This window comes from Taudactylus pleione, unplaced genomic scaffold, assembly GCF_031769625.1.
Source record: "Taudactylus pleione unplaced genomic scaffold, aTauple2 ptg000186l, whole genome shotgun sequence".
Taxonomy (NCBI): Eukaryota; Metazoa; Chordata; class Amphibia; order Anura; family Myobatrachidae; genus Taudactylus; species Taudactylus pleione.
Window position 1 is genome coordinate 4328923 of NW_028284588.1, and position 1153433 is coordinate 5482355.

Sequence of the window (1153433 nt, forward strand, 5' to 3'; positions counted from 1 at the left end):
TCTAGCTCCCTGGCTGGACTAGTATTTTTGTCACAATGAAGTTGGTATAAAGTCACAGTGGTGTGTGGCAGGATGCATGCCGTGTCTCAGTTGTATCTGTCCTTGGCCTTTTGACTTTTTTCCCAGGTTAGCGTCTAAGCTGCACACCACTGCTGTATGCCAGCTTTAGTGGTATTTGTGCATTGTACTTTTGTTGCATTAATGATGTGACTAAGATGCATATACAGTACTAACTGTGTGTCAGGATGCATGATATGGCTTAGTCGCATAACCTGTGGTGTGCCAAATGGGGCTATTTGAAACAATTTAAAGATACTGTACAGTGAGGAAACATCTGGGTGTATTCTTATCTATAACATAGGATTCCCAGCTGACACCCTGTTTCTTCTTTTTCTTCTGATTTGTCCCTTTTAGGGTCTGATAGATATGATATGGATCTGTATGAATAAACACAATTGTTCCCATTATTCCATGGTAAATATTTTGGGAAAAATTGTCCCTACAACACAAAGAGCATCCAAACTACTCCGTTTCTGGATGGTTCATGGTGTTCATAGATGTTTATTATAATCCTGAAAATCTAAATAGTGATTTTGTAAGAATTATTACCGTACATTCACTTCCATCACAGAAATGAAAACACACACTTGTAGCAAGAAGGTAGGTTTTTGAGAAAACCCCGATTTGTTTTTTCAGGTCTAGAAGAGGGTTTTTCAGTTCTAGAAGAGAAGAGTGAGAGACTTCAGAGCTGATGGATTAGTATAGTGGGCCACCCTCTAGGCCGGGCCCCCATGTACTGCTACAGTAGTTATGCTACTGATTGCAGTTATTATATGTAGCCCTCAATTGTGTGTATTGTGGCTTTTTGACCTACATGCTACAGAATACAGTTTCAGCTTTTGATCAGGTGGTGTAACTTCTGTGATTTTCATATTCAGCAATATTAAGTGCTCCAATGAACTCCAGCCAGGGGTCACAAGAGACTACCATATAATATAAATTAGCCTAAGGAAATTATACTGTAGTTCAACAAATAGTCACAAAATATGTGTATGCACACTGACAGATGTCTGATTTTGGAATCCCCAAATAAAAGCAAAAAATCATGTAAAATCAATGTAAAACATGCAGGTCTGACTTCCCTCTAAATGTGAACATCTCTCAGGGGAAAACAGCAAAGCTATGGTGATTTGTATTTGTTTACAGTGACTAGCATTTCTTAATTGGTGATACCCACTATAGCAACACAGGAAAGAATCCCCTAGGATCTTTGCTTTAGTAGAAACTGCACTAGAGATCAGGATACAGAGAATAATCTTAAATGATACATCCATGTTTCTAGACATATAATATTTCCTGAATCATATAAACGCTTGTTGCCATGACACATACCCATTTTATGTTTATAAAAGCAACTAATGCATAACTTCTGTAAAGTTAGTAAATAGAAGTAATGTCCACCCAATAGTCACTGTAGCATATAATAAAGGGTAAATTAAACATGCTTTGAAGTCTATCCTAATGGTGCATACACACGTGACAATCGTCAATGATAACGATATTGTTGAAGATCTCCCGGATGTGCTGGATGATCGATAGAGATCATCCAGCACACTAGCCCACCAACGACAGCTAGCTATAGTAACCTGGTCGATATCAGCCAGGTTGGTCTGTATGCACGATCGATGAACGATATCTTTATTGTCCATACGTGCCCGTGCATTGCAGGTCGTTGGTGGGTTGGAGGCACCGAACAATGGGCCTGATTCAGAGCTGGACGCTCTGACCAGAGCGCTCGCTCTGAATCAGGGCCCTCCTCCATGAAAATGGAGCGTCCTCACTGGACCACCCACAGCTATAGCGAGCGTCCATGATGATGGTCGCGATGGTCAAAGACCATCGCGACCATCGGGCTTGCGACGAGACCCTGCGGTAGGGTCTCGCTGCCGCAAGCCCAGGAGTGATTTTGGCTCTATCAGAGCCAAAGTCACTCCCACTGACATCATTACTGATGCTCCCTCAGGAGCTCCCTCCGTCGTGCGCATGCGCAGTATCACAACAGCAAAATTTGCTCGCGAGCGGGTCTGAATGATCCCCTATGCACGATATGAACGATAACAATATCATCGATATCGTTATCATTCATATCGTGCATTTTAATCGTACCGTGTGTACGCACCTTAAGTCTGTAAGAAACCTAATGATCAAATCGAGTCTGTGGTTTTTAGGAATAAAAATGTGACATGTGGTTACATAATGGTGATAACTTAACATAAATTAATATTTACAGCAGGGCCAAAACTAGAATTGTTGTCACCCGGGACAAGGCGGTAATTCGATGACCACCCCCCCCTTCCCATAAACTCTGTCCTTTCAGAAACCCCCCTGGTGTCTCTACAGCAGTCTGTGTCCCTTCCCCCTCCCGTATCATTGCAGCAGCTTGTGTCTCTCCCCCTTATATTTCTGCAGCAGCAGCCTGTGTTTGTGTTAACCCTCCCACCACCACTTAACTGCATCTTCTTCTTGCTCCTCCTTAAGGCAGCAATGACAGCAGGCTCCTCGCACACTGTTCTTCAGCATGCAAGACATCATGATATCATACGTGAAGTGCAGATAGAGGAAAAAACTTGTGCCAGGTGATCCCAATCCTTCTATGCTTGCGACCTGCTGATAAGTGCAGTGGTGCAGGCACGGTGCCTGGTCACAGTCACCGGACCAGACATCTCCCACCGTCTAGGCACCCCTTCAAATCCGGCACCCGGGGCATGTGCTCCTTTACCCCCGTAGTTGCGGTCCTCTTTACAGTGTCCATTAATTAAAGTGACACATGTGAAGTATAACCATATTTTCATTTAAAGAGGTCTTCTAAGTTAGTCATAAATGTCACAGTTTTCTCAAGACAATACAACATTTGAACTAGTATATGATACAGATTTTAGTTGAACTTTCCTAAATGTGTATGTTGACTAATGCCTGTAACTAAAGATGGGAGAAGTGGTGATTAGACTTCATACAAATAAAATCTCAGAGTGGTACAGTACATGACATTTTCGAGGTCCTGTGATACATTTTTCAAATGTCACCTTTGCTCGCTATTTCGTAGAATGACACTCTGCACTGTGCACCTGCTTCAGAATGGCACAGTAGTGCACAGCTTCAGGGAAGCACTGTGCAATACCATCCAACTATTATGCTAATGCAGTAGAAGGCATCTGGTGTATATAGATGCCTCCTGACTGCATTGTAGATCCCAGTGCTGCATCCTAAGATCTTCTGCAAGACAATCGGCAATCTGAGTAACCCTGAGGCTATTCAGATTGCCCCTTGCAGATCCAAAGCCGAGGCCTGGCCATGCCTAAAAAACAGAGGTGATATGTCCCCGTTTTGTAAAATGGTCCCAGTCACCACCCCCCAAATGTTGCAGCATGTCAATCATGATGCAACTTGGGGGAACTGAGAGCAATCTTACCAAGGGAGACCTGCATATGTGCAGTAAAGATCATGTGCATGTGCAGGGACTCTCACAATAAGAGTAATTCACAAACCATCCCACTAATTTACTAAGTTCAAAACCAGCTGAAAACTGCCAAGGATCCACACTTTACAATACAATTAAACATAAAAGCACAATCAATGTTTTGACAATAGAAGTATACAGTATAAATCCCAGATATAAAAAGCAGCGACTTAAAAACCATTGCAAATTCCCACCAAACCCACCTAAATGGCCTGCCTCATACAGACGTGTTTGTAGAAAGCATTCCACAGGTTTTTGTGGTAACAAACTTTGCATTGTTTAAATAAAAAAAGGCATGAAGGGCTCCCAATTGATAACCAGCTGGTAGTAAAATAATCAAGGAAAAAAAGTGTTGGGTCCCCCCAATGTTTGGCTAATCAGCAGTAAGCTTGACCAGCCAGTGTTGGTAAAACCATAGAGGGGAGCCCCACGGTGTGGGGTCAACCACCTTGACATCTCAAGTCCTAGGCCAGTTGGCACCAAGGCTGGCTTCCCCAGGAGAGTGGGAACCCCTGAAATAAAATGTGTGGGCCACCCTCCTGGATGCAACAAGTCCTAGTGCCAATAACATAAGGCCTCTTCGTCATATACCAGGGTATTGAGTACGGAGATATTTATTATTCACTAGTAATAATAATAATGTTCTTTAAATATGGACTACTGTTCTCAGCAAGCCCGCCAAGGCATGATGGCACTTGTAAAACAGCATACTCTGGATTTTTGAGAAAGTCTCTACATATTGGAGGGGCAAAACATGTCAAAGGACATCCAGCAGTTGTTCCCCACACTTGAGAACTTATCAGGTTACTGAACAGAAAGATTAGTGCACATCAGCACTTTGTTTGCAAGGACGTCACCTGTCTGCACGAACGGCACTCCATCTTGGGTGGTCTCCATGGATACTGACTGCTGTGCTTTGATTAATGTTCAACACTGCAATCTAAGGAGACCTCACTACAAAGGAGCTATAAGCTAGCCGGGTCCCGTCTGCAGCGAGATCGGCACTGGTAGCTGATTGTCAGCTCAAGACTTGGTAATTATCTGGAGATTTTATCCATAATACAAACAAAATTCTTTTATATACACATTAACAACCATGCTAACTGCTAGGGGCGGTTTAAGAGAGGAGGGGGCCCATGTGCAGCTTCTGTTTGGGCCCCCTCCTCTCTGTCAGCGCACTGAGCACAGTCGATTCTGGCATGACATGTGCGGGTCTCTGGGAAAATGGCGCCTGCGCCTACTTTCCCAGGGACATCTTATCTGCGCAGGTGCAGGTCACCAGGAAAATGGCTACCGCCATGTGCAGGTCACCAGGAAAATGGCTGCCACCATTTTCCTAGTGATTTTTCTGCTGTTCTGCAGCAATGGTCTGGCACTGTGGAGCAGCACATTGGAATCTAAAGAGAGGTAAGTATTATTAACTATGGGTGCAGGGTGTGCGGTGTGGGCCACTGTGTCCACCGCACACCTTGCACCCATTATAAAGACGCCTATGCTTACTACCATTCTGTGAGTGGACATAAATGCTGGTTTATGCCGATATCAATTGGACTTATAAATAACTGGCTTTTCCTTGATTAAAGTCACAGAAATGATTTTGTGTGCAGAATACTCAATTAGAGACCCTATGTGCCTGATGTAGCCATTCTGTCACAAGTGTTATTAAGATGTGATGCAGTTTTAATTTTCATATTGCATTGTGCATTTTTTTATAATGTTATGTGTATCTTAAAGATTAAATATTAATTTGAAGTGTTTTCCGACTGATATATTTCTGTCATTTCTAATTTTTATTAGTGCAGCTTCTTATTTATTTTTATTGGTGTTTCTGTTAGTTTAATTGAGCAGCCACTGGCTCATTATAAAGTTGCTGCAGCTGTGTTAATATATAATAAATTCAGGCATTCTTTAATACTAGTTTATGCTACTTTTAGCGCCAAAGTTTTCTCTATTTTTACTTTTACACTCATAAAAATAACTAGGGCCATGCTGATTGGTCAGCGTTGGATGTGTGTTGGCGACAAAATAGGGCGTTAGAAACCGATAAAGATTGACAGCAGGTTATATATAGAGGGTCAAAATGGTAAATGCTTTAGAACATACCATCAATCAATGGCGAGTTCCATCAGTTTCTAAACCCCGCTCAGTAAATTTGCCCCCTGAGCTCTTTTATCTTCATTCAGGCTGTTAGGGGAAAATGACGCGGCTACTAGATTTCCTCCTTTACTGACATGGACATAGCAAGATTACTGTACTTCATTCAAAATAGGGAATAATGGGCCTGATTCAGCAAAGCTTGCTATAGCGTTCGCAATAGCGATTACGCACACAGTCTGATTGCAAAGATATGCTAATGATTGCAATCACAATGCTATACGCAGCCTGACATAAGGACACCCACCTCATCTTACACACATCCGTAATACTTAGCAAAACTACGAAATCATCGGTAACATCGAGTACAATTGGAGGATGTAGTAGGTATTACCTCCCGCTGCAGCCCATCAAGAGTGAAGATCCCGATCGTCCTCAAGGTAAGTATCGCTAACCTAATTCTACCCCCTGACCCTCCCTTAGGGGTGCCTAACCCTAACCTCCCCCCCAAGTGCCTAACCCTAATCTTCCCTCTAAGTGCCTAAACCTAACCCCCCCTTCCCCGCTGACTAAACCTAAGTCCCCCGGGGGGGGTGCCTAACTCTGACCTCCCCCGGGGGTGCCTAACCCTAACCCCCTCTTCCCCTAGCCTAAACCTAACCCTCCCGGGGGGATGCCTAACCCTTAGTCCCCCAGGGAGCCCTAAACCTAACCCACCCCCACGGCTGTCTGCACCCGGCTTACCTTCGTACGGTATGCCAGGTGTCGGTCTTCCGGCATCTGGTTAATGACAGGCGTCAAGTTTTCGACGCCTGTCATTAGTACCATGCTGGGATTAGAGAGTCTGGAAGCCGGCGGTCGGTATTTAGACTGTCGGCTTCCAGACTACATCCCCAATTGGAGCCTCACACACACTTGCACAAGCTCTGTCCTTACTCAGAAATTGCTAACCTCATCGCACGCAGTGAAAGCCCAAGATGTGTATGGCATTGCAGTGGCTAATTCACCACCCTCAAATTGTACTTTCTGTCAATCACTCTGCAATGGGTCTGCATAGTCACTGTGATCGCAGTCCCGATCGCAGTGGAGTCTTTGTGGTTAGACTAAGATAAGAATTTACTGCTCAATTTTCTATTGCATGTGAATATTTCTGGTTTAAAAAACAATGCATTATAAGTAGAATAATGAATAAAGCCATTATGTGTGACATTCCACTATTATTTACACAAATTAAGTACATTTGAAATTTTGCTGAAATTTCACTTATGTATTACAATGCAAAGAGACAGGTGCACTATAGACATGATTCACTACGGATTACTATTGCAATCGCAGCTGCGATTAAGCAGGCAAATCTGCTGTGAAAATATGCTAATAAATGCAATCGCAAAGCCGTCGCACAGCCAGCATAGAGACACTCACTACCGCTATCTCACATTCGTAATACCTTTCAGTCCTGCGTATACATCAGGAACATCGAGTAACATCGACCCCTCACACACAATTACAACAGGTCTGTCCTTAGTCAGAAATTGCTAACCTCGTCGCAGGCAGTAAGTACTCAAGCTGCGTATGCTGTCGCAGTGGCTAATTTATGCACGCCCATGCAATGGCATTCAAACATACAGGCACACCTGCGTTTCTCCTACCACTCCCCCGTCACCACCCCCAAACACTGACATCCTGTCCCATGGTCTGCAATGATTTTGTATGTGCGTAGGTGATAGCAGTGCGATCGCAATACTACCTCATGCACGTGCAATGCGGTGCATACGCATGTGCAGTGTGCACCATCGCCACATCTGCGTACGCTGCTGCAGTTCGAATCAGTGATATATCAGGTCTTTCACATGTCCTAAAGGAGGAATAAATGGTGCGCTGTTTGCTCAAGTTCTGTCTGGTATAGACACTTACTGCTGACACCAGAGGGATTCCTGCAGAATACCCTCACGAAAACATATGAACAGAGAAAAGGTGTCTGCGCTAGTGTCAATACATAAATCCCAAGGCTGTAGAAAAATATATCATATAAATGTATTAAACATATGAGTAAATGAATTGCAGTTCACCATTAAAATATGTACATTCAAACCACACTGGATAATCTCTAGGCTGTAATCAGTACAAATTAAAGACTCATGAATCAATAGAATGAGCTCAGATACAATGTAGCGCTAATTGGTTCTCAATAAATTGTGCCTAAAGGATAGTAGTCATATTAGGAGGATAACAGTCTGTTGTGTATATTCACCATACAGAGCCTAATGTCCAGAAGCGGTTCCCCTGTGTGCTGGATATATGTGCACAGCACTGGCACAAGATGTAATGGGGCAGGGGGTCTCCCGATCAACCTTGCTCCTGTAGCTCCTCTGTCCCAGTGGGACCAAATAGTCCGGATACTCCCCACTTCACACCGCTCCGCCGGCTCCCGATTCGTGTGTAGGAATGAATGTGTATGTGGTGTGGTCGCTCCATTCCAGCAGCTCCTGACCAGGGCGCAAGAGGAATGAATGTAAGTATGGCTGCTGGGACTCACCACAAACAGAAGGCACCTGTGGGTGGATAATGCAAGCTCCGTGCAAGTTGCTGAAACCACCTCATATAGCACAAGCTCGTGCAATGGTGTGTGATGGTCGGAGGATACCGCTAGCAGCCAAATATGAAATCCAGCTCTGAGTGGCAATAAGTAGGATTGAAAGAAGTCCACTCTGTTACTTGACGCGTTTCTCCCCTACAAATATTGGCAGATTACAAAATGTAAACAATTTAAAAATCAAAACATGGTTTGGTTAAAGATGATGAAATGAATAGATTAGAGTGATTGGGAATCATGTGATCACTTTATATACAAAATGTAGAACAGAAAGTAAATCAGGAAATGACTTCAGCAGATCTGTATATTCCTTACGGTATGCAGTGGGGATGCCAACGGTCTAAATGCCGACCATCAGGCATCCCGGCTGTCTAATCCAGGCAAGGGTCTAATGACAGGCGTCGAAATCCCAACGCCTGTCATTTTACCTACGCCGGGAGCCTGGCGCCCGGCATCCCAATCGAAGTTAAGCCAGGCGCCGGGCACGGACAGCCGGTGGGGGGGGGAGGGTTAGGGGCTCCCGGGGGGGACTTAGGCTTAGGCACCCCCCCGGGAGGGTCAGGGTTAGGCTAGGGGAAGGGGGGGTTAGGGTCAGGCACCCCTGGTATGAGGTTATGTTTTGGCACCCCCCCCCGGGAGGGTTAGGTTTATGTATCGGGGAAGGGGGGGTTAGGTTTAGACACTTAGAGGGGGTTAGGGTTAGGCACATGGGGGGGTTAGGGTTGGGCACCCCTAATGGACGGTTAGGAGGGTGTTAGGTTAGTTTATCATTACCTTTAGCACAGTCGGGATCTTCACTGTTGCCAGTCTTAAGGCATCGGGATTTGAACCACCCAACATGAGTCCGACAACAAAATCATACAGATCCCATTCCTTACAAAGCAGTGTGGTTTGTGTATTTCATTAAGCAAACAACGTAGACAGGCTAATGAAAATAAAAAAAAAAGTTATATATAAATCAAATTTTAGTGGGTTCACTTTTCTTTAAGCAAGAAGATATATATAGATTGAAGGCAGAAAGACTGAAATGTAACAGAACATACAGTATAGGTTATGCCAACAGGTAAATGATCCATGAACTACTGTAGTTCCCCAATAGGTGTTGAGAAGATTTAGCTTTTAATTAAAAATACACAGAACAAATCTTAGGTAATTGTAACATCTTCAAATTATGAGACGCAAATATCAAACAGAATTAACAAATGATTTCCAAAAATGGAGACATTTGTAAATAAAAAAAACATATAAACTATAAAATAGGCATTGTTATGGACTGGACAATATGGGTCAGTCAGCACTTTTTGGTTATTAAATATTTATCTGTTTCTAAAAGAACATATTTATTTATTTATTCAACTAAAATCTTAGCTCAACAATAAAGTTTCACAGTATTTAAACAAATTATTCAATAGAAAAGTGGGGCAAAACAGTTCAACAAACATATAAATATTTGTTTGATTCAATTAAATTTTAAAATATCTATATGATTGAATCATATCCTAAACAAACTCCAACCTTGATTTCAATTCATGATTTGTGCTGATTTTACCCCCAACCACAAGGTCACTACAACCTCTCCCACCACACTAATGGAGCATACACACGGTCAGATTTGTTGTCAGATATGAACGATAAAGATTTTAAAAATCGTTTAATCGTTCATATCTGAAAGAAAATCTGACATGTGGGCCTGCAACGATGAACGATGTGTGTTCCCGTATGTTAGATAACGATATCTGACATCGTCTATTCTGTATTTGCAGTAAGATTTTGACAATTTAATTCGTTTTAATACTGTCTGAAATCGTTCAATCATTCATCTGACAGATCTGACCGTGTGTATGCACCATTAAGAGTATATTTACTAAAGTGAGAGTTTTTAGAAGTGGAGATGTTGCCCACAGCAACCAACCAGATTGTAATTAACATTTAACTAGCACCTTATAGTAGATAATAGCTAGCATCTGATTGGTTGCTACGGGCAACATCTCCACTTCTAAAAACTCTCACTTTAGTAAATATACCCTTAAAGTAAGGATATTTATGAGGTATTGCAGATTAAGGGTAACAGAAACATCGTTTCATGATCTTTGTGAAATAAAAAAAATCAACAATGTAAGTGAGACTTTGTTTTACTGCTTCTTAACTACGCCAATGATAAATTATTGACTTTAAACTATTCAGCATCAAGTGATATATTTTTTTGTATAATTAATCTGTATTATGCAGTCATCAATGTCTACATAACTAAATTACCATGTATATAAAAAATGTATTATGATTAATTCCAAGAAATACAATCATATTTCTATAAATATGCACTGCCTTTAAAATATTAAAATTTTTTGTGGGCTATGAAAGTAGTCATAGCTATTTAAATTGTTATAATATGTAATTGTATTAACTTTAATTTGGAGTATTCAACTTAAAAGTTGCAATGGTTTAATTTTATGTTTTTGTACATGACCTATATATTGTATTTTAGAAAATGTACAACATTTCCACATCTATGGAACTCTCAAAGAAAGCAACATTTATACAAAGTAAATATTACAAAGGCTAAAATAAAATATTTTCAAAAAATACTAAGAATCATAATGACAATTAAACTCTGTGCTGATACATAGTATGAGCTTACCATGATGCATGCAAACTCATTTGTGTACAAAGCTGAATTTGTACATTTCTGAAGGGAGCAACTTTCTCCCCACTACTGTAGTTTGGGCCCATTAAATGTTTTGTTTAAACTATTTCATGATATTTTATGTGGTGATGCTTTGAATCATTATTATCCAAACCACATCCTTACAGTTACCTTATAAAAAGGTCGGCAGAACAGGAGTAACCCAATAATTATGACTTAAGGATTCCTTTTAAGTTTTGCTGATTTCTACCCTACAATGGGTTTTGTATTGTTCTCCCGGGAGACTGCACATTGTGCGCATATGATTGTAATTGGCAAGTGCACAAAAGGCCTTTGTCATTGTCCTAATGATGTTCACTTAAAAATACACCTTTGTTAAATTCTTATACCTTCAAGCAAATATTTAGCATTTTATCTAAAGCAGCTCATTAACCAAAATCAGGTATATTTTCTGATTTTTTTTAATAAAAAAAATAATTGCATATATACATTTAGAATGAATAAAAATTAATACACAACAAACCATTAAAAATGTGTCTCTGAGTCTGGAATGCTGCCTAGAGACTGCTGTTTTAGTGCTGAATTAGATGACAGCACACAGGCATTAAGAGCAGATTCATGTGAGGACTGATCCAATGCTGACAATTAAAGTAATTGCAGCAATTCGGAAAATAGTGTGTGTTCTGTATTATACCTGGTCCTTATCATCTACAAGCTAGATACATTTTTTGAGGATCTACAAGGAGCTATTGCTTTGTTGTCAACCCTGTACAGTGCATGTGTAAAATAGCAGGCTATATATGTAGTTATACATGAAGGTGTTGCATTTGACTGCACTATTATTGCTATTATCCTCCCATCGAACCATCCTTCCAATAGCTCCAAGAGGAAAACCACAAATGTGCTTGTATCCTGTGTGCTGTGTGAGGACAGGTCCCCAACCAGCTGTTCCCCCTCCTAGTTGCCAGAGCACAAGGCAAGGCAGCAGAGCCTGCAGAACCTCTGCATGACAACCGTCCCCACCACAACAGCATCACCGGGAAGGAATCACTGATACTACATCCCTCAGGGACAGAAAACCCACAGCCCGCAGCGCCGGACACAGAGCATCCCTCTCCCTGCAGCACACACAGTACAGTCTGCTGTAGCATCTCCTCTTACGGCAGTCACTCTGCAGACTCCCCTTAGCAGATAATAGATTTCTTTAGGTGGAATCAGCCGGCATAGGACTTGAATGCACAGTACATGGGCTCCTCAGGTCTGTCATACTTAAGAACTGTACTCTTGGTGTGTGCTTGTAAACAGCAGTGTCTAGATTCCAACAGTGCCAGCAGCAGCCTTCGTGTAGCCTTCCCAACAGCATCAACAGCAGCAGCATTAGTAGCAGCACACCTCTCCCTGCCCATGCCTGTGATGCTTGCACTGGTGGTGGCGGTGTTACATTTGGGAGCTGTGAAGGAGGAGGAGGTGCCACTGACAGTAGGATTGTCAGGGGTGTGTGTATGAAGGGAGGAGGGAGACCCTGATCCTCGAAGGAAAACAAATAGGAAGCGGAGGAAGAGGTCTCTTGGAAGAGGAACCTTTGGGCACCTGCTATGTGTTACTTACGTTGTCTCCCCCGTGTCTTTATGTGCAGGCAGATGGCATGCAGGAGATCTAAATGATATCCAGCTACGCATCGCCCCTACATCCCTATCAGGTGGCGAGTCTACGGGGCGCCCTGCACATCAGTGTGCCGTGTGTGTGATCTCCCCTCCCCGGCCCGCCTATGCTTGGGGAGCCTCTGCCTTTCTCTCCCTGACATGAGAAGAGAGTGAGAGGGCGGATCTGCTCCATCTCCCCTGCAGTCAGACATAGGAATGGCTCCGTCCCCGAGGAGGCACTGGCGATCAGGCTGCGCTGTCCGTGGTGCTGATACCGCAAGAGCTGCTGGTGGTGCTGAGGCTGCTGGAGGCTCCGTCAGACCTGTCGTACAGATGCCAGTGCTGCCTCCGCAATGCTTCCTGCTGGTGCTAGGATTGGGATTGGGACCTGGTTTGGTTGGTGGATCAAGCGGGACAACGATCGAACAGCCCACAAACGGGACCTCGTTGTCTATCATGGGTTTGATGCCGATTAGCGAGACGGTGGCGAAAGGAAATATTGGCAGGGGCATCCTGCCCGCTGTGCGGCTGGCTATAGATCAGATCCACAATGACTCCCTGCTGCATCCCTACTTCCTGGACCTGAAGCTGTATGACACCGCGGTAAGGCTCACCTACTACCCCTTCATGTTCCTGCTCATGTGCCACTACCTGTACTAGATATGAGTATCATGCACGTCTGCCTATTGTGTAGGTCCTTTTTGGTGTGCACCTACAGTACTGATCGTGCAGGGCTATCTTACCTTACATTTCACTGTGCATTGGAGCTGCAAAGGTATGCTCCAGCTTTGCCTTAGCGCAGATAAGAGTTGCTTGGTAACACCTATAGGGTGATAGGAATAAGGTGTCAGATATTTATTTCTATACATTTAAACATTTGTCGGTAGCTGCCACTATGTTTAACATGATTGATGGAGCTGTGCGTAATTTTACCATAACATAGCAACAAGGCACAATTCCATGAGTGGGAGTCGGTGTAATGATGGAGAGAATGCAGAAATGCAGCACAGCCTTTCACTATGTGCTTCCAGCACCATGATGCTGCATAGGTGCATGCTCACCTTTCTTGCTTGGTTTTGGAGGCTTAGACCAATGTACTAATATGTTTTATATTTATTTGTTTTACCAATTGCATCTCTAAATCGTTCATATTGTGTAAACCACACTAAACAGTATAAATTAATGATTAATATTTTTAGTCCAGATGCCTCCTCCATTCCTTGAAATAGATTAAGTTCAGATGACTGAGCAACAGATACATTAAAATGTCTCTCATTTCAAGCTTTAATCATGTCATTTGCAGAAATTCATTTATAGAAATGATATTTCAAATTATGGTCAAATTATGGTTCTGTAGGTGTTTTGTTGGGGCCAAAATAAAAAAGCTAATGATAATTTGGATTGACCAATGCAGTCTCTATACTGCACATAAGGGAAAGACACTCTAGTACTATATAGCTGCTAGCTAGCGAATACTAATCAGCATTGCTGAGGCTGAGCCATAATTATCTAGTGTATCATAGAAGGTTTCTTTGAGAATTGATAGATTAGTTTAGTTAAGCCACATTAACTCAAAGATTAGAAAACTAAATATTGATCAGTTATTAGGTTTTAAAAAAGGGTATACAACTGTGTATGTAATTTAGACAGTCTGCTTAATTATGATCAGAACCAATACTTGCCATGCATACCACACTAAATATATATATTCTTCATTGTGTTCTTTGTTTTTGTGATATATCAATTATACATACTGTATATATGGAAGATAACATAGTTGATTGAACTAATACTTATTTTGTTTGGACAATACCATTATGTGACTGGATATGATTCAGTAAGTAAAGTTTACAGGCGTTGGAAGGATTGTGTTGGCTTTCCCGGCAAATAGTAGATTCTTGTCATTATTCTATTAAATATGTTTGGGATGACCCTGTTGATTGAGCTAGTGCCTGAAGATGGCAGTCATTTCGTGGAGCTTGATTCCATTTCCAAGGCAACCCCTTAAAAAATGTAGATTGTGTGCTGGAAAAACCTACACCCCTTTGACACAGGTGACTTGGCTGAAAAATAAATAAAGTCAAACAAAAAGTATTTCCTCCTTTCTTACCTTAACAAATTTATTGTACATTAATTGATAGAAATTAATTTCAATTTAAGTAGTAATATCTGTAATAAAACAAGCACTTAACAATGAATCATAAAGATAATTAATTATAATCATAAGATTCACATACAGCACATTTATACACCCAAGTGCACATACTAAGAATAGAATACATATACATATATGCACATATAAATGTAAATTCCTAATTAATAAATTTATCAAGATTTCATAGAAAATCTTGAGTTATTATTTTATATGCAATTCTATAAATACCTCTTCTGTGCTAAAATATATGAATCAATACACTTTTTATAGAAATTATGCAATAAGATAAATTTGTACATATTTGAATGACCCATTTTAAATGCTTTGTCATCTCTAGAATTATAGTTTATGTTGATAGATAAAACTAGCTGTTTATAAGAAAATAAATAGTTAAAATCTGCATCACTGTCACAGGAGCTGCCTTGTCTGAAATGGCCATGCTTTCAGTTATCCACTAGGTACTGTATACAGAGTATAACACCAACATGTGCTGAGGCTTAGTGCAACCTATAAGTGGACTATTTCACTTTGTTTTGGGCTCAGTAATGTATGTTATGACAGTGGCAGAACTAGCGAATGATAGGCCTAGGTGCAAAAATGTGCTTATTAATATTCAGTACCAGTATATATTTGAATTGAAACAGGTGAAAGCCTTGTGCATGCTGGAGAGATGACTGGGGGTGTCAGAGCATGGGGTGCTGGAGAGATGGCTGGGCATATCAGAGAATGGGGTGGTGGAGCGATTTCTGGGTGTGTCAGAATATGAGATGCTGGCACAGGGGGTTTGGCTGGGGGTCAGACAATGGGGTGCTAGAGCCGGGAGTGGGATGTAGTCTGGAACCCGACGGTCTAAATGCCGACCGCCGGCTTCCAGACTGCTTTATCCCGACTATGGACGAATGACAGGGATCTAAATCTAGATGCCTGTCATTTGCCCCAACGTCTGGAGACCAGCGCCCGGCATCCCGATCGAGTGGATGCCGGGCGACGCAGCGGACAGCCGCAGAAGGGGGAGGGTTAGGTTTAGGGCACCCGGGGGGGACTGAGGGTTAGGCACCCCCCCCAGTAGGTTAGGGTTAGGCTAGGGGGAGGAAGGGTTAGGGTTAGGCACCCCCGGGGGTAGGTTAGGGTTAAGCACCTCCCCGGGGGACTTAGGTTTAGGCAGCGTGGTAGGGGGGGTTAGGTTTAGGCACTTAGAGGGAGGGTTAGGGTTAGGCACAGGGGGGAGGTTAGGGTTAGGCACCCCTAAGGAGGGTTAGGGTTAGGGGGGTTAGGTTAGGTTAGTAAATACTTACCTTTAGGATGATCGGGATTTCCTCCTTTGTCGGGCAGCCACTGTTGGGAATTGAACCGCCGGCCATGCGGCCAGCGGTAATACATATCACACCCCAAGGAGTGTGTAATCACCTGTCTCCTGTCAGCCCTGCACTCCCCTATCTCCCTCATCAGCAGACACATCAGCCAAATCCACAGCATCTGGTCTGCCCACCAATTTTGTCACTGCATCAGTGAGCCAATCATCGCTCTGCTCTTGCCTCCTTGCCACTCACAGCCAGCCAATGACATGAATCAGCCCAACTCATTACGCAGTCTCACCTCCTGATTAGCTAGTGTGCAGCCACTGGATCCCAGGTCATCAGTGTCATGGTGCTGCCCAGTGTATCTGATGCTGGCTGTGATGCAGAGCTTTGTCTCATCTGACTCTGGATGACTGCTGCATGAAGCGTTCTCATCTGCTCAGTGCTCTATGCAGCTGCATAGCCAGAGTATCTATCGGGTTGGCCCTGTCCACACAGGTGAATAGCTTTCCCGGTGTTATGAATGCCAAAGTCTGCTCCATGTGAACCCCATAGAACCCAGTTAGCGAGGTCTTCCACCACTAACAACTGCCCATTGTTCCCTTAGAACTCAACATGTTCACCGGTACTTAGGTGGCCGCCTGGTTTTAATACTTGGGGTAATAGCGGTTCACATGAAGGTACAATGGGATCCAGTGGTGAGTGGGACAACAAGAATAGAAACAGTTAGAGGTATGGCTTGGGAACAAATGGAATGACTAGTGAGCTGATGGTGCGGCTTAGGTGCTGGTGGTGCAGCAAGAGCTGATAGCAGCAATTGGAGCACAAGTGGTGTGGCTTGTGTGCTGATGGTATGGCAAGAGCCGATGGTAGAAATTGGTAAACCAGTAGTGTGGCTTTGAGAGCTGATGGTGCAGCTTAGGTGCTGATGTGGTGGCTTGGGTGCTGATGGTGCGGCATTACCCGGTGGCAGAGGTTGGTACCCAAATGATGCAGCTTTGAGAGATGATGGTGTGGCTTTGAGAGCCAGTACAAAAAAGTTGTGTACAAATTAGTATACTGCGGCTTTGAGAGCCGGTACACAAGTCTGTGTACTGGTTTGTGTACCAATTAGTTTACTATGGCTTTGAGAGCCAGTACACAAGTCTATGTACTAGTTTGTGTACCAATTAGTGTACTGCGGCTTTGAGAGCCGGTACTCAAGTTTGTGTACTAATTAGTGTACTGCAGCTTTGAGAGACGGTAAACAAGTTTGTGTACTAATTAGTGTACTGCGGCTTTGAGAGACAGTGGCAGCACGGAAGCTGCTGGTGTGGCTAGGGAGCTGTTGGAAAGGCAGGTGAGCCGGTGGCAGCACGGAAGCTGCTGGTACAGCTAGGGAGCCATTGCAGAGGCTGATGAGCTGGAGGCAGCACGGAAGCTGCTGGTGTGGCTAGGGAGCCGTTTGTAGAGGCTTAGAGCTGGTGGCAGCACGGAAGATGCAGGTGCCACTAGGGAGGGGTTGGAGAGGCTGATGGCCGGTTGCTGCATGGAAGCTTCTGGTGCGGCTAGGGAGCCATTGCAGAGGCTGAGAGCTGGTGGCAGCACGGAAGCTGTTGGTATGGCTAGGGAGCCATTGGATAGGCTGAGAGCTGGTGGCAGCACGGAAGTTGCTGGTGAGGCTAGGGAGCCGTTTGAGAGGCTGAGAGCAGGTAGCAAGGTAATTCCACTGGGGGACCAGAATACACTATCACAAGATGATACAGAATGCTGACCATGCAGCTGAGCCAAGAGAACCTACAGGAACGCTATAGTCAGCTGAGGCAGCAACAGGCCAGCGTGTACAAATAGGAGGAAAAACCAATCACGCCGTGCTGTGGATAACAAGTGACCTCCTGAGGCATGCAGATCACCTTGCAACTGAGGTAACCGGAACAACAGCGTCATTAGAAGGTAAACTACCAGAGGGAGACAAATAGTGACCTCGACTTGTAACACCCGGGCAGCACAGCTGTCAGTGCCCTATACAGTATGTAGATGGAGATTTTGCTATCATTCTCACTGTTGTATAGCAGTACCTTTGGAGCAAATTATGATTGCTGTTTTATGGAATGGGACATTTATGTCCATGTTTGCACATTATTGGGAGGTAACATTATCATTCCATGGAAAAGCTTTTCTGTTGGATTTTAATTCACATGAGTTAATTGAAATCCAGATAAAAACACAAGTCCAAACCTACTATATATGCAAATGATTTTAAAAAAACAAGACAATTTTACATTATTAATATGACCTTTGTTATGTTATACAATATTCCCGTGGCTAATCAATAACCTTCCATTAGTATTTAACATATGTTCAACATTTGATTAATAATAGTTTAAGATACTATAATATTATTAATTATTAATAATTGCTTAATCCTGTGCATCTAAAGATGACTTTGAAGACTAGTGGACTAACCAGTTGTCACATTTAACTTTAACTACTATTGATGTATTAAACCTTAGATACTACATACAGAATGTGACAAAAGGCAAACTACATTTACAGATTATTACAAGAATTGTAAACTTGATAATACACCAGTCATTAAAAATGTATTCAGTCCAAGCAGTTTTGGTATAATGGAAATGATTTTCTGCATTCAGGTTACAAATACGTGATGCACTGCATATAGAATATTTTGTTATATCTTACTTTTAAATGCAGCACTATGGTATGTGAATGAGCCGTCCATTGCTTATACAAATAAAGTAGAAGTAAATAATATGTAAAGTTTCAATCCTGTTGCATTTGCAACTAATCATGACCTGACAATCGAGGAGGTAGCTACACGTTAAATCACAGGTAGAGAAATCTAACCCTCTGCACACATGCACTGGAGCTATTGTTATCTTAAAATTCATGCTTAGTTAGGACCACACCGATTATCTTGAGCCATTTGATCCATCTAATTTTTTAGGAACAATAAACAACAAAACAATTATACTGTAGGTAGAAGGTGAGATGACACATTATTATAACTATGGCTCCACCTATACACACTTACACACAGGAAGAAACAAAATTACACTTTATTGGCACTTAGGCCATGTATGCTGTGCTGCCTCTTTTTTCCAAGTTTGCCACTTGCTTCAATTCACACCCAACCCATTTGCACAGTTACGGGGCAAGCACAATGCACAGTGTATTGACACCCATTCTAAACATCTTTCTCTTTGAGTTTGCAATTTTGCTGCCTTTGAATAAATATCACACCCTACCTGCATACTGTTGCCTTTATGGCCACACTCTACGCAATTACTAGTGGTTATTTTCTGCAGAATAATGTGCTACTCCATAAAGCACAGATCAGTTACAGCTGGTTCCATGAACATGGCAAAGAGTTTAGATTACTGTTATTGTAAACACTTCAGTATACAAAGTATTTAGCTGATGTCAGAAGTTTACATAGTATTGTCCAATGTCAGTAGTATATTCAATACTACCCTCACTGCCTGCAGTACAAGCAGTATTGCCCCAAAGCCAATCTGTACATAGAAGATCATGAATGCAGCCTTCTAAATACTATGAGACTTATGCAGATCTGAATGGAAGTCCATTCTGATTTTGAGTTGAGAGTAAAGAAAAATAAAGCAAGTACAGTAACTGTGCACCTGGACAAACCATGTTGCAATGCAAGGGGTGCAAATACATTTACTTGTTTGCATGTAGGGTAAATACTGGCTGCTTTTTGTATGTAGCCTACAAATGTTTGACAGCATTATTTTTACACTGCAAGTTAGATTTGAGTTTGGACACACCCCTCCCATATCTAAATCTCACTGCACATTTTCCATCTTCTCCACCTGCAGTGTAACACAGATTTGCCAAGGTGCACAGTTACTTGCTTTTTTTTGCTTTACTCACAACTCAGAATCAGCACCAGTGTACTATATGTTCCAGGACCATAAATATGGAACTATGGTAAATGTAGAGTCATACGCATCTCAGGTGAATCTCCATTTGTGACAAATTGAGCATAACTAAGGCGTTCTCATGTAGTTAATGTTCAATTAGGTCATGTCAATGGAATTTCAAGCTATGCAGATCTCATCTTTTCACTAGGGATAGGGCTGATGCAAATGTGCACTGACAATGATGACTATAAATCCCATCATAGGGATTGGGGTGGCCTTGCCAAAGAGATACGTACAACTCTGCATAAGGGAGAAAATAAATATACTGTAGCCAACCAATGACAATGTACACATTGATGTCCCTATCCTAGATCAATATCAAACTCCAGCTATAGTCATAGGGGCATATTCAATTAAACCCGGCAGCTAATTGTCGCGCTGGACGGGATTCAATTAGCGGGGATTCCATGCGTGGGTGTCCCTGAGACCCCGTGCACGAGTCCCCACCGTTTGACTTTACCTTGCACCTCATGTAGGTGCGAGGTAAAATCAGCGTGAGGCCGCCCTATTCAGCCTTGCGCAAGAGGTTATTACACACTGATTCCGCAGTTCTCGCGGAATCAGTGTGTTTTCGCGCGAGAGTCCCGATCTAATGACACGGTGAAATAGCTATTTAATTGAATAGCTAAACCCTGCATCATGGGACTTTAGCCTGTCAATTACCCGGGGGTGAAATCCCGCAGCTAATTTAATATGCCCCATAGTATTGCCCAATGCTAGTATATTATACAAACAATTTCACTTCTTGCTTATAATTTTCCCATTTGCTTGCCACTCATCTGACCTCCCTGCCACCTACTGTACCATGAAAATAAATTAAATAAACAAAAGTAATTTTGACATTATTTTACATAGCAACCAATCAGCTTCTAGCTAATATATTATTTAGAATGGACTGTATTGTATAAATGAAAGCTAGAAGCTGATTGGTTGCTATGTACAACTTCTCCACCTGTCCTCTTTAATGGGTATGATACAGCTCCCCCTTAATCTTAGTAGGTACATACAGAATAGGGTTAGGATTGGGCTGCAATTAGGTTTAGGGTTAGGCTGCTACTAGGGTTAGGCTAAAATAGGACTGTTGGCATTCATAATGTCAACATAATGAACAGGTCGACACTATGTCAGTGCCAACATTGAGATGTCAACATTATGAATATCTAAACATCCTGAATGTCAACATTCAGACCATGTTGACATTATGGTGTTGACATAATGAATGTCTACATTTCATACCACACCTGACAGCAGAGTTATCAGCCTACAATGAAAAAGCTGTCATTGGTAATATTGAGTAGCTAATGGTGGTTTAATATGGTTGAAATGAGAACAGACAGTAAAAGGAAGAGACATGAAACTTTAATCTACCACTGTAGAAACTTTCAAACTGTTGGCATTTATAACTGACCTTCACCATTTATCATAATAGAGGTAATTGAGTGTTCTCCCTATGCTGGTTCTAGAGGAGATGACTGCTTTAATGCTGCACTGGCACTCTTGTAGTTATCTTTCAGTTTGGTGTAACTGGGTAGCTAAATGTTTTTCTTCACGCTTACTGGTTGAAATAGATCCAGGACAGTTGTTCCCCATGTTCAATGCAGCTGTCATCAAAGAGGCAGCAGATACAAACAAATGAGGAATAGAGATGGCAAATGCAATGATAGTTGTTAGCTGTGACTATTTAACTCTCTGGGACCAGCAACTGAGCTGAGATGGTATTATGTGGATCTTCTTGGTGTGATGACACTCCTTGGCACAATTGCCATAATTTTCCACTGCCATAACATATTTTTAGTTATTTTGTGGTTGTGGGAAGATGATTACTGCTTGTTTGCATGTCTTCCATGTCCTTAATAACTTATGAGAGAAAAAGTAAGGAGGTGTCGCAGCATAGCGGGTGTCATGTGGGCATGGCACAGGCAAGTGGGCAGTGCAGGGAGCATGGCACCGAGATTGCATTATCATGACCCCACCCCTGACAATACCATGACACAATTACTGATATTTAAATCAGGGGGTGGGGCCACAATGATGGAGTGCAGCACTCTTAGTGTCATTAAACTGCCCAAGTGAAGTGAGTGGCACTGGACGGGAAATTGCGTACTCTTCCCAAGATTCGTAAGTCTTCCTTGGTTCCGGGAGAATAGGAAGGTATGCAATGGAGCTGTTTTTAACTTGTGTATTACATTGTATAGCTTAATTTCTATTAATTTCTAAGTGTACTTTATCATATAAAATGAACCTTGAATATACAGGAAATGCTTGATAATAAGATGTTTTTCACAATGTATTCCTTGTAAAAAATACATAATAAATAAAATAAAAAAATCCATTGAACGTTTTTGCCAACTACCAATCACAGCCACTTGCCAACCTCAAACTTTTTGGGCATCCAAATAGAATCTGTGAGCAGAGACACTTGGTGCAAGTGAATGCCACAACACCCCCCTTCCCTTAGTACTGAACTGTAATAGGGGGTCCATGGCCAGCAAGTGGTTACACACTGAAGTGAAGAAAGACCAGCAACAGTGGCTGTGCTGGGGTCGGTAGTGTCCACTGGATGAAATGTAATGGTAGGGTCCCACAAAATAGTGTGTCTGCGTTACCACTCAACAAGCATATCCAATCATGGATGGGGGGGTGACCAGACCAAATAGGACATAAAAGATTACAAGGAGGGCAGCATATAGGCAACATTGTGTGGTTCTACCCTGGGGATAAGCACACAGCACTGGTCCATTGTTCATGATTAGAGGCCCATCTCTTAAGGTGACTTTAGGTGTACAGTATTATCTGGCTGGTTTCAGTGTAACCTGTTTCTTTGCAGTTATTACGGAACTAGAAGTTCCAGATTACCCTCTCTAACAGGGCAATCTGTGCATTGTGGTTCAACAACACTTAAGAGCCACAGGCACTAATAAAAGTACAGTGAAGTGATATACGGTCAGAGTTATCACATCTGGATTTTTTAAAGAATTGTTGCACTTCGGCCCATTTTTCTAAATTCATAAAAGACCTTTGATGTCTGCGAGCAGAATAAATCTAACTTTTTTTTACTGTAGTTTGCCCCTCCCCTCACTATTTTGTAGATTTAGAATAGATGTGTACAACTTGGCATTGTCAATTCTCTATCATTATCTACAAAATGTAGCACAGTGATTTACTCTTTGTAGTCTGCATTAAAGTCAAAATTGCTTTCACTATACTGTGTTCATTGTTTTGAAACTGTGATTGCAAATTTGTTATTGGTTCCCAAAATTACAAATCATGTTATATTTAGTATATACCTATCAGCACTTGTGTTTAATGGTGTTTCGGAAAGAGTAGAGGCAGGGGTGGCTTAAGAGAGGAAGGGTCCATGTTCAGTCTTTGTGTGGGCCTCCTCTTCTCTCTCAGGTGACATAAGCAAGTAGACTTTGGCACTGTGCCAGAGTTTCCTGCGCATGCGCTCATCTCCAGGATCATGGCACGAGAGTCATGTTGACAGTGATTTCTCTACTGCGAATGTGCAAATGTCCAAGTGATTTGTGCATTGCCGATATGGGACTCCAGAGGGAAATGTAGAATATATAGGTGCAGGGTGTGTGGTGTGGCCCCTTTGGATCCAGGGACACTCGTGCACCACACACCCTGCACCCATTATAGATATGCCAATGAGGAGTGGGCAGATGGGAATGGCTTAACACTTCAGAAGCGCTAAGCAGGCCAACTGGGGCATAGCCAGACTCAACAGACTCAAGACTCACCTATTCATCCAAGCATTTCACTAATGTCCCTTGTTAAGCTTGTTTTGTATTTTGTACTGTAAATGCAAATGTAAAGCACTTTGAGTCCTTTAGGAGAAAAGCGCTATATAGATAACACTATTATATTATTATTATTATTATTATTATTATTAGCCATACCCACTATGATACAGAAATCTCACAAGTGTGCTCTAGCCATGCACCTGTGTCCCCATTTACTATTTTTACATGTTGGGAGGTATGCGATGGTGACTAAGTGCTTTGTCATTGAAGTCAGCAGAAGTATTGATTGTTTCCTGTACTAATAGGTTGTATTCCTTATGCACATACTTAAAATATTCAATGTTTTAACAGACCATTTATTTTAAGGCCTATCTAAATTTTTATTTCTGTGTCAAGTAGTCATATTTTTATTTTATGTTGTTTTAGTTCCTAATTAGTTTTTTTTATCGTATGGGGTAAAAACAAGTATAAGTTAAAACTACTGAAAGAAATTGTCCTAAAGAGATAAGACCAGCAAAGGATGTTTTTCCTCTTTTCCCAAAAGGCATTTCCTGCAGAAGATTGTATTTTTTAAATGGGCAGATTAGGGTTCATCATGAGGTAATAACTAAAAGAGCTTTGTGCTTGTAAATGACCCACATTATATTTAAGTTATGTAGTGTCAGTCTGTTCCAAGGCACTGTAAAAAATGTTTGTTATAGAAAGACACACAGTGGTGCAGACAAGTACAATAGGCATACCACCCCACATTTGTGAGGGGGAGGTCGGGACAAATGCACGCATTGGCGTGGTTTAGTTACAAGGGGGCATGGCCCCATGGGAAATACAGTATCTATGAACCACACTGCTTTTTTTGTCATGCGCACGTCATCCATTCATCACTGCTCTGCTAAGCTGAGCAGCTGTGTCAGAGTGTGCCTCCAACCTCCCACCTGCCTATTGCTCGGGTGAGACAGTGCAGAAAAAGCAAGTCTTCTCCTGCTGAAATATGGACAGTAGGGAGGTATGAGCATACAAAGCCCTACATGCAATAGCATATAAAATGCAGGGGGATAGGCGTTTTAGACACAGTCAGCGCCGTATCAGGATGGCAGTGCGCCCTGTGCTGCACTGCCGCCCTCGCACTCCCCCCCTCTCCTCCTCCCCCTGAGCACTTACCTTTTTCCACCAAGGGGTAGGTGGAGGGTGGGGATCCTCTTCAGTGTTACTCTGTGAGCACCAAGCAGCACAGCAGGAGGTCTCTCTACAGACCTCCGGAGCCATACAGTTTGCGGCCGGTGACCTTAGAGGCTTCCGCCCTGTGCGGAGGCACCAGCCGCACCACCCTCCCCACGGCCCTGAACACAATGCTAGGGATGGGGCAAGGAAGATAATCCAGAGGCCAAACAATTTTTCAATCAGAAAATGCTAAATTACTAGTTTAAAATATTATATTATTAATGACCACAGCTAAAATATTCTACTGGTTTTTTTACACTCATTAACTAATCCTCTCCCAAGCACGCTATAGAACAAAAATGTGCAATGTCTTCCCAGGACCAATGCTTCCAGCTTGTCATTAAAGAAACAATATCCTGTGTTTTGACACTTATGTCGGGTACACACTAGACGATGTGTGTACCCGGCCAATGCACAATGCATTGAACGGCAAACAGTCATTTGATGCTGCACGATCTGGTGAACAACCACACTATATTTCGCTCACCAGCCACCTCCACATGCATGGAGTCGTTCTTCAAATTGACAGATTGAGCAGCATGTAGGCTTGATTTTTCGACGCGATGATTGACTCCTCAGGAGCACATTTGGTCGCTCATAGTGGGTTCACACTTTCTAATATGGACGATATATCGACCCAATCCGCCGGATCGAGCGACATATTGTCTAGTGTGTACCAATATTAAGTTACACTATAATGGAATTTTAAAGATATAAGTTCACTGTTTTATACAACCTATCAGGCAGCTTAAAATATCACATATATTTTCAAACCTACTCTAGGCAAAAAGCATTTGAGTCCTTTTGCAAAATTTGCTATATTTTTTTATATATACAGGAACTGTACTCTTAGTTCTAGCAACTTCATAAAATTGGTGAATTATGTTTGACATTGGAAAATATAGTCCTAGTGGTTGTGTGTAAATCATCACAGGTAATTAAGTCAAATCAGCTTACTTTAATAAATGTCACTTCAATATGTTTGACACTGCTTTGACAGCATTTCCATATACATGTACTGTTTGAATTACTACATACACCATTTACAGGTGTTTAAATTGTATGAGAAACATTACTTTGCATTTTTGGTAGAATTATGCATATTTGAGTTGTTGAAGGTCATGTACTCAGACAAAGAAAGATGCACAATTTTCTTTTTAATTCTATCCTCTAAGATTATTGTGAACTATTGTTTCTTACACATTGTGTACTATTATTTAATTGTTGGTCTTTAATTGTTTTTTTACATACTCCCAGCAGCAGATCATAAAATTAGGGTTCATAGCTATATCATGGGCTCAGTTGTCCAGGAGCACAGAGCTATCACATCGGAACCAAGTGATGCAAATATTAGTGTGACAAGTTACAACGAAGCCTATTCATTATACTTTATGAGCTTGTTACAAATGTGGAAACGCTAATTAATGTATGTTTTCTGTAACGGGCCCATTCATTATTAGGGGCCACCAGTTTTCTGCAAACTCCAAAAACTGAAAGTTTTCAGAATTTGCTTGCAGGAACCAATACCATATTCATATGGCGTTGCTTCCTGGAGCCCCGCTCCTTACAATGGCACTGTGTGCCCTGTGGTAGTGCACATGTGTAAACTTTTTTGAGCAGCTGTCCTCACACAGGAGCAATACTAAACTTGCAGTGATGATGATGAACAGCCCCACAGTTATCTTGGGGTAATGAAGTTACTGTGTATTTATTGCAATGATTGTAGAATGATTGTGAGCTGCTGTGCATGGCAACTAAAATTTAAAATTAGCAGTTTGATGTGGATATTTTTGTGACTATTTTGCTGCCTACCTCGGCTCCCACTGCACATGTCCGACTCGGGATAGGCCGTGCACAATTATTATATAGATATTAGGGGTCACCTCATGGTTCCATGACCTATATAAAAACACTTGTCACAGAACTATTAATTGACATCTGACATATAAAAAAAAACTTTAATAATGTTTGCATTACAAATAATTTGATTTATTTTATTTACTACTTCCAGACATATTATATAGTGTTATTTGACTAGTACTCTGGATAGTATATGAATAAAAGAACAATTTTAATAGGAGTCAGGATTTGAAATTGTTTTCTCTACAAAATGGGTTTCATATCAATACAGAACTCATAGGTGCAGGGGGTGCAGATGAAATGGGGTTCTGAGTTGAGGGGGCACAACTTCCCTGTCAATGATGCATGTGTTATAAACATTTTTTACCACTGGGTGGTACATGGGGTCCCTTACTAACTTTTGCTATGGGGCCTACAAATATCTATTGTAGATACGCCCCTTGTGTTCTTGTCCAAGTGATACAGAAAATATTAGTGACCTCTTTTTATTTTTGTGCAACGGAAAGGTTGGATAACTGTGTTTATGAGCAGATCCCAGAGAACCACAGGTGGCAGCTACACATGGCCCCACATCTGCTGGACCACTGAGTAGCTGCTACCTTAGTAACTTTAGGCCCTGAAAAAGAGTATTCCATGCCCTATACAGAAAAACTCAGCCTGCTTCTTTGTGGTTTTATGACCACGGATCTCCTATTATTTTAAACTAAATAAAGATTGTCTATATATCATTTTTCACTTGGCATGAAAACAAAAAAGCTGTGCCGACTGCATCTTGAGACATCGTGTTCAGATGTGTCCATATACGTCTATCCTCCTTGTGCTTTAAACAGCCCTTCTAGTCGCGCCATGCCGTGGTGTGACTTGGTAGCGCCGAGCATCTTTTTGTACGACTTTTTACCTTCATATGCATCTTATTTGCACAGTGATGTGAATAGTTAGCACAAGCAGCTTCTGCTGATTAAAATGATATGTAGCATGCCTATGCTCTGTGTGCAACTGCGGGTTTATCTGCATGCGAAATGCTATGTTACAGTGTCACAGCCACTGACACTGTAACATAGCATTTTTCATACAGATACACTCGCAGTTGCATACAGTATATAGGCATGCTGCATATCATTTTAATCAGCTGTAGCAGCTTGTGCTAACTATTCACATCACTGTGCAAATAAGATGCTCAGTGCCACCGAGTCACACTGTTCTCACGTGTTATGTGTAACAACTTGTAGCACACGGAGGATAGATGTATGTGGACACATCTGTACAGATTCAGACTCAGTCACACACAGATATAAAAATGTTGCATATTAAATGAATGAGTGCAGTCTGTGAAGCTTATTGATGCATCCATTTGCTACTAAGACAAATTTTTGGTTGAATAAGAAGCGAAAAAGATGCTCAGCGCAAGCTGAGTCACATGGGAGCTGGCAGAACACGAAGGGATGTTTTTTTACGCGACTGCAACAATAGTATATGAGAAATCATATGGAGATTGTAGAATACTAGAGATAAGCGGGTCCGGTTCTCCGAGAACCGGACCCACCCGAACATTGCAATTCTGAGTCGGATCCAAGACCGGCTCAGGTTTTCCCGCCTGATTCGGATCCGAAAACAAGGCAAAACGTCATTCTCCCACTGTAGGATTCTCACGCGTTTTGGATTCTATAAAGGTCCCGGTGATCGGCACCATTTTCACTCCGGCTGTAGAGAATGTGCGCTGTTGTTCAAGGGTGCAGTGTTGTTGAGCTCAGGGTCTGTGCTGCTGTTGTTCAAGAATGCAGTGTTTTTGGGCTGGGGTATGTGCTGCTGTTGTTCAAGGGTGCAGTGTTGTTGGGCTGGGGGGTCTGTGCTGCTGTTGTTCATTCAAGGGTTCAGTATTGTCGGGCTGGGGATGCAGTACATAAAGGAGTGCTGCTGTGTTGTCTTGTCCATCAAGGGGCTAGGGCTGCAGTACATAAAGGGATGCTGTGTTGTCCGGGGGTGCTCTGTCAATCTAGGGGTGCTCTTCCCCAGTGTTTAAAAATAAAAGTTAAAATTATCATTCCACAGAAGAAACTGTAGCTAGTAGCTATGCTATTATTGTTCGGTGTCACTGCCAGCCACATAACATATCATCCACATAATTTTGACTCTGCTGGTGGTCTGTCCGCACTCCCCTGCTCTGCAGGGGTGCTTTGTTGTCCATAAAGGGGTGCTGTGTTGTTCATCAAGGGGCTGTTTCCTCGTCCGGGGGGGCTCTTCCCCAGTGTTAACAAAATAAAATGAAAATAAAATCATTCCACAAAAAAAATGATGTGTTGATTTTTTTTGTGTGTGATACTGTAGCTAGTAGCTACGCTAGTATTGTTCGGTGACACTGCAGGCAAGACCGCAGTTTAACATCCATGTATTTGTGACTCTGCAGGTGGTCTGTCTGCACTCCGCAGGGGTGCTTTGTCCATAAACGGGTGCTGTGCTGTTCATCAAGGGGCTGCTGCCAGGTTGGGAATTGCTTTTCTAGTGAAGTGTAATCTAGATGGGATTTGGTAGCGGGGACACAGGACCTCAATTAATTGTCTAAAATCCACTGCATTATTGTCGGATATTGGGCGCACATCTAATACCAGCATAGATGTTATGGCGTCAGTGATCCGCTGTGCAACTAGGTGACTGCTGTCATACTTGCTCCCCCTTGCAAAGGATTGTTTAACAGTTAATTTTTTTTGAAGTACTACTAGTAGTCTTTACTGGCCCCCTTCTAGGATGAAAATCCACTGCCAGCAGCAGCAGGCATAGCGCTCAAGGATTCTTCTAGGGCAAGGACTGATGTGAATGATTTAAATATTTTTTGTAAATTCCTCCCCTCCTCCCTCATAAATTTGCTTCGGAATCCAAAAATTTAATTAAATTTACTACTAATCAAATCTCCCTCAGGCCTCTTGAATAATAAAAACATTTGTTTCCTGATGTGCCATATTGAAAGTTGAACAGCCACAGCTGCTGTAATCTTTGACATGCAGTTGCTGAATGCCAAAAATGTCCAGAAAACTTTATGGCCACAGACAGCATCTCCTGCATGCCCCTTTAATTTAAAAAAAATATTCTGAACCACCAAGTTGATTTTGTGGGCAAAACATGGGACATATTGTTCACCTCCTCGCTTATAAATTTGCTTGGGAATCAAAAAATTTTATTACATTTTCTACCAATCAACCCTTCATTTCCCTTCCTTCAACTACATACATACTCCATCTTCCTCAGGCCTGTTGATTAATGAAAACATGTTTCCTTATGTGCCATGTTGGAAGTTGAACTGCCACGTTTTTGTGCCGCCCACTGCTGCCATTTAGCTTAGTCAGCCAGCTAGCTTGGTGCAAACTGGATGAAAACAATATTGTGAGCTGTGAGGTGGTTAAAATTGACTGGAAACAAGTGGAATTTAATGTTATTGAGGTTTATAGTACTGTAGGAACAAAAAAAGCCCAAATTATGTGATTTTAGAAGTTTTTATACATTTTTTAAACAAAAGATCCAAAACAAAACTAAAACACGCAAGGGCGTTTTTGGCAAAACCAAATCCAGATCCAAAACACGAAGGAGATACAGATCCAAAACCAAAGCACTTCCCTATAGAATACATAACAATTACTATACTATATATGTTCCCCTAGTGGGTACAGTATAAGCTGACTCTAAAACCCAACTGCATTCTGACTTTATAGTGTCCTCACGGTAGAGATGGAAATTGTAGTAATGAAAGGTGTTATTACAATTTACAATGTGCACAGATCTGCTTTAACCCACTTTTTTTTCTGACATCAGCAAATTTTCAGCTCCTAGCAAAAGAAACTCGGATAAGTTCACAGAGGTGGGATTCTAGCTTAGACTCTATTAATTATTATACTTTATTATCACATATCACAGCAATATGGAATGAATTCTCATACTTACAGTATTTGTTAGAAATCTCTTTCCGGGACAACTATGCTTATCACTTCATTGCCTTTGCTAACATTATGTATTCGCCACCATTAGGCCATGAAGGGACATATAGAAGATGATATACTGTAGTTTATCCCTCTCTGGCACAAATGCCTCCATATTGACAAAGAGGCTTATGCCATCTGAATGTAACAACCCTATACCCATAGTTGCCGACATCTGGCTGCCTCCTCAAGGAAAAAGCAGCCAGGTCGGCACACGGTGGAGCATTATGCTCTTTTGGATGTGGAGCAAGGGGGCATGACTGTGTGATCACGTCATCGCGGCCCTGCCCTTGTTACACAATGCCGCAATTACCGCCATTGTGCAGCAGGGGCAAGGGCTACCATGACGCAATTTAGTGTGAATAGTCTCATCGGGTCCCTCGTACTGCCCACTTGTACTGTATAAGTGGGAGGCAGTGGGGGCAATGGGTATGCCGGTGTTGAGGTCCGAGGTGTGGCAGCTGGCGGGGAGACTTGTCCACCTTTCCGGGTGGCTGAGAGCGCCACTCGATTTTTAGGAGCCTCTCGGCCATTCCGGGAGGGTAGGCAAGTATGCATATACGTAGTGTTCACTCTAGCTCCGCGCGCGCACGCAAAAAGGGGGCGTGGCCATTGAAAAGGGGTCGCGTCTATATAAGACACGTCACCTTTTAGTCAATCTTGGAGGCGTGCCCGGCACTTATGGACATGCCGGCAGCCCCCAAGCACTGCTGACAGGGTGAATAGATGCCGGGCGCATGCACCCAGTGTCTATTCACCAGCGGAAAAAAAAACACTTTCCCGCACCAAGGGACCGGTGATCCGGTGAGCTTCTCCATGATCCGGCTCCTGCTCTGTGACCCCGGTCAGCTGCTCTTTGCTGTAAACTGAGATGCCAGCACCTCCTTCTCAGCATGAGCGCTCTCAGTGTGTCAGGAGAGACACAGTGTTTAAAACAGGTCAGACTTCACTCAGAAGCTGCATGGCTGTCTGATCTGCATCGATGTTTCCAATGTTTACACTGATGCACATCATCGGATGTATATAAGAAGGCAGCAATTTTTATCCCTATGCTCGGGTAAGCTTTGGAAGACATTAACATATTTTTGATAGTGCGATCCATAATAGATCGCAGTTGCGATTGCATTAGCATAAATCTCTGAATCAGTCCCACAGTCTTTCATACTAAAGACATGCACAGAATACTGTACACTATCTCTTCAGGGCTGTCCTCCAACTATCACTTGTTTTCACCCTAATAGTAATCTCATTCTTAATCAAGGAATCAAGTCACATGTATCCAAAGTGCGTCTCTCTGCAAACTATCCACTCTGTGGCTCCAAAATGAATTTTTGTGATACTTCATCGTTCTCTCTGCTCCCGAATCAATCAGACTGTATTTCTCATCTTTAGCTGGGCTCTAAAAATCTTGAACTTTCAGCACAGATGCTGTGATCCTTCTCACAGTATTATCCAGCCGATTGCTGCTGTCTCTCAGACAGGAGCGCCCAAAGGAGGAGGAGAGGGTACTAATTATCTGAGCTTGTTGGAGGGGCCCGGATCAGCATCTAAGGGGGACATTTTCCCTCTTTATAGCACTGCTGAGGTGGGCAAATGTACCCCTGTGTGGCTGCCGGTGTAAACCCCCACTCTCCTGTGCAGCCAGTGGCGCCCACTGTGTGGAAACTTTTTTTTTTCACCTGTGACAGTTCTCTGCATCCCTGCTTTATGGATCTTTTTCTTGGATCCTATTATCTCAATTCACTCTCACAATGGCTGTCTGTTATCTTTCCTTGGCTTTGTGCACACTGACCTCCAAAATCACCTGTACTCACCTCTACTTTTGTATACGGTCTTTCTGAACTCTGCCTCTTTCAACTCTGTCTCTGTCTGCGGAGTCTCTCCTAGGGCAATCCTTCCATCTCCCAAGTCTCTGGGGACAATTTGGGCAAGATATATCCTTTTTTGCATATTTGACAACTTTTTGGCTGCCTCCTCCGGGAGGAGACAGCCAGATTGGCAGTGCGGTGATGTATGGAGCAGCTAAGTGGGCAGTAGAGATTGCATTATCATGGCTCTGCCCCTGCCATTATGGCCCTATCCCAACTATAAAATGTTATTATTACCGGGATTGTAAAGTGAAGGTGGGGTCCTCGATGATGCAAATCAGTGCAAATCGTGTCATCAAGCCGGCCAGATTGCCAACTTCACTCAGGAAGGAAGTGGCCCCAGGCAACAGTAGATGGCTTCCAAGCAACTGGGAGAGCCACTCGAGATTTTTGAGTGTCCTAGACATTCCAGGAGAGTAGGTAAGTATGCCCTTCTGTCTTAGATGGTCATGATCTTCTACTCCTACTTTTTTGCACCAGTTTTTGGCTTCCCCTCATTTTCTCATATTCTGTTTTAAGCCCATTGCTTGCTATATTATCCTTTCCAGTGATATTTGTGGCACATTAAGATGGTTTCACCCTAGTTACTGAATATCAGTGAACTATCCGAACAATCTATCACTGCTATAAGCTGTGATGAAAAATCCTACTTATACCTATTATAACTATGACCCTTGAATCCATTATATGATACAATAACAACTACATAACATTTTCATCCTCCGTGAATGCTCCAGTTACTATAACTCACATTTTGCCAGACTTCTCCAATAATATTAGTTTACTCAGGAAACAGAATGCTTTCCTTCTACACTTTTTACCACTCCATAGACAACCTCAAGGGGGTTCCCAGTTGCCCAGAAACCAGCTTCCCGACCAGCGGCTCAAATCGTTATCAGAATAGCAGTAAAATATAATATACATTTTCTAGAGCTACTGCCACAACATGCAGTTTAAGGTATGTATAGTAACAGAGCTGCTGCCCATGCCCAATGGCAGAAGCTTTTGCTACCAACTCAGTGTGTGTGCATCTGAGTGCTCAATCATAACACTGGAGCAGAGAGACCAGAGAGCATCTGCCAACTAGAAGGGTCAGGCATAATAACATGAGGTGGGAGAATGTGTACTTAGAAAGCTTGCTGTAGTTGTGCCTCCTACTTGTTATATTATGTATTTATATTTATTATGAGCTGTTTAACTAATCACATAAGTTATTTAAATGAGATCAATATGCTTGATACATTAAGTTAGTTTTTTTAGACTATTTCCCCTACAGTCTATACTATAGACCAGTGTTTCCCATACTCATTCCTCAGGGAGCACTAACAGTGCCTGTTTTCCAGGTCTCCTCACCGAATCACAAGGGAAATAATTAGCTTCACATGTGGATCTTTTAAAATGTGCGCTGGTGTAATGAATACACCAGCGCACCAACTAGGTTAAAGGGAACCCATGCACTGGTAGTGCTCTATGAGCAGTGGCATGCCGCACCCTGGTGTCACCCGCTGTGGGGTGACACCAAAGTGCTGACTCCTCCTCAGTGACAGGAGCCAGGTGCTGCACTGTAGCATTACATGCAGTACTTGGCTCCTGTCACAGTGAGGTAGCTGGCACTGCACACAGAGTGGTCCCCAGGAGCAGTCTACTTCTCCGGGATCTCCAGAGTGACTAAAATTGGGGTTTGGGTCACGAGGCTATGTCCCACCCACGAGGCCATGCCTCCCTTTTTCTGTGCATGGTTTTGCCACATGCACTACAACTAGAGATGTGCCATGACCCCCGTGTTTTGGTTTTGGATCTGTATCTCCTCTAGTTTTGGATCTGGATTGGTTTTGCCAAAATCACCCTTCTGTTTTTTTGTTTTTGGATCTGGATTTTTTCTTAAAAAATCATAAGAACAGCTAAAATCACATAAAATGGGCCTGTTTTTGTTTCTACAGTATTATTAACCTCAATATAATTTATTTCTACTCATTTCCAGTCAATTTTGACCACCTCACAGCTCACAATATTGATTTTTTTCATCTAGTTAAGGGAGAAAAGGTTGCATCCAGCTAGCTGGCTGTCATGACTCCTAGGCAGAGTTAAAACTGAGTGATAAAAAGAGTTGAGGAATGTGCAAAGATGATGGTTGAGGTACCCCTTGAGGATTGAAGAATTGATAGTTGATAAGCGATACAGTCACTGACTGAAGGAGGATATTGATAGTTGATAATTGTTGCAGCCACTGGCTGAAGTAAGAATTGATAGGTGACAGTTGGTGCAGCCACTGGCTGAAGTAAGAATAGTTGACACGTGATAATTGGTGCAGCCACTGGCTAAAGTAAGAATTGATAGTTGATAGTTGGTGCAGCCACTGGCTAAAGTACTGTAAGAATAGTTGATACTTGATAATTGGTGCAGCCACTGGCTGAAGTAAGAATAGTTGTTACTTGATAATTGGTGCAGCCACAGGCAGCACCCCTGTGCAGCTACGTTGTTGATAAGTGCGGCTAATGCGCATGCACGCAGAAAAAAAAAACACTTTGATTATTTTTTTTACATTTTTTTACACTGGGGGGGAGAGCATTCCTGAACGAGGCAGCAGCCTCTTGATAAATGACACAGGTAGCACCCCTGTGCAGCTACGTTGTTAATAAATGCGGCTAATGCGCACACACACAGAAAGAAAACACTTTGATAAAATTTTTTGTTTTTTTTAACACTGGGGGGGATAGCACCCCTGATGGACAGAGCACCCCCTGGAAAACACAGCAGCACCCATTTATGGACTGCAGTGACACAGGAGCCACTGAAGCCACCCTCTTCTGTCTGCAGCACAGTTCCTATAGAGTATAGAGTGGACAACTTATGGACAACAGCACAGCCCTGGACAACATCCAGCCAGCCCCATGGAATACAGCCAGCCCCTATGGACAACAGCCAGCCCCTATGACAAGTGACAACAGCAGCCAGCACCTATGCACAGCAAGTCAGCAACAGCACAGCAAACCGCTATGGACAACAAGAGCACAGCCCCTCCCTTGCTTCCTCTTCACTCTCCCCAGCCAGAATGAAAATGGCAACGAGTGAGGAACCTTTTATACAATCCAATAAAACGCAAGAATCCGGGATGATGACGTTTTGCCTCGCTTTGAGATCCGAGTCAGGCGGGAAAACCCGAGCCGGCTTGGATCCGACTCAGAACTGCAAAATTCTTGTGGGTTCGGATCTCTGAGATCCGAACCCGCTCATCTCTAACTAAAACCCTGCCCGCACCAGGTGTCAACACGGGTAGGGACGCCACTGTCCCTGAGGAATGAGTTTTGAAAACACTGCTATTGCCAGCTATAGAGTGTTATGTTTTAAAACTGTATTATATACACTATCTAGTATATAAGGAGACCAATGTATAGATATATGTCCAGGGTCATTTTACAGGGGAGGCGTTCTTCTTTCTTTATCAAATGCAGGCATAAACAGAAATCTAATCAACTGTGGTTGAAGTTACTGAAATATGTCACCTTTTCATCTATTATATAAGATTATTTAAAAGAAATATATATTTTATTGCCTTTATGAAAACAATTGTTTAACACATATATACAGGATTTTATTTAATAGAATAAGGTATATTGAAATGGGCAGAAGAAACTGTATATTACTTTTTGAAGACCCATTCTTTAACATCTCTTCTGTTATGGGTTTCAACATTTAATATTTTACTGACACAGGGCCTGATTCAGCAGCGTACGCAGATGCAACTGCGTGTGCAGATCGGCCGATTGTTCACTAGTGCGCATGTGTAAAAGCTGCACTGCAAGTGTGCTGTGATCGCACTGCGATTATGGATGTATAGAGGAATCCATCGCAGAGTGAGTGACAGGCTGTGAGCATTTGGGGGTGGTGATGTGGGAGTGGTCATTAAAACTCAGGTGTTTCTGTCTGCTTGAACACTGTTTCATGGGCGTGCATAAATTAGCCACTGTGAACTGCATATGCCCCTTGAATACTCACTGCGTGCAACGATACTTGCAGTTTCTGTGGCTGGTCAGACCTGGTGTAAATTGTGCGTGAGGGGTGCATCGATGGTAACGATGTATACGCCGGAGTGAGACGTAGTGCGGATGTGAGAAAGCAGCAGTGGGCGTCTCTATGCCCACTGCGATGTGGCAGGCATTAGCATACATTCGCAGCTATGTTCCATACAGATTCGCAGGTACATATGCAATAGCAATACTTGCTGAAGCAGGCCCACTGTGTGGCTCACTTAAATAACATTGATGGTGGAATGTATAATTGTATATATTTTAGGATGTCGATTTTGACGTGATCACATTCATTATCACTCCTGCAGTTATGTCACTGGTAACTACATTAAATATCTGTAACTTTATATAATAAAGGTCTTTGGTAGAGGGTAAAAATGTTATTGGAAAATAACAAACATGATAAAGCACTACATTTGCTTTTGCAAATGTTTAGTTTTATGTTTTCTCAGCAGGAGCTTAGAAATTCCTAATTAGAGTCATTAGTAATGTCCACGGGAGGTATTTAGTCTTATGTAAAATGGAACTTAAGATTCAAACTGAGCCACAAGCCATATTTACTTTAAAAAAAATGTATGCACATACAGGAGAGTAGACATGGCACTTGTGCAGTGGTAATCAAAAAATGTATCAAAGATCACATAAAATAAAAAATTATCAAAACTCACATTAAAAAAAAAATTTAATGTTTAATATATTTTTAATTTCTGCCATTAGTTTTAGACATATATAGATCTAAATATCTACTCTTTGCTCTCACCCTACAGGGTAAATGTTTCAAAGGCTGTTTTTTCCTGACGGGTTTGTGTAGTCATACTCGAGGGGAACAGGCAGTTCAACCACTTTCTAATCTTGGTACTACAGGAGAATGAGAACAGGCATTGGAGTTTCTGGGTAACGAGAGAATTATGTATAACATATTTAAGGGCTAAAATACATTTGATACTCAGAACACCAATATTACAAATCCTCTTAATAATACTAAATGTCATTTGTTACAATATTCTAGTGTGCATGAGATTCTAGCCACTTTGTTTGTATGGGCTGTCAGTGGCAAACGCAGGATTTTTAGTGGGGGGTTTCTAATATATATATATATATATATATATATATATATATATATTCTACACACACATAAACACTATATATATATATATATACATATATATGTGTGTATGTATATATATATATATATATATACACCGTGTTTATGTGTGTAGATAAATATATATATATATACAAACACTGTATATATGCGAGACACACACACGTAGCATACATACACAGCATTCAGTACATACACACACACTGTAGATTCCACACACCATACATACACATGCTGAAGCATACACACACAGCATACTTACAAAGTACAAACACACACACATAGCATACTCACAGCAGCTTTTCCTTTGATGTGTGGGCTCTGTTGCTAGCTGCGGACGTCCTCCTAGGTGCCGGGCTGCTGGGCGGCAGCGATCCTCCCCCAGGCTCTCCAGACTCCCATGCTCACTCTGGAAGTCTGTGTGAAGGCGGCGTGCTGCCCGGACCTTGCCGGGTCAGCTGTCAGCGCTTCCGCATCAGGTGATATGAAAGCCACCTGACGTGGAAGCGCTGAAAGCTAACCCTAAGCGGTAGCTGAGGGGGACCTAGCCGCTACCAAACAGGCAGTGCAGTGGTCGAGCAGCTGAGCAGCTCCGATAGTGAGTGGCCCATGGCTGGTAGATGGAGACAAGGCTGTCTCAGTCTCTGAAATAAGAAAAAGTGGCCCGTCATGAGGGGGGTTTCTGGGTGCTTAGAAACCCCCCCTGTGTGCGCTACTGTGGGCTGTAACCCAAATATTGAGAGGTTAATACACAGGAATGGTTGTTATGCATAAATACGCCTCTCTCCTTTATGAACCTGCATTATTTAGTCTGATCAGATCAGACCTAATAATAAATCGCTATAGTCACACATCCGCATTATGGGGCTGATGCAGAGTTTACGCTAATTCTCCCATAGCTGTTATTTTTTCGCAGCTGTATATGTGCAAAAATATGCTAATGACACAGTGAGTCTATGGTCACTCAGAATGGCTGCCATAACTGAGACGCTGGTGCCATGTTTCCTGTGTACGGGATCACAAACATAGGATGAGACACATCCCTGAAACGGTCGAGATGCCTGTGTCTTTAGCCAACATTCCCCGTTGCCTGCCCCAAACACTCCCTGCATGTCAATCACACTGCAAATAAAGACTTGCAGTGTGCGACTACGGTAATGTACTTTGACGGTAATGTACAATTTTTTAATACATTTTTTGGGGGGGAGGGAATACTATCATGCACTCAACAAAATATTTTTTTTGGTTCTGGGACTTATATGAGGAGACCACATTTTAAAGTGTTCTTCCCTTATACAATTAACACCTATTTGAAGCTAGTCAAATGCAAAAAAAAAAAAATATATATATATATATATACTGTATATACATACTGTATATATATATATATATACTGTATATACATACTGTATATATATATATATATATAAATATCCATATACAGTGGCACTCGGCGGACACAAATTGTGTCCGACGAGTGCCGCTGTATATGGATGGATGTATTTATTGGTCTGGCAGGCACCACGGTCTTCTACTGCTTTTCAAAGGGAGTGCCAATCGTACTGGACAAATATATATATATATATATATCTTATGCTATAATTAATAGATGATTGCATTTAGAAATTATGCAGTGATATGCACCAGGGGCATTGCTGAAGATTATTGCATGTCTGCATTTCCTATTATCTAACCTTGATTTTTAGTGTTGATATTGGATTAATTTTCAATTAAGATGTTCTTTAGTCCAAAATGATCCACAGTTAGAGATCTGCAAATATTGTGTATAATATAACATAATATTAGTAGACTCTCTGAAGGTTATATAACAGCAAGGTACAGTATTCATTGACAGCATTTGAGTCACTGTGTTTATCTATAGCCACAGATTTGTTGAGCAGGTTTACTATCCAGTGTAGAGTTGCTAGCTATGGTGAGCTCTTTATCCCTTAATAACAGTCATCCCTTTCTCAGACACACACAGAAGACGATGTTGACAGATAGCTCCAAGGCTCTAGTAATGAACATCCCAGGAAAGGAGAGCGACAGACCGAGTTTAAAACATGGTGATTTGGAAGTGGAAGAGGGATATTTTTGGACTATATTTGTTATTCATGATACTGTTCTCCAGTGAATCAAATTCCATTGGATTATCAATTCTTGGGCTATTGCCTATTAGTCGCTTTATGGGCCCAAGAAATCTAACAGCAGGTGTCCTGCCTGCCATTCAGCTAGCCTTGGAGCACTTAGACAGCCATCCTGGCATCCTAAAGGATTATCAGCTGCAGTTATCATTTACAGATACACAGGTACAGTAAGTAAAACATACTAATAACCACAGGAATAGATAGTTTAATAAGATTAAATCCTAAATCCTGTTTGTATTTTTGCTTAATTGAGTATTTTCTACAGTGTTATAGGATTACCAAAGGGAAGTGTTTATTGCTAATTTAAAAACATAATTAAAACACCAAAATATGCAGATTCAGGTGAACATTTATGTATTTTATTTATTTACTAATATTACTAATTTATTGCTCATTTTTCTTTGTTTATGTTTCCCTTGATGTTTCTTTTAAATTGATTCTCAGAAGAGCATTAAGAATGAAAAACAAATTCAGAACCTAAAAGCAAGAAAAAATTAATTCAGAAAAAATATAAAATAGCATCAAAGCAAATACTGTACAAAATCCTTGTGACAAAGCCCCCAGTTTGGTTGAGGCTACCTTGGCTATAGAATACACAATGAGGTCATTACTAGTAATTAGTAATAATAAGGCTACACTACATCATATTTACAAATGGAAGCAAAGTGAAAAGTTCATTTTACCTTAGCCAGAACAACAGTTATAAACATTTAAGTAGATGTTATTAGTGCCTTGCTATTGGCAGTAATTGGATACTGACGACTGCTGTCAGTAGGATACGTTCAGTGAGATACATTTTGCATAAAACTAGTGTTGAACATTAGTTTGCACACATGAAGCAATATAATAACAAAATATTTTACGTGTCCAGCTGCTTCACCTAATATAAAAAATAAAGACAATACCTAATAATTTTCTGTTATATATCACAGAGGATGATGTAAAAGTGACAGAATGGAGTACTTTTAGTTTTGCTGTAATGCATATTTTTAGTCAAATACCAAAAATAAATAATCTGTTACGCAAAGCAAATAAATTGCAGAATGAGGACTATGCACAATACACACATGGCTTGTTTGCTGCTTATAAAAGAGCCCCTGAGAGTTATGCTCGCCACAAATCAGTACATGAGGCAGTTTAGTCACTTGGCCCATTTACTATGAGAATGGATCTGTGGCCTTGAGACAGACCAGGCTATTGAGGCCAGGCTGAATGACCAGCTCATATGTTCCTGTTGGCAGGAGATTGCACACATGTGCTAATGCAGTAATCTGCTTTCACAGATGTTCGATCAAAACAAAGCAACGTTTGGTTAGATAGATCCAATTGCTTTCATATTACATTACCTAATTGACTGACAAAATTATGTTTTTTATGCCAGTTTTATTTTCAAGCATCCCGATGTTCAGTGTGTCCCAGATCTCACTATGTAATCTGTTTCTGCTAGCACTATGGCAGTGTGGCTTGTTTAATGTGTTTCTGCAACATAGCACATTGCCTGCATCCAAGGATAGCTTCAGTAAATAGTGAGTTACAGAATAACACATTATCTAATATGTAGATTTGCATTTGTTAGTATACTTTTGCATTGTGACTTGGATATATAGTGAGTGATGGAATATACAGTATTTGGTAGAATCCTCTTCGTAACTAAATAAGATTGTTAGAGAACAACATGTGAGACTTGTCTTTTAAATAAAATATGTTGTTGATGATTGTACAGAATATTAACCAAAAAAATTACATGAATGACCTGATTTTGCATGCTTATTTATAAATGTATCAATTAATTCAATGTTATATTGTACTAAATGATCTACATCTTAGCTAGACTGAGAGAAATAGTAATGGTTATAAGATTTTATTCTATTTAAGTTTGTAATTATAGTTATTGTTCTAGAATCTAGATGGTACAGTACTTTCAGTTATCAGTGGAAAGGTCACTGTACAAAAAGTTGGTAATTTGCAGTCAGATTCTAAACACCGTATTTTAATTTATGTTACATATTATCATATTTATATATGGTCAGCTGTGTTTTACGTGAATTTAGGATATGCTTGCTTAATTAAGAGTAACTAAATGGTCATAAATTTAGGAAGCAGGTACAATTACATGCTGATGTGTGGATTTTGCATGCTTTTGCACTTAAAGGAACTGAATTACAAAGCCATAGACACTTAGATTGTGGACCATGTCGCACTTGTCAAGCGTTAATTATAGCTTTCTGAAACTCCCATATTACCTTCTCTATTATTAGAACAGCTGTCTCACTCAACTTACAAAAAAGTACTCAATGGAGCATTTTAAAGAACTACAGTCTAGTGTTTTCAAGTGAGGAATAAATGGCTTGATTCAGAGATAGGAGAGAACTCAGTTACTTGTTGCAGTATTTGTACCTGGAAATACCATTTTGTGCTGCAAGGGGGAAAATTTAAAAAGTACCACATGATGCTACATAGAAGTAGTGCGGGAGGCATGGAGTAAACCCAACTCTGAAATGCAGTGTAAAATTGAACTGATCAGTATGTGGTTAGCATGCAAGAGTCTGTTTTCATCTCTTACAGTGCACCATGTGGGCTGATACAAAGTTAATTTATGCCTGTTGGCGGAGCATATGTTGCATGTTATCTAACTGCTCAGTGACCATGCACATGCAAGTACATGCAACACAAGTAGGGGCGATGTACACATTTGAAGTGCATCTACACTTATGACTGAAAAAGCTTAACTGCGCTGAAATGGGCCTTTCTTACAGTGGGACCTATGTATCAAATAATATTTGCAGGATACCTGCAAACATTAAGAATCCCCTGAATGTATGAAGGAGAGACTTCAGCAGATATCTCTGATATCTGCTAGGGTCCATCCATTATTGACAACACCAGCAGCCCCTATAAGTTTCTATGGGGTTTGTGAAGTTGTCAGATTTAACAAGCTCCGGAATGCAAAGAATCCTGGAGCTTGTCCCTGATAGTATAACAGCATCTCTGGATGGTTTTACCCTTTAGTATCTTATGTACTACTAATCTGCAATTTTTTTCAGAGAGGGAGTCTCTGGCTCCCTCTCTATTGCCCCGCCCCCTGCGGTGATGCATGTGATGCCCTTGCATGCACAATGTTTGCTGGGGACACTATCACACTGCTTCCAGCACTTTGCCACGATGGGCTCATATCGGACCCTGTCTCCTGCAAGAGGATTTTAGTAAATTTGAACTAAAAATATCATATCCACACAAATAATGCGTATGGAATATATATACCCTAAAGACGGTTCAAGAAAGGCCTTGTTGATGCTTCTGCAGGCCATACTTTGTTGGATGTAATTATAGACTCCTGTTTCCAAGTACATGCTGGTACAAGTGTGTACTGATAGTGATGACTAGTATCAAGTCAAGCATGTACAAAAGTGAAAATATCAGAAACATCGGTCACACTTTCGAACCTCTGAGCAAGCTGATGCTGTCTCAAAATGAAAATCTCATCTAATATGCTGGGGCCTCTCTAGCTCAGGGACAAAACTAGGGTTTTTGTCACCCGGGGCAGGACAGTAATTTGGCATAATTAATTCCCCCACAGTAATGCCCCCTGCAGCAGTGTCCCCATAGTAATGCCCCCTTCAGCAGTGCACCTATAGTAGTGTCACTGTACTAGTGGCTATATGGTAATGTCCCCATAGTAATGCTCTTGTAGTGCCCATATGGTAATGCCCCTGTAGTGACCAAATAGTAGTGCCCCCTAGTAATGCCCCTGTAGAGCCCATGGTAATGCCACCTTGTAGTGCCCCCTGGTAATGCCCCTGTAGGTAATGCCACTGTAGTTCCCCTGTAGAGCCCACTGGTAATGCCACCTGTAGTGCCCCCTGGTAATGCTCCTGTAGAGCCCCCTGGTAATGCCCCTGTAGAGCCCCCTGGTAATGCCCCTGTAGAGCCCCCTGGTGATGTCCCTGTAGTGCCCCCTAGTAATGCCCCTGTAGAACCCCTTGGTGATGTCCCTGTAGTGCCCCCGGGTAATGCCCCTGTAGAGCACCCTGGTAATGCCCCTGTAGGTAATGCCACTGAAGTCCCCCTGTAGTGCCCCCTGTTAATGCCCCCGTAATGCCACATACACACACACACACAAAAAAAAAATACTTACCTTAAACCCTGCTCCTGTGACTGCCGCAGTCGGGTCTGCCCGGCTGTCCCTCGGAACTATGGGAGAGAACTCCAGCCTCCGGCTAGCACGGCGCTGCAGAGAAGGAGCCGGACACGCTGGTTATATCACCTCAGCGGGTGTCCGGCTTGGAGTCTCCCTGCGGACTGGGTTGTAGGACACTGGCGCCGGGTGCAGCGGCGCACCTGGTGCACGTGCACCTCCAGCCCCCCCCCCCCCCCCTAGTTGCGGCCTTGCTCTAGCTGCATACAACTTTGCAGAGGCTCACTGGGGCAAACACAGAAATTTATCTACACATTCCTGCATTTTTCTAGCCACCCCTCCTTACCTCCCCCAAATGTTGCCTACCTATTACTAACTTTGGGAATATATCCTCTCTGCTATCACTGCTGCTAACCAATCACTGCACATGCTCAGTGCTGCTTCAGAGCACAAGCAAAAAAATAAATCACTCCACTATCACCGCCCTTCACTCTCTCCTGTGCAGCTCTTACACTGGTGGAAGTGGTTAGAGGTCACACCAACTATTATTTAAACCTGATGACATCATTTTACCAGTAGACAATTTTATATATAGATTTAGAACAATTAAAGTTATCATAGAGTATGCTTACAATATGTTACATAACTGTTAATCAGTTTGAATTAATTTTGTTTCTTTTAATAAAAAAAATGTGTCAGAGTGGAGCCCTGTTTATTGCTCTGAAATGGGTGTGATTTATTATATTGACCCTCAGAATGTCAACATGGTCTGAATGTTGACATTAGTATACTGACATTGTCAGAATGTCGACATTGAATATTGACAGATTGTTTTCAATGGTAGTTTAAGCTAAATCTAACTCTAAGTTTAAAACTAACCCTAATTGCGGCATAACCCAAATCTAACCCTACCACTAATTGTAACCTAATCTTAATCCAAAAATCATCTGTTATTTTGACAATCTGACTGTTGAGATTCACATACATCATTGAAAAGTAATGCTTGTTAAAAGAGTAGCTGAAATTATTTGTGTCCAAAGCATGTTCTCAAGTCATCACTATAGCACAGTGTATTATGAACCTCATAGGCACTCAGATGGAATGTCACAGTATTTATATAATTAAGTTATAGACCAAGCTTAATAATGTTCCTGCCATTCATTTATATTTGTATATCTTCAGTTTTGCAACAAAAACTGCAGTTAAACCATACACAATGTAGAATTTAAACAATCTGCTTTGTATGAAGATAGCATTAGTAATGAGGAATGACTAAAAGTTGGTTTGATTTTTTTGTTTCAGGAACCTGAATTAAGGGCCTGATTCAGAGATGTAAACTAATGCCACCACAGCTGTGAATTTATAGGTGGCAGCTGTGCGAAAGTATGCAGATGTCACAGCCACCTGGATTTGTATTGAGATGTTCACCGATGGCTTCACAAATCCAAGTAACTGCATACAAAGATGCCGCATCTGTTGCAGATAAGCCGATTATCAGCTTTCTGGGTAACCCTATGGTTACACAGAATGGCCATGGGAACTGAGACGACGAAACCATTTTTACTGTATATGGGATCACAGTCAAAGACTGAAACACACCTCAAAAATGGTTGTGGCATACCTTCGTTTGAGTCGCTATCTCCCCATTGCTGACCACAAAGGTTCCTGTCTGTCAATCATTTGGCAAATAAGTCATCAGCAGTGCGACTCAGATGAATGAGCAAATTACTTATAATAACTAATCAGTGTAGCCTATGCTTAATGAGTTCATATCCACTACACAGAAAGTGAGAATGAGAATGCAGCCTACAGTAAGGACCCAGTGCTTCATGACTGGTCATGAAGTTTTAATTATATCAATCATGGGGTTTAACTAGAACTTTGTGGGCCCCATAACAACATTTTAAGGACTTTCAATGATTCTAGAGAGACACCTTGCTCTGCTCAGCTCTACAATAATGTTGTTAACTAGACTAAACCATTTTTATTCTATTTTCTATATAAACTAACCTATGCATTCAGTCTCCTTGCTTATTTTGCTTAGTTTATCACTCTACATATTTTAAGAAATCTGGCGGCACAAGCAGATGGACTGCATTCCCTCCAGAGCCTGAGGTAGGGGTGTAACACACCTGTGACAGATTCCTCACAGTTGCTGGCAGCCTGACACTCTATTGTAAGTGTAGGCAACCTTTTGCCATTAATGTGCCAGATATAATACAGAAAAAGCCAGTTATACAACATGATCAATCCTGAGTTATACATGTGCAGTAGGAGTTGGGATGTGCACCCCCCTTACCCCCGCTAATGACTCCCACAGTGAGTAACATCTACAAAATTTGCAGGACCCAAGGTTTCCCGGCAGAACATTGCTCAGAGCATCACACTCCCACTGCCGGCTTGCTTTTCCATAGGGCATCCTGGTGCCATCTCTCTTCCAGGTAAATTATACATACATTCTTGGCCATCCACATGATGTAAAATAAAATTTAAATTTTATACCAATCCACCCTTCCATTGCTCCATTGTCCAGTTCTACAGTTCTAATACTCACGTGGCCATTGTAGGTGCTTTTGGCAGTGGTCAGGGCAGGTGTAAGCATATGCAGCTAGCTGCAATGCACTGTGTGTTCTGTCTTTCTATCATAGCCAGCATTACATTGTTTAGCAATTTGGGCCACAGTAGCTCTTCTGTGTGATAGTACCAGGCAGGCTAGCCTTTGCTCCCCACATGCATCAATGAGCCTTGACCCTGTCGCTGGTTCACCATTTATTCTTCTGTCCTTCCTTGGACTTCTTCTGGAACCATTGCATACCGGGAACACCCCGCAAGACTTATCATTTTGGAGATGCTCTGACCCAGTCGTCTATTGCTCAGTTTGTCAAAGTTGTTCAGATCCTTATGCTTCCCCACTTTTCCTACTTCCAAGACATCAACTTCAAAACTTCAAGAACTGAGTATTAATTCTCTGCCTAATATATACATCCCTAATAATACATCCCAACCCTTGATGAGTGTCATTGTAATTCACTTATTCATCTCATCTACGGAAATGGGAGGCACAATCAGCTTATGCTGATTAAAATGATATGCAGCATGCCTATATTCTGTGTGTGTGAGTGGAGTTGTATCTGCATGTGAAATGCTACGTTACAGTGTCACGACCACTGACACTGTAATGTAGCATTTTGCATGCAGCTATAGCCGCAGCTACACAACTTGTAATGCCACAAGCCACATATTTTAATCAGCAGAAGCTGCTTGTGCGACTTATTTATATCGCTTTGCGAATAAGACGCATTTTAAAGGAAAAAGTTGCACAAAAAGATGCTCAGCGCTACTGAGTCAACGCAACTTTTTGTAACGCAACTTTTAGCACATGGTGGATAGATGTAAATATATGTATATATATATTTGGATGATGGACAGTCAGTTCGTCATCTCACACACAATGACATAGACACGCAAACAGACACACACACACTCTAACCTAGACAGACACTCACAAAGACTACACACAGACACTGACACACATACATACACACACACACATCTTTCACAAAAAAACATAAGCACAGGTAAAGAAGTACAGGGTCAGTTATTAAACACCTCACTGGCAACCCCCCTCCCCCCCATCCCTCCATGCTGACAGTAACCCCCCGCCGGCGGCTCCTCCCCCACTGGGCATCCCCCACATAACTTCACCTGGGCTCCAGGTCCAGGAGAAAGCGTCGGGAATGCAGACACCCGGCGGCAGCTCACAGCCTGGCCCTCTTGCAGTCAATGCCCTATGCTTCCTAGGAGGAGCTGCGCGCTGCCGCAACAGCTCCCCCTACAGTCAGCCAACCCAGCTCCAGCCGCAGCTACAGTTGCCTGAACTAGGGCATCTCCTCTTAATAAAAAAATTTCTAAAAATGTTGTTTAGCTGCGCGGCGATGGAGTGGCGGTCAGGGGGGTTTCTAGGTACTCAGAAACCCTCCCTGCGTGCGCGCATGTCTGCCATAGCATTGTCGGTCCCCCATAGCCATGTTCTGCATGAAGTGAGGCAGGCCCCAGAGGCAATCCAGTAAAGCTGTGTTCTGCTACATGCAGTGAAGTTAAGTGAGATAATTGCAGGGGGGGGAGCAGGCTCTGAAAGAAGTCTGGGCCCCATAGCAGCTTCACCCCCTTCACCCATGGTAGTTACACCCTGTGTTAGTCATTGCAAATTTTTAAATCACGAGATGTGTATTGGGAGAAACACTTGGATTTTTTTTTGCTCAGGGAGTAGCGACCCAAAACCAAAGCTGTTAATCATCATCATCATCATCATCAACATCATCATCATCATCCTTGTTTATTTATAAAGTGCCACAGAATCTCCTGTGACCTACAATCAGTAAAATATAAACAGTTAGTGTATATTGCTTTCAGCTTCTGTGCTATTTTTTTTTTAAATTAACTTTCTCTTTTATAGTCAAAATTTTAAGCTGTGACATAATTTATTAATGCTTTACTACAGTGGCGTATCTATAATGGGTGCAGTGTGTGGGGGGCGCACGGGCCCCCGGGTCCAGGGGGGCCGCGCACCACACACTGCACCCATATTAGGACTTACCTGTCCATGGTCCCACATCGGTGTCAGCACTGCTCAGAACACCGTAAAATGGCCGCCGTGGCCATTTTTCCAGTGTTCTGCTCAGGCGTAGTAGACTCCGGGCACACTCTAGTACCCGGAGTCTACTAAGGCTCCGGTGGCTGGCTAGCTGCATCAGTTGGCTGCCGGCCACCGGGGAGAGAGGAGGGGACCTTGCACGGGTAGTGCACACGGGCCTCCTCCTCTCTTAAGACGCCTCTGATTTACCAGTAGTATTTTAAAATACTGGTATGTGTTGCTAAGTCTTTAAATCATTAATAATATAAATTAAGGTGTTCTACATGATGGGACACACATCTAGTAAATAGGCTTTAATGTATATATATATCGGCAGTAGATTTCCTTATTCAGATTTTTAACCACATTAAGCCTTGATCGCACCAGTGAAGAGTTATGTGGCTGATAAAGTGCATTTAGGTTGGAAGTGAATACAAAATTAATGAAGTTTTAACTGGAGAGATATATTACAGCACTTTCCCATTTATAACCACTCACAAAGCTCCGGAGAGTATCTAAGATGAAGTGTCTCAGAAGGAAGAGTCTCTGCTCATCACGTCTACACTACAGTTACTGTACATACTAAAGTGGTTTCTTTCTTACATTTTCTAATAATGAAGTTTCCTATAACATTGTGCAAACTACACAACATACAAGAGTTTAAGTCCAATCCTATCTGTAGAATAAGCCAGAATTCAGAATATTTGATATAAAAAAGATCATTTACAAACCCACACCAATGTGGTCTGGGAATGTGAATACCATTATGTGGCACCATACGCCTATTCCATTTATGCGGCCAGGAGCATAGCTTAGAGCTTCTAGATGATGAAGACTTTAGAGAAGCAAAAAGTGCTGTAGCTTCGTAATATCCTGGCCGCTTCAGGCTTTCCTTGCTAGATGCAGACTAGGTACAGGAAAATCCCTTACTCTGAGCCATGATACTAAAAAAAGAAGGAATGTTGCAGTAACAATAGGGCCAACATTTCAAATTGGAGGCCCTGGCACTCGGGAGGTGTGGCCAAGCATGTTAGGGCATGGTAACTCCCTTGTTCTGTCAATCTAGATACCATGTTGGGGGTGTGGCTGCACCTCTGACATGTCCTGCACCACCCTTTTGGTAGCTCTGAGGACAAATATTTAAATGAGTTTAAAAAGATATATAGATGGCATATTAGTGGGGAGTGTACAATCCGATTGAGTGCTTTACTTCCTCTCCCTTTGTTACTCTTTCTTGCTACTACAAGTCATCGTGAGTCTCTCTACTGTAACATATGCAGCTTAATGTCTCAATATGCTATAAAATTAAAGCATATAAACAAATGAACAATTGGAGATAAATAAGAAATCATTTAATTATTTTGTCTAACAAAATTGCTACTAACATTTTTGACTAATCACACCACAGAAAACACTTGTGGCATTACAGATTTGTCCTCATACACCTAGCATCTATACACCATATGGTGGAGATGTCTGCTGCGACTGAACTGCTCTGAGAGGTGTAGCGTACCATATATTTCTTTAAATCTTGTTCGCATTGCAGGTGCAGCAAAACACAACTTAAAGTGTACTAGAGATATGGAGCTGCGACTTTAACCACACAGGAATTAGTAATAAATACGTATAAAGTCGCAGATAATACACTAAGGAATTTGGCATAAGAAAAAGCTGCGACGGCTGCATCGCGACACTTCGTACACAGATTCATAGTCATTCTCACACAGATGTACAAATTTCGCACATCAAATTGATCAGTGCAAGCTAGCAAAGTAGTTTTGTTGCTTCCAGTTATTTTACTTGAGCAAGAAGAACGTTTGTCGCGGCTGAGTCGCCGGGACCTGACGCAATGAGAGGGGCTATTTGTCGGCACTGAAACCACAGTGTATGAGGATAAATCTGTACTTCTCATTGTTCTGTTTATAGTTATCCTATATACTTATGTAAATTGCTGTGCTTATCACTGTACAGTGCTGCTTGTAGAACCCTTTAAATAAAACTTGACAATAACTAACCAGGTGGCATTTAAACATGCAAATGTATTTTTATGTGCACAGAAACCAGTGTAATGAAAACTTTAAAATGTGCATATGTGACACATTTAATAAAAAAAGTCCTAGTGCCCTCTTACTATCTATCATTACTTAAATGAGAAATAAATCCCTTGATCCCATTGAAGAAAAGTAGTGCACATAAGGTATTAAACAAATTTGTGTGCTGTGCATTATTGATTGTATTGCAAAAATGTATCAAAAACTTCTATTAATGATCTCACTCCATGGAATCATCTCTAAGACTACTACATCCTTTACTCTCCCTGCAGCTCATCCTTTTGTACATATTGCTGCCTCAGTACTTTCCTCTTCTCTTACAAACACATATGAGCTTTTAACTTATCTAAACACATTGACAATAACATCCACAACCTCTCGCCATAACAAACATTCTGTCAAATCCCACAAATATATTTATATCTCGCTCCTGTTGCTTCTATTAGCTGGTGACATATCTCCAAATCCAGGCCCAACTCACATGCCACACCCACAACAAACTATAAATCCAGCTAACCTCATAAATATTGCATGCCTCCCTTCACCATCCAAGTCACTAAAATGTGCATTATGGAATGCACGCTCTGTCTGCAACAAACTAACATCCATCCATGACCTCTTTATTTCAACCAACCTCAACCTTCTGGCAATAACAGAAACATGGCTAACACAATCAGACACTGTCTCCCCTGCTGCACTTTCACATGGTAACCTACACTTCTCACACACCTCCAGGCCTGGCAATTGTAAAGGAGGTGGGGTAGGAATATTACTCTCCCAATCTTTCACATTCACAGTTCTCCCACAGGTACCTTCACTCACATTTACATCATTTGAAGTACATTCTATCAGGACTTTCACCCCTTTCTCTCTGCGAGTTGCTGTTATCTATCGCCCGCCTGGGCCACCGCACCAATTTCTGGAACATTTTTCAGCCTGGCTCCCTCACTTCCTATCCTCAGACATCTCCACCATCATTATGGGTGATTTCAATATCCCCATTGACAGTCCACAATCTCCTCATGCCACCAAACTATTATCTCTAACCTCCTCTCTTGGCCTCTCCCAATGGACTGACTCCTCTACTCATAAGGAGGGCCACTGCCTTGATCTTGTATTTACCAGACTATGCTCAGTTTCTGATTTCACTAATGCTCCTTTCCCTCTCTCAGATCACAATCTTATCACCTGCACACTTTCCTCCATTACATCAACCTCAATGTCAGTGAAATCAACCAAACCTACTAAAACCCGCAGAAATATTAATGTGATTAACTTTCAACAACTATCTACCTCTCTACAACAACAACTCTCACCAATTTCAGCACTCACTTCTCCTGAGAATGCTGCATCACAGCTAAACCAGATTTTAGTAAAAGCCCTCGATGAAGTAGCTCCAGCTACCCATCACACTCCGCGTAGACTCAGACGTCAACCGTGGCATTCTAACTTAACAAGGCATCTACAAAAACTCTCACGTAAAGTAGAACGTCAGTGGCGAAAGTCTCGCACTCCAAGTGACTTCCTCACATATAAGTCTATCTACAACTCTTATCGTACTGCTCTGGACACTGCCAAGCAAATATATTTCCAATCTCTAATCTCTGCTCAAGCCTCTAACCCCAAGCGACTTTTTAATACATTTAAACTGCTTCTTACCCCTCCCTCACCCAAGCCACCTGCTACTATCTGTGCACAAGATCTTGCTTCCTATTTCAAGGACAAGATTGATAATATCCGAAATGAAATGTTATTCTCTTCCTCAGCTAGTGACCTACTCAATTCCCTACCTGAACCCTCTGGCACATTCTCTTCATTTGACCCCACAAATGAAGATGAAGTATCTACACTCTTCTCATCCTCCTACTCTATTACCTCTCCTCTAGATCCTATACCCTCACAAATTAGTAAAGCTCTGTCTCCTGTGCTCATCCCAACCCTAACTAAAATCTGTAATCTCTCTCTTTCTACTGGCATCTTTCCATCACTGTTCAAGCATGCAGTGATTACTCCCATTCTGAAAAAACAAAATTCTGACCCTAACACTCTCTCTAATTACCGTCCTATCTCCCAGCTCCCATGCCCCTCCAAGCTACTGGAGAGACTTGTCTACACCCGCCTCACACACTTTCTTAACACCCACAACTTATTGGACCCACTTCAGTCTGGCTTCCGTTCCCAGCACTCCACAGAGACAGCACTGACTAAGGTAGTAAATGATTTGGTCACTGCCAAGGCTAAAGGCCATTACTCACTTCTAATTCTTCTAGATCTCTCTGCTGCTTTTGACACTGTTGACCACTCTCTTCTCGTACAAACATTACAATCCCTAGGTCTTAAGGACACAGCCCTTTCTTGGTTCTCTTCCTACCTATCTGATCGCTCTTTTTCTGTTCGTTTTTCTGATTCTGCCTCCTCTTCGCTACCTCTATCAGTTGGAGTACCGCAAGGCTCTGTCTTAGGTCCTTTGCTATTCTCAATCTATACCACCTCTCTTGGCAAACTAATCCGCTCTTTTGGATTTCAGTACCATCTGTATGCGGATGATACTCAAATCTACCTATCCTCTCCAGATTTATCACCATCTGTATTGGTCCGTGTCACTGAATGTATTTCTGCCATTTCATCTTGGATGTCATCTCGCTACCTGAAACTTAATATTTCTAAAACAGAATTAATTATATTTCCACCGGCCAATAACAGTTACCAATCTGATCTCTTTATCACTGTTGATAACTCAACAATCCACCCCACCCCACAAGCTCGCTGCCTTGGTGTCATCCTTGATTCTGAATTGTCCTTTGTTCCCCACATTCAATCTGTCTCAAAATCATGTTACATACATCTAAAAAACATATACAAAATTCGACCATATCTCACACAAGACACTGCAAAAACTCTAATCCATGCACTCATTATTTCCCGCATTGACTATTGCAATAGTCTCCTTACTGGTCTTCCCAAAAACAGGCTATCGCCATTACAATCCATTATGAATGCAGCTGCGAGGCTTATCTTCCTTGCCAAACGTTCATCATCTGCTGCCCCGCTCTGTCAGTCCCTCCATTGGTTGCCAGTTTTCTACCGTATTCAATACAAAATACTGTTACTTACACATAAGGCCATTAACCGAATTACACCAACATACATCTCTTCACTCATCTCAAAATATCTCCCAACCCGACCTCTCCGCTCAGCACAAGAACTGCGTCTCTCATCCCCACGCATTACTTGCTCCCATTTACGGTTACAGGACTTTCTTCGGGCTGCACCTACTCTATGGAATGCCTTACCACACACAATAAGACTTACCTCTACTCTTCAATCCTTCAAGCGTTCCCTGAAAACTCACCTCTTCAGACAAGCTTATCAGACTCCAGAACCGACCACATAACCTTCATAGCTTCCATGTCTTATCACATCCCCTCTCACAGTCCATACATAACCTCACATATTGTCTTTCTTTCACATACTCCTGACATTTTGCCGACATTCCTATGTGACTGGATCAAGCAGCCCACCAAGAAACTCTGCATTCTGGCCAGACCAAATTGCAATATATATAGCACCTATCCTTGTGTATCAATGCCTGTTTCCCTATAGATTGTAAGCTTGCAAGCAGGGCCCTCTTACCTCTATGTCTGTCTGTTATTACCCTGTTTTGTTCTATCAATGTTTCCAATTGTAAAGCGCAACGGAATATGCTGCGCTATATAAGAAACTGTTAATAAATAATAAATAAATGATGAGTATGGGTGGAGGAGAGCAGCGCTTGCTATACTGTCCTATATCTATGTTAGTCAGCACTTTACATTTTTAAGCTTGTGTGAACACTACTGGGTCATTTATTAAAATGGTGATAGACCCTTTCTTAATTTTAACTTATTTAAATGTATTACTGCAAATACTAACATTGGTAACAATTGTAGTAACTCTGTCAGTGGTAAAAAAAAATAAAAAAAAGCCACGTGTATCTTGTGAATGTGAAATCCCGTATCTGGGCTTTCAGTTTCACTGCTAATACCCAAGCTGGCAAGTCAGCTCATGCATGAAGCACTCAAGGTCGGTATAGTGAGATAAAGCCTAATTCAGAGTCGTATGCAAACCTGATGGTTTACTGTACGTACATCTCCGATATTTTCCAATCTGTGCATGCACTGATCTGTACTGCACATGTGCAAATTTGTGTCTGCGATAACGGTCGCAGTGCCCCCTCATCTGCAGCACGATTGGCATACTGCAACCTTTGGGGCAGGGAAGAGGCAGCGATGGGCAGCGTTACAATAAACAGGAGCAGGTCGATCCTGTTTCTGGGCATGCCGAGGCCAGTAGCTGTGTCTTTGGGTTCAGCTTCACTTACCCTGGAAGTGTCAAATATTCAGATGACCAATATTCAAGTATATGATCTGATGCTCCATCTACAGATGCAGCAGCGAATTACAAATGCATGCAGTGGGCCTCTTTCTTCTACACACTCCTTCTGCTGCTTTTACATATTTTTGCACAGCCGCTGTATACAAAGACACAGTAGCAGCTAAATTAGCGTACATCTCTAAATCAGACCCTAAGTCCCATACATCTAGCCTCCTTGTGCGTTAGACAGTCCTAGTCACACCATGGCGTGTTGTGACTTGGTAGCAACGTGCATCTTTTCATACGACTTTTTACCTTCAAATGCATTTTATTCACATATGTAGCATTTTGCATGCAGATACAACCGCAGTTGCACACAGAATATAGGTATGCCGCATATCATTTTAATCAGCAGAAGTTGCTTGTGCATCCTATTTTCATTGCAGTGCAAATAAGATGATTTTGAAGCTAACAGTTGCACAAAAAGATGATCATCGCTTCCGAGTCCCATGGAGTTCTTGCATTATGTGTAGCATGACTTGTAGTGCATGGAGGATAGCTGTATGTGGACACTTCTGTACACAGTTTGAACTCCCTCAAAAAAATATATGTGTTTTAGAAATGTCAGACACCCTTTTTGTTGCTAGTGGCATAGAGAGGGAGGAATTGGGTAGTAATTACTAGGACCTGGATCTCTGTAAGGGCCTGGAGTTGCAGGGAGACATAGTCACTCCCCCCATTATGCCATAGCGCTGCCCACTTGGGCACAGCCCCAGTAGCCCACAATACCACTTCATTGCCGCTCTCAACATATACAGATATTGGGCCAGAGAGTGCAGGGAGTGTGACTGCATCCCCGCCACAACACCTGGACTTGCTAGGGCTCTCCGCCAGGGAAACTGAGAGGCGGTGGGAGCAGGTGCTACTTACCTGGGCCTAGGCAAACTGTTGGGGCTTGGAGGGAACCTGGGTAAGTAGTACAATGGGCGAGGAAGGAAACTGCTGCTGCTCAGCAGAAATAGTCTCCTCTCTCTCCCACAATTGCACTGATTGCTTTGCCCTGGGTCTGCTCCCAGTCGAGGGGTACAAATCCACCCCGCTTCCATCTTGCGGCTCTGCGAAGCATAGTACTTTTTAAATATTTGTTGGCCATGCCCCCTCTGTACCTTGGCCCATCACTGCTATTAGCAGCCCCTTTTGTTGCCACCAAATAACATTGTAAATCAACACAAAAAAAATCACATCTCCCAAGACAAAACACAATCACTTGTTACAACAATGAAGGCTTGAACATATCTCCCAACCATTCCGATTTCAGCTGGACAGTTCCACTTTTTGGGCACTGTCCCATTAGCGGGCTACAGTGTCCCACAGGCACTTGATCACTGCTGCTCTGCTGAGCGTGGGGTGAATACTGAATAGATGCCGTGCCCATATGCACAGCATCTAAACAAAGCAGTGGGTGAGTCTGGAGGCAGCCCAGCTGTTCAGAGGGCGTTAGCCCTCACAGTGATGGAAATGCGGTGTGCCATGTGGTCTTCCAGTGAGGTCATGCTCTCTTTACGGGCATGTGCGGCGAATCTTCAAGTTCCAAATGTTGGGAGATATGGCTTGAGTGACATTTAGAAGTGCAAAGCAATTGCTTTCTATAACAAAAAACACTTCATATTCTGGCATCTGTTATTTATAAGCTAAACAATAACTTTATTAGTAAGCAATAGTGGTCGAAGTGGTTCCCAGGCAAAGTAAGTATGGAATTGCCTACATTTCCTATGCAAAGTAGGTAATACATTTACCCTGTTGCCTAACATACATTAGGCATTATTAACAATTCCTGGGCAAAGTAGGTACTGAAAATATGTCCTACCTTGCCTAACATATTTCAGGCATTGTGCACAATGCCAGATTTCCCAATTTGCCTGTAATATATATATATATATATATATATATATATACATATATATATATATATTTATATATATATATATATATGTATATATATATATATATATGTATATATATATATATATATATATATATCCTATAACAGTTTCCCATTACAGTCCAGGTATTACGGAAATCCATGCTTGAGTCCATATGGTTAAATCACATTGACTGAGGTATTAATTTAATTACCTGTGCATGGATATCCTCAAAACCTGGACAGTAATGGTAGAGTTTGGTAACTTTCAAGTTGCCTCATTTTAACCTAACCTTACAATCACAGCTGAAAGAAACTAGAAAACCCCTCTTAAGTTAACTATTTATTGTATTCAAATTAATGTATTTAAAACCTTAGATAAGATTATTTCATAAGTATAGTAATAATAAATTCAACACACTGTCATGGTATGAATATAGTTAATGCTATATTTAGTGTTATTGCTGATAAGAGTTTATTTGTGTGCCTTTTAGAATTGATTATTTTATGTATGTATAGTGTGAATGAACAAAAAACTGCTACTTTCTAAAACTGCAATATTGATTACTTGCAAATGAAACATGAATAAGTCTCAACCTATTGAACACAAACATTTGTAAGATTGTAGATTGCATATCTTTTCCTTTACATCTACTGTATTGTAAACACTGCAATTCTAGTGCTTTCTTTTCCTTTTGCTAGGATTATTACAAAAAAGTAAATATATATTTACAGATCAAAAATGGTGCTGCAGAATTTAGCAAAAGTGGAATTTTGGAGCGGACAGGCTGAATAGAGTTGTGAAGTTCCAGTGATACAATGTTGAGTTCTCCATAGCAATGGCCATTCCTCAATGTATTTGTAAATTCTACATTCTGAATAATTCTATAATGTGACTGGTAGTGAGAGAGGGCCTGATTCAGACCCGGTCGCAAGCGCTGAGCGCTCGCAACCGGGTCGATGGTGGCCCACAGCGCATGCGCATGACGGACCCGGCTCCGTCGTGCGCATGCGCGAGACCAGGCTAGCGATGGGCAATCTGTCGCTCCGGGTCTCGCACCAAAGGGGGCGAGCTGTTGATGTTGAGTGACAGCTCACCCCCTTTGGTGGGCGGGCTGGGCGGGCCGGGGGGGGGTGGCTGCCCAAATGGAGGCATTCCCATGTGAATGCCTGCTGATTGGGTGCGGCCCCAAGTGATGTCACGTGTGATGTCAGTGGAGAGATTCTGGCTCTGTTAGCGCCGAAATCTCTCTGGGGCTTGCGACCACGAGACCCTACCACAAGGGTCTCATTGCAAGCCCGATGGTCGCGATGGTCTTGACACAGCTATGCAAGTGGCCAGGAGGCCGCACAAAAAAACACGCCCTGATGCAGAGCGAGCGCTCTTCAGAGTGAAGGTCAAAATGTGTAAGAAAAATGTGTGAAATTCATCACCAGTTTTTAAATTTTTTAAAATGTATGCCCTACTCTATGAGTTATTACAAGACTGAGGGCCTGATTCAGACCCGCTCGTGAGTGCTGAGCGCTCGCAAGCGGGTCGATGGTGCCCAAGTGCGCATGCGCACAACGGAGGCGGCTCCATAGTGCGCATGCGCGAGACCCGAATAGCAACGGCCAAGCCGTCGTTATGGGTCTCGCTACAAAGGGGGCGTGCTGTCAATGGTGATTGACAGCACGCCCCCTTTGGTGGGCGTGCGGGGGCGTGGCTGCCCAGAAGGAGGCGTTCCCATGGGAACGCCTACCGTCTGGGGCCGGCCCCACTGACATAACTAGTGATGTCAGTGGGAGTGCTTTTGGCTCTGATAGAGCCAAAAGCACTCCAGGGCTTGCAGCAGCGAGACCCTAACGCAGGGTCTCGTCGCAAGCCCGATGGTTGCGATGGTTTTGACCATCGCGACCATCATCATGGCCGCTCGCTATAGCTGTGGGTGGTCACCCACAGCTATGCGAGCGGCCAGGAGGCCGCTCCAAAAAGGAGAAGGGACGGCCCTGATTCAGAGCGAACGCTCTGTCAGAGCGTCCGGCTCTGAATCAGGGCCTAAAGCCACATTCTCTTTTTAAGTTTTTTATGGTTCTCTTAATTTTGTTGTAAATAATTATTGAATGTGTTGATTTGATATTTTTATTTATAAATGGTTACATTAAATTTAAAAGTATTAATTATATTTTGTCTTTTGTGCCTAGTTTATTGGATGGATGCAATATGCTAGAACTTGTGTTATCAAATTTTCTATACAGACCATGAACATTTGTGCTATTTGCCTGCTCTGAGTCATATTTTTTGAACTTTGGGCCTTGTTCCTGATTATGTCGAAACTGTCTTCGACCATATAAAACATTATACCTTACTCAAAATATTTTGGCAAAGTCCACCTGTAACCAAAAACAATAAAACAGTTAAACATAACAACATGTCAAATATATTCCAGTACACATTTTTTCATGAACACACTAAACAATTGTGATGTCAGTCCCTTTATCAACATATCAGCATTATCTTCACTTGCTATAAAGGTAACACAAGCAGACATCCTCTTCACTAATTCAAGGATGAAGTGGTATCTAATAGCAATGTGCTTAGACCGTCCATGGTGCTTTGTGTTATAGGATGTACCTCTGTTGTCACACTCAATGTTGATAGTCTCATCCTGACTCAGAAGACTTAATTCACACAAAGTCTCTTTTACACATAAGGCTTATTTGACACCATATATTCCACCTCAGTGGTGGATAGGGCAAAAGTGGGTTGCTTTTTGCTTGCCCACCTGATGGGTGCACCTGCCAGTAAAAACAGGTATCCCGTGTAAGAACGACGATCATTCTCATTTGATCCCCAGTTGGCATCACAGTAAGATTTCAATGCAAAATTACCATACTCTGTAACTATAATTTCAAGGAAGTTGAAGGATTTTATTAACTGCAGTTCAGTCTTGTTTGCAAGGGTTAATAACAAAATTGGCTCGCCCTGCTCACTGCGTGTGTGATGTCTGGAAGAGTCCCAATACTTGCATACATTAAACTTCCAACAACACACTAATATGGAACTGTTTTCATATCCTCTATTTCTGACTTGTTTGTTGGAGATATGGCCTTTGTAAGTTTAGTACCTTTGTCAATGGGAAAACTGACTGGTTTTGCATTTGACATTACATACTTTTGCTCTGTTTTCTTGTGGTATAGACAGTAATCCACTTTGCTTTAGACCATAAAATGCCTTCTTCAACAAACAGATTTTGCCTTCTTGGAACATGTCCCCATCATAATGCTCAGGATGTTCCATATAAATGTATTCAATTAACTTTATTTAAGAAAGCTGAGTCAAAGTCTAACAGATACAGCAGCAACTCATGCATGGCAGATATGGCAATAACTAAATGTAATGTACTGTACCTTGAAACAGGTGAGAAAATTTCCCAATTGTCAATCCTGGATTTATGTGTTATCCTTTAGTGACAAGAAAGGCTTTGTAATAGTTCCATTTGCATTTAACTTTTTACAAAAAATCAACAACTTGCTCTTGATTGTCTTGTGGTGACTTTTTGCAAAATTTACTAAGTGGCGGTTTGACGGCGGGTTCTATTCTGTTCTAAACCCTGGTGGTTTGGTGGCGGTTTTGCAGCAGTTTCTAAATGACAGCCCTGTTCTATTCTATTCTAAAATGTGGCTTGACAGCAGTTTTGCAGCGGTTTTGCAGTGGTTTTGGCCTTAGTAAATCTGAAGATAGCAAAACCGCCACCAAACCACAGTCAAAACACATTTTAGAATCGAATAGAACAGGGCTGCCATTTAGAAACCACTGCAAAACCACCACCAAACCCCCAGGGTTTAACACAGAATAGAACCCGCTGCCAAACCGCTGGGGTTTAGAACAGAATAGAACCCGCCGTCAAACCACTGCTTAGTAAATTTTGCCCTCTGCCTGTTAACAAAAGTCCATGTATCATTGTAATCCAATTATGCCATTTCTTTATCTTTCCATTCCTCCTAGTCACTGCTTTACTTTGCTTCTTGGACATTCTGTGGTTCACAAAAACAATATTTGCAAACTCTTCAACATTTCAACATTTAATTTATTATTTCTCACAGAACTCCTGCTCTGTGATTGGATATCCACATTGGCAGTCTCTAATTCAGACATGCTTACCACTGTAGGCTTTACATTAGGTGGCACTGTTTCTTTGAACACCACATCTCTATATTTTAAAAGCTTTTTGTCTGTAATGTCCCATAGTCTGTATTCTGTACTTTCTTAACACATATATATATATATATATATATATATATAAATTAGGGGTGAGCGGGTTCGGATTTCTGAAATCCGAACCCCCCCGAGCCCCCCCGATCCGAGTCCGATCCGAGTCAGGCTCGACTTTTCCCGCCTGACTCGGATCTGACATCGAGGCAAAACGTCATCATCCCGCCTTCCGAGTCTCGCGGGTTTTGGATCCTATATAAGGTACCCGCGTCGGCGCCATTTTCTCACTCGGCTGTGGACAGTGAAGAGGGAGGGTGGGAGTTAGTGCTGTGTAGTGTAGTGTAGTGTAGTGCTGCTGTTGTCCACTACTTCAAAGTCCATAGGGGCTGGCTGTGTTGTGCTGTGCTGCTGTTGTTAATAGGGGCTGTGTCCACTACTTCAAAGTCCATAGGGGCTGGCTGGACTGTGTTGTGCAGTCAGTTCTCCATAGGGGCTGTGTCCACTCCAAAGTCCTGTGCAGTGTCCCAGTCCTAAAGGGGTGCTGTAGTGTTGTCCAGGGGGTGCTCTGTCCATCAGGGGTGCTCCCCCCAAGTGCTAAAAAAATAATATATTTTCTGTGTTTGTGAATTGTGTGCGCAGTAGCCGCACGTGCATCAACAAAGTAGTGCCAAGCGTGCGCCTGTGTCATAAGTAAAGGGCCGGCTGGCTTGACCGTTAAAGGGTGCTGTAACCCCCGAAAGTACACTCCAGTCCAAACCAAAAAAAAATTATTTTCTGTGTTTGTGAATTGTGTGCGCAGTAGCCGCACGTGCATCAACAAAGTAGTGCCAAGCGTGCGCCTGTGTCATAAGTAAAGGGCCGGCTGGCTTGACCGTTAAGGGTGCTGTAACCCCCGAAAGTACACTCCAGTCCAAACCAAAAAAAAAATTATTTTCTGTGTTTGTGAATTGTGTGCGCAGTAGCCGCACGTGCATCAACAAAGTAGTGCCAAGCGTGCGCCTGTGTCATAAGTAAAGGGCCGGCTGGCTTGATCGTTAAGGGTGCTGTAACCCCCGAAAGTACACTCCAGTCCAAACCAAAAAAAAAATTATTTTCTGTGTTTGTGAATTGTGTGCGCAGTAGCCGCACGTGCATCAACAAAGTAGTGCCAAACGTGCGCCTGTGTCATAAGTAAAGGGCCGGTTGGCTTGACCGTTAAGGGTGCTGTAACCCCCGAAAGTACACTCCAGTCCAAACCAAAAAAAAAATTATTTTCTGTGTTTGTGAATTGTGTGCGCTGTAGCCGCACGTGCATCAACAAAGTAGTGCCAAACGTGCGCCTGTGTCATAAGTAAAGGGCCGGCTGGCTTGACCGTTAAGGGTGCTGTAACCCCCGAAAGTACACTCCAGTCCAAACCCAAAAAAAAATTATTTTCTGTGTTTGTGAATTGTGTGCGCAGTAGCCGCACGTGCATCAACAAAGTAGTGCCAAGCGTGCGCCTGTGTCATAAGTAAAGGGCCGGCTGGCTTGACCGTTAAGGGTGCTGTAACCCCCGAAAGTACACTCCAGTCCAAACCAAAAAAAAAATTATTTTCTGTGTTTGTGAATTGTGTGCGCAGTAGCCGCACGTGCATCAACAAAGTAGTGCCAAGCGTGCGCCTGTGTCATAAGTAAAGGGCCGGCTGGCTTGACCGTTAAGGGTGCTGTAACCCCAGAAAGTACACTCCAGTCCAAACCTAAAAAAAAATTATTTTCTGTGTTTGTGAATTGTGTGCGCAGTAGCCGCACGTGCATCAACAAAGTAGTGCCAAGCGTGCGCCTGTGTCATAAGTAAAGGGCCAGCTGGCTTGACCGTTAAAGGGTGCTGTAACCCCCGAAAGTACACTCCAGTCCAAACCAAAAAAAAATTATTTTCTGTGTTTGTGAATTGTGTGCGCAGTAGCCGCACGTGCATCAACAAAGTAGTGCCAAGCGTGCGCCTGTGTCATAAGTAAAGGGCCGGCTGGCTTGACCGTTAAGGGTGCTGTAACCCCTGAAAGTACACTCCAGTCCAAACCTAAAAAAAAATTATTTTCTGTGTTTGTGAATTGTGTGCGCAGTAGCCGCACGTGCATCAACAAAGTAGTGCCAAGCGTGCGCCTGTGTCATAAGTAAAGGGCCGGCTGGCTTGACCGTTAAGGGTGCTGTAACCCCCGAAAGTACACTCCAGTCCAAACCAAAAAAAAAATTATTTTCTGTGTTTGTGAATTGTGTGCGCAGTAGCCGCACGTGCATCAACAAAGTAGTGCCAAGCGTGCGCCTGTGTCATAAGTAAAGGGCCGGCTGGCTTGACCGTTAAGGGTGCTGTAACCCCCGAAAGTACACTCCAGTCCAAACCAAAAAAAAAATTATTTTCTGTGTTTGTGAATTGTGTGCGCAGTAGCCGCACGTGCATCAACAAAGTAGTGCCAAACGTGCGCCTGTGTCATAAGTAAAGGGCCGGCTGGCTTGACCGTTAAGGGTGCTGTAACCCCCAAAAGTACACTCCAGTCCAAACCAAAAAAAAAATTATTTTCTGTGTTTGTGAATTGTGTGCGCAGTAGCCGCACGTGCATCAACAAAGTAGTGCCAAACGTGCGCCTGTGTCATAAGTAAAGGGCCGGCTGGCTTGACCGTTAAGGGTGCTGTAACCCCCGAAAGTACACTCCAGTCCAAACCAAAAAAAAAATTATTTTCTGTGTTTGTGAATTGTGTGCGCAGTAGCCGCACGTGCATCAACAAAGTAGTGCCAAGCGTGCGCCTGTGTCATAAGTAAAGGGCCGGCTGGCTTGACCGTTAAGGGTGCTGTAACCCCCGAAAGTACACTCCAGTCCAAACCAAAAAAAAAATTATTTTCTGTGTTTGTGAATTGTGTGCGCAGTAGCCGCACGTGCATCAACAAAGTAGTGCCAAGCGTGCGCCTGTGTCATAAGTAAAGGGCTGGCTGGCTTGACCGTTAAAGGGTGCTGTAACCCCCGAAAGTACACTCCAGTCCAAACCAAAAAAAAATTATTTTCTGTGTTTGTGAATTGTGTGCGCAGTAGCCGCACGTGCATCAACAAAGTAGTGCCAAGCGTGCGCCTGTGTCATAAGTAAAGGGCCGGCTGGCTTGACCGTTAAAGGGTGCTGTAACCCCCAAAGTACACTCCAGTCCAAACCAAAAAAAAATTATTTTCTGTTTGTGAATTGTGTGCGCAGTAGCCGCACGTGCATCAACAAAGTAGTGCCAAGAGTGCGCCTGTGTCATAAGTAAAGGGCCGGCTGGCTTGACCGTTAAAGGGTGCTGTAACCCACAAAGTACACTCCAGTCCAAACCAAAAAAAAAATTATTTTCTGTGTTTAGCCGCACGTATATATCAAATCGATATAACATAAATGGAGGACCAAACTTTCTCCGATAAAAATAAAATAGAGAAAGATCAAGAACCACTTCCTCCTAGTGCTGAAGCTGCTGCCACTAGTCATGACATAGACGATAACATGCCATCAACGTCGTCTGCCAAGGCCGATGCCCAATGTCATAGTAGAGGGCACATACAATCCCAAATGGCAAAGTTCAGGAAAATGACCTTGAAAAAGACATTTAAATCAGCTGAAGAGAAACGTAAACTTGCCAATATGCCATTTACGACACGGAGTGGCAAGGAACGGCTAAGGTCGATCCCTAGTATGTTCATGACTAGTGGTTCAGCTTCACATGACGATGGAAGCACTCCTCCCACTAAAAAAATCAAAAGAGTTAAGCTGGCAAAAGCACAGCGAAGAACTGTGCTTTCTAAGAAGATATCACAAATCCCCAAGGAGAGTCCAAGTGTGGTGGTGGTTGCGATGCCTGACCTTCCCAGCACTGGACGGGAAGAGGTGGCTCTTTCCACCATTTGCACGCCCCCTGCAAGTGCTGAAAGGAGCACCCACAGTCCACTTGCTGATATGCAAATTGAAGATGTCACTGTTGAAGTACAACAGGATGAGGATACTGGTGTAGCTGGCGCTGAGGAGGAAGTTGGCGAGGAGGATTCTGATGGTGATGTGGTTTGTTTAAATCAGGCTCCGGGGGAGACAGTTGTTGTCCGTGGGATGAAAAAGCCCATCACGGTCATGCCTGGGCAGAAGACCAAACATTCCACCTCTTTGGTCTGGCAATATTTCTATCCAAATCCGGACAACAACTGTCTTGCCATATGTACCATATGTAAAGGTGAAATAAGTAGGGGTAGGGACGTCAACCACCTAGGAACATCCTCCCTTATACGGCACCTGCAGCGCGTTCATAAAAAGTTACTGTCAAGTTCAGAAACTTTGGCTCAGACCGTAAGCAGTCCAGGGACACCTAAATCCCATTGTCCTGTTGTATCCAAGCGCCTGCAAACCACACCGTCAACTCCCTCCTCGTCAATTTCCTCCTTAGTCAGGATCGGAAGTAGTCCTGCAGGCCATATCACTGGCATGACTGACTCTCCTATCCGGGATTCCTCCGGAGGATCCTGCATTGCTACGCCTACTGCTGCCGCTGCTGCTGTTGCTGCTGCTGCTGGGAGTCGTTCATCATCCCAGAGAGGAAGTAGGAACACCACTACTTTTACTAAACAATTGACCCTCCAACAGTCCTTAGCGAGGAGGATGAAGTATGACAGCAGTCATCCTGAAGCAAAACGTATAACTGAGGCCTTGACTGCTATGTTGGTGTTAGACGTGCGTCCGGTATCCGCCATTAGTGCAGTGGGATTTAGACAATTGATGGAGGTAGTGTGTCCCCGGTTCCAAATCACGTCTAGATTCCACTTCACTAGGCAGGCGATACCGAGACTGTACAGAAACGTCAGAAAAAGTGTCCTCAGTGTCCTGAAAAATGCCGTTGTACACAATGTCCACTTAACCACGGACATGTGGACAAGTGGAACAGGGCAGACTAAGGACTATATGACTGTGACAGCCCACTGGGTAGATGTATCACCTTACGCAGCAACAGCAGCAGCGTCACCAGTAGCAGCATCTCAGAAACGCCAGCTCATTACAAGGCAGGCTACGCTGTGTATCACCGGTTTCAGTAAGAGGCACACCGCCGACAACCTCTTAGAGAAACTGAGGGAAATCATCGCCCAGTGGCTTACCCCACTTAGACTCTCCTGGGGATTTGTGATATCTGACAACGCCACCAATATTGTGCGGGCATTACATCTGGGCAAATTCCAGCATGTCCCATGTTTTGCTCACACAATAAACTTGGTGGTGCAGAATTTTCTGAAAAGCGACAGGGGCGTGCAGGAGACGCTTTGGGTGGCCCGAAAAATTTCTGGCCACTTTCGCCATTCAGCGACTGCGTGCCGAAGACTGGAGCGCCAGCAAACACTCTTGAACCTGCCCCGCCATCACCTGAAGCAAGAGGTTGTGACGCGGTGGAACTCAACCCTCTATATGCTTCAGAGGATGGAGGAGCAGCAAAAGGCCATACAAGCCTATACATCCACCTATGACATAGGCAAAGGAGGGGGTATGCACCTGACTCAAGCGCAGTGGAGAATGATTTCCGTGTTGTGCAAGGTTCTTCAGCCCTTCGAACTTGCCACACGTGAAGTCAGTTCAGACACTGCCAGCTTGAGTCAGGTCATTCCCCTCATCAGGCTTTTGCAGAAGCAGCTGGAGAAAGTGAAGGAGGAGCTAAGACGGAGCGATTCCGCTCGGCATGTGGGACTTGTGGATGAAGCCCTTCATTCGCTTTGCCAGGATTCCAGGGTGGTCAATCTGTTGAAATCAGACCACTACATTTTGGCCACCGTGCTCGATCCTAGGTTTAAAGCCTATGTGGTGTCTCTCTTTCCGGCCGACACAAGCCTGCAGAGGTGCAAAGACCTGCTGGTGAACACACTGTCAGCTGAAGCGGAACGTGACACGTCAACGGCTCCTTCTTCATTTTCTCCCGCAACTGGGGCTGCCAGGAAAAAACTTAGGTATCCTAAGCAACCCGCTGGCGGTGATGCAGGGCAGGCAGGACCAAGTTTGGACATCTGGTCCGGACTGAAGGACCTGGCAACAATTTCTGACATGTCTACTGTCACTGCATATGATACTGTCACCATTGACAGAATGGTGGAGGATTACATCGGTGACAGCATCCAAGTAGGCATGTCAGACAGTCCATACCTGTACTGGCAGGAAAAAGAGGCAATTTGGAGGCCCCTGTACAAACTGGCTCTATTTTACCTGAGTTGCCCCCCCTCCAGTGTGTACTCCGAAAGAGTGTTTAGTGCAGCCGGGAACCTTGTCAGCGAAAGGCGTAGGAGGTTGCTTCCACAGAATGTGGAGAAGATGATGTTCATCAAAATGAAATATCAGCTCTTCCAGGGAGACCAGCCTCCAGAACGTACAGAGGGACCTGTGGTGGTGGATTCAAGTGGGGACGAGTTAATACTTTGTGAGGATGAGGATGTACACACTGAAGAGGGTGAGGAATCGGTGGATGAGGAGGATGAGGATGACATCTTGCCTCCGTAGAGCCAGTTTGTGCAGGGACACATTAATTGCCAGCTTGTTTTGTGGGGGCCCAAACGAACCAATCATTTCAGCCACAGTTGTGTGGCAGACCCTGGCGCTGAAATGATTGATTTGTTAAAGTGTGCATGTCCTGTTTATACAACATAAGGGTGGGTGGGAGGGCCCAAGGACAATTCCATCTTGCACCTCTTTTTTTCTTTGCATTATGTACAGTTTGGGGCCTAGTTTTTCTAACTGCCATCCTGTCTGCCACTGCAGTGTCACTCCTAGATGGGTCACGTGTTTGTGCCGCCCACTCGTGTCGCTTAGCATAGTCATCCAGCTACCTCGGTGCAACCTTTTGGACATAAAAACACTATTGTGAGGTGTGAGGTGTTCAGAATAGACTGGAAATGAGTGGAAATTAAGGTTATTGAGGTTAATAATAGCATAGGAGCAGAAAAACCTACAAATTCTGTGATTTTAGCTGTTTTTATGCTTTTTTTAAAAAAAATACAGATCCAAAACACAAAACCCAGAACCCAAAACACGGAAGGGTGGTTTTGGCAAAACCAATCCAGATCCAAAACACGAAGAAAGATCCAGATCCAAAACCAAAACACAAAACACGAAAAGTGGCCGGTGCACACCCCTAATATAAATAGTAACAGGGTCAGCATAATTCCACATGAAGTAAATGTGGAATATCCAGATCTCCCAGGTTTGGCAGAGCAAAGGCATTAGGAATTAGTTCAGGTGTTGCCTCAATCAGAGTCTGGAAAGGCAGCTCATTACAGACACCTGTGTGAGGCTGGTTAAAGAACTGAAAATACACTGGGGAAACTGATCCTGATAGTGAGACAGTAGCCCAGGTTATATGGCCAGGGGTGACTAGTGCTAGGGGTCCTGGACCTGCGTATCCACTGAAGAAAATGTTGCTGTTTGGAAGACTTTGTGTAACATCTTGCCTGTGAAACCGCCATATCCTGTATACCTGCCTCTGGTGAGCAATAAAGCTAGTGATGGATTTTACCCAGTGTATGTGATACTTGTCACAATATATAAATCTTTGATGAAGCCGCACTCTCATTCACTGTACTCCATTGAAACAACTGGGGAGTCTTCCCACCAATGGATCCAAACTGGGTCCAACTTATAGAAATAGGGTTTTAGAATATTAAAAAGAAGTTAAGTCCTTTATTTTATACATACTGACATTTCGGTCCATTAATAGACCTTTGTCAAGATGTACAACAGCAAAGCATAGCATCAAATAGGACAGCTTCCACCTGAAAAGCACAAAAAATAAATAAATAAATAAATATATGTGTGTATATATATATGTGTGTGTATGTATATATATATGTGTGTGTATTACAGCAGATAGACACTGCACCCTGTTGCTTTCCAAATGCTGATGCAAGTTAGTCAATTTCTATATGACTCTGGTAAAATCTCTACTCACATTTGTGTCTTGGTGTAACCTATTACATTTAATATTAGCACTGAGATAGTGCTGGTAACAGGAGTTGCATGAAGCGGCCATCCAGAGTGATTGAAAAAGACCCAAGCACCATTAGCTGTGTATTCCTTACACAGTTAAGGAACATAGAGAATAGAAACTGCAGTATTATGTTTCTATGGCAACAAAAGTTTTTTGGAAGACTGCAAGATTTGAAATATTAATTCACTGTAGTGCTCATTGCATCACAGACGGCACTGTTACTTACACTGACAGCATTGGGTGATTTCTGAAGTCAATGGGAATCCACAAAAACAGCAGCAAACCTTAGACTTTCATGTTAAGTAGGAACCATATTAATATAGTATGTAAATATGTGTGACGACGACCATGTTTTGGTGTGGTTTTGGATCTGTATCTCTGGTTTTGGATCTGGATTGGTTTTGCCAAAACTGCCCTTGCGTGTTTTGTTTTTTGGTTTTGGATCTGTATTGTTTCTAAAAAGAATCATAAAAACAACTAAAATCACAAAATTTGGGCCTGTTTTTGTTCCTACAGTATTATTAACCTCAATAACATTTATTTCCACTTGTTTCCAGTCAATTTTGATCACCTCACAGCTCACAATAATGTTTTTATCCAGTTTAAGCCCAAAATTTGCACCAAGCTAGCTGACTGACTAAGCTAAGCAGCAGCAGTGGGCAGCACAAACATGTGGCAGTTCAACTTCCAACATGGCACATCAGGAAACAAATGTTTTTATTATTCAACAGAGGCCTGAGGGAGTTGGAGTATGTATGTAGTTGAAGGCAGGGACAGGAAGGGTTGATTGGTAGTAAATTTAATAATATTTTTTGATTCCGAAGTAATTTTATGAGGGAAAAGGTGAGGAGGCATTTACATAAAATTATTTGACTCATTCACATCAGACCTTGCCCCAGAAGAATCTTTGAGCGCCATGTCTGCTGCTGCTGCTGGGAGTGGATTTTTTCATACCAGAAGGGGACCAGGAAGACTTTTATTAGTGCTTTCCAAAACAATTGACTGTTAAATAATCCTTTGTAAAGCTTCGACGTGAAAAGCATTTCCCAACCTGTACAGGGATATTAAAAAAAAAACATAGTTAGTTAATGGCATCCAAACTGCTGTTGTACCCACTGTCCACTTAAACAGCACAGATATGTGGACAAGCGGAACAGAACAAATGCAAGATTTCAGATTTAAGGTCTTACGTTGTGTCTTTCTTGAGAATCCTGTGCCTGCTTCTGCTGCTAGGAGTGGATTTTCATCCCAGAAGGGGACCAGGAAGAGTGCTCTCCAAAACAATTGACTGTTAAATAATCCTTTGCAAAGATTCCACCCAACATGTACAGGGACATAAAAAAAACATAGTGGCCTTCAAACTGCCATTGTACCCTCTGTCCACTTAACCAGCACAGAATCTGTGACAGATATGTGGACAAGTGGAACAGATCAAATGCAATATTTCAGATTTAAGGTTTAAGTCTTACATTGTGTCTTTATTGAGAATTCTTGAGCACCATGCCTGCTGCTGGGAGTAGATTTTCATACCAGAAGGGATGAAGACATTGTTTCATCTTCCCAATGGACACAGTTCTGAAGAGATGTAAAGAACTACTGGTAGGAAAAAGAGGCAATTTGGAGGACCTTACACAAACTTGTTTTGCTTACTGGAGCTGCCCACCCTCCAGTGTGTACTCATAAACAGTTTTCAGCACAGCCTGGAACCTTGTCAGTGATCGACCTGAGACTACTTCCCCAAAATGTGGAAAAGATGATGTCCATCAAAATTAACTACAAATTCTACGAGAACGACCTTTACTGTCAATTACGTGTAAAATTACAGAGGCACCTGTAATGGTGGATTTCAGTGGGGACAAATTAATATTGTGTGAAGAAGATGATGTATACATCACAACAGATTATAACATCATCCAAACCTATATCATCATCCCATCCTGTGTTGTGTATAAATTACAGCTGCGCTCCCTGTTGGAATGGGGATTCATTGTCCACTTTAGTGGATGTGAGCCCCATTTTAGTCCATATCACCACAACCCCTACACATCCTTTGAAGTGGGCTACAGGAGGAGCAGCTGCACTCTGGAATACGGTGCATGGAGTTGCCCCTCTGACTCGCTGATATTCAGGTAGAGGGGCCATGGGTAGGGAGCAGAGACACTATAATCAGAGAATGCAGTTTTAGCTGCTTTATTCTATTTTTTAAACCATATCCTCTATTTTCACATTTTGAAAATGTTTATGTGAATCTCAGCTGAGGCATTTGTGGTGTCATTATGTTTAATATATAATGCACGTTATTTAGCACTTTGTTGTGATCTTGTAGTCGGCGTGTAGAGTAGACTAATCATTTATTCATGATTGAAGAAAGAAGTGAAAAGTTGCATTTTTTTTACTGCTAACTGTGTTATTAAATTGTAAAATTGTGAAGTTTCCACTTACAGTGTAACAAGATTTTTTTTATGAATAAGAAAAGAATAACACACTTTTCTACCACTTACAGTATGGCAATATTTTTACGAATACACAGCCTTTTCCACTTACAGTGTGACAATATATTTACGAATACACAGCCTTTTCCACTTACAGTATGGCAATATTTTTACGAATACACAGCCTTTTCCACTTACAGTGTGACAATATATTTACGAATACACCCCTGCAGCCCCTGCCCCTGGATGGACACAGCAGCCCCTGCCCTGGATGGACACAACAACCCCTGGATGGACACAGCAGCAATTGCCCCTGGAAGGACACAGCAACCCCTGGATGGACACACCAGCTCCTTGATAAACGACACAGGCAGCACCCCTGCGCAACTACATTGCTGATAAGTGCTGCTAACGCGCACACACACAGAAAAAAAACACTTTTATCAATTTATGAATTTTTTTGGCACTTGGGGGGGGGGGAGCACCCCTGAACGAGGCAGCAGCCCCTAGATAAACAACACAGGCAGCACCCCTCTGCTGCTACATTGCTGATAAGTGTGGCTAATGCACACACACACACACACAGAAAAAAAATATATTTATTTTTTTGGCACTTGGGGGGAGAGCACCCCTAAACTAGGCAACAGACCCTTGATAAATGACACAGCAAACACCCCTGCACTAAGTGTGGCTAACACGCACACATACACAGAAAACAAAACACTTTTATTAATTTATTAAATTTTTTGGCACTTGGGGGGGGGGAGCATCCTTGAACGAGGCAACAGCCCCTTGATAAATGACACAGGCAGCACCCCTGCGCAGCTATGTTGTTAAGTGTGGCTAACACACATACACACAGAAAAAAAAACTTTATTTACATTTTTTTCACACCAGGGGTGAAGAGCACCCCTGATGGACAAAGCACCCCCTTCTGTCTGCAGCACAGCTCCAATAGAGTATAGACAACACAGACCTGATGGACAACAGCACAGCACAGTCAGCCCCTATGGACAACAGCAGCCAGCCCCTATGGACAACTGCCAACCAGCCCCTATGGACAACAGCCAGCCCCTATAAACAACAGCAGCCAGCCCGTATGCACAGCAACAGCACAGGCCCTCCCTTGCGTCCTCTTCACTCTCAACAGCCAGAATGAAAATAGCGGCGAGTGCAGGGAACCTTTATACAATCCAAAATTCGCGAGAATCCGTCAGCGAGATGATGACGTTTTGCATCGCTTTGAGATCCGAGTCAGGCGGGAAAACCCGAGCCGGTCTTGGATCCGACTCAGATCTGCAAAATTCAGGTGGACTCGGTTCTCTGAGAACCACACCCGCTCATCTCTAATGGTATGTAGGAATGTTGCCTAATTATATTGATCTTCCTTAGGATATAATATTAATGTATTATACATTTTGTATTTGGTTTGGGTATGCAAAAGAACTGTGTAACCATCTTTTATGATACCACTTATTCTTATGTAGTCAAGTAGGCATATACTGTCTTAGTGAATGTGGTTGGTCACATACAGTATGTGCTGTATTTACATACATCCTGGTTTGTTATTTTTAAATTATACATATTTATTTAATTTAATCGTTATTTGTTCATGTAGTTAGCAAGGATGTCTAGAATTGTTAGCGTTGACACCATTTTATTTTTAGATGTCAGTCTAACTGGTGTTGCCATGGGTCATTGCCAAGCCCACAGTATAATTACATCCATTTTGTTTGTCTGATTGCAGGCCATTTTCTTTCCACTTTAAAAAGACAGGAAAATAGATTTATGGGGCCAAATGTAATAGGGTGAGAGTTTAGAAAAGTGAGAGTTTCTGACACTTTTTAAATTTTGCCAATGTAATATAGTCCAAAAACAAAGTAATAGAGCGAACTTGCATGTTTTTTTAGACTTAAAAAACTCACGATTTAAATTCTCATTCAGATGTTTTCCTATTTTGAAGATAAAACTCAACCAATGTGAGACTTTACTGCTAAACTCTCACATTTTCTAAACTCTCACCCTATTACATTTGGCCCATGGAATCAGATTCACAAATATGCACCGTATATTCAGTCAGACATTCCCCATGTGCCATACGACTCCTCCATAAACCCTTTATATTCCATCAAGCCCCTACTCATGCCCATTTATATGCCATCAGAGCCCACTCCTGCACCTTTATATATCATTCAATCAGAGTTACCATTATGTCATACCCTTTTATATTAGAGATGAGCTGGTTCGCATCTCAGAAATCCAAACCCACATGAATTTCGGGGAGCCGGGGTCTCCCTGCCTGCCCTGGATCCCTCACCTGAGGCAAAACCTTGCGACCCTGCTGTTGGGTCCCGAGGTTTTGTATTGAGTGGGCTTAATGCTGATTGGCTGAGAGAGCCGTCTGTCACGGCTCTCAGCCAATCAGCGTTATGCCCACTGAAAATGCAGAAGAAAAAGAAGATTGTGCCCGCCATCCCTCGCCGCCTGACACCGCCGGCACCCCCCACTGCCAGCAGCACTGTACTGAGGACACCAACAGCGACCCTGACACTGCCGACACTCCTACACCGAGGACACCACCAGCACCCCTGCACTGCTGACATTGTCAGCACACATGCACTGAGGACACCACTGGCACCCCTGCTCTGCCGGCACCCTGCATTGAGAACACCCCTGCACTGCCGACACAGTCAGCAAACCTGCACTGAGGACACCGCTGGTACCCCTGCTCCGCTGACACCGCCGGTACCCTTCACTGAGAACACTGCCAGCACCACAGCACTGCCATTCCATGTACTGAAGACACCACCAGCAACCCACACAATGCCGACACAGCCAGCAAACCTGCACTAAAGACACCCCTGCACTGCTGACATCACCAGTACCCTTCACTGAGGACACTGCCAGCACTGCCATTCCATGTACTGGGGACACCGTCAGCAACCCCACTCTGCCGACAGTGCTGTCACAGTAAGTGCACTATTGGTGTATCCAACCCACACTGTATAACACACTGTATCCATGTTGAACTGCCACATGCTAGTGCCACCCACTGTGTCACTTAGCTTAGTCAACCAGCTAGCTGGATGCAAACTTTTGGCCTTAACTAGATGAAGCAAATAATATTGTGACGTGGTCAAAATTGATTGGAAATTACTGGAAGTAAATGTAATTGAGGTTAATTATACCGTAGTAACAAAAACAGGCCCATTTTACGTGATTTTAGTTGTTTTTATGATTTTTTTAAGAAAAAAATCCAGATCCAAAACCAAAAGAAATAAACAATATACGGAGGTGAGGTTTTGACAAAACCAATCCAGATCCAAAACCAGGGGGGATCCAGATCCAAAACTAAAAAAACACGAGGGTCGGCGCCCATCTCTTCTTTATAGTGCATAAGATTTCTTAAAGGTAAGAGTACCCTCTTGCGCCATAAGAGATTCTTCATGCCCCTATATATGCCAGCACCCCCTCATACCACTTGATGTGCCATAAAAGCACATCAAGCACATAAAAGCACACCATATGCCATTATAGCCCCTCATGCCCCTTTATATGCCAGAGACCTTTCATGAAGCTTTTTTTTTATCCCCTTCATGTCCCTTTAAATGCTATCAGATCAGTTTCCTCATGAATCATGCCCTTTATATGCCAGAGCCCCATCATGCTCTTTATATCTAAGTTATCAGATCAGAGCCCCCGCACAATAAGTCATGTTTCCCTTTATATGCCAACACTCAAGTCATGCCTCCTGTGTCATCAGAGCCCTGTCCCCCTCACCCATGGCTTACTTTGTGTCACCAGCAGCGAACCAACGATCAATCCGATCATACAAAACTGAATCCAATCTATCCAGAACTGACTGCATTGCAACTGCAATATAATTCATAAATGATTTTGCTCTTTTAATAAAAAATAAAATTAAATAGTATTTCCATCATAAGGAAATAATTTTGTGCCTTCCTTATTCAATACATAATGATTGTACTCATTATAAGTGTATTGTGATTCCACACCCTCTGATTCATCAGATAGATGTGGTGGGCAGTTGGTTATTTGTTGTCAGTTTTGTGGCAGGGTTTTAGTCAAAACCACAGGAAAAAAACACCACAAAACCAATATAAAACAGATGGACATTGACAGTGGATTACAGAACCCAAACAAGACTCCTGAATATAAATTCAGTGGTTTGGTTATTCAATTTGCTGGCAATGTGCACAGATTTCAAAAACCCCAGAAAAACCACCTCTTAGTAAATGTACCCTTTAATCTACAATTGTACTTTTGCCCAACCCTCTATTATAGGTCAGTAAGTCAGGACTATTGTACTAAGCATGAAAACTGATGTCAGCTGGCATGTATTTGAATGTGTTGGACATATTTAAAAAAATAAGCTTAGGTACATGATGCATATCACCAAACATTCTGATCTAATTAAAAGGGGAGCAAGCTATTATGATTCAGTGTGGTTTTTGGAGATTGGTGGCATAGGTACTCAGATTGTGGGCATAACTATAGGGTGTCTTGGGATGATTAGTGGGAGACATATTTTGTCTCACTTCTGATTGGGACATGTGGTGGTATTATATGTTTTACTATATTGCTAACTCTAATGATCTTTTATTTTACGTGAACATTTACGCAATATGTTTAAATATATAAAAATGCAAATGTGTAAAACATTAACATATATTTTTTTTGCCATGTACAGATGGATAGTAAAATACATGTAGATCTTTTGCTGAAAGATGTGGACAAGTACGTGATAACATATAACATGATGCAAAAAATAAAGTACACAATTAACATTCAAATGAAAGAAATGTGTCTGGCAGCTGCATCATTGTCCATGTGCATAACAAAGAAAGAGAGACAATGTAGAATTATGCATTAGTGCTATTATACACCGAGGCCAAAAGTAGTGCATAAATTATACCCAATTTGAATTTGGAGAGTGTGTGGACAAAAAAGATAGAATACATTTATTTGCATATGAAGGTATATGAAGCCTTTTTGTTTTTCTAACAATTTTTTAATTACTTTTTCAACACATTGGTAGATTTTTTTTTTTTTTTTCAATATATTTTCAAGCAAAAATTCTACGTCAGTTAAACTTCTTAACGGCAGATACCAGCTTCCTACAGGTTAGCCCCCTAAGAAACCTAACCAATAAAAACATGACACATTATAAATTTTGGCATTACTATCGTCTTTTTTTTTTTGATCATTACAGTTTAAAGAGGATTGAAATAAAATTGTGGGTGAATAGAGGGGGTTGACAGATCAAAATCCTGCAGACCTGTAGTGGCCTCAAAAATTAACCAAGAGTTGGAAGTACCCTACCCTTGTAGCATAGCTCCACTGTATCACTTACTCCTTTATATCATGCCAACAGGGGTGTAAATTCATCCCAGTTGCCCGGAGGCAAGTTAGAGTTTGGCACGCCCCCCCCAAAAAAAAAAAATAAATAGAAAAACAATTATAGTATAGATAGATAGATACCCGCGCAATCCACTTAAATAGAATATGTAAATATGATTCTTTGGTGCCTAGAGGTATATGATAATAATCAGGTATAATTGTAGTTGAGAGTCTGTGCCTGATTTGGTGCTACCAAGCCCTGGGGTCCTGCTTATCAAGATCAACGTATAGTTCTTCTAAAGTAAGTGCATAGGTACAAACATCTATATGTAGTACTCACAATTTGTACATGTGACATCTGACACACAGCAGGACACCGACGTGCATTTCATTGTGGTTTTTACAAGGTTAGCCTTGGCAGCGCCAAATCAGGCAGAGATGCTCATATACAATTATGCCTGATATGTAAATTTTACACTGTGTGACAACGCCTGGTGGGTCAGAGATAGACAGACTCACCAAGTTTCAGGAAACTCTGCAGCAGCATATGCTGGTGAGCCACCATTTGTTGTGATGCAGAACCAGTGGTTCCGACAGGTGGCTCTCTGTACCAGTGTCTCTGGGATAGGAGTACAGACAGGTGTCTCGGGTCCCAGCTCACAGTCTTGCTTGCCGCAGGCTGAGGGTTCCTATCCCCTACTGCAGGTGTTAGTAGGGCTCCCGGGACAGAGCTGATCAACACTGCAGCAGCAGCAGGTGGACCGCTGCAGTGGAAGATCAGTGGTCACACTCTTTTTCCCGTGTGAACCACACAAGTGCTGCTGTACATGCTATAGATGAAGAAGCCCCTTCAGGGCTTGGCGCCTCCATTGTCTCTGGGAGTAATGCCCCTGCATTCCAAACAAACAAGACCCATTGACTAGATGTGTCATTGACCCCCTGATAGGATATTTCATTAACCCTACAGAAACGGAAGGTATACCAGCTATGCACTTTTACTTTGCTCATCTGCTGCTCCCCCTGCAACAGAAACTACAATTTACAGCCTAATTAATTGGAGCCCACCAAATTAAAGGAGGACTTGCTATGTAAGTTAAAGATGCCTCAAATGGGTTGTAGTACCTTTTTAATAATGCTAAAGGCCTCAATTCCTACTCCTATAGTTGTATATGATTGGATTAGCAGACATTAGTCACTGATAATGCATAAAAGGTCTGATCTAGTCACAATATCTTTTTCTGCCTCAAAGTTTAAACTCCTTCAGCCCTATGGGGACTTAGGTCATCCGGATAATCAGTCGATGATGCCGAAAAAGCATATCAAATCCTTATTGCAACAGTATAAAGTGAATAGTGCATAGGATAAGAGGATAAATGGTATTGCATTTAAATTAGCCTTGTATTAAGCCACTACACCTGTAAAGAGACAAAGGGGCACATTTACAAAATCAGCTGCTTTTAAGTGGGTTTAACCCTGAAAATGAAAACAGCACTGATTTTTTTTCAATATACACCATATATTGAAGTTATGAAAGAGGGCAAATACCTAATAGTGTATTGATTAATCAGCATACAATAAATGTGAAGATGGGTGTGTGTATCAAAAAAAATTTTTTGAAGGCTTATGTTTGATGGTCTCTTCCTTCCATTTCCTTCTGTTTTTTTGGAATTAACCTTCTTCAATTATCCCAAGGTTTTTATTCTCCCAGATGTTTTGCTCCCAGTGGAGTATGATCCCAACCACTCCTTAAGATATTGGCTCTAAAGAAATTAGTATTAATGACACCTTTACAGAAGAGAGTTTTATATGGAGAGATTTGTATAGCTTTCGTACTTCATGTTAAATTATGCACTTATCAGAACAAACCCTGGAAAACCTCACTTTTATTTTCAATTGAGGTATAGGCTTATTCTATTTCATTCCACCGCTAAGTCTTATGACTAACATTTACCCATTTTATGTGCACTGTGTTTTTTAAATCCCATTCTCATGTTCTGCGATTCATGTTGTAGAGTATATATTCTTATAAAATCCTAGAAAAGCTGCATCTCGTTCTTCCCAATAAATTTGCCAGAGTAGTTTCTGCAGCACTTAAAAGGCCGTATTCAATTTGGAGCGAAAAGCCGTTCTCGGCTAAACTTTTTCACTGATGAATTTCACTTATGCCCGTATTCAATTTTAGCGTCTTTTCGCCGATGTGAAAACACAATTCAAAGTAATAGCGATAAAGTTTCGCCTATGAATGCCCGCCGGAAAAGAGTGCAGAGTTGAGGTTTTGGGGTGCAGAGGTGGGGAACTCACTCTACACCCTTTGTACACCCCCTTGACGCTAACTTCGTCAAATAAATCTTAAAAAAACACAAAGGACACCCCAAAAAAGCTCTTTGAAAATGTAGGCGAAAAAGTTCAAAGTGGGGGTACAAATTAAAAAACTAGCAAAATAGCCTTTGGGGGGGTTTGCAAGTATGGGGGAGGTGTTTTGTTGATTGTAGGTGTTTGCCAAAGGTGCGTTTTTTTGTGAATTTTAATGCATGATTTTATCAATTTTTAAATATGCTTGCACCCATTTTCATGTACCCCAAATTTGATGGGACTACTTATTTTAAAAAAAAAAACCAGTGGAAATACTATTCTTCACCACTTGCTCAAAGACGCTAAATAGCACCTATTGAGACCATTTAAAGACCCCAAAAGAGCTTCAGGAGGGCTATTTGGGGTACCCATAGTGAACCCCCATGTCAGAGCATCTTTAGGGGGTGTCAGGATGATTTCCCCAAAATGTCAGGACTTTTCGCCGATTTTGGTTTTGGTGGATCCTGTTTTCCTTGATTTGGAATTGAATACGGGGATACACGGGGACGCGCATGATAAGTTTTCAGCAAAACCTTTGATGATGATGAAAAGTACGGCAACGGAATTTTCACTCCAAATTGAATATGGCCCATAGTGTCAGTGTGTTTAGTGATGAGCAGGGGTGTTTGTGAATCTCCCCCTGGTGTTCATTACATGGACACCTCACCAAAGACCCAAGCAGATATTCAGGTGGAGGCATAGAAAGAAGCATATGCATTATCCTACATTTATACACCTTTACAAAGTTTACAGTGTACACCACAGAAGGAGGTACTGTAGAACAATAAAAAGAACAAATCACATACAATAAATAATAAAGTTATCTTATCTTTGTATATGGAAGGACTCTTAGTGTTGTTTGAATGTAAATATAGCACATAGAGCCTCCAATTATGTTGTAATAATACAATAAAAGTCCAAAACAGAATCCAAATAAAATCCAAAGTAAAGTCCAATGCTTTTCATCTATAGATAGACTACCCCTGAGGAAGTTGCTTACTATTTGGGCGGGACAGCTTGACACTTTATAATCATTTCTAAATTTACTTAATCATAATTTTGGTTTGAAATTCACATACACATATAGTTTGGATAGGATTACTTACATGAATACCTGAGTAAGGGACAATCATAGTAGTACTGAGTGTATAGGAATTCCCTTATTTATATAAATAAATAGAAAGAAAAAGGAAAGTTAAAAGCAATAGAGAAGTGACTTTTCTATGAAATACAACACATATGCTAAATACATCATAAACATCATAAAAAGAAACTCATCCGTGCTAGAAATATTTGATGTGTTAAATATAGAAAGCTATATAACCTTCAGAAAAGTACAAAATAAAAAAATTAGTCTGGCTCACAGATTTTTTCAAAATGATAAGTTACTTGTCCTGGTTCCCACCTAAACTGAATGAATTATTTTTATAGGTGTGGGAGGAATGGATGCTTGACTTGTAAATTCATGCCATAAAAGAACATATTTTTGTAAACATAAAAAACATGATATTGTGAGATTCATATTTGTAGTTATGTAATCGACAGTATTGAATATGGGTGCAGCCAGCAGTTCATTGGCTGCACAACGAGGACAGTAAATGTGCAAGTTTTAGAACATTGTTGAAATATTTTAAAGGGTTAAAAACCCGCAATTTGTCAAACATTTGTTTTCACTGTCAGAAGGGGTACGATAGTAACATTACTAATCTCAGCTACTGAGCATATAAAGAGCATCAACAGAGAGGAAGACAGATTAAATTTGCTATGGAAGCACAAAGCTTATTGGGTATTTATGTTACACTTAATAATACCTTTGAGTCTGAATGAGTGTGAAACCCATCAATGTATGATTAGTATTAGGTTTATCATAGAGGTCATTAATGTAATACATTATCTGGTGTAAATATGAAAATAAAAGTTTAAATGAGAGATAGCAGGCTCGGATTAGTTAGGATTGTCCCGCCAAATTCAGATTTTTCCTGCTAAAAATCAGGTCTCAGAAAGAGGCAAAATGTCATCTTTCATGGACAAAAATCATCTTTCATGGACAAAAGTCCATGAAACATGATATTTGTCCATGAAAGATGATGTTTTGCCTCTTTCTGAGACCTGATTTTTGGCAGGAAAAATCCGAATTTGGTGGAAAAATTCAAACTAATCTGAGCCTGCTATCTCTAATTTAAATACACTAAAACTGTCCATCCAAATCCTGGACTCCATTAATGTGGTTAAATTATCTGTGTGTAAATTGAAATGCCGTATGGAAGCATGGAACACTGTAGTTTGCATTGCAAAGCGTATTCCAACAAGGCTCTGGACACATGATACAAACACTGAACCACTATAGGTGAAATCTGTGAATAGAACAAAGCAATGGAATACACCTCTGATGAAACTTCCCATTTTGAAGGATGAGAAATGTGTCAGCTTGTCACATGCCATCCATCACAACTGTGCCATCTCTATGCTCAGTACTCGGGTTGTATATATGGAACATAAAAAGATTTTTGGCTCTCTGAAAGGCCACCCATGATGCTGCTTTACTGGTGTGCTCTGAGAACTTTGAGAATCAGGTTGGAGTTAACAAGGAAGATGACAGCTGCATTACATGCACTAAGATCTATGGGGTCAACTCAGCAAGCAAAATCGTACTTAGATCATGTGAAAACAAATGTTTCTGCATGATTTAAGTATCCCAGCTATACAGGAATGGGTTAACGGAGAAGGTGATGTAATTATCTTCTCCGTTATAGTCCGACTCCTATGACATTGCACTGGAGAGAGCAAGTCATTGATCTTTACAGCACTTTAACATTTCCTGCTACTGTATGTAGGTAGGAAAAAATACATAAAAACTTACTTTAGGAAGAAATGCGTAAAAGCTTACTTTATATAACGCCATCTCAGAATGGCTTATATGAAGCAAAATCTTTATTTCAGTTGAAAACTGCAGTAACCTCATCCAATCAGTCCCTATAGCGGGTTGAAACTCCATCCATACTCCGCCGTTGACTGGGTAATTATACTGCCAGTGTTGTATATAAATATATATATATATATATATATATATATATATAGTGTATATATTTATTTGTACACTATATATAGAGCCCTTCCCAGCAATCCTTCATACTGTTCCCCCCTCTCCATGCACGCTGCTCTGTGGAAACTCCTCTTGAGAGATGGAGGAGCATGTGGAGGAGGGAGCAGTATGTATTCAAGTCTGAGAAGTACAGGGAAGAGATTTATATATAGGGAGTATATTCCTTCCATGACGTATCTGACCACTAAGAAGTGATTTTTTTTAAATTCGATTCCTGAGGTGAAAAGGGCTAAATTGTTTCCTTCCCCTGTGCAATGTCCTGTCTGACTGTCTCATCGTGGCTGTAGCACAGTTCATATTCAAGCACCAACTGTCATCCCAAGTGCTGCCAAACATTACTGGGAGTTGGTGTGGCTCCCCTATTTGAATAGTGAGGGAAGGAAATGTGTTACTACAGAGGTAAGAGAGGAAAATGTGTTACTGCACAGGTGAGGGAGGGGAATGTCAAATGTGTTACTATGGGGTGAAGGAAGGGAATGTGTTACTTCAGAGGTAAGGGAGGGGAATGTGTTACTATAGGGGTGAGAGAGGATAATATTTTACAACAGAGGTGAGGGAGGGCGATAAGTACTACAGGGGCGAGTGGGGTAAAGTGTAACTGCAGAGGTGAGGGAGGGGAATAATTTACCACAGGTGTGAATGAGGGTAATGTGTTACTACAAGTGTTAGAGATTGTATTTCTACAGAGGTGAGGGAGGGGAATGTCAAATGTGTTACAACACAGGCATGGGAGGGAAAGGTGTTACTACGGAGGTGAGAGAGTGGCATGTATTAATACACAGGTAAAGGAAGGTAATATCCTACTATACCAGTGATGCTTTACAATAGAGGTGAAGGACTAATGTGTTATTGGAGTGATGAGATGCATACAGTAAATATCTAACGTCTACCTCGGTGAAACCAGGTACATCTGCTAGTTTATATATATATACTGTATGTGCTGTGCACGGATTGGTCATGCACAGAGAAGTCAGTCTTTCTGGACAACCAAAAAGACTGCCTGCAGGCAACTTCTCATGGACAGCTGTTAACACAACCGCTGTCCCTGAGAAGTTTTTTCCTGAATTGTAGGGAAAAAAAAAATAGTATAACGATGTTGTCCAAAAATATTCAGAACAATACCGGTACTGTTGCTGAATGTAGCCCCTTCTGTATATTGAACAATCCCACTCACTGTTATAATTAAAGTAACAAATACCTTCACAAGATTTACTAAACTCTATACAATAATGAGATCTGTAGCACTATATGGATCAAATATAAACTCACTAACCAGGACAGTTACTAACTACAACCCGGTTTGCATGCACTAGCATACAGACTTTGCAATCTGTGGCCACAGATAAGTACCTGGGAAGGTTTGATTATTTTCTTTATTACTTATTGCACATACAGTATGAATTGTACTGGACAGGACATGTTTATACTGTATGTTGTGAAGTTTACATTTTTATAGATTAAATATTACTGTTTGGTACCACTAATCGTTAGACACTTATACAATTTACAAAATACAGCTCCTCTATTTACTCTTTTGTTGGTTGTACTAATTTTCTGGGGAGTAGCAGGCTATCCTTTTAGAGGCAGCAGTCTAGTAGTATTGCCATTATTTAACAGTGCACAATGTGAAGGACCTTTACGCGTTTCTTCCCCTCACCAAGATTTCCACAGAGGAGTATGAATGGTATGTGTTCAGCATTCCTAAGACTGATTTCTCATTAATTTCTACCACTTTTACCTCTCCTGCTGCATTGATACATTTATACATACCAGCAGGACATTTATTGCAAGGACTGAACTAGTAAGAAAATTACGTTGTTCTCCTATCTTTTGGTCTAATCTTTATATTATATTTTTGATTAGCTGGCAGGTGTGTGTTTTCTTGTAATAAGCATGTGATTATATAAATATATGTGCAATAATCACATTAACATAATGATATATGTGTAGTATGTTTTTAGAAGTAGATATTCATGCTTGCATACATATGGCTGAAAAATCTTTTTGTTTTAAACCACAGCTTGTTTTTATATAATAACTCTTTTATTTATTGAGTGATGAATGCAGTGCTGTTTGTTTTTGTCTTTTTGGTGTGATCCTATTCATTTTTGTTACATTCTCAGAATTGTAGACGTGTTTATATGACTATTGGGCTTATGTGGACATACAGTAGATTACATTATATCTGCTGTTATTCAGTATATTACTGACTTTATCAGCTTTTCCACACGCTGCTATTTAATTTAAGACTGATATTATTAACTGCATTTCAATACTTTATCGGGGATGTAGTCACCATCCCGTGGTCGGCATGCCGGTGCTCAGAATACCAACGGCAGTCAGAATCCCGGCACCAGATTGTGACCGCCGGCATCCTGACGTTAGATATTATGGTTAGGGGGAGGGTTCTGTTTAGGGTTAGGAGTTAGGGTTAGGCACTAGGGAGAGGGTTAGATTTAGGCTGCATGGGGGAGGGGAAGGGTTGGGCTGCAGGGGGGTTAGGGTTAGGCTGCAGGCAGAGAAGTTTAGGCTGTGGGAAAGGTGGGTTAGAGAAAGGTGGAGGGGTAGGGTTAGACTACTTACCTTCAGGCTTTGGGATTCTGACTGTTGGGATGCTGTATTCTGACCGCTGGCATCCTGACCCATACCCAAACCACTTTATCGTTTGTAAAAATATTTATTTTGTATTATTCATCTGATTGCTATTTATTTTTATTAATTTCAAACATTAAGTGAGACAGTGCTGTCTGTTTTTTTTCTAATACTCTGCATATTTGTAAATCACACACAATTTAGTCAGCTAGAGTGGCAGCAAACTCCTCAATCATTGTTTTTTTATATATATATATATATTAGGGGTGAGCGGGTTTGGATTTCTGAAATCCGAGCCCCCCCGATCCGAGTCCGATCTGAAATCGAGGCAAAACGTCATCATCCCGCCTTCCGAGTCTCGCGGGTTTTGGAACCTATATAAGGTATCCGCGTCGGCGCCATTTTCTCACTCGGCTGTGGACAGTGAAGAGGGAGGGTGAGAGTTAGGGCTGGCTGGGCTGTGTAGTGTAGTGTAGTGCTGCTGTTGTCCACTACTTCAAAGTCCATAGGGGCTGGCTGTGTTGTGCTGTGCTGCTGTTGTTAATAGGGGCTGTGTCCACTACTTCAAAGTCCATAGGGGCTGGCTGGACTGTGTTGTGCAGTCAGTTCTCCATAGGGGCTGTGTCCACTCCAAAGTCCTGTGCAGTGTCCCAGTCCTAAAGGGGTGCTGTAGTGTGGTCCAGGGGGTGCTCTGTCCATCAGGGGTGCTCCCCCCAAGTGCTAAAAAAATAATATATTTTCTGTGTTTGTGAATTGTGTGCGCAGTAGCCGCACGTGCATCAACAAAGTAGTGCCAAGCGTGCGCCTGTGTCATAAGTAAAGGGCCGGCTGGCTTGACCGTTAAGGGTGCTGTAACCCCCAAAGTACACTCCAGTCCAAACCAAAAAAAAAAATATTTTCTGTGTTTGTGACTTGTGTGCACTGTGGCTGCACGTGCATCAACAAAGGAGCAGCGCCAAGCGTGCGCCTGTGTCCCATAAGTAAAGAGCCGGATGGCTCATTTCTTAAAGGGTGGTATAACCCACAAAGTGCACTACTCTCCAGCAAAAATAAAAAAATATTTTCTGTGTTTGTGTGCGCTTTAGCCGCACGTATATATCAGTATAACATAAATGGAGGACCAAACTTTCTCCGATAAAAATAAAATGGGGAAAGATCAAGAACCACTTCCTCCTAGTGCTATTGCTGCTGCTGGGAGTTGTTCATCATCCCAGAGAGGAAGTAGGAATATCACTACTTTTACTAAACAATTGACCCTCCAACAGTCCCTAGCGATGAGGATGAAGTACGACAGCAGTCATCCTGAAGCAAAACGTATAACTGAGGCCTTGACTGCTATGTTGGTGTTAGACGTGCGTCCGGTATCCGCCATTAGTGCAGTGGGATTTAGACAATTGATGGAGGTAGTGTGTCCCTGGTTCCAAATCCCGTCTAGATTCCACATGCATCCTCAAAGCAGCAGCGACAAGCGTGCGTCTGTCTGTGTAGCACACTTTGAGGGTGTCACCACCCTTTAACAAACAATAAAAATATTCTTCTTCTTTTTTCTGTCTTTGTGAATTGTGTGGGCTGTAGCCGCACCTGCTTCCTCAAAGCAGCAGCGACAAGCGTGCGTCTGTCTGTTAAAGGGTGGTGTAACCCTCAAAGTGTGCTCCACAAACAATAAAAATATTCTTCTTCTTTTTTCGGTCTTTGTGAAATGTGTGGGCTGTAGCCGCACCTGCTTCCTCAAAGCAGCAGCGACAAGCATGCATCTGTCTGTTAAAGGATTACATCGGTGACAGCATCCAAGTAGGCATGTCAGACAGTCCGTACCGGTACTGGCAGGAAAAAGAAGCAATTTGGAGGTCCCTGTACAAACTGGCTCTATTTTACCTGAGTTGCCCCCCCTCCAGTGTGTACTCCGAAAGAGTGTTTAGTGCAGCCGGGAACCTTGTCAGCGAAAGGCGTAGGAGGTTGCTTCCACAAAATGTGGAGAAGATGATGTTCATAAAATGAATTATCAACTCTTCCAGGGAGACCAGCCTCCAGAACGTACAGAGGGACCTGTGGTTCCAGCCGGGACGAATTAATACTCTGTGAGGATGAGGATGTACACAACACTGAAGAGGGTGAGGAATCGGAGGATGAGGATGACATCTTGCCTCCGTAGAGCCAGTTTGTACAGGGACAGAGTAATTGCCAGCTTGTTTTGTGGGGGCCCAAACGAACCAATCATTTCAGCCACAGTTGTGTGGCAGACCCTGGCGCTGAAATGATTGGTTTGTTAAAGTGTGCATGTCCTGTTTATACAACATAAGGGTGGGTGGGAGGGCCCAAGGACAATTCCATCTTGCACCTCTTTTTTTTCTTTGAAAAACTAGGCCCCAAACTGTACATAATGCAAACTGCCATCCTGTCTGCCACTGCAGTTTCACGCCTAGATGGGTCATGTGTTTGTGCCGCCCACTCGTGTCGCTTAGCATAGTCATCCAGCTACCTCGGTGCAACCTTTTGGACATAAAAACACTATTGTGAGGTGTGAGGTGTTCAGAATAGACTGGAAATGAGTGGAAATTAAGGTTATTGAGGTTAATAATAGCATAGGAGCAGAAAAACCTACAAATTCTGTGATTTTAGTTGTTTTTATGCTTTTTTTCAAAAAATACAGATCCAAAACACAAAACCCAGAACCCAAAACATGGAAGGGTGGTTTTGGCAAAACCAATCCAGATCCAAAATACGAAGAAAGATCCAGATCCAAAACCAAAACACGAAAAGTGGCCGGTGCACACCCCTAAAATATATATATATATATATATATATATATATATATAATAAAACAATGCCCTTGTCTTGCACTACAATGATGCAGCACCTCAATTAGCTCCCCTGTTAGTGGGAAATAGAAATAACAATAACAGAAATACATTTAGAGGGCGCACTAAGCACGTTAAAGTCTTTGACTGAGCTTGAACACTTGATGTAACCAATCCTGATAGTAAGTTGGTTAGGATAATGGAGCTTATTCAGACCCTGACGCTAGGCTGCGCACTCGCGCAGCTAAAAGGGACCGGGTATGCAAATGCCGCGATCACACTGTCTGGTGGAAGGACGCCCTCTATGCCTTAGAGAATGGCAGCAAAGCGAACTCACGCCGGAGAATAAAGCTGCCCACCTTTCTTTCGTAGCACATGTCATCTCGAGGAAGTGTGTGATTAATCTGTAGCATCGAGAGCCATCAGAGCTGCACGCAGCGCTTGAGGTAGACCCTACCCCACCGCAAACACTGCGATCAGTGCTGGCTAAAAAACAACCAAGTGACATGTACAATGATGCTTCTTTGCTAATAATGCACACCCCTAAAACGCTGTTTAGACGCCTAGACATGCCTGCGTTCGCACATCCACTCCCCCGTTCACAAGCACCTTCCCCTGTTACCACCCACAAACGGCGCTATCTGTCACTCAAATTAGCATCCAGTCTGTGTACTACGAGCGCACGATTCCCGAGCACAATGAGTGACTCGCGCATGCGCATATTGATGCACACGCATGCGCAAACCTACGATTATCGGCTATGGCATGTGTTCGCAGCTTAGCGACCTGGTCTGAATCAGGCCCAATATCCTTATGCCAATTAGGACTTATAAAGTGATCCAAATTCACTCCTGTGATTAGCTCTAACCTGTTGCCAGGGTAAGGCTGCAAGCTGCTTAAGGATATTTCTTAACCAACTTGTTATCAGGATTGGTTACAGCATTTATTCTGAAATGTTTACCCCTGATGAAGCCCTCATGGACGAAACGCATATGGTATTAATCTTTAGAATCCGATTGCCTAAGGGAGGAACCTGCTATAAAAGATCTAACCCATGCGTGGGTAGTAGCAGGATATATATTTCGCCACACTGTGGCATTAGATCATTATTGATGTAAGCAATTTTTTAGTAATGAAGTAAATATTTTATAAATTACATGTCAAGTGACAAGTGAATTTTAATAACATTTTGGATTGAATCTAATGTGAGGCCTTATTGGCTGATTCTCTGGGTGTTCTTTGGTGAGAGGGTCTTTTTTAGAACCTTTGTTGAGAAACTGTCTGAAAAATCCACAGAAGATTGTTTTAAAGAAAGGAACACTTTCATCAATATCCAGCATTGACATTTCCGATTGGATCCTTCTCCTATCGCTACAATATAGTGTTCAAGCTCAGTCACAAACTTTTACGTGCTTAGTGCACCCTCTAATTGTTTATTTGTCATTTTGACCATGATACCTGCGATAACATAATCAGAGGGGACATAGGAGTGATAATAATTATATTACACTAGCACATCATTTACATAAAAACTATGTTTCCATAATTATGTGTTTTTGGGGGAGATGTACTAAGCCTTGGAGAGTGATAAAGGGAAGAGAGATAAAGTACCAACCAATCAACTTCTAACTACCATGTTACAGGCTGAGTTTGAAATATTGACCATACTTGCCAACTCTCCCTGATTGCCAGGGAGACTCCCTGAAATAGCAATCTCCCTGACTCCCTGAATCTCCCTGATTGCACCTTTCCCCTATCCCTATTATGTAGCTGTTTTATATATATATATATATATATATATATATATACATATATACATTCAAATTGGATCATTAGTATAATTTCCTTGCATTGGCTTTAAGGCACGATGATCCCTATGGCTAGATGCGTTTTCTGAAAAGTATCAGTGTGTTTTTATCAACATGTAGATCTTACTGACTAATTTACATTTGGATGTAAATCAATTTTATGACACGCCTCTAAGATGTAGTAGTACACGTCCACTTTGGCTCTAGATGTTTCTGTCACAATTTCCCTGAAATGCTTTTTCAAAAGTAGGCAAGTACTGTATGGAGCTGATTGGTTGGTACTTTATCTCTCTCCACTTTATCACTCTGTAAAGGCTTAGTACATCTCCCCATTGTCACTTAACACAATTATAGGATGATGCCAAATTTTAAATGCTGCAATTTTCTACCTCCAAAAAGTAAAAAGGTAGCTTTCTGAGAATGAATATTACACCAGTGTTGCTAACATGAACCACAGTTTCCATGTGACATACTGAAATGGCAGGTTACCTGTTACAAAAAAAACCTTCAAAAGTTAAAAAGAAGCATTCTGTTCCACTCTCCTGTCATTGACCTAAGAATAGAGATAGAATAAAAGACTGATGTGAATATAGAAAATTGTGTACAATTAAATATTTTTATACAAAAATAAACTCAGGTTTTGAATGTGATTCTAATTTGGAGAGTGATGGCGAAGCTGGAATTCCTTCTTTGTATGTAATATTTCAACTACTGTATTATGAGAGACTAGCAGCAAGCCTTAGACTGCTCTCACAGGTTCTGTAGCACTGGTCGCTATGGCAACAGCCATAATGAGCTTCTATACAGCTAAAATGAATTTAATAGTTTATATTATTTAACCACTTCACAGCCCCATTAATGTCCATTTGAAACTGCATGTTTGGTTGACATAGTTTTTCTGTTTCATCTGGAGTATGCAATGATGTAGCAACATAATTTACTCTGAAGTGAAGAAAAATACTATTGTGTGATTTTGGGAAACAGGCTTGTATTGTTTATTTCTATGTATTCCTCATATAAATCATCATATTCTAGTGCACCAGTATCCATGATTAACTCACAATGTCACCACCACCTAGTGATTACTATATTACACTGGAGACAGAATGGTTGTTACCAGTGGTGTCTCCAGGGGTGGGGCTGCAGTGCAGTCCAAAATTCAAATAGGGGAGCCTCACCAACTGCCAGTGAGTCCCAGTCATCTATGTTTGGCAGCGTTTGAAATGGAAATTGGTGTGATTCCCCTATTTGAAATTTGGACTGCGCTGCAGCCCCACCTCTGGAGCCGCTACTGGTTGTTACTAAAACCGATGATAAAGCTAAAGGATAAAGAAACTGCTCTGGGTTCAGCTTTCTGTTCTGCTGTATGTTTTCTCCCAGCTGGCATCAAGGTCTGTCTGGTTTATCGTCCTCATCATAAATAAAATGCTAGATTCATAAAAGCAGGGAAATAATGCAATGGTTTACAACACCTTTTTGCATGAACGTGTCTTATTTAATCCATTGTATTATTGTTAAACAGTATAAGTGTCACCTATCCTACTATAACTAGCCTAATGGCCTGCATGGAGAAAATTAGAGGGTTTTTTATTTAGCTATGGTTGACTTTAAATGACATAGTCGGTTCCATCCATTACTATATTCTCTTTCATCTCATGCTGTTTGCAATGTTTTCTTTCACTGTTGTAATTAAACAAAATAAGGTGTTTGTTGAGCAGTGGGGAAAAGTGTAATTATTATGCTTTTTACTTCATTGTAAGCAGCATATCAAAGCAAATGTTCAATCAAAGCATCTAAGAAAGAGGGGTTTAGAATATTTCCCATAGTGTGGTGCATATCAGATGCAATTAAAGAAGCTATTCATGTTTAACAGTCGTTGAATTTGTTAATAATGATATATTCATTTAATGCCCCTCATTTGCTTTTAGGATTATTAAATATATCCGGATCTGTACTAGGTTCGAATCACAATGATCGCAAAGTCTAGATGAGACGAGTGAACTACAATATTTCCTCATGTCTCCAAAATTTTCTGTTTAGAGTTTGGCAATCACATGAAACTTTTTCTTTAAATGCCAAAATTAAAAGAGTGACCTATATATTTAAAAGAAAATGAAAAACGTTTTCAGCACTTTATCAAAGAAGCAAAGGAATATTAGAACAGTTTACTAAAGTTGAAACTGTTACTCTACCTTAGCGGATCTAAGCCCTAAGGGAAAAATTTAAATTAGACAATTTCTAATAAATGGATGCCCCAGTTTCATTTCTATTTCTACAATAGTAATAGTATTGATACTTGCAAATTAGGAATCCTTATAGATTTGTTTGCATTGATGTGTCTAATCAGGAAGTAAAAAAGTATACATATTTTTAGGACACTCCAAATACATGTGTCCAGAAATAGAATCAATATTAACAGCAGCAATAAATAGAACAATCATATGAAACGTACTCAATAAAAAAAAGTGTTGTAATGACCTTCCCTCCCCCACCTGTCAGTACAGCAAGAAACCCATGCTGATTGGACAAGCATCATCAATCTGTAGAAGCTTGCATGCCAACTACAGGCTTTGAGCCTTGGAGAGTCACTGGTCTGTAGATGCTACATGGACCTCATGCAATCCAACTAGAGGGTGAGTTATATGTAGAGATGTGCGCCGAGCCCCGTGTTTTGGTTTTGGATCTATATTTCCTTTGTGTTTTGGATCTGGATTTGGTTTTGCCAAAACCGCCCTTGTGTGTTTTGGTTTTGGATCTGTATTTTTTTTTTTAAATTGATAAAAACTGCTAAAATCACATAATTAGTGTAAATTCATGTTATTGAGGTTAAAAATAAAAAAAAAAACAAATTTCCAGTCAATTTTGACCACCCTACAGCTCATAATATTGTTTTTTGTCCAGTTTAGGCCCAAAATTTGCATCAAGCTAGCTGGCTGACTAAGCTAAACGGCAGCAGTGGGCGGCACAAACACGTGGCAATTCAACTTCCAACATGGCACATAAGGAAACATATGTATGTATGTAGTTGAAGGGATAGGAAGGGTTGATTGGTAGTAAATTTAATAAAAAAATTTGATTCAGAAGCAAATTTATGAGGAAGGAGGGGAGAGGATGAGTGAAGAATAGCCAGCAGTGTTATGGAACAATAATAGCGCAGCTAAGTTGCTAACACACACACACACACAAAAACCCATCAAAAAATATATATTTTTTATATCTTTTGAGTAATGATCATTTTATTTCACTTTTATTTTTTACACTGGGGAAAGCACCCCTGGATGAGGCAGCAGCCCCTTGATGAACAACACAGCACCCCTTTATGAACAACAAAGCACCCCTGTGGAGTGCAGACGGACCACAGGGGTGGTCACAAATAAATGGATCATAAACTAAGGTCTGGCTGGCAGTGTCACCGAAAAATAATAGCGTAGTTACTAGCTAGCGCACACACAAAAAATCTAAATTAAAAAAAGTTGTTTTTTTTTATTTTTGAGGAATGATTATTATTAATTTTAACTTTTATTTTTTTTACACTGGGAAGAGCACCCCTGGATTGACAGAGCATCCCCTGGACAACACAGCACCCCTTTATGAACTGCAGCTTTAGCCCCTTGATGGACAGGACAACACAGCAGCACTCATTTATGGACAACACAACAGCAGCCCTTTATGTACTGCAGCACAAGCCCTTGATTAACAGGACAACAGTGACACAGCAGCATCCCTTTATATACTGATTACTGAAGCCCCCCTTTATGTACTGCAGCCCCAGCCACTTTATGGACAACACAGCAGCATCCTGCAGCCCCAGCCCCCGACAGGACAACACAGTGACACAGCAGCACATGCACAGATAGAGCAGCATGTCTGTTCTGTATACTCTCCGCAGCTTGAGTGAAAACGGCGCCGATCACCGGGACCATTATACAATCTAAAACCCGCGAGAATTCAACAGTGGGAGGATGCCGCGTTTTGCCTTGTTGTCGGATCCAAGTCAGGCGGGAAAACCCGAGCCAGGCTTGGATCTCGGCTCAGATACACAAAGTTCGGGTGGGTCTGGTTCCCGGAGAACCGGACCCGCTCATCCCTAATTATATGTCACTCAAATAACATTTATTAATGGAGTTAGACAGTGAAGGTTTATATTGCACATATCCACACCCACATAAGGCTCCATGCCCCTGGTTAACAGGTAAGACTGCAGAGACCATAAACATTTAAATAAAGCTTTGAGCTTCCTGCTCATATTTACAAGCATCAGCACAAGTAGCCTAAAGCTATTACGAGGCTATTTAAGACACTTGTATGATCTGGACTGTATAAAGGCACATGCTATTTTTCTATAGGTCAGGTCATGCAACCTTTAAAATGAATCAGTTGGTGTTGTGGTTGATGTACAAGTATAACTGCCTGCACTCAACTACAAAGGATTCTACATGATAGTAGCAGTTAAATATAACCCATCAGCATTATTACTAAGTTTTTTCCTAGGACATTACTTCCTTTGTTAAAGAATACACTTTTGCAGATGGCTAAGAGTAATGTACTGATTTACAGTATTTATCTAATGTGACATTAGTCTAATAAATAAATGTATGATAAGAACAACTGTGTTTTCAATTAGGTCACATTTCTTATCTTCAACTAAGTAAATCCTAACTATAAAGTAAATAATTTAATCTGTTTTCCATTTATTGGGTTGCTGGACTGGTCAGGTTCTTTTAAAAATTACTTTGGGCCTAAATCTTAAATTGGGTACAAACTAAGCGATGTGTGTACCCAGCTATGTCACCGATGATCCCAGCGCCGATGGGCCGGCATATCGGCCAGTTCGTACACACTGGGCCATCCAGTGCCCGACCGCCCGACATGCCAGCCCCCTGCATAGCGCTGCATGGGATCATCAGCCACATCGCCTGATCTTACATGCTGCACATAAGATCAGGCAATGAGTCTGACGACCCCACAGGAGCACGCACTACACAATGTAGTGCAACACACTGCACATTTTTATTGATTTGTCATTCTGTGTCGGAATCTGCCAAATTGTTTAAGATATTGTATAGTGTGTACTCAACTTTAGTCTGATTAATAACAAGACCAATAGACTTAAAATGAGAATGATTTCGATTGCATAATTGGGGCTTATGTACAAATGTAAATGAATAGTCCATCTCCCTAAAATTTTTAATTTATACAATCCCTCCATCACAATTAATGATTTTCTGAAACATCATTAGTGAGACTTTCTAACATATGAAATTACCTTAACTGTTGTTTATTGGGGGTCTATGTACTAAGCCTCAGAGAGTGATAAAGTGGATGGAGATAAAGTACCAACCGATCAGCTCCTGTCATTTTTCAACACAGACCGTACAGTGATGATTAGGAGCTGATTGGTTGGTAGTTTATCTCCATCCACTTTATCTCTCTCAAAGGTTTAGTACATAGGCCCCATAGTCACAAAAGTTTTAAAGCATTTCCGTACTTTGTGCACACAGAATGTGTCTGTGTATAAATATTTGTGATACAGGCATGCGGGCATAACTGAGTAAAGTCCAGGTAAATTAGATGTGGATGCTTTCCTCTTGCTGGTACAAAGATATGCAATTATGTTGATATTAACCATTCACAACACTATCTAACAGCTTCTGATTGGCTGATTGTAAATTGACATTTCCAGCTGATAGTACTTAATTCTTCAACATTATGGCTATATCAGTTGCAGCTGTCTATTCACATTCATTTACTGTATTTGTTATTTCAATTTGGACTACTGCAAAAAAGGAGATTGCCATTCAGTTTTTAAAGGGTTAAACAACAGCTGTAGTGGTATATGTACTATGTTGCATTTTATATGCTAAGTGTCACTTTTATATATTTTTTTGTAACAGTAAAGACACTATTCACTCTTGTGTATGTGACACTTCATCACCATATCATATTGTATTGAAAATAAATAGGGTAATGTGACTTCAGCATTTCCTACTAACACGTAAATGTTACTGTTGTGCAGTCTATACAATAAATAGGAGTATGTATACATACAACCACCATGCAGTCTATACAACAAATAGGTGTATGTATACATACAGTACAAGCACCATGCAGTATATACAATAAATAGATGTATGTATGCATACAGTACAACCACCATGCAGTCTATACAATAAATAGATGTATGTATACATACAACCACCATGCAGTCTATACAATAAATAGGTATATGTATGCACAGTACAACCACCATGCAGTCTATACAATAAATAGGTATATGTATGCATACAGTACAACCACCATGCAGTCTATACAATAAATAGGTGTATGTATACATACTAACACCATGCAGTCTAGACAATAAATAGGTGTATGTATACATACTAACACCATGCAGTCTAGACAATAAATAGGTGTATGTATACATACAACCACCATGCAGTCTATACAACAAATAGGTGTATACAGTCAGGAGCGGCTCTAGGCCCGGGCAAGCCGGTCCGTCGCCCAGAGCGCCACTGTATACTGCGGGCGCAAGAAACGCCCACCCTCCCTCCCGGTGCTATAGCGAATATGTAAGCTCAAGGGGAGGGAGCGGAGGAGGGAAGGGGCAGTAACACAGGACGGGGCGCAGCAAATCCTAGCACCAGCTCTTTATACAGTATATACATACAACCACCATGCAGTCTATACAATAGATAGGTGTATGTATACATACAACCACCATGAAGTCTATGCAATAGATAGATGTATGTATACATACAACCACCCAGTCCAATTCTGATGTCTTTTTTGCCCATGAATCATCAGCAAATAGAGCTGCCATTGTCAATGATGCTCTCACATTTATTAACACCCACTTTTAAATAACCATAATCTCATTTTACAGTACAGTTGCAGACTGTTATCCTTCAACATTAGCGGTAGCTATAGTGCCTTAAATGTACATTGTCCTAAAGTTAATTGTATGGGGGCCTAAAGTCAGACATGTACATCAGCGACGGTTCGCTGTGATGTTGCGATCATGCACCCCGGCATTGCATGATCGGTGAAATCCAACATGTTGGATTTCACAGATTTGCCAATCACGATCAAAATATGATCATGATTGGCAAATGTGTGAAATTTAGCATGGTGGATTTCAACGATCCTGCGACGGATCGCTGAACATCGATGGCCCCCTGTCGGCATTTCTGCCCGCAGATCGGTGTTTCCGATCCGATCGCAGGATCGGTCAGTCCATCGCCAGATGTATGGGGGCCTTTACTTCAGCATATCCATCTTTCTTGCTTCACTTAAACATTTTGCAATACAGTAGAATGTTCATTATCTGAATTTATTGGGAAGGTGGTTAATTTGGATAATAAATTTGATTGGATAAATGGACATATATAAAACTATGTATGTACTGTATATATTTTTTAAAAATTTATGATACAATTTAGTTTTTATTTTTAGGTATACAAATTAAAAATATATATTTTATTTACATTAGAAACAATTCTATTGCAAATTTTAAGTCCCACAAAACAGATTAATCCTCAAAATTCTGTAGGTAAGAAAGGATTTAGAAATATTATTTTGCCTTGCTGTGCACTAATAGTTAAAATTTCTATACAACTGAACTTAGGGCCTGATTCAGACCCGCTTGCAAGCGCTATGTGCTCGCAAGTGGGTCGATGTTGGCCCAGTGCGCATGCGCACGACGGAGCCAGCAAGACCCGAATATCGACGAGCTATCCGTCGCTCCGGGTCTCGTACCACAGGAGGCGTGCTGTCGATGTTGAGTGACAGCATGCCCCCTTTGGTGGGTGGGCCGGGGGCGTGGCTGCCCAGATGGAGGCGTTCTCATGGGCTTGCGGCAACGAGACCCTACCACAAGGGTCTCATCACAAGCCCGATGGTCGCGATGGTCTTGACCATCGCGACCATCATCATGGCCGCTCGCTATAGCTGTGATTGGTCACCCACAGCTATGCAAGTGGCCAGGAGGCCGTTCTGAAAAAAAAAATGCCCGGCCCTGATTCAGAGCGAGCGCTCTGTCAGAGCGTCTGGCTCTGAATCAGGCCCTTAGATCTTTTGTGAACTTTGCCATCTAGGCTGGGTGGTTTTTGCTCTCATTTGCTAGTGTTATTTAAAATAAAGTTTAGCCTTAATAATAATAATAATAACATTACATAGTACAATGTAGACACTTAGGTATATATTTACTAAAGTGTGGTTTTTAGAAGTGGAGATGTTGCCCATAGCAACCAATCAGATTCTAGCTTTTATCATTTAGAAGGTGCTAGACACATTTTAAGTAGAATCTGGTTGGTTGCTATGGGCAACAACTCCACTTCTAAAAACCTGCACTTTAGGAAATATACCCTTTAGAGGTTTATTTACTAAGCATTGGGTTCTAAAACCCGGCACTTCCGGTTATGTCTATGGGCGTTATTTAAAAGGGCAATGATTTTACTATCAAAGCATATTTTGGATATAAACCAGGCCCTGAGTGTACAGGTGTTAAATGAGTTGCACAGCTGAGGTGATGGTGGCAATTAGTCCATACATGGAATAGTTTAAACAGGTTTATTAACCATGTAGAATAACAATTGGTATATAGACACAGGGTTAAACAGGTGAAACAAGGTATTGGATGCAGCGTGGAGTGTAAGATAGTGTTGTAGTGCATCAGGTGGTAAGATGGTATACACCCTGGTGGTTAGTGGTGCTATGTCTTCTACACAATTGGTGGGTACTTGCGGTACTCGTAGGGCTCTATATGACTGGATAACGCTGGGAGTATCAGAGGCCACATCCATAAGCATGACACACTAGGGAGGAAAGACACGTGAACAAGGAGCACATGTGCAGTAGCGCATGTTGGAGGTCATGCCTCCAGCTGAGCCGCTGCAGGTCCTAGAGACAGCCAGCTCTGTTACTTTGTGGATTGATGCAGCTCTTCATCCAACAGTTTTATCCTTTTAAATAACATGAATTATTTCATGCAAATAAACGGACATTAGACACAAATGAAAATGATATTGTGTATGTGTAATAACTAATAATCAAGAACAACAAGTACATTTTGACAAAGACTGTAGAAAGGCAACCTTTGTTTTTGGTGACTGGACAGGTGTCTGTTTTATGCAGCTCAGCCGGTAAACATATGTTATTTCTTTTGTGATACTATTTGTTATTGGCAAATTATGAGTTTCAAAATTTGCATAAACTGTTTTGCAGCATTCGTGCTCTATCATCTGCACACTGACTATTGTTTTCATGTATCTAGTTATTATACAGAAACTACTCCACAGAGCACACAGTTCTACCCACAGATTTATTATAAAACAATTGTAGCTAAACCAAGTCACATGACTGCTGTCAGTTAAACAGGTCACAAAGCTGTGTAGCAATGTGACTAGTTATTAAACAGTGTTTTGAATAACAGCAAGCTATACAAAATACAATCATACACTGCTACTTTAGTGTTTTGATATATTTGTCCTTATTTGTAGATACAGTAAAATAAGCTTATAGTATAATAATCAACAGCTACTACATTTGTATAGACCAAATGGTTCCAAATCTAAAATACAAGTGGCCTTAAGGATATACTCATTCTTCCCGAAAGTCATGTATGAGACAAAATGTATAATTATGATCACTATTATCATATATATATATATATATATATATATATATATATATACATACATACACAGTCAGGTGCATAAATATTGGAAATATTGGGACATTGACAGAATTTTCATATTTTGGCCTCAATTCACCACCACAATGGCTTTGAAATGAAACAAACAAGGTGTGTGTGCTTTAACTGCAGACTTTCAGATTTAATTTGAGGGTAATTACATCCAAATCAGGTGAGCGGTGTAAGAATTACAATGGTTTCTATATGTGCCTCCTATAGCAAGATATAGCAAAAACATTAGGTGTGGCTAAATCAACTGTAATTATTTCCCTGGTGAAGAAAAACCCCTTCACAACAGTTGGCCAAATCAAGAACACTCTCCAGGAGGTAGGTGTATATGTGTCAAAGTCAACAATCAAGAGAAGACTTCACAAGAGTGAATATAGAGGGTTCACCACAAGATGTAAATCATTGGTGAGCCACAAAAACAGGAAGACCAGATTAGAGTTTGCCAAACAACATCTAAAAAAGCCTTTACAATTCTGGAACAACATCCTATGGACAGATGAGACAAAGATCAACTTGTACCAGAGTGATGGGAAGAGAAGAGTATGGAGAAGGAAAGGAACTGCTCATGATCCAAAACATACCACCTTATCATTGAAGCATGATGGTGGTAGTGTCATGGCGTGGGCATGTATGGCTGCCAATGGAACTGGTTCCCTTGTATTTATTGATGATGTGACTGCTGACAAAAGCAGCAGAATGAATTCTGAAGTGTTTTGGGCAATATTATATGCTCATAGTCAGTCAAATGCTTCAGAACTCATTGGACGGTGCTTCACAGTGCAGATGGACAATAACCGAAGCATACTGCAAAACCAACCAAAGAGTTTTTTAAGGCTAAAAAGTGGAATGTTATGAAATGGCCAAGTCAATCCCCTGACCTGAATCCGATTGAGCATGCATTTCACTTGATGAAGACAAAACTGAAGGGAAAGTGCCCCAAGAACAAGCAGAAACTGAAGACATTTGCAGTAGAGGCCTGGCAGAGCATCACCAGGCATGAAACCCAGCGTCTGGTGATGTCTATGCATTCCAGACTTCAGGCTGTAATTGACTGCAAAGGATTTGCAACAAAGTATTAAAAAGTGAAAGATAGATTTAGGATTGTTTAGTTTGTCCCATTTCTTTTGGCCCCTTAAAAAGTGGGAGGCACATATAGAAACCGTTGTAATTCCTACACCGTTCACCTGATTTGGATGTAATTACCCTCAAATTAAATCTGAAAGTCTGCAGTTAAAGCACATCTTGTTTGTTTCATTTCAAAGCCGTTGTGGTGGTGAATAGAGGCCAAAATATGAAAATTCTGTCAATGTCCCAATATTTATGCACCTGACTGTGTGTGTGTGTGTGTGTGTGTGTGTGTGTGTGTGTGTGTGTGTGTATATATATACATATATATATATATATATATATATATATATATATATATATATATATTAGGGATGAGCGGGTTCGGTTCCCTGAGAACCGAACCCACCCGAACTTCGGGGATCCGGGGCGATCCGAGCCCAAGCTCGGATCTCCCTGTCTGCCCCGGATCCCTCTCCCGAGCAAAACCTCGAGATCTGCTGTCGGATCTCGAGGTTTTGCCTCGAGCGGCCATTTTAAAAAAAATGCCTTTGCCTTTAATGGGCAAAGTGCTGATTGGCTGACAGAGCCGTCTGTCACGGCTCTCAGCCAATCAGCATTATGGTGCTCATTTGCATGTAGCACGGACTCGTGAGATCCGTGCTACATGCATCTGTGTGATTGACAGTGACACAGAGCACAGATGGGTCAGTGAGACCCGTCTGTGCTGCTGTGTATTTCAATGACACAGATGCACGCACGGACCAGGAGATCCGTGCTACTTGCATCTGTGTCATTGACACAGAGCACTAACGGGTCCGTGAGACCCGTCTGTGCTGCTGTGGTAAAAAAAAAAAAAAAAAACCTGTGTAAAAAGAGAAAAAAATGGCGTGCCCCCCCCAAAAAAAGAGCAACCAGCCCCGGGCATTAGTGACCCAGTGCTGGGTGTGCTTAAATACAGGGGACAAACGACATAGGGGTCCCCTGTACTTAAACACAACCAGCACCGGGCTAGTCAGAACCAGAGCTGGTTGCCAAAATACGGGGGACAAACGACGTAGGGGTCCCCCGTATTCTGCGCAACCAGCTCTGGGCTCTGATCCGGTTCTGGAAATACAGGGGAAAAAAATGAGTAGGGTTCCCCTGTATGTTCCAGAACCAGCACTGGACTTTTTCTAGCGGGGGGCTGATGCCACAGCCAGGGGAGCCCTTTCACCGGGCCCCCCAGCCGCAGCATCAGCCCTGACCGCTAGTCAGCCCAGGCCGGGGATCCCTGGAGAGCTGGGGACCCCCCCAATAAAGGGGTCACCCTCTCCAGGGCTCCCCAGGCCCATGCTGATAGCCCGGGGCTTTCCCCGCCACCCCTGGTGGCGGTGGGTGGCGGGTTGATTGTGTGGTGTGGTGTAAATAAAGAATATCAAACATTGTCTTTACAAGTAGAACTGCAAGTCCCAGCAAGCCTGCCCCGCATGCTGGTACTTGGAGAACCACAAGTACCAGCATGCAGGGCATTAAGGGCCCACTAGTACCTGTAGTTCACCTGTAAAAAAATGTTTAAAAAAAACACAGGACACACACACCGTGACAGTATAAGTTTATTAAACATACATACACACACACACACACACACACATGTACACATACTCATCTATGTAACCCTGTAGCATCGGTCCACTTGTCCGGTAAAGTATCCATAGGGGACCTGTGAAAAAAAACATACTCACCATCTCCTATGCGAGGTTCTGTCCTCTTCGTTCCAAAGTAGGCATCCCCGGACTTGGCAAAAAAAAAAAACGAAAACGCGATCCACGAACTTAGTACCGTTCTATAGAACGGTACTTCCCGAATGAGAGCTTAGCGGCGGGGTATCACCATGGAAACCCCGCTGCTAAGCGTTCATTGGCTGAGAGAGGCCATCTCCCGTCTCTCTCAGCCAATGAACGGCTCCCTCCATTGTAGTCAATGCTGGGAGCCGCAAGGTTATTAAAGTTTACCCTGCGGTTCCCACCATTGACTACAATGGAGGGAGCCGTTCATTGGCTGAGAGACGGGAGATGACCTCTCTCAGCCAATGAACGCTTAGCAGCGGGGTTTCCATGGTGATACCCCGCCGCTAAGCTCTCATTCGGGAAGTACCGTTCTATAGAACGGTACTAAGTTCGTGGATCGCGTTTTCGTTTTTTTTTTTTTGCCAAGTCCGGGGATGCCTACTTTGGAACGAAGAGGACAGAACCTCGCATAGGAGATGGTGAGTATGTATTTTTTCACAGGTCCCCTAGGGATACTTTACCGGACAAGTGGACCGATGCTACAGGTTACATAGGTGAGTATGTGTACGTGTGTGTGTGTGTGTGTATGTATGTTTAATAAACTTATACTGTCACGGTGTGTGTGTCCTGTGTTTTTTTAAACATTTTTTTTACAGGTGAACTACAGGTACTAGTGGGCCCTTAATGCCCTGCATGCTGGTACTTGTGGTTCTCCAAGTACCAGCATGCGGGGCAGGCTAGCTGGGACTTGCAGTTCTACTTGTAAAGACAATGTTTGATATTCTTTATTTACACCACACCACACAATCAACCCGCCACCCACCGCCACCAGGGGTGGCGGGGATAGCCCCGGGCTATCAGCCTGGGCCTGGGGTGCCCTGGAGAGGGTGACCCCTTTATTGGGGGGGTCCCCAGCTCTCCAGGGATCCCCGGCCTGGGCTGACTAGCGGTCAGGGTTGATGCTGCGGCTGGGGGGCCCGGTGAAAGGGCTCCCCTGGCTGTGGCATCAGCCCCCCGCTAGAAAAAGTCCAGTGCTGGTTCTGGAACATACAGGGGAACCCTACTCATTTTTTGTCCCCTATATTTCCAGAACCAGGACCGGATCAGAGCCCAGAGCTGGTTGCGCAGAATACAGGGGACCCCTACGTCGTTTGTCCCCCGTATTTTGGCAACCAGCGCTGGTTCTGACTAGCCCGGTGCTGGTTGTGCTTAAGTACAGGGGACCCCTACATCGTTTGTCCCCTGTATTTAAGCACACCCAGCACTGGGTTACTAATGCCCGGGGCTGGTTGCTCTTTTTTGGGGGGGTGCACGCCATTTTTTTCTTTTTTTACACAGGTTTTTTTTTTTTTTTTTACCACAGCAGCACAGACGGGTCTCACGGACCTGTCATTGCTCTGTGCCAATCACACAGATGCATGTAGCACGGATCTCCCGGGTTCGTGCTACATGCAAATGGGCACCATAACGCTGATTGGCTTCCTGTCTGCCACTGCAGTGCCACTCCTAGATGGGCCACGTGTTTGTGCCGCCCCCTTGTGTCGCTTAGCATAGTCATCCAGCTTCCTCGGTACAACCTTTTGGCCTAAAAACAATATTGTGAGGTGTGAGGTGTTCAGAATAGAGTGGAAATGAGTGGAAATTAATGTTATTGGGGTTATTAATAGCGTAGGAACAAAAAAAGGCCCATTTATGTGATTTTAGCGTTTTTTTTTTATTTTTTAAGAAAAAATCCAGATCCAAAACACAAAACCCAGAACCCAAAACACGGAAGGGTGGTTTTGGCAAAACCAATCCAGATCCAAAACACGAAGAAAGATCCAGATCCAAAACCAAAACACAAAACACGAAAAGTGTCCGGTGCACACCCCTAATATATATATATATAAATATAATATACATGCGCATGGGGTGTGCATGCTTCTTAGGCATAGCCGCACACTGACGCTCCAGCCATGGATCCTGGCCCAACAGCGTGGGAGCTACTCACTGCAGTGCCCATATCAGTGATGTGAGATGATCATCATCTCCTAAGATGAAACAGTCATCAAATGGTAAATTTACTAAGCATCGATTTGGGCTTCAATTACAAACTGAAGGGCATTGCTGGCAATTTAGCACTGAAATATACAACATTTACTAAGCATCAGTTTTGACTGTGGTTTGAAGGGCGGCGACGATGGTTTGGAAACCCCTGTTCCAGTGCAAATTAGATACTTCTCATTCATCAGTCTGTGTTGAATTGTGAAGCACTGTACAGATCATAGTGATCTGTGCAGGCTTTGTTGTTTTAAAAGTTGTTAAAAAATGTAAAATTAAAAAACATATAGTGTGGGGTCTCCACCATATTATTAATTAGCACCAGACCTTTGACCCTAGGCTGGTATTGAAAAATAGGTGAGGAAAATGACATGGGATTCCACCCTATTTATCAATAAAAAGCACTAGGTTGTACCAGCCAGGGCTGCTGACACTATAGCAGGCGGACACACAGAGTGGGGTCACAGCTGTAATGGCAATCAGCCCAATAGTGGCATGCACAAGGGGTGTTCACACTTCATAGGCATAGCGCACACTGATGCTCCAGCCGTGGATCCTGGCCCAGCAGCGCAGGAACTAATCACTGCAGTGCCCATGTCAGTGATGTGAGGTGATCATCAACTCGTGAGATGAAAGAGTCACCAAAGGGTAAATTTACTAAGCATCAGTTTGGGCTTAAATTGGAAACTGAAGGGCATTGCTGGCAGTTTAGCATTGAAAAATGCAGCATTTACTAAGCATCAGTTTTGACTGTCATTTGAATAGCGGCAGAGATGCCCATCGGTTTGGAAGCCCCTGTTTCCGGCGCAAATTAGATACTATTCCACCATCATTCTGTGTCGAATTGTGAAGCACTGCACAGAAACCAGCCCTTAACTGGTCTCCTGAATACTAGAATCCCTAGGGAAGTGGAGACCCCCCCCAAAAAAAATTATTGGGGATCCTCCCTTCCCAAGGACAACTATTTCCACATAAGCAGGGCTTTGAGTGAGGTAATAGTATAGATAATTGATTAAATAATATTATTCTGTACAGGAGGACTACAGATCCCTGCAAAGCTTCCCAGGCACACACCACAAGTGTCAGCATGCCCTGACATCAAGGGCTGCTGGCACCTGTGCTACACCTGTAAACCAATATTAAGCAAAAAACACGGAGTATTGAAGTATTTTAATAATAAAAACCACCACACAACCTTCCTTTTCAAAATTATTATTTAGAGAATGAAGAGGTTCACATCCTCTTCAGTCTATGTAGCATCCCCGAATTTTGGCAAAACAAAAAAAGCAGCTACTGCTCTGGCGGGAGAACCATCACGTATGAGAAGTCATTGGGGGGCGCTCTCCGTAGGAATGAATGGGGATGCACTGTTTTGTCAGAGAGTTGGATCTGCTGTATTAACCAATCAGCATGTTCTCTTTCATTCCTATGGAGAATGCTTCACACAAGCTCATCTGCCAGAAGCAGGTCTATTATTTGGGCAAGTTTGCCGTCATATTCTCGTTGGCTTCAAAACTGAAGCTTTATAAATCTGGGGTTTGTATACTTGTCTATTTAAAGTATTTGATAGTTATTCCAATGTTGTATTATGTTTTAAAGTTGGTCTTTCTTTTGGTTTTCATTGGTTTGGCCTTTAGTAAATGAGAGGATTGCAAAACTGATGGAAAAATTCCCAAAAAAGCAAAACTGATTCTTAGTAAATAAACCCATTAGTCTTTATGCTTCTCTGGTGGTGCTGGAGGCACCTGCATGGCTGATAAGTGGAGGGAGGCAAATGGGAGGAGAGAGGAGGGGGAGGTGGGGTAATGCAGGTGATATCTGTGAATCCTCTGGCAGTGCTGATGGTGTATATCTGTGTGTCCTCTGTGCGACGTTGGAAGAGAGTCTGGACTGGAGAATGATGCAGTAAAGTGAGGTTTGTTAGACTTTATGTATATTTTACATTGTTTTCATTATTTATTTCATTATCTATTATCTATTTCTTATTTTATATTTTATCTAGTTGTTGTGCGATGGAGAGCATTCCACAGATTGGTTCTTGTAGCCATAAATAGGAGCAGGTAATGAGTGTGGATATGCAGATCTTGCACAGGGTGGATGGGCAGTGTTAAGAGAAATTTTGTGATAAGCAAAGAGATGTATTGTATGTTGGTGTAGTTTTGATGATTGGCTTATACACAGGTTCTTATTTATAATGGGTGCAGTGTGTGCGGTGCACATGGGCCCCTGAGTCCAGGGGGGACCCAGACCGCACACCTTGCACCCATATTATACTTGCCTCTCTGAAGTCCCAAATCTGCTGTAAAAATGCCTGGAAAATGGCCACCGCGGCCATTTCCCCATCGTTTTGCGCATGCGCAGTACAGAGAAAATGGTTGGCATGGCCATTTTTCCAGTGACCTGCATGTGTGCTATAGTCTCTGGGCACGCTCTAGTGCCCAAAGTCTATCAGTGCAGTGCAGTCCTCAGTGCGCTGCTGGCCGCCGGACTGAGAGGAGGGGGCTGGTGATGGAGACTGCACATGGGCCCCCTCCTCTCATGAAACGCCCCTGATTGTACAGTATTTAAACTGAAGTATTTTATATTTTTTTTGGTAAATAAACAGCCAACCACTGAAAGGTCTGACAAAGAGGAGCAGCAGCAGAAGAACATTTTGCAAGGAAAAACAGTTAACTCACTGCATTCAAAATAGATTGTAAGGGCAGAAGTCTGTGTAGGAGAAGACAGTAAGAATGCTATTGCAATAATGAATGAGAGAGTTAATTAATGTATATATTAAATTTAACTATTATCATGCGTCGGTATTTAATATCTATTTCATAAATCCGAGTAGGTTATTGCTGTTTACAGTCTTATAGCGGCCTATTCATTAACAATGAATTGCTTTGGTGGATAATTAACTACTGGAGCAACTCAGCATTGCTTCGGTGTGGTGACAGATAATCCAAAAATTAGCTGTCCTAGTGATCCCTAACATTGCTATCAAAGTAGCAGTGATACTTAGTACTGCTGATCCTGTGCATGTTCTGAGTTCATGCAGGTGCATAGCTTCAGGGGAAGCAGGACCGGAGGGGGTAAAGCACACTTGCCTACCCTCCCGATTCGGCTGGGAGCCTCTCGAAAATCGGGTACAGCTCCCAGCCCTCCGGAAAGGCAGGCAAGCCTCCCGGTGGCTGCCGATCCCCCCCAATCCCCCGCGTTTAACAGTTAAACCCCCGCAGCAGAGGGGGCCGGTGACGCGATTCACGCTGAATCGCTTCATCTTGGCCCTGCCCCCTGCTTCACAATGCCTGTATTATCGGCATTGTGTAGTGGGGACGGGGCCAAAATGACGCGATCATGTGGCCCCGCCCCGTCACGCCCACAAAATGCCAGTCACCACCCAGCCATGCCCCCTTGTAAAGGCCACGCTTCCAACCCTTCCGATCTGGCTGCTCCCTCTCTGAAGGAGCAACCAGAAAGACGACAAGTATGTGGTAAAGGGATCTGATTGTATCCCTTTTAGTAACCCAGACCTCTTTCCCATAGAAAGGGGCAAGGCTCCGAGCTGATGGAGCTGATGCCATCTAAAAATGGCATATGTTCCCACAGGTAAACTCTAGAAATGGGCCCCTTACTAATTACTGTACATGTGGAAATTAGCATTTCTGCATTTGTAACAAACCCATTAGTGATAATTAATATTATTTTTTAAAAGACAGGTATGATGCAGCAATGCGAACTATTTGGAACAAAACATAAAGAAACCCTTGCTACTTATAAATATAACCACATAAAGGGAAAGTACACTTTAAGACAATTGGGGGAGTTGTTAATGTCACTTTTAAAGGCACACTACATTTTTTATTTTCCTTTTGTATTTGTCTAATGACTCACACAAGAGATTTCTTCATTTTCTTATGTTGCGTTCCCAATTGACCATTAATCACAAGAAAAGTACCACAAGCCTAGGGATCGTCAGTCCCTGTGCAACACATGTGTGTCATTCACATAAACACAAAGGGAAAACTGAGGTAAGACCAAAATAGACAAAATGTGAGTATAGTCTGTGCACTGTATTCTAGTTATTAAAAGGGTTACCCTTGGAGACATTCCCTTTAAGTTTCAGGAGTTACCTGCTCAAATGATTATCTTCTCTACCTGGTCCAGAGGTGCGAATGAAACACATCAGCTTTCTCTAGGAGGTATTTAAATTGATGCCTAAATCCAAACAAAATGTAAAATTATCCTAATAAATTATTGGTGGAGAAAGACTATGCACACATTTTAACAGCATTCATATCACAAATTTAATCCATTCCAAGTCAAAAGGGACCATCAGCTAAATGTATAAATCATGTCATGTATTTCTATGCATGAAATATCACATCAGGCACTAAAATAGATGTACATATTTACAGTGATGCTGACTTTAATGTCTACTGTGTGAAACACAAAATAAAACATTTTAGTAAATATGAAAAATGTAAAATAGAAAAAAAAAGTAAATCAGTCTCCAAAGTTATTCTGCACATTTTCTTTGCAGTTACCTGCGAGTGAAGTATTGAAAAGTGACCCTGGGTAAATGTTACTGCAGGTCCTGTATTTTTCCTCCTCATGTCAGATGATAATGTAGAACCATCTATTACATACTGTAGATTAGACCAGATGAGGTGTGTAAATTTAAATGTATGCTGCATTGCTATTATCATTACAACCGTCCCCCCCCCCCCCCTGTTGAATAATGTTGCGAATCTTGGGGGAAGGACCATAATGATGAACATTTCATCATCAATTCCCACCTGCCCCGTTTATTTCCCTGCACTCCCAGGAGTCAGGAAGAGCCCACTAAAATGTAGGAGAATACTGAACATCCCTGGACAGTCGGCCAGTATGATCCTGACATAGCAGGCCTGATTTAGAGGTGCACGTAATATCGATCCCACATGCAAGCAAGTGTTTTCAGTCTGCGTATGTGTCAGAGTCGCACCGCAAATGTGTCTTAATAGTTACCACAAAAGACACAGACCAAAATTGCAAGCAGATCCATGCATTTCTGAGGGCATTACTGGGATACCGGAGGGTGGCTTGCCAGACATAGGCATGTTGCGGGCGTGTTGTTGTCAGTGACTGCATCCAAAGAGGCACTTGCACCGACCCCGGCGGCCACAAATGATATTGTTTATTGACAATTTTAAGAAGGATCCTTCTTTGCAATACATATTCATCTGGACAGTCCCTATTATGTCCAATTTTCTAACAACATTTCTGTGTTTTCTACATTGTCATTGTGTGTCTAGTACCTTCGTTTTATTAAAGTGTATTACTTATTCAACCAAGCCGTACTATTAAGATTTTTAAATTAAAACTGGTTATTTAATGTCATCACCACACTAGCACTGCTCTCTAGTTTCATCAGGGCTGCAATAGCGTCTGCCTCTGAATTAACCTCAGTATGTGCATGCTGCATTGTATGTATACAAGCATATAACTTAAGTGTAGTGCATTAATGCAATGTGTATATTTTATATGTTAAGATTTAAATAGCTGACCTCAAAATACTAAAAAAAAAATTCCAACATCCTCTTATAAACAGAACTGTGGTTTAAAGTGATTTTCTGGAAGAATTATACCACTCTGAACTACAGATTCTCTTTAGTTTTTAATCTATTTTATACAGAAAGTACACAAATTCAGCAGAGAGATGTCATTTCCAGAGACTGGAGGAGCATGCGAGTGACAGATTTCAGAAAGCAATAGAAAACTAAAGTAGGACACGAGGCAAAACACTTCAGTAGCACACTCAAGGTTTTTCAGGTACACTGCCAGAAATGTAACTCATTGGTATCCTGACCCCAAACCCATCTCTCGAGTTGGTGGAGCTAGATGTGAGAGTGAGCCACATAATAAGGTGGTGTGCTTACATGCCAGCCACTCACATCTGTTGGCTCCTCTGTGGTGCAGGTCCTGTATCCCACAGGTCACCATGTGACAGTGCATGTGGTGTGTTGCTCTATGCTGCCCCTGTGCTGCTGCTGTCTTCCTTGGTGATGAGGAAAAGAAAATGGTGGCAGGAAAGGCATGTGAGAGCAAGGAGTACTTCCATAACCTTACAGCTTACCAGCGATAAACTCCTCACCGAGCTCAAAGGTTGGGTGCTTCTCTCTTACTTTCTTGTCCTGCCCCATCCCTCTTTCTAATGCTGACCCTTGCCTTGCTCTCCCTCAGCTTGTGTGTGCTACGTGCAGTACAGTAGGGGGGTTTGCTGTGTTTGTGCTGATTGGTGCCTAAGTCAAGTTTATTCGTGAGTTTTTATTTCTGTAGCTTTTTCTCCCCTTTACTCCCTACCCTGTATTTGGTGTCCTGTGGTGTGTGACCTGCCAAATTATCAGTGGATTGTTGATAGTCTGATGCTGATGGCTTGAAGCTTTGTGAACAGAAAGATAATCAGTGCTACAAAATACAGTAAAGAAGAGATCTACCCACAAAATTTATTGGGCATTATATTTGGGGGCGTATTTACATATGGTTTAATATATGCTATGACTATAACTGATGTAATATGTGTTAAATAATATTCACCATATTAAAAAGGAAACTACCTCTCCAAATTCTGAGTTTGCCCCTGCACTTTCTACATGGCAACTATTTTTTCTTACTATGTCATATGCAGTTTTTTTAACATTAAAGTTATTCTGTAACCAAATCCATTAGGCAAACCTTCATTATGATTTCAAGTACAAAAATGGTTAAAATTAGAGATGAGCAGTTTAGTTTTTGATAAAACCAAACACACCTGAACTTTGGGTTTTTAGAGTCGTACCGAGTCCCAGATCGGAATCCCTTCCCAAGTGAACCAAGTCCCAACTCTGGTCTTCTCACAAGTTCAGAACTCTGATCTAAAAATCAGAACTTGCGTCTTATGGATTGCCCTTTAGTTCCTCCCTTGTGATTTCAGGTGCTGTGAGCTGATCAAAATTGACTGGAAATTATTGGAAATTAAAGTTATTGATGTTAATAATACTATAGGGACAAAATCAGATTCAAGTTACATGATATTTGTTGGTTTTATCAATTTCTAAAGTAATCTAAAACCGAATCAAAAATCAGAATCAAAACATCTGAGGGTTGTTTTGGCAAAACTATAGTTAAAAATCTATAGTTAAAATGTGATAATGTGTGGCAGATATTAATGAATCATGTTGTATACTGTCAAACTGTTTTTCTTGTTGTTTAAACCTAGGGTTCCCCAACCCTCAAATAACACCAATAGGTTTTGTGGATTTCTATAATCATGCACAGGTGGAGTAATCTATTTTGCTGGGTCAGTAATTATCCGACCTGCTTCCACATGCAGAAATCCTCAAAACATGGTTGAGAACCACTGCTTTAGAAATGTTGTAGTATCAATTTCACATCTGTTTTAGTCACTAACAACTGATTTTATGTTATATTTTTTATTCTTGTATTAGTACATTAGTTTGGGAAAAAAAAAATCCATTATTTAACTAATCTTATTTACAAATGGATTAGGCATGCCATTATATAAAAAGATACATTGGACTAAGGGGCCTATGTATTAATAATCATGGTACTGGCGCGATTATTAACCATCCAACTCGTTGGGAATAATTACATTTTTAATGAAAATATCCCAGCTATGTACTACCGGGAACTCGCAGGGACTGCTGTCCCCGCGAGTTATATCCCCAGCATTTTGGAGAAGTCTTTCACTGTAGTGAAAGACTTCCCCAGGGGAAACTGACACTGTGCATGCGCACAGTGTCAGCTTCCAGGGCTGGACAGGGGCTGCAGGGGGAGAGATCGAAAGATCTCTCTCCTGCCCTTGGAGACCCCATAGACAAACAGCAGTTTACACCATCAGAAGATGGTGTAAACTACCGGTGCTAAACGCCAAAAAGCTTCACTTTTTGGAGTTTAGTACATAGGGGTCAGATTGTTGACACTATTGATAATAATTTGGACTGCAACCTCTAGTGCTAATTAGCACTTTGCTGGAGATTTCTATGAAATCCCCTGTATTGTGCTATTAGTACATAGGTTCAATAACAGTTTTTGCATAATTTTATGTAAAAAATAGCTTAATACATAGGCCCCTAAGTGAGAGAAAATTGAATGAAAATTAATTTATCCACACTTTTCATGTTTGTGTTAAAAAAAAAGTTGTGTGGTGAGTTGAAATTTAAATGTGTTTGAGAGGAAATGCAAATCCAAACAAACAAAGACTGGATTTTATAGTATTTCAGTACTTAAAAACATTACCAGAACAATCTGCTTCTATGGCAACTACTGTTGTCAATACATATTGAATATGACATTGTATCACCTTAAGAGCACAAACAGTATTTAGCAAATGGCTGATTATAACATGGTAAAAACAACCACTAATTAGTAATTAGTGTATAGACATATGTAATTGAAATGGTTGCTACAAGTAATTCCTATGCAATACAATTACACTAACACTACTGCAGTGACTGTAACAGGTTGGTTTCCTTTCGAAAACAGTCCGTACATTTATTATTGGTGTGTTAAATTTGCTAGTTAACACATGTTTTTTTTATATGAACAATCTGATGAAAACCCTCATGCTCATCAGAATTCTTATTTCTTATGCACAATTAGAAATAGGTTGGAGTATTTCAGCAATCTCTGCTTTCGCCTTGTTGCTAGGAAACATGTTATCTCACTCGTACTGCTATACCATAAACAAAGCCAGGTTGCTTTGGTAACGAAGTCTTGCAAAGCAATGAACGAAGATGGAAAAAAAATGGCTCACAGTATAGCATATATTTTTAAAGTCTAAAGAATATATATAGTTGTTAGATAATACATTGTGTTATTTACAATATTGTGCATTAAATGCAATTTAAATTGTAAAATCACTAATTTAGGGACAGTTATTCTTTTTGTCTATATTATTAGTGGTTTTTAAACCTTCATATTCTGTAAATGTCTATGACCTGTCACCCAGCTATAAACTGCTTTATCCAGATGCAGACAAATTCTCTCTGAATTTTACTGTGTATCCAGTCTTGCAGGGGAACAGACCTTCCTGCAGAAGTGCACATTTCCAGTGATAGAGTCTTTGAGATCTGCTTTTTCTTAACAATTTTGTAGAATGCTATTTCACACCGTATTTGTAAATACTCATGGAATTAACGTTTTTTAATAGAGTTGGTACAACTAAAGTCAATTCATTCTATTCTGTGGAGTGTTTGCAGTAGAACTGGGGACATTTATTTACTATACAAAATGCTGTGATTATTTTGTCATGTAGTTTTGAAAATATAGGGTCAAGCAGGAAGAATTCACAAATGGACCAAGATTATTTTTATTTTATTGTGAAGCAGGTAAAATACAGACAATCCAATAATTACATGGGAATACGTTAGTATAGATAATACGTCAGAAGCAGAGGTGGTTCTGAAGCTGGTACTGTAGCACAGCCCAAAACTAAAAGAGGGAGAGCCACACCAACTGCATCACTAAACGCTGCCAGGCCACCCCTACATTGCCGGCCAGGATTCAGCCGGAAGCCACCATGGACCAGACAGGTACAACAACAATGGATTCTTTTGATCTTTAACGGTCATCCCTGGGGGTATATTTACTAAATTGCGGGTTTAGGTTTATAGAGGTGGAGGTGTTGCCCATAATAACCAATCAGATTCTAGCTATTATCTTCTAGAAGTTGATAGATAAATGATAAGCATTGGATTGGAAGTATAAGGATTGTAGAGGATTTCAAAACTATTGTATGAAATATTCACCTTATTCCATATTTAGCTGCATCATTTTGTATGTGTATCCTTATGGGCTCTATTTTTCATATCATGTTTTTTTCAAGTGGAACACAGAATAAAAGCTGTCCTACTACAGTAACTACGAGTCCATAGAATCGGAGAAAGACACACGGAGAGTAAAAAGAAGAGCAAACAAGAGAGAAAACTTAGTTAACAAAAAAAGAGAGAGAAGAAATCAAACATGTGAAAATCAGAGAGAATAACAGAAATGGAGAACAAAAAAGTGTGAAAATAAAAAAAGAGCTAGTGACAGAAAATGAGAACTAAGAGAAGAAAGAGAGCTAGATAGATTAACAGGAGTTAAAGAGTAAAAAGGTTAAAGATAGTGAAAATCCACTTACTGTCTCTTGTCTTCTCCAGTGCCGCATCGCGACCCCCTACCCTCCATCATGACCCCTTCCACCAGGTACAATTTGCTCTGCTCTTGGACTTCCCACCTAATGTATGATTGCGGTCACCTGTGTTAAACTAGGTAATTGATGAGACAGGCCTACCCTCCAACATAACCCATTCCATTAGGTACACAATGCTCTGCTCCTGGACTTCCCATCTAATTTATGATTGCTGTCACCTGTGTTGAACTAGGTAATTGATAAGACAGGTGTTTCACCACAGGTGACTGCAATCATAAATTAAGAGGGAAGTACAGGAGCAGAGCATTTTGTACCTAATGGAATGGGTCATGTTGGAAAGGTCTTTCAACACAGGTGGCTGCAATCATAAATTAAGACAGAAGTACAGGAGCAGAGCATTTTGTACCTAGTGAAAGGGGTCTTGTTGGATGGTCTGCGACCCCAGGCTGCCAGTAACTGCTTTCTTCTAACTTGTCTTTTGCAATCAGGAAGTCCATGCTGTTAATTTTTTACTGTGTTAATAAAGTTGTTCTTGAATCTTAAAAAAACGTAGCCCAGCTTGAGTCAGAATACTAAAATTAACCAAGGGGAGAAGCCATGGAGGAGATCCTGACTATAAGCGAAGTCCTGCCGCTGACGTCTCTGTGCTACCAGGATGCTCTGCGCCAGAGAGGTGATGTCAGCTAACGGTAACAAGGAAGAAAGAAACTTCTGAGGGGTGAACTTAATGTTCACCCTTTTTGGCAGCAGGTTTTTTAGTTAAAAGCTCTGTAGCCACCTCCTGCTTCGCAGCACTAGCAAGTGGAGGTAGCGGCATTAACTCCACGGTACGTGGAGTGTTAGTAAACAGACCCCTTTTCAAAGTTATGTAATTAAGCTTGTTGAATCTGGTTTAGTGCAACAGGCTGTGGCAGAGTTCAGGTTGGGGGAGATTTTACATTTTGTAAACCTCATTGACAGTTGTTATTGTCCAAAGATGAACATTTCTTTATGTACTACCTTGCCAAACTCCTCAAATTGCATTCACAGGTGGCCACCCACAAGCCACTACAGGCTCTATAGGCCTCTTCACCTCGCATGACATTAGTTTCTACCTTCATTGAAATTATTTGTCCCCTCCTTGATCCTGTTGTCATTGAGGCACCAACATGTATTCATCATGGGTGAATATGTTGATAAGAATATGCTTCAAGTATTAAGTGTTTGGCACATGCGACCACAGGTCTTTCTTTTTTATTTTAGATTGTGCATTCTTATATATAATGTGTTAGATGTTACGTAATCCATTGATTTAATTTCATATTTTACCATTTCTTCATTATTCCCGGTTTAGGTAAAGATTACTTTTTCCCAGTCTTAATGTGCTCGGCACACAATTAAATGGTCTAGTGCCGCCACTTCCTCACTATTTTTACATAATTAGGTGTAAGACAAATTATCCAAATATGCCCACTGCTTTTGGCATGTACTGGTTGAATTCACACATGATGCGCTACATCACCTGGCATACACTCACTCAGCATCAAGACCACATTGTAAAGCCCCATACACACTGGACGATGTGTGTATTGAACGATATATCAGCAGTGGCGGGCCAGGCGGGGATGTTGGCATCGGTAAGTGCATACATACTTGCCGATGGCGGCAATGACAAATGACGGCAGGGGGGGCGGGGCTATGCTGCATTCGAGAGGATGGCATGGTTAACGATCTCCCCAGATTGAGCTGCATGTACAGACGACTGAGTATATCATTAACGACCCGCGGAAGCGCGCATCGTTCATCACTTAGTGTATACACACTGGACGATTTGAACGATATATCAATCAAAGTTGACGTTATCAATCATATTGTTCACAAATATCATCCAGTGAATATGGGGCTTTAGACTATGGCAGCAATGAAGAGTCTGACCAGCAAGTTGCAAGTGTTACTAACTTCAGAGCCCCTTCATAAGCTTATAAAAGAAAATTACTAAATGCAAAATTAAATGTATACATTTTAGTTGTTATACAGCTGTTTTGTAACTTTTTCTTGTCTATGATGCTGTGAATGGACAATATTGAATTGCAGTAGGCTGTGCACACAATCAAAGGCAGTCTGACCACCAGCAACTTACAAGTGAGAATGACTACAAACTTTGTAAGTACAGTGTAAGTCAAAGACAACTACCAAATTTAATAGGCTATAACAATTCTCAATAATCAATAGGTTTGTTAGCCAATACCTGCATAACAAAATGAGTGATCAGTGCTAGTAATACTAATTCTAGTACAACAAATCAAGATCATTTGTATGAATATAAGTTGCTGCATTTATTACTCGTTCAATGCTTTGCTGTCCTATTTCTGTCCCTAATCATACTGCAATCACATGAACAGAATCATCCCAGCTCAGCAAGATATGGATTTACAAATAATTATTACACTACTTTTAGCAAAGTTGTGTTAAAATGAAGACAGTTAAATTTACAGCTGGCTAACAACCTAATACCCTCCCCACTGTTGATTACTCTATATTTCCTTTATATTTACAGCTGGACCCACCCCCCCATTTCCCTCTAAGGTCTTATGTTTGGCTTGGTTCCAGATTTTATTTATAATATGTTTGATTTAATGAGATGAGCTTGTATCCCAAATTTTTTAAATATGTATATACTCCTATGTATATATATTTATCTTTATAATATATTGTATGCATATTGTTTATTTTATCTCATTTTGATGCTTCAATAAATAAAGATATATTTTTTAAAAATACAGCTGGCTAACAACCTGTAGTTTGGTGCCTGTGGATAAATGTACAGAAGATGTCAATTCTTTATTGACCTTTTTTATTTTTAATTTACCGCTGGCCAACCACGAGGAAACCAGTAAATAGTTTTAGATAATGTAATTAGTATAACAGTTGAAAACTGGAACATCAGCACATGTTCTGAAAGGCAAATTTTAGTAAGATAAAAAGTTTGGCTGTGCTTCTACTATCCTGAACACACAACAAGATGAAGAGAAATTAGACAAATATAGTAATATCTACCTATATAACATGACAAATGTTACGTATTCCTCCAGTTGTTTGCTATACTGCTACTGTACATGTCTCTGCATAATTTGTGCTTGCTCTGCCAGCAACTAGACATTGTCCCAGGCTGTCCAAGTTGTTTCCAGCAGTGTATTCATAGTTCAGTAGAGTAATATGAATTATTGCAACAAAAATAGCTTGTGAGATAACATTATACTGTAGAGTGAGGAATATTCTAGTATGCAGTATTAAAAATTTAGATTTTCTTACCTGACACAAGTTAATCTTGTATATCCACATATAACACGTTTAGCATTCCTGCACAAGTAACTTTATTCTGGGCTTTTCAGGATCATGAATTCTGGGATAATAAACATTCCACATGTAATTTAATGGGTTACTATAGGAGCATACTGAAGGAAAATGTATGTATAATAATGTTCTGCGGAGCTGCATTATGATAACTTGAATGCTGAATTCTATATGTGAAAGAGTTTTTATAATGACCTAGGGGCCTATTCATCATCGATAAATGGCCTGGTAACCATGTGGAAACACTAATTTCCACATATTTTGCTTATCGGGCCATTCATCATCAAGGGTCCGATAGGACCCCCTGATATTCAGCAAACTCAGAAAACTGAAAGTGTTCGGAGTTTGCTGCCGAGAACAAGCGCCATCTTCAGATGGCTCTTGCTCTCGTAGCCCCACTCCTTCCTATGGGAAGGAGTTCTGGGGATGCGAAGAGGGATCCTAGTTGATACCTCCACCACCTTCTCAAGGACTCCCTGGCTACTGTGCGCATGCGTGACCTCGCGTCACGTATGCGTAGTCAGGCCGACGGGGAGGAAGTAAGTAATGCAGCAACTTATGTAGCTGCGATACTAACCGAGGGGCTAGCTGCTTTTCGCAGCAGCTGTCCCCTCATCGGAGCAATGATGAATTGTTCCGGTGTAATCTATCCCCCACTGTGAGTTGGATACTTAAGTAACCCTCGCAGCGAGATCAATGCTAAATCATCAGAGGCCATATGGCCTTCGATGATGAATAGGCCCCACAGTCTCCCGTGTAGCAACTAGTGAAGTTTTATTATTCCTCTTTGACTGTACAATCACTTTAACTTCTTGGTACAGTTTTAAAGCAGATCTTTAAGGTACTGTAAAGATGTGAACTCAGTAATGTTTTATATAAGATACGAAAATGACCCAGGCATTCATTATTATATATAAATTACATCAGGGGTGTGAAACATGTGGCCCTCCAGCTACTGTGGAATTACAGTACATTTCCCAGCATGCCCTGCCACAGTTTTAGCATGCCCTAAATGCAAAACTGTGGCAGTGCATGCTGGGATGTGTAGTTCCACTGCAGCATGAGGGCTGCATGTTTTACACCCCTGCTTTACGTTATTCCACTTTCTATTCTTTTATGGCTATTGACAGCAACAAGTGGTTCTGTAATGGAATCTTTTCCTGCACAAATTAATAACTGATCGGTTTACCAGGAAACTGCTGAGTTTCTTCTAAATTAAACCGATTATAATTTCATTGGATGGAAGCCACTCAGTGGTGCCACTCAATTGATTCTCAATATTAGCTTGGTGGTCTACTAACCATTATAATAAGTGGCCGGATGCTGGTGACAGTCATCACTGGAATCTGCTATTTACATCTGCCCCTGACCACCAACAAATAATAGTGCTCCCTCAGATGTAAAGATGTCTTGTTCCCAGCCTTACTCTACTGGTCCAGTCCTGTACCTTCCTGTCTATTTAAAGACAAACAATTAATTCTTCATATTAACAGGATGGTCTCATCTACAAAAATTTGTAATATTGACATACTGTAACTTTGAGTAATCAGCATTGGGGAGGGGATTAGAGAGAGAGACAGAGAATACTGCAAAGTGGAGTGAAAAGATTGAAGGGGAGATGTATCAAACCTTAAGGGGAGATGTATGAAACCTTAAGAGGAGATGTACTAAGGCTTGGAGAGATATACAGTGGAGAGAGATAAAGTACAAACCAATCAGCTCCTGTCATTTAAAGACTATGTTTGAAAAATTACTGTTAGGAGCTGCTTGGTTGGTACTTGGTATCTATCTCCAAGGTTTAGTACATCTACCCCTTAGATAAATGTTGTCCATAGCAACTAATCAGCTTCAGAACATTTATCTTGCCAATTTATGAAATGACCACTAGAAGCTGGTTGGTTGCCATGACAATTTCTCCATTTTATCTCTCTCAAAGGATTGCTACATCTCTTCCTGAGGCATGGAGCTGTGCATGAGGTATGTGTTGTTTGGCATAGATTGCATGTTGTAGGCATGTGACTATAATAATGAACCTGGAAATGTGTGTGGTGAGTGAAAATCATTTACTTTCGGACAGAAAGTACATACAATAAACTTTTTGGACTTGCCACATTTATGTATTTATTTAGTATTTTGATAGTCTTGGTGTACTATGGTACATCCATTTATGACATACTGTACAGTGAACACTATTTTTCAAGAACACTGCCCTCCCAACAATATCTGGCCCTCCACAACATAGGTCTAAAAAAAATTTTTCTTTGTTATCTAATAGGACAACACTGGTTTATGGCATTACAGGTATACTTCAGGCTACTACAGGCTTTAATTGTGGAGCCAAATACTATTACTGTATCAGGAACATTCAGAGATGATAAATGTCCTGTAACAAAACCATAATAACATTCTCATAAAAAATATTTGTGATCACATTTCTGAAGCTTAGTTCTATGTAGAAAACCTAACAAATGACTAACTGTTTGAAGCAAATATAGCAATATATATTTGCATATATAGCAATCTGATCAGGTTCTGCCACACTGACTGACTCATACATGCGTTAATCCATTTACTGTGTAATGGAAGAATCCAGTTTATATTATATTGTATTACATTGTAAATCACATTAATGGCATATTATAAATTCATGGACGCTCAAGTTAAGCAAACAGCCTCTTGCCTGTTAGGATGTTGTCTTATAGATGAGAGAAGAGAGGGTCTAATACTTCACTTTTTAACAGAATTTGAGTGCATGTCAGGCTGACACTAAACAGTGTATATTACCTGAATATGTTAATTTGGGGACTTAGTGGTCTTTTAAGACCCATTTTAGAACTGAAAAACATTTTTCAACAATGTTGTAATTTCTTTTTATTTACTATTTTCTTTTATATTTATCAAGATCTTTAAAATCATTAATAGTGTACAATAACTGGTTGTTTTTATTATTATACAAATACAGTGTATGAGTCTTTATGTTTTTATTATTATACAAATACAGTGTATGAGTCTTTATGTTATTATTATACAAATACAGTGTATGAGTCTTTGTTTTTATTATTATACAAATACAGTGTATGAGTCTTTATGTTTTTATTATTATACAAATACAGTGTATGAGTCTTTATGTTATTATTATACAAATACAGTGTATGAGTCTTTGTTTTTATTATTATACAAATACAGTGTGAGTCTTTATGTTTTTATTATTATACAAATACAGTGTATGAGTCTTTATGTTTTTATTATTATACAAATACAGTGTATGAGTCTTTATGTTATTATTATACAAATACAGTGTATGAGTCTTTGTTTTTATTATTATACAAATAGTGTATGAGTCTTTGTTTTTATTATTATACAAATAGTGTATGAGTCTTTATGTTTTTATTATTATACAAATACAGTGTATGAGTCTTTGTTTTTATTATACAAATACAGTGTATGAGTCTTTATGTTATTATTATACAAATACAGTGTATGAGTCTTTGTTTTTATTATTATACAAATACAGTGTATGAGTCTTTATGTTTTTATTATTATACAAATACAGTGTATGAGTCTTTGTTTTTATTATTATACAAATACAGTGTATGAGTCTTTATGTTTGAGTAAAATGACAAGACCTAATCTTGCACTAAATCCAGGATGGTATTTTGTTACCTTCTCACTCTTACCAATGTACTGTATGCTGTGTTTGTGCAATGAAAATGTTGCGACACATCAGAGGTGAAAGGCTGTGCTTCGCTGCACATGCACCGCCAGCTCTGGCTGATTCCACTCAGATAAGTAATGAGAAACTACCATGGTGACACTTTTTCTCAGACCAAGTAGCACCAGAAGCATTTTTTTTGTGGATACTGCGCATTTACAGCTTTGTCATTAAAATATGTCCATTGTATTATCAGTAGAATTATCCTAAAATGCATGTTTACATGTAAAACATGTTTATGTAAATTTTAGCTGTAGAAAGAAATGCAAAAAAGTGTGTCTCTTTACAAAACCATGAAACATCACACAATGTTTTTGCAGATAAAAATATCTTTGGACCAGTCAGTAATATGTATGTAGAATTTCCAATACTTGAACAAAGTTTACGATGTTAAACATTGTGGGGTTTTTGAAGTGTTGAACATATGTATAGTAAGCAATTCCTATCACACGTATGTAGACTTACTGTACACCTATGTTTGCATGCAGATTTGCAGGGAATATAAGTGTTTTCTGTGGGTTTTTTTTAAATAAAACTTGGTGGGAGGCGAGTTTCATGCACAATAGTTTCAACGTGCATATGCTAACGCCAATGTGGTGACATAATTTTTTTTATCACCATTTAGTTTTATTAAATAGATTTCCATGCATCTCAAGATGTGCATGGGACTGCATATTAACAAAAATATACAATTTTTGCATGCATATTTTCTGGAGTAATTTTTGTACATTTTGCGACCAAATCTGGATCAGCCTCATATTATATAAATTTTTAATGTGGGTGTTACATTATATAAAGTTATTTCACTATTTGTATTACTTAGTTGCATTCAGAATACAGCACTTAAAATTATTGAAATTTTATTTTTAAAGGGGAAGGAGGCAATTGTTTGTATTTAATATAATTTAATTTGTACTTTATTTTGTGTTTTTGTCTATTTAATTGTATTTTACATAGTAAGTTTGACTCTTTCATTTCTGAATTACATTTATTTATTAAGTTATTTATATAGCACATACAGTACATATTCTGCAGTGGATATGCTACTTTTTCTCCTGGCATAAACCAGCTACTACTGCAGCACTTTACGCATCTAGAGATGTGTCCAACTCATCATACACATGTAATGGTGTCTTCCATCCAGCCACATTTATCACCTGCATGTTTTTATGTCAAATGCATTCAACTCTACATGAGGCCCTGTAATTAGAATCGCTTTACAGCTTAGTGCAGACAACTGCTTCTAGATATCAGCTATTTCACAATCTAATAAGATAGCTGCATTACTCTTACGTCGAAAAAAAAAAAAGAAAATTACAGTACTGATGCTAAGTTGGATGCATTTACATCTAAAATGCTCACAGAAGATCCAGATTGCAAAAAATGTTGCATTTACATGTTTATTCTTAATTGCACATATCTAAAGAAATGTGCTACTCAGTAAAGTGTGCTAAATTGTCTGCTGTATGAAAATGTATTTAATGTATACTGTATGGTAAACTTTGTGTATCATGATGTGGCGACCATTCCTCATCATTAAGAGGCAACTTAATGATGAGGAATGGTGTTTTAGTTTTGTAAAAATTTATGAATTCAATAATTCTCATAGCCCAGACTATGAGCAAAGGTGCACAGAACACTTTTAGGGAGCAACATATTTTTTATTATTTATTTAAACCTTCTTTTTAACTCTGCAAACGTCCTTGCTCATAATCACCATTATCAGCACAGATCTTTGCACCAAGGTTCAAGTATCAATAACAGATGCACTTCCTAAAAGGCATATTTGTAGCTACATCCACCTCTGATTAATTTCCAATTCCATTCACACATACATTACACACACACTTATTGTACTCAGCAGAGCTGGATTAAGGGGGAGGCACAGTGCCTCTGAAGGCCCCCTCCTTGGCCGGAGCACATTGCAGCACTATGCAGGGGAGGCATGCTTGCCTGCCCCCTTTGTTCAGTAACTTTTTTTTTTGACAATCAATAGAAAAAAATACTTTGCAGATTGCAACTTTAGGATCTTTAGACACATAGTGCCCCATTTATCAATTAATCTAAATATCAGTGCCATATTTTGTTTAGTATCGCAGTACCTCCTCAGTGGTTTCTTCTCTTCCAGTGCTGGTAGTCTATTGCTGCCAGCGATGAGTTTCTGTGTCATGCGCATGACACATTCACCCGGCGTAGACCCGGCAGTGCCTGGAAGGCTCAGTGAAGCTGGAAAGGTTGCTGTCGGGTCCCCGTTGCCAACAACCATCTAAAGATGATGAGAGCGATGTAGTAACAAGCAGCAGTAATCTTAGATTACTGCTGTTTGTTAAATATTGATAGGATGACATAACCCCTTTAGCGAGGCTAAAGGGGTTATGTATTGTTGATAAGTGAAGCCCCTAATACCAGTACCTGAAGTGACGTAACACAACACCATGTGAGATTGAATTAAAGCAGTGACAATTAAAGCTGACTTAGACTCATTCACAAATATACTTTAAAGCTTAGACAAACTATTTATGTTTATGTAAGCCTATTGAAGGTAGGATTACCAGTTCTGCTATCATATTAATAGCTAAAAATAGAATTTAAGATAAATGCATGTAATCTCTAGATAGTGTTTGTTTTGTGGCTCTTTTTGCTTTTATTTTTCTAAGTATTTGACTTTTTTTCCTGTTATTAACTGTGAACAGATTGATTTTATCATATTGATTTTCAATTCACTAGATATAACCTATACTGGTCAGTAATACATTATTATAGTGTTTGCTGGTAGTATTTCAGAGAAAAACAGTAGGCAGATATTTAAACTGCAATTACATTACTATTTGAAAATATAAACAATTGTTACAAATATAAAATCAGTAGATAACTGCTAGATAGAAAATACAGAGATAATAAAGGGAGACCTGTACTAAACAATGAAAATCCAGTCAAGTAAATTGGATGGAAAAGGAAATGCAATAGGTATAGATGTGTCTTCTTAAACTGTGGCTTCAGTTGTGCTGAATTGCCCCTCTCGGTACTCCAGTTGCCAGGAAACTCGGACGAACAATTTTTTTGCTCAAAATATTCATCTTATTTGCATAAATAAAACATCAGGAAGCGACAAAACTGCACAGACCACTTGAGCTTGTGACATTTCTACATCTGTGTTTGACTGAGTCTGAATGAGTATATAAAGGGCTCAGCTGTAATGTTTACAGAATTCCGTTCAGCTTCATCTGCAACTTCGTACTTATGTAAAACCCATAGGCAAATGCAGGGGGGGTTTCCGTGTGCCTGGAAGCCCCCCTCCCCAGCCCACACCATGACCATAATAGAAATAGTAATATACTATAATAATTATTATACTATTATAATTAATATAATAAACATAATAGAATGTTACTAGTGCTGCATGTTCTTCTCAGTATCACAAATGAAATGATTAGCACCACCTGTGGATCTTTTAAAATGTGTCAGCCAGTAATAAATACACCTGTGCACCAACTAGGATGTGTGGAAAACATGCACTGTTAGGGGTTCACTGCTATAGACCATTAATAGGGTTAATTATTAATACTGTATAATAATACACTATCCAGTACTTAAGGAGACCAATATGTACATATATTTCCAGGGCAGTGCTAGGTTCTTCTGCTGCTCCCTCAGACTCCCAGACTTGCTCCGGAATGGTGCCCACATCTGAAAAAAAAACATTCAGGTCAGACTGGAAGGATCTACTGCATCATCTAATGGCTTACTGTGATCGCTGGTCCTGTATATGCTGGAATTATGCAACACAATATACTTTGTATGTAACATATTAAAGCTGGATAAGCGCTAATTCTGCCCTCTTCATGGACTGGTCACACTCGTTCTAAAATCAAGCATTTGGAACCCCCCCCCCTCTAGAAATCCTGCCTTTGCCACTGAAACCAATTCCTGTGTGGTTAAAGTTGCAGCCTGGCATCTCTGGTACACTGTGAGCAGCTTTTCACTGTGTCTGCGATGTGACTAACATGCAAAAAGTAAAAACGTATAAGGTATGCGATTCATCTAGAAACGTCTCAATCACTCCGGGCATCTCACGCTATGTGGCTTACGGACGCTCATATAAAACTCCAAACTACAGTGTCACATGAATGTGTGAATAGATTTGTCTAAATTTACGATTACAGAATAATTAGCTGAACTCTATCATCTGCAGATGAGTCATCAATCCACACTGTCCGGGTACAGTGATGTGGCCAATATGTATGCTTGTAGGCAACAGGCAGCACACAGCCCAGATTCAGCCTGCAGAGATTTCAGCTCAAATAATTGGTCCAGTCCACCCTGCCCCCATACTGTATGACATAATGGGAAACCATCAGTGTATGGGGAAAATTCCCAGTAAGGTCTATTACCAATATACCTCAATATCAACCACTCAAATGTTGTATATTTCTAGTGTATTTTAGAATCAACTGAATATGATCATAGTACATTTTCCCTCTGCACCAGTTTTCATATATATGAAGTGAATTGATGTATACTAACATTGGTCAAATATGTTTTCCTTTTGTTTTTAATATAACATGGTTTCTTACTGATGAAATTTTAATCCATGTTAACTGGATGAATATTGCCCATCCATGCAAATACATGCACTGCTTCAAAAACTAATTATACCAAATCATTTTGATGCTAATTAAGGTGAATAGAGAAATGAATTATTTACTTTATGCAATTTTAAAGAGTCTAACATTTAAACATATTTTATGGATAAATGAATGCACAAATCAGTGTCCAATTAACCCCATAAATAAACAACCCAACACAAATTCAAACCAATTGCCAGCATATCCCTCTACCATGTACAATGTTATCTAAAAGAAAACTTTTTTCCTGTACAGCAGGATAACCGAAGAAACTCTTATGTGGGGGCACTCTTATTAGTTAATCTTTGTAATGAATCATAAAATATAACTTTTATTAAATATACTTCTAAAACAAAGAAAAAACCTTATACTACATTTATACACAGTAATATCAAAAACAAAATGCATGTGGTGGTATTCCTGAACAAATATTTGAACCACACACGATTAAGAAATATTTGGGATATGGCCTAATCAGACCACTGTGTGTTTATGATAATTATCCCATTACTGTAGTACCCTTTGATAATTAGGTTGAATAAGAAAAGGCGAAATATATACAGTGCTTGTTACATCAGATAATTACAATATTAATATGTTATAACGCATTGGTTTATTCATAGTAATCATACAAGCATAATGTAAACCCAGCGTCTGAATGGTTAAACAGCAAGTGCTCTTTACGTAACTGGATCTTATCTGTATCCTTAAATATCCTTTAATAGATTCCAGTAGAGAGCACCCAAAAGTGTTTTTTGGTAAAATATTTTAACAAATCATAATATTATTAATAAGCTGTAAACCATTGATCTTACTACACAGAAATGTATATAGGTACCCTTTCTTTAATAATATTGGCATAAGCATTTAACCTAAATTGTATATACACACCACCTTGTGTCAGATTTCATTGCTGTATTAAATCACTAGTCTATATATAACACACTGTACCTACACAGACTCTGTAACTAATATACAGTACACTGTTCAGCACCCATTAAATGAAATACAGTACTGTATGCTAGTGAGATATGAAATAGCTCAGCACCGTTGTATAAGTGTAGCCTAATTAGATATTATATAATTAGACATGTGTAATATATACAAAGTTGCTCTATCAGAAATAACCATAGGTGAGTATAGAAAGAGGCTCTTTCAAGATGGCCGACAGCACTGGACATTCTGCCCCACTTCCTGTTACACTATTAGCCCCACTTCCTGCTGTGCCATGCTGCTTTAGATTTGTATTCCTGCAGCTGTATATTAGTTCATATACAAGTCCAGCCAGCTTCTTAGAACTGAGCAAACACCACTATTGGACATACAGGCACTTATAATACGGTGCACTATATCGCACATGCACGCTTCCGGTTTTCCGGCAGTGCTGACGCACTTCCGGTCGCGGGGTATATAAACCCTGGTGTCTGACACAGCGTTTGCTCCAGCTGATCCCTTGACAGACCAGTGCACAGGTAGGACACAATTATGGCTTGCCTTTAGACCTTTGTTATTTTTTACATAGACTCACCACGCTGTCACTCACCTATGGTTATTTCAGCATGATCTGATATGTGGCGTGTGTTAGTTTTTCATTATTTTTCAATATTTTTTATTTTTTTATTACTTATCATATCTATTATCATGTTTCATGCACTCTTTGGTGTGTTTTTTTCTATAATGGCAGTCACGGTGTATTGTGCAGGTATATGCATAATACACAGTCACTGTATATTATGCAGCTATATGATGTATACATATCAGGATTCACCCAAGATTAGCATATGTGTGTGGTTTACGAGTAGACATATGCTTTATGGTTATATTTGCCTGCACGGACAGCTTTCGTGCTAGGTCATCTTCATTATTCCATTATATGTCTGAACACTGCTTTCATGATCCATTTATAAACACAGAGATTATGGCATTTATACACATGTATGATTGAAGGGCCTGTTAGACTTTGCATGCTGACGTTGTTTATATGTACTCCCATGCAGTTACTATGATGTCTAGAAACTCAATGCCTTGACAAAGGTCCATGTTGGACCGAAACGTTGGCTGCCAAATGACATTGGTATATTATTAAAAGCTGATTAATGTTGCTGAAAATCTGGAGAGTGCTTTTTTTCTTTTCATTAAGAAATACAATTGATGTTTATGGAAATTTCTCCGCAAGTTTCCTTAAAAGGCACCCCAGTACTATGAACCCTTTTATATTGAGAGTGCCGGACCTGTTTAATATATATATATATATATATATATATATATATATATATATAATGGCATATCATATTATATTTAAAATGAAACTGTCTCACTTACAGTATTTATAACTCTGTGAATTAACTGTACACTATTGTGTTTAGTTACACATTGCTACATCTAACTGGATCTTTATAAGTTTGCATTTGGATGCAAATTAATTCAAACCCTGCATCAGCTCTATTAAAATGAATAGTGCCAGATACACATTGTACCCATTAGTGACCACTAGTTCCACACACACTTGGGCTGATACAATGTTGCATGCAGAGCAGCTGCATGTGTAATTTCTCGCACTGCGCTTACTCACAGGAGTGAATAAGACATATTTGTGCATTTCTCTCGATCTGTGGAGCAATACAGAGTAGAACAGAAGTCAGCTGGATCTCCACTTGGGACTAATTGAATGTAACTAGTTAGTAACTAAACATTTGCTCTTAGCATATGCTTGCTGTCTGTGTGAAGATGGAATTGCATCCTATTCAGAGATACAGTAAGTAAGTAAGATCTGGCAATTTCAGTTCTTGCACCTAATATAGGACTGATACAAATGTATGCTGATAATGATTTTGGTGCTATCACAAGTGGATGTATAGTGACAGTGCAGCCATATAGTCACAGTCTGACTCCGAATTCAGGTGGAAAGCTGCAGCTATTTTGAAGCACGCACATGGCCACAGGTCAATTTTTAGGATTTATGTATCCTACCCTGAGTATGGCCATTTCCCACCACAGCCACAGTAATGGTGTGAACATACAGGATGATCGACAGCGATAATGATATCGTTGTTTGATCTCCTGGGTGTGCTGGATGATTGATATCGATCATCCAGCAACTATGTACCCACCAACGACTATAACGAGTGGGTCCCTATAGTAACCAGGTCGATATCAATCAGGTTGGCCTGCATTCACAGGCGATGGTCGATATCGTTATCGACCATGCGTGCCCGCGCATCGCAGGTAGTTGGTGGGTGAAAAATGCACGATATATAATCGATATCGTTATCATTCATACTGTATCATCCAATTTAATCGTACCATGTGTACGCACCTTAAGGCCTCTTCTATACCAGTCTGTATGGCCTCTCTACATATACCCCTGAGATCCTGTACCCAACCCCTCTTTAGGTACATTCTATTTTTTTCTTTAACTGCAATCTGTTTCTGCAGTTTTCATACTCGCCAACTCTCTTTACTTCAAACTAACTTATTACTGATAGCACTAAATTTATTCTCACACCCCAAAACAGTGAGTATGAGTTAATAATGAGTAGGTTTTAAAAAAAAAAATGACAATATGATAAATTTTGGTGGTGCACTGCGTTTCAGTGTAAGCTGAGGCCACAGTTAAGAGGTTTGGCATGCTGGCTCTTGTAGAACTACAATCTCCAGCATACCTATGGCCTTTAAGATATGCTGGCACTTGAGGCACTTGAGGAACTGCACAAAAGTAAATTTTTTAACAATTTTTTGCCAACCTATTTTTTGGGGTCTGGAAAGTGGATCCTCTTTGGTCTATGTAAGCATTCTTGAAATAAATAAAAAAATACTAATTGTACAATTTGGGGCTCCATGAAGAGCAAATCACAATGTGAATGAGCCAGATGTGGAGTATCACTCCAATGTATAAAGTGGGTATTTCCCGTGTTCTGTGGTCAGTTTATAACAATAAAGATAATAGTATTAATTACCAAAATATACACATTTAACATAATATGCTTAGATGAAGGCATTTTTAGTCACCTGTGCCTCAATGTTTCTCTCTTCTCTTCCTCCATTACATTTACCTCAGATTTTACTCCAAAACATTCACCAGGCACCACCCCTGAACCTCCACAAGCACCTGTGTGAAAATGATAAACAAAAATGTATTTATATTTGAAACTGACACATAATTGAATCAAATTACACTGTACAGACTATAAAGTTTGATATATTTTTCAAAAACTTCTACAGTACTTACAGTATGTGTTAGAAGACATTGCACACTCTGGCCCCCATTTACTATCAAGTTTTATCACCAAAACATGTGATAAATTTCACTGTGTATGATAAATGGTGCTCCAGCCAATAAGCTTCCAACTGTCATTTTTCTAACAGTTGACAGTTAGGAGCTAAATGGCTGGAGCACCATTTATCATACACAGTGAAATTTATCACTCATTTTGGTGATAAAACTCGTTAGTAAATGAGCCCCTCTGTACTGTAAATATATGGATAGGGAGTTGTTTAGCCAATGCTTATGCTTTTGTAAAACACAGAATTTCTCTGTAACTTCTAACATCCTTATACTTCACAACTGGTTTTATATTATCACTAGCTGTTGTCCGCGACTTCGCCCATGATGAAATCACTTCTGAAAACTTCTTTGTATTTGAGATGTTCTAGTTGTATTGCTTTGCATAGGGCCCTGTCATGGGATTGGCCCACATGACTAGCAGTGGTGTAACTAGGGTATTTAGAGCCCAGGGCAAGATGAAAAATGGAGCCCCCCCACCTATGTGCGCGCACTTTTTGGCAAAAAATGGGTGTGGTCACATGCCACAAGGGGCATGGCCACTGAAAAATGGGGCCTGTCAACATGACACACACCCCTTTCTCGTCACTCTGGGAACATTCCTTTCCATTCCATATGCACCTTAATGCCCCGAGTAGTAGTGCCCCTCTTGCAATGCCCACTGTAGTAGTGCCCCTTATGCAATGTCTCCAGTAGCAGTGCCCCATGTAGTAGTGCCCAGCGAAAGGAACCGGACAGGGGTGGAGGGATCCATAAGGGTGAGCGCAGCATGGTGAGCTCAGTGTGCAAGAGAAAATGCCTTATGAAGATGGCAAAAGGTCCCTCAATCAAGCTCCGAAAATATTGTAGCTTGATGAATTTAGGTCCCCATACTAGTGTATGAGGGCAGTGGCCACATCAGGAGAGAAAGGTAATCTGGAGATAGTAGTGATATACCTTTTTGATGAATGGCCCAGAAACTTAATTTTCACAAAATCAGGTGAAAATGTAAATTTTCATCTGCTTTTGTAGAAATTAACTGATAATGAATAGACCCCTATATCACTTCTCTGCAAACATAGATACTAGCAATGGAATTGGAATCCTATATAAATGTTGGGGGATTTGGATATTTTCCAGATTTAAATGTGAAATGACTTTAGCACTCTAATAAACAGTAATTAAGCCTATGTACACAGAGAAAATAATATAGTTTTGATATAGCTTATCTTCTAACAAAATGAGTTCTATAATGCAGTAAATGCTTCCAAACTACAAATTAGCAGTTTCTCATTTGGCATTTCTTTTATCTAATAGAATTGTAGAATCAGATTTTCTTTAACTGGTTCCTGCCCAGTCATTGTATGTACTGTATACAGCTTGACTGGCGACACCTATCTCTGTACTGACAGGTAGGCACTGCAGCTGGTAATGGTGGTAAAGTGCTGCCTTGATATCTTTTGGTTCAACATACTGTAGCATGCAAAAAAAACATACTGTAGTGCATAGGTTTAAATATTTGTAAGTGAAAATTAAAAAATTGCACACTTGTTTAGATCCTTCCCATAGCATAGGTATACGTAAATTATATGAAGAATATATAATTGTGACATATAACAGGGGTAAATGAACTCCCAGTCAGAAATGACACTAAAACATTTTCCTCAAAAACCCGACCATAATATAATAACCCTGAGCTCCCAGGGTGTTAGCTAGGTCAGACAAAGATTTAGCAAACAGCGCTTGTGTGCGTATATGTCCCTCCTTTCTGAGTCTGATAAAACATGACTGGATCTGTCTTTCCATGAAATAGCGCTTTCAGGTTACAAACTGAGTGGTGACAACATGATCGCACGTAACTACCCTGACTTGTGGGATTGTCATGGGAATGTTATGGGCATGTATCAAAAGCACTATCTATAAAATGATCTGTGTGCCCCTGACATGTGCAGTGACAGTACATTAGGATGGCACACACCCATGCACACGCTGACATTTCTTTGCTGCCACTAATCACAGACAATAATGAACAACAAGCCCGATCCCACCTCCTCTCACAGTTAACCTCAATTCCATGTACCTTCACAGCTCAACATGATCCCTCCTCTCCTCACAGCTCACTCCAATCCCAAATCCCCTCAAAGCTGAAAGTTCTCCTTTCCTGCACCAGAGCCTGCAGAGGGAGCTCTGAGCTGGCATTTAGGTAACAGCAAAGTCCCTTGCACAGTGTACACCACACAAGCCTCTACATCCAACACATACTTAGCAGCAGCTGCAGCCAGTATGCTAGACCAGCTCCAAACACAGTGAACAGAAAGAAGCAGCTGCTAGGAAGGCAGCTAAGCACTCCAGGGTGCAAAGTGGGAAGCAGAATGTGACCTTAGCAGTGGTTGGGGTGCACAGGGCAGTTAACAAGATCAGCTGCATCCCAAACCGCTGCATTCTAGTGACTCATAACTGAGATCAGCAAGATGGTTACACAACTTATTTCAGTGCTCTGAGCTCAGGATTAGATCTATTGACCCTATTCACCCACACACCTTGAGTTTAAGGGGTCTATTTACTAAGCAGTGTTTGGAGACAAAGTGAAATGAGATAAGGTACCAGCCAATCAGCACCTAACTGCCATGTCACAGGCTGTGTTTGAAAAATGACAGTTGGGAGCTGATTGGCTGGCACCTTTTCACGTTTCAGTCTGTCTCCTAACACTGCTTAGTAAATAGACCCCTAAATCTCCTATCCTAGCCTTATTTTTCTTGCACCTTAATTTTATTTCCACTGGAATTTATTACCACTCTCATTCCCTCTCCCTTGGCTTGGATCTAACCTTCCTTGCCATTTTGGGTCTATTGCTACTTAACTTCCCTATTCCTGACACCTATTGACCCATTGATTTATTCCTCCTTTCTCTCCCTGTGATTCACCACAGCTGGAGGAGAACATAGCAGAGGTTTTAAAAGAGGGGAGAGAGAGAGGCCTATTCATCTACATTTAATTTTTACAACAGTGGGTGAAAATGAACATTTTCACCTGCAATTGTAAAAATTAAGTTATCGGGCCATTCATCAAAAAGGTAAAGCAGGATATATCACAGATATCTCCTACTTACCTTCCTCTGGCGGAATGACCCGCTGTCCCCATACACTAGTATGGGGACAGAATTTATCAAGCTCCAAAAATACAATATTTTTGGAGCTTGAGTGATGGCAAGTGCTCCTGATACCCGCACCTTCTCTATGGGAAGGAGTCCCGGGTCATGAGGAGGGATCCTTTCAGATCCTTCCGCTCCTGTCAGGCTCCATCCACCGGACGTCAGGGCACTTGTGCGCATGTGTGACCTGTATGTCCCGCATGCACACTTGTATCACTGCTACAAAAGGGCAGTGAAAAGAATCACTGCTCCAAAAGGATCAGCTGTCTCTGCGCCGGAGCAATAATGAATTGCTCTGGCGCTCACACCAAGATGGATTGTTAATTATCAGTGTCCATTCGGCCCCCGATAAATAACATAATGAATAGATGCCAGAGAGAGAGAGAGCAGTGGACATAGTGGGAGAAAAAAAAATAAAAGAGAGAGACAAGAGGGGAGAGAAAAAGGAGAGGACTTCTTGATGAAGTCCAGATAAGGACGAAATGCGTTGGGACCCTGACCTTGTGCCTTATGAACTCTTCCTAAATACCAGTTGAAAAAGATAAGCTAACATCCGATTTTTAAAAAATATATTTATATTTTTTAACTAAAAATCGCTATTCACTGTCTTTTAGTACCAGCTTTTATCTACCCTTTTGAGTATCTATGTATTATATATTTTTGTGTATTGTTTTATGAAATGTTTTATTTAATAAAAAAAAAATGTAAATGCACAATATTTAGGAAATTTATGACGTTTTAAAGTATGATTTTATTGCACTAAGTCACTTTTTTCATCACTGTCCTAAATAGGGATAAGCATATTTTGCACAGGTTGCACAATTTTGCACAAAGTACATTGGTACACTTTATATATGCACTAATAGGCACTTGTGGTCAACTATATTGTTTGATTGATTCCTGTACCAAGGTGGCTGAGCCACTGCCACCATTCTGTTGACCAAGCAGACACCTTATATTTAAAAAGGGAGTGATACATATACAATAGTTTATGTACATATACACATATTATTATATAATTAATTATATAACATACACCGGTGAAAGATATTTTACGTTGAACAGAGTGGATATATTTGGCGCTGTTTTCTTCTATTGATCTATATATATATATATATATATATATATATATATATATATATATATATACACACACATACGTACACACACTCAGCAGGAAGGAATGGTGGCACTCAGCGTCTTCAGAAATACTCTAATTTATTCTGACGCCGCCATTCTTTCTTGCTGTGTGTGTGTGTGCATGTATGTATGTGAATGTATATATTTGTGTACATATATATATATATATATATATATATATATATATATATACACATATATATACACTGTATTTTTTATTTTCCTACACTAACCCATACATGAGCTAGATAGAGAGGATACAGTCAGTTTGCCAGCAATCGGGATGCCAGCTGATAAATCCCATAGTCGAAATCCCAACCTGGAACTAAACAATGGCGTCTAAATTCCGACGCCAGTTTAGATACCGACGCTGGAATCCTGAAGGTATAGCAGGTCGCCTTAGCTGTAGTCGCAGGCAGGGAGGGTTAGTTTTAGAAACCACGGTGGGGGGTTAGGCACCACTTTGGGGGTTAGGGTTAGGCATAAGGGGGACTGTAAGTTTTAGGCATCAGGGAGTGAGGAGTAGAGAGAAGGGGGAGGGTTAGGATACCGACAGTCAGGTGTCGATATACCAACCCTGTCAGGATGCCGGCGATGGGATTCTGACCGCCGGGATCCCGAGGAAGTGGGGGCCCCAGAGATATCAGTGTACCGGGCCCCAAGGTTTCTGTTGCCAACCCTGTGCATACTGTATGTATTATAAATACTGCTGGGGTCCTATGTGTTTACTAATTATATAAAATATCATGCATTTATGTTGCACTTTCACATGTATTTATTTAGGTGACATGTACATGTGAATGTCACCTAAACAATTACTACACACGCAAGTCCAACGTAAGTGCCACTGCCAGCATATTTTATATTAGTAAGAAACACATAGGACACTTTACTATTATATTTTGCAGGGGTCCTCCTATACTATATGTAATTATTTAGGCGATGGAATGATATATAGTGTAGGTGTCTTATGTTTTTGTTACTTATGTATCATGCACATTGATATTTATGTAGGTTGTACTTGCACATGTGCATGTCACCTAAATAATTTGTACATTTGCCCCCTACATAAATGTGCATGATACATAAGTAACAAACACATGGGACAGCTGCAATATATTTCATCCCATCCCATAAATAGCTATCACATATAGGATAGGATCCCTGCAAAAATAAATACAATATTTTCTGCTCTGCAGCACCACATTACGCAAACCACACCCCCAACATTATTGTCACGCCCATTTTAAAATTGCATTCGCTGGTAGAAAAGCTGGGCCACTTGCCCTTGTTTGCCCCCCAGGCTGAAAGTTGCCAGCCAGCCCCTGCTGCTACCCATATACAATACTAGCTGGTGACTTGTATGTTCCACTCAAGCTCTGCTATGTCAAGATACCAAGTGTATGTAACTGTGAGCAGGGCGTTGCCAAGAGAAATCCTGGGCCCCGGTACAGCAAATTCTGGAGCCCCCCTAGCCATATGTAGCGCTTGACATTACTGTTGTCTATTGGAGGAGACGGCAAGATCTTATTGGCCGCAATGTATAGCAGCTGGATTAGAGTTTCCACTAGACTGCGTGCAAGACAGGGAGTCTCTGCATGCACATTCCGAAAAGTGGGCGTGGTCAACTGGAAAGGGCATTTCCTTGTGACATGCCACCAATTCTTCACACATGGGGCGTGCCCAGCACTTACGGAGGTGCTGGGCTTCCTCCAAGCTCTCCCATCATGGTATAAAAATGCTGTGCGTCGTGCATGGCTTCTATTAACACGGTGGTGATTGGTCTTCCCACCAGCGGGACACTGCGGCCCGCTGATGGGAAAAGCAAAGGGAAGGCTGTTTTAGCGGGGCATCGCTAAAAGGGGAGGGCACATTTTGCCCTTTTAAAATCAGGCAGGGCGCAGCGCCGCACTAAAACAGCCTAGCGGGAACACTACCTGATGCTATATTCTGCTGTGCATCCCCCAGGACCTATAAAAAATATATATTTATCTATAATTGGAAGAGCCGGCACTCCTTTGCTGTGTACCAGCACACCTGCATACAGCGCCTTCCTCCTGGGTACTCGGCAGGGTACCAACCATAGAAATCCAACAATAGAGGCGGCACTCCCCATTTACCAAGTCGTCTGAGTGCCGCCTCTATTGTTGGATTTCTACACACATTATATATATATATATATATATATATATATATATACATATAGACACACAGTATATACAGTGTGTGTGTGTGTATATATATATATATATATATATATTAGGGGTGTGCACCGGACACTTTTCGTGTTTTGTGTTTTGGTTTTGGATCTGGATCTTTCTTCGTGTTTTGGATCTGGATTGGTTTTGCCAAAACCACCCTTCCGTGTTTTGGGTTCTGGGTTTTGTGTTTTGGATCTGGATTTTTTCTTAAAAAATAAAAAAAAAACGCTAAAATCACATAAATGGGCCTTTTTTTGTTCCTACGCTATTAATAACCCCAATAACATTAATTTCCACTCATTTCCACTCTATTCTGAACACCTCACACCTCACAATATTGTTTTTAGGCCAAAAGGTTGTACCGAGGAAGCTGGATGACTATGCTAAGCGACACAAGGGGGCGGCACAAACACGTGGCCCATCTAGGAGTGGCACTGCAGTGGCAGACAGGAAGCCAATCAGCGTTATGGTGCCCATTTGCATGTAGCACGAACCCGGGAGATCCGTGCTACATGCATCTGTGTGATTGGCACAGAGCTATGACAGGTCCGTGAGACCCGTCTGTGCTGCTGTGGTAAAAAAAAAAAAAAAAAACCTGTGTAAAAAAAGAAAAAAATGGCGTGCACCCCCCCAAAAAAGAGCAACCAGCCCCGGGCATTAGTAACCCAGTGCTGGGTGTGCTTAAATACAGGGGACAAACGACGTAGGGGTCCCCTGTACTTAAGCACAACCAGCACCGGGCTAGTCAGAACCAGCGCTGGTTGCCAAAATACGGGGGACAAACGACGTAGGGGTCCCCTGTATTCTGCGCAACCAGCTCTGGGCTCTGATCCGGTCCTGGTTCTGGAAATATAGGGGACAAAAAATGAGTAGGGTTCCCCTGTATGTTCCAGAACCAGCACTGGACTTTTTCTAGCGGGGGGCTGATGCCACAGCCAGGGGAGCCCTTTCACCGGGCCCCCCAGCCGCAGCATCAACCCTGACCGCTAGTCAGCCCAGGCCGGGGATCCTTGGAGAGCTGGGGACCCCCCCAATAAAGGGGTCACCCTCTCCAGGGCACCCCAGGCCCAGGCTGATAGCCCGGGGCTATCCCCGCCACCCCTGGTGGCGGTGGGTGGCGGGTTGATTGTGTGGTGTGGTGTAAATAAAGAATATCAAACATTGTCTTTACAAGTAGAACTGCAAGTCCCAGCTAGCCTGCCCCGCATGCTGGTACTTGGAGAACCACAAGTACCAGCATGCAGGGCATTAAGGGCCCACTAGTACCTGTAGTTCACCTGTAAAAAAAATGTTTAAAAAAACACAGGACACACACACCGTGACAGTATAAGTTTATTAAACATACATACACACACACACACACACATGTACACATACTCACCTATGTAACCTGTAGCATCGGTCCACTTGTCCACGAACTTAGTACCGTTCTATAGAACCCCGCTGCTAAGCGTTCATTGGCTGAGAGAGGTCATCTCCCGTCTCTCAGCCAATGAACGGCTCCCTCCATTGTAGTCAATGGTGGGAACCGCAGGGTAAACTTTAATAACCTTGCGGCTCCCAGCATTGACTACAATGGAGGGAGCCGTTCATTGGCTGAGAGAGACGGGAGATGGCCTCTCTCAGCCAATGAACGCTTAGCAGCGGGGTTTCCATGGTGATACCCCGCCGCTAAGCTCTCATTCGGGAAGTACCGTTCTATAGAACGGTACTAAGTTCGTGGATCGCGTTTTCGTTTTTTTTTTTTTGCCAAGTCCGGGGATGCCTACTTTGGAACGAAGAGGACAGAACTTCGCATAGGAGATGGTGAGTATGTTTTTTTTCACAGGTCCCCTATGGATACTTTACCGGACAAGTGGACCGATGCTACAGGGTTACATAGGTGAGTATGTGTACATGTGTGTGTGTGTGTGTGTGTATGTATGTTTAATAAACTTATACTGTCACGGTGTGTGTGTCCTGTGTTTTTTTTAAACATTTTTTTACAGGTGAACTACAGGTACTAGTGGGCCCTTAATGCCCTGCATGCTGGTACTTGTGGTTCTCCAAGTACCAGCATGCGGGGCAGGCTTGCTGGGACTTGCAGTTCTACTTGTAAAGACAATGTTTGATATTCTTTATTTACACCACACCACACAATCAACCCGCCACCCACCGCCACCAGGGGTGGCGGGGATAGCCCCGGGCTATCAGCATGGGCCTGGGGAGCCCTGGAGAGGGTGACCCCTTTATTGGGGGGGTCCCCAGCTCTCCAGGGATCCCCGGCCTGGGCTGACTAGCGGTCAGGGCTGATGCTGCGGCTGGGGGGCCCGGTGAAAGGGCTCCCCTGGCTGTGGCATCAGCCCCCCGCTAGAAAAAGTCCAGTGCTGGTTCTGGAACATACAGGGGAACCCTACTCATTTTTTTCCCCTGTATTTCCAGAACCAGGACCGGATCAGAGCCCAGAGCTGGTTGCGCAGAATACGGGGGACCCCTACGTCGTTTGTCCCCCGTATTTTGGCAACCAGCTCTGGTTCTGACTAGCCCGGTGCTGGTTGTGTTTAAGTACAGGGGACCCCTATGTCGTTTGTCCCCTGTATTTAAGCACACCCAGCACTGGGTCACTAATGCCCGGGGCTGGTTGCTCTTTTTTTGGGGGGGGGGGCACGCCATTTTTTTCTCTTTTTACACAGGTTTTTTTTTTTTTTTTTACCACAGCAGCACAGACGGGTCTCACGGACCCGTTAGTGCTCTGTGTCAATGACACAGATGCAAGTAGCACGGATCTCCTGGTCCGTGCGTGCATCTGTGTCATTGAAATACACAGCAGCACAGACGGGTCTCACTGACCCATCTGTGCTCTGTGTCACTGTCAATCACACAGATGCATGTAGCACGGATCTCACGAGTCCGTGCTACATGCAAATGAGCACCATAATGCTGATTGGCTGAGAGCCGTGACAGACGGCTCTGTCAGCCAATCAGCACTTTGCCCATTAAAGGCAAAGGCATTTTTTTTAAAATGGCCGCTCGAGGCAAAACCTCGAGATCCGACAGCAGATCTCGAGGTTTTGCCTCGGGAGAGGGATCCGGGGCAGACAGGGAGATCCGAGCTTGGGCTCGGATCGCCCCGGATCCCCGAAGTTCGGGTGGGTTCGGTTCTCAGGGAACCGAACCCGCTCATCCCTAATATATATATATATATATATATATATATATAGGTGTATTGTGATATGGATCAATACAAATATCTTTATATAAGACCTGGAGTGTTGCCTCATTCTTGTATAGCTTTTACTTTATCACTTTGGAGGGCACCCAGGCAAAACAAACCAGTCTGGAGACTGAGTGCCGGTCCGCTTGTACAAATATATATATATATATATATATATATATATATTCGCAAATGACAGCGACACTCCAGGACTTTTAGAGCAGACGAATACTATACGTAGAGGAGGGCACCAATGTAGTTTTGCCATTTGCTACACTGTAGTGCCAGTTCATCTTTACTATGTATATACACATCCAGTACATATTTAAATATATACTCACACAAGCATATCTAGAGTTACCTAACTATAATATATATAATGCATATTATATATTGTGATAGGATCACTGGTAAAGTGGTCTGTGGCAGTTACATTGGTCCCAGATTCCTGTCTTTAGTGTTCTAAACCCCCAGGAGAAAGTCTGCACTGTAGCAGGCTTGAGTTTTGGCTTTTTGAAAAGCCGGTTTGGGACCAGGGGGTTGTGGGTGAGAGGAGAGGGAGGGCTCCACCCACGGCCACTCCAGGTTTTGGTTCTCGCAGCCTGGTAACAGGCTTGATTGGGTTCCCACCTGAGAGTGGCCAATATAAGTCTAGTGTGTTGAGGGCTGATTGTCTCACCTGGGAGAGCAGACAGGGAGTTTGCTCAGAGACACTTGGAAAACCTATCTGTGAGTACTGTGCTGTGCTTTGTTGCTGGCGAGGGCATTAGGCCCTGCCAGTTTCTGGTAGTGAGGGAACTACCTGTGAAGTTAGTGCCCCGACAGGGCTAGGATTTACGTTTATGTTTTCTTTGTGTTATTTCTGACATTGTACAATAAAGACTGGCGCCGACCAGCTTGTACTTGCATCCAGACTGGTGTGCTGCTTCCCTGCTGCTGTGTGTGTGTGTGTGTAAGGAAGGAGTCCTCTATCCAGGAGAGGGACCCCCTAACCTAACTGTGTCACAATATATATATATATATATATATATATATAAAATATGCTAATACACTAAAGGATGGATGCATTTATACATTTAAAATATAGAAATTGCAGGAACCACAGTGCCAGTCACTCACAGTAATCAGCGTGGCACTCCTCAGCTCTTCCCTTCCCCTCAGTTGCATCACTCCGTCTCTGAGCCCAGGGGCCATCCAGATTGATGCCTGCCTCCCTGTTCTTTCTCCCAATCCCCGCCCGTCTCCTGGAGCCTGGTGTAGTAGAGTGAGAGCCTCGCAAGATGATGAAGTCATCATCTCGTGAGACCGTTAGCTCCGCAGCGGCGCGGCTGCTGGGAGCGAATGAGTGATGCAGCAACATAGTCTGGTAGCCCGGTGACCCACTATCCCCCACCCTCCCACCAACACCATCATATGAACGAACTGCCGCCCCTGGCGGTGGAGATTGAATAAAGGTGATTTGTCGTTTTTTATTAAAAAATTAAAAAAAACAGTTGCTGGGCCTGGGTAATCAGTACCCGCTTTCCCCCCCTCTCGGCGCCCCTGACTGTGAGTATGGCTGTACAAACACATTGCTGCATAAATAAACCAATATACAGGTTAAGTCTTGGGCTACCTAGTGTATCTGGTGATTCTGCTGGCAATTTACTCTGCTTATAACCACCATCAAATAATACACACATATCAACATGAGCCTCATAGAAGTTGCACCAACTGAACTCCTTGCTTCTACCACAAGAACATACACACATACTATGTTTAATTTTTTCAGGAGCCAATTAACCTAATGGTGCATATTTGTAGTGTTGGGAAAAACCTACACAACTACAGGAACAATATACTATCTTCGCACAGGATATAATTAAAATATTGTAGGGTATCAGGTTTCTACCAAAATCCTTTTTTGCATGAGGAATCAGGTCACCTGAGGATTCTTATTAGTCGAGAAAAAGAACATTAACAATACTGTTTCATTCAAGATCTGACAGAGGAAGCCTGGCTGCAACACTGGTCCTATTCTGTATACATTTCCAAAGTGGGACTATGCTTAAAACTAAGAATAGATCAATATACTTTACTTAGTTTTAGGTATGTCATCACCAGAGTGACTCCCTGCAAAGGTTGTTGTGCATCTACCTCTGAAAATGCAAATATGTATTTTGGGAAGAGTTTAGGACAGATCCAAATACATTTTGAATCAAAAGAAATATCTATGAACAGTTTGGTTAAAAGAAAAGTAGATTTTTTTCCTAATCAATACAGAAATCCTTATATTTAGATAAACTAATAGTACAGTATATGAAGAAAGTGAACAATATTAAAACATATGCATGTTGTTGCACATTGTAATACATCTTAAAGTAATATGTGCTATGTAAAGACCGAATTTACATAATAGCAAGGAAAATTATGCATATTTTTTTTCAGTGTTTGATGAGGGATTAGCATTACAAGTTAATTCCATTTGCCTTCAATTGCCTCATCACATCACAACACTCCCACTGTAACATAATCACAAGTGTGTAGGTCACTGCTGTTGACAAGATCAGAACACTGATATCCTGAAATACTCTGTGCTTTGGTAAATATTTACAACACTGACCTGGTTACAAAATGCTTTATCCCCACCAAATGTAAAACCAAACAAGCAGGAGTTTAATATTGAATACATTATTGAATTACGTATAACCCTTATCAAATGCACCTTAACAATTATTGCATGAAAGATAACTTCTGGGCAATTTACAGATTTCCACTTGCATTCTAACTCTTCTATAAAAAAAACTTTGATTTTTGTGCTGTTTCCATTCCCTTATTTTTCATATTGAAGTTTATTAAAAACATAGATTTTGTCTGCACTGTGTTGACATTGTTAGATAAATTGTGCTAGGATGTTAGAATATTAGGTTACGCAGATGACCTGTCAATTTATCACAAGTGGTTACAAACTATAGAGTTAGGTTCCGCACCAATCAAAGGTATTTTAAGGTTAGTAATGAAAACATAGCTAACAGTGTAAGAGCGATTATGAGGTATATAACCTCAATATGTTAGTTTGGCGGTGCACCTCAGTAGGTAATGTATGTCACATAGAAGAAAAAAGAAAAAAATACTTTTTTTGGTGCACTCTTAATGAAAATGAACATATGATCAGTTGAAAACATACATTTAATTCCATATGGTATAAAATAAAACATTTTTCCTTACATTCCCCTCTTCCCATCACATTTTTTCTCAAATGCCCCTCCGCCGCCCATCAGATTTTTCATCACATGCCCCGAACCAATCACCTCTTTTCTCACATGCCCTCTGCCATCACATTTTTCATCCCATGTTCACCCACCCATCACATTTTTCATCACAAGCCCCCTTCTCATCACACTTTTCAACCCATGCCCCCTGCCCATCACATTTTTAATCACATGTCCCCCTACTCATCATAATTTTCATCATATGCACCTTGCGCATCAAATTTTTTATTCCATGCACCCCATGCCCATCACATTTCTCATCCCATGCCCAACCCGACCATCACACTATTCATCCCATGCCCCCAGCCCATGATGCTTATCACATTTTCCTCACATGTCCATCACATTTTTTCCTCATTTGACATGCCCTCTGCCCACAAGTCCCCCCACTGCCCCATCTACTTACCTGATTCTCTATCCCTGAGTGTCATGTCTGCAGCTACAACCACAATTCAGGCACTGTCTGAGATGGTGGTGTGAATGTTTTTAGGGGAGAGGGGGCACCGACACCCAGGTACCAGCACCCTGCACACACAGATGAGTGGTGCAGAAGCAAAGGGTAGGAGCTGTCCCAGACACCTAATTATCTATATCATCTGGAGGGGGCTCCTGCAAAGTTTGTTTCTCCTAGGTTTTAAAACCACTGTTCTAACTCATCCCAAAAATGACAGGGGGGCACATGCCCTTGTGCCCCTCCCCCCCCACACACACACTGAATCTACCACTAGTATGCATGTATATTGTTCCAAGTATGAAGTTGATTGCAATCATCTATAAACCAGATTTTGATATTGGAAATGTTATTCTCTATTGAGTGCAACATGAAGGTGAATGGTCATATCAAAGTATGCATGGTATGGAATCCCCACAAGAATGTTTCTTCTCTATAACTTTATTTCATTACAATAATCAAGTTCTATAAAATTATACTCTATCTTGTTTCTGCAATGATTCACAACATGAGGCACGAGGATGTGACTGTACTACTGTATGTCCCTGTAAAATACTGTTGCACTTCTCCAAATTAGGGAGCACAGTGGGTCTAAAGCTAAATGTGATGTTCAGAGCAGCAGTTTTATCCTTCATAAATTACCTCCACTATTGTTATTACTGTTGATATGTCCTATTGATGTAGAACCTACTGTAGGAGGTTAACAATAGGCCCCAACGGAATTGTGAAATGGAGTTTAGGCCACACAGTGATCCTTAGCAAGGCTTGCAATGGGTACTTACACTCTTAGGGGTCTATTTACTAAGATGTGTTAAGAGATAAAGTGAACAGAGATAAGGTAGCAGCCAATCACATCCTAACTGCCATTTTTCAAACACAGCTTGTGACATGGCAGTTAGGAGCTGTTTGGCTGGTACCTTATCACCGTTCACTTTATCTCCTAACACTGCATATCCATGCAGTACTGCTACTCTTATTACACTAAGATGGTGTGGCCGGGCATGTGCAGTAAAACACCTGGCGGCCATATTGGTAAAGGTGTCTGGCTAGCTTCACTACAAGGAGAAAGGAGATAGCATAGATGCACACTCCTCTCCAACAATTACTTTATAGCTATTAGGCATATTTGTTTTTTTTACATATAATGAAAGAAGCAGCTTTTTGACAAATGCTTTCTATAGATAGCAATTGCAGCACTGTCATCAGTAGACATACTGTATATTAAAAATATATAATTATGTGTAAAGCATTTACTGAATATACTGCAATATTTGCTAATGGAATACATTGCAAAGGGGAGTTATAGTTATTCTTTAAAACATAGTTACAATTATATTCTATTCAAAATTCTAAAAATAATGAGTTTTCCTATTTCGAAATATCATGTACAGTAAAAAATAAAATAAAATTGTATAAATAATACTTTAAAAAAATCTGTGCACAGTTATGCATAGTAATGTCCCAGACTGAGATATTAGATGACGCGTTTCGCTTCCGTATTGGAGGATTTGTCAAAGATGCTCTTTGATAAAGCCTCCAATAAGGAAGTGAAATGCATCAGAGATTTGGTTCTGCCACTGGATAACCATTTTGAAGTGAGTGCTAACATCAAAATACATTCTTCTCTATCCATTATCAACTGGAGATCTGCAGACTGGAGGGACTACTCACCCTTCTCTTTTGCTGCTTGGGGCTGTCACAAGCTGACTTTGCAAGGTGACGCTCTTTACTGCAGGTCTGGAGACCTGGGAGTGGACTTTGTTTTCTCCTTATGGATGATGTGGTGAGGTCCCCATGCGGTCACTTATGCATGTGCATAAACCTATTCAGCATGGATAGAGGAGGATTTCTTATGTCACGCAATATGCAGGAACTATATCCAAGTGGTTTGCTATTATTAAATATGCTGCTTACAATAGGAGATTAATCTATATGAAGTTTTGTTTTAATGTTATTGCTGCTATTGTTAAATTTATATATATATATTATTAAGTGATTTATTAACTAAATTGAGTGCTGTCTTTATCGTTCATTTTACCATTTCCAATAGAGATAGTGATACTTAGGGGCAGTTTCAATCAGCCGCGGGGTTGTCCCCACGACTGATTGCTGTCCAAAATCCCCGCTGCGCGGGGAAAACCTATTCAAATAAGTACACTGTTCCCCGCACTGTAAAATCAAGACTTGCGCATGTAAACACATTGATTCCGTGTAAACTGTGGAATCAATGTGTTTTTTCCCCGCGCACGAGGCCTATTTGGTTGTTTAAATGTGGATTTTACCTCACACCTCCAGGAGCTGCGAGGTGAAGTCCGACTGCGGGGACTCCCACGCGGGGTCTCGGGGACTCCTGCACGAGGAATTCCCGGCAATCAAATTGGTCTGGCGCAGCCATTAGCCATGGGGAAAACCCCACGGCTAATTGAATGTGCCCCTTAATATAACATTAGCGCAAAACTCTTTGTTTGGATTTTGGGGTTTCCAACTAGGTTGGTCATGGGTTTGAGCTTACACAGGCTCATAATTTGTTTTGCTGCTTTTTAAACTCATCATCTATACATTTCTGATTCGCGCCTGCTAAGTGTGTTCTTGTCAATACAGACATTTTTGGAGCCCATATCAAAATTTTGTAGAGATTCCATGTACTGTTCAGTGGTGAAAAATTCACATAAACACATGGGATTATGACAGTGAAGGTGTGGGCCTCAAAGAAGCTGCATCTTATTCACATAACTCATATGCATTTTTAACTTACATGTGGTCCTGCACTACTGTACTTGTACATACTGTATAGTGCAGATACAACCTCATTTTCTATCCAAAGTCCATATAATATAAGACCAGTCAGCACAGAAGTCAGAAACGTGCTGCTGCTCTAACAGAGTTCAGGATTAAATTAACACACCCTGTCCTAGTCTCCTGTTTAGATTTTCTAGAGTGTAATCTGGCCAAATGTTTTGATACAGGTAATAGCAAATATCCTGATTACTATAAATCATTAAATAAATCAAAGGTATCTTCTTACTTAAAAGCAATACAGTGGATCCACTACATCACAGCAAAAAAATCAATAACCCTCTGATACCTAAATAAAATGTAATCATGACACTCCTTATTCCCTCTCTACTAATTTGTGATACAGTTAAATCCCTGTATCCCAGCAACGATCAATAGAACCACTAACATACAGGGTGGGGTATACTAAGAATCGCATCTGCGGTACATCCCCCCGGACTTCGGGTACATACCACGGTTCATTACCGTGGTATGTACCAAGAATATCGCAAAGGACAGCTCTCCCAATAAGAGCTGTCCTTTGCAATGGCTCTAGACAGAGTGACTTCCGGGTTTAACACCCAGAAGTCTCTCTGGCGTCCTTCTGCGCATGTGCAGATGGACGCTGGCCGTGGGTGGTGATGGGAGGGATCCGATCGGATCCCTCCCAGCCTGGAGTGTCCTGATAAGAAGCCCATTGGCTTCTATTGCGTAATGCCACCTTCCATCGGGACGAAGCACCCAAATGAATCGAATTCCAGTGCTTAGTACATTTGGAGAATGCAGTAAAACCCATGAAAACTGCATTTTTCAGGGGTTTTACAGCATTTTTCCCTTTAGTACATCCAGGCCACAGTATGATTTCACTGTGATACCCCTTAATCTACCATTTTCTGTATTTTAGTACCTAGTAATGATGTCCATCATTTGGCCACACACGGCATCAATGCTAGAAAAATCCACATAATAGATCAAAATAGCCAAAATATTATTTATTTATTGAGCTTGATATTAAAGCTAATTTAGCAATGCAATTGTACCGCTACTTACCTCTACTTACCCTTTCTGTTACTGCAGACATAAACATCTGCAGTTCTTTCAGTATAAGGGATTATTGAAGTGAAATATTTGAATTCCTTATTGATCACTAAATTCGATCAAGTTTTTATTTATCACTTTGAACTACCTTTTCTAGTAAGATATAATTTGTTATTGAGGAGTCTATTTATGAAAGGGAGAAAAGTTCTCCCTACATACCAAATACCCTATCTATAAAGGGCTATGGTTGTGCCTTCACCGGCGGTAGCACCTGCTAGTGAAGAGGTTTGTTGAGCTTCTAGTGGCAAAAGCTTCCCTGGCATAGCATTGCAATGCCTATTCATGCAAGATGATGGTAGTACATGTATGGCTGCTATCACCAAACCATTATTACCATAAACCTTATCTGTCTGGAAATTAGAGATGTGTGCAGACCCCACATATTTTGGTTTTGGTTCTAAATAGTTGTAGTATTTTGTTTTTGTCAAAACCACCCTCGAGTGTTTTGGTTCAGTTTCAGTTTTGGATTTCTTTAAAAGTTAATAAAAACAGCTAGAATCATGTAACTTGGACCTGTTTTTGTTCCTATAGTATTATTAATATACATAACATTAATTTCCTGTAATTTTCAGTCAATTTTGACCACCTCATAGCACCTGAAATTTCGAGGGAGGAACTTAAATGCAATCCAAAATATACAAGATCTGGTTTTTATGTCCGAGTTGCAAACTTGTGAGAAGAACCACTGTGGAACTCGGTTCTTCTCAGAGCCCTCAAATTGATCCAAACTGGGAATCTGTTACACTTGGAACCTCAACGTTTGGGTGTGTTCGGTTTTCAGCAAAACCGAACCACTCATCTCTACTGGAAATATTTTCTTGTTCTGTTGTGATGGTACTGTAATAGATTTTCTATTAGTATGATAAGTGGCGATAGAAAATTTACGTTGAGTGATAACTAGAATAAAAGCCTTAAAATGTACCCTGCTGCATTGAAATTAAACACTATATCCTTTTTTTCTCAGAATTTGCTGTCATATGCAATCAGAAAATCCATTGTTTCAAAAAAGGGGATATGTTCTAAGTACCCAAGCTAAATTAAACTCATCTAAAATTCAACCAAATAGTTTTTTATTATAAACCTAACATAGGGCTAAAATTAACAGATAATATGAGTGGATTTATAAAGATTTAAATAATAGTAAAAGCCTGTTGGCTATGTATTCCTTAGTGCCCTATTTATTGCCCCATCAACTTGTGACACCTCTTGCTCAGAGCACAAGAAAGTGTAATTGTGTTCTCTTTAAATATAGGTGATGTTTGCTATTGCTGAAATCCATAAAATCATTTAACAAAACTAGGGGTGAGCGGGTTCGGATTTCTGAAATCCGAACCCCCCCGAGCCCCCCCGATCCGAGTCCGATCCGAGTCAGGCTCGACTTTTCCCGCCTGACTCGGATCTGACATCGAGGCAAAACGTCATCATCCCGCCTTCCGAGTCTCGCGGGTTTTGGATCCTATATAAGGTACCCGCGTCGGCGCCATTTTCTCACTCGGCTGTGGACAGTGAAGAGGGAGGGTGGGAGTTAGTGCTGTGTAGTGTAGTGTAGTGTAGTGCTGCTGTTGTCCACTACTTCAAAGTCCATAGGGGCTGGCTGTGTTGTGCTGTGCTGCTGTTGTTAATAGGGGCTGTGTCCACTACTTCAAAGTCCATAGGGGCTGGCTGGACTGTGTTGTGCAGTCAGTTCTCCATAGGGGCTGTGTCCACTCCAAAGTCCTGTGCAGTGTCCCAGTCCTAAAGGGGTGCTGTAGTGTTGTCCAGGGGGTGCTCTGTCCATCAGGGGTGCTCCCCCCAAGTGCTAAAAAAATAATATATTTTCTGTGTTTGTGAATTGTGTGCGCAGTAGCCGCACGTGCATCAACAAAGTAGTGCCAAGCGTGCGCCTGTGTCATAAGTAAAGGGCCGGCTGGCTTGACCGTTAAAGGGTGCTGTAACCCCCGAAAGTACACTCCAGTCCAAACCAAAAAAAAATTATTTTCTGTGTTTGTGAATTGTGTGCGCAGTAGCCGCACGTGCATCAACAAAGTAGTGCCAAGCGTGCGCCTGTGTCATAAGTAAAGGGCCGGCTGGCTTGACCGTTAAGGGTGCTGTAACCCCCGAAAGTACACTCCAGTCCAAACCAAAAAAAAAATTATTTTCTGTGTTTGTGAATTGTGTGCGCAGTAGCCGCACGTGCATCAACAAAGTAGTGCCAAGCGTGCGCCTGTGTCATAAGTAAAGGGCCGGCTGGCTTGACCGTTAAGGGTGCTGTAACCCCCGAAAGTACACTCCAGTCCAAACCAAAAAAAAAATTATTTTCTGTGTTTGTGAATTGTGTGCGCAGTAGCCGCACGTGCATCAACAAAGTAGTGCCAAACGTGCGCCTGTGTCATAAGTAAAGGGCCGGCTGGCTTGACCGTTAAGGGTGCTGTAACCCCCGAAAGTACACTCCAGTCCAAACCAAAAAAAAAATTATTTTCTGTGTTTGTGAATTGTGTGCGCAGTAGCCGCACGTGCATCAACAAAGTAGTGCCAAACGTGCGCCTGTGTCATAAGTAAAGGGCCGGCTGGCTTGACCGTTAAGGGTGCTGTAACCCCCGAAAGTACACTCCAGTCCAAACCAAAAAAAAAATTATTTTCTGTGTTTGTGAATTGTGTGCGCAGTAGCCGCACGTGCATCAACAAAGTAGTGCCAAGCGTGCGCCTGTGTCATAAGTAAAGGGCCGGCTGGCTTGACCGTTAAGGGTGCTGTAACCCCCGAAAGTACACTCCAGTCCAAACCAAAAAAAAAATTATTTTCTGTGTTTGTGAATTGTGTGCGCAGTAGCCGCACGTGCATCAACAAAGTAGTGCCAAGCGTGCGCCTGTGTCATAAGTAAAGGGCCGGCTGGCTTGACCGTTAAGGGTGCTGTAACCCCCGAAAGTACACTCCAGTCCAAACCTAAAAAAAAATTATTTTCTGTGTTTGTGAATTGTGTGCGCAGTAGCCGCACGTGCATCAACAAAGTAGTGCCAAGCGTGCGCCTGTGTCATAAGTAAAGGGCCGGCTGGCTTGACCGTTAAAGGGTGCTGTAACCTCCGAAAGTACACTCCAGTCCAAACCAAAAAAAAATTATTTTCTGTGTTTGTGAATTGTGTGCGCAGTAGCCGCACGTGCATCAACAAAGTAGTGCCAAGCGTGCGCCTGTGTCATAAGTAAAGGGCCGGCTGGCTTGACCGTTAAGGGTGCTGTAACCCCCGAAAGTACACTCCAGTCCAAACCTAAAAAAAAATTATTTTCTGTGTTTGTGAATTGTGTGCGCAGTAGCCGCACGTGCATCAACAAAGTAGTGCCAAGAGTGCGCCTGTGTCATAAGTAAAGGGCCGGCTGGCTTGACCGTTAAAGGGTGCTGTAACCCCCGAAAGTACACTCCAGTCCAAACCAAAAAAAAATTATTTTCTGTGTTTAGCCGCACGTATATATCAAATCGATATAACATAAATGGAGGACCAAACTTTCTCCGATAAAAATAAAATAGAGAAAGATCAAGAACCACTTCCTCCTAGTGCTGAAGCTGCTGCCACTAGTCATGACATAGACGATAACATGCCATCAACGTCGTCTGCCAAGGCCGATGCCCAATGTCATAGTAGAGGGCACATACAATCCCAAATGGCAAAGTTCAGGAAAATGACCTTGAAAAAGACATTTAAATCAGCTGAAGAGAAACGTAAACTTGCCAATATGCCATTTACGACACGGAGTGGCAAGGAACGGCTAAGGTCGATCCCTAGTATGTTCATGACTAGTGGTTCAGCTTCACATGACGATGGAAGCACTCCTCCCACTAAAAAAATCAAAAGAGTTAAGCTGGCAAAAGCACAGCGAAGAACTGTGCTTTCTAAGAAGATATCACAAATCCCCAAGGAGAGTCCAAGTGTGGTGGTGGTTGCGATGCCTGACCTTCCCAGCACTGGACGGGAAGAGGTGGCTCTTTCCACCATTTGCACGCCCCCTGCAAGTGCTGAAAGGAGCACCCACAGTCCACTTGCTGATATGCAAATTGAAGATGTCACTGTTGAAGTACAACAGGATGAGGATACTGGTGTAGCTGGCGCTGAGGAGGAAGTTGGCGAGGAGGATTCTGATGGTGATGTGGTTTGTTTAAATCAGGCTCCGGGGGAGACAGTTGTTGTCCGTGGGATGAAAAAGCCCATCACGGTCATGCCTGGGCAGAAGACCAAACATTCCACCTCTTTGGTCTGGCAATATTTCTATCCAAATCCGGACAACAACTGTCTTGCCATATGTACCATATGTAAAGGTGAAATAAGTAGGGGTAGGGACGTCAACCACCTAGGAACATCCTCCCTTATACGGCACCTGCAGCGCGTTCATAAAAAGTTACTGTCAAGTTCAGAAACTTTGGCTCAGACCGTAAGCAGTCCAGGGACACCTAAATCCCGTTGTCCTGTTGTATCCAAGCGCCTGCAAACCACACCGTCAACTCCCTCCTCGTCAATTTCCTCCTTAGTCAGGATCGGAAGTAGTCCTGCAGGCCATGTCACTGGCATGACTGACTCTCCTATCCGGGATTCCTCCGGAGGATCCTGCATTGCTACGCCTACTGCTGCCGCTGCTGCTGTTGCTGCTGCTGCTGGGAGTCGTTCATCATCCCAGAGAGGAAGTAGGAACACCACTACTTTTACTAAACAATTGACCCTCCAACAGTCCTTAGCGAGGAGGATGAAGTACGACAGCAGTCATCCTGAAGCAAAACGTATAACTGAGGCCTTGACTGCTATGTTGGTGTTAGACGTGCGTCCGGTATCCGCCATTAGTGCAGTGGGATTTAGACAATTGATGGAGGTAGTGTGTCCCCGGTTCCAAATCCCGTCTAGATTCCACTTCACTAGGCAGGCGATACCGAGACTGTACAGAAACGTCAGAAAAAGTGTCCTCAGTGTCCTGAAAAATGCCGTTGTACACAATGTCCACTTAACCACGGACATGTGGACAAGTGGAACAGGGCAGACTAAGGACTATATGACTGTGACAGCCCACTGGGTAGATGTATCACCTTACGCAGCAACAGCAGCAGCGTCACCAGTAGCAGCATCTCAGAAACGCCAGCTCGTTACAAGGCAGGCTACGCTGTGTATCACCGGTTTCAGTAAGAGGCACACCGCCGACAACCTCTTAGAGAAACTGAGGGAAATCATCGCCCAGTGGCTTACCCCACTTAGACTCTCCTGGGGATTTGTGATATCTGACAACGCCACCAATATTGTGCGGGCATTACATCTGGGCAAATTCCAGCACGTCCCATGTTTTGCTCACACAATAAACTTGGTGGTGCAGAATTTTCTGAAAAGCGACAGGGGCGTGCAGGAGACGCTTTGGGTGGCCCGAAAAATTTCTGGCCACTTTCGCCATTCAGCGACTGCGTGCCGAAGACTGGAGCGCCAGCAAACACTCTTGAACCTGCCCCGCCATCACCTGAAGCAAGAGGTTGTGACGCGGTGGAACTCAACCCTCTATATGCTTCAGAGGATGGAGGAGCAGCAAAAGGCCATACAAGCCTATACATCCACCTATGACATAGGCAAAGGAGGGGGTATGCACCTGACTCAAGCGCAGTGGAGAATGATTTCCGTGTTGTGCAAGGTTCTTCAGCCCTTCGAACTTGCCACACGTGAAGTCAGTTCAGACACTGCCAGCTTGAGTCAGGTCATTCCCCTCATCAGGCTTTTGCAGAAGCAGCTGGAGAAAGTGAAGGAGGAGCTAAGACGGAGCGATTCCGCTCGGCATGTGGGACTTGTGGATGAAGCCCTTCATTCGCTTTGCCAGGATTCCAGGGTGGTCAATCTGTTGAAATCAGACCACTACATTTTGGCCACCGTGCTCGATCCTAGGTTTAAAGCCTATGTGGTGTCTCTCTTTCCGGCCGACACAAGCCTGCAGAGGTGCAAAGACCTGCTGGTGAACACACTGTCAGCTGAAGCGGAACGTGACACGTCAACGGCTCCTTCTTCATTTTCTCCCGCAACTGGGGCTGCCAGGAAAAAACTTAGGTATCCTAAGCAACCCGCTGGCGGTGATGCAGGGCAGGCAGGACCAAGTTTGGACATCTGGTCCGGACTGAAGGACCTGGCAACAATTTCTGACATGTCTACTGTCACTGCATATGATACTGTCACCATTGACAGAATGGTGGAGGATTACATCGGTGACAGCATCCAAGTAGGCATGTCAGACAGTCCATACCTGTACTGGCAGGAAAAAGAGGCAATTTGGAGGCCCCTGTACAAACTGGCTCTATTTTACCTGAGTTGCCCCCCCTCCAGTGTGTACTCCGAAAGAGTGTTTAGTGCAGCCGGGAACCTTGTCAGCGAAAGGCGTAGGAGGTTGCTTCCACAGAATGTGGAGAAGATGATGTTCATCAAAATGAATTATCAGCTCTTCCAGGGAGACCAGCCTCCAGAACGTACAGAGGGACCTGTGGTGGTGGATTCAAGTGGGGACGAGTTAATACTTTGTGAGGATGAGGATGTACACACTGAAGAGGGTGAGGAATCGGTGGATGAGGAGGATGAGGATGACATCTTGCCTCCGTAGAGCCAGTTTGTGCAGGGACACATTAATTGCCAGCTTGTTTTGTGGGGGCCCAAACGAACCAATCATTTCAGCCACAGTTGTGTGGCAGACCCTGGCGCTGAAATGATTGATTTGTTAAAGTGTGCATGTCCTGTTTATACAACATAAGGGTGGGAGGGAGGGCCCAAGGACAATTCCATCTTGCACCTCTTTTTTTCTTTGCATTATGTACAGTTTGGGGCCTAGTTTTTCTAACTGCCATCCTGTCTGCCACTGCAGTGTCACTCCTAGATGGGTCACGTGTTTGTGCCGCCCACTCGTGTCGCTTAGCATAGTCATCCAGCTACCTCGGTGCAACCTTTTGGACATAAAAACACTATTGTGAGGTGTGAGGTGTTCAGAATAGACTGGAAATGAGTGGAAATTAAGGTTATTGAGGTTAATAATAGCATAGGAGCAGAAAAACCTACAAATTCTGTGATTTTAGCTGTTTTTATGCTTTTTTTCAAAAAAATACAGATCCAAAACACAAAACCCAGAACCCAAAACACGGAAGGGTGGTTTTGGCAAAACCAATCCAGATCCAAAACACGAAGAAAGATCCAGATCCAAAACCAAAACACAAAACACGAAAAGTGGCCGGTGCACACCCCTAAACAAAACGTATGTGTGGAACATATTTCCTGTTAAGAATAGGACAGAGTCAATATTAAATGTCAGAAACAACTGTTGTATGGTTGAAACAGCTCTTCATGTGGCCTCCCTTGGACCATACCCATGGTCAGGCTTGTATTTCTTGGTATACTCCAGAGCTGTAACTAGACTTTTTGGTGCCCTGTGCCAGAAAGAGCATTGGCGCCCCCCTCATTTTTCAAAGGGACATAATGCACCCATGGCTTCATGGAGAAGGGCCAGGGAAGAGATAGGAGAGGCCAGGAGATGCCGGGGATGAAATAAGAGGAAGCTACAAGCAAGAATGATAATAAACAGAAATTTCACAGGCCCAAACAGCGCCCCCTGACCTGTGGTGCCCTGTGCAATAGCACCGGCCGCACTACCCTAGCTACGGCCCTGGTATACTCAAGTTATAGAATTCATAAATGTGTTGTCAGGCACCCACCAATGTAAACTAGTGAACTTGTATGTATAGTACAAAGTGTTTTACAGCTAAACATTACCATGTACAGCAGAAAACAAAGCAACATCTCCAGTCTATAAAAAATATACTGCACAACATAAAATTTACATTTAAAAGATTTTTTTATTATAGACTTAAAATGGATAGGACACAATGCATCTGAGTGACTGGCAGCAGTGCATCATACCTGGCCAAAGAGGTTGTCCAAGAATCATAAGATGTTAATATCACATTCTACCTTTTTATTTATTGTTATATGTCTTTCCAGTAGAGATTTGTGGTTCAGTTCTCCAGAAATCCGAATTCATCCGAATTATATGAATCCGTACAGATCTGAGTCACGGGTGTGTTCATCCCTTGGTTTGGAATTTTAATTTTAGATCCGAATTTGGGGTTTTGGTTTGCAAAAATTACATGATTTTAGCTGTTTTTTTTAGTTTTTAAATAAACAGGTTCAAAACCAAAACACTTGAGGGTAGTTTTGCAAAATCAAAACCTGTGGATGAATCCAGATCCAAAACCAAAATACGGTGGTCAGTGCACATCTCAAATTTCTTAGTATTATATATTTATTTTTTTAGAAAGAACCGTGTTATTTTTCTTGTTCACATAATAAGATAAGAAATATGGTATTGTGCAATATAGTTTGTAGAAAGTTATAGAGGTTAAAAATATGTCTATAGTGTCTACTTCCATTGGTCACTCTGCACATAATACAGATCTAGGTCAATTTGCTGCTAGTTCAGATGTATACTTTTATACTATAGCCTCTCTTGGTGCACCAGGTCCCGGGTGACTCGACCTCACTGAGAGTCTTTTTTCAATCAACATGTAATCTTATCCACATAAATAAAAAGCTGGAAGCTAAAAAACTGCATTGCTAGTATACGTAGACCATTAGGGCTTGCAATATTTGTACATCTGTGTGCGACAGTGTAAAAAGGGTCGTACCTCATGCTAAGTTCCATTGAGCTTTACCTAGGACTTTGTACGTATGTAAAACCAATTATTGTTTGGTTAAAGTCGCAGCCTATTGTCTCTGGTATACTGTAAGTGACTTTTCACTGAATCTGCAATGCGACTAAGGCCTGTATTCAGTTTGAGCTGAGCCACGATACTTTTTCGCCTCCAGGACTTTTCGCCTACATCGCGTGTTTTGCAGGCGGAAAAGTATCACGTGCGTGCCTGCGTGTCGCCGTATTCAATTTGAAAGTAGGTGAAAACGGGACCCAGCGAAACATAAACAAACGGAAAGTACTGTCAGTTTGGGTGAAATCAGCCTGATACCCCCCAAAAGATGCTCTAACATGGGGGTTCCCTTTGGTACCCCCCGATTTGGCTTGCTGAAGGTATTTGGTGTTTTTAAACGGGCTCAATAGCTGCTAAATAGCGTTTTTGTATAAGTGGTGCAGAATAATATTCAGGAGATTTTTTTGCAGAAAATAATTGGGGTACTTGAAAATGGGGGTATCAGCATATTTAAAAGTTGCTAAAGTTAAGTTGAAAAAATCGTGAAAAATCCACCTGCTGCAAGCCCCTGTAATGAAAAAATCACCTGGGGCATACTTGGGGACCCCCCTGGAATCTGCTAGTTTTTAACTTTGTCCCCCAACATTTTTTTTTTTCGACCCCAAATTCCAAGTGATTTTTTTGGGGTGTTCTTAAGTCTTTTTATAAAAAAATTTGACACAGTTTACCTTTGGGGGACTGTCTGAAGGCTGCACGGGGTTTCCCACAACGTTGCACCCCAAAACCCCAATTCTGCACTTTTTCCCGCCTGCCATTCATAGGCGAAACTTTTCCGCCTATTACATTGCATTGACTTTCCACCTAGGCGAAAAGTCTTCCAAATTGAATTCGGAGTAAAATCAAAATGGCGATATGACGTCATCGGCGAAAAGTTTTTGCCCAAAACACGCGAAAATGGCCTTTCGCCTTAAACTGAATACGGGCCTAAGACGCAAACTGTAAAGAAAACTAAGTAGGACACTACCTGCTTTAGAGCATCTCAGTTGTGCTGTGCATCTTGTGCCATATGACAAATGCTCAGCATTTAAGAACACATCTGTAGAGATGGGTGAAGTTGTGGCGGATTTTGGTGCACATTGAAATCTGACAGAACAGGCAACTTTGCAAAATCCCAGTGTTACAAACTTCGTGGTCTGATTTGGTTAGATATGTGAAATACTTTGGGCTGATTCAGTGACACAAAACATGGTCATAAATGACATTGCATAAATGTGAATCTCTGCCTATATTCACAGTTGGTTGCACCTGTTGCCCCTGGTTTGGGTATGGGATCCCGGCAGTCAGGATGTTGATGGTCAGAATACAGACAGCGGCATCCTGACAGTCAGAATCCTGACTTAATTTGCTAAGTATCCTAGTCTTTACCCTAACCCTCCCACTAACCCTAACCTACCTTTCCTGCAGCCTAACCCTAACCCTCCCCTCCTGCAGCCTGTCCCTCCCCTAGTGCCTAACCCCTATTCCTAACCCTCCCCTCCTGTAGCCTACTGTATCACTTCCCCTATTCTTTAACTCTAGCCCCTAACCCTATCCCTCTAATACTCATCATCAGATTCCTGGAGCCAGGATTCAGACTGCTGTCAGGATTCATTCACCGGGATTATGATCGCCAGAATCCTGACTGCTAGGATGCTGACGCCAAGTTTCACCCAATCAGCTGCAAGTGGGATGCCGCTAAAATGTGTGTGACTCTAAATTGCCCATAGATGCTGAAAGTTGGGAATGCTCGGCTAAGGAGCATGTGCTGTTTAAAAAATTAAATTGTGTGCAACTGTGAATCAGCCCTTTATTTATAATTTCCTCATTTCACCCAGCTCATGTACAGTGTGAGTAGAAACATGTCATGATGGTCAATTTATTTTGCAGTGTGAAATGGTTGAGGTATAATATGGCAGAATTCTTCATCAATCAAAACTCACTGGTTGAAACCACATAAAGCATTAAAGCCAAATTCCATTGGGGAGAAATATAAAATTCTGCATGCAAAATTAAACAAATATTCTGCAGTTCAACACTTTTGAAAATGTTATCAATGTTTGAATCTTGTTTAAAATTTGACAAAGTAGACCATTAATATTTTTAACATTAGCTATATTTTAATTTAGTTTAATAAATTGGGTATAAGGTTTATCTAGATACAAGAAAACAGACTACAGGCATACTTCAGGAGAATTGTGTGGTCAAAATGTCACATGCTGTAGGGACTGATTCAGAATTAGGAGCAAAGCAAAAAAGAGCAAGTCATTTTGCACCTGGGCAAAACCATATTGCACTGAAGGTGGGGAATTTGTAAGATGTGCAGAGATATTTAAATTTGGGTGGGGCCTGCCCAAACAAATCTAAAGTGCAGTATAAAATAGAGATGAGCAGTTTGTTTTGTTGAAAACCGAACACAACCGAATTGTGAGGTTCTGAGTCAAACCAAGACCCAGCTCAGATCACATTTAGTGTTCCATGTAGAACTAAGACCCAGCTAAGGTCTGCTGTAAGTTTGGGACTCTAAAAAAACTAATCTCAGGTTTTGGATTGCATGTAAACAGGTCAAAATTACTACATGATTTTAGCTGTTTTTATCAAACCAAAACCGAACCAAAACACTTGAGTTTGGTTTTACCAAAGTCATAACATTTGAGGGTGGTTTTGCCAAAACCATAACCAAAACAAAGGGATCTGTGCACATCTCTAGTGTAAAATAAAGCAGTCCAGTATTTGTTTACTATATGCAAAAGCAGCCAGTATTTACTCTGCATTCCAAAAAATTTTGCATTCCTTGCATTGCAACATGGTTTATACCAATTTTTTTTTATTTGCTCCCAATGCAGACTCAGCCTATTATGTTAAGGATCTACAGTATTGCCTCAATTGAATATGTACATTATTGGTGAGCTCTCTCCTCCGGTCAGCTGGTGTCCGGGCTCCTGGTCTGTGACACCGGTCAGCTGTGCTGTAAACTGAGATGCTGTTTTTCAGCATAGCTGACTGGGTTACAGTGCAAGAGCCCCAGCAAACAGTTGACCGGATGAGAGAGATCACCGATCAGCAGATCCCCGGCTGCAGGTAAGAGTTTGAAGGTTTTTTTGTTTTCAACCTTTTTTTTTTACTGTATCTATTTAGACCACAAAGCTGATCACAGGGGGCCAGCTCCCGGCTCTGCTGTATAGGGAACTGGGGGGGAACCCTGCTTAATGCCATCTCCAGATGGCATTGTTATAGCAGGGCTCCCATTCTGTATTTTTTCACAATTCCCCCCTAGTAAATTTCAAGCAGATCACATTTCCCATTACAATTATGGGAATTGCGATCTGCTTACTAAAGAAATACGAATTAAAGGTCTTGGAGTAGTTTTTCATGAGAACTGCTCCAAAAGTCCTTTAATATATTTCAGTGAAATTAAAATAATGTAAAAAGCATGTGAAAACACCCTTTTTTACATTAATTTAGTAAAAAAGATTGATAATTAGAGCCATATGTGCAATGTTATATTAATGTTATATTAAAGATTAGTGTTTAGAAATAAAGTAAGGCATGTGTGATTATTTTAATGAGCTACAATTTGTCAAAATTTTACATTTTTAGCGAAGTTTGATGCAAGATTTAATTTGCCAATTTCAGAAAAACCAAAACCCAGCATGTTTTCTTTTTTTTTTTACGATATTTGCTTTTTTAATGTAATAACAGGACAAACAGAACCTGCAAAAAAGATTTACACAATGAAATAACTGCTCTATGTTTTAATAGTCTTAAACATAGCATTAACAAATACTATTATATGTAAATTAAAGCATTTTATTTACTTATGTTCAATTTTGCATCTTCAAAAATTTAATGCTTTATTGCCTGCAATCTCTGAGCAGTTTTCGGGATGGTTTGCTTGACATGGTGTATAGAAAAATGTTTACCCTGTAAAGGGCACAATAATATTTTATACTAAAGTGATGACATTTCATTATGAATACAAATGAAATAGTGACAATGACAAATTGACATGTTTTTAGAACAGGAGATTTTTTACTTAAATCTTCTGACTAAAAGAGAAACATTGTTATGAATTTGCTCCAGATCAAAGGAAATGAACTATGGCAGGCTTATAAATGAATGATGAGTGAATAAATGAATTATGCTTTCCTTATAATTATGTAACAAAAGATTTCAGTTTTGACTTTTTGATATATATAATTTCCCTTGATAAGTAGAGATGTGCAATTTACTGTGATACAATTTGATTCTGTCCTATATTTGTCCACAATCATTAAAATTTGTTTTTTTTATCTTGTATTGGTAAATTGAAAATTGAAATATAAGATGGTCCATTCATTTTCAAACAAATATCCACAAAATAGTTTGAGCTGGATCTATGCTGAAAAAAAAAGAGAATAGAAACCCTTTCCAACCCAATAAAAAGGGGTAGACATCATACCCCTCTTCTCTGCACAGAGGCTCGCAAGTGGGTCGATGGTGGCCCAGTGCGCATGCACACGACAGAGCCGGCTCCGTCGTGCACATGCGCGAGACCCGGATAGCGACGGGCAAACCGTCGCTCCGGGACTCGTACCAAAGAGGGCGTGCTGTTGATGTTGAGTGACAGCACGGCCCCTTTGGTGGGCGGGCCGGGGGCGTGACTGCCCAGACGGAGGCGTTCTCAGGGGAACACCTACCATCTGGGGCCAGCCCCACTGACATCACAAGTGATGTCAGTGGGAGTGCTTTCGGCTCTGTTAGAGCCGAAAGCACTCTAGGGCTTGCGGCAACGAGACCCTACCACAAGGGTCTCGACACAAGCCCGATCGTCGCAATGGTCTTGACCATCGCAACCATCTTCCTGGCCGCCTGGCTGTCACCCGCAGCTATGCGAGCGGCCAGGAGTCCGCTCTAAAAAAACAGAAGGCCGGTCCTGATTCAGAGCGAGCGCTCTGTCAGAGCGTCCGGCTCTGAATCAGGCCCAGAGTCAGGTAGAGGCTTACACAGGGAACAGTTGCAACCTACCCACCTTGTTCCATATGTCTTTATGCAATTATGACTATGGGTGAATGTTAAACTAATTTATTAACAGTCATTTATATAGCACCAACATATTCCACAGCTATTTATATTTAATCATCAATCAATTACTTCAGTCCCTACATATACACACATGCAAACCAGGGATATTTTTATCAGAAGCCAATTAAACTGTCAATGTTTTATTGGAGTGTGGAAGTAAACTGGAGAACCCCGAAGAAACTAAATCAAGGGAAGAACATTCAAACTCCGAACATATAGGGCACATGTTGGAATCGAACCCATGAACCCAACCATGCTAACCATTATGACACTGTACTTCATCTTATTTTCCCCACATCTAACGAATTGGAAGTTACAAACCATCAGGTACATAGAAACTGGTGGAAATGTGTCTATATTTGGAATAGTAAAGTCATATTAAAGGTAGAGATGCGCACCGGACCATTATTGCTGGATTTGGATTTGGCTCTGATTCGTCGTTCAGCTTTGGATTTGCCAAACCGCTGTGACTGGTTTTGGATTTGGATTTGGATTTTTTGCAACTATTGACAAAAAAAGATAAAATCCCATAATTTGGGCTTTTTTTGCTGAAGGATAACAGTGCTTATATACACAGTGGGGTATGGCCAGCAGAGTCACAGTACTTGTTTAAACAGTGGGCTACGGCTCAATGAGTCACAGTGCTTGTACACACAGTGGGCTACTGCCTAAGAAGTCACAGTGCTTGTATACACAGTGGAGTATGGCCAAAAGAATCACAGTAATTGTATACACAGTGAGCTACGGACCAAGGAGTTATGGTGCTTGTATACACAGTGGGGTACTACTCCACAAAAAAACTATTTTTTGTTTTTACTTTTTAAACTTCTTTAAAAAATATTATTTTACTTTTTTTTACACTGGAGCAGATGGGCATGAGTACAGCGCAGCATACACCAGCATGCCTTGTACACACAGCCACTTGTGAGTCTGGACACAGCCAATTTAATCAGCAGAGTATAGCGCAGCAAACATCAGCGTGCAGTGTGCCCCCTACAGTCACTTTACCAGCCAGCCACTTGTGAGTCTGGACACAGCCACTTTAATGAGCATAACAGTGCAAAAGCGTGTGAGTGAAATGGCGCCAAGTCCCGGTCACGGCGCTCTATACAGAAACAAACTCTCATGAGTATCCAACGTCGGGAGGATGAGGTTTGGCCTCGAAGTGGGATCCGAGTCAGGTGGGAACACCCGTGCCACGGCTTCAGTGGACTCTGATCCCCGGGGTTCGGAACAGTTCGGGTCCCACAGAATCCGAACCATTCAACTCTAATTAAAGGCTGTCCAATAGTTCCGTCCATCTTGGATCTCAGGGTTCTTTGATTACAGGGTCATTGAAATTTCACATTGTTTATGATTTCTCTTTGTTTTGATTTTGATGTATTTGATCTGGTGGGCTCTCTGTTCTTCTGTTATAAAAATTTAAAATATTTACAATTACCTCTTTTTAAATCAGAGTCTATGTACTATTGATGGTGTTATAGCTATGCCTAATGAATAGATCAGGCTATCTCAGATAGTAATCTTTACAGTTAAAATGTATTAATTATTATGATTATTATTATTAAAATTATTAGTACTAGTATTATTATTGATAATTGTTTATATAGCACCTATATGCAAACCAATTTAATCATCCATGGCAGTGGCCCCTATAGATATCCCTGTTTTACTCAGACTATGGCAAGTGCAATAACCATATCAGACAAATTGGCACTATACTAATGTCAGGACTGCAATTACACAGATCCCCAAGTCCTAATGTAGTGAGGACAGAGCCTAATATAATACTCAAAATTAATATATTATCACTCTGCCCAGTATACCATATAACTTTCATTCTTGCAGGGACGGACTGGGGTTGCTTAGCAGCCCTGGCAATCCCCCAATATGCGCATCTGGAAAAGGGGTGTGACCTCACTGCAAAATGGGCGTGACCATGCCTACAGGGGCGTGCCACGATTCATGAGGGCATGGCCTCACTTTACCCCCTCGTCTTTCAGTGTCCTGAGCAGAGCGCTGGGAGCAGAGCGCTGGAGCTGCTCGGCAGGGGTTTGCAGCCGAACCAGCCCATCTGTCCACCGCCCCTTCTGGCATTTGCCAGAAGTGCCAGATGGGCAGTCCGGCCCTGCTGTCTCCACTCATGGAAATAAAAAAGGCCACAGGTGCCCAAACACTCTATCACAAATGTACATTTAAATTTTCCTGCCCAGTTGTGATGTCAGTGTCGGCAGTGTCTGCAGCCAGTGTTCAGGCAATCAGCGGATCGCCCGTACACACATGCAGATGCACTGACACCGGTACACACATGCAGATGCACTGATATACTGTATTTGCTTGATATATCAGCATCGGCTGTGCTGCACAGCTGCCGTGATATATCTGTGAGTGACCTCATTCACAGACATATTGGGTATACACAACGACCAAAGTGTGTACCCGGCTTCAGTCTCTATTGACTGCTAAAGGAAGATGCTTACATCCATATTCTTTTATTTCAGAAGAAACGTGATTGGAATGTTTAAAGTTGCACATATCCTTGTGCGACTTTTGTTTATGAATATTATTTATTTTACTTTTGAGTAAGAGTATAATTAAATATCTTAAGTTATTGTGATACTGTGATGTTTACCTTGTAAATTCCATGAGGTATTTCATTTAAAGCCATATTTCTTGGGGATTGAGTGAATTAAGGTATTAACTACGCTTCACCTATTTTAATCTATTTTATGCTAAGTGATTGAAAATTATTGCAATCAGTCCAGTTTTCACTGACTTTGATGAAATATGATAACACCCTCTTCCTTATACTTTATGTAATATAAATCTTTAAATTCATTTGAATGTGTTTAAACAGATCATAGTATTTAGGATACGTATTGGTTTAATATTGATATATGGATATTACTTTGGAAAATACATTCAATCAGTGTTATTGCTGTAGACTGCATTTAATCTATTGGGCTTCTGGTGAACAGTGCTGGTTCCACAGTGTGTTGGTTCATAAAACAACCGTTATAAAGCTCAATAATTTTTCATGAAAAATTGATCATATCATAATATTTATTGGTAAAGTACTTGAAAGATACCAGCAGGTACCGGCCACTAGAAAACATCTGTGGTCATCTTCTTACCATATGTCACATCATTTGTTTCAAATATTGGTGAGGCTCACATCTCTTCCTAATCAGCCATGTACAGTGCAGTATCTATGTAGTCTAATTTGACTTTGATCCTGTCAGGGTTGTATTGTATGTGGCTGGAATGCAGCAGCAAAATCTATAAAGTACAACAACAGTACTGCATCTAGAATCATCAACTGCTCAGTGTAAGTACCTGCATGACCACATCCAGAAATTAGCACTGTGTCTCTAATCATCAACTGCTCAGTGTCAGTACCTGCATGACCACATCCAGAAATTAGCACTGTGTCTCTAATCATCAACTGCCCAGAGCACTAGCACTGTAACTGTAAGTACTAATTGCTTGAGATAAGAATGATCAAACTGCCTGTATCAATGGAAATGTTTCCCAATAGACAGCAACATTTTTATTCTGCTACTTTGTCTAATATCATTATTAGTATTAGAGATGTGTCGTTCAGTTTCCACAAATCCGAAAACACACAAACTTAGGGTTCCCAATCAAAACTGAGCAGGGGTTTAGGTGTTCCCGCAATGTTTTGATCTCAAAACAAGGCAAAATGTAATCTTTCTGGCATTGAATCACGCGTGTTTTGGATTACATATTAAAGTTCCTCCCGCATGATCGGACACAATTTCAAAATGGAGATTGGAGGATGTGTGTTGAGTTAAAGGCAGGGGCACTGTGTACTGTGGGCTGGCTGCAACTCTCTGTGATGCACAAAAAAATTACATACAGGCACTGTTAAACATTTTTAATAGAAAACTTGTATTCAAAAATATAAAGTAATTATTAGGGTGCAACCTTAGTTATACTAGGGGTGCTGTGAGGCAGTTTGTTATGTGTTCAGGGTCTTCAGGAACTTAAAAAAAAATGTAATAGAAAACTTGTGTGTTAAAAAGTATAACGTCATTAGGGTGCCACCATTACTAGGAGTACTGTGAGACATGGTCTTGTGTGTGCAAGCACTGTTATAAAAAAATTAAATATTAAACTTGTGTTAAAAAAATATAATATTATTAGGGTGCCACCCTTAGAGGAGGAGCACTGTGAGTTTAAACGGATGGAAATGGAATAAACAAAAACTAGTTCTTGCTCTAGAAAATGCCATTGTACCCATTATCCATTTAACCACATATATGTTGACAATTGGTACTGGTCAAAAGTCTTAAGCAGCAACAGCAGAAGCAGCATCAAACACACAATGCCAGCTACTCTCAATATCACCAGCCTCACTAAGAGGCATCTTGGTGTCAACCTGCTTGAAAAACTCAGAGATGACATAGCAAAATTGATTACCCTGCTAGTACTCTAAGGATTTGTCACTTCCAATAATGCATTTAACATTGGGAGAGTACTACAACTGGGTGAATTTGAACACATCCCATGTTTTGCCCACACCATAAACATGGTGGTTCAATTTTTTTTTTAAATTTAAAGAAGCGTGCTTTCTGTGGCCAAAAAAAATTCTGGAAATTTTAATCATTCAGCAACTGCATGTAAAAGATTGCAGTGGCTGCAAGAACAGTTCAATTTTCCATGCCAGAAACTGAAGCAAGAGGTAGTGATCAGGTGAAATTCCACCCTTTATATGCTTCAGCGAATGGAGGAACAGCAATAAGCCATCCAAACCTACACAACAAGCCATGACATAGGGCAAGGATTGGGAATGTACCTTAGTGCAGCACACTGGAGAATTGTTTTATGCAATCTACTGAAACCATTTAAAGTAGTAACTAATGAAATGAGTTCAGACATTGCCAGCTTGAGTCAGGCGATTCCTTTAATCAAACTACTGGAAAAGCAGGTAGAGAATATGAAGGAGAGGAAACAGTGATTCTGCTAAGTATTAGTTTCAGAAGTAGAGAACTGTCCGGATACAATAGAGTGCAACAGCTGCCTGAATCTAAACTAGGGTACACTTAATCCCACGTAATCACAATATGTATAGGAATGTGTTTAGATATTTGGCACTGGTTCTAATGTTTAACCTAGCTTACTCCTTACACATATATTAACAAACAGGTGAACATACAGCACAATTGTGTAATTTAATGAGGTATATACTTAATCCTTACCTTAAGATGGCAATTCTCCTCTTGTCGCCTTATAACAGTATGATCAATATTATAATATGAAAGATAAAAGAATAGAAATTCTCATAGTGTATCATATAAAAAACAAATATTTATTATGTTCATCCATGAACCTAGTTAATAGCATATAAATATATGCTTCCTTGTAAGTTGCAGATAAAATGACAAATATAATAAACTTCAATCACAATGGTACAGATGGGGAGTTAAGCTCGATATGCATTGGCCTATGACAGGAGACATTGTGGTTGTCTTGTTGGCGGAGGAGTGACGTTGTTGTTGTATGTGACGGGAGCAAGTGAGGTTTGGAGGTTCCGGAGCTGCCAACTTAGAAAATGTTCTATCCATTTGCGATACCAATTACATTCATCTGGTAACGTCCCCATCTGTACCATTGTGATTGAAGTTTATTATATTTGTCATTTTATCTGCAACTTATAAGGAAGCATTTATTTATATGCTATTAACTAGGTTCATGGATGAACATATTAAATATTTGTTTTTAATATGATACACTATGAGAATTTGCCTTTAATATTTATGACACAATATTGATCATACTGTTATAAGGTGACAAGAGGAGAATCGCCATCTTAAGGAAAGGATTAAGTATATACCTCATTAGGTTACATGATTGTGCTGTATGTTCACCTGTTTGCTAATATATGTGTAAGGAGTAAGCTAGGTTAAACATTAGAACCAGCGCCAAGTATCTAAACAGCTTTCCTATACATTATGCTATATTGGACTTGTAGATTAGCTTCTTTATTTGCTACATCATGACCAAATGGTTGTCATGGTCTTGCAATTGGATCACTACAATTTGGCAACCATGCTTGATACTAGATTTAAGTTGTATGTAATGTCTTTCTTTCCAACTGACACAGATCTTAAGAGATGCTAAGAGCTCCTTGCCAGCAAGTTGTCAGCTCAAATGGCACATGACATGAAAATGGCTCCTGCTTCAGTTTCTCTTACAAATGCTGCTGCCAGGAAAAAAAATGACCTTTTTCTAGAGACACCTTGGGGGTGTGGATAATGAGTCAACTCAGAGCACCAAAGTGAAACACCATTTTGACATCTGGTCGGGCTTAAAATTGACACTTCTATTGTGTTTCAATCTGATACACTAAGCATCAATAGGATGGTGGAGGATTATTTTAATGACAATGTACAAATTAACATATCACACTGTCCTTTTGGTTACTGGGAGGAAAAAAAGGCAGTTTGGAGCTCCTTGTACAAAATACTGTAGCTTTGGTGTACTTAAGATGCCCACCCTCCAGTGTGTACTTGGAAAGAGCATTTAGCACTGTCGCTAACCTTGTGAGCAATTAATGTTGGAGGCTACTTCCTCAAAATGTGGAAAAACGAATGTTCATAAATATGAACTACAAATTCTATGAGTAAGACCTTTGCTGCCAACTGCAGCAAAGTACAGAGACTTTTCTAACAGTGGATTCCAATGGGGATGAGCTAATATTATTAGTATGATGATGATGTTGTTAAAATTGATGAGGGTTAGGAGGATGAAAATTACATCTTCCCAGTGTAGAGAGGATTAACAATGCTGTTAACTACCATAAGCTAATTTATAGCTTGTTTTGTGGGGGTCCAAACAAACCAAGCGCTTCAGCCACAAAAGTGACAGTCATTGTCACTGAACTGCTTGGTTTGTTAAACTGTGCATGTCCTTTTTAATATACAACATTAAGGTGGGTGGGAGCCCAATGACACTTCCATCATGGACTGCTATTTATTTTATAGGCTGTTTGGGGGCATTGGTGATGGTCTTTTTTGCATAGACAATCATTTTTATTGGTTATTGCTCTAACACATATCTAATTTGCAAAACATTTTTAACCAGAAATAATGTGGTGCCTCACAAAATATGAAGAAAAAAATAGCAACAGAATTATGGATCATATTTAGTATTATTTGGTAATTTGTACAAGAAGAAACAAGGCCAAGTCTCAGTTTTACATTTTTTAATCTATCAATCGATTATTCTTTTTTTACCTGTCTTCCACTACATACTCCACCTTCTTTTCCCTGTACTGCCCTCAGGCCTCTGAGCTATTTCTCCTCATACTTAGGCCCACATTCAATTCCAGGCAAAAACCTGTTATCGGCGATAATTTTATGCCAATGTAATTTTTGCCTATTGTAATTATCCCCATATTCATTTACAAAGACTTTTCGCTGGTGCGAAAAGTCAATGTAAAAAAATGGGCATAAGTGTTCTCCATCCTTTAGCTGGTGAAAAAAAGGGCAGAATTGGGGTTTAGGGTTGCAGGCCTAAAAATAGCCTGCACCCCTGGAAATGGCCCCTAAAAACAATGTGTGTAAAAAAAAGTTTAAAAAAAAAATTGGGACACCCAAAAAAATAACATTTTGGAGTCAAAAAAATAAATAGGGAAGACACTTGTAAAATAGCTAAATTCAATCCAGAGGGGTTTCCATATATGCGGTAGGTGTTTTCTTCATTGTGGGTAGTAGCGGCAGGTGCATTTTTGATAATTTTTTAAAATAATTTTAGGGACTTAAAAATATGCTTGCACCCATTTTCATGTATCCCAAATTTGATGGGCATAGTTATTTTTCTCCAAAAAAATTGCTAAATGCTCTTCTGCATCACTTTCTTTAAAGCCGCATTTATGCACCTGCTGCAGCTATTTAAAAACCCAACTTCCCTTCAGCAGGTAAAAACGGGGATACCCATAGTGATCCCCCATGTCTGGACATCTTTAGGGGGGTGATAGGATGTTTTCCCAATAATTCCCATTTTTTTTTCCCGCTCCCAGTTACGCCGGGTCCCGTTTTCGCGTCCTTTGAAATTGAATACGTTGATTATCGGGCACACGCGATACTTTTCCACCTGGAAAACAGGCAAAGGAGGCGAAAAGTCCAGCAGGCAAAAAGTCTGGACTTTTTGCCTCAAATTGAATATGGACCTTAAACTCTCTGGTGCACCTTATAAATTTATTACAGTGGTGTGTTTCCCAAGTAGCAAGGGAAATAGTCTGGCCAGCTTCTCTTGCAACCCTTGTCAGGAATCCTTGGCTATTAACATTGTAGTTTTTATGGCCTTTTCTCTTCTCAGTTGCTGCAAAACTGCTCTTGCAAGGCCATGTCTCAAGTTAAATTTTTTTAATTAATCAATCATTCTTTTTTACCTGCCTTCCACTACTCTACCTCCATTTTTCTGTACTGCTCTCAGGCCTCTGAGCTAATTCCCCTCATACTCAAACTGTCTGGTGCTCCTCATAAATGTACTACAGGGCTGACTAACCCATTTAGGAAGGAGACAGGCAGCAGGGGGAGAGGAGTATGGCCAGCTTCTCTTGCAAACACTTGTCAGGAATCCTTGGCTATTAGAATTGTATGTTTTATGGCCTTTTCTCTTCCTATTTGCTGCAAAACATGATTCGTAAGGCCATGTCTAAAATGTTATTTTCATAATAAAGCAATCAGTCAGTCAATCAATCAATAATTGACCTGCCTTCCAGAACATACTCCACCTCCATTCCCCTATACTGCCCTTGTGCCTCAGTCTGATTTAGTTCTTGATTAATGAAAACATTATTTCTGTGGGGTTGTATAGTTTATTAAAATGCAATCCTGTCTGCCACAGCTGTGCCTCAATGTTTCATAGATGTGCTATATTCTTTTAAACTGCCGTATGTTTGTGCCACTGCTCTGTTGTTTAGGTTAGCCAGCCAACCTTTGGCCAATTTTGGTAAACAGTTTTGTGACCTGTGAGGAAATGAATGGAAATGAATGTTATTGAGGTTAATAATACTGTAGGAACAAAACAGGGCCACATGACATGATTTTAGCTGTTTCTTTAAAAAAAATCCAGTTTCAAAACTAAAACACATGAGGGTGGTTTTGGCAAAACCCCCCCAAAAAAACGCGACAATGAATTAGATCCAAAACCAATACATGGGGGTCCGCACACATATCGTATTATTATTATTATTATTCTGTATTTAAAAAGTGATGACATAATATGTAGCACTGCACATTGAAGGGATCATAATACAACATTTCTGATATATATGGATCAAGTTTACCCTACACTGTCAGACTGTAAACTCCTTTGGGCAGGTACTTCTGTTACTTTCTGTTTTATGTGAATGCATGAAATTTAATTTTATCATAATCCCCTGAATCTACAATGCTGTTTAAAATACCTGTGCTATATAATGTAGATAAGAAATAATAAACATAACAATAGTAAAGGACATAGCAAGAATATTTCAGTAGGAGTAATCTCAAAAATGTGCAAAAATAAAAGAAACATCCAGATTAATCATTGTGTAACAAATCATAAAATATTGGTAACACATCCAAACAAATTATATTTCATATAATTGTATTTTGATATATTTGACCATTTGATACATGTGATGATAAACTATAATAATTTAACAGGCTGTCAACACTAAAAGGAGCAGCAAAAAAGGAGGAGGGACAATAAGACCGTTCTTTATCAGTTACCAGTAGTGCCTCACGCAAATCAGTAGCCAGGCCACAGTACAGATAGGTAATTCAGGGTAATGTCAGATAGCAGATAAGTTAAGGCTGAAAAGCAAAATAAATATACAATATAAAGCATCATGCAGGAAAATATTGCAATGTATCTGCATCATTGATGAGGGTGATAATGATGATGATGGTGATAATGAGGACAACTTGTACTATATGCATGGGATTTGATACTTCCTTCAATTTCTGACATCTACTGTATTTGCTTATTAAATGAATGACCTACATGATGATACATTCAACTGCATACCTGTATGTAGAGATTAGTGAAATATTAAAAATGTTACAACCACTATATTTACCTCACTATTCTCTTGGATATAACATTTGTCATGTTTTGCTGGAGGAATTTGGCTTTAATAATTCAACTGCACCATACAACAGAATTAATTGATTGCTGTCACCCAAGCTCATTTAATTCTGTGAAATATGAATTTGCATATATGGTGCAGCATGGCATGAACAGGATGCAGCCAATATCCTAACCTCTGGAATACCGTCAGTCATAATGCAGATGGAGGAATTCTGACACTAGTCAGAATACCAGCGCTGTGATCCCGACCGCCGATATCCCAAAGGTAAGTACTGGGGTTAGGGGGATGGTTATGGTTAGGGGTTAGGCACTAGGGGGAGGATTAGGGTTAGGCACTGAGGGGGGAGGGTTCGGTTTGGGGTGCGGGGAGGTTAGGTTGAGGCATTAGGGGGGGAGGTTAGGTTCAAGCAGTGCCGGCCCTCCCTACATGGAGGGCTGTAGTGCATACGGTGAACCACGTGCTGGCAAAAAAAATAGGCCATGGCTTCGCAGGTAGGGGACATGGCCTCATGACAGGGGGAATGGTCTCGAACTCCCATTGTAATCACTCTGGGGGAGTCCCGGAGATGCATACCGGAGACCACTCTGTGTGCAGTGCCGGTTCATTCACTGTGTCAGGAGCAGAGTGCTGCACATTATGCTTCAGTGCTGCACCCGGCTTCTCTCTCTGAGGAGGAGTCAGCACTTTGGTGTCACCCGTCGGCGGATGACAGCCGGATACAGCCTGCATCCCCGCACCTCCCTTGTGACGCCACTGGGTTCAGGCACCAGGGTGGGAGGGTTACGGTAGGGGGAGGGGAGGGTTAGAATACCAACTTACAAAGTGTTGGCATTCTTACCCTGTTGGGATGCCGGTGTCAGGATTCCCGTATGTATGCTGGCATGAACAGCAAAGCATAAGCTGAACTGAAAGAGTGCTTTGCTAGTTTCCTCACCAATGTCACAATTTAAGGGAATGAGACAGATGTTGTATGGTTGAAGTATACATGGCTTGTCCTTTAATTTTACCACCAACAGTAGTCATAATCAGATATAAGAAACTCAACCAGTGACCAGAACAATCACAATTTGCCACTGTCAGTTTTCCTACACATAATCTATTCAATTATCTTAATGTCTTTTAACTCCTTTGCCATCAAGCAAACGTGGCAATGGTTCTTATGGGAGTGAAAATTTTCTCAGATCTGGGCGAAGTAAGGGTTTCATTATATCATCATTCTAGGAATGAGATAATGTCATTAAGCTCCCCTCCCCCCTTTCATGTAAAACTCATACAGTATCTTACATTTTGCATGCCAGGAAATTGAGGAGATAACTTTAAAGTACTATATCTACACCATTCTAGCACACATAGGCTCAGTTAAAGTTAATCTCTGTTGTTCATGTGTGTTCACAAGTGCACACCCCTGCACTGTAGAAAGCATTACAAAATGTAGGGATGAGGGATTACAGTCAGGTGCATAAATATTGGGACATTGACAGAATTTTCATATTTTGGCCTCTATCCACCACCACAATGGCTTTGAAATGAAACAAACAAATGTGCTTTAACTGCAGACTTTCAGATTTAATTTGAGGATAATTACATCCAAATCAGGTGAACGGTGTAGGAATTACAAAGGTTTCTATATGTGCCTCCCACTTTTTAACGGGCCAAAAGTAATGGGACAAACTAAACAATCCTAAATCTAACTTTCACTTTTTAATACTTTGTTGCAAATCCTGTGCAGGCAATAACAGCCTGAAGTCTGGAACACATAGACATCACCAGATGCTGGGTTTCATCCCTGGTGATGCTCTGCCAGGCCTCTACTGCAAATGTCTTCAGTTCCTGCTTGTTCTTGAGGCATTTTCTCTTCAGTTTTGTCTTCATCAAGTGAAATGCTTGCTCAATCGGATTCAAGTCAGGGGATTGACTTGGCCATTGCATAACATTCCAATTTTTAGCCTTACAAAACTCTTTGGATGCTCTTGCAGTATGCTTCAGGTCATTGTCCATCTGCACTGTGAAGCACCGTCCAATGAGTTCTGAAGCATTTGACTGAATATGAGCATATAATATTGCCTGAAACACTTCAGAATTCATTCTGCTGCTTTTGTCAGTAGTCACATCATCAATAAATACAAGGGAACCAGTTCCATTGGTAGCCATACATGCCCACGCCATGACACTACCACTACCATGCTTCACTGATGAGGTGGTATGTTTTGGATCATGAGCAGTTCCTTTCCTTCTCCATACTCTTATCTTCCCATCATGCTGGTACAAGTTGATCTTTGTCTCATCTGTCCATAGGATGTTGTTCCAGAACTGTAATGGCTTTTTTAAATGTTGTTTGGCAAACTCTAATCTGGTCTTCCTGTTTTTGTGGCTCACCAATGGTTTACATCTTGTGGTGAACCCTCTATATTCACTCTTGTGAAGATTTATCTTGATTGTTGACTTTGACACATATACACCTTCCTCCCGGAGAGTGTTCTTGATTTGGCCAACTGTTGCGAAGGGGCTTTTTTCACCAAGGAAACAATTCTTCTGTCATCCACCACAGTTGTTTTCCGTGGTCTTCCAGGTCTTTTGGTTTTGCTGAGCTCTCCGGTGCGTTCTTTCTTTTTAAGAATGTTCCAAACAGTTGATTTGGCCACACCTAATGTTTTTGCTATCTCTCTGATGGGTTTGTTTTGATTTTTCAGCCTAATGATGGCTTGCTTCACTGATAGTGACAGCTCTTTTGGATCTCATATTGAGAGTCGACAGCAACTGATTCCAAATGCAAATGTCACACCTAGAATCAACTCCAGACCTTTTACCTGCTTAATTGATAATGAAATAATGAGGGAATAGCCCACACCTGTCCATGAAATAGCTTTTGAGTTGATAGTCCCATTACTTTTGGCCCCTTAAAAAGTGGGAGGCACATATAAAAACTGTTGTAATTCCTACACCGTTCACCTGAATTGGATGTAATTATCCTCAAATTAAATCTGAAAGTCTGCAGTTAAAGCACATCTTGTTTGTTTCATTTCAAAGCCAATGTGGAGGTGAATAGAGGCCAAAATATGAAAATTCTGTCAATGTCCCAATATTTATGCACCTGACTGTATGTCCTCACCCTGACTTCATTAATCTCAAGCACACCCTTATTTGAAAGAAGAGATGACCTTATTCAGAGGCAGCCGTATGGTCTACGACCGCACGGCCGCCTCGATGTTTTGCCAGAGCGCATGCGCACGAGGGAGCCGGCTCCCTCGTGCGCATGCGTGAGACCCGCTACGACCGTCAGCGCCGGTCGTAGCGGGTCTCTTTCCAAAGGGGGCGAGCTGTCGATGTTGATTGACAGCTCGCCCCCTTTGGAAGGCGGGCCGGGGGGGTGGCAGCCCAAATGGAGGCATTCCCATGGGAATGCCTGCCGTTTGGGGGAGGCCCCACTGACATCACTAGTGATGTCAGTGGATAGCTTCCGGCTCTGACAGAGTCAGAAGCTTTCCGGGGCCTTACGACAAGTGAGACCCTACCCTAAGGTCTCGTCGTAAGCCCCGATGGTCGCGATGGTCAATGACCATCGCGACCATCACCCGAGCGGTCGTTAGAGCTGTGGGTGTTAGGCTGTGGGTTAACGACCGCAACAGAGGCGGGTGGTCAGGATGTAAGTGGCCACCCAGTTTCTGAGCGACCGCTTGCATCCTCCGACCGCCTCTGAATGAGGCCCAGAGTCCCCTCAAATGATGTGGCCTCTTAGTGGTCATTGTTTGACAATCACCAGACAATATCAAGCTACACTACTGAAATACTAGTAGATAGTAGAGTCAGTGGATGAGGTAATACACTTAACATGCACATTTTCACCCATCTTAGAATGTACACACTTTGAAAGGGGTGCACTCTCATTTGAAAGTGGTGAATCCCCTCTTTCAAGCAATATTTTAAAAACTCCAAAGATGGGGTTGATGGACAAATCTACACCATCCTGCATCAATAAATACAAAAGCTCCTTTATTTGAATGTCTTTTTTTTTATTGAAATGCCTTGTTAGGATACTACACAATTTATACATGTAATTCATTATAAACAGATTACAACAATGTACTGTATCATCATTTTTATGTGCAGATTTTGTGAAAAAATATAACTTTTTGCTGTTTTGGAAAGGTGTATTATTGCCAAAGCAAGAACCACAAATGTTTTCCATGATGGTTAGAAAGAAAAAATACAGACATTTGCTTTAAGTTTACTATCTTGCAATATCAATTAAAAAACTCTCTTTTCGGGCCATTTTGGGTGCATTAGAAGGGTTGGACTGGCCACAAGGGAATTCTACCAGTGGGTTCCACTTTCTGAGGATCCCACCCCATCCTCTAGGGGTCAGTAACTTGGTGGAGCAGGATAATATACACTACATTGGGTGCAGGGCCGGTGCTAGACTTCTAGGCACCCTAAGCAATAGTTCTGCATGCTTAAAATAAACATATAAAAATGACACTTATACTCATACAGAATACGCAATAGTATATATATGAAACCTGTTCAATGAGATTAGCATACATGTACTAAATTATACAAAAACGCCTATATGTAATACATTTTCAGCTATAGATATATGTACTAACCCTACTATCATTAAACAACACATTATAACAAATGGCTCACAAGTTAATAATGGGTCACAGGTTTCCATGATTATTCATCCAACAACAAGTATTATAGTGTATATTGTTAAAGAATTCCTTAGAAACAAAAACGGTTGAACTACAATGAAATGATATATAGTAATGTACCTTATATTTATAAGAAGCATTGTAAGCCTAGCGTTTCATTGAGACCTTTGGGGAATATAGTATTTAGCGTAAATATCCATTTACTTTCTAATTGTAACAAGATTTTAGCTCTGTTTCCCCCTCGCCTTAATGGTGGAACATGATCAATTAGGATAGCTTTGATCATTGCCACCCCATGCTTAGCTGCTATCCAATGTCTGGCCACAGGTTGGTCTGCCTGACCAGTCTCTATAGCCTGTCTTATAGCGCTACGATGAAGGGCCATGCGCTCTTTAAATTTTCTCTCCGTTTTGCCCACGTAGCGCAAGCCACATGGGCAAAACAGCATATAAACAACGAAGGTTGATGTACAAGTTAATGCATAATTAATTTTGTATCTTTTCCCTGTATGAGGGTGCGAGAATGTATCACCCACTAATAATGACCTACATGTTACACAGCCAAGACATCTATAGCAACCCATACGATGGCTTAAAAAGAGAGTGGGTCTAGTTGCCGACATGCCAGTAATATCTAATTTAACTACTTTGTCTCCTATGTTACGACTTCTAGTATAGCAGGGCATAAGTCGGGTTCCAACCAAAGCTGGTAATTGTTGGTCAGTATTCACAATGGGCCACCACTGTTTAGCTTTCTTTGCTATAAAGTTGCTATTGGTAGAATATCTATTCACCCAAGGCAAACATTTCTCTCGGTTATTTGTATTCCTCATTGAATTTGATGTCAATACTTGTTCTCTCGTCATATTAAGCACTTTATGTTTAATTTTATCCAATTCATGTCTATGATATCCACGATGGACAAATTTTTCCAGCATGTCATTTAGTGCTGGTTCCACTTGGGTTTCATCGGAGGTGATACATTTAACGCTAATGAATTGGGAAAAAGGTAGACCTTTACGCAAAGGTAGAGGGTGAAAGCTATTATGTTGCAACAAAGTGTTGCGATTTGTGTCCTTTGTGTATAGTGAAGTGACCAATTTGCTACCTAACAATTTGATGTCCACATCCAAAAACTGTATATTTTTCTTATCTATTTTGTAAGTAAGTTTTACAACACTGTCAGTTTGGTTGTGCGCATTTAGTAATTCCTCCAACTGTGTTGTAGTGCCTGACCAGACCAAAAATAAGTCGTCTATATAACGAAGGTATGTCACAATAGGAGCATGTAAGTGACCATCGTCATAAAAGAGTTTACGTTCCACATCATACATAAAGGCGTTGGCGTACGATGGGGCCACATTCGACCCCATCGCACACCCCGCCTGTTGTAAGTAATACTTTCCATTATATAAACAGTAATTTCTCGTAAGTATTAGTGTTAAGAGTTGTATAAAGAATTCTACCGGAGAACCAATGTAGTGTGGATTGTCAGTAATCAATTTACGTAATGCCTCTACACCTGAAGCATGTGGTATACAGGTGTAGAGGCTAGTAACATCCGCACTACATAGGAAGATCTGGTCCGATAGAGTACATTGAGCGTTCAAAGATTCAATAACATGTAGTAACAAAGTTGTGTCCTTTAGGTAAGAAGGTATCTGTTGTACACATGGGTTGAGCAGCGAGTCTAGGTATATAGATATGGGCTGATACAGCGATCCTCTGGCCGATATTATGGGATGTCCCGGCGGATTATTCATATCCTTGTGTATTTTTGGCACTGTATAGAAGAGGGGTGTGATGGGATATGTTGTAATGAGGGCCCTGGATAATTCTGAGGTAATTATGCCTTCATTAGAAGCCCGTATAATAATGGCATCTAGTTCCTCTTTATATTTGGCAGTTGGGTCTCCTCCTAATAATGTATAAGTGCCTGGATCTTGCAATTGCCGGAGACATTCTTTGTCATATGCTGTAAGGTCTTGAATGACTACTGACCCTCCCTTATCCGCTGCGTGGATAATTATATCCTTCCGAGTTGATAACCCTTTAAGCGCTGCTGTTTCTTCTTTAGTGAGATTGTTATGTATCCCATGTGGAACTTTACACGGTTTCCCTTCATCCTCCAATAGCCGAGTATATGTTTTAATGGAGGTATTCTGTGTATGAGGATCAAATTTAGACCTGTCCTGTATTTTACAGAGTTGTGGGGGAATAGTTCCTTGTTCTCTAATAGGTAAAGGTGACGTGCCAAAGTGCTCCTTCAGTCTAAGAGATCTACCAAAACGGTAAGTGTCAATTTTCCACTGAAATGGATCGGGATAATTGGTAGGCACAAAAGATAGGCCTTTCGACAGAATTCTATGTTCCACATCAGTTAAAAGATGTGAGGACAAGTTGAAAACTGCATCACTTATTTGCGTGGCAGTTTTTTGTTTAAATTGCCTTTTGTTTTGCCCCGACCTCCTCGTGTGATGATGGTAGGACTGTATGTGGTTGTGCGTGTTTTTAAGCCTAAAGGGTAAGCACCTTCAGTAGATGTTGTAGGTATAGATTCATTATCACTAGCTGAAGTGCTGGTATAGGTAATTTCACGCCCAAAATGTCATTGCCCTCTATATCTCTGTTGCGGGGGTTGGTAGATATTATAATTAGTATTGTTCCCTAACCAGGGATAATCTCTTCTTTGTTCATAGTCCAATATCACTTTTTGTTGTTTCATTTTTTTAAAATTAACCAATTCCCTTCTATATTGGTCCATCTGTGTTTGGAGTTTTTCTGCCCAGTTGTTATTGGTATAATGTGCAAAGGTTGATGTATACTTTAATTCAAAGTCTTGCAATTTCACCTTTGTAGTGTTCAGCTCTTTCGTGGACTCCTCTATAACCAAAAGTATGAGGTCCATAGAACACTTATTAAGTATGGCAATCCATTTTTGGCAGAAAGCCACATTGTACCGTCCTATAGTCGGCATATTTTTTATGCGAAAGCCCCTGGGTAATTGTTTATTTTTATAGTATTCAGATAGGCTTATCCCATGATATAGGAAATCGCACTCTTTTTGTTTAAGTTTCAGCCATTTTTAAAATAAATTATCAATCGATGGTAGTATCAAATCATCATCTAATTTTTGTGTATACAGAATCCCCTCTGCTTCCATATCAGAGTAACTAAACATTTCTTTGGGGTCTATATGAGCAAAATCCAATGCATTATCACTGTCTGTATAAAATGCAGCCATCATGCTGTTCTTAGATCAATTAAGTGCAATGATATAGTAAAAGTGCAGACTGTATTAAGAAAGTGCAATATATAAAAACAAAGTCTTGGAAATCACTAAGAGAACCATAGAATTGAGTCCTGATGCATATATGTAGATGACAACATTATAAGTTTAAGTGCTGGGTGCCCTGATATAAGCAGAGCTTTGTAACCTTACGGTTCTGTAGATCCACTTCATAGAAAGATTCAACTGTATCCGGAACTCCTGTCGATATAAGCAAATGCTCCGGTGCCCTCCTAGGGCTGCAGACCCATCCACATGATACCAATGTAGGCGGCACTCTGGAGACTGTCGTTATGATGTATATAAAAGTCCTTTAATATGCCGACGTTTCGGGAGTCACCCCGTCATCAGGGACAAGATACAGACATATGACAAACAACATATATATATACATACACCAATCAATAACATGGACACATAATCACACTCACCTGGAGGACGCCAGTGCCGACCGCCCTCCGGAGCACGCTGAGACCGTGCTGCGCATCCGTATGACGTCAACACCATGCGCCTGCAGTGTGAGTGGACCACTGACGGCTATACATGGTTGCCTGGCAACCAGCCGTTTCAAATACGAATACTTTAAAATAAACATATAAAAATGACACTTATACTCATACAGAATACGCATATGGTGTTACAATAGTATATATATGAAACCTGTTCAATGAGATTAGCATACATGTACTAAATTATACAAAAACGCCTATATGTAATACATTTTCAGCTATAGATATATGTACTAACCCTACTATCATTATACAACACATTATAACAAATGGCTCACAATGAAATGCTAGGCTTACAATGCTTCTTATAAATATAAGGTACATTACTATATATCATTTCATTGTAGTTCAACCGTTTTTGTTTCTAAGGAATTCTTTAACAATATACACTATAATACTTGTTGTTGGATGAATAATCATGGAAACCTGTGACCCATTATTAACTTGTGAGCCATTTGTTATAATGTGTTGTATAATGATAGTAGGGTTAGTACATATATCTATAGCTGAAAATGTATTACATATAGGCGTTTTTGTATAATTTAGTACATGTATGCTAATCTCATTGAACAGGTTTCATATATATACTATTGTAACACCATATGCGTATTCTGTATGAGTATAAGTGTCATTTTTATATGTTTATTTTAAAGTATTCGTATTTGAAATGGCTGGTTGCCAGGCAACCATGTATAGCCGTCAGTGGTCCACTCACACTGCAGGCGCATGGTGTTGACGTCATACGGATGCGCAGCACGGTCTCAGCGTGCTCCGGAGGGCGGTCGGCACTGGCGTCCTCCAGGTGAGTGTGATTATGTGTCCATGTTATTGATTGGTGTATGTATATATATATATATGTTGTTTGTCATATGTCTGTATCTTGTCCCTGATGACGGGGTGACTCCCGAAACGTCGGCATATTAAAGGACTTTTATATACATCATAACGACAGTCTCCAGAGTGCCGCCTACATTGGTATCACATATATATATATATATATATATATATAAATCCAAGAAAAGTTCGGCACTCAGAGTTGTCAAAAATGCATATAAAATGTATAGTACGAGGACCTCATACAATACATTTTTTCTATGCATTTTTGACAACTCTGAGTGCCGATCTTTTCTTGGATTTATGTTGATGTCTTGGATTGTGCATCGGAGGTAGCTGTGGTGTTGTTGGGAGTGCCAGCAGATCGTGGATTGTATATATGTATATATATATATATATATCACTAAACTTATCCGCCACTCCACCTGTGCTAAGTCATTTTCACCTGAGGGGCTAAATGAGTACAAAGAGGGGGGCACAGGAAGAAGTATGTATGAATATATATATATATAATATATATATATATATATATATATTAGGGGTGAGCGGGTTCGGATTTCTGAAATCCGAGCCCCCCGATCCGAGGCCGATCCGAGTCAGGCTCGACTTTTCTCGCCTGACTCGGATCTGAAATCGAGGCAAAACGTCATCATCCTGCCTTCCGGGTCTCGCGGGTTTTGGATCCTATATAAGGTACCCGCGACGGCGCCATTTTCTCACTCGGCTGTGGACAGTGAAGAGGGAGGGTGGGAGTTAGGGCTGGCTGGGCTGTGTAGTGTAGTGTAGTGCTGCGCTGTGCTGCTATTGTCCATAGGGGCTGTGTCCACTACTTCAAAGTCCATAGGGGCTGGCTGGACTGTGTTGTGCAGTCAGTTCTCCATAGGGGCTGTGTCCACTCCAAAGTCCTGTGCAGTGTCCCAGTCCTAAAGGGGTGCTGTAGTGTTGTCCAGGGGGTGCTCTGTCCATCAGGGGTGCTCCCCCCAAGTGCAAAAAAAAATAATATTTTTTCTGTGTTTGTGAATTGTGTGCACAGTAGCCGCACGTGCATCAAGAAAGTAGTGCCAAGCGTGCGTCTGTGTCCCATAAATAAAGGGCCAGCTGGATTGACCGCTAAAGGGTGCTGTAACCCCCAAAGGGCACTCCAAACAAAATAAAAAAATATATTTTTTTGTGTTTGTGAATTGTGTGCGCAGTAGCCGCACGTGCATCAAGAAAGTAGTGCCAAGCGTGCGTCTGTGTCCCATAAATAAAGGGCCAGCTGGATTGACCGCTAAAGGGTGCTGTAACCCCCAAAGGGCACTCCAAACAAAATAAAAAAATATTTTCTGTGTTTGTGAATTGTGTGCACTGTGGCTGCACGTGCATCAACAAAGGAGCAGCGCCAAACATGCGCCTGTGTCCCATAAGTAAAGGGCCGGCTGGCTCATTTCTTAAAGGGTGGTGTAACCCACAAAGTGCACTACTCTCCAGCAAAAATAAAAAAATATTTTCTGTGTTTGTGTGCGCCTTAGCCGCACGTATATATAAATATAACATAAATGGAGGACCAAACTTTCTCTGATAAAAATAAAATAGGGAAAGATCAAGAACCACTTCCTCCTAGTGCTGTTGCTGCTGCTGGGAGTTGTTCATCATCCCAGAGAGGAAGTAGGAACACCACTACTTTTACTAAACAATTGACCCTCCAACAGTCCCTAGCGAGGAGGATGAAGTACGACAGCAGTCATCCTGAAGCAAAACGTATAACTGAGGCCTTGACTGCTATGTTGGTGTTAGACGTGCGTCCGGTATCCGCCATTAGTGCAGTGGGATTTAGACAATTGATGGAGGTAGTGTGTCCCCGGTTCCAAATCCCATCTAGATTCCACCTGCATCCTTAAAGCAGCAGCGACAAGCATGCGTCTGTCTGTTAAAGTGTGGTGTAACCCTCAAAGTGCGCTACACAAACAATAAAAAAATTCTTTTTTTTTCTGTCTTTGTGAAATGTGTGGGCTGTAGCCGCACCTGCATCCTCAAAGCAGCAGCGACAAGCGTGCATCTGTCTGTTTAAGGATTACATCGGTGACAGCATCCAAGTAGGCATGTCAGACAGTCCGTACATGTACTGGCAGGATAAAGAGGCAATTTGGAGGCCCCTGTTCAAACTGGCTTTATTTTACCTGAGTTGCCCCCCCCTCCAGTGTGCACTCCGAAAAAGTGTTTAGTGCAGCCGGGAACCTTGTCAGCAAAAGGCGTAGGAGGTTGCTTCCACAAAATGTGGAGAAGATGATGTTCATAAAAATGAATTATCAACTCTTCCAGGGAGACCAGCCTCCAGAACGTACAGAGGGACCTGTGGTGGTGGATTCAAGCGGGGACGAGTTAATACTCTATGAGGATGAGGATGTACACAACACTGAAGAGGGTGAGGAATCGGTGGATGAGGAGGATGAGGACGACATCTTGCCTCCGTAGAGCCAGTTTGTGCAGGGACAGATTAATTGCCAGCTTGTTTTGTGGGGGCCCAAACGAAAGAATCATTTCAGCCACAGTCGTGTGGCAGACCCTGGCACTGAAATGATTTCTTTTGTTAAAGTGTGCATGTCCTGTTTATACAACATAAGGGTGGGTGGGAGGGCCCAAGGACAATTCCATCTTGCACCTCTTTTTTTTCTTTGTATTATGTTCTGTTTGGGGCCTAGTTTTTCAAACTGCCATCCTGTCTACCACTGCAGTGTCACTCCTAGATGGGCCACGTGTTTGTGCCGCCCACTCGTATCTCTTAGCATAGTCATCCAGCTACCTCGGTGCAACCTTTTGGACATAAAAACACTATTGTGAGGTGTGAGGTGTTCAGAATAGACTGGAAATGAGTGGAAATTAAGGTTAATAATAGCATAGGAGCAGAAAAACCCACAAATTCTGTGATTTTAGCTGTTTTTATGCTTTTTTTAAAAAAAAATAGAGATCCAAAACACAAAACCCAGAACCCAAAACACGGAAGGGTGGTTTTGGCAAAACCAATCCAGATCCAAAACACGAAGAAAGATCCAGATCCAAAACCAAAACACAAAACACGAAAAGTGGCCGGTGCACACCCCTAATATATATATATATATATATATATATATATATATATACACACACATGCACACAGTATCAGGGGTGTAACTAGAACTTTCTGGGCCCCATAGCAACCTTTTTAAGGGGACCCCTAACTTTGGTCTTACACAATGCCCACAGTAGTAGTCACCCTAAAACACTAAATGCCCACTTGTAATGGTGCCCCTTATGCAATGCCCACTGTAATGGTGCCCCTTACGCAGTGCCCCCAGCAGTAATAATGCCCCCTGTAGTAGTGCCCCCAGTAGTAATGCCCCCTGCAGTGCCCCCAGTAGTAAAGGCCCCTGTAGTGCCCCCAGTTTTAATGCCCTCAGTAGTAATGCTCCCTGCAGCGCCCCAGTAGTAATGCCCCTTGAAGTGCCCCCTGTAGTAAGGGCCCCTGTAGTGCCCCCAGTTGTAGTTCTCCCAATAGTGCCCCCAGTAGTAAGGCCCCTGTAGTGCCCCCAGTAGTAAGCCCCCTGTAGTGCCCCCAGTAGTAAGGCCCCTGTAGAACCCCCACATGATGCCCCCAGTAGTAAAGCCCCTGTAGTGCACCCAGTAGTAAGTAAAGCCCCTGTAGTGCCCCCAGTAGTAAGGCCCCTGTAGTGCCCCTATATGATGCCCCAGTAGTAAGGCCCCAGTAGTGCCCCCAGTAGTAAGGCCCCTGTAGTGCCCCCAATAGTAAGGCCCCTGTAGTACCCCCAATAGTAAGGCCCCTGTAGTGTCCCCAGTAGTGCGGCCCCTGTAATGCCCCCTGTAGTGCGGCCCCTGTAATGCCCCCAGTAGTGCGGCCCCGCGCACACACATACACACATAAAAAAAAAAACACTTACCTTAAACCCCGCTCCAGTGCCTGCTGCTGTCCGTCTCTGGTGCCCACTCCTCCACCCATAGTGCAGTGTGGGACCCGGAAGATGGAGCTTGGGTTGGTCAGGAGCCGAGTGCCACCGGGGGGGGAGTAGAGAAGGAGCCAGGTGCCCGCTGGTAAGACAATCTCAGCGGGCACACGGCAAATGGGAGGGTGATCGGAGGGCCGGGTGCCCTGTAGTGGCCGGCGCCCCTAGGAAGCTGCCTAAGCTTACCTAGTGGAAGCGCCAGCCCTGATTGGGTGCTTGGTTTGTTTCCATGGAAACTACACCAAGATTAGCCCTTTTGCCAATCAAAGTGGATGGTCCTGACACAACCCTTGTCCCCTCCTTCATAAGGAGGCCCTGTTCTTTGCATGTCCTATCTTATGGTTGGCCAAGTCCCTCTGGTGGCTGATCACACACCCTCTGGTGGTTGGTCACATCCTTAAGCTTTGGGCCCTACCACTGCATTCTCTGGTGGGTCTTTCATGCTCCAGTTCCACACTGTGTATTCGTTTTGCTGTGTTTGGAAAAATATGCAAACTAATGCTATTCTGAAGACATTCATATTCCTCTAAGGTATAATTTGTGTTGCTACTGCATCAATAATGAGACTGATGTTGGATGGTGAGTAGTCCAAAAAGTGCCAAAATAGGCTCAGCAGTGAAGGAGTTAAATGCTCTGGGATATACATGCCAAATTTCCATGCTGCGGGACATAGCAGTCCCAATGGGGACAGTAGGAAGCAGCCCCCAACTCGGGAATGTCCCACCTAATAGAGACATTTAGAAGGTATGGTTTAGTGGAAAACATATCAGTGGTAATATAAAAACAAAATTCACATTAATGAATTACAGCACTCCAACTGCAATAATTCTCAGCACTTTATAACACTTGTGTACATACCAAGTTATCTTGAATATGCAGTACTGTATATGAATTTGAGGATATAAGTGTTCTAATTCTCAGGTGATGAACAAAGATATCATGGATAATGGAAAATGCTCAGGTGCCACATTACATTCTGTCATAAATGAAAAACCTTGTTTAATCTGTAAGTGAATGAGACCCCGTCAAAGAGGAACTTAAATAGTTTTCATTAGTTAAACATCTCAGAGTAGTTGCACTGTGAGAAGGTCAGAATAATACATAGCCTGAGCTATGAGACCAGAATATTACAGAGGAAATGCTGCATTGAAAAGCAACACTAATAGAAATAGACTCATGTATCAGATAAGAAAGTCTGCCTTTGTCCATTTTTCTTATTTCATAGTAATTGGAGTCATTTTGCATCATGCAATATATGCTGTGTATATATCATCACATTCACTTCATATTCAGCTCAAGGGCAGCAGTTTGTTTGTTTTCTTCAACTCTAATAACAGTTTCAACCTGATAAAACAGCAGTCAGATTATGTCCTTTATTATTTTTAGCTGGCTGTATTTTTTATAGCTTTCTTTTATGCCCTTTCTGGGATTTCTTTTAACTGTTACGGAAGTACTACCACGTGATCCGTGACCCGGTACCCCATTGTTCACTTTATCTCCTAACACAACTTAGTAAATACACCCCATATTTCGGCTGGATACAAAAATAGAACAAAATCATTACAAGGTAGATATAAGCACAATACAAAATCTATATTCAAAGCTGAAACATTGGTCCATGTATATAAAGGGATATATAAACCTAATAGACTCCGCTTTATGTATATTTTTTTAGTACACTTGTGATGTTATAATTATCATGGGGTTTGTGAGGTTGATATATCGCTTTATATACATGGATCAATGGTTCAACTCAGTGGCGTCACAAGGGGGGTGTGGGCCGCACCTGGGTGTCACCTGCCGAGGGGTGGCACCAAAGTGCCAACTCCTCCTCAGTGACAGGAGTCGGGTGCTGCACTGTAGCTTTATGTGCAGCACTCTGCTCCTGACACAGTGAGGGAGCTGTCACTGTACAAAGAGTGGTCCCCGGGGGCAGTCCGCACATCCAGGGACCACCCGAAGTGATTACAACTGGGGTTCGGGCCGCGAGGCCATAACCCCTACCCGCACGGCCACACTCACTTTTACCACCATGCAGCTTTGCCACATGCACTACAGCCCTCCCCGCACCAGGTGTCACCACAAGGAGGGACGCCACTGGTTCAACTTAGAATATGCACCATACAGCCTGTCTGTCTCATCAGGGCTGGTGATGGCAATGTGATGGCGGGGTTTTTGCTTTTCATGATAAACTTTGCCACTTGATCTAAATAAAGCAATACCAGATTGCTTGAAGAAATTAAAGGTTTTTGCAAGGTACATCATTCATGGCAGCAGTGCACCACTTTTTTCAGCAAGATAATGCATTAATCCAGATGATAAAGGCAGGCCTCAGAGCCGTAAGTAGACTTTTTGGTGCCCTGTGCCAGAAAGAGCATTGGCGCCCCCCCCCCATTTATTAAATAGGGACATAAGATTGTGCACCTGAAAAAGGGCCATGGCCTCATGGGAAGGGCCAGGGAAGAGATAGGGGAGACCAGGAGATGCTGGGGATAAACGGAGAGGAAGCTACAAGTGAGAATGATAATAAACAGGAAAATTGACAGGCCCAAACAGCGCCCCCTGCCCTGCGGTGCCCTGTGCCATGGCACTGGTCGCACTACCCTAGTTACGGCCTTGGCAGGCCTTGAATAGTTCCAACGACATAATAGTGAATCCATTTGAGTATTTGATAGTACATGCTATTTGAAATAGAAATCCACTGCCATTAATTTACACCAATTACTGTATGGGACACATTGGAGGCAACACAGGTCAGCATTCCTTTCTGTACTGATCATCCAGGCACCTCATGAAACTAAATTCTTAAAAAAAAAAAAACACAAAAGTAATTATTTTAAATTCCAAAACATTGAAGAGTTAGAGGCCCCAAATTAAAGGAATTTAAACATCTATTTGCTGTCATAAATAGAATAACATTACATTTTTAAATTATACATTTTTCATTTGAAGAATCAAAGAACTAATGTAGACATTTTATTGATTCATCCATATTCATTTCTGCAGCACAAATGAAAAGAAATACGTGTGTCAGTGCTAATATGGAATTATATCCAATATAAGAACATCATTTTGATTTAATAATTTGGCTGACTTTAATGATTCACCATCTCTCATCGTAGCGAAGGAAGTGACATGCAGTTCACATTGAATCATCACCTGAGATTTGTTCCTCCATATGTCACTCTATTGTACAGTGTTAAATCAGTGACTCATCCCCTGTCCCTTCTTAACCATATTTTCACCATAACATTATTTAACATTACAGTGATTCACATAATTATGTCACATCTGCTGTATATGTGCCTCCTGCCATGAAGCATGTTGACTCATAGAGCATTACATTTATTGAAACAGATTTTCACTAAGTTTGCAGTCTGTAGTGAGCACTTTTTCTTGTTTGTTGCAGTGAAGCAAATTTTCTTCAAGTTTTATTATTTTATAGGGAGGGAGCTACAGAAAGCAAGAAGGTATGGGTGGGTGGGACATGTTCTTATATAGACACACAAACGTAAGTTCAAAATTCTAAATGAATACAAGGACACCCAGTACAAAAATAATCATGCAAATAATGATAAAAATATGCAAAATAATGAAATAATACAAATATTTTAAATAATGAAAGCAAAACAAGAACTGTATGCAAAAAAAGTATGCTATAATGTATAGTATTAGCCAAGTTTCCCAAAAGAAAATTGTATTTATCCAGAGATTACTTACCAAAACAAAATCTGTTTTTGGTGATAGAAATGTAAATGTCGTGCTACTGTTACTAAGGTGACCATTTAGGAAGTGTGTTCTTAACAAGAAACATTTTTTGCTGTCAACAAACTTGCTGCCTGAGGTTATTACATGATATGCACACACTTCAAGTTAGTGAATATTAAGGAAATGGCCTATAAAGTTTTACACAATCATACCTTAATTTCCATACTCCCCAACTCTCTTGATATCAGTGGACAATCCTGATTTCAATACATAAAATGAGGTAAATCTCTCATGAATGGTAACATTGTCTCTGTTAATTAGGGATTAAACTAAACTAGTCTTAATATAAGGGGTTATTTTTACACTTTTTTACACTTTTTGATTTCTGTTCATTTTATTGCATGATTTTCCATTATTTGTTACAATGTGGTCCTAGTTTATTTTGAGTTGCATCAATATTCTGAGTTTTTATAGTATGCACAGTCATCCAATAGCTGTATTGTACTGTAAAAACAAGGAAGGTCTGCGCGTCACAGAATGTCACAACTCTCGGGTAAATAATGGATGCAACCCGTATTTGGGGATTGGCGTGACCTATTTCTGAGGTGCGGAGTCCAATGTGCGGGCGGTGTTCACCAGGGACCCTCGCAAGAAGGTATGGACTTGGCTGCATCCGACTCACAGGTTGCAGCCCTCAGAATAGGTTCCCCTATACAGGTGCTGGTGAACTCTGGATTGGGTGGAGTAGACTTTCTGCATAGTTGACAGGCCGGGTCAGAACCAAACGGACAAGACGGTACCAGGGAGCAGATGTATGCAGGTCACGGAGGATAGCCAAGGTCAGAACCAGATTACCACACGCAGTACCAGGGGTCAGACAAAATCAGAGTTATGAACAAAGCCAAGGTCAGGAACGAGTAACTAAGTATACACAGGAATGCTGGAGTAAGGTAATGGAGCCTATACTCTGGCACAGGAGTGCTCCCAGGGACTTCCTTTTATAGGCAGGGCTTGAATGAGGCGCTTCCTATGACATCACTGAAGAAGTGTTTCTGGCCCTTTAGATTAGTTAGAGGAAGGCGCGCGCGCGCCCGTAGGGAGCCTCAGCCGCCTGCACCATGCTGCCATAGGGAAGGAGCATCGTCCAGCAGCAGGTGCCCGGGTCTCCCCGCCCGCTGCCCCGCTGCAGACCAAAGCTGCCAAATAATGTACTATGCAATAAGTTTTTGAATGAAATAATACTGTCTTTTTCAAATAATAAAGTATTATCCACATTAAACAAAAAAGTATTTACCAAATTTATGCCGTATATTTTTTAATTTATTTTCACAATTTTGTCAATTATAAGTGAAAAGATAATTGCTATTAGTTGCTAATAGTTACAAAAAATTTATATTTTCACTTTGATAGTGAATGTATTCATACCCTTATGTATTCATTATGCTGTAAATATAATTCAAATACTTGGCAATACATATCTCATAGCTTGCATTTCCTAGTAGGCAATTTATGTGGTTATCTTTCTCAGTGTGATTTGATTAAGATACTTTTCTTGCCATTGCAGCCTCCAGTTTTTTTGATTTATTATTCCTTCAATATTATGTAAAACAGGATATGTTCCAATCTTTTATCTGGTTTTGCATAAAATGAAAGCATTCATGAGCATATTTCACCACAGTCTTTAACACTTTGATTTTGAAGAGGTTCACATCATTTGCAAATTAAGCACTGGCAGAAAATAAATTTAAGTAAAAATAATATGTAATAAATGTAAAAAACAATTTAGTAGAAAAAGTCTTAAAAGTAATTAAAATGTACTCTAGCAATTTGCAGTTCACAAGCAATAAAAATTAATTTCTGTGACTTTCTGTAATATTTTAACACATATAGTAGACATTCAGGGCAGGATACACTACCATCAAAGCTGTCAAATGGCTTTTTCGGGGGTTTGACCACATTTCTCATATGCACCAAGCTTCAGAAACCGAAGCTGTCCTTTGTGATTTTCTTCATGCATACCGGTGTTATTAATGCCGGGAAGCATGCGATGAGTGGTGGGATACATCGCATGCAAAATGCGATTTTTTTTGATGCATTCCGCCCACAGTACAGTGGATGCCAACTTTTCATTTGATTTTCAAAGAAATTTTGCTGATTATAGTGAAATGTAGTGTTCTTCATTCATTCCAAAAAAATCCTTTCCCAGTGAAACTTTAAAAATATTTTCTCCAGCACAGACAGAGGAACACGCAAATCAGGGCCACTTTAGTCAAACACCAATAATTCTACCATTTTTGAACTACAGTATAAAAGTAAACTCATGTAAAAACTAGGAGAAAATGCAATATTGACTAACACTCCCAGCACTGAAACTTGACAATTCTAACTACTGTGCAAACTGTGCCACCAATTTTTAATTTATAACATCACTTCAAATTATGAGCAGGACAGCAGGTCAGAGTCACTATATCTGCATGAGATGCTTTGGGCAGAAGCTGAGATGGGGGTGTCTTGTCTAACTTGTCCTATCGATCATTTGAAGGTAAATCTACAGGGCCAGAGAAAGGAGGCTGTGTTCTATTGATTTCCTAATCCAGCACTGTTTACCTGCACACTAATGACAGCATCCTGCATTGTAAATATTGAAACTATTGTTGATGACTGGGAGCTCAGTGGTATTCCCATGCACCTCAGCTTTGTAGTTAAAGACACATATAAAAAAGAAAAATCACAACCAAATATGCTTTTACTCTATGCCCCAAGAAGAAGCTGAGCATTTTTAGTTAACAACCACTAGTTTATTTGGCTGACACAAAAGTGATTTCATTAGGCAGAACCCCCACAAGTCATATGTATCAATTTGTGGCAGTTCATCGTCTATCTGCTTATCCCAGGCAGTAAAGGAAACCCTGAACCATACTGCCTACTTTTTTACATGTCCACTCCAGGACAGATCCCAGGGAGTATGTACAGGTGAGAGGTGTGGGTGGTTTGTTATGTGTAGCCTGTCATATTAGTCCTAACTTCTTCTGTATAATGCACAAATTGCAGCAAATTCCATAATAAATCCAGCAACATCCATTTCACTGGGGAAGTGGGCAGAATCAGGGAGTTTCTTCTACTCTCCAAATGCAAAAAATATAAATTACAACTGTCTATGAATACATGCCTAAGATGTTAAGACAATGCAAAAATACAGTAGTTATTCTACTTAACACAACAGAAAAAGGGCTGTAGACATTTAAAAACCACACTAATCATCTCTTCAATAAATGTTTGGTTGAAACACAATATTTAGTCATAGAAACATTTGCACGTCTTTAATTATATTGTACACTTCTTATATTTTATAGACAACTCTGTATGTTGGTGTTATAGTGCCTCCCTCTTTATAACACCAGCTTAAACACAGGTCAAAAATTGGATCATTGTAAATGTAATAAAAGAGGGGCATAAATATCTTCTGTTAAGCAATGGTGGAGTTATATAAGGCATTAGTATATAGAGTTCATCGAAGGCTTGCCCCCTAGCAACAGTTGGAACGTGATGAACAAGCCTTGTGGTTATAGCATTTTAAAGTGAAAATATTTTGTACCAAATTTCATAGGGAAGGACAAGGCTTGTTACAAGGTGTGTAGGTCAGTCTCAGACAGGTGGCTCCTAAAAATGATTTGCTAGGTTGCAAGCCTCCCAATGAACAAGCAGTAGTTTGCAGGAATCTATTACCTTAAAACTTTCTTTGTTCTAGGAAATAGGATTTCCACCTACAAAAGCAAACACCCTGCACATAGATTTCTACAAACTGCTGTATGGTAATGGTTGTTGTCACAGGATACAGTATAAATAGTAGTAGATGATGGGTCTAATTACCACAGCTATCCTTAACAGCAGAGTCTGCCCTAACCAATTTGATGCCCTAGGCAAGATTTTTGCCTGGTGCCCCCAGGCATCTTCATTAGTTCTGCCTTTGACCCAGAAACCCTCTCCCAGCACAGCATTCATCACTCAGCAGCACAGATCACAGCAGCAGCCAGCAACACCCATCACCCCTCACCCATAGCAATCCTCACAGAGCTGTAATTTGACATTTTGGTTTCCTGTGCCAGCAAAAGCAATGGCGCCCCCACCCCCATATTTTAAATAGGGACAGTGAGTGCTGAAGGGGTGTGATCTTGCTGGCAAGGAGTGTGGCGACACAGTAGTGCCCTCAATTCAAATTACACCACACAGTAGTGCAAGCTAATTCACATTACATCACAGGATAGTGTCCCTTATTTATGTTACGTCACACAGTAGTGTCCCTTATTCACATTACATTACACATAGTGTCCCTAATTCACGTTACACCACACAGTAGTACCCCTTTACATTACACATGTTATGCCTCACAGAAGTTTATTCATGTTACGTAACACAGTAGTGTCCATTATTCACATTACACCACACCACATTGCTCCTTATTCACATTACACCACACCATAATGCTCTTTATTCACATTACACCACACAGTAATGCCCTTTGTACACATTGCGACAAACAATAGTGCACATTGTACACATAATGCCACAAAATAGTAGCACTCCTTATACACATAATGCAGAAATGCCACACAGTAATACCCCTTACACATGCCTCTCATTAGTAATACCATCATACAGATAATGACACACAGTAATGCCCCTTACACATTATGCCATACATTAGTAATGCCCTTATACACATATCGCCACACAGTAATGCCCTTGCACAATATGCCATACATTATTCCACCCCAACCTCCCCACATCTGCAGCACAGCACTCACCTGGGGAATAAAACTGTGACCTCATCACCTCAGGTAAAAAACAAAAATAGGTGCGCCTATCAATCAATTAATATAAGTATAATAAAACTAACTGCTCCAACAGCAGGTTCTGCAACCTGCTAAAAAAGTGTGATGAGGAAAGTGTGGAATGCTTATTTGAATAAGTCACAAGAAATATATTATATACAACACAAAAATAATACATAAAACAAATTATAAAAATGGGTGCAGTATTCTGCTGAGGCTAAATCCACATTTGGTATGCAAAAATGTATAAAACCCTAATAGGGGGTACAAAATGTAGCAGGAATAAAATAGGACATACTGGGTTTGAATACAAGACACCTTTACAGTCCCTCTCCTTTAATGTGTCCACAGTATATGTTGAACTCATATTAAAAAGGAAATCCCTGAATGGGCAATATTACTCACTGTCCTTTCCAGCCAAATGGTCCCACTGCTGCTTGCTTCTCACTTCAAGCTGAGTCGGCCCTAGGCATGGAATACATTCCCCTCGGCAGTGGCGAAACTAGGGTATTTGGAGCCCAGGGCAAATTTGAAAAGGGAGCCCCCCCCCAAGATCCCGAGATGTGCGCACACCGAAGGCGCGTGCGGGAAAAAATGGGCGTGGTCACTTACAAATGGGGCGTGTCAACATGACACACCCCTTTATTTTCACGCTGAACATTCCTATCCATATGCACCTTAACCCCAGTAGTACCCCTTATACAGTACCCCCAGTATGCAGTTGTGGTCCCTCTTATGCAGGCCCATAGTAGTGCCCCTTATACAGTATCCCCAGTAGTGGTCCCCCTTATACAGCCCCCAATTAGTTCCCATTACTCAGTAACCCCAGGAGTGGCCCCCCCAAATGCAGTGCCCCACGTAGTGTTCCCCCTTATGCAGTGCCCCCAGTAGCAGTCCCCACAATGCAGTGTGCCCAGTAGCGGTATCCCCTTATGCAGTGCCCTTTATATGGTGCCCCCAGTAGTAGTCCCCCCCATGCAGTTTTCCCAGTAGTGGTCCCCTTATGCAGGCACCCTGTAGTGATCCCCCCTATCCAGTGCCCCCTGTAGTGGCCCTTCCTATTATTGCCCCCAGTAGTGGTCCCCCGAGTGCAGTACCTCTAGTAGTAGGCCCCTTTTATAATGCCCCCAGTGGTAGTTCCCCCCCAAGTAGTAGTCCCCAGTAGAGTAGGTCCTCCCAATGGTGCCCCCAGTAGTAGCCACCCCTCCCCCAGTAGAAGTCCCCCCAGTAGTAGACACCCCTCCCCCAGTAGAAGTCCCCCCAGTAGTAGCCACCCCTCCCCCAGTAGAGGTCCCCCCAGTAGTAGCCACCCCCCTCCCCCGTTGTGCAGATAGGTTAAAGAAAAAATAATATATATATATAATAATATACTTACCTGAATCTCTGCTCCTGGTCCTGGTCCTGCTCGCGATGCCACTCCCGCCCGGGCTGGCGCGCTCAGCATTATGGGACAGACATCATGACGTCAGTCCCATTACCCACTGCAGGAGCCGGACGGAAGTCCGGCTCTTGCAGTGGGTACTGTAGCAGTCAATGAGAGTCTATCTGACTCTCATTGGCTGCTGTTTAACACACGCATCGCCGCCAGCGCTGACGGCGATGCGTGTGTTATGCACAGCCTGAGCCCGCCTCCTGGCGCTATTGTGCAAGCGCTCAGGGGGAGGGAACGGGCTCAGGCGTGCAGCACAGGACCAGCGCTGGAAGCCTAGCGCCGGTCCTGTGTAAATGTGTAGCGCTGACCGCACTCATTGCGGTCAGCGCTACACTAGCTAACTAGGGCGAGCGGGCCGGTACCGTCCAACGGCGCCCAGGGCACGCACCCCGCTCGCCCTGCCCTAGTTACGCCACTGACCCTCTGCATTTGCCTAGTTTGCCTATGCCTAGGGCCGGCTCTGCTTAACACTTATCTTTTGGCATTTTTATCAGCAGTATTTTACAAGTTCTGTGCAGCAACTTTCTTCCTGCAAAGGAAGTACCTATTTGCCTTGCAGTGACAAGAGGAAGTTTTATTAAATAGCCAATAAATAGAGCTAAATGTCTTAAAAACTATAGTTTTCTAGAAAACAAATAAGTAGCATTGTGCTGGGGATGTTAGTCGCTGAAATACAAAATATTTCTTAACATTAAAAGTTTTAGCAGTCTTGCCCAAATTCCAATCCTTCATGTGTACATTTCCGAAAGTCTTCCTTATAAAACCTAATCTAATTGACCCCTACTAAATTGCTTACTGAAAATACATAAATCTCTGATTAATTCTCCTGGCAGGCCAATAATCTCAGCAAAAGGTTATTTGTATTCATTCATATTGCAGCTGATTGATTTCTATACACAAAGGCAAAAAGGACACAATGGATTTTGAAAGGAGAATATAAAGAATGATGTATTTAAAGAAAAATCAGTTTGTTACTGTATTTATTTAATGTGTATATTCCTTTATTATGTAATGTACATTACAATAGCAGATGTGGCATACTCACACATTTGTTCTGTCCATTTTAACTTATTTTTTATGAATTATTTATATAAGTTCTATATAACTTTACATTACATAAATTCATCACTAACTCCCTTGAGAGTTTATTGGAGTTAAGGTGCGTACACACTGGGCGATAAAGTGGACGACTGAACGATAACGATATCGTTATCGTTCAGTCGTCCACTTTATCGTCCGTTTTTAACCCCAAAAAGATCAACGATAACGACGACGCGCGTTCCCGCGGGTCGTTCGTCATTATCGTTCATCGGGCTGACATGCAGGCCAACCTGACGATCTCGTCAGGTTGCTGCATGTCAGGGAATGGGGGAGAGAGCCCGGCGCTGAACGATATCGTTAATGATATTGTTCAGCGGCTGTCGTTCATGACATTGAGCACAGCCTGCCGGGGACAACACTACACGATATCGCTCAGGGAGCATATCGTGTAGTGTGTACCCACCATAACTTTGTTTCCTTTTGTTGGGATTTATCCAGTCATCACCTATAGCCAATCATCACCTATAGCTGGTTCCATTACAATATTTGAGGTTATTAAAATAAACAATATAACAAATACCACAGATTTTTTTTTATAATTCTTCTTTATTAGTTAGATGGTTTGACACAAAATTAAATGCAATTGGTGGATAATGTTTCATAGATGCAGAAATATATCTTCAGTTATTCTATCAATACAACTTGTCTGTTCTTAAACATTTATGCACCAACACCGAAATACTTTTAGCAGAAGCAGAAAAGTGCTTTATAGGGCTTACTTGAGTAATAAAACTGCAATATTCATGTAATAAGCAGCAGACAGTAATCCCCTCTCATTTTTTGAAACTCACTTCTGAAAATTAGTAGCACACAACCTGATCTGGCAGCATTGGATTTTTGTTTATATAGGGCTGGCTTCATGAGCTGGTTGGCTGATGGTTGCAGCCTTTTCTGATAGATGTTATAAGAATAAAGTTAATTTTTTTTTTTAGCCTGAAGACATATAAGCTCCCAGGTCATGGGACGAATACAGCATATTCGGTCATCATGGGGGTTTAATAGATAATGTGTTGGGAATGCTGTGGTGTTTAGAGTCTGCATCTAATTGTTAATTTTATGGAGGTGTAAAGAAGTTAAATGTAGATTATGGGAGAGCTCTTCTTCTAAAGTGGCTGTGTGCATTACATGTTGCCCACCCATTTGGTTGGTTGGGTTTTATTTGTTGACTGCAGTTTTCATGTTCTTGTTTAATCTGAATTATGGTGAGGCAGTAAAGCATTGCTCTGAGTAGTCTGAGGAAGTAATTGTGGAGCTCTTACCCAGGGAGCATGACCAGGGATCCACAAACTGCCTGGGCACAACCTAATGGGATGGTCCAATCCAAAGGAAATAGAGCCAAGTTAGGAATTTCCAGAATAACATTTCCTAAGGTCTATCTACTTTTTCATTTCATTTATGTTGTTTAACATGTCCTTCACATACTGGAGGTAAGAGTGACTATATTTACAGTTCTTTTGGAACTTTTATCCATATCCAGTGTGTAATAACATATTTTTCAAATATATCCATAGTTTTTATTTATTTATACCTGTTTTATATATTTGTACCTGTTTTATATGTGCTTATTTTTGTATTTGATGTGTTTATGTTTCTGTGAGCTGTGTTTTATATTAATTGTTTGATAAACAAATTGTATTCATATTTATTTTATTTAACTTTACTAGTTACATTTATAATTTTGGCCAGCACCACAGCCTTTCTTAATTTCTTCTTCTATGCACTGAAGGGAGATTACAATCCCTTTAGGCTGAAAGGCTTTTCTTTATGCACCTTTAATTTAAACTTTTATTGTATATACTTATACAGTATCTAACAAAGCGGAACAAAAGGGGTGGAATTCAACACATTCAATTCAAGAACTGAGTTGCTTGACTGGATTGCTAAGAGCCACACTAAAGAAACTGAGTGCAAGTCTGTTGAAACAAGGGGATGTGAGCCCACTCATTCAGTAACTCTTACCCTAATCCAGTGGCGGCTCCATAGGCGGGGCAGCAGCGCAGTCCAAAATTCAAATATTGGAGCCACAACAACTGTCAGTTAGTTCCAGCCAGAGATGTTTGGCAGCTATTGAAATGGCAGTTGGTGTGGTTCCCCTGTTTGAATTTTGAACTGCGCTGCAGCCCCACTTCTGGAGTCTCCACTACTCTAATCCCACAGACTCAATTATTGCTGATACTAGCAAGTCCACTTACTTGAAGTGGGTAGGCCAGTGCCTATGACGCTTCAAAACTGCTCTGATACAAAAAGAGTTTATCCTCAACTGACAAAACTCAACACTCTGTTTGGGGGAAGGCTTTACAGACTAAAAGGTGCACTCATTCCCATTAAAACTACTTCCCTTTCTATGGAATTTTGGTTTACAAAATAACCTATTCTTCCTGGGTATTTCTACTAGGATTTCATAGCTTCCAGACATACAGTATTTTACTGGTTACAGGAGCTCAAATTGTCCTCCATTAAAACCTCTGTCTCAATTCAGCATTGGAGAGATGTAAAGTGGCTCTTCCTGAACATCTTTCGATTGTTATTTGAGAATTGTGTAACAGACAGACTCCTACTCTACTGACATGCTCCTCCCTTCCAAATGTTAGTAGCTGCCATTGGACAGATGTGTGCCTGTCAATCTTTCCTTATTTGACAGCTGATTCTGTGAGTTCAGTGGAGTCCCTATGAGATTGTACTCGAATCTTAAGAGTTTCTTTAATCCAACTGTCATAGAGCTGTTGATTCCTGCTAATCATCTCTGGTTATTAAGCTGGAGAGAAACTGTATTGAAAGTTTTGTTCCTGATGTAGAGCTCCCACCCTCCCAATTGTGTTCTGCTTTTTGATAATGAGGAAATTTATTTCATTTCAATAACAATTGAGTTTCATCCGAGGCTTTCTACTGCACTTACAGTTGTAATTCTTGTGTGTTGTGTGGTCTGAGCACCTTGCTGCAATGTTTCATCTGGGATGTCCTGAGTTTTTATGTGCTTGGGCTCAGAACATTCTGTAGCCATTCAGCTCTTTAGAAGGATTACAGCAGCAATGGTGTCTTCCTAGCTGCACAAGGCATTATATGGTCAGTCTAATGATCAGGGCCGGATTAATCTCTGTGTGGGCCACTGGGCAACAAATATGGACAAAATGGGGGTATGCACAATGGAGGCCATATCGCTCATAAGTTGTACATTGACAAACTGCGATAAGCTAAGCTTAGCACTGTTTGTTAAATACTGAAAGGAGGCTATAACCCCTTTAGTGAGTGCTAAAGGGGTTATGTCTCATTTTGAAATGGGGCCCATGGGCTCCACATGAAAAGAAAAACACAGACACACGCACACAAAAAAACACAATAAACACCCACAGGGGAAAAAAAGCATATAGGCACCCACATTAAATATTACTCACCAGTTGCACAATCTTATCAACATTACACCGGATATACAGCCCCTAATTCACATTACACCACATAGTAGCGTCCCTTATTCATGTTATGACACACAGTAGTGCCCCTTTTACACAATGCCCACAGTAGTAGTGCTCCTTATACACAATGCCCACAGTAGTAGTGCCCCTAATACACAACATGCCAACAGTAGTAGTGCCTCTTATACAATGCCCACAGCAGTAGCGCCCCTTATGCAATGCCTCCAGTAGTGGTAGTACCCCTTATGTAGTTCCCTCAGTAATGGTGCCCCTTATGCAGTGCCTCTAGTAATAGCAGTGCCCACAGTGGTAGTGCCCCTTATGCTGAGCCCACAGTAATGGTGCCCTTTATGCAGTCCCCCAGTAGTAGTGCCCCCAGGAGTGGTGCCCCTTATGCAATGCCCCCATTAGTAGTGTTCCTATTAGTCATACCACCAGTAGTAGTGCCCCTGTGGTAGTGCACACAATAGTAATGACCCAGTAGTGATGCCCCCTGTTGTAATGCCCCTTGTAGACATGCCCCCAGTAGTAATGCCACCTCTAGCAGTGCCCCCAATAGTAGTGCTCCCTTTAGTAGTGCCCCCAATAGTAATGCCCCCTGTAGTAGTGCCCCCAGTAGTAGTGCCCCCAATAGTAATGCCCTCTGTAGTAGTGCCCCCAGTAGTAGTGCCCCAATAGTAATGCCCCCTGTAGTAGTGCCCCCTGTAGTAGTGCCCCCAGTAGTAGTGCCCCCAATAGTAATGCCCCCTGTAGTAGTGCCACAGTAGTAGTGTACCCAATAGTAATGCCCCCTGTAGTAGTGCACCAGCAGTAATGCCCCCAGAAGTCATGCCCCCTGTAGTAGTGTCCCCAGTAGTAATGTCCCCTGTAGTAGTGCCCACAGTAGTATTGCCCCCTGTAGTAGTGCCCCCTGTAGTAAAGCTGCTTACACAAAAAAAACAGTACTTACCTTAAGCCCCACTCCTGCATCCACGTCCTTCTGGCTGGCCCCTCCTCAGAACTATGGGAGAGATGTCATGACATCATGATGTCTCTCCCATAGTGCATTGCACACTGTGGGAGCCGAAGCTCAAGTGTGAGCTCCAGCTGCCGATGGCGCTGCAGGGAAGGAGCAGGGTGCCCGCTAGTAACAAAAACTCAGCAGGCGCCCGGCAAATGGAGCCTCCTTGCTGTTCCAGGGTTAGGTGGGCAAGAGGAGGCGAAACTGGTTCCGTCACCCGTTCCGACACACTTTAACCTCTACATTAATCTGGCCCTGTTAATGACATCTTCACCCTCCATTTTAACATTATCATTTATCAGTCTACAGTTCCTGGTAGAGTAAATACACTAGTCTGTCCATTTGTGATAATGTTGGTGAAGACACAACTGCAAGTGACGTCACCAGGTGGTAACATAGGCAAACAGAAAGCCACCAATAGAGAGGGTTTTTTTTAAACAAACAATATAAATAAATGGAATTATATTTTGGCAAAAACATCTAATCTATTTTTACCTTAAAAAATATCATTAATGAAATCCACAGCTGAAATTAACAATGTACTGTAGAAAGACCAATTGTCATTAACGTCTTTAGTACTTAGTGTACATTCCCTGAATTGAAAGAACTACAAAAATAAGATTTCAGAATACTAAATATTCTTGATATGCTTGATATTTAGCAGAATTTCTTTAGTAACCTGCAAAGGAAATAAATTTAGTTGTTACATTCTTATCACAATATCTAAATATATAAAAGGCAAACGCTTCTCATCTCTATGGGGGGAATTCAAGTGTGTAACTTGTGCATCCATTAGATGGCACCCAATGGAGCAAATCAAACATAACATTTCTGCTCGTAGCCCCCCGAGCTGGCAGCCACTAGATGGCACCTGATGCAGTAGCAGTTCAATTGCTCTGCACAGACGTGCATGGCCAGGTCTATTAGGTGGATAACACGATACAGGAGATGGCATTATACAAAGGACAGGTCTATTAGGTGAACTGACTGTATAGGGGACAGCACCATATAGAGGTAAGCACTATGCAAGGAGGCAATACTATATAATACTATACAGGGTGGTAAAACTATACATGGAACAGCACTATACAGAGGACAGGTCTGTTAGGTGGACAGAATCATAGAGGGGCAGTAATATATATATATATATATATATATATATAGTTCCAAAATAATCCGGCACTCTCCTACAGCTAGTACATCTCACTGGGTGCTCGTGCTGTATAAAATAGATATCCTGATAGGCGCATGTAAATCAAACACACCATGCTCGGCACTGCAGTATATTCCAAAGAGTATATTAAATTTGAATGATTTAATTGTGAAGGCTTACACAAACCATATTTTTTTTAAATATCATAAAAAGTCACCTGGCGCAATTCGACCTGGACCCCAACCACTCCTTTAGGCATGCCAGACCAATTGCCCCTCTGTGAAGTTTTCATGAAAATACATCCAGTGGAGGGACCAGAACAGGCTACCTGGGACAAATTTCTGCCCAGCGTACACCAACAGGAGGTCCAACCGGGACCTCAACCCCCTAATATGTCTCATGGGATCCAGTGTTATCACTCTGAAGTTTTCATCCAAATCCATCCAGTGGAAGGCCCAGAACAGGCTCCCCAGGTCAAAGTTCTGCCCAGTGTACACCAACAGGAGGTCCGTCCAGAACCCTAACACCCCTAAAACCTGTCCAGGATCCAACTGGACCAGCTCACATTGATTTCATCCCATTCAGTGCAGTGGTGTCCAAATGCATACCTGGACAGAAAAACAAACAGACCAATTAATTTTTATATATAACACAATTTCTGGTTTATTAAAAAATTTTTAAGATTCGACATTGAGATCTGTGGCTTAGTATAGGTCATTAGCACGTTGGCAGTATAAAGCTGTTTTAATGTGTAGCTCTGGCATACTGTGCTACATTTCAAATCTTCTTAGACATTAAACATGGGTTCCATGTACAATAACAAAACTGAGGCTACTGTTTGTCAGTCCTGTCAGGTCTCCCTAATTATTAGTAATTTATGTGGATAGCTTCTATAGGGTCATCCTAATGCCATTGATGTGTATTGGTGACTGGTAAAATGTTGTAAAAATACACTTAAGAGCAGAGCCGTAACTAGACTTTTTGATGCTCTGTGCCAGAGAGAGCATTGGCGCTCCCCCCCCGCATTTTTAAATAGGGACATAAGATAGTGCACCTGAAAAAGGGCTATGGCCTCATGGGGAAGGGCCAGGGAAGGGATAGGGGAGGCTAGGAGATGCTGGGGATACAAGAGGAAGCTACAAGTTAGAATGATAATAAACAGGAAAATTGACAGGCCCAAACAGCGCTCCCTGTCCTGCGGTGCCCTGTGCCATGCTCTAGTTACAGCCCTGCTTAAGAGTCATATGGAGTACAAGCTACTTTGTGCAATACAATTTACATTAATTACACACTTCCTACATACAGTATAAAAATCAAGGAAATATATATATTAGTTTTTACATCCAAATTATATAAAAGATTATGAATACTAGTATTTAGCCTATAATATTGCAAATATAGCAAATATTGATTTAAATAAATATGTATTGCATTACTCAGTATCTCGAGATCTGCATTTATCAAATCTATAGTTTAAATTATTTTCATAGTTTGGAATATATACAAAACAAATATATTACATAATATAGTTGCTTAAAGAGAATTTCACTTTAGCTTCTTTCATATAATTATGAGACCTATAATACTCTCCTTGAAATTTGATGAAATTTCAAGTTGTCTGTTTCCATGATGAGGGCAATCTCACAGATTTCATTTGGTGTGTTACTTGACAAATGGACACTAGTATCTACAGTGCTTGTGCGTCGTCTAAATATTCTAATGTCATTTAATTAAATGTATAGAATTTACATTAGCTTTTTCTATGCTCAGCAGTTCATATCATCACAAAAGGGCTTATCAGGCACTGGACATTGAACTTTGCTTAATAGTTGACAGCTTGAAACATTTTATATCTAGAAATTGAAAATTGCACTGCCTTTGCATATCCTGGAAAAAGCAGCAGTTTAGCAAATTAATTTATTTTAACACTATCTACTAAAAGATAATGTGCAGATTGATATGCCTCTAACCTTGTTGCTTAATTTTAATTGGATTAATTTGAGTTGCAGACTGAAAGTTAAAACTCTGATCAGCAGAGAGATACTAGTTCACTGGTTTCGGATAGAGATTTTTTTTTTAAATGCTCTGTGAAACATCAGCATCATTCCACATTTGGTAATAAAATTCAGATTTTTTTTCAATCAGAAATTGGTCCAAACCAATCCCATTTCTGCTCCAAATGTGTCATACAGCATAATTAACTACCATCATCCTAGCTCTGTTAAAAAAAAAAATATAACATCTGTAAATTTAATAATACAGTGCATAATGGCATTCTGCATTCTGACTGCGCAAAAGTATACTGTAACTCAGATATTGCATCAATATAATTTCACAACTTCTAAAACTGCTTCAAATTGCATCAAGTTTTGCCATAACTTTTGTAATATGTCAAAAGCCTGGAACTTACTTTGTAAAAATATAGCACAAATAATAGATGGTGTTATATTTCCCAATGATGTTATTATTTGATTAATATAATATGCCCGTTATTGTCTACTTAAATGCTGTAGAATCAATTTCCTGCAATGGTATTTTTCTACATATCTTCAAAAGAAGTACAGTACTGTTAATCCAAGAGTATGTGCATTATAACTTTACCATGAGAGGGTTGTTAATGGAAAAGTCAGTCCAATTCTTAACACTTATTATGATTATTATTTTTATGTAGACAAATACCTTATACTGGGTACACACTGGCAGATATATTGGATGCCCGTCGACCACTGTGTACCAGCGATACGTTTGTGAACGATGTCTTTCACAGACATATCACATCGGCTGTGCTGCACGGCCAATGCCCAATATATATGCAGATAGATTGGGGCATTGTGCTGTGTGTAAGGGCGGTCTGGCGAGGCCGAGCAGGTGGGACCCGTGGCCAGAAGGCAGATGATGGTTGTTCAGTGTGTATGAACGACCATCATCTGCAGATAAATCTGTCAGGTGTGTACCCAGCATTAGAGCTTCAAATACAAGGGAGCTTTTGTCCCAACATTAATGGTAGCATCAGGGGTATAAATTAGGTACATTTGACCTCATTGATTCAATTGCAGTTGCTTTATACATTGTTGCTTCGACCATTTGGTTATTAAGTTACATTTATTGTATTTATAAATATTTGATATTCTTATAATTTCTTTAACATTGAACATTCTGATGGTAATGGAGTTTTCCACTTCTGCCATGTCCCTTGTTGCAAATAGTTTTCAGTTCCAGGGGAAACCCTGTGTGGACTGATACCAGGAGCTGATGTAAGATAATGGTTCCTGAAAGGGGAAGAGAGTTGCCCTAAAGTCAAAATCCCCTCTAATTTTACACCTGTAAATAGTAGAGATGAGCGGGTTCGGATTTCAGAGATCCGAGCCCACCCAAATGTAGCAGATCCGAGTCCGATCCATGCCGGCTCGGATGTTCCCATCTTACTCGGATCTCTCAAATCGAGGCAAAACATAGAGACGAAATCTCGCGGTTCACAAGCTTTCGTCTCTATGATCAATGTAGTATATAAGGGACCACGCGACAGACGCCATTTCCACTCTGGCTGTGTAAGGTGAACAGGGAGGGTGGGTAGTGTTGGGCTGGGAGAGGTACTAGTGCTGTCCGCTGTGTCCCGGGCTGGTGACTGAAGATCCATTCTAGGCTGGTGCTGTCACTGTGCTGTCTGCTGTGTCCATCTGGGCTGTTGCTGATCCATCTGGGCTGTCTGTGCTGTCTGCTGTGTCCTGGGCTGGTGCTGCTGATCCATTCTGGGCTGGTGCTTTGCTGTCTGCTGTGTCCATCTGGGCTGGTGCAGAACTGCAGATACAGCTGGGCTGGTGCTGTGTCCATCTGGGCCCAAGTTCTGGACTAAAAAAAAAAAAATATAGTAAAAAAAAAAATCAATCATAGTGTCTTTTATAGTTTTCTGTGTGTGTTTGCGTGCATGTTAGGCTTAACCACAGTACCGCACAAGATCCAGCCAGCAATGCAAGTTGCAGCCTACTGCTGCCCGACTCCAGTCGTGCTAAAAAAAAAAAAAAATCAGTCTTTTATATTTTTCTGTGTGTGTGTATGTGCGTGCATGTTAGGCTTAACCGCAGTACCGCACAAGATCCAGCCAGCAACGCAAGTTGCAACATAGTGCTGCCTGACTCCAGTCGTGCTAAAAAATAAAAATTAATCAAAGTGTCTTTTATATTTTTCTGTGTGTGTTTGTGTGCGTGTGTGTTAGACTTAACCACAGTACCGCACAAGATCCAGCCAGCAACGCAAGTTGCAACCTATTGCTGCCCGACTCCGGTCGTGATCAATCTGTGTTCTGGGCCCAAGTTCTGGAGCTGAAAAAATATAAAAATCAATTGCTTTTTTTTCTAATATTTGTCTGTGTGGCTGTGCGTGTTAGGCTTAGCTGCACAAGATCTAGCAAGTCGGCAATGCAATCTAGTGCTGCCCGACACCAGTCATCATCAATTTGTTCTCTTTGCCCAAGTTCTGGACCCGAAACCAACCCCCCAAAAAATAGTGTTTTCTGTCTATTTATTTTTTGTGTGTGCGTGTTAGGCTTAGCCACACAAGATACAGCAACACAACCTAGTGCTGCCCGACTCTGTGCTCTGGGCCCAAGTTCTGGACCCGAAAAAAAAAAATAGTGTATTTTGTATATATTTTTTTCTGTGTGCGCATGACTGCACGTGTGTGAATTTTGTAACCGCACCTTGGCTACACTATTGGTGCTTGTGACACTGCTTCAAGACCACAGAAAATATGGAGGGCTGTCACATGACAGGAGAGCAAGGCCAAGAACCACATGTTGTAGCTGCCGCCAGTAGTCATCATGATAATGCAAGGCCCTCAACTTCCTTGTCCTCTATGAAGGCCCATGCCTTCAATCCTGAAGGGTATCCCAAAAATCATCTTTGCACAGTCCTCAACTCTATTAATAATTATATCAATCAGATTTGAGCCAGCAAGCTTGATGCAACCTTTTGGCCCTTTAACTAGATGAAAAAAATCAATATTGTGAGCTGTGAGGTAACCAAATTTGACTGGAAACTAGTGGAAACAAATGTCATTGAGGTTATTAATACTGTAGGAACAAAAAAAGGCACATTTTATGTGATTTTAGCTGTTTTTTTATTTTTTAAGAAAAAAATCCAGATCCAAAACCAAAACACAAAAACAAAACACCAAGGAAAAAAATCCAAAACCAGATTCATATCCAAAACCAGGGGAGATCCAGATCCAAAACCAAAACCAAAAAACGAGGGTCGGCGCACATCTCTAGTAAATACTACCTGTATCTCCCCTTACTTGGAAAGTGCAGAGAATGGAGCAAACAGCCAAGTAAACAGGGTAGTATCCATTAAAGTATCACCTCAGCTGCGACCATGAAGTGTCTAAGTTCAAACACTTCAGTGACACGTCTGCAACACTCCCATAACACTTTGGATCCACATAGTGACCTCCCTCTCACCTCCCAGTTAATGCCTAGGAATGCCCAGTACATGTTCAAGACATATCTGAGACTGTGCGTCTCAATCACTCTGGGCCTATTTCATCATGGATCTCAACTGCAACAGTGTACACAGATCGGTCGATAGTGCGTACTGCACATGCATATGCACCGCAGTTCATGTGCATGAGTAGCATTGCGATCACTCACACAGAAATAAAGCCATCACAGAGTGAGTGACAGGTAGTCAGTGTTTGGGGGTGGTGACATGAGAGTGGTTGGAGGGGTGCCTGTCCATTTGAACTCCGTTGCATGGGCGTACATAAATTAGCCACTGCGACGGCATACAAAGCTTTAGTAGTCTATGCATACAACGAGGTTAGCAATGTCTGTGTAAGGTCAGACCTGTTGTAATTCTACATAGGGCCAATGTTACTCGATGTTCCCGATGTACACGCAGGACTGCAAGGTATTACGGATGTGAGATAGGGGTAGTGGGCAGTAGTTTGCGATTGCATTCAGAAGCATATTTTCGCAGCAGACCCCCGTGTGTAATTGCAGCTGCGATCGCAATAGCGATCCATAGTGAATCAGGCCGTCTGGGCACAGGTGTTGTGTGACCTAGATGAATGCACAGTATGCCTGCATAGGATCATGCCTATTGTGTTTGCTACTACGGGCAATAGCAAACGTTATTAGTCTGGTCCTTACTGGGGCTAGAGGCCCAGCCACAAAGGATCTCATATCAAATTGCTCACAGGGAAACTCTTTGTATAACAAAAATGTTTTATTATTACTAACACTGTTTTCTCCACATTTGCAATAATCATGGACACCTGGGGAGTATCTATTGGGTTTAGGATGTTCCTAAGGGGCTCATATACAAAAAAGACTGCTCTGATACACTGAAGTACCTATCATACCTTCCTGTGCACTACAGAATATACAGTATCTTTAACCCATTGATCCTTGATATATATGTTACAGGCAAGTGGGAAATCCAGGAATTCTGCACAATGCCTGAAGCTTTTAGGCAAATTAGGAAAAGAAGAAACTATTGCCTGCTTTGCCTAGGTGTTGTGCACAATGCATTCAGGCAATGTGGTAGATACTTTCTGCTTCTTCACTTTCTACAATTCAAAATAATACGAGTATGTTATAGTTTTAAACAACCCCTCAAAATGCTAAATAACAAGAGTTTTAGATCTAACAGATCAAAGTTTATTACAGATTGAAGCAATATTGCATTTTCAAACACTGCAGCAAAACAAAATAACACTATTTTTAACCCCTCAAAAACAAAATAACACAAGTTTTAGAAATGTCAAACACCCCTTTTTGTTGTCAGTGGAGCCGAGAGGGGAGAAGTGGGTAGTAATTACCCCGGCCATGGTCTCTATAATGTTACTCCCTTGTTACTCTGTAGTCATGCCTCCTTATGATGTGCCCATGCTCCCAGGTGCTGCTTCATTGCCGTGCACAACATATAGAGATATTGGGCTAGAGAGTGCAGGGGATGTGCTGCACCCCCTCCCCATTACCCAACACTCTCAATGGCCCTGTCTGATGACACAAAATAACACTGTAAGTCATCAAAAAATAAAATCACACCTCACAAGACAAAACAATCACTGCCGCATGGCCGACGGTTCAAATCCCGACAGCGGAAGCCCGGCAGGGGTGAAGATCCCGACAGCTAAAAAGGTAAGTATAACTAACCCTATTCTACCCCCTAATCCTAACCCTCCTTTAGGGGTGCCTAACCCTAACCTCCCCCCCTAGTGCCTAACCCTAACCCCACTCTAAGTGCCTAAACCTAAATCCCTCCCGTCCCCACAGCCTAAACCTAAGTCTCCCGGGGGGCTGCCAAACCCTAACCGCCCCCTGGTGGTACCTAACCCTAACCCTCCCAGGGGGGTGCCTAACCCTAAGCCCCCCTCCCCGGGAACCCTAAAACCAAACCCTCCCCCCTGCGGCTGTCCACGTCCGGTGCAGACAGCAGCAGGGGGGGGGGGTTAGGTTTTAGGGCTGTTGAGAGCTGGGGTGTCGGGCTCCCGGCGTAGGTCCAATGACAGGTGTCGAGATTTCGACGCCTGTCATTAGTACCTTGCCGGGATTTGACAGTCGGGAAGGTACTGACTGCATCCCGTTACAACAAGTTAGGCTTGAATGACATTATTTCCCATATTGCTTAACATACAGTACATTAGGCATTGATGACAAATCCTGTGCAAAGTAGGCAATGATCATCATTTCCTACCTAGCCTAACACATTTTAGGCATTGTGCACAATCACAAAATTGTCAATGTGTCTCCTATTCTCCATTAACTTGCACCTCACTCTTGACCAAGGCATGTTAGGAGCATAGCTGAGCTGGGCTATTCCACACTTTATCTGGACTATTCAGCACTATGCTGTGCAACTATAAAATCTGTACATAAAACATTGCATGATGTCTTTACAAGCAGCTGTCAGTGGTGGTAGTCACTCTACACGTTAACTATAAAATAATCAATGTGAACTTGAATAATCAAAACACTGTTAACCCTAGGATCATGTTATATTGTCATGTTTATTGCAAAAAAAATCTCTCCTTTACAGCTTTGTGACTAAATCTATTGCATGTGCCAAATTTTATTATTGTTTAGGCTTGATTAATATTTCCCATAATTTTTTGGTCCACTGAGTTCCAATATATTTTACATTGTTCAACCGTGTAATACTAATTGATATTCCAATTAATTGCTATATTCTTTTTCCACAATATTTTCTCTCAGTGTCTAATCTAGTTATATGCATGGCAAAATAAAAGTCAGCAGGTAACCTAAATGGAATAAAGGGAATTTAGAGCTGTCTGTCTTCATCTTTGTCTGTGTCCTATGGGTATTAATTGTCTTGACATGAAATGAGCAGAATCTTTCACTCAGATTTCAATGGAACCTCAGCAATACAGTACATAGAGTACCACTGTAAACGTCCCATTCATACAATATCCCAAGTGACCGTGATCTATTACAAATAGAACTAGTTAAATAATAGATAGGAAACTTAAGGATACATTAACTTTTGTCAGTTGTATTGATATACATGGATAGGGTTTCTAGGAAATGTTTATTTAAAGCTACCCCATAGTCCAACAGCAATCATATATTGGTGTTGGCGACAGATTTATTTGCTGCTGCTGTAGGTCTCACTTCATAGAATCTATCGCAATGACTGATAAACATAAGGGGGCTTATGTAACAGGGTGCAGGCTTGTGCTGCTTTGGGAATTCATGTAAGTGTTCCCGTATTTTTAAAGCGGCAATCATTTTAAAAGCAAAACCAAGCTGGTTTTGCCTTCAAAATGATTGCTGCTTTAAAAATATAGGAACACTCGTATGAATTCCCACAGCAGCATAAGCTTGCACCCTTTTACATAAGCCCCATTGTGTAGGATGTAAATTATTTTAAATGTGTTGTAGGCATCACAGTCTACTGGCAGGATTTGTAGTCATTATAATGACTATACGTTCATACCTCTCTGACATAAGTGCATGCTGCTTTTGACATCACACAACAGCCAGCAGCTTCAAGACTATCCACTTACTGCTTTTGTGCTCCTTATCATAAATCACAGCTGACTAGGATTCCCTCTAGATAGTTAATCTCCAACTTCAAATATCTGTAACTAGCATATCTTATATAGATTCGTGTGCAGACAGCACATTTCTTTAGGGTGTGCACCTCGAAAAACTATCTGGATCAAGGGGCATGTCAATCCCCCCACTCATCATCATGTCCCACCCAATCGTCCCCACATCGCCATATCAAGCATCTCCTACCTTACCGATGTCCGTATTATGGGACACAGTAGTGCCCCCAATTAATATTATTCCAAACTGGATGGTGTATTTTACATGGATCATGTACAACTCACTGCACTGCTCCATCATTAACTCCTCTGAGAATGGAGATAATTAGGGTATGAAGTGAATTGCAGGAGGACTGCTGCACTGTTACCTCTCTGGCACTGATAATTTTGCTGTCAACCACACAGACGATGCCTGACATTAAGGTGTACCTGGCACGCCCCCGACACTATGTGTGCGTCCGCATGCTCATAGTTATATATTTATGATGATTATATATGATTATTAGAGCTTTAAATTATTTAAAGCATAACAATATTATAAATGCCAAACTAAAGCTTGAATAGACAACTGACTTTCAGTATCCATGATTTGAGCTTCTTCAGCTACTATTTCTCAGTTTGATAAATACATATGCTTAGAATATGTGATGTGTTATGATGTGATCTTAGTCATTAAGTAATTTGGCAGTTTGAGATAGAATACATTTGATAGCCATCACTAAAATATTTAGTACTAGTATATTGGACATGGAACATCTCTGTCTACCCCCCCAGCTCTGTTTGTCTCCATCCCTGCTCCTCCCCAGCCTCATTCCCACATTCACTCCATCCTGCCCTGTCCAGCAACCCCCTGCCCCATTCCCAGTGGTCAGTCCACCACTCTTAGGTCATGTTTGAGTCGGAAATGGTTGAATAAACTGTGGGATTCTAGGCCTCTGCGAATGTTACGCACATGTTCTGCAGTTCTGATTTTAAGTGGTCTTTTTGTTCTCCCTACATATTGAAGGCCAAAGGGGCATTCCGGGCATGAACATGACAAAAACCCATCAGGACTAAGCATCATAGGCATAAAACATGTACTCAGGAACTGGAAGGGGGCAACTTTGACCCAGTTTTAGATAAGGAGGAATTGAAGTGGATCTTCACCCTCAAAACACAGACCCCAGATGGACTAAATATAGATTATTAGCCACTGACATTTCATAAACAAAATTTCTCATTTAATAAAAAAAAATAAAAAATTGGGAGCTGCCATATTGATGTTTTACAAACACAACAAAACACCATTAAATACACGAGTAAACCATCAAATCACCATAGTCATCATTAAACATACCACATAATGAAGCCAAGGAGAAGGAGGTACAGATAGATAGCCCCACTAGTGTGCCACATAAAATGTGTGATGTGCAACTGCCACCCATCACATACTTAGTACCATAATTATGTGACAACAAACATACACTTACACTTACAAGAATACAAGCACTTACAAGAATAACTGTTCCCTGAGATCCTGCAAGATCTCTCAAGGATTCGCTCAAATTCAGGAAGCCAAAGGCCAACCGGAGTATCCAGGAAGTGTGCACACGGCACACACCATAACTGCCTCCGTACGGACCCAGTCTCCCCACCACCCGGTGGGTAGAGCGGCCGGCTGCAGCGATCGATAGCTGGCGACCACGTGATCAACTGTGATCATTGTCCCGGTGGTCACACCGCGTCTGGTGAATCAACGGGACCTATAGAGAGTGTGTAACTTGGCACACACTCCAACGAAGGCGGAGAGGCTGTGTACCTGAAAGAACCTTTCACACAAAGATTAATTCCGTCTGCAATATATATTATTTAAATTTTTTCCTATATTTAAAGGACACTGTTTATTATTCCCCCCCCATTTTTTCTATGTTCATTTGAGCACATTCTTATATACTACCCATTCCCTGTACTTATTATCCCTGTGTGCCTAGTATTATTAGATCTACATACACATATTGATTGTCACATTAGGCACTTATAGAATTACGCAAACTAGCGCAGGCACTATAACTGATATATTATTATTGTCATGTCGGAGATCTGGAATTATCTCCATAGTGCCTGCAGCTACCATTATCCTATACCAACCAACAAGCACAGGTTTTGCATCAATGTCATACAATTTTTGGGCTGTGCGTCCAAGCTTCCAATGCACGCACATTTAGGAGACAGGACAAACCTCCTGAAATTATATAGATCCTTATACATATTATGATGCCCAGTAGATAAAGTGCTGTGTTTGTGTCAAATTAGATGAGATATGAATGGTCAAATTGGACAAGACCCAACTTTGAGTATTGTCGGTCTATATTCACATATACATTTTATTATTACTATTAGTAGTAGTAGCAGTGTAATACCTAGCTACATGAGTAATGTGCATGTCATTACACAGGAAGACCATAGACTGCAATTCCCAGCAGCCTCTGCAGCTGTTCAAGAAGGTAGGATGACGTCACATGAGCAGTGTCAGGTGGTAAGGAAAGTGACAGTTGGAAGCAGATAGCAGCTGGTGGGGGAGAAGTGTGATGAGGAGGTGAGACAGGAAACGCTGCTGTCAGGTAGGAGAGACAGAGAGAGGAAGCATTAGAAGCTGGCAGCACTGACAGAGAGATTGATGTGAGAGAAAGAAAAGAGAAAGAAAAGATGGGGACAGCAGCAGCAGTCATAGATGAGCAGTAAGAGACTATTGGGTAGATGTACTAAGTCTTGGAGAGAGATAAAGTGGAGAGAGATAAAGTACCAACCAATCAGCTCATAACTGTCATTTTTAAAACACAGCCTGTAAAGGTAGGACAGTTAGGAGCTGATTGGTTGGTCCTTTGGGCCTCATTTATGAATGAGTTTTATCATACGCAACAAGTTGTAAAACTCGTTGCGTATGATAAATGGTGATCAAGCCAATCAGCTCCCAACTGTCATTTTTCAAACAGATGACAGTTAGGAGCTGATTGGCTGGAGCACCATTATCATATGCAATGAGTTTTCAAATTTATTGGGTATGATAAAACTCGTTGATAAATGGGCCCCTTTATCTCTCACTATTTATTCTCTCTGCAAGATTTGATACATCTCCCCTTATAGCACTGAAAGAGACTTTTATTTATCTGCTTATAAGGGGAGACTCCTTCTGAGAGGCAGTCCCCTCAATACAGCTCTGCCTGTAAAAGAGGGAGTGGTACTAAGCCTTGTAGAGATAAAGTACCAACTAATCAGCTGCTGTCAATTTACATTCTGTGTTTGAAAACTGACAGTTAGGAGCTGATTGGTTGGTACTTGGTACTTTATCTCTTTCCAAAGGGGAAATTCAATAAGCCACGATAATGTGGTACATTTTCGCACACTAAATTTTTTTGTACCTTTTGCATACAAATTTCGCTTATTTTAAGAAACCTTCAAAATATGCCTCTAACACTCACCTGCGATAAGTGTAAATTTGCACATTAAGCCATTTTTTGTGAAATATAGCTTATTGTGGCTAATTGAATCCCCCCCCCCCAAAGGCTTGGTACGTATATCCCAAGGAGTGGTACCAGGAATCTCGGCCAAATGGCAGACACAAGGCTGTGAGTAACATCAGTGGCGTAACTACTGCCCCCGCAGCCCCCGCGGTGGCTTGGAGGCGCCGGGTGGCGTGGGGGCACCGAGGGCAGTAGCCTCGCCACTGCAACTGTGAGCACTGGCCTCTGAAGTGATCGGAGGCCTCTGATCACTTCAGAGGCCATCGTTCCCAGTAATGCAGTGCGCGGGTGACGTCATGACGTCACCTGCGCGCTGAGGAACCTAAGCAGCCGCGTCTGCTGGATCAATTTAGATCCAGTCAGCGTGGCAGTTGAAGAGACAGCCCGGATGATAGCCATGTGGAGTCAGGTAAGTAGGGGTGGGGGGAGGGCAGGACTACAGGAGAGGCCACAACTACAGGGGGCACAACTTGAAGGGGCACACCTTCAGGGGGAACTACTTGAAGGGGCACTACTTGAAGGGGCACAACTACAGGGGGCACAACTACAGGGTGCACTAGTTGAAGGAGCACAACTGCAGGGGGCACAACTACAGGGGGCTCTACTTGAAGGGGCACAACTGCAGGGGCACACTGCATATGGACACAGCTACAGGGGCACTGCATATGGGCACAACTACAGGGGACACTACTTTAATGGGCAGAACTACAGGGGGCCCTGCATAATGGGCACTACTACAGAGGGCATTGCATATAGGGCACCATTACAGGGGGCATTGCATAAGGGGCACTAGTACAGGGGCATTGCATATGGGGCACAACTACAGGGGGCACTGTATAAGGGGCAATAACTTGATACAAGCAATTTACAGGTTATAAACTATGTTCTCAATAATCTGGATCTACACAGACATAGAAACTGTGCAACCTGTCTTGAGCTGAGGTGACAGACTGGCAGGAGCAGAGAGGAGGGTTGGTGAAGTAGATCTGTCAGGGTGGGATGTAATGGGCATTACTGTTTGGCATAATGTGTATTTGGCATTACTGTGTGCACAATGTGCTATTAGGGGCATTACTGGGTGGCATAATGCGTTGTATGTGGCATTATGGTGTGGTATAATGTGAAATAGGGGAATTACGGCATGGCATAATTTGTTATAAGGGATTACTGTATGAAATGTGTTACATGTGGCATTATTGTGTGGCATGTGTAAGGGGCATTGCTGTGTGGCATAATGTTGTAAGGGGTATTATGGTGTGGCATAATGTGTTAAAGGAACACTCTGGTGTGGCATATTGTGTTATAAGTGTCATTACTTAGTGTAGGGCACATTACTGTATCATGCAATCACACACATTGAACGTCGTCTTTGGGTGTGTTTGATTTATTTATTTTTTGCGGGGGGGGGGGCGCCTGAAACTTTTTTAACATGGGGGAGCAAAATTTATAGTTACGCCACTGAGTAACATTGTGTTTTGGTGGAAATTGAATGAATTTGAATACAATCAGTGCTATTCCAGAGAGTGTAAAGAGTTGTTACTCAACATACAACATACGGATGTGAGAGTAAATGTGATTAAAATGTACCTTTAAAGTGAACAAGCTAAGCTTGAGCTTAGTGAATTCTGCTTGCAAGGGAGAGAGCATGTTAACTAACATTTTACCTGCTAACTATTGTCACACGCCAGGCAGTAGCCGCTGTATGAGTGAATGCATGTTAGTGCTGTCAACATCAGCTGCCCTGAATAAAATCCTTTTTTTTTTAACCTGCATTGCAATTAGCACTTTCAACATTGAAGATTGCAACATCTCTATGGCAGGTGAAATTTTGCTGACTGAACATGGCCCCCTGTGTCAGTGCACAAGAGCAGACTGAAAAGATTTTCTGCTTACATTATATATTTTTTGAACCCAGTGTTAGGAAAAGGTTCTTAACTTCTTTCTGTACACTAATAAATGGAGAAAGGCAAACCGATGGCCGCACCAGGGGTCTTGACTGAGCAGCCTAAAATACCCTGGGGTCCTATCACCAAGCGGGACTCAAATGAACAATAGACACAATAAAAACAGTGGGTATTATTTGGCGCTTCAACATCCAACTTCCAAAATAATATATGGATAAAAATGGTATAAAATCACAATTCAATACACGGGAATATTGGTCACATCAAACCAATTTATTTATAAACAATTTAGGATTTTACTCTTTCAAAAGGGAATAAAAACAATCCAAACAATAAATAGTGGTGGTGTACAATGGAATTCACTTATAAAATGGTTAAAAGAAGTTCACACCATAGGTATAAACAGAGGGGCCCCTTGACACCCGGACCTTGAAAACTTCCAGACGTATATCAAGGGGATGAAGGTAAAAGGGCCTCAATGCTTACAATGTGATGTCCTTCACTCCAATGCATTTCGATCTTCTATATGGGTCTTTTTCAAGGCCTTGAAAATGCCTTTGAAAAAGTGTATTTCATTGTTTTCCAATTTGAAAGGGTAAGATCTGAATTGTTTATAAATAAATTGGTTTGATGTGACCAATATTACCGTGTATTGAATTGTGATTTTATACCATTTTTATCCATATATTATTTTGTAAGTTGGAGGATGAAGCGCCAAAAAATACCCACTGTTTTTATTGTGTTTTCTGTACATGTTGACAGTCTATCAATATTGCGGCTGTGCTCTACCTAGGAATTAAAATAACATATATGTAAAGAAAACCTGACAGAACCTTTTAGGTTCCTATTAGAAGAAGAACAATGATCAGGAGTTGATTAACAAAAAAACTATTTAATATTAAATAGTGCCCCCAATTTCTGTCTGTACACTGTTCACGGGGTATTTTTGTCTCTCTGCCTGGGGTGTGTCCCTACAGGAACTTTGGGTCAAGAGGATTTCATAGAAGATTGAGGCTGTTCAAGTGAGTTTCTGTGGGCAGCATCTCAAGGATACACACATCCATTTCATTACTCCACTATCTGTGTGTTGCAGCAGTAAAAGTTGTACTATACTTTATTTACTGTACAAACTGCTGGCACATTACGTTGCTAGATATGGAGGGGATCAAAAGCAAATGACACACAATGACATGGAAAAAAAAGGGCAATGATGGCGCTGCACAAATGAGCTTACTATTTAAGAAGTGTGAGTAACACTTGATGCATAAGATAACAAATGTAGCTGCTAGAAAGGTAAGAGCCTGACAGCAGCATTATCTGCAATTAATAATAAAGCAATAAAAAGCATTAGAAAAATAAAGCAGTTGTAAAATGAAGCTGTGTTACAGTTGGAATGACGGAGAGAAAATGGTACAGTAGGTAGATAAGTGAAACATGAATTGGTCACTGTAGAAGTCAAAGAGTTAGCTGCTGACAGCCATATCTGTAATTCACCTCTTATCTTAATGGAACCACTTTCCTGTTCTGGTTCTACATACAGCTGGCACAGTTGTGCTGAATGGTCGCTCTTGTGAGTTGTCTACCAACTTGTTGTAGTTCTGTCTAGCCTGCTTCAGTTTTTTTTAGCATCATGATTCAGAGTTGTACACTTTTAACGTTGCTGCTGCGTACTCAGGATGGCTGGTGTTTTCACACAGCTGAAGCCAGTGAAGCTGCGTAAAGGGATGCAGCCAATGACATGCCCCCATTTCCTGGGACACTGCCTGATGTCACCTCCATACTGCCCCCTAACGGCCAAAGCAGTCAATCAGGCTGTGACATCTGGGCACTGTGAGCAAGCTTGCAGACATGTGCACTACAGATCCTGTGCATCAGAACATGTGCACTACAGATCCTGTGCATGCGATGATTGGCCACCATTGGCATTGTGTGGAACTCTGAGACAGGGCCCAAAGACAGTGCACTTGCTCACTATGTTTGGCAGCAACTACAGTTATCAAGGAAGCAGCAAAGGAACAGAGATACCAACTAAATAGAGATAGGGACTACACTCAACAGAACATTCTTAATATCAAGATGGATTTTTATAATTCTCAGATATTTTTGAGACAGTGGGCCTGATTCAGACCCACTCGCGAGCACTGAGCACTCGCAAGCAGGTCGATGTTGGCCCAGTGCGCATGCACAAAAACCCGGATAGCGACGGGCAAACCGTCGCTCCAGGTCTCGCACCAAAGGGGGCATGCTGTCAATGGTGAGTGACAGCACACCCCCTTTGGTGGGCGTGCCAGGGGCATGGCTGCCCAGACGGAGGCGTTCCCATGGGAACACCTACCGTCTGGGGCCGGCCCCACTGACATCACAAATGATGTCAGTGGGAGTGCCTTCGGCTCTGATAGAGCCGAAAGCACTCCAGGGCTTGCGGCAACGAGACCCTACAACAAGGGTCTTGTCAGAAGCCCGATGGTCACGATGGTCTTGACCATCGCGACCATCTTCCTGGCCGCTCGCTATAGCTGTGGGTGATCACCCACAGCTATATGAGCGGCCAGGAGGCCACTCTAAAAATTAGGAAGGACGGCCCTGATTCAGAGCGAGCGCTCTGTCAGAGCGTCCGGCTCTGAATCAGGGCCTGTGTGAGGTGATTTTAGGCCATTGTTGCCTAAAACTGTAAAATAAGGAAGACTAAATTACCGAAGCTATGACAAGTAAATTGTGGTTATCAAATGAAATTAATAATCAGAGACACCTAAAAAATTTGTTACACTGTTGTTTATGTTTTAAAGGGATGTCAATTGTACAGATAATCTGGTTGTATGTATGGGTTGGGTACGGGAATGCCGGAACTCAAGATCCCTGCAGTCAAAATCCCAATGCCGGCATCCCGACAGGGTTAGGATACCAACACCTGACGGTCAGTATCCTAACCCCACCCTCTCCCTACCCCTAACTCTCCCTCCCCGCTGCCCAAACCAAACCTCCCCCCTAGTGCCTAAACAAATGATGGTGAACCTCAGACCCGGGGCCGTATAAGGCCCCTGGAATCAATTGGTCTGGTCTCTGACCTTTTTTCTGCTAGCCCCATCTGGCCAGCAGGGTGTCTAGAATTGCACCCTGCAGCCTGAGTCTAGCAGCAATGCTGCCTGGGGCGTCTTTAAGATGCTTCAGATGGTCACACTGCTGCCTCCGGAGCATACTGAGGATGCTCCGGGCATTGGGCATTGCTGTAATCACCTGCGATTGTGGCCCCGCCCCTGTGTGACATCACATGGAAGGGGCATGGCCTGCACCGGGCCCATGAATAATGTTATATCAAAATGGACCTCGGCAGAAAAAAGGTTCCCCAAACCTGGCCTAAACCTACCCCCCCTGCACCCTAAACCTAACCCACCCCTCTTAGTGCCTAACCTTAACCCTCTCCCTAGTGCATAACCCACCATCAAGATGCTGGCGCCGGGATGCTGACAGGTGTCAGGATTCCAGAGCTGGCATTCTAGGCGCCGGCATCCTGGCTGTCGGTATTATGACTGCATCCCGTACGTATTAAAGTAAGATTTTTATTAGTACTTTGTAGTCTCTAGAAATATCTACAGTTCATTATATATTAAATCGCACAGCATATGTCCCCTGTTGACTTTAAATCTGAATGTTGCTTCTATATGTAAAAACTAGGTTTCATTTTCTGTTTCAGCCATCATCAGTTTACATTACTTATATTATTATGAATTACCTAATGAAACAAATGCAATGTAAGTGGCAGGCAAGAGAAAGTATGCACATTTAATTATTTTCCAACTTTAATTTGTTTGTGTTTCCAGCAGAATACAATAAATTAATGTTTTGTCTTCATTACTTCCAGACTGGCCACTAACCAAACTTTGGGGTCATTCAGCATAGGACGGAAGTGCAGAGCTGCACAAAAGCAGCTTTGCAATTCCATCCTTGCTAATATGTTAATGCAGCAGAAGGCATCCTTTGATGCAGCATTGCATCATCTGCATGATCCTCGGCTAAATGACCATGCAGGCCGGCAGTCGCAGAGCCAGTACACTTGCTCCCTATGTTTGGCAGCAACTGCAGTTATCAAGAAATCAGCAGAGGAGCAGAGATGCCAACTAAATAGAGATAGGGAAAGAGGAAAAGTTGAGGGAAATTATGAGGGGAAGAAGGCAGTAAATCTCCGTCAGCCGAAGGAGATCCTGGCCTCTTCCCTCCCCCGCAATGATGGCGACCCGTTTCCGTTTTAGGAAAAGGAGGCCGTCGCCGCCCCCTCCCCGCCCAGAAACAGCAGCAGATTGTCAATAACTGACAGTCTGCTACCAGACTGCATGCATTCACACGGTATGCAGTCGGGAAGCCGGTGGACGTAATCCCGACAGCGGGCTTCCCGACTGCTTTATCCCGGCAAGGGTTAAATGACAGGAGCCTAAATCTAGACACCTGTCATTTTACCGATTCCGGGAGACCGGCGCCCGGCATCCCATTCGAAGGGATGCCAGGCGACGCTGTGGACAGCCGCGGAGGGGGGGTAGGTTTGGGGCTCCCAGGGGGACTTAGGGTTAGGCACCCCCCTGGGAGGTTAGGGTTAGGCTAGGGGAAGGGAGGGTTAGGGTTAGGCACCCCCCGGGGGACTTAGGTTTCGGCGGCAGGGAAGGGGGGTTAGGTTTAGGCACTTAGAGGGGGGATTAGGGTTAGGCACTGGGGGGAAGGTTAGGGTTAGGCACCCCTAAGGAGGGTTAGGGTTAGGGGGAGGTTAGGTTAGTCAGTACTTACCTTGGGACGATCGGGATTTTCAGCCATGTTGGCCAGCCGCTGTCAGGGTAATTCATACCGATTCCGTTCACACAGACCCGTACTGCACATGTGCATTACAGGTCCGGCACCTGCGCAAGCAATGCTGAATCAGGCCCTTTGTATACAGTAAATTGTGAACTTCTTTCTGCTCCTGCTAATATATAAAAGTAGACTGTGTTACACTTTTAATAGAAGTTATGATCAATTAAATCATAATAAGTTTAGAAATGTAGCTTTACTAACACTACAGCCATTTGTTGGAAAAATAAAGAATATGCAATAAAAAAAGCTTAATTAACTTTATAGTTGAAATAAATTAGTTTCTGTTTGTTGCTTTGAAATTCTACATGAACAAAGTTTAATAATCACAGCACTGGGTACTGCAAAATCTCCTATGTTAAAATATATCCATTGTAAAAAGTCAATGAGGCTTGACAATGGCTTGAATGATTACAGAATGAAATATGACATATTTGTAGTGTGAAACATGAGTACGGTCCTCAGTATAGCCCTGAACATCTGAGAGTCCCGAGTAAAAAGGAATTAAAACAGATCATTCATTATATGAATTCGTTTTTTTTTTCTATTGTCTCTGTTTTTCAGGTTTCCTTATGCTAATGTGCATGAACCTGCATATTGTGAATAGGGATTAATTATTCCTATTCTGTGTTCTCTTGTAGATCTATTTATCATAGACCCTCATATTTCTGTGGTACTTAACATTCTGTGGGGTCTATTCATCATGACTTAATTTTTACAAAAGCAGGTAAAAATGTACATTTCACATACTTTTGTATAAATTAAATGTCAGGGCCATTCATCAAGTTCCAAAAAGCATGACAGGTGAGAGGATGCGGGGAAAGAGAGGACACGGAGGACAGTGGGGAGAGGATCTGGGGGGATGGGAAACAGCAGTACCACAGGGGAACGGATGCAGTAGGAAAAGAAACTAGGGTTGGCGGCACAGCAGAAGGGGGGGTTACACACAATTGTGGAGTTAGCAGGGGGTACAAATGGCGGGTGGGGGCTGCAACTGTGGGCGGTGGGGGCATAGACACTAGTGGGGAAATACATAGGGACAGGGCAAGTGTATGGGATAAAAGCAGGCTTGCCGACTTTCTGGCTGTCCTTTCCGGGAGGGAGCAGCCAGATCGGCATGACACTGTGGGCGTGGCTAACACAAGGAGGCGGGGATGGCCAGACGACGGTTATTGTGTAGCGGGGGAGGCGCCATGAATGCACAATACTTCTCCATGAAGTACTGTGTTAAAGACAAAGTAAGTACCCATAATAAGATTCTGAGATGGTGCTATGTTTTCAGCTCAAACTGTTTAGCATAGCTTTTAACAGTTTGTTAAATTAAACACATTTAACAGTCCTCAAAGCAGACTATAATGTACATTGTGAAAATAAAGGGACCTAATGTGAAGCCTGCAGTTTATCTGTGGTATTCCTCTTTGCGCCCATATAAATGTTTTGAAAAAACCCTGTCTCAATGCTTCTAGAGTGACACCTCTCATCACAATGGTTGTTCATTTTATTTCCCATAGTAGTGCCCTAGTTAATGTAAGTCAAACAAAAAAACTAACAAACATAGTCGATTCTAAAAAATTCACTTTGCTGGCAGATAGTTATACTGTAGGTCTACTCGGTTGTGTAAAAATATTCTGACAAGTGACTGAATCCTGTACGTACGGTATGGATACGGTAGTCAATTATCCGTTATCAATTATTCATATAGCCTCACAGAGAATGCAGGATAACTTAAGCTACATAGGGTGCTTTGATGTTGCTTGCTTTGAATTTGTGGCACTCTGGCCACTCACCATAAGTGTTGAGTCAGTTGAGTGGATAGAGTCATTAGTTTGGTATTTGCAGTGCTCCTGCTGCACACCAAAGGTTTATGGGAAGTGTTTTGAAGTTTAAGTCCTGGGTGCTGTTCTGTGTATGGAGATTACCACTGTCTGGGCAAGCTTTGTGAAGCATATTTGCAGGGACAAAACCAGTGTCAGCTACAATGCTGAATGTATGTATTCCGTTCCTTGTCAGGGTTTATGTGCATGGCACAGAGTTCTTGTAATAATCTGACTGCAGTGGAATGTGTGGTAGACTCTGCATGGGTCATCTTATACCTGGAAAGCCGGGCCCCAGTATTATATTCCCTCCCTCCCTCTCTCCCTCCCTCGTTTAGCCATTGTTAGATGGTGTGACAGAGGCTGCATAGGAGGCAGTTGTTACTCTCCATGTTAAAAAGCATTGATAACTACATTTTCCAGCACAAATGCTATAAAAAGGTATATCACAGCTTGATAAAAAAAGACCCCTGAGTTCTCTTGTAAAGTGTGCTTTTCTCCTCCACACAATGAAGACAGACATTTTATGTGTGTATAGATCCCACAGCAGAAATGTACTGTAGGTCCTGTTATAATACCTGTCTAGGGTTCAACCACTATGATATGTATTCATAATTACTAGGTGTTAACCTGAATTTGAAGTTCAAACTCAAAGTTCAAACTTCAGTTTCACAGCTCACAGTAAAACAATATAAAAAGAATCTATAAAATGTATGAGTTCAACTATGTTAAAGCTGGTTCATACATGTTCTAGATTAGGGGCGGGCAATAAGCACCCCCCAGCTGTTGTAGAGCCACACATCTCAGTATGAACAGCCACAATTTTGCTATTTGGCCATGCTAAAACTGTTGCAAGGCATACTGGGATGTATAGTTCAACAACAGCTGGAGGGCCACTAATTGCCTACCCTGTTCTAGATTGTTAATGCTTAAATGGTTATGTTTTGTTACTGTTGTTCAAGTTGGAAGTAGAAACATGACTAAAATACTGTGCAATGTGGTACTTTAACCTCAAACAAGCTCTATCATGTTTGATCTACCTCAATGATATGTATAACCACTTAACTGACAATTATGTTACAAAATGGGTCTCAAAAATTGTTGATTATATTAAATTCAGTAAAAAAAAACAATTTTCAAATTAATTAAAATATTGTATTGAAAGAAAATATGATTAGAGGGTCTCACATTGCTTTCCATTAATATTACCCTTACCCCCGTAGTGGTAGTATTTCACCTTTTGTATGACCCCCCTCCACCCCAGTGACCAGTGTTATTTTTTAACCATTTTAAAAACCCTCCATGACTGAGTTTTTTTATGGGGCATTACACACCTACCTCCAACCTCCAATGCCAATAAACCATCCCCCTGTTTGTATTACACCCCACCTCCATGGGGCATTACCCTTCCCACACATGCAAAGTGCAGCGGAGTCAGTCCTTTATGCTACAGCTGATATCTGCACTAAGTTCCCCTACTTGCACTTTTTTCCCCGATGCCATCCCACCAGATTGCCAGTCGCACAACATTCCAGGGAACGATATCGGCAGTAATGCCGGTTATCCCGGACCACCGCATTGCTGCAGGAGGAATGGACGAAGTGGAATTCTGTTTTGCACATGTGCAGAATGGTTTTCCTCTTTAAAAGCCAGTGGCCGTAGCAGGATGGCACAGTCGCATGGGGTGCGACCATGTTAGCTAAACTGGCTGTGGTCGCATCCATTGTGACCGCACCAGGTAAGTGGTTAAACCTGGTCAAACATAAATGATTCTATGTGGTGAATCTAGATAGAATCTTTTAGTCTAAATAAAATAATTTATTGCAATTTTTTAAACTATAGAACCTGTTTTTTATATCTCTAATATTCACAGCTGTTAAGCAACAGTTTATTTATACCAGTTTATATTTTTTTTATCTCTGCATGGCAAGACTGAAACGTGCCAAAAAACCCTCACTCAATAAATAGATTATAGAATAGCAAATTTCAACTGTATATTTCCTGCTTTGAAAAAAAAATTTGCTCCTGAATTGTTATTTCACAGATGAGAAATCACCAGTGTAGCGCAAGCGACAGAATGCCGGGAATAGGTTATAGGTGCTACAAACGCTTACTCTTGTTACAATTCACTCTGAAAGTAAAAACCTTTAGCAAAGTGTAAAAGCTACTAATAGTGAATAATAATTAATTTCATTATTTAATAAACAGGTAATATTTACATTATACAAATTATATTGTACAAATGACGCACCTCTGGCAGAAAAAAACAAGCAAAGGGACTGTACATTACTACCTAATTCCTTTATCCCTTACACCTGTTTATCCTAATACTGTAGCTATACCCACTGGAATTTTAATTGAGAACAAAGACAACTGATGCATTTCTAATCTACTGGAACAGAATATCTCAAGATTACCAAAGAAAATCAGTTTGTGAATGTAGCAAATCCAGTTCAAGTTATCAATCCAATAGCTTCTTGTGTTTAGTTTTTGGTTATTAGAAGATGTTATAGATGCAGTTGGTTGCAATACTGTATGTGACTGGCTCTATTTATTAACATTATTTTTACTAAAATAAAGTGAAAAGGGGTGTTTTCACACCATTTTCACATTAAAAGGCTTGGCAACGGGGCGGGGCTTAGCGCCGGTGGGGGTGTAGCAGCGGCGGCCAGTCAGCGCATGCGCGGGGCACTAGTTATGGTAATTTTTTGCGAAAATACCGTGACTAGTGTGCTGAGGGGATTTGCAGGGACAGAGCTTTCTCGCAAGCTCTATCCCTGCAAGAGATTTGTAGTAAATCCCTGTGATATTGCCTGAATTCACAATGCGAATTCACTCGATAATATCACACTACAATCTGCATTACAAATGCGGATTGTAGTAAATAGAGCCCTTAGGAAATTGGAAATGACAGATTTCTAAAGATGTTGTTCACTACACGCCTCAGAGCGACCATTCTCTGCATAAACTGTGCCAATGCTATTATTAACAGATGTTTGATTTATCATATATTTCTTCTTTTTATGTTTTCCTTAGTGTGACAATGCAAGAGGACTAAAGTCGTTTTATGATGCAATTAAATATGGACCTAATCACTTGATGGTTTTTGGTGGAGTATGTCCTTCAGTGACTTCGATTATTGCAGAGTCTCTAAAAGGATGGAATTTAGTTCAGGTAAGAGCTTGTTCATTTACTTCATAGAGTGACCAGAAAATTACATGGTAAAAAAACAAGAAAAAAGCATGTCAATGTATTTAACATATAAACACAATTTAGTTATGTGTTTTCTTATAATCTTAAAATACTATATAAATAACACATTTCTAATTATTAATTTGTCCTTGTTTGATATGCTTTCTCAACCTTCCACCTATAGACAAGATGTAAGAGCACACCGCCATGTTTTAAAGGTATTAAATAATCCCATAGTAAAAAAAATACATTGAATAGGAAACCCTATTTTATTGTGCTGGTTGCCACAATTTCACAGCTGAATCCCTCCAGTGTGAGAGGGATATCATATATACTCTAAAAATTGCCATAGAAATAGTTATTGTTTAATGAAGCTAAGTTTATGATACCAGAACATGGATTGCTGAGGGGTACATTTGTCACCCTTAGCAGTGCTGCAGCTGGCGGCGAGGCCTCTCTGCTTCATGCGTAGGATCATTATTATTATTATTATTATCCTTTATTTATATGGCACCACAAGTGTTCCGCAGCGCCTTACATAGTACATAGAACTAATAGGTGAACAAGAAACAAGTAACTTACAGTGCAGGACAAGGACACGATTTATATACATTGCTGCAATAGCGATTAAAGCACTCACAATAAGCAGCCGGGAGTTGGCAGTCATGTGTTAGGTGCCCTAATGGGGAGTAAAGAGTAGAAGAAAATGTAAAGAGAAACACATGAAGGTAGAGGTCCCTGCTCATGAGAGCTTACATTCTAAAGGGGTGAGTAGATGAGTGATGTGGTGAGTGATGTGTTCCGGGTGAGCTGCTGAGGGGGATATTCCCATTATTCACCTTTTCAGCACAGCTCGGCCCCTCTCCTAGGGACCTGATTGGCCAGGATCCCGTCACGCTGGAAGTAGGGGATGTAAGTCACATGTCACACCATTATGTGACAGTGACATGTGAGTGAGAGACCCCAGAGAGAGGATACGCGCTGGGAGCACACCTTTGCAGCACATATTACTTTTCATTATTTTGGGGGGGGGGGGGCATGGAATACCCCAGATTTGGACACGCCTCCAGTATTTGCGCCCATCCCTGCCCTTGACCGCCTTGCCTTTAATAAATAGGCCCTTAGGTGTCGATAAGTATCATGACATTGGTAATGGTCTGCACTTATGATTTATTACATTGATCCTAATGGAAATCCTAGAGCAATCATTGAACTGCAGAAGGTTTCAATACAGTAGCGCATATTAGAAACACTTTTATGGATCTACAGATGTGCCCACATACACCTATTCTTCAATCCTCCCAAATAGCCCTGTTTGACTTTCCATGTACTTTACGATTTGCACATGTGCCACATAACTGTTTCTTAATATATGCATCTTAAGCTGCTATCCTAAGTACTTAGGGCCTGATTCAGCGTTGCATGTTATTGCACTACCGCTGTGACCTTGTACGCAGAAACAGAAGCCTACTGCCAGCTTCTGTGATCCGCTGCTGTGACCGAAGATGCAGCATCGGATCACTCTGTGCCAACATCGGTCATCTGGCTAACCTTCAAGTTTTGCAGGATTGCAAGCCTTTTTATACAGCTGAAGCCAGTGAAGCTGCATACAAGGACACAGCCACTGGCTTCAGCATGCCCCCATTTTCTGGTATGCTGCCTTATGCCACCCTCCCTCCTTCCCATCCCCAAATGGTAACAGCCTGTTATTCAGGCTGGGCGTCCGGGCACTGCGAGCGAACTCACAGAATGAGATCTGCACATGCACAGTACAGATCCTGCGCATACACAATTCTTCAAACATCAGAGATGTACACAAACCACCAGGTTTGCCTACAACTTTGAATCAGGCCCTTGGTACACTATTTGTCAATTCAGACAAATTAAGGAAAAAGTATGCAATCTGGGAAATAAGTTTAAAGACTGAGGTCCTATACGACTGACTCGGACCATGTATTGTACTTAGGGTCTGATTCAGAGATTATTACCAGTTATTTATATAGCGCACACATATTCCGCAGCGCTTTACAGAGAATAGTTGGCCATTCACATCAGTCCCTGCCCCAGTGGAGCTTACAATCTAAGTTCCCTACCACATGCTCACACACATACACACTAGGGTTAATTTTTTGTTGGGAGCCAATTAACCTACCAGTATATTTTTGGAGTGTGGGAGGAAACCGGAGCACCCGGAGGAAACCCACGCAGCACAGGGAGAATATACAAACTCCACACAGTTAGGGCCATGGTGGGAATTGAACCCACGCCCTCAGTGCTGTGAGGCAGTAATGCTACCATTACACCATCTGAGATGTACGCTAATGCGACCGCAACTGCGTCTCTGTATGCAACGTAGTTGCAAAAATATGCTAATATAGCAAAGATCACCCGAGCATAAAGACGCCCACTACCTGCCTTCTCATCTGCATACAACTACGCATACCTACTTAAACATCGGTACCATCGAAGTACATCGGCAGCCATTTTACCCTAGCGGGCAGGTCTGACCACACGCAGCCTAGGTAGCTCTTCTGCCATGCAGAGCCACGTATGCAATTATAGTGGCTAATTTATGCACGCCCACGGAACGGCGTTCAAACGGCCACGCACGCCTGCGTTTCGCTAACCACCCCCAGTCTCCACCCCCAAACGATCACTTCCTGTCAATCAATCTGCAATGGGCCTCCCAGGGCTGCGTGAATGCACAGCGGATCCACTGCTGACTTCGCGCATGCGCACTGTGATGCATGCGCAATGGCAAATAATCGCTCGATCTGTGTGCAAATTGCAGTTGCATTTATCTCTGAATCAGGCCCTTAGTTCACTATTAGACTATTACATCTTTTGTCATCATGCATGGGGAAGCGTTCTTGGGGTGATGGTTTTACCTTATAGTGTTTGGCATGATTTGTGCTCAATGCATTCTTCTTTTTATTGTATCATATACAGTAAGTGAGGCACCATACGTAATGCATATCTCCTGGTAACACCAATATGACTGGCAGTAAGACCCCAGTGTTTGGTTTCAGCAAGGAATTTTCATCTACTTACATTTGGTCCTTTTTTATTGTAGATAATATCTTAACATAATTACAGACACAACTGTGCTTCTAAACTGCCACACAGATGGGATGAAAGAGATATTCATCATTGTGCAGGGAGTTCTACGTACATTCATAAAATGTCATCCAGAGTGAGCACAAAATGAATAGACATGTCTGACTGCCATGCCCATATTACACCAATACACACAGTATTTGTATACACTGTGTTGGACATTCATTTCATTTAGTTGATGTACAGTAGTGCAGCAAAGTTTGTTTCTGAACTTTGAATGGCCTATTAAGAGTTATTGTTTCAATGTTTGTTTTTACTTCAAAAGAACATGTACAAATTTTCTGTATATTTTTAGCCTACATAAATGTTCAACAAAACAATTGAGTATGCATGATCTTACATATATGTATATCAATTTAGTGGCATGAGTGAGTGGAAGTACTGTATTTTACACAGCAAGATGAGCTCTTCAACACATTTCTAATAATTACTAATACTTCAGTACAATATACAGTACAGTACCTTACAGGGATTCTTTAGCCAAGTGGTTCCCAAACGGTGCCCTGGAGTAATGTATCCATAGGGTCAGTTATGTAGTGGTGGACAGGCTTGCACTTCTGCTTATCCACATATTTTATACTTGGCAGTCTCAAGCACTGCTTTCACCTATCACATTGATCATAAATAATTTGATTTCTTTCTGGACCACCATCCCATAGCACCCCTGTATGTGTCCAGTGGCATCCAGTTTGGGAACCACTGCTTTAGACATTGGAAGGCCTGGATCAAACATATTGGGCCTGATGCTAAGTTGCACATAATGCACTGAATCCTATGCATCCATAAGTTTGCACTGCCAACAGCCCTTCTGCTGTCATTACTAGTAATGGTACCTATACCTACCCCATGCTTGGTGCAGAAGATCAACACACCAAATGCACAACATGTATGAAGAGGTCTCTACTCTGACTGCACACCCAAGATATGCCGATGGGACAACTTTCTTATGTGCAAAAGCTCAATTACCACCCAATAACACCCATTCAGGCATCGCTGAGAAGCAGCTGAGATGCCTATATATCATCATAATCACTCTTAAATGCTTTAGATTAGTTTTGGTGCAAATGCGGTTTGCTAAAAATCATAAGATGCGCAGATGGTTTCTGGATAGCAATCACAATACTGTCACCTGGAGTGTATGTTGAATGTTATAGATTGCATATTCTATCTAGCAACAGGTGTGATTTTGTCAGTGGAGAACTTCAGTTCAGGGGACTAGGATACAGGAAGTGGAAAGAGTTGTGTGATCAGAGAAGGTAAGATGCTATGCTGCACATTGCGAATGTAGTTCCCATTACTAACTCTGAAGGCCTCTCTGTTATGCTGTCAACCAGTCACAACCTTTGGGTTAGTAGCATATCAGAGTTCTGAGCACCTGCACACTATGGACCTCATTCAGACCCGGTCGCAAGAGCCGAGCACTCACAACCAGGTCGATGTTTAGGACCCGCACGGGCAGCGGCCGCACTGCGCGTGTGCAAGCCCCGGAGCAAGAGAGAAATTCTCTCGCTCCGGAGCTCACTACAAAGGGGGTGGCTGTCGATGTTGATCGACAGCTCGACCCGTTTTGTAGGCGTGGCGGGGGGGTGGTTTTACAAACGGAGGCATTCCTTAAGGAACGCCTGCCGTTTTGTGGGCGGCCGCACTGACATCAGCATTGATGTCAGTGGGGAGCTTCCTGCTTGATCACAGCAGTAAGCTCCCTGGGGCTTGTGGTTGCCGACATCCAACCTTAGTCTCTCGTCTCAAGCCCCGATGGTCGCGATGGTCTTGATCATCGCGACCATCAACCTGGTCGGTCGCTAAAGCTGTGGGTGGTAACCCACAGCTTAGCTAGTTACCAGGAGGCTGCACTTCAGAAGGCAAGCGGCCGCCCTCATTCAGAGCGAGCGCTCGCTTCTTGCGACCGCCTCTGAATGAGGGCCTATATCCCATGAAACCCCCACGTTACATTATATTCTCTTACATAGCCGGCAATGTAATGTAAGCAGTGTCTCGTTACACAAGGTGCTGTGTGTTCTATGAATTCATCTAGATACCCAACTTTAAAACTTAAAGGTGCTCAAAGCCTCCAGCTTTGAGCACCTTTATGTCCAGCAGTTCTTACTTCCAAACTTTTAGCTAACTTGGAATAATTACCATAAAGGGAAATGTCTCAAGGATCCATTAGATAGATGTCAACTGGATTAGAGTCAAATGCTGACTAATATTTTCATGTGTAATACTAGCATGCCAACACACCAAAATAAAAACTCTTTAGCCATGGCCAACTCCACCCAGTGATATTTTTATCTTTGGTACAACTATAGGCATAGGCAAATGCAGGGGTGGTTTCCGGTTTGCCCGGAAACCTCCCTCCTAAGCCCACACCATGACAACAATAGAAATAGTAATATAGAATTTTACTAGTGCTGCATGTTCTTCTCAGCATCACAAATGAAATAATTAGCACCACATGTGGATCTTTTAACATGTGTCAGCCAGTAATAAATACACCTGTGCACTAACTAGGAGATCTGGAAAACATACACTGTTAGGGGTGCTTTGCTATACACCATCAATATGGTTAATTATTAATACCATAATACACTATAAAGTGCTGCAATGCTCTGGAATGGTGCCCATATTTGAACTAAAAGCTTCAGCTCAGGCAGGATGGCCCTACTGCCGCATCTAATGGCTTACTGTGAATGCTGGTCCTGTATATGCTGGAATTATGACACACAATACACTTTCTATGATACATATTAAAGCTGGATAAGTGCCAATTATGCCCTCTGCATTGACTGGCCACACTCACTATAAGCATTTGAAACCCCTCCTCTAGAAATCCTATTAGTTACTAGATTGCATTTTCACTGCTCCTTTATAATTTTGCACATGCATAACTGACCCTTGTGTTTCTAATGAAAGAGTGCTTTAATGGTAATGTTGCTTTTATCAGGTTTTTTGTGAGGGCATTTTCTATACTAAGTAAATTCTACACTTTTCTATTCCCTGTAAATTCTACACTTCTTCTACTAGCAAGAGCTGTCTTTATTGTCCACATCCATTTGTTTTTATCTAACGGGCAGGATTGTCCTCCTGAATAAAATGCTTCTCTACAACCTACTGAATGGTGGCATCTAATATATAATGTATGCACTACTTAAAAGCCTTTCATAATGTATACTCAAACATTACATTACATTTTACTCTGCAAAGTTAGACGTTTGCCTTTAGCTATGCCAACAGGCTTTCAGCCTTCCAGGCTTAACTTCTAAACATATAAATGCCTTTTGACATTAAGTGAGAACAGGTACTTGCATCCAGGCAGAATATAAATTCATTAATGTATTTAGTTTAAAACTGTGATGTTTCCTAAAACAGTATATTAATTTAGGCTATTTAAAAGCAAGAATTTAAAATTGTTTAAAATATATACTAAGCATTCAAACAAAAAACTGTGACAGTTCACAAATCACTCTAAGGGGTATATTTACTAATGGTCGATTTTTATCAATTTCAACATCAAATTGTTGAAAAATGATCAAAATCGATCAACATCAGTGTTGTGTTTCTGGGGCTAAATCACTCAGTTACTAACAGATAATTTTTTATTCGTTTTTTTAAGTAGTAGTAAATGTGTGATTTAGCTCCAGAGACACAACATCGATGTTGATCGATTTGTGATCGATTTTATAATCGACCTTTAGTAAATATACCCCTAGGTGAGAAGAATAAATAGGAATTAATTGTTATGATTCCTGGAGACAATCGACGGTAGTAATGTAGAGCCAACTGATGACAGCCTTGTGGGCTGGAATGTATTGTACTAGTCGTGGCTTAGGGTTAAGGATTTGGTTGCAGCCATTGGACTGTTGATGCTGCCTTGGGGCCGGTTTGTTTTGACTAGTTGTGCCAAGGGCAAGAGGTGTGATGCAGCCTGTGGGCCGTAGGAGCAGCCTTGAGAGCTTTTTGTGGCTTTTATAGTCGTGGCCAAGGGACTGGTGATGTGAAGCAGCCTTGGGGCTGTTGGAGCAGACTTGGAGGCTGATTGTGGCCTTTATAGTCGTGGCCAAGGGAATGATGGTGTGAAGCAGCCTTTGGGCTGTTGTAGCAGCGTTGGGGGCTGATTGTGGCCTTTATAGTCGTGGCCAAGGGACTAATGGTATGAAGCAGCCTGGGGCTGTTGCAGCAGCCTTGTGGGCTGATAGTGACCTGGGGCCCCAGGACCATTGCAGCCTTTGGGCTGATGAGATTCAGATGAGGTATGCAACAAGAACATGGGGCTCCTGCCAGTGCCGCCAAGATGACACTGGCGATCGTGTGCTTAATAGTACTCCTGGAACGCAGAGTTGCTACCAGTGCTGCCGGGATGACACTGGCAATGGTGTGCTAATTTGCGCACCTGGAACACAGAGTGGCTACCAGTGTCGCCAGGATGACACTGGCGACAGTGTGCTAAGTTGCGCACCTGGAATGCAGAGTTGCTACCAATGCCGCCGGGATGACACTGGCGACGGTGTGCTAGATTGTGCATCTGGAACGATAAACTGTGACTGGTGCCGCCGGGTTGACACAAGCCACTGGATGGTGACAGACGCTTCTGGGGTAGGAAGCCCAGATGGTACAAGCAGCACGTGTGGACGAGATGCAGGTGGAGCCGCCTGGATGGAATACACATGAAACACACATGAAACACAGCTAGACTGACTCAGGAACTCGACTGACAAGCAGGAGACTAGAAAACCAGAAGTACGGAAAACTCTATCACCGGCATGGAGTGGAGGGCTGGCTGGAATTTAACAGGATCAAGGCCCAACCAGAGCAAATCTCCCTTAATGATAGACCAGTGTGCAGCTGTGCTGTGCACAGACAGGAGAATCAATTAACTTGCACCTGACACTGCACACAGACAGGCAGTATTTAATGCAGTGCCTCAGGCTGGAAGCTGCAGATCCTGATATTAATTTGAAACTCAAAACAGCAACAAGCTAATAAAATAATACAAGGACATCTAGGACTGAGGTTTATAAATGACCAGGTTGTGATTGTAACTCTGGCATATTGATACTTTGAGAAGAGAGAGAGGGTTACTTTTATTGCTTCTTGGCTAGTATCCAGGCTATATAGGGAGGTGTGCTTTTTCTCTTTCCCTCTTTAGTTCCTGCCAGCTTTGTTAATTCCCTCCCGCCCATGCCCATGTTTGGGTTTTTTGTTTTTCTTTGATGTTCAGGTAGGGGCTCTATTGTCCTTATATTTTTGAGTGTTGGATGTTTTGGTTATGTAATAAGACATTCTGTCAGCATACACATGTGCACATAATGTGGTTTCAGAGTACTGACATGAGTAATGGGCTAGTTGTTCCATCTTTTGCAGCGGAGAGCCTGACTATGTGTGAGATGTACTGGCGTAGCTCTGGCTGTGGCATGTGTTTCATATTCACACTTGTTGAATGCAGCTGGTAGATGTATCTGAGTACAATTTTGACCAGGTTATTTCCAATTTGTCAGAAAAACATTGCTGTCAGTGGACACATGGCACAGGAGGTTGTTGCTGGGTACTGTCTTTGGTTGTGAGCTGGTGCCACAACCCACAAGAGGGGGGTTAGCTTAGTTATAGATGAGCTGGAGCAAATCGGGCTGCAGCATGTGTCTAGTGGGCAGCTACAAGCAGTATGTTTTGTGGCCACCTAATTTCACATTTTTGATCTCCAATTTATTAATAAAAAAATGTGATCTTCTATTCTCTAAGTCAAATCTTCATGTGCTTATTATTAGCTTAAGAAGTTATACTTATATTTTTATTGTTAATTATGCGGAAGGGAAATCATCATTTGCTACTCAATTTATCATGTTTATATATTTATATTAATCATTACATATCAGCCAATTGCAGAAAAAAACATTAAAGTTTGGGAATAATATTTAATTTCATTTCTTAGGAAAAATAACCATAACTACTATGGTGGTTGTTCATGTAGAGACACAGAAGCAGCTGGAATCATGGAAGGTGTTTAGCCCATTCGTCCTTTAGATATTCCCCTTTTTTGACTACCTGTCTAGGTTGCCTCCATTCTGTTGCTTTGTTTTTGTGCCTTTGAACATTTGAGGTTTGACACCCCTCAACATAGCTGCTCATATTTATGTATGATTCTAGTATTCTGCACCTTTTGGGGTTCTTTCTCTGTTGTTATTTCTTTGCCAGATACTTGTCAAAATTGTTATAGAATTATTTCAGTCTGTATATATTTCACACTTTATATTCCATAGCGCTGTGTATCATCTCTGTGGCCGTTTTTGTGCCTTACCTTATCTATTCCTATTATCTGCTGCTTCATTGTTCTTCCCAATATTTAGTCTGCCCTCTTGTCTCTTTCTTAGGAGCATAGCAAATGGCGAGTGCCATCCTGGCCAATAGTTAGATACGCCCCTGGGTATCTATGGAATGAGACTTCAACTAGTGTCCTATAACCTATTTTTTGTCTAACCTTATTGTCAGTTAGCTAAAACATTTTAATGAGAGCTTCTTATTTTGTAGTCTAAAATAACTAAAGTCCAGCACCACTGTCTGAGCACCGCTGGTTTTCTTGACAGTGTGTCTTGTAACTTGTAAACACTTGCAGTAGTGTAAATACTCCCATAGAAAACAAACTGAATGTGCCAACACTCAAAAGATAATCTCTGAATTCCTTTACTTTTAAGCCCATGTATGTGAGGTATGCAGCCTATATAATGTGTTCATAATAGCAAGTCTCACAAGTTGTATTACTGCACAACTCTGTTAGCCAAAACCCCAACCATGATGTGGCCATTTTCCTAAAAACAGACATAATCTAAATTTTTGATTGTATACACTGAACCTGTTTCAACTATTAGCATATTTTCGCAGCTACGTTCCATGTAAAATGACAGCTGCGATCGCATTAGTGGCACCCATCTCTGAATCAGGCCCTATATCCAGAGCATGCTTAAATTCTAGGAAAGCATCATCTATTTCTAACAATGGAATGAGAATTAGCTGAAAATTGATGGACTTTATGTCTTTTTTATTTCACTCTATTATCTATGGGGCTGAATTTGAGTTGAGCGCAAAGAAAAAAAGAAAAGTAACTTTACACATGGACAAAATTTGTTGCAAAGTAAATGATGCAACTACAATTATCATTTTTACTTGCATGAATACTGGATGCGTTTGCATGTAGCCCACAAATGCTGAACAGCTTTATTTTTACACTGCAATTTAGATTTGAATTTGGACTCATCCCTCCCAAATCCAAATCTCTCTGCACATTTTATATCTCCTCTACCTGCAGGATGCAAAGTTACTTGCTCTTTTTTGCTTTTCTCCCCAAGCTGGAGCCAAATCTTCTAAGCAGTAACATCATAATAAATAGCTTATCTAAGTCCAGTAATAATTAAAAAAATGAAGACTCTTATGCTGCTAAAGATTTTAGCTGCTTTATGTATTGTGTTCATGGAAAATTCACAATATTACTATCATACTTGCTTACTTTCATGGAAGTTACGGGAGGGTCCCAATGTTTTGGGTAGCCCACACGCACCCCTGGAAGAGAAGGCAGATCTCCTGCATCCTGCCCACTTTCTAGTGAAGTGCGCAACATGGGGAGACTTTACGGGGAATTTGCAGGTCCCTAGGGAGGAGGCAGGGCTAAAATGATGCAACTCAAATAGTTTAGGCCTGCCCCCTATGCGCGAATAGTGGCCTTTCCTCATGAAGGAGCAGGGCCTAATGACATCTACAGTCAAGTCCCGCCCCCTGAAGCTGTCAGCAGCATCTCTTCTCTGGGCTGCTCTGGAGAGGAGATGCTGCATAAAGGCGCTATTCCAGAGAAGGCACAGTAGTACGGCCGGGGATGACAGTATGGAAACTAACTTATGGCATAACTTTTCAGCTCTGGTTTAATCTTCCGGGAGGGCCAGATGCTGCCAGTGACCTATAAACAATGATGCAGCAGCCGTGTTTCATTACAGATCACGCAGTCACACACCACCATGCTCAGTGCATTGCCGTGCCATTCACTGGCTCACACACAGAGTCACTGAGGTTGCTGACTGCTGTGTACTGGGGCTGAGGGCGAGGGATGGACAAGGAGCTCCTCTCCTGTAATCCGGTCAGGTCAGTCTTTTGTGTATTTTATTTTTTTCCTAAGGGCCAAAGTGTTTTTTTTTTCTGTTGGGGCCAATCTGTGTAAATTTCACCTGTGGGGGTCAATGTTTTTTTTTTTTCCTGTGAGGGCCAATGTGTGATGTTGTTTTTACCTGTCAGGACCTATGTGTATCTTTATTTCTTTGTGTGTGCGCATTTTTTTTTGTTCCTGTGGTGTACTTTGTTTCTCTTCTGTGGAACAATTTGTTTAATTAAAAATTAGAATTTTATTTTGGTTAATAAAAATAAAACTTATGGATATAGTAGGATTGGGAGGAGGGGGGGCTCCAAAATTTATCATACAGACTGCTAGTAGACCATACTTGCCTACTCTCCTGGAAGTTGTGGGAGGGTCCCAGTTTTTTGGGTAGCCCCCCACACTCCCAGAAGAGTAGGCAGATCTCCCAAAACCAGCCCACTTCCTAGTGAAGTGCACAGAATGGGGAGATTCTACTGGGAATTTGTGGGTACATAGGGATGAGGTGGGGCAAAACTGATGCAAATTGCATCATTTAGCCACACCCCCTCCTCACGGACCTGCAACTCGCTGCCTTTACCTGTGAGGGGTTTGCGCCTAATGACGTCCACCCCACCAAGCTGACAGCAGCATCTTCTAAGTATGTAGTAGACCTCGGGTCTGCCCTAATTAGCAACATAATATGTGTAGGATTACTATGCTATCCCTTAACCCGGGACACTCATAAATTACACAGGTTCTGTGGCTGCTTAAACCAGGTGAAATGCAGGCTTGAAGTCAACCAACCACAGAATCTGTGTAATTCATGAGTGTCCCGGTTTAAAGGGATAGTATGGTAAGCCTAATATGTGGGCATGTGAAGGAATCTGATAGTTTCCATAACTAGTAATTGTAGTGCAACTGGTTTAAATGCTATTTTAAAACACAAGTATACAATGGAAACAGATTTTAGGCATTAGTAATCTGTCCTGTTCCTGACTTTGATAAGGTAAGGGAAATTACAATAATGGTGGTTGGGTATACACTGGCCAATATATTGGCTGTTCAATTGAATGGCCGATATATCATGTGTGCGGTGGCCAGTGTGTACAGACGATATGGGCCAAATGTAATAGGGTGTCAGTTTTAGTAACAGTACAAACTCACACTTTCTTGCACTTTTAAAAAGTGCGAGTTTTTACTGAAACTCGCAAATTCAATAGCCTGCGAACTTTTCAGCTCGAGGCTACTGCATTTGCGAGTTTAGGCGAGTTTAGCACTATGTAAACTGACACCTTTTAATGCGAGTAGCATTAAAAGGTGCGAGTTTTAGAGAAGCCATCACAGATCAGTGAGATCCGTGATGGCTTCTGTGTGTGTTTTAAAAAACCCCCTCCCCAAAAGCATAACCCGCCCCAGGCTTTATAAAGACTGTTCTGGTTCTAAAAATACAGGGGACAAAATGCATAGGGGGCCCCTGTATATTAAGAACCAGCACAGGGCTTTGTTGAGCTGGTCCTGGTTCTGGAAAATCAGGGGACAAAACGAGTAGGGGTCCCCTGAAAATTCCAGAACCAGCACTGAACTCTTTCTAGCGGGGGGATAATGCCACAGCCAGGGAAAACCTTTCACCGGTTTCCCCGGCCAAAGCATTATCCCTGACCGCTAGTCAGTCCAGGCCATGGATCCCTGGGGAGTTGGGTACCCCCCCAATAAAGGGGTACCCCTCAACAGGGCACCCCAGGCCTAGACTGATAGCCCGGGGCTATCCCCGGCACCCTATGGCCGTGGGTGCCGGGTTGATAGTGTTAGTGTAAAGTGTAAAAATGAAATTTCCATATTGTCTTTAGTTGTAGAACCACAAGTACCAGCAAGCCTCCCCTGCATGCTGGTATTTGGAGAACCACAAATACCAGCATGCGGGCATTATGGGCCCGCTGGCCCTTGTAGTTCCACAACTAAAGAAATGCGTAAATAAACAAACATACACAGTGAAAGTAAAATTTTAATTAAACATACATGCACACTCACACTCACACATACTCACCTAGTATCCGAAGTAATCCATAGGGGTACCTGAAAAAAAAAAACATACTCACCTCTCCTATGCGTCTCCTATGTACACATACCTTTGCTCCGCGTAAATGACCGGGGCAGCTCCCTGATTAGCTGAATGCGGCCAGCCTGTGTCTCCCATAGACTTCTGTGGTGTGAAATCCCCATTGAAGTCTATGGTGGGAACCGCTACATCGTAGCCGCAAGATTAATAGAGGTTAATCTTGTGGTTACATCAATGATACAATGTATTTTTAGAACCAGAACAGGCTTTATAAAGCCCGGGGCTGGTTATGCTTTTGGGGAGGGGTTGCACGTCATTTTTTTTTATTTAAAAACATTTTACATAAGTACACACAGAAACATGTACATATCTCATGGATATTTGCATGTTTCTGTGTTAATCTGACCTGCTCAGGATGTACTCGCTAGCCTGAAGCAGGTCTATTAGTTGGGGATTTTTTTTTTGGTAATCTTTTTTTTGCGAGTCTGAAACAGACACTCTATTACATTGGGCGAGTCGATTGTTTTCAATGCGAAAACATCTGGATGCGAGTTTGAGAATGGGGAGTTTTAGTAACTCTGAAAAATGCGAGTTTTAGTGAACAGACACCCTATTACATTGGAGAGTTGTGAAAAATTGCGAGTTTAGCACCAAACTCGCAATTTACCAAAACAGACACACTATTACATTTGGCCCCATGTCTGTAAACAACGTCAATAACAGACATATTGCATCGCCTGTGCAGCACAGTAGATGCCCAGGATATCTGCAGATATATTGGCGCATTGTGCTGACCACCCATAAATTTGCTGCAGAGGCCACCTGTGACTGACAGCTCAACTGGGCAGGCACATGTAAATGCTCACCAAGCTGTGACTTCAGACACAAAACATCGGACTGACGATTGGTAAGTGTGTATGCACTTACCAATCTTCAGATAGGATGGAGGATCACCCTGGTGTGTACACACACACTTAAGGTGTAAGTGGCAGGGACACTGATCTCCAGGATGATGTGCAATTAATTTAAAAGTGATTTGTATACTCTGTAAACCATAGACAAAACAGAGACTACTGTACTGTGGGCCTGATTCAGCAAGGAACGCACAGATGCAGGCGCACGCAATTGGCCGATGTTTGCAGTCTGTGCATGCATCTAGGTTGCAGTGTGCGTGCGTGAACCGCTCACTGCATCCACAAAAGCGAGTGCAGTGAATAAACAGACCCAGGGAAAATTGATTGACAGGAAGTGCTGTTTGTGGGTGGATACGGGGAGAGGTCGGCCGAACACAGGCGTGCCAGTGTGTTCACACCCCATTCCAGGGGCGTGCATAAATTAGCCACTGAGATGCCGGATGCAGCCTGGCTTCCCTCTGTGTGCAGGAAGTCTCTCAATTCCTGCGGCAGGATCAGGTCTACCTTTATTCTGCGTGCGGATCCCATGTCACTCTATGTTCCCAATGTTTTCTCAGCTTTGAGCATCAGTACGGATGTTAGCAGAGGGTAAAGGGGGCGGCATTATGTAGTGCTGGGCGTCTGCATCTTTGCACTGCAGTTGCCGTGCTTATGCATTCATTAGCATATTCTTGCAGCGGCCGGGTGCGTGCGTCTGCATCCTTGAGTTCCTTGCTGAATCAGGCCCTGTATCTCATTGGATTTGCAATAGTGCCGTAGGTTTTCCTTCAGTACAAAGTATCATAGTACAGTACTTTTTGTGGTTCAGTAGCACAAACCAAGAAAAATTAAAATAGAACAGCAAAAATGTTGGTGACTTTCAAATAATATAGTGCAAATTTATGTCTAATTGACTATAGAATAATTAGGTTTGATTTATTTACGATTGATTTCTTTCTCGTAGAACATGATAAACTTTTAAAAGCCATTTATTTATAGATTTATGTACAGACCATGAACATTTACCAATGTATCCTATGTATGCGTCTGGGTCCGATGTTACTCTATTTTGGCCAAATGTACGGATGTGAATAAGTGGGCGTCCTTATGTCAGGCTGCGTTCACAATGCGAATACAAACATTTAAATATTACCGCTGATATTAGCAACGCAGTTGCATGCGTATAAAAAGAATAGCGATCCATGCTGAATCAGGCTCTCAGTTCCAAAATGGGTGAAACTTGGGACAGACCCTCTTTACACTGCTTTGCCAATCTGGGTTATTCCCAGATCGGCACCATTCACACTGCACATGGGAATGGTGTTCCACTGCACATGGGTGCAGTGGAACATTTCTCCCAGCACTTGGAGATGACATCATCTCCAAGCGACAAAGGAACACGAAAGTTCCCATGCTGTAAATGGGACCCGGATCGGACAACCCGGGTTACCCCTGTAAACTGCAGGTTTTCACGAGTCTTTCCCATTTTAAATCCTGCAAACTACCCGGGTTGGATTGCTGGGTCACTTAACCTGGGAATCCAACCCTTGCCCCTTTTACACCTAGCAGCAACCTGGGTTAACCCTGCAATAAACCGGGTTTTAGCTGTGGTGTAAAAGGGGTATTACGGTGCTCTGCTGGGTGGGGCCTTCTTGTTTTTCCAGTGCAGTCAGTGTCTTGCGCGACTGCACCTCCTTTTGGCTCCTCCCAATTCCAATGACGCAGTCGCCACATAATTCATCAGGACTTTCCTGCCCTGCAGTGTGGCTCAGTCCACTCTTCATCAATGGAGATGCCAGTGTAAGGTAGTGTTGATGGGCTGTGGGAGTTGTTAATCAATCGGGCCGCAAATGCAGTTACTCCCCCTCAGTAGTGGGTGGACCTATAATACAGAAGCACACCAGGGATAATACTGGCCCACAGCCTGGCCAGTCTGACACTGTAAAGTGATAACAGCATCTTTAAATAGTTTTGATGATATATATTGATCATAGATTCATAAACAGCCAATAATTATGTCTACATTACAAACCTGCGCTATTAAAAATATAGTTTGCATTGGATGTATACATATTGACTATAAGGGAGACATACGAGATACTTGCTGGGGCCTCTTGTGAGCCTCCCCATAGTTTTAATTATAAACACTGTGAAGAACATAAAATAATAATAATCACTAATGAGAGTACATTGTAATCGGTTAAACTAACAGAATGCAGGCAAGTATGTAAAGAAACCTCAGAAGAACAAGCCAATTCAGGTAATATTAGAGCAGAGCATGGCTGGACACATTGGGAAGATGGCACACCTTACCTTACAAGTTTAAAGTGGAGTTTTTAATGTTAATTAATAATCCATTGTTCTAGATTTCTTTGTCCACTAATAAAATTTAAGTGCAAAGATTGAATTGTTATCCAAATTTTACAAAATATAAAATCAAATAAAAGGATTTACTACTATAATAGTTGCTGAGTTAGTGATTAATTACATAACTAATGAGAACATTATTGATTAAAATCTGCCTGTGAACAGGCATTCAGTTTGAATAATGAAACACATTAAACCCCTTCACTGCTGAGGTTTTTTTCACCCTTGTGCTGAGGTTGGTTTTTCACATTTGTGCTGGTCACATTCCAACATCAGTATCCCTGATTTTTTATGTGGCAGCCACACAAATTTTCCCTTTTTTTTTAGAAGACTTTGTATTTTCAGAAAATACTGTAAGTTTTCTTACCATTAGTTTTCTTACTCATACTAACATGTCATTTTTTAAAACCAACTGGCCAAAAAAGTGTTGGTATTTCAATTTCAAGAAAGGGAACCAAAAGCAAACATTATTTTTCTTTGCTTATAAACACCACAAAGAAACATTTTGTGATCCTTATTTCACCAATAATCCACCTTTCCAAAAAAGTAAAAAGCAGGAGTCTATGTTTAAAGCTGTGACTCAGAGATGCGACAAGCGATGTAGCGGAGCACCACCCGTGCTGTACACACTGCATGACCCTGTGTATGATGGCGCAATGTATCATAACATGCTGCATATACCGTAACTGCACTGCATCATTCATTGCATCGTCCCATCTGATGTGCAGAACAGCAGATGGGACGATGTAAAGAACGACCATTGTGAACAACAGATCGGGTATACATACTATGTGTACACTATAGAATTCTGATGTGCGTCGAAACGATATATCGTACGATACATCATATAATATGTACCTATCTTGAGTTTTGACACAAAAAAAAAACCTGTACATGAAATCAATTTTCACATTTTCTCTGTCTGAATGTAAATGCCTACAATACTGTATGTAGGGAGAATATGGTGGCTGAACAAGGGCAACTATTGTATAGACTAGACAACCTACCACATTAAATGAGGCACCCATTTTTTTATTTGACACAAGATAGGGGAGAATTTGTGTACTGTTTCCGTTATTGTCTGATGATCAGACAGTAGCTACTGTCGTAAGGGGGCATACTGTTTAAAAGAGGAGACTCCCCTCTTTCAAGACAGGGTGTTCCCATGTGTGTGCAGGCTAGTATGGGGGAGATAGGGTACAATGTGCCCTTCCCCATCTATGGAAAAGTATTGTTTTCCGTAGCGCTGTGCGATATTGTCCAGTGATCATAAGTAATAGCTTTTAAGGGGGTCATAATTTAAAAATGGGAATCCCCTTACTCATATGTGGGTGGCTTCATATTTACAGATTTAAGTATGAGTTAAACAGGCCACATAGTGTAGTGCCCTCCCACCCATATACAGAAAACATATGTTATCTGTAGCGCACAGGTGATCACCAGACAATAGTTACTAGTGGGCAACATATTTGAAAAAGCGGACTACCTTCTTACAAATATGGGTGCCAACACAGTTGCTGGTGTTATTATGAGGGTGATAGGCATATAGGGTCCACTATATACAGTATGGAGAAGAGTATGTTTTCCGTAGTGCAGGATAACATTGTCTGGTGATCAAATGTGATCACCAGAAAATACCTAGTAGAAGGTTACATCAATTCAAATAGAGAAACTTTCCCTTTCAGATGTGGGTGCCCCTGTTGGGGGTCATGTTCCCCATCCCTGGACTCCAACATTTTTCTGAAGTCCAGGGATTAATGCTGTCACACTGATCACCAGGCATACATTTCAACAGATGCACACAGTGTGAAAGTGGGGACTCCCCTCTTTCAAACAAGGGTGCCCTCATATATGTATCTAATATGAAGGGGGACGATAGATGGAGTTAAAGTCCCTCCACTCACCATTTCAATTTCATTATTTGTTTTTTTACAGTTCAGTGCCGTCAGCGAGTATATTCGCCCCCAACAGCACTGGACCAACGGGGAAGGTGAGAATCATCTAGGGTTTTATGGTCCCCCTCGAAAGTGCATGACAAGTCCCACTCATCACCCGCAGTTTTAGTACACATGCGAATGACAAGTGGAACTCGTCATCTGCAGCGAGGAGTTTAAAGGATGAAAAAATGTACACTTCCATTAACAGCAGTACCATTCACTATAAACTTCTTCAGATGCACTACAAACCATGTCACTCATTATCCCAAAACTTTTTAGCTGAGATATCCTGAAAAAGTTAATTATTTTTATTATAGTCCCGTACCTGCATCTGAAATATTTGAGATAATCCTTCTTTTCCCTTGAGGCAATTTCCTTAATAAAAACTGCTAGAATAAGATTCATGTGCCCGTTAACTTTTGAATATGGAAATGAATTATTCGCTGTAGGAGTATATTTATCATAACAATAATTAAAAGGATAAAGTATACTATTTTAGATTTCTCTAATCCAAAAAAAAGTATTTGTGTTTAGGGGAATCGGTATGAAATACCGGCGGCTCAATAGCATCCTGACATCTGATAAGTATGCTCTCCCTACCCATCTCCACCCCCTAACCCTCCCTTAGTGGTGCCTAACCCTAACTTCCCCTCTTAGTGCCTAACCCTAACCCCCCTTCCCGCACCCTAAAACTAACCCTGCCAGGGGGTGCCTAACCCTATCCCCCCGCCCGGTGGTGCCTAACCCCTCTCCCCGTAGCCTAAACCTAACCCTCCCGGGGGGGGGTGCCTCACCTAACCCTCCCGTCTGCGTCTAAGACCTAAGAAGCCCTGTTTACCATCATTTGGGATGCTGGCTGTCGGGATTTCGGCATTGGGTTAAAGGTAGGCGTTGGGATTCCAACGGCTGGCATCCCGGCAGATGGTAATCTAACTACATCACTGTTTAGGGGGTAAATGATTGAAATACATCTAAGTGTTGTTTCAGCTTACAAATAGAGACAAATGAATTTCAATGATTCACAATTTGCAAAGAATTTGTATACTAAACAAACATGAGAATCATGAACCCTGTCCTTATTTACAAAACAGCCATGACAGGGACAGTTATTGATAGAATCCAACCGTTCTGTTATTTCCTATGGGAACTGGTCTCGTTATTGCTGATTATACAGAACCGAAGTCCTTAAAGTAAATTAAATAATTCAATAAATACAAAAAACGGACAGAGTGCCCTACACCCAAACCCTCCAGCAGCCACATTACTAAATTGTCTGAGCTGAGTTTCCATTATAACAGGGATACCAGAAGTACTGTATGCAGTCCCTGTGCCTTAGAGGAAATCAGCCAGTGATGCCAGTATAGTGTTTGGTACAAAAATCAGTGTGCCCCCTCCCCCTATCCCAGAATCTACCAGCACTGAGGCTTTGTATGACCACCTGTGCTGTTGGGATTACAGTAATGAACAAGGTCACGACCCTTGGTGTGACAACTTTGTTTTTAAGATCCTTTTAGCACTGGAACTGTTTAATGTTTTAGGGTGATTGGCATAATTTATCTATTTTCACTTTAAATAAGTGTTTTCCAGGTTTTTATTTTTATTTGTGTTACTAAATGTTAAACCAAAATGTCCAAATTTTGAGTAAATATTATGTCATACAGTATTGCTGCAAACCGGATTTCAGAGCTCTCACATACTTTTATTTACAAAGCTAGTGTGTGCCTTTTTTTCTTGTTTCATATCATAGTCTATTGTTGTTTTTTGTTATGGTCTCAAAAAACTTATACTAAAATGATGCCATTTATACTGGGTATTGGCCATCACTAGTTTAACAAATGCAAGTAGTCCACATTCAAATGACTTGTATAAGCCTCTGATACAACTAGTGCAACAAATGCAAGATGCTTGTTACAATGTCTACATGAAAGATCACACTGCCTTTGCTTGTAGCACCAAATTATGTACTGTATTTCATCTCTTACTGCTTTGGTGATTGACAGCAGGTCAAAGACTGTACCTTTTCATTGGCATGGCAAACAGGCTTACATACTGTAACAGTGATGATGGAGCTTGAAACAGATTCAAGGTATAGTTGAGCATAAGAAGCAATAGGCCTCATTTATAACAAGTTTTATCACTCACAATGAGTGATAAGACTCGTTGTGTATGATAATGATGCTCCAGCCAATCAGCTCTTAACTGTCATCTGTTTGAAAAATGACAGTTGGGAGCTGATTGCCTGGAGCACCATTTATTATACACAATGAGATTTTTCACTCGTTGTGAGTAATAAAACTCGTTGATAAATGAGGCCCCAAGTCTGAAAGTTCAAACTAGAGTTATACAAATCTAATAACATAGCTGTGAATGAAACTTAATTTGCATTGTGTTTTATAAAACTGTATGTCATGTATTTTGGTTTGCATTTAAGTCCCTTTCTCGTGATTTTAGGTGCTGTGATGTGGTCAAAATTGACTGGAAATTAATGTTATTGAGTTCATAATACTATAAGACAAAAATAGGTCCAAGCTACATGAATTTAGCTGTTTTTATAAATTTTAAAGAATTCCAAAACCAAATCAAAAAGTTTGGGATGGTTTTGCCAAAACAAAAACATTTGAGCATGGTTTTGCAATACCAAAACATACCAGGCATATCTATTGTGTGTCTCTGCAATTTCCTGTAGGTCCAGCCTATACTACAGAGTAATTACTGTACATTCACTAGGGTTTTGTGACACATATAATTTACAAGAATAGTTCTTCCCATTAACAGAATTGAAGTGCCAGTTGACAGTTCAGTGCTGATTAAATCAGTGTGTTCAAAATACCTCAAAGGTGGAAGCTGACAATACCAAACTATATTCTTTTTAAAATATACAATGTTTAAATAAAGTTTATATGAATAAAACACTATCCAAGTCCTTGTTTATCACTATTAAAATAAAATAAAGCTTTTGTTCTTGATCTGTCATGGGCAATTGAGAAATACAATTATCTTTCCTATGTTCTTCGCTCTTGATCTACCATAGTCCAATTGGAATAAAATTATTCTTATTTTTGTATCTGTCGTAGTCTAATAGAGGGTGGAGAAATAGTTATCATTGTCTCTATTGATGTGGAATAAAAGCAGACAGACCTCATGCCTTCCATACACTGTTAGCCAATCACAGCGGTTTCTTTGCTGGTTCTTATATTTGATTAAATTGCAAGAGTCCTGGGTACTATCTGCTGTGATTCCTGATCAGTAGAGAATAAATTAATTTCTACTAATAATGGAGAAAAAAACAACAATACAATGAAGTTATTTTCCTTTTAATTGGCCTATTTATTTGGTTTTGGTCATTGTATATTTTTGAGTATCAGTCTAGCAAAATAACATATAACAATAATAGATGTAGCTTCTTTGTAGTTTGCTGATGGTGATATATATATATACAGTCAACTATATAAGTATATTTATTTTAGTTTTGTTATATGTTGTATTCAATTAGCATGTCACCATCAACACCTAATTGGCTATGTAGTAATCAAGCTAGCAAAGCAATGTCACCCTCTTTTACCAATGCAAGTGCATTTGTGCAGTGCAGGTGAATACAAAGTCCCCACATATCTTAGTGCATGTGACCTTGGAATTCTTTCTTTTGATTGTGAAATTGAATATGTACTGTAGTCTTAAAAGTAAATAGAACAGTTGATACATTATCCTATATTGATGTTCACATAAAATGCACACAAAGCAATGTTCTTTGCTGAACAAGTCAATAAAATGTTTTTAAGGAACATATAATACAGAGAATATAGAACAGTTCTGCTGTTATGAGCAATTTAGACAGTTCTTTTCAGGTTAACTAGTTTATTAGACAGTATTTTCTTTGTCTGCCATGCAAGATTGTGGGCCAATGACTCCTGCACTATAATTACATTTACATTGCAATTGTTTTCTGTTCCAATGTTTTGAAACAGAATATACACAAAAGAAACGTCAGCAAGCACATTTCATATTTCACTAACTTACAGTATGTCCACTTACACCGTTTCTCGGCCTTTATCAGCTGGCCGTTTCCTCGGAGGACGTCGCTTGAGCAGAAGCGGCTTATGTACATCCAAGAGCCTCATCACTACAGACGACCTGCTTTTCCACTCTTCTTTCTTGGCCGTCCCCCACGAGAGTGTACACAACGGAGTTCATTTTGCCACATAAAACCCGGACTTTATCATTCATCTAGCGGGTAAACTACCAGAGCTATTTACATTCCTGTGGCACCATTCACTAATTTACCAGCAGTTACAGGAACTTCTTGTGAATACCTCTGCTCCCTGAAATACAGTTCATAGTATTTTTGAATACACAGTGACTTTACCCGTTCAAGAATATACCATCTGCTGAACATCTATACATCCTTATGGGTACTTTTTAATTGAGATATGACATTCTCACCAGTATTGGTTAGCAACTGAATCAATACTTACATTTCAATTTTCATATTGTCGGAGTATTACATATTTTTACATTCATGTTTTTATTGTCATGTATTTCATATGCTTTTTCTGATTATCTTTTATTTTTATCATAATTTATCCCATGTCAATTGTTATTAAATGTGAGGTTATTTTTCAATTTGCTATAACCATTTAAGTGTGTGATTTTTACCCATTACACAATCATTAGTGCTCCCACATTTGCATTTCTCATTTTAGCCTTCCCATATCCCTTAAAAAGAGTTTAGGGATGGGCCAGTGCTTTTGAAGTCTTAAATACGCCTCTTAGGAACATGGCATGACCCCTCATGAAAAGGTTCTGTCCCCAACATTACATAATCTCATGTTGTCATGCTGCCAGGCACACTTTGTCCCGATATTAATCAGAACCAATGTTGGGAAGTATGCAACTGTAAGGTGCACATCTAATATTTGAGACTATTGAGTACTTTGCTTATGAGCACTAGAGATTTTTGTATAAGCTGTTACAATACAGAGGACACTACTTTTTCTCTACCTAGCTTACTGCACTTCTATAAAATTAACTTCACAAAACTTATAACACAAATTACTATAAATAAACCCTTTTTGCATTTAGAGATTTTTGTATAAGCTGTTAAAATACAGAGGACACTACTTTTTCTCTACCTAGCTTACTGCACTTCTATAAAATTAACTTCACAAAACTTATAACGCAAATTACTATAAATAAACCCTTTTTGCATTGAATGCATGAGTTCTAAGGTGCAGAACCGCCTAGAGCCGGTGCATGAGTTCTCGGCATCCAAAGCCTGCGCTGACCACCCCTCCTCCCCTACCGACCTGCAGGCTCTACCCTTGGTGAAGCTGGGAGTGGCATCCTCTTCTATTTTTGAGGCTCTGGGTTTTGACATCAGAGCAAAAGTAGGATATTGTCTCAGTGTTTGCAGATTTCACTTGCCATGATTTCCACGATTCATTTATGAACCACAAAAAATTCAGACCGGCATTGCTTTTTTCTCTCGCAGGACAGATTTTGCTATAAAGCCCAGACCCAACGAACAGTTGGAACCAAAGTGATAGCAACCGCTGTCACTTTGCTTCCATGTTTAGAGCCAGAGAGTGTAATGTGTATGTGTAGCCATTTGGCTCTGCATGCATCAGTTCTGACCAGTAGGGAGGGTTCCATTTATGAAAACAGAATGTGCTACAGTAGCCCTTAGGCTACTGTGGGCTAATGCAAATTGAAGATATAAATGTAGCAGTTTATCATTCCCCATAGATACAGTAAAATTGATATCTGCTGCTGTAAGATGAATCTTTTACCTAGGTTCCTTAATCTTTTTCAAACACTTCTAGTTAGCCTTCTGAGAGACTTGCAGTGCAGCATTTCACATTTTAGTTGGTCTGAGAGAAGGCCACAAGTCCACCTTTGGATTATATGTAAAGAGAGAAGGGAACCTCGATTTACCAAACTTTCAAAATTATTACCTAGCTTCTCACCTAGCCAAGGCATCTTCAGTCATGTTCCGCCCATACGCTCTCCTCTTGCTTTTATCAATATTTACAATTTAGCCATTTCTACTGTATACCTCCACTTTCTCCTTTCAGTCTGTTCCCCACCTTACCACTCTCGAAAATCTGTGTATCCATAAGACTTACTCAAAGGCTATTATCTTTGTATCACACCATTTATACAACCAACCATACCAGACCCCAACAAACTGTAGTTGGAGGAGGCCATCGGGGAGCCTCTTAAGCCTTAGGAATGAGAAAATATCTGCAAACATCTGTCAAAATTGTCAATCTGCACTAAGACTAGAGAGGAAGCTAATATGCTACTTTTATCTATGCTATTACTATGACTGTAGTAGGTGGCAGCAGTGTGTGATGGAGGTTATTCCACACAGCAGATAAACGTAACCAGATAATGGTTTATTAACTAGTAGAAAGTGGATAACACGGGGTTGTCAGTATGTAGCAGGTAAAGGTTGCAAGGATATTCCAGTTGTAGCCAAGAATGTTTAAGGTTTGTGTTGGTTCCTGCGCCTAGTGCATCTGGTGATTATATGTGCAGTGGTGGCTGCGGGATATCTAATATGTACGGCAGAGGTGGTACAGTGTAGTTAGGGCTCCATTACCTAGTGACACTCAGGAGCAGGGACATTTCTAGAGAGGAGGGGACCCATGTGCAATCTCCGACATGGGCCCCCTCCTATCCGTACGGCGGCCGGCAGCGCACTGAGCTGTGTGCGCAGCACCGGAGTTATAGACTCTGGGCACTAGAGTGTGCCCAGAGTCTATAATGTATGCACAGGTCACCGGGAAAATGGCCACCGCGGCCATTTTCCAGTCATTTTACATTGCCGCCAGTGCCGACGTGGGATGCCGGAGAGGTAAGTAATATTATGGGTGCAGGGTGTGAGGTACGGGGCCCCCCTGGACCCAGGGGCCTGTGTTCCCCGCACACCCTGCACCCATTATAGATACACCCTTGCTCAGGGGCATGTTCATTACTTAGGACAGTGCAGGAGAGAAAGACATGCAGGGAGCCGTCATAGATCCCGCCTACGGCTGCTGCACTGGGTCCTAGTGCTTAGTGGCTAAGGGAATAGAGGTGCCCACATGCATACCGATGTCCTCACGATACGATTTTATGGCCAATTTCCTCAAGAACTTTCACGGGAGCTCCCTTGCCGTCGTGATCACGATTTGGAGTTAAAAATGTCCAATCTGACTAAAGATCTATCTTGCAGCCAATGCATTGTATCCCAGATTGGCTAATCTGCCCTACAGCACGGCAGATCAGAAGATGCGATATACGACTAGCGGGGACGCGCATCGGCATCATGCTCGTGAGTATAAACTCACGATTTGTACTTTTTTTACCGGATTCGTCGTCACGATTCGTCGAAATCGGCCAAATCGTGTAAAATGTCGCTATGTGTGTGGGCACCTTTACTCCTTAAATCCCCGCACACACCCCACTTGTAGATAAAACTAGCACATAAACTTCCTCTTTAATCTTAGTGTATATTGACCACTCTGCTCAGTTCATTAGTCATATCCTGCATGCAGCATGTGCCCTGATTGCAGCTATTTGCCTTCATCTATCTCATTTCTTATTAAGGTGTGCAAATTCATTGTTTGGAATCAGTCACCAGCATAATCTCATCACAAATTTCATACATTTTTGTAGTGTTTAGTGTTTAGTCTGGTAGACCACTTTACCTGATCTCAATAAAGGGCCTATTCATCAACACTAAAATAACGGTTTTAAGGAAATTTTTCCTTAATTACCGTTTTTTAGTATTCATTAACACACTTAACACAGGAGAAGTCTCTGATATCTCCTGGTTAAGTCCGTCTGCATTAATTTCCACACTCCCCATACATTAGTATTGGGATATGGAAATTAGGCTATTCATCAAATTCCGAAAATTGTGTATTTTCGGAATTTGATGGTGTTACTATACACCACTTTCAGGTGGCGTACAGCGGATTATACTTATTCAGCTGGGCAGGTCCTCCTTGGCTCCCTCCGTCGGTCCATCTGCTGCGCTGTGTGTTCTCCCCTCTGCAATGCTGCTGCTGGGTAGCGTCTCTCCTCTGTTTCCCGGTGACACTTGTAAGTGCCTCTTCAATTAACTGTACTTACAAGTGCAACCGGGGAACGGAGCGCAGACGCTACCCAGCAGCAGCATTGCAGCGGGGGAGAACATAGTAAAGTTTAAGAAGAAAATCAAAAAATCTTCAGCCCAACCTCTCTGCCTTGCCGGGCAGGTCTGGGTCCACGGTGGCAGCCTTTGACTGGCTGTGAGGTAAGGAGGGGTAGGGGGGCAGGCGAGATTTGGACCGACACAGAATTACCGCAGCTGTAGTCAGTGCTGCGCATGCGCCGCTTTTTGTGAACGTAACGGCGCATGTGCAGCACTGATTACAGCTGCGATAAGTTAGTGTAGAGAGGGAAAAGTATCTATTTTCTGAAAAGATGTCATCGCAAAATTGACAGCTTCTCGGAATAAATACTTATGGAGAGGAGGAATGATGAATTCCTCCGGTAATTAGGTAGAACGCCATGCGAGTTCTAAACCTAATTACCTCCATCAAGTTTTTAGTTATGATGAATAGGCCCCTCAATCTCCTTCAGCATGTGCTGTATGACACCAAGCTCTACCCTTTACCCCATCACTCGTGGCCCTTACTAACCTCCCTGACTTTTCTACCCAACCCGTTTCCTTAAAATTATATTGCCAATTACATTTTCAGACAGCATGTTATGTTAGAATGTTACTTACATGCTATATGTTTGATGCAGCTAATTTGGAATGTGTCATCACATCACTCAGTAGTTGCCTCAGCTCATATTGTTATACAATCTATGTGATATCCCCCCCCCTTTTTATGTAAAAAATTCAACAAATATAAAAACATATTATTTTAATATACCTTTAATCAGGAAATTGTACTTTATTTTCTTAATAAACATTTGTCTTCTTTCTTGCATCTACTATCAACGTCATTATTAAATATGCAGTAACCAGCTGTCTGTATCTTCAGATATATCAGGCACTATGGACAAACAATCATAGATACTGTACAGTAACACCAATTGTAAAGTGCAACATAATATACTGGTGCTATATAAGTCATTGTTAATAAATAAATAATAATAAACGCAGTAAGATACATTCCAGATAAGTAATCTGAATGTCATAACAAAATCAATCGCCAACCAATTAGCTTGTCTAGCTAACTATAGGCTAGAAAAGTAAATATCTGATTGGTTGCCATTGATTACTGCACTAAATAAGTGAATAATCCCCCAAAGGCATGGATATCCTTAGAACCTGGACTGTAATGGTGGAGTTTGGAAAACTCATAATATCGACACCATAACATCGAAATTGCACCTTAAACTTAACCCAAATTGTAGCCTATCTGTAACCCTAACCTTAATTTCATGTGTCAACATACTGACTGTTGAGATTCATAATTAACATTATGTTGGTGTCAACATCCTTAATGTCGATACCAACATAATGTCGATTCTGAATGGCAACATTGCAGTTAGGCTGCAATTCGGGTTAAGGTTAGGCTAAATGTCAACATTACATACCACGGGTTGGGTACGGGATGCCGGCGCTTGGGATCTCGGCAGTCAGAATCCTGACACCGGCATCCCGACCAGGTTAGAATTCCGATGCCCCCAGGACAGGTAAGTAAGCTTAACCCTCCCTCCCCGATGCCTAAACCTAACCTCCCCTCCAAGGGACTAAACCTAAACCTTCCCTGCAGCCTAAACCTTACCTTGCCCCCCACAGCCTAACCCTAACCCACCCCCTAGTGCCTAATGTAACCCGTTACCCTAACCCTCCCCCTAACTACAGTACTTACCTTCTGGATTCTGGCGATCGGGATGATGGCGCAGGTATTCTGACAAGTGTCAGGATTCCAGGATCGGCATTCTGACCAGCCGAATCCAAGCGGTCGGCATTCTGACCACATCACCACACCCTCTCCTAAACCCTGTTACTGTAACAATTGCAAAGACAATTACATTCAGTTTGAGTGTGAAACTGTACATTGAGTATGTTATTAGAGTTGCAGTAAAGTTACTGTATTATAGTACTGAATGAAAAAGTAAAAAAAGAAAATGCTTATGTGTGAGTGTATTTTGTATTTAACCAATTCTAAATTTAATTGAATTCACTTCCTTTACAAATGGACAAACATTTCTCAGTCTTCGTTTGTTCTTTAATGTTTGACAATGCATAAAGGTTAAGTGAATTGAAAGGTTTTCCATTAAAAGGGTAAGGACACCTTCCTTCATTTGCCCTACATTAATGTTATGTTGGGTTAAGAGAACATATGCTGCTATCTCCATGACATTAAGGAAGTAAAGTGTTGTATTTGTCACTGAGATGCTAAGTTATTGTTGACATTGCTATACAAAAAAATGTGCCTGGAACTGTGCATGTCATTAATTTTTATATAAAATAATATGGATAATATAAACATCAGTATAACTATCAATTTAATGGCCTCCCAAGCAAAAAAATGGATTGGGCCCTAGTCTGTCTATTTTTTTAGGGTTCAATACACTACCTTCCCCTCCTTTCTTCCTTACGTTTCCTATTCTTATCAAGTTAACTACTCCCTTCTTGCTGCTCAGTGTTGACATTTTCTCTGAGCCAAATTTAAGTTTTGGTTTTTGGCAGAGAGGAGCAGGACTTGGAGTAACATGGATAGCAGGCACATTGGACTTAGTAGCTGGGGCTCCATACCAGCTGCTACCTGTGTTACAGGTACATCAGTTTTTATTCTCATAATATAAATTAATATTATTATTTTGCTAAAGTCTATCTCTCTGCTCTCAAGTAAAACTTGCTGCAGATACTTGTACCAAGGCCCTGGACTGGTGTGCTACTAATTTGCTTCTGCATGCTAGATGCTGCCATTCACCCCAGGAGATGACAACCCTAACCTATCTAGTGACATTATAGGGCCTTGGTGGGAATCCGAACCAAGACCTCAATTCTGTGAGGTAGTAATGTTAACCATTATGTAATTTTTTTGATTGATTGATTTTGCAAAATACATTTGGAATTTCTATACTTGTCATTTTTGTAAGCCTTTTATCACTTTTATATAAGATACATATATATATATATATATATATATATAGTACATACATACAGTGTTGGACTGGTACACGATGGGCCCACCGGGGGAATGCAGAGCTAGGGGGGTTAGGTTTAGGGAACCCCCCGGGGAAGGTTAGGGTTAGGCTAGGGGAATAGGGGGTTACGGTTAGGCATTAGGGGGGGGGTTTGGGCTTCCCACACACACATATATACTGTGTGTATATATAAATATATATAAATACATACACACATGTAGATATACACACACATACATATGTCACACATACCTTACACACACACACACACTTACCTTCCAGCAGCTGTGGGTTGTAGACTTGAGGGACCTTTCAGGCTGGCACCATGTCATTAGGCCCCTCCACCTAGCAACAAATTGCAATGATTTGTGGGTCAATCGGGAGGGGGCAGAGCAAAATTATGCAATTCTAATGGAATCACATAAATTTGGCTCCACCTCCTCCCAATTGACCAGTGAATCGCGTAATTTTGCCACGAGGGGGTGGGGCTTAAGAAGATTGTGCCTGCTCTCCAGTCTGTCAGATGGGTTTCTGGGTACTCAGAAACCCCCCCTGTGTGCACTAGTGAGGTTTAGGGTAAGGGTAAGGGGGTTAGGTTTAGGCACCCATGGGGGGAGGTTAGGGTTAGGCAGTAGGGAGGAGGATAGGGTTAGGCACCCCTAAGGGAAGGTTATGGTTATGGGGGAGAGGGGTGGGTTAGCATGCTTACCTCCGAGAATCGGGATCTTCATCTGTCTGCCTGTTCCCGCCGTTATTTCAATCCCACTCCGACAAAAGACATAGGGGTCCCCTGTATTTAGCAAAACCAGCACTGGGCTCAGTGAGCTGGTCCTGGTTTTGGAAATACAGGGGACAAAATGAGTAGGGGTCACCTGTGTTTGTGTAACCAGCACCGGACTCTTTCTAGTGGGGGTGCCCTGGTCCCCTGGCCGCTAGTCAGCCCAGGCTGAGGATCCCTGGGAAGGTGGGGACCTCCCAATAAAGGAGTCCCCCTCTTCAGAGCACCCAAGGCCTGGGCTGATAGCCCGTGGCTGTCCCCGGCACCCCTGGGTGGTGGGTGCCAGGTTGATAGTGTAAAGTGTAGTGTAGTGTAAAAATAGATGTTAAAACGGACAAACACAGGGCAGACACGATTTTTAGTAAATTTACCCCTTAGGACTTATGGAAGAAATGCCGTTGAGTACATGCTGATCACATGTTAACATTAGTTTAGAATGAGTATGCAAGTATGTATGCTGTTGTAATTTTGGACATTTATTTTTTGCACTTATTCTACTTGTAATAAAAATATGCACTATATTGACCTGTGACTAAAGAAATGATTGAGCTCTACTGAGATGTATAACGGCGACCAATAACATTTATTTCTGCTTCATGTCGTGGTGTGCTGGTTTTTCATAGCTTATTTCATATATATGTGTATATATATATATATATATATATATATATATATATATAAAATAAAATATCTAAATGGACCTAGAAGTCCTCTGAAGATAACTATTGCTGTACCTGGATAACTGTGGAATGCTAGACTGCTGAATGTTTAACCCTTTGAGTACTAGTCAGAGAATTGTTTACCCTTTACTACTAGGAGGCATGAAGGGTACTGAGTGTGTGCACTTAGGTTAGGTCCTATCTTACAAAAGGTAGTGAAAGTGGCCCTGGAAAAAAAAAATATGAAAGTGGTCTCATGTGGGGGAGACCAAATCAGCTTTAAATTGGGACAACATAAGATTCAGTGGAGTTAAAATTTCCCCTAGCAATGTAAAAAAAACATATATATATATATATATATATATATATATCACATAGTGTCTGCCTATCTGTATCCAACACCTACAGTATTCTAGTGGCATACAATCCCAGTGATTGATATCCAACACAGAGAGCATATTAGTGACCACTATACAATACAGAAAGCTTCCCAGTGACCACAATACAACACAGAACATGTTACTGACTGCATAACAATACCCATCTGAGCTCTCCACTTTCCAAGCTGGCCCTCTTATTTGACTAATCTATTGATCTTTATAAATGTATATAAAGGCTAATAATAGACTCGTCTGTCTAATGCCCATAAACACAAACACATTGAATCCAATATATTGTCAAAAAATAATTATCTCTTTTCAAACAAACTATATAAAATCCACGTAGTTTGACTTAAAATTCATGTTTCCCTACTTAATTAATGCAATACAGAAATACAAAGATTTTGAGAATTAAGATGCAAACTACTTCTGGTTACAAGGAGGTTAAGCCAGCGAGAGGCAACCGAAACAATTCAGCAGGCACATTAGGTGGTCCTCTAACCTTAAAAAGGGCAGCGCATTACGCTTAATCTGAGCAATAAGAGAAATCAATATATTTAATCAATGAATGACACACCTTTCTGTAAAAGCCTAGCAGCAGGCATTGTAGTCAAGCATTAACAAACAAATATGACAACAAAGCAGTAAGGAGAAGGGGCCATAGGGCAGCTTGCTATCCATTGCTGGGTTAACAAGGGTGTCAGTCTACAAGCAATACAAGCAAGCTTTTTTTATTTTAATTACATGTATTAAGTTTCCTTCTTTAGACCTTTCAGTTTTTAATGTACTGTGGGCTCATACCCAGTGTAAGGAATGTAGGTGTACAATGAAGAGGTTGAATGATTCACTTTTTTAATTTGATTTTATATTAATTTTACATTAACAACTAAATATTAACTGTATGATTTAACCTTCTTTTTATGACATTTAGTTTCAGGTGCTTAATATTAACTTGGACAGTTTAATATTAATTTTCTAGTCTTGAAATGTGTGGGTAGATGGATGCTTGCAATCTCAACACTGTCCTTTAACCTGTGTGCTACCTTCATCACAGTTATTTTAGGTTAGCTGTACATGGTAATGTGAATGGTTATTAGTAAAGATTATGTGGGAAAATAGTGTTTTGTAATCTATAAATTCATTAACTTTTCACTTCTAGAAAACTTTCAACAACTAGAGGCAGCATACATGATGTATCACATCTACATTTGCATATTAGTAGGAAAATAAACTGAAAGTAAATAGCAGTGTTGTGTACTTACATTTTTAAGTAGTGTGTGGCAGTGACAAGTGAGGACTAGGATCTGGTCATCTAGTCCATGCCATGTCTTTATAGTCATCAAGGGGGTCTGTTCTTCAAGTAGACACCTGATGCATTATTTCCTTATTTTGCAGATTGTGTCTCGAGCTTAAGAGGTGAGCTTCACATACTGCTCTGCGATAACAATCAGCAGGTTGCACGACACACACCATGTCACTAAAGGGATGCCCGGGGCTAGTCCCTCATGAACCTGAACACTCTAGGCAGCCCCAGTCTCTCACTGTATCATAGTTACAACTAAATCCAACTTCCACTGGTTATAAAAAAATCTCAAATCCACCCCTGATTGTGTGCATCATATGGGAAATATAGAGAAATATAGAGAGATGTGCTAGAGTATAAGAGCATGAATTAAAATGTTTTATTTTGTTAATTTCTTGCTAATTTGTGTGTGTATGATTGAATATCTAACTACTAAATGAACCTTTTTATGGCACTTATTAAAGGTCCTTCATACTGTAGACTGAAAACAATCATTGGGTAGATAGTTCACTATGTGATAAGGTAATAAAGATTTGAAATACATTTGTTAGATTGAATGCTGCCTGTCTTTTGACTTTTTTTATTTGCCTATATGTACATTTACCTTGCACCAGAGCTACATCACAGTATGTGAGTGCTGACGCAGCCTAGCATGTTTATGTTATTGTGTGTTCATATATCCATTTTCTAACTATGTTGGAATTATATTTGTCAAGTAACTTTACCATGATTCTTCCTCAGGGCATCCGTGTCTCCAGAATCCAGTGGGTGGATGTGTCAGGTCATTGAGTAGAATGCTACAGCTAGCCTCCATGTTACTAAGGGCTCTATTTATTAACATTATTTTTACTAAAATAAAGTGAAAAAGGGTGTTTTCACTCCCTTTTCACGTTATTTTAGTATCACCTATAGTTATTACAGGACAATTGGAGTAGAATTCGTAAAATTCTACTCCAACCCCTAAGTATCACTTATTTTTAGTAAGCAGATCGCATTTCCCATCATTGTAATGGGAATTGTGATCCGACCAAAGTTACTAAAAATAAATTGTAAAAAAATACCGGGGAAAGCCCTGTTCTAATAATGCCACCTGGAGGTGGTGTTATCCAATGTCTTCCTCAGTTACCGGACTCCTACTCTGCTCTAAAAGGCAGAGCAGAGCCGGAAGGCGGTCCCAGTGACCAGCTGTGTGGTCTAAACAGACCACACGCTGATACACTGCAAAAAAAAAAAAATAGTCAAAAAAAAAATTCACTTACCTGACTCCAGGGACCAGTGATGGTGGTGATGACTCCCCTCTGGTCAACTGGTCTCCCATACTGCACTGCGGGCCGGTCATCAGGTGATCGGGTCCCAGTGCAGTATGGGATATCAGCTGACTGGAGGCATGGAAGACATCACCGGAGCACTGATGACTACAGGTAAGTGCTATTAATGGAGGGGGGGTTGCAGGGGGGTGGGGCTTAGTGTCAGGGGCGGGGCTTAGTGCCGGGGGGGGTAGCAGCTGTGGCCGGTCGGCGCATGCGCAGGGCACTAGTCATGGTATTTTTTTGCAAAAATATCGTGACTAGAGTGCGGAAGGGATGCGCAGGGCAGAGCTTTCTCGCAAGCTGTGTCCCTGCAAGGGATTTATAGTAAATCCCTGTGATGTTGCCTGAATTCGCAATGCGAATTCAGTCGATAATATAACACTACAATCTGCATTACAAATGCGGATTGTAGTAAATAGAGCCCCAAATCACAGGTTGTATTTACGCAGCATTGTCACAAATGCTGTACGCTATGGCAGGATCAGGTGCTATCAGATACTATGGCAAGATCAGCTGCCAGCACAATCATGCATGGGTGACTGAGCAACCAGAGACAAAGTCTGACAGTTGCTGAGAAGATGTGATTGTTGTGGGCATTAAAGGGAAATTATAGTAAAGCATTTTGCATACTATAATAAATGTCTTCCTATGTCGGGGAGAAGCTGTGTTACAAATTTACTACTTGGTAAATTCAAGCAGGTTTTCGATGAATTCTCTACAATTTATTTTTACCTCAAAAAAGACAACATATAGCTCCCGGACGCATTTTGAGACACTGCCTTATCTGTTGGGCCATGACTTGAGCTTAATAAGTGAGCTCTGCATGCTGTCTATAGGCTGCCTTTTATACACCATGTCACAGCTGGGGTTGTCCCCTTTAGGATGGGATTGGTCCCCTAGTTAATCCTGACAGCCTAGACAGTCCTAGACTCCCACCATGAGTAACAATCATCAGTCCCCCTTCCCTCCACCCCCACTTCTCCGAATGATTAAAAAAAACACAATCACCTCGTCAAGGCAGCAACCTACCTGGATAGTTCCTGGGAAGTTCTATGATCATATAGATAGGGGAAAGGGGAGGCATGGAAGGATTGATTGTACAGGAATATTGGTGGGTAACAAAAATCGTTATAAAGCAATAAAGATAGAAGGTGCACCCTAGGAGTAAATTGTGTATATCAGAGAGGAGAAAAAAAGGACTCCGTATGTGGGGCACACTCCTATAGTATCAACAAGCTATAAAAAAATACATTTTATTGATATTCATTAAAAAGGGAAAAGAGAAAAAAGTGGCCAAAAACACCTATCAGGTTTGAACAATACAAACAAACAAACAATCCTCCAATCGTAGGAGATACACTGCAATATTACTGCAATTTGTGTTATCAATACCTATGGAAAAAATATATCATGTTCATATCTTTCAAAAACCACAAGGCAGGACTTTAGCATATAGCAATGTAGGTATTCAGGATTGCTTCTAAGCAGATTCCTGCTATGCAATCATCTCAATTTGTGTTATATATTTAGTCAAAAACTATAGAATAAGTATATATATATATATATATATATATATATATATATATCATGTTATTATTATTAAAAACCACAGGATAGGACATTTAGTGTTGAAATATACAATTTTGAATGTAATTGGCAATCACAATTGTTTCCCGTGTATATTGAAATATATATAACAATTGGTGAACACAGTTGTTACATATATATACACTACCGTTCAAAAGTTTGGGGTCACCCAGACAATTTTGTGTTTTACATGAAAACTGACTTTTATTTATCAAATGAGTTGCAAAATGAATAGAACATATAGTCAAGACATTGGCAAGGTTAGAAATACTGATTTTTATTTTTTAAATAATAATTTTGTCCTTCAAACTTTACTTTCGTCAAAGAATGCTCCTTTTGCAGCAATTGCAGACCTTTGGCATTCTAGCTGTTAATTTGTTGAGGAAGAAATTTCACCCCACTCTTCCTGAAGCACCTCCCACAAGTTGGATTGGCGTGATGGGCACTTCTTGCTCCCACGACAGCTCAATGAGGTTGAGATCTGGTGACTGCGCTGGTCACTCCATTACAGACAGAATACCAGCTGCCTGCTTCTTCCCTAAATAGTTCTTCCATAATTTAGAGGTGTGCTTTGGGTCATTGTCCTGTTGCAGGTGGAAATTGGCTCCAATCAAGCGATGTCCACAGGGTATGGCATGGTGTTGCAAAATGAAGTGATAGCCTTACTTATTCAAAATCCCTTTTACCTTGTACAAATCTCCCACTTTACCAGCACCAAAGCAGTCCCAGATCATCATATTACCTCCACCATGCTTGACAGATGGCATCAGGCACTCTTCCAGCATCTTTTCACTTGTTCTGCGTCTCACAAATGTTCTGTGTGATCCAAACACCTCAAATTTCAATTCGTCTGTCCATAACACTTTTTTCCAATCTTCCTCTGTCCAATGTCTGTGTTCTTTTGCCCATATTAATCTTTTCCTTTTATTGGTCAGTCTCAGATATGGCATTTTCTTTGTTACTCTGCTATTAATTCCTACTTATCTATACACCCTAAATGTCGCTATTTAGCGTTATAAGTCGCACAAGAAATAATTGCTTTCCAGACTTTGATTGTGGCTCCAAAGCACAAAAAGATATCATTCACCAAAAAGCAGATAGTTACACGCTGTGATCTAAAATACAATTAGACCAAAAGATTATACATAAACAAGGTACAGTCAATACATTACGCAGGCACTCTGGATCCAGATATCCAGCATCAAAGGTGAAGCCTCCATCAACAGAAAGAATATGATGACTCCCTACTGAATATAGAGCACCTGAATATATACCCTTACATAGAGCAGGCAATACAATAGAAAGGAGTTGGCATAATCCTATTGGTTCTTCTTCTTGGTTCTTCTGTCATAGGTCAGTTGGTACAATGGTAGTTCAGCCCGTCAATGGCTCTTTGTGTGTGTTTAATCTAATCAAGAGACACTACACACAAAGTACATTCTAACACATAATTCTCTATAATCCATAACTTGCAGATGCATGTTACGATCTCCTTGCCGATGGAACCAGATATCTGCAATTAAAATGTGGTTTAGAATAGCACCAAACACGATGTGGCTACTACATACTAAACCTTAGATATCAAATACATGCGTTTTATAACATTATACAATAACAAAGAAACCTTCTAATATTAGCCTTTATACTAAGGAACCTTTTAGGAAATTTGTGTATGTGTAAGTGTAAGAGAATATGCGTAAAGTTGCTAATATGTGTGGTGCGTTTATGTGTAGAGTGCTTATGATAAACAGGGCAACTGTGCATAATGTTCGGTGTCTATGTATGTAAGTCTATGTGTGTGTGTTATGCAATTCAGTGTATTTATGATGGATTAATATACATATATTATCCCTTTCTAACATATTTCAAAACTACAGTGCAAGGTGCTACAAGCAGCGAGGTTCACTTTCAAGCAGTGTGGAGACTCCCAGCTGTCTGCTGTTGCCAATTCATCTGATAGCTAATTCAAAGGTTTTCCTCTGCCTATTTAGAATACACTTGTCAGTACTTCTTAAGCAAACCTCTGACCATTGTTTCTAACTCTTCATTCAGACAAATTCAATTGTGCATATCAGTGTCTGGGTTATATTTCAATTGCCACAGCCATACTTGTCTCAATTTATATGTAAAACACTCACAGTATCCTGGTGTATTTTTTTCTTAATTACTTTTCTCAGACATGTATACAGAAGCTGTTTCTCATTACTAACGAAACCCTGCATGAATATTGTGTTTGTCATTGTGAGAGTGTTGTATATTATTTGCTATTTAGTGTTGTGCAAATGTGTGGATACGTGCGCACACTGGGTACGTGCGCACGCAATGGTGCATCTTGGATTGTACCAACATAAATCGGACAGTTGAATTGCAGTCGCATGCAATTATTCGACTTCGACAGTCCACCCTTTGATAGCAAAGAAGAGGCTATCACAATTTTATCCTAGTTAGTCATGCATAATAAATTTTTATCTAATGTCCTATATTGAACCGTTAGTAATGCGTCTTGGGAAGGGTTAAAACAACCCTTATATGTGCTCAGCAGATCTATACAGGACCATGGGCAGGATGTGGGATCTCATCGAACCTATAATAGTGGAGCGGGGGAAATGGAGACTACATTACCTAGGATGTTTAAAGGAACATTTGTAATATTTTATCATATATGACCAATCCTAAGCAATCACCTGATTGTACACTCTAGTTCAGGATTGTAATACAGTGTGTCATTTACCTTGGTATCCATATTATTGCACCTAACCACCATCATGATGTCATTCTCCCTGTTAGTTTTAGATGTACCTTTTCCACACTTCATCACAGTAGGAACACACCTGACACATAAGCCAATTACTAAGATGACAACCACTATGAGAATCAGGAGTTTACCTACACTAACAACCAACTCCTGGACCCACTTTCCTAGACCGGAGAACCATTTTACGGGGTCCAACCAAGAGAACCACTCTTCTACCTTTTTCTGTACTTCAGCCACTGCAGAATCTCATCCATCTTCCAGTCTATCACCTCCTTGGGGTCATTAGTGTTATTGGTGATGTACGTACAACACTTGATACCAAACTGGGTGGCTAGAGTCACACAGTATCCACCAGTAACAGCTGTTAAATAATTTAACACTAACCTCTGTTGCACAAGTTCTTTCTTGTAGGCCTGTAACTTCTTACCCATGTACCTAAAAGTGTCGTCATACATCTCGGTGATATTATCTATCAATTTGGCAAGATCTTGTATATATCTGAAATTTAGAGTACCCCGAGCGATCCTGGTGGGATCCAATGCTACTAAAATTTGAAATCCAGTTGTTTCACTAATCATTTGTGTAGCTTTATGTACATCACCAGGTATCATGTTTCTTTTGTCTTGGTGTTCATACTATGAATGAAGATATGGAGATGGTGTATTCTTATGGATACCAAGCATTTTTCCATGTGTTAGTGTCATAACCTCTGGGAGTACACTTCCCAGGTAGCATAAACCTTCTGAACTCGGAGAGAGCCACTTATACGCTTTCCTTCCACATCATTGGAGAGAACATAAAGAATAGTATGCATCATGATCATCAAACACATTTCTTTAGCAAATGATCCCATCTCAGGTTCTCCCATCTGACTAACACACATTTCTGGTTGTATAACCCTAGCACAGTACCCTTCTGGTACCCAACCAACCATTTCTTTAGTGTCATTATGTGTGTACCGATACCGGAAGTGTCTCCCACTTAACCTTATTGTGAGTAAAAGTAAAAAATTTAATGGTTCATTATCAGCTCTTAGTGTAAAGGTCATCGTCTGGTTATTCCCAGTCACCTCCCAACTTCCTGGTTTGTTGAAGTTGGTGATGTTTAAACATAACAGTGATCTATCTACTAGGTACTGGTCGAGTTTAAAATGCGGTGGTTTGGACGTAAGAAATTTTCCATCCAGTGTCTTGCCTTTTTGCAATTCTAAAACCTCAGAGACATTTAATGGAAATGACACTAACCCTACATTATACTGTCCTTGAGGCACGTGAGAGCACACCCAACATTCAGTCTGGTTTAAGACTTTGCCCACCATGGTATGATAATCCTCTAAAGGATACCCACCCCAATACTGGTTATACTTAGGCTGGCACCGTTGGATGCATCTCTCATCGACTAGGGAACCACAAAACTCACAAATACAATATTCCTCAGACAATAAACCTTCACACTGTATCCGAGTTTCCAGGCTAACAGATCACTTAACAATTACTGTAATGGGTTTGGACAGATACCGCCCTTGTGTCTGTATTGCTCCTTCTCTCAACTCCACTCCATCGATGCCACCATCGACATCTCTCTCCATCCTCTGCTCATCATTACAGAAATGAGACATCCCAAGACAAACTAAAATGAGAAAAACCCAGGAAGAAGGACCCCCCATAATCACAGCCCGCCACTCCATTGCTGGAATAGTGGTCTTTATATTTCTCTAGCTCAGGTGTTCCACTGCAGTCACCAACTCTCCTGGAACAGGCTTGCAATCGATAGGTCCACATTATCTGCCTCGATTCCACCTTGTATCTCCTCTGGGTGATTAATCTTTCTGCAGTGGCTGGAATGGACCCAGGTCGGCTACTTTCACAGATGTCATACTTGTCAGCAGCATCTGATAGGTCCTTCCCACCAGTCAGTCAAACAACCTGAACGCAAGAATTTACGGATCATTACATATTTTCCAGGTTCAACATCATGCCAGTTTGTCTCAGGCATATCAGGTGACAATATTTTCAATTTCTGCTGTTGTTGTTTCAGTTGCTTACTCATTTTTATAAGATACCCCACAGTAACCTCGTTATTACCCTTTAAATCATCCTGTGGACTTACAATCAAATGAGGTTGCTTACCAAACAGTATCGTAAATGGGGACAGATTAAGAGGTGGCCTGGGGGTGGTCCTGATGCTATTATTACCCATCAACTTACACTTGTTCTGGAAGACATCACCTGTGAAATGAGTACCCCTATCAATTTCAATAATTCTAGGGATACCGTATCTGCATACAAACTCCTGTACAGCCCTTTTGTCAGTGAATATAGCAGTATTAGTGGCAGCTGGATATGCCTCTTATCCAATTAGAAAACACATTTGCACAAACTAATACATACTTAAGATTCCAGCAGGGTGGTAATTGGATGAAATCAATTTGTATTACCTGAAAAGGTCCGTCTGTCGGAGGGATGTGTGATGACTCAGACGGTATTGTTTTCCCAATGTTTTTCCTCAAGCAGGTCAGAGTCAGAGTCTGACCATGCCCTGCCTCAGCCAAGATTGGGTAATATGCCTTGGGAGCCACTGGCTTACCTTGTCCATCTCTCCAGAGTCCAGAGGACTCTGGCTCACATCCCTTTGATCTCCAGACTGCCTTTTCCTGAATGGAACATAAATTTTGCATCTCAATTAATTTCTGCATATCACCAGTTTGAAAAACCACCCTTTGATCAACCGTCATATTTATTCTTAAACCTGCTGCCCCTTTTTGCAGCTTCGTCTGCCCTGTTATTTGAACAGCTGTTAACAGTAATGTTGTAGCCCCTGGGTTTAGACAAAGTCCCAAGTATTTGACCCAGGTCTGGCATGGCCATAGTTTGTCCTTTGCAACCTTGTGCCCTTTTTATGAAAAATGAAGCAACACAGTTTAGTATCATTAAACATGACAAACAAAATCAGAGCACAGCAATAAATCATCTACATATCAGATCCATTGCTTTAAAAACATGCCCTGTATAGTTTCACTGCAGATATACTATAGTGTGCTTCAGTTCTTAATCTTAATGTTTACTGTAAACAAGGACACTTGATTTTACCAACATGTACAATGACTTGAGGCTTACACACACTTATTACATTTCCTTAGAGGTGCAATGTCCTAGAGGTCACTTAAAACACATTATTTTTTTTTTATTATTGCTGGACTTACTCTTTAAGTGCTGATAATATTCCCCCTCCTGCCACGCTCTCCACTACTCTCACCGGTTTCAACTGCTGCCCCTGGTGGTTGCAGATTAACAGCTTGGGCAATGGCTGAATTGACGGTGGATTCATCACCATCTATAATTACATTTTCCTGTAGGTGACCTAGATCTGGGTGTAAGTTATTTATTATGATTTTTTTATGATTTTTTTTTTAGATTGACTGTACCTTTACCCCATCCGCATAGGTCGGAGGTGGTGAACATGCGCTACTAACATTCCCTTCGGCAACGCTACCTTGCCGTGTGTGCATGCTCTTTTGTGGCATGAGTGTGATGCTAGTTTGTGTCACGTGCCCACCGCTAAGCCACATGTTCCCCTCGTGCTGCCACAACTTTAAACAGTCATTATATTCTTCAAAGATTTCACCATACAGATGTGATCTCTGACATTGTTCAATATCTCCTTATCAAAGCTGCCAACTTTGGGAAAAGGTTTCACACTCATTCTCGTCATCTTAACCCATACATCACAGTACATAGTTGCATATGCACCGTACTTAGTATGCATTATATGCCGTGCCGAACCGATCGGCGCTTCCATGAGCATCACATCATCTAACATCTCTACCGTTTGTTTGGCTCTCATCTTGGGAAAAAAAACACTAATCTTTTCAATAGAGATTTAAATCGGCGAAACAATGTCAAGGCTACTTTCACTTACCTGTGGACGATTTAACAGGTTGCGCACACACACTTATGGAAGAATAACCAGGTTGCTTCCATGCATTTAAGCCCTTCTTGAGTACTTTGCACTGCTAGAATTTAAGCATTCCAATAACACTTACTCTTTTCAGTGATTTCGTCCACCACAACTCAGTTCACAATCACTATATGCCACAACCGTGCAGTTCAATCACAATGCCCAGTAACCCTAACTGATCACTGGATACTGCGATCACACTGAGAGCCGATACCAACACAAACAACAACAACTACACCTGCTGTGTGTATAGACTCCAGTATCTACTACCGAACCACTAGGCCGACACCAGGTGCCTAGCCCTTAAGGGTCCTGCGATACCCCTAGCTGGGGAACATGTTACCCCGACAAACACACGTTCACTGTTACACACCTTTTTCTGCACAGAAAAATAAACATTTTCCCAGATATGGCAGCACTGACTAAGATATTTAAAACAATGCTATCGCGCTATCAATATCACAATGCAAACTCAACAGCTTTGTTTAAACACGTGGCAGCAATACAGGAAATATGTATACACTATTGTGCGACTTCCCCTTTTAACATGAAATTTTATCAACGAAGGAAAACAAACTTTTTCCTTCCTTGTCCCTGGATTCTAATCAGCGCTCATTGAACTCACACAATAATGGATAGCGGTCTCTCTGCAACAAAGTGGTAGCAGGTATTCAAAGGCACATTGCGTTCTTTCCTGCATATGGTGCCTCCACCCTTTGCTGAGAGATCGATAACCATGAGTTACCGTGTGAATGGTAGCGTAATTTCACTCTACGAGCCCCCAACTATTAATTCCTAGTTATCTTTACACCCTAAATGTTGCTATTTAGCGTTATAAGTCGCACAAGAAATAATTGCTTTCCAGACTTTGATTGTGGTTCCAAAGCTCAAAAAGATATTATTCACCAAAAAGCAGATAGTTACACGCTGTGATCTAAAATACAGTTAGCGCAAAAGATTATACATAAACAAGATACAGTCAATACATTACGCATGCGCTCTGAATCCAGATTTCCGGCATCAAAGGTGAAGCCTCCGGCAACAGAAAGAATATGATGACTCCCTACTGAATGTAGAGCGCCTGAATATATGCCATTACAGAGAGTAGGCAATACAATAGAAACGAGTTGGCATAATCCTATTGGTTCTTCTTCTTGGTTCTTCTGTGATAGGCCAGTTGGTATACAAAAAACAGAGTTGCAGATGCACTATGTGATCATTACTGTATATATTTAAATTTATTATATAGAATTTCAGAGGTAGTTTGCATAGCAATGGCCACTGATACGGGCCTGCCCACCAGCATCAAGGTCATCTCATTGAGCAGGTCCCTAACACTCTGGGGTTCACATCTGGGATGCAGGGCACCCCAAAAGTCAGCCCAGCCAAAGACCTCCCCAGGGCATCACACGAAAAAAAGGGTGACAGTGAAGTGTTAAGGTATCAGGTGTGTAAAGTAATTAACAAGTGTTATAATGATAAGGGTAGAATATGTGTGAAAAAATACATAAATAATAAACAAACATGAAAGTGATATACAAATCACAATGGTTGGTACAATGGTAGTTCAGCCCTCCAATGGCTCTTTGTGTGTGTTTAAACTAATCAATAGACACTACATACAAAGTTGCAGATGCATGTTGCGATCTCCTTGCCGATGGAACCAGATATCTGCAAATAAAATGTGGTTTAGAATAGCACCAAACACGATGTGGCTACTACATACTAAACCTTAGTTATCAAATACATGCATTTTATAACATTGTACAATAACAAAGAAACCTTCTAATATTAGCCTTTATACTAAGGAACCTTTTAGGAAACTTGTGTAAGTGTAAGAGAATATTGCGTAAAGTTGCTAATATGCGTGGTGCGTTTATGTGTAGAGTGCTTATGATAAACAGCGCAACTGTGCATAATGTGTGGTGTCTATGTATGTAAGTCTACGTGTGTGTGTTATGCAATTCAGTGTATTTATGATGGATTAATATATATTATCCCTTTCTAACAAATTTCAAAACTACAGTGCAAGGTGTTACAAGCAGCGAGGTTCACTTTCAAGCAGTGTGGAAACTCCCAGCTGTCTGCCGTTGCCAATTCGTCTGATAGCTAATTCAAAGGTTTTCCTCTGCCTATTTAAAATACACTTGTCAGTACTTCTTAAGCAAACCTCTGACCATTGTTTCTAACTCTTCATTCAGACAAATTCAATTGTGCATATCAGTGTCTGGGTTATATTTCAATTGCCACAGCCATACTTGTCTGTATGCGGGGCTTGTCAATTTATATGTAAAACACTCACAGTATCCTGGTGTATTTTTTTTTAATACTTTTCTCAGACATGTATACAGAAGCTGTTTCTCGTTACTAACGAAACCCTGCATGAATATTGTGTTTGTCAGTGTGAGTGTTGTATATTATTTGCTATTTAGTGTTGTGCGAATGTGTGAATATGTGCGCACACTGGGTGTGTGCACATGCAATGGTGCGTCATGGATTGAACCAACATAAATCGGACAGCGGACGGCCAAATCATCCGATAACAGTTGAATTGTGGTCGCATGCAATTATTCGACTTCGATGCTGCCTAGAAGGCCAGCATCCCGGAGTAGCCTCTTCACTGTAGATGTTGACACTGGTATTTTGCGGGTACCATTTAATGAAGCTGCCAGTCGAGGACTTGTGAGGTGTCTATTTCTCAAACTAGAGACTCTAATATACCTGTCTTCTTGCACAGTTGTGCACCAGGGCCTCCCACTTCTCTTTCTACTCTGGTTAGAGTCTGTTTGTGCTGTTCTCTGAAGGGAGTAGTACACACCGTTGTAGGAAATGTTCAGTTTCTTGGCAATTTTTCGCACGGAATAGCCTTCATTTCTAGGAACAAGAATAGACTGTTGAGTTTCACATGAAAGTTCTCTTTTTCTGGCCATTTGGAGAGTATAATCGAACCCACAAATGTGATGCTCCAGATACTCAACTAGCTCACAGGAAGGCCAGTTTCATAGCTTCTCTAACGAGCAAACCCATTTTCAGCTGTTATAACATAATTGCACAAGGGTTTGCAAGGGTTTTCTAATCATCCATTAGTCTTCTACCATGCTTAACAAACACATTATACCATTAGAACGTTGGAGTGATGGTTGCTGAAAATGGGCCTCTATACACCTATGTAAATATGCCTTTGAAAAACAGATGTTTGCAGATAGTATAGTCATTTACCACATTAACAATGTATAGAGTGTATTTCTGATTAATTTAATGTTACCTTCATTGAAAAAAAACAGTGCTTTTGTTTAAAAAATTAGGACATTTCTAAGTGACCCCAAACCTTTGAGCAGTAATGTATATAGCATTTAGCAATGCAGGTATTCAGAATTGCCTCTGAGCAGGTTTCTGCTATGCATCCATTCTCAATAGAGAAATAAGCAGGGAATCTTACTAAGGGTCTCATTCAGACCCGCTCGCGAGCACAGGACGCTCGCAAGCGGGTCGATGGTACCCAAATGCGCATGCGCACGATGGAGGGAGCTCCATCGTGCGCATGCGTGAGACTCGGCTAGCGACGGGGTACCATCGCTCTGGGTCTCGCACCAAAGGGGGCGTGCTGTCGATGTTTGACAGCACGCCCCCTTTGGTGGGCATGCCGGGGTGTGGCTGCCAGACGGAGGTGTTCCCATGGGAACGCCTACCGTCTGGGTCCGGCCCCACTGACATCAGTAGTGATGTCAGTGGGAGTGATTTTGGCTCTGATAGAGCCAAAATCACTCCAGGGCTTGCGGCAGCGAGACCCTACCACAGGGTCTCCGTCGCAAGTCCGATGCTCGCATAAGCTGTGGGTGGTAACCCACAGCTATGCGAGCGTCCATAAGGCCGCTCCAAGTTGAGGTAGGAGGGCCCTGATTCAGAGCGTCCGGCTATGAATCAGGCCCTAAGTGCGGTAGCAGCAATAAAATGCATGCATATTAAAGTGAAATAAGCACACATACATATCTATATATGCATATACACATAGCACTTAGCAACGCAAGTATTCAAGTATTGCCTCTAAACAGATTCTTGCTATGCAATCATCTCGATTTGTGTTGTATATTTAGTCAGAGCCTATGGAATAAATATATATATCTTGTTCATATCTTTCAAAAGCCACAAGGCAGGACATTTAGTATTGAAATATACAATTTTGAATGTAATCGGCAATCACAATTGTTTCCTGTGTATTTTGAAATATATATAACAATTGGTAATCACAGTTGTTTCTTATATATATATATATACATATATATAGCATTTTTCAATGCAGGTATTCAGGATTGCCTCCGGGCAGATTCCTGCTATGCAATCATCTGAATTTGTGTTGTATATTTAGTCCAAAACTATGGAATAAATATATATATATATATATATATATCTATATCATGTTCATATCTTTCATAAACCACAAGACAGGACATTTAGTATTGAAATATTGAAATATACAATTTTAAATGTAATAGGCAATCACAATTGTTTCCTGTGTATGCTGACAAAGCCCCGGTAAAACACGTGTCGGTCAGCCTGATGGGGGTTCGCACTCTGGACCCCGCACCATGGTTACCACTGTCGAAACTAGATTATTGGCTGAGACAAGATCAGTTTAAAATTGAATCGCAGCGACACCATCTTGCGACTGGCCGCAAGACGCCATTTTGCGAGATGGTCGCCTAAGCGGCATTTTAGATAAACTCACACTTTAGTACATGTGGCGATAATACTATTAGCAAGTTACGGCGATTCACCAGAAGCCTATTTCATGACTTTACGTATTATAAAGGATATATTTCAGAAATGACTTTACTGTATGCCAAAATTGATTGCATTAGCTGAATAAAGCAAATGACTACGTGACAACTAGCTTGTGTAGATAAGCTTCCTGGACAGTGTTTGCCCTTACAACAGGTGGTCTGGCTCGAATACACACCTACATTAGCAAGCTTCCTGCAATGACATGATTTCAAAGACTAGAGTGTCATCTTATGTCTGTCTCTTGTAGCTGGGTTATTTGCATTTCACACAAGTGACTGGAAGAATAAAAGAGTTTTTCTTTTGAAGTCTGGGACAGGTGGGGGGCACTGCTCACAGAGTGGGCATGTGGAACTACCTGGCTCAGCATGTCACACTGCTAAAATGTTCACTCAGTGAGAGTTAACTGCACCCCTTCCTCATACACACATTAATACGTCTTTATACCAAACCCCGAATACTCACACATTACATATTCACACATAAGGTTTAATAATTCTTTAAAGTATATGATTTAAGTTGGTTCAGTTAGTTTAAATGCTGTTAAATAAAGATATTTGATAACTAAGGTTCTATACATGTTAAGACAGCAGTGTCTGGGTTCGTACTGATGCATACTCTTTCAACAGAATTCCGGTGCTATCGGTGTGGAGATCGCATCATGCATTCTCAACTTATGGATCGCAGAGCCTACAAGCAACAAAATGTATATTTTAGGAACAACTGTTAGGATGCAGCATGGGGAGGCGGGAGGGAAAAGACCCTCAGTTATTAGAGGCTGGGCGAGTCTATTTGAACCAGCCTGTTAAATGCACTGTAACATATGCTTCTCCCCTGGGAACCAATGGCATAAGCAAGAAACTTCTCTATTGTCCTGTCTATTCTGGGGGGGTATAAACATGTGTGCTCAAGCACTGAGTCTTTAGTCTTCTTGCTGAATGCTGAATGACGACGGGGTCTCTTGCTGATGCCTATCACCGGGTCCGGAAGCGCGGCGTATGTATACTGTACTTGGGGGTCTGTATAATTCCTTTGCGTCTAATTGTGTCTGGATCAATAGCGTGTAACTGACTGTACTTTTTACTTGAATAATACTTTGTGCTTTGGAACCACATGTTCTAAGTCTGGAGTCTCTATTAACTGTATGACTGCGTACGTAAATTAAGCGTCATCCTTAGAGGTTTATAGGTAGGATTTTAGAAGGTACAGGCAGGGGTATATAGAGGTTCAATTTTAATATCAACACTACATATGAATGGAGACTATCAGGTACTTCCTTCTACTCCCTCTCTCATTTCCTGACCTCTGTATATTTAGTCAGGAAACAGCAGATCCCAGGTGTATAAGTACACAACTCTTTCTTCTATATCTATCATAATTTTGTTATACTTAGGGGGTCATTCAGACCCACTCGCGAGCGGCAGTACGCTCGCAAGTGGGTCGATGTTCCCCACTGCGCATGCGTGAGACCCGGGGAGCGACGTGCTTCCCATCGCTCCGGGACTCGCACCAAAGGGGGCGTGCTGTCGATGTTGATTGACAGCACGCCCCCTTTGGTGGGTGTGCCGGGGGCGTGCCTGCCAGATGGAGGCGTTCCCATGGGAACGCCTACCGTCTAAAGCCGGCCCCACTGACATCACTAGTGATGTCACTGGAAGTGATTTTGGCTCTGATAGAGCCAAAATCACTCCAGGGCTTGTGGCAGGGAGACCCTACTGCAGGGTCTCCGTCGCAAGTCCGATGGTCGCGATGGTCAAGACCATCGCGACCATCTTTTTGGCCGTTCGCATATGCTGTGGGTGGTCACCCACAGCTATGCGAGTGGCCAGGAGGCCGCTCCATTTTCATGGAGGAGGGCCCTGATTCAGAGCGAGCGCTCTGGTCAGAGCGTCCGGCTCTGAATCAGGCCCTTAGTCTCATAGGTAGAAACGAGGGACGCCTCTACTACCAATATTAATATATTACTGTGGTTATCCGTGGTGTAGAGCAATTTTAATTGTGTGTATTTTTTTCACTTTCATATGATTTATTATCTATTTATTACTTCGCCCTTTTTTTGCACTTTTGGGCCCGTATTCAAACTGAGAACTGGTCCCTGCAGCCTTGGGTTGGTTTCTAAAATATGGTGGAACCCTACCCTTTTTGTTCCCCATATTTTTAGAAACCACCACTGGCTGGCAAGCCTGGGGCTGGTTTGGCTTTTGGGAGGGGACCTTATGTCATTTTTTTGTAAATTTTTACCTCTTTTTTTTATAGGTACAACACAATGGGAATTTTTGGGAAATATTCTAGGGGCCCCCCTAAAGATGTGTAGACATGGGGGATCACTATGGGTACTCCCATTTTTAACTCATGAAGGAAGTCGGGGTTTCAAATAGCCGTGGCAGGTGCATTTTTGCAGAAATTTTAAAAAATGCGTTTTGGGACTTAAAAATATGCTAGTACCCATTTTCATGTACCCCAAATTTGATGGGACTATTTTTAAAAACGAAAAAAAAATAAGCTAAATGCTCTACTGCATCGGGAAAAAAAACACCTGCCAAGGCTATTTAAAAACCCGACTTACTTTTGCAGCCAAAAACGGGGGTACCCATAGTGATCCCCCATGTCTGGACATCTTTAGGGGAGTCCTAGGATTATTTCCCGAAAATTCCTGTTTTTTTAACGCCGATCCAAGTATTGCCGGGTCCCTCGCCTACTTTCAAATTGAATATGGGGATACGCGGGCACGCGCATGATACTTTAACGCCTACAAAACAGGCAAAGGCAGCGTTAAGTCCGGGCTGCGTTAAATTATCGCGGCTCGGCTCAAATTGAATACGGGCCTTAGAGTGCTTATTTCACTTTAATATGCATATGTTTTATTGCTGTTACCACACTAAAGAAGATTCCCTGTTTATTCCTCTATTGAGAATGGATGCATAGAAGAAATCTGCTCAGAGGCAATCCTGAATACCTGCATTGCTAAATGCGATATATATATGTATATATATATACAGTGATGACTAAAATTGCGGACACATATTGAAATTTTTATGTTTTTCAACTTTGAATGCTTAGAAAAACTGTTTCACTTCACGCAGTGCAATGATTCATATATCAAATGAAAGGAAATTTGATGCTGAATTCAACACAATAACCAGAGGTCAAATTTTTGCATTGCTAGGGAAGTTATGCTACTTTCAGTCAGATAAAGAAGCACAGATGCATGAGATTCAAGGAGCGGATTGTAGTAACAGCTACTAACAGCCAATCAGAATCGTCATTCTGAGGACCAATCAGCTGTCGTTTATGAGTAGGTGTAAGGTCATGTTCAAAGGTGGGAACGGTCAGTTTGGCTGTTTCATTTTGCAGAATAAAGTTGGTTACTGAAGTGCAATTATGGTTGGATGTTTGTGTGTATTGTTTAGTGCTATTGACAGTGTAAAAAATAAATACAACAATGTCGTCCAGGCAATGTGGTGACTGGTCACTTAGGAAGAAATCCAGGATTGTGGCGTTACGTGAAAATGGTCTTTCGTATGCAGCAATTGCAAGAGAAGTTGGTGGGAATGTGACAACATCAGGAGTATGAAAGTTTTGTTTACGCTATTAGGAAACACAATCCATTCAAAACATAGAAGGAAATGGTCGGAAAAAGTGCACAACAGCTGTTGATGATAGGAGAATAAAACAAATTTGCGTCAGGGACAGATGGATGTCATCTGCGGCCATTAGCAGTGAACTGAGTGCAACTAGTGTTTTTGTCAGTGCAAGAACGGCACGGAGAAGACTAATGGAGGTTGGCCTAAAAGGTAGGATTCCCCGAAAAAAGCCATTGCTGAATAAAAAGCTGTGGCAAAAACAAATACAGTGGGCAAAAGAACACATTGCATTGACAGATGGTCAGTGGAAACAAGTGATATGGAGTGACAAAACTAAGATATCGATATTAGGCAGTGATGGGAGAAAATATGTGAGACGTCGCATCGGGGAAGAGGTACATCCAGATTGCAATCAAGCGACAACAAAGAATCCTACAAGTGTTATTATCTGGGCATGTATGACAGCAGATGCTGTAGGCCGCCTTTATGTCATAGATCGCACACTGAAAAGCTGAAAGTACATTGACACCATCCTACAACCAAAATTTCTACATTCTATCAGGGATCTTTTTCCAGATAATGCCCCATTTTTTTTCCAGCAGGATTCAGCTCCCTGCCACACTGCACGGATATACAAAAAGGGGTTCACGGAGAATGACATACAGGTGCTGGGATGGCCAGGAAACAGCCCAGACCTGAACCCCATAGAAGATTTGTGGTTCTGTTTGAAAAAACTGGTACATCTGAGACGTCCATCCAATATAAGACAATTAATTGAGGCTATAATTGTCTCCATGGCACCACATAATAAAGAAGGAAGAGCCCCAAACATTGGTTGGCTCAATGCCATGTTCATGAATAAAAACAGGAATACAGTGTAATATATAGCAGATCACTCACCCAAGTGTCAATCACCTCCACCATCTCCCCAGCCGCGGCTCATGCTGATGACGTCACTGTCGGGGAACACCAGCGCGCGTGTAGGCCTGGGGGGCATGGTCAAAACACCAAGTGCCATCACCATGACTACCTAATGCGCAACACAGGGAATAAGCTCAATGAGACAGTGTAACAGAACTGCGGCAGCGCACGATGCTGTTGCACAGAAAACAAGGCTAATGTGTAAAATATAAAATAAAGAGAGTCACACCATGCCACAGCAATAATGCATGTGTGAAACAAACCTGTGTATATAAGCGCGCTGCACTGAAAGAGACGGAACCCTAAGCCTCTGAACCTGATTTATAAAAAGCACGATAAAGAGAGATATTCATTTAAGCCAAAAGGGTTTACTGTTTGCAGAGTGTGAATCCATTTGGCTTCCTTTTGAAGCAAAATTCGACCTCTATCACCACCTCTAGTGCAGGGAGGCACCCAATCAATCATTTTATATCTCATACTAGATAAATTATGTCGATGCTGCAAAAAATGATGTGCGACCGGCTGGTCACAACTTTTGCCCTCAAGAGCTGCCCTAATAGCCCATTGTAGCTACAGATAGACAGATCCCATCCTTAAGGGGTTGCTCAATTCTACCTTCATTAAAAAGAGGGAGAAATATTCGGGATACTGTAGTACATGATGACATTAGTCAGTTTGCAGTCCAGCGGCCGAGTCACGTTTTGACCCGCAAGCCAGGCAACTACAAATGTATGGGCTGCACGACGTGTAGTTTCTTAGAGACAGGAGATATATTTATCCATCCCAGATCAGGTAAGAAATTCTCCATCAAATACGCATTAACATGTTCCAGCAAATTTGTAGTGTATTACATCAAATGCCCATGTGGTTTATTTTACGTTGGGAAAACTACATGACAACTGAAGGAACGTATGGCATTACATTGCCCCAATATTAGGGCAGCTCTTGAGGGCAAAAGTTGTGACCAGCCGGTCGCACGTCATTTTTTGCAGCATCGACATAATTTATCTAGTATGAGATATAAAATGATTGATTGGGTGCCTCCCTGCACTAGAGGTGGTGATAGAGGTCGCATTTTGCTTCAAAAGGAAGCCAAATGGATTCACACTCTGCAAACAGTACACCCTTTTGGCTTAAATGAATATCTCTCTTTATCGTGCTTTTCATAAATAAGGTTCAGAGGCTTAGGGTTCCGTCTCTTTCAGTGCAGCGTGCTTATATACACTGGTTTGTTTCACACATGCATTATTGCTGTGGCATGGTGTGACTCTCTTTATTTTATATTTTACACATTAGCCTTGTTCTCTGTGCAACAGCATCGCGCGCTGCCGCAGTTCTGTTACACTGTCTCATTGAGCTTATTCCCTGTGTTGCGCATTAGGTAGTCATGGTGATGGCACTTGGTGTTTTGACCACGCCCCCCAGGCCTACACGCGCGCTGGTGTTCCCCGACAGTGACGTCATCAGCGTGAGCTGTGGCTGGGGAGATGGTGGAGGTGATTGACACTTGGGTGAGTGATCTGCTATATATTACACTGTATTCCTGTTTTTATTCATATATTGATAAAAGCACTAGAAACAACTGTGATCATCAATTGTTATATATATTTCAATATACACAGGAAACAATTGTGATTGCCGATTACATTCAGAATTGTATATCTCAATACAAAATATGCTGTCCTGTGGGTTTTCAAGATATTAACAGGATATATATATACTTATTCCATAGCTTTTGACTAAATATACAACACAAATTGAGATGACTGCATAGCAGGAATCTGCTTAGAGGCAATCCTGAATACCTACATTGCTGTATGCTATATGTATAATATATATATATATTAGGGGTGTGCACCGGACACTTTTCGTGTTTTGTGTTTTGGTTTTGGATCTGGATCTTTCTTCGTGTTTTGGATCTGGATTGGTTTTGCCAAAACCACCCTTCCGTGTTTTGGGTTCTGGGTTTTGTGTTTTGGATCTGGATTTTTTCTTAAAAAATAAAAAAAAAATGCTAAAATCACATAAATGGGCCTTTTTTTGTTCCTACGCTATTAATAACCCCAATAACATTAATTTCCACTCATTTCCACTCTATTCTGAACACCTCACACCTCACAATATTGTTTTTAGGCCAAAAGGTTGTACCGAGGAAGCTGGATGACTATGCTAAGCGACACAAGGGGGCGGCACAAACACGTGGCCCATCTAGGAGTGGCACTGCAGTGGCAGACAGGAAGCCAATCAGCGTTATGGTGCCCATTTGCATGTAGCACGAACCCGGGAGATCCGTGCTACATGCATCTGTGTGATTGGCACAGAGCAATGACAGGTCCGTGAGACCCGTCTGTGCTGCTGTGGTAAAAAAAAAAAAAAAAACCTGTGTAAAAAAAGAAAAAAATGGCGTGCACCCCCCCAAAAAAGAGCAACCAGCCCCGGGCATTAGTAACCCAGTGCTGGGTGTGCTTAAATACAGGGGACAAACGACGTAGGGGTCCCCTGTACTTAAGCACAACCAGCACCGGGCTAGTCAGAACCAGCGCTGGTTGCCAAAATACGGGGGACAAACGACGTAGGGGTCCCCTGTATTCTGCGCAACCAGCTCTGGGCTCTGATCCGGTCCTGGTTCTGGAAATATAGGGGACAAAAAATGAGTAGGGTTCCCCTGTATGTTCCAGAACCAGCACTGGACTTTTTCTAGCGGGGGGCTGATGCCACAGCCAGGGGAGCCCTTTCACCGGGCCCCCCAGCCGCAGCATCAACCCTGACCGCTAGTCAGCCCAGGCCGGGGATCCCTGGAGAGCTGGGGACCCCCCCAATAAAGGGGTCACCCTCTCCAGGGCACCCCAGGCCCAGGCTGATAGCCCGGGGCTATCCCCGCCACCCCTGGTGGCGGTGGGTGGCGGGTTGATTGTGTGGTGTGGTGTAAATAAAGAATATCAAACATTGTCTTTACAAGTAGAACTGCAAGTCCCAGCTAGCCTGCCCCGCATGCTGGTACTTGGAGAACCACAAGTACCAGCATGCAGGGCATTAAGGGCCCACTAGTACCTGTAGTTCACCTGTAAAAAAAATGTTTAAAAAAACACAGGACACACACACCGTGACAGTATAAGTTTATTAAACATACATACACACACACACATGTACACATACTCACCTATGTAACCTGTAGCATCGGTCCACTTGTCCGGTAAAGTATCCCTAGGGGACCTGTGAAAAAAAACATACTCACCATCTCCTATGCGAGGTTCTGTCCTCTTCGTTCCAAAGTAGGCATCCCCGGACTTGGCAAAAAAAAAAAACGAAAACGCGATCCACGAACTTAGTACCGTTCTATAGAACGGTACTTCCCGAATGAGAGCTTAGCGGCGGGGTATCACCATGGAAACCCCGCTGCTAAGCGTTCATTGGCTGAGAGGTGTCATCTCCCGTCTCTCAGCCAATGAACGGCTCCCTCCATTGTAGTCAATGGTGGGAACCGCAGGGTAAACTTTAATAACCTTGCGGCTCCCAGCATTGACTACAATGGAGGGAGCCGTTCATTGGCTGAGAGAGACGGGAGATGGCCTCTCTCAGCCAATGAACGCTTAGCAGCGGGGTTTCCATGGTGATACCCCGCCGCTAAGCTCTCATTCGGGAAGTACCGTTCTATAGAACGGTACTAAGTTCGTGGATCGCGTTTTCGTTTTTTTTTTTTGCCAAGTCCGGGGATGCCTACTTTGGAACGAAGAGGACAGAACCTCGCATAGGAGATGGTGAGTATGTTTTTTTTCACAGGTCCCCTATGGATACTTTACCGGACAAGTGGACCGATGCTACAGGGTTACATAGGTGAGTATGTGTACATGTGTGTGTGTGTGTGTGTATGTTTAATAAACTTATACTGTCACGGTGTGTGTGTCCTGTGTTTTTTTTAAACATTTTTTTACAGGTGAACTACAGGTACTAGTGGGCCCTTAATGCCCTGCATGCTGGTACTTGTGGTTCTCCAAGTACCAGCATGCGGGGCAGGCTTGCTGGGACTTGCAGTTCTACTTGTAAAGACAATGTTTGATATTCTTTATTTACACCACACCACACAATCAACCCGCCACCCACCGCCACCAGGGGTGGCGGGGATAGCCCCGGGCTATCAGCATGGGCCTGGGGAGCCCTGGAGAGGGTGACCCCTTTATTGGGGGGGTCCCCAGCTCTCCAGGGATCCCCGGCCTGGGCTGACTAGCGGTCAGGGCTGATGCTGCGGCTGGGGGGCCCGGTGAAAGGGCTCCCCTGGCTGTGGCATCAGCCCCCCGCTAGAAAAAGTCCAGTGCTGGTTCTGGAACATACAGGGGAACCCTACTCATTTTTTTCCCCTGTATTTCCAGAACCAGGACCGGATCAGAGCCCAGAGCTGGTTGCGCAGAATACGGGGGACCCCTACGTCGTTTGTCCCCCGTATTTTGGCAACCAGCTCTGGTTCTGACTAGCCCGGTGCTGGTTGTGTTTAAGTACAGGGGACCCCTATGTCGTTTGTCCCCTGTATTTAAGCACACCCAGCACTGGGTCACTAATGCCCGGGGCTGGTTGCTCTTTTTTTGGGGGGGGGCACGCCATTTTTTTCTCTTTTTACACAGGTTTTTTTTTTTTTATTTACCACAGCAGCACAGACGGGTCTCACGGACCCGTTAGTGCTCTGTGTCAATCACACAGATGCATGTAGCACGGATCTCACGAGTCCGTGCTACATGCAAATGAGCACCATAATGCTGATTGGCTGAGAGCCGTGACAGACGGCTCTGTCAGCCAATCAGCACTTTGCCCATTAAAGGCAAAGGCATTTTTTTAAAAATGGCCGCTCGAGGCAAAACCTCGAGATCCGACAGCAGATCTCGAGGTTTTGCCTCGGGAGAGGGATCCGGGGCAGACAGGGAGATCCGAGCTTGGGCTCGGATCGCCCCGGATCCCCGAAGTTCGGGTGGGTTCGGTTCTCAGGGAACCGAACCCGCTCATCCCTAATATATATATATATATATATATATATAAGAAACAACTGTGATTATCAACTGTTTTATATATTTCAATATATACAAAAAACAGTTGTGATTGCCGATTACATCCAAATTGTATATTTTAATACCAAAAGTCCTGCCTTGTGGTTTTTGAAAGATATGAACATGATATATTTTTTACATAGGTATTGACAAAACATATACAACACAAATTGCAGTAATATTGCAGTGTATCTCCTACAATTGGAGAATTGTTTGTTTGTATTGTTCAAACCTGATAGGTGTGTTTTCCATTTTTTTCTCTTTTCCTTTTTTAATGAATATCAATAAAATGTATTTTTTATAGCCTGTTAATTCTATAGGAGTGTGCCCCACATACGGAGTCCTTATTCTCTCCTCTCTGATAAATTCTATGGTCAGTCTGGGTGTAAGAATACTGTTTAGGCATAATTTTGCTAATCTGTACCTGAGTGACATGTGAATGTGAGATTGAGAATTGAAATATGAAAGTAACCTTACAGTAGCATCTATAGTGTGGCACGCTGTAAATGCTTGTGTGTATGACAATTGTCGTGACTCAGGTCGTGGCCTTGACAAAAGATTTTTGGATCCCTTAATGTGCATGGATTCAGGATAATGCGGAATGTGGTTTAGGATTATCTGGATGTGGGTTGGATGTATTTGGGCATGGTTTGAGTAGATCAAGGAAGGGGCTTATTTGTGCCTTTATACTGTCATTTTTATTTTTTGATTTACTGTATGCAGATCAAGTGCGAGGGATATTATTTAATAATTTGATAATAACAGGCCCAAGTTTCTTGCTGCAAAGTACAGCCTGGGAAGCTGGGTGCTGGGAGTGTAGAAATGGGGTGGACTTACTGCCTGGGGAAGTCAAATGCTTGCACATCTGCTGTATGATGTAAATAGTATGTGGACTTACAAAGTAATGAAAATATCCACAATCTACAAAACTTACACTTTTGCAAGTAGGTATATAACTGGGTGTATTCACGTACCTAGAATGACCTCAGGGTGGAACACACTAAGCTGTTCAACTCTTCCTATCAGACAACACAAAATGTATGCTGGTGGTTTGTGTCATAAGGGCTTGTGTATTGTGTAATTTGACTAGGAAGTAGGAGGGATGCTGGAAGGTGACCCACTATTCCAGGAGGGTGGACAGGTATGATTATTTGACATTAACCAACTTCTACTAAGAGCAGACCTAGTAATGCTGACAACCATTTGACTGGTGTGTAAAATTAGCCTTGTGTAATTGATTAATTTTAAAAGTGCTTGACTTAATTGTATAGCAGCAGAAAACTGGTGGGAGTACCATCAGTTTACATAAAAAGTCTGCTCAATAATTGTAACCCCTGATCTCTGTGGAATTCAAATGAAATATGATCAGCTTGCATGTATTTATAACCTATGTGCTGCCTACTGAAAGAGGTGGACAGCATTGCATTAAACCATAATTATCTATACAAAGCTACTTCCAGATTGGTATATAGTTGGAGTGTAATTTGACACTTCAGATATGATTTTGATATGCTCCTAAAATACCTCTCCATTGAATTGAATAGAATTATAAAACAACACATCCATACAGGGTATTGACTTTAGAAAACAGCAAATGCAGGTGTGTAAAATGATTCCTTCCTAATTTTCTTCATCCTGTGATATAAAAATAACCAGTCTATGGTGATTACGAACAGAGAAAAAATCTGCGACGGAGATGTACGAAATGTTGGTGAAAGTGTACACATCGTACACAATCGTACACACATTTTCTACTCACAGCATCCTGCTGATACACTTTCACTAACATTCCGTGCGTCTCCGTTGCCGATTTACCCAATTTGAATCAGAACTTAATGTTGTGTCATTGCTCCATTCTTGTTCAACGCACACTGCTCGGGACACTCTGTTGAAATGAATGCAATGGCAGTGCGCTGGTGGCCTTGAGCCAGAAATGTCAGCATGCATGAGCAACCTTATTGCAAGCGTTGCATACAGATATATCAGACCATACACCAAACTTTTTAGACAGACCACGTATTTATACATACATTACACATATATATATATATATATATATATATAGTGTTGAGGGGGTGGTCTCTCACCTGAATTACCCACATTCTGGTGGGATCAGCACCCTAAAGTGGAAAGGAAAACAAGCGTGGCACATTCCACAGTTACAATAGCAGTTTGGAATTTTCTGGGCTGCACAGCCCAAAGTGGAAATATGGAACTCCTTGTTTTCCAGGTCACTCAGAGCCAACAGGAAGTCAGCAGAACGGGGGGGGGGGTTAAAACTCTCACACACCTGTTGCTCATTGCTCCTGATACTGGACAAGCTGGTCAGGTGATAGACAGGAAGTGGTGGTTAGCATTAGGTTGCCCGGACCTGGATTTTGTAACTGCCAACTGTTAAGCACAAGGGGTGTTGGGACATTTACTTACTTATGTTTATTAGCTTATTTTCTGTTATGTGGCTGTGTATATCCAGGCCTATGCTCACGTATGCTAAGGTGCAGTGTTTGCTGCCATTAAAAAGACACTGCTTCACCGAGTACCTGCCTGTCTGGAGTCCTCATTCCAATACCACATGCTACAGTATATATATTTATTTATTTATCGTTTTTTGGCAGCACTGTACCAAACGTACTGTTTGTTTATTCTATATGTATATTAATGTAATATATTTGATACAATTGGTTTATAATTCAATTAATAATGCGATTATTTCGAAAATAGCTTATAATTAATGTAGTCTATGATGTCCTCCTTCCCTGTTTCAGATGTTATTTTACTTAATCTGTCGATATGAATTTTGAGGAAAATATGAAAATTCTCATGTTGAGCTCAGGCTTTCATGTTGGTTGCCAGGGAAACAAGAAAAATGTGGCAGATCCTTGCTGTTTATTCCATCTGAAGCAGATCTGCTAAGTGTACGCTGTGTACAACACATTAGCTTCTCCTAACTAAAATCCCAGGCTAATCATTTGATAAGCAAAACTTATACTATTCTGTAAAAAAAGATTAATGTGGTATTTTTGCCTTTATCCATATGGTACATTGCTCGAATGCATACAGTATTGCGATCCCTTATGTGCATTTCTAATATATAATGTCCTACTGCCCTTTATTCTTTGGTGGCAATTATTTTTTACGTGTCAATAAATATAAACAATATGGCTGCTATTGCTTTTGCATTCTTGCCCCACATTAAGTCAATTTAACAGTCTGATTGGGTGTAATTAAGATACTAAGGGGCATATTTATTATTGCGGCAATAAGAAATGATGTACTGTATAATAGGGATGTAATATTAAACACATCGAGGGCCCGGGGCTCCAATAGGAGTCCATCTATACAATGTGCTAAAGTAAAGTGATCACTAATGACAGTGTTAGATAGCGGGCCCAAGCTCCAGAATGCTTTGCATTTCACAGCTTAGTAAATCTCAAAATGGGGGTTTCCCTCTACATACAAACAGGATATCTTAAATTTGCAGATAGCATCCGAATTCGGGTATTTTCAGGTGGTATATCACAAATTTATTTTGTTAAATAGTCCCCTTAAAAACAGGTTCAATGTTTATAGGCCAGTCTATTTGATTGCAAAAAAATATGGTAGTTGCATAAATCAGCTTAATTGCATACCACAGGTGCTTGTAAAGGGCGGGGTTTTCACTGAACACAGAAAAAAGGGATTTGCCCCCCAATGACCCAGAGAGGGTGCTACCATTATGTAGCAATAATTATTTTGGGGTGAGGATGTGGGAGTGGGGCCCACGGGGGGTTCTGGCTGGACCTTTCTCATGGCATCACCACTTAATTCACATAGAATATTTTTAACACTTCTCTATTTGTTAGTATATTATTTATGTCATTTTAATTCTTTCTCATTTCATTAACACTTATTGATTTATCCTTACACATCTATTCTTTACACTTCACTATCACCTTTTTTGCCTTTTTCGTGTGATGCTCTGGGGATGGTTCTTGGCTGGAATTTTTTTTGGGTGCCTTGCTTCTCAAACGTGAACCCCTTAATGTTAGGGACGCCAGTATAGATGAGCCTTGATGATTGGCCTGGTGCTTATTCATATATTTGCAAATGTATGTAACTAATACCTCTGAATCTCTATTATCATGTAGGATTTAAGTATTGTTTTTGCTGCAGTGTGCTGGGGGGCAAATCCCTTTTTTCTGTGTCCAGTCTATTTGATTCCAAACTTGATGGTAACCTGCCTAAAATTTTACAGAATTGCTGATAGAATCAATGTCATCTTCAAGAAAAAGATATATTATATAATACACTCAGCAAAATGTATTGTCTATTGCTATCCCAGCTCTATGTACAGAAAAAAGTTCTGCAGAATGTGAATTTATAAACACAGCAGAGCTGTAACTAGACTTTTTGGTGCCCTATGCCAGAAAGAGCATTGGTGCAACCCTCATTTTTCAAAGGGAAATAATGCACCCAAAAAAGGGCCATGGCTTCATGGGGAAGGTCCAGGTAAGATATCGGAGAGGCCAGGAGATGCTGGGGATGAAATAAGAGGAAGCTACAAGCAAGAATGATAATAAACAGAAATTTGCAGGCCCAAACAGCGCCCCCTGACCTGTGGTGCCCTGTGCGATGGCACCGGCTGCACTACCCTAGCTACAGCCTTGAAACACAGTGATATGAATGACGAAGTAAAAGAAGTGCCACGAGCTGAATCTTGGCTTTCCCTTACTGGACTCGGTATAGTGCTGGGTTTTGTGTAGCTTGGATGCAGGGTGCTGCGCTGGTCTCCGGCAGCTTTGGCGTATGCGGACTGCATTCTTGAATGTAACGTGCAGCTGCTTTGGTTTGCCATCTTCTGAGCTCTGAACATGTGCTCGGGCTTGACCAATGTCTGAGCTCCATCATCTTCAGTGGGCTGTTTAAACCTGCTTACAGTAGTTCTGGTATTTACTAATTATTGTCAGAACTTCATCTCCTACATAGTGGATGCTAAATCCCTGGATCCCTCTTTGACCAGTCCTGCTGTTTGCAAACAGGGGTTGTGTCATCTCTGCGATTGGGTTACTCTGTACCTCTGGTGCCTCATGACTTAAACCTCTTGGGGTGGCTTAATCTCTGCCTCCTTCCCTGGTTCTCCAACCTGGTGCCTCCAGCATCCAGATACCCCTACCATTTTCATTGGAGCCATACATTTGTTTGCAGCTCTTGGATTCCCATTTCGTTCTCTATTAGTCTTCCCCAGTGCTAACTCAGAAGACCTTGACTGGCAGGGTACTTCAGTGGAGTACAAACTCCCTGGTGAAGACCACTGTCTCATTTAGCCAAAACACTATAAATCATTGTAAACAATTATTCTGCTGCAAACTCACATCATATAAACCTCAGCAGTTTCAATGGGGATGTAGTCATGTGACACAATCCCGACAGCGGAATGCCAGCTATTAATTTATGATAGGCATTGAAATACCGATGCCTATCACAATCCCAACGCCGGAACGCCGAGGATGACATCCTGTATTAAGTTAAATCCGGGCACCCTTGGCATTAGCCATAGGTGGGCAGGGTTAGAATTAGGGAGTATAGCGGGGTTAGGTTTTGGGAGGGAGATTAGTGTTAGGCACCTCTAGGGGGGAGGATTAGGGTTAGGCACCCCCAGGGAGAGGTTAGGGCTAGGTACCCCCCCGGGAGGGTTAGGTTCAGGGAGCGGTAAGGGGGGGTTAGGGTTAGTCACCCCCGGGGGTAGGTTAAGTTTAGGCACTAGGGGGAGGCTAGAGTTAGGCTAAAGATTTATTACGCATACATACAACAAGTATGACTGGGAAAGACCTGTGCCATTTGGGAACCCGGGCGGAGGCGGTGAGACATCATATGTTTAGTGTTCTTAATCCGGATTTTGGGACAACTTGTCATGTGTTTTCATCCTGCCTTGGTCTGAAGGCCATATTTGGTACGCAGGCAATTTGTTGTATGTATGTGTAATAAATCTTTTCAGAATTACACTATGGGATATTTTTTCTATTGCTTTTGAGGAACTTTTGGGTCGACGCAGAACCTCTATACAAGGGGATATATCTGATCAGAATTAAGATCGAGGGGAGACGGATATCTAAAACCTAGATGTAAGTAGGAAAAGCACATTTGTATTACATCTACTTACATCCATTGAACGGTCCCTTTCTTTCTTTTTTGAGAAAAAAAGTAAAGAGAAACCATCTCTAAAGGAGAATTTACTGGAATTCTCTTAGAATATACCTATGGGCTGACTTCCAGGAAATCCAGCTTTCACGGACATTTTAAATCTTTGGAACCTTAAAAAAGTTTGCACCTGGTATATTGTATTTTGTGTTTTATCTATTTATGTGTGGTGTGGACCACAACTTTACTGAGCAGCATTCTCATCATTGTGGAGCGCAGAATCTATTATCTTATTTTCATATATACCCGGCCGATAAGATGTTAATACGTCTCATCGTTAGTGCTTCCTGCTTTGCCTCGGTAAAAAGGCGAAGCAGGAAAAGTTATAGCGGCACAATCGATATGTGCTGCTATAATACATCTCCTCCACTAGGAGGTATTTTCAAACAGGTCCTTGCATAATCTGCGTTAACTGCAGAAGGTAGATACTGCTTGCAGCCTATGTAGCTGCAAACAGAATTTGCCTACCATAAAGCGTGGAAAAATGCACAATGAGAGCTGTTGATGGCAGCTCACGGCTAATTGATTCTGCCCTTAGGGTACCTAATTATTAAGCTGAATATTGAGTTCAATTCTGGATATTTTCAGAGGATTGTCGCATTTTATAGTATCAAGGTTATTTTAGAAGGAGGTAACACAGCAGATATAAGATCTATCTGTGACTGTCTCTTTGTTTCAAATCATTAGCAGTTCCTCCCGTACAGTAGCTTTCTATTGTCAATGGCCAGAAATGGCCAATTTTTCAAGCTGGATAAAACGTAGCTTTTTGGAGCGTAGACCGTTTACATAGCATAAGCCATTGTTGTATATACAGTAGGATACAGTTTGATTTTTTTATTTACAGAGAAGGATGCTTCAGTTTCCATCCCTGGCACCCTAAAGTTGCACATGCAAATGGCTGTGTGTCTGCAGTAGGCTTCCCGAACCCAACAGTAAAGTGGTAGAGAGTGAACTTTCACTTTAATATTTACTGAGCAAGAGAACCTTCATAAATGGGGCTGAATAATCATTATTTTATGTGGCATTAAGATAGGTGATGGGTGAAATCTGCAAAGCTACATATAGTAACTCATGCATGCACCTCAGCAGACATGACCACACAGCAGACATGACCACATCCTTCTATGTTCAAGGGGTTGTTCATGCAAACTCCAAATAGCTAAGATTTTAACAGTATTTTTTAAAATAATTTGGTTTAAAGACATTTAATTAAACTAACTCTGTCTTTCATTACTACTTCCATTGTAGTACAGATCTAAAGGGGGGGGGAATCACATTTTTGTTTTTGAAGGCTGGTATTTATTATTCAACAAGGTTAACCTATTAGCAGCTAATATTTCCTTATCTCCTGAGAAATGGAATGTAAAAAAGCAAAGCAGCAGTGTCTTCCCAGCAGGCACCGCTTCACAGAAACAGATTGGCTCAAACAATTAATAATCCATGACATTTGCTTTCTGTTACTGCATTAAAAAAATAAGTGTCAGACGCTGCCATCTCCACAGTGTATTCTGGGAATTATCGTAAAACGATACTGTAGAGCATTTGAGAGAGCACCACATAATCATCCAATATACATAAATGATACCATGAAACAAACTTCGTTTGCAATTAAATTATTAGCTATTTACAAATTATCGTTATATGTCATGAGTAAGTGATCATTAATAATAAGTTTCAAGACATTCATCTTTGCAATACTGATTATAAATATATGGATCAAAAAATACAAATCTAAAAAATTCTAGCACTAATTGATGACTAACTAGCTTCTCTCATGCTTGGAAAGAATGTTAGTCATTGTATAGGTTACTCCCATCGTAGTACCTGTAATACTATAAGTACACAGAAAAGCAAATTACCGGGTAAAGCACTTCGACCCTGGTTTTTACCAGGCTGCTTTCATCACAGATAAGACACATGATCTACCTGACTGACAATGTCCCCTCAAGTTCTGACCAATCTGAAGATAAATTGCAATCTAATGAATTGAAAATGCAATCTGTCAGGGTTATATTTCCTATCTAATGCTCCAAGTCCATTTCTAACACAACAATTTGCAGATCATTCAGCTCACTTACTGCTAGGACTCATCACATGGTCTTTACCACACTGAGCTTTTCTAGCTGGAAAAATTAGGCAATCATTCAGCAAAATGATTCAGCTGTGTAATTTTCTGTGACATAACACTGTGGATCAGCTACAATTATTCGCGAAAAACCGCGTATTGGCAAAAGGTTTGCACTTGTGCGAACCTTTCACCAACAATGCGTATCGTGCTATCCTATTAACTGCAGTGTTGGAAAATTGGTTTAAAGAAGTGTGGTAGATATTTTGGGGAGCTGAATGGATGGGACACAGTTATTTGGGAGTGTAGGTGGCTGCACCAGGTGTATTTTTAACTTTTTTTAAAAGTACTCTAAAATAACACAAAAATATAGTTGCACCCATTTTTATGTACCCCTAATTTAACTACAGCATTTATTTGGCCCAAAAAAATGTTTTCTAACATTTTTCTACTGTTTAAAGAAAAATGCATATAACAGCAATTTGACCCTTTGAATTTGCCTAATAATACACTTCTAAACAATTACCCATTGTTAGTTTACCTTTTTTGGGGGTACAGGCACTTACACACATTTTCATGCGCACTTTTTGCCCTATTTTTTTAGGGTGAATGCCGCATGACCATTGCTGCTACATACGATGCATTTACTTTTTAGTTGTTTTTTTGTGTGTGTGTGTAGTGGGGAGTAAAAGGAGTAAAATATGAGAAACAATTGATTATAGTATTGTGAGGGCATGCAATTATTTGGACTGGTATCTGGATCTGGTTCAATAAGGTTTCTTTAGTTGGAACTTTAAGTCGTCAACTGCCTCTTGGAACTAATGCAGAACATTTATTTACAAACTATTAGCTACACCTAGTTTATTTAAACAACCAATATCCTACTAAATATATGTACTAATGTTCTTCCATGGATAATAAATAATTGAACTTTATAACAGGTTACTGGTTACTTTACAAATATAATTTGAGAATCAGTTATCAGAGTCATTGATCAGGTCTGTGCTATTATGATTGTGTAAATAACTTTAAGAGAAAACATTGAACTGATTTAACCATTATTGTCAGGTTTTGCTTTAGCCATATTTTCCTTTTCAAAACTGTGGTAGAACCATAATTTCTACTTTTGGCAGTAGAATACTGGGATGCAAAGACCTAATTTTTTTATGCCTTTTGTATCATTTGTAGGTAAATTCTAAGCAATATAGACAGCAACATCATTTTATGTTCATTAACTTTAATGAATTTCTGCTGAATGCATACAAATGCATTTTGTATGGCATCAACACAGTTTTAAGTTTTATATGAAATGAAGCAGGGATGAAAACATTCATTGCTGGTTTCCTGAGCAAAATGTAGTGAGGGCCTGGTGATGTCACTCTAGACTCCCACCCCTGCTCTCATCTCAGAACCCCTAGGGATGGCTAATGACCATCGATGATTCATAATCATCGATGGTTTATGGCCAATGCCAAATGCTTTTGCCATTGATGGGGGAGAACCAGATGGTTTCCCTCCATCGATGTCTAAGCATAACCAAATGTTTTTTCGTTATTTTTCACAAGGTGCCTGGACACGGAGCATCAGGGGCGCCGAGAGGGGGGTTTGGGGCGCGGGTACAAATTGCCCTGAGGGGCCCAGCGGGGGCCCGGGTCCAACGCCGCCGCCCCCCTCCCTCACAGCAGCCCAGCACACAGCATGTGCTGAGCTGCAGTGGGAGACTGCTCGTGGCTGCTGAGCAGCAGCCACAGCAGTCTCCTATGCCTGTGATCACACTGATTGCGCCCCCCCCTGGCTTTGCGCCAGGCTGAGGGGGCTCCGAGAGCCCCCCTCACCAGCATGAAGCGGCGCTGAAAATATTTTTTTATCTGAAGGGGGCGTGGCCATGCCTCCCGCGATTAGGCCACGCCCCCTGTTACCCGGGCCAGCCGCGGCTCTTGGCGGGCCTGCAGAGCATAGCCCAACCCCCAGCACCCGTGAAGCCTTGCCCCCAGGTTCTGATTGACCCACGGGCCATTCAGTCAAAAAAAAGTAATGACTATCGGTTGGTGAAACCATCGATGGTCATCCATTACATATTTTGCCATCGCTGTTAACCACACTGATGGCCATCCGTAGCTGCATCCCCTGCTGATTGAGCTTTCAGCTGATCTGTATAAAATGCCACTACAAGTTCTGTTGAGTCAAGTGACAGTGGCAGTTCCAGCAACAGAGAGAGAAGAGTAAGAGACAAAGAGAAGCATAAAACTTGGAAAGTTACAGGACAAATAAATAGCATGATGATAATGTGTTTCATTTACTATTGAATGTTATTTTTCGGTAACACATAAATGTTTATCGCTCCTTAGTACTTAACTAATTATTCAACGTGAGTGTAAAGCATATTAACATAACACATATATGCACTCATGCAAGACACATTATGAAGATAGTGGTGTATTGTAGATAGACAACTTAATTATTGCTACTCACTGGTGTTATTGATGAACTTGGAGACAGTTTATGCAGGCTCCCCTGAGAAAATGCCATATCGTGCTGTGGTAACAGTTGTCTGTAAGAGATGTATTGAGATGCTGCTATGAAAAGCTTATTTTGCCTACCACGTTCAGTAATTTAACTAGCGGAGTAGGAGAATGCCTAAAATATTTGCATTATAAACCTGCTCTATTTTTCCCCATCAAAGCCACGGCAGGAATTATATATGAAAGTCTTCCTGCTGTAAATACATTAAGAGAGCACCAAATCCATCAAATGCAACAAATTAGATTTTTTTTTTATGAATTATTTAATCGTTATAATACTATTTCAGAACAATTAGCTTCAACCGCAACAGGAGATTGAGTGATATTGAGGCTGGCATTCATGTTTGCTTTTTATGAAAATGTATAAGCAGGAATAAAACAAAGGATACCCTATCTTTATAGTACTCTGTATTTTTTCCCCCAAATGTGAGACTTAACACCTTGCTTTAACCATTCCCTTGAGTGCTTTCCTGTGCACACTTCATTTTAATAAAATCCATGCTTTGACAAGTGCCCTCTTTATGATAACATGGCCTGGACATCTTTGGCTCCAAGTTGCAGGTATTGCAGTAATGAAAACTCCCTGAGCAACCAGTGTTTTCAAAGGTTGTACAGATTGGCTTGCTACAGTAAATTTTCACTCACTGTCTTAACTGAAAAAAAGTAGAGTTTGTTAACTGTACTGAGTCATACCTGATTTCTGTGCTCATCTCTGCTGTGCGGAGGTGTGACCAAGGCAGAAATTGGAAAGCATTGTTGCATGACATGTTTCAGTCAAGCCGAGAACTGAAAATCTCTGAAAATTAGAGAGGAAAGAATATAAATGACCACAAGGTATTAGTTTTGTACTGTGACCACCAAAACAAAAAAACAGCTGGCTGAGGAAATGGAGTGTTAAGCAAGAAAGTGGTTATAGTATGCTTTTTGTGGAAAATATACCTCTGCTCGTTATATACTGTAATTGGATACTAGCTACTGTAGTTACACTTTCCAGAACACTTGTATATTGTTACTTTTTGATGTTTTGAAAAATTCATAAAAAATATTGCCTGCTAAGGGGACTGCGATGTCTGCAAAAAATGTATCAAGTAGTGGAACACTTTTCTGCTATCCATATAGCCAGAGAGGAATGTAGTTGGCATCCGGGCGCACTGAATGCCGGTGCTCACAACCCCAGCACCAGCATCCCGACAGGGGTCACCATACCAGCTCGACAATCCCAGGGGCTCTGATCCCAAAGGTAGGTTTTAGGGTTCAGTTTAGGGTTAGGGGATAGGTTTAGTCACTAGGGGGAGGGCTAGGGTTTGGCTGTGCAAGGGGAGGGTTAGGGTTAGGCTGCTGGGTGGAGGGTTAGTTAGGCTGTGGGAGGGGAGGGTTAGTTTGCAGGAAAGGTGAGTTAGGGTTAGGGGAAGGGTTAGGGGAAGGGTTAAATTACCTGCAGGCGTTGGTATTTCAACCATCGGGATTCCGACCGATGGCATTCTGTTCGCCAGGATTGCATACCGAACACGCCAGAGAAATGATTTGTACTTTAGCTGTGCCTAGTGATCCTCATCTACTGAAATCTAAGATGGTCTTGTTTCCTACCTTAGAGCCGGATTCAATTAGCGGCGAAAAGCCGAGTTCGGCGATGAGCGCAATGTTTTCACCTTATTCGCCTGTTTTGAGGCGAAGTTTTCGCCTACTTACAAAATGCGCGCTACCGCTTTTCGCCCTATTCAATTGTAAAACAGGCGAAAACGTGTATGTGCAAATGCAGCGAATAGCGAAACTACTGAAAAGGACAGTTTTTTTTGGGGGGAGATCAGTCTGTACCCTCTAAAAAGCCTAACTGATCTGGCAAATCAATATAAAAGTGTATAAATAGACCTTCAGCTTCTTAAATTGACTCATAGGGCTGTTATTTGCATATTTGCATTAATGTGGAAATATTATTAAAAGCTATTTCTTATGGGAAAAATAATTGTTGTAGTTAAATTTGGGGTTCATTTAAATGGCTACTAGTATAGTTTTGTGTCTATAAAGTGCATTATAAAAATTTTTAAAAATACACCTGCTGCAGCCTCCTGCAACCCTAAAGACACCTGTCTCATCCATATAGCACCCAAAATACCAGACCCAGTACTTTATACCCATTTTACAACACTTTTTAAATTTTCAGCCCAAAATTGACATGTGTTTTTTAGGGTTTATTTAGATATTTTTTTTTTATTTTTTTTGCCTAATTAGTCATTAGGGTGGTGTCCAAAGGGTTCTGAACCAAGGGCCTGATTCAGACCCGGTCGCAAGCGCTGAGCGCTCGCAACTGGGTCAATGGTGGCCCACAGCGCATGCGCACGACAGAGCCGGCTCCGTCGTGCGCATGTGTGAGACCTGGCTAGCAACAGGCAATCCGTCGCTCCGGGTCTCGCACCAAAGGGGGCGAGCTGTCGATGTTGAGTGACAGCTCGCCCCGTTTGGTGGGCGGGCCGGGGGGGTGGCTGCCCAAACAGAGGCGTCCCCAAGGGAATGCTTGCCGTTTGGGGGCGGCCCCACTGACATCACGAGTGATGTCAGTGGAGAGCTTACGGCACTGTTAGTCCCGAAAGCTCTCTGGGGCTTGCGATGAACGAGACCCTAACACAAGGGTCTCGTCGCAAGCCCGATGGTCGCGATGGTCTTGATTATCGCGACCATCATCATGGCCGCTTGCTATAGCTGTGGGTGGTCAACCACAGCTATGCGAGCGGCCAGGAGGCCGCTCCAAAAAAAAAAAAAACGCCCTGATTCAGAGCGAAAATCGTTCTGGAATTGAATAGGGCGATAAGCAGGAATGTGACGAAAACATAGCTTCGCCAATCGCGGCTTTTCGCCTTTAACTGAATACGGACCATAGTAGGAAGTTGTGACCTAAATATTTACATTACATTTACATTTCATAGTGTTTCCAAATGCATCCAGGGACATCAGTAAATAAGTATTTGGGCTTATGCTGTTCTACAAAGTTCAGTGCCACAGCATCTTAATGTGTCCTCAAATGTACTGAGGCTGTAGAGTAGTACAATTTCCTCAAAGGAGTGTTTATTTTATTGCTTTACTGTTGAGAAAACTTGAAGTATAAACGTAAGTGTGCCAAATAAGAATACCCTGAATCGGAATTGGTATGAAATACCGCCGGCCGCATGGTTCGATTCCCGGCAGCGCCTGGCCGACAGATGAGCAGAGCCCGGCAGCGGAAGCCCAACAGCGCTGGAAATCCCGATCGTCGCTAAGGTAAGTATAAACTAACCTAAACCCCCTAACCCTAACCCTCCTTAGGGGTGCCTAACCCTAAACTCCCCCCCCAAGTGCCTAACCCTAATCCCCCCTCTAAGTGCCTAACCCTAACCCCCCCTTCACCGCTGCCTAAACCTAAGTCCCCCGTGGGGGTGTACGATTTTTCATATGATCATACGATCCGATGCTTCGTTTCACGATTACTTCAATCTCAACCATGGGCGTCGAGAGGGGGGGGGGAGTGGGTACAGTTTACCCGGGCCCGGGCTTGCTAGTGGGGCCTGGTAGAGCCCGGGTCCAGCGTCGCCCTCCCCTCTCTCACATCAGCCCAGCACACAGCTTGTGCTGGACTGCTGTGTGAGACTGTTCATGGCTGCTGCAGCAGCCAGAGCAGTCTCCTATGGCCGTGGGGAGAGCGATCACACTGATCGCACCCCCCCCCTGCTTAGCGATGGGCTGGGGGGCTTACAGCACCCCCTCCCCGGCGTGCAGCACCACTACGCAGCACTGCAAAGTGGTATTTTTTCCTTCTTTATTCAAGGGGGCATGGCCACGCCTCACACGATTAGGCCACACCCCATCCTTTACCTGGGCCTCTCTACGGCCCTGATCTCAACACACACACGCTGTGATGCGATGCTGCTGCTCGGAACGCCGTCTCTCATGACAAAATGGAGGAGTGAAGTGGCTAGGGATTTTTATACACCTCGTAATCAGACATCGGATCGTATTACCTGCCAAAAGTGATACGATGTGTGTCACATCATAGTAAGATAGGTACGGTTTTCTGGTACGAGAGTCGATCCAATTATATGACTGCATCGCCATTGTATGTACACCATAACAACATACGATGTTGCTCGTTACTATCGGTCAAACTTGTACACATCGTATAAAAAATCTTACCATGTATGGCTGGCCTTAGGAAACCCATGTTTTTTGTCTCACTTTAAGAGAGTTTTAGAAATACAGTTTGGCCCTCTCAAAGCTTCCGTTTAGCAAAGTATACTATGGGTGCGATTCAGACCCGGACGCTAAGCTGCGCTCTCTCGCAGCCAAAAGGGGTCGGGTATGCAAATTCCGCAATCGCACTGTCTAATGTAAGAACGCCCACTATGTCTTAGAGAGCGACGGCAGAGCGAACGCACGCCGGTCTAAAGACGCCCGCCTTTCTTTCTTAACACACGTCATCTCCAGGAAGTGTATGGTTAATCAGAACCATTGAGAGCCATAGGAGCAGCACGCAGCGCTTGAAGTAGACCAGGGCCGGTTCTAGTCATTGTGGAGCTCAGGGCGAAAGTTCATTTATGACACCCACCCACCCCCCCCGCAAAAGAAAACAACTTTTTTTTAGATGCGCATGCGCTTCTGGAAAGGGGGCATGTCCCTGCGGAACACCCCCAATTCATCACACTGTGGGGCGTGCCCAGCACTTATGAAGGTACTGGGCTTCCACCAAGCTCTCCCCTCATGGTGAACAATTGCCATGTGCAGTACACAGTAATGCCCTTTATAAACCCATTATGCCACATGCAGTAATGCCCTTCATAAACACATTATGCCACATGCAGTAATGGCTTTTATAATACATTATGCCACATGCAGTAATGCCCTGTATAACACATTATGCCATACGCAGTAAGAACCTGTATAACACATTATACCACACGCAGTAATGCCCTGTATAATACATTATGCCACACGCAGTAATGCCCTGTATAATACATTGTGCCACACACAGTAAAATGCCCTTTATAATACAGTATCCCCAAGTCAAATTACGCCACACATTAGTCCCTTATTCATGTTATGACACACAGTGGTGCCCCTTTTACACAATGCCCAAATCAGTGCCCCTTATACACAATGCCCACAGTGACCCCATTCGTAATGCCCCCTATAGTAGTGCCCACAGTAGGAATGTCCCCTATAGTAGTGCCCAAAGTAGTAATGCCCCCTATAGTAGTGCCCACAGTTGTAATGCCCCCATTAGTGCCCCCAGTAGTAATGCCCCTTTATAGACATTCCCCCAGTAGTAATGCCCCCTTATAGACATGCCCCAGTAGTAATGTCCCCTTATAGACATGCCAACAGTAATGTGTTCAAGCTGTGTTTGAAAAATGACAGTTAGGAGCTAATTGGTTGTCATTTTATCTCTTTCCAAGGCTTATTAAATCTACCCCACATAGTGTAAAGAGTAAAATGTTACTTTAAAGTCCAGCTTTGTTATTAGTATTACCATCATCCTTGATTACATGCCAACATATTGCAGAGCACGTATTTAAATCTTGTGTTTGTCTACAGTTTTAAGTGTGGGGCTATATTGAGCACGTCTCTAACAGCGACAGCTCCTACCCTCTTAGATGAGGGGGGCAGCCGCTGCCGAGATTGAGAGGGTACAGAAGCAACACTGACGGGTTCAGATGCCTGAGCAATGGATCTGAGAGGTGCCAGGACCGCCACAAGTGCACTAGCGGCAGGGAGCCGCGCATGCTCATATCACTGGCTTCCAAAGGGCTGCATCGTCTGCAGCCCCTTGGAACCAGGTAGGGCTGTCCGAAAGGTAGAGGAGCGGCTTCCTACTAGACGCCGCTCTCTGGTAATAGCAGCCTGGACTGGCAGTCCCTGGGGGAGGAGACTGGCAGGTAGTGCTTCCAATGGGAAGCCACTGCCAGTCACAGAGTGTAGCCAGTGCAGTCACGGATTGCAACTGGCTCACTGAGGTGGCGGATTTTACTGGGGGGGGGCTGTGGACTTGCAGCCCCTAGGTAAAATCTGCCACTGGTCACTACTATGTATTTTTTATATGCAGTCACAATGTCAGTGGTCACAATGTCGACATTCACAATGTGGACAGCGTAAGGGCGACATTGATGATGTCGTCATGGTTAAATGCGATATCTGCAAAATGTCGACATTGACAGAATGTTGGAATGGGAATTTGGACATTGTCATAATTTCAACATTTCCAGGAAGCTTAGGGTAAGGGTTAGGGTTAGTGATAGGGTTAGGGTTGCTGTTGGTATTAGTGTTACTGTTAAGGTAAGGGTTTTGGACCGAATTATATTAAAAAAACTACCATGTCGACATGCTAACAATGTCGACATAACATCTGTGTTTACATGCTGAATGGCGACATGACCGTCATGTGGACCCTATGAACATGTCTAAATGATGATCATGTCAACATTCACATGTCATGATGAATCCTGACATTCTGATCGTCAACTAGATATACCACAACCATATATTTGCATTGTCTGATTATGCTGCACAGATGAATTTTGTTATGTAAGGTTTGTCTGGAATAGTTTCAATGTGTCCCATTGAAGCTAAGCAATGTCAGATGTATGATTTCTATGACCTCTGCAGATGTGTAAAAGGCAAGGTATGACCCGTCAAATCTCTTTATGCCTGTCACTAAAAATCTCATCCTGAGTGCAGGCTTTTTAATGTGGGTGTAAAAAAAGGTGCACAAATATTCCTAGGTTACCTTTACATTCAGTTATTCAGAACAAGTACATTTTGCACAATACATAAAAAACACCCAAATATATACTCACTTTGGCACCAACATAAAGGTGACTCGTCTCCTGGCATCACCAGGCAAACAGCATAAACCATTCTTTTATTGGTTTCTGGAAAACCGGATGTGATGTGATAAACACAACCCTTACATCAAAAACAGAGGGACATGGCTGTGACTCTCTGTAATCAGGAACCAAAGCTTTAATATGCCTCAATATAATTTAGCATGTAATTTGGGCCTACTGGTGTCTGTATGTCCAAATTAGCTATAGCACCCCAGCATCAAGGATTGTTAATATTTATTTTACTCTCCCAAATCGTAATTATGTGCTCATGATGCTATAGTTAAGATTCCACCTAAATGAAATGCAACACCCTGGCCACTGGGGTAGTCTCGCAAATGTTGCCCGTTCCTTGCCACATCACATGTCACATTGCGCTACACTACATCCATTGTGAATATTTCTAATAGCATAGTACAGATAAAGTTTTTGTATTAGATTTATTGTGGGCTGTTGTATGCTGTGTAATTGTAAAACTGACTGTAGCAGCTATGTTTTTCTCTTTGCTATAACTTCAGTATGTTACAACGGGTCTCAGAATTAAATTCTTGGAAAAATCTATAGTTATATACTGCTTCCACTTAAGTTTAAATAATTGATTAAAATATATACTAGTCTAACCACAAGAGACATTTTCAAAGACATTGGCTTGAAACATCATGTTTTTTTCCAATATTTCATCCTACATGTTCAATATGAAGATTAATTTCGCATACTTAAGATTTTCTACATACTACCTTGGAAAAATATGAAATAAATCAATGTATTGCGCACAGTGTAAAGTAATTTATCATATAATGTATGGCTATTTTAAATCTCACTGACTCATCAACGTCCAGCCCAAACTATTAGACCTGGACACATGAAAATTGGGGGGAGTGTATTCCTTCCTTGATGTAGGTACCCACTAAGCAGGAGAAAAGGGCTAAAATATGTCTTCTCCCTGTGCAATGTCCTGACAGACTGAATCATCGTGGCTGCAGCACAGTTTAATATTCAAATAAGGGCGGCACACCAACTGCCATCCCAAATGCTGCCAAACATCACTGGCAGTTGGTGTAGCTCCCCTATTTGAACATTGGACTGTGCTGCAGCCACACGTCTGGAGCCGCCACTAGCTGCATGATCCTGACGTGGCTTATGAGGCTGACAGCACTGCAAAGGGGTAAAATGTATTTTCAAGGATTCCTCAATACCTTTTAGGCCATAGGTGAGGGAAGGAATGCGTTACTACAGAGGTGAAGGAGGAAAATGTGTTACAACAGCAGTGAGAGGGGAATGTGTTAATATAGAGGATAGGGAAGGGAATGTGTTACTACACAGCTATTGGAGGGGAATATGTTACATCACAGGTCAGGGAGGGGAATGTCAAATGTGTTACTATGGGGTGAGGGAAGGAAATGTGTTTCAGCATGAGCGAGGGAGGGGAATGTGTTGATACAGGGGTGAGCAGGGGTAATGTGTTACTACAGAGGTGATGGAGGGAATGTGTTACTACAGAGGTGAGTGAGGATAATGTCTTACTACAGGGGTGAGTGAGGGTAATATGTTACTACAGGTGTGATAGAGGGATTGTGTTTATACACAGGTGAGGGAGGGGAAAGCTGAATATTTTACAACACGGGTGTGGGAGGGAGATGTGTTAATACAGAGGTGAGTGAGTTTATAGCAAGGAAATAGGTATTCTGATTAGAAATGAAAATAGCAAAATGTATAAGACAACTATCACACAAATTAAGAATAAAACAATATGACCTGTTTATCCAATAAATGATGTCCTTAAAACATGCAGAAACTGCTATTTAAACATTTTTAACCACTTATCTGGCATGGTTGCGTAGGATGTGATCGCAGTTAGATGGTCTTTAGCTGACATGGCCGCATCCCATGCGACCTTGCCGTCTCGCTCCATTCCCTGGCTTTTAAAAAGGAAATCCATTCAAATGGATATCCCCTGACTCCCTGGTCCCCAAGGTGATGTAGCGACCTGAGATTGCTGACATCCCTGCCAGAATCTCGCCCTGGAATGTTGTGCAAATGGCATTCTGTAATGCATACACTGGGGACAAAAGTGCGAGGAGAAACTTGCTGTAGTTCAGAGTGCAGAGATCAGCTGTAGCAAGGGGTCTTGTCTGACACATGTTCCGCTCCTCCCTGCATATGGGGGAGTTGTAACTCCCATGGGGGGCTCTATTTGCTCTGGCAGTTGGGGGAGGGGGTGTAATGCCTCCATTAAAGAAATTTGGGGGATGGAGGGATTTTAAATCAGTTAAAAAATAACATGGTCAATGGAGGAGGGGGGTGGGGGAAAAAATAAAGACCCATTAGACTGGGGGTGGGAGGTTTACATAACTGGGGATCTATTACCACTAGGGGGTTAAAGCTAATGGTGAGCAATTGCAACTGGGGGAGTCTGTTACCAATGTGGGTGGAAGGTACTGTAATTTTATCATGGGAGCCTGGGGACACGTGGTGGTGCAGGGCACTCCCTAGGCACATAGGCATATTTTTCCAATAAAATATTTTAATTTAAAAAAAGGCTTTTAACTTAATTACATTTTTAAAAAATCAACAATTTTCCAGGGCCATTTGGTAAAAACAAATCATCAGTTACAGTAAGTGGTTAACGCAGAATTGGGTAAAAAAAAAAAAAACTATATAAAAAGTCTGTAAAGCAGGATATGTCAGAGATCTCTTTTTGGACAAAAGTGTTCACAGCAGCTGTCTTTATGCAGATGCCCCCCTTGCGGCAAGGGGGGCAGCAACTTTATAATTAGTTCTGAAATAACATTCCAAATCGCCACAATATCCGGTGATAACAAATGTTTTGGGGCTGCACCACAATTTGTGATAAACATATAGCATTGTACAACGAAACTAATGTTTACAATTGAAATTATTACAATATTTCACATTTTACATATGTAGCTTTCATTCCCCCTACATTCAGTCTGAGTTGACATTCCACTGTACTTCACTCTAGAAGCACCCAGAAAGGATATTAATAGTTAAGCAATACTCTTTTAAACTTTGCTGAATGTGAAGTTATGCCTTAAGTACAATTTTAAACTATTAAGCTTATTTTTTTTCAGAAATATTGTAACAATAATACATAAATACAGAGTTTATTAAAAGCAGACATTCAGTCTGATGTGTTACCTGGGTTATTTAAACTACTAACTTCTGCTTATGCTTAGTATCATGTATGTAATCATATAATCATATTGGATTGGCTTACAGATGTGTCCTCACACATCTTTGCTGCAGTCGCACAAACAGTTCCTTTCAGAGCACCAAATCTCCTGTCACATATCAATTTATTCAGCACGGTCTCCTGGTGCATCCTAGTTACATCACATTGTGACTTAGATGATTTTTTTGGTAAAAAAAAGACAACTGATGCTAGCAGAGTTGCATGGGACTTGGCAGCTCACTCATGCCAGGCATGTTGCGCTGCATGGCGTCTTGAGAATAGATGTAGGAGGACACATCTGTAGGTGCCCAGTATACTGCCTCTCACACAGGGCCAGCAAGCTTTGACTAGTGATGTTGTGGTAATGGAGGACTGTGCAAATATCTAGGAACTCTAACTAAATCAACACCTGCAACCACTATTAACAAAACATCAACTTTTGTGGAAAAATGGTGTCACATCTCTTCATTAGGGTTGCATGTATATACATCTATACAACTTATTCCTAGTGTAAATGTCTAACCTGGTCACAAAAACATTAAATAGATTTGGATATTAATGAACTAAATAGATGTCCTTACAGTAATACATAGTACTCTTGTACAGTTGTTATTCACTACTCATCCAGTCCAGGAAAACAACATTTAGGAGGCCTATATATCAAACCTCTGCTTCCCTTAAAGTCTGCAAAAATTTACATTTTCATAGGCATATAGTATTTGTAATCAGGAGGGTAACTAGGTATATGAAGGCCCCATAGCAAAAGTTTGTAAGGGCCCCTATGTACTACCCAATGGTGAAAAATGTATATAACATATGTTACATTGACAAGGAAAATGGGCCCCATAGCAGCTGCAACATTTGCACCTTTGGTAGTTACGCCCATGTTTGTAATTTCTGGATGCATTTATTACTGTATAATGACATTTCAAGTGCCTAATTAACAAAAGGGCAGAATGTAAACTGGGAGTTTCTGTGAGGCATAATGTGAACTGGGAGAACTACAAGTGAGTTCAACACATGTGTGAGTTTTTTCACATTATCCTTTTTAATAACATTGCCAGTATATCATTTTGACAATTTTATTGGTAAGGGCTCACACAAGTTATTTGCCCTGAGGCCCCCAAAAACCTTACTCCTTACCTTGACATGGCAGCAGATGTCGGAGATATCTGCAGCAATGCATTAAACACTGATGGCAGCAAGTGTCCCCATAGCTGTTTATAGGTTCTGTGAAACAGATTAGCTTTCTGGTACTTAGCCTCTGTTACAAATGCCATTTGATGATTGAAATCGGTGTTAGCAGCCCCAAAGGAGAGAGCATCTGTAGGGGAATCTTTCCAGATTTCTGTTACGCGTCATACCCCTCCTATCTTGGTAGGTTTGTGCTTAAGCAGAGGGATCAGTCCAGGAGTGAAGCCAACACTGGAATTTGAGTCATTGCTAGGACAGCCTCTTATCGGTAGTGCTGGTCTGACATGTCTGTGTTGATAATTAGCCACAATAAAGCATCTATTATTGTTGCAGAAAGTTAAGATAAGATTTACTTGTTTATGGGGGAACATTGCATTTATTCATAAATATAATAAATATTGATAGAAGTAAATTCCCTTTACTAAATGAGAATGTTTCAATCTGAGCTTCAAATTCACCATTAATTTAGTAAATGTTGGGTATGTTGAACATTTCCGTTAAATGGCTTCAATTTTAATTTTGTATATTTTTTTAATGTTTTGGAACAACACATACAGTAGTCTAAATAGGCCACAAAGAGACTGCTTGCCCCGAATGTTTTGGCACACTATATAAATATCATGATTATGTACAGATTTGAATGCCATCATTGTCAAACTTCATACAAAACAAAGGACTATCCATATTTGTTTATTTGATCTATGTAATATCCATATTATAAACTGGAGGAAAGTAATTTAATGGCAAACTGTCACACCTTTGAGTCATGCAGTTGCTAAATTCTATAGTCTATTATATATCTGTCAGTTATGTTAGTCTGTTATGTAACTCTATTTGTACACTTGTCTGAGACAGTATCAAAGTAATAATGTTTAGCTTTTTAAAGCTCCTATTCTTTTAAAATACATACAAAACTGACTACTTTTTTAGTTGGACAAAATTTGATTCTCAATGTCAGAATTTTTAAAATAAAATATAATCTACCAATGTGATTGAAATTAAACTTTTCTATAATAATAAAGAATAGGGTAATAGAGTGACCATAGGTGTCCAAACCACATTAAAATATGACTGAGAACTGTGTCCATAGGTGTCCAAACCACATTAAAATATGACTGAGAACCGTGTGTAAAAAATATATAACATCAAATTTATTAAAATCAATCCAGACAATAAAACAGCATATAGTAGCAGTTAAAAAAAAAATATATATATATATATTAGGGGTGAGCGGGTTCGGATTTCTGAAATCCGAACCCCCCCGAGCCCCCCCAATCCGAGTCAGATCCGAGTCAGGCTCGACTTTTCCCGCCTGACTCGGATCTGAAATCGAGGCAAAACGTCATCATCCCGCCTTCCGGGTCTCGCGGGTTTTGGATCCTATATAAGGTACCCGCGTCGGCGCCATTTTCTCACTCGGCAGTGGACAGTGAAGAGGGAGGGTGGGAGTTAGGGCTGGCTGGGCTGTGTAGTGTAATGTAGTGTAGTGCAGAGTAGTGTTGTGCTGTGCTGTGCTGCGCTGTGCTGCTGTTGTCCACTACTTCAAAGTCCATAGGGGCTGGCTGTGTTGTGCTGTGCTGCTGTTGTTAATAGGGGCTGTGTCCACTACTTCAAAGTCCATAGGGGCTGGCTGGACTGTGTTGTGCAGTCAGTTCTCCATAGGGGCTGTGTCCACTTCAAAGTCCTGTGCAGTGTCCCAGTCCTAAAGGGGTGCTGTAGTGTTGTCCAGGGGGTGCTCTGTCCATCAGGGGTGCTCCCAGCAAGTGCTAAAAAAATTATATTTTTTCTGTGTTTGTGAATTGTGTGCGCAGTAGCCGCACGTGCATCAACAAAGTAGTGCCAAGCGTGTGCCTGTGTCATAAGTAAAGGGCCAGCTGGCTTGACCGTTAAAGGGTGCTGTAACCCCCAAAGTACACTCCAGTCCAAACCCAAAAAATATTATTTTCTGTGTTTGTGAATTGTGTGCGCAGTAGCCGCACGTGCATCAACAAAGTAGTGCCAAGCGTGCGCCTGTGTCATAAGTAAAGGGCCGGCTGGCTTGACCGTTAAAGGGTGCTGTAACCCCCAAAGTACACTCCAAACCAAATAACAAAATATTTTTTCTGTGTTAGTGAATTGTGTGCGCAGTAGCCGCACGAGCATCAACAAAGTAGTGCCAAGCGTGCGCCTGTGTCATAAGTAAAGGGCCGGCTGGCTTGACCGTTAAAGGGTGCTGTAACCCCCAAAGTACACTCCAAACCAAAATAATATATATTTTCTGTGTTTGTAAATTGTGTGCGTAGTAGCAGCACGTGCATCAACAAAGTAGTGCCAAGCGTGCGCCTGTGTTATAATTAAAGGGCCGGCTGGCTTGACCGTTAAAGGGTGCTGTAACCCCCAAAGTACACTCCAGTCCAAACCCCAAAAAAAAATTATTTTCTGTGTTTGTGAATTGTGTGCGCAGTAGCCGCACGTGCATCAACAAAGTAGTGCCAAGCGTGCGCCTGTGTCATAAGTAAAGGGCCAGCTGGCTTGACCGTTAAAGGGTGCTGTAACCCCCAAAGTACACTCCAAACCAAATAACAAAATATTTTTTCTGTGTTAGTGAATTGTGTGCGCAGTAGCCGCACGAGCATCAACAAAGTAGTGCCAAGCGTGCGCCTGTGTCATAAGTAAAGGGCCGGCTGGCTTGACCGTTAAAGGGTGCTGTAACCCCCAAAGTACACTCCAAACCAAAAAAATATATATTTTCTGTGTTAGTGAATTGTGTGCGCAGTAGCCGCACGTGCATCAACAAAGTAGTGCCAAGCGTGCGCCTGTGTCATAAGTAAAGGGCCGGCTGGCTTGACCGTTAAAGGGTGCTGTAACCCCCAAAGTACAATCCAAACCAAATAACAAAATATTTTTTCTGTGTTAGTGAATTGTGTGCGCAGTAGCCGCACGTGCATCAACAAAGTAGTGCCAAGCGTGCGCCTGTGTCATAAGTAAAGGGCCGGCTGGCTTGACCATTAAAGGGTGCTGTAACCCCCAAAGTACACTCCAAACCAAAAAAATATATATTTTCTGTGTTTGTGAATTGTGTGTGCAGTAGCCGCACGTGCATCAACAAAGTAGTGCCAAGCGTGCGCCTGTGTCATAAGTAAAGGGCCGGCTGGCTTGACCGTTAAAGGGTGCTATAACCCCCAAAGTACACTCCAGTCCAAACCAAAAAAAAAAATTTTTTCTGTGTTTGTGAATTGTGTGCGCAGTAGCCGCACGTGCATCAACAAAGTAGTGCCAAGCGTGCGCCTGTGTCATAAGTAAAGGGCCGGCTGGCTTGACCGTTAAAGGGTGCTGTAACCCCCAAAGTACACTCCAAACCAAATAACAAAATATTTTTTCTGTGTTTGTGAATTGTGTGCACAGTAGCCGCACGTGCATCAACAAAGTAGTGCCAAGCGTGCGCCTGTGTCATAAGTAAAGGGCCGGCTGGCTTGACCGTTAAAGGGTGCTGTAACCCCAAAGTACACTCCAAACCAAAAAAATATATATTTTCTGTGTTTGTGACTTGTGTGCACTGTGGCTGCACGTGCATCAACAAAGGAGCAGCGCCAAGCATGCGCCTGTGTCCCATAAGTAAAGAGCCAGCTGGCTCATTTCTTAAAGGGTGGTGTAATCCACAAAGTGCACTACTCTCCAGCAAAAATAAAAAAATATTTTCTGTGTTTGTGTGCGCTTTAGCAGCACGTATATATCAATATAACATAAATGGAGGACCAAACTTTCTCCGATAAAAATAAAATAGGGAAAGATCAAGAGCCACTTCCTCCTAGTGCTGTTGCTGCTGCTGGGAGTTGTTCATCATCCCAGAGAGGAAGTAGGAACATCACTACTTTTACTAAACAATTGACCCTCCAACAGTCCCTAGCGATGAGGATGAAGTACGACAGCAGTCATCCTGAAGCAAAACGTATAACTGAGGCCTTGACTGCTATGTTGGTGTTAGACGTGCGTCCGGTATCCGCCATTAGTGCAGTGGGATTTAGACAATTGATGGAGGTAGTGTGTCCCCGGTTCCAAATCCCGTCTAGATTCCACCTGCATCCCCAAAGCAGCAGCGACAAGCGTGCGTCTGTCTGCTAAAGGGTGGTGTAACCCTCAAAGTGCGCTCCACAAACAATAAAAATATTCTTCTTTTTTCTGTCTTTGTGAATTGTGTGGGCTGTAGCCGCACTTGCATCCTAAAAGCAGCAGCGACAAGCGTGCGTCTGTCTGGTAAAGGGTGGTGACACCCTCAAAGTGTGCTACACAAACAATAAAAATCTTCTTCTTTTTTCTGTCTTTGTGAATTGTGGGGGCTGTAGCCGCACTTGCATCCTCAAAGCATCAGCGACAAGCGTGCGTCTGTCTGTTAAAGGGTGGTGACACCCTCAAAGTGTGCTACACAAACAATAAAAATATTCTTCTTTTTTTTTCTGTCTTTGTGAATTGTGTGGGCTGTAGCCGCACTTGCATCCTCAAAGCAGCAGCGACAAGCGTGCGTCTGTCTGTTAAAGGGTGGTGTAACCCTCAAAGTGCTCCAAAAAATAAAAAACTATTTTTTTAATGTGTTTGTGACTTGTGTGCGATGTAGCCGCACATGCATCAACATAGTAGCAGCACCAAGCGTGCGCCTGTGTTATAAGTCAAGGGCTGGTTTGGACATCTGGTCCGGACTGAAGGACGTGCCAACAATTTCTGACAAGTCTACTGTCACTGCATATTATACTGTCCTCAAAGCAGCAGCGACAAGCGTGCGTCTGTCTGTTAAAGGGTGGTGACACCCTCAAAGTGTGCTACACAAACAATAAAAATATTGTTCTTTTTTTTTCTGTCTTTGTGAATTGTGTGGGCTGTAGCCGCACTTGCATCCTCAAAGCAGCAGCGACAAGCGTGCGTCTGTCTGTTAAAGGGTGGTGACACCCTCAAAGTGTGCTACACAAACAATAAAAATATTCTTCTTTTTTTTCTGTCTTTGTGAATTGTGTGGGCTGCAGCTGCACTTGCATCCTCAAAGCAGCAGCGACAAGCGTGCGTCTGTCTGTTAAAGGGTGGTGACACCCTCAAAGTGTGCTACACAAACAATAAAAATATTCTTCTTCTTTTTTCTGTCTTTGTGAATTGTGTGGGCTGTAGCCGCACTTGCATCCTCAAAGCAGCAGCGACAAGCGTGCGTCTGTCTGTTAAAGGGTGGTGTAACCCTCAAAGTGCGCTCCACAAACAATAAAAATATTCTTCTTTTTTTTTCTGTCTTTGTGAATTGTGTGGGCTGTAGCCGCACTTGCATCCTCAAAGCAGCAGCGACAAGTGTGCGTCTGTCTGTTAAAGGATTACATCGGTGACAGCATCCAAGTAGGCATGTCAGACAGTCCGTACCTGTACTGGCAGGAAAAAGAAGCAATTTGGAGGTCCCTGTACAAACTGGCTCTATTTTACCTGAGTTGCCCCCCCTCCAGTGTGTACTCCGAAAGAGTGTTTAGTGCAGCCGGGAACCTTGTCAGCGAAAGGCGTAGGAGGTTGCTTCCACAAAATGTGGAGAAGATGATGTTCATAAAATGAATTATCAACTCTTCCAGGGAGACCAGCCTCCAGAACGTACAGAGGGACCTGTGGTTGTGGATTCCAGCAGGGACGAATTAATACTCTGTGAGGATGAGGATGTACACAACACTGAAGAGGGTGAGGAATCGGTGGATGAGGAGGCTGAGGACGACATCTTGCCTCCGTAGAGCCAGTTTGTGCAGGGACAGATTAATTGCCAGCTTATTTTGTGGGGGCCCAAACGAACAAATCATTTCAGCCACAGTCGTGTGGCAGACCCTGGCGCTGAAATGTTTGGTTTGTTAAAGTGTGCATGTCCTGTTTATACAACATAAGGGTGGGTGGGAGAGCCCAAGGACAATTCCATCTTGCACCTCTTTTTTTTCTTTGCATTATGTATAGTTTGGGGCCTAGTTTTTCAAACTGCCATCCTGTCTGCCACTGCAGTGCCACTCCTAGATGGACCACGTGTTTGTGCTGCCCACTCGTATCTCTTAGCATAGTCATCCAGCTACCTCGGTGCAACCTTTTGGACATAAAAACACTATTGTGAGGTGTGAGGTGTTCAGAATAGACTGGAAATGAGTGGAAATTAAGGTTATTGAGGTTAATAATAGCATAGGAGCAGAAAAACCCACAAATTCTGTGATTTCGCTGTTTTTATGCTATTTTAAAAAAAAATACAGATCCAAAACACAAAACCCAGAACCCAAAACACGGAAGGGTGGTTTTGGCAAAACCAATCCAGATCCAAAACATGAAGAAAGATCCAGATCCAAAACCAAAACACGAAAAGTGGCCGGTGCACACCCCTAATATATATATATATATATATATATATATATAGCATAGGAAAATATTAATTAAGAAAGTTGTAACTTTACACCTTGGAAAACCCATGGTGCAATGCAGGTTAGATAGATTTAAAATGAGCATAGAGATTTAGATTTGGGAAAGGACAGTCCAAACTGAAATCTAAATTGGAGCGAAAAAATTATGCTGTTGGACTACATACAAATAATGCATTTGCTTCCTTTGCAGTGCAACATGGTTTGTACTGGTACAAAGTTAAAGGTTTATTTTGCTTTTCTCCCAAATCAAATCAGAATGAGAGATGTTTCTGGCCTTCAGTATGTGAGGTTTTTCTTTTTCCTAAAACTTTCAGAAAGCTAATCATTGTGTAACTACTAGAGATGGTGCGGTTTGGTTTTCCTGAAAACCGAGCACACCCAATCTTCTGGGGTTCCGAATTTAATCGAGTCCCGGCTTGGATTATTATTGTGGTTCCGAGTAGAACCAAGTTCTGGCACGGGTCTGCTGTAAATTTAGAGCTTGGATTTATAAAACAGATCTTGGGTTTTGGATTGCATGTATAAATAAACAGGACCAAATTACATGATTTTAGCTGTGTTTTTTTATCAATTTTAGAGAAATCCAAATTCGAAAACGAATCCGAACCAAAACACTTGAGGGTGCTTTTGCCAAAATCAAAACCATAACATTTGAGGGTGGTTTTGCCAAACGCTTTAAGAACCCACTGGTTCGCAATAAAAGTATAGTCTGGCACAATCTGTGCAAATGTTAACTTTATTTGTGGTTGAAAACCTTTGCCAACCAAACCACTGTGTGTGTGTGTATATATATATATATATATATATATATATATATATATATATATATTTTATTTTATTTTTTAAATACATGCAAATGATCCAGCACGTGTGCAGTATGCGCTCACTTTCTACAGTGTATGCGTAATTTGCAGATAGCAGACTGGGTTGATGTGATGCGAGTATTGACACTTCTATCTACCTACACACACATTCACACTGGTACAGTTGTTAATCATATTGGCCATGTTTTATCTATAAATTATACTAATTTTTTCTGTTGGGCAACAAGAGCTTTTATAAACCTGTAAGAGATTTCTTCAGAGTTCAGCACAATCAATTAAATGACAAATTAAGCCCCAGTTCAATCTGTCAAGTGAGATTTTGGCATCAAGACTTATTAGAACCTTCAGTGCCACGTTCTTATTAACTTGATGTATTAAGTTTAATATCCTGCTGTCACAACCTGTATTTTTGGGATGCATCCAGCCTACTTTATGAAGATCAATTATGTAATGAATCATTCTAATTTAGTGTTTGAATAGAAAGTTTTATAACCATCCTAATCATTATATGCAATTGATACATACAGATTTCTATAGATTTTTTTTATTGAAGATAGGTATATTTCATACAGCCAATATAATTATACATTGCAATCATAACTCAATTCTTTATTATTTTATTTTACAAAGAATGAATGAAAACATATTGAAATCATATACTTTGACAAGTGGTCAGAAATATACTTTTTATAAACTAAAGGTGATTAAAAAAAAAGTTTAGCTTAAACCGCCTGTTTGTTTTTAGTGCTTGTGAGCTGTAAAGCCAATAAAAAATCCTGAAACCTCTCTGTAGGTGTGACATGCCATTAAGTACACCTATTACAATGTTCAAGTCATTTTTTTTTCCTAAAAATTCATCATACTGTTCAGTATGCGGGATGCAGTCATAATCTGGTCAGGATGCCAATGACAGGATTCTGACCACTGGGATCCCAAGCACCCATCCCCAGTATGAATATGGGATTATAGATCTAGTGCAATCAAATATAGTGGCTAAATCAATCGATAATTTCATCAGTTTCATTGCAAAATTTCAGTCATAGGAGATTGGATAGTGGATTGAAAGCGTGTGTATGGTAATTGTGCTATTACATTCAATGGGCGGGATGTACTAAAGGGTGAAATGCGGTCAAAACTTTGAAAACTCCCATTTTCTGAGTTTTGGCCACATTTCCATATGTACTAAGCTCTGGAATGCGATACATTCCAGAGCTTGGACCCATTGGGTAATGCCATCTTTAGATGGTGTTACCAAATAGAAGCACTGCACTTCCCCCTGAGAGGGATCCAATCAATTCTGGGATGGGATCCTTCTTAATAACCTCCGTGGCACTCACATCCTTCAGTGCATACGCAGAATATCGCCAGAGGGACTTCTGGGTCATAAACACGGAGGTCCCTTTATCGCAAAGAACAGCTCTTATCAGGAGAGCTGTCCTTTGCGATTTTCTAGATACATACCAGCGATATTATTGCCGGTATGTAACCGATAACTGGTAGAATGTACAGCATTGGGGATGCAAAGCTTAGTACATCCCGCTCTAAGCAATTTATATTTCACACACACATACTTCAAATTGATTTCTACTCTGCAATAACTTATATAAAAAATGCTAAGATTAAAACAATTGTATGGTGTCACATCTCTTCATTAGGGTTACAGGCAATTCTGATGTGCAACGCTAAACCCAAGTTTTATCTGAAAAAGTGCATGTATATACATCAACACAACTTATTCCTAGTGTAAATGTCTAACCTGGTCACAAAAACATTAAATAGATTTGGATATTAATGAACTAAATAGATGTCCTTACAGTAATAAATAGTACACTTGTACAGTTGTTTTTCACTACTCATCCAGTCCAGGAAAACAACATTTTGGAGGCCTATTTATCAAACCTCTGCTTCCCTTAAAGCCTGCAAAAATTGCCATTGTCATAAGCATATAGCATTTGTAATCAGGGGTGTAACTAGGTACATGAAGGCCCCATAGCAAAAGTTTGTAAGAGTCCCTGTGTACCACCCAATGGTGAAAAATGTATATAACACATGTAACATTGACAAGGAAGATGGGCCCCATAGCAGCTGCACCACTTGCACCTTTGGTAGTTACACCCATGTTTGTAATTTCCGGATGCATTTATTATAATGACATTTCAAGTGCCTAATTAACAAAAGGGCAGAATGGGTTGTCTGCATAATGTAACCAGTTACCTAATTTTCCCATTAAAATGTGGAGAAATATAGTAAATATTTAATTTTTGTCTTGTGATGTTACGTGAAGGGATTTCAAAGAAAGCATTCAGTAACCCCTTGCAGAGCTGGATTAAGACCTCATTGGGCCCTTGGCAAGATACTGGTTTGGGCCCCCCATCCTGATCCATTTAAACAATGAATATCTTTTCTAGACATACTGACTGGGGTGATCATTCATTCTTTCAACTTATGACTAAACTGAAATGAAAAAAAAAATTAACAAAAAATAAAAGAAGTTGTAACACATGTGCCTCATTTTTACATTGAGATGACTGTATTGACATGCAATGATAGGACAAAACAGAGCATACATGGAAAGCTCAGAAAAGATGGGAGCAATAAAGAGCAGATTGGAAAGGGTATCAAATACGGGACAAAACAGCAGACAGAGAAAGGAAAGCAGAGATTGGGAAAATTTAGCAGACAGGGAATGAAGAGCAGAGACAGGGGTAAGAATAGCAGACAGGGAAAGGGCAGCAGCTATGGTGCAATAGAGAGCATTAAGGGGAGCAGCAATGGGGGGATGAACATGGCAGACAGAAAAAGGGCAGCAGCAACAAGTGGCAAATAAAGCAAATGGTGAATGAGCAGCAGCAATGGGTGCCAACAGAGCAGACGGTACAGAGGAGCAGGGGCACGTGATCCCATTAGAAAAGGGATTCATGATCTCAGCATCTCAGCGGGGGTGGAGACTTTGCCATGTTGCAGAGGGCTTCCATCTCATGGCGAGCAGGAAAATGATAAGGATTGCTCTATAGGAGACAAGAAATTACCTACACACAACACTGCAGACTACTATGATTTCACTCCTGAAGTAAGGAATAAAAAAAAGTAGTAAGTAGTAGATAAGAAGTAATAGGAGCACTTTAACCCACTCTCATCTGGCTCCACCGCATGGTATTATAATAGCCCCCCCACAGCTACCTGGCAATATCACCATCTAGGTCACATCCCAGTTCACATCCCCACATCCCCAGAGGAAGTATTTTCAACACTGCAGCGCAGCCATGGACCCATCTCTCTTTTCCTCATAGGCAGCAGCCTCCTCCCCCAGTCTCTTTCCCTCTGATGGTCCAGGTGATGTTTGTAAGAAGGGGATTTACACCAAAACCCCCGCACAGAGTGTAGTGACACTGAGTATGACTCACAGGCAGTCTTGACTCCTGATACACACCTGTCCAGCCTGTAATCCCCCCAATAAGCATGTACTCTACATGAACCTCCTGGAGCGAATCCCCACACTCAGCCCCAGTAGCATTATGGCAGTGGCGGCCAGGTGGGGCCGGCTGGACCTGGGTGGCAGCCCCCCCTCTCCAATGCACTGCAGACTAGAGTACAGACACAGTGGGACTCTGGGTGTGCGGGACAGGTCCCTGTAGAGTCACAACATCATGCAGTGTTCCTCTGGGAACGTTATGCAGAGGCATACTAATGGAACCCAGTGCCAGTGTTAGTGATATTAATACTGGTCTGAGCCCAGTTACTTAGCTCTAGTAAAACATTTACAGCTACACTTGCAAGCTAATCAATTGATGGACAGGCCAGATTTCATGGGGCCCTGCCACAGGGCCTTTGGGACCCGACATGCCCTAGGTGACTGCTTAGGCTGCCTTATTGCAAATCCACCCCTGACCCTTTGTTACACTATGTTAAAGGGATTATAAGGATATAGGCATGTATGACCATGCATAACCAATATATGTATTTTTTATAATCTCATCAGATACCACATCAAATTGATAGTGCTTAGTTTGTTCCCTCTACCTACAATCCTAATGTCTTTAGTTATTACATTATGGTATCTGATCTGTGAATGCTTTTAGTTAATTATGCAAGCAAAACTTGTGTGTTATTAATGGCTAACTATAAGTAATCAGCATTTTTATAAATTATAAGTTAATGGTAAGTTAGGTTAAAGAGTTTGAAGATTATAGGACAAAACAAATAGGATCGGGGCTGGGCTGAGTCACAAGATTCTGACAGATTGAAGCTTAAAGATGTGGATACTTTGATAAGCACAACATAAGAGAATACAGTTTAGCACAAAACTTCAGCGCATACTATGACAGGTATTGTATTTTATTATTTAAATAGTAAAATCCACTTATGCATAGTCAATAAATATAATCACAACCTAATACCGGTATAAGTACAAAAACTTACAGACACCACACTTTACAACATATAACATATAGGGCTAACATATAGGGCTTTATAAAATCTCAAATGTCCTTCAACCAAATGGTTAAAAATCTGCTGTATTCCACAGTAGTTCTCTGTGAGTGTTGCAAACGTGGTATATGCATGTATGTTTTACTCGCCCCACTATTAGGAAACAGGCCTGTTAAAACAAACTAGGCAAGATATGAAAACTGTCCTCACTCCCAAGGAGTCGATTGGCAAAAAATATATTAGCCTTCTGTAGTAAAACGGTACCATTCTTATATGCAAACGTCCAGCTTATAGTGCACATCAGCAGTTAATACTGCAGCTATTGTATAGTTCCGTTTTTAAAGTAAGCTAATAGAATGCATGGCGGCAAACCTGAATTCTTTACATGAATTTGGTCTGGGGCACAGGGTGCAGCTTGAAGGTCTGCCAGCAGACTCCCATTGCGTTCATCCAAAGCTTCACGGCATGGCAGGATCGATGTATGCAACGCTCAATGCGTTTCACCTTGGCAGGCTTCCTCAGTATTGTAGAAGTATTTATAAATTTGCCATACCTGTATAGCAACATGTTTTTCATTTGTTTAAGTCAAGTTTTTCTAGTTCTATAACTTTTGAGCTGATTATTTGTTGGGAGCCAATCAAAATGAAAGCCCACAAATGCTGAACAGCTTTATTTTTATACTGCAATTTAGATAAGAGTCTGGACACCCCCCCCCCAAATCTAAGTCTCTATGTACATTTTACATTTGCAGTGCAACATGGTTTTTACAAGGTGCAAAGATCCATGCTCTTTTTTTTCTTTTTTGCTTTACTCCCTACTTAGGATCAGCCCCTATATATGTTTGTCTTAAGCTTAGTTGTTAAAGAAACACTGGAAATTAAACTAGATCGGCAGAAGAGGTCAAATTTACTTTATTTGAATATAATATATAGATTCAAGAAAATAATGTAAACTGTAATAAAGTTTTATTTAAGTTTAATCTGGAAGTATTTAATGCATTTCTTATGGGGGGGGGAAGGTCAAAATTACCTCTTCCCGCTGTTCTAGGAATATCAGATTCTCTGCATTTCTAGTTTTAAGTATAACAAGTGTCAGAAAATGTTTTTTCAAGGCTCGTATTATTTTGTATTTTTCACTTATAATTTATGCTGTTATTCTCAAATTATAAAAAGTTTTAATTACATTTTATAGCAAAATAATTGTTATAATGTTTCAATATTTTATGCATTTGAGTGAGCTTGTTAGACTGAAAATACACTGATTTGTTTAATTGTTTAATAAATAGCATTTCTGCAGTAATTGAATTTATTTTTAAACATTTTCCTCTATTGGGCGTTGCTGCAACATAATAAAATAGCAATATGTAATTAAAAGATGAAATTCATAATAAGAAAATACAATTTAAATATTTAAACAAATTTATTGGCCCCAGATGGACATTATTATAATGGTTTTTCATATTGACTGCAGGAATTTCATACTAGTTTATGGAGTTAATATACTTTGTTGCTCTCCTTAGGGCAGTATGGCATATGGTAGCAATTTATCTAACTGGTAATTCTAAAGGCTGACCATATAGAATATACAAATGCAGCATAAGTTGTACAGTATATATAATAAATTATATCTGTAGAAATTATTATAACTCCTATGTAGTTCAGATTTATAGGAAACTCTGAACTAATGTAAATATTCACTAGAATATAATAACCACTCTGACATTCAATTTCTTTTGTTCACTAGAATACATTATTTAATAAATATTTCCCATCCCACAACATATATACAGTCAGGTGCATAAATATTGGGACATTGACAGAATTTTCATATTTTGGCCTCTATTCACCACCACAATGGCTTTGAAATGAAACAAACAAGATGTGCTTTAACTGTAGACTTTCAGATTTAATTTGAGGGTAATTACATCCAAATCAGGTGAACGGTGTAGGAATTACAACGGTTTCTGTACGTGCCTCCCACTTTTTAAGGGGCAAAATGGGACAAACTAAACAATCCTAAATCTAACTTTAACTTTTTAATACTTTGTTGCAAATCCTTTGCAGGCAATTACAGCCTGAAGTCTGGAACTCATAGACATCACCAGACACTGGGTTTCATCCCTGGTGATGCTCTGCCAGGCCTCTACTGCAAATGTCTTCAGTCCCTGCTTGTTATTGGGGCATTTTCCCTTCAGTTTTGTCTTCATCAAGTGAAATGCATGCTCAATCGGATTCAGGTCAGGGGATTGACTTGGCCATTGCATAACATTCCACTTTTTAGCCTTAAAAAACTCTCTGGTTGCTTTTGCAGCTTGCTTCGGGTCATTGTCCATCTGCACTGTGAAGCACCGTCCAATGAGTTCTGAAGCATTTGACTGAATATGAGCATATAATATTGCCTGAAACACTTCAGAATTCATTCTGCTGCTTTGTCAGCAGTCATATCATCAATAAATACAAGGGAACCAGTTCCATTGGCAGCCATACATGTCCACGCCATTGCACTACCACCACCATGCTTCACTGATGAGGTGGTATGTTTTGGATCATGAGCAGTTTCTTTCCTTCTCCATACTCTTCTCTTCCTATCACTCTGGTACAAGTTGATCTTTGTCTCATCTGTCCATAGGATGCTGTTCCAGAACTGTAATGGCTTTTTAAGATGTTGTTTGGCAAACTCTAATCTGGTCTTCCTGTTTTTGTGGCTCACCAATGGTTTACATCTTGTGGTGAACCCTCTTTATTCACTCTTTTGAAGTCTTCTCTTGATTGTTGACTTTGACACATATACACCTACCTCCTGGAGAGTGTTCTTGATTTGGCCAACTGTTGTGAAGGGGTTTTTCTTCACCAGGGAAATAATTCTTCTGTCATCCACCACAGTTGTTTTCCGTGGTCTTCTGGGTCTTTTGGTGTTGCTGAGCTCTCCGGTGCGTTCTTTCTTTTTAAGAATGTTCCAGTTGATTTGGCCACACCTAATGTTTTTGCTATCTATCTGATGGGATTATTTTGATTTTTCAGCCTAATGATGGCTTGCTTCACTGATAGTGACAGCTCTTTGGATCTAATATTGAGAGTCGACAGCAACTGATTCCAAATTCATATGTCACACCTAGAATCAACTCCAGACTTTTTACCTGCTTAATTGATAATGAAATAATGAGGGAATAGCCCACACCTGTCCATGAAATAGCTTTTGAGTTGATAGTCCCATTACTTTTGGCCCCTTAAAAAGTGGGAGGCACATATAGAAACCGTTGTAATTCCTACACCGTTCACCTGATTTGGATGTAATTACCCTCAAATTAAATCTGAAAGTCTGCAGTTAAAGCACATCTTGTTTGTTTCATTCCAAAGCCGTTGTGGTGGTGAATAGAGGCCAAAATATGAAAATTCTGTCAATGTCCCAATATTTATGTACCTGACTGTAAACGTGCAACAATTGAGGTGGGTGATGGAATGCATCTAGAGTCACGATAAATTTATATTAATCTAAAATAATGGTACTGTATTTGGCTATATGTTGGCAGAATGTTAAAAATGAATATTATTTCTAAATGTTATTTTGATTTTTGTTTAACTAACTTTGTTTACTTCACTTCTACGAAAGTTCAGTGCTGCTCTAAATACATAGTTAATAACTTAAACTTTGTACAGATAACTTCACAAAATCCTTAGAAACTAAATAAACTGTATTAACTGTACTATGCATTTTGCTTGATTTATCACTCATTTCATTTATAACTATCTTTTATTTTTGTTTGAATAGCCCTTCCCATTTTATCTCCCACCACGGATTTGTTTGCAATACTTTACTCATTGTTCAAATTTGAATGTTGATTTGTAAATGTGGTCACCAGTGCAAGCAAAAAAGTACCATAGTCATCTACAAAATAGATTGTAACTATTTCAAATGTTATATAAAAGAAAAAAAAAGTATAATTGTCTTTATGGAAGTGATTTAAAATTTTGGCTTCTAAAAATATAATAGAATGTGTTCTGTATATTTGTAACTAACATATCTTTTCATCATTTATTTGCTTTTAGCTATCTTTTGCGGCAACAACTCCTGTTTTAGCAGATAAGAAAAAATACCCCTACTTTTTCCGGACCGTACCATCAGATAATGCAGTCAATCCAGCAATAGTAAAATTCCTCAAATATTTCAAATGGCAAAGAGTGGGGACATTAACTCAAGACATACAAAGGTTTTCAGAGGTAAAGTAAAAGCTCTTTTTACTGATGTAAGTTGTGTGACTATAAGACCTTATGAAGATTATTATCCATGGGGGTGACTTTAATTTGTGCCTGAATATGAGGAAAGTTTGGGAAATAAACTATGTGCTTAAATCAAAGTTTAATACATGTTTTATATAGAGGCATTTTGCTTAGTAATCATGTCAAAACATTAAGGAATGTATTGTTAGTATTGATGTAAACAACGCAATCAACCTTGATCTCTAACAACACTGTACAAATGTACAATAATACTTTACATGAGATATTTCATAATAAAATTATCTCATAAAATTGGGCAGCACAGATGGTGTTATGGTTATCATTACTGCCTCACAGCACTGAGGTCACTACGGCCCTAACTGTGTGGAGTTTGTATATTCTCGCTTGTGTGGGTTTCCTTCGGGTACTCCCACACTCCAAAAATATACTGGTAGGTTAATTGACTCCCCACAAAACTGACCATAGTGTGTATGTTTGTGAGCATGTGGTAGGGAATATAGATTGTAAGCTCCACTGGGGCAGGGACAGATGTGAATGGTAAGATATTCTCTGTTAAGCGCTGCGGAATATGTGTGCACTAATATAAATAACTGGTAATAAATAAATAAGTAATAATAATCTCCTAATGACAAAGCACTCTTGGACAGATGTACATGCCTAGGCTCCCTCTTAACCCTCTTTATATAAGAATTGGTAGAAAAACTAGGATATACAATATAATGGCGCCTTCACCTTACAAACTATTATGAATATAACAAATTACTATGATGACATATTGTCTTTAAAGAAAATGTTTTGATGGCTCTACAATTTATTTTTGTTGTAAGACTATGACATTTCTGGTTTTGTAGTATACATATCACACATGTTCTTAAATGATAATTGCATCAAAATTTTCAAGGGCGGATAAACGGATTGAAAATGTTGCAGGACAGTGGGCAAAAATCTAAATATATCACTTTTTTATGCCAAAAACTATTTTATTAAGTAACCCCACTGTATGTTTTCCATGTAGCGTCCGAATAAAATAAACTAATATATATATATATATATATATATATATATATATATATATATATATATATATATATGTATTTCACTATACACTTTACAGATCATTAAAAGGCTCACTTATTTTGATAAATTTTAAAAAAAAACCAATATAATTTAAAATAGTAAGGGGGAATTCAATTGCCCTTGATAAATGACGGCAGGTAGCAGGTATGGGAGGTAGCCTCGGGCTTTATCGCCCGGGGCGATTCAAACACATTTGCCCAATAGCCGTAATACGCTTTAAACAAGTGCGTTAATATTGGTGTATAAGCGTTATCGCACAGGATTATTATTATCCTGTGCATTAACTGGCATTTATCACCTTATAACTGCCCAGTTAACAGGGATTTCTTTTCGGGTCTCAGGAAACCCAAAAATAAATCCCAGACAAGCGGAGCTAAATTAATCCTGCCCTAAGGCTGTGTCTACACAAGTTACTACTCACTGGTTGTTTCAAACATACAGAAAATGCACCCAGTAACAGCCTTGCCCCAAACATGTATATTGTGACATTGGAACAAGGGGGTGGTGTAGCCAGGACCAAGGACAAGTTTCGTGCCACAGGGACAGCCTAAGATAAATCCAGGTAGTGACTTTCTAGGCTGCAGGATGCCATTCCAGGCGCACTGCATGCTAAATACAGGTGTCACTGGGACAGGGACAGTACCATCCCCTAGGCCCTGTGCCTGGGTGGCAGCTTCTCTGTACAGCATCCAACAGTCATCTCCAATCATGTTGATGTTCCATTTTCCCTGTTATCATCCTTTACATCTTGGTAGAATTTTTCTCCTTGCTCCTCACTAATGGCTCCAAGGATTTCATGAAAGTATTCTAAGGAGGGTATCCAATTAGCCACAAACGTTGAAAAAACGGGGATTTTGACAATGTTTTTTTTCTCCCTATCCTAGTATTTCAGGTGAAATAATAGGATATTTCAGCCGAAAACAAATAGGATCCGTGATAAATTCATGGACCTATGTGTTTTTTCCTTTGCGGCGGGGAAAGAACTGCACTTTTCGTGGATTTTTTCTTGGGACACATCAGGTCCCGGATAAAACCTCCCACAATAAGTGTCGGCGTCAGACAGCACTTCGGGGCTAATAGGATAGCCCTGGGGATCCATTAGCACCCAAACAATAGTCGGGGCTAATTGAATACTGCCGTAAATGATCATTTTAAAATGACACTTTAAAGCTCATCACACAACCCAATACTTTCTATTTTTCTAGCATGTTATCCAGTATTTGGTTGTATTTGGGATCTTTAAATATCCCCAAAAACTTCTACACAACTTCCTAAAAAATTAAAATGCTCTCTTTCAACAATTTCCTTTTTTTTAGGAGTTTTCAAATGTCTGGTACAAGAAAAATGTCGGCTCTCAATTTGGCATCTATAAAAATTATTATTTTGTTACAGTGTTTATTGGCTTCTTTGATGTTATGTGTTTTTAGACATATTTTATATGTGTATGTATATTTTTTACATTGGCCAATGATGTCTACTTTATATTATTAAATTTGCATATTTTGTACACACAAGTCACTTATACTTTATAAAAAAAATAAAAATTCTCATTTCTGGCACAATTTTTTATTCACTATTGATTCAGGTTTTAGGTCTTACACAGCGCTTTTTCTTTATGTGTTTCCTTTTGGCTTGCAACCATACACAGTTGAATGGAAACAGTTAACACAATTAAGATTTCTTAGTGTTTAATTGGCTATAGAATTCTGTTTTGTTTTTCTTAAAATCAGTTCTACTTGCCCATTGTTTTTCAATCCAGTGTTGGCCCTTTCCTTGGCAGTCCCACAATCATGGAAACTTTGTGTATCCCTGAGGAGCATAGATAATATCAGCACATACAGGGGGTCATTCAGACCCGGTCATTAATGCCAATGCGCTCGGACCGGGTCGATGGCCCCCCACAGAGCATGCGCACGCCGGCGCCGTCGTGCGCATGCGTGAGACCTGCTATGACCGACAGCGCCGGTCGTAGCGGGTCTCGATCCAAAGGGGGCGAGCTGTCAATGTTGATTGACAGCTCACCCCATTTGGAAGGCAGGCCGGGGGGGTGGCAGCCCAAATGGAGGCGTTCCCATGGGAACGCCTGCCGTTTGCGGGAGGCCCCACTGACATCACAGTGGAGAGCTTCCGGCTCTGACAGAGCCAGAGGCTCTCCGGGGCTTACGACAAGTGAGACTCTACCCTAGGGTCTTGTCATAAGCCCCGATGGTCGCGACCATCACCCGAGTGGTCGTTAGAGCTGTGGGTGTTAACCCACAGCCTAACGACCGCAACATTGGCGGGCGGTCAGGATGCAAGTGGCCGCCCAGTTTCTGAGCGACTGCTTGCATCCTCTGTCTGCCTCTGAATGAGGTCCACAATATCATCCATCCATTATCCTTAAGCTTGCCAAGAACTAAATGTTCATAAGTTTCTTTTAGGTGCATACAGTAGATTGACCCACTGTCACTTATGGACCCCAATATCTTCTTTATGTACCAAAAAATAATCCTTTTACAGTAGATTTGTCAAATGAAACATATCTGTAAACAAAAGAATAAGTTTTACATGTAAGAATATTCAAATTAATGAGTAGTGAAATAAAATTTTCATTTTGACAAAAATATGTACATGATGGAATTTTCAGTATTATTTTTACTGAAATCAAAACCCAAAAATCCATGGAAAAGTGTTAAAAATATTGCAAGCAATTTTTCCATTGCAGATCTGTGTAATCTATTTGTATTGGTGGTAAGTGAAAAATCTCGTCTCCCCATACATTCACAGATTATTGTTTGACTTCTGAATTTACTATCAATAAAATTAAAATAATGGGCTGAACAACATAAGCACATATGAAGAGAAATTAGGTAAGCTCCACTTCTGTTAAATATTAATAATATATTTTTTAAAGTGTTTGGATCCCCCTACATTGTAATCAGCACTAGTGCTTTCAGCCTGTTGCTTGTTACACCAAGATCCAGTTAAAATCCAATGTGGTTTCCTTAGGATTTTAGGGTAACCAGGACTAAGCTTTACCAGCCAAGCTTGTGGAACCATAGAGGGTGTGGGTTCCCTCCAGCCAGATTCCAACCAGTCCAAGACCAGTTGGCACCAGGTCTGGGTTTTCTAAATGGTTTGGGCCTGCAAAAATGCAGCCATCCATCTAAGGGTACTAAGGGCTAGTGCCAAAATCACTGGGGCTCTTTGGTGGTGGGTTGGGAATAATTGACACAAAATATAGAAATATTACTCTTTGTCCTTGGTTCACTACAGGTACCGGCATGGTCTTTTGCCCAAAATTGTTGCCAGGGCATGCTGGCCCTTAGATAATAACAATCAGGGGGAACCCCTTATAGGTGTTTCCCTTTATTTTGAGGTAACCAGCACTAATGTTGATTACAATGTAGGGACAATACTCATGAGTATAAAAATATAAAATATTTATTCAATTCATTTATTTTGTACTATAGCGCATATTTACATATGTCTACCAAAGAATGCAGGAACCTATTAGGAGAATTGTCAACAAAGAATCATTAATTTATATACGATTTGGAATATATCTGCTGAAAAACGGTCTGGCAGATCAAACCTGCTGGAAAATCAAATCAAAAGAGATCATGAGCGTATTTTGCAGTTTTTCAGCTAAGCCGATTATCGTTCATATCCTTACAGTACACTGGTAGATAATCGTTCAGTACGGTCATTAAGTGTCTTGATTTCAAAGATTATTTTTTAGTGTATTGCAGTTTTATTTTCTATTTTAAATGTCATCTCATAAACTTAGAGTAAGCATATCAAATACGATTAGGAATGGTTTATTTGTATTTTTCTACAAGGTTCTTAGATAGGTTTCCTACTACAGTAGTTGAAACCAACTTTTGAGAATGCACTTTGTGAATTTCTCTATACTAATTTGTTGATATACAAAATGTGCCCCATTGTTTCATATTTCCTACTTAGCTACTGATCACTGTTGCTAGCAGCAGTGTGCTCGTTAATGCTATTAAGGTTTAATAGTTCCTTTCATTAAATGATATCTGTATGAAAATAAATAAATAAATTAAATAAATAACTAAAAAGAATGCATTTTACTTACTAAATGTAAAAAGAAATACCTTTTTTTTACATTTTACATCTATCATATAACTAACCGTACTCCTTACCCTAACCATAGCTTTTGTGCTAATAGACACAATGAACACATGTTGACTCAAACCACAGCCTCTGAAACATTTATCTGTACAGTCTCAGGGAAGTGAATGTGGTTTTTCAAGTACAAATAGGCTTGGTGAACAACCCTGTTAGAGTGACTATATTACCGCAATGACCTTAGTCTTAAATCAGTGTTAGTTCTCTAATCCATAACAGTGATCCTTCTGGTGAATTTTATTTAAAAAAATTTAATCTGAGAAACGATCAGTCTCCCTCCTTTTCATCTCTAATTTATTTGCTTTAGTAAATATGTGTTTTTCTTTTGTGCTCATACTGTACAGTACAGATGCGCCCAAGTTCATTGTGGCTGCTCGCGCCACAAGTGTGCTAACGCATCGCCCCATGCACCACTATATGCTATGGAGTGTCCTTATGGGAGTACGTTTCCATTCAATCCAATAGAGACGTGAATGCACATCTCTGATCGTGGGAGCTCCTCTCCCATTCATTCTTATGGAGATTCAAATGCACATCTCTGATCACGGGAGTACATCTTGCGGCACACATGGCGCGATTCGTTGCGCTACTGACAAAGATGTAGCTGGGCATATCTGTATGTTACCTTTATTTTCCTGACACGTGTTGACTTCATACAGCCATATCCAATTAACCACAATAACTGCTTTTTCCCCGATAAGTTTTCATTTCGGAGAACTTTTTGGGAAAAATGGTTATCACAAAATCCTATAAGCTGCAGTTTTCGCATATGCAAAAACTGTATAGAAATTATCGCAAATTACTTTCACAATCTCTATAGAGGTGATAACTTGTGCAAACATTGCAGATAGCTGTGCCAGGTGTATTTTTATATTTTTTTGAAAGTGTCCTAAAATGACGCAAAAATATACTTGCAACCATTTTAATGTACCCCTAATTTAACTGCAGCATTTATTTTGATGAAAAAAAACCTTGCTTTTTTGTCACTTTTATAGAAAAATGCATATAACAGCCATTTTATGCAATTTAAGAACTCCAAACCCTCAGATTATGTCCACTAACACACTATTAAACTATGTTAGTTTACTTTTTTTGGGGGGTACAGGCTGATTTCCCCATGTTCACCTGCACTTTTCACCGGACTTCAGGCGAATGTGTTATCGAGCCTTTTGTAATAGGATTCATACGTGCACGCAGGGGGGGTTTCCGAGCACCTAGAACCCCCCCCTGTACGCCACTCCATCGCAGCACAGCTTAAAATTCTTTTTTTTTTTTTTTAAAGAACCTGAACTGCTGCTGGCTGAGCTGGCTGTAGGGGGAGCTGCAGCGGTAGCGCGCAGCTCCTCCCGGGCAGTTCCCATGGTACCCTTGTCATTGTGGGAGGCTGAGAGATCAGAGCCTGCTGGGTGAGTCACACAGTGACCGGCACTCTCTCCCAGAGCAGCACCGCAGGTGGGTTTAATGCATTACACGTGGGGGAAGCCGGTGGGGGCGGAGAGGTGATCTATAATTAGTCATGCCAGATCTGTATTTACAGTATATTGCTGAATTTGTGTTATTAAGTGAGAGGTGTGTTTGTGTCAGTGTGTATTTCAGTGTGTGTCAGCTTTTTCAGTGTGTGTGTTCGTGTGTCAGTCTGTGTGTGTGTGTATAGGCTTTGTCAGTGTGTGTGTGTGTATATACTTTGTCAGTGAAGTGTGTGTGTCTTTGTCAGTGTGTGTCTAGGCTTTTATCAGTGAGTGTGTGTGTGTCTGTGTGTATAGGCTTTGTCACTGCAGTTTGTGTGTCTGACAGTGTGTGTGTATGGGCTTTGCCAGTGCAGTGTGTGTGTCTCTGTCAATGTGTGTGTGTGTGTGTGTCTCGGCTTTCTCAGTGTGTGTGTGTCTCTGTGTCAGTGTGTCTAGGCTTTGTCAGTGTGTGTGTCTCTGTGTCAGTGTGTCTAGGGTTTGTTAGTGTGTGTGTCTAGGCTTTGTCAGTGTGTGTGTCGGCTTTCTCAGTGTGTGTGTGTGTCAGTGTGTGTGTGTTGGCTTTGTCAGTGTGTGTGTGTCTGTGTCAGTGTGCGTGTGTATGTTTGCAGTGCCGCCTTTTTATTTCTTGGAGAATCTGAAAAGCTCCACATAAATATAGTCAACTAGACCGGTACTCCAAATAAAAAATCTCAACGGCCGGGGTGCAGATCTTAAAAACCAAGCAGACCACTCTTGAACATATAATCAGATACTGGCAGCGCTCCTCGGGTACTCAATAATCCAAGCTTGTTAATACATTACGGTGCAACGTTTCAGATGCAATTATTACATATTTTGTCATTGACGAAATATGTAATAAATTAATCTGAAACGTTGTACATTAATGGATTGACAAGCTTGGATTATTGAGTACCTGAGGAGCGCTGCCTGTATCTACTGAGATTCTTTGCCATTGGTTTTGTACCCAAGTATTGGAAACCCCCCTTTCAAAATCCTGCGTTTGCCACTGGGATTGCTGATAAACTGGGTGTGCAAACAGGCAAAAAACTTTAAATTTGAGCGAATGATCTGAAAAGTTTTATCCAGAGAAAGGTTAAAGTTATCGCGGCTAATTGGATATGACCGATAGTCTGTTCTATATTACAAAAAACAGTATTACTTTGTTAGTATATTTTTTCATAATTGTAGTTTGCTATGTGGTGGGTATCAAAATTGTATCAAACAGTATCAAAGATCAGATGCCTTGAAAATAAAGAAAGCTGTATAGTTTATCTTAAAGATAGTATAAACCATTGCTGTCAAACAGGACTTTAAAGAGTGGGGAGTGACTGGTGCTGATGCCCAGGGTACAAGGCCAAGGGGGTGGCATTGTTGTTGCCTTGACAGTACCTGTTTTTATCTTGCGAGGCATTTCGCAGCACAGTAAGGTGCCAGACATGTCCTTTGGATGAATTTGATACCAATCTTCCTGGTCCTGGCACTTGTTCTGTGATGTATTGTGTGCTGGGGGTGGGGGGGGGGGTGAAGCACCTGCCAAGGTCACATAAGCATCCTGCTATTGCACAGGTGGTACATTTACTAAGTGGTGGGTTAGCTGTTAGTTCAAGCCTGCCAGAACCTACTACAGACTGATGGTCGGTTCTACTGCAAAAAGTCAGTATTTACTAATGGTCATTTTGATACTCTAAATTGACCCCGTCATCAATCCCTGATGGTTTTTTAAATCCCTATTCCGCTGGTATCTCACTACATACCTGCCACAATTATGCAGTGGTTTGCAAGCCTGCTCAAATCCCTAAAATCTGTGAAGGCCTATGTTGTGTTAAAATAAAAAAATATATATATTTTTTTAAATGTATGGGAATCCCACTTATTTCATAACCAGCCTTGGGTTATTTAGCCTATGCTATAGTGTTTCTAGCCCTGGCTGTTTTAGCCTAGTGATGGATAGTGAGGGGGGATGCTAAGCAATATTTTCCCCTATTTTACACTGTACAAGCTTGCACGGATTTTGGGGATCTGTGCATTGCTTGCAAACCTGACTGTTAGAAGCAAGTCATTTATTTCGGTGGGACAGCGGCAGGTTTGCAGTGGGTTCTATACTTAAACCTGTGATTTCTATTCTTCTAAAGGTAAAATCATTGATTGTCATTCAATGTTCCATTCTCTTTTAAAGTGTAGTTTCTCTGTGGTAATGCCAGGATTTCAAACCCGCTGCTTAGTAAATTTACATTCTGGTGTCAGAGTAAAGGTGCCCATACATGGGACGATTTTTCACACGATATGGCCAGTTACGACAGGTTGGACAGCCCAATATATGTGAAAATATGTGTATTTTGTGTGTTCTGCGACCCCGATGCGCGTCTCCGCCATTGTCTAGTAGGATCGCTGATCAGATGGTTTTGCAGAGAGATTTACGATCTTTTGAGTACAATGTGATACACTTCTATGCATCTTATCCTATGATCGTAACGATCAGTCGTACACCATTTCACCACATCTTATGAAAAATTTCAAGGGAAGAATTTAAAGGGCAATCGTACAACTCATCTTACCAACTTTGAATCGCACCGCGTATGGGGGCCTTTACATTACTGAGCATTAGCAGCAAACAGTATATCTGATCACAACTGACTATTAGCCGCTGTCATCTGAAATTACAGTATTAACTCTTCAGCGGTCAGATACAAGTCTGCTTAATTTGCTTATCGTCACAAAGCCACAGGGAGACAGATCCTGTAACAGATGTCAGGTAGTTTATCATTACCTGAACAGCAATATAATCCTGCAGATCAAACAAAGTATGCTAAAGGGCATCATGTTTACTAACTGTGTTTCCTAAATCCTAATCTATCATCATTGTTTTTGTGATTCACTATTTTTTGTTGTTGATGTTTTACTTTTTTGGTACATTTCTCGACATCTGTCGATTAGGCCCTTTGGACATACATTTTGATTGCCTAACTTTACTTCAAAATATTATTATGATTATTATATTTGCTGTGATGCATCGGTCTGTATAGATAAAGTTTATTTACTGCCCAAATATCTGCTTGTATTCTAATTTTCAGTTAAAACCTTCAAAATGAAAAAAGTGTTTGAATGTTTTGCTATGAAAATGAGCCTAACAGTGTGTAGATTTTAGTTCCGATGCAGACTTGGAACGTATGTACCCTTGCTTGCGTTGGGTTTCTATGTTTATTTGCACTGCGCTCTCTCAGAAAATGAATGCATGCAAATATGAGAATGCAGAGTGAAACAATTATTGTTTTCTAATTATGTGTTTTTATTGTTTTTTTAATCAAGTAAATACAATAAATCATACAATACAAAACAAATTGCACCTGTGAAACAGTTACATATAATTATAAATGCACATACATGTTCGAGAAATCAACAATCATTAGCGAAGGCACATAATAATATTAACCATACCAATCTTGATTGTATACTGTATATTACACACTATCCAAAAATAAAGATATATGACACTTAAACATAGACAGACATAAGAGTCTAAATGCATTTAAAAAGACCAAATTCATAAAAAACAAGCAGATGTGCAAAGGCTCAAATAACCATTGGTAATAAAGGTATTGGTTTAAGTATAGGACCCTTTGTCCAAAACAAACTGAGACAGACCCCTGCCATCTTGTCAACATTTTCTCATACTTACTACTTTACTGCAGTCATACATTAAGCTTTCATGGCCAACAATAGAGTTAGCTAAGACCACCCACTCTTTGAGAGCATAGGCTGTGTTCATGTATATGTGATCCTTGCAGATATAGCACTGAAAAAGATGTATTTTATTTGATTTATGTAAATGTGTTTTAGTAAGTTTTAGGCATGAATGGTGCACTAAATTAGAAGTAGGCATTGTGAGGCACTCCTGCTGCTGTGGAACTACACATTCTAGCAATCCATTCCACAGTGTTAGCATGCCCTAACAGCAAAACTGTGGCAGGGCATGCTGGGATGTGTTGTTCCAAAGCAACTGGAGTGCCACATGTTTATAACCCCTTCTCTACATAATGGAAATACACAAGCCTTTGGGAAACTAAATTCAATACCTGTATTAAGAAAAAGCCTAATGACTAGACTTAACTTTATGCCAATCACAGCACAATACCTCAAACTTCCTTAAGTCTTAGGAGAAAATTTTCTTGCCTCCCCAAATTCTAAAACTGTAAGTAAATTCTCACTGCACACTGTATGCTAGAGTAAATAAATATTTTAGTTTTTTTAAATTTGTAATTTACTTAAAAGTTCCCCAACAGAAGCACAGTACTGTGCACATAGAATCCAGGCACATCGTAATGTCGGAAACCGTCTCTGCACGTGTCACCAATATTACCAGAGCCACCAACATTTGATGAGGTGACAGTGTTAGTGAGTGAGTCACATGATGTGGTAGTGCAGTAGCACCTTCCCTTTCACTTTGCACATTAATTATCTCCATCTCCAGAGTAGCCGGGGATGGAGCAGTGCAGGGAGTTGTACATGTACTATATAAAACATACTCTTCAGTTCTGTTTGTCAAAACAAAATTGGGGGCACTGCAGTGTGGCATGATATGGTTATAGCATAGGTTAGTGGAGTTTCAGCATCCGTAGATATAGAAATACCGCTTGATGCATCTTTAGACTCATCATCGGTTGCACCATCGAAACTTTCACCAGCCCTGTGACAGGTGCAGTTTATCTGTCCAAGTATGAGCGTCTCTGTACATAACCACTTTCAGTGACATGCTTGTGACAAGCCTGCAATTAGTGCGTCTTTTAGCCTCTCCTTGTTACCTCCGTGCCAATGTCCAAATATGTCCCTTACATTTCTGTTACTGCAAACACAGAAAAATGTATTATAGGGTGCTGGTCTACCTGGTGACAATAATTACCAATAAAATTGCAGCTTTCTAAAGGGTATTGCTCCCTTTCAATTGATACAACCTAAATTTTATGAAATCTTAATAAAAAAAAGTGCTATTTAATTAGTAGGAAATATATTCAATTTATTAAAAATTATATTATAAATAAAATAGAAAAATACTTCACTCATAAAGACAATAAATGATAATATCCATTCACAAAATTGATAACTGAATTCAATTCATATATTATCTTTAAATTGAGTACTTCCAATGTATACAATTAAAAACTTTTCCTTAGATTGATGAATCAATAGATTTTTGTTCCAAGAATGGGATTATTCTTATATAGGCAATTGTTTTCCAACAGTCATTAAGGTGACCTGTATATTGATCCTTTTGACAACTTGTAAAAAAGGTGGCCTCTTTTACTTGTATACAGTCACTAAGCAACTATGTATTCACAGGATCCTTTTCCCGACTTGTTAGTTGAAATATTGTTACTTTGTAACTCTGCAATTTATACAGATACCATACAATCTCTGGTAGGTTCCTTATGATAGCTGCACAAGAGCAGTTGATCAAATAATCACTTTATATCTCCTGCTGCTGGTTATAATACTGGATTATACAGCCAATCTGTTGACAATTGTAAACAATGTACACTTCTCTCCTGGGTCTGGTCATCTGTTATCAAACCAATTGTGCAGCCTTCTGAGAGTGTTGGGGATAATATAATGTGCTTCTCCTGCTACTAAGTGCATCAGTGGCTTCCTCAGATATAAAAAACTAGTCCCCTCAGACTCGATATTTATAGTGGGGATCTGCCCACCGTTATTATCTGGTCACGCATGCGTCATCCTATGCCATGTGTTCCAAACCTCATTATGAATGCTGTCCTTAAATAGACTCCGGTGGCCATCTTTGGATGAGCTCCAAGCCTCATTTTAAGGTTGTGGCAACCATCTTTATTGGTCCTAAGGTCTATATTTCTCCGTCTTATATTCCTTAGGTAAGACATCTATTTGCGGTGGCCATCTTTGTTTACCCTGAATTATTGTATTCCTATCTCTTAACCTTCTGAATGAGACATCTATCTTTATATACCCAGAATTTGGTAGTGGCAGCTATCTTTCTCCACCTATGTTCAGTGATTAGCGAAAAAACTTTTTACTACTCAATATTTGTAAACTATATCCTTAAGACTTTAATATAGATTGAAAACCTACACAAAATAAATCCTGCCTTTATAAGTAATAAGGGATAAATAGACATCTTATCCCAAAAGACATATCATATTCCAATTCCCAATTACTTATCTTATTACATAATATAACAAAATACAACATTTATATATCTCTAAATTCCTCTATTGTCACCAGAATTAACTCATATCTATTATAATTTACTAAAAGCACACCTATACAATTAATTTTCTAAAATGACCAGACTCTAACAGATATGTATCCACACATATATCAATAGGGAAAAAAATTATATATACACAAGAAGCACCAGGTAGAGGGGAGAGAGACTATACTGCATTCAATTTGATGGTATCATTTAACCCATGGGGAACCAATGTTTGTAATCTAAATATCCAGTAATCCTCCCTCCTACAAAGCCTAGCATATCTAACACCTCCTCTTACAGTATTTCCCACTTGTTCTATGGCTGCAATACTAATTTTCTCAATTTCACCCTGTTTATATAATGCATTATTTCTTGTTTCTTCATGATGTTTTGTTTATGTTCCATAAATCTAGTATGCAACATTCTTGTGGCTTGGCCCACATATTGTATACCGCAACCACAAGTTAATACATATATTACAAAAGTGGATTTACAATTTATAAAGGTTTTTATCTGGAATTTTTCTAGAGATACACAAGATCTGATTTCAGTTATTTTCCTTTCTGTATGCTTACAGGTATTACAATTTACTTTCCCATAGTTATGAACACCTTTCGGTTTTTGTTGTATCCAAGTACTTTTTTATCCTAAAGTGTGGGACTTTTTACTGAAAAAACAAGGGGCTAATTGATGCTTAAGGTTATCTGACTTCCTAAAAATTACCTTATCACATAGGTATGGGATCTTATTCAGGGTCTCATCAAGTTTTAATAAAGAAATATTATTTTAGTAATTCTCTTAATCCTAAAAGCTTCACTATTATGTTTAGTTACAAACACCATGGACCTATCTTTTCCCCCTCACTTGTTCTGACTAGTATCACTTTATAATGTCTTTCGATCAATATCTTTAATCTCTTCTACTGCTTTATCCAAAACCTTTGTCGGATAACCTTGTTCTACAAAGGAATAATACAGACTGGATGCTTGTTCTAAATATAATTCAGATGTATAGCAGTTCCTTTTTAACCTAAGGAACTGGCCCTTAGGAACATTATTTTCCCACTGTTTCAAGTGGCTAGTTTTGTAATTTATATATTTATTTTGTCCACCTTTTTAATATGTCTTTGTTGTAATGGTATGATCCCTGACAGTAAGCACAATATCCAAGAAGTTAATCTCTACCGGGTGTGTATACCTCGTAAACTTAATTCCAAAATTTTTCTGATTCAATGTTTCCAAAATCAAATAACTAGGTGATAATGTCTCATCCTAAACAAAATTAAATCATCGATATATCGGCTGTAGAGGACCAGTCCCGCCCCCAGCCCAGTCCCCCATACATGGTGCTCCTCGAACCTTCCCATGCATAGGTTTGCAAAGCTGGGGGTGAAACTGGTCCCCATCGCCGTCCCCCGAATTTGTAATGAAAATTGGTGATCAAACAAAATGATTATGATATATTATAAATCTTATGACTTGTAAAATACATTTTCTCATGTATTCTGTAATGGAACTGTCACTTGATAAATAATAATCTACCACTTTTATACCCAATTCATGATTAATATTTGCATAAAGTGACTCTACGTCACATGTAATAAATGCATAGGTAGATTTCCATTGAATACCATCCATCAGTTTCAAAAACCTTTTGTATCCTTAATATAAGATTTCAATTCACTTACATATTTATGTAAAAAACTGTCAACAAAACAAGAAAGGTGACTAGTTAAAGAACCCACACCCAAAATAATAGGTCTCCCTTGTGGTGTATTTTTGGTAAATAATAAAATGTTGACTTGATCGGTAGTGATATAAACAAAAATTGAAAAACCTCCTTGGATATTACGCTAACTGCCAGGGCATCTTCCAATGTAAGTTTTAACTCTTTCTAGAACATAGCACCCAGAGAAGAATGAGATCTAACTCTTGGATTAGGCAACAATCTTATTGCTTCACTAGATCACAGGATAGGCAGAGATTCAAAGATAAGTAATTGTATTATTAAAATTATAGTATTAATAAGGATTATCATCACAAATCAGAAATGCCTAATAGAAATTGGAAAACCCAGTGGGGGAGGAAAACATCAAGAGAAAGATATCTACCTGTGAGTAATATATATGAGACTTTAGACAACATACCCCAGAGAAATTATACAACAGAATGGAAACAAGAGAGAACTAATAAAATTGTATGGAAGGGCTCAGATGACCTTCATGATTGGTCCCCAAGGATGGGTAATTATTTTTAGAGTAAACCCAGGAATTACAAAATCATCCAAATCGAAACCAAATGAGACTAAAGTGTTCAACAAAAAGATCAAGGGATTAAAAAAGAGAGGAACAAGAGGAGGTAGAGGTAAACCCCCCCAAAAAGTACATCTAAATTACTCTCTTCTAAAATACTACATTAAGATTAACTGAAATTATTAGGAAAAGGACTACATTTTGCCCCTACAAATAAGCCCAATTTGTTCAATGTTTTCAAGGATTTAAATTGATTTATAACAACTCTTAGCATAAAACATTTTTTTGCTTTAAAATCAATGAGGAAACAAGGAGAGACAGGGTCCCCTGTTGTCCTGGATGCCACTGATAATTTAGCATTAGAAATACTACACAGTTATAGAGTCTGTGGACCTTATTCAGAGTCGGTCACGAGCGCTGAGCACTCGCAACCGACTCGATGTTGGTCCACAGGGCATGCGCATGACGGAGACTGCTCCGTCGTGCGCATGCGCGAGCCCCCGCTAACGACGGATCACCCGTCGTTAGCGGGCTCGAAGCAGACGGAGCGAGCTGTCGATGTTGATTGACAGCTCGCTCCGTTTGCTGGGCGGGCAGGGGGCATGCCTGGCCAAATGGAGGCATTCCTTTCGGAATGCTTGCCGTTTTGTGGGCGTCCCCACTGACATCAGTGTTGTCAGTGGGGAGTTTCTTGCTCAAACAGAGCAGGAAGCTCCCTGGGGCTTAAGGTTAACGAGACCCTACCCTAGGGTCTCGTCGTAAGCCCCGATGGTCACGATGGTCAAGACCATCGCGACCATCTCCCTTAGCAGTCGTAAGAGCTGTGGGTGTTAACCCACAGCCTAATGACCGACATGGAGGCGGCCGTTCAGGATGCAAGTGGCTGCCCTGTTTCTGAGCGACTTCTTGCATCCTATGACCACCTCTGAATGAGGCCCTGAGAATCAAAACAAAACCAAATTACTTTATGATGTAAAACAAAATAGCATAAATAGATTTAAACCGAAGTTAGAATTTTACCCACTTCAATATAGAGGACCCTATATAGAGAGTTTCTATAAGAGTACTTTGGAAGAGTTCAGAAAATTATGTAGTGAAACTGAGATAAAACCTATAAGAAACAATCTTGATAAAAAAGAAACAAGGGCACTAAAAGCGTTATGTAGTGATCCAAATATTATTATTAAGCAGGCGGACAAGGGGGGGGAGTTCATCATCTTAATATATCTGACTATTTCATTGAATCATATAGACAATTGAATAATACCTTGTTCTTCAAAAAATTGTTGGGAAAGCCAGGTGCTATGTGCCAGAAAAAGTTAAAACTAATCTTGAATGACCCTGGCAGTTAGTGTAATATGCAAGGAGGTTTTTATTTTTTTTGTATATCACATCCAACCACATCAACATTTTATTATTTACCAAAAATACACAAAAGATGTCCACCGGGGATACCTGTTATTTCGGGTGTGGGTTCTTTAACTTGTCACCTTTCTTGTTTTGTTGACAGTTTTTAAAAAAAATATGTAAGGGAATTGAAGTCTTATATTAAGGATACAAAAGGTTATTTGAAACTGATGGATGGTATTCAATGGAAATCTACCTATGTACAATGTGACGTAGAGTCACTTTATTCAAATATTGACCATGAATTTGGTATAAAAACAGTAGATTGTTATTTATCAAGTGACAGTTCCATGACAGAAGACATGAGAAAACTTATTTTAGAAACCATCAGATTTATACTATATCATAATTATTTTGTGTTTGATCACCAATTTTCTTTACAAATTCGGGGGATGGCGATGAGGACCAGTTTCGTCCCTAGCTTTGCAAACCTATTCATGGGAAGGTTCAAGGAACACCATGTGTGGGGGAGTGGGCTGGGGGCCGGACTGGTCCTCTCCAGCCAATATATTGATGATTTCATTTTTGTTTGGGATCAGGCATTATCACCTAGTTATTTGTTTTTGGAAACATTGAATCAAAAAAATTTTGGAATTAAGTTTACGAGCAATACACACCCGGTAGAGATTAACTTCTTGGATATTGTGCTAACTGTCAGGGATAATACCATTACAAAGAAGACGTATATTAAAAAGGTGTGCCAAAATAAATATATAAATTACAAAAGTAGCTACTTGAAACAGTGGAAAAATAACATTCCTAAGGGCCAGTTCCTTAGGTTAAAAAGCAACTGCTCTATGTCTGAATTATTTTTAGAACAAGCATCCAGTCTGTATTATTCCTTTGTAGAACAAGGTTATCTGACAAAGATTTTGGATAAAGCACTAGAAGAGATTAAAGATATAGATAGAAAGACAGTATTAAGCAATACTAATCAGAACAAGCGAGGGGGAAAAGATAGGTCCATGGTGTTTGTAACTAAACATAATAGTGAAGCTTTTATATTTAAGAGAATTATTTAAAATATTTTTGCTTTATTGAGACTTGATGAGACCCTGAATAAGATCCCAGACGTATGTGATAAGGTAGTTTTTAGGAAGTCGGATAACCTTAAGTGTCAGTTAGCCCCTTGTTTTTTCAATAAAAAGTCCCGCACTTTAGAAAAAAAAGTACTTGGATACCACAAAAACCGAAAGGTTTTCATAAATGTGGTAAAGTAAATTGTAGTACCTGTAAGCATACGGAAAGAAAAATAACTCAAATCAGATCTTGTGTATCTCTAGAAAAAATCCTGATAAAAACCTTTATAAATTGTAAGTCCATTTTTGTAATATATGTATTAACTTGTGGTTGCGGTCTACAATATGTGGGCCAAGTCACAAGAATGTTGCATACTAGTTTTATGGAACATAAACGAAACATCATGAAGAAAACAAGAAATAATGCATTATATAAACATATTATGGAATGTTTGCAGGACGAAATTTGTAAAAATTAGTATTGCAGCCATAGAACAAGTGGGAAATATTGTAATAGGAGGTGATAGATACACTAGGCTTTATAGGAGGGAGGCTTACTAGTCTCTTTCCCCTCTACCTGGTGCTTCTTCTCTCTCTCTCTCTCTCTCTCTCTCTCTCTATATATATATATATATATATATATATTTTTTTTTTTTTTCCCTATTGATATATGTGAGGATACATATTATCTGTTAGAGTCTGGTCATTTTAGAAAATCAATTGTATAGGTGTACTTTTAGTAAGTTATAATAGATATGAGTTAATTATGGTTACAATAGAGGAATTTAAAGATGTATAAATATTGTATATTGTTATATTATGTAATAAGATTAGTAATTGGGAATTGGAATACAGGTTGAGTCTCCCATATCCAAAATGCTTGGGACCAGGGGTATTTTGGATATCGGAATATTCTGTTTTTTGGAATATTTGCATACCATAATGAGATATCTTAAGAATGGGACCCAAGTCTAAACACAGAATGTATTTATGTGTTATATATACCTTATACACACAGCCTGCAAGTCATTTTATGCAATATTTGTAATAATTTTGTGCATAAAAAAGTTTGTATACATATATGAAATTAATTTATGTTTCATATACACCTTATACACAGAGCCTGAAGGTTATTTTATACTGTATTTTAATAATTTTGTACTGTAAACAAAGTTTGTATACATTGAACCATCAGAAAGCAAAGGTTTCATTTTCTCAGTCATGCTAAAAATATTCCGTATTTCGGAATATTCCGTATTTTGGAATATTTGGATATGGGAGACTCAACCTGTATGATATATGTCTTTTGGGATAAGATATCTATTTATCCTTTATTACTTATAAAGGCAGGATTTATTTTGTGTAGGTTTTCAATGTATATTAAAGTTTTAAGGATATAGTTTACAAATATTGGACCTCATTCAGAGTCGGTCGCAAGTGCTGAGCACTCGCAACTGGCTTGATGTTTTGGTCCTGCGCACGCGCAGCGGCCGCCATGCGCATGCGCAAGCCCCGGAGCGAGAGAGAAACTCTCTCACTCCGGAGCTCACTACAAAAGGGCTGGTTGTCGATGTTGATCAACAACTCAGCCGATTTTGTAGGCGGGGCGAGGGGGTGGTTTCACAAATGGAGGCGTTCCTGCCGGAACGCTTGCCATTTTGTGGGCAGCCACACTGACATCAGCAGTGATGTCAGTGGGGAGTTTCCTGCTCGATCAGAGCAGGAAGCTCCCTGGGGCTTGCGGTTGCTGAAACCCAACCTTAGGGTCTCTTCGCAAGCCCTGATGGTCGTGATGGTCTTGACCATTGCGACCATTACCCTGGTCGGTCGCTAAGCTGTGGGTGGTAACCCACAGCTTAGCTAGCGACCAGGAGCCCGCACTAGAAAAAAGAAGCAGCCACCCTCATTCAGAGAGAGCGATCGCGTCTTGCGATCGCCTCTGAATGAGGGCCATTGAGTAGTAAAAAGTTTTTTCGATAATCACTGAACATAGGTGGGGAAACATGGCTGCTGCGAGCAAATCCTGGGTATATAAAGATAGACGTCTCATTCAGAAGGTTAAGAGATAGGAATACAATATTTCAGGGTAAGCAAACATGGCCACCTCAAATAGATGTCTTACCTAAGGAATATAAGACAGAGAAATATGGATCTTTGGACAAATAAAGACAGCCACCGAAACTTAAAACAAGGCCTGGAACACATCCAAAGATGGCCACCAGAGTCTATTTAAGGACAGCACTCATAATGAGGCTTGGAACGCATGACGAAGGATGGCGCATGCATGACCAGCTAATGACGGTGGGCAGATCCACCATTATAAATATCAGGTCTGAGGGGAGTAGTTTTTTATATCTGAGGAAGCCGCTGATGCACTAAGTAGTCGGAGAAATGCGTTATATTATCCCCACCACTCTTAGGAGGCTGCACAATTGGATTGATAACAGATGACCAGACCCAGTAGAGAAGTATACATTGTTTACAATTGTCTCTAAATTGGCTGTATGAACCGGTATGATAACCAGCAGCAGGAGATAAAAAGTGAGTATTTGATCCACTGGGAATCTGGACTGTGTTCTTGTGCAGCTACCATAAGGAACCTACCAGAGATTTTATGGTATCTGTATAATTTCACAAGAAAAGAAATTGCAGATGCACTATGCGATCATTACAGTTTAAATTTAAATATATTTTGTAATTAAATATAATTTCATAGTTAGTTAGCATATCAGTGGCCAATGATACGGGCCTGCCCACCAGCGTCCAGGTCACCTCGTTGAGCAGCTCCCTAACACTCTGGGGTTCACATCTGGCGTGCAGGGCACCCCAAAAGACAGCCTAGCGAAAGACCTCCCTAGGGCATCACACAAAAAAAAGAGTGACAGTGAAGTGTTATAAAGTATCAGGTGTGTGGATGTAGCTAATAAGTGTTGGAAATAATAATAAAGGCAAATAATATGTGTGAAAAAATACATGAAGAATAAACAAACAAAAAGTAATATAAAAAGTGACTATGGGCCAGATGTACTAAGCTCTGAAAAGTGATAAACTGGAGAGTGATAAATGACCAGCCTTATACACACAGCCTTAAGGTTATTTTATACAATATTTTACATTGAACCATCAAAAATCAACGGTTTCATTATCACAGTCATGCCAAAAAAAAATTCTGTATTTCGGAATATTCCATATTTCGGAATATTTGGATATGGGAGACTCAACCTGTATATGAATTGAATTCAGTTATCAATTTTGTGAATGGATATTATCAATTATTGTCTTTATGTGTGAAGTATTTTTAAATTTTATTTATAATATCATTTTTAACAAATGTAATATTTTCCTACTAATAAATAGCACTTTCTTTTATGAAGGTTTCATAAAATTTAGGTTGTATTTCTGTTACTGTTTGTCTAAATTTGTTCTGCAGCTCTGTATGAACAAAACTGGGGTGCATAAACAGTGCGACTCAGATGCCTGCACACGAAAAACATCACTACATTCTGTCCAACATGGCTGCTGCATCTGACTCAGAATCAGGCCCCATATGTCATGTGACTATTACTCCTATTGTAGTGATAGTATTTAATAGCAGCTTAAAAAAATAAGGAAATATGAAATTGCTCCTGTGCGAAGCTGGGGCGGGTCGCTAGTTAGTAAAATAAAGCAGAGTTAGTTATGTTAGAAAAACATTTTTCATGGATTGCAGCTTTAATATTTAAGTGTTTATTCATTGAACAATATATAGGTTTTCTTTCCATCTTTAAGGTTAATGTCCGTACACATGGTACTATTAAACTTGACGATTTGAACGATAATGATATCGTTTATATCGTTATCATTCAAATCTTTCATTTTTTGGCCGCTTCCAACGACCAAACAACCATCGATGCGCAGGCACAAATGGTCGATAACGATAATGACCATCGCCTGTGCATGTTGGTCTACTTGGTCGATATTGAACAAGTTAACCAGGTTACTATAAGGACCCACGATCGTTGATCGCGGGTCATTATAGTCATTTGGGGGTTGGTGCTGTGCAGGATGATCAGACAATGATATCTTTATCGTTGTCTGGTCTGAATGTGTGTATGCACCATTAGACTGATACTTTACTAACCTGACTTCTAAGATTAATACCCCATTATTGATATTACAGTATCTATGCATGGGGATAACATAAACTAGAAAGATTTTGAAGGGGCCCACAAATATTCTAGGGACACTATTTTGAACCTTCTGCTTGCATTCTGTTGCAGAATGTGCTTCTTTGTTTAAGCATCGAACATGCAGTGATAGATTGTAGAATAAACGGCACCGTGACCAAAACAGGTAAATATCATAATATGACATGATTATATAAGGGAATATAATTGCACAACAAACAGAGACTACATAGTGATAACTTATAGTACCTAATCTCTCACTAGAATAGTTTTCAAAGCAATACTCAGCCTGTAGCAGTTGTCATACTCCAACACCCCTTCTCAACATCTGAGACTAAGGGCCTGATTAAGGGCCATGTTGAGATTTTCACACTGTTTCCTGATTACTGGAAAACTGCGCATGTGCATTTCGGGTCCTGTGATCTCACTCGCAGATCCCCCAAGCTGCAGCATGATTACCATGCTACAGTGTTGGGAGGTGGAGCGGGGGCATGCCGTTGGTGTTTCCTGTTAGTGCCAGGGCCAGGGTCTGCATCTGTGGATTCAGATTTCCTGGCCATGCAAGCTGGCAGCCTGAGAAAGTTGAAGCTTACTCAGACTGGCTTATGCTGCCACCATTGCGACCGATGATCATGATGGTGATCTGATGCATTGTCTATGGACACTATACTTTGATCGCAATTGCTGTCAGGAGGAGTTTGCTTCCTATAGACACCTCCTGCAGGGATGCAGTCTGGAACCCGATGGTCTAAATGCCGGCTTCCAGACTGCTTTATCCCGACTAGGGATGAATGTCAGGCGTCTAAATCTATACGCCTGTCATTCCCCCGACGTCTGGAGACCGGCGCCCAGCATCCCGATCGAGGGGATGCCGGGCGCCGCAGCGGACAGCCGCGGGGAGGGAGGGTTAGGTTTAGGGCTCACGGGGTGGACATAGGGTTAGGCACCCCCCGGGAAGTTAGGGTTGGGTCGGGGGAGAGAGGGTTAGGGTTAGGCACCCCCGGGGGGAGGTTAGGGTTAGGTACCCCCCGGGGGACTTAGGTTTAGGGAGCGGGGAAGGGGGGTTAGGGTTAGGCACAGGGGGGAGGTTATGGTTAGGCACCCCTAAGGTGGGTTAGGTCTAGGGGGGTTAGGTTAGTAAATACTTACCTTTAGGACGATTGGGATTTCCTCCTTTGTCGGGCAGCTGCTGTCGGGAATTGAAACACCATGCGGCCGGCGGTAATACATATCACACTCCTCCTGCAGTATTTATATATTTGCTGGACAGCATCCTTGCAACCGTGCAGTACTGTCCACATCTGAATCAGACCCTCAGTCATTAAGAAGCATTGTTCTTAGTAACTTGTGTTGTCTTTCCCAAGATAAAGGCTTTGTGATGACAAACTTTGCCACCTTTGACACACAAACATCCATTTGCAAACTATGGCTTTTCTACCCACAGCAGTTCAGTGAGTTTCTAGGTTTGGTTGTCCCGTATGGACTTTGGAGCTCATTCAGACCCACTCGCAAGATGCGATCGCTCGCTGGCCAAAAGGGGCCTGATATTTAAATTAAGCACTCGCACTGCGTTGCGTGAGGACGTCCTCTATGTCTTAGCGATCTACGGCAATGAGCGCTCGCTAGTATATAAAGACGCCCCCTTGCCACTCGCAACACACGTCATCTCCGGGAAGTGTAGGATTAATTGGTAACATTGAGAACCAGCGGAGATGCTCGCAGCCCTTGGGGTTGCATTTCGTCGCCGCAAGCACTGCGATCAGTGCGAGCTGAAATACGTGCAGGTGACGCATACAATGATGCTACTTTGCTAATTATGCACGCCCTTTAAATGTCGTTTTGGCGGCCTGACATGCCTGCGTTTGCAGCACCACTCCCCCTTCACAAGTACCTTCCCCTGTTACCACCCGCAAACGGAACTATCTGTCACTCAAAGTAGCGACCTGATAGTGGCTTACGAGCAATCAAAATCAGATCGCAACGAATGGCTTGCGCACTGCAAATTATACGCATGCGCAGATGGGCGAAAATCGTTCACAGCGATCGCGCCTTAGCGAGCGGGTCTGAATCAGGTCCTTTATTTCCTCTTCAGTCGCTTTATTCCATCTGTTGGCTTTCATTTCTTAACAATGCGATATGTTTTCCCAGAATGTGGACTTATGGTTACAAATTGCACTTGCTTTGTATGACAGGTGTGCACTTGTTTTATTTTTATTTTTTTCTTGTTAAATGCCTTGCTTTCTACTTTGCTCTTGAGGGTGTGCTCTCATACCTGGTGCCTGACCCTACACTGAAAGCAATTGATTATTCAGAAATTTTGGTCTGTTTAGTATTGCATTTCTGCTCTATACCTAAATTATCCCCTAAGTCTGTCCTGAAGTCTAGCAAGGTCATAGATTTATCCAGTGGCGTAACTATAAATTTTGCTCCCCCATGGAAAAAAAAGTTTCAGATGCCCCCCCCCGCCCAAATTTCAAACACAGCCAAAGACGATGTTTAAGGTGTGTGGTTACATGATACAGCAACGTGCCTGACACATTATGACACACTAAGTAATGCCACTTATAACACAGTGTGCCCCCAGTAGTGAGCCCACAGTAGTTGCCCCAGTAGTGAGCCCCTGTAGTGCCCCCTGTAGTTGCCCCCAGTAGTTACCCCCTGTAGTGAGCCCCCTGTAGTTGCCCCCAGTAGTGAGCCCCCTGTATTTGCACCTAGTTGATCCCAATAGTGAGCCCCCTGTAGTTGCCCCCAGTAGTGAGCCCCCTGTAATTTCCCCCCAGTAGTTAGCCACCTGTAGTTGCTCCCCCCCTCGCGTGCACACAAACACAAAAAAAAATCCCCGCTCCAGTGCTGCTGCCGTCCATACCTCGGGATCCGCTCCTCAGCACTATGGGAGTGACGTCATGAAATCACTCTCATAGTGCTCTGCTGGACCCGGAAGACGGAGATCACTCCTGAGCTCCATCCCCGGCGTCCGCTCCTCGGCACTATGGGAGTGACGACATGACATCACTCCCATAGTGCCCTGCGGGACCCGGAAGACGGAGGGAGCTACATCCTCCAGCTGCCGCCGGGGTTTGAATAGGAGCCGGGCGCCCGCTGGTAACACACTCAGCGGGCGCCCGGCAGATGGAGGGTGCAGGGGGTGCGACCGCACCCCCTGCACCCTCCGTAGTTACGGGAGTTCTGCCACTGAGTGGCGTAACTACTGCCCCGTCGCCCCCAAGCTACCCAGTGCCAGCCACCATGGGGGCTGTGGGGGCAGTAGTTACGCCACTGGATTTATCCTTTAGGTATTCAACAAAGGTCATCCTGTTGCTAATAGTCACATTGTTCATTTGATTGTAGTTTTGTAGCTTTTCTCCTATACTTCAGTATTATAAATTATGACTCTTTGATCAAGCTTCAATACACAGGGAAAGTTTGTGTGATAATCTTTACTGTAACCAGAATATATAAACTTCATAATAAAAGATGGGAAATAAAAGAAGATATGACAAAGTATACTGTCACAACAAACAGAGAAACTGTACAATTATAACTTTCCTTCCTACTATATCTTCTAAAAGAGTATTCAGCCTATAGGTATTACCATACTCCTAGGAGTATATTTACTAATGTGTGAGTTTTTAGAAGTGGAGTTGTTGCCCATAGCAACCAATCAGATTCTACTTATCATTTATCTAACACCTTCTAGAAGATAATAGCTAGAATCTGATTGGTTTCTATGGGCAATATCTCCAGTTCCAAAAACCTGCACTTTAGTAAATATACCCCCAAGAGCGTCCAATCTGTAGTTCCTGCTGAGAGCAGACATTTCAACTCCTTTCTGCTCTAAGTGGAATCTAAATTTGCAAGTTCATTGGCGTTCTAGAGCTTTGAAATTGCAGTCAGACAGCAGAAAGTTTGTTCAGCTCCCTGCCAACTTTGGCAATGCTGTTCATGGCAGCACTAGTAGAAGCTACACATGAGCCAACTACTGATAGTTATATCAGGGGCTTATTATTGACAAGCCCTTAATGTATGTATTTGTGTAGCTTTACTAGTACAGTAAATATGTTCTTTACTTTTATGTTTGCTGCTTGAAGTTTTGTTTCTTCTAACTCTTTTTATCTTTCATTTCAATGCTGGAGTCACCTCTTTTTATGTTTATTCTATTTTTGAGAGCTTCCGTACTGTGGGCCTGATTCAGAGCCGGACGCTCTGACCAGAGCGCTCGCTCTGAATCAGGGCCCTCCTACATGAAAATGGAGCGGCCTCTTGGACGCTCGCATAGCTGTGGGTGACCACCCACAGCATATGCGAGTGGCCAAAAAGATGTACGCGATGGTCTTAACCATCGCGACCATCGGACTTGCGACGGAGACCCTGCGGTAGGGTCTCGCTGCCGCAAGCCCTGGACTGATTTTGGCTCTATCAAAGCCAAAATCACTCCCACTGACATCACTACTGATGTCAGTGGGGCCGGCTTCAGACGGTAGGCGTTCCCATGGGAACGCCTCATCTGGCAGCCACGCCCCCGGCACGCCCACCAAAGGGGGCGTGCTGTCAATCAACATCGACAGCACACCCCCTTTGGTGCGAGACCGGAGCGATGGCTACCCCGTCGCTAGCCGGGTCTCGCGCATGCGCACGACGGAGTTCCCTCCGTCGTGCGCATGCGCAGTAGGGCACCATCAACCCGCTTGCGGGCGTCCTGCGCTCACGAGCGGGTCTGAATCAGGCCCTGTATATCTCCCTTAGTGCTCTTTGTTGGGTTCAAAGTATATCGTACAAATTAATGAGCCATATAGATATTTGTGTGCACAGGTTGACAGTTTCTCGTCTAATATGGAATTTTTGTTTGTTTATGTTTTCTTTTTTGTTTTTTATGAACCAATTTAGGTTTTCAGGTTGCATTACTGCTAGATGCAGCAAACCACTAATAAGGCAACTATACTGGAGCTTAATGAATAAAGGTGACTAACTTAGTGAATATATGTAACTGGGAATATTTCATGAGTGAACACATGATAGAGGTTAAGTTTAACACAAGTCCTGTTTAAGTATATGTGCATTTTCACTACTATTAATACACAAAGGGGTACATTTATTGTTCCCAACAGATTTCAACATTCATATCAAATCATATCAAATTCATGAAAAAAAACTGTACTTAAAATTAAAATATAAATTATTAAGCTAGATATTTGAAATTAAATCGATATTTCAATTCTCTTCATAAATAGCCTCTACATCCTTTCAGACATATTCCTTTTCAGAACTTTATTTGTGTAATACTTCTGCAGTCTAGTATTATGGCACACATATCTGTCTAAAGGCCCCCACACACGGTGCAAAATAGCGGCCAGTCCAATGGATTGGAATGATATCGCCACTATATAATTCCGTGTGTGGGTCTGATATCATCCGCTGTGCACTCCCGTGTGGTCATCCATCGCTCCTCCAGATCTTCATGCTGCATAAGAGATCTGGAGATGCGCTGTATGATATCATGCAGCGCTATGCGGGGGGGAGGGGGGGCGGCATATCGGGCAGTTTGGCACTGCATCATTCCATGTGTAGGGACCGCCCAATATGTCGGCCATCGGATCGCCTGTCGCATCACCGGCTACACCTTGTACAGTATGTAGCCGGCTTTAGAGAAGACTTTGGTTGAGAATCATTGATGTACAAGTACCTTCAGCTGGCTCTGGGCTGTTCCCCTCCACTGCATTAATACAAATGTATTCATTAAATAACTATAGCAAGGTTTACTTGACACAATAGTTGATTAAAGCATTATTTCCTTCTGCTAGTTGTTATGTGCAGAATATTAGTTAAGAAAAAGTTGTTTTAATAGAGATGTCTTTTTACACTATGGGCCTGATTTAGAGCCGGACGCAATTAGCGCTCGCTCGTTCAGAAAAAGGGGGTGGCTATTCAAATGAACCGTTCGCTCTTTGTGGTCTGTTCACGCCTCTATGTCTGAACGAGCGAACAAAACTTGCGGTCGTTTTTTGGAAAACTACGCCCCCTGGCCGCTCGCATCCTACGTCATGTCCGCTATTTATTAGATTAATCGAGTACATCGACCAGCGTATGAACTGCTCGCTATTCTTGGGGTTGGTTTTTGCTACCACAATCTTGCGTGCAGTTCTGGCTATAAAATAACCCAGTGACGTGGTCAATGATGCTGCTGTATTAATTATGCACACCCATAAAACGCCCGTTTTGACCTTTAAGCACGCCTGCGTTCTGATCTACACTCCCCGTTTTCAAGCACCTTCCCCTGTTACCACCCACATACGCCTCATTCTGTCACTCAAAATAGCAGGCATTAGCTATTTAGCGAACAAACGATTTTCGGCCGCACTGACTGGGTCGCGCATGCGTATTACGATCCATACGCATGCGCAGTTGGGCAAACATCGCTCGGAGCGAACGAGCGGCCGCTTACGAGCGGCTCTGAATCAGGCCCTATGTTAGTTAGTCAGTCAGTTAGTGATCTAATTCAGTGATAGGAAATATTTCACATGCTGAATTGGACAGCCCTCTAACATTGAACAGGGTCACACATTACCCATAATCTCAGTAGTAAATTAAAATGTATTAACAAATCAGCAGGCATTTTAAATAGATGTTACAAGAAATAACAAACAAATCTGAAAACAAAGCAAGATGTAGAACTGTGGCTGCAAGTGAAGGTTCAGAGAGCTGCCCATAACCCATGACCAGGACTCTGCTTTTACCACATTCACTATTGAAAAAAAGCACTGTAAAACATTATATATATATATATATATATATATATATATATACAGTCAGGTCCATAAATATTGTGACATTGACAGAATTTACATATTTTGGCCTCTATTCACCACCACAATGGCTTTGAAATGAAACAAACAAGATGTGCTTTAACTGCAGACTTTCAGATTTAATTTGAGGGTAATTACATCCAAATCGGGTGAATGGTGTAGACCACGTCCAGACCACGTGGCGCACTTCAGTCGTTGCGCCACGCTGACACCCCATCCCTGGGTTGCACAGCATGACGCATACGCTGCATCACCCTGTAGCACGCCCACAGCCGCGTGGGTCACACAAGGCTGCTCGCGCACCTCAGACGCGTCACCATAGCAACGCAGCCAATCACCTCTATCCATAGTAGGTGAATGGCAGCAGATGATCAAAGTGGATTATGGGAAAAACGTATAGAAGGGGACCATGTGGTTCAACCCAGGGAACATAGTGGACGCAAGCAGTATGAAGGGGGATTTTCTGTCTGGTCAGTCTTGACAAAGGCTCTGTGGGAGCCGAAACGTCGACTATGTTTATGGATTAAAAATTGGAATTTTTTTGATACACTTCTGGTGGAAATTTGTGAAGTCTGGTGAGTGCTCTCCCATATATCTACAATATATTTGGGAGCCCCAGCAGTTGCTGAAGTTTGAGGCTCGGGAGTGCGTTTTTTTCCAGTGGATTATATATATATATATATATATATTTACGAATATATTTATATGTAGTTACTAGTTAGGCACTCAGGTAACAATAGTTAGATGCTGGGGTGCCCTCCTACAGAGCCGATATACTCCAATAAACTTTGGCAAGACAAAATAGAGGCAGCACTCCATGGTCTTAATGAAAAAAGTTATTGTATCGGATGCATCAAAATCTATAATCCATATGCCAATGTTTCAAGACCTCTGCATTCTTTTGATTAGGGTGCATCATGACATACACACCAAGCCATGAGATAGGGAGAGGGGGGACTTTTTACTACCTTACTGCAGTACACTGCAGAATGCTCTTGGTTTAATGTATGCTACTGGAACCATTTGAATTGTAACTTACAGTTTGAAGCTAGCTCAGACACTGCCTCCTGAGTATGGTTATACTCTTAATTAAACTACTGGAAAAGAAGCTAGAGAAGCTGAATGAAGAGATGAAACTAAGTGATTCTGCTAAATATGTTGGACTTGTAGATTGGTTCACAAGAACAAAAGGGTTTGCAACATCTTGCAATTGAATCACTACATTTTGGCAACCATGCTTGATCCTAAGTTTAAGTCCTATGTAATGCTTTTCTTTCTAACTGACACAGATATTAAAAGATGCAAAGAGCTCTTTGTTTAATAAGTTCTCAGCTTAAGTGGCACATGACAATGCATCCTGCTTCAGATTCTCCTGCAAATGTTGCTGACAGGAAAAAACTGACCTTTTTCATAAGACCCACTGATGATGAGTCAACTCAGTGCACTTGAGAGAAACATTATCACATTTGGTCAGGCTTAAAAGAAATGCCCTCATATATTGACACCTATACTGTGACTCAATCTGATACAGTAAGAATCAACAGAATGGTGGATTATTACTTTACTGATAATGTACAAATTAGCATCTCACACAGTCCTTTTGAATACTGGGAGAAAAAAAGGCATATTGGAGCACCTTGAATAAACTAGCTATGGTGTACTTAAGATGCCCACCCTCCAGGGTCTACTCTAAATGAGTATTTTCGCACCACCAGTAGCCTTGTTAGCAATCAGCATAGGAGCCTACTTCCTCAAAATGTGAAAAACTCATGGTTATAAAAAGGAACTACAACATTTATGAGGAAGACAATTGCTGCCATATGCAACAAAGTACAAAGATTCAGTGGGGTTGAACAAATATTGTTTGATGGCATCTTGAATTTTGAGGATGATTAACACTGTTAGCCTTAAGCCCATTGGTAGCTTGGTTTAACAAAACCACCAAGATGTTTTGTTTGATAGGGGCCAAAAGCAAACCAAGCACATCAGCTGCAAAAGTGGCAGTCCCTGTCACTGAAGTGCTTGATTTGTTAAAATGTGCATATTCTTTTTTTTTTTTAAACTCTTTATATCAGGAAACAAATATTCGTAAGACAATCACAGAAAATTGAATATAGATTGACAGTGCAATATGTTTCCTGAGGTATTTTTACAAGAATATAGAGGGGGGAAAAATATAGGCGAAAAGGTGGAGGTAGCAGGTACAAATCAAACATATATATACATAGGCTCTAAATAAAAAAAAGATATCGATATATATAGATTTGAACTTACTGCAGAGGAGGACCAGAGGACAGCAAAGCACTTAAGGATCATAGGAACCGTACGGTCAGTGGGGAAAAGCAATACCAGGGTTGCCCACACAAGATCAAATTTATGAAGGGCATCATGGAGGAAATAGGTACTCTTTTCCATTCTTGCAATATACTGGATATAATTTGTGAGGGCAGAAATAGCAGGGAGGTCTGGGGATTTCCAGTTCCTAGCAATTAAAAGATTTGGCTGCAGCAAAAATATGGGAGAACAATTTATTCAGTAATGAGTTCACATCTGGAATAGGGTGAGAAAGCAGGAAAGACCAGGGGTCTGGGATATTGAGTGGTCAGAGAGGGAATTAAATGTAGAAGGACCCCATTCCAAAAGGGGACAAGTCAAGGACATGTCCACCAGATGTGGACCAGTGTTACCCCACAGTTCTATCCACAGTTCCGCCTACAGCTTGGAGCAGAAGAAGGAAACTTTGAAAATCTAATCAGGTGTATAATACCACTGATAATAAAGTTTATATGCAGTTTCCTTAGTTTGTGTAAAAGCTCTTAGAAATCCCTTCCCTCATTTCTTCCAAGCAGGAATCATGGGGGGATGGGCCATATGAACCCTTGGTGGTCCAAAAGGACAGATGCAATATCAATTAGACCTTTGCGAAGTGGGGAGCTAAGGCAGAGGCTTTCTAAAAGGGTGGGGTATACAAAATATACACTTAGGGAAGGAACATGAGAAAGTGGTGAACCTGAAAGAATTTAAAAAAGGCAGAAATGGCTGAAGGAGAACTTTTGTTGGATGTCAGTCATAGATGCCCAGGTATCATGAACATTAGATCTTTAGCCAGTCTAATCCCTGAGCATCTCCAGAGCTAAAAAAATAGGGAGAGGAAACCCTGGGTGGGAAATCAGGATTGTCCCAAAGAAGGATAAGGGCTCTAACGGGGAGGGTTTGGAACATGTAGAGCAATTTTGGAAGCTGGTTCATTTTAATAGCTATAATCCTCCCCAGCTATGAGATAATATCGCCCCTCCAAATGACCGGATCACATTTAATTTTGGAGAGAATCCGTGGAAAATTCTCTTGGTAAAGATAGTTATAATGAGAAGTGATGTAGACCCCAAGTATACAGATTCTACGGTCCTGCCATTTGAGAGTATAAGTTGATTGTAGACAGATTTTCAATTGTGAGGGAACATGTAACAGCATGGCTTCAGGCTTGGATTTTTTTTTTATAGCCTGAAAGGTTACCATCCATCTGCTTGTAAAGCAGTGGAAGAGAGGACTGGGGATGAGTATGGGATCAAAGGACATTGGCCCTCATTCAGAGCCACTCGCTAGCGGCAGTACGCTCGTTCCGAGCGATGTTCGCACATCTGCGCATGCGTACGGTTTTTAGTACGCATGCGCGAACCAGTCAGTGCGGCCAAAAATCATTTGTACGCAATATAGCGAGTGCCTGCTATTTTGAGTGACAGAATGAGGCGTATGTGGGTGGTAACAGGGGAAGGTGCTTGAAAACGGGGAGTGGAGATCCGAATGCAGGTGTGCCAAAAGGTCAAAACGGGCGTTTTATGGGTGTGCATAATTAATACAGCAGCGTCAATGACCACGTTACTTGTTTTTTTTTAACTCAGAACTGCTCGCAAAATAGCGGTTGAAAAAACCAACCACAAGAATAGCGAGCAGTTCATATCCTGTTCGATGTACTCGATTAATCTAATAAATAGCGGACATGACGTATGGTGCGAGCGGCCAGGGGGCGTTTTTATCAAATAAACGAGCGTATGTTTCGCTCGCTCATTCAGACTTAGAGGTGTGAACAGACTGCAATGTGCAAACGGATCATTTGCATAGCCACCCCTTGTTTTTGAACGAACGAACGCAAATAGCGAACGGCTCTGAATGAGGGCCATTGTCTGCAAATAAGGATATCCAGGGATTAAAAGTCGTTCTCCTAGTTTTGTCCCTGGCCTGACACCCTGGAACAAACCCCATTTGTTCATAGTGTACTAGGTCAGGAAGGATCCTATTTAAGAAGGATATTTGTATAAAGTTTGACATCTGTACATATTCCGAGTGGTCCTTCCCTTCCTTAGGGATCACTACGATTTTGGCTTCCAACATAGACTTAGGGTAGGGAATGCCATGTAGCACAGCATTACAGACAGTGTGGCGGTATGGGACCAGAATGGCAGAGAATTTCTTATAGTAGGCTGCAGATACACCATCATGGCCAAAGGCCCTAGAAGACTTCTGAGCCTGAATAACTGCAACAATTTCCTCAGTAGATATATCTTCACTCAATTGTGGGTGGCTTTCTTTGAGATCTTGTAGCTTAATGGCTAGGGATAGGTACTGGGAAGCATCATTCTTTTTGTGCCTCAAGGCCATACTAACTAGTTGACCCCATATAACCACCTTATGGGATCCCCATAAGGGCATGGGTGAAATATCAGGGAGGAGGTATTCTTTGGAAAGATCTCAGATTTGCTGGACATAGGTTGGGTCATGGAGAAGAGATTAATTAAGATTCCAGGTATAAGGATGAGAGCGAAAGGCAATGCATGAAAGATCTACAGTAATTTGACAATGACCCGACCAGACCATTGGGTGAATATGGGCCAAATGAAGCTTCAAGGTCATATAGTGGCTGAGAAGGATCATATCTACTCTATAATAGGTGTTGCTGTGTGTCACGGCCAGGGTATTTCAGCATGGCGCTAGGCGGGTGTTACCTGTGAGGTCGTTGTGGCGCGGGCTGTCTGGTGGCGGAGCTGGTGTCTGGCGGGGGCTTTGGCTGCACGCGTTGTTGTGCGGCCCTGTTGTCACTCTGCGCTGGTGAGGCCTGGTGGCGTCTCCGTTCCGTTTGGCATGGGCGCCGCCATCTTACCTTCTGGCCATGTGATGCGGCTGGCCAATCCTGGTGAGTCACATGTTCCCTCCGGCCAGTATCAGCACGGCATGGGGTATTTAGGAAGGGTCAGTGCCTTCCTTCTTTGCCAGTGCAACGTGTATCTCAGCCTAGCTGAGAGGGAGTTCTCTGTGCTTATCCTGTTCCTGTGAATTCGCTGTCTGCCAGTCTGCCTGTCAGCTCCCATCTCCCACTGGACTACCCTGCTTCCTCCATCACCCTTGCCCATACCTGAGTGCCTGAGCCTGCTGACATCCTGCACTTCAGTTCACTACCTGCAAACCTGGCTTGATTATTTTCAGTTCACTACCTGCAAACCTAGCTTGATTATTTTCAGTTTCACTACCTGCACACCTGGACAGCTCTAATTGTTTCTACTTGGACATTAACCCTTTTGCTCCCACCACAGAACTCTTGTGCACATTTATATATTCCTGGACTTTTATTTACTGCCACATTATATGTCTACTCAAGCACTTATTAAAAATCCTAGTTTTATTTTCAAATCTGCTTCTGTGATCGCTCCTGCTACCACTCCGGGTCCACAAATAACCCAGAACATAACAGTTTGCACTGGCCCCATGGAGCCGGCCACGGATCAGGAGTCAGGAGTGGATTTGTTCAGGTGCATTTCTGGTCGTTTAGAAAATCTGGAAAACATGCAGCATCAGATGGCTCAATTTCTGCAAGAGATGTCCAAGCGACAGGATAGTTTGCAAACTTCCTTTTCTACCCCTGAAGTACCAGCATCTACATCCGCATCAGCGTCTGGGAATACAGGAGGCAGATCATCTCCCTGCTTACGTCTTCCTTTACCAAATAAATTTGACGTCAATCCTAAACTCTGCCGAGGATTCCTAAATCAGTGCGACATACATTTTACCCTGCAGCCTGACAACTTTCTAACTGCAAGAACTAAAGTGGCTTATATAGTCTCTCTGTTATCCGGCCAGGCCTTGGAATGGGCTTCCCCACTCTGGGAGCGCTCAGATCCGCTGCTGGATAATTACGCAGGCTTTGTGTCATCCTTCAGGAGGATTTTCGATGAACCTGGGCGTACTGTATCAGCATCGTCAAACATCATGACACTGAGACAAGGGGTCCGTCCTGTCAGTCAATATGCCGTGCAATTTCAAATTTTAGCATCAGAGCTCAAATGGAATGAGGGAGCCCTCACCTCGACCTTCTGGCATGGGTTGTCAGACCGACTAAAGGATGATCTAGTCACTCGAGAGCTTCCTACTAATCTGAACGACATGATTTCATTGTGTATCAAAGTTGACCTACGCTTCAGGGAACGTCAGGCTGAAAAAAACAGAACTGACAGGCAAAGGTCATTTACCCCCTCCATTTCTACCCGTCCCATTCCTTCCCCTACTGAAGAGGAGCCTATGCAGGTGAATCATACACACCTCTCTATAGAAGAACGTCAGAGAAGAATGCAAAAGAACCTCTGTCTGTACTGCGGAGAGTCCGGTCACCTGCTGATCTCCTGCCCCCGTAAACCGGGAAATTCCAAATCCTAACTCACCCTGGAGACATCAAGTTAGGAGTTATGAACCCGTCTCCAAAAATTAAAGATTTCACGATTACCCTAGCCTTGGATCTTAAACCCAAACCTGTCTTTGCTACTGCTCTACTCGACTCAGGAGCAGCCAGAAATTTCATAACGTCTAGTTTCATAGATAAATTTCAGATTCCTTGTTTGTCTCTCAACCATGCCATCTCTCTGACCTCTATAGATGGACGCCCTCTAACTAACGGGATAGTCACCAAAGAGACTCAACCAGTATTGGTCCGAATTGGGGCACTTCATTCTGAGTCCTTAAAATTCCTGGTGATATCAGAGGCCTCTCAAGAAATTGTTCTTGGTCTACCCTGGTTACGTCAACATAATCCCCAGATTCTGTCATGGGGTATGGACTGTCAGAAATCCTGTCTTCCAAAAATTCGACCTGTGAGAAAGACAGTTCCATTAGTTTCTTCTGCCATTCCCAAGGAATATCAGATGTTCGCCGACGTTTTCTCTGAACAGCAAGCAAATATCTTACCCCCTCATAGGGAATGGGACTGTCCAATTGAATTGATACCTGATAAGATACCACCTTGTGGTCGTACCTATCCGCTGTCCTTGCCTGAGACTCAAGCCATGACCGAATACATCCAGGACAACCTGGCAAAGGGGTTTATTCGCCCCTCTACTTCACCTGCCGGAGCTGGGTTTTTCTTCGTTGGCAAGAAGGACGGTGGTCTAAGACCATGTATCGATTATCGAGGCCTTAATGACATTACTGTAAAGAATCGATACCCTCTTCCCCTGATTACTGAGTTGTTTGATAGGGTCAAGGGCTCTGTCATTTTTTCGAAATTAGATCTAAGAGGGGCTTACAACCTCATTCGTATCCGACCTGGCGATGAATGGAAGACCGCTTTTAATACCAGAGATGGACATTTCGAGTATTTAGTAATGCCTTTTGGATTGTGTAACGCCCCTGCTGTCTTTCAAAGTTTCGTTAATGAGATTTTCCGGGATCTGTTATATGTTTCGGTTGTTGTCTATCTGGATGACATACTGATTTTTTCACCCTCTGTGGCTAAACATCAAGAACATGTTAAAGAAGTTTTGACCCGTTTGAGAGAAAACCACCTTTACTGCAAACTGGAGAAGTGCGTCTTTGGAGTGCCCAGTGTACCTTTTCTCGGCTATGTAATATCTGGCTCCAGTTTAGAAATGGACCCCAAGAAGGTACAGGCAATTCTGGATTGGACCCGACCTCAGACACTGAAGGCCATCCAGAGATTGTTGGGCTTCGCAAATTATTATAGACGCTTCATTAAGGGATTTTCTACACTGCTGGCCCCCATTACAGCCTTGACCCGCAAAGGTGCTAATCCTGCCCAATGGTCACCTGAGGCAGAGTCTGCCTTTCATCTTCTAAAATAGGCCTTTATCTCAGCACCAGTTCTTCGACAACCCGATCTGGACAGGCCTTTTTTGTTGGAAGTAGACGCATCATCTGAAGCTGTGGGAGCAGTCTTGTCTCAACGTTATGAGGACAACCGAGTCCATCCGTGTGGGTTGTTTTCTAAAAAATTCTCTCCTGCCGAAAGGAACTACGCCATAGGTGAGCAAGAACTACTAGCTGTAAAGTTGGCGTTGAAGGAATGGAGATATTTGCTAGAAGGCGCCAAGTTTCCATTTACTGTATTTACGGACCATAGAAATCTCCTATTTCTCAAAAACCTCCAATGTGTGAGTCCTCGTTTGGCCCGCTGGGCAATATTCTTTGCCAGGTTTCAGTTCACCCTGACCTTCCGGTCTGGAGCACTTAATCAGAAGGCTGATGCCCTATCGAGATCTCTCCTCTGTGACGATCAATCTGAAAATCAAAGCAATTACCCCTGTCTTGGAATCAAGAGTTTTCGCCGCATTACAACTTCAGCCTCCTACGGGAAAATCATTTGTGGCCCCGGAATTAAGGAAGCAGCTTCTCACTTGGGCACATTCCTCTCGCTTCGCAGGGCACTCAGGCACTCGAAAGACCTTGGAGTTCCTGAAAAGACACTATTGGTGGCCTTCTATGAAGGCAGATATAATGGAGTTTATCTCTTCCTGCTCCTCCTGTGCCCAGCATAAATCATCATGACAAGCTCCAGCTGGGGAATTGCTTCCATTACCTACTCCATCACGTCCATGGACGCATCTCTCCATGGATTTCGTCACAGACCTGCCAGTCTCTCAAGGTTTCAACACTATCTGGGTTGTAATAGACCGATTTTCTAAGATGGTCCACTATATACCGTTGAAGAAGTTACCTTCTGCCCCTGACCTGGCACAGTTGTTTGTCCAACACATATTTCGTCTACATGGCCTTCCTGCTGAAATTGTCTCTGACCGTGGTGTGCAGTTTACTGCAAAATTCTGGAGGGCTTTGTGTTCTGTGCTTCAAGTGAAGTTAAACTTTTCCACGGCCTACCATCCGCAAAGCAAAGGCTCCACCGAGAGAGTTAATCAAGATCTAGAGACTTTCTTAAGAATTTTTATGTCATCTTCCCAGGACAATTGGGCTGCCTTGCTGCCGTGGGCTGAGTTTGCACATAATGCTTCCTACCACTCGTCAACTAACCACACGCCATTTCAGGTTGTATATGGCCTTCATTCTCGTGTTCCCGAATTCCAAAGCCTGCCTGTTTTCGACGTTCCGGCCGTGGAGGACACGGTGTGGAATTTTGCTGCCATCCGGACTCAAGTACGGTCTGATTTGTTAAAGGCATCCTCTCGCTATAAGACCCAGGCCAATAAGAAGCGTAGAATAGTTCCACGCATGCAAGTAGGAAACCAGGTCTGGTTGTCTACTCGGAACCTTCGTCTAAGAGTTCCGTCTATGAAATTCACACCCCACTTCATTGGTCCCTTCACCATAACAGAAGTCATTAATCCAGTGGCCTACCGTTTACAGTTACCCCCATACCTAAAAATTCCCAATTCCTTCCATGTTTCCTTATTAAAGCCCCTAGTCCTGAATAAGTTCCATAATGCTCTACCTGCTTCTCCTCGAGTCCAGACGGAGAGAGGAGTTGAGTTTGAAGTCGCCCAGATCTTGGACTCTCGTCTGCGCAGAGGTCATCTTCAGTATTTATTGGACTGGAAAGGTTACGGTCCAGAGGAACGTTGCTGGACCGATGCTCGTGATGTCCACGCTCCCACGCTTATCGGGAGATTCCATTCTGCCCATCCGGAGAAGCCTGGTGAGTGTCCTGAGGCCACTCCAAAAGGGGGGGGTACTGTCACGGCCAGGGTATTTCAGCATGGCGCTAGGCGGGTGTTACCTGTGAGGTCGTTGTGGCACGGGCTGTCTGGTGGCAGAGCTGGTGTCTGGCGGGGGGCTTTGGCTGTGCGCGTTGTTGTGCAGCCCTGTTGTCACTCTGCGCTGGTGAGGCCTGGCTGCATCTCCATTCCATTTGGCATGGGCGCCGCCATCTTGTCTTCTGGCCATGTGATGTGGCTGGCCAATCCTGGTGAGTCACATGTTCCCTCCGGCCAGTAACAGCACGGCATGGGGTATTTAGGAAGGATCAGTGCCTTCCTTCTTTGCCAGTGCAACGTGTATCTCAGCCTAGCTGAGAGGGAGTTCTCTGTGCTTATCCTGTTCCTGTGAATTCGCTGTCTGCCAGTCTGCCTGTCAGCTCCTATCTCCCACTGGACTACCCCGCTTCCTCCATCACCCTTGCCCATACCTGAGTGCCTGAGCCTGCTGACATCCTGCACTTCAGTTCACTACCTGCAAACCTGGCTTGATTATTTTCAGTTCACTACCTGCAAACCTAGCTTGATTATTTTCAGTTTCACTACCTGCACACCTGGACAGCTCTAATTGTTTCTACTTGGACATTAACCCTTTTGCTCCCACCACCGAACTCTTGTGCACATTTATATATTCCTGGACTGTTATTTACTGCCACATTATATGTCTACTCAAGCACTTATTAAAAATCCTAGTTTTATTTTCAAATCTGCTTCTGTGATCGCTCCTGCTACCACCCCGGGTCCACAAATAACCCAGAACATAACACTGTGGAGTCAGAAATCACAAAAGTCAAATATGAGATGGTGCCTACAAAAGGTAAGCAAAGCTGCAGATTTATGGAGTTCGGGCTGGGCGATAGAGGAGGTAAGTGGGCAAGATCTATCTAAAGCACTAACAGCAACTACATTAAAGTCTAGGCATGTCCTTTTAAATATACAACATTCCCAAGGATAATGCCATTGTGCACCACTTTTTCTTATGAGCTTTTCCCACCTTGCTGTATAGGTGTAAATGCTACTAGCTTGTTAGTCCATCTCCATTTACCTGTACTAGCCTCAGTCCTTGGAGTAAGTTTGATAGTGATCTAGTTTTCTACTAAACTTTACTCCAGCAGTAATCACCTCTGCTGTCCTGAGTCCTGTTATTTGCTATTTGTTTACATTTGAAAACGCACAATTTGAAGCTTGGTTTTTAATAGTTTGACCCATGTTTCAGATTTACTTTTCCTTATAGTAAATAATCAATGCTTTACCTTCTACTAAATACTCCACTTCCAATTACATGTACTGGCTAAGGGCGTGTGATTTGCTATTTGGATTAAGTTTTATGGGGATTTAGATTTCTACAAGACTTTACTCCAGCATCAAACACCTATGAGGCCTGTGATTTGGAGAAATGTGTTGGTAATATATTATATTTTCTATCAGGCTTTTACTTTTAGGCTATTAGTTCTTGATTAATCAAAACATTCTCTTGGGTCATATTAAGCTACCATCCTGTCTGCCACAGCTGTACCACTATGTTTCTTAGATGTGCTTTTAGTTAGATTTGAGGAGAGTGGAGAGTATCCATAAAGAGGTAACACTGCTCCTTATACAGTGACAATCTTGAATATTACTGTATTAATACTTTCTGGGCATGCACAAGTTAATGCAGCCTTACGATGAGAGTTTATTAATAACTCAGAGGTTCTAAATGTAGCCTTTCTCCTGCTTATCTCCCATTAAGTTATCTGAAATTATGACATCCTTCACTTAGTTTCTAATGCATTATTGTTGCAGAAATGTATCAAGCACTTTGATGCTGATTCTGAGTCACACGCAATACCATTGTTCGTTCAAATGATCAATGTACTGTGTTTCAGCTGCTCATGCATCTAAGTTTCTAAAGTCTCTCAACGCATGCATCCCATGGTGTGTATACAGTTGTGATTGAGATGCATAAAATCTAGAGTGTATTGGATATAGGCTGGGCATTCCCAAGCAGTGACTGGGAGGTGGCTATTCAGACATATGAAAATGGTCCATCTTATGGATGTGTTATGGGAGTGTAGTGAGCATATCCCTATATTAGTTGTTAATTTAGATGCTTAATCATTCACATTGTAGACCATTGTTCTATAAATAGGGGTTTTTGATTCAGCTCAGGACCCCTTGTGAAGCAAATAAAGGTTTTCTGGATAGCACTGGAGAAGAATGCTGTGAAGCAATACTGGAGCAGGTACTGAAGCAGGAGCCAGGGTACTGATCCTCAGAGAGAGAAATGTTGTACTGGCAGTGTGGTGTCAGCAGTTCCTGTTTGAAATAGGGAACCCCAAGTGCTGATAGGCTGCATTATATATGTGACCAAGCTGGTTAGATAGAATAGATCATGTGATACAGTCTAAAATGACAGCAGCCCATGATATAGAACAGCAGGACCTGGTAATGGGGACTTTGACCCCGATATGTAACAGCCACACTCTGAATCTGCACCTAGCATGGGGATGATGCAAGTTTTGATGGGGCGACTGACGCACCAAGCATTATCTCAGCATTTAAAGATGCTCAAGGAGGGTATCTCAGGCCTTGCACAAGCAGACACATGGATGTACACCAGGGAATGGCTTGTAGATGTATAAGCATAAAGTCACATATGTGAGACCCACAAAAGATGCAGCATCATCAGACTCAGAATCATCCCCTTTGTGACAAAACAGTTGTAAAAAAAATGCGGCTAGGGCTGATTCTGAGTTGGAGGCAGTACAGTCTGTGTCTGCATTTTTTGCCACTGTAGTGTCTGCAACTTTATGCTAATGACACTACAAAGCCCTTCCCTGGTGTACAGCCCTGCGCGTGACTGTGCAAGGACTGAGACGCCCACCTTCAAATGCTGTCTTCTGCGTCTTTAGATACCACTATGGGTCAACTCATCAAAACCTGTACCAGCCCTATGCTATGTGCAGATTCTCCATCTGAGTATGTCCCCAGAGTGAGTGATTAAGCACCTGTGTAGGCAGAGGTGTAGCATGTGGCCAGGACACCCGGAGCACGAGAGTGGTACGATGCCCCCCCCCAAAAAAAGTGTGTACTAATTAATATAAAGGCTATATATTTATATATATATATATATATATACACACACCCACATATATGGCAGGGTCACACATACATATAGGGGCAGGCTAACACATACATACATACATACATGCATGCGTGCACAGACCCTCCTACATGCCCCATTCCATTTAGGTACAAAATGCTCTGCTCCTGGACTTCCCTCTTAATTTATGATTGCAGTCACCTGTGCTGAAACACCTGTCTCATCAATTACCTAGTTCAACACAGGTGACTGCAATCATAAATTAGGTTGGAAGTCCAGGAGCAGAGTGTTTTGTACCTAATGGAATGGGTCATGTTGGAGGGTAGGCATATATACATACATACAGGCAGGCAGGGTCACACATACATACTGTGACACAGTTAGGTTAGGGGGTCCCTCTCCTGGGTAGAGGACTCCTTCCTTACACACACACACAGCAGCAGGGAAGCAGCACACCAGTCTGGATGCAAGTACAAGCTGGCCGGCGCCAGTCTTTATTGTACAATGTCAGAAATATAAAGAAAACATAAATATAAATCCTAGCCCTGTCGGGGCACTAACTTCACAGGTAGTTCCCTCACTACCAGAACCTGGCAGGGCCTAATGCCCTTGCCAGCAACAAAGGCACAGCACAACACTCACAGTTAGGTTTCCAAGTGTCTCTGAGCAAACTCCCTGCCTGCTCTCCCAGGTGAGACACTCAGCCCTAAACACACTAGGCTTATATTGGCCACTCTCAGGTGGAAACCCTAACAAGCCTGTTACCAGGCTGTGAGAACCAAAACCTGGAGTGGCCGTGGGTGGAGCCCTCCCTCTCCTCTCACCCACAACCCCCAGGTCCCAAACCGGCTTTTCAAAGAGCCGAAACTCAAGCCTGCTACACTGCAGACTTTCTCCTGGGGGTTTAAAACACATAAGACAGGAATCTGGGACAAATGTACCTGCCACAGACCACTTTACCAATGATCCTATCACATATCCCCCCCCTTTGTTTTGACCTGTGGGGCGGAACAACTGAAGCCCCCAAACAATGAACGCGTGACAATGCATCAGCATTGGCCAGCTGGCTTCCTGTCCTGTGTTCCACTGAAAATTGAAAAGTTTGTAACGCCAAGAACCATCTCGTAATTCTCGCATTACTGTCCTTATTTTCGGACATCCACTTCAAAGGGGCATGGTCAGTGATCAATTTGAACTTTCTTCCAACCAAGTAGTACCTGAGAGCCTCTAATACCCACTTTATAGCCAACGCCTCCTTCTCCACTGTGGCATAGTTTCTCTCATGTACATTCAACTTTCTACTTAGATAGAAAATAGGGTGTTCCTCACCCTCCTTGTTCTGGGACAGGACCGCTCCTATACCCAATTCTGATGCATCGGCTTGTACTATGAATTCCCTTTCAAAATTAGGAGTCATCAGGACTGGTTGGGAACACAACGCTACTTTCAACTCCTGAAAAGCTTTCTCTGCCTCAGGACTCCATTCTACCATGACTTTTTGTTTGCCTTTGGTCAGGTCAGTCAGTGGGACTGCCATGGTGGCAAAGTTGGGTATAAACCTCCTGTAGTACCCCGTAATTCCCAAGAAGGCTCTCACCTGTTTCTTATTCAGAGGCCGTGGCCAGTTTTGTATGGCATCAACTTTATTGAGCTGAGGCTTTATCAGGCCTCTGCCAATGGTGTATCCCAGATATTTTACTTCCTCCATGCCTAGACAACACTTTTTTGGGTTGGCTGTCAAACCTGCCTTATAGATGGAGTCCAACACTGCTTGTACCCTGGGTAAGTGAGACTGCCAATCAGGACTATGAATGACCACGTCATCCAGATAAGCAGCCGCATACCGTCTATGGGGCCTTAGAATCCTGTCCATCATTCTTTGGAAGGTAGCAGGTGCCCCATGTAGCCCGAAGGGCAACATCTTGTACTGAAACAAGCCCTCTGGCGCTGAAAAAGCTGTCTTTTGTTTGGCACTCTCGGTTAACGGTACTTGCCAATACCCTTTGGTTAGGTCAGGAGTGGTTAAATACCTTGCCGTCCCTAGTCTCTCAATCAGTTCATCCACTCTTGGCATCGGGTAGGCATCGAATTTTGAAACACTGTTCAACTTTCGGAAGTCATTGCAGAAATGCACACTCCCGTCGGGCTTTGGAATCAACACAATGGGACTTGACCATTCACTATGTGATTCTTCAATCACCCCTAACTCTAGCATATTTTTAATTTCTTTCGACACCGATTCTCTTTGTGCTTCTGGTAACCTATAGGGCTTTAGACTAACTTTAACCCCTGGGTCAGTGATGATGTCATGTTTAATGACCGAGGTTTTCCCAGGTACGTCAGAGAACAGCACCCTATTTCTGATCAGAAACTCCTTGACCTCTTGTTGTTGAATTGCCGACAGGGTTTTTGCCACTGTCACTTCGGGAACTAAGGGCCCTGGATTTACTGGAGGGGCTCGGATGGCCGACAGTACCGTTCTATCTTTTCAGGGCTTTAACAGATTTATATGGTATATCTGTTCCGGCTTTCTTTTCCCCGGCTGGTAAACTTTGTAATTGACCTGCCCCACTCTTTCTAAGATTTCAAAGGGCCCTTGCCATTTAGCCAAAAGTTTATTTTCCACAGTGGGAACCAACACTAACACTCTGTCCCCAGGAGCAAAGTTGCGTAACCGAGCATTGCGGTTGTATACCCTCTGCTGTGCCTGTTGAGCCTGTTCCAGGTGCTCTCTCACTATCGGCACTACCGCAGCAATTCTCTCCTGCATTTGAGAAACATACTCGATCACCATTTTGTAAGGACTAGACTGCCCCTCCCATGTCTCTTTGGCAATGTCTAGTAACCCCCTTGGGTGTCTCCCATACAACAAGTCGAAGGGTGAAAACCCGGTGGAGGACTGGGGAACCTCTCTTATGGCCAACAATAAATACGGCAATAAGTAATCCCAATCCCTACCATCCTTGTCGACCACTTTCCTAAGCATGTGTTTTAACGTCTTGTTAAACCTCTCGACCAGCCCATCGGTTTGGGGGTGATAAACCGAAGTTCTTAACTGTTCAATTTTGAACAGGCGGCATAACTCTTTCATGACTTTTGACATAAACGGTGTACCCTGGTCAGTTAGTATCTCCTTGGGTATACCCAGCCTGCTAAAGACATGAACTAGCTCTCTGGCAATGGTCTTGGTTGACGTATTGCGCAACGGGATCGCCTTCGGGTACCTGGTAGCGTAATCCATTATGACCAGAATATATTGGTGTCCCCTGGCAGACTTCATTAAGGGTCCAACCAAATCCATCGCTATTCTTTCAAACGGCACCTCTATAATAGGCAATGGAACTAGTGGACCCTTAAAATGTGGCCTGGGAGCATGATACTGACACTCAGGGCAGGATGCGCAAAAGTCAGACACCTCTTTATGAAGCCCGGGCCAGAAAAACCTCTGCATTATTCGCTCAGTGGTTTTCTCTACCCCTAGATGGCCTGCCATTATATGACCATGGGCCAGATCCAACACTGTTCTTCTGTAGGCTTTGGGAACTATTAGTTGTTCCACAATATCTTGCCCCTTCTTAGTCACCCGATATAACAAATCCTGACACATTGCCATGTGGGGATAGGACAAAGGACTATCAGGGTCTACGGGTTTACCATCAACTACTTTACATTCTCCCTGGCTTTTACCAAAGTAGGGTCATTCAACTGCTCCATGGCAAAGACCTCTCTTCTGACCTCTAAATCAGGCAGACAATCACCTGGCCCAACAACACTTCCCACCTCAATGGGAGGCACATCAGTTGGCGGGCCACCGTCACGTTCCGCACTCTCTAGTTCGCCAACCATAGTAGAAAAAGGGAATAACTGACTCAGAAGAAACTCCCTCCTCCACTACATCGACAACCTTCTCAAATGGATCGGGGTTGTTCACCTCTGGAACAAAACGGCTTTCCCACAACTTCCAGAAGTGAGCAAAGTCTCTCCCCAATATTGCATCGTACACCAGACCATGCACCAAGCCCACAGAAACTATAGAAGAGCCACATGGTGTCTCGATGTTCACCTCGGCCGTAACATAATGTCGAGTATCCCCATGTATGCAGGTCACACCAACAGTTTTCCCTGTATGCCTCAAGGGGTTCACCAGCTCAGCTTTTATAAGTGTCACCAAGCTACCAGAGTCTAACAGTGCCTCTACTTGGTTGCCATCTACAGTGAGTACACACATGTGCTTATCAGTCTCAGCCTGCCGGTCAGCCGTACAGGCTGTCTGTGCAAAGAAAGACCCCCTGCGGTAGACATGAGCAGTATCACATTGCATAGGTTCAGTTGTAAGTGAACAATTAGCGGCAATATGGCCGAAGCCACCACATCGGAAACACTGAGTCATATTAATGTCTAGTCGTTTACGGGGCAAGAACCTTCCTGGTCTGGCAGGCCTGTCTCCAGGTTCTACACCCTCAGTCTTAGGTACATTCCACCGCCCAGCATCCTTCTCCCCTGGAACAGTCTTACCAGTGTCTGTGGGAGTTCGCTGGTGCGCCATCGGGGCTCGGTGGGGCATACTCATCAGCTCCTCAGCCGCCACGTACCTCTCCACCAGCTCAACCAACTGGTCCGCGGACTTAGGGTCTGCATGGCTCACCCACTTGCGCAGAGTCACAGGTAATGATCGCAGGTACCGGTCCATCACGACCCTTTCCACGATCTGTTGTCCCGTGAGCGTCTCGGGCTGTAGCCATTTTGAGGACAAATGGACGAGGTCATGCATCTGTGAACATGGAGGCTTGTCCCTATGGAACTCCCAGCGGTGGACCCGTTGGGCACAAACAAAGGTGGTGACTCCCAAGCGAGTTAGGATCTCCTGTTTTAGTTTTTTATAGTCCTTGGTATCAGCAAGGCATAAGTCGAAATATGCTTTTTGTGGCTCCCCAGACAAAAAAGGTGCCACCAGACTTGCCCACTGCTCCTTGGGCCAACTCTCCCTTTCGGCCGTTCTTTCAAATGCGGCGAGATAGGCCTCCACATCATTGCCAGAAGTCATCTTTTGGAGGAAGTGACTGGCTCGTACGGAGTGAGTGGTGGTGGGAGGACCAGTATTAACATCTCTGGGCCGGGCGACCAGGTGCTGTACCACCTCTCTTATGGCCTGGCTGTTTTCCGCTAAGGCCTGGCAGGTTTCCTCAATGGCAACCTGTTGAAGTCTGTTAGTCTCCTGCTGAGCTCTAGTAGATTCCTGCTGAGCTGCTGTAGCTTGGAGCAAGGCCTTAATAATTTCCTCCATTTTGTCCTGGGGTGTAGATTGGAAGCTGAACCTTGCCTCTCTGAGCATTGGCTGATGCCTCCTCTATGGGACTCCACGGACACAGTGTTATTTCCACACTCACAAATTGGGTGTCTGTCCCTTTAATTTTTAAATGGAAAGTTTTCCTCTTGCTGCAACTTCAGTGTGTGTGGTTGCCCGCATTCTCCACCATATTTTGACAGTTAGGTTAGGGGGTCCCTCTCCTGGGTAGAGGACTCCTTCCTTACACACACACACAGCAGCAGGGAAGCAGCACACCAGTCTGGATGCAAGTACAAGCTGGTCGGCGCCAGTCTTTATTGTACAATGTCAGAAATATAAAGAAAACATAAATATAAATCCTAGCCCTGTCAGGGAACTAACTTCACAGGTAGTTCCCTCACTACCAGAACCTGGCAGGGCCTAATGCCCTCGCCAGCAACAAAGGCACAGCACAACACTCACGGTTAGGTTTCCAAGTGTCTCTGAGCAAACTCCCTGCCTGCTCTCCCAGGTGAGACACTCAGCCCTAAACACACTAGGCTTATATTGGCCACTCTCAGGTGGAAACCCTAACAAGCCTGTTACCATTCTGCGAGAACCAAAACCTGGAGTGGCCGTGGGTGGAGCCCTCCCTATCCTCTCACCCACAACCCCCAGGTCCCAAACCGGCTTTTCAAAAAGCCGAAACTCAAGCCTGCTACACTGCAGACTTTCTCCTGGGGGTTTAAAACACATAAGACAGGAATCTGGGACAAATGTACCTGCCACAGACCACTTTACCAATGATCCTATCACAATACACATAGACATACATGATCACTCATACATACACATACAGGCAGGATCATATATACATACACATACAGGCAGGGTCACACATACATACATACAGTACATACATACATACATACATACACACACATACAGGTATGATCACATACATACAGTACATACAGACATGAAGGGTTACACATACACACATACAGGCAGGGAGGGTGATAGACATAACTGGGGTACCTATCTCACCTTAATGTGGATCCTGCAGCTTCTTCCTCGTCGACATGCTGCTGTAGCCCCGCCCTCTGCTGGGTTTAGATGAACATGTGCTGAACTCCACCAATCTGGGCTCAGCACAAGCTCCTCTGACTATGGAGTCTCTCACTAGAGCAGCAACAGGAACTGGAAGGCAGGACTGGACGCTGCTGCTCTGTATACACAGCACCTGGCAGGCTGGATATGGACCCAGCAGGCTGTCAGCTACTTGACAGCTGCTTCCGGAGTCTGGGTTCAGGGTGCCCTCTGGCAACTAAGGTGCCTGCAGCTCGCACTCAGGTGGAACCGCCCTCCGTACGCCCCTGTGTGTACATAACCACTATTAGTAACACTCCTGTAACACATAAGATGCAGCTTCTCCATGCACCATAATAGCCATCCCTTCTCACCTCCCAGTCACTGCCCAAGAACGCCCAATACATTTCTAATACATTTCAGAGACCATGCGCCTGACTCGGTACTACGGCTCTGTGTACAATGCAGAATCATGCCCTGTATGTATTTTGCACTGTGCAATGTCATACCAATAATACTATCCTGTATCCTTGTTAAAACTATTGAAAACAGCTTGAAATCTCAAGGAAGCAAGACAATGCTAAAGCTTAGTCCCATGACAATGTAACCATTCTATTCCATTTTCCATGATGACACACTACATGTATTCCATTTGCAATACTGTAGATACATTATTGTTATGCAGTGAACAAAAGAGATATTGATGTTTGTCTAGGACCACTATATAAATATAACTTTATTACAAAACTGCAAAAAAGTTTGTAAACTTGTCATGTTTTTCAGGAATACCCCATTCTAGAAATCTACAAGTGGTTCATTCTGAGTACCCTTCATTGATAAGGTTACAATACAATTCCCACAAATGGGTCAAACTTCATGTATATCTATGTACGCTATTGCACATTTTCCTTTTCAATGTATTGCTATCTGATAATTCCAACAGAAACCATATTTGGGAAAACTACTTTATACCACTTGAGAATATGCTAGATTGTCTCATGTGGACTGTTGGTGAAATTAAGACCATAATCTCAAACAGACATATTGGGCTAAATGTAATAGGGTGTGAGTTTAGTAAATATGACAGTTTAGCAGTAAACTCTCACACCTTTTAAACTCGGCCAATGTAATAGAGTCTGAGAACATGCAAACTTGTATATTTAGACTCAAAAAACTCTCACGATTTAAACTCTCATCAAGATGTTTTCCCATTTTGAAAATAAATCTCGACCAATGTGAGAGTTTACTGCTGAATTCTCACATCTTCTAACTCTCACCATATTACATTTGGACCATTAACTCTGGGATCCTCTGTAAAAACAGAAAATATTTTCATGACCTATAGGAAAGGGTATACATTAATTTCTTACCCAGTCCTATATCCCAGAAGGTCACTAGCTCTAAGATTGCCTTCACACGCTATCATGCTGCAAATGACTGCTTTAACTAATGTATGTATGAGTTTACAAACAGGATGGGTATGAAATACCGGCAGTTCAAATCCTGGTGCCGGAACCCCGCATAGTCAAGATCCCAACAGGGGTGGTAAGTATGCTATCCCTAACCCTCCCTTAGTTGTACCTAACCCTAACCTTTCCCCTAGTGCCTCGCCTTAACCTCCCCGTGGTGTTGTCTAACCCTAACCTCCCCTTCCTGCACCCTAAACCTAACCCTCTCTGGGGGGGTTGCCTAGCCCTAACCTCCCTCCTTGTGGTTCTTAACCCTAACCCCCCCTCCCGCAGCCTAACCCTAACCTGCCCGGGGGGTGCCTACCCTAATGTCCCCCCAGGGGTGCCTAAACCTAACCCCCCATCCCTGTGGACAGTGCACTACTTACCTCCATCCGGATGTTCAGCATTCCAGCATTTGGGATGCCGATGCCGGTATCCTGATGTCATTCGGGTTAGCGACGTCTGCATTTTGCTGGTTGCCGGGATTCCGGTGTCTGTGTATCGTCGGCCGGTATCCCATACTCCGGCATTTTAACTACATCCCTTTACAAACATAGGGGCTCATTTATCAAATCCTGCATTTTGAATGTGGTTTGGATATGATAATAGCATCTAAGGGCCTGTCCGCTCGCAAGTGGGTCAATGTTCTGGACTGAGCATGCGCACGATGGAGGGAGCTCCGTCGTGCGCATGCGCCAGACGCGACGAGCGAAGGAAAGTCCTTCGCTCATTGTGTCTGATCAAAGGGGGCGTGCTGTCGATGTTGATTGACAGCACGCCCCCTTTGGTAGGCGTGCCGGGGGCGTGCCTTCCTGACGGGGGCGTTCCCACGGGAACGCCTCCCGTCAGAAGCCGGCCCACTGACATCACTAGTGATGTCAGTGGGAGTGATTTTGGCTCTGATAGAGCCAAAACTCACTCCGGAGCTTGCGGTTGAAAACCTCAACCGCAGGCTCCGGCTCGCAGTTTCGATGGTCTCGATGGTCACGACCATCGCGGCCATCAAAATGCACGCTCGTATAGCCTGTGGGTGGTGACCCACAGCTATACGAGCGTCCAGGAGGACGCTCCATTTTCATGGAGGCCGGCCCTCATTCAGAGCATGCGCTCTGCTCAGAGCGTACGGCTCTGAATGAGGGCCTAAATTCACAAAGTGAAAATGAAATTATCATGCAAATTTAGTATAGTTCTCTTGCCATGTAGGCTCCGATAAGGGAATTGGTATTTAGCGGCAGCCCGACAGGAGCAGAGTGCGACGCAGCGGAAGCCCGACAGCGCTGGAAATCCCGATCGTGGATAGGTAAGTATTTACTAACCTAACCCCCCTAACCCTATCCCTCCTTAGGGGTGCCTAACCCTAACTTCCCCCCCAAGTGCCTAACCCTAATCCCCCCTCTAAGTGCCTAACCCTAACCACCCCCTTCCCCGCTGCCTAAACCTAAGTCCCCCGGGGGGGTGCCTAACCCTAAGTCCCCCCCGGGGGTGCCTAACCCTAACCCTCCCTCCGCCTAGCCTAACCCTAACCCTCCCAGGGGGTGCCTAACCCTAAGTCCCCCCTGGGAGCCCTAAACCTAACCCTCCCCCCGCGGCTGTCTGCTCGCGGCGCCCACCATCCCTACGATCGGGATGCCGGGCGCCGGTCTCCCGGCGTCGGGGAAATGTGGGCATCTACATCTAGATGCTCGGCATTTCACCCTTGCCGGGAAATGGCAGTCGGGAAGCCGGCTGCCGGTATTTAGGCAGTCGGCTTCCCGATTGCCTCCCCCGATAAGAGCCAGTCCAGACGAAGAGCTGGAAGCAGATGAAAAGCTGGAAGCAGAGTGACAGCTTATGCTATAGCTCTACTTCTGGGTTTGGCATCAGTGTACATGTTGGCGATTATAGCCCATATGTGACAAAGTAGCCCATAGTTTTCTATGGGCTAACACCATCTTCAGACTCTGGAATGCAAAGCATTCTGAAGTCTAATAACTCTGACAGCTTAGTAGCCCCATAAAAACCTATGGGGGCTGCTTTTGTTGTCAGAAATATTGGCAGATAAAGTATCAGTCCCTGGTTCTTAAATCCTGAAGATCCTTCTTACATCCTGGGATCCTTACTATGTGCAGGTGTTTCATGGGGATGTCCAGCAAATATTATTTAATAAATATGCCCCATATAAAGAAAATGAAGCCTGATTCAGAGCTGAACGCTCTGACCAGAGCGCTCGCTCTGAATCAGGGCCCTCCTCCATGAAAATGGAGCGGCCTCCTGGCCGCTCGCATAGCTGTGGGTGACCACCCACAGCATATGCGAGTGGCCAAAAAGATGGTCGCGATGGTCCTGCGGTAGGGTCTCCCTGCGACAAGCCCTGGAGTGATTTTGGCTCTATCAGAGCCAAAATCACTCCCACTGACATCACTAGTGATGTCAGTGGGGCCGGCTTCAGACGGTAGGCGTTCCCATGGGAACGCCTCCGTCTGGCAGGCACGCCCCCGGCACACCCACCAAAAGGGGCGTGCTGTCAATCAACCCCTTTGGTGCGAGACCCGGAGCGATGGAAAGCCCGTCGCTTCCCGGGTCTCGCGCATGCGCACGACGGAGCTCCCTCCGTCGTGCGCATGCGCAGTGGGGAACATCGACCCGCTTGCAAGCGTACTGCCGCTCGCGAGCGGGTCTGAATGACCCCCACAGTTCCACCACAATGCCATGTTTCTCAGCTATCATAATAACACTCATAGCTTTATAGAGTCTGCACTAGTGCCAAGCCACATTTGAATTTAACGTTAGGGACTTGGTCCGATTACATATAATATATTAGTTTCCTTATTGCACATAAGTTGTGAAAAAGAAAAGGAGAAAATAAATGTTTGTGTGTGAGAGGGGGAAAGCATGCTTTTGGTAGCTAATGCCATGAATACCACACAAGAGTTGATGTACTGGTAAATCACAATTTATTGTTTGGCCTCCTCTGATTGAGGAGACTAAACTCTAACTAACCCTCCAGTGAGAAACTGAATGACATTTGGCAATGTTGTAGCATGTTCTGCTACCAAAGCTTGTAGCATTTTGTTATATTTACAGTCATCTCCAACCTTAAATATTTCTAAATATCACAATATTTCACTGTTTCATTCTTGTACAAAACTGAGCATGTCTTTGGTAAAATAGATTTTTTCAACCACAACGTTTTTATCTACATCTAACAGGATTTTCTCCCATTCCCGGTCGCACTGCTTATATTTACTATAGCAACTAATTTATATAAATTTAGTGTCTTTTACTGTATTTTTTTCACAAAATGGAGGCAAATTTTCTCCAACATGGCTTATTACACATATTGGTTTCCCTATATTCATATCAACCAATGACCTGGAAAGTCCAACTGTGGTATCACTTAGCAGACATTTTAGTTAGTAACTTTATTATTCTTATTTATTTATCAAGAGCTATTTTACTTATTATGTAGCAATGCAAACTAAGTGGCGTGTGACATAAATTTATTACATACAAATAAATCAAACAGAATGTAAAAATGGCTCTGCCCATATAAACATGTAATCTAACTTTGTAAACTTAGTGACATTTTACTATGAAATTTTTTCACAAAACTGATAAAATGCCATATCAGCAATGTTTCACATTTATTGCATTCAGTCTGTTTTATTTTTAGTTTCTTTAAAGATTGCAATGTTTTGGAATCTTTAAATAGAGTCCATAAATAGGGCTTCTACTTTTACAGTGTCAATACATTTTGTTCTGTGGTGTACTTTTGTTGGTTTACAATAGGGAAAAAGTCTGAAAAGAACAAAAGCAAATTGTTTTCGGATTGAATACAAATTATAGTGGTACTTCCATATACAGGTTGAGTCTCCCATATCCAAAATGCTTGGGACCAGGGGTATTTTGGAAAACTAAATATTCTGTATTTTGGAATAATTGCATACCATAATGAAATATCTTGGGAATAGGACCCAACTATACACACAGAATGCATTTATGTGTTATATACACCTTATACACACAGCCTGCAGGTCATTTTATACAATATTTTCAATAATTTTGTGGCTCAAACAAAGTTTGTGTACATATATGAAATTCATTTATGTTTCATATACACCTTATACACACAGCCTGAAGGTAATTTTATACAATATTTTTAATAATTTGTGCCTTAGACAAAGTTTGTGTACATTGAACCATCAAAAATCATAGGTTTCATTATCACAGTCATGCCCCAAAAAAATCTGTATTTCGGAATATTCCGTATTTCGGAACATTTGGATATGGGAGACTGAACTTGTAGAACATAAGAAATAGTAATACATACATAACAAGCCTGAATTTACGTGTATCTCTATTGCTTCTTCAAAACCAATGTATTGTAAATATACAGTAACCTGCTGGTGAAGTGTGAGAATTTAAACAGCCAAATATGGAATGAGGTACATATTCTGTGAGACAGTTTTGAAATTGGAGAGTGTCCTATAAATCAGAGACCTGTCTGCAGCAGGTTATATTGGTAGGCTGCACTTACAGTATATTTACAGACTTAACCACAAAGCTTGAATGTCTTTTGGGAGTAGAATCCCTATGCCCATTTCACAGTATATGGATTTATATTTCAATGGACTGGTAATGCTATTAGTTGACATAGTTACATTGATTTACATTTCTAATCAAGGTGGATAATTGTCTGAATACATTTATAGTTGTCTAGAGACTTTTGTAAATGAGGAAATTGCTCTCTGCTGCACTATAAGGATTTCTAAGATTGGATCTGTCTGATTGAAACTTTATACTGTACTTTTATGACATAAGATTAGTTTTTATCAATCTTAAGTGTAGGCAAGTTTTGCTGGGATGAAATGTATTGCTATTTTATCCATTTCCATTCTAATTCTGATATTATTTAATTTTAAATGTACTTCAGTTAAAGGGAAGTTTAACTTTTGAATAATAAAGAATCTTTATTTGAATATCAAATATCTTAGATGTTTATACATTTAAATTGTTATTAATGCCAATTATTTAATTTTTTTATAATGAGGTGAAAACTTTAAATATTTTAATTGATTATTATTTAGTTATTTATCTATCTCAAACCAGGATCTATACTTTTCTCTTTGATTAGTCATAGGGCAAGAGGCAGGACTGGATTATGATTTGTGGGGGCCCCAGGGCAACTAACTTGTGCGGTCCCTACCAATTAAATTGTCAATATGATATGCTGGCAATGTTTTTAAAACATATAATGTGTAAACACAGTACTCCAAGCACCACAAACATGTAAAACACACTGTAATGCCCCAAGTTCACATTATGCTGCACAGAAACCCCAGGCCACATATACACAGTGCCCCCCACATTGGTGTTGTAGCTACGTGAAGAGCCCCCCACTCATGTGTGGAAGCCCCTGGGTGATTACCGCAATTGCCCTGTTGGCAAAACATCATTAACTTCCATCATCGCCTACTTACCTGCTGGTATGTCTGCTGGTATGCATAATCAAAACCTTGCCGGGACAGCTCCACGATAACCAGTTGTCCCAGCAATGTCTTCACTTCTGGGTTTATGTCCTGGCCAATATAATGTGAATTTAGATTGTAAGCTTGCGAGCATGCCCTCTTACCCTTATGTATGTCTTTTATGTATGTATGTATGTCTTTTACAACCCAGTATATTATTAATGTCGATTCAAATTGTAAAGCGCGACGGAATTTGCTGCACTATATAAGAAACTGTTAATAAATAAATAAATAATTTGCAGACATCGTGCCACACATGTGCTATTAACCACTATTGGAGAGGGTTCAATTTGTGATAATGTAGCCAATAGGCTACAATTATGTATTCAGCCAGATAGCAGTCCCATAGAAACCTATGGGGACTGCTGTGCTGTGAGACTACAGTAGTTCTTTCCAATATCTGATGCTGTCTCTGATAATAAATTTGGGGAACATAAAGTGATGCTGAATTCCTCAGAAAACAGAATTTTCTGGAAATTTTACTGCACAAAATAGTTTGATACATATTGCATATAGTCTTCGATTTAAGCAATTACCAAAGTCCCAACATACAGTAGCAGTATATTTTGTAGGTCATTGTCATACCAAGAATCCATAAACCAAGTAATAAAATTCAGCCTATCCCGAAAACTTTTTATGAGAAAATTGTTGCTACCATAACAGATAACTAATTATGAAAATGTAATACACTGCAATCATTTTCCTCTTTCTGTGCATTCCCAAACTTACTATTTCATAACCCCAAGGTATGCATTTGTGACCAGCAGACAAAAACAATTACATGGAAATTGACGTGAATGCATTCCTGGAGACTCAGTAATTCATTCCATCCAGTCCACTGTGACACCCAAGTATATTATAGATCATTATTAAAATGTGTTAGCAAGGGAAGTTGAGTCTGTGGAATAATTCCCATATGTGTGATGTCATCAAGTCTTTTAACAACACTAGTAGGCTAGACTCTTACCTCCTTGTGCAATGCATACTGTAGCTTCATTGTGAAAAGAAAGAGGATTTGTGCAGCTTATGACAAGTTAAGCTTTCTTTATCACAATTTATTATAGTAGGAATACAATATAAATAGACAAACATTAACAATAACCTGCTAGTGCATTTATGAACATACAAACGGTATAAAAATGTCTGAGTGTGCAAACCATCTGCCATGGCTAGTTCTCATTAGGACTCTCTTATGATCAACATCTGGTGGGATTATAGACTCCTCTGAATGACAAAAGGATTTACTATTCACTGCTTACATGTAGCTTTAGCTTCAGAAAAAGCAACTGAAAATATGGTTAAAAATACATTCTTTATTATTTAAATAGTATAACAGTTTTCTCAACTAAAATAACAACAGTCAAATTCTTGAATGTAAAAAGGCATTAAATAACTCAGTATTAGTCTTAAGTGAAAAAAACACATCCCATCCGTCCATATGGTTTAAATCAAAACTTTTGTTTTATTTCTGGTAGACTTTTCTATACATATCATACCTAAGTCATGGCTAATACTGATCATCACAGATTAATAACTATAAAATATCAATGTTGCGGAAAGAAAGTACAGAATCTGGCGGAGTCCAGAAGCTTTGTGCATGTCCTGGAAATACAGTTTGCCACACAATTAATGGAGGCAATAATTGGATGTGTCCATTACCATTCTATAGAAATGCCCTCTGAACAGCTTTTAACAAAATTATGCTAACATTTGTTTTATAAAATCAATTGGTATGAGTTACCTCCTATTGGTACTTATATATGTTTTGCTTTCCTTATCTAGAATTCAAGATCCAAGTCATTCTATTCATGAGCATATACAGTATGGTGCATCCTGCCCTAACTAATTTGGACATACTTCTGAAAATGTCAATTACCTCTTACTACACAGTTCCCAACATGTACTCATGTCACTCCAGACTTGGTGGAGTAACTGGATTCTAGTTTTCATGTGCCACTCTTAGCTTATTATCATGTGTTATATTTCATATTATGATAGAGAATTATAATGTGAGATATATTATAACAAGATTTCAGAATACAGTACATTGTAGTAGCATAGATACCAGGGATGAATGTGGAAGATGAAACCTCACCTTTGTCAGTGGAGAAGCTTTTTAGAGCCGCTAGATAAGAATATTACCATTCAAAAACAACTGTGTGCTAAATAGCATTGTTAATGCAGCTAAACAGCATTGACTTGCATACAGACAGCAGCTTAGGATGTATATTCAGTTCAATTTAGGTGGAAAAATATGTTAACATTTAAAAATGTTAAACTGTCGACATTACGGAAGCGAAACGTGTCAGCGGATACCTGTTGTACTGCCAGACACTTACCTGATGTGTGATTGATTGATTGATTGATTGATATTCTATCCTGTGGGAGCCATCTGTTAAGTTGGAGCAGAGTTCTGTCCATTACGCTGAATGCACACTGTGCAGAAACTTGTGAGGCTGTCATGGGCTGACAATTATTGCCCTCGGAATTGCTGTGTTTCTCGGTTGACGTGGATACTGAATTTAATGCTGGGTGCCCCACCAATTGTTGCCCCCTGGTTCACCATAAACAGATTTGGCTAATAACACTACATACCCTGAGGTCTGAAATTTGAGGATCAAACTATACTGACCATTTAGGAGCTGTCTGGTGAGAACGCTGTTGGACCAGTTGCTTCATTAAGTATGCTTTGGGGACATCTAAGACTTATTTTTTTTTAATATAGTGGTTTATGTCACTTTCTTTATATTAATTAGATATAACCCATGACGACATTGGGGATTATGTAGTGAATACTGTACAGAGTGCTTTTTACTATGTTTATTTATTCAATGTGATTTATATTTCATGCTTATATAAATGATACATTAACTAACTGAATTGGTGTATTGATCCTTTATTTCAACCTTTTCCAGTGAATATATAGTGTATAAGATATTAGCGCAACACCATCTGTAGGTAGTCTTTTGTGTGGGCTTACACAAGCTCATAGGTGTGTGTGGCTGTATATTATACAGGTTGAGTCTCCCATATTCAAAATGCTTGGGACCATAATTATTTTGTATATTGGATTTTTCCATATTTATAATTTTTGCATACCATAATGAAATATCCCTAGGGGATGGGACCCAAGTCTAAACACAGACTGCATTTATGTTTCATATACACCTTATACACACAGCCTGAAGGTTATTTTATACTATATTTTTTAATAATTTTGTTAATTAAAGAAAGTTTGTGTACATTGAGCAACGAGGAAGCAAATATTTCACTATCACAGTCATGCTCAAAAAAATCCTTATTTCAGAATATTCTGTATTTTGTAATATTTGGATATGGGAGACTCTACCTGTATTATATTTTTTTAGTGTATTAGCGCCTTGCTTAGTGTTTTTCTTCCAGAGAGTTTTCTGTAGAGAAAGAGAGTGCATGTACATTTTATGTGAACTGTGTAGAGGGATAATAATTGGATACAGTAGGCTAGGGAAGTTAAGGGGGTACTTAGGAAACTTGATAAGCTTATCTGAAAAGATAAGTTGTAAAGGAATACTTAAAGGTTTAAGGCTTGAGGAAAGTCTTGGTGTTAGACAGAGGGCATTTCCACAGTGCGTGCAGTCCAACAAATCATATAACCACAAATGGGAGCAGGTAATGAGTGTGGATAAGAAATTCAGATCTTGTGCTGGAATGGAAGAATTGAGTTTGGAGCTTTTTTTGAAACTAGTGAAGATATGCATGTTGGTGTAGTTTAGTTTATAGACATTTATGTTAGTATTTTATAAGTATTTTTTATTGGATTTGGTAATATACTGTAGAGGAAAGTAATGCAGGCAATGACAAAGGACAGCAGAAGCAGTTTTAAGAGAAAAAATAGTCTAGCTGCTGAAGGGGAGAAATCAGTTGGGCATGCTCATAAAGTCTTTGGCCAGTGGTCTACTGAAATCTAATCCTGATTGGTTGGCTTAGTGACGTCTAACTTTTCCACTAGGAGGAGTTTATTAGTTTTCCAAATTAACTGGTAAAAGAGGAAGAGAGAGATGTCCATCTTTAAGAGTATTTCTCAAATTGAGGAGTGCAATAAATACATCAGGACCATCTTTGTAACATTTATGTAACAGGTGCTTTGCAGAACTTACTGCCCTTTCTGCTAGTCTGATTGTGGATTTTAAACGCCATTGCATGTTTATTAGACTGCACATGCAGCATGCATCTGTGCATAGCAATGTCCATTATTAGTTTCTACTCACCTAATAAATGTGCAAGGTTACATCATTCTAAGTCCCACTATCCTGTTCTTGATTAGCCCACTTGCTAATTTACCATAATCACATTTATTTGCTAGTAGTTTCAATCTGGCAGCATAAAGGGTCGCATCCAGAAGAAAATGACAGGGGGGTACCACAATAGGGGAGGGGGGATAGCGGTGATAGGGACATTTGTTCACACCTTAGAAAAGGGCCATGGCCTCGTCACAAGGAATGTGTCCTCACAGGATATTGCCATACCCGTGGGTTTCATAACCCTGTTTTCATCATGCTGTTGGATGGGGAATATACAATAAACAAGGCCAAGACAAGATATGTCTGCACTTGCTGCGTGACAACTTTCCGCAGCTACCAGTTGGTGTTTATGCTCTATGCTCCAATGGTGCTTTTCTAAATCTTAGAAAGTTTTAGACCTGTCTGGAAAAGATATAGGGAATAAATACCTGCATTTTAAAGTGTATCAAATAAATTAGATCCCTCCCCCTAAATCTGCAACTACTGTACCAGCCAACATAAAGTATTAGAATGCATGGATCTCTCTCATTGCCCCCTCTGACTATCTGTAACTGCCCCTTAATACATCTCTCAGTGCTCAAATCTATTTTACTGTCCCCATCATAGCTGACTCATTGCTTCTCCCTCCATATCACTCTGATTGCCCCCTCTATTGTTGTCTCATTACCCTTGCGTAGCTTTCAGTTTGCCCACTCCATAACTGTCTCATCGAGCCCTCCATGCATGACACCCTGATTGTCCCCGGGGCCCCACTACATATTAGTCTCATTGCTTCCTCACTCCATATCACACTGACCCACTCAACGTTCTCGCTGCACCCTCACCCCTGCCAGCACACTGACCTCCCTCCAGGTCACTCATTGCCCTCCCGCAGCACTCTGACCCCTCACTGCCCACCTTACAGCACTTACTGACATCCTACTGCCCCCTCTCAGCACTGACACTCCCCCACATCTCAAACATTGACCCCACACACACAGCAAACACTGACCCTCCTCACAGAAACACATATTCCTCTTACACTGCTTACCTTAAATCACATACTGACTCCTTCACAGCAAATACTTCCTCCTTCACTGGCCATCTCGTAGCACATTCTTCCCACCAGAAAATGTACCTGCTTTCCATGCCTTGGGTCTTGTCTCCCATTTTGTGACAGCATCCTCTTTGTGGCAGTTTTGAGCGATGGCAGCCGGCTGGCTCCTGCAGAAAGGAGCACAGGGAGGCAAAAGGTCCACCAAAACTGTTGAAATACTTGTAGCCTATTGGGACGGTGCTCACAATAGGTGCACAGCGGATGTGAAAGGAACTGATACGCCACACATTAACTAGGGAACTGGGTTTTTTGGTTATGGAAGGTACATGATTAATGCAGGGGTTAAAGTAATGGTGGTATTACAGTGTGACAGCCTGGAGTACTCTGGGTTTTCTGAGCATTGTAGTGTGCTTGGGGCACCATCAGGCTGCACACTTACTGTGAAGACAGTGGGGTGCTAGTGCACTAAAGTGGTGGTGATATAGTAAAGAGTGACAGCCCTAGGAGCTGTAGCAGGGACTGGGAAGCCCAGGATGCATCCATATACATAGGACACCAGAGGAAAAGAGCACAATGGTGTTGTCAAAAACCAGTAGATCTAAGCATCAGAGACTTTGTGCCACTGCAGCCAGACTTCAAACACCATGTAACGTGGACTGTATGCAAATCACCACAGAATGCTGGAGAGCAGCAGAGTAGATGCTGAGCAATGACTGCAAAGGTACTTCCTAAAAAACAAATGCATTGCAGTGATCCACATACAGCATGGATCTACAGCTACGGCTATATGATTTTGAAGGTGGTGGAGCACAGATGATGTTTGAAAACCACTTTACTGTAAACCACTTTTCAAACAGAAATCATTTTGCCTCAGCTCAGTTTCTCCTCTTTCAGCCATTGTCAAATCAACAGATAGAGTTAGCCAAATATTGGCATACCAGTTTTAAGACCATAGAGTAAATACTATAAAAAGGGGGAGTAATGGAAATGTAACCTTCACTCACCCTTATGATTGTCCTTCTCTGTACTCCATATTATGTAACATAATTTTGCCATTTTTTTCTACTATTCCTTTTTCTTTTCATTCAAATGAGTAAAAAGTAAACTTGGTATAGTTGACTAAAATAAGATACTAAATATTAGAATAATGACATTTATAATTTCTAGTTGCTTTCAGACAAATAACATCTCTAACACAGCTACAATTATTGGTGCATAATTACAATTATTGGTGTATAATTCAACTAGAACTGTAGATAAATAGAATGTGAATCATTAGTGCAACTTCCAAAATTTCAAATAAAACCAGCCCAAAAAGACCTTCTCCTCAGTATCCCATGGGTATAATTATGTTCCCAGTATGTGCCAACTAAATTAAATAGAACAAATTACCATTGTGCAATACCATAAATATATAAATATATATATATATATATATATATATATATATATATAAAATAATTTTTATGCTGCCAGATAATTCAGACAAAAACATTTCCCTTTGCTGTGTCAGTAGTATCACACAAGTAATTTTGCCATTCTGGCTTCATCAAGGGCGCACCATGTAATGTCGGAGTCAATTCAATTTAAATATACCCTTAAACCTAATTGATTGAGGGACAGTTGGTGGTCGCATGCCCAAACGAACAGAAATGAGCATTTCAATCACCACATCTAATTTATTTCTACATCATATAATAGAATACATAGTCAGAAGAAGACCCTTTAAGACTATTTTTTGCAGCAATAATACATTGTGTATATTAATACATTGGCCCTCATTCAGACCCACTCGCAAGCGGGCGCACGTACGTTAGGCGTACGTACAAAAATATTTAAATTCAATGGCTCGCTCGTATTTTCGTTCGCATCTAAAATTCCTCCCAAAACTCTGACGACCCCTCCTCTAACTAACGAGCGTACAAAATAGCGAGCGTACATCCCCGAAATGGCTTGAAAGGAACGCACGCACAAGTATAAACAGGAAGTGGCCTTGTCAGATGTCGATTACCTGCTCCTTTATTCTGCCTACCTCCATCAATCGTATCATGCCAATCAATGTATCAATTAGCTTAATTGTTTTTTTTTTTCAACACAATGCAAGAAACTTTACTCTTGTCCGTGTTTGTGTTTACCCGCAGAATACGTACGGATGAAACATTCGTTTTTATTGTTCAAAAAACATGTGAACCACAATTAAACAATTGTACTATTGCTGTGGATCCCCGCATATTTCCCTGGGTTCATTTCTTTATTTAAATTTGCTTACGCATGTCACTGCATCAAGCCTATCCTAACTCTCCAGAGATTTCTGGCCCTGTCGAACACATGACTCATACACTAACCAATAAAATTGCTCCTGTTAATTTCCAAAATACATTAGCCAATCAGAAAATTTTTACACACTTTATCAAAAATGATTTTTAAGAAAAACACCATTGCCATCATGAGAGCCTCCGCATTCACCAGGCGCGAGCTGCTGGTGCTTACGGAGGTCATGGATCGCCGGATCACCAGCCAGCCTCAACCCATGACCAACCGGCAGAAGCGCTCCGCGTATGCGGAGGTACGGTCCCGCCTGCGGTCCTTCGGCTCACGCCGCAACATCGGGCAGCTGGAGCGCAGGTGGTCCGACCTGCAACGGCGAACGCCCCGCTTGCTGGCATGCTTTCGCATGCAGATCCTGGCAAGTAAGTGTTATGTATTGTGGTTTTAATGTTTGTGTTTGTGGGGCAAACTGCGTGTGCATGTTTTCCTGTCTGTTCTATTTATTATTTGTACTCATATCTGCGTGTGCATGTTTTCCTGTCTGTTCTATTTATTATTTGTACTCATATCTGCGTGTGCATGTTTTCCTGTCTGTTCTATTTATTATTTGTACTCATATCTGCGTGTGCATGTTTCCCCTCTATTTCTGATTTATTAATTCTACTGCTATTTGGTTTTTTTTTTTTTTTGTTTTTGTTTTTTTTTAGTTTGGTTGCCCGGATTTGTCCATAAACTAAACGCAATTTCTTTGACATATTTTAGGGGGACAGCCAAGACTCCGCCGTCACCGTCCGTCCAGACGGCGTTCCCGCCCACTATCCCCAACCCCCAGCCAACACTCCACCCCAAATCTTTCCCCTATTCCCCACTCCTCCCCATCCTTCCCAGACCCTCTCCCGGAAATGTCGGGCCTCCTTCCCCTCCGTCCCACTTCCCCCTCTCCTCCACCCACCCCTCTTCCAATTACCCCCTCCCCGGAGTCCATCATAACTCCGCCCCATTCTTTGGGTAATGACGGATCCTCCGAGGAGGATCATGGAGGTTTGCCCGGAGCTCCCGTTTTGTCTCCCGGTATGTTTTTTTTTTTTTTTTTTAAAGCACAAACTGTTTGTATGTAATCATGTGTCGTGCCTTTCTTCGTGTTTTTGTGGCTTGACTTTTGTTGATTGTGAAGGTTTGCCTTTACCTCTTCCTGGTGATTTAAACATACACATATCATACCTGTGGGAATTTGTACCTAGGCCTTGTATTTTTGCCAGGCCACCCTTTTTATTTTTGTTTTTGGGTTTAGGAGTGATTTGGTTGTTTTTTTTAATTTTTCTGGGGATTCCCTATTGTTGTATTAACCCACACACTTTTCTCACCCACAGAGGAACAGAGGCGTCGGCAAGAGGTGGCGGATGTTGTGGGGCAGATGCGCCAACATGTCATCGGCATTCTGGTGGCCCTCGACCGGCTGTCTGGCCTCCTTCGGCATTAGTTTTTTTATTTTTGTTCTATTTTCCAATTAAATTTATTAAGACAAATATACGTTGTGGCTCATTTTTAAAAACCAAAACCAAGATAGTTTAGCCTGACATAAGTAGACTGTTCCTGCAAGGATTTCCCTTTTTTAAAAGTTAGATTGTGTTTTGTCTTTGTATGTCAAACAGACACAAGAAACACATAACAGTAACAATGTAATTTCCCTTTTTGGGTGTAGTGTCAATTACATATTTCTACATTTTCCAGGTTCCTACTTGGTGCGCAAGCTGCTTAGGCCAATCTTACAAATCCCAAGGTTGGGCCAGGCTTCCTTTTGGTGTGGATTGGGAAGCTGAAAACATATTTCAGTTTAGCTCAACTGGCGTCAGTACTGGTTTACCCCTTAGTCAAATGTAACTTGTGTTAACCTGGTTACACTTGCTGTTAACGTTCCAAAAAAGGAAGACCATTTCACTCTTCAAACATTTATTCACAACATAACAGAGAAAACAAAGTGGTCACTCCCAAAAAAAATACACAGTGATAAATTCAAATACAACACATACCAAGAAATAATTAAATAAAAACACAAAATCAAGAACTGGTTGACGAAGGACCATGCCAACATGATTCCACAAACATGGCGTTGCGATATGGGTTCCAGAATATATGCCCAAAAGGACCAGATCCAGGTTTGGTAAGGGTAGCAGGAAGTAGTGAGCGTTGGAGTGCCAAAGATTATGTGAACAAACAGAAGATGGTGAGAAAAATATAAATAAATTAGATGTTCGCCACTAAACACAAACACATTAGGTATAAACACTGGAGTTTTGTTCAAACTTACCTAAAAAATCTGGCCACCACATCATCGCGTATGGCCCCCCCACATACTGACCTTCGACCAACCTCGGGGGGGCCATCCTCAGGTAAGGCATCCTCTGGCTGCATTGGGACACCACTCCTTATGGCAATGTTATGAAATATCCCACACAGGACCACAATTTTCGACACCATATCCAGCACATACATGAGCTCGCCACCAGAGCGGTGGAGGCATCTGAATCGGCCTTTTAAAAGGCCGATACAGCGCTCCACCACTTGCCTGGTGGCTGTAAGTGCGGAATTATACGCACTTTGTGGCCCTGGTGTGGGAGCCAAATAAGGAGTGAGCAGCCAGGACATGCAAGGGTATCCACTGTCTCCTGTGAACAAAAATAGACCACATCAGGAACACTGTGTATCAAGCTTAACATTGTTATGTACTAAAGGTCTCCACTTACCCAGAAGCCACGCATCACCAGCTTGTAGGTTGGTTAATTTCTGCCATATCCCTGATTGCCGGATGACGAAGGAGTCATGAGCACTTCCGGGTAATTTAGCATTCAGGGACAGGATCTGGAGGGAGGCATCACATACCACCATTACATTCAGGGAGTGATAGTGTTTCCTGTTTCTAAATATTGCCTCCAGCCGTGCTGTAGGCTGAAGTGGTATGTGAGTACCATCCACAACCCCTATGATGTGTGGGAAGCCATCTATTTGGTAAAAATTGGCCTTGGCCACACTAAGGGCACCCATATCCAAAGGCATTTTAATAAAATGATGGAGGTGCTTGAAAAGTGCCTCCATCACTGCCCTCAGGATCCTGGAAAAGGAGGATTGGGAGATGCCCGCCACTATTCCCACCGTTGTTTGAAATGATCCTGAGGCACAGAAATGTAACACCGCCATAAATTGCGTCAGTGGTGGTATTGTTGTTGGACTGTCAATTTGCCGCTCAAGATCACTTTCTATTAATGAGAGAGTGTCTATGATGATTTTGGGAGGTAGACGGTAGCGTCTTAAAACCTCATCATCGGGCATTCCAAAAAGGGTGACACGTGTTCGAAATATCTGGGGCCTTGCATGCCTACGATGCCTACGCCTGGGACGAGTTTGAGGTTGGTCGTCTTCCGGGAGCAGGGCCAGAACAATTCGCCCCAGATCTACCTGAAATTCAAAGTTTACAATGTAAGGCTTTTGACCCACCCCAAAAGTAACAAAAAACAACTTAGCCTTCTGATACCATCCATAGCTGCTTACATGCCGGGGTATTGTCATGATACGTATAAACTGTAAAAAAGCCAACAATGAGACTTCAAAAATTTAGAGGGTGATTTTTTTTAATTCAAATTGTTGCAAGCCAACACAGAAAATAGCGGAAACACACATTTGGCCATCGATGAAAACGACATTGCACACCGTACGTCAAATAGGGTTCAAATGGACCCAAAAAATGGAAAAGGGAAAAGCAAAACTGGATTACATGATGAATAAGCCGCCAAAAATGCGTTAATTAATTCGCAAATGCAAGTCACTACACCAACAGTCAAAAATGCGTTAATTAATTCGCAAATGCAAGTCACTACACCAACAGTCAAAAATGCGGTAATTAATTCGCAAATGCAAGTCACTACACCAACAGTTAAAAAATGCGGTAATTAATTCGCAAATGCAAGTCACTACACCAACAGTCAAAAATGCGGTAATTAATTTGCAAATGCAAGACAAAAAATGGACTTACCCAACTCGAATATATAAGATTTCCCAAAAAAACTTCTTTGGGTCCGAAAACCAAAAAAAACTAAAAAAGATGAAATGAGTGTTAAAAAAATTAACTAACCACAAAACAGAAGAAGACACCAATTGGCCACAAATTTGACTGCACAAAACTTACCAAATCAGGAAAGGATGTGGAAAAAAGGAAAAAAATGCGAACGGAAAAACAAAAGAACTGTAGCAAAAACAAACAAAAAACCAACTCTGCCAAATCCTCCAACCGCAAACAACCAAATCCAAACAACTTAACCGACAACACTCCAACAACCCCACCTCGACTCCACACACACCAAGCCATAAATAGTGTTTATTTTCCCGCACAAATTAAGGATGAATCATAGGGACGCACAATCAATGATGCGGCCGCAAACAAAGGACGCATGTATAAATACGTCACGAAATCACATTGAATTTCTGGTTGTTTTCATTCTGGAAGCAGAAACATGGCTTCAGACCAGGGCAACAATGGCCAAAAATCCGGCGGTAAGGCCTTCATGCATTTTGTCTCCATGATTATTTTCAAACAAATATATTGGTCAAGTTGTGAAGTGGCTAAATCTGAATATTTACCCAAATAGGTGAGGAGGATGACATGGAAGAGACTGCTGGCCCCAGTCAACCCGCCAAAGCTGCCAAAAAAAAAAGGCAGCCACATTTCACAAGCAAGGAGATGGAGGTTTTGATCCAGAAGTGCGTTGACATCCTGCCCCAGGCAGCCAGGAATATGAGCCAAAGCCAGAAGTGGAGAATGTGGGAGGAGGTCGCCGTTGCTGTCAATAGGGTGGGTGATTATGTCCGTCTAGCCCGGGATGTCAAACGGCGGTAAGTAAACACTTTCCCATCCTATAAACAAACCCCATTGTAAAAAAAAGGATAATGGTTCCAAATTCATTCCACAGATGGGCAGACTTCAAATATCGTCTCAAACAAAAACTTGCCGACAGGGCTAGGCATGCAAGGGGGACAGGTGGGGGTCCCACCCCTGTGTCATTGGAGTTGACAGACTTAGAAGAGATGGCACAGGGGTGTGTGCAGGCTGTGGAGGTGTTTGGCGTGTCCAACATGGATACAGACATGCCAGACTTTGCGGCTCCTCATGTTGGCCAAGGTAAGTCTTGTGATGTCACCAACTCTGAAATGCTATTGTGCCAATATGTAGATTCTAATGTGAGTCTTTTCTCCAATTTCCTAACAGAGACAGAGGCGGATGAGTCTGCTCCAGAGGGGAGCCTTGGCCGCAGAATTTCTGCTGGCTCTGCAGGGGAGGAACCAGTACATCCGGCTGAGGACCCTGCAGAAGCCAGTCCAGGGCGTGCCCCCTCGCAGGCAGTGGGCCTCCTCACAGAACTCAATTTTAAATCGGATTGCCATACGGAGATTCTGCAGAGGATGGACGCCAGTCTGATACGGGTGGCTGAGGCCCTGGAGCAAAATGCTGCGGCCAACGTGACCATTGCTCAGGCCCTGGCGGAAAATACAAGGGCCAACATCCGCATCGCCGATGCCCTGGAGCAGCTCGTTCGCCAGCACATGGTGGAGCCGACCTCCCTTCCTGCCGGAACATCCGGATCCTCCACCTCTGGCACAACATCAGGCAATCCTCCAAATGTGCCTAGCCCTGTGCCTAGTCCAGAGGCCACAACATCTGCCTCTGGACAGGCCAGCCCGATGGCATCCCGGACCCGGTCTGGCGCCCACCCTCACCCAGCCAAACGGGCGAGAAAACGGTGACAGCAGTGGCGACTTTTCCCACACTCCTTCTGTGCTTGGCTCATATTCCTTTCTGGTCAAAACTTCCCTCTCCTTTCTTGTGAAATGTTTTTAAATTTTGTATTTACGCTTATGTTAGCAGTTATGGTTATTTTTTTTTTGGATCAAATATCTTGGCCACAAAAAAAGGCAACAAAATATTAGGCCAATTTGTTTGTGTTTAAACAATAAATTAAAAACAAAAAACTGACATTGTATTGTGACATTATTGTACAAATGGGTTACATTTAATCCTGGCCCTAAAGGCAAAAACTGACCCTCTTAAAAAAAAAAAAAAAGGCCTCTTTAAGGAACGTTTCAAAAATCACATAGCGATGCAAATTCCACAGTAAACCAAAAAAAAGGGGAGCTAATTAAAAGATGATGACATTATTGTTACAATAGGCCATAACCAACAAATTGTGGCCAAAATAAAACCCCAAAAATGTACGCTAATTGATTGTGTAATCATGACATTAGCAGCTCTGATTTCCACCTGCGTACGCTTTTGTGCTATCCCAATAAACTGCTTTCCAAACACATACCAAGCCGGATTTCAATCCAACACTAATTACTTTACTGACCAGCCGCGATTAATCGCTGCACCATCGTGGAGTCCCGGGACGGAGGAGAAGGCCATCGCCAATGTGGTCGAGTAATCCTGACCCTAAGCTGTGCGAGCATTTTGAAGGGAAAGCGGATGTTTCAGTGACATATGAGACGGTCCGAACACATTTGACGTTCGCATCTGCTAATGTATGTACGCCCCAAAAACGCCTCGCCACGCCTGCGTTTTTTCATCTCCACCCCCGTCAACACCCAAAAACGCCCTGTTCTGTCAATCACATTTGACATGTCACTTCCTGTACGCTATTTTAGGAACGAGAGAAAAAAAGCTCGCAATCTGCCGTACGCACATGCGCAGTGTAACACCGACGCATGCGCGGTTAGTCAACATCGGAACGCAACGAGCGTACTGTTGTTAACGTGCGGCTCTGAATGAGGGCCATTGTGTAACTGTGTATCTACAGGTTCCTCTCACAGTATCTTTTGAGCCAGAGGCTAAAATGGCTAACCCAGGGTTAGCCAGGGTTTGATAGTTACATCATTCTATCTCCAATATCTGCTGTGATCCCCATACAATCATTCAGGGTATCCCTCATTTTCAGGATATATCCCACAAATATTTTTATAAATATTCCCCTTATTGTGTTATAAAGAAGAGAATAACATTGAATTTGATCTTATACTTTGAAGCAACTGACACCACAGTAATAATAATAATAATAATAATAATAATTTTATTTATATAGCGCTTTTCTCCTAAAGGACTCAAAGTGCTTTACATTTGCCTTTACAGTACAAAATACAAATTAAGCTTAAACAAGGGAAATTAGTGAAATTCTTGGGTGAAGAGGTAAGTCTTGAGTCTATTTTTGAAGGATTCTAGAGTGGAGGCCTCTCGAACTGTGCGGGGAAGTGAGTTCCATAAGGTTGGAGCCTCAAAACTGAAAGCTCGACCCCCAGATTAATTCTGGGAGATTCTAGGTACTGTTAATAGTCCTTCGTCAACGGATCGCAGTAATCGAGTGGGATGGTAAGGAATAAGAAGCTACTTTGGGTACCTTGGGCCATGGTCATGTGGGGCTTTGTAAGTTAGTAAGCCAATCTTGAAAATAAATTCGCCATCTGACAGGCAGCCAGTGAAGGGAGTAGAGAGTGGGTGTTATGTGGCTGAAACGGGGCTGGTTGTTCATAACCTGGCAGCTGCGTTTTGTACCATCTGCAAGCGGTGCAATTCTTTTGCTGGGAGTCCAAGGTAGAGGGCGTTGCTGTAGTCTATGCGTGATGATATAAATGCATGTGTGACTTTAGGCAGATCTTCTGAGGGAATTAAGTGCTTGATTCTGGCAATGTTCCTCAGATGAAAGAATGAGGATTTGATTGTGGCTGATACCTGATGTTTAAGTGTCAAGCCACTATCCAGGACAACATCAAGATTCTGCACATGTTCAGTGTTTTGTAATTCTGATCCCCCAAGTGTAAGTCCTGTTGGTTGGCTATGCTGTAGCCCTGACTTGTGACCTATCATAAGGACCTCTGTTTTATCAAGGTTCAGTCACAGCCAACTGGCACTCATCCACTCCTGAAGCTCAGCTAGGCAGTCATTTAGGGTTGTTATGGGGTCCTTTGTACCTGGAGCAAAGGACAGGTACAGTTGTGTATAATCTGCATAGCAGTGGTATACCAGGCCATGACGTCTGATTATTTCACCCAATGGTAGCATGTATACTGCAAAAAGCATGGGGGATAGTATAGAACCCTGTGGGACACCGCATGGAAGTGGCACTGGTGATGAAGAGTTTACTCCAGAAGAAACTCTTTGTGACCTGCCGGTCAGAAATGATTTGAACCAGCTAAGGACTGTGCCATCCAGTCCACAGAAATTTTTCAGGTGCTCAATTAGAATGCCATGGTCCACAGTATCAAAAGCTGCTGAGAGATCCAGAAGTATTAAGATTGAACAATCACCTCTGTCTCTTGCCATCAGAAGGTCATTGAGCACACATACTAGAGCTGTTTCAGAGCTATGTCTTCTCCTGAATCCTGACTGGAATGGATCATAAATATCATGGATAGACAGGCGGGTTTCCAGTTGCATTGCCACCACTTTCTCAATGACCTTTCCTAGAAAAGGAAGGTTTGATACTGGTCTATAGTTGATCATGTAGTCAGGGTCTAAATTAGGTATTTTAAGAAGTGGTCTAACAATTGCTTCCTTTAGTGGTTCTCTAAAAATGCCTGTTTGCAAAGAGCATTGAGCTATTTTTGCAATTACAGGGCCAATCATGTCCATGCACCCTATGAGAAACTTGGTTGAGGCAGGGTCCAGATCACAGGTGGTGGGTCGCAACATTCTGGTAATTTTGGCAATGTCTTTTACATCCATTATGTCAAAGCTGTTCCCAGGAGACAGGTGGCTTACCTTGGCAGGCTTGGTAGTTTGGCAATCCTTTGATGGCACTGTGGGGATTCCAGCCCGGATGGAGGATACTTTATCTGCATAGAATTTTGCAAACTCATTGCATCTTGACTGGGAGAGGGTTTCATCAAGCTGCAGGCATGCTGGTTTGCAAAGCATCTCCACTGTACGGAAAAACTGAGCTGGCCTATTGTTTGCACAGTAACTCATGTGCATTAGATGACTTCCTCCACACAGCACATGAAGTGCCAGCAACCCATCTGAGAAGAGAGATTTGCAGTCTACAACACTTTCTTCCATGGAATAGAGTGGAAAGAGGTGCATGAATCTTGCCTTTCTTAGTACACATTTACTAATAGACAATTTTTATTTGTTTTTTAAATGTGTGATTTAGCTCCAGAGACACAACATCAATGTTGATCAATTTAGATAAATTTTAATTTGATTAAAATCAACCTTTAGTAAATATACCAGCAATGTTAGGTAACGTTTAATATTGACCTTCAGTGAATATACCCCTTATGGGCCTATTCATCATGAGGGGATACTTATCATCAGAGCAGTTCAGCATTGCTCCAGTGTGGGGACAGCTACTCTGAACAGCATATGTCCCCACGATTAGTAGTACTTGTCACGACGTGTCGGATGCCGGCGTTCACTTACTGGGCCCAGCAGCGCTGGCCAGTATCTGGGCAGCGGGCTGAAGCCCCCAGCTTCCCCTCTGTCTATGGTTGCAGTGCATCCCCACGAACAGACACCATAGGGCAGCGTGTGCCGCTGAAAAGTAGGCGCAATCAAAGATGATGTCATTGTGGATGGCAGGATTGAAGTCCCAGTATATAAGGAGGCTCCGGGATACTTCCCTTTTACCAGAATATAGGCTCCCAAACCATACCTGCATGTTGGACGCAGCTAAGTTTAAATCTCTTTGTGGGGGTCCCTGGTGCATACCGCTGGCACGTTAGACTCCGCGCCTCAGATCTCAGTCTCGCTAATCCTAAAGTACGGGCTAGCGACCACTATCTTTCCGTGACTTGTGACAGTACTGCTACTTCAGTGGAAGCATTACTGACCTCCCGCATGGCCAGCTTCTGCGCATGTGTGACCTGAGATCATGCATGTGCAAAGCCACTGGGGAGGCAGTGAAGAGGCGGCAGAGGGATCCTTCTTTGTAACTTCAGACCTCTTTCCCATAGGAAGGAGCAGGGCTCCGAGAACCAGAGCCATCTGGAAACCCCTAAAAATGAATGGCCCGATACACTAAAAATGAATGGCCCGATACATAAAATATGTGGGAAACTAGTGTTTCTGCATGTGTAATGGAACATTTAAGTGTGAAAATTTCAATAATATATAATAAATTAAGTGTTTCAGCACTATTGTGATTTCCAATATTCTCACCTTTCTGCGTAGATCATTTATCACACTTGAACATTTGGAAAAACAAACCAAACAAAAACAATAATATAGATATTTGTTTGATTTGGATCTTCTATATTAAAAAGCTGATCCACTTACACGTTTAAAACTTGAAATAAATACATATAGGGACTCATTTATCAACAAAAGTTATCATACGCAACAAGTTTTAAAATTTGCTGGGTATGATAAATGGTGCTCAAGCCAATTAGCTCCCAGTTGTCATTTTTCAAACTGATGACAGCTAGAAGCTGATTGGCCAGAGCACCATTATCATATGCAACAAGTTTTAAAACTCGTTACTTATGATAAAACTTGTTGTTAAATTGACCCCATACTTAGAACTATGTTACATGGATGGGTTACTACCAAATATACAGTAGTAGGAACCCGAGCAGGAACCCATCCACAACTATGTGCGATGCGGAGTTGTATGCAAACCAAATACACCTCCACTTGTGAGTGAAGAGGCACAACTGTGCATGAGAGAATGTGTCAATTGAATTGCAAAGCTTCTCTCATCTTTATAAATATCTTTCATATGAAGCCCCTATTACTACCTATGTGGGCTGCAGAATTCTCACAGGAGAAAAGAAATCTGTGATTTCTCCCCACTTTTCACTAGACTTAATATGCAGAGCTGATATTTTAGGCAGCTAAAATGTTTTTAAAAAAGCCTTTCTTTAGTTCACTAAATAGACCCCTTAGGGCCAAATGTAATAGGGTGAGAGTTTAGAAAATGTGAGAGAAAACGCCAGTATAATGAAGTCACAGAACATGTTTTTCAGACTCAAAAAACTCCCAAGATTTAAACTCTCATCCAGGTGTTTCCTGTTTTGATCAATGTATTAGTGTGAGAGTTTTACTGCTAAATTCTCACATTTTCTAAACTTTCACCCTATTACATTTGGCCCTCAGTGTTTATTTTTTTTCAGTACAAAGCTATAAATACTGTAGAAATAAAGCAACCAAAGGATAAGTTGTCACTTGCCTTTCCATGTTTATTCAATAATTGCTCCAAAACTACGGGGTTATTTCATAGAGCTACTATAGCGACAAGATTTACTTGATGTATTATTTACTATTTCTATGTCTGGTCGAGAGTCATTATTCATCTTTCATGTCCACTCTCCTATGTGCTAACCTTTTAAATAGGTTAAACACTGAAGAAACACAGTAAGGTTGCAGAGCCTGACAGATGCATATCAGTCCATCACACTGCCAACAAACTGATTATCAGGCAATCCTCTTCAAATGTAATCACTTTAAGCCATCAATGTGAATTGCTAACTTTTTAATTCAGCTCACTGTCTTTCCACTAATCATGAGCAACATTAGTAATTATAATAAGGAGTTGCAGAATGTAAGGGAAAGTATATATATATATATATATATACATATATACACACATATATATATATATATATATATATATATATATATATACTGTATATATACACAATAGTGTGGCTAGTAAAATACAGAAGTACAGTAAATGGTAGGCTAAGCTTGCACTGCATATTATATTTAAATACTCTTTACATGCCCAGAGCATCAACAAAAATATACAGTATATTTCTGCATGGCATGATATTTTGCCTTGGTCTATCTTTAAGACCATATATAAACCACATAGATTCAGATGCTTTTTGTGTTTATACCTCCTTATGCTTAGGGAGGCAAAGTGGGGGAGGTAGGAGGTAAGCCTAGTACAATAATGGCATGTTGATGCAAATGTGGCTCATGCAGATCACAACAGAGACCACATATTCACATATCAAGAAGCTTATATCTTTCAGGTGCTCAACAATGCACCCAAAAAAGGGCCATGGCTTCATGGGGAAGATATAGGAGAGGCCAGGAGAGGAAGCTACAAGCAAGAATGATAATAAACGAAATTTGACAGTCCCAAACAGCGCCCCCTGACCTGTGGTGCCCTGTGCGATGGCCGCACTACCCTAGCTACAGCCCTGTCATCATTATCAGTGCACACTTGTACTGTACCACTTATTTCCCAGCCCTAAAAGTGATGAAAAAGATACATCTGAATATAGGCATCATTTTATGTATTCACATTCACAACTCTTCATAGCCCTCAATTCTGTCACATGTCATTTCTGAACTTTGATTATGTCTGAAGCCTCCCTATAACCCTAGTACCTCCCTAGTACCTAGTGGAGATGTAACTGAATATGTATCACCTGTACTTGCGTGCACACAGCTCCAGAGCATGATACAGTCTGACAGTGATGGTGTGCTAGAGAGTCGTATAGGTGGGAGTAGGGTGTCAACTAGTAAAGTAGTGGATTAACAAAGATAGTTTAAAGTGAATGCTGCTGTAGTACCTAGGGATGAGCGGGTCCGGTTCTCTGAGAACCAGACCCACCATAACATAGGGGTTCCGAGCAGGATCCAAGTCAGGCTCGGGTTTTCCCCACCTGACTCGGAATCCAAAATAAGGCAAAACGTCATCAATCCCGCATCGGATTCTCGCGGATTTTGGATGGCATACAGTATAAGTCCCTCCCTGCAGTGCTTGGTGCCATTTGCTGTTGAGTCTCCATGTAGGGAGAGCTGTGCTGTCTGAGCTGTGCATGCTGTGCTATCCATTCAGGGGTGTGCTGTCCATCCAGGGGTATGCTGTCGATTCAGGGGTGTGCTGTCCTGTCCATCCAGGGACACGCTGTCCATCCAGGGGTGTGCTGTCCATCCAGGGGTGTGCTGTCCATTCAGGGGTTTGCTGTCCTATCCATCCAGGGATATGCTGTCCATCCAGGGGTGTGCTGTCCATCCAGTGTTCTTGTCCATCCAGGGGTGTGCAGTGCTGTCCATCCAGGGGTGTGCTGTGCTGTCCATCCAGGGGTGTGCTGTCCATCCAGTTTGCTTGTCCATCAAGGGGTGTGCTGTCCATCCAGGGATTTGCTATCCATCCAGGGGTGTGCTGTCCATTCAGTGTGCTGTCCATTCAGTGTGCTGTCCATCCAGGAGTGTGCTGTGCTGTCCATCCAAGATTGTGCTGTCCATCCAGGGGTGTGCTGTCCATCCAGGGGTGTGCTGTGCTGTCCATCCAGGGGTGTGCTGTACATTCAGGGGTATTCTGTACATCCAAGAGTGCTCTGTCCATCCATGGGCTGTTCTGTCCGTCCATGGACTTTAACCACTTGCCTGGCATGGTCGTAATATTCTGGCCACACCAGACAGTTCTTTATCTGCTCTGGAGGTAAAATTCCAACCAGTCAGATAAACATGAGGGCGGCTGCAGGAAGAGAATCTTCCCTCAGCTGCTGCTCTCAGAAGGACCTTCTGGTCCTTCTGCTTGCCAGTACCCTCACCCTTTGTGTCTGTTGTGCTACCGATCACTGCTGATCTGTCAGCAAAGCAGGACCCCCCACCAGCGGCTGCAAAGATTAGCAGCCACTGGTAAAAAGTAAATTAATCTCCCCCCCTCACGCCCCTGACATACCTGGTACCTGTATCCGGTCTCAAATTGAACATCACGATGGTCACTATGTTTCCAATGTTTCCTGTGTTCCGATGGTGGTTCCGATTTTCCGATGTTTGAAAAAAACAATTTTTTAACAAATTTTAACAAAAAATTTTTTTTTATGAAACCATTTTGGATAAGTTAAAATGGATGTTCCTCACCTAATTCACTCATAAAACAACCCGACAATTTTGGATTGGTTTTTAGAAAAAAAAATCGTCAGTTAAGTGGTTAAAAAAAAATCAAGAAAAGTTTTACAAAATTTAAAAAGTAATAAGTAAAAAAGTAGATTTTTTTTGTGCTGTACCCCTGTGTATCCATATAAGCACTGTGACGCTGCAGTCCGTACCCTCCAGTGTATCCATTTAAGCACTGTGATGCTGCAGGCCATTCCGCAGTGTATGTTTCCATATCCAGTGGCGGATCTAGATTTCTTTTAGGGGGGACGGCTTATCGTTTAGTCCTGACCCCTCCCCTCTCCAGTCCCCCCCTCCCCCCCAATGTAATCAGCATGAGCAAGGATGAGCTTGGGAGAATAAGACAGCAACCCCCATTAGCTACAGCGATAGGCTCACTCCCCAGGGGTGGGAATGGCATTTGAGTGTATCTATAAGTTCCTGATATGAGATATCAGGGAGTGTGGAGCCCCTATAGCTGTGAGCCCAGTACAGGAGCCCCCACCCCAGAAGTCATTACTCCATGTATTTAATGTGCCACTTACCCCTCAGCCCCAGCAGCAGCCAGATGCCCCAGCAGCCAGCACTCCTCATCCACAGGGTGAAGTGAACCCACCACCTGACACCTGGGTGTGATAATATTGCACCAGCCTTGGTGTGGGAGATGGATGTCAGTGCCCTGTTTGGGTGACTGGTGAGATGGGTGTTAGAGGCCCGGGCACAGTCTGGGTGATCGGGTAATATGTGTTCAGAGCCCGAGGGCCCCCGCTGCCGTATGCCTGGTGTAGTCCGCACCCTGCCTGCCCATCACTGTCTCCAGTGTCCTTCCTACAGCATCACGTGTTCCTTCCTCTTCATAGTCAGAACAGTCTCTGGGTAACCTGAGGACGCTGCCTCCCCCTGTGCCTGGCCGCCAGCCAATAGGGTAAGTGGGGAGGAGGAGGGACATGTGAGATGCTGCAGCAGGGAGCTGAGCTTGGCACTGTGGTACACAGCTGACAGGACAAATGAGAGAGGGTCTGTGAGAAGAACTGTATGTGCATCCAGACACAGTCACACTGGAAGCAGCAGTGTTAGGGGTGGTGATCACCCCAATTGCCCCCTCTGGATCCGCCACTGTCCGCACCCCAGTGTATCCATATAAGCTCTGTGACGCTGCAGGCCATACCCCAGTGTATGCTTCCATACCCCAGTATATCCATATAAGCACTGTGATGCTGCAGGCCGTATGCCAGTGTATGCTTCCATACTCCAGTGTATCCACACAAGCACAGTAATGCTGCAGGCTGTACCCAATTGTATCCTTCTGTACCCCAGTGTATTTATATATACACTGTGACACTGCAGGCTGTACCCCAGTGTATGCTTCCATTCCCTAGTAAATCCATATAAGCACTGTGATGCTGCAGGCTGTATCCCAGTGTATGCTTCCTTACCCCAGTGTATCCATATAAGCACTGTGATGCTGCACTCTGCACCCCAGTGTATGCTTCCATAACCTAGTGTGTTCATATAAGCACTGATGATGCAGGCTGTACCCCAGTATATCCATCCATGTAAGTACTGTGATGCTGCAGGCTGTACCCCCCAGTATATCCGTTTAAGCACTGTGATGCTGCAGGCCATACCCCAGTGTATCCATCCATATAAGTACTGTGATGCTGCAGGCCGTACTCCAGTTTAGCTCTGCAGTGGCAGACAGATTGGCAGTTAATGAGAAACTATACAATGCTATAGAATGTTTTATTGATAAAGAACTAGATCAGAGGCCCAAGGTCAGCACAGGTAAATTGAGGTGGAGTATTGTTTAGTGGAAGCCAGACAAAGTATTGATTGATTGAGACTTCAGCCAGTCAACTGGCAGAGGAGAATGGTTATCAGACTAAAAGGACATCTGTACCATTCTTCAAGAAATCACATCCTTTTAAAAACATAATTTCAGAGCTTAGCCAAACTTGCACTCTAGTCTTACACAGTGTTGCAAGAGAATCTGCACATTAGCGAGACTAGTGATTATACTTTCTCCTCAACAACAAAGAGCTTAATGATAAATGATAGCCACACTCCCACAACAATTTAAATACTATATTTTTTGTCTTCTGGTATGCTTTGTAAATTAATATATGCAACACATCAAGCTATTACAAAATTAGATACAGCTGCTGCTGGTGAAGGCTATACACTCACCCAGTGGACTGTCACAGTCATGTAATCTTTAGTTTGACCAGTACCGGTTGTCCACAAGTTAAGTTAAGTGGATAGTGGGTACAGTTGCATTTTGTATGCCAATAATTAGTTTTTTTTAAATGTCCCAGTACAGATGAGGACTTGCTGTTCTTTCAAGATGGAATTTGGTAGCGGGGACACAGGACTTTAATTAACTGTCTAAAACCAGATGCATTGATGGCAAATATTGGATGCAGATCTAATGCTAGCACAGCCGTCATGGCTTCAGTGATCCGCTGTGCAAGTGGATGGCAGCTTTCCTACTTGCTTCCTCTTGCAAATGATTGTTTCAAAGTAATTTTTGTTTGTAACAACTTGTCTTCTTGATCCCCTTCTGGGAGGAGGATTCCCCAACAGCAGCAGCAGCCATAGCACTCAATGATTCAGCAGCCAGGTGGGATTGTGTAGACTGACTGGTTGTGTACTACTGGGAACAATTTATGTTGGCTGTGTTTAGTTTAATTTGGCAAGTCAATGTGGAGTTGCAAGGCTGTTGGTCTGATACAGTGTGTGGTCTGAGATTGTGCTCTGTCACGTTTGGCAGACACAGTGCAGGGGGGAAAACAACAACTACACAGCACTATAGAGAGCCAGCCACTGCCTCCAGTTGTCCCACATTAGCCTCACCTCTGCTTTCAAATTGGGCTCCAGGACTCCGCCTCCGCTATGCCTCCTCCCAAGGAAGTTTCCGCTTCCTGTTGTCTGTCTCCTTCAGCCACCGCGATGTCCCCAGAGTGAAATTGGAGGCATGCCTCAACTCCCAAGTCATCCTTTATCTGCCCTGGCTGCTTAAGCACCTGAAAATTCAACAGAAGGTTTCTATTAATAAAAGGACTTATCTGTGATATACAGAGACATTATTCATCTGAATAAGGAACTTTTCCTCTAAAAACATCATAAGAAGAACCGGGGAAAAAGATAGGACATTTTTCAAATTTGGTCGATTATACATACAGAAATTAATTGTGAATTTTTCAGCAACCATAGTGCCTGTATATGTTTTGTCTCTTTTTTTTACAATTCTTCTTATCATGGGTAGGAACTCCTGCCACTGGTGGCTTGCTAACTTTGACACAAATAACATCCTCATCATCAACATCCTCATTAGTGTCAGCTGCAGAACTGTCCCATTCATCTTGTTGCACTTCCACAGTAGCATCCTCAATTTCTAAGTCACCATCTTTACTTTTAGTGCTGCTCATTCCCACATTTGCAGAGGCTGTGAAAGCAGTGGAAAGAGGCTTCTCTAGGAGAACAGTTTTAGAAATGTCAGACTCACTCATAGCACTCGTTGACACACTCACAGGGATTTGTGAAGTTTGTGAACATCCAACTTTTCTTCACCCTTAGTTTTTTTTGGTGAACTGATTTGTCTGTTTTAAAGGTGACACATGTAGACTTAGAATAAGAAGGTGTTGCATGTGATGTTTCAGAAGATGCCTGACTGTATTTGGCCCCAGCTTCTGCAATAGACATGGCCTGTGCCTTTCCTTGCTAGTGTGTGGTGTTATGAATGTTGGAAATTTTATGTTTTTCAGCAGTAAATTTTCCCTTTATTATTAGAGGTGATTTCTTTTTAACATTGTGAAATATTGCTTAGATTTCAGATGTCCTTTCTTAAACTGTGTTTGCCCTGGACAATCTTTAGTAGATGTTAAAGTACTATGAAGTACTATCATGACTTGCAGCAGCCACAGCACTGGACTAGTACTGGGTTGCTGCTCCTGCTCTTCTATTGACTGACCCATGTTGACTCATAGTGCTCCTAGTAATGGCACCCTAATTACATTATTTTTTAATGGGATGTAGTCAGCTTACCTACAATCGGGATGCCGGCAGGCGTAATCCTGGTGCCGGAATCCCGACCTGCGGCCATAACACCGGTGCCGGAATCCCGACAGCCGGCATTCCGATCATAAGTACAGCGCTCCCGAGTTAGCTGTTAGCCGCACGGGGGGGTGAAGGTAAGGTTTAGGCACCACGGGGGTGGGTTAGATTTAGGCACCAGCAAGGGGGCATTAGGGTTAGGCACTGAGGGGGGAGGGTTAGGTTTAGGCACTAACTGGGAGGGTTGGGGAGGTGCGGGGTGGGGAGGGTTAGGGTTAGGATCTAGGAGGGGATTCTGAGCACCGGGATGCCTCTGTCGGTCTTTTGACAGCTGGCATCCCAACTGCTAGTCTCACATACCAAACCCTTTTTTTACACAGTGCCTGAACATACTACGTTGTTTTTTTGTTTTTTTTAACACAGTGCTTGAATACACAACACATTGCCTCACAGTTCTCCTAGTAATGGCACACTAATGGCATTATTTTTTAACACAGTGCCTGAACACACAACATGCTTCATTTTTTTTTTTTTTTAATGACACAGTGCCCCATTAATTTAAAAACAGTGCTCCTAAATGAGTTTTTTTTAAAAGGACACTGTGTCCCTTTACTCACTTTAACACAGTGCTCCAGTCTTAATGGTGGTTTTAGTGCCTCACAGTGCTGCAACCCACAGTCCACAGTGCCTCTATTGGTTTTTATATTTTTAATAACACAGTGCCTCTTTAAGTTAGGTTAAACACAGTTACAGTACTCCAATTGGTGTTTCTTACTTTAATGACACAGTGTAGTTTTACTGGCTTTAACACAGTGCTGCAGCCCACAGTACACAGTGCCTCTGTGGAATTTCTTTTTTAATGACAAGTGCCTTTTAAACTTTAATACAGTGCTCCTAATGGTGTTTTTTTATGTTGAACGGTCACCTGCACACAATGTAGCCACCTTTTCAAGCATTGTGAATATTAAACAGACAGTCTCTGATTTCACTTGTGATTCCTTGTGAATTAAGAGGCTGCATAGTGGTTCAGCACACAAAATTAATGTCTCTCTCTATTATCTGTAGGTAATAGGTCCATGTCCACTCTAAACAGTATTATTGCTATCTATGTTTCATAAGTTTTTCTGATCAACCTTTGCCATATTTGCTAATTAACCTTGGGAGGACTCTTAATTTACATATCAACTTTTTAATGATTGCAGTCACTTTAGACCATATTGAGTTAACACTGTCTCATCTGTCTTAAACGATTGGGCCTGCCTGGTCATAGGGTGGACTGGCCTGACTGTGTATAAATTATTTATTGCTTCCTTTAGACAAATGGAATGTGTAAATCCCATAATGGGACTATTTTTTGGTACCATATATTTTTGAAGCTACTTCTTTTAAAAAGTTAATTTGTCAATTATTATTGCAAAACATCTGTTGTATTACATTTATCAATTTTATCTTTCTTTTTGGGTACTAAAATACTCTTATTACTTAATACCATTATTACTATTTTTACAGCATATCTATCATGATTATATAATGATTGCTGCATGATCTCATTACACTTTAAATAGTACTTTAAAAGTCATTAAAATGGTAATGTCCTTATAAAGCCAGCTTTGCCCCCATATTCAGTATGACCTCTTTAGACTCCTGTTACAAAATGCTTGATTATTATGACCATGTGCCAGAAGATTAATTAAAGGCCACCTATGATTTTTTTAACGATTAGTGACACTGTGCATACATTTCATAATTACCATTAATAAATTGCTTTCATAAATTTTAACAGGTTGCTGGATGTAGATCATGCAAAATGTAAAAATCAATCATATGTGTTAGAGAGATCTAACATTTTTTCTCAGCAGCTTCATTTTATTATGCTAAATAATCTGCTTCCTGTGATGATCTCAATGAATTGTTTTAGAGTCCTGTAAAAAGAAAATGGAACCATTAATCATACTGTATCTATGTACTTTATCAAGATAATACTGTGCAGGCCATCTGCTCTCAACTAGCAGTAACCACTTTTTCCATTTAGCTTTTCTTTTTATTTCCTGGCAGGTGAGAAATGACTTAACCGGTGAACTGGAAGACTCCGATATCCAAATAGCCGACACTGAAAGTTTCTCCAATGATCCATGCATCAGTGTGAAAAAGCTCAAGGTATAGTATTCACACCTAATTTTAAGGTGGAAAATGTTTGAGAGGAAACTGGGCAAATGCCTAGCCACATTTTATTTCTACCAAGGTCATAAAATTACTTCTTATTAAAATGATCTAATTAAATGACCCTTATAGAGGTACAGAGATAATTTACATCTACTGTAAATTCCTAAATGTTAAACTTTATCCGTCCTTATGCACATTGCAGTTTAATGTTCATCAGTAAGCAGCCTATCAATTCACTAAAAGCTTCTGACATCACTAAGGGACTTAAGGCCTAGTTAAGTGATTGGCTTGTTTCTCATTAATGTAATCCAATGGTGCACTTTAGGCTGTAATCCAATGGTACACTTTAGGCTGTAATCCAATGGTGCACTTTAGGCTATTGAGTGAGCTGTATGGATTAGAAGTAGGCCCAATTTACTATAAAGCTAGACAAATGCATTCTATTGCACTTCTATTTACTTTATAGTTGTCTTGAATAATGGGGACATACAGTTTTAACAGTAATGACAATACTATTTAAAAATCTTTGATATAAAATTGTGATAAATCTGCTTATTAGAACAATTTACAAAATAAATTACAATATCCTCACAATTAGAAGTAAAGGCAGTTTTTCAAATTGTATACTGAGTTGTTGCAATAATATTTATGCTTTTTTATTGCTTAAATACATGATTTATAAAACTCTTTATACTGTACTTTCAATGTAACAATGTAATGTGTAATAAAGTATTAACTCTTGTATTATTGAATATTTTAGTGATGTAATAATGTAATTAAGGTCTGTTCCTTGGTAATTAACAATCTGAAAAAATAAGTAATAATATACTGAATATTAACTACATGCAGTGAATAAAATTAAATTCCTTCAGATTTAAATGTGTGGGAAATAATATAATGATAATAATAATAATAATAATAATAATAATAATAATAATAATAAATCAGTTGTCTTCAATACATAATTTATGTATTTGTTGTAGTCCTGTGTTAGGATTAAATTGTTTACATATATTTTTAAATAAATCTGTCTTTGAAAGGTCATACAAGGAATTGCCTTATTTACAAACATGAGCAAATCTGAGAAAAGGTTATGGAAAACAAACAATCAGGAGGAAGATATTTGACATTTTCAAAGACTTAATAATGTGTCTAGAAAATGTAATTCTGTAGTACTAATAATCAGTCAATAAGTGCCCTTGTTAGGGAGACTATCAAGAGGCCTATGGAAACAGAGCTACAGCATTATATGACGCAGGGGAAAAATATGATGCTCAGCACGTAATCCAGCAGAATATGATTCAAATTACACCACCAAATGCAGTTACAGACAGATATCATTAATAGGTGTAGACTATGGTCAAAGAACATGGATAACAGTGTGGTCTCAAACAGGACAGGCTAAAATGCAGGATGCCAGATAAGAGCTGGAAACACGGGTTCAGGAAGAAGAAGTAGAAGAGCAGGAACAGGAACTGCAGCCACCTACAGCATTGAATCTACAAATGATCTCGAATTGATAGCTGGAAGAGCCAGTGTTTTAAAATCCAAGCACAACTTGTAACTCGTTAGAAAAACACAGGCAGCTGGGGAGTGTATGCTACTTTCAGGTAATGGTGCAGGATGCCGGAACAGCTTTATGTAGGCACACACTGGGGTCTCTCACATGGAGATAAGTGGGAGACTTCTGTCTCCCCGCAGTGAATGAATTACAATTGAGCTTTCTATAAGGATTCACTCACAATTGATTGACAGGAAGGCACCGTTTTGCAGGCATCGTTTTTAAGGCGGTTACAGACAGTTCTGGCAAAATGCAGGCGTGTCGGGGCCGTTTCATGGGTGTGTACTAGCCAGCATCTGTGATCATGCATGCAGGGAACAAAGCTCCAGCGTCTCAGGTACCGCAGCCATTTTGAGTGACCATAGGCTCACTCGAGGAGTCGATGTTTTGAGGATCTGCGCCCAATACTGCGTTTGTGTATGCAGTTGCGGGCTGCGAGGATTCCAGTGAGCGCTTCAATACAAATTCTGCTAGCAGTAGCATATGATGAGATGAGAACTGATTAAGTTTAAATCTATATAAGAGTCCTTAGTTTTTTGTAATTGGTTGGAATTTGGTCTGCAGTTGCTAGGTAGAGTAGTTTGGGGGAGTTATCATGGTTGGTTGGTAGCTGACCATGTGGGAGCTCGTGGGAGTGACTTGGTGGACTTGGTGTACGCCCAGCAACTTCCTTTTCTGGACGGTGTTTGTCCCTCCCTCCCTTCCCTATCTTTTTACTGTGTATTTGGTCTCTATGTTTGTACTTACACTTGTTATTGTCGTGTTCGGCGAGAAGGTGCTACAAACCAGCGGCCACGTAAAGTGTAAGAATATTGTTGTGGAGCACATATCCTTTGAATGGTCGAAGTATGGCCTACCTCTGCAGGAGGACTTGGGGCATCTGTCTCTGTGGACACGCTCGTACTATGCAATATTATAGGGGTTGTGAGTCTTCACAGCTCAGCTTACAATGACCACAGGGGGGCGTTTCAGTCGCTCCCTAATATTGGTCACAATGGCCACAGGGGGGGCATATCAGTCGCTCTCTAATATTGGATAAGATCCTATGGCTGGAGCTGATTGTTTGTAGCATCCTTCTTTGCCTCCCAATAAATTAAATAAAATTATTAACGTAAAATTTAGGGTCATACTTTTAATAAAAGCAAGTTATGACCATTTAACCAAAGCAGTCCATGTCCATGTCTTTATTTTTAGTATAAGTTAGTGTAAGCTGTTATATATTGTATTTTAATTGCAATAAAGTTATGGATGCCTTATTGATCAATTGCTAAGTGGCAAAATTTGCAAATGCGTTTTCATTAGTATACAACTCTGAATCAGGCCCGTAGTCTATTATATGAATTGTAATTACTCAAGAAAAATAATTTACAGTTACCTATGCAGCTCTTTCAGCACTGATCGAGTTAGCTCTTTTGCTCATACCCTTCAGAGAAACTATATTATGCTGTATATGATAGCAAACTTCAGCGATACCTAGTTCTATAAGCTGCATGAGAGGTAGTCCACTAGCCTGTCAAATAGTTATTTGGGTGACAGAATGTTAACAGCTGCAATGTTAACACAGGATTTTATGGTTAAGGTTAGTGAGATTTACATGTAAAATCACATTGTTGACATGGTAACTGTCAACATCGCAATAATCATTGTAAAATCTTCCACATATCAAGGATACTTATGGATCATTAATCACAGTCCCAGAGTGCATTCCACTGTGGTACATATACTGCTGTAGATCTAGAGAGAAGCCTTGATTACACATTGCAGAGACCTAATCTGAAACAACTACAGCTAAGACTATGCATTGGCAAAAAGATGAATGTAAGAAATACATGGTTAAGTTAAGCCACACCTAGTTGCTACTGATGCCCCAATTGTATAACCTGCATAGGTATGAATGTGTGGATGTATTTCTCATATCCACACCAAGGAAATAGAATTAAGATGAAGTACCGGTTGATGTGTACATCAGACTTCTGCTATTTATAGACTGCTATTTAGATTTTGCCATGCCCCTGTGGGTTGATTTATTTCAAGAAAACTAAAACCAAATTTGTAGAAAGGACCGCAAACCACAGAACTGTTGGAAAAGATGTGTGTGCAGGTATTGATATTGCAGAGCTATATAGGCACACACCAGGGGATGACTCAAACTATGAACAGCCCAGTTACTTAACCAGTGGTGTTAGTTTATTGATAGCTAACAGGTACAGCTGTACTCACTGTTACATGTACACTGGTAATAGAGCATAGCTTGAGCGGAATAGGATCCTTTACAGCTCACCAGCTGGGGAGTGTATGCTACTTTCAGGTAGTGGTGCAGGATGCTGGAACAGCTTTATGCAGGCACACACTGGGGTCTCTCACATGGAGCTAAGCAGGAGACTTCTGTCTGCCACCATGTCATTCAACACAGTAATAAGATGGCTGCAGTCACATCTGCAGGAGCACATCAGGTTGGAAGACAGACTGCCCTGTATGCATATTAGGCAGGAAGTGCAAGACCACAAGAACATCAATCAAAGAGGCATAGGAAATTGAGAATTTGCATAAGCCACTGGCACATAATTTTTTGATGGCTAAACACCAATTGTCCAAATTGAGATGTATGGTAATTGACTGGATCTTGCCCCCATATAGAGGAGCCATAAACCGCACCATATTGCTATATATATATAAATATATATATATATATATATATATATATAAATATATATATATATATATAAATATATAAATATATATATATATATATATATATATATATAGCAATATGGTGCGGTCTATGGCTCCTCTATATGGGGGCAAGATCCAGTCGATTTAATTATATATATTAATCCATAGATAGTTTTTAAGTGTTTGTATGTGTTTGTATTTTTAAATTGATGATTGATATATTGCTGGAACCTGGTTCTAAGTGTTATTATAAAATATGTTTAGTAGGGCTGTGCACCGGCCACTTTTCGTGTTTTGCGTTTTGGTTTTGGATCTGGATCTTTCTTCATGTTTTGGATCTGGATTGGTTTTGCCAAAACCACCCTTCCGGGTTTTGTGTTTTGTGTTTTGGTTTTGGATCTGTATTTTTTTGGAAAAAAGCATAAAAACAGCTAAAATCACAGAATTTGGTTGTTTTTGTTCCTACGCTATTATTAACCTCAATAACATTAATTTTCACTCATTTCCAGTCTATTCTGAACACCTCACACCTCACAATATTGTTTTTAGGCCTAAAGGTTGCACCGAGGTAGCTGGATGACTATGCTAAGCGACACAAGTGGGCGGCACAAACATGTGGCCCATCTAGGAGTGGCACTGCAGTGGCAGACAGGAAGCCAATCAGCTTTATGGTGCCCATTTGCATGTGGCACAGACCCGGGAGATCCGTGCTACATGCATCTGTGTGATTGACAGAGAGCACGGATGGGGCACTGAGACCCGTCTGTGCTGCTGTGTATTGCAGTGACACAGATGCACGCATGGACCAGGAGATCCGTGCTACTTGCATCCATGTCATTGACACAGAGCACTGTGTAAAAAAATAAAAAATAAATGGCGTGTCCCTCCCCCAAAAGAGCAACAAGCCCTGGGCTTTATGACCCAGTGCTGGGTGTGCTTAAATACTGGGGTTAAACGACGTAGGGGTCCCCCATACTTAAACACATCCAGCACCGGGCTAGTAAGAACCAGCCCTGGTTGCCAAAATATGGGGGACAAACGACATAGGAGTCCCCCGTATTCTGCGCAACAAGCAGTGGGCTCTGATCCAGTCCTGGTTCTTGAAATACAGGGGAAAAAATTAGTAGGGTTCCCCTGTATCTTCCAGAACCAGCACCGTACTTTTTCTAGCGGGGGGCTGATGCCACAGCCAGGGGAGCCCTTTCACCAGGCCCCCCAGCCGCAGCATCAACCCTGACCACTAGTCAGCCCAGGCTGGGGATCCCCTTGGGATCTGGGGACCCCCCAATAAAGGGGTCCCCCCCTCCAGGGCACCCCAGGCCCAGGCTGATAACCCAAGGCTATCCCCGCCACCCGTGGCGGTGGGTGGTGGGTTGATAGTGTGATATGGTGTAAATAAAGAATAGCAAACATTGTCTTTACAAGTAGAACTGCAGGTCCCAGCAAGCCTGCTCCGCATGCTGATACTTGGACAACTAGAAGTAGCAGCATGCAGGGCATTAAGGGCCCACTGGTACCTGTAGTTCACCTGCAAAGAAATGTGTAAATAAACACAGGACACACACATACCATACACAGTATAAGTTTATTAAACATACATGCACTCACACATGTACACACACATACATACACACATGTACAGTAAAGTATCCATAGGTGACCTGTGAAATAAAAATATACTCACCGTCTCCTATGCAAGGTTCTGTCCTCTTTGGTCTGAAGTAGGCATCCCTGGACTTGGCAATAAAAAAAAGATCAGCGCGGAACAACAAACTGAAGTACCGTTCTATAGAACGGTACTTCCCGAATGACATCTTAGTGGTGGGATATCACCATGGAAACCCCACCGCTAAGCGTTCATTGGCTGAGAGAGGTCATCCCCTGTCTCTCAGCCAATGAACAGCTCCCTCTCACACTAACTTACAAAGCCCTTACCCATTCCTCTCCCATTTACATCTCTGACCTCATCTCCTGTCACACTGCGACCCACCCACCCACTTCACAAATTAATTCAGATTTTCCTCCCAAATGATTACGTCCTTCCACACCTGCCTCAACTGTTTCACCCCTGTCTGTCTGCCACTCCCCTTTAGATTTTAAGCTCTCACATGCAGGACCTTCTTACTCGGGGCCGTAATTAGGGTGGTGCGGCTAGTGCGCTCGCACAGAGCACACATGCTCCTTGAGTGGAACCGGCTGCCTCCACCCATGATTTCCCCCTCTAATTTAGCTACATTAGCCGTCCGTGGCAATGTATAATAGTAACTGTGTGCCCGGCTCCTTCTCTGCTGGGCGCACCGCTAATTTTAAGAGCTGAGAGACCTGGGAGGCTTTATACTGTGTGGCATAATGTGTAAGGGGAGAGGGGTGAAGTTGAACTGTGTGGAATCATGTGTAAGGGGGGAGGGGGTGAAGTTGTACTGTGTGGCATAATATGTAAGGGAGAAGGGTGGGGGGTTGTACTGTGTGGCATAATGTGTAAGGGAGAGGGGGAGAGTTGTACTGTTTGGCATAATGTGTAAGGGGGAGAGGGTGAAGTTGTACTGTGTGGCAAAATATGTAAAGGGGGAGGAGGGTGAAGTTGTACTGTGTGGCATAATATGTAAGGGAGAGGGGTGGGGGGTTGTACTGTGTGGCATAATGTGTAATGGGGCACTACTACAATTTAGCGTAATGTGTACAAGGGACACTACTAAAGGTATGTAGTGTAATGTAGTGTAATGTAAATAAGGGTCACTACTGTGTGGCGTAATGCGATCTAGGGGTACTATAGTGTGGCCGCACCCAATCCCTACGAGACTATGCCCTTTTTTTGCTCGCGCACCTGCGGCATGCACTGTCCCTATTTACAATTGGGGGGGGTACTTTCTGGCACCTGGCACCAAAATGTTATGGCTCTGCCCTTACCTAATGTGCTTTCCTTCCCTCACTTATACCACGATCTCCTCCACACTGCCAATAACAGTGCCAAACCTTTGGGGTCAGATGGTGCTGCTTATTTGGGTATTATTGTTAGAATAGGACACTATAGGGCTCCTCGGGGATGACACTTCATTCCCCTACCAAGATGGCCACTGTAAACTACTTCTGCACATGTACAATGCCATCTTGCAAACGTTTACGAGTGACTTAGTGGGAGATGGACGTCTTCCCCTTAGCTTCTGTGACCTGTGACCTATTACCCACAATACAACTGTTACAAGACCTGCACCACTACCACATCCAACAGAGTCACTCCGATTCATGCTTTTCAATCAGTGTAACAGTGAGTATGGCTCTACTATCATTTGCTCTATAAACCACTCTATAAGCTACTCTGGACTTTTCCTTGGGTCAATCACGCATTCTGCTGATGTGTACAACAACTCTGCCAAACCACTATTTGTGTACAAATTTCCAACAATTATGTCTGCTGATGCAGCAATGGTTATAAAACTTGTAGTCCATATTCTGCAATATTTGTAACCTAAGGAATTTATTTACTAAAGCGCAGGTTCTTAGAAGTGGAGATGTTGCCTATAGCAACCAGTCAGATTCTACTTAACAATTATCTAGCACCTTCTAGAAGAAGATTAATCTGATAGGTTGCTATTGGCAACTTCTCCTCTTTTAAAAACTCGCACTTTAGTAAATATACCCCAAAGTCTATTTTTTCTCATGTTTTGTTCATACTGTTTCTGTTTATGTACTTTGCAAGGCACTGTGGACCCCTTTTGGGTCCATATAAATAAAGGATAAAAATAATAATTATTGTGTCTTTAAAAAGGTCTATGATAAGATCGAAACATTTACATCTAGACAACCTGTATGCTATCTGGTAATTAAGTGTGATTTTACCTGCAAAACTGGTGAGGGTCCTTTATCAAAATGTATGAAAGTGGTGGAAGGATTAATGGCCCTAACTCTGTGCTTATGAAACAATGTATATTCTATACAAAGAGAATATTTATAAAGAATTTGATAATAACCTCTTAGAAATAAAAAAGTAAGTAGATTAGAAATCTATTTTGCTTTCCCTGTGCACTCCCTTTGTGTATAGGAGATGCCCTCTTTCTAATAGTAGTCTGATTGGTGGTCAAATGATAGTTCTTTGGATGGTATAAAAAGAAATGGGCCTAATAGTCTAGTATTATCAATATATAATGAGAATCATAAATAAAATGTCAAGTGCACGCAGACCAGATTGACAAATATAATAGGCTTATCTGCGGAAGTGTGGAAATACAGGAACATCAGAAGGGCCTCATGAGTTGGTCAGGTGCATATGCTTCCCAGTTCATATATAATATAACACAATAGTGTAATATTTTTTTAACCATATAGGAGATTACGAGAAATTGTGCAAAAATGAGATTATCTCTCTATCTTTCGCTCTTGAGTATCCTGGGTGTTTCTTTTCCACCAATTAATGGATCTTATAATGAAAGAAGTGATGGCCCTATGGTATGCTATCTCAACCAATGCTATTTTCAGTAAATACAAATAGAAACATACAACACAGAATTAATATACACATATAATAGTAACAAAATAAGGCTTATCTTTGTACTGTAATAGGATAGCTAATCTCCAGTTAGTGTGTAGCTGTATCCATTAGTATGGAGATTCCAAAGAATTTCTGCAAACTCTCCAATAGGATCAACCCCCAAAATAAGTCATATTCGCAGGTCAGATAAATAATTCCAACAAGGTTACAGGAATAAGCAAAATTACTACAGAATCAGATGCATCTGTCTGCAAATTCATTTTTAAAGTCAGATGTCATCAAAACAGGTTGGGTGCACAAAGCTAACTTAAATGCCTGAAAAGCCTTTACCACCTCAGTATTCCCCTTAACTTCTGACTGTTTACTCTAGGTAAGGTCAGTCAAATGGACAGCAATGGTTTCAAAATTGGGTATAAATCTTCTATAATACCCTGTGATTTCTAAGAAAGCAATCACCTGCTTCTTATTAAGAGATCGTGACCAATTTTGTATTGCTTCAATTTTATTAAGTTGGGTGTTTTGACAAATATCTGCTTATGGTGTATCCACCACTTCCATTCCTAAGCAACATTTTTTGGGGTTGGTTATCAAAAACCTACTTAACAGATGAAGTCCAACACTGCTTGTACACTGGGTAAGTGAGACTACCAATCAGGACTATAGATAACTACAGTACTTCAGCAATATGAGCTGCAGCATGCTGTCTATGAGGCCTTGGAATATTATCCATCATCCTCTGAAAGGTGGCAGGTGCCCAATGTAACCCAAATGGCAATATCTTATATTGGAACAGACCCTCCAGTGCAGAAAAAGCTGACTTTTCTTTTGCCTTGTCTGTCAATGGCACTCATCAGTACCCTTTGGTTAAGTACTGTGCTTTTCCCAGACTTTCAATAAGTTCATACACACAAAGCATTGGGTAGGAATCAAACTTGGACATGGAAATCATTGCAGAAGTGTAAGCTCCGATCATGGTTTGGAATGATTACAATGGGACTTGACCACTCACTACAGTATGTGACTCTTCCATTATATCTAATCCCAACATGTTTACACATTTGGACTTCTGGTATTCTATAGGGCTTTAGGCCTTAACACCTGGTTCAGTGATTACTGTATGTTGAGGTATATCAGAAAGCAAATCTCTATTTCTTACGAGAAATGCTTTAGCCTCATGCACTTGGCTGATAGGGTTTTGGCTATTGTTGCTTCTGAAACAAAAGGTAATGCAGTTACCAAAATGTTTGGGGTGACTAACAGAGCTACAGTACTCTATCTTTCAAAAGGTTTTAGAAGATTACATGGTAGATCTATTCTGGCTTTCATTCCCCAGGCTGGTCCATAATCTTTATAACTAACCTCAACCACTTTTTCTATGATTTCAAATGGTCCTTGCCATTTGGTCAAAAAATTGCTTTCTATCATTGGAACCAAAATAAGTACCAAAGGTGTGTAATTGGACATTGCAATTGAAGACCCTTTGTTGTGCCTGTTTTGCCTGTTCCAAGTGTTCTCTCACTATTGGCACCACTGCAACTATTCATTCCTGAATCTGAGAAACATGCTCAATAACCATCTTATAAGGAGTGGGCTGCCCCTCCAATGTCTCTTTTGCAATATCCAGCAAGCCCCTTGGGTGTCTCCCATACATCAAATCTAAAGATGAGTACTCCATGAAACATTGTGGCGCCTCTCTAATGGGCAGCAATAAATAGGGTAGCAATCACAATCTTTGCCATTTTTATCCACCACTTTCTTTATCATATTCTTTAAAGTTTTCTTAAACCTCTACACTAAACCATCAGTCTGAGGGTGAGACATGGAGGTCTTTAGCTGAGGTGGCACAACCCTTTTATGATTCTTGACATAAATGAAGCACCCTGATTAGTTAGGATTTCCTTAGGTATTCCAACTCTGCTAAAGAAATGTACTAAATCCCTAGCAATTGTCTGTGTTGATGTATTTCTTAATGGTATCGCTTCTAGGTATCTGGTAGCATAATCCATTACCACCAAAGTATACTGATAACCCAGATCACATTAATTAGAGATCCCACAAATCTATAGCTATTCTCTCAAATGGGAATTCAATAATGGGCAATGGGACATGCAGACTTCTATAATGTGGTACTGACTCTCAGGGAATCTAATGTAGATGCATCTTTATAGACACCTGGCCAGAAAAAAATCACTATCTACCCCTAGATGTTCTGCAGTTATGTGACCATGAGCCAGGTCCAACATCATTCTAAATGCCTTAGGAACTATCCATTGTACTACAATATCTTCTCTTTTTTAGGATGTACTGCCATTTGAGGGTATGACCAACTACTATCTGGCTCTGCTGGGTTTCCATCAACCATTTTTACATTCTCCCTACCCTTTACCAGAGTAGGGTATTTTAACTTTTCTGAGGCAAATATATATTTTCTCACTTCAAGATCCGCTGATGCTCCCTAAGGCTTTGGAGTCAAGGCGTCATGTGTTTAGAGGGTGTGGCCAGCACAGGGCATGTAGCAGTCCATAACAGCCCTATCCATGATCTGCTGCCATGTTAAAGTCTCTGTTTGTAGCCACTTCTTGGTGAGATGAGTAAGGTCATTTCAGAGAGGGGAGGCTTATCTATTTGGTATGCCTAGCGATTAACTTATCGTGCTCAAACAGACATTGTGACAATCAAAAGAGTTAGAATTTCAGTTTTTAGTTTATCTTGGTATCAGTAAAGCTTAAGTCATAATATGTATTTTGCAGTTTACCTGACAGGAAGGGTACCATGAGACCTTCCAACTGATTTGTAGGCTAACTTTCTCTCTCCAGTGGTCTTTCAAAAGTTGTTAGATAGGTTTCAATGGGATGTAATCTGCATTCCATCAATCAGGATGCCTGTGGTCAGAATCCCTGCGCTGGAATCCCAACAGCAGTCTGAATCACAGCTCCAGTATCCCATCAGCTGACATCCTGATGGTGATTATTTGGGTTAGGGTTAGGCACTATGGGGAGGATTAGGGTTAGACTGCAGGAGGGGAGGGTTAGGGTTAGGCTACAGGGAGGAGACGATTAGGTTTAGGCTGCGGGAAAGGTGGGTTAGGATTAGGGGGAGGGTTGGGGCAAGGGTTAGTATATTTACAAAATTCTGTTGAGATGCCGCTGTCTGTATTCTGGTCATCGGCGTCCTGACCACCAGGATCCCATACCCAACCTGCTTTAACATTATCACTCAGTGTCATCTTTTGCAAAAAATGTGTAGCATTTTGTGTAGGTTTTACAGTCTTGGTGCTGCTGCTTCCTGGTTTCTTTAGCATCCATTTGTTGTTGCCTCTGGAGTTCATTGATATCCAATTGTTGTTGCCTCCAGGCCTCCTCAATGGTCAGTTGCTGCATCCTGGCAGCTTCCTGCTGAGACAATGTAATGTAAAGCAGCCTCTTGACTTTGTTTTCCATGGTAGCTCAGGGTGTAGGTGGGCAGCAGAATCTGGCTCCCTTTAGCATATGGCAATGACAACATCAAGATTTTAACAATACTGTATAACATTCTTTTACCAACAGGAAAAAAATAGGTGCAATGCTTGCATTCTCCACCATGTCCAGCAAGATCAGGGTAAGGGTGCCATTCCTTGGGTTAATGCTTGCACTTGTCATGCAGCAACCAAGTAGTAGTACACCAGTACAGGACCTTGGTACAAGTAACTGCAGATAGTATTGTAAGCAGCACAAAATTAAAACATAAAAGTATGTCCAGGCCTGTTTGGCTATAATTATACTAAATTATTCCCTCTCTCAGGGGTAAATGTACTAAGATTCGAGTTGGGCCGAGATTGCAATCTCAGGTGAGTTTAGGTATTTTTTTTCAACTCACAAATGTACTAAAGATGAACTCGGATGATTTTGGGAGAGATTTCTCTCTTTTTACTGTAAAACTCGGGTGAGATTGCAAACTCGAATAAACTCACCATTGACCAAACTCGAAAGTACTTTCACTGAAAAATATACAACTCAGGAATTTACTAACAAACGAGATTACAGTCTCGGGTGTAATTGTAGCAAACTCGCAGCTAAATTAAAGTTTCAAATAGACCACCTCCTGAGCTGCAAGTTTGGCAGAAACATACACATATCAGTGTGATTTGTGTATGTTTCTGCATTGACTCAGTATTCTAATGGTTAATTTAAAGAAAGAAATAACATAGGGGCACCCCCCAAAAGCATAACCAGCCCGGGACTGCTCAGCCAGTCCTGGATCCTAAAATTATGAGGAAAAAAACATGCAGGGTTCCCACATAATTTAGGAACCAGCACCTAACTGCAGGGCCAGTCCTGGTTTTAAATATGTGTAGGGGTCCCCCTATATTTAAAACCTGCACCAGAATCAAACCGACCAGTGTGTAATGCCACAGCCAGGGGACCCTATCACCAGGTCTCCCCAGTCAAGCATTCACACCCCAATCTGGTCAGCCCAAGCCGGGGATCTTGGGGGAGGTGGGGATCCCCCCAAGAAGGGGTCTTCCCCCCTCCCAACATCCCAGGCTTAGTCTGAATCCCGGGGCTCTTCCCCACACCCCTGAAGTGGTGGGTACAGGGGTAATAATGTGGAAATACAGGTGCCAACATGCCTGGCCTTTGGCACTTGTGGAACTACAAGTGCTAGCAGGCAGCTGGCACCCATACTCTGACTATCAAATAAATAGTTAAATAACCACAACACTCAAACACCGTGTATAGTACAACTTTATTACATACCTACCTACTTCACTCACACATACTTACCTGTTGCCAGCTGATCTGTCCCCTTCTCCAAGTAGAAATCCACCGGGAGTACCTGGAAAAAGATTCCATACTCACTTCATCACCTCATTCCTGGCACTCCTCTCCGTAGCATCCCTGTACTTGGCAACTTAAAAACACAACTGACCCAATCCATGCTGGACATGTGTAAGTATATGATGTCACATATTCTTACACTACGCAAAATAATCAATGACCGCTGTCATCTGTATTTCCCACGGACCACTAGCCAATCAGCGGCCGCTTTACATTTAGCTGCCTCTCATTGGCTGGGACCCACATGTAACCAGGCAATGAGTGGCCGCTACATGCACATCAAAAAAAGGCCATAGGAGTATCTTATTTTGATGTTCATATTGTCTTGAAAAAGGTGCTTGTTAGCATCGAAATGTCAACATGATTTTTGTACTGTCTAAATCCAGTGGCTTTTTGCATCTAAAGGACCCAGAGAGCAGTCCCTCTTTGCATGATATACAGGATATAACTATATGGAGATATATATATATATATATATATATATATAATTAGGGGTGTGCACCGGCCACTTTTCGTGTTTTGTGTTTTGGTTTTGGATCTGGATCTTTCTTCGTGTTTTGGATCTGGATTGGTTTTGCCAAAACCACCCTTCCGTGTTTTGGGTTCTTGGTTTTGTGTTTTGGATCTGTATTTTGTTTAAAAAAAGCATAAAAACAGCTAAAATCACAGAATTTGTGGGTTTTTCTGCTCCTATGCTATTATTAACCTCAATAACCTTAATTTCCACTCATTTCCAGTCTATTCTGAACACCTCACACCTCACAATAGTGTTTTTATGTCCAAAAGGTTGCACTGAGGTAGCTGGATGACTATGCTAAGAGATACGAGTGGGCGGCACAAACACGTGGTCCATCTAGGAGTGGCACTGCAGTGGCAGACAGGATGGCAGTTTGAAAAACTAGGCCCCAAACTATACATAATGCAAAGAAAAAAAAGAGGTGCAAGATGGAATTGTCCTTGGGCCCTCCCACCCACCCTTATGTTGTATAAACAGGACATGCACACTTTAACAAACCAAACATTTCAGCGCCAGGGTCTGCCACACGACTGTGGCTGAAATGATTGGTTCGTTTGGGCCCCCACAAAACAAGCTGGCAATTAATCTGTCCCTGCACAAACTGGCTCTACGGAGGCAAGATGTCGTCCTCATCCTCCTCATCCACCGATTCCTCACCCTCTTCAGTGTTGTGTACATCCTCATCCTCACAGAGTATTAATTCGTCCACGCTGGAATCCACAACCACAGGTCCCTCTGTACGTTCTGGAGGCTGGTCTCCCTGGAAGAGTTGATAATTCATTTTATGAACATCATCTTCTCCACATTTTGTGGAAGCAACCTCCTACGCCTTTCGCTGACAAGGTTCCCGGCTGCACTAAACACTCTTTCGGAGTACACACTGGAGGGGGGGCAACTCAGGTAAAATAGAGCCAGTTTGTACAGGGACCTCCAAATTGCTTCTTTTTCCTGCCAGTACAGGTACGGACTGTCTGACATGCCTACTTGGATGCTGTCACCGATGTAATCCTTTAACAGACAGACGCACGCTTGTCACTGCTGCTTTGAGGATGCAAGTGCGGCTACAGCCCACACAATTCACAAAGACAGAAAAAAAAAGAACAATATTTTTATTGTTTGTGTAGCACACTTTGAGGGTGTCACCACCCTTTAACAGACAGACGCACGCTTGTCGCTGCTGCTTTGAGGACAGTATCATATGCAGTGACAGTAGACTTGTCAGAAATTGTTGGCACGTCCTTCAGTCCGGACCAGATGTCCAAACCAGCCCTTGACTTATGATACAGGCGCACGCTTGGCGCTGCTACTATGTTGATGCACGTGCGGCTACATCGCACACAAGTCACAAACACATTAAAAAAATAGTTTTTTATTTTTTGGAGCACTTTGAGGGTTCCACCACCCTTTAACAGACAGACGCACGCTTGTCGCTGCTGATTTGAGGATGCAAGTGCGGCTACAGCCCACACAATTCACAAAGACAGAAAAAGAAGAACAATATTTTTATTGTTTGTGTAGCACACTTTGAGGGTGTCACCACCCTTTAACAGACAGACGCACGCTTGTCGCTGCTGCTTTGAGGATGCAAGTGCGGCTACAGCCCACACAATTCACAAAGACAGAAAAAAAAAGAACAATATTTTTATTGTTTGTGTAGCACACTTTGAGGGTGTCACCACCCTTTAACAGACAGACGCACGCTTGTCGCTGCTGCTTTAAGGATGCAGGTGCGGCTACAGCCCACACATTTCACAAAGACAGAAAAAAAAAGAAGAATATTTTTATTGTTTGTGGAGCGCACTTTGAGGGTTACACCACCCTTTAACAGACAGACGCACGCTTGTCGCTGCTGCTTTGAGGATGCAAGTGCAGCTACCGCCCACACAATTCACAAAGACAGAAAAAAGAAGAAGAATATTTTTATTGTTTGTGGAGCGCACTTTGAGGGTTACACCATCCTTTAACAGACAGACGCACGCTTGTCGCTGCTGCTTTGAGGATGCAGGCGGAATCTAGATGGGATTTGGAACCGGGGACACACTACCTCCATCAATTGTCTAAATCCCACTGCACTAATGGCGGATACCGGACGCACGTCTAACACCAACATAGCAGTCAAGGCCTCAGTTATACGTTTTGCTTCAGGATGACTGCTGTCGTACTTCATCCTCATCGCTAGGGACTGTTGGAGGGTCAATTGTTTAGTAAAAGTAGTGATGTTCCTACTTCCTCTCTGGGATGATGAACAACTCCCAGCAGCAGCAATAGCACTAGGAGGAAGTGGTTCTTGATCTTTCCCTATTTTATTTTTATCGGAGAAAGTTTGGTCCTCCATTTATGTTATATTGATATATACGTGCGGCTAAAGCGCACACAAACACAAAAAATATTTTTTTATTTTTGCTGGAGAGTAGTGCACTTTGTGGGTTACACCACCCTTTAAGAAATGAGCCAGCCGGCTCTTTACTTATGGGACACAGGCGCACGCTTGGCGCTGCTCCTTTGTTGATGCACGTGCAGCCACAGTGCACACAAGTCACAAACACAGAAAATATTTTTTTTTTTGGTTTGGACTGGAGTGTACTTTGGGGGTTACAGCACCCTTTAATGGTCAAGCCAGTCGGCCCTTTACTTATGACACAGGCGCACGCTTGGCACTACTTTGTTGATGCACGTGCGGCTACTGCGCACACAATTCACAAACACAGAAAATAATTTTTTTTTTGGTTTGGACTGGAGAGTACTTTGGGGGTTACAGCACCCTTTAATGGTCAAGCCAGCTGGCCCTTTACTTATGACACAGGCGCACGCTTGGCACTACTTTGTTGATGCACGTGCAGCCACAGTGCACACAAGTCACAAACACAGAAAATATATTTTTTTTTGGTTTGGAGTGTACTTTGGGGGTTACAGCACCCTTTAACGGTCAAGCCAGCTGGCCCTTTACTTATGACACAGGCGCACGCTTGGCACTACTTTGTTGATGCACATACGGCTACTGCGCACACAATTCACAAACACAGAAAATAATTTTTTTTTTGGTTTGGACTGGAGTGTACTTTGGGGGTTACAGCACCCTTTAATGGTCAAGCCAGCCGGCCCTTTACTTATGACACAGGCGCACGCTTGGCACTACTTTGTTGATGCACGTGCAGCTACTGTGCACACAATTCACAAACACAGAAAATATATATTTTTTTGGTTTGGACTGGAGTGTACTTTGGGGGTTACAGCACCCTTTAACGGTCAAGCCAGCCGGCCCTTTACTTATGACACAGGCGCACGCTTGGCACTACTTTGTTGATGCACGTGCGGCTACTGCGCACACAATTCACAAACACAGAAAATATATATTTTTTTGGTTTGGACTGGAGTGTACTTTGGGGGTTACAGCACCCTTTAATGGTCAAGCCAGCCGGCCCTTTACTTATGACACAGGCGCACGCTTGGCACTACTTTGTTGATGCACGTGCGGCTACTGCGCACACAATTCACAAACACAGAAAATTATTTTTTTTTTGGTTTGGACTGGAGTGTACTTTGGGGGTTACAGCACCCTTTAACGGTCAAGCCAGCCGGCCCTTTACTTATGACACAGGCGCACGCTTGGCACTACTTTGTTGATGCACGTGCTGCTACTGCGCACACAATTCACAAACACAGAAAATAATTTTTTTTTTGGTTTGGACTGGAGTGTACTTTGGGGGTTACAGCACCCTTTAATGGTCAAGCCAGCCGGCCCTTTACTTATGACACAGGCGCACGCTTGGCACTACTTTGTTGATGCACGTACGGCTTCTGCGCACACAATTCACAAACACAGAAAATAATTTTTTTTTTGGTTTGGACTGGAGTGTACTTTGGGGGTTACAGCACCCTTTAATGGTCAAGCCAGCCGGCCCTTTACTTATGACACAGGCGCACGCTTGGCACTACTTTGTTGATGCACGTGCGGCTACTGCGCACACAATTCACAAACAGAAAATAATTTTTTTTTGGTTTGGACTGGAGAGTACTTTGGGGGTTACAGCACCCTTTAATGGTCAAGCCAGCTGGCCCTTTACTTATGACACAGGCGCACGCTTGGCACTACTTTGTTGATGCACGTGCAGCTACTGTGCACACAATTCACAAACACAGAAAATATATATTTTTTTGGTTTGGACTGGAGTGTACTTTGGGGGTCACAGCACCCTTTAACGGTCAAGCCAGCCGGCCCTTTACTTATGACACAGGCGCACGCTTGGCACTACTTTGTTGATGCACGTGCGGCTACTGCGCACACAATTCACAAACACAGAAAATATATTTTTTTTTGGTTTGGACTGGAGTGTACTTTGGGGGTTACAGCACCCTTTAACGGTCAAGCCAGCCGGACCTTTACTTATGACACAGGCGCACGCTTGGCACTACTTTGTTGATGCACGTGCGGCTACTGCGCACACAATTCACAAACACAGAAAATAATTTTTTTTTTGGTTTGGACTGGAGTGTACTTTGGGGGTTACAGCACCCTTTAACGGTCAAGCCAGCCAGCCCTTTACTTATGACACAGGCGCACACTTGGCACTACTTTGTTGATGCACGTGCGGCTACTGCGCACACAATTCACAAACACAGAAAATAATATTTTTTTTGGTTTGGACTGGAGTGTACTTTGGGGGTTACAGCACCCTTTAATGGTCAAGCCAGCCGGCCCTTTACTTATGACACAGGCGCACGCTTGGCACTACTTTGTTGATGCACGTGCGGCTACTGCGCACACAATTCACAAACACAGAAAAAATATTATTTTTTTAGCACTTGGGGGGAGCACCCCTGATGGACAGAGCACCCCCTGGACAACACTACAGCACCCCTTTAGGACTGGGACACTGCACAGGACTTTGGAGTGGACACAGCCCCTATGGAGAACTGACTGCACAACACAGTCCAGCCAGCCCCTATGGACTTTGAAGTAGTGGACACAGCCCCTATTAACAACAGCAGCACAGCACAACACAGCCAGCCCCTATGGACTTTGAAGTAGTGGACAACAGCAGCACAGCACAGCACAACACTACTCTGCACTACACTACACTACACTACACAGCCCAGCCAGCCCTAACTCCAACCCTCCCTCTTCACTGTCCATAGCTGAGTGAGAAAATGGCGCCGATGCGGGTACCTTATATAGGTTCCAAAACCCGCGAGACTCGGAAGGCGGGATGATGACGTTTTGCCTCGATTTCAGATCCGAGTCAGGCGGGAAAAGTCGAGCCTGACTCGGATCTGCCTCGGATCGGGGGGGCTCGGGGGGGTTCGGATTTCAGAAATCCGAACCCGCTCACCCCTAATATATATATACTGTATATGCACTGTACTTGTTATCCTCAGTAAGTGTAATCTAGCTTTATATCGCTGAGATTTCATGTACAGATTTGCAAATATTGCTGTGTTTACTTATGCATAAGTAATATTTATTTTAGAATGAGTTACCTTCCAGGATACAATGCTTACTGAGAGCTAAGATGTATGTCAGCTGAGGACAGTGGCACTGTATTGTAAAATGCTTTTAAATATTTAACTCTCTCCAAAAGTATTTTAATGATGGAACCTTGCCGTGTCTCCAAAGCTTTTTAGCTTCTGTCTTCGTTTTGCAAGGTAATTATAATGCCATCATTAGTCAAGACAATAAACATAAGGACATGATGTGCTTGTTTTCAAGGCTAAAATGTATAATTTGTAGGAAAAATGAATGTACAATGCACACAGCTTGCACACGTTTTAAAAATATTTTGTTTCCAGCAACTGTGAATGTATAGTACAACATATGATGTAGGCTGATTTATAACTTATTCTATTATATCTATATCTTCAAAAGTTCTACTTCAAGTTCAACGAACATTCTATTAATTTAGAAGATGAAAATTTTTTTTTCGATGTATGTAATTGTGAACCATCACTGTTTTTTTTAAATCAATATGATAAGCGAGAAAGCATGTCTACAGTGCCTTGCAAAAGTATTCATATCCCTTGGCTTTTTACCTTTTTTGTTACATTACAACCAGTTATTTTTTTTAATCTGAATTTTATGTGATGGATCTGCACAAAATAGTCTAATTTGGTGAAATGAGAAATAAATATATAAAAAAGATTCTTTATAAATAAAATTATGAAAATTGGTTTCTGCAAATGTAATCACCCCCTTTGCTATGAAGCCCCTCAAAAGTTCTGGTGCAACCAATTACCTTCAGAAGTCACATAATTAGTGAAATGAAGTCCACCTGTGTGAAATCTAAGTGTCACATGATCTGTCAGTATAAACACACCTTTTCTTAAAGGCCCCAGAGGCTGCAACACCACTAAGCAAGAGGCATCATACCATGAAGACCAAGGAGCTCTCCAAACAAATCAGGGACAAAGTTGTTGAGAAGTACAATTCTGTGTTGGGTTGGGTTATAAAAAAATATCCAAATCTTTGATGATCCCCCGGAGCACCATCAAATCCATCATCATCAAATGGAAAGAACATGGTACCACAACAAACCTGCCAAGAGGGGCCGCCCACCAAAACTCACAGACTGGGCAGGGAGGGCATTAATCAGAGAGGCAGCACAGAGATCAAAGGCAACTCTGATGGACCTGCAGAGTTCCACAGCAGAGACCGGTGTATCTGTGCATGTGACCACAATAAGCCGTACACTCCATAGAGCTGGGCTTTATGGAAGAGTGGACAGAAAAAAGCCATTACTTAGTGATAAAATTATGAAGACACGATTTGAGTTTGCCAAAAGGCATGTGGGCGACTCCCCAAATGTATGGAGGAAGGTGCTCTGGTCAGATGAGACTAAAATTTTACTTTTCGGCCACCAAGGAAAACACTTTGTCTGGCCCAAACCCAACACATCCCATCACCCCAAGAACACCATCCCCACAGTGAAACATGGTAGTGGCAGCAACATGCTGTGGGGATGTTTTTCAGCAGCAGGGACTGGGAAACTGAGTCGAGTCGAGGGAAAGATGGATGGTGCTAAATACAGGGATATTCTTGAGCAAAACCTGTTTCAGTCTGCCTGTGATTTGAGACTGGGATGGAGGTTCACCTTCCAGAAGGACAATGACCCGAAGCATACTACTAAAGCAATACTCGAGTGGTTTATGGGGAAACATTTAAATGTGTTGGAATGGCCTAGTCAAAGCCCAGATCTCAATCCAACTGAGAATCTGTGGTCAGACTTGAAGATTGCTGTTCACAAGTGGAAACCATCCAACATGAAGGAGCTGGAGCAGTTTTGCCTTGAGGAATGAGCAAAAATCCCAGGGGCAAGAGGTGGCAAGCTCACAGAGACTTATCCAAAGCGACTTGCAGCTGTAATTGCAGCAAAAGGTGGCTCGACAAAGTACTGACTTTAGGGGGGTGAATAGTGCATGCTGAAGTTTTTTGTTATGTTGTCCTAAATGTTGTTTGATTCACAATATAAAAAACACAATTTCACAGTTGTAGGCATGTTCTGTGAATGAAATGATGCACACCTTCAAACAATCCATTTAATTCCAGGTTGTGAGACAACAAAACATGAAAATTGCAAAGGGTGTGAATACGTTTGCAAGGCACTGTATCTGTCTGTCTGTTTGTCCTTTATGCAAGGTCAGAGTTTTTGTCCCAGCTCCACCAAAATTGGCACAAGATCCAGAGCTGGCTCAAGTGTAAATTGGCAGTCTTCCAAAAACCTGTGTGAAAGCCACAAAAGTATAATTTTAACCTCGAAGTCTGAGCAAGTGTCAAACTTTATGACCATATATATTAGTTAGCCCTATGTGTTTGCAGTAATGACCTTTACAGATTTTGCCATATTGTAGTAGTGCCCCATATAACACATTATTCCACACAGTAGTAGTGCCCATTACACATTATGTGACAAAGTAATGCCCCTTATAACATTATGCCACACAGTAATGCCCCTTACATAATATGCCCCCCCAGCAACTCACCTCCCTGTTCCCTCCAGCAGCCTCTCAACTCCACCTGTGTGCCATACGTTGAAATCTGGGCCCCCCTCGGTGGCCCTGACTGGATCAGCTCACCTTGCATGCATGACTGGGTGCAGGGGGAGCAGTGGACCACACAGGCACCATAGCAGCCGCACCCCTTGAACCCACGGTAGTTACACCACTGTTTGCCTGCATGTTAGCATACAAACGGTGGTTAACAGTGGGGTCCTTTTCAGGATCAATGGAATGGGGTTATAGGCGAGTACAAAGTAAACAAATAAAGGTTGCCAAGGTTCAGTCTTCAACCCTGGCAATGCCGGGGATCCCAGCTAGTTTAAAATAGTGAAAATAACAACCAGACAGATGCCACTCATTTAGTACAGACAACGCTAATGGGCCATTGTTAGAAACTATTTTGGTTGTGGCTGATAAAATTTGTATTTCATCTCCTCATGTGGTTAGAGTAAGGTATTACCTATTTACATGACCTATGGACAACACAGCTCTTTTCCCATTTCCACAAATTCATAACAGGCATTTCATAATTTTTTTTAAATGTCTTTAAATACACCACTGTTTATATTTTAAATCCAGACAAATTACATGTTTGCTCTACTACCTGCCTAGTTTTGTTTCTAATGGTGCATACACACGGTCAGATTTTTCTTCAGATCTGCACGATAACGATTTAAAAAATCGTTCAATTGTTCATATCTGAAGGAAAATCTGACATATCTGACATGGCTGAACGATGAATGATGCGTGTTCCCTATGGTCAGATAACGATATCTGACATCTGATGTGTTTGCAGTCAGATTTGGACGATTCCATTCTTTTTAATGCAGTCAAAAATCGTTCATTGGGCCTGATTCAGAGCCGTTTTTTGCGGTCGTTCGTTCAAAAACAAGGGGTGGCTATTCAAATGATCCGTTCGCAAATTGCAGTCTGTTCACGCCTCTAAGTCTGAACGAGCGAGCAAAACATACGCTCGTTTATTTGTTAAAAACGCCCCCTGGCCGCTCGCACCATACGTCATGTCCGCTATTTATTAGATTAATCGAGTACATCGACCAGCGTATGAACTGCTCGCTATTCTTGTGGTTGGTGTTTGCTACCACAAATTTGCGAGCAGTTCTGGCTATAAAATAACCCAGTGACGTGGTCAATGACGCTGCTGTATTAATTATGCACACCCATAATACGCCCGTTTTGACCTTTAAGCACGCCTGCGTTCGGATCTCCACTCCCCATTTTCAAGCACCTTCCCCTGTTACCACCCACATACGCCTCATTCTGTCACTCAAAATAGCAGGCACTCGCTATATAGCGTACAAACGATTTTTGGCCTGTACTGACTGGTTCGCGCATGCGTACTAAAAACCGTACGCATGCGCAGATGTGCAAACATCGCTCGGAACGAGCGTACTGCCGCTAACGAGCGGCTCTGAATGAGGGCCATAGTTCAAATCGTTCATCTGACACATCTGACAAATCTTACCGTGTATATGCTCCATTAGCTTGACTCACAAGCACATGCTGGGGAGTATCTTGTCCTGCTACAGATGTATTTTTTCCCTAAATAATTATTTATAATATATAATCATACAAATTCCTGATGCAGAGTCAATGGGAAGCTGACCTAAATTTTCAGACAAAGACTGGGAAAGTGTCTTTGCTTACAGTTGCATTTTTAAATGTTTAAATCATATTGAAAATTTAACCAAACTGAAGCACATATAAATTCCTGATTCCACTCCTTAGAAACAACTCCATGATATTTGTAAATCCAAGACTAAATACTTTTGGAGGATCTGAATTTTTTATTTTTAGAATCATATGTCTAAGTAACATTTTTAGGTACAATTACATAGCAATACCAAGATTTGACTGACACCTCAGAAATTAAATTACAGCCCCAATAGCCATGCGGGTCCTGGAAAAATGTCAGCCCTGCCCTGATTGTCCTGACTGCTGTTTGCCATCATTATAGTTAAAGATGTGCACAGACCCCAGTGTTTTGGTTTTGGTTCTAAGTCATTATCTTGTTTTGATTTTGACAAAACGACCCTCAAGTGTTTTGTTTTGGTTTTGGATTTCTTTAAAAAGAATACAACTAAAATCATGGACTGTAACTTTGACCTGTGTTTGTTCTATAGCATTATTAACATCAATAGCTTTCATTTCCAGTCACTTCCAGTCAATCTTTACCCCCTCACAGCACCTGAAATCACGAGGGAGGAACTTAAATGCAATCCAAATATGTGAGCTCTGGTTTTTAGATCCGAGTTCCGAACTTGGTGAGAAGACTTGAGTCGACACTCTGTTCTACTCGGACCCCAAAGTGATCGAGCCTGGACTTGGTTCGACACGGAACCCCAAATTCGGGTGTGTTCGGTTTTCATCTAAACCAAAGCACTCATCTCTAATTATAATTTAGTTTCATAATTAAACTGATAATTAGCATATAGTGACTTGTGTATGGGCCTATTGCATCTTTTATATTTTGCTATAACCAAAGACACTGTTGAGTAACATTAGGTCTGTATTTATCCATACTTCTTCCGAATGAGAATGTTAGTTGTTTAGCAGCATACAGTGACAAGAAACATCTTCAAGCTAAGACGGAATTATTTTAAGAGAAGCATTATGCTGTATGCAGGGTTAGACTGGCCCACAGGGGTACAGGGGAATCCCCCGGTGGGCCCCACTGCCTGTGGGCCCACCTCCTCCTCTAGGGATCAGGTTCAAAACTGTGCACTGGAACTATACATTATACATATGTTACACTATACTGCACAGGACTATGGTGTGTTTTCTACAATGCATTGCTGGTATTAGTCTGGTACATTATCATGCATGCACTAGCAGTATTTACTATACATATATTTTTAAAGAGCCCAGTCCATGCACTCTCTAATGGTTAGATAAGCCTCTGTGGAGGCTGACCACACACCCTCTAGAGGCTGGCCACACCCCTAAGTATGGGCCCTTATCGCTGCATTCCCCCCGGTGGGCCCTTCATGCCTCAGTCCGACACTGGCTGTATGTTAATAATTAGTTCAAACCTTAAATATGAGATACAGTTTTGTGTCCTGACAAAGGTATAACCTTGAAATAAGCAACCCAAATATTTATTTTGTTTACACTACACTGGAGCAAGACACCTTACAGATTCCCTAATTAATATGTGAAAATGTATTCCATTAATGACTACCACTGAGAAGAATACGCTAACTGCCCCATAATCATGGATAGGAGCTGTAAGGGAAGTGGGGTCATGTAACTTCTTCCATATTATATTGTAATGGTAGATTCCATTGTAGAATACAGAAATGAACTGAATGTCTTATCTGACAGAAATTAGATCTGCAGTTATGATGTACAGTATAGAGAATATTATGACCTGGGTTGATGGGCACTAATATCATAAGAACATTTTTCTATATGTGAGGTTACATTTTACCTTGGTCTGGATCAACATAGTCAGAATTTAGAGCATGATTGATTTGTGCTGCTTTTAAGTCTCTCTGACTATGCTACTGTGTTATTTATTATTTAGTTTCTTATATAGCGCAACATATTCCGTTGCGCTTCACAATTGGAAACATTAATAGAACACAACTGGGTAATAATAGACAGACATATAGGTAGGAAGGCCCTGCTCGCAAGCTTTCAATCTATAGGGAAATACGCATTGATATACAAGGATAGGTGTTATATATTGCATTTTGGTTCAGCCAGACTGCAGAGTTTATTGTTGGGCTGTATGATCCAGTCACGCAGGAATATCGGCCAAAGGTCAGGAGGATGTGAAAGAAAGACAGTGTATGAGGTTATGTGTGGACTGTGAAAGGGGATGTAATTAGATATGGAAGTTCTGAAGGTTATGTGGTCGGTTCTGGACTGTGAACTGTGGGCCTGATTCAGACCCGCTCGCAAGTGCATTGCGCTTGCAAGCGGGTCGATGGTGGCCCAGTGCACACGCGCTTTTTGCGCTTGCTCTGGGACTCACTACAAAATTTTGTAGGCGTGGAGGGGGGGTTCCTTCACAAACGGAGGCGTTCCCATGCGAACGTCTGCCGTTTGTGGGCGGTCCCACATACATCACCAGTGATGTCAGTGAGAGAGCTTCCGTCTCTATTTGAGCCAGAAGCTCTCTGGGGCTTGCAGCCACAAGACCCTACCACAAGGGTCTCGTCGCAAGCCCAATGGTCACGATGGTCTTGACCATCACGACTATCATCATGGCCGCTCGCTACCGCTGTGGGTGGTAACCCAGAGCTATGCGAGCGGCCAAGAGGCCGCAACTAAAAAAAACTGCGCCCGCCCTGATTCAGAGCGAGCTCTCGCTTTTTGCGAGCGCCTCTGAATCAGGCCCTGTGTTACATGTATTGCAAGATATGTGCAAATAATAGTATAAAATATAACACAAATTAGTCTAGTGTTTAGTAATTGTATGCATCTTAGACATTCTATAAAACCTATCACCAGCAACTGTCTATCCATTATGCTAAAACAGGAATTGTTTATGTATTTGTTTTCCCATTGCATAACAACCAAAGATATGTATTACAGTACATTGCTAATATTACCCTGTACAGTGTTCCATTTTGTGAGAGTTCATCCTTTATTTAGTATTGTGATTGCTACATATTTGAAGAGTCACCATTCAAATTATAATCTGAAGTTTTAAAATTTGTTTTAATAGGGCAATGATGTACGGATTATAATCGGCCAGTTTGATGAACATATGGCAGCAAAGGTCTTCTGTTGCGTAAGTAGACTCTAATTGTATTTTTCAGTTGTAAAAGGGTGATGTTCTTAAAGAGTTCTCAAATTAGTAATTGTATACCCACAAGTGATATTAACATAAACCCCTATAAATAATATCTGTATATGGCCTGTATCCATCTGTGAGTTGGTGTGGGTTCGTATTCTCTGGAGAACTTCATATTCACCACCCAAGTTTACGGCACTTTTATTCTCAAGATAGTGAAGTACAGGACACCCTGGATATAGAAGTTTTGTGATAAGGAACTTGCACACTGAGCTGCCACAGGCATAAACGTAAAGTAAAATTAGAGTTGAATGAATGGGTCTCAGATAAAACAAAGATTTTTTTTTTTACCTTTTTTTCCTTATGTGCAGCTCTTAGTTTCATGACACTGACCTGTATTGTTTCTCTGACTATTTCTTCCCATTAAGACTAACTTGAAGAGTGTTGACATGTTGGTTGGCTTTGGAAGGCGAGAAAACGATACTCCCCAGCACTGATAGTAAATATGAGTGTCTATCAGATCAGTTAGAATGAACTAACTAACCATATGATAATTGTAAGATATAAAATTATTACTCCTTACATTAATGTGGACTAATACAGGGTTTAGTGTATATGGCTAGGGTTAAATAACAAATCCATTACTCACATGTAGTGAGCTATGTAAACAAGAAATGTCCAAACAAAATCTTGAATTAAAAAAATATTTTTATTTAGAGAATCAAACGAGATGCAGTCAGGAAGTCGACAGTCAAAATGCCGTCCACCGGCTTTCCGACTGTCTAATCCTGGCAGGGATCTAATGATAGGCATCGAAATCCCGATGCCTATTGTTATCCCTATGCTGGGAGCCCGACGCCCGGCATACCGAACAAAGGTAAACCAGACGGCAGGGCGCGGACAGCCGTGTGGGGGAGGGTTAGGTTAAGGACTCCCGTGGGAGGCTTAGGGTTAGGCAACCCCTGGGATGGTTAGGGTTAGGCTAGGGTAAGGGGGGTTAGGGGGGGAGGTTAGGGTTAGGGGGGAAGTTAAGGTTAGGTACCCCCTGGGCACCCCCCTGGGAGGGTTAGGTTTAGGCTGCGGGGAAGGGGGTGTTAGGTTTAGGTACTTACAGGGGGGTTAGAGTTAGGCACTTGGGGGGGAGGTTAGGGTTAGGCACCCCTAAGGGAGGGTTAGGGTTAGGGGGGTAGGGTTAGTAATAGTAAAAATACTTATCTGTCGGGATCTTCTGTTGCTGGCCTTCCAGCGTCAGGATTTTAACTGTCCGGTGGTATTTCATACCGATCCCAATCAAACATACCCTTTTTCTAAAAATGGCAATATGGACAAATGTACTGTTTGTCGATATAAAAAAACACCTGAATCTTAATATTTCAATCAATATATTGCATAAAATTCCATAAAATCCATTTAAATGAAATCATGGTTTCAAATAGTAAAAACAAATGGCATAAAATGCACAAGAATAACCACAAAGCATAAAATAAAATCCAAGATTCACCTTATGACTGCCTGTACAAGCGCACTGGCACTGTGAAATGCCTAGCAGATTTTTAATGATTTGGGATTTTATTTTATGCTTTATGATAGTTTTGCTTAGGGAAAGCAGTGTCAAAGAGAATGCCATAAATTTGTAATATATTGTCTTTAGACATAGGGCAGTATCTTAATACAGTATACTTTAAAAAGGTGGTAAGGGAACAAAGAAGCTGGACTGGATGCAGTGAGTTTAGGAAAGAGTTCAAAACTAATTTTAGGGTTGGAAATAGTTTAGGGGTGAGGTGTGTACTTCTTATGCAAACAACTTAAAGAGGCTAGATCTGGCCAGAATAAAGAGCTAGATTTAATATCCAGATAGATTGTGTCTGGTGGGTAGTTTGAGGAGGTAATCTGGTAGAAATGATCAGCCAAGTAATTAGTTTATTATCAGGATGTCATCTTCCATCACTGGGAATAGGTTTCAAGGGTCTATCATTCTTTATAAAGTGGATAAGGGATTGTTGTACTTTGCTTAGATGTGATAGGGAGACTACAACCAGGAGGGTCTGGAAAAGGTACAGCAATTTGGGAACAATGTTAATTTTTACTGCTATTATCCTTCCCAACCTTAAGATAATGAGCCACTTCCAGGAAGTCAAAGCCTCCTGAAAATCTCAAAAAAAGTTGGGGAAAGTTGTCCTGTCAGGACAGATCATATTGTAATGTCAAGAAGATTTTATCTTTTTGTGTTACCATGTGAAGTTTTAATATGCTTTGAGGGATTTGACATCCCAAGGGAAGACGTTCTCTGGCTTAGAGTAATTTTATAGCCCAACAGTGGGAGGTTGTGTCCGGTGGGTAGTATGAGGAGGTAATCTGGTAGAAATGATCAGCCAAGTAATATAGTTTATTATCATGCAGTCATTTTCCACCACTGGGAATAGGTTTCTTAAAGATTTTAGAGTATAGTTTCAATGGTCTATCATTCCTTATGAAGTGGATAAGGGACTGTTGTACTTTGCTTAGATGGGAGAGGGGTACTGCAACCAGGAGGGTCTGGAAAAGGTACAGCAATTTGGGAATAATGTTAATTTTTACTGCTATAATCCTTCCCAACCTTAAGATAATGAGTCACTTCCAGAAGCCAAAGCCTACTGAAGATCTCAAAAAAAGTTGGAGAAGAGTTGTCCTGTCAGGCCAGGTCATATTGTAATGTCAAGAAGATCCCAATATATTTTATCTTTTTGTGTTACCATGTGAAGTTTTAATATGCTTTGAGGGATTTGACATCCCAAGTGAAGACATGTTCTCTGGCTTAGAGAAATTTTATAGCCCAACAGTTTTCTATAAATTGCAGAAATCTGTAAAGATTATGCTGGGTGATTCTTGTTTGAGAGAGTGTCAGTAACATGTCATCAGCAAAGAGCGTAACTTTGGAAGTGGTGTTCCCCACAAGCATTATCTAGATGTTGGTATCCAGTCTTATATGTTCTTGTGATATAGATAATTTATAGGAAGGGATACCATCTATGAAAATTTGAATGGAGGGATAAAGGACCATAAAACAATTCAGGAGATTCTATGTTACAGTATGTCAAAGAACTGAAAATTATGTGACAATAATCCCCAGGAGATTCTGTCAAACACTTTCTCAGTGTCTAGAGAGAGAAAAATAGCTGTGTATTTCTTGCAATTTATGATGTGCATTAAACCTATGGTCCACTACCTGTTTTCTCTCACCTGATGACCTCACATGAAGCCCACTTGGTCGTAGTGAATCATAAAGGAAGAACTTGGATTAGCCTGTTGGCCTTGATTTTAACATATATTTTGCGATAAATTGAGAAGTGATATAGACCTATATCTGGAAAAAATGTGTGAGTCCTTTTCCTACTGGTTAATCACCACAGTGATATTGTTTTGAGCTTTTCCCAATTTGAGTTTTGACGCCGATTTAGTCCACCTCATACCCTTTTCAATTTTCTAATAAAAGATCTGCTTCAGTAATTTGAGGCAATTTTGTATTTTGCTGAGAGAGAAGGGTGAGTGCATTCTTGGTCTTTGAATTCCTCTAAGTTTGTAGGAATCAGCTACTATTTATATTTTTCATTCTAAAGCCTCAAGCTTAATAGAACAGTCGTTAGTGTTGGTTATGAATTATTTATTTTACATAGAGACCATACTATCAGGTGTCCCGATCTTAAAGTATTCTTTGATAAGTATCTTGAGTTGGGCAACTGTCTCATGATTATGAAGCAGTGCATTATTTAGATGTCATTTCATTAGGTGGGAATGTTCAGTTAGACTATTAATACTGTATAAGAAGATATTTGAACATGATTAGACCAGTTCAGGGGGTGGACTTGAACCTCTCTAAGGCTTCAGGCCAACTGCTCAGGAAAAAAAATGTGTAGTCACAAGTAACAGGCTCACTGACTATCCAGAAATTATAGCGTGGAGATGTATAGGAGTGATTTGGATTTTTGAAGGTTTGATTTGTCATAACTATTGCCCCCTGGGTAGACCTGTCAAATGTGTTATTTAGTACTGTTTTAAAACCTTTAGTGTATGTAAGAGCTTCCTGTCTCTTCCAAGAATGAGGGTGTAAAGTTTGCTAAAGAAGATATGTTGGCCTTGATTAGAAGTGTATACTGTTCATTAACAATAGTACAAAGTGTATTGTTAGTATGCCTATTAGAATTTTAAAGCGACCATCCTCGTCTTGAAAGGAGTCAATCAATTTGAATATCAGATGAAGGTTGAAAGAATTGCTACTGCTCTTTTTTATGCTTTTGGGCACATTTATGGTAGGTGTCTGGGTTGGCTTTAGATCAGACCTCCAGATGGATGTCCTGTACAAAGTGGGTCTCCTGAAGGAAGATTAGGTATTCCTTATATATGGTAAGAGTGGTAAAGAGTCTTCCCCATTTTTTAGGGCTATTGAGTCTTTTCATTTTGGATGATAGTATTCTAAGACCCATTCATGATAGTCATAAGAGAGGCTGGAGCAGAAAGCAAGAGAAGAATGTGAGTTAGTCACTTACAGTAGAACAATGTCAAAATCTTGGTACTGATGTCCTATATCAGATTAAGTAAAGTCAGGTGCAGAGTAGGAGGGTGGAGAGACTAAATTAAGCCAATTGCCAGAAAGAGCCAATACCAAAATTGCTGTCAGTGGAGAGAGAGGCTACAAGCTGGGCTAGCACATCTGCAGGTCTGCAGGTGGGTACTTAGGGGGAGTGGTGATAACTGATGGTATCTTACCAAGTGAACCATGGACAGGAACAGTAGGATTTGTGGGCCCAAAATGTTAACTGAAACCAATATAAGCATGTTGGTGCTGGTGGAATAAAGAAGAAACATGGTGGGAAGGAGAGGATGCCGGCAGGGGTGAGGAGGGAAGGAGAGGATGCCGGCAGGGGTGAGGAGCAAATGATAGTGCACATGTGGACTAAAAAAGTGAAAAACACAAAAAGAGAAAATGTGACAAATCAGTAAACTTAAATGGCAAATACATGTGAGAAATGGATTAGATTGCTTTCAGGTTTCAATCTGTAGCCCTCAGTTTAAGATAATATAGAGGATAATGGAGAAATTGATGCACCAAGTAAATGCCAGGTCAAACAGGGCAAAATTCCACCAATGAACAGTAAGTTTGTGTGAGTTTACATTGAATAGGTAATGTTATAAGTAAGAGCTGAAGAACAATCTGAAAACAGATATGTTAAAATGCAGAAGTGCCTTCCCACATAGGTTATGCACCCCCTAAACTCAAGGATGTAAAGAAATAGGTAACCTTCATGGATGGTCATGGGTCAGAGGCAGGGTCAGTCATGACTGATAGGAGTATGTCTGTCAGTGCCAGTGGAGTAGAGGAGAAACATGATGGAAGGAGTGAAGTGCAGGTGCGGGGGCCAAATGGTGGCGCACACAGGTGAACAAGAGGCAAAAAGCACAAACACATAAAATTTAACAAATCAGAATGATTGCTCTCAAGTGTCCACCCATAGTCATCACTGAGATGATGCAGGGTATGTGAGGAGTTAATGTAAAGTGTGAATACATACAGTATGTAAAACCCATTAAATGCTTTTTAGAAAAATCATTTAAAAAATTAATGTCAAGTGGATGAAATCCAAAATAGGTGTAAAAATCTTAAAACCACCTATAAAGGTAAAAAGAAACCATAAACCATACAGCAACCAAAAAGAAGCCTGCAATAATTGTACAATTAGATACCATTGCATGTAATCTAAAAAATTTAATTCACTGTTAAAGCCGAGTGGGATGTGATTAACTAATGGAAATAATCAAAGTACTTCTCAGTATTAACTCTGAAGCTAAGGTTTATATGAAATTATTTAATTTGCTTGCTATATTGGGCATTAGTTAGATGTAGGAAAATTAGTGAGAATGTAGTGTGGGATGAAGAGAACATTGTGCTAAGCTATAAACATGCAGTCCATATACTAGGGCTTTTTTAACATTATCCTCATAAGCCCCCACAGTGCTGTGCTTGTTTTCCAAATCTCCTAAAAGCACCGATGTAATAATTAGTGAATGACTCATTTGAAAAGATCAAAGGCTCTTAGAAACCACAGTGCTGATACTATGTAAAAAAAACAGCATATTGTATGTGCCCTTTCTTACTCTCCTAACATTAGTAATAACCTCATCCAATAATATTCTATTTACTATAGCTACTGGATTGCTATTGTAATCACATTGCATTGCAAGATATTACATAGCACTACTTAGCAGGAGTAATGAAAATAAAATGCTAATATCCTAAAAGAGGAAATGTTTTATTGCATTAATGGACTCCTCCCGAATTATATGCACCCTCTTGCTGTAAAACAGTAATTAGGCCACACCACCAAATTCGGTCGCGCGCGAGAGGTTAGGGCACTCTCTCAAGAGCCGGCACAGGGTGCTCAGAACCCTGGAGCTGGCCCTGGTGCATGGGTTGGTACTACTGGAATCTAAACAACATGGGACAAATTACAAGCCATGTGGGGGTAGGGGGAAGTATTTAATATGATAACATACATAACTTGTATTGATCTTTTCTACTCCACCACAGCAGTTCTATGCTAATAACTCCTCCATTCAGTCACCTAATTATATGTACCTTTATGTATGAAAGCAAACAATTCCAAGTTACAGCAGATATTATTAAATTCTCACCTGCCAAAAAAGGCTTCTCGGTATAATCATTTAAAACATGGGCTTCTTTACAAAAACATCATAGGAAATATTAATTTACAAGCCATACATATAATACAATTTATCTTATATGGAAAGCCACCTTGTTTAATTCATAAATACTGTATATAAAGATGTGCCTTGAACATAAAGAATGCACAGATGTGTTCTGAGCATCATTATCAACAAGCTGATGGAATGGGAAAAAGTTGATAAAAATAAATGCTATATAATTTGTAATAAATAATTGTTTTATTTAATTAAATTATTTACTTTTTTTACATATTAGTATACTGTAGGAACGTTTTGTATAGTAGTTGCCCCATTCACACTATGCTAGGATGATATGTTACCCACAGTCAATATGTGCTAGAAAAAGTCTCAACACTACTCACTGCGGGGCTGGTAGTCTTTGGGAGGGAAGAGGTGCTCATTTTTTGTCGGCCTCTCACCCCGAATAAACTCCTGCCTTCAGCTGACAAGGCTGCTGCTGATTCACAATAAGACAGAAAGTTTCCCTATTGTATGTACTGTGATCAGCACAACCTGCTTGGTCTGGTTTTGGTTTCCACTACACTGAAGGGACTCCATGCCTACACAAAAATACTTGCAGTGCAAAAGATACACCTTAAAAAAAAAAAGACACATCTAAACATACTTGGAACTCTAAATTGTTGACATCACTTACAAGTGAAAACTCCGATCTGCCACCCCAGATGCAAGTGACCACAATTACCAGACACATGTAACTGCAAAGGTTTTGGAGCAATTTTATGTTGCAGATTCATTAACCCCCAAATGGACCCCTATATTTTAGCTTCATATATAAAAAGTAACATACATTCTATTTTATCAGCCATTTATGGAAGCAGTGTCTGCACTGTATTTCAGAAGACTTAACAGAGTTTTCCCTAATCTTCATCGTTATTTAAAATTAACTTTTATTTCTGAGAAGGAATAGTAGAAATTTATAAGGACTAAAGCGTGTGTTTATTATTAATGTTGCTATTACTGTGCACAAAGGAGAAAGCAGCCATTACTTTCCAGAAATTGATACTTGATAGTAGCTATTGTAAATCACTGCTCTACAGTGCAGTACTTCTACATCATACACATACTGTCAAATGACAGTTGATACAACAACATGACTTCCAGGGCAAATCATATTTCAATTGTAATTCAGCTGCTTGTCTTGCACCAAAGCAATAAAACAAATTGTACTCCCTAAATCTTTTTATATCTCATCACTCCTTTGTCCAATCCCTTATAATCAATCTGCTTCTACATTTGTTTATTTACAGATTCTCTGGAAAATGTGCAAAAAATTAAAAACACCCCAACATAGAGGGCCTTATTCAGACTTGGGATTAGAGAGAGATATCTCTCTCAACTGATCATGCAGAGAGATTTAGATTTGGGAGGAGTGTTTCCAAACTGACATCTAAATTGTAGAGTAATAATAAAGCTATGCAGTATTTGTGGGCTACATGCAAAAGCAGCCAGTATTTACCCTACATGTAAAAAAATGTATGTATTTACACTCCTTACATTGCAATATGGTTTGTTCAGGTTCACAGTTGAGAGAGATACCTCACTTTATTCCCAAGTGTGAATCAGGCCCAGAGTCCAACTTATTTTCTCTCTAGGTCCACAATCTTCATTAATCTAAACAATTATGTTTAGTTATTTTTTTTAAATCCTTGATTTACATTCAAACAGTGCTTTTTTCTAGTGGCAATTAGTGGTATGCAGTACCGGCATTTTTTGGCGTAATCTTTTATTCTGATAACTAATTTCAGAAATAGAAAGAAATCAGTGAAATCATTTCAGAAATTAAAATAAAAGTGGCTGAAGAATTATTCAGTGTGGAAGCTGCTATAAATGTTGTATCAACTTGTAACTTTAGATAATTTTCTGTGAGTATTGGCTGGACCCCTATTCATTGAAACAAAACACTGCCTTCATATATGTTATAAAATAATCATGAGAGTGAGGAACATTAGAAAGTAATTAATAATTAATCCGTCCCAATCATGAATTCTTATTTTACCACTTTAGTACAAAATTATTTAAAAAAAATTATTTCCTTCACCAATTAATAAGATATTCCCTTGCCAGACCTGACAAACACCCATAGAGATTACTTTGGGGGAATGATCTTCAGTGGCAAACTTTAAAGAGATATACAATAAACCACTAATAAAAACATACAGTACTTAAAACCAATTAAATGTGCTTTTTAAAATGAAGAATATCTAATGCTAAGTAGATGGAACCCAAAAATTGGTCTAAATGAGGACTAATCAAACCAAAAATATTATTCCCCACCACCTATAAAGGTAAAAGCAACTATAAAACTATAAACCTTACAATAACCAAAGTAATATCACAGTTAGTAACTGTACAAACATTATTTCTTGTAAAACATTTATTTTAATTCATTGCTAATGCCGAGTGGGATGCAATTACCTAATGGAAATGTTCACAATACCTGTCAGTTCTCGCTCTAAGGTTTATATGAAATTATTTAATTTGCTAGCTAAATAGGGCACTAGTTAGAGATAGGAAAATGAGTGAGTGCGGGTTGGAGGGAACATTGTGGTAAGCTGTAAGCATGCAGTCTATATAGCATTTTTAATATTGTCCTCACCTCATACTGTCATGTTTGTTTTACAAATCTCCTAAAAGAATTGGTGTAATAATTAGTGAATGATTATTTCTAGACTGTGGTCATTTAAACATCACAGCCATATACCTTCGTATTGTTTAAAAAGCAGCATATTGAGCTGTACTTAACCATTACTAATATGCATGTTCACTAAAATTCTAGTAGTATTCACATCCCATCTGTGACATACACGTCAATTATACTACTTAATCAGAGGAGATGAGGGTGAAGTAAAAAAACTGTATGAATATCCCAATGTCTTCCTCTTGAATCTAATATGATATTGGAAGTACAGTAACCACAGAAAGTGACAGATCATGTTTCCATATATAATTAAGGAGCAATCCAGTACCTGACCTGGAGGAATTTGTAAAAATCTCTGGTTGGAAGGCAAAAGTAGGCTCATAGTAGAGAAAGACAAAAAAATACTTAGCGCTGATCTAATTATTAAAACTGAAACTGCTGCTCTCTAAATAAGCAGTCTACTCAAACTGCATTTTTTAAGACATAAAAGATACAAAGAAGATAAAGAAAGCGCTGAATCAGCTCAGAAATTTCCAATATATTTATTATACCCTTATTGGTTCAATAAAAAAATATATATAAAATGTTTTTCAACCGTATAATATATATAACGGCCGACAATTAAATAAATATATCAACTACACACATAAAAAATGGGCCCACAGGTCACAGTCTCTCTATACCTTGACATATAACGTTATACATACAGCCTATCAATCTGCTTATACACAAATAATTTTCCTGCAACAGAGAAGCATCCACTATCTGTGGAATTTAAACAGATACAATTGTAAAAAAAAAGTTAATTGATACATAGAGGGGTATTCAATATGAAACGTTAACTTCACTGTCGAAGTTAACGTTTCATATCTGAGTTTTATCCTGCATTAAAGTATGGTGCGCGCTCCCGCTTATCCCCGTATTCAATATAAAATTAACGAAAATGGGAAACTCCGAAGTTGGATTTGCGTAAAGTTACGAATTTTTCCTTAAAATAATTGTAAGACCCCCCTAAAGTTGGAAAAACATGGGGGAACACTATGGGTACCCCCGTTTTAGCCTTTAATTGAAAGTCGGGGATTTAAATAGCCGCAGCAGGTGTTTTTTCCCGACATTGAAGAAGTGTTGCAGAAGAGCACTTAGGTTATTTTTTTTGTTTTTTTAAGTGGTCCCATCAAATTTGGGGTACATGAAAATGGGTACTAGCATATTTTGATGTCCCTAAAGTAAGTTTTTAAAAATTCTGCATTTGTGCACCTGCCACTATAATTCTATTCTTCAAAACACCTGCCGCATACTTGCAGAATAGCCCTGAACCTATTTCCCTATTGTTAAACAATTTTTTCCCTTTTTTTTTTTTTCACCCCAATTTTTAAATTCATTTTTTGGGGTGTCCCTATTTTTTTTTTAAACTTTTTTAAATTTCAGTCCCAGGGGTGCAGGCTATTTTTTTTAAGCCTGCACCACTAAACCCCAATTCTGCACTTTTTTTTGACACCTATTCAATTGTGAAAAGTTATCCCCGTTTTTTATCAAAGACTTTTCAAAACTGCGATAAGTCTTTGATATTGAATACAGTGTAAAACTAAAACCTGCGATAATGATGTCATAGCTCCGATATTAACGCAAAAACGATGTTATCGCACCCATATTGAATACCCCTGTAAGTGTCAGATCTATTTCTGCCTAAAAATCCCCCTGTGCAGTATGTTGTTTCAAACTGTCAACAGTCACAATTCCAATACATTTGTAACAATTAAAACACAATATTAAGCCTTTTTTACTGCCCAAGTATATTATAGGCAGTATGATATTTCAGACTATCAGCAGTTATGATTCAGACATAGGCCCTCATTCAGAGCCACTCGCTAGCGGCAGTACGCTCGTTCCGAGCGATGTTCGCACATCTGCGCATGCGTACGGTTTTTAGTACGCATGCGCGAACCAGTCAGTGCGGCCGAAAAACATTTGTATGCAATATAGCGAGTGCCTGCTATTTTGAGTGACAGAATGAGGCGTATGTGGGTGGTAACAGGGGAAGGTGCTTGAAAACGGGGAGTGGAGATCCGTTCGCAGGCGTGCTTAAAGGTCAAAACGGGCGTTTTATGGGTGTGCATAATTAATATAGCAGCGTCAATGACCACGTCACTTGGTTTTTTTAAACTCAGAACTGCTCGCAAAATAGCGGTTGAAAAAACCAACCACAAGAATAGCGAGCAGTTCATATCCTGTTCGATGTACTCGATTAATCTAAAAAATAGCGGACATGACGTATTGTGCGAGCGGCCAGGGGGCGTTTTTAAGAAATAAAAGAGCATATGTTTTGCTCGCTCGTTCAGACTTAGAGGTGTGAACAGACTGCAATGTGCGAACGGATCATTTGCATAGCCACCCCTTGTTTTTGAACGAACGAACGCAAATAGCGAACGGCTCTGAATGAGGGCCATAGTCCTTAATAAAAAATATGTTCTAGGCAGTATATTGTTTTCAGACTGTCAGCAGTTGGATTCATCCTTAATCTTTAATCGCAAATATATATATATATATATATATATATATATGCAAGCTGTTTCAGATCCTCAGCAGTCTTAATTGGTAGACAATCCTTTTATAACAATTTGCTAGCTGTAACTGCAACCAGGAGAGTCCTCTTATTTGTAATACATTTTACTTTCAATTATATGTCCCACATGGCCATGCAATATAAAAAAGGAGAGTTTTGCATAAACAGGAAAAAAAAAATATATATAAAGGTTGTATATATTCCTTTTTACCGGGATAAAACATCCGCCTTGTCTGGAGATTTTTCCGGCCTCAGATTTGCTGCTGCCACACACCTTGAGTTTTTGGTGCTGTTACACCTGTGTGGTATTCAGGTAGATTCTTCCAGACTCCAGAGAAAATCCTTTGGGCAGATAGCCCTTTGCGTCTTACCTCGGTAATGATTCTTGTTCTCTGTGGGTACCCTGCAGAGTATATGAAAATACGTGTGGAGCTGTACTTTGCCGGTGTCTCTGTAATATGAAAACACGTTTCTCCGCCTAGCTGTCAGCGGCTTCCTCAGTCAATATAATTAAGTAATGCCACACAATCCTTTTATCCGTCTCTCGGAGGTGTGCGCATGCGCTCCTAATTCTCATTTCTTTCTCCTTAATCACCGTCTCATTTATGTTACACCTGTGTAACACAGATCGGATATATCCAAACCTTTGTGCTCTTTTATAATCCAAAAATCTTTCTTCCTTATGTTACTCATAATGGTAAGATAAACATTCACTATATATATATATATATATATATATATATATATATATATATATATACATACAGTCAGGTGCATAAATATTGGGACATTGACAGAATTTTCATATTTTGGCCTCTATTCACCACCACAATGGTTTTGAAATGAAACAAACAAGATGTGCTTTAACTGCAGTCTTTCAGATTTAATTTGAAGGTAATTACATCCAAATCGGGTGAACGGTGTAGGAATTACAACAGTTTCAATATGTGCCTCCCACTTTTTAAGGGGCCAAAAGTAATGGGACTATCAACTCAGCTATTTCATGGACAGGTGTGGGGCTATTCTCTCATTATTTCATTATCAATTAAGCAGGTAAAAGGTCTGGAGTTGATTCTAGGTGTGACATTTGCATTTGGAATCAGTTGCTGTCAACTCTCAATATGAGATCCAAAGAGCTGTCACTATCAGTGAAGCAAGCCATCATTAGGCTGAAAAGTCAAAACAAACCCATCAGAGAGATAGCAAAAACATTAGGTGTGGCCAAATCAACTGTTTGGAACATTCTTAAATAGAAAGATCGAACCGGAGAGCTCAGCAACACCAAAAGACCCGGAAGACCCCGGAAAACAACTGTGGTGGATGACAGAAGAATTATTTCCCTGGTGAAGAAAAAACCCTTCACAACAGTTGGCCAAATCAAGAACATTCTCCAGGAGGTAGATGTATATGTGTCAAAGTCAACAATCAAGAGAAGACTTCACAAGAGTGAATATAGAGGGTTCACCACAAGATGCAAACCATTGGTGAGCCTCAAAAACAGGAAGATCAGATTAGAGTTTGCCAAACAACATCTAAAAAGGCCATTACAGTTCTGGAACAACATCCTATTGACAGATGAGACAAAGATCAACTTGTACCAGAGTGATGGGAAGAGAAGAGAAGGAAAGGAACTGCTCATGATCCAAAACATACCACCTCCTCAGTGAAGCATGGTGGTGGTAGTGTCATGGCATGGGCATGTATGGCTACCAATGGAACTGGTTCCCTTGTATTTATTGATGATGTGACTGCTGACAAAAGCAGCAGAATGAATTCTGAAGTGTTTCGGGCAATATTATATGCTCATATTCAGTCAAATGCTTCAGAACTCATTGGACGGCACTTCACAGTGCAGATGGACAATGACCCGAAGCATACTGCAAAAGCAACCAAAGAGTTATTTAAGGCTAAAAAGTGGAATGTTATGCAATGGCCAAGTCAATCCCCTGACCTGAATCCGATTGAGCATGCATTTCACTTGATGAAGACAAAACTGAAGGGAAAATGCCCCAAGAACAAGCAGGAACTGAAGAAATTTGCAGCAGAGGCCTGGCAGAGCATCACCAGGGATGAAACCCAGCGTCTGGTGATGTCTATGCGTTCCAGACTTCAGGCTGTAATTGCCTGCAAAGGATTTGCAACAAAGTATTAAAAAGTGAAAGTTAGATTTAGGATTGTTTAGTTTGTCCCATTACTTTTGGCCCCTTAAAAAGTGGGAGGCACATATAGAAACTGTTGTAATTCCTACACCGTTCACCTGATTTGGATGTAAGTACCCTCAAATTAAATCTGAAAGTCTGCAGTTAAATCACATCTTGTTTTTTTCATTTCAAAGCCATTGTGGTGGTGAATAGAGGACAAAATATGAAAATTCTGTCAATGTCCCAATATTTATGGACCGGACTGTATATATATATATATATATATATATATATATATATATATATATATATATATATTGCGATTAAGGATTAAGGCTGAATCCAACTGCTGACAGTCTGAAAACAATATTCTGCCTAGAACATATTTTTTATTAAGGACTACGTCTGAATCATAACTGCTGATAGTCTGAAATATCATACTGCCTATAATATACTTGGGCAGTAAAAAAGGCTTAATATTGTGTTTTAATTGTTACAAATGTATTGGAATTGTGACTGTTGACAGTTTGAAACAACATACTGCACAGGGGGATTTTTAGGCAGAAATAGATCTGACACTATGTATCAATTTAGTTTTTTTTACAATTGTATCTGTTTAAATTCCATAGATAGTGGATGCTTCTCTGCTGCAGGAAAATTATTTGTGTATAAGCAGATTGATAGGCTGTATGTATAACATTATGTGTCAAGGTATAGAGAGACTGTGAGTTGTGGGCCCATTTCTTATGTGTGTTATTGATGTATTTATTTAATTGTCGGCCATTATATATATTATATGGTTGAAAAACATTTTATATATTTTTTTTTATTGAACCAGTAGGGGTATAATAAATATATTGGACATTTCTGAGCTGATTCAGCGCTTTCTTTATCTTCTTTGTACCTTCATAGTTGAGAAGGGGCATGAGCGTGTTGTCACAAAATAAATATCAGAAATTAAGTATGCCATAGTAGACCCAACTAGAGAGATCAAGATTTGGAATCAGAAGATCCAAGCTCCATAATGGGAGGTTAGCCCAAGGAAGAAGAAAAGTTCCAAAAATGGCAAAGTTTCCACATGCTTTAAAAGTAGCAATTGTAATGCTAGCTATGCCTTCATGGATTACTTGGGATTGGGGCAGAAGTCATAGCAAAATTAAGGAAGGAACATAATTTTGACAGCTGCCATATTGCTCATCTATGAGTCTTTGTGGCTCACCCAGTCTTTTACAGTGGATTCCAATTCACACAATAATCGATGATAGTACCTTTTGTATATTTTTAACATGAAGGTAGATTTCATTTTTCCAGGGGGTTCTTTAATAACACAATGTTCACTGTTGCAAAAATCATTATGTACTGGAGTTAATTTGTCTACCACTATAATTAAAACTGTCTCTCTCTGGACATGATACTTGTGTAACAGCCTAGCAGGACCTTATTGGAGGTGACCTCTCCTCTCCTTTTTCCTATGAGATGGAAAGCCAACATTCCCAATGCAAAGAGAGGCATCTATCAGACAGTACAAGACCAAAGGAAGTATGACAAAGTTATGAAGTGAAAATGTTTATGAGGAAAGAAAGGTGTGGGCAGAAAAATATGAAAGTGTAGGGCAGGTTTGGATGGAGGGACAGTACAATAAATGAATTATTATTGTTAAGCATTATGATGAGCACCAACATTTCATACTTTGATAAACCCAGGAAATAAAGGTAATATTTAAATATGCAGAAACAGTTTTCTAATTATTTTAAATATATGCTTTTACAACAATTGAGAGATAAATTACTTATTTACAATAATATGATAAACCAATACATCAAATACCACTAATACGCAACTTTAATATCAACAGACTTACAATTCCACACTCAGGATAATTGAAGATTCAATGGCTTACTTTCTGCTGTAGAAGATAGCTATAAATAACTGTTAATATAGTCACTATATTGCAGCAGTGCATAAATTAGCAAAAAGCATTAATTAATAAATTATTTAAGCTATTTACAAAATATACTGCATACAGTATGTTTTTTGGTCATAATCTAGTTCCTTATACTTGCTGGAAAGATGGTTCTGGTTTTCACTATTATGAAGCACTTGGATGAATCCCATAGTATTTTGTTGCTCAAAATGAATAGTTGTCCCCATCTTATCTCTGACAATCAATGTGCAAGTATCACTCAGAATAATTGTGAATATCACCTTCGCTTGACTAGGGCTTATAATGAAATATCATTTGTTATTGGTAGCACTTATCTACAGTAGGTCCAATGATCTTAGATAGTTAGGTGATGGTGGTGTCCACTGTTATCTGGTCAAAGTCAAATCTTTCCTGCAGGACATTGCTAAGAACCTTAGATTTACATTATACCCACTTCCTTGATCTTCCTTGAGCTTCAGCAGCTCTTATGTTGTCTCTAACTTTCCATTAATTGTCTCTACATTCTATTTTACTCTCTAATTTAATGGCTCTATTTTTTATCTCTCACTTTTCTTCCATCAGTTGCTGTAACACTATTTTATTTTTACTACTAATGATTTCTACTTGTCTCTATATATCTATTATCTGTATATCTTCTATAAACATAATATTCCTCCCCTTATTTATGTTGTCTTCACTTGGATACTACTGTCTGTGTCTAACTTCAAGTGCACGATTTCTCCCTTGATTTACCACACTGACTCCTCTGTAACTGATTCAACTTACTAACTATACATTGTGTATTATTATCAATTTACTCTCTGTTACTGCTCTCTGACTGATTCTCCATTCCGACTATGATCTTTCATGTTAGTTCACTATTCGATACCCATCTTTACATGCTTTCTTCATTTACTTCAGTTTTTCTCTTGCACCCTTCACCCCTGTCACTTCTTTTAGACACCCCTTACTATAAATCCACTCTCAAGATCCTTCTGTTTTCTCTTGCATTTCCTCCAAACCACTCTCAGCAGTCTCCTTCAATTTCTGTCTGCCCTCAATCCCTCTTTTAGTCTATTGAGCATGAGAATGCAGATCCCAGCGCTGTTCTGCTTTGTTAGGTCAGTAGAGTGTATGTGTTGCTAGGACTTGCTTTGATCATGTGAGCGAATGTTAAAGGATGCTTGCACCACCTTGTATCTCCATTCCATACACTTCAGAAGTGGCTGTCTGACAGGAGGATAACAAGTGATTAGACACTAGCAAACACACCTTAAAAGAGCATTGTAAAAATTTGAGTTCTCAAAAGTGTACCAATGCTATTTGGGTACTGCTCTCCAAGAAAACCTCATCTACTTTATAATGTGGTCAGCGACATAAACTCAATGGGTCCTCAATACACTGTGGCTTCAGTCGCTCCAAACACCCCCCTCAGCCCAGCAGGTTCCAAACAGCTTGGCTGCGCAGAGCGTTTTTTTAACTCAAATTGTTCATCTTATTTGCACAAATAAAACAACTAAAACCAACAAAACTACTGACCTAAATTACACCAATAAATTTGATGTGCAAAATTTGTACATCTTGTGTGCAAATGAGTCTTAGGGGTAAATTCACTAAAGGTTGATTTGGCATTTTGAGTGACTTGGCATTTGATTTTCATTCGATTTGTATTCGATTTTGCATTTGGGTATTTACTAGAGGCCAAATCGAATGTAAAATCGAATTTCAAATCGAATTTTAGTCAAATCGACCTCATATCGAACATTGGGAAAACATTGGTACTTTTACATAGACCAACACACAAAACCCTTATTTACTATCATTCAATTTGAAATCGAACTCAAAATCGGACTTCAAATCAAACTTCAAATCCCCAAATGAATAGATCTGCTTCATGCTTTTGATTTGAGCAGGAGCAGGTCTAATTAACACAGAAACATGCAGACATCAGTGAGATGCCTGCATGTATCTGACTGTAAAAAGCAAATAAAGAATTAAATGTTAAAAAAAATGATGTGAGGTACCCCCCCAAAACACAACCAGCCCTGGACTTTGCAAAGCCAGTCCTGGTTGTTTAAGTACAGGGAAAAAAATACATAGGGTTCCACTGTACTTAATACAACCAGCACTGGGCTCTGGGAACCAGTCCTGGTTCTGGAATTACAGGGAAAAATTTGTGTAGGGTCTCCCTGTAATTTCTAGAACCAGCACTGGACCCTTTCTAGCGGGGGACTGATGCCACAGCCAGGGGAGCCCTATCACCGGGCCCCAAAGCTGCAGCATCAGCCCTGACCGCTAGTCAGCCCAGGTTAGGGATCCCTGGGGAGTTGGGGACCCCCAATAAAGGGGTCCCCCTTTCCAGGGCACCCCTAGCCTAGGCTGATAGCCCAGGGCTATCCCCGCCACCCCTGGGCGGTGGGTGGCGAGTTGATAGTGTAAATGTAGTGTAAAAATAGAATATGTAAAACATTGTCTTTAGAGTAGAACTGCAGGTCCCAGCAAGCTTCCCCCGCATGCTGGTACTTGGAGAACCACAAGTACCAGCATGCGGGGCATAAAGGGCCTGTATCTGTGATGTAAGGTGCAAAATTAAAAGAAAATGCACTTACTGAAGCTCGGTTACATTAGGCGTCTTGCGCTGTAAGGCGGATTGAGTCTTGGTGTGTGTGGACACATTTTTGACGTTGCTTTAAAGCAAATAAAAATAATGGAATTTTCACATTGTATTCTGTGCATTTAAATTCTTTTATTTTTTTGCAGGTTTTTGTTGAAGAGATGTTTGGCAGTAAGTATCAGTGGATCATCCCTGGATGGTATCAAGCACTATGGTGGCAGCAAGCCAATTCTTCTACATGTTCCACTAAAAATCTACTCACCGCTATGGAAGGATACATTGCAGTGGATTTTGAACCTCTTAGCACAAAACAAATCAAGACAATATCAGGAAGGGTGAGCATTTCACAGACAAATTATATTATTGCATGGATAATTTTTAGATTTGTTGGATTTAATAGTTAATTTTATATACATAACATTTAAAAACTTCTCACAAATTGACAAGAACAGCAACCAAAATATTTCTACTAAGGACCTGTTTTAGATACAATTGTATGTTGGGCAGCCTGTTATTTAGAGTGCCCTTATTTGTCAGTACATAAAACTATAATGACCTCTAGTAAATTCAATTAAACAAGGGGCACTGATTGATTGAATAGTGCTTATACCTGGCATCTGCAGTTTAGATATCTAAACAAAAAAATGGGCACTGATTGATATTAAACAGATACACTTGTGCTTATTTGAGGATATTTGTTCCTTGAAAAAATGATTCTAATATAGTTGACTATGTATCCACTTATCAAGAAATGAACAAATAGATATAATTAGCACTTAAATGTCTTTAAACTGTTGGTTACGGTGATAGACACTGATTTAATCTAATCTCAACACATTGATAATAATTGCAATGACCATTCAGCAGACTCTAACAATACAGGACACTCTTAAGGTGACTTAAAGCATTCGATACTAACAGTGCTGCCCGTATCAATAATTATGCAGATAATCAGTGTTCTAAGTCCTGAATAATTAAAACATTGTTAGATTAGAATTTGTTGGTAAAACTGTTTTTTGGGTTGTTTGGCATTGACATGGTTAACAAGTCATACTAATCCTGTCCGGCTAATCATGGCCATATTAATCTACTGTCATATGACATGCCCACTGTGTTGTTTAACTATCACACTCCACACACAGACAGCTTATCTAAATAAAATCAAAACTCAGGGAAAAGAGGTCAGCTTTTATTATGAAAGAAAAAGGTATGGTGGCAAAAATAAGAACACCCTAGCCTAAAGCAAAGCATAATCCTAGTGACAGGACATCTACTAAGAAAAATCCATCTACCTCGACCCAACTTATCAGTCTTGGAGCAGTGCACCTTGCACAAAACTGAATCCTCCCTGACCAAGACAACAACATAGGTGAATGGGCCCTTCTTGATGAAAGCATCATGGAAGGCCATGGCGACTGTCAGATGGAACAAAGGCATCTCATAAAGAGACACACAAATTCTGGGAACCACTCTGAGAATATGCTTGCCATCAATTGGACAACGGGTATCCGGAGAAGCAAGGGATACCCTAGACCACCCTTTCTAAACATGAGACAGAAAAAAATGATTTTATAATGTCTCAAGCCCCACACAAATGCAAAAAATAAGAAATGCTCACCGGGAGCAGCGGTAGCAAGAACACAGCTCGGATCAGTAATGCATTCAGGAGGCATGACACCTCCTGTTGCATTACCATATTTGTGTTATCTCAGCTGATACCATGTTTTGGCAGCTATGATAGCCTCTGTGTTCTCTGCTGAGTCAGGCCCCTAGTTGCTTGCTCTGTGTCCCCTGCAGAACCAGTTTCGCACCCCTGCATAACTAGAAAAAGACAGACTTATACCTCAATCAGAATCAGAAGTAGACTGACCAGCGGAGTGCCCAGATCCATGGGACACCACACTCCCATCAGATACCACTTCAGGTTCCATAACCGCATCTCCACCAGAAGATCCTGCAACTGGGTGAACAAGAAAGAGGACAACTTCTTGCACAATATTTAAAACAGACATACTGTACTACCAAAGCTAAAAACTCCAGGTCTGCCCGGAAAAAGCGGCAGTAACTGCCGATATAATAGCCTGCACTATGTCAGCCATAAGTGCTCTTGGGTTGGAGCACAATCCTGCCCCCTGCACCGTGCCACCAGGTTTGGTGGTCAAAATGGGAAACAGGCAGAGATTAGGGACCCAAATAAAACTGATACCACCAACACATCCATACTGTACCTCCAATAGCTAGTGTGATGGTGTGTTCAATGATGGTGGTTTCATTGGGTAATTTGGGTGGGAATTTGGTGAGTGCTTGTGATTAGTAGACAGTGTTTGTTGATATGTGACGTGCCTGAGTGATGGTGAGTGCTGGCAGTTGTTCGCATGGTTTCATTGATATCATCCTGTGTGGCACCTGCAATTTGGTGCCCTAGGCAAAATTTTGACTGGTGCCCCCTAGCAGATAATCCCACCAGCAATCTGTGTTTATACATGGATGTAGTTATATATCGGACGGGATGCCGCTGGCCGTCCATATACCAACGCTGGAATCCCACCACCCTCAATAATGCTGACACCGATATCTCAAAGGAGATCAGGATACTGGCATCGGAATCCCAAATGCCAGACTCCCGAAGGTCCAGAACCGGGTAAGTATGTTGGTTTCCCCGGGATGGGGGGGTTAAGTTTAGGCACTCCCGGTGGGAGATTAGGGATAGGCACCCCCCGGGGAGGATTAGGGATAGGCTACGGAGAGGGGGTTAGGGTTAGGCACTGCCGGGGGGAGGTTATGGTTAGGCACCACCGGGAAGAGATTAGGGTTAGGCACCACTAAGAGAGGGTTAGGGGGGGAGGGGGAGGGTTAGGGTACTTACCTCCCCCGTCGGGATCTTCAGTGATCGGGCTTCGGTTTATTCAGCCACCGGCCACCGGCATACCCCTTAAAAAGTGGGAGGCACATATAGAAACCGTTGTAATTCCTACACCGTTCACCTGATTTGGATGTAATTACCCTCAAATTAAATCTGAAAGTCTGCAGTTAAAGCACATCTTGTTTGTTTCATTTCAAAGCCATTGTGGTGGTGAATAGAGGCCAAAATATGAAAATTCTGTCAATGTCCCATTATCTATGCACCTGACTGTATATATATATATATATATATATATATACTATATACATTATACATATATACACATATATATATATATACACACATATGTATATATTTTGTACACATAACACATACATACTTATACATCCAATAAAAACACATATCAATATACACACATATATATTGTACACATAGGACTCAGTGCCTTTAAATTTAACTAGTAAAAAAATGTATAAACTGCCTGTCTTACCTTTCCTACTGTAGCTGACAGACTACATGTTCCTCTCTTCAGAGAATATCCACCTCCATGCTTAGGGGCCAGGCTGTGCCCTCCCTCCCTTCCGCCTTATCCTTCCCTGCAGCCTGCCAGTCACTGAGACGCAGGCTGCAGCATCACAACCATTGGACAGCTGAGCCGTCACTCAGCTGCCCAGCACTTCTCTGCAGCACCAGTGGCTGTCACTGCTGTCAATGCGCAAGGGCAGCGCCGGAGATTGGATCAGTATAGAGATCCGATCCGTGGCAGTTGGCTCCATCAGAGAGAGGGGCACGGGGATACTTACCTCCAGCGCTCCCCCTTAATCCTGCTCTGTGGGGCAGCATCGCGGAGGGAGGGGGGGCAGCGGCAGAGCCCTGGAATGCCCCCAAGCATTCCAGTTGAACTAGGCATTTGCTTAAAATGCGTATGCTTAGGGCCGGCTCTCAGTGGTGGTGAGGACTTGTGGCGCTCTTTTTTGCCATGGCAATGGGTAAGGCTTTAGTGATTCCCTTTGCAGTGAGAATGAATATGTTTAATCCACCTCAGTTCTATATATCAATACTTCAGTACTTCTAATGTGCATACAGTAGTACTTGCTTAAGGGAATAAGGTGTTTAGTGTTACCAATATGTTTCCAATCAGGACACTCTACTTTGTTCCCAAAACTCTAAGTTCATAAAGAAGGCAGGCATATTGTAAGCACCTTTATCAAAAAGTTCAGACCACAAAAATAAAGGTATTAGTTTATGGAGGAATATAAACCAAATAGGATTTTCTTGCAGCTTTTGAATGTTATAGGAAGTAACAGATTAAACCGCACGAGAGTACTAAAATTGTAAATGATCACAATTATTGCTTCTTTATAATATAATTTAAAATAAACCTTTTATAATATATATGTGTGACGTGCTCCATAGAATTATATTAATAGAGTTTAAGGTCACACTAAAGAAAAGCATTCTTTAATAGGGCACTCAATTTCAGCAGTGACTTATTCAATCAGAACATTTATTTATATACATACTGTATATCACTACAAATTATTCTATTCCTGCTTATAAATGCACATTTGCAAATGTATATTAGCTGTATAGAATGACTACTTTCAAATGCTGTTTTAGGAAATTATTAATATATATAATATTTTTACAAAGGTCTTATATGGCTATACCGAATAACTCATGTAACTTGTTTCTTTACTAATTTAGACGCCGCAACAATATGAAAAAGAATACAATGAAAAGAGATCAGGTGTGGAGCCCAGTAAATTTCATGGTTATGCCTATGATGGAATGTGGGTGATAGCAAAGACTCTGCACCGAGCAATGGAGTACCTTAATGCTACCAACCGGCATCAAAGCATTCAGGATTTTAACTATACAAACCACAAGCTTGGAAAAATATTCCTTGATGCAATGAATGAAACAAATTTCTTTGGTGTAACAGTAAGTACACCCCTCTATGTACTGTTTTCTGTAGCTGGGAATCATTTCACAATGTGTCAGAAATACAAAATGTATTGCAAAGTAGTAGGAATAGCATTAGTGAAAATTTCAAAAATGTATTAAATATAAATTAGATTACACAGTTACATGGGTAAATGGCATCACAAAATGGATTAGTTTTAGAAGAGTTGTGAGAGTATGTTTCTGTTATTTTTTTTATCATCTAGCCAAGCATTTTCAATGACAGGCTAATGTGTGGCTAAAATACATAGTAAAACAATATCATATGGCATTGGATTGAAAACTGTAATTAAAAAATATACATTTCTTTAAATTAATCTTGATGATTTTATAAATCATGAAACACTGGTCAGCAATGAATAATGAGAAATGCAAAAATACTAGCCTTATGGAAAAAAACTATTTTCTGATTATTCCAATGTTCTGGGCTGCCATCTGGGGGGTAAGGAGAGTACAGATGTAGGGGCCTCAGCTGTCAATGAAGCCCAGAAATGATTAACCTGTTTGACAGAGTTTTCTATTTCACTCAGTAATTACTGTAGTTTTACTATCAATTTGTCTCCAGCCATAGTTGCTGAGTTACTTACATATATGTTGTCATATAATGTATGTTGGTCTCCAGAAAAAATACTGATGCTTGTACAGTACAACTTCATCAGTAATAAAGACACACTGTAATTCACCTGAAACTGATGTTCTCAAGGCTTTATTTAGCTACTGACCCTGAGCAGAATGAACAAGCCTGAAGAACTACAGTATTTATATGCCACAAACAGGTGATTTACTTACCACTATATTCCTGCATACTGGATGCTATTCTCAGCCTCAATAATATGTGTCTGTCTGTGTTAATGTGTCTTTCTGTATCCCATTTTTGTTTTGTGACATGGGAGGGGCTGGGGACACAAAGGGTTATGGGGGCCCTGCAAGTTACACAATGTCTGATGGCATCCCTACTAATGCTGATATGCATGTAACATTGCATAGTCAGCTGTTACTCCATTGACCGTATGTTCATACTTTTCAGCTTTAATAAAAATGCCACAATGTATATATATATATATATATATATATATATATTTTCATCCTATTGTAAAATAATGAAAAAAATATATAAACCTATTTGTAAAGCTTTAGTCTGCTCCTTCTCTCCCCCTCTTTTTGCTGCACTGTCCCCCACTCTAACTGCAGCTTGTACCGTCCTGCTTCTGCTCTGCTCCATCCTGACACCCCCCTATCCCTGCTCTGCTCCGTCCTGTCATCCCCCCTTCCTCTGCTACCCCATTCCTGGTGGCCGGGTCCTCCACTCTAGGTCTGTCCTGTCTCCCTAGCAGTGGGAGTCATTGGAGGGGCAGCTCACACTCCTCATGCATGTCAGAGACAGGTCAGACCTTACACAATCATTATATAGACACACCTATGGGGTTTTTTTTGCCTAGATTTATATGTATACAGAATTTAATTAGTTGTTTGCCATTTGTGAACATCTTAATTATACTGCATGCTAGCTCACAAGAACATATTACTTGCTCTTAACTTCAACACTAATGTATTTATGTATCCTTTGTAAGCTTATTTTACTGCCCATTGATAGTATCAAGATGAATTATGCTCTTATAGCCAGCCAATTTATATATAGCATTGGAAATACAGTATGAAGTGAACCTAAGACTCCCTATATCATTGGATATTTAACTTTTAGTTACTTTCTAATGTCTGAATTTCCATTTTTACACTGCAATGCAATAGTGGGACAAAAATGAAATACCTGCAGATAACCACCAGGATTAAGTTGGTAATTACAATTACATTTGAAAAACAATTTTGTTGTCAAATGAAAACAGGCAAATTTATATAGATTAGTGACATTTACTTAAAAAATAATAAAACTAGGGTTTTTAACGTTTCTTTCGAATAGTTACAAAGAGACAGGTAAATATTGTGGAAGTAAAATACCAGCAGTATGGGCTGTGCACAAATAAGTATATCTTTATATTAGGGATGTGCAGGCTCGGATAGGTTAGAATTTGCACGCCGAGTTCGAATTTTTCCCTCCAAAAAAACGGAACTCAGAAAGCAGCAAAACGTCATCTTGCATGGACAAACATCATTATTCCTGGACAAAAGTCCAGGAATAATGATGTTTATCCATGCAAGATGACGTTTTGCCTCTTTCTGAGTCCTGTTTTTTGGAGGGAAAAATCCGAACTTGGCGTGCAAATTCGAACCTATCCGAGTCTGCACATCCCTACTTTATATGTGATTTCATTTTCTGTGTTGAAAATTAGTATCAAAATATTTTCAGTGATGTTGCATTACCTGCTCAGCTGCTGTAAATGATAAAATCTATTTCAGACCAGAGTATATTTGCCAATCTACAATGTTATCTTTGAAACAACAATATTGTATTCCAAATTATACATATTAGCCTGGATACTTTAGGACATCACCTTCCATTGCTCAGTTCTGTGTAACTAAACCATTGGAGCTGTATGACCATAGATATAATGGAATTAGACTGCCAAGAGAGTAGATTTAATGAGACAAATCTATAACATTCTTTTGGGAGATTTTCCTTTCGGAAAAGTTCCATGCACTTCATTTTTATATGTGCCTTGTGGCAGACCTGACTCTTGTATATAGAGACACTTTGCTAATTTTGACATTCATTTATTTGACAGCCATTTTGCAGCTTCTTGTCCTTCAAAAATGTTTTTCTTAACAGAATTCACTTTATTAGTCCTCATGTCAAGCTTTTCATAAAAGACTTTAGGAAAACAAATCAAAAATCAAGGGAAGTCCATACTGAACACTGCCTGGTGGATTTATTAATTATTTCCAAAGGCAACTACAGTACATAAAATACTCCCTTTTTGTGTTTCTCTCATTGTGTGCATAATGGATCTTGGATTCACATGGTTATCATCATAGTTTCTTGTAGATGAATTTGTGCCAATAGTTGTTGTTTTTTTTATTTTGTTTATTTGGATCATTATTTGTGTTTTCAAGTAATAATCCATCTGAGCTATTGTAGAAGATAAGATAACAGTTTATTTCTCTTGAGTCAGATTGGGATTTCACAGTGATGTACTGAATATTATCATAATAGTAAACATGCTCTCTGTTGAAAATATTTGTGCATCCACTGCGTTGTGATGAGTCCTACCTGGCTCACTGTATATGCTAAACATTGCCAGCATCACTGTTTTGAAAACGAGGAACAGCAGCATTGGAAGGACTTTTCATGAGGTGTATGTGTAGGGTTTCCCTATTTTGGTAGAGAAAAAAGGGTACACTGCAGCTCAGTTATGCAAATTTAGATACCCATTTCTCTGATGGGGTCACACTACTTTGTTCACCATGTCAATATGCATACCTCCCAACTGTCCCACTTTCATCATGCTTTCCTAGGACTGTCCTGCCATCCCTCTCACAGGTCAAAGTGTCCTGCAGGGTGAAAGTTTGGGGGGAGAACTCCAAGAGCTGCACGTGAATAGATGCACACACCTAGTAGCAGCCTCCTAAACTGCAATGTCCATTGGCTCCTATGGAGCCAGGTGTATCACAAATAATCACTGAAAGATGAAGAATGATTGCACCATCTCTCTAAATTGTAGTCACACAGATGTGTCCTCATACATTGTTCTCAGGTCGTGTCATACAGATGTCTAAGTCGTGGCATAAAAATATTGCAGGTAAGTGCAGTGAGGCGCAGTGAGATGTGACAGAATCCATGGCATGCAACACACAGCTTAATTGCTGGGTGGCCAGTGCTCCACTGATGGCAACTACTGATGTCAGCATTTAAGTACAAAGGGTATATTTACTAAAGTGCGGGTTTATCGAAGTGGAGTTGTGGTTCAGAGCACCCAATCAGATTCTGCTTATCATTTATCTAGCACCTACTAGAAGATAATAGCTACAATCTGGTTGCTATGTGCATTAGTTCCACTTCTATAAACCCGCACTCCCACACTCCCACATATAGTCCACACTCTCGTCTCAGTCCTGTATATCATGTAAAAGGTCCATATGTAGGTCCAAAATGTTAATGCTACATGCTATACTTTTGTTGTTATGCTGTTGAAGTGAATTGATAGCAACTTATGAAGACTGGGTCAATGCACCTCTCTATGAATATTTCAGCCAAATCCTTCCAGTGGAGGGCCCAGAACAGGCTCCATGGGGTCAAAGTTCTGCCCAGCATACACCAGCAGGAGGTCCAACCAGGACATAATGTTCAAGTTATTAAGTTAGATATCCCAGACCAATTGGCAGACATCCCAGACCAGTTGCATCCTCTGTGAAGTTTTAATACAAATCCATCCAGTGGAAGGCTCAGAAGAGGCTCCCAGGGTCAAAGTTCTGCCCAACATACACCAACAAGAGGTCTGACTGGGACCCTAACCCCCCTAAAACCTGGCCAGGATCCAATTGGACCACCTTGCATTGGTTTCATCCAAATCAGTGAAGGGGTGTCTAAATGCATAACCCGACAGACAATACAAAAAGACCAATGAATTTTATATTCCATAGACAAAAAAACCTTACGGTTTCACATGTCCCATTAAGGCTTCTTAGACGTGAATTTCTCAAAACCTACTGAAATTTTGCCACTCGAACTTAAAAAAGCAATGAAATTCCGATCATTAAGGCTGATGCCTTAATGGAGGTGTTCCTTGCGCAATACAGATATGGTATGCTATCACGCCCTGTGGTTAACTACAGATTCAGCACTCTCACAGAGTGAGATTGCTGTCACTCACAAAATGGTGGAGCTACTAATTCACACAATTGTGTGCTCATTGGAATACACACATGAATTCTATGCAACTGTGGTCTGAACAGTTATGTGGCACCCACATCCTACTCAGTGCCCACAATTTTCCCATTCGGTCACCACAACAATCCCACTGGGTTGCAACATCCTTCTCACTCCATACATCTATCTAATTTAGAATACACATTCAGCTCCCTATTTGCTAAAACTATTATACTCTGTCTATGCATGTACAATTTCTTCCCCTATACACCTCCATGCTGCTCTATCTTCCCCAATCTCTACTGCTGTTTGGTCTCCCAACTGTGCTAGTCTGTATTACCTCATCCGCACCAATCTGTCTTTCCACATCCGCGCTGTCCTGTCTTCCTGCATCCATGCCAATCTGTTTCCTTACTTGTATCTGTATCTGTTTCCTTTCCTTACATCTGCACCACCACCTTCTGCCCAGCCATGCCGCTCTGTCTTGCCATCATCTTTGCCACTCTTTCTTCATCCTTCTGCACCACTCTGTCCCCCCCACCCGCACCACTTTGTCTTCCCCCACATCCTCACCAATTTGTTTTCCCCAATCCCTACAGTTGTGTGTTCTCCCATTTGTGCTAGTCTGTATTCTGTATCCACAGCAATCTGTCTTTACCCATTTTTGCTGTTCTCTTCCCGGGTCCATGCCACTCTGTAGCACTCCATACATGTCACTCTGTACCTCAAAACCATGCCACTCGGTCTCTCCCCATCCACACTGCTGTCTTCCCCTATCCGCACTACTGTTTTCCACCCATCTACATCACTTTGTCGCCCTTATCCGCACCACTGTTTTCCACCAATCTGAATCACTTTGGTTTCCCCCCATCTCTACTGCTTAATCTTCCCCCTCTCCATGCCTTTCTGCTCAGACCTCAGTTGCATAAATTGCATGTGTGTATTCCAATGAGCACACAATTGTGTGAATTAGCAGCTCCACCATTTTGTGAGTGACAGCAATCTCACTCTGTGAGAGTGCTGTATCTGTAGTTAACGACAGAGTGTGATGGCATACCATATCTGTATTGCACAAGGAGTGGCAGAATTCAGTAGATGTTGTGAAAATATAGATAATATCTAAGAAGCCTTAAAGGGACATGTGAAACCGTAAGGTTTTTTTGTCTGTGGAATCTTATTGCTTTTTTAAATAGTATTAATTCTCATGGTTAGGAGGAGCAAACCAAGCCACCTGGAGGTGGGAAGGGCAACATAATTGTACACTAGTACAGGTGGAAGAGAGGCCGGCACACAGGAGGTGGTTTGACAAGTGCAGAGTGAGAGACAGCTGCATGGGTGGGCTGTAGGCGTGCGAGGCAGCGGCAGCAGAGGGGTCAGGAGCAGTGACAGCAGCAGGGCAGTGCACAGGGGCATCAGTGGGAGACAGATGGCTCACCGGTACTGGGCATGCACCTGAGAAGATAAAATAAATAAGTCACAGATGCATGGAAGCATCAGTGAGATCCATCTATGCATCTATGTTAAAAATTGAATGTGTAAAATAAAAAGAAGATATGCCACCACCAAAGCACAACCAGCCCCGAGTTTTTCAATGCCTGGCCTGGTTGTGAAAATACAGGGGACAAAAAGCATAGGGGTCCCCTGTGTTTAGCACAACCAGCACTGGGCTCTGAGCCGGTTCTGATTTAGGAAATACAGGGGAAAAAAATTAGTAGGGTTCCCCTGTATTTACCAATACCTGCACCGGACCCTTTCTAGCCACTGGCAGGTAGAGCCACTGGCAGGGGAGCCCTTTCACCGGGTACCCCAGCCAAAGAATTACCTCTGACCACTAGTCAGCCCAGACCAGGATCCCTGGGGAGCTGGGAACCCCCCCAATAAAGGTCTCCCTCTACCACCAGGGCTTTGACATCTTTGCCTGGGGGTCAGCAGCCTTTAAGCTCTTTTGCATGGTCGCCGCCACCCCAGGGCTTTGCCATCCTTGTCTGGCAGGCATCAAACCCACCAGGGCTTCGGTGTTTTCACCTAGGGGATAGTGGCCTTTAAGCTCTTTTGTGTGGCCGCCACCACCCCAGGGCTTTGACATCTTTGCCTGGCAGGCACCAACCCTCCAGATCTTCTGGCATCTTCACCTGGGGACTGGAAGAAAATTAGCTCTTTAGAATGGCTTCCACCTCCCCAGGGCTTCTGTTGTCCTCTTCACCTAGTGGGTGGCAGCCTGTGTCATCTCTTCTGCATTGCCTCCACCCATTTGGACTTCTGGCACCTTCCTTCTTTATATTTTAAATATGCCAGCTGAGGGGGCGAGGCGATGACGTCGCGAGGTGTGATTGGCTCGCAGCGGCCACCTTTGAATTTCAAAAATGGTGCACCATTATTGAAATGGGCTCCGCTGCCGAACAACGCAGAATGCCCTGGGAATCAATCCCCACCGCCAATGCCCGCACCGCTGCTGATTCCCCTGCCGCCACTGGGTCCCACTGCCGCCTGCATTGCCACTGCTGCTGTCTAATGCCGCCGACACCCACACCACCACTGACATCCACGCCGATGCTGACACCCACACCAGCACTGCTGATGGCTGCACCGCCGCCGGCGCTGAAGGCCGCACTGCCGCCAGGTCCCCGCCGCTGCTACCGCCTACTGCCATTGCCGGGTCCCAGTCCTGCTGATGCCTACAAACGACAGCCATCTTGGTGCACCCAAGTGAAGCCACATTGCGTACACCTTCTGAAGGCACCAACTGAGACTGCACAACAATAGTAATAGTTTAAAAACTGTAACTTTCTGATTTACCTGAACCCCAAAAGCACCTTTCCTGGAACAATAGCTACCTAATAAAACAAACCCCAAGTCTAAATTCGCCCCCTATCCTGAGTTATGCCTTCCCAAAAATCCCCCATAGAGAACAGCAGAAAAGTGGTCCTAATTGAGAATGTAAGAAAAAACTGACAGTTGGAACTTTAGATTACTCCCAAATCCCAATTTTTTATGTTTTTGCCCTGATATTCAGCATGCAGCACCTGACCGACAATTCTACCCAACCATGCCAATTTCAGCTTGGTACCTCAAATAGCTTTTGAGGTGTAGCCCCTTATACAACATGCCTCCCCCCCTCCGTAATTCTCTATGGGAGAATTCCATTTTTTTAGATTCAGCCTTAATATAAGATATATACTGTATATATATATATATATATATATATATATATATACACACATATATATATATATGTATATATATATAAAGTACAAAAAATAGAATAGAACTACGGTGCTGCCCCTTAAATTCTTCAATCACACGGGAAAGTGATACGGTTCAGGAAGTCTGGGCCTGATTCAGAGCCGAACACTCTGACCAGAGCGCTCACTCTGAATGAGTGCCCTCCTATCTGAAAATGGAGCAGCCTCCTGGCCGCTCGCATAGCTGTGGGTGACCACCTACAGCATATGCGAGCGGCCAAAAAGATGGTCTAGATGCGGTAGGGTCTCGCTGCCGCAAGCCCAGGAGTGATTTTGGCTCTATCAGAGCCAAAATCACTCCCACTGACATCATTACTGATGTCAGTGGGGCCGGCTTCAGACGGTAGACGTTCCCATGGGAACGCCTCCGTCTGGCAGCCACGCCCCCGGCACGCCCACCAAAGGGGGCGTGCTGTCACTCACCATCAACAGCACACCCCCTTTGGTGCGAGCCCCGGAGCGACGGAGAGCCCGTTGCTATCCGGGTCTCGCGCATGCGCACGACGGAGCTCCCTCCGTCGTGCGCATGCGCAGTGGGGCAACATCGACCCGCTTGCAAGCGTCCTGCGCTCGCAAACGGGTCTGAATGACCCCCTCTGTTTCCTCCTTAGATGTTATGTCACACCATGCTCCTTTCTTCAAATAAGTGGCTGCTTGTTCCTCGAGAGAACCGATTGGTAGTTCGTATAAATCTAAGCTTAACCATTTACTGCACTATCAGGCGCTGGTCTTTGCCCCTCCTTTTTTCATATATATATATATATATATATATATATATATATATACAGTGCTAGAAGTGGGAATTTAGAGGTGGGGGTATGGCGAATGAATCTCTCCCCCCCCCCTCTACATGGGCCCCTGCTTCCATATAACCCCATTGTAAATCTCACCCCCCCCACTCTCCCTGCCTGCTCCCCTCTCTCACACCCTGCCCTTCTCACTAATTCCCTCTCTGTCACCCCCTACAATACTAACTGCCTGCCTCCCTCTGTCTGCCCCTCTCTCTATTCCCTCTCACTACTTACCTCTGTCCTGCGCTCAGTGCGCTGCTGGAACGGAGCTGCCAGGACTCAGGAGCACCAGGTCCCACGTTGCTGGTGCAGTTGTGCGAGCCAATGAGAAGCTGCCACTTGGCAGCTTCTCATTGGCTGGCGGCCACGAGCCCTGTGATTGGCTGGCTGCCGCGAGCCCTGTGATTGGCTGGCGGCTGCGAGCCCCGTGATTGGCTTGCAGCCGCGAGCCTTGCGATTGGCTGGCGGCCAGCGTGTGCTGGCTGTAGCCGGGACCGGATGCTTTGCCCCAGCTACATGCCAGCGTGTCCGCTGCCGCCGATCGAGATGTGTCCCCTGCGGGGACACATCATTTCCGCCGCTGTTCCAGCGCTGGGATGCCATACTGCATCCCAGCGCTGGTGCATTCTTTTCTGCGGCTAAAATGAAGTGGGGTCGGGAAGTGGCGTTATGTCATACCGCCGTATACCGCCCCACTTCGACCACTGTATATATATATATATATATATATATATATGAACATTGGCATATTTATTCACATGTACAGTAAGCAATACAAGGCACTCTCAATTCATAAGTTCAAATCTTAAAATTTATTGTCACTGTTTACATAAGTTATTCTTTAAATGCATGATTTATCAATTGGATGATAGAACCAAGTACTATGCTATTTATATGTGTTTATTATAGCTTTGCATTATTGTTTTCATTTGGTGAAAAGTATTATCATACTGGGATTAACAGTATGTACAGTATACTCTGCAATGCATACTGTAGTTGGATAAAGACAAATCAGGCCCTGAGCAATGTACTAAGATCCTGATTCACTACGGATCGCAATTGTGACCGCGGCTGTGATTACGCACGCAGGTCTGCTACAAAAATATGCTAATGACTGCAATCGCAAAGCCATTGCACAGCCAGCATAGAGACGCCTATTACCTCTATCTCACATCCATAATACCTTGCAGTCCTATGAATACATTGGGAACATCGAGTAACATCGGCCCCTCACGCACAATTACAATAGGTCTGATCTTACTCAGAAATTGCTAACCTTATGCATGCAGTACACAAGCTGCTTATGCTGTCGCAGTGGCTAATTTATACACGCCCTAGTAACGGTGTTCGAACGGACAGACACGCCTGCGTTTCTCTGACCACTCCCCTGTCGCCACCCCCAAACGCTGACCAGACATCTCTCACTCTGCGATGGCTTTGTATAAGTGTAAGTAATCGCAGACGGATCGCAATGCTAACTCATGCATGCGCACTGTGATGCATACTCATGCGCAGTATGCACCATTGACCAACCTGCGTGCGCAGTTGCAATTGCGATCCATGATGAATCAGGCCCTAACTTTTTTTTTACTCTTGTTGCAGTAATGGCCATTTATTAGGACGTAGTAATAATTGCTTGTAAAAAAATAAGCAATATCAATTAAATTTAACAACAGCGCTGATAATCAAAAAAGAGGCTTTACTTTAGGATTATAGTTGCTACATTGAGTATTTGTATGTTTGTTTTTTTAGTTTGGTCATTTCATAGCATCATGCAGTTATCTGGGTTACACGGACAGAGAAATCATCTTTGTTCTATTTGGTGTTAAGTGTGCATGAGTATGTGAGTTGGAATTTTTTTTATTACAGTATGATTATCACCTAATAATATCATTTTGACTTGTGCCTAACGTAACAGATATTATATTGGCTTCCATCTGATTAATGTAATAACAAGCTAGGGAGCCTGTAGGCAGAACAATAACAATGATTTATTGAGTATCTTTTGTACATAACATAAGCCATTTGTGATCAGTTCTGGCAATTAGCATTATAAACAGTTGTAGCCAGTGCAATACTCACAAAAGTTCCCTATGTGTTTCTCCATCTTTCAGTTATTGGAAAATCTTATATTAATTTGTACCAAACCACACTCTCTTTCATTTAGGTATTAATAGAAACTCTCATTATGGTAGAATACTTAACACAGAGGTTCCCAAACTCAGTCCTCAAGGCACCAAGTTTTAAGGATATCCATGGTTGAGCACAGATGGTTAAATCAAAAGACTGAGGTACTAGTTAAGTCACCTGTGTCTAAAAATAGGTATCTTTAAAACCTGGGCGTTAAAGTGCTTTGTGAACTGAGTTTGGGAACCTCTGACTTAAAGTATAAACTTTAATTCACTGGCTCCACCCCATAGTATTTTCCCACAGATAACAGACATGTACTATAGATAGAGGGGTATGATTCTAAGTTGAGAGCAAAGCAGAAAAGAGCAAATAACTTTGCAGCTGGTTAAAACCATGCTGTACTGCAGATAGGGCAGATTTAACATGTGCAGAGAGTTTTAGATTTGGGAAGGGCGTGTCCAAACTCATATCTAGATTGCTGTGTAAAAATAAAACTGTCCAGCAGTTGTGGGCTAAATGCAAATACATTCAGTATTTTTCATGCATGCAAAAATAATACATGTATTTGCACTCCTTACATTGCAATATTTTCCAAATGCAAAGTTACTTACCTCTCCTCCACTGGACAAGCAGTGCCTTTGCTAGAGCAGCACCAGCAAATCGCATGTCAATTAAAGAACAAAGGGGGTCATTCAGACCCACTCGCGAGCGGCAGTACGCTCGCAAGTGGGTCGATGTTCCCCACTGCGCATGCGCACAATGGAGGGAGCTCCGTTGTGCGCATGCTCGAGACCCGGCAAGCGACGGGCTTTCCATCGCTCGGGGTCTTGCACCAAAGGGGGTGTGCTGTCGATGTTGATTGACAGCACGCCCCCTTTGGTGGGCATGCCGGGGGCGTGCCTGCCAGACGGAGGCGTTCCCATGGGAACGCCTACCGTCTGAAGCCGGCCCCACTGACATCACTAGTGATGTCAGTGGGAGTGATTTTGGCTCTGATAGAGCCAAAATCACTCCTGGGCTTGCGGCTGGGAAACCCGACCGCAGGGTTTCCCTCGCAAGTCCGATTGTCGCGATGGTCAAGACCATCGCGACCATCTTTTTGCACGCTCGTATATGCTGTGGGTGGTGACCCACAGCTATACGAGCGTCCAGGAGGACGCTCCATTTTAATGGAGGAGGGCCCTGATTCAGAGCGAGCATTCTGGTCAGAGCGTCCGGCTCTGAATCAGGGCCAATATACAAAAGTAGTGACATGAGATGTTTTTAAGAGGGGGAGCTTGTTATATTGTCTGCTGTCTTCAAAGCTTCAAATACTACAGGTTGAGTCTCCCACATCCAAATATTCCTAAATACGGAATATTCCGAAATACAGAATTTTTTTCACATGACTGATATAGTGAAAACTTTGCTTTTTGATGGTTTAAAGTACACAAACTTTGTTTAAGGCTCAAAATTATAAAAATATATTGTATGAAATTACCTTCAGGCTTTGTGTATAAGGTGTAAATGAAGCAAATTAATTTCCTGTATGTACACAAACTTTGTTTGAGATAAAAAAATTATTGAAAATAATGTATAAAATGACCAGCAGGCTGTGTGTATAAGGTGCATATAACACATAAATGCATTCTGTGTGTATATTTGGGTCTCATTCCCAAGATATTTCATTATGGTATGCAAATATTCCAAAATACGGTATATTCCGATATCCAAAATACCTGTACTACACATTCTAGAACTGTAGTAAAAAAGAAGTTTGTTTCAAAGTAGCCTTGGGGATCCAAGAAGACCTAGATGTATATGAAATCACACCTGTACTCTAGATTTGTCACTCAAAAAGCTAACAAATCCAGGTTTTACCAGATGGAAGATAACCCTATATATGTATCTTGAGATATATATTATTAAAGGGACAAATACTGTTTCCCATAGCTATAAAAAGAGACCTGTGGTCCCATGTTTGGTTATTAATAGATTATAATCTATTATATACATATATAGTATTTTGCACTAGTTGGAGATGAAATATTCCTTGCTTCTCATGTATTAACCTCCCACTTTTCTGCTGGAGTTCATTGTAGGATGAACAATTGTTTGTTGTATTTTGCTTTTATATTTAATGTTAAAGCAGCTGAATCAGCAGAATGTAGTGAATTTAGCGACGGGCAGGATGCCAGCCTTCGGAATCCCGGCATCGAAAACTCAACTCGGTATTAAAGATAACCATCAAAATATTTTACTTGATTGTACCCATCACAGGAGACGGAGCCTGACTCTCCTATCTCATGTATGGCACTCAGCTAATGGCTAGGGAGGTGTATGAGCTAATTGTGAGGCACGTGGTAGACAACTGGGAGGACTTATCCATCATGTCTCACAACAGCGAGGGGAAAAAATACAACCAGCTCCATTGAGTATCTCCTTAACATATCCAAACCCTTTACTTATGGTGGTTTATGTGAATTGGTGATGGATGTGCAACTGTGCAACTGAGGAGAGATCCACCAATGTAATTTACTAAGAAATCCTTAAGTAGATAAAAAAAGGTTTACGTACTGAACGTTTTATAACCCACCTTCAATTCATTCATATTAAAAAGAAGAGTTTATTTTAATGGAAATTACCACAATCCTTTACCCCAGAGGCATAAAATGAACTAAGCATGTAAGTTAAGCTAAAATTTGATAAAAGAAATGGAAATTGCAAATATCTTAGGTGTACCCAGGTGAAACCGGGCACATCAGCTAGTTTGACTAAACAGGTTGAGTCTCCCATATCAAAATATTCCGAAATACGGAATATTTTTAGCATGACTGAGAAAGTGAAACCTTTGCTTTCTGATGGTTCAATGTACACAAACTTTGTTTAAAGCACAAATTATTAAAAATATAGTATAAAATAACCTTCAGGCTGGATGTATAAGGTATATATGAAACATACATGAATTTCATGTATGTACACAAACTTTTTTTGATGCACAAAATTATTAAAAATATAGTATAAAATTACCTTCAGGCAATGTGTATAGGGCGTATATAAAACATAAAATCATTCTGTGTTTAAATTTGTGTTCCATTCCCAAGATATTTCATTATTTTATGCATATATTCCAAAATACGGAATATTCCGATATCCAAAACACCCCTGGTCCCAAGCATTTTGGATATGGGAGACTCAACCTGTATTATGAAAACATGTCATTGTATAGGTTGAAGGTTGAAGGTTTTCAAAATTAGCACTGTGGATGCTTGTGTGAAACAAAGGGGCATATTTTTTTTTAAAAACAATCCACCTAGCCCCCAAAAATTAAGAATATTATCAGGAATTTACAGTATTCAGTAGCCGAAAAACAGGCTCGGATAACAGCCCATCCTGTTGAGCTATTAGAAGTAAAGTGATCACATAGGCAAACACTTAACTTACAGATTCAGACCAGTTGGGCCACTGTGCATTCACAATGTGAAAATCTTGTGACTGGCATCAGGATCACTTTCAACTCACTCACTTTTAACTGAGGGTGATTGCAAAACCCTTTACGGCAGAGCTGTACCATTGAAGTTAATGGGAAATGCCATCTGAAGATCCAAAAAGCTACACTTTACCGATCTTATCACATACCGTCTACATTGAAAACTATAGAGATGGCTGATGTGATGTCTGGCAACTATTTTATTACATTTTAGGGATACTTAATTATGCCCTTAAACATGCAGAAGCAGCAAGTTCTGTATATTTTAAGGACAAAATTGTATGATAAATATGCCCATTTAAAAACAATTAGAATGTGTAGTAATTATTACTAAATATAATACATTAATCCTCATTTGTGAGGAGCCCTGTTAAAAGATTTGCTATTAGGCTGTTCATGGATCAGTGACTCCTCTGGCTTATGCTGTAGGTTAATGGCATTGCATTTTATGTGCTTATCACCATTTTCTGTTTACTAGACAGTAAGGATAAAATTATCAGAGATGTGTGCAGACTCCCATGGTTTAGTTTTGGCAAAAACCACCCTCAATGGTAATGATTTTGGGCAAAACCACCGTCAAGTGTTTTGTTTAGTTTTGATTTCTTAAAAAAATGTATAAAAACTGCTAAAATAATGTAACGTGGACCTGTTTCTGTTCTTATAGTTTTACTAACAACAATCACATTAATTTCCAGTCAGTTTCCGTGTATTTTGACCAATTTTGGCACCTGAAATCACAAGGGTGAGACTTAAGCTGGCCACACACTAGACCAACTTACATCCAACCAGCCAACTTGTTGATTGGTTGGAATGAAAATCTGGTAACGTATGGGAGTAAATGATGATCAGCAATTTGCTCCTAAATGCCAGAAAACAGATGAAAATGGTCGTTCAGACAAGTTTTTCAAATGTTTGATCTAAACAATTGTTCAAACAACAGTTTTTGTCCATTTTCCGGCATTTGGAAGCAAATTGCTGATTGTCATTTGCTGTCATACCTTACCAGATTTTCATTCCAACCAATTAACTAGTTGGCAGGTTGGACAGATAATCTGTAGATGTGTGGCCAGCTTTAGATGCAATCCAAAAGACCGGAGATCTGGTTTTTAGATCCAGGACCTGGGGGTCTATTTACTAAGCAGTGTTAGGAGACAGAGTGAAAAGTGATAAGAAAGTGATAAGGTGCCAGCCAATCAGCTCCCAACTGTCATTTTTCAAACACAGCCTGTGAGATGACAGTTGGCAGCTGATTGGCTGGCACTTTATCACTTTCTTATCACTTTTCACTCTGTCTCCTAACACTGCTTAGTAAATAGACTCCTTGGTTCTATTCGTTAACCCCAAAGTGACCTGAGCGGGGACTTGGTTCGACTTGGAACCACAAAGTTCAGGTGTGTTCGGTTTTCAGAAGAATCAAACCACTCATCTCTAAAAATTGGATGCAGAAATTTCAAGAGTGTAGTGTAATGGGCGTCATTTATCATAAACGTTGTGATGATTCTGATTCAGCCGCTTTACCATTAAATATAAATGCAAAATACAACAAACGGTTGCTCATCGTACAATGACCTCCAGCAGAAAAGTGGGAGGTTAATACATGAGTAGCAGGGGTTATTTTTATCTCTAACTAGTGCAATAAATATGATAGTTCTTGTAACCTTGTAAGCAGTGGTTTCTGAACTGTAACCTGAGTTTGACTCCTGAACTATAGTAGGGTCTGTTTTTAATACAAGTCTCCTAGGGATATATTTGTTAAGCAGTAGGTTTGAAGTCCCTGCAGGATTGCAGCAATTTCCCGGCTGGATGCAGTCTATCATGCAGTCTATCACTATTAAAGGAATGAATGGTAGCGCTTTGATAGGTCAGCTCATGGCACATTCCACACTTTAACTAAACAGAGCGCTCCCATTCATTTCTATGTTAGTAGCCAATTGTGATTTGTCATTTGTGACAGACTTCTAATTGAAACAGTACTGCAATGTTTAACAAGGTTTTTCTTTTTTGCAAAGTTCTGTACGTGGGATGTCTTTAAGGACCAAAGAAAACCTGTCACATGCCATGTGTACGAAATAAATTAATGAACAAGGGGTTATTTAAAAAAGTATTTCCCAATTCGGTGCGTGACCTTAAAATTGGGCATGACAGTGCCAGCTGGGACCTGTCGTGTGCCAGTAAAGAAGAATAATATAAAATTATTATACATTAATTATTAACGCCAGACCTACTGCTACAATATTGAATAACCATAGTGCTATTAGCACAGAGTTGGTTGCCCCTAGGCCCACATTTTATTTGCTGGCCTCTTTTCCATAGGGATACCAGCTCTGTGCTGACTGACCAAGAGCTGGTTGGTACAATTGCAGGGGGCCCTGCACCAAGTCCCTCCCTTGCTATTGTGCCACCAGCTATGTCTGGTAAAGCCTAGTGCTTGTTAGTAAAAAAGTGGGGGGGACACTTGACTTTTTTTATTTAAATGCCAATTTTTTTTTTAATTTTATAAAATAGAAGACTGAAGAATCTTTGGATCTGTGCAGCACTTTTAAACCACATCGGGTTAGGGGTTTAGAAACCAGTGAAGATCGAAGACTGCAGGCCAAATGTAGTAGGGTGAGAGTTTAGAAAAACCTTTTAAACCCATAATTTGGTACATTTATCAACTAGACTGGGATCTTCTGTTAGCCATCTGGAATAGTGTCTATTTTATGTTCAGTTTACATTAGACACAAGACTGATTTAAACAAGGTATTGTCAATTACAAGGTTGCATGCACATTAGGAGGGGGGAGCATGGAGGTGATATAAACCTTATACTTTGCATTTTCTTTTAAGTATGGGCATGTTCTCTCAATGATTCACTACAGCATAGTGTACTTTACTTAGTGTTAACATTTCTAAACATTAAAGGCAACATTAAAATTGATTCAAAGTGAACCGAGCACCTGCCAGAAAGTGTGTGTATATACACCCATTCTCTAATATATTTTTTGGACTGCAAGTGTCGAAACGTATCATATAGGCATTAAGAGTGTGCATTATATGGGTAAAATTAACATCCCTGTGTATGAGTCTTAAATAATTGACTAGTATGCTAGCAATATGACATACGGAATTGTGTTGGTCTTAAGCAGCAATTAAAGATAATACATGTTCTACATTTCATTTTGTACATACACGTTTAAACCTTAAAATGTATTACTTTTAGATTTTATGCAATATGTTTCCAGACAATAACATTATTATATAGCAGTGCTGGATCTTTCAGAGAGCAGGCTTTCTCAATCAGTACCTGTGTTGGTAGAACATCATATTAACTGGCTTTGCCTGGAGAGGCTCCAAAGTTGTCAGGTTTAATGTTGTTCATTGGATCAGTTTTTTCATACATGACTGCTCCTCTTCTCACGCAGACACAATTTCAGTCCTAAACTAGTTTACTTCCTTAGAGAGGTGCCCCAATTGCAGCCTCAATTTTGTGAGCACAGAACATGTGTAACTCTTTCATTTTCAATATATATTCAGCTGCATGAGACCACATTTAAACAGTCACTTGATTTAAATGTGCCTCTACTCCATGAATCTCCAGTAATAAATATTTTTTTAGCAATTATGTATAATTAAAATATAATATTTGTATTTAATTTAAGAGGCCTATTTATTAATGTACATTGATAGTGCTAATTTTCCATGTCCTCTTGCCAATAGTACTAATATATTGCAAGAGCAGCTGGCACAGCCCAAATCATACTTGCCAACTTTGGTGTTTCCACTCCAGAGAGGTCCAGAGGGGAGATGCAGCTGATCACTGATGGGGCAAAGCTGGGTGCTTCTCATTATTAGGCCACAAATATCATAGAAACAACTCATATTGTCCTCACCCTTATTCTTAGACCTACAAAACGTGGCATTATGCTGCCTGTCCCTCACATTTCAATAAGAAGTAAGCAGATTTCGGGAGGACCAACTGCTTTTCCATGGGTCCAGGGAATTCCCCAAACTTGTGAGAGTTTCCTCAGACGTTCCGGTCGAGTAGATAAGTATGATTTAAATGCTGTAAATAAAATCTGCATAAATTGGGATTTCCAAAGTCATTGCTTATAGTCAGTGAGGTCTAACGTTGTCAGATCAGTGTCAATAGGAAAACGTGTCTATTATAAGGAATAATTTGCCTCCTTCTGTTAGTTTCGTAATTATTATTCATATTAGAAGCTATAAAAATATTGTCACTAACGGCGCTTGGAATGATTATAAAAATAGTTTTTAGTTTGTGGTGCTACTGCCAAAAAGAAGAAAGTGTGCCCACTTCCATACAAAAATGCAAAGAAACAATATATTGGCTGCCTTCATGCAGACTAAAATAAAGGCTTTTACGTAGAATAACAATTTATTGTCAAATATTACATACATAATAATAAAAAACTATCCAGATATCGTATAAAAATGTGTACAGGGATTAAATCTGGTTTGATAGTGTTAGATAACGTTTCCTGTTGTAACTAATGCTGCGTACACACTATACGATATGCTCCATGAGCGAACTCGTCTAGTATTTCCCCTGCAGTGCCGAGATCAATGTTGTTAACAACATTGAGCACACACTGACCGATATTGTTAACGATATCGTTCAGTGCCGGCACCTTCCCTCACAACTTGACAATATCGTCAGGTTGGCCTGCATGTTCAGGCGATGAACGACATCTTCAACGACCCGCGGGAGCACGCATCGTTGGTCGTTCACCACGTACACACTGGATGATATTGGATGCGTTGAACGATAATGATATCGTTATCGTTTAAATTGTCCAACTTGTCATCTAGTGTGTACGTGGCTTAAGTAAACTCTGAATGTATGTCTCAAATGTGGCAATTAATCAACCACAAGAATACTCAAATAGCAGTCCTGTAAAGGAAGGTGTTTTGCAATCGCAATAAGTACAGGTATGAGTCTCCACAGGTATATTGGGATGATAGATTTGTAAAATCGGATCAAGTTGTAAAAATCCCGGCTGTAGGCTTAGAGATTAGTACATACACCAATAAAATAATAAGCTAACTCTTAAGCTGCATACACACACGATATCGTTTAACGATAATCATTTGAAAAAATCGGTCACTTTCCGAGTCAAACGATGAACGATTATCGTTCATGCGCGTTCACGTTTGTAGTTTGTAGTTCAGTCAGACTTGTCAACTCAACCATTTTCATTAAGTTAATATGCAAAAATCGTTTGTAGTTCAAAAAAATGTTCATTACACTTTAAAAAATCTGACAGATAATCTGACAGATAATCTGACAGAAAATCGTTAATAAAAACGTTGGTAACAAAATCGTTGTGTGTGTATGCAGCTTTACTCACCACTCGACCTGCTAATGTGCCGTGCAGGGAGGAAAAGGTGAAAGTGTTCGGGCAATAAAGATGCACCCATTATTGTTATTATTGTAAGGACTATTATTTGAGTATTCCTGTGGTTGATTAGTTGACACACTTGAGAGACATACTGTACATACATAGTTTAATTAGTCGCAACAGGGAACGCTATCTAATTCTATCAAGCCGGATTTCATTTATGTACCATTTTTATACACTATCTGGATAGTTTTGTTTTATTATTATGTATGTAATATTTGTCATTAAATTGTTATTTTATGAGCCTTGAGAAACATTTTAACTTAGTCTGTGTGAGCTCAGACAATGTACTGTATTGTTTCTTTACATATTAGAAGCTGCCTTGGATTTTTGTGTCCTGTATAAAAACACTTGACCTGTACCCTTATGTTTTTATATAGTCACAGAATTCTGTGACTTCTACAGTAATATCTATATAATATAGAGTAGGAAGTGCAGTTTCCTCTATATTAATCCAAAATAACCTAAAGAACTCACTGTGTTACAGTAGATTGCATTTCTTATACATGCAGTTGCATGTTTGCATAGCTGCAGTTGAAAAGCAAACATTTGGAATGCCTACACTTAGTTAGAACAGCATTCTATGGCATTCTCTGCTTTTAAAATGATTCAGTTACTGCTCATTAAACATTACATTCTCTGTCACATCAAGTAGATTCCAGGCTCTACTTTTGACTGGTAATCAGCTCTCAGATTAACTAATTGCTAGCAGATGGCAATGGGAAATTATGGCATTACTTCATCGATCCAATGCTGAAAACATTTTAAAAGGGTTTAAACTGTTGGTTTCTAAATGACATGAAAATGAACAGGCATACTGTATATGATGTTATTTCAACATTGTGAAAATCAACATTTAACATAACTTATCAAATCCTATTTGGTTTAAGTGTGATTATGGAACTGAAATAGCTGTATGAAACGTTAAATGTATATTTCTGATCCTCTGGCACCAAATTGTGCATTCAGTAATTCACACGTATAGCTGAAAGGAGGTACTTTTTTGTGTGTGCTTTAATTAGCGAAAAAATGAAGTGGTCAGTGAACTATGGCCCTCATTCAGACCCACTCGTGAGCGGCTGTCCGCTCGCAAGTGGGTCGATGGTCTGCACTGCGCATGCGCACGACGGAGGGAGCTCCGTCGTGCGCATGCGCGAGACGCGACGAGCGAAGGACTTTCCTTCGCTGGGAGTGTCTCATCAAAGGGGGCGTGCTGTCGATGTTGACTGACAGCACGCCCCCTTTGGTGGGCATGCCGGGGGCGTGCCTGCCAGACGGAGGCGTTCCCAAGGGAACGCCTACCGTCTGAAGCCGGCCCCACTGACATCACTAGTGATGCCAGTGGGAGTGATTTTGGCTCTGATAGAGCCAAAATCACTCCTGGCCTTGCGGTTGAAAAACTGAACCGCAGGCTTTTGCTCGCAGTTTCATTGGTCGCGATGGTCAAGACCATCGCGACCATCATCCTGCACGCTCGTATATGCTGTGGGTGGTGACCCACAGCTATACGAGCGTCCAGGAGGACGCTCCATATTAATGGAGGTGGGCCCTGATTCAGAGCGAGCGCTCTGGTCAGAGCGTCCGGCTCTGAATCAGGGCCAATATACCTTCCAAGTGTTCTGATTTAGTTGAGCAGTCCTGATTTTAGTGGTATGTTCTGCTGTGCCAACTATCTGCACATTTGTTCTGACAGTTGAAATATTGGGACGTATGACACTTTCACATTTGCCTTAATCACCAGTAATTTAAATAGCACACACATATTCTGCAGCACTTTACAGAGAATACTTGGCTATTCACCTATATTTTTGGAGTGTGAGGGGGAACCAGAGTACCTGGAGGAAAGCCATGCAAGCACGGGAGAATATACAAACTTCACTCAGTTAGGGTCATATTGGGAAACAAACCCAAGACCTCAGTGCTATGAGGCAGTAATGCTAACCATTACTCCATCCGGGCTGCCTATCAGCTTTGTCTTTTTATCACCTAAAAGAGAGTCCATCCTTTTAATCTGAGTACAATTGACATTGATCTCAAAGACCCAGACAAATGGACAAAGATACACTTTTGTCTAAAAGGCTGAAAAAATAACTAAGAAATAAGATTATTCTTTCATTTGGAAGGATCAAGAAAGAATAATTGATTTTTAATGAATTGAAGTTGAGGTTGAGGCTTCGGGACATCTTTTATTGTATTACACTATGTTTGCCTTTATTATTATCTTAAAGATTGATGCCATTTATAATGGAACAACTAGGGTGGCAAAGCTGCCACTCCCCAAGTCTCAAGCATGTTAAAGACCACTGCACTCATCTTTCCCCAGCTCTTTTAAATTCCGCACATCCACTACCCGATCCAGGGAAGACATTACAAATACGACATCGTAATCATACCATTGTTCCCCATTCCCTGCAGTGCCTACACTGAACGATCAGTCGTTCAGTGTAGGCACCCTCCATCATCCCCAAACATGGTCAATCTGTTGATATATCGGCAGATTGACCAGCATGTTCGGGCGATGATTGATGTCGGAAAGTGCCAGCGGGTCATTTCCGACATTTGCATGCCCGATTAACGAGCGATTGAACGATAATGATGTTATTATCATTCAGTCACACTGTTTAATCAGGTAGTGGATACCCGCCTTAAGAGTGGGATCAATAGTTTCCTAACTGGAGGACGTGTTGTTATTTGTATCCTCCCCCATTAAGGCACTAGCACTACGCTGAATTGGGGGAGGGTCCTGTTACAGTATTTCCATACATTCCATTTTAGATATATTCCTTATTTGTTATATTTCATACAGTATAGACTACTCACTCACTGCCCAGAAACCAGTTTGGTTGGTCCATTAGCATATGACCAGTCATGGCTCACACACAGAGCCTAGTCTGATCATTAGCCAAAAGGTTAGAGGCTCAATATACCAGCTCACACTCTTGCTCACTCTGGAACCACATAATGGAGCTAACCACACCTGGACCTAAAGTTGGTCATTTATCCCTCTTATGAAGTATTTCTTTTGTTTGTTTATCCACTTTACCCTATTTTGTTTATTTTCTTTTGTTTGTTTGCTCACATATGGCCAGATAAAGTAACATGGATAATGGCATAGTTAATGGTAATGGCTACTGTGTAATTATGTGGTAGTTAGTTCTGTGGTAGTTAGTGTAAAATAAACAGCATGCAGTATATTTTGTTTACTGTGTAATTACGGTACAGTATGTGAATTGGTTCTTTAGTGGTTTGTGTGGTATGTGCTGATAGAAACATATAATTTGATAGCAGATAATAACCACTTGGCCCATCTAGTCTGTTTGTTGTAGTTTTGGTTGGATTGATGCTTAACAGTAGATACATTTGATGGAGAATTAATAGTTAAATGGGATCAGCTTATGTATAATACAATGTTTTATAGCTTATACATTATGTAATACTATACAATGGAGTCTTTGCATAAAATATATCACAGGGTTGTAGTTGTTTGCAGTGTGTATGTTTCAGGTTAATATCATATGGTAATTGTTTTAGATCTTGCTGAACAATGGTGCCTCCTTTACCTAAGCATCCTTGTGGTGAACTGCGTTCCACGGTCTCACAGATGGGTTGCGGACCTGCCTTAAGTGCCTTGATGTTATCTTTACCTACAATGTTTCCTTAGCAATCGACATCTGACATCCGATTTGTGTATTTATAATATTATTGCAAATATGTCTGAATAAGTTTGTATACTATAATAAGTAATCATAGGCTGGGATGAATGTGACTGCATTTTGAAATAGGTCAGGCATCACATGTCTATGGTCTATGTCTCTGTAGTATCATGTGAGTAATGGCACACATTCAAAGAAAGAGTCTGCGTGTTTAGTTAATGTGGTTTTCCATCCCCCACACATTCCCATAACACACACTAATATGAACAACAGTTTGGGATGGCACACATTCCAAAACGGAGTCTGTGTGTGTTTACAGGCCATTTGGCTTAAACAAAATGGATGCTCTGTGCTCATGTGGTTTCTTTCCCACCCCTACACATTCCAATAGCTTCCTCATAAGAGACTTCCTAAACTTACTTTATATCACCTCTCTCTCTCTCTCTCTATATATATATATATATATATATATGTACTGAGAAAAAAACTAAATTGCGTTATTCAAATTAGACACAGCTGCACACTTCAGTAAGTCCTGTGTTAGTAGGACTGATCTAGACGTTAACCAAGTTGATTACTGATGGGGCGCTTCAACTCGACCCAATTTTAAGTTAAAAAAGAAACATATATACATTATGCGATGTAATATAGTCCCTCAGAGGCTTATAGGTTCCGATTATTTTCTTTTGAAGAGGCAATTTTGATGATACGTATATCCTGCTTGTTCTCAATATTGATCAATTAGTCCATAAATTTGAGCTTGTTCTAAATCCTCCTCGAGGCTCAACAAAAGATACCCTCGTACCAGAAAACACCCAAGAAATAGGCCCAAAGCCAACATTAATAGAAATTTCATAAAAATTAAAATATACTTTTATTAAAATATGACAAAGTATCAGATGGACAAATATCTGACACAGATTTGGTAGAATATAAACATCCACTTTAAAGATAAAAATGGATTTCTCTACACCTTCCAAACGAGGGAATGCTTAAGTGTAGTGTCTACCTTTCACATAAATCATACACATTTCATCTCATTCCGGACTTCTTCAGGGTTAAATCTCAAAATAAGTGTGTAAACATTTAGTCATGGTTTGACTGTAATCTAGATGATTCTCTAAATCAAGTAATATACAACCTCACAACTGATGTGTGTATTGCGATATTCGTAATTTATATCTGATCTTCTAATAGTCAATTCAATGATCAAAAAGTATAAAAACTGGTTATGTCCTTGTACCTCTCTGTGTAGCAGTTGGACAGAGAGGTACAAGGACATAACCAGTTTTTGTACTTTTTGATCATTGAAAGATGTCACCGGGAAAGTAGGCATGTGTGCCATTTTCCTGGAGACCCGCGCATGCACTGTAAATTCTGGCATGAAGCCAGAATCTTCAGCGCTCAGAGCCACTCAGCCGCCATCAGAGAGGAGGGGGCCCAAACAGAGGCTGCACACGGGCCCCCTCCTCTCTTAAAACGCCCCTGCACTTAGCAAAAATTATTAAATTCAAAAGATTATGCTTTCCTGCCATCCTCAGGTTCAGTTATGTGGTGCTGGACATGGTTAAGCCTATTTTTATCTACATTGCTTCTAAATGTCAACCACCAGAACTCTATTGTAAACTTCTGTAGAAAAGTATGACGATAACAGGATGTGAAGAGCTGAGAAGTAGAATAAGAAGGTGGAGGTGGGAGAAGGTGCAGGACAGTGGAAAAGTGAGTGGTGGGTAGAAAAGGAAGGGGATGTTGTATATATAGGATAAAGAGGAGTTAAGACAGAAAGAAAGAAATACTGGGGAAGAAAGGACAGACACCCACAATGCAGAGACAGAGACCCACAAAAGGTGGCAATAAAGAGAAACAGGTGGGGATACAGAGATGCACATGCAAAATTAGAGACCCCATCCCAAGTCTCATTTGCTGTGCATGTGCAGCATTTAAAAATTAACAAGCAGCTAAAACAATGGCACTGGCTATAACATTGTTATTTGACTTACCCATGATGCAGTGCAAGTAACACCTACAGTGACAGTCACTAATGTTCTAGGACTTTGGCACTGACTGGTCTGAGTTCCTTTAATATCTCTGAAAACAGTGCATGAAGCAAGATGCTAAAGCAAAAGATAAAAATGTTGTCCTGTTACATTAGTAATTTCAGTTCTCTTAACCTCATATTTAAAGTAAAACAAAGAATGTGTCCATTTGTATTGCAAATTAGCAATTTAGAGTACAGTAGATAGTTTAACAAACCTAAATGCCTTAACTTTTTAGTTTGTACTAATGTGTACAGGTAGTTGGTAATAAATCTAAAACAACAATGATGGATGGGCTAATCTGCTGTTCAAAGAGCTGCCACTTGCTTCCCTGGCCAAAGCTTGGTAGCTCTGTTTGTAGTTCTTGCTCGCTATGCCAATTCTCTATTACTACAGTATAATCTAAAATGACTTTGATAGATTGTGCTTACTATCACTGGCCTTCCAAACTTGCCATCCCTCCCCTGAAGCATTTGTCTGCTAAATTGAATTTTTGCTTGAAACGTGCCTGTCTTCCTTATTCACTGAAGTCACAAAGTCCGATGCAACCTGAATAGCAGGATACATATTATAGGTGGTATATGCATCCTTTCTTGTACTGCTATATTATAGAGGTACAGTGGTTATCATTGTTGCCTCACAGCCCTGGGGTCATGAGTTCAATGTTCAACCAGGGCCCTCTCTATGTGGAATGTTTATGTTCTCTCCATATATGTGAAGATTTCTTCCTACACTCCAAAAATATACTGGTAGGTTAATTGACTGCTAACTAAAATAGTGTGTGTTTGGGAATTTATTACTATTATTATTATTATTATTATTATTATTATTATTATTATTATTATTATTATCCTTATTAAGTATTTCCACTATCAACAGACAACAGAGAAAACAGCACACTTCCCAAAATTCCCCATTGACAAATTGGGACATATTGGGCCATCTGCCAAACTGCATTTGCCCAAACATGTTTCAAACCATCCAAACCATATGAATTTCTTAAGAGGTCTCATAACTTTTCTGGCGGTCCACTTCCTATTTGACTAGCAGAAATTAAAAGTGTCCTACGAACATTGTTACTATTGGAAGGTGTGCTACAGCCATACAGGCTCTGTAAACCAGCTCCAAAAAACATTTGTAATGAGCAGCTTTTTTCCCAATTAATCACCTAATTCATTTCCTTTCACTAAATATATTCACATTATTCTCCCATTAATGACATTTTATAATTAAAAAAAATCTGTTTTAATCCATTCTGTACTAATTGAAGAACATATTTAATGTTATTGGTTTGAAAGTGTTGTAATTAAATTCTGAGTTAGAGATCTACCTTTTATAATTACGACTCCTCCCTATTACAGGATTTGCCTTTATAGTACAAGCAAATATGGTAAGGAAATTGACAAAGTAATTAGCACAGATAATGAGCCTTGGTAGAAATTCCCATGTGTACAACATTGCTATAGGATGTGTAACATTTTCAGAGTTTAATTCCAATTAAAGTAATTTGCAGATTAGTGTTGGTAAAATTCTAAGTCATGTATGCAGTGTTTTCAGTTTTAATGGGTCAACAAACATTTCTAGTCTTTGAACTTCATGGCTGTTTACACAGTTTAAAATGCAAAGCTCATAGGAATTCTCGATTGCTTAGAGGATATAATTTGTCCTAATTTCACTCTTTTTATCCATATATCTAAACTTCATGTTAAACCTGTTCTACTAATACAAGTTGGCCACAAAATATAATGAAAATAGTGCCCATTTTTTGATCAGACAAGACTTTTTTATCGCTATCAAAATAACAGGGTTTCTATGTACTGGTACCATTATGTTATGTTGTGATCAGGGAAAACCCTTCTATAAACTGTAGTATATGAGTCATTGATAGTCAAAAACAACCGGAGGTACATTGATACTAGGATTGACAATTCAATTACACAAAATGTTGAGAAATTTGTTGAAGCATCATTTACAGTATTCAAATGTTCATACCTGTGACTAAATTTTAAAAAGGCACAACATACTAACTTAAATAATATAATAGAGAAAAAAAGGCCTAACATAAGCGCTACATCTTTGTGTAGATGAGAAGTGTTCTTTCAGACCAAAGGCCCTATTTACTACAATCTGCATTTAAAATGTGGTAGTAGTGTGATATTTTCTCCTAAATTCACATTGTCAATTTAGGAAATATCACAGGGATTTATAAAAAATCCCTTTCAGGGAAAGAGCTTGCAATAAAGCTCTGTCCCTGCGAATCCCTTCCGCAGTCTTTTCACTGTATTTTTCACAAAAAATACAGTGAGAAAGTGCCCGTGCATGCGCCACTGATGCATCATACCCCCCAGTGATCCCTCTTCCCCATGACCCCCTTCACTTTCACTTACCTCCGGTGATCGGTGCTCCAGTGATGTCCTCTGGGGCTACGGTCAGCTGCTCTCCAGGCCTGCACTGTGACCCCGGTCAGCTGTTCTATGCAACAGCTGACCAAGGTCACAGTGCAGGAGCTGGGAGGCCAGCTGACCGGAGCCCCAGAGGACATCACCGGAGCACCAATCACCGGTCCTTGGAATCAGGTGGGTTTTTTTAACTATTTTTTTTTTGCAGTGATCAGCTTGTGGTATATTTAGACAACACAGCTGATTACTGGGGCCTGGCTCCAGGCTCTGCTCTGCCTGATAGAGCAGAGCAGGAGTCAGGGAACCTGGGAAAACCCTGGATAACACCATCGGGATGTAGTTAGCAGACCGGTGGATGGCATAACGCTGGTCTGAATCCCGACAGTGGGAGCCAATCATGGGACTTAAGATAGGAGTTGAAATACGCCTATCTTAATCCTGATGCCGGAAGACAGACAGACCCCAGCCTGGATTGAGGTAAGTCGGGGGCGCCTTAGCTGTTAGACGTGGAGGGGGAGTGTTAGGTGTAGGCAGCATAGCGAGGTTAGCGTTAGGTTTTGGGGGAAGGTTAGGGTTAGGCACTAAGGGGGGAGGGTTAGGTTTAGGCACTAACGGGAAGGGTTATGGTGCGGTGCGGTGTGGGGAGGGTAAGGTTTAGGCTACAAGAAGGGATGGTTAGGGGGAGTAGGTATGTATACTTATCAGACCCCTCTCAGGATACTGACCATTGGGTTGCCACTGTCAGTATTTTGACAGAACCAGTATTGCATACCCATTCCACACCATCTCCAGGTGGTGTTATTATCACAGGGCTTCCACTGGTATTTTTTCACATTTTATTTTTAGTAACTCTGGGCAAATCACATTTCCCATTACAATTATGGGAAATGCGATCTGCTTACTAAAAATAGTTTGGAGTAAAATTTTACGAATTCTACTCCAATTGCCTTTTAGTATATTTATGTGAAACTAAAATAATGTGAAAAGGGTGTGAAAACACCCCTCTTTATTTTAGTAAAAATAATGTTAATAAATAAAGCTCCAAGTGAGGCCAAGGCTTATACCATATGCAAAAGAAGGAATGATAAAATGTGAAGATAAGAAGGACCTACATACTGTACAGATGTGTTTTTTGTGATGACTCATCTTTTTTCATACCAGCTTGCTGTTACCTGTTCCACAATAAATTAGACTGTATCTTGTTAATAACTATGACAGATTTAGACTAGTTCTAACCACAGTTATACAATTTGCTTAATATTCAGAATGGCATTTTTGTAATAATCTGACCTACAACATGATATAATCTTCTTCTGCAGACCATTAAAATGTAAGTGGAACTTTTTATCATAAATGCTCAGAACTGTAAGATTGTTCTCAAACATAGGAACCACAGTTATCCATACAATCTAGTCATGGCTGTGTCATTTTTTGGGGCTGTAATGATTCATAAATAATAGTGTAAATGGCCATGCTTTGTAATGAACCTAAATATGTAATGGTCAAGTCAATGTCCTGACTTTATATTAAATGAAGCATGAGAGGAAGCCACATATAAATATCTTAAGGAGAATCTGTTGTTGCTGCCTCCCCTTTGGTGCAAGATTCTTCCTGATACCTTTGCTAACTACCAGCACAAATATTGCATTATGTGTAACCCCCCCAAAAAATAAATAAATAAATAAATAAAAGGGAAAAAAGGAACAACCAGCACTAGTGCCAGAGCTGTAATTAGACATTTTGGTGCCCTGGGCAAGAAAGAGCATTGGAGCCCCCACCGTATGTGTCATATTTTTCAACACTGGAGGGACCATGGCCAATGCTACTGTGGCAGTGTGGTCTTGGGCTTCGGGCTGTTATTATATCTCAGTTCCACTCATCTCAACCTTTTCCTGGTTTTCTTCTCAACACAATGCCTACACCAGCTTGGGAATCTTTGCAGATTCCATCAAGAGTTGACTTTGTAAACTTCCAAAATGATTACCTAGAAAAAAAAAAACCTTAGCAAAACACAAACATTGACAAATAAAGGGGATAAGCTACAGCACCCTACAGAGTGCATACTGAATGCAGATATAATTAAAAGAACTAACAGTCCAATACACCAGAATAATCCACAGACAGCACCATATTCAAGTTTGAAATGCATATGGTCCAGCATATATAAATAAGCATCATAGTAACTATAAAGGCTGCAGTAACTGACCTAACAGATGGGCTAATTAACAACAGCAACAATTAAGTAATGCCACACATGAAGATCAGTGACATATAGAAATGGCTAAACTCTTTAAGGATCAGTAGGAAGTCACAAGACATATTCCAATTTCAATCTCTACCTAAACACCCACCACATACATAGATATTTAATACAAGACATGATATGATGCACATAAGGGGTTTGTGGAGTGGTCTAATGGCACATAAGGGCTGGGTGTGATAACATAGAGTCACCTGGAGGGGCATATAAACTGCAGATGGAGGGGTCTGGCAGCATAAAAGAGGCATGTGGGAGGTCTGAGGTCAATGGGAGAGGGGTTAAATTCTTATTAGACACAGAAAAAACTAACAAGAAGGTAGGAATACACTTTTTCCTGTATATTTTTTCATTGAATTGAATGATGCTGTAAGATTTTCCAGGGAGATGCACCATAAAATATGCCTAGTAAGGAGACATAAATAAATAACCACTTTATTTCCAATATACAGGAAGAAAAAAACAAAAATATTCTCATTGTGGTTGTATGCACCACAATTGTGTTTTCATCATTATTTATTTAAATTGTTTAATGTGTTTTTTAGAATTACTTTTTATTATGATTTTATTGTGCCATTTTTTGGAGTCAACTTTCCTTTAAACACCATTATAAATTATACACATAACATATTAGCATTTCAAGAGAGGAGGGGGCCCATGTGCAGTCTCTATCAGGGGCCCCCTCCTCTCTCTCCAGTTGCTGGCAGCACACTAAGCGCAGCGCAGCAGCGGCAGACTCTGGGCACTAGTCTGTGCTCAGAGTCAACAGCGCATGCGCAGGTCACTGGGAAAATGGTGCAGCAACCATTTTCCTGATATTTTCCATGCTGCGCATGCTCAAAGCGCTGGGTAAATGGCAGCAGTGGCCATTGTCCATGCAATTTTTAAAGCGCTGACAACAGAGCCAACGTGGGAATCTGGAATGGTAAGTATAATATGGATGCAAGGTGTACGGTGTGAGCCCCTCTGGACCCAGGGGCCCGTATGCACCGCACACCCTGCACTCATTATAAATACATCCCTGATTTTATACCATATCACTCTATATAGACTGCAATTTCACACACACATTATAGACACTTATATTATAGTGCTTAAGTAATGTTTTTTTCAATAAAAGCTAAATATGCCCATCACCCCCTCATATAACATATTGTATGCATATCACTCTCATTATATATACTATGACCATAACCTCCCTCATATATTCCATGGCCATTACCCCCTCTCCCTTTATATAATATATTTTATGCCCATAACTTCTTCATTCCCATATATTGTATGCCGTTCATCCCCTTATATATTTTATGCCCATCATCCCATTTATATTTTGCAGCCCATAACTCCCCTTGCCCATGAACCCCCTTATATTTTGCAGCCCATCACCCCCTCAACTTGGTGGCTGGTCAGTCCCTGCAGGGTGCTGGATGTGGGTGGTGCAGTCAGTGTTGCAGAAGGGCCACTTCTTCCCACATGTCACTGTCGGAGACTTCTCCACACAGCCAACTTTCTCCAATATATTGCTCACCTCTGACCAGGAGACCTTGGCTTTGTCATAAAAAAAAAAAAGAAACAATGTTAACTGCTCCTAACAGCTTGGCTGTGAATAACCCACAGGTGCCAATGCACTTCTATTTATACAGATTGGTTTTTCCATGGTCTGAGTCAGACCACTGGGAAACCCACATGTAGCTCATTTTAGAGCTACAGTATGCAATAGTGTATTTATTAGATATGCACTACAGTATATCTTACACTATTAGGGTAGCTTAAATAAATGGTGTACCTTATATAACATACATAGATCACAAGAAAATATGCATTTGTGCATTGTGCAGAATCCCAGCATTCTGTACTAATTTACTATCCTGCTCTGTGTGAATAAACATACACAGTATAGTATCATCAGAATATATGGACACTTTACTTTCTAGTCAATCTGCACAGTCATTAATACAATGAATGAAAAGAACACCACCCAATACTGAGTCATTTGGCACACCACTAGGAACTTTTGCCCAGTTTGAATATATTATGTTTATAATTACCCACTGTCTTCTATACTTCAGTCAGTTTCTTGCCATGTATCTGCTTTTTCTCCTAGACCTAGGCTGCTACATTTAACAATACTAAAGTTTTTATTACTTATGGAAAATCCAAAGTATTTCAAATGAATTGCACCACAAAAATCCAGCTTAAAGCTTCCCTCATTTTTAATAGTAGCAGAGATGGTGGTGACAGCAGATGATGTGCAAGCGGAAATTGCTGGCAGCAGTAGTTCTACAGATTATTTGATACACCTGAGTGATGTTGATTAGATGTATAATGCAGTAGTTGATGCTGGTGGCGGTTAGTCAACATGTGGTATGCTTAACCAGTTATAAGATTTATTATATATCAGGTAGGGGTTGAGTATGGGATGCCTGCGCTCGGGATCCCAGCGGTCAGAATCGTGATGCCGGCATCCCGACATGTTAGGATACCGACACCTGTCGGTCAGTATCCTAACCCTCCCCTTCTCCCAACCCCTCCCTCCCTCACCGGTGCCTAAAACCTAACCTCCCCCACTAGTGCCTAAACCTAACCTCTCCCTCTCCACACCCTAAACCTAATCCTTCCCCTTAGTGCCTAACCCTAACCCTCCCCTAGTGCCTAACCCTAACCCCTAATCCTACCCCTCCCCCTAACCTTGCTATTTACCTTTGGGATGCAGGCAGTCAGGATGCCAATGCTGGTATTCTAAGCTTTGGCATCCCATGTGTCGAGATATTGTCTGTATCCCATCAGGTAGACACAGCAAATTACACAGGAGTAACAGCAGTAGATGTAGTACACTGTTCGTGGCATTCTGAAGCTCAGGGTATTGCTGGCCATTTATAGTGCACCAGGCATGATTGCGGTTCTGACACCAGCGGATGGTAGTACTGGCATATTTGCCTACCCTCCCGATTTGGTCGGGAGCCTCCCGAAAATCGGGTGCCGCTCCCGACCTCCCGGAAAGGCAGGCAATCCTCCTGGCCCCCGGCGATGTGTCCGCACCCCCCCGCGCTTGTAATGAAAAACCCAGGCAGCAGGGGGGCCGGTGACTTGATTCACATTGAATTGCATCATCGTGGCTCTGCCCCCAGCTGCACAATGCCATTAATCATGGCATTGTGAAGCGGGGGCGGAGCCATGATGATGCATCACGTTACCACGCTCCCCATGCTCCGCCCCCAATGATGCATCAGCTACCAGGCCCCGCCCCTTTGACCATGTCACGCCCCCAGCCATGCAAGCCCAACAGCTCCCTCCCGTAAGGAGGGAGCTAAATGTCGGGAAGCCTGAGCACTGGTGGTCTACTGTACAACAGTGGTTGTAGTGTACTTGCAGGCATACTGTACATAAGGACACTGTAGGGCTCTTTGGTGGAGAAAGTCTCCTGGTCTAACCTGTCCTCATGGACACTGGATAGTAAGGGACGTGCAAAGACGCTGCGCATGTGCAGTAGTGCATGTCAGCAGTCAGACCTCTCTTAGCTTAGTCCCCAGCGGGTCCTGGTGACTGCCGGGTCTCTTCTAATAGTGCTGGAGGGAGGCAGTGCAGGAGTGCACTCATTACAACAGTTAAAAGTAATCATATTTGCTTGTCCTGACCAGTCTTTTATGAAACCAAACTAACATTTGGCCAATATAATTTTCTTTACGAGTGTACTTTCCTGGTCTGCATGCTTCAATGCTTCTGTGATCTGACTAAACTTTTCTTAAATATTTGGTGTTTGTAGCTCTCTCACTAAGGGGTCTAGTTACAGAGGGGCCTATTTACTATGCAGTGTTAGGAGGCAGAGTGAAAAGTGATAAGTTTGTGATAAGGTGCCAGCCAATCAGCTCCCAACTGTCATCTCACAGGCTGTGCTTGAAAAATGACAGTTGGGAGCTGATTGGCTGGCACCTTATCACAGACTTATCACTTTTCACTCTGTCTCCTAACACTGCTTAGTAACTAGACCCCTAAACTTTTTACTTTAAATCAATTCAAATGATAACTTGTTGTTATCACTGTTCCCTTAGTGGCCCATCACCTGTACAAATATATAATATCTGATCAGTTGGATAGAATTGCTTGTAGTTACCATCCCGGTGATCGGGATGCCGGCATTCAGAATACCAGGGCTGGAATTCCGACAACAGTAGGAATCCCGGCGCCAGAATCCCAACTGCATGCCGGTGGTAAGTATTAGGCTTAGGAGGAGGGTTAGGTTTAGAGTTAGGCACTAGGGGGAGGGTAAGGGTTAGGCAGCATGGACGGGGGGTTAGTGTTAGGCTGCTGGGGGAGGGTTAGGGTTAGACTGACGGTGGGGGAGGGATAGGGTTAGACTGCGGGAGGGGTGGGTTAGGGTGAGATTTAATGTTAGCATACTTTCCTTCAAGGTGTCTGGGTTCTGACTGTCGGGATGCTGCTGTTGCTATTCTGACCACCAGCATCCCGAGCGCCAGGATGCTGTACCCAACCCAATAGAACCAATACTATCACAGCCCATAATACTATAACAGTCCATACTACATAGTCGGTTCTTTAGCCAATTAAGATATCATTCTTTTAAAATAGATAGTGTCAACTTTCTTTGTCAGAATCAGTAGTTTTATTATCCCAAGTTTTATCTAGACAATTAAAATCTCTAACGAGAAGGATCATCATTTTCTTTGTTGCTTTTTTTTTAAGTTCAGTACACTTACCTATGCTAGGTGGTTGATTACAAATGCCAATCAGCACTTTACTGTTGTCTTTTATCCATGTTTAGCTAACTGTACATACTCTTAATATACAGTACGTAACACTCTTTACAGATATATTTTTATAGGATAACTGCTTTCTCGATAGAAGATCCCATACCTGTATTTTGTTGTGCATTGCAGTGAATTAAGTAACTCTTCCAGTCAATTTACAAAATGGAAAATAAAATGTGATTTAATTTGAGTTAGCAATTATTTGCATTAGCTGTTACATAATTATGAATTCCTGTGTAAGCAGCAGACTGGAAGGGAGGAATCAAATCTCAGTAACTGCTGATATTATAGCATCACTCAACATTCCTGCACACTACAGTACGCTATGCATATAATTTGACTGATTGGTATCAGGGGAGAAACCGTACTGCCACTCTAGGGGAAAGTGGGAACTGTAGCACATTGTAAAAAAATAATGATGCCTGGTTTTTAGTGTGCTTGACTGTATGGTAAATTGAACATGACAAATGGGTGATTTTAATCATGTGCATATCTTAATTAACTGTTCATTGTTATAGCAGAATTTAGATAGTGCATCCTACTAGTTAAAAATAAAGTTTAAAATAGATATGAAAGCATGTAGTCCTCAGAGTTAAGATGATTATTAAAACTGGCCAATGATTGTTTACAATGGAAAAAGTATCCTTCTGCTATAATGATAGAGTGAAGAAGTTATAAGGTATGTGCCCACTTTCACTAGCTTTATGGTAGTTCTTCACCTTCAATATCAAGGGGGAAGTTCCAGTGTTAAGATTTGCTGGGATTCACTTTTAGCTTTGCATGAGGAAGACTATTTAACAAGTACTGCCACAATCCTTCAATTACAGGTTGAATCTTCATTATCCAAAATGCTTGGGACCAGAGCTATTTTGGAAATCGGATTTTTCCGTATGTTGGAATATATGCATATGAGATATCTTGGGAATGGGACTCAAATCTAAACACATAATGCATTTATGTGTTATATACTGTACACCTTATACACACAGCCTGCAGATAATTTTATACAATATTTTCAAATAATTTTGTCCTTCAAACAAAGTTTGTTTACATATACAAAATAAATTTATGTTCCATATATACCTTATGCACCCAACATTAAGATGATGTTATACAATATTTTTAATAATTTTGTGCATTAAACAAAGTTTGTGTACATTGAATCATCAGAAAGCAAAGGTATCACTATCTTAGTCATGCTACAAAAATTCTGTATTTCGGAATATTTCGTATTTCAGTATATTTGAATATGGGAGACTCAACCTGTATTGCCATCTGAGGATCATTAGGCTATCATTATCAAAATAGGAATAAATATGTAGTTATCTATTTTCAACTCTTTTTATGTATTTTTTTACTAAGTGGAACTAAGAGATCATGTCTGGGATTTCAATACCACTGGGCATGCGTAAATTGGCTAGCCAGGCCAAGCATGCTCAGATCCCCTGAGACTAACCCAGCAGAGCTTTAAGTTAACCCTTACCATTCAAGATCAGTATCACTGAGGCACTTGATTAATTCTTAAAGTTATTGATAAATTCCATTGATAACAATTTTTTTATTGTTGAAATAACTCTTACATTAAGTTTACTTTGCCCTTTTCACTTATCTTATCACTGTTGAGCTACACCTTACTTCATTACTCTTTTTTTTTGCTACATTTAGTTAGTGCTTTTGTTGCCTATTGTCATCATAGAGTCTGTCATTTCACCTATTTCATCCTAGCCCATGCTAATTACCCAATTAGGTTTGTTTTTTTAAGAGACCCACACTTGATCCATGACTGTGGGCTTTATTCAGAGGCGGCCGTATGGTCTACGACCCCACGGCCGCCTCGATGTTTGTCTAGTGTGCATGCGCACGAGGGAGCCGGCTCCTTTGTGCGCATGCGTGAGACCCGCTATGACCGACAGCGCCGGTCGTAGCGGGTCTCTTTCCAAAGGGGATGAGCTGTCGATGTTGATTGACAGCTCGCCCCATTTGGAAGGTGGGCCGGGGGGGTGGCAGCCCAAATGGAGGCATTCCCATGGGAACGCCTGCTGTTTGGGGGAGGCCCCACTGACATCACTAGTGATGTCAGTGGAGAGCTTCCAGCTCTGACAGAGCCAGAAGCTCTCCGAGGCTTAAGACAAGTGAGACCCTACCCTAGGGTCTCGTCGTAAGCCCCGATGGTCGCGATGATCAATGACCATCGTGACCATCACCCTAGCGGTCATTAGAGCTGTGGGTGTTAACCCGCAGCCTAACGACCGAAACAGAGGCGGCCGGTCAGGATGCAAGCGGCTGCCCAGTTTCTGAGCGACCGCTTGCATCCTCCGACCGCCTCTGAATGAGGGCCTGTGTCCCATACCTGATCCCACAATCCAGCCTGTAATTAATTGTTTTTTTGCAAACCACTTACATTTTGTGAACTGGAATGTAGAGACAACCAAAGAATAATGTATCAATGTATCAATCTTGAAGATTCAGGACAGCCCCTCTAATAACCTTCTGTACTGATGAAGAAAAGAGAGGAGTGGTGTCAGGAGTGGTGTCATTTCTAGCCATTGCAAATGGTGTGATACCCTATCTGTCCATCTATTAATACTACAACTTGAATACATCTCATCAACAGTGATATCACTTATTTCTGTTTAATATGTCTTCATCATGCCTCCTGTAAAATCCACCCCATGGGACTTCCCCACGCATCCTGGTACATCTCACCTGTTGCATATACAAAACAACTGCATTGTTTACTTTTATAATTTATCCACTCTCATATCCCCCTATTTATTTCTACACTGATACTTATCCTCTTCACTCCATCCTCAATTCACACAGCATCACATTCCCCACTACACCACTTGTTCTAATACCAATATAACTATTAAGGTATTTGTGACCAAAAGAGCAAATGAGTGATAAAAATAATATATGGAAGTAGAAACATGTGGCTGTGGGGACTAGAGTAAATTCTTATTACTTTATTATCCTTTATGTTTAAAGATGCAACAAAGTTCCCACTGCACCATACAGGGTATATTCAAAGTAAAAGTAAAACATGACATATCAATGGTGCAGTGACTGTTAGTTGACATATCTTTGGAACAACACAGATCAATAAACCAACAAACTATGTTGGATGAAGGCAAGAGGAAAGGGTTGGGAAAATTGCTGATTTTTGAAAGGCAAGTAGGAGTGAGTCACTGGGAGGAGAAGGCAGCTCAGCACTCGGTGGTGAGCCTGTACACAATTAAAGATAAGCACACAGAACAATGGAAGCAATGACACTGCTAAGGATGAACATAAGGAAGGATGGCACTGCTGCTAAGGGGAGGTGAACAGTTTGAGGGTGAACTGGGGAGACGAGAAGGATAAAGGAGAAGACAAGAAAGGTGATTTAGCAAGAGGCATGATAGGCTTTTATGAAGAGGTGAATTTTGAGTAATTTTCAAAGGTGGGGAGAGCAGAAAGTCTGACTTGGAAACTAAGCAAGTTCCAGGGATGGGAGGGGGCATAATGGGAGAAATCCACCAGAGCGAAGTGGAGACTGCAATTGTGAAGCAGGTAGCAGAGGGGACAGGCCAACTCAGAGCTGTTAGAAGTAAACTGAAATTGGCAGCATTCCTGATTGAACCAGGGAAAGGTAGGTGAGGGAGAGGTCAGAAACAAAGAGATTACAGTAATATAGGTGGGTGATGATGAGTGTGTGAATTAGGATTTTGGTGGCATCTGGATTAAGAAAGGGATGTTGACAAGATAGAAATGTTGAGAATGAGATATTGATTGAATGTGTGCTGTTAAGGTTAGGGAGATGTCAAGGGTGACACATGTGGAACAGATGGGAGGGAGATGCTGTTGACAGAAAGAGAGAGAGAGGGTGTAGAGGATGAGGTCTTGGAAGATTATGAGTACTGTTTTGAACATGTTTCATTTGAGGGAACACTGTAACTTCCAGAATGTTATTGCAGAGAGGGAGGAAGAGAAATGAGCAAAGTTACAGGAAGATGGGGTGAAATAGGTCTAAAGAACATCCTTCAGTTGAACCAAGTCTCTCATATGCCAAGAGTAATAAATAAATAACCATAAACACAGACAAGTGGTATACCACCAATATTATTGACTATACATGATTGAACACCTTTTTGGCATACAGTTTTAAAGCTATTCTTTCCTTTGCATAAGGAATGATTTCAATTGCTTTACATATAGGTAAAATATAGGAATTACATCAATATTTGGTACTCACATTCTTAGATGAACTATAATAAAATGTGTGTCATTCACCTTTGTGTAATTTCCCTCTGTTTTTTTCTTTTTTTTTATCTAGACAAGTTCTTTATAATGTTATGTTTCCCATGAAATGATTCGGAGAAGCATGCAGACATGGCTGCATTTTTTGCCACAGTTGCCTCGTTATACTAAAACCGCAACCGATTCTGTTCCTACTGAAATGACCACAGGCAGTGGTGCTAATATGTCTTGGTGTGTCTTTAGATGCACCATTACTGCACCATCATTCACAACATCAAAGCTTGTACCAGCCCTATGACAGGTGCAATTTCTCTGTCTGAACTCTGAACATGGTGTCCTGAGCCTCTGCTACTGCATCTATAGATGCAGTCACTGTCAGCTACAAGCCCACAATATGCCTGTGTCTGGCTAGCAATCACCCTGTTACCTCCCAGGAATGCCCATTGAAATCCTTGGCTCTTGCATCCAAATTAATTCTGCATCTCCTTGCGTTAACCACCAAGCTTCAATGAAGGTGCACCAATGGTGAATCTAAAGATAACCCAAGACGTCTTAGCACAGCTGCCTGTGAGCATCTCAGGAGGAATAGAATCAATGATGGCAGTAGCATAAAGATGCATATGTGGTTACAGCAAAAGATGCAGCCTTGTCTGCGTCCACCTTTAAATCAGGCCCATAATATTTTGCTGCAATTGGCTTTATTATGAAACTAGGATGGGGACACAATTACATGATATATTGCAAGTTACATAATCACGACCTGCATCACTTCATTGAAGAAGTGAGTGGCATGACAAGACCTGCCTACCATTGTAGGAGCCAGGAGAGTGGGCAACTGTTCCATCACATACTTTGTTATCACGCTAACTTCTCTCTGCCCCTTTCTAGCTTTCACATCTTTATATGTGTCTTTAGGGCTCCATTTTATAAGATATTCTTATCACTCGTTGCTAATCTTAAATGCTACAATCAATCAGTTCCGGTCATGTGTTTGAGAAGTGACAGTTAGGAGCTGATTGGTTGGAGCACCATTTAAGATTCATAATGAGTTATAACAAGAATATCACTAATTATTAAATATGTCTATATGCAGACATTTGTCTGACATCACTAATTTTTATGGCAATTTCTATCCAAATGCTATCCCACCTCCTTTAAAAAATAATTTTGTTCTCCTAACTACTTACTCATTCCCCACCTATTTCCCCCTCCAAGCTTTTCCCTACTCACCTCATTTACATGTTCCTGAAACCTCGTTTACATGTTCCTGAACTTATTTCTGCCCCCATCCCTCATTCACAGTCCAGTACTGCTTTTTGTTTTCCTCCTGCATCTACTAGCTATTAAATGTGTGCTTTTAATTATTTCTGAGCATATGGGTTCAAATACTAATGCAACGTTAACAAATAACAATATGATTTAATATATGGTAAAATTAAAAATTAAGTTGTTTGTTATTTATCTGTCTTCTTTTTAAATTGTATTTTTATTTTTTCATTTTCAAATTATCATTACATAATACAAATAACAGAAATTAAATGCAAAAATATGGATGAAAAAATGCTAATGTAGATAAATGTCTACAATAAGTCATCATATAATTTTTTTATACCTACTGTAATAGAATTGTTATCTTCTGCATTGGACAAAATTTTACATCCTACATTATCGTTAAAGACTGATTATAGGAGGTAAGGCTTGCTACCATAACCAAGATGCTTTAGTGCCCTAGATCAATTTACTTATTTTACAGTGCACAACAACTGCTCTCAATACATGCCCAATTGAAGACCAATGATTTGGGGGGATCTGAAGCTATAAAAAAAATAAGAGAATACAGTAGCATGTTAAAATTATCTATCCAAAAATACAAACTACAGTAATTACATGTCTGTGTTGGAAGGGCCATTTAGAAAGGGGGAAGCAAGTCTACGCAAGCATGATGACTCCTTAATCATACACATTTGTGTGGTCACTAGACCATGTATAAGCTCTGTGATTGAAGTTAATCAAGTCAGGACTAGTTTTTATTTAGAAATAAAATAGTACACATCTTATTGTTATAATGTGAGATTTACAAAAGTTAGCAAAAAAGGTAAAAAAAAGTGGTTGAATAATACACTTATCTCACATATCCTACACCAGACCTGATGTAGAATAAACACTTAAAATTATTTAAAGACTACATTAACTAAAAATTGTCTAGTTTTGTATACAGTATTTGAACAGTTTTCAGCAGTACACTCCTATTGCAATTTTTGATCATGAAATGTTTTTAAGTAGCCAAGCAAATGACAAATGTTTAGTGTTGTAAAATCAATTTTAATAACCATGTTGTTCTGGACACACATAAAAATACACATGCATTCTGGTTTCCTTTCAGTTCATTCACAAAGCATACAGAAAAAACAAGTAAGCCTTGCAGCATGTGTTATTTTACATGGATCTTTATTTGTAAATACTCAAAACTACAATTGTTTTATGCTTAGATATTATTAATGAATGGGTCACTAACTAAAAGAAAAAGGTCTATTTGCAGATTTCACAACATATATAATATAATAAAAGGGCCAATTTATGCTCATCAACCAAGCAATTAAACTTTTGTTTGTGTTTACATTTCTGCTTTAAAGCACCTGAGGTAATACTGAACCTCTGTGTTTAAATGGAATTTTACACATGGAGGTTCAGAATTACCGTCCACTGTTCCGTTAGCTGCTAAGTTTCAAGGGTGACTTTTAATTGTGCAATCAAAAGAGATTCAATTCATAACAGAGATTGCTTGCCTTGTCATTCATTGTTAAGTGTGTGCACGGCTACACAAGCAATTTTTAATTGCTTTGTAATTTGATGCTGGAATTTAATCACCGTACATTAACTGCAGGTGATTTATCTCCACTGTATAGATTAAGGGTTAGTGATTAATCATATAGAACAACTTAGGCAATTTTGGATGGGAAATATCTATTTAAATAGAGAATACAAGAAGTTTCATTTTCCTTTTTGTGATAAATCTGGTAATATAAATTGCATAAAATTGCATTATGTGATGTATGTAACATTACTCATTAGAATTAATCTCTGAGACTTTCCCTTTTAGTCCTGTAAAAAGGCTTTTCAATTGGTAAAGATCTTATAGGAGGACATGGTCAGCTGAGAATGTGTGCAGAGATGTTTGATCATACCCTACAGTAGGTGATGTGTATAATTACATGACCATTCAAGGCAGAAGTGAGATAAATTCAGTACTAAGTGCAAGTGAATAAACATATAGAATAGACTTATACCAAAAATCAATAGCTATTATGCGTATCTTCTAACATCTATATCTAGAACTTCACGTAGGTATCTGTTAATTTATGAATCAATCCACCTCATCCAAATGGTGTAATATAAAACAAAAGAAGGACAGGTTTATTTATTTTAAAAAAGTGTAATATAAAAGGTGTATATTAGATAACAAATAAAACAGGTTATTTAGTACTGAACCAAGTAATGGATCAAACGGCAAATTCCAAGTATGTAAGATGCCAAAGATCCCAGCATGTTTCTTCTCAAATATAAGACCTCATCAGGGGGAAAAAAGACCTTTACACAAGAAAAGTCAATTAATAGACAGGGAGTGCTTTGCATAAAAAAATCTAAATGTGTTCAAATATAGTTTAATTTTCAATTTCATATTGCACATGCAAAGGGTATGTGTGGACATATCAGTGGCCATTTTGGAGGAGCTGATCTTACTAAAACAATATCCAAACTAATAATTTGTACTGGGTAGATAAGTTGTTGTATAGGATGATACTGGGTAGATAAGTTGTTGTATAGGATGACATTACCACAAAGTTGTGTGAAGAATATTTTATTTATTTATTTATTAACAGTTTCTTATATAGCGCAGTATATTCCGTTGCGCTTTACAATTGTAAACATTAATAGAACAAAACTGGGTAATAACAGACAGATATATAGGTAGGAAGGCCCTGCTCGCAAGCTTACAATCTATAGGGAAATAGGCATTGATACACAAGGATAGGTGCAATATATTGCATTTTGGTCCAGCCGGGATGCAGTGTTTCTTGGTGGGCTGCATGATCCATTTACACCGGAATGTTGGCCAAATGTCATGAGGATGTGAGAGAAAGACGATGTGTGAGGTTGTGTGTGGACTGTGAAAGGGGATGTAATTACATATGGAGGCTATGAAGGTTATGTGGGTGGTTCTGGGATCTGATAAGCTTGCCTGAAGAGGTGAGTTTTTAGGGAACACTTGAAGGATTGGAGACTAGAGGAAAGTCGTATTGTGCGTGGTAAGGCATTCCATAGAGTGGGTGCAGCCCGAAGAAAGTCCTGTAACCGTGAATGGGAGCAAGTAATGCGTGGGGATGAGAGACGCAGATCTTGTGCTGAGCGGAGAGGTCGGATAGGGAGATATTTTGAAATAAGTGAAGAGATATATGTTGGTGTGGTTTGGTTAATAGCCTTATGTGTAAGTAAGAGTATTTTGTATTCAATACGGTAGAAAACCGGCAACCAATGGAGGGACTGACAGAGCGGGGCAGCAGACGATGAACATTTGGCAAGGAAGATAAGCCTTGCAGCTGCATTCATAATTGATTGTAATGGAGATAGCCTGTTTTTGGGAAGACCAGTAAGGAGGCTATTGCAATAGTCCACAGGTTCTCAAACTCGGTCCTCAGAACCCCAAACAGTGCATGTTTTGCAGGTCTCCTCACATAATTACTAGTGAAACTGTTAGCAGCACCTGTGGATCTTTTAAAATGTGTCAGTGACTAATGAATACACCTGTGCACCTGCTGGGTGACCTGCAAAAAGTGAACTGTGTGGGGTCCTGAGGACCGAGTTTGAGAACCACTGCAATAGTCAATACGGGAAATAATAAGTGCATGGATTAGAGTTTTTGCAGTGTCTTGTGTGAGATATGGTCGAATTTTGGATATGTTTTTTAGATGTATGTAACATGATTTTGAGACATATTGAATGTGGGGAACAAAGGACAGTTCAGAGTCAAGGATGACACCAAGGCAGCGAGCTTGTGGGGCAGGGTGGATTGTCGAGTTATCAACAGTGATAGAGAGATCAGGTTGGTAATTGTTATTGGCTGGTGGAAATATAATTAATTCTGTTTTAGAAATATTAAGTTTCAGGTGGCGAGATGACATCCAAGATGAAATTGCAGAAAGACATTCAGTGACACGGACCAATACAGATGGTGATAAATCTGGGGAAGATAGGTAGATTTGAGTATCATCTGCATACAGATGGTACTGAAATCCAAAAGAGCTGATTAGTTTGCCAAGAGAGGAGGTATAGATTGAGAATAACAGAGGCCCTAAGACAGAGCCTTGCGGTACTCCAACTGATAGAGGTAGTGAAGAGGAGGCAGAATCAGAAAAATGAACAGTAAAAGAGCGATCAGATAGGTAGGAAGAGAACCAAGAAAGAGCTGTGTCCTTAAGACCTAGGGATTGTAGTGTTTGTATGAGAAGAGAATGGTCAACAGTATGAAAAGCAGCAGAGAGATCTAGAAGAATTAGGAGTGAGTAATGGCCTTTAGCCTTGGCAGTGACCAGATCATTTGCTACCTTAGTCAGTGCTGTCTCTGTGGAGTGTTGGGAACGGAAGCTGGACTGAAGTGGGTCCAATAAGTTATGTGAGTTAAGAAAGTGTGTGAGGCGGGTGTAGACAAGTCTCTCAAGTAGCTTGGAGGGCATGGGAGCTGGGAGATAGGACGGTAATTTGAGAGAGTGTTGGGGTCAGAGTTTTGTTTTTTCAGAATAGGAGTAATCACTGCATGCTTGAACAGTGATGGAAAGATGCCAGTAGAGAGAGAGAGATTACAGATTTTAGTTAGGGTTGGGATAAGCACAGGAGACAGAGCTTTACTGATTTGTGAGGGTAAAGGATCTAGAGTAGAGGTAATAGAGTAGGAGGATGAGAAGAGGGAAGATACTTCATCTTCATTTGTGAGATCAAATGAAGAGAATGTGCCAGAGGATTCAGGTAGGGAATTGAGCAATTCACTAGCTGAAGAAGAGCATATCATTTCATTTCGGATCTCATCAATCTTGTCCCTAAAATAGGAAGCAAAATGTTGCGCACAGATAGTAGCAGGTGGTTTGGGTGAAGGAGGGGTAAGAAGCAGTTTAAATGTATTAAAAAGTCGCTTGGGGTTAGAGGCTTGAGCAGAGATAAGAGATTGGAAATATGTTTGTTTGGCAGTGTCCAGAGCAGCACGATAAGAGTTGTAGATAGTCTTATATGTGAGGAAGTCAGTTGGAGTATGAGACTTTTGCCACTGACATTCAACTTTACGTGAGAGTTTTTGTAGATGCCTTGTTAGGTTAGAATGCCACGGTTGACGTTTAACTCTACGTGCTGTGTGATGGGTAGCTGGAGCTACTTCATCGAGAACTTTTTCTAGAATCTGGTTTAGGTGTGATGCCGCAGTCTCAGGAGAAGTGAATGTAGAGATTGGTGAGAGTCGTTGTTGTAGAGAGGTAGATAGTTGTTGAAAGTTAATAGCATCAATATTTCTGCGGGTTTTAGGTTTTGGTTTGGTTAATTTTAAGGATGTTGATGTAATGGAGGAGAGTGTGCAGGTGATAAGGTTGTGATCTGAGAGAGGGAAAGGAGCATTAGTGAAATCATAAACTGAGCATAGTCGAGTACAAGATCAAGGCAGTGGCCCTCCTGATGAGTAGTGGAGTCAGTCCATTGGGAAAGGCCAAGAGATGAGGTTAGAGAGAGTAGTCTGGAGGCAGGAGGAGATTGTGGACTGTCAGTGGGGATATTGAAATCACCCATAATGATGGTGGAGATGTCTGATGATAGGAAGTGAGGGAGCCAGGCAGAAAAATGTTCCAAAAATTGTTGAGGTGGCCCAGGTGGGTGATAGATAACAGCAACTCGCACAGAGAAAGGGGTGAAAGTCCTGATACAGTGTACTTCAAATGATGTAAATGTGAGTGAAGGTACCTGTGGGAGAACTGTGTATGTAACAGATTGGGAGAGTAATATTCCTACCCCACCTCCTTTACAATTACCAGGCCTGGAGGTGCGTGAGAAGTGTAGGTTACCATATGAAAGTGCAGCAGGAGAGACAGTGTCTGATTGTGTGAGCCATGTTTCTGTTATTGCCAGAAGGTTGAGGTTAGTTGAAATAAAGAGGTCATGGATGGATATTAGTTTGTTGCAGACAGAGCGTGCATTCCATAAGGCACATTTTAGTGACTTGGAGGGTGAAGGGAGACATGCAATGTTTATGAGGTTAGCTGGATTTATAGCTCATTGTGGGTGTGGCATGTGTGTTGGGCCTGGATTTGGTGATATGTCACCAGCTAATAGAAGCAGAAGGAGAGAGATATAAATATATTGGTGGGATCTGTATGATAGATTTTTATGGCGACAGGTTGTGGATGTTAATGTCATTGTGTATAGATAATTTAAAAGTCATGTGTGTTTGTAAGAGGAGAGAAAATTAATGAGGTAGCAATATGTACAGAAGGATGAGCTTCAGGGAGAGTAAATTATGTAGTAGCCTTAGAAGATGATTCCATGTAGTGAGATAAGAAATAGAAGTTTGTGATGCATTTTTTTCTTCTAATATAAAAAACACAATGTTAAGTAATGGTTTTGTAATTACCTGGTAATAGATGTTGTTCAATGTTGTTCAACTGTTTTTTTAACTGTTCAGAAATCACACTTGATTTTAACCACACTTAATGCATAACCACACCAAGCTGCCCTAAGACTGAATGTTAAAAAATATTATGGCTGATTAAGACACTGGCCTCATCTGAGCCAATTGGTCAGTTGATTGAAATGCAAATTGATCAGTGGACATACATTGCTCTAAGTTTAAGTAAACAGGCAGTATGACACTATAAACTGTGCTTCAGTGATCCCCATCCAAATACAGGTAATGACTATTGCTAGCAAGTCATAAAAGATTCCCATACATTTAAACAAAACCAATTACAAACATGTACAAAATTATACACATACTTTAAATACCCAGCTAATTTTGCATTAGTGCAAATATAGATCAGGAGTTGTGGTTTGCAGGATGGCAAGGAATATCACATACATTGCCTATACAGCTGCTGGTGCATGGGGATTAATGCATATTCTGGCACTTGTAGTACTCAGCAAGGTATATCACATACATTGCCTATACAGCTGCTGGTGCATGGGGGTTAATGCAGATTCTGGCACTTGTAAGGAAAATCACATACCTGGGATGAAAAGAGACAGATGATAAGTCCATATTCAGTGAGATTCATGCAGGATAACTAATTGGTTTTTTTTTTAACTGTTCAGAAATCACACTTGATTTTAACCACACTTAATGCATAACCACACCAAGCTGCCCTCATCAAGCTGCCATAAGACTGAATATTTATATGAATCCACATAGATCTATCATCAGAAGTACACAATCTAGGGTAAAAAGGCAAAGTACAGGTTCTATACGAGTGTCCAGTGCCATGCATCATTATGCTCAATCTGTGACTTCATATCAATTCCTTTGCTACAAAAATACTAATATAAGTACCTAGTACATGATGAGCAAGATGCAAAATTGAGGAATAAATATGCAGTCTACGTAAAAAGGCAAAAGTTTGGCCTGATATATATGTGACCTGCACCATGCAGGCTTATGCTTTATCTGCAACATTATACTAATTCCTTTGTGACAGAAAAACTAATCATAAGTACCTAGTGCACTATATGAGAACATAGATGCAAAATTGTGCTGGAGGTTAGTTGTAACACCTGAGAGAGGTATTATGTCATCTCTAGCCTGAGACTGAGCCCAGATAAGTTATGTAAAGATTGAAATTGTGAATACAAGTGTCCAGTGCCATGCATTATTATGCTCAATCTGTGACTTCATAACAATTCGTTTGCTACAAAAATACTAATATAAGTACCTAGTACACGATGAGCAAGATGCAAAATTGAGAAGTAAGTATGCAGTCTACGTAAAAAGGCAAAAGACAGGCCTGATATATAAATGACCTGCACCATGCATTCAAATGTTTTATCTGCAACATTATACTAATTCCTTTGCAACAGAAAAACTAATCATAAGTACCTACAGTAGTACACTATGGGGCATATGTATCAAAGCTTGATGCGAGATAAAATTGTGAAATATACAGTATATCACCAACCAATCAGCTCCAAACTATCATTTCTTAAACACAGCCTGCAAAATGTAAGTTAGAAGCTGATTGGTTGGTTATATATATCTCACAAGTTTATCTCACATCAAGCTTTGATACATATGCCCCTATATGCGATGATAGATGCAAAATTGTGCTGGAGGTTAGTGGTAACACCTGAGAGGTATTATGTCATCTCTAGCTGAAACTGAGTCCAGACAAGTTTTGTAAGGATTGAAATTGTGAAGGCCAGCAATCAGTGACCTGCTGAGTGTTGGAGATAGGCAGTGGTATCCATGACTGATGGTACTAGCACAGTTGATGTTCAAAGGACATTAGACACACTAACTGATATTACCTAATAAGAAATATGGAAAGATTTGATTTGCATTCTAACTTTACTAAATGGGTCTGCATATAGTACTTCAAGATCTAGGGCTAGGACCAATGTGATGATCTCTGCTTCCCATTAATTGACCAAGGAGTTAGGGAGAGTTGTCACCTTCCCCCTCTTTCTTGCATCCTGATGATTAAACTCATGTCCATACTAGTAACATCACCCACTTCTGTAACAAGCCACCATTGGATATGTAGAGCCAATGCATGCACCCTGCAGCCTGTATATCCATCTGGAGCATCCTTAGGACACGATAGATGTCACCAAACAACAGCTTCCCAGTGCAGCACTAAAAAATGGATTCCTCACTAAACTAGACTTTTAAACCAATTAATTCCTAAAACACTGTGCTTTGCTAACTCAATGGTTATCCGAGATGGGATTCAAATATAGGTAGCAAACAAAAAGTACAAATTTACTGTATTAGGTATCTCACAAAAGTAGTATTCACTCAAGTTAATAGTAAACGCTCTTTATTATAAAGAAAACGACTAACAGTGAGACAAAACGTTAAAGGATTTTTGCCTAGTAATGGAGAGAACGGAAATAAGCCTAGCTGACAATGATGGAAATTAACCAGATGTCGAGATAATTATCACATGTAGATTGTATGTATAAAAGCTAAATACAGATGTGCTCTAGTAACCAATCAGAAATTTGTATTCATTGTCTAACTACCGGATGTCCTTTTGGAGGACATTTGTTAAATAATGCCAATTTGTCAGGAAAGGAGAAAACTGTGTGCCAAATTTGTAACAAAGAATAACCCTTTTGAAGCCTCTTTTTCTTGAGACTCTTCCATCTGTTCTTAGAATATGATGGAAGCAAAGAAAAGTGCTTTGCTATGAAAACTGTTTTTTCACAGTTTATTTTATTGTGCAATTGAATAATTTTTAAGTACTGAAAAAGTGCAAAATAACCTGACATATAGAAGCAGGAATCATACTAACACAGGGAGTCAGAATTCAGATAATAAAAAATACTAGCCAGGTGCTCTGACTGGCAACCACAAACACTACAGCTTCAAAGTAATCACTAGCATCACTAGCCCCTATGGACATGAGTGCAGCATGGGTGGGAATAACTAAACCAGTCTCCTGCATGTTGCCATCATCCACCTATAGGGTAGCAGAGCCATAAGGTTAGGGAATAAATTAAAAAGCCTCTGGCATGCTGTAGAGCTTCTTGTATGCAGGTCAATAGGTCAGCAACTCTTTTGTTTAATATATTTTATTTAAAAAAAATACTCAATAAACATTTTTGAACAAAAAGCCAAATTAACAAGCCCTTCTATGAGTGACCATTTAATCTCTCCTTGTTTTATAAAAGAAAAAGGGACAGATATTGGTTTCGAAGTCCTGGATTAGTTCTTATGCAGAATAATAAAGCACATGAAAGAAAATGACAATAGATTTAGAACAGATGTAGTCAGCATCAATGCTGGGAGTCCGAATCCTGGCGACAGAATCATGACCACTTATATGCCAATGGTAAGTATCAGGGTTAGGGTGAGGCAATAGGGGAGGGTTAGGCTGTGGGGGGAAGATTAGGGTTAGGCTGTAGGGGGTTAGGGTTAGGCTGCGGGAGGGGAGTTTAGGCTGCAGAAAAGGTGGGTTAGGGGGGTAAGGGTTAGGAAATGTATGAAATTCTGTCGGAATTCTGACTGTTGGGATGCTGCTGTTGGTATTCTGACGCCAGCATCCTTAATACCGGAATTCTGCACCCAACCCATTTAGAATGAATATGGCTGATCTTGCAGCCTTGGTAAGATAGTACTTTGATTGAATGGTATGGCCCTACAGACTAACTAGTAACTCTTGGTCTGTGGAGTCATAATCTGGCTAGGACGTGAGCATGGATCCTGGAACTCCACTCCCATTTTATCACCACCACTGTGCCACCAAATGTAGCCTGAGTATACACTTCCACACCCTAATCCCTCTTAATATCAATATATATATAGACTCCTCTTTGAGTTTTAATTGTTTGTTTGAAAGGTCCAATAAATCAATGATATTGAGAAATGTTGGTGACATTTTTAAACCTGTGTTCATATTACATGTTGCATGAAATGTGGTACAGAAATATCTTCAGATAGTAAAGAAATAAATTAAAGGCGGAAGGCCCCAATAACATAACTACTACATGCTTTTTAGTAGATTTACACACAAGGGCCTGGGCAGTGATATCACTGCAAATTGTAGTACATATAAACATGGAAATTAATAGTGATGGTTATATCTAAAGCACATATGGTACTTCACAGTTCAAAGGGACCTATAGATATGTTTTGTGTCCCGATATGTACAAGTGTGCTCAGGTTTGCAGCATAGGTTACTATTGAAAATATGACTACATTTGAAGAGGAGCAGCAGGTTGCACAGGCAGGTGAGAGGATTAGGGTGAAGCGAAGACATTAAGTTCAGAACAGACACACCACTGCCAAATAGTGAAGAAACTAAGGGTCTGATTCAGACCCGGTCACTAAGCCGCGGACGCACACTATGAGTGATTGTCGACCGCCTGGGCATGCGTATGTGGCAAAATACGCATGCGCATACCAGTCATTGTGTCCGGGAATTGTGCGCTCATAGTACACAGACTGGACGTTACTTTGAGTGACAGCGCCGTTTGTGGGTGGTAACGGGAAGGTGTTTGTGAACGGGAGAGTGGTGATGCGAACGCAGGCGTGTCTGGGCGTCAAAACGGTGTTTTATGGGTGTGCATAATTAGCATGGAAGCGTCATTGTACACGTCACTTGGTTGTATTTCAGACTGCAGTGATCGCAGTGCTTGCTGCGGGTTAGGGTCTCCCTCAAGTGCTGCGTGCTGCTCCGATGGCTCTTGTTGGTTCTGATTAATCATACACTTCCTGGAGATGACGTGTGTTAAGAAAGAAGAGTGGGTGTCTTTAGACCGGCGTGCATTCGCTCTGCTGTCACTCTCTAAGACATAGAGGGCGTCCTTACACCAGACAGTGCGATTGCGGAATTTGCATACCCGGCCCCTTTTGGCTGCGAGAGAGCACAGCTTAGCGTCTGGGTCTGAATCGCCCCATAAGTCTCAGTTTGCTGGCGTTTATTGTAATGAGATAGTTGATGATATTTTCAGTTTTGCTCCTAGCTCTGGGCCTGATTCAGAGCTGCTCGTAAGCGGCCGCTCGTTCACTATGAACGATGTTCGCACAACTGTGCATGCGTATGGGTCGTAATGCGCATGCGCAAACCAGTCATTGAGGTTGGAAATCGTGTGCTCGCAAAACAGCGAGGGGCTGCTAATTTGATTGACAGAATGTACCGTTTGTGGGTGGTAACAGGGGAAGGTGCTTGAAAACCTGGGAGTGGAGATCCGAAAGCAGGCGTGCCTAACGGTCAAAAGGGCGTTTAATGGGAGTGCATAATTAGTAATGGAGCGTCATCGACCACGTCACTTGGTTGTCTTTTAGCCTGAACTGCTCGCAGTGATTGCGGTAGGATGAACTTACCACAAGCACTGCGAGCAGTTCAGATGCCTTTCGATGTACCCGATTAATCAAATAAATACCGGAGATGACGTGTGATGCGAACGGCAAAGGGGTGTCTTTACAAAATAGCGAGCGCATTTTTCGTTCGCTCGCTCAGACATAGAGGCGTCAACAAACCGCAATGAGCGAGCGATCAATTTAAATAGCCGGCCCCTTTTTAGGAACGACCGTCCGCAAATAGCGTCCGGCTCTGAATCAGGCCCTCTGTGCCAATTGCATTCCATACAGGACTTTGGCATCATCTCAGAATGGGATTCGTATTGTACCACCATAGGGAACCTTGGTGGAGAAGCACATTTGCAGGTGCACCTTCAAACAATAAATAGACTGAAGATCTTACCTTACGTGCCTATTATTTTCTTAAGAGTAAAATGTAGGTTGTCAAGTTAAAAATCTATTTCAGAAAACTTGTGAAGAGAGTAAGCCACTTTTATTGTACAGTGATTATCTGAAATGGATTTTTAACTTGACAGCCTACATTTTCTGCTTATAGAAAAAAAATAGGCAATTAATGCAAAATCGTCAGTCTAGTATTAACATGCTTCATACACACAACTTATAAAGACAGCCCCCATGTCCCAGACTCTCATGATAAATATAAGCCATGAGGCTAAACTGAGCATTTTTAGGAGATTAAAAGTAAAAAACTGAGATTTTTAGGAGAAAAAGTAAAAAATGTATTTGATTGAAAGGTAAGTGGTACTAAATTGGTAAAGTTTGCACATCCAAACATTATTCAGCCTTTCCTCTCATAGAGGTGTTGGGAGTAAATGTGCATTTTGTGGTGTGCATCGGGTACACTTCATAAATTACTGTATTTTGCATATTTACTTTTTTAAGTTAGTTTGCGCTAAATGGATTCTTATGAATTATTAGCATATATATCAGTTACAATGATAGAACTACTCAACGTGAAAAACCTCTACCAAATATCTTGTAGTTGAAGATCAGGATTTTTGCACATTTGATAGTATACTAATGGATTAATTTAAGATTTTTTTTGTCTGTGCATACATAATACCAGGCAGTAATAAAAGTCAGGGGCGTCTTTAGAGAGGAGAGGGACTGTGTGCATTCCCAGTCCAGGGCCCCCTCCTCTCTGCCCGGCGGCCGGCAGCCAACTGAGGTGGCTGGCCGGCCACCGGAGCATTAGTAGACTCTGGGCACTAATGTCCGGAGTGTGCCCCGGACTCTACTGCACATGTGCAAAACGCCAGAAAAATGGCCGCGGCGGCCATTTTTCCAGCTTTTTATGCAATGCTGACACCCGGCTCAGGACCTCGGAGAGGTAAGTTTTAAATAATATGGGTGCAGGGTGTGCGGTGTGGGCACCCAATGGTGAAAAATTTATATAACACATGTAACTTTGACAAGGAAGATGGACCCCCCTTAGCTCTGGGCCCCATAGCAACTGCACCCCTTGCATCTATGGTATTTACACCCATGGTGCTATACAAAACTGTTGCACATTGCATTATCATTTATGTTGAAATATGTGTGTACTATTGGTGATGGTATGGGAGATTAGTAGTATACACCAGCAGATCCCCTGAGTCACAAAACAGCCCAACACTTAACCAGAGGGGTGGTTTATTTAGCAGTAATGTGATTTGCATACTTACAGTTATGCATTCACAGACTTAGCATGGAGCGGAGCTTTTGCGGAGCACACAGGTCACCAGCCGGTGACTGTATGTGGGTAGTGGTGCTCAGGGCTGCCAAGAGAAATCCTGGGCCTCGCTACAGTAACTTCCCAGGGTCCCCCTGGAGGGGGTGTGGCCACAGCATATTAGGGGCAGGGCTGTACATCTTTGGGGGCGTGTCTAGCATGTGAGAAGCACTCACCTACAGGAGCATGACATAGTTACCAGCAACTGGGAGTAAAGTATTCACAATACCAGTACATCAAGGATATGTACTAAATATATAAATAAGATCTATATATATATATATATATATATATATATATATATTACACATGTTTAGATATATACTTATATAAATATATATAATATATTTATGTAATAAGTATATATCTAACGTGTAATACATATGTGTAATATATATATATATATATATATATATATGTGATATATATTATACATATAAACATATATCTCTAACATGCACTTGATGGACAGTTACTCACACAGTGACAGTAACTCTGTGACTCACACAGTAGAGTCAGTCAGTGGTGGGCTCGGGGTCTTCCCTTCAGCCAGTCTCCCCATTGCCTGCTGAGTAGTGCTGCGCCAAAGAAGCAACATGGAGGATGGATGCATGCGCAACGCTCACCTGCCTGCTTCTGTCTGTGTAGTCCCTCAGTAGCTACCCGGTAATGGTGCCGCACTTCCTGCTGGTGATGAGAGTCTCGCCAGATGATGATGTCTGCATCTCGCGAATGAATCAGCTCTGCAGCGGCGTGGCTGCAGCCTGCAACTGCAAGCAAGCAAGAGAAGTGACACTGTCTGTGTGACACACAGACAGTGTGATGTGATGACAGGTTTAAACCCTCCTTCCCCCCCAAACTTGCCGCTCTCCACTGCCGGCGATGGTTTGGTAAAGGTCGTTGATAAAAAAAAAATGTTTAAAAAAAAAAAACCCGGCAGTTTGCTTCCCGGTGGCCTGGGCCCCCTGCCATGCCCTGAGCCCGGATAATCTGTAGCTGCTCTCCCCCCTTCGGCACCCCTGCCAGCGGGTCAAAATCACGACAACTAAAGGTAGGTACCCTAACCCTCCCATCTCCCTTCCCTAACCCTGCCTTAGTGGTGCCTAACCCTAACCTCCCCCCTAGTGCCTAACCCTAACCTCCCCCCGTTAGTGCCTAAACCTAACCGCCCCTCTCCACACCTTACACCTTACCCTCTCGGGGGGGTGCCTAACCCCTCTAGTGGTACCTAACTGTAACCCCCCCTTTCCCTACCCTAACCCTCCAGAGGGGGTGCCTAACCCTGATTCCCATTGGGGGTCCCTACAGCTATCCCTCCCCCCGTGGCTACACACTAGGACACCCGGCTTACCTCCGTTCGGTAAGCCAGGTGTCGGGATTTAGTAGTGGTGCTAATGATAGGCGTTGAGATTTTGATGCCTATCTTTAGTCCCATGTCGGGTTGTGGCTGTCAGGATATTGGTGGGGGGGACAGCCCCCCCTGTCATGCCCGGGCCCGGGTAAGCTTTACCCACTCCCTCCCCACTCGGCGACCATGGCGGTGCTTGCATAAGCGGTAGTGGTATGCTGTGGGTGCAGGTATCTAGCAGAGTTAAGTGGAACACATCTGTGTCCCACTGTGGCACTCATACACAGTAACAAGATAGTGCCGTGCATGCGCAGAAATACAGAATCTTGCCATCTGGGTAAAGGTGATTGCTTCACCTTATGGGCAAAGATGGTGACAGCGCAGTAGCACTCTCCATATTCCAACTATTCATACCTCACGCTAGTCAATTTACTAAACAGTAATGGAAACAATATAGAATATGTGGTATCAGATGCATGTCAGTTTTTCAGTACAACAATTGCAACGTAGTACTGACTTTTACGACCATAAGACAGACACACTTCATTACGATTTACATTTATTTCCTTCTATTTATTCCTATCTATTTTTCAAACAACAGTTTGCCCCCAAAACCACCATTGCTGTGTGAATAGATCAACTAAACCTTATTTCATTGCAATCTGGGTGGACCAATATGTACTATATGGCACTTTGGGCCTCATTTATGAACAAGTTTTATCATCAACAGCAAGTATGATAAATGGTGCTCCAGTCAATCAGCTCCCAGCTGTAATTTTTCTAACAAGATGACAGTTGGGAGCTGATTGGCTGGAGCATCATTATCATATGCAGTGAGTTTTACTTTTAATACTCATTGTAAATGATAAAATTTGTTGATAAATGAGGCCCTTAAATCACATGCCTGAAACTCCTATTTTGCTGTAGACTTGTGAGCAAGGCCTTCTTATCTCTTTGTCAGTATGGTATTAGCCAGTCTGTTTTATAACTATATTTGTTCCCAATTGTAAAGTGATGCAGAGTATACCAGCTCTGTATAAATAAGTGTTAACAAATAATCAGTAAATACTGTATATTAATACATCTATGCTAAGTAAGAGACTACTTGTAGTAAATGCTTTGAAATTTTATGAATGTGTTTTTGGATGTTGGGATCTGTGCCATAATGCGCAGTTATGAATTTGTTATTTGTCAAAGTAATTATAAGGAGAGCTAATTCCCTTTGCATTTAGTTCAAACCCTGTAATAAAACCAAGCAATGAAAGAGAAAAATAATCACTTGAGTATTTCTGAAAATTGCTTAGTATTTCAGTTTTTCCTTCGTGTCAAATATTGTACAGCGATCTAAAAATGCAACATATCAGATCAAAGTTATGGGTTATAATTATGTTTAAATGTATTCATGTTTGTATTCACTTGTGATGCCTACATTAAATTACAATCTATTTGTATTAAATGGCATGCTGCCACAACCACAGATAAGACTAAGAACTAGTTCAAGCGTAATGACAATTTTAAAGGATATTTTTGCAAAAGAGAAGTTGCTCTTTTAATATAGGGTCATTTATTATTATGTCTCATGTGCCAAATGTAAGACCATTAAGAATTTATTTAGAACACTCCTTTCCCCTCCAGCTATAAACAATGCATTGCAGTCTAGGCACTATCCAACTAAACACTAATAATTTGGAGAGCTACCGTACATTAGGTATGCAGTCGGGAAGCCAGCGGACCTAATCCTGACAGCCGGCTTCCCAACTGTCATATCCCGGCAAGGGTCTAAAGACAGGTGTCGATATGCTGACGCCACCTGTCATTAGACATACGCCGGGAGCCCGATGCCCGGCATCTCGATCGAAGGGACGACGAGCACGGATAGCTGCGCGGAGGGGGATGGTTTGGTTTAGGGTTCCCGGAGGGGACTTAGGGAGGTTAGGTTTAGGCTAGGGGAAGGGGAGGTTAGCGTTAGGCACCCCTGGGGGGGACTTAGGGTTAGGCACCCCCCCGGGGGACTTAGGTTTAGATGGCGGGGCAGGGGGGTTAGGTTTAGGTACTTAGAGCGGGGATTAGGGTTAGGCACTGGGGGGGAATGTTAGGGTTAGGCACCCCTAAGGGAGGGTTAGGGGGTAGAAATAGGTAAGTATATGCTTACCTTTGACGATCGGGATTTCCTCCTCTGCCGGGATGCCGCTGTCGGGATTCCAACCGCCGGGCATGGGTCGGGCGGTAAATCATACCGATTCCGTCCATTATACAGAAAATAATTCCAACCCTAAATTCGGCGTTAAATTACGATATCTAGATTTTTTCTAAAGCTGGCCACACATAAAATACTGTCTTTCTAAACAGCTAACTAGTTGGCTGGTTGGAACAAATATCTGGTAATGTATGGGAGCAAAGGACAATCGCCATTTGATTTCAAATGCTGGAAAATGGTCAAATCAAACACATTTTACCAGCTTTCCAGAATGACTGTTTTTGATAATTTTCTGCTAATTGGCAACAAATGACCGATTGTCATTTGCCCCCATAAATTACCAGCCAACTGATATTTGAAGACAGGAATGGACAGATCTCTCATTATGTTGTATAGATTAGTGGAAAACTCTATACTCACTGAGGGGAACATCATAACAAACCAATACAATGCACCCACAAGTATAAATATGTTTTTTTAAATGAAATTTAAGTATATTTCACTTTACAATATATTAACACATCATTACTCAAGTGTAAATGCCTGAGATTTGTGGGGCATTAAGATACAAGTTAGATTTAAAATGGCCCATATAGGAAACGTTTAAAAATATCATACAATATTTATGTAATGTTACATATGCATTTTTTATAATCAAATTTGTACTCTTGTTTAAAACAAAACATTTCTTGCCCATCTGCCATCTGCATTGTTTTCATGTTTTACTGTATGTCAAGAGAAATAATACATGTGGAAAAAAAATCAGAAAAGAACATTAGTCATGACATAAACAAAGGGTAAATAACTTACAATATAAAACAACATATACAACATTATAACATACACTGAAAAGCTAAAAGTAATCAAGGTAACATACATACAATGACAGCAATAAAGAATCAAAGTTACTCAATTAACATGAAAAAATAGTGTAAGCAACGATTGCTCACATACATTGACACAGATACACACACACAACACACTGACACATACACTGACACATATACACACACACTGATACAGACAGACAGAAGACACACACACAAACACACTGACACAGATACCCCCCTCTCCCTCCCCCACCCGGCACCATCCCCCCCCCTCTACGGACCACACACTAGTACACACCTGCGGAGCGCGGGGGAAGGAAATATCACTAGCTGACATCCAGCACTGATGGCAGCTCTCAGCAGTCAGCATGCAGAATAGGAAGGCTGCAGTGTCTGAGAGGGGCTGCGCACTTCTGCTGCAGCTACCCCTGCAGTCAGCCCCAGCAGGCACAGTTGCCTGGCACTCTGCTGCTTGTCACAGCTCATCAGGCCAGGTGTTTTGGGCTGAGGGGGTGGGCGATGTGGGTATGATGCCCTGTGCTGGGCCTGACATGGCACCCAGGGCATGTGCCCCGCTTGATCCCCCCTAGTTACAGCATTGGTATTACAGAACAGACAAATAGTAACATAACCTTTTTAGAACAGGATACCCAGAAGCAGGTCCGCCAAGAGCTGGGCGAGGCCCCAGCAAAAAAGGAGGCATGGCCTAATCACGGGAGGTGTGGCCACACCCCTTTAGGTGGAAAAAATTTTTTGCAGCGCCGTGCACTGGCAAGGGGGTTGCAGTGAGCGCTTAACCAGTGGGGGGCCGATGATTAGCTTGATCGCTTCCCCCCACAGGCATAGGAGACTGCTGTGGCTGCTTATTTGCAGCCACGAGCAGTCTCCCAGTGCAGCCCAGCACACTGCAGCGTGTGCTGGGCTGCTATGATGTAAAAGAGGGGGGGAGTGGAGCCGGACCTGGGCCCCTGCCAGGCCCCTCCAGCAAGCCAGGGGTAATTAGCCCCCCCCTCTTGGCACCCCTGCCCAGAAGCAGTGGAATATAGCAAATGGTTAGCTGGATTGTGATTCTTGATTACAAATGGCTAATTGATTTCAGTGATTTGTGATTCATTAGCAAATCAATCAATTTTTTGTCAAAGTTTGCTGAATAATTTCCACTACCTGGAGAATTACATTAAGACATGTCATGTATTATGCTTTATATGAGAAGATTGCTACCTCTCTGGCAGTTGCCTATACCTCTGACAATTCTCATCTTTATCTGCACTTCTGTTCTATGTGTACTCCCTATATAACAGCATGACCTGCTTTGCCTTTTTTATTTTGCATCCTGCTTGATAAGCCCTAAAGCGAGTACTTTTTTCTGATGTCACTCAGCGGTACGCAGTTTCAGGACCTTTTTTTGAGTGGGGGGGAGGTGGGAGTGTAGAATTTGTAATTCTTAGAACTGGTTCTGGAAACAGGATAAAATCAGTGTAATAATTTAAAAAATTAATAAAATAAGGGCAACATTTACTAAGCGGTGGGTTCTAAATCCCGGCGGTTTGATGGCGGTTTGACGATGGGTTCTACTCTGTTCTAAACCCCTGGAGTTTGGTGGCAGCTTTACAGCGGTTTCTGAATGACAGCCCTGTTCTATTCTATTCTGAAATGTGTTTTGATGAGAGTTTTGCAGTGGTTTTGGCCTTAATCTGCAAACAGCAAAACCACTGCCAAACCGCCACCAAACCGCCGGGGGTTTAGAACCCGCTGCTTAGTAAATTTTTCCCTAAGTGTCTGAAAATCAGGGGCATAACTAGGTATTTGAAGGCCCCATAGCACCACCCAATGGTGAAAAATTTATATAACACATGTAACTTTGACAAGGAAGATGCCCCCCCCCACCCTCAACTCTGGGCTCCATAGCAGCTGCACCCCTTGCACCAATGGTAGTTACGCCCATGCTGAAGATTAATCAAGTGTGTGGAAGATACTGTAAATCTTGTATCAACTTGCAACTTAGAGTGAGTACCAGCAACTTTTTCTGAGTACCAGATCCTTTTTCATAAAAAAGCACTACTCACAATCTATTGGACTCCAATAGATTTAGTACTTTTCTCTTTCCTTTGTATACCTATATATCGATTGAAATATCCAGGCAACACTTTGTAATATCATCTGATGTTTACATTTTAGCAACACACTGATGCATAACAAAAAGGTCAACAGTGTTTTTGCTTGTCACTGTCACAAGTCAGTCTGTAAGTCTTTTTTAATGGAATGTCTTATTGCATTGGGATGCTACACTATGTAGACAAAAGTGATTGGACACTGACAGCAAATAGATCCACAAGAGTTTTTTTAAGTCAATACTTTGTAAGTCCGCCACGTGCAGTGATTACTACAGACCCCCTTCTTATTAAACTGTCCACAAGTTTCTGGACAACAGCAGGCCTAGAATTCATCCCAGATGGGGTTAAGATCTGGACTCTGAGCTGGACAGTCCATCTTATCAGGATGCGGCCTGGGATCGGCTGCTACTCACCTCTGCACTGGCCTCCTTGGGCTTAGTTGTCCAGATGCTGGGAGTGGAGGTGAGTAGTGACTGAGTATTCTCCCTGGGGTCTGCTAGGGCTTCTGTACGTGTGTCCTGGTTTCTGGGGTGCCGGCATCGGCGCAGCCATGTTGGTTCATATCACCTGACTAGTCTCTCCCAATGGCAGTCCTGTGGTCACTCAGCTGATCCTCTGATCCAATGGTCAGCTACCCAGGGGTATTTAAGTCTGACTCCAGGAACAGGAAACTGTTGTTCAACTTCACTGTTCCAGTGACTTGTGATTCTCACCAGTTTTGCTGTGTGTTTCCCATCAGAGTGTTGCTTTAGCCAATTTACAGTTCTCTAATATTCCTGCATTAGCGTCCATGCTATTTTCTGTCTGAGACTTCGTTCTCTCCCAGTACTCCTGTTTTGTATGTTTCTATGCCTGTGTGTCTTGTAATATTCTGCCAGTTCTTCTGCAATTTCCCTGTGTTACTGAGGTGTCAGACTACCTGCTATTTCTAATTAGCTCCCAGCTGCATCTCTTAGCATTCCCAGTATATGCCTGTGTCCACTCTGCTCTGTGTCTTGTCTGTGCAAATCAGCACCTGCATTTCTAGCAATTCCCAGTATTCTCTAGCAAGCCTGTAATTAGGATCTCTACAGTGTTCCAATATTCAAGTATTCGGTTCACCTCCTGTGTTATAGCATTTACTTAATTTTATAGTTTCTAGTCTTCTGCCATTCCCAGGTAACTGTCCAGGGGGCCATGACCTGCTCAAAACCAAATCCCAATTGGAGGGGTCATTGGAGATAACCACCAATTGAGTTAGACTCTGCGCCTTTGGGCAGGTCTAGCCAAACATGGGTTCAGCCGCAACTAGGAGACCTAGTTCAGTCACTTCCCTAGTCACCCAAACCCCCTGGCTCTCCATCCTCCACAGAGGAACACTTGCACAGGATCGTGACAGATTGAACAGCCTAATATGCAAGCCACCGGGTTCCAGGTGAAGAGAGCTTCCAGAATCTGCTCCTTTGTGTGACTGCACAAGAAACAGCTCTGCAACTCGTGAGACAGCAGCTGCTAGAACTTTCTGGTCAATTGATGGTTATTCATTCTGCTCTCGCTGCTTTGTCTCCAGACATATCACAAGTTCCGCCAGTGAATTCTCCTGTATCCTCTTCCCCAAAGTTTCATTCTGAAGTTCCATTTACTCCTACTGATAAAATAGTTTCTGTGTATACTAGTGAACCTCTCAAGTATCCTCTGGTCTCCCAATTATATGTGATACTCATGACCTTGAACCATTCAAGAGTTTCTACCGGCTTCTAGAACAACTACAAAATCTCCATCCCAAAATTTTTCAAGTGATTCCCAAGCTTCCTAGTCCTACTCATGACTTGACTAACCTCCCTTCCAAGCAAACTAAAGTAAAGCATCAAAGTTTCCTGCGGTGTAAACTTACTGAGGTTGAACGTCAGCGACGCCAGGAACTACATCTGTGTTTATATTGCGGTTATGATGATCACTTACTTAAAGACTGTACTCTGCACCTACTGAGAAGTGGTAGCAAGTGTGTGACTCCCAACATCTGCGCTTTTAGTTCTTCCCATCATCCATCAGTGATTTCCATTTCTTCAGTTACAGATAAGGAGGTGATGTCCACTAAGCAAAAGAAAGTTCAAGTTTTTGATTGGGGCCCTGTTACAAGATGCTTCAACCCTTGTCTAAGAAAATTTGGGAGGATATTTCAATCTTCTAAAGTCAGGGACACTACTCATTCTGTTTCTACTGGTCACAGCCCGGATTCCATTTCTACTGGTCACAGCCCGGATAATGCCTGTTCCGGTCCCAGCTCGGATTTTGCCTGTTCCGGTCCCAGCCTGGATTCTGCCTGTTCCGGTCCCAGCTTGGATTCTGCCTGTTCCGGTCCCAGCCTGGATTCTGCCTGTTCCGGTTCCAGTCCAGATTCTGCCTGTTCCAGTCCCAGCCCGGATTCTGCCTGTTCTAGTCCCAGCCTGGATTCTGCCTGTTCCAGTCCCAGCCCGGATTCTGCCTGTTCCGGTCCCAGCCCGGATTCTGCCTGTTCTGGTCCCAGACCGGAATCTGCCTGTTCTGGTCATTGCCCGGATTCTGACTGTTCCGGTCCCAGCCCAAATTCTGTTTTTCCCAGTATGGGACTCCAGTCAGTGGACCCAGGAGGGGTCTTGACTTCCTTACCCCAAGAGGGGGTTTCAAGTCTCGTTCCCCAGGAAGGGATCTCAAGTCTCGCACCCCAGGAGGGAGCCTCAATTTTCTCACACCCTCAGGGGGTTTCGAGTTTCATACCCCAGGAGAGGGTTTCAAGTTCTGTGCCCCAGAAGGGGAATTTCAGTTTTATTTCCCAGGTGGGAATTTTTAGTTCATTACCCCAGGAGGGGGAGTTAAGTTTGTTTTCAAGAGGAAAATCCTTGTTCCATACCACAAGGTGAAGAGTTAAGCTTCATACCCCAGAAGGGGTTCTCCGTCTCAAGTTTCGCACCCCAGACTGAGGTCTCTAGTTCCTCACTCAAGGTGGAGGAAAAAGAACATCAATCAAGTTTGGTTGAATCATCGTGTTAAAGAATCTCTAAGTGGTTTCTTCTCAGTTCCTGAAAAGAATGCTGTAACTCAGGGCCCATCAGATGCTTTAGTGTCCATGACCTTCGATGAAGACATGTCCCAGTATACCATATTGCTTAAGAATTATGATGCCCTAATGAGAGTCGATTCATCTTGTGGTATTACTTCCACCAACCTCGTCATGTTTCTTTTTATGCACTTTAGAGGTAAAGCCTTGGAGTGTGCTAACCCACTCATTGAGTCCAATAATCCAATTCTACAAGCTGTAATAGCCTTCAGTACAGCTCTGCTTAAAGAATTTGCTCCTATGTGTCTGTCTTCAGATACCTTTTCTGATAAAAATTCTACATTGATTTCAGCAGCTTCAGACATTAAACTTGGGACACCACCTTACTCCCTTCTCAAGATCATACGGTACAGGATCAATCAGTCTGGAAGAATAAGACACAAAGAAGTATACCCCAGGAGGAGTCATAAACTATTATACTTCAGGACAAGTCATCAGGTGTTTTACCCCATCAGAGGGTCTCCAGTGTTATGTCTGAGAAGGTAGCTTCAAGTGACTTGTCCCTTCCAGTCTGTTTGACTACTACATCTGAGTTACCTACATTGCAGAAAGGAAAAGGTTCCAAGGAATTTTCATGTTCAGATCTTCAGTTCTTTAGCTACAGCAAAAGATAAGAAATAAGTGATTAATAAATTGTCCCAATAGGAACAAAAATAACGGCGCCTCTACACTGTCATATAATACCATGTATACACTGATAGCGATTAATCTATATGTATATATACTGTAAGCAGGATTTTTGACTGAAGTGACACTATATAGAAATGTGGGGACACTATATATTTCTAATCTTTTGACACTACTTACCTGTATTTTAATTAATTTTCACTGTTGTAATTCAGGTATATATTTTATTTGATATATAACAATAAAAGTTATGTTTTAATATTTTTCAGTTAATGCGCCAATTTTGGACATTTCATTCCCTCCCTCTCTTTTCCTTTGTGGTTATTGAATCTGTATGTCCATGGTAGCACCCCCTTGATCGCACGATTATTTAAAGGGTTATTATTGTCTTAGAACTGAGAAGACATGTATATCTTGTGCGACTGACAAACCATAATTTCTAATGAAAAAAAAGTAAAAATGTGTCAAATTCTCTTTAAGCCAAAGTGATGGTTGATTGAGACAAACACATTATAATACCAGATCGCTTATGGTGGTAATTTAGATCATAATGAATTTCTGGATTTTGGAGTCTCCCAGACGTACCGGGAGAGTAGGTAAGAATGAGCTACTGTAGGCTCATGTCTAAACAGGTTACAACCTGCACAGTCTGCAGATTTGATCAAATTTATCTTGCCAGCATTATCAATTCTGCAAATATTTAATATTTAAAAAATATATTATTTTTATTTATTCAGTTATTATTCTGAATTAGAAAAATAGGCATGGTGCCACTAGAAAACCAAGCCTGATAGGAAAAATCTAATTTCTAATTTTGATTCAGCATAAAAAAGTGTACTTAGAACAAACATCAAAAGTCCTGGAACAAAATTGTTGTTGACCAGTGTAATCTAATGGTAAACATATGTCAGTTGCACTCATTGCAGAAGTCTCTGTTGACGAAACCTCACAAAACATTATTTTCAGAATTTTACAGTGCTTTTATATCAAGTAGTTATTATGAAGAAGTAACAGTAATGCAACTAGAAACAAATTGCCTGGCCAACTGACATCATTTGAAATGCACAACTACCTTCTCCCTTGAAAATACATAGGGCTGCATGTATCAAGCAACGCATTTTCAATCTGCCATTTACCGCATACATTGCAGTGTTTATTAACGCCATATGCATGTACAATTTGGTTAAAACCCACAAAGGACAGCTCTTGCAATAAGAGCTGTCCTTTGCGGTATGAGAATTTATGGACTTGTGACCCAGGAGTCCTACTGCACATGCGTGGCCAACGTCCAGCACATGTGCCAGCCGGGGCGCCCCTGGGAAGGGTCCTATTAGATCCCTCTCGGAGAATGCTGCAAAATTAAGCCTATAGCCTTCTATTAGGCAATGCCATCGATAAATGGCGTTGCCTATCGGGTACAAGCTGTGGAAGTTTCAATTTCCGGAGCTTGATACATATGGGAAATATAGTAATTCCTCCAAAAACAGTAATATTTTGAGGATTGATCACATCACAGAATATCCCATTTATTATAATGTGAAATAAACTGTAATTGAAATATGTTAAGGGCAGCCAATAATGCAGTAGCAGATATAACAATAGCTACTAGTTCTGTATCACTGATAAACAAGGAAACAGCCCTTTTTAACACAAATCTTCAGACACTGCCAGAGGTTGGTGCATTCAAGTTTTTCTTGTTTATTGCGACTCGCAATTAACAAAAATAAACTATTGAACCAGCTGCCACCACTGGTGCCTGAAGACAAGAGATAGTGGCTCCCCGGATCCCACAGATAGACTAATCTATAACCACCGACCCACCGCAGTGATCAGTGGGGCGCAGTGACCAAGCAGTGGTTATAGATGGACTCATCTGAGGCCAGCCTGCTTTCTTAGTTTTAATCATAGCCAAATTTTATACATCCTTAATATGTATAATGATCAGTTCAGTTGTTATCACATCGAGCAACTCTGTAATAAATCTGAGCTCCCAATAGGAGTCACTAAGAATACATATTAAGTCCTGTATGATATATATATAAAAAACAATAGCCACTTCTTGTCAGTTATTACTATTATTATTATTATTATTATTATTATTATTATACATGTGACTGTTATAACATCTGCCTTTTCATTGTCACTTTCTATTGTTTGATATAACCCTACACTTGTATAATGTGCATAATATTTAACTGTTATAATACACTGAAATCGAAGACACAAATGTATTTCTTAATAAAAAATGAAAGTGCACCCATTACCTTGGAGTCTTACATTTCTATACATTTTTAAAAAATCTGTCACAACTAAATGTGGGTGGCAGGCTCAACAACTGTGATTTGTCAAAACACCCCATAATTTAGCAAGGTTTCAAACTTCAACAACAATGCAAAGCATTAATCAAGAAGAGAAGAAACAAATGTATCTTCTTGGTACTGTAGATAACTGTCAGGGACCTCAGTAAGTGTCCCTGACGTGGTTGCACTCTGACTATAGCCAGAGCGCTGTAACTTGGATACCTAGATGTACAACACTTCCTATTACTGGCACCACCTGTGATAATTAAATGAGCCACAAGTCCGCTCACTCTATAACAAAATTGCACAGGCTTGGTGACACAATGCCCACACAGTTAATTGGCCACCCCCTGCTTCTAGCAATTCATAACAGTTATATCATAGATTCTATCACCAGTTGTGCAGGCTCGGTGACCCGACTATCATTCAGTTAGCCGTCAACATGTAGTGTAATATTAAATAAAAAGGACAAAACTTAGAATTAACAGGCAGCTAAATCTACCCAGGAAGAATGAAGGGAAATGCAGATTACAAATTTCAATGCAGACATTGATCTCCCAATCTGAGCCTAGAACAAAGACCTGCAATACTTTATATCCCCTGTGACCCCCCACAGCCCCCCCCTTCAGGTGTCATGACCCAGTCTCTGTGGCTGGTGGATTTAGTTAATTAGAACTTTGACCACCCACACCTGCTCATGTCACTTAGGTAAAGAGTACCTAGGATATGAGGTGTTTACAGTTTAATATCTGCTATTTTAGCTACAAGATGACTGTAAATATGATTTATTATAATGTGGTATTACTTCATTTTTCAGAAATGATATTCTGAATGACTTCCAGATCGCACTCCACCTGCAAATAGACTTGATATATTTTTATGGAAATGTAGACACTCCTAATGCTTATAGAAATTTTAAATTTATGTCATAAACTACATGAAAACTGATGAGACTGTGATCTCTGCTTATGTCTTAATATACTTACCGACTTTTAGCTCCCTCCTTCTGGGAAGGAGCTGTCGAGCTTCCACAGCAGAGGGGCGCGTCGCGACAAAAGGGGGCATGACACGACACTGACCCATCATTGGGGATGGAGCTTGGGATGTGACAGCGTAATCGCGTCATCGTGGCCCCTGTCCCCTCTTCACATTGCTGAGATTAATGGCATTGTGAAGCAGGGGGGCGGGGCCACAATGGCGCGATTCAGTGCGAATCGTGTCACCGGCCTCTGCTGCCGGGGTTTATATTGTAATCTCGGGGGGAGGGGGCGGGTGGCGGGGGGTCTCCCGGGGTTGGGAGACTTGCCTGCCTTCCTGGGGGGCTGGGAGCAGCACCCAATTTGTGGGAGGCTCCTGGCTGGATTGGGAGGGTAGGCAAGTATGGTCTCAATACCTTTTCAAGCAGACAGCTCTTTGTTTACCCCCAAGGTTTTGGCAGACAGAACTGCTTCATTCATATGCATACATAAAAGAAAGGGTTAGTTTCCCCTGTCCTGTCAAGTTAATTGGCATCGTCCTCCTGGCAGGTTTAGGATAATTCAACGTACATTTAGATTGCCAATCTGCTGAGGATCTCCTGAGGACTTAACATGCTAAGGAAAACGTTGTCCTGTGTCTTGAGTCTCGTTTGATAGTATGACAATATTTAACAAAAGGGCCTTCTTATGCCCTTACAGTTACAGATCAGTTATCCTGTGAGTCATTGGGATTAATATCCCAATGATATGTGAGGAAGATTTATAACTCGTATATCGACAAGAAACATAGGCCCTGATTCAGACCCACTCGCGAGCGGCTGTCCGCTCGCAAGTGGGTCGATGTTCTGCACTGAGCATGCGCACGATGGAGGGAGTCCTTCGCTCGTTGTGTCTGATCAAAGGGGGCGTGCTGTCGATGTTGATTGACAGCACGCCCCCTTTGGTGGGCGTGCCGGGGGCGTGCCTCCCTGACGGGGGCGTTCCCACGGGAACGCCTCCCATCAGAAGCCGGCCCACTGACATCACTAGTGATGTCAGTGGGAGTGATTTTGGCTCTGATAGAGCCAAAATCACTCCGGAGCTTGCGGTTGAAAACCTCAACCGCAGGCTTCGGCTCGCAGTTTCGATGGTCGCGATGGTCACGACCATCGCGGCCATCAAAATGCATGCTCGTATAGGCTGTGGGTGGTGACCCTCAGCTATACGAGCGTCCAGGAGGACGCTCCATTTTTATGGAGGGCGGCCCTCATTCAGAGCGTGCGCTCTGCTCAGAGCGTACGGCTCTGAATGAGGGCCATAATCCATTATATACTTACTAATATCTATTGTCTCTACACTAACTTTTAACATGCTTTAGGGACAAATTAGTACAAAAACAGAATAACACATAACCGAAGAAGTGACTGTCCAGCATTAGCTCACTATAGAGACCACCCCCATGGTAAAGTTATATTAGACTTCAATCAACATCCTCTTGGGATTTCTGTTGGCACTAGCAGTCTAGATACTTTACTAAAGAGTTCTACTGTATATGTCTTTAGTTGTGTATATATATATATATATATATATATATATATATATATATTTATACTGTGTATCTTTCTGTCCGCCTGGCTATCTGTCTCTCTATATATATTCAGATGAAGAGGTTACTCTTAGCACTTAAACACACATACAGCAATGGTTAAAAAAACTACAAACAATCTTCATAGTATGTTTTGTAATAAATAAATAAAAAAGTTTGGTTTCTGTTGCTATGTTATATTTTGGTACTTTTCCCAGTTATTCAAAGCAGATGAACAGTTGATTCCCTACAAGTTCAAAATGTTATCACACATTACTTTTATAAAACTAAAGACATATAGAGTACAAAGTATGAATATATATTACTACAGAGGTGAGGGAGGGTAATGTGCCACTACGGGGTGAGTGGGGGTACTGTGTTACTGCAGCGGTGTGGAAGTGAATGTGTTACTCCAAAGGCGAGGGAGGGGAATAAGTTACTCAAGGCATGAGTGAGGGTAATGTGATACTACAGGTGTGAGGGAGGGATTGTATTTCTACGCAGGTAATGGAGGGGATTGTTGAATGTGTTACAACACGGACGAGGGAGGGAAATGTGTTAGTACAGAGGTATAGAAACCTGATTTAAACCTCTATGCAATCCTACCTATACCTTCCAAAATCCTGCCTATACCTTCTAAAATTGTCGCAATTTAGCGTAATGAATCGCACAGTAAATAAATGCCTTCAGGCTTTGAATGTGGTTCCAAAGCACAAAAAGTTATTATTCAACATAAAAACAGATGGTTACACGCTGTGATCTAAAGACAATTAGCGCAAATAAATCATACAGTCCCAAGGTACAGTTGTTATATACGCACACGCTCTGGTCCAGATACCGGCATCAGCATTAGAAACCTCTGTCAACAGCACAGCAAGAAGACTCCTGACTGGGGTCAGAGAGCGCACATATATACCCTTGCAGGGATAGGCAATACAATAGACAAGTTTGGCATGATTCCATTGGGTCTTCTTAAAGGTGTTTCTGTTGCAGGATAGTTTATTGGACAATTTCAAATGGACACAAACAGCCTCCAACCGCCCTTTGTGTCCTTCTTCCCGCTGCATGCTAATCTAAGCTGTTAACATTACACAGTACATTTTAATGTTTTAACTCTCTATAGTCCATAGTTTGCAGACGCAGGTTCCGATCTTCTCACCGATGGTACCGGAAGTCTGTGGAGACACAGTGGATCAGTACAACACCAGACACTGTCTGCTTACCATGTACTAAACCTTAGATAACAAATAACCTTTATTACACAACATTAATAATCACTGACTAAACCTTGTATATTACACTTTAATACTAGGGAACCTTTCATGTAAGTGTGTAGTGTGTAAGTATTGGGGAATTGGGAAAAAATGCTAGTTTGCGTTGTGCGACTATGTGTTTTGTGTAGTATACTTTGGTGCGTGTCTTGCAGGGATAATTAGTTTATATGTTTTAGCGACTGTCTGTATTTATGTGGTGAGGACTTTTAACTTCTTTCTATTGCGTGGGAATCACACAACACTAAATAATAGCATTGCCATATGTACTTATAGTGGCGAGTTTCACTAAAAAGGTGCTGGGCGGCCAGTCGCAAAATGGCGTCTCATTGCCATTCGCAAAATGGCGTTGCGCAGATCTGATTTTTAAACCGATCCTGTCTCAGCCAATTATCCGGCTTCGACAGTCTACCCTTTGATAGCAAACAACATGCTATCATACTCTGATTTTAAAATTAATTTAGGCTTACATTATGACATATCATTTAATGTTATATTATGGGATGGCACAAGGTGATTCTTAATCCATCAATAATGTGTCTCTAGGAGGGGACATAAAACTACCATTATACGCACACGGTGGATCTTGGGAGATCATGGGAAAGATGTCGGGATGCACCAGTCCTATAAAGGAAGTCTTGAGGGGGGATAGGGACTTACATTACATTTTAATAATACATTTTAATACATTTTATGCATGTCTAAATACATTATACAATGGTATTTCCTAGTTCAGGGTTGTAATGCAGTTCTACATTTACCTCGGTATTCATATTGTCACTACTGACCACCATCATAATTTTGTTCTTCTGGTTTACCTTATTTTTACATTTTACACACTTCAACACAGTAGGAACACACCTGACACATATGCCAATTACTATGATGACAACAACCAGTATGAGGATCAGGAGTTTACATATGCTTGCAATCATTTCTTGGACCCATTCTCCTAGACTTGAGAACCATTTCACTGGGTTCAACCATGAAACCCATTCCTCTACCTTATTCTCTACTTCAGGCACTGAAGCATTATGGTTCTTTCGAAATTCCCATTTTAGCTGCAGAATTTCATCCATCTTGCGGTCTATCACCTCCTTGAGGTCGCTGGTATCATTTGTGACTTAAATGCAATACTTTACTCCAAATTGGGTGGCCAAAGTTACGCAATACCCTCCAGTGACAGCTGTTAAATAATTTAACACTAGTCTGTGTTGCACCAGTTCTTTCTTGTATGCTTGCAATTCCCTACCTGTATACCTGAATGTGTCATCATATATCTCGGTGATTTTATCTATTAATTTAGCAAGATCTTGGATATGTCTAAAATTTAGTGTACCCTGAGAGATCCTGGTGGGACTTAGTTTGTTAATAATAGTTCCGTTCATCCCCTCCACCTTGGCACTGGCTTGCAGTTGGTAGGGGGTGTGAAGTCGACTATTCATACCCATCAGCTTACACATATTTTGAAAGCATCACCTGTGAAATGAGTACCCCTATCACTCTCGATAATTATAGGGATACCGTATCTGCACACAAACTCCTGAACAATTTTCTTGGCAGTAAATGCAGCAGTATTAGTGGCCGCTGGGTATGCCTCAACCCATTTGGAAAACACATCAGTGCACACTAATACATACTTGAGATTCCTGCAGGGTGGTAATTGGATGAAATCAATTTGTATTACCTGGAAAGGTCCGTCAGTCGGAGGAATGTGCCATGGTTCGATAGGGATCGTTTTCCCAATGTTTTTCCTCAAGCAGGTCAGACAGGACATTGCTCTCTTTTCCGCTTGAGAAGAAAAACCCGGTGCGCACCAGGATGCTTTCACCAATTTGCACATACCTTGCTTTCCCAAATGAGTCAGACCATGCGCTGCCTCAGCCAGGCTGGGGTAGTATGCCTTGGGAGCCACTGGCTTACCTTGTCTGTCCCTCCAGAGTCCAGAGGACTCCTGCCCACAGCCCTTGGATCTCCAGACTGACTTTTCCTGGGTAGAACACAAATTTTGCATCTCAGTTAATTTCAGCATATTAATTGTTTGGAAAGTCATGATTTGTTCAGTTGGTACATTCATATTTAACCCTGCTGCCCATTTTGCAGCTTCGTCTGCCCTGTTGTTGCCCAGTGACACCGGATCATCTTCACATGTATGGGCTTTACACTTAATTACTGCCACTGCCTTTGGCAATTGGATTGCTGTTAGTAGTCCTTTTATATGTTTGGAATGTGCTATTGGTGTGCCTGCTGCTGTCATAAATTTTCTCAGACGCCATAAGGCACCGAAATCATGTACTACCCTGAAGGCGTACCTCAAGTCAGTGTAGATATTAGCAGATTTACCTTTCGCTAATTCACACGCTCTCTTTAGTGCCACCAGTTCCACCACTTGGGCCGAGTGTGGTGGTCCTAAAGGTTCGGCTTCTATGATGTCTTCGTCATTTACAACAGCATAACCTGTACATAACTCTCCAGTGTCAGTCTGTCTATGACAACTCCCATCTGTGTAAAATGTCACATCTACATTTTCTAAAGGTGTATTCCGTATGTCAGGTCTTGCAGTAAAGGTTTGATTCAGATATTCCATACAATCATGTGCATCAATATACCTGCAGAACTCACCTGCTGCCAGCGGCTCACCTTTCTCCACTCTTTGTGCATCATGTTGCACAAATGGTAAATACGTAGCTGGATTTAATGTACTGCACCTTTTGATGGTGATGTTTGCAGGTGCTATTAAGGCTAGTTCCCATTTTGTGAACCTAGCTGAGGAGACATGTCTGGTTTGGGCAGAGTTTAGCAAAGCAGATACAGCATGGGGAGTATAGACAATCATATCATGGCCTAGTACTACATCCTCACTCTTACTGACCAATAGAGCAGTTGCTGCTACACTTCTTAAACACGTTGGGAGTGATCTTGCCACAGTGTCCAATTGTGCACTGTAGTATGCTACGGGCTTACTGGCATCACCATGTTTTTGTGTGAGGACACCTGCTGCACAACCATCGGCTTCCGTACAAGACAAATCAAAAAGGTTTTTCATAATCAGGTATTCCCAATGCAGGTGTTCTTGTCAGACTATCCTTAAGATTAAGGAATTTTTGTAGCTTGCCTACTGCTTTTTAAATTTACCATTACGGGACTTACGTTTGCCATTAATCCAGTGTCCTGTCCATCCTTGGTCCAAAGTGAATCTGGAATTTGGGATAACATTTGATCTACCTGAGATGGATTTTCACTTAAACCAGTATGCAATGCCTGGTATGCAATGGCCCGATAGTGACCTCTGTGGATTTTGTTAAAGGATAATGTTGCACTTTACCTGTTACCCCCATTTGCTGGTACTGTCTCATTGGTTACCTGTAAGTTAATGGGAGATTTTATCACTGACCTGGTCGCCCCTGTGTCTACAAGAAAAGGATATTTAGTACCAGCTACATCAACCATCATTACTGGTTCTACCCTAGTACTTCCCATTAACCTGACTATCTGTAGACTACAGGTATGACCTGACCCCTAGTGTTGACTCACACTCTCCAATACAGCATTTATGGCCACAATTGGAGCTGGTGACTGTTATGGACTTGCTGTACTCTGTGTATATCCCGTATGTGGATATCCAGGTATTCCCTGGTTAGGGGGTCCTACCCTCTTCACCATACAGTTCCTACTTATATGTCCCAGTTGGTTGCAGTTGAAACACTTTCATGAGTGGGGTGGATGTAAGGATTGCTGTGTGGGTTGAGCGGCAGGGAAAGGTGGTGGGTATGGGTAAGGATATTGAGAGAAATATGGTGGTTGTGGATAGTATGGGTGTTGTGGTTGTGTGTGATAAATGGGGTAGGGCTGTGTTTGTGGTGGTGCAGGATTGATGAGGACGTGTAGCTGTGCAGGTGTGTCTGCTGGCTGTGATGTTACAGTCATTCCTTCTAGAGCTTGGATACTAACAGCCATTAGTTTCTCGCTCTGGGTCTCTCTCTTTTTAGAGATGTTCTTATCATGTTCAATAGCGGATTCTATGAGGGTGTCTACAGTGACTCCCCTCCAGCCAGGCTGTGAGGTCTGAACTCAGGTCTTTAGATTGTCTTTTACACCATCCATAAGTACAGTGACAATCATTCCCCTGTGATGAGTGCTATCTTTAATATCTTCTAACCCAGTGTACTGGGCGATAGCCTGCAGAGTTCGGTTACAATAATCCTCTGCAGATTCACTCTCTTTTTGTTTTAAGGTGAAAATTTTGCTCCAGTTAACTACTACTGGAAAATATACACCCAATTGAGTCCCAATGCGGGAAATGTTACCTTGGTTAACTTTGTTAAGGGAACATCTCCATCCAATACACAATCCGTGATAAATTTTGTCACGTCTGTATTGCATGGAAGACAAGCCCTTAACACCACTCGCCAATCTTTATTGGTTGGCTCATGAGAACTACCCAAATTTTTCAAAAATCTTTGACATTTGGCTAATTCCTTTTTAGGATCGGGGAAATCATTCATTATGGAGTTTAGCTTCACTCTTGTCCAAGGACAATGCATTGCTACCTCCCTGGTGGGAACTACACCATTCGAATCCGCATTCCCATTTGGAACAGTTATTGTCCAGATAGGATGCAGACCGGCCGCACTGCTACTTTTGACCTTATTACCTGGCTGGGAGTTTAGTCTATTACTGCTGCGTATAGGGTTAACAATTTCCTCTACGGGTGCAGTGGATGTCAACACTTCCTGTACCATTAGATGGAGATGGTGGCACCACTTGTGCTTGTCGTGGTGGAGCATCTAACGTGTACAGCATGGGAAATGGCAGACATAACAATAGGCTCATCATCCGCATCATACACATTTTCCTTATGATTACTTAAGAGAGGGTACAAATTACTTGTTACATTTTTATGTTTTTTTTTAACAACTGTACCTGCACCCCTTTCCGCATAGGTTGGCGGTGGTGCGTGCGAACCACTGGCAATACCTTCCATGATGCTACCTTGCTGCAAGTGCGCGCTATCTCATGGCGCGCACGCACTGCAGTTTAGCGCTGTGGGTGTACTTTCCGGTAACGTGCTCGCGACGCCAGTTTGCGTCGCTTGCGCACTTTTAAGCCACGCATCCCCTTCATGCTGCCATAATTTTAAACACTCGTTATATTTTACCTTTTTCACTCCAGAGCGCACCATACTGATGCTATCTCGGACATTATTCAATACATCCTTATCAAAGCTACCAATTCTGGGAAATGGTCTAACACTCTTCATCGTCATCTTAAACCATACATCACAGTAACTAATTGCATAAGTACCGTACTTAGTATGCATAATATGGCATGCCGACCCAAGCGGTGCTCCCATCTGGGAGAACCCTAAGCTTTTCAATAGAGATTTAGACTGGTGAAAGACAGTCTAGATACTTTCACTTACCTGTGGACGATATTAACAGGATATGCCCACACACCTATGGAAGAATAACCAGGCTGCTTCCACACCTAATCCCTTTTTGACTATCTTTCAACTGCTAGCATGTAAATATTCCACTAATACTTACCCTTTTTAGTGATTTCGTCCACCCTCTACCCAGTTCACAATCACAATTTAGCCAAAGCTGTGCGGTTCAATTACAATGCTCAAATAACCCTAACCGATCACTGAAAACTGTAATCACCCTGAAGGCCGAACCTACAACAAAGACAACAGATACACCTGCTTATGTGTTAGAACGGTATCTACTACCGATCTACTAGGCCAACCCTTGCGCCTAGTACTTAAGGGTCATACAATACCCTTAACCTTTTAGGATCCGTGTTACACCCTAAACCAACAAATGCTCACTGTTACACACTTTTTTCCTGCGCTGAAAAAGAATACACATTCACCCAGCTATTGGCAACACTGATAATGCAATCTCAACGGCTTTGATTAAAACACGTGGCAGCAATACAGGAAATAAGTATACGCTATAGTGCGATTTCGCCGCATACACAATAATGCGACTTCCCCTTTTTAATACACAAAACAAAATACAAAAAAAACCTATCGATGAAGGAAAACAAACTTTTTCCTCCCTTGTCCCTGGATTCTAAATCAGCGCTCCTAAAGTCACAATAACAGGTAGCGGACTCTCAGCAACAACAGTGGTAACAGATTTCGAAGGCACAATGCGTTCTCCTGTTAGGTGCCTCCACCCTTTTGCTGAGAGATCGCTACCAAGCATTACCGGTGGCGTGATTAACACTGCGAGCCCCCAACTATAGAAACCTGATTTAAACCTCTATGCAATCCTACCTATACCTTCTAAAATTCTGCCTATTCCTTCTAAAATTGTCGCAATTTAGCGTAATGAGTCGCATAGTAAATAAATGCCTTCAGACTTTGAATGTGGTTCCAAAGCACAAAAAGTTATTATTCAACATAAAAACAGATGGTTACACGCTGTGATCTAAAGACAATTAGTGCAAATAAATCATACAGTCCCAAGGTACAGTTGTTATATACGCACATGGTCTTGTCCAGATACCGGCATCAGCATTAGGAACCTCCATCAACAGCACAGCAAGAAGACTCCCGACTGGGATCAGAGAGCGCACATATATACCCTTGCAGGGATAGGCAATACAATAGACAAGTTTGGCATGATTCCATTGGGTCTTCTTAAAGGTGTTTCTGTTGCAGGATAGTTTATTGGACAATTTCAAATGGACACAAACCAGCCTCCAACCGCCCTTTGTGTCCTTCTTCCCGCTGCATCCTAATCTAAGCTGTTAACATTACACAGTACATTTTAATGTTTTAACTCTCTATAGTCCATAGTTTGCAGATGCAGGTTCCGATCTTCTCACCGATGGTACCGGAAGTCTGTGGAGACACAGTGGATCAGTACAACACCAGTCACGGTCTGCTTACCATGTACTAAACCTTAAATAAAAAATAACCTTTATTACACAACATTAATAATCACTGAATAAACCTTGAATATTACACTTTAATACTAGGGAACCTTTCATGTAAGTGTGCAGTGTGTAAGTATTGGGGAATTGGGAAAAGACGCTAGTTTGCGTTGTGCGACTATGTGTTTTGTGTAGTATGCTATGGTGCGTGTCTTGCAGGGATAATTAGTTTATATGTTTTAGCGACTGTCTGTATTTATGTGGTGAGGACTTTTAACTTCTTTCTATTGCATGGGAATCGCACAATGCTAAATAATAGCATCGCCGTATGTACTTATAGTGGCGAATTTCACTAAAATGGAGCTGGACGGCCAATCGCAAAATGGCGTCTCATTGCCATTCGCAAAATGGCGTCGCGCAGATCTGATTTTTAAACCGATCCTGTCTCAGCCAATTATCCAGCTTCGACAGAGGTGAGGGAGTGGAATGTGTTAGTACACAAGAGATGGAGGGTAATGTCTTACTATAGCAGTGAGGGAAGGTATGCATTACTATAGAGGTGAAGGATTAATGTGTTACTGGAGTGGTGAGATGGAAATTGAAACAGTAAATATGTAAGGACTACTCGAGTGAAACCAGGTATATCAGCTAGTGTATATACAATATGTATGTACACACATATACAAGCAGCAGATGGCAGCACTCACAGGACTCAACAGGGTTAAAAAATCAACAGGTGGTCATTTTCCTCAGGGACCAACATAGTATAAAACAGACAAGCTTTAAATAGTAAAGACTCACTTATGTGCCAAAAGATGTGAGGCCAGCACCGGGGTAGGTGGCATCATCGTACTGCGTCACCACTGTAGATGTCCCTCAAACTATGGAGAGCATCTGGTTATTATAGTGACAAAACCACCACCAGTTAAAACATGATACAATAAGTATCCATACGCTGATGGCAGATAGCAGATGGTGCTATACTGGGGGACACAGAACTAGGGGAAAGGTTAGATAGCAGCTGGGTCAGTACTGCAGGCAAAAAGGAGGTTAGGGACAGGCAGCTCTGGGTGTAGGAAGGAGGCAAGGGTAGATAGCATCTAGGGCAGTACTGGGGGGCAAGGAGGAGTTTAGGGGAAGTGCTGAGGTCAGGATAACAGCTGGGGCACCACTGAGGGTAGAGAGGACCAGGTGTAGATAGTAGCTGGGGTAGTGTTGGAGGCAGATAGCAGCTGGTGCTCTACTGGGGGGCAAGGAAGGGGTTAGGTGCAGGCAGTACTTGTGATAGGGAGAGGGAAAGGGTAGATTGTAGCTTGGGCAGTACTACAAGCAAAAAGGAGGTTACGGACAGGCAGTGCTGGGTGTAGGAAGGGGGCAAGTGTAGATAGTTGCTATGGCAGTACTGGGGGGCAATGAGGGGGTTAGGTGCAGGCAATACTGGGGGTAGGGAGGGGTCAGGATAGCTGCTGGGGCAGTACTGAGGGAAGGGAGGGGGTAAGGGTAGACAGCACTTGGGGTAGTGGTTACCTCCTTGCTCTCACTGGCAGCCCGGCTGGTTCAATGTTGCAGCTCCTGTGCAGTGTCCACCACCCTGCCTCCTACATGCAGGGAGCTCAGCTGGTTGAAGGAGTGCAGACTGCTAGTGGGGCCCACCACCACCACCGACAACACTGCTGCAACCAAGGAAGATATGCCTGATGCAGTGCAGACTATGACAAACTCGCTGCCAGGCACTGTTCAGTTGCTGCAGCTCACACAGCAGAGCATGTCCTGCGGGAACTGCTCTGTTTTAAAAACCGGATCCACAAATGCCTGTAGCACATAAAAACACGCTATAGCGTGTATTTTGTGAACCCTGATGTTGGTTCCAAAATATTGCAATAATTTGTCAAGCTGACCAACCATGTAAACGTCTCCCCTTTTGGTCAGTCCCTACACTGACACTCTGTTTTGGGGTCTGTTTGTGTATATTACAATTTTATGACTTGTATCTGGTGTGGGTGAGGTTATTGGGGGGTGGTGTGTAATCAGTGACTACACATGTATGCTTCACTATATACCCAGTAGGTTACAGGCTGCAGGCCTGTTATAAGGCTGCATAGGTTTTTATTTTAAAGTGTTTTTGCCTAAGTGGTATTATATGCACAGCATAATTTAAAGAGTTAGACAGGAGTTAAACAGAAGGAAGACAGGAGGACAAAATTTAAAAAAGAACTCTTTACAACTTGAAAACAACCCTACACTGTTTATATTATTTCTATACCTCTGTCAATTTATCTCTACACTACTGTAGTATCTACCATTTTTTGAGAACTTCTCATCTATAAGAATGCTTTATCCTTAATTTAAATTCCTGCAACTTTAACAGCTCTAAACTCATTTTGTTTATTATATACTCTTGTAGTTGTGCCTTTACATCTATTAACACTGTTCTTCCTTTTATCTGATTTTTACACATTTTAACTGTACTATTCCTGTATCTCACTCTCATCACTACTACTGCTGTTTTCTCCCCCCCTCAATCCCTCATCTACACAATGTCTCTCTTTTTATCTGCTCCCCCCTCACTAAGAAGCTACATAATACTTTTCTCTACCACCAGTTCCCATTTCTTTTCTCCCTCCATAGTCTCCTCCACTTTCTCCTCTCTCTCCTTACTCTCCTCTATCTCCCTTCATCCCACCTAGTACTCTCCACCACATCTCCCATAACTCCTAAGCCCTGCACCCTCCCTTTTCACCAAGTTATGCCTCTTTTTCTCAATCCACACCACACTAAACCTCCACATTGCCCACCACCTGCTGTCACCCTACCTCACTCTGAAGCCCACCACATACCCACATTATCCTTATCCCCCTGCTCTAAATCAATCTCAACCCCACACTACTGCAACCCTAACAATCTCCTTCTCTCTCCTCCCAACTCTGTCCCTCTCTCCTGTCTTTTCTGGAAAGCCAGTCCTGTCTATAATCAACTGGTCCCTGTCCATTACGGCTTCATATTCAACTCCTTCAATCTCCTAGCCATCACCAAATCCTGGACTTACCCATCTGACACAACTTCTCCTGCAGCTATCTCCTTTGGGGGCCTCACATTCTTTCACACTTCCTGGCCTGGAGGTTGCCACAGTGTTGGTGTTGGGGTACTTCTATCATCTGGTCACTCTCACCAACTCTTACCTTCTAAACTCTCCACTTCATTTTTTGCATTCAATGCTCATATCAGTTGACTTTTCCAATTCCTCAAGTAGCTGACTTTCCTCATCCCCCTTGCCTTAACTCAAAATTCCATGTTAACTTTGCTTCCTGGCTCCTAATATTCAAATGGGCTCTCAAGACCACTTTCTTCCTCAAAACTTTCCAGCTCTCATCCTAACCCACTACTTCATGTTCCTTCCTCACAATCCAGCCCATCTGTGTCACCACTGTTTGTCTGCCTCCTCCCCTTTAGAATGTGAGCTCTCACGAGCAGGGCCCTCTTCCCTCATGTGCTTCTCCTTCACTTACTATTACCTTAATTTACAACAGCACCTAAACCTTGGTTTCGGATGCCATGCTGCTTATTTAAGTGTTATGCAGCAATGTATAAATTGTGTATTTGTCCTGCATTGGTTGTACTGTTAATAACTGTTTTTCTTGTGTGCTCATTTGTCTATGTACTTGTCTTGTGTTCTCATTTGTTTATGTACTTTGTAAGGCGCTGCAGTACCCTTGTGGTGCCATATAAATAAAGGATAATATTAATAATAATGAGCATTGCTCTGTTTAATTTGGCTGTAGCTATAACACCAATTTGAAATACTTATTATACTTCTTCCATGAGACCGAACTACACACAAGCATGTCAGTTAATGAGCACCGGGGGAATAAGATGACACAGTATATGGGAAATTGTGGTGCCATAGAAAGTGTGTCTTTATATATATATATATATATATATATATATATATATATATATATGTATATATAATCAGTGAGATGCAGCACTCATAGGACTTGTGAGGGGTGTTTATTCCAAAAGTTAGACAATCAGCAATGTTTCAGTGCCTGTATTGTGACGACACTGTCTTTAGCCTGTGTCATGACCAGGGCTATGAGGGGTCAGGGTCAGTGGCACTTACCTGTCCGGACACTCTGGTGGGGTCCATCTGGCGGGGGTGCAGGTACATGGAGGTCCATGCTGCATGCTACAGGGGTCTGGAGGCATAGTGTCCTGGCTGCTGGTGTGAGTAATACACACCTTGGCAGTGCTGCAGCACAACATGGGCACTGCCATCTTGGATGGGGTCAGGTGACTCCTTTTGGCCAGTCCAGGCAGAGCAGTCCAGGAGTCCTAGCAACCAATCCTGCACTTCCTCTGGGTGTTTAAGGGCTGATCTGCAGTTCTTTCATTGCCAGTGCAACGTTATTCCCAGCCTAGCTGGGTGCTAGTTCTCTGAGCTCCTTGCCTTACCTTGCTCCTGCGAGAGTCTCACATATATGCTATTGCTCCAGGTTCTAGCCTCCTAGACACACTGCATACCAGTGGTGCTACTCCCTGCTACCAGCCCTAGAGGGAACCCAGCTTAAAAGCCATTTTGACAGTCTGTGCTCCTTCTGAACTTTCCAGTGACCTTTTGTGTATATCAACAGTCCATTCCAGGTGTATCTCTCCATCAGCATCACTTCTCTGTCAGTGGGCCATCCATGAGCAACACACATCTCAGACCTGCGTCCTTTCAATATCAGACATCTGCCCTTACAACCTCTCCTGGATCCACCCTGGGTTCATCCGCACAAGTACTTAATCCTCCTGTGACAGTTTGCACTGGCCTGATGGATTCGGCTGGTGGTCAGGATCCAAGGACAGACCTTTGCCAACTGCCTGGAGGGATTGGACACAACACAGCAGCAATTAGCCCAGTTTCTACAGGAGATGTCTCTTCACCAGGATAACCTTCAGGCTTCTCTGGTTATGGTGAATTTGTCGAATATTCCTAATCTACAGGCCATACCAGTCATCCCCATTCCAACCGCTCCATCTCATCTACATCTGCTGACACCCAATAAGTTTGACAGGAACCTTAAGTCATGCTGGGGTTTTCTCAACCAGTGTGACGTACATTTCACACTTCAGCCAGCGAACTTCCCTTCCCCCAAGGCTAAAGTGACTTACATTGTATCCCTTCTTTCAGGATCTGCCCTGGATTGGGTATCGCCACTGTGGGAAAGGTCCGATCTTTTGCTGGACAATTATCCGGAATTTCTGGCCTCCTTTAGGAGAATCTTTGATGAGCAAGGAAGAACGACGTCTGCTGTGGCAGAGATTCTGCGACTAAGCCAAGGCAACCGCCCCGTGAGTCAGTATGTAGTCCAGTTCCAGACGCTGGCTTCAGAGCTAAAGTGGGATGAGGAAGCCTTGATCGCGGCATTCTGGAGTGGTCTTTCAGATTGAGTAAAGGACGATCTTGCCACTAGGGATCTTCCTCCTTCTCTGAATGAGGTAATTTCACTCTGCAACAAAGTGGACCTCAGACACTGGGAATGCCAAGTCGAGAAGTCCAAGGGAGATCGTTATCGGTTCCGCCCAGTCAGTCTTCCTAATGCTCCAGTACCTAAGTCATCCAATGAAGAGCCTATGCAGATCAATAGAGCTCGCTTATCCACTGAAGAGCATCAAAGACGTTGCCGTGATGATCTTTTCCTTTAATGCGGAGGGACTGGTCACCTGGTGGCATCCTGCCCTATTCATCCAGGAAACTCCCGCTCCTAACTGGCATAGGGGACACCAGGTTAGGAGTTATGTTTCTGTCTCCCTCTAAGAAAGAATCTACCTTGCCTCTCTCTCTGGAATTTTAACAAAATTCTAAATTAGTGCTTTCTCTCCTTGATTCAGGAGCAGTGGAGAGCTTTATCACCACCATACTTGTCCGGGAGTTCTCAATACCCATCACAACACTCGACCACAACATCACCTTATCTGCAGTGGATGGCAGCCGTATCCTTAACGGAACTGTAACCTCAATGACTCAACCAGTACGAGTCCAGGTAGGGACTCTCCATACCGAGATTATTCAATTTCTAGTTATTCCCAAAGCCTCTCATGGGATTATCCTAGGCTATCCCTGGTTGAGTAAGCACAATCCCAAGATCGATTGGAACACTATGCAAGTTCTGTCCTGGAGGGAGGCGTGTCATGAGTCTTGCCTACCATTTATCAAACCTGTCAAAAAGATACAGTTGTCTGAATATTCACAGCTTCCATGTCAGTATCATTCTTTCCATGATGTATTTTGTAAAGCTTGGGCAGACTCCTTACCGCCACACCGAGACTGGGATTGCCCCATCGACTTGTTACCAGGGAATACCCTACCACGTGGCCGCACCTACCCTCTGTCCCTGCCTGAGACCAAGGCCATGTCTGAGTACATTCAGCAGAATCTGCAAAAAGGCTTCATCAGACCTTCCACCTCTCTAGCCGGTGCAGGTTTCTTCTTTGTATGCAATAAAGATTGGGTTCTCCATCCTTGTATCGACTATCGTGGACTAAACGATATTACAGTGAAAAATTGTTACCCTCTACCTTTCATTACTGAATTATTTGATAGGGTCAAGGGATCTACAGTCTTTTCTAAACTGGACTTACGAGGAGCAAACAACCTCATTCGAATACGACCTGGTGATGAGTGGAAGACCGCTTTTAATACTCGAGATGGACACTTTGAGTATTTGGTAATGCCTTTTGGTTTAAGCAATGCTCTAGCGGTTTTTCAAAGCTTCATTAATGAGATTTTCAGAGACTTGCTCTATTCTTCAGTTGTGGTGTATCTCGACAACATTTTGATTTTCTCTCCCTCATTAGAGGAGCATCGAAAACACATGAATGAAGTCCTGTCCCATCTCAAGAGAAACCATTTACTTTGCAAGATTGAAAAATATGTCTTTGAGGTTCCTTCCATTTTGTTTTTGGGATATATAATATCCAGATCTGGGCTAGACATGGGTCCTAAGAAGGTGCAAGCTCTTCTCTACTGGTCCTGTCCTACTTCTCTGAAGGCTGTCCAGAGGTTCCTAGGATTCGCCAATTATTGCAGATGATTCATTAAGGGGTTCTCTACCTTAGTAGCACCAATATCAGCTCTGACTCGGAATGGAGCGGTCCACTCTCGATGGTCCCCTGAAGCTGAGTCAGCATTTCAGTTGCTTAAACAAGCATTTATCTCCGCCTCCATCCTGAGACAACCTGATATTTAGGAACCATTCCTCTTAGAGGTTGATGATTCTTCTGAGGCTGTCGGAGCAGTACTTTCCCAGAGATTCGAGGACAGCTGAATCCATCCTTGTGGATACTTCTCCAAAAAGTTCCTACCAGCAGAAAGAAATTACCCCATTGGAGAACAAGAACTGCTAGCAGTCAAACTCGCTATTGAGGAGTGGCAACATTTACTTGTGGGTGCTAAACATCCCATCACAGTGTTCACAGACCATCGAAACCTACTCTTCTTAAAGAACATCCACTGCATCAGTCCTCGATTGGCTCGGTGGGCAATCTTTTTCTCCTGGTTCAATTTCTCTCTAATTTTCCGCCCGGGATCACAAAACCTGAAGGCCGATGCCCTATCACGATCTTGTTCCTCTGAGAACCCTATAGAAGATTCAACAGTGTCTCCAGTCCTAGAACCCAAAGTATTTGCTACCATCAATGTCCAACCCCCTCCGGGAAAAGTCATTGTGGCTCCTGAACTCCGGAAGCAGCTGTTAACATGGGCCCATAAATCTCGCTTTTCCAGTCACACAGGGGTTTGCAAAGCTCTAGAATTTCTCCAAAGGTCCTATTGGTGGCCTGCCATGAAAGCTGAAATATCCATATTTATTTCCTCTTGCACCCAATGCGCACAACACAAGACCTCCCGTCAAGCTCCTGGCAGAGAACTTCAACTGCTACCCATACCGACCCATCCCTCGACTCAACTATCCATGGATTTCATAACTGATCTCCCGATTTCTAATGGATACACTACCATTTGAGTAGTGATTGACCATTTTTCCAAGATTGTGCACTATATACCACTCAAGAAACTACCTTCCGCTCCTGATCTGGCTCAACTTTTCATTTCTCACATATTCCGTCTGCATGGGTTACTGACTGAAATTGTTTTGGACCAAGGGGTTCAGTTCATGGCCAGATTCTGGAGAGCCTTGTGCTCAGCACTACAGGTCAAGCTAAAGTTTTCCACGGCCTATCACCCCCAAACCAACGGGTGCACGGAGAGAGTCAACCAAGACCTAGAGACATTTCTAAGAATTTATATGTCCTCTTCCCAGGATAATTGGGTGGATTCTTTACCCAGGGCGGAATTCGCTAATAACAGTTCATGTCATTCCTCCACTGGACAAACCCTGTTTCTTGTGGTCTACGGCCATCATCCCAGAGTTCCTGGATTCCAGAGTCTTCCAGTCTTCAATGTACCAGCAGTCGATTCTTTGCTACAGCAATTCTCCCAAATCTGGTCCCACTCCTCTTTAATAAAGACATCCAGCTGCTACAAGTTAGGGACAGACAGGAAAAGAAGGTTCATTCCCAGCATGAAAATAGGAGATCAAATTTGGCTCTCTACTCGTAACCTATGACTTCAGGTACCCTCAATGAAATTTACCCCACGCTTTATCGGTCCTTTTGCCATTACGGAGATCAACCCAGTAGCCTATAAATTGAATCTACCCACTTATCTCAAGATCCCAAACTCCTTCCGTGTCTCCTTACTCAAACCCTTGATCCTTAACCGATTCCTTCAAGTTCTACCATCACCACCTAAGATCCATACCAAAAGAGGGGAGGAATTCGAGATAAAACAAATTCTGGATGCTCAAATCCACTATGGTCAACTCCAATATCTCCTAGACTGGAAGGGTTATGGCCCGGAAGAGAGATGTTGGGTGAAAAGTGAGGATGTCAATGCATCCCGTCTAGTGGATAAGTTTCACTCTGAAAATCCAGAAAGACCCAAAAAGTGCCCAGAGGTCACTCGTAAAGGAGGGGGTACTGTCACGACCAGGACTGTGAGGGTCGGGGTCAGTGGCACTTACCTGTCCGGACGCTCTGGTGGGGTCCTTCTGGTGGGGGTGCAGACACATGGGAGGTCCGCACTGCATGCTACAGGGGTCTGGGGGCATAGTGTCCTGGCTGCTGGTGTGAGTAATACACACCTTGGCAGTGCTGCAGCACAAAATGGGCACTGCCATCTTGGATGGATCAGGTGACTCCTTTCGGCCAATTCAGGCAGAGCATTCCAGGACTCCTAGCAACCAATCCTGCACTTCCTCTGGGTGTTTAAGGGCTGATCTGCAGTTCATTCATTGCCAGTGCAACGTTATTCCCAGCCTAGCTGGGTGCTAGTTCTCTGAGCTCCTTGCCTTACTTTGCTCCTGCTGAGTCTCACATATATGCTATTGCTCCAGGTTCCAGCCTCCTAGACACTCTGCATACCAGCGGTGTTACTCCCTACTACCATCCCTAGAGGGAGCCCTGCTTAAAAGCCATTCTGACAGTCTGTGCTCCTTCTGAACTTTCCAGTGACCTTTTGTGTATATCCACAGTCCATTCCGGGTGTAACTCTCTATCAGCATCACTTCTCTGTCAGTGGGCCATCCATGAGCAACACACATCTCAGACCTGCATCCTTTCAATATCAGACATCTGCCCTTACAACCTCTCCTGGATCCACCCCGGGTTCATCCGCACAAGTACTTAATCCTCCTATGACAGCCTGAAGACAGTGTTGCTACAATTTAGGCACTGAAATGTGCCTATATTGTCTAACTGTTGGAATAAACACTTCTCACAAGTTCTATGAGTGCTGCATCTTACCGATAAGTATCTAACTTTTACATACGGGCACTGAGGCATTATAATTGATACCTGGGAGAGCCGGACCCATTGTGTGTATATATATATATATATATATATATATATATATATAACACACACACACAGTTTGTATTCTCTGTATTACTATATTACGATATATAAATTCTCAACTAATTATCAATTAGCAAACAAAAAACATTAGTTATGGACAGTTTTCTGCACAAGAGGTGGGTACTCTGGTATATATATATATATATATATATATATATATATATTAGGGATGTGCAGGCTCGGATAGGTTCGAGTTTGCACGTGGAGTTCGGATTTTTCCCTCCAAAAAAACGGAACTCAGAAAGAGGCAAAACGTCATCTTACATAGACGAACATCATCATTCCTGGACAAAAGTCCAGGAATGATGATGTTCGTCCATGTAAGATGACGTTTTGCCTCTTTCTGAGTTCCGTTTTTTTGGAGGGAAAAATCCGAACTCCACGTGCAAACTCGAACCTATCCGAGCCTGCACATCCCTAATATATATATATATATATATATATATATATATAATGCTTGTGAATCAATATTAAATTATCTGTATATCTTTACTTATTGTTATTATATCTCGAAATATAAATGTGACAAAGTGTGAACAGTTTAATTTGCTTTCTATATCTATATAAGTTTCATAAATGTGTTTTCTTTTTAGGGACAAGTTGTATTTAGAAATGGAGAAAGAATGGGTACCATCAAATTTACCCAGTTTCAAGGTAAGGTATTCTTTCTTATGTTTGAGCAATAAATGTATACAACAAAATGTACACATGATATACTACATCACCCTATGATAGCAGAAGGCAGTTACAAGCTAATATGAACCCTGTTGCAAGGTGCATAAGAAATATGATTGTATGCTTCTGAATCAAGATATACTGTACAGTACTTTACATTGTGTAGCGCACTGTGCTAATTCATTAAGGGTCATATTCTCTTGCAGAAGAATGCCAGAGGGTTTTAAAACTCAGCATTATTGACACCTCTTGTGCAGATAGCATTTGGTAAAATGGTCTCCACACAATTCAGTCAGTGACTTGAAAAAAGAGGAGTATTCTCCTGAGGGAGTAGAATATTGAATAACTTTGTCTCTGTGAAATAGGAAGGGGGGAAGAGGGTTTGCGGGGGTACTGGACCTAAGGAACAATGGTTATGTTATACTGTCATTTTACCAGTTGCATTTTGCATTTTTTTAATATCTGTATTTAAATATTTCTTTTATAATACTACTGACAGTTAAAGTTTATATTTATGATTTTATTAGATAAATGTCATGTAAAAGCCATAGCATAGATTATTTGCTAGACACTTTTATTTATTTATTATTTATTTATTATCAGTTACTTATATAAAACAATCATATTCCGTTGTGCTTTACAATTGGGAACACACAGTAATAAAACAAGACTGAGTACTAACAGACAGACATGTAGGCAAGAGGGCCCTGCTCGCAAGCTTACATTCTTTAGGGAAATAGGGATTAATACCCAAGGATAGGGGCAGTCAGATTGCAGAGGTTCTTGGTGGCCTGTGTGATCCAGTCACACAGGCTTAGGGTTGGGAGGATGCGAAAGTGAAGAAAGAGAAATTCTGTAAACTTACAGTATGTGTGGACTGTGTATAGAGGAAGTAATTGGGTAGGATTTCTTATAGAGGTTAAGTGGGTGGTTATAAAATTTGGTACGCTTGTCTGAAGAGATGAATGTTCAGGGAGCCACAGGGAGCCAACAGATTATTTGCAGCCCCCAAATGGTCCTGTAATCGTGCATGGGAACAAGTGATGCATGAGTATGAGAGACGCAGATATTGTGCAGAGCGGAGAGGTCATGTTGGGAGATATTTTGAAATATGTATGTTGGTGTAGTATGTTTAATAGCCTTATGTGTAAGTAAGAGTATTTTATATTGAATTTGGTAGAATACAGGTAACTAATGGAGCAATTGACAGAGTGAAGAAGTAGACGATGAACATTTAGTAAGGAAGATCGGCCTTGCAGCTGCATTCAGAATGGATTGTAGTGGTGAGAGTCTGTTTTGGAGAAGACCAGTAAGGAAACTATTGCAGTAATCCATGTGGGAGATAACAAGTACATGAATTAGAGGTTTTGCAGTGTCTTGTGTAAGATATGATTATATTCTGGATATGTTTTTTAGATGTATGTAACATGATTTGGAAATAGATTGAAAGTGGGCAACAAAGGACAGTTCAAAGGCAAGGATAACACCTAGGTAATGAGCTTGTGAGGTAGAGTTGATTGTCGAGTAATCAACGGTGATAGAGATATTTTGCATATAGAGCTGATAATGAGACATTTGTGTTAGGTACTGTAGTAGAATTCATGGCGCAAATTTCAAAAGGATAATTTAATAAACTGTACATTTATTTTTTTATTATATTTTGTACATTGGCCATTAATTGAACTATTGAAAGACCTAATAATGAAAGTGATAATATTTGCAATTTAAAGAGCATCCTGTCATTATTCAAAATACCTATGCTATAAGTGATAAGAATGTAACCTTACTTTTCACTTAAGATAACAAAATGCTTATTTAGCCTAGCTTTTTTTACGTGTTATATCTATGTATATAAACTAATTGCAGTGGTAACTAACATTTTGTTCCACATCTTACAGCATCAGTTTCTCATGATTTCTCCTCTCCGGGTTTCTGCTGCCAATCACTGATAAGGGTGAGGCCAGAAGCTAGCCCCACCCTCTCATGGCATAATGCACTGAGTCATGGATCTATGAAAAAGGGACAGGGGCAAAAATACACTAAACTTGTAAAATTGTGTCATAATGGCCCATCCCCTTCCCATGGACCCATGAGTAATGCCATTATTCCCCCTGTTTCTACCCATTACAATTTAATAGTGATTGCCAGAGAGCACATTGAAGATATCTTGTCTCTTATTTTTTGCCCTGGTAGCCAATGTCATCTTCAGATGGTGATAGGCAATGTAGCCTTTGGACAACATTATGCAAAATCTTCTCATAGAGGAAGCCAAAGGATTCCTTTTGGGGACTCTGCCCTTGCATGTGCATGGTCTGTTGACCGTACATGCACAATAGTGCAACCAGGTACCGAACCCAGAAGTAAAGTTAGCAAATAAGCTACTGCTGTAATTCTAACTCATTGCAGGCATGGGCTTCCATTGGAGAACCTGTAAAGAAGTAAATGCTTTATGCTGCATTTTAACAGTGTCTGTATACTGGTATATATACTGGTGCTGATCTCCTGTATGTCCATATTCTGAATGTCAATTTGCAGACTGCATACCAATTAGAAAACTATCCTGATATTTTCACAAATGTATTTTTGTGCACACTTTGTAATATACTTTCCTACAAACAGAACTTCATTAGTCTGTATAGAAAAAAAATGCTGTACCACAGAAAAGTAATCTTGTAAATCAATGTGTTACACTGTGTTCCAGCCATAAGTTCTCTTTAAACGATTCCTTAAATGTTGTATTGCTTTGTAAAATTCTCTAGCGTTCGAGATCAATTCTTTTCACTCAATGCAGTCCCATACTAAATGTACCAAGAAGCTCCTGACTTTACCAATCACAAAAGTAATAAATACATGGGAATTTTATGTTATACTGTTTTACTGTATAAACTGATTTTTCTAGTTTATATAAAACAATGTGTCTATAATATGTATTTTTATATGCATTGTTTCTCCTGAATTTTGCAGATTGCATTGTATTACTGAATAAATGCACACAAAATGTAATTTCTGTTAGAATGACAGCTATCTGCACTAAATGTGTTTTGTAATTAAATAAATAAAGGCCATGGTAAGATTAGATCATGTCCTGTCCCATCTGTATTGTCATTTACACCATTGATTTTACAGATGGAAAATATGGTCACAAGATTATATTTGATTATTGTATTGTGGTTAAACTGTTATCCTTCATACATATATATATATATCATCGAGTCCAAAGCAATGGAGTAACTGACTGGGCCCCACTGTTCAGCACCCTGTGGAAAAGACCCACAGGGGTCTTGAAGCATTGATTTTTTTTTTGTACAATATATTTGAACTTTAAACAAATGCATGGAGTGCCGCCTGTTCTTTCAGTGGGTTCCGGTTTCTCCATTGTTTGGGACTTGATGAGCTACTGTGTTGATTTTGAGGCAGGCACCCTGGTCAATAATTCAGTACACAGAGTGCCAAACAATACAGATTTATATATAGAGAGAGACAATTCCCTCTCTTTTTTTGTACTACTGCAGAGTTTCTCAGGGGCTGAGATACTTGATTAGTTAGTACATTGGTATTTTTGGACCTGTGATTTGCTGAGTGGTTGGCTATTGTGACCACTACTGCAGGTTTGTTTCTTCCTCTACCATGCATCTCTGCTCCACCATGTTTCTCTCTCTCTCTCTCTCTCTCTCCACTCTCTCTCTTCTGTCCCCGTCTGTCTGTCTCTCTCACAAATTTGTCCCCCCATTAGTCTGTCTGTTTCTCTCATCTTTGTCAGTCTCTCTTTCTGTCTACTCATTTTTCTATTTCGCATCTGTCACCCAACCACCCCTCTCTCTCTCTCTCTCTCTCTCTCTCTCTCTCTCATCTCTATCTCTCCACTGCACAGTCGTGGGAGAGTGGTTGTGGGCATGAGGCTTTAGATGGCGCAGGGGTGCTGGGGATAAACTACTGGGGGCAGTCATGCTTAGGTAGGGGAAGTGCACATGGGGGGTGCTCAGGCGAGAATGACAGGCATGCTTTGTTACTGGAGGTGCAGGTGGGGGAATGCTGGCTCCAGGCACTGACAGGAGGGAGCAGTCTGTCTTGCCCATCTCTCTCTCCCTTCCCTCCATCTTCTCTTTCATATATGTTACCTTCCCATCTCGCACTCATCTGTCACCTCTCGGGGGAAGCACTGGGTGTGAGAGCTGGGAGGTGTAGGCACAAGTATGGCAGTGTGTGGACATGTTGGAGAAGGAGTCACACATGGGGGGATACTGGTTCCAGGCACTGACAAGAGGTAACGGTACACCTTTCATCTGTACAGCTGGTTAAAGAAGAGAGTAGAGAGTAGGGATGGGCCCCTCTGTCCAATATCTTGAAATTATCAATATTTCAGCCTCTTGTGATATTTTATTTGAGCCAAGTCACACAAAATATCATGCAAAAAAACAATATCTTTAATCTTTCTCAGCCACCCAGCTATTTTTTGCCATCCTACAGTAGCTGTCTCTAGTTGAGGCTGTCCTGAGATTCTCTGAGGTACTGAGAGAGAAGTTATTGATGTCTTTGAAATCTAATCTAAATATCAATATTTAAGACTATCGATATTATTCTCATTTTTTTTTTATGCATCGCTTCACATATGCTAATCTCATATTGATTCAAAGTATCAATGCGCGACCAGCCAGTGAGAGTTGTGAGTGGAGGGAGGGGGGCAAAGCCTCCTTCCAGCTGCCTACTTTGCCTGTGCTAGCCTGACACAGTAGGAGATTATATAATCTATTATACAGGGTGTTTCACTCGCTATTGGCTCGAAAGTTTTTCTTATAACTTTTAAAGTAATTGATTTACTGTAATTTACTGTAATTTAGTGAAATGTGACACAGACATATCTTGGTCTGTGAGAAACATGAGGAAGTCATAGCAAGTGTTGAGAGTGTTCACCATTAGCATCCCGGCCAGCTGTTCACACATGGGGAAAGTGAAGGCCAGCTGTTCATCATCCTAGTCAGCAGCAGATTCCAAAATTCAAATAGGGGAGCCAGTGAGGATGGCAGTTGGTGCGGTTCCCCTATTTGATGTATTCAAATATCGCATTGCGAATTAGTCCAAATTTATCACATCCCATTCGAATCCGAGATGCAGATTGTGATAAATATGCCACATCATTTTCAGTTATCTACAATTTATATTATGCTTTCTTGTTACGCATAACAGCCAACAGAATTCACCCCTAACCTTTTTAAACCAACTACATTCTCTCCCCTATCATCCATATTTATGTGCAACACCACTACAGGTACCCAAGTATCACTCCACCATTTCAGGTAATTGCATACGTGTGCATGCGGTGTGAAGCATGTGCACTCATATTTACACATAGAGGCATATTTATTAATCATCAGATCCTATGCCCGATTATTATAATTTCTTATCAATACTATTCACTACAGCAAAAAAATTATTGTTTACCAGAAAGTATTAAAATACACCCGCAGGGACAGGGGCTCTGAAACGACCCCATCCCTGCAGTGTGTTGCAAGTGAAGTGATCATTTTACTTCTTCAGGAGCTGGGTGCACTGCTGCGCATTCATGGTCTGCTGTAACTCTTGCAATCTGTAGCTCATAGGCTTCAGCAGCTAACCCCATCTGGAGAAGACTTTTGCCACTAGGGCCAAACTTGGTAAATATGGCAAAAAAAAACCTCAGCCCCAATAGAAACCTAGGGGTAAATTTACTAAAGTTCGATTTGGTATTGATTATTTGAATCTAAATCATCGAACTGCATATTCCCATAACAAATCCATTATTTACTAATATTTGATTTTGCATTCAAATTTCAATTCGAATTCGATTTTGGTTGATTTTAAAAAGGGATTTTGTGTTCAGTTTATGAAATCCCTTCTAAAATCGAACCTCAAATCCCCATTAAAATCGAACTCAACTTCCTCCTTACATACATATGTATCACATGCACACTTATGGTGCATACACACGGTCAGATTTTTCTTCAGATCTGAACGATAAAGATTTAAAAAATCATTCAATCGTTCATATCTGAAGGAAAATCTGACATGTTTGAACGATGAATGATGCGCATTCCCGATGGTCAGATAACGATATCTGACATCTGATGTGTTTGCAGTCAGTTTTGGACGATTTCAGTAATTTTAATGCAGTCAAAAATCGTTCATAGTTCAAATCGTTCAAATCCTTGGTCAAATCTTTCATCAAATCGATCAGATCGTTCAATCGTTCATCTGACACATCTGACCATGTGTATGCACCTTAAGTAACGGGAACAAATTGGAAAAACTTGTGCACACTCTAAAAAAGTTAAAGTGATTTATAATGTCCTCATAAATATAATATACTCATCGTCAATAAATTAATACATACACACACACACATATATATATATATATATATATATATAGATGAACAATCACAAATCTGGCACTCAAGTTTAGAAAAGTTAAATTATACTTGCTCACAGTGCCTTCCTTGGGGTGTGGAACCCGTTATGTATACAAGCAGCAAGATGTGGCACTCATAGACTTCCAAGCAATCTGAAATTTATTCCACCAACATCAACGTTTTGATACATATAATTTTTTAAAAAACATTTTTTTTGCTTGCCGTGTTATGTCAGCTGAACCCCACCATGGGGAGGGGCTGCGTGCACGCTTGCTATAGGGCCGCGAAAGAGCTAGTTATGCCCTGATACTGCAGGTAGGTGCACAGCATAGTATAGCCTTGAGCAGCCATTATTCCTACAGCCAGGCTGCCCCACATGCTTTTGTGAACTTTTAAAGGCATCACAATCAATTTCCAGGCAAAAGAATGGTGTTTAGAAGCTTAAATTGACGGTCTCTCCTTATTGTATTAATTTGGGGATTTTGAGTTCGATTTATGTTCGATTTGCAAATCGAATTCTAGTAAATGAAGGGATCCTGTATTTGACTATGGGAAAACACTGATGTTTTGCCGATATTCGATTTTGAGTGAAATTCAGTTTTCTGTTTGATTTGACATTAAATTTTGGCTTTAGTAAATCTCCAATATCAAAATCGAATGGAAATTGAACCAAAATCGAATGGCAAATCGAACAGAATCCAAAATTGATATTTAGTAAATATACCCCCTAGAAACAATTGTTTTTGGGGGATAACACACAAATATTCATTGATAAATAGGCCCTTTAGTCTAGTTTAGGTGATTATTGCTACCTTTTTTTCTTAGCAAGCTCCTTTTTTCCACAGGAAAAAGCACTAACATAATGTATTTGCCCTTGTCGTCTTTTTTTGTGAATATGTTTAACACTTTGTAGTTTAAAAAGCTTATAATATAAATATGCAAATATTTATTACAAATTTGACCTAATTTTGGGCAATGAAAGCCTCTATTGAGATTTACGTATGTGAGATTGGGGTATTTATCAAAGCTGGGAGAAAGATAAAATTGTGAGAGATAAAGTATTAACCAATCAGCTTCCAATTACATTTTGTAGGCTGTGTTTATAAAATGCTAGTTAGGAGCTGATTGGTTGGTAAATTTTATCTCTCTCCCAGCTTTGATAAATAACTGAATAACTCTTTTACTCCACTGCAGAAGGTTTTGTTTGTTAATACTTATGTGCGTCTTTAACACAACATACTGTAGCAGCTAACAGGCAGATTTGCTTTGCACAAGTGGATGGATTGATTAATACATACACAGCTGCAGATTTAGTGATGTCACAGTAACTCAAATAACTGCATTCACAGCTTTTTTACCTTCATCAGAATCCATAAGGACACTTTCCTAAAGACGTAGGAGGTGCTTCTGTAACAATGTAGGGAGATGATACTGTACATTCATTTATAACTGCAGTTGCAGTGTAATATGAGGTTAATTCTCATCAATTTATCAATGTCTCATATCTGAGAATGTCAATATAGGGGTTTAGTGTTCCTTTAAATCTGTTGCATTATAATAGTTAACAAACATTATTAAATGAATGAAAAATGAGTTTCCCTTTTCCCAGATGAATTATTTATGCTTAAATGACTGTGCTCTGAATTTTACAGTTCAGTGGCTGACTTATATAATACCAGTCAGAGTAACATCATTCTCAGTTAAACCTGACAGTGAAAGTCTGACATACTAACATAAACAATCAATCTGTTTTTATTTATATTTTCCTCTTATACAAGTTTTCTTTTTTTATGGGATTTTATAATAAAATTTGAAGGTTTTTTTTTTTTTTGTTAGGCAAAGTGGTTTGTAGAACTAGTGACAGCAGAAATGAGTTCAAAATAAATATTAACTTGGTATTCATGCATAATTCATCTTGAGAGTCTACATTACTTCAAACCAAATCACTCCTGTCATAATTCATGTATGGGTTACAGCTAAAATGTATGCAAATATTATGGCTTCTTTGAAGTCTAGGGCCCTTCTTTTTTTTTTTCTTAAGTCGATGTGGTTCATTTAATGGTAATATATAGGTGCAAATACCACACTAACCAATCAGCACTAAGCTTTTCTCTTTCTAGCAGTTAATATCTCTTATAAGGTAAATAACACAAACTATTGTGTTTCATTGTAATAGGTCAGTGCTAATGTCCCTAAGTGCACTGTTAATAAGTAACTATTTTTACTGTTCTCTAAGGGGTCTATTTATTAACATTACTATTACTATAATAAAGTGAAAAAGTGTGTTTTCTCACCCTTTTCACATTATTTTAGTATCACATACAGTAAATTGGAGTAGAATTCATAAAATTCTACTCCAATCCCTAATTATCACATATTTTTAGTAAGCAGATCACATTTCCCATAATTGTAATGGGAAATGTGATCTGGCCAGATTTACTAAAAAAATAGTGAAAAAATAGCAGGGGAAGCCCTGTGATAACAACACCACTTGGAGATGACGTTATCCAGGATTTCCCACAGTTCCTCGACTCCTGCTCTGCTCTAACAGGCAGAGCAGTGCTGGGAGCGGGGCCCCAGTGATTAGCTGTGTGGTACAAATAGACCACAAGCTGTTCACTGCAAAAAAAATCCAGTAACCAGAGATCAGTGCTCCGGTGATGTCTTCTGAGGCTCCAGGCAGCTGGTCTATGGGCTCTTGCACTGTGACCCTTGTGAGCTGCTGCATAGAACAGCTGACCAGGGTCAGAGTCCTGAAGCCGGGAGACCAGCTGTCCGGAGCACCAGAGGACATCACATTAGCACTGATAACCAGAGGTAAGTGTAATCTGAGCAGGGTGGCGGTGTTGCGGTAGCCAGTGGAGGCGCATGCGCAGATACCTTCTACCTGTATTTTTTCTGAAATATACAGGTAGAAGTGTGCAGATGGGATTCGCAGGGACAGAGCTTTAGCGCAAGCTCTGTTCCTGCAAGGGATTTCTTTATAAAGTCCTGTGATATTTCCTAAATTTGCAATGCAAATTTAGTTAGAAATATCACACTACAATTGCATTTTAAATGCGGATTGTGATAAACAGGGCCCTAAGAACTGTTAGAACATTGATCATTTGAAATGTGTTTTGCAGATACACTTGTATCTCTACTGGTATAAATGTTTTGTCTTCCTCAAATAGAGCAAATAATTCTAACACTGTATACTGTAGCATATGTCCAATCATAGAAAAACAAAGAATTATAGGTATTAAGATGCTGTACATGGCCATCAGTCATATTACTGTACATATGGCTCCACCCCACTGCTTAAAAAATGAAACACTGCTGCTGCCAGGTGGTGCGGCCAGTGCATCTGCACAGGGCGGAGTCCTTCAGGGTCACCGGCCACACACTTCCCAGCTCCAGAACGCCAGCGAAGGTTCCTGCCCACCCACCACCCCCTAGATGGAAAGGTAAGCGCTCAGGGGGAGGAGTGGGCGGGGGGTGAGAGAGAGTGGCGGCAGTGCTTCGCAGGGTGCACTGCCGTCCAGATACCGAGCTGGCTGCTGCTCCTGGCTCAGTACATTGATACATGCAGCCTAAAATGTACTGGTGGAAAAAGGCCTCATATTTCTAGTATGAATAGTGGTTTCTTCCTGTGCTTTGATTAAGTTGGCCGCACATGCAACAACCACTGACATTCATATTGGAAGAGATCATGCAAGTATTGGTATGTGTTTTTCACAAAAGAGATCTTAAACAATGCAATCTAATCAATCAAGCTAACATTGCCCATACCTATGTTCTACACCATGGCGCCACAAACTAGCGCATTTCCTGTATTTATATCTGCACGAAGCCAGTAGCTAGCATCTACCCTCTGTCATTAACTAACACAGTGCCTGTATCCAGCAGCTAGTCTGAGCCAGAAACTACAGTAGTACAGGTTGAGTCTCCCATATCCAAAATGCTTGGGACCAGGGGTATTTTGGATAACGGAATATTCCGTATTTTGGTATATTTGCACACCATAATGAAATATCTTGGGAATGGGACCCAAATCGAAACACAGAATGCATTTATGTTTTATATACACCTTATACACACAGCCTGAAGGTCATTTTATACTATATTTTCTATAATTTTGTGGCTCAAACAAAATTTGTGTGATCTGCTGGTGGCTCATCATGTTGCTTATATAGTAGAGAGATACATGGAAGAGCTGTGAGCAGACGTGACCTTTCCCAGTAGCAGCATTGAAGTCTGTGCTTTTTCATTATTGTATCAATGGCAAAAAAAGAAGTGACTGTAGCACTGTAATAATCGGGACACATGCACAGAAGAAGAGTCATTGGCCGTCTGCGTGAATATTGGCATAGCATGCAACTCTGAATCAGGCCCTATCTGACAAAGACTTACACAGTAAGTAAGGTTAAAAAAGCCTAATTCAGAGATGTACGCTAACCTGATGGTGGGAGGACTGTGCATACACAGGATGTGTACCGCGCATGTGCAGCCCTCCATCTGCGAGTTCACTCGCAGTGTCACCATTACGCAGCCTTCATAGTGGCCTTGCAATATCATCCATCTCTGAATCAGGCCCACAGTCCATTAGGTTTTATTGTTTGATAAATTATAATAGTGTTTGCCCCAAGGAAGGCTCAAACTATCCTTGTGTTTTATAGTCCTCTATTCTATTATTGTACTTTGGATGAATAGAGCACCCTTTGTACCCTTTTCCAGAGACAACCGCAATTCGCAGGCAACGCCGATGTTGATGTAGTTGAGCGATTATTTGTAACTGTGCATGCGTGAACAATTCTGAAATCTCATACGAGGCATGTTACACAGAGTGTATTCACAAAGGTGCTGTTCTGATCAATTCAGGCGATATCAGAAGTGTGCTGGAAAAGTGATGGATGTTCCTAGAAGTGCACACAAAATGGTCCATTTTGTGGGCACCTCTGAGGCACCCCTGCAAATGCCCTGAGGCACCCCAGGGTGCCACGGCACCCAGTTTGGGAACCACTGTCATACAGCATGTATTCTACACCACAAATAAAAGAAAAAGTTTATATTCTAAGTCACATTTTTTTATTTTCTGGTTTTCCTGCATGTACAAACACCACGATGACTGATTTCATACGTATGGAGAGGTGTTACTACAATATTGTTTTGGTGCGTGGGCTGTGGCTGTTTAAGTAGCATGACTTGTTTGTACACAATTGGTACTAAGTGTAAAGATTTTTAGTCATTATGCAAGATGAGATATTGTAAATACATCTAATACATTTTACACCAATGCACTGATGATGTCTGGTCCTCTAAAATGTTATATTGTGATAGGATAATCACACACCTTGGGGATTTGTTACTACATTTCATGTGAATAGAGTTTTGTGGCACACAAGTCATTTTGCAGAGGAGACTGCACACGGGGTCCCCTCCTCTCTTTATATGCCCCTGATTGTGGCATTTGGGGTGCAGAGTGTAAGTGTTTCTGGCCAGCGTTGCCAGAAATGGGGCCAATTCACACTTGTTTTCTGGAAGGGAAGAGGCCAGGGTCTATGTTGGTGGGCACAGCTTTCCTTGCCTTGCAAGCTGCCAGGAACCAGCCAGACTGAATAAGTCTCAGCTTACGCAGCCTGGCCAAAGAAGCAACGATGGTCACGATAATGATCCGAGGCAGATTCTACGGATGCTGCGCTTGGATCGCAGGTACAGCAAGGAGGTGTCTATTTCCTACAGGCTGCATTTACATTTAAGTTGGACGGAATTGCCCAGCCGCTTCCTTGTGGCAGTGCCAATAATGTCCATCTCTGATCAGGCTCTAATTTCAGACCTCAAACAAGAGCCTCTTTTTTAAGGTGGGAGAAATCCTACAGCTCAGCAGTGTCACTGAGAGATTGTCAAGACTACAATAAGCAATATACAGTAAAAGGATGTTTATTCAGATATAGTACACATGCAGTTTATCCATAAGACAGCAGAAATATGAATAATATTGTTTGTAACTTATTTTAGTATTAATAGGATATAGGAATAAAAATGATAATAAGTGGATATCACCTTTAAATGGAAAGGAAGAAAACCAAAAAAATGTTTTGCTTTTGTTTTCTGTTTGCTGTTTTATTTATATCTATTATCATTTTTAAGACAAGATGTGTTACAAAATACTAATGCATTTTCAGGGGTGTCACAATAATGACACAATAATTAACATAAAAAAACACTTTTCTTGCATGGGTTAATAACAAATGAAGCCTCACCATGAAGTATCTAAAAGAAGATATTTTTTCTGACAACACGCCGGTAACATAAAGTTCATAACATAAACTAACTGATTTTAATATTTCCAGCAAACTTCCATCGCCTCTACACTTACAGCCGAAGACACAGAACTGGGTGGTAGCAGGGCTAGGGTTGCTATTCTATCATTTTAATCTGTGGGTGATTAAAACCAGGTGAAATGCACACTGGGGTGTTTATTTACTAAAGTGCGGATTTATATAAGTGGAGGTGTTCCACATAGCAACATTATAGCATTCCTCAGCGAGGTGATCTCAAGTAGGCAAAGTACTGGTATGGTGGTTCCTGAGATATCCACCAGTCTGGCTCCGCTGGCTCCATTGCCAAGTAGCCAGCTTCTGATGCCTCCAGTTTTAGGAGTCCTGTTGCAGGCTCCAGGGTTAAAGTTCCAGACAATACTTTGTAACTTTGAGTGCTTCGTGTCAGGGTGCAAGCCCAAGTTCCTAATGTTGAGGCTGCTGTCCAGTTTCTTTTTCTCAAGGTTAATTCTGTTCTTGCCTCTGGTATGTGGATAACTCTACCCTTACCTCTGGGGATGTGAATGTATCTGCCCTTGCCAGACAGCATGAGGTCTCATCTGCCCTTGCCAGTTGCATGAGTTTTGTCTCTTCATAACGCCTTTCCTGCCATCCCAGTGGGGGAGACCTGTATTACTAGGTTCCCGTAGTGTTCAAGTACGAGGTGCCAAGTGTACCTCAGACTCCAACACTATGGGTGGTCTGTCAAGTCCAGCCGGTAGTGACTCCGGTCCTGTCGATGAGCCAAGTCTTGTTGGACAGTAAGAGGTACCTGAGATGACTTACCCATGAACCAATACTTTACTTTGCTACTGTAAGTAATGTATATAAAAAACCTTCTATTCCAGCCATTGAAAGGATCTTATCCTGTCTTGGATAACAAAGTTAGAGGGAAAGGTCACAGAGTGGGCATGTTCCTTAAATGATTTAGAGGACCCTGTATTGCAGGGTTTAAGAAAGTTCTATGATGTGGTATTGCTCGAGTTTGGCTCTCCTGATATCTGGGCGGCACAAAAGCTAATTCTAGGAACTTCGCATGTGGGATGTACATGCCAATTAACTCTTTAGTTTATCTGAAAGTTCCAAAAAACCTCACAGGTAGAAAAAATGATTTGGAACTTTGTGATATGTCTTGAATCTGCTCCTTAAGGGGAGGGGTGGGGGTAATGTTAGGTTATGTGGATATCTGGATCCTTGAACTTTAAAACTGTCCCTCACAGGGTTAATTCTGGGAGTTCAGGATTGCTAATTATCCAACTTGGGTCAATCCTATTGACACCAGTATCTGATTTCTCATTCCCAACCAACACCCCAGCAACACCAACACTTCACCAGCACCCAGACATCTATTCTCATTCACAAGCAGCACTCCAGCAGCACCAGTTACCGCCCTTATTAACAAACATCATGGCAGCATTTCCAGACACAACCCATGCACAATCAACAACCCAGCTGTGCTCAGATACCCTCACCCAAGATGAAGGCACTTAGAAGGTAAGTATACCCCTCCTGAGTCCACTCAGAGTAAACTCCACTATTACTGCCTACCGCTGTATAGAGACCACGTCTTATAGTGCTGTGTCCTGCTCTTTTGCTGCTCACTGCTTCCACAAGGCTGCGGACATAAATTACCTTTAGATACAGGTGGATAGGCAATCTGGCTAATGTGTGGTTCATAGTCTTCAGCCCGGCGACTCCCTGCAGTGCTTACCTTGTGGTCTGCATTGCGCCAGCCCTCATTACAGATGTGATAGTGCTATCTAAGTCAGATTAGTAAAGTGCAAACCGTTACTAAACAAGACATTGATGTTTAAACAAATATTCCAATTCACCCATAACTATCCCACTTCCCACAGATGAAATGGAAAACATTTCCCCAAGCCTTCCACCGACAGTACTGACTGACCCCGCCCTCCACTTCTGTTGTTATATGTATATGCTATCATTACTTTATTGTTCTATGACCTAATAAAATATATCTCAGAGCAAGATAGTTTTTATCTTTTTTGTTAGAATTTTATTTAATTTATGTAAAATTTATATACCTACACTTTTTTCATTACATTTTAAAAGTGTTGACTTTACAACTTCAAACAGGATCATAAAGCATCATGAATAAAGTTGTAAAATGCCGTGAATCACATTTTTAACAGGTTAGCATTACGGCTTCAACCTGACACTGTCCCTGTTCTGAGTGTTGACGTTGGCGTTTTGATAATTGAACTCAGAACTACATACCTTTTTAATATTGCTGATAGAATATTCTAAGCTATCAGCATAATTTTCAAACGTTAAGTACACCATAATAAATCACTGTGTACAGTATTTATTCAATCTTTAAGTTATATAAAGCAGAGTTTTATTGTATATCTCTGGCTCTCTCTGGACTGTTTAGATGTTGCTTTGCTCTACATGAGAGAGTTTCTGCCCAACCTTTCCCCCCCTGGGACTGTTCCACCAAACTCAAGACAGTTGGGGGTATGAGTATATATGCCTAGTTTATGCCAAGAGATGTAGTTTGACAGTGTTAATAGTGAACAATAAAGTGATATACAGTGCACAGTTCATGCACAATATAGTCTATCAGAGCATTTAATAATTACAGTGTAATTAATAATTAATACAGTTGCGTTTGTCATGTTAAAGGCAATTATATACAAACACAAATACAAAATTAAAGTTCTATTTAAGTACAAATAAATTCAAATATCCTTTGCTTTCCCTTTTAAAAGGTCAAAAAGGAATCTGCATTCTTGCTGTGGACCAATGGAAATATTAATGTCACAATGTAAAGAGATTGTAGCCGTACTACCAATGGTAAAAGTATTAGTGGGATGGATTCAGATAGACTTAACCAATCCAATCAGAAGCGACCACTAAACATCATCATCAACAGTTATTTTTTGCACCTGAGGTCAATCACCGGTAGATGATCTGCCTTATAACAGGTGCAAATACGTCTTTCTTCTGGTGAGCATAGGTCACATTTGGGTGAATGCACCCTTACAATTCTTTACCCATGCTGACATGCCTGCATGTAACATCTATTCTACCTCTGTAAGCGTAAGAGGTTGCAAGCACCAAATGTGCACCAGTCATCAGTAGCATCTATTTGCAGTCACCCATCTGCGACTGTATAAAAATGACCTACAAACTCCTTCCCTTGTGTGCATCATGCAGCTGAATGTGCAAGGTGTGAGATGCCCACTTTTAGCACCGTGCATGCTGTAATACTGATTGCTGCATCCTTATCTGCCACCATCGAAAATTGCACCAGCCGTATGGTAGGTGCAGTGTCTCCATCTGACCATGGCTTCCTATACCTGCGGCTGTGCATCTGTGAATGCAGACACTGGTATTGGCACACCCGCAACACTCCCTTAATACGCCCACTGAATGAACCATTTTTGCATGCACTAGTAGCCACCTCCCAGTCACTGCCCAGGAACGCAGATCACTTTGTACATACACTCTGTAATGCATGCACCGTAGGAGATTTCGGAATTTTTCATGCATGCACGGTTGCAAATAATCGCTCACACATGCACAGTTGCAAATAATCGCTCACACATGCACAGTTGCAAACTTCGACATTGCATGCGGCTATGAATCAGGCCCCATATACCTTCTACTTATGCTAAATTGATAGCTCATGGCCTATTGTAAAAAAAAATGTTGACTGTGCAAGCCAGTGACAGAGACATAGGGGGTATATTTACTAAAGTGAGAATATTTTGAAGTGGAGACGTTGCTCATAGCAACAAATCATATTCTACTTAACATTTAACTAGCAACTTCTAGAAGATAATAGCTAGAATCTGATTGGTTGCTATGGGCAACATCTCCACTTCTAAAAACTCTCACTTTAGTAAATATACCCCTTAGGGTTCCGTATGCACACCACAAAATCTGTATGAACAGGATGAGGAAAATAAAAGAGTATTAATGAAGCTGCATATACACCCGCCAAAAGGGGGAACTTATTGCTGTTACTGGAGAGTACTGTAGGTGTGAAATGCATTGATGATGAAGACTATCAGAAGAACTAATTGGATGTTTTCAGATTGACCTCTCCAGTTGATAGTAATTAATTAATTACTTTGGTGGTTACATGAAGTTGTCGCCTTCTGAATGCATTACTTAATTGCTATTTCCATTTGGACTGTGATCAGTAAGGATGTTTAAAGGGGAATAAACATATTTCTGTTTAATTTAATTGTGCTTAATTTAATTGAATATCATTTGTATTTGCATTTTGTATTTGAGTTTGCATTTAATTTTATTTGAAATGGTAAAAGTGAGTTTTGCATATAATGTTAATACTGTCCAGACATTTGCATACATCATTACAGTATTATATGGAGTTATCTGATTTGTGCATTTACTAGTAACACTGTTACGCCACGTCTCTAGGCTTTCTCTAAACGACACTGTTATACCCCTTTTACACCGGAGCTAAAACCCGGGTTTTTGAAGGGTTAACCCGGGCAGCTCCCTGGTGTAAAAGGGGAGAGAGTTGGATCGCTGGGTGGAGTGACCCGGCAATCCAACCCAGGTAACTAGCAGGGTTTAACACGGGCGTAGCCCGTGAAACCCTGCTGTGAGAACAGCGCACTCTGGGTCACGATGACCTGGAGTGCGCTGCTAGCCGGCCGATTGGTCCGGCTTCAGTGGCGCTTGGAGATGACGTCATCTCCAAGCGTCCACTTTCAATCCGCAAAAGCCGGGTCTATGCAGACCCGACTGCGGTGTGAGCGGCGCTGACTCGGGAATATCCCGAGTCGGCGCCGGCAAAATTCCGGGTCTGATCTGGATAGGAACTTTGTTCCAACTCCAGGTCAGACCCGGAATTTAGGTGGAAAAGGGTCATTAGTTACTGTCAATCTGTTCTATCGTTATCTCACTGTTTTATTTTTCACTGTGTATTGTTTTAGTGAAAAATTTGGGAGGTCCGAGCTAATATTGGATTAAAGAGATATGTTGCGGATAAATATACTCCACACTATTTGTGTGTTTAATCAATGTCTATTTTATTTACTTTATTAAATTCTTAGCTAATTGTCTTAGGAGTCACACTGCTCCAATCTTGAACATAAAACAAGGTTGTGATTAATGTCTTTAATTGCTTAAGATTATTGTTGGTACCCTAACTGGGATTTATCAGTTTGTGAGTTCAAACTCACTATCAAGCAATAGGGATGGGTTGCCCTATGTACGTCCAGCAGCTGGTGAAAACAAAACCCGTAACATTTAGAGAGTGCAGGCCAAAAGTGTGTAAGCTGTGTATTGTTTGTTGAACTTTCTTATATGATATTGTTTGTTCATAACCCTAAGCTGCTACCATACTGTGACAGTAGGACTCATGGTCGGATGACAACCACTAGGCAAACTCTAGAGCCAGGGCAAAACAGTTAATGGGATGTTTTAGCAAGGATCCCTCAACAGTCACCCACTGGTTTGCAGAACCTAGCCTGGACCAGTCTAAAATTCTGCTAAGCATAACTACATCAAAATAAGAACCAAAATGGGGAAGTTGAAGTCCACCCAGATGTCACCTCCTGAACAAAACATCATGCTTAAACCACGGGGTTCTCCCACCCCATACAAAAGTTCTCAACATGCAATGAAGATCTGTAAACCAAATGTGGGATAGGCACAAGTAAAGCTTGTAATTGTAATAGATAAAGTACACAGTGCAAAATATTAATTTTAAATACATTCATCCTCCCAATCCACAAGATACCCCTACTAGACCATGACTCAAGCTCCTGTCAGATTTTTGTAAGGATTGGAACAAATTTAAGTGAGTGCACTCTAGAAAGGCCTCTGGGGAGATGCACATTTAGATATTTTAAATGTGAGGGATTCCACTTATAGGTAAATGCCTGTTGGAAAAATGGTGAGCAACAGGAGGGATATTAAGATTCTTTGCCCCTATTTAAGTAACTGATTTTACAAAAAGGTTTGAAACTCCTTCATGAAATTAGGGAGGGATATGTAGTGTTTGTAATAATTACCGAAAGATCATTGGCGAAGAGAGCAAATATATATTCTGAATCTCCTACCCATGAATCAGAAATATTGGGATTGGCCCGTATGGCCCATTCTAGAGCTTCCATGCATACTACAAAGTTCAATGGATATAGTGGGCAACCCTTTCGCCGTCCATTCAATATTTGAACAGGATCCAAAAAATCCCCATTGACTTTAACCATGGCAGAGGGCCCCTTCTACAAAACCAAAATCCTATGCACGTTTCCTTACAGACCTCACATAAATACCCAACTAATGCGGTCAAATGCCTTTTTGGCATGAGTCGATAGGAGCATCATGGGCATAAGCTACTGGGCCATCAGATTAATAAAATTAATCACTTTGGAAGTGTTATAATGGACCTCAGGACCCAGTACAAATTCCACCTGGTCAGTGTGAATTATGGCTGGTAATAATAACTTAAACCTATCGCAATGAGTTTTGCATAGAGTTTTAGGTCCACATTTAGGAAAGAAAAGGGCCTATAACTAGGGCAAGGAAACAGCTCTTTCCCCTCCTTAGGGATGATGGCGCTGTGGGCTTCTAAAGACTGAGCAGAGAAATGGTCCTTATCAGTGACTGCATTAACTGCTCGGAGCATCAAGGCATCACTAAAAGCTATTTAGGGCTCTTACAATTCTATCAAAGCTTCAACCTTTAAAGTCTGCTAATAAAATAGTTTTGACAATTTTGCTCTACCTTACATTAAACGGCAGAGCCAAGGGATGTGTAGCAGCCCCTGTGGCTCCAGCTAGGATGAGTAAACACCTTAAGAAAATCTTTTCCTAGGTGGTAGAGTAGCTTTAATTACCTTATAAGATAATTTCAATTGATTATAGTGTAATTTAATTTTTACCATTAAAGTGGTGTTGTAGCTACTAGAGATCCAATTCAGGGCCTGATTCAGACCTGCTAGCGAGCGCTGAGCGCTCGCAAGTGGGTCGATGTTGGCCCAGTGCGCATGCGTACGACGGAGGTGGCTCCGTCGTGCGCATGCGTGAGACCCGGATAGCGACAGGCAAGCCGTCGCTCCGGGTCTCACTACAAAGGGGGCGTGCTGTCGATGTTGAGTGACAGCACGCCCCCTTTGGTGGGTATGTCAGGGGCGTGGCTGCCCAGACGGAGGCATTCCCATGGGAACGCCTACTGTCTAGAGCCGGCCCCACTGACATCACAAGTGATGTCAGTGGGTGGACTTCTTGCTCTGTAAGAGCAAGAAGTCCACTGGGACTTGCGGCAACGAGACCCTACCAAAAGGGTCTCGTCGCAAGTCCGATGGTCACGATGGTCTTGACCATCGCGACCATCATCCTGGCCGCTCGCACTAGCTGTGGGTGGTCACCCACAGCTATGCGAGCGGCCAGGAGGCCGCTCTAAAAATACAATAGGTGGGCACTGATTCAGAGCGAGCGCTCTGTCAGAGCTTCCGGCTCTGAATCAGGCCCACAGTCAGTACAGCAATACAATGAGAAACACAGCTTATCACTATTCTAATTGGCCTAATTTAGAATTGCACGCAAAGCTGCTGCATCTGTACCTACATTGTGAGCTTGAATATAGATGTAGATTTCCTCCTTACTCAAAGTCAGCAACATTTATGTGAACACATTTACCATTTAACACATACAGTACAACTGTATCTGCGAATGCCCTATGGCCCCCAGGTTATATCCATACAGCTGCAAGTGGAGATCCAGCTGATTTCTGCACAACGGAATAGCCCGCATATCCACAGACATATATAAGTACTCCTTGGGTGCAAAATCAGAGATTGGGCTCCTATACGAGTGATACTGAATCAGACACTATGGGGCTGATTTTGAGTTGGGAGCAAAGCGGAGAAAAAATAAGTATCTTTGCATCTAGGAAAACCATCTGGAAACCAAGGGGTGCAAGTACATTGATTGTTTTTGTTTATGCATGCTGCTGTTGCATGTAGTTTATTTTTGCACTGCAATTTAAATTGGAGATTGGACACCCCCCCAATAAATCTGAATTTATCAGGTTACATCAGTCCCACCCACTTGGCAATGTGGTTTTACCAAGGTGCAAAGTTTTTCATCTTTTCTGCTTTGCTCCCGAATTCCTGAGGCGTACCCAGACCTTTGTGGGCCCTATAGCAACATTTTGAAGGGGCCCCTACAACCTTCTAAACAGACACCTTCCTCCACAGCTGTTGTTCATTTTATGCACCATAGTACTGCCCTAGTTAGTACTGCAAGTCAACAATATGCTGTATTGTATTGCCTCCAGTACACATGCCACAGAGTTCCCCAGTTCACATTATGCCACACATTTCTGTGGCAATTCTGGGAATCTGGAAGACAACTCTATGACCTGGCTGTAGCTGAGGTTGGCACCCTAAGCCTCTGAGCTCCATAATAATAACACTCCCTGCACTTACTATAGCCATGCCCATGCTCCCAACTCTGAAACAGCCCCTATATCTAAAAATGTATTTATTATTTTATTAGGAGTTATTTATATAGCACACACATGTTCTGCAGCGCTTTATAGAGAATATTTGGTCATTCACACCAGTCCCTGCCCCAGTGGAGCTTACAATACATATTCCTTACCACATGCTCAAACACAAACACTGTGGCTATTTTTTTTGTCAATTGCCATTTAACCTATCTGTATATTTTTGGAGTGTGGGAGGAAACTGGAGCATGCACAGGGAGAATATTCAAAGTCCACACTATTAGGGCTGTAGTGGGAATTGAACCCACAACCTCAGTGGTGTGAGGCGGTAATGATAACTATTACACCATGCATTACTGTAAGGCAAACTGTTTCATCTGTACTGAGGCCACTACTTATACAAATAATTTCTCATTATCTATACACTCTCGAGCAAAGATCAAATTGGCTTCAAGGAACAAAACATCACCCTTCTCTCCATATTAGTTTTTTTTTCGTGGTGAAATTAGACCAGAACTGGACTGGAACATATAAAATATAAATATTTACTGTACAAATTAATAATAGATAAAATATGTTGTTTCTTTATTGTAAGCCACATTCTCTAACAGTTCAATAGAATGGGCTCATGTTGTACAAAAACTAATCTTAATGGGATTTTTAATTATTTTTAATTATATAATGAAGGGGTATATGTGTGTGTGCGTGTGTGTTCAGTATGCAATTAGTGGGAGAAAAATCTAAAAGCGCTGAGCTTTCTCTTTTGTTGATTTCCTCACTGTAGCCTCACAATCTACAGTACAGTAAGTTGTTTATCTGTTTACTACTAAAAGGTCATTAGCATTACATGGAAAGGTAGCAGTTTAACACTGTTGTCCATTTTAGGTGACATAATTGAAAGTTTACCACACACTATATTCATATTTTGTCTACTCTTTGGTGGGAATTCAATTAGCCCTGATCATTTATCGGGGGTGAAATAAAGGTGGTAGTCTTGAGCTTTAATGCTCAGAGCTATTCAATTACAGCCCTTAGTTGATCTTAAACTAGTTGCAGCACCTGTTTAATACAGAGTGTCAGTTTTTAAAAAACAGTTATCAATAAAGTTACATTTACATCAATTTGAAAAAAAATGGAGCTGGGATAAAAGGACTGTCCTTCCTACAATATGTCATCCTTGAAAAAAAACTGACATATCAAACGCGTTGAAAGACGCCGCTACAGCTGCAGATCACTCCTGGGCTCGACGCTGGTCGCTCCCTGTCCCCAGTGGGGCACACAGTAACCAACAAAGGAATAGAGTGCTCACTGCTGTGCAGCACTGCTCAGCACAGCCACTAGCAGAAAGACATCGGAGGGAGAATTAAGATAGTTGATATGGATAGTTTACCGATTGTATTCCCACATTCACCCGAGTCCTGCCAGTGCTCCACACCACCAATCCCATTAAAAAGGGCATAAACAATTCTACTTGGTGGAGGTGGAGTGTTTTAAAAATCTCTATAAAAAATGTTTTTGTATTTGTTTGATTAAATGTATAGTTGTTTGTGCAAATGCACCACATACACCGCATAGTGCTCATCTTTACTTATCAATCATAAGCCTTTATTTCTCGTCCGATAAATTATCTATTATCAGGCATTAACACAAAGAATCCAGGAAAAGTTCTCAGACCTATGTGTTCACACCCGATATCAGGCTAATTATCTGTTCAGACCCAAAAATTGGATAGCCCTGGGGAATCAATTAGCCCACAGTAAATTACCACAGCTAATTGATTTCCCACCTTAGTGTACATGGAATCAATCCTTCTCTTACGAATATATCAATAAGCATTATTCTAGAAAGTTTTACGTCATCAGTATCTTATGCTCTGTAGTCTGTGTTAAGATGGCCACACATCTAAAGATTATCTGTCCAACCAGCCAACTAGTTGATTGGTTGGAATGAAAATCTGTTAAGGTATAAAAGCAAATGACAATCTGCAAGTTGCTCCCAAATGCTGGAAAATGGACAAAGACTGTTGTTTGTACAAATTGTTTAGATCAAACATTTAACAAACTTGTCTGACGACCATTTTCATCTGTTTTCTGGAATTCAGGAGCAAATTGCTGATCATCAGTTACTCCCATACGTTACCAGATTTTCATTCCAACCAATCAATAAGTTGGATGGTTGGACAGATAATCTTTAGATGTGTGGCCAGCATAAATTAGAATTATGAAAGCTACAAGCAACCTGGTACCATTAAACTGGGACTTTTGCTTGCTTTAAATGACTGCTGGGACCTGTACAGACCACCTTTTTTAAGGAACTTTATCTCTCTCCACTTTATCGCTCTCCAAGGTCCGATACATCTAGCCCTCAATATGAGATCTTCAATGGTTCATCATTTATCTGCATGATTTATAAGTGCAGGGGCTAGATTTCCAACCCCATAGAGGAATTGCCTCTATGCTCAGCTCCTGCTAACCTGCAACTTCCTTATCTGCGGCTCCCAATTCACTTAATATGTATACCATTTCATTTCTCAGTCTCAGCCTAGTCCTTCGTGATTTTATTTATTCTATCTAAAAAAATAATTTGTATCCCCAACAGTGTAAAACCCACATGAGCGCTTCAGCGGAGGCTAAGAGCAGCGTAAGTTTATTTGTTAGTGATGATCTTACATTCTATTATCAGCAGTGGGCATTAACAGCCAGGGCTGGTGCCACAACAGCAAGAGGTCATACTTTATAAAAATATCTTTGTTACTGTCACACTACATGTATCTGCAAGACCTGTCATGCCCAAATGTAATGGCTGTAAGGGTATGTAGTGCACCTCTAGAAATATTATTAACGTAAAGACATGACACACACATACCTGTAGTGGGACACTTAAAAAATATATTAATCTATTATTAACTACTTTTTTACCTCATACCCACCACCCAGCCATGTAAGAAGAGCCCTAGTATTATCAGCATGGGGCTGGTTTCTACATTTGCAGGCCTGCTTCCCCTAAGGAAAAGAGCATCGTGCGACCAGCCTAGGGCTTTTTGTCACTATGGCAGTGGGACCTCCCTGCTATTGTTAATTTGATTTATTTGATCCTGGACCACCCATCCTGCACTTACTGTATATGTTTTCACCTAAATGCAATGTTAGTAAATGATCCACAATGAGTAATGAGGTGAGTCACAAAAAATAAACAAGTGCAAATGTCACCATAAACCATAAACACTGAGTATAAAAAAGAATTTAATATAACATGCCCAAGCATTTCTCTGTACAGGTATGAGCACACAATTTGGTATGTTTTAAGCGCTTGCCACCATAATATGATCTGTGTTGTAAAGTATATAGTCATTACCTTTGCTTTGAATATGCACAATAAACAATTCCTCTCCTTTAGTCACCACACTTCTAACACGGCTAACGCCAGGTGCTGCACGCTTGCCTTATTTTCATTAGAAGCAGGCATATTTACCAAGTGGTTTATACCGTAAGAGGGACTATATATATGCATGCTGGCATACTAATATTGGATATCCAAGTCCTTGGTACTGACTGTTGGGAATTTCCCTATTATACAACGATTCAGTTAAGTCCTGCTTGCATAATCCATTTTTTGGCATACACTGCATGTTTTCAGGATTACCTGGGCTACACTCTATGGGCCTGATTCAGATGCGCTCGCGAGCGCATTGCGCTCACAGGCGGGTCAATGTTGGCCCCGTGCGCACGCACGGCGTGCGCGAGCCCCGTAGCGAGTGAGACCTTCACTCGCTCCAGAGCTCACTGCAAAACGGGGCGGCTGTCAATGTTGATCGACAGCTTCCCCATTTTGTAGACAGGTAGGGGGGTGGCTGAACAAACGGAGGCATTCCCAATGGAATGCCTGCCGTTTGTGGGTGGCCCTACTGACATCACTCGTGATGTCAGTAGGGCCACCCACAAACGGCAGGCATTCCTTCGGGAACGCCTCCGTTTGTTCAGTGATGTCAGTAGTGGACTTTCGGCTCTATTAGAGCTGGAAGTCCACTTGACATTGCGAGTGCTGAGACCCTACCACAAGGGTCCCCTCGCAATGCCGATGGTCGCGATAATCACAACCATCGCCAGGCTGCTCGCACAAGCTGTGGGTGGTCACCCACAGCTGTGCGAGCGGCCTGGAGGCCGGAATAAAAAAAAAAATACTCCCCGCCCTGATTCACAGCGTGAGCTCGCAAATAGCGAGCGGCTCTGAATCAGACCCTATGACTTTATGTGCTGACTGCTATATTTCAACAGTGAATCCTTCATTGTGGGGATCACATTGTTACTTTTAAACAGAAAGGTTTTTTAATCAGAATTGACTGCTACCTATTTCAACATCTTGGATTGATTTCTTTTTCTTTTTTAGCTTTCAATTTGCTAAAATTTTTTACATTAGAGTGCCTTCTAAGTCTTTTTATTTTACTGTTCATATATATGTATCATTTATGGTTTTCTTCTAGCCTTCCTCCCTTTCATGCTATGTTTATTCTATAAGTTTTAGATTACGGATAACACTGTGTATTTCACTGTTTAGTAATTTTGGATATTAAATATGTGTGACCTCATAATATGGCTCTATAATATATGTTAGATATCATACAAGTTCTACATAGACACCCAGCGCGGATCATTATCATTTATTATTTATCCAAATCATGGAAGCTAATATTAATGTTGTATCAACTTGTAACTTTAAGTGAGTATTGCTACATTTTTCCATAGACGAAAACACTGACTATACATGTGATAAAAGAACACATTCTGGTAGCAGCGCCATGTCTGTTAACTGTAAAAACTTTGGGTCTGCCTCTGCCCCACAAAAAAAGCTGACAGAGGTGTTACAGTAGCTCATGGTGAAATGTCCTGAGTTATTGCAGAGCATCATAGAGATACTGCGTTTATAGAATACAATTCTGACTGTGTAGCAACACTATGGAAGCACAGGTATTTGTAATACAAGATGATGCTCACAATGTATCTCTGGAGAAACAAGCCTGCAATTTATTTTAAGGGGTTTATGTACAAAGCATCAGGTTGTAAAGCCCATTAATTCTGATCGTGTTTATGCCCGATATTTATAATGGCAAAATCATTTACCAGTAAGACACTAGTAAACCCCCAAGGATGTCAAACAACCTTTAAATACACATCCAATTTCCATTGGCAATCCTTATTGCAACTCTAACACGTGATAAATCCATTACGTTGCCACAATGTATATGTATGTGAGGTTGAGGATGGGCTGATATGACAAACTATCCAATCTGCAATATGTTTCTGGGTCTGTGCATTTCTAGTGCTTGATAGGTAGTTTCATACTGAATAGTAATATATGCAACTTGTATTGGTTCTGCTATTAAAAAATATTATTTTTTTCAATTAAAGGCCGGTAGGAGACAGTGATGTGGAATAAACACATAAGATACTGTAAGCATAACAGTCAGGTGGTTTTGATAGTTATATATGACATACACCTACATACATACGAAGCAAAATCTCACAACTGTCACTTTAGAAATAAATACAGCAGCTTGCATTGTCACATGAAAAACAATGCTTTGTGCTGTCACAACTTTAAAGGATTGTCAGACTACTTTCAGAACTTTGTCAAAAATAGTGTAATCATACAACTGCAGTAATCTTGTCATCATGTAACTACTGTAATCATGCTTCATAGAAACACTTTCACCAGTCACCCTAGTCCTTCATTCTTACTGTTTGTTATCACTTGAGCCTTGTTCTTTTCTAAAGGATTATGCCAGAATATATACATGCATTCAAGAAAGAAATTTGACGCTATTATGAAACATTAACTGTCTCTAAGGCACTTTTCATGGAAAACTTATTGTCACCAGATCTGGGAATGCTCAATGTCATTTTCTGGGCTTTTTATTGCATCTCCATATCACCCAGCTCAGAGTATTTAAGTTCTTGATTTTGAACTTCAAGCCATACCTTGATAAATATTATACCCACCTTGACAAATACTATACCTATATGGCAAAAGTGTAATGAGAGTTTTATAAGTAGATACATGTGAATGGAAACATTCCAGAGCATTGGTTCTCAAACTCGGTCCTCAGGACCCCACACAGTTCACATTTTCCAGGTTTACTGGCAGGTGCACAGGTGTAGTCATTACTCACTGACACATTTTAAAAAATCCACAGGTGGAGCTAATTATTTCATTTGTGATTCTGTGAGGAACCCTGGAAAACATTCACTGTTTGGTATCCTGAGTACCGCTTTTGAGAACCTGCGTTCCAGAGGAATGGTGAAATAAAAATTATGTCTTTTATTCTTATGACCATTGTCATTGTATACATTGTCCATCTGGCAGGGTCTAATATAGCTGTCAGACAAAAATGGGCAATATCTTTATAATATTGGCAGTCATTTTTTCTTGTCTTTGACATAGACATTTTTCATGTCTGTGAGCCTGGTTTCCAATGTCAGTGTTAGTTCTGTGCTGAAATCTTAATTTTACAGCTGCTATAGTAAGCTCTGTCTATGTGAGTGTATACTCTGCTCAGAGGTTTAGATGGAAACACCACACTAAAAGGGAGATGTATTAAACGGTCAGCTTTTAGCTACCATCCATCTAGTACATTCAATAAAATAATAGGTAGAAACTGATTGGTTGCTATAAATAACTTCTCCATTTGTCCTCTTAAGGTTTGATACATCTCCCAGTAAGTATCAATTGTACTGCAGCATTACATTACTCAATTACTAGCACTGCACCAGTAAGAAATTTCTGCAGTGCACTTGTTTCCATCTAGCAAAGTACACACTCACAAGGACCTTGTGATAGCAGCTGCAAAATTGTAGAGATGTGTGCAGACCATCATATTTTGGTTCTAAATCATCATGGTATTTTGGTTCTAAATCATTGCCATGTTTTGGTTCTAAATCAACGTTGTGTTTTGGTTCTAAATCATCGCCATGTTTTAGTTTTGGCAAAACCATCTTCAAGTGTTTTGGTTTGGTTTCTGTTTTGGATTTCTTTACAAATGTATAAAAACAGCTACATAATGTAACTTGGACTTATTTTTTGTTCCTATAGTATTATAAAAATCAATAATATTAATTTCAGTAAATTTTGACCACCTCCCAGCACCTGAAATCACGAGGATTTCAATGCACTCTCAAACACGTGAGATCTGGTTTTCAGATCTGAGTTCTGGACTGGGTGAGGAACCCAAGTTGGGACTCTGTTCTACTCGGAACCCCAAAGTAATCCGAGCCAGAACTCAGTTCAACTCAGAACCCCAAAGTTTGGGTGTGTTTGCTTTTCAGCAAATCAAACCTTCATCTCTAAATGTAAGTACTAGTTTTTATCTTGATTCTACCAATAAATGCACTTTGATGTGTAACTAATGATAGAACTTTATCTTTATTGCATATAGTAGACTTTTTCTTGAGTAGACTGTTGTTTTCTCAAAACAGAGGACACCAACACGTGGTTGTTTGCAACTAAATTAAAGTTTTATAGAAAATTATATAAGATGCAAGTTTCAACATTTTGCACAAGTTAAGAGACTCCATTCTAGTAACATATCAAAGTAACTGATGATAAATAATAAATTATATTATTTATTAATATTAATATATTTAGCATTTATTGTTATTTTCATTTTAGGGTATCCTTGGATTATCTTATATAGCTTTAAATTTAAAAGAAGCATATTAAAAAAATACAGCTTTTATGTTTGTCTCATTAAGGATCAAGAAAAATACTATGAGGCAAAAAAATATACTAAGGACCAGATTTACTAAAGACCATACTACAAAGAACCACTAGTCTTAAATTGCCATAGGTATCACATGACTTTTCCATGATAAGAATACACATTGGGAAAACTATTAAGCTGTAGTTTGAAAAGCTGCTGGAAATACAGACGAAAAATATGGTGCATCTGATCAAAGCCTTAACTGGGTAAAATTGCTCACATGACATCTTTAGGTCATGCAGAAGGGGGCGAGAGTGGCAGCTCCAATAAGTGCAGCACTGATCGACTGCATATACTATGCAGGGTGCCCATCTGGAGAGTCCACAGGACGCTTCGCGGGGGCAGTAGCAGCAATCTTGCTAGCCAGGAGTAAGGGCCATGGGGTGCCGATGGTGCTGCCCACAGCTCGCCCATAGCTAGTTACGACCCTACATCCGTTAGGGAGATAGCTGAAACCGCAAGGACATGTGGGCCACCCGGAATCTGAATATAAATATGGTGACAGGGTGAAGGATTGATTAACATCTGCAGACTCTCATGCTATTTGCTTCATTTTTTCAACTTCCTGAATCCAATTCAAGCATATGCATGTCAGCATTACTTGTTACATGAATGATTAATTAAAGATTTCTATTTTTTTTTTCTTAAATACTTGCTTTTGTGCACTAGATTATTTTTATATTATGTACATGTTGACATTTACTACTTTGATGGGAGAGATAAAGAAATGTAAGAATTATATTGAACGGCTTCTATTCCTTTTAGATCAAGAAAGGATATATAAACTAGTTGGTGTCCGGTAGATGTATTCATCTTTTTTGCTTGGGATTATATTAAAAGGCCTCTATCAGTTTCATATAACGTAATGGTATATATAAACCAATTGGTGTATGGCGTATTTCACAACTTTTTTAAAGTTATTTAAATGCTAAGATTATCAGCGTATGATCCCTCTATGAATTGTGGTTAACAGACACATGATTTAAATGTGACTCAGGATACTTCATACTTAATTCTCTTTTATACTGTATTGTCTTTGGGAGAACCCAGAGGGAAGGGATTGGGATAATACATGATGTGGGCGGGGCTGACTGCCTTGCGTCATATTGGCTCTACTCCCTCTGCATAGTTCCAAAATACACTGCATTATCCTCCCCCATTGTTCCCACTTCACTAGGGGCTCTGAGGGCCTACTTAAAAATTTGGGAGTCTCCCAGAGAATCCGGGAGTGTAGGTAAGTATCGAATATCTCATTTTATTCATGGATAAAAATCTGAGAAATAACCATATAAGCGTAAGAAGAGAAGCTGTTATTAAGCAATCACTGAAAATGTATAGTACTTAATTGTCTATTTTCCTTAGATAAACAATTGCAAATGTATGGACATGTGCTTTAGGAAACTAAATTGTCACAGTGCTGAACTTAACAGTCATAACATATAGGGCCTAATTTTTAGTTTAACATAGTTTTACTTCTAGAACATGCATGTTAAAACAATATACATGCTTAAACTACTGTGTACGAATGCAGCCTCATCAAGATACACTTAAAGTGCATCAAGACATAATGTAAGAATGCTGTACTGTATCTTGTGTTCATTGCACCCTTCTTGAGAATTACATAATCTTACCTAGAGAATTATTTGTACATTTTGCACCCAATAGCTAGTTTTCCTCTTAACTCTTTTCTTGACCATATTGAATACATTTTTTTAAACAATCATAGTATAGGTTGAAAAAAGTGAGCCCTCAGGCTAATGACCTCTATAAAAAGCTAATTGGTGTCAGGAGTTAGCAACCATGGACTCCAATCAATGAGACAAGATTGGAGATGGTGGTTATGGTTGCCATGCCCTATAACCAGGGGTGTAGGGAGGGTGGTTTCAGTGGAGTGCATGCTCCAGGCGCCGAAAATGTCAGAAGGTGCCGCACGCTGCTCCCGCTGGATGAACTCTGACTCCGGCAGCTGAGCTATCTAACTACCCTGTCTCATATAGCGCTTTCCAACCATGCTGTGTCACGCAGTTGTGCCATAATGTATGTATTTTCATAGGTACCATCGGATAATGTGCCTTGGCAACTTTATTAAGTTGTGTAGTGTGCCTCAAGTTAAATAAGGTTAAAAATCACTGGTCTATTAGCTAGTAGCCTACCGGGTGCCAGCTCCAGAGGTGCACACTCTTCTGCCGCATTGTGCGTGTGAAGTCATGACATCACACACACACTAGCTGGCTGCGACTGTTTGCTATTTATGCGGATTGACACTAACAGTATAAATGTTGTGCACAGGACACTTTATCAGGGGCATCAGAAATGATTTATGTTACGGGTGCCTGCTACAATCAGTGAGGGGGAGGGGACACATATAATAAGTCAGTGGCTGAGGAGTTTTATAGGGGATGGAGCCTGATACAATCAGTTAGGGAGTGTGAGTACAGGGCACAGATATATATTGTGGTCAGTGACTTATGGGTGTAAAAATGTGTATAAAATGTGATAGGGGGATATGGTGCTATCAGTGAGGGAGGGGGGACACTGATATATAATGCAGTCAATGAGTAAGGTGGGTGTAATGAGTATTATAACAATGGGGGCCTGCTACAATCAGTGAGTTTGGAGCACTGATATATGATGCAGTCAGTGAGGGTGTAATAAACTAATAATGAGTATTATAGTGAATGGGGACCTGCTAAAATCAGTTAGTTGGGGAGACCAATTAGAGGTTCCCCATTGCAGAGAAACCACCATTATTTTATTGTTATTATTTTTATTTTAATAATGGAATTACTTTAGTGGGTTGGAATATATAATTTCAATACCTCTCCTAATGTTTATTTTCACATCCCTTTAATTTAACCCCATATGTTGGACACACCTCCTCCCTGGAACACTTGGTGGGGTGGCGCCATAGCATGCACATTCTCCGGGCACCCTGGCAACACGCTATGCCTCTGCCTATAACAGCCACTCACAAATTTAAAATTTTCTATTCACAGAGAGCATTGCCTGATGTGAATCATGCCTCAAACAAATGAGTTCTCAGAAGGCTTGAGGTTTAGAATGTTTGACTTACATAAAGCTGGAAAGGGTTACAGTTACAAAAGTATCTGTAAAATACGTGATGTTCATTAGTCCATTGTGCGAAAAATTGTCTATAAATAGAGAAAGTTCAGAATTGTTCCCACTCTCCCTAGGACTGTCCGTCTTGAAAACATAACTGCAAGAGCACAGTGCAGAATACTCAAACACGGTAAGAATTATACTAGTGTGTCAGCTAAAGACTTACAGAAATCTCTGCAACATGCAAACATCTCTATAAAGGAGCCTTGAATATGTAAACTATTGAGAAAGACACCATAGAAGAAATCACTGTTGTCCATAAAAATATTGCTGCATGTCTGAAAAGTGATAAGGAGCATCTGAATGTTGCCCAGTGCTACTAGCAAAATATTTTGCAGACAGATGAAGTAAAAGATGAGTTGTTTGGAATGGACGTACAACACTATGTATAGAGAAGAAAAGGGACAGCACAACAGAAGCAAAACTCATCTCAAATGTAAATTGCAGTGAAGGACGCATCATGGTTTGAGGCTGCTTTGTTGTCTTGGGGCCTAGACAACTTGCTCTCAAAATTAATTGCAGAGGTTATCAATTTGCAGGAGAAAGTAAAACTGGCTGTCCACTAACTGAAGCTCAACAGACCAAAACACAGAAGTGAATCAACAACTGACCTCAACCCATCTGAGATCCTGTGGCAAGACCTGAAGAAAGTGGTTCACACCAGACATCCCAAGAATATTACTGAACTGAAACAGTTTAGTAAAGAGGAATGGTCCAAAATTCCTTTTGCCATTGTACAGGTCTGATCCACAGCTATAGGAAGCATTTGGCTGAGGTTATTGCTGCTTAATGAGGGTCAACCAATTAATAAGGATTCACATACTTTTCCCACCGTCACTTTGAATGTTTACACCATGTGGTCAATAAAGACGTATAATTGTGTGTTATCAATTTAAGCATACTGTGTTTGTTTATTCTTGTAACTTAGATGAAGATCAGATCACATTTTATGACCAATTTATACAGAAATCCAGGTAATTCCAAAGGGTCCACATACTTTTTCTTGCTACTGTCTAATATATCTAAGGTTGATTTTTAACTGATCGATTTGACCACCTTGTGGAACTCAGCTGACTTCTATCAGGTAAAAAATGCCAGTCTATAATGTATATTTATCATGGAAATACAAAAAACAACTTACTGCTGCAAGTTACTCAAAAACATTTGCCAACACTTACTGTAACTGTGATACTGACATTGAATGGTAACAATTACAGTAACTTACCAATTCACTGAGTCAGTCTCTGCCAATGTACAGTATGTGTCAGCCAGATTGCAAAATGTGGCATTCAATTCCAGTTGTAAAAAAATTAAAAAGTAGAAGAAATTTTAAAATGCAAAAAAAATTTAAAACTTTTATCCATTAAAATGTTTTTGTATCCTGAGGTATTAATAACACTGTAAAACAAATTAATACTTTTAATTTGTTTCCTTTCTACAAATAGTCATATATTACTAATATAAGGTCAAGAAAAACTAAAATGATTTCAGAATGTTTTTACTAGCTCTATTTTTTGAGCTACACTACTTGCACTATACTGTATGTACATTAGTAATATAGTCATAGTGAAAAGCTATTTTAAAATAATCTGATATTTTCTTGATTAAATTAAAACAACTGTTATTTATTTTCTATCAATCACAAATAAAAACACAAAACGAAACAAACATACAGCATACGAAACAAACATACGGCATACGAAACAAACATACAGCATACGAAACAAACATACAGCATACGAAAGTACTATCTAATATAGTGGCCTAGTCATGGGGTGCTTTCTCTTTGCTTGTCGCTTGTACTCCTCTTCTGGGGCATCTCTTGTCACTGTCCAACAGTAGTGATTCACCTACCCTGATATCTTTGTTCCATTGCTGAAATGTCTTGGTGGAATTGCTCACTATGCTTGTCACTCAGTGCACCACAGTTATCTTGTGTGGGTAATCCCGTGAATCGCATATATTTGAATAGGGGAGGGGACAAATAACTGATTCATTTAATTGGGTCATTAGGCCCCACCCCCTCTGCGCGGAACGCAGATTGCTGGTAACATTCTCTCCATTCTGCCCACTTCACTAGGAATACCCCTACATCATCATAAATGGGCTATATCTCGGAACTCAGAGCTAACTGAGAGTTTTAAATGTCATATTCATTCCATGCATGCTAAAATCAATTAGAAGTAACTATTTTCACATCGGAAACATTTTCATTGTTGTGCAGTGTAATAGAACATGGGGGATAAGAAGCAGCTGCGACAGAGTCCAGGAATCCTCTCGGAAGCCACGGAGAAGATCCAGTAATAGAAAAATACTTTATTTGCACTGACAATCTTTATAAAGGATCGGCTAATGTCTTGTATTGTGTACTTTCATAACTGCCACATTCTAACAAAAGGAGAACAACTGCCTTTACAGGAGTACATGTTTTGTTTTTAGAACTGTCCCATTACATTTTAAAGCATCTCCTGCCTGTGTATCTATTTTAAACCTTGTACAGTAAATTATATGTTAATCCATAGCAACCTCACAGAACAAATGTAAGGAGGTGAACAACTGATGTAACCTATTACTTCCTCCTTTTGTCTCTCTGCAGATGGGAAAGAAGTGAAGGTGGGCGAATACAATGCGGTAGCTGACTGCCTTGAACTGATTAATGACACCATCAGATTTCAAGGTATATACAGTGATGATCAGCAATGGACTTAGTGGTATTATTGTATATTAGGAGACATGGCACTAGACAGTTACACAGAATATCCACATATGTACAGTAGGAGAACTATAACCTGTGAATCTCAGAACACACCTTATATTTATATTTTAGGGGTGGAACCTCCAAAGGATCAAACTTTCATCCGAATGGAGCGACGCCAGATCTACCTGCCACTTTACAGCATTCTGTCAGCCATAACAATAATTGGAATGATCATGGCCGGCACTTTCTTATTCTTTAATATCAAAAATAGGAACCAAAAGTAAGTACTGTTTTATTTCAACAAAAACAAAATATGTTTGCTGATGTTTTACAGCACCTTTGGTTTTTGTGTCAGTGCTCTTAAAGCTACATCTATTTTATTTATCTCAACTCTGTTCTCTGAGCCTGATTTAGCTTTGGGAGTAGAGTACTACGTATATTGCTAATAACTGTGCATCTTGGAAGACCCTTGCTGCACTACACGTGGGGCAGATTTAAAATGTGCAGAGAAATTTAGGTTTGGGAGGGCTGTGTCCAAACTGAAATCTAAATTGCAATATAAATATAAAGCTATCCAACATTTATGGGCTACATCAGGGGCAGAACTATAGGAGACAATGGAGGTGCCTGCCGCCGGGCGCCAGCACTGAAGGGGCATCTCCTCCAATGCCCACAATATATTCACCCTATATCTATAGCCTATCCCCACTAATTGATGTCGCTGCTCCTCAGCAGCTTCTCGTGCCAGTGTGACTCTGACACCACCCCTCACCCACAACTTCCAGTCCCACTCCTTCCTTGTGGCAGCTCTAGCCGTGGACCTGAGCCAGCAGGAGAACTCTGAGTCATATGCTACTACAGGTTCCTATCTTATCTCTGACTAACGCATAGCTGTTTAAACCCGAAAAAGGGTGTTTTGCTGGATAACTTGCAAATTTACTTTAGTAAGTATGTCTAATAGAGACCTATTCACATATTCTATATTAGTGTTTTTGTGCGTATGGATGGATAGAGAGAAAGAGAGAGAGAGAGAGAGAAATAGATATGCACCATATTTGGTTTCCCTTTTTTTAGGGGTGGGGGGGCACCAAATTATAACTTGCCTCCAGGCATCTGGGATGAAGTTACGCCACTGGGCTACATGCAAAAACAGCCAGTGTTTACCCTGCATGCAAATAAAATGTGCATATTTGCTCCCCTTGCATTGCAACATGGTTCGCCCAGGTACATCGACCCGCTCACAAGCGGGTCGATGTTGCCCCACTGCGCATGCGCACGATGGAGGGAGGGTGCTGTCGATGGTGACTGACAGCACGCCCCCTTTGGTGGGCGTGGCTGCCAGACGGAGGCGTTCCCATGGGAATGCCTACCGTCTGAAGCCGGCCCCACTGACATCACTAGTGATATCAGTGGGAGTGATTTTGGCTCTGGTAGAGCCAAAATCACTCCAGGGCTTGCGGCAGGGAGACCCTACTGCAGGGTCTCCGTCGCAAGCCCGATGGTCGCGATGGTCTTGACCATTGCGACCATCATCCTTGACGCTCACATAAGCTGTGGGTGGTCACCCACAGCTATGCGAGCGTCCAGGAGGATGCTCCATTTTCATGGAGGAGGGCCCTGATTCAGAGCGAGCGCTCTGGTCAGAGCGTTCGGCTCTGAATCAGGCCCACAGGTACTTGCAATATTGTACTCTATTCCCAAAGTTAAATCAGGCCCTCATATAATGTCTATGATGGATAGTCTATAAATATCTATGATCTCATTAGACCATCCATCTGAGTCTCGTCTACCTATTAAAACACAGAACAGTAAGAGGACTGATTAAGAAATGCCCATGTCCATGTAATCTGCAATTTTCTAGAATTGTCTCCTCCAGGAATGTATTTCCTGCAATTTACATTGTCATATGCTGCCAACTTACAATAGGATTCTTACACTCGTTTAAAGCTTTCTATTCAGCATCAATTGTAGTAATATAATTATAGTAAACTGCAACTCCCATAACAAATTCAGCTTACAGGTTTTCAGTGATAGGGGCTCTAATGGAAAAACTGGGACAGGGCCCTCTCTCCTAATGGCTCCTCCATGTAATAGTGTAATTGGTGAGTTTGTATTAAGTTATTATGTTAATCTGTCAAACTGTAAACTGGTCTTTTTAATGTACCTTCGATTTGCATTGTCTGCTATGCTCTACATAGGGGGCTATGGTACATGCCTTTATGGTGCCATATAAATAAAAAAATAATAATACAATAATAAAAATAGTAAGACCATTGTATTTTTAAGTAGTTTACTCCTGTTTCATTCTGGTCATTTCCATTTTTTATGACCATGTGTTTAACTGGAGAATCAATTTAGATGTGTAATTAAGTTTTATTATGTTTTTGTTTAACAATCCAGCTTTTTCTATTTTTAAACATAAAATACAATTTACAAAGTGCTAGTAACCCAGTAATGGAACTAGCACACAGTATGTGGGATTGATTTTAGTACATTCAATATGAACTGACAATGCAAAATAATGCAGAATATTCATTTAACAGCACAGTTTAAAACAATGAATGTAACAGAATTTTCTGTTTATGTTATTCAAGTAGTATTTTGTATAACGATTGGTCTGTGTCTTCATTATGGCAGGTTAATAAAGATGTCTAGTCCTTATATGAATAACCTTATTATCCTTGGAGGAATGCTTTCCTACGCATCTATATTTCTGTTTGGCCTTGATGGATCATTTGTATCAGCAAAAACATTCGAATCATTATGCACTGTAAGTAATTCTCTGTCTGCTGTTTTTATACCTTTTTCACCTTTGTGAAATTGTATTGTCAGTAAGAGTTTTCCAGCTGTGTGTTGCATATAATGTGAAATGTACTGTATGCTTAGTATTCCTACTTTCAAGAATACAGTAGCTCAAACTCCTTTTTATGTGATAGCATTGTAATACAATTTAAAATTCAGAGATATGTTCTGGAGGTTACAGTCTGAAGTGTCAAGTCATATATGAAGTTGAGGGCACAAGCTTCAGCATAGTTAACCTTATAATCAATGTTACAGTTAGGTATAAGTAACATTTTGAAAACAGTTTTGTGGTGATTTTCGACATATTTCACATTTGGGTACCGAATTTGAAATGTTTCCCAGACATAACTAGGTCCGAACGTGTTGCCCCCCCCTCACATAAATTCCAGAGCAGGAAGATTATCAAAGCTTTCTTTATAGATGGTAAACTCCACATACAGTAGAGTTGTGCGCTGACCCCCCGTGTTTTGGTTTTGGATCCAGAATCATCTTTGAGTTTTGGTTTAGATTTTGCAAAATCACCCTCACCAGAGGCATATTAAGTGAGGAGGGGGCCCATGCTCATTCCTTATCCAGGGCACCATCCCCTCTCCCCGGTGGCCAGCAGCGCACTGACGAAGCAGTAGACTCTGGGCACTAGTCTGTGCCCAGAGTCTACTGTGCATGTCACCAGGAAAATGGCGCAGCAACCATTTGTCCGGCGATTTCTCTCTTCTTTTGCGCGAAACTCCAAAAATGGCCGCTGCCACCATTTTTCAGGGGTTTTGTGTAGCGCTGCTACAGCTTACACAGGACTTTGGAGCGGTAAGTATAATAAATGGGTGCATGGTGTGCAGTGTGTGGGCCCCCCAGGATCCAGGTGCCCATGTGCACCGCACACCCTGCACCCATTATAGATATGCCCCTGACCCTCAACTGTTTAGGTTTTGGATCTGTATTTTTTTTTAAAGAAAATTTAAAAAAAAGCTAAAATTACATCATTTTGACTAGTTACCATGCAATCCAAAACCCAAGTTCATTTTTTAAATCCGAGTTCCGAACCGGGACTCGGTTTGACTTGGTACCCAAAAGTGATTCCAAACTCGGACACGGGGCCTGATTCAGGTTGGATCGCAATGCTGCGTTCGCATGCTACCGGCCACTGCGAAAATATGCTAATGAATGCACTTGCACTGCCGTTGCAACACAAGATGGAGACGCCCCCTTTCCCTCTTCTCACATCCGTACTAATGTGCAAGTATGCTAAATCATCGGTAACATCGAGTAACATTGGAGCTGCACACACACTTGTGGTTGACATGACCCTGCCGCAGAAGTTGCTAAACTTCCTGCAAGCAGTGAGTACTCAGGCTGCGTATGGGTTCATTGTGAATAATTTATGCACGCCCCTGCAACGGCGTACGAACGCACTGACACACCTGCCTTCGCACGACCACCCCCTGTCACCGCCCACAAATGGCACTTCCTGTCAATCGCTGACTGGTGAGTCTGCGTACTGCCTGCGATCGCAGCGCCTGGTTCGCGCACATGCACTTCATCTTATACGCATGTGCAGATTGCAAACATTGTCCAGCTGTGTGCGAACGCAGTTGTGCGATCCAACCTGAATCAGGCCCTTGGTTCGACTCTGAAACCCTAAATTCGGTTGTTGTCGGTTCTCTAAGAACCGGACCCGCGCATCTAATTCCACACAATGCTGAATACATCTAAAAATGTAAAGAGCAGCAAAATTTAAATCTGAAGATTATATCGCATGAATTTCATACTTTTGCAAAACTGAAAGTTCTGCTGAAAAATTTTATTTTTGATAAGTCCTGTTACAAATCCTGGTACAAATCTACGTATTCCTCATTAGCATATAGTGATAAAACTAATTTTACTGTCAGTTTATTGATCATGCTAGCATTAGTGTTAAACAAGTAATGTGGGCCTGATTCAGAGCCGCACGCTATTTGCGCTCGCTCGGTCAGAAAAAGGGGCCGACTATTTAAATTGAGCGCTCGCTCTTTGCAGTCTGTTGAAACATGCGCTCGCTATTTTGTAAAGACGCCCCCTGGCCGCTCGCATCCTACGTCATCTACGCTATTTATTTGATTAATCGAGTACATCGAAAGGCATCTGAACTGCTCGCAGTGCTTGTGGTAGGTTTATCCTACCGCAATAATGCGAACAGTTCAGGCTAAGAGACAACCAAGTAACGTGGCCGATGACGCTGCTTTGTTAATTATGCACACCCTTAAAACGCCCGTTTTGACCGTTTGGCACGCCTGCGTTCAGATAACCATTCCCCGTTTTCAAGCACCTTCCCCTGTTACCACCCACAAACGCCTCATCCTGTCACTCAAATTAGCAGGCACTCGCTATTTTGCTAGCACTCGATTTCCGATTGCACTGACTGGTTGGCGCATGCGCATTACGACCCATACGCATGCGCAGTTGTGCGAACATCGCTCGGAGCGAACGAGCGGCCGCTTACGAGTGGCTCTGAATCAGGCCCTGAGTACGGAGAAAATCAGCCACACTAAATGTAACATATGTACTGCAAACTATGTGGCTATACAGTACATGGCTTTTCAAATGCACCTAACTGCCTATGGGCCTGATTCAAAGTTGCAAGCAAATCCAATGTTTTGTGTACAACTCCCATGGTGGAGGATTGGTGCATGCACAGGATCTGTACTGTGCATGTGCCTACTAGTGGGCCTGATTCACTACCGATCGCAACTGCGAATGCAATAGCGATTATGCATGCAGTTAAACTGCGATAATATGCTAATCTGTTGCGATCGCTATGCCGCCACAGCACAACATAAGGACGCCCACTTTACCTTACACACATCCATAATGTTTAGCAAGACTGTGAAACACGCACACTTGCACAAGCTCAGACCCTACTCAGAAATTGCTAACTTGAGCGCACGCTGAGTCCTCAGGCTGCGTATGGCATCGCAGAGGCTAATTTATGTACGCTCCTGCAATGGCGTTCAAACACACTGACACGCCTGCATTTCTCCAACTACCCGATGGTTGCGGGGCCAGATTAAGGGTCTATGCCGCGATTATTATAAGTCCAACTTGCAGGGGATATTTTCATTAAAAATTAAAATATCACCGTTATGTGCAAAGGGGACCTCACAGGGACAGTGGTTGCGGTAACCACTGTCCCCGTGAGTTATATCCCTGGCAAATTGTGAAAGTCTTTCACAGAAGTGAAAGACTTCCCCACAGTGTCAGCTTCCAGAGTTGGCCAAGGGCTGCGAGAGAGAGGTTGAACAATCTCTCTCCTGCCCCTATTGCATCCATAGACTCATCTGAAATTGGTGTAAACTACCCGGGCTAAAGTTTAGTGCATAGGGGTCAGATCATAGTCCCCTTTGATAATAATGGGGACTGCGATCTGCAGCGCTAATTACCACTTAGCTAGAGATTTCTGTGAAATCTCCTGCATTGTGCTCAAATGCAGCAGCAGATCACAGAAGCCAGGAAGAGGCCTCCTGCGGCATTAGCATAATTTTGCATCGCTGTTGCGTACAAAGAAACAGCAGTGTTGCAAATAGTGTACGACTCTGAATCAGGCCCAATGTGACAATGAACATACTGTAACCACATTTACCAACAGTGACGGCCAGAGGTCTGGGCTATATGTCAGAGCTCAACAAAACTAGTACGGGGATCAAAAACAAGTTCTTATTATAATGAAAAGGTACTTTGGTATAATTAGACATGTGCAGTTCAGTTTTGGCTCGAATCTTCCTACCAAGTTTGGATCTGGGAACAAAGCCATTTGTTAACTTTCTGGAAATTTCGACTCTCGTATGTTTTGAATTACCTATAATGCTTCGTTCTCAGTTCCGAACTGGAAGGAAGATCTGAGCCAAAACCGAACTGCTCATCTCTAGTTGAATCGAGTCTCGGCTCTGATCACTTTTGGGGGTTAGAGTAGAACTAAATCCCGGCTCGAGTCAGCTGTAAGTGCGAAAGTCAGATTAATGAAACTGAATAACGTGGTTTGGATTGCATGTAAACAGACCAGAATTACATGATTTTAGCTGTTTTTCTCAGTTTTAAAGAAATCCAAAATCGAATCCAAACCAAAATACTTGAGAGTTGTTTTGCCACATATTTCTAGTTATAACACCATTAAATGTTGAATCTCCATTTAATTATATAGCTGGGTTTTAATTTGTTGGGTGCAGCTCTCTTCTTCTCAGGAATCTATTGGCGGTTCCAGTTGTACGTCAGACCTCCCTGCCCTCCGAAGGTCAGAGATAATTACTTTACAGAGGCTAGTCTACATTAGTCTTCATTTATTACTCCACACTAATTTTAAGTTCCTGGACTTTGCTGGATTCATGGGGTAAATTTACCAAAGTGAGAGTTTTTAGAAGTGTAGATGTTGCCCATAGCAACCAATCAGATTCTGTTATGCATTTAATTAGCACCTTCTAGAAGATAATAACTAGAATCTAATTGCAGAACTATGGGAGACAATGGAGGCGCCTGCCGCCGGGCTCCAGCACTGAAGGGGGCACCTCCTCCATTGCCCACAATATTTCACCACACTTAGGGCTGTAACTATGTACTCGGAGTGTACCGTCATGGCTGCCCAATACATGGCTTCTCTTCCCAGCACCTGAGAAACCACCATACAGTAGTGGGGAGCTCCGTATCAGTCCATCAACTGCCACCGCCACCTGTCTATAGCCTGTCCCTACTCATTGGTTTTGCTTCTCCTCAGCAGCTTATTTTGTCAGTGTGACACGTCCAGCGCCCTCCTCACCCACAGCTCTGTCTCACTCCTCCATGATATGCCTATTCTGTGTACAGCTGCTTGCGAAATGCTACATTACAGTGTCAGCGACTGTGATGGGGGGGCACCAGATTATAACTTGCCTCCGGGCATCTGGGATGAATTTACGAAACTGTCCTACGACCTGTCATTGTGGATATATGCTGGAGCAAGTCATTGTTTAGTGTATATGTCTGTTTCTGACTGGTACAGAAGCTGTTATAAGTGCAGCGTCATACAATAATGAAGCATCTTTGGAACTTGGAATGTTTTCCAAAGGTTGCATCCGGTCTCCGTATTGTTTCCTGTTTATCTCACCAGATGTCAAAATAAATGTGTTTCAATGTGGAGAAGAAATGTAAATTTTCAATTTAAAATATGCTATTTTACCATTTCAAAACCCCTTTGACCATAAATACGTTTTTAAAATAAATACTGTACAAATATTGGAGAAAACACAGTGTTATAGTAGAGGCATGGCACTTACAGCAATGTTTTATAGTTTTTCTATGGCACAAAAAGCTTTTTTGTTCATAATCTTGTTTGTACTTTAATAGTACTTCCTTTAATAAACACGGGGAAAATAGGAATTAGATGCTGTGCCATTGTGACTTAGCCAGACGTTCGCAAGTGTATCTCTGCATAGGATGTTTTTGCCAAAACTCCTACCTCCATCTGTCAAATACCATATTTCACCTTCTACAAAACAGGTTTTCTCAATCTCAAAGTGACCTCCTCTAGATACGAAAAATATAATTTCCAAGAATAAACATGGATGTTTGCAAAATAAATTACACTTTTGCAAATTAATATCCAAGTATCATTCCTTTCTTATTATCTAGTCACCACAAAGAATATTAAATTAATCTGATATTTGGATTCAATCTACATTTGCTACGCCTGATTTTACAAAGTGAAAATGTGTGTAACACGATTATGCAGTTCATTATGCACACTATAGTGCTATAGTATGTGTTAGACCATTTAGTATACTTGTAACATTCTAAACCTTTTATTTATACGTAAAGTATTGATTTTGTTTTTTTCTCTGTATAATGTCTGTAAAGTATAAATATATATATACTTGATTATGATACCAAAAGAAGCCCAACCTTTGATGCATTTTTTTTTTGCAAGTCAAATATTTTCTTTCAAAGTTCTTAAAGGTAAAACTGATACAGTATAAAAAGGTGAAAAACTGAGGCATCTTTTGAGATGAAGATTTGTAAGGAAGGGGGTTAAACCCAGTATTACTACTGTAGTATTAACCAAACTTTATCATGTTCATACCTATCTGTGGAAAAGGACTTAGATATCTCTAACCATGGCCCTGCTAAGCACATGTCACATGTCAGATCAATATGAAAATGCTTGACTTACTGTGATAATAATAAAGGTCAATATCAGTGTCTTGAGCAACACTTAGTTGAACTTGATTGTTACATGAAATAAAAGAAAGGGAGCACAAATAGAATTCATGTACATTTAATAAAAATTGGAATTAAAAGTGGAATACAAGGAATGAATATAACATAAAAATAAACATAAATGACACATAGGATGCACAATAATGATAAAAATCACCTTGGCCTCAAACAATTATATTGATGAGAACAGTAACATATTGATACTTCTATGAAGAAATGTACCAGTGATTCAAAAATAGTATACACTGTAACTAATGTCCTTAAAAAGAATGTGATGTATCCAATCATACAGGAAAGAAGACGATTCGGTTTCCAAATGTCAGCAAAAATCAGAAAGTTCAGTTCATAAACAAGTGCTATCCTAACTAATGTCCCTGCACTTATGGTGTTGTAAAAATATCCCAAAGGGGGCTGGTTAATAGCAAGGGTTAACCCAGAAGAGCATGTTGACCTTAGTTGTAAATATTCAGTTGGTACAGTACTTAGCTGATTCGTGGTGTTTTAATGACCGGTCTGTGCACATCGGGTCAGTAAACCTCCTGGTCCCGTCCTCTTACATGCATCAGGCAGTGTCCGGAATGCCGTTCTGAGGTGGCCGTGTGGAGGGAAAACAGTGGTCAGAGGTTCTTCTCCATCTAAGCTTGTGCGTGGTGTGACGGGGTAGAAGGGTCAATCCTCTCGCTCTGTGGTCACGCTGTGACAGGGACCGGTAAAGCCGATGTATAACAGCTCGTGGTTAGTTCAGGAGTAATTGTGGCTGTAAGTGAACTGGTGATGGCCGGAAGGAGACAACTCGGGGGGGTCTGAGAAGTCTAATGCGGCAAATGTCCATGTGGAATAGGATAGCAGGATGTCCTAACGTGTTTCTCTGCCTTCGGTCATCTGGCAGATTCCTCAGAGGTAGTGTTTCCTACTTCTCACTCAGACTCAAATATACCAACACTAATTAGTAAAATTCGGGCACACCACGAATCAGCTGAGTACTGTACCAACTGAATATTTACAACTAAGGTCAACATGCTCTTCTGGGTTAACCCTTGCTATTAACCAGCCCCCTTAGGGATATTTTTACAGCACCATAAGTGCACGGACATCAGTTAGGATAGCACTTGTTTATGAAATGAACTTTCCGATTTTTGCTGATATTTGGAACTGAATCATCTTCTTTCCTGTATGATTGGATACATCACGTTATTTTTAAGGACATTAGTTACAGTGTATACTATTTTTGAATCACTGGTACATTTCTTCATAGAAGTATCAATAAGTTGCTGTCCTCATCCATATAATTTTTTGAGGCCAAGGTAATTTTTTATCATTATTGTGCATCCTATGTGTCATTTATGTTTATTTTTATATAATATTCATTCCTTGTATTCCACTTTTAATTCCAATTTTTATTAAATGTACATGAATTCTATTTGCGCTCCCTTTCTTTTATCTCACCTTTTCTTCTGATTAGGGGTTAGCCACCCCTTTAGGTGAGCTGCATATAGATTTCACTATATATATCATAGCACCTGGCAAATTTCCCTATATTCAACAGTTCTTGATTGTTACATGCATAGTAAATCCATACATTGTTGATTTATATTTCTTGTTTATAATATACTTATTACTTTATTATTTTAAAAACTATAAAATATTAGACTTTATATAGTAGATTTTAATTATATTATGTCAACATATACCACAGCACTGTACAGAGTAATGTCAGGAATATTACACTATTTAGTGAGATTCATTCCATTGAGAGAATTTCTAATTAGAAGGAAAATCGAAGAATAATATATAACGTGCAGGCATATCTAATGAATTTAGGAGGTGGTCATCAGTATTTTGCTGGTAGCAGCCACCTTTTACCCTTCAGTTACACTAATGTCTGATTAAGGTTCAAGAAAAATAATTCAGTTCCAGATACTGAATAGAGAAGAATTGAATGGCTCCATCCATACACCTTTTTACAGTAGTAATATGCTGTGCTGCATTCCGTACCCAACCTGTGTATGTAATTTCAAATAATATAATGGTGCATAAGTGAACTACATTATGACTATTTAATCATATGAGTGTCAATTGAATATGCAGGTATATATAGCATACTGTCAGAATGAAGAACCAGAGCAGCATAGCATATTACAACTTTAAAAAGGTGTATGTATGGAGCCATTCACATTCTAACTGGTGTCGGATTCCGGTGCCGGCATTCTAAGCGCCAGCATCCCGACAGCTGGGATCATGACTACATCCCCCATACACATACATCATGTCCACAGTAGTAGAGCCTGTTATTTACAGAAAAATCACCAGTGGCTATAGGTTTGGGAAAACATGAATATGTCAGCATAAGGAAGCTAAAACAAAATCATTATTGATTCTTCCCTAAAGGAAAAAGGTTGCATGGGAATGTAAGTTCTCTAAGTGAGGTGCAATGTCTTTCAGTTAAAACTGGAGGGTGCAAACCTTTGATTTATTTTCCTTAGAAGTGACAGAATAAGAAGATAGAAATGATCCCTTCTGTTGCACAGGAAAATAGCATCAGAATGTTAATTGACATGACGAGCTTTGTCATGAATTTGTAACAACAAATTGTTATTCATGATTAATACCAGATGGTCGGTTTACTTACTAGCTGGAGGATTCCAGCAGCCAAAGTGTTATTGATGTTGGCCATAAGAACATTTTTTGGCAATGCAAATGAGCTTGATGAGGTTGGCATATAATATTATAAACACAAAGTGTATTTTCTCTATTCAGTTCAAAATCATGATACACTCAGAATAACAGAAATTAGAACCAGGAAGGAAACTTAAAGGCTCATTTAATAATATTACAGAGACAGCCCATCTATACTGGTAGCCAAACTCTTTCACATCATGATACATATAGAACTGGAAGCAGATAACTATAAACCTGTTTTAATTTTGAAAGGAAATACACTTGACATATTTGTATCTTCAGAACAGAATATACAAACCTAGTGCCTTTAAGAATTATCAGCTGACTGCTCTTCCTTTAAGTCTAGAGAATTTACCTGGAGGCAGTGCTTTTCCCATTAGCCTTATCAAGAATTATATAGGCTTATGATGACACAGAAAAAAGCCCCTTTGCCACCTTCAGCTCACTTCTCTACCCACTTGCACCACATTACCCTTCCTCCCTCTCAGCACAGGACTTTGCCTCCTACTTCAAAGACAAAATCAACATTCAACAAGATATCTCCAGGCCCTAAACATCCCAAACACCTGCTCCCTATGCTCCCCAATCCACCCTCAGTTTATTCTTTCCCATGACTGAAGATGTAGTCTCTGCACTCATATCATCATCACAACCTAAAACATGCCCCCTCAAACATATTCCCCACAACTCCTCCCTTCTCTTTCATATGTCCTCCTCTGTAGCATCAGTTCAATTTAGCTATTTAGTTCTCCTTACCCATCCTCCAGAATCTATGTAATGCTTCCACAATATTAATCACCCTCTGCTCCTGTGCTTCCTACCTATCCAATTTCAGCATCTCTACCTCTGGCACATCCCCCCACCACCCTAACTGTGTCATAGCATCAGACTGTTGGTAGTCTGATTTTCTTTCTGCCTTCTTTTGAAGTACTAACTCTGTCATTCAAGCTTTAGTACAACTTCTGTGATGATGGCACCTAAATCTTTTCTCTCCTGACTTTTCCTTTTAATTATCTAGCGTGATCTACTGTCTCTCTGCAATCATCCACATGGATGTCCCAACACTACCAAAAGCTCAACTTGTCCAAAACCTACTTTATTTTTCTCCTTGAGTCACCGCCTCACCTCAAATTTCCCACAACATTAACAACACCACAATTTTGTCAGTCTCCCAAACCTGATATTTTGATGTCATCCTTGACCGTGCCCTCTGCTTTACTTCTTGCAAAAAAGTCTCTCTCTGAGTCCTGCAATCTACATCTTCAAAATAATGCTAGAATATGCCATGTTCTTATCCAAGATATAATCAAATGTCCTATCCTTACTCTTTCATCATTTTCTTTCATCATCTTCCTCCTTGAGTAGTGCAATCTTCTGCAACCTTATCATAACTGACATTTGTGTCTTTATCCATCTCGTTCTTCTTAAATACATCTTAAATGCACCAGCAATTTTTATCTTCCACTCTTGCTATCCCAAATCTTCTTCACCACTCTGCAAATCCCTACACTGGTCCCCATATCATCCAGAATCTAGTTTATATTACTCTTACCCTTACCTACAAAACCCTCTTAATGTATCTTAAATCTCAACTCAAAATAATATCCCTCATGCTCTCTTAGGTCTACCACATAGTCCTTTGTCTGATACCGGCTACCAGACACAGGGCCATATTTAGAGGTGTGTGGAATAGCAGTCTGCAGCCAGTATTGCTATGGCAGAGCATCGCAGAGTATCTGTACAGCCACTCAGAGCACCCTCAGGATGCTCAGGGGCAATGCTGCACTTCCAGGCCAGAACACGGTGCTCCGGAACCTTGTTACGGCACCAACCAGGCAATTCACATGCAACTGTGGAATTTCCTATAATACCTGATTAGTCTTTAAAAATTTAAATACTCTATGAGAATAATACCTTACCCTACATGAGGTGGGATGGCATGACCCCTATGTAATGGGGTGTTTTTTTCACTATGTTCTTAACTGTGCCACACCACTCTGCAGAATAAAATGACTGTCTTCATCCCCACCTTGTTTATTCCGCTACCTGGGAAATAACAAACAGCACTGAATGTCATTTCCCAAAGAAGCATATTATACTGTCTGAACATCACAGATCTATGAAATGGGCAGTCCTTCGCAAAACTTGTTTCATTTCTAATAATAATTCTGTTGGTAGAAGTTTGTGTAAATTATGATATGCATTATATTGTGTTTTATTTCATAATATTGTATAGAATATTATTAAACAGGTGAGTGTAAAGACACTTTTAACAGGCGGCATCTCAGTCACTGAACCCACTTTGCCCCACGCCCTTCTCTATAGAGTCAGTTTGCAAAGGTCTGAAATTTGCCACTTAACTTTTTACTGTTCTTCACTTATTTATTTAGTAGAATATTACAGCATTACAAAAAGTTAAACTAGCAGTAGCATAATATATTGTGCAGGAATTCAAATCAGTGTCTGAGGCAGACCAGCTGGCAAGAACTTGTCATTTGTAGACATAGGTCTTTACTTGCTTTGAGTCAACATTTATTTTTATTGTACATTTTATTATTCATTATACAAAATCTGATTTTAATATAACTTAAAACATTTGTATTTTATGACTAACAATAATTTAGTTACATCTTTGCTTTAGAAAACAAGCAACGGCAACAAAATTATTTATATAATTATTTTTCTTTAGAAATACATTCTAGCTTATTAATTAGTCAAGGTATATGGTCTGATATTTGAACAGGATATACTCTTACTAAAATAATAACATCAAAAGTAACACACATTATACATGAATTATTTCCATATTTTTTATTTAGAAATATTGATGCCAGAATTCATATTGTATTCAGTAAAAAAACAAATTGTACTAACTTCTGATTTCTATTTTTTATCTATTGAAAGGTGAGAACATGGATTTTAACTGTGGGCTACACAACAGCTTTTGGGGCAATGTTTGCAAAAACATGGAGAGTTCATGCCATTTTTAAGAATGTAAAAATGAAGAAAAAGGTGAGTTATTTCAAGTAAAATAAGACCTTCAATGCCAGGGTATTCAAAAAATACATTTCAAAGGCCTGTCTTGACAAGTACTGTATTGTGTCCTAGTTTAGTGTGTAAAGTTTTGCTTTAGAAGAGTTAGTAATATTGGGGCTCATGCAGGAAAGAGCACATTTACATGCTTAGTCCAAGACATCTCAAGGTGCATCCAGATGTATAACATTAACGTTTAGGCAGGGGGAACATCAGAAGTAAAAAGCACCACAAACGCATAATGATGACATAAAGATGTGGCAGTGGCAGTGTTAGCAATACATAGAAAAGTCACATTACTCTATTTGTACATAACATAATAATGTAATTGTTGATATGTATGTGCTATTTGTAGTTGGTATGAAGAGTTAAATAGCAACACCAGCGGAAGATACACCAAATAGTCCAGGTGCTTTACCAGGTGTCAGCTTTATTAAAGTGTAGTAGCAGAGCATATAGAGCACCAGCCGGTGATGTATGTTGGTAGCGGAGCTAGTATACGCAGGATACGAAGTATATATAAGCCAATATGCAGGATGTCTGGAGCTAAGTGTTACCTGTCCCACTGTGATGCTCATACACAAGATGGCACTGCGCATTCGCAGAAGACAACACGGTGGCCATCTTGGTTACGTAGAATGCTTCAACTATGGAGGATTCATGGAGGCAGCGTTGTAGCACACTCCATATTTCAATCAATAGTACTCACTTTTGTTATACACAAAAGAGAATATTGTCCGGGCACAAAGTTATTAATCAATGTGAAAATTGCATATTCAACATAAAATGTAATTCCATACAAACACAACTACAAACCATAAATACAAAACATATGTTGTTTCCCCCTTTAAAAATCCAGTAGGAATCTTTTTCCTACAGTAGTTAGTAGTAAGAAAAGTCAACTAATGCAAACAGACTACTGCAGCTTCATATAATATAGCTTTGAATAATTAGTTAGTATAAGAGAAGTAAATTTGCAATCAGTAGATCAGAAGCAGCAAGATAGTGCTGTCAGTAGTTATCATTATCACTGATTTTCCTACACAAGCCCTCCAAGCACCTGTTTTACACACGTCTCCTGACAGGTGTATCTGCTGCTTATCTGTCCAGGTTTATTTCAGTCACAACTACGTGAACACGCCTTACTCAGCCTACTCTTCTCTCCCCTCTCTTATCCCCTTTTGCTTCTCCAAGCACTAGGAATCATAAGTAAGAGTCACTCACATCTGAATATAAATGCTGGTATATGTTCTTTGAGTGTGTGAATTTTGACTCCAACACAGTTTCGGCTATAAAACTGTTTTACTGCTTCTTCACTGCTAGCTACACTTATCAGTTTATATAATGCACAGATTTATTTGATGAGAAGAGAGGGACTTATGCAAGAGCTAAATGTTTATATATAATAGATACCACTGTTATGATAGATGAGGACTCAGGTGTTCTATAAGTATGATAAGTGGTAGTACTTCCCAATGTGTAAATATAATATATTGGTATAGAGAGAAGACGACTCACCATAGGGGGCACTTTTATTAAACCAGTCTAAAACGTACAGTGACAATCCAAGCATTGGCTCCTGCGAGTGCCCCACATGTGCAGTCACAGTCAGCAATGGCTCAATGTAGAAAAACATATACAAATAACATAAAACAATAACAAATGGAAAAAAGTAACACTCCAACCATATTCACCATGCACACCATCCCCAACAACATATTTCTATACCATAAATACAAAGAAACTAAACCTATCCTATGAACTGCTAATGACATAACTAAATAAGGAGCAAGGTGGGGAAGCTACACTTTTGCACCTTAAGAGTGGGGCCCATCCAGCCAGGCCAACATAGGTGAGTAAACAGAATAGAAAGAGTATCATCCCCACCATTATGCCACAGTATAAATATGTTCAGAACACAGTCACAGTGGCCATAGGCAAAAAGCAGTAACGCAATTATAGAGACCAATTGTCAACATGTAAAGAGAGATATCAGAAATTAGTTAGTAAATCTATAGGCAGGTGAGAGTTACCCAGGAGGATCATCTCGTCTGGCAGCTTGTTCTGCATCTCGGTCTTTGTAACTAAGAATTTTTGCTATTAATGTTCTTGGGGGATCAAAACCAAACTCAGGGTTAAAAACTTTTGGCCTGAGCTGGTCAGTCAGTAAGGATTCCAGGAAAGTCTCTTGATTCTGGAATTTGTCTAACAGAAGCCATTTTTTTTCATCTGTGGTTGAATTTACTTTACTCCACTTGGATTATCATTTGAAACATTGTAAGAACCACTTGCAGCCGGAGTGTTTGAAATTATTTTTAAATACAATTTTTTTTACTCATGTGATTGGTCTTTTATAAATTTGATCTGTGAAGTATAAAAACAAAACAGGCTTCTGAAACATGGAGAACTATGAAGGCTGACAGCTTGGTGTGCATATATTAATATTACCACACCTTATTATCTCACCACAAAATAAGAAAGCTTTTTCTAGGAGTTGAGGAATCTAAGTGGGCAGGAACTTCCTGAAAATACTGCTTTAAGTGGCACCAAATTAGTACAAATGGTCTTAAATTGTAATTTAAAAGATTTGCTAAGATGTGTGGATTTTAGTGGTTTTCTTTCATATTCATGTTTTTATTATGTATCTGCTTAACATATGTCCTGCTCCAAATAAACTAATCAAACACTCACCAATACATTTTAACCCCTTAACTTATTTTATCTAGTATCTAGTGGCATATCTGCTATCACTAATAAAGGTGCTATCTGTGAGGAGTTGATGGGCCAAATGTAATAGGGTGAGAGTTTATAAAAGTGAGAGTTTCTGACACTTTTTAAACTTTGTAAATGTAATAGAGTCCAAAAACAAAGTAACAGAGCGAACGTGTATGTTTTTTTAGACTTAGAAAACTCTCACGCTTTAAAATCTCATTCAGATGTTTTCCCATTTTGAAGAGAAAACTCAACCAATGTGAGAGTTTACTGCTAAACTCTCACTTTTTCTAAACTCTCACCCTATTACATTTGGCCCGATAGGTTCTTCCTATGGTCCTGATCCGGGGTTGGATGCAATGCCGATGTTTATGCAGTTGAGTGATTATCGGTAATCTGCGCATATGTCTGAGTCACATTGTACATGTGTCAGATGTCATTACAATCGTTTCTCACAGTGAAGATTTATTTGCAATCTGATTGACAGACAGGGACCATTTTGGGTGGCAATGGGGGGACGGTGACCTAAATGCAGGTGTGTCGTAATCATCTTGTGGATGTGTCTCAGCCTGTGATAGCGATCCTGTATGCAGTAAAAATAGGTCCGGCTTCTCAGTTCCTGCAGCCATTCTACGTGACCCTAGAGTTACTTAGGAGTCTTTGGAGTTAGGTCCAAAACTCTGGCCCCACATAAAGGAAAAACAGACAGACAAACACAGTTTCTTGCATATATATATATATATATACACATACAGTGTATATATATATATAGATATATATATAGATATATATCCTCCTAACAAAGTCCAGATACTATTACATAGAGGATGAAACGCGTTGAGAACCTGGGTGTACCCCGTTATCTATGACCAGCTACTACCGGACAAGCTTATTTTGCACTTTCTAAATGTAATTCTCCATTTTTATGTGTGTGTTTTCCGTATTGTGAATACATTTTGTAAAACCCACTACACTATGAGAGCGCTCCTCTCTTTGTTTTGTATTCTATAACTTGGAGTGCTTTGCGGTACACTTTTGAGCTAGTGGAGGAACTATCTCTGTGGAATGAGGAAAAGGCAAATAATCCAATGCTGCTTACAGTTTTGGGTTAATGGTACACATATATTAAATGAGATTGTGCCATATGGAATTAATAACTACACTGTAAGGCACTTGTTCTCACCCTTCTGTTTTTCATACCTAAATATATATATATATATATATATATATATAATGTAGCAAAGGCAGTGGCACTCACAGGTCTTGTTGGAATATATATATAGTACACAGAGGCGGCACTCAGAGATCTTAGAACGCAGAATATAATGTATCAAATTTATTCCATCACCGACGTTTCGGGACCTCTCGTCCCTTCAACAGGATGCGACATATAACAAATAAACCATACAGTAATGTAAACAGCTTTAAATAGCTTACCATGCTGGATGCCAGCTGCTCCTCGCGTGCGGCGCGCCCGGGAACAGACCACGACATGGGCAACCAGATCCGCCAGAAGCACGGTGCGTGTCAAACACCGGAAACCCACAGCGTTCCAGTAGCCCATGTGATCCCCTCAGGCATAGCGTCAGCCGGAGGCAGCATGCAGCCCAATGGTTGCCATAACAACATACTTAAATCAAACACAAATACACATTTAAAAAAATATATACCAGGGTCAATATATTAATCAAAGTAAAAATCTACCATGACCAATATATATAATAAAATAAAATACAAAAAATCCCTACCAAAAGACTATATATAAACGATGGCCCCAAAATGAGCATAAAATGGTAGATCACCAAAAATGTGAACAATAAGTATAAAAATATATATATATATATCTGTTGAGTGTCATGGCTGTGACAAAATACAACAATGAATAAAATAAATATAAAAAAATATATATAAACAAAATTTTGTTTATATATATATATATATATATATATTTTTTTATATTTATTTTATTCATTGTTTAGATTTGACTTATGATCACCATTTTTCACATTTCAGTTTTATTCATTGGATCGCATTATATGACCAGACTTACGTAGGGTGTTTGTTATTCACATTTGTTCTGTCATTTAAAAAAATGTTTTTTCACGCACAATCATATTTTTGTCACATCGACAGTCTTCATTTTATTATGTAGGTCACATTTACATAAACTTTTTTCACTGTTGTTTGGTCATATTTGTAGTTTTTACATCAGGTGCATTAGATGCTCTGAGGATATTTTCTCACAGTCATGACACTCATCACATATATATATATTTTTTTATACTTATTGTTCACATTTTTGGTGATCTACCATTTTATGCTCATTTGGGGCCATCGTTTATATATAGTTTTTTGGTATGGATTTTTTGTATTTTATTTGATTATTTATATTGGTCATGGTAGATTTTTACTTTGATTAATATATTGACCCTGGTATATATTTTTTTTAAATGTTTATTTGTGTTTGTTTTAAGTATGTTGTTATGGCAACCATTGGGCTGCATGCTGCCTCCGGCTGACGCTATGCCTGAGGGGATCACATGGGCTACTGGAACGCTGTGGGTTTCCAGTGTTTGACATGCACCGTGCTTCCGGCGGATCTGGTTGCCCATGTCGTGGTCTTGTCCCAGGCACGCCGCACGCGAGGATCAGCTGGCATCCAGCATGGTAAGCTATTCAAAGCTGTTTACATTACTGTATGGTTTATATGTTATATGTCGCATCCTGATGAAGGGACAAGAGGTCCCGAAACGTCGATGATGGAATAAATTTGATACATTATATTCTGCGTTCTAAGATATCTGAGTGCCGCCTCTGTGTACTATATGATTCGGGGACATCACCCTCGGTAAGGAGGGCACCGGAGCAGGCAATCTTGCATTTGTGATGATGTGGAGTGCGGGATCATTTGTGTGTCTATATATATATATATATATATATAGCAGTACACATGAGACCAGCAGCACTCACTGAAAGAGCAGCGTCAAGGAGTGCAAACACATAATATATTACTGACAGGAGAAGAACGAGTCCGCACATCCATAATATTCCATAGAAAACATAATTGTGTTGTTCATAGAAAAAGGTGCATATTCAAGCAATGTCAAGGTAAGGGAGGGGCTTGTACATCAAATAGTAGCAGTAAAGCATCATGAAGCAGTACTCATCGCAAGCAGACCCTCCGGTGTATCCCGCCTGACGACAGCCGTTTCGGTGTCAATGTAACACCTTCATCATGGGCATATCACACAACAAGAGACCTTTAGTCCTATATACACACAACAATCAACGCAAGCATCCTCACCTGTACAATCACCTGTGGCGGCGAACCGCAAATCCACAGTATCAAACACATGTCAGACATACCAGAAGTGACGATCCGGGACCGGATCTAGTCACTCATAACTATGGCAACGCGGCTGCTCCACCAATAGTAGCCAGTAACCACAGCAACCAGTAAATAGAGCAACAATTGAACTCTAAATGCACATGAAACTGAACGCCCCGTATCAAATGGGACATCAGACAAGGTACATGATATGACAACAATTAACCTAAGTACCATATTAGTAATTAGGTTAATTATTGTCGGACGGGATACACCGGAGGGTATGCTTGCGATGAGTACTGCTTCATGATGCTTTACTGCTACTATTTGATGTACAAGCCCCTCCCTTACCTTGACATTGCTTGAATATGCACCTTTTTCTATGAACAATACAATTATGTTTTCTATGGAATATTATGGATGTGCGGACTCGTTCTTCTCCTGTCAGTAATATATTATGTGCTTGCACTCCTTGACGCTGCTCTTTCAGTGAGTGCTGCTGGTCTCATGTGTACTGCTATTAACCCTTTGTATGCTGGTTAGCACCACTATTTTGGATTTTGGATTTTTTTGAGTTTCTTTTTGATTTATTTTTTCATTAATACTTTTTGAAAAATTTCTTCTTTTACAATGGAGACTACAGTGAACTCTTTTGATGAACTGACCAAAGTTAAGAGATTTGACAATAAGGACATCACTCGAATTTTGTTTGCAGATACAGAATCTTTGGCATTTGATGTTGATTCTCCATCTGAGATTTATTCTGATTTATTGAAATTAAGGAAAGTAGAACTCAATCTACATGGTTTAACCCTTTCTCAGTATTATAAAGAAAAAAACATCCCTAAGGGATTTAGAATCAAGAATCAACCCACTTTAGGAAGATCTAATACAGTTTTTTGTAACCAGTGGTGTCAAATTCTCAATGAATGTTCTCTGCAATTAATGGTTTTAGTTATTGAACAGGTCAATTCTGATATTGTTTCACTGGATAAAGAAATTTCAATTTGTGAATCTACAGGTTTGGATATTTTGAGAGCAGATGTTGGTACTGATTGGTTAACTAAGATTGAGACGAGTGTTGATCAGTTTTATGCTGATTTTCTTGTTTTCAAAAAAAGTAAATATAAACAGGTGAAGGATGACTATAGGGAGTTGCGAGCTTATAACTGGATTCAGGGTGGTGAATTTAAACCCAGCTTTAGGGGTGGCAATAGATTTCGTAGAAGTAGAGCTGATAGGTCATTCTCTGATGTTGAGACTCATACCTCTGCTAGCGATTCTGACCACCAACATACACAAATGCCTTTTTTAAATGGAGATGCAATCCGTCCCAAATACAAAGGCCCAAAAGGAAAACACCCTGCAGAAGGGGAGGGGTCAGACATCGCAAACAGCAGAAACCCAAATCAAAGGGACAGGAGGAAGTAGTTATTTTTAATTTATCCTCCTATGACCCAACTCTCGCCGAATTGAGTGTCTTGTCTAGGCGTCTATCCTTTATGAGAACCTTTAGACAGGATTCTTTTAATTTCGGTGTTGAGCTATATCGTTTCCATCGCTTACTTAAATTGAAAGATTTTTTCTGTAAACACCCTCAATCTACTAATACCACTGGGAAGTTTAAACCCAGGAGCATGTTTGATCCTCCAGGGACCAATCCATCGATAGAGACATTTATTAATTTAGTTAAACGTGACACTCTCTCTTTTATGGATAAACAAAAAATTTCATATTGTAATCTTTCTAGAGATGAGAATTTGGCCATTAATGCTCTTAGGGATAATACTGACATCGTGATTTGCTCTTCTGATAAGGGGAATGGTATTGTATTGTTGAACAAAGATGACTATGTGTCAGAGATTATGCACCAGTTATCGGATACTGACTGTTTTAAGGCACTTACTTATGATCCTACATATGCTTATAAAAAAGAAATTGATGCAGTGATTACACTTGGTCTCTCCAATAATTGGACAGATGAACCTACAGCTCATTTCTCACGCAGACACACCCTAAAATACCTTTCATTTATGTATTGCCTAAGGTGCACAAGACCCTTGTTAGGCCTCCTGGTAGGCCTATAATTTCATCATGTGGATCTTTGTGCCAACCGCTGTCACAATATATTGATTTTTGGCTTCAACCAGTGGTTAAACACACCAAGTATTATATCAGGGATACCACTGATTTTATTGATAAACTTAGGGTGTTGGGTACACTCCCTGGTTCCAGTTTACTCATCACTCTCAATATCACCAGCTTATATACCAACATCGAGCATAGAGATGGTCTGGATGCTGTGAGGAGCCTCACTTCGTGTAATCCACACTATGAAGGTCCGAATATTGAATTTTTACTACTTCTTATGGAAATAGTTCTATGAAAGAACTATTTTCTATTCGAGAATTCGTTCTTTTTGCAATTAAAAGGTACTGCTATGGGGTCTAATATGGCCCCAGCATTCACTAATTTATAGATGCATATGTACAAGAACCAACATATTTTTGCTAACGATAAATTTTCTCGATATATAAATTTTTTTGAGCGATACATCGACGACCTATTTTTAGTGTGGACTGGTGGTGTGGGTCGCCTGACAGAGTTTATCAATCTCCTGAATGCACTTAATATGAGCATTAGATTTACTCTTTCTTACAGTGAGACCACCATTAATTTTCTTGATGTTTGTGTTTACAAATCTGGTAATCTATTGGCCACTAGATTGTATAGAAAGCCTACTGATAAGAACACATTGCTACAAGCACGTAGCTTTCATCCTCCACCGCTTAAACATGGCCTTCCTTTATCACAACTTTTGAGAGTCGTACGGATTACTTCCGATGTTAATGAAGTTCTTCCAGCATTACAACAAATGGGTAAAAGATTTATTGATAGGGACTATTCAGAGAACGAGATTCATGAAGCTATAACATATTGTTCAACTCTTATGCAGAATGAAGCACTGATCGGGGTGACCAGGCTTCACGTATGGTTTTTACATCTACATATTCTATTGGGTCTAATCACATCCGCAAAACAGTGTTACAGCATTGGCACATCATTCAACCAGATGATAAAATAGGCCACCTCTGTAAAGAAAAACCTCTATTTTGTTACAAGAGAAGTAACAATATCAAAGATGTGGTGGCTAAAACTGACATTGGGGCTAATAAGACCAACACTTGGTTGCAAAGCAAAAAAGGTACATATAAATGTCATGGTTTTGTGAATTGCCCGTTTCTCCAAATTGGAACACAGTTAATGGATCCAAGGACCAGTATCGTATATGAAATTGGACATTATTTGAACTGTGATAGCCGTTATGTAATTTACCTTATCAAGTGCCCATGTAAGCTGCTTTATGTTGGAAAGACTATAAGACTCTTGAAAGAAAGGATAGCATTACATTGATCTTTGATTAAAAAGGCCTTACGAATTGTCGATACTAATACGCCGCCAGTGGCGAGACATTTCGCAGCCTTTGGACATACTATGAGAGACTTTATATTTTTTCCTATCGATCATATTGCCCCATTAAGGAGGGGTGGAGACTGGAATAAGTTGTTATTACAACGAGAGTGCTTTTGGATTAATCGGCTCAATACACTTACCCCATATGGACTTTATGAGGGTCTGTCACTAAGTTGCTTTCTATAAATGTCCTATGGTGGTCTCACTGTATGTGTTTTTTGTTTTTTGTATTTCCTGTATTTTAGGTAGTTCACTATATTGTTTTTTCTTGCTTGGTTTCCATTGTTTTTCAGTCTATATACAGTCAGGTCCATAAATATTGGGACATTGACAGAATTTTCAGATTTTGGCCTCTATTCACCACCACAATGGTTTTGAAATGAAACAAACAAGATGTGCTTTAACTGCAGACTTTCAGATTTAATTTGAGGGTAATTACATCCAAATTGGGTGAACGGTGTAGGAATTACAATGGTTTCAATATGTGCCTCCCACTTTTTAAGGGGCCAAAAGTAATGGGACTATCAACTCAGAAGCTATTTCATGGACAGGTGTGGGCTATTCCCTCATTATTTCATTATCAATTAAGCAGGTAAAAGGTCTGGAGTTGATTTTAGGTGTGACATTTGCATTTGGAATCAGTTGATGTCGACTCTCAATATGAGATCCAAAGAGTTGTCACTATCAGTGAAGCAAGCCATCATTAGGCTGAAAAATCAAAACAAACCCATCAGAGAGATAGCAAAAACATTAGGTGTGGCCAAATCAACTGTTTGGAACATTCTTAAAAAGAAACAATGCATCGGAGAGCTCAGCAACACCAAAAGACCTGGAAGACCACGGAAAACAACTGTGGTGGATGACAGAAGAATTATTTCCCTGGTGAAGAAAAACCCCTTCACAACAGTTGGCCAAATCAAGAACAGTCTCCAGGAGGTAGATGTATATGTGTCAAAGTCAACAATCAAGAGAAGACTTCACAAGAGTGAATATAGAGGGTTCACCACAAGATGCAAACCATTGGTGAGCCACAGAAACAGGAAGACCAGATTAGAGTTTGCCAAACATCTAAAAAAGCCATTACAGTTCTGGAACAACATCCTATGGACAGATGAGACAAAGATCAACTTGTACCAGAGTGATGGGAAGAGAAGAGTACGGAGAAGGAAAGGAACTGCTCATGATTCAAAACATACCACCTCCTCAGTGAAGCATGGTGGTGGTAGTGTCATGGCGTGGGCATGTATGGCTGCCAATGGAACAGGTTCCCTTGTATTTATTGATGATGTGACTGCTGACAAAAGCAGCAGAATGAATTCTGAAGTGATTCGGGCAATATTATATGCTCATATTCAGTCAAATGCTTCAGAACTCATTGGACGGTGCTTCACAGTGCAGATGGACAATGACCCGAAGCATACTGCAAAAGCAACCAAAGAGTTTTTTAAGGCTAAAAAGTGGAATGTTATGCAATGGCTAAGTCAATCCCCTGACCTGAATCCGATTGAGCATGCATTTCACTTGATGAAGACAAAACTGAAGGGAAAAGCAGGAATTGAAGACATTTGCAGTAGAGGCCTGGCAGAGCATCACCAGGGATGAAACCCAGCATCTGGTGATGTCTATGCATTCCAGACTTCAGGCTGTAATTGCCTGCAAAGGATTTGCAACAAAGTATTAAAAAGTGAAAGTTAGATTTAGGATTGTTTAGTTTGTCCCATTACTTTTGGCCCCTTAAAAAGTGTGAGGCACATATTGAAACCGTTGTAATTCCTACACCGTTCACCCAATTTGGATGTAATTACCCTCAAATTAAATCTGCAAATTAAGTCTGCAGTTAAAGCACATCTTGTTTGTTTCATTTCAAAACCATTGTGGTGGTGAATAGAGGCCAAAATCTGAAAATTCTGTCAATGTCCCAATATTTATGGACCTGACTGTATATACATATATATATATATATATATATATATGCACTACAGTGTGATGGTGGGGGCTATTCTACCTACAGAGGGAAGGGGGCTTGTTGTGGCTGCAGGAGGAAGGTGGGTTTTGGTGTGCAACGAGGAAGGCGGCTGTTCTGGCTGTAGGGAGGAAGGTGGATTTTGGTCTGCAGGGAGGAGATTTGGGCTGCACTGCAGGGGGAAGGGGGTCTTATGGCTGCAGGGGGAAGGGGGGGTGTTCTTGCTGCAGGGGAGAAGGAGCTTAGAAGGGCTATGTGGAGGGTAGAAGGGAGAGAGCAGGTCATGCTAGCTGTGGGGAGGGAGAGAGCAGGTCACTTTGCTTGTGAGGCAAGTGGAGGCTGGCAGATAATGGGATGGTGGAGGACCTGGGCAGTGGGCTTACATGGGCTGTTGGGAGGGAGAAGGCGGGCTTAGCATGGCTATGGGGAGAGAGAAGGTGGGCTTAGCATGGCTATGGGGAGGGAGAAGGCGGGCTTAGCATGGCTATGGGGAGAGAGAATGTGGTCTTAGCATGGCTGTGGGAAAGGAAAAGGCGGGCTTAGCATGGCTATGGGGAGAGAGAAGGGAGGATTAGCATGGCTATGGGGAGAGAGAATGTGGTCTTAGCATGGCTGTGGGGAGAGAGAAGGCGGGCTTAGCATGGCTATGGGGAGAGAGAAGGAGGGCTTAGCATGGCTGTGGGGAGGGAGAAGGCGGGCTTAGCATGGCTATGGGGAGGGAGAAGGCGGGCTTAGCATGGCTGTGGGGAGGGAGAAGGCGGGCTTAGCATGGCTATGGGGAGAGAGAAGGAGGGCTTAGCATGGCTGTGGGGAGGAAGAAGGCGGGCTTAGCATGGCTGTGGGGAGGGAGAAGGCGGGCTTAGCATGGCTATGGGGAGAGAGAAGGCTGGCTTAGTATGGCTGTGGTAAAGGAGAAGGCGGGCTTAGCATGGCTATGGGGAGGGAGAAGGGCTTAGCATGGCTGTGGTAAAGGAGAAGGCGGGCTTAGCATGGCTATGGGGAGAGAGAATGTGGTCTTAGCATGGCTGTGGGAAAGGAGAAGGCAGGCTTAGCATGGCTATGGGGAGAGAGAATGTGGTCTTAGCATGGCTGTGGGGAGGGAGAAGGCGGGCTTAGCATGGCTATGGGGAGAGAGAAGGCGGGCTTAGCATGGCTGTGGGAAAGGAGAAGGCGGGCTTAGCATGGCTATGGGGAAAGAGAAGGCGGGCTTAGCATGGCTGTGGGAAAGGAGAAGGCGGGCTTAGCATGGCTATGGGGAGAGAGAATGTGGTCTTAGCATGGCTGTGGGGAGGGAGAAGGCGGGCTTAGCATGGCTATGGGGAGAGAGAATGTGGTCTTAGCATGGCTATGGGGAGAGAGAAGGCGGGCTTAGCATGGCTGTGGGGAGAGAGAAGGCGGGCTTAGCTTGGCTGTGGGGAGGGAGAAGGCGGGCTTAGCATGGCTATGGGGAGAGAGAAGGTGGGCTTAGCATGGCTGTGGGAAAGGAGAAGGCGGGCTTAGCATGGCTATGGGAGAGAGAATGTGGTCTTAGCATGGCTGTGGGGAGGGAGTAGGTTTTAGTGGTTTTCTTTCATATACATGCTTTTATTATGTATCTGCTGAACATATGCCCTGCTCCAAATAAACTAATCAAGCACTCACCAATACATTTTAACCCCTTAACCCCTTTTATCTAGTATCTAGTGGCATGTCTGCTATCACTAAGCTGCTATCACCATGGTACACGGTTAGCATTGCTGCTTCACAGCATTGGGCCATACTCGTCGAACAGACCTCGAGCCGGCACTGGATGTCACCCACACATGATGCTCCCAGATGATCGTTGATATCAATCATTAGGGCTCAAAATAAGTAACATTTTTCTGTTGATAATTGTTTTTTATCTATCAATACATTTTTTAGGTCTGTCGTTGTCGATTTGATATTATGAAACACAGAGCTGAACACATAGAAAAGTTTTTCGATGATCAGTTGTAAACGATCAGCGCTGGTCTATGTTTTTCCTGTCATCAATACTTTATCGATGATTGATGTTTTATTAATCATCAATGGTAGACTATTGATGTTTAGTGGTTGGACTGCTGACATGCCGGCATACTGATATATATCTGTTGACACTATGACCTGTTTATATTTTGGATGTCGACATTTTAACTCTTTACATTTTGTAATGTCTATATTATGAATGTCGACATTTTTTACCATGTTGTCCTTTTGACTGTCTACCTTTTGTCCATGTCGATATTTAAAAATGGCTGCTAAATATTGATTGTCTAACTTTTAACCATGTCTAAGTTATGTCCCTGTCAATATTTTGACTGATGATATATTTCATTTTGACATTTTGACCATGTCGATGTTCTGACTGTCTATGTTTTGATTGTAGATGTTATGTACCCAACCCCATTGAATGTAGACTACTGTATATGATCCTCTGTGGCAGGGACTGAAATAAATGGTTTAAGAGCTGCATAATATGTATGAATTATAAAAACTACTGTTAACAAATAAAAAATAGACCTGCCTCTGCACCTCATTTCAGAGTGGTGCTGGCAGTTGCAGATGTCACATGTCCAGGAAACCAGCACACATACAGAAATTCCAGGTGGAAGTAAAATATGCTTTTAGGTTCTGTTTTATGCATATGGGTGTTGCGCTTACTGTTATGCTACTGTCCAAAAATCAACTGGCAAATCCTCAATCATTCAACCTGACATATAAACGGTTATTCACTTAAAAACAATTTATGGTTAGAACATATTTGTGAACAGTAGACGTATTTTACAAATATGGAACATATGGCTGTTATTGTACAAAATGATTCATACATTTTAGGAGATTTGTTCTCTAGCATACAACAATGCCATCTGATCTAGGGACAGTGCCTCAGGCCAGAGAGAATTGCAGAAATGAACTTTGCTCTGTTTCAAATCTAGAACAAATTTCAGAGAACAGTGACATAGCCTCTGGAACACTGACCTTTAATTTAAATTTAAGACACAGCCAATCATTGTTGGGGCTGATGTAAAGTAATACTGACTTTCTGTTGTTGAAATTAGTATGTGTAAAGATAACTAAGTATTAATATTACGCTAAACTCCATTTGACATTTAGACATTGACAACAAAGAATACAAAATAGGGATGCAAATTAGTTATAGTATAATAGAGTAAGACAAAAACTAACATGTTGTTCGTAGTTCTAACCAATATCTGGAGATCTGAAAAAATGTGGCCCAAATTTGGTCTGATTTGAATCTTATTTATTCTACTACTTTTTATATTTATGTAATAGGACAATTAGTGATATTTGTAAACTGTGTAATGATTTGCACATTCAAAAAATAATGCAGAAAAAAGTATTGTGTTTGATGGAAATAATTTATAACTTGAACATAATGCATGTGATCAATGAGAAAATCTTTCTGTGGCCACTACTATGGCTACAGTCAATGTCTGTAAGAGGGATGGCAAGGTCACTGCCCTCACAGGACTTTGGATAGGCAGCCCACCATCCTCTTTCACCTTATGACGTGCCTCTCTAGGCTGCATAAAAAAAAAATCTTTCTGCTTTCAGTGCTCCCCAGGGCTTGTTGTGTGATGTCATGATGTCACATGCACCAGGGCGGGAGTCGAATCTGATGCCGCTGCACTGATTTCAATCACCATAATTTTTTCATCTACCATGATCTGTGCCTAATTTGGATCTAAATGCTGACAGACGCGCTTGTTATTGTGAAGTTATCTCTGAAAAATACAATGTTATCTGTATGGACCGATAATGTTTAAAATACAACACACTCAATGCATATACAAGGATACAAATTGTTTATAGCGCTTTCTGTGACACTTTTATGGTTTGTGTTAAAAAGGTACCCCGTCACTGATAGTGTAAAAAGTTCAATAGTAGCAGCGAAAAAAATGCTTGCCCTACCTTTACCTATAGGCGCTGTTCTCCTTTGGAAGTTTTCCATCCTGTAGAGTAGCTGTTGCTGGATCTGTCAGCTGAGATATAGCCAGCTGATAACAGATCTGTTAGCTGTGGGAGGCTTCCGTCCGTCCGACTGCTGCTTGTATTGTTACTGAGACAGTGTCCTTTCCTCGGCTGTTACCAGAGAGCCGCTGTGTGACTCACACTCCGGTGGTTACTGTCTCGCGCTTCTTCGAATAAGCACCAATGCGTTTCGTCACAACTGAAGTCAGTCACAGTGAAGGAGACGGAGACCAGCTGACCGGAGCCCCGAAGGACCTCACCGGAGCACCGATTACTGGTCCCTGGATGCAGGTAAGTGTTTTTTTTTTGTTTTTTATTTAAGTGATCAGCTTGTGGTATATTTAGACCACACAGCTGATCACAGGGGCTGGCTTCTAGCTCTGCTCTGCCTATCAGAGTAAAGCAGGAGTCGGGGAACCAGGGGAAAGACTGGATAATGCCATCTGAAGATGGCATTATTATCACAGGGCTTTCCCTGGCATTTTTTTTACTATTTATGTTTAGTAAATTTGAGGTACATCACATTTCCCATTACAAGTATTGGAAATGCATTTTGCTTGCTAAAAATATGTGAATTGGAGGGATTGGAGTAATTTTTCACAAAAACTACTCCGATTGCCCTTTAATACATGTTATGTGACCTAAAATAATGTGAAAATGGTGTGAAAACACCAATTTTCACATTATTTTAGAAAAAAATATTTTAATTAATATGCCGTTTTGTATTTACTGTACTTCTGGGCAAAGTATTTTTTATAATAAAATGAATAACATTCTTATATAACATGTTATAAATTAATTGATCACAAAGGGCTCGATTCTATTGTGCGCGATGTGAATAGCTCTGGGAATCAGCTCCCGGAACTGTTCAATGCACTGCGCAGCTAACCCCGACTCGTGCCTTAAACAGGGTGTTTAGTCGCGAGAACGGGCATTCTCCGACTAAACACTGCGCACAATTGAATAGCTACGGGAGCTATTTACATTTCGGGCAATTGAATCGAGCCCAAAGATGCAGAATGACTGGAAAGCCTTTCAGTGTTTCAATAGGTTACAGGCTAGTGCCACCTTTTCTTCAATCTCCTTACCTAAACTACTGAAATGATATTGTTTTGGGAGTTAAAGTTTTTCCTTCCCACAAGATGCCATTATTATAACACCAGCCTAGTGAGGACATTATTAAATGCTTATCCAATCATTCCAGTGAGATGCCAAGCACCACGCTCCTAGCGCAATAGTGACCTTGAGGAGTGCAGCCAACAGCTTCACAGGCTGATTCTTTTCCATGTTATCTGCCAGGATTTTCGGGTAATCGCCTAGGTGCCTAATGGTAGCACAGTCCCTCTACAGCATATAAAAATATTTCCTGAGGTTGAGGGCCTGGAGTTTACCTCGCTTCTTCATAAGTAATTTATGTATATGAATAAAGAAATATGTGTATTTTAATCGTTACCACTAATTAACCATTTAAGACCTCTCAATAATGAAGATTAATTTATTAATTCTTATGATTTATTAGTCACTAAATTAATCAATTCCCAAACAGATATTTTTATGTTTTACCTCTCAGGCAGGCTATAACATTTAATTATTAATTATGTTAGCAACAATGCATATTACATTTCAAAAATGTTGTTTTGCTGACTTCAGACGTGATTGGGTTTGTAGTAGCCCCATTCAGTGTAGGTGCATTATTTTTGTATATTTTTATTAAATCCGGATGCTACATCACAATGATTGCATATATAATTTTATTAGTAGTGTATAAGCACGGCCTCATGTAGAGTAAAATCCATATAAAGTTGGACAGAATTTCCTTCTAAATTGCAAGTGCTAAATGCACCCTGAAAAGGCACAGTTTGCTTAGCTGGCGAAGCTGGCCATATCGCAAGATATGTGCATTATAACTACGGGTGTGCACCGGCCCCTTTTCGTGTTTTGGTTTTGGATCTGGATCTTTCTTCGTGTTTTGGATCTGGATTGGCTTTGCCAAAACCACCCTTCCGTGTTTTGGGTTCTGGGTTTTGTGTTTTGGATCTGCATTTTTTTTTTAAAAAGCATAAAAACAGCTAAAATCACAGAATGTGTTGGTTTTTATGCTCCTATGCTATTATTAACCTCAATAACCTTAATTTCCACTAATTTCCAGTCTATTCTGAACACCTCACACCTCACAATAGTGTTTTTATGTCCAAAAGGTTGCACCGAGGTAGCTGGATGACTATGCTAAGCGACTCGAGTGGGCGGCACAAACACGTGACCCATCTAGGAGTGACACTGCAGTGGCAGACAGGATGGCAGTTTGAAAAACTAGGCCCCAAACTGTACATAATGCAAAGAAAAAAAAGAGGTGCAAGATGGAATTGTCCTTGGGCCCTCCCACCCACCCTTATGTTGTATAAACAGGACGTGCACACTTTAACAAAGCAATCATTTCAGCGCCAGGGTCTGCCACACGACTGTGGCTGAAATGATTGGTTCGTTTGGGCCCCCACAAAACAAGCTGGCAATTAATCTGTCCCTGCACCAACTGGCTCTACGGAGGCAAGATGTCGTCCTCATCCTCCTCATCCACCAATTCCTCACCCTCTTCAGTGTTGTGTACATCCTCATCCTCACAGAGTATTAACTCGTCCCCACTGGAATCCACCACCACGGGTCCCTCTGTACGTTCTGGAGGCTGGTCTCCCTGGAAGAGTTGATAATTCATTTTAATGAACATCATCTTCTCCACATTTTGTGGAAGCAACCTCCTACGCCTTTCGCTGACAAGGTTCCCGGCTGCACTAAACACTCTTTCGGAGTACACACTGGAGGGGGGGGCAACTCAGGTAAAATACAGCCAGTTTGTACAGGGGCCTCCAAATTGCCTCTTTTTCCTGCCAGTACAGGTATGGACTGTCTGACATGCCTACTTGGATGCTGTCACCGATGTAATCCTCCACCATTCTGTCAATGGTGACAGTATCATATGTAGTGACAGTAGACATGTCAGAAATTGTTGCCAGGTCCTTCAGTCCGGACCAGATGTCCAAACTTGGTCCTGCCTGCCCTGTATCACCACCAGCGGGTTGCTTAGGATAGCTAAGTTTTTTCCTGGCAGCCCTAGTTGCGGGAGAAAATGAAGAAGGAGCTGTTGACGTGTCATGTTCCGCTTCAGCTGACAGTGTGTTCACCAGCAGGTCTTTGCACCTCTGCAGGCTTGTGTCGGCCGGAAAGAGAGACACCACATATGTTTTAACCTAGGATCGAGCATGGTGGCCAAAATGTAGTGGTCTGATTTCAACAGATTGACCACCCTGGAATCCTGGCAAAGCGAATGAATCCACAAGTCCCACATGCCGAGCGGAATCGCTCCATCTTAGCTTCACCTTCACTTTCTCCAGCTGCTTCTGCAAAAGCCTGATGAGGGGAATGACTTGACTCAAGCTGGCAGTGTCTGAACTGACTTCACGTGTGGCAAGTTCGAAGGGCTAGAGAACCTTGCACAACACGGAAATCATTCTCCACTGCGCTTGAGTCAGGTGCATACCCCCTCCTTTGCCTATGTCATAGGTGGATGTATAGGCTTGTATGGCCTTTTGCTGCTCCTCCATCCTCTGAAGCATATAGAGGGTTGAGTTCCACCGCGTCACAACCTCTTGCTTCAGGTGATGGCGGGGCAGGTTCAAGAGTGTTTGCTGGCGCTCCAGTCTTCGGAACGCAGTCGCTGAATGACCAAAGTGGCCAGAAATTTTTTGGGCCACCCAAAGCGTCTCCTGCACACCCCTGTCGCTTTTCAGAAAATTCTGCACCACCAAGTTTATTGTGTGAGCAAAACATGGGACGTGCTGGAATTTGCCCAGATGTAATGCCCGCACAATATTGGTGGCATTGTCAGATATCACAAATCCCCAGGAGAGTCTAAGTGGGGTAAGCCACTGGGCGATGATTTCCCTCAGTTTCTCTAAGAGGTTGTCGGCGGTGTGCCTCTTACTGAAACCGGTGATACACAGCGTAGCCTGCCTTGGAACGAACTGGCGTTTCTGAGATGCTGCTACTGGTGACGCTGCTGCTGTTGCTGCATAAGGTGATACATCTACCCAGTGGGCTCTCACAGTCATATAGTCCTTAGTCTGCCCTGTTCCACTTGTCCACATGTCCATGGTTAAGTGGACATTGGGTACAACGGCATTTTTCAGGACACTGAGGACACTTTTTCTGACGTTTCTGTACAGTCTCGGTATCGCCTGCCTAGTGAAGTGGAATCTAGACGGGATTTGGAACCGGGGACACACTACCTCCATCAATTGTCTAAATCCCACTGCACTAATGGCGGATACCGGACGCACGTCTAACACCAACATAGCAGTCAAGGCCTCAGTTATACGTTTTGCTTCAGGATGACTGCTGTCGTACTTCATCCTCCTCGCTAAGGACTGTTGGAGGGTCAATTGTTTAGTAAAAGTAGTGGTGTTCCTACTTCCTCTCTGGGATGATGAACAACTCCCAGCAGCAGCAACAGCAGCAGCGGCAGCAGTAGGCGTAGCAATGCAGGATCCTCCGGAGGAATCCCGGATAGGAGAGTCAGTCATGCCAGTGACATGGCCAGCAGGACTACTTCTGATCCTGAATAAGGAGGAAATTGATGAGGAGGGAGTTGACGGTGTGGTTTGCAGGTGCTTGGATACAACAGGACAACGGGATTTAGGTGTCCCTGGACTGCTTACGGTCTTAGCCAAAGTTTCTGAACTTGACAGTAACTTTTAATGAACACGCTGCAGGTGCCGTATAAGGGAGGATGTTCCTAGGTGGTTAACATCCCTACCCCTACTTATTTCACCTTTACATATGGTACATATGGCAAGACAGTTGTTGTCTGGATTTGGATAGAAATATTGCCAGACCAAAGAGGTGGAATGTTTGGTCTTCTGCCCAGGCATGACCGTGATGCGCTTTTTCATCCCACGGACAACAACTGTCTCCCCCGGAGCCTGATTTAAACAAACCACATCACCATCAGAATCCTTCTCGCCAACTTCCTCCTCAGCGCCAGCTACACCAGTATCCTCATTCTGTTGTACTTCAACAGTAACATCTTCAATTTGCATATCAGCAAGTGGACTGTGGGTGCTCCTTTCAGCACTTGCAGGGGGCGTGCAAATGGTAGAAAGAGCCACCTCTTCCCGTCCAGTGCTGGGAAGGTCAGGCATCGCAACCACCACCACACTTGGACTCTCCTTGGGGATTTGTGATATCTTCTTAGAACGCACAGTTCTTCGCTGTGCTTTTGCCAGCTTAACTCTTTTGATTTTTTTAGTGGGAGGAGGGCTTCCATCGTCATGTGAAGCTGAACCACTAGTCATGAACATAGGGAAAGACCTTACTCATTCCTTGCCACTCCGTGTCGTAAATGGTATATTGGCAAGTTTACATTTCTCTTCAGATGATTTAAATGTTTTTTTCAAGGTCATTTTCCTGAACTTTGCCATTTGGGATTGTATGTGCCCTCTACTATGACATTGGGCATCGGCCTTGGCAGACGACGTTGATGGCATGTTATCGTCTATGTCATGACTAGTGGCAGCAGCTTCAGCACTAGGAGGAAGTGGTTCTTGATCTTTCTCTATTTTATTTTTATCGGAGAAAGTTTGGTCCTCCATTTATGTTATATCGATGTGATATATACGTGCGGCTAAGGCGCACACAACCACAGAAAATATTTTTTTATTTTTGCTGGAGAGTAGTGCACTTTGTGGGTTACACCACCCTTTAAGAAATGAGCCAGCCGGCTCTTTATGTATGGGACACAGGCGCACGCTTGGCGCTGCTCCTTTGTTGATGCACGTGTGGCTACTGCGCACACAATTCACAAACACAGAAAAACATTTTTTATTTGGTTTGGAGTGTACTTTGGGGGTTACAGCACCCTTTAACGGTCAAGCCAGCCGGCCCTTTACTTATGACACAGGCGCACGCTTGGCACTACTTTGTTGATGCACGTGCGGCTACTGCGCACACAATTCACAGACACAGAAAATATTTTTTTATTTGGTTTGGAGTGTACTTTGGGGGTTACAGCACCCTTTAACGGTCAAGCCAGCCGGCCCTTTACTTATGACACAGGCGCACGCTTGGCACTACTTTGTTGATGCACGTGCGGCTACTGCGCACACAATTCACAAACACAGAAAATATTTTTTTATTTGGTTTGAACTGGAGTGTACTTTGGGGGTTACAGCACCCTTTAACGGTCAAGCCAGCCGGCCCTTTACTTATGACACAGGTGCACGCTTGGCACTACTTTGTTGATTCACGTGCGGCTACTGCGCACACAATTCACAAACACAGAAAATATTTTTTTATTTGGTTTGGACTGGAGTGTACTTTGGGGGTTACCACACCCTTTAACGGTCAAGCCAGCCGGCCCTTTACTTATGACACAGGCGCACGCTTGGCGCTGCTCCTTTGTTGATGCACGTGTGGCTACTGCGCACACAATTCACAAACACAGAAAAACATTTTTTATTTGGTTTGGAGTGTACTTTGGGGGTTACAGCACCCTTTAACGGTCAAGCCAGCCGGCCCTTTACTTATGACACAGGCGCACGCTTGGCACTACTTTGTTGATGCACGTGCGGCTACTGCGCACACAATTCACAAACACAGAAAATATTTTTTTATTTGGTTTGGAGTGTACTTTGGGGGTTACAGCACCCTTTAACGGTCAAGCCAGCCGGCCCTTTACTTATGACACAGGCGCACGCTTGGCACAACTTTGTTGATGCACGTGCGGCTACTGCGCACACAATTCACAAACACAGAAAATATTTTTTTATTTGGTTTGGACTGGAGTGTACTTTGGGGGTTACAGCACTCTTTAACGGTCAAGCCAGCCGGCCCTTTACTTATGACACAGGCGCACGCTTGGCACTACTTTGTTGATGCACTTGCGGCTACTGCGCACACAATTCACAAACACAGAAAATATTTTTTTATTTGGTTTGGACTGGAGTGTACTTTGGGGGTTACAGCACTCTTTAACGGTCAAGCCAGCCGGCCCTTTACTTATGACACAGGCGCACGCTTGGCACTACTTTGTTGATGCACTTGCGGCTACTGCGCACACAATTCACAAACACAGAAAATATTTTTTTATTTGGTTTGGACTGGAGTGTACTTTGGGGGTTACAGCACTCTTTAACGGTCAAGCCAGCCGGCCCTTTACTTATGACACAGGCGCACGCTTGGCACTAATTTGTTGATGCACGTGCGGCTACTGCACACACAATTCACAAACGCAGAAAATATTTTTTTATTTGGTTTGGAGTGTACTTTGGGGGTTACAGCACCCTTTAACGGTCAAGCCAGACGGCCCTTTACTTATGACACAGGCGCACGCTTGGCACTACTTTGTTGATGCACGTGCGGCTACTGCGCACACAATTCACAAACACAGAAAATATTTTTTTATTTAGTTTGGAGTGTACTTTGGGGGTTACAGCACCCTTTAACGGTCAAGCCAGCCGGCCCTTTACTTATGACACAGGCGCATGCTTGACGCTACTTTGTTGATGCACGTGCGGCTACTGCGCACACAATTCACAAACACAGAAAAAAATATTTTTTTTTTTAGCACTTGGGGGGAGCACCCCTGATGGACAGAGCACCCCCTGGACATCACTACAGCACCCCTTTAGGACTGGGACACTGCACAGGACTTTGGAGTGGACACAGTCCCTATGGACAACTGACTGCACAACACAGTCCAGCCAGCCCCTATGGACTTTGAAGTAGTGGACACAGCCCCTATTAACAACAGCAGCACAGCACAACACAGCCAGCCCCTATGGACTTTGAAGTAATGGACACAGCCCCTATGGACAACAGCAGCACAGCGCAGCACAGCACAGCACAACACTACTCTGCACTACACTACACTACACTACACAGCCCAGCCAGCCCTAACTCCCACCCTCCCTCTTCACTGTCCACAGCCGAGTGAGAAAATGGTGCCGACGCGGGTACCTTATATAGGATCCAAAACCCGAGAGACCCGGAAGGCGGGATGACGTTTTGCCTCGATTTCAGATCTGAGTCAGGCAGTAAAAGTTGAGCCTGACTCGGATCGGCCTCGGATCGCGGGGGCTCGGGGGGGTTCGGATTTCAGAAATCCGAACCCGCTCACCCCTAATTATAACAAGGGCAGCCTATGCGTCTGATGTATTCCAGTATGCTTATGCCAGGAGTTAAGGCTTGATAGAGGTAGTACAGATGTGTATTCATACACTGTGGCTTCAGTTGCACCAAACAGGACCTCTTGGTGCGCCAGGTTCTGTGCGACTTGGCCATGCTGAGTGTCTTTTTCACTGAAAAAGTGCATCTTATTCCCATAAATAAACAACTGGAAGCAACAAAACTACTCTGCTGGATTACACTGATCAATTTAAAATGTGCTACATCTCTTGGAGTGGCTCAGTTATACCGGGCATCTTGTTCCGTATGGCATATAGATGCTATGTATATGAGGAGGACACATCTCTAGTAAATGCTGAGTTACAGTACACTAATCCTATACAATATGGTCTGTTTGGACAGTATTAAACATAAACTAGTATTTTCAATTTTAGATTTAAATATGAATGTTTTGATGCAAATAGATTTCATCAGCCAAATTTATGTGGCAGTAGTATCAGTAGGAGGGTTCCAGATGTATTTAGTCAATCAAATGTAGACACATATGGCCATGATCATGCGTTTGCACATGCACCAGGGTTAGAGCACCCGTAAGTAATTTGTCCCCTAAAATGCAAATACAGTATGCATTTTCCCTGTGGACATTGCATGATGCATTCTGCATTAACATGCTATTACTGTACTTTGCACATGCTTACATTACCCCTCTAACCTGCATTCTGCCTCACTAAGCACAAGTCATAAGCACCATAGGGATGGATGCATAAGAATTTTTACAGCACGATCGCAGTAGGTAAAAAACACAATTCACAAGAATAAAAAGAGCAATTGCCTTATGTCTGACTCTGCACACAGTAAGCTCAAGAGTGGTGCATATGCTATATTTCCTCTGCGTATACAGTAGGAGACAAAAACTGTACAACTTTATCTGAAGTAACCCATATGGTAAACTCTACATAACGCTCCTAATTGATGAAGGAACTCTCCTGATTGGCTGCCCGTATGTTAAGAAGGCAAGCTTACCATTTATTAACTCATATGGGTAAAAAGAGTTGCTTGTGAGCAGTCTACTTCATGTATGAAGGGTTTTTCTTTCCATATGATTACGTCAGATCAAGAAAAAAGATAATTACAGTTAACTGCTTAGTAATGACACTGTACTACACCAACAATTATGGCCACAATAATATTATAAATAAAAATGGTGCAATAATAATTAAATATCTCTTCAATTAAGTGAACATATTTATAGATTTCTATTAATAAGGGGGCACAATGATTTATAATTTATTAATAAGGGGCACAATGATTTATTATTTATTAATAAGAGGGTGCAATTATAAACTGCATTTTAGTAAACTGTACACCATGAGCCATATTAAAGACTGATTATTCCCCATCATAAAATATCTGCCATTTTTCTTAATCATCATTCCAATATAATGCTCTATTCATACACGACTTGTAGAAAATAATATATACAATTACTTGTATTTTCCCAGATTATCAAGGATCAGAAGCTGCTGGTGATAGTTGGTGGAATGCTGCTGATTGACCTATGTATATTGATTTGTTGGCAAATAGTGGATCCATTAAAAAGGACAGTTGAAGAATATAACCTTGAAGTAAGTTCTTGATTTTATTCACTATGATGCTAAATTGACATAAATATACAATATTATATTGTGAACTCTCAGAATCAGTGCGATCTATCGTCCTTTATTTTTTGTACTTGTATTAATGTACTTTCGCTCTGCAACAGAACATAATCCGCTGGTAGTTTGTACTGTACATACTATATAATAATAACAATAATAATAATAATAATAATACACTGTATGGTACAAGAAGTATTACAAATACACTGGGGTGTTATAAAATGTTAGTCTTATCTACTGTCCACAGGAATAAGAAGTATTGATATGCAACCAGATTGAAAGATGTATTGAAGTTTAGACACATAATAGTGAGCAGCAGAGGTACATTTATAAATTATAAAAAAGGCAGCGCTGCTTTATCTACTCTATAATCATAAATAACTATAGTCAGATATATTCATTATTTATTAATTGTTAAAAGTGTTCCAATTAAAAATACAAATTCTGTTACACATACAAATCACTACCATGAGTGAAGAATGCAACATTAGATTAGAAACAATAAGAACATTGAGACCAGACTTAATAAGAGCAACAAAAAGAAATACTGTAGTTAATCACTAAATGTATTGGAGAGTCTGACGAAATCACAGGACGTTATGAAAAGTAAGAAACTATCCATTTGAATCTGTCACAGACAATACGGTTGGCAATTACATTTGGAAGCTGCTTTTATATTCTATCTCTGACCACATAGAGCGGTCAGCAGGATTATTGCTAATTGGACCCTCCCGGGATGCTTGTCAGTGTATACAGGATAACATCAACTTAGACCATACCACCTGCAATAAGATTGGATACCTGCTTGGAGGATTCTCCTTAGTGTGGACTTTCACCCTGGTTTGTCTTACTATATCACAGATTCCTATATACCGGTAACTGCTCCTGGATTATTGTTATTTGGTTGTTAAGACTTATTGACTTATCAGCTGTCTTACAACTTAAGCCTACTACTAGTGATGGGCTACAGGTATTTCTCTTTGTTACTCTCATTAAATTATAACTGATCGCTTTTATTGTTTCTGTAGCTGCACACCATATAATGCTGCATTCTTCACTCATGGTGGTGATTTATATTTGTGACAATGTATTTGTTAGTGTATACATATCTCACGCATACTGTAGCGATTTCTTTATTATAGAGTAGATAAAGTAGTGCTGCCTCTTTTCCCTTTCTTTATTGTTTATACTTTGTAAATCACATAGGGGTTTTTTGTGTCAGCTAAAGCATTATCTCTCAATATATTAATTTTATCAGCACCATAAGCTCTTGGTTGGTTGTTTATTTATAAATTGCATGAAAACAAGCAAATACATTTTGTATTCTATTGTAACTGTCAAAATGCTTTATTCTAGCATTCAATGCCCATTTGTAAATAATAATGGGTAAATCATATATAGTATTTGTTGTACCCAGTATATCATATCTGCATTCAATAGCCAGAATAAAATACATGGATAGGACTGCTGTAGTGCATTCCACAGACCATTTGTAAGTTACTGTGACTGGTGTAGGCCAATTATTTTTAAGATGCTGCAAATGTACTGATGCTTTTTGAAAGCATGCACCTATGTGGCAGTAGTATAATAATATATTTTTTGTGGAACAACTTGTAATAAATCATATATATATATATTATATATAGACAAAGTATACATACAGACACACACATATAAAGTCCATTACGGTGTCTGCATCTTATACTGTGTCATAAATGTAATTACTTTGTCGTTTCTAATTAGATTTTGATTCTTGCAAATGGAAAGTGCTGTACAGGAATTCCAAGGTTCCAACATTGTCTGTTTCTTTAACCGTCATTTCACAATTTCAAAGTAGAGCAAGGAACTATAAACACAAGAGACTTTTTTGCTCAGAGTTTATAATAGATGCTATGGCAATGAATAATAGATTTGCAGGACCCATTAGTACACTAGACATGCTTGGTAAGGCCTAACGTAGATGAAACTAGAAAAAGCTTCCACATGGCTGCAGGAAAAAAGTCAATTGAAAGCCACGATCTTTCCTGAAGATGCTTAGGTACTGTATCTTTTTATCATTTGTGTTAGAGAACACGTAAAACCCTTTCTGTACTATCATTGGAACATCAGATGATGCAGAGCTTCCTTCTGGCGTTCAACATATTGCGTTTCAGAACCAAGAATCTGGCACTGCAGTGTTTTACGTCATATTATTATGATCATAATGTAAGGTTTGATCATGAAGATTATGAAGTATTAATAAGTAAATTGTGCCATTTGCAGGGATAAAATGTTTGCTGATGAGGAATGTCACTGTAGATTAGGCATAGCCCTAATGCTTTCATATAATGACGTAGTGATAAGAATCAGCAATTTAACTATTTAAGAGGTTCTGGCATCTGCAATGAATTGAAAAAACTTAAATACTCAATTTCACATTGCATTGATTGCCTGTAAAATTTATTCAGCTCAAATGTATGTATATAATACGACAGCTTTCTCCATCAACTCAATCAATTCTACAGAGGTTTCAATAATGGTATCCCATTCCCTGCCTTTGTCTCCTTAGTTCCGGATTGAACATCTCAGTAATGGAGTAATTTAAGGCTGTTCCTGGAAGTTAGGCTGAAACAGAGCCAGAAAATTCACATTAACCAACCTTGCCAGGAACAACTCTTATCTTAGCTTCTCTTGCAAAGTAATGGTGTGCCATGTAAAATGTTTTATATAACTCTGGAGAGGAAATATGATGATGATGATACATAAAAATAGCTGTATGAGCTTTACTTAAATATGGCTGACAATTCTTTTTACTGATGTTACTCCTAATTACACACTTAATGAGTCCCAGTCCAGCAAAAAAATACAATTTCTCACAGTACTCAATTAGACAACACAGATAACCAGAATGTGTACTTTGTAGGTTAGAAGTACATTTGTCATTAAAGTTATAAAATAGAGAGAGTGTATAACTTTATTATATTATATATTTGTTTGCAGAGTAATGCAGCACAGCTCAAAAGTCTATTGACAGATTGTTTTTTGCACTTAGAGTTGTGTTGTGATTGTCTGAGTTGAGACACAGAAGTATATTTGAAGTACAAAAATTTCACCTCAGCACAGGGATTTTGCAAGATTTTGGAAAGAACAATTTGTATCATAAAAATACTTTGGGTCGACAGGTCCCCTAACACTCTGTGGCACAAATTACCATGCTGCTAGTTGGTCTCCCTTCTTCTAACAATAAATAACAGTTATAGCATAACCTTAGCGATCTAATAAGACTAGGTTTTGGAGCATATATGAAAATAGACTAATAAAGTAACACTTAATTTACAAAAGAATGTACAATGCTTAGTTACAGAAATTTTATTTAAAAAAGGGTTACAGATTACACAGACAAACGTGTTGCAATTTCAAAATAAAAGGGAGAAATTTAAACAAAAATACAAGCAGTTTAATCTGAGATTGGAGGGAATAGCAGGAAAATGCAGGATAATGCTACAGTTTAGAATTGATCCCTCAAGTTTGATACAGAACAAAAGGCTCCCATACCTTTCATCCACTGCTTTCCCACCCCAAAAGCAATATTACTAAGTTCCTGATGACTGGCTGGCTTGTTAATTAACTCAGGATCTATACTTGGAATGTCCACATAACTTTAACCTAAGTACAAATAACTGTACACTATTTACCCTGTGTAATAGATAAATGGAATATAGTATGTTCACATTAGTCTCTATTATTTAAGCTATAATATGAGTGTTGTGATGTGTGATTGTTAGATACCTCATGTCTCCCAAACCATACATCCTTGTGACTCCGAAATCAAATCACACTGGCGTACAGACGTCCGGTCTATTCCTTTGATTTTGAAAGCTCCCAACTATTACAAAGATATCAATTTTAGGGAAAAACAGATAAAATATGGTGAGGCTTTCATGTCTGCTTATGGTCTGCATACCTTCTTACTCATATGGCTGAGTACTTATCCCTGCTGTGTTTGGTGCCAGCTAAATACATCTCCAAGTTATCTAAAAGCACACATATACAAGGGCTATGTAAGAGCTATGTTAACCATCTCCTGTCAGGCAATTTACTTTTTCTGTTCACAGGACACCATAAAGGATATACATTTTAATTGAAACTACACATGACCACCTCATGGCTTCCAGAGTGATTCTAATGATCTGTCCATCAAAACATCAAAAAAGTATAACTCACAATATGCTCTAATATACCCATCATTTTTACAATGTCTATGATGTCTATTGTCTCTACTGAACACTGTTTACATTAATCACAGTTTGTGTTATGGCATTCCCCAGTAGGTATGATGAAGACAGGTAGATAAGAATACTCATCAAATGTGAGTGAGGCTGTTTCAAGAATTTTTGGCATCTCACATCAAACAGTCAATGTTTGGAATTGTCTCCTGAGGGTCTGGGGTCATGGCAACTATAAGCTCTGGCAAGGCCACTCCAAGAAGACCACGGTTAGAGTGTACAAGATTGTTAGAAATAAAGTGGTACCTGATCCCCACAAGTCTATGCAGTGAATAGCCCAAGATTTATGGGAACATTTTAAAGTTAATGTCTACATTGTGACTGTAAAGAACTGACTGAAGGAATACAGCTTACTGGGTCACTGTCCAAGAAAGAAGCCCTTGATCAGTTGCAAGAATAGGAGAACAAAGAATGCTTTTGCAAAAGAGCACCTCAACTGGATGGCCACTGATTGGTCCAAGTTAATATGGAGTGAGAGCAAATTTAATCTGGTGCCCTCAGAAAAATGTCAGTCACTCTTTAAAAGATACAATGTTAGGCATCAGGTACCTGCTGTGAAATATGGTGGGGGATGCACCATGGTTTGGGGGGGTGTCTCTAGCAAGGGCATTGGTCCTCTACACCTTGTAGATGGAATCATGGATTGGTTTGTTTAAGAATAAATCTTAGCTAAACAAACACTGCAATTTGTAAAAAGAACATGCCCCAAAAATGGTTCTTCCTAAATATCATTCCAAGATGATTCAGGTCTGCTTCCACGAAAAGAAAATCAATGTACTGGGGTGACAGAGTAAAATTTTCAATGTATATCCCATTGAGCACTTGTGGGAAGAGCTAGACAGGTGTGTAAGGAACCCAGAGTACTCAAACCAAACACTTTTTTTCCATGCTTTACAAAGGGATGGACAAATATTCCTCAGGAACCTTTACTCAATCTTGCTGTATCTATGCCCCGATGGTGTCAAGCCGTAGTGTCAGCAAATGTTTTTGCATTAAAGTACTAGTGTTGCTGTCTTGAATTAATTTACTGAAAGGTTTTGTACTGTAATACTTATGACTCCCTGGAATATTGTATTTTTCTTATTATCATACATACTGTACCAGAGGCGGATTAAGGCCTCATAGGGCCCTAAGCGATACCAATTTGGGGCCCACTTTCCTCAAACAAAATCCCTCCCAGTCAGTCTGAACATGTCAAATCCCCCCCGCCCCACCAGTCAGTGTATGCTTAATCTTTGCCCCGACCGCCCCCCCACTCCCCCGTCCCGGGACTGGAACATTTTTAGATATGTGGATATTACAGAGAAGGACTTATGTCTATAGTATCTGATGTGCCGGGGTTCCCCCCCACACACCCCCCCAAATTGCACCCGCACCACCGCCAACCACCCAATTGTAACAGGTGAATGTAGATGAAAGCTGGAATCAGTAAATGTGCCTATGAGTGTAAGGAGGGGGAGGGTTGTTGCTGGCCCAAAGCACCCTGCGTCCCCCCCACACTGGCAGGCACCACAAACTCCACACCTGCACTGCCTTCCCTTAGTAAAATCAAAGGCAGCAGGCACACCTCCCCTTCTATTCTAGGATCCACTTTAGGTGGCAGCGCACCTCAACTTCTATCTTCTCAGCTCCCCTCTCTGTCTGTCACGTTACACGCAGGCAGACAACACAATGGAGAGCAGGACTGGAGACAGAGCAGCACCCACCACCTGTCCAGAATCAATGAGCTGACAGTCTGCCAGGGCCCGGAAGTAAAAATGCACATGGACACTCCACTCCTGTTTAGCCCTGTCACCATAGTGGCAGAACTCTTGAGTGGTGAGCCCAGGTGCAACAATATGCTTTCCCGCCCCCACCCACTGCAAGCAAGGGACTATCTGCCCGCCAAAGGCGTGCAGGGGTATGGACTTGTGGGGAAGTCTCATATAATGCACAGAGCATCGCAGTGACCCCTGTATAAATGAAGAGAACATCACAAAGACTGCCTAGTAATGCAGAGAGCATCGCAGTGAGCACCATTTAAAACAGAAAGCGTCACAGTAAGCGCAATATGATGCAGAGTGTCACAGTCAGCGCCATATAATGCAGAGAGCGTCACAGTCAGCTCCATATAATGCAGAGAGAGTCACAGTGAGCGCCATACAATGCAGAGAGCATCACAGTAAGCGCCATACAATGCAGAGAGCATCACAGTAAGCACCATATAATGCAGAGAGCGCCACAGTGAGTGCCATATAATGCAGAGAGCATCACAGTGAGTGCCATATAATGCAGAGAGCGTCACAGTAAGCGCCATATAATGCAGAGAGCATCACAGTAAGCCCAATATAATGCAGAGAGCATCAGAGTAAGCGCCATATGATGCAGAGAGCATCACAGTGAGCGCAATATAATGCAGAGAGCATCACAGTGAGCGCTATATAATGCAGAGAGCATCACAGTAAGCGCCATATAATGCAGAGAGCGTCGCAGAAAGCACCATATAATGCAGAGAGCGTCACAGTAAGTACTATATAATGTAGAGAGCATCAGAGTGAGCGCCATATAATGCAGAGAGTGTCACAGTAAGTGCCAAATAATGCAGAGAGCATCACAGTAAGTGTTTTATATTGCAGAGAGCATTACAGTAAGTGCTATATAATACAGAGAGCATCACAGTAAGTGCCATATAATGCAGAGAGTGTTACAGTGAATATAATGCAGAGAGCATCACAGTGAGCACCATACAATGCACAGAGCATCACAGTAAGCACCATATAATGCAGAGAGCATCACAGTAAGTGCTATATTATGCAGAGAGCATCACAGTGAGCGCCATATAATGCAGAGAGCGTCACAGTAAGCGCCATATAATGCAGAGAGCATCACAGTAAGCCCAATATAATGCAGAGAGCATCAGAGTAAGCGCCATATGATGCAGAGAGCATCACAGTGAGCGCCATATAATGCAGAGAGCATCACAGTGAGCGCTATATAATGCAGAGAGCATCACAGTAAGCGCCATATAATGCAGAGAGCGTCACAGAAAGCACCATATAATGCAGAGAGTGTCACAGTAAGTACTATATAATGTAGAGAGCATCAGAGTGAGCGCCATATAATGCAGAGAGTGTCACAGTAAGTGCCAAATAATGCAGAGAGCATCACAGTAAGTGTTTTATATTGCAGAGAGCGTTACAGTAAGTGCTATATAATACAGAGAGCATCACAGTAAGTGCCATATAATGCAGAGAGTGTTACAGTGAATATAATGCAGAGAGCATCACAGTGAGCACCATACAATGCAGAGAGCATCACAGTGAGCACCATACAATGCAGAGAGCATCACAGTAAGCGCCATATAATGCAGAGAGCATCACAGTAAGTGCTATATTATGCAGAGAGCATCACAGTGAGCGCCATATAATGCAGAGAGCTTCACAGTAAGTGCTATATCATGCAGAGAGCATTACAGTGAGCGCCATATAATGCAGAGTGTTACATTAAGTGCTATATAATGCAGAGAGCGTCACAGTAAGTGCCATATAATGCAGAGAGCATCACAGTAAGTGCCATATAATGCAGAGAGCATCACAGTAAATGTTTTATAATGCAGAGAGCGTTACAGTAAGTGCTATATAATACAGAGAGCATCACAGTAAGTGCCATATAATGCAGAGAGCGTTACAGTGAATATAATGCAGAGAGCGTTACAGTGAATATAATGCAGAGAGCGTCACAGTGAGCGCCATACAATGCAGAGAGCGTCACAGTAAGCGCCATATCATGCAGAGAGCATCACAGTAAGTGCTATATTATGCAGAGAGCATTACAGTGAGCGCCATATATTGCAGAGGGTGTTACAGTAAGTGCTATATAATGCAGAGAGCGTCACAGTGAGCGCCATATAATGCAGAGACCGTCACAGTAAGTGCCATATAATGCAGAGAGCATCACAGTAAGTGTTTTATAATGCAGAGAGCATTACAGTAAGTTCTATGTAATACAGAGAGCATCACAGTAAGTGCCATATAATGCAGAGAGCGTCACAGTGAGCACCATACAATGCAGAGAGCATCACAGTAAGTACCATACAATGCAGAGAGCATCACAGTAAGTGCTATATTATGCAGAGAGCATCACAGTGAGTGCCATATAATGCAGAGAGCATCACAGTAAGTGCTATATCATGCAGAGAGCGTTACAGTGAGTGCCATATAATGCACAGAGCTTCTCAGTAAGCGCCATATAATGCACAGAGCGCCACAGTAAGCGCCAGAGAGCATCGCAGTATGAGATATATAATGCAGAGAGCATTGGTGACCCACATATAAGTTATAAAACAGATCATATGAAGACACTTCTTACACAGAAAATTAATACACCCCCCACACACACACTAAATTAATACATCACCCCCACCACAGACAATATTAAAATACATTCCAACACCCCCCCCAATAAAAAAGACACCCCTCCCCATTACATACATATACCACTCCCATAGATGGCACTTACTTACCTCAGAATCTGTGTGACCCCTGCTGGTCTCCAAGGCATAGGATAGGAAGCAACTCAAGGAGCGAAACACTGGGCTAGACTGGAAAGAAAGGGGTGGGGTCTCGGTGTTAGGGGGCATGACCTTCATTTAGTGATAGGAGGGTGTCCATAGAATAGACAGAGAGGAGTGGGCAGGGACTCATGGGAAGGGGTGGCGTCTTGTTGTTAGGGGGCGTAGTCTCGGACATCATTCTGGGATAGAAGGGTGACTACTATAGATTAGAATAGACAGAGAGGAGGGGTCGGGGACTCAGGGGAAGGGGCCGGCTCACAGGCAGTCTGGTTACAGGCAGACAGTGGGGAGCAGTAAAGACATTTATAGAAAACTATTTGCCAAACGACTTTTGAGCACTACTGTATAATTGCAGAACACCCATATCTATGAGCAGCAAGCACAATGTAACTATTTCCCACTCTTTTCATATTTGCCTAAAGAATCAGTACCAACAGAGGCCTATACTGTACTGCAATGTATTGAGTAACTACCTTGTAACTGTAGCCACTGGAAAACTGAAAATTGGATGTATCTTTGCCTTAAACATAGTTCTGCTTATAGCAATTTTATAGCAATTTGCAACAACATATGAAATTGAAAATTAAGCAAATATTTATTTTCTAGGAATTTGAATGTAGTGTACAATCAAACTAAATTACACTCCTTATCAAAAAACTTTACAATACAGAGAGGTGTGACTCCCGCATGTTTTTGTGTGTTTATTTATTCACCATTGTATACCAAATACAGATGTACATCATTGCTGCGATTCGTGCGCACGGGCACACGCATTGCGGCATAGCGCAGCACTCACCAGGCAGCGACTCGTCACAGCCTGCATTTCTCCATTAAAGTCTACGCATGTGCACGCCATAGACGCGGGCACACTAGTCACGCCATCCATGCCACGGTGCACGTGCATCACGGCAACGATGAGTGTGGCTACGTCTGTATTTTTCCTTGCAGCACTGCACTTGTGATTTACACCTCTCTATGGGCCTGATTCAGAGATTTACGCTAATACGATAGCAGCTGTGTTATCGTATGCAACACAGCTGCAAAAATATTCTAATGTTTGCGAAGATCACCCGAGCATAAAGATGCCCACTGCTGAGTTCTTATCTGTGTGTTGGAAGGCATAACTGCGTAAATATTGGTAACATTGACGCACATAGAGCAGCCATCTTGCCCTTGCAGCAGATCTAAGCAGACGCAGATTCAGCAGCGCTCTTGACACGCAGAGGGCTCTCATGCTACGTAGGAGATCGCAAAGGGCTAATTTATGCACACCCATAAAATGGCGTTTCTGACCACACACCCAAACGCTCACAAACCCACTCTGCTATGTATTCCTTTGTGTGTCATTAATCAAAATGCAATCGCAGCGTACACACGGTGTGGCTTATACGCATGCACAATGGCAAACAATAGCTCGATCTGCATCCATAATCGCCATTGCGTTCAGCTCTGAATCAGGTCCTATATTTGTACAGGTTGTATCTCCCATATACAAAATTCCAAAATAAATAATATTCCAAAATATGGAATTTTTATAGCACGACTGATATAGTAACACCTTTGCTTTCTGATTGTTCAATGTACACAAACTTTGTTTAATGCACAAAATTATTACAAATATTGTACAAAATTATCTTCTGGCTATTTATATAAGGTGTATATGAAACATAAATGCATTGTGTGTTTAGACTTGGGTCCCATCTCCAAGATGGCATGCAATATTCCAAAAAATCTAATATCTAAAATAATTCTGGTCCCAAGTATTTTGTATTTTGGAGACATAACCTGTATTGTGTTAACTTGAAAATGAATAAACATTAGATACAGTATAATGCTTAAAATTGCACTATAGGACCTGGTAATAGTTTCCGCTTTAAATATCTGTTCTGTTTTTTTTCTATTTGAGTGTTTTATTGTATGTTGTACATTTCTGTTATAGAATTTATCTGCATGTAATTTATGTTTACACTCTTTTTTTTTTTAATATCGTAGTCTGTTCAAAATATAATAATTTGAGTTATTTTCAGGACGCCCCCTGAGAAGGATCCAATCGGATCCTTCCCAGGTCCCTTGTAGCGCATGTGTAGAAGGCCACCAGAGGTAACTTCTGGATTATAAACCTGGAAGTCCCTCTATCGCAAAGGACAGCTCTTACCGGGAGAGCCGTCCTCTGCGATTTTCTAGGTACATTCCGGCGATATTAATGCCAGCATGTACCTGATAATTGACAGTATGTACGGCATCACGGATGCGATGCTTAGTATATCACAATAAAACCAACAACATTACAATAGGTATGATAACAATATTTAAAGCTTTCTCTAAAACTCCTACCTTAAACCACACTCTACACTGCACCTCTTCCCTATTGTAGGTAGAATTGCCCTTTCATATTAGACTTTTGTTTAGGGTGACATAGGAGAGGGGAGATGGTTTGAGCAGAACAGTTAACATGAATGCACAATACAGAAAATGCATTTATCCAAATGGATAGGCAGCTATAGCTTGCCAGTTCCATTAAGAATAAATTGCAATATTGGATTAAAGATCTGAAATACTATGGATACCGGCAATTAACTATACTAGCGTTTGTACTAGTGATTGCTTAAACTAAAATAATGCTCACAAGTTCCATGTTACGAATATAGACACATTTCTGTCATTTTGGTGCTCTTTATGCTTGGTAAATAATGGGATGATTGGCTTGAAGACACTACACAACAGTAAATGTAGAAAATTAATACAAAAATAAATAGTAAACTGTAAAGAACAAAAATCAAACAAATGTGTAATCTTTCATCTCACAATAATTTCTCAACACATTACAGAGGCCCTGATTCAGAGCCAGACGCTCTGACAGAGCGCTCGCTCTAAATCAGGGCCGGGCTATTTTTTTTTTAGAATGGCCTCCTGGCCGCTCGCATAGCTGTGGGTGACCACCCACAGCTATAGCGAGTGGACAGGAAGATGGTCGTGATGGTCAAGACCATCGCGACCATCGGATTTGCGACAAGACACTTGTGGTAGGGTCTCGTTGCCGCAAGCCCCAGAGAGATTTCGGCTCTAACAGAGCCGAAATCTCTCCCACTGACATCACTTGTGATGTCAGTGGGGCCGCCCCCAAACGGAGGCGTTCACATGGGATGGGAACGCCTCCGTTTGGGCAGCCACTCCCCCGGCCTGCCCACCAAAGGGGGCGAGCTGTCACTCAACATCGACAGCTCGCCTCCTTTGTTGCAAGACCCGGAGCGACGGAGTGCCAGTTGCTATCCGGGTCTCGCGCATGCGCACTGGCCCACCATCGACCCGGTTGCGAGTGCACAGCGCTTGCTACCGGGTCTGAATCAGGCCCAGAATTCCTTTCATTGGTGAAACTAAGGGATAGATTTTTCAAACCTTGGAGAGAGATGAAGTGGAGAGAGATAAAGTACCAACCAATCCGCTTCTAACTGTAATTTTACAGTCTGTGCTAGCAAAATGACAGAAACTAATTGGTTGCTATGGGCAACTTCTCCACTTTCTCTCTCTTTACGATTTGATAAACCTCCCCCAAAAAGAATTCCATGGGTGGTCAATTTGAAAATGTGTTTTGCAAACCCGAAATGTTCTAATGCAAAAATTGGATGTGTAAGGGGAATGTGCAAAACACTTACATACTGTATGTTAAAAATTACTAAATAAAGTTTTCAGACATCTGCATTCATAATAACTAATGAAAGAAATCAGAACATGAGCTCCTACATTATATTTAAAACAGCCTCCATCCCGTGTGTGTCCCAGTTCACTGTGTAGGTGGTCAATCCTGCTTTCAGAAGAGATGAAAGAAGTTTAACATTCAAAAGATTGTTAAAAATACATTGGTTCAAATAACGTACATCACATGCTGACGTCTTTCTCATTCTGACTTACGTGAAAAGCACAATAGGCGATTTATTCACAGTAAGAAGTTTAACTGAAAAATGCTAAGGATGTAGAATGAAGTCTTTTTTAGGTGTACAATAATGGTATTTAGAGATAAAAGGAATGGAAGTGGCGGTTAGAGTTTTAACAATACCTTGCTTTTCTTGTATGAACATCTGTTATCTCATTGTATCAATAAAGCAGCATAACGTCAACACTTTCAGAGAACTACACTGAAAACCTTTGTATATTTTGCTGGCAATACAATAGAGCAGGTGTTATTACAATTTTATCAAATCTCAGCTACAGTAACAAAACAGCGCACAGAAATATTGTGAACGTCTATTGTATTCAAAGTTATTAATGAAGATATTAGGTCTCATTTCTGCCAGGTGCTATATATCTATAAATAAGAAAAAAATATTTTTATCACAGATATACAGTATAGTGAAGGTAATGGCGCGTACACACGGTCCGATCAGTCAGCGATATCGCTGGCTGATCACCCTGCACCTTCCAGTGTGCTGGATGATCTTTATCGTTCATCACGCACACCATCAACCCACCAACAACGGGCTGGTCAATATCGACCAGGTTGGCCTGCATGCACGGGTGATGGTCGATATCATTATCCTCCATACATTCCCGCACATCGCTGGTCATTTGAGGGTTGGTAGGCACCAAAAAATGAACAATCTGAACGATAACGATATGGTCGATATCGTTATCATTCATATCGTGCATTTTTATTGTACCGTGTGTATGCACCATAAGTTACAAAAGTGCAAATATTGTAGGACACAAAACACTTATCATATCTCCCCATATTTACCTCCCAAATTGAGATAAAAATAGAACTTGCCCCAATCCTCACAAACGCCGCCTGAATCTGATCAAACCTTGCTCCAGTGAGTCCAGAAACGCCCACTTTTACTTGAGACTCTGCCGCTTTTGCAGCCCAAAATGTGACATTTGGCTGGTACTGTATGCTTTATGTGCACAAATCCGCCTATTTGTCTGACTTGCACATACTATACTGTATATAACTGTACGTATTGCATCTGGGCAAGTGTACCCTGAAATTTTCTTTCCCACATAGAAAAGTTTCCCACTGAAAATATACACTGATGCATAGCCACAAGGACCATTTGGAAGACCATTCGCTGGCAGAATAATACTCTATGGTCCACATTTAAACAGGGAAAGACAACCTTTTTTTATTCCTCTAAATCTTGTTGACATAATCTCTTTATGAAAACTGGAATTTGAGCTACAGTATGAGACGTACATTTTGCACTTTCATAAATGACCCTTATGGAGCAGTCTAGCAAGAGTCAATATTCTTAAGCATCTAAAAATCTATCAATTCCCAAAATTCACCATAATAAATTAATAATTATACAAAATGTGCACATTTTTATTGATTTAAAAAAGGGATTTGGGATTTCTAGCATGTGCATATTCATAAATCCCACTGTAATGAACAGGGTAGCTCCATATATCAGAGTAGGGAAACACTCATGGTGGAATCCAGCCTCAGGGATATGTTCTTAGATGGTACACAGTGAAAACCCGGCATCAAATATACTGTATTAGCATTGAGGTCAAAGTATTATCATTTAATAGTTAACCATGATTTCATGTGAATTGTTTTCATTGATGGATTTCTGTTTGCAAGTCATTACATGAAAGTTGTAATTGGGCTATTGTTATCCCATAGACAGTTTCTCTCCCTCACTTGAGACATGTGCACTCTCCTCTGTAAAATGTCGCCTGATCCTGAGGGAGGGACTCTTACAGTATATACAATCAAAAACACATGAGATTTTATTAATGTTTATTTTATTTATTACCAGTTATTTATATAGCGCACACATATTCCGCAGCACATTACAGAGAATATTTGGCCTTTCACATCAGTCCCTGCCCCAGTGGAGCTTACAGTCTATGGGGTCTATTTACTGAGCAGTGTTAGGCTTCCAGCGTGCACATGCGCGAGACCCGGCCAGCGATGGGCACTTCGTCGCTACGGGTCTCGCACCAAAACGGGGCGGCTGTCGATTGTGATTGACAGCTCATCCCGTTTTGGAGTTGGGCAGGGAGGGGGTGGCTGGACAAATGGAGGCGTTCCCGAGGGAACGCCTTACATTTGTGGGCGGCCCTACTGACATCACTAGTGATGTCAGTAGGTGGACTTCCTGCTCTATTAGATGGACGAGACCCTACCACAAGGGTCTCGTCGCAAGCCCCGAAGGTAGCGATGGTCGCGACCATCGCAACCATCACCTGGTCCTCGCAAAAGCTATGGGTGGTCACCCACAGCTTAGCGAGTGGCCAGGAGGCCAGCTCCTTACAAAAAAAATGCCCTGATTCAGAGCGAGCGCTCTGAAAGAGCGTTTGGCTCTGAATCAGGGCCTCTGTTCTACTCAGAAACCGGAAGTTCAGTATTTTTGCAAAACTGAACTGCTCATCTCTAGTCTTATATACCATAAGGCCCATTTAGATATGCCGTCAGATCCCGCTCCTCCACAGAATCCACCCTTCTATTTGGGGCTGCTTCAGAAATTTCCCGGGCTGGTTTTCCTTTCCAGTCTGCTCCTGGAGAGACACAGATCTATTTGGGAGTCTTGTAAGCAATGTTGACTGAGAGCTTAAAGATGGAATTGTGGGTTATGCAGAGTTGTGTGGAATAGAACATTTTCAGACAGATCTTTTGCACCTAGTGTAAGGCTGATGAAGAGAATGAGACCAAGCATACAAATAGAGGTAGTCTGGCCACAGAGGGGAGTACAACCCTTCATACAGGGGAATATATATATTTATTGCCTGCAACCTGGCCAAATTAAGATCAGTTCTATACAGTGGTGTATTTACACACCACAAACCCTGCACCCATTATTATAGATATGCCACCGACCAGCCCCATAATTTAGAATGTAAAAGCACTAAAGATCTAAAATGGTTTAGAGACAAGAAAGGTTCCACATCTAGAATATACGAGGGTGAGTCAAAAATTATACGAAATCTGGCTGTAGAATTTATTTTAATCAACTTTTAGAAAAGACTAATACATTATTAACTGACATAATCTCCCTGCTTTTCAATACACTTTGCCCATCTGTTTCAAGATTTCGTGTCCCCTCATTAAAATATGTTTTAGGCTGAGCTGCGAGCCACGAATGCACAGCTGTCTTCACCTCTTCATCAGACATGATTCTTCATCCTCTTAGGGCTTCTTTCAGGGGTCCAAACAGCTGGTAATCTAATGAGGCAAGATCAGGACTATAGGGAGGATGCTTTAACACCTCAAAATAATTTTTTTGGAGAGTGTTGACAGTATGAACAGTGGTGTGCGGACATGCATTGTCATGCAACAACATAACACCCTTGGGTAGTAGTCCTTTGCATTTTGTTTGAATTTTAGGCTTCAGTTCTTCAGTGAGCATCTCACTGTAATGAGCACTGTTGATTTTTCCTTATAATGTTTCAATACTAGCCCTTCAGAATCCCATTAAACTGTAAGAATCAATTTTCCAGCTGATGTTTGACTTTTGAACTTTTTCTTGGTTATCGATTGAGGCTGTTTCCATTCCATACTCTGCCGTTTACTCTCAGAGTCGTAGTTATGAATCCAAATATGATTCTTTTTAAGAAACTTTCATCTTCTTTAGAGTATCGGTCCAAATTTTGTTTGCAGATGTCCAAATGCTTCTGTTTGTGCTCTTCTGTGAGTTGTTTCGGTACCCATCTCACACAAACCTTTCGAAACCCAAGTCTGCCATTGATTATTGCATAGGCAGCAGTGGCAAACGCAGGATTTTTAGAGGGGAGTTTCCAAATGCTTGATTTTAGAGTGAGTGTGGCCAGTCCATGAAGAGGGCATAATTACCACTTATCCATCTTTAATATGCGTCATACAAAGTGTATTGTGTGTCATAATTCCAGCATATACAGGACCAGAGATCACAGTAAACCATTAAATGTGGCAGTAGGGCCATCCTGCCTGAGCTGAATGTTTTTTATTTTAGATGTGAGCACCATTGCAGGGCATGGGAGCAAGTCCGGGGGTGTCTGGGGGAGCAGCAGAATCACCTAGCACTGCCCTGGACATATATGTAAATATTGAGATCTATAGCAGCACATCCCTAACAGTACATGTTTTTCAAATCCCCTAATTTGTGCACAGGTGTATTTATTACTGGCTGATACATGTTAAAAGATCCACAGGTGGTGCTAATTATTTCATTTATGATACTGAGAAGAACATGCAGCGCTAGTAAAATTCCATTATGTTACTATTTCTATTGTTGTCATGGTGTGGGCTGGGGAGGGGGGTTTCCAGGCAGACAGAAAACCCTGCGTTTGCCTATGGGCAGACTCATGGCTGATTTGCATGCTCAATGTTCTCATCAGTGGTGGACGGGCGTCCGGCTCATTATTCATGGCTGACACTTGTGCAACCTTCTTTGGACTATTATATCCATTAATCCACACTTCGTAATGACAAAACACTTTCTCCATACTGTGCACAAAGTCTTCCATAAATATCAGCACCAGGAACACCCTCAGACCACAAAAAACTAATCACTGCACGCTGCTCTTCTTTCGTGCAAATTACAAGTAGGACAGACAATTTTTAGTGCACTGCTGTCACAAATGAACTGACATAGCACATTGAAACCTGCACAGCAGTGACTGGGGAGACAGCGACCTAGTATGAAAAGCCATGGTAAGTGCGGCCAACAGAAGTTTTAATATAACTGAGTGCGGATAACTATTAACTCACCAGCGTAGATCATATAAATAGACTAAAATAGTTGTGTCAATAGATTAATACATTTCCTTTTCAAGTGATATCTTTTTGGAGCTTACATATATTTTAAAACTTAGATATAACGTATGACGTATAGCTATGAGCAGGGCCGGATTAAGGTCTGTGGGGGCCCCTGAGCAACAAACTTGTGGGGGCCTCTATGTAACCACTAAATATATATATATATATATATATATATAATTATACACACACACTCATATATAGGTGTTAGTGTGTATATTAACACATATATACTTATACTGTGTGTGTGTGTGTATATGTATATATATAAGCACACTATATACATTAAATATATTTATATATAAATATATATTTAAAAGCACACACTATATATATATATATATAGTATATACACACACATATAGTATATATGGCTATATATAGCTATACATACTGTGTATGTACACACACACACGTGTGTATATACACACAGTATATATAGCTATATATAGAGTATATATAGCCATATATACTATATGTGTGTGTGTGTGTGTGTATATACAGTCAGGTCCATAAATATTGGGACATTGACAGAATTTTCAGATTTTGGCCTCTATTCACCACCACAATGGCTTTGAAATGAAACAAACAAGATGTGATTTAACTGCAGACTTTCAGATTTAATTTGAGGATAATTACATCCAAATCATGTGAACGGTGTAGGAATTACAACGGTTTCTATATGTGCCTCCCACTTTTTAAGGGGCCAAAAGTAATGGGACAAACTAAACAATCCTAAATCTAACATTCACTTTTTAATACTTTGCTGCAAATCCTTTGCAGGCAATTACAGCCTGAAGTCTGGAACGCATAGACATCACCAGACGCTAGGTTTCTTCCCTGATGATGCTCTGCCAGGCCTCTACTGCAAATGTCTTCAGTTCCTGCTTGTTTTTGGGGCATTTTCCCTTCAGTTTTGGCTTCATCAAGTGAAATGCATGCTCAATCGGATTCAGGTCAGGGATTGACTTGGCCATTGCATAACATTCCACTTTTTAGCCTTAAAAAACTCTTTGGTTGCTTTTGCAGTATGCTTCGGGTCATTGTCCATCTGCACTGTGAAGCACCGTCCAATGAGTTCTGAAGCATTTGACTGAATATGAGCATATAATATTGCCCGAAACACTTCAGAATTCATTCTGCTGCTTTTGTCAGCAGTCTCTTCATCAATAAATACAAGGGAACCAGTTCCATTGGCAGCCATACATGCCCACGCCATGACACTACCACCACCATGCTTCACTGAGGAGGTGGTATGTTTTGGATCATGAGCAGTTCATTTCCTTCTCTTCTCTTCCCATCACTCTGGTACAAGTTGATCATTGTATCATCTATCCATAGGATATTGTTCCAGAACTGTAATGGCTTTTTTAGATGTTGTTTGGCAAACTCTAATCTGGTCTTCCTGTTTTTGTGGCTCACCAATGGTTTGCATCTTGTGGTGAACCCTCTATATTCACTCTTGTGAACTCTTCTCTTCATTGTTGACTTTAACACATATACATCAAGAATGTTCCAAACAGTTGATTTGGCCACACCTAATGTTTTTGCTATCTCTCTGATGGGTTTGTTTTGATTTTTCAGCCTAATGATGGCTTGCTTCACTGATAGCGACAGCTCTTTGGATCTCATATTGAGAGTCGACATCAACTGATTCCAAATGCAAATGTCACACCTAGAATCAGCTCTAGACCTTTTACCTGCTTAATTGATAATGAAATAACGAGGGAATAGCCCACACCTGTCCATGAAATAGCTTTTGAGATGATAGTCCCATTACTTTTGGCCCCTTAAAAAGTGGGAGGCACATATTGAAACTGTTGTAATTCCTACACCGTTCACCCGATTTGGATGTAATTACCCTCAAATTAAATCTGAAAAGTCTGCAGTTAAAGCACATCTTGTTTGTTTAAATTCAAAACCATTGTGGTGGTGAATAGAGACCAAAATCTGAAAATTCTGTCAATGTCCCAATATTTATGGACCTGACTGTATGTATATATATATATATATATATATATATATATATTATACACACTAAGTGCTACAGTACCTGCCTGTCAGCGCTCTGCACCGCTGAGGTGCACCAAGAGGGAACCATGACTCAACTCTTCTTTATATTGGAGCGGCGCCTCGGCTCCCTCTGACTGTCACTGACTGCGGCCACTGAGGAACTTCCTACAGTCAGAGTCTCGCAAGATGATGACGTCAAATCTTGCGAGACTCTGACTGTAGTAAGCTCCTCGGCGGCTGCTGTTAAGGAACAGCTGCCGACAGGGACAATAGCAGCGCCGGCGTCGGAGACAGCTAAATGCTGTTAATAGCAGCGGCGACTCTGGGGACTGTGTGGGGGCCCCTTATGTGTGGGGGCCCCGGGACGACCGCCCCCTTCGCTCTCCCTATAATCCAGCCCTGGCTATGAGTATATTACATGCTATATACCAGGGGTAGCCAACCTCAGTCCTCGAGAGCTGCTAACAGTTCACGTTTTCCAGACCACCTAGCTGATGCACAGGTGTATTCATTACTCAGAAACACAACTGTTGGATCCACAGGTGGAGTTAATTATTACACTTGTGATTCTGGGAGGAGATCTGGAAAACATGCACTGTTGGTAGCTCTCGAGGACCAGGGTTGGACACCCCTGCTATATACCTTGCATAAATTCACTTCAATTATTGAAAATCAGATTTAATTCCAAATTGAATATTAAAAGTCTGAATTACATTTTGTATCATAAACTGATTCCAGAGATAATGTATCCAGGCACACTTGCATGAAACAAAAGCCCTGATTCAGAGCCGGACGCTCTGACAGAGCGCTCGCTCTGAATCAGGGACGTCCTTCTCTTTTTTTAGAACGGCCTCCTGGTGACCACCCACAGCTATAGCGGGCGGCCAAAAAGATGGTCACGACGAGACCCTTGTGGAAGGGTCTCGTTGCCGCAAGCCCTGGAGTGCTTTCGGCTCTATTACAAGTGATGTCAGTGGGGCTAGCCCCAGACGGTAGGCGTTCCTATGGGAATGCCTCCGTCTGGGCAGTCATGCCCCCGGCACGCCCACCAAAGGGGGCGTGCTGTCACTCACCATCGACAGCATGCCCCCTTTGGTACGAGACCCATAGCGATGGCTTGGCCGTCGCTATCCGGGTTTTGCGCATGCGCACAACGGAGCCGGGTCTGTCATACGCATGCGCACTGGGCCAACATTGACCCGCTTGCGAGTTCTAAGCGCTCGCGAGCGGGTCTGAATTAGGCCCAAAGTCCATGATCATTAAACAGTAATGGCTATTATAATACACTTATTTTACACAGATGGGGTAAGTGAGATTTGGTACAGGTGAGGACAGTAAGTGACATAACAAAATGTATAAAATCCTGGATAAACCAAATGGTCTGTAGTTGTAGCTGTAAATAGCAGAAACAAAACACCTCATTGACTTTATAAATTTGGTGGACGTGACTGCACTCTTTAAAAGACATTCTCTGATCAATATAACTGCAGTCTAGTTTTTTCTACCGTATCTAAGTGCATAATTCAGGAACATTATATTTATGCATTAATTTGTCAAGTGCTTACTGCACGTTAGTGTAAAAGGTATTGCTTTGAAGAAAATACTTGTGCTTTATTTTACTCATGTATCTAATTTTGCTGTTTTACTGTTTAAGCACAAAAATGCCTCCAGCTGTAAAAGACTGAATAATATCACTACACACGATAAAGAGTTCCTGGCTTTCTAAACCAAATTGAGTCTCGGGTAAATTTACTAAGAATCGTGTTTGGTCGTGATTGCAATATCAGGTGAGTTTAGGCTTTTTTTTCAACTCGCAAATTTACTAAAGACAAACTCGGGTGAGCTTGGGAGAGATCTTTCTATGTACACTGAAAAACTCGGGTGCGATTGCAAACACGATTAAATACAAAATTGGCCGAACTCGAAAGTACTTTTACTGAAAAGTATACAACTCGGGAATTTACCAAGAATCGTGATTACAATCAAAGATGTAATTGTAGCAAACTCGGACCTAAATAGAAGTTTTAAATTGACCACCTCCTCAGGTACGTGATTTGCTGAAAAATACACAGATCAGTGTGATCTGTCTATTTTTCTGCATCTACAGATAGTTTGAAGTGTTAATTTAAAAAAAAAAATTACATTGGATCCCCCCGCCAAAAAAAAAGCATAACCAGCCCCGGACTGCTCAGCCAGTCCTGGTTCCCCCATATTTTAGGAACCAGCTCTGGGCTGCTTAGCCTGTCCTGGTTTTAAAAATAGTGTAGGGGTCCCCATATTTTTAAAACCAGCACTGAGCTCAAATCCGGCCGGGGTGTAATGCTACAGCCAGGGGACCCTTTCACCTGGTCTCCCTGGTTAAAGCATTATCACCCCAAGCCAGTCAGCCCAAACCAGGGATCTCAAGGGAGGTGGGGACCACAATAAATGAGTCCCCCCCTCTCCCGAGCACCCCAAGCTTAAACTTAAGCCCAGGGCTCTTCTCCACAACCCTGGAGCGGTGGGTGCAGGGGTATTAGTGTTGAAATAATAATGTAAACTATTGTTTTTTACAGTGGAACTACAGATGCCAGTGTGCCTGCCCTTTGCACTTGTGGAATTATAAGTGCCAGCCGTCGGGCGGCACCTGTACCTCCACTGTAAAAAAATATAGTTAAAAAGCACAAGACACATACACCACAGATTGTACAATTTTATTGCACACACCTACCACACTTATGCTGGCCATACACTAGTACGACCAGCATAAGATAAGATTCATCTTACGATTTTCCTTGAACTCCCCAGCAGCTCCCTGGCAGTCCCGAACGCACTTTGGACACACGATGTACATACGATATCACATTACGATCAATCGTGTGCCTGCTGAAAAACTGATTATCATTCTTCAAAATGTCACTGAAATTACAGCGGTCGGACGCACGATACATCTCATGGTGAAAAACACAACACGATCAGCATGCGAATACGACTGATCATATGGGCTGCACATCTGATCATACGATACGTTTTAGGAGCTGCGGGAGCGCTCATCGGATCGTATCCTACTTAAAAAATACACGATTTCTACACGATTCATCTTACGACGCGTCAAAAATCGGGCACTTGGCCCAAAATCGTGTTAGTGTATGGCCAACATTACACATACTTACCTACTGCCAGCTGTTTGGTCCCCTTGTCCAAGTAGTATTCCAATGGGTTACAGGGGAACCCTACTCGTTTTTTTCCCTGTAATTTTAGGAAACACGACTGGCTGAGCAGTCCAGGGCTGATTATGCATTTTGGAGGGGACCCTAAGCCTTTTTTTTTTTTTTAAATTAACCCTTTTTTTTACAGTTAAAACACACAAGCAGCCTTCGCTTATCTCACTTATATGTGCAGGTTGATTGTTTAGGAGTGTTTGGCTGCAATCAGACACTGCAAACTTGGTGAGAAATCTCGATCAGATACACCATCGGAAAACACACTCTCAGCAAAACACAATTCTTGGTAAATTTGAGTGTTTCAGAAGCCTAAAATCACCTGAGTTTCAGCGAGTCAAATCGAGTTTAAAAACAGCAAAACTCGACCAAACACGATTCTTAGTAAATTTACCCCTCAGAGTAAGGATCAAGTAAAAAAAAAAATGGAAATTTGCTCCTGGACAAACCATGTTGTGAAGAAAGGGGTGTAAATGCATTTACTTATTATTTTTTTGCATGCAGGGATAATACTGGTTGCTTTAACATGCAGGGAAAATACTGGCTGCTTTTGCATGCAGGGAAAATACTGGCTGCTTTTACATTCAGTGAATACTGCATTCTTGCTACTTTCTGTTTTTTTCCCCTCTGGGAGAAGCACGTGGTATAGACACAGCTGAGAACAGAGGGCCTGATTCAGAGCCGGACGCTCTGACCAGAGCGCTCGCTCTGAATCAGGGCCCTCCTACATGAAAATGGAGCGGCCTCTTGGACGCTCGCATAGCTGTGGGTGACCACCCACAGCTATAGCGAGCGTCCATGATGATGGTCACGATGGTCAAGACCATCGCGACCATCGGGCTTGCGACAGAGACCCAGCGGTAGGGTCTCGCTGCCGCAAGCCCTGGAGTGATTTTGGCTCTATCAGAGCCAAAATCACTCCCACTGACATCACTACTGATGTCAGTGGGGTCGCCTTCAGACGGTAGGCGTTCCCAAGGGAACGCCTCCGTCTGGCAGCCATGCCCCGGCACGCCCACTGTCAATCAACATCGACAGCACGCCGACAACATCGACAGCACGCGTGCTGTCAATCAACATCGACAGGACGCCCCCTTTGGTGCGAGACCCGGAGCGATGGCTATCCCGTCGCTAGCCGAGTCTCGCACATGCGCATGACGTAGCTCCCTCCGTCGTGCACATGCGCAGTAGGGCACCGTCGACCCGCTTGCGAGCGTCCTGCGCGACCCCCAGAGACCCCTCCCCTCACACATAATTTGCTGATCTATGAAGAGAGTGTGGGGTGATTTTAATAGGAAGTGGGTGGGATTTGTGAGGGCTACCGCCTTTTCTGGGGGAGCCCAGAAACTCCCCAAAATGTCAGGAATCTCTCAAATGTTCTGGTAGAGTAGAAAATTATATAATACTGGAATGCAACACAGAAATGCTGAACAGCTTTATTTGTACACTGCAATATACAATTGAGCTTGGACACGCCCTCACCCATCTCTAAATATGACCTCACATTATAAATTTGTCCCCTTCCTCCTGGCAGTGAAACATGGTTTTGCCAAGGTGCAGTTTTGCTCCATTTTTTTGTACTGTGCCATTAATCTCTAAGGGGGACCATTCATCATCACTTAATGTGAAAATAGTAATTTCTCCATAAATTTGGAATATCCAAATATTGGTGCTATTCCTTACATAGATATATCCTGCTTAACTTGCAGCCCCAATGGTGCTCACAGTCACCATACACTAGTGTGGGGACCTTCATTCATCAACCTGCATGTTCATGTTGCAAAGAGGGATCTGATTGAATCCCTTATCCACTCTGGCCTTGCACACCCTACAGCAGTGTGCATGTATGAATTATTACTTAATTATCAGGGGCCAATCTGACTTAAGTAATGAATAGGCCCCCAAATGAGGTCTGTATGATTTGTACAGTAGTGTGATTTAGTAACTGTTATTTATATGTAATACACTCATATATACACTAGTCTACTGTACCAATTTACCCAAAAATAAATAATTTAGCAGACTACATTTATATTAATGAAGGGAACAACTGATCTTGGATCTTAGGGCCTGATTCAGACCCACTCGCGAGCGGCTGTCCGCTCGCAAGTGGGTCGATGTTCTGCACTGAGCATACGCACGATGGAGGGAGCTCCGTCGTGCGCATGCGCCAGACGCGACAAGCGAAGGACTTTCCTTCGCTCGTTGTGTCTGATCAAAGGAGGCGTGCTGTCGACGTTGATTGACAGCACGCCCCCTTTGGTGGGCGTGCCGGGGGCGTGCCTCCCTGACGGGGCATTCCTAAGGGAACGCCTACCGTCAGAAGCCGGCCCACTGACATCACTAGTGATGTCAGTGGGAGTGATTTGGGCTCTGATAGAGCCAAAATCACTCCGGGCCTTGCGGTTGAAAACCTCAACCGCAGGCTCCGGCTCGCAGTTTCGATGGTCGCGATAGTCAAGACCATCGCGGCCATCCAACTGCACGCTCATATAGGCTGTGGGTGGTGACCCACAGCTATACGAGCGTCCAGGAGGACGCTCCATAGTTATGGAGGACGGTCCTCATTCAGAGCGTGCGCTCTGCTCAGAGCGTACGGCTCTGAATGAGGGCCTTAGATCCTTGCGGGGCCGAATTAACAATGGGGTGGGTGGAGCTGCAGCTCCAGGTCCTCCCATCAAAAAAGGCCCACAGGATCAGCAGAGCTGCAGGAGACAGGAAATATTTTTTCCTGTTACAGCAGCCACACAAGGTCCCATCAACTGCAATGTCCAGGGTTGAAATACTTTTGCTAATTGGCGCAGCTTCACAACCCCCCTTGTATCGCACACACAGCTTCTCTCTGCCTCCACCGTGCCATAACATTATGCCAGGGCCAGACTGCCCAGGCAGGAAGAGGGAGGGCTGAGTAAATCCTTCAGTGCTTCACCCCCTGCTGTCCATGGCATTTTCCAGTAAACAGCAGGTTCCATCACTGTTCAAGCCTGAAGCAAAAAGTCAGTAGCAACTGGGCAGCTTGTAGTATATATGTACATGGGTCAGTGCCAGCAATGCAGGGGTTACTGGGCTGCACAGGGCTAATCTGCTGCTGCACGGGACAAGGGAGACTGAGGAAGGGAGATTCTTACCTCCACCACCCAGTGAGCTGATGCACACTATAGAGCTCCTCCCTCCTGCTGCCTGGCTGTCACTATGATGGCTACTCTGCTTCTGCAAGCAGTAATGTAAATGATCTATACTAATGAGTATAGGGCCTTATTTACTACCGTACACAACTGTATATGCAATAGCGATTACACATGCAGTTCAACTACGATAGTATGCTAATTAATTGCGATCGCTATTCCCTCGCAGCACTACACAAGGATGCCCACTTTACTAAGTTACCACACATCTATAATGTTTAGCAAGACTGCAAAACCATCGGTACAACGCAGACTCACACACACTTGCACAAGCTCTGACCTTACTCAGAAATTACACACCACGCATGCTATGAGACCTCAGTTTGCGTAGGCCAGTGTTGGCTAACCTTGACACTCCAGCTGTTGTGGAACTATATATCCCAGCATGCCCTGCCACAGTTTTAGCATGCCCTAATAGCAAAACTGTAGCAGTGCATGCTGGGTTATGTAGTTCCATAACAGCTGGAGTGTCAAGGATAGCCAACACTGGCGTAGGCTAGTGCATTCCCCTGCAACAGCGTTGAAACGGACTGGAATGCCTGTGTTTGCCCAACCTCCCCATCACCACCCAAAAATGGCACTTCCTGTCAATTACTCTGCGTAGTCACTGCGATCACAGTACCGATCGTAATAGCTAGTTCACGCATGCGCACAACGGTGCATACACATGCGCAGAACGCAACAAACAGCCAATTGCATGCGTATTAGCAACTGTGTTCCTTGCTGAATCAGGCCCATAGTCCCAGTAGCTGCTGCTCCCAATGCACAGGGAGGGGGGAGGCAGAGCATGCTCAGACACTAAAAGGAATATCCCCATTTTTACACAGACCCCCTCCTCTTAGCCTTTCACCAGGAGGGATGCTGTCATCACTTGCAGCACCAGGTACATGGAACAATCTTCCTGCAGTGTCAGCCCCATTCATGTGGAATTGGCTCCAGCCCAAAATGTCCCTCATGCACTTTCTCTCCGCCTTCCCCTCCCTGAACAGCTGCATGACATTATGGGCAGAGGGGGGGGCTGCACACTCAGACAGTTACTGTTTGGCTGTGACTAGTGTCTGTCTGTCTGAGGTGTACTCATCACCTCTCATATATGTTACTTACATGCTGCTAAAGGTACTGACATGTCATAGCCAACCCCCAGGTCTGTGTGCACCACTACCTCCCTGCCCTCTCCATACTGACCACAACCTCTCTGCACCACCTCCCTGCCATCTCCATACTGACCACTACCTCTCTGTACCACCTCCCTGACCTCTCCATACTGACCACTACCTCTCTGTACCACCTCCCTGACCTCTCCATACTGACCACTACCTCCCTTCAACTCCTCCCTGACCCCTCCATACTCACCAAAACCTCTCTGTACCACCTCCCTGACCCCTCCATATTCACCACAACCTCCCTACACCACCTCCCTGCCCTCTCCATACTCACCGCAACCTCTCTGTACCACCTCCCTGAGCCTTCCATACTCACCAAAACCTCTCTGTACCTCCTCCCTGACCCCTCCATACTCACCACAACCTCCCTGTACCACCTCCCTGACCCCTCCATACTCACCACAACCTCCCTGTACCATCTTCCTGACCCCTCCATACTCACCACAACCTCCCTGTACCACCTCCCTGCCCTCTCCATACTCACCGCAACCTCTCTGTACCACCTCCCTGACCCCTCCATACTCACCACAACCTCCCTGTACCACCTCCCTGCCCTCTCCATACTCACCGCAACCCCTCTGTACCACCTCCCTGACCCCTCCATACTCACCACAACCTCCCTACACCACCTCCCTGCCCTCTCCATACTCACCACAACCTCTCTGTACCACCTCCCTGACCCCTCCATTCTCACCACAACCTCCCTGTACCTCCTCCCTGACCCCTCCATACTCACCACAACCTCCCTGTACCACCTCCCTGACCTCTCCATACTCACCACAACCTCCCTGTACCACCTCCCTGACCTCTCCATACTCACCACAACCTCTCTGTACCACCTCCCTGACCCCTCCATACTCACGACAACCTCCCTTCAACCCCTCCCTGACCTCTCCGTACTCACCACAACCTCTCTGTACCACCTCCCTGACCTCTCCATACTCACCACAACCTCCCTACACCACCTCCCTGACCTCTCCATACTCACCACTACCTCCCTACACCACCTCCCTGATCTCTCCATACTCACCACTACCTCCCTACACCACCTCCCTGACCTCTCCATACTCACCACAACCTCTCTACACCACCTCCCTGACCTCTCCATACTCACCACAACCTCTCTACACCACCTCCCTGACCCCTCCATACTCACAACCTCTCTGCACCACCACCCAACTCCATGACCCATCTGTACCCACCACTACGTCTCTGCACTACCCCCTAAACCCTTCATCCTCCACATTACCGCTCTGCACTGACCCCTCCATGTCCACCACTACCTCCCTGCACTACCCCCACAAACCCTTCCATGCCCACCACTACCTCTTTGCTACCCGCCTGATCCCTCCTTACCCAACACCACATATCTGATTTCTCCTTAACCAACACTATTTTATTGCATTACTTTATTGCACTACTTAGCCCTACATAATTGACTTCATATCAAGCAGAGCACCTTCTTTTTCCACTTCTCCAGATAAAGCAAGATTGAAGTGAGGGTGCAGGGTCTGCCTACTGTTTACTCATAAACATAACCTAATTTAACTTACAGTATCTGCCCAGAAATGTTACTTCTATATACAGTACACAGCAGTCCAGCTGCACATGATCAATGCTGCAAAGCCATGAAGCACTTCAGGATGTCCTGCAGCCCACCAGAGAGGGAACAGCAAAGAGATGCTTTGTGGTCATTGTTAAATACCATCCCCATAGAAAACAATGGAGATGTTTGCAGCGGGAGACGTAGACGAAAAGCAGGAAATATCTCAGATATCTACGGCTTTTCTCTTTAGTACATATGAGAGGTACTTAATTCTTCCCTTAAACATGCGTAAACAGCAGTTTCCTAATATGTTTAAGGCAGAATTGACAATAAATATGCCCCATAATAAGAAATATCAAATCTGGTGGTGCAGCACTCAGGGTATATGATGAATAAAATATGTAGACACGTGAAGATAATTTCAACGTTTTAATCTATATTAGATTTTCATCAGGAAATACAGAATGAACAGAGCAGCTTACCTTATAAACATACACCAAACATGTGAACAAAACGCTCCCAGCGAAATCCCGAGCCGAGCACAGGAGGTGAGGGGCACATAATGATGACGTCATCGGTGCATGAGCGCCGAGCACGTCAGTGAACACATTCCATCACCATGGAAACAAATAAACCAAATCAGCACATAGTAACAAAATATACCAACCAATGCGTCCAGGCATATAAAACATAGATGGAAACAGTACAAAATAAATACACACATATAACAAGCGTAAGCATGAATAATCGGGCATTCGAATATATAGGTGTCCGCAAAGTGGCACATCTCTGCATTAAAAATGGATACAGTGATTAAGAACAGTGCAATCAAGAAAACTTGTCACTGTGCAGAATCAAACATCAAAAAAATGAAACATCAGAAAAAACACCAGAAAAAACAACAGAGAAAACAACAGAGAAAACATACATCAGAAAAAACATGCTAGAGGAAGAACCTCATTTAGACGTTTTGGAGTAATTACATCTAAAAAGTGGATCCAAAAGGATTCTCGTTTCAGTAAGACCTGGTTTCTATCCCCACCTCTTTTAAGTGGGGGTATGTGGTCGATCATTCTGTATCGTAAAAGCCAGATTATGTCCAGCTTCCAGAAAATGTCTGGCAACTGGTTGGTCACTAGTGCCACTGCTTAATGCCTTTCTAATGGTGGATCTATGAACCCCAATCCTCTCTTTGAACTTATGTGAGGTCTTCCCTACATAAGAAAGACCACACGGGCATAGGATTTGATAGACCATAAAAGAAGTTTCACATGTAAGATGGTGTTTAATCTGTAGAACTCTACCATAATAAGAAGATATTAGATCTAGACGCCATAATATGAACTAAAAAAAGAGACCTCAGAGCGGAACAAGAATCCTTATTGCCGCAATTTGTGGATATAAGGATTCTTAATTTTCGGGGGCAGACTGCATATTTTAATAAGTATGCCTTTATAACTATTAGAAAGGTATGGCCTCTCTTTTTTATATTGAGAGGGAGAATGAGGTTTTTGAAGGTAGGTGCTAGTCACACCCCACGGCACAGGCCATACCACTGTGCCAACCACACCACCACAACATTGATCACACACACATCACTAATCACACCCCATGTAGCTACACACAATAGGCCCTTATTATGTTTCAGCTCCAGGCCTATGTGGACCTTATCTGGTACTGGATCCTTGTAGAGCATTTTGAAGAAAAAAAAAGTTGGATGTTTTCACAGATCTGTTAAGAATAAATTATCTGCTACATTTGCAAAAACAGTTTTACGCTTAGTAAATGTCATTTCTTAAGAAAATATGTGTATATTTATGTTTATCTATATTACAGTTGTGGTTGATGTATGCACTACAGCATGGTGTCTATTTTGTATTTCATATTAACACAGAAAAAAATCAAGTATATAAAGAGCTTCCAACTGTTGCCTAAGGTAACTTTTTTGTCACCAAAATCTTTAGCTTACTATTTATTTTTCCTATAATATGGGTTTTTGATGGATTTAAATCTACAACATAATTTTGATTAATCACCAATTCCTATTTAATTTCATTTGGGACCATACATTATGGGGTAGATTTTACAGAAGGTGAGTTATGAAAGACTAAGACTAAGTTTACAGTATACAGTATACTACGGATTTTGCAATATGAGTATGGGTGTAGAGCTGAGAGTCAGCATTGTAGAGCTTTAAAACAGCAAATATATTCATGTCTTCCATTTTGTGTACTCTACTTAGTTCACTATTTTGTTTTTATACTGTAGACGTAAAGATCAAATTGGACATTGTTAATGTGATTTAAAATATGCTAGTTACTGGAAACTTTATCAAATTGTAAATGAAGTGTTAAAATGTATTTTAAATTTATACCTTAATAATGTTTTCCAAAATCCCAGCATGCTGAGTAACCAGTTTCTCAGACAATGATAATAGTGCCTAAATTTATACGTGTCATACAGAAGGACTCTTCAGCATTGCTGTGTAGGTCAATTTAGGGCAAGGGTATGGGGACATGACAAAATTGCCTCTAGAGCTTAATTTACATGGCATAGTTTCAGGGATAAATAGAAGTACTCTTTAGGGACCACCCGCTAGAAAAGGTTAAGGTATTGAAAGCTATATCTTCCTGCAGGGTTTGATTGCTCAGGAGAGTTACAGCTTGTCACTTCGAGACCTGTACATGTCATTGTAACAAGATAATATTGCAAATGATGTATACTTTGTGACAAGGGAACTACAGACACAAATAATGTCAGTAACAACTGATATTTTCAGTAACCTCTTCTCTGACAAACCTAAAAGGTCTATAACAAACATTCAAAAATGTGTTTACAACCATTTTTTAGCTTTTTAATATTTGGAAATGTATTACATAGACAAATATACTTACTAATTAGGAGGTGGAGCATACGGTGGGACTGTTATTGAATTGTATGTTATAGAATACAGTTGCTGTTCTACAAATAGAGAGAATATATTGGCACATTGTAGTCAAAGTGTTTATTTTATTTCTGCTTTGATTACAATCCAGAAAATAATTGACTATAATTTCCCATGCTGTATAACATTTCACCTACATTTGTAGAAATTAAGTATCAGGGTTATTCATTGTAAAGGTAACACATGAGTTATTATGGATATCTTCTGCTTAACTTTCAGTCCCAATCTAGCCCTCTATCCCCATTCTCTAGTATGGGGCCTAAATTCACTAAGCTCCAAAAATGCTACATTTTTTTAGCTTGATTTCAGATGGCATTTGTTCCCACATCCCTGCTCCTTCCTTAGGGGAAGGAGTCCCTGTTGCGAAGAGGGATCTGTTCCGATCCCTCCACCACAGCTGGTCTACTTTCGTTGGAAATCGTGCATACATGAGCCCAAGTTCGCATGTTCAGTAGCACTGCCGAGTCAAACTCAGTAGTGCTTAGTTTCACTGCTACTAAAGTAACAGTGAAAGGATTTGCAGAACAGCTGTCTCCACACCGGAGCAATGTTTAATTGCCCGGGTGCTTGCAGTGAATTAGAAACATTAATTATCGGGGCCTAACATAATGAATAAACCCCTTGGAGTGGCCATTGTACGTTTCTTTAATTGTTGCATCACACTTTTTTGCATGGCATAGCCCGGCTGTGCCAGGATGCTAAGCAACTGTGCATAGAGTTGTACATCATTAGCCACTCATTGAATTTAGGAATAACTAAATAATAACAGGAACACAAAGTAGTAAAATTTATGCAGATTATGTGGAATAGTGTGTAGAGATGTCAAAGCTAACATGATTAATAGTTTACTTACAGTACATTAGTGTACAGAGAGATGCACTTTATTATGGCACCCTTGGGTCAAAAGTTATTTATTGAGAAATTTAGCAAAAGTATTAAATTAAGTAAATTGTACTTACCTTTCTCCCTTATGTTCAGTTATATGGTGGTAGAAACGGTTGCACGTCTATAGGTTTACATTTTTTATGATTGGCAGCCACCAGCACTGGTTTTGACTATCATTTTGACTATAAATAAATGTATTTGGTACTGGCAAACCAGCCCGTGGCACCCCTGCAAGTGCCCTGTGGTACCCAGTTTGGGAACCAGTGGTATAAGGTGTTCCAATCCACCAGACAGATATAGTTGTTATAACACCTTAATGCCATAATTCATGTCAGTTTTTCCAGGACAGTGGAACACTTTTAAGTAAATGTAATGATGCCTTGTATATGTGTGCTTATTTTAATTTACACATTGCCAACATTAGTAACATGTAATTATTGGTAAACTACTGGAATTGATTCTTTTCAGAAGCATGTAGTAGACATTAAACTATTTACACAATTATATAATGGATTCATCAATCTGATTAATTATATGATGAGAATAGTTCAACCTGCTAAATGAATGTAAATGTATGCAAAATACTTTTTTAGATTTAATATTTTAATATTAATATTTCTAATATTTTTAAAGAAGGTAAGGAGAAATTGAGAGACTGCTGAGGAAATTGGTTGGATTACTTATTAGGATGGAGGCGATACCTTATAAAGAAAAAACATACATAATGAACATGTATTATTTAATGTATATTGGAAAAAGACGCATTATCTGTGACCAATGGAAATGCACTGTATAAATATATCCAATTCAATGTACACATTGGTTTTATGAGCTTTCATACTTAATGCTGTGCAGATGACAAGGGGACATCCACTTTCAGTGGAGGATAGACAGTTTCACCTTAAGCATAGTAATGTGCTCTTCATTGTAAGCATAGTCAGGCTGTTGGAGTGGTTCTCATCAATTTTTTAACTGGATTTAAACAGGGATTTGATTATTCTATAACAAGAATGTGTATTTCTAACTATTGCTAACTACAATTCTTAAAATGCATTATAGGGGATGTTCATCCAAGTCTGAGTAATGTTTTCCCCATTGTGTAGTTAGGTTGGAGTTTGTTTTATAAATAGAAAATAATATATATATACATTTATATATATATATATATATATATATATATTATATTATATATATATATATATATATATATATATATTTAACTTGGTAGACTTTTGTCTTGGTTCACTCTGCTAATTATGTAAGCACAGATGGAGCATGTTTTGGTTACAGGAAACTCAATTGAGCACATTTCACATTTCATGTATGTACAGTAGGTATTCGTACTGTTTAGAGTTAACAGTTCTACACTACCCTTGTTAAACAAATGTAGATGTGGTTATCAAAACAAATAGTGGCTTCTTACCTACTTTCTGTTTACTTTGATACCTGATCTTTTATGATATTTTATAATGATATTATAATTATATTATTATTATTATTATTATTATTATTATTATTATTATTATTATTTAATATTCTCAATTATAGTATATAAAAAGAAACATAAAGCCATAACTGAGTCAGGGAAAGAAGCAAGTTATCTTATATGAGTAGCTGAACTACAGTATGATACTAAACATCCCTTAACTAAAGTTGTGTTTCAAACAGTGTTGGGTTAGACGCAGTTCAAACTGAGTGCAAGCATGTGTGGGCAATGTTGAGTCAAGTTCATTTCAAAACAAATCTACAATTATGACAGAAGAGGTGTAACTGGGCAACATTGTTGGTGTAATGGTTAGTATTACTGCATCACACCACTCAGGTCTTGGGCACGATTCCCACCATGACTCTAACTGTGTGGAGTTTGTATATTCTCCCAGTGCTTGTGTGGGTTTCCTCAGTGTACTCTGGTTTGCTCCAAAAATATACTGGAAGGTTAATTGGCCCCTGACAAAAATGTAAGCTCTCCTGGTGCAGGGACTGATGCGAATGGCCAAATAATATCTGTAATGCGCAGCGGAATAAGTGTGTGCAACTGTATATAAGTAACTGGTAAGAAATAAACTGGTGTGTAATGGTGCATTCTGACATAAGCAAAGTTCAGTGAGGTTGTGTCAACACAGAGCTGGACATAAACAAAAACGTATATGTTTCCAGGTGTATCTGATATAGGATAGATGCATACATAGTGGCTGATGCCTCTCAAGATGTGCTTAAAGAATATGCACATTTTATTTTGTACATTTAGTTTGGGATAAAAATGCGCCTGATATACTGCCAACTCTGCATCAGCTCCATCATGTACTGGAAGTACTATATGAACAACCACATTAAAGTGAAGCTGTGCCCATGCTTGTTCTGAAAGTACAGAGAGACATATTTGCCCTGCTTGCTGCAGCCCCACAGAATGGATACAGTGAGTCATTCCTTTGAAGTGCAAATGCCACTTTAGAGAGATGTTAAATATTACAAGTAATAGCAATGAACTTGAAATATCTCATTAGACGATGCTGCAGAATGCAGATAAGAGTGTGGGCACAAGCACAGGGAAATATTGAAATTCATGTGAGAATCTAATTCTTCCTGGACATTATATCTATCTTCTACTCTTTGTTTTCCATTCTTGTATCCCCTTGTCTAATGGAAAAGCTGTCGTTGAATGGGAAATGAGACTCTTATACTCGTATGTGCGTATTAATCTCAAAGCCTCAGAACTTCATGTGAAAGCTGACATGATGTGAGATCCCGACTGTGAACTTCAGCTATTTCACCTGCATCAAAGGCTTTTACCACTGCCAGGGTTTTGCATTTTTAATTTTTTAAGTGACATTTAGGTTCTGTTTGTAACCAGCGGATAAATTATGCAACATAGTAAAGAAATGGTCACAAATGCATAACAATATATTAGATCGTCCGTTTCGACTCCTGTCTCATTTTAATGTTTCCTATTTACATGAGAAATTTAGACCCAATAACAATGTTCGAAATGTAAGGAAGCTTATCGGCAGGAATTAGCAAATGCCAAATACCTGTAGCCTCATATAATAATATTGCAGCCTCTTGGACACTCATGCTCCCTGGAGTGCACTAGTGTAACTCAACCATAGATGCTGTGACTTGTGATGTACTGAAAGTTGTGAATATTAGTGATCCAGATTATCCCATACTTTGGACCTCATTCAGAGTCAGTCATAAGCGGCCGCTCGGTCGTACCCAGCGATGTTCGCAAAACAGCGCATGCGTAAGTTTCGCAATGCGCGTGCGCAAACAGCTGTTGCGATCGGAAATTTCTCTCTCCTTCAACTTGGCCAGGTCGTTGGTTTGAGTGACAGGAAGAGGCGTTTGTGGGTGGTAACAGGGGAAGGTGCTTATGAACGGGGGAGTGGAGATCCGAACACAGGCGTGCCTGACTATGCAAACGGCGTTTTTTGGGAGTGCATAATTAACTAAGTAGTGTCATGGCACATGTGACATGGGAGGTTTTTACACTGACTTGATCGTAGTGCTTAAGAGAGGGTATGGTCAACCTTAAGCTCTACAACCAGCTCAGATGGTTCCCGATGGTCTCGATTAATCCTTATATGCCCGGAGATGACGTGCATTGTGAACGAGAAGGGGGCGTGTTTTTAGTCTTACGGCCGCATCCTCCCCTCGCTCGTCCAGCTAACGATCTCATCTTAATGATGCAACTTGCGAGCGCTTCATTTGCATATCCGGCCCCTTTTCCCTTAAGACCGAGCGGCCGCAACGACCGACTCTGAATGAGGTCCATTGTGCACTGTATTTGGTACAAGGCCAACTGATAAATATTACAGGATTGCCTGGTTTGCCTTTTTTACAGCCTACCAAGCAACCTTTATTGCCCCAATCTATTGCACATAAGGCTATAAACCAAACTATTGTACAACAGCATACATCTCTTCGCTTATCTCAGAATATCGGCCAGCGAGACCTCTCTGTTCTGTACAAGAACTATTCCCCTTTTCCAAACTCTTTACCTGCTCCCAATCATGGTAACAGGACTTTTTTCAGGCTGCACCCACTTTGTGGATTAACTTAGGCTTTCTTCTAGTGTCTAAACCTTTAAGTGTACTTTGAAAACTCACCTCTTTAGAAAAGCTTAACAAGCTCCAGAACCACCAACGTAACCTCCATAAGCTATAATAATAATTACCTCCCCTCTACACAGTTCATACATGATTATGCATATTTCCTCTTTCTACACTCACACATCTCACTGACCCCAGGCTAACATTGCTATGTGACTGGATCATATAACCCACTAAGAGCCTTTGCAATCTGGCTTGACCAATATGCAATATGTAGCACTTACCCTTGTTGGTATCAAATGTCTATTTCCCTATAGATATGGAGTAATTTACTTCAGGTGTGAGTGAGGGTAGTATTTATTAACATTATTTTTACTAAAATAAAGTGAAAAAGGGTGTTTTCACACGCTTTTCACATTATTTTAGTATCACCTATATTTCCTAAAGGGCAATTGGAGAAGAATTCATAAAATTCTACTCCAACCCCTAATTATCACTTATTTTTAGTAATCAGATCGCATTTCCCATAGTTGTAATGGGAAATGTAATCCGACCAAAGTTACTAAGAATAAATTGTAAAAAAATGCCGGAGAAAGCCCTGTGATAATAACGCAACCTAGAGGTGGTGTTATCCAGGGTCTCCCCGGTTACCAGACTCCTGCCCTGCTCTAACAGGGAGAGCAGAGCCCAGAGCCAGCCCCAGTAATCAGCTGTGTGGTCTAAACAGACCACACGCTGATACAGTTAAAAAAAAAAGTAAAAAAAAAATTAACTTACCTGACATCAGGGACTGGTGGTCGGGGCTCCGGTGATGTCTCCCCTCCGGTCAGCTGGTCTCCCATGCTGCACTACGGCCCGGTCATCAGATGATTGGGTCCCAGTGCAGTATGGGATATCACCTGACCAGAGGACATGGAGGACATCACCGGAACCCGGATCATGCAGGTAAGTGTAATTAAGGGTGAGGTGGGGTCGCAGGGGGGTTGCGATCGCGGGGGACGGGGCTTAATGATGGGGGTGGGGGTTAGCGATGGGGGGAGGGTAGCAGCGGCAGCCGGTCGGCGCATGCGCGGGGCTCTAGTCACTGTATTTTTTTGCTAAAATACTGTGACTAGTGTGCGGAGGGGATTCACAATGACAGAGCTTTCTTGCAAGCTCTGTCCCTGCAAGGGATTTGTAGTAAATCCCTGTGATATTGCCTGAATTTGCAATGCAAATTCAGTCGGTAATATAATACTACAATCTGCATTACAAACACGGATTGTAGTAAATAGGGCCCTTATTATTATTGTCTTATTATAGCAGTGAGGGAGGGGTTGCATTACTATAAAGGTGAATAATTAATGTATTATTGAGGTGGTGAGATGGAAATGGAAATAGTATATCTAAGGTCTACCCAGGTGAAATCGGGTACATCAACTAGTAATAATATTAATAATGACAATTCTCCCTTCATTTTACATATCTCCCTGGTATCTCCACACTCCATTTATATTCACACCTTTTATGTTCAGTGCAGTCATAAGTCTAAAACTCAGTTTTCTTCTATATTTGTCATTCGTGTTGTTAGCTGTCCAAATATCCAAGCACTAGTATTTAAGATCAGTTGTGTAATTTGTTGGTAATTAATTGATTCCTACAAAGATCGTTAGGTGACTGACCAAAATCAGACAGAGCAAATTATGATTGGGATCTGATGAATTTATTTAATTCACTGGTTTGCAGATAGAGATAAAAAAATGTAAATATTACCTAGACCAGCACAAAAAATGTACGAGCCTCATATATGAACTAGTACAATGGAGGATTGATTTGGTAATAGAGCAGGACTGGCAAGTGTGAGTCCTGAAGCCACATTATAGGAATAAACCTCTACAACTTGCTAGGCGTGGTTATCACATTTAGCAGCCTCCTTTCACTTAGTGCTGAACATGCTCACTGGTAAGATGTCCCCAGATCTTGCCCATGCAGCATTAGAGATTTAGGGGCCTATTCATCAACACTAAAATAACGTTTTTAAGGACATTTTCCTTAATTAACATTATTTTAGTATTCATGAAGAGACTTAACACAGGAGATATCACTGATATCTCTTGGTTAAGTCCCCCTGCATTAATTTCCACACTCCCCTTACATTAGTATGGGGATATTATGGTATTCATCAAATTCCAAAAATTATGTATTTTCGGAATTTGATGGAGTTATTATCCGCCACTGTGAGGTGGCGAATAGCAGGTAAAACTTACCTGTGTCAGTGTGGGCAGGTCCCCCGGCGTCTTCCTCCAGCGTTCTGGTCCCTCCTCTGTCTCCAGTAGCTGCTCTGACACGTGTTCTCCCAGCAGAACTGAGTAAAGTTTAGAAAAAAAGAAAAAATTTTTTACTTTTTTTTCTAAACTGTACTGTGGTCTGCTGGGAGAACACGTGTCAGAGCAGCCACTGGAGCCGCGGCGGGCAGGTAAGTGCGGTACACTAAATTACCGCAGGTTTAGGCAGTGCTGCGCATGCACTAGTTTTACAGATGTAACAGTGCATGCGCAGCAAAGATTCCAGCTGCAGTAAGTTAGTGAGGGAAAATTACCTATTTCCCGAAAAGCTGTCATCGCAAAGATGACAGCTTTACGAAATAGATAGTTCTGGAGAGGAGGAATGATGATTTCCTCTGGTAATTAGGTAGAACTCCGTGTGAGTTCTAAACCTAATTACATCCATCAAATTCTTAGGTATGATGAATAGGCCCCTTAGTCATAGAATGGTGCCGACACATGAAAAATCAGGAGACACCAATAAAATTATACATAGGAATAGAAAACAAAGAAAGAAGGAAAATTGTCAGGCCCAAGCAGAGGATCAGGGCAGGTTGCAATTCAGGGAATGGTCAGATTCATCAAAAGTTCAGCAAACCAAGTAATAGTTATACTAATAGTCAGAGTTAGGCAAAGGTCAAAACTGTCATCAATAACTGGAGCAATAATGAAATAACTTGGGTAGGAGCTACATAGCAGCCTGCATTACAAAGGTACAACCATTGATTTGAATGCCTAGGACAGGAGTTCACCAAAAAAAAAGGACAAATAGATTCACCTACAGTAGTTAATTTTCCCATAAAGCATAACATGCTTAAAGTACCAATACTCAGATACCCCCAGAACTTCAGCAAGGATAGTGAAAGCTTATCTTGGCATATTTAAGGTAATAACAGGACACCAAAGATGTAACAAAATCCACATGAGATACAAATATCCAGTAAAGTGAGTAATACACAGAATAATAATAATAATAATAATAATACCGGTAATAATAATAATAATAATAATAATAATAATATTATATTCATGGTTCCCGACATTACGGCACCAATTTGGAAAGGGTTTTTTTCATGTTCCAACACAATAATTTATTAGTTTGTAAAGGGTACTGTGTGGTGGCATGGTTTAACAAGATGTGCATGCAGGAACTAAAATGACTGGTTCAGAGTTACCCAACCTTAATTGACCTGAATATTTTGGGATGAGTTATAACATCAGTGCAGTTCAGGTCACATTGCCCTACTTCAGTGGCTGGTCTTTCCATATTCTAGTTGTAGATGGATGGCAAGTTACAGAGTTATTTGATTAACATCTGGTTGAATGTTTTCCCAAATGAGTGAAGTGTGTAATTGCTGCAAATAGTGGACATACACTATATCAGGGGTAGGCCGCAGGCAACATGGGACAGCTGCTGTGGAACTACACATGCCAGCATACCCTGCTAGAGTTTTAGTATGCACTAACAGTAAAATTGTGGCATGTGTAGTTCCACAGCAGTTGGAGTGGCACACATTACCTACCACTGTACTATATTTTGTAAGAGAGAAGTGATAAACTGAGAAAAATGTATTACTGAAATTTGTTTATAGAGAATAGGTAAGCTTTTGAATTCTATAATATATTTATTATTCTACATTAAACTACATTGGGTTTATATAAAATCATTATGTAACTTTTATAACTATTGCTTAGGCTACTATCAGAGAGGTGCTTCAAAACTTTATCACAGGAGCCCAATAGCAAGGTATCCAACATAGTTACTAGTATTACTATAGCCCTTGCCATTTTTACTTGCGTTCTATTGCATTCCCTTGCATTGCGGAAGCATCCTTAATTAAACACTACTTGTTCCGCATATTACAGTGATCTCTAAAACCCAATTAAAAACACCGGTTAAAATTAAATCCATTAGCATTTCACATGGATTTTGATTACCACTTTTATAAGGATGGATTAGATTATTGGTGAATTTGTCTAAGTACCATCAGGACTTTTAGTACGCCGTCACTTTGCTGCCACCAAAATCTTCCCTCACATCACATAAAGGAAAATGAGGGATTCTGGGCTACTATAGTTCTCAGAGATGTGTGCAGCTCGACATCACTGCAGCACATCACCCAGATTTGCATTTCCCCATTGAGTGTGAAAGGGACTTACAATTATTGAAGGAAAACGATATTGTGGCTTACCTAAACTGACAATGACTCACATTTGTATCAGCCATGTGGCAATCCAAAAGGTAAAACACATCTAGATATGCATCCAGAGTTAGGAGTCTATGGGCCTGGTTCAATACGGATCACAACTGCGATCACAGCTGAGTAATCTCACGCAATGAATCTTTGAAAATGTTGCTAATATCTGCCACCACTCAGCCAGCATAGAGATGCCCACTACTGCTTTCTCACATTCATAATACCTTGCAGTCCTGCGTATATATCGGTAATATCGAAGCACATCAGCCCCTCTTGCACAATTACAGCAGGCCTGACCTGTCTCAGAATTTGCAAGTCTCGTCACACACAGTGAGTACACAAGCTACATAGGCAATCTCAGTGGCTATTTATGCTCGCACATGCAACACTCATGGCCTGTCACTCACTCTGCGATGGTTTCCACAGTGCATCAGTAATCGCAGTGCATGCGCAGTACACAATTGCCCAATCTGTGTACGCTGTTGCAATTGCGATCCATGCTGAATCAGGCCCTATGTACTAAGGGCCTGATTCAGAGATGGACGCTAAGGCCATCTCAACTGTGTTTTCATATGCAATGCAGTTGCAAAAATATGGTAATGTTAGCAAAGATCACCTGAACATAAAGACGCCCACTGCTGCCTTCTCACCTGCTTGCGACTATGTATACCTACATAAACATCGGTAACATTGAAGCACATTGGTGGCCATCTTACCCTTGCGGGGGGCCTTGGGAGCTCTTCTGACATGCAGACTGTGTATGCAATCGCAGTGGCTAATTTATGCATGCCCATGTAACGATGGTTAAATGGACAGGCATGCCTGCATTTTTGTGACCACTCCCCATTGCCACCCCCAAACTCTGGCAGTCTGTCACTTACTTAGCAATGGATTCCTCTGTGCATGTGTGATCGCAATGCAATGAAGCACCCGCACAGTGCGGTGCATAGGAATGCGCAATGGCAACCAATCACTCGATCTGCATGTAGATTGCATTAGCATCTGTCTCTGAATCAGGCCCTAAGTCTTGGAGAGAGATACAGTGGAGATAGATAAAATACAAACCAAACAGCTCCTAACTGTCGCACTGCAGGCTGTGGGCCTCATTTATCAACAAATTATTTAATTAACAATGAGTGATACTTACTCAGGATGGCGATCTGAGCCTGGGACACAAAACTTTTTTATTGGATTGTATTTCTTATATTCTTACTCACAATTATTTTCTCTTTTCAGACTCTTTTTTTCTTCAAATCATGGGGACGGCTATGGGGACCAGATTTGCGCCGAGCTATGCCAACCTCTACATGGGCGAGTTTGAGGACCATCACGTGTGGAGTGGCGGGTTCGGCGCGAGTCTGGTCTTCTATGGCCGTTACATTGAAGATCTATTTTTTATTTGGGATGGTGATCTTTCCTCTGCTTCACAATTTATCTCTTCACTGAATCACAATGATTTCAACCTCTCATTTACTCATCAATTTAGTCATGATCATGTAAGTTTTTTAGACTTAACCTTAGAAATCAAAGATGGTCATATCGTTTCATCCAACTATATAAAATCAGTAAGTACCCAATCTTATCTTCATTTTAAAAGTGCACATTACCACCCATGGAAAATTAATATTCCAAAGGGTCAACTTATGCGATTGCGCAGAAATTGCTCGACAGTGGATAATTTAAAATCACAGGCGCAATATATGATTATCGCTTTTAAAAATAGAGGGTATCCTGATCATATTCTTTCTAAAGCCTTTGAAGAGGTCAGTTTGATGGAAAGATCTGAGTTACTTCAATACAAAAAGACTAAAAGATCTCAAACTGTAGGTACTAGTGATGCGAATGCTGAACAGTTAAATAGAGCTATTCCCTTTGTTTGTAAATTTAATTCCTGTCATAGGGAAATTAAAGAAATTATCCAAAAAAATTATAAGATTTTGTTACATGATAATGTATTGAGAGAACTTCTACCATCAAAACCTGCTATTGTATATAGAAAAAATAGGTCCTTAAAAAATGATCCTAGCACCCAGTCATCTTAAATCCACTCAACATTTGAAAATCAATACTATAGCTAAAAGTGTCGAACAGTGGATACCATCAAGACCACCAGGTTTCCACAGATGTGGCAAAAATAGATGTACAATGTGCACCTATATGCCTAAGAAAACAACTTAGGTTGAGTTGGGCTGTGGACAAGAGTCACATGTTATTGACAACTTTATTAACTGTGACTCCACCTACATTGTATATCTCATCACTTGTGGATGTGGTCTCCATTATGTAGGCCGCACCACAAGACCACTAAAGAGGAGATTTATGGAACATCGACGCAATGTTCTTAACAAAGTCACTACCCACAGCTTATCTTCCCATTATCTGCGAACACATAATAGTGAGCCTACATCTCTCAAGATTGTAGGGCTTGAACATATCCAGATCACCTCAAGAGGCGGTGATAGATTTAAGACCCTTTGCCGCCAAGAGGTCTTCTGGATGTTCAAGTTCAATTCATTATACCCATGAGGCCTCAATGAATCAGTTGAATTGAATACATTTATATGATGGAAGAATATAGGGACATAGGATTCTCATCACCTTTATTCCATGGTATATCTTATTATATTGTGTTTTTAATGAAGCTATCCAAGATGTATTTGTTAGAATTTCACCACTTGACATGGTATATGTAAGCTGGTTAACATCTGTGCTTATACACTAGGACTATTCTGATTCTAACCATTACAGAATCGATATGATTCATTTAAAATGAATGTGTTTATATGCATAAAGTATAATTTAATATATACACAATATTGCTCTATATATTTTATTCTTCAAGTGTCTGTCTAGTTCTCTACTTTATACCTTGTTGTAATCTTATAGCCCTATTTGTATGGTTATCTATATGTATATACATTATAATGTTATTATGATTGCTCCAATATGTGAGACTAGTTTTACTTCAGATGAGATCTTATTATTTCTTAACCACAATGGCTTTCATTGTGTACATATTGCGTGATTACTTTACTGGCGATTAATATACGCTACGCTGACAGACTAATTTAGGTATCATGTGATAATGTTTATACATGTGATCCAAGTTTTGGAGTAGATATCGATCACATGAGATCAACATCTACATCACATGATTTACCCACATGAACATGACGATATACCAAAGTTCCGATTCACGTGACCAATATGATCACGTGACCGGAAATGTAATGCGTACCACGCTAGGTGCCTTCATTATGGAGACCACCAATCTAATGCTGCATGGATGAGCGGCAGATCGGCAGCACGTAATAACGATCAGACACTTGTGTTGATCTCTTTTGAACACATCATTGGATGTGAGATCCCACATGTTTTCTGTTTACATCATGTGACTTAGGACCCAATTGTAAGCACGATCATTACGCTACTGATATATTGGTATGTCTCCCCCTTTTTTTATCTAATTTTAAATATTATGATTACAATATATGAATTACATAATATTCTGAATGAAATAGAAGATGTTTGTGTTGAATTTACATTGCGGCTTGGTTGATTATGCAGTCTGTTCATATTAGCTGCATACTGTTTGTAATCAATTAAGGGTATATAAGACCTTCATTCTAGGTAAGGGAACATTGCTACTGAAGAAGGTGTGGGCAATTCCACATCGAAACGCATTTGGCTGTTCCCCCCATCACCATTCCAATTGGGAAACTACTACATCTGATTCTGGACCGGCTAACACATCTATTACAGCCTATTCCTTCATCTGGAACCACGCTGATTATATTGCCAATTTTTGGACTCTTATCAGGACATGAAGCTCCACTGGAGGCTGGTAATTATTTATTGCTGGACATTAATCCGGATTGAACATTGACTTATGCTTATTGACTTATCAGGTTCCAACTCACCTGATTTATATGATTGTTGCAAGACATTCCCTTTTATGCCAATATATTCTATTGGACCATCATCTTCAATTTATATACCCATGAGGTTGACCCTCAGCTGTTTTTAATTTATCCCCTATTTCATACTGTATTTTTATTGATGTCATTAAACCAATTTTGATTACACTCAACCAAGCCGTAATGTATACTTAGCTATCCATTGCTATATTTATATGTCTATTATTGGCCAATGTGTATGATTATATTTATCAATTCCATTGTTGATAAATATTGGAGTATTCCACCTTGACAATTAGCGCGGTTCACCATTTTCTTAATGATAAAACTTGTTACATAGGATAATGGTGCTCCAGCCAATCAGCTCCCCGCTGTCATCTTTTTGAAAAATTACAGTTGGGATTGGCTTGAGCACCATTTATAATACGCAACACTTTTTGTAACTCGTTGTGAATGATAAAACTTATTGATAAATAGGCCCTGAAAAATGATAGTTAGGAGCTGATTTGTTGATACTTTTATCTCTGTCTACTTTATCTCTCTCCATAGACCCCTTATTTTGAATTAATCATATCCCAAATAGTATTGACCAAACCTCATTCCTATGCAAATACCAGTAGAAATGACTCAATGTAACCTAAAAGTTTTTGATAACAGTAACCGTATATATGGGGAAGATATACTTCTGTCTTCCTTCTCTTTTATAGAATGCCACCAAAATTATAGCAGGGTTGCAAACACATGAGTGGAAGGTACAGATAAAACAGAAAATTAGTAAATAATTAGGGTGATATTTATCAAAGTTTGGAGAGACATAAAGTGGAGAGAGACAAAATACCAACCAATCAGCATCTAACTGTTATGCTACAGGCTGTGTATAATTATAGTATTCAGCCAGCTTCCACTAAATAAAACACTGAAAGTGAAATTTCAAATATAATTTGCTTTTTATTATTTCTCAAAAATATGTGTGTACCTGGAATATGTATAGAAACCTTAGCTATACAAATCATACATTTAATGAATATATATATATTTTTTTTTTAAACAATCTTATGTGTCTTCTAAAGCTCACACTAGATCTGCATTTATGATGTTTCATTGGCAAGGGAAACAAGCAGGAAATGTTTCACTAGTTGTCTATTAAATAACCTAGCTCAAATTACTATGAGAGATCTCTCTGAGGCTTGTGTGAAGAGTGTGATGTCATGTGGGAACACACCGCAGTAGCCACACCATTGCTGGAAGAAATCATACAAAGAAGTGCACCTACTGTACTGTAACAAAAAGACGTTTTTCAATATCTTACAGACATTCTACAATGCCCATGTTGTCTGTATTTAATAAATCTATAAAATCCACTCCATACTATGTCTGGGAGCCAATAAAGAAAAACAATAATAAGAACATATTATTCTGAGTCGGATGCAGTTGAACGATTTTTGTGTTCTGCGTATGCGTCTAAGTTTGGGTACACACGAGACGATATGTCATCCGATCCACCGGATCGGACCATCATATCGGGCACATCGTCTAGTGTGTACTCACTATGTCGCTGACAATGCGTGCTCCTGCGGGTCGTCAGTGACATCCTCTGTCTTCCCTACATTCAGGGCCGATGGGGATGTCGTTATCGAGGGCCATGCTGCCAATTGCAGCTTATCCCCCGCCATCGCTCCGTTTCTGCCCACATCGGCAAGTGTGTATGCCCTTGTGTATGCAGGCTCCCCCACGGGTCGGGCTGGGCACACATCATCTAGTATGTACCCAGACTTATTCACACTGCGCATGCGTCCAGAGTCAGTGCGCACAATGTTGCAGTTGTGATTGAGATGCACGGTCTAAGATATGTCTTGAAAATGTTTTGGCCATTCCTGGGTGGTGACTGGACGGTGACAGGGAGGTGGCTATTTGCACGCACAGAGATGGTGTGTCCCATGAGTGTGTTATGGGAGTGTTGCAGGCGTGTCTCTGAAATTGTTGCGACACAGAGAGTTTTATTTATGAAGCATCGACTTGTAAAACTCGGCACTTCTGACTTTCTTTATGCCCGATATTTAAAAGGCAATGCTTTTACTAGCCAGATATTGCTAGTAAAAGCATTGCCCTTTAAAATATTGGGCATAAACACCATCAGTAGTGCCAGGTTCTTTGATGGAGAATCTGCACCTAGCATGGGGCTAGTGCAAGCTAGTTGCGCCTAAACATGCACCAAGCAGTATTTGAGCATCTAAATACCTTGCATAATGTATACTCAGACACACTGCTGTACACCAGGGAAGGGCTGGAAGCAGTATTTGCATAGAGTCACAGATGCAAGACAAAATACACAGACACGGACACTGTAGCATCACACTCATATCAGGCCCATTATCAGAATCTACATTTTGGAAAAGTTATTGTGAGGTAAGGATTTGTAGAGGAGAAAAAGGGACTGTCCTGGACAAACTGGGACACATGAGAATCCTATTCTCTCAAGACCATAAAACATTCTATCTGAGGAGCATCCTGGTGGAGCTCTGAAATATATTTTTATATAGTTTGTTAATATACAGTTTGCAACTCACGAAAGAGGCTTCTTGTCATCCTCACTGGTCTGCAAGGCCTGTGCTGTACCTGTGTGGATATGAGAGTCCAAGGCTATAATCAACCATTTAGTTTAATTTTCTTTCTATTTCCCTGGGTACTGAGAGTTGTTAGGAGGGTGGATTAAAGATATTAAACTGCTTCCTCATTTATGAGTACAGATTGCATATAAGGAGTATACATTTCCCCAATCGCTGACACTTTGATTGACTGAAAAAGGTGGGGGCTGTACTGAACCTGCATCTTATCATGATAGAAAGCTTCTCTTAGGCTAGATCACCACCAAAGTAAAAGCTCCTCACTTTTTTCAAAGTTTCTGACATTGGCTCTTGTACTAGAGGCCAGATTTCCCTGGATGGATTTCACTTTAATGCATCGATGCCCAACACATTACATAATCCCGATTTCATTGGGACAGTCCCAATTTTATGGGACTGTCATACTGCCCAGGATTGTTGCTTTACACCATGGATGAAGGTACCTCCTTGGCAGGCAACTTAATATTGGTGGTAGTTTCTACACAAAAGTGCCACATTCACACCCCGTCCCAATTTTGCAAACTCTTAATGTTTGTAGATATGACATTATATTTCAAGGGCTGCACAATATCCTTAATCTTAAGGCTCACATCATTTTTCCCAATATACCCCACATGCTCTCATTTCCCTTCGTGGGCTGCATTTGGCTGCATTTACTTTGTCTGCCCGCTATGTCCCTGTTTTATGTTTGCCATGTTTTCCCACTGAGCACTGTGGTGTCTTACGAATTTATGATAATAATATTAACAATACTGATAATAACCAAACCCAGTTGGGGAATTAACACAGCTGGTTACTCTGAGACAGTGAACATGCAAAAGATTGGTTATAGAAAAAGGTGCTGCTCAAAAATGTCATACAGTTTCTTATACAATAGAAGTAAGAATAAACTCCTTGCTGCATCTTTGTCTGATCATCAATTCTCCGCATATTTTCAGTGATTCACTCTAGTGTTTTTCTAATTTCATAACACTCCAGGATATATGCAAAAAGAATAAGAAAGCACAATATAGTGTAGTATATTGTTATACTTTTATTGAAAAGGCAAGGTAAAAATCCCAAAATTTCATAAAAGATCAGTAAAGCATCAAGAGTATTTATATACAGTATTATAAAAAACTCTAAAATCATCCAGATTGAACTTTTATCCAGTACATATAAAATAGAACCGTACTGTGTTTAGCACCAGCTTTGGTGCTTCAAGAAAGTATTTATGGGAGATCTACGAACAATCGCCCTTCTCCCTTCAAGCATCTGGTTCAGCTATCCGCACACAGTCCCTGGTTCCAATAGTTCAGAGCAGGTATATACCAGCTGGGATATACCTGCTCTGAACTATTGGAACATGGACTATTGGAACCAGGGAACTATTGGAACCAGGGACTGTGAACCAGATACTTGACGGGAGAAGGGCGATTGTCCGGAGATCTCCCAAACATACGAAACATATGAAATTCGAAAAACACTAGAGTGAATCATTGAATATATGCGGAGAATTGATAATAAGACAAAGATACAGCAAGGACTTGATTCTTACTTCTATTGTATAAGAAACTGTATGAAATTTTGAGCAGAGCCTTTTTTGTATAACCAATCTTTTGCATGTTGATTATTCCATTTATTGTCCTAGTATATATAGGCAGCTTTTAACTCAATGTGCGCCAGTGTTTGTTCATAAACATTTTATTTTGTACTCTGAGACAATATAGTCATATATTATGCTAATTTTGTTAATGTGTCCCTGTATGATGTTTACCAACCACAAATTTCCATGTAAAAAAAAAAATAGAGGAGGACATAGAAAGACATCAACATATGATGGTAGGACAAATTGGGCGGCATGCAATGTGCAGCTGTGCACATCACTGCTTAATATACTAGTCCAACATCACAGATTGTGCACCTGCATATGTGATGTTGGTAAGTGAGAGATATCAGTGAAATAGTCTGAATGGTGGAACGTTGCGCCATTTGTCAATGCAAATGGCTGCATTAACTCTGAAAATGAAACTAGATCTGGCCTTCAGTAAAATGTAAAAGATACCCAAACTACTTTGTGTTTCTAATAGATTTTTAGCATGCAGATGAAAATGTGTTCTTCTATGGATTTGTGGTTTGCCTTTAGAAAAGATGCTACATTGTAGTGCTAATGGATTTGTTGTATGCCTTTAGAATGGATAATGCCTTGTAGTGCTGATGGATTTGATATGTGTTGGAAGATCTTTTTCATTCAGAAGTATGCAATAAATCTGTAAGTAAAGTGTTTTCATAGCAATATGCTACAAGTTGTAAGTATATAATGGTTTTTTTACATAATTAAAAAGCACACACAGGCAACAGAATGTTGTATATGACTGGTGTAATTTCATGCAGAAACTGCAGTTGTTATTTTTTTCATTGTCATTTGTATTTATTTGGTATTTGCTTTTTGTAATTGAAGACCTGTGCGAAAGTTTGTTGGATATTTCATCAACATTACAAGGGATTTTTACTCAGTATACTTAAAATGCATCAAACAGTCAAGCTATGGGAGTTATTACATTGCGGTTATGTTAAACTGTGCTGAGCAGTGACGTGTAGGCTATATTTATGGCCATACAATCCCTGAATGACACCTTAACAGCATTTCACATTTTGCATGTTTAACCCATTAAGTTATAACTGAAGCAACTTTAAAAATTGCTGATTGTTTTAAAAATAGCTCACTATACTTAAATAATTAATCTTTGAAAGAGCGCTCGCTCTGAATGAGAGCTTTTTTTTTATTTTTTGGAGCGGCCTCCTGGTTACTCGCATAGCTGTGGGTGACCACCCACAGCTATAGCGAGCGGCCAGGTTGATGGTCGCGATGGTCAAGACAATCGGACTTGCGACGAGACCCTTGTGGTAGGGTCTCGTGGCCGCAAGCCCCAGAGAGCTTCTGGCTCTAACAGAGCCGGAAGCTCTCCCACTGACATCACTGGTGATGTCAGTGGGGCCACCCACAAACGGCAGGCGTTCGCTTGGGAACGCCTCCATTTGTGAAGCCACCCCCCGGCCACGCCTACCAAAGGGGGCGAGCTGTCAATCACCATCAACAGCTCGCCCCCTTTGGTGCAAGACCCGGAGCGACAGAGCACCCGTCGCTAGTCGGGTCTCGCGCATGCGCACGATGGAGCTGGCTCCGTCGTGCGCATGCCCAGTGGCCAAACATCGACCCGGTTGTGAGCGATCAGCGCTTGCGACTGGGTCTGAATCAGGCCCTCTGTACATAACCTATAATTTCAGGTAAATGTGAGCTGACAAATACAGTGCAAAACTAAGTACATATTATGGAACTGAGAAAGAAAAGCAGAACTTTACAGGGACTGTATTGACAGTAAAGTCAAATAATAAAAGTGGGCGCTAATCAATATCTAATCACCAATTGTGTGGTTCTGATAAATAAAACCTGCCGTTAAAGCTGCCCCCACACAAGTAAATCTGGAAATTTACCAATAATGATACAGTACTAGATATAAAAATAATGGGAGCGCTGGTAACTGGCTACTGGTTTAAAAAATAGATTTATTCCATATAAAACAATCAGTTGTACATTGCATCAATCCAATCTTTCCAACGCAGGTGGAATGATTAGTAATGCTAAATTGCCACAAATTATAGCACGGATCCGGCTTTGCCTAATTAAAACAATATATAGCATACGACATATAAAACATCAATATATATTAGAATCAATCTGAAGATAGCAAACACATTTTTCATAGATCGTTAAACATCAATTCAGTCCAATTATGGCAGCGGAGTATGGAGTCAGAAATGGTCAGCAAATATATATTAGTAGTTGTTAGTATAGATATCCATTCACTGACAATTAGTATGTAAATAAATAGTCACAGTTTAGCAGATGATAAAGAGCAGCTTATGTTATGTAAATTGCAGGATATTTCTGATGCTGTATGTTTCATACATTACCATCCATCCGATATTGTGGAAATGTAACGGAATAGAGCTGCCCTCTACCCCAATGCAGGGGGGAGGAAGTTTGGACAATGCTGGCCAGCTGTAGAAGTCAATGTTGGACACAGTGTGTCAATGGTAACAGCGCTGTATGTCAAGCGGTCCAGAGGTACTTGTATCCACTATCCTCAAACAGAGGGACCTCTATTGCTGATTCACGGCACTCCTTACCGCTAACTGTGTGTGAGTCGCTGGGACACGATGAGACACGTTGGCTCCCTCGCGCTCCGCTACTTCCGGTATCAGGCTTGTAGCTTCCGGTTTGCGTTCCACCTGCGTTCCACAAGTCACCTGTATTGACAGAACTACACTCATACCTGTTTAATACCTTTCATACATTTTATGTCAGGTTTACTAATCAGTGGTTTGTTAACACCATCCTAGTTTAACATTTTTTTCTGTTTTAAATTCATTGTTCAAAACCGACGGTCATCACGCGGGTCAGAAATTCTATCCCTTAGAGCAGGGGTGAGCAATAAGCGGCCCTCTAGCTGTTGTTGAACTACAAATCCCAGCATGCCTTGCAACAGTTTTAGCGTGGCCAGATAGCAAAACTGTGGCAGGGCATGCTGGGATGTGTAGTTCTATAACAGCTGGGGGGCCGCTTATTGCCCATCCCTACCTTAGAGTGTGTTTTGCTTAGTCTTATTTTAGATGACTTGCTTTTGTTTTCTTCTCATTACACAAGAAAAGTTTGGCCTTCAAGTCAATCTTTAGGTCAAGGGTTAAAAAATGTCCATTACAATTAACTAGTGGAACCAACCAAGATCCTGTTACCACCACTGCACATTAAGGGGCTTATTCTGAGGCACATGCATAGTGGCTGTATTTGCAGGCAGCACCGGATGCCAGATTTACTAACTTATGCTAATATGTGGGTCCATGCATCTTCAAGTGGAAAGCTGTGCCTCACATTGATTCCACACCAGCCGCAGCAACTGTCATCATTAGTATCAGCAGTTGCACCAGCCCCATGCTGGGTGCAGGAAACCCTTCCCCATATGCACGTGGAGCTTGGGTAACACGCCCATACCACTCCCATAAGTCAGAGTGGTTCTATGTGATCTCATTGTCGCTGTCCAGTTCCCACTCTGAATTGTCAATGGAAAAACAGATCCTGCCAAGTTCAGACTGACTAGGACAGACATATGCAAAACTGTGTAAAATTACATCTGCACATCTTATTCTGTTGCTTATCCATTTATATACTGTATATGCACGGTATACAATTGGGAAGCCGGCTGCCTTAATACCGACAGCCGGCTTCCCGACTGTCATATCCTGGCGAGGGATGAAATGCTGGGCGTCTAGATGTAGACACCTGACATTTCCCTGACGCCGGGAGACCGGCGCCCGGCACCCCGATTGAAGGGATGCCAGGCGCCACGGGGGGGGAGGGTTAGGTTTAGGGCACCCGGGGGGGACTTAGGGTTAGGCCAGGAGGGTTAGGGTTAGGCACTTAGAGGGGGGATTAGGGTTAGGCACTTGGGGGGGAGGTTAGGGTTAGGCACCCCTAAGGAGGGTTAGGGTTAAGGGGTTAGGTTAGGTTAGTTAGTACTTACCTATCCATAATCAGGATTTACAGCGCTGTCGGGCTTCCGCTGCCGGGAACTCTGCTGTTGTCGGCCAGGCACTGCCGGGAATCGAATCATACTGATTCCATATGCCCAATACATCCACAAAGATGTTAGTGAAGTTACCCACAGCAGGAGTTCTGAGTGGCCAAGTACAGTGTATGCGATATTCAACATGATTTCATTAGCCACATCTTGACAAATTAGTTGCAGGGATATCCACATTGTCAGAATATGTGTGACCATGAAGTCAGTATTAAAGTACAAAGGTTACCTTCATTTTAACATCCACTTCAATCCTTATTTTGTCATGTGTCAGTGCACTACTTTGTTGATCTCATATATGGTTCAGCACAATTTATAACAAGCCTCACTGGTCACCTGCTACAGCCCTCCAAGCCAGTGATGTATCCAGGGGATTTAGTTGTGTTGCGGCCGCTGGTCTCAATACTGACATCCGAATCCCGACAAGGGACTTAAGATAGGCGTGGAAATACTGACGCCTATCTTAATCCCAACGGCGAAACGCTGAAGGACGCCAGCCCGAACGAGGTAAGTCCGAGGTGCCCTTAGCATTACCCGCGGGGGGGAGGGTTAGGTTTAGGGAGTGTAGCGGGGTTAGGGTTAGGCATCCCCGGGGGGAGGTTATGGTTATGCACAACCTTGGGAGGGATAGGTTTAGGGTGCGGTGAGGGGGGGTTAGGGTTAGGCACCCCGGGGGGAGGTTCGGGTTAGGCAACACTAAGGGAGGGTTAGGGGGGAGAGGGGTAGGAATAGGGTACTTACCTGCCCTGTTGGGATCTTCTCCCTTCGGACTTCATACTATCCAGGGCTAATAGCACTGAGCAGCCATATAGTCAACAAGGATTTAGCCAATAACAGTGATTAATCCAGTCTCATTAGGAGGGCTGAGCTTTATGCACTATTACCTTCTAATGCGAGGACATCCACCATTATCATTTTGTCAATGGACATTACAACACCATTGCACCACTGGTGAGATTTGCTCTGGGGTGAATAAAGAAAAATGCTAACTTGCTTGGCGTTAGTTTTATTTCTGAGAGACAGGTACTTCAGTAGCTTTGTGAATGATTTCCTTTAGCTAATTTGTAAATGGCTGTGAACCTATACCAATTTGGTTTGCTTGATCTTAATTCCAGCAATGTGTCCTTCAGTTGCAGCCTCAGGCACATCCATGGTGGAAAGATCATGTGACTGACACCTATGTCTGCTAGCAAACAGCTGTAGTTAGAAGAATTGTATTAATGACACATTAGACAGTTCCTTCACAATCTGTTGGTACGCTACTTGTGGAAGGCTCATTCTGTTTCTGTTTCCACATGAAAGTACAGTACTGTATACAAAGCTTTTGAATAATTGTCTCGCACACTGGTATGAAATGAAAGAGGTGTCACTAAGGAACAAAAGATGTTACTTAGTAAATAAAACAAACTGCTTCACACAATCCTTTCTCTGCTGACTGACGCCATCCAGTGGCTTTACATAGTATGCATTGTACAGTACAGGCACTGTTAGCTTGCCAAGACAGTTTTGCCATAAAAAAAACAAATACAATAACTGTTAGTCCCCTACATAATTGATTGTTGGAACAATATATATGATGTGCATTGTAATTAAATGTTCACCCGTAACCAAAGCCACATGGAAAATGCATTGTGTTATTGTAAACCTATGGAAAATACTCATGTATTAAAGTTTTACATAAGTTATATTTGTTCCATGTAAATTAAATCCCAGCATATTCTGACTTTGGATTATAGGGCCTGATTCAGAGCCGGACGCTATTTGCGCTCGCTCGTTCAGAAAAAGGGGCTGGCTATTTAAATTGAGCGCTCGCTGTTTGCGGTCTGTTGACGCCTCTATGTCTGAGCGAGCGAACGAAACATGCGCTCGCTATTTTGTAAAGACGCCCCCTGGCGGCTCGCATCCTACGTCATCTCCGCTATTTATTTGATTAATCGAGTACAATCGAAAGGCATCTGAACTGCTCGCAGTGCATGTGGTAGGATTTTCCTACTGCGAACAGTTCAGGCTAAGAGACAACCAAGTGACGTGGTCGATGACGCTGCTTTGTTAATTATGCACACCCTTAAAACGCCCGTTTTGACCGTTTGGCACGCCTGCGTTCGGATCTCCACTCCCTGTTTTCAAGCACCTTCCCCTGTTACCACCCACAAACGCCTCATCCTGTCACTCAAATTAGCAGGCACTCGCTATTTGGCGAGCGCTCGATTTCCGATTGCACTGACTGGTTGGCGCATGCGCATTACGACCCATACGCATGCGCAGATGTGCGAACATCGCTCGGAGCGAACGAGCGGCCGCTTACGAGCGGCTCTGAATCAGGCCCATAGTCTTTTTTCAACCCTCTATTCTGACTGTACAATTCTTAAAGCAAATATTTTGTTTAATTAAACTGCTGTAAGTGAAAGGCGCTGCTAAGATTCTAGTAAAGTATCCATCTTGAAGAAAGGACAAAAAGACATCTCTCCTCTTTAAATTTCCCATGTGGTATAATTCCTTTCTCCTGTGCTCTTTGGATGAAAAACCTCTATCGCTCTGAACTGTTACTTCTCTCACTAAAGGAAATGGCAGATGTTGCATGTATGGAACAAATTCTCCTGTTTCCTTGCGTCTGACCAGCCGTGCATCTGTTCTCAGTGATATCATTAGCACACGGTAGACACATTTTCAAGTGCATCAGCAGCTTTGCTGTATTACACCTAACCCTCCATGGTAACAGCATATTTTCTCATAATCAGACTCAAGCTGTTTTTATTTTATTTTTTCAAAGGATGGGAAAATATTGTCTGTTAGATAAAGTTGTGATTTGATTAAGAGACACTAGAACAAAATCCTTAGTGGGAACTTATACATGCAATGTGATGTACGTTACGGTGGAAGGAGATAGATTCATAACAAATGATGTCATTATTACATAATACTGTAGATCAACTGCAATGTGAGAAATGTAAAAGACCGAAGCCTATAACAGTCTCATGTGATAACACTGGTATAAAAATGATGTTGTAGACCATAATATATATTTTTTATGGCAAAAAAAATTGCTAAATAATATTTATTTTTTTAACATTGTGCTCACCTGCGCCTTCCTGGCCTACACAACAAAAGAGAGTCTGTTAGTGATGTCACATTGCTGTAAAGCAGAAGTATAACACTTTCTGCAATTGCTGGTTAATTTGAAAGCTGTGTTCTATGATCAGGGAACCAGAACTAAAATGAACAGGTGGCTAGATTTCCAGGCTGCCATAGACACTCAGGAGCCATGGGCCACTAGAGATGTAGAAATCTCATATTAGTTGCTATTTGGTGAATCACTGAAATTTGGCCCCATAATTATATTAGAGAAAAACTGAACATTTTCTAATTCACTAGATCCCAGTGATGACTCACACCTCCTACTTCCTGCAAGTGCCATGGAAAGAGCTTGAAAGTTATGTGTTTAGTGCAGTTTGTTGTGAATAGAGTTTAGGACTATTTTGGGGGGTTTGGTGTTATTTTATTTCATTTAGCAGTGCATATATTTTTTTAGTTCCCTTCTACTAGTTTTTCTTTAGATACAGTAGTAGTTTTAGGTTATTTTTTTTTCTATAGTTCTTAATAATATAAGAATAATTTCTCTGCAACATAAAAGAGGAGTTACCATAAATATTTCCTGAATTTCTTGATGCATGCAGCGTCTGATGCAGATGTGGATATCCCAGAGTCCTTCACATGATTGTCTCTGGCTTGGTAGATTTTACCCTGGCTTGGGAAGCAATTGATGCCAGTTGTTTACAATATATACTGTAAGGAAAGGCAGGACACAGGACAAGGAGACAAACAGCACCTTTTCAGGATGGTCAGGATGAATCTAGGCAAAGTTTATATGGGTTTGAAGTAGGGGTGAGCGGGTTCGGATTTCTGAAATCCGAACCCCCCCGAGCCCCCCCGATCCGAGGCCGATCCGAGTCAGGCTCGACTTTTCCCGCCTGACTCGGATCTGAAATCGAGGCAAAACGTCATCATCCCGCCTTCCGAGTCTCGCGGGTTTTGGATCCTATATAAGGTACCCGCGTCGGCGCCATTTTCTCACTCGGCTGTGGACAGTGAAGAGGGAGGGTGGGAGTTAGGGCTGTGTAGTGTAGTGTAGTGTAGTGCTGCTGTTGTCCACTACTTCAAAGTCCATAGGGGCTGGCTGTGTTGTGCTGTGCTGCTGTTGTTAATAGGGGCTGTGTCCACTACTTCAAAGTCCATAGGGGCTGGCTGGACTGTGTTGTGCAGTCAGTTCTCCATAGGGGCTGTGTCCACTCCAAAGTCCTGTGCAGTGTCCCAGTCCTAAAGGGGTGCTGTAGTGTTGTCCAGGGGGTGCTCTGTCCATCAGGGGTGCTCCCCCCAAGTGCTAAAAAAATAATATATTTTCTGTGTTTGTGAATTGTGTGCGCAGTAGCCGCACGTGCATCAACAAAGTAGTGCCAAGCGTGCGCCTGTGTCATAAGTAAAGGGCCGGCTGGCTTGACCGTTAAAGGGTGCTGTAACCCCCGAAAGTACACTCCAGTCCAAACCAAAAAAAAATAATTTTCTGTGTTTGTGAATTGTGTGCGCAGTAGCCGCACGTGCATCAACAAAGTAGTGCCAAGCGTGCGCCTGTGTCATAAGTAAAGGGCTGGCTGGCTTGACCGTTAAAGGGTGCTGTAACCCCCAAAGTACACTCCAGTCCAAACCAAAAAAAAAATTATTTTCTGTGTTTGTGAATTGTGTGCGCAGTAGCCGCACGTGCATCAACAAAGTAGTGCCAAGCGTGCGCCTGTGTCATAAGTAAAGGGCCGGCTGGCTTGACCGTTAAGGGTGCTGTAACCCCCGAAAATACAATCCAGTCCAAACCAAAAAAAAAATTATTTTCTGTGTTTGTGAATTGTGTGCGCAGTAGCCGCACGTGCATCAACAAAGTAGTGCCAAGCGTGTGCCTGTGTCATAAGTAAAGGGCCGGCTGGCTTGACCGTTAAAGGGTGCTGTAACCCCCAAAGTACACTCCAGTCCAAACCAAAAAAAAAATTATTTTCTGTGTTTGTGAATTGTGTGCGCAGTAGCCGCACGTGCATCAACAAAGTAGTGCCAAGCGTGCACCTGTGTCATAAGTAAAGGGCCGGCTGGCTTGACCGTTAAAGGGTGCTGTAACCCCCGAAAGTACACTCCAGTCCAAACAAAAAAAAATTATTTTCTGTGTTTGTGAATTGTGTGCGCAGTAGCCGCACGTGCATCAACAAAGTAGTGCCAAGCGTGCGCCTGTGTCATAAGTAAAGGGCCGGCTGGCTTGACCGTTAAAGGGTGCTGTAACCCCCGAAAGTACACTCCAGTCCAAACCAAAAAAAAATTATTTTCTGTGTTCGTGAATTGTGTGCGCAGTAGCCGCACGTGCATCAACAAAGTAGTGCCAAGCGTGCGCCTGTGTCATAAGTAAAGGGCCGGCTGGCTTGACCGTTAAAGGGTGCTGTAACCCCCAAAGTACACTCCAGTCCAAACCAAAAAAAAAATTATTTTCTGTGTTTGTGAATTGTGTGCGCAGTAGCCGCACGTGCATCAACAAAGTAGTGCCAAGCGTGCGCCTGTGTCATAAGTAAAGGTCCGGCTGGCTTGACCGTTAAAGGGTGCTGTAACCCCCGAAAGTACACTCCAGTCCAAACCAAAAAAAAAAATATTTTCTGTGTTTGTGAATTGTGTGCGCAGTAGCCGCACGTGCATCAACAAAGTAGTGCCAAGCGTGCGCCTGTGTCATAAGTAAAGGGCCAGCTGGCTTGACCGTTAAAGGGTGCTGTAACCCCCAAAGTACACTCCAGTCCAAACCAAAAAAAAAATTATTTTCTGTGTTTAGCCGCACGTATATATCAAATCGATATAACATAAATGGAGGACCAAACTTTCTCCGATAAAAATAAAATAGAGAAAGATCAAGAACCACTTCCTCCTAGTGCTGAAGCTGCTGCCACTAGTCATGACATAGACGATAACATGCCATCAACGTCGTCTGCCAAGGCCGATGCCCAATGTCATAGTAGAGGGCACATACAATCCCAAATGGCAAAGTTCAGGAAAATGACCTTGAAAAAGACATTTAAATCAGCTGAAGAGAAACGTAAACTTGCCAATATGCCATTTACGACACGGAGTGGCAAGGAACGGCTAAGGTCGATCCCTAGTATGTTCATGACTAGTGGTTCAGCTTCACATGACGATGGAAGCCCTCCTCCCACTAAAAAAATCAAAAGAGTTAAGCTGGCAAAAGCACAGCGAAGAACTGTGCTTTCTAAGAAGATATCACAAATCCCCAAGGAGAGTCCAAGTGTGGTGGTGGTTGCGATGCCTGACCTTCCCAGCACTGGACGGGAAGAGGTGGCTCTTTCCACCATTTGCACGCCCCCTGCAAGTGCTGAAAGGAGCACCCACAGTCCACTTGCTGATATGCAAATTGAAGATGTCACTGTTGAAGTACAACAGGATGAGGATACTGGTGTAGCTGGCGCTGAGGAGGAAGTTGGCGAGGAGGATTCTGATGGTGATGTGGTTTGTTTAAATCAGGCTCCGGGGGAGACAGTTGTTGTCCGTGGGATGAAAAAGCCCATCACGGTCATGCCTGGGCAGAAGACCAAACATTCCACCTCTTTGGTCTGGCAATATTTCTATCCAAATCCGGACAACAACTGTCTTGCCATATGTACCATATGTAAAGGTGAAATAAGTAGGGGTAGGGACGTCAACCACCTAGGAACATCCTCCCTTATACGGCACCTGCAACGCGTTCATAAAAAGTTACTGTCAAGTTCAGAAACTTTGGCTAAGACCGTAAGCAGTCCCGGGACACCTAAATCCCATTGTCCTGTTGTATCCAAGCGCCTGCAAACCACACCGTCAACTCCCTCCTCGTCAATTTCCTCCTTAGTCAGGATCGGAAGTAGTCCTGCAGGCCATGTCACTGGCATGACTGACTCTCCTATCCGGGATTCCTCTGGAGGATCCTGCATTGCTACGCCTACTGCTGCTGTTGCTGCTGCTGGGAGTCGTTCATCATCCCAGAGAGGAAGTAGGAACACCACTACTTTTACTAAACAATTGACCCTCCAACAGTCCTTAGCGAGGAGGATGAAGTACGATAGCAGTCATCCTGAAGCAAAACGTATAACTGAGGCCTTGACTGCTATGTTGGTGTTAGACGTGCGTCCGGTATCCGCCATTAGTGCAGTGGGATTTAGACAATTGATGGAGGTAGTGTGTCCCCGGTTCCAAATCCCGTCTAGATTCCACTTCACTAGGCAGGCGATACCGAGACTGTACAGAAACGTCAGAAAAAGTGTCCTCAGTGTCCTGAAAAATGCCGTTGTACACAATGTCCACTTAACCACGGACATGTGGACAAGTGGAACAGGGCAGACTAAGGACTATATGACTGTGACAGCCCACTGGGTAGATGTATCACCTTACGCAGCAACAGCAGCAGCGTCACCAGTAGCAGCATCTCAGAAACGCCAGCTCGTTACAAGGCAGGCTACGCTGTGTATCACCGGTTTCAGTAAGAGGCACACCGCCGACAGCCTCTTAGAGAAACTGAGGGAAATCATCGCCCAGTGGCTTACCCCACTTAGACTCTCCTGGGGATTTGTGATATCTGACAACGCCACCAATATTGTGCGGGCATTACATCTGGGCAAATTCCAGCACGTCCCATGTTTTGCTCACACAATAAACTTGGTGGTGCAGAATTTTCTGAAAAGCGACAGGGGCGTGCAGGAGACGCTTTGGGTGGCCCAAAAAATTTCTGGCCTCTTTCGCCATTCAGCGACTGCGTGCCGAAGACTGGAGCGCCAGCAAACACTCTTGAACCTGCCCCGCCATCACCTGAAGCAAGAGGTTGTGACGCGTTGGAACTCAACCCTCTATATGCTTCAGAGGATGGAGGAGCAGCAAAAGGCCATACAAGCCTATACATCCGGAGAATACCACTCTGCGCTCACCCAAGATATAGAATTTACTTATCTTCAATATGAAGTCCTGATCTTGGGACCTCAAATCCTTTTTATAATGGACACTTTATATGATAGGTGTGGGATGTATGTTCCAATGTTGATGAATATGTGGGAACATAAAACATAGAAAACAATCTAGTGCAGACGTATAAGAATTCACTTGAGTACACAATAATTCACATATAGGGGTGTATATGATCTACCCCAAATTAATACATATATAGTCCATTCAGGTATATGCTCTCCATATGTCCATATTAAAATGGAAAAAAAGGCACATTTAAAAACCAAAGAGACAAAATTTCCAAAAAAATAAAAGTGTTTTAATTGGATATATCAGAGTACTGATCGAAACGCGTTGGCGGTATTGGTGTTGAACAGCTATCCTGACCAGACCAGAGGAGGACGGTGCCATTTCCATCGAAGATTTGGGTGCATTACTGCGGGCAGTGAGATCACTCTTATACGCACAAAAAACCACTGTATTCTGGTAGGAAGCCATCTTCACCTTTTGTGGATATTTCAGCTGTGAAGCATTGTTGTATTTTTAAAGTTATTTGGAACTCCTTCATTTGGATATATCCAATTAAAACACTTTTATTTTTTTGGAAATTTTGTCTCTTTGGTTTTTAAATGTGCCTTTTTTTCCATTTTAATATGGACATATGGAGAGCATATACCTGAATGGACTATATATGTATTAATTTGGGGTAGATCATATACACCCCTATATGTGAATTATTGTGTACTCAAGTGAATTCTTATACGTCTGCACTAGATTGTTTTCTATGTTTTATGTTCCCACATATTCATCAACATTGGAACATACATCCCACACCTATCATATAAAGTGTCCATTATAAAAAGGATTTGAGGTCCCAAGATCAGGACTTCATATTGAAGATAAGTAAATTCTATATCTTGGGTGAGCGCAGAGTTGTATTCTCCGGATTTTTGTTTGTGTTAATGTAATTTTGGTGAGGATAACACCAAGGAGATTTACCCTTTAGCAGCCTTTGTAGCGCAATTGTTGGCAGATATCACCTTCTACATTCTTCTATAAGCCTATACATCCACCTATGACATAGGCAAAGGAGGGGGTATGCACCTGACTCAAGCGCAGTGGAGAATGATTTCCGTGTTGTGCAAGGTTCTCCAGCCCTTCGAACTTGCCACACGTGAAGTCAGTTCAGACACAGCCAGCTTGAGTCAGGTCATTCCCCTCATCAGGCTTTTGCAGAAGCAGCTGGAGAAAGTGAAGGAGGAGCTAAGACGGAGCGATTCCGCTCGGCATGTGGGACTTGTGGATGAAGCCCTTCATTCGCTTTGCCAGGATTCCAGGGTGGTCAATCTGTTGAAATCAGACCACTACATTTTGGCCACCATGCTTGATCCTAGGTTTAAAGCCTATGTGGTGTCTCTCTTTCCGGCCGACACAAGCCTGCAGAGGTGCAAAGACCTGCTGGTGAACACACTGTCAGCTGAAGCGGAACGTGACACGTCAACGGCTCCTTCTTCATTTTCTCCCGCAACTGGGGCTGCCAGGAAAAAACTTAGGTATCCTTAGTAACCCGCTGGCGGTGATGCAGGGCAGGCAGGACCAAGTTTGGACATCTGGTCCGGACTGAAGGACCTGGCAACAATTTCTGACATGTCTACTGTCACTGCATATGATACTGTCACCATTGACAGAATGGTGGAGGATTACATCGGTGACAGCATCCAAGTAGGCATGTCAGACAGTCCATACCTGTACTGGCATGAAAAAGAGGCAATTTGGAGGCCCCTGTACAAGCTGGCTCTATTTTACCTGAGTTGCCCCCCCTCCAGTGTGTACTCCGAAAGAGTGTTTAGTGCAGCCGGGAACCTTGTCAGCGAAAGGCGTAGGAGGTTGCTTCCACAGAATGTGGAGAAGATGATGTTCATCAAAATGAATTATCAGCTCTTCCAGGGAGACCAGCCTCCAGAAGGTACAGAGGGACCTGTGGTGGTGGATTCAAGTGGAGACGAGTTAATATTTTGTGAGGATGAGGATGTACACACTGAAGAGGGTGAGGAATCGGTGGATGAGGAGGATGAGGATGACATCTTGCCTCCGTAGAGCCAGTTTGTGCAGGGACACATTAATTGCCAGCTTGTTTTGTGGGGGCCCAAACGAACCAATCATTTCAGCCACAGTTGTGTGGCAGACCCTGGCGCTGAAATGATTGATTTGTTAAAGTGTGCATGTCCTGTTTATACAACATAAGGGTGGGTGGGAGGGCCCAAGGACAATTCCATCTTGCACTTCTTTTTTTTCTTTGCATTATGTACAGTTTGGGGCCTAGTTTTTCTAACTGCCATCCTGTCTGCCACTGCAGTGTCACTCCTAGATGGGTCACGTGTTTGTGCCGCCCACTCGTGTCGCTTAGCATAGTCATCCAGCTACCTCGGTGCAACCTTTTGGACATAAAAACACTATTGTGAGGTGTGAGGTGTTCAGAATAGACTGGAAATGAGTGGAAATTAAGGTTATTGAGGTTAATAATAGCATAGGAGCAGAGAAACCAACAAATTCTGTGATTTTAGCTGTTTTTATGCTTTTTTTAAAAAAAATACAGATCCAAAACACAAAACCCAGAACCCAAAACACGGAAGGGTGGTTTTGACAAAACCAATCCAGATCCAAAACACGAAGAAAGATCCAGATCCAAAACCAAAACACAAAACACGAAAAGTGGCCGGTGCACACCCCTAGTTTGAAGACACATACATTGGGCCTGATTCAGACCCACTCGCGAGCGGCTGTCCGCTCGCAAGTGGGTCGATGTTCTGGACTGAGCATGCGCACGACGGAGGGAGCTCCGTCGTGCGCATGCGCCAGACGCGACGAGTGAAGGAAAGTCCTTCGCTCGTTGTGTCTGATCAAAGGGGGCGTGCTGTCGATGTGGATTGACAGCACGCCCCCTTTGTTAGGCGTGCCGGGGGCGTGCCTCCCTGATGGGGGCTTTCCCACGGGAACGCCTCCCGTCAGAAGCCGGCCCACTGACATCACTAGTGATGTCAGTGGGAGTGATTTTGGCTCTGATAGAGCCAAAATCACTCCGGAGCTTGCGGTTGAAAACCTCAACCGCAGGCTCCAGCTCGCAGTTTCGATGGTCGCGATGGTCAAGACCATCGCTGCCATCAAACTGCACGCTCGTATAGCCTGTGGGTGGTCACCCACAGCTATACGAGCGTCCAGGAGGACGCTCCTTTTTCATGGAGGCCGGCCCTCATTCAGAGCGTGCGCTCTGCTCAGAGCGTACGGCTCTGAATGAAGGCCATAGTTTCTTGCCTGTACTGGGATAGTTACAGTGATGACCATAGCATTACAGCACCTAGAAGAATGGTTCCTCTGTTGACGTTTGCAGGCTCAAAGTCAAGTGCATGCAGCATGTTGTGAGTGCCTTTACCAGCAGGGACTTCTGCTGAAACCATGCAGCCACAACCAGCACTTACACAGGAGAATGCAGGTGTGGGTGCAGGGCAAATAAGCAACTTTAGTATGTACCTGGACCTGTCCCTTGCTAGTGAAGTGCCAGATGGTAGCAGGTTATTTATGTAGGTGTTATTGTCTCTCTTATAAAAGGTTATCTTTTGGTGAGATGATTCTGCACATGCTGCTATTCATTCAGTCAGAATACCTCAGCATTGAATGACTCCAAACTACTGTATGGTATAGAAGGCTGTGGAGTAAAATATTCTGAATGAACCCATTTAGCCGCGTCCTTGGGTTAAAATACTGAATGTCCAACATACAGTACTCTTCAGTGAAACCAGGGATTTATTACATCAACTGTTCATCCATTGCCCTACTGCACTTAGGGCCTGATTCAGAGATGTACACTAATTCGACCGCAAGTGCATCTCCGTACGCAACGCAGTTGCAAAAATATACTAATGTTGGCAAAAGATCACCTGAGAATAAAGACACCCACTGCTGCCATCTCACCTGCGTACAACTACGCATACCTACTTAAACATCGAAATACATCGGCGGCCATTTTGATCTTGTGGCAGGTCTGACCTAACGCAGGCCAGGGAGCTCTTCTGCCACACAGAGCTGTGTATGCAATTGTAGTGGCTAATTTATGCACGCCCACATAACGGTGATCAAACGGCCAGGCACGCCAGCATTTCGCTAACTATCCCCTGTCTCCACCCCCAAATGGTCACTTCCTGTAAATCAGTCTGCAATGGGTCTGCAAGCAAATTGCAGTTGCGTTTATCTCTGATTCAGGCCTTTAGTATTGTATGTAATCTCTTTCAGACAGGACTTTCCTCCCCCTTGTCCTCCCTTTTGTTCTACCAAAGCACAGTCCATGTCACCTGTGCTCTGCTCCCTTGTCTTTTTTTCCCTTTCAGATAATGTGGGTACACACCTGACAGATATATCTGCAGATCGAGTGATCTGCAGATATATCTGCAGATGATGGTCGTTCATACACACTGAACGACCATCATCTGCAAGCTGCAGCAGCTCGGGCCGGACTGGGGGCAGGTAGGGGGCATGACCTAATAGCAGGAAGTGGAGGTGTGGCCATGCCCCCTTCAGGGAAAAAAAACACACATCTTTGGCGTATCGCTGGCCGCTGGGGAGGGGGGCGCTGTGTGCCCCTCAACCCGGTGCACAGCCAATGGGGGGCGCGATCAGTGTGATCGCTCCCTCCTTTGGCATAGGAGACTGCTTGGGCTGCTGCCATGGCAGCCTCAGACAGTCTCCCAGTGCAGCCCAGTACACAGCATATGCTGTGGATGGGGAGCTGTGCCGGACCCGGGTAAGTAGTACCCGCTCACGGCTCCCCCCCTCTGCACCGCTGTATACGGACGATTGGCTGATCGATCGTACACACTTGCTGATGGACAGATATGTCTGCAGACATATCTGTTCATTGGCTGTGCAGCACAGCCAATGTGATATGTCTGTGAACGACGTTGTTCACAGACATGTCGTCTGTACACACTGGCCGACGGGGGCACGATATTTTGGCCGATAAATTGATCGGCCAATATATCGGCCAGTGTGTAACCAGCATTACTTTGACTTTGTTTGTTTGCTGATATATTAGATACAGGATCACTAAAAGCACCAAATCAATTCCCCCCCACAACTCACCACTGTTTACTCCTTGTAGCTTCAGTGAGTTATTTTAATGTTTGGTACTTATGCAAAGTACTTCTGTTGTAACAGGGCTTCATGGTGCCCTTTGCCTGCCATGCCTCTGGATCGCATGCCGGCATGCGCCGGTAAGGACAGCTACTCCCTCTGAGCACCCTCAGGATGCGCCGGGGTGCTGTACAGGCTGTCAGCTGCATGTCTGGAGAATCCAATGGATAACCCAGATGCGCTGCAGCAGTGACACTGGCTTCAGGGTGCCATTCCAGGCACCATGCTCACTAGGTGCAGGACCCGTGGGGAAACATTGGTGCAGCCAACAGAGCCCAGCACTCTGTGCATGCCCAGCGACATCACTGACCTTGGTGACACCCAATGCGGCTGGCAGGCATCTTCTCATCCCTTGCAACCACACCCACTTATGTATGCCAATCTTGAGGCCGTGACATCACGCCCCCTTTCTCGGCACACAGTGGGCTTAGCTAGCGCTCCAGCAGCTGCTAGGGGCAGCCCCTAGCCTATCCCCTGCCTCTGTCTGCACTGTGGCGGCTAGGTGATTCCATCCGACTGGGTGACACCAAAATAGCAGAGCAGCTCTGCTATTTTGGTGTCACCCCCTTGGATGGTGTCACCTGGTGCGGCCTGCACCCCTCTAGCGATGCCAGTGTGCATGCCGCACTGGTCGCACACCCCTAGTTATGGCCCTGTGTTATTGTCTGCTGTTGTGTAATATTCTTTAGCTCTGCTGTTGTGTATTATACTTTAGCTCTGTGAAATGCTTCTATGTTTTTACACTGTATCTGCTGCGGATACTTTGTGGCACCTTAGAAATAAAATGTATTATTATTATTATTAATAATAATAATAATAATAATTAGGGGTGAGCGGGTTCGGATTTCTGAAATCCGAACCCCCCCGAGCCCCCCCGATCCGAGGCCGATCCGAGTCAGGCTCGACTTTTCCCGCCTGACTCGGATCTGAAATCGAGGCAAAACGTCATCATCCCGCCTTCCGGGTCTCGCGGGTTTTGGATCCTATATAAGGTACCTGCGTCGGCGCCATTTTCTCTCTCGGCTGTGGAAAGTGAAGAGGGAGGGTGGGAGTTAGGGCTGGCTGGGCTGTGTAGTGTAGTGCAGAGTAGTGTTGTGCTGTGCTGCGCTGTGCTGCTGTTGTCCATAGGGGCTGTGTCCACTACTTCAAAGTCCATAGGGGCTGGCTGTGTTGTGCTGTGCTGCTGTTGTTAATAGGGGCTGTGTCCACTACTTCAAAGTCCATAGGGGCTGGCTGGACTGTGTTGTGTAGTCAGTTGTCCATAGGGGCTGTGTCTACTCCAAAGTCCTGTGCAGTGTCCCAGTCCTAAAGGGGTGCTGTAGTGTTGTCCAGGGGGTGCTCTGTCCATCAGGGGTGCTCCCACCAAGTGCTAGAAAAAAAAAAAATTCTGTGTTTGTAAATTGTGTGCGCAGTAGCCGCACGTGCATCAGCAAAGTAGTGTCAAGCGTGCGCCTGTGTCATAAGTAAAGGGCCGGCTGGCTTGACCGTTAAAGGGTGCTGTAACCCCCAAAGTACACTCAGTCCAAACCAAATAAAAAAATATTTTCTGTGTTTGTGAATTGTGTGCGCAGTAGCCGCACGTGCATCAACAAAGTAGTGCCAAGCGTGCGCCTGTGTCATGAGTAAAGGGCCGGCTGGCTTGACCGTTAAAGGGTGCTGTAACCCCCAAAGTACACTCCAAACCAAATAAAAAAATATTTTCTGTGTTTGTGTATTGTGTGCACAGTAGCCGCACGTGCATCAACAAAGTAGTGCCAAGCGTGCGCCTGTGTCATAATTAAAGGGCCGGCTGGCTTGACCGTTAAAGGGTGCTGTAACCCCCAAAGTACTCTCCAAACCAAATAAAAAAATATTTTCTGTGTTTGTGAATTGTGTGCGCAGTACCCGCACGTGCATCAACAAAGTAGTGCCAAGCGTGCGCCTGTGTCATAAGTAAAGGGCCGGCTGGCTTGACCGTTAAAGGGTGCTGTAACCCCCAAAGTACACTCCAAACCAAATAAAAAAATATTTTCTGTGTTTGTGAATTGTGTGCACTGTGGCTGCACGTGCATCAACAAAGGAGCAACGCCAAGCATGCACCTGTGTCCCATAAGTAAAGAGCCGGCTGGCTCATTTCTTAAAGGGTGGTGTAACCCACAAAGTGCACTACTCTCCAGCAAAAATAAATAAATATTTTCTGTGTTTGTGTGCGCCTTAGCCGCACGTATATATCAATATAACATAAATGGAGGACCAAACTTTCTCCGATAAAAATAAAATAGGGAAAGATCAAGAACCACTTCCTCCTAGTGCTGTTGCTGCTGCTGGGAGTTGTTCATCATCCCAGAGAGGAAGTAGGAACACCACTACTTTTACTAAACAATTGACCCTCCAACAGTCCCTAGCGATGAAGATGAAGTACGACAGCAGTCATCCTGAAGCAAAACGTATAACTGAGGCCTTGACTGCTATGTTGGTGTTAGACGTGCGTCCGGTATCCGCCATTAGTGCAGTGGGATTTAGACAATTGATGGAGGTAGTGTGTCCCCGGTTCCAAATCCCGTCTAGATTCCACCTGCATCCTCAAAGCAGCAGCGACAAGCGTGCGTCTGTCTGTTAAAGGGTGGTGTAACCCTCAAAGTGCACTCCACGAACAATAAAAAAACTCTTTTTTTTTTTCTGTCTTTGTGAAATGTGTGGGCTGTAGCCGCACTTGCATCCTCAAAGCAGCAGCGACAAGCATGCGTCTGTCTGTTAAAGGGTGGTGTAACCCTCAAAGTGCGCTCCACAAACAATAAAAAAATTCTTATTTTTTTTTCTGTCTTTGTGAAATGTGTGGGCTGTAGCCGCACCTGCATCCTTAAAGCAGCAGCGACAAGCATGTGTCTGTCTGTTAAAGGGTGGTGTAACCCTCAAAGTGCTCCAAAAAATAAAAAACTATTTTTTATGTGTTTGTGACTTGTGTGCAATGTAGCCGCACGTGCATCAACACAGTAGCAGCGTCAAGCGTGCGCCTGTGTCATAAGTCAAGGGCCGGTTTGGACATCTGGTCCGGACTGAAGGACGTGCCAACAATATCTGACAAGTCTACTGTCACTGCATATGATACTGTCCTCAAAGCAGCAGCGACAAGCGTGCGTCTGTCTGTTGAAGGGTGGTGTAACCCTCAAAGTGCGCTCCACAAACAATAAAAATATTCTTTTTTTTTCTGTCTTTGTGAAATGTGTGGGCTGTAGCCGCACCTGCATCCTTAAAGCAGCAGCAACAAGCGTGTGTCTGTCTGTTAAAGGGTGGTGACACCCTCAAAGTGTGCTCCACAAACAATAAAAATATTCTTTTTTTTCTGTCTTTGTGAAATGTGTGGGCTGTAGCCGCACCTGCATCCTTAAAGCAGCAGTGACAAGCATGCGTCTGTCTGTTAAAGGGTGGTGTAACCCTCAAAGTGCGCTCCACAAACAATAAAAAAAAAATTTTTTTTTCTGTCTTTGTGAATTGTGTGGGCTGTAGCCGCACTTGCATCCTCAAAGCAGCAGCGACAAGCGTGCGTCTGTCTGTTAAAGGGTGGTGTAACCCTCAAAGTGCGCTCCACAAACAATAAAAATATTCTTCTTTTTTTTTCTGTCTTTGTGAAATGTGTGGGCTATAGCCGCACCTGCATCCTTAAAGCAGCAGCGACAAGCGTGCATCTGTTAAAGGATTACATCGGTGACAACATCCAAGTAGGCATGTCAGACAGTCCGTACCTGTACTGGCAGGAAAAAGAAGCAATTTGGAGGTCCCTGTACAAACTGGCTCTATTTTACCTGAGTTACGCCCCCTCCAGTGTGTACTCCGAAAGAGTGTTTAGTGCAGCCGGGAACCTTGTCAGCGAAAGGCGTAGGAGGTTGCTTCCACAAAATGTGGAGAAGATGATGTTCATAAAATGAATTATCAACTCTTCCAGGGAGACCAGCCTCCTGAACGTACAGATGGACCTGTGGTTGTGGATTCCAGCGGGGACGAATTAATACTCTGTGAGGATGAGGATGTACACAACACTGAAGAGGGTGAGGAATCGGTGGATGAGGAGGATGAGGACGACATCTTGCCTCCGTAGAGCCAGTTTGTGCAGGGACAGATTAATTGCCAGCTTGTTTTGTGGGGGCCCAAACGAACCAATCATTTCAGCCACAGTCGTGTGGCAGACCCTGGTGCTGAAATGTTTGGTTTGTTAAAGTGTGCATGTCCTGTTTATACAACATAAGGGTGGGTGGGAGGGCCCAAGGACAATTCCATCTTGCACCTCTTTTTTTTCTTTGAATTATGTACTGTTTGGGGCCTAGTTTTTCAAACTGCCATCCTGTCTGCCACTGCAGTGTCACTCCTAGATGGACCACGTGTTTGTGCCGCCCACTCGTATCTCTTAGCATAGTCATCCAGCTACCTTGGTGCAACCTTTTGGATATAAAAACACTATTGTGAGGTGTGAGGTGTTCAGAATAGACTGGAAATGAGTGGAAATTAAGGTTATTGAGGTTAATAATAGCATAGGAGCAGAAAAACACACAAATTCTGTGATTTTAGCTGTTTTTATGCTTTTTTTTAAAAAAAATACAGATCCAAAACACAAAACCCAGAACCCAAAACACGGAAGGGTGGTTTTGGCAAAACCAATCCAGATCCAAAACACGAAGAAAGATCCAGATCCAAAACACAAAACACGAAAAGTGGCCGGTGCACACCCCTAATAATAATTCATCATTTTACAGGCATTGAGGCTTATGTAATAGGTTGCGATGTGGTGCCACTGCGGGAACTCCTGCAAGTCTTCCAGTATATTTAAAGCGGAAATCATATTAAAAACACAACCAGCTTGGTTTTGCCTTTAAAATGATTGCCACTTTAAAAAAATTGGCAAGATTCGCAGGAGTTCTCACAGCAGCACCAGATTGCATCCTATTACATAAGCCCCCTGGTTTTGACAGATCTCACTTTCCTCATATTTTGTCCTGACTGTTGTTGTTGGAATGCCAACTTTAGCAGCAGACAATTGTATGTGTTTGTTTAATTTATTGTAGTTTATGAATTTTAAAGTTTGGCCTTTCAAAGTGGTAAAAAAAAATTAGATTAGGTTTCCCAGCCTAGTACATAAACATCACGGCATAATGGCGCATGGTGCTTTGTTGTACAAAATTGCCTCCCAAATTAAAAGTTTGATGTAAAATATCCCTTACCGCAGGATTTATAATTACAGTAATAAACGAAAGTAAACAATCTGGCGCTCTCTCAAGGGACTGAAAAAAATACAGTTATATAAATAGATAAGTATGTTCCACAGTTTTAGCAGTCAACATTGTAATGCCCCTTAAAAGAACATGTGAACTACAAGTATCCAGCAAGTAAATGTTGTGTACTTCTATGCACTCACCGAGTATATTTCTTTTAAATATGTAATTTATGATAAAATATATTTTACATTAAACCATGGAGTGTCTATAGAACTTTATTAGGTGAGAAATATTGCACATGGGGCTACAGTACTTAGTACTAGTGACTGAATATATAATACATTAAAAATGGCAGGAACATACATGAAATATCCAAGAACTATATATAGCGGCTATCTGTAAATGATGCATTATTGCTAAACTTGATCATCATTATTAACATCAATAAGAAAAGCTTCTTCAATGGCAATAGCTCAGAAATTGATTTCTCAAAATCTTATTGTAGAAACCCATATGAACAGGCTTTATATATGGGATTCAACAATTCACTGATCCAATTATTTCATGACCTGGTTTAGAAATATTGCAGTATTTCCAGATTTTCCTGCTTTAGCCTATATGTATGATTGTAATTATATCAGGAGTGCTTTGAATGTAGTGAAATGTTTTATATACACCATTTTATATTGGAGTTAGCAACAAGTACAAAAAACAATTGTTTTGCAATTGTTTGGAAAATGCACTCAGATCACCATAAATTGTTTGTGCATTTTTACACCTAGAAAACTAATGGAAATATTGATATAAAACTAAAATATAGTAAGGTGTTGCACTGAAGTTATAAAAATAAAAAAACAAACAAAAAAAACAACAGGGAAGCCAGGCAGACAGTTTTACAGTATTGTTTCTACTGCTACTGTATGTAATATATACAATGCAGACACAAATGTACAGTATATATTTTTTTATGTGTGTGTCTGTGTGTTTTATGTGTAAAAGGCACTACTATTGTGGGCACTGTATATGGGGCACTAAATAAGGGACACTACTGGTGGCACTATATATTGGGCACTACTGGGGGCGCTGCATAAGGGGCACTATTGGGGCACTACATAAGGGGCACTACTGGGGCAATGTATAAGGGGCACTACTGGGGGGCACTGTGTATTGGGCACTGCATAGGGAGCACTATATAAGGGGCACTAGTGGGGGCACTATATATTAGGCACTACTGGGGGCACTGCATAAAGGGCACTACTGGGGGCACTGTATAAGGGGCACTACTGGGGACACTGTATATTGGGCATTACAGGTGCACTGCATATCGGGCACTGTATAAGGGGCATTACCGGTTGGGAATATTTTGGGCACTACTGGGGGCGCTGCATGATGTGCACTACAAGAAGGGGCATTGCATAAGGAGCACTACTATTGGGGAAATTGCCAGAGGGGCACTACTACAGTGGGCATTGTATGAGGGGGACTACTACTAGGGGCATTGCATAATGCTCACTGTATAAGGGGCACGACTACTGGGGGTATTAAGATGCATATGGATTGGAAAGGAATGCTCCCAGAGTGATGAGAAATGGTGGTGTGTCATGTTGACACGCCCCCATTTTCAGTGACTATGCCCCTTATGGCAGGTGGCCATGCCCACTTTTTTGGTGTGCACATAGGGGAAGGCTCCATTTTTCATCTTGCCCTGGGCTTCAAATACCCTAGTTACGCCACTGTCCCTAGGTCATAACACCATCATCCATTACAAAAAAGTAATTATCGCAAAACTTGTTACATACAGTAGCACCTTCATCCATTCACCTCCTCAATTCTATAAATATTATTTATTCTAAGATTTACTAATGGGAGATTCATTCTACTGACTAGTTCCATATGCCTTAGCAACTCATGTTATCTCTTGTAAGACAACAAAACTATTCTCTATAATCTCAAACGTAACATGAGTTAAACAATTGGATGCATGGGTGTAACTACCATAGGTGCAAGGGGTGCAGCTGCTTTGGGGACAAAAGCTGAGGGGGGCCCATCTTCCTTGTCAAAGTTACATGTATTATATAAATTTTTTACCATTGTGTAGTATACAGGGACCTTACAAACTTTTGCTATGGGACCCTCAAATACCCAGTTACACCAGACGGGATGGATTTGAAATTTTGTAGTTCCCAGATAACTACATTGTTCCAGAACTTCTGTATTCAAGTCCCTCTTATCACTTTAGACCATACTTATAAGTTTTTCACTCATCAGCAATGTAGTCCAGGCATTCATCTGTCAGTGATGAGGATTTGTATGGTAAGGGTAGAGTTAGCTTAAATACTGAGTTCAGCATCACTGCCACAAGCTTCTTCTTTTGACAAAGAGAATGGAGCTGAGGAGTTAAGTGACTTTTCCACTTTATCAGAAGCCTTCTGCATTATCGGGATGCAAAATGGCAACTTTACATTAAGAAGCACTTACATTTCTTAAATTATAGTTGCGATGGATAAACTGTATTATAATGTTGCCATTTATTTATGCTAGTGAAGTATGACTGCAATAATAATAATAATAATAATAATAATAATAGTTTGTATTGTAATGGATTCTTGATGTCTATTAGAGTGATTTGCACACATGCTTTGTGATCCAAGGTTCTTTATTAGGCTGTGCAATATTTCAGTGAATTGGTGTTATTTATCAGTAGAAGCAGAACTTTCTGGGAACATCAGAAACAACTTATACAGCATTTGTGTGGATTTGCCAAGGCACCGTTCAGCAGTTTCCTACATCACTTTATTAATTACGCTCATTTACCCATTTGCTGTTTACATTTGTCTGTCTTGGCAAATACTAAGTTCGTATAAAGCAGACTCAACAGAATAGCACCTGAACTCTACTTAAAAAGAATCTTGATTAGTAACATTCACAGCATACTGTACACTACTGTATAGTATGTAGTATTCTGTACATTGCCTACATGTCACTACGTAGGGATAAATGCTGCCTTTGTGAAGGCCAAGGCATGTGTGATGGGCAGGTACTGATATTCAGGGCCTGATTCAGAGGTGGATGTAGTTGCAGCCACAACTGTGTCTTCTGCCACAGCTGCTACTGCATTTTTCTGCTAATGCCGCAGGCAATGGTCTTCCTACAGAGACACCCACGGGCTGCGGCACTAATCCGTCACTGTGCATATTAAGACGCACCATCAGAGATTGCACCAGCCCCATGGAGGTGCAGAATCTCTGTCTGAACATTGTCACCAGTGTCAGTGCAACTGCGTCTTTAGATTAAATTTTGTAGTTCCCAGATTACTACATTGTTCCAGAACTTCTGTATTCAAGGAACCCCACTGAAATCCCCAGCCCTTGCATCCAAACTCGTTCTGTGATTTAGATCAGTAACCATCGGCCATTTGCATGCAGCATAGCTACTATGTGCATCTCTGAATCAGGACCTCAGCCTCTCCACCTTTGATCAAGGCAGCCACTGCCTGTTCTTGATGAATAGTACCTCATAAACAAGAACAGCATAGAGTACAGTGATGTCCCATCCACTATGTAGCACATATCAAGTTCATGAGAATCTTTACTTCACAATGCTCCAATTGTATTTTGGCTATACTCCAGAATATTCAACAAACAATGCCTTCAGTAAGGCAATTTAACTGGAACCAGCTAGAAATGTATCAAGTACTTTCAGTGATGTGTGGTGAGGACAATGGCTGGGGAGGCACACATGCAGATGGGTCTGAGTGCTGGGAGCCTATCTCAGCCCCTACTCACTGTAACTCTCCCCTCACTACACTAAGCTTCAATGTCCATTGATTCTCCTACCTGCATCACTGTGTCTTCTCTTGCTTCTGCTGAATGAGCTCCGATCACTAAACACTGCAGTGCACTTCTTGGTCACATGACACATCCAAGGTGTCCATGACTGCTCAAGCATACCCCCTATACTCAGAGGCATGTCTGTATTAGCTCTCTTTCTGTGCAGCTTACTGCTCATAGTGTGGCCCCACCCCCAGTTCTGCAAGCAGTGTCTGACTATACAGAAGCGAAGCTGAACTGTTGCTGCCTCATCTCTCATCTCCCTGCAGTCCCAGGGAGCTCCAAAAAGCTGGAGAGTGTTAACTATAAAAATTACTCCAATAAAGTTTGTTTTTATAATTTTTATATCAAATTTCAGGAGTACGACAGGGAAGGCTCTACTTCCCCTGCCTACCCTGACTGCACATCCCTGACTACTTCAACACTCAGTAACTGAGTAACGGGTAAGCTCAAACATAACCAATTAAAAGCTTCCCCTTATCTTCTTAGTATAAGCTATATTTATTAAAGCTATAATACTGAAGATACAGCAGATATTTCCTGTGTTACTTAACTATCGGGTCAACATCACATATCACCTCTGTTCCCACAAATTATGATGGGAAAGCACATGTTTTAAAATGTATCAAGCTCTGAAAAAAAAAATATTTTTAGAGCATTGTCCATATTTAATATCATCTGCAGATGGCATGAGAAGCTACAATTGATTAGGATGTATGTGAGAGAGAGAGAGAGAGAGAGAGAGAGAGAGAGAGAGAGAGAGATCTTCCGTCCCCTGTGTCTGTGTAGATCCTCCTCTCATTGTTTCCACATGCAACAACAGCAATACATTACATTTGATCCATGGATCTGGCATTTTTTCATTTGACTCATGGTACCGAATGTCATCAAATATAAGTCAAAAGCAAGAATACTATATTCTTTATTTTATACATTATTCTTTTTCGTAGCTATGTGTGTTTGTCCTTTTCTCTCTGTTCAAGTAAGTGCATATCTAGCTTCCCTGCTACCTCCAATTGCCTCTACTCTCTACAGTTGCTTCTCATTGTTCCCATTACTCTCACCACTAGAATGATTTTTATGAAACCCCTATGACTTGACTTTACACTGCGTGCAGTCCTAAACTTGAAATGGCGCATGCACAACTATAGACTAAAGACAGATGATTTTCAGAAGTGATGTCCCGGCTGAAGTAAAATGATAAAAACATACTGTACTTAAAATAATTTCTTATCATTGCGAAATTCAGCAATTACATATTTTAGATATCCGGTTCAAATTTCGATCCTTTATAAATAGGCGCCCTAGATAAACATTTACTGTATACTGAAATCTAAGAAATGTTTAAAAGTTGAAAAAGACAAATACACATGTATGCTGACAACTAGCCACTGAAGCATTGCAAAAATATATGTGCATGTTACAGTGTATTTTGGATGGATGTATATTTAGTACTGTTCAATAGAACAAGCATAGATGTTTCCTTCATTACATGGAAGTTGATTACACAGCTCTGCGATGAAAAAGCTTTTTAACAAATTTTTGTGATACTTATAGATTTTTGGCTTCTGAACACGAAAATGACTCCCGATTTTGCATATCACATCATGTTTTTCTGCAAAACGTGTATTTATGAATAAGTCTTTTTCATATTCTTTAAAGTAATAAATGTATTCTGCCTACATTTATTATAAAACATTGTCTTAAATGAATTCAGTCGATAGTATAGAACATCACAATTCAGTTCTCGTCATAAAACTTCCCCCTTGTCCAGTGCCAGATTAAGGTCCACATGGTCCTGGAGCTGAAATTTACAAAGGGCCTAAACCCCATACTGTCCAAAGGAACATTGCACACACACAACAACTACAACTACAAGGTAAGCTGGCAAAGGTGTAACCAAATACAACAGTTGCAACACGGTTTTGCCCTGTGCCGGCTCATTTTAACCCCTGCCTACCACCACAAACACACAGTACACACTACACACACACAGTACATTTACAGTACACACCACTCATACAGTACGAGTGATTTCAAACATTTTAGGCAATGTCAAAGATCCAAACTACAAAGAAATTGTCAGGGAAATGCTTAATAGTTACAGAAACCTTGGCTGCAATATAAGGTAAATTTTTTGAATTCCCATATTGAGCATTTCCCAAATAATCTCGGAGACTATAGTGAAGAACAGGGCGAATGGTTCCACCAAGATGTTAAAGATGTAGAAAGAAGATACTAGGGTTGTTGGGATGTCAGCATGATGGCTGACTACTGCTGGATGATACACAGAGATGGCACAGAAAAAGCTTATAAGCGAAAAGCGACACAAAACAAAGTTTGAAGACAAAAAAAACAACATATTAACGATGTTTTCAATAATTATGTTTTTGTTTCTGTTATTGTTTGATTTTATTGGTATTTTATTATGTAATTAAGACAAAAATGCAGTGATATCATCTACACTTCTTCGTATTTCACAATAAATATGTCAAAAACAATTAAACTTCTTGTTTTTTCTTAAAAATGTATGTAACCCCCTTATAGGTAAATGTGATGTGGTATTTTTTTTTAATATACTATTTCTTGATGAACACAGGAGTATAATTAAGAATATAAAGTATTATTAAAAAAGATTTCAATACCTTAAATTTCGCAGACCTGTGTTATTGGAAAAGAACTCCTGACCAGGGGACAAAAGAGATTAGCATATGCAGATTTCATATTCTCCATGATCCTCAAATAACCAGCAAAGCATAACTTGGTATGTTTAACATGTAACATTCTTACTTTATCAGAACTGTATCTCCTAAAACAACACTTCCTATTTGGACTCTGCTAACTATAAATACGAGGGAGGTTCAATACGTAAGGTAACAAGACCTCTCACAAATGTAATGTTCTCTATTTCATTCTAATTTTCCACCAAGCCAGAGCAGGTGGACCACTGCTTCCCCTCAAAGCCATATAACTGTGCCTCATATCAGTCATACTGTCCCAACATCAGTAGCAAGATGGCGTGGCTGGCAGAAACATGGTGAAACATTGAGGTGCTTAGTGTGGTCAGATTACTGAATCTAAATGGCACATCAGCAGTTGAAATTCATTACCAACTTGTTGAGATGTACTGTGATAATGTCATGTCACATAACAGGTTTGGGTTTGGTGCACTGCCTTTGATAACGGCAGGACAGACATTCAAGATGAGCAGCAATCTAGCTGGCCAAGCACGTCCAACAAAGATGACAATTTGTGCTGCATTGAAGGTCTGATTCAGGAGGACAGATGCATTTGAGTTAGTGATATTGATGATGAACTGAATATCTCAGTGTGTACTGTGCACAACATCGTTCATGAGCAACTGGGGTACAGGAAAATGTGTTCACGCTGGGTACCGAAGCAATTTACACAAGTTCACAAAACCAATAGGATGGGATTGTCCCTCGTGCATTTGATGCAGTACTATGAGGAGGTAGTGCAGTTCCTGCAACATATTGTTAGAGGTGATGAAATGTGAGTGCATCATGTGACACCAGAGACAAAGCAAGCATCCATGACATGGAAACACGCATCATCCCCACCTTCAAAGAAATTCAAAACAAAACTATAAGCAGAAAAGGTCATGGTGGACATATTTTGAGTCAACAAGAGCATGTTGATTTCCTCACCAAGGGAGACAATGTGAATGCTGTTCGCTATTATGACACATTGAGCAGGTTGCAGAGGGCGATTAGTCAAAAATAACCTGGGTTGCTGCTAACAGGTGTCGAATTGCTGCACGATAATGCCAGACCGCAGTCAGCCAACTGCACCTGTGAGTTGTTATGGCACTACCATTGGGAAGTACTGGACCATCCTCCATACAGCCCTGACCTGGCACCGAGTGATTCCGTCTGTTTAGACTATTGAAGAAGCACCTGAAAGGCAAGTCCCAATGGATAGTTGCATAACGGTGGGTTTCGTTCTGATCGAAATGAATAATACACACTAGTGACCATTTGAGTGAGTACAAATGAACACACTTTATTTACAAGTAACAAACAAACAATAAACAAACAACATACAAAGTATACAGTATACTCAACTTTTGTCTGTGTATTCAGATGACACCGGTAATTCATCCTCTTCAGCATAAGATGTACTTCATCTTATCTTCTCTGGGGAGCCCTCGTTTCACAATGCCCAGGTAGTTCAATTTACATTGCAGGCATCCTAATTGCAGTCTTAGAATCATGCACGAGCTGAGACCCTTTGTTTACCTCTGATTTATATACCCTAGTCTGGGGAGGTGGCTGTCCGGATATTAAGCCCATATTAGTTACAAACTAGGTACTGTACCAAGCACGGATTGGTCCAACGTAGCATTGACCAAACTTATCTCTCTTGCACATGCTCTGTAAGCACTAACATATTACCAGACAAAGACATACAGTAATGACATATCCTAGTATGTTTGGAGATCAACTCTATTTCAAAACTCCTTTGTGTAGAGTCTCAATTACCCATAAGGCTTAGCAACTCTACACATCTTACAATGGAATGTAGCTAACTACTGATAACAGCATATAAGCTATGAATGGCTCATTATACTTCTCTAATAGTAATGGCAGGTACAAACTAGGCCCTTCAAATTATGGCTTATTTGATCCCAAAAGGTTATATCTTAGCAGTCTATGGAAAGACTACAACTGTATGAATACAATCTCTTTGCAAACCTTCAATGGGGCCTAGAAAGGGTATATGTGTGTGTTACAACTTACAACTTATATGCTTATGTAGAAATTAACTATTTAAGACACTGGTTACAATAGTGAAGTTCAGCAAGCCGTCATGTCTTGGCTTCATGAGCTTGACACTGATTTCTTCTATGCCGGGATAGTTACCTTTGTGCACAGTTGGAACAAATGCTTAGACAAGTATGTGGAAAAATAATCTGTACCAAGTCCATACTATTGATTATATGTATAAGTACGAGTCGAATAACTTTTTGAAATGAGAAAATGAGAGGTATTGTTACCTTGTTTATAGAACCACCCTCGTATATAACCATTCAATACAAAGTCCTGTATTTTGAATTTTAAGGTACTAACTAAGTAAACAAGTGTCATTTATGTTGCGTGCACATAAGCCAAATCACAGGTTATTCAGAGGTAAGCACACAAAAAGATCCATCTGATGGATACAACTCAGAATACAGGCAAGGATCCACATTTATTTCTAAGCACGAAATACAACCGTATCTGTGGCCGACTTGTGTATAACTCTGAATTAGGCCCTACAGTATGTGTTTACCATAAAATCTATAATGACATTGTGTTACAGCTGTGTAGTTGACGCAGTTGATTGCCCTAAAGGTAAAATAGAATTGTGTATGAGGTTTACAGGGTTCATTTTTATGTTACTAATTAAAGAAGCTAACACACAGCTTTACTAAACTACAATCTAGTATTTTTAGATACTATAAATGTAGTGATAAACATTTTTGAAATTGACTTAATTAATATACATCAAATTGACTTAATAAATATAATGAAATGTGCACTCATTTTGGTACTTGTATGGCATGCTATTGAATGATCCACATGTTCCCAAAGAGGTGAGAGCTTAAATGTGAAAAAACAACAGGATAGCTAAACAGAATTTCCCACAGAGCACTTCATTAGTTCAATATATACTAATAGATAGGTTGCCCTACTGGCCATTCCTATTATACCATGTGGTCTCTGGCACTGATTGTCAGTGTATTAAATTATTTAGCTCTTTAACAATTTCTCAAATCCAGGGTTGTATCCCAGCAGAATTCTGCTTTCTCTGTTTTCCATTATTCAGAAGACACGCAGGAGGGATTCCATCCAAGACTGAGTTCCTATTGTAGTGAAAAGCCATTGTAAGCTTCATCTATAAATAGTGAAGCACTTTATTCAATGGCATTTCCTTTCATTTATTTGAATAGTTTAACATACAATATGTTCATCATCTGCTAAATACTGAATAGAATAATCTAAATTGCCTAATATATTTTGTAAGCGACTGTAGGCTGAAAAATATTAAGTATTAATAATCTAAAACTGTGTGTGTGTTGGTGTGTGTGCATATGTGTGTGTTATCCCAATGATAAAGTACAAACAGCACAACAACCCACACCATTCCATTCCCAGCTTGGACACCTGATAATGTAAGATGTGGCCAGTGAGATTTTGAAGAATGTCCATAATTCCCTCTCTCCTTCCCCTCCTCTACCTCCAAAAGCCTCCATTACTAAGCGTAACATTGACACTATCGACACAGGTTCCTTTTCTTCCCTGCTTGACTCACTTCTCTCCACTATCCTCTCTCTCTCCTGCCCTGAACAAGCCGGGTCCCTATACAATGCCTCCCTTACTTCTGCTCTGGACTCTGTTGCCCCTGCGATCACTATTCACACTCGCAGATCTACTCCTCAACCCTGGCATTCCAAATGCACCAGATACCTGCAAAAGTGTTCTCGAACTGCCGAGCGACAGTGGAGAAGATCACGCTCTAAGGCAGATTTTCTCCATTTCAAATTTATGCTCTCATCCTATAGTGCTGCGCTCTCCCTCTCTAAACAGTCATACTTTAAGAACCTCATCTCCTCTCAGTCCTCTAATCCCCAGCGTCTCTTCACTACTTTCAAATCCCTCCTTCGCCCACCCCCTCCTCGTCTCCCCTCCTTGCTCACTGCCCTTGACTTTGCTACCTACTTTACATCTAAAATTGATTCCATACGTCAGGACATCATATCCAATCAGTCCCCCAGCTCTCCACCTCCTCCTTTCCCTAGTCACCCCTCCCCATCAACTTTACCAACTCTAACATCCTTCTCCCCTGTATCTGGAGAGGAAGTCATGGCCCTCATCCGGTCCTCCCCCCCTTCCACCTCCCCCCTTGATCCCATCCCCTCCCGCCTCCTCCGCTTCCTCTCTCTCTCAGCCTGCTCCCATCTTGCCCACCTCATTAACCTCTCCCTCTCATCAGGCACTGTTCCTTCTGCATTCAAACATGCCCTTGTCTCCCCCATTCTTAAAAAACCTACCCTTGATCCTAACCTTCTTTCTAACTACCGTCCCATCTCTCTCCTCCCCTTTGCCTCCAAACTCCTTGAGCGGATTGTCTACAACCGCCTTACCACTTTTCTTTCCTCCCACTCCCACCTTGACCCTTTTCAGTCTGGCTTCCGTTCTCTCCACTCCACTGAAACTGCCCTCACAAAAGTCAGCAATGACCTCCTTGCTGCCAAATCCCAAGGCCACTACTCTCTTCTCATTCTCCTTGATCTCTCTGCTGCTTTTGACACTGTGGACCACCCTCTCCTGCTGAATATCCATCACTCCCTTGGTCTACGTGAAACTGCCCTCTCCTGGCTGTCATCCTACCTCACTGACCGATCTTTTTCAGTTTCCTCTCACGACTCCTCTTCCCCTCCACAGCCTCTTACAGTAGGTGTTCCCCAAGGTTCTGTTCTTGGTCCTCTCCTATTCTCCCTCTATACTTCCTCTCTAGGTGAACTCATCCTCTCTTTTGACCTCCATTATCATCTCTATGCTGATGATACTCAAATCTACCTTTCCTCCCCTGATCTCTCCCCCTCTCTTCTGACTCGTATCTCCAACTGTCTCTCTGCTGTCTCTTCCTGGATGTCCCAGCGATTTCTTAAACTTAATATGTCTAAGACAGAGCTAATCAGCTTCCCACCCTCCCACATCACCTCACTTCCCACTATTTCTTTATCAATTGATGGAATAACTATCTCATCTAGTCCCAAGGTGCGCTGTCTTGGAGTTATCCTGGACTCATCCCTCTCCTTCAAACCACATATCCAGAACCTTTCACAGTCCTGTCGTTTCCATCTCAAAAATATTTCTAAGATCAGACCCTATCTCACCCAGGATGCTACTAAAACCCTCATACACTCACTGGTCATCTCCAGATTGGACTATTGTAACCTCCTCCTATCTGGCCTCCCCAAATCCCATCTCTCTCCTCTCCAGTCTGTCCTCAATGCTGCTGCACGGCTTATCTTCCTCTCCAAACATTCTGTATCTGCCTCCCCTCTCCTACAAGCCCTACACTGGCTCCCCTTCCCTTTCAGAGTCCAATTTAAGGTTCTCACGCTCGCTCACAAAGCCCTCACCCAATCTTCTCCCATATACATCTCTGATCTCATCTCCCTTCACGCTCCTCTCCGCCCTCTTCGCTCAACTAATGCACGCCGCTGTTCATGCCAGCTGATTACTTCCTCCCACTCCCGCCTCCAAGATTTTGCCCGCACTGCTCCCCACCTCTGGAACTCTCTCCCACTCCGCATCAGACTCTCCACCTGTTTGCAATCCTTCAAACGGGCTCTCAAGACCCACTACTTCATCAAAGCCTTCCAGCTATCATTCTAACTCCTTGCTACATGCTCATTCGTCCCCATCTACCCCATCTGTGTCAACCCAGTTTGTCTTCCCCCACCTTTTTAGAATGTAAGCTCTCACGAGCAGGGCCATCTACCCTCTTGTGCTTCTCCTTACTATAGTGTCATTTACTTCTTACTCACCACTAGGGCACCTAACACTTGGTTGCTTATGCTCTGTTGCTTATCTGGGTGATATGGTCACTAATGTAGCAATATATATTATCCATGTCCTGTATTGTATTGTTCTGTAAGTCACTTGTATACAATTTGTTTTTGTACTTTGTAAGGCGCTGCGGAACACTTGTGGCGCCATATAAATAAATGCTAATAATAATAATAAATGCTGGATAAAGATACTGTACCAATAATTGCATTTTATTTGACATGGAAAGTGTGGCAAGATAATGTTTTCCATGATTCCGAAAAAAATATGCCTCTGCCCCAGAGCCAACTGAGGGCATAGGTGACCTAGGCACTTGCCTAGGGTGATGCAGATACAGAGGGGGAACCCAGGGGCAACTGCAGGGGTACAGATGGGCTGATTGTTTAGGTGTGGCACAGTCGGGCATGTGCCCTGTGTGATGGAAGGAGAGGGTATATCAGTGATAACTCCTGGGTTACCTATTATATGTAAAGAATGGCCCCCATGCTTCAGTCCTACTTTAAAGAATGATTGAATGGGCCCCTTAGAAAGGCTTAAAGAAGTTGTAATTTTCATATAGATGATTGCATACTCCTACTAGAGAAAATAGTTCATACTGCATGTATTCATATAGATGATGTAAATTATTGTCACTGGATGCAAACATACTATATTCTGTTTATGTTACTGCTACTACCTGCTTAATGAGAACTTTTTTATTAGATATATCATAAATTAATTATATGAAGTACCTAACTTCATTGTCTTAGCAGAAATATTGTAGAGATGTAAGAAACTATGCTTTGTTGTGTTCCCTTACCAACATTCCGATTCTGTTTCTTCAGCTCATCACCAAATGACTGGGCGCTCTTTGGTGCTTACCAGGGAGTTGTAATTCATATACTAAATGATCCTGATGAATTGGTGCATTAGTTAGAAAGCTTTTTAACTAATCTGCAGAAGCGGTTCACTGGTCACCATCATCATTGTGTATTTGCACCAGCCATCAGTCACCTGTAAATGATAGGGCTTGGAATGGTGTACACCAGTAGAATATAAACATAGAAGGGGGCACTCCATAGTCCTTATATAATATTTTATATTTCATACAAGATTTTAACAAACAAATTCCACATAAATCTTAATACATTTGCACCAGAATAATAGGTAATAAAAGCATATCACCAATTCCTGTTTGTCTAGGCAAGTTTCAAAAGGTCCCCATTATGCTGGGAGCGGTAATATTAATCCAACATTAACCACATGATTCTCCAGTTCCCCTCTGCTTAGTCGGCTGGGATGGTTTCTATCACCAAAGAAAGTCATGGTGACAATGTTTTGGGACCACAAGGGCGTTGCTTCTTGTTAATTCCATCATCAAAGAACATACTCTGCAACTGGCTCAACGTGTGACTATAGCAGACAGCAATCAGAGGGCAATTCGTCGAACACGACCTGGGTTGTTGCTAACAGGTGTCGAATTGCTGCATGATAACTCCCAGCCACACTCAACCAATTGCATGTGTGAGTTGTTATGGCGCTACCATTGGGAGGTACTGGAGGTACTAGGCCATGCTCCCTACAGCCCTGACCGAGCACTGAGGGATTTCCATCTCTTAGGACCATTGACGAAGCATCTGGGTGGAAGGTGATCTGCAATCAATGGTGAAGTACAGCAAGCTTATAATTTGTAGTCTTCTGCACATGTGCCTTATTTCTGGGTTAACGTATAAGTAAATGCAGTGGTTGCATTACAGATACACTACTGAATATGGTGTACTAAATATAGCAGCCAAAACAACAGAAAGCACAGAGTGTTTCCAACTGACTTGAATAGAGAGTGTAGTAGGAATCACAGCAGTAGTAAGTATTACCATGTCCACATTGCACAATTGGTCCCTGTATAATGGAAATGGGGCCATTACACATAATTAAGCATATACAATTAAACTACCTTTTCTAAGTAAACTTTTATTTCACCAAATAGTCATATTTTCAATCAAACTCTAAAAAAAATTACTCAATACAACTTAATACAACAAAAATTATGGGACTCTTAAAAGATGACCAATATTATTAACTTATTAGACTCACTGTTCTGATTGTTTTGACCATTTCCCTAACAAGATACATTGGAACAGGTTCAAACTAATTTTCCATCAAACAAACCAGGTTAGTAAATTAATAAATATACAGTAAGGCTTATGTTATTGACATTTTTGTCTTAATTTAGAAATATTTAATTAACAATGAGAAGACACATGGGTTATACAATATATAGTTAAATAAAAAATTAATACAATTATGTAATGCAAACTCCATGTTTTTTGTGTATGATTTTTTACATCCCTCAGAACCCATATGTGATAGAACATCAAACCTACAGGTGAAAATTACTGGGTCTTAAACATTAAAAAAAAAATGTATTGTTGTTCAGTATTTGTAATGTTGTAACTCTGGACAACTTATGGACATTTGGATGCACACATCAACATGAACTACAGTATGATGCAGTACTATATGTACCAATGTAAATAAATCCTTTATGGAACATTATTGCCAGTTCCTTAATACATATTATTCTATAGAGGAGTAATACATATCTATTTTAACAGTTTGTGATATTGTAAGAATTGTATGGAAAAATACAATAAAATAGAATAACACAGTAATCTCTAGGTACTAAAAGGTCTGACTTTTATAGTGTTTATTTCCCAGCGCTGCTTGAAACAAAAAGATGAGGAATAGGAATAAGAGCCTTTCATTTTCAGAATACATATAAACTTTAGAATGAATCACAGCGAATCTAAGAATAGCATATAACAAGGAGACTGCTTGATACAATAATGTCTGAAATAACCTGCAAGAAATGTTGCATATAGCAGGCTAGTTAATCATTTAGATTCCTAAGCATACTGTGACCATGTATTTGATGGGTAGACAAATAATGGACTCCAACATGGCATTTGGAGATTACATTCAAGAGGAAGTTTGAAATAATTTTAGAAATGACTTATCCTTTTAGGAAATCCTGTTCAATCTATCATAAACACACAAGGCAATAAAGATCTCAATCATAAAAGAATATTTTATCTAACAATAAAAGCGAACCTTTTCTTCTAGGTTGCATTATGTCACTTTGATTCTATGACATACTGTACAGCATATAAGTGTTCATGTAGAATGTATGTGGGACACTGGGCCTGATTCAGAGCCGCTCGTAAGCGGCCGCTCGTTCGTTCCGAGCGATGTTAGCCCAACTGCGCATGCGTACGGATCATTATACGCATGCGCTAACCAGTCAGTGCGGCCGAAATTCATGTGCTCGCAAAATAGCGAATGCCTGATATTTTGAGTGACAGAAAGAGGCGTATGTGGGTGGTAACAGGGGAAGGTGCTTGAAAATGGGGAGTGGAAATCAGAACGCAGGCGTGCTTAAAGGTCAAAACGTTTTATGGGTGTGCATATTTAAAACAGCAGCGTCATTGACCACGTCACTGGGTTATTTTATAGTCAGAACTGCTCGCAAAATTGTGGTAGCAAACACCAACCCCAAGAATAGCGAGCAGTTCATACCCTTGTCGATGTACTCGATTAATCTAATAAATAGCGGACATGATGTAGGATGCGAGCGGCCAGGGGGCGTATCTTTCCAAAAAACTAACGCAAGTTTTGTTCGCTCGTTCAGACATAGAGGTGTGAACAGACCGCAAACAGCGAACGGTTCATTTGAATAGCCACTCCTTGTTTTAGAATGAACGACCGCAAATAGCGAGTGGCTCTGAATGAGGGCCACTGTTTGAAGCTATAATTATATATTCTAAACCATATAGCTGAAACCTACATTTTATAATTAGTTATTAATTGTGATTAGACAAATTCTCTTGTCCTCCCACCCATTTTGATGAGATTGGCATTGGGTTCATTACTATGTTCTTTTGTTATTTGTCACAGCAACTTAATGGGGGTTACCTATCTTGTTGTGGGTTATCTCTCCACAGGTATGTGTGCCTGGTGTTATTGAGAAAGTACCTCCAAGAATGTGGTCCCACAAGGAAGAATGTGGTTGGTGTGGTGGGCACTTAATTTGGTATCTCCCAGTATTTCCCTATCTCGGTCCTCAAGGCACTCTTACAGTCCAAATTTTAAGGATAGCCATACTTGAGCACAGGTGATTTAATTTGTATCTCAGTTATTTTGATATAACCATCTGTGTTAAAGCATGGATATCCTTAAAACATGGAACGTTAGTGTTCCTTTAAGGACAGAAGTTGCTGATGATGGGTATATAAATACTTCACACGTTTGACAATCACATCTTTTATAAGCTTCACAAAATATATTGTCAACCCATATGTGAGGATACACTGATATTGGAGTTGTACCTCACATAGTTATTCCAGTATTTGTAGTGTTCACAGGCAAAGAGGCATACAGTAGTGAATAAACAACCTATATTTATGAAAGTCAGCAAAGGAGAACAGCAGTTTAAATAACACCACTCTGTAACAAGTAACCAGGTAAGTATCAGCAATTGGACACAGAAACAATACCTTAACAGGATATCAGGATAGTGACTACTAAGGCAGGACACTGATCATATAAGAGGACATTTTTTTATCCAGATTGGAAATGGTGTAATAATTGCAATAACAATTTTCCCACTAACACTCAGCCAACCCGCTTTGCCAACTTGACAGGAATGTGGGGCCCGGATTTGTGCTACCCAGGTCTCTGGTGAGAGAGGATTCTACACAAGCAGTACATACTGCATCTCTTCGGGCCAAATGTAATTGCTGTTGTATCTTCACACTGGAAGGAACCAAGGAGCTGATTCAGACCCGCTCGCTAGGATTCAATCGCTCGTAGCTGGCCCATAGTTGCAATCTGCGCATGGGTGTGCATCACAGTTCACATGTGCGTGCCAGTGTGAACGCTCGGGAAGCAATCGCTCACTGCGCATAGACAGCCCAGCAGAGTGAGTGATAGTAGAAGCCATTTGTGGGTGGTGACAGGGGCAGTCCACTAGAAATGGGGGAGTGGAGGTGCGAATGCAGGCGTGCCTGAGTGTTTCAATGCTGTTTAAAAGGCGTGCATAATTAACAGGCAGTGTCATAGTACATGTCACTTGGTTGCATTTCACACTGAAGTGATCACAGTGCTAGCGGCAAGGTATAGTCAACCTCAGGCGCTGCGATCGCATCCGATGGTGCTCGATGTCCAAATGTTTTCATGCACTTCCAGGAGATGACGTGCGCAAGTGGGCATCTTATGAATGGCTAGTGGGCGTCTGCATACACAAAGTGATCACACGCCAAGACATAGTGGGCATGCTAATGCCTTGCCATGCAATCGCCTGCCTTGCTGGGTGTGCGCTGGATTTGCATATGCAGAGTGCGAGCGAACACATCTAGCAAGCGGGTCTGAATGAGCTCCCAAGATCCCTGTTTTAACCCTCTTTAGACAAATTTTAAGTCACAGGAGCTCCCTATGTTCACTCTTTCCTGTAAAGATAATGGAGGAAAAGAAAGGAAGGAATCGGAAAAAAAAAATGGAAATCTCCATAGAGAATTCCGGAGGGGGGGGGCATGGTGTTTAAGGGGCTACACCTCATAAGCTATAGGAATTACCAAGCTGAAATATGGCATGGACAGGTAGAACTGTCTCCTGGTGCTACATGCCAAATTTCAGGGAAAAGAAAAATGAGGATTTGGGAGTAATCTAAATTTCCAACTGTCAGTTTTTTCTGACACTCTCAGTTAGGGCCACTTTTCTGCTGTTCTCTATAGGGGATTTTTGGGAAGGCATAACTCAGGGTAGGGTTCGAATTTAAACTTGGGTTTTTTATTTATTAGGTAGCTCTTGTTCCAGGGTAGGGCCTTTTGGGGTTCAGGTAACAGAGAAAGTTAATGTTTTTAAACTATTACCTCACAATTGCACCATTATAGAGATAGGAAGCTTCAATTTGTTGTTCAGCTTCAGTAGGTGCCTTCAGCAGGTGTACTCACTGTGGCTTCACTTGGGTGCACCAAGTTGGCAGTCCAGTGCGGGCAGTAGTGGTGGTGGGACCCTGGGGAAAGAAGCAGCCATTAGCTGCAGCTGGGGGGGAGTGGGTGGTAGTGGCAGACAGATTAGCTGCGGCATGTGATCAGTGGTGAGGGCTGCGGGACCCGGCAGTGGTGCAGGTGGCAGCAGACAGATGCAGCATGCATAGATCTGGAAGATCCGTGATGCCTGCATCTGTGTGTTATAAATCTAAACACAGATGTATGGACAGGCTCAGTGTGTTCTGTCTGTGCTGCTGTGTTTAAAAAAATGAAAGTGTTAAATTGAAAAAAAAAATTTCATGCCCCCTCCCCAAACTGAACAACCAGCACTGGGCTTTGCAGACCCAGTCCTGGTGGTGCTAAATACAGAGGACAAATGATGTAGGGATCCCCCGTGTTAAGCACAACCAGCACTGGGCTATTCAGAACCAGTCCTGTTTGCCAAAATACGGGAGACAATTGACATAGGGGTCCCCCATATTCAGTGCAACCAGCACTGGGCTCTGAGCCGGTCCTGGTTCTGGAAATATAGGGGAAAAAATGTGTAGGATCCCCCTGTATTATCCAGAACCAGCACCGGACCCTTTTTAGCAGGGGGGTAATGCCACAGCTAGGGGAGCCCTTTCACTGGGCCCCCCAGCCAAAGCATCACCCCTCACCACTAGTCAACCACTAGTCAGCCCAGGCCTGGGATCCTTAGTGAGCTGGGGACCCCCATAAAGGGTTCCCCTATCAAGAGCACCCCAGGCCGATAACCCGGGGCTATCCCTGGGCACACCTGGCCGGTGGGTGCTGGGTTGATTGTGAATAGTGTGGTGCAAGTAAAGAGTTAAAAATATTGTCTTTTGCTGTGGAACTACAGTTCCCAGCAAGCCTCCTCCGCATGCTGGTATTTGGAGAACCGCAAGTACCAACATACAGGGCATTACGGGCCCACTGGTACCTGTAAATCCACAGCAAAATAAATATTAAAATAAACACAAGACACACACCGTTGAAAGTAAAAGTTTATTAACACATACATGCACACACACATGTACACACACATGCACACACTATCTCACATACAATGGACAAAGAAACGTGTAGAAAATAGGGGGGCGATATCTCTTATAATACACAGTTGTTGTTTTTGGGACATACAGATAAATACTTATCTTGAGATGTCCTATATACTGTTTATTCTGCTTCTGTTGTAACTCTTTGCTTTTTCAGCAGGCCGGATGGTTTGTCCAGATATGTAAATAGAGAATATTATACAATGTGTAGTATCCTTTATGGAAATTATGATACAATAATTCATTTGGGTCTGCCCCAATCAGACTGTGTGTCAGTAGATTCTTGGCATGCCATGTAACAGGGATTCTGATGTGTTGTTCATCTAAATAAACACCCTGACTTACACACAAATCGTGTCAGGCATGGCTCGTAAAGGTATCTTGTGAGTTCTTTCCTATTGGTAGCGCCCTTTCTTCACCAGTAATTCTCTAAATCCGCTGAGTACACACCTGACTTACATGGAAATATGTTATTGGAAGCTTGTAAGGGTTTCTTTTTCCCAAGGAAATATATGTGGTAATACCTTCCACTGCGGGAAGAATGTATCACCATAAGCAGTTGGTGATAAAATGTGCGTACCCGTACTCACATATGGCACGGATATGGTAAATGTATCTGGGTTTCTTTCTGTTGATTTCCACAGAATCCCGTACTCAGAGTGGTTTTAATAAAAAAAATGGTTCATTTATTAAAACATAATTGTAAGAAATTACTATCTTCAAACATATTAAAATATATCTTTGCGCAAAACTTTCTTAGTGCAAAAAAATGCAGAGAATGGGAGTCTGCACTGGGATAAAGTGAGGCCTGTGTTCCAGAGCAAATAAAAATTCCTAGGTAGCTCTAAGAGGAAAAAATGGAAAGACACATACCTCTCTCTTGTAGTCCTCCAGAACCTACGCGTTTCGAGAATGGTATTCTCTTTATCAAGGTGTGGAGGTATATTGCCAGATCTCCCGTTTTTATGCTTGTCTGGTGTTGCATCATACCAGCATCACTTCCAGTTCCGGTTCGCGGGACAAATTGTCCAAAATAGTGATATAAGTATCTCGCTTGTTTCCCCTTTCAATCTGTCAGTTTCCCTGTTAACATAATCTTCTGGGAAAAATTATTAAAGTCCATATATCTGTCTCTGATGTTTTCTCCGTTCAAAACAGAAGTGTAAGTGCCCGAACGGACGCAGGAGTGCCTGGGAAATTTTGTTTTTCTTATTGGTGGAAACTACAAGACCTGTATCCTGCATTTTGGAAGGAAGGGGTGCCTAGGAGATGTAGTTTTTCTCACTGGATAGAACTACAAGTCCTGTATCCTGCTTGTCAGAAGGCAGCCAGTCTTTAGGAGTGGATGGATAGTGTACAGTCTTTCTTTCTTATGGCAGTCCCTGGTGATAAAAGAGGATTCTTAAAGCTTATGATCATAAAATAGTTGTAGATATACAGATCAGATTAATTATTCTGTATGCAAAAATCTCATTATACTTAAGCATTTATTGACATACTGTACAGACATCTTTGAGTAATATTGTCTAATAAAAATAGTCTAGATTTATGGCTGTATAAATTATTAAAATGCAAGAATAAATACAACAATGCTATAATAAGGATTAATATGAAAACCGTTCATAAAATATAAAAGATATTAGATCAAATAGTAAATAGGACACATGTTTTAGATACATTTCCTTAAAGTAGGTTAACAAGGTAAAATATGTGAATGTGTGCATGTATAAATGACGTAATCCAATGTATACAAAATGGCAATAAATATATTTATTGAGGAAGATTTTAGTCATAGGATAAGTGCAGGAATATTAAAAAAGGCGGTGGATCCGAATAATCGTTGGAACCTACTTCAGAAGTATTATTGGGTGAAGAACCTATAAAGTCACCTATATTTTAACAAGGGAATTATCTGTTTACAGAAGAAGAGTTTTGAGTAACACATATTCTAAAAAATAGGACAAGATGTTTCTGGAATCATAGAAACCAGTTTAGCTCGAAGTAGCGTTCTTTCTATATTTTTGTCTCTTACAGAGGTTTTGATATGTTGAACACTTATAAATCTCCGAATATGTGTGATTGAACAGTTATGCTCCGTCTTAAAATGATTTCATGGGTGGTGTCTTTCCTGATGTTCCGCAGATGTTCCGATATCCTGACTTTAAGTGGTCTAGTAATGCGTACAATGTAAACAAGACCAGAGGAGCATTTGACTAGGTTTACCACATTTGCGGTATTACGTGTTATTAGGTCTTTGATTTTCATTTTTGTTCCATTCACTTCTATTTCATTATACTTAGATTGCTTGTCTTGAACGTTCCTACATCCAATACAAACTCCACACCTGTGGAATCCCTTCGTGCACACTAATTGCCTTGTAGGGACTGTCATGGTGCTTTTTACATGGCGTGTTTTTAAATTTTTTGATCAGTATATGAAGAGGGATTATATCCCTTTGTAGTAGGTGCCAGTGTTTATATATGAGTCTTTCCATCTGTTTATGTTGTGCATCATAGTTGGTAATAAGGGCCCATTTTTGTTTGTCCAGAGTGCTATCATTACTACTATCATTCTTCTTTTCTCTTGGTTCAATCAGATGAGATCTCACCTTTTTAGTGGTTTCTTCCATTATTTTCTTTAGATCTTCCGGGTTGTAGCCCTTTTCTATAAAGTCATTCCTCATCCTAGTCATTTGTTCTTGCCATTCTTCATCATTGCTACAATTTCTTTTCACCCAGAGAAATTGGCTTTTCGGGACACTTTTCAGCCATTGAGTGTGGTGTTGACTATACGTGGGTATAAAGGTGTTTACATCTGTAGGCTTTCTAACAGTCTTGGCATGAATGGTACCATCTTCCACATAGATAGTTAGGTCCAGGAAGTTGATCTGTTCACAGCTATGCCTGAGAGTAAATTTTATGTTCATGTTGTTCGTGTTGAGTATAGTGAAGAAATCTTCTAAACTTTCTTCTGTTCCATTCCACATGAGTATAACATCATCAATATACCGGTATCATTTAATTAGACTTGTGCCCCAAGCTATGCCACTGTAAATGTGTGATTCCTCACAATAGCTCATGAAGAGGTTGCATAGCTTGGGGCAAATTTGGTGCCAATAGCGGTTCCATTTCGCTGTAGATATAAGTCGCCATTAAAGGAAAAAGAATTGTTTCCCAAAATAAATTTGATTGCCTCCAAAATGAAAGATTTTCAGGCTGGGGATATAGTGGTTTTGTCCAAAGACCAGGATATGGCTTCTAGCCCTTTTTCGTGAAGTATACATGTATAGAGGGACATTACGTCCGCTGATGCCAACCTCATATTTTCAGTTCAATTAAAATCTTTAATTTTCTAAGGATATCTCCTGTGTCTTTCAGGTAGGAATGGTTTTCAATCACTAAGGGTTGTAAAATCCCATCTATGAAGGATGATAAATTTGAGGTGAGGCTTTCCGGCTTTCCGTGCCGACAATAATCGGCCTCCCCGGATGGTTTACAGTACTCTTGTGTACTTTTGGCAATACATATAGCATAGGTATAATCGGGTTATCCCCTTTAATAAATTCCTCTTCGGATTTAGTGATACCACCTTTAGTTATATGATCACTAATCAATTGGTTCAAATTTCCTTTGATTCGTTTTGTGGGGTCTGTCTTTAATTTGTGTATGTTGTTGTGTCTGATAATTGTCTGTATATTTCCTTTAGATAGTCATCTCTGTTCATGATGGCTATTCACCCCCTTTATCACAGGGTTTAATGATTATATTTTCATCTGTTCCTAATTTGTTTACAATCTCTCTCTCTTTTTTGGTTAAATTTAATTTAATTTTCGGTCTCTTGAATCTCTCCTGTTCTTCTGTTATGACTTTGGAAAAAGTGTCTATAAAATTTCCCTTGATGTGGGCAGGGTAGAAAGTTGATTTCTTTTTCACCTTTGAGTTTTTCTCTCCTGGATCCAGTCCTAACTCCTTGTTTTCATCGTTCTGACTTTTGTTGTCCTTAAATTCCATTACGAAAATTTTTCTTAAGGTGAATTTCCTTATAAATTTGTGTATATCAATGAACTTTTCAAATTGGTCCATGTGTGTCGTGGGTGCATATTTTAACCCTTTGCTTAGCACTTTTTCCTCCTCCTTGGACAATTCCCGATTGCTAAGATTGAAGATGTGTTTTTTAACTTCCATTTCATTGGTAGTAGCTACTTTTCTTGAGGTTTTTTTTCACGGTACCACTCTTTTCTTTCTTCTCACTCTGCACCCTCTTTTCCTTATTTTATTCTTCATTTTCTTGTTTGTCTTCTTTCCCTTCTCTTTTAATGTATGTTCTTGAGTCTTTCTCTTGAGTTCCAGATTCTCCTGTGTCGAATGCTCTTCTTTCCCTTCCTTTCTCCTAAAAAAGGGGGGTCTTCTTCATTCTGAGTCCTTTGGAGTTTCCATTATGCTCATGGGGGTGTCTTTTTCATTCCTTCTATTTTGCTTGTATTTTCCTTCATCTTCATCTTCTGATGACAGTGGTCTATACCTGGTAAACATTCTTTCTTCACTGCGATCTTTATGATTATATCTTTCCACACTTCTATGGGTGGTCTTGTTGGTTCTGTACAAACTAGATTTGTTCCATCTGGTGTTTGGACCATAGATATCTTGGTTTCGGTAATACCTCTGTGTTGGTATCTCTTCCTCATGTATTTCTCCCTTTCCATATCTCTCCCTTAATGGTTTTGGTTTCTACCTAATTGGATTTGGTGTACACATGTTGTTCCTATGTATGGATGTGGATGCTTCTACTCTTCCGTCATTGAACTTATCATCCCTCCATCTGGGCTTCCTCTGATGAGACACTATCTCACATACTGTACTCACCTATGTATCCCTGAAGCCAATCATGTCCACTTCTCCATGTATATAATCCAATGGTGTACCTGTAATAAAAAATTCCATAATCACCTCCTCCTATGCGTGGATCAGGTCCTATTCATTTCATGTAGACATGCTCAGGCTTGGCAAAAAAAAAACATGAAATATGCGGACCCACGGACTTTAGTACTGTCCTCTAAGGACAGTACTACCTGATTGATAGCTTCACAGTGGGATTTCTCTATAGAAATCCCAGTGCGGAGTGCTCATTGGCAGAGAGAGGCGAGCCTTCTTCCTCTCAGCCAATGAGCAGGTTCTCACTATTGACGTCAATGGTGAGAACTGCGATGCACATTTCAAAAATGTCACCTCAGTGTAATTTTTGAAATTTGAATATGGCCGCCGAGACCTAATCACGGCTCGCAGCATCATCGCTCTGCCCCCTCGACTGGCTTATATAAGCCAGCGCACGGACATGGCATGGCAGTCTGTTAGCTGGGAGGCAGCAGAAAAGAGCTGCCAAAGAAAGAAGATGCCAGGCAAGTCCAGGTTGGGCAGCGACCATGCAAAAGAGCTTAAAGGCTGCTGCCCTCCAGGCGAAGTCACCATGGAAGTCCTGGGGGAGGCAGAAGCCATGCAAATTAGCTTAAAGGCTGCCTCCCCCCAGGTGAAGGTGCAGGAAAATAAAATATTAAATCAATCAGTGTCCTTGTTTTATTTAAATTTTTCTTTTACAGGGGTACTATAGGTACCAGCATGCCCTTAATCACCCGCTTGCTGGTACTTGTGGTTCTCCAAGTACCAGCATGTGGGGGAGGCCTGCTGGGACCTGCATTCCTACTGCAAAAGACAATATATTTACTTTCATATGCACCACACTACACTATAAACCTGGCACCCACCAGCCAGGGGTGCCAGGAATAGCCCCGGGCTATCAGTCCAGGCCTGGGGTGCCCTGGAGAGGGGGATCCCTTTATGGGGGGTCCTCAACTCCCCAGGGATCCCCGGCCTTGGCTGACTAGCGGTCAGGGGTGATGCTTCAGCTGTGGGACCTGGTGATAGGGCTCCCCTGGCTGTGGCATTACTTCCCCGCTAGAAAAAGTCCAGTGGTGGTTCTGGTTAATACAGGGGGACCCTACACATTTTTTCCCTGTATTTCCAGAGCCAGGACTAGCTCAGAGGCCATGCTGGTTGTGCTTATTTAGTCCCCTGTATTTAGCACAACCAGTACTGGGTCCCCAGAGCCCGGGGCTGGTTGTTCCGTGGGGAAGGGGGGGTACGCATTTTTTTTTTTAAATATACTTTTATAAAAAAAATTAACACCAATGCATGGACAGATCTCACTGATACATCCATGCATCTGTGTCTTACTGATTTTTTTTATTTCTTCAGATGCAAGCCACATGGATCACACTAATCCGTGCGTGCATCTCTGAATTATTTATTTTACACAGATGCCTGCATCACGGATCTCACTGATCCATGTATGCAGTCAGCTATCTTTAGATCTTGCAAGTCATAATGTGCTGTTTAAGCACTATTTTGTGTCCTGGAGTACCAGGGAGTGTTCAAGGGAAATCCTTCATATCGCATTGTGAGCACAATGTTCCACACACCTGTAGCCTGCCCCCTCAGCTGTCTCTCCCTCTGCACCCCCGAAACACCTGTGTGCTGTCCCCTCCACCACCAGCGCTAGTGTACCATTTTGTTGCCCTTCTCCCCTGCAGGTGGCTCGGTTTGCTTTTCCTGTCCCTGATGGTTAATAAATTATAAAAAAGCAATGAAATTCCATAGATTAAAAACCTTACGGTTTCACATGTCCCAATAGGGCGTCTTAGACATGACCTGAAGTTTCACAAAACCTATTGAATTTCTTCCAATCAAACTTAAAAAAGCAATGAAATTACAATCATTATGGCTGACGCCTTAATGGACGTGTTCCTTGCGCAATACAGATATGGTATACCATCATACCCTGTAGTTAATGGCAGATTCAGAACTCTCACAGAGTGAGATTGCTGTCACTCACAAAATGGTTGAGCTGCTAATTCACAAAATTGTGTGCTCATTGGAATACACACATGCAGTCTATGCAACTGAGGTCTAAGCAGAAGATAGAGCTGCGCAGATGGGATAAGAGTGGCGTGGATTGGGGAAGGAGACAGAGCAGCATGGATGGGTGAGATATAAAGGCTTGTAGAAGGGGAAAGATTAAGCAGTACATAGGGGGGAGCCAAAGTGATGCAGATGAGTGGAAAACAGTGATGCGGATGGGGGGAAACAGTGGCATGGTTTGGGGGGACAGAGCGACCTGGATGGGAGGGATAGAGTGGCATGAACATGGAAAGACAGAGCAGTGCAGATAGGTAAAGACAGATTGGTGCAGATGAGGGAATACAGACTAGCACAAATGAAAGAACACACAACAGTAGGGATTGGGGAAGACAGATTGTTGCAGATGGGGAGGAAGACAGAATGGTGTGGTTGGGGGGGAGACAGAGTTGCATGGTTGGGGGGGACAGACAGTGGCGGGCTGGGCCGGGGGGCAGGGTGCCATGTGCCCCCCAGGCCACAGTGCCATGCGGGCCGCGGGCCACGGGCAGTCTGTGTCTCTGTGACACAGGCTGCACCGCATGTGTAGCGCTGACCAGACGGAGTTCGGTCAGTGCTACACTGACTAACACACAGTCGCCAGCTCCGGCAGCTGTGTGTTTGTTTTGATCAGCAGCCAATGAGAGTCTGACAGACTCTCATTAGCTGGTGCTGTGCCCACTGCAGGAGCCGCTCCATCTTCCCAGCTCCCACAGTGTGTAATGGGAGAGGCGTCATGACATCATATGACGTCTCTCCCATAATGCAGAGTGGCCTGGCCCGGGAGGACAGACGGAGGAGCGGATGGCGACGGCGGGAGCAGAGATTCAGGTAAGTATTATTTTTTAAATCTTTTTTTATTATGTGTGTCTACTGGGGGAGGGGGCTGGCACTACAAGGGGGAGACCACTACTGGGGGCACTACAAGGGGGGACTACTACTACTAGGGGCACTACAAGGGGGGAACTACTACTACGGACTACCAATACTGGGGGCACTACATGGGGACTGCTACTACTACTACTGGGGGCACTACAAGGGGGGGACTACTACTGGGGGCACTACAAGGGGGGGACTAATACTACTGGGGGCACTACAAGGGGGGAACTACTACTACTACTGGGGACTACTAATACTGGGGGCACTACAAGGGGGGACTACTACTGGGGGCACTACAAGGGGGGGACTACTACTAGGGGCACTACAAGGGGGGGTAATACTACTATGGGGGCACTACAAAGGGGGGGCTACTACTAGGGGCACTACAAGGGGGGAAATACTACTACTGGGCACTACTACTACTACTGGGGCACTACAAGGGGGGCTACTACTACTAGGGGCACTACAAGGGGAGGGGATTACTACTAGGGGCACAGCATAGGGGGGAGGGGACTACCAATGGGGCCACTGCATCGAGGGACCACTGCTGGGGGCTCTATATAAAGGGCAATACTGGGGGTACTGCATAGGGGGGAGACTACAACTGGGGCCACTATTTAAGGGGCACTACATAAGGGTTACCACTACTGGGGGCACTGCATGGGGGGTGGACTGTTACTGGGGGCACTATATAAGGGACACTGCATAGGGGTACCACTACTGGGGGCACTATATAAGGGGCTTAATACTGAGGGCAAAAAGGGCACTGCACAGGGGGGACCACTACTGAGGGCACTATATCAGGGGCTTAATACTCGGGGCACAAGTGGCACTGCAGAGGGGGGACCACTACTGGGGGCACTGTATAAGGGGCACTGCATAGGGGGATCACTACTGGGGGCACTACTGGAGGCCTGCATAAGGGGGTCCTCTCCTGGGGCACAGGGGGCACTGCATATGGGCACCTTGACAGGGGGCTGCCCCTAATCTTTATTTTTACTTTGTATTAATCCCATTTGGACCTGCCTCCTCCCTGGAACACTTGAGGGGGGGAGTGCCGTAGCACGAACATTCTTTGGGCACCCTGGCTACATGCTACTCCTCTGCCAGGGCCGCCTGCATGCATTTGCCCCCCAGGCTAAAAGTTGCCAGCCAGCCCCTGGGAACAGAGTGGTGCAGATGGAGGAAGAAAGAGTGGCACAGATGAGAGAAAGACAGAGCGGCGTGGCTGGGGGGAAGGCAGTGGTGCAGAAGGAAACAGAGTGACATGGATGCAGGGCAGTGCAGATGGGGAAAGACAGATTGGTGGGAATGAAGGAACACAGACTAGCACAGTTGGGAGACCACACAGAAGTAGGGATTGGGGAAGAAATAGCAGCATGGAGGCATACAGCGGAAAAAAGTGTGCATAGACAGAGTATGATAGTTTTAGAAATTAGGGAGCTGAATGTGTATTCTGAATGAGATGGATGTATGGAGTGAGAAGGATTTTGGAACCCAGTGGGATTGTTGTGGTAAATGGATGGGAAGATTGTGGGCACTGAGTGGGATGTGTGTGCCACATAACTGCTCAGACCTTAGTTGCATAGACTACATGTGTGTATTCCAATAAGCACACAATTCTGTGAATTAGCAGTTCCACCATTTTGTGAGTAGCAGCAATCTCACTCTGTGAGAGCACTGAATCTGCAGTTAACCAAAGGGTGTGATGGCATGCCATATCTGTATTGCGCAAGGAACATGTCCATTAAGACGTCAGCCTTAATGATCGTAATTTCATTGATTTTTTTTTGCATTGATATCAGATAGTTGTAAGTGAGCTCTTCAGATTGAAAATTATAACCAGTCCCATTTGCTCATAGTATTGGGATTGGAGGAATATCTGTGAGCGGGAATGCATTTGTTTTGTAATGCATGCTGCACGTCGGTAGCATACCTGTGAAATTACTTAACTGGATTTTATGTTGTTAAGCAATGGGGCTGGAGAGCTCCTGAATGTTTTCTAGCTGTGACAAAGGCAGTAAATTCAAATTTAAATAAGGAGAGTTGGCAGCTGAGTTCTTACTCAATGAGGGGACCCAGCAGCTATGAATCATTTCCAATAAATTCTACCACCTTTCCTCCCAAAAATGTTTTTATTTTCATTAGTGTCACATGATCAAAAGGGATATCAGAGTTTTAAAAAATGACACAAGGCCATGACTGGAAGGTATGGCAGACTAGCTGCTTAAAGTACATGGAAGTACATGGAAGTTCCTGAAACAAGATAGTGTTTGAATAGCTGAGAGTTCCGTTATACCTAAAATGTCAAGCTTCTCCCTAAATCTGTATTTGTATCCTCTATTAGCTAACTCCCATACTTAAATTAATTATCAATGGCAAGTACAAGGAAGAATCATGTACTCACCAATGAGAAATAACCCAACATGTTTACCTCCGCTCAAACAGTAAGGGTAAAACCCTCATTTGCTCTCTTGCAATGTTATCTTCCTATTTTGTGCAAATACAATTGCTTTTTAGGACTTGATGTATGTGTGGCTATAGGTTTATGCATCCTCTGGCTGAATTTGCTACTGTGGTAGAGGGCATGATTCTATGTTTGACCCTCTTAAATTTGGCTTCAATTTACTCCATATACTGTATGTGTGTGTATATATATATATATATATATATATATATAAAATCAGAAAACTCAGCACTCACCATGTTTAAACACTCACAATAATGTATAAATAAATAATGGGGTTTTGGTTCATGGATTGATCAATGCATTTAAGCCTACAGCCCACATCACGGGACCCCACTTCTCTGCAGGTCCTACACTATCTGTCACACTGATGGAAACCTGGTAGCTGCTATCACATAGTTTAAACTGAAAAAATGTTACCTGGTTTAAAGCTCACCTGCCAGCTAATGGCTTTTAAAGGCAAGGCAGTCACCAAACATAGCTTCTATCATACTACCAAAAAGGCAGCTGACACAGGTTATTATTAACGAGTTTGCACATCTACAAATCCTGAATTTACCCTGCTTTGGGTATATTTAATACCCTGTTTTAGAGTGGCAATCATTTAAAAGGCAAAACTAGGTCGGCTGTACCTTTTAAATGATTGCAGTCAGACTCGCCGATAACTCGCCGATGCCAGCAAGTCGCAGGTTAACACATTTATACCCATGTGCTGTGTTACAATTTGTGACAGAGCAACCATTTAGCATTTTCCTTTGTATTATAGAGGTGGATACATCTAGCAAACTTGTCTGTGTTAATAATATAGCAACATCCCTACACTATTATATAGTAAAGGTAGTAATATTTTATGTATAAAATGCTGTAAATGTATTCTATTTAGACTTATACCTGGACATTATTTTTTTCTTTAAGTACTTTTACAGTTGTACTGCAAATGCACAACGGGACATAACAGCAGTTCTTTGGAGAATATTTCACAAACTTCAGTAAATTATCTTTTACTAAATAAAGACAAAGTCAAATTGTCATCTATCTTTGAAAAATATCTGTCACTGACAATCTGACAGAATTCTAAAGCTGGGTACACTGTACGCGATATATCCCTCTGACGCAGATTGGAACGATACATCGTGTAGATTGTATAGTTTGTATGCCCGATCGCACATTCACAGTGGTCGTCCATCGCCTAGTACTGTATGTACCCAGCTTAACAACTATTAGCCCACAGCCTGCAGAATTCATTCATTGTATCCCTTATTGTGCTTACACTACCACATACCCTACAAGAGTCCCAAATTTTGCAGGACAGGCACTTTATAGGGATGGATCTAAGCAATTGCCACTTGGTGATTATAAATATTAGTATGCTTTGGTCAGATCTAGATATGGCTTAGGAAGCCAATAGAATGGTGTTGATGGAGGAGGAAAAACAAGGGAGTGCTGCAGAAATGGGCAGAGCCATTGTTTGGAATACAGTTACAGTATTGAGCCTATTAAAGTAGAAATACATCAGACTGAGTGTAGTGTGTGAGTAAGTGCTACAAAGTCAGGCAGAGATGGGGGTGGGGCATTCCGCTCATCCCTGATACAGAGCTGGAAGTTGCACTTTTAATAGAAGCTACCAACCTTACAGAGAAGATTGTCAGTCTAGTCCAAAGACTGACACTCCAACAGGGTAACTTGCCATTTGCTAACAAATGGAACAGTCAATTCCACGAGGGAGCTTGTCAGTGCCAAGTAATAAGATCATAGTAGTCCTGTGCAAGCTGCCAGAGGACAGAGGGTTTCGATGTCCATTCCACAGTTGTAGGTAGATAGAGTTATTTAGTAGTTTGATGTTTGTCCTGTTTTTTTTGCCATCACTTGTTTTGGGTGCCCATTAATTATCACAGCTGTCGTGCTCAAATAGACAGGGTTTAACCACATAAGGCAACTTAACCCGTCTAAAGTCCTGGTCTGGTCACCCAATAAGCAGTGTGAGCACCCAAACTACGGACTCTTTGCACATTTCTGCTTAGCACCTCAGGAGACCGCGAGGAGAAATGTGTGCGGCTGCTGCATTCGTATCCAAATGGAGCAACAATTTAATTGCTCCATTGGGCACCCACTAATTAGCATGCAGCATAAAACAATTCCCCCCCTAAGCATCTTATCCACTTTATCTGTAATGTTTGTGTAAACGTGAGCTGTCACAATAATGTGCATAGAGTCGGCATCTTATATACATCTTATACCATACATTTATATGTTATTCTCCCTCCTGTTTCAACAAGTAATTCGGAAAACCAACATACATGAATTATATATTTTAACTGGATTTTTCTTACATTATCTATATCTAGATTGGATGAATGTTATTAGTCGGGGATCAGTGTTTACAACATTTTAATTAATGGTCTTTAGATGGCTTAAGCTATGTAAAGTTATTAACACAAATAAAAGTGGTAACTTGTAGGTCAGATTTAAACAAAATGGCAAGTTTGACTTTGAAAGGGCAGGCTTAAATCAATATATTTATTTAAACAACATATTATTAAGCAACTAGGCTGTGGGAGCTAAATTACTTACAGATTAATTGGAACACAAATAGGGTTCACAGGGGGCAATATCATAAATCCCATCAAAGCCCTATCTGTGTGGAGTTGGTATGTTCTACCTGTGTGTGGGGGTGTTTATGTAGTAGGGAATAAGGATTGTAAGATCCACTGGAGCAGGAACTTTTGTGTATGACCAAATATTCTCTGTAAAGTGCTATGGAATATGGACCTGATTCAGAGCCGCTCCCTAAGCTGCGCTCGCTCGCTAGGAGCAAATGTCGCCCGTCTGCGCATGCGTCTAAGTTGCAGTGCGCCTGTGCAAACTAGCATCTGCGATGTACAATCTAGCGCTCGTAGTACACAGAGAGGACGCTACTTTGAGTGACAGATGCGTCATTTGTGGGTGGTAACGGGAAGGTGCTTGTGAACGGGGGAGTGGTTGTGCAAACGCAGGCGTGTCTGACCGTCAGAACGGCGTTTAATGGGTGTGCATTAGCAAAGTAGCGTCTTTGCACACATGACTTGGTTGTTTTCTAGCCTGAACTGCTCGCAGTGCTTGGGGTTGGTTAGGTCAACCCCAAGTGCTGCAAGCAGCTCCGATGGCCCTCGATGTTCACGAATAATCAGACACTTCCCGGAGATGACGTGTGCTGCGAGTGACAGGTGGGAGGTTTTATAGTCCAGCGTACGCTAACTTACGTCGCTCACTAAGACATAGAGGGCATCCTTACAGCGCAAAGAGCGATCGCATCCTGTGAGCGGCTCTAAATCAGGTCCCATGTGTGGTCTAATTAATATGAAAGAATAAATTAGAAGTTAGAATACATTAGAAATGCCCTATTCTTACCAAAGACAATGCATAGGGCCAAGGGGTCATCAGTTGTGACTAGTAGAAAAATGGTTTCCCCATGAGTCTGCAGCTTTCTCACTGTAATAATGATTGTGACATTTCTTACATAATGATGGCAAATTCAAGAAAAAGTAAACACTGATGTCTTACAAGAAATGGTATCTGAATAATAATTAGCAGAGGACATTATATGGGTGATTAACATAGGGAATTGATATGATTGCCATTTTCAGGGTCAGAAAGATCAAAGAGGAGATGGACACAATTAGAATTGATCATATATTGGACCGGATATCCTAAAGTTTAATGTTTAAAGTATTGTGCTTTACCACAAATATTTAATGAATGCATTGAAATGTTTGTACAATATATGTTAAGCTGACCATGTGGATTCATTGCTATACTGGTTAATTGGGTTGAATATTGCCTGCAGACAGCTTTTAAAGGCAAGTGCTCCCCAAGGCTATATATATTACGCTCTTTAATACTACTACACAACCTGCTGACAACTGTAAGGTTACAGGAGACAATTAAAATGTTTCTATTTACAATACATTCTGACTGTAAATGTAGATACAGCAGTCATGCACAAAAAGCAGCATTGCCCCCCTGATTCATGCAGATTGTATTGCTACTATTCACTCTAGAGTTACTATGGAAACTCCAGTTTCCAATATATTGTAAATTAATGAAAGACTGCATGTCTGTTCTGTAGAAGATGTACATCCTTTCAGCTGTATAAATGTGTGCTATACCAATATTATACTGGCTGTTACTCAGTGTTTAAGTGAATTTGCCTTCCGGAGACAATGGAGCCATTTGCCGCCGGGCGTCAGCCCTGAAGGGGGCACCTGGCTCCATTGTCCCCGGGAGCTGCATGGAGAAGGAGCGCCGCTGATCGGCGCTCCACCTCCATTGGCGTAACTACGGAGGGTGCAAGGGGTGTGGTCACACCCCCTGCACCCTCCATGTGCCGGGCGCCCGCTGAGTGTGTTACCAGCGGGCGCCCGGCTACTATTCAAACCCCCGGCGGCAGCCGGAGGACGGAGCTCCCTCCGTCTTCCGGGTCCCGCAGTGTACTATGGGAGTGACGTCATAACATCACTCCCATAGTGCCGAGGAGCGGACGCCGGGGACGGAGCTCAGGAGTGAGCTCCGTCTTCCGGGTCCCGCAGTGCACTATGGGAGTGACGTAATGACTTCACTCCCATAGTGCCGAGGAGCGGACGGCAGGGATGGACGGCAGCAGCACTGGTGCGGGGATAAAGGTAAGTGTTTGTTTGTTTGTTTTTTTTGTGTGTACACGTGCGGTGGGGGCCATCACTACTGGGGGCAACTACAGGGGCCTCACTACTGGGGGCAACTACAGGGTGCTCACTACTGGGGGCAACTACAGGGGCCTCACTACTGGGGGCAACTACAGGGGCCTCACTACTGGGGTTAACTACAGGGGCCTCACTACTGGGGGCAACTACAGGGTGCTCACTACTGGGGGCAACTACAGGGTGCTCACTACTGGGGTTAACTACAGGGGCCTCACTACTGGGGGTAACTGCAGGGGCTCATTACTGGGGGCAACTACAGAGGCCTCACTACTGGGAGCAACTACAGGGGGCTCTCTACTGGGGGCAACTACAGGGGGCTCACTACTGGGGCCAACTACCGGGGGCTCACTACTGGAGGTACTGCATAGGGGGACCATTACTGGGGAGCACTACATAGGCAGGCACTGCATAGGGGGACCACTACTGGGGGCATTATATAAAAGGAACTGCATAAGGGGGGCGGTGGCAGCTGGGGCTGGCATAGGTGCTGGGGGGTGGTACATTTTAGTTTGGGGGGGCACCAACATTTATCTTGCCTCCGGGCACCTGGGATGAAGTTACACCACTGCATTTTATTATTATATTTGAATTTAGCAGTGTTAATATTAGTATTGAATGTTATTTATTCTGTTTCTACCCTGATGATGTATAATCTGACAAACTCTGGTATTAACTGTTAATTAGGAGCAGAAGGAGAACCTCTAATCATATATATGAATGAATGGTCAAAAACATGGACATTTTTCAGGAATTCATCAGAACTAAAAATAATATCGCTAACCATTATTCGAAGCTCAAAGCTGGATTTAAAAATGTATTATCTTCTTTTAAGGAATATTATATTCTGAGTCATTCTGGCCATGCTTTATTTTTCTGATTGAGTGCAAAGAGAAGTTAATAACACCCTTAGAAAGAGTGAATAAGCAGACAATAATTACACATTGGCAATTATTTTTGCCTTCCACCCCAAAAAGTGATATTATTTTGTGACCCCATGTAAAGTGGTGCACAAGGTTTGTAATGTGGATACCCACCAACTGCCCATCATCCAAATTACTCTCACATTTAATTTTTATATATTCCATTGAGACACACATGCATTACGAGTTTGGCTCACGTTCAGAGCCATAGGAAGGAAGGTTCCTAGGAGGACATTGGCCCTGATTCAGAGTCGATCGCTAGATACAAGCGGTCGCTCTGAATGAGGGCGGCCGCTTGTGGTGTGAAGTGCGGCATCCTGGTCACTAGCTAAGCCGTGGGTTATCACCCACAGCTCTAGCGAGTGACCAGGTTGATGGTTGCAATGGTCAGGACCATCGCGACCATTGGGGCTTGCGACAAGACCTTAAGGTTGGGTCTCGGCAAGCGCAAGCCCCAGGGAGCTTCCTGCTCTGATCGAGCAGGAAGCTCCACACTGACATCATTGCTGATGTCAGTGGGGCTGCCCCCAAACGGCAAGCGTTCCATCGGGAATGCCTCCGTTTGGACGGCCACCCCCCCTACCCACCTCCCAAACAGGGCAAGCTGTCAATCATCATTGACAGCTCGCCTCGTTTTGTGCGAGACCTGTAGCGAAGAAGCGACGGTCACTAGCCGGGTCTCGCGCATGCGCATGTCGGAGCCGACTCCGACGTGCGCATGCCCAGTGGTCAAACATTGACCCGGTTTCCAACGCTCAGCGCTTGCGACTGGGTCTGAATAAGGCCCATTGTACACTGGACTGGTTCACCCAGGATTATTGGTCTAACCCTGACTTAAAGTGGACAAGCAACACCATTGCTATGCTTTCCCATGGCTATCCCTTTCTCTTGGGACCAGTTACCTATCAGCTTTACTGCTTATCAGCTATATATTTTTCTTTGACCCTTCAGTCTCCTGTGATCTCCTCCCCACCACTGCCCTCCACTCTACAGACATGGCTGGTCAGCTTTCAAAGATTAGTATGTGTCTTGAAAATGATTGATACTATGTGGGGTGTATATATGCTATATAAGTAGGTGATTCTAGTGTTGTGTTAATATTGTAAAGTGGGACTAGCTATTAACATACTATAGTGTAAATAATGCAATAAGCAGTCTCTGCATTTAACTGCAGTAAGCAGTTAAAGGTGTAGGTTAATAAATTAATGTTGGGGCTTGCTGGGGGACATATGCCTTTGTATTAAATAAGAATGCTATTAATATTGAAGCTCAATGGGGGCCTGGTGGTCATCTCATTCATTTATTAATGAATGACTCTTTTGTGACCTAAACTTTGTCTTTTAAATGTCCAATAGGTTATTCCAGTTCGGAATATGTATATTTCATAGGTAATTTCAAAAGATCTGCAGGACTTCTTAAGGTGTGAATGTATCTTGGGAGTGGGGAAACCAAGGAAGAATCTTGGATCCCTGACAAAATATGTTTGCCAGGTCAGATCATTTAAGGCCGGCCACATGAGTTAGTCCTTAACTTTGAGATCATTATGTGTATCTTCTAAAAACCCATGCAGTGAGCCAGGCCTCAAGTCTACAGTATCTCCCAAAGAACAAAAGATTTTATTTATGTAAGCTAATTTTATATACATAAATTCTTAACTTTTGTTACATTTTGTGATTATAAATTCAGAAATTAATACCTCTGTTTTTATATAAAATTCCTGTATATATTTAGCATCAAAAGACTCAGCAGCATAACACTTTTTATTTACATTAAAGTGGAGTAAAACTGCCCAGCAATTATATATCCAAACCAAACCTACAGCTATATTTGTAATATTTTATATATGATTATGCAGAAATTGATGGCCAGTTGTTTAATTGTAAAAATATATATTCCAGGGAAGTTCACATCAAAAGTTATGAAGTATTTGATTTCCAGTGAACAGTTGCTCCATGGGGGTTAATCAGCTTTCAAACCTCTCCAGTGAGGACAGAAGAGAAAGGAAGGTTCATGTGAGAAAACGTGCTTTTAAGCCTCAGCTAGGGTTTGAGAAATTGTTAGTTTTTGTGAAAATCTATCAATTGGCTGTCCATCATCATTTCACACTATTCCCAGGCATAGATTATGTAACTGAAATGTAAGCTCATATTCTATTTTTTACCCTTTTATTTCATGCAAAACTATTTGCAGGTGATTACTGAGTGTCTAAGGGACCTATTCATTATCACTTATTTTTCACAAAAGCATTAACATTTTCACATACTTTTGTAAAAAATTAGTGTCAGGGCCATTCATCAACAGCATTATTCATTAGTGTCAGGGCCATTCATCAAAAGCATTATTCTCGGAACTTGGTGTTACTGAATGCCACTCTGAGATGGCGTTCAGCCCCCGATAATCTTCACAGGTTGTTGTTTACATGGCAGCCTGTGAAGAAACACTTGGGGGCATGGGACACCCAGGGGGGCATGGGACACCCACGGGGGTGGGGAGCATGGCACACCCACGGGGGAGCATTAGACACGGGGTGGGGGTTGTAACGGACAGCCCTTGGCTGGAATGGATACCATAAGTACCGCGGGGGGGGGAGGAGGTCAGACAGATCTGGGGAATAGAGAGTGAGGGAGAGGGGAAGAGATCTGCAGCAGTGAGCAAATTCTTGTGGATACTTCAGCTGCATGCGGAAAAGTATTACTTTTCCGAAAGCCGACTCCGCAAAAAGAGCAGCTTTTCGTAAGTGATACTTTTGTTAGGGAGGCATGATGAAAGCCTACAAAACATCTTTTAAACTCACAGCGAGTTTAAAACATAATTATCACTATTGATAATTATGTCATGATGAATAGGCCCCTCTATTTGTTATCTTTTTATCAGAAACATTGTGACTGTGATATTTAATAACCCAATAAAAAACTCTGTTGTTGTGTTTTTAAATGTATTCATTGGCTAAGGTTTGCTTGGTTATTTGGTAACACTACACTTAAAGGCATATTTTGTTAGGAACAACAGATCTGATTAAGTAAGTAGAGCTAAATATGGGTGAACAGAAGACAGTCCAGCCAAACTTTAGGTTTTAGGAAAACATGTCTTAGTGGTGGAAAAAGAAGCTGAGTGTGGGATATTAATTGTGCAATGTAATCATTATAGACAGGATAGGTGTTTTGGTTTTGAAAAACCTTTGCACTCTTGCATGCCATGCAGAATTAGGTGAGTCTGAGTTGTCACACAAACCTACACGGCAAGATAATAAATCTCTAAGCCCTGATCAACACAATGTGATTAATAGTATAACACTATTATAGGGACACATGCTCTTTGCATTAGTAGCTAATTTAACCTCAGTAGTAAATAAAATTGCTGCTTTGGCAGTGCTCATATGATTTACTCCATCAGTTAGCTGGACAAAAAGGACTTGTTGTTGGGTACTTCCAATTTCTTACGGTACTTATTATATCTTTAACACCATAATTAGATGATAACAATAATATATTATACTTAGTTCAATGCATTGATATAGTGGCACTGAAAGATTGCTACTGCTGCTCTATATTCCTGGAGGTCCTTGGCAATAATGTCCCATGTTAGATGTGGTTTTTAAATTGAAGATCCCATAACATTATGGCACTAAGGGCCTGATTCAGATCTGTTTTCTAGATGCGTTCGTACGCAGCCAAAGTATGCAAATCCCACAATCACATGGCAAGGCATTAGCACGCCCACTACAGGGTTGGACTGGCCCACAGAGGTACAGGGGAAATCCCCGGTGGGCCCCACTGCCTGTGGACCCACCCTCCTCTTCTAGGTGTCAGGTTTCAGACCTCAAATTATAGATTCTTATCTAGATGGTCAATTACCTGGAGGAGCAGAACCACTGATCAACATGGAGGCTTGGTTTCCTTCTATAGAAACTACTGTACATCAACAGTTTATTAATGGATAGTCAAGTGTCTATGGTGGCTGGCCACACCCCTTAAGCATGGGCCCCTGCCATTGAATTTTCCCGGTGGGCCCTTCATGTTCCAGTCCGACACTGGCCTACTATGTCTTGGCGTGCGATCGCAGTGTGTATTTAGACACCAACCAGCCTGTCTTAAGATGCCCACTTTCCCTTAGTAATACACATCATCTCCAGGAAGTGTATGCAACAATCGGTAACATCGGACCCATACGCAGCACTTGTGGCTGACCCTACCCTACCACAAGCACTGCGGGTGCTTCAGTGTGTAATTCAGCGATGTGACGTGTATTATGACGCTGTGTCTTAATTATGCATGCCTCTGAAACGGCGTTAGGACACTCAGACACGCCTGCGTTCGCACCACCACACCCCTGTTTCCATCGACCATCCCCTGTCACCACCCACAAACAGCTCATCCTGTCACTCATTCTAGCGAGATGGCAATGTGCTGCTTGCAAACGCTTCCCGATCGCATGGACCAGTTCGCGCACATGCACTGGATCTTATACGCATGCGCAAATTGCAAACATCGGCAGGCTACATGAGAACGCAGCCTAGCAAACAGGTCTCAATCAGGCCCTAAAATGGCTGCTGAAGTTGTTGTGCCTGTACTATTGTGCTTAGCACATTTCCAGGTGCAAGCAAGTCAGACTCAAATTATGATTGCTTTAAATGTGACTTTTAGCTATCCCATGAGCCCTTGCAGCCATTGGGCAAATTAGATATAAAGTTTTTCCTTAGCAACCAGTCGTGTAATGGTATATCTGCTACCAATGGGTACCAAAAGGTCTGCCTGTCCAAAGAGCAAACCTATATAGCTGGTACACATCAAGCAACCTGGATTTACAACACCACTGCTTGCATTTTCATTTTTTATTTATGTATTTTTTACGTGGGTACACATTAGACTATGTCACCTATTGGATCGGGCCAACATATCATCATCATCGGCAGGAGTGTATGGACTATGTTGGGTCAAGCGTGCTCCCGTAGGGTCGTTCATCGCATAGACAGATCTGCCATACATGCAGCTCAATCTGTCAATGTAATGAATGACCCCATGCATTTGGCTGCAGCTGGTGAATGACATATCGTGCGGTGTGTACAGACTGTACGATATTTCGTGCGTCGCATCGTGGGTCGGCTGGGTACACAGGTAGTCTAAAATGTACCAAGCTTTAGTTTCCCTAGATAAGTTTACTCTCAATATTCAGTTTTGATTTGGTTGATTAGGGTCCATCCAGATATGCACTTTTTTTATATGTATAAAATTGCATGCAATACATGAAAACCACTAGGTTATTATATTTATTAAGGGCTCAACTGATGTACTGTATATACAGTATCATTCTGCATATGTTGGTCACACAAACATTTTCGGAGGTTTAACCAAATTTTTAGAATAGTGCATCCTGCCCAAAATCACTTGCATCCTAATACAAAATGAAACTCAAAACCGATCTAGAGTTGATATTATGGAATTACGGCAGTTTTAGGGCGCTGATCAAGCAATAAATTACTGCAGTGGTAACCCATGCTTCAGCAATGTCTGAGTATAATAGTTGCTTAGATCCAAAACTGCTGGAAAACAACATTTACATGGAATCAAAATATATATTTGTTTATTGGGTGAACAACAATGTTAGTTATCAGGTTTACTGTCTCATTTAGCTTTTGCTGCCCTTTGTTAGAAAAAAAAACCCTATAGGGCAGATTTAATTGGAAGCGAACTTTTGCCTGCAGCTCGCACAGCGCACATAATGGTAGCTGGTTTCTGCTAGCACCTCCATAGGCTGCAAGCGGAAAATCAGTGTTTTCATTTTTGTTGAGTAGTGCTGATGGCCTTTACTGCTGTTATAAAGATATAAAGGCAACGTGCAGTGGTGTTACATGCATTATATAACAAGTATGCCTATTTTATCATTTACATTTATTTTTAGCCATTTATTTAATATAATTTTAGTATATACTCTATATTCTATTCTCATTCTTGTTTTTTTTCTTTTTTACATGAGGTGACCATTTAATTCCTAAAAAACAAGCAGCCTTATTGCGAAGAATGTCTGCATATTTTCAGCCATCTGCCCATTCATTCTGCCATTTATTTAAGCCACATTAAATGCCAGCTGTAGTCTTCCACATACAGTCATCCTGAATTTTTAATATTGAATGATTACTAGAAAATTCATTTACAATAGATTTCTCTTACAATCATTAGTTCATTGCACTTAAAGGGCATTCATTTGTTTCTATAATCAAAGCTTTACTAGTAAATTAAAATTCTTGAGTAATATCCCTAAACATAGAAAATTAATAATCTATCTATACATATACACTATATATTCTGCAGTAGATCAGGGGGCTCAAACTCAAGTAGCTGTAAAGGTGCGTATCCACTAGGCGATTGAACAGGCTGAGTGAACGATAACGACATCGTTATCGTTCAATCGCTTGCCAATCGTCCGCAAATCGGGCAGTTTAAAGTAAAAAACGAGCAGAAATGTGCGTGCCCGCTGGTTGTTTTTGACATCTATCATCGCCCGTACATGCTGGTCAACCTGACGATCACGTCAGGTTCAGCTTGTTAGGGGATGATGGATGTGCTTACACTGAACGACTGAACGTTAAGTGTAGGCACATCACAGACTGTGAAATTGATCGCATGATTACAATGTCGTAATCGTGCTCTCGTTTCTCCGTCTATTAGTGGATGGGCACCTTTAGGGCCACACAAAGATAACTGCATTTGTTGGACGACTGCATTACTTTTAAAGACAAGATGGACACAGGGGTCTGTGTGGCAAGAATGAAAATGATTGATCTTGACCCTTTTTGCTGTCCTCCATACTATTATTGATTATTACACATTTTCTCTTGCAACATACCCACCTTATGTATATTTTTAATGATTTTGTCCCATTTTCTCATCTCATGCATCCTTATATAAATTTGTATTCATTGTGCCCATTCTCTCTCCATGACCACTAATATATTTCCTTTCCCTTGTTTCATATTGTCATTGATTATATATAATATAGAATTTTTTTGATTTTCATCCACTTTCTCTCCTTCATCCCCCTTATATATTTGTTTTTTTTTATTTTGTCCCATTTTCTCTCCACTTGCTGACCTCTCTTTCGTTCTTTTGACTTTGGTGCCTTTTTCTCTCTAAGAAACTCTACCTTGTATATATTTCTATAGTGATTTGGTGCATTTATGAACAACCTTCCCCCCACCCCCATTATTTTTATTTTCTTTATTACTCTGAGTGTGGGATGAAATGCTGTAAAACCTTTGAAAGCTGTGGTTTTGGAGGTCTAACTTCATTCTCCATATGTACTCAGAGAAGCATATGGGCTACTTTTCACATCCTTCCCAAAGAGGGATCCAATAAGATCTCTCCCAGGGTCCCCAGCGGCTCGTGCATGTGGACTAGAACTCTCGGGTCATATACCTGTAACCCGTAACTGCTCACACCACAGCGGACAGCTTATCGGAAGAGCTGTCCTTTGTGGTTTAAATGCAATTGTACATGCATGCATCATAAATAAACGCTGCTATGCATGCAGTAAGTGACGGGATGTATCTCATTCAGAATGCAATGCTTGATACTGTACATCCAGCCCTGCGTGACATGATGATGCAAAGAAACTGGAGCTTTGGCCCAGGCGGAAGCGTGTTTGAGACCCCTGTGCTGGATAAAGTTGTAAATTCTGTTATTTTTATTGGAATTGTTAATATAAAATTTGTTATTCTGTTTTCTGTTCATTATTTTCTTTGCAGTGCTTTAGACAGTAACATGACAAAAATATTTTCCACATATTGTCCTGTAATATTTTCTCAGCTGATATTATTTTATTCATACGGTAAAGGAATTTTAATCTTGTTGGCATTATTACTTTAGACTAGGAATGAGCGGTTCGGATTCTGTGGATTTCCGAACCGCTCCGAACACAGGGGATCCGAGTCCACCCGAACCGCAGGTGGGGTGTTCCCGCCTGATTCGGATCCCACCTCAAGGCCGAATGTCATCCTCCCATCATCGGATTCTCGATAGACCTGGTTCTATAAAAGGCGCCACGACAGTGACTCAGAGCCATTTCTTACTCGGCAAGTACGCAGCGCACTGCTCTGCAATAAGGTGGCAGTGTCCAGACTCACAACAAGTGGCTGTGCTGTTAAGTGACTGTGTATAGGGGGCACACTGCATGCTGATGTATGCTGCGCTAATCTGCTAATTAAAGTGGTTGTAGCCTGTGTCCAGACTCACAACAAGTGGCTGTGCTGTTAAGTGACTGTGTATAGGGGGCACACTTCACGCCAGGGGCGGATATAGGCCTCACGGATATAGGCCTAAGACACCGATTCGGGGCCCCCTTTTCTCCTGCTTAATTTGTCACAACAGGGGCCATTTTATAAGATGGATATTGGTGCGTGGTTGCATTGATATATGTATAACTTGGCAACTGCACACTGCAAGTGGTATATCTATTTATATATATATATATATATATATATATATATATAGTTGCAATCGTCAGTCCGGCACTCCGTGAGTTGTAAAACTTAAATCAATATATTCCATAGTGCTGCGGTGCCCTCCTTGAATCCAAAAAAAACGGAAACCATATATCTCTCAGCAATAGGCGGCACTCGTCAGACTTGTACGAATATAAAAAACCTTCTTTATTCCAACATGTTTCGGGGACAACCCCCGTCCTCAGGGACAAATGTATAATGAACATACAACACATACAAACATATATATACACTCCCATCCCAATCTGTGTAAAAAACTGCCTAATGCACACACCTGTGTCTGATCAGCCCAAGAGAGATCGTGGGGCGTGTATCACACATCCCACTGAACCCTCCCGGCCATATCCCACAGGTGTGTGTGTCATAGCAACCATCATTGCTGATGACATAAACCTACTCCCAGATATCACAACAAAATTTGTTAACATATGCTTTCCATAATGTAATTTATCACTGTGTATCCCATAATCTGTAAACGTAATTATATACATTTGTATTGCTCAACTTTACAAAGATGTTACAAAATCGCATCGCATAATGCTATGTAAATACAACAGTGAATATATTTCAAGAACTTCCTGTAAACAGTAATTACTGCAAATAAGAGTATATAGTGCAAATAATGAAAATGGGTTTAAAGGCACCTATTCACAGATAACATTGGAGCCCCAATGTTTCATTTAATCCCTTAGGTGCCAATGTATTTAAACGGAAGATCCATCTACATTCCCTCTGCAGTAAGATTTTCTCCCTATCACCACCTCTCAAATTGAAGGGTACATGGTCAATGATTATTGCCCTAATACTAGCCACACTGTGTTGCTGTAATAAACAGTGCCTCGCTAATGGTTGGTCACTCTGTCCTCTCTCATGTGCTTGTTTGATGGCACTACGATGGAGTGCCATCCTTTCTTTAAATTGTCTCTGCGTCTTGCCGATATAGGCAAGTCCACAGGGACAAATAATCATGTAAATGACATGAGTGGTACTACAAGTCACATTATACTGGATACTGAATCTCTTACCAGTATGGGGATGTCCAAATGTGGATCCAGTAAGCAATTTATTACAGGTTACACAGCCCAGACATTTGTAGCATCCCTTTCTAGTGCTCAAAAAATGCCTAGATGTGTTTTTAGAGAGCCCAGATATATCTAATTTCACCACTCTATCCTTGATATTGACACCCCTGGTATAACTGGGTAATAGTCGTTTCTCTTTCAAAGCTGGTAATTCGTTATCAGAATTAATCACAGGCCACCATCTTTTGGCCCTTTTGGTGGATTCAACACTACTGGTTGTATATTGACTAACCCATGGTACATGGGTCTCAGATTTATTTTTATTTTTAGTAATGGGGTCTATGGTCTTCAATGTTTCCTCTCTTGGAATACTTAACACTTTAGTTTTTAATTTATTTAATTCCTTTTTCTTATACCCCCTTTGTAAAAATTTAACTAGCATGTTGTCCATCGCTTTAACTGTCTCTGTTGGGTCAGATGTAATCCTCCTAACTCTCAAAAATTGAGAGTAGGGAAGACCTTTTCTCAACGGTAAGGCAGTTTTTTGCACGCCGCAAACCCCGTCCAAGATTTCAAGATTACACAGGATCAAGTACATCGATGAGTGACACAGAACCCCAGTCATCAATGGTGGCACATCACCCTTTAGGATTACAAACAAGATCAACGGTTTACAACATACCGGCAAAAGGACGCGGAGGTCGGGGCAGAACAAAAGACAATCAAAAGAAAAAACCTCCACAGTAGGAGAGGAATTGGTGTTTAATTTATCGCCAAAACCCCTCACTACCATCAAGTGTTGTCTAAAGGGCTAAGTTTTGTGCCTACCACCTATAGGGATGATTTCCAATGGAAATTGGATTGTTATAAATTTAACAGAACACTGTGTATTAAAGAACATTTTGGCAAATTGGTGATGGAGCAAAGAAGGGGAAACGAGACTGTCCCTATACAACTGAAGAAAATTTTACCCAGATCCAAATTTGAACCTATATCGAACAATCCATCGATTAAATCTTTTACCCGATTATTGGAGGCTCCGGATAGCAATTCAACAAGACAACTCAGTCAAAATTTAAACAAAACTGATTGGGAAGCATTGAAATCTTTATCTGATAGAACAGACATTATAATTCGTAATGCCGATAAAGGGGGAGCTGTGGTCATTATGGACTTATCTGACTATCGACAGGAATGTTTAAGACAACTAAATGACGATAGCACATATGAGCTGTTGGATAAGGATCCGACGATGAAATTTAAACAAGAACTGGATAATGTATTATTATTAGCTAGAGATGAGCGACAAATTACTCTAGATATGTACAATGCATTAAGAGTACAGTTCCCTAAAGTTCCTCTTTTCTATACGGTGCCAAAAGTGCATAAGTCACTCATAAAGCCTCCAGGTCGACCGATTGTGTCTGCATTGAAATCTCTATTTCAACCTGTAGCTGTGTTCTTGGACAGCATATTGAATCTTTGTATCCAACAGCTACCATCTTATCTTAAAGACACTACATCTTTACTGTTGGAATTAGAAAAATTTAAAGAACCACCACCAAATATGTTGATGTGTAGTGCTGATGTCACCAGCCTGTATACTTGCATACCACATGCATTAGGTATACAGGCTGTGAGATCATTAGTAGTGGATAACCCGGCATATAAAGGACCCCCTGTAGAATTATTCTTGCAACTACTAACGTTGGTGCTCACGAGAAATTATTTCTTGTTCGATGGGCGATACTATTTGCAGTTAGCGGGCTGTGCGATGGGGTCCCCTGTGGCCCCATCGTATGCTAACGCTTTTATGTATATGATAGAAAAACAGTTATTTCAGATACATAGGGGATATATTCCTTCAATTTGTCTATATTTACGCTATATAGACGACTTGTTACTATTTTGGTTGGATTCTAAAACTAGTCTGGAGGTACTTTTGGACAAGCACAACCTATCGGAGAGTGTGGTAAAATTTACATATGATATTAGCAACAGGAATATAAATTTTTTAGATGTTAATATCAATATTGCTGATGGTGTGTTGAACACCTCTATATATGTAAAGAGTACGGACCGTAATACTCTCCTTTGCCATGACAGTTTCCACCCCTTACCGTTGAGGAAAGGTCTTCCCTACTCTAAATTTTTGAGAGTTAGGTGGATTACATCTGACCCAACAGAGACAGTTAAAGCGATGGACAACATGCTAGTTAAATTTTTACAAAGGGGGTATAAGAAAAAGGAATTAAATAAATTAAAAACTAAAGTGTTAAGTATTCCAAGAGAGGAAACATTGAAGACCGTAGACCCCATTACTAAAAATAAAAATAAATCTGAGACCCATGTATCATGGGTTAGTCAATATACAACCAGTAGTGTTGAATCCACCAAAAGGGCCAAAAGATGGTGGCCTGTGATTAATTCTGATAACGAATTACCAGCTTTGAAAGAGAAACGACTATTACCCAGTTATACCAGGGGTGTCAATATCAAGGATAGAGTGGTGAAATTAGATATATCTGGGCTCTCTAAAAACACATCTAAGCATTTTTTGAGCACTAGAAAGGGATGCTACAAATGTCTGGGCTGTGTAACCTGTAATACGTTGCTTACTGGATCCACATTTGGACATCCCCATACTGGTAAGAGATTCAGTATCCAGTATAATGTGACTTGTAGTACCACTCATGTCATTTACATGATTATTTGTCCCTGTGGACTTGCCTATATCGGCAAGACGCAGAGACAATTTAAAGAAAGGATGGCACTCCATCGTAGTGCCATCAAACAAGCACATGAGAGAGGACAGAGTGACCAACCATTAGCGAGGCACTGTTTATTACAGCAACACAGTGTGGCTAGTATTAGGGCAATAATCATTGACCATGTACCCTTCAATTTGAGAGGTGGTGATAGGGAGAAAATATTACTGCAGAGGGAATGTAGATGGATCTTCCGTTTAAATACATTGGCACCTAAGGGATTAAATGAAACATTGGGGCTCCAATGTCATCTGTGAATAGGTGCCTTTAAACCCATTTTCATTATTTGCACTATATACTCTTATTTGCAGTAATTACTGTTTACAGGAAGTTCTTGAAATATATTCACTGTTGTATTTACATAGCATTATGCGATGCGATTTTGTAACATCTTTGTAAAGTTGAGCAATACAAATGTATATAATTACGTTTACAGATTATGGGATACACAGTGATAAATTACATTATGGAAAGCATATGTTAACAAATTTTGTTGTGATATCTGGGAGTAGGTTTATGTCATCAGCAATGATGGTTGCTATGACACAAACACCTGTGGGATATGGCCGGGAGGGTTCAGTGGGATGTGTGATACACGCCCCACGATCTCTCTTGGGCTGATCAGACACAGGTGTGTGCATTAGGCAGTTTTTTCCACAGATTGGGATGGGAGTGTCTATATATGTTTGTATGTGTTGTATGTTCATTATACATTTGTCCCTGAGGACGGGGGTTGTCCCCGAAACATGTTGGAATAAAGAAGGTTTTTTATATTTGTACAAGTCTGACGAGTGCCGCCTATTGCTGTGAGATATATATATATATATATATATATATATATCACATGTGATAATTGTGGTTTTAACTTGCTGCGAGTTCAAAAACAGGTTAGGAGGTATTTATCATACATCCTGCCCTAAACTATCAGTTCCGAAAAACTGCTATTTCTACGGAAGTGAGAAACTTTTCTTCTGCAACTGGTCAGTTATTATTGCCTCTCTCTGCCATGTGTAGCTTGAAGACAGGCTGCAAAGACTGAGCTGCAGTGCAGCAAAAGAGACCTCCTTCCCCCTTCCTGTTTGCCTGTCTGCCCACCCACCAACCAACCCCACTGGTGTCTCTCCGTCTCGTTCCCCCATCCTTGCTGCAGGCACTGTCACTGAAGAGTGTGGCCCCCCACCTACCTCAGACCTGCAGCCCTAGTCCCCCGCGCGGCTGTGTCTAACACCCCCCTTCATCTTCCCCGGTTAGACCTGCAGCTCTGTGGAGGTCCATTATTGCCACTGCTGTGTCCTCTCCTGGCCTCGGCTCACAGAAGGACTGCTCTGGGAGCCAGAGGAAGATTATTAAGTTAATAGGACACAGCAGGGAGGGATATTTGCAGCTCACCTCCCCTAGCACCCCATCCAAACAGTAATGGCACTGGCAGGCACCTCACCTCTCCTAGCCCCCCCCCAAAAAAACAGTAAAGGCACTGGCAGGCACCTCACATCCCCTAGCCCCCTCCCAAAAAAACAGTAAAGGCACTGGCAGGTACCTCACTTCCCCTAGCCCCCTCCCCTTTGTTGCAAACAGTAATGGCACTGGCAGGCATCTCACTTGACCTTCCCCCTAAGCAAGTCCTGATTCCCCCCCATTTGTGGAGGTGGTGAGATTTATTGCCCAAGATAGTAAAGGCAAGGCAGCAGGAAAGTCAGGCAGTAACCTCACCTGTTATCCAGCAGTGCACCTCTCTGTCTTTCTGTCTGTTTTCTAGGCTCCTCCCCCCTGTCTCACGTGCACACAGTGCAGGAGAGGAGGAGACACTACAGTAGACAGAGTGGTGCTCTACGATGCATGGGGGTGGGGCTAAGCTCTGTCCGCAGGACACCTCCAAACTGGCCCAGCCAAGCCGCCCCAGGGCACCGCCATAGTTAGAAAAGTGCAGTATAAAAGAGATAGTTAAGAGCAGCTACTGCTGCATATAAAGAATGAAAATAAAAAAGTGAGGTACATGTATAATAAACAAACAGTGAAGGGTTAAAATGTGTTATAAAAGAAAAATGTGTTATAATGCGGTGCCCTGAAACAGATAAATCAAAGCAATCTGGATTTGAACCCTAGTATGTTAGGGACCTACCCGACAGAGGTTACCCGGATGTGGTGGGTAGACCCATAACCTTGGCCAAGATTATGCCAAAAACCTCTATTCATTGCAAAAATGTATTATTTATATACAATCAGTTAATTTGGAGTTGAGCACCTGTATTTCTTCTACTTCACGTGCAAACAGTGCAGGAGAGGAGGAGACACTACAGTAGACAGAGTGGTGCTCTACGATGCATGGGGGTGGGGCTAAGCTCTGTCCCGTCAGCCTGCTGGAGCATGGCAGTAAAAAAAAATGCCTTCTGCCCTGCTCAATTATACACTCCTCTGCTGCCTGCTGATGTTTGCTGCGCTACTCTGCTAATTAAAGTGGCTGTTGCCTGTGTCCAGACTCCAGACTCACAACAAGTGGCTGTGCTGTTAAATGACTGTGTATAGGGGGTACTCTGCAGGCTGATGTATGCTGCACTACTCTGCTGATTAAAGTGGCTGTAGCCTGTGTCTGACTCCAGACTCACAAGTGGCTGTGCTGTTAAGTGACTTTGTATAGGGGGGCATACTGCACAGCACGCTGATGTATGCTGTGCTACTCTGCTGATTAAAGTGGTTGTGTCCAGACTCACAAGTGGCTGTTTGTACAAGGCATGCTGATGTATGCTGCACTGTACTAATGCCCATCTGCTCCAGTGTAAAAAAAAAGTAAAATAACATAAGTAAAAAAAATTAATAAAAGTTTTAAAAAACTGTTGTTTTTTTGTGCTGTATCCCACTGTGTACTGTACACAAGGACTGTGACTTCTTGGGCCGTAGCCCTCTGTTTATACAAGCACTGTGACTCCTTGGGCCATAGCCCTCTGTGTATACAAGCACTGTGACTCCTTGGGCCTTAGCCCTCTGTGTATACAAGCACTGTGACTCCTTGTGCCTTAGCCCTCTGTGTATTTAAGCAGTGTGCATGAAGAGCATGACCCAGCCTCTGTTCACAGCAAATACTGGATACAGGCTGGTATCAGACCGGGAACCCACTTTATGAAGCTCCAGGGATCGTGTGAAGGACGCCGGCTTGTATCCAGTATTTGCTGCGAACACAGGCTGGGTCATGGCACCCTCACATGCTTATAAAGATCTGACCGTTGTCAGCTCTTTTCTGCCTGCTGGTAATTGTTGAATTTGTAGTTATTTGGGGATTCCTGCTCTACATGCTCTTCATGCACACTGCTTGTATATGATGTTTACATCAGCGATTTGCAGCTGACATATTATTTGGATCCATGTTTTTGTTTTTTTGTTTGTATGTTTCATGTATTAAACTGTACTTCACTATATATACATTTTCTTTCTCTTTTATATGGTAATATCCATTGGGCAAGCACATTGCTTTCGAGCTGCTCTATCATCTAGTGTTGATGAAAATTGGAGGACTTTTTGAATCATACCAACATTTGGTTATAAGTATTGTTTATTTGGATTAGCGCTGGAAGTTAGGTGTCCTTCTGTAATTTTATACTGTTTTGGTGGAGGGGGAAGTACACCTCTTTTCTGACACTTTCCTACCAGCTGCTTTCCTATTTTCTTTCAGCTTACTGCAGCCTTTGGCCAATAATGGTGAAAACAATATTGTGGACTGTGAGGTGGTCTAAATTGACTGTAAATGACTGGAAACTATGTTATTGGAGTTAATAATACTCTAGGAACAAAAAAAAAAATTATGTGATTTTAGCTTCTTTTGTCAATTTTTGTAAAAAAACCAAATCCAGTCACGGTGGTCTGGCAAATCCAAATCTGGATGACAAATCAGAGCCAAATCCAAATCCAGCAAAAATGGTCCAGCGCACATCCTTACTTTAGATTTGATGGTAAATTACTCTTACTGCTGTGAATATCGACAAACTAACTCCCAGATATCAGACATCAGTCAAAGCCACTTTCTAAAATGTCCATAATAAAGTATCCACAATATTTCTAATTGAAGGTAAAGTACTAGCACCAGGGGTGTAATGACAATAAGCCTCATAATTAGGCCAGTGGCCTTAAGACATCATCATATCTGTAGCCATACCAATGTGGGAGTAATCACTTCACCATACAAAGGACACAGTATTTCCACAATACAACTCCCTAAAAAGTAAAATGCCTTATATACACTTAGGGCGAGATGTACCATTCCAGATTTTGCGGTAAAAGCTCTGAATATAAAGTTTTCGGAGGGTTAGCCGCTCACAACTGCGTTTGATACACATCCCCATCACCACCCCCAAATGCTGACTACCTGTCAATCACTTTGCGATGTATTCCAATGTGTGCCCGTAATCGCAATGTGAATGCAGCAAACGCACAATGTGGCTTATATGCACTTGCAATGGTAAACAATCGCTTGATCTCTTACGTAATCGTAATTGCGTTCATCTCTGAATCAGGCCCAATGTGCAGTGAGAGTGATGACTTCTGGGTCATAAACCTGAACAAGAGAGCTGACCATTGCAATTTTATTCATACGTACCGGCGTTATTTACGCCAGCATGCATATGATGAGTGGTGGGATGCATTGCATGCAAAATGTGATGCATCATGCATCCCGCCCTTGATATGAGCATAATTAAAAAATAAAAAATTTTCAACAAAGTAAATTGAGCTTTTTTACTCTGCAAAAACTCAAAAATAAAGGGAGGTATTAACGTCCCAGATACTAAACCATGTAACCAAGTAACGCTATTGCAAAATCTGAGAGGCTGAATACATGATCAATACACATAGGGCTTGACCCAATTAGGTGCGATGGGGACAAATTGCCCCCTAGGGATCGATCCAGTTAAGTGCACGTTACTCGCACAAGCTCATAGGGCTGCAAGCAAAAATGTGTGAGTTCATGGTGAGATCATTCCCCAGATGGGCTAATTGCATTGCTTTTACCAGCATTTCTATGCCGTTGCAACGCAATTCACCCCTTCGGACCTAATTGGATTAAGCACATATTCAAGAAGCTTTTTAAAGTAACAATTCATTCCACATATGACCCTCATGTAATACTTATACCTTGACGGACAAAAGAAACCTAGTGAAATGGCGGGTTTTTAGAAGTGGAATTGTTGCCCATAGCAACCAATCAGATTATTAGCTATTATCTTCTAGAAAGTGCTAGATAAATGATAAGTAGAATCTGATTGGTTGCTATGGGCAACAACTCCACTTCTAAAAACCCACACTTTAGTAAATATACCACCTATGTCATGGGCCGCTCTGGAGGACCACGGGGGTCTGGGACTTACCTGTATGGGGGGGAGTCCAACTGGTGGGGGTGCAGGCTGCTGGTGGTTAGCGCTGTATGCAGGCAGGTCCCTGATAAGCAGTGCTGGGTCTCTGGCATGTTGGAGCTGCTGTGGCCGGGAGTCTGTGCAAACACTGCCAGGTGCTGGGCGCCGCCATCTTGGATTTGGTCGCATGTCAGGAAGGAGCCAATCCAGTCTGAATGATTCACATGGGCTCTGACAACCAATCCAGCTCCAGCCTTGGGTACTTAAGGTCTTCCTGGGAGTTCTCAGGTTGTCAGTGCATCGTCTTGTACAGCTAGTCTGTGTGCTAGTTCTCTGTGCTCCTTGTCTCATTTACCTCCAGTGTTCCAGTTGCAGTACTCAGTTGGTGAATTCGTTTGCTGCCAGCTCCAGTTCATAGTGCCACTGCCAGTGCTCTGCTCATCTGAGTTCTGGTAATCTGCCACTACCTGTGCTACGTTACAGAGCCTCCTCCACCAGCATTCCCAGTCAGCACTGGTACCATGTTCCCATACCTCAGCGTCTCCAGAGCCGTTGTAAGTGCAAATTTGTCATTAAAATTGATGTGTCCAAGTTTGATCTGCACTATTTTTTGTCTTTCCTCTCATTCTCCCTATTGGTGTTGTTTTTATTAACACACAAATGGAGGAGATTTTTTTCTATATAGATGTCATCAATCATCTGTTTGTAAGAAGTTCCTATTGGACCTATTGTGTATTTCCCCATTATCAAGTGGACTCATTTATGGTGATTATTTTTATTATATTTGCTACATTGATCAATGTGAATTTGGGTTCAGAGGAGCGCTAGAGGTGGATTCACCTACTATTGTTAATTTGTATGTTCTTGGAGTTTTTGGGTGTTTACTCCTTTTGTGCTTTCATCACCTGCTGCACCTCAGTATTTATTGTGCACTGATTATCAAAATTGTTTTTTCTTCTTACACATTTACGGCTACCTGAGTTTCAAAGTTTACCAATTTTTGATCTGCCGGCAGTTACATCCTCCTTACAGTACTTCTCCGAGATTTGGAAAAAAGTTCAATCTACACTGCAAAAAACTTATCGTTACAAACATTGGGCGGATAAAAGAATAAGATCAGTTCCAAGTTTGATAGTAGGGGAACTAGTATGGCTTTCTACTCGAAACCTACATCTACAAGTGCCGTCGATGAAATTCACCCCTCATTTTATTGGCTCGTTTACAGTGGAAACTGTGCCTCATTCTCCTAAGGTACTCAACGAAAGAGTAATTGAATTTGAAATTAAAAAGATCCTTGATTCCCGTCTTTGTTATGGTCACCTCCAGTATTTGGTAACCTGGAAGGGCTACGGTCCAGAGGAACATTGCTGGGTGAACTCTTCCGATGTCCATGCTCCCTTATTGGTCCACAAGTTTCACTCTGAGAAAACTCAAAGAGAGTCCAGAGGCCACCCCAAAACGAGGGGGTAATGTCACAGGCCGCTCTGGAGGACCACAGGGGTCCATGACTTACCTGTCTGGGCGCTGTAATGGGTCCGACTGGCGGGGGTGCAGGCTGCTGGTGGTTACCACGGTGTGTAGGCAGGTCCCTGATAAGCAGTGCTGGGTGTCTGGCATATTGGAGCTGCTGTGGCCGGGAGTCTGTGCAAACACTGCTAGATGCTGGGCATCGCCATCTTTGATTTGGTCACTTCAGGAAAGAGCCAATCCAGTTTGAATGATTCACATGGGCTCTGCCAACCAATCCAGTTCCAGCCTTGGGTACATACAAACATGCTGAAGAGTATTTGGCATGCATGTGCAGTACACAAATACATATCTGCATACCACAAAAGTGGACTTAGATACAACTCCAAATGAGGCCATTGAATTCACATATCTGGCATCCAATAGAACAAGTCCCATCATTTAAGTGGATGTTTTTCCAGACATTATGAAAGCAACTTTTTATAGAAATATTTCATTGTCAATGTTATTTATACTTTTCTGGAGCTGTACAAAAAGAAATGTTCATAGATGGATAAATACAAGTTGCATCTCCAGATGGCATCTGACATCAAAGACAGAATGTTTCTACAGCCATCATGTGCTAACAAGTCAAGTTCAGTTTCCTCTTTTGAGAAGCAATGGTTATGCTCTATGGATCCATAATAACAGTAAACTTATTGAAATGTTTTATAATACTTGAAGCTTATGTTATATAAAACACTACACCAAAACAGAGCAAATGTACATTTTACTTTTTTGCCAAAAGCTACTATAACAACTATTATTAGAAGGAATCATGTTTAGACCAAGAAGTGGAGGTGTAATGACTTCCAACTATGATCAACAGTAGAATTTGACTTGAAATACACACAGTCCTACAGCATAAATTGCAAAAATTGTCAGTTCAAATAAAATGAAAATCACAATTGCAATCCTGGAAATAAGAAGAGAACTCATGTTACTTTATATGAAAAAGTGTTGCTTCTCAACCTTGGTGCCCAAGTTAAATCCTTGTATTATGGGCCTGATGCAGAGTTGGATTTAAAACAAGTATACATTGTTCTGCTAAGTGCAACACCTAATCTAGGACAACCAGCCTCAAGGCTTCAAAGGTTACTCTATAGGTAACAGCATAGGGGGATGTCCTGTATAGTAAAGTCCCTGAGTCTAGACCAGCGACTTCCAACCGCTGAGCCATGGCACACTAGTGTGCCGCAAGCGGTTTCCAGGTGTGCCGCTGGAGAAGCAGTGGAGAAATCCTATGCATGCAGTAAAACTCCTAACTTTGGGTTCGGGCAGCGCTGGGCTCTTCTGGGTGGCTCAGCCGCTACCCGGGCCATGACCAATGGAGAGGCGGTGGTGTGACATTGTAGGTCAATCCCACCGCATCGCCATCCCACCGCACAGTGCTCACTGCTGAGCAGTGAGAGGTCCTCCATTCTTCAATTTGGATCTAGCAACAACCTTGAGTTCGACAGGCTACTGCTGCACCTGCTTCCACGGCTGAGGGGCAGGGAGCACCTTTCTCTGCCACAAACAGGTAAGGCCAATATAAATATTATTTTCTGTAGAGGCCAGTGTGGTTATGTTTTTTTATGTTGGGATAATGTGTTGTTTTGCCTTCTGTGGGAACAATGCAATGTTTTTTTTAATGTGGGTGCAATGTGATTGTTTTTTATGTGGGGACAATGTATTATTTTTCCTTTTGTGGGGACAATGTTTAATACTTTGCTTTGTAACGGGTCCAGTGTGATTGTTTTTTTATGTGGGGACTAATGTGTAATATATTGCTTTCTGTGGAGGCCAGAGTGATTGTTTTTTTTAAGTGGGTGCCAAGGTGTTTTATTTTTGTTTTCTTTGGGGACTGAATATGTTTATTTGTTTTCAATGGATGTGATTTCTGTGGGGACCAATGTGATTGTTTTCTTCTGCGGGGGACAGTGTATGTGTTGTCCCATCCTGTCCCCCCATGGGTCCCAATGTGTGTGTTTTTCTCTGTGGGGGACTGATGGTGTGCCTTGGAAATTTTAAAATTGAGTTCGGTGTGCCACGAATTGAAAAAGGTTGAAAATCACTGGTCTAGACTATACACTGTAAGGTGTTCCCTGAAAGTGTAACCTGTGATTCCTACAGGTTCCATCACTAGAGCGGGTTGTGTAGTGGTTCTCTACAACTACAGCTATGGCCAAAAGTTTTGAGAATGACACAAGTATTGGTTTTCACAAAGTTTGCTGCTTCATGTTTTTAGGCCTTTTTGTCAGATGTTACTATGGTATACTGATGTAAAATTACAAGCATTTCATAAGTGTCAAAGGCTTTTATTGACAATTACCTTAAGTTTATGCAAAGAGTCAATATTTGCAGTGTTGACGTATGATCCCAGAGAGTTGAAGAGTAATTACGGTATATATCACTCATTGATAAATCCGGACCTGAATCAGGAAATGGACACAAACATTAAAGCAGAAATACTACAAACTATCTACAAATCTACAGCAGATTTGTAGGAGTGTAATGCCCAGTCAGGGGAACGCATAATGCCCCACAGCCATCACATTAACCAGCCACAAACTGGTCAGCCCAGGGCTGGAGTTCCTCAGAAAGTTGGGACACCAAAAATAAAATGAGGTTCCCCCTCCCGAGGATCACCGAGCCCTGGGCTGAAAATTAATGGCTATTCCCGGCATCCCGTGGGTGTGGGGTTAATGGTGTAAAATAGATTGTAATATTGTTCAAGAGTAACATTTCATCAGTAAATCAACTATTATTTATACAGTATGTCATAAAGCCCATGGAAAAATTGTTATTAAAGGTGTCTCACTGCGTATAAGGTTATTTTGTAACATTAAAAATATCATAAAGTTTAGGCAATAAATATCGTACACTATTATGTGGACTGAGACGGTGCTTGTTACAATGCTGCCATTAAGAATAATGACGGTGATGAAAGCATACACTGTGCACAGAATATAAGACTAATTAGCAGCATGGCTGCAGTTTGGAATACAGCTTTATTATTACTGACTAAGGATGAGTATACCAGGGGGGTTACTATTGCAGTGCAATGGGCTACATTGTAATTGTGAAGTAGTTATGTTATATTATTTAGTGGAACAGTTATAACAAGGCAAACATAACAGATACTCATAACACATTCTCATAGGAATATCCAGATATAAAGTAGAACTAAAGAGTGCTATAAAAGTAAGTTTCATACCTATGCTTTTTATACCTATGTGCCTTGAATAATGGCACAACATTTCTCTGGAGATATTTAGGGCCTCATTCAGATGAGCACGTAGATGTGGCTGTGTCTTTTGCCATGTCTGCGTCTGTATGCTATTGCCACAACTGATTATTTTCTTACTGAGATGCCCACTCGCAGCGGCGCTAGTACATTTTGGTGCGTCTTTAGATACACCATGGGTCGCAACTTTGAAACTTGCACCAGCCCTATGCAGGTACAATTTATCTTTCTGAACATGGCGTCCTGTGTCAGTGCGTCCTGTGTCAGTTACTTTCTGCAACATGCCCACATTATGTCCCCGTCTGGCTAGCCACCCCCCTGTTACCTCCCAGGAATGCCCACTGAAATCACTCTCCCTGCATCCAAATTCATTCTGTGGGGTAAGTTTGCTAAGAATCGTGTTTGATGTCTAAATGAAATCGCTGGACATCTCTGGCAGTTTAGGAGCCCAACATCACAGGTTTACTAAGCAGCATATTTGACTGCCTATTTAAATGCAATGTCAGATTTGCCCCTGTACTATAGACTCTACTGTAAAATAGAAGTTGGATTCGAAGCACTGTACAGATCAGTATGATTTGTGCAGGCTTTGTTGTGTAAAGCAGTAACTTAAATGGTTAATAAAAAAATTTAAAAAATGTGTGTGGTTCCCCCTACCCATTCAGTCACCATCTGTGAACCTCTCAGCCTGAGCTGGTACAGGAATATCTGGGGAAAAAACTGCGGGGTTCCCCCTATTTTCCTATAAACAGCACTGGGCAAAAAAAGTTGGAATAATAATACAGCACTGGGCGAAAACAGCAGAAATACTACAAACTATCTACAAATGTACAGGAGATATGAAGGTGTGTATTACCCAGGCAGGGGAACACATAATGTCCCACAGCCATCACATTAACCAGCCACAAATTGGTCAGCCCAGGGCTGGAGTTCCTTGGAAAGTTGGGACACCAAAAATAAAATGAGGTTCCCCCTCCCGAGGATCACCCAGTCCTGGGCTGAAAATTAATGGCTATTCCCAAGATCCCGTTGGTGCGGGGTTAATGGTGTAAAATAGATTGTAATATTGTTCTAGAGTAACATTTCATCAGTGTTCTTTACTGTGGGAACTACAGGTCACAGCAAGCCTGCCCCGGCATGCAGGCACTTGTGAAACAACATGTATTAGCATGTACAGACATTAAGGGCCCACTGGCACAAGTAGTCCTACAGGAAAAAAATATTAATGACCATACCGGGAGTAATGCCATAAGAAAAGTTTATTTGAAAACACTAGAGAGAGGGGAGAAAACATGGCGTGCCTAGACGCCATATGCACAGTGTCGACCTACATGCTGTATGTAAAGACTAAACTACAACAACTAATAATACAATCGGTACATTACATTAACATTTGGGGACATGGAAGTAAGGAGAGTGGTACTTACCTTTGATCATGACAGGGGATCACACAGATATTGTTTCACCCTTATTCCTTCCTCCAGGGATCTCCAAAAACCTACATGTCACTTGTAAAAAGAAAAAAACAACCTATCTATGATCCCATTAAGAAACACTTCAGAAATAAATCTCTAAAATTGGCTTAATGGAACACACTGAAAATTTCCTTAAAACATCACCTTCCTAATATCTTTGAGGATCATATATTCATGTACAGTAGATCGGTTATATTAATTGAAATTTATAGACATCGTATTTATGTTATAAGGCTCACATGTTGTAAACATTCTAAAATTTGATAATACATACTACACTGTGTTCTCTATAAGTCTGTCATTCTACAGTATTCAACTTTTTTGGTATTAAAGTGTACATGCTATTTGCTATCTACTGCTTTGACACAGTCTAGTGCTTGGAAAAGTCTGCTTTGCCTAATCTTTTAAACCATCTATCTTGATGTGAATTTCAATATCTTCAGGTCTATGGTTCAGTTGTCAGTATTATCCCCCACAGAGTCTTTAAGCTGTTTTATATGAACAGTCTTCATATAAAGTGGGCTCATTAACTCTCCTTGTGAATTCATCACAGTCTCCATGGCCTCCCCAAGAATTAATTCAGCATTGGTCTCCTGCAGATGTACACAGCATCTGCAGGCGTGTGCATCACTAATTATATAAAAAAGTTTATGGCAGTCTGTACAAGCGACAACTGCAGCAGATTTTTCACCTGAAACATTTTCTTCTACAAGACAGACATTTGTAGTTGGCTGTTATTATTTTACTCAAAAAAATAAAAATAAAAATAAAATTGTAACCTAACCATACATACATAACAACAGATTTAAGGCCAGTTGACCTACTTTAATTAAATAGATTTTTTTTAATATAAACATGTATAAATAAAAAAAAATACATGAGTCATTTAGAAAGCCATTACAGCAGTAGTATTGCAGTTGTAACTACCAAGCACTAGTTCCTCTAGGCTGATTAATTGACAGTGAAGAAGATAGAAATGGATGTAGAATGGTTTGATGTTTTCATGAAATGGTTTGTTTTTCTTTGCATCAGTAAATGGTAATTCTTATTGTTTCTATAGAGCAGAGACACCAATTGTAAAACTATGACTTTCTACAGCCTAATGATGCCTTATTTAGCTTTGGGCTCATCCCCAATAGAATAGGCCACTCTTTTTGTGCCTATGAATTTTTTAAGCCTGACCCAAGAAATCTTGTGACAGCTTAGGGTTTGTATTTACTGTAAGTGCCTATTCCAACAAATCATGTTTCCAGCTGTAAATCTTGGGCAGTCAAAAAGTATGCCACCTACATACAGATGTGCGGTTCAGTTATCCAGAAATCCAAATCCAACTGAATTTTGTGAGTCCAGACAGATCCATGTTGCGATTCTGATCTCCTGAAGAGATCTGGATAAATTTGAGTTGCAGTTCTGATCTTCCAGTTGTTCGGAATTCACATTTTAAATCCGAATTTCTGGGTTTTGGATTGCAATGTTTACATGATTTTAGCTGTTTTTAAAAAAAACTTTTTATCACTTAAAAAAAAGAAAAATCCAGATCCAAAACCAATACATTTGAGGGTGATTTTGCAAAACAAAAACCAAAACATGAAGATAAATCCTGATCCAAAACCAAAACACGAGGGTCAGCGCACATCTCTACATCTAAAATGTAGTAAGTGCCAGTCACCAAGTGGAGCATGGGGAACAAAAAAGTATTTTGGTGTATCAGGGAAGCCAATGAGGCCCCAATATTCAAGGGACAATTGCTTTTAATAATGAAAGGTATGGGGTTCTGTGAAAAATAAACAAAGTGAAACAATTTAATATACATTGTGCAATATATAAATTAATTGTACAATAAAGAAATGCACCTGCCACTCACTAGGAAGTGACAGGATTAATTTTTTTAGTGTCCTCGAAAACTGGAAGTACAGTACAGATATGTCCTCTTGCATCTTTGCCGCTTGTACGACAAATCACGCCACGCATGGAGTGAGTCGCGCACCCGCAAATTGGCTACATGCACTGCATTCGCTCCCGCAACTCCATAGGACTGCATGGTGCAAATGCAGCATGTGGAATGGCATAGCGTGGCGCGATGTGTATTCAGTCAAGTAAGTAAAATCTTTCAGGGTTTAATATGCGCATTACAATGTTGATCTTTGGTTCACATTAGAGGTCATCTGTACCCCTTTCACCGCTTGACAACGAGAGCCGTAAGTGGATTGCTATGCTGGGGTCATCCGTTATTGCATTGCACTGACTGCCCGAAGTCATAGCCCTGGAATACAGGGTAGCAGTGAGTTTTCACTGTCCTAATATCCCGCTGTCGGTATATACAGACATATGGGACTTTATACACAGCAGTTGATATAAGGATATACACATTTTACCTGTGGCTCCTATGCTAGATATATTGTCTCTTTCATTTCACTTTTTGTCGGTTTATGCTGAAAGAAGAACTGTTACTTGCACATTTTTCCTAAATAGGATCTCTGGGAAAACCCCTTTTGAATTGCTACATTGTATCAGCCAATTGGATATATTATCACCATTGAGTTATACCATTGGCTACAACATCTCTGGATACTTTTTATGTTCATATTGCTGTTTTTTCTTCTTACCTTGTTCATTATTTTATACTGTTTTCTTGGAAGAGTCTGATCAACTCTTTTTCTTTAAGTGATAGATATATTTTTATCAAAGTGTGCCTTTCATGTATATTGTGTTTATAAGAAGCTCTTTATGCTGCTATATTAGCCTATATTGAATAAATGTAATATTTTTATACTTTGATGAGTTGTGTACTGATGTCCCAGCAATAATATTCAGGCACAATTTTTAATTGTTTATTAAGAGGTCATAGACAGAAAATGAAGTTCATTACTGACATATTGCTTTGGCACTGTGGCATTTTAGATAATAAACGCCAAGTATTGCCTTCAACATGAATCTTTGTAATACAAATAGCATTGCAGAACTTGTTAGAAAATCAATAATTAGTACATACAATGCTAGGCAACCACCGGCAAAGTCTACAATTACCACAACTATACTATTATCCCATAAGGCAAAAAGCTAGGTTTAGTAATGACATTTATCATGCATCTTGCAAATTACGGTATTGATAATTTGACCAAAGGAATCAGTTTGGACATTTAATGAGGCTCTTTAAATATTGCTAATAACAATAATTTGATATAAAACATAAACTTATATGGGTATAATCAATTAGCCACAGAAGTCGCCACAGAAACCGTGCGTTAAGTCGCCAAAGGCTGATTCTGCACTCAGCCTATGGAGATGTGAGAAGAATCAGATGACCATAAATGATGACTCAGAAAATAATATAGGTAGACACAGACAATGGAAACACTAAAAGTTTATTAATGGGGTGTTGAGTCACTATGTTCTTTTTGTTATGAAGTGATGCTGCACTCTCCTTCCTTATACACAAGAAAGTCATTTAAATTACACCTGTTTGATGGTGATGAAAAATGCCTTGTGAGGTAATACCAAAATATCACATAAATGCTTGACTGGATAACTGAGTAGTCCACGTGATATGGATTCCATCAGGGCCATGCCCACAAGCCAGGAGGAATGTCACCCATCAGCAAATAATTTCTGTAATGTGGGAGTTAAAGATGATAGCTCAATAAATAATGACTGGCATTGTCTTTTAAGCCACTTAAACTATTCCAGAAAATTTTGTGGCTCAACATTATAAAACCATCAGAACCCTTCAAGTTGAAAACAAGTGCCTGATTCAGACCCGCTCACTAAGCTACGGATGCACGCTATGGGCGATTATCGCATGCTTCCAGGAATCGTGCGCTCATAGTACACAGACTGGACTCTACTTTGAGTGACTGCGCCATTTGTGGGAGGTAACAGGGGAAGGTGCTTGTGAATGGAGGAGTGGTGCTGCGAACGCAGGCGTATCTGGGCATCAAAATGGCGTCTTATGGGTGTGCATAATTAGCAAAGAAGCGTCATTGTACACGTCGCTTGCTTGTCTTTCAGCCTGCAGTGATCGCAGTGCTTGTGGTGGGGTAAGGTCAACCTCAAGGGCTGCGAGCAGCTCCGATGGCTCTCGAAGATCATAATTAGTCATACACTTCCTGGAGATGACGCGTGTTAAGAATGTAAAGTGGGCGTCTCTAGACTGGCATGCGTTCACACTGCCGTCACTCTCTAAGACATAGAGGGCATCCTTATACCAGACAGTGCGATCACGGAATTTGCATACCCGGCCCCTTTTAGCTGCGAGAGAGCGCAGCTTAGCGTCCGGATCTGAATGAGCTCCCAGGTTCACTGCTGTACAGTTTTTTTTAGATGTATGTCATCCTTTTGTCAAACACATGATGAAGAATGATTTATCTGTCCATATTACCTTCCTCTACTACTAAATAGTCCATAGCCTGTGATGTTTAAGCCACTGAACTTGCAAACGTGCACTGGCATATGTGATGAGTGCTTTATGAGATACAACCAAACTATGATATATTTTCATACAGAGTACTTTTCTTCATTAGATCTGTAGTTGCTCACCTGTTTTGCCTTTCATTTCAAATAAATGTACAGTACATGTATATCTCCTAACTCCTTGCATATAACTGCTGTTATTTCTTCCTTGGAGTTCCATGCTGATATCATTTGATATCATTTTAGACACCACTGCTTGTCAAACAATAGCTAGTTGCACTATCTTGTTCACTAGATTCCTACCAAATGGTCTCCCATTAATGGGTCTTTTCTCTAAAGTTTACAATCAGGGTCATTATGTGAAGCGTGAATAACACAGGCTATTGGTACGGTATTCCAATATATGTCATTTAATATATCTGAATATATAAATTGAATGCCAATGGCTGGTAATGAGAGCAGAATACTTGGTCAGGGAAACGAGAGGTCGGTACAAGATAAGATTAACCACCAGGGAGAAGCAACAAACAAGCAAGATCCAGGGAACGTGGCCAGAATGCAGAAACAGAGATCAGGTTCACATAAAAGTGAAGTCTAATAACAAAAGCCAGACACAAAGAACACAAGTAATATTCAAGAACTGAATGCAGGACAGATCCCCTTAAATAGACTGGAGGTCGGTGAGGTCAGCCAGGCAGAGTGTCAAAAAGCCAGAGCAGTGCGTATGCACTGTGAGACCAGGGAGCTAGCTCATGGCATAGCCTACAGGCAAGTGACGGCAAACTACTGCGCTCCATGCCAGCAGGCAAGCCCCCGAAATCAAGAGACTTGCATTAGGTAATAACTGCACAGCTGTGGATAGTCCATGAATGTCACAAAACGCAGTCCTTTGTGTTACAAAGCAGTGCACTTCTCACTGCAGGAAGGTCTGAACTTCAACCTAATGTGTTCCTGCTCATGTGACTGCAACCTTCTTTGTACTCTGTGTAGAATGACATGGTGGGGGACAGAAGTCTAAGTAAGAGATCACAAAGTATACTTTCATAAAGCTGTTCCAGCATCCCTGCACTTTTACTTATTAGCAGCATACACTCACTGGTGAGCTGTATAGGACCCTACCACTTTATGTTCCATCTACCAGTGTGTATAACAGTGAGTACGGCTGTACGCTGGTGTGTGTCTACATAGCTCTGCAATAACACACCTACACACACATCATTTCCAACACTTTTGAGTCTGGCATCGTGATTGGCATTGCTGTCAAGTCAGTGTAAGTACCACTTGTGACAAAGAGTATTTAAGATAATTTACATAACCAGAATTTCTGTGAGAAATGTATGAACAATGATTAAGCCCTTCTGTGCATGAGGATCAGAAGAACATTTAAGTATGTTGCCAGTTGCTTAAGCACTATTGAGATTAGTAAAAGGTAACTGAAAACAATTTGTCAGAAATCAAATATTTACAGTCATATCATGCTTTGGAAGAATATATTAGATCTTATATCATTTACTAGAAAGGGCAGCACTTCAGTGAACAATTAATGTCTCATTTGGGATTAAGGGAACATATTTAACAGATTTTCACTATTGGTACTTTTTCTATATTAATAATTATAACACAAAGCTGGGGACAATGTTTGGCATAAATTGAATTGGGGACACTATGTGGTATAATGTGTGCTGGCGGCAATGCAAAGTGATATTTAGTGAACTAGGGCAATACTATAGGACATACAATGAGATAGGATACTACTACAGGGCATAAAATTAACCTGGGCATTACTATCGGGCATAAAAACAACTGCAGCAGAGAAAAGTCTTTCTCCAGAAGCATTGGGGGATGGGGGCTTTTAAAATGTTGCTATGAGGTCCACAAAGTTTTGGCTAGGCCCCTGGAGGGAAGTACTTCTATAACTAAGTACTGTAAGCAATGACTGATATTTGTTCAATGTTTTTACAGCAGCTAAATAATAAAAAAAAAGAGTAACACCTTATACTCCAAAAATAGTTGTAATGGAATATTGGTGTCTCCGTGCTTCATGCACTTCTAAATGGAGCTTCTCACATGATTTCCATATTCATATATGTCCCCAAAATATTCTTGTTTATAATTGCATGTATATTTTGGGGAAATATATTAAAATAGAAATTGTGTGAGAAGTTCCACTTACAAGTGCATACTACGCTTAAAGGAGATATCAATATTTCATTACAACTTGTGACTGTCTAGCAGCCTTTGCCGACAGGAGCTGTGTAACTTTGTGGATTCATACATCTGAGCAGTCCTAGTTATTTTACAGTAACTCAAAGCATGCATTTTCACATTTTGACTTTTATGTTATCATATGCAATCAGGGTATTGTCCTAATATATGTGAAAGGAACTTGAGCTATCAATAGTTGAGCAGAGGAGGTAATACTTAACTTTTTCTTTCAATATTAAGTTTTTATTAAGCATTTTCAAGCACTTGAATATGGGGTACAGAAAAAAGGAATGACAGGGTAATACTGAACAATGTTATTACATGCATACAGTTTTATGAATGTGAACATGTAACATGTTTGTTCAGCTTACATTAACTAACCTTACAATGTTTGCCAGGGCAGCAAAATGGGTTGGGTACATGATGCCGGCGCTAAGGATCTCGGCGGTCAGAATCCTGGTGCCGGCATCTCGACCAGGTTAGAATGCCAACGCCCCCTGGTAGTAAGCCTAACCTAACTGCCATCCCTAATCCTCCCTTCCAGGTGCCTAAACTTAACCTGCTCCCTAGTGCCTAAACCTAACCCTCCCTCCCCACAGCCTAAACCTAACCTCCACCCCACCCGCAACCTAACTCTAACCCTCCCCCTAGTGCATAACACTAACCCCTTACCCTAACCCTCCCCCTAACCCCAGTACTTACAGTACATACCTTTGGAAATTCTAGCCGTTGGAAAGCCCGCGCCAGTATTCTGACAAGTGTCGGGATTCCGGCATCGGCATTCTGACAGCCGGAATCCCAGCAGTCGGCATTCTGACCGCAGCCCCAGCAAAACATATAAATTATTAACTACTAGATAGTACTGACTTAAAATTACCAAAACTATTATTCTGAAGCTTTCCACAAAAATTAGGAATGTGTCTGGATAGAACCATTATCAGTTTGGTAGCATGTCAATTTGTCTCTTTCATACTATAGTCAATAAACAGAACAAAGGGGGCATCAGGGCTGCTCCCTGTTCAGTATATTGCATCTCATGCAAACAAATTCTGTTGCAAATATATTTTAATTTACATCTGGGGTAACATGTCATTGATGAAAGATCAAATTTATGCTTTTTTGTAATCTTTGTGTTTTTAAAGAAAATGTAAGAAGACTGAAAATCATAAAAGAAATTTCGTTTATACTTAATGACATAAAAGAAATAACCACTTTGAGAGATCATTGTAAATATTAACATTGTAGAACTGATAAAAGTAATTAAAAAAATATAGCACTACTATCACAAGTCGTACCCGCCAACTTTTCAAATTTTCTCTGAAATGTCCAAAACTTTTGACTTACTGATAATCTTTTTAATAATTATGCATTTCTCTTCCAAGATTGTAATATAAGGTTAAAGTGGGAGAGAAAGCTGCCTGCAGGACTCAATAGTACTGTACAGTAATTTGGTGTCACTTAAGTGTCTGATCCTGACGGAGGTCACCATTTAGAAGCCAGCAGTGAATGCCTCCTCATTACTTCAAGGGAAACATCAGGGAGGGATATTCACAGTCAACTACTGGCCCAGGATAGAGGGAGACAAAGGAAAACACAGCAGACACTTGTTTTTCTGCACAATTACTACAGCCAAATATTACTATAAGTAAGAGTTACAGCAACTGAGATTATCCTTGGTGTATATTTGTGAAACTAAACTCCCTCCTGATGGCATTTCTATATCTAATGGGCATCCTGGTTGGTTATTACTGAAACTAGTTGGCATCCTGGGGAGCATTAATTGACATAGTGGTGGGCATTACTGCAAATAATGGGTTATTGCGCAGTACCGCTACTATTTAACATATTGCTGTATGCTGTTACAGATGGGCATATTACTGCTACTAATGGAATTATTAATAATTAGGGCATCTTAATGGTCATTTTTACTGCTTGGTGCCTAATTTAGAAGATTACTTTTATTTGAATGATTATATACAAAAGTGCTAATCTGCATAGCCACAAACTCTTAATTTCCCATGTGTGCTGCATATATTGACTCTCGCCAATGTCTAATCTTTGTTTCACACCAAGTATATCCTTGCAAAGGTATTCCAGTGTTGGTAACTATACCTGGCATGAATAGGTAGCACTCGCAACCTTTTCATTTTTTTATGTTGCCTAAAACTATAACCATGGTGAATATGACAATATGAACAAACTAAGAATTAGCTAAAACATTTTAAAACCACACATTTGGGTCATAGTCAGGTTCCAATAACAGTGAAAGTTGAACTATAATTTTAATCATAATTATTCCATATTTGTATAGCTATCTTATCTGTCAGTGATAACATAACAAAATGAGTAAATTCATGTTGAAGAATGGTGTGTGAATAAATATTTTATATTGTACATGGATGTGCCAGTAATGAAGCAGGTCTCTCAGGTGGTATGTTTTAGAGCGCTGCCAAACATTTGGAATAAATTGCAAAAAATAACAGTGATTTCTATCTTGTTATTAGACCTAATAATGGTGTTTTAAAATATTACTGAAAAGTCTAAAATAGTACATACAGTATTAATTCATAGTTATAGCTAGTAATGAAGAACAAAGGTACTCTTACTTGTATTTTCTTACATAGAGAAATGTTTACATTGATATTTGTGTCTAGAATAGATAGATAGATAGATAGATAGATAGATATGAGATAGATAGATAGATAGATAGATAGATAGATAGATAGATAGATAGATAGATAGATAGATAGATATGATATAGATAGATAGATAGATAGATAGATATGAGATAGATAGATATGATATAGATGTATATTAGATAGATAGATAGATAGATAGATAGATAGATAGATAGATAGATAGATAGATAGATAGATAGATATTAGATAGATAGATAGATATTAGATAGATAGATAGATAGATAGATAGATACAGTAGATAGATAGATAGATAGATAGATAGATAGATAGATAGAAGATAGACAGATATGAGATAGAGAGATAGATATGAGATAGAGAGCTAGATAGAGAGATAGATAGATAGATAGATAGATAGATATGAGATAGATGGATATGAGATAGATAGATAGATATGAGATAGAGAGCTAGATAGATAGATAGATAGATAGATAGATAGATAGATAGATGGATATGAGATAGATAGATAGATATGAGATAGATAGATAGATAGATAGATAGATAGATAGATAGATAGATAGATATAATGACAGGTGTGTCTCCCAAATTCCTACCCCAGGAAGCAGTATACTATTTTTTTGATAACTCTCTATATTTGAATCTCTGAATATATTCCCCTTTCCTTTCAGCCTGATCCTGCAGGGAGAGACATTGCAATTCTTCCATTTCTGGAGCACTGTGAGAACACTCACATGACAATCTGGCTTGGAATTGTCTATGCCTACAAAGGGCTTCTTATGGTAAGTGGGGCTTCTGTGTACTGTACAGTAATCAAAATCAATGCTCAAATTAACTTTTATTCTTTGATAAGTTAGAAGCATATACTGTACAGATATTACTATAGAAGCTATTTAATGCATATACAGATGAATGTGGCTATACTTATGTTACAGTGTATTCTGTACAACAAGTTGTATTGCTTTTGGGATCAAGCATCCTAAAAACTGCAGTCAAAGCAAAGAATAACCAAAGCTTTTTTTGACCACGTCTCTATTGGCCTATTGGGTCACATTTTTTCTTTTCATTATTTTGATTAGGTTTCTTTTAATTAGTTTCACTTCTGTTGGGCTACGCCTCAGTCTCAGGAGGCAGAATGGAGACAAAGGAGAATTTCATCTATCATCTATATAGCAAAGCATCAGTGTGTGTCTGGTATCCTCTATCCCATTTGGATTGAACCAAAGAGATTAAATCTATAATGTGTTTGCTGTGTTGTGCCTCAGACACCTTTCAAAATGTGAATTAATTAAATAAAAGCACCTAAGGCAAGAGCCCTAGAGAACCCTAAACCTATGTACACAACAGAAGTGTGGTGCTGTATGCTGTGGTTGATATCAATTCCCTTGTTTTATACAGTATTAACACAAACAATATTTCATCATTACGCTAGCATTTCAAGTATAATCTTTATACAGATTAATAGTAAATCCTGAATATACATGCAATCAGGAATTTGGATAATTTTATCCCAAAGATAAAGCCGAAAACCTATTATGTTTGATACATGCAACATAATATAAAGTAGATCATGTTTTATGTGTTCCACAAACAATTCATTGACAACACTTATTGAGTGAGCAAATACAATAAAGATCATTCTGCTTATTTCCTGTCATTATTATCACATCATATGATCATTTGTTATGTCCAAATTATCAGTTGCCAATCTGTTTGCCAGGGTTGAGTTATTTCAGTGTCAGATGTTATAGCAATACTCACTACTTCTCACCTTTTCCTTTTCATTTTACCACTTACCTAATTTATAACAATTTCTTATAATGGAAACAGTGTTTGTTTTAATAGCATATGATCTAGTAGAAATTACACATGTTAAGGGCATTATTAATATAAATAGAATTTTTGTATGGCAAATTTCAAATGTACGGACATTTGTGAATAGTTGCATCTTAAAGAAAGTATAAATCGCAGTATACAAGTGAAATTGCTTACTATTTGTATGCTACATACTGTACAAAAGCAGGGTGTATTTCCTTACATACAATCAATATCGTGTTTTACATACTTTTATCACAAGATGGTATAGCCAGCTATTTACATGAAGTGGAGTGAAGATGGAAAAATAGACAAAGGGCAATGGTGACCATTAATGGCCATCCCTACTTGCAATGTTACTTACAGCTGTGTCTGCATATACCTAGCCTCAGAGTCCTGTTTGGCATACCATGGCAGGGAGGCAGATGTATCAAGTGGTGAAATTAGTGGAGAAGTGGACCAGTGGAGAAGTTGCCCATAGTTACCAATCAGCTACTACCTATTATTTAATAAAATCTACTTAATAAATGCTACTTCACTGCTAATTGGTTGCTATGGACACTTCTTCACTTTTTTCATCGCTTGATACATCTACCTGTAAGCAACTTTTTTGCAAAATATGTCTTACAGCATTTGTATCATTAATGCGACAAAGGTACAATGCATGGGTACCCTGAATATTAATGCTGGCATTTAATGTTTCTCTGTGTGAATCATTAGCTAATTGGGGTAAAAAGGCAAAAGTCAGAGGCCTGATACTAGTGCCCCACGCCAAGCTTCACGCCATGCATCATTATCCCTAATCTGCTACTTTATACCTATACCTTTGTGACAAAAGTACTAATCCTAAATACCTAAGATGCTATAAATGAATATGTTAATGAAAAGGACACATAATTCAGGAAACAGTATGAGTAACTACCAGTGGCAGAGTGTCTGAGTCACGCAGTGTGACTCATGCCATATGGCGCAAAGATGCTAGTGCATGAGAACATATTTGTATGATAGGAGCATTGTGGTAGCGTCACATTTTTCCAAATGCTGCCTACTGAATTTACAGGTAGTGAAAGCAATAGGGAAACCAAGGTGACCTCCAATAACCCACTGTGCACAGGTAAAAATGCTATCAATAACCTTATGTCAAATATTAATTCTTTCTCTTGGCAATTAAATTGACACAGATTCAAGTAATCTATATCAGCTTCTTCCTCGGGCCATTCAAAGAGCTGGGTCTTGGAAAAAAAAGGATTATGTTTGCTCTGGATGCATCTTTAATACAGTTTGAATCTTGTTTAAACTTTACTGCAATGTGTAGTTGATGCACCAGATGTCCCTATAACACTTGTTACATATGTAGAATAGTGAAACAAGTTATAAAGATGGTCTGATGGTCCTTCACTCTAATTAAGCCATGAACAAATCTAAACTAATGAGTATTTTGTAGACAAATATAAAAGTTTCAATTAAACTACTTGAGTTAATAGGTCAGACTTTGCAGTGATGTTTTTGTTTCTGGCACTTTCAGACTGATTTTCAAAAGTAGTAGTACCAGGGCCCAAAATCTATATTGAAGGCCTTGAACATTTCCAAATGAGTCTAAGGGCTAGATGTACTAAACGTCAGCAAGCTGATGATTCTCTGCACTTTTGACCCAGAAATTGAAAATGGCAATAATATTAAATGAGTATTTAATATCATTGCTGTTTTAGATTTTGGCGTCAAAAGCACAGAGAAACCGGGGTTTACAAAAAATCACCACTTTGTAAATATAACCGTTAATGTGTTCATATGTTACATATATTTGTTACTTATCTGTTACTTTTTTTCTACTAGTTGTTTGGTTGCTTTTTGGCATGGGAGACCAGGAATGTAAGCATTCCAGCACTGAATGACAGCAAGTATATAGGAATGAGTGTGTACAACGTGGGGATCATGTGTATTATTGGAGCCGCAGTTTCCTTTCTTACCAAAGACCAACCTAATGTCCAGTTCTGCATTGTGGCTCTAGTCATCATATTCTGCAGTACAATTACACTCTGTCTAGTTTTTGTGCCAAAGGTAAGTTATTTTACATTCTATTTTTATATCCTAATTTATTATGCCCTGTAATCAGTTTTTCAGAAATGCAATGTGTTGTGACCTAGATTTAACAAGACATGCTAAAGATCAGCAGTGCTCATCTCTCATTCATACTGTACAAATGTGTAGTAAACACTTAAGTGCATCTTTACGGCAATGAAACAGGGAATATAAATAAAATAGATAATATAAATAATATAGATGTATACAATCTCTAAGATAAAACTGACTGAAATCAATTTTTATTACACTAATAATTCTGAAAATGAAATTTACTATGAAATTGTAATCCATAAATAACGTAAATATAAGTGATAGATTGTGTTTTGTTTTACTTTATATATTTTTTAAGTTTAAATTCTCCTAACCCTATAGCAGACAGTTTCTATCACTGGGTGTTCTTACTTTAAATATATACATTTCACAAAATTGAAAGTCCTATTAAAATTAATGTGCAAAAGGTTAGTAGTTGGTGATTGTAAAGATCTTTCTTTTGCTTCATTTGCTATGTAAAAACATGATTTAGCTACGGTGTTTTGTGGAAAAATATCACTTAATCTAATGTTACTTATATGTAGCTGAATCCTGCAGGTAAGGGACTGAAAGCATCCTCTGTCTTCTACTACTTCACTGTCGGTGGCTGTCACTTTGCTTATAAGACAGTGTTTGCAAGAGAAAGTGCGGGAGATTGGTGTATCAGAATGCAATCATTAATCTTAGAGTGCTGTAACTGGATGAGAAACATGGTGCTTTAAGGATCTGTGTTAAAGCCATGCTAAAATATATCTAGGTCCAGCTACTGTGGATAGATTTTGAAATTATATCCTTGAATTATATTAGTAGACAGGATTATTATTTCCAGGCATTCAGGTGGTCTACAAATCTGGATTAAGTAGTTCCAGTTGAAACAAAGAGCATAGATATCTATCACCTTAATATGGCAATTCCATAATAACTCCTACCCATTGGTACCAAACAAAACATATATAGTTATTACATTGAAGGCCAACAAACTATAACTCACGATAGGTACAGATATAAATGACACTTGACTAGGTGTGGCAAGTATTTCTCAGTTAGTTGTCTGGACACAGCCTGGGGTGGTACAACCACATCGTAATTTGTGTTCGGGGTAAAAGTACACTGTACTGTTTACATGTTTCAAGTGAATGCATTAGTCCGGGAGGGGACGTAGTTAAAAAACCTACGATCAGGATGTCGGCTGATGAAATCCCGGTGCCAGAATTGCTACAGTTGTTTTATTGAAAACTAAGAGCTAGAACAATCTATTTTTTATACTACTTTCATTTTCAGCATCCTGGCTACTAGCTTTTAAAACAAGATTAGAGTGCAGCATGTCCTTTCCAAAACATTGTGGATTTTGCAACTCTCATACAAGTAAATTAAAACAATATAGAAGTTCATCATTTGTATTTTCATCCATTTTTCTAAATTCCTTCCCTTATCTGTTATTTTCATTCTGCGTCCTCCCGGAACAAGGCTGTTTGCAGATTACACATTTTGCAAGAGGATTATCTTGTGATTTTGTAGTTAATAGTAGCTTCATAAACTGAGTGGACGTAATGTGCAAATGCACACATGTCCTGGCCAGCTGTTTCTACACATGAGTCTGTCTATTCTACTTAGGGGGTTGCAGCAGCCTATCTTCCTATATATTTTTCTTGACATTGGAAGAGTTTTAATCATATGGAAGGATGAATACTGCCCACAACACTAAAGATTAATTAGTAATGCTCCCTATTCATTAGGCAGCACTAATCTAATAAAACCAAATCAATGTTCCACTAATTTACATGGTGAACTAGCACAGCTGCGAGCTTAGGATGGCACTGGCGCCTGACTAATGAGTCACAATTATTTTAAATGTCCCCACCCGTGTCCTGAATTTGCAGACAGTCTATTTAAAGTATTGTGGTACCACCAGCCAAAATCATATTATCCATGCAGCACATTAACATTAAAAATGCAGGCAGCACTATTGCAATTTAGAGGTCTTAACCCAGGCATGATTTGCAAATGCAGCAAAATCTTTCCACACTAGAATTGTTAGCTTGGGTAATCAGAACTGATTGGCATCACTTATTTCTCCTCTTTTATTGTAATATCTCAGTTGAATTCTAGATAATGTGTAAGCATGGATGTCATAATGATAACTAAATTAAACAAAATAAATGGAAACAAAAATGCAGAATTAACCCATTTTATTAGTTGTATTCTCATAATGTTATTTCTTTGCAAATTCCAATTTTAGAATGTAATTAAAAAAATTTAAATATGAAAAATGTTTATAATTACCATGATTTTATTCCCATAAATGTACACTATCAGCAAGTTATAGAGGAGTTACCTACTGTCGGGAAACAAAACATAGTACCAAGCAGGGACGGACTGGGGCTGTATTGCAGCCCTGGCAGTCCGCCCTGCATTCGCGTGTAAAGGAGGCATGGTATAATCAAGGGGGTGTGCCACGAGTCACTGCATCTCTCCCCAGCCCAGCACAGCAGCCACCGGCCCATCCATGCCTCCACCCCTTCCGTCTCCATGAAATCTTAATGATTTCGGAGCCGTTGGGTGGAGGGCGGGGGTCTTTTGCTTCACCCTCCTCGAGCCAGTCCTTAGGTCATTGGCCCTTCTGGCATATGCCAGAAGTGCCCGATGGCCAGTCTGGCCTTGGTACCAAGCCACTGAGAAGAAATGCTAAAATGTCTAGATTTCATAATACAGGTTGAGACTTCCATATCCAAATATTCCAAAATATGGAATATTCCGAAATACTGATTTTCTTTTTAACATGACTCAAATAGTGAAACCTTTGCTTTTTGATGGTTCAAGGTACACAAACTTTATTTAAGCATAAAATTATTAAACATATTGTATAAAATTACCTTCAGGATGTGTGTATAAAGTGTATATGAAACATAAATGCTCTCTGTTTTTAGATTTGGGTCCCTTTCCCAAGATATTTCATAATGGTATGCAAATATTCCAAAATACGGAATATTTAGATATCCAAAATACCCTCGGTTCCAAGCATTTTGGATATGGGAGACTCAACCTGTAATATACAGTATGTTTAGACTTTGGAGTAACAATATAAATAAAAGCATACTTTTGATCTCCCGATATTGCAGTGAAAATAGAATATTTACTGCTAACAATTGTTGTAGATATGTTAATCTAATTCTCTGTACGACCAAGTAGACTTAATTTCATGAAAATAGGCAAAATTCTTATTAGCTTGAGTCCACCTTTAATTTTTGTAGTAACAGGAGTCCACATGGATCGGGCTATAAAATGTTCTTGATGTCAAGCTTTTGGTATCCTTGGAAGACAAAATCGATTCATTTTTACAATAGCAGAGCCTTGTCTTTCAAATAAAGAATATATAAGTTAGGTGGACATTCAATTAAGGATGGCATTTTAGAGTGATCTTTGGCCAAGATTAACTAATGTCAAATGGCCATGATTGAGAATGATAGGATAAACATCATATGTGGTTCTTTAATTAAGTACACCAGTGGTTCTCTACTCCATCCCTTAAGTACTCCAGCAGGTCGTGTTCTGAGGATTTCTGTATGTGGAAGCAGGTGAGATCATTACTGGCCCTGCAAAATAGATGAACTCACCTGTGCATGATTAAAGATATCCACAAAACATGACCTTTTGGACTAGATTTGAGAACCACTGAAGAAGATCATATGGTATCATAAGCACCATTAAAGGTGGCTCTTTTCTGTACCCAAGGTAATTGAGTAAGACAGTCTGTGGGATCTTGGAGAACTGTAGTTTTTTTCATGGAAATATAGGAGAATCAGTAATTTGCTATTTACACATGATCTACATACTGCAAGTTTAAGTTTAAAGATAGCAATCAGTAGATAGCATTGTACTTAGCATTGTACTAACATCTAAGTACATTACAGAATGTTGAAGCAAAACCATAAATCAAAGATAATTTTTCCAGAACTTCATACCTGCGTGAAAAGTCTGTATTACTGTGAAATTTGTTTTTTTGCCAAATTTCACCAGACATCTCTAGCTTCACATAAATCTGACGCTTTTTCTCTACATTGTTTTCATTTTCATTTCTCAAGCTTACATGTGTTTATGGAACATTGTAGTAACCATATAACTGAACAGGCAAATTCACCTTTCCAATATATTGCTGAATGCACAATACCCCAACCTACTTAAAGAAAGATTGACAGAGATTCCCTACAGAAATTCTGCTATATACTACAGGTATTACCTGGCAAAAGCAGAGTAATCAGTCTACAGATACACTGCACTGTGAATATTTGCTTTCTAAGCTTTCTAAGGAGCTGCTGCTGTCCAGAATAGAGAAGAAAAATACATTTTTCTTTTCTGCAATTCTTATCCAAAAGAATAACTTGCTTGAGTAATTAATGCATAATTGAAATGTTTATGTTTATAAATAGTTAATGTTGCTTATGTCCATTGAGTACATTACTTATACACTGAAAATTACAGCTAACCTAAATTACCGGCATAATATAGCACCTGTCTGTTTAAAAGACTATATTGAATTATGTTTCAGCATTGTTCCATCGCAGTCGTGTAAATATTATTGTTCAATTTTCATAGTTAATTACCCTAAGGACGAATCCTGATGCAGCAACACAGAACAGGAGATTTCAGTTTACGCAAAATCAAAAAAAAGAGGATTCCAAGACATCGACGTCGGTCACCAGTGTAAACCAGGCCAGCACATCCCGGCTAGAAGGACTGCAATCAGAGAACCATCGCTTACGGATGAAGATCACAGAGGTACTTACAGTTTTACTACTGTGAAAAGGGAATTGATAATTTTTGTCAATAACTTTTGTTTTTGTTTTTGTTTTCTACATTTTTAAATAATCACACTTCAATTTTGTTTTATCTATGCATGGATGAATGAAACAAAAGATGACTATACCCATGAAAATAACATTTGATGTCATGGTAGTATATGGAACTCATTTATAAATGTCTAACATATCTTGCTGTGTGATGAATGAGTACTTAGGCAGACATAGCATCCAGCTTTCTTTAACCCACTTGGGGAGAACATTAATATTGATGAATTTGTTGAACAGATACTTTACAGCTCGTAAACACATTTTAACAAAGTTTGCAGTGATTTATTAGTATTGTAGACAGCAGGTTACTAATTAGATATGTTATATACCACATACAAACTCTAAATAATGGAAATAGGCCCAAAGTGCTTCTCAATAATGTCTGTGATTTCTGATACTCAAATATATAGGTAACATATTTTAATAATACAACCAAGGACACCTAAGCCAAAAACGATATTATCAGAAGGTGGATGATAAACGAGGAGTTTTGTATTGTTACATTGAACAGCCAGTTCTTCATGCAGCTCCTCACTGTGGAATTGTTATGACAGTAATTTTTTATCTGTTTCATTTATATTACAGGAAACCAAGAAATGCAGTTGTTTCAATATGTTTGTCATGTTTTGTAAGTAGCGGACCCATTCTGCAATGTAGTAATGCAGGCGATATCACAGATGTCTCCTGCGTCCACTACAGACCCATTATTATGCGCTGTCCCCATAGACTAGTATGAGTATGACTGTTGATCGAGTTCTTAAAACTCAGTTTTCGGAGTTTGACTGTGGGGACTAATGCCATCTACAGATGGCATTAACCCACTATGTCACGCCCCTTCCAATGAAATCCAATATGCGAAGAGGGATCATTATGATTCGTCTGCCTCCTACGACCCTCACTGTGCACATGCAGTACTTCAGGTACATGCGCAGTAATATGACCAGGACAAATCATCACTGTTGGGGATCATGAGACTGCGGCTTTTCAAAAGCAGCTTTTACTTCATTGGCAGGGCTGGATTAACCATTAAACAAAATAAGTATATGCTTAGGGCATCAAGGGAAGGGGGGCACCACAGAAATTGGCAGATTTTCCATGGACTATATGGTTCAAAACTGCAAATGGTGCAGCTGAACCAAGTTACACAAAAAGGGGCTATATACAATAATAAAAATAATAATAAAATAGTAATAATAGAGGTTAATAATATAAATTAATTTTGAGAATACAACAACATTCGAATCTGGTAACTGGCAAACTTCCACAGGGTACACCAAGACTCACGGGATAATTCTTGCCTTGGTCATGTCGGCTCTCCCGCTCAGTCATCTACTGAGAGTGAGTACAGCGTGGCGCATAAGGTTGTACCAATAAGTATTATACTATGCAGAGGCGCTAAAAGTGAGCGCCTCAGTCCTTGCACATTTGTATGAATGGATGTACACTGAGGAAAGAGTTTGCAGCGGTATGTGCATAGACTCGCAAAGGGGCAACCGTCAATATATGCTGCTGCGTGTGGCAGTTGTAAGAGTTCCCCCTAATCTAACTATACAATCCGGTCTATTCCAGGGACAACCGATAAGCCCCCTCCTTTAACTGCCACAAATAGGCCATTTATACATTTTGCTTATAATATATAACACCGGATTACAATCCTCTCAGTCCACGTATCTTATTACAAATTTCTGTATTATTCTGTGGGACAGTCATATAGAATACTCCACTGAGGTTTAATGTACAGTAATATAAATCAGTGATACTTTCATTATATTATCAATCTGTAGTTATGTTTGTGTATGTTGAAAAATTATAAAATACTTTTTTAGTACAATAAAGCAATAATGTAATGTAATATAAGGTCAAATATGGATTTGATGTATTTTATTGGGCTGGAAATGTAGTATTGATTTACAGTAGAAGAGAATTATTATACTTCTATAAATCCTTGTTTAGACTACATCTTGCTTATGGTTACAGTTTTGGGCATCAGTCCATAAAAAAATCTGTGGAACTTGAGCTAATTCAGAAATAGGCATTACATTTGATAAGTGGCTGTAAGAACTACAGATATACACAAAAAAACAGATGTATATGGCATTATATGATAATTTATTTAAATTTAATAAATATCAATAAATGCTTCGGAATATTTTTTCCTTCTAGTAAAAATTTGGTAGAAACTGCTTAAGAAGGTTGGCACGTACAAATACTACTTTCAATAAATCTTTTTTTTAATGGGTTTGGACCTTTATGATTATTGGAATGGGATGCTTATGTTAGGGGGCATGGATTGGCTGGCAAAGCAGTGACTTCAGATGGTATCACCGGCCAGCTGCACAATCTTCTTTTGTTAAATTGCGGAAACAGATGTTTTTATTGCTGCAATAAGCGGTGATAGAAAAATCTTTTGTAAAGCAGTGTCTTCATAAATAGACTCCTAACCAAGAGAGTTGTAATTCTATATGAGGATTTATATTGGGGAATTTATGAAAACTGCCAAAAAGTGTTGTATTCTGCTGCAACCAATCAAATTTCATATGTCACATCTGTAGTATAGTTTAGAAAATTAAACTCAAAGGTATGATTGGCTATTAGAGGTTACATCATTTTTTCCTTAGTTGCACTGAGGGTTTATGAATGTTTCCCTACTATTACTGTATGTTTTTGTTGATAGTTGAAAATAGGAAAACCTAGTACATACATTTACATTGCCCCTCCATTTCTATAAATATATTGCCACATAGAAAAACAGACACTATATTATTTCATTATAGATAACCCATCATGTAATTATACTTGGGAGCTTGGGAAAAATCATGAAATTCCAATATGCATTATGAATTTACCTGCATTTCAGTGCATGGTCTTATTATTAAAGAGAACCAAATATGTAACTAGTAAATTAGTAAAATAATCATCGCCATTTGAGTACAGAAACATAAAACCCCCATCATTCAACAGATCATAGTTACCACAAGTAATGAAGAGCTACATTGTAGGCATAACCCAATGGTACTGTATTCATAAAAAAAACCATCACTATGCATTAGCAATCATGTTTCACCATGATTGGGTGGACACTTTATGTAGTATTTTTTTACCCTTTTTTCTATACGCGTAAATACATATAAAAAATTAAGCAGGTTTGTTTCCCTTATGTTACTTGTAGTTGTTATATATTGTCTAAAACATCAAATTTTGACTTAAACTTACTCTATGTAATTCCATTAGGTCGGTCAAACTGAGCCTACAAGTTGTGCACCCCAGAGTCAGAGTATACAATTCTAAGTGGTTCCAAAGGAAAAAAGGAAAGAGGGACTCTTGTAGGGGGGCATAATTTATGGGAAAACTAACAACCACAATTTCTGAAAGTATTATATTGACATGACAATACAATTCAATTGAAATGCCCTTTAGGGGCACTTAGAATTGATACATCAGGAGTGTCTGGAGTTCACCTGCTAGTAGTTCATTAATGGGTTGATCAGCATTCATTTCTCTCATCACTGAGGCTATGGGCTCAATTCTGAACAATGACGCAGCAACCGACCAGCCTTCTGATTCTACCCATGTTTGCATGGGTTTCTATCTATCAATATCTTGGTTTCCTCCCACAATCCAAAAACATAAATGGAGGTTAATCTTTACTGTGTGTTTGGGTGATGTTTCCTTACCTTTATTACAATAGTCATAAAAGTTTGGTAAAAGGAAATCTGTGGTAATAGGTAGTACTGTATCTAGGCAAAGCTACCTGAAGAATTCTGATAACAGGGTAACCAGACCCATTATGTGGTTCCAGTCTATTGTAATGCACCATTATTAGCTGCTGGCCAGCATGTGGCTGCTGTACAAGAGAATAACATTGTCTAATCTATCATATTACTCTGCCCTGGACTGGAAAATTTAAATTTACAAGAGCTTAGCTAGTTAGGGCGTTTATATAAACAAAATTTGTGATACATACTCAAAATTACTTTCTGCAGTATGTGAACTGAAGTGTCTTACTTTTACAGCTGGACAAAGATCTTGAGGAGGTTACAATGCAACTTCAAGATACACCAGAGAAAACAACCTACATCAAGCAGAACCACTACCAGGATCTGAATGACATTCTCAGTATACAAAACTTTACAGACAGCAAAGGTATGGTATAAATGGCAAAATAATTTTATAAACGTTATGTGTCGGTGGTTCGGGCAATATATAAAGAGGATGAAACTAAAGTCATTGTTATGGAGGAAGTATGCCTATACTGTTTATTATTATTATTATTATTATTATTATTTTCCTTTATTTATATGGCGCCACAAGTGTTCTGCAGCGCCTTACAAAGTACATAAACAAATTATTTGACAACTAACTTACAGTACAAAATAGGACAAGGACATGGATAATATACATTGCTACATTAGTGACCATAACACCTAGCTATGCAACAGAGCGTAAGCAACCAAGTGTTAGGTGCCCTGGTGGGAGGTAAGAAGTAGGTGAAAGTAAAGTAAGGAGAAGCACAAGAGGGTTGAGGCCCTGCTCGTAAGAGTTTACATTCTAAAGGGGAGGGGCAGACAAACAGGTGTGACACAGATGGGGTTATGAGACATTTAGGGGTATATTTACTAATGTTTGATTTTGATTTTTGAGTGATTTGACATTTGATTTGCATTCGATTTTGCCTTTGGAGATTTACTAAAGGCAAAACCAAATGTCAAATCGAATACAAAACCAAATCACACTCAAAAATTAACATCGGCAAAACATTGGTACTTAGCCCAGCATACAAATCCCACATTTACTAATATTCGATTTGAAAAGGAACATCAATCGAACTTCAAAGCAAACTTCAAGTCCCCAAAATAATAGACCTGCTTTATGCTGGCGATTTTAGCATGAGCAGGTATGAATTTCATAGATGCATGTAATCAGTGAGATCTGTGCATGTTTCTGTGTTTAAAAAGGTTATAAAGTGTTAAAAAAAATTATGCAGGCCCCCCTAAAAGCACAACCAGCACCAGGCTTTTCTGAGCCGGTCCTGGTTGTGAAAATACGGGGGACGAAAGTTGTAGGGGGTCCTCCGTATTTTCTAAAACCAGCACTGGACTCTTTCTAGCTGGGGTGTAATGCAATAGCCGGCCAAAGCATTATAGCTGACTGCTAGTCAGCCCAGGCTGGGGATCCCTGGGGAGGTGGGGTCCCTCCAATAAAGGGACTCTCCCACTCTGGGGCACCCCAGGCCTGGGCTGATAGTCTGGGGCTATCCCAGCATCCCTGGCCAGTGGGTGCCAGGTTGATTATGTGAAAGTGTAGTGTAAAAAATAGATATAATAATATTGTCTTTTCCTGGGGAACTACAGATCCCAGCAAGTCTCCCCAGCATGCTGGTACTTGGAGAACCACAAGTACCAGCATGCGGGGCATTAAGGGCCTGCTGGTACCTCTGGTTCACCTGCAAAAGAAATATTAAAATAAACACAAGACACACACACCATGAAAATAGAACTTTATTATTTTTAAGTTCGATTTTGTGTTTGATTTGGACATGGGCATGCAAAACCGAACAATAAATCACTATTCAAAATCTAACCAAATCAAATTCAATTTAGAAAAGGCTTCCAAAATCGAATTTTAGTAAATGTGGGATTTTGACAGGGATTTCTACATTTGATTTGATTTCAGGTGAGCTAAATTGAACATAAAATCAATTGCAAAATCAAACTTTGAAAATACCCCTCAGTAGGCAAGAGAAAGACTTTTAACCACTGACTAATATTTTTTCTAAAAAATGCTCAGAAATTGCTGGGGTATTTTTTATTGAATTAAGTCAAGAACATCTGTATATAACTTAACCAACACAATTTTATTAAATAAATGTTTTTTAAGCACATACTGTAACAGTAATATCAATTTTTAATTGTTGGTCAACGATATATCGGACCATCGATGATCGGACCACTGAAACATTGTGATTTTGCACTTCCCCAATGGCTACTCCTCCTCCCTAAGCAGGGATAGAATAATATTCTTTTACTACAGAGAGACAGACACATACCAGATGGACGGGCATTGGGACCCCTTGGTAACCGGTTCCTCAGACCAAGTGGTCACAGTACTCATCCAACTGGTATGTGTCTGTCTCTCTGCACTAAAAGAATATTATTTTATCCCTGCTTAGGGTAATAAATACTACATGCTACCTTGTATTTATACATTTATTGACTGTGTTTTCCCTTGTGTTCAAGGGTAATTGAAAATGTTTTTAGAACTGTCTAAATTCAATAAATGTGTATTATTTTACCCCTTTTGAAGTTTATTCTCTCCTTATATTGTGCAACATCTCATTACACATCAATCTACCCATCAAATTGCTCAGCGCTATTGTGATTGCCCACTTTTTATCCAATTTCTTAACAAGTCCTCATGTGATAGGACTAAAGCAACCATCAGCAGCTTTGCTTGTTATAGATTGCGCCCAGAGTGTCTTCACTCCTTTCCCTGCAGCCAATGTTCAGCATGTAGGCAGTGTCACAAGATCATGTTAGGGGGGCCATCTCCTGAGGTAAAAGGCAGCACCTTCCATGCAGCAGCCAATTAGTAGCATACCAGTCCAGGGCATTGGTACTCACAGTTAGTTTTATTTGAGAGCACAAAATAAACAAAACATAAAAAATAAATCTTAGCCTGTTTGGCTCTAACTAATATAGAATTCCCTCACTCAAGGTGGAAGGACAAAGTGTTCAACTCTCCAAAACACCATGTAGCACAGCACTTACAATTGCAAGTGATGATATCTCTTTCTCGACAGGCCTCAACTTGCTCCCCAGGCAATGAGAGATAGACTATTGAAATTGACCCACTGTTTATCAGTCTTTATTATCCTGGCAATCAAGATTGCTACCTGTCAACCAGACAGAGGCTTGGAACCTGTGGCATATACAGTAAGGTGCATAAATATTGGGACATTGACAGAATTTTCATATTTTGGCCTCTATTCACCACCACAATGGCTTTGAAATGAAACAATCAAGATGTGCTTTAACTGCAGACTTTCAGATTTAATTTGAGGGTAATTACATCCAAATCAGGTGAACGGTATAGGAATTACAACGGTTTCTATATGTGCCTCCCACTTTTTAAGGGGCCAAAAGTAATGGGACTATCAACTCAAAAGCTATTTCATAGACAGGTGTGGGTATTCCCTCATTATTTCATTATCAATTAAGCAGGTAAAAGGTCTGGAGTTGATTCTAGGTGTGACATTTGCATTTGGAATCAGTTGCTGTCGACTCTCAATATGAGATCCAAAGAGCTGTCATTATCAGTGAAGCAAGCCATCATTAGGCTGAAAAATCAAAACAAACCCATCAGAGAGATAGCAAAAACATTCTTAAAAAGAAAGAACGCACCGGAGAGCTCAGCAACACCAAAAGACCCGGAAGACCACAGAAAACAACTGTGGTGGATGACAGAAGAATTATTATCCCTGGAGAAGAAAAGCCCATTCAAACAGGTGGCCAAATCAAGAACACTCTCCAGGAGGTAGGTGGATATGTGTCAAAGTCAACAATCAAGAGAAGACTTCACAAGAGTGAATATAGAGGGTTCACCACAAGATGTAAACCATTGGTGAGCCTCAAAAACAGGAAGACCAGATTACAGTTTGCCAAACAACATCTAAAAAGCCATTACAGTTCTGGAACAACATCCTATGGACAGATGAGACAAAGATCAACTTGTACCAGAGTGATGGGAAGAGAAGAGTATGGAGAAGGAAAGGAACTGCTCATGATCCAAAACATACTACCTCATCAGTGAAGCATGGTGGTGGTAGTGTCATGGCGTGGGCATGTATGGCTGCCAATGGAACTGGTTCCCTTGTATTTATTGATGATGTGACTGCTGACAAAAGCAGTAGAATGAATTCTGAAGTGTTTCGGGCAATATTATATGCTCATATTCAGTCAAATGCTTCAGAACTCATTGGATGGCACTTCACAGTGCAGATGGACAATGAGCCGAAGCATACTGCAAAAGCAACCAAAGAGATTTTTAAGGCTAAAAAGTGGAATGTTATGCAATGGCCAAGTCAATCCCCTGACCTGAATCCGATTGAGCATGCATTTCACTTGATGAAGACAAAACTGAAGGGAAAATGCCCCAAGAACAAGCAGGAACTGAAGACATTTGCAGTAGAGGCCTGGCAGAGCATCACCAGGGATGAAACCCAGCGTCTGGTGATGTCTATGCATTCCAGACTTCAGGCTCTAATTGCCTGCAAAGGATTTGCAACAAAGTATTAAAAAGTGAAAGTTAGATTTAGGATTGTTTCGTTTATCCCATTATTTTTGGCCCCTTAAAAAGTGGGAGGCACATACAGAAACCATTGTAATTCCTACACCGTTCACCTGATTTAGATGTAATTACCCTCAAATTAAATCTGAAAGTCTGCAGTTAAAGCACATCTTATTTTTTTCATTTCAAAGCCATTGTGGTGATGAATAGAGGCCAAAATATGAAAATTCTGTCAATGTCCCAATATTTATGCACCTGACTGTTCATCTCCCTTTGATAACTTCCCCAGTCCTATTGTCACATATTCCCCTCCCAATATCCTTTTTCAACCTGTGGGCGGAACACCTGTAGTCCCTAAACAAAAGATTTGGGGCAAAGAATCTGCATTGGCTAGTTGTATTCCTGGCCTATATTCTACTGAGAATTTAAAATTGTGCAATGCCAAGAACCATCTTGTTATTCCCCCATTGCTCTCTTTAGGCTCAGACATCTACTTAAATGGAGCATGATCCATAATCAATATAAAATTTCACCCCAAAACACAGTATCTTAACATTTAATTGCCAAATATTCTTCTACAGTGGTATAATTTATTTAATGTATATTCAGTTTTCTACTTCAATAAATAAATAAATAAAAGGATACTCTTCACCCTCTTTGTTCAGAACAGCATCCATCTCTACATCCAAAGCATTTGTTTGCAACACAAATTAATTTTTATAGTCAGGTTTTTCAAAACCGGTTGGGTGCACAATGCTACCTTCTACACCTGAAAAGCTTTTTCTGCCTCAGGAATCCTCTTAACCATAAATAACTGTTTACCCTTGGTAAGGTCAGTCAAAGAAACAGCAATAGTTGCAAAATTGGGTATAAATCCTCTATAATAGTGAGTGCTTCCAATGAAAGCTCTCACTTGCTTCTTATTTAGGGGTCGTGGCCAGTTTTGTATTGCCTCAATTCTATCAAGTTTTGGTTTTATCAAACCTCTGCCTATGATGTAACCAAGATACTTCAGCTTTTCCATCGCTAAGCAACACTTTTTTGGGTTGGTTGTCAATCCTGCCTCACAGATGTAATCCAATACTGCTTGTACCCTGGGTAAGTGAGACTGCCAATCAGGACTCTAGATGACTACAGTATATCATCAAGATAAGCAGCAGAATACTCTCTATGCGGCCTTAGAATTGTATCCATCATGCTCTGAATGGTGGCGGGTGCCCTATGTAACCCAAATGGCAACATCTTACATTGGAACAGACCCTTTGGTGCAGAAAAAGCTGTCCTTTCTTTTGCATGGTTGTCAACGGCACTTGCCAGCACCCTTTGGTCAAATCTAGAGTGGTTAAATACCATGTCATTCCCAGCCTTTCAATAACTTCATCCACGCAAGTGATTTGGTAGGCATCAAACATAAGCACACAATTCTATTTATGGAAATCAATGCAGAAGTGTACACTCCCATTGGGTTTTCAAATGTGTACAGTGGGACTTCACCACTTACTATGTGACTCTTAAAATATATCTAACTCCAACATTTTCTAACTTCTTTAGACACTGATACAAGTTGGGGTTCTGGTATTCTATAAGGATTTAGGTTAACCTTAACCCCGCTTCAGTGATTGTCATGTTAAATGTCTCTATTAGAAGGTACCCTACTCCCACTTATGCTACTCACAGTGGTACCTTTACAACTTTCTCATCTATTCTGAACCACTCTCACTCCTCTGAGCTCAGCTTTCCCACTAGATTGTAAGCTATCATAGGAGCAGGGCCACAAATGTATTTATATTGATTATCCTGTACCTCACTACTTTATGTGTGCCATATTTTTCCCTCTGTTTTGCACTGTAGAGCACTGCTATGTCTTACAGTATCAACAACAACAATAATTATAATTATGTAATTTAAAGCATTAAGCTAATTGACAGGATTCTTTACCAAAACTAAATTTGTATGATTTAAGAAGCCTAGATAGTCTTTTTGAACCATTGTAGTACTTCCATTTTGTATATGTTCAGAAAAGGGAAATTTCTTTACATTAAGGCGTATATTTAGTAAAGTGTGGGTTTTTAGAAGTGGAGATGTTGCCCATAGCAACCAATCAGCTATTATCTTGTAGAAGGTGCTAGATAAATGTTAAGTAGAATCTGATTGGTTGCTACGGGCAACATCTACACTTCTAAAAACCCACTCTTTAGTAAATATGCCACTAAGCCTAAGCATTTGATTTGCATTTAAAAACACAAGTGAAACTGCAAGTCTTTGACATTTGTTTGCTGCATTCAGGAGGTCATAGGAGGTCTCTCAACTAAATGGAGAAGGCTGTGTTTGCAGGATCCTGCCATTCAGAACTTGGGTAGTATTGTTACAGGGTAATTGTAAATGTGATCTTTACTTTCAAATCCATTTCTTTACTTGAAGTACAATTAAAAATGAAATGATAGCATCAAGCACAAATATGATTGCAATATGTTTGAGGCCTTAAGCAGATACATTACATAATGGGGTTTTAATGTAAATCTATTTTTTCTGTGTATACAGATGGTGAAAAGGCTGTTTTAAAAAATCACCATGCTCAAAATATTCCTCCACAATGGAACACTATAGAATCTTCCAGAACCAGCAAAGATCCTATAGAAGATATTAACTCACCAGAGCAGTAAGTACATTTGATATTCCTAACCAAAAACGTGTTAACTTAACATACATAAATATGATTTTTTAATACTGTACATAGTTATGATGGATTAATCTAATATAAACATTAAAAGAGTTTGACTAGGGCTAGAAGTTATAAGGTGTGTTTGACACTCTTTTAGTGGTTTGTCAATAAAAAACTGTATAGCTATTAGCTATATGAAATGTTAATAAAAAATTCTTTATTAAGTAATAATACTGTATCCTGAACACCCAGCGGTTCCTTCTTCAGTTAATGGAAAATACCTCTATATCAAAACCTGTGTATTACAAACCTAAAATACATACCTAAAATAACTGGGTTCTGTATACATAACTAAATGTGTATCCACTCGTTTAGTTAGGAGTCTCCTGTGTGTAGTATACTTTTGTAGCAAAAAAGCCATATATACGCTCATAATAATGAAACTGAAAGATAGGATAGGACTGAGCATGATACTTTACCTCTGGTGGTGGCAAGTCCAGTAAGCGGGCAGGGGGTACAATTGGTATTCAGAACACACAAATGACCCATTCACTCTGAGGCATGCTGCCGCACATGGGGTTCACCACCGCCACTGCCAGGATTGCAAGTAGCCAGGGTGGACTACATTACTCAATAGCCCCTGGAAAATGAGGAGGAAAGATAGGGGGTATGACTGATTCTGAGAGGGTGTGGCTGGGTGAACAAGAACAAATAAATGCAGTGGAGTAGTCATTAACACCAATCAGTCCAGCTAAGTTTATTTGTACTGTGCCCCAATATTTCTGTTGGCCTGCCTGGGAGGTAGGCTACACTATGGTCCAATGGGTGCCATGCACACATCACCATTTCCACTGTACCTCCTTACTGAAGACATCCATATCCAGCAAGTTGTTAAGGCTCTGAAAGATTATAGAGGGGACAGTGATGTAGTGTAAGCATATGGGATACAGAAATAGTGCTGGGACAAGAAGGGTCAATGATGTAGTTTGGGGACTTAGTTCAGGTATGTCATGGTCAAGGATGTAGTGTAGTATTATAAGCATGGGATATTTTGCTGTGTACATACATAGTGTGGGGAAGTAATGCAGGCTATAGAGGATAAGTGATGTGCAAGGTTTATGAGGGGTTACTGATATAGTGCAGTTTATTAGAGGTGTTAGCATGGTAGTGCAGAGATGTAGTGTGGAGATGTGGTAAGTATGGAGTGTTCAAGCATGTAGTGTAGTATAAAGAGAAGACAGGGATATTGTAGAATATGGAGTGGTCAAGGATGTAGTGCAGCGTATAGATAAACCTTATGGTTGCCACCCATCTCCATATAACAAGGGGATGATCAGGCTCTGGGGCATATAAAGGGACAAAATGGGCCTCTGAGGTATATAAAGAGGCATAAGGGCCTCTTAGGCATATAAAGAAGCATGAGGTGGCTCTTGGGAGTTTAGAGGCATAGAAGGGGCAGTAGGGACCTTGAGACACAATGGGGGCTCTGTGGCATTTAAGGTGCATTTGGAGCAATATAAAGGGACATGTGGGGGCCTTAAATCTGATAAATAAAATTGTTGTAAACCTACTGTGGTTTTGGCCGCACACTTTGTCACTCACCTGTCTGGGAATCTGAAAATGAAAAGTTATTAACCCTAATTCACAGTGATGCATTTCAGTTCCCCTGAGCGGGGACATCCGCACCTAGTAGCTGTCCTGGCCAATCTTAATAGCTACTAGCTACAGCGGCAAGTATTTACATTGCTGGATTTTGTCCCAGAAGTGTTACTGCACATAGGTGGCCTTAACAGTGACAGCTATTAAGATTAGTGGTGTGCGGTTCGGTTCTCCAGGAATCCAAATCCACCTGAATTTCGTGAATCCGGACAGATCTGAGTCACGGTTCTAATCTCCTGAGGAGAGCTAGATCAATCTGAGCCACGGTTCTGATCTACCAGTGGTTTGGAGTACGAATTTTAAATCCAAATTTTGGTTTTTGGATTGCACAAATTACATGATTTTAGCTGTCTTTAAAAACTTTCTATTATTATAACAGAAAAAAATTCCACATCCAAAACCAAAAAACGTGAGAGTATTTTTGCAAACCCAAAACCAAAACACTAAGATGAATCCAGATCCAAATTAAGATATGTGTACTGTGAAATCTGGAGGAGGAGAGATCTAAATGACTCCCTCTTTGTGCTCTTAGAGCTGTCCATACAATGTGACAGTCTTCTGTACAGTTTGCTGGTAAAAGCCATAATTCATTGCAGTAAATAGATGCCAGCAGCAATGGAGAACTGTTTCCAGAGAAGGGAAGGGGAAAACCCTAGAACTTCAGATGTGCATGGCACACACCCCAATATGCCTTGACCTCATTCAACCTCATTATAGTAAGATCAATTGTTTAGATGTATGGAAATTTGGTTTATAATGTTATATATATACCACAATCAAAATGTTCGTCAGAGAAAAATGGGAAAGCACTTACAAGCCACTTTGCGCGGCTCATTAACAAGTATAAAAATGCTGTAAACACATATAGGGCTATATGTAATAGGATGTGAGTTTGGAAAATGAGCGAGAACCAGGACAGGGACTAGAGAGCCCAGGACTGGTTATGCTTGCGGTGGAGGGGGGTACATAATTTTTGTTTTTTGCAATTTTATTGTGACTACTTTTTTTTGACACGCAGAACCCTTCATGGATCTCACTAATCTGTGAAGGCTTCTGTATACCTCGGACATTTTATTGCTAGTTGCATTAAAAGGTCAGAATTTACATAGGGAAAACATGCACAGATATGCATAGTGTAATCAGTTCGCAGGCTATTAATTTGGTGAGTTGAGGGACAAACTCAGACCTTTAAAATGTGCGAGAGGGTCCGAGTTTGTCCTGCAGCAAAAACTCATACCCTATTACATTTACTCTGAACTTGCATGTGTCTCATACCCCGCAAATCTAGATGGTTTGCCATTGTGAGCATACAAGTTGGGCAATGTATTTGAGTGCGAGTGTTTAACTTGCACACTATTACTTTCTGTTAACACGAAAAAAAACAGACCTGCTTCAGGATACGGAGTCTAGGTTCACCTCAATTAAGCTTGCGGTTACCATCATAGGCTACAATATAGCGGTTCCCACCATAGACTTCAATGGCGCTTTTCCCATAAGGACTACGGAGAAAAGTGTGACAGACAGGCTGACTGCTCACAGCCAATCAGTGGGCAACTTCTATGAAAGTGCCCGCTAATTGGCTGGCAGCTCCTGTAATAACAGGACTCACATGGGTCCCGGTCATTCATGCGGAGGAAAGGTATGTGTAAATACATACCCTTTCTCCTGTCCGACCTGGTTTCGGGTGCCCATTTTTTGTTTTTAACCCCGTGGATGGCTACTTGGACCGAAGAGGACATGATCTAGGCTAGGAATAGGTGAGTATGGATTTTATTTTTTTACAGGTGTTGTGGATTCTACTGATAAATTGGACGTGAATGGCTACAAGGATTATAGATGAGTATGTGTGAGTGTGAATGTGAGTATGCTTCACGGTGTGTGTGTGTTTTGTGGTTATTTTAATATTTCTTTGGCAGGTGAACTACAGGTACCAGTGGGCACTTAATGCCCCGCATGCTAGTACTTGTGGTTCTCCAGCAAAGCACTGGGAAAATGGCCAGGGGCCCGTGTGCACCACATACTCTGCACCCATTACAGATACTCCCCTGTCTAGTTCTCCAGCATAAGACAATATTATTAATTATATTATTTACACATACATTTACACTATCAACCCGGCACTCACTGGCCAGGGGTGCTGGGGATAGCCCGGGCTATTAGCCAAGGCCTGGAGTGCCCTGGAGAGGGAGACCCCTTTATTGGGGGGTCTCCACCTCCCCAGGGATCCTTGGCCTGGGCTGACTAGCAGTCATCTAACGCTTCAGCTGGGGGTCCCAGTGAAAAGGTTCCCCTGGCTGTGGCATTACACCCCCCGCTAGAAAGAGTCTGGTGCTGGTTATGGGGCCCCAACTCATTTTATTCCCTGTATTTCCACAACCAGAACCGGCTCAGCAGTGCCTTGTGCTGGTTAATAATATACAGGGGATCCCTATGCATTCTTTCCCTTGTAGTTTAAGAACCAGGACAGGCTCTACAGAGCCCGGTGCTGATTCTTAAAATACAGGGGACCCCCACGCATTTTTTCCCCTGTATTTTAAGAACCAGGACAGGGACTAGAGAGCCCAGGACTGGTTATGCTTGCGGTGGAGGGGGGTACATAATTTTTGTTTTTTGCAATTTTATTGTGACTACTTTTTTTTGACACGCAGAACCCTTCATGGATCTCACTAATCTGTGAAGGCTTCTGTATACCTCGGACATTTTATTGCTAGTTGCATTAAAAGGTCAGAATTTACATAGGGAAAACATGCACAGATATGCATAGTGTAATCAGTTCGCAGGCTATTAATTTGGTGAGTTGAGGGACAAACTCAGACCTTTAAAATGTGCGAGAGGGTCCGAGTTTGTCCTGCAGCAAAAACTCATACCCTATTACATTTACCCCCTGTATTTACCAACTACATTAATTTCCATCCCAGCCTACTCAGCACCAGAACCAGTCCTGTGGGAGGGCCCTAATAACATTACTGGGTCCCTGCACCCAGAGATTACTATGCCAATTTTGACTAACAACTAAGCACAAAAGTTTAAATATAGTACAAATGGGGGTCTGTGTGTTGGAGAAAGCTTGTATTACTGTTGACATTAACATACCATTGTAATCTATCAGACATAATCTATTTGTTTCTGATTAAAAAAACATCCACCTGTGAATTTCCATTTGAACATACCCACTAACTTATCCGCAGAATAATTTTACAGATGCAGAACCAAATGTGAGTGTGCACCTACATATTGCCTAGGTGAACAAAAAGAAGTATTTGTGTATATTGACATGTGCAGCTAGGCCACAGATTTTTTCTTTTTTCTTTTTACCAACTTTTGACAGGATAATTATGTTTAGTAATAAATTATCATGCACTTACTATTGTGACTGCTGACATATATCTGTATCTTCTTTTATTTAAGAAATTACTTATTATTGAATAAAATATAAACTATATTTTTCTTCTAAGCTAGGTTGTGAGTATGTTACTCAAGGAGAGATATATCAAACCTTCGTGAAAGATAAAATGGAGAAGTTGCCACAGCAACATGTCATCTTCTAATTAGTATTTATCCAGCCAGCGCCGTATCTGAACGGCAGAGTGCCCTGTGCAGCACCGCCTGTACTCTCACTCCCCCCACCCCCCTCCTCCCCCTGAGCGCTTATCTTTCCCTCTAGGGGGTGGAGGGAGTGTGGAAACCTTCGCCGGCATTCTCAGTGTGTCGCGCACCACTGCAGGAAGTATCTTCCTGCAGACCTTCTGAGCCGGTAAGTGTGTGGCCGGTGACCTTGGAGGATTCCGCCCTGTGCGGAGGCACCGGCCGCACCACCCTCCCTATAGCCCTGTATCTAGCAGTCTATAAAATGACAAAAGCTGATTGGTTGCTATAGATAATTTCTCCACTTTAGCTAGTATTTAATGATGTGTACCAGCACCTGCCTCCCTCATTTTGTCTGTCTTCCCTACTCATCTCCATAAGCAATAAGCAGAATGAGGTCAGTATGATATAACATGATGCGCCTCATCCTTCATCAGTGAGGAGCATGGCTGTGGCATGGAAAGTGATATTTCGGACCAAACAACACAAAACCAGCATAGCAATCAATTGCACCACTGGCAACGAAAAAGTGCTTTGGCAATTAATGACCTGAACAACAGGTTGTCACACCAGATAACTATGTTCTAGCTCGCATAAACACTCCCCCCAAAGCTCAAAAGCCACATCGATTGGAAAAAACTTGAGCAGGAGAAAGTTCCTGGCCAAACCCTCTCCAGTCCATTCCAAGGGCCATGGCTTAGCACACCATGACCCAATAAGGTACGCACCAAAATCAGAGGAATCAGTAGCATCAGTGAACAGCTGGAAATCAGCATTAGAGCACCTTGGAACCGGTCAAGGATTGTGTGATTGAATCTTGAGAGAAAAATTTACCGAATATGCATGTCATGTTTTCTCTCGGCACACAGGCAAAGAAAATGATGGGGTCTATAAATGCCAGACAATGCTCTCTCCAACTTACTTGAAAAACTCTGCCCATAGGTATTACCTTATAACCAAAAGTGAACATACCCAACCAAGACTGCACCTGCCGCAGAGTCATTATTTCCGCCTCCAAGGCTACTCCAATTGTTGAAAGCAAATTCTGTACTTTTGCACTTGGTAACCAACAACTGGCCACAGTATCAATTTCAATACCCAAGAAAGAAATATATATGTAACCGGTCCCTCAGTCTTGTTCTGTGCTATCAGACCCACTGCTCTGAATAAAGGGCCTAAAAAAACTTTGTTGCACAACGAGGGGAGTCTGCTGGCCCAATACAGAGAATACCACTCTGACCTTCCCAGTTCCTGTCACCACGCACCAGTACTGAAAAGTACAATAAAGAGGTACGATATGGAACAACCCATTGGCAAACATTTGTCAATGAAATATTCACCATGCAAATAAAACCCCATAAATCAGAAAGAATCAAGATGTAGGGGTAACAGGCAGAAAGGTGATTCTGGGCCTGATTTAGGGATGGCTAGTAATGCAGCCACGGTTGCAGACCCTCTCTCAATAGTGGTTGCAAGAATATGAAAATGCTAATCTCAGTCATCCCTTTGTGCTCCACTGTGCAATGGAGTGTACGAGAGGTGAGACACCCACTTTCAGGCTGTGTGGTATGTGCATTTGCAATGGAGTTTGTAACACTCCAACATTGATGCAATATTGGTCGGGTTTACTCTAGCTACTCTCCTCAAATCCAACTAAACATGGCTTCTTAAACATTGGATTTGCGATATGTCACTCCAATAATGCCCATTTTTGCGATCACTTTAGGCCACCTCCCAGTCTCCACTATGATACTCCCAGGGATTACAAACCAAACCCATGCTCAAGTGTTAGCAATGCCATACGCAATTGTGAATTGTGAAGGACACTTGGATGCATGTGCGCAGAAAGGGAAAGTACCAAAAGATTGCTCAACTACATAAAGTTCGGCACTGAGTCCATCTCTGAATCAGGTTCTCAATGTCATGACCATAAGAATGAATCAAGTCCAAATCTGTATCAAAAGATTGATAAGTAACCTGCAAAATTCAATCGAAGTTGTTTCATTAACCGAACGACCCACAGAGTAAGACAGATGTTGAATCAGCTGACATTAACATATATGCCTTCTTTGGGACAATGGTGATATGGGAAATTAGCAAAAAACTGCAAAAGGAGGTAAAATTAAAGGACCAGCCGTCTGGCCCAAATTCACCTCCTTAACGACCTTCTCCAGAATTAAATGGGACAATTGGTATGCAGACTTAAAATTATGTGGAGCACCAGTTGGCATGAACCATGAAATAAGAAGGTAAAAACCTTCAATAAAACCAAATTCCAAGAAATTTGCTGTGTTTTATCTGGGTACCTAGCAAGGAACCTTAGCAATGGCCTGAGGCAGATTAATTATTTATTTAGCTCCGTCACCCCACCGCCTCATCCAGCATGACAATCAGTTTTTGCTATATCACCTGACCTTGCACACCCTTTGGCGGGGTGCAAGGCCAATTGTGACAAACAGACCCATTGAATGCATAACACTGGCCCTGCTCTGCTGGCAAATGGGAAGGAAGCATCTTCTTAATGGACGACAAGACTGGCTGAGGGACTTCCAGTCAAACCTCGACATCCAAACATCCAAATCTAAAATAACGAACTTTGATTGCTTACGACGAAAATGAACATTGTAAGAGTGCCACATTAACACATTTACAGCACAGAATATGCCATAGATCATTTGCAAATATTTACGCACATTGAGATGTTTAAAGGGGCAAGTTTTCAGTTAGGTGCTGAGTACATGTATATGCCCATTAACCACCTTTTATATGACTCTTCTATCATTCTTGAAACCCTGACACCACTGCTGCTATCTTGACTGTGGTCACCTTGCCATGGGCTGGACCTGATGCCACGGCTGTATGGCATCAGCATTTGTTAGGCCACAATCATCCACCGGCCATCCAGATGTGGAGACATCTTTAAAATGGGCTGGCAGTCTGGTAGAGGGCTTGGGGACTTGGCGCACAATAGAACACAAAGCAGTACAGAAAACATGGAAAAGAAAGAGAAAGCTAGATATGAACCACCAAAAATGAAGTAATTACAATAAAATGAGAGCAAATAAGAAATAAAGTTGGAGGAAAAAAAAGGGGAGACAGAAGAGATAAAAGAAAAAAGGCAAAAGAATGAAAGGAAAGAAAAAAAGGAGTGTAAAAGAGACTAAACACAAGATAATACACAACTGGTAGTACTTCTCTATCCTGGGAAACTTTGAGGAAAAAGATGGAGAGCTGCTAGCCAACAGCTGCTTTTAAACAAACATAACACTCCCCTATCACAACCATTGTGTCCATCATGTATCCTGACCAAAAATTAAAGCAGCAACCAAATAGTCCTAGAGGTGGCCTAGTTTGAATTCATTCAGGGGTTTAGTTATGTTTAGCCAGATCCCTGGCTTACACTTCACAGAAGAGCACAGCAGTATAGTACAGCGATAAGGAAATGTTAGCCATGCATTTTAAGACCAAGATGAATACACACAACTCAGCTATGTAGTAAAATAAGGTTTCATTGTACATAAACTACTTTCAAGCATATTGTATAATGCACTTTAGAGTACACAAGTAAAATTCAAATATTAATCTTGTTAAAATATCATGTGCTAAAAATGTGCTTGAAATCAGGAAACATAAATATGATGCATTAAATAAATGAATATTGTCTTACTTGAGATATACTGTATGACAGCTAAATGAGGTACACCAGGGCAGAAGAAAGGTTTAGATGAATGAGTCAGTTTAATATTAATTAATACAAAACATAGTCATGATAAATAATCTGCGATGATCACATAATGCATCTGTGGGGACATGTTCAGTGGATGAAGTGGCCCAGTATATGGTGGTTTGCCACCAATTATCCTACCACTGAAATTGTAAAACTGTCTACTTCCATTCACTTACATTTTCCATACTGTCACTTCTAAATGTCCATTTTGACCACTGGACATATTTATATATGGTCTGTTACACTAGAACTAGATGCAATTGCCTAAAGTGAAATGTGCTTGTATATTTTGCTTTCTAAATTACTCTAGTCAGTGTTGTGCAAAATAGCTCTTCCAGTAACTCTTGTTTAAAATGTGATTATTGTAACTTCCTTTACTCCTGCAGAATAAATAACGAGGGAGAACCTTAGTGGCAGTTCAGAGAAACTGCAGTGAGTTACACAGAGAACAAGATCGCCCCCTGGCTGCCATAAGCAGTTTCTATATCTAGTTTCTACAGTACATACTGTGATTGAATCTAATGCATTATAAACATTCATATATATCACTGGATTTATACTATGCAAGACACCTCACAAGAACCAATGTAATACAAAATACCATGCACAGATAAAAGATACTGGTACTCAGAAAAAAAGCTGACACAAGATTTATAGTAGCTTCCACACTATGGCCAAGTCTTCTGAAGCCTATTTTATCCATTTCTGAAATTATTATCGAGTTGTTTCTGTTTATGAAACTAGTTAAGCACTATCAGAAAACAGACAATATAGTATACGTTCATATGGCCAAAAAGTCTATTTCTAAAAGAAGTCATGAGTAGGAGTTATTAATATGTTTAAAAAATGATTGTGAAATGTAAAGATATTATTTAATATCCTTCTTTTTGTTTTCTTTCTTACCAGTATACAGCGACGGCTATCATTACAACTACCCATCCTCCATCATGCCTACTTGCCATCAATAGGTGGCGTAGATGCAAGCTGTGCCAGCCCGTGTGTAAGTCCCAGTGCCAGCCCGCGGCACAGACATGTGCAGCCTTCCTTTCAAGTCATGGTCTCTGGCCTGTAGGAACTGGTGAAACAGGCTTCCTAGACTTCTGTAATTTCTCAAGAGAGACTCAACTGCACATTCTGATATAGAACCTTTGCTACACACATAACATTTGCTCTTAATTTATAGAGACAGAGGAATTCTAAGGATGTCATCGTGGGAGGCCGATTTCAACCAGCATGGGCTAGAAGCGAGTTAGAGAGATGCACAGAGTTATACCTGGAGCCTTATTTGTGGAGTTTTTGTTCCTTTACTCAGAGGACTCGGATAAAATAATTCTTCCCAAAACTCAACGAGCAAAAGAACAAGAGTACGGCATTCTGAATCTTGCACAAAGGAGAAAAAAAAATTCAGAAAAGTTACTTTTTAAATCCAACTCAAAATGCTACGAATATGGCTGCTATGAACTTTGGTTAGTACACTTTATACACATGTAAAAACCTAAAAAAATTAAATAAAAAAAATTAATAAAAAATAATAATAATAATAAAAACAAGTGGAGACAGCACAGCTAGGAATTATTGCGGAGAATCATACACGGGTTTGCACAAATCTGCTGAAATGCTGAACATGTTCAATTATGATAAGTCCTGCTTGTGTGTTACATGTCAGACAATACACGGCAGAAAAATAAGAGCATCATTACAAATGATCCCTCAGGTGACAGCGAGACACGCAGTATTACCAAGGTTTTGTCTCTGTAACTGAACTAAGCTGTTTTTACAATGGTATAATATATTTACAGAAGCAGTATGGAGTCATTTGGAAACCAAGGTTTTACTGTACTGAGCCAGAACAAATTGCAGCACAGCACTTCAGAGAATTTAGGAACAGCCATGTTCCTGCGCTCGCCATTTGGGACTATGTTTTATCAAGGTTTCTGTATTTTTTGTAATGCACAGAACTGAGCGACTTGCAGGCTTCAGACCTAGTAAATAGCTTATATGTCACAAGATGGATGATTTGTCACAATTTGTGTTTGATTTGTTCCATACAGTGCCACAGAGAAAGTAAAATAAAACCAAGTTACAATGGATTCAGGTTCTTTAGGCTCTTTGACACTGATGCCAGTAATTTTCAACAACATACTGTATACTGTTGCGCCAGAATTGTGTTACATTTCTTTACCCATAAATTCAGCCAATCCCTAAGTATTTTCTCTCATTTTCAAAGAGCTATATGGAATTAACACTCCATTTTCTGAAATAAAGGTCTTGATACGTCAGACGAGATTATAGTTCTTTACAATTTTTTTACTATGTTGTATGTATATAAACACCTGCATTCTTAAATTGTTAAATACACCAAAATTATGGATAAACATTGTGAAAAAATATATTTGGGATACAGTACATCATATCCTATATGGTGTCCAGTGTTGATTTATGATGATATTAACCATTAATTTTCAAAGTACATACTGTCTTATCAATGCTGTACATATATAAGACGTATTTAATATAATGGTGGATATAGCACACTTGTACTGTGACCCTCAGCTAGATCTTCAATAGTGTTTGGAATTCTATCCAAATCTAATATGAAATGCTCAATTTTCAATAATCCAGCCCCCTGGACACAATGGTGGATCTAGACTTACAATTTCTCCTGAATCCTCCCCTTTCTCCACCTCTGATAATACAGACAAGAACACTTATGGACCTGGAGGAAGGGAAGTGTGATAGCGATCACGCTGCACTGCATGCTGGGGGAAGGTGATTGTGGCCACACTACCTGCCTGTAAGAGGGTATCTAAAGCCGCATTGTGCTAGCTCCTCTTCCCCAGCCTGTATCCTTCCCTATGTGGACATTGTCATCTCAGAATTTATGGAAATAAGGTTCTGTAACAACTTTATTGTATTTGGCACACACAAAAATAGATGTTTATCCACCACAGTATGGTTGCCCCAGTTTCCTGTTTCATCAAATTAGATATTAACTTGCATTGGTCAAATGTGCACTTGACTGAACAATGTTAGACCCAGATTTAAATTTCTACCCCCACCAACAGATGGCTCCACAAATCTCATAAGCCTTATGAGATTTGTGGAGCCAACTGTTGATGGAGGTAGAAGGTCTGCAATGCACAAATCACTACCACACCTTGGGCCGGATTCATTTAGCAGCGAAAAGCCACGTTTTGCCAAAAAGCATTCGCAGGTGCAAACATTTCCCACAAAACTGCATATCATGCAATTCTATTGCAGAAGTTTTTGCATGTGCGAAAACTCCATAGACAAAAAACTACAAAAAGTTTTCACCATCTCAGAGCAGGTGAAAAATTGTGCGAAATCCCTATTTTTGGCTAAAAATGTAGGGACCCTTGGACACCCCCCTAATGACTAATTAGGCAAAAAGAATAGATTAATTCCCCCTAATAATGACATGTAATTCTTGGGGTGAAAATTTTAAAAATGCTGGAAACTGGGACAGGTATTTTCGGGGGCTGTATGGATGGAGCAGGTGTTTTTAGGATTGGAGGTGGCTGCAGCAGGTGTATTTTTAACATCTTTTAAAACTGCATTTTATAGACACAAAAATATACTAGCACCCATTTTAATGTACCCCCAATTTAACTACAGAATTTTTTTTTTCAAAAAAATATTGCTTTTTATTATTTTTCCATACTTAGCAAATTTGCATATAACAGCCATTTGACTCAATTTAAAAACCCAAAAAACTTTTATTAGGGCTATTAATACACTTCTATATTGATTTCGAGTGTCAGGCTTTTTATGGGGTACAGACTGATTTCCCCAAAATGTTCTGTACTATTTGTTGATTTCGCCATGCGCAATTTTCGCATGTATGCATATTCATGACTTTTGTAATAGGACAGGGAGTAAAAAGGGGGCACGCATTGCTAAAAAATGCAAAAACATCGCAACAAAACTGGCTAATAATGTGAAAACTTCTCTGGTGTTAAGTTTTCGTTTTATCGCGGCTAATTGAATCTGCCCCTTATCTTTCTAAATACATCAAAATCATGATCATATATTTTATATAATGGCAGCAATATGTACCCAAGGATGACATTACCGTCACTACAGCAGAAATAGCAAGAAAGAAAAATAAATAACAAGCCATCATCAGGAGCTTAAAGGACAGACTGCTAGTATGTAATTGTTCCTCTCTAGGGCTAGGCATGATCAGTGCCAATATTAGTTTGATGGTTACACAATGCTTGTGCTATTTGCCTCCTGTTATTAAATATGTCTTATAGTATATAATTTGTTGAACATCATTATACTTTTTAACATTAATGGGAGTTATCAAGCAATAGGCAGAAGGCAACAGTGTTTTGTGACCCACACTACAATAATCACAACATGAAATACAATACAATTCACAATTACCAAAATGTAACTTTAATATCAATGCTGAGATTTGTTTTTAGATAGACATACCGTAAATGGTTAAAGTGTCTTGAAACTCATTTATATGTATTAACAGCCATTTCATTGTATTCAAATCTGTAGTTTTACTTGTTTGATAAAAAATAGAAAATCTTATTGAAAATTGTGTTGTTTTTTTTTATTTTAAAATTGAAAGTGAACTGTCCTACATCTCAGATGTGCTAAGTTTACAGCAATAATAAGAAACAGTCCACTATAACTGCGTATATACTGTACACTAAGTATGTAATGTTATTATGAATATTGTCTTGGCGATTGACACCTACATTAAACGGGCTTCAAGCCTATGCCCTGCCAAAAACAATTGACATATTTATTTCATAATGTTGCTGAAATGAATAGCCATAAAGCTGTTGCCAATATAAAAGTAATAATAATAAGAAATACAATTACCTTAATATAAAAACCTAAATTTGAAACATATTTTTTTTCAACACAAGTCTTTATCATTTGTTTTTTGATTGATGCCTGTTATATAAGGACATATGATCACTAAGCACATTTTGACCTTTGATTGTGGTCGCAATGTATTTGTTGTTACATATTGTACATTCAATTAATGTAAATGTTTTTATTTATCCCACAAAAATATAGGTTAATGGAACTATTGGACTGTTAAATTGAATGCTAATATTTTCTCACCTGCCTGGTAACACCTTGCATTTTTAACACAAAAACCAATAGTTTTGTGTTGCTTCAGCTTTTCATTGGTGTTTGTCACATATGTTTCGTAAACAAATATTCAGAATTCTACTGAAAAAAACTATCTTGAAAGCACTAAATTACAAAACTTTCTAAAACAGGATAAAACTGCTACAAATTTCTTAGAGCCTATATACATATTAGTTATACACTGCATGTATATTATGTATCTGAGCAGTACCAGGATGTCCCCTATAGAGGAAGCAACCACTTGGTAGGCTGATTCTGTAGAATGCGACATGTATATTTAATGTGAACCAGTAAACATCACTGATGTATAATCATTGTCAGTACATATGACTGATATTTGTAAGGTACTGACTCAAAATGAATCAATAGTCTGATTATTCATAAATATTGGAGAGGTCCATAAACTGGCCGCCTCCTTGTGTGTAGGTAACATGCACATTATGTAGACCCTACTGCAGGTGGTCACACATACAGGATCTTTATGAAATGAACGAACACCAGTCATGAGTTTGAGTGGGAGTATAATACATGTGAATTTCCACTTGTACATGAAACTCCACAAATGATGCCTGACCGTAATACTATCCAATGCCATTTATTTAATAATCTCCTGTACTCTGCGTCTTAGCACATCTATGTTATGCCACTGATCATAACATGATATTTATATAACATTACAATGCTGTAGCTATCTGTCAACTACAGCGCACAGCATGAGCCTCATTAACTGCTTAATACTCTGCATTTTACAGTATTTATAAATGTTGTTTTATTATGATTTGGATTACTTCTGGAAGAACAGTAGCAAAACCAGTACACATGTACATAATGTAAACATACATTTGAGTAGAAATACTTTGACAAGATGACTAAATATTATAAAGTGCTCCTGGAGATGAGTGTGAGTGTGTATTTGTGAATTCTCACTGTGTGCAAGTTCTGTTGTTAATAATGAAGTCCATTCAGTCCACAATCTCAGTATTACTATATCTCTCTCCCTGATTTTCTATTAAACATATTTTATGACTCCACTATACATTACATAATATATGATGCTTTTGTTCTTTAAGACCACAACAAATAAATGTACTGTAAATGTTAAAGAGCCTGTACCCGGTGGCAGATTCCAACGATGTTATTACACAAATGCTTTAAAGTAGACTGGAATAAAGATGCCAAGATAAAGATATTCTTGTATCCGTACACTGCATGATACCAATTTTTAATATATCATTAAAAATCTGTTTTTATGAATAAAATATTTAAGCATATCATATTCTCACTATTTATGTACCGAGAATAAAACTATGAGAACATAATGGAGATGTACTAAGCTCTGGAAAGTGACAAATTGGAGAAAGATAAACTACCATCCACTCAGCTCCTAACTGTCATGGTACAGCCTGTGTTTGAAAAATGACAGGGACTGAATGGTTGGTACTTTATCACTCAATTTATCACTTTACAGAGTTTAGTACATCTGCCCTAATATAATATATAAATGTATATTTTGCTACAAATATGGTTATCCTCTCAGAATGACTGGGAGACTCCTGATTTTGGAGATGCTCTCCCAAGAGAGTAGACTAGCCTCTGGGATTTCGCCCCCTCCTTAGTAAAGGGAGCGGTCAGAGGGCTTGATGAGGTGATTTGTGGTGAATTGTGTCATCATTGTGGCAAATCAAGGAATTTAGCAGGGATGGGGGGATATGGCTCTCTGCAATATCACCTATCTTCACAATCAAAGCATGTCTTCAGATGACCCAATCATCAACAAACCAGAGCAATTCTAAGTCAGCATGGTAGCCTACTTTATGCTAATGCCAGAAGCCACTCGTGTATACTAAATAGCCAGTAGAAACATGTTGAGGCCTATCCTGCCCACTGTTTTTATGCTAACAGTTGCAACTTACTCCATGCTGGGTGCAAAAGATCAATCTGAAACAGCCGTCATACATGTCCACTCCCACAAGTCAGAAGTGTTACATGTGCCCACATGGTCACCACCCAGTTGCTGCCCAGAGGAGTCCATTTCATGCATAGTGTGCTCTATCAACAGATGCAGCAATCCGTAAGCAATATCGAATGCTGCTCGTGTGTATACCTGATGCAGCACATGAACACAGGCCAAATTCTTTCTGTGAGATCCGTGTGATTTGCGACTTTAGAGTCAACTATTTCTTAATATGTCAACTATTTATTTCAGACTTGGTAAGCTGGCACATGGTACCAGCAGATGCGAGCAATCATGGGTTCTGTTTGAACGGTTCTTTGAATAGAACAAAAATAAACAATATACAGTAGGTCAGTAGATCCCGGCTAAATACTGTTTTTGCACATCATTTTTTTTAGCAATAAATGACTGTGTGCATTTCATTTGTGCCATTGAAATGAAAATAGGGCATGCAACAAAGAAAGAATGTGTAGTGTATTACTGTCCACTGGTATTGCAATTTCAAGATAATGTAAGACCATTGTTATAAAACAGAGATGAAAATCTTGAGCTTGAGTTAGCATCATTCCTTTTACACAATGCCATCTCTTAAATAAAAGGCTGTTCTCGTGTCATTTCATGACAATAATCGACTCCAATGATTTTCTTTCCTGCATCCCTATAACTATATAAGCACCTTCCATAGAGTTCCACTTACAGGAGATGTTCACTCAGTGTTTCTGTGTAACTTAGCATATACAATTAATAATACGATGCTATCATTAGCTCTATCTTGTGCTCCCATGTTTGAAAAAAAGATTTCCAGAAAGCAGGTTTTCTGCAGCACCAAAGGTTACCAAGATGCAGCCTGGTTTCAACAAGGCAAAAAAAAAATTAGCAGAACAGTTAATAAACATATGTTACAAATCATTTTGTAACCATTTTGGTTTATACATTTTCAGGAAACATTTTGCTAGTGATTCTGAGTTGGACGCAATGTCTCACCTCTTTGCAAACGTCCAAGACATGCATCCTGATGTTTACTGCAAGGGGATGCCAATCCAAATTGCATGGAGCTCCATGCAAATTCAATAGGCGTTTCTGGGTGGTAACAGGTGGGTCAGGTGCAATGTCCATTGGGCAAGCCAATGGTCTTCCGAAAGTGCGTTTTTGTACGCATATTTGTCCGAAACGTGCAGCAGCTGGTAGGTATCTCAAAAGGACACCCATTGGCAATGGCCTTACCATAAAGGCACAGTAGCGGCTCTGCCAAAAGACGCAGCTGCTACTGCAACTGCATAAGAGTCAGAATCACCTCTGTTGTGTGGAGTTTATAAACCATATCCATTCTGTCACTGCTGCTCTCCAAGCCTGCACTTCTAATCTTCTATCACACCTGACTATAGGCCTGATTCTGAGTTGGACACAAAGTGCCAGCTTATGCAGACATCCACTGCTGCAAGTGTTAGTATCTTATGCTAATGTTAGTGTCCGTCTGTCTATGCGAGTATCCATTCGTCTCCATGTCTATGCGTTGTTTTGTGAGATGTGTTCCTGGCCATAACTGTAATCATCATCATTAGTATTGGCAGGGCACGATTAAGACTTGTGGGGGCCCCATCAATAAAATTGCCAGGGGGAAGAAAGGGGAAGGGAGAGAGACAGAGACAGAGAGAGGGAGGGGAGAGAGAAAGGGAGAGAGAAAGGGAGAGAGAGAGAGAAGTGGAGGGAGAGAGGGACAGGGAGAGAGAAAGAGAGGATGGGACAGGGAGAGACAGAGAGAGAGAGGGGGCAGGGAGTGACATATACAGAGGCCTATTTAATGTCACTTAATATTTACAAAAGCAGAGCTAATGAACATTTTCACCTGCAAGTGTAGAAGGGAGGGAGAGAAAGACAGGGAGGGAGAGAGATTGAGGAAGGGAGAGAGAGGAAGGAAGGGACAGGGAGGTAGACAGGTAGAGAGAGGGGGGAGAAAGTGAGAGAGATGGAGAGAGACAGAGAGTGATAAAGGAAGAGAGAGGGAGGGGGAAGAGAGGGGGAAAGGAGTAGGGGACAGAGAGAGAAGTAGAGGGAGAGACAGAGTGAGTAAGAGAGAGATTGAGAGGGAGGAAAGGAGTGTGTGCATGCTCTCTCAGTAGCACACTTACCTGTTATAGTACCAGCCTTTCTAAAAGGGTCTGGCACTTTGTGGCATTAGGCCCAGTCCCCTACTCACCCGCGAATTGCTGCATTATTTCAAAGGGGGTGGGGCTTCCACAGTCAGCCATGGTCGTCATGTCCATCAGTTAGGGTGCTACTGTACTGCTGTACCGCGTGATGCTGCCAGGAGGTGGGATGCGGGAGCCAGCCAGGGAGAATATAGAGTGGCCAGGTTCTGGCAAATGTTTGTGGCATTGTGTAGTCCCCAAAGTGTGGGGGCCCCTGGATGACCGCCCCGTCTATAATCTGGCCTTGAGTATTGGCACTTGCAGCCACCCCATGCTGGGTGAAAAAGAACCAAACAGGTTACCCTTCTCAAACGTACACAGATGTCTGGCTACATGCCCTCAACATTCCCATTACACAGATCTTTTCAGTATGGCCGCATGGTAACCGCCCAGTTGCTGCCCAGAGACTCCTATTTCACAGACAGAGAGATCCAGCCACGCATGGAAAGAAGCGGCCACTTATGTATCCTCTGTGACGGTGCGTATGCATGGTGCAGAGTCTGCGATTGCTTCTTGCAGCACCTGTGCAGTCAGCTAATAATAGCAAGAAGTGTCCAGACTTGACTCAGGATAAGGTCCTATATGTTTACATGTTCATAGTATTAACTTGAGCTCAAAGCACCCTAATAATCCTGGTTTAAGGATATGCATGCTTAAGCACAGGTGACTTAGGGAGAGATTTACTGTATCTGAAACCCCCTTTGACCTCTAAAGGGACTCTTGGTTATCAATTATCTTGTTGTCTAATATAACCACCCTTAACATCCCATCAAGTGGTGTACATCTTTAGTATTTCAGTGCCTTCACCCAAGCTTAACTATAATAGTGAATATAATGGTTAAGGCTTGCCTAGGTAAGCCTTGGTTATCATGCAACCTGTATATTATAGATGCTACACAGTATGTACAGGGCCGTAACTAGGGGTGTGCGAGCGGTGCTCTGTGGGCAGCACCTCCGCTCACCCACAGCTTCTGCATCTGGCTAGCAGGTTGCCTGTAATGGCACCTTACTACAAAATCTCTGCAGCAGTGCTGCCTGGGGCATCCTTGGGACTCTCCAGACGGTTACAATGCTGCCCTTACAGTCCCCAGAGCATCCTCAGGATTGCTGTAATCCTGAGGAAGCTGGATGTAATTTTAACCAGTGAAACGTGTTGAGCCTACATACCCAGTTTTATTCCTTCCAATTTGCTGGCAGCATTCATCCATTGGATTTATCAATCCCTGTTTACTTTGGCATCACAACCATTCTCCAGTGGAACACTACACCCCGGAAAAATACTGCAATGGCCGCTGTATGCCGCCAACGACTGTGATCATTCCATGACATATACCGGTAATTTCATCACTTAAGGGACACTTTCAGTCATATACCCTGATTCACACAGCACATGACTGTGTAATCCTTGGAGGGAGTACCTATTAAGGAACTTATTTCATGGTTTATTCATGCTAACATTTGTGGCAATATTTATTATTTTTTTGTATTATGCATCTCTGATGCTTTTTGAGGATTGTTCCTATTTCTTAAATTACTTTTAATGTGATATCAACTGTCCATTGATATTTGAGGTTAAAGCTTTGCATCTACTGACTAGCGTTGTTATTCCCCCTTTTTTGTCTTGTCCAATTTACTCTAGGAGCTTACATCCCCTTTATACCAGCAGCTCTCTGACAGTGCTCAGGTTTTTTGTGTTTGTATATATATGAATTGCTGTAATCACCCGCTCCCAGCGCTGGGTGCAGGCCACACCCCCTGCACACAACGCCATACAGGGGGGGCGTGGCCTGCACCGGGAGCACTAGCTACAACACTGGTATGTACTATAAGATTAAACCCCATGTTTACAAGTTTTCCTCCCAATCCAAGGACTTTGGATTTCTCTTGATGCTTTCCTAGGTAAACAATACACTGTTGAATATGATTTCACCAAGTTTCTTTATGTCTAATAACATACATTACCACATTACAGAGTAACATAAGTAAAAGTGCATTCTTTAAAAGTGCATGTTATACCTGAGCAAGATGACAATGCAATACATTAAAATATACACAGACTGCTGTCATATACTGTACACTTTAAACTCCTTAATACCAAAGTCTATAAGCCTAGGGTGAATCCTTATATTATAAAGTCCTATTATGAATCCTTAGTTTAGTATGGTTAGAATTGAATGACACCTGTAGTCCTAAAAACCTATTAGACTTGCAGAATAAACAACAACAGTATATAATTATATGTTGGTATTTGTATATGTATATATATATATATATATATATATATATATATTAGGGGTAAGCGGGTTCGGATTTCTGAAATCCGAGCCCCCCCGAGCCGAGACCGATCCGAGTCAGGCTCGACTTTTCCCGCCTGACTCGGATCTGAAATCGAGGCAAAACGTCATCATCCCACCTTCCGGGTCTCGCGGGTTTTGGATTCTATATAAGGTACCCGCGTTGGCGCCATTTTCTCACTCGGCTGTGGACAGTGAAGAGGGAGGGTGGGAGTTAGGGCTGGCTGGGCTGCGTAGTGTAGTGTAGTGCAGTGTAGTGCTGTGCTGTGCTGCTGTTGTCCATAGGGGCTGTGTCCACTCCTCCAAAGTCCATAGGGGCAGGCTGGACTGTGTTGTGCAGTCAGTTGTCCATAGGGGCTGTGTCCACTCCAAAGTCCTGTGCAGTGTCCCAGTCCTAAAGGGGTGCTGTAGTGTTGTCCAGGGGGTGCTCTGTCCATCAGGGGTGCTCCCCCCAAGTGCAAAATAAATAAATATTTTTTCTGTGTTTGTGAATTGTGTGCGCAGTAGCCGCACGTGCATCAACAAAGTAGCGCCAAGCGTGCGCCTGTGTCATAAGTAAAGGGCCTGCTGGCTCATCTTTTAAAGGGTGGTGTATCCCTCAAAGTGCACTCCAAACAAAATAAAAAATGATTTTCTGTGTTTGTGAATTGTGTGCACTGTGGCTGCACGTGCATCAACAAAGGAGCAGCGCCAAGTGTGCACCTGTGTCCCATAAGTAAAGGGCCGGCTGGCTTGTCCGTTAAAGGGTGCTGTAACCCCCAAAGTGCACTCCAAAAAAAATCAAAAAATAATTTTTTTTGTGAATTGTGTGCGCAGTAGCCGCATGTGCATCAACAAAGTAGCGCCAAGCATGCGCCTGTGTCATAAGTAAAGGGCCGGCTGGCTCATCTTTTAAAGGGTGGTGTAACCCCCAAAGTGCACTCCAAACAAAATAAAAAATTATTTTCTGTGTTTGTGAACTGTGTGCACTGTGGCTGCACGTGCATCAACAAAGGAGCAGCGCCAAGTGTGCGCCTGTGTCCCATAAGTAAAGGGCCAGCTGGCTTGTTATTTAAAGGGAGCTGTAACCCCCAAAGTGCACTCCTAAAAAAATGAAAAAATATATTTTTTTGTGTTTGTGAATTGTGTGCGCAGTAGCCACACGTGCATCAACAAAGTAGCACCAAGCTTGCGCCTGTATCATAAGTAAAGGGCCGGCTGGCTCATCTGTTAAAGGGTGGTGTAACCCCCAAAGTGCACTCCAAACAAAATAAAAAATTATTTTCTGTGTTTGAGAACTGTGTCCACTGTGGCTGCCCGTGCATCAACAAAGGAGCAGCGCCAAGCGTGCGCCTGTGTCCCATAAGTAAAGGGCCGGCTGGCTTGTCCGTTAAAGGGTGCTGTAACCCCCAATGTGCACTCCAAAAAAATAAAAAAATATATTTTATTGTGTTTGTGAATTGTGTGCGCAGTAGCCGCACGTGCATCAACAAAGTAGCAGCAAGCGTGCGCCTGTGTCATAAGTGAAGGGCTGGCTAGACCATTAAAGGGTGCTGTAACTCCCAAAGTGCACTCCAAACAAAATCAAAAAATGTTTTGTGTTTGTGAATTGTGTGCGCAGTACCCGCACGTGCATCAACAAAGTCGGGACAAGCGTGCGCCTGTGCCATAAGTAAAGGGCCAGCTGGCTCATCTGTTAAAGGGTGGTGTAACCCCCAAAGTGCACTCCAACAAAAATAAAATATTTTCTTCTGTGATTGTGAATTGTGTGCACTGTACGTGCATCCTCAAAGCAGCAACGCCAACCGTGCATCTGTCTGTTAAAGGGTGATGTAACACCCAAAGTGCACTCCAACAAAAATAAAACATTTTCTTATGTGTTTGTGAATTGTGTGCACTGTTCGTGCTTCCTTAAAGCAGTAGCGCCAAGCGTGCATCTGTCTGTTAAAGGGTGGTGTAACTCCCAAAGTGCTCTCCAACAAAAATAAAATATTTTCTTCTGTTTGTGAATCGTGTGCACTGTATGTGCATCCTCAAAGCTGTAGCGCCAAGCGTGTGTCTGTCTGTTAAAGGGTGGTGTAACCCCCAAAGTGCACTCCAACAAAAAAAACATTTTCTTCTGTGTTTGTGAATTGTCTGCACTGTACGTGCATCCTCAAAGCAGCAGCGCCAAGCATGCATCTGTGTGTTAAAGGGTGGTGTAACCCTCAAAGTGCGCTCCACAAAAAATAAAAAATTCTTCTTTTTTTCTGTCTTTGTGAATTGTGTGCACTGTAGCTGCACGTGCATCAACAAAGGAGCAGCGCCAAGCGTGCGCCTGTGTCCCATAAGTAAAGAGCCAGCTGGCTCATTTCTTAAAGGGTGGTTTAACCCACAAAGTGCACTAGTCTCCAACAAAAATAAAAAATTATTTTCTGTGTTTGTGTGCACCTTAGCCGCACGTATATATCAATATAACATAAATGGAGGACCAAACTTTCTCAGATAAAAATAAAATAGGGAATGATCAAGAACCACTTCCTCCTAGTGCCGAAGCTGCTGCCACTAGTCATGACATAGACGATAATATGCCATCAACGTCATCTGCCAAGGTCGATGCCCAATGTCAATGTCATAGTAGAGGGCACATACAATCCCAAATGACAAAGTTCAGGAAAATGACCTTAAAAAAAACATTTAAATCTTCTGAGGAGAAACATAAACTTGCCAATATGCCATTTATGACACGGAGTGGCAAGGAACGGCTAAGGTCTTTCCCTATGTTCATGACTAGTGGTTCAGCTTCACATGACGATGGAAGCCCTCTTCCCGCTAAAAAAAATCAAACAAATTAAGCTGGCAAAAGCACAGCGAAGAACTGTGCGTTCTAAGAAGATATCACAAATACCCAAGGAGAGTCCAAGTGTGGTGGCGGCTGCAATGCCTGACCTTCCCAGCACTGGACGGGAAGAGGTGGCTCTTTCAACCACTTGCTGATATGCAAATTAAATATGTCACTGTTGAAGTACAACAGGATGAGGATACTGGTGTAGCTGGCGCTGAGGAGGAAGTTGGCGAGGAAGATTCTGATGGTGATGTGGTTTGTTTAAATCAGGCTCCGGGGGAGACAGTTGTTGTCCGTGGGATGAAAAAGTCCATCATGGTCATGCCTGGGCAGAAGACCAAACATTCCACCTCTTTGATCTGGCAATATTTCTATCCAAATCCAGACAACAACTGTCCTGCCCTATGTACCATATGTAAAGGTGAAATAAGTAGGGGTAGGGACGTTAACCACCTAGGAACATCCTCCCTTATACGGCACCTGCAGCGCGTTCATAAAAAGTTACTGTCAAGTTCACAAACTTTGGCTAAGACCGTAAGCAGTCCAGGGACACCTAAATCCCGTTGTCCTGTTGTATCCAAGCGCCTGCAAACCACACCGTCAACTCCCTCCTCATCAATTTCCTCCTTAGGATCGGAAGTAGTACTGCAGGCCATGTCACTGGCATGACTGACTCTCCTATCCAGGATTCCTCCGGAGGATCCTGCATTGCTGTGCCTACTGCTGCCGCTGCTACTGTTGCTGCTGGGAGTCATTCATCATCCCAGAGAGGAAGTAGGAACACCACTACTTTTACTAAGCAATTGACCCTCCAACAGTCCTTAGCGAGGAGGATGAAGTACAACAGCAGTCATCCTGAAGCAAAACGTATAACTGAGGCCTTGATTGCTATGTTGGTGTTAGACGTGCGTCCAATATCCGCCATTAGTGCAGTGGGATTTAGACAATTGATGGAGGTAGTGTGTCCCCGGTTCCAAATCCCGTCTAGATTCCACTTCACTAGGCAGGCGATGCCAAGACTGTACAGAAACGTCAGAAAAAGTGTCCTCAGTGTCCTGAAAAATGCGGTTGTACCCAATGTCCACTTAACCATGGACATGTGGACAAGTGGAACAGGGCAGACTAAGGACTATATGACTGTGACAGCCCACTGGGTAGATGTATCACCTTATGCAGCAACAACAGTAGCGTCACCAGTAGCAGCATCTCAGAAATGCCAGCTCGTTCCAAGGCAGGCTACGCTGTGGATCACCAGTTTCAGTAAGAGGCACACCACCGACAACCTCTTAGAGAAACTGAGGGAAATCATAGAACAGTGGATTACCCCACTTAGATTCTCCTGGGGATTTGTGATATCTGACAACGCCACCAATATTGTGCAGGCATTACATCTGGGCAAATTCCAGCATGTCCCATGTTTTGCTCACACAATAAACTTGGTGGTGCAGAATTTTCTGAAAAGCGACAGGGGCGTGCAGGAGACGCTTTGGGTGGCCCGAAAAATTTCTGCCCACTTTGGCCATTCAGCGACTGCATGCCGAAGACTGGAGCGCCAGCAAACACTCTTGAACCTGCCCCGCCATCACCTGAAGCAAGAGGTTGTGACGCGGTGGAACTCAACCCTCTATATGCTTCAGAGGATAGAGGAGCAGCAAAAGGCCATTCAAGCCTATACATCCACCTATGACATAGGCAAAGGAAGGGGTATGCACCTGACTCAAGCGCAGTGGAGAATGATTTCCGTGTTGTGCAAGGTTCTCCAGCCCTTCGAACTTGCCACACGTGAAGTCAGTTCAGACACTGCCAGCTTGAGTCAGGTCATTCCCCTCATCAGGCTTTTGCAGAAGCAGCTGGAGAAAGTGAAGGAGGAGCTAAGATGGAGCGATTCCGCTCGGCATGTGGGACTTGTGGATGAAGCCCTTCATTCGCTTTGCCAGGATTCCATGGTGGTCAATCTGTTGAAATCAGACCACTACATTTTGGCCACCGTGCTCGATCCTAGGTTTAAAGCCTATGTGGTGTCTTTCTTTCTGGCTGACACAAGCCTGCAGAGGTGCAAAGACCTGCTGGTGAAAACACTATCAGCTGAAGCGGAACGTGACACGTCAACAGCTCCTTCTTCATTTTCTCCCGCAACTGGGGCTGCCAGGAAAAAACTTAGTTATCCTAAGCAACCCGCTGGCGGTGATGCAGGGCAGGCAGGACCAAGTTTGGACACCTGGTCTGGACTGAAGGACCTGGCAACAATTTCTGACATGTCTACTGTCACTGCATATGATACTGTCACCATTGACAGAATGGTGGAGGATTACATCAGTGACAGCATCCAAGTAGGCATGTCAGACAGTCTGTACCTGTACTGGCAGGAAAAAGAGGCAATTTGGAGGCCCCTGTACAAACTGGCTCTTTTTTACCTGAGTTGCCCCACCTCCAGTGTGTACTCCGAAAGAGTGTTTAGTGCAGCCGGGAACCTTGTCAGCGAAAGGCGTAGGAGGTTGCTTCCACAAAATGTGGGGAAGATGATGTTCATAAAAATAAATTATCAACTCTTCCAGGGAGACCAGCCTCCAGAACGTACAGAGGGACCTATGGTGGTGGATTTCAGCGGGGACGAATTAATACTCTGTAAGGATGAGGATGAGGATGTACACAACACTGAAGAGGGTGAGGAATCAGTGGAGGAGGATGAGGACGACATCTTGCCTCCGTAGAGCCAGTTTGTGCAGGGACAGATTAATTGCCAGCTTGTTTTGTGGGGGCCCAAATGAGCCAATCATTTCAGCCACAGTCGTGTGGCAGACCCTGGCACTGAAATTATTGGTTTGTTAAAGTGTGCATGTCCTGTTTATACAACATAAGGGTGGGTGGGAGGGCCCAAGGACAATTCCATCTTGCACCTCTTTTTTTTCTTTGCATTATGTACTGTTTGGTGCCTAGTTTTTCAAACTGCCATCCTGTCTGCCACTGCAGTGTCACTCCTAGATGGGCCATGTGTTTGTGCCGCCCACTCGTATCTCTTAGCATAGTCATCCAACTACCTCGGTGCAACCTTTAGGACATAAAAACACTATTGTGAGGTGTGAGGTGTTCAGAATAGACTGGAAATTAGTGGAAATTAAGGTTATTGAGGTTAACAATAGCATAGGAGCAGAAAAACCCACAAATTCTGTGATTTTAGCTGTTTTTATGCTTTTTTAAAAAAAAAATAGAGATCCAAAACACAAAACCGAGGAACCCAAAACACGGAAGGATGGTTTTGGCAAAACCAATCCAGATCCAAAACACGAAGAAAGATCCAGATCCAAAACACGAAAAGTGGCCGGTGCACACCCCTTATATATATATATATATATATATATACACACACACAGTGCTCGAAGTGTGCCGGTATGCAGCGGTATGGCATACCGGCACTTCAAGCAATTAATATTTTTTTGTTCTCTCTAATTTATATGTCAGAGGACTGCGCGGGTCTCCGCCCCCTAGGACAGCCCCCTTAGCCAGCCGCAGTGTGTATTTATGTGGCTGGCTCAGTTAATACCCTGTGCTGTCAATCACCGAGCTGCTACCCGCCCACCCGCGCGCCTATCCCCGTCCACCCGCGCTATGAGCCGTCCATCCCCTGCTGGAAGAATATCCTAAGACCTTGCCTGCTTCTGCTGGGTGCCCGTCCTGGATGCTGGCAGCCATCCTCCTGAATGTCCACTCTGCAGCCTCCAAGCTGCAGAGTACAACATGCTTGTAGCGCCAAACCCCCGCCCACTTGCCCGGGTATACCACCGCTGCCCGGCTGTCCCGCGTTGCCAGGTGCACACCCCCGCGGGAAGGTCTCTGCAGCAGCATTACATGCTGCATGTGCAGAGACTGGCATTGGCCGTCTGTGTGTGCCCATCCCCCACCGGTTTCTGTGTCAGCCTGCCCAGACAGGAATCACAGCCAGACAGCCCCACATATTGGCATCCGCGGTGAGGGGGATTATAAGCTTGCTGAAGTATCCCTGAAGCCTGGTTCTACTGCAGGGGGCAGCCCCCCTCCTGCCACTGCACTACTCTACTTCACTCCTCTGGGTGGCTCCCTCGGACAGCCTCCACCTCAGCTCTGTGACAGCAGCAACAGGTGAGTACTACATGATTTCAGTTATAGTGTGTCTGGCTACCCCTTGCTATGTGCCTTGCTACCCCTATTTTCCTCACGCTGGCATCCCTTTCCCTCTTTCTAACCCTCCCTCCCTGAGGCCTAAACCTAACCTCCCCCCAAGTGCCTAAACCTAACCTCCCCCTCCCCACACCCTAAACCTAACCCTCGACCTAGTGCCTAACCTGCCCTTTAACCCCGTTACTTACCTTCGGAATGCCGGCAGTCGGCAAGGTGGTGCTGGGATCAGGGCCGCCATCAGAAATTGTGGGGCCCGGGACTGACAAAATAGGCAGGGCCCCTCCCCCCTACTATTAAATACAGTCTGTGCCCCCCCCACCCATTATTAAACATGGGTGTAAATATATGCAACATATGCTACCAGTGCCGACTTGTAGACATTGTTTAAAAGCACATTTTACATCTGCATTTTGGGTGCACTTGCGGCCAACTCAATATCTGCCATAGCGTGGTTTATACTGTATGTGTTTTCAACTTCAATAAATGAAATACAGTGCAAATATCACTGTGTGCATAGCTTTGTAGTAAAATATGATTTTTAAAAAATTAAGATAACACCCAGCCTTTTTTTTTTTATCACCTCGGGCCCCCCCCTTTATTAAATAAAGTATGTGCACCAAGACTTTTTTTATTTATTTTTTTTACATCACCTCACTTACCTTATTTACATTGAGAAGGATCCTGCTTCCTACACAGTTCCCCAGCACTGCAGACGCGGCTGCTCCTCTACATCCGCGGCTCCGATGTCGACCCCGCTCTCAGCTTACAGTGACAGTCAGATGCCAAAACAGTGCGTGCGCGTGACGTCACGCGCACGCACTGTTTTGGCGTCTGACTGTCACTGTAAGCTAGTGGAGGAGCGGGACCGCTCTGGCCCGCTGCCTCCTCCAGCTCCCTCCTATGATGATGATCCATCCAGGCCGGCAGGCGGTAGCAGCGGCAGCCGGGACCCCGTCTCTTCAAGGGGATAGTTCAAGCTGCAGGCTCTGCAGTGGAATTCCCCCCCCCCGTTCAGCCAGAGGCCGGGCCCCCCCCCTCGTTTAGCCAGAGGCCGGGCCCAGGACTCCAGTCCCGGCAGTCCCCCCCTGATGGCGGCCCTGGCTGGGATCCTGACAGGTGTCTGGATTCCGGCGCCAGTATTCTAAGCGCCGGCATCCCCTTTCCTGGGTTATTAATCATATTCTGTGCCTCATTACCCCAGTGTGCCTCACCGCCCCAGTGTGCCCCACTACCTTTTCCTATGTGTGCCAATGTATGTGTGTTTTATTTTTATTCCTGTAGCGTATGTATTTTTTTCTTTTCCTATCGGTGCTATTGCAGGCGATTCAATTAACTGTGATGTTGAATAGCGCTGGGAATTTGGTTCCAGAGCTATTCAATTGACCGCGCTATTAAACCTATCTAAAGGATTTATGCTTGCACTCTCCTGAGGGTGCAAGCAGAAATCCAGCTAAAGTGCCGTCCATTATGCTGTTTTTCAGTTTAGTGAGGCGCTGACAACATTGTAACAGGCACTTTAGTTTGAAAATGCCCACCAGTTAGTGTGCCTAAACAACTGGCTTAAAGCGCGCTAACTGGCTTTTCCCGACTAGGGGTCGTATTCAATTAGCCGTAAAAAGCCGAAATCAGCGAAAAAGTATTGCCAATCGTGATTTTTCGCCAGTCGGAAACTTATCTCCGTATTCAATTCCAAATAGTTTCCGCGTACGCGAAAACGTAATGCAATGTAATAGGTGAAAAAGATTCGCCTCAGAATAGCACGAGAAAAAAAGTGCATTTTTTTACTTTGGGGTGCAAAGGTGGGGAAACCTCTCAGCACCCATGGGACAGCCCCCCAAAGGATAATTGCGTAAAAAAAATCCCTAAAAAAAAAATAGCGAGAAACACCCCAAAAAATTACTCTTAAAATGGGGGCAAAAAAGTACAAAGTTGGGGAACTAATATAAAAAGTAGTGAAATAGACTTTTTTGGGGTCTGCAAGTATGGGTGAGGTGTTTTTATGATTTCAGGTGCTTGCTGAAGGTGCGCTTTTTAAAACCTCACTTTAGCGACTTTAAACCTTGCTAGCACCCATTTTCAAGTACCCCAAATTTGACAGGACTACTTATTTTCACCATAAAAACCAGCTTCATACTATTCTTCACTACTTGAGCACAGAGGCTAATTAGAAGCAATTGACACTACTTAAGTACCTCAAATAGCTTCATTAGGGCTATTCGGGCACATCTATATTGATCCCCAATGTTAGTGCATCTTTTGGGGGGTGTCAGGTTGATTTCTCCAAATCTGATAGCACTTTTCGCCTATTTGGCTTTCGCCAGGATACATTTTCACGTCTTTCGGAATGGAATACGGCGAATAGTGGGGGAGCACACAAAAAAGTTTTCGCAGCCAAAACACGTGATGTAAGCGAAAATTACGGCAGGCGAAACTTTATTGCAGGTGTGAAACTAATTGAATATGGGCCTAAGTTCCGGGCATGGGGTAAACAATTGAATAGCTCTGGGAACTATTTCCCTGTGCTATTCACATCATGTTTAATTGACTTGCCCCCAATGTGGACGGTATGTGGTTTTTTTTTTTTATTCTTCTTACAAAACCTATGAGGGAGATGTTTAAAGTAATGGGCGCCCAACGGATTAATTATATTTATTCGGGTGTCCGGTTCATTACTTTTGAAGCACCCAGAAGCACTGGGTTTAGCTGTGCATAGCAATGTGTCACCCACAATAATGGGTGACTGAGTGAACAGCATTTGAATTGATCCATTGGTTACCTATTACCATAGGCACCACCCAGAATAATTGAATTCCCCTGTATGAGTTTTATTTATTCCCTGTGTGGCCTATGGGCCTGATTCAGCAGCAATCGCAAGTGCAACTGCATACGCGGATCAAGCGATTGCCTTTGTGTGATGCCCCAACACAGACTGTCTGGCCCTAATGGAAGGTCTTGTTTATGTGAAAGAACACTGGCATTGAGGGGGTTAATCATTCCCCTCACATTGTGCCATCAGTGGGTAGCAGGAGGGCTTTAGGACCCAGGGGACTCAAACAGAGTGAGTGAGGAGCAGGAAGAGCCCTGAGAGGAAAGAGCAGCCTGACCTGTGAACTGAGGAGGCAGAGCCTGTTAGGAGGGAAAACAGAGCTGTGAGGAGAGCTGGGCTGACAAGAGCAGGCACGGAGCTTGTCAGGATCCAGTATGAGCTGCAAGAATCAGCGAAGAGCAGAGGCTGCTGAGTGAGAGCCATGCTGCAGGTGTCAGTCGCTAAGGAGAGCGGACAGCGAGCAAACATATGATGGGCAGGAGCTGCGCCTGTGATACTGCCACAGGTCTGGGACTGAAGGCAGGGGCCAGGACACCAGTTTTAACCAGGAGCCGCAGACATCCGAGACAGCTGATCCTAAGGGTAAGCCACAGGGGAGACCAGCTGAAGGGGGTGGCCAGATAAAACAGATAGCACAAATGGTCAGGTGAAGAGCCCTCAGTGCTCATCCGCAATTGTCAGTCCACTAGTTTGTTCCTCACTGAGGAGTGATCCAGCCAACCCTGCACCCAAGGGGAAGGACTTTCAATAACTAGGCAGCCAGTATAAGCTAGCTGCAGTATTCAGCCCTACCCACTGTAAGGAAGTGAGAACTGAACTCATACTCACTACCCTAATCTACAGGGAGATGTGTATAACCTGCTGCACTAATGCTACAGGGAGATTTGCATAACTTGCTATTCTAGTGCTACAAGGAAAATAGCAATAATTGCTACCACATACTTTGAGAACTGTGTTGTCTGCTACCAATACTAGCAGGGAGGACTGCTATATCTGTTTCACAGTTAGCTAAGAGTACTGTCTTGAAGGGCTATCTAAATATGTAATGTATGTAAGGTGATCCTGAAATTGTAGTTGCATTTGTGAATTCTGTTTTACTCTGAAATGCAGTTATAGCCAACAGTAATTCCAATACTGTATGTTGATTTGCATAACTGACCTTTTATTCACCAAAGTACCATGACACCGTGTTCCAGTTAAATAAAATTCATAGTCACTGTCCAAACGAGTAGTGACTTTGCTGGGGGGTTCTCTGGGGGGGTCCTTGTCTCTCTGCACACCGACTAAGGGATTCTAGGAGTGGAGCGTGGTCCAAAAGCTGACGGAAGGTCGGGACCAATTACAAATACAGAAGGAAGTAGGTACAACACATACACCACTCATCAACGCTCACCCCTTAGGCTGCTATTACATTTGCGCATGTGTATTATCAGAATGAGTGACAGGCTGTTAGCGTTTGGGGTAGTGGTCGGAAAAAACGCAGACGTGCCTTTCTGTTTGAACGATGTTGCTTGGGGGTGTATAAATTAGCCACTGTCATTACATACGTAGTTTCAGAGACCACTGTGTATGACAAGAGTTGCAGTGTCAGCGGAAGGTCAGACCTGCTGTAATTGCTGCGTGAGTGGTTGATGTGCGTCGATGATGTTTATGCAGAAGAACGACAGTAAACGGATGTGAGAAAGCAGTAGTGCTTTGGTAAGCAATAGCATATTATCGCAGCTGCGTTCCGTGTGAATTCGCAGAGCTGCGATCACTGCTGAATTAGGCCCTATGTGTTTGGCACCGTTCAGAAAAAAACCCAATGTGTATGTGATTATTTATTTTTCATGCAAAGCTTATGCGATTTATTTCCTTGTGGGAGCCTATGTGTTTGGTTTTTTCCTATGTGTGCCAATGTGTTTTTTTTTTCATGCAAAGCTTATGCAATTTATTTATATTCTGCGGCAGGGGCATATGGGTTTGATTTTTCCCTATGAGTGTGCATATGTTTTTTTTTAATTCTTCTTGCAAAACCTATGAGGGAAATTCAGTTCCATTGGGGGATGTTTAAAGTAATGGGCGCCCAACGGATAATTATATTTATTCGGGCGTCCATTACTTTTGAAGCACCGAGAAGCACTGGGTTTAGCCATACATAGCGGCTAAACCTGTCTAAATCCATGGTATCAGCAGCCAAACTGCCGTTTCGGCATTCAAACCTGGACATTTCACATGACACCATTGTTTTGAGAGGCCACACCCCTCTTGACACATAGCTACGTCCCATGATTCATTGGCCACACCCATTTTGTGTGCGTCTTCGAATGCCCATACACCCACTTCAAAATTCCCACTTCGACCACTATATATACTAGGGGTGAGCGGGTTCGGATTTCTGAAATCCGAACCCCCCCGAGCCCCCCCGATCCGAGTCCGATCCGAGTCAGGCTCGACTTTTCCCGCCTGACTCGGATCTGAAATCGAGGCAAAACGTCATCATCCCGCCTTCCGAGTCTCGCGGGTTTTGGATCCTATATAAGGTACCCGCGTGGGCGCCATTTTCTCACTCGGCTGTGGACAGTGAAGAGGGAGGGTGGGAGTTAGGGCTGTGTAATGTAGTGTAGTGTAGTGCTGCTGTTGTCCCCTACTTCAAAGTCCATAGGGGCTGGCTGTGTTGTGCTGTGCTGCTGTTGTTAATAGGGGCTGTGTCCACTACTTCAAAGTCCATAGGGGCTGGCTGGACTGTGTTGTGCAGTCAGTTCTCCATAGGGGCTGTGTCCACTCCAAAGTCCTGTGCAGTGTCCCAGTCCTAAAGTGGTGCTGTAGTGTTGTCCAGGGGGTGCTCTGTCCATCAGGGGTGCTCCCCCCAAGTGCTAAAAAAATAATATATTTTCTGTGTTTGTGAATTGTGTGCGCAGTAGCCGCACGTGCATCAACAAAGTAGTGCCAAGCGTGCGCCTGTGTCATAAGTAAAGGGCCGGCTGGCTTGACCGTTAAAGGGTGCTGTAACCCCCGAAAGTACACTCCAGTCCAAACCAAAAAAAAAATTATTTTCTGTGTTTGTGAATTGTGTGCGCAGTAGCCGCACGTGCATCAACAAAGTAGTGCCAAGCGTGCGCCTGTGTCATAAGTAAAGGGCCGGCTGGCTTGACCGTTAAAGGGTGCTGTAACCCCCGAAAGTACACTCCAGTCCAAACCAAAAAAAAAATTATTTTCTGTGTTTGTGAATTGTGTGCGCAGTAGCCGCACGTGCATCAACAAAGTAGTGCCAAGCGTGCGCCTGTGTCATAAGTAAAGGGCAGGCTGGCTTGACCGTTAAGGGTGCTGTAACCCCCGAAAGTACACTCCAGTCCAAACCAAAAAAAAAATTATTTTCTGTGTTTGTGAATTGTGTGCGCAGTAGCCGCACGTGCATCAACAAAGTAGTGCCAAGCGTGCGCCTGTGTCATAAGTAAAGGGCCGGCTGGCTTGACTGTTAAGGGTGCTGTAACCCCCGAAAGTACACTCCAGTCCAAACCAAAAAAAAAATTATTTTCTGTGTTTGTGAATTGTGTGCGCAGTAGCCGCACGTGCATCAACAAAGTAGTGCCAAGCGTGCGCCTGTGTCATAAGTAAAGGGCCGGCTGGCTTGACCGTTAAAGGGTGCTGTAAACCCCAAAGTACACTCCAGTCCAAACCAAAAAAAAAATTATTTTCTGTGTTTGTGAATTGTGTGCGCAGTAGCCGCACGTGCATCAACAAAGTAGTGCCAAGCGTGCGCCTGTGTCATAAGTAAAGGGCCGGCTGGCTTGACCGTTAAAGGGTGCTGTAACCCCCGAAAGTACACTCCAGTCCAAACCAAAAAAAAATTATTTTCTGTGTTTGTGAATTGTGTGCGCAGTAGCCGCACGTGCATCAACAAAGTAGTGCCAAGCGTGCGCCTGTGTCATAAGTAAAGGGCCGGCTGGCTTGACCGTTAAAGGGTGCTGTAACCCCCGAAAGTACACTCCAGTCCAAACCAAAAAAAATTATTTTCTGTGTTTGTGAATTGTGTGCGCAGTAGCCGCACGTGCATCAACAAAGTAGTGCCAAGCGTGCGCCTGTGTCATAAGTAAAGGGCCGGCTGGCTTGACCGTTAAGGGTGCTGTAACCCCCGAAAGTACACTCCAGTCCAAACCAAAAAAAAAATTATTTTCTGTGTTTGTGAATTGTGTGCGCAGTAGCCGCACGTGCATCAACAAAGTAGTGCCAAGCGTGCGCCTGTGTCATAAGTAAAGGGCCGGCTGGCTTGACCGTTAAGGGTGCTGTAACCCCCGAAAGTACACTCCAGTCCAAACCAAAAAAAAAATTATTTTCTGTGTTTGTGAATTGTGTGCGCAGTAGCCGCACGTGCATCAACAAAGTAGTGCCAAGCGTGCGCCTGTGTCATAAGTAAAGGGCCGGCTGGCTTGACCGTTAAGGGTGCTGTAACCCCCGAAAGTACACTCCAGTCCAAACCAAAAAAAAAATTATTTTCTGTGTTTGTGAATTGTGTGCGCAGTAGCCGCACGTGCATCAACAAAGTAGTGCCAAGCGTGCGCCTGTGTCATAAGTAAAGGGCCGGCTGGCTTGACCGTTAAAGGGTGCTGTAACCCCCGAAAGTACACTCCAGTCCAAACCAAAAAAAATTATTTTCTGTGTTTGTGAATTGTGTGCGCAGTAGCCGCACGTGCATCAACAAAGAAGTGCCAAGCGTGCGCCTGTGTCATAAGTAAAGGGCCGGCTGGCTTGACTGTTAAGGGTGCTGTAACCCCCGAAAGTACACTCCAGTCCAAACCAAAAAAAAATTTATTTTCTGTGTTTAGCCGCACGTATATATCAAATCGATATAACATAAATGGAGGACCAAACTTTCTCCGATAAAAATAAAATAGAGAAAGATCAAGAACCACTTCCTCCTAGTGCTGAAGCTGCTGCCACTAGTCATGACATAGACGATAACATGCCATCAACGTCGTCTGCCAAGGCCGATGCCCAATGTCATAGTAGAGGGCACATACAATCCCAAATGGCAAAGTTCAGGAAAATGACCTTGAAAAAGACATTTAAATCAGCTGAAGAGAAACGTAAACTTGCCAATATGCCATTTACGACACGGAGTGGCAAGGAACGGCTAAGGTCGATCCCTAGTATGTTCATGACTAGTGGTTCAGCTTCACATGACGATGGAAGCCCTCCTCCCACTAAAAAAATCAAAAGAGTTAAGCTGGCAAAAGCACAGCGAAGAACTGTGCTTTCTAAGAAGATATCACAAATCCCCAAGGAGAGTCCAAGTGTGGTGGTGGTTGCGATGCCTGACCTTCCCAGCACTGGACGGGAAGAGGTGGCTCTTTCCACCATTTGCACGCCCCCTGCAAGTGCTGAAAGGAGCACCCACAGTCCACTTGCTGATATGCAAATTGAAGATGTCACTGTTGAAGTACAACAGGATGAGGATACTGGTGTAGCTGGCGCTGAGGAGGAAGTTGGTGAGGAGGATTCTGATGGTGATGTGGTTTGTTTAAATCAGGCTCCGGGGGAGACAGTTGTTGTCCGTGGGATGAAAAAGCCCATCACGGTCATGCCTGGGCAGAAGACCAAACATTCCACCTCTTTGGTCTGGCAATATTTCTATCCAAATCCGGACAACAACTGTCTTGCCATATATACCATATGTAAAGGCGAAATAAGTAGGGGTAGGGACGTCAACCACCTAGGAACATCCTCCCTTATACGGCACCTGCAGCGCGTTCATAAAAAGTTACTGTCAAGTTCAGAAACTTTGGCTAAGACCGTAAGCAGTCCAGGGACACCTAAATCCCGTTGTCCTGTTGTATCCAAGCGCCTGCAAACCACACCGTCAACTCCCTCCTCGTCAATTTCCTCCTTAGTCAGGATCGGAAGTAGTTCTGCAGGCCATGTCACTGGCATGACTGACTCTCCTATCCGGGATTCTTCTGGAGGATCCTGCATTGCTACGCCTACTGCTGCCGCTGCTGCTGTTGCTGCTGCTGGGAGTCGTTCATCATCCCAGAGAGGAAGTTGGAACACCACTACTTTTACTAAACAATTGACCCTCCAACAGTCCTTAGCGAGGAGGAGGAAGTACGACAGCAGTCATCCTGAAGCAAAACGTATAACTGAGGCCTTGACTGCTATGTTGGTGTTAGACGTGCGTCCGGTATCCGCCATTATTGCAGTGGGATTTAGACAATTGATGGAGGTAGTGTGTCCCCGGTTCCAAATCCCGTCTAGATTCCACTTCACTAGGCAGGCGATACCGAGACTGTACAGAAACGTCAGAAAAAGTGTCCTCAGTGTCCTGAAAAATGCCGTTGTACACAATGTCCACTTAACCACGGACATGTGGACAAGTGGAACAGGTCAGACTAAGGGCTATATGACTGTGACAGCCCACTGGGTAGATGTATCACCTTACGCAGCAACAGCAGCAGCGTCACCAGTAGCAGCATCTCAGAAACGCCAGCTCGGTACAAGGCAGGCTACGCTGTGTATCACCGGTTTCAGTAAGAGGCACACCGCCGACAACCTCTTAGAGAAACTGAGGGAAATCATCGCCCAGTGGCTTACCCCACTTAGACTCTCCAGGGGATTTGTGATATCTGACAACGCCACCAATATTGTGCGGGCATTACATCTGGGCAAATTCCAGCATGTCCCATGTTTTGCTCACACAATAAACTTGGTGGTGCAGAATTTTCTGAAAAGCGACAGGGGCGTGCAGGAGACGCTTTGGGTGGCCCGAAAAATTTCTAGCCACTTTCGCCATTCAGCGACTGCGTGCCGAAGACTGGAGCGCCAGCAAACACTCTTGAACCTGCCCCGCCATCACCTGAAGCAAGAGGTTGTGACGCGGTGGAACTCAACCCTCTATATGCTTCAGAGGATGGAGGAGCAGCAAAAGGCCATACAAGCCTATACATCCACCTATGACATAGGCAAAGGAGGGGGTATGCACCTGACTCAAGCGCAGTGGAGAATGATTTCCGTGTTGTGCAAGGTTCTCCAGCCCTTCGAACTTGCCACACGTGAAGTCAGTTCAGACACAGCCAGCTTGAGTCAGGTCATTCCCCTCATCAGGCTTTTGGAGAAAGTGAAGGAGGAGCTAAGACGGAGCGATTCCGCTCGGCATGTGGGACTTGTGGATGAAGCCCTTCATTCGCTTTGCCAGGATTCCAGGGTGGTCAATCTGTTGAAATCAGACCACTACATTTTGGCCACCGTGCTTGATCCTAGGTTTAAAGCCTATGTGGTGTCTCTCTTTCCGGCCGACACAAGCCTGCAGAGGTGCAAAGACCTGCTGGTGAACACACTGTCAGCTGAAGCGGAACGTGACACGTCAACGGCTCCTTCTTCATTTTCTCCCGCAACTTGGGCTGCCAGGAAAAAACGTAGGTATCCTAAGCAACCCGCTGGCAGTGATGCAGGGCAGGCAGGACCAAGTTTGGACATCTGGTCCGGACTGAAGGACCTGGCAACAATTTATGACATGTCTACTGTCACTGCATATGATACTGTCACCATTGACAGAATGGTGGAGGATTATATCGGTGACAGCATCCAAGTAGGCATGTCAGACAGTCCATACCTGTACTGGCAGGAAAAAGAGGCAATTTGGAGGCCCCTGTACAAGCTGGCTCTATTTTACCTGAGTTGCCCCCCCTCCAGTGTGTACTCCGAAAGAGTGTTTAGTGCAGCCGGGAACCTTGTCAGCGAAAGGCGTAGGAGGTTGCTTCCACAGAATGTGGAGAAGATGATGTTCATCAAAATGAATTATCAGCTCTTCCAGGGAGACCAGCCTCCAGAAGGTACAGAGGGACCTGTGGTGGTGGATTCAAGTGGGGACGAGTTAATACTTTGTGAGGATGAGGATGTACACACTGAAGAGGGTGAGGAATCGGTGGATGAGGAGGATGAGGATGACATCTTGCCTCCGTAGAGCCAGTTTGTGCAGGGACACATTAATTGCCAGCTTGTTTTGTGGGGGCCCAAACGAACCAATCATTTCAGCCACAGTTGTGTGGCAGACCCTGGCGCTGAAATGATTGATTTGTTAAAGTGTGCATGTCCTGTTTATACAACATAAGGGTGGGTGGGAGGGCCCAAGGACAATTCCATCTTGCACTTCTTTTTTTTCTTTGCATTATGTACAGTTTGGGGCCTAGTTTTTCTAACTGCCATCCTGTCTGCCACTGCAGTGTCACTCCTAGATGGGTCACGTGTTTGTGCCGCCCACTCGTGTCGCTTAGCATAGTCATCCAGCTACCTCGGTGCAACCTTTTGGACATAAAAACACTATTGTGAGGTGTGAGGTGTTCAGAATACACTGGAAATGAGTGGAAATTAAGGTTATTGAGGTTAATAATAGCATAGGAGCAGAGAAACCAACAAATTCTGTGATTTTAGCTGTTTTTATGCTTTTTTTAAAAAAAATCCAGATCCAAAACACAAAACCCAGAACCCAAAACACGGAAGGGTGGTTTTGGCAAAACCAATCCAGATCCAAAACACGAAGAAAGATCCAGATCCAAAACCAAAACACAAAACACGAAAAGTGGCCGGTGCACACCCCTAATATATACATATATGCACAAGTCCACGATCCGGCACTCAACAGTAAATAATTAAACTGTGCTGGGTGCCCTACGCAGCCAAACTCGTGATGAGGTCCACTGTAGTATAAAGTCCATAGGCGGCACTCCAGACGTAACAGAGCTGACACTCAATGCAATATAAAGTGCAACCTTTCAACTCCTTTATTGGTGCTTTTGTAAAGCCAAATACAAAGTATACTTGACAAAAGCGCAAACAAAGGCGTTGAAACGTTGCACTTTATATTGCAGTGAGTGTCATCTCTTTTACATCTGGAGTGCCGTCTGTGTATATATACAGGCTCTGTCACTGACAACCACATAAAAATAAGTTGTGCTGAGTATATTAAAATGAGTCTCTGGCTCAAAATATATAAAATATATAAGTCCTCTCTTGGTTCTTCCCCTGCTCCTTACTGTACACTATATGTAAGTGTACTTTGCTGGGTTGCTTCCCTTTAGTGACAGGTAGATAGCAATTAGTAGTTTCTGCCGTAAATCTCGGGATGTAGTCAGGATACAGGCGGACGGAATGCCAGCTGCCAATATTCTGACGCTGGAATCCTGAACAAGACCAAGATCCCTATGCCGGCATCCCGAAGAGAATGAAGATACCGGTGTTGGAATCCCGACCGCCGGCATGCCGAAGGTAAGTATCCAGCTTACCTTCACTGTTACCCCGGGGATGTGGGATTAAGTTTAAAGATCCCCAGGGGGGGAGATTAGAGTTAGGCACCCCCTGGGGAGGGTTGGGGTTAGGCTACGGCGATGGGGGATTACTGTTAGGCACCACTGGGGGGAGGTTATGGTTATGCACCCCCCGAGAGGGTTAGGTTTAGGTTGCGGGAAGGGGGGGTTAGGGTTAGGCACCACCGGGGGGAGGTTAGGGTTAGGCACACCAAGGGAGAGTTAGGGGGGAGAGGGGGAGGGTTAGGGTACTTACCAGCCATAGTCAGGATCTTCAACAGTTGGATATATGGTGTCGTAATTTGAACCAGCATCTATTCAGCCACCAGGCTATCATACCCAACTCGTAAATCTCCACTAAAGAGAATCTAAAGGGTTCCCGTGAATGTCTCCTCTAACTGTGCCCAGTGTCAAATCCCCTATTACATCAATATGCCTGCCTCCAAGCTCTCCTCACTTGTGCTGCTGCAAAGTGTCCCGGGTGAGCGCAGTGTAAGTAGATTACTCACTAGTGGTAGGGTGCTACATCCACTACCAACTTGCCACCAGAAGTACTTCAAGGAGCTGCCTTGCTTAGGGGTAGTCCAGCCATATACTAAAGCCCACCGGAGCCTTCATCAGAGATGACAGCCGCTCAGCTGTATGGCCAAGAGCTATATTGCCTTTCAACTACAGTCCACTGCACACTCTCTACCCCTGGTCACCGGATGCTATAGCCGCTGCATCCTCACTGCCACCAGCTTCCACCACTACCGCTGCTCACCATCCCAGGAGACAACTTTTTCAGAGCTGCTTCCCAGGGTGCTACTGTTCCGTACCAACTCCAGCACACATCAGCCCCGACAGCTGCATTTTTGTTAAGGCTGGGTGAGTACTGTTGCTCCTACCAGTATCCATGCTCCACCCATGGCAGACTATCCACCACACTGGAGAGATCCGCAGACTCAGGAATTTCAGTCTGCTGGCAGCTCCTCTGATCTCTCTTTGTACCCTGCCCCTCTTTCTCTGACAGGAACCAAATCACTCCCAGCTATATCACCCCACCCCTTCTAGTGTTGGTGTGCCCCATACTCTGAGGCACATCCCCACCATAAAAAGAAGCACTTTACAAACTTCTATGTAAATACATGAAACATATATATTTTTAACCTCATGAATTTTAGTTTACAGGCAGAATATATATATATATATATATATATATATATACTGTAGTTGTTTTTTTTATATTTAACACTCTCTAGGATGGTGTACATACATTAATGTCTTTGCATACATATCCTTTAGTTAAATATATGTACATATATATGTCATATATAACATTTGTCAACCCATGTGCACATATAACCTCAGAATATATTTTTTTATTAATAATAAAGTTACTTAGGCATCCGAATACTTGCATAATTTTGAGAAAAGATAAGCACCCTGTGTTTATTAAGGAATATTGCTAGTTTATCATTTACAGGGTTAAGGGAGAAAAGGGGGCGTAGCAGGGAGATTGTCCATCAAAATTGTAACCTATGGTTGTTTAGTAAGGGCCTAGGCCTCTACTAGTCTTATAAATAGCCTGGGAGAGGAGCCATCTTCCTCTTTCCAGTTTTTCAAGCAGGCTAAGTACTTCAGTTTTTTGTCACATAATTTTTTCTATCCTTTCTGCCTTTCCTTACTATAATCTGCTCTACCCGCTATCCCCTTTCTTTCCACCTTCTATCTTGCCGACTTTTATTGTGTCCTTACTGCCCCCCATCACCTCTCTCCCTTCACTAGTTTTGCTTCCCTGCCTTGTTCCACCACCCACCAGCCCAGTCCTCGCTATGGCCCGGCCCCTGTCATTCGGCACCTCCACCGCGTGCCGCTTAATAGAGGCAGCCAGACTGCTCAACTCCGCAGCGGCAGCTTCCTCCAGACATGGCTCACAGCACACTGCAGGTTGCGATGCCGCACCCATGGCCACAGCTTGCGCATGTGCCAGCACTCCCCCTGCTTCCCCCTCACTGCCTGGCTCACGGGGGCCACTGCCAGTACTCCGGGCACCCCCTGCCAGTTCAGTCATCCCCTGCCCGCACAGGCCACCTTACGGGTGACCCCGTTGGTTAGCCCCACCCACTTAGCCACGGCAGCCATAGACTGCTTTTGCCTGCTTCTACACCGCCTGCCCCCACAGCTTTAGGAGTGGGGGGGCAACCTTCCAGCAATTGCATGTCATCATAGCTATTTAGCCCCAGGGGCCCATATAGTGCCATTTCTCCTGGGCGTTCTGTGGATTCTAGGCCCCTCAGCGCAACCCCTGTGTCTCAATACCGCGCCCCCCCTTCACCTGCAGGTAGTGGTATCATCCCGTCCAGACAGCAGGTGGCGGCAATGTGCTGGATGTTCATACGCAAGCAATTCCCAGCCCTGCCCAGCTATTTCAATCAGATTGGTCCCCTTATTTCCCAGGTGCTGCACAGCAGCAACCTTTCCCCCTTTCATTTGCTCCCCAGATTAAGGCCACCCACCCCTTTTTGCAATAGACTCCAATGCAATACATCATGGCTCTGCCTTTGGGATCTTTTCCACAACCCCCTCCATTGCCATTGGTGCCACCAACCCCCCCTCCAACCCCCTTCCTGCTGGCCCCGCAATCACTGCTCCTCCAGCTGTGGCCAATCCTGCTCTGCCGGCTATAGCTACTCCTCATTCCGCTACCTCACACGTTGTTGTTTCAAGTCCTCAGGTTTCCATTGTTGAGCCTTCCAGCATCACTGCCAGTCCAGGTTGATCCTGCTTCTAATCAAGTCACGGTGGGTGCAACGTGCAGTGAGGGACAAGGAGTGACACGCAGTTGGTCATTGCCGGGCTGTCTTCTGCTGGATCTGGGAAGCATATTGTTTCCCCTTTACACAGCGCTTATCTCCCTTCCTCTGATGATTCCAGAATTTCTTACAGCTCCATGAATAGGCCTCATAAGTTCAGGAGGTATTTCATGCAAAGATTAATGGGTAGCGTAAGATCCCAAAAAGATCTAGTATTGTAACGACAGTTAAGGTCCTGGATGCAACAGGGGACATGGTACATTGTGCGAACATGGCTATACTTAGGGGATTGAGATCAAAAATTAGGAAGCGGATTTTGAAGAGCATGTAGACATGTTCGCCATTACGGCTGATGCTAAAAAGGCTTTAGACCAGACAAAGGCCTCTGGAGTAGCTGTGGAAGAAGCCCATCATTCATACCTTAATTGGTTAACTGGCATGTACAGTATGTATTCGCAGCGAGTTACTGTACTTAGAAACTCGGCCGGGGGAATACATGAATGTGCTAAAATACATGCAGTTGTTTCACAGCATGTATGCATCCACAAAGGGTAACACATGGCTTCAGTACGACAAGACTTTCAAGAAGAAGCAGGAGGGTCAGGCGGTGTTTCAGTTTGGCTCAAAGACATGGAATTTTGGCTAGAGGTTAATCTGCAGTCCAAGATACCCATAGATTCTGCAGCAGCTCAAAAGCAGTCCTTTCCGGCTTTAGCAAAAAAGGTATTACTAAAGCAATTGCAGTCGCTTCTAGGTCTTTTAAATTTTGCTTGTAGAGTCATACCTGCGGGTCGGATTTTCTGTCATCGGTTGGCATGCACAACAGCAGGGGTTAAAAAATCTCCCCATCTTATTGGCATTTCTCAAGACTTGAGGGAGGACCTGCGCGTATGGTTGTTATTTTTACAGGAATTTAATGGGGTTTGTATATGGCTGCCAGCACCGGTTGACAATTGCGAACTTCAGTTGTTTACGGATGCATCTAGTTTATTAGGATTTGGGGCATTCTTGGAGGGCGAATGGTGTGCAGAAGCGTGGACAGATTCTTGGAGGAGGCGGAAGCTAACTAAAAGTATGCTGCTTTTCCAATTGTGGCTGCAGTTGAGCTATGGGCTAACAAACTTAGTAACAGGAAAATCGTGTTCTGGTGTGATAGGAGTAGAGGGCTGAGTCGCCTTCAGCTTTATGGTTATTGAGGCATTTAAGCCTTTTATGTTTACGCAGGCCTTTTATGTTTACGCAGGAACATAGAGTTTCTGTCTCGTAACATTCCAGGAGTAGAGAACGAGATAGCAGATGCTTTGTCTCATTTTCAATGGGATAGGTTTCGGGTGCTGGCTTCCTTTGCTAATGCGCACGGCTTACCCTGTCATGTCCATGTTTGGCAGATTATTGTGTCGGCATTGAAGAACTTGCATTGATGTTGTTGGCTCCAAGTACTGTAAGCTGAAGACTTATTCGGCAGCCTGGAATGATTGGCAAGGTTTCTCAGCTTCCAGGACAGAGGGAGGTAAGCCGTTACATGACTGCATGCTGGAATTTGTTTGGAACTGGCACGACCTGGGTTGTTCCAGAGCGGGTATGTCGGCAGTTCTGTCGGGCATTTCTTATTTCTCAAGGCTACATAGTGCAGCAGACACAATTAAATCATTTTTATTAAATAAAGCAATGAGGGGTTGGGTAAAGGAATGCCTCATTCCAGGTGATTCACGAAGGCCTATTGATCTGATACTTTTGAGGGAGCTGATAATTGTGGTGGCAGGAGTCGCAAAGGACAATTACACACCAACAGTGTTTAGTTTAGCATTCTCATTAGCTTATTTTGGGGCATTTAGAATTGGCGAGTTGGTGTTAGTAAATAAAGGTGCCTACACACTTGGTGATGTGCTCACGATCCGACATCGAGTACGATTTCCCTTGAACTCTCCCTGGCAGCTCCTCGGCAGCCATGCACATGATTCGGTGCAAAAAAACACCAATTTGATACACAATCTCATGATCTATCATGCATCATGTCAGATGTCCAAATCGCAAGATAGTGCACGATAAATTGTGAGCTTTCCAACACATGAGGATCGTCACAATTCTATGGAATTTAAATAATGGGTGGGGCTAGCTAGGGGGTATAAATAGCAGGTGTCATTTCAACTCTGTGCACATTCTGCTCTGATACTAGTGAGACTAGGTATACACCTGCTGAACCCTGTACATTGCTACTGTGCTCTGCTTTGTATTTGGCTTGCCTTACACAAAGTGTGTTCTACCTGCAAGTGTGTGCTACCTGCATTCTATCTTGTTCCTGACTACTGTGCTGATGGATCCCTATTGGTATAGAGTGATGGTCTCCTATGCTGGGGTCAAGGTGATGAAGGAGAGGGTCCAGCGAAGGAGGAGAGCATGTTGGACCAAGGAGTGGCTGCTGCAAAGGGATACTCCCTCTCGAATGTCCCTGCTGATGGAGATCAAGGAGAACAACCCGGACGACTACCGCAACTACCTGCACATGGATGATGACACCTTCCAGGAGTTGTTGAGTGTGGTGACCCCCCACAACCGGAGTCAGGACACAAGGCTGTGAAGGGCAATCCCTGCTGAAGAGAGGCATGTGGCTACCCTGAGGTACCTGGCTGCAGGCAGGTCACTGGAAGATCTGAAGTTTGGGACCCTCATCTCCCCTCAGTCCTTGGGCGTCATCATCCCGGAGACCTGCAGTTACCAGTATTGCAAGGTAAGAAGAAAAAAAAACACTACACATTTGTTTCTTGTGAAAGAAAAACTTTATCTTTTTTTTTGTTAATTCTTTAAATAACAATATTGTTAACAACACTGTGCCAACAACATTGCACAGTAATAAATAAAAAAATGTTGTTTTTTTTATATATAAATTGTAAAGTATACATATAAAATGTAGAAAACAGCATGATCACCAAATTGTATCAGTACCAATAGCTAGGCTGCTGTATGGTATATGGTGGGTCAGATGCCAGATTGAACAGGCCAATATACACATGGCACAAGTACAGATTGTAGCCCCAGCTTCCATCAATCTGTACTTGCGCCATGTGTGTAGAGACCTTGTCCAATCAGCGTCATCACCACTGTTTACCATACAGTAGCTATTGGGAGTGATAAAAGTTGGTGCTGGTACAGGAAACAATAATAAAAAAAGACATTACATAATCAAAATATGTGGCAAATCATCTTCTGCCTCCAGCATGGCACTGTAAACCCTGGCTTGTGGATGGAGTACTGGGAGGGGAGTAGCCTCCAACTGAGCTGATGGGGCCTCACAGAGGCGGTTGGGGCAGGTGAGCACATAAGAGGGTCTACTATATATGTAGAAATATGCAGATTAGAATTTAGAACCCTAATCAGCAGCTCATAGACCAGCCTTTGGAACTCCTTCTGTGTTTGCCCTATCATATGACACCTCGCTGTCCCCGATCAGACTGATGTCCGGAGTTGTGGACAAATCAGGGTCTTGGGTGGGAGTCTGTATAGGAAAAAAATGGAGAAAAAATATTATGGTCATGTTTTAACACATTGGCCCTCATTCAGAGCCACTCGCTATTTGCGGTCGTTCGTTCTAAAACAAGGGGTGGCTATTCAAATGAACCGTTCGCTGTTTGCGGTCTGTTCACGCCTCTATGTCTGAATGAGCGAGCAAAACATACGCTCTTTTATTTCTTAAAAACGCCCCCTGGCCGCTCGCACCATACGTCATGTCCGCTATTTATTAGATTAATCGAGTACATCGTACAGCGTATGAACTGCTCGCTATTCTTGTGGTTGGTTTTTTCAACCGCTATTTTGCGAGTAGTTCTGAGTTAAAAAAAACCAAGTGACGTGGTCAATGACGCTGCTGTATTAATTATGCACTCCCTTAAAACGCCCGTTTTGACCTTTAAGCACGCCTGCGTTCGAAGTCCACTCCCCCGTTTTCAAGCACCTTCCCCTGTTACCACCCACATACGCCTCATTCTGTCACTCAAAATAGCAGGCACTCGCTTTATAGCGTACAAACGATTTTCAGCCGCACTGACTGGTTCGCGCATGCGTACTAAAAACCGTACGCATGCGCAGATGTGCGAACATCACTTGGAACGAGCGTACTGCCGCTAGCGAGTGGCTCTGAATCAGGCCCATTGTTTACTAATTTTCTAGTTTACAAACACCATGGATGAGTGGAAGACCATCGCTTAAGAGTTTGAACAACGTTGGAATTTCCCTAACTGCGGAGGCTCAATCGATGGAAAACATACGCATCAACCCACCTGCCAACACCGGATCATACTAGTACAACTATAAAGGCTTCTTCAGCATCTTTCTCATGGCAGTGGTGAATGCCAACTATGAATTTTTGTTTGTGGATGTTGGCAAGAATGGCCGTGCTTCGGATGGTGGGTCCTTCAAACAGACGACATTCTGCCAGAGACTCACCAACAAAACCCTCAACTTGCCGTCACTGGGCGAGACAAAGCACGGCCTAAATTAAGATTTCGTCACAGACGAGGCTTTTACTTTACATGAACATGTGATGAAGCCATTTGTACAAAGAGGCCTGACAAGAGACAAGAGGATCTACAACTATCGTCTATCTCGAGCATAGTGCATTGTGGAAAATGCGTTTGGAATACTGAGTAACTGGTTCCGCATTTTCCACACCACCATAAACCTACGTGTGGACAAGATAGACTGGGTCGTGATGGCGTGCTGTGTGCTGCATAACTTTTTGGGAAGATCAACTATGGAGGACCATTCACAGCTAGGCCAGAAGATGCAGGACATCCGGAGGAGATTGCCCAGTTTAAATCAGTGTCTGCACCACCATTTCAAACAATGACAGCACGTGCCAAAGAAGTGAGGGAGGAGTATATGGCCTATTTAAATGGACCAGGTGCAGTGTTATGGCAGCAGGACTGTCTCAGATAACTGACTAAAGTGGACATTTTCAGATTTTTCTAAAATGTTTTGTTTTAAAAAAAAAAAAGGTTTCGGTGTATGAACTATGGCCCTGATTCAGAGCCGGACACTCTTTCAGAGCGCTCGCTCTGAATCAGGGCGGCTTTTTTTTGTGTGTCAGCCTCCTGGCCGCACGCTAAGCTGTGTGTGACCACCCATAGCTTTTGCGAGCGGCCAGGTGATGGTCGCAATGGTCGCGACCATCGGGGCTTGCGACGAGTCCCTTGAGGTAGGGTCTCGTTCCCGCAAGCCCCAGTGAGCTTCCTGCTCTAAATAGAGCAGGAAGCTCACCACTAACATCACTGGTGATGTCAGTGGTGCCTCCCACAAACGGCAGGCGTTCCTTCGGGAACGCCTCCATTTGTGTAGCCTCCGAAAAGGGGCGAGCTGTCAATCACAATTGACTGCAGCCCCATTTTGTTGTGAGACACGTAGCGACGGAGTGCCCATCGCCGGTCTCGTGCATGCTCACGCCGGAGGTGGCGCATGCGCAGGGGGCAAACATCAACCTGCTTGCGAGCACATAGCGCTTGCAAGCGGGTCTGAATCAGCCCCTATGTCTCTACTTACCAAAACATCCTCAGATGGTCCACTCACTTCTGCCGTCTCCTCTTCTCCCTCTTGCTTGGCCATCAAAACCAAAGACTGCCGTTGTGGCTCCTGCTCGCTGATGAAGGACATCAGGTGGTAGTACCACAGTGTGGGATGATGGATATTGCTGGTGGCCGCTCCGGAACATTTGGATTCCTCCACCTTCTTCCTTTCCGTTGCCCATTTTTAAGGTAGCTTCAGAGTAAAACTTCTTGCTATACTTGAGCAATTCCTCCAATGCTGCCATTTTTTTGGACTTATTGGAGTAGTCTCTACAGCTTATCCGCCATAGACATTGTTTGAACTCCAGGATCTCCAGGAATCCAGTGACATATTCTCTCTCCTTATCCATAGACATTCCTAGAAACAAGAAAAATATGGATATATACAGTTTTAGCAATAATTCTAAATAATTGTGATTTTTTTTTTATGTTGTTATGTTTGGCTGTATTGTAATGTATATAATTTAATTTTTAGGTACATTTCAGTGTGTTTGTTCATGTTATGGTGCTGTAATATGTTTGTTATGGTGTTTTAATATTTTTTTTACAGGGTTTTAATATATTTGGTATGGTGTTGTAATATGTTTGTTATGGTTTTTTAATATTTTTTACAGGGTTTTAATATATTTGGTATGGTGTTGTAATATGTTTTATGTTTTTTTATATTTTTTACAGTGTTTTAATATATTTGGTATGGTGTTTTAATATGTTTGTTATGGTGTTTTAATATTTTCTAGGTATTTAATAGGTGGCCCGTTACATTGATGGACAGTGGGTAGGTGGATGGCTTACATTGGTGGACAGGGTGTATAATGCATGACCCAGCCACCAGCTGCCTCATATAGGCGGGCGGTGGCTGGGTCATGCTTTATACTTTTAGGAGGACAGAGGGTGGGTGACATTGGTGGACAGTTGGTAGGTGGGTGGCTCACATTGGTGGACAGGGTGTATAATGCATGACCCAACCACCAACCGCCTCATATAGGTGGGCGGTGGCTGGGTCATGCATTTATAGGTGGACAGTGGGTGGCTCACATTGGTGGACAGTGGTTACAGGTGCATCAATGCAGCAGCAATACTCACCAAAACACAGAAGTCCAGACTTCAGGTGTGCAGGCTGAATAGCGTCCTTAACCTTCAAATCACGATGCTGCACAAGATGGCGATTGAGCGTGTACAGGGATGTCAGTCAAGTTACGGGATGTGCGATAGATAGTGAGTAAAAAGTACTTACGATCAGCACCACATCATGTATGAGATTGGCAAATCTGCCCTACAGCACGGCAGATCTGAAGATGCGATGTACAACCTGCAGGGACGTGCATTGGCATCGTGAGTGGACACTCACGATTTGGGCATATTTTACACAATTTATCATCACGATGTGTCAGAATCGGGCAAATCGTGTAAAATATTGTAAGTGTGTAGGCGTCTTAAGAGTTCAACATCATCTGATTTATTGTTAAGTAATGTAGTTGTTAAGAAGACCTGATTTTATGAAGTATACATAAGTCAAAAACCGATCAGCTTGCTAGGGGTTGGTGGATCTTTTTCCCAGCGCATTCAGACATCATCATTAATCCGGTGTGTTTGGCCGAGCGCTTTATTAAGGTTCGCCCCTCCGCCGACACACAATGGCTCATCCATGCCGGCCGTACACCCCATTCCAAGTTTCAGTTTACAAAGGTGTTTCAAGACTGTTTGATTGCTGTAGACTTGCTTTTAGATCAGTTCGGAACTCATTTAATCAGGATTGGGGTGGCAACTTGCGCAGCAGCTGTGGGTACTTCCCTTGACGCCTTCAAACAGTTAGGTCAATGGAAGTCATCATCTTACCAGACTTATTTGCGGGGAGCTAAGTTACATAGTTATCAGCGCTTCTTGCGAGTTTGTTGGGAAACCCAGGGGCCTTATGCCTACTGCCACTTTGGAAGTTTAAAGGCTTTTCGCTTTTGCCCTCAAAGAGGTTATATGTTTTTCACCTTCATCTGGGTCACTCAACTATTGTTTCCCTGCCCTTGGCTAGGCTGTTCAAAAATGTTACCATTCTGATGTAACCAACCATTTTTACAGGTATTCCCGGGAATGCTAACTGTTGGGTGTGGTTCGTGGGGCATTCATATAGTTACGGGGGTAATAAGCATCCTTCAGCGTCTCAGGCCCCCAATTGTTAGGTACTAACAAGATTTGTTGGTTTGGTTTCAGGGCATGTGCTGGGGCGGCCTTCTAGATACAGTACTTTATGGGCTGCAGAGGCAAGGTTAGGGACCACTGACTGGTTAGTCACACATTTGGGGGGGAAATGAACTGGAAACTTGCAAAGGTGTTGAACTTATAATTGCCATTAAAAGGAAGCTGCAATTAGTTTCCGAGAAATGGGCAGAAGTAAAGCTAGTCTGGTCAGAAATAGTGCCAAGACCATTTTGGAGGGGCTCGCAAGGTAGCGCAACCTTAGATCAGGTTCGTAGGAAAGTCAACGCTGCAGTCTCCAGACTGGTCACCTATATAGGAGGGCGTGTTATGCGGCACCCTCGATTGCGTTGTGAAGAGGAGAGTTTTTATAGGCCCAATGAGGTACACCTCACAGGCGAAGGTCTGGAGTGGTTTATTAGAGACCTTTGCAGAGTTCTTTGCAGTGCAGATGGTTCCTGATGGGTGGCAGGACTCGGTTCTTTGAGCCAAGCTTTGGTGGGAAGCAATGCTCCTCGGCGGCCTATTATTGGCATAAGAGTGCCTGGGTAGCATTTTCCTTTTGATAGCAGCAAGTTGGTCATCTACCTTGGGGGGATCTGGCTTTCATCTTAGGGAGGGGTCAAGGCTGTGCCAATTAAGGTCCGGATTCAATTAGACATGAAAAGCCGAGATCGGCAACAAGTGCAATATTTTCACCTCATTTACGTGTTTGAGGTGATGTTTTTGCCTGCTTACTCAATGCGCGCACTCATTTTTCACCCTACTCAATTGTAAAACAGTCGAAAATGCATATGGGTGAATGCAACAAACTGCGGAACTGGCGAAAAGGTCAGTTTTTTTGGGGGGAAATCAGTCTTTACCCCTAATAAAGCCTAACTCGCCCGGGTAATCAATATAGAAGTGTATTATTAGCCATAATAAAAGTAATTAGGGATCTTATTTTGAGTCAAAGGGCTATTTTATGCATATTTGCCCAAGTGTGGAAAAATTATATTAAGCATTGTCTTTTATGAAAAATAAGTGCTGTAGTTAAATTGGGGGTACATGTAAATTGATAAAAGTATATTTTGGGGTCTGTAAAGTGCAGAATAAAAAAAATACACCTGCTGAAGCCTCCTGCAATCCTAAAAATACTTGTCCCATCCATACAGCACCCCACTTTTTGCATTTTCACCCCAAAATTGATATGGCTTTTTTAGGGGTATTTATACATATATTTGTTATTTTTTTTGCCTAATTAGTCATTGGGGGGGTGTCCAAAGGATTCTGAACCAAGGGCCTGATTCAGACCTGCTCGCGAGCGCACAGTGCTCGCAAGCGGGTCGATGGTCTCTCACTACACATGCGCATGCCGGAGCCGGCTCTGGCGTGTGGATGCGTGAGCCCCGGCCAGCGACGGGCACTCCGTCACTACGGGTCTCGCACCAAAAGGGGGCGGCTGTCAATTTGATTGACAGCTTGCCCCATTTTGGAGACGGGCAGGGGGGTGGCTACACAAACGGAGGCGTTCCCGAAGTGGAGAGCTTCCTGCTTCCTCTCTGGGGCTTGCGACGGATGAGACCCTACCACAAGGGTCTCGTCGCAAGCCCCGATGGTCACGACCATCGCGACCATCACCTGGCCGCTCACAAAAGCTGTGGGTGGTCACTCACAGCTTTGCGAGCGACCAGGAGGCCGAATCAAAACAAAAAAAAATGCCCTTATTCAGAGCGAGCGCTCTAAAAGAGCGTCCAGCTCTGAATCAGGGCCCAAGTCCCCACTTTTCTACTCAAAAATAGGGAATTTACGCTTCTTTTCTCCTGCCTTTTGGTGGAGAAAGTTTGTCACCTGTTTTTGCCTATGGAGTTTCTGCCTAGGTGAAAATGTCCTGGAATTGAATAGGGCAATACTTCAGAAACAGGTGAAAACTGCGCATAGGCGAAATCTTTTCACCGGTCGCGGCTTTTTGCCTCTAATTGAATACTGCCCTAAGGGAGAGTGGTACTGCCTCAGGCCAGTTTACGTTGGGCGGGGATCCTCATATGCCCCTTCTTATTTAGTCATATATGAATGCTGGGCTGTGGCCTCAGAGCACTGCTTTCCTAATTCCACCATCGTTACAATTACAATTACAATCTGATCAATACATTTCAGATGTGTCCTCTTTTAATTCCACATAAGTGTTCGAGTAGTTATTTCTAATTATTGGTTAAGTTATTTAGCATAATGTAAGATTCAAAACAATGGGTGTCTTATAACCCTTAACCAGGGTTACATATTAACGCTTAGAGAGATATAGTGGAGAGAGATAAAGTACCAACCAAACAGATGCTGTCATTTTACAGGTAGTGTTTGCTTTGATACACTTCCCCTTAATTAGTACGTCCATCATCTGAATTTAACACCTGTGCTCAAGCATAGATATCCGTAAAACATGGACTGTAAGGGGGCTTTGAGGGCCGAGTTTGGGATATACTACTTTACACACTTAGGTCCTGATGCAGAAATGGACGTTTTTTATGAAAGGTGCTTTGGCCAGAAATATGGCTTGCCAGAGTCTTTTGTCTTTAGTCCTCATTCTGGCCCTCATTCAGACCCGCTCGCAAGCGCTGAGCGCTCGCAAGCGGGTTGATGTTTAGGGTCTGCGCACGTACAGCGGCCGCACTGCACATGCGCAAGCCCCGAAACGAGAGAGAAATTCTTCCGCTCCGGAGCTCACTACAAAAGGGGTGGCTGTCAATGGTGATCGACAGCTCGCCCCGTTTTGTAGGCGTGGCGGGTGGGGTGGTTTCACAAACGGAGGCGTTCCTTAAGGAACGCTTGCCGTTTTGTGGGCGGCCGCACTGACATCAGCAGTGATGTCAGTGGGGAGCTTCCTGCTCGATCAGAGCAGGAAGCTCCCTGGGGCTTGCGGTTGCCGAGACCCAACCTTAGGGTCTTGTCGCAAGCCCCGATGGTCGCGATGGTCTTGACCATCGCGACCATCAACCTGGTCGGTCGTTAAAGCTGTGGGTGGTAACCCACAGCTTAGCTAGCGACCAGGAGGCCGCACTTGAAAAGTCAAGCGGCCGCCCTCATTCAGAGCGAGCGCTCGCTTCTTGCGAGCGCCTCTGAATGAGGGCCTCTGTTCCTGCGAATCATCTGTGTACTGTCAGCCCCTTCTTCAAAGAGTTCACTGAACCTTATTTGCAGTGTTGATTAAGCTACATTTAAACAAGGAAGACAGCTCATGGCAAACATATCACATGCATAGGGAAAAAGCCTCAGTATACAAGCCTTTAAGAAGTACATACTTTACTGTGTTATTGCATGGAGGAACTTTGATGCTTGTTTAGCCCACACAGGGCCCAGTACATTCATGATTTTGGGGCCCCCTATACCCTCCCGGTAGGTACATGCAGGTCAGCATTTGAATCATCCCCAACTGTGTCTCTGTTACGATCCTCTAGCAATTGCTAGGACCGAGATGGAGGTGTTGGAGATACGTGGCACATCGAAGAACAAACACAAGAAGTATAGTTAAATCATGGCAGTTTACTAAATAAATTATATGATGGACCAGTGAAAACACAACATGTCAATGGTGCAATAAGGAGCTGAAACCATAGGACAGTCAATAGAATATACTGTAGGTTTACAGTCCAAACTAAAGTTGTTAAATGGCCTGGAGGCCTAGTAGACAGCAATGCTTGAAACGTGGTGAAGAAGCAGGATTGCTGGAGGGCCTAGCAGACAGCGATGCTTGAAACCTGGTATAGAAGCAGGATTGCAGTATGGCCTGGAGGGCCTAGCAGACAGCGATGCTTGAAACGTGGTGTCGAAGCAGGATTGCTGTTTGGCCTGAAAGGCCTAGTAGACAGCATAGCTAGAAACGTGGTTTAGAAGCAGGATAGCTATATGACCTGGAGGGCTCAGAATAGCTGTATGGCCTGGAGGCTCTGTAGACAGCGATGCTTGAACCGTGGTATAGAAGCAGGGTAGCTGTATAGCCTGCAGGGCTCTGTAGACAGCGATGCTTGAACCATGGTATAGAAGCAGGATAGCTGTATGGCCTGGAGGGCTTAGTAGACAGCGATGCTTGAACCGTGGTATAGAAGCAGGATAGCTGTATGACCTGGAGGCTCTGTGGACAGCGATGCTTGAACCATTGTATAGAAGCAGGATAGCTATATGGCCTGGAGGGCTCAGTAGACAGTGATGCTTGAACCGTGGTATAGAAGCAGGATAGCTGTATGGCCTGGAGGGTCTGTAGACAGCGATGCTTAAACTGGCCATTTAACAACTTTAGTTTGGACTGTAAACCTACAGTATATTCTATTGACTGTCCTATGGTTTCAGCTCCTTATTGCACCATTGACATGTTGTGTTTTCACTGGTCCATCATATCATTTATTTAGTAAACTGCCATGATTTAACTATACTTCTTGTATTTGTTCTTCGATGTGCCACGTATCTCCAACACCTCCATCTCGGTCCTAGCAATTGCTAGAGGATCGTAACATTATAGCCGATCAAATCTTTGGACTACGATGGAGCATACGCAGAACCCAGCACAAATTCTGGCAGCTCAAATTCAGACTCTTACTCAAAAAGTAAATGAACTCTCACTTAAAGTTGAAGATGTCCGTACCTCCTTGTTACAAGCTGCTCTTATGGAGCCCAAAATGAACTTGCCTGATCGTTTCGCTGGAGACAGAAACTTGTTTGTAAATTTCCGTGAGAGTTGTAAACTTTATTTCCGCATGCGTCCAGTCTCTTCTGGTTCTGAGACACAAAGAGTTGGACTTATTATTTCCCTGCTTCAGGGTGATCCGCAAACATGGGCATTTGGACTGCCTTCCTCGCATGTTGCCCTTCAGACTGTGGATGCCTTTTTCCTCCAGCTGGGCCTGTTGTTTGAAGACCCAGATAAGGTATCACTTGCAAAATCCAAGCTTCGCTCTCTTAAACAGGGACAAAAAGCTGCTGAGGATTATTGTTCTGAATTTTGTAGATGGGCAGTGGAATCAGGCTGGAATGATTCGGCTTTGCGTAACCAATTTCGGATTGGCCTTTCTGAGGTAATAAAGGACATTCTTGTGCAACATTCCCCGGCAAAGACTCCGGTTCTTGAAACGTGGTGTTGAAGCAGGATTGCTGTATGTCCTGAAGGGCCTAGTAGACAGCGTAGCTAGAAACGTGGTTTAGAAGCAGGATAGTTGTATGGCCTGGAGGGCTCAGCAGACAGTGATGCTTGAACCGTGGTATATAAGCAGAATAGCTATATGACCTGGAGGCTCTGTAGACAGCGATGCTTGAACTGTGGTATAGAAGCAGGATACCTGTATGGCCTGGAGGGCTCAGTAGACAGCGATGCTTGAACCGTGGTATAGAAGCAGGATAGCTGTATGGCCTGGAGGGCTTAGTAGCCCTCCAGGCCATACAGCCTGGAGGGCTACTAAGCGCCGAGAAGACGATCAAACTTGACTATCTAGAGGAAGTAAAAGTCGTAACAAGGTTTCCGTAGGTGAACCTGCGGAAGAATCATTATGGTATAGAAGCAGGATAGCTGTATGGCCTGGAGGTTCTGTAGACAGCGATGCTTGAACCATGGTATAGAAGCAGGATAGCTGTATGGCCTGGAGGCTCTATAGATAGCGATGCTTGAACCATGGTATAGAAGCAGGATAGCTGTATGGCCTGGAGGGGCCTGCAGACGTTACTTGAAACGTGGTATAGAAGCAGGATAGCTGTATGGCCTGGAGGGCCCTGGAGACAGCGTTGCTTGGACCCAGGGTACTTGGGTCACTTAAAAGCCGATGAGCAGAATACACACAGCATGTACAAAATATAGCTGGAAGTCTGGATGCACAGAAAGCAGCTTGCATAACCAAAAGTTCCACATGAAAACTCTATAGCCAACAGGGTGGCGACAGTCCAGGAAGTTCAAATAGGATCAGCTGCCAATCAGGCAACACTAGGAGGAAACATGTGAAATCCTCTGACGTCTTTGTCTCCTAGCAACCGGCAACCTAGAAGCATGGTCAGGAGCAGGAGGAATACTGGCAGGAGACAAGTCCTGGACTGGACTTGTAACAGTCTCTCCAACCTCATCCCCAACTGTGTCTCTCAGCCTTATCCTCGCCTGTGTTGCACCAGCCTCAACCCGCATCTCTCCATCCTCTTCCTCACCTGTCACTCCTGTACCATCCCTGTCTCCAGCCTTATCCCCTGTGCCTCTCCATCTGCAGCCATCCACTCATATCTCCTGTATCTCTTAGCATCATTATCCCTCCACCCATGTCTCTTAGCTTCGTCTGCATCTTCCAGATTCATTTTCAAGCCCCCGTGTCTCTCATCTTTATTCCTGGGACCCTTTGTCTCTCAGCTTCAATTTCCCCAGTTTAGTGTCTCTCAGATTCCCAGCCTTAGTGTCTTTCAGCTTCATTTTCTGCAGCTGTGTGTCTCATCTTTCCCACAGCCCCTGTGTCTCTCAGCTTCATTTCCCCCTGTCCCGTGTCCCCCCTCTTCCTCAGCACCTGTGTCTGTCACACCCCTCCTCTTCTCCAGCCCCTTTGTCTGTCACACTCCACCCTTCTTTCCCAGCCCCTGTGTCTGTCACACCCCTCCTCTTCTCCAGCCCCTTTGTCTGTCACACTCCACCCTTCTTTCCCAGCCCCTGTGTCTGTCAAACCCCCCCATCTTCCCCAGCCCCTGTGTCTGTCACACCTCCCCTCTTCCTCAGCCCCTGTCTGTCACACACTCCTCTTTCCCAGCCCGTGTCTTTCACACACTCCTCTTCCCCAGCCCCTGTCTGTCATACCCCCCTCTTCTCCAGCTCCCGTGTCTGTCACCCCCCCCTCTTCCCCAGCCCCTGTATGTCACACTCCTTTTCCACAGATCACCACCCCCCCTCTTCCCCATCCCCTGTATCTGTCACACACACACCCTCTTTCCCAGCCACTGTCTGTCATCCCCCCTCTTCCACAACTTCTGTCACACCCCCTCTCTTCTCCAGTTCCTGTATCTGTCACATCCCCCCCTTCTTCCACAACTCCTGTCACACACACCCTCTTCCCCAGCTCCTGTGTCTGTCACATAAGGAATCTTGGGGGCCCAGTACAAGTGTACCCTTTGTACCCCCCTGTTGCCAGGCCTGTAACCTTAATTGTAGCTCTTAGCAAACCCTAGACCATAGAAACCACTGGCCTATAACTTGCACTGGTAGGGTATAGTAATTAAAAAGTAGTATGCATGTTGTGTATTTGCACCTTTTCCTCTCAAGCTGTACATGTATTTCCTATTCCTCTCAAGTTGTATGTGTATCTGTGATCTTAATGGGTTTTCCATCTACTTGTATCTTTACTTTATTGACTTGTGCATGCCCTCCTACACGCCAACTCAATAAGTTGAGTTTTTCTAGCTTCCTTTTGTTCTTTTGATGATTTAAATACAGAACAAGGAGGAAAACCTATTTATTATTTATGTATGCATAATTAGTTTTTTTCTTAGAGTGAGGATTAAAACTTTATTTTCTTGCTGTATAAGATAATGATTTAACTTTCAGTGAACATTAAAACACATCAATAGAGATGATGATGGTTCTTATCATGTAGCAAAAATGATTAAACATTTATTGATATCTGGATATTAGAACCTTTATTATCTTTAAATTAACATCCATTTGTTAATACTATAAAATCTGCTCATATGAATCCATGGCACTACTTAACAGCCATTTCGCATCTGACATGATATATATTAATTTCCATGCAAATTTGTGCATGGAATCCAAATATACCATCAGAAATTTGATATCACGTAAAGTTTTTGAGATATTTAGAAAATTTTAAATTCGAAAATGTAAGTATTTGATCACAGTAAGTGCTCAAAAAGACTACTTTCTGCCTGGTCTATGGGGTACGCATCCTGCCCCGACTCCTCATCCTCTATGTCATAAGAATCCCCTCCTCATCTTCCTCATTCTCCTCCATGTGCTGGTTCTGGGGCGGAACCCTCCTCTTAGTGCTGGATGCCATGTTGCTTGCTGGTTCCTGTCCCAGCTCCCGGTCGACGTGCAGAGCGGTAAGTAAGAAAGAACGTCCCAGACTATACCATGACCATTAGTAACTTGAGGGTGTTCTCACAGTGCCTGCTACGTAACGGAGCCTCTCTCTCGGTGTCCCAGCACTCTGGCTGATGGCTGATCACCATAAGGAGATTGTACCTCTCACACCACTGGCAGTAACCAGTGCAAGTGCTGATTTTACCTTTGTTTTCATTTCTGCATTTTAAATCAATGCTATTCATTTCTTCTGTTCGTTATTTCATGACTTTGCACTGTTTGTAAGCACATACTGTATCCCAAATTTGCTGGGACTAGTTATTTTCACAAAAAACCCCTGCAAAATGCTATTCTTCACCACTTGTGCAAAGACACTAATTAGCAGCTATTGAGAGCATTTAAGTACCCCAAATAGCTTCAGTAGGGCTATTCGGGGGCATCCTAGATTGATCCCCAATGTAATTGCATCTTTTGGGGGGTGTCAGGCTGATTTCCCCAAATCTGACAGCACTTTTCACCTGTTGGCATTTCGCCGGGTCCCATTTTGACGTCCTTTGGAACTGAATAGGGCGAATAGCGAGGCCGCGCGTGAAAAGTTTTCGTCTCCAAAACACGCGAAGTCGGTGAAAATTACGACAGGCGAAACATTTCTGACTTTTCGTGTCTAATTGAATATGCCCCTAAATCTAATAAAACTATAGATGTGTCTTTACACATCTTTTCTCCAGTCACGCTAAAAAAGCCCCTCTTGTTCCACCAGGTCCTATGAGACTCTGCTACCACCGGGCATCTTTTTTGCATAATTTTTTGCTGAAAATGCGTGCGCACCAACAGACTGTGCGGATTCATTTGATATGCGACACTTGTATATCTGTGTGCAACTGAGTCTCTAAATCTGTATACGAAGTGCTATAATGTAGCGGTTGCAGCTTTTTTCATTCAATGTTTAATTGTGCTTCATGCACAGACTTAGGTGCACACAGATATACAAGAGTCGCATATCAAATTAATCAGCAGTGTCTGCTGGTGCTTCATAGTCACATCGCATTGCGACTTAGACGCATTTGTGGCAAAAAATATGCCTGACGCTAGTAGAGTAGCAAGGGACTTGGGACCTCATTCAGAGTCGGTCAAAGCGGCCGCACGGTCGTACAAGAAAAGGGGCCGGATATTCAAATGATTCCCTAGCAAGTTGCGTCCCTAAGTTCGGATCGGTAGCTGGCCGACCAAGGGGAGGAAGCGTTTGGAAGACAAAAAAATACGCCCCCTTCTCGTACGCATTACACGTCATCTCCGGGCATATAAGGATTAATCGAGACCATCGGAACTGGTCGTAGAGCTTAAGGTTGACCATACCCTCTCTTAAGCTCTACGATCATATCAGTGTAAAAACCTCCCATGTCACATGTACCATGACGCTACTTTGTTAATTATGCACTCCCATAATCCGTATGCACTCCTATAAAACGCCGTTCGCATAATGAGGCACGCCTGCGTTCGGATCTCCACTCCCCCGTTTTCAAGCACCTTCCCCTGTTACCACCCACAAACGCCTCCATCTGTCACTCAAACTACCGACCTGGCTGTGTTCAAGGAGAGAGAAATTTCTGATCGTAGCGGCTAGTTTGCGCACGCGCATTGTGAACTTTACGCATGCGCAGTATAGCGAACATCGGTGGCGTACGACTGTGCGGCCGCTTTGACCGACTCTGAATGAGGTCCTTGGTGCCTTACTAACACCAGGCAAGTCGTACTGTGTGGCGTATTGAGGCTAGATGTAGGAGGACTTATCTGTATCTTGAAATGAACATATTTTTCCTAAGTTTACGCACTGTGATGCGATGCTGTCTTTATACGAATAGTGGAGTTGTGACTTGGACCTCATTCATGATGTGTGTGCAGTGGCAAATGCAGGATTTCTAGATGGGGGTCTCCAAATACGTGATTTTAGAGTGAGTGTGACAAGTCCATGAAGACGGTAGTACTTACCCAGCTTTAATATGTGTCATACAAAGTGTATTGTGTGTCATAATTACAGCATGTACAGGATCACGATAAGCCATTAAATGCGGCAGTATGGCTATCCTGCCTAACCTGAATGTTTTTATTTTAGATGTGGGCACCATTCCAGAGTATTAGAGCAAGTCCGGGAGCAGCAGGATAACTTAGCACTGCGCTGGACATATGAGTGGCATATCAAGAATATGGGCTCTATAGCAGCACATCCCTAACAGTGAATGTTTTCCAGATCTCCTAGATGATGCACAGGTTATTTATTACTAGCTGATACATGTTAAAAGATCCACAGGTGGTGCTAATTATTTCATTTGTGATAGTGAGAATAACATGCAGCACTATTCTCTTATATTACTATTTCTATTGCAGTCATTGTGTCGGCTGGGGAGGGGAGTTTCCAGACAGACGGAAACCCCACCTGCGTTTGCCTTTGGTATGATGTGCAGTTAGTTCATACAGTACTGTAGATCACAGTTAACTGAAAAACCAAAAATACAATTTACAGCTGCTAAATAAAACAGTTAAATTAATATATTCTACATAAGCAGTGGCTATGTTCATAAGGCACATATTTTCAACTTTTTCCAACTCATGGCCTCACTAACTAAAATGCTACTCTAAAGTACACATCACTACAGTCACACCTGCAGCCTGAAGGATTGTTCAGAAGATAGTAGTTATAGGCAAAGCAGCAGACGGGGCCAATGTGACGGTGACACGCTCAAAGTGATGTCACTGGAACCTCACTCACTGCAGTTCCCATACACCACTCATCAAGGATTAAGCAGCCTCCAGACAAAGCTGCTGAATTCAGGTAGCAGGCCGGATTTTAGCAGGAGGCTTTAGTGTGGCCGTCCATGTTCTACAGTATCTATATCTAACCATTCAATATCATTTACATATGACATTTAAGTTAACATAAGCTTACCTTACACTGTAAGATGTCACAGCAGAAGATGAAGCTGGTCACTAACTGCTTTTTAGCAATTAATGTTACTATGATATTTTTATCGCAGTTAGGGGTCTATTTACTAAGCAGTGTTAGGAGAAGTGAAGAGTGAAAAGTGATAAGGTGCCAGCCAATCAGCTTCTAACTGCCATCTCACAGGCTGTGTTTGAAAAATGACAGTTGGGAGCTGATTGGCTGGCACCTTATCACTTTTCACTCTTCACTTTTCCTAACACTGCTTAGTAAATAGACCTCAATGTTTTTATAACTTTGTTATCCAGTTCATTATTAGTGTTTTCTTTCTGGGATCCATTCTCCATCCCACACTGCATCTCTAAATCCCTCCTGCCCACTCTTTTCTATACTTCCTCTCTCCATCCCTAAAACCCCCAAAACAACCCCCTCCATCCTGCCATTTTCCCCCCTCCCACACTCCATAAATCCCTCCCACCATCCTACCCACCCATGCTCCTACACTATGGGAGTCATTCAGACCCGGTCGTTAGCACCGATGCGCTCGGACCGGGTCGATGGTTCCCCACAGAGCATGCGCACAACGGCGCCGTCGTGTGCATGCGTGAGACCTGCTACGACCGACAGCGCAGGTCGTAGCGGGTCTCGATCCAAAGGGGGTGAGCTGTCGATGTTGATTGACAGCTCGCCCTGTTTGGAAGGCGGGCCGGGGGGGTTGCAGCCCAAATGGGGGCGTTCCCATGGGAACGCCTACCATTTGGGGGCGGCCCCACTGACATCACTAGTGATGTCAGTGGAGAGCTTCCGGCTCAGACAGAGCCGAAAGCTCTCCGGGGCTTATGACAAGGGAGACCCTACCCTAGGGTCTCGTCGTAAGCCCCGATGGTCGCGATGGTCTTGACCATCGCGACTATCACCTTAGGTGGTCGTAAGGCTGTGGGTGTTAGCCCACAGCCTTACCACTGCAAAGGAAGACGTCTTGAAAATTCAAGAGGTCCTCCCCTCATTCAGACCGACCGCACGCTCTGTGCGACCGGCTCTGAATGAGGTCCAATATCTCCCCCTCCCTCCATGCCTTCCACCCACACTCCCATATGCCCACTATCACCCCCTCTCACACTCCCACCTTCACAAAATCCCTCCCACCCTCTATCCCTCACGCCCTACCTCCCACATTCACTTCGTCCATCCTTAAATCCCAACCACTCTCTGTCATCCCAACCCTTAACCCTCATACTCCCAATCACCCTCTTCCCACACTCTCTCCCTAAATCCCTCCCACCCCAGCTCCCTAATACCCACCCTTCCTCCCTCCCTAAATCCATACCACCCCACTCCCTAGCCCCCACCCTACCTCAATCCCACCTACCTCCACTCCCACACCCTCCCTAAATCCCTACCACCCCCACACTCCCAAACCCACCCCCTCCCTCACTCACAAAACCCCTCCCACCCCCACCCTCCAATACCCACCCCCAAGCCCCCACCTACCCTCTCCCTTCCTCCCTAAATCCCTCCTCCCTCCCAAAATCCCACCCACATCCATTCCCAAGCCCCAACCCTCCCTAAATCTCTCCCTGAGCTACTCTACTAGCCTGACACTAGTAGAGTAGCACAGGACTTGGTGCCTTACTAACGCCAGGCAAGTCGCACTGTGTGGCGTATTCAGGCTAGATGTAGGAGGACTTATCTGTATCTTGAAATAAACATATTTTTACTAAGTTTACACACTGTGGTGCGATGCTGTCTTCATGTGAACAGTGGAGTTGTGACTTGTACCTCATCCATGATGTTTGTGATGTGCAGTTGGTTCATACATTACAGTAGATCACAGTTAACTGAAAAACAAAAAATTCAATTTACAGCTGCTACGTAATATAGTGAAATTAATATATTCTACATAAGCAGCGGCTATGTTCATAAGGCACATATTTTCAACTTTTTCCAACTCATGGCCTCACTAACTAAGATGCTACTCTAAAGTTGTCAAGCACACATCACTTCAGTTACACCTGCAGCCTGAAGGATTGTTCAGAAAAGGGTAGTTATAGGCAAAACAGCAAACGGGGCCAGACTGGCGGTGACGCGCTCAAAGTGATGTCGCTTGAACCTCACCCACTGAAGTTCTCATACACCAGTCATCAAGTATTAAGCAGCCTCCAGACAAAGCTGCTGACTTCAGGTAGTAGGCTGGATTTTAGCAGGAGGCTTTAGCATTGCCATCCATGTTCTACAGTATCTATATCTACCCATTTAATATTATTTTCATATGACATTTAAGTTAACATAAGCTTACCTTACACTGTAAGATGTCACAGCAGAAGATAAAGCTGGTCACTGACTGCTTTTTAACAATTAATGTATCTATGATATTTTTATCGCAGTTAATGTTTTTTAACTTTGTCATTCAGTTCATTATTAGTGTTTTCTTTCTGGGATCCTCCACCATTCTCCATCCCTAAAACCCCCAAAACATCCCCTTCCTTCCTGCCATTCCCCCACCTTCCACACTCCCTAAATCCCTCCCACCATCCTACCCACCCATGCTCCTATGCTATATCTCACTCTCCCATCATCCCTTCCACCCACACTCCCATCTGCCCACTATCACCCCCTCTCACACTCCCCACCCTCTATCCCTCACTCCCTACCTCCCACATTCACTCCCTCCATCCCTAAATCCCTCCCACCCTTTGTCATCCCACTCCTTAACCCTATTCCTCCCTCTCACCCTCTTCCCACCCATACTGCCACTTCCCTTCCTCCCACCCTACCTGCCACATTTCCTGACACCCACTTTCCCTCCCACCATCTGCCCCTCCATCCCTCCCTCCCACACTTCTTCCCTAAATCCCTCCCACCCCAGCTCCCTAATCCCCACTCTTCCTACCTCCCAAAATCCCTACCACCCCCACTCCCTAGCCCCCACTCTCCCTCAATACCACCCACTTCCATTCCCAAACCCACACCCTCCCTAAATCCCTCCCACACTCACTCACGAACCCACACACTCCCTAAATCCCTCTTACCCCCACTCCCAAACCACACCCTCTTTCACTCCCAAAATCCCTCCCACCCCCACTCCCTGACCCTTTCTTCCTCCCTCCCACACCCACTCCATAACCCCTACCCTACCTTTTCCCCCCAACCACACTTCCACTCCCAAGCCCCCACCCTCTCTCCATTCATTCCTACCTCCCTAAAGCCCTTCTCCCACCCAAAATCCCACCCACATCCATTCCCAAACTCCCTAAATCCCTCCCTCTCCCGCACTCTAACCCCCACCATCCCTCCTCCCTCCCTAAGTCCCTCTCACTCCCAAACCCACCCTCCCTAAATCTCTCCCATACCCACTCCCGAACCCACACCCTCCCTAAATCCCTCTCACCCCCACTCCCAAACCCTCCTTTACTCCCAAAATCCCTCCCACCCCCACTCCCTAACCCCTACCCTACCAACTCCCCCCACCCTCACTCCCAAACCCCCACCATCCCTCCTTTCCTCCCTAAATCCCTACTCCCACCCAAAATCCCACCCACATCCATTCCCAAACCCCCACCCTCTCTAAATCCCTCCCTCCTACCCTCCCTCCCTCCTCCCTCCCACCCCCTAACCCCCACCCTCCTTGCCTCTTCCCTTCCAACCCCCCCAACTGACTGCTTTTTCCAAAGCAGTGACATTTATACCAAATCTGACATCACATTGGCTGTTTATGATGTAACCCTGTCACATGACCAGCCTAGCAAGCAGTGACTCAACAAAGGAGGCTGACATCACAATGGCAGTTATGGAACTAAGCCTGTCACATGATCATTCTACTGAAGTGATATAATTCAAATTGCATGCATTTTACCATTGAAATGTTTTTATTTATATGTTCAACATCTATTTGTCTATCTATACATTTTTTTTTTGAGTGGCATATTAAGAAAATGTTTTTGCTTGGAGGGCCCCAAAACATTTTTTGACAGTTTGCCTCTAAGCAATTAGGTAAAGGTTCCCTGCTGGGAAAACATTATCCCAACAAGCACTAATCAATTAGCCGCGAAAAGCCATTTTCGGCGGAAAAGTATCACTGATGACGTAATATTGCCATGCAAAAACTTATCCCCGTATTCAATTCCAAAGACTTTTCATGTTAGCAAAAAATCAATGCATTGGAATAGCAGAAAAAGATTCACCTATGGAAGCAGGCGTAAAAAAGTGCAGAATTGCGGTTTTGGTGTGCAAAGGTGGGGAAACTACCCTGCACCATTGGGAGAGGCTCCCAAAGGTTGACTGCATGAAAAAAAAAAAAATGAAGGACACCCCAAAAATTGACTTTGAAAAAGGGGGAGAAAAGTATACAGTTGGGGTACAAACTTAAAATCAAGCAAAATAAGCTTTAGGGGGGTCTGCAAGTATGGGGGAGGTGTTTTTATGATTGCAGGTGCTTGCTGAAGATGCGTTTTTAAGGTTTTTTAAAACTTCACTTTTGCGATTTTTGACCATGCTTGTACCCATTTTCATGTACCCCAAATTTGCTGGGACTAGTTATTTTCACCAAAAATACCTGCTAAATGCTATTCTTCACCACTTGTGCAAAGACGCTAATTAGCAGCTATTGAAAGCATTTAAGTAACACAAATAGCTTCAGTAGGACTGTTCAGGGTACATTGATCCCCAATGTAAGTGCATCTTTTGGGGGTTGTCAGGCTGATTTCACCAAATCTGACAGCACTTTTCACCTGTTTGCATTTCGGCGGGTCCCGTTTTCATGTCCTTTGGAAATGAATAGGGCGAAAAGCGAGGCCGCGCACGAAAAGTTTTTGACTCCAAAACACGCGAAGTCGGTGAAAAGTACGACAGGCGAAACATTTCTGACTTTTCGCATCTATTTGAATATGCCCCTAAATCTAATAAAACTCTAAATGTGTCTTTAAACATCTTTTCTCCAGTCACGCTAAAAAAGCCCCTCTTGTTCCACCAGGTCCTATGAGACTCTGCTACCACCGGGCATCTTTTTTTGCCGAAAATGCGTGCGCACCAACAGACTGTGCTGATTCATTTGATATGCGACACTTGTATATCTGTGTGCAACTGAGTCTCTAAATCTGTATACGAAGTGCTATAATGTAGCGGTTGCAGCTTTTTTCATTCAATGTTCAATTGTGCATCATGCACAGACTTAGGTGCACACAGATATACAAGAGTCATATTTAAGACATTTAAGTTAACATAAGCTTACCTTACACTGTAAGATATCACAGCAGAAGATGAAGCTGGTCATTGATTGCTTTTTAACAATTAATTTTACTATGATATTTTTATAGCAGTTAATGTTTTCTAACTTTGTCATTCAGTTCATTATTAGTGTTTTCTTTCTGGGATCATCCACCATTCCCCATCCCTATATCCCTCCTGCCCACTCTTTTCTATACTTCCTCTCTCCATCCCTAAAACCCTAAAAACATCCCCCCTCCTTCCTGCCCTTTCCCCCCCTCCCACTCCCTAAATCCCTCCCACCATCCTACCCACCCATGTTCCTAAGCTATATCTCACCCTCCTTCCATCCCTTCCACCCACACTCCCATCTGCCCACTATTCCCCTCTCTCACACTCCCACCCTCCCAAAATCCCTCTCACCCTCTATCCTTCACTTCCTTCCTCCCACATTCACTCCCTCTATCCCTAAATCCATCTCACCCTCTGTCATCCCACCCCTTAACCATCATCCTCCCTCTCACTCACCCTCCCTCCCACCCTACCTGCCACATTCCCTCACACCCACTTTCCCTCCCACCATCTACCCCACCCTCCCTCCTTAAATCCCTCCCAACCCTGCTCCCTAATCTCCACCCTTCCTCCCTCCCTAAATCCCTACCAGCCCCACTCCCTAGCCCCCACCCACCCTCACTCCCAATTCCACACCCTCCCTAAATCACTCCCACCCCCACTCCCAAACCCACACTTTCCCTAAGTCCCTCCCACCTCCACTCCCAAACCCACACCGTCCTTCACTCCCATAATCCCTCCCATTCCCACTCCCTAACCCCCACTCTCCCTCCCACACTCCCTCCTTAAATCCCTCCCAACCGAGTTCCCTAATCTCCGCCCTTGCTACCTTCCTAAATCCCTACCACCCCCACTCCCTAGCCCCCACCCACCCTCACTCCCAAATCCACACCCTCCCTAAATCCCTCCCACCCCCACTTCCAAACCCATACTTTCCCAACATCCCTCCCACCTCCACTCCCTAACCACCACTCTCCTTTCCTCCCACCCCCACTCCCCCTTCCTCCCTAAATCCTTCCTCCCTCCCAAAATCCCACCCACATCCATTCCCAAACCCCCATCTTCCCTAAATCCCTCCCACCCCACACCCTAACCCCCACCCTCCCTACTCCCTCCCTGTCCCTCCAACCCCCACTCCCTAGCCCCTACCCTACCTCATCCCTCCCTCCCCCACACCCTAACCCCCACCCCACACCCTAACCCCCACCCCCCTCCTCCTACCCATCCTCCCTCTTCCCTCCCACCCCCCCAACTGACTGCTTTTTCCAAAGCAGTGACATTTATACCAAATCTGACATCACATTGGCTGTTTATGATGTAACCCTTTCACATGACCAGCCTAGCAAGCAGTGACTCAACAAAGGAGGCTGAAATCACAATAGCAGTTATGGAACTAAGCCTGTCGCATGATCATCCTACTGAAGTGATGCAATTCAAATTGCATGCATTTTACCATTGAAATGTTTTTATTTATATATTCATCATCTATTTGTCTGTCTGTCTATCTAATTTTCTATCTATTTTTTTTTTAATTTCTACCTATCTATTTATCTATCTATCTATCTATCTATCTATCTATCTATCTATAACAGAGGTATCTAAAAAATTTTTTTTGAGTGGCATATTAAGTGAATGTTTTTGCTTGGAGGGCTCCAAAACATTTTTGGACAGTTTGCCTCTGAGCAATTAGGTAAAGGTTCCCTGCTGGGAAAATATTATCCCAACAAACACTAAGGGGCATATTCAATTAACCGCAAAAAAACATTTTCGGCGGAAAAGTATCGCTGATGACGTCATTTCGCCAGGCAAAAACTTATCCCTGTATTCAATTCCAAAGACTTTTCGCATAAGCAGAAAGTCAAAGCAGGTGGAAAAAAGTGCAGAATTGTGGTTTGGGGGTGCAAAGGTGGGGAAACTACCCTGCACCCTTGGGATAGGCCCCCAAAGGTTAACTGTGTCAAAAAAAAATAATGAAGAACACCCCAAAAAAATGACTTTGAAAAAGGGGGCGAAAAAGTACAAAGTTGGGGTACAAATTTAAAGACTAGCTAAATAAACTTTTGGGGAGTCTGCAAGTATGGGGGAGGTGTTTTTATGATTACAGGTGCTTGCTGAACGTGTTTTTAAGGTTTTTTAAAACTTTGCTTTTGCAATTTTTAACCATGCTGTCCAAATTGTATGGCATGTGCCTAAGGACCACTGGGCCTGATTCAGAGCTGCTCGTAAGCAGCCGCTCGTTCGTAGTCAGTCGATGTTGTACAACCACGCATGCGTCGGTGTAACAGTGCGCATGTGCGTACGTCTGATTGCTGTCATTTTTCAGTCGATCGTAGACACAGCAAACAGGAAGTGACATGTCAAATGTGATTGACAGAATTGTCCGTTTTGGGGTGGTGACGGGGGTGGAGATGGGAAAACGCAGGTGTGTCGAGGCGTTTTTTGGGCATACATAAATTATCTTATGCGAGCGCCAAATGTGAACGGAACAAGTGATACGTCACTGTCTCATCCAATTTCCATTAAGACTGCTCGCTCAGCTTGTGGTCTGGTATAATCTACCACAATGACGATGGTCTCTTCGTACTTCCCTGGGCTCATCGATGGTGTAGCGATTTATCAATTGAGGCCACAAAAACAATAATCTTTTAATTGCAAATCTGCTTGTAAGGTGTTTAGCAAATAGACCTTTTTTAGTAGCTAAAATCCGTACGCAGGTGAACTACTCAGCTGCTAATTTCTGGGTCATACAATCAATTAGCTAACAAATATTTTTTTATTTTGGGGCTTTTAAAATATTTGTGTTTATTTTTTAGGGAAACCATATTGTACACATGTTTTTTTTTTTGCTTATTTTTTTGGAGGACAAGAAACCAATCATCCTTTTGTTTTTTGCCAAGTGTTAATTCAAACTCATAAATTGTTTTTAACCCTTGTTTTGTTTAACAAAATGAAATGTTTCTATTTCCGTTGTATTGTTTCAAAGTTTGTTTGAGGGATTACCTTTTATCCCGTTTTGGAATAAATCATCAATAGAATTTTGCAGATTTTTATCATAATTTTATTAAATGATTGTGTCCAATTTTTTTATTTTTGTTTGTTTTTTTGGCCATAAACATATTTTTAATAAGGAAAAAAAACTTAAAAATGATTTGGCCCACACACACACAAAATAAGTGGCATTTGAACTTAAAAAAAAACAAAAAAAACAATTCACAAGAAAGGAGAGGGAGGTTGTTATCATGAAGGAATATGGGGCAAACACAGATGGATTGTGGGGTAATTAGCCAGTGCTGTCATCGCCTTTTAGGCCTTTTGGCCAGGGTTTGGAGGGAGCTGGAACGGGCCCGGGAGCTCCTTTGGCTGGCCTGGCCAGAGGCAGATGTTGTTGCCTCTGGACTAGGCATAGGGCTAGGCACATTTGGAGGGATGGGTGTTGTTGTGCCAGAGGTGAAGGGTCCTGATGTTCCGGCAGGAAGCGAGGCCGGCTCCAACATGTGCTGGCGAACGAGCTGCTCCAGGGCATTTGCAATTCTTACATTTGCCCCAGTATTTTTCGCCAGGGCATTTGCAATTCTCTCGTTGGCCGCAGTATTTTGCTCCAGGGCGTCCGCCACCCGTAGCAGATTGGCGTCCATCCTCAGCAGAATCTCGGTGTGCTGATCCGTTTTAACATTGAGATCAGTGAGGAGGGCCACTGCCTGCGAGGGGGAATACCCTGGACTGTCTGCCACAGGGTCCCCAGCCGGATCTACTGCTTCCTCCCCTGCAGAGCCAGAAGAAATTCTGCGGCCAAAGCTCACCTCTGGAGCAGACTCATCCGCCTGTGTCTCTGTGAGAAAAAAGAGAAAAGATTAAAATTCAAAATGAGATATTTTACAAAACACATTTCTGAGTTGTTAACATTACAACATTTACCTGGGGCAACATGAGGAGCCGCAAAGTCTGGCATGTCGGTATCCATGTTCGACACGCCAAACACCTCCTCATCCTGCACACACCCCTGGGCCAGCTCCTCCAAATCCATGAGCTCAAGTGACACAGGGGTGGGACCCCCACCTGTTCCCCCTGCATGCCTAGCCCTATCAGCCATTTTTTGTTTAAGCCGATATTTGAAGTCGCTCCATCTGTGGGTTAAACAGTTGCCACTATTACTGCAGTATTTGGACCTGTAACAATTTTTAATTCAAATGTAGTTTTTACGTACCGATGTCTGACCTGCCGGGTTGAACGTTCAAACTCACCCACCCCATTGACAGCACTGGCTATGTCGTCCCACAGTTTCCATCTCTGGGTTGCACCCATATTCCTTGGTGCCTGTGCCAGGTTGTCGTTGCACATTTGCACCAAAACCTCCATCTCCTTCCTTGTGAATTGTGGCTGCCTTTTTTTTTTGGCCCTAGTTTGCCTACTAGGCCCAGCAGCCTCTTCCATGGCATCCTCCACACCTTTTTTTTAAATGGTTGAAAAATTTAAAAAGTTAATGTTTGAAAATGTAATGTTAAACATAAGCATTTTCACTTAATTTTTAAAATAATTAAATGGCGCCTGTTGGCTGGTACTTTGCTGCTCTGTACTCATTGTCTTTTCTCAATGTAGCAGACCGATTTTGGCCTTCAGTGACGTTTATATAAATGCGTCAGCATTATTCGGCCGCATCATTCCTTGTGCGCTCCTATTGTCCATCCTTAATTTGAGCAGGAAAATAAAGCCTATTTATGGCTTGGTGTGACTCCGTTCGAGGTGGCATTTTGGGATTGCTGGAGGTTTTTCGGTGTAGTGGTTTGTTTGTGGTTTGTGGTTTCGTGAAGGAGTAGTTTGTATTTTTGAGAAGTTTTGTTTTTTTATTACTTTGTTTGTTTGTTTACGTTAGCATTTTTGCATTTTTTTTTGCTATTTTTATTTATATTTTTGAGTAAGTATTTAAAAAATTCCCCTAAAAATGTATTATTAAATTGTTTACATTTTTTTTACTATTTATTTTTACAGTTATTTTGGCAATGACCAAGTGACCTTTTCTAACTTTGGGATATTTGTCTATTTTTGGTAAGTTTTTGGTTTTATTAATTAACAAATTCGATGTGTTGGTCTTAGCATATGTTTCGCTAAGTAATGTGTGTTTTTTCTGTGTAAAATCATGTCTTAACTCTAAATGTAGCATACTATTTTGCGAAATAATGTGTTTTTTTCTGTGTAAAATCATGTCTTAACTCTAAATGTAGCGTACTATTTTGCGAACTAATGTGTGTTTTTTTCTGTGTAAAATCATGTCTTAACTCTAAATGTAGCGTACTATTTTGCTAACTGTGTGCTCCCTTCTCTAAATTTCGACAACTATATTTGGCTTAATTCCTAGTTTATTAAATTAATCCTAAAAATATTTTCTACTTTTGAAATGTAGGTTGCTTTTCACATGACACGACCCAGGCCTGTAAGAATCTTTGGTTTGCTTTGAAAAGATAAGTATATTTTTCTTAACACATTTGTCTAAAACAATAACTACCTGGCTTAACATTTCAGGTTGATGTTGGTCGTATTATATTGGCCATGGTTCCAGAACCCGACCAACCTCAACTTCGTCCCAGGTGTAGGCCTCATAGGCGTGCAAGGCCCCAGATATATAGAACACGTGTCACCCTTTCTGGAATGCCAGATGAGGAGGTGTTAAGGCGATATCGTCTACCGCCACAAATCATCATAGACACTCTCTCATTAATAGAGAGTGATCTTGAACGGCAAATTGACAGTCCTACAGCAATACCACCACTTATGCAATTAATGTCGGTGTTACATTTTTGTGCCTCAGGATCCTTTCAAACCACCGTGGGAATAGTGGCAGGAATATCCCAATCCTCCTTTTCAAGGATCCTGAGGGCAGTGATGGAGGCACTTTTTAAACACCTCCATCATTTTATTAAAATGCCATTGGATATGGGTTCCCTTAATGTGGTGAATGCTAATTTTTACCAAATTGCTGGCTTCCCACACCATAGGGGTTGTGGATGGCACTCACATACCACTTCAGCCTCCAGCAAGGCTGGAGGCTATATTTAGGAACCGAACGCACTTTCACGCGATAAATGTAATGGTGGTATGTGATGCCTCCCTCCAGATCCTGTCCCTGAATGCCAAATTCCCAGGCAGTGCACATGATTCCTTCATCATCCGGCAATCAGGGATTTGGCACAAATTAAACAACCTACAAGCTGGTGATGCATGGCTTCTGGGTAAGTTGACACCTTCTGGTGAAACCAATGCAAAGCTTAGTACACAATGGTCCTGATATTGTTTTTTATATTTTCACAGGAGACAGTGGTTACCCTTGCACGCCCTGGCTGCTCACTTCTTATTTGGTTCCCACACCAGGGCCACAAAGTCAGTATAATTCTGCACTTACAGCCACCAGGCAGGTGGTGGAGCGCTGTATCGGCCTTTTAAAAGGCCAATTCAGATACTTCCACCGCTCTGGTGGCGACCTCATGTATTTGCCGGCTATGGTTCAAAAATTGTGGTCCAGTGTGGGATATTTCACAACATCGCCATAAGGAGTGGTGTCCCAATGCAGCCAGAGGTAGCCTTGCCTGAGGACGGCCCCCCCGAGGTTGGTTGGAGGTCAGTATGTGGGGGGCCATACGCGATGAAGTTGTTGCAAGATTTTTTAGGTAATTATTTCCACAAATTTATTTAATTGACACAATGTAGACATGTAATATTTTAATGTACACTTTTAATTTTTTTTTTTCTTTTTGTTTTATTCCCTCAAATGACCATAAAAATCCATGCATACTACCTGATCAACACAAATGACTTTAAGTGGACACATTGGATATAACTTCGGGAACAATGATTTCTTCTCCTCATTTGTGGATTCATGTTGGCATGCTACTTCTTCAAATAGTTCCTGATTTTTTTTTATTTGGGGGTTTTGGTGTTGTTTGGACATTTGTGTGTGTTTTCAATGTATGAAATTTATTGTGTCAATTCACTTGGTGTTTATTATTTGTGTGCATTACATTTTTTTTTAACATTACCCAACCATTTCCATCGTAAATTACAACCAAGTGTAACCTGTTCCAAAAAATGCAAAGTTGCCTAATGCCTAATACTGTCATTTCTTAATTTGTAAACTTTAGTACCCTGCTTTGTTGCTCAAAACAAACACCAAAGGTATTATGGTGAATCAGTAAGTTTTCCATTCTAGGCCTAAGCAGGTAGCTTTAATTTTTACATTACCCACAAAAAAAATTATTCTCTTTTTGAGGTTAATTCTACAAACATATTGGTATTGTTATGTGTTTAATGTGCAAGCTTACATACTTGAGCTATCTACAAACAAATGTACATTACTTAAAAACTCTGGGACCAATAGTAGACTTACGTAAGGTTCAACAATCTAAGATTTACAGACAAGGAATGAGACAAATAATTCAAAATAAACTTTACTTTTTGGTTAATTTTTTTTTGTCATGTAAAAAAATTAGTTGCGCAGGATCGCCAAAAGATGGTCCAATGCCACGAGCATGGCAATTACGTGGCCCCATAGATCCAGTAATCCGGCAGCAATTGCCTCGTTACGCCTCTGGCCTTCTGTGGGTTAAAAAAATGTGCGGATTACTAAAATGACACCTTCATTTAGATTTTAACAACCAACCAAAAATTCAGACTATACCAAAAAAATACATCAGTTACCAAAACATGTCCAAAACAAAAGGAATGCAAAAAGAAAAGATTTAAAACAAATAAGGGCCCAAAAGGAAGAAAAAAAATCCCCCCCAAAAAAACTAAGCCAAACTACGACATTTGTTGGTAGCGTAAACAAAAAAGACACAAGTGTGAGTGTTTGGACATGTGTCATATGTGTAAGGGGAAAACATCATTGACATTGTTTCACAAAGATATATTTAAAAGACACTGGAACTACTTTACTATTTTGAACTGCACAGGCAAAAGGACAACATCAACCAAAATAAAACAAACATAACAAAAAACCATAGTTTAAAATGTAAACATACCAGGCACATTGCTGACTGGACCTGGAGCCCCGAATTCCTCCTCATCAGAGGTGGGCCAGTGGCTCAGGGAAGGAGGAGGGGTAATGTGGGATGAAGTGGAGGGTGAGGAAAAGAGAGGGGGGGTTGAGTGGAGGGGGAAGTTGGAGGGATGTTAATGTGAGGAGAGGGAGGGGACTGACGGGCGGCAAGGTCTGGGGTGGAGGGGGAATTTGGGGAAGAGTGGGTAGAGGATGTTTGGGTGGGAGTGGGGGATAGGGGACGAGACACACGTCTGCGACATGTCAGTCTCCGCTCTGCCCCTAAATGATGGAGAAAAACATTTGTAATTACAAATTGCATTTTAGTTTATTGTTTTTGATTTTATCAAATTTTTTTTTTTTAAAACAGGGCTATACTGTAAACATGCACACACAGGTATGTCCAAAATAAACAAACAGGGCTATACTGTAAACATGCACACGCAGGTATGTCCAAAATAAACAAACAGGGCTATACTGTAAACATGCACATGCAGGTATGTCCAAAATAAACAAACAGGCCTATACTGTAAACATGCACACGCAGGTATGTCCAAAATAAACAAACAGGCCTATACTGTAAACATGCACATGCAGGTATGTCCAAAATAAACAGACAGGGCTATACTGTAAACATGCACACGCAGGTATGTCCAAAATAAACAAACAGGCCTATACTGTAAACATGCACATGCTGGTATGTCCAAAAAAACAAACAGGCCTATACTGTAAACATGCACACACAGGTATGAGAATACATTTTTTTTTTTAAATAAACATACACGGCAACACTTACTTTGCACTATCTGGAGACGCAAAAGGGCCAGCAGGCGTGGGGATCTGTGCCTCAGCTGGCCGATATTTTGGCGCACCTCCGCATAGGCCAGTCGCTTGTGGAGGTTGGTGATGGGATGCGGATGGTCAGCAATTCTCTGGTCCATCACCTCAGTGAGGACCAGTAGCTCACGGCGACAAAAAGCGGCGGCTCTCATGATGGCAATGATTTTTTTTACACAAAACAGTTTTAATAAAGGTCCTAGAAAAAATTTGATTGGCTAATGTACTTTGTAAATTAACAGGAACAATTTTATTGGTTATTGTATGAGTCATGTGAAGTACACCCTCACAAATATAATGTGAGTTATGATAGGCTTGATGCAGTGACATGCGTAAGCTAATTTAAATATCAAAATTAAAGTATTAAAATCTGCCTATAAAAATAAAACGCAAAACAATAGCAGCATTCTAACAAATTATTAATATCGAAAAACCATCCCCTTGGTCAATCCGTACGTATTCTGCGGAAGAAATGACACACACTAACAAGAATAAAGTTTATTGACATTGAAAAAAAAAACAGGATTGCAAACCTGTGAATAACAATTAAGGTAATTAATATAGTGATTGCCATTAATCGATTCAAGTATGTTTGCAGAATGAAATAGCAGGCAATCGAAAAATGACAGGGCCACTTCCGGAATTGACTTGTGCGAGCGCTCAATGCAACCAAAGAGGAGACGGACGCTTGCTATTTTGAATGCTCGCTAGCTAGAGGAGGGGTTGGGAGAATATGGGGCGGAAGGTTAGCTACAAGTGAACATACGAGCGAGCGCTTAAATTTACATTTTTCTGCTCGTACGGCGGACGAGCGAACGGCCACTTCCGTCCGGGTCTGAATCAGGCCCACTGTACTTACTGTTATTTTTGTCTAACTAGTATTGCTGGGCATTCCAGTAGAGTTAAGCACTTCAAATCCTGTGGCTCATGGAAAAGGGCTGTCTGTTCCTATACCTCAGAGTCAAACTTTGGGTTCTAGGCTGCAACAGTGTAACCTTCTGGCTCAAGGTAAGACAATTTCAAGTTTTAGAACTAGAAACTTTCCTTTGGACACTTTTTTTTTTAAAAGAAAAATTCAATGTGTGTGTACTGATGTTAATGGTTAAATGATTGAGTTTGGTGTTTGGCACAATACTAGTGAGTAGTGACTGTTTAATGATTCCTCCAGGAGTAGTCTGAAAGCAGGGTTACTCCATAATGAGAACAATCTCCCTTCAGTGTCTCTGGCCTATGCAGTGGACATGAAAGAAACTTATAAAATTATGGCTGTGTTGTTGGAGGGAATAAAATATAAGGAACATGGATGAAATCTTTGTTGTGACTGAAAGGTAGTTGCACTGCTGTTAGGTTTACAAGATGCATTCACAAAGTACTGATGTTTTCTATGTTTGTGGGACAGCAGAGACCCTAAACATCACTATATTGCACAGAAGTGACCAGAGAGAGAAACCTACATTACTGGAGAGAAAAACATTAAGTACACTTCATTGGATGAACATCTTAAAATTATTTTACCTCCGCTTCACATTAAGTTGGGCCTAATGATGAAATTTGTAAAAGCCCTGGATAAAGAAGGACAGGCTTTCAATTACCTGAAGGAAGAGTTTCTGAAATTGAGCAAAGCTAAAAGAAGGCATATTTGTTGGCCCCCAAATAAGGTAACAGGTTACGGATGAAATATTCAATGCTAAATTCATCGAAATTTAGTCTGCTGCTTGATCATCCTTCAAGGCTGCTGTGCGTAGATTCTTAGCGAACAGAAAAGAGGCCAACTATGTGTCCATTGTGAATGAACTATTGGTCAATTACAAGAATATGTGTTGTAAAATGTCACTTAAAATTCACTTTTTACAGACTTTTTCCATGACTACTTGGGTAGTGTACGTGGTGAACAGGGTGATCGTTTTCACCAAGATATTGTGAAAATGGAGCATCACTACCAAGGACGCTGGGACCCTGCAATGATGGGAGACTACTTCTGGTTCCTTTTTATAGAGAATAATGAGACACTGTACAAACAAAGCATCAACATCCAATTTCCCTAAAGCAAAGTGACTTTACATTTATCTTTTATTACAATTACATTACCCTAAGTTGAATTGTTAAAAGCTTCTAAAGTTTAGTTTCTGCAGTTTTTAAGTGTTTCTGTAATTTTATAAGTATTTTATAAATTAATACAATGTATTCCGAATATTCCAAATTCATTTCAATTCATTCAATTCATTAATTGAAATTTTCCCTTATCTTACTTTTTTCAGATCTGGCCAGTGGTTCCCAGTCTGTGCACCGTGGCTCCCTGGGGTGCCACAGCTCTGTCCCCAGGGTGCCACGGCCAGAGGCTGCTCTGAAGCTGACTGTTTTCTTTTTGTAATGCATGGCTGGAGAGGGTCAGTATTGGTTAGTGGAGTAGTAGGAGGAGGTGGGTCGAAAGCTATTAGTGATACAGTATAAGTATAAATATGAAAGACATTAAGGAGGGGGCAGCAAATGGACACTGGAGACATGTGGAGGGGGCTTGCAATGGGAGAAAGGTAGAATGCAGGGGGCTGCATAGGAAAACATGGATGAGGCTTGCAAAGGTAGACACTTGGAGAGGACTGCATAGAGAGACACATGGAGGGGGTTACAGAGGGAGACACATGGAGGGGGCTTGCAAAGGGAGAAAGGAAGAAATAGAAAAAAAATCCTTGGATTTATTTGTATTATTTCTAAAAACAAGTTAATAAGTATTTCTGTGCTGACCTAAATAATAATTATGTAATTTTGACCCAACTACTTCGGTCAAAAAGGGACCGGTTGGTAATTAAATTGGCTTAGGGGTGCCTTGAAAAAAATGAAGGAGACCCTAAGGGTGCCTTGAACTTAAAAAGTTTGGGAACTTCTGAGATATAGCTATTACTACTTTTGTTATTTGTGTGTATCTAACAAAGGTGACATTATAGAGAAAATCTGATTTTTCCACTGAATTCAGTATCCCTAAATTAGGCGAAAATACATATATGCCAGATGCAGATTTTTTTATTTTTATTTTGTTGAGTAGTATCATTAGCACACTTTTTAATTAATGTTGCTGACGTTACAACTAGAAATTTCTTTTGTCTCTGAAATACAAATTACATTGTGTTTCATATAAAATATTATATATAGTTGCAGTATCAGGTTAGGGTTGCCATCTCATATGATAAACGGCAGCATCTTGCATGCAGCAGTAAGTTAGTAGCACACCAGTCCTGGGTCTTGGTACAAGAATCCGCAGCTAGTTTTATTTAGGAGCACAAGATACACAAAACATGAAAATAAATTCTAGGCTGTCTGGCTCTAACCAACATACAATTCCCGCTCTCAAGGTGGAAGGACCTAGTATCCAACTCACAAAACAGCACTTAACACAGCAATTACAATCACAAGCAAAGGTCTCTCTTGCTCTCTTTCACGCCTCAAACCACTCCCCAGGCAGTGTAAGACAGTAAGACAGACTAAAGAAACTGATCGACCTTTTATCAGCTTCTCACTGGTGATCTGGCAATCAAGACTGATAATTAAATGAATTAACAGATAGGAATGCTCGCGCTCTGCATATAATTTATCTGTATATTATGTGTGTCTCTGTCTACACCAGATTGAGTGCCCGTTTTATCTGGGTGACATACAAATGGAAACAATGTAATGGTATGGTATCAGAATAGCTTTACTTATTATAACATATAAAACTAGCAACCACAGGCTGTATGCTGGTATAAGTCCAATGGTTAATTTTGCTGGATCATTGGGTAAGACAGACACAGTAGGCATTACGGGATGCCGACCTCCATGTCACTGGACCCTTTATATGAACACATTTATTTAGTGCTGATACATGCCCTTGACTTTTTGTCTGTTTGCTTTTAAGATTTAATCTGGCAAAATTAACCATTGGATTTATACCAATACCAGCATACAGCTTGTGGTAGCTAGTTTATATGTTATAATAAGTAAAGCTATTCTGATGCCATACCATTACATTGTTTCCATTTGTATATCACCCAGATAAAATGGGCACTCAATCTGAGGTGTACACAGAGACACACATAATATACAAATAAATTATAAGCAGAGCGTGAGCATTCCTATCTGTTAATTAATTTACCTATAACATAAGGATAGGGGTCTCCGTCCTTGCTAATGGTCGTTGCTAGCTATAACTGAAACAATATTATTTGAGGGTGTTTCCTCACGAACTGTCTATTAACAAGGTTACTAATTAGCTAACTTTCTACCAGACAGAAGCTAGGAACCTGAGGCATAAATATTTCCCCTTGACAACCTCCCCAGTGTTTTTGGCACTATAATATATATATATATATATATATACTGTACATACACACACACATTATATATATATATATATATATATATATATATATATATAATGTAGCAAACACAGTAGATTCAGCACTCAGTAGGTATAAAGAACTTTAAGTGCTCCATTGTCTTCCACCAAAGTAATGTAGATAATTCCAAAGGGTGCAGGTGGTACTCAGAGCTTTCTAAATGATAAATCAGGAGACAAAAGGGGCTGTATCCCCTGAACATAGAGAAATAAACATTATCATTAAGAATACTCAGAGTGCCGCTTGCAATCATGTAGCAGCAAATCAATGCATTAAAGCATGCATATATGGTGAAGAGGTTCAGCTGTTGCTTACTCAAAACATCAGAATTAAGTTGATATTATTGACTTTGACAATAGAATGATTGTTTGTGCCAGACTGGAAGGTTTGAGTTTTTTAAGCACAGCAGTCTCTTTAGATTACAGATAATGGTGGGTAGATTCTGCTAAACGTCTTGTTAATGAGAGTTATCAGAGGAGAATGGCTCAACTAATTCGAACCGACAGGAATACAAGAGTAACCAAACTAATCATGTGTCACAACAGTGGTATTCAGAATGTACAGCTTGTCAAATCTTGAGGTGGATGGGTTACAACATTAGAAGATCACAGTGAGTTTCAATTCTGTCAGCTAACAACAAAAAGTGAGGCTACAATAGGCACAGGCTCACCAAATCTGGACAGAAGACTGGAAAACTGTTGCCTGGTCTCTTTAGTCTCAATCTCTATTGCATCATGAAAATGGTAGGGTCAAAATTTGACATAAACAACATGAATCTGTGAATTCCTGTTGTTTTGTATCAATGGTTCAGGCTGTTAGTGCAACAGTGTAGGGAATGATTTCATAGCACATATTAGACCTCTTAATACCAAGTTAGCCTACCTGAGTATTGTTGCTAACCATGTGCATCCCTTTATGACTAGTCAACCCATTTTCTATTGCTTACTTACAGCAGGATAATGCACCATGTTACGTGAGCTGATTCTGCAAACATGACAATGAGTTCAGTGTAGTCCAAAGTGATGCCATTATGTTGACATAATCCAGACCAGAATCTCTAAGGCAAGTTCCTGAACCTACCTACCCTTCCAATATTTCTAGGTCTGTGACATGTCACTATTGTTATTCCAAAAATGACTAGCATATCCCATGGCTAAAATTGTAAGGTATTTGTAATTAAAGTCAGAGCTAAAGTGAATTACATGATTCATATAATGTATATACAATATTAACGGTTTGTATAGAATTAATGCAGAGTAGAGACATAAAATGATTTGCAAGTATAAGTAGTCAAACTGTGATAAATTATTCACCTTAAGATCAAAAGACAAAGATATTGCATAATAAAATGTGAGAATGTATTTTTATTCAGAGTAAATAGTGTTAGGAACAGTGGTTACAGATATTAATGCAGTTTTGTTCTTAAGCCTATCATTTATTTATAGTATGCAAAACAATAAGTTACATCATGTAAAAATAAAAGATTAAAAGAACCAAAACAATACAAAACATGGTAAAAGGGGGTTACATAGAAACATAGAATTTGACGTCAGATAAGAACCCATTTGGCCCATCTAGTCTGCCCCATTTTTAAACATATTGTTACCTGAACCCTTACTTCTTTTGAAGGATATCCTTATGTCTATCCCATGCATGTTTAAATTGCTCTACTGTCTTAGCCTCTACCACCTCTGATGGGAGACTATTCCACTTGTCCACTACCCTTCTGTGAAGTAATTTTTCCTCAAATTTCCCCAGAACCTACCACCCTCCAGTTTCAGAACATGTCCTCTTGTTGTAATACTTCTCCTTCTTTGAAGAATGTCTCCTTCCTTTACCTTGTTAAAACCCTTTATATATTTGAACGTTTCTATCATGTCCCCCCTTTCCCTTCTCTGCTCCAAACTATACATATTAAGATCTTTTAGTCTTTCCTGGTACGTTTTGTGGTGTAGACCTTGCACCATTTTAGTTGCCCTTCTTTGTACAGTCTCTAATGTATTAATATTGTTCTGGCGATATGGCCTCCAGAACTGAACACAGTATTCGAGTTGAGGATGTACCAATGACCTATACAGTGGTACTATTACTTCTTTCTTTCTGCTACTGATTCCTCTCCCTATGCAACCACAAATCTGACTTGCCTTCCTCATTGCTTTGTTACAATGTTTGCTTGCCTTTAAGTCACCTGAAATGGTGACTCCTAGATCCCTTTCCTCTTCAGTACTTTCCAGTATAGTGCCATTAATACTGTATTTAGCCTTTGGATTTTTAAGACCCAAGTGCATGATCTTGCATTTTTTGGCATTAAACTGTAGTTGCCACATCCTTGACCATTCCTCTAGTCTACCTAGATCATCAATCATTTGGTTTACCCTGCCTGGTGTATCTACCCTGTTGCATACCTTTGTGTCATCTGCAAAAAGGCATAGTTTCCCTTCAATACCATTTGCAATGTCACAAATAAAGATATTAAAAAGCACTGGTCCAAGTACAGATCCCTGAGGTACTCCACTGGTAACATTTCCCTCTTGAGACTGCACTCCATTTACTACAACTCTCTGTTTCCTATCCTGCAGCCATGATCTTATCCATTCAACTATCTTTTTATCCAATCCCATGCTTTCCAGTTTATTTAACAGTTTGCAATGTGGAACAGTGTCAAAAGCCTTACTAAAGCCTAGATAAGCTATATCTATGGCCCCCCCTTTAACTATTTCCTTAGTCACCCAGTCAAAAAAGTCAATAAGATTTGTTTGACATGATCTCCCCCCAGTAAATCCATGTTGTTTGGGATCCTGCAAATTGCTGGATTTGAGATAATCTACGACTCTTTCTTTTAATAGTGTTTCCATCAATTTCCCAACTACTGATGTAAGGCTCACTGGTCGGTAGTTACTTGCCTCTTCCTTGCTTCCACTTTTGTGCAGTGGGACAATGTTTGCTTTTTTCCAGTTCTCTGGAATTACTTCAGTAGCTAGAGACTGACTGAATAATTCTGTTGATGGTGTTACCAGCACCCCTTTAAGCTCATTTCGTATCCTTGGATGTATCCCTTCAGGCCCCATTGATTTATCCACTTTCAGTTTTGAGAGTTTGTTAGGATCTTCTCCTTTGTAAACGTGCTTGTTCCTACCTCATTTTTCTGCTTACACCTGCAACTTAACTGTGGCCCCTTGCCCTCTCTCTCAGTAGTGAATACTGAGTAAAAATAATTATTAAGATGATCAGCTATTACATTGTCTCCCTCAACAAGACTCCCTCTTTCTGTCTTTAGTCTTTTTATTCCACCTTTTGTTTTTCTCCTTTCGCTTATATACTTAAAAAAAAGTTTTGCCCCCTTCACCCACTGACTGTGCCATTTTCTCCTCAGCTTTTGCCTTTGCACATCTGATTACTTTCTTAGCCTCTTTCTGTTTTGCAAGATACACCTCTTTGTCTTCATTATTTTGTGTCTGCTTGTATTTCCTAAAGGCCATCTTTTTTGCATTCACAATACTTGCTACCTCTTTCCCAAACAACACTGGCTTCCTTTTCCTTGTGGTTTCCTAATCCTTTTGATACAAAAGGTCTGTTGCCTTTAGTATTGCACTTTTAAAATGTTCCCACCTCTCCTGCACTCCTTTCAAGTTCCTCCACTCTGCCAAAGATTCGCTTACACATCTTCCCATCCCTGCAAAATCAGCCTTCCTAAAATCTAACACCTTTGTTTTTGTATGGAGTGAGTCGTAATATTTCTTTATTCTGAACCATACTGCTTGATGATCACTGGATCCCAGGTTTTCACCCACTTTTACATCATTTAGATTAGATTTACATTTAGAACTAAAATGTAGCAAACACAGATTACACACAAGATGCTAGGGAGTTCCTGTTCTCTTCAATAGAAGAAGATAATATTATAATTCAGGAGTTCTGTATATGGTTTGCAAGGCTAACAGAAATCAGTACCTACTGTACCAAAGTTGTATCATAGTGATCTAGGAAGAGCACATTACAGATGGTTCTGTGCTATGGCCTATAATACACCCATTACCTTTTGAATTTCCTCAAGCCATGGGCATCTACATAACACACTATGCATTTTGTAGGCCTCAACACCAACATTTTTTATTGTTCATTCGTGTTTACATTTTAATTAAGAGAGAGACCCCAATAAATTACATTTTGAGATTTACATGAATCAACCTCTTTAGCAAGACAGGTATTCGATCAAATCCCTATCAATAAGGCAACCAAATCTAACATTTCTACAATACCAAACATAGGGCCGTATTCAATTAGAAGCGAAAAGCCGTAACTGGCAAATAAGTTTCTCCTATTGCCACTTTTCACCTGGTCAGAACTTATCTCCAAATTCAATTCCAGCCGGGATTCGCCTACGCGGAAGCTCAATGCAATTTAATAGGCGAAAAAGATTCGCCTATGAATAGCAGGTGAAAAGAAGTGCAAAATCTTTATTTTGGGGTGCAAAGCTGGGAAATGACCCAGTACCCTTGGGACAGTCCCCCAAAGGACAAATCTGGCAAAAAAACAACAACATAAGAACACCCCAAAAAAGTACTTTAATTTTAGGGGCAAAAGAGTAAAAAGTGGGGGGACAAGCATAAAAACTAGCAAAATACACTTCTTGGGGGTTTGCAAGGATGGGTCAGGTGTTTTTGGGATTGCAGGTGCGTTTTTTAAAAGTGCACTTTACAAACATAAAAATATGCTAGCACCCATTTTCAAGTACCCCAAATTCGACTGGAGTACTTATTTTCACCAAAAAAGATTGCTTTATGCCATTCTTCACAACGTTTGCAAAGACGCTAATAAGAAGCCATCTAAACTACTTAAGTACCCCCAAACAGTTTTATTAGGGCTATTAGTACATATCTACATTGATTTTTTATGTTAGTGCATCTTTTTTGGGGGTACAGACTCATTTCCCCACTTCTGACAGTACTTTCCGCCTATTCCGCATTCGTCGCTTTCTGTTTTGGCGTGGTTTGGAATTGAATAGGGCGAAAAGCGGGGATGCACATGAGAGGTTTTCGCCTCTGAACAGGTGAAGGAGGTGGAAAGGCGGACAGGCGAAACCTTTCTGACTTTTCACCTCTAATTAAATACGGGCCATAGAGTTATTGTTTCGCATATTTAAACACAAAATAAAATTTTAACTTTTCACCTCATCCTGCTTAATTTTTATATGTAAATTAAGGATAAGTTTGGTATTTAGTAGTCTTCTGTAATATGATTCAGTATTTGACCTAATCTTAAATTATGGATCTGTGGTACACTGAATAAATGTTTGTTTGTTGATATATACACATGAATCAGCATTATCCAGTGATAATACAAATTTTCTTTATCCCCATCCCATATCTGCAAGTTACACACAGGGCCTGATTCACCTTTGGGAATAGAGTAACATGTACGGTAACAAGTAATGGAATCAGTATGACCTAAGCCCGGCTGATGAAATACCGATGCCGGAAGTCCGGCAAATAAAAATCCCAACGGCGCCTGGTAAGTATCCTAATCCTCCCCTCTCCCCCCTTAACCCTCCCTTAGGGGTGCCTAACCTTAACCTCCCCACCTAGTGACTAACTCTAACCTCCCCCCAGGGGTGCCTAACACCCCCTCCCCGCTCTGTAAACCTAACGCTCCTAGGGGGATGCCTAACCCTACCCTCCCACCGGGGGTGCCTGACCCTAACCCCCCGTCCCCTAGCTTATTCCTCACCCTCCTGGGGAGTGCCTAACCCTAAGTCCCCCCGGGAGTCCCTAAACCTAACACCACCCCCCGTGGCTAACCAGTCCCAGCTCCCGACTTACCTATGTTTGGCATGCCGGGCATCGGGATTCCGGTATGGGGCTGATGATAGGCATCAGTATTTAGACACCTATTAGTCCCATACTGGGATTTCGCAGTCGGGAAGCCAGTGGTCGGCAATTCGACCGATGGCTTCCTGACTACATATGTAACTGTGCACCCTGGTAAAGCCATGCTCCACTGCAGGTGGGGCAGATTTAAAATGTGCAGAGAGATTTAGATTTGGGAGGGAAATGTCCAAACTAATCTAATTGCACTGTAATAATAAAACTGTCCAACATTTGTGGGCTACATGCAAAAGCAGCCAGTATTTACCCCAAATGCAAAAGATGTATGTATTTTCAGTTTTTCACCCCTTGCATTACAACATGATTTGTCCAGGTACACAGTTACTTGCTCTATCTTACCCTATTCCCAAACTTGAATCAGGCCCACAGTTCATACAGAGAGCCAGCGAGATTAGCATTGCTGCATGGAGAGCTGACAACTGCATGCATTGGCATAATTAATATTTATTGTGAGACACATGGTGTATAAAATTATGCCTTTGGTCCACATTTTGATAGTAAGGCATTATCTGCAAGGTTTCCCTCACTAGTCACATAAATCACTTTTACCAAGGTGCTGTTTACCAGCTCTGAAATGAAATGGTGTTTTATAGCAATGTGCTTGGCCTGGTCATAATGCTTAGTGCTAGAAGGCACATCAATTGCACCCCTACTGTCATATGCTATGCTGATGGTGCCATGTAAGAAGACACAGTTTACACAAAGTCTCTATCAGCCACAAAGCCTTTTTGGCTGTTTCTGTGAGTGTCATATACTTAGCTTCAGTAATAGATAAGGCAACAGTAGGTTGTTTTCTGCTAGCCCAGCTGACTGTTGCACCCACTAGTGCGAACAGATATTTAGTGTAGGAACGCCTCATCCTATCCCCAGTCAGTATCACAGAAAGTTTGCATCTGCACATGTATCAACACTTGCATGCATTAATGTTCCAATGGCACTTTGATAAGGAACTTTGCAGATTTTCTCCTTTTCTGCCTCTGAAGTTGGACACATAGCTTTTGTTATTTGTGTACTCTTGTCGATTGGTGTACTGACAGGTTAGCATCCATAATTTTAAACTTATGGAGCGTCGTAGCCTTGTTGGACAATAATATCAGTTATAGCATTCAAATCTTGTACAATTTTTAGACCCAACAACTGGTATGCAGGCCCAAGACTTTTCAATTTGAACCTGTCACTTAACATCTTCACTTCACTCTCCTGCTCTGCAAGCAACAAATCATCCTGGTACACAACTATGATGAATAAGTTATTTTCTCTCAATTTGCAGCACAAACAGTTATCTGTTTTGGAAGATACTGTATAAAGTAAATTTCTAATAACAGACTCTTAAGTTTGATGTACCAGCAGCAGCCTCTTTGCTTTAGCCCATAACAATGATTTCGTTAGCAAGCATACTTTTCCTCCTGAAAATGCTTTAACATTGTAGTGTTCAGGTGGCTCCATGTTAATTTGTATATTTCTTCAGATAATGTAGCTTACCAATTAAGAAGACTGAATCAAAGTCTAGTTGGTACAGCAGTAAATCAAACATAGCAGATATAGCAATAGTCATATCTAATGTACAGGTAATTTACCACCCTGCCTGTTTTCTGTGTATAAACTTTGGCAACAAGTCAGGCTATGTAGTGAGCAAGACTTGTGTCTGTGTTTCATTTCTTACAGAAGACCCACATTTTTATGTGCTTTTATTAAATCAATGAGAGGAATGGGATACAGAAAGGAAAGGGGAGATACACCAGGGGAAGTCATATAGAAAAGAGATAAAGAGAAAAATATGGGAAGAAATCGCTTGTACCCTTATATGCTGGTAATGTTAGCTGTTGTGGGTGAGAAATATAATAGATTGATGTTGATGTAAAATTGTTTATATTGTATACAATTATACATAGGCATAAAAGGAGATAAAGATATAAATCATAACTAGTGTAACTGTATATAAAATGAACAGATAATGGGTGAAATAAGGGTCTAGAAATGTGGCGGTGGCCCCAATCACCTTCTCGCCATTGGGATAAGACACAATTTCAGAAAAAGTCTTTGCCATATAGTTTAGACTTTGTCAATACCATACATCCCCTTGTAGAGATGGGTAGGTGTGCAACCTACAGTGATGGATGTAAACCTAGGGGGAGGGATGTAAACTTGAGTAATAACACTGCATCCCACAACTGTATTCAAGTATATGCAATAAAGTCTGGAGTAGATCAAGAGCTCCTTCAGAACTAGGTAATTATCCTTCGTTGTGAGGGTCCAGTAGTAACTCCCTTTATTATGGCAATGTTCCTTCATGTGCTATGGATTAGGTGGAGTCACTGATTCCATCAGCATGAGTGTGTTTTTTCTGGAATATGTCAAATCCAGCCTTGTCAGGTCTGTGTTTTAGGTGCTCCTATTGTAACTTCAGTTCTCTCCAGATGTTATTGTAATGCCAGCATCCTGGGGAAAAAAATGTTCTCTAGCAAGGTCATGGTTAAGACTTTCTTAGGCTGTTGATTGTTAATAGCAGCACTTGTGTCTCAGCTACCGATGTGACCAGGTATTATGGTGTATCACTGCATTATCTCGAATGCCACGCATGGCGTGCCACACACCACGCCATGAGTCGTGCCACAAAGTAAGTTTAGTAATGCAGCGTAGCGTAACACTGGAAAAAAGCCATTACGTGTAATACAACTTTTTGCCCACCAGGTGTCACTTTTCCTAAACTACATAGCGCATGCATCTGATTTCCAATGTACTGTATGTTCTGTATCACTGCCCGATGATTGGTTGACAGAAGCGGTGATTCAGTACACTATACAGTATTTCAGCGTTTTCCACATGGAATCAGGAATGTATAATAAAGTGGTAGAAGAATGTCTAATAAAGTTTGAAATCATTAAGCTCTGTATTACACACTGACTGTGCGGTTGAAATCACACTTGCGCAAATGTAAATACTGTTGGCACTGTTCCAGACTTAGACATTGTAGTGGTTCCATTACTTTACAAACTACAGAACTCTAGTAATGGGTGAAGCGTGTAGCCTAGCGGTCTAATGCCTATTCTCACCCCTTCTCCCTTCTTCTTGTTCCGTGGGTTCGAGACCTTGAAAATACCGTATATTTTTTTTATTATTATTTTTAAAATCTTCACTGAAAATATTCAGTGTTCAATACAGTAAATGTGGAGTGCATGCCCAGTGCTTCGGGAGTCAAACAGTGAAGTTGGATTTTTTATTACTGTACATACTGTACTGTACCTTAGAACGCAAACTTGCGTCAATGCCGGCGCTGTCCCAGACTTGGACACTATAGTGATTTTTTATGACCAGCAACAGGTAGTGGGCTCTGTTCAAAAGAGAGGGCTCTGCATTACAAGCTGGCTGTGCGTTTAAACCGCAAAATTGCATCAATGCTAGCGAGGTTGGCGTATACCCAGTGGAGGGGTTACAATGACAATGGAATGTGTGCCGCATGCCCAGTGGAGCCAAGCCATAAACCAAGTAGCGCTATGCCATGGTGCATGCCTAGTTGTCTGCATTCCTACAGTACAATACTGTTGAATTTTCACACTTGTGCCATTCTGCACTGTCCCAGACTTACAGTACTTACAGTATACACAATAGTCATTTCATGACTTCAGAAAGTGCTACAGTAGTGGCCTTTGTTTGGGAGGGAAGTCTCTGTATTACAAACTGACTGTGCATTAGAGCGCAAACTTGCGTCAATGTTGATGCTGTCCCAGACTTGGAAACTTTAGTGATTTTATGAGTTCTATAACTGATAGTTGACTCTGTTTGAGAGAGAGGTCTCTGCATTACAAACTGACTGTGCGTTTAAACTGCAAAATTGCATCAATGTCTGCACAGTTGGCGCTGTGGTGACTGTTAGCCAGCTTCGAGGGGTTATGGTACAAATGGGATCTCTGGCACGTGCCCAGTGGAGGGGTTGCAATGCATTGCCAGTGGCGCTGCACCATAGCCATACCCTTGTTGCTCTATGCCATGGCATACAGTATAGAAGATCATACAGTAGCGGGTCATGATTCACACACAGTGAAAGTGGGCTCTCCGTATTATACACTGTGTAATAATGATATTAAAAAATAAATAGTGTAACCTTGACTGTCTAATAATAATAATAATAAAAAAAAAAGTTTAATCTTCCAGGTTTTGAACCCGGAACCGGGTTGTACAGTCGTCTGCAATGTAGAAGTTCGATTTCTTACCTCTACACTACAGCTGCCTGAGTACTTACTTCATCGTACGGTACTGTAGATGTCACATAAAGTACTGGGGACAGATGCAATTCTTACTAGGAGAGACTTGTGGGCAAGGGGTTATGTGATCCACCTTGCTTACACTTCTCTCCTGTTCGAGACCTTGATAATTTATTTATTTATTTTTAAAATGTTCACTATAGTACTATAGTTCAGTATTGTTATCCAACCCTTACAAAACTCAATACATTATACCCTACTGTACCGTACATGTACTGTAGATGTGTCCAGCTACAGTACTGTAGTTTGTTGCTCCATACGCCATATACAGTAGCGCATTGCTAGTCGCATGCTACACTGTGGCATATTGAGTCTCATAGCACTGCGCATGCCCAGTTGTCTGTAATATTGTAAGTACAATACTGTCTGCACTGTCCCGGACTTACTGTAGACATTGTAGTGATTCCATGACTCTAGTACAGTAGATGCAGTAGTCTAGGGGGCTAATGCCTAGCCCTACTGCATCTACCATTTTCTTGTCCCGCTGGTTCGAGACCTTTAAAATATATACTGTATAATTTTATTTTGTTTTAAATCTTCACTAATACATTATCCAGAAATTTCTATGCCACAATACTTTATGACAAAAAAGTGTAACCTTGACTGTGTAATAATAATAAAAAATTTAAAGTGTAACCTTCCAAGTTTCGAACCCGCAAAAGGGTTGTGCAAGCGACTGTAATGTATTTGCTTGATTATTTACCATTACACTACAGTCCCCTGCAATACCAAGGTTACACCTTGCTTGAGTGTGTCCTACAATACTGTACGTCATTGTACGGTATCTCAGGCACATGCCTAGATCCATACCCATGTAACGCTATGCCATGGCGTGTGGAAGATCACAGCACTGCGCATGCCCAATGGGTCGCAAGTCAAATGCAGCTACGGTAAAGTGGGATGTCTTCCTACGACAGGCTTGTGGACGAGCGGTTACATGTTCCGTCTCTCTACCTGCCTGTCCCGCCTGTTCTAGACCTTAAAAAAAAAATTATTTTTTTAATTCTTCGCTACTTTTGTTCAGTATTGTTATCCAACCCTTACTAAACTCAGTACATTTTATATATTAGGGGGTAAATTTACTAAGATGGGAGTTCTATTAAGAAGTGATGTTGCCCATAGCAAATAATCAGATTCCAGGTATTCTCTTCTAGAAGGTGCTACTGTAGATACGATAAATGAGAAGTAGAATCTGATTGGTTGCTATGGGCAACATACAGTACAGTAACTTCTTAAATAGAACTCCCATCTTAGTAAATTTACCCCTACATGTTTAACTTTGTCCCCAAAATTATTTTCTTCCGCCCCCAAAATGAAAGTGAATTTTTGGGGTGTTCTGACTGTCAGTGTTTTTTTAAAAAAAAAATTTACGCAGTTTACAGTACCTTTAGGGGACTGTCTGAAGGCTGCACGTTGAAGGCTTCCCGCAACGTTGCACCACTTTTTTCCGCCTGCTATTCATACAGTAGACAAAACTTTTTCGCATACTGTCTTACTATACATTGCATTGACTTCCCACCTAGGTGGAAAGACTTTCAAATTGAATACGCCGCTAATTTTCCGCCTGACGAAATGACGTAATCGGCGAAACCTTTTTTTTAGCCGATCAAGTCTTTTCGCTCCAATGGGTCTATTTACTGTACTAAGCAGTGTTAGGAGACAGAGTGAAAAGTGATAAGAAAGTGAAAAGGTGCCAACCAATCTGCTCCCAACTGTCATCTCACAGGCTGTGTTTGAAAAATTACAGTTGGGAGCTGATTGGCTGGCACCTTTATCACTTTTTTATCACTTTTCACTCTGTCTCCTAACACTGCTTAGTACAGTAAATAGACCCCTTGGAGTGAAGAGACGAGATCGGCTAAAAAAAAGTAAATAGACCCCTAAATTGAATACGGCCCTCAGTGTGTACAGTACTGTATGTCTACTGTACTGTATATTACTGTAAGTGCCGGGCAGCCGTGAAATCACTGGGACGGGCAACAGGAATACTGTACAGTATATGACTGTGGGCGGCAACCCCCATCAGCCAGCGCGCCCCTGGTGAGGGAATTCCTGGCCAATAGGAAGATACGCCCCTGCATCTGTGTGTTATTGACTTTTTGTACCTTTTTAATGACAGATGCACGTGTTGGGTCTCAGACGCACTTAAAGACTGAATTACATACCGGTACTGTACAGTACAAACACCAATTTTATAAATTAATGACAATTTTTATTTAACCTAACATACTGTATAGAGGGAGTGAACTTCTTTAGCTCTTTTGCTTTCCACCCCCATAGTCCTCTACTGTCCCCTGTTTCTTTCTTCTGCCGCTGGCATGTCCTGGAGTTCCAAGCTGGACACGGACATGACTACTGTACAGTACCTAGGAGGAAGAAGATGACGTGAGAACAGTCCTTCCTCAATGCCGACCGATACGCCCTACCGGACCGAGGACTACACAAAAAGATTAGACTTTTAAGTTAAAATCATCACTGGCACTTTTGGCCTCAGATCTAGAGTTTCATCTATACCAGGTGCATACTCTACCTGGCATCGGAGTGCAAGGTCTACTGTACACCCTGAAGAAAGGAGGATAGGCAGAGACGAACAGACAGTAAAAGACAGACACACAGGTACAGTACTCACTGGAGATACTCTTGTTCTTCGTCCCGCTCAATCCCACACAGAGATCCCTGTAGGAGAGAGACTATTGCCATGCAAGGCCCTTTCCTGCTCTAATAGTGTGACACACTAATCTACTGTAACATTAATATCAGCCCTACTGTATCTCACCAGCCTAACAAATTACAGTATTAATGTACGGTACAGTACTTTTGGCTTCACAGAGGGCCTACCTGTTATTGTGGAAGAGGCTTTGAGGGGAGGAACTTCTTTAGCTCTTTTGCTTTCCACCCCTGTAGTCCTCTACTGTCCCCTGCTTCTTTCTTCTGCTGCTGGCACATCCTGGAGTTCCAAGCTGGACACGGACATGACTACTGTACAGTACCTAGGAGGAAGGAGATAACGTGAGAACAGTCCTTCCTCAATGCTTACCGATACACCCTACCGGACCGTGGACTACACAAAAAGATTAGGCTTTTAAGTTAAAATCATCACTGGCACTTTTGGCCTCAGATCTAGAGTTTCACCTATACCAGGTGCATACTCTACCTTGCATCGGAGTGCAAGGTCCACTGTACGCCCTGAAGAAAGGAGGATAGGCAGAGATGAACAGACAGTAAAAGACAGACACACAGGTACAGTACTCACCGGAGATACTCTTGTTCTTGGTCCCGCTCAATCCCACACAGAGGTCCCTGTAGGAGAGAGACTATGCCATGCAAGGCCCTTTCCTGCTCTAATAGTGTGTCACACTAATCTACTGTAACATTAATATCAGCCCTACTGTATCTCACCAGCCTAACAAACTACAGTATTAATGTACGGTACAGTTGGCCTCACAGAGGGCCTACCTGTTATGGTGGAAGAGGCTTTGAGGAGGGGAACTTCTTTAGCTCTTTTGCTTTCCACCCCCGTAGTCCACTCCTGTCCTCCACTTCTTTCTTCACATGGGTCTTCCTCTCTTCAGACCTGTTGGTCTACTGTAGGTTGGGTTTAATGTTCCATTGGCCTCACATAGGGCCTATCTGTTATGGTGGAAGAGGCTTTTGGGGGGAACTTCTTTAGCTCTTTTGCTTTCCACCCCTTTAGTCCTCTCCTGTCCTCCGCTTCTTTCTTCTGCCGCTGCCACATCCTGGCCAGCGGCGGCGCCGGGTCTTCCTGTCTTTTTACAAGTCCCTTCAAGTCATGTTTGTTGATTGAAGATCTGTACTTCTATGTGTGACTGTCCTCCATGCATGTTTCCTTGGCATGCACAGCACCCCATTCAACATGTCCTTTATCCGGGTAAGTTCTTCTTTTCCAATCCTGAATCTTGTCCGGCATCTTGATAGGATATCTTCTCTTAAATTGTTGGGGATTGGCACTTTCTTCCGACTGCCATCAAAGTTCACCCGCTTGGTCCAGTTGCAATAGAGATCGTAGGGCACGTGTTCTTGAAATATTGCTTGTGCATCTCACAATTGGCAGCTCTGTAAATTTCATTGTCTTTGTCAATGTTGATTACAGCCAGTGGTATATCCGGTAAGGGTGCTCCAAATACAGTCAGTGGTGCTGGGTTGCTCGACATGACAGGCGTTCCTGGTGAAAGTACAGGCATGCTTGCATTGTTGGTCCTCGATTCTTCAACTGACCATTCAGGCAGGCAATATGATGCCACTGACGTACTCTCCCACTGAGGCAGGCTGCATGATGGCACTGGTGTCATGTCCAAGTGCTCTGATGCCATTGTAGTGTCCATATCTAGCAAATGGAAGGATGGCTCAGTCTCCAAGTTGAAATTGTCGTCGTTATCCTCAGGCTCAAATTCATCCGGTGTGACCATTTCATACTCTATTGCCTGGTCATGTCTCTTCCTGGTACTCTGGGCAGCTGCCTCTTGCCATTTTTCTTTACTTTGCCGGATTGCTTCTTTCATTGCTTCTGCAATGGTGTCCTTCAGCCCTTCCTTCAGCTCTTCTTTCAAGTTGTCAATTTTCGCCTCCAGATGACCAACTTTTCCCACGAGGTCTCTCACCATCCTAGCACAGCTACATGTGCATGCATTATCTTCTTGGAAGGACAGTTTTCGATGAGTTGGTGAGTGTGATACATCTTCCAAAGGTGTACAAACCAGAGGCTCCAAGGTGTCCAGTTCTTCGGGTCCATAAATCACTGGTGTTTCCTCCTGGTTCTGGACGTTCATGGGTTGCTCCACTCCTGGTCCATTTTCTCCAATGTCCACTTGCAAAGAGTTGTTCTTGGGCTTTGCATTCTTCCTTGCCTTGACAAGAACATTTTCCTTCCCTGTTTTCTTCTTGGAAGGTTTGCTTGTAGACAGTTGTGGGACTACTGCACTCAGCCTTTTGGTCATTGGAAGTGGGCAAGATTCATTTCCGTTGTAAAAACCTTTGCTCTTCACCATTTTTACAGTTCGGTGCACTCTGAAATACACAAGTATAAAGACACTAAATACAATGTTAAGTAAAATAGTGGAAATATACTTTACCTTCAGTTTAAAAGTTGTTTTAAGTGTTTTTTCAACAGTAAATATAGATTCAATCAAATACAGTACATACAGTACTGTACACAGTACTAAGCAGTGTTAGGAGACAGTGAAAAGAGATACTGTAAGATACAGTACTGCACCAACCAATCAGTTCCCAACTGTAATGTTTCAATGTTGCATTTGAAAAATTTAATTTGGGAGCTGATTGGTTGGTAAAGTACGGTACTTTAATTACAGTATCTCTTTTCACTGTCTTCTAACACTGTGTGTGTGTGTGTGTGTGTGTGTTATACAGTATATAAATATAGGAGATTACAGCGCCAACTGTTGTTAAAGCCCTAACCAATATTGTGAGGTTGTATAGAGGCAAGTGATAATAAATACAGGTGCCTAAAAAACACTCCCTAATGATATACTGTACAGTACTGTACGGTAGGTGTCAGCTCATCAGTAATAAAATGACAATGGTGATTTGTCAGTAATAAAATGTGTGAATATCTGAACTGATATACTGTACAGTACTGTAAAGTAGAGCGCCAAATGTGCTATTTTTATAACATACGTAAATCAAAACTTAGCATGTACAGTACCATTAGAACCATTAGTGTAAAAGTTAAATGTGCAAAGTGGTGCAATAATGCAATGATACAGTTCTGTACGATAGGTATAATATGTGCATACAATTACATACAGTACGTACACTAAATACAATTTAAGGTGCAGAATATGACAGTACTGTCATGACCAGGGCTAAACATACTGTACAGTAACGGCTAAAAAGTAATTTCCTCCCATTTACACCAGCAGATACAGTACTGTAATACGGTATGAAATGTGGCCTGCTGATGGAAACTTTGGGGCATATTTTGCAGGCTGTGTTTAGTAAATGATAATTTTGAGCTTATTGTTGATATATATTTCTCAATTTTATCTCACATCAAGCTTTGATACATACAGTACAGTATGTCCCTTAATACGCAAAGATGCGTCTACGAAGGACAAACAGGACATTACACACAGCAGTATTACAACTGAAACTAAGATGACTGCTGAGGAAACACAAGATGGCCTCGAGGACAGGATGGTCACTCCAAGGACTAAAAGGGGCAGTGGGAGACTAGGGAAACATCAGCGGTAAATGGTGTGTGTAGAAACTCGCATATCAGCATCTACGGGGATGGGGCATACTGAGGGCAGCGGGATATTAAATACAGCAATATTGCTACCAAAACTAAGATGGCCACGAGGACAGGACGGTCACTCATGGGAGACTAAAAGGGGGCAGCGGACGGCTAGGAATCGATCAGCGGCATACAGTGGGTGATAGAAACTCGCTACGGGGACGGGGCATACTGAGGCAGCGGGATATTAAATACAGCAATATTGCGACTGAAACTAAGATGGCCACTGAGCAAAACAAGATGGCGGTGGGGACAGGACGGTCGCTCACGAGAGACTAAGAGGGGTCAGTGGGCGGTTAGGAATAGATCAGCAGCATATGGTGGGTGATAGAAACTACCTACGCAAATCAGCCTCTACAGGGACGGGGCATACTGAGGCAGCGGGATATTAAATACAGTAATATTGCAACTGAAACTAAGATGGCCGCTGAGCAAAACAAGATGGCGGCGGGGACAGGAAGGTCGCTCACTTGAGACTAAAAGGGGGAAGCGGGCGGCTAGGAATCGATCAATGGTATACGGTGTCGGGGACGGGGCATACTGAGGCAGCGGGATACTAAACACAGCAATATTGCGACTGAAACTAAGATGGCCGCTGAGCAAAACAAGATGGCGGCAGGGACAGGACGGTCGCTCACGGGAGACTAAAAGGGGGCTAAGAAGCCCATAGGCTTCTATTGGGTAACGCCACCTGACGGTGGCGTTACCTAGCAACGCGAAGCAGCAGAATGCAGCGCATTCAGCTGCTTAATACATATGGGGAATGCGGTAAAACCCCCGAAAACTGCATTTTCGGGGTTTTTACCGCATTTTTGCCATTAATACATCTCCCCCAAAGAGAGTTAAAGAGAGAGAGAGAACAATGTACAGTAGTGTGTACTGTACTTACTCCGACAATTCAGCACCCTGGGCCCGGCTGCTGCCGGTGGTGGTGATGGCGGCGGTGGTGGTGATGGCGGCAGCGGTGGTGATGGGGGGACTTCTCGCCCTGTGGGGAAAAATACATGTCGCCATTAAGGAGAATTTGAAAACAAGAGTTCAGACCTCTATTACAAATTGGAGAGGGATTACAGTACAGTACTGTAGATGGCCTTAGGGAATTAGCTATTGACCATGATAAAAATACTGTACAAACCAATACAGTATACTGTAGTACAAAAACTACAGTAGTTTTAAGATTACCGCTGTTTGTACAGCATCGCTCTCGCCATCTAAAAGATGACGAGAGCGATGTGGGCCCCATTGCCGGCAATGGAGACCCGGCGGTGCCTTTCCGGCTTCAACGAAGCCTTCCAGGCACTGCCGGGTCTCCCTGTCATGCACATGACACTGGAGCCCGTCGCTGGCAGCATTAGGCCCAGCGGAGGACCTCGCTGAGGACTTCGACTTCGCGGGACCTCGCCGGAGGGTACGTATTACTAAATACCGTACCAGTGGGTACTGTATTTCCCTTCGTTTGTAAATGGGGCCCAGAGTGAGAAGTGATAAGATACCAGACAATCAGCTCCCAAATTTCATTTTCCAAACACAGCCTGTGAGATGACAGTTGGGAGCTGATTGGAGACCCCTGAATCTGTCCGTGACGTACAGTTACTGAAGGTTAATTATACAAACAAGCCATGTCGACCAATAGTGTGTCGCCCTTTAGTCCATGTACAGTACAGTACTGTAGATTTAATCAGCCTGTCAAACAAATGTCTGCCAGTCATGTCAGTGTGTGGTAACAACTGTCAGTCATTGTCAGATACTGTAGTATCCAACACCCTACAGTGCAGTGTACAGTAATGTAGAGTATGTCAGAGTCGTGCATTGTATTGTATTTGTTATTGTACAGTGTACTGTAATTCATGTGATTAAACAGCAATACTGTACTTACTGTGCCTTATACGCCTCCTGATTCGCTCTAGGCGAGGCCTGTCCCTCCTCAACTGGTCCGACCACCTGCGCTGCAGTGACCTCACATTGCAGCGCAGGCCGTAGCGCCTGTATATTTCCCTGCTTGCATTTCGATATGCAAGCTCTTTGTCTTGGTTTGTGGTAAAGGCTACGTTCTGCCACTTTACCAAGACAAAGAGCTCGCCGGACAAAAATCTTCTCGCCCTTATCGCAGCCATTTTCAATAGCCAGTGATGCACGTCGTACGTCGCATAACGTACGGTGCATGACGACACTAATTCACTTGTTACGGCAGGCGTCTGTAGTGCACTGTAATGTAGTCATAACCGTAGTGGCAAAGTAGTGTGGGCATCATGGGATTGAAAACTTTCTGAAGTCATGAAATCACTATTGTGTAACATTCATAGCTGCACACTACAGTAGTTGTCCTAGCAGATGGGGGATGGTCACTTTTCGTAGCCATTTTAAGGACGCAAGGGCAGAGCTGACTGCTTACAGTAAATGGATTAACAAAGCGTCCTTTATTATGGTAATGAGAGGCTCTTGCTTGCTTTGGGGGAAGGGACCTGATGCACTGTGTATGACTCTCGGCCCACTGGGCATGCGCCAGAAATCCTATCGCAACCCTCCTACTGGGCATGCGCCTGCCAGAGATGCCATTTCTAATCCATCGGAGATGGCTGACAGCCACCATAGCGCCAACCGTGTGATACCATACAGAGAGCTCTCTCTCATACAGATCCCACTACTACCCAGTACTTACTGGACATGAGAAATCACTATAGTGTGCAAGGTTGGAACAGCATCAACATTGTCGCAAGTTGGCGATGTATCGCTATTTTGCGCTTCAAACGCACATTCAGTTTGTAATACAGAGAGCCCTCTCAGAGACAAAGACCACTCTCAGTTACAGCTTAAGAGACGTTGCTATAGTGTGCAAGGCTGACACCGCATCTACATTGTCGCAAGTTTGCAGTGTAGTGCTATTTTGCGCTTTAAACGCACAGTTTATAATACAGAGACCTCTCTCTCATACTGTACAGAGTCCATTCACTACCAGTTTCTGCAGTTATAAAATCACTATTGTGTGGTGCAAAATTCAACTGCACCGTCAGTTTTTAATATACTACAGTACAGACACATTCATAGCAGCACACTAGTTGTCCTAGCAGATGGGGGATGGTGTCCTTGGCAATGGTCACTATTCATAGCCTTTTTCAGGACACAAGGGCAGAGCTGACTGCTTACAGTAAATGGATTAACAAAGTGTCCTTTATTATGGTAATGAGAGGCTCTTGCTTGCTTTGGGGGAAGGGACCTGATGCACTGTGTATGACTCTCGGCCCACTGGGCATGCGCCAGAAATCCCATCACAACCCTCCTACCGGGCATGCGCCTGCCAGAGATGCCATTTCTAATTCATCGGAGATGGCTGACAGCCACCATAGCGCCAACCGTGTAATACAGAGAGCTCTCTCTCATACAGATCCCACTACTACCCAGTACTTACTGGACATAAGAAATCACTATAGTGTGCAAGGTTGGAAAAGCATCGACATTGTCGCAAGTTGGCGATGTAACGCTATTTTGCGCTTCAAATGCACATTCAGTTTGTAATACAGAGAGCCCTCTCAGAGACTGAGGCCACTCTCAGTTACAGCTCAAGAGACGTCGCTATGGTGTGCAAGGCTGACACCGCGTCTGTATTGTCACAAGTTTATGGTGTAGCACTATTTTGTGCTTTAAAGTCACACAGTCAGTTTATAAATACTGAAATCACTATTGTGTCCAAGTCTAGGACAGCGTAGAGAGTGGTGCAAAATTCATGTTTTAAACGCATAGTCAGTTTGTAATTTAGAGGCTATCCCTCTCAAACAGAGCGCACTACTGTAGCAGTTTCTGAAGTCATGAAATGACTATTATGTACAAGTATTGGACAGCACAGAGTGGCGCAAGGGAGAAAATCCAACAGCATACCATACAATACTGTAGTAATACAGACATTTGCGCATGCGCAGTGATGATCTTCCATACGCCATGGCATAGCGCTACATGGCGTATGGCTTGGCGCCACAGATCCCATTGTAACCCCTCCACTGGGTATGCACAAGAAGTCCCATTGCAACCCCTTGGAGCTGACAGCCACCACAGCGCAGACATTGACGAAAGTTTTGCACTATTTAAATGCACAATCAGTTTGTAATGTCTTACTTTTAAGCAGCCTTTTAAACAACAACACTACAGTATTACAGTACAACACTACTACAGTACCGTAGTTTCACTATAGTGTCCAGAGCAGACAGTGCCAAAAAATAAAAAAATATTCTTTTCCAGGGATCGAACCCAGGACCATAATTCTTCCAAAGTGATCACCTAACCACTAGCCCACACGCCAGCTACAGTGAACCGCACAGAGCAGCCTCATCCTTGTGCACTCCTCCCGCTGCTGGTTTTAATTATAAAATTTTTTGTCATACTGTAATTCATCCCATCTCAGTGAAAGCTGTGTGCGCATCTCATTAATCTACAGTATCGGTTATACCGTGATAACAACTCGGGCAACTTCTCTACTGTTCAGTTATGTATAATACTGTATGTGCACTGATTTGCATCCTGTTATAAGATCTTACTGTATATACGGTACATTATGTGACATTAAAAATATTGGTTGTGCGAACATGCAAATGCTGTGAATGTGATATCCATTCCATTTAAGTTTAACAGTATGGCATTCAGTACAAGGCATTCAGTACAAATTACAACAGTGGAGCACTCGCCACCCAGCAGTTAAGCGCTGTATTACATGCCGGAGCGTATCCTTCGTTGAAGAATACCACGGTATGCCACAAGTCCATGGTGTGACTCAGAGGCTTGCACGCCACGCCACAAGTCCATGGCGTGACTCAGAGGCCTGCACGCCATGCCATGACCAACATAATAGCTGAGTACATCCGTATGTGAAACAGTCTCCTTTGTTCTGGGTTCACAGGCCAGTGTAAGTGACCTGGCTGTCTGGTCTTATGCAGCTTAATTGTCAGATGTGCTGACTTACTTTCTGATGGGTACCTCCCTTGCAGCAAGCTGTGAGAGGCGGCCAGCATATGAATATTCCCAGTATACTTTCCTCCATTATGGCAACTGGGGCCAGGAGCAATGGTGATTGAAGTTTCAATAAGTTTGCTGTTGCTAGGTCTGCAGAGTGCTGGCTTCTTGTGAAGGCTCCTTGAGATGTTCAGACACTGCTGTAATGTAAGTGCTGGTGCTGAAGGCTGGTTGTGTGGCCAGAAGTGTACTGATGGTACTGGTGTGTCCTAACATGCATCGGCCAATCCTTGGCCTTCCTCAGTTGGGTGAGAAGGTTATTGGGGCCACTGCCAAATTTCTTAACCCCTATTTCAACCCCCACCTATTATCGGTTTATTTTAGATACATTAGTTATGATGTATCTCTTTAACTCCTTACATGCTTATGTTTATTTGTAAATAAATAAAAAAATTCACATCAACATCAGTCTACTATAATCTTCACCATCAACAGCTAACACAACAGGCATCTACTGTAACAGTGCAAGCAAACTCTTTCCATTTTTTTCTATATATTGTTCCAAAAAGGAGAAGGTGCACTCTTATTGGGTGTGCAGCCACTGAGTACCCATTCAACCTATTTATAAAGAGCACAGTATTATATCTCCCCTCCATAATAATACAAATAACAGACAGATAACAATTGATAAAGAGCAATACCCATGAGGCATACAATAGTGATTACAAGCAAATATATAAACAAGATGGAGGACAATAACAGAGACAATTTATTACATTTCAGAAATCAAAGACATAGTAACCAACAAGGATAACAGTGATTGGAACAATAGAGAGGAAAACAATACATTGATTCTAAGGCAGCGGTGGAGAGGGGCAAAGGGGCAAAGAAAGGGGAGGAAGGGAGGTGGGGGGAGCAGTTCCCAGCACCATCCTGCAAAGCCAAAGCGCACCATGATAGAACAAATATACACACAACCTTAAACAATTGGCAATCATCGGTCCCGGAGACAACATTTAATTTGTAATTTAGTTGAATTAGGGAGTCAATATAACTCTCCCAATTTTTTTTTTTAAATTTGAACTTTGGATTCTTTGTGGAGAGAAACCTCCATTCAATCCATCTCGAAGACAAAAAATATTTCTCTCTCTTGGCTAAGGATGGGGTCTGGGACAAATCCAACAATGTAAAATCCATTTCTTATCAACAGCTGAAATAATCACTTTTATCTTTCTACTGCCCTTTGTAAACCTTGTAAAGTTAGTGGGATGTGTCACAACACATTCTTTAACTTCAGAATTTTTTTATATAATGGTATAAGGAGGCATCGGGATAAGCAAACTTAGGGCATAGTGAAGTAGGGTGAGGGCCTGCATGAAATGCATGAGGGGGAGAAAGGTAATATATGTTATATTAGTGAAAGTACATTTCCCTACACAAAGCAGCAGACAAAATGTTATTTGCATATACCAGTATATCCAAATTGATTCTATCAAATGGGGAAATTGAAGAAATACCACTACATCTGTGACCGATGTGAGCGAGAAAATGGAAATTGACAACTGTCTGCAGAAAATGAAAGTGGTTTTGGTCAAGCTCATCTCCACCAGATGCCTATTAGAATTCAATCACCCCCTATCCCACAAAGTAAACGGAAAAGTGACTGTCCCATGTTGGAAGTCAGCTTCACCAATAAGGGCAGGAACAAGGAATATTGATTATTCAACATTTTCTTTCTTTAAGGGGTATATTTACTAAAGTGCAGGTTTTTAGAAGTGAGTATGTATGGTGGTGTGGTGCGCTACTGGGGGTTAGGATGTGGGGAAAATTTGGGTAGGGATTGTGCTGCAGCTATAGACACAGGTGACTATTCCTGTTGTCACCAGAGTAAAGGTAAGTGATATAAGAAGCTTGTGTCTAGTTAATAAATCAATGTGCAGTGATGTATGTACAATTATTTAATTAGAAGGGGCACGCAGCCATCCGAATCTTTTGCAACCTTGTGTCTAGTATCTCCAGCTGATGAGCTGTGATCTGAAACTTTTGTGACTCAGGTACTATCCATTACCATCTTTACAACACATGCCAGAGACTGAACTACCTGTTTTTTAATCAACGCATGTCCACACCTTTATGTTTGTTGTATGATATGTTATGAACATTGATTTTATATGCTCACTGTATCATGCCTTTGTCTTGCATCTTATAAACCATTGTATTAATATTGTTTTTAACTGCATCATAAAGTAATTGTACATACATCACTGCACATTGATTTAGTAACCCCTTGCTACGCTGTTAACTAGACAAAAGCTTCTTATATCACAGGTTTTTACAAGTGGAGATGTTGCCCATAGCAACCAATCAGATTCTAGCTTTTTGCTAAATGTAGAAAGGACACCACATCAATAGAGGGCAAAAATTGCTGTTCCAATGAAGAAGCATAAACAACTTGAATATGTAACCAATCTTTAAAGTAAATGCATATGGCTGCTTGGTTATAAAGCTGTATATCTTGGAATTTAATACCGCCTTGCAGTTTTTAGTTTCGGAAAGTGATAAGGCCAATTTGGGGCTTTTTATTACTTCAGATAAACTATGAAAGGGAGCAGTAATTAAAGTAACATCAGATTTAGTTAATATAATGACAGAACCTGGAGAATATATAACATTTTGGGAAAACAATAATTTTAATAAGGTCCATACGATCCAGAAAGGAGAGTGTCAGGTGACTCCGCGACTTTAGTAGATTAAGGCATTTTAACACAAGAGTTTTAACATTAAGACAATGCAAATCAAAATGTCAAGATGCTTAATATGAGATGTTGCCCATTGAAGACTAAAAGTACAACCCTAGAAGGGGGCTGATTGGTGGTACAGATTTTTCCACATTAACTGTAAATTCTTATACAAGACCAACTGACTAATTCCATTTTGCAAAATACAGAGTAGGGGATCTAAAGTCAGATTAAAGAAAATGGGGGGAGGGGGCATCCTAGACCAGTTGGCCATGGTTCATAACAAGAGGATTATTTTACAGACCATTGATCAATAGCTAAGTATGTACGGGAGGTATTGATATATTTGACAAATTGAGCAAAGGGAACTCCAAAATTACATATAGCAAAGATTTAGAAAAAGTGGTGCCAAGAAATTTTGTCAAAAGCCTTTTCAGAATCTTAACTAAGTAAAATATTTTTGGAAATGCAAAATAATGCCACAATAGTCTATGTGTCATTGTTGTCCAAAGCTGTTAGTTCTGTATCTATAGCAGTTCCAATCACAGCTTGACTTTGCTTCTTCTATGGAATGAAGTTCACAACAGACAAAGTTGGCATATCCCTCACTGTGGGCCTAACTCAGAGGTGGATGTTGCTACATTCAGTCTTGCATCTGATGCAGGACTCACAGCTGACTGTTATAACATGTAAATGCTAGTTTCTGATTTCCCCTGGTGCAGTAGCCTGCATATGACTTAGCAAGTCTTGAAACACCTACTTTCATTGTCTCTGCATGCTGTAAGACCACTGGAGATTCTCCACACACCACCATAGGCACACCATCACATGCACCATCAACAGTTGTACCAGCCTTATAGCAGGTGCAGTTTCTCCATCTGAACATGGCTGCTGTGTGTTTGATAATGCACCTACTTTCACTGACATGTCCATGATTCCCATAACACGCCCACAAGAGATATCTTTTTTTGCATTCACTTCAGAACACCTTCCAGTCTCTAGCCAGGATTGCCCATCACTTTGCAGCTTGGTTTGTGATACTATCTGAGCTGATAGCAATAGCACCTTTGTGTGCACATTCAGGGTAATGCATGCGCCATCAGGGTTAACAGAATTTCACACATGCGCTGTAGCAAAAAAATAGAAAAATTATTAACTACGTAAATATTAGCATTGCATTTCAGTTGTGTGCTGGATCTTTTAGGCAGCTTTCCTTTGTTGCTCCTCATGAATTTGTGAATTGGACCTTGTGATGTTTCTTCTCACATACACTGATGGCAATCAGATTGGTTCCTATATCTGGAACAAACACCACATCTTCCATGTCTGTGACAACTAAGTTACCCTTGTTTCTCAAGCATACAGTTAAAGTCCTAAATGCCATGAAAGTTTGGAGAGTATCTCCTGTTCCTCTTCCCTTCTGGTCCATGAGTGGTTTCCCTACTGCCCACAGTGGCTTGAACCAAGTCTCATTACAGCTAAAGAGCGTTGTGGCTCCTGAGTCCATGTACCAGCAATCTTTGCTGTGACTGTCTGTTACATTCAATGCTGACCTATTCTTTCTGTTATGCTTATACTATGAATACCACTTTGTTCAATTGCTCTACATTCTGACACCTTATGTCCCAATTTGAAGAACTGGTACTTGAGCTTTTTAAACGTTACACTTTTTGACAGCAGAACAGAATTTTAAGCATTGGTCACAACAGGTATGCACTCTAGAAACTGAAATAGATTATTCCATACAATCTCCATTGATAGCTTGGTAGTGCATGACTCCAAAGCCACTACTAAGAAAAAATCATACGCTGGTGTAAGGTTTTGCAGCATTGCCATTGCAACCTCCTCATCTACTTGGACACCTACTGAAGTTACTTGCTGAGAAATATAATGGAATACATATGCTCATGAACAAGTAGACCTATGGATCCCATTGTGAGCAGTCCTACAACCCCTTTTTATAATGGCACAGTGACTCAGAGACACTTGAGGGCACATCCTAACAGTTTAAAGCACAGGTTCTCAAACTTGGTCCTCAGGACCTCAAACAGTTCATGTTTTCCAGGTCTCACTGAAACACAAATGAAAGAATTTTCTCCACCTGTGGATTTTTTAAAATGTGTCAGTGAGTAATGATTACACCTGTGAACCTGCTGGGTGACCTGCAAAATGTCAACTGTGTGGGGTCTTGAGCACCGAGTTTGAGAACCACTAATATAGAGGGTGAAAAAAGAAGAACAAACGCCATGCATACACAGAACAGAAGGCACATTGGAGATCGCATCTCTGTTACTCTAAGAATGGACCAAGGAGATAGCAAGAGCACTTTCCTCCAACAATTTGCTGTCTATGCAGTTACTGTTTTGGCACAAATTGTGTAACTGACAGAGCTGGCAAAATTAACGTGTGATAGATAGTATTAAAGGTTGGACATTAGTCCTTCAAGTTTGCTGCACTACTTAGTGCCCCATTTAATTTTAACCTGACTCTGCAGTTACAGGAGGCTAATAGTGTGTGATACGATACGAGATAATGTACACTCTATTTGATATTTTGGTCTGTTAAGAAGCTTATACATGCTTTGGTTCTGAATCCCAGAATAGTTATTTTATATATAATTGACCACAAATGGCAGTGTGTAGGTTCCCAAAACAACTACTTATTATGGTGAATATATTTGCTTTGGGCAATAATATGAGAAAGTAAATAGAATATAATAAATATAAAAATCTTAACTAGAAATATATTGGGTATATCTAAATAAAGTGTATAGTAAACAGAAAATAGCACAGCCTTAAAATATATTCAGGTCTATGTAAAAATACTCAATACCGCAGCTTAAAATATACATACTTTAATTAAAAAATAGACAACATTTTATATAAAAAAGAGCTTTGAGCCTCATTCTGAGTTGCACGCAGAAGCATGCACAGCTGCATCCATTGATGGACGCCCATCTTTGACTTTTTGAAAATGCCACTGCAAACCCCCTATCCTGTATACATCTGTGTGGCCAAATGTGCAAAGTCTAAGATACAGTACCCACTTTTAGCGTCAATGCATGCTGTAATACTGATTGGTGCATCCTTTTACACCACCATACAGTAGGTCGCACTATCAAAACTGGCACAAGCCCTATAACAGGTCCAGTTTTTCCACCTGACAATTGCCTCCTATGCCTGTGGTTGTGAATGCAGCTGCTTGCATTGACATGTCCATGACACTCCCATATTTAAGCCCATTTTTACATTAAATTCTAATCCCCTCCAAGTCACTGCCCAGGAACACCCCTCACTTTTACACTATCTATCAGATATAGTCTGTCCCGATTGCAACATCACCTTTGTGTGTACACTGTAACACATGCACTGTAGGAGTTTTCAGAAATTTGTGCATGCACAGTTTAAAAAAAAAAAACCTCAATTACATGACCATCGGTCATCAGTCATTTCATAAATTCCATGAAACAAATGCGGCTTGATGTTTGGCCCCTGCGCAAGCACCGCATCTGTCGTGCGCATGCGCTCGCCCCACCGTGCGACTGAACTTCAGTCGCTCCGGGGTTCTCTACAAGATGGGGTGGCTGTCAATGGTGAGTGACAGCTCGCCCAGTTTTGTAGGCGGGTAGGGGGGGTGGCTGCACAAATGCCTTAGGAATGCCTGGCATTTGTGGGAGGACCTACTGACATCACTAGTGATGTCAGTAGTGGACTTCCTGCTCTATTAGAGCAGGGAGTCCACTCTTGCTTGCGGCAGCAGAGACCATACCCCAGGGTCTCGTCGCAAGCCCCATGGTCATGATAATCGCAGCAGTCTCCAGCCCACTCGCACAAACTGTGGGTGGACACCCACAGCTTTGCGAGCAGCCTGGAGACAAAAAAAAATGCCCACAGACCCTGCGAGCTGCCTGCGGCAGCGAGCGGGTCTGAATCAGGGCCTTTGTTCTATGCAAGATATATTGATGATTTATTTTATACATTGCGGGGAACATAGATTCAATAAGAGAACTTGAACCCCAATTCACTAAGATTAAAATAACTGTGTACTTACAGTATAAGTAATATAACTTTTCTGGACATTTGCCCTCTCTCAGGTCTGTACCACAACTTTATGCCAGCCAGTGGACACGAACAACTTTATCCATTTTAGGTTCGTACTCAATTTGAGGCAAAAAGTTGGAATCATTGAAAAAGTTTTGCCGATGACACCATTTCGCCAGGCGGAAAAGTATTCAATTTGAAAGACTTTCCGCCTAGGCGGAAAGTCAATGCAATGTAATAGGCGGAAAAGTTTTGCCTATGAATAGCAGGCAGAAAAAAGTGCATAATTGAGGTTTTGGGGTGCAACAATGCAGGAACCCCCGTGCAGCCTTCAGACAGTCCCCCAAAGGTAAACTGCATCAAAAAAAAAAACACTTAAGAACACCCCAAAAAATCACTTTCATTTTGGGGGTGAAAAAAAAATGTTGGGGGACAAAGTTAAAACTAGCTAACAAGACTCTAGGGGGGTCCCCAAGTATGCCCAATTAGTTTTTTTCATTGCAGGGGCTTGCGGCAGATGGATTTTTTAGGATTTTTAAAATTTAACTTTAGCAACTTTAAAATATGCTGGCCCCCATTTTCAAGTACCCCAAATTTGCTGGGATAAGTTATTTTCTGCAAAAAAAAATCCTGAATACTATTCTGCACCACTTATACAAAAACGCTATTTAGCAGCTATTGAGCCCGTTTAAAAATACCAAATACCTTCAGCAAGCCAAATCGGGGGTAACCATAGCTGACCCCCATGTCAGAGCATCTTTTGGGGGTGTCAGGGTGATTTCCCCAAATCTGACAGTACTTTCCACTTGTTTAAGTTTCGCCGGGTCCCATTTTCACGTACTTTCAAATTGAATACGAGGATACGTGGGCACGCCCGCAATACTTTTCCACCTGCAAAACACGCGATGTATGCAAAAAGTCTGGGAGGCAGAAAAGTATTGCGGGTCCGCTCAAATTGAATACGGCCCTTAGTAGCAATCACAAATGTAGTTGGATGGCAAAGATACCCTATGGCCAACATACTGTAGAAGGTTACGTAGAAACTGTTCTGACCTGGTGTAATTTAATATTCAAGACAACACACTTATTTAATCCTTTGAAGAAAAAAAATGGATACTAAGGAGTTTCTTGATGATGCATATTTGAAATCATTAAAATTATATAGTAATCTCTACTTGATCAAAACAAAAGGAAAATATGTGCAAAAAAGACAAAAACCATTACAGATGCAATTGAGTAAAAGGAGTCAAGGTTCATGGGCTAAGAGGCTGCTACTCCTCTTAGGCCATGAAGCTTGACTCCTTTTACTCAAGATAAGCTGATATCCAAATTCATTTTAGAGGATTGATTTATTCTTAGATACATTGATAGATCAACCACTGTGTATCTTAGGTGCCGTATCCACATATTGGGTCTCATTCAGACTCGGTTGCAAGCGCTGAGCGCTCGCAACCAGGTCGATGTTAAGACCCTGCGCAGCGGCCGCACTGTGCATGCGCGAGCCCCGGAGTGAGAGAGAAATTCTCTCACTCCAAAGCTCACTACAAAAGGGACGGCTGTTGATGTTGATCGACAGCTCGTCCCGTTTTGTAGGCGGGGCGGGGGGTGGCTACACAAACGGAGGCGTTCCCAAGCGAACACCTGCCATTTTGTGGGCGGCCGCACTGACATCAGCAGTGATGTCAGTGGGGAGCTTCCTGCTCGATCAGAGCAGGAAGCTCCGTGGGGCTTGCGGTTGCCGAAACCCAACATTAGGGTCTCGTAGCAAGCCCCGATGATCGCGATGGTCTTGACCATCGCAACCATCACCCTGGTCGGTCGCTAAGCTGTGGGTGGCAACCACAGCTTAGCTAGTGACCAGGAGGCTGCACTTAAAAAATCAAGCAGCCGCCCTCATTCAGAGAGAGCGATCGCTTCTTGCGACCGCCTCTGAATTAGGGCCATTGTTTTTCATATATATATATATATATATATATATATATATATACACACACACACACACACACACATGAACAAACATGGCCCTTGTTACCAAGTGGTTAGCACAATAAGTATAGTACCAAACGTTTGTGGTGGAAAACCAGAGTACATATTGAACGGATGGGTTTTTTAATGTATTTTTGTTTAGATATAGAATTTCATTTTTCAATGCTATCACTATCTTCAATTAAATTTTTGATCTCCGTGTATGTATGTATGTATGTATATATATATATATATATATATATGGGGTAAATGTTTTTTTTTTATATAATTTCATTCTGTGTTGTAATCATATTTGTGTTTCCTTTAAAATGTTTTTATACCATGTTTCAGGGTTCCTTTTGATTGAATTTTGTTTTTGAACAAGTCACATACTTTGGGCTAAATGTATGGTCAGAGTTTTGAAAATGTGCGGGTATTGAGTGATACCTGCACATTTTTAGAACTCACCCTATGTGATAGGATGCGAGAACATGCAAACTCGCATACAACCCCACAACTCGCAATGGCAAAACTCGTATCCAAGTTTTTAACATGAGCAATACTACTGACCTAAAACTTGCAAAATAATAGACCTGCTTCAGGCAGGCAAATATAGCCTAAGCAGGTGCGAGTTAAATAGAGGCATGCACAGATCAGTGAGATCCGTGCATGCTTCTGTTAAAAAAAAACAAAACTGTAAAAGTGTAAAAATAAAAAACAACATGGGGGAGATATAGGGATCCCCCGTGTTTTCATCAACCAGCACCAGACTCAGTGAGCCAGTCCTAGTTTTGGAAATATGGGGAACAAAATGAGTAGGGGTCTCCCATATTATCCACAACCAGCACCTGACTTTCTAGTGGGAGTATAATGCCACAGCCATGGGACCCACTTCATGGGGTCCCCCGGCCAAAGCATTATCACATGACGCTAGTCAGCACAGACCAGGGATCTGGGGACCCCACCAATAAAGGGGTTACCCCTCTCCTGGGCACCCCAGACCTGAGCTGATAGCCTGGGGCTATCACTGGCACCCTTGTGCAGTGGGTGCCGGGTTGATTGTGTCAAAAATAGAATAAATATTGTCTTTTACAGGAGAACTAGAGGTCCCAAGCAAACCTTCCTTGTATGCTGGTATTTGGAAAACTACAAGTACCAGCATGCGGGCCATTAAGGGCCCGCTGATACCTCTAGTTCACCTGTAAAGAAATATAAAGAAAATAACAAGATACAGACACTGAAGGTTTTATTATTTTATTACACATGCACTCACTCACTCACACTCACCTACCCCTTGTATCATGACCTTCTCTAGTAAGCATCCACCATCTACTGTAAAAAATCAAACTGAAAAAACGCAGACCCCCATGGAGAGTACCGTCCTCTAAGGACAGTATTTTGCGAATTACGGCTCAGCCGTGGCATTTCACATAGAAATGCATTGGCTGAACGTTCATTGGCTGAGAGAGGCAGAGCCACCATTTCTCTCAGCCACAGCTCCCACGGCTGTGGCATTACACCCCCACTAGAAAGAGTCCAGTGCTGGTTGTGGATAATACGGGGGACCCATACTCGTAGGGTTCCCCCATATTTTCATCAACCAGCACCAGGCTCAGTGAGCCAGTCCTGGATGTGGAAATACTGGGGCCAAAATTTCTTTTTTTCCCCATTTTAATAACCATGACTGGCTCAGAAAATCCTGGCACTGGTTGTTCCCTTATTTTGGGTAGCCCACGTCATTTCCTTTAAAAAATATTTTTACACTTTTATAGTTTTTTTTTAACACAGAAACATGCACTGATCTGTGCATGCCTCTATGCTCTATGTAACCCACGGAATGGGATTGAAATGCCAGCGGCTGTTTAGCCACTGGTTCAAGTCCTGACAGCAGCTGACTGGCAAGATCAAAATCCCGACAGAGTCTGGTAAGTACCCTAACCTCCCCTGCCCCCTCTAACCTTCCCTTAGTGGTGCCTAACTCTAACCTCTCCCTGGGGTGCCTAACCCTATCCCTCTCCCCTAGTGTTGCCTAACCCTAATCCCCTCCCAAACATAACCCTAACTACACTAAACTCCCTAATCCTAACCCTACCTCCACCCGGGCTAATGCGATAAGGGTGCCCCAAACTTACCATCATCCTCAGCGTTCTGGCATCAGGATTATGATAGTTGTCAGTATTTCAATGCCTATCATAAATCCCTAGCTGAAATTCCGCTGTCAGGATTGTGACCGACGGCCTTGCATCCCGTAACTTGCACCTTGTAACAAAAGTTGCATTCCAAGGTGTAAGTTAAAACCAAGCAGAGTCAAAATGGTCCATCAGCTTACCATCAAGGACAGTGGAGGATCATGGTGTTTCACAGGACATAGGGTAAGCTGACGGACCGGATGGCATGGGATGCAGCCCTCCAGAGCGCCATTACCTAGATTTTTTTTCTGTCATTTTTATGTATCTTTTATCCTAATTTTTTTACTTTTTTTCCACTATCTATTTGGATGCTCCATGTGACAATTACCCACCCTCAATGATTATATCCATTGTGCTATATGCACACAACACCCTCTAACAATAATTACTAGCCCCAACCATTTTGGCACTAGACACCTCCGGATTCAATCCGGGATCCATCACTATCCCCCTTCCATATACCTTCCCCCCTACCCACCCTGCATCAGAAGTGTTTAGCAGACAAGGAGCACTGTGACTCCATAATAAATCTGCAACTTATAAATAAATAAAATACTTACCATTTACACTTAGTTATCTCTACTCATTTATCTCATAACCACCTCATCATCTTTCAAGCGCATGCACAACTATTGTTTTTACTTATGCTAATTAGGAGTGGGGATTACTCCTAGTGGCCGCTGCTCATACTACTACCCCAAGAGTAAGTGTAAGTGGTATTCAATTTCTATCCAGCCACGGCTACTGATTTATCCCACATCTGGGGCAATACACTTGGGATTGGTCAATGGGGCCTTAAATAACAATCATACCTTCTGATGATAGCATTTGGACAACTGCTGACACGCGTCAAGGATTTAAACCCACATTTAGGGGTAGATATATCTAGTTTTGGAAAGTGATATAGTGGATGGAGACAAAGTACCAACCAATCAGCTCCTGTCATTTTTCAAACACAGCCTGTAAAATGACAGTTAGGAGCTGTACTTAATTTCTCTCAACTTTATCACTCTCTAAGACTTAGTCCATGTCCCCCATATGGACTTTCTATGCACACTTACAAGTTTCTACCTTCTTAAAGCTGGAATTACTACAACTTCTGTACAGGGAGACCAGATGACTTGTTAACACATCAGAGTATAGATCAGGAAGCTGACAGCCAATCACATGTTACCTTTACACTAAGTGTGCTCATTACTGGATAATAGACCTTTTTATGTTCTGTACTACTGTCTCTATAACCACCTCTTCTTCTCTACTTGGGTTTTTTACAAAGGATGATATTGCCTATAGCAACCAATCAGATTCTACTTAACATTTATCTAGCACCTTCTAGAAGATAATAGCTAGACTCTGATTGGTTGCTATGGGCAACATCTCCACTTCTAAAAACATGCACTTTAGTAAATATCCCCTGTAGTCACCATTTAGCTCATTTATAAGGTTGACAGTACAGTAAATCAATTTGTATGGATCACATATTACATCTCACTGATTTCTATACATGCTCATCGAAACAGTGTGTTTGATGGTGAAATGTCCAGTTACAGTGACACAATTTCAGATGTGGATTTCCTCCCATTAGAGGGACTGATCACAAAATTTCATCCAGTCTCTATATGGAAATTTAGGGATATATTGACTAAATGTCGATATTAATCGATATCAAATCGATCTAAATTGATCAACATCAATTTTGTGTTTCTGGGGCTAAATCACACATTTACGAACATAAAAAAAAATAAAAAAATTGCCTGTTCGTAAATGTGTGATATATCCCCAGAAACACAACATTGATATTGATCAATTTAGATCAATTTGAAATTAAACTCGGCCTTTAGTAAATGTCTCTCAATGTCTAGTGCATATTTTAACAGCTTATTTTCTGAATATTTTATATGCACATACATTTTTTTTATATAAAATGTTGTCTATATTGTATTATAAAGGTTTATAATTCCAGTTACGGTATTCAGTATTTTTACATAGATGCAAAATATATTTTAGGCCTGTTCTGGTTTCTATTGTTAACTACATACCATTACATGTCCAGAAGCAGAACAGGGGTTGGCCGGGCATCCAAGCATAATTTGAGTACACTATAGCTTGTTCATTTAAATGTGACATAATTATGATACACAATGATGATGATGATGATTATTAGCTGTACTACATCTACAGTGGCTGCTTCTGATTGCTTGTGTACTGACCCCTCCAGCTGATAGTATTTAAATCATGACTGTCAGGCTGTCTATATGCATTATTTACTTGACATTTCCATTACTATTATTTCAGGAATGCTCATTTCTATTTGATTTAAAAGGACAAACAACAGTTGGGGAGTTGTTTGTACTTAATTACATTTTATGTGGAAAAAGCATCTTTCACATTAATAACCGTCAAGACACTTGTGAATATGACATTTAATTACATTAATAAGTTATGTACTAACAGGATAATGCAATGTTAACATTTGCTACCAACATTGTCAAGCCACATCACTATGTTATCAAGGAGGGAAACTATACACAGTTTAAGAATCAAGATAATATGGGGCCAGGGTACTATTCCAAATGTGCTGTAAAAAAAACCCAAAAGATGCAAATAAATAAAAAGGAAAATGTCACTGGCACACAATATAACATAATTGTGGTAAATGCTAATACTTTTATATTGTAATTTATTCTTTTGAAAGTGTAATAAATGGCAATTAATTAGCAGCCATTTTAAATAGTTTATGAATTTAGTTTATGACTTTACATTTGATGCCCTCCTTATACAATTTTAAGTTAAAAAGAATTTTACATTTTAGCACTGATCCTAGTCAACATGTCACACAACATGGAATCCTTTTTTAAGGATGCCGAAGAGATGGTGCCCATCTCTATTGATTAACAAATTCAGATGGTGTGTTACTGTAAATGAAGAATGTAATTTAATTACTGTAGTGTAAGTTTGACATTATATAAACAGCTGTTTTCCAATGTGAACCATCATAATCTTAGTACATTCTTAGATACTGCCAGTGAGCACACATCATGGCAATAGAAAGCTCTTGGTCATTTCAGTCATCTCCCTCTGCCCTCAATATGACTCAGATGGGTCCAGACCTTCACTGACCAGGACCCCATCATTGTCACCATTTGCCCTAAATTGATGCCAGTTTCCTTATTGGTGTCCCTACTCTCAGGGAGTGGGGAATGAACTGTCATGGTACAAGGGTTTGGTTGATTTGGGTCTGTCCCTTTGGGATAACGGTGTTTGCTGAAGTGTGAATGAAGCTGGAAGGCTTAATAATGCTATCCTCATGCAGAACACTATTAGTAGCAAAAGACTGATGTTGCAGAATGGGTAGGACAAATATTTAGAACAGGTGGAGGCTAACAGAATAGCCTGTAGCTGTATCAGTATGCAGGATATCTTTGAGCAGACTTCAATTACACTGGACCTGGGTGCTGGGAACACAACTGAAGCAGACTGCAGGAAACACTGGAATTGGGTGCTGGAAGCACTACTGAAGCAGGCATTTATATATTTATATAGTTGTGATATATAGTTGTGAGTATCATTAAAGGTCTGTAGTTGAGAGAATACTGATGCAAATTGAAAATTTTTAGCATTTTCCATTCTTATGAGCTTCCAGCAGGACAAGGCATCAATACTGAAAATCGAGAATCTGTATCAGAAAAGTGCTTCACTATCTATCTATGTATCAATCTATGTATCCTGTTTTGTTGTGTTACAGGTAACTTTAGAACTGGTGCAGCTTTATGGTACCTGTCTGCAGTTCTTTATAACTGTCATGGGTATGGGGTGTAATGTCTCTTAATAAATTGAGCTTAATTTATAGCAACTCTAGTCTAGCAGTAACTACAAGAATGCAAGAATCTCATTAAAAAAATAAAGAGAATGTTTGGATGATGCCTAAATTGGCATGGAACTGACTTTTTTTAGTGGATGAGCAACAGAAGTTATTTTACAAAAATGCTTCCATTGGATGAACATTCAAAAATTGTCTTGCCAATAGCTAATATAATTCCAAAGACAAAGTTCCAATGCATGAATAGTGTGTTCAGTTTGACCATTAGTTTAAAGATGGAAGACAGTTAATCATTTTATTTTTAGAGGACAAATTGCTTCCAAAATCATGAAGCAAATTGCACTCTCCGATTAGAAATTATACCATCATGTACTCCATGTATTAGATACACTTTCTTGGTAAGTAATCCTGATGTTTTCTTTGAATTAAGAAGTCTATGACAGTGTACATAGTGGGCCATCTTTGCCAGTCCATCAACAAACATCAGAGCAGTAGTAATACCTTTAGTCATATTTGCAATTAAATCCAGGCAAAATTTGTAAAAGTTCAAGAGGAGAAATGCAGAAACTTAAAGGAGTACAAATTTTGCAGGATGACACAAGTGTTTGAATTTGTATTTTGGCCACCAGAAATAACAAGACAGTAACTTGTGGGTCTTAAAAACAGCTCTGTGACCTGCCAACTCAGAGACCTGAAAAATTGCAGAACCTTAAACTGTGTTGATGGTACATACATATAGAATTCATACTTCCATATGTTATTTAAACATATTAAGTGTAAATCTACATTAATATAGGATTTTGAAGGGTTGGATCCACATGTAACCATTCTTAATGTCAGGCAACAGCTCACCAGTAGTAATAGCTCCCAGAAAATTTTTACTTGGAGAGAATTGTCTCTTCTGGTTCTATTTGGGGACAATTATCAAAATATGCTCTGCTTAGCATCAACCTTCTTAATTCAGGATCTGAGTCTTTATGAAATAAAGCGTAAATGATTTAGGAGTATACTCCATCTGGCTTGCGAGGGGAAGATTCTGTTTGCAGATCTTGCAAACTGTAAATTGCACTTATCTGAAATCACAATTATTTTGTGTGCAGTACCTTCTAACAGATGGAAATTCAGTAAATGCAACCACACTGGCTAAGTGTTCTTTATTTCATATATCATAATTCTTTTCTGTGGCAGTTTTTTTTGAATAATAAACAACATGGGTCTAATCAGGAGCAGTTCAGAGGAGTGGGTCTGTAAGCAGTCTCTGGGTGTGTCCTTCCCCTTCACTGGCACATGGGCCGGTCAAAATCTGGCACTACTGCATATGCGCAAACCTTCATGCCTGGTGCCATTTCAGAGTGATTTCTGCAGCACTCGTGGAGGTGAGTACAGTCTATGGGTGCAGAGTGTGCAATGTTAGCTCACCTACACCCATGGGTCCATGTGATCCACACACCCTGCACCCATTTTAGATCTGTCCATGGGTCCAATAGAATCTTTTATGTGACAGTACGAATGCAGAATCTAAAGCATCTGCCTCAATTATAAATGGAAATTATGTGTTTTGCGATCTACTAATATGAGAACTTTTGTAACTCTGTCTTATGCAAATAACTCTTATCACCTTCTGAACAATGAAAGGATAATCACTATTTTGATAGTGAAGTGATTAGTGCCACAACCTAAAGGCAGTGCCAGATTAAGGTCCATATGGGCCTGGAGCTGAAATTTATCAAGGGCCTACTGTGTGACACTGCAAAGGGTGTGATAAGCACTGCAGAGAAGTTCTCCCGGGCGGGCAGTGGGGGTGTGGTGGCACACTACGCTACCTCTCCACACTACATCACTACGCTACCTCTCCACACTACATCACTACGCTACCTCTTCACACTACGCTACCTCTCCACACTACATCACTACGCTACCTCTTCACACTACGCTACCTCTCCACACTATGCTACCTCTCCACACTATGCTACCTCTCCACACTACATCACTATGCTACCTCTCCACACTACGCTACCTCTCCACACTACATCACTACGCTACCTCTCCACACTACATCACTATGCTACCTCTCCACACTACATCACTATGCTACCTCTCCACACTACATCACTAAGCTACCTCTCCACACTACATCACTACGCTACCTCTCCACACTACATCACTACGCTATCTCTCCACACTACATCACTACGCTATCTCTCCACACTACATCACTACGCTACCTCTCCACACTACATCACTACGCTACCTCTCCCCAGTACGCTACCTCTCCACATTTAGGGCCGGTGCGAGGATAATTTTCTGATATGTAATATGCATCATACATTGCTTGTTTATATATATATATATATATATATATATATAGTCAGGTCCATAAATATTGGGACATTGACAGAATTTTCATATTTTGGCCTCTATTCACCACCACAATGTCTTTGAAATGAAACAAACAAGATGTGATTTAACTGCAGACTTTCAGATTTAATTTGAGGGTAATTACATCCAAATCAGGTGAACGGTGTAGGAATTACAACGGTTTCTATATGTGCCTCCCACTTTTTAAGGGGCCAAAAGTAATGGAACAAACTAAACAATCCTAAATCTAACTTTCACTTTTTAATACTTTGTTGCAAATCCTTTGCAGGCAATTGCAGCCTGAAGTCTGGAACGCATAGACGCTGGGTTTCATCCCTGGTGATGCTCTGCCAGGCCTCTACTGCAAATGTCTTCAGTTCCTGTTTGTTCTTGGGGCATTTTCCCTTCAGTTTTGTCTTCATCAAGTGAAATGCATACTCAATCAGATTCAGGTCATGGGATTGACTTGGCCATTGCATAACATTCCACTTTTTAGCCTTAAAAAACTCTTTGGTTGCTTTTGCAGTATGCTTTGGGTCATTGTCCATCTGCACTGTGAAGCGCCGTCCAATGAGTTTTGAAGCATTTGACTGAATATGAGCATATAATATTGCCCGAAACACTTCAGAATTCATTCTGCTGCTCTTGTCAGCAGTTACATCATCAATAAATACAAGGGAACCAGTTCCATTGGCAGCCATACATGCCCACGCCATGACACTACCACCACCATGCTTCACTGATGAGGTGGTATGTTTTGGATCATGAGCTGTTCCTTTCCTTCTCCATACTCTTCTCTTCCCATCACTCTGGTACAAGTTGATCTTTGTCTCATCTGTCCATAGGATGTTGTTCCAGAACTGTAATGGCTTTTTTAGATGTTGTTTGGCAAACTCTAATCTGGTCTTCTTGTTTTTGTGGCTCACCAATGGTTTGCATCTTGTGGTGAACCATCTATATTCACTCTTGTGAAGTCTTTTCTTGATTGTTGACTTTGACACATATACATCTACCTCCTGGAGAGTGTTCTTGATTTGGCCAACTGTTGTGAAGGGGTTTTTCTTCACCAGGGAAATAATTCTTTTGTCATCCACCACAGTTGTTTTCCGGGTCTTTTGGTGTTGCTGAGCTCTCCGATGCGTTCTTTCTTTTTAAGAATGTTCCAAACAGTTGAATTGGCCACACCTAATGTTTTTGCTATCTCTCTGATGGGTTTGTTTTGATTTTTCAGCTTAATGATGGCTTGCTTCACTGATAGTGACAGCTCTTTGGATCTCATATTGAGAGTTGACAGCAACTGATTCCAAATGCAAATGTCACACCTAGAATCAACTCCAGACCTTTTACCTGCTTAATTGATAATGAAATAACGAGGGAATAGCCCACACCTGTCCATGAAATATCTTTTGAGTTGATAGTCCCATTACTTTTGGCCCCTTAAAAAGTGGGAGGCACATATTGAAACTGTTGTAATTCTTACACCGTTCACCCGATTAGGATGTAATTACACTCAAATTAAATCTGAAAGTCTGCAGTGAAAGCAAATCGTGTTTGCTTCATTTCAAGAACATTGTGGTAGTGAATAGAGACCAAAATCTGAAAATTCTGTTGATGTCCCAATATTTATGGACGTGACTGTATATATATATATATATATATATATATATATATATTGCGCAGTCTACTATCAGGCAGCCTATTGCTTGTGTGTATATATATATATATATATATATAAAATATATAATTACAAAGCATATATACCAATTACACGAGTCCACTCAAATACAGTCCCACGCGGGTGGCATCTGTTCCCCGCTCCTCATCTCTGAGAGAAGAGGAGCAAAGGGGGAAGTATAGAGAGCTAGGGGGGCGGGAAATGAGAAGACAGTGTACAGCGCTGCTGCTGCACACTGTCTTAGTCACTGACAGAGCGGTGGCCGCGGCTGGCTTTACAAGTGACGCGGCCGCCGCTCGGACTGAACACAGTAGTGATGTGACAGGAGGTCTGTCACTACTTGCTTTACAAATGCCCATAGCCTGGCTTTACAATTGCCACGGCAGGGGGTCTGTCACTACTCAGTAACACAACAGGACGGCGAGTGGTCTCCCCACACTACATCACTATGATACATTGCTCAACTATATCAGTGCACAGCCTTCCCGCACTATATACCTACACTACCCTCCCCACACTATATACCTACACTACCCTCCCCACACTATATAACTACACTACCCCCCCACACTATATAACTACACTACCCCCCCCCACACACACACACACAATATATAAAAGTGGAAGAAGAAGGTGCAAGGCATGATATGGAGTGATCTGTGTTGTAGTGCTAGGTATGGAGGGTCCATTATTTAGGGCTATGTGATATAGTGCTAGTTAGGGAAAAATCAATTATGTAATACAGAGAAGTAGTGCTGGGTATAGTGGGGTCAGGGCCCAGGGGGTAATGCATAGAGGTAGTGGTGAGAATGGAGAGGTCAGGGCAGTATGGCAGAGTGGTAGTGGTTGGCATATCAGTGTCATTGGGGTAATGCAGAGAGGTAGTAGTGGGCATAAATATGTCAGGGAAGGGGTAATGCAGTGAGGTAGAAGTGGGCATGAAGATGTCAGGGGCAGTAATGCAGAGAGGTAATGGTGGATATAGAGGAGTCAGGGGACAGGTGTAGTGCAGAGTAATAGTGGTGGGTTGATGATAATGCAGAGAAGCAGAGGCAAGCATGAAGGGGTCAAGGGAAGTAATGCAGAGTGGCAGTGGTGGGCATGGAGGGGTCAGGGGGTAGTGCAGTGTAGTAGTAGTGGGTCAGGGAGATAACGCAGAGAGGCATGATGGTAGTGCAGAGAGGTAGTGGTGGGCATGGAGGGGTCATGATGGTAGTGCAGAGAGTTAGTGGTGGGCATGGAGGGGTCATGATGGTAGTGCAGAGAGGTAGTGGTGGGCATGGAGGGGTCATGATGGTAGTGCAGAGAGGTAGTGGTGGGCATGGAGGGGTCATGATGGTAGTGCAGAGAGGTAGTAGAGGGCATGAAGGAGTCAGGGAAGTGATGCAGAGAAGTAGTGGAGTCTATGAAAGTGTCAGGGAGGTGATGCAGATTAGTATTGGGTGGGTATGGAGGGGTCAGGGAGCTGGTGTAGGGGAACACTTTGGAGAAGTCTACAACATGTCTCCACCTTTAGCTGCATGTAAGTTAGTAACATGTATAATAGGTGACAATTATACCTCAGCCAGACTGACACTGGTCACAGGCCCCCGCCCCCCCCTTCCCCAATTATGTCATGCTGATGGGCAGGGGGTGGGAGAGTGAAAAACTGAATGGGGAACATTTTGGACTGGAATTAATTCCACATCATGAATGGGGCTGAGACTGCTGGGAGAAGGCTCCAGGTACCTGTTGCTGCTCTGCATTTGGTGACAGGCTGGGAGGAGGGGGTCTGAGTCTGATTGTGTAGGAATGGGGGATTCCTGCTAGTACCTGTGCATACATACTGTGCCTCCCCTGTGCATCAGGAGCAGCTACTGGAACAATAAAATTACAAGACTCTTACTTGAACATTTCACTTACATTTGCTGCTTCCAGAGGCAGAGTAGCCCGTTCTGTGACACAGCCAGGCAGCAGGGAGGAGCTTTACAGAAGACTCTCCAGTGTGCATTCGCTGCATCAGATGACTCGTGTATCTTCATATGCCCTGGACCCAGATGGTGAAGATGAGAATCTCCCCTGCCCCGTGCAGCTTAACCCTGTGTAGCCCAGTACAGTAGCCCCTGTACAATGACTGACCTCTTCTTGCTGTCATGCAGTTTGTCCTTCACGGAGAACAGAATGGCAGAAGGAGCAGGGTGGGAGGAGCTACTCCCACCCTGCTCCTTCTGCCTTTCTATTCTCCTCCGCGATGGCTGGACCTGGTGTATGTCAATGTGGACGGGCACTGTGCAGTCAGCCTTCTTCCAGCCAGCGACACAGTTGTCTGACCTCCGGCTGCTCCTTCTTATTATGAAAATAAATAAATATCCTTTAGCTGCATGGCGACGATTTGGCAGCCAGAGGGGGTTTCCAGGTACTCAGAAACCCCCCTGCATGCGTATATGAGGAGGATCAGATACGCTGCTGTGCTGCATTCACAGAACTGCTGTCCTGTGCTGGTCGGACTGTGGACATGGCCGGGCTGCTTCAAAAGTGCAATGGTGGGATGGCAGCACGTCCATTATGTCAAACACCATGACATCTCGCGGCGCATAGGAGGTGCTGAGTTAGTGACTGTATGCGGTGCATGGAGGGCTAATGAAGCCTACCGCTGCTATGCTGGTGGCATGCGACCCGCTGCCCGCAGCCGTGAGGAGCGGGGCCTCGGGCAGCCACTGTAGTATTCTGTAACAGTAAGAAAAAAAATAATTCTGTCATGCTGCCGTGGGGCCTATTTTGATGGTGGGCCTGGAGCTGCCGCTCCATCAGCCCCATTGTTAATGCGGCCCTGCCTAAAGGTGCCTATCCACTAGAAGACAAGCAAAAGACAGCACGATTACGACATTGTAATTGTGCAGTCGTTTGTCAGTCTGTGATGAGCCTGCACTGAACGAGCAGTCCTTCGGTGTAGGCACAATCCATCATTTGCAAATATGCTGAACCTGACAATATCGTCAGATTGACCAGCATGTTTGCACAATGATAGATGTCTAAACGACCAATTTTTTAAACAATCTGCAAACTATTTTAAATTGATTTTCAAACAATTATCGAATGATTATTGAACGATCTCGAAATCCTTATCATTCAATCGCTCATTTTAATAGTCTAGTGGATAGGCACCTTTAGAGAAGTCTTTAGTGAATCATCTATGATCTTCTTTCTGGAAGGCCAGCCAATCCACAGATGTGCAGACCTTGCTAAGCTCAAAGGCAAGATTATATATCTTTTGTATGTACATCCAATGTAATACAGAAATGATGTTTGTAAAGATATTCACTCAATTTGAAACTGCTAGAGATAATCTCCTAGAGAATATCAGAAAATAGGTTTTTCTTGTCAGTATAAATTGCAACAAATTGGTCAAATAAGTTCTTGAAACTTAATTTTTAAAATTTTGATATATTGCAGGAGCATTTCTGGATTTGGCGAGGCATCACTACATATTCATCTTTTTTTTTAAAATCAGTTTTCCATTATTTAACATGTCATACATGAATTGAGCTGTAAATATCTCTTAAATCTAATTTAATAAAAATTTGACCTGATTGAAGCCTCCCCAGAAATTCCAGTGTGAGTGCATAATGCTTCTTGATTGCAATTGTATTCAACTTTCTCTAGCCTATAGAGGGTCATAATGATGATTCTTTAGATTTCTTCACAAACAAAGTAGATGCACTTGCTAGAGATGTAGTTGTCGATAGTGGAGTGTGCACCTATGCAGACTCCATGCTTAATATACCTACCGGGAGGCTTCATTCTCTGATCTAAAATGGCATTTGATTTCATTTGATTTTTCATTTGTTGCATCGGTGAGAAACCCATATGTGAGAGCTGCATAGCAGGAAAACAAAGTCATCAGCCATTTCCCATGTCAACAAACAGAGCTACACCACCACTTGAGATAGTGCTTTCAGATGTATGAATTAATGTCAGTAAGTGGATACAGATACTTTGTGACATTCATAAATTAACTCACAAGGATGACACATGTATACTTCATCAGAGAGAAATCTGAAGTAGCAAGTAAATTGAAGACTACAAAAGACTTGTAGAGAATTAAACCAGTTACAGACTCAAGATGCTGAAATCTTATAGTGGTGGAGAATTCCTAAAAATACTCAAGACACTGAAATCTAATAATGGTGGAGAATACCTAAACAAAAAGGTGAATTTGTTTCTGAGAATATGTGGAATAGAGCATAAGTTGACTATTGCCTATACTACTGAGCAAAATGGTGTGTGTGAATGTGCAAGCTATACACTAGTGGAGAAAGCAAGATGCATTGGAAAGGATGCATGCCTAGACAAACAGTTTTGGGTGGAAGCTGTGCCCACAGCAGTCTATCTAAAAATAGTTTTCTCACAGTTACCCTAAAGGAAATTATACCTATTGAACCCTGATCAAGGAGAAAACCAAGTGTAAAGCTAGGTACACACTACAAGATTAGCTTTCCAATCTGGCTGGTTGGAACAAAAATCTGGTAATGGTAGCAAATAACAATCGACCATTACCAGATGTTCATTCCAAACAGCCAGATTGGACAGATAATTCTATAGTGTGTACCTAGCTAAAGACATCTCAGAACTTGAAAGTACAGCCTACGTACCCATACCAAAAGAAAGAAGACGCAATCTGGATTCAAAATTAGTGTGCCAAGTTTGACTATTGCCATAAAAAGTAGAGGTTACAGATTGTGGAATCCAAGTATGAAAAGGTTTGTCAAGTCCAGAGATGATGTAGTCAAAGAATTAACACAAGTTACAAAAAGGCTGGAGGTTGAAATGCAGAACAGGCATGTATCACTGGACATGCCAGCAGTTGGAGCTGTATCAGTGTCAGAAGCTATCAGCCTGGAAGTTCAATCACAGAGAAGGTCTTCTGCAAGATCAAACATCGACAAACCACTTAGAAGATATGACGAGGAATTTGAAAATATTGCATTTAACAGGCCACTAGAAATCCAGAAGCCATAATCAAGATCCTATTGATGTAAATGGAAATCCAAGATATGCAAAGATACTTTGAAAGACCAAGTAGTCACTAGCGTGAAAGACATCAAGAACCATGACAGCAATTCTTAGTTTGTAAGTCAAGAGACTGTTGTTGTGGCCCATGCGGTCAGTGAGGGGTATCTTCCTGATAAATCTACCAAGCAACAAAAAAAGAGGTAGTGTTCTAAAGTGGAACACTCAAGAAGCAGTATCTCCTAAAATGTTACCTTTATTACATAAGTTAAAAGCAAATTATAAAAACAAAATGTGAAGTGATATGTACTTGTAACATGTATGTTATATTGTCAGTTAAAAAATGGACACCTCAACTATAGGGTATTAATCCCAGTCCTTGGAATGTGGGCCTTGAGCTAAAATGCAGCTTTTGGTATTGGAGGTGTATTAGATAAACCTACCAAGTAGTCCAAATTGAAGTGACATGAAGCGTTGATGTCTTTTAATGTGTTTAGCCAAGTTTCCCTTTCAGATTACTACAGAGAAGCTACAATTGAATGTTTGTGTAACATGGAGAATCTTGTAGCGAGGGGAGGGCGTTGCTAGTGGAAAACACTGCTGCGCAGACTTCATACTTATTGAACCTTCAAGGAGGCTTCATTCCCTGATCCAATATGGCCACTGAGGTCAGAACTGCGCATGCACAGCACCATATTGTTACTGTGGAGAAGTGACACAGAGAGAGATGGACTATTCCCACCTAGCTCCATCAGAGAACAGATTTACTATCCTGTATTAGTGCTGTTCCAGCATCCTGCACTGCCACATACATCCAATATACACTCACCATCTGGTCAAAGTCTACTCCATATTAACCAGTGTATGAGAGTGAGGCTGTACAACACTTAACACCATATAAACAATTCATCTGTTTAAGCAACTGGGCTGTCTGTAGTGATGAGGCATTCCGCTGGTGTGTACATAACGCTTCCGTACACACCTGTACACACATACTGTATTTCCAACAGTAGATGCAGGAATAAAAACTTTAGCTTTATTTTATCTGGTTATTTTTTATGCGCTTTGGTAATTGCACCAAAGAGTATGGTGGCTACAGGAAGCAAATTCACTTCACAATCATATGGACGATGAGTTTCTAATCTACAAATGTTCTGCATATATAAAACAGTGATTTTCCGTATTTTTAAAGCGGTAATGATTTCAAAAGGCAAAGCCAAGCAGGTTTTGCCTTTCAAATAAAGTTTTTGCCTGTAAACTTTGTTTACTGATTGGTCCACTTTACTGTATCGGATAAGCTTATAGGTATTCTCAGAAAGATAGGATCTTTTGTTTCTGTGGTACACATTATGATGACCAGTGGAACTGATCCCGGAAGTGGATGGTGAACCGCATACTGGAAGTAGATTATCTGTTGCTTAGTTTCCTGCTGGGTACACTGGCACTGGATATTTGCTCAGTTGTTGAGACACAGGTGCTGCTGATTTTGCTAATTGTGTTGCTAATAAATCTGGGATCTGCACACAGTAAAACTACTTGTTCCAATGGATTTGTGATCAAAGCTAAGACCCCAAATCGGGTAGAAACATTAGCCTGTCCTACAACATTTATTATAGAGTAAAAGTTTTGCTACTAGGTAAGTGCCTCTTTGTGATATATATATATATACATATATATACATACACACAAACAGTCCGGCACTCTCAATTGAAACGAGTTCAAAGTACTGGGGTGCTTTTAGGGAGACACATAGAGAGGTTCCCATAAATAACAGTTTAGCCTCTTAATGAAACGAAGAAAAAACACTCTCCAGGTTTTCAACATTATTATTCAGTTTTAATGATTAGACCAATATAATTTACCAACATTTCGGTCCAACATGGACCTTTGTCAAGGCAAATAACTTCTGAACATCAGTGGGTTACTAAGAAGGAGTACATATAAACAACGTAAGCATTCAGAGTCTGACAGGCCCCTCCAAAACACATAAATTATGGATCATGGCATTTGAACTTATGTGCAAACATGCCAGGTAGAGCAGTAGTATAATATCTAAAACAGCCCAAATGTGGAAACTATCCACACAAGTAAGTATTAGTGTCAAACCTCAGTATCATAGATGTCATCAGAGAAAAATGGTCTATATGTAGTCATCATATAATAAGCAGAACTTGACCAAAAATATAATTTGTACACATGTGTTATAAAGTTACCTTGTATAAGGTAGTCTCCTAGTGTGCATGTAGCTCCAGTGTGTATATTAGGGATATCATAGCCTAAGGGGGGAACAGGTTTCAGGTGTATGATCAACATATAGTGAGCAACACTGATAAAAATTATATCCTGTGTACAAGGGTATTACATATAAAGAATATAGAGTACAGTCCCCTAGTGTGTATGTTACACCAGTGTGTATGTGGGGGCTGTTAAAGCCTAAGGTGGGAAACAGAGTTAAATGGGAAGGGGATGCTGTATCTTACCTCAGTGCTGGTCAGTCAGGGAATGGGCTGCTACTGTGAGATAATCAGAGCTCAGGGTTTAAATACCCCGCGACCAGAAGTGCGTCCCCTCCGCTAAGCACACACAATCGCGCCCGCGCATTTCCGGTCTGTTAGCGGAGGTGATGTACTTCCGGTTGCGGGTAACCCATTGATGTTCAAAAGCTATTGGCCTTGACAAAGGTTCGTGTTGGACCAAAACGTTAGCAAATTATATTGGTCTAATCATTAAAACTGAATAATTTTGCTGAAAGCCTGGAGAGTGTTTTTTCTTCTTTTCAATAAGAGGCTAAACTGTGTGTGTATATATATATATATATATATATATATACATATATATATATATATGATATAAAGAGACTCACGATGAAGTTTCTTGTCCTAATCCAACAATAGTCCACAGTCTGATCCCAATAGTTAGTGTGCAAGATGATTGTGCAGCTTTGTCCATAATCACTCATCACCATGAGAGCAATATTGATTCATGCATATAAGAAAGATAAGAGAGCGCACATATGAGCATAGGTATCAAATAGCTTTACTAAAGTAATAAGGGCTCACATACATCTAAAAAAAAGCATAGAAGAGCATGGTCACTTAGTCACTCGGCACACTGGGATCCCGAAGCAGCATACACACTCACACACAGGTGGCAACTGTTTTGAAACATATTATAACATGAACTCTTTAACCATCCAATACAGACATTTTTGATTCTTAAAACACATTTGTGTATAGAAGTTTTAAAATAGGTCATCAATTTAAGCTTTCACAATTTCTAATGACAACTCTACTGAAATCCTGTTTGAGTTTTTAGACTTTGAAAAGTTTAGAAATGATCAAATGTTAAAGACCAAAGCAAATTCAGAGCTTTTCAATTAACATTCAAAGCAGTCGTCTCTCTCTTTCTATATATAAAATAGCGGTGTGTGTATATTATATAAATATATACTGTATATATTATAAGGGCACAGTCATGCCCTTATATTAAGGTTGCATCTAAAAATGGATTTCTCCATAGAGAATTCTGAAGAGGGGGGCAGGGTGTTTAAGGGGCTACACCTCAAAAGCTATAGGAGGTACTGAGTTGAAATTTTGTAAGGGCAGGTAGAACTGTCGCACAGTGCTGCATACCAAATTTCAGGGCAAAAACATAAAAAATTAGGACATGGGAGAAATCTAAAGCTCCAACTGTCACTTTGTTTCTGACATTCTCAATTAGGTACCCTTTTCTGCTATAGTCTATGGGGGATTTTTGGGAAGGCATAACTCAGGGTAGGGGTGGAATTTAGACTTGGAGTTTGTTTTATTAGGTAGTTATTGCGCCAGGGTACGTGGTTTTGTGGTTCAGATTCATTAGAAAGTTACAGTTTTTAAACTTTTACCTCAAGCATGCACCATTGTAGAGATAGGACTTTTCAACTTGTTGTGCAGCCGCAGTAGGAGCCTCCAACAGGTGTAATAACTGTGGCTTCACTTGGGTGCACCAAGATGGCCTCGTTTGCGAGCTTTAGCTGTGGTGGGCTTGGGGGGAAAGAAGCTGGCGTTAGCTGCAGCAGGAGCCGGTGGAGAGGCGCGGGGGGATAGCGTGCATCAGCTGCGGCCAGAACCCAGGGACAGTAGCGGGATTTTAGTGGCGGCAGTGCAGGCGGCGGTAGTGCAGGCATTAGGATCTGGTAGGTCCATGATACCTGCACACAGAATGCAGGCTCGGATCTAGTAGATCCATGATACCTGCTTCTGTATTTAATTTTTTTTAAAAATGGCGTGGCCCTGCCCCCCAGAAAACAACCAGCACCGGGCTTTGGAGCCCCAGTACTGGTTGTGCTAAATACAGGGGACAAACGACATAGGGGTCCCCCATATTAAGCAAAACCAGCACCAGGCTTTTCAGAACCTGTCCTGGTTGCCAAAATATGGGGGACAAATGACGTAGGTGTCCCCCGTATTTAGCGCAACCAGCACAGGACTCAGACGGTCCTGGTTCTGGATATACTAGCAGTGAACCCTCTGTCGCCCACTGATGCCCCCTTTGCACTGCACCACTGCCACTGCTCTGCACCACCGCTGCTGCCGCTACCCCACATGTCTACAGCTGTCTCACACTCTGCACCTCCCAAACCAACCTCCTGTGTGCTGACCCCCCTTCCAGCTGCGTTAGTGTACTATTTTGTTGCCCTTCTCCCCTGTAGGTGGCCCGGTTTGCTCATCCAAACACTGATAGTTAATAAATTTTAAAAAAGCGATGAAATTCCATAGACAAAAAACCTTACGGTTTCACATGTCTCATTAAGGCTGCTTAGACATGATCTGAAATTTAACAAAACCTATTGATTTTCTGCCACTCAAACTTCAAAAAGCAATGAAATTACGATCGTTAAGGCTGACACCTTAATGGACGTGTTCCTTGTGCAATACAGATATGGTATGCCATCACACCCTGTGGTTAACTGCAGATTCAGCACTCTCACAGAATGAGATTGGTGTCACTCACAAAATGGTGGAGCTGCTAATTCACAGAATCGTGTGCTCATTGGAATACACACATGCAGTCCATGCAACTCAGATTTGAGCAGTTATGTGGTATACCCACCTTATGGTTTAAATGAGACAGTTGATTTGAATGGAAATATTTAGATATTGGTTTTGATTTAAATAGCTTGCTTTATTTTTATTTTTTTGAGCATATATATATTTTTATATAATTTAGGTAAGGTTGTTTTGTCTTTTTGTATTAGTGGTATTTTTTTTTGCCAGAGAGCAATTTATTATTTATTGGATGATTTTCATTTATTCATTTCTTTTTTGTAATGTGTGTTATTGTACTTGAGCCAAGATCTCCTTGACCCTTTAAGTACTGCTCAGTAACTAAACATACTAAACTGTATTTAAGTTCAGCAATTAAAACTCATTAAGAAATACTGTGATGGTTAATTTGCACCATATGTTGGTATACTGTACATACATATATGGCTGCTGGGAGATTCCAGTAGCCATTAATTTCCTTTGAAAAGTTCAGCAGGACAGAAGAAACGCTTTAGAAAAACTTTTTTTATCCCACCTTCTACACCAAGCTGTTTGATCGTGGTGAGGGAAAATGCAGTACTAACTGTTTATACTGAAAGTGTCCATTTTACTTTGTTGTGCTGCTATCCAGTGGATTGTACCTAATTATGGACGTGACTATAGATTATATATTCTAAGGGAGTTTAACCATCAATCAGAGTGCTTGGGATACATATGAGCAATTCTAACTAGTGCTGTTAATCTGCATATACTTATTTGTCTTTTTTCAGTCTTTGCCTTCTTGCAAATTCTGGGCCTGATTCAGAGCCACTCGTAAGCGGCAGCTCGTTCGCTCTGAGCGATGGTTGCCCAACTGCGCATGCGTACGGATCATTATACGCATGCGCGAACCAGTCAGTGCGGCCGAAATTCATGTGCTCGCAAAATAGCGAATGCCTGCTAATTTGAGTGACAGAAAGAGGCATATGTGGGTGGTAACAGGGGAAGGTGCTTGAAAACGGGGAGTGGAGATCCGAACGCCGGCGTGCTTAAAGGTCAAAACGGGCGTTTTAAGGGTGTGCATATTTAAAACAGCAGCGTCATTGACCACGTCACAGGGTTATTTTATAGCCAGAACTGCTCGCAAAATTGTGGTAGCAAAAACCAACCACAAGAATAGCGAGCAGTTCATACCCTGTTCGATGTACTCGATTAATCTAATAAATAGCGGACATGACGTAGGATGCGAGCGGCCAGGGGGCGTAGTTTCCTAAAAAACGACCGCAAGTTTTGTACGCTCGTTCAGACCTAGAGGCGTGAACAGACCGCAAACAGCGAACGGTTCATTTGAATAGCCACCCCTATTTTCTGGACGAGCGAGCGCTAATTGCGTCCGGCTCTGAATCAGGCCCTCTGTTTCTTTGATAAATCTGCATATACAATCTGCAGCCAATATAAGTGCATTATATTTAAGTCTCTTTGGAGTATCAGTGTGAAACATCAACAGAGAGGAAGTCTTCCTTCCTGTCATCTATAATTTGTGGAGGATTATATATCCCCATTGTATTGCATTGAGCGATTAACTACATATGTTCAATGACTGAGTTTGGTCTAAAGTCTTATTGAGGAAATTATCTTCCGGACCCTTTCAGCAATTGCAGTTACTATCTCTGAGCAGAGGATTCCCCCATTTACAATCTCCCTTTCTGTCTTAACACCCCATTTTTCTCATTTAGCGCTAGTGATTGACATCAGCGACATGTGATAAGCATATTGCAAACCTGTTTTAGGAGGTATATGCTGTATTATGGTGTTTACTATAACGATTTTATATGGTGGGATTTTTAATATTACTGTTTGTAGATACAACGGTTTAATTTTTTATTGAGACCTACTTGTACTTATATATGGTCAGATTGAATAAACAAGGATATCTTATACAACTATTACTCATCAAAGTTTTTATTACCATACTAGTGCGCTGTGTATTTATTGGCTAAATCAAATTGACTGTAGTACTAATTAAGTCACCTGTGTTTAAACTTGCATATTTCTAAAACCTGAGTTTTTGGGGTGCCTTGGACTGTGTTGGGGAACCTCTGGACTATGCACTTATAGGAATGTGTTTTAAGAGTATTTTATTGTATAAGGAATTGCCATCTTGATATAGGAAGTGATATGGTAATTGCCCTAGCTCAGCAGTTGAGGTTTGGTGGTGACTGAACAAGCATTTTCTTTGAAATGTACACTAGGGAGTCTCCTGCGTGTCTCTATGTAAAATGTCCAAAAAACTATTTGTTTTTAAAGACTTTACTGTAGTGAGGAGCTTCCTCATTCGGTGTTGAAATTGTGATTAAGCCAAACTGGCTTGATACATAGATATTTGAAAGGATGAATGCAACTGACCAGTTCCTGTGAAATGTGAGTTATACTGTATATACATTTAGAGAGACAGTTACTGTATATGCTAAATCAATTTGTGTTTTAGGAAAGTCAAGTGGTTTGGGTGATAGTTATTTGAAAGGAATGAGAAATTGTGTAATTCCTTTGGAAATGTAAGATTTACTCATATAGATTTTGTGAGATAGTTGTAATAGACTGTCGGGGGAGGGGTCGATATGACTGTAGCCTTGTAGATTGTGTGCTCTTGCTATAAAAATAGGGCATGTGAGCCCTGAATAGAGATATCCTGTGACTCGGAGAGTCAAATACTTTAACATCTGTATGCTGTGAATAGTTCCTAGAAACTTTAATGACTGAACTTAATCTTTTTAAAGACTTTTGAACAATAAACATATTGCCTTTAAGACTCATCTACTTGCATCATGTGACCAACAGAATAACGCAAAACATTGTTCTGTTCTCTGGCTGTTCCATATTGAGCCCAGTGTCTCCAAGCTAAAGCCCACTGCCAGGTACCCTATTGATACTGGTCCATGGTAAGGGACCAGTGGAAGTTAGCCAACACTATTCAGGAAGTATTGCAGCAGCATGTCCACACACATTCCCAGGAGTAAACAGTTCCAGGTGCTGGCATAGGAGAAGTTGTTCCAAGTGCCAGTGTAGGAACCTGGGTGGAAGTAAGCAGTTCCAAGTGTTTGTAGGAGGAGCTTGGTGGTGGCAGCAAGTTACATGCCCACTGCACAGTGGGCAGAGTCAGTAACATGCAGTTATATTCCAAGATCCAGTGGGATCAAAAATAATTTGTGATTGCCTGGTGAGGTCACAAACAGGTTATGGGCCCAGGCACTACAGACGCTACAGTATCCTGCGTGTGAAGTATACAATAAAGTCCTGCATTTGGATCAGAACACAGAATGCACACTGCAGCCAGCATGATCTTCATAAAGCTGAGAGGTTCAGAGAACTTTGCCACATGGAAGTTAGCTATGGAAATGCAGCTCAAGTGTGAAAAGCTGTAGAAGAGTCCAAGTAATCCAGCAGACAGTCCAAATTCTGATGGGAACCATAGCCTTAAGTGTTGAGCAATATGTGTAATCCATAATTCATGGGAAAGTCAGCACTTGACCTGTGAATGGCCCTGCAAACAGCATATGAGGATAAAGGTCTCATGAGGAGAATAAACCTGAGGCACATGCTGTACTGTACTAAATTGAGTGAATGCAGAGACATGAACAAATATATTGATAAGATGTTGTCCATACCTCAGCAAATAACATCAGTTGGAGTTCAAGTCGAAGACAAGGAAGTCATAATGGCAATGTTATAAAAGTTAACACCTGAATTTGATCTCTTAGTCATGACTTTAGAATCAAATGTGACTAAGCTATTGAAGATCTAGAGGGAAAAACTGTTACAGTTCTAGGAATGCATAACAGTTGAAACAAATGTACATTACCAAGTCCAAAAGACCCAAATACAGATGTTTCTAATGTCAAAGTGGGACAAAAGGCGTCTGCATGCAAACTGAAAGATACAAATGGGCACAGCAAAAGAAGCATGGCAAGAAAAATGAGTCAGCCTTGAGTGTCACAGACAATCTTAAAATGGATTGCTGGTACCTGTACTCAGAAGCCACAAGGCACTTCATTTGCAATCAATAATTTTTTACATCAGTAGGCACGTGCAATCCTATAACAGCCAGAGAGATTGAATACAAGATACTTACACACAGAAAAGTCAGAACAATCACAGTAATCCTAATAAGAGATGAAACCATATTCACAGGCATCCAAGATGTAATATTCATACCAGACATGGGGGACAAACCTCATTGCCATAAGTATCCTAGAGAAGAAAGGATTCAAGGTCAAGTTTGCAGAGAGCCAGTGTGTTGTGTAAAATAAAAGAGGGATTGTGATAGCAACAGAAACCCGACGGCTAGGCCACCTGGGTATGAATGTATAGACTCCTTGATGGAATAGTGTTGGGAAGAACTGTGAATGACACAGAGAGAACAGCATGTGAAAGTTGTATAAATGAGTAAGCAAGCCCATTGTCCCTTCCCAAAATCTACAACCAGAGCTGATGCACCCCTAGCATTGGTGCAAACAGATGTGTGTTGTCCAAAGGAAGTGAAATTAATAAGTGGATACCAATATTTCTTAGCAATCATCAATTACATCACAAGAATTACATAGCAAAGAGTGAAGTAATAAGTAAGTTTGCAGATTACAAGAGATCAGTGGAAACTCAAATTAGTCAAAAGCTAAAAGCCTTGATATCTGAAAATGGTGGAGAATATGAAAATGGAAATGTATTAGCATTCCTATAGAAGTATGGCATTAAGCATCAACTAACCTATGCATACATGCCAGAGTAAAATGATGCTAGTGAACATGCCAACTGCACAATTTTGGAAAGTGTGTGGACTATGCTAAGTGATGCAGGTCTATAAATATGTTTTTGGGCAGAAGCATTGTCTATGGCAGTATACCTAAAGAATTGTACATCCACAGTTGCTGTGAAAGGTAAAACACCATTAGAGTAGTATCTGGAAATAAGCCAAGCATCAAATATGTCAGAGTGCTTGGATGAAAAGCATATGCTTGCATTCCTAAAGAAAAAAGACAGAAGCTGGATCCCAAATCAGTGGTACTTCCAAGAATGTGAAGGATACAGACTCTGTGACATTACAAATAAAAATCAAGGGATGTTGTATTCCATGAAACAGCGCCACCTAAATAAAGCTGGAACAAGAATTGCAAAACAAATTGTTACATTGGATACACCAGCAGCTGGAAGCATATCTGAGTTATAGACTTCCAGTATGGATACCCAAGCACAGAGCAGGGGTTCTGTGAGGAACAATAAAGAAAAATTCCCTAAGAGATATTATGAAGAGTTTGTAAATATCACCTTCTGTGAACACCAAAGTATCCAAGAAGAAAAGTCAGCAATGACTGGGAGGAATAGAAATCAGCAATAGATAAAGAAATGTCATCATTAATTGACAATACATGGGCTGTTAACATGCTGAGTAACAGTTAAAACAAGTGGGTCTTCTGTAAAAAGTTGAAAGCAGACCAAACCATTGCCCATTATTGTCACTAAAGGATATATATAGAAATATGGGATTTACTACAGTGAAATCTTCTCACCTGTGGAAAGATACAGTACATTACTTTTAGCCTTTGCAATATCTGCCATGAGTTATTTGTTAATATACCAATTAGACTTTGACTCAGCTTTCTTAAATGAAAAATTGATAGAAAAGATTTATATGGAACCTGTGAAAATATGTTCCAAGAAGTAGAAGTATGTATGCTGAAGAAAGCTTTGAATGGTTAAATGGAGGGTATAGAACCATGCACTCACTTTGTGGTTAGCCTATTGATAGCTGCATATTGAACAGAGAGGTCTCACTCTCTGCAGGGAGGTACAAATACAATTGGGGATGGTCTATCCATGCTTGTGTGTGTCCCTAATAGTGTTACCAATATCTGATACTATAATGACCAAAGAGTACTATTGTAAAGCATCTTTTTTTTTCCAAAAAGAGACACAATGCTCTGCATACAGAATAAATACAAAACTATTAGATGGGTGTGTTAAGCATAGGCACAGTATGTTATAGAAGAGGGTATTCTGCACCCACTGAGTATCATGTGTCTATTATAAGTGCAGGGTGATATACAGTTTAACAGGTGGATTGTAGGAACAGGTCTGGGCAAATAATGTCTGTACAGTGAGAAATGGTACAGTGTCCTTAGAGGGCAGCATCCCACTACCTCCTTACTCTAAATTGTCCTTGTAAGTGTAGAACCACTTCCTGGTGGGGTCTTTGTAGAAGTATTGTTGCTCCCCAGGTCCCTGGGGGAGTTCATTCCTCTTTGTTTGGTGAAGGGGTCTGTAAAGTTTATGATCCTCCAGTCAGCATCTGTGTCCCGGTGTGTGCAGGGTTCAGAGGGAAGTGGCAGAAGGGGGCAACTGGTTAAGGTACAGGGCAAGAGGAAAAAAGGATTTGGAGGATAAATTATAGAAGTAGGTAAGGTGTAAGTATGAGTGGATGGGTAAAGAGCAGCGGTGGCTCCAGAGGTGGGGCTGTAGTACAGTCCAATATTAAAATAGGGGAGTCACACGAACTGCCACCCCCTACACTGCCAAACATTGCCAGCCGGGACTCACTGGCAGTTGGTGTGGATCCCCTATTTGAATTTTAGTCTGCACTGCAGCCCCACCTCTGGAGCCTCCACTGGTAAAAATACACAGAAATGGGAAATAGAAAGGACAGACATAGAATATCAAGAAGAGACACACATGGAGGCTAATAGAAATATGCACAGAGGTAGAAGATCACACAGTTATGATAGCAAGACAGAAGCAGGGGAGAAGCAGAATTCAGGCATAATTAAGTGTAAGGGGGGGGCAGATGTAATTTTTGTGTCATGGTTTTTGCGGTCTATCAAAGGTATCAACACAAAGTGGCCATGGCTGAGCTATATACACAGTGGATATCACTGTAGTCTGAACAAAAATGGTGTGTGCAATGATGCTGACAATGTAATTTATGCTATGAGATGGATTGTATTTCAAAGAAGCGTTGCAGAAGTGGAAGGAAACAGTAGCTGGTTTACACAAGATAATGATAACACAAGACTGCAGGCAGGGTTTAATTGCATTATTTCCATGGTTTATTGCATTTATTGCTAATTCCTGTAACATGACAATCACTAGAAGTGCTAATAAGAACAGCCACAGATACTGTCTGGAGGAGAATGGATTGCAAGGGTGCAGACTGGCCTGAGAGACAGCGTGAAGCTGTAATGGACTGAAGGCTCATTAGCCAATTGCCTTCAGCTGTAGAGAGACAAACCATTAAGTGCTAGGAGTGCCAGCAGAAGTGCAGGTAAGAAACAATACTACAGGAATCAACTCTGGGAGAGCACCATCACTGGAAGAAGAGTGGTACTGCTGTGGACCATAACAAAACTATGCAAGTTTCTAATTTTTTATATTGTTGCTTTGAGTGCATCTAATTCCTTAAGATAGACTGCACAAATTATTAAATTAATCGTTTTACTAGCTGGCCACATGGCATCTCATAGGAGGAAGCTGGATGTGTTCAAGATAGTTGTTTGGTAGTGACAGATGCAAAAGCCAATCAAATGGAGTAATTTGAGACATGGGTTGTGTTTGACGCAAAACTATCAAATGTCGGTTTATACTGTATCTCACAGAGAGGATTTCTAGATGGAGAACCTAACCCTTTCTTTCTTCCTGATTGCTCTGGGCACAACCCCAACTGTCCTGATTTATATAAAACAGTCCCAATTTTTGGAAACAGTCCTGCCATCCTGATTATTTGTATTTTATTGTTATTTTAGGAAAGTATAAATATGGCAGAGAGAAGGCATTTGTTATGCATGGAGGAATTTAAACTTGTAGGCGGTGTCAGAATACATTTAGGAGCAATTGATCTGATTTGTATAGTCCTATTACAGTTAAGGGGTGGAGTTTTGGGGCTGAGTTGCTGGCTTAAAATAGTGATTTCCTGGTTGGGACTTACCTGGTCTCTCCTGTTGTTATTGAGATACTGTAGATATGTTTTCCCCTTATTCAACTGGTGTAGAAATGTAGACTGATATCAGCTGATAGGAAGTTTTATTTTCCACTTAGGGGTAAATTTACTAAGCTCCATGTTTACCCGAGATTGCAATCATGGGTGTATTTTGCCATTTCTACAAACACGGAAATTTACTAAAGGCAAACGCTGTTTTGTTTTTCCGTTTTCCAAAGCTAAATACGACAGACTTTCATGTTTAAATATGGCCGAAAACACAAATAGAAATTAATACACCATCATCTAAACATGGAAGTACTTTCCATAGACATCAGCTGTACACAGGAATTTACCAAAAATCATATTTTTGCTAAATGGGGCGTAAATGTGTAAAACTCGGGCCAAAATTAGAAGTTTAAAATAGACCACCTCTGGCCAGCATGTTTCTCGTGTGTAACCACTTTACATCACTGTGCACACAATTATGATACCTATAAAAGGGGACTAAGCAGCTGAATACCATCCTCTGATTACATCATGGCAGAGTTTAGCTGTTTTGCTATAAATCAGGGTACTGTGAGATTTCTGAGAGTCTACCACTAGTCTGAAAGGACCCACGGGCAAGTAGCTTAGCAGGTTTTGCAGGTTCAGTGGAGGCTCCACATGCCTCATTTTTTTAGAGGGCATTTGAACCTGAACGCATTGGTTGATGGCGAGGTCATACAGATGTTCCGGCTCAATCGTAATAACTTACTCCATCTGAATAACCTAATCAAACTTAACATAGACCCTGAGACAGCATGCTCACGCTCTGTCTCAGGTCTGTTGTGAGGATGCGGGATTCTCTCTATCACCCAGACACCGAGCAGATGAAACCAACGTGATGGTTTATTTTTCCACAGCACACAGCAACAGATAATATGTATGGACAAGAGTGAACAGGCAATAAACAGGTAGCAGTCCAGACAGAGGCAGTCCCAGTAGAGTATAATGTCCCAGAACAATTCCATGAAATAGCTAGAGACCCTCAGTCCCCACAGTAGAAACTATCACTTATCACACTTGCAGTGAATAGTGCATAAGTCCACTCAATCGCTTCCAGGACCCCACATGTAGCAACTATCAGAGATCACACAGCAGTGATAGTCCCTAGGCCCAACCAAGCATTTCCAGGATCCCATACAGTAAGAAGCTACTCACAGAACACACAGCAATGAATAGCGTAAAGGTCCTTGCAGAATTTCCAAAGTATAAATCCACAGAACTGGTGATGCGTTCCACTAGCACCTTGGCAGAGCGAGGCCTCTTAGCCAAAGTCAGCGACTAACATTTGGAGTTGCCTTCGGTGACCTATTTTGAAATCTTCCAATTTCTCACAATATTGTGACCACCCAGGGGGGGTTGCACCATTTGCTGTGCACATCCCTTATGCTGTCACTTTCTCCTACCTCCTCCGGGTATTATTTCCCTGACGAACACCTGCTGGGATGGTTCCGTTCAGTCTACCAGACTCACGTGAGGCACAAAACAGGCAAATGGAAGGAGTAAATCCTGAGCGTCCCCTGGGGAGGTGGGAATTAACTTAGAGGGTCTTTTGTTCTGGGAGGTGTCACCTTGCTCTAGTGGTTATGAATAACACAGACATATGGACCAGGCTAACATCAAGGCTTATCCAGTATTAAACATTACAATTACTTACATTATTACAGTACATAATATACATGATAATGGAAATGTGTGTTCTGAGAATGATCACACATACACTAGGAGACGGGAAGGAGAACACAAAAGGACTAAAAAGTAAATTGATCTCTGCAAGGAATGAGATGCTGCCAGTAAATTTGTAACACACATCTCATGTCCTCACATCTGTATAAACTGGCTGTGTTGCACTTTCTGGCTACTGGGAACTTCCAATCGGTCACTGGTAGAGTTATTGGGATCTCACAGCCCACCTTTTCCAAGTACCTTACACAGGTGATGGCTGCATTCCAGCCTCTAATTGCCAACTCTATCTGCTTTCCTAGCCAGGAGTCACAGTGGCATGCAGTCAGGATAGCTTTTTATCGTATTGCAGGCATGGGTGCAATTGACTGCAGACACTTTGAACTGAGACAACTTTGGGACTGTTCACTCCACTAATGTGCAGGTGGTTTGTGAAGCAAACATGAAAGCAATGAGTGTTGTGGTGGGTTACCCTGGCGCATGTCATGATATATCCTCAGCCTGTCAGCCCTTCATGATAAATTTGGGGCTGGACAAATGCTGGAGGGTTGGCTTCTGGGTGAGCTATTAATTCACAAACCCTTTAATGACAGCACACATGTATGTTTATTAATGACTAATGCATGTTTAAACTCACTTTTTGTATTTTAGGCGATTCTGGGCACAGCTGTTTCACCTGGCTACTGACTCCGTTGTTGCTTCCAGAATCCCCTGCTGAGCACAAGTATAATGATGCACATAAGGTCACTAAAGCGGTGATAGAAAGATTTTTTGGGCTACTGAATATTAGGTTCCGCTGTCTGGACAGGTCTGGTTGCATTTTGTTAAATTAAAAATATCTGACATTGTGCTCAGCTGATGTCTTTTACATTTCTTTACCCATCTTGGAACATTACTAAAAAGCTCACATTGTTATAAATATTGGCAAATATAGAAATCTTCATTGCATTACCTAGAAATATTAAAAATTAAAATAACAAAATGCCAATTTTTGTTACTCAAAGTATGTGCTAATGCACAGAGTAGTTATTAGGAAATGTACACAAATATCCACATTGGTCACAGAGTGAATATTAATTTAAAACAATAACTTGTTTGTAGTAATGTGATTTCCAAAAACATAACTGATTTGGATGGTTGAAGTTGTGTTCCGTGACTATTACCACTACGAAGTGTGCACCTTTCGAGAGTTCCCACAGCTGTGGATTGTGGGGTGTTTTCACCTGAAGTACTGGAACTAAGCTCTGATAGTCATGCAATCAGTTGTGTGGCCAACTGTGTAATAGTTGCATTTAAATCTTGTGCCACAACATTTTTTGATTTGATTAGCCCAAACAATATTTGCTGGTTGTTTGTATTTGACCAGAGAAGATGGATATACAGTAGGTCTGGTGGAATTTTTTGTTATCTTCCATGAGTTGTAGGAAAGAGTCATGGAATCGGTTTTGATCTGCCCTCATTTGCTCTAATGCATTTGCAACTTGTGTAATTTCCCTTGTGAGGTGAGTTATGTTGTGGTTAACCTGCTGAGTGCTTTTAACTATGCCCATGTGTGTTGACCTGCCTTTGTAAGCATTAGAGCTGCTGACTTAGGTACTGGAACAATGTGGTCTTAAACTGATCCTCACAGTCCTGTGGCTGAACTGTGGTGCTGGTGGTGTTGCCATCATTGGCGGTGTTGTTCTTTGTTGAGATACGTTGCAAATGTAATTAAATGTTTCTTCTATATTTGCAGAACCCATCATGGCTGCAGATTGCTGGTCGCCTACAACACCTAAACTTACTCTATTCACATCACATCACATCCTTAGTAATTGACTATGGCCCTTATTTGTGAACTGCACTCAGTTTAGATGCAATCACGAGATTTGGTAAAAATTAAGTCAGAACGTTTTAACCAGTGCCTCTTCAGCTGTTGTGCAACAACAAGTGCCAGCATGCCTTTGCCCAATTTTTAGAGGTGATAACTTGTTGGTCCAAATGATTACACTGTGTCTGGCAATGCTGGAATAGGTTGCGTAACAACACATAAAGAGCCAGATTGAACAAATATAAATGCAAAATTATTACTATTGTATGCAACAGGACACTTCCATACATTTCTACAGACACACATGCATGTTGCTAAATAGGAACCAAACAATGCACGTCACTACTTTACAAATAAGCCCTCATGGTGCCTGTAAAAACTACAATCACCAGAAAACCACAAAAAATGCAAAAGTATGCCCTAGCAGTACTCTACACACATGCCAAAACTACTTAAAGTTAAAATGCTAACCTGGACACAATAACTGAGTTTGAACATAAATGTTGTTTTCATCTAACACCAAGCAAAGCATGCAGACAACAAATCCAAGACGTTTTTAACGTTAAGCTGCAATTTAGATACCAGTTAGGACTGACCCCTCTGAAATCTCTATCTAGTCGGAAATTTAATATCTGCCGCACTGCAGTGCTGCATGTTTTTTGCATAATGCCCATCTACTAGCAATATCTTCATGTATTGTCAAAGCTGAATTGGACACAAGGATTTAAACAATAGATTACTAAACAAAAAAACATTAGATATATTTATTTTTAAATGTTTGCTTATAAAAAATTGGCAGTTACCAGGCTGCTTTGGCGCATCTGTTTCACGCACATACGTGCAACGGACAACTTCAGGTGGGATCAGCATCTTAAGTGGCCCCTCACAATACAAATGGGTGGCGATATAGGGTGAGCCACCACCTGTCACTGCTGCCTTGCCCATCCTGGCCTTGACCTAACATTTGATGTTGGACAGCTGCTTTTTGCAGATATAGACTGTCCTGCACACAGGTACCTCTGCATTCACCACCTTGTCCCATATGGCGTCGTTCTTCCTAGTGGTTACACGTGCCACCTCCCTACCAAACAGCTGCCGGTGACAAAGGCCATATTCTCTGCAAATGAAAACTTAACATTGTGGCCTGTCCTGGTGTGGGGCCTGGACTGCCCATCACTTTCCACATCAGAGGACTGTGCATCCTGGGCTGCCACCTCCACACCCTCACTAGTATGTCATGTCACTACCTCACTGACATGACACACTAAACACAGAACATTGAAAAATAATATGACAAACAGACTCCTACACTACCACCATACAAAGTACCCACACACCACAGACACACTGACAAGAGACTGAAATCAAAACAAACAAATACAGAAAAATTAGACAGACTTTTAAATAACACCACAACAAAATAAAAAAAGACAACTATCACACACACAATACAGCATTCAGAAATCGCAAAATAGTCTCTCCAAAACCACCTGCCAACACTAACTCCAACCTCTCAATCCTCCTCTCACTAAATCCATGAGGTTTGGACGGTTTGGGACGTGTATATATATATATATGGCTCTGGTATGTCACTCCCACATATGACATTTTCCACCAATCAAAAATGACTTACTACAGCCATGGCCAAAAGTTTTGAGAATGACACAAATATTGGCTTTCACAAAGTTTGGTGCTTCACTTTTTTTAGACCTTTTTGTCAGATGTTACTATGGTATACTGAAGTAAAATTACAAGCATTTCATAAGTGTCAAAGGCTTTTATTGACAATTACATTAAGTTTATGCAAACAGTCAATATTTGCAGTGTTGACCCTTCTTTTGCAAGACCTCTGCAATTAGCCCTGGCATGCTGTCAATCAAATTCTGGGCCACATACTGACTGATGGCTGGTTTAACACATGAATGGTCTCAGGATGCTTTAGTGTTGGCAAAATATGTCTCAAAAATTTTTCGAACCAGTGCATTAGTGTATTTAATTGATATAATTTATTCCATAAAATCACATATAAACACGTAAAAATTGTCTGTCCACTTCAACGGGAATACCTGCCATCAGAAGATCATTAAACACACCTACCATGGCTGTTTCAGTGATATGTGTTCTACTGAATCCTGACTGGAATGGATCATAAATATTGTGGGATGACAGAAAGTTTTCCAGTGGAGTTGCAACTACTTTCATAATAGCCTTTCCTAGAAAAGAAGGTTTGACACTGGTCTGTAGTTGGTCATGCAGTCTCAATATAAATTAGGTTTTTACAAAATTTCCTGAACAAATACACTTAGAGCCCATGGACTGATCATTAATGGGCCTGTCCCCCAATTTCAAGAGTAGATTTGACATCCATACTTAATACATTCCTTCCCCTTAAATGTTTCCTATCACCTTTATCCTTCCTTTTACTTCAATATTTTGCCCTCATCCCAACTGATATATAAAGGTTTTTCACCTCTTATCTCAAGATGTATCATTCACTGCATTTTTATGCCTAAATACAAAACTTATAGTAAACTTCTCTTTTGCCAGATATATAGCTCATTCTGCTGAGAGACATACTGTATGAGCTCTTCATTTCATTCTAAAATGCAGTGTTCACGGTATATATAATTAACTTGTCTATGGATTCACCACCAACCCCTCTTTGTACCTCTATATTTTACATGTATGAAAACAACTAATAAGAATTGAGAAAAAGAAAATAATTTGTTACTTAGTGCCGTATTCAATTAGCTGCGAAAAGCCGGGATCAACGAAAAGCGCAATGTTTTCGCCTCATTCACCTGTTTTGAAGTGAAGTTTTCGTGTGCTTTCACAATGCGCATCCCCGCTTTTCGCCCTATTCAATTGCAAAACAGGTGAAAATGCATATGTGCGAATGTAGCGAAAAGCTAAACTAGCAAAAAAGACAGGAAATCAGTCTGTATCCAGTAAAAAGCATAACTGCCATGGGGAATCAATATAGAAGTGTATTAATAACCCTAATAAAAGTAATTAGGGTATTTAAATTAATTCAAAGGGCTGTTATATGCATATTTGCATAAGTGTGAAAAAAAATTATTTTGTAAAAAATAATTGCTATAGTTAAATTGGGGGTACATTAAAATGGGCGCTAGTATATTTTTGTGTCTATAAAGTGAAGATTTAAAAAAAATAAAAAAATACACCTGCTGCAGCCACCTGACATCCTAAAAACACATATCCCAACCATACAGCACCCCAAAATACCTGTCCAAGTACTTTAGAACCATTTTCCAACACTTTTTGCAGTTTCACCCCCAAAATTACATCTTTTTTAGGGTGAAGATAGTTATGGATTTTGCACTTTTTTTTGCCTATAAAGTTTTTCCCTAGTCGAAAACATCCTGAAATTGAATATGGCGATACTTCGGAAACAGGTGAAAACCGCGCATCGGCGAAAACTTTTCGCTTCTAATTGAATACGGGCATATGTAGGGAAAGCATAGGTGGTTTTCATTTTCCCTGCTAAACTCCTTTAATATTTTTGTAATGACAGCAGCTTAACAAATTATGAAATGGTTTTCTTATGTGTTATACTTATGTCAGAATGCCAGTGCTCAATCTTATCAGAGCAAACCCCCACACTACATTAAACCAATATTTATAATTTTCCTCTTTAAAGTTTAAATTTTTTTTGCCACTGACATTTTCAAGTTGCAAGTGATATTTTTAGAGAACACATTTAAAATATTGTGCAGAGAATTGCTTTGCTCGTTCCATTTCTTTTATTCCAGGTACTTTATATAAGCGAAAATATATTTTATACATTGATGTCGGTGTGTGAAGCGCAACATGTTTTCCTTTGGACAAACACCTCAGAAGTGATTGTTTAAGGCAATGGAAATCAATAAACAACATTTATAATCTCAACAGGAGGGCATTAGATGCACTATGTGACAAAAGAAAGTGTGAAGAGATTTATCTGACAATGGGGGAGATGTACGAAGCCCAGAAACGGTATCAGCGCACATTATGTGCGCTGATACCGCTTCTCCCCGATGTATGATCGGGGGTCTGGGCAGTAAATGACAGGGGCGCTGTGCGCCCCTGTCATTATCGGTGCTGCTATCTATAAGATAGCAGCGCCGACGGCAGGGCTATGTACGAACGGTCATAACGCATGACCGTTCGGCCGGCTGTAGCTGTTGTTATCGACAGCTACAGCCTGGCGTTAGCCTATCCCCACAGCAGGGACAGCGCTGTCCCTGCTGCGGCGGCTGCCGGCTTCAGGGCTCCACGCGGGGATCTCCCGATTCTTGCGAGATCCCGCGCATGCTCAGTGGAGCCGGCCAGGAGAGAGAGACAGCGCATCAGCACTAGGCTGATGCGCTGCTGTCTCTAACGGGTAGCGCCGGAGGGGAGAGTTAACGCTCCCCCTCTCCGGCCGATGAGATGTTAATACATCTCATCGGTAGTGCTTCCTGCTTCGGCCGCTATAATACATCTACCCCAATATTCCAATGAATACTCAATTGTAAACTGAACACAGTAATCAACATCAAGAGCGATTTTAGATTATCTATGGCAATTTTATTACAAATTTTCACAGTAAACTACCACTACTCCTCTTGGTCATTATCCCCCTTGTTATTGTCACACATTTTACAGGAAGAATACATAAACAATATGAAAAGATGGTAATGATAAAAACGGATGGTGTTGTTGGGGCATAGGTAGAGGTAAGGATGAAAAGTGGGTAAGAAAGAAGAAATGTGGAATGGAGAAAGGTAAGTTGTCTATTAGCATGCAGCATACAGATGCCTTTGGGTGGAGAAACTCAGCAAATCGTGCCATGCATGGCGTGACGCATGCTCCCGCGAGCGAATACTTGCATTGCTATCACACACGCACCTCCATAGGATTGCATGGTGCATTCACAGTGCGCTCCATAGTGTACCGTAGCATATGCTGCTGTGGGTAATCGCATGGCGCGATGTGTGCGCATGTTTGTAGTGTGATCGGCAAAGATGTAGCAGGACACATCTGTAATATAACACATGTATACCCATCAGCACAGCATTTGATGCCACACAGAATTATAGACATGCAAAGTGAATCATTCTCAAACTGAGTTAACAGCAGGTTACAATTTAGACCATAATCTGGACCATTTGTCATTATCTATGATATTTTAGGAGGAAATCAGGAGGTTCCACACCTCTTAAACTTTAGTTAGTAGGCAGAATCCTGAAAGAATATATCAATGCAGAATGTCAAATATATATTGTAAAATTGTAGTAAGGGTTGGAGGGATAGCTTTAATCTAGTGGATTTAAATGTAACAATGTGCAGATGGTACAGTGTATTATAGGCAGAGTTTTGTAGCTAGATAGAATGTTTGGAAACCCAGTCGTTGAGTTAAAAGTTCCAACATGAGATTATGAAAATTTGTGTTTACTCAATGTTTCCTGACTCCAGTCCTCAGGGTCCCCTGCAGGGCCGCCGTCAGGGGACCCGGGTGACAGCAGTGCAGAATATATATGAATTGACAGCTGGGGAGACACAGCGCCACCAGCGGTATTTGAAATATGGTGCCGGCCACAAGACATTACAGCTCGCGGACCGGCAGTCAATCAGGAGCAGCCATTGTTGCCGCTCCTGATTGGCTGCCGGTCCACGAGCTGTGATTGGCTCGTGGGCAGCTGAAGAAACAAGGTAGGAGTACCTGCCCTGTGCCCCTCCACCTAGTGCAGCAAGTCTTCCCTGCCCTGTCCCCCTCCCCAGTCCAGCCTTCCCTGCCCTGTGCATCCCCCCTAGTGTACCTAGTCTCCCTCCCTAGTCCAGCCAGTTTTCCCTGCCCAGTGCCCCCCAAATAAGGTCCAGCCTTCCCTGCCTACTACACCCCTAGTCCAGCCTTCCCAGGCCTGTGCCCCCATGCCCATCCTGCCTTCCCTACCCCAAACTTTGAGAATTTTTAAACTGGGTTATGCACAATTGACGTCCAACCCCCCCTGTGTAGCTCCTCCCATATTATACATATCTCCACCCACCTCTGCACCATCCCCCGGGTGGCCAAGCTTTCTTTGTCAGTACCGGACACCACGATTTCTGATGGCAGCCCTGGTCCCCTGACAATGTATGTTTTACAGATCTCCTCAGTATCACAATTGAAATACTTAGCTCCACCTGTTAATCTTTTAAAATGTGCCAGCTAGTAATGACTACAGCTATGCACCTGCTAGGAGATCTGTAAAACATGCACTGCTAGGGTCCCTGAGAACTGGAGTTGAGAAACACTGTGTTTACGTATAACTGAGGGCCAAAAACATAAAACTTAACATGACCAAAACCGAACGAATTGATTAACTTCAACTCAATTATAGTAAATGGTGATTTCGTTTTTCTATTTTTGACATGATATGATACTATCTTGAAAGTTATGAGAAACTCCACATTTATTATATAATCAATTTTTAAAAATTCTTACAACTGTCTAATAAACTTAAAATGCAAATCTTGATCGATATGATCCACTCTCTCTGTAGATCAAGTATTGGATGAATCAATAATACTGTTTGTAACACATTAATTATAGATGTGTTTGGTGTGTAAATTGATACTTTTTTTTGTAAAATCTGTCGGACACAGTTACAAATCTGCATGAATAGGTAAACATAAGATCACATGGAGAATGCATACACTTTTTAGTACAAGCATAACATCAAACATATATGAAATAAATTACATATTGGAGTGCAAGTGCACCATAACTAGTGTCCATTGAGAGTTTTAACTATTTTTAAATAGTGATACCAGCTTGTCACTTGACACATTCAGGCACTTTACACATCTACTCCACATTTGTCCATTTTAGAAACCGTTTTTTTTTTTTAACCTTTCTTGGGATCTTAAAGAAGCACTGTTCTATTTGCTTTTATTAAAGTTATTTTTTCTTGCAATTAGTTTTTTTTATCACATGCACTATTCTCGGTATAGAGATGGGAAAGACATTCTCACCAATATGTTCCAATATTTACATTGAGAGTGTAACAGACAATCTTATCTTGGGTGTTACCTATAGTTTGAATCTGGTCCTCTGTAGTTGCTATGTTGATTTTTTTTAAATTTGAGATGGGGAGTCTTTATCTGTCATTGATTTTATTTTATATTTTATTCACAACCCTTTTTATTGGGCCTTCACCTGCACTCACCATCCATTATGTATTGATCTTGATATTTCATTGGAGATTATAGATGTTGTTATAAATACATTCCCTTACCAAAAACCTTTTAATACCAATAATTATCTACACTATTCCAGTAATCATCACAAAACTTGGCGAAGTAACATCCCGAAAGGACAACTACACTGTTTCCATTGTAATTGCATTTCACTTCAGGTTTTCCACAATCAAGCCGATGATCTTCTTGTTTCCTTTAAAAAAAAAAAAAAGTATCTTCAAAAATTATTAGATTGAGCTCTTACCGATTCATCCTCCCTTGATATAGTAGATCAACTATTAGAAAATAGGAAAAATTACCAACCCTATAAATATAGGATATTATCTTTTCTCCACTTTTATCAAGAAAATTTACTTTTTTTTATTTTATTACTAGATCCCATTTTGCAAGCACAACTAGACCCGTTACCCTCAGTGGTTTTCAATAAAGCTAGAGATATTAAGAACTTGCTGGCACCTAATTTTCTTTTTCACTTCTTCAAAAATTCCATCTACACTCAACTATAGGCACCGTTACAGGAAAGGAACTTCCAATGCAATAATAAAAAATGTATTACCTATTTTCATATTCTTAATAAAGTCTGCTTTTTTCTTCTGTGCGTAAACAAGAATTCAGAATTGACTCTTTCAGAAATTGTAACACAAATTTTATCCTGTACATTGTTTAATATTTAATATATCAGTGGCACAAAAGAAATATAAAAAAAAAAATTGACCAATAGTATTCCATGCACCTTTTTGACAAACATAATAGCAATCCCTCCATGCCTAAAGGTAGTAGTTGTTGAACAGGTTAAATCAAAGCATAGTGAAGGTGACGGTTTCAAAACTTTATGCAGTGAAGAAGCACTATGGATCTCAACGAAAACTCTCCAGAAGTTATCAATTATATTTAGTGTTGATTTGTCTCTATAATTCCAATTTTTATATAATTTTGTTCTTAGTTTGTTCTTACTATGATTGATATTTTATTTTCCTCTATAGTACATATATATTATTGGATTTAATCATTGTTTAGATTGATTGGTACGGTATGCAGTCGGGAAGCCGGCGGACCTAATCCCGACAGCCGGTTGCCCGACTGTCATATCCCGGGAAGGGTCTAAAGACAGGTGTTGATATGCCGACGCCAGTCATTAGACATACGCTGGGAGCCCGACACCCGGCATCCCGATCGAAGGGATGCCGGGCACCGAGCGCGGATAGCCGCGGGGGGGTTAGGTTTAGGGTTCCTGGGGGGGACTTAGGGTTAGGCACCCCCCCAGGAGGTTAGGTTTAGGCGATGAGGACAGGGGATTAGGTTTAGTCACTTAGAGGGGGATTAGGGTTAGGCACTGGGGGGGAAGGTTAGGCACCCCTAAGGGAGGGTTATGGGGTAGAAATAGGTTAGTATATACTTACCTTTGACGATAGGGATTTCCTCCTCTGCCAGGATGCTGCTGCATGGGTCCAGCGGTAAATCATACCGATTCCATTTGTACAAGCACAATACATATTTTCCTTTTTTGTTAAACATGGCAATTCTTTTCTTTTTACCAGATTTATGGTTTGTTTATTAAATTTTTATAGAAATGTGTTATTAATATATTATCTGTTACACAACCATTATATATCTATTACATTGATTATGTGACATTATCAATTAAAATCTTGAGACTCCAATTAACCTGCTTGCATATAAAACACCATTATATGTTGCTTAGATTTTACACACATGCCATCTGAGGAAGCAGTTGATAAAACTGTGAAATGCATTATCAGGTATCAGCACTATCTGATTTTCTCTTCATTTATTCACATTTACCATTTCTGGAGTACCTGCTGAATCTGATCTGGAGCAATTGGGTGACCGTCTGCTATCACAGGTGGAGCCCCCACTGTATGGCCCAGTGCCATGCGGGTGCCTTCTCACCTCAGACCGAGCTCCCACTGGTTGGTCTACATTGTGACCCCACATTCATCTTTCAGCCAACAATCATTTTTCACCTGCTGAGGCACTAGTGGGATGCTCATCAGAAAGTGAACTATAATGATTGGGGAGCCCATATTCTCCACTGTATTACATTCTGGCAAATTAATGTTGTTATCTTGAACATTAGCAACACTTTCCATCTTAATTCACTGCTTATTTTTCAGTTTGGAGGAATATTCTTATCCCTTATTACAGTGGTTCCCAAACTTTTTTGTATCACGGCATCCTAGAGTATCAGCATTGTTTTCACAGCACCCCTAAGCCAAAAGTTTGTTATTCAGAGAAAATGTAGTAAAGTGAAGTAAATTGTGCTTACAAGTCATCCATAGGTTCAGTTATGTGGTGGTGGACAGGATTGTACTTCTGTATGTCCACATATTTACATTATATTGACCATATATAATTTGATTTGGTGCTGGACCACCAACCTGAGGCACCCCTGCAAGTGTTCTGAGGCATCCCAGGGTGCCACGGCACGCAGTTTGGTAACCACTGCCTTATTACATAAATATTTATTTTCTGTTTTCAATTCCAATTTTTTTAGACTCGTTAATCCCAGCACCTGCATATTTCTTGTTAAATGGCGCTAAAACTGAGTTGTTTAAATGTTTTTAGACTCATTGATATAACCACTTGTATATTTCTTGTCAAATAGTAATAAACCCAAGTCCTAAGAATAGCTACTATAAAAAGTCAAGTCCCCCAAGGTTGCACTCAAATTTCAGCCTATACAGAGAGGTAAGGAATAATGGGAGGATGGGATGAATCAATCTAGTCATGTTCACATAACTATATGTGACATTATAATAGACAGTACTGGACTATGTTTTGGAAACGCACATAATGGGGTCGGAAGAGAAGGAGAAAGGGAAGTTAAAAACAGGTCACTAAAACCTGCAAGCTGAAAGGACAATTAGAATAGAAAACACTTCTGCAGATCATGGAAGGTAAAATCAAATCCATGTCCAGGAAGTAGCATATGTGGTATGGGAGTACTGGTGGTCTGTGGCAACGATAACAGATGGAATCAGAAAACAAAATGTAAATTACTTAGCTGAATTAAATTCAAATGAAAACACAACGAAAACATGCAAACATATAGGAGGGCATAAAGACCAGTATCCTAGAGCCAGAAAACATATATGTCCTTCTAAAGGGTCAAACACTATGATATATACCCTCTAACATCAATGGAATAAAAAAGCCTTGTGACCAATGGAAGTCCCACAATATTGTGAAGAGCATCGTACTATATCTCAGAAGGTGTTAGTTGAGCACACTCAGAAGCCTGAAACAAAATAAAGTACAAAACATACATTAAAAAAAACATGTCTCTACTGAAGGAGTAATCTGTCTAGTATTGTCAGTAGCAGGGAAGTTTTTACTTCTTGTTTTATTTGGTCCTCCTCTTTATTGCAGTCCATTTTTTACTAGTAGGGAGGGTCAAAGGAAACAGGCATGCAAGAATAGGAGGCATACCAATCTGGATAAATGGAAGGTCAAGAGTCTCACAGAATGATCCATTCATCATAACCTGTAGGTTTCAGGAATAAGCCTAAATTTGACATTACGTACATGGAATGCATCTATCAGAACAATACTGGAGGGTATGCCACAAGAGGTCTTGGAGGATGTGTCTGTGGCCAGAAAAATCCATACCAATGAGATGCCTCATATGCTTGGGCATTTCTTCTTTTTGATCAAAATAATGTAATAATCCACAATTTATTCCTCAGCTCTGTCAGAGTTCAGCTGGGTATCGGCCATCCCTTACCGTCCCGCCGGCTTCTACTGACTTCCCGGGCAGTCGGGCGGCTGGTGCGGCGACGTGGGAGGTGCTGAGCATTCTCCCTGATGCTGGTGTCTCGGGCGGCCTGGTGCGCGGGGATCGGAGTTCCTGTCATGGGCGCCGTCATGACACTTCCTTCTCTGACTATCCTTCCTTCCCTGACAGTCTGGCCGGTCAGCTGATGCTGTGGACCAATCAGTGGGCTTCCAGGGGTATATATCTGGCTCCTGTGTATCAGGTAGTTGCCTGAACAACCATTGTCGCTGCTAGTGTTACTAGTGGTCTCTTGTTCCAGGTTCCCTTGCTTCCAGTGATCTATTCCTGTATCCAGCTATATCATCCATCTCACCAGTGCTTTACCATCTCAGCCTGTGTGCAGCTATTTCATTCATCTCATCAGTGCTTTACCATCTCAGCCTGTGTGCAGCTATACCATTCATCTCATCAGTGCTTTACCATCTCAGCCTGTGAGCAGCTATATCATTCATCTCATCAGTGCTTTACCATCTCAGCCTGTGTACAGCTATATCATTCATCTCACCAGTGCTTTACCACCTCAGCCTGTGTGCAGCTATATCATTCATCTCATCAGTGCGTTACCACCTTGCCTGTGTGCAGTATACTATCCATTTCACCAGTGCTTTACCATCACAGCCTGAGTGTAGTTATATGTACCCACCTCGTTACTGGACTCTGTGGTCCCTACCTACGTGTTTCAGTATTGCACCATGGTGCACTCTTTCTAACCGGCAACCTGGTAGAGTGTGTCCACAGTACACACTTCCTTGTACCTCAAGTACAGTGTCCCTACGTGCCCCTTACAGGCACAGACCCTTTGGGCCACGAGTGTTCATCTCTGCTTTTTCCCGCAGGCTCTGGTCACCTAGTCAAAGGACCGCGACCTGCTTACGAGGTGCAGCTCAAGCCCATATCCCGATTGGTGGGGTCACTGGCGAACACCATCTCATGGGTTAGATTCCGCACCTTTGACTAGGTCTCGCCAACGACCAAGACCTGTGGATGTGGAGGTCATGCATTCAGGCCCCTCACCTCTGTTTCCTCCCACAACCTCAGGCCTCAGCTTCCAGAAAACCACCTCCCAGCTTGACAAGCTCCCTGTTATCAGGTCATCAATTCTGTTCTGAAAAAGCATTTGGTACTTACCCTGTTTGTCCATCTCTCACCTTTTTATTGTAGTCAACAGTGGCTTTTTTAGATTCTTCCAAGACAGAAATACTTGCAGCCAGATGGTTGATGTCTATTTGAAGTTTAGACACTTCAAAGCGAACCATGTCTTGTAATTTGGTTTCCATTAATTTAAAATCTTTTTTGGTTGATAAGGATTTAAGAAGCTGCTGTGCCTCAACAGTGTCATGATGATGCTTTGATATGCAAGCATTACAGGACTTGCCATTCGCAAGGGATGGATTTTCAGATGTAGATGAGTAAGTGGGAAAGGAGGGTTGAAGAGGATAGTTCACAGTGTATGAGCTTAAGACCTACAGGAACTGGCATAGATCCAGGCATTGTGATGTGTTGGGTGGTTTACTAGCAGCCTCTTTTGGATACAGATGTGTCCTCCTACACCTTTGGTTTGGGTGCGCCAAGCAGCCTCTCTCGTGGTGCGCCAGGGTCTTTATATGCGGCAAACTTTCTTTTCTCAAAACTTGCATCTTATTTACACCACTGCAAACTATAAGACAAAACTACATTGCTAGTGTACACTGACCACTGGGGCTTGTGGTACATGTAAATCCATGGGGTTCCAATATGAGTATATAAGTCATTGCTATTCCTCCCACAGTGATCCATTATGCTGAATCTGTCTCTCTGTACATACATTCTATAAATTCATTTGCAACAAAAGTCACAACCTAATGTCTCTGGTACACTGTGAGCACTTTGTATGATACTAAGGTACAATATTTTGTGAAAAAGTGAGCTACACGCAAGCATCTTGCATTGTATAATGAAAGAAACACTAGGTGTATGAGGACACATATGTATTCTTCTTATCCTTGCCCATTGGTATAGAGTCAACAGACACAAATCTAACTAAAGCAGGCCACACATTAAACCAACCATCCATCTGACCAACTTGTCCATCCAACTAAAATGCTTCACCACACATTTAACCAACTTTTCATCCAACCAGCCAACTCTTTTTTATCAGATCTGCCAATTTCTGTTCAACTTGTGATGTCACAAAGGTAGGCGGAATGTGCCTGCCTACTTCTGAATGTTTCGAATAAATAGAATACAGACTAGTGAGGTTAGGGCACAGAGAGAGAGGTCAGGAGGCGGTGGGTGAAGTTAGGGCACAGAGATAGAGAGGTGAGGAGAAGGTGGGTGTGGTTAGCATGCAGTGATAGAGAAGTAAGAGGGAAGTGCGGTGCCACTTGTACTAGAAGGGAGGTCTGAGATGCAGTACAGTACAGGGTAATATAATAAAGAGTGATTAGGGCAGCACAGTACAGTATAGCAGTGGTTAGAGCAGTATAGCACAGGGGAAAATATGCTACTGTTCTGGGAAGGGGGTTGTGTGCAGAATAGACTGTGCTGCTGTTCTGGGGGAGAGCGGGTAGGGGAGCATGTGCTGAAGTTTTTTTTTTGGTGGGGGTGGGTAGGGGAGTTTGTGGGAATGGGAAATTTAACTCCCAGGCTGCTAAGTAAACTCTGCTGCCCAAGATCCCAAGCTAGGGCAGCCCGGCAGTACGAACTTCCAGAGGCTGCCCCTGATCCCCCGCCTGCTGTACCTCTGCTGTTGCTGCCAGTGATCGTGGGCTGAAGGGGCAGATATACTTTTATATTTATATATATATACATGTGTGTGTATTATATATAAACATATACATATATACAGTCAGGTGCATAAATATTGGGACATTGACAGAATTTTCATATTTTGGCCTCTATTCACCACCACAATGATTTTGAAATGAAACAAACAAAATTGTGCTTTAACTGCAGACTTTCAGATTTAATTTGAGGGTAATTACATCCAAATCAGGTGAACTGTGTAGGAATTACAATGGTTTCTATATGTGCCTCCCACTTTTTAAGGGGCCAAAAGTAATGGGACCAACTAAACAATCCTAAATCTAACTTTCACTTTTTAATACTTTGGGCCTGATTCAGACCCACTCGCGAGCGGCTGTCCGCTCGCAAGTGGGTCGATGTTATGCACTGAGCATGCGCACGACGGAGGGAGCTCCGTCGTGCGCATGCGCCAGACGCGACGAGCGAAGGAAAGTCCTTCGCTCGTTGTGTCCGATCAAAGGGGGCGTGCTGTCAATGTTGATTGACAGCACGCCCCCTTTGGTGGGCGTGCCTCCCTGACGGGGGCGTTCCCACGGGAACTCCTCCCATCAGAAGCCGGCCCACTGATATCACTAGTGATGTCAGTGGGAGTGATTTTGGCTCTGATAGAGCCAAAATCACTCCGGAGCTTGCGGTTGAAAACCTCAACCGCAGGCTCCGGCTCGCAATTTCGATGGTCGCGATGGTCTCGACCATCGCGGCCATCAAAAAGCACGCTCGTATAGCCTGTGGGTGGTGACCCACAGCTATACGAGCGTCCAGGAGGACGCTCCATGAAAATGGAGCCCGGCCCTCATTCAGAGCGTGCGCTCTGCTCAGAGCGTACGGCTCTGAATGAGGGCCTTTGTTGCAAATCCTTTGCAGGTAATTACAGCCAGAAGTCTGGGACACATAGACATCACCAGACGCTGGGTTTCATCCCTGGTGATGCTCTGCCAGGCCTCTACTGCAAATGTCTTCAGTTCCTGCTTGTTCTTGGGGCATTTTCCCTTCAGTTTTGTCTTCATCAAGTGAAATGCATGCTCAATCAGATTCAGGTCAGGGGATTGACTTGGCCATTGCATAACATTCAACTTTTTAGCCTTAAAAACTCTTTGGTTGCTTTTGCAGTATGCTTCAGGTCATTGTCCATCTGCACTGTGAAGCTCCGTCCAATGAGTTCTGAAGCATTTGACTGAATATGAGCATATAATATTGCCCGAAACACTTCAGAATTCATTCTGCTGCTTTTGTCAGCAGTCACATAATCAATAAATACAAGGGAACCAGTAGCATTGGCAGCCATACATGCCCACGCCATGACACTACCACCACCATGATTCACTGATGAGGTGGTATGTTTTGGATCATGAGCAGTTCCTTTCCTTCTCCATACTCTTTGCTTCCCATCACTCTGGTACAAGTTGATCTTTGTCTCATCTGTCCATAGGATGTTGTTGCAGAACTGTAATGGCTTTTTTAGATGTTGTTTGGCAAACTCTAATCTGGTCTTCCTGTTTTTGTGGCTCACCAATGGTTTACATCTTGTGGTGGACCCTCTATATTCACTCTTGTGAAGTCTTCTCTTGATTGTTGACTTTGACACATATACACCTACCTCCTGGAGAGTGTTCTTGATTTGGCCAACTGTTGTGAAGGGGTTTTTTTTCACCAGGGAAATAAGTCTTCTGTCATCCACCACAGTTGTCTTCCAGGTCTTTTGGTGTTGCTGAGCTCTCCTGTGCGTTCTTTCTTTTTAAGAATGTTCCAAACAGTTGATTTGGCCACACCTAATGTTTTTGCTATCTCTCTGATGGGTTTGTTTTGATTTTTCAGCCTAATGATGGCTTGCTTCACTGATAGTGACAGCTCTTTGGATCTCATATTGAGAGTCGACAGCAACTGATTCCAAATGCAAGTGTCACACCTAGAATCAACTCCAGAGCTTTTACCTGCTTAATTGATAATGAAATAACGAGGGAATAGCCCACACCTGTCCATGAAATAGCTTTTGAGTTGATAGTCCCATTACTTTTGGCCCCTTAAAAAGTGGGAGGCACATATAGAAACCGTGGTAATTCCTACACTGTTCAGCTGATTTGGATGTAATTACCCTCAAATTGAATCTGAAAGTCTGCAGTTAGAGCACAAATTGTTTGTTTAATTTCAAAGCCATTGTGGGGGTGAATAGAGGCCAAAATATTAAACTTCTGTCAATGTCCCAATATTTATGCGCATGACTGAATGTATATATATATATATATATATATATATATATATGACAAGAAAATTGGTGTGCAAAACAATGTTTCAACAATATAATAGGACCAATGCAGTCTTTCAATCCAGTTGATAAATGGATAATGGAAAAAATAGTCTGTGTCTCTATTGGACAAAATACAAGCACAGGCCATGAACCAAAACTGAACCAGCCAGCATCTTCCCTTCAAATGAACCCGAATCCAAACGGGTAAAGATTTATCTGAAATTAAGAACAAATAAGAAGGGGCGCCACATAGTGCATCAAACCATATAAGAATTTATTACAGACAGCTGATAAATTCAATGTGCATACCACAATGAGCAGTCAAATATCACCACAAGTAGAACAATGAGAATAAACAGGAAATTGCCAAAGTATCACCAGAAAGTCTCCGGGATCTCCATCAGCCACTCAGTCAATCTCTGGGTGCAACGCCAAACCACGTCCCAACGCGTTTCGTCATAGACTTCGAAGGGGATGACGCGTTTCATCAGACTTCATTAAGGGGATGCTGCTGTAGTGGGGTGTCTGTCTTTTTATACCCCACTAAGTGCTCATTAGGGATCAGGCATTAAGCCAATTACTTCCGGCTTCTGTTCCTTGCCAGAACATGATTCCCATCACAAAACTGGGTACATCAATCTCTATTAGTTCTTTGAACTAAGCAAATGGATAAATAGTTCTGTGTTAATAAGCTAAAGGAAAAATATTAAGCAGCTCATTTGCATATGTGGCCAGGGTTACTTCTGCCCTGAGAAGACATCTGGCATTTCCACCCAAACTCCCGATGACCCGCATCATCACTAGCATCTGGAACTGTACTACGTCACTTGGCCTCAACGTCTGGACAGCACACCGCCGCACTCCACAAGGGGAGGGATGATGCTTCCGCCCAGCTCTGACATTGACGCAAGACTGGCCTTTCCATTAAACCCGACTTCCGCCCTCTGCATGGACCAGGCCGCAGCGTCACATCCACCCGGCTCTCCCCTTCCATGTTCATGTGGGGTTGTAGTGTTCCCAGAGTGCCCTCTGTTTGTTCTAAAAATAAAATGTGCCATGAATAACTAGAAGAGATGTAAAGCTTTTGATATGGATAAGTGTTCCATATAGGACATAAATTCTAATTCAAAAGTTCATTTTTTACCATAAAAAACCCAAAGGGTTGCCATAGTTGTGCTATGCATAAGAATCAAAGCTCCATGTGAGCTAAACATGCAAGCTTTTTTTAGGGCTGAAACCACCCAAATATCCCTTGACAAATCCATCAAGTCCCTTGCTTATCTTACCCATAATGTATTATTGCATATTAATTAAACCTTGAAATCATACAGTTATCTACAGACCATATACATGATCTAAAAAGTATTTTACTCCATAAATGGGAATTGTAAGGTAATAGATGGTTTACATGCGAATAATACAAAGAATACAGTACACAGTACATAACCTCAGAAATGAATTTCTAACTTTAATCCTAGTAATAAATTATCCCATACTGTTGCTAAATAAACTTCAAAGCAGATTCTATTTAATCTTTCACTAGTATATAACCTTTGTGTTCATGCAAATATATATATATGTATATGTGTATGTAAGAAAACTGTATGCATGTGTTATATAATTTTGCTCTCCTCTGTGTACGTTTGTATAAGAATGTGAAGAAAGCATATGGCTGGAAGCAGTGTGAGAAGGGTATGTGCGTGTGTATATGGGGGATATATGATATACTGTAATTAAGGGTAAACTGTTCCCCATGCACATCTGGTGAAACTACTAGTCTATAGATAAATTGTGGAGGGCAGTCTATCAGAGAAAACAATTATGTGTGTACGGATGTGATTATGTGAAAATACAGAGAGAATACATGTGTGGGTATAGAAAGAGTGTGCTTTGTGTTGCTATGTGGTGTGTGGGGGTGGTGTGAAATCTCATGCCTGTGAGCATATAGACATACATGCCTACCCTCCCAGTTTCGCGTGAGGCTCCAGATTATTCGGGTAACCCCCCGCACCCCCGGAAGGGTAGGCATTTCTCTCACATTCTGCCCACTTCCGAGTGAAGTGAGCAGAATGAGGAGAATACCTGCGGCGATCGCGGGTCTCCGTGAAGGGGGCGGGGATTAAGACGTGATTCTGCATGAATCACAGCATTTGACCCCGCCGCCTATGTAAATTTTACCCAATCGCGACAATTTTACTGAGAGAGGGCGGGGCTTAATGACGCGAATCGTCAGGCCCCGCCCCCGTCAGCCCCCTGCTGCTTCTCTTACTCAGGCTTCTCCCGGGAAGAGATTATTAAATGTAGGCAAGAATGCATATAGATGAGACAAATAAAGAGAGAGGGTTTTAGATTCATTGTATTACAGATATAGGCAAAGGAGGAGAAAGTTATTAGAGAGAGTTATTATGGAGAGAGAGTTATAGTTATTTTATAGAAAGAGATGCAGGTAGAGATGGATTAATACAGAGTGTGTATAAAGAAAATAATGTGTTATAAGTAGCAGAAAGTGTATAAAGAAAGGTACATGTAGTATGGTTAGTACAGAACTACATGCAGACAAAAGTACAGACCTTATAAAGCAAGTGTGGTTCCAGAGCCTGGTGTGTGTCTTGGATTGTTGTGGCAGAAAAGAGGGGGATGTGTGGGCTGTTTCAATTTATATACTTCCTCCCATCATGCATTGCACCAGCTCAAACCCCCACACATCCACATGGTCTGTAACAAGAGACTCTGCTAGCTGTTATATCCTGTTCTTTGAATTAGATTGTTAGCTTCTATTACAGTCATTTTTCTTTTGTTTGCTATGAGCTGGTTTAAAATCTAAATCTTCTGGCCCTTGCAAACCTATCTAATGGCACTGAGATGAGTTAATATTGGAGCTCTTTCACACTATACATACCCAAAACTTGAAGGAATATAAAAGATCCACAAAGGAACTTCCAAACTGTATTCCTTATAATGGACCTACATATTAACAAAATAACTATCTCATAATGTAATCAAGACTGATACAAACAATCATAATCACTTTTTCTAGGGAAATCCCCTTAGATTGTTTTACAACCAACATTATTCATCAGATCACACAAAAATGCATGAAATATATATTATTGTATAGCATAAAACTAATTTACATAGATGGAATTAACCAACTCAAATCACACAATACGAAAGGAAAGGACTAATGAAAATTAAATACAATTTTCACATTATTCCATAGAGTAACTAAACATCTTTTACAATTGTAGTTATAAATTGTAAGCCTGAAATATAAAAACACCCAATATACCATTAATTCCGTATTATAAACAATAACCAAGACTGTAATGAAAGATTTCATCATACTCAGAAGCTGCACTCTCAATTTGTGGTGTGCTCTGGTCCCAGTCCAAAACTGCAATGGACTGCTCACTAAAGTGCTCCCTTATAACCCCCTAGGGGTGTGACGTCCCTTCCTATCCCTAATAATGTTTAAAATATAATAAACTTCTGTCTAACCGTATATACTAATAACAGACAGACTTCCCAGCCTTCCAAAAGTAACTATCTCTCTCCCTGTAATAAAAAAAAGTGTAGAGGTACCTCTAAGTAGTGATAAAATACCTTAATTTACGTGATACACTGTTTTCCCGGGTAATCCCAAAAGGTCACCATATCTGGGTAAGTTGCTTAGTTTACAAAGGTTTGCATTCTAAGGGTCGCCTGAAGCATACCACACATGTGCAGATCGGCCAAGCAATCCTGGCATATCTCCAACTCCAAATAGCGTGTCTAATGACCGAAAGAGACTACATTCCGGCAGCCATCTACAGCGCACTATGTATGCGCCTGCGAGCTTCCCAACAGACATACCATTAGTTGCCCGAGAGCCGCTCATGCGCTCTAGTGCATTCCAGCAGCCATATTTCACCACTGTCATTCCGTGGCATGCAATCCTGCAGTCTTAATTCAATGTGCTTATAATTTCTGCACAGCTAGCTAACACATCAGAAGGCAAGCATTCTTGCGGCCATAACAACTAATCCGGAATCTTACATTTAACACCTGGCTAACATACCAATGGCCTTAACGACTTTCTATATAATATAGCAATTGTATATGCAAAAATAGCTTACCTGCCATCACCAGTTGTCCATATAGATAAACATTATAAAATAACTGACCTACACACTTAGATCAAAATAATAATGTATAGGAACTCCACCCTAAAAATTCCATTAAACACTAATCCCTCTAATTAGTGATAATAAATTCAGAAACCTTTCAGTACAATCATGGCTTTACAAAAGTAGCGATAATAAATTCAGAAACCTTTCAGTACAATCATGGCTTTACAAAAAGGACACTATATACAAATTTTATTTGAGACCATTAGGAGCTAGAGAATTTAATGTATAAATCCAGTATGTTTCCCTCATTGAAAGGGACCGCTCCCTACTACCACCTCTAAAATCATTTTACACATGTTCAAGGATTGTAAAAGAAAAATCTTTAATATTTGAGTTATGGGCTTCAGCAAAATGTTGCGGTAGACTATGCAATTAAGCTTATTTTTTATGTTTTGCAAATGCTCTTGGATGCAAATTTTTAAGCACCTTTTCGTTTTCCCTACATAACTCAAATCACAACTACACGTAATTCTATACTGTAGATCACAAAATCTGTATTGCATGTAACAATTCATTTAACAGAATATGATGTACTATCCTCAAATTTCCAACTAAAAACTTTTCTTCTCCATGAACTTACAACAAATACGTTTGCAGGGATAGCAGCCTCTCCATCTGCCTAAAATAACACCAGTATTTGCATTAACCAAAGCTTTATGATTCTCTGATGTTATGGTTTTTAATCTACTAGGGGCCAAAATGTTTTTTAGATTATTGGCCCTCCTAAAAATAAGGTTTGGTCTTGGCGGAAGGTGTCGACCCAGTACTGGATTCTTCAGAAAAATACCCCAATGGTGCTCTAATGTCTTCCTAATAAGTTGGCTTTCTCTATTATATTGAGTGATGAAAGGTCTACTAGACCATTTTTTATCCTACTGAGGTTCTTCATCCCTGTTATTTTCAACCAATAGCTCACCTCTATTCTTTGCTGAAGCTTTGGTTCTAGCGTCTTCAATTTTAACCACAGCATAACCTCTATCCACAAACCTGTCCCTCAAAAGGGCATATTGTTCACAAAAATCTTCCAGGGTACTACAGTTCTTCCTTAATCTCAGGAATTGTGCATAAGGAACATTATTTAACCACACTGGGTAATGACAACTTTTAGGAGGAATGAAGCTGTTAGCACTGACCTCTTTAAAAAAAATGCAAGTTTTAATAATTTCACTGACTCTACCTTCAAGGACTAAATCCAAATAATAATTTTTAGACAATCTGACTTATAGGTAAATTTAAAATTATAATCATTGAAATGAATGTGTGCTATGAACTCTAAAATACTAAGATCACACTTCCAAATAAAAATCATATCGTCAATATATCGTCTATCAAATTTGATATATTCAGACTCAAAACATGTAATATAAACAAAGAGTTCTTCCCATTCCCCAATCAGCAGGCTAGCATACAATGGGGCAAGCTTAGTCCCCATCGCAGTCCCCTTCTTCTGGAGTAAAAAGTTCCCATCAAATTCAAAAAAATTATGGTCCAAAATGAACTTTATGCTTTTAATAATAAAGCTATCTCAATGGGAGTTTTACCAGAATCCATCATCAACACTTTTTTTTACTGCCTCAGGGCCTTTTATATGAGGGATAGAGGAGTAAAGAGCTTGGACATCAATCATTAACCAGCTATACTCAGACTCCCAACAGAATTCCTTAACTTCTCTCAAAAGGCTAGTAGAATCTTTTAAATGAGATTTCTGTTGTTTCACAAAGGGTTGTAATTTTAAGTCAATGAAATGGTATGAATTGACTGTTAAAAAGTTCACCCCAGAAATGATGGGTCATCCTATGGGGGCTATTTCTGTCCCTATGGACTTTAGGGATGTGATAAATGATAGGTAATTTTGGAAACTTGACATATAAATATTCAAACTCTTTATCACAAATTACATTATCCCTTTTAGCTTCATACAAAAGATTATACAGCTCTTCTTGATATAAACTTATCAGATCATCCTTCAATTCGACATAGGTTGAGGGGTCATTCAGGATTTTATAGGCCTCATTAAGATAAATTTTGTCTATCCTGAACTACCACAGCCCCCCCCTTATCGGCTGACTATTACTATGCTACTATCTTTCTTCAACAGATTTAAAGCTGATTTTTCATTCATACCCAGGTTGCCATATTTCATATTTTTATGGTTTTGTACTTTGATTGATCAAAATTCATCTCTTACTGACTGATAAAAAATGTAAACATGACTTCCTCGAAAATCAACAGGATAAAACTTAGATGGAGGAGCAACTAGAGGTTTGGTTTGTGGTGTATAAGCAACTTTCAGTGTTGCATTTTTCAGAAAATGTCTCTGTATGGTTAAGTTACATATATACTTTATTAAGGTCAACAAATAAATTAAACTTATTTAAATGCTGACCTGGTGCGAACTTAAGCCCTTTCTCTAATAATGAGACCTGTGGGGCAAATAATTCCATTGTTTAGTTGTTGATAACCCCTGATTGGAGCTGTCCTGTAGGAACAATAGGGGCTTTTTAGTTTGGGGGGGATTCCCCCCCCTCTCTCTTTTCTCATCTACCAACTGAAAACTTCTTTTGGTCCCTTGTGGGGAATCTAGACAAACAAATAGTTCCTCTAATCTCTGTGAATGAGGAAGGGTTGGACCCTTCTCCTCTAAAAAATGTTTTTGTCAGTAACCATTGGGGGAAGGAGATCTTAATGGCTCATACCTATTATGAGTTGGTAGTTTGAATCTTTTTTGGGAGGGAACTCATTCTCTATAACCATCATAATGGCAGGGGATCATTCTCTCCCTTCAATTTCCAAAGTGAGGTGAATAATTAGAAGAATTCCTCCTTCACTTATAATTAATCTGTTGCCACTCTGACTTGTGACTTACTCCAAAATTGGAGGATTATTTATTATTATAATCAGAGGATCTAAAAATTTTTAACCTATGGTTATTCATTTGGAAAATTGTATCCCTGTCTCATATCATTTTCTGACCAATTATGAACCTTTCCCTTAAATAATCATTGTTATCACGGATGAATTTCTTGTTTCCTTGCAATAATTCCATCTTCTAAAGTATCCAATTTAAATTGTAAATCACTAACATCCCTTTTATATTCTTCACTATTCTCAAGCTTCACAACTACAATCTCTAATTTACTTATTTCATCCTCTACTTTTATTAATTCTTACTTTTGATCAGTGATTAACAAATCAATAAGTTTAGCTGAACAGGTGTTAAGGATGGTATTCCAATTGTTTAAAAAGGTTTCATCTTGGGGATAAAGGGTGGGATTTTTTAATAAACTTAGACCCCTGGGTATACACCCAACTTCCAAATATTTCTCTAATGTGATTACATCATACCACCCTTTTAGTTCTTTCACTGCCAATTTCTCCATGAGATTAAGGTACCCATAATAATTATCATTCTCATCAACCACTAAAGTGACCTCTTCTTCAGAGAAAATAGATTTACATTTAAAAGATCTTTTAGTTCTGTCTCTGAATACTGGCATGATATTAAGCAGCAATTACAGGCAACTAACAGAAAGACACAAATGATACAAAAATTCCCTTATTTTGTGCTAAAGGATAGAAGCAGCACCTCTAATTGAACTCCTGTTAGTGGGAACAAAAAATCAAACACACAAAATTATATTCAGAGGGCACATAAACCAATAATTGCTCTATAGGTAAAAATCTTTCAGCAATATAAACATTGCACCATTAGAAAGTCCATTTGAGATGTAAACTTAGATTCTTAGGTTACTTCTCCTTTCTCAACTGTATTCAGAAGTGGACTTCCAAGTACTTAATATACAAATGTATAGATCCTGGATGAATATTCTACAAAAGACTCTCTCACCAAAAAACACCCAAAGAATGGCACAATGGCCAACCATTAGATGAAATAGACAAATATTTTATTAAAAAGTTTTTGTCTTATGACATAAAATTTATAACATTAAAAATGCTTACACAGTAAATTCTCCATTGTCTTAACATAGGGGGATGATGATAATTTTTTATGCCTTTACCCTTAAAGGGCCTGATTCCTCCCTTCTGACAAATGGATCACACATGATGCGTTTCATCCCTTAGAACTTCTTCAGGGGTATTAACAATCTTAAATTAAAGACAAATTCATTAAAGGTGGGGATCTTCATAAAAAACAACAAATCTATAAAAAGTGATTCTATACATATCCAAAACTTGAAGTTTATATAAGATCCACAAAGGAACTTGCAAGATGTATTCCTTATAATGGACCTACACATTAACAAAATAACAATATATATATATATATATATATATATTACACACACACTTTATTTTGTTTGCAAGTTAAGAGCAGTAGTGGTGACACCCATAGAGCTGGCTGGCACCCTGAGTCACAATCTATTGTAAGTACCTTTCAGTGCAGCTTTATATGAGGGGGAAATTGGGTGTGGGGGGGAGGCAATCATGTGGGGGGGGCATCACGTGGGCAGATTCAGGGTAGCAATCATGAGGGGGCAATTGCAAGGGGTGAAATTAGTGCAATAGTGTTGTTGATAAACACAGCACAAAATTGATATATACTCACGGTCATGTCGCAGCAGCAGGGCTGATCCAGCACCACTGATCCTCCTCCTCCTGACCTTCCTTCATCTCCGCCACTACTGCTGACAGGGTCCCGGGCTGACAGGGGCAGCCCGGGCAGTGATGGCCATGATGATGGTGCAAAAGTAGTGGGACACTGCCGGCCAGTGTCCGCCTACTTATCGTTTAGTTGGGGAAGTTCCCCTTACTGTACACTAGAATGATTAGTTGGAGAAAATCAAACATATTTGATTTTCCCCAACTAGCTAGAACAACCATTTCTGTATGTTTTTCAGTGTGTGGGAGCAAACGACTGATTATTGTTTACTCCCACACACTAGATGATTATCATTCAGCTTTAGACACACACTGGGCCTTGTTGATGAATTGAAATGCATGTAGTGTTCAAGTGTAAAGATACTTCTGGCCACTTCGGCACATGAATGAATAAGTAAGGCAAGCCATCTATAGTGCCCAGTAGTAGAGGCTGTAGATATATAGGGGCTGATTTTTGGATGGAAGCAAAGCAATAAAAAGAGAAAGTAGCTTTGCACCTTGGCAAATCCTTGTTTCAATGTAGGTGGGACAGGTTTAAACTGTGTAGAGAGATTTAGATTAGAGAGGGGAGTGTCCAAACACGAATTTAAATTGTGGTGTAATAAAGCTGTCCAGCATTTATGGTTTACATGTAAAAATAAATTGATTTGCACCCCTATATATAAAGTTACTTACTTTTTGCTTTGCTCCCACCCAGTGGCATCACAAGGGGGGTGCGGGCCGCACCCGGGTGTCACCCGCCGAGGGGTGACACCAAGATGCAGACTCCCCCTCAGTGACAGAAGCCGGGTGCTGCACTGTATAATTAAGTGCAGCACTCAGCTCCTGACAACTGTGAGGGAGCCGGTCAGCACTGCACACAGGGCAGTCTGCACCTCCGGCACCCCCCCCTGCCCCTCAGTAACAACGGGATGACAGGGTCTGGCCGAGAGGCCATAACCGCTTCCCATGAGGCCACACTGATGTCCGCATGACCACACCCCATTTTCGGCACCACACGCATATCATCCCTTCCCACACCGGGTGACACTGTGGGGAGGGATGCCACTGCTCCCACCTCAGAATCAGACCAGTACTGTGGAAGTATACAATGGCATTGGATAGAAGGGGGATTCAATATGGTTAGCAGCCTCTTACAATCAGAGAAGAGCTTTGCAGTATAATGAGAAATTACAGGTATGAGTGTCAATATAGTTGTTAAAGAGAAAGCTTGAAACAGTAACAAGTAAACAGAGGGTACCACCTGCAACAGCTGATATTTTTGTCTATTCTATTCAAGCTAAAGTGACATGAAACTGTGACAGTGAAAGAAAGGAACAAATTCTAAATCAGGAACTGGTAATTAACAATATTTTTTGGGAGCTATTAAAACAATATATAATATTATGTTTATTCTAATTGTAAAGTCGATATTATAAATTTGTTTTACATTTAGATGTTACATTACAACATAAACAATCAAAGATTGGGAAAAAATCTTAAATAAACCCACAAAAACCACCTATAGGTCTGTAATTTTACAATGGAGTTTTAAAAAAAGATGTTTAAATTTTAACATTTTTTAATGGCATCAAGATCATGTGGTAGATTTACTAAAGCTTCTAAAAGTGAAAAGTGGTGCTGTTGCCCATATAAACCAATCAGATACTAGGGGGTAAATTTACTAAGATGTGAGTTCTATTAAGAAGTGATGTTGCCCATAGCAACCAATCAGATTCCAGGTATTAACTTCTAGAAGGTGCTAGATAAATGAGAAGTAGAATCTGATTGGTTGCTATGGGCAACATCACTTCTTAATAGAACTCCCATCTTTGTAAATTTACCCCTAGCTATCATTTCTCTATAACAGACTAGAAAATTATATATGGAATCTGATTGGTCACTTTGGGCAACATCTTCACTTTTCATTTTTAGAATCTTTAGTAAATCTACCCCTTGATCTTGATACTACACACTCTCTCTCACTCTACCTCTTTTCTATTTTTCACTTTCCCTTCATTATTCTCTATCACTTTCCCCTACCAACTCTCCCTTCCTTACTCTCTCTCCCTCCATCCCCTTCTCTCACTCACTCTACCTCGCTGTACTTATAACTCTCCCACTTTCCCTTCCTTCCTCTTTCTCTTCCTACCTTTATTCTCTCCCTTCCTCCCTCTATCTCTCCCTTTTTTCCCAACTCTCACTATACCACTTTTTTCTAACTTTCACTTTCCCTTCCTCAATTCACTCTCCTTTCCTTTTTCCCTCTCACTTTTTTCTCTTCCACTTTCTCTCCATTTCTTCCTCTCTTCTTCTAATTTTAATACTTTCCCTTCCTTCTTCTCTCTTCCTTATCCCCTCTCTCAATCACTCTACCGTCCTCTACTTCTAACTCTCACTTTCCCTTCCTATCTTTATAACATTCCCTTTCCACTATCTCACTCACTTTCCCTTCCTTCCTCTCTCTCCCTCTCTCATTATACCACTCTTCTTCTTACTCTATTGCTTTCCCTTCCATCCTCTCTCCATTTTTCCTTACTCTCTCTCTCCCTACTCCTCTTTCACTCACTCAACCTCTTTTTTCTTCACTCTCAATGTCACTTCCTCTCTCTCTCCGACCCCATCTAACACTTTAGCTATCTCTCTCCCTCTCTAGCACTGAAGACCAAACAGTGTATGTGATTTTTGGACAGAGGTTATTAAAAATATAATTTATATGTCAAAATCATAACAACTGAATCTCCTGTTCCTGAAGACTTGCACACACTGGTAAAAACATTATCCGTATGTAGTGAAGATAAATTAAATATTTATTTATACAATAACAATGAATCAATAAAAAATAAATAAAATAATGATTCTTTGATTTATAGTTGCTGACACCAATAAGGGGTATGTTGATGCAGAAAGACAACATTAGCTATGCTTGAAGTAACCAATGAAAACACAACTGACAATGTTGAAAATGTCCAGCAGGATGGAAACATTGGACAAAAAAAACAAAAAGAAAGCAGCACTACTACAAACACTATATAATATGAGCAGCTACAGCTCAAACACAAACTTATTTTCACAAATATACATTTGAATAATTTTTTTAAATTTTTTTTACATTCTATATAACATATGCTGGTGCCAGAAAAATTGCATATAAAAAAATAATACAGTTATAAATACTATCACAAATCACCATATAAAAATGGAAAACCTAAAGTTTTGCTAATTGATACATTGTTGCATAATCCTAAACAAATTGGTAAACAGTATAAAAAAGCCACAGTGTGTCTGCAGACATGGATTGAAAAAAAAAGTATAATGTACAGTTATATTTGTGCAGATCTGCCTTAAATAAATGCTTATGTCCAAAAGATAGTCATTGGTTTTGTTAGACTGTTGGTGTAGCAATAGATAAATTAATAAATAATCCAAAGGAGCTTCCCAGCTGGAAGAGGTAGTAAGTGAGCAACTACCCAGTCTAGTATTTGGCCCACAAGTGAAGTGATGTCCACTTGGAATCAGATTGCAACAAACTATTGCTAATTCCAAATTAGTATATTAAATGTGTTTGCAGCACTTGTTAGCCCTTACTGTCAGTGGGAATGGTCATTTGTGCAGCACTGTGGTCACAGCTGATTTCAGCCCCAATGAGCCGTCTGCAGCATGGCTAGTGTGATGTGAAGGGGAGCAGCAAATAGCATTCAGCTGCAGGGGATCCCCAGGAAAGACCACCATAGCAAGCTCAATGAGAACAGATCTAGTGGAAAATACCACAAATTATATGGGTCGAACAAATAATAGCATTCCCACAATGTCTGAAACCAGTAAGATTTTGATTTACATTGTTTTATTAATGTTGAATACCTTTAATAAGACTATCTGACATTAAAAATACTTAGGAAGAATCTTATAACATTTTTGGAAAAAATGTTAATGTTTTTATTGATATGTTTAAAACAATTGACCAAACACAAAGATAAATATTATTGGCAGGGAATGCTTAATGTCAAGAAAAAATATATAAATCATTTCCAACATCCACAAAATAATTACCTTGATGATGATGTATCAAGATAACAATTTCTAAGGTATCTATTGTGAAACACACAAGAGATCTAGACAGAAAAATAAAATGTAAGTGCACTTTTGAAGCTTCACGAAAATACACAGAACAACGATGTTATTATAACGTAAAACAACCTGTTACAGTAACATACAGATTGTTTAAAATAATATTTTATCATATTTGAATAAAGCGCTATAAGTAATACTTTCATGTTTTGTAATATCCAGCACAATTTTATTTATTATAAAGGCGGATTAAAAACAAAAATGTTTTCCTTTCAGAATTTCAAAATTTAATTAGTAAGGCCACTGAAACCCACAGTTTTGAAGAATCTTTTCAACAAAAAAATATTAGAAGATCCTCAAGTTTCACCAAAACAATGCGTGGACTGCCAATTTTATCACACAGCTGTGGAAAGTAATAATGACAACGTAAACCCAGATTTTGTTTCTTCAGATATGGTTAATATTTTCTTTGAAAATTTTATTAAGAACTCCACCAATTAGAATCATCATAATGCTTTTATTACTTATCCATCACAAAGAGAAATTGACAATGTAAAGTCTAAGGATTCCCCCAAAGAAACATTGCAAAAAACAAAAAAAAAATTATTAAAAGAAAATTGAAAATCCAGATTACAAAAATTCCATTCCAAAATTAAAATATTAGGAGACATTTGAAGTAACTTAGTTGCTCTTCATCATTACAGTGTGCTGTTCATCGGCTGATATAATATAATTCAACTATCAAGTTGGCAATCATAATATTGTCTTCATTGTTATGTCATGTTGTCTTTAAGCATTTTAAGTAACTTAGTTGCTTTTAATCATTACAGTGTGCATTTACTATTACACTTAAAATTCAACAAATGCAATAAAGTTGGTCATCGGACAAAATCATATAATTCAGCTATCAAAGTTGGCTATTATAATATTGTCTTCATTGTTACAGTATGTCATGTTGTCTCAATAATTAAAAAATAAACTGTCACAGAAAAAAATAACATTGTAATTTTGTCTTATTTTTTAGATAACTTAATATTTCATTATTTTATTATTCAATATTTTATCATGTAATTATCATGCCAAATGAGACACAAATGTAGAATTAAATTAGTAATACTTGTGCTGCATTAAGTATTTGCAGAAAGAAACTTATGTTAAAATTATTGTATGACATGACTGATACAAAAATGGTCAACCAGTGACCGGAGTGGTATGCATTATAACATAACATCAACACAGTTATAATTGAGGATAGTCTGTCCTGAAACACGGAGGATATATCTTTATTGTCTGGTTGAACAGAAGTGAGGAATACAAAACACAAACTCACCTTTACAAAAACTCTTTCAATCATTTTAATAATCATGGATATATTATGAAGAAATATGATGAAATACCCATTTTGTTAAATGTATTATATGTTCATTACATGTATTACATTTTTTATTGAATACAAAAAGTATAGTTGCATGGAAGCTTTAAAAAAAAACAACACTTTTCTGTTCCAATCTATGCCTTCTGACCATGCCGTTATTTATAATACCCATGCTAAGATTTTCACATAAATGCATGATTTTCTGTGTTTATAGGAAGATGTGTGAGATTTCTGGGGATACATTTGCCTATATAGATTCTAAGTCTGGAAGTCCAGGTGATGCTAATCATTATGTTTGACATGTTAATGTTATACCTAGTAGCTAACTATTTTATTGTGTCAAAAATAACTGGTAAAGTATTAGCCGGAAGTAATAGTGTCATTGTCATTATAAAAAAACTACCAATTTTTGTTATATTTGTCCCAAATGTATGCCTGAGTGGGAAGCATTTCATCTGAGGTCTAGTACTTTTAGCTCAAGAGATAAAGAGAAGGGTTGGAAAAGAAGGAATCCTGGCGGTGTCCATACCCCCAAGACAAAGGTGCTGGAAGCCACATGTATTTTTGTTTGCAGTAGGGAATAGACACTTTGATTGATTTTAAAAATATTATCATGTATGACAAAACTGGGTAAAGTAAATTAAAAGGAGGAAGGGGTACCAGCAGAGACCCCAAAAGGCCTTTTCAGCATCAATAGAAAATAACACACTGCCAACCATAAATCTGGAAGACCATTGAAATGACTTAGTACAAATTTTATATCCCACTATACTTTCACAAATTCAAGTACCATATCTGTTTAAGTGGATAAGGTATATCGATTCCTGCCTGTCTATACCTTCTTCAATTGTTGCTATTTAGCGTTATGAGTCGCACAAGAAATAAATGCTTTCAGACTTTGAGTGTGGTTCAAAAGCACAAAAAGTTATTATTCAATATAAAAACAGATGGTTACACACTGTGTTCTAAATACAATTAGCGCAAATAAATGATACAGACCCAAGGTACAATTGTTACATACGCATGCGCTCTGGACCCAGATCCTGGCATCAAAGTAGAAACCTCTGTCAGCAGCAAAGCAAGCAGACTGGCATCCAGGTTTAGAGAACCCACATATATACTCTAGCAGAGATAGGCAATACAATAGAACAGTTTGGCATGATTCCATTGGTTCTGCTTCCTGGTTCTTCTGTTACAGTACATAGGTCAATTCGTATGGACACAATCCAGCCTCCAACAGCTCTTTGTGTCCTATTTCCCACTGCATAATAAATCTAAGCTGGCTACATTGCAGAGTACATTTTAATGTTTAACGCTCTATGGTCCATAGTTTGCAGACACATGTTGCGATCTTCTCACGATACCGGAATTCTGCAAAGATGCAGTGGATCAGTACAACACCAAACATGGTCTGCTTACCATGTACTAAACCTTAGATATCAAATTACATTTATTTCACAACATTAATACTACTCAATAAACCTTGAATATTACACTAATGCTAGGGAACCTTTTATGTAAGTGTGCAGTGTGTAAGTATTGGGGTTTTGGGAAAAGATGCTCGTTAGCGTTGTGCGACTATGTGTTTGTGGAGTACACCATGGTACGTGTTTTCCAGGGTTGATCATTTTATATGTTTTAGTGACTGTCGGTATTTATATGATGAGGACTTTTAACTTCTTTCTTTTGCATGGGAATCGCACGATGCTAATAGCATTACTGTATGTACTTATAATTGGCGAGATTCACTAAAATAGCGCTGGGCGGCCAGTCGCAAAATGGAGTCTCATTGCCATTCGCAAAATGGCATTGTGCAGATTTAATTTTAAACCGATCCAGTCTCAGCCAATTATCTGGCTTCAACAGGTAAGTGGGTTCAAACTAACAAAAAACAAAACCTTCAATGATTTTAAAACATTTCAAGTAATTAAAGTTGCTGATAAAAGAAAATAATGGTTGGGTACGGGATGCTAGTGCTTGGGATCCCGGTGGTCAGAATCCCGATGCCGGCATCCCGACTGGGTCACAATGCCAACAGTTGAAAGTACTGTAAGTATATTACCCTTCCCCTACCTCCCCATAGCCTAAACCTAACCCTTCCCCCTAGTGTCTAACCCCAACTCTCCCCCTAACCCCAATGCTTACTTTCGGGATGCCGGCGCCTGGATTCTGACTGGTGTTGGGATTCCGGTGCCAGCATTCGCGACAACTGGGATAATGACTACATCCCAAAAATAAGGATATAGAAAGTAGTAGTAATATCTCTAAGATGTAAAAAAATAATAATAATTTTACAAGTTATTTATTAATTAAACAAATAAATATATCAGGATTTATTACTCATTCAATATATAGTACACGTATCAATACCAATAAGAAATCCAAAATAGATAAAATATGTAGGACATATAAAATCTGCAATTAATATGGATAAGGTCATAATATATCATAACATGCTATTTGTTCAAAATGAAAGTGCCCGATGAAATCACCATAATAGTACTTAGATGTACAGTAGTAGTTAAATATACTTCATGCAATAGGAATGTGCACTGAAAAATAGTGTAATTTCTCTCAAGCATAGTTATATGTCTCCCTTTACTAGATGCAATAGACAAACCTCTTAAAAGGCATACAGTACTGTATTTTTCACTTATGTGCTGGCCTGAAAAGCCCACGCTTGCTTGCATATGCCCTAACTGACCTTTGAAAGAACCTATGCCTATCATCATTTCCTTCTTTATTCATAAGGGGCAATGCATTCAATTACGTAGGACAGTACAAAGCAGCATTGGCATGTTCTGCGCATGTTGAGCATGTGTAGAGTGAATTCATGCAAGATACAGTATTCTTTGCAAATGGGCATATGTTCAACACTACATCAACCCCAATGTGTCATTTTTCTTGGCTGTAAAATATATTATTATAACACATGTGTCACATATAGATGAATTAGTAAATTACTTTGGTAAAGGACATCATAAAACTACAAGCTTAATAAGTCAACAATTTATAACTCATTTAGTCCAGTAGGCAACAGGGTGTGTAGTTGATAAATGCAAAAAACTAATATCTACAAAATAACAAATCTCTATTTCCACCATATATCCCACCACACATTTCCAAATATACATGGTCAATATCCTTGAAAGTAAAAAGTGTCCAAACATCTATTATGTAAGTACTAGAAATATTGTGGTTAACTATGTGTGCTTATTTCATTCTTATTATTATTGATATGTATCCAGTTTTTTTAACTAATGGTTTTGCCATTATAATGTAGACAACACCGACTATTAATGCGGTGTGACAGGTTATCCTGTTGCATCCTCCCAGTGTGCAAGCTTACTGTTCTAGGCTCCTGTGGTTCCAAGCCTGGTTCTGCAAGTGACTCCTAATGGTCCCAGTCTGGTTCTTCAAGTTCTCCTCCCGGTCCCAGTCCGGTTCTGCAAGTTACACCTGCCAGTCCAGGTCTGGTTCTGCAAGTTACTCCTGCCAGTCCCAGTCTGGTTCTGCAAGTTACTCTTGCTGGTCCCAATCCAGTTCTGCAAGCGCTCCTGCTAGTCCCAGTCCAGTTCTGCAAGTTACTCCTACCGGTCCCAGTCTGGTTCTGCATGTTCTCCTACCAGTCCCAGTCCGGTTCTACAAGTTCTCCTGCTGGTCCCAATCCAGTTCTGCAAGCTCTCCTGCTGGTCCAGTCCGGTTCTGCAAGTTACTCCTACCGGTCCCAGTCTGGTGCTGCATGTTCTCCTACCGGTCCCAGTCCGGTTCTGCAAGTTCTCCTGCTAGTCCAAGCCTGTCTAGTAGCATCTATCCATCCTTTGTCACTACCCATCACCAAAAGCAGTTACACTATCACGTTATTTCTGCCAGTCCCAGTCCGGTTCTGCAAGTCACTCTTGCCGGTTCTGCAAGTTACTCCAGTCAGACCAGTCAGGCTTCTCTTGGCTGCATATAATCTATCCATTGCTGCTACCCATCACCAAAGGCAGTTCTCATTGCTACCAAAATCTACATGAGAAAGAGCTATATATTGGCTCCATGGTTCTTGTTGCGCTCATCTGCCACTGATCCTACACCAACGCCTGAGACAGGTAACTCTGTAACACCAGCCATGACAGTTTGTTTAGGCCTACAAATGGATTCAGATCAAGTGCAAAACCCTGTAGCTAATCCTTTACAGAGTTTGGCCACCCTCCTGGACACACAGGAGGCAGCACATGGTCAAGTGCTACAATACTTTCTACATGTTTAGATAGAATTCAGTCTATCTTGTCAGCTCCCAGTACCTCAACCAGTCGTTCTATTATGCAATCCACTCCCACTGTCATACCCCCAGCAGTCACGAAGTCTCGCATACAACTACCTACTCTGAATCGCTATAATGGCAACCCCAGGAGCTGCAGAGGATTCCTTAACCAATGTAAAGTACACTTCAAGATGCTTCCCCACAATTTCCGGATGCCAAGGTCTAAAGTGGCCTACATAATCTCTCTGCTAGAAGAGTTTGTTGCTTCCTTTAAGAGAATATTTGACAAGCCGGGTTGATCAGTTGCCACTTCTACCAACTTGCTACAGCTCAAGCAGGGCTCATGTTCTGCCGGACAGTATGTAGTTAATTTCCAGACCATAGGTTCGGAGCTACAATTGAACAATGATGCCATTAAAATAGCTTTTCTAAATGGCCTGAGAGATTAAAGGAAGAATTGGCTACACAAAATCTCATCTTGTAATGTGTAAAAATTGATCTTCGCTTGAGAGTGGTCTTGAGCGAAGCAGGCTTGGACTGCTCTAAGTTACATGCAATGCCTGCGATTCGGCCCAAATCTCCCACAACTGAAGAGCCCATGCAAATTGGCTACTGATGCATTTCACCTGAAGAACACCTTCTTCATCACCAGGAAAAGTTATATCTATACTGTAGATCGAGATGTAGTTATTAGACCGGAGGCCAGGATGCCACCGTTCTAAATTTCGATGGCTAGTGCCTGACATGGGCATCAAAATACCATGCCTATCTTAATCCCAATGCCATAATGCAGAAGGATGCCATCCTGAAGAATGTATATCCAGGGTGTCTCATCAGTTAGCCATGGGGGTTAAATTTAAGCACCCCCGGGAGGGTGGACTTAGGGTTAGGCAGCCCCCAGGGAGAGTTAGGCTAGAGGAAGGGGGGGTTAGGGTCAGGTTCCGCTATGGGGAGGTTAGGGTTAGGGTGTGGTAAGGGGGGGTTAGGTTTAGGCACTCCCGGGAGACTTAGGGTTAGGCACCACCCCAGGAGTTTTAGGGTTAGGCACCACCAAGGTAGCGTTAGGGGAGGGAGAGGGGAAGGTTAGGATACTTACCAGCCCCAGTCGGGATCTCCTCCTGTCAGGCTTCCACAGTCAGCAGCTGATCAGCCGCCGGTATTTAAATCCCATTCCCTGTGGGTCACCAGACAACTTCCTGATGAACTGCAACTCTCGTCCGGGAAACCAGTGGCCCTGAACTGTTCCGGTGGAGTCAGGTTGGGAATAACCTCTAAACATCCTCCTCAGGCAGACTGTCTAATTTTGGTTACTTTAATAGGTCTTCAACTTTCTCAGAATCTTTTTGCTTTACTTATTTATTATTTATTTGTTAACAGTTTCTTATATAGCGCAACAAATTCCGTAGCGCTTTACAATTTGAATTAACATTATACTGGGTTGTAAAAGACATACATACATAAAATACATTTATAAGGGTAAGAGGGCCCTGCTCGCAAGCTTACAATCTATAGGGAAATAGGTGTTGATACACAAGGATAGGTGCTACATATTGCAAATTGGTCCAGCCCGATTGCAGATGTTCTTGGTGGGCTGTATAATCCAATCACACTGGAAAGTTGGCCTAGGATTAGGAGAATGTTAAATTGAAGACAGAGAAGATGTGATAGGTGTTTACTATAAGAAGAGAGTTAGATAGGGAGCTATTAAAGGTTAGGTGGGCGGTCCTGGAATCTGATAAGCTTGTCTGAAGAGGTGAGTTTTCAGAGAACGCTTGAATGTTTGGAAACTAGTGGAAAGTCTTATTGTGCATGGGAGGGCATTCCACAGGGTGGGTGCAGCCCGAAAAAAAGTCCTGTAACCGTGCATGGGAGCAAGTAATGCGCGGGGATGAGAGAAGCAGATCTTGTGCAGAGCGGAGATGTCGGGTTGGAAGATATTTTGAGATAAGTGAAGGGATGTATGTTGGTGTGGTTTGGTTAATAGCTTTATGTGTGAGTGTAAGTATTTTAAATTCTATACGGTAGAAGACCGGCAGCCAATGGAGGGACTGACAGAGTGGATCAGCAAACACTGAACGTTTGGTGAGAAAGATCAACCTCGCAGCTGCATTCAAAATGGATTGTAGTGGGGAGAGCCTGTTTTTGGGAAGACCAATAAGGAGACTATTGCAATAGTCAATGCGGGAAATTATGAGTGCGTGTATTAGAGTTTTTGCAGTGTCTTGCGTAAGATATGGTTGAATTTTGGCTATGTTTTTTAGATGTATGTAACAGGATTTAGAGACAGATTGAATGTGGGGAACAAAAAGACAGTTCAGAGTCAAGGATTACACCTAGGCAACGAGCTTGTGGGGTTGATTGTCGAGTTGTTAACAGTAATAGAGATATCAGGTTGGTAACTACTATTGGCCAGTGGAAATTCAATTAATTCTGTTTTAGAAATATTAAGTTTGAGGTGGCGAGATGACATCCAAGATGTAATGGCAGAGAGACATTCAGTGACACAGACCAGCACAGATGGTGACAAATCTGGGGAGGATAGGAAGATTTGAGTATCATCCGCATACAGGTGATATTGAAAACCAAAAGAGCTGATTAGTTTGCCAAGAGAGGTGGTATATATTCAGAAAAGCAGAGAACCGAATACTGAACCTTGTGGTACTCCAACTGATAGAGGTAACGTAGTGGAGGTAGAATCAGAAAAGCGAACTTGAACCCACAATAACTTTCTATTGAAATCCTATCAGGATACATTGGTGTTGCAACCATTATTCCATCAGGGTTCCCCCTAATAGCTGAATTAATTTAAAGATATTTAAATATATACTCCTATGAGAGATTTACTCATTTTATCCATGTAACAAATGTGTATTTTGATATTTTATACATCCGCTTCTCTATATCTGAAATTTAATATTTAACAAGTGATTTTAAAAGCGCTAGTTTCCTTTATACATATTTTATCTACCTAGAGGTTGACAACCTCTGACTAGCTGCTAATTGACAGCACACTTAGTACTCTTTTTATATATACCTGTGCTCATCATAAGTCTGCTTGGGGTCCTCCTGCAGGACTACTACAACCATTACCTGTACCAACTCGGCCCTGGACTTCATCACAGATTTACCTGAAGAGAAAGGTTATATCACACTTTTAGTAGTGATAGATCGCATTACAGAGATGGGCCACTTAATTGCTCTTACTGGGCTTTCCTCTACTGCCAAGCTTGCCCAGATCTTTTGCGAAGTATTTAGGTTATAGTCCAGTTTGTTGCCAAGTTCTGGTGAGTCTTATGTGCAGTCGTGTAGATCAAATTAAAATTCTCTTATGTCTACCACCCACAAACCAACGGTCAGGTAGAAAGAGTTAATCAAGAATTGGAAACCCTTCCCCGCCTTTACGTAACATCTTCACACTGCAACTAATACTACTCAGTTTTTTTAAAATTATGGATTCCCATAATTCATGAATTCCCGAATTGCAATCGCTTCCAGCTACAGATTTACCTGCAGCGGTCTCCAGACCAAGAGGGGTATTCAATATGAAACGTTAACTTCACTGTCGAAGTTAACGTTTCAGATCAGAGTTTTTACCTGCGTTAAAGTATCGGGCGCGCTCGCGTTTATACCCATATTCAATATAAAATTAACGAAAACGGGAAATGCCGAAGTTGGATTTGCGTAAAGGTACGAATTTTTCCTTAAAAAAATTGTAAGACCCCCCTAAAGTAGTAAAAACATGGGGGATCACTATGGGTACCCCCGTTTTAGCCTTTACTTGAAATTCGGGGATTTAAATAGCCGCAGCAGGTGTTTTTTTTCCGACATTAAAGAAGTGATGCAGAAGAGCACTTAGGTTATTTTTTTCGTTTTTTTAAGTGGTCCCATCAAATTTGGGGTACATGAAAATGGGTACTAGCATATTTTTAAGTCCCTAAAGTAAGTTTTTAAAAATTCTGCATTTGTGCACCTGCCGCTATAATTCTATTCTAGAAAACATCTGCCGCATACTTGCAGAATAGCCCTGAACCTATTTCCCTATTGTTAAACAATTTTTTCCCATTTTTTTTTTTCACCCCAATTTTTTAATTAATTTTTTTAAACTTTTTTTGACACAGTTCTTTTTTAAATGTCAGTCCCAGGGGTGCAGGCTATTTTTTTTAAGCCTGCACCCCTAAACCCCAATTCTGCACTTTTTTTCGACACCTATTCAATGGTGAAAACTTATCCCCATTTTTTATCAAAGACTTTTCAAAACTGCGATAAGTCTTTGAAATTGAATACGGTGTAAAACTAAAGCCTGCGATAATGACGTCATACCACCGATATTAACGCAAAAACGATGTTATCGCACCCATATTGAATACCCCTGTAAAGCTCATCTCTCAAGTTTGGAAGGACATTCATGTATCATAAAAAAAGGCTTCCAAAAAATATAAAGTCTACGCTGACAGGAAATTGCATGCTTTTCCAACTCTTCAACCAGATCATCAAGTTACTCCTACCAGTCCAAGCTCAGTTCTGCAAATTCTCCTACTGGTCCCAGTCCAGTTCTGCAAGTTCTCTTCCAGTCCGGTCCAGTCTAGCAGCATATATCCATCCATTGTCACTACCCATCGCCAAAAGTTGTTACACTATTGAGTTACTTCTGCCAGTCCCAGTCCGGTTCTGTAAGTCACTCCTGCCAGTTCCAGTACGGTTCTGCAAGTTACTCCAGTTAGACCAGTCAAGTTCCTCCTGGCTGCATTTACTCTATCCATTGCTGCTACCCATCACCCAAGGCAGTTCTCACTGCTACCCAAATCTACATGAGAAAGAGCTCCACGGTTCCTGTGGCGCTCATTTGCCGCTGATCCTACACCAATGCTTGAGACAGGCAACTCTAACACCAGCCATGATAAATAGACTTGGAGCTCATGTGTTGGTATATTTGTCATCCCCATATTGTCTCCTTCCTAGTTCGCCCTATGTTCTTACACAGGGCCCTCTTTAATCTTGTTTTGATTGCACCATATTGGTTTCATATTGACCATTGCGAAATCTAATTATTCAGTCATTAAATGCCAATGCTCATTTATTCCATCTGGTGACAATGTCTGTAGTCAGAATGACCACATGGCTTCAGCTCTGCACAAATTTCTAAATCTACGGTGCCTATAGAAAATACCTTGTCAAAATCCTTTCCTTTTGTCATATTGTGACAAATCTGTTTCACTTAAATCACCCTGTCATCTTCGCTGGGAACTAGAAAATATTTTTGACAGGGGCACACTTAGCATTATAAGGTTAGAATTAAGTATGTTTTTCAGTTTTCTATTTTTCTTCTGTAAATCTTTATTTCAGTAGCACATTTCATAGCAGCTGAAAAGGCTTTATAAAAAAAAATATAAAAACAAAATATAATGGTTTCTCTTTAATAATGAATGGATATTCTTTCCAAATTTCCTATGGAAGTTATTTTTAATTATATTTTCAATCTGTTTTGGAATCTTGGTAAATTTAGAAAATGAAACTAATACTTGCGTTTATACTTACATTGAAATCAATGTGTTCTTGGTACCATCTCTGACCTTCCTTCAATTGAGGTTTCAACATCTGGAGTCTATCCTGCTCTAAAGAAGAGTCTATGGCTTCATTAAGAGGCACTGGATAACCCCTTAGGGTAAATTTGTGACAATAAATTTGCTTGTTTGATATAGTCAAAATCTAAAGTACACTTCCAGAGATGGCACACCAATTTTCCCTTAGGAATACCATTAATCCATGGCTTGTAATGGCCACTTGCATAATTAAGATAATTATAGGTATCGAGTGGTTTACAATAATTAGTAGAGATGATATCTGATCCCTGTGTGGATAGGGAGTTTGTGTCTAAATTAAAATCATGAGTAAATTGTAATTAAAATTTCTCACATTAAAACAGAACCCCACATGAAATGATAAATCATCTACATTATATACAGGCCATATCATATGATATTCACACACAGCATCGTAACAGTTTGCCGCTGTGCCCTGTACTGCACCAGCCACATCAACGGCACTGAATCCTTCATAACTGAGCGCCCCATGTATTCATACAGAGGCGGCATCCCAAATGTATTGGTACTTGAATTGACCTATGTAATGTTCACATAATTCAGGGCACATCTGGTACCCATGGTGGTTCCCAGTGTCTAACTACAAAGTGCCCTCAAAAAAGAAATTGTGTGAGAATAAAAAGCATTGGAAAAAAAAATCAATAAAGGGGTGTGGTTTGATGTCAACATTCATCATGTCAAAATTGATGAAAAGTCGATATGTTAGAAAGTCAACATATCATCCCTGGTGGCCCAGCAATTAGTTACCTGCTCCTAATGGATACAGGGGCTCTAGCATGGCTTCTGGGGCTGGTGGTCATGTGACTGTCACTTCCAGGTCAGACCTGTGCTGTTGCAGTGTTTCTCCCCTATCCTTACCACTCCCTCTAGTGCCTAACCATAACCTTGACCGCTGCAGTCCAACCCTCCCACTCACTTGCTTACTCTAATGTCTGACAATGCTAAAATGTCACATCGACAGTCTGAAAATGCCAACATATTGCATATCAACATTTTAAAATTGCTGACATCATAACTGGTGTTTACATTAGGAATGTCGACATTGTAATTGTCGACCTTTTGACTACATCCCCCCTGATATACCCTTTTGTTATATGGACATAAATATTTGACCATACCTGTTATTTGAATTGTGGTGTTTCAATAAGACCTGTTTCCACAGGTGTCTAAAATCAAGCACCTAGCCATGCAGTCTCCAGTTGCAAACATTTGTGATGCAAAATGGGTCATTCTGAAGAGCTCAGTGACTTTAAGCGTGGCACGGTCATAGGATGCCTCCATTGCAATAAGACGATACATGAAATTTCATCTCTCCTGGATATTCCACGGTCAACTGTGATATTATTAGAAAGTAGAAACATTTAGGAAAAGCAGCAATTCAGCCACAAAACGGAAGACCATGTAAAATCACAGAGCAGGGTCATCAACTGCTAAGGCGCATAGTGCGCAAAAATCGCCAATGCTCTGCTGATTCCACAGCTGAAGAGTTCCAAACTTCCACTGGCATTAATATAAGCACAAAACCTGTGCAGCGGGAGCTTAATGAAATGGGCTTCCATGGCTGAGCAGCTGCATGCAAGCCTCGCATCACCAAGTCCAATGCCAAGCATCAGATGGAGTGGTGTAAAACACACCAACACTGGACTGTGGAGCAGTGGAAATGTGTTCTGTGGAGTGATAAATCATGCTCCTCTGTTTGGACATCAGATGGATAAGTCTGTGTTATCAGATGCCAGGAAAACACTACCTGCCTGAGAAGGGATAATGGTATGGGGCTGTTTCTCAGGGTTTGGGCTAGGCCCTTTATCTCCAGTGAAGGGCAATCTTAATGTTTAAGCATACCAAAACATTTTGGACAATGCTAGGTTTCCAACTTTCTGGTAACAGTTTGGGGAAGGCCCTTTTCTATTCCAACATGACTGTGCCCCAGTGCACAAAGCAAGAACTATAAAGACATGGTTTGATGAGTTTGGTGTGGAAGAACTTGACTGGCCCACACAGAGCTGACTTTAACCCCCATCAAGCACCTTTGGGATGAACTGGAACGGAGATTGTGAGCCAGGCCTTCTCATCCACCATCAGTGCCTGACCTCATAAATGCTCTACAGCATGAATGGGCACAAATTCCCACAGAAACAATCCAAAATCTTGTGGAAAGCCTTACAAGAAGAGTGGAAGCTGTTATAGCTGCAAAAGGTGGACTGACTCCATATTAAAGTATATGTATTTGAATACAATGTCATTACAGTCCCAGTCGGTTTAATAGTCAGGCATCCAAATACTTTTGTCCATATAGTGTATTTCTAACAGACTAAACACCTCCAAGTGGTGGATATTGGTGTAGAGGACATTTAGTGTGTGGAACCAATATCTGGGTACAGATTATTTGTGAAAATACTCTTAAAAGTGAATAGTATACTTGATATGGTACCACAGAGAGATGTGATAAATTTTGTTTTGAAATTGTATGGTAGGAATACAAATGAAGCCAGGAACAGCATGCAGTCCCACACAGAGCAGCAGTCACCAGGGCAGCTACGGGTCTCTTCAGCAGATGGACGAGATCATCCAGATAGGTGCCAAGTAGCCAGCAGAGGAACAGCTCACATGCACCAGGGAGAGCAGGGTTCACAGAACACAGATCAGAGAAAAGTGTCTCTGGCAGCAGAGAGAGGTAAGTCACTTAGAATCTCTTGCAAATCTCCAACCATGCCCGATCCCGCTGCACACTCACCTCATATGAGACCACAGCAACCGCGCAGTCACTCTCAGCCCCAATCCCGGCAGCCAAGTCAGGGATATTGAAGGTGGGGGAGAAAAGGCAGGGAGGGGAAAGTAGTCTTCAGCTCAGGCTCTTTGGGGTAGAGAAATGGAGCCTGATATTCACACCAAAACTAAGGCGGTCATGAGCGCCACACTTTTGAAGCTGAATTCTGGGGAATCGAAGCTCTCAGGTATTAGAATATATAAAAATATTCCAAATGAGTTCAGATTGAATAGGATTTTAAGATGGATGAGGGAGCCTCAGTAAAAAGCGGCCATACACAATGCTCTGTCCACCGTAATTTTTTTTTAAAACAGAGTATACCATAAAATAAGAAATTTTATGGCATACTGTAGTGATGACCATTGATGGCTGATTGCTTTAAACCATCGATGGCAACATTGATCGGGACTGCCTGTGGGAAATAGGGACTTGATATAATCATTGGTGGGGTATCCATTGATGGTTACCATCAATGGCATAAGAAAAACCAACAATCTATGGTGAACCATCGATGGTCACCAGTGTATGGTGGACCATGGGCCGATAAAAGCCAGGGGGTGTAGCTTAGCTCCTGCTAATCCATTGATGGCAGAGAAGCATTTGAGAAGCAGCCGCTGGGTGATCATGCAGGAGTGGAGGGCCGCTGCCAACAGTCCCGGCAGCTGCAGAGAAGCAGCCGCTGGGTGATCATGCCGAGGTGGTGGGCTGGCGCTGACAGTCACGGTGGCTGCAGAGAGAAGCAGCCGCTGTGCAGTCTGACAGGGGAGGGCAGGGCGGCTTGGAAGGTCCCGGAGGCTGCTTCTATCTGCAGCCGCCGGGTGTTCACAGATTGGGGTGGGAGCAGTGCTCAAGTTCCCGGGGGTTGCTTCTCTCTGCAGATGCTGGGTGGTGGTGGGGTGCCAGTCTGGATAAGTAGATGGGGAGGAATTGAAGGTGCAGAGGGACGAGGTCTCTCAGAGACTGGCAGCTAAAGGAAGATTCTCTTCCAATAGCCGCCCACAGGGTGTTTCTGACTGATCACTTCATATGCGACCATGTCAGGAAAAGCCCAGCCTGGTGTGGTCGCATCTGATGCGGCCATGCCAAGCAAGTGGTTAAATTACTCTTTTCCCAATTTATTATCCAGTCATGATACTGAAGAAACTTTATAGTTCTGAGCACAGCTTCTTTCACTCTCTCTCTCTCTTGAGCTTCCAGCAATTAGCAGATCATCCAGATAGGGTCATACTGCTATACCATGCATTCTCAGGCAAGATATGAGTCACCAACACCTTTGCAAATGTTCTTAGAGACGTAGCCAGACCGAAAGGTAGGGAAGTAAATTGGCGATGTTTCCCTTGAATGCAGAATGTGTGTTCTGCGGATATCAAAAAATTATATCCTGTATCCCTGTGATACTACAGTACTTCCAGAACCCAACAGTGTCGAATAGACTCCTTCAACTGACTGGTGAACTCCAGAAATCTGCCCCCTACTGGCACGTGTCGGGATTCTGTAGTAGTCATCGTCTCCAATTGCCTCTCCTGTAAGATTGGCAAAAGGATTATCTCATCATCCCTGCAGAGTATCTGCCACTGTATTGCCGCCAGGTCTAACTTCTGGCTTCTTTATACTGCTGCTTCGCAGATGGCATAGGATACCTACTTCTTTTTTTTAATTTTACAGATTTTACTTCCCGTCATCTTCAGTAAAATTGCTTCCAATTTATTAGCAAAAAGTACAAATGGTAAGGAGACCAGTCTATTTTTTGAATAGACATTAGTTGCCCCAGAATGCAGCCATAGAGCTCTTCTTGCATCACACCCGTCGCCATAGATTTTGCAGAAGAGAAGCTTCACACAAATATTCAATAGCGTTACTCAAAGTAGAAAGACTCCTCTGTAAATAATTCCTTGAAATTTTTTCTGATAGATCTGTATGCATACTAGATGCCCATAATCTCAAGGTTCTGGATATTGACGCTATTGCAACACCGGACTTCAGGGACACTGCTGCAGAGCTATGCAATTTCTTTAAATAATTTTCAATCCTTTTATCCATACTGTCTTTTAGAATTACCCCATCCTCTAAAGCAGGGGTGGGCAACAAGCGGACCTCCAGCTATTGTTGAATGACACATCCCAGCATGCCTTGCAACAGTTTAACATGGTCATATAGCAAAACTGTGGCAGGGCATGAGGAGATGTGTAGTTCTACAACAGCTGGGGGGCTGCTTATTGCCCACCGCTACTCTAAAGGGATAGTACTGTAGTTTTAGAAGCAACCTCAGCGACAGCTGCATCAACTCTAGGAATAGTACACCAGGACAAGAATTGTCCATCTTTGTTAGCATACATTTATCAATATTATGCCATTCTTTATTCATAATTTCTTTCATAACTTTATGTACTGGAAAATGTCTGCTTCTTTTGGTCTTATCTCCAAATAGAAAATCTTGCTCATCACCACTTCCATCGTATCATTATAATTCATAGATTTGTATATATTCTACAATAAACTTTCCACAATATCCAAATTGAATGGTCTAACATTGTCTTGAACTTCACCAGACTCCTCACAAGATACATTCTCTTCTTCAAGCGCAAACTCAGGTGAAATTAATTCATAAACAAAGTCCAGACTGGCTTGGGATCTAGATCTCTTAGCTCCCTGTGACTGAAAAAAAATCCTCCTCATGCTGGACATACACTAAACAATTATCTGTCTGATATCTGTCCAATCTGGCTGGTTGGAATGAAAGCATGGTAATGTATGGGGGCAAATGACAGTCAATCATATGGTTTTGTCTGTTTTCCAGTGTTTGTGAACAAATGGTCGATTGTCATTTGCTCCCATATAGTACCAGATTTTCACTTTAACCAGCCAGATTGGACAGATATCAGACAGATAATTGTATAGTGTATGTCCAGCATTAGTAGTAAGATTTTGTTTTAATCATTCCATTGAATATTGTAATTTAGATTGACTATCCAACGAGGAAGAAACTTTCTGACAGTCACTGCAGAACTTAGCATTCTGTTTACCAGTAATGGACTTATCACATGCAGAACAAATACTTGCAAGATGTTTCATCTAATACTGTACTGTTGAGACACACTGCAGAACAAAATACTATTACTAAACACCCTAACGCTAATGTTATAGCCAAAAAGTGCCCTCTATGAGGATTTGCCTCTCCTGTGCACATACAGCTTTTTTGGGGAGAAAGCTCCTTGTCCATATTTGTCAGAGGCTAGTACCAGCAACAGCCGAGGAAAAATATCGGAGTGCAAATGCATGTTCATTATGTCTGGTGCATGGCACCATCTTTATATTCTCACCCCTTGGGTGAACTTCCTGCCGCTGGGACGGCTGCGCCATCGGAACTTCCACCCGCCGATAGCCATCCCCAGTACCACTCTGTACAGCTTACCCTGCACTTCCACCCACCAACCACGTGGGAAAGGAACAGCAGCAGCCGATCATCTGCAGCGGTATGTTGAGACAACACCAGAATGCATCGGACGCCTCAGGGGTCCATATAGATGACAAGTCTCAGCATCTCCACAGGGTGCTATCCTCTTCCAGATCGCAACTACCAGAAGCGCATTTACTTGGAATAAATTAAGGTAAGTCCCCTGGAACAAAACAAACTTCCTACACTCCCTTTAACTAGGAGACAGGAAAATGACTGAGGAGGGATAAGGGGAGGGGACCTATATACCCAGAGTGGGCAGATACAGTAGGGAAAAAACTTCCCGTCTAATACTAGGGGAAGGGGATGTAATCTCAGTGTAATGGCTGCCATAAAATAGGAAGAAACAATATTATTTTAATGATAACATTACCTCTTTTCTTATATACAGTATACTGCACAGCAGCTAAATAAATGTACTGCATGTGACAATTTACACAATGATCTGTAAAATTTATTGAAGAGTGGCGCAAAAAAATCTTAGAGTGAAGGTGTACTACCTATGGACACTCTCCATAGAAATGAACAGGAGGCCTGCACAAATTTACAATAATAATTTAAAATTAAGCTTAGGGGGTGACCAAATTTTTGAAATTATCATCATCATCATTATTGCCATCATTTAATTTAATAAAAATATTTGTAATTATTTATCTTCTGACAGACTGTACAGTGGCTAAATAAATGTACTGTGTGTGCGACAATTTCAGCAATGATACGCAGGGTGTGACAATTTCTGAGTGAAGGTTGAACACTACAGATAATTTCCAGAGAAATAAATGGGAGGCCTGTGACTATTTAATGTTCAACAATTTGAGTTAGAGTATGGTTGAACTCCCTGTGGACACTCTACATAGGAATGAATTGGGACGCGCTGAGTGATCAGTGTGCTGGCAGATCCAACGCTCTGACCAAACACCGCAGCCTTATTCATTCCTATGGAGTGAGTTGTAGCTGTCCAAAAAGTTACGTCATCTGATGTGTTTTTTTTACCATGACCATGTGGAATGCCTAAAGGGACCAAAAAGGACCCTTCCATTTTGGTTTGAGAGCAATAAAGGGGGTAACAAGGATGTTTGGGAAGTCTATATTTAATCTAAAAAAAGTCTCTATGGTGTGTGTGTGTCCTGTAACTTATTTCTTTTTTACAGGTGGACTACAAATGCCAACAGGCCCTTGACGCCTGGCATACTGGCACTTGTGGTTTGACAAGTGCCATTCTGTCCTGTCAGGCTTGCAGGGACCAGTACACCTGTAAAAGAACAATATTACTATTTTAAAAATAACATTACCTTCATACTCAAGGCCACCAGGGGTACAGGGAATAGTCCTAGTGCTATTAGCATATGTAAATAGTTTTTTGAATTTGGTGAACAGTTTCTGATAGTCTAGATTAACCCCTCCTTTACATGCACCCGTGATGGTTTTACAAATTGATTTGAGCAGCTTCTATTCTGTGTATCAGTCATGTGGGGGCATGAATGGGACTAGTAGTTGGAGGGTATTCTGATCCTTGTAGTGCCATATTGAAGGATCTTGGGGTGCCTTCGGGTAAATAGCTTTCAATATAGAAATACAAAAATATATGACCCAAAGTAGGTGCGTTATCATGTAGCATAGGGACTACCAGAACAGAGACATCTTACTGGGGCCTGGTACCTTATCGTATACGAGGGCTGATTGAAAATAATGAGGCTGCCTGTTTTTCTGTCCCATAGGTAGACGTGACAACACTATGCTGGTTCATACATTGATGTATCTGAACCTGCGGTTCCTTGGACTGCAGTAGTCTTCTTTGTTTGGTGACAGCAAGTAGAAGATCTTTGTATGTTTTGTCATGGTGGATGAGGAAGATGTCTCTTTGAGATTACGTCAGAGATGTGCGATTGAATTTTGTGTTAAACTTGGATAGAGCAGAAATGAAACTCATGAAATGATATAGCAAGCATGCGGTGGAGAAACAATTAGCCCTGATACTATATTTTGGTGGTGGTAGCACTTCAAAGAGGGGAATATGCGAGTGACTGATAAAGCGCATTCTAGCTAACCATGCACCATGGTTATAGATGTCAAAACTGCCAAAGCTGCAGAGATGTTGCAAATTGACAGGTTAACTGAGCAAACTTTCAGCTTCACTTGGCATCTCATTTGAACGGGTTCAGCATATTGTGACAAAGGAAGTAAAAATGTATCCTGTGTGTGCCAGGTGGGTACCCAGAAATCTCACAGAACAGCAGATGCAACGACGAGTTGAATTGTGCAAGAACACCGTTCGAATGTCGGAGAAGATACCCGATTTCCAGACATCGATTGTGACGTGTGACAAATCGTGGATTCGTCATTATGATCCTCAATCGAAACAGTCCAGTGGAAGGAAACACACAAATTCGCCCCCGACAAAAAAATTATTTGTGATTCCTTTCGCGTGTAAAGTCATGCTTCTGCTGCTGTTTGTTGCTTACGGTATGATCCTACAACAATGGGTTCCCAGTGGACAATTAATGGAGACTACTATGCAAACGTCCTGAAAACCCATTTGCGTGGAGCCATGAGGAAGAAAAGACCACATTTGCTGAAGAAGCAGTGGTTTTTGCTCCAAGACAATGCCTGACCACGTTGCTGCTTTTGGATTGGCAACACTGACTGATATTAAAGGGACAGCACTTGAACACCCTCCATATACGTCAGGTGCATAAATATTGGGACATTTACAGAATTTTCATATTTTGGCCTCTATTCACCACCACAATGGCTTTGAAATGAAACAAACAAGATGTGCTTTAACTGCAGACTTTTAGATTTAATTTGAGGGTAATTACATCCAAATCAGGTGACCGGTGTAGGAATTACAATGGTTTCTATATGTGCCTCCCACTTTTTAAGGGGCCAAAAGTAATGGGACCAACTAAACTATCCTAAAACTAACTTTCACTTTTTAATACTTTGTTGCAAATCCTTTGCAGGCAATTACAGCTTGAAGTCTGGAACGCATAGACATCACCAGATGCTGGGGTTCATCCCTGGTGATGCTCTGCCAGGCCTCTACTGCAAATGTCTTCAGTTCCTGCTTGTTCTTGGGGCATTTTCCCTTCAGTTTTGTCTTCATCAAGTGAAATGCATGCTCAATCAGATTCAGGTCAGGGGATTGACTTGGCCATTGCATAACTCTTTGGTTGCTTTTGCACTGTGCTTCGGGTCATTGTCCATCTGTACTGTGAAGCGCTGACCAATGAGTTCTGAAGCATTTGACTGAATATGAACATATATTGCCCGAAACACTTCAGAATTCATTCTGCTGCTTTTGTCAACAGTCACATCATCAATAAATACAAGGGAACCAGTTCCATTGGCAGCCATACATGCCCACGCAATGACACTACCACAACCATGCTTCACTGATGAGGTGGTATGTTTTGGATCATGAGCAGTTCCTTTCCTTCTCCATACTCTTCTCTTCCCATCACTCTGGTACAAGTTGATCTTTGTCTCATCTGTCCATAGGATGTTGTTCCAGAACTGTAATGGCTTTTTAAGATGTTGTTTGGCAAACGCTAATCTGGTCTTCCTGTTTTTGAGGCTCACCAATAGTTTACATCTTGTGGTGAACCCTCTATATTCACTCTTGTGAAGTCTTCTCTTGATTGTTGACTTTGACACATATACACCTACCTCCTGGAGAGTGTTCTTGATTTGACCAACTGTTGTGAAGGGGTTTTTCTTCACCAGGGAAATAATTCTTCTGTCATCCCCCACAGTTATTTTCCGTGGTCTTCCGGGTCTTTTGGTGTTGCTGAGCTCTCCGGTGCGTTCTTTCTAACAATGTTCCAAACAGTTGATTTGGCCACACCTGATGTTTGCTATCTCTCTGATGGGTCTGTTTTGATTTTTCAGCCTAATGATGGCTTGCTTCACTGATAGTGACAGCTCTTTGGATCTCATATTGAGAGTCGACAACAACTGATTCCAAATGCAAATGTCACACCTAGAATCAACTCCAGACCTTTTACCTGCTTAATTGATAATGAAATAACGAGGGAATAGCCCACACCAGTCCATGAAATAGCTTTTGAGTTGATAGTCCCATTACTTTTGGCCCCTTAAAAAGTGGGAGGCAAATATAGAAACCTTGGTAATTCCTACACCGTTCACCTGATTTGGATGTAATTACCCTCAAATTAAATCTGAAATTCTGCAGTTAAAGCCATTGTGGTGGTAAATAGAGGCTAAAATATGAAAATTCTGCCAATGTCCCAATATTTATGCACCTGACTGTAGCCCGGGCTTATCGCCCTGTGATTTCTGGACATTCCCAACCCTGAAAAAACAACTGCGTGGAAAGAAGTACTCAACAGATGATGAAGTGAAAAATGCCACAGATGCAACACTAAAGTGATGTCACAAACAGTCTACTGCACGTCTTTGAATCGTTGTTAAAACTCTGCCAAAAATGTATTGACTGTGAAGGACGCTACTTTGAAAAATAAAAATGTTCAGATACTGTGGAGTTATTTGATTCTGAATAAAATCTCATTACTTTTCAATCAGCCCTTGTGTTTGCAATGTATGCAGCTTATATCTTTGAATTGCTATTATCACGTACTGTAGAATAGAAGTCTCTTATGCTGGCCGATGTGTGTGTGTTGGAGGAGTTTATTTGGCCTGTTTATTTTTCCCCCTAGTCTAGATTAACCCCACGTTACATACAACTGTGATGGGCTTATAAACTGTTTTGAGCAACTTCCATTCTGTGTATCAGAAAATATGAGTTATTGGATGCATTAATAGGAAAAAATCATACTGTACTTAACTTGAAATTTTGACCTGTCAATCTATTATTGTGTCAAATACTGGATTCATCAACTCTAGCAAGATTTCTAGCATCCCTAAACAATCTGAATCATATACATCCAAAATGACTGGGTTAGAATCCTTGGTATCTTTAGTAGTATGTTTATTAGCAATGGGTTGCCTACAGAGTGAACAAATACACTATAGCTATTAAATTTTGAGGTAAAAAAATAAAATAAAAGGGGTTAGTGCTAGAAATGTGGACAAAATCAAATCATTTGATAGAGTTGTTTTTGAGGTGTCACAATAAATATATAAACCCAGAACTTTTACCATTTCTCCCCTCCTCTCTTTCCATGGAGTTGCATTGTCTTTTAGGGGATCTAGGATCCATATACTTGAACGGATTCTGATAACTGAATGCATGTAATAGTCTCCTCTTACAGTGTGGGGTCAACCTGCCATCACATTAACCAGCCCCAAACTGGTCAGCCCAGGTCTGGAAATCCCCTGCATGTGGTGGGTGCTGGGGTAATAAGTAAAAGATAGATTTAATATTGTTCTTTACAGTGGAACTACAGGTCCCAGCAAGCCTGCCTTGGCATGACAGCAGTTGGAGAACCACAAGTGCCAGCATGGCCAGAAATTAAGGGCCCGCTGCCACCTATAGTCCCACTGAAAAGAAAATATTACAAAAACAGGAGACACACACCAAATGTTGAAACACTTTATTACACACATTTCAAACTTACCAGCTCCTTGAATGTGCTCGGTCACCTTGTCCAGTACTAGTCCAAGGTCTTGGTAAAATAAAAAAAAACCACAAACACCCAAGCCCTTGGACATGCTGTACACTATGTACAGTGCTAACCAGGATCTGCTAGTTCCCACATGGGTCAGGCTTCATATTCACTTGGGGAAGCCTGCACATACAGTTTTAAGTGTTGTCATTGAATGACATTCGCATTTTACAGGATCCATTCGGCTACTTATTATATTATCTATCCAGCCATTTACTGAAATGCGTCTCGATTGTGTACTGCAATTTTTCACATTTAGCTAATGCATGCTTAAACCTAGACCCTAGTGGGAATGCTGTCGCATCAGACACAAGTACATCAAGTTGAAAGAGTCACAGCTAAAGCTTTACATATGTGACTGACTCTGAATTGATTGCAAAAATGAAAATGTATGTGTAATCGCATTTTGTGAGTCCATATGCGCCTGGTGCTGAATAAAGCTACAGAATGTATTTGGAGAGCCTTCTTTAAAACGATTTTTATCCCCCTCAATCTATTTTTTTTGTAAAGAATCTACAGAGGGTTATTGAAAAAATGTATTTACTTAGTTACTACAAAAGAAATTTATTAATATAAATTTAACATGCAAAATCTTAGCATCACTATATTAAAACAATTATTTTCACTTCCAATGGATTTTAAAGATGGAATTGGTTTTCTTTCATGCAGTTTGAATGGACTTCTAAATTCTGAGTTTATGTCAAAGTAATGTGTTTCAGTATTTGCAAAGATGTCTGCTACCTCATTAACAGCGAGAACAATAAGGGGTAAATCTACTAAAGGGAGAGTTTTTAGAAGTGAGTTTTAGAAGAGATGTTGTCCATAGTAACCAATCAGATTCTAGCTATTATATTCTAGAAGGTGCTAGTTAAATGTTAAGTAGAATTTGATTGGTTGCTATGGGCAACATCTCTTCTAAAACTCGATTCTAAAAACTCTCACTTTAGAAAATTTACCCCTAAGACTCTACTCTGCCTGTAGAGGTATTACAATGGGAAATATGTCATATTAGTAATTTGTTTGGTGAAAATTTAATTTATATAATGAAAATGTATTTTAGAGCCATTATTCGCCTTGGGTTGTGCTCGTTCAGCAAGCATGGTTAGTATTATTCCGGGATGCTGGCTAAAAATTGCTCCATTAAGGAAGACCACTTAAAAACAAAGATGCATATGTATTTATACATATGTTATGTATATATCATTGGAATTGTTGATTTGTTACTGTTGTTCCCTAACTCTTTCCCAGAATGGATAAGTTATATTCTTTTGATAAACAAGTCAATAAGACTAAATATGCAAGTAGGATTTGATAAACTAAATTCATTGTCAAGGACAAGTGGAACTCATCTCCCAGAAGCACATGAAAACTGCTAAGGTCAAAATCTACTTGCAAAGGGCTCGATTTAGACCCGCTCGCTAGATGTGGTCGCACGCTAGATGCGTATGCAAATTTCAGCAAGACAAGCGATCACATGGCAAGGCATTAGCACGCCCTCTATGTCTCAGCATGCGATCGCATTGTGTATGCGGACGCCCACCAGATTGTCTTAAGACGCCCACTTGTGCACGTCATCTCCTTGAAGTGTATGCAACCATCGGTACATCGGGTACCATCGGACCCGTATGCAGCACTTGTGGCTGACCATACCCTACCGCAAGCACTTCAGTGTGAAATATAACCAAGTGATGTGTACTACGACGCTGCCTCTTAATTATGCATGCCTCTGAAATGGAGTTGAGATGCTCAGGCACGCCTGCGTACACACCTCCACTCCCGCGTTTTTAATGACCAGCCTCTGTCACCACCCACAAACAGCTTCTCCTGTAACTCAATAAGCTGGGCTATCTATGCACGGCGATGTGAACGCTTCCCAACCGCGTGGACTGGTTTGAGCACTGCGATGCATACGCATGCACAGAATGGAAAAATCGTCTGGCTGCGTGCGATCGCTTCCTAGTGAGCGGGTCTGAATCGGGCCCTAAGTACTGTAGGAGTTCAAATGGAGGAAAAACGTAACTCTGCTGCTTCTACATCATGCAAGAGCCAGGGAGGGGATGAGTATGACAACTCATCATTTTGGGGGATGAACATTAATAACGCCATGAAGCCCCACCCCACAGTCAAAATATTAAAATCAACAGTTATACTCTATCAATAAAATATTGGCTCCTACAGACTTGGGAGTTCCTCATTCAAATGATATGGCCCTGGAAGAAGTTCTCTAGTAGTCATGTATATTCACCAGAGAATAACTTCTACACTGAAGAAATCATTAATAAAGGGATGGTGAGGTTGCCCATTCTGGCTTCACAAAAACTCAGACTGTTACCTCTTTTTGAGGCCCCTCAGCGGTTATTGTCTGGTGCCAAAATACACCTGAACTACAGAAACACTAGTAGAACAAGGGCTGTACAGCTGATGTAAACTGCAAATGGGAAACTTGGCTTCGCGTAATGGCGTCAGCAATGTAGTAACGATTCCACACCAAGATCATTTCCAGGACTACATCAGTTGGGAGGTCATCCATGACGACAAGCTCTCGCAACTCTCGGGCAGCCCCCCAATCCAGGTAGACCCTTGCCATTGTTAACTCTTGCTCCAGTCTATCTGCCATGGTTCTTTTGGCAGTGCGATCTTGCAAAACTGCAGCAGGATCAATAAGGTGGGGGGCTCACTACAGTGACTGAGGCCACTGAGTCTCTTAAGCCTTCTCCCTGCAGGGGCACCACTTGGAAAGCTCCCTGGGGAGCTGCAGGTGCCGCAACATATTTTGCGGTGGTCTCTTAGTCATGCAGGTGACTGTTTCTGTTGAGTCAACCTGCAACTTGCTGAGCTCCATTTTACTGACTGGAGGGTAATCAGTCAGTCTCTTTTGGGCTCACCTCCATGGGTTAAATTTGGGGCACAAGTCTGGGGTGCTTGTTGTGTGCGACATCCTTAGATGGTCTTTATAGTGTGGTATTGTAAGAAATTCAATATATTGTGAGCATGCACCACACTTCAATCAAGTTTTATTGAAACCACCAGTGTATTAATTCCACTCTGTGTCCTCCACCCTTATGGTACTGCACTCACATGTAATCAATATCATAATTTTGCTCAAGATCTCCGAAATCCATCTGTTCCTCTTCACTCACAGCAAGGGAATATTGGAGATAGTGTATATCTGTCTAATCTCTATCATAGCTATATATTGTAAGCTTGCAAGCAGGGCCCTCTTACCTCTATGTCTGTCTGTTATTATCCTGTTTTGTTTTATAAATGTTTCCAATTGTAAAGAGCAACGAAATATGCTGCGATATATAAGAAACTGTTAATAAATAAATAATAACTCATACAGATGTGTCCTCACTCATCTTTTTCTGCAGTTGCGCCAAACAGCCCCTCTTGGCGTGCCTGGTCCTGTGAGACTCTGCTAGTGCTGGGCATCTATTTTGCCTAAATTGCGTCTAAGTCGCAATGTGATGTGACTAAGAAGCAACAAGAGACTGTGCTAACTAATTTGATATGTAACACTTGTATATCTGTGTGCTCTCTCAATCAGCATACGAGATGCTACGATGCAGTGGCTGCAGCTTTTTTCCACACCAAGTTCTGTTTTCAGTCTCAGGTGCACACAGATATACAAGTGTCATATGAAATGAATCACCACAGTCTCCAGGTGCGTCCTAGTCGCATCATATTAAGACTTAAAGGCATTTTCTGCAAAAAAAAAAAAAAAAGACGCCCAACACTAGCGGAGATGCACAGGACCTAGCAGGCCACTCACACCGGGGATATTGTGCTGCATGGCGTATTGATACTAGATGAGAAAGGACACATCTTTATCTATCTAGGTCATATCTGTCTCCTGTCTATCTATCTAGAGGGGAATACTAGATGGACCACGTGGTTCTCATCTGCCGTCAAATTGTATGTTTCTATGTAAGCATATCGTGGGAGGCGCTAATAACCATCATTCTCCATCTTGGCACATACACACTCAGGAGTAATTGTCTGGTGATAACCAGACAATAACACCATACACTACAGAAAGCATTAAACAGTACAGACATTGGTGTTGGGGTTTTTAAGCTTACATCTTTCTCCATCATGGCATCATTAAACACAGGGGTACCTTTAAATGATGCAGTAGGTTGTCTATTTCAAAATGGTATTTTCATTTTCCAGTACAGTTCTTAGTCTAAAACCTACATGTAGTATACAATGTTTTACTGTTTTGGACACTGGATTAATGCCGAAAAGTCTTTCTTGGTGATGGTGACAAAAACAAACTAAACAGAAATTACACATATTTGTTTTTAGTTTAATTTTTACAATTTCAATAAAAGCTCCAAACCCTTTGTTGCCCAGTTTGGGTAGATATGCAACCATGTGAGGAGAAATAAACCAATTAATAATACTTTCTAAATATTCAATGTCTTATGAAAAAGAACATAGGATATAATTTGTGTGGGTGCTGTAAAAAGAAATTACTGCTATTGATGTTGGAATGTTACCAGTGTAACAGCTGGCTCAGCATAGGGGGGTGAGAAATGCCTCAAAAGCAAAGGGATTAATACATAATATGCATATACCAAATCTAGAGTAAGCAAAAGAGAAATTAAATAGTTAGAAAAAAAAATCAGGGATGAAAATATAATTGCTGGCTTTGTAATGTCTCATGCCAACCGGAATGGGATTGAAATACCGACGGCTCATCCCTTAGGGATGCCTAACCCAAACCTCACCACTAGTGCCTAAACCTAACCCCCCTCCCCGCACCCTAAATCTCCTAGGGGGGGAGGGGGGCTAACCCTAACATCTCCCCTAGTGCCTAAAGGGGGGGCCTAACCCTAACCTCTCCCCTAGTGCCTAAACCTAAGTCCCCACGGGGGTCCCTAAACCTAACCACCCCAACACCGTGCTAAGTGTATACTTACCCGGCAGAGAGGACGATCGGTCCGGCATCCTCGGCGTTGGGATTAACATACACTAGTCATCAGTATTTCAACGCCTATGTTAAATCCCTTCCCGGGATTACGCTGTTGGGATTGAGACCGGCGGCCGCATCTCATAACTACATCCCTGCCAGTCATAGACAGAGGGAGTACATTTGTTTTTTTTACACTTTTTGTTTAAAGTCATAGCAATATGATTCTCGTATAAATAGGAGAACACGTTTTAAGTTTTGTAGTATTTCCCTGGGCCTAGACTTTACATTAGAATAGAGTGTGGAGTAACAGAGCAGGATCAAGAATGATGCACAAATTAGTTTTACTTATACCAAGTTAGGGTCGTATTCAATTTGAGGTGTTTTTGGCGGAAACTCAATGCAATGTAATAGGCGAAAAAGTTTCGCCTATGAATAGCAGACGGCAAAAAGTGCAGAATTGGGGTTTTGGGGTGCAACGTTGCGGGAACCCCCGTGCAGCCTTCAGACAGTCCCTCAAAGGTAAACTGCATAAGAAAAATGTTAAAAAACACTTTTGAACACCCCAATCACTTTCATTTTGGGGGTGAAAAAAAAAATGTTGGGGGACAAAGTTAAAAACTAGCTAACTTGACTCTAGGGGGGTCCCCAAGTATGCCACAGGTGTTTTTTTGATTGCAGGTGCTTACGGCAGGTGGATTTTTCAAGATTTTTTCAACTTCACTTTAGCAACTTTTAAATATGCTGACCCCCAAATTTGCTGGGATAAGTTATTTTCATAGCTAACCCCCATGTCAGAGCATCATTTGGGGGTGTCAGGCTGATTTCCCCAAATTTGACAGTACTTTCCGTGTGTTCAAGTTTCGCCGGGTCCCGTTTTCGCGTAGTTCCATATTGAATATAGGGTAAACAGGGACAGCCGCAATACTTTTCCGCCTGCTAAACAGGCGAAGTAGGCGGAAAGTCCGGGCCGTGAAAAAGTATCGCGGCTCGGCTCAAATTGAATACGGCTCATAAAGGGATATTTGAGTTGAAATTTTACATGAAGACATGCAAATTTCAGCTGTCCCATATATCATTTTTCTTTTTAATAGAAAACTAACAAAACCTTGAACTGTAACTAAAACGGCATTCAGCTTCTTTGAAGCCATGTTCTATCGACACTGATAGCGCTATGTCATTTATAAATTATGTTCATTATATAAGGAGTTTCTATAGAGAGAATATGCTCCTGTTAACATTGTATATCTTAACACCATGATCCGCTCCACAACTCGCCAGCTGCAACCATTCTCCATTGTCCGGATCATCAAGACCAGCACGACCCGGCTTACTTCTCCAGCAGAGCTGCTTGACAGTCAGAGTGTGACAAAGGCTGAAAGAGATATAACAGAATAAGGAAGGGATCTGTGTGACAACAGTAAAATGTCAAACTCAGCTGGCTGCAGGATTCAAATACCATCTTACATCTAATTAGTCTACTTTATCTCACTACTGCCAACTGAGAGAAATAGACTTGTCACAACCTGCAGGTATTAAATATGCCGGAATTGCCAAGGTTATTAACAACACTAATGATACTTTATCCCTTCTCTTGTCAATAATTTAAACTGCAAACTCTTCATCAATTTTAAATTTCAACACATTAGTGTCAGGTCACACATCTCAATTACCGACTAATGTTCTTTGGGGATGCTCCTCCGTTGCAGTTTATTTTTTTCTTCATACAATGCATTTACGCTTGCACTAGTGATGAACCAATTTTTCCAAAAATAGGAAATTACTGAAAGACTTTATATAGACACTGAATGCAGTCATTGTTGACTCATGTGATTGTAATTGGTATGTCAAGTTCTAGGTACAGATCATGAAAATTGCACAATCACTTTGTAATGTCTGTCTGCAACTGGACAAACATGCCTCCAAAAAACATACCCAAAGGCTAATAATATGTGCTGTCTTGCAGCTCCATTCTTATTTCTAGGTGCACAGCAGTAAACATGATTTAAGGAGTAAAAAAACAGATCGATGTTGGCAGGAAGCAGGCATTTCTCTTAACTGCAAAATAACACACAGGACACTTTTAAAGAAAAGCCAAAACGTATAAAATATTTTAATTGTCTTTGGAACAAGAAATATATTCAGGTACACAGTGATTCAAGAACATGCTGTGTACAGTATATTAATAATAAATACAACAGAAATTATTTGGACAGTAATACACTGTTCATCACTTATTTTCTGAAATGTAAAATATAGTAGTGGTGAGACTAGACTGCCCCTGAAATCTTCAAAAAATATGAGATATGGTAAGAACTTACCCTTGTTATCTCTATTTCTACGAAGTCCATAGGGTTCCACAGGATACCTTGGGTATAGGTGTGACGTCAGTCGCAGGGCACCAAAGAGTTAAGCTTTCAGCCTCCCAGGATGCACTAGGTCCCCCTCCTATACCCCGCCCCCGGGCCAAGGCACCTCAGTTAGTTACCAAGCCATAGGCCGGAGGAGGAGAAGGAAGAGAGAGAACAAAGATCTGGACACATACAAGAATCACATTCTCACCAGAGGGAGACGGAAAACCGGTGACCAGAGCAAAGCCCATCTGCAGCACAGGTGCGACAGGGCGGGAGTCCTGTGGAACCCTATGGACTTCGTAGAAATAGAGATAACAAGGGTAAGTTCTTACCATATCTCATATTTTCTACTTCAGGGTCCATAGGGTATCCACAGGATACCTTGGGGATGTCCCAAAGCAGTATCCTTTAAGGGTGGGGACGCTCCTGTGCAGAAAGGAGAATCCGCTGCCCGAAGGAAGCATCCTGAGAGGCGAAGGTGTCAAACCTGTAATACCTCACGAAGGTATGGACAGAAGACCACGTAGCAGCCTTGCAGATCTGAACTGCCGAGGCACCACGTCGAGCTGCCCACAAAGGACCCACAGACCTAGTGGAATGAGCCTTCAGAGAAGGAGGGACCGGTAGGCCTTCATGAAGATAAGCTTCAGAAATAGCCATACGGATCCAGGCTGCCAAAGTTTGCTTTGAAGCAGGCCAACCCTTTTTACAGAAGCCATAGAGGACAAACAAAGCGTCCGACTTCCTAAACGAAGAAGTGCGGTCAACATAAGTCCTTAAGGCCCGCACAACATCCAAAGAGGCCTCACCCACGGAAAGACCCGGTGAGTTAAAGGCCGGAACAACTATTTCCTCGTTAACATGAAACTGGGAAACAACTTTGGGAAGAAACTCGGGCCGAGTGCGGAGCACTGCCCTGTTCCCATGAAAAACCAAGAAAGGGGGTCTACAAGAAAGAGCCCCTAACTCAGAAACACGTCTGGCCGAAGCAACGGCCAGAAGGAAAACAGTCTTAGCTGTTAGCCATTTAATATCCACTGAGCCCAGTGGTTCAAACGGCGGTCCTTGGAGAGCCCTCAGGACCACAGCCAAATCCCAAGGCGCCACAGGTGAAACAAAGGGCGGCTGAATACGGAGAACACCTTGCATAAAGGTGCGCACATCCGGGATTGTAGCAATCCTACGGTGAAACCAGACAGATAGGGCCGAAACCTGTACCTTCAAAGAAGCAAGGCGCAGCCCATGATCTAGTCCCGCTTGCAGGAAGGCGAGAATCCGAGACAGACGAAACTCCCGCGGTGCATAACCTCTCGGTCGACACCACTGGAAGTATGTATGCCACACGCGATGGTATATCCTCGCGGAAGACGGTTTCCGAGCTCGTAACATGGTACGCACCACAGAGCTGGAAAACCCCCGGGACCTCAGCATGGCCGTCTCAACAGCCACGCCGTCAAAGACAGCCGAGTCAGGTCCGGGTGAAGACAAGGACCCTGAGACAGAAGGTCCGGTCGTAGCGGCAACTGCAGAGGACTGTCCACGGACAGACCCTGAAGGTCTGAGAACCAGTGCCGTCTGGGCCACGCGGGAGCTATCAACAGGAGCGTCCCTCCTTCCTGTTTGAATTTCCGGATTACCCGTGGAAGAAGGGAGACCGGAGGGAACAGGTATGCGAACCTGAACGTCCACCGGACGGACAGAGCATCCACCAGAGACGCCCCTTCGTCTCTTGTGCGAGACCCGTACACCGGCAACTTGTTGTTGTGCCGGGCCGCCATGAGGTCGATTTCTGGAAGACCCCACCTGTCCACCAGTAGTTGAAAAACGTCCGGGTGCAGGGACCATTCCCCTGGATGAACGTCCTGGCGACTTAGAAAGTCCGCCTCCCAATTTAGCACTCCCGGGATGAAGACCGCTGATATGGCCGGAAGATTGCGCTCCGCCCAAACCAGGATCCGAGAGACCTCTACGAGAGCCGCCCGACTGCGAGTTCCTCCTTGCCTGTTTATGTAGGCCACGGTGGTAGCATTGTCCGACTGGACCTGCACCGGGTGACCCTGGAGAAACCGCTGTGCCTGCAGGAGAGCATTGAAGACCGCACGGAGTTCCAAGATATTTATTGGAAGCTCCGCTTCTGTCGGCGTCCACCTGCCCTGGAACAAGTGTGGACCCGAAACTGCTCCCCAGCCCCGAAGACTGGCGTCCGTTGTCAACAGGAGCCAATTTGGAACCCAGAACGGACGTCCCTTGTTGAGGTGGGTCGTCTTTAACCACCACGCAAGGGACAGGCGAACCTCCGGGGTGAGCACAATCGTCTGGAACTTCAGAGACTGAGGCAGCCCGTTCCACTTGGACAGGATCAGGTGCTGCAGAGGTCTGGAGTGAAACTGGGCGTATTCCACCATGTCGAACACCGACACCATGGAGCCCAGTAACCTCATCGCCGAGTGTAAGGACACCCGGCGGCTGTGCAGACAACTGCGCACCCTTGACTGTAAAGCAGAGATCTTGTCCTCCGTCACGAAGATCCTTTGCTGTCCCGAGTCCAATAAGGCTCCAAGATGCAGAATCCTCCGAGACGGGATTAGAGTGGACTTCTGCCAGTTGATTAGCCAGCCGTGCCGTTGCAGCAGTGCAATGGTCAGGTCCAAGTGGTGTAACAGGAGCTCTGGAGATCCTGCCACCAATAACAGGTCGTCCAAGTACGGCAACATGCGGACTCCTTGCAGCCGCAGAGAAGCCGCCATGACCGCCATCACCTTGGTGAAAACACGTGGTGCTGTCGCCAGGCCAAAAGGTAACGCCCGAACCTGGAAGTGGTCGCTGCGGATTGCAAACCGAAGGAACTCTTGATGGCGCAAAAGAATAGGGACATGCAGGTAAGCGTCCTGTATGTCCAATGACACCATGTAGTCCCCAGGTTCCAGCGCCAGAATGATGGACCGTAGGGTCTCCATCCGAAACTTCGGGACCCGCAAAGACTTGTTGAGTGCTTTGAGGTTGAGAATCGGACGATATGACCCATTGGGTTTCTGTACCAAAAATAGATTTGAATAGAAACCCTGGCCCCTCTGGGAGAATGGAACAGGCACTATAACTCCAGCCTGGAGCATAGTGTGCAATACCTTCCGCAGCTCCGTAGCCTTGTTCCGGTCTGATGGTAGACCCGTGGTGAAGAATCGAGCCGGGGGTCTGTGCCGGAAGGAGAGGGCGTACCCGTGGGAGACCACCTCCAGAACCCAAGTGTCTGTCGTAGTGAACGACCAACACCGGGAGAACTGCAGCAGGCGGCCTCCCACCCTGGGATCCCCCAAGGGGAGACCCGGACCGTCAGGCCGCAGGCTTGTCATCTGGCTTGGGGGCCGGACGTCTGGTACTCCATGCCTGTTTCCGGGGCTTGACCGATTTCTTAGGGCCAGCCTGTCGAGGAAACGACTGTGGTTTGGGCCTGCCCTGGGCCCTAGATGACCGAAAGGACGATGGTCCAGAACCAGAAGGAGCAGCGGCCGACGGGAGACAAGCAGATTTGGCTGCCGCCAGCGTGGCCACAATCTTATCCAGATCCGGACCGAAGAGAACTTCTCCGGTAAACGGCAACGCTTCCAGACCTTTCTTGGAATCTGCGTCCGCCTTCCAGGATCGCAGCCACAAGGTGCGACGAGCAGCTACCGCTGCTGAAGAAATTCTAGACACCAGAGTACTAATGTCTAGAGCCGCCTCGTTGATGTAGGTGGCCGAATCACGGAGATTGCCAATCAACTCCGCCTGTTCGGCCGGACAGTCGGATTCAAAAGAAGCTTCTAATGAATCCGCCCAGCGCTCCATCGCTCTGGCAACCCAGCAAATGGCCATAGCTGGCCGTGCTGCCCCCCCTGCAAGGGAATAAGCGGACTTCAGGCAGATTTCTACCTAGCATCCTTAAGGGAGGACATGGATGGCATCGGCAATGTGGCACTACGGACAAGACGGGTCACGTGAGAATCCACCTGTGGAGGGGATACCCACTTAGCAAAATAATTATCCGCGAACGGATAAGCCACCGCCAGGCGTCTCTGCGGCTGGTATCTTTTGCCAGGTTGTTTCCACGCCTCCTCTAAATGGTCCACCAACTGACCTGAAAGAGGAAAGACTGTGGCATCGCCCTTCACATCTTTGAAAAAGGCATACTTAGATTTAGCCGCTGGGGGAACTTCGTCCTCAATCACCAAGGCTGTGCGGACCGCCCGAATAAGTCCAGGAATATATACTTTGGACTTAGCATCAGCGTCCTTAGTATGGAGAGATTCCTGATCGTAAGGATCCAGAATCTCCCCATCATCAGACGTCCCTTCGTCATCCTCATAAGGAGTGGACAGAGACGCCACCGGCCTTTTATGAGGCCGCATCACAGACTCCCCTTGCAACACATCCGACAAGTGCTGTACAGAACTCGTCAGGGAGTTAACCCACGCTGGCTCCTGAGAACCCGGGAGCGGGGAAATAGGGAGACTGTGGGGTACCACCAATTGTCGTGGGAACCCCTGCATGGGTGACGACACCACAGACTGCTGGGACAAACCCATCGGAGTAAACGCGGGCTGCGGAGCTAACTGGCCCACTAAAGCTGTTAACGCCTGAGCAAAACAAGCCCAGGGCGGCTCCTGTACCGGTGCTGTAACCGTAATAGGCCGCGCCATGGACAAACACTGCCGGCAAAGGCCCTCCGCGCTACCCTCCCCCTCCGCTAACGGTACTTTGCACGTGGTACACTGTAGCCGGAGGGGAAAATCACTTTCAGACATGATGGCACCACGTATGTGACCTCTCTCACCAATTAAGTATTAAATAGGCGAGAGACCACCCTGCAGCACCGCACCGCACCGCAAGGGCTTTAGCAGAAAGAACAGGGACAGTAATAAAGCTGACAGTTTAGAGAAGAAAAGTTACAGGCAGCGCTAGCACAGTCACATACAATGCAGAGAAATAACAATTCCTGCACTAACAGCGCTGATCACTCAACTACACAGACACAGGGCCTGGTAGGACATAGCGCTGCATACACAGACCAGAGCCACAGCGGAGGAGAGGTATGCGGGGGGACCCAGACCACGATGCTTCCTTCCAGACTTCCAGCAGCGTTCACCATGCGTTGCAGAGAAGATGGCCGCCGAGGAGCAGAGAGAAGCTGGCCTGGGGGAGGAGCGCTGACACAGGACCAGTCAGCACAGTGCAGAGAGGGCTGTGTGCAGCGGGGGAGGCGCCGGCTGTGAGACAGGGAAGGCGCGCTCCCCTGGCATGCATTTAACCCCTGGGACGCAACAGCGCTACCGCTCTGCTGTGGTCCGCTGTCCCAGGGGGTAGTGGAAAGCGCAGGTTCAGTACCTGGCTCCACGCTGCAGCCAGTCCCCAGGGAGCCCCCTGCCTGGGGACTTAGGACCGTGTGACCAGCGGGGACCCACCGCGGGACCCCGCTGCTTACCTTTGTCCCCCTTGGATCCGGCCATGGTCCGGAACATCTGGGGTCACCGCTAGCTGTGACCCCAGATGCTCACCAGCATCCCCGGATCGGTACCGGCGTTCTGGCACCGGCGGGGGTGTAGGGAAGACAGCATGGACGTCAGGACTGACTGTCCATGCTGTACATCCAGATGTGCAGCCACAGCTGCACTGAAGAAAGCTTCAGGGGCTCTTCTAGCCCCCACTCCGACAGGTGCACCCGACGCCGGCCGGGCACCAAACTAAACTGAGGTGCCTTGGCCCGGGGGCGGGGTATAGGAGGGGGACCTAGTGCATCCTGGGAGGCTGAAAGCTTAACTCTTTGGTGCCCTGCGACTGACGTCACACCTATACCCAAGGTATCCTGTGGATACCCTATGGACCCTGAAGTAGAAATAATCACAATGGTTTAATTCACAGTTTAATGAGGTTACGAGCCAGGAATGGCTGGTCACCCTACACCATGTCGCAGACTTCAAAGTTATGTTGGGCAAAACACTGTTTGAATCTGAAGTCAGCAGCAAGAAGATGCTCCTTTAGTGTGAGCTGTGACATCATCCTTTTCAACTGCAAGTGGTGGCTTTTAAAAATCTGCTTGTCAGCGGTTCTGGATAAAACACTTTTAAGTCCCGCAATCAGAACTGCGGATGCTGGTGGCCTGCTGCTTACTAAATATACCCCTAAGACTACTTGTTTTAAACTTGTGACCCTGAAGCGCAACATGGCTTTTGCTTAGAAATGAAGCTAGTGATGCTGTGGGAAATTATACTATATATTAACTGATCCAGGTGCTCACATTCATAGAGATGACATTGCCTCTTCGTTAGGAGGATGCTTCTATATTTGAAAAACATTCCACTGTGAAAGCTACAGGTATGCAGCAAAGACAGCAATTTGTCAGAAGAGATCTATGAATGTTCTTTTAACAAGTTACTGTGCTCAAAATTCGACTTTATCCTTACAGACACAAGGTATGTTTTCTTAGAAAATACATGGATACCATACAAAGGGAAAAAAACAGACACACTAACCTCTGGTCCATCTCATAACTCTTTATCCAGTCATCAAGCATAGCATTGTATTGCCATTTGTACAGGTGTATTTTCCCACATTCTAACCCAACAGCAATGATGTAGCTGAGATATACGAGAGAAGATTGTTAAATCTAAAACACCGCAAAATAAATATACTGACTGTAGGATAAGTCAATATGAATATTAAAGATTAAACTTAAATGTACAGTGCAATATTTTTTATTTTGTTAACTTTTTAAAACCCCAAATACAGAACACTGGTGTCAGGCGGCACATTTGCCATGTTTCTCATGTTTATTTCCTTCAATGTTTAACTAGAAATGTTTCCCCAGCACCACAAATGTGGTTCTACTGTACAGGGGATGGTCACCTAAATAGGTTCCTCTCTATCATTCCATTAACTACTGTGGTAAGTATTGCACATTGCCACAGATCAGCAGTTATCAATGTCTTTTCCCAAATCTATCATGTTAATTAATGCTGGAGGGAAACATGTCAGCAAATTTTCACTTGACATATAATTGAAAGGTGACTATATAATCCACTCACTTACCTTCCATGAGAAGCAAGCGCTTGGCTAACACTGACAGCTGTGACTGAATCTCCTGCATCTTGAAGAGTGGAGCAAGTCTTGATAAGAGCACAGCTGTTCTCATTCTTGCTGTCAGACAACTGGCAATCACCCCATACAATGACCTAAGCAACATATGAAGATACAGTTAACACTTTATAAACTATACTGAATCTCAAGAGATTTTGCTTTAACGTTCATATATCCGCAGCTACTAATCTAAAGCCAACAAGGTAAGCATAACTAACACAGTAATGAAAATAATGATGATGCATATCCAAAAATGAAAGAAATAACAAAAAAGAAGGAAAAAAACAATACAAAAATTTAAAGCTGCCCAAGCATATGCTTAGATGAGATGCTACAATGTACTAATGTTGCTGCATGTAGGCCTCAAACAATGGGATCTGTTCAGTCAAGTAATTAGCAGACTTGATCAAAAAAGTATGGAAAACTAGTTGGCCAATGAATACATGTTTGTATGGTGTTACCGGATGACAATTAATGAAAGGGACACCTTGCAAGACAACTGTTGCACCTGGATGTTTGCAATCTTGGTCTTGTGGCCAAATAGCCTGTCATCCACCAAGTTTGAATGGCATATTTTATTTTTCTTATCGGAGGATAATGTAATCACTAATTTATCAGTCATGTGAGCTCGGTAGCATATATACCTTTTTGTCTCTGCTTCCTGTGACAAAAAACTTGCTGTCTGGTGTCCAGTCACATGCCCATATGATTCGGCTATGGGCAGATGTATTCTTGTCCGTGTTGGCATGCAAAATGAAATGGGGTTCTGCTTTAGGGAAAAATAAAAAAGGAGACAACACAATTATAATACAAATCTGTTAATGAAACAAAATGATTACACAAAAAAAATTTAAAATTGAAAATACAATATGTTTTTCTTACGCAACAGTGTAAAAAAAAGGCCTTGGATGGTTAGGGAAAAATATGTGACTTGTACATTTTGTTTTATGCACACTTTTTTTTATTTCACGAAAACATATTCTAAACGTAAAAGATCATGTTGCGTCTAACTAGAGAAGCAAAAAATCCAAGCTACAAACAAGAATTTGACCAAATATATTATTTAACAAGTCCTGGTGTCTCTGAGATTTCTGTGTCCAGAATATAGCTAATGTTTCACGAAATTAAAGTTGGCCCACAAACCAGGACGATATTGTTCCAACCAGCCAACTGGGAGCTTTTCTAGTGACTTCAATGTTCACTGGTGTCTATTTAATCTTTATAGTACACTTATTTAATGCTTGAAATAAAAGAAAAAAAATGACACAAAAAGTGCGAATAATGTGGTATGAGTTCAAGTATGCAAGTCAATCCATCAAAATTGGATACGATTCTCGTCAGTGGATCAACAGCAATTCAGAACTTTATTATGATCCCTTGTTATTAACGGTTTTCCAAACTTATTTCTTCAGCAAATATATCTAAAAATATGTTATTTTCCTCTATTGCACCACTTTGCAGAAGCTACCATGCATTTCAGTCATTGGTTGTAAATAAACCATTGGTAATTTCTGAAACTGCATAGACACCTGAGATCAAACAAAACACGGTACGATTTGTATTGGTTTTGAACAGAAATAACTCAGGGAGTTCAGTATACTGCGCATGCGCTAACGAAAGGATTTGGCTTCTGGCAATGATCTGGTATCGGCCAGAGATTGCTAATGTGTACGAATTAATCTGTCCACCAACGCACCATAATATCCATGAAATGTGTTTCTGGGTGGCAACCATGCAATTGGAACTCGTCTGTGTCATGGGCATGCAAGAAGACTTCCATGCTCAATTGTAGCATGTGGACAGAGATGAATGAAATATTACACAAGAACATTCAAACCAATCCAGCAGGTCCCTCAATGTTTGCCATGGTCCATCTGTCTTAGCTATGGTAGGTAATGTGTTGTCATTGACCAGTATGAAAAAAATCTGCCACAACAGCGGTGAGTAGAATATCCCAATTCCCTTATAACTCTCTCCTACTTCACATAGGTAGCTCTACACCACTACTCTGAGGACAGCATCCTACCAGTGTACAGTTGTGTCCTCATACATCTGGCCTCAATAGGTCACACAACGCGACTTGCGTGGCGTGAGTAAGCAGCCAAATTCCATGCTACTCTGCTAGCGTTGGGCGTCTTTTTTGCCAAAAATGCGTCTAAGTCGCAATGCGATGTGACTAGAACGTACCAGCAGACTGTGCAGTTTAATTTGATATGTGACACTCTTATATCTGTGTGAACCAGAGTCTGTATATGAAGCACAACGGCACTTGGAATGAAAAAAGCTGCGGCCGATACATAGCACTTCGTATACAGATTCAGGGATTCAGTCGCACACAGATATACAAGTGTTGCATATCAAATTAATCAGCTCAGTCTGCTGGTGTATCCTAGTTGCATCACACTTTGGCAAAAAAAAGACATCTGGCGCTAGCAGAGTATCACGGCACATGGCTCGCTGAGTCAGGCTTTTTATTGCGACTGCAGCAAAGATGTTTAAGGACACATTTGTAAATGGCATTGGGAACCTCGCTGACACAAGTGAAATGACGTAGAAATGATTCTGCATTCGTTTATTCTGATGTAACTATTCTGTCTGAAGACTCTTGTACTTTGTTATGTCTGGAGTGCCCTCCAGTTTCAATGGTACTGCAGAAACCTTGTGGTGCCTAATAAGTAAAAGATTATAATTTTCTATAATTACAAACAAACGTTTTAGGTGAAAAAAGCTAATAAATATTTAAAAAGACATTTAATGTGTTAAAAGAATGATGCATAACATGTCACTAGCGTTTAGTACAAATAAAGAGCCAATGCAGGCTTTTTATTAAATATAATATTTGCAATTCCTGCAAGACGAAAAAAATGAAATAAAAACAACTAACTTAAATGCCAATGATAAAGTAAAACCATGTTAGACATGCATCAATTACTCTCCTGGCCACACATCCAATTAACAGGGAGCACACCAGCACAACTGCTAGTCACCTGACTGCGTTGGAATTCCCTCCTGCTTCCTCCAGAGGGACCAATTTCTATCTCTGGAAACTGCTAATAGGAATTTGTCATCAGGAGAAAATGCCATCTGAGTAACAGTCAGGTTGTGAAAAGACAAGCTCTGGATCTGCTTCCAGCTTGTAGTACTCCACAAAATAATGACGGCATGTTCTCTTTTGGAAGCCTAAATAGGAGGAAAGAAATTGAAAGTGGGTCAATCCCTGGTAAGTCTGACCTCTCCAAACATATCAGTTTTCCTGTAAAAACATTGCAGCAGGGTTCTTTCTTTGAAAAATGTACAACAAAAACAAACACTGTCTTATTATAGTGACTCAAGAAATAATGTTCTAATTGGAGAAATAGGGCCTGATTCAGAGCCGGACGCTCTGACCAGAGCGCTCGCTCTGAATCAGGGCCCTCCTCCATTAAAATGGAGCGTCCTCCTGGACGCTCGTATAGCTGTGGGTCACCACCCACAGCATATACAAGCGTCCAAAAAGATGGTCGCGATAGTCTTGATCATCGCGACCATCGGACTTGCGACGGAAACCTTGCGGTAGGTTCTCCCTGCCACAAGCCCTGGAGTGATTTTGGCTCTATCAGAGCCAAAATCACTCCCACTGACATCACTAGTGATGTCAGTGGGGCCGGCTTCAGACGGTAGGCGTGCTGTCAATCAACATCGACAGCACGCCCCCTTTGGTGCGAGATCCGGAGCGACAGCTTGGCTGTCGCAGTCCGGGTCTCGCGCATGCGCGCGACGGAGCTCCCTCCGTCGTGCGCATGCGCAGTGGGGAACATCGACCCACTTGCGAGCGTACTGCCGCTTGCGAGTGGGTCTGAATGACCCCCATAGTCTATTTACTAGGAGACTTGGATTACTATATATAAAGTTTTTTACAATGCAGTCACATTACCTTGCATGCGGAAGCAATGACTGTTCTGGAGCGGTTACAAGCTACAGAGAAGATTTCATAGCCATGCCCATACCTAAAAAATGAAAAGGCAACAAAGGATCAATTTAGTAAGATCTTAATTATGATATTTATTGATGAGAAAGCTTTTATAACTTTTACTCAATTTGGCTCAATAATTAGACTGCAACCACTTTTTCCTATTAAAATTAAAAATGCTAGTCTCAAATGCACCACACAATTTCAAATAAGAGCTAGTTTATGTGTACTTCACTACCATGAGCACATCAGAGACCACAAGCACACTGTAATTGTTAGGAATATGGTTTCCAGAATTTTTTTATTAAATGTATTTTTCTTGGGTGGGGTACAGAATGAAAAAAAGAAGGGGGATTAAACAATGGAGTAATAAATTATCAAATGGATACAAAATTGAATTTAATGAAATGATACTTACAAAATGAGACCATATAAAAAAAAACAGACACAATTCTACAATAATTATTAGATTGGGATATTCTAGTCAGCATCCAGACAGTCAGGATGCCGGCGGTCACAATACTGACAGCGGCATCAAACTGTCAGGATCCTGACAGATTGCAGAGGTAAGTATTAGGGTCAGGGGGAGACTAAAGGTGCATACACACACAACGATTTTTTGAACGATTATCGTTTAACGATAATCATTTGAAAAAATCGTTCACTTTCTGAGTCAAATGATGAACGATTATTGTTCATGCGCGTTCACGTTTGTAGTTTAGTCAGACTTGTCAACTCAACGATTTTCATTAAGTTAATATGCAAAAATCGTTTGTAGTTCATAAAAATCGTTCATTACATTTAAATGAACATAGTAAATGAACAACTTTAGTAAACGATTTTAGTTAATTTTTTCAAGATAGAAAATCGTTTACTAAAATCGTTCATTAACTCAATCGTTGCAGCTTTAGTGTTAGAGTTTAGCACTATGGGGAGGGTTAAGGTGCATACACACACAGAACGATTTTTTTAACGATTATCGATAATGATATCGTTTATCGTTCAATCGTTGAAAAAATCGTTTACTTTCGAAGTTAAAATGGTGACCGATTATCGTTCAAGCGCATTCACGTTTGTAGTTCAGTCAGACTGACCAACTCAACGATTTTCATTAAGGGAATATGCAAAAATCATTTGTAGTTCAAACAAATCGTTCATTACATTTAGTAAATGAACGATTTTAGTAAACGATTTTCGTTCATTTTTCCCTTGAAAAAATGAATGAAAATTGTTTACTAAAATCATTAATTTACTAAATCGTTATGTGTGTATGCAGCTTTAGGGTTAGCCTACCGGAGGGAAGGGTTAGGGCTAGGATTCAGAAGGGGTGAATTAAGGTTAGGGTAAGGGTTATAATACTTAAAAAAATCTTGCGGAATCCTCACTGTCGGGATCCCATACCCAACCCAATAGATTAATCATTAGGAATTTCTTATTTCCAGTTTGCACAGAAGTAATTTAACAGAAAAGCTGTCAAACACAAGCTGATAAATTGAACTTACAACTTTTGAACCTCAGGCCACAGTGTGTTCTGCAACAGATGATCTTCTGTTGGGGGCTCTGCAGACAACACATTCATTAGAACATGGTCAACAAACTTTATTTGGGAAATGATTAAGGATTATTATTTAAGAGTCGTCACGTGTAATTTGAGTACATATAAGGGGAGCATGCACAACTATGGTTTTAACATAGTATAATAATATAAACTGTGAAGCAAAAAGCAGTAATAAATCATTCAATGAAAAAAATCCAGCACACAATCAAGGTTAATTAATAACAGAGAAAAGCTAATGAATCTTAGAATCAATAATACTAAATTCTAAAATCTCATCAAACATTTATTTCATTTAAAATTCTACTTGTCTTTTTGTCTTGTTTTATTAAACTACATCTACAAATAATAAATTTATTGCTGCAACGCACATCCTCTAGTACATTGCTTCTCAAATACAGACCTTTGGACAAGCTAACAGTGCATGTTTTCCAGGTCTTCTCACAGAATCACAAGTGAAATTAGAACCACCAGTGGATCTTTTAAAATATATGCGTCAGTAATGAATACACCTGTAATCATGCACTGTTATACCTCTTTTACACTAAAGTCTCGGGGCCGAACCCGGGATTTCGAACACGGGTCCAACCTAGGTCGTACCCGGCTTCTCACCCACTTTCCACGTCCGGGTCGGTCATGTTCACACTGCACCCGTGTGCACTGGAACTCTTCTGTCGATGCTTGGAGATAACATCATCTCCAGGCGCCGGGAAATATGGATCTCCCCATGCTGTAAACGGGACCCAGATCGTCCGACCCAGATTACCAGTTTCCACTGCCCCTTAACCCAGGTTCTACCCGTGTTCAACCCTGCTTGCTTCCCTGGTTGGATTGCCGTGTCATTTTTATGGGAGCCGTTTCCACTGAGGCCCAAACCGGAATGACTCTGCAATAACCCTCGTTTTTCACTCAGTGGAAAAGAGGTATTAGTGTGTTTCAAGCACTGGATTTGAGAAGCACTGCTATAATAGCTACTCACTCTGCTGGCACTTTTAATGGCCACTTCAGGTAGGCAGATTTTAGAAGTATGAAAGTTACAGGCAGCCACCAATCAAAACTTTTGAATGGGTGCCTAGAATATGACGTTAGGTTGTTTGGAAAGAATTTCTCTTAAGTAGAGATCCCCTATACAACAATCACTTGTATAAAAACTGTGATTTTGACAAGTAGTACACTGTAGTAAAAAAATGACACTGTTCAAATGGTGAGCATTATAGTAAATATACTGTAAAGTAAAAAACAATATAAATATTCATAAACAATAAGTATACAATCTATACTGTGCTATCCTTCTGTCCAATAATGCAGAAGGCTAATTTAATATAAAAAGTTGTTTGTTAAAAATTTGCTGTCTGCATTAACTGTATTTTGTACTATGAAAGATGCACATTGGAAAGAATTCCACGTTTGTTGCTTGCTAAAACTCTGGATGGAATGCTTCTGCCAGACTGGGGGCAGTGCAGAGCACTGCAGTGCATACAGGGCTTCCCCATATGCGGCAAAGGCACGCTCTCCCGAAAAGGAGGTGTGGCTGACCGGGGAGCGGGCGTGTCCTCATGACACATGCCCAATTTGTCACTCTTGGGGCCGTGCCCAGCATTTACAGAGGTGCTGGGCTTCCCTCAAGATCTCCCCTCACTGTGAATAGATGCCGTGCACATGCCTACAGCATCTATTCACCCGGTGACTATTTGAAACCGCAACTTTTCCCACTCGTGGGACGCTGCGACTCGGTGGGGAAGGCACAGGGCAGGCTGCGTTAGCAGGGTGACACTATATGGGTATGGCACTTTCTGCCACTTTAAAATGGGGTAGGACGGGGCACCCCACTAAAACCACCTATCAGGAACACTACACACACATACGAGGGGAGTGCAATAAAGTTAAAACATAATAGCTTGTGCGGGATTTGAATTAGATCCCTCGGTCAGGTTTATTCTAGTCAATATCTTAACTCTTTTGATCAATTTAAATCTGAGTTTAATATTCCTAATTGTTATTTAGGATATCACCAGATGCAGCATGACTTGGGTGTGCAGAGTTTGGAGGGACCCCACGCTGTTTCATACATTTCCTATCAAAGTACTGTTGGGCAAGGTGGGCTACAGTAAATTCAAGTCTTTCTTATATGCTGGACATTGCCTCAGGTCTCCACGGCCGGCTAGCTACCTCTCAGGGCAAAATGGAAAGCTGATCAAGGAAGAGTTTCTGATGAATCTCGGCATGCTGTGTTGGGTGGTTCGAGAAAGGCTGCACGGAGTGTACAATACCAGCAGATACATTTTTATACTACTTTACCAAACTTAAACTGTTCCAAGTGAGTAGCTGGAGTGCATCTGATCGGCCGAAGTGTAATAATGATCATCCAGATATTTTCCTGCATTTACTCTGGAGCTATCCAGTGGTACATAAATTCTGGGTTGAAGTGTGAAATGTTATTCACCTCACTGGTTTTCCTCTTATTCTTCTCTATCCGGAGATCTGTCTATTTGTGATCTCCTTTGAAAACACCCTCACTAAACTAGTGCTTAAATACATTTTTAATTTAACATTGCAGTTGGGTTTATCATTGCTTGGAGCTGGAACGTGCACGTTCCAGGCATGGATTTTCCAGGTTAACAACATGGTGAGCCACAAACAAATCATGTATGACCGCCAAGGTGAGAGGTGTCAATATCTCTTGGTGTTGACTCCTTGGTACATATTTCATTTCACAATCTTCTCATGAGGTTTCCCCTGACTGAGAAGTCCATTTTCTCAGACCAGAATATGGAATGTTTTTACAGACCATCAAGACTATTCTGAGAAATCTGTTCCTTCTCTCCAGGGGAAAAGTTGCCCATAGCAACCAATCAGCTTTGAAGTAGCATCTATCAAGTACATTCTTTAAAATTATAGGTAGAAGCTGATTGGTTGTTAAGGGCAACTTCCCAACGCTTTCACTGAAACAACAACCTTGATGAGTGTAAAGTTTTTATAGTAGTGTATAGCTCTGTTTTGCTAATTCTGTTACACAAGCTATCTAGTGGTGACCTATTATTTTGTTAATTGTGGGGTTTCTTTTATTCCCCTTCTTTTATTTTTTTCCCTTCTTGTTTGGGTTTACTTTTTTATAGTAAAATGAATACGTGCAATAAAAATTACCTGATAATCTTATTTGTTTTTGTAAAGTATAGTTTGGTTTATAATTACACTGGGCATGAACCAGTTCTTAATAGAAGTTCTCAAATGTACCAGCTCAAATGTCCACACCGACATATTATAAAAAGATAACACCAAATCTCATTATAATATAATTACCTCTGCTAGAGAAATGTTGGAAAAAAGATGGTATATTAAAGTCAGTGTACAATTGTATGTGAATGACAATAAAGTACTCCAAGATAGTATGCAGAGTACTGACGTACACATACATACTGTATAACAAAAGTGTGACTACAATCACTGATGATAGATAATGTGCAGCTCAACAAATAATTATATCCAGTATACACATCAAATTCAGGTATGGAAGAAACAGAAAACAAATGTAGTCAAATGTCTAGCCAAGGTCAGAATGCAAGTAAATGAGCAGCAGCAGAGGTCACTACAATGAAACAGGAACTATCCCTGGTGTGAAAAACTCACCAGCAAGCTATTTTAACTAGCCTGAACTGACAGAGTGTGAGGACTAAGGGGTATATTTACTAAAGTGTGGGTTTTTAGAAGTGGAGATGTTGCCCATAGCAACCAATCACACTCTAGCTATTATCTTTTAGAAGGTGCTAGATAAATGTTAAGTAGAATCTGATTGGTTGTTATGGGCAACATTTCCACTTAAAAATACCCGCACTTTAGTAAATATAATCCTAAGAGTCTGTCTACAACTGCTGTAGCTGGAGAGAGATGGATAGCTCAGACATGAGAAACATACTTGTGTAGTGGTGCTTTGTCCAGAAAATAAACTTTAGCATGCAGAGTCCAGGTGCCCATCAAAAAGCTGCGGTTGCTACAGCAGCAGGGCCCATTGTGCAATCAAAAGTATTACAAAGCCATTAATACTGTATGACACAATAATTAGTCCAGAGAAATACAGAATTATGGTATGAAGACACCTGTTGATAATTCTTTTACTTCGAGGTCCATAGGGTCCACAGGAATTACCTTGGGATATATAGTTGGATGACGTCCATTGCACCAAACAGCAAAGCTTTGGAGCTCCCAGCATGCACTGGTCCTCCTCCCGAAATCCCCCGCCCCCAGACACAGGCATTCAGTTTTTTCGTTTGGTGCGCGGCAAAATGCACCTGTGCCTAGCAGTGGGGACTGCTAGGCAGTCCTAAGCTATTTTTTTTTGTTTTCTTACCTTACCCGAAGAAGAAAACCCTGATTTTGCCAAATTTTAGATTACTAGGTCATAGGGCCAATGTATTGGAATTAACACATACTGTAATATTGGTATCCGAACAACCAGAAGGCCTCAGCAGGAAACCCATGGACCTATCATTTTCAATGCTCAAATAGGTTATCAGTTACAAATTTTTAATTACTGTACACAAAATTTTAAATAATGTTGCCTTTAAAAGATTAATGGAATAAGTTAAAATATAATACCATTCTTACAGACGGAATTATAAAAAATTTCACACAATATGTAATCTATACCAAATAATGATTTGGCTATCCATACAAGATTGATGCACAAGCTAGTTACCTGACCTGTTAGGAGAAGAGGCTGGAAATATGGATGAGAATACTGATCAGACACACTGTTGCAGGTCTCCTCTTCTGGAACAGTGGGCGTATTCAAATTTTCTTGAAAAAAAATGAAAGTGCAGTAAGAGTTAATATTAGATTAATGTTCACTTATGCCCTCCTTTGGGGGTAATATACAAAGCAAAAAATAGGAGTAGATCATGCAAAAGTTATTCCCATGATGAAAACACATATGCTCTGCACCCAAATCTAAACCACTGCACACATATTTGGGAGGTCAGATAACATTATCTATACTACATTTTTGCACTGGATGAAAGCTGAATCAGGAGAGGTTCTACAGTTTACAGACTAATCACACATTTGTTTGAAGAGCCAAAACAAACACATTTTGGTATCTGGCCGACTTGTCGACATTCACAATGTTGACAGGTCCTGAAAGTCAACCTAAATACATGTCTACATATGATAGTCAACCAAATGACTAAATCGACATTCAGAAGCTGTCGACATTCTGGTGTCGACAAATCATACCACAAAACTTTGCTGTGCAAGAAAAATTTAAGGTAATCCAGCAGGGATTAGGATGCCAACGGTCATAATACTGAGAGCAGCATCTCGGCAGTGAGAATCCTGTAAGTATTATAACCTTTACCCTCCCCGTAATCCACCCACCCCTCCCACAGCCTAACCCTAACCATCCGACTGGTGCATAACCCACCCCCTAACATTCCCATCCCGCATCCTAACCCTCCTGTCCCACGGCCTAACCCCAACCCTCCCGTCCAACGGCCTAACCTTAACCATCCCGTCCCACAGCCTAACCCTCCTGTACCACGGCCTAACTCTGACCATCCATTCCTGCAGCCTAACCCTTCTGTTCCATAGCCTAACCCTCCCGCAGCCTAAACCTTACTCTCCTCCTTGTGCATAACCCTAACCCTCCCGCTAACCCTTACCTCTGCAATCTGTCGGTATTCTGGCAGTCGGGAAGCCACTGTCAGTATTGTGACTGTTGGCATCCTGACTGTTAGTATGCTGACCACATCCCTTCAGCAGGGGTGCAAATTGCTGAAATGTGATCAAACAGTGCAATGAGTACTGAAACAGCTGTGTTTTGACCAAGGATTTGCAAACAAAGTAATCTGCATGATTATGATATATAGTATGTTTTGGGTTACACTATCTTTTGGCCTAATAAATTTGACTAGTAATATAGTTCTCTTTACTTTGACAAAGAAAAATAAATAAAAGTACTGCTTGATCTACAATGACTGTTCATCTTAAGTTAACTACAGATGTGTCCACATACATCTTACCACTGTGCGCTACAAGTCGCATTAAACATAATGCGTGAGCGCTGTGCGACTCCGTAGCGACAAGCGTCTTTTCGTGCAAATTTTTACTTTCAAATGCGTCTTATTTGCACAGTGATGCAAATAGGACGCACAAGCAGCTTTTGCTGATTAATATTATATGCAGTATGCCTATATACTGTGTGCGACTGCGGGTGTATCTGCATGCGTAATGCTACGTTACAGTGTCAGCGGCTGTGACACTGTAACGTAGCGTTTCGCATGCAGATACACCAGTGTGACTAAGACGCACAAAAAGATGCTCTGCGCTACCGAGTCATGGCACGACATGGCGCGATTAGGACTGATTAAAGCGCAAGGAAGTAAGAAGCATGCATTAGTACTGGAAACTACTGATATTTTTTTGTACTGCTCTTAAGCCAGGAAAGTAAATGTCACAAAAGTTTTTATTATCTTATTATTTTCTTATAACAGTCAGTAGATAATGTCAGATATCCAAGTACTTATTTAACATTACATACAGCAGGAGTTTAAACTCAACAGTATACATTCAACCACTGCCCATGAATAAGCAGTTACAAATTACTGAACTGCCTTTTGGGTTTCCCTGAAGACTATAGATTGGCACCATGCCCTAAAGTTTATAATGTGTTAGCAATTTTGTTTACATAAAGGATGTCTTTATAAACTGTACAGTAACAAAACTGGAGACAACATAATTCTGCTGGGTTTCATAATTTATACCTAGCTCATTCAGAAAAGACAGAGATAAAGATATATGAAACAGAGTTGGTGAATTCAGCCATGTAAATAGCTAACCAATAATATTACTATGATATAATGTAAGATACAGGGTAAAATATATACAAATGTGTCTACATACTGTACATCTTACCTCCACGAGCTACCAGTCGCATTAAACATAAGCGTAACCGCAGTGTGACTTGGTGCGTAGGGCGTCTTTGTGTGACTTTTTACAAATGCGTCCTATTTGCAAAGTGCAAATGGGACGCACAAACGGCTTCTGCTGATTAAAATGACATACAGCATGAGTATATGACATGTGCAAATGATAATGCACAATGGGTGCGCGTTGTAACCAGAACACACATAATCAGAAAAAACATATATAATTAAAAAAACATATAATTTATTACACATAAAAAATAAAGAGACAAAGTGTCCATCAGGATAAAAGATAGTATATGAAGCATATGCATAGAGTATCCATAATAATAATAAAAAAAGTCTTAATTTAAAAGGAAACAAATTGTCAAGCAGTGTCTTTATCTCCTTATAAAATGGAGAAGAGTAGCTGCACAGTATCCAGATAATAATTAGTGCACATTTAGAGGATTTTGTTACCACATGCTCGCATAGCTGGAGCCGGGATAGTGAAATCAATGTCCCAGGTATCTGTGTATCCTGGTGGGTAACGTCACAGCTGTCGATCCATACAGATTCACCGCTAGCGGCTCCTGCAACTCAAATGTGCTTATGATCCATAGGAAAAATATCCTCGTGGTATTTGGATTTTTTGCAGCTCAATATACCCTCTGAGGAAACAGTCACTATAACAAGACGGAGAAACACGTTAGAGCATCTTATTCAGATGACCTGACTTTTTGATGTGTGGACGTTTATCCAGGCAAGCAGCCATCATAACTTATCTGTGGATTACGGCACGGCAGAGAGAGGCTAAACAAAATCAAGTACAGATTGCTCCTCTCATGACAAGTCTGCCGCTTTTCTATATTGAGCTGCAAAAAATACAAATACCACGAGGATATTTTTCCTATGGATCATAAGCACATTTGAGTTGCAGGAGCCGCTAGCGGTAAATCTATATGGAGTGACAGCAGTGACGATACCCACCAGGATACACAGATACCTGGGACATTGATTTCACTATCCCGGCTCCAGCTATGCCAACATGTGGTAACAAAATCCTCTAAATGTGCACTAATTATTATCTGGATACTGTGCAGCTACTCTTCTCCATTTTATAAGGAGATAAAGACACTGCTTGACAATTTGTTTCCATTTAAATTGAGACTTTTTATTATTATTCTGGATACTCTATGCATATGCTTCATATACTACCTTTTATCCTGAGGGACACTTTGTCTCTATTTGTATGTGTAATAAATGATATGTTTTTTAATGTTTTTTCTGATTGTATGTGTTCTGGTTACAACGCACACCCATTTTGCATTATCATTTGCACATGTCATATACTCATTCTTAGTTTAATCAATCCAGATTTGCTTATTGGGGAGCAGCGTGTGTAAAAAAAAATGTTGGGTTGTCTTAATATATTGGCTTTTATTATTTATTAAGGTTTGTTTATTAACTATGCCACTAAACGTATATATATTTCAGAAGAGGTGCGCCCGGTATTGGAATCACATGTTGTGATTCCCTGCTATTTAATTCTTGACATGCAGCATGCCTGTATTCTGTGTGCAACTGCAGGTGTATCTGTATACAAAATGCTATGTTACAGTGTCATAGCCGCTGACATAGCATTTCGCATGATATAACCGCAGTGGCACACAGAATATTGGCATGCCACATATTCAGAAGCTGCTTGTGCATACTATTCACATCACTTAAATTAGATGCATTTGAAGGTAAAAAGTCATATGAAACGACGCTCGGCGCTACATAGTCACACCGCGGCATGGTGAGAATAGAAGGGCTGTTTAATGCGCAAGGAAATAATATGTGGACACACCTGTATAAACAAACATGGGTTTATAAATGTATAGGGAAATAGTTGTCTTCAATAACTAAGCTATCACTACCTCTCGGGTTGGCCATGAGCTTGTGTAAAAAGATCTAGTGTAATGCAACGGAATTTGCTGCGCTATATAAGAAACTGTTAATAAATAATAAAATAATAAATAATGTGTCTGTACATTATTTTTCTTGCAACCTTTGCATATGTGCTCAAGTTTAGTTATAAATGTTTTGCATGTGTGCAGTCAGCTGTTGGCAACAGGTTCATTGTAATGGTCGATTTTGTAGTTCTTCACCAGGAAATAAAAAAATTAACTAACTTCAATGCTTTTTTATTAAGAACATAAAGGAACACTAACATTTAGCAATGATCAGACTGCAAACACAAAAACCTGTAGTAAGAGTAGACTTGCAGCTTATTAAATGTTGACAATTCATCTGCTCTTTCTTACTGGTGTTTGCATATTACACTAGATACAATGCAAGGGCATTTGGCATTAGGAGTATATGTATGACTCCACATTTTACCCATGAAGTATAATTTCTTATGGAGACAACAGTAATAAGAATTTATTTTCAGGCTTAATATATCTAAAAAATACTGATAAGAGCATGTCCTGGTGAAGAGCCTATAGTAGTGTGATAGCTTTTGTAATCCATTTACTTCAGGGATGGGGAACCTCAGGCCCGGGGGCCATATAAGGCCCCGGAATCATTTGGTGTGGCCCTCTGAGCTTTTTTCTGCTAGCCTCATCTGGCTAGCAGGGTGCCTAGAATGGCAACCTGCAGCCAGAATCTATGCCGCAGTGCCGCCTGGAGAGTCCTTAGGGCGCTTCAGATGGTCACATCGCTGCCCTTACAGCTCCCCGGATGGGAATTGTAATTTCTTTTTGATCCCCTTTTTGATGAGGTACGTCTGAGGACACTTTGGATAACTACTATTTACCAAAGGAGCATTATTTTCTTGACCATACCTTTAAGGGAAGCTGCTTTTTATGGCAATCTGTGGTTTTTTTGTTGTTGTTTTTAATGGACATTATCATGTTATTTGCAATGTTTTACTATTTTTTAATTTGTGTGGACATCTATTATGGAATAAGTACTCCTTTTGTTATCTACAAACTGCAATTTTTTGGAAAGTGGATTAGTCAGATGTAAAGGACATTTATTTTATTTGGTTACACAAGGAAAAGAAACTGCTATAGGCTTATACCTTCCGTTCCAGAGTGTGAGTCTGGGTACGCTCTTCATAGCTCCCCATTAAAGAAACCTTTATATGTGTTGTTTTCGTCTCACCAATGTGAGTTAGGGTACGCAGTGTTTTTCCCCTTCACTTTTATCTCTTTCCTGGGTGATGGTATACCACAAAGAAACCTTTCGAGGACTATACACCAGGTCTCCTGCGTGAATTGGGGTACTCTGGTGTGCCATAAGGGGTTTTTGGGGAGATTGAATTCTCCTTGTATTTTACTTATTTTTCTAAAAAAATATGCTTGAATATTGAAATATCGATCTCTCTCTCCACATGTTAAGCAACTTTTGAGGAGGAGATCACGCAACATCGAATCATCACATTGTTGGAGAGGAACATATAAGAAGAATTACTGCTCTTGGATGTATATATGAATGTTTTTATATATTTAAAGTGTAAACTTCACAGCCCAGGTGTAGTTCCTTTTCCTATTTTATGATACATATTTTGTAATTTTGGGTTGTGGTAATATCCAACTGTATTTGGAACTCCCGTTCCTTGGCTGCTGTGCGCAGAGTGGAAATCCTTTTGTACAAATTTTACATCCTCAGGATGCTCCAGGCATTACTGTAATCACCGGCAATTGTGACCCCGCCCCCGTGTGATGTCACATGGAGGGTCATGGCCTGCACCGAGCCCGCGATTACTGTTATATATATATAAAAATGGCCCTCAGCAGAAAAAATTGTCCCCATCCCTGCTTTACTTCCTGGTTCTGACCCATCTTCAGACAATGCTATTTATTGATGCAGTGGAACAAAAAGCTAATGTGGGCTGTACATCTATAGGCCCGACTTCTTAGCTTTGCCGACGCCAGTCCGATCTGGGGGGGGGGGGGGAGCATGTTAAAAAAATCACCATCTCGCCGATTCTGACCATTATCAGGTAGGAATCTGGGAAGCAAGACTGTCCAACGTGTGAGATTTATCAGATTCGTCGACCACGGCAGATCGAAGTACTGAGGCAATCTACCGTAGATGTATGGGACCCATAAGTTATTCAAAGCTTTTCTTAAATGGTCTCGATTTTAAAATATGTCTAAACCATGCAGAAACAGCTATTTCTTCATGGTTTTTAGGCTTGATAAATAGAAACAATAGGCTTGATAAATAGAAACAATCTGTAAAGCTGTAAAGTGCTGTAAAAGCCAGGAAAGCGACCTTCACTCAGATATGTAGATTTGCTTATGTTTAGAATAGCTAATGTTAGTGTTTGAAGTCTGATTTTTCTTGCATTTTTTAGCTCTAAAGGCTGTCATCTATATTTAAACTATACCCTGTATTGTAAGAGTGGCTGAGAAGTGTAACTTTGTACCAAATGTGGTGGTGATGACAAATCTCTATAACATAATAAAACTCGTATGTTGACAATCACAAAGTTGACCACCAATGTTGGCATGGTTAAAATGTCGACACTCAAAGTGTAATCATCTGCCAATTGTCAATGTAGTCAAAATGTCGACAACAGAAATTTTAGGGCTAGGATAGGGTTTAAAATTGGGTGACATTATGTGCCTGTTGACATTCTGACCATTATGGTGTTTATATAATGACTGTCGACATTGTGATTGAAGACAAAACAAACCCATAAGAATGGACTGAATGCCCTTTGATTATTTAGCTAGAACTAAAGACTGAATTATTGGATAATGGATACAGGGCATCTATCCAATTGCCATGTTTGGGTTTACTGAAAATCTTGTGTTCCCTGCTGTGTGGCTAAATTGTCAAAGGCCACAATGGGGTTATGTAAGTTTTTCCTTTGGAATTTATGAACGGTTATACTCTGTGGACCGGTTGTAACAAGTACAATGTAAAGTTTTTTCTGTATTTAAGGTAAAACATAAATACACATTTACATATAAAATCAATTTGGCGAGTCCCTCACATCCTGACGTTCTGTGGATTTCCGTGATTATCGCTTCAATGCACTAGTGAACAAATCATACAGAGTCATTTCTCACCAAGTAAATAACAGGTTAAGGGCTTTATGATATTTGTGGTTGTGTATAGTACTTTAAGTTAAATCCTCCTCCATATCTTCCAATGGAGGTACAACTTTTTAACTGAAGTAATTTCAGTGACTAAACTAACCTGACAAAACTTTCTAAAACAAGAAATTGACATTTCTGATAATGTTGCATTATAAAATTCAAGTTACACCCAGAGGCTGAAGTGAGACAGTACATAGCGGAATGACATACTGCCACTTCAAGCTGTCACTTCCAAGCACCACTCACTGCACTGCTGCAGTGATCAGCAGGGTGCAGGTTTGTACTGGATACAGAGAGCTGGCAGCTGACAATGCGTGCAGATAAAGAATACATTAGTAGTGTAGTTCATTGATTTATATAGCTCTGCCAATATTATTTAGAATGTAATACGGTTATCAACAGGCAAAACGTCTAATATTAGTGGCAGAAACAAAGGAAAAATATAGCTTTAATGATGCACGGGAGTGCTGAACATCATCATTGTTAATTTTCAATACTGTCCTTCGAATTAACTCAATCTGAGAATGAAAAAAATCTAGAATGCAAAGTTTTATTACATGGCAAGAATGACTTCTAAAAGAAAAATAAACACTCCCCCACCCCTCCAAGAATAAAAATATCAACCTTACCATGAAACACTGCTTTATTCGACAACCCTAAAGCAGGAACAGTAGCTCCTTCAGGAAGATTGGTGTCTTCCTGCAATACCAAAGAAGTGTAAAATCAATACCGAATACAAAAAAAAACAAATCAAATACATTTTCACTTGAATACAAAACAATTGTTATGTTTTTATTTTGTCACAAAATAGCTAAGAAAAGTAGGCTTTAGTTTATCGAGGACCCTAAAATGCTTTATTTTAGGGCCGGGATGGGGAACCTTAGGCCCGGGGGCCGTATAAGGCCCTCGGAGTCATTTGGTCTGGCCCTTGGAGCTTTTCTCTGCTAGCCTTATCTGGCTAGCAGGGTGTCTAGAATGGCACACTGCAGCCAGAATCTATGCAGCAGTGCCTCCTGGAGCATCCTCATAATGCTTCAGATGGTCACACCATTGCCCTTACAGCTCCCCGGAGCATTCCGAGCTTTGCTGTAATCACCAATGATTGTGGCCCAGCCCCTTGTGACATCATATGGAGAGGGGGCGTGGTCTGCAACAGGGCATCCATTTCATCACGGATGCTCGCAAATAATGTTATCTATAGCAAAATGGCCCTCGGCAGAAAAAAAGATTCCCCACCCCTGTTTTAGGGGAAGATAACTAATGTTAAGATTAATATGGATTATTGTTCAAAAACTTGTAATATCCACAGTAATACTAATTTTAATTTTTTAACCAAATGTTTCAAAACTTTAGAATTATTCCTGTCGTCATCTTACAATTCTTCAACAAAAGCCTCCTACAGGCAGATTATACTGCTGTTCATGACTGAGCAAGTGACCCATATACAGTATGTGCAGTACGTGAAAACTATTTACTTTTCTTGCCCCATTAGTAATGTGTGGTAACATTCTCATAAAGTGCATTTTTAGGTCCCCAGCTTGATTTTGTTCTGGAAAATTAACAATATTGTTACTTTACAGTGGATTATATCACATTATTTATAAAGCAAGTTAATTCAATTACGCCCAAGGAATTATGATGTTACAGGTATTATATAGTCTTATGACATCAATTCTGTAATGGTTACCTCCTGAACTCTTTATTCAATTTCCAATTAATTTAATCCAAATGAATGGAAACAATTTAGCCATGTAAATGAAGCAGATGAGACTTGAAGGTCACAGGAAGTCACATATGTGAGAACCTTGATCAATTATAAATAAACTAAATGGATAGTAAATCTTTAACAGCTGTTAAAAAAAAATAAAAAATAATTGCAGCAAAAAAATAATTGATCTAGAGAAATAAGATGTGATAACATTTGGTTCCTTTATTCTTTAGGAATGAATGACAAAAGCAGTGGTTACTATGAAGCTAAATATATATATATATATATATATATATATATATATATACACACACACACATATATATGTATACATACACACACACAGTCAGGTCCATAAATATTGGGACATTGACAGAATTTTCATATTTTGGCCTCTATTCACCACCACAATGGCTTTGAAATGAAACAAACAAGATGTGATTTAACTGCAGACTTTCAGATTTAATTTGAGGGTAATTGCATCCAAATCAGGTGAACGGTGTAGGAATTACAACGGTTTCTATATGTGCCTCCCACTTTTTAAGGGGCCAAAAGTAATGGGACAAACTAAACAATCCTAAATCTAACTTTCACTTTTTAATACTTTGTTGCAAATCCTTTGCAGGCAATTACAGCCTGAAGTCTGGAACGCATAGACATCACCAGACGCTGGGTTTCATCCCTGGTGATGCTCTGCCAGGCCTCTACTGCAAATGTCTTCAGTTCCTGCTTGTTCTTAGGGCATTTTCCCTTCAGTTTTGTCTTCATCAAGTGAAATGCATGCTCAATAGGATTCAGGGCAGGGGATTGACTTGGCCATTGCATAACATTCCACTTTTTAGCTTTAAAAAACTCTTTGGTTGCTTTTGCAGTTTGCTTCGGGTCACTGTCCATCTGCACTGTGAAGCGCCATAGAATGAGTTCTGAAGCATTTGACTGAATATGAGCATATAATATTGCCTGAAACACTTCAGAATTCATTCTGCTGCTTTTGTCAGCAGTCACATCATCAATAAATACAAGGGAACCAGTTCCATTGGCAGCGATACATGCCCACGCCATGACACTACTACCCCCATGCTTCACTTATGAGGTGGTATGTTTTGGATCATGAGCAGTTCCTTTCCTCTTCTCTTCCCATCATTCTGGTACAAGTTGATCTTTGTCTCATCTGTCCATAGGATGTTGTTCCAGAACTGTAATGGCTTTTTTAGATGTTGTTTGGCAAACTCTAATCTGGTCTTCCTGTTTTTGTGGCTCACCAATGGTTTACATCTTGTGGTGAACCCTCTATATTCACTCTTGTGAAGTCTTCTCTTGATTGCTGACTTTGACACATATACATCTACCTCCTGGAGAGTGTTCTTGATTAGGCCAACTGTTGTGAAGGGGTTTTTCTTCACCAGGGAAATAATTATTTTGTCATCCACCACAGCTGTTTTCTGTGGTCTTCTGGGTCTTTTGGTGTTGCTGAGCTCTCCGGTGCGTTCTTTCTTTTTAAGAATGTTCCAAACAGTTGCTTTGGCCACACCTAATGTTTTTGCTATCTCTCTGATGGGTTTGTTTTGATTTTTCGGCCTAATGATGGCTTGCTTCACTGATAGTGACAGCTCTTTGGATCTCATATTGAGAGTTGACGGCAACTGATTCCAAATGCAAATGTCACACCTAGAATCAACTCCAGACCTTTTACCTGCTTAATGATAATGAAATAACGAGGGAATAGCCCACACCTGTCCATGAAATAGCTTTTGAGTTGTTAGTCCCATTACTTTTGTCCCCTTAAAAAGTGGGAGGCACATATTGAAACTGTTGTAATTCCTACACCGTTCACCCGATTTGGATATAATTACCCTCAAATTAAATCTGAAAGTCTGCAGTTAAAGCACATCCTGTTTGTTTCATTTCAAAACCATTGTGGTGGTGAATAGAGGCCAAAATCTGAAAATTCCATCAATGTCCCAATATTTATGGACCTGACTGTATGTATGTATGTATGTATGTATGTATATATATATATATATATATATATATATATATATATATATAAATTTTTTTTTTTTTTTAAAAGGAGCTTCATCTGTTCCTTGGATTACTGAAAACCATTGTGCTGTGGCCCCTACAGCATGACAGATCCAATTTTCCCTTATGGTTATCATATGAATAAAAAAAGCAGCTGTCAACACTGAGTTTTAAATGTAAAGAAGTCTGACAGCTCCATAGAACATTTCTTAGGGGAACAAGAGAAATCATATTATTACATCGTTTTTAAGGCAAGTTTTGATCTTATTTAACATTGTTTTAACTTATTTTACTAATGTACTGTATACTTCTCATTTACATTATCGGGGGGGTTTAAAAGGGGTTACATTATGAAAACCATTTTACACAGACTTTTTTTTTCAGTAGCAGCATAGTGGTAAAGTGATTAGCATCGCTTGCACTCTTCAGCGGTGTAGCAGACTGGTCAAGGGATCTGATTCAGAGATGGACGATAATGCAATCACAACTGCATTTCATCAAGGATCTGTTGCTAAAATATGCTAATGCCCTCAAAAGCACAGCCGAGCATAGGAACGCCCACTGCTGCCTTCTCATAGCTGTACGACAACGTGCAGCTGTGTAAACATCGGTACCATCGATGCACTTAGGGCAGCCGAGCTGCATATGTGGCAGGTCTGACCAGCCGCAAACACTGCATTTACGGACGTAATCGCAATGCAATATTTGTATAGATTTTCTCCATGGGCAAAAGGACAAAGGAGAATTCTGCACAGAATTTGAGTTAGAGAATGGCCTTATAAGGACATATGATCATTGGTGACCAACTATGTTTTATTGTGAATCCTTACATAGGAATAGATATAGTTGTTGGGTTGGAGGTACTCAGTAGATATCATGTCATGCAAAACAAGAGGACAGAGATGACTCCATTTCAACGGGGGCTCTGGTTTCCTCACACAGTATAAAATCATACTGGTACAGTAAGTTAAATGGACTCTAGTGTGTGTCTGTTTGTGTAGAAAATAATTTACACTAAGCTACAATGTACAGGGAAATATATGAATGACTATTTTCTATACAGCACCATGTAATATGATTGCACTAAATAAATAACCAGTAATAATTAGTAAATGTAAAAATGTTTAAATCAAGGACATATAGCGTATCCCACCAGGTAGTAAATTTTGCGATGTGAAGTGGACACTTTGTGCTTTGTAAACAACCAACAGTGGTGGAAATTGATTTTAAAGTCCATTGCTGAGAGATCTGTGAAATGCGAGAAGTGTATGAGACAATTTCTACTACTTGGAAATACAATTTATGGTTTGCAATACCCATTTTATAGTGTATTTGCGTAAATGTAATATCCCTATCTTTTTGCTACTGTTTATGGAAAATACTGCACCAAAGTTTTATTTAATTTAATTCAAAATAAAATAATGATTATATTTTTAGGATATTATGGATATTTAGATGGAAATTGTTACCACATCATCACATGGTGGGATTCATTAAGGAAAACAAAAGAGAGTGTCTGTCAGGGCTTTACCATAGCCCTTACTATGACCAATATATTACATCACATGTTCAATGTCAGAGGACTTTTGTGTTTTTTTGATCAGCATCATTATAACAAGGAAAAGTTTGCTTGAATCTATTTGAATTTCTACATGAAGAATGCTCCAAAGCGGTGAGTGCATTGCTTTTCACAGTGAATGAACACAAAATAGACTATGTTCTTTTTCCTTTTTTTTTTTTATTAGTTCCCCAGCGCTGGCTTTCCTATTATTTAAAGTCTGGGCCTTGGGAGTCTCTTCAACCTGACTGTGAATCAAGAATTCAAGAAGCCTGCTCCCTTAGTGTTGCTGAAACAAGGTAAACCTATGACAAACACTTCACATATTTTGGTAAATACATTTAAAAGAAGTTTGTCCACCGAAGTATTAGAAATTTGACTGAAGTTTTCAATAAAGTTCCTTGGTGCAGAGAATACTCTGAGAACCTTTTCATCAGCTCCCGACGCAAATTGGAACCTCCCAATCATGGCTATACACTGCATGTCATACCCATGAATCTGTGGCCTTGCAATTTCATGCCAAGTAACCTATGTTAAAAAACAATTAAAAAAAAAAGGTTATCAAACACTTTGCACGTCATAAAGCAATAACTGCAGCAATTATAACTGTGAAAAAAAAAGAACATGGAAAAATTAAGAATAAATAAACATGGAAAAAATCTAATTCAGTGGTTATTAGCTGTAAACAATAGACAATTTTCAAAGAGAAGACAAAATAAGTGAATTGGTATGTAATGCCGGCAGATAAAATACAGAAAGCGGCAGCCCGACGGATCTAAATCCCGACTGCAGCAGGTAAGTACCCTAACCTGGTGCCTAACCCTAACCTCCTCCCGTAGTGGCTAACCCTAACCCCCCTTCTCCACACCCTAAATCTAACCCTCCCGGAGGGGTGCCTAACCCTAACCCCCCCCCCCTAGTGGTGCCTAACCCTAACCCCCCCTTTCCCTACCCTCCCGGGGGGTACAAGTTATAAAGTGATGTGTCTCGTATAAAGCGCAACAGATTGTGTATTACTAGGGAAAAAGAAAATGTATTTAACAAGCATGAATAAATAAATGGTATGAACTGTGATGGAATACAATATAGTATAATAAATAAAATAAAATGAGGTGAATTGGAGTAAAGTAAAATATGACCAATGGTGTTTTGCAATGGGTATAGTTAAAAATACGTACAATGCGTAAGATAGATAGTGGATGATTGCAATCAATTAAAATCAACTTGTCTCAATTGAGAACAGTTCTGTCTGAAGGTAATGATGCTAATACACTGTATCAATGGAAAAGTTCACATTGGTATCATGGATTACTATAGTTCGCAAGACTATCTTTAGTTCAAGAGATTTGCAGTAGTGTAAATAATGGTGGCAGTATCCACTGTGCGCTACATGAACTGCAGTGTGGCAAATGTCTTGTTGGTGGGTGTGAAGCACCCCCTTCCTCGTCCTGCTGTTCAGTCTATTGTTGCGATGTCAGTACGGCACGGTCATGTGCTGGGGTGTGTAGTAGCCTCCTTGTACTTGCTGTGTGCTGGTTCCCTGGGCGTGATTCGGCTGCTGCCTGAGATGGATAGCGGTGGCTGCCTCCTTCAGCGCTCCAATGGTGGGTGTACGCTGTCTCACACCGCCGGTATGGTTGCTTCTGGGGTCCGTCTGGCAAGTAGGTGGGGACGTGGTCGACGCATTTCACCCGCTAAGAAATGTGCGGGCTTCGTCAGGGCTGTATGAGTATAGGGCTTGTGAGGTATCCCTTGTTTTAAAGGCTTGATTGGCTCCTCCTTGATTTCTCCTTGGGACCTGCCTGGGTTTAGCTGTAATAGTCTGTACTTTGAAAGTTGGTAATCCTTGTTGATTGATAGTAAGGTTCTTTATTTTGGTCAAATATAGTAGTTGGTCTTTGTATTCTGGTTATCTAGACTGCCATCGATTCATACCCCCAACAAGCAACTATCACAAAAACTGGCTCAATCGCATTCCAGGTGGCCAGTTCAAAAGAGTCAGACGTAACTGTTCATCTCACCACCTTTGAAACACAATCGGCACATCTCAAATCAAAATTCCAGGAACCAGCCTGGGTTTAGCTGTAATAGTCTGTACTTTCAAAGTTGGTAATCCTTGTTGATTGATTGTAAGGTTCTCCATTTTGGTTGAATATATCCATATCCAAGTATGAATATATATATATTCTTGATAAAAGTCGCCAGACTGAAACGTTGAACTTTGACCTTCCTGAGGTGTGAGTCTTCTTTATCAAAGTCCTGTGAGTGCCGCAGTTTTTCCATTGGAGGGCAACCGGGCAAGTACCAGTCATTTTTGTGGAGTGCCGGCCATTTTTTGTATTAGAGATATAGATATATATATATAACAATAGGAGATGGCACTCCAACATTGTCTTGATAAAAGAGCCACCGAGCTCTGAAACGTTGACTTTACAGACACAGTTTGTCTACATTTATTTATCAGCCGTGGAGTGCCATCTCCTATTGTTATACTATACACAGAGTTTTCTCTTGGATTGGCACCCATGCATGCTTGTCTGTTGTCTTTGTCTGAGTGCTGGTCTCCATTTGTAATATATATATATATATATTATATATATATATATATATATATAATTTTATTTATTAGGAGCCCATTGAATCTACATATATGTACATTTGAAAGTGCACATTTACAAATACATATATTGCATGATATATCATAGACTGCCGGCATAGGCCGGAATATAAATGTTTCTAAAAAGTGGTATGGATGCAGGTGGATATATGCACATACGTATGGGAAAGTTATATGAATGTATTGATTAGTAGTAGTATTTAGATATGTAATATATATAGTCTATTTAATTCTGAGGGATAGAACATCTGGAGTATTATGGTGATTTAGTAGTATTGATGATTTGGATGAGGTGGTTTAATGATGGTTTATCCACACTATATTAGTAGTTGTACCCAACTTTTATGTTGATTCATGGATCTCGGTCTCCTTTTGGTAACTGTGCTTGTACCCCTAGCGGTGAGAAGAATATCAGCTAGTAATGGTATATGCTACATAACCAGATATTCATGAGAGGTCTCCCAACTAATTACTGGTCTGGCCCAACCCTGCTTAGCTTCCAAGTTCGGAAGTGTTTGGGCGTGGCCAGGATGGTAAGTATATAGGAATCACATAAGAAGCTTTATTCATTCTCTCGGGGTTCATTCTTTCAGAAATCCTGAAACCTCAAAATCGATGTTGAGACCCTTTGGTGCAAGGGTTTTTAGTTTATAGATCCATCTAGTTTCTTCTTGTGACATGAAACGTAGGAAGTTTCCGCCTCTCCATGCTGGTTTCACTTTCTTTATTGCTGTGAAGGTTAGAAGGTTGGGGTTTCCATTATGTTCCTTGTTAAAATGGTCGGGCACACTGTGGGAATCTAGCTTGTGTTTAATGTTCCTTATATGCTCTCCTATACGTACATTCAGTTTCCTGACTGTTCTGCCTATATACTGTAAACAGCATGGGCACGTAAGCATGTAAATAACCCCTTTGGTGTCACAGGTCATAGTATCTCTAATTTTGAATGTGGTTCCGGTGGTCTTTGATGTTACTTCTGTTATTGGAGCAGTGTTGTTGTGTTGCATTGTTCTACAAGCTATGCATCTGTTGCAATGGTAAACTCCTGGGTTCTTCTCTCCCAGCCAAGTTCCTTGTTTTGATTTGGTCTTTTCTTCTGAGGGTAGGTGGTTCTTTATTAATTTTTGACTGATGTTTTCCGCTTTTTTGTATGTGAATTGTGTTTTTGTGGAAATGATGTCTTGTAAAATGTCGTCTTTCGTTAGCAGGTGCCAGTGGGTACGGATGATTTTCTATATATGTTTGTTTTGATCACTGTATTGAGTGATGAATCTCAGGCATGTGTCTTCTTTTTGTATGTCAGAAGGTTACTTCTGTTAGTATCCCTCGCAGTAGATATTGCTTTGTTTATTGTATCTTGATTGTATTTTTGACTCAGGAATTTTGATTTGAGATGTGCCAATTGTGTTTCAAAGGTGGTGAGATGAACAGTTACGTCTGACTCTTTTGAACTGGCCACCTGGAATGCTATTGAGCCAGTTTTTGTGATAGTTGCTTGTTGGGACTATGAATCGATGGCATTCTAGATATCCAGAATACAAAGACCAACTACTATATTTGACCAAAATAAAGAACCTTACAATCAATCAACAAGGATTACCAACTTACAAAGTACAGACTATTACAGCTAAACCCAGGCAGGTTCCCAAGGAGAAATCAAGGAGGAGCCAATCAAGCCTTTAAAACAAGGGATACCTCACAAGCCCTATACAAATACAGCCCTGACGAAGCCCGCACATTTCTTAGCGGGTGAAATGCGTTGACCACGCCCCCATCTACTTGCCAGACGGACCCCAGAAGCAACCATACCGGCGGTGTGAGACAGCGCACACCCACCATCGGAGCGCTGAAGGAGGCAGCCACCGCTATCCATCTCAGGCAGCAGCTGGATCACGTCCAGGGAACCAGCACACAGCACGTACAAGGAGGCTACTACACACCCCAGCACATGACCGTGCCCGTACTGACATCGCAACAATAGACTGAACAGCAGGACGAGGAAGGGGGTGCTTCACACCCACCAACAAAACATTTGCCACACTGCGGTTCATGCAGCGCACAGTGGATACTGCCACCATTATTTACACTACTGCAAATCTCTTGAACTAAAGATTTGCGAACTATAGCAATCCATGATACCAATGTATACTTTTCCATTGATACAGTGTATTAGCATCATTACCTTCAGACAGGACTGTTCTCAATTGAGACAAATTGATTTCGATTCATCCACTATCTATCTTATGCATTGTATGTATTGTTAACTATACCCATTGCAAAACACCATTGGTCATATTTTACTTTACTCCAATTCACCTCATTTTATTTTATTTATTATACTATACTGTACTCCATCACAGTTCTTACCATTTATTTATTCATGCTTGTTAAATACATTTTCTTTTTCCCTAATAATACACAATCCACAATCTGTTGCGTTTATACGAGACACGTCACTACATCATTTGTATTTCCCTTTGGTGATACTGGGGTAATCACCAGTGTCTTGAGCAGCAACATTAGTCCACCACACTTTCTACTCCCATTCCCAAGTATCGCACTACCACCACCCAACCTGCATTACACTATGCATCCCGGGGGGGGGGGGGTGACTAACTAAGTCCCCCTGGGGGACCCTGAACCTAACCCTCCCCCCCCCACGACTAAATGCTATGACACTCTGCCTACCTTTGTTCGGTATGCCGGGTGTCGGGATTTTGTAGAGGGGCTCATGATAGGCGTCGGGATTTCGACGCCTATCTTTAGTCCCATGTCGGGATGTCAGTCTCAGGATATCGTCGGGCGGGATAGCCCCCGCCGGTATCCTGGCTGCATCCCTAAAATAAGATATAGCTAAATGGTAAAAAATAATTTGTTGTACACATTGTTAAATCTACAGGAATAGCAGCGGAGATCATTTTGGGGCCCCAAAGTAGGAAAGAGCAATAACTAACAGGGTCAGTTCAGATTTTGATTTAGCTAGCAGACAGCTATGTAAAGAGGAGTAGCATTTTCCAAGTTGCAGTCACTATCTCATCATCTATGGGGGAGAACAGGTAATGACCCTAAACACTCCACTGGTGGAATGGGAGCATCTAGATATTTCAATGATGTGTGTAATCTGAACAACTCTGATTGCTGTGCCTATCTGTGACTGCATCTCCTGTGCTGTTATGGTCCCCCTAGGGGTATGCAGTCAGGAATCGGCGATCGTAATGCCGAACGCCGGGTTCCCGAATCTGAAATCCCAGCATGGGCATAATGATAGGCGTCGAAATCCCGACGCCTATCATTATCCACCCGCTGAAATACCGAACGAAGGTAAGCCGGGCGTCGCGAGCGGACAGACGCGGGGGAAGGGGGGGATAGGGTTAGGTTTAGGGGCTCCCGGGGGGGACTTAGGCTAGGGGAAGGGGGGGTAAAGGTTAGGCACCCCTGGGGGGGAGGTTAGGATTGGACACCCCTAAAGGAGGGTTGTGAGGTGGGGGGGGGGGGGTGAGGGTTAGGGATAGTTAAAATACTTACCCTGTCGGGATCTTCAGTCTTCTGGCATTGGTATTACATCCGCCGGGCTTATGTCCGGCGGTATGTCATACAGATTCCCAGGATGTGCCTACCACGTGCAATGTATGCACTCTATTGGCTATGTGCAGTCTTTTTCGCTAAGTGCTGTCGCTCCACTGTGTCTGTGTTGCCCCTGTGTTTTGTGACAAGCCGACTGTCACCGACCTCAGAGGCGCTATATGAAAATTAATCAGCACTTGTTATAATTTAAATCAAATTGCGTTCATTACATACAAATAGTAGACCATCTGAATTAAAACCGACTTTTTTATTAAATAATGCAGATTCTTTGAGAAGATGGGGTTGTGAAAATGTGATTAGTATTTTTATCACTTCAAATATTGTAATCTCCAATAAAACGCCATTAATTTTAAAACCTCTGGAACTTTACAGTCCCTCATATTAGTTGCCATCTTAAATAATATAACGGCTGGAACTAAATTTATTTTATTTAATACAAACTCCTCTTTAGAAACTGCAGTATGTGGAGCCTGTAATTTAAGGTGGCTGCATGTATAGAAAGCAATGGGCACATAACAACTCACTGTAACAAGATGGGAAGCTAGCAGAACACATCAAAGAAAAGGATGAGAGGGAAATGTTACTCAGAGGTTGAGATAGAAGCTTAAGCCTTAATATACCGAATATGTATTGGTGAATGCCCAGAGAAAGCGATAGGCGAATTATAATAAACAGGTAAGGTTTATTTAGCTGCTAGAAAAATAAAATATTCTGCTTGTTGTAGGAAAAAAGCACATCACTATTGCCTTTCTGACAAAGTAAGTACATTAAATATGCTTTTGAGGTGGATCTCCTCAAAAGGGTAGAGGCAACAATCACGTCAGAGTGTACACTGCTCAATAAATAGAGCTTGAGGTAAATGTATTAAGTTGTGTGAATATAAAAATGTTAAACCCCCAACCACAGTATGTTTGGTTTCATATCAGAATACCTATTGCATTCAACTTACGCAACTGGATACACACAAACTTGAAGATAGACTGGGTGGAGCTGAAGATCAGTTTGGCGAGAGGTGTGTAGCCAGTCCAGGCATTTCAAGTTAAATAACAAAAGGGTTCTGTCAACTCGTATAGTACGATAGGTATTGCTAATTCGGGTGAGTACACAATGTCGACATTTTCACTGTCAACATTGTGTCCATGTCGATATTGACACCTTGTCGGTATAATGACTGCATGCTGCTAATACTCAATATCCACATATCACTGCACTAGGGAACGGACAGTGAGACTGGTTGCAACATTATTTTATATAGATAGAAATAATATACCAAAATGAATACAATTTTATGTTGATTAATGATTAACTATAGTAACACTTTGATTTGCTTCAATAATTTTGTTTTAAGAATACAGACACTCAATAGCCAAAACAAGAAATTGATGATACTAAGGAACATTTATAAAAGCAACATAAATTAAAATTTTCAGGTAACTAATTTTTATACCTCAGTTTCTCTTTATTCATCAGTCATAAAATAGCCACTCATGACAAATACCATGCGCTTATTTACTACATGAGTCAGACGTAAAACATAAATTAAATTGCACCTCTTGTCTGGATGAGCCTATGTATGTATATTAATAACACAAGTCTAGCTATTTATAAAACAACTTCATGTAAAATATCTGAGTGTTTAAAGCAAGACCCCAAAGCAGCTTTAGAAACACCATGTTTGTATGTCATGAAACATCCACTATACATTATGTTTTGCTCAGAAACAGGAATAAAGAAGCATGCAGCCTTCCCCTACAGACAGTCTGTAAAATCTTTCACTACATTATTCTAGGTAGAACAACGGGGATAGAATGGGAAAACAAAGATCTGCCAGCTGCCCAGAATGACCTGTGAACAGCTTTTTAACTAGATGTCATGGAAGGCAACAAGCAGGTTCCTACTAATGTGGCACAACAATAACAAACCACCTCATACTGCAGACCAACTGAGATGCCCCTTGGAAAAAGAAATTCACGTCATTATATTTTTTTCATGCTGGCTTGTTGCTTAGCAACAAACTGAGCTCTTTCACAGACCCGCTGAATAGATTTTTCAGGCATAAAACAGTTACTCAACACATTATTAAAAAATTGTAACATGTTTGGTTTTATTCGAAGTCTCAGATCCAAATTGTTTTGGGAGAAGATAAACTTAAATGCTTCATTTACAAATCATATAATGGATGAATATTATAAAGTTTACCTAGCATGTATAAAACATTAAAACAAAATCAAAGCTTTCCTAACGTTTCATCTTCATTGCAGACATCATGGCAATGGGTCTATAGAGGAAGAAGTAGAACTTCTTGAATATCTAAAGCCGCACATCCACTAGACGACTAGGAAAACACAGTATAATTACAACGTCTTAATTGTACCATCGTTCCCCATCCCCTGCAGTGCCTACACCGAACGATTAGTCGTTCAGTGTAGACATCCTCCATTATCCCCGATCATGGGCAATCTGTCGTTATTGGCAGACTGACTGGCATGTTCGGGCGATGATTGATGTCGGAAACGACCAACGGGAGCGCGCATCGCTGGTCGTTTCTGACATTACAGTGCACGATTAATGAGCGATTGCACGATTATGATGTCATAATCGTGCAATCACACATGAATATCGCCTAGTGGATGTGCGCCATAACATGACATCATTCTACTCCAATACAATAGATTTATATATGCATGTATAAATTTATATGATGCTACAATATGTTTGTTGCACCGACACAATAAAACAAAACCCAGGAGGAACCTTAAATATAACAAAAGAACTAAAATAAACCTTTGGATTGATCTGAAAAGCTTTATAAATAGCTATGAGAGATTGCTTTGCAATGTCTCTAGTCAAAAAAAGACCCACCTTATAAATGCTAGTGACAAACTTAACTTTGTTTCACATTTACTTATAATGTACACATTCTTTACTGTTGGTCAGAAACATTCTTTGCATCACATTAACATCAGTCTGACATTACAATACTCAGACCCACCTCCAATACCCTTCCACATGCACCAACCTACAACAACATTCTGTCAGAATTGCCTCTAGACAGATTGACAATGAATCCTATGATTGCCAAAACATTAAGACTTTTTAAGTGCCAAAATCTTGTTTTTCTGAAAATCAGTTAAATCTTTTTCTCCGAATACATCTGGGGCACACTTCTTCATCAAGGTGCTGTACAAAATCTGCCTCTGGGGCGTTAGAGCAAGTGGAAAGAGCCGAGATCCTAGTTGGAATAGGTCACTCAGCACCTGATATGCCTGTTGAATTGTGACCCTAATCCATCTGGCTATAGTCTGTATGGATGCTGGCCAACCTTAGAAGAAAATCAATTAGTTTTCCATATACTGGCTGTCCTCTTCAGACAAATTTCTCAACACTCTCACCACATTTAACAGAGACAACTGACCCTGATGCCGGTATTACAATTAAGATTAAATGCCGACACCACTTTAGGGTGAAAGGAAGGTAGTGTATGTAACACTGCCCTATCTTTAAGAATCACCAGAAATGGAAGTCTACAAGATAAAGTTCCTAATTTTGAGCTGATGATATAGCTAAAAGGAAACATAATTTCCAAGTTTTCCCCTGCAAGTCCACCTCCTGCAAAGGTTCAGAGGGTGACTGAAGTGATGACACCACTAGATTTAGATCCTAAGGCTCTATGGGATGCATATATGGTGGCTGTATATGTAATAAGCTCTGCAAGAAGGTTTTCACTTCTGGATTAGAGCCAATTTTGTTATAAAATAAATCGACAAAGCTGATACCTGCACCATAAGGGAAACTAAACAAGGACCTGACTTTAGGCCTGCTTGAAGATTTCTGGATGCAGAGACCATTCACAAAAAGAGAAAAGGAGGGTTACTGCACTAGTTAGTAATTATAATACACAAATTTTATTAATGAACCTCATATACTTCAGATCATTGATAAGTCTCCGTTATGATGTTTTATTACTGTTGGGGGTGCAGCCAGATGACAATGAGCGGCACATCAGAGTATACAGAAAAAAGAGAATGTCTTGTTTCAGGCACACAAACTTAACATAACTTTTAATTCCTTTATTTAATTCATTTATTGTTTATTTTTGTGTAATATATATTTATTGTAGATGAATTAAAAGTTATGTTTTAATTTAAGTTTGTGTGCCTGAAACAAGACATTCTCTTTTTTCTGTATACTCTGCAGAGACCATTCCCCTGGAAGACTGTTGGCTGATTGAAGAAAGCAGAGTCTTTTATTCAGGGAAAGCCCATAAGAATCCAATGTGTTTAGTACTTCACTTAGTTCCAACACATTAATTGGAAGTCTTGTTTTCTTTCTGGACCAAATCCCTCAAGATGATGGTTCAATATAACTCCCCCCATCTTTGCAGACTGGCATCTGTTGTGATTACCAATCAATCCTGGATGAGGAAACTCCTGACTTTGGGCCTGATTCAGAGCTGAATGCTCTGACCAGAGCGCTCGCTCTGAATCAGGGCCTCCTACCTGTTTTAGGAGCGTCCTCATGGACGCTCGCATAGCTGTGGGTTACCACCCACAGCTTATGCGAGCGTCCATGATGATGGTCGCGATGGTCAAGACCATCGGGCTTGCGACGGAGACCCTGCGGTAGGGTCTCGCTGCCGCAAGCCCTGGAGTGATTTTGGCTCTATCAGAGCCAAAATCACTTCCGCTGACATCACTAGTGATGTCAGTGGGGCCGGCTTGAGACGGTAGGCGTTCCCATGGGAACGCCTCCGTCTGGCAGGCACGCCCCCGGCACGCCCACCAAAGGGGGCATGCTGTCAATCAACATCGACAGCACGCCCCCTTTGGTGCGAAACCCGGAGCGATGGAGAGCCCGTCGCTCTCCGGGTCTTGCGCATGCGCATGACGGAGCTCCCTCCGTCGTGCGCATGCGCAGTGGGGGACATCGACCCGCTTGCGAGCGTACTGCCGCTCACGAGCGGGTCTGAATGACCCCCTTTGTTCAAGTTTTCTGACATGGTCCACCTGAATGACTGTCTTGTCTCTGGTGAAAGAGTGGTGAATTGTGCCAATAATCAATGGTTGGAAAGCAACCAACTTCTTAGAATGTTTAATTTTAACATCCAGGAATGTAGTCTTGCACACATACACCTTAGAACCGATGGACTTCGGACCTTTAAAATCTTCTGAACGAGACTTTGAATGTCTCTAATATTTTCTATCAGCAAAAAGACCGTATTGAAAACAATGCCTAAAAATGTCATCAACTGACTGGGAATCATCTTAGACTTTTGCTAGTTGATAACCCAGATATGGCACTTCCACTGCCTTTAACAAATATACTCTTACCTCCATTCCGGCTAGTACTGCTCTTACAGATTCCATCCTGAATTTTTTTATCTGTAATCTTGAATTAAGTCCTTTAGATTTAGGATGGGCCTGCAACTCCCATCTGGTTTTTGGACTAAAAATAGATTGGAATAAAATTGCTTGATCAGACCAGGCCAAACACTTTTCTCTGTTGCTTGGCAACCTTGTTGACAAGTACCTTCTTGGTGGAGAACCAAAAAGACTGAGGATGTAACAACTTTCTACTATACATGTCACCATTTGTATGAAAAGGACCTTTTCCACTGGTCCTTGAATGACAGAAGACAGCGTCCACCGCAGACACCTCTGAGTATATGCCCTTCTCACCATGCACCTCACATTTCCCTGGCTTCTTCCTAGATTGTTTTCCTCTATGTAAAAAACCTTAGAACAAGGTTTCCTGTCCCTTGGTACGAGAGGCTGTAGATGGCTGCCCTTGTCTAAGAGGTGGATGAAGGGACCAAATCTTAGACTTTGAGGAAATGCCTATAGGAGTAAATTAACTTTTGGCTGCCGTGGCCTCTGAGATGCTAGTTCTGGGACAAGCAAAAGCTTTCCTTTAAAAGGTAAGCCTTCCAAAAATGCTTTTGTCTCAGAAACCTCATTCCATGACTAACCATAGAATGAATCTTACCACAACTGCTTGCCCAAAAAAGCTTTGACTCATCAACACAGACTAATCTAAAGCGGCTTCACCCAAATAAAATGCTCCTACTTTAATCTGTTCTGCGATGGATAATAGTTGAGATTTAGATATGTCTGACTGGATAATCCCATCAGCCCACTTTTCCACTGCGTAAGCTACCCAAGATGAAGCAATAATGGGTTTTAAAGCTACCCCTGCAGTTCTGGTATGAGCCTTCCCTTAAGTAGGCACCATCTGAAACACAGACCTGTAATCTTAGATAAACGTATTGCAGGAACACCCGCTTTTGGTGATTGTTCTCTATAGTCTCTCTCGCTGTTAGTATTGGATACATACTAATAATTATGGACATTATTATGCTAAGAACCTCTTTGATGCAATATAGCAGTATTATTATTAGGTTTAGCATGGTAGAGTGTACACTCACTTGCATTTTTTCTCTTTTTCTGCTTGCAGTACTACTAGTCTCAGCAGGTAGCACCTCACATTGTGCTTAGGGTGTGTAATCTAAGACCCCTCTCCCTAAGTACTGGATACATCAAAGGAAATCTGCGTGGGATCTGAAATTTTTTATCAGGATTTAGCCATGTTTCAGCCAACAAATCTGATAATTGTGAAGATGAATGAGATCACAGAATTTTTTTCTTTAATCTCTTGGTTGTAAATATATCATCAGAGGGAGACTCTACATCCCTAAAGTCCAAGACCTGACAAACTGCTCAGACTAGCTCATCTACCCTCTTAACTCCTTCCTCTGTTAAGGACACCGTATCCTCTAAATCAGGGATAGAGAACCTCAGGCCCGGGGGCCGTATAATGCCCCTGAAATAATTTGATCTGGCCCTCTGAGATTTTTTTTATGCTAGCCTCATTTGGCTAGCAGGGTGCCTAGAATGGCACCCTGTGTCCAAAATCTATGCAGCAGGGCCGACCAGGAGCGTCCTTTGGGCGCTTCAGACAGTCACACCACTGCCCTTACAGCTCCCCGGAGCTTGTCAAGATGCTCCGGGCATTGCTGTAATCAACTGGCAATTGTGACCCCGCCCCTGTGTGACATCACACGTAAGAGCATGGTCTGCGAATAATGGTACATTTATCAAAATGGTCCTTGGTGGAAAAAAATGTACCCCACCCCTGCTCTAAATCATACTCTTGCTTTTGTTCTTCCTTATCTGAGGAAACATGAAACTCAGAAAAATATGAAAAAGATGACGCATACGTATTTTTGGCCCACCAGAAAACAATAATATATTTAGAGAAGATTAAGTCTTTTCAAGACTTAAAGCATTTGCATTGGCTAAAGATGGCACTTTGAGGACCCCATGGTCCTGGATAACCCAAGAAAAGGCCTCTGTGTACCACCTGGCTGGACACAAAATTAGACAGATCTTCCCTCATAACTGAAGCTATTGAAAGAGCCACAGACCCACGTTGGTTCTTCAACAGAGCCTATGGGTACCTCTGCAACCAGTAGCAGATCACGAGTATCCTCTTAAACCGGAAAGAGAGCATGTGAGTCCCAATTAGGTAATATAGCTTGACAACTTGTACAAAAATTATGCAAACTAGTTTCTCCTCCTCCAAATTTAGCCTCAGATCTACTCTCTTTTTCAAACATTTTTACAAACACAAAAAAATAACAACCAAGCAGTATAGTGAAAAAAAAAAAAAAAGGGAGTACCATAAAATCCTAATACTATAAATCCCACAACCCCCCCCCCCCCCTGTATACCACCCTTAGCTTTGGCATACTTGATTCCCAAAATACAAAACCTAAATCCAAAGCCTACAAAATATACTTGTAAATTCTAAACAGTTGTTAGGGCAACAAGACAGAATAGCCACGAATGCAAGGAGGCTCCCCAGCAGTAATAAGGCCAATAGAACATAGCAAAATGAAGTATTATCTAATGCAACTCTTGCTAAGGTAAATACCCTAACAGTAGTACACCCTCCCATATACATAACCACATTTTTAGACGGTATTTACGGCATACCTATCACCTCAACATGAATAAACTATATGAAAAATGTATAGAAGTGAGGTAGAAAATAACATGTATTATATGATACAATCTGCCTATAGGCAATACACAGAATTAGTCAGCAACCATTTTTGAGGGGAAGCGAAGAACTTAGACTCCCTATCCAACACCACCCTCAGTTTAGATGGGAACAACATGGCATACTGTATGTGCAATTCTCGAAGACGTCTTTTAACAGGGAGAAATTTAGCCCTATCTTTCTGGACCTCTGCTGCAAATATGGGAACACGGAAACCTTCACATCAATACGTTCCAAAGGACCCTTCACACGAGCCAGACGAAGCACTGAGTCACAATCAAGATAGTGAAGGAATATTGCGATAAAAGTGCGTGGAGGGGCACCTGGTGGCAGTGGCCTGGTGGGAATACGGTGTGCCCTTTCCACCGCAAATTGAGGGGAGGAGGAGTCCCAGCCATAGGTATCCAGCAGCCATTTTCTAGGAAAGCATCAAGAGCTGATCCCCTCTTCCGTTTCCGACAGGCCAACAAAGCGTACATTGTGTCTCAAACGACCTTCCATGTCAGCAATTTTATTCTGCATACTGGTCATTTGGGAAGTTAAAGCCGTTACTTGTGTTTTTAGTTGAGTATAGGAATCTTCCAGAGTCGATCTCAGTTTCTGCCTCCCCAACTCGCTCGCGGAAAAATCCTGGTGCAGGAAGGACAAGTCGCTTTGGACCTTTTCAATCTTATCAGACAGCCTTTGTTCACTAGTGGTGACTGCATTCAGCACCTGCTGCAGTGTAACTTCTGTAGAGGAGGATGCAGTGGAAGCAGGCTGCTGAGAATCAGAGGCAGGTGATGTTGGGCCCTGAGAGTCACCACTTAAAGGGGGTGTAGGGGCGGGCATAGCGCTCAAGTTTAGCTGCAGCCACAGCCTGGCCTGATTTCCCCATAGCAACCAGAGTACAGCCTGGAGTGTGATGGATTATGCAGCAGAGTGTGATATAAAGTCTACCACCAGGAAGCTTCCACAAAAAGGCTAGGAACTTATGCTACCTAAAATAGAGTAATGAGTGCCACAGCAGGGACGTCCAGCAGGAGCCCTGGAAGGCTCACATGGTCAGGAGCTCAGCAGGCCTTAGAGGCAGGGGTCTTCAACCTTGGCCCTCTAGCTGCTGTGGAACTACACATCCCATCATGCACTGCCATAGCTTTTGCATGCTGTTATATCAAAAAGGTGGCAGTGCATGCTGGGACGTGTAGTTCCACAGCAGCTGGAGGGCCAATGTTGAAGACCCCTGCCTTAGAGAGTGAAGAGGAGCCACACTGTAGAGACAGACACCACCGCAGGCAAACAGCAGAATCCCGGGAGCGCATACAGCCGAGGCCAGCACACAGGTACCAAAATCCGGGCCACAGGAGGTATGGTCAGGAGAAATAGCTGGAGATCCTACAGAAGCAGCAGCCTACGCCATTGCCACGCCCACGCCCCCTGCCTCATGCTTTTTAAAGTAGCGCACTTTTAGTTTGGTTTAATTACATATATTATTATTACAGAAATTCTTGGTGACAGGTTATTTAATATCCTACTTTGATTTGACTGTACTCATTAACGGATATAATAAATCTCAGCTCCTTAAGGATATTCACATATAAATATGAGCAGCAAAATCTATGTACAATGGAAATGTGTTGGGTGACTCTCTGTGTGACGCATGGCCATTTACATACATTGAAGTACGTGAACTGTTTCTATACCACAATTTTATACCACTTCGTTGGTAGAGAATATACACCAGAAAAAAATTCACTACAGTAAATCGTTCCTTCTAAAATTTTTGAAAACTCTGCGTGATGCACAGGACTCTCTGAGAGCGTGAGCTTGACATGTTTTGTTCGTGACCTGTCAATATGGTTGTACAGCAGTTTTAGTTATTATAATTTATCTACAAATTACAATTGCAGTGTTAGAATTAATAACCTGCAGGCACCTGTAACATATACACAGTTCAGCCCATAATGGTAACAATACTGCTAGTAGGGAAACATGAAATGACCACCATAACATATCTGCCAGACACGCATGTAAACTCTATCACTTATTGGATAGTGGTAGACTGTAACAGTCCATGCATACTAAAGTGCTATATATCACTACTGTATAACTGCTTGAAACCAGCATGCCTATATGAGAAGGGTTTCTGCTAATACATAAGTAAAACAACCTGTGAGATCAGTATACTGAAGGCAACACAGAATGAATAGATCTATAGCTTTTTGTTGTTGAGGTCATGAAAATACTAAATTGTAAAATTCTGCAGTCCATTCACCTGTTGTACCTGGTAATCTACGCAGTGTAGGTTGGAAGATCTTTACAAACTTAAATCTGGTCTTTATGCTACAAATACCTGTGATTTATCGCTGGTTTTCCAAGGAGCAAAGAGCCTGGTAGTTTGGTCAGTGCCAACTGTTATTATAAAATCTCCATCAGGATCCCACCTCAGACCCTGTACACTGTTGAAATGCCCAGAGATGGCGACCATGGGCATCCATTCGTCCTAATGAAAAAAAGAAACAAACATGTAAAATGGTCAAATAGCCTAATCCACTTTACAGAATCATTTACCACATTCCACTATATAACAGCTCCAGTATCATTGTACAAAACAGTGTACTGACAGCATATACTGTACTTTATTACCAAGTAAATAGCCGATGATGCCTTAAACTGGATGTCCATTTCTGGTCAGACTCTATAATCAAACCTTCCCCTTACGTATACTAAATAAGTGGGAACCATACCGGTTAGTCTGCCAGCTTTGAAAGCTGGCTCTGGAGCCAAGTCTACCCATAGCTACCAACAAAGCTCTATAAAAGCTTGTTAATATGTTGTTTTTTTTCAAAGCTATGTGCGGCTTGCATTGCACTAGAGAAAAATATGAGATATGGTAAGAACTTACCCTTGTTATCTCTATTTCTACGAAGTCCATAGGGTTCCACAGGATACCTTGGGGGTATAGGTGTGACGTCAGTCGCAGGGCACCAAAGAGTTAAGCTTTCAGCCTCCCAGGATGCACTAGGTCCCCCTCCTATACCCCGCCCCCGGGCCAAGGCACCTCAGTTAGTTACCAAGCCATAGGCCGGAGGAGGAGAAGGAAGAGAGAGAACAAAGATCTGGACACATACAAGAATCACATTCTCACCAGAGGGAGACGGAAAACCGGTGACCAGAGCAAAACCCATCTGCAGCACAGGTGCGACAGGGCGGGAGTCCTGTGGAACCCTATGGACTTCGTAGAAATAGAGATAACAAGGGTAAGTTCTTACCATATCTCATATTTTCTACTTCAGGGTCCATAGGGTATCCACAGGATACCTTGGGGATGTCCCAAAGCAGTATCCTTTAAGGGTGGGGACGCTCCTGTGCAGAAAGGAGAATCCGCCGCCCGAAGGAAGCATCCTGAGAGGCGAAGGTGTCAAACCTGTAATACCTCACGAAGGTATGGACAGAAGACCACGTAGCAGCCTTGCAGATCTGAACTGCCGAGGCACCACGTCGAGCTGCCCACGAAGGACCCACAGACCTAGTGGAATGAGCCTTCAGAGAAGGAGGGACCGGTAGGCCTTCATGAAGATAAGCTTCAGAAATAGCCATACGGATCCAGGCTGCCAAAGTTTGCTTTGAAGCAGGCCAACCCTTTTTACAGAAGCCATAGAGGACAACAAAGCGTCCGACTTCCTAAACAAAGAAGTGCGGTCAACATAAGTCCTTAAGGCCCGCACAACATCCAAAGAGGCCTCACCCATGGAAAGACCCGGTGAGTTAAAGGCCGGAACAACTATTTCCTCGTTAACATGAAACTGGGAAACAACTTTGGGAAGAAACTCGGGCCGAGTGCGGAGCACTGCCCTGTTCCCATGAAAAACCAAGAAAGGGGGTCTACAAGAAAGAGCCCCTAACTCAGAAACACGTCTGGCTGAAGCAACGGCCAGAAGGAAAACAGTCTTAGCTGTTAGCCATTTAATATCCACTGAGCCCAGTGGTTCAAACGGCGGTCCTTGGAGAGCCCTCAGGACCACAGCCAAATCCCAAGGCGCCACAGGTGGAACAAAGGGCGGCTGAATACGGAGAACACCTTGCATAAAGGTGCGCACATCCGGGATTGTAGCAATCCTACGGTGAAACCAGACAGATAGGGCCGAAACCTGTACCTTCAAAGAAGCAAGGCGAAGCCCATGATCTAGTCCCGCTTGCAGGAAGGCGAGAATCCGAGACAGACGAAACTCCCGCGGTGCATAACCTCTCGGTCGACACCACTGGAAGAACGTATGCCACACGCGATGGTATATCCTCGCGGAAGACGGTTTCCGAGCTCGTAACATGGTACGCACCACAGAGCTGGAAAACCCCCAGGACCTCAGCATGGCCGTCTCAACAGCCACGCCGCCAAAGACAGCCGAGTCAGGTCCGGGTGAAGACAAGGACCCTGAGACAGAAGGTCCGGTCGTAGCGGCAACCGCAGAGGACTGTCCACGGACAGACCCTGAAGGTCTGAGAACCAGTGCCGTCTGGGCCACGCGGGAGCTATCAACAGGAGCGTCCCTCCTTCCTGTTTGAATTTCCGGATTACCCGTGGAAGAAGGGAGACCGGAGGGAACAGGTATGCGAACCTGAACGTCCACCGGACGGACAGAGCATCCACCAGAGACGCCCCTTCGTCTCTTGTGCGAGACCCGTACACCGGCAACTTGTTGTTGTGCCGGGACGCCATGAGGTCGATTTCTGGAAGACCCCACCTGTCCACCAGTAGTTGAAAAACGTCCGGGTGCAGGGACAATTCCCCTGGATGAACGTCCTGGCGACTTAGAAAGTCCGCCTCCCAATTTAGCACTCCCGGGATGAAGACCGCTGATATGGCCGGAAGATTGCGCTCCGCCCAAACCAGGATCCGAGAGACCTCTACGAGAGCCGCCCGACTGCGAGTTCCTCCTTGCCTGTTTATGTAGGCCACGGTGGTAGCATTGTCCGACTGGACCTGCACCGGGTGACCCTGGAGAAACCGCTGTGCCTGCAGGAGAGCATTGAAGACCGCACGGAGTTCCAAGATATTTATTGGAAGCTCCGCTTCTGTCGGTGTCCACATGCCCTGGAACAAGTGTGGACCCGAAACTGCTCCCCAGCCCCGAAGACTGGCGTCCGTTGTCAACAGGACCCAATTTGGAACCCAGAACGGACGTCCCTTGTTGAGGTGGGTCGTCTTTAACCACCACGCAAGGGACAGGCGAACCTCCTGGGTGAGCACAATCGTCTGGGACTTCAGAGACTGAGGCAGCCCGTTCCACTTGGACAGGATCAGGTGCTGCAGAGGTCTGGAGTGAAACTGGGCGTATTCCACCATGTCGAACACCGACACCATGGAGCCCAGTAACCTCATCGCCGAGTGTAAGGACACCCGGCGGCTGTGCAGACAACTGCGCACCCTTGACTGTAAAGCAGAGATCTTGTCCTCCGTCACGAAGATCCTTTGCTGTCCCGAGTCCAATAAGGCTCCAAGATGCAGAATCCTCCGAGACGGGATTAGAGTGGACTTCTGCCAGTTGATTAGCCAGCCGTGCCGTTGCAGCAGTGCAATGGTCAGGTCCAAGTGGTGTAACAGGAGCTCTGGAGATCCTGCCACCAATAACAGGTCGTCCAAGTACGGCAACATGCGGACTCCTTGCAGCCGCAGAGAAGCCGCCATGACCGCCATAGCGTCCTGTATGTCCAATGACACCATGTAGTCCCCAGGTTCCAGCGCCAGAATGATGGACCGTAGGGTCTCCATCCGAAACTTCGGGACCCGCAAAGACTTGTTGAGTGCTTTGAGGTTGAGAATCGGACGATATGACCCATTGGGTTTCTGTACCAAAAATAGATTTGAATAGAAACCCTGGCCCCTCTGGGAGAATGGAACAGGCACTATAACTCCAGCCTGGAGCATAGTGTGCAATACCTTCCGCAGCTCCGTAGCCTTGTTCCGGTCTGATGGTAGACCCGTGGTGAAGAATCGAGCCGGGGGTCTGTGCCGGAAGGAGAGGGCGTACCCGTGAGAGACCACCTCCAGAACCCAAGTGTCTGTCGTAGTGAACGACCAACACCGGGAGAACTGCAGCAGGCGGCCTCCCACCCTGGGATCCCCCAAGGGGAGACCCGGACCGTCAGGCCGCAGGCTTGTCATCTGGTTTGGGGGCCGGACGTCTGGTACTCCATGCCTGTTTCCGGGGCTTGACCGATTTCTTAGGGCCAGCCTGTCGAGGAAACGACTGTGGTTTGGGCCTGCCCTGGGCCCTAGATGACCGAAATGACGATGGTCCAGAACCAGAAGGAGCAGCGGCCGACGGGAGACAAGCAGATTTGGCTGCCGCCAGCGTGGCCACAATCTTATCCAGATCCGGACCGAAGAGAACTTCTCCGGTAAACGGCAACGCTTCCAGACCTTTCTTGGATCTGCGTCCGCCTTCCAGGATCGCAGCCACAAGGTGCGACGAGCAGCTACCGCTGCTAAAGAAATTCTAGACACCAGAGTACTAATGTCTAGAGCCGCCTCGTTGATGTAGGTGGCCGAATCACGGAGATTGCCAATCAACTCCGCCTGTTCGGCCGGACAGTCGGATTCAAAAGAAGCCTCTAATGAATCCGCCCAGCGCTCCATCGCTCTGGCAACCCAGCAAATGGCCATAGCCGGCCGTGCTGCCCCCCCTGCAAGGGAATAAGCGGACTTCAGGCAGATTTCTACCTTGCGGTCCGTAGCATCCTTAAGGGAGGACATGGATGGCATCGGCAATGTGGCACTACGGACAAGACGGGTCACGTGAGAATCCACCTGTGGAGGGGATTCACACTTAGCAAAATAATTATCCGCGAACGGATAAGCCACCGCCAGGCGTCTCTGCGGCTGGTATCTTTTGCCAGGTTGTTTCCACGCCTCCTCTAAATGGTCCACCAACTGACCCGAAAGAGGAAAGACTGTGGCATCGCCCTTCACATCTTTGAAAAAGGCATACTTAGATTTAGCCGCTGGGGGAACTTCGTCCTCAATCACCAAGGCTGTGCGGACCGCCCGAATAAGTCCAGGAATATATACTTTGGACTTAGCATCAGCGTCCTTAGTATGGAAAGGTTCCTGATCGTAAGGATCCAGAATCTCCCCATCATCAGACGTCCCTTCGTCATCCTCATAAGGAGCGGACAGAGACGCCACCGGCCTTTTATGAGGCCGCATCACAGACTCCCCTTGCAACACATCCGACAAGTGCTGTACAGAACTCGTCAGGGAGTTAACCCACGCTGGCTCCTGAGAACCCGGGAGCGGGGAAATAGGGAGACTGTGGGGTACCACCAATTGTCGTGGGAACCCCTGCATGGGTGACGACACCACAGACTGCTGGGACAAACCCATCGGAGTAAACGCGGGCTGCGGAGCTAACTGGCCCACTAAAGCTGTTAACGCCTGAGCGAAACAAGCCCAGGGCGGCTCCTGTACCGGTGCTGTAACCGTAATAGGCCGCGCCATGGACAAACACTGCCGGCAAAGGCCCTCCGCGCTACCCTCCCCCTCCGCTAACGGTACTTTGCACGTGGTACACTGTAGCCGGAGGGGAAAATCACTTTCAGACATGATGGCACCACGTATGTGACCTCCCTCACCAATTAAGTATTAAATAGGCGAGAGACCACCCTGCAGCACCGCACCGCAAGGGCTTTAGCAGAAAGAACAGGGACAGTAATAAAGCTGACAGTTTAGAGAAGAAAAGTTACAGGCAGCGCTAGCACAGTCACATACAATGCAGAGAAATAACAATTCCTGCACTAACAGCGCTGATCACTCAACTACACAGACACAGGGCCTGGTAGGACACAGCGCTGCATACACAGACCTGAGCCACAGCGGAGGAGAGGTATGCGGGGGGACCCAGACCACGATGCTTCCTTCCAGACTTCCAGCAGCGTTCACCATGCGTTGCAGAGAAGATGGCCGCTGAGGAGCAGAGAGAAGCTGGCCTGGGGGAGGAGCGCTGACATGGGACCAGTCAGCACAGTGCAGAGAGGACTGTGTGCAGCGGGGGAGGCGCCGGCTGTGAGACAGGGAAGGCGCGCTCCCCTGGCATGCATTTAACCCCTGGGACGCCGCAGCGCTACCGCTCTGCTGCGGTCCGCTGTCCCAGGGGGTAGTGGAAGCGCAGGTTGGTCGCCTGGCTCCACGCTGCAGCCAGTCCCCAGGGAGCCCCCTGCCTGGGGACTTAGGACCATGTGATCAGCGGGGACCCACCGCGGGACCCCGCTGCTTACCTCTGTCCCCCTTGAATCCGGCCATGGTCCGGAGCATCTGGGGTCACCGCTAGCTGTGACTCCAGACGCCCACCAGCATCCCCGGATCAGTACCGGCGTTCTGGTACCGGCGGGGTGTAGGGAAGACAGCATGGACGTCAGGACTGACTGTCCATGCTGTTCATCCAGATGTGCAGCCACAGCTGCATGAAGAAAAAGCTTCAGGGGCTCTTCTAGCCCCCACTCCAACAGGTGCACCCGACTCCGGCCGGGCACCAAACTAAACTGAGGTGCCTTGGCCCGGGGGCGGGGTATAGGAGGGGGACCTAGTGCATCCTGGGAGGCTGAAAGCTTAACTCTTTGGTGCCCTGCGACTGACGTCACACCTATACCCCCAAGGTATCCTGTGGATACCCTATGGACCCTGAAGTAGAAATTAGCTATTCATAGCTTTATGGCTCTCAGGTACAGGTAACAGTGAAAATTCCTTCCTATATACATGATTCAGGGGGAAGGTAAGATGTAACTTTTTTGCGTACTCTCCTCAACGTCCCTGCTATACAGTATAAATAAAAAGTACCTACAACAACAGAGAACCCATTCTTCATTATGTTGATGAGGATTATTTGAAACATACATGATGAGAAGGGTCAAATGTTACCTCCTAAAGCAGTTACCAAATTGTACATATTTAATACAGGTTCACCAAACCTAATGCACTTAAGCACATCTGAAAAACCAGGAGCTGCATCTGAAGTTCTGGGACACGTTGCTTGCCATTATGCTTGGCAGAAGTTAGAGGTAAATGTAATAATTGCTAAGTAAATAAGATTACTTGTACTTTATTTGAAAGAAGTAAGCCTTGACAAATCTCTATAAAATCAGTCAAGGCCATTCTGGGCAAAACACTATATAAGCAATGTTTGCAAATATTTCAGTGAACATAACCACAAGCTCCGTTAGTGCAGACAATAATGCATTACTGGCTCTACTGTTTGTAAATCATTGCCAATTACCTTTCAAAACATTAATATTGTAATACGCTGATCTGCACACTATAAACCCAAGCCCATATGTTTCACTAGCTATCATCTGCACACACAGGAAGGTACATACACATACTTCATTGAAAACACCTTTGATCTCTACAATTACACAAGACAGAAATAACTTGTACATATTAGAATGTATGTGCCTTCTTTTTCAGTTAAATATTGAGCAGCAGAAAGCGATAACAATTTTGAAAGCTGGGAGCACAAGAGTGCACATCAGAGTTTTAAGCATTTACTTTATCATGTGCATGCAGCATGCTGAAAGGTGCAGGGCATACATAATGAAATGAACTGAAGCCGTCTGTATATCAGTACCATGTCGCCTCAACAGCAGGTGGCTCATAAGTTTTATAAATAAAGTGCCAGTAAGACTTCTGCTGCAATCAGCTGTAATGTGCTGCAATTCTGATAGCCATCTGCCCTGCAATGATTAGCATAGCGTCCCCACAAAAGGAAGATCATCTGAGCACAGAATAAATCACTAGTGGAGAGGGGAGGCTGAAATGTCCCTTTGTCTTACAGTTTTAATGACTAATTAGAGGCTCTTTGGCAGTGATTTCGCCGTGCTTCTACTTTCATGACTCATACTTACACATATTAAACAGAATACATATAGCCCTTGAAGTAGCAAATGAGTGTCATTTACGACACGTAGAGTAGCCTGGACTGTTGTTCTTTACTATTTAAAGACATAGGCTGGAACACAGCTACAATGGTACCATTACTCTCCTTGGTGCCACAACATTATTAAACATCTTAAGTAATTATTTTTCTCAAGTTAAAAACGTGTATATTTTATCATATATTCCATATATATTGGTATAGAATAGATATTAGTAAAATTAAACTGAAAACCACGTTTCCTCCTTAAGTATGATAGAAGAGCTTATACTTGTGATGGACAATAATTATTACAGAGACAAGTTCCTATTGCAAGAGTAATGGCACATTAAACTTGCCTTGTATATTCCCTGCCCAGGTCGTGCTTTTAAGGAAAGTTGAACAACAAATTAAATGCATGCATGTACTTGTATTTTGTCCATTGCTTGTTATCGGCCATTGTAATGGGAATGCAGAAAATGACTGCTGAAAGCCATGCTGAGTGCAGTGATTTTATAAATGTATCAGGCATTGGATAATGGTCAGACATCAGGAGATGGTCAGACATTGCATAAGGTGTTTTTAACAGACAGAAGCTAAGAAAAGGGCAAAGATCAATGTGACCAGACATACTTAATCCTGAATCAACATAGTCTTACCTACAGTTAATCTGAAAACATACACTATAAAATAAGTTGTTGTTGAGATTTCCAAACATGACCTTTATACCTGTTAAAATGCTTATGTAGGAGTTTTTCTCCTATATAAACTGTAATTTGTCAGTATAGAATCAGCCTTTTGCTCAATGTACAAGATTCCAGCTCCAAGGTGTTGGAGGGGCTCCTGGGAAGGAAACCATTTATTTTCTGAGTAGATGATCTGACAAGCAAATTAAGTGTTAATAATTTACTTTTTCTTTTACTTTGTAATAAATGTCTTTTTAACTATTTGTTTGTGTGGCTTGATTAACGTCTTTGTATCCAAGAATCTTATCTTGTTCCACCGAGAACAGCCACCATATGAACTTTCATTATTTTAATTAATTTAATATTCAGAAAATTGCAAGAAATGTAATAGTTAAAATAAACTTGACCAAATGAATCCAGTTAACATAAGCCTTATGGATATCAACCGCTAGGGAATTTAGTGACAGTCTGTTCCACAATAAAAGAAACCAGACAACATGTAGTGGCTCTGTTGTGTATGTGTGTGTGTATATATATATATATATATATATATATATATATAAAATAAATAAAACTTGATTAATACTTTCTGCAAGTGATTATTATGGTCTAGTTAGATCCGAAAATCTCCAAAAGCAATGAAAAAACAATAATCACTGCGCTGGTAATATTCTCTACCTAGTAAATATTTGCAATTCGTTTTGATCTCTATTATATAAACAGGAGGCTTATTTAATCATACCTAAAATAGGTTTTATTGAAAACATAAATATATGCCTCAATAAAAAGAAAATTCACATAAATCACAGCAATAATCTCGTCAAACAATAATACCCAATTAAATAAAAATATATATGGAATATATATAGAGAAGCTTAAGACACTATAAAAAATGACTTATTAAGCTATCCAGAATCATGTATCACATCAGGTATGTTTTTGGTATGATTAAATAAGTTTTCTGTTTATATAAGAGAGCAAAACTTCCATCAAGCGAATTGCTAATAGTTACTAATGAGATATTACCAGCGCAGTGATTATTGTTTTTTCATTGTTCCATAAAATGGAAGCTGCTTAAATCAATTTGGCAATGCTCTTCAGGTCCATGAAAAGGAGGGGTCATACTAAACTAAATTAGCTTTTGTAGTGCTAATTGGAGTTCCCAGGGGTGACTCCCAGGTAAGCTGGCTCTCAATTTGGATGTATTTCTGTATGCGGCTATATCATGAGGCCTTACAACAGATAACACTGTACAACAAATTAATACTTTTAATTTGTTTACTTTCTAAAAATAGTCATACATTACTAATTTGAGGTCAAGAAAAACTAAAATGATTTCAGAATGTTTTTACTAGCTCTATTTTTTGGGCTACACTACTTGCACTATACTGTATGTACATTAGTAATATGGTCATAGTGAAAAGCTATTTTAAAATAATCTGATATTTTCTTGATAAAAAATAAACAGTTGTTTTAATTCAATCAATCACAAATAAGAACACAAAACGAAACAAACATACAGCATACGAAACAAACATGCAGCATATGAAAGTACTATCTAATATAGGTGCCTATTCATGAGGGTGCTTTCTCTTGTCGCTTGTACTCCTCTTCTGGGGCATCTCTTGTCATTGTCCAACAATAGTGATTCACCTACCCTGATATCTTTGTTCCATTGCTGAAATGTCTTGGTGGAATCGCCCACTATGCTTGTCACTCAGTGCACCACAGTTATCTTGTGTGGGTAATCCCGTGAATCGCATATATTTGAGTAGGGGAGGGGACAAATAACTGATTAATTTAATTGGGAAATTAGGCCCCGCCCCTTCTGCACGAAACGCAGATTGCTGGTAAGATTCTCTCCATTCTGCCCACTTCACTAGGAATACCCCTACATTGTCATAAATGGGCTATATCTCGGAGCTCAGAGCTAACAGAGTTTTAAATGTGAAATTCATTCTTTGCATGCTGAAATCAATTAGAAGTAACTATTTTCACATCGGAAACATTTTCATTGTTGTGCAGTGTAATTACATAGGCCAGAGTGGGCACTATTATCATGTAGTGTAAGAACTCCCGGTATCAGAGAAGCCGTGAAGTTGTCTGGCGGCTTACCATGAACTTATAAATGCATGCAACAAATATATCTGAATTTATATTACTATATAGTTTTCATGAATTGTTGCAGGTACAATTTAGTGTGCTGGAGAATATTTAGGGGATACTCCCCTTTCCGTTTTTCTCTTTTTCATTGTTCCGCAATAAAAGTCACACACATACTAAGAATTAAAAAAATTAAAAGACACACAAATATGGTGCACATAAGCAGTAAAAGTGAAGCAAAGATTGAACTTCATCAAATCATTATTCTCATCTTATGACATATTATATGCATGCAACCACTATTAACAATGCGACTTAAGAGGAATTTTAAAAGAAGTGTCTTTATAATTCTGTAGGTTATACTACTTTAATGGTGAGTAAAGAAACATATTCTACTACAAAAAACTATGTACGTATTGCGTGTGCCTTACATGTCTGCCTGGATTTCGACTCCACAAGTGCAGGGCTCCATGAAATGCATGCGCCAAAATCATAGATTTCTCAGGGCTAAACTGACAACCATAAAATCCCAAAGTGTTGCCTCCAACTTCTCCAACACGAACCTTTATTTTAAAGAGAGCACAAACAAATTTAGAATTTTAGTTTACAATTTTCTTTCTAGTTAAAAAGAAATCTGAAACATAACGAAAATTAGAACACAAAGAGATCTATAGTGTGCAAAAAAAACTTTTCTGTAAAGCTGCTCTGTGTGACACAAATAGAGCCTCCACCAAACTCTTAAATTAACACTTTAGAATAGAAGATAGTGTCCAACAATAGCGCATTCACAAGTGTCCACCAATTGTATAAGTTATCTTACACAGAAATTCCACTCAGAAGCATCTGATTAAGGACCACAAGGTCTGAAACGCGTTAAGCTGAGGATCCCTGCATGGTATCGGTATTGACAATTACCTGACCAGGAGTGGAGAAACTTCCCGGGACTTGTGGATACCCACTCCAGCTACTACCATCGTGGAAGGGTGATTGTGAAAAAGATAGTTAGCCTTGTGTTATACACCTGGGATGTGGTGATAAAAATAAGCATATATCTTTAAAATGTGAGTGCATTGTATGAATAAATGTGTTATTTGATAGAAAACAATATTATACTAAGTGTTTCTACCTTTACTCTTTTTGAGATACAAAAACGTTATTTGAAGATTATTTTGGAATAAAAGACAATAACCTGTATGGAAAAAGTACTAAGTGGAATTTCTGTGTAAGATAACTTATACAATTGGTGGACACTTGTGAATGCGCTATTGTTGAACACTATCGTCTATTCTAAACTGAAACAAAAGGAGTTAAATATTAAGTAACCTTTAATTTCTTTTTACAAACTAACTTAGTAGAAGACTAATTGCACACAATCACTTACCTCACAGCAACTGTTTGGTAGTTACACAAACTGTCCCTTGCTGTAACTGCTGTTTTCTTTTCTTGTTACCACTGATTGTTAAAGGTAGATGTAGACCGATATCTCCATATTTTGAATTAGGGTCTATATCATACTCTCAGAAACCGCTCCAGCCCACTGGTACATTCAACCAGGGACTACAAGAATAGAAAAGCCAGCAGGTACAATGATGGAAAATATGCTGAATTGGTAAAAGAGAGGTAAGTAATAGGGCAAAATCATACTTCGATAGTTAATTAGTGTTGATATTTTAGTATACTTGTACTACATAAATAGTGAACCTGAAAAGATAAGGCATTCCAGATAAGCTTTAAAAACTTTTGGAGTTACTGCTAACAAAATGCAGTGTGTGTAAAGCTGGGTACACACGTATACAATTGTCGGACCGTTATTTTAATTTCGAGACGTTCGTTTGATATCGAAAGTGTATGCACCTTCGATAAGGTTTTGTCGGCTGAAAACTGGTCACATCAAAGAATCGCATCTTATGTACAGTTTAATATTCAGCTATTTTGACCAAGCCAGATCGGACCAAAAGTGCAGTGTGTATGCACCTAAGACTGTTCTTGCGACCGTGTACACCAAAAAAACAGGGCCTCTTCTGTGGGTGTGTATAATTAAACCAAGTCAGTTGGCTTGCTACGTACTCTCTTGTAAACTGGCCTCTTTGTTGATGTAAATATTTGCACCTTTTTTCACTTGTTATAACTGTATTTTTGCCCATATAGAGATACAAATATTATTTAGGCAAAACTTTGTCCGGACTTGCTGGGAAGTGTAGTTCCACAACTACTAATGCAAGTGGAAGTGGCCAAAAGCATACACCCTGCACCATAAACTTTTCCCCAGCACATACACTCAATCCATTTCCCTATTGGCAAAAACTGTATGTGCTGGGGAAAAGATTATGGTGCACGGTGTATGCTTTTGGCCATTTTCACTTGCATTACTAGTTGTAGGACTACATATCCCCGCAAGCTCTGATACAGTTTTTGCCAATAGGGCAAATGGATTGAGTGTATCAGAGTATGCTGGGATATGTAGTCCTACAACTACTAATGCAAGTGAAATTGGGCAAAAGCATACATCCTGCACCATAACCCTTTCCCTAGCACATAAACTCAGTCAATTTGCTCTATAGGCAAAACTATCAGGGCTTGCTGGGATGTGTAGTCCTGTAACTACAGATGTGTCAACATACATCTTACCTCAATGTGTGCTACAAGTCGCGTTAACCATAACGCATGAACGCCGTGCAACTCGGTAGCGCAGAGCGTCTTTTCCTGCAACTTATTACCTTCAAATGTGTCTTATTCTCAAAGCAATGCGAATAGAATGCACAAGCAGTTTCTGGTGATTAAAATAATTTGCGGCAAGCCTATATCATGTGTGCGACTGCGGGTGTATCTGCATGCGATATACTACGTTACAGTGTAGCATTTTGCGTTCAGACACGCCACATTTGAGGGTGAAAAGCTGCAAGAAAAGACACTCAGCACTACAGAGTCACACCATGGCATGGCGTGACTAGAAGGGCCATTTAACGCATAAGGAAGTAAGATGTATGTGGACACATCTGTACTTTGGTTTTAATTCTGTAACCAACCCCTTTGCAGCTCATTATGGTAATTACTGGTACACTTACTGCGAGTGCAGCCCGGAATAGAGAGAGTGTGTACATAGGTGCAATCATTTTCTTTCGATATTTCAGCAGTCTAGAAAGGATGGTTGCAAATATGAATGTATAAGTGTTTACGCGCGTGTCGGGACATCTGCTTAGGAGTGAAGTCGATCGAAACACTGCATCGAAAGAGTGATTGTACAGTTGTATACCCAGCTTATATCAGCAACTGAGCTTTGATTGAACTAGTCAAAGTAAATGTGTCTACACGTGGGCTGCTCGACGAGCAACTGTATGGTGCAAATTTTGCCATAACCATAACTGGCTAAACCTGTCTGCTTGGTACTCAAATGGATTTGCCAGATCTGAGAGTGCGCCATGGTCAAATCACTTATCCTCTGTTCAAATCCATATTTGACAAATCCTGAAAAGATTTGTAACTGGATTTTTCACTCATACGTGCTGAAATTTGCGGCCAGCTAGAGCGAAAACAAATTAATTAGCTGCTACTGTAATATCACACTATACATGATCATTTAGACAATGATAGATATTACCAGGTTGGCTAGAAATATATACTTTATTATTAAATAAACTCAGAAATGTCTGATTTGAAGTTTACAACTTAATTTGGAGGCCAAAACACATTTTAACACCTAAATCTAGGACTATAAATATATCAATGTCAGTACAGAGAAATAATAATAATTTATTTGTACATATCAAACAGATACTTATATTAATTTATTATAGTACATGTTTAGTAAAAAATGAATTAATCCCCGCCCCTCCCTACTACTACTACAAATACAAGGAAAAAGTCAGAAAAGTTTTCTTGCTGTAAGAGATTTATTTCGCCTTTCCTTTTCAACAAACTGCTTCAGATGGGATCTTAGTCATCACATGGCACAGGTGAACTAGTCACCTAATGCTGTTTTTCAGTATAAAGCATTATGCTGACACTTCATTATATATTTAGCTATAGAAATAAAATGTCACTAAAAACAATGCCTTATAGTTTTAACACAATCCAGTCATCCATCTATATAATAAGCGAGAAAGTGTGTGTGTATGTGTCTGTTTGTTCTTTATGCATGGCCAGAGTCTTGTACCTACAGATGTGTCCTTGCTCATCTAGCCTCAACACGCCATGCAGTACGATATTCCTGAGGTGAGTGAGCTGTCAGGTCCTGTGCAACTCTGCTAGCATGAGGTGTAAGTTCTGCCGAAAATGCATCTAAGTCACAACCTGATGCGGCTAGGATGCACCTGTCATGCTCCAGCCCTTAAAAACCACTCTCTTACATCTCCGGTGTCTGTCCAGGCTAGCGCTGAGGTCCGCTCACGCTGCACATTGCTCCCAGCTGGTACTGAGCTCTGTCTGTGCTGCTCCTGCCCCGTCCGCTCAGTGTCATGTCAATGAGCATGGATATGGCTCTACGCAGCCCTTTTGCTCACACAGCGTGTCACGAAAGCTGCACGACAGAGTTCCCTCCTAAACCACAGTATGGGCGCAGCCATGTTGGACTTCCTCCACTCAGCGCGCTGCTCCCAGACCAGCAGATTGCAGCATCCAATCCCTCGGGTTCCTCCCCTATAAATTCCATTTTCTGACTGGTCTCTGTTGCCAGTACGTCACTTCTGCTGAAGTTATAGCTCTGTGCTGAGCTCCCAGGTACTCTGTATCTGAACGGTTCCAGTCAATATGTTTCCAGTTCCAAGTCTGGTTACAAGTCTCCATTCCATCTAACACTCCAGTCTGGTTTTACCACAGAGACTTGTTTCTATTTGCCTCCATCGGTTCTAACCGCTATCTCCAAATACCGGTTCCATCCGAAATCTCCAAATACCGGTTCCAGTCGATATCATCAGTCAATCAAGTTCTTCAATTCATCAATATCGCTCTCAAACCAATCCAGCATCATCTATCCTAATCTGATTCAGCCCATCTCTTCAGTATCATATATCCAGTTCCCACTCCAACCTGCTGTTCAACAAAAGACATTTACATTACTGTCCTCGCATTCGGGCCCATCATCCTCTACAGTGCGTATACCTCCTCACATCATACATGAGGAAGTCCTGACTCAAGCCACCCAGTTTCATCCACACCTTCCAAGTCTCCTCTTCAGTCTCTCATGTCTGTTCCGACCAAATACAAACCTCAGACGTGACAGCACCAGGAAAACGTGACACTAGTCTGTGTGTGTGTGACATACCATAAAAGGAACTTGAAGTGGAAAAAATGCTGTGGTCGCTACTTCGTAACACTTTGCATGCTGACTGAGAGACTCGGGGTCTGATTCAGCAGTGCACACTAAAAAAAGAAAAATAACATGCCTGGCTATAGCAGGGTCTCACAGGACTAGACAGGCCAGGAGGGGCTGTTTGGTGTTAGTGAGGACACATCTGTAGCTCCACCAAATTTGGCATGGTGGTGTAGTTTGACCAGGATTAGGTTTTTGGCTATGTTTAAAGTTTGTCAGGGACATGGCGGTCTACATGGTGCCCACGAAGTAGGGCGTGGAGTCTCAGATTTTAAATTTCGGTTTAAGCTAGCTCGCTCAAAATGTCTTCCAGTGTCTAAAACTGTGCTGATCTGAAGGCACAGGCTGATATATACCAGTAGGGGGCAGGCAGAGCTCCACCGGTAGAGAAGCAAATTGGAGGATCAACTGTCACACTGCACCTGTACTCACAGTTACTAAATTCCTCCAAACACATTTTCATATGCCATGGTCTCCAATGTTGGTCGGCAAAGATTTCTGCTAGACAGTGATTTCTTTTTTGCAGTGATTTCTGAAACTATACTTATTTCTGTCCTGTAAGGCACTCTACTCCTGACAAACCCCATTCTAAATTGTCAGAGAATGTGCCTGCCTGTCATTTACTTCTAAATTGCATTGTTATCCAGGCGTGAATGACTTCTAGGTTCCTTACCACATTCAAACTAGGTTTAATTCTTTTCTCATCTCAGCCTTCAAAAGTGTGGTCCTTTTCAAAGACCATTCACTGTTAAAGCATAACCAATGACTAAGGGGTATATTTACTAAATTTAGAGTTTTTAGAAGTGGAGATGTTGCCCATAGCAACTAATCAGATTCTAACTATTATCTTCTAGAAAGTGTTAGATATACAATGAGTAGAATCTGATTGATATGGGCAACAACTCCAGTTCTAAAAACTCTCAGTAAATAGAACCCTAAGTTTCAGACTAACCATGTTAACAAACAGTGGATCAATGGAATTGACTCAAAAGCTGTTTCATTAACAGTATTGGGCTATTCCTTTGTTATTTATCAATTAAACAGGCAAAAGGTCTGGAGTTAATTCCAAATGGCATTTGCATTTGGAAGCTGTTGCTGTGAACCCACAACATGCGGTCAAAGGAGCTCTCAATGCAAGTGAAACATGCCATCCTTAGGCTGCAAAAACAAAAACAATTCAACAGAGAGAAATAGCGGGAGTGACCAAATCAACAGTTTGGTACATTAAGAGAGAAAAAAAAAAGAAAAAGGAATGCACTGGTGAGTTTGGCAACACAAAAAAGCCTGGCTATCCATGGAAGACAACAGTGGTGGATGATCGCAGGATTCTTTCCATGGTGAAAAAAACCCCTACACAACATTCAGCCAAGTGAAGAACACTCTCCAGGAGGTAGGCATATTATTATCCAAGAAAAGAGAGGAATATCTCAGGTGCTGGGGGAGAGTATAGCAGCAATCTTGGTCATAAGCTGATAAAAGGGTCTGTTCCACAGTGCTATGCCTAGACTGTCCCTTACTCTGGAGGAGTTTTGTATGCTCAAATTAAGTAAAATGGGTTCCGTTTCAGTTGTGCAATGACATTTTATAACACGATTCTGGAAATCACCACCGACTGTACAATCCATCTACAATTGGCACAAGAAATTTGAGGCAACTGGATGTCTGTGTACTGTAAAGGTAAAAGCCCTGTGGACTGCGTGCAACTGATGAACAAGTGGAGCATGTTCGCACCATTTATCAACGCAGCTTGAAGAAATCTACAACTTGAGCGAGTTTGTAGTTAAAAATTCCACAATTGACTGTTTGGAAATTTTTGCGGAAGCAACTGCAAATGACTCCCTGCAAACTGCAGTTATTGCAGAGTCTAAGTGACGAGGACAAAATCACACGTCGGGCAGGAATGCATGAGCGTTATTTTATTGAGTGTCTAATTTCAGCAACAAGCCAACATTACACACCAGTGGGAAAGTTAAACAGAAAGTTCACATTTAGGGAACTGAACATCTGAGATCAACAGTGGAACATGTGCAGGATTCCTAGAAGGTTCTCTGCTGTGTCATGTAAAAAAAAGTGTATGCCCATTCATTTTCCAAGAAAAAAATTTAACAGTAGCTTATCTCCATATGATTATTAATTGGTAAATGCTTCAACTGTACACAGACACTGACAACTTAATTTCCAACAAGATGGAGCATCATAACACTGAAGTTCTAAATTACCTCGACTAAACACTAAGGTTAGATTGGCAGCGCAAGAGATGCCAACATGTCTCTCTTACGCTGACTACCACCAAGTCCTGATTGATTAACCAGTGACTTTTTATTTACGGGGATATGTCAAAGTCAAGATCTTCATCCCTCCCCGTCCTGTTAATCTCAATGATCTGAAACAATGTACCAAAACCACTACTGCTTGAGTTGATTCAGACATTATATTGCATGTTTGGCAATAATTAGACTACCGTGTTGATATCTGCCATATGTCTCAAGGTACACACATCAAAAATCTGTAAGTTGCTGTAATAAACTTCCAGTTTCTCTCATAAATATTTGTTATTTATTAAATTGTTAAAACTGTATTTCTTCTGTAATAACCCTGTGTATGGCAATATCAGATGGGCTACATTTGCTCTGTAAAGACATATTAGCATCAATTTGTTTACATTAATTCCATTTTGTACATTTAAATGTAATTGTCATCTGTGTCTTACAGCATAGGGCTCTTATACAGGGCTGAACAACCTATATGTACTTTTCTATTTTCAATAGACTTTGGTGTTCTCTGATTTCTTATGACTTGGGAAGGGCAGAGCTGTTACACATAATTTATGTTGCCTCATTAAGTTATTTGCATAACAAACTTCAAAGTAGCACCAGAAGCTCCACGGTTTTGTGATGTCAAAAAACATTAAATTTTACTTATATTTCTATGTTCTCTTTTACACTCTAGCTCACGGGTTCCCAAACTCCGCCATTACAGTCCAGGTTTTAAGGATATTCATGCTTGAGCGCAGGTGACTTAATTAGTACCTCAGTCAATTTGATTTAACATCTGGGCGCAAGCATGGATATCCTTAAAACCTGGACTGTGACAGCAGAGTTTGAGAGCCTCTGCTCTAGTGCATACTGTGGGCACTAAAGAACACTAGCACACAAAAGAGAATATAATTTACTTTCAACTGGAAGAGTATACATTATAAAAGAAGTGTTGAAGGTCTGGGAGCAGATTTATTATGTCTTGGTTCTCCAAAGCTGCCAATGATCAGTGGCTTTGACCAATAAAATAAAAACAGCAATATCAATTAATGTTAACTCAGGTTGTTTAGCAATAATTACTATTGTGGTTTGCAATCCATCGGTCAAAACCGCTGATCACTGGCGGCTTTGGGAAACCGCTGAACAGTAAATCTATCCCCTTGTCCTCGTTCTTAGTAAATTTAACTAATACAAGTCATAATACAGTCAGTTCACTTGGTGCTTTGTATATATACCAAGGCTATTTTCTGTCCCAGTCTGAACCTAGCTGTTATTCAGGGGAGAAACCTCTCCCGCTCGCACATAATTCAAAACCCCATGCGGATAATTTAAAACCCCATCACGATTCCTGCTGGAACAACCATGTGTGTCCTAAATATAATTGAAATTACAACTTTTTTCCTGTTCTTCATGGATTCTGGTAATGAAAAGGGTGGGGGTGGGGTTGAAAATGTGGCAAGTCACAAAAGAAGGACAGTTTAAAGTACATAGTAAGTACATAAGTAGTGATGGCCAAGACCAGGTATTTTCCCCTAGACAAATGTTTGGAATATTTTTATTAAACTGTCTTGTACTGCACTTAAAAACAAGCACCCAAGTGTGTGTCTTTATAAATGTCCCTCTGTCTCTTAGGTTGTTTTCAAAGTATAATGTGTCAGTTTTATAGTCAAACACCCCAAATACAAAACCTTCAGAGAATACAGTGCTATACATGAACTGTATGCTAAGCTGTATTACCATGTGCCCAGAGCATTAGAATGCTAGCAGATACAATTGAAGTTTGAAGAGACTGATGGACAACCAATTTTAATACTGTTTATGTATTTTCATTCTCCTGTGCCCTGTCAAAACAACATCGCCTATAGGATCCCAGATAAAAATGGCTTGCAGCACTCACAATGAACGCCTATAAATGGATAAAAAGGCATACAATGCTCTATCATAATACGCCATAAACTAATTCTGTCTGGTTTGCAACTGACTATTTTCACAACAGATAGCCTGCAAGCAAGCTGAAATTGAGTCCAACAGAAATAAAACAACTGTCCTTATATGTTTGCTCAGACATGACTGCACAATATATTTAAGCAGGCAGCAGACTGAAACATTCCAAATAGAAGAATTAAGTGTTGCACCCTTAGGGACATATTCTGTGTCCATTGATGGCTTACAGTGTTTTTATCCTTGAAATAAACTAAAGCCTAGTGTACTGCACCAGTGGATGACTTCCTCAACAAGTCAACAACATTGGAGAACAAAATTATACTTCAGATTCAAGTTTTGGATAATTGAATAGTCACATTATCTATTTCACTGAGGTTGCCTTTGTGGACAATCCTGGTGAAGCATTGTAAGCTATATAGATAATCTTACAAGTTATATTTTTTTTAATTAACAACTTTGCTTTTTACCCGGGCCTGCAGGTAGTGACAGGAGGTTGGTTTATCAAATGTCACACACTGAATACAAACCACAGAAGCCAAAGTTAAGGTTAATGGATAAAACAAAGAATTTAATTGTCTAAGGACTGTACTTGTTAGAATACTGTTCAACACATTCAAAAACAGGATACAATGATCTCCACTTTGATTTGCCCCTAAATAGAAAACACACACTCTTAGACAAAATTGCTCCTTTGGAGACCTGCTTTTTAGCGCTGTCCTGCAAAAACCATAAAAGTTTGGGAGGTATGCCTACTATCTTTAGTGAGGAGGTAGAAATGTCTGCTATTTAACTTGGGAATCTAAAGGTGGGTACACATTAGATGATATGTCGCCTGTATCCAAACAGGAGAATTCATATCAAAATTCTATCACACCACAAAGTACTATAACCCATATCTGGAAGCACAGTTTATATTTAAATCGCCAGATGTAGTGTGCATCTGCATTTTCCCCCTTCTTTCTGCATTAGAACTACAGGTCTCAGCATAGTAACACCTCTTATTGTGTTTGCATTAGGATGGTCAGCCCAGCCCCCCTATTTTCCTATGTATGAGAGGAAAGGTACACTTGAGACCCCCTTCTTCTGGGCTAGCACTCCTACCACCTGCCCCAGGGGATTTTAATTAGTATAGGTCCATTGCAGTGCAATACACACATTTAATAGGCTCTATTAAAGGTAAGTCCCAGATACATTTATATAATGTGTCAGTATTACGAATGCTAGTGACCCACCTGATTAGGGTCACCGTGACATGGTAGGTGGGCAAATTTCTTTGGGCAAATATGTACTAAGACCCTTATTATAAAACCATGTTAATTGTTGGAGTTTATTCTTTATATTTTGATTATCAATATTCTTAGTGCTTAGAGTGTGCATCTGCATTTTCCCTTTCTTTCCGGATGTTTACAATTTTTCAGACTTTATTAAAAAGTTCCATAAAAACTCTCCCCACAGAGGGTGCATGTAATCCTTACATTGGCCAGTGGTATATTAGCCGGAAAGATATCAAAATGAGCTCACCAAACCTTCAAGGAAGCCAGATTCTCTTTATGGTATTCCCAGCCTATGAGTAGCTGTTCTCCCGGGACCTCCATGCAGCCGAAAACGCTAGCCTTGTTATGTCCTCCAAGTGACTCCCGCGTGCAAGTGCTGCCGACTTTTACCACTGCTCCTGTTGGATTCAAAGCACTCCTGGCTGCTAGTGAGCGCTTCCACCTGTTGCCTACATACTGTACACTGCCTAACCAGAAATGAGAGGTTATTGCTGGTCACTCAATAGGAAGTAATGGGGAAGCACTGATTGGCTGAGAGCAGATACTCTCATAGCAACCGTTTGCTCTCAGCCAATCAGCGCTTCCCCATACAGTGGGGGGTATGTCTTACCCGGGAAGTCCATCAAACTTTGAAGCCCTTAAGACAATGTGTGTTTTTTATCAACTGCAGTGCACTAACATGGAATCAGTACCTTGGTCAGCCCAGATGTTTCCACATTGTCCCTTGGGAGTGCCCTATATGAGAGAAGGACAGGGCGGCCTGGCATCTTGCCAAGCAGCGCCTGGCTCTGCAACACTGGTAAGTCTGAGTTGAGGTACAGATGGGCTTCTTTCCGTGCATCTTTGTACCTTCAAATGTGTCTTATTCGCACAGCGATGCAAACAGATAAGACAATCAGCTTCTGCTGATTAAAATGACATGCAGCATACCTATGTTCTCTGAGCGAGTGCGGGTGTATCTGCATGCTAAACACTATGTTACAGTCGCTGACACTAACGTAGCATTTCGCATGCATATACACCCGCACTCGCTCAGAGAACATAAGCATGCTGCATATCATTTTAATCAGCAGAAGCTGCTTGTGCTATCTGTTAACATGGCTGTGTGAATAAGACGCATTTAAAAGGTAACAAGATGCACGAAAAAACGCTCAGAAACTACCGAGTCATGCCACGGCATGGCACAACAAGAAGGGCTGTTTAACTCGCCAGGAGGCTAGATGTATGTGGACCCATCTGTATCTAGTTCTCTGACTCAAACAGAGAATCTGTGCAGCTGCAAGGGGAAAAGTGAAGCACAGCAGTATGCACTGGGTAAAATGAGCATGCAGACAAGCGCTAGTGTTGCATTGTGTGCTTTTTTCACCTTTTCTGCTGGATGTCTGAGGGGCATTGAAGGATTATTTGAGATGGTCTAAACCAGAGGTTCCCAAATGCAGTCCTCAAGGCAACCCCAACAGTTGAGGTTTTAGAAATATCTACAGCTCAGCACAGGTGGTTAAATTAAATTTACCTTTTTTCAAGCTGTTGTCACCTGTTGTCAAGCATGATTATCCTTAAAACCTGGACTGTTAGGGTGCCTTGAGGACAGTGTTGGGAACCTCTGGTCTAAACGCATTGGAGGGAGATATGGGGAGGTCTGAGGGGCACTGAAGTGGCATGTGAGGTGGTCTGGTGGGCATTGAAGATGCATGTGTGGAGGTCTGAGGGACACAGGAGGTTGCTTAAAAGCATGTGGGGAGGTCTAAGGGGCATAGGCGGTGGTCTAATGGCATGTGGATAGTTGATGAGGAAAGATTTAAATATTACATAAAATGCTAGAAATTAGTGCCCACAACTTACAATACACCATACAGCTGTAGCGACATGCCACAAGCGTTTGCTCTTCTAAATTAAAATGTGCCCTACTCAGTGATCAGCACCCTGCCTGAGAATATCCTAGCGTGTACACTACTATAGATATGGAAGATCATCATGTTTGACTTCAAACATTTCATTCCAAAATACAGTAGGAAATTATCCAAACTCAAACCCTAGTATTCCTTTTCCCCTATCAATCAGACAAATCCACAAGACATCAGAGTTGAAAGGATTAAGCACAAGCCCTTAAAAATGGGGTGATCAATTTAGTGAACTGTGCCTTAGGGTGCACAACTGGATACACAGGGCCTAACTCAGATGTGGAGGCAGAAGCACATGCAACAGCATCTATTAGTGGTTGTCCGTCCCAGACTTTATGCAAATGGAACTACAAAGTCCCTCCCTTTTGTACATCCATGAGGCTGAATGTGCCAAAGCGCTCACTTTCAGCGTCTGTACACAAAGTAATACAGATTGGTAGGCCACCATTGAAACGGACCTACCAAACCTTATACTTAATATGTATAACTATCTACTACATAAAGCTTCAAGGTAGATGTCTTACAGCTGTGCAGTAGAGCTGGAGACACTGCCCCCTCAAAGCTCTCACTGGAAACTGCATGCTGGACACAGCATCAGACTAAATTCTCCTACCAGTCAGCTTTGTACCATGCGCAGGACTGTTCCTGAGTCCTGTCAGCACGTGGCACGTGGAGCTGGTAACCTCCCACCCATGAGAGGGGGGGCAGAAATAAGAGAGATGGGGGAGAGGTACAGCGATGGGACAGAAATGGTAGAGATAGAAAGGAGGAGGAAAAAGGAGGGACAGAGATGAGATATAGACCGGAGGTGTCCTAGGGAACGGAGATAGGAAGGTGGGAGAAGACACTTGTTAGCGATCAGAGATAAAGATTTGCACTACAAAAACCCTAATGATTGACTGTTTGTGCTGGAAATACATATAGCAAAAGAGGAATAAACATAACCTTAAGTTTTAATGATCAATATACACCCATTATGGTAAAAATATTAACATTGACATTATGCTTTGTAATAATACATTACTACACTATTTAAAACATTTGATATACAAGAATCGATTAGAAACCAGTATACAATACCGCTTTTTATGCACTGTCACCATCACTAATAATATAGGATTATCACTATTTATATAGTTTCCTTTCGTTGATTATTTGCAGTTTCTGATTTGGTTTTATTTCAGCCATAGTTGGCGCTCATCCAATGTACAGCACAGAGGTTATATGTTTTATAAGAATTTAAAGATGAGCCAATGACATGATATTCATCATGTTTCTAATAGATAATAAAGCTGACATTCTTGTTACATGGAATATTAAGGTGCCTACACACTAGCCGATATTTTACACGATTTGCCCGATTTCGACGCATCGGAACGACAAATCGTGTAAACTATGTCCAAATTGTGAGTGTCCACTCACGATGCCGATGCGCGTACCCGCTGGTCGTACATCGCATCCTCATACCTTGCCTGCTGCAGGCAAGATCTGCCAATCTCGGACACGATGCACTGGAAAAAGTTAAGGATGCACGATAGATTGTTTGTCACATTGGACACTTTTTAACACCAAATCGTGTCCATGACTGCTGGGGAGCTGCTGGGGAGAGGTCAAGGGAAATCGGACATGAGATCGCATTATGACCACATCGCACCTTAAGACTAAAAAGACACCAACATATTTCTATTGAGCCAGAGACTTTTTAATTTCTGATCCTGGTTAGATGACCGGAAGTTAAAAACCGCCTCGTAAAGACAAAGGTGCGGTTTGTCAAAGCCGACGACCATCGGCGGCTTTAACCAATACTGTATCTTTAAAAAGTAAAAGGAATAAATACTAAACAAGCCTAGTTTAGCATTTATTCCAATTGTCGTTTTAAAACTATTGGTTAATGATAGGCAACTTTGACAAACCGCATCAAGGTAAATCTACCCTTAAGTCTAGGTCGCTGAGGAAACCGCAGCAACAGAAAAACTACTCAGGTTATTTTTAAAAGCTTTATCTGCATTTGCTGGACTTTGCCAATTAGAAATAACAAATCTACTCCAACTGACTAAGCAGCCAAGGATTCCTTCAAATATATAAGGAACAAGAAGCGCTGAGCCGTATATTGATTTTGAATTACATATTCATCATTACATTACGCTCATGTGCCGGAGGGGCAGATCGTATTTCTAAAACAGAATTTGGGGGTTTTGTGTACTAAATTTATCTTTCTCTTCAACTAAATCTTGGGGACTTAGTATTCCTAAGGAAAATACTAATTGTATATTTGCAACTATAATATTAATATATATCGGAAAGGTTGTTGCTGTAATCCAATATTACGCCAACACTGTACTTCTGTAAAATTACAGGCCGGCTCACTACTCTATCATCAGGCATTAATTTTAACTGAATGTGGTGAATATAATAAAAATGTATACATTACATTTTTGTATTACCTTTGGGTTGCACTTTATATTTATATAATACTGTTTTAATTCTGTTTATTTGTATTTAATACAAGCTCTACTTTGATATTTTCTCTACATCTATACTATGGAACGGCATAATCCCTTGAGCAGCAGCAGTAGAATTACTCTATTTACATTCAAGCACTTCAATTTTTTTTGGTTTATTTTGTGGTTTAGCTATTTGGCTGCGTGTTTTCTCACCCTTGTCCTGAGGCCATTTCCCCACGTTAGCACTGGTCAGCGGTGGACTGGGGCTGTACTTCAGCCTGGGCATTGCGCTGTATGCATGCGTACGGAAAAAAAACATTGTCACACATCACGAGGCCATGTCGTGAGTCATGGGGGTAAGCCCTCGCGTCTCTCAGTATGCCGGCCAATCAGAGCACTAGGAGGCGGAGCGGCTCGTCCAGGTTTTTAAGCCAGACCAGCCCACCAGGGCGTCAACCCTTCTGATGGTCTTATGTTCCAGATGGCCAGTCTGGCCCTGGCGCTCATTACATTCCAACATCACTGATTTTATTGTTATGCGGCACCCACACAAATTATACATTGTTTTTTTTCTCAGAAAATACCATTAGTCTTCTCACTCAATCTAACACATCAAAATTTAAAAAAAAAAAAGTGTTTTATTGAAACTTCAAAAAGGAAACCAAAAGAAAATGTGTTTGTTTTTTTTTGTCTTGTAAACAGCCCATAAAATACTTTGCGGTTTCTGTTTCGCCAATAATCCACCTTTCCTAAATAGCACAAACAGGATTCTATGAGGGGGATTCAATTGTTTTTACTGCAAACTATTTACTTTGGGCTCCTGTTGGAGAAATTCAATTGTTGCTCTGTTCGGGGGTGAATAGCAGTTGCTGCACACATTCCTAGTTGTAGCCTCCCGAGGCGAAGAGCAGAAATGTGTGATAAGTTGGGCGCCCAACGCAGCATTTTAAACGGGTCTAGCCGCTTGCACGACTAAACATGTGCTTTTGGGCGCACACACGCGTCACTCGCACCTTAACTGTATTGCTCCAATGGACGCACATTACGTTTGGATTCCCAAAAAACAATTGACTTTCCCCCTATGTGTAGGTTGCCAAAAAAAAATGTGCACCTGAAATGAATTTTTTTTTTCCACAAATAATTGCTGTCTCAATTTAAATGATGCTTATTTTATTTAGGAAGTATATGGTAGCAAAGCAAAGCCTACTATTTTAAAAACTAGACAACCTACCACATTAAGTGGGGGAAAATATTTTTACTTAACGCAAGATGGGAGAGATTTGTGTTTTAGATCCCCTCCCCAGCCATTCTGTAGAAAAATTTATTTTTGTGTTCCGTTTCAGTTAATGTCTGGTGATCAACAGACAATAACTATTAAGGAAAAAGAAGACTCCTTTCTTTCGAGACAGGACGCCATGTGTGTGCAGACAAGTATGGGGGAAACAGGGAATCTATGGAAAAACTATATTTTTCCGTAGGGATGGGTGATATTGTTTGGTGATCACCAGACAACAGCTGCTACAATAGCTACTAGTGGCCCCACATAATTTTAAAGCGCACGCTCTCCTCTTTCAAAGATGGATGCCCACAAAGTTTCCGGTGTCATTATGGGGGTAACTTCCCCCAGATACGTAAAAAAAAACTTTTTTCCTCATATTTTCCAATCATACAACCTACAAACGCATTTTAATTTTAAGCATTAGCAGTGGCAAATCTCTTTATTAATAAAATAAACCCAGTTTAGGGGACTTTCTGTTTGTGCTAATCTCTTGACCCACTGGATGGATTTTGATGGGGTTTTCACTATTCTATACAGCATTGGTTGATTAAGGTTTAGGTGTATAAACCATTCATCTGTGACTAAATGGAGCAGAGCAGTGACAATTTTGGTGAAGCAAGTCACAGAAACAAAATATTGTACCAAGCTGCTGTATAGGAGCTGGCCAGGGTGCTGAAACAACAAGAAAGCATCTGAAACTGCATCTGCCCGTATAGCACAAGAAATTTCTTGTGATTAATGGTTCATTATTATTAGTTTTATTTTTCTTACAGGAAAGTTCGGTATTCTTGCGCACTGAATTATATATGGTGGGGTATGCAGCACTTAGATATGAGGGTGCCAACCCCTCTTAGGGTGAATACAATATATGGAGAGTATCTATTGCGCTCCCCCTATTAGTGTATTAGTGATGTCCAATTACTGGTATCTACTTTAATCCCTATCAGTATGATCTAGTTGACTGATAATTCTATGGTATAGGTGAACACAGTGAGTGTGGTTCCTTATGATACAATGATATTCTCTTATGCAATACAAAGTTGGAAATAATAGGTAGATAATGATCATTAAATGTGGTAAAAAGTATACACATGTGGAGTAGATAATGTTGCTGAACAAGATAACAGATTAGTGGGTAAGGTTAAATACTTTTCCAGCGCTAATACAGGTGATGATCAGCATACAGTGCTTCCATAAAATACTTCCATAAAAGTTCGACTAGTGAGTAGGTTCAACAGGTGGCATCCCAACCTCTGTTGTCTTTCTCAGTCCCTTCTTTGATGAGGGAAAAAATGGTGGAGTATTGAAAAGGGTGCTTACACTTTGTGGTGCTTCACAAGTGCTGGGTACCTGGATTCCTGGAGTTTAAGGCCTTCTGGAGTTTATCGGGTTCCTCTCCAGGGACGCAGCAAGCGGCACATCTGTCCTGGTGGTCCGCTGGGCGTCGACCTGGAGTGTAGCTCCGTGGTTGGTGCAGCAGTTTTGCGGTGTTGCCGTTGGGTGGTGAGCTGCATGGCTGCTGTGCCATCCTCTCCTCCTTCGGTCTTCAACAGTTGGTCTCCTGGGTGTTGCAGCGCTGGTCCTTCGGCTCCTCTGTGCGTCCCTGGAGAGGAACCCGATAAACTCCAGAAGGCCTTAAACTCCAGGAATCCAGGTATCCCGCACTTGTGAAGCACCACAAAGTGTACGCACCCTTTTCCATACTCCCCCATTTTTTCCCTCATCTAAGAAGAGACTGAGCAGGACAACACAGGTTGGGACGCCACCTGTTGAACCTACTCACTAGGCAAACTTTTATGGAAGTACTGTATGCTGATCATCACCTGTATTAGCACTGGAAAAGAATTTATCCTTACCCACTAATCTGTTATCTTGTTCAGCAACATTATCTACTCCACATGTGTATAACTTTTTACCACATTAAATGATCATTACCTACCTATTATTTCCAACTTTGTATTGCATAAGAGCACATCATTATATCATAAGGAACCACACTCACTGTGTTCACCTATACCATAGAATTATCAGTCAACTAGATCATACTGATAGGGATTAAAGTAGATACCAGTAATTGGACATCACTAATACACTAATAGGGGGAGCGCAATAGATACTCTCTATATATTATTTTTCTTACAGACTCAGGCAGTGACCCATGGAATATGTAGGGGAAATTTTGTGTGATTTTTTTTTTTTCCTTTCATAACCTTGGTGTTTTTTTTCTGGGTCAGTACATTTTACTCCTTTTCTCCATATACTTAATTTTTACCAATATAGTTTTGTACTCGGTCTTCTGGTTTTTGGTTCTATAGTTTCCATGTACTACCTGGCTCCCTTTATACCTTATTTTTATATATTTTTCCCAGTCTCCCCGCTGCTTAGTTTACATGTCCCTGTTTTTATTGGGACCAACCTTTTCACCATTTATTTTTACAATTTTAAATTTTTTTAATATAAATTTTTTAATTTTATTCCCATTCCCTCCGCTTTTCAGTTGGTTTGTCCCTGCTTATTGGGACCCTTCCCACTGACCCTTTAATAGATAGTTTTTTGGTCAGTTTATATACATTATGTCTCTTATATGTTTTGTCTAGTTGCCCCAGGTGATCCCTTCCCGGGCAGCAAATGGGGCCTCCACTTCCGGTCACTGGACCGCAACTTCCAGTCGGTGACCCACAACCGGAAGTGACCTCATGCGCTCCACGATGGGAGTCTGAAGGACTTCCCATTTGTGATGGTATAAGAATGGGAGCCGGGGAGACATGTCTGTGTCTCCATAAGTGCTCTGCTTTTTTGCTGTGTTTTTTCTGGCTTAACCTATACAATACTGCAGTGTTGATACTGCCTTAACAAAGGTCCCAGGTGGGACTGAAACATTGACATGGTATGCATGTGTTTTATTTCTGGCCAGTGTTATTTGGACATTAAATACACTGCTTTATGCTTTACTAAGAGTCTGGTGAGTTCCATCATTGCCATATTAGGATTCATGTGGTGTGTAATATATATATATATATATATATATATATACACACATTACATACATCTCTCTCTCGCTATATATATATATATATATATATATACACATATATATATATATATATATATATATATATATATGTATATATATACACACACACACATATACACACAAATTATAGTCGCCCGGCACTCCTGAATAATCCTCCAAATTCTTGCTGTGGTGCCTTCCTAGGATGCATGAACACCCAATGTAAGTAGATAATGACCTGGCAGCACTCTACAGATTTATCATCCAAGTGACTAAAAGTCCTTTATTGCTAACGACATTTCAGGGACTGAACTCCCGTCCTCAGGGACACATACAATAAAATACAATATTCCACAATGCACCTTTTATCCCCACCCAACCCCATTAATTATCTTGACAAGACTCGCCTAACAGGCGCCACCTTCAGAGGCTTCGGGAATCGGGTTACACGCTGCATAAAAGGGCGCTATACACTTGATATGGGGACTTGTGGACTTGCTGCCTTCTGATAAGTATCTGACGGCTACTTTGCTGAGATGCATTGCACTTTAAGCTACTTTAACACGTCTCCCCAGTATCTGACATATGGATATGCACTTTATTTGTGGATGCACTTACATATATATATATATATATATATATATATATATATATTCATACAGAAGCACTCACAGGTCTTGCACTTGAAGAATAATTCCACAAGTTGTATGGTCATGTGAGGTATTGTTTACCACAGAGAGCATCAAGGCAAAAATATCATACGGATGTGGAGTGCTGGCTTAACGTCAGCACCAGAAAGGCACATTCAGTACCAGAGTTGATATTTTTTTACCTGGGCTCACAAAGAGTACAAAAAGAAATTGCTGGAGTTAATTAGTACTCACAATAGTCAATAAGACATTACCTTTATTTTTTGTTCAATTTGCACTAGTTCAATCAAAGTTAATTAGTTGCTTTGGGTTAAATCCTATTTGCCTTTTGTAAATAACCCCATCTGCCATTTATCCATGCATGCATATAATAAAGTTGAAATAATTAAAATTTTTAGAACTCATCTGTTTTCTTTTAAAATATTTAGTTTAAGCAATTAAACACTAAGTAATTGTCAAGAAGTTTATGGTAAAGTGTATTATTGTAATCAATGTAAACCAAACCTGTTCTAGCCATACTCCAGACTCCTCATCTGGTTCCCACAGAATCATGGTTTTATCCATTGAGGCTGATAACAGACTCATTGGCTGTACAATGCTGCCATCTGCAGGACAGTAGATAACATTACTGATCACATTAAAATCAATTACTGTACTGTGTGCACTTCAAAAAAAATAAAATAAAGACAAGTGTGATTTAAAAGTATTTAATAGAAGTGAATAGCAAACAATGTAATTGTCATTTGTGCAAAGGACTACTAGTGACTTATCACTGTACAAATAGATTGTTATAGCAACTATAGTACAAAAATCAATTACACTTTAGATATTTATATAGACCAAGGTATAGATGTACTACTACCTGTCGGTTTTTCAAAGCTGCCAATGATCGGTGGATTTGACTGATGGATTTAAATCAGAAATAATTGTTGAACAAGCCTGGTTTAGCATTTATTTCTATTGCTGCTTTAAATTCATCAGTGATTTTGACAACCAACGGAAAGTACTGTACATATAGGCCTAAGTGTCTCAGAGATGAATACACTCTTCATAATCTATCTATCCTCAGAGCCACCACACTCCATAAATACTCTTCTGCTCTGAGGGGGAGCTGGTACCTGTTTTATGCACTATCATCACTGAAAGTACACATTATATGTACCTTATTGCAGTGTTTTTCAACTCCAGTCCTCATAGTGCACATTTTACAGATCTCTTAGCAGGTGCACAGGTGTATTCACTACTGGCTGACACTATTTAAAAGATCCACAGGTGTAGCTAATTATTTCACTTGTGATACTGAGGAGATCTGTAAGACAAACTGATAGAGGTCCCAGAGGACTGTAGTTGGGAAACACTGTCCTACAATAATTCCCTTTAAATGAGTGCATTATGTATTTCTGGGTTTGGTTTGTTTCTGTAAAGGTAAATAATTCTGCGATTTTGTCTTCTGTAGTTTTGAACTTAGACTGAAAAATTTGGTACCCTAACACCTTTATAACTGATGGCCATCTGGTTACATTTAAGATAAATTAAGTTTTATCCTAACTGCAAAATGATCCAACTGCAAAATGATGTTTAAATTTCTTAACACGTTAACTGCGAAAATGTCATTTATTTTGCCCCTGTATTTGTCTGTGCCCAAGAAGTGGCTGCACACTTACCTTTCATGACTGATGGCTGCCAATGAGCAGCATACACAGAGTTTTCATGGCCAGCCAAAACTGTCTCCAAGGTTGCAGCATAAATAAATTCTCTGTCTAGAATAAGAACATTACGAGACTTGTGTTTACGAACAGGAATCAATAATTCATTACAAAAAAAGGCAATAGAAGGATTCTAAAAGAATATATTCTAAAGGTGTGGAATCAAGTATTCGAAAAGCTTAAGGGGTATGTTTCTAAAAGCTCGATTTTGGTCGATTTGGGGTGATTTTGCATTCGATTTGCATTAAACTTTGAGCATCAGAAATTTACTAAAAAGTCAAAATCGAATGTGAATTTGAATATAAAACCAAACCACCTTCAAAATCGAATATTGTCTAAACATCGGTACTTTTACATAGACAGCATAGGAACCCCTGATTTACTAAAATTCAAATTGAAATCAAACACATCATCCTCAAAATAATAGAGATGCTTCATGCTTGCAATTTAAGCAGGCTTGTTGAATGATATATGTATGAAAGTGTTAAAATAAAGAAAAAGAAATTGTGTGGGGTCTCCCCCCAATAGCACAACCAGCACTGGGCTGTGTGAGCCGGTCCTGGTTGTGAAAATACAGGAGGGGGGGGGGGGGTGGGACGACACATAGAGGTCCCCCGTATTTTCAACAACCAGCAGTCTCCAGATTCGGTCCTGGTTTTGAAAATACTGGGGAAAAAAAAGATGTTGGGTCCCTCGTATTTTCAACAACCAGCACCAGGCTCTTAATAGCGGGGGTGTAATGCCACCGCTTCATGTGGTCCCCCTTCCAAACTATTAATCACTCCACACTAGTCAGCCAAGTCCCAGGATTCCTGGGGATATGGGGACCGCCCAATAATGGGGTCCCCCCTTGTCCAGGAAACCCCAGGTCGGGGCTGTAGCCGGGGCTATCCCCAGCACCCCTGGGCTGTGGGTGCGGGTTGATAGTTGACTATTATTGTCTTTTACATGGGGACTATGGCCCTCATTCAGAGGCAGTCGCAAGAAGCGATCTCTCTCTCTGAATGAGGGAGAGTGCTTTTTTTTTTTTTAGTGCGGCCTTCTGGTCGCAAGATAAGCGCTTAGCGACCGACCAGGATGATGGTCGCGTTGGTCAAGACCATCGGGTCTTGCGACGAGACCCTAAGGTTGGGTCTCGTCAACCGCAAGCCCCAGGGAGCCTCCTGCTCTGTAGGAGCAGGAAGCTCCCCACTGACATCACTGATGATGTCAGTGCGGCCGCCCACAAGTGGCATGCGTTCCGAAAGGAACGCCTCCGTTTGTTCAGCCACCTCCACGGCCCGCCTACCAAACGGGGCGAGCTGTCGATTAACATCGACAGCCGCCCCTTTGGTAGCGAGCCTCGGAGCGAGAGAGTTTCTCTCGCTCCGGGGCTTGTGCACGAGCAGTGCGGCCGCTGCGCGTGTGCAGGGCTAACCATCGACCCGGTTGCGAGCGCATCGGAGCTTGTAACCAGGTCTGAATGAGACCCTATGTTCCCTCAAAACTGACCAAAGTAATCGGGACACACTGGGGGCGAAGCAGCGAGTGCAGAGGGACCGTGAGGTCCTTTTGAGATTGGCGGCTGCAGTGGGCGTTTCTGACTGGTCGCATCAGATGAGACCATGTCAGGGAAAGCCCAATCTGGTGTGGTCGCATCTGATGCAACCATGTCAGGCAAGTGCTCAACACACAACACACAAGAAGCATGCAAACTCAGCAGCATTAAACAGATCTATTTTGGGTATGTTGTGTTCAATTTTCTAGGTTATTTTATGTTTGATTTTGAAATGGACATCCAAATTACTAGTCAAAATCGAAGAACATCGTATTCAATTTTGAAATAAAACTCAAAATTGAATTTTAGTAAATGCAGGATTTTGACATTAATATCTAAATTCAATTTGATTAGATTTCAGGCGAGTTAAATTGAACATAAAATCGAATACAAAATCAAAATTTTGGGATAACTGGTTCTTCTAGATATATTTGCTGCAAAAATGAAAAAATATTTGTGTGTTTTAATGGTTAATACTCCCTGAATTCCAAAATTCTATAACATCCTACTGTATAAAATAAAACACCAATTAATTCTAATTGTTTTTAAAGCTAACCTGTCATTTACAGCTATATTTAAAACAACAAACGAATTGTCTACATTAACTGCTTTCAAATGTGGCCTTCAGGAGGTTTCGGTTTGTGCAGTTATTAATATGTGGCACAATTTAGAACTGTTGTATGGGCTATTGGCCACGAAACAATGAAGGCAATGGTTGTTCTGTGGTTGCTTTTCCTCTACTGATCTTTCGACTGTAGCTAGTGATCTGTTTACTTCGCACAAATAAATACTGGTTTAATTCTCATAAATCTTGCTTGCCTTTACGTTTATGGAGGACAAGTGCACAAAGAATAAATAGTTATAACCATTTTTGCTTGCTGTGTTTCTTTACCAATCTCTTAATTACCCTGTACTTAATAATTTAATCCTTTCTACAATGTATTTATTAATGTATTCAACATCGCTTTCTGCTACATAATGTTAGGAAAACAGAGCAGACAATCTGCAAGTTAATATAATTTGCTTCTTAACCACTGACACGTTCAGTTTTCTGTGCAGCTTGTAAAAATGTGCAATTTAAGGTTTGATTTCTAACAAGTGGAGTAAGGTTTCAGTATATACAAACTCAAAGTTTATACATGAACCATTTTCAATGTACAACTTTTCTGAGGAAAAAAATGCAAAATTCTAACTATTACCACCATGCTGTTACACACCTGCTCGCAAAATATATGTTTTACGCTTCAAAGCAGGTGGCGAACGGCATGTCCACATGTACTTGGACGGAAGTGACATAATAATACAGATGATAACTACAATATGCTTTAAAATACACAGGAGATACATTCAATACTAAGGAAGTATGTATGGAAGAGATGGCTACCAATTTGTTTTTAGAAACGAATAAAGGTTTTCTTTCTCAAAAAAGTTGTTCATTGATAACAGTATACAAACAATTTATTACATGTGATATCAAAAGTTAAAGCAAATATTAGCTGTAATTATGGAATTACTAGTAAAGAGTTGGTCACTGTATGACTTCATGATGACATGTACTAATTGACAGTTTGCACTTCAATGCCATTGGTTGTATTCTGTATGATGCACTATTTAAGCTATCTGCTTGACACAATAAGCCACATCCCTGAATAATTTGTTTAAACATTGAAATGTCTTTGGCGACTACTGTTAGTAATCACCTATGGAGTTTGACAATCAGGTCAGCAGTGCAGAGGTTGCCTTGATAGTGGACCTGCACGTCATCGGGACACGTGTCCCTACTGGGAGACGGAACCCGACTTTGGACAAGTCTAAACAGCTGTGCAGTAATGTTTCCCTGGCAACTGCGGCTGACGTAATCACATGGCATGTCTGGGAACCGGTATTTGCATGTGGAGGTGTAGATATATATATATCTACTTCAACAAATATAAATGTTAACTATGAACACATAGAGGGGTATTCAATATGAAAGGTTAACTTCCCTGGCGAAGTTAACGTTTCATATCGGAGTTTTTTTTCTGCGTAAAGGTATGGGGCGCGCTCCCGCTTATCCCCGTATTCAAAATAAAATTAACGAAAACGGGAATCGCCGAAGTTGGATTTGCATAAAGTTACGAATTTTTCCTTAAAATAATTGTAAGACCCCCCTAAAGTTGTAAAAACATGGGGGATCACTATGGGTACCCCCGTTTTAGCCTTTAATTGTAAGTCGGGGTTTTAAATAGCCGCAGCAGGTGTTTTTTTTCAGACATTGAAGAAGTGATGCAGAAGAGCACTTAGGTTATTTTTTTTCGTTTTTGTAAGTGGTCCCATCAAATTTAGGGTACATAAAAATGGGTACTAGCATATTTTTAAGTCCCTAAAGTAAGTTTTAAAAAATTCTGCATTTGTGCACCTGCCGCTATAATTCTATTCTAGAAAACATCTGCCGCATACTTGCAGAATGGCCCTGAACCTATTTCCCTATTCTTAAACAATTTTTTCCCATTTTTTTTTTTCACCCCAATTTTTAAATTAATTTTTTGGGGTGTCCCTATTTTTTTTAAAAACTTTTTTTGACAGTTCTTTTTTAAATGTCATTCCCAGGGGTGCAGGCTATTTTTTTTAAGCCTGCACCCCTAAACCCCAATTCTGCACTTTTTTTCGACACCTATTCAATGGTGAAAACTTATCCCCGTTTTTAGCAAAGACTTTTCAAAACTGCGATAAGTCTTTGAAATTGAATACGGTGTAAAACTAAAACCAGTGATATTAACGCAAAAAACGATGTTATCGCACCCATATTGAATACCCCTAATAGAGTAGAACCAAGCACTAGATTTCTGTCAGTGTAGTATGTAAACAACATTTCTAATTTTAATCCATGTTCTGTATTTACAATAAATACAAAACAGTGATAACAACGGTATTTGTTCGGATATGAAATAATTACCAGTTTCTAATACAACACAATGCAGAGCAGCAAAAGCCAACAGATTCAATCAAAAGAATGACATGTAAAATATTTCCCCCAAGAGCTGCATGGGAACATGGTATCATTTGTGTGCTCTCCTAAATTACAATGACCAATTTCAAACGACAAAACTGTTCTTTTCCTAGATTACAAATCTTTTCTGTGACAATAATGGCGATTGTACTGTTAAAAAATAAATAAATAAATAACTGCAAGGGAATGTAATTTTTTTTTTATATAATGTACTATTACTTTTTTTTTTAACCCTCCCCGGGGGGGTGCCTAACCCTAAGTCCCCCCGGGGGTCCCTAAACCTAACCCCCACCCATCCCCACCTACTTACCCCCGACGTTGGACTATCGGTTCGGCGTCTTGTCGGGGTTCTGGCGTCGGGATTAACATAGGCGTCGGTATTTTGACGCCTATGTTAGATCCCTTGCCGGGATTACACTGTCGGGATTGTGACCGCATCCCATTTTTTACATGCACATAGGTATGTTATTAGAGTAGCAGTCTGCAGGGGCACCAGCTGCAGCCCCTTAAGTTGGTACGTGTATGGGATATACTAGGAGGATTGTATTTCCATTTATAAATGTATTCTCTGATCACCTATCAGTTAATCATTAAATCCAGCACCCATAAGTTATCACAAAATTATTTTTTCCCTTAATATGGATTTGTACATAACATTTGGAATAGAGAGGAAAAAATATACAGAAGAACAGCCAATATAAGCCACATATATAACACTCCATAATCAACAGTGCTGCTACCAACTAATTGGTGACAAATTTTCTTTTCTTTTGTTAAGAACATCATTTTAAAACTGTATTTAAATATTTTAGTGGAAAAGTACCTAGAGTGTTTATCGCACCCCCTTGTGTCCATATGTTCCCATAGTAACCTTAACCCTTACTTCCCTCTGCCCTCAGTGGCAGTAGATTCCCCAGAGAATAAATATAAAAGATCCCCAGACGCATTACCCAATGTATTCTAACCCCCCCCCCCCCCCCCCCCAAAAAAAAAAAAAGAGAGCAGAGAGCACACGTCTCACTTTTATTACTGCTTGCACAGCAGTCTGGGGTTCAAAGTCGTCAGTGTTGTTGGCAGTCAGTGAATAGTACATCACGCCCTGGGGAGCCAGGCGAGGAGGAAATTTTCTTTTAAAACACGTTGGACGGAGGTAAAAAGTACTGTTGCATGGGATGTTACCGTGTCAATGTGGATAACAAATTAATTAGCCTTAGGATGGTTAACCTGTGTCATTCAATTGTGATTGTGTATTTCCATAGCCTTTTGCCTTCAAACTTGCATCTGGGCATTTACATTGCATTTATTTTGTTCCATTTCAGTGTAATCAAAGTGTAAAATAAAAATTATTTAATTTCTCTGAGTTTGGAGACACTTTGCCTTGGGGATATAGAGGCTCAGACAGGAAGCTGGCAATTAAGATAATATTAACGGTTTCAAAATCCTCTGCTTTCTAAATCCACACCTTGCAGAGAAATAGGTTATTCTTCTAAACAAGTATCACAAGACAAGACCGTAAGAGAGTGAGTGAAAAACAGCATCCCCCCAAAACATTTAACATCATAAATGTTAATGGGAGAACTAGAGCATAATGGGTTAACACAGTGTCCACAGGGAACTCAGAGCAAAGTGTTTTATGTTAGTATTAAAATCTTTTTTCTTACTTTCATCCTATTGGGGATACTGGAACCTGGCGAAATCTCAAAAGGTGCACTTTTGGTGGGTATACAAAGTTAGGATGTAAGGTGCTAAGCACAGCAATTTCTACCACCATATGGTGCAAAAACATTGAACTTGTAAAACTTAGTAAATATATGCATCTAGCACTGGTTGGGTTGGGTTGGGCTGCCTGAGTGAGCTGCCCATTCAAGGCTCTCTGCCATGCCATTTCAGAGGTGCACACAAATCTAGTAGAATGAGCCTTTACATTGAAATTAACAGGTTTCTTTGCCACAATGTAAGCCTGTCAAATCAATAATATAAACTAGATTGCAATAGTTTGCATTGACATACTGTAGGATAAACCTATCTTGTGGGTATCAGAATACCAAAACATCATCAAAATCAAGGGATCCCCGTCTTCTCCGAACACAGATCTTGGTGCAAACAATGTTCTCATTTAAGTTGAACATGCACCACACTGATACCCCTTTCAGACAAAACCAAATTACCGGGTCAAACATTTCTATCCGGCAATTTGCTGATCAACATGGGTCTTTTTTCTGTCTGAAAGGGTCAACCTGGCAGGCATGCCTGTCTGGTTGAATGTCGTTGAATGGGTGTGCATAAATTAGCCACTGCAACGGCATACGCAGCTTGAGTACTCACTGCATGCGACGAGACTTGCAATTTCTGAGACAGGTCAGAGCTGCTGTAATTTTGCGTGAGGGACTGATGTTCCTACGATGTTACCGATGTATACGCAGGACTGCGAAGTATTACGGATGTAAGAAAGGATTAGTGGGCATCTCTATGCTGAATGAACGGTTGCAAACAGCAAATATAGAGAAAGCAGAGATCTGAACATTTAAAGGTTGAACCAATTATAAACCAGTCTGCAAAAAAAAGAAGCATACAGCTTAAATTGAAAGAGGTGGTTGGAAACTGAAACTTCTCGCACCAAGAAATATAATGATTCCTAAAACATTAAAATTTCACACTCAAAATCACTTTAAAAAACCCTCTGCCCTAAGTTAATGGCTTCAACAGCTCCACTATTAAAGTGAACACGCTAACCCCAGTTGATATAATGGTCCCTCACTTAATAAATCCTGTCTTAAAGGAAAACACCACAACACACTTGTTGACATTTTAAAAATGTCCATGTACCATGACGGTCTTGGCCAGTCTGGTGCTACTAAAAGCACCTTGACTAATACTTTTTTTTTTTGTTTTTACTTGAGAAGTTGCAGAATATTTGCATTAGGAGGATTCAGATAAATCAATTGTTATATAGAGCCAACAAGGTATCTACATAAAAATACTTGACGCTCCCTTGGCCTTGATCAGAATCACTCCATCTTGAAGTTGAGACACCATCATGCTAACATCTGGCAGATACCACCTCTACACAATTTACAACGAGCAGTCATGACCACAATTATTTTCAAGAATACCACAAAGCTGTTGCCAGGTCAAAAAGTAAACCACAAACTTGGAAATGATGAGACTGAACTGGGAATCTCAAAAGGCATTGGTGACCTTCACAGATACAGATCAGAAACTACAAGTAAGCGTTGTTGAAGACTATAGAGAGTATGAATTTACTCCACTCCATGCTGTTTATGACAAATGTCAGATATTTCACTTTGAACCTGCCAACTGAACCTAGGAGTTCAGGGTCTTGAGATTCAAAATTGTCTGAAAGGATACATTTGGTTGTTGGATTAAGTAGACATTTGAATAGAAGCCTCATTCTCTTTTGTCCTTCCTGAGCTGAGATTACCACCCTTGAATAATACATTGTATGAGTGTCTTATGATCTTGCTTGGTCTCGAGGGAAGTCAGTGGTAAAAAAATGTCGGGGTGGAGACTTTAGAAGATCTATGATGCCACTCTCCCAGGTTTCTGAAGTTGAAAGTAATTATTAATTTCTGAAGATAAGTAGATAGGTTACCTCTGTGGGTGTTTCCCAGGGAGCAAATTGTCCATCAATGCCAACTGTTTTTCTGAGGGCTTTAAAAACCAGTTTCCATCTATGCTGTCCACCAAGACAACAATGGCTCTCTAGATTTACAACAGTGCAAAACTACTGAAAAATAGGACACCGCACTTTTGGTATGTTACCAGGCAGAAATTAACTCTTACATCCGAGGCATGGCTAATGACTTTATTCAGTTCTGGACAGTGCAAGGCATTTCTTAAAATAGGTAGGGACTCAAGAGTCTTCTTTGATCCCATATCCAACTACAAGGCTTAAGGTGTATGGCATGACAAGAACACCAAATCCGAAATCCTAGTCTAGTGAGATACTTTATGGTTGTGCTCAACCAGGATCAGCAATTCAAATACGGGTCTGCAAGCACTCCATATAGGAATGAGAGAGGCTCCAGTAGCTACAGACTAAAGATGGTCTAGAATTTAATTTTAGTGCCATTGCTAAGGGTTAAAGCATTTAGGATCCAAAGAGTGATGGTCTTGGAAAAGCACACCATGGGGACATCCACTTTGGGTGGAATGTTTACAGTTTGTTACACAGCCCACATTAAATCTATAACCTGGCATCCAGTGGATTCCTCGCAAAAGAAAAGGGACTTATCAATGAGCAAATGCTCAGCCACCTTTCTCCTAAGAGAAGCACTCAGAATCTGATTTCCCCAAACCACAGCAGGACTTTGACACTTCAAAAGTCTAGCTGTAGAGGTAGAGTCTAAAACCTACTCTAAAGAGGAAGGCCTTACAAGCCCTACTCTGGCATCACAAGGCTTTCGGTCTAAACCACCTCACCTGCTGGAGTCACTTCAGAGCTCAAAGACTCCTCTTGGCTAAGCATCCAGGGAAGGAGGCATAAGGGAAGTGACTCTTGCTCACCCCTCAAGAATATGTGGTGAGCTGTGTAAGCTGATCAATAAACAGGGCCATTCATTTAGCCCACGCTGGTTCTGCCAGATCAATTAACCACAGTCGCAGCAAGCCCTGCACACAAGGTGTCATGTCTGTCTGATTTCTTTAGGCAATTTAAAATGACATTTTGAACAAGTAAAAAACATCACTGTTTTCATCCCTCCAGCTCTGGAATTACTCAGACATGGCAGATAAAGGGGGAAAAAAAAGACAGCTGCAGTACACAATTAAATAAGTGAAAGAAAATCAGCAAAAACTAGCAGCTGACCCTACATTGGGGGCCACTTACTCAAAAATCCCCACTGCTCATGCTAATGCTTCTCTGCAAAAGTGAAAATCGAACAGGAAAGCAAGAGTTGCAGCACTGAGTGTCTGCATATATTGGTGGCCTTTGCTCTCTATGAGGAAATGCTGAGCTGTTTTGGAGTTTAGCACATCTGCTCAAGAAGTTTAGCACATCTGTGGCCACCATCATGGAAGACAGTCCCCAACAGCCTAGTGTGGGGACTGCCATATCGAACCACCAACACCTGACCCAACTTCACACCTGGATGCTACATCTTATAACTCACCTATGCAGAGTGTGTACAGGCCAGCACTGTGAGGCAGTATCAGCAAAGGATCCAATAGTAACCACATGAGATGATACAGGTTCCTGATGTAGGCGTTCCCCCCTTAGGTAGTGGTAGGTGGCTAGCGCAAGTACCATAAAGTCTACATGGATGCCCTTGATCACAGTTACAGCAAAAAATAAAAATGTAAATTTAAGTTAAAAACAACATGTTGCCATAAGCATCTCAGCGCCATTTCATCCTACTCCCGATAAAGACCCGTATTCAATTTGAGGCCTGTATTGCTGGCGGAAAAGTATTGCACGCGTCCCCGCTTATCCCCGAATTCAATTTGTAAGGACGCAAAAACGGAACCCGGCGAAACTGGAACAGGTGAAAAGTCCTGTAAATTTTCGGGAAATCATCCTGGCACCCCCCTAAAGATGTCCTAACATGGGGGGATCACTATGAGTACCCCCGATTTGGCCTGCTGAAGAGAAGTCAGGTTTTTAAATAGCTGCGGCAGGTGCATAAATGCGCCTTTGAAGAACAGATGAAGAACAGCATTTACCAAATTTTTTGGGGAAAAATAACTATGCCCATCAAATTTGGGGTACATGAAAATGGGTGCAAGCATTTTTTTAAGTCCGTAAAATGTTTTTAAAATTTTTCAAAAATGCACCTGTCGCTACCACCCACAATGAAGAAAACACCTGCTGCATACTTGGGAACCCCTCTGGAATAAATTTAGCTATTTTAGAAGATTGTCCCCTAATTTTTTTTTTCACCAATGTGGAGAGCATTCTTTACAGGTACTGCCTTTATCTTTTCCTCTGCTCTCTCATTAGATGCCTGTACTGTGATTCTCTGCGCTGCCTAGAGCAACAGAGATATCACTTATACAGTGGCACTAATAGTAGAAGAAGCCTGCACTGTTTCTATGTATTCCATGCGACAGTGAAACTCATTCCACGTCCTCTGGGTCACATGACGTGGAACAGCAGCATCTGACCTGTAAGCGCATACGTTCTGCTTTTCAAATCTATTAGATATTATCTGCTATATGCTCTCCAACACTTAATAGAGGGACGCCTCTTTATATCTTATATCAGATCCTTGATATTATTGGATCAATAATTGGGTGTGGTGCACAGCTTTTTAATTTTATTATGTCTTGTTTATTATACTGTTATGTCATATATGTTATGTTGTGTTAGATTTTCGCCCTGTCTATGAGAATTTATCTCTCAATATATATTATGATTACTCGTGTTACAATATCTAATTTATGAGTCATTCTGATACATTTTTGCGCAATTTTGTATCTGAGTTACTACGTATATGTGTCAACTATACATATTTGATCATAGTATGTTATTAGTGAGAAATCATTTATATCACCTTAGAGCTGATTGGTGATATTTCCAAATTGATATATTCTTTGATCTACTCGTTTGCATGATCACATGTATCATGTTTCACTGATGTGGTTACTATATTGGTACCATTAGATTTGTTACGTAGCACGATCTGAGTTAGTGTGTTTTTGGCTGTCTCTAGCCTATTTGTTATGTGTTTGTCTTTTGAGCTTTGCCTTTAGATTCTCGACTGATTTTAGAAATACCAATTAAAGATTAATTTCATCTTATTTCCATCTATTCAGTTTTTACTATTGTTCTCTGTTTTGTCCGGGGTGTACCCCATTTTGATGGAGTCCTTTTTCTCTACCTTTTTAACAATTTTTTTTTTTTAAGCCTGCACCCCTAAACCCCAATTCTGCACTTTTTTTCGCCACCTATTCAGTGGAGAAAACATATCCCCGTTTTTTTCACAAAGACTTTTCGCACCAGCGAAAAGTCTTTCAAATTGAATATAGGGATAAGTCAAACTGGCGAAAATGACGTCATCAGCAATAAATTATCGCCGATAACAGGTTTTCACTCCAAATTGAATACGGCCCAAAGTGTCGATACAGAAGGTGGAAAGGTTTCAAACACATTGAAGAATTTATTGTGAGTACCAAGCTATCCCCATGATCCAAGGTCCCCAATAGGATGAAATTGAATTGAGCACTTTCACTTCATAACCTTCACATAAGGGGTTTAACAAGCATTACGTTATATTTTTTTCTCATTGATTTTTTATAGGAAACTAATTGAAAGTAATGAGTCATATAGATGAATGCCCATCAACAGATTCCATTAGTCTTTATTGTTGAAGGTTTGCTTGCAGATAAAAGATGTAATCTTTACCTGCAGATAAAGAAAAATCCAAGCAAAAGAGAAAGATGTGGGTCTTTAGGTGGCGCAAAAAAACATTATAAACATTAAAACTTCACTTTTACCACTGGAAGGGGAAGCTTTAAATTTTTATTCTAAATCAGTTAAGCGAGATTGGGAGTTCGACCTTTCCTGGGTTTTGAAGGAAGATTAATAGCACTCAATCTTCAAGACATGCTTTCGACTATCTCAATGTATGTCCCACGTGGAACAATTTTACAAACTATTACATTGTTTATACTTAATGCCTGTGCTCTTAAATGCTATGTCGCCATCAATTTCAAATCTATGCTGGCGTAACTGAGACCGCATATTCTCTCATCCATATTTTTTGGTCCTACCCAGCAACTACTAATCTATGGATGACAGTTTCTGTCCTTATTTCTAAAGTCAATGGACTCCAATGAACACCCTGCCCATTATTAGCTATTTTTCAAGTATAACGGGGACTCCTCTCTTCCAACGATCATTATGTAATGGGACATATCCTTATGTCAACAAAACTCTTATTAGCTCAATTCTGGCGCTCTTCCTATGTACAGAGCATAGATCTAATTGAAAAAGACATGCAATCCCATTATGAGCATAAAACAGCAGGTGTCCTATATTCATCCCCAGCCTCTAACCCCTTGATACGTTGGTTTCAATGCAGTGAGTATTGGGCGGCGAAATCACCTAGATAAACAGAAGGACTACCCCTTATCCATGAGTCTAGACCCTCACTTAACTTAACTTATTGTTAACCCCTGCTGTGAATTTCTTTGTGGGATTTGAGATTGTGTTTTCTATTTCACATTACAGTTTTATGTATATCAATGTTATTAAAAGTTGGACGATTATTGTTTATCTCCCTCACTGCTGGTAATATATTATGTTGCTTCCTTATCATATTGTGATTCATTGTATAAATGTGGATTTTATATTGTGTGTACCCCTCCTTCATATCCCTCACTTTCTACTTTTGTATCCTCTTCCCTCCACAAATGCATAATTCAATAAAATTCTAATATTGCAAAATAAAAAAAACTTCACTTTTATTTTAATTTTATAAAATATGTCCTTAGAGAAATCCACCAGCCCACAAGATTTCACAGTGGAGTAAAAAATGCAAGCTTTGCCCACAAAGCTGGTTCCCCTTTTAATTGGACTCAATGTTCATTGTCCTCATTACCCAGTCTGTAACTGAAGCTGATCGATCATTTTCAAAAAGTATTTTACCGGTTATTCACCCATTCATTTTTATAGCCCATTGTGGTCTGTAGAAACCCCATTGAACTAAATAGGCTACTCAAAATATTGAGAAAAGCACAGCTGGTGTACTAAACCTAATGACAAAAATATGCAAACAAATGCAAAAGCATACAGCTGATACGAACCACCGGTACACCACAATTAAAAATATATTTCATATTCTTGATCTGCACTTTTAGGTTTTGACACAAACGTAACTAGTTAACTTGACTTTACACTGGTAATACGCTCAACAGATCTCAAGATCAGTCACTCTGTATCCTCTCTGACAAAAAAAACAGTACATGACCTCAGAATGGACAAGGAAGTGGTAGTTTTCCTCTAAGTGCGTGCTGGATTCCACTCAATACTTTTTAATTTTCTTTTCACGATCAGCATTAATCAAACCTTTTTAGAACAAACAGTGTGGCTCATAACAATGAAGTAGGCATGAACAGGGCAAAGCAAAATTTACAGTTCACTAACAATGTAATAAAGAAGAAAATATCTCTAGTCTTCTGGGCATGCGCAGTGAGGCCCTGTTTGGACTTTAGATTGGACTCACCCACACATGCTCCCAAGAATAGAATATAGAGTAGCGTAGTGACTGGACCAAAATCATCTCCAGGCCCCATTGCTGTTTACAATAAATGGCATGTGATCAGGAAAGTTAGATGAAATATCTATGTCCTCACTGTAAATTTGAATTCGACTGTAGACAAGCACAAACTCTAGAATGCACAGCTCTGCAAGATAGTAACTTTGGAGCAATTCTATGGTAATTAAAGCATATATTTTTTTACAATCACATTTAATCTTTTATTTATGAACACTTTTGCTAATAAAGACAAAATGAATACAAGTGTGTAGGAAAAAAAGATTATTAATCTACAGATGTGTCCTTGCTCATCTAGTCTTAATAAGACATGCAGCACGATATGCCTTGCATGAGTGAGCCGTCAGGCCCCGTACAACTTTGCTAGCATCAGGCGTCTTTTTTTGCCGAAAATGCGTCTAAGTCACAATGCGATGTGACTAGGAGACTGGGCTGATCAATTCGATACGCAAGACTTGTATATTTGTGTGCAACTGAGCCTGTAATAGGAACTTGGTGTAGAAAAAAAGCTGTGGTCGCAGTACTATACAGTCATGTTATTATTAATATAGCACTTTGCATGCATATTGAGAGACGCAGTTGCACACAGATATACTAGTGTCACATAAATTAATCAGCAGTCTCCTGCTGCATCGCGATTTAGATGCATATTCGGCAAAAAAAAGACAATAAAGACACCCGGCGCTAGCAGAGTCTCAAGGGAACAGGCGTGCCGATTGACAAGTGAGGACACATCTGTAATTCCAGGTAAAAGTAAAAGCAAAGATGATTTGGTCTGATAAATTGGTTTGCCAAGTCAGCCACCTTAGTCATTATCTTAGAGATAGTCTAATGCAGAATAATAGTTCATAGGTTTGCTTAGCTTAGAGGTTACTTACTCTCCTCCTTTATTGTAAATACTTTCTCCTTGAGCTTGATAAAGTTTTTTTCATATTCATCATCGGCTTTGACAGCTTCTACCGCAGATTTGGCAAATATTTTCCAGATACGGATTAGGGCATCTTGGGCACAGCTTGCCAAGTACATATCCTCGCCTACAAAAGAAAGAAAAAAAGGTGTAGCATTAAATGATGACTGCCATCAAACACTCATATTAAGAGTATCTGCACATGGGGGGTTTTAAGTTGTCTTTCTTCCATTCTGTTTTTGACAGGTGAATGGAGTAAAGTTGAGATCATAAACAGATCATCAGAATAACAGACTGGATAAATAAAGATGTTCAATATTTTGTTCTGTCCATGTTGCTTTAAGTGTTTAATAAATAAGCCTGTTCTTCACTGGGATCAATAATCTCTGTGTAATCCTCAATGTCTCTTCTACTCACCTTTCAGAAAGAGAAGAAAGATAAGATGGATGTAAGAACAGATGTCCATGTGCGCCATTCTTGAAATTAGAAAAAAATTAAAAACCCAAGGTGAATAGCTCTATGTACACACTGAAATAAACTGTGTTATAGCTACAAGAAACTGAAGTCCTCACCACTCGAAGAAATAAAGAAGATGAAATCTCTATGTACACTGGTATATTATTTATTACCTATAAAGGTCAAGCACTCTCCATGATAGACTTTAAATATCCTCTGGCTGATGTCATGAATCATGGACCCCATATATTCTGAAAAAGCTATCTATGAACATAATAATCCAGCATGTTGCAATTGCTGATAATAATTAGATGAAAGAATGGAACAATGACCCTACCAAGTACTATACAGTCATATTATTAATATTTGTTGTGAGGTTGATGAAAGGGTCTAATCAACTGCCTCTTACTGCGGAGACTAGAAAACCAGAGGGAAATGTTCGACAGCACCTAAGAAGATGGTCATGGCAATCTTCAAAACAGGTGCCACCAGTCATAACAACCAGTATAATAAAGTCTGGTACACACTTGAGCGACTGTCAATGTGGACACCCTGGACATCACATGATTGCCAGTACACATTACAGCAATGTAATGAAGGATGGAATGTTCACTAGTTCCGTACTTAATTAATATACAAGGCTCTGCTTGCGTTATGGTCCGGTAGGCCGTGTAGCATGGCCGACCAGATGATATCACATGACCACGGGAACGCGCAATTCTAGCATATACAATGAGCGATAAGACCTTTTGTTTTTCCGATTTGGTCAATCGGAGTGACATCGTTCCAGTGTGTCGGAGCATAACATTCGTGGCTTTCTGACAAAGCATTCAATTAAAAATGTAACTGTAAACCAAGCACTCCGACTAGCTTAATTAAATATGTGTATAAAATAATAAGGGTAGCACTGAAACGTTGGGACAAGCTATCCATACACGGGAATACTAATGCATTACAATAGTTAGCTTTACAAAAAAGTAAAGCTAATAAAAAGGGTACAGCCAATTACTGGTGGTGACTGAACAAGCAATTTAAGGATATAGTATCCAAAATGTTTTTAAAAGTTTACACTAAACGAATAGTCTCATGCGAAATTCTGCTCAACTTACAAATATTTTGTGAAATTGAAAAGATGGTTCGATGAGAAATATTAATTTACAATACTTTTTAATACTCATATTAAAGTGTAGCTTTCACCTACAAACAGTGAAGGCAGACACTTTGTGAAGTGGACCAGTATTCAACTCTCCAATTTAGTGAGATCACGAGGCATTAAACAGAAAGTATCAAAAGTTGATAGGCTGCGTTCTCATAAGTATGAATTGAGAATAAAAATGGCTGCCTGTAAGGCTAGTAATTGATATACTTTATAATCATATAAATGATCAATAAGTTGCTATTTTGCCAATAATACCAGATTGACGTAACTAAATAACCAATGAAAAAACTTTAAGACAATTGAGGAATAAGAATTTAAAGTTTGCTTAATATGGCAGGCTTCGATTTTATATAGACCAGATAATTTGTTTCTCATGGTCAGAGTCCTTCAGGTGCATTTTGGCAAAACTCCAGGTGGCTGCCATGTGCTTTTTACTAAGGAGTGGCTTCCATCTGGCCACTCTACCATACAGGCCTGATTGGTGCAGGTTGTCCTTCTGGAAGGTTCTCCTCTCTCCACAGAGGAATGCTGTAGCTCTGACAGAGTGACCTTTGGGTTCTTGGTCACCTCCCTGACTAGGGCTCTTCTCCCCCAATCGCTCAGTTTAGACGGCCGGCCAACTCTAGGAAGAGTCCTGGTGGTTCTGACCTTCCTCTATTTACGGATGATGGAGGCCACTGTGCTCACTGGGACCTTCAAGCAAAGTGTGGGACCTTATATTGACAGGTGTATGCCTTTCAAAATAATGTCCAATCAACTGATTTTACCACAAATGGACTCCAATTAAGCTGTAGGAACATCAAGGATGATCAGTGGAAACAGGATGCACCCGAGCTCAATTTTGAGCTTCATGGCCAAGGCTGTGAATACTTATGTACATGTGATTTCTTAGGGTTTTTGTTTTTTTAAATGACATTTGCAAAAATCTTAAAAAAAAAAAACTTTACATGTTGTCATTATGGGGTATTGTGTGTAGAATTTTGAGGACAAAAATTTATTTATTCCATTTTGGAAAAAGGCTGTAACATAACAAAATGTGGAAAAAGTGAAGCGCTGTGAATACTTTCGGGATGCACTGTATGTATGCATATATATATATATATATATATATATATATACACATATATATATATACATACATACATACACACACTCACACACAAACTAGCGGCTTCACACGGGAGCAATTTCATCTCGCCACAGCCCACTGCATCTTTTAACAATCTACGCCATGTGACAGCAGTCCCTGCATCTCACCACCACCTCTTGCTTCTTACTCCTGCTTCTCACTAATGCTCCCTGCATTTCCCCATAGCCCTTTGCATCTCACCACAGGCCCTTGCTTCTCAGTCCTGCTTCTTACCACAGGCCTCTGTATCTCACCACAACCCCCTGCCGTGTCTCTCTCCTGCCCCCTGCATCTCACCAGTGTTACCACAACCCCCACTGCTGCTGCCCAGCAGCTGGCTGGGGCCCGGCCACTGGGATGTGCTGGGAAGGGCAGGAGACACATGGATGAGAGATTTGTATTGCAGCTACCATAAGCATTATCAGCAGCATGTCCCCGGGGCTGGGGCACCTCTGCATATTTCTGCAGCCTCCATGTGCACCCCTCCCCGATTGCTGAACATGGCAATGAGCATTGTCCTCTTTGCACAATGTACCCTGTATTTCCTGGGCTTCTTGTTGAGCTTCCTCACCATGGTGCCCCTGTCTGAGAGCAGCGCTGTCTTCCATGTGAGGTGCCTCCTGTTCACCAAGAGCATGTGGCTGAGGGGAACATCACGCTGGAGAGGGAGCCCTTCACAGTGGAGGAGTGGTGGTTGGAGTCAAGCATAGGGATGGACATCGGAATCCGAAGCTTTTGTTCCAAAGGTGGTGTTGTTACCATTTGATGGTGGCAGTCAGATGTTTGCCACCATCGAATAAAAAATAATTTGATGATGTTCCGATGGGTTTTTATTTTATTCCTGATAGCTATGCCTTCCCTGGCTCCTTCCTGGCTACTGTGTGTGCATCAGGGCATCTTCATGGGTTCGTTGGAGACTGTCACTCTCTGTCTACCTCAGATGTGACCCTGCTCAGTCCCTGACTCCCTCCCCTCTCTAGGCTGCTGCTAAGCCACAGGGCACATTGCTAGCTCTCATAGGCTCAGTTTCAGATGCCGTCTTGCTGTTTCAGCCCCATGGGCAGCTCCTCTGGTGCAAGATTTTTTTTTCAGTGACTGCTTCACTAAAATTGTGACAGTCACCGATTAATGGTTCATACACCTAAACATTCCCCCACCAGTGCTGTATAGAATGGTGGAACCCATATCGAAATCCGTCCAGTGGTTCCAGAGATTAGATCGAAAGAACACACAGATCCATAAACTGGGAGGAGAGAGAGAGAGAGAGAGAGAGAGAGAGAGAGAGAGAGAGAGAGAACACACTGGAAGGATCCGGCACTCACTGGTATAAATGTAAATCTTACCCCGTTGCCCTCCGTCAGCAATGCAACACGTGCATCAAACAAGAAGAATCAATACCGGCGGCACTCAGGGATTTAGATAAAAGGACAACACACTCGTGGAAGACAGTCAAGTCGACGTTTCAATACCAAAGTATGAAAAGACTTTGGTATTGAAAAGTCGACTTGACTGTCTTCCACGAGTGTGCTGTCCTTTTTTCGAAATCCCTGAGTCCTGCCGGTATTGATTCTCTCTCTCTCTATTATAAATTATATATATATATATATATATATATATATATATATATATATATATATCAAAATATAATGGAAAGAGAGCGCTCCATGGTGCAGATAAAAAACACTCTTTAATATCACTCATAGATAGTTATCAAGCATACATCTGATAAGGTACTGCTCGTACCAGATAAAAAACAGTGTGGGCTGGTTACCACGTGGTGTGAATAAGCATACTCCACCGGACAGTCTCCAACTCGCGCTGCCAGGATCCGTCGGGTACACACACCCCGCCGCTGGACACTGGGAACAGGCCGCCGCGGGTCGGACCACGTCAGTCCTGGACACGCTGCCAGGGATGTCGGGGATCAGTTTCGTACACGTCACAAAGCCCCGCCCTCTGGCCTCCAGTCTTTGCAAAAAGTATGTTCAGTTAAAACTCTGACAACAGGTGGTGAAGAACATGGTTTGGCCACCCCAGAGTCCCTGGGACTGATCCCCGACATCCCTGGCAGTGTGTCCAGGACTGACGTGGTCCGACCCGCGGCGGCCTGTTCCCAGTGTCCAGCGGCGGGGTGTGTGTACCCGACGGATCCTGGCAGCGCGAGTTGGAGACTGTCCGGTGGAGTATGCTTATTCACACCACGTGGTAACCAGCCCACACTGTTTTTTATCTGGTACGAGCAGTACCTTATCAGATGTATGCTTGATAACTATCTATGAGTGATATTAAAGAGTGTTTTTTATCTGCACCATGGAGCGCTCTCTTTCCATTATATTTTGACAGACTGTTTGGACCTGGAATCCGGTCTTATATTTAAGGAGAGCTGCGGTCCTCACACTAATGAACTAGGACCTGGTGTGTCATTTAAAGAAAAGTGGATACTGACATTTTCAGTTTTTATTGCTGGACTCAAGTGAGATTTATTGTTCACAATATAGCACATGGTTTATGCGCATCCTCTGAAATATATCTAATATATATAAATATATAAATATATATATATATATATATATATATATATACATACATATATATACATATATATACACACACACATATCTGATTGGTTTCTATGGGCAACATCTCCACTTCTAAAAATGCTCACTTTAGTAAATTTACCCGACTCTGTGGAGGAACTTGGTGCTTTACTGAATAAATCAATTATACGCGTTACCTGTGGTGGACTAAGCACCTTTGTTGGTATGCATGCTATTTTTCAGTGCATGACGCGATTGCTAATATCCAGGCAGGAGATCCAAAATATAGAAAAGAAAAGGGGCACTCACCAGGTTCATAAGGATCCAGCAATGCATTGCTGGATCCTTATGCACGTTGTACTTCCGATGTCTGTGATGCAGTTTTGAGTCTCCTGAGGATGGTCCTGATCGGACCGAAACGTTGAGGAATCTATTTGCTGCTATTGTTATTATGTGAGAAATAAATTTAATGTCGTTTATGTGCAGACAAAATAAGTATTGGACACATCAACATTTTTCTCAGTAAATATACTTGTAATAGGACTATTGTAATGAAATTTTCACCAAACGTCAGCAACGGCCCATGCAATCCACACATGCAAAGAAATCAAACCATAGATGTCCATAAATTAAGTTGTGTGTAATAATGTGAAATGACACAGGGAAAAAGTATTGAACACATGAAGAAAGGGAGGAGCAAAAATGCATGGAAAGCCAAGATAGCAGCTGAAATCTATCAGTAATTAGAAAGAAATCCTGCCCCTAGTCAGTCCAAATTAATATAAGCTGGTTCAGTCCCAACTGATGGCCTATAAAAAAGGTGTCTCATTACAAAGGTGTCACACAAGAAATATCTCATGATGGGTAAAAGCAAAGAACTCTCTCAAGACCTTCGCAAATTTATTGTTGAGAAACATACTGATGGCATTGGTTACAGAAGGATATCTAAACTTTTGAAAGTTCCAGTGAGCAAGGTTGGGGACATAATCTGAACGTGGAAAAAACATTATTTCACCATAAACCAGCCACGACCAGTTGCTCCTCGCAAGATTACTGACAGAGGAGTGAAAACAATCAGAAGAGTTGTCCAAGAGCCAAGGACCACTTGTGGAGAACTTCAGAAAGACCTGGAATTAGCAGGAATTTAAAAAAAAACAATAAGAAATGCACTCAACCGCCATGGCCTGTATGCATGCTCACCACGCAAGACTCCATTGCTGAAGAAAAAGCATGTAAAAGCTCGTTTAAAATTTGCTGCACAACCCTTGAACAAGCCTGTGAAATACTGGGAGAATATAGTCTGGTCATATGAGATCAAAATTTAACTCTTTGGATGCCATAATACACACCATGTTTGGAGGAGAAATGGCACTGTACATCACCCCAAAAACACCATACCAATAGTGAAGCTTGGAGGTGGAAACATCATGGTGTGGGGCTGTTTTTCAGCATACAGTACTGGCATACTTCATATCATTGAAGTAAGAATGCATGGAAAAATGTACCAAGACATTCTTGATAAAAATCTGCTGCCATCTACCAGGATGCTGAAGATGAAACGAGGGTGGACATTTCAGCAAGACAATGATCTCTAACACACAGCCAAGGAAACTTTCAATTGGTTTCAGAGAAAGAAAATAAAGCTGCTAGAATGGCCCAGTCAATCACCTGACTTGAATCCAATTGAAAATATATAGAACTAAAGATCAGAGGGCCTGATTCAGAGCCGGGCGCTATTTGCGAACGGTCGTTCAGAAAAAGGGGCCGGCTATTTAAATTGAGCGCTCGCTCTTTGCGGTCTGTTGACGCCTCTATGTCTGAGCGAGCGAACGAAACATGCTCTCACTATTTTGTAAAGACGCCCCCTGGCCGTTCGCATCATACGTCATCTCCGCTATTTATTAGATTAATCGAGTACATCGAAAGGCGTCTGAACTGCTCGCAGTGCTTGTGGTAGGTTTTACTTCCCGCAATCACTACGAGCAGTTCAGGCTAAAAGACAACCAAGTGACGTGGTCGATGACGCTGCTTTGTTAATTATGCACACCCGTTAAACGCCCGTTTTGACCGTTTGGCACGCCTGCGTTCGGATCTCCACTCCCCGTTTTCAAGCACCTTCCCCTGTTACCACCCACAAACACCTCATTCTGTCACTCAAATTAGCAGGCCCTCACTGTTTTGCGAGTGCACGATTTCTGACCGCAATGACTGGTTGGCGCATGCGCATTGTGACCCATACGCATGCGCAAATGTGCGAACATCGCTCGGAGCGAACGAGCGGCCGCTTACGAGCGGCTCTGAATCAGGCCCAGAGTTTATAGAAGAGGCCCACAGAACCTTCAAGATTTGAAGACTGTTTGGAAGAAAAATCACACCTGAGCAATGCATGCAACTAGTTTCTCCATACAGGAGGCGTCTTGAAGCAGTCATTACCAGCAAAGTCTTTTGTACGAAGTATTAAATACATTTCAGTAAGCGTGTTCAATACTTTTTCCCTGTGCCATTTCACATTATTACACATAACTTAATTTAAGAACATCTATGGTTTGATTTCTTTGCATGTGTGGATTGCATGGGTTGTTGCATACATTTGGTGAAAATGTCATTACAATAGCCCAATTACAAATATATTTACTGAGAAAAATGTTGATGTGTGCAATACGATGCGAGTGCGACCAACTGTGGACTATATAGAAAAAGATGGGAGCGCTAGTAAGATCAAGTGGCCACACTAAGATGTAGATAAAACATTTATTACAAGACAATAAAAATGATAATAACCACAATCTAGAATGCACACAACTGATGGGTATAAAAGGGACAGATAGAAATACAGCTAAGGACCACTTGACGGTCTTTTCCTATAAATGTCCGCAATCTGCGTAATAGTTCCACTGTATAATCCTCTATTTAAAGTGTGTAGCTTTAGGGTCAGCGGCAACGAGATATATAGGTAGCCCACAAGTACTAAGGTACAAAAGTCACCTTTATAATACATCCAGTGTTTACGTTTGTAATGGGTCAGACTGATATCCGATAGCACGCCGGGATCCGTACCAGACGGGTACCGAGCATGGCACTGGGGTGGCTGATTGCAAACAAGGCAGAGGGAGCCGTAACCAAGCGACTGACTGTGAACTTCTGACTGTGCAGGCTAGGAGTCTCCGTGTATAGCTTTATCCTTTATGGCAGAGCCATGTTAGCGTGCTCTGTCTGCTAGTGCTCACAGGAGGTGATACAGAGTGTCCATATACGAGAGCCGCGTCCAGCGTGCTCCGTCTGATGATGCTCCCCAAATGCTACAGACTTCCAAAGGAAAGAGATAAAGGGTCCATGTGCAAAATAGAATCTGTTTTTGCACACTGACAATATATCTCTTTCCTTTGGAAGTATGTATCATTTGGAGAGCATCATCAGACAGACCGTCAAGTGGTCATTTGCTGCATTTCTATCTATCCTTGTTATATCCATCAGTTGTGTGCATTCTAGATTTGTGGTTATCATTTTTATTGTTTTGTAATAAATGTTTTATCTACATCTTAGTGTGGCCACTTGATCTTACTAGCGCTCCCATCTTTTTCTATATTGTCTTGTTTAGCAGGTTCAGAACCTGCTTTGTGAGCTGCCGGTTTATTCAAAGGGATACCAGTTTGATTTGTCAGCGTACCTGGTTCTGAGTCAACTGTGGACTATTGTATGTGTGTGTATATGTATATGTATATGTATATGTATATATATATATATATATACACACACACACACATACACACACAGTCAGGTGCATAATTATTGGGACATTGACTGAATTTTCATATTTTGGCCTCTATTCACCACCACAATGGCTTTGAAATGAAACAAACAAGATGTGCTTTAACTGCAGACTTTCAGATTTAATTTGAGGGTTATTACATCCAAATCAGGTGAACAGTGTAGGAATTACAATGGTTTCTATATGCGCCTCCCACTTTGTAAGGGGCCAAAAGTAATGGGACTATCAATCAAAAGCTATTTCATGGACAGGTGTGGGCTATTCCCTCGTTATTTCATTATCAATTAAGCAGGTAAAAGGTCTGGAGTTGATTCTAGGTGTGACATTTGCATTTGGAATCAGTTGCTGTCGACTCTCAATAGGAGATCCAAAGAGCTGTCACTATCAGTGAAGCAAGCCATCATTAGGCTGAAAAATCAAAACAAACCCATCAGAGAGATAGCAAAAACATTAGGTGTGGCCAAATCAACTGTTTGGAACATTCTTAAAAAGAAAGAACGCCCCGGACAGCTCAGCAACACCAAAAGACCCGGAAGACCACGGAAAACAACTGCGGTGGATGACAGAAGAATTATTTCCCTGGTGAAGAAAAACCTCTTCACGACAGTTGGCCAAATCAAGAACACTCTCCAGGAGGTAGGTGTATATGGGTCAAAGTCAACAATCAAGTGAAGACTTCACAAGATGGAATATAGAGGGTTCACCACAAGATGTAAACCATTGGTGAGCCACAAAAACAGGAAGACCAGATTAGAGTTTGCCAAACAACATCTAAAAAAGCCATTACTGTTCTGGAACAACATCCTATGGACAGATGAGACAAAGATCAACTTGTACCAGAGTGATGGGAAGAGAAGAGTATGGAGAAGGAAAGGAACTGCTCATGATCCAAAACATACCACCTCATCAGTGTAGCATGGTGGTGGTAGTGTCATGGCGTGGGCATGTATGGCTGGCAATGGAGCTGGTTCCCTTGTATTTATTGATGATGTGACTGCTGACAAAAGCAGCAGAATGAATTCTGAAGTGTTTCGGGCAATATTATATGCTCATATTCAGTCAAATGCTTCAGAACTCATTGGACGGCGCTTCACAGTGCAGATGGACAATGACCCGAAGCATACTGCAAAAGCAACCAAAGAGTTTTTTAAGGCTAAAAAGTGGAATGTTATGCAATGGCCAAGTCAATCCCCTGACCTGAATCCGATTGAGCATGCATTTCACTTGATGAAGACAAAACTGAAGGGAAAATGCCCCAAGAACAAGCAGGAACTGAAGACATTTGCAGTAGAGGCCTGGCAGAGAATCACCAGGGATGAAACCCAGCGTCTGGTGATGTCTATGCGTTCCAGAGGTCAGGCTGTAATTGCCTGCAAAGGATTTGCAACAAAGTATTAAAAAGTGAAAGTTAGATTTAGGATTGTTTAGTTTGTCCCATTACTTTTGGCCCCTTAAAAAGTGGGAGGCGCATATAGAAACCGTTGTAATTCCTACACCGTTCACCTGATTTGGATGTAATTACCCTCAAATTAAATCTGAAAGTCTGCAGTTAAAGCACATCTTGTTTGTTTCATTTCAAAGCCATTGTAGTGGAGAATAGAGGCCAAAAATAAGAGTTATAACATACCTTTGTTAACTCTTTTTCTGCGAGGTCCATGGGGTCCACAGCCATTACGTTGGGGGGGGGGTATGAATCCCGGTCACCAAACAGTTAATACAAACGAGCTCTCTGCTCCCAGGATGCACCGGGTTTCCTCCTCATATACCCCACCTCCTGCCTCAGGTGGCCAGTTCGTTACCAAGCTCAAGCAGGCAGAGACAAACAAAGGGTATGAAAGAAAAGACCCATACTTAGGAGTCCAGACTCTCAAGAGAAGAAACTACGGAAAACCTCCCCCAGAACTACAGGTGCGTCTGGGTGGGTGTCCTGTGGACCCCATGGACCTCGAAGAAAGAGTTAACAAAGGTATGTTATACCATAACTCTAATTTTCTTCTTCGGGGTCCATGGGGTCCACAGCCATTACACGTTGGGGATATCCCAAAGCACTAACCCTACGGGTGGGGACGCTCCTGACTCTCGGAAGAGAGGAGAATCCTATGCCCGAAGGAGGCATCCTGAGAGGCAAAAGTATCAAAGGCATAAAATTTGACAAAGGTATGGATGGAAGACCATGTGGCTGCTTTACATAATTGCTCAGCAGAAGCACCCCGGTGGGCCACCCATGATGGATCTACCGCCCTAGTAGAATGTGCCGTCACTGAATCCGGCACACGCATACCAGCCTGTGCATAAGCCAATGAAATTGCCATGCGAATCCACCTGGCCAGTGTCTGTTTATTGGCTGGCCAGCCACGCTTATGACAACCATAAAGCACAAAAAGTGAATCGGACTTCCTCCATTTGCTCGTGCGTTTAACATAAATTCTCAGCGCACTGACCACATCCAGGGAAGCCTCACCTTGTGAAAGACTTGTGCCCTGAAATGCTGGAACTACTATTTCTTCATTAATATGAAATTTAGACACCACTTTCGGAAGGTAACCCTCCCTAGAACGTAGTACAGCTCTATCTTCATGAAATATCAAGAACGGCTCCCGGAAGGAAAGTGCAGCTAAATCCGACACTCTACGTGCAGATGCCATAGCAAGGAGGAATACCGTCTTTGCTGTTAGCCACTTCATGTCTATTGAATTTAAAGGCTCTAATGGAGGAGCCTGTAAAACCTTCAGAACTAGAGTCAAGTCCCACGGAACAACCGGGGAAACGAAGGGAGGCTGAATCCTCAACACCCCCTGAAAAAAGGTCTTTATATCCGGTCTCAGAGCAATTTTATGTTGGAACCAGACTGAAAAGCTGACACCTGTACCCTTAAAGAGTCCAGGCGTAGCCCTTTTGCCAGACCGCTTTGAAGAAAATCCAGCACTCTGGATATCAGGAATTTATGTGGATCATACCCTTTCAGTTCACACCACTGAAAGAAAGTATGCCAAACCCTATAATATATACGGGCTGAGGATGGTTTCCATGCCTTCAACATCGTCCGTATAACAGACTCGGAAAACCCCTTTTCCCTCAAGACGGAGGCCTCAAGAGCCATGCCGTCAAAGATAGCCGATGAAGATCCGCGTACCAGTAGGGACCCTGTAGCAACAGATCCGGTCTCAATGGCAGAGGCCATGGAGTGTCTATGGAGAGAGAGCATAGATCTGTGAACCAGTGCCGTCTCGGCCACGCCGGAGCTATTAATATGACGGTGCTGCCCTCTTGTTTGATCTTTCTGACCACTCTGGGCAGAAGAGCAAAAGGAGGAAACAGATATACCAGCTTGTAACGCCACTTTACTGTCAGTGCGTCTACAAACTCGGCTCTCGGATCTCTTGCCCAGGGTCCGTACCTGGGAACCTTGTTGTTCCTTCTTGATGCCATCAGAACTATTTCTGGTAGACCCCACCTGTCCACAAGGTTCCAAAAAACCTGTGGATGTAGGGCCATTCCCCTGCATTTATATCTTGCCGACTGAGAAAATTGGCCTCCCAATTCAGGATTCCTGGAATGAACACGGCAGATATCGTGGGCAGATGAGTCTCTGCCCATACCAGGATTCTTGATACCTCTGCCAAGGTGGCCCAACTCCTCGTGCCCCCTTGATGATTTAGGTAGGCGACCGCGGTGCGATTGTCCGACTGTATCTGCTCCTACCTGCCCTTTAAGATTTCCTGAGCCTGCACTAAAGCTTTGAATATAGCTCTTAGTTCCAGGATATTTATCGGTAGCTGGCTTTCCGTCACTGACCACTTTCCTTGGCAAGTGTGTGACCCCGTCATCGCCCACCAACCTTGAAGACTGGCGTTGGTTTTGACTAATATCCAATCCGACACCCAAAAGTGGCGACCCTGCCTGAGATGCTTTGTCTGCAAAGTGCGATGATCCTTGTTCCAGCGAGACAGAATGAATTGTTGCAGTGGTCTGGAGTGGAATTGAGCGTATTCCACCATCCTGAAGGTGGCCACCATTGACCCCAGGACCTGCATGGCTACTAGAACGGATATTTGCCTGTTGCGAAGCAACCTGCGTATTCGTGATTGTAGAGCAAGGATCTTCTCCACCGGCAGATATATTCTCTGCACCACGGAGTCCAATCTCGCTCCCAAATTACACATCTGCTGTACCGGACAGGGTGACTATTTTTGCCAGTTTATGATCCAGCCGTGACTGTACAGACATGATACTGTCAGCCTCAAATGATCCTGTAACTGCTGTGGGGACTGCCCCAGCAACAGGAGGTCGTCCAAGTAAGGCAAAATCCTGAAGCCTTGGCGCCTGAAGCATGCCATCATCACTGCCATCACCTTGGTGAATACCTGAGGGGCTGTGGACAGGCCAAACGGCAGGGCCTGGAAGTGAAAATGTTCCTCCCCTACCGCAAAACGAAGAAATTTTTGATGAGCCTGTGTGATTGGGATGTGAAGGTAGGCATCTTGTATGTCTAGGGACACCATATAGTCCCCCTGTTCCATTGCCAACACAATCGATCGCAATGTTTCCATCCTGAACCCGGTGGCTCGAACAAATTTGTTGAGCTCTCTCAGATTTAGAATAGGCCGGTATGACCCATTCGGTTTCAGAACCAAGAACAGATTGGAGTAAAACCCCTCTCGGAACTGGTTCTCTGGCACTGGAATCACTACTTCTGATGCTAGTAAGGCAAGAATAGCCTTCTGAAGGGCCATAGCTCTTTCTGAACCCACCTGCGGGTTTACACAAAAGAACCTTTGAGGAGGAGTCCTCCAAAACGTCAGGGTGTACCCTCGGGAAACAACTCCCCGAAACCAGGCATCCTCCGTCGTGAGGAGCCAGGGCTCTGAGAACCGAAGCAGTCGGTTCTCCACCCTGGGATCCCCCAGGGGGAGGCCCGTCTCATCAGGCCACTGGTTTATCCTGGACATTTGTTCTGCCAGGGCTTCCTGGGTCCTGCTTTTCTTGGTGGAAATCTCGCCGAGGGCTGACCTTTGGCCTTGCCCTGCGGCTGAAACCCCCGAAAGGACGCCCTCCTCAGTTTAGACGAGGTTGCTGATGGTAAACCTGCCGTCTTTGAGGCTGCCATGGAGGATACAATTTTGTCCAGTTCTGGACCAAAGAGCACACCTCCTGTGAATGGAAGGAATTCTAGGGCCTTTTTGGACCCGACATCTGCCCTTCAATCTTTCAACCAGAGGATCCTCTACGTGCCACCACGGACTCAGCTGAAACTTTAGAAGAAAGGATCCCTGCATCCAAGGCGGCATCACCCAAATAAGAGACCCCTTCTCTAATAAAGGAGATCATATCCAGTTGCTCCTTAGAGGCATCTGGTAAAGACTCCGTTAGAGTTTTGGCCCACTCCTCAATAGCTCTTGCTACCCAGGCAGTGGCCATAGCTGGGTGGGTGGCCGTTCCTACCAGCGAAAAAATTGATTTGAGACAAGACTCCAGTCTCCTATCCGTGGTTTCCTTCAGCGAAACTGCTGGGATTAGCAAAGTGGTACGTTTAATCAGCTGTGCCACATGCGCATCAACTGATGGTGGCTTCTCCCACTTGGCACAGTCCTCTACTGGAAAAGGATATAGAAGCGCCATTCTTTTAGAAGAATGGCTTATCTTATCAGGACAGACCCAGGCTTCCTCCATAAGTTCTGATAAATGTTCAGACTTTGGGAATTCTGCCTTAACCACTTTTTGGTGCTTGAACAGGGGGCTTTCCTAAGCGGAAGATCCCCTTCCTCGATATTTAACACCGATTTTACAGCCCTTATCATAAAAGGGACATCGGCTACTGGGAAATGATCATCACCCTCCTCGGAGCTAAACCCCCGAGGATGAAGCCATAACCTTACCAGCACCAGGGTCCATCCAAGGCGGCCACATCAAGGGCAAAGGATGCAACCGGTGGTACTGGGGCAGCAAGCCGTTCCACCACCTGAGCCATAACCTGAGAAAATGATGCCCAAGGAGGCTCAGGGCCTGAAACAGGCAAACTTAATTGGTGTGGTGGCTGTCTGAAACAGTTCCCACAAAGCCCATTTTGTAGAAAGTGCTGTGGGGACAAACCTGCCTTGCAGGCTACACAGGATATCAGCAACGGGGCTCCCGCCACCTGACCCTCAGACTCCTTAGACTTAACACTATGCCACTGGTTCTTAGTGTATATGTGCTGCTTTCTACTCTCAACCCACACACCTGTAGCAAGGGAAGGGGAGAGACAGTGACAGTATACAGGAATTACAGTTCTTTTACAGAAGAAACAGAATCCATAAACAACAATCACATGTCATGCATAAATACTATGCGAGCCATATGCATATAAGCTCTCACTACCATAATCAGCCTCAGTTTAGGTAGGATAGAGCCCTGTAAAAACCTAGACCAGCAGTAGGCAAGGTATACAGGGAGACTGCCCAGCGTCCCTCTTGAAGGAGCAGCGTTCAGAGAGCAACTGACATACACCCTGGCTGCCCTATATGGGGGCTGGGAGGAACAATCCACAATCAACTGTGCCAGAGGACTGAACTAGCGTGTGGATTGGGGGAGGGGCCGCCGGGGCAGCATACCTCCCCTATGCTGCTGGACCTGTCCGGTAAACTGACCTGGCCGCCGCCACAAGCCCCGGCTGGTCAGGAACATCAAATCCCGGCGGTCTAGGCTAGGAGAACAAGCCGTATGCCTCCTGACTGCAGCGCGCCTCCGGCCAGTCTCACCGCCGGAGGCCGGACCGCCGCGTGGTCCCGGCGTCAGAGGCCGCCGTGACCACCTGCTTACCTACCATCCCCTTGATCCGGTTGCGGTCCAGGGCCAGAAAGCCCCTGCCGAATCCCCTGCCAAGGACCTGCCGAGGCTAACGGTGCGAAGCCGGAGGAGGTAGTTGCAGCGCGTGGCCGGTGCGCCTCCAATCAGACGCGAGGCTGCTTCCAGGACAGCTCAGACCACCCACTGAGATAGAGAGTAAAACTCTCTTTTTTTTTTTTTTTTGTTACTCGTCTGCAGGACTGCTCCAGCAGTCCCACTGTCTATGTGGTAAACACACCAAACAGGAAGAACTGGCTACCTGAGGCAGGAGGTGGGTTATATGAGGAGGAAACCCGGTGCTTCCTGGGAGCAGAGAGCTCGTGTGTGTTAACTGTTTGGTGACCGGGATTCATACCCCCCCCCAACGTAATGGCTGTGGACCCCATGGACCCCGAAGAAGAAATATGAAAATTCTGTCAATGTCCCAATATTTATGCACCTGACTATATATATCTGTTTTGAAGATGTTGTTCAGTGAAGTGTTATTTATGGCCTAGTGTTTATTTAACACAGGATAATTCAACTCCTTTGATTAGATCAGGGGTGAACCTTTTTTTTGTCCAAGGGCCGTTTTAATATATAGAACATTATTCGAGGGCCTAATGCAGACCACGCACCCTCCATATGATGTCACATGGAGGAGGGACCACAATCGCCGGTGATCACAGCAATGCCGGGAACATCCTGAGGATGCTCCGGGGAGCTGTAACTGCTGCATAAATTCAAGCTGCAGGGTGCCAATCTAGGCACCCTGCTTGCCAGATGAGGCTAGCAGAAAATAGCTCAGAGGGCCAGACCAAATGATTCTAGGGGCCTTATACGGCCCTCGGGCCTGAGGTTCCCCGTCCCTGGATTAGATGGTCATGTGGCTTCAGCTGTAGCCTTCTTAATCAGATGTACTATATCTTTGCAATCAATTAAGGGGACATTTGTCTGAGTTTGGAAATATACGATGTGAGGAAATTACAAAGTGTGAACATTTTTAAATAACAGTTGAATAAAAAACAGTTGAACAACATTGAACAACATCTGAGAGCAGGTAATTCCAAAATTTATCTTAAACATTATCATTTTCTAATATACGGTCTAACCATGTCTAGAAAACAAAAATATGCACAAGCAAAAATCTTGGAGCTGTGTGTGCAAATGCCAGGAGCATAGCTGATAAAATCTTTGAACTAAGTGCAATAATGACAAGGGATGATCTAGATATTGTAGCAATTACAGAGTCATGATGTACTGAAAATCATGACTGGGACACAGCTATACCAGACTATACTCTATTCAGAAAGGACAGAATGGGGATGATTGGAGGAGGAGTGGCTATGTATGTGAAAAAAAACAGCATAAATGCTATTATAATACAAAATATTGAAGAAAAAAATTAGGCCCTTTGGGTGACAAGGACATAATTTGCTCTGGGGTGATCTATAGACCACCTGGGCAGGAATAGGACAGGACAGGTACCTATTGGAGGACAATACTAGAATGGCTTTAAAAGTAGAGGTGATAATCGTGGGAGACTTTAATTTACCGGATATAAACTGGGAGGTATCTGCTGTAAGCTCTTCTATAAGTGATGACTTTATAAATTCCCTTCAGGGAGCATCTCTGAAACAATTGGTGATGGAGTCTACTCCCAAAATTGCTATTTCAGACTTGACACACTAATTGTGACTGAATATCAGATGTAAATGTGGGTGAGAACCTAGGATCCAGTGATCACCAAGCAGTATGGTTTAGTATAAAGACAGGGTCCAATTCATGCCGTACAAAATCAAAAGTGTTAGATTTTAGGAAGGCTGACTTTGCAGAGACGTGTTACTGAGTCAGTGGCAGATTGGAGGAACTTGGAAAGAGAGCAGGAAAGGTGGGGGAAAAAAAAATGCAATACTAAAGGCTACAGAGACCTTTGCATTAAAAGGGTTAGGAAAAGTACCAGGAAAAGGAAGCCAGTGTGGTTTACAAAAGCGATATCAACTAGTGTGAAAGCAAAAAAGATGGCTTTTTGTAAATATAAGCAGATTCAAAATAATAATGACAAAGAGGTGTATCTTGCCAGAAGGAAGGAGGCTAAGAAAGTGATAAGGTGTGCAAAGGCAGAAGCGGATGAGAAAATGGCCCACTCAGTAAACAAATGGGGCAAAATATATTTGAAGTATATAAGTGAAAGGTGGAAGTCAAATGGAGGCATAATAAGACTTAAGGCAGAGAGCGGGTACATGATCGAGGGAGACAAAGAAATAGCACATCATCTAAATAATTATTTTTGTTCAGTATTCACTATAGAAGGAGAGGGGAAGGGGCCACAGTTAAGATGCAGATACATTCATAAAAATGAGGCACATGAAATTTAATTTACAGAGGAGAGGGTCCTAACAGAACTCTCAAAACTGAAAGTGGATAAATGAATGGGGCCCGGAAGGAATACATCCAAGGATACAAAAAGAGCGTAAAGGGGTTCTGGTAACACCATTAACAGAATTGTTTAACCAGTCTCTAGTATCAGGAGTGATTCCAGAGGACTGGAAAAGAGCAAATGTAATACCACTGTACAAAAGTAGACGCAAGTAACTACAGACCAGTGAGCCTTACATCAGTAATGGGAAAAATAATGGAAACACTATTAAACAAAAGAGTTGCGGAATATCTCAAATCCAACAATTTGCAAAATCCCAAACAGCATGGATTTACTCCTCGGAGATCATGCCAAACAAATCTTATTGACTTTTTTGACTGGGTGACAAAAGAAATAGATCAAGGGGGGGGCCGTAGATGTAGCTTATCCAGACTTTAGTAAGGCTTTTCACACGGTCCCGCATTGCAGAATGATAAACTAGAAAGCTTGAGATTGGATGCTAAGACTGTTGAATGGATAAGATCTTGGTTGCAGGATAGGAAACAGAGAGTTGTAGTAAATGGAGTGTATTCACAGTAGGGATGTGCAGGCTCGGATAGGTTCGAGTTTGCACGTGGAGTTCGGATTTTTCCCTCCAAAAAAACGGAACTCAGAACGAGGCAAAACGTCATCTTACATGGACGAACATCATCATTCCTGGTCTTTTGTCCAGGAATGATGATGTTCGTCCATGTAAGATGACGTTTTGCCTCGTTCTGAGTTCCGTTTTTTTGGAGGGAAAAATCCGAACTCCACGTGCAAACTCGAACCTATCCGAGCCTGCACATCCCTAATTCACAGGAAGGAAAGGTTACCAGTGGAGTACCCCAGGGATCTGTACTTGGGCCAGTGCTTTTTAAGATCTATGGTATCTGGTATTGAAGGGAAAGTATGCCTGACACAAAAGTATGCAACAGGGTAGACACACCACGAGGGGTAAGGATCTGGGCAGACTGGAGGAATGGACAACATGGCAACTACAGTTTAATGTAAAAAATGCAAAATCATGTACTCGGGTCTCAATAACCCAAAGGCTAAATACAGTATCAAGGACACTATATTGGAAAATACAGAGTAGGAAAGGGATTTAGGAGTCACAATTTCACTTGAATGTAGGCAAACAATGCACCAAGCATTGAGGAAGGCAAGTCAGATGCTTGGTTGCATAGGGAGATGAATCAGTAGCAGAAAAACAGTTTTAATAATGCCCCTGTATAGGTCTTTGGTACGGCCTCATCTAGATTACGGTGTTCAGTTCTGGAGGCAATATCTCCAGAAGTATATAAATTCATTAGAGATGGTACAAAGAAGGGCAACTAAAATGGTGCATGGCCTACAGCACAGAACTTACCCGGGAAGACTAAAAGCTCTTGTATAGTTTTGGAGCAGAGAAGGGAAAGGGGGGACATGACAGAAACTTTCAAATACATCAAGGGTTTTAACAAGGTACAAGAGGGAAGCATTCTTCAAAAGGTAGAGATGCACAAGAACATGAGGACATGCACTGAAACTGGAGGGAGGGAGACTCAGAGGAAATTTAAGGAAAAATTACTTCACAGAAAGAGTAGTGGATAAGTGGAATAGCCTCCCATCAGTGGTTGAAGCTAAACAGTGGAACAATTTAAACACGTTTGGGAAAAGCATAAGAGCATTCATAAGAGAGACCTAAGTAAAAAATAGGAAGCTGCCAAAAGGATAAATGAAAAGGGGTAGTTCTTCACTGCCATCAAATTTTATATAATATATATATATATATATATATACGCACACACACACACATATATATATATAAATATATATACACACACACACACACACACACACACACACACACACATTAGTCATCAGGCAAATCAATAAACCGAAACGTTGCAAAGCTGTGCAGTGTACTACATTACTTTGGTCCTTTACAAGTCCTGGAGTGCCACCTACTGCTTGTGATTTTTATTTATCTCTAGTTGAGCACCTGGCCCAAGTCTGGAAAGGGTGAGTGCCGGTTTTGTGACATACATACATACACGCACACACACTAACTATATGGACAAAAGTATTTGGCCACACCTGTTAAATATTGAATTCAGGTGTTTCAATCAGACCCGTTGCCACAGGTGTATAAAAGCAAGCACCTAGCCATGCAGCCTCCATTTGCAAACATTTGTTATACGCGTGGTACTGTAATAGGATGCCTCCTTTGCAATAAGACTATTTGTGAAATGTCATCCTGCTGCATATTCCATGGTCAACTGTAAGTGATATTATTAGAAAGTGGAAGCGTTTTGGAACTGCAGCAACTCAGCCTCGAAGCGGAAGACCACGTAAAATCACAGTGTGGGGTCAACGACTGCCAAGGTGCATGGTGCGCAAAAGTCGCCAACGCTCTGCTGATTCCATAGCTGAAGTGTACCAAACTTCCACTGGCATTAATGCAAGCACAAAAACTGTGCAGCAGGAGCTTAGTGGAATGTGTTTCCAGGTCGAGCAGCTGAATGCAAGCCGTAAGTCACCACGTTCAATGCCAAGTGTTGGATGGAGTGGTTTAAAGCACACAGACACTGGATTGTAGAGCAGTGGAAATGTGTTCTGTGAAGTGACAAGTCATGCTTCTCTGTTTTGCAGTCAGATGGGCGAGTCTGGGTTTGGCTGATGCCGGGAGAACTTTACCTGCCTAACTGCATTATGCCAACTGTGAAGTGTAGTGGAGGAGGGATATTGGTATGGGGCTGTTTTTCAGGGTTTGGGCTAGGCCCTTAACTCCAGTGAAGGGCAATCTTAATGCTTCAGCATTCCAAGACATTTTGGACAATGCTATGCTTCCAACAGTTTGGGAAGGCCCTTTTCTATTCCAACATGACAGTTCCCCAGTGCACAAAGCAAGAACTATAAAGACATGGTTTGATGAGTTTGGTGTGGAAGAACTTGACTGGCCAGCACAGAGTCCTGACCTCAACCCCATTGACCATCTTTGGGATGAACTGGAAAGGAGATTGCGAGCCAGGCCTTCTTGTCCAACATCAGTGCCTGACCTCAAATGCTCCAGAATAAATGGGTACAATTTCCCACAGAAACACTCCAAAATCTTGTGGAAAGCCTTCCAAGAAGAGTGGAAGCTGTTATAGCTGCAAAAGCGGGACCCTCTCCATATAAAAGTACACGTATTTGAATACAATGTGTAATGGTCAGGCGTCCGAACACTTTTGTCCATATACTGGTGTGGGTGTAGGTATTTATTTGTTAACATAAACCTCGCTTCTAGTTACACTTCTTAACAAGTGAAGTGCTGCTGATGTACGTCTATTATTTTACATCAACCAAAGTAAGAATCCATATTAGATATAGAGAAGTTAAGTAATATAGAAATAAACTGCCATCTAAAAAAAATTAATTTCAGTGTTTACTACAGTAAATCAATACTAAGACCAGTAAAAAGACTCACTGAGTCAGACTTTAAACTCACTTTGGGAGTTTGTCACAATTTGTGGGTTATTGTTTGTCCACCCGCCTCTTGAGGATTGACCACAAGCTCTCAATGGGATTAAGGTCTGGGGAGTTTCCTGGCCATGGACCCAAAATTTTGTTGTTTTGTTCCCCAAGCCACTTCGTTATCACTTTTGCCATGCTGGAAAAGACATTGTTCGCCACCAAACTGTTCTTGGATGGTTGGGAGAAGTTGGAGGATGTTTTGGTACCATTCTTTATTCATGGCTGTGTTCTTAGGCAAAATTGGGAGTGAGCACACTCCCTTGGCTGAGAAGCAACCCAACAAGAGGATATGGACTTTATTCAGTGAGGGCCCAGTGCAGTTGGTTCCCACTATAAAAGCAACAGAGTACTTGACTGGTATGAGGACTCCGCCTGGAAACACTGCGGATGGAAATGCGGGTAAGGATGTGCTGCTGTCGCGGAAACAGAACAGCGGAGTATAAACAACATTGGAAGAAAACTATACTGGAGAGTATAATTCTATATCAGCAGCACCTATGTAGATCACAATTGATACTCAGACACTGTAGGAGTACACAGAGTAGGTTCTTATAGTGGCTGGCTGATGGGCGATTCTCTGCACATTGGGCATCCGCAAAGCGTCTGTTAGTTTCAACCAAAATGCCAATGGATGGATAACCTTGATGATTTGAGAGGGACAGATGTATCTAGGAGTAAGTTTCATTGAGGGTACCCGGAGACGAATGTTCCTCTCTCCGCAACCCAAATGTGGGCCCTTCCTTCAATTTTTATTGCCCGCAATTTTGTATGTGACAAAATATTTGACCAGCAGTGACTTGACACTAGCCAAAATGTCATGGAACTGCAGGTGTACATTGTCCACTGCTGGAACTTCCCAGTGCCGTGATGAAAGGAGGTTCGGGAAGTTGGGGTGGTACCTATGGAGAGCAAAGAATGGTGTGGAGTTTGTACTCTACTTGTAGCGCAGGCTGTGGGCAAATTCTGCCTATAGGAGAGTCTACATAGTCCTCTAGGTTGCCTGAGACGTACATACGCAGGAAGGCCTCAAAGTCTTGGTTCACCATCTCAGTCTGACCATTAGACTGAGGGTGATACGCAGAGGTAAAGTTTAGTTCTATGCCCACCTGTTTGCAGAACGCCCTCTAGAACAGTGATGTGAACTGGGTATTCCTATCACATGTGATTTCCCTGGGGCAATCAAAGTCAGAATATGTCCAGAATGAAGAATCGTGATGACTCCACGGCTGAGGGTATGCCGCCTTGGTAAGCCTATCACTACAACCCAGATTGTGTTACACCCCTTAGATCTTGGCAGCTCAGTGATAAAGTCCATGGGGATGCTGGACCAGGGTTGACTTTGAATGGGCAGTGGACACATGGGCCCTTACGACTTCATCCTTGAAGGGTTGTGTTGGACACACTTGTCAAAGGCGCAGACATATTCCTGCACATCTCTTGAGAGAGTCAGCCACCAGTAAAATATGGAGAGGAAGTTGGTCATTTTCCAGATCCCAGGATGTCTTATAAATTGTAATGGAGTAATTTGGGTCTCAGCCCTTCTGGCATGAATGAACTGCCAGGCGAAACTCCTGCTGGAATGGTAACTAACCGCTAATATACTAGCTGGTTCAAGGAGGGGTTTGCGATTCACCCCCTATTCTCTGTCTCTTTCCGAGAGCTGGGCCAAATGGCGATAGCGAGCTGAAACCTGGAAAAGAACGGTGACCAGCATGCTTTTCTTTGGTTCAGTCTGTAAATAATGTTACCAGATGTAGGTCCCCCTCAAGCAGATGTCTGCACTTCTCAAGCACCTGTTTAAGGGAAAGGAGTTCCTTGTCCCCATGCCGTAGTTTCACTCTACGGGCAGCATCTTGTGGGAATGATATCTGCAGGGGTAAAGCTTACTTGTGGTATCATGATGGGATAGTACTGCCCCAGTGCCAATGGAGGATGCATCTTTCAGTATGAAGGGTTGAGAGGTGTTCAGTTGTTTGAGGGTAGTGGCTGAAGTGAAGGGCATTTTTTAGGGTATTGAAGGCCTGAACAGCTTCTAGTGCCATTGTCTGTGGTTACTCCTCCTTGGTGAGGGCAGTTATCGTGGTTACCACTGTGAAGTAGTTCTTAATGAACCGACGGTAGTAGTTCGAAAACCCCAGGAATCGTTGCATGGATCGGAGGCCAGCAAGTAGTGGCCACACTTTGGTAACCTATAGTTTTGCAGGATCCATCTTCACACCTGTGCCCGAAATTATATGCCTAAAGAAAAAGGTAGCAACGTCTGTTTGAACTGACACTTGTCCAATTTGCTATATAAGTGGTTAGCTCATAGTCATTTCAGCACCTCTTTTATTTGCCTACAGTGGGTCACGAGAGATGACGAAAAGATGAAAAATGTAATCTAGGAAAAATATGACACATTAGTACATGAGATCTCGAATGATCTTATTCATGAATCCCTGGAAAGCCACTGGGGTATTGCAGAGCCTGAATGGATTCAACAAATAGTCAAAGTGTCCATCCCCTGTGTTAAAAACAGTCTTCTACTCATCTCATTGTCGAATACGAAAAACGTTGTAGGCCCCCCTCAGGTCCAGCTTGGTAAAGACAGTGGCCTCTTTCAGGCAGTCAAATAGTTCGGAAATGAGTTTGTTGGGGTACATGTTTCTAATAGTTATGGTATTGTAACCTCTTGTAGTCAACGCAGGGATGGAGTGCTCCATCCTTCTTGGCTATGAAGAAGAATCCAGCTCCAACAGGGGATTTTTTATTATTGAATAAATCCCTTTGCTAGGTTGTCCTGGATGTAGTCTGACATCTCCTAGGTTACTGGCAATCAGAGTGGGAAAACCCACCCACAAGGTGGGAACTCTTCTGGAGCCAGGTCGATCCCAGAGTCACTCCGCCCAGTGGGGTGGCATCTGCACTGCTCTATGTTTATCTATGATGTCTGAGAATTCAGAGCAGTTGGAGGGGTAGGGTGAGGGTGACCTCTAGAGTCTCAGAGGCACATCATTTTGGGATTACGCTTGACCACACAGGTGAGACAACGTAGTTGACACTTGGTCCCCCCATGTCTCTCTCTCTAAAGAGTTATCAGTCCAGAGTGCAAACATGATAGCCCTAAAATGATAGGGGGATGGCTTGTTGCAGGACCAGAAAGGAGAAGACAGCTGAGTGAGTGGCTCCTGTTTGCATGAGAGAAGCAGTAGTACCCTGTGTGAAGTAGATGTGTGGGATCTTAACCCAATCCACAGAGATCAGAGAAAATGGGTGAGGTAGTTTGTAAAGTTGGGAGACCAGTCTGTAGTAAAGTCAGCATAAATGAAGCTTCGGGCTGCTCTGGAATAGATAAATGCTTGTACCCCGGTCTTGTCCTCGGGGGTGCTGAAGGTGATATGTATCAAGAAGAATTTGGGTTCAGGGAAGGAATAAATTACCTAATCCAGCCTTCCTAGTCCTGACTAGACATGGTCTTTACTGACTTCTTGGGATTTTTCTCCAGCATGTGTTCTGGGGCGGCTCCTTTTGGGTAAGGCGTGCTCTACACAGCTGCATGGGTTTCTTATTTTAGTCATGAGGTGGTCGTTTGGGTGACAGGTTCTGGAATCCTCGGCTCTCAGCTGCCCTTTTGGTCAGCCAGATGTCACAACTGATGCAAGCAGAAATCATCTAGTGACTGCGGAAGGTCTCTGGATTCTAGGGCACCTTGATTTTGTCTGCCAGTACCTTCCAAAAGATGGCTTCGGTGCTCCAAGTCAACTTAGAAGACAGAGTCTGGAATTGGATATCTTACTCTCCTACTGTGGAAGGACCTTGGTGGAGCAGTAGCATGGAAGATGCTGCTGATGCTACTCTTTCCCGTTCGTCAAAGATACCCCGGAAGGCACTGATGAATGCGGTAGGGTCCTGGAGAAGGGGGACTATCTTGCTCCCATATTGGAGCAGGGAGTGAACAGATAGCAGCAAGATGATAAATGCTACCCTGGTCCTCTCAGAAACAAAATCACTAGAGAATCATTTGAAGTAAATCAAATCGATACATGATTGAGGAATCCCCGGCAACCACTGGGATCCCTTCCAAATACCATGTGGTTGGGGATCCGTAGGTAGCTGGACTGCATAGGGCTGGCAGGTGGAACGGTTATCAATCATATCAAAATTCTCCAACCCCTGCCATCTCTTCCCCACCGTACATTGCTGTGGCCAGAGGCTGGCCACACGTGGTAATGGCGGCTGCTGCGCTGAAGGGGTTAACTCCACGTGCTGCGGCGCCATTTTTAAATGGAATAATAGGTGCTAGGTGCCATATTTAAATGTATTATTGGCGCTAGGCACCGGGCGTTTAAAAATGTATTTGTAATGTATTCTGCCGCAGCCCAGACCCTCTCCGGCAATCGTGTGTAAACCCCTGGTGCGGTGCACCGTGGCGGACTGTATTTTTTTTTTTATATCTGCGCAGTACTCACATACACACTATATATATTTATTTATACATCACATTGACACTATAAATGCATACATACACATACACTTGACTGCCTGATCACTGTAGTACACAGAAAACTTCTAGATTGAGGCTAAACAAGAAATTCCCTACTTGGGGCACACTTATAAAACATGAATAATGAAATGATAGTATAGTTAAGACTTAACCTTTAATATAGTTATATAAATAAAATCTATAGGGTATATTAGAGACTTAAATTATTGACCATATGTATCAGTCTCCCCTAATTAAATGCAACATTCAATAATTATGCTTAGTCAGGCGAAAAAAATATATATTCTTACAGGTAGCTCTCTATAGATAGAGAATTCTCAGGGGATTCAATCCTCCCATATTGAGTGCTATGGCAGCACACTCCTGCAATAATTTAATGTAGGTGGATATCGGCTACATGAAATTTAGAAAAATGAATTAATATTAGCCATAGGAAATCGAAATTAAGCCCATATTATCCACCTAGGTTAATTAGTATAAATATTTCACTTAGCCCATTAGACTGCAATATATATATATATATATATATATATGAAAAACTGCGTATAGTCTTAATACCCAGGGTATCTCAACAATTAATGGAAAATGCATTGGGGCTAAATGCAAATCATTTATTTTAATTTCAAAGTTGTTGGATACCTATAGTATTTAATTAACTGTGAGGTACAAGTTTCATGTTTTCAGGATTTATCCTGTCTGTGCACACTTTGATATGAGATCTGCACAACAGGTGTACATAATCTAATGACAACTGTATCTGGGCGAAGTGCAATTATTATATATTAACTGATGGGTCCATCATTTATCTGATTATTGTTAAGGTACTTTTCCCTCTTTTTTGCACTAGTTCCAGGTTTTATGATTTCATTACATATGTATTGGGCCAAGTGCAATAAATTATTTGACTATTTAGAAATTAATTGTTGAGATACCCTGGGTATTAAGACTGCACGCAGTTTTTCATATATATATTGCAGTCTAATGGGCTAAGTGCAATATTTATACTAATTAACCTAGGTGGATAATATGGGCTTAATTTCGATTTACTATGGCTAATATTAATTCATTTTTCTAAATTTCATGTAGCCTATATCCACCTACATTAAATTATTGCAGGAGTGTGCTGCCATAGCACTCAATATGGGAGGATTGAATCCCCTGAGAATTCTCTATCTATAGAGAGCTACCTGTAAGAATATATATTTTTTTCGCCTGACTAAGCATAATTATTGAATGTTGCATTTAATTAGGGGAGACTGATACATATGGTCAATAATTTAAGTCTCTAATATACCCTATAGATTTTATTTATATAACTATATTAAAGGTTAAGTCTTAACTATACTATCATTTCATTATTCATGTTTTATAAGTGTGCCCCAAGTAGGGAATTTCTTGTTTAGCCTCAATCTAGAGGTTTTCTGTGTACTTAAGAATGATTTATACTTTTCCCTGGGAGCACCACTAACACAGTGGATTTCTCTATTTTTCATTGATTATATGTCAATTGTTGGTCTGTGAATTGTCTATTGCATACTGGTGCAGGATCTATTTGTTCGTTTTCTATGCCTGGTCACTGTAGTTGCAGTGATTGGAAAACACAATAGGGGGGGGGGTTGGAGGGTAGGGGGGCACAGCGCAGCTGACGTATCTAGTGCAGACTCAACTGTACTGAAGAGAGTGGTGCTAGGCTGCCCGATCACTGCTGGCCAGCCATGAACGAAGCACACTGGATGCGGAGCCTTCGGAGCAGGGGGGACCAGCAGTCCCTCTGAGATTGGCGTCTGCTGGAAGATTATCTTCTGTAAAGCTCCCAGTGGGCGTTTGACCGGTCGCATTAGTTGCGACCATGTCAGGGAAGCACCATCTGGCTTTATCACACTCTGTTGTGACCACACTAAGTGAGTGGTTAAGTACGTATCTCTTTAAAACCTGGACTGTTAAGGTGCCTTGAGAACCAAATTTGGGAAAAACAATATTGTAATATTTTGAACCTTTAGCTATTCAATTTGTTTAACAACATTAATATAAGTCTAAAATATTCACAATAGCAGCATAATTCTTGTGCATAACCACAGAGTATTGCCATATTGGCAGCTAAGCATATAGACCATAAGTACATACCATTGATTGCCCATTCTACTCCTCGCACCCAATCCTCATGTCCATGAAGGACTTGTGTCTTCTTAAACTACAATGAAACAAGATCAAAATTACAAATTTTAAACCAATTAAACACACCACTAACTGCAAAAAATATATTACTGGGAAACTGTCATATTACAATAAACACTAATTAAACATTGTTTTTGGACAAGGCATTTGTACAACTTAATTACAGTATTTCTATAGCAAGTCTTGATTGGAATATTGCTGCATCATAATTGTAATGCTCTAAAACAGTGAGATTGGATAACATTTTTAAGATTTACTCATGCCAGCTCATACTATTTATCTCCTGTGCGGTTTTAGGACATTTTCTGAAATAAGTATTTGTTTCCAACTAGACACAATCTCCACCCACTGAATACAATAGGTAAGGCACAGATTATCGTGCCCTAATTACCTAAGGCTTAAATGTGCAGAATTTAAATGAGAAATGTTTTGTATGATGATTGTCTGGGGAGCGCTAATGTATTTACAGCAGTAGCCAGGAACGACAGCAGCAGGCTGTACATCAAAGAAAATGAAAATAATGCTAATTTCTACACATAACGCAAAAACAACTGTGGAAGGAATAATTACCTGCCCATCCTGTTTAACATACAAATGAACCTGGCTGTCATCTCCTCCGCAAGCTAAAATGGGGACTGCAAAATAGAAAGAAACAGTGAGACACCTACATTCAAGGGAAAACAAGCAGGAAGTCCAGATACAGAGGGAACACTGCAGTGTTTGCTGAAAGGTAGAGTGAAGTACAAGATTGAATGTTCAGTGTATTTATACACACATAATTACACAGTGGTGCCTTACTGGAGAACATTCTAAATTTGTCAGAGATTTATAGGCTGTTTATAGGACCCAGAGGCACAATACCATAAAAAAAAACAATCTTGGCTAATAGTGGCACTCACTAAAATCATAGGCTTGTGAATTTTTCCCTTCTACATGGCAAAATAAAATAAGGATTAAAACACATATCCTATTTATTTATAAACAAATTATAAACTCTCAAATACAAATGCTAGACTTCTATGTTGAGGCAGAGTGGCATGTTTCAGCCACAGTGCATGGGAAAGGCCCCTGTGATGGAGTCGGCGGCTCAGTCAAGAGACTGGCAGCTCAGCCAGCCTACAAGGTCCATATGAGAACCAAATCCTCACACATCTCCAACTTTATGAATGGGCAGTAGAAAAAATATCTGGAATTAATTTGACGTTCACAACGCAACAAGACTATATTGAGTCTGAAACATTTCTGAACGATCGTTTCAGTCAGTCAGTAACTATTCAGGGAACACAACAGTATCATGCTTTTATACCTGTTGATTCAAGTACATCAAAAATATCAGTGAAAACCTTTTCTAAGGCTACAACATCATCTACAGTATTCGTTACAAAAACGAAAAAAGAGTTATGGTATAACATACCTTTGTTAACTCTTTTTCTTCAAGGTCCATGGGGTCCACAGCCATTATGTTGGGGTATGAATCCCGGTCACCAAACAGTTAACACAAACGAGCTCTCTGCTCCCAGGATGCACCGGGGTTCCTACTCATATACCCCATCCCCTGCCTCAGGTAGCCAGTTCGTTACCAAGCTTAAGCAGACGGAGACAAACAAAGGGTAAGAAAGAAGAAACCCATAACTCATGAGTCCAGACTCTCAAGAGGAGAAACTTACGGAAACCTCCCCCAGAACTACAGGTGCGTCTGGGTGGGTGTCCTGTGGACCCCATGGACCTCGAAGAAAAAGAGTTAACAAAGGTATGTTATACCATAACTCTTATTTTCTTCTTCGGGGTCCATAGCCATTACGTTGGGGATATCCCAAAGCACTAAACCTATGGGTGAGGACGCTCCTGACTCTCGGAAGAGAGGAGAACCCTACGCCCGAAGGAGGCATCCTGAGAATGCAAAAGTGTCAAAGGCATTACAATTGACAAAGGTGTGGACGGAAGACCATGTGGCTGCCCTGCAGAACTATTCAGCAGAGGTACCCCAGCAGGCCGCCCACGAAGGCCCCACTGACCGTGTGGATGTACCTTTACTGAGTCTGGCACCACCAGACTAGTCTGACCTGAGGAATCGTCATATGAATCCATCTGACCAGCGTCCGCTTATCGGCTGGCCAGCCTTATGACTGTCATACAGTACAAAAGGAACCTACTTCCTCATGCTGTTGGCGCAATCCACATAATTATGTAGCGCACGGTCAACATCCAAGGAAAGCCTCACCTACCGAGAGGCTTGTAGTCTGAAAGCTGGGACCACAATCTCTACATTCATGTAGAACCAGAATACCACTCTTGGAAGGTATTCTGCCCTAGTATGAAGTACCACTCTCTCCCGATGATTAGCGAAACGGGAAGAAAGTGCTGCTAGATCAGAGACGCTCCAGTCTGACGAGAAGAACATACTCGAGAAATCTAACCCCCTAGTGCCACATTTTCTCAGTTCACCCCGGAGAACATACAAATTTTTAATAACTGCAGCCAGAAGTAAGTTTCTTATCCTCTGAACTACAGAACATCCTTTCTTCAAGGCGGAGGTCTGAAGAACCATGCCGTCCAAGATGGACGAGTCAGGTCTAGATACAGGAAGGGATCCTGTATTAACAGGTCCGACCTTAGCAGAAGAGGCTACAGTGTGTCTATGGAGTGACTCTGCAGGTTGGCGAACCAGCAGCGTTTGGGTCAAGCAGGGGCCATCAGTATTACTGTTGCATATTCCCGTTAACCCTTAGAGGGAGGGATAGCGGGTGAAGCAAATACGCTAGTTTGAAGTTCTACTCTACTGCCAGAGCATCCACAAACACTGTGCCCGTACCTGGGGACCCTGTGCTTCTGACTCAAGGCCATGAGGTCTACCTCTAGAAGCCCCATCCATCCACAAAGCTCTGAAATACCTGTGGATGAAGAGCCCACACTCTCTGGCGCGTATATCCTGCTGGCCTAGGAAGTCCACTTCCAAATTAAGGACTCCCGGTATGAACACAACCGTTCCTCGCTGGAAAATGACATTCTGCCCCCTGATGGATGATGCAGTCTACTGCGGTGGTGTTGATAGATTGCACCTAGACCGGCCTGCCCCTTTAGTATTTCCTGAGCTTGAAAAGCGCTCCTGAATACTACCCTAAGATCCAGGACGTTTTATGTTTTCATTGTCCCCCATTTTCCTTGAAACGTGTGTCGACCTGTCACTGCTCCCCACCAGCGGAGGCTGGTATCATCCAGGTCCAGAACGGGCAACCCTTGTTGCGACAAACGTATTTAACGGATAGTCGCTCTTTTGGCGAGAGACAGATCGTCTGTGCTTTTATTTGGAACCCCGGCCCGGCAAATAACAGCTCCTGACAGAGAAAGACTGCCCTGAAAACCGGCTTCCAATCTCCTATCAGTGGAACATTTAAAGGCGAATGCCAATGGTACTGGAAAGGGATATAAGGCCTCAACCTTTCTGGTAATATGGATTTTTCTGCCCGGAGAAACTCCATACTACGTACCCTACCACTCCTGGTATCTCAGGTGGTCTCCCATCCAAGTACTAACTGGGCTCAATGCTGCCTAGCCATCAAGATCAAACAATCTTGGGCATGTCCAGTATGGTCTGGCTGTAGTCAGATTTGGGAGGCTTTCACAACCTTCTGGCATTAGAACACTGGAGCCTCTCCTTATACCGGCTCCACAAGCATAGCTTTGACCCCTCTGATCAGGGAGGAGACGTACTGTTGGAAGACGGTCTTCCTCTCTTGAGAGTGACTCCTGGGAGGAGACTCGTGCCTAAACACCAGAAGATGTATCAGAATCTCAGGGCTGGACGGAGCGTGAGACCAACCGCCTTCTGATTCTTTTGGCTGTACTAGCCTAGCTGCTTGCCATAACTGCTGGAAGGCTGCTAAGGACGAAGTCACCTTTTGACCTGAGTGAGCACACATGTCCCTCCAGGACAGATGCCCAGGAAGCCTAAACATGGTAGGTTGCAGCTGCTGAAGATACCTTAATATCAGGGTTAGCGCAGGAGTCGCCAACCTGTCCACAACCTGCGCTATGATCTGGTAGATTTGACTACTGCGGTGACTCTTTAGAACAGTGACCACCACAACCCATTTATATTAAGTCCAGTGAGGTCATCCCCATCGCCCCTCTCTGTGGCCTGGCCCACGTAAGGGGCTGACGCCATCTGGTCTTTGGCTGCAAAGACCTAGCAGCCTGTAGTAATTGTTGAACAGCTACTAAAGATGATGCCTGCCTCAACCACTGCCTACAGCACCTGGTATTCCCAGGTGGTCTCCCATCAAAGTACTAACCAGGACCAATACAGCATAGCTTCCAAAGTCAGATGAGATTGGGCATGTCCAGTGTGGTATGGCTGTAGGTGAAATGTCCATTCATGATGGAAATAGAGGGCATAACCATAGGGGCTGCTGCTACAGGTCACATATGCCACCAACTCAGGGGCCCCAGCCATCTGTCTTACCTTTTCATTGGACATACAAGGTTTATCAAATGTCTAGTATTAATGTTACCATCATTTTACATCCAATTTACCCACGTATCTTTGTAGCGGGTTACATGAGGAGAAACAGCAGTGATAGACTTATGCTGACAAGGCAGCATAATACAGCAAATTCCATAAGTCACATGTAATGCACATGATATATTATATATATATATATATATATATATATACCAGGAGGTGCGGCACTCACGGACCCATATGAGGAAACACGATGGTGAGCCAAATAGTAACGTTTCAGTTCTTTTATGTAACTGTCTTCAGAAAAGTACAAAACATTCTGAAGACAGTTACATAAAAGAACTGAAACGTTACTATTTGGCTCACCTTCGTGTTTCCTCATATGGGTCCGTGAGTGCCGCACCTCCTGGTCTGTATTTCGCTATATTGTGGGGGCACCCGGCAAAGCTGTTTATATCTTTAATGAGTGCCGGTCCTGTGTTGTTTATATATATATATATATATATATATATATGTATATATATATATATATATATATATATATACACACATACATATATATATACATACATATACACATACATATATATACATACATACATATACACATACATACATACATATATACATATATATATATATATGAGATATGGTAAGAACTTACCCTTGTTATCTCTATTTCTACGAAGTCCATAGGGTTCCACAGGATACCTTGGGGTATAGGTGTGACGTCAGTCGCAGGGCACCAAAGAGTTAAGCTTTCAGCCTCCCAGGATGCACTAGGTCCCCCTCCTATACCCCGCCCCCGGGCCAAGGCACCTCAGTTAGTTACCAAGCCATAGGCCGGAGGAGGAGAAGGAAGAGAGAGAACAAAGATCTGGACACATACAAGAATCACATTCTCACCAGAGGGAGACGGAAAACCGGTGACCAGAGCAAAGCCCATCTGCAGCACAGGTGCGACAGGGCGGGAGTCCTGTGGAACCCTATGGACTTCGTAGAAATAGAGATAACAAGGGTAAGTTCTTACCATATCTCATATTTTCTACTTCAGGGTCCATAGGGTATCCACAGGATACCTTGGGGATGTCCCAAAGCAGTATCCTTTAAGGGTGGGGACGCTCCTGTGCAGAAAGGAGAATCCGCCGCCCGAAGGAAGCATCCTGAGAGGCGAAGGTGTCAAACCTGTAATACCTCACGAAGGTATGGACAGAAGACCACGTAGCAGCCTTGCAGATCTGAACTGCCGAGGCACCACGTCGAGCTGCCCACGAAGGACCCACAGACCTAGTGGAATGAGCCTTCAGAGAAGGAGGGACCGGTAGGCCTTCATGAAGATAAGCTTCAGAAATAGCCATACGGATCCAGGCTGCCAAAGTTTGCTTTGAAGCAGGCCAACCCTTTTTACAGAAGCCATAGAGGACAACAAAGCGTCCGACTTCCTAAACGAAGAAGTGCGGTCAACATAAGTCCTTAAGGCCCGCACAACATCCAAAGAGGCCTCACCCACGGAAAGACCCGGTGAGTTAAAGGCCGGAACAACTATTTCCTCGTTAACATGAAACTGGGAAACAACTTTAGGAAGAAACTCGGGCCGAGTGCGGAGCACTGCCCTGTTCCCATGAAAAACCAAGAAAGGGGGTCTACAAGAAAGAGCCCCTAACTCAGAAACACGTCTGGCTGAAGCAACGGCCAGAAGGAAAACAGTCTTAGCTGTTAGCCATTTAATATCCACTGAGCCCAGTGGTCCAAACGGCGGTCCTTGGAGAGCCCTCAGGACCACAGCCAAATCCCAAGGCGCCACAGGTGGAACAAAGGGCGGCTGAATACGGAGAACACCTTGCATAAAGGTGCGCACATCCGGGATTGTAGCAATCCTACGGTGAAACCAGACAGATAGGGCCGAAACCTGTACCTTCAAAGAAGCAAGGCGAAGCCCATGATCTAGTCCCGCTTGCAGGAAGGCGAGAATCCGAGACAGACGAAACTCCCGCGGTGCATAACCTCTCGGTCGACACCACTGGAAGAACGTATGCCACACGCGATGGTATATCCTCGCGGAAGACGGTTTCCGAGCTCGTAACATGGTACGCACCACAGAGCTGGAAAACCCCCGGGACCTCAGCATGGCCGTCTCAACAGCCACGCCGCCAAAGACAGCCGAGTCAGGTCCGGGTGAAGACAAGGACCCTGAGACAGAAGGTCCGGTCGTAGCGGCAACCGCAGAGGACTGTCCACGGACAGACCCTGAAGGTCTGAGAACCAGTGCCGTCTGGGCCACGCGGGAGCTATCAACAGGAGCGTCCCTCCTTCCTGTTTGAATTTCCGGATTACCCGTGGAAGAAGGGAGACCGGAGGGAACAGGTATGCGAACCTGAACGTCCACCGGACGGACAGAGCATCCACCAGAGACGCCCCTTCGTCTCTTGTGCGAGACCCGTACACCGGCAACTTGTTGTTGTGCCGGGACGCCATGAGGTCGATTTCTGGAAGACCCCACCTGTCCACCAGTAGTTGAAAAACGTCCGGGTGCAGGGACCATTCCCCTGGATGAACGTCCTGGCGACTTAGAAAGTCCGCCTCCCAATTTAGCACTCCCGGGATGAAGACCGCTGATATGGCCGGAAGATTGCGCTCCGCCCAAACCAGGATCCGAGAGACCTCTACGAGAGCCGCCCGACTGCGAGTTCCTCCTTGCCTGTTTATGTAGGCCACGGTGGTAGCATTGTCCGACTGGACCTGCACCGGGTGACCCTGGAGAAACCGCTGTGCCTGCAGGAGAGCATTGAAGACCGCACGGAGTTCCAAGATATTTATTGGAAGCTCCGCTTCTGTCGGCGCCCACCTGCCCTGGAACAAGTGTGGACCCGAAACTGCTCCCCAGCCCCGAAGAATGGCGTCCGTTGTCAACAGGACCCAATTTGGAACCCAGAACGGACGTCCCTTGTTGAGGTGGGTCGTCTTTAACCACCACGCAAGGGACAGGCGAACCTCTGGGATGAGCACAATCATCTGGAACTTCAGAGACTGAGGCAGCCCGTTCCACTTGGACAGGATCAGGTGCTGCAGAGGTCTGGAGTGAAACTGGGCGTATTCCACCATGTCGAACACCGACACCATGGAGCCCAGTAACCTCATCGCCGAGTGTAAGGACACCCGGCGGCTGTGCAGGCAACTGCGCACCCTTGACTGTAAAGCAGAGATCTTGTCCTCCGTCACGAAGATCCTTTGCTGTCCCGAGTCCAATAAGGCTCCAAGATGCAGAATCCTCCGAGACGGGATTAGAGTGGACTTCTGCCAGTTGATTAGCCAGCCGTGCCGTTGCAGCAGTACAATGGTCAGGTCCAAGTGGTGTAACAGGAGCTCTGGAGATCCTGCCACCAATAACAGGTCGTCCAAGTACGGCAACATGCGGACTCCTTGCAGCCGCAGAGAAGCCGCCATGACCGCCATCACCTTGGTGAAAACACGTGGTGCTGTCACCAGGCCAAAAGGTAACGCCCGAAACTGGAAGTGGTCGCTGCGGACTGCAAACCGAAGGAACTCTTGATGGCGCAAAAGAATAGGGACATGCAGGTAAGCGTCCTGTATGTCCAATGACACCATGTAGTCCCCAGGTTCCAGCGCCAGAATGATGGACCGTAGGGTCTCCATCCGAAACTTCGGGACCCGCAAAGACTTGTTGAGTGCTTTGAGGTTGAGAATCGGACGATATGACCCATTGGGTTTCTGTACCAAAAATATATTTGAATAGAAACCCTGGCCCCTCTGGGAGAATGGAACAGGCACTATAACTCCAGCCTGGAGCATAGTGTGCAATACCTTCCGCAGCTCCGTAGCCTTGTTCCGGTCTGATGGTAGACCCGTGGTGAAGAATCGAGCCGGGGGTCTGTGCCGGAAGGAGAGGGCGTACCCGTGAGAGACCACCTCCAGAACCCAAGTGTCTGTCGTAGTGAACGACCAACACCGGGAGAACTGCAGCAGGCGGCCTCCCACCCTGGGATCCCCCAAGGGGAGACCCGGACCGTCAGGCCGCAGGCTTGTCATCTGGCTTGGGGGCCGGACGTCTGGTACTCCATGCCTGTTTCCGGGGCTTGACCGATTTCTTAGGGCCAGCCTGTCGAGGAAACGACTGTGGTTTGGGCCTGCCCTGGGCCCTAGATGACCGAAAGGACGATGGTCCAGAACCAGAAGGAGCAGCGGCCGACGGGAGACAAGCAGATTTGGCTGCCGCCAGCGTGGCCACAATCTTATCCAGATCCGGACCGAAGAGAACTTCTCCGGTAAACGGCAACGCTTCCAGACCTTTCTTGGAATCTGCGTCCGCCTTCCAGGATCGCAGCCACAAGGTGCGACGAGCAGCTACCGCTGCTGAAGAAATTCTAGACACCAGAGTACTAATGTCTAGAGCCGCCTCGTTGATGTAGGTGGCCGAATCACGGAGATTGCCAATCAACTCCGCCTGTTCGGCAGGACAGTCGGATTCAAAAGAAGCCTCTAATGAATCCGCCCAGCGCTCCATCGCTCTGGCAACCCAGCAAATGGCCATAGCCGGCCGTGCTGCCCCCCCTGCAAGGGAATAAGCGGACTTCAGGCAGATTTCTACCTTGCGGTCCGTAGCATCCTTAAGGGAGGACATGGATGGCATCGGCAATGTGGCACTATGGACAAGACGGGTCACGTGAGAATCCACCTGTGGAGGGGATTCCCACTTAGCAAAATAATTATCCGCGAACGGATAAGCCACCGCCAGGCGTCTCTGCGGCTGGTATCTTTTGCCAGGTTGTTTCCACGCCTCCTCTAAATGGTCCACCAACTGACCCGAAAGAGGAAATACTGTGGCATCGCCCTTCACATCTTTGAAAAAGGCATACTTAGATTTAGCCGCTGGGGGAACTTCGTCCTCAATCACCAAGGCTGTGCGGACCGCCCGAATAAGTCCAGGAATATATACTTTGGACTTAGCATCAGCGTCCTTAGTATGGAGAGGTTCCTGATCGTAAGGATCCAGAATCTCCCCATCATCAGACGTCCCTTCGTCATCCTCATAAGGAGCGGACAGAGACGCCACCGGCCTTTTATGAGGCCGCATCACAGACTCCCCTTGCAACACATCCGACAAGTGCTGTACAGAACTCGTCAGGGAGTTAACCCACGCTGGCTCCTGAGAACCCGGGAGCGGGGAAATAGGGAGACTGTGGGGTACCACCAATTGTCGTGGGAACCCCTGCATGGGTGACGACACCACAGACTGCTGGGACAAACCCATCGGAGTAAACGCGGGCTGCGGAGCTAACTGGCCCACTAAAGCTGTTAACGCCTGAGCGAAACAAGCCCAGGGCGGCTCCTGTACCGGTGCTGTAACCGTAATAGGCCGCGCCATGGACAAACACTGCCGGCAAAGGCCCTCCGCGCTACCCTCCCCCTCCGCTAACGGTACTTTGCACGTGGTACACTGTAGCCGGAGGGGAAAATCACTTTCAGACATGATGGCACCACATATGTGACCTCTCTCACCAATTAAGTATTAAATAGGCGAGAGACCACCCTGCAGCACCGCACCGCAAGGGCCTTAGCAGAAAGAACAGGGACAGTAATAAAGCTGACAGTTTAGAGAAGAAAAGTTACAGGCAGCGCTAGCACAGTCACATACAATGCAGAGAAATAACAATTCCTGCACTAACAGCGCTGATCACTCAACTACACAGACACAGGGCCTGGTAGGACATAGCGCTGCATACACAGACCTGAGCCACAGCGGAGGAGAGGTATGCGGGGGGACCCAGACCACGATGCTTCCTTCCAGACTTCCAGCAGCGTTCACCATGCGTTGCAGAGAAGATGGCCGCCGAGGAGCAGAGAGAAGCTGGCCTGGGGGAGGAGCGCTGACACAGGACCAGTCAGCACAGTGCAGAGAGGGCTGTGTGCAGCGGGGGAGGCGCCGGCTGTGAGACAGGGAAGGCGCGCTCCCCTGGCATGCATTTAACCCCTGGGACGCCGCAGCGCTACCGCTCTGCTGCGGTCCGCTGTCCCAGGGGGTAGTGGAAGCGCAGGTTGGTCGCCTGGCTCCATGCTGCAGCCAGTCCCCAGGGAGCCCCCTGCCTGGGGACTTAGGACCATGTGATCAGCGGGGACCCACCGCGGGACCCCGCTGCTTACCTCTGTCCCCCTTGAATCCGGCCATGGTCCGGAGCATCTGGGGTCACCGCTAGCTGTGACCCCAGACGCCCACCAGCATCCCCGGATCAGTACCGGTGTTCTGGTACCGGCGGGGTGTAGGGAAGACAGCATGGACATCAGGACTGACTGTCCATGCTGTTCATACAGATGTGCAGCCACAGCTGCATGTAGAAAAAGCTTCAGGGGCTCTTCTAGCCCCCACTCCAACAGGTGCACCCGACTCCGGCCGGGCACCAAACTAAACTGAGGTGCCTTGGCCCGGGGTATAGGAGGGGGACCTAGTGCATCCTGGGAGGCTGAAAGCTTAACTCTTTGGTGCCCTGCGACTGACGTCACACCTATACCCCAAGGTATCCTGTGGATACCCTATGGACCCTGAAGTAGAAATATATATACATACATACATACATACATACATACACGCATATTCACTGTTCATACACACTAAGCTCTCTGGCCAACTACCAAACACCAGGTAGGACCTAGAGCTCAGTCTTAGGGCAGCTTGCTGAGGGTAGCAGCTTGATGTGGTTATGCATTAAGTGGTTAAAATCAAGTGTGCTTTCTGAACAGTTAAATAACATTTATCCTGCATGAACCTCATGAATCTCATCTCCCATCTGTTTCTTTTCATCCCAGGTATGTGATTGTCCTTGCTGAGTACAACTGCCAGAGCCTGCATTAACCCCCATGCACCATCAGCTGTCTAGGCAATGTATGCGATTGTCTTTGCTGAGTACAACTGCCAGAGCCTGCATTAACCCCATGCACCATCAGCTGTCTAGGCAATGTATGTGATTGTCCTTGCTGAGTACAACTGCCAGAGCCTGCATTAACCCCCATGCACCATCAGCTGTCTAGGCAATGTATGTGATATTATTTGACATCCGGCAAATCACAACTCCTAATCTATAGTTGCATTAATGCAAAATTAGCTGTGTATTTAAAGTATGTGTTTAATTTTGTACATGTTTGTAATTGGTATTGTTTAAATGTCTGTGAATCTTTTTTGACTTGCTAGCCATATTCATGACCTGTGTTTAGATGGGGATCACTGAAGCATAGTTTATAGTGTCATACTGCCTGTTTACTTAAACTTAGTGGAATGTATGTCCACTGATCAATCTGCATTTCAACTCGCTGACCAATTGGCTCAGACGTAAGCTAGTGTCTTAATCAGGCATACTATTTCTTAACATTCAGTCTTAGGGCAGCTTGCTGAGGGTAGCAGCTTGATGTGGTTATGCATTAAGTGGTTAAAATCAAGTGTGCTTTCTGAACAGTTAAATAACAGTTGAACAACATTGAAGACCAGGTAATTACAAACCCATTACTTAGAAAATTTTATTTTTGCCAAATACAAAAAAGACAATGTATCAAAAACTTCTTTTTATAATCTCACTTCATGGAATCATCTCTAAGGCTACTACATCCTTTACTCTTCCTGCAGCTCACCCTTCTGTACATATTGCTACCTCATTAATCTACTCACCACTTATGAACACACATGAGCTTTTAACTTATCTATACACACTGACAATAACATCCACAACCTGTCGCCATAAAAATCTTTCGGACAAATCCAACAATTATATTTATATCTCACTCCTGCTGCTTCTATTAGCTGGTGACATATCACCAAATCCAGGCCCAACCCACATTCCACACCCACAACGAACTATAAATCCAGTTAACCTCAATCATTGCATGCCTCCCTTCACCATCCAAGTCACTAAAATGTGCCTTATGGAATGCACGCTCTGTCTGCAATAAGCTAACATCCATCCACGACCTCTTTATTTCAATCAACCTTCTGGCAATAACAGAAACATGGCTTACACAAACAGACACTGTCTCCCCTGCTACACTTTCACATGATAACCTACACTTCTCACACACCTCCAGGCCTGGTAATTGTAAAGGAGGTGGGGTAGGAATATTACTCTCCCAATCTTTCACACACACAATTCTCCCACAGGTACCTTCACTCAGAGTTACATCATTTGAAGTACATTCTATCAAGACTTTCACCCCTTTCTCTCTGCGAGTTGCTGTTATCTATCGCCCACCTGGGCCACCTCAACAATTTCTGGAACACTGTTCTGCCTGGCTCCCTCACTTTCTATCCTCAGACATCTCCACCATCATTATGGGTGATTTCAATATCCCCATTGACAGTCCACAATCTCCTCATGCCTCCAAACTACTCTCTTTAACATCCTCTCTCGGCCTCTCCCAATGGACTGACTCCTCTACTCATCAGGAGGGCCACTGTCTTGATCTTGTATTCACCAGACTATGCTCAGTTTCTGATTTCACTAATGCTCCTTTCCCTCTCTCAGATCACAACCTCATCACCTGCACTCTCCTCCATTACATCAACATCATAGAAATCAACCAAACCTAAAACCCATAGAAATATTAATGCCATTAACCTTCAACAACTATCTACCTCTCTACAACAACTTTCACCAATTTCTACATTCACTTCTCCTGAGACTGCTGCATCACACCTAAACCAGATTCAAAAGCCCTCGATGAAGTAGCTCCAGCTACCCATCACACACCACATAGAATTAGACGTCAACCGTGGCATTCTAGCTTAACAAGGCATCTACAAAAACTCTCGCATAAAGTTGAACGTCAGTGGCGAAAGTCTCATACTCCAAGTGACTTCCTCACGTATAAGACTATCTACAACTCTTATCGTACTGCTCTGGACACTGCCAAACAAACATATTTCCAATCTCTAATCTCTTCTCAAGCTTCTAACCCCAAGTGACTTTTTAATACATTTAAACTGCTTCTTACCCCTCCATCACCCAAACCACCTGCTACTATCTGTGCACAAGATCTTGCTTCCTATTTTAGGGACAAGATTGATAAGATCCGAAATGAAATGGTAGGCTCTTCCTCAGCTAGTGACCTGCTCAATTCCCTACCTGAACCCTCTGGCACATTCTCTTCATTTGATCTCACAAACGAAGATGAAGTATCTACACTCTTCTCATCCTCCTATTACCTCTCCTCCAGATCTTATACCCTCAAAAATCAGTAAAGCTCTGTCTCCTGTGCTTATCCCAACCCTAAAATCTGTACTCTCTCTCTCTCTCTCTACTGGCAACTTTCCATCACTGTTCAAGCACGCAGTGATTACTCCCATTCTGAAAAAACAAAATTCTGACCCCAATAGTCTCTCAAATTACCGTCCTATCTCCCAGCTCCCATGCCCCTCCAAACTACTTGATAGACTTGTCTACACCCGCCTCACACACTTTCTTAACTCACACAACTTATTGGACCCACTTTAGTCCGGCTTTCGTTCCCAACACTCCACAGAGACAGCACTGACCAATGTAGTAAATGATCTGATCACTGCCAAGACTAAAGGCCATTACTCACTCCTAATTCTTCTAGATCTCTCTGATGCTTTTGACACTGTTGACCACTCTCTTCTCATACAAACACTGCAATCCCTAGGTCTTAAGGATACAGCTCTTTCTTGCTTTTCTTCCTACCTATCTGATCGCTCTTTTACTGTTCGTTTTTCTGATTCTGCCTCCTCTTCGCTACCTCTATCAGTTGGAGTACTGCAAGGCTCTGTGTTAGGTCCTTTACTATTCTCAATCTATACCACCTCTCTTGGCAAACGAATCCGCTCTTTTGGATTTCAGTACCATCTGTATGCGGATGATACTCAAATCTACCTATCCTCTTCAGATTTATCTCCATCTCTATTGGTCTGTGTCACTGAATGTCTTTCTGCCATTTCATCTTGGATGTCATCTCACCTCCTGAAACGTAATATTTCTAAAACAGAATTAATTATATTTCCACCGGCCAATAACAGTTACCAACCTGATCTCTCTATCACTGTTGATACCTCGACCATCCACCCCGCCCCACAAGCTCGCTGCCTTGGTGTCATCCTTGACTCTGAACTGTCCTTTGTTCCCCATATTCAATCTGTCTCAAAATCATGTTATATACATTTAAAAAACATATCCAAAATTCGACCATATCTCACACAAGACACTGCAAAAACTCTAATCCATGCACTTATTATTTCCCGCATTGACTATTGCAATAGCCTCCTTACTGGTCTTCCCAAAAACAGGCTATCACCATTACAATCCATTATGAATGCAGCTGCAAGGCTTAACGTTCTACTTCTGCTGCCCCGCTCTGTCAGTCCCTCCATTGGTTGCCGGTTTTCTACCGTATTCAATACAAAATACTTTCACTTACACATAAGGCTATTAACAAACCACACCAACATACATCTCTTCACTCATCTCAAAATATCTCCCAACCCGACCTCTCCGCTCAGCACAAGATCTGCGTCTCTCATCCCCATGCATTACTTGCTCCCATTCACGGTTACAGGACTTTCTTCGTGCTGCACCCACTCTATGGAAAAACCTACCTCGCACAATAAGACTTTCCTCTAGTCTCCAATCCTTCAAGCGTTCCCTGAAAACTCACTTCTTCAGGCAAGCTTATCAGATTCCAGAACCTCTCACATAACCTTCATAGCTTCCATATCTAATTACATCCCCTTTTACAGTCCACACACAATCTCACACATCGTCTTTCTCTCACATCCTCATGACATTTGGTCGACATTCCTATGTGACTGGATCATGCAGCCAACCAAGAAACTGTGCATTCTGGCTGGACCAAAATGCAATATATAGCACCTATCCTTGTGTATCAATGCCTTTTTCCCTATAGATTGTAAGCTTGCGAGCCGGGCCGTCCTACCTATATATCTGTCTGTTATTATCCAGTTTTGTTCTATTAATGCTTACAATTGTAAAGTGCAACGGAATATGCTGCGCTATATAAGAAACTGTTAATAAATAAAAAAATAAAATAAAATCACCGGAGTGGAGGCATATATACATACATGCAACAAAATTTTTAGTCAACTACAAACAGCCGACAAGGCTAAGTAGGACATCAAGCTCTGTATAACCTGGCCATCCACAGAGAGGCACCCAGGAAGATGAACCAAATCTCCTGAGAACATTTGCAAGTAACCTACTACAAGCGTCGGTTTACAGAAAACATACGTGTGAAGCACTCTCTAACCCCTAACCACAGTTTAGGGGTTTCAGGAAAATAAAATTTTGAACAGTAGCACATTCATGCCTAACTGACCAGTTTTGCAAAATCTACCTGTAGATTTGCATCAATCGGTACTGTATCCAAGCAACAAAAGTTGGTAGGATTCCAAAGTTATGCACTTTCCTGGGAACAAGGCATACTCAGGGATAGCCAACTTCCCTCCCCCCCCAATCAGTACTGAACTCAGCTGAGTCTTCCTAATTAGGAAAGAGGGGGGATGGGCAACCCAGCCCTACCAGTATATGTGAATTACAATATAGCCCATATAGCCTAAGCTGGGGCCAATGTAATGTGTTCATCTTCACATAGTATTTTCAGAAACAAAGGCAGCATAACTCAGCAAAACTTAACGCATTTAAGCAGTACGTTTGCCATAGGCTCTTAATTAAAAAGCACAGCAGCTTAATAGGATATTTGAGCCTGTTCAACCTGCCATAAGCAAGGTATTTTGGTCCATAATCTGGGAAAAGGAAACCCAAGGAAGTTCCTATCCAGAAGCTGGGAGGTTTGTCTACTTAACACAGTAACCACATAATTCAGATTGTATGAAATCCTGTGGGGAAAACCCCCAGCACAGGGACCTTAGCCGCCAGTCCTTCAGACTCTGAGACATAATAATGACAAGTTCTGAGTACACACATGATTTTGTTTCACCCTAATTATCCACACACCCGTAGGAAAGGGTTTAAGGGAAAAGAGTGATAATTTACAGGAGTCACAGTTCTTTTTACATAAGAAACAGTATCCATAAAACAACAATCACATGTCATGCATAAACACTCTGCGAGTCATATGCATATAAGCTCTCACTACCACAATCAGCCTGAGCTTAGGTAGGATAGAGCCCTGTAAAAACCTGAACCAGCAGTAGGAAAGGTATACAGGGAGACTGCCCAGCGTCCTGAAGGAGCAGCATTCAGAGAGCAACTGACATACACTCTGGCTGCCCTATGGAGGCTGGGAGTGGCAACTCACCATCACTGCGCCAGAGGACTGAACTAGTGTGTGGATTGGGGAAGGGGCCACCGGGGAAGCGCACCTCCCCTATGTTGCTGGCGGTCTAGTGTAGGAAACAAGCTGTATGCCTCCCGACCGCAGCTTAACCTGTAGGAAAAAGGTTAAGGGGAAAGACAGTGATAGTTTACAGGAGTCACAGTTCTTTTTTCATAAGAAACAGTATCCACAAAACAACAATCACATGTCATGAATAAACACTCTGCGAGTCATATGCATATAAGCTCTCACTACCACAATCAGCCTGAGCTTAGGTAGGATAGAGCCCTGTAAAAACCTAGACCAGCAGTAGGCAAGGTATACAGGGAGACTGCCCAACTTCCTCTCTTGTAGGAGCAGCGTTCAGAGAGCAACTGACATACACTCTGGCTGCCCTATATGGAGGCTGGGAAGAGCAATCCACAATCAACTGTGCCAGAGGACTGAACTAGCGTGTGGATTGGGGGAGGGGCCGCCGGGCAAGCGTACCTCCCCTATGCTGCTTGGACCTGCCCGGTAAACTGACCTGGCCGCCGCCACAAGCCCTGGCTGGTCAGGAACATCAAATCCCGGCGGTCTAGGCTAGGAGAACAAGCCGTATGCCTCCTGACTGCAGCGCGCCTCCGGCTAGTCTCACCGCCGGAGGCCTGACCGCCACGTGGTCCCGGCGTCAGCGGCCGCCGCGACCACCTGATTACCTGCCATCCCCTTGATCCGGTTGCAGTTCAGGGCCAGAAAGCCCCTGCCGAATCCCCTGCCAAGGCTAGTAGTGCGGCGCCGGAGGAGGTAGTTGCAGCGCGTGGCCGGTGCGCCTCCAATCAGGCGCGAGGCTGCTTCCAGGACAGCTCAGACCACCCGCTGAGTTAGAGAGTAAAACTCTCTTTTTTTTTTTTTTTTTTTTGTTACTCGTCTGCAGGACTGCTCCAGCAGTCCCACTGTCTATGTGGTAAACACACCAAACAGGAAGAACTGGCTACCTGAGGCAGGGGGTGGGGTATATGAGGAGGAACCCCGATGCATCCTGGGAGCAGAGAGCTCGTTTGTGTTAACTGTTTGGTGACCGGGATTCATACCCCAACGTAATGGCTGTGGACCCCATGGACCCCGAAGAAGAAAAATGGCTATATATCCGTTGTGTATAACAAGAAATAGTGGCTTGCTTAAGTGATGGACAAGAATGAAGATGAAGACAAATTAAAAGTGGCCTTCCTTCATCCAGCTGGACCTTCACCATCATTCTTCTATACAAGGAAGCCTGATGTATTATGGATACCTCTAATAGATGTCTCATGCAAAGTCGACCCTATAACTCCAACTGGAAGAATTTAGGTCATGTCTCCTGATGACACTTTAAAAACCACTATCCAACCATCTTCAACTAACATTGTTGACTGACTAATACAATGTCAAGTATTTATATTCAATTTGATTTATATAATTAAACTAATGAATCCATCAAATCTATTCCCAGCTATTACTACACCTAGCTTTTTTTTTTAATAAACTACCTTGCTTTAAAATTATTTTTAACTATGAACCCATTATCCTCCCACTTTTAAATTGTCAAACATTTAACATTAGTATAGACTATTTCCAGAAATTATTTGAACAATTTTGTCGATGCACGTTTTGAGATAATCATTATCAAAAATTTCACTTTGAATTTGGAAAAAGCCTATTGTGTTGTATATCATAGGAAAGGGCATAAAAAAATACAGTAAAATGACACCACTCCAACCTCTCTAGCTTAATTAGGAGAGCTGCTATGGCGATTTGAAAATATGCTGGTTGTGCATTTTTGACCGATTTTTTAAAACTTTATATAGCCATATTTTGGATACGTCATTATATATTTAAACAATATTTTTTATTTTTCTTAGACTACATATATACTCTCCATATACCAAATTTTAACAAAATCTGAGCTGGTGAGGTAAAATCCAGTGTGTTGATTTGACACGGAATGATCCTGTGGGGACATTACTGAAGAATGAGGGTATCTAAAATAAAATCATCAAAGTATTACTAAAAGCAAGAAATAAAAAAATATTTAAAAAAATATACTATAAAGTATGGAAAACATTATATATTGGTGTAAACCAAAGATGAATAACAGTATAGCCCAAATACTGGACTTAGGGCCTAATTCAGACCCGCTCGCGAGCGCTGAGCGTTCGCAAGTGGGTCGATGGTGCCCTACAGCGCATGACGGAGGGAGCTCCGTCGTGCGCATGCGCGAGACCCGCATAGCGACAGCCAAGCTGTCGCTATGGGTCTCGCACCAAAGGGGGCGTGCTGTCGATGGTGAGTGACAGCACGCCCCCTTTGGTGGGCGTGCCGGGGGCGTGGCTGCCCAGACGGAGGCGTTCCCATGGGAACACCTACCGTCTGGGTCCAGCCCCACTGAAATCACTAGGCTGGGTCCAGCCCCACTGACATCCTGGGCTTGCGGCAGCGAGACCCTACCGCAAGGTCTCGTCGCAAGCCTGATGGTCGCGATGGTCTTGACCATCGCGACCATCTTTTTGGCCGCTCGCATAAGCTGTGGGTGGTCACCCACAGCTATGCAAGCGGCCAGGAGGCCGCTCCATTTTTAGGTAGGAGGGCCCTGATTCAGAGCGAGCGCTCTGGTCAGAGCGTCCAGGTCTGAATCAGGCCCTTAGTACATTGAAGTTACTGGTATCAGCGACGACTGTATTAGTACTATTTTACATGTATGAATACTGGAATCTTTTGAAACCCTAGAAAAAGTATTACTCAAGTCGCTCACATGTAAAGTGATATTTTTAGTGGCAAATCACATATGCCGGAAGAGAACATCAGGCATTATGGTACAAGAAAAAATTTCAAATATAGGGCCTGATTCAGCACGGATCGCATTTGCAACCACGTACGCAGATTGGCCGATTGTTGCGGACCACGCATGCACCGCATAGCATGTGCGCCGCAATTATGGGCGCAGACAGTAATCCTTCGCAGAGTGAGTAATACGCAGTGTGCATTTGGGGGTGGTGACAGGGGAGAGGTTGCAGAAACACAGACGTGCCTGTCCCTTTGAACGCTATTGCACGGACATGCATAGATTAGCCACTGCTATTGCCTACGCAGCTTGAGTGCTCACTGCGTGTGACAAGACTTGCAATTTCTGAGAAGGTCAGACTGTAATTGTGCATGATAGGCCGATGTTCTCAGATGATACCAATGTATACACCGGACTGCAAGGTTTTACAGATGTGAGAAAGCAGCAGTGGGCATCTCTATGTTGGCTGAGCGGTGGCAGACATTTACATGCTTGCTAAAGCATGTAGAGTACTAAAGAAGTCATATCACAAGCTTGTAAGAGGAAAATATGTGAGGTGGCAGAGTACTTGACGTGAGATGCAAGAGACCTCCTGTTTCATAGGGCAAAGTTGATCTTTGCATATCAGCTGTCATCACTTCATACATTTCCAAACATTAACTTTCTGATTTCATTACTTCAAAAGACAAACTGAAAGGAAGCAGTTGATCAATATTTTTATTTTTTGGGGCATTAATTGATCTGTGGTTTATTATTGCTTGGGTTATACATCAGGGCTGCCATATAGTCTGAATTTACAGTAGGCACATAGATTATTTTCACCTGATCATTTAATTTCTTTAAAGCACTCCATGACAACCACCAAAATTCCCATCCCATGTTTCTGTTTGTATATTTTTGAGCAGTATCTCCGGAAGTCAAACAAAGGCAAGGAGTGGAAGGAATACACTATGTACCTTCTGGGTGTGTCAACCATTTTGCACCTACTCAGCGGACCAAGGATTAGCCAATACATCAGGGCTGCCACAGAGTGTTTCAAATAAATAATATTATCAAAGAGAGTTGTACGCACCTATGCATCTAGCTTACAACTCTAAATCAGCCCTTTGTACAACTAGAATAGGTTGTCTCTAGCTCTATTGATTTTGTGAGTTGTTCATTCAATAAAATATATGGAACGGACATGGAAGTGAGAAAATAATGCAGACATAGGGGGGAATTGAATTACCGAAGGTCATAACTGGAGGTAGCCTTGTGCTTTAACTCCCAGGGCTATTCAATTAGCCTCCCAAATTCACCAGATAGCTTTGTTAACGTTAAAGTACCATGTTAACAGGCGAGAGCACGAGTTATCTAGCATTAACTCACAGAATCAGTGAATCGTGCAGTAATAGGGTCAAGGGCTCTCGCAGCATCCCCATGTTGTCCGGGATTTTTTTCCAACCCGCTGAGGCATTTGAAAAAAAATTCCTGATGACTCCGATGCATCAATCAGCCCGTGGTAATTCACCGTGGCTAACTGAATTGATCTCATAGGGTTAAAGCTTTACAAAAAGCAACTCTCAGGCATGGATCGGCAAATTTCTTTATGCAGCATGAGGCTACAAATATATAATGTACGGTTATTTTAAATGTACTATTTCAGAATAACACTCATAAGTTTAGAGTATTTAAGTGTATAAAATATTAGTAACCATGAAAAAGAAAAAAACAGGATGAACTGAAATACTGTATGTCACTTTAGTGTCGCATTACTTTTCCACTTCATGTGCAATCATACATGCAAGTGACCTCTACTCACCCCGACTGCCAGGTAAAAATGATAAACAGACATCCAGCACAAATCCATTTCCAAAAGACAAGATTTGAAGACATTCAGCTAAGAAAGAGCATCAGGAGAAAAACCATTAGGCATTTTCACCCATCTGTAGGAGCCAAAGAGATTATTACTGCTAGGAGCTTGGGAACAGTGCTAACAAGCTGGCTTTTAATGACGGCATATAATGCTGAAACTTTTGTGCCTGTTTGACCTTTTCTGCTTCTCAATTCCTACCCAGCAGATAAGTGCAATGAATATTACTCATTTCCCATCAAAGAGTAATCTATTGATATTTTTTAAAAGACTAGCGAGACTGGCGGGTTATCATTTCAGGAAAAGGTAGCAGCATTTACATCACATATTGTAATAAAGACCCACAGCATGGAATATCTTACTGCCCTGGCAAGCAGTAACTATAGTGTAACACATATACATGGAGAATTTACCTTTAACTTATCTATATAGCCAATCTAAATGTCACCAATATATTCATAAAGATAATATACTATGTAAAAGGGATCATAAACCTAAACTCTATATTTTACCATGAAATATGTGCTGGTATGTAAGAAAAATAGCTCTCTGGTGCAATGACCAGGTATCCTGGGAATCTCTCTGCAGCTTCATCAGACTGCTATGGTCACTAAACGGACACTGGTGAGTTTCATTTTTCTCATGTTAAAATTTAAGGGCGTCTGACCGTAACATGATGTTTCTCTGACATTTGTTGTCAGTTGAGAGTGAAAGGCAAGCGTGTGTATGTGTGTGTGCTACAAAAGTACATTATGCAACCATTTAGCTGTAAGCCTTTAACAGGTTATGGTACGGTTTTAATTGACTAATATAGGTTACAGACAATGTTCTCTACTACCGTGTTTCCCGATAATAAGACCTACCCAGAAAATAAGACCTACCCTTACTTTTCAAACCCTGTCCAAAATAAGCCCTACCCTGAAAATAAGACTTAACAAAATCCCCATTTTGACTGGGAACGCTTCAGAGGCCAGCGTTCCCAGTCACGAAGTCCACGAATTACGTCATGACGTCACCGCGCGTTGAGGATTCTGTGCGACCGCGCTAGCTGTATCATGTTAGATCCAGTCAGCGCGCAATAGAGAGGGACATCCCGGATGGCGGCGAGTCAGGTAAGTACCGTACTGTAATGGTGGGTGGGGGATCAATTACAGGGGGGCTTGCACTGCAATAAGGCAGGCTGCATAAGGGACACTGCTACAGAGGGGGGGGCCTGCATAAGCGGCACTGCTACCGTACAAGGGAGGCTGCACTGCTACAGGGGGGGGGCCTGCATAAGCGGCACTGCTACCGTACAAGGGAGGCTGCACTGCTACGGGGGGGGCCTGCATAAGCGGCACTGCTACCGTACAAGGGAGGCTGCATAAGGGACACTGCTACAGGGGGGCTGCATAAGGGGCACTTCTACAAGGGGGCCTGCATAAGGGGCACTGCTGTCTATGTTAATTAAAATAAGACCTACTCCGAAAATAAGCCCTATGGTGTTTTTTTGACCAAAAAAAAAAAAAAATAAGACTGTCTTATTATCGGGGAAACACGGTATTACAATTCCATGAAATAGGCCTTTAAGTACACATTTATGAACTACTTATTATATACCAGGATATATTTATAAAAATATGTACATAGGAAAACTGTATAAAATAAGAGCATTCTGAAAATGAAGAATCCTAACAAATTACACTGATGGACCTTATAAATGTTCAGCCACTACAAAGACCATGCAGTTGGTTGGGGCAGAATGTGGTAGAGGGCACATTTACTACGATTTTCTATTATTTATTTTATGAAATATAATTAGGTCACAAACTATTTGGAGGGTGAAAAACTAAGCTGCGGTTGTGGTTTGGAGAGTTTAAAACCCTCATATGGCTAGCAGCTTGGGTTATTCAGACAAGTTAAAAAAACAATTTAAAAACGTGCCCCCCTCCGAAGTGTCATCAGTACTAGTGCTCAAAACATTTGGAGACATTTTGTAGTGGTGCCTTTATATATATATATATATATATATATATATATATAATATGAGATATGGTAAGAACTTACCCTTATCTCTATTTCTACGAAGTCCATAGGGTTCCACAGGATACCTTGGGGTATAGGTGATGACGTCAGTCTTCAGGCACCACAGAGTTGAAGTTTTCAGCCTCCCAGGATGCATCTGGGTCCCTCTCCTATACCCCGCCCCCGGGCCAAGGCATCTCAGTTACGTCACAAGCCATAGGCCGGAGGAGGAGAAGAAAGAGAGAGAAGAAAAAAATCTGGACACTCACAAGAATCACATTCTCACCATAGGGAGACGGAAAAAACGGTGACCAGAATAAAGCCCATCTGCAGTACAGGTGCGACAGGGCGGGAGTCCTGTGGAACCCTATGGACTTCGTAGAAATAGAGATAACAAGGGTAAGTTCTTACCATATCTCATATTTTCTACTTCAGGGTCCATAGGGTATCCACAGGATACCTTGGGGATGTCCCAAAGCAGTATCCTTTAAGGGTGGGGACGCTCCTGTGCTGAGAGGAGAATCCGCCGCCCGAAGGAAGCATCCTGAGAGGCAAAGATGTCAAAAGCGTAATACCTCACAAAGGTATTGACAGAAGACTACGTAGCAGCCTTGCAGATCTGAACTGCAGAGGCACCACGTCTAGCTGCAAACGAAGGACCCACAGACCTAGTGGAATGAGCCCTCACCAAGGAGGGAACTGGAAGACCTTCATGAAGATAAGCTTCTGAAATTGCCATACGAATCCAGGCTGCCAAAGTCTACTTTGAAGCAGGCCAACCCTTTTTACGGAAGCCATAGAGGACAAACAAGGCATCCGACTTCCTAAAAGAAGAAGTGCGGTCAACATAAATTCTCAATGCCCGCACAACATCCCAAGTGGCGTCACCCACTGAAAGTCCAGGTGAATTGAAAGCCGGCACAACAATGTCTTCATTGATGTGAAAACTGGATACCACTTCGGGAAGGAATCCCGAACGAGTGCGAAGCACCGCCCTATTCCTATGAAAAATCAGAAAAGGGGGTCTACAAGAGAGAACCCCTAAATCCGAAATCCGTCTGGCCGAGGCAATGGCCAGAAGGAATATGGTTTCAGCTGTAAGCCATTTAAAGTCCACTGAGTCCAGTGGTTCAAATGGCGGTCCCTAGAGAACTCTCAGGACCACAGCCCAATTCCAAGGCGCCACCGGTGGAACAAAAGGTGGCTGAATGCGAAGAACACCTCGCATAAAGGTGTGCACATCAGAGAGCGCAGCAATCCTACGATGAAACCAGACTGACAGGGCAGACACCTGCACTTTCAGAGAAGCCAGGCGAAGCCCATGATCCAGTCCAGCCTGTAGGAAAGCCAACACCCTAGACAGGCGGAACTCCCTAAGGGAATAACCTCTAGGTCTACACCACCGGAAGAAAGTATGCCACACACGATGGTAGATTCTTGCCGAGGAAGGTTTACGAGCTCTTAGTATGAGTTTACGGAGCTAGAAAAACCCTCTGGACCTTAGCATGACCGTTTCAACAGACACAACGAGTCAGGTCCGGGTGAAGACAAGGACCCTATGACAGCAGATTCGGTCGTAATGGTAACCTCAGAGGAACGTCTACTGACAGACTCTGGAGGTCGGAGAACCAGTGCCGTCTGGGCCACTCGGAAGCTATCAACAGTAGCGTACCTCCTTCTTGATTTGAATTTCCGTAATACCCGCGGAAGAAGGGAAAACGGAGGGAAAAGGTAGGCAAACTGGAACGTCTACTAGACGGACAGGGCATACACCAGAGACGCCTTTTCGTCTCATGTTCGAGACCCGTACACCGGCAACTTGTTGTTGTGCCGGGACGCCATGAGGTCTATCTCTGGAAGACCCCACTTGTCCACCAGACTCCGAAAGACGTCCTGGTATAAAGACCACTCTCCCGGTTCCTCCTTGCTGGTTTAAATAGGCCACCGTGGTGGCGTTGTCCGACGGGACCTGCACAGGGTGACCCTGGAGAACCGGCTGTGCCCGCTGGAGAGCTCTTGACACCGCATGGAGCTCCAAAATGTTTATTGGAAGCTCCGCTACCGCCCGAGTCCACCTGCCCTGAAACAAGTGTGGACCAGTGACAGCTCCCCAGCACCGGAGACTGGCGTCCGTTGTTAACAGGACCCAGTTCGCCACCCAGAACAGGCGTCTGCAAACACCAGGTTAGAGATAGGCGAACATCCGGAGTGAGCCCCATCGTCTGGGACTTGAGACACTGAGGCAATCCATTCCATCTGGACCGGATCAATAGCAGCAGAGGTTTGGAGTGAATTTGGGCGTACTCCACCATGTCGAATACCGACACCATTGAGCCCAATAACCTCTTTGCCAAGTGTATCGACACTCGACGACACTGCAGACATCTGCGCACCTTCAACTACAAAGCAAGGATCTTTTCCTCTGTCACAAAGATCCACTGCTGCCTGGAGTCCAATAAGGCCCCGAGGTGCAGGATCCTCTGAGACGGGGTGAGAGTGGACCTCTGCCAGTTTGTCAACCAGCCGTGACGTTGCAGTACCGCAATCATCAAATCCAGATGGTGTAAAAGAAGCTCTGGAGACCCCGCTATCAACAGGAGGTCGTCCAGATAAGGCAACAGTCGGACTCCCTGCGTCCGCAGGAGAGCCGCCATGACCTTGGTGAATACCCGTGGAGCAGTCACCAGGCCAAAAGGCAGTGCCCGGAACTGGAAATGTTCGTTGCAGACTGCCAATCTGAGGAACTCCTGATGGCGCAAAAGAATAGGGACATGCCTTTAGGTTTAGTATTGAACGGTAAGACCCATTGGGTTTCTGCACCAAAAATAGAATGGAATAGAAACCCAGGCCCCTCTGGGAAATTGGAACATGCACTGCGACCAGCACCTGGCGAACTGAAGCAGGCGCCCCCCACTTTGGGGTCCCCCAAAAGGAGGCCTGGACCGTCAGGCCGCAGGTTTGTTATCTGACCTAGGAGCCGGACGTCTGGTACTCCAGACCTGATTCTTGGGCTTGGACAATTTCTTGGCCCCAGCCTGCCGTGGACAGAACTGTACTTTAGGCCTACCTTGGGCCCTGTGAGGCCAAAAGGACGACCCACTAGCACTAGAAGGAATCATAGCAGACAGAAGACATGCAGATTTTGCTGCTGCCAACGTAACTATAATTTTGTCCAGATCTGGACCAAATAGTACCTGTCCAGACGGCTAAGCGTCTCTGGGGCTGAAACAGTTTACCTGGATTTTTCCACGCCTCCTCTAAATGATCCACTAATTGATCAGAAAGAGGGAACACCGTAGCCTCACCCTTAATATCCTTAAAAAGGCATATATGAATGTGGCCACCAAAGGATCAATATACTCAATAACTAAAGCCGAGCGGACCGCTCGAATAAGACCAGGGATATACACCTTGGACTTAGCGTCCGGCTCTTTGGTACGGAGAGGTTCTTGGTCAGATAGATCCAGAATCTCCCCATGATCTGACGTCTCATCGTCATCCCCATAAGGAGCAGATAAAGACGCCACCGGCCGTTATGAGGCCGCAACACAGACTCCCCCTGTAAAACATCGGACAAATGCTGAACCGATGTAGTTAGAGTATTAACCCACGCAGGCTCCGGAGAAACCTGGGAAGGGACAGGGAGACTGTGGGGTACAATCAATTGTCTCGGGAAATCCCGCATGGGTGACGACACCACTGACTGCTGGGACAAACCCGTCTGGGTAAACGCAGGTGGCGGAGCAAGCTGGCCCACAAGGGTTGTAAGCGCCTTAGCGAAACAAGCCCAGGGAGGTTCCTGTACCGGGACCGTGACCATAATCGGCCATGACAGTGCCAGGCACTGGGGGCATAACCCCTCCGCGTTACCCTCCCCCTCCGCTATTGGTACCTTACATTTAGTACACATGAGCTGGAGAGGAAAATCAGTCTCAGACATGATGGTAAGTATGTGACACTCACACCTATACGTATTGGTATAGTGTGAATAACACCCTGCACACCGCAAGGGCTTTGAGCAGAGCAAGATCAGGGACAGTAATAAAGCTGACAGTAGAAAGTGAAAGTACAGACAGCAGGCTAGCAGTTCAGTCACATACAATGCAGAAGAAACAAATCCCTGCACTATTAGCGCTGATTCTCAACTACTCAGACCCTCAGGCTGGTAGGACTCAGCGCTGCATACACTGACCTGTGACAAACAGAGGAGAGGTATGCTGGGGGACCCAGACCGCAATGCCACCGCTCACAGGCTTCCAGCAGTGTTCACCATGCTTTAAAGATGGCCACCGAGGAGCAGAAGATGAAGGAGGCCGGCCTGGGGAGGACAGCTGACACACTGTGGCCAATCAGGCAGAGCAGAGAGGCTGTGTGCAGCAGGGGAGGCGCCGGCTGTGAGACAGGGAAAGCGCGCTCCCCTGGCATGCATTTAACCCCTGGGACGCCGCAGCGCATGCCGCTCAGCAGCGGCCCGCTGTTCCAGGGGGTAGTGGAAGCGCAGGTTGGTCGCCTGGCTCCACGCTGCAGCCAGTCCCCAGGGAGCCCCCTGCCTGGGGACTCAGGACCATGTGACCAGCGGGGACCCACCGCGGGACCCCGCTGCTTACCTGCATCCCCTTGGATCCGGCCATGGTCCAAAACATCTGGGGACACCGCTAGCCGTGACCCCAGATGTCTACCAGCATCCCCGGTTCAGTACCGGCGTTCTGGTATCGGCGGGGTGTAGGGGAGACGGCATGGACGTCAGTACTCCCAGATGTGCAGCCAGCGCTGCCTTTAAAAGAAACTTCAGGGGCTCTTCATAGCCCCCCTCTGCACAGTGCTTCCGACTCCGGCCAGGCACCGACGAAACTGAGATGCCTTGGCCCGGGGGCGGGGTATAGGAGAGGGACCCAGATGCATCCTGGGAGGCTGAAAACTTTAACTCTGTGGTGCCTGAAGACTGACGTCATCACCTATACCCCAAGGTATCCTGTGGATACCCTATGGACCCTGAAGTAGAAACATATATATATATATATATATATATATATATATACACACACACACACACACACACACACACACACACACACACACACACACACACACACACACACACACACATATATATATTTACTTTTAAGCAAGGTGACAGCTGAGATAGCTGCGATTGCAGCTCTCTCGTCTGTCACAACCAGCTCTATTTTTTTGGCGAGTTCTAACATCTAACTGCAAACTTGGTGCATATTAAATCCGGCAAATATATATTCCAAAAAATCAGGGGGGAGACTGGTGTTTGAAAATGAGGAATTTCTGTCGATTTAGCATTTATTATGGAGGGCAGTTTGCAATGGCGCATATTACATCCCGACCCTGAAGTAGGATGTGCACTACTTTTTTGTCAATGTTATCGAACCTTAAGAAAATATCACGTAACAGGTACTGTAAATAAGACCATCCTCCTCCTATGTACTGAATCTCAGGGGGCACAAGAAATGACAATTTCCAGTTAAGTATTGTATTGCACTAGGTACCATTATTGCAAATAATAATTGTTATGGTAAACTTACCTTTGTTAACTCTTTTTCTTCGAAGTCCATAGGGTCCACAGGGATATCATGGGGAAATGTGGTTGTAGTGATCAAGGCACCAAACAGTTAAGCTTTCAGCTCCCAGGATGCCTCAGGTCCTCCTCCACATATACCCAGCCCCTGGCCATAGGCATTCAGTTTTGTAAACAAGCCCAAGGCAGGAGAAGGAAAGAGGAGACGTAAGAACAATGTACACCAGAAACACACTCACACAAGATGAGGGACTCCATGACCAAAAGAACAATTACCCAATGCAGCCACGTGCGTCAGAGTTGGTGCTCTGGGGACACACTGGATTTCGAAGAAAAAGAGTTAACAATAAGTAAGTCTAACATAACGTTTAATAAATTCTTCTTCAGGGTCCATAGGGATACCATGGGGATGTCCTAAAGCAGTTACCCATTAGGGTGGGGAGGCTCTTGAGCAGAAAGGAGAACTCGCCGCCCAAAGGAAGCATCCTGAGAGGCAAAAGTATTATAGGAGTAGAACCTAAGAAAAGTGTGGACAGAAGAACACGTGGTTGCCTTGCACAATTGCTCAGCAGAGGCACCACAATGAAATGCCCACGATGGTCCCACAGACCAGGTAGAATGTGCTGTCGTCGTGTTTGGAACAGGGAGATCAGCCTGCGTGTAAGCCTGAGAGATAGTCATATGCAACCATCGAGCCAGAGTTTGTTTGTTAGCTGGCCAGCCTCGTTTGTGAAAACCATAACACGAAAAAAAAAAAAAAGGATCTGATTTTCTAAAAGAGTTTGTATGATCCGCATAGATACGGAGAGCATGAACCACATCCAGGGAGGTTTCACCTACAGTAAGGTCTGAAAACTGAAAAGCTGGAACCACAATCTCTTCATTCACATGAAAAGAGGACACTACCTTAGGAAGGTAACCCGCCATTGTACAGAGAACAGCTCTATCCTGGTGAAAAATCAAAATGGGGGAGCGACAAGAGAGTGCTGCCAAATCAAAGACTCGAAGAGAAATATATAATGCTAATGGCGCATACTTGTAGAAAATAGGAGAAAGAATTTGGAATGACAACCCCTTCCTAGAACATGTGAAGCTTTGGAAGAGATTTATTGATGATATTTTATTCATTTGGCCAGGAAGCCAACATGACCTGAAGGAATTCCTGTTATACATGAACGAAAACAAATTGAATCTACCAGTTTATCACAAACAGTAGTAAGGAGCAGGTTGCGTTTTTAGATCTGGAAATTTATGCTGAAGCAGATCACATAGAAACCCGCACATACATCAGAAAAGTGAATTGCAATACCCTCATTGAACACAAAAGCAACCACCATCCCAAATGGCTGCGAAATATCCCCAAGGACAGTTCAGAAGAATAAAAAGAAATTGCTCTAAAATAGCAGATTACAATAAACAAGCAAAAGAACTTAAAAATAGATTTCTGGGAAAGGGATATAAAAAAAATGACATGGAAGTACACTTTGAAGAAGTCTCTAAACTAGAAAGGGAAACATTACTTGTCCCAAAAGAAAACAAGAAAAAAGAAAGGAGTAAGAGACAACGAAGCATCATTTATTACTCAATACAGTATTCAAGCGAAAAAACTGGAAAAGATACTAAGTAAATATTGGTTGATACTACTAAAAGATGATAAATTAAATGGTATACTACCAGATAAACCACGAATGATATACCGCAAAGCATAGAATATCAGATCCAAGTTGGTAAAAAGTGCTTGCCACCAAAGAAGAAAACAACCAAATCCACCTGGTTGGGAGAAAATAAAGCAGGTTTCTTCTACTGCTTGAAATGCAAAAGTTGTAAAAGCCCTAAACAAAAAAAAAGCACAAAAAAGGTTGAAAGCTTTATATCTAATTAAAAAGAAAATAAAAAGAAAAAAACCATCAGCTGTGAAACCCAAGGAGTAGTGTATTTGCTCGAATGCCCTTGTGGTTTGCAATACGCGGGAAGAACCACAAGGACATTAAAATGCAGGATCACAGAACATATGCGCAATATAAAGAATAATGTAGATACACAGAGCGTTCCAGAACATTTCTCACAATGTCATAATAGTGACCCGTCAGGTCTGAAGTTTGTGGGAATTAAAAAGATACAGAATAACTGGAGGAGGTGGCGATAATATTGCAGATATATCGAAAGAAGAAGCTAAGTGGATCTACCACCTTGACACTATACATCCAAGAGGACTGAAAATTGATTTCGACTTAGGATCCTTCCTGTGACCAACATCCTCTCCAGAAAATAAAAGGACCCAATTATTTCAAAAGCATTGGATCAAATCTGCCAACTCCCATCCATTTCGCCCTAAAGTTTTTTCCATCCTCCTTTCTTCTCTTTCGCTTTTATTCTCCATCCACTGTAGTAATATCCATTTGAGATTGTATTCTGTGTTTTACACTTAAATTTATTTTGTGTTAAACCAGTGATTTCAGTAACCAAATGGTGCTTAATTAGTAAGTTATTTTATGTTTCTGATAACCTATGTAGAAGGCAGCTCTTTATAATCAGTAGCAAAAGGGTGTCCAATTGAGGGTGTGTAACTTTACCACCAATCAGAATGAATTACCACCTTTATCTGTAGTTTGAGAAGTATGAGGTTTAACCCTGACGAAGCTCCAAGGGGGAGAAACGCATTGGTGGAACCTCTTACTCAGCTAATTCTGGTGCCCTGGGAACCGGAAGTACACACATGCAGAAACCAGAAGCGCGGCTGTGCGCTCTATACTGCGTTCCAGCAGCAGGGGAGATCGTGGTAACTCCGGCCAGCAAAGAAACGCCGACTATACCGACTCCCTGCCACGACTACAGACCGGACTAGGAAGAGCTGGGAAAACAGGACTTTGGTGCTATAATTACACCAGAAAGATCGAGGGTGAGTGCCATATACAGAGTGAAGAATTTTAAGTGTTTTTGACTGCGTATCCAACCACCTTACACAGCAGAAATACACTGTATATTTGGTTCTATACCTATTGTATATTCTTTTGGGCTACACTTTACAACTGAAAACAATTGTGTGGCAATCTCAACTGGAGGATTATACTCAGTTATAGTTGTGAACTATACTACAGTCATTCTGACAGAAGGAACAGGTCTCTGGACTACATTGTGCACACTGATTAAGTGTGACACATTGAGCTTGTTAGAGTATATTGCGGCATCACAACAAGCTCTGGCTCAAGTATATGTTGCCCCTTCACATGCTATATTTTTGTTATAATGTTTTAATATGTTGGATGAAGCAATTTGCGTCCTGAGTACTGTATGTGATTCATTCTGTGTTTATTTTAATACATAATCTCGTGCAAAGGCTACTGTTGCCTTTTCTTTTATATTTTCAATTTTATATTTAGTTACTAAATACATTGTACTACATATAGTGGACTCTTTTTCTCTTTTTTCTATTCACTCATCACCCCTCTCTCACTTTTCCTTATTTCTCCTCTTTTCTGCAAGTATGCGCCATTACCATTAGATATTTCTCTTAAATGTTAACCAGAGGAAGCTAATTAGCTTTTACAGGCTGCAACTTGATTCACCTTCTCCAATCCAAGACGTGCGCAAAAAGTTTATCACACTAAACAAATCAGAGACACTGTGTGCAGAGCGAGGAGAAAAAGTGTCTTCGCTGTCAACCACTTCAAGTCTACTGAGTCAGGAGGATCAAATGGGGGAGCTTGTAGCCCCTTGAGAACCAAGGACAAATCCCACGGTGAGACCGGTGGGACAAAGGGTGGCTGAACTTGGGGAACACCCTGGTAAAAAATTCTAACATCCGGCAAAGAAGCAATCCTTCGCTGGAACCAAACTGACAACGCAGAAATCTGTACTCTCAGGGTGGTCAGGCGGCGACCGAGGTCTAATCCAGCCTGGAGAAAAGAAAGTACCCGGGAAACCCTAAAAACCTTAGGGTCATACTTTCTGTGGGAAGACCATTGACCATAAGAATGCCAAACTCTGTAATAGATGTGGGCAGAGGAAGGTTTTCGTGCCTAAGCATAGTTTGATTCATAGAGCTGGAAAAACCTTTGGTTTTTAAGATGGCAGACTCAAGAGCCAAGTAGTCAAAAACAGACAGGGTAAGTCCGGATGCACGAACAGATCCGGCCACAGAGAAAACGGAGTGTCTATGCATAGATTCTGTATGTTGGTGAACCAATGGAGCCTGGGCCAAGCCGGAAATACTGTTCCGCCTTCCTGCTTGAATTTCCTGAGGACCCTTGGGAGGAGGAAAATCGGAGTAAAGAAATACGCCAGCTTGAAGTCCCATCTCACTGCCAGTGAGTTCACGAAGGCGGCTGAGGGGTCTCTGGTCTTGGACCCGTACCTGGGAACCTTGTGGTTGTGACATGAGGCCATGAGGTCTACGCCATTTGTTCACCAGGAGTTGAAAAACCCATGGGTGGAGAGCCCACACATGGCTCCGGCGTGTATGTCCTGATGACTTAGGAAGTCCGCTTCCCAGTTGAGGACTCCCGGGATGAATATTGCACAGATAGCCGGAAGATGACGTTCTGCCCAAATCAGAATGTTTGTGAAAAAAGGGGGTACTAATGATCAGTGCGCTGTAAAGAAATAGAATATGCTGCTAGAAAATACACAAGGAGATGTACATCCACAACCCAAAAGCAAACAATAGAAAATAGGATGTGTACTTGATTCTGCTCTACCTATCTCCACATTTAAACTATAAATGATAAAAAAAAACATATGAAATTATGTCACATTATATATAGTCCAGTTAAAGTACTTCTTTACAGGTAAGTCCACCTTGTTACAAGATTTTCCACAGATGTTTGTATCACAACAATTGTATCTCCCAGGCATCAGCGTTTTTATGTATAATATATGTATTTGTCATTGTATTTTATGTCTTCTGAGAAGTTGACTTCCTCCTAATTGTGGAATGCATACTTCCTGGTAGATGGAACGCACAAGTGGCGTTTGCACCAACCTAGAGTTCCTGATACATAAGCTGTGGAACACAGGGTTTGGAACGCAAACTCACGAATCACATGACCCACGGCGCCCTTGTAACGCCATTTTTGCAGCGACAGCGGCGGAATTTGATAAGTTAACTGGTATTAGGTGGGAGGCAAAGCCTGGAACGCACATCAGAGGGTCATATGACCCGCAGCACTCGCATGAAGTCACCACCACTGCAACGGCAGCGGAATTCGGCGGGACATTAGATCTCGGGTGAGTGTGCTTTAGAATTAAGAGGGTATTTAAGTGGATTGAATTTCATTCTGAGCCATGCTTCTGATGAAGGACCCCACCAGGGTCAGAAACACGTTAAGCTTGGATATATGCTTTTTGTGGTACTTCGCTGTCCTTCATCTTTGGTACCTGGGGAGACATAGGGCCTGATTCAGAGCCGCTCGTAAGCGGACGCTCGTTCGCTCCGAGCGATGTTCGCACAACTGCGCATGCGTATGGGTTGTAATACGCATGCGCGAACCAGTCATTGCGGTCGGAAATTTTGTGCTTGCAAAATAGTGAATGCCTGCTAATTTGAGTGACAGAATGAGGCGTTTGTGGGTGGTAACAGGGGAAGGTGCTTGAAAACGGGGAGTGGAGATCCGAACGCAGGCGTGCCAAACGGTCAAAACGGGCGTTTTAAGGGTGTGCATAATTAACAAAGCAGCGTCATCGACCACGTCACTTGGTTGTCTTTTAGCCTGAACTGCTCGCATGATTGCGGTAGGAAAATGCTACCACAAGCACTGCGAGCAGTTCAGACGCCTTTCGATGTACTCGATTAATCTAATAGCGGAGATGACGTAGGATGCCAGCGGCCAGGGGGCGTTTTTCAAAAAATAGCGAGCACATGTTTAGTTCGCTTGTTCAGACAGAGGCGTCAACAGACCGCAAAGGGCGAGCGCTCTATTTAAATATCCGGCCCCTTTTTCTGAACGAGCGAGCGCAAATAGCGTCCGGCTCTGAATCAGGCCCATAGTCCGGACCTGTATCTATAACTCCAACCTGAAATACAGCTGGGTAATCCAAGGAGGATATGGAAAGCGGTGCTGCTCAGCCACAAAAGATTTGTGTTATATGCTGTCTTTATTCCTTGATCTTGTAAGTGCATTCTTTTATTAAATTTACCTTTTATCTTAAGGTTTTGCACTATTTTTTCTTTCTGTTCTCGTATCTGCCCATTACCTGGGAGATACAATTGTTGTTTCAAAACAAGGAGGACTTACCTGTAATGAAGTACTTTAATTGGACTATATGTAATGTGACCTCATATAATATTTTTTATTTTTTTATCATTTATGGTCTACATGTGGAGAAAGGTAGCGCAGAATCAAGTACACATCCTATTCTCATATTAGAATGTTTGCAACTTCCCTCAAAGCTGCATGACTCTGCGTGCCTCCCCTGATGATTGAGATAGGCTACTGTGGTCGCGTTGTTGGACTGGAGCTGGACCGGCCTGCCTTGGAGTAGGTCCTGTGCCAGGATGAGCGTTATGTATACTGCGCGCAGCTCTAGGATGTGGAATCGGTAGGAAATACCGGCGGCCGCGTGGCCGGCGGTTCGATTCCAGGCAGCGCCTGGCCGACAGATCAGCAGAGCCCGGCAGCGGAAGCCCGACATCGCTGGAGATCCCGATCGTCCCTAAGGTAAGTATAAACTAACCTAACCCCTAACCCTCCTTAGGGGTGCCTAACCCTAACCTCCCCCCCTGTGCCTAACCCTAATCCCCCCTCTAAGTGCCTAAACCTAACCGCCCCCTTCCCCGCTACCTAAACCTAAGTCCCCCGGGGGTGTGCCTAACCCTAAGTCCCTCCAGGGTGCCCTAAACCTAACCCTCCCCCCCCCCCCGCGGCTGTCTGCTCGCACGCCCCCAAGAGCGACGAAAAGGTAACGCGTCTTATAGCCACACCCCCTTTGCAATGGCCACGCCCCCTTTTCTGGAACGCACGCTGGAGACGGAAGTGCCCTCTCTAGCTCCAGCGCCCTGCCTGCCGCCGGAGCTAGAGTGAACACTACTGACAGTACAGAAAATAAAAGGCAGTAACAACACAGCAGGGCTAGCAAAAGTCACATACAACAACAGCTGCTGTCGGGATTTGAACTTGCGGCTAAACAGTCGCCGGCATTTTAATCTCATTCCTTAAAATTCCCAGATGGTCTAATTAACAGTAATGAGCTAATTGCACTGTACATCAGGCTTCCCATAGCTGGCTGTTCATGTGAAAATATTAGTCCAGATTGCAGCTTCTGCTTCTCACACCTCAGTTACAAAGTTATGTTTTACATAGTTTCTATTGCAGTTAATAGGGGGAGTATTTTTGATAGCAGGAGTGTGTTAAAAATGCAAATTAAACAATACATACTTGTTAACTTGCTTCTTAACCATATTCGGACAGTGCAGTCTGAGGCAGCAGAGGCCACAAGAAGATCAGACTCTGTTGGCATGTACACAGCATGAACTGCACATACTGCATCAGTGTGACCCTCCAGCACATCAGTGTGTACACACTATAAGGGAGACACACAATATTATTGCATGAAGCTACTCACAGTTTAATGTGGATGTAGGCAAATATGAAACATTAATTGACAATTATAAATTTGACTAAAGATTTTACACAAAATTTGTGTTTAATTTGAACAGCATAAATTCCACCCTTTAAATTATTCTTCATATGAAAGCAGTCGAGTCTCCCCCAACTGTGAAAAGCCCCATGCTGACATCTCCATCTTCTAGGCAGTACATTGTATCGATGTTCCCTCATTACCCCAGTATACTACACAGATCTCATTCTCAAACAGTAACACACTGCACGTAACTCTTATAAAAATCACATCTCCACCCCAAATACAAAGCTTGGCTAGTATGTGTGTCCATAACACCCCAATTCACGTACCTACAGCCATGGTCAAAAGTTTTGAGAATGATAAGTGTCAAAGGCTTGTATTGATAATTACATTAAGTTTATGCAGAGAGTCAATATTTGCAGTGCTTACCCTTCTTTCTCAAGACCTCTGTAACTCGCCCTGGCATGCTGTCAATCAACTTCTGGGTCACATACTGACTGATGGCCGCCTATTCTTGCCTTATCAATGCTTGGAGTTTGTCAGAATTCGCTACCATTGGGTAAAGGGTTAGTCAGGTGAAAACAGACTGTCATGGCTGCGTCCATAACGGTAACCGCAGAAACCAAATCACGGAGCAAGCACATGGATGTCCAAGCAGACCCCAGGTATAATCCTCTGCGCGTCACTCGCCGCCGCACCTGGCGTCTGATCGCTCTAGAGATCAGGGGAAGCCGGTGCTGAGGTAATGGCCGATCCTAGGCCTCAACCTGACACTCTCCTTCCGTTGTGGTTCTGCTCTCTGTCTCCGCTTGGGCTTAGTTAATCTTAACTGAGGTCGAGCGGGGTATAGAGGGGGAGGAGCCAACTACACTTCTAAAGCCAGGCTCCACTCCCTCACCAGTCAATACCCCATTGTACATACTCCAATGTCCCTTGTGGAATCGGAGAAATGGATTTACCATTAAGTACCAAAATCCTGTTATATGAATGTTTTCTCAGATGAGCTGATGACTGTGTCTAGACCCACAACTAAAGGAGAGATTGAACTTCTAAATTTTGTTACAATGGGGCATTAGGGAGGTGTTGAAAGTACAGTCATGGTCATAAGTTTTGTATTGGTTTTCACAAAGTGTGCTGTTTTTAGATCTTTTTGTCAGATGTTACTATGGTATACTGAAGTAAAATTACAAGCATTTCATAAGTGTCCAAGGGCTTTTATTGACAATTACATTAAGTTTATGCAGAGTTAATATTTGCAGTGTTGACCCTTCTTTTTCAAGACCTCCGCAATTCGCCATGGCAATCAACTTCTGGGCCACACATACTGACTGATGGCCACCCATTCTTGCCTGATCAATGCTTGGAGTTTGTCAGATTTGTGGGTTTTGTTTGTCCACCCGCCTCTTGAGAATTGACCACAAGTTCTCAATGGGATTAAGTCTAGAGAGTTTTCTGGCCATGGAAGGGGTGGATTGGGATATAAAAACAGCCAAGGAATTTTATAAAAGCAGCCCTAATGGGGGTGGTGACTGTAGAGGTGGTGGGGTCTGTCAAGGGGGCAGGATCCCTCCTCATAGGGCCTGATTCTGAGTGGGATGCAGTTGCCGCTTTCCTTGCATCTTTTGCAGCAGTTGCTTCTGCGACTTTATGCCAATGCCACTACAATTGCCCTTCCCTGGTGTACATCCAAATATGCACAGACTATTTCCAGTGTCTACAGACGCTGCAATCATGCTTTGTAGTCTTTAGACACCACCATCGCTCAGACCATTAAACTTTCACCAGCCCTATGCTAGGTGCATATCACGTGTCTGAGTATGGCCTCCAATGTGAGCAATTCAGCCTCACAAACAAAGTCATCAACACACCCATACTACATTACATCTGCGTCTGCTTAGCCAACCCCCTGTATCTGCCTAGGAATGCCAAAAACACATTTCTAATATACTGCATGTGTCTGTATCTGTACTGCAACGCTGTACGAAGCATGCATGGTGCAACTCAACCGTATTCACAGACGAAAAACATTGTACAAGAAAAAAATAAACACATTGGCCCCCACAGGAAAAAATATACACATTAGCCCCCACATAAAACAATAAAACACATTGGCCCCCACAGGATAAAAACACATACATTAGCCCCCACAAAAAAAAGTAAACACATTGGCCTCCACAGAAAACAAACACATTGGCCCCCACAAGACAAATAACCCCACAGGAGATAAAAAGCACTTTAGCCCCCACAGGAAAAAATAAAATACATTGGCTCCCACAGGAAAATATAAGATACATTGGCCCCCACAGGAAAAAAAAAAAACAAGTAAATAGGCCTGGAGAGTGTGGATAATGTATGGATTTTGGGTGGGCTGTGTCTAAGGGGCCGGGGGAGGTAGCAATGGGGGTGAGGGAGTCGTAGGGTGGATAGTGATGTAACTGGGGCTGTGGGGGGTGGTGGTCAGTGTACGTCTCTGAGGCCAGGGAGGGGCGGGTACTGTATGTCCCTGAGCTGAGGGTACTGTGTATACATAGGTGGCCGGGGGGGAGGGGGGGAGGACAGATTAATAGTGTGTGTAGGCGGGGGTAATGGTTAGAGTAGGCCAGGCGGTAGGGTTGGATAGCCTATTACCCCCAACAAAGCCAGCATTTGGAGCACAATTGCCAGACACTGCAAGGCCGCTGAGGGCAGAATGGGAATAGTAGAAGCGGGGAACGGGGCAGGATGGGAGTAATATTGGAAGCAGGGGGTCAGAATAGGAGGAGTAGAGGGAAGCAGGGGGCAGGATAGGAGGAGTAGTGGGATATAGGTGTCAGGATAGGAGGAGTAGTGGAAAGAAGAGGGCAGGATGGGAGTAGTAATGGGAAGCAGGGGGCAGGATAGGAGGAGTAATGAGAAGGAACTCACCAGGAAGCAGTCCTGTACGCAGCTCCAGGGTCTTGGCCAGTGTCTCACTGCTCTCTCCTGGGGAAAAGTGAGAGGTGTCTACTGACTGCTAAGGAGTTAATGTAATGTACAGAGTCCAGGGCAGCAGCAGGGAGACTGCGCCAGCCGCTGAAGACTGGCCGCTGACACCACCTAGTGCTGCTCTGTAAGGGGTAGGCGTCATGTCTTATTGCTGCCGCACAAGCAGCAGACATCACGGAAGGAGAGGAGACATGCTCTGTTGCACTGCTTCTGCGGGGGACCCACTCTAACATCCACAGAGGCAGGGGGTGGACATGGACAGGTGGCAGAGGTTGAGGGAGGGGACACAGGAGCCGGGAGTTTCCAGTTTGTTACGCAGTGGAACGCAAATTCCGAAAGTGCAGCAGCCTGCCCTTGTACTGCAGACACATGAATCTGCCTGGGCTGACAGGCAGTGTCAACCAGTCCGGCAAATTCGTGATCGGCGCTCAGCGGCTCCTCTTTTACAGCACTGCAGCAGGAGGACATGGAACGAAGGACAATGGAGAAGCTTAGGTGCCCCCTTCAGGGCTGGCGCCCGTCGGTACATGACTCCATTGTCTCCCACAGTTCTGCCACTGACAGGAGGGTATAGGTGTAAATTTGTCAAAAATGGGGATAGGTCAGCACTGGGAATTGTTTGGGGTGAAAAAGAACGTGAGCAATATTTCAGGAACATCACAGATGATGCTGCATGTGTGTATAGGTGTTTAGTTGTGTGTCGGTGTAATCAAGGTATTTGTGATGACTGATGTACATGAACAAGTATACAGTTCGAGTCCAAAAGCGGAGTGCATGAGTTAGGTATACAGTTTTGCAAAGGGAAGGTGTATGTCCATAGCCAGATATGTTCCTGTAACATATCTTGCTTTCTAGACTAGCTTAGTATTAGGATTTAATGATGAAGAATCTTAATACCTGATATTCCTTTGTCTTCCAAATTATCACCTTTTTATCAGATCCACCAGAAACAAGTTCTGTTTCAGCACCTTAAAATATAGTTTTGATTAAGCAAACAAAATGTGGAAGACATGGACCAAATTTTTTTAACATACTGCATAGCTAGTTAATGTTTTCTCAGACCATACATTGATAAGATTTATATAAAAGAGAAGTAACACAGAGCCATTGTCGGACCCAGAGGGGGCGTTGCCACGCTGGGCTGCGATTAGGCCACGCCCCCTCGGCTCGACCAGCTCTCTACGGCAGGCCGCAGGTGACACTGACAGGGAGTGGGAGGAGGAGTGGCTGAGCTAGATGGCCCAAGAATACGAGCATGCATCCCGTGACTGGTAGGGAATGGGGGTGCTGGTATGTATGTATATATATATATATATATATATATATATATATATATATATATATATATATATATATATATATATATATGGGATGTGCAGGCTCGGATAGGTTCGAGTTTGCACGCCGAGTTCGGATTTTTCCCTCCAAAAAAACGGAACTCAGAAAGAGGCTAAACGTCATCTTGCATGGACAAACATCATCACTGAATGATGATGTTTGTCCATGCAAGATGACGTTTAGCCTCTTTCTGAGTTCCGTTTTTTTGGAGGGAAAAATCCGAACTCGGCGTGCAAACTCGAACCTATCCGAGCCTGCACATCCCTAATATATATATATATATATATATATATATATATATATATATAGATATAGATATAGATATATATATATATATATATATATATATATATATATACACACACACACACACATATATATATACATATATACACATACACACCGCCCCCACTAAAGCAAGAGTCTAGATCTGGCACAGAGCTCGTGCTTACAAATGTTTTAAATGATGTAATAACAAAATACAATACTGTTTTCACATTTCAAGTAATTGCCGCAAATGGTGGCTCGACAAAGTACTGACTTTAGGGGGGTGAATATTTATGCACGCTGAAGTTTTCTTTTATGTTGTCCTAAATGCTGTTTGATTCACAATATTAAAAAACACATAACTTCACAGTTGTAGGCATGTTCTGTGACTGAAGTGATGCACACCTTCAAACAATCCATTTTAATTCCAGCTTGTGAGGCAACAAAACATGAAAAATGCAAAGGGGGGGGTGAATACTTTTGCAAGGCACATACACACACACACACACCACCGTTCAAAAGTTTGGGGCCACCCAGACAATTCCGTGTTTTACATGAAAACTGATCAAATGAGTTGCAGGTTACAGCAGGTAATTTGTGTTAAGTTAACAAATTTTATTTTGTAATCCTTAAGTAAGTGAAAAACAGGGGAAAAAATATTAGGACTCAGTGTAGAAATTTTGGTATACCCATCCCATGGAATAATATACACTTGGAGGTATTTAAATAGCACAAATCAGGGTGAGTTCCCCACTTTTCATGCACTTTCCCAGGTCGCACAGTATAGAACAGCAGCAACATGACATTGGCACGGGTCAAGTGGACAGGCCGTTACAAATTGAATTTTGCAACTCACGTGAGTGCTCTTGATGAAAATAACCCATGACTTCAGACGACAGAACTCGCAGCGAATTGAATTGGTCCCATAGGCTGCCTCACATCACACTTGCTAGACTGCTGGCACTGATAAGATTAAATATACTTACTGCAATCGTGTTTCTGAATCCACAGCACACAGTTAACTCTTCCAGTGTGCCCATTCAAAGTGCTTATAACTGTTTTTTTCTAAAAAGATAAAATAATATTCACAAAAACATAATTCATTACATTTTCTGATAATTCCAATAGTAATGCTGAGCATACACTATACAATTATCTGTCAGATATCTGTCCAATCTGGCTGGTTGGAATGAAAACCTGGTAATGTATGGGAGCAAATGATAGTCGATCATATGGTTTTAAACTAAGGGTGTGCACCGGCCACTTTTCGTGCTTTGTGTTTTGGTTTTGGATCTGGATCTTTTTTCGTGTTTTGGATCTGGATTGGTTTTGCCAAAACCACCCTTCCGTGTTTTGGGTTCTGGGTTTTGGATCTATATTTTTTTGAAAAAAAGCATAAAAACAGCTAAAATCACAGAATTTGTGGGTTTTTCTGTTCCTATGCTATTATTAACCTCAATAACTTTAATTTCCACTCATTTCCAGTCTATTCTGAACACCTCACAATATTGTTTTTAGGCCAAAAGGTTGCACCGAGGTAACTGGATGACTATGCTAAGCGACACGAGTGGGCGGCACAAACACGTGGCCCATCTAGGAGTGACACTGCAGTGGCAGACAGGATGGCAGTTTGAAAAACTAGGCTCCAAACAATACATAATGTAAAGAAAAAAAAAAGAGGTGCAAGATGGAATTGTCCTTGGGCCCTCCCACTCACCCTTATGTTGTATAAACAGGACATGCACACTTTAACAAACCAATCATTTCAGTGCCAGGGTCTGCCACACGACTGTGGCTGAAATGATTGGTTCGTTTGGGCCCCCACAAAACAAGCTGGCAATTAATCTGTCCCTGCACAAACTGGCTCTACAGAGGCAAGATGTCGTCCTCATCCACTGTTTCCTCACCCTCTTCAGTGTTGTGTACATCCTCATCCTCACAGAGTATTAATTCGTCCCCGCTGGAATCCACCACCACAGGTCCCTCTGTACTTTCTGGAGGCTGGTCTCCCTGGAAGAGTTGATAATTCATTTTTATGAGCATCATCTTCTCCACATTTTGTGGAAGCAACCTCCTACGTCTTTTCGCTGACAAGGTTCCCGGCTGCACTAAACACTCTTTCGGAGTACACACTGGAGGGGGGGCAACTTAAGTAAAAAAGAGCCAGTTTGTACAGGGGCCTCCAAATTGCCTCTTTTTCCTGCCAGTACAGGTACGGACTGTCTGACATGCCTACTTGGATGCTGTCACTGATGTAATCCTCCACCATTCTGTCAATGGTTACATTATCATATGCAGTGACAGTACACGTCAGAAATTGTTGCCAGGTCCTTCATTCCGGACCAGATGTCTAAACTTGGTCCTGTCTGCCCTGCATCACCGCCAGCGGTTTGCTTAGGATGCCTAAGTTGTTTCCTGGCAGCCCCAGTTGTGGGAGAAAATGAAGAAGGAGCTCTTGACGTGTCACGTTCGGCTTCAGCTGAGAGTATTTTCACCAGCAGGTCTTTGCACCTCTGCAGGCTTGTGTCGGCCGGAAAGAGAGACACCACATAGGCTTTAAACCTAGTATCGAGCACGGTGGCCAAAATGTAGTGGTCTGATTTCAAAAGATTGACCACCCTGGGATCCTGGCAAAGCGAATGAAGGGCTTCATCCACAAGTCCCACATGCCGAGCGGAATCGCTCCATCTAGGCTCCCCCTTCACTTTCTCCAGCTGCTTCTGCAAAAGCCTGATGAGGGGAATGACCTTACTCAAGCTGGTAGTGTCTGACTTCACGTGTGGCAAGTTCGAAGGGTTGGAGAACCCTGCACAACACGGAAATCATTCTCCACTGCGCTTGAGTCAGGTGCATCCACCTTTGCCTATAGGTGGATGTATAGGATTGAATGGCCTGTTCCTGCTCCTCCATCCTCTGAAGCATATAGAGGGTTGAGTTCCACCGCGTCACAACCTCTTGCTTTAGGTGATGGCAGGGCAGGTTCAAGAGTATTTGCTGGCGCTCCAGTCTTCGGCACACAGTTTCTCTAAGAGGTTGTTGGCGGTGTGCCTCTTACTGAAACCGGTGATACACAGAGCTGGCGTTTCTGAGATGCTGCTACTGGTGACGCTGCTGTTGTTGCTGCATAAGGCGATACATCTACCCAGTGGGCTGTCACAGTCATATAGTCCTTAGTTTGCCCTGTTCCACTTGTCCACATTTCCGTGGTTAAGTGGACATTGGGTACAACCGCATTTTTTAGGACACTATGTCTGACGTCTCTGTACGTTCTCGGTATCGCCTTCCTAGTGAAGTGGAATCTAGATGGGATTTGGTACCGGGGACACACTACCTCCATCAATTGTCTAAATCCCACTGCACTAATTGTTAGATGCACATCTAACAACAACATAGCTGTCAAGGCCTCAGTTATCCGCTTTGCTTCAGGATGACTGCTGTCGTACTTCATCCTCCTCGCTAAGGACTGTTGGAGGGCCAATTGCTTAGTAAAAAGTAGTGGTGTTCCTACTTCTTCTCTGGGATGATGAACGACTCCCAGCAGCAACAGCAGCAGCATTCGGCGTAGCAATGCAGGATCCTCTCGAGGAATCCCGGATAGGAGAGTCAGTCATGCCAGTGACATGGCCTGAAGGACTACTTCCGATCCTGACTGAGGAGGAAATTGACGAGGAGGGAGTTGACGGTGTGGTTTGCAGGCGCTTGGATACAACAGGAAAAAGGGATTTAGGTGTCCCTGGACTGCTTACGGTCTTAGCCACATTTTTTCTGAACTTGACAGTAGCTTTTTATGAACGCGCTGCAGGTGACGTATAAGGGAGGATGTTCCTAGGTGGTTAACGTCCCTACCCCTACTTATTCCACCTTTACACATGGTACATATGGCAAGACAGTTGTCCGGATTTGGATAGAAATATTGCCAGACCAAAGAGGTGGAATGTTTGGTCTTCTACCCAAGCATGACCGTGATGGGCTTTTTCATCCCACGAACAACAACTGTCTCCCCCGGTGCCTGATTTAAACAAACCACCTCACCATCTGAATCCTCCTCAACTTCCTCCTTAGTGCCAGTTACACCAATATCCTCATCCTGTTGTACTTCAACAGTGACATCTTCAATTTGAATATCAGCAAGTGGACTGTGGGTGCTCCTTCCAGCACTTGCAGAGGGCGTCCAAATGGTGGAAGGAGCCACCTCTTCCCATCCAGTGTTGGGAAGGGCAGGCATTGCAACCGTCGCCACACTTGGACTCTCCATGGGGATTTGTGAGATCTTCTCAGAATTAGAAAGCACAGTTCTTTGCTGTGCTTTTGCCAGCTTAACTTGTTTGATTTTGTAGCGGGAGGAGGGCTTCCATCTGCATGTGAAGCTGAACCACTAGTCATGAACATAGGGGAGGACCTTAGCCGTTCCTTGCCACTTCGTGTCGTAAATGGCATATTGGCAAGTTTACGTTTCTCCTCAGACAATTTACATTTATTTTTTAAGGTCATTTTCCTGAACTTTGCCATTTGGGATTTTATATGCCCTCTACTATGACATTGGGCATCGGCCTTGGCAGACAACGTTGATGGCTTTTCATCGTCTATGGCATGACTAGTGGCAGTAGCTTCAGCACTAGGAGGAAATGGTTCTTGATCTTTCCCAATTTTATTATTATCGGACAAATTTTTGTCCTCCATTTATGGGATATTGATGCACGTGCGGCTAAGGCGCACACAAACACAGAAATATATTTTTTTATTTTTTTTCAGGTACTTTGGGGGTTACACCACCCTTCAACAGACTAGCCAGCTGGCCCTTTACTTATGACACAGGCGCACGCTTGGCGCAACTTTGTTGATGCACATGCGGCTACAGCGCACACACACAGACAAATATTTTTTTTTTGCACTTGGGGGGGGGGGGGGGAGCACCCCTGATGGACAGAGCACCCCCTGGACAATACTACAGCACCCCTTTAGGTCTACAGCCTTTATGGGACACTGCACAACACAGCCCAGCCAGCCCCTATGGACTTTGGAGTGGACACAGCCCCTATGGACAACAGACTGCACAACACAGCCCAGCCAGCATAAGGCTGGGCATAAACCTTCAGATAAAACTGTCTGTCAGACCAATTATATGACAACATCCATTATTCTTGCAATCACTGACAGATTATGGTAATGATATTGGATGCTTTTAGCCTGTCAGCATATCAAATAGTTAAAATCGGAGCACTAATTGGATCTTTCGCTCATGCTGGACAACTGTGCATGTCCGACAGTCCAGTAATTACTGCTCATTCGTGGCAATACACTGTTCAATTATCAACCGGATCAGCTGATCGGGTCAATGATTGAACAGTGCATGCATAACCATACAAGCCTTTGTAAAAATTCTGCACATCTCCTGACTTTTGGTTTATAAGCTGGGGCACACACTTGCAGATCAGCTCTGCAAATCAGAAAAACGCTACGACCCAAATTATCTAATCAGTGTGCACCCTATACACACTGAGCTATTTTTTATCTCGTATGTGCTTTCTACTAGGGGATCGGTAGGTCAAGCATCACAATTTTAAGCAGGACCGAAAATCCTGACACGACCGTTGCAGGAGTGTTTGGAGACATTTATTGGCTAACGTTACTATTTACACACCTATATAATTATCATGCCGATCCTACAATTTTTTCATGACCTGCTCTATAATTGTATAGTGTGTACCCAGCTTTAGACCTAAATTTACAACATTATCCAGTCATGTCTTTCCCGAACTCTCCAGGAATCAATAAGCAATTAGAATGAGTTATACCATGACAGTGGGGGACATAATAATCAGTTATGCAGGAAAAGCAGGAACCTGTCGTTAGTCCAACAAACCTACATAGCTTTCTTCAATAATTTATAGTTTGTATCCTTTGTGCTGTATATTTGTCTATGGATGTAACAAAATGTAAACAAAAAGTGCAGCATATTGTTAAAGTAGGAAAAAGCACTGTCTAACTTCTATTGATAAAAACAGACATGATAAGAGTGATAATGAGACTAAGTGCAACGTTTCTGAAATGTAAAGTGTAAACATCCTTTCTCAAGTCACTTCACTGTCCTAAAAATCTGAACTCTAAATACCCAGTAAATAGTGACAATACGCAGATAGCCTGTTTCATTTAAGCAAAGCACAATTGATATCAAGGGGCCTAATGTTTTATTTTCCCCAAATCATTACACTACCACCAGCATGAACCGTTGACATAATGGATGAGCGTGGCCACTGCCATAGCAACTGTTCCCCCTCTCAGCCAATCAGCACTTCCCCATTCATTTATATGACAGTGTCCTCTAGCGTCCTGTCATTTCGCACTTGGCAGCAGTCTGTCCTTTGGATGCCTACATTGAACAAAGAAGAGGCCAGCTAATGATTTGGCTAGTATGAAATTGGTTTATTTGGGATGTGTGTTTTTTTTTCATAATAAAATATTTCAACAGTTGGTGTGCAAGTCTTGTGGATATTTTAATAATTTCTTTACAGATGGACTACAGCCAGCGGGTACTTACTGCCCGGGCATGCTGGCACTTGTTGTTCCGCAAGTGCTGTAATGGCGGGGCAGGATGCCTGGGATTTTTAGTCCATCTGTAAAGAACAATAGTATCTATTACCATTAACCCTGCATTCATCGCCACCATGGATAATTTCAGCCCAGAGCTGGTAGTTCCTCGGTGGGGACCGCATTTTACAAGGAATTCCTAGCCCTGGGCTGGCCAGTATGGGGCTGGTTAACATTATAGCAGAGAGACCCCTCGCTGTGTCTCTTCCTGCTATAGCATTATCCCCCAGACTGAATCAGCCTGGTGCAGATTATTGGAAAATAAGGGGATACCAACACCGTTGATTCCCCACTATTTTCTAATATCAGTCCAGGCTGGTTTGTGATTTGGCTGGTGGGGGCATAATTTTTTTTTTTTAACCCTTTTTTTAACATTTTAACCTAACGAAACCCATACAGATCATAGTGATCTGTGCAATGATTCTCCCAAACTCAAGCAGGTCTATTGTTTGGAAGGGTTTGCTATCGTTTTATGGTTGGTTTTGAAACCAACCATTAGTAAATCAGCGGATCCTATTCTGGACTATAATAAATAATCGATTGTTGGTCCGATGTTCCAAAGTCAGGTTTTTTGGTTGGATTTGACTCTAGTAAATGGTCGGTTTGCAAAACCGACCGTAAATCTTCCAAAAACTACCTTTTCGTCATACTTGGGGGCGTGCCCGGCGCTTACGGACATGCCGGGGAGCCCCCAAGCGCTGCAGAAAGGGAGAATAGATGCCGGGCGCATGCACCCGGCGTCTATTCTCCGGCGGTGACCGGATCACCGCATGTTTGTCCACCCGCGGGACACTGCATCCCGTGGGTGAGAACGGCTCCCGCAGGCTGTTAAGGCAGCCTAGCGGGAACACTATAACCCCCACAGTATATACAAATATGCAATTGCATTGACAAAGGAAACACAAAGATAGAACACCTGCAACACAAATCAATAAATTCAATCTACATCATTGTATGAAAAAAAATATCAAGTAAAAAACAATCTTCGACAGTCACTACCATTAATTTATGTATGTAAATGTATCAGTTGTCCAACGAAGATGTTTAAAGGACTACATTATGTTACATTACGTTAAGACAGAGCGGTATTGAATAGTGTTGGGAATGAGTTCCCGGAGCTATTGAATTGTCCCCATCCTGCCCTTAAGTCGGGAGATGCAAGTTTCGACTAAAGAGCCAGCCGCGAAGCTGTTGGCGCACGCGCTAAGCCAGAAACCAGCGTCGCGGCACTGGTTTAGTAGAATTTCTGCTCTTATCTCAGGAGAGTGCAAGCAGAAATCCTCTAGTCGGGGTTAACAACATGGCCAATTGAACAGCTCCTGGAACTCATTCCCGGCACTATTCAACATTGCATTTAATTGAATTCCCCCCTAGATAAATCAAATAAAATTGAAAATTGAAGTTGCTAAATCAGATGCATTGTTTTCCAGAATTACTTTAATAAACAGAACACTATGGAGTCAATTGAATTAAGTGCAATGTTAGATTGCACACTCCGGCACAATGTATGGGTGATGTGCAGTACACACACGTTCCGTACATACAGTAGAATTATTGTATTTTCCTGTGCACCCTTATAGGGCTGCAAGGTAAAAAGCATGATATATGGGCAATATAGGGTTATGCTGCTAGTGCTCAAACAATGTCACAGTAGTACATTGCCAGTATCTCGCATACATTGCTTCTAATTGAATTGCATACTATGGGTCAGAGAAATCCCTATAGAGGAGCAAGATATTGATTTAGCAATATTTAATTATCGAATTTATTAGGCATTCCCTTAAAAACTGACAGCTTATATTAATACTACTTATTGCTCTATCCTCAATGTTTGTACATTAACAATGAATTAACTTTGAGAAATCCGAATTACTAATTATAAATAACTGTTTTAGTTAAGTGCTCCTGCACACTTGTTCATGGTAGCATTTTGTCAGAGCATTCCTCTGCAAGTCCCACATGTGCACCTCTATGTACTTTATTTGGACAGAACAGTAAGACGGTAATGGATACAATGGCTGGCCATCAGCAGTGATGTCAGCGGGGAGCTTCTTGCTGGATCAGAGCAGGAAGCTCCCTGGGGCTTGCGGTTGCCGAGACCCAACCTTAGGGTCTTGTCACAAGCCCCGATGGTCTTGACCAACGCGACCATCAACCTGGTCGGTTGCTAAAGCTGTGGGTGGTAACCTACAGCTTAGCTAGCGACCAGGAGGCCGCACTTGAAAAGTGAAGCAGCCGCCCTCATTCAGCGAGAGCGCTCGCTTCTTGCGACCGCCTCTGAAGGAGGGCCAATAACCTGTCAATGGTTACTATGGCGCCATGAGCTGGGTAAAGTGTGATATCTCACTGATTTTCCCTATATTTTTCTACACGTGATAACACTGCTGCAGTAATGGCAGGACAATGTATAGTGATGGGAGCAGCCAGTCGAATGGTTACCTCACTCTGCTTTCTGAAGAGGTATTAGTGGTCATAATGTATTACTGTGTCTTCAGCATAGAGGGGACAGAGATAAAACTAGAAGTTGGATTGGAAATAACCTTAACATACACCATGCAGACTAATAACAGGTACTGGGAATACAGATTGAGTATGTATAATAAAATATGTAAAAACTGAGCAGGTTATTATATGTTGTTTATAAGAGAAATAGTACCACAGTAGAACACCTCTTTGTCCAAATATTTAATAGGTAACTTGAAATTAGAGATTGTAGATACTATGTAAAAATGTATTAATATTGTAGTTATTTTGTTTACTGCTGACGTTATGATCTATACACTGCTGTCATTATATATTTATCCCTTATATTATTTATGGATGCATTAGCCTTTTGCTTTATTTTATTTTAAAACGTGTATCCATGTATATACTTTCATAGGGTATTAATTTGTCACTAGATACATCATGTAATTCAGGATGTCAGTACTCATCTGCTTCCCCTCATAGGAAATTACTGTCATGCCTTCTTTACACTTGTTTCGATTAAAAGGTGTTTACTGTACCTGAGGACTGTACAATGCTATGGAGTGACAGGTCCCACAAGCCAGCAAATCCCCGCGACCCCAGCTCACACAATGCGGGCATCGGTTGACAGAAAAAGCAGCATGCGAAAGATGAACTGTGCAAGCCGCCATGTTTGATCCTGGAAAATGCAGATTACCAGCCAGCAGCAACTCGATGACATCAAAGTCATGTGACCGCGCTAGATTAGTCCCGGATTATACATATTGTATCAGGTGACCGCACCATCATGGTGAGCTGCTGCTTGCAATGTATGAGATGGGAAGGGAGGGCCTTGTGTGTGTGATTCTTTGTGAGTGTGACGTGCAGGAGTTATACTGTGCTGACTGTGACTGTTCATACTGAGCGCAGTGATGTGTAGTTGTGGTTATATCATGTATTTTACGATTAGTGTATATATTGAACAAAGGGTTATATATACATTTAGGGAGACTAATGTAGGTTATTAAGATTTATAAATGTTGCTTGATTTTATTAGAGAGCAGAAATAACAGTTGCCATGCCAACCTTGTAGTATTCCACTACAGGAAATGGAGTGTTAGCCATTGTATCAACCATCGATGGATATAAACCAACGGTGGTCATTCACTGATGGTTTTACTATTGATGGCAGAGAACCAGATAGTTTCCCACCATCGATGGTAACCATGGTCCAGCCATCCGATGGTTTTATTTTTATGCTATCAGCCAGTAGTAGCCCCGCGCCGCGCTGTCGCCAGACTCCTCCAGCAGCGCATTCAATTCACTACGTCCACTGTTGGGATAGGTGGGCCGCTGGCCTGCCGTCCCCCCTCTTCTAGCTGTGTGTGCTGCTGTCTTGACAGGCTCAGCTGTCAGTCAGCAGGCCCGTCAACTGTTTCTATGCTCATAGTCGGTCAAGGCAGCTACTCTTGTCTTGCCCTGCCTCTGTGGGTGTGTGGTCTCCCTGTTTTACACAATCAGCTGTTGCTGTTGTGTAATACCGTGTGTCAGCTAGCTAGTCCCCCTCACCTGCTGGCTCTGCGTCTGCTGTCACTAATGTGTGGCTGTATAGTTGTGGCCATCCCTATGGAAGGGATGAGGTCCCACGGGCAACTGCAGTGGGCATTGTGCTGTGAATCAGGTCCTTGTGGCCCCATCCCTGCCCAAAAATTCAGCAATTTTGCAGTGGAAGCTGGAGCCATGGCGTGATTGACCGCAAACCACTGCAGTTGTCAGGAATGGACAGGACGCAGCATATTGTGATGTAGTAATTCGACCTGCTGACAAGGAGGGAGGGGTTGTACAGGACGTACTACAGTATCAAATGGCGATAGATTCCCAATTGTCAGATGCAAAAGTATCCTTAGAAGTAAACACTAATCCAAATGATGTATACAGGAGAGAATTATTGGACCCAGCTGTTCAAAATAAAATTATACATGGTGGATATCTGTGCCTTCCTAAAAAATTATTTCCCAAGAGTACATCTACTATACTGTTTGCCAAGATGCACAAAAGATTAGATAACTTCCAGGTCAGCCTATTATCTGCAAGGGACTCTCATTACAGCAATATTTCCAAGTATCTTGACTACTATCTTCAGCCTTGTGTACAAGCGGAAAATACATATCTTAAAGATACGACAGACCTTCTGAATAAACTGGATCGTTCAGGAGATCTTCCCCTGAATACCTGGATGTGTACTTTGGACATTACGGGGTAAATTTACTAAAGTGAGAGTTTGGGAGAGTTTGCGAACTCGGGAGAGTTTGGTAATTTTTTCCCACTCTCAAATTTACTAATGTCAAACTCGTGAGAGAGATCTCCTTTGCTACAGGAAATTACTGGAGAGTTAGCAAACTCTCTTCAATTCACCATTGGCAAAACTTGAGAACCTTGTCACTGGTTAAGATAGGATTCTGGAATTTACCAAGCAGAGAGTATCTAAACTCTCATGAGATGGGAAAACTCTCCTGTAAAAACTCGTGAAATAAATACACCTGCCTGTGATCTGCGAGTTTGGCAGAAACATACACAGGTCACTGTGATCCATGTATGTTTCTGCCTGTAAATAGAAAAAAAAGTTTAAAAGTAAAAAAAATGACATAGCCCCCCCCCCAAAAAAGACTAAAAAACGCCCCGCATGCTGGTACTTATGGTTCTCCAATCCAAGTACCAGCATGCGGGGGAGGCTTGCTGGGACCAGGTGGGAACTATCAGTAGCCGGAGATAATCAGCGGCCGCTGTACAGTTAGCGGCCGCTGATTGGCTGGCGGGACGTGCAAACCCCGTGCAGTCCCGTCAGCTGGCATTCGGCTGGTATCAGTATTTGTGGCAACACACAGACTGATACCGGGTGCGTGGATCGGGAAACTCGTTTTTTTTTGTTTTTTTTTGCAAAGTCCATGGATTACTGTGGAGACCAGCGCCAGGATAGTGAGTATGCAATTTTTTTTTGCAGGGCCAATCATTAAGGATTCTACTGGAGAAGAGGACAGAAGCATCTGGTATAGGTCATACTTGCCTACTTTTGAAAAAGCATTTCAGGGAGATTGTGAAAGCAGCACCTATGAGCGCGTGTTACAGTGGGCGTGTACTGATAAATCTGAGGGGCGTGTCCTAAACCTGACTTACATCTAAATGTAACCAGCACAAAAGCAGTCAGTAAGATCTGTTTGTTGATGAAAACACACTAATACATTGCAGAAATTCATAGGGATCATTGTGCCTTATAATAACCAATGCAAGGAAATGACACTAATGATCCCATTTGAATGTATATATCTTAGTTTTAATAATATATCAGCTTCATAATGGGGGTAAGGGTGAAATGAGGGAGATTTCTAGACTCTTCAGGGAGACAGGGAGATTGCTGCTATTTCAGGGAGTCTCCCTGACAATGAGGGAGAGTTGGCAAGTATGGTATAGGTAAGTATGTGTGAATCGGTTTGGGTATGTAATAAAGTTATACTTGGCACGGTGTGTGTGTTTTGTCTTTGTCTTTAACTGTTTGTTTTACAGTGGGGGTACAGGTGCCGCCGTCTGCTGGCACTTGTAGTTCCACAAATGCCAAAGGACAGGCATACTGGAACCTGTAGTCCCACTGTAAAATACAATAGTTGACTTATATTTCCCCACTATATTACCCCCGTACCCAACACTCCAGGGGTGCGGGGAAAAGCCCCCGGGCTTCAGACAAAGCCTGGGGTTAAGGGTGAGGGGGGGACACCTTTTTGGGGGGCTCCCCACCTCCCATGAGATCCCGGCTTGGGCTGATAATGCTTTGGCCCCAGAGCCTCAGTAAAAGGGTTTCTGGGCTGTGGCATTACAGCCTGGCCATTTTGGGTCTGGTGTTGGTTTTAAATATAGGGGGGACCCTACGCAATTTTTTCCCACTATTTGTATTTCAGGTTCCATAGGGTTCCACAGGATACCTTGGGGGTATAGGCGATGGCGGCAGACATCCAGGCACCACAGAGTTAAAAATCTTCCATCTTCCCAGGATGCACTGGGGTCCCTCTCCTATACCCCGCCCCCGAGCCTCAGGCACCCAGTTTTCGTCGGTGCCTGGCCGAAGTCGGATGCACTGTACAGAGTGGGAGTCTCTAAGGCCCCTGAAGTTTTTCAACGCAGCTGTGACGTCCATGTCGTCGCTCCTACACCCCGCTGGTACCAGAACGCCGGTACAGATCCGGGGATCCTGGTGGGTAACTGGGGTCACAGCTAGCGGTGACCCCGGTTGCCCGGACTGTGGCCAGACTCAGGGGGTTTGCAGGTAAGCGGCGAGGTCCCGCTTCGGGTCCTCGCCGAATAACACAGTCCTTAGTCCCCAGGCAGGGGGCTCCCTGGGGACTGGCTGCAGTGTGGACCAGCCTACTGATCCCTGCGCTTCCACTACCCCCTGGGACAGCGGGCTGGACAGAAACAGTAATGTCCAGCGTCCCAGGGGTTAAATGCATGCCAGGGGAGTGCGCTTTCCCTGCTCGGCAGCCGGCGCCTCCCCCGCTCCACATGGCCTCTCCACTGTGGTTAGGCATCTGCATGCGCTCCTCTTTCGGACCGGCCATTTTCTGAACAACTTGGCAAGCGCTGCTGGACGCTGATAACGGTGGCATCGTGGTCTGGGTTTCCCCGCATACCTCTCCTCCGGTGCAAGGTCAGTGTATGCAGCGCTGTTTCCTACCAGACTTAGGTGTGTGTAGTTGATAAAGCGCAGATAGTGCAGGGTTTTTTGTATTCTGCATTGTATGTGACTTAATGCTAGCTGCTGCCTGTTACTTTCACAACTGTCAGTCATTTTATTTTTAACTATCCCTTTCTTCTCTGCTACAGCCCTTGCGGTGCGGTGTTGCAAGGCGGTTATTACCTCACTATACAGTTTATTGTGAGTGCGGCTGTCACATACAGCTCCGGGTCACACAGGATGTCTGACAGTGAGCTTGAGCACTCCACTCAGCCTAAGTGTACTATATGCTTCGTACCACTGGCAGAGGGTGATGGTAGCGCTGATGGGTTATGTACGGCGTGTCTTAGACAGGCACGGCCAATTTCTGTCACTGCACCTGTGCAAGAGCTACCGTGGGCTTGTTTTGCTAGGCACTTACAACCCTAGTGGGCCAGCTGGCGACACCCCCTGCATTTCCCCAGATGGGGTCTCACAGCAGTCTATGGTGTTGTCCCCTATTCAGGGGTTCCCCAGACAGTTGGTAGTACCTCAGAGTTTCCCGATATCGCCCCCTCAGGTCATCCATGAACCTGCGTGGGTTAGCTCATTGTCTACCTCTGTGCAACATCTGTCAGATGTTTTACAAGGGGAGTCGTCATTGCGGCCGCAGAAGCGTCAGCTGCAATCTCAGCATGATCAGGGTGATCAGGATGATGTGACGACAAGTGACGGTGAGATGTTGGACCTGTCAGACCCAGACACTTCCCGTAATAAAGAGACGGCGTCTAAGGTCTATATACCAGGCCTCATACGTGCGGTGTGCACGGCTTTGATTATTGAGGATGACGTACCTCCTGTAGCCAATTCAAAATATGCCTTTTTCAGGGATATTAAAGGTGGTGCTACGGTGTATCTGGTCAGCTAGTGGATCATTTAGAGGAGGCGTGGAAAACGCCCGGTAAACGTTACCAGCTCCCTAGATGTATGGCGGTGGCATACCCTTTTTGCAGAAAATGTGTTTTTCTAAATGGGAGACCCCGCCACGAGTGGATTCACACGTCTAGTAAGAAGTGCTACATTGCCAATACCCTCCTTGTCCTCCTTAAAGGATCCCATAGATCGCAAGGTGAAATATGTCTAAAATCTATGTATTCCCTTGCAGGAGGTGTGTCCAGACCAGCTATGGCTGTGTGCTGGGTGGCTACAGCCATGGAACAGTGGGCTGATACC

General features: G+C 41.7%; 2 protein-coding genes and 2 pseudogenes across 4 annotated transcripts; 1 reads left to right on the forward strand and 3 right to left on the reverse strand.

Moving 5' to 3' along the window:
- The first annotated feature begins 12584 nt into the window (after nucleotides 1-12584).
- On the forward strand, nucleotides 12585-790541 carry GABBR2 (gamma-aminobutyric acid type B receptor subunit 2). Of its 2 annotated transcripts, none has more exons than XM_088476284.1 (19): nucleotides 12585-13094; nucleotides 225383-225520; nucleotides 319890-320060; nucleotides 402568-402669; nucleotides 429412-429477; nucleotides 448245-448433; nucleotides 452669-452905; nucleotides 540585-540645; nucleotides 575277-575357; nucleotides 575508-575658; nucleotides 578016-578148; nucleotides 589980-590087; nucleotides 615256-615378; nucleotides 756173-756283; nucleotides 759150-759374; nucleotides 764022-764204; nucleotides 768289-768418; nucleotides 775103-775220; nucleotides 785101-790541. In XM_088476284.1, exons 1-19 carry the CDS (start codon nucleotides 12708-12710, stop codon nucleotides 785264-785266), a joined length of 2880 nt encoding a protein of 959 aa, XP_088332410.1. In that variant the 5' UTR covers nucleotides 12585-12707; the 3' UTR covers nucleotides 785267-790541. The 2 variants fall into 2 exon arrangements, with proteins under 2 accessions (XP_088332410.1, XP_088332412.1); XM_088476286.1 differs by having other exon boundaries at nucleotides 12878-13094; nucleotides 775103-775224; nucleotides 785101-785156.
- A 181979-nt stretch (nucleotides 790542-972520) lies between these two features.
- ELP2 (elongator acetyltransferase complex subunit 2) lies at nucleotides 972521-1148271 on the reverse strand. 2 transcript variants are annotated; one of them, XM_088476287.1, is made up of 22 exons: nucleotides 1148059-1148271; nucleotides 1139452-1139530; nucleotides 1137758-1137828; nucleotides 1133692-1133836; nucleotides 1118719-1118796; nucleotides 1097923-1097987; nucleotides 1097302-1097368; nucleotides 1068913-1069068; nucleotides 1054231-1054326; nucleotides 1053071-1053171; nucleotides 1032930-1033061; nucleotides 1022158-1022307; nucleotides 1005902-1006090; nucleotides 1000904-1000973; nucleotides 992975-993070; nucleotides 988224-988281; nucleotides 986686-986758; nucleotides 985760-985952; nucleotides 983417-983538; nucleotides 982725-982867; nucleotides 982169-982273; nucleotides 972521-974683 (listed from the first exon to the last, which is right to left on the reverse strand). In XM_088476287.1, exons 1-22 carry the CDS (start codon nucleotides 1148188-1148190, stop codon nucleotides 974521-974523), a joined length of 2484 nt encoding a protein of 827 aa, XP_088332413.1. In that variant the 5' UTR covers nucleotides 1148191-1148271; the 3' UTR covers nucleotides 972521-974520. The 2 variants fall into 2 exon arrangements, with proteins under 2 accessions (XP_088332413.1, XP_088332414.1); XM_088476288.1 differs by having other exon boundaries at nucleotides 983417-983541; nucleotides 1148059-1148265.
- LOC148519635 (5S ribosomal RNA) lies at nucleotides 1008608-1008726 on the reverse strand (annotated as a pseudogene).
- Nucleotides 1101596-1101714, reverse strand: LOC148519636 (5S ribosomal RNA; annotated as a pseudogene).
- Nucleotides 1148272-1153433: the final 5162 nt, after the last annotated feature.

Bases quoted from the DNA above. Each gene is read 5' to 3' on its own strand.
- GABBR2 (XM_088476284.1), top strand. From the start codon at position 12,708: ATGGCTCCGTCCCCGAGGAGGCACTGGCGATCAGGCTGCGCTGTCCGT. The intron at 448,434-452,668 runs GTGAGCATTTCA...TTACTAATTTAG, and splicing joins TCAAGACAATATCAGGAAGG to ACGCCGCAACAATATGAAAA. The intron at 578,149-589,979 runs GTAAGTAATTCT...ATCTATTGAAAG, and splicing joins CATTCGAATCATTATGCACT to GTGAGAACATGGATTTTAAC.
- ELP2 (XM_088476288.1), bottom strand. From the start codon at position 1,148,190: ATGGCGGCTTGCACAGTTCATCTTTCGCATGCTGCTTTTTCTGTCAAC. The intron at 993,071-1,000,903 runs GTAAGGTTGATA...TTTTTTTTCAAG, and splicing joins GAATAAAGCAGTGTTTCATG to AAAATTTGAATACGCCCACT. The intron at 974,684-982,168 runs GTTAGTGTGTCT...TATCTCTTTCAG, and splicing joins AGTTATGAGATGGACCAGAG to CCTTTGTCACACTCTGACTG.